This window comes from Dendronephthya gigantea, unplaced genomic scaffold (assembly GCF_004324835.1).
Source record: "Dendronephthya gigantea isolate DGI-Jeju-01 unplaced genomic scaffold, DenGig_1.0 000023F, whole genome shotgun sequence".
NCBI lineage: Eukaryota > Metazoa > Cnidaria > Anthozoa > Malacalcyonacea > Nephtheidae > Dendronephthya > Dendronephthya gigantea.
In genome coordinates this window covers 242,912-1,341,333 of record NW_021163033.1, presented here as the reverse complement: position 1 = coordinate 1,341,333, position 1,098,422 = coordinate 242,912, and the positions used below count along the sequence as shown (strand labels likewise).

At 38.5% G+C, this 1,098,422-nt stretch overlaps 151 protein-coding genes, 3 long non-coding RNA genes and 1 pseudogene across 206 annotated transcripts; 74 read left to right on the top strand and 81 right to left on the bottom strand.

The window, feature by feature from the left end:
* The first annotated feature begins 19,311 nt into the window (after positions 1 to 19,311).
* On the top strand, positions 19,312 to 28,290 carry LOC114522520 (putative histone-lysine N-methyltransferase PRDM6). Its single transcript, XM_028543225.1, has 5 exons — positions 19,312 to 19,494; positions 21,902 to 22,100; positions 25,213 to 25,517; positions 25,812 to 26,067; positions 26,449 to 28,290. The coding sequence occupies exons 1-5, from the start codon at positions 19,414 to 19,416 to the stop codon at positions 27,072 to 27,074; spliced, it is 1,467 nt and encodes a 488-aa protein (XP_028399026.1). The 5' UTR covers positions 19,312 to 19,413; the 3' UTR covers positions 27,075 to 28,290.
* A 635-nt stretch (positions 28,291 to 28,925) lies between these two features.
* LOC114522532 (protein unc-13 homolog B-like) lies at positions 28,926 to 52,584 on the top strand. Of its 3 annotated transcripts, none has more exons than XM_028543240.1 (44): positions 28,926 to 28,999; positions 31,420 to 31,547; positions 33,301 to 33,330; positions 35,134 to 35,233; positions 35,432 to 35,549; positions 36,265 to 36,367; positions 37,034 to 37,174; positions 37,513 to 37,766; positions 38,284 to 38,465; positions 39,176 to 39,251; positions 39,503 to 39,574; positions 39,811 to 39,862; positions 40,069 to 40,176; positions 40,695 to 40,754; positions 40,935 to 41,055; positions 41,132 to 41,277; positions 41,434 to 41,536; positions 41,853 to 41,894; positions 42,096 to 42,223; positions 42,386 to 42,501; positions 42,664 to 42,729; positions 42,851 to 42,948; positions 43,294 to 43,444; positions 43,768 to 43,836; positions 44,007 to 44,096; positions 44,227 to 44,283; positions 44,435 to 44,619; positions 45,061 to 45,143; positions 45,277 to 45,332; positions 45,477 to 45,547; positions 45,697 to 45,793; positions 45,916 to 45,984; positions 46,187 to 46,261; positions 46,403 to 46,486; positions 46,676 to 46,753; positions 46,880 to 47,016; positions 47,958 to 48,111; positions 50,007 to 50,072; positions 50,155 to 50,232; positions 50,469 to 50,616; positions 50,713 to 50,808; positions 51,072 to 51,107; positions 51,222 to 51,345; positions 51,556 to 52,584. In XM_028543240.1, exons 1-44 carry the CDS (start codon positions 28,974 to 28,976, stop codon positions 51,836 to 51,838), a joined length of 4,557 nt encoding a protein of 1,518 aa, XP_028399041.1. In that variant the 5' UTR covers positions 28,926 to 28,973; the 3' UTR covers positions 51,839 to 52,584. The 3 variants fall into 3 exon arrangements, with proteins under 3 accessions (XP_028399041.1, XP_028399040.1, XP_028399042.1); XM_028543239.1 differs by lacking the exon at positions 28,926 to 28,999 and adding an exon at positions 30,490 to 30,819; XM_028543241.1 differs by lacking the exons at positions 28,926 to 28,999; positions 31,420 to 31,547 and adding an exon at positions 33,014 to 33,194.
* A 1,036-nt stretch (positions 52,585 to 53,620) lies between these two features.
* LOC114522636 lies at positions 53,621 to 56,088 on the top strand. Of its 2 annotated transcripts, XR_003686922.1 has the most exons (4): positions 53,621 to 53,702; positions 55,005 to 55,123; positions 55,694 to 55,779; positions 55,982 to 56,088. It is a non-coding gene; the product is annotated as an uncharacterized LOC114522636 (long non-coding RNA). The 2 variants fall into 2 exon arrangements; XR_003686921.1 differs by lacking the exon at positions 53,621 to 53,702 and having other exon boundaries at positions 54,847 to 55,123.
* A 19,240-nt stretch (positions 56,089 to 75,328) lies between these two features.
* LOC114522727 lies at positions 75,329 to 81,723 on the top strand. Its single transcript, XM_028543469.1, has 2 exons — positions 75,329 to 75,512; positions 75,876 to 81,723. The coding sequence occupies exons 1-2, from the start codon at positions 75,461 to 75,463 to the stop codon at positions 81,383 to 81,385; spliced, it is 5,562 nt and encodes a 1,853-aa protein (XP_028399270.1). The 5' UTR covers positions 75,329 to 75,460; the 3' UTR covers positions 81,386 to 81,723.
* A 145-nt stretch (positions 81,724 to 81,868) lies between these two features.
* LOC114522464 (vesicle transport protein USE1-like) lies at positions 81,869 to 85,478 on the bottom strand. The gene is made up of 7 exons (XM_028543150.1): positions 85,355 to 85,478; positions 85,190 to 85,239; positions 84,708 to 84,786; positions 84,034 to 84,190; positions 83,842 to 83,878; positions 83,418 to 83,565; positions 81,869 to 82,924 (listed from the first exon to the last, which is right to left on the bottom strand). Exons 1-7 carry the CDS (start codon positions 85,466 to 85,468, stop codon positions 82,730 to 82,732), a joined length of 780 nt encoding a protein of 259 aa, XP_028398951.1. The 5' UTR covers positions 85,469 to 85,478; the 3' UTR covers positions 81,869 to 82,729.
* Positions 85,479 to 85,843: 365 nt separating this feature from the next.
* LOC114522594 lies at positions 85,844 to 87,352 on the top strand. The gene has a single exon (XM_028543327.1). The coding sequence runs from the start codon at positions 85,918 to 85,920 to the stop codon at positions 87,151 to 87,153; it is 1,236 nt and encodes a 411-aa protein (XP_028399128.1). The 5' UTR covers positions 85,844 to 85,917; the 3' UTR covers positions 87,154 to 87,352.
* A 435-nt stretch (positions 87,353 to 87,787) lies between these two features.
* Positions 87,788 to 91,186, top strand: LOC114522665. The gene has a single exon (XM_028543402.1). The coding sequence runs from the start codon at positions 88,011 to 88,013 to the stop codon at positions 90,825 to 90,827; it is 2,817 nt and encodes a 938-aa protein (XP_028399203.1). The 5' UTR covers positions 87,788 to 88,010; the 3' UTR covers positions 90,828 to 91,186.
* A 9,383-nt stretch (positions 91,187 to 100,569) lies between these two features.
* Positions 100,570 to 106,227, bottom strand: LOC114522554 (heterogeneous nuclear ribonucleoprotein K-like). The gene is made up of 16 exons (XM_028543270.1): positions 106,124 to 106,227; positions 104,991 to 105,084; positions 104,733 to 104,908; positions 104,630 to 104,653; positions 104,260 to 104,292; positions 103,930 to 103,973; positions 103,349 to 103,421; positions 103,158 to 103,271; positions 102,911 to 102,931; positions 102,710 to 102,761; positions 102,585 to 102,640; positions 101,924 to 102,181; positions 101,623 to 101,718; positions 101,496 to 101,545; positions 101,175 to 101,294; positions 100,570 to 100,776 (listed from the first exon to the last, which is right to left on the bottom strand). The coding sequence occupies exons 2-16, from the start codon at positions 105,040 to 105,042 to the stop codon at positions 100,746 to 100,748; spliced, it is 1,200 nt and encodes a 399-aa protein (XP_028399071.1). The 5' UTR covers positions 105,043 to 105,084; positions 106,124 to 106,227; the 3' UTR covers positions 100,570 to 100,745.
* Positions 106,228 to 106,676: 449 nt separating this feature from the next.
* LOC114522591 (ubiquitin-associated protein 2-like) lies at positions 106,677 to 116,425 on the bottom strand. The gene is made up of 26 exons (XM_028543323.1): positions 116,338 to 116,425; positions 114,655 to 114,780; positions 114,505 to 114,582; positions 114,031 to 114,141; positions 113,741 to 113,906; positions 113,183 to 113,662; positions 113,041 to 113,092; positions 112,789 to 112,877; positions 112,632 to 112,688; positions 112,421 to 112,485; positions 112,197 to 112,327; positions 111,484 to 111,859; positions 111,107 to 111,169; positions 110,727 to 110,804; positions 110,608 to 110,633; positions 110,263 to 110,455; positions 109,817 to 110,071; positions 109,491 to 109,725; positions 108,890 to 108,966; positions 108,710 to 108,760; positions 108,571 to 108,637; positions 108,232 to 108,431; positions 108,075 to 108,153; positions 107,732 to 107,809; positions 107,545 to 107,603; positions 106,677 to 107,322 (listed from the first exon to the last, which is right to left on the bottom strand). The coding sequence occupies exons 2-26, from the start codon at positions 114,736 to 114,738 to the stop codon at positions 107,035 to 107,037; spliced, it is 3,438 nt and encodes a 1,145-aa protein (XP_028399124.1). The 5' UTR covers positions 114,739 to 114,780; positions 116,338 to 116,425; the 3' UTR covers positions 106,677 to 107,034.
* Positions 116,426 to 117,259: 834 nt separating this feature from the next.
* Positions 117,260 to 120,255, top strand: LOC114522547 (NADH dehydrogenase [ubiquinone] iron-sulfur protein 4, mitochondrial-like). Its single transcript, XM_028543260.1, has 5 exons — positions 117,260 to 117,374; positions 118,405 to 119,102; positions 119,419 to 119,594; positions 119,828 to 119,901; positions 120,026 to 120,255. Exons 2-5 carry the CDS (start codon positions 118,944 to 118,946, stop codon positions 120,127 to 120,129), a joined length of 513 nt encoding a protein of 170 aa, XP_028399061.1. The 5' UTR covers positions 117,260 to 117,374; positions 118,405 to 118,943; the 3' UTR covers positions 120,130 to 120,255.
* A 704-nt stretch (positions 120,256 to 120,959) lies between these two features.
* On the bottom strand, positions 120,960 to 130,760 carry LOC114522669. Of its 2 annotated transcripts, XM_028543405.1 has the most exons (21): positions 130,375 to 130,760; positions 128,715 to 128,792; positions 128,426 to 128,524; positions 128,210 to 128,266; positions 128,050 to 128,128; positions 127,675 to 127,787; positions 127,302 to 127,402; positions 126,648 to 126,779; positions 126,338 to 126,416; positions 126,143 to 126,248; positions 125,623 to 125,673; positions 124,945 to 125,007; positions 124,393 to 124,488; positions 124,246 to 124,293; positions 123,832 to 123,876; positions 123,647 to 123,760; positions 123,192 to 123,221; positions 122,991 to 123,035; positions 122,621 to 122,737; positions 122,027 to 122,113; positions 120,960 to 121,493 (listed from the first exon to the last, which is right to left on the bottom strand). In XM_028543405.1, exons 1-21 carry the CDS (start codon positions 130,483 to 130,485, stop codon positions 121,435 to 121,437), a joined length of 1,710 nt encoding a protein of 569 aa, XP_028399206.1. In that variant the 5' UTR covers positions 130,486 to 130,760; the 3' UTR covers positions 120,960 to 121,434. The 2 variants fall into 2 exon arrangements, with proteins under 2 accessions (XP_028399206.1, XP_028399207.1); XM_028543406.1 differs by lacking the exon at positions 124,945 to 125,007.
* A 510-nt stretch (positions 130,761 to 131,270) lies between these two features.
* LOC114522546 (ubiquitin-like modifier-activating enzyme 6) lies at positions 131,271 to 175,581 on the bottom strand. Of its 2 annotated transcripts, none has more exons than XM_028543258.1 (35): positions 175,377 to 175,581; positions 174,844 to 174,961; positions 174,402 to 174,496; positions 174,287 to 174,315; positions 173,296 to 173,390; positions 173,098 to 173,203; positions 172,882 to 172,962; positions 172,468 to 172,590; positions 172,039 to 172,162; positions 171,350 to 171,459; positions 171,161 to 171,223; positions 169,558 to 169,634; positions 169,359 to 169,428; positions 168,942 to 169,088; positions 168,653 to 168,717; positions 168,461 to 168,539; positions 167,791 to 167,868; positions 167,619 to 167,696; positions 167,441 to 167,519; positions 167,001 to 167,106; positions 166,803 to 166,869; positions 166,594 to 166,632; positions 166,362 to 166,451; positions 166,051 to 166,131; positions 135,506 to 135,634; positions 134,855 to 134,906; positions 134,687 to 134,750; positions 134,535 to 134,604; positions 134,154 to 134,225; positions 133,967 to 134,084; positions 133,610 to 133,689; positions 133,087 to 133,200; positions 132,688 to 132,903; positions 132,278 to 132,372; positions 131,271 to 131,791 (listed from the first exon to the last, which is right to left on the bottom strand). In XM_028543258.1, the coding sequence occupies exons 2-35, from the start codon at positions 174,885 to 174,887 to the stop codon at positions 131,659 to 131,661; spliced, it is 3,069 nt and encodes a 1,022-aa protein (XP_028399059.1). In that variant the 5' UTR covers positions 174,888 to 174,961; positions 175,377 to 175,581; the 3' UTR covers positions 131,271 to 131,658. The 2 variants fall into 2 exon arrangements, with proteins under 2 accessions (XP_028399059.1, XP_028399060.1); XM_028543259.1 differs by having other exon boundaries at positions 174,844 to 174,905.
* A 273-nt stretch (positions 175,582 to 175,854) lies between these two features.
* Positions 175,855 to 182,073, top strand: LOC114522676 (vacuolar protein sorting-associated protein 33B-like). 3 transcript variants are annotated; one of them, XM_028543411.1, is made up of 23 exons: positions 175,855 to 175,974; positions 176,377 to 176,457; positions 176,734 to 176,795; positions 176,971 to 177,020; positions 177,190 to 177,257; positions 177,342 to 177,387; positions 177,796 to 177,890; positions 178,100 to 178,204; positions 178,405 to 178,501; positions 178,588 to 178,665; positions 178,774 to 178,847; positions 179,225 to 179,311; positions 179,394 to 179,487; positions 179,576 to 179,650; positions 179,786 to 179,850; positions 180,286 to 180,340; positions 180,417 to 180,463; positions 180,571 to 180,639; positions 180,884 to 180,925; positions 181,115 to 181,219; positions 181,303 to 181,393; positions 181,576 to 181,680; positions 181,781 to 182,071. In XM_028543411.1, exons 1-23 carry the CDS (start codon positions 175,891 to 175,893, stop codon positions 181,855 to 181,857), a joined length of 1,752 nt encoding a protein of 583 aa, XP_028399212.1. In that variant the 5' UTR covers positions 175,855 to 175,890; the 3' UTR covers positions 181,858 to 182,071. The 3 variants fall into 3 exon arrangements, with proteins under 3 accessions (XP_028399212.1, XP_028399214.1, XP_028399215.1); XM_028543413.1 differs by lacking the exons at positions 175,855 to 175,974; positions 176,971 to 177,020 and having other exon boundaries at positions 181,781 to 182,073; XM_028543414.1 differs by lacking the exons at positions 175,855 to 175,974; positions 176,377 to 176,457 and having other exon boundaries at positions 176,975 to 177,020; positions 181,781 to 182,072.
* A 19-nt stretch (positions 182,074 to 182,092) lies between these two features.
* Positions 182,093 to 183,560, bottom strand: LOC114522677 (28S ribosomal protein S26, mitochondrial-like). Its single transcript, XM_028543415.1, has 3 exons — positions 183,210 to 183,560; positions 182,927 to 183,041; positions 182,093 to 182,495 (listed from the first exon to the last, which is right to left on the bottom strand). The coding sequence occupies exons 1-3, from the start codon at positions 183,557 to 183,559 to the stop codon at positions 182,163 to 182,165; spliced, it is 798 nt and encodes a 265-aa protein (XP_028399216.1). The 5' UTR covers position 183,560; the 3' UTR covers positions 182,093 to 182,162.
* A 558-nt stretch (positions 183,561 to 184,118) lies between these two features.
* LOC114522516 (gamma-tubulin complex component 4-like) lies at positions 184,119 to 189,230 on the bottom strand. Its single transcript, XM_028543220.1, has 19 exons — positions 189,081 to 189,230; positions 188,827 to 188,971; positions 188,399 to 188,502; positions 188,247 to 188,300; positions 188,037 to 188,093; positions 187,870 to 187,949; positions 187,459 to 187,648; positions 187,264 to 187,359; positions 187,113 to 187,182; positions 186,806 to 186,930; positions 186,559 to 186,609; positions 186,356 to 186,461; positions 186,197 to 186,231; positions 185,964 to 186,045; positions 185,744 to 185,834; positions 185,403 to 185,577; positions 185,079 to 185,213; positions 184,773 to 184,889; positions 184,119 to 184,675 (listed from the first exon to the last, which is right to left on the bottom strand). Exons 1-19 carry the CDS (start codon positions 189,156 to 189,158, stop codon positions 184,529 to 184,531), a joined length of 1,938 nt encoding a protein of 645 aa, XP_028399021.1. The 5' UTR covers positions 189,159 to 189,230; the 3' UTR covers positions 184,119 to 184,528.
* A 300-nt stretch (positions 189,231 to 189,530) lies between these two features.
* On the top strand, positions 189,531 to 191,221 carry LOC114522517 (40S ribosomal protein S6-like). The gene is made up of 4 exons (XM_028543221.1): positions 189,531 to 189,604; positions 190,258 to 190,322; positions 190,414 to 190,480; positions 190,575 to 191,221. The coding sequence occupies exons 1-4, from the start codon at positions 189,599 to 189,601 to the stop codon at positions 191,172 to 191,174; spliced, it is 738 nt and encodes a 245-aa protein (XP_028399022.1). The 5' UTR covers positions 189,531 to 189,598; the 3' UTR covers positions 191,175 to 191,221.
* A 246-nt stretch (positions 191,222 to 191,467) lies between these two features.
* On the bottom strand, positions 191,468 to 199,002 carry LOC114522592 (3-hydroxy-3-methylglutaryl-coenzyme A reductase-like). Its single transcript, XM_028543324.1, has 21 exons — positions 198,703 to 199,002; positions 198,285 to 198,399; positions 198,049 to 198,136; positions 197,872 to 197,956; positions 197,467 to 197,572; positions 197,263 to 197,369; positions 197,055 to 197,162; positions 196,380 to 196,483; positions 196,118 to 196,142; positions 195,504 to 195,818; positions 194,866 to 194,981; positions 194,685 to 194,763; positions 194,376 to 194,534; positions 194,213 to 194,298; positions 193,895 to 193,966; positions 193,559 to 193,664; positions 192,743 to 193,054; positions 192,542 to 192,624; positions 192,375 to 192,450; positions 192,077 to 192,231; positions 191,468 to 191,874 (listed from the first exon to the last, which is right to left on the bottom strand). The coding sequence occupies exons 1-21, from the start codon at positions 198,889 to 198,891 to the stop codon at positions 191,826 to 191,828; spliced, it is 2,535 nt and encodes an 844-aa protein (XP_028399125.1). The 5' UTR covers positions 198,892 to 199,002; the 3' UTR covers positions 191,468 to 191,825.
* A 1,159-nt stretch (positions 199,003 to 200,161) lies between these two features.
* Positions 200,162 to 215,281, bottom strand: LOC114522470 (GAS2-like protein pickled eggs). The gene is given in 7 exon segments (XM_028543156.1): positions 200,162 to 204,664; positions 207,281 to 207,400; positions 209,631 to 209,715; positions 210,099 to 210,191; positions 212,232 to 212,684; positions 212,687 to 213,060; positions 215,091 to 215,281. Coding segments are annotated over 6 exon segments (4,713 nt in total). The 5' UTR covers positions 213,035 to 213,060; positions 215,091 to 215,281; the 3' UTR covers positions 200,162 to 201,050.
* Positions 215,282 to 215,906: 625 nt separating this feature from the next.
* LOC114522667 (Golgi phosphoprotein 3-like) lies at positions 215,907 to 218,807 on the bottom strand. The gene is made up of 3 exons (XM_028543404.1): positions 218,475 to 218,807; positions 218,140 to 218,386; positions 215,907 to 217,424 (listed from the first exon to the last, which is right to left on the bottom strand). The coding sequence occupies exons 1-3, from the start codon at positions 218,649 to 218,651 to the stop codon at positions 217,000 to 217,002; spliced, it is 849 nt and encodes a 282-aa protein (XP_028399205.1). The 5' UTR covers positions 218,652 to 218,807; the 3' UTR covers positions 215,907 to 216,999.
* A 1,523-nt stretch (positions 218,808 to 220,330) lies between these two features.
* On the bottom strand, positions 220,331 to 225,803 carry LOC114522469 (inaD-like protein). The gene is made up of 5 exons (XM_028543155.1): positions 224,062 to 225,803; positions 223,578 to 223,825; positions 222,757 to 223,153; positions 221,492 to 221,910; positions 220,331 to 221,041 (listed from the first exon to the last, which is right to left on the bottom strand). Exons 1-5 carry the CDS (start codon positions 225,721 to 225,723, stop codon positions 220,696 to 220,698), a joined length of 3,072 nt encoding a protein of 1,023 aa, XP_028398956.1. The 5' UTR covers positions 225,724 to 225,803; the 3' UTR covers positions 220,331 to 220,695.
* On the bottom strand, positions 225,712 to 236,616 carry LOC114522468. The gene is made up of 13 exons (XM_028543154.1): positions 235,892 to 236,616; positions 235,119 to 235,248; positions 234,733 to 234,848; positions 234,125 to 234,263; positions 233,303 to 233,855; positions 233,042 to 233,115; positions 232,625 to 232,793; positions 232,231 to 232,345; positions 231,950 to 232,119; positions 231,283 to 231,359; positions 229,662 to 229,988; positions 226,847 to 228,861; positions 225,712 to 226,287 (listed from the first exon to the last, which is right to left on the bottom strand). Exons 1-13 carry the CDS (start codon positions 236,305 to 236,307, stop codon positions 225,801 to 225,803), a joined length of 4,788 nt encoding a protein of 1,595 aa, XP_028398955.1. The 5' UTR covers positions 236,308 to 236,616; the 3' UTR covers positions 225,712 to 225,800.
* Positions 236,617 to 237,183: 567 nt separating this feature from the next.
* LOC114522527 (60S ribosomal protein L17-like) lies at positions 237,184 to 238,378 on the bottom strand. Its single transcript, XM_028543233.1, has 4 exons — positions 238,132 to 238,378; positions 237,905 to 238,009; positions 237,535 to 237,631; positions 237,184 to 237,371 (listed from the first exon to the last, which is right to left on the bottom strand). The coding sequence occupies exons 1-4, from the start codon at positions 238,345 to 238,347 to the stop codon at positions 237,229 to 237,231; spliced, it is 561 nt and encodes a 186-aa protein (XP_028399034.1). The 5' UTR covers positions 238,348 to 238,378; the 3' UTR covers positions 237,184 to 237,228.
* A 649-nt stretch (positions 238,379 to 239,027) lies between these two features.
* LOC114522603 (FK506-binding protein 4-like) lies at positions 239,028 to 240,712 on the top strand. Its single transcript, XM_028543339.1, has 3 exons — positions 239,028 to 239,092; positions 239,474 to 239,725; positions 239,886 to 240,712. Exons 1-3 carry the CDS (start codon positions 239,083 to 239,085, stop codon positions 240,455 to 240,457), a joined length of 834 nt encoding a protein of 277 aa, XP_028399140.1. The 5' UTR covers positions 239,028 to 239,082; the 3' UTR covers positions 240,458 to 240,712.
* A 172-nt stretch (positions 240,713 to 240,884) lies between these two features.
* On the top strand, positions 240,885 to 244,417 carry LOC114522557 (E3 ubiquitin-protein ligase RNF126-B-like). Its single transcript, XM_028543273.1, has 11 exons — positions 240,885 to 241,153; positions 241,861 to 241,916; positions 242,019 to 242,058; positions 242,252 to 242,297; positions 242,406 to 242,508; positions 242,591 to 242,628; positions 242,850 to 242,892; positions 243,180 to 243,255; positions 243,581 to 243,674; positions 243,760 to 243,875; positions 244,209 to 244,417. The coding sequence occupies exons 1-11, from the start codon at positions 241,070 to 241,072 to the stop codon at positions 244,287 to 244,289; spliced, it is 777 nt and encodes a 258-aa protein (XP_028399074.1). The 5' UTR covers positions 240,885 to 241,069; the 3' UTR covers positions 244,290 to 244,417.
* A 751-nt stretch (positions 244,418 to 245,168) lies between these two features.
* LOC114522542 (chromatin assembly factor 1 subunit A-like) lies at positions 245,169 to 249,021 on the bottom strand. The gene is given in 9 exon segments (XM_028543253.1): positions 245,169 to 246,053; positions 246,467 to 246,621; positions 246,623 to 246,747; positions 247,202 to 247,348; positions 247,757 to 247,834; positions 247,959 to 248,270; positions 248,452 to 248,589; positions 248,738 to 248,812; positions 248,988 to 249,021. Coding segments are annotated over 8 exon segments (1,527 nt in total). The 5' UTR covers positions 248,988 to 249,021; the 3' UTR covers positions 245,169 to 245,556.
* Positions 249,022 to 249,196: 175 nt separating this feature from the next.
* Positions 249,197 to 251,465, bottom strand: LOC114522726 (putative uncharacterized protein DDB_G0271982). Its single transcript, XM_028543468.1, has 5 exons — positions 251,297 to 251,465; positions 251,117 to 251,188; positions 249,988 to 250,625; positions 249,697 to 249,789; positions 249,197 to 249,439 (listed from the first exon to the last, which is right to left on the bottom strand). Exons 1-5 carry the CDS (start codon positions 251,325 to 251,327, stop codon positions 249,197 to 249,199), a joined length of 1,077 nt encoding a protein of 358 aa, XP_028399269.1. The 5' UTR covers positions 251,328 to 251,465.
* Positions 251,466 to 251,799: 334 nt separating this feature from the next.
* Positions 251,800 to 255,087, top strand: LOC114522528 (DNA-directed RNA polymerase II subunit RPB11-a-like). Its single transcript, XM_028543234.1, has 5 exons — positions 251,800 to 251,831; positions 254,131 to 254,217; positions 254,308 to 254,397; positions 254,564 to 254,738; positions 254,867 to 255,087. Exons 2-5 carry the CDS (start codon positions 254,165 to 254,167, stop codon positions 254,900 to 254,902), a joined length of 354 nt encoding a protein of 117 aa, XP_028399035.1. The 5' UTR covers positions 251,800 to 251,831; positions 254,131 to 254,164; the 3' UTR covers positions 254,903 to 255,087.
* Positions 255,088 to 255,558: 471 nt separating this feature from the next.
* LOC114522561 (tropomyosin-like) lies at positions 255,559 to 259,551 on the bottom strand. The gene is made up of 9 exons (XM_028543280.1): positions 259,316 to 259,551; positions 258,959 to 259,092; positions 257,308 to 257,353; positions 256,906 to 256,977; positions 256,706 to 256,776; positions 256,530 to 256,605; positions 256,190 to 256,252; positions 256,016 to 256,085; positions 255,559 to 255,849 (listed from the first exon to the last, which is right to left on the bottom strand). The coding sequence occupies exons 1-9, from the start codon at positions 259,427 to 259,429 to the stop codon at positions 255,767 to 255,769; spliced, it is 729 nt and encodes a 242-aa protein (XP_028399081.1). The 5' UTR covers positions 259,430 to 259,551; the 3' UTR covers positions 255,559 to 255,766.
* Positions 259,552 to 259,827: 276 nt separating this feature from the next.
* LOC114522562 (kinectin-like) lies at positions 259,828 to 273,298 on the top strand. The gene is made up of 40 exons (XM_028543281.1): positions 259,828 to 260,905; positions 261,372 to 261,692; positions 262,721 to 262,871; positions 263,056 to 263,197; positions 263,339 to 263,393; positions 263,471 to 263,580; positions 263,867 to 264,091; positions 264,303 to 264,395; positions 264,555 to 264,615; positions 264,704 to 265,091; positions 265,216 to 265,310; positions 265,544 to 265,731; positions 265,909 to 266,141; positions 266,338 to 266,465; positions 266,589 to 266,818; positions 266,897 to 267,013; positions 267,401 to 267,508; positions 267,595 to 267,699; positions 267,851 to 267,988; positions 268,193 to 268,318; positions 268,437 to 268,496; positions 268,572 to 268,652; positions 268,849 to 268,932; positions 269,062 to 269,107; positions 269,282 to 269,286; positions 269,397 to 269,477; positions 269,553 to 269,624; positions 269,754 to 269,954; positions 270,027 to 270,161; positions 270,293 to 270,366; positions 270,668 to 270,756; positions 270,826 to 270,917; positions 271,079 to 271,108; positions 271,210 to 271,315; positions 271,441 to 271,532; positions 271,632 to 271,700; positions 271,952 to 272,075; positions 272,182 to 272,260; positions 272,594 to 272,672; positions 272,765 to 273,298. The coding sequence occupies exons 1-40, from the start codon at positions 260,803 to 260,805 to the stop codon at positions 272,813 to 272,815; spliced, it is 4,767 nt and encodes a 1,588-aa protein (XP_028399082.1). The 5' UTR covers positions 259,828 to 260,802; the 3' UTR covers positions 272,816 to 273,298.
* Positions 273,299 to 273,396: 98 nt separating this feature from the next.
* Positions 273,397 to 280,360, top strand: LOC114522560 (bifunctional peptidase and arginyl-hydroxylase JMJD5-like). Of its 3 annotated transcripts, none has more exons than XM_028543276.1 (10): positions 273,397 to 273,858; positions 274,406 to 274,672; positions 274,764 to 274,915; positions 275,021 to 275,190; positions 275,553 to 275,707; positions 275,855 to 276,025; positions 276,220 to 276,286; positions 276,392 to 276,442; positions 276,559 to 277,160; positions 277,802 to 277,861. In XM_028543276.1, exons 2-9 carry the CDS (start codon positions 274,425 to 274,427, stop codon positions 276,790 to 276,792), a joined length of 1,248 nt encoding a protein of 415 aa, XP_028399077.1. In that variant the 5' UTR covers positions 273,397 to 273,858; positions 274,406 to 274,424; the 3' UTR covers positions 276,793 to 277,160; positions 277,802 to 277,861. The 3 variants fall into 3 exon arrangements, with proteins under 3 accessions (XP_028399077.1, XP_028399078.1, XP_028399080.1); XM_028543277.1 differs by lacking the exon at positions 273,397 to 273,858 and adding an exon at positions 274,119 to 274,182; XM_028543279.1 differs by lacking the exons at positions 273,397 to 273,858; positions 274,406 to 274,672; positions 274,764 to 274,915; ... (3 more) ...; positions 276,220 to 276,286; positions 276,392 to 276,442 and adding exons at positions 278,674 to 278,756; positions 278,846 to 279,172; positions 279,370 to 279,528; positions 279,699 to 280,360 and having other exon boundaries at positions 277,127 to 277,182; positions 277,802 to 278,080.
* A 155-nt stretch (positions 280,361 to 280,515) lies between these two features.
* LOC114522559 (peptidyl-glycine alpha-amidating monooxygenase-like) lies at positions 280,516 to 289,302 on the top strand. 2 transcript variants are annotated; one of them, XM_028543275.1, is made up of 21 exons: positions 280,516 to 281,462; positions 282,030 to 282,084; positions 282,245 to 282,338; positions 282,491 to 282,585; positions 282,687 to 282,770; positions 282,856 to 282,907; positions 283,149 to 283,216; positions 283,837 to 283,920; positions 284,034 to 284,110; positions 284,317 to 284,367; positions 284,652 to 284,704; positions 284,907 to 285,091; positions 286,065 to 286,230; positions 286,343 to 286,462; positions 286,649 to 286,721; positions 287,095 to 287,231; positions 287,347 to 287,429; positions 287,697 to 287,888; positions 288,172 to 288,281; positions 288,526 to 288,639; positions 288,974 to 289,301. In XM_028543275.1, exons 1-20 carry the CDS (start codon positions 281,244 to 281,246, stop codon positions 288,637 to 288,639), a joined length of 2,112 nt encoding a protein of 703 aa, XP_028399076.1. In that variant the 5' UTR covers positions 280,516 to 281,243; the 3' UTR covers positions 288,974 to 289,301. The 2 variants fall into 2 exon arrangements, with proteins under 2 accessions (XP_028399076.1, XP_028399075.1); XM_028543274.1 differs by having other exon boundaries at positions 280,518 to 281,462; positions 288,526 to 289,302.
* Positions 289,303 to 289,559: 257 nt separating this feature from the next.
* Positions 289,560 to 297,590, bottom strand: LOC114522584 (putative histone-lysine N-methyltransferase PRDM6). Its single transcript, XM_028543316.1, has 6 exons — positions 297,450 to 297,590; positions 296,268 to 296,490; positions 292,451 to 292,737; positions 292,020 to 292,304; positions 291,524 to 291,752; positions 289,560 to 291,401 (listed from the first exon to the last, which is right to left on the bottom strand). Exons 1-6 carry the CDS (start codon positions 297,480 to 297,482, stop codon positions 290,728 to 290,730), a joined length of 1,731 nt encoding a protein of 576 aa, XP_028399117.1. The 5' UTR covers positions 297,483 to 297,590; the 3' UTR covers positions 289,560 to 290,727.
* A 6,619-nt stretch (positions 297,591 to 304,209) lies between these two features.
* LOC114522574 (putative histone-lysine N-methyltransferase PRDM6) lies at positions 304,210 to 312,588 on the bottom strand. The gene is made up of 6 exons (XM_028543303.1): positions 312,372 to 312,588; positions 311,478 to 311,664; positions 307,604 to 307,854; positions 307,090 to 307,345; positions 305,685 to 306,713; positions 304,210 to 305,406 (listed from the first exon to the last, which is right to left on the bottom strand). Exons 1-6 carry the CDS (start codon positions 312,378 to 312,380, stop codon positions 304,850 to 304,852), a joined length of 2,289 nt encoding a protein of 762 aa, XP_028399104.1. The 5' UTR covers positions 312,381 to 312,588; the 3' UTR covers positions 304,210 to 304,849.
* Positions 312,589 to 319,630: 7,042 nt separating this feature from the next.
* LOC114522647 (putative histone-lysine N-methyltransferase PRDM6) lies at positions 319,631 to 328,299 on the top strand. Its single transcript, XM_028543378.1, has 5 exons — positions 319,631 to 319,758; positions 323,305 to 323,554; positions 325,864 to 326,162; positions 326,386 to 326,644; positions 327,078 to 328,299. Exons 2-5 carry the CDS (start codon positions 323,323 to 323,325, stop codon positions 327,962 to 327,964), a joined length of 1,677 nt encoding a protein of 558 aa, XP_028399179.1. The 5' UTR covers positions 319,631 to 319,758; positions 323,305 to 323,322; the 3' UTR covers positions 327,965 to 328,299.
* LOC114522648 (E3 ubiquitin-protein ligase NRDP1-like) lies at positions 324,306 to 325,623 on the top strand. Its single transcript, XM_028543379.1, has one exon. It carries the CDS (start codon positions 324,378 to 324,380, stop codon positions 325,344 to 325,346), a length of 969 nt encoding a protein of 322 aa, XP_028399180.1. The 5' UTR covers positions 324,306 to 324,377; the 3' UTR covers positions 325,347 to 325,623.
* Positions 328,300 to 333,850: 5,551 nt separating the features above from the next.
* On the bottom strand, positions 333,851 to 340,141 carry LOC114522456 (putative histone-lysine N-methyltransferase PRDM6). The gene is made up of 5 exons (XM_028543139.1): positions 338,463 to 340,141; positions 335,771 to 336,005; positions 335,447 to 335,679; positions 335,026 to 335,299; positions 333,851 to 334,696 (listed from the first exon to the last, which is right to left on the bottom strand). Exons 1-5 carry the CDS (start codon positions 338,526 to 338,528, stop codon positions 334,080 to 334,082), a joined length of 1,425 nt encoding a protein of 474 aa, XP_028398940.1. The 5' UTR covers positions 338,529 to 340,141; the 3' UTR covers positions 333,851 to 334,079.
* A 2,914-nt stretch (positions 340,142 to 343,055) lies between these two features.
* LOC114522454 (putative histone-lysine N-methyltransferase PRDM6) lies at positions 343,056 to 350,860 on the bottom strand. The gene is made up of 5 exons (XM_028543138.1): positions 350,718 to 350,860; positions 346,375 to 346,651; positions 345,861 to 346,156; positions 345,122 to 345,380; positions 343,056 to 344,787 (listed from the first exon to the last, which is right to left on the bottom strand). The coding sequence occupies exons 1-5, from the start codon at positions 350,850 to 350,852 to the stop codon at positions 344,195 to 344,197; spliced, it is 1,560 nt and encodes a 519-aa protein (XP_028398939.1). The 5' UTR covers positions 350,853 to 350,860; the 3' UTR covers positions 343,056 to 344,194.
* Positions 350,861 to 354,485: 3,625 nt separating this feature from the next.
* On the bottom strand, positions 354,486 to 367,265 carry LOC114522697 (putative histone-lysine N-methyltransferase PRDM6). Of its 2 annotated transcripts, none has more exons than XM_028543440.1 (5): positions 367,058 to 367,265; positions 359,693 to 359,897; positions 356,517 to 356,782; positions 355,929 to 356,205; positions 354,486 to 355,691 (listed from the first exon to the last, which is right to left on the bottom strand). In XM_028543440.1, the coding sequence occupies exons 1-5, from the start codon at positions 367,160 to 367,162 to the stop codon at positions 354,994 to 354,996; spliced, it is 1,551 nt and encodes a 516-aa protein (XP_028399241.1). In that variant the 5' UTR covers positions 367,163 to 367,265; the 3' UTR covers positions 354,486 to 354,993. The 2 variants fall into 2 exon arrangements, with proteins under 2 accessions (XP_028399241.1, XP_028399242.1); XM_028543441.1 differs by lacking the exon at positions 367,058 to 367,265 and adding an exon at positions 362,572 to 362,761.
* Positions 367,266 to 371,372: 4,107 nt separating this feature from the next.
* Positions 371,373 to 376,715, top strand: LOC114522573. Of its 2 annotated transcripts, XM_028543302.1 has the most exons (17): positions 371,373 to 371,402; positions 371,517 to 371,640; positions 371,944 to 372,020; positions 372,133 to 372,304; positions 372,582 to 372,647; positions 372,740 to 372,812; positions 372,925 to 373,158; positions 373,468 to 373,549; positions 373,648 to 373,782; positions 374,291 to 374,340; positions 374,460 to 374,563; positions 374,763 to 374,837; positions 375,108 to 375,204; positions 375,454 to 375,547; positions 375,632 to 375,694; positions 376,170 to 376,306; positions 376,398 to 376,715. In XM_028543302.1, exons 1-16 carry the CDS (start codon positions 371,388 to 371,390, stop codon positions 376,287 to 376,289), a joined length of 1,581 nt encoding a protein of 526 aa, XP_028399103.1. In that variant the 5' UTR covers positions 371,373 to 371,387; the 3' UTR covers positions 376,290 to 376,306; positions 376,398 to 376,715. The 2 variants fall into 2 exon arrangements, with proteins under 2 accessions (XP_028399103.1, XP_028399102.1); XM_028543301.1 differs by having other exon boundaries at positions 376,170 to 376,715.
* Positions 376,716 to 376,750: 35 nt separating this feature from the next.
* Positions 376,751 to 380,840, bottom strand: LOC114522655 (peroxisomal NADH pyrophosphatase NUDT12-like). 2 transcript variants are annotated; one of them, XM_028543389.1, is made up of 3 exons: positions 380,519 to 380,840; positions 378,519 to 379,198; positions 376,751 to 377,969 (listed from the first exon to the last, which is right to left on the bottom strand). In XM_028543389.1, exons 1-3 carry the CDS (start codon positions 380,725 to 380,727, stop codon positions 377,500 to 377,502), a joined length of 1,359 nt encoding a protein of 452 aa, XP_028399190.1. In that variant the 5' UTR covers positions 380,728 to 380,840; the 3' UTR covers positions 376,751 to 377,499. The 2 variants fall into 2 exon arrangements, with proteins under 2 accessions (XP_028399190.1, XP_028399191.1); XM_028543390.1 differs by lacking the exon at positions 380,519 to 380,840 and adding an exon at positions 380,176 to 380,481.
* A 572-nt stretch (positions 380,841 to 381,412) lies between these two features.
* On the bottom strand, positions 381,413 to 384,209 carry LOC114522586. Its single transcript, XR_003686911.1, has 2 exons — positions 384,028 to 384,209; positions 381,413 to 381,938 (listed from the first exon to the last, which is right to left on the bottom strand). It is a non-coding gene; the product is annotated as an uncharacterized LOC114522586 (long non-coding RNA).
* A 12,438-nt stretch (positions 384,210 to 396,647) lies between these two features.
* Positions 396,648 to 403,302, bottom strand: LOC114522575. The gene is made up of 5 exons (XM_028543304.1): positions 402,701 to 403,302; positions 401,788 to 401,999; positions 398,732 to 401,404; positions 397,512 to 397,714; positions 396,648 to 396,993 (listed from the first exon to the last, which is right to left on the bottom strand). Exons 1-3 carry the CDS (start codon positions 403,232 to 403,234, stop codon positions 401,089 to 401,091), a joined length of 1,062 nt encoding a protein of 353 aa, XP_028399105.1. The 5' UTR covers positions 403,235 to 403,302; the 3' UTR covers positions 396,648 to 396,993; positions 397,512 to 397,714; positions 398,732 to 401,088.
* Positions 403,303 to 407,931: 4,629 nt separating this feature from the next.
* On the bottom strand, positions 407,932 to 409,826 carry LOC114522609. The gene is made up of 3 exons (XM_028543344.1): positions 409,114 to 409,826; positions 408,684 to 408,895; positions 407,932 to 408,365 (listed from the first exon to the last, which is right to left on the bottom strand). The coding sequence occupies exons 1-3, from the start codon at positions 409,651 to 409,653 to the stop codon at positions 408,170 to 408,172; spliced, it is 948 nt and encodes a 315-aa protein (XP_028399145.1). The 5' UTR covers positions 409,654 to 409,826; the 3' UTR covers positions 407,932 to 408,169.
* A 2,484-nt stretch (positions 409,827 to 412,310) lies between these two features.
* On the bottom strand, positions 412,311 to 416,444 carry LOC114522566. Its single transcript, XM_028543285.1, has 3 exons — positions 415,839 to 416,444; positions 414,480 to 414,685; positions 412,311 to 414,062 (listed from the first exon to the last, which is right to left on the bottom strand). The coding sequence occupies exons 1-3, from the start codon at positions 416,379 to 416,381 to the stop codon at positions 413,273 to 413,275; spliced, it is 1,539 nt and encodes a 512-aa protein (XP_028399086.1). The 5' UTR covers positions 416,382 to 416,444; the 3' UTR covers positions 412,311 to 413,272.
* A 1,498-nt stretch (positions 416,445 to 417,942) lies between these two features.
* On the top strand, positions 417,943 to 419,382 carry LOC114522725 (40S ribosomal protein S17-like). The gene is made up of 5 exons (XM_028543467.1): positions 417,943 to 417,961; positions 418,171 to 418,363; positions 418,490 to 418,595; positions 418,778 to 418,843; positions 419,193 to 419,382. The coding sequence occupies exons 1-5, from the start codon at positions 417,943 to 417,945 to the stop codon at positions 419,280 to 419,282; spliced, it is 474 nt and encodes a 157-aa protein (XP_028399268.1). The 3' UTR covers positions 419,283 to 419,382.
* Positions 419,383 to 419,418: 36 nt separating this feature from the next.
* On the bottom strand, positions 419,419 to 422,242 carry LOC114522657 (DDB1- and CUL4-associated factor 12-like). Its single transcript, XM_028543392.1, has 8 exons — positions 421,547 to 422,242; positions 420,992 to 421,195; positions 420,853 to 420,910; positions 420,497 to 420,654; positions 420,341 to 420,403; positions 420,071 to 420,233; positions 419,849 to 419,994; positions 419,419 to 419,743 (listed from the first exon to the last, which is right to left on the bottom strand). Exons 1-8 carry the CDS (start codon positions 421,817 to 421,819, stop codon positions 419,588 to 419,590), a joined length of 1,221 nt encoding a protein of 406 aa, XP_028399193.1. The 5' UTR covers positions 421,820 to 422,242; the 3' UTR covers positions 419,419 to 419,587.
* A 3,260-nt stretch (positions 422,243 to 425,502) lies between these two features.
* LOC114522453 (fibrillin-2-like) lies at positions 425,503 to 453,724 on the top strand. The gene is made up of 67 exons (XM_028543137.1): positions 425,503 to 426,001; positions 427,248 to 427,327; positions 429,067 to 429,162; positions 429,814 to 429,903; positions 430,176 to 430,271; positions 430,845 to 430,991; positions 431,621 to 431,671; positions 432,160 to 432,291; positions 432,384 to 432,518; positions 432,784 to 432,954; positions 433,263 to 433,289; positions 433,448 to 433,567; positions 433,691 to 433,897; positions 434,038 to 434,163; positions 434,505 to 434,630; positions 434,804 to 434,926; positions 435,048 to 435,173; positions 435,274 to 435,438; positions 435,773 to 435,826; positions 436,090 to 436,227; positions 436,318 to 436,443; positions 436,597 to 436,719; positions 436,799 to 436,939; positions 437,159 to 437,203; positions 437,356 to 437,481; positions 437,556 to 437,702; positions 437,919 to 437,963; positions 438,211 to 438,336; positions 438,444 to 438,572; positions 438,656 to 438,781; positions 438,921 to 439,046; positions 439,320 to 439,442; positions 439,537 to 439,665; positions 440,418 to 440,549; positions 440,651 to 440,776; positions 440,861 to 441,112; positions 441,306 to 441,431; positions 441,573 to 441,695; positions 441,936 to 442,088; positions 442,162 to 442,353; positions 442,773 to 442,895; positions 443,302 to 443,487; positions 443,769 to 443,894; positions 444,144 to 444,269; positions 444,435 to 444,554; positions 444,842 to 444,964; positions 445,249 to 445,371; positions 445,657 to 445,785; positions 446,082 to 446,207; positions 446,284 to 446,412; positions 446,533 to 446,679; positions 446,805 to 446,867; positions 447,004 to 447,126; positions 447,309 to 447,431; positions 447,802 to 447,924; positions 448,104 to 448,226; positions 448,435 to 448,560; positions 448,686 to 448,838; positions 449,224 to 449,259; positions 449,347 to 449,472; positions 449,845 to 449,961; positions 450,587 to 450,703; positions 450,901 to 451,023; positions 451,519 to 451,635; positions 451,730 to 451,855; positions 452,218 to 452,320; positions 452,656 to 453,724. The coding sequence occupies exons 1-67, from the start codon at positions 425,886 to 425,888 to the stop codon at positions 453,338 to 453,340; spliced, it is 8,784 nt and encodes a 2,927-aa protein (XP_028398938.1). The 5' UTR covers positions 425,503 to 425,885; the 3' UTR covers positions 453,341 to 453,724.
* Positions 453,725 to 454,677: 953 nt separating this feature from the next.
* On the top strand, positions 454,678 to 460,505 carry LOC114522691 (sorting nexin-2-like). Its single transcript, XM_028543433.1, has 16 exons — positions 454,678 to 455,036; positions 455,926 to 455,964; positions 456,437 to 456,554; positions 456,929 to 456,972; positions 457,129 to 457,270; positions 457,548 to 457,626; positions 457,707 to 457,782; positions 457,966 to 458,079; positions 458,194 to 458,287; positions 458,370 to 458,417; positions 458,643 to 458,731; positions 458,890 to 458,958; positions 459,038 to 459,181; positions 459,301 to 459,381; positions 459,667 to 459,738; positions 460,088 to 460,505. The coding sequence occupies exons 1-16, from the start codon at positions 454,710 to 454,712 to the stop codon at positions 460,136 to 460,138; spliced, it is 1,587 nt and encodes a 528-aa protein (XP_028399234.1). The 5' UTR covers positions 454,678 to 454,709; the 3' UTR covers positions 460,139 to 460,505.
* A 7,057-nt stretch (positions 460,506 to 467,562) lies between these two features.
* Positions 467,563 to 468,689, bottom strand: LOC114522695. Its single transcript, XM_028543437.1, has one exon. The coding sequence runs from the start codon at positions 468,533 to 468,535 to the stop codon at positions 467,798 to 467,800; it is 738 nt and encodes a 245-aa protein (XP_028399238.1). The 5' UTR covers positions 468,536 to 468,689; the 3' UTR covers positions 467,563 to 467,797.
* A 4,265-nt stretch (positions 468,690 to 472,954) lies between these two features.
* On the top strand, positions 472,955 to 475,281 carry LOC114522690 (GPI mannosyltransferase 3-like). Its single transcript, XM_028543431.1, has 6 exons — positions 472,955 to 473,845; positions 473,924 to 474,052; positions 474,178 to 474,516; positions 474,763 to 474,940; positions 475,017 to 475,055; positions 475,126 to 475,281. Exons 1-6 carry the CDS (start codon positions 472,956 to 472,958, stop codon positions 475,210 to 475,212), a joined length of 1,662 nt encoding a protein of 553 aa, XP_028399232.1. The 5' UTR covers position 472,955; the 3' UTR covers positions 475,213 to 475,281.
* A 6-nt stretch (positions 475,282 to 475,287) lies between these two features.
* Positions 475,288 to 476,359, bottom strand: LOC114522696 (cyclin-dependent kinases regulatory subunit 2-like). Its single transcript, XM_028543438.1, has 3 exons — positions 476,227 to 476,359; positions 475,934 to 476,061; positions 475,288 to 475,827 (listed from the first exon to the last, which is right to left on the bottom strand). Exons 1-3 carry the CDS (start codon positions 476,283 to 476,285, stop codon positions 475,763 to 475,765), a joined length of 252 nt encoding a protein of 83 aa, XP_028399239.1. The 5' UTR covers positions 476,286 to 476,359; the 3' UTR covers positions 475,288 to 475,762.
* Positions 476,360 to 476,562: 203 nt separating this feature from the next.
* Positions 476,563 to 478,596, top strand: LOC114522693 (protein mono-ADP-ribosyltransferase PARP16-like). The gene is made up of 5 exons (XM_028543435.1): positions 476,563 to 476,828; positions 477,104 to 477,244; positions 477,562 to 477,765; positions 477,938 to 478,239; positions 478,315 to 478,596. Exons 1-5 carry the CDS (start codon positions 476,646 to 476,648, stop codon positions 478,451 to 478,453), a joined length of 969 nt encoding a protein of 322 aa, XP_028399236.1. The 5' UTR covers positions 476,563 to 476,645; the 3' UTR covers positions 478,454 to 478,596.
* A 1,389-nt stretch (positions 478,597 to 479,985) lies between these two features.
* Positions 479,986 to 482,968, top strand: LOC114522694. The gene is made up of 2 exons (XM_028543436.1): positions 479,986 to 481,478; positions 482,120 to 482,968. The coding sequence occupies exons 1-2, from the start codon at positions 481,064 to 481,066 to the stop codon at positions 482,482 to 482,484; spliced, it is 780 nt and encodes a 259-aa protein (XP_028399237.1). The 5' UTR covers positions 479,986 to 481,063; the 3' UTR covers positions 482,485 to 482,968.
* Positions 482,969 to 482,980: 12 nt separating this feature from the next.
* On the top strand, positions 482,981 to 485,792 carry LOC114522692. The gene is made up of 2 exons (XM_028543434.1): positions 482,981 to 483,533; positions 484,245 to 485,792. The coding sequence occupies exons 1-2, from the start codon at positions 483,508 to 483,510 to the stop codon at positions 485,689 to 485,691; spliced, it is 1,473 nt and encodes a 490-aa protein (XP_028399235.1). The 5' UTR covers positions 482,981 to 483,507; the 3' UTR covers positions 485,692 to 485,792.
* Positions 485,793 to 486,937: 1,145 nt separating this feature from the next.
* LOC114522600 lies at positions 486,938 to 490,698 on the top strand. The gene is made up of 3 exons (XM_028543335.1): positions 486,938 to 487,295; positions 488,002 to 488,124; positions 488,479 to 490,698. Exons 2-3 carry the CDS (start codon positions 488,072 to 488,074, stop codon positions 489,965 to 489,967), a joined length of 1,542 nt encoding a protein of 513 aa, XP_028399136.1. The 5' UTR covers positions 486,938 to 487,295; positions 488,002 to 488,071; the 3' UTR covers positions 489,968 to 490,698.
* On the bottom strand, positions 490,695 to 493,879 carry LOC114522599 (chondroitin sulfate synthase 1-like). The gene is made up of 2 exons (XM_028543333.1): positions 492,872 to 493,879; positions 490,695 to 492,595 (listed from the first exon to the last, which is right to left on the bottom strand). The coding sequence occupies exons 1-2, from the start codon at positions 493,658 to 493,660 to the stop codon at positions 491,135 to 491,137; spliced, it is 2,250 nt and encodes a 749-aa protein (XP_028399134.1). The 5' UTR covers positions 493,661 to 493,879; the 3' UTR covers positions 490,695 to 491,134.
* An 891-nt stretch (positions 493,880 to 494,770) lies between these two features.
* On the top strand, positions 494,771 to 496,883 carry LOC114522450 (alpha-methylacyl-CoA racemase-like). The gene is made up of 4 exons (XM_028543133.1): positions 494,771 to 495,105; positions 495,416 to 495,642; positions 495,781 to 495,967; positions 496,460 to 496,883. The coding sequence occupies exons 1-4, from the start codon at positions 494,772 to 494,774 to the stop codon at positions 496,864 to 496,866; spliced, it is 1,155 nt and encodes a 384-aa protein (XP_028398934.1). The 5' UTR covers position 494,771; the 3' UTR covers positions 496,867 to 496,883.
* A 262-nt stretch (positions 496,884 to 497,145) lies between these two features.
* LOC114522449 (chondroitin sulfate synthase 1-like) lies at positions 497,146 to 500,613 on the top strand. The gene is made up of 2 exons (XM_028543132.1): positions 497,146 to 498,168; positions 498,830 to 500,613. Exons 1-2 carry the CDS (start codon positions 497,149 to 497,151, stop codon positions 500,282 to 500,284), a joined length of 2,475 nt encoding a protein of 824 aa, XP_028398933.1. The 5' UTR covers positions 497,146 to 497,148; the 3' UTR covers positions 500,285 to 500,613.
* Positions 500,614 to 501,559: 946 nt separating this feature from the next.
* LOC114522448 lies at positions 501,560 to 507,339 on the top strand. The gene is made up of 2 exons (XR_003686904.1): positions 501,560 to 502,589; positions 506,008 to 507,339. It is a non-coding gene; the product is annotated as an uncharacterized LOC114522448 (long non-coding RNA).
* A 4,322-nt stretch (positions 507,340 to 511,661) lies between these two features.
* LOC114522675 (acetylcholine receptor subunit alpha-type acr-16-like) lies at positions 511,662 to 515,568 on the bottom strand. Of its 2 annotated transcripts, XM_028543410.1 has the most exons (7): positions 515,252 to 515,568; positions 514,753 to 514,895; positions 514,342 to 514,386; positions 514,096 to 514,205; positions 513,440 to 513,669; positions 512,836 to 513,048; positions 511,662 to 512,746 (listed from the first exon to the last, which is right to left on the bottom strand). In XM_028543410.1, the coding sequence occupies exons 1-7, from the start codon at positions 515,295 to 515,297 to the stop codon at positions 512,136 to 512,138; spliced, it is 1,398 nt and encodes a 465-aa protein (XP_028399211.1). In that variant the 5' UTR covers positions 515,298 to 515,568; the 3' UTR covers positions 511,662 to 512,135. The 2 variants fall into 2 exon arrangements, with proteins under 2 accessions (XP_028399211.1, XP_028399210.1); XM_028543409.1 differs by lacking the exon at positions 515,252 to 515,568 and having other exon boundaries at positions 514,753 to 515,234.
* Positions 515,569 to 516,136: 568 nt separating this feature from the next.
* On the bottom strand, positions 516,137 to 519,993 carry LOC114522550 (neuronal acetylcholine receptor subunit alpha-2-like). Its single transcript, XM_028543265.1, has 6 exons — positions 519,831 to 519,993; positions 518,788 to 518,930; positions 518,541 to 518,585; positions 518,164 to 518,273; positions 517,547 to 517,992; positions 516,137 to 517,329 (listed from the first exon to the last, which is right to left on the bottom strand). The coding sequence occupies exons 1-6, from the start codon at positions 519,883 to 519,885 to the stop codon at positions 516,635 to 516,637; spliced, it is 1,494 nt and encodes a 497-aa protein (XP_028399066.1). The 5' UTR covers positions 519,886 to 519,993; the 3' UTR covers positions 516,137 to 516,634.
* Positions 519,994 to 523,466: 3,473 nt separating this feature from the next.
* LOC114522724 (chromobox protein homolog 5-like) lies at positions 523,467 to 524,494 on the bottom strand. The gene is made up of 3 exons (XM_028543466.1): positions 524,315 to 524,494; positions 524,103 to 524,188; positions 523,467 to 523,890 (listed from the first exon to the last, which is right to left on the bottom strand). Exons 1-3 carry the CDS (start codon positions 524,492 to 524,494, stop codon positions 523,467 to 523,469), a joined length of 690 nt encoding a protein of 229 aa, XP_028399267.1.
* A 2,012-nt stretch (positions 524,495 to 526,506) lies between these two features.
* LOC114522548 (neuronal acetylcholine receptor subunit alpha-10-like) lies at positions 526,507 to 538,852 on the bottom strand. 4 transcript variants are annotated; one of them, XM_028543262.1, is made up of 8 exons: positions 538,594 to 538,852; positions 534,365 to 534,550; positions 531,535 to 531,627; positions 529,539 to 529,678; positions 529,020 to 529,064; positions 528,616 to 528,725; positions 527,791 to 528,236; positions 526,507 to 527,349 (listed from the first exon to the last, which is right to left on the bottom strand). In XM_028543262.1, the coding sequence occupies exons 3-8, from the start codon at positions 531,593 to 531,595 to the stop codon at positions 526,526 to 526,528; spliced, it is 1,626 nt and encodes a 541-aa protein (XP_028399063.1). In that variant the 5' UTR covers positions 531,596 to 531,627; positions 534,365 to 534,550; positions 538,594 to 538,852; the 3' UTR covers positions 526,507 to 526,525. The 4 variants fall into 4 exon arrangements, with proteins under 4 accessions (XP_028399063.1, XP_028399062.1, XP_028399064.1 ...); XM_028543261.1 differs by lacking the exon at positions 534,365 to 534,550 and having other exon boundaries at positions 538,594 to 538,851; XM_028543263.1 differs by lacking the exons at positions 531,535 to 531,627; positions 534,365 to 534,550; positions 538,594 to 538,852 and adding an exon at positions 530,989 to 531,528.
* Positions 538,853 to 540,438: 1,586 nt separating this feature from the next.
* Positions 540,439 to 548,420, bottom strand: LOC114522508. Of its 3 annotated transcripts, none has more exons than XM_028543205.1 (10): positions 548,291 to 548,420; positions 548,178 to 548,205; positions 547,334 to 547,845; positions 547,209 to 547,244; positions 546,846 to 547,088; positions 546,519 to 546,695; positions 546,225 to 546,401; positions 545,829 to 546,002; positions 541,493 to 541,600; positions 540,439 to 541,317 (listed from the first exon to the last, which is right to left on the bottom strand). In XM_028543205.1, exons 1-10 carry the CDS (start codon positions 548,412 to 548,414, stop codon positions 540,812 to 540,814), a joined length of 2,085 nt encoding a protein of 694 aa, XP_028399006.1. In that variant the 5' UTR covers positions 548,415 to 548,420; the 3' UTR covers positions 540,439 to 540,811. The 3 variants fall into 3 exon arrangements, with proteins under 3 accessions (XP_028399006.1, XP_028399005.1, XP_028399007.1); XM_028543204.1 differs by lacking the exons at positions 540,439 to 541,317; positions 541,493 to 541,600 and adding exons at positions 544,652 to 545,459; positions 545,635 to 545,742; XM_028543206.1 differs by lacking the exons at positions 540,439 to 541,317; positions 541,493 to 541,600 and adding exons at positions 544,652 to 545,420; positions 545,635 to 545,742.
* Positions 548,421 to 548,828: 408 nt separating this feature from the next.
* Positions 548,829 to 550,009, bottom strand: LOC114522514. Its single transcript, XM_028543217.1, has 3 exons — positions 549,948 to 550,009; positions 549,754 to 549,861; positions 548,829 to 549,536 (listed from the first exon to the last, which is right to left on the bottom strand). Exons 1-3 carry the CDS (start codon positions 549,982 to 549,984, stop codon positions 549,058 to 549,060), a joined length of 624 nt encoding a protein of 207 aa, XP_028399018.1. The 5' UTR covers positions 549,985 to 550,009; the 3' UTR covers positions 548,829 to 549,057.
* Positions 550,010 to 550,473: 464 nt separating this feature from the next.
* On the bottom strand, positions 550,474 to 561,148 carry LOC114522510. Its single transcript, XM_028543211.1, has 16 exons — positions 560,906 to 561,148; positions 560,801 to 560,828; positions 560,011 to 560,522; positions 559,885 to 559,920; positions 559,523 to 559,765; positions 559,195 to 559,371; positions 558,876 to 559,052; positions 558,498 to 558,671; positions 558,291 to 558,398; positions 556,826 to 558,063; positions 556,711 to 556,738; positions 551,444 to 551,961; positions 551,320 to 551,355; positions 550,959 to 551,201; positions 550,633 to 550,809; positions 550,474 to 550,515 (listed from the first exon to the last, which is right to left on the bottom strand). The coding sequence occupies exons 1-10, from the start codon at positions 561,027 to 561,029 to the stop codon at positions 557,588 to 557,590; spliced, it is 2,055 nt and encodes a 684-aa protein (XP_028399012.1). The 5' UTR covers positions 561,030 to 561,148; the 3' UTR covers positions 550,474 to 550,515; positions 550,633 to 550,809; positions 550,959 to 551,201; positions 551,320 to 551,355; positions 551,444 to 551,961; positions 556,711 to 556,738; positions 556,826 to 557,587.
* Positions 553,320 to 555,793, bottom strand: LOC114522723. Its single transcript, XM_028543465.1, has 8 exons — positions 555,705 to 555,793; positions 555,581 to 555,616; positions 555,220 to 555,462; positions 554,894 to 555,070; positions 554,600 to 554,776; positions 554,207 to 554,380; positions 554,013 to 554,120; positions 553,320 to 553,795 (listed from the first exon to the last, which is right to left on the bottom strand). The coding sequence occupies exons 3-8, from the start codon at positions 555,356 to 555,358 to the stop codon at positions 553,320 to 553,322; spliced, it is 1,251 nt and encodes a 416-aa protein (XP_028399266.1). The 5' UTR covers positions 555,359 to 555,462; positions 555,581 to 555,616; positions 555,705 to 555,793.
* A 280-nt stretch (positions 561,149 to 561,428) lies between the features above and the next one.
* LOC114522507 lies at positions 561,429 to 565,303 on the bottom strand. 2 transcript variants are annotated; one of them, XM_028543202.1, is made up of 10 exons: positions 565,160 to 565,303; positions 565,042 to 565,069; positions 564,128 to 564,639; positions 563,997 to 564,035; positions 563,592 to 563,834; positions 563,276 to 563,452; positions 562,980 to 563,156; positions 562,590 to 562,763; positions 562,396 to 562,503; positions 561,429 to 562,220 (listed from the first exon to the last, which is right to left on the bottom strand). In XM_028543202.1, exons 1-10 carry the CDS (start codon positions 565,281 to 565,283, stop codon positions 561,703 to 561,705), a joined length of 2,100 nt encoding a protein of 699 aa, XP_028399003.1. In that variant the 5' UTR covers positions 565,284 to 565,303; the 3' UTR covers positions 561,429 to 561,702. The 2 variants fall into 2 exon arrangements, with proteins under 2 accessions (XP_028399003.1, XP_028399004.1); XM_028543203.1 differs by having other exon boundaries at positions 562,121 to 562,220; positions 562,385 to 562,503.
* Positions 565,304 to 565,946: 643 nt separating this feature from the next.
* LOC114522509 lies at positions 565,947 to 569,531 on the bottom strand. Of its 3 annotated transcripts, none has more exons than XM_028543207.1 (10): positions 569,370 to 569,531; positions 569,239 to 569,266; positions 568,291 to 568,802; positions 568,174 to 568,197; positions 567,811 to 568,053; positions 567,484 to 567,660; positions 567,155 to 567,340; positions 566,769 to 566,942; positions 566,575 to 566,682; positions 565,947 to 566,481 (listed from the first exon to the last, which is right to left on the bottom strand). In XM_028543207.1, the coding sequence occupies exons 1-10, from the start codon at positions 569,485 to 569,487 to the stop codon at positions 565,967 to 565,969; spliced, it is 2,085 nt and encodes a 694-aa protein (XP_028399008.1). In that variant the 5' UTR covers positions 569,488 to 569,531; the 3' UTR covers positions 565,947 to 565,966. The 3 variants fall into 3 exon arrangements, with proteins under 3 accessions (XP_028399008.1, XP_028399009.1, XP_028399010.1); XM_028543208.1 differs by having other exon boundaries at positions 565,947 to 566,445; XM_028543209.1 differs by lacking the exons at positions 569,239 to 569,266; positions 569,370 to 569,531 and having other exon boundaries at positions 568,291 to 568,411; positions 568,498 to 568,643.
* A 78-nt stretch (positions 569,532 to 569,609) lies between these two features.
* On the bottom strand, positions 569,610 to 573,978 carry LOC114522513 (inactive tyrosine-protein kinase transmembrane receptor ROR1-like). 3 transcript variants are annotated; one of them, XM_028543214.1, is made up of 6 exons: positions 571,954 to 572,076; positions 571,614 to 571,790; positions 571,292 to 571,468; positions 570,911 to 571,084; positions 570,717 to 570,824; positions 569,610 to 570,497 (listed from the first exon to the last, which is right to left on the bottom strand). In XM_028543214.1, the coding sequence occupies exons 1-6, from the start codon at positions 571,988 to 571,990 to the stop codon at positions 570,013 to 570,015; spliced, it is 1,158 nt and encodes a 385-aa protein (XP_028399015.1). In that variant the 5' UTR covers positions 571,991 to 572,076; the 3' UTR covers positions 569,610 to 570,012. The 3 variants fall into 3 exon arrangements, with proteins under 3 accessions (XP_028399015.1, XP_028399016.1, XP_028399017.1); XM_028543215.1 differs by lacking the exons at positions 569,610 to 570,497; positions 570,717 to 570,824; positions 570,911 to 571,084; positions 571,292 to 571,468 and adding exons at positions 572,327 to 572,362; positions 572,451 to 572,962; positions 573,477 to 573,504; positions 573,590 to 573,978 and having other exon boundaries at positions 571,678 to 571,790; positions 571,954 to 572,198; XM_028543216.1 differs by lacking the exons at positions 569,610 to 570,497; positions 570,717 to 570,824; positions 570,911 to 571,084; positions 571,292 to 571,468 and adding exons at positions 572,327 to 572,362; positions 572,451 to 572,962; positions 573,398 to 573,679 and having other exon boundaries at positions 571,678 to 571,790; positions 571,954 to 572,198.
* A 169-nt stretch (positions 573,979 to 574,147) lies between these two features.
* LOC114522511 lies at positions 574,148 to 577,942 on the top strand. The gene is made up of 10 exons (XM_028543212.1): positions 574,148 to 574,467; positions 574,566 to 574,593; positions 574,823 to 575,334; positions 575,422 to 575,457; positions 575,578 to 575,820; positions 575,937 to 576,113; positions 576,300 to 576,476; positions 576,758 to 576,931; positions 577,018 to 577,125; positions 577,372 to 577,942. The coding sequence occupies exons 1-10, from the start codon at positions 574,344 to 574,346 to the stop codon at positions 577,542 to 577,544; spliced, it is 1,752 nt and encodes a 583-aa protein (XP_028399013.1). The 5' UTR covers positions 574,148 to 574,343; the 3' UTR covers positions 577,545 to 577,942.
* A 150-nt stretch (positions 577,943 to 578,092) lies between these two features.
* On the top strand, positions 578,093 to 583,183 carry LOC114522512. Its single transcript, XM_028543213.1, has 9 exons — positions 578,093 to 578,379; positions 579,230 to 579,260; positions 579,751 to 580,256; positions 580,623 to 580,865; positions 581,046 to 581,222; positions 581,373 to 581,549; positions 581,873 to 582,046; positions 582,225 to 582,350; positions 582,460 to 583,183. Exons 1-9 carry the CDS (start codon positions 578,301 to 578,303, stop codon positions 582,669 to 582,671), a joined length of 1,725 nt encoding a protein of 574 aa, XP_028399014.1. The 5' UTR covers positions 578,093 to 578,300; the 3' UTR covers positions 582,672 to 583,183.
* A 179-nt stretch (positions 583,184 to 583,362) lies between these two features.
* On the top strand, positions 583,363 to 637,013 carry LOC114522438 (tRNA:m(4)X modification enzyme TRM13 homolog). 4 transcript variants are annotated; one of them, XR_003686902.1, is made up of 18 exons: positions 583,363 to 583,509; positions 583,638 to 583,684; positions 584,153 to 584,219; positions 584,456 to 584,515; positions 584,591 to 584,663; positions 584,755 to 584,861; positions 584,950 to 585,028; positions 585,139 to 585,227; positions 585,312 to 585,390; positions 585,521 to 585,595; positions 586,269 to 586,347; positions 586,668 to 587,018; positions 587,317 to 587,509; positions 606,371 to 606,562; positions 607,942 to 608,002; positions 608,834 to 608,971; positions 610,480 to 610,563; positions 635,814 to 637,013. XR_003686902.1 is itself a non-coding variant. In XM_028543114.1 (14 exons), exons 1-14 carry the CDS (start codon positions 583,363 to 583,365, stop codon positions 606,377 to 606,379), a joined length of 1,455 nt encoding a protein of 484 aa, XP_028398915.1. In that variant the 3' UTR covers positions 606,380 to 607,788. The 4 variants fall into 4 exon arrangements, 1 of the variants encoding a protein (XP_028398915.1); XR_003686901.1 differs by lacking the exon at positions 635,814 to 637,013 and adding an exon at positions 610,670 to 610,773; XR_003686900.1 differs by lacking the exons at positions 610,480 to 610,563; positions 635,814 to 637,013 and having other exon boundaries at positions 608,834 to 609,450.
* On the bottom strand, positions 587,966 to 591,739 carry LOC114522440 (glycine receptor subunit alpha-4-like). Its single transcript, XM_028543117.1, has 10 exons — positions 591,594 to 591,739; positions 590,977 to 591,066; positions 590,625 to 590,707; positions 590,485 to 590,552; positions 589,970 to 590,202; positions 589,641 to 589,723; positions 589,369 to 589,515; positions 588,668 to 588,882; positions 588,257 to 588,433; positions 587,966 to 588,181 (listed from the first exon to the last, which is right to left on the bottom strand). Exons 1-10 carry the CDS (start codon positions 591,665 to 591,667, stop codon positions 587,990 to 587,992), a joined length of 1,362 nt encoding a protein of 453 aa, XP_028398918.1. The 5' UTR covers positions 591,668 to 591,739; the 3' UTR covers positions 587,966 to 587,989.
* On the bottom strand, positions 592,454 to 595,990 carry LOC114522437 (neuronal acetylcholine receptor subunit alpha-9-like). The gene is made up of 6 exons (XM_028543113.1): positions 595,601 to 595,990; positions 595,043 to 595,260; positions 594,876 to 594,920; positions 594,585 to 594,694; positions 593,832 to 594,120; positions 592,454 to 593,630 (listed from the first exon to the last, which is right to left on the bottom strand). The coding sequence occupies exons 1-6, from the start codon at positions 595,677 to 595,679 to the stop codon at positions 592,800 to 592,802; spliced, it is 1,572 nt and encodes a 523-aa protein (XP_028398914.1). The 5' UTR covers positions 595,680 to 595,990; the 3' UTR covers positions 592,454 to 592,799.
* Positions 597,844 to 602,197, bottom strand: LOC114522439 (neuronal acetylcholine receptor subunit alpha-7-like). Its single transcript, XM_028543116.1, has 4 exons — positions 601,870 to 602,197; positions 600,102 to 600,253; positions 599,424 to 599,578; positions 597,844 to 599,145 (listed from the first exon to the last, which is right to left on the bottom strand). The coding sequence occupies exons 1-4, from the start codon at positions 601,946 to 601,948 to the stop codon at positions 598,119 to 598,121; spliced, it is 1,413 nt and encodes a 470-aa protein (XP_028398917.1). The 5' UTR covers positions 601,949 to 602,197; the 3' UTR covers positions 597,844 to 598,118.
* Positions 611,136 to 639,390, bottom strand: LOC114522434. Its single transcript, XM_028543111.1, has 20 exons — positions 638,997 to 639,390; positions 635,101 to 635,341; positions 633,422 to 635,009; positions 630,386 to 633,155; positions 628,220 to 629,903; positions 623,147 to 628,150; positions 621,844 to 622,791; positions 620,190 to 621,739; positions 619,255 to 619,885; positions 618,606 to 619,142; positions 618,320 to 618,500; positions 617,760 to 618,094; positions 616,915 to 617,597; positions 614,350 to 616,605; positions 613,574 to 614,083; positions 613,072 to 613,289; positions 612,805 to 612,959; positions 612,117 to 612,597; positions 611,701 to 611,754; positions 611,136 to 611,404 (listed from the first exon to the last, which is right to left on the bottom strand). The coding sequence occupies exons 1-20, from the start codon at positions 639,366 to 639,368 to the stop codon at positions 611,293 to 611,295; spliced, it is 20,310 nt and encodes a 6,769-aa protein (XP_028398912.1). The 5' UTR covers positions 639,369 to 639,390; the 3' UTR covers positions 611,136 to 611,292.
* Positions 639,391 to 639,445: 55 nt separating this feature from the next.
* Positions 639,446 to 652,384, top strand: LOC114522435. Its single transcript, XM_028543112.1, has 11 exons — positions 639,446 to 639,532; positions 641,783 to 642,213; positions 642,453 to 642,631; positions 642,854 to 643,090; positions 643,541 to 643,789; positions 643,956 to 644,175; positions 644,481 to 644,799; positions 644,946 to 646,493; positions 646,646 to 650,678; positions 650,847 to 651,467; positions 651,559 to 652,384. Exons 2-11 carry the CDS (start codon positions 641,877 to 641,879, stop codon positions 651,940 to 651,942), a joined length of 8,127 nt encoding a protein of 2,708 aa, XP_028398913.1. The 5' UTR covers positions 639,446 to 639,532; positions 641,783 to 641,876; the 3' UTR covers positions 651,943 to 652,384.
* Positions 652,385 to 652,934: 550 nt separating this feature from the next.
* LOC114522568 lies at positions 652,935 to 671,320 on the top strand. Of its 4 annotated transcripts, XM_028543290.1 has the most exons (18): positions 652,935 to 653,048; positions 653,214 to 653,278; positions 661,987 to 662,179; positions 662,374 to 663,525; positions 663,866 to 664,037; positions 664,286 to 664,373; positions 664,549 to 664,670; positions 664,894 to 665,709; positions 666,162 to 666,778; positions 666,861 to 667,101; positions 667,218 to 667,451; positions 667,594 to 668,462; positions 668,682 to 668,918; positions 669,349 to 669,656; positions 669,783 to 669,906; positions 670,277 to 670,499; positions 670,582 to 671,085; positions 671,160 to 671,319. In XM_028543290.1, the coding sequence occupies exons 4-18, from the start codon at positions 662,467 to 662,469 to the stop codon at positions 671,177 to 671,179; spliced, it is 5,634 nt and encodes a 1,877-aa protein (XP_028399091.1). In that variant the 5' UTR covers positions 652,935 to 653,048; positions 653,214 to 653,278; positions 661,987 to 662,179; positions 662,374 to 662,466; the 3' UTR covers positions 671,180 to 671,319. The 4 variants fall into 4 exon arrangements, with proteins under 4 accessions (XP_028399091.1, XP_028399090.1, XP_028399092.1 ...); XM_028543289.1 differs by lacking the exon at positions 661,987 to 662,179; XM_028543291.1 differs by lacking the exons at positions 652,935 to 653,048; positions 653,214 to 653,278; positions 661,987 to 662,179 and adding an exon at positions 658,947 to 659,217 and having other exon boundaries at positions 668,685 to 668,918; positions 671,160 to 671,320.
* Positions 671,321 to 671,405: 85 nt separating this feature from the next.
* LOC114522570 (mucosa-associated lymphoid tissue lymphoma translocation protein 1 homolog) lies at positions 671,406 to 676,712 on the bottom strand. 4 transcript variants are annotated; one of them, XM_028543295.1, is made up of 13 exons: positions 676,605 to 676,712; positions 675,625 to 675,941; positions 675,132 to 675,497; positions 674,760 to 675,047; positions 674,528 to 674,572; positions 674,243 to 674,370; positions 673,551 to 673,813; positions 672,935 to 673,018; positions 672,728 to 672,849; positions 672,411 to 672,563; positions 672,062 to 672,225; positions 671,789 to 671,899; positions 671,406 to 671,696 (listed from the first exon to the last, which is right to left on the bottom strand). In XM_028543295.1, the coding sequence occupies exons 2-13, from the start codon at positions 675,926 to 675,928 to the stop codon at positions 671,583 to 671,585; spliced, it is 2,142 nt and encodes a 713-aa protein (XP_028399096.1). In that variant the 5' UTR covers positions 675,929 to 675,941; positions 676,605 to 676,712; the 3' UTR covers positions 671,406 to 671,582. The 4 variants fall into 4 exon arrangements, with proteins under 4 accessions (XP_028399096.1, XP_028399097.1, XP_028399098.1 ...); XM_028543296.1 differs by lacking the exon at positions 676,605 to 676,712 and adding an exon at positions 676,306 to 676,537 and having other exon boundaries at positions 674,760 to 675,032; XM_028543297.1 differs by lacking the exon at positions 676,605 to 676,712 and adding an exon at positions 676,306 to 676,537 and having other exon boundaries at positions 675,147 to 675,497.
* An 18-nt stretch (positions 676,713 to 676,730) lies between these two features.
* Positions 676,731 to 684,403, top strand: LOC114522572 (mucosa-associated lymphoid tissue lymphoma translocation protein 1-like). Of its 2 annotated transcripts, none has more exons than XM_028543300.1 (15): positions 676,731 to 676,813; positions 677,389 to 677,536; positions 677,731 to 677,890; positions 678,367 to 678,624; positions 679,036 to 679,065; positions 679,554 to 679,811; positions 680,172 to 680,198; positions 680,507 to 680,918; positions 681,038 to 681,112; positions 681,435 to 681,556; positions 681,812 to 681,955; positions 682,611 to 682,777; positions 682,847 to 682,885; positions 682,974 to 683,069; positions 683,443 to 684,403. In XM_028543300.1, the coding sequence occupies exons 2-15, from the start codon at positions 677,393 to 677,395 to the stop codon at positions 683,563 to 683,565; spliced, it is 2,055 nt and encodes a 684-aa protein (XP_028399101.1). In that variant the 5' UTR covers positions 676,731 to 676,813; positions 677,389 to 677,392; the 3' UTR covers positions 683,566 to 684,403. The 2 variants fall into 2 exon arrangements, with proteins under 2 accessions (XP_028399101.1, XP_028399099.1); XM_028543298.1 differs by having other exon boundaries at positions 676,783 to 676,881.
* Positions 684,404 to 684,535: 132 nt separating this feature from the next.
* Positions 684,536 to 689,924, top strand: LOC114522569. 2 transcript variants are annotated; one of them, XM_028543293.1, is made up of 2 exons: positions 684,536 to 684,652; positions 687,184 to 689,924. In XM_028543293.1, exon 2 carries the CDS (start codon positions 687,186 to 687,188, stop codon positions 689,397 to 689,399), a length of 2,214 nt encoding a protein of 737 aa, XP_028399094.1. In that variant the 5' UTR covers positions 684,536 to 684,652; positions 687,184 to 687,185; the 3' UTR covers positions 689,400 to 689,924. The 2 variants fall into 2 exon arrangements, with proteins under 2 accessions (XP_028399094.1, XP_028399093.1); XM_028543292.1 differs by lacking the exon at positions 684,536 to 684,652 and adding an exon at positions 684,662 to 684,815.
* Positions 689,925 to 691,463: 1,539 nt separating this feature from the next.
* LOC114522555 lies at positions 691,464 to 697,088 on the top strand. Its single transcript, XM_028543271.1, has 3 exons — positions 691,464 to 691,655; positions 694,639 to 695,434; positions 695,617 to 697,088. Exons 2-3 carry the CDS (start codon positions 694,648 to 694,650, stop codon positions 696,783 to 696,785), a joined length of 1,956 nt encoding a protein of 651 aa, XP_028399072.1. The 5' UTR covers positions 691,464 to 691,655; positions 694,639 to 694,647; the 3' UTR covers positions 696,786 to 697,088.
* A 36-nt stretch (positions 697,089 to 697,124) lies between these two features.
* On the bottom strand, positions 697,125 to 699,328 carry LOC114522556 (transmembrane protein 26-like). Its single transcript, XM_028543272.1, has 3 exons — positions 698,990 to 699,328; positions 698,580 to 698,682; positions 697,125 to 698,212 (listed from the first exon to the last, which is right to left on the bottom strand). The coding sequence occupies exons 1-3, from the start codon at positions 699,178 to 699,180 to the stop codon at positions 697,397 to 697,399; spliced, it is 1,110 nt and encodes a 369-aa protein (XP_028399073.1). The 5' UTR covers positions 699,181 to 699,328; the 3' UTR covers positions 697,125 to 697,396.
* A 1,147-nt stretch (positions 699,329 to 700,475) lies between these two features.
* On the bottom strand, positions 700,476 to 703,672 carry LOC114522521 (electron transfer flavoprotein subunit alpha, mitochondrial-like). The gene is made up of 13 exons (XM_028543227.1): positions 703,538 to 703,672; positions 702,983 to 703,150; positions 702,825 to 702,906; positions 702,657 to 702,739; positions 702,474 to 702,573; positions 702,298 to 702,408; positions 702,103 to 702,207; positions 701,881 to 701,949; positions 701,583 to 701,665; positions 701,099 to 701,164; positions 700,968 to 701,013; positions 700,809 to 700,843; positions 700,476 to 700,717 (listed from the first exon to the last, which is right to left on the bottom strand). The coding sequence occupies exons 1-13, from the start codon at positions 703,577 to 703,579 to the stop codon at positions 700,688 to 700,690; spliced, it is 1,020 nt and encodes a 339-aa protein (XP_028399028.1). The 5' UTR covers positions 703,580 to 703,672; the 3' UTR covers positions 700,476 to 700,687.
* Positions 703,673 to 704,240: 568 nt separating this feature from the next.
* On the bottom strand, positions 704,241 to 706,806 carry LOC114522608 (annotated as a pseudogene).
* A 474-nt stretch (positions 706,807 to 707,280) lies between these two features.
* Positions 707,281 to 712,006, top strand: LOC114522652 (WD repeat-containing protein 41-like). The gene is made up of 16 exons (XM_028543387.1): positions 707,281 to 707,405; positions 707,846 to 707,958; positions 708,124 to 708,172; positions 708,281 to 708,415; positions 708,622 to 708,684; positions 708,870 to 708,978; positions 709,414 to 709,482; positions 709,578 to 709,679; positions 709,806 to 709,960; positions 710,175 to 710,229; positions 710,465 to 710,534; positions 710,630 to 710,700; positions 710,801 to 710,837; positions 711,027 to 711,102; positions 711,236 to 711,304; positions 711,616 to 712,006. The coding sequence occupies exons 1-16, from the start codon at positions 707,334 to 707,336 to the stop codon at positions 711,673 to 711,675; spliced, it is 1,305 nt and encodes a 434-aa protein (XP_028399188.1). The 5' UTR covers positions 707,281 to 707,333; the 3' UTR covers positions 711,676 to 712,006.
* Positions 712,007 to 712,046: 40 nt separating this feature from the next.
* Positions 712,047 to 715,308, bottom strand: LOC114522651 (arachidonate 5-lipoxygenase-like). 3 transcript variants are annotated; one of them, XM_028543386.1, is made up of 7 exons: positions 714,444 to 715,308; positions 714,146 to 714,347; positions 713,439 to 713,800; positions 713,251 to 713,357; positions 712,943 to 713,045; positions 712,598 to 712,813; positions 712,047 to 712,488 (listed from the first exon to the last, which is right to left on the bottom strand). In XM_028543386.1, the coding sequence occupies exons 1-7, from the start codon at positions 714,603 to 714,605 to the stop codon at positions 712,255 to 712,257; spliced, it is 1,386 nt and encodes a 461-aa protein (XP_028399187.1). In that variant the 5' UTR covers positions 714,606 to 715,308; the 3' UTR covers positions 712,047 to 712,254. The 3 variants fall into 3 exon arrangements, with proteins under 3 accessions (XP_028399187.1, XP_028399186.1, XP_028399185.1); XM_028543385.1 differs by having other exon boundaries at positions 713,251 to 713,800; positions 714,444 to 714,562; positions 714,778 to 715,308; XM_028543384.1 differs by having other exon boundaries at positions 713,251 to 713,800.
* Positions 715,309 to 715,356: 48 nt separating this feature from the next.
* LOC114522653 lies at positions 715,357 to 716,781 on the bottom strand. Its single transcript, XM_028543388.1, has 4 exons — positions 716,383 to 716,781; positions 716,108 to 716,272; positions 715,717 to 715,826; positions 715,357 to 715,588 (listed from the first exon to the last, which is right to left on the bottom strand). Exons 1-4 carry the CDS (start codon positions 716,439 to 716,441, stop codon positions 715,413 to 715,415), a joined length of 510 nt encoding a protein of 169 aa, XP_028399189.1. The 5' UTR covers positions 716,442 to 716,781; the 3' UTR covers positions 715,357 to 715,412.
* A 636-nt stretch (positions 716,782 to 717,417) lies between these two features.
* LOC114522649 (DENN domain-containing protein 3-like) lies at positions 717,418 to 730,042 on the bottom strand. Of its 2 annotated transcripts, XM_028543382.1 has the most exons (46): positions 729,646 to 730,042; positions 729,114 to 729,273; positions 728,853 to 728,988; positions 728,612 to 728,764; positions 728,357 to 728,425; positions 728,158 to 728,213; positions 727,999 to 728,056; positions 727,744 to 727,831; positions 727,255 to 727,363; positions 727,112 to 727,163; positions 726,881 to 727,026; positions 726,660 to 726,721; positions 726,468 to 726,567; positions 726,199 to 726,302; positions 726,044 to 726,088; positions 725,724 to 725,803; positions 725,603 to 725,633; positions 725,339 to 725,450; positions 725,126 to 725,223; positions 724,853 to 724,998; positions 724,585 to 724,631; positions 724,376 to 724,465; positions 724,089 to 724,144; positions 723,891 to 723,993; positions 723,583 to 723,608; positions 723,431 to 723,471; positions 723,226 to 723,330; positions 723,025 to 723,071; positions 722,899 to 722,955; positions 722,701 to 722,771; positions 722,482 to 722,615; positions 722,126 to 722,224; positions 721,965 to 722,034; positions 721,837 to 721,861; positions 721,677 to 721,736; positions 721,405 to 721,492; positions 721,218 to 721,252; positions 720,953 to 721,042; positions 720,762 to 720,849; positions 720,480 to 720,549; positions 720,303 to 720,378; positions 720,140 to 720,206; positions 719,877 to 720,001; positions 719,628 to 719,759; positions 719,212 to 719,304; positions 717,418 to 718,100 (listed from the first exon to the last, which is right to left on the bottom strand). In XM_028543382.1, the coding sequence occupies exons 2-46, from the start codon at positions 729,246 to 729,248 to the stop codon at positions 717,870 to 717,872; spliced, it is 3,906 nt and encodes a 1,301-aa protein (XP_028399183.1). In that variant the 5' UTR covers positions 729,249 to 729,273; positions 729,646 to 730,042; the 3' UTR covers positions 717,418 to 717,869. The 2 variants fall into 2 exon arrangements, with proteins under 2 accessions (XP_028399183.1, XP_028399182.1); XM_028543381.1 differs by having other exon boundaries at positions 729,114 to 730,042.
* A 1,488-nt stretch (positions 730,043 to 731,530) lies between these two features.
* Positions 731,531 to 740,762, top strand: LOC114522650 (E3 ubiquitin-protein ligase NEDD4-like). The gene is made up of 27 exons (XM_028543383.1): positions 731,531 to 732,368; positions 732,511 to 732,578; positions 733,535 to 733,613; positions 733,742 to 733,780; positions 733,879 to 733,932; positions 734,141 to 734,191; positions 734,412 to 734,467; positions 734,582 to 734,643; positions 734,880 to 735,076; positions 735,333 to 735,415; positions 735,626 to 735,764; positions 735,913 to 736,011; positions 736,495 to 736,590; positions 736,763 to 736,817; positions 737,030 to 737,088; positions 737,170 to 737,235; positions 737,424 to 737,584; positions 737,774 to 737,842; positions 737,967 to 738,088; positions 738,321 to 738,391; positions 738,496 to 738,591; positions 738,663 to 738,736; positions 739,002 to 739,062; positions 739,142 to 739,201; positions 739,382 to 739,489; positions 739,585 to 739,754; positions 740,048 to 740,762. The coding sequence occupies exons 1-27, from the start codon at positions 732,306 to 732,308 to the stop codon at positions 740,148 to 740,150; spliced, it is 2,361 nt and encodes a 786-aa protein (XP_028399184.1). The 5' UTR covers positions 731,531 to 732,305; the 3' UTR covers positions 740,151 to 740,762.
* Positions 740,763 to 742,714: 1,952 nt separating this feature from the next.
* Positions 742,715 to 758,540, top strand: LOC114522451 (KH homology domain-containing protein 4-like). 2 transcript variants are annotated; one of them, XM_028543134.1, is made up of 20 exons: positions 742,715 to 742,780; positions 742,953 to 743,094; positions 743,387 to 743,484; positions 743,603 to 743,636; positions 743,723 to 743,799; positions 743,905 to 743,957; positions 744,062 to 744,171; positions 744,281 to 744,367; positions 744,495 to 744,536; positions 744,601 to 744,683; positions 744,772 to 744,832; positions 744,905 to 744,971; positions 745,440 to 745,498; positions 745,653 to 745,775; positions 745,890 to 745,971; positions 746,097 to 746,265; positions 746,541 to 746,619; positions 746,739 to 746,795; positions 747,141 to 747,336; positions 747,836 to 748,113. In XM_028543134.1, exons 1-20 carry the CDS (start codon positions 742,755 to 742,757, stop codon positions 747,988 to 747,990), a joined length of 1,800 nt encoding a protein of 599 aa, XP_028398935.1. In that variant the 5' UTR covers positions 742,715 to 742,754; the 3' UTR covers positions 747,991 to 748,113. The 2 variants fall into 2 exon arrangements, with proteins under 2 accessions (XP_028398935.1, XP_028398936.1); XM_028543135.1 differs by lacking the exons at positions 747,141 to 747,336; positions 747,836 to 748,113 and adding an exon at positions 758,470 to 758,540 and having other exon boundaries at positions 746,541 to 746,795.
* Positions 751,372 to 752,658, bottom strand: LOC114522452. Its single transcript, XM_028543136.1, has 2 exons — positions 751,611 to 752,658; positions 751,372 to 751,467 (listed from the first exon to the last, which is right to left on the bottom strand). The coding sequence occupies exon 1, from the start codon at positions 752,613 to 752,615 to the stop codon at positions 751,905 to 751,907; it is 711 nt and encodes a 236-aa protein (XP_028398937.1). The 5' UTR covers positions 752,616 to 752,658; the 3' UTR covers positions 751,372 to 751,467; positions 751,611 to 751,904.
* Positions 752,769 to 757,801, bottom strand: LOC114522722. Its single transcript, XM_028543463.1, has 2 exons — positions 757,562 to 757,801; positions 752,769 to 757,418 (listed from the first exon to the last, which is right to left on the bottom strand). Exon 2 carries the CDS (start codon positions 757,251 to 757,253, stop codon positions 752,769 to 752,771), a length of 4,485 nt encoding a protein of 1,494 aa, XP_028399264.1. The 5' UTR covers positions 757,254 to 757,418; positions 757,562 to 757,801.
* Positions 758,541 to 766,257: 7,717 nt separating the features above from the next.
* LOC114522545 (chondroitin sulfate synthase 1-like) lies at positions 766,258 to 768,662 on the top strand. The gene is made up of 2 exons (XM_028543257.1): positions 766,258 to 766,472; positions 767,026 to 768,662. The coding sequence occupies exons 1-2, from the start codon at positions 766,335 to 766,337 to the stop codon at positions 768,460 to 768,462; spliced, it is 1,575 nt and encodes a 524-aa protein (XP_028399058.1). The 5' UTR covers positions 766,258 to 766,334; the 3' UTR covers positions 768,463 to 768,662.
* A 797-nt stretch (positions 768,663 to 769,459) lies between these two features.
* LOC114522543 (chondroitin sulfate synthase 1-like) lies at positions 769,460 to 772,367 on the top strand. Its single transcript, XM_028543255.1, has 2 exons — positions 769,460 to 770,508; positions 770,904 to 772,367. The coding sequence occupies exons 1-2, from the start codon at positions 769,744 to 769,746 to the stop codon at positions 772,353 to 772,355; spliced, it is 2,217 nt and encodes a 738-aa protein (XP_028399056.1). The 5' UTR covers positions 769,460 to 769,743; the 3' UTR covers positions 772,356 to 772,367.
* A 431-nt stretch (positions 772,368 to 772,798) lies between these two features.
* On the bottom strand, positions 772,799 to 774,941 carry LOC114522544 (eIF-2-alpha kinase GCN2-like). The gene has a single exon (XM_028543256.1). It carries the CDS (start codon positions 774,768 to 774,770, stop codon positions 772,812 to 772,814), a length of 1,959 nt encoding a protein of 652 aa, XP_028399057.1. The 5' UTR covers positions 774,771 to 774,941; the 3' UTR covers positions 772,799 to 772,811.
* A 977-nt stretch (positions 774,942 to 775,918) lies between these two features.
* On the bottom strand, positions 775,919 to 777,619 carry LOC114522641. Its single transcript, XM_028543371.1, has 2 exons — positions 777,230 to 777,619; positions 775,919 to 776,576 (listed from the first exon to the last, which is right to left on the bottom strand). The coding sequence occupies exons 1-2, from the start codon at positions 777,546 to 777,548 to the stop codon at positions 776,353 to 776,355; spliced, it is 543 nt and encodes a 180-aa protein (XP_028399172.1). The 5' UTR covers positions 777,549 to 777,619; the 3' UTR covers positions 775,919 to 776,352.
* A 465-nt stretch (positions 777,620 to 778,084) lies between these two features.
* Positions 778,085 to 781,825, bottom strand: LOC114522721. Its single transcript, XM_028543462.1, has 8 exons — positions 781,673 to 781,825; positions 781,098 to 781,321; positions 780,696 to 780,777; positions 780,292 to 780,496; positions 779,834 to 780,219; positions 779,368 to 779,623; positions 778,805 to 779,193; positions 778,085 to 778,329 (listed from the first exon to the last, which is right to left on the bottom strand). The coding sequence occupies exons 1-8, from the start codon at positions 781,794 to 781,796 to the stop codon at positions 778,085 to 778,087; spliced, it is 1,911 nt and encodes a 636-aa protein (XP_028399263.1). The 5' UTR covers positions 781,797 to 781,825.
* A 928-nt stretch (positions 781,826 to 782,753) lies between these two features.
* On the top strand, positions 782,754 to 789,495 carry LOC114522593. The gene is made up of 12 exons (XM_028543326.1): positions 782,754 to 783,746; positions 783,864 to 784,023; positions 784,476 to 784,685; positions 784,833 to 785,089; positions 785,181 to 785,243; positions 785,465 to 785,636; positions 785,965 to 786,256; positions 786,693 to 786,810; positions 786,921 to 787,058; positions 787,141 to 787,212; positions 787,359 to 788,486; positions 788,722 to 789,495. Exons 1-12 carry the CDS (start codon positions 782,930 to 782,932, stop codon positions 788,940 to 788,942), a joined length of 3,648 nt encoding a protein of 1,215 aa, XP_028399127.1. The 5' UTR covers positions 782,754 to 782,929; the 3' UTR covers positions 788,943 to 789,495.
* Positions 789,496 to 790,466: 971 nt separating this feature from the next.
* LOC114522595 (bcl-2-related protein A1-like) lies at positions 790,467 to 792,864 on the bottom strand. The gene is made up of 2 exons (XM_028543328.1): positions 792,414 to 792,864; positions 790,467 to 791,026 (listed from the first exon to the last, which is right to left on the bottom strand). Exons 1-2 carry the CDS (start codon positions 792,840 to 792,842, stop codon positions 790,907 to 790,909), a joined length of 549 nt encoding a protein of 182 aa, XP_028399129.1. The 5' UTR covers positions 792,843 to 792,864; the 3' UTR covers positions 790,467 to 790,906.
* A 7,114-nt stretch (positions 792,865 to 799,978) lies between these two features.
* Positions 799,979 to 801,250, bottom strand: LOC114522614 (frataxin, mitochondrial-like). Its single transcript, XM_028543348.1, has 6 exons — positions 801,150 to 801,250; positions 800,929 to 801,074; positions 800,683 to 800,803; positions 800,539 to 800,566; positions 800,385 to 800,454; positions 799,979 to 800,173 (listed from the first exon to the last, which is right to left on the bottom strand). The coding sequence occupies exons 2-6, from the start codon at positions 801,039 to 801,041 to the stop codon at positions 800,017 to 800,019; spliced, it is 489 nt and encodes a 162-aa protein (XP_028399149.1). The 5' UTR covers positions 801,042 to 801,074; positions 801,150 to 801,250; the 3' UTR covers positions 799,979 to 800,016.
* Positions 801,251 to 802,019: 769 nt separating this feature from the next.
* On the top strand, positions 802,020 to 804,531 carry LOC114522656 (uncharacterized protein RP688-like). Its single transcript, XM_028543391.1, has one exon. The coding sequence runs from the start codon at positions 802,583 to 802,585 to the stop codon at positions 803,261 to 803,263; it is 681 nt and encodes a 226-aa protein (XP_028399192.1). The 5' UTR covers positions 802,020 to 802,582; the 3' UTR covers positions 803,264 to 804,531.
* A 5,060-nt stretch (positions 804,532 to 809,591) lies between these two features.
* On the top strand, positions 809,592 to 811,042 carry LOC114522631 (stimulator of interferon genes protein-like). The gene has a single exon (XM_028543362.1). It carries the CDS (start codon positions 809,641 to 809,643, stop codon positions 810,907 to 810,909), a length of 1,269 nt encoding a protein of 422 aa, XP_028399163.1. The 5' UTR covers positions 809,592 to 809,640; the 3' UTR covers positions 810,910 to 811,042.
* A 2,125-nt stretch (positions 811,043 to 813,167) lies between these two features.
* On the top strand, positions 813,168 to 832,605 carry LOC114522720 (laminin subunit gamma-1-like). The gene is made up of 51 exons (XM_028543461.1): positions 813,168 to 813,515; positions 814,440 to 814,676; positions 814,902 to 814,976; positions 815,308 to 815,385; positions 815,455 to 815,683; positions 815,762 to 815,919; positions 816,220 to 816,310; positions 816,405 to 816,507; positions 816,615 to 816,687; positions 816,735 to 816,840; positions 817,151 to 817,368; positions 817,512 to 817,589; positions 817,828 to 817,932; positions 818,052 to 818,144; positions 818,229 to 818,318; positions 818,438 to 818,568; positions 818,930 to 819,044; positions 819,196 to 819,315; positions 819,534 to 819,658; positions 819,736 to 819,819; positions 819,930 to 820,126; positions 820,307 to 820,413; positions 820,625 to 820,802; positions 820,937 to 821,080; positions 821,178 to 821,329; positions 821,686 to 821,778; positions 821,999 to 822,110; positions 822,296 to 822,639; positions 822,750 to 822,866; positions 822,991 to 823,151; positions 823,439 to 823,577; positions 823,975 to 824,086; positions 824,296 to 824,616; positions 824,704 to 824,858; positions 825,022 to 825,171; positions 825,555 to 825,688; positions 825,916 to 826,197; positions 826,273 to 826,435; positions 827,099 to 827,364; positions 827,534 to 827,669; positions 828,140 to 828,271; positions 828,379 to 828,527; positions 828,818 to 829,021; positions 829,363 to 829,599; positions 829,716 to 829,908; positions 830,276 to 830,434; positions 830,545 to 830,627; positions 830,736 to 830,833; positions 831,035 to 831,168; positions 831,531 to 831,768; positions 832,022 to 832,605. The coding sequence occupies exons 1-51, from the start codon at positions 813,198 to 813,200 to the stop codon at positions 832,219 to 832,221; spliced, it is 7,917 nt and encodes a 2,638-aa protein (XP_028399262.1). The 5' UTR covers positions 813,168 to 813,197; the 3' UTR covers positions 832,222 to 832,605.
* Positions 832,606 to 834,183: 1,578 nt separating this feature from the next.
* On the top strand, positions 834,184 to 842,700 carry LOC114522465 (importin-11-like). Its single transcript, XM_028543151.1, has 35 exons — positions 834,184 to 834,738; positions 835,123 to 835,223; positions 835,298 to 835,370; positions 835,595 to 835,681; positions 835,762 to 835,875; positions 835,979 to 836,059; positions 836,148 to 836,196; positions 836,381 to 836,439; positions 836,543 to 836,591; positions 836,705 to 836,775; positions 837,013 to 837,205; positions 837,293 to 837,327; positions 837,519 to 837,602; positions 837,689 to 837,725; positions 837,828 to 837,868; positions 837,964 to 838,054; positions 838,159 to 838,206; positions 838,310 to 838,545; positions 838,628 to 838,661; positions 838,865 to 838,905; positions 838,986 to 839,051; positions 839,292 to 839,342; positions 839,477 to 839,665; positions 839,746 to 839,786; positions 839,864 to 839,940; positions 840,145 to 840,224; positions 840,315 to 840,395; positions 840,544 to 840,639; positions 840,798 to 840,911; positions 841,130 to 841,174; positions 841,316 to 841,392; positions 841,470 to 841,556; positions 841,645 to 841,720; positions 841,908 to 842,071; positions 842,162 to 842,700. Exons 1-35 carry the CDS (start codon positions 834,601 to 834,603, stop codon positions 842,163 to 842,165), a joined length of 2,910 nt encoding a protein of 969 aa, XP_028398952.1. The 5' UTR covers positions 834,184 to 834,600; the 3' UTR covers positions 842,166 to 842,700.
* Positions 842,701 to 842,855: 155 nt separating this feature from the next.
* Positions 842,856 to 845,529, top strand: LOC114522466 (F-box protein At5g06550-like). The gene is made up of 6 exons (XM_028543152.1): positions 842,856 to 842,947; positions 843,104 to 843,548; positions 843,656 to 844,208; positions 844,349 to 844,449; positions 844,650 to 844,840; positions 844,953 to 845,529. Exons 2-6 carry the CDS (start codon positions 843,236 to 843,238, stop codon positions 845,265 to 845,267), a joined length of 1,473 nt encoding a protein of 490 aa, XP_028398953.1. The 5' UTR covers positions 842,856 to 842,947; positions 843,104 to 843,235; the 3' UTR covers positions 845,268 to 845,529.
* A 58-nt stretch (positions 845,530 to 845,587) lies between these two features.
* On the bottom strand, positions 845,588 to 849,092 carry LOC114522467 (secretory carrier-associated membrane protein 1-like). Its single transcript, XM_028543153.1, has 10 exons — positions 848,931 to 849,092; positions 848,260 to 848,364; positions 848,074 to 848,172; positions 847,835 to 847,873; positions 847,618 to 847,684; positions 847,413 to 847,541; positions 847,168 to 847,330; positions 846,888 to 846,989; positions 846,488 to 846,614; positions 845,588 to 846,336 (listed from the first exon to the last, which is right to left on the bottom strand). The coding sequence occupies exons 1-10, from the start codon at positions 848,970 to 848,972 to the stop codon at positions 846,199 to 846,201; spliced, it is 1,011 nt and encodes a 336-aa protein (XP_028398954.1). The 5' UTR covers positions 848,973 to 849,092; the 3' UTR covers positions 845,588 to 846,198.
* A 386-nt stretch (positions 849,093 to 849,478) lies between these two features.
* LOC114522664 (tubulin-specific chaperone A-like) lies at positions 849,479 to 850,486 on the top strand. Its single transcript, XM_028543401.1, has 4 exons — positions 849,479 to 849,664; positions 849,758 to 849,863; positions 850,178 to 850,264; positions 850,342 to 850,486. Exons 1-4 carry the CDS (start codon positions 849,609 to 849,611, stop codon positions 850,417 to 850,419), a joined length of 327 nt encoding a protein of 108 aa, XP_028399202.1. The 5' UTR covers positions 849,479 to 849,608; the 3' UTR covers positions 850,420 to 850,486.
* A 232-nt stretch (positions 850,487 to 850,718) lies between these two features.
* Positions 850,719 to 853,006, top strand: LOC114522718 (tetratricopeptide repeat protein 24-like). Its single transcript, XM_028543460.1, has 4 exons — positions 850,719 to 851,496; positions 851,571 to 851,789; positions 851,868 to 852,811; positions 852,977 to 853,006. Exons 1-4 carry the CDS (start codon positions 850,866 to 850,868, stop codon positions 853,004 to 853,006), a joined length of 1,824 nt encoding a protein of 607 aa, XP_028399261.1. The 5' UTR covers positions 850,719 to 850,865.
* A 22-nt stretch (positions 853,007 to 853,028) lies between these two features.
* LOC114522613 (sperm-associated antigen 8-like) lies at positions 853,029 to 854,416 on the top strand. The gene is made up of 7 exons (XM_028543347.1): positions 853,029 to 853,168; positions 853,270 to 853,335; positions 853,453 to 853,595; positions 853,714 to 853,796; positions 853,878 to 853,909; positions 854,020 to 854,082; positions 854,181 to 854,416. Exons 1-7 carry the CDS (start codon positions 853,091 to 853,093, stop codon positions 854,301 to 854,303), a joined length of 588 nt encoding a protein of 195 aa, XP_028399148.1. The 5' UTR covers positions 853,029 to 853,090; the 3' UTR covers positions 854,304 to 854,416.
* Positions 854,417 to 854,744: 328 nt separating this feature from the next.
* Positions 854,745 to 859,767, top strand: LOC114522640 (collagen type IV alpha-3-binding protein-like). The gene is given in 15 exon segments (XM_028543370.1): positions 854,745 to 854,962; positions 854,965 to 855,152; positions 855,974 to 856,090; positions 856,174 to 856,287; positions 856,435 to 856,615; positions 856,741 to 856,988; positions 857,284 to 857,376; positions 857,467 to 857,565; positions 857,655 to 857,729; positions 857,815 to 857,904; positions 858,087 to 858,155; positions 858,230 to 858,293; positions 858,403 to 858,623; positions 858,796 to 858,922; positions 859,144 to 859,767. Coding segments are annotated over 15 exon segments (1,857 nt in total). The 5' UTR covers positions 854,745 to 854,919; the 3' UTR covers positions 859,272 to 859,767.
* A 61-nt stretch (positions 859,768 to 859,828) lies between these two features.
* On the top strand, positions 859,829 to 863,108 carry LOC114522643 (very-long-chain (3R)-3-hydroxyacyl-CoA dehydratase-like). The gene is made up of 11 exons (XM_028543373.1): positions 859,829 to 860,138; positions 860,391 to 860,464; positions 860,654 to 860,711; positions 860,799 to 860,914; positions 861,309 to 861,384; positions 861,467 to 861,577; positions 861,685 to 861,812; positions 862,004 to 862,116; positions 862,203 to 862,309; positions 862,392 to 862,526; positions 862,615 to 863,108. The coding sequence occupies exons 1-11, from the start codon at positions 860,012 to 860,014 to the stop codon at positions 862,707 to 862,709; spliced, it is 1,140 nt and encodes a 379-aa protein (XP_028399174.1). The 5' UTR covers positions 859,829 to 860,011; the 3' UTR covers positions 862,710 to 863,108.
* Positions 863,109 to 863,123: 15 nt separating this feature from the next.
* LOC114522644 (alpha-endosulfine-like) lies at positions 863,124 to 864,588 on the bottom strand. Its single transcript, XM_028543374.1, has 3 exons — positions 864,421 to 864,588; positions 864,240 to 864,326; positions 863,124 to 863,841 (listed from the first exon to the last, which is right to left on the bottom strand). The coding sequence occupies exons 1-3, from the start codon at positions 864,475 to 864,477 to the stop codon at positions 863,674 to 863,676; spliced, it is 312 nt and encodes a 103-aa protein (XP_028399175.1). The 5' UTR covers positions 864,478 to 864,588; the 3' UTR covers positions 863,124 to 863,673.
* A 219-nt stretch (positions 864,589 to 864,807) lies between these two features.
* On the top strand, positions 864,808 to 868,105 carry LOC114522447 (glycosylated lysosomal membrane protein-like). Its single transcript, XM_028543130.1, has 4 exons — positions 864,808 to 865,009; positions 865,561 to 865,977; positions 866,130 to 866,608; positions 867,287 to 868,105. Exons 1-4 carry the CDS (start codon positions 864,926 to 864,928, stop codon positions 867,465 to 867,467), a joined length of 1,161 nt encoding a protein of 386 aa, XP_028398931.1. The 5' UTR covers positions 864,808 to 864,925; the 3' UTR covers positions 867,468 to 868,105.
* A 14-nt stretch (positions 868,106 to 868,119) lies between these two features.
* On the bottom strand, positions 868,120 to 890,975 carry LOC114522446 (thrombospondin type-1 domain-containing protein 4-like). Of its 7 annotated transcripts, XM_028543123.1 has the most exons (19): positions 888,431 to 888,897; positions 886,851 to 886,937; positions 886,632 to 886,721; positions 882,013 to 882,105; positions 878,396 to 878,490; positions 877,910 to 877,991; positions 873,960 to 874,101; positions 872,727 to 872,860; positions 872,483 to 872,579; positions 872,311 to 872,391; positions 871,986 to 872,161; positions 871,389 to 871,823; positions 870,995 to 871,295; positions 870,571 to 870,700; positions 870,269 to 870,497; positions 870,017 to 870,190; positions 869,632 to 869,802; positions 869,036 to 869,212; positions 868,121 to 868,834 (listed from the first exon to the last, which is right to left on the bottom strand). In XM_028543123.1, the coding sequence occupies exons 4-19, from the start codon at positions 882,085 to 882,087 to the stop codon at positions 868,523 to 868,525; spliced, it is 2,811 nt and encodes a 936-aa protein (XP_028398924.1). In that variant the 5' UTR covers positions 882,088 to 882,105; positions 886,632 to 886,721; positions 886,851 to 886,937; positions 888,431 to 888,897; the 3' UTR covers positions 868,121 to 868,522. The 7 variants fall into 7 exon arrangements, with proteins under 7 accessions (XP_028398930.1, XP_028398924.1, XP_028398925.1 ...); XM_028543124.1 differs by lacking the exon at positions 888,431 to 888,897 and having other exon boundaries at positions 886,851 to 887,734; XM_028543128.1 differs by lacking the exons at positions 886,632 to 886,721; positions 886,851 to 886,937; positions 888,431 to 888,897 and adding an exon at positions 890,882 to 890,975.
* A 1,390-nt stretch (positions 890,976 to 892,365) lies between these two features.
* LOC114522683 (stabilizer of axonemal microtubules 1-like) lies at positions 892,366 to 895,182 on the top strand. Its single transcript, XM_028543420.1, has 3 exons — positions 892,366 to 892,517; positions 893,592 to 894,210; positions 894,300 to 895,182. The coding sequence occupies exons 1-3, from the start codon at positions 892,483 to 892,485 to the stop codon at positions 895,086 to 895,088; spliced, it is 1,443 nt and encodes a 480-aa protein (XP_028399221.1). The 5' UTR covers positions 892,366 to 892,482; the 3' UTR covers positions 895,089 to 895,182.
* A 1,193-nt stretch (positions 895,183 to 896,375) lies between these two features.
* LOC114522490 (hemicentin-2-like) lies at positions 896,376 to 902,514 on the top strand. The gene is made up of 10 exons (XM_028543183.1): positions 896,376 to 896,481; positions 896,591 to 896,695; positions 898,388 to 898,418; positions 898,537 to 898,845; positions 898,960 to 899,271; positions 899,608 to 899,937; positions 900,728 to 901,051; positions 901,312 to 901,647; positions 901,911 to 902,255; positions 902,396 to 902,514. Exons 2-10 carry the CDS (start codon positions 896,642 to 896,644, stop codon positions 902,413 to 902,415), a joined length of 2,061 nt encoding a protein of 686 aa, XP_028398984.1. The 5' UTR covers positions 896,376 to 896,481; positions 896,591 to 896,641; the 3' UTR covers positions 902,416 to 902,514.
* LOC114522499 (ubiquilin-1-like) lies at positions 902,507 to 908,392 on the bottom strand. Its single transcript, XM_028543193.1, has 18 exons — positions 908,266 to 908,392; positions 908,082 to 908,187; positions 907,534 to 907,583; positions 907,405 to 907,440; positions 907,149 to 907,263; positions 906,987 to 907,012; positions 906,842 to 906,895; positions 906,521 to 906,592; positions 906,392 to 906,442; positions 906,118 to 906,195; positions 905,761 to 905,841; positions 905,168 to 905,415; positions 904,579 to 904,741; positions 904,333 to 904,383; positions 903,948 to 904,209; positions 903,769 to 903,830; positions 903,565 to 903,649; positions 902,507 to 903,349 (listed from the first exon to the last, which is right to left on the bottom strand). The coding sequence occupies exons 1-18, from the start codon at positions 908,359 to 908,361 to the stop codon at positions 903,291 to 903,293; spliced, it is 1,695 nt and encodes a 564-aa protein (XP_028398994.1). The 5' UTR covers positions 908,362 to 908,392; the 3' UTR covers positions 902,507 to 903,290.
* Positions 908,393 to 908,984: 592 nt separating this feature from the next.
* Positions 908,985 to 917,313, top strand: LOC114522488 (exocyst complex component 2-like). Of its 2 annotated transcripts, XM_028543179.1 has the most exons (28): positions 908,985 to 909,217; positions 909,686 to 909,856; positions 909,933 to 910,065; positions 910,237 to 910,280; positions 910,353 to 910,422; positions 910,511 to 910,635; positions 910,768 to 910,848; positions 910,958 to 911,103; positions 911,250 to 911,321; positions 911,397 to 911,478; positions 911,582 to 911,684; positions 911,932 to 912,044; positions 912,120 to 912,194; positions 912,476 to 912,609; positions 912,721 to 912,783; positions 912,891 to 913,042; positions 913,152 to 913,279; positions 913,406 to 913,479; positions 913,714 to 913,848; positions 914,106 to 914,170; positions 914,339 to 914,417; positions 914,513 to 914,629; positions 915,287 to 915,484; positions 915,628 to 915,753; positions 915,962 to 916,023; positions 916,282 to 916,341; positions 916,432 to 916,777; positions 917,274 to 917,313. In XM_028543179.1, the coding sequence occupies exons 1-27, from the start codon at positions 909,106 to 909,108 to the stop codon at positions 916,517 to 916,519; spliced, it is 2,808 nt and encodes a 935-aa protein (XP_028398980.1). In that variant the 5' UTR covers positions 908,985 to 909,105; the 3' UTR covers positions 916,520 to 916,777; positions 917,274 to 917,313. The 2 variants fall into 2 exon arrangements, with proteins under 2 accessions (XP_028398980.1, XP_028398981.1); XM_028543180.1 differs by lacking the exon at positions 911,250 to 911,321.
* On the top strand, positions 917,100 to 920,167 carry LOC114522497 (E3 ubiquitin-protein ligase BRE1-like). Its single transcript, XM_028543190.1, has 6 exons — positions 917,100 to 917,313; positions 917,477 to 917,686; positions 918,049 to 918,124; positions 918,271 to 918,361; positions 918,504 to 918,646; positions 918,859 to 920,167. The coding sequence occupies exons 1-6, from the start codon at positions 917,185 to 917,187 to the stop codon at positions 919,971 to 919,973; spliced, it is 1,764 nt and encodes a 587-aa protein (XP_028398991.1). The 5' UTR covers positions 917,100 to 917,184; the 3' UTR covers positions 919,974 to 920,167.
* On the bottom strand, positions 920,092 to 922,453 carry LOC114522504 (CAP-Gly domain-containing linker protein 1-like). The gene is made up of 6 exons (XM_028543197.1): positions 921,843 to 922,453; positions 921,431 to 921,506; positions 921,219 to 921,309; positions 921,077 to 921,144; positions 920,747 to 920,913; positions 920,092 to 920,673 (listed from the first exon to the last, which is right to left on the bottom strand). The coding sequence occupies exons 1-6, from the start codon at positions 922,191 to 922,193 to the stop codon at positions 920,533 to 920,535; spliced, it is 894 nt and encodes a 297-aa protein (XP_028398998.1). The 5' UTR covers positions 922,194 to 922,453; the 3' UTR covers positions 920,092 to 920,532.
* A 370-nt stretch (positions 922,454 to 922,823) lies between these two features.
* On the top strand, positions 922,824 to 927,459 carry LOC114522717. The gene is made up of 2 exons (XM_028543459.1): positions 922,824 to 923,072; positions 923,160 to 927,459. Exon 2 carries the CDS (start codon positions 923,326 to 923,328, stop codon positions 927,457 to 927,459), a length of 4,134 nt encoding a protein of 1,377 aa, XP_028399260.1. The 5' UTR covers positions 922,824 to 923,072; positions 923,160 to 923,325.
* A 169-nt stretch (positions 927,460 to 927,628) lies between these two features.
* On the top strand, positions 927,629 to 929,313 carry LOC114522501. Its single transcript, XM_028543195.1, has 2 exons — positions 927,629 to 929,162; positions 929,250 to 929,313. The coding sequence occupies exon 1, from the start codon at positions 927,749 to 927,751 to the stop codon at positions 928,886 to 928,888; it is 1,140 nt and encodes a 379-aa protein (XP_028398996.1). The 5' UTR covers positions 927,629 to 927,748; the 3' UTR covers positions 928,889 to 929,162; positions 929,250 to 929,313.
* A 79-nt stretch (positions 929,314 to 929,392) lies between these two features.
* Positions 929,393 to 940,108, bottom strand: LOC114522482 (protein mono-ADP-ribosyltransferase PARP14-like). The gene is made up of 15 exons (XM_028543171.1): positions 939,823 to 940,108; positions 937,995 to 938,240; positions 937,542 to 937,778; positions 936,456 to 937,107; positions 936,010 to 936,356; positions 935,540 to 935,893; positions 934,875 to 935,418; positions 934,155 to 934,563; positions 933,783 to 934,016; positions 932,903 to 933,377; positions 931,948 to 932,385; positions 931,094 to 931,428; positions 930,734 to 930,953; positions 930,097 to 930,435; positions 929,393 to 929,972 (listed from the first exon to the last, which is right to left on the bottom strand). The coding sequence occupies exons 1-15, from the start codon at positions 939,989 to 939,991 to the stop codon at positions 929,680 to 929,682; spliced, it is 5,292 nt and encodes a 1,763-aa protein (XP_028398972.1). The 5' UTR covers positions 939,992 to 940,108; the 3' UTR covers positions 929,393 to 929,679.
* Positions 940,109 to 940,182: 74 nt separating this feature from the next.
* LOC114522496 (E3 ubiquitin-protein ligase TRIM36-like) lies at positions 940,183 to 943,996 on the bottom strand. The gene is made up of 2 exons (XM_028543188.1): positions 942,694 to 943,996; positions 940,183 to 941,251 (listed from the first exon to the last, which is right to left on the bottom strand). Exons 1-2 carry the CDS (start codon positions 943,862 to 943,864, stop codon positions 940,560 to 940,562), a joined length of 1,863 nt encoding a protein of 620 aa, XP_028398989.1. The 5' UTR covers positions 943,865 to 943,996; the 3' UTR covers positions 940,183 to 940,559.
* Positions 943,997 to 944,556: 560 nt separating this feature from the next.
* LOC114522492 (tripartite motif-containing protein 45-like) lies at positions 944,557 to 946,943 on the bottom strand. Its single transcript, XM_028543185.1, has 2 exons — positions 945,730 to 946,943; positions 944,557 to 945,476 (listed from the first exon to the last, which is right to left on the bottom strand). Exons 1-2 carry the CDS (start codon positions 946,856 to 946,858, stop codon positions 944,704 to 944,706), a joined length of 1,902 nt encoding a protein of 633 aa, XP_028398986.1. The 5' UTR covers positions 946,859 to 946,943; the 3' UTR covers positions 944,557 to 944,703.
* Positions 946,944 to 947,248: 305 nt separating this feature from the next.
* On the bottom strand, positions 947,249 to 950,127 carry LOC114522494 (probable E3 ubiquitin-protein ligase MID2). Its single transcript, XM_028543186.1, has 2 exons — positions 948,817 to 950,127; positions 947,249 to 948,521 (listed from the first exon to the last, which is right to left on the bottom strand). The coding sequence occupies exons 1-2, from the start codon at positions 949,985 to 949,987 to the stop codon at positions 947,791 to 947,793; spliced, it is 1,902 nt and encodes a 633-aa protein (XP_028398987.1). The 5' UTR covers positions 949,988 to 950,127; the 3' UTR covers positions 947,249 to 947,790.
* Positions 950,128 to 950,701: 574 nt separating this feature from the next.
* On the bottom strand, positions 950,702 to 954,807 carry LOC114522489. 2 transcript variants are annotated; one of them, XM_028543181.1, is made up of 6 exons: positions 953,534 to 954,807; positions 952,957 to 953,151; positions 952,446 to 952,727; positions 951,960 to 952,244; positions 951,540 to 951,756; positions 950,702 to 951,250 (listed from the first exon to the last, which is right to left on the bottom strand). In XM_028543181.1, exons 1-6 carry the CDS (start codon positions 954,708 to 954,710, stop codon positions 951,232 to 951,234), a joined length of 2,175 nt encoding a protein of 724 aa, XP_028398982.1. In that variant the 5' UTR covers positions 954,711 to 954,807; the 3' UTR covers positions 950,702 to 951,231. The 2 variants fall into 2 exon arrangements, with proteins under 2 accessions (XP_028398982.1, XP_028398983.1); XM_028543182.1 differs by having other exon boundaries at positions 953,540 to 954,807.
* A 393-nt stretch (positions 954,808 to 955,200) lies between these two features.
* Positions 955,201 to 957,739, bottom strand: LOC114522500 (E3 ubiquitin-protein ligase Midline-1-like). Its single transcript, XM_028543194.1, has 2 exons — positions 956,569 to 957,739; positions 955,201 to 956,299 (listed from the first exon to the last, which is right to left on the bottom strand). Exons 1-2 carry the CDS (start codon positions 957,737 to 957,739, stop codon positions 955,575 to 955,577), a joined length of 1,896 nt encoding a protein of 631 aa, XP_028398995.1. The 3' UTR covers positions 955,201 to 955,574.
* Positions 957,740 to 958,814: 1,075 nt separating this feature from the next.
* LOC114522485 (protein mono-ADP-ribosyltransferase PARP14-like) lies at positions 958,815 to 964,449 on the bottom strand. The gene is made up of 10 exons (XM_028543175.1): positions 964,110 to 964,449; positions 963,640 to 963,993; positions 962,926 to 963,469; positions 962,295 to 962,703; positions 961,957 to 962,184; positions 961,388 to 961,862; positions 960,790 to 961,124; positions 960,419 to 960,638; positions 959,942 to 960,280; positions 958,815 to 959,545 (listed from the first exon to the last, which is right to left on the bottom strand). Exons 1-10 carry the CDS (start codon positions 964,198 to 964,200, stop codon positions 959,253 to 959,255), a joined length of 3,288 nt encoding a protein of 1,095 aa, XP_028398976.1. The 5' UTR covers positions 964,201 to 964,449; the 3' UTR covers positions 958,815 to 959,252.
* An 11-nt stretch (positions 964,450 to 964,460) lies between these two features.
* LOC114522716 (tripartite motif-containing protein 45-like) lies at positions 964,461 to 967,163 on the bottom strand. Its single transcript, XM_028543458.1, has 2 exons — positions 966,005 to 967,163; positions 964,461 to 965,158 (listed from the first exon to the last, which is right to left on the bottom strand). The coding sequence occupies exons 1-2, from the start codon at positions 967,161 to 967,163 to the stop codon at positions 964,461 to 964,463; spliced, it is 1,857 nt and encodes a 618-aa protein (XP_028399259.1).
* Positions 967,164 to 971,749: 4,586 nt separating this feature from the next.
* LOC114522502 (uncharacterized protein TM_0508-like) lies at positions 971,750 to 972,969 on the bottom strand. Its single transcript, XM_028543196.1, has 2 exons — positions 972,598 to 972,969; positions 971,750 to 972,446 (listed from the first exon to the last, which is right to left on the bottom strand). The coding sequence occupies exons 1-2, from the start codon at positions 972,956 to 972,958 to the stop codon at positions 971,785 to 971,787; spliced, it is 1,023 nt and encodes a 340-aa protein (XP_028398997.1). The 5' UTR covers positions 972,959 to 972,969; the 3' UTR covers positions 971,750 to 971,784.
* A 32-nt stretch (positions 972,970 to 973,001) lies between these two features.
* On the bottom strand, positions 973,002 to 973,779 carry LOC114522715 (E3 ubiquitin-protein ligase TRIM56-like). Its single transcript, XM_028543457.1, has 2 exons — positions 973,135 to 973,779; positions 973,002 to 973,015 (listed from the first exon to the last, which is right to left on the bottom strand). The coding sequence occupies exons 1-2, from the start codon at positions 973,766 to 973,768 to the stop codon at positions 973,002 to 973,004; spliced, it is 648 nt and encodes a 215-aa protein (XP_028399258.1). The 5' UTR covers positions 973,769 to 973,779.
* Positions 973,780 to 974,271: 492 nt separating this feature from the next.
* Positions 974,272 to 976,902, bottom strand: LOC114522491 (E3 ubiquitin-protein ligase TRIM56-like). Its single transcript, XM_028543184.1, has 2 exons — positions 975,672 to 976,902; positions 974,272 to 975,391 (listed from the first exon to the last, which is right to left on the bottom strand). Exons 1-2 carry the CDS (start codon positions 976,840 to 976,842, stop codon positions 974,655 to 974,657), a joined length of 1,908 nt encoding a protein of 635 aa, XP_028398985.1. The 5' UTR covers positions 976,843 to 976,902; the 3' UTR covers positions 974,272 to 974,654.
* A 917-nt stretch (positions 976,903 to 977,819) lies between these two features.
* LOC114522481 (protein mono-ADP-ribosyltransferase PARP14-like) lies at positions 977,820 to 987,604 on the bottom strand. The gene is made up of 15 exons (XM_028543170.1): positions 987,264 to 987,604; positions 986,795 to 987,148; positions 986,104 to 986,641; positions 985,106 to 985,502; positions 984,772 to 985,005; positions 984,157 to 984,631; positions 983,207 to 983,644; positions 982,483 to 982,817; positions 981,645 to 981,864; positions 981,029 to 981,370; positions 980,546 to 980,869; positions 980,324 to 980,372; positions 980,093 to 980,149; positions 979,867 to 979,962; positions 977,820 to 979,704 (listed from the first exon to the last, which is right to left on the bottom strand). Exons 1-15 carry the CDS (start codon positions 987,574 to 987,576, stop codon positions 978,312 to 978,314), a joined length of 5,565 nt encoding a protein of 1,854 aa, XP_028398971.1. The 5' UTR covers positions 987,577 to 987,604; the 3' UTR covers positions 977,820 to 978,311.
* A 56-nt stretch (positions 987,605 to 987,660) lies between these two features.
* On the bottom strand, positions 987,661 to 989,850 carry LOC114522714. Its single transcript, XM_028543456.1, has 3 exons — positions 989,787 to 989,850; positions 989,072 to 989,600; positions 987,661 to 988,202 (listed from the first exon to the last, which is right to left on the bottom strand). The coding sequence occupies exons 2-3, from the start codon at positions 989,595 to 989,597 to the stop codon at positions 987,661 to 987,663; spliced, it is 1,068 nt and encodes a 355-aa protein (XP_028399257.1). The 5' UTR covers positions 989,598 to 989,600; positions 989,787 to 989,850.
* A 937-nt stretch (positions 989,851 to 990,787) lies between these two features.
* On the bottom strand, positions 990,788 to 997,527 carry LOC114522486. Its single transcript, XM_028543176.1, has 8 exons — positions 997,346 to 997,527; positions 996,054 to 996,207; positions 995,565 to 995,849; positions 994,988 to 995,269; positions 994,538 to 994,801; positions 994,171 to 994,455; positions 993,754 to 993,986; positions 990,788 to 993,350 (listed from the first exon to the last, which is right to left on the bottom strand). The coding sequence occupies exons 1-8, from the start codon at positions 997,367 to 997,369 to the stop codon at positions 991,737 to 991,739; spliced, it is 3,141 nt and encodes a 1,046-aa protein (XP_028398977.1). The 5' UTR covers positions 997,370 to 997,527; the 3' UTR covers positions 990,788 to 991,736.
* A 68-nt stretch (positions 997,528 to 997,595) lies between these two features.
* Positions 997,596 to 1,003,059, top strand: LOC114522487. The gene is made up of 6 exons (XM_028543178.1): positions 997,596 to 998,107; positions 998,942 to 999,012; positions 999,237 to 1,000,944; positions 1,001,099 to 1,001,182; positions 1,001,451 to 1,001,973; positions 1,002,408 to 1,003,059. Exons 1-6 carry the CDS (start codon positions 997,696 to 997,698, stop codon positions 1,002,478 to 1,002,480), a joined length of 2,871 nt encoding a protein of 956 aa, XP_028398979.1. The 5' UTR covers positions 997,596 to 997,695; the 3' UTR covers positions 1,002,481 to 1,003,059.
* Positions 1,003,060 to 1,004,233: 1,174 nt separating this feature from the next.
* On the top strand, positions 1,004,234 to 1,010,454 carry LOC114522483. 2 transcript variants are annotated; one of them, XM_028543172.1, is made up of 7 exons: positions 1,004,234 to 1,004,374; positions 1,004,475 to 1,005,633; positions 1,006,071 to 1,006,147; positions 1,006,623 to 1,008,150; positions 1,008,625 to 1,009,053; positions 1,009,126 to 1,009,642; positions 1,009,829 to 1,010,454. In XM_028543172.1, the coding sequence occupies exons 2-7, from the start codon at positions 1,004,478 to 1,004,480 to the stop codon at positions 1,009,899 to 1,009,901; spliced, it is 3,780 nt and encodes a 1,259-aa protein (XP_028398973.1). In that variant the 5' UTR covers positions 1,004,234 to 1,004,374; positions 1,004,475 to 1,004,477; the 3' UTR covers positions 1,009,902 to 1,010,454. The 2 variants fall into 2 exon arrangements, with proteins under 2 accessions (XP_028398973.1, XP_028398974.1); XM_028543173.1 differs by having other exon boundaries at positions 1,009,126 to 1,009,676; positions 1,009,829 to 1,009,916.
* Positions 1,010,455 to 1,010,797: 343 nt separating this feature from the next.
* Positions 1,010,798 to 1,011,775, top strand: LOC114522713 (transcription intermediary factor 1-beta-like; the record flags this gene model as incomplete). The annotated part of the gene is made up of 1 exon (XM_028543455.1): positions 1,010,798 to 1,011,775. A coding segment is annotated over exon 1 (978 nt), but the record flags the coding sequence as incomplete, so codon positions are not given.
* LOC114522506 lies at positions 1,011,770 to 1,013,571 on the top strand. Of its 2 annotated transcripts, none has more exons than XM_028543201.1 (4): positions 1,011,770 to 1,011,956; positions 1,012,154 to 1,012,375; positions 1,012,933 to 1,013,012; positions 1,013,219 to 1,013,571. In XM_028543201.1, exons 1-4 carry the CDS (start codon positions 1,011,797 to 1,011,799, stop codon positions 1,013,300 to 1,013,302), a joined length of 546 nt encoding a protein of 181 aa, XP_028399002.1. In that variant the 5' UTR covers positions 1,011,770 to 1,011,796; the 3' UTR covers positions 1,013,303 to 1,013,571. The 2 variants fall into 2 exon arrangements, with proteins under 2 accessions (XP_028399002.1, XP_028399000.1); XM_028543199.1 differs by having other exon boundaries at positions 1,012,930 to 1,013,012.
* Positions 1,013,572 to 1,014,342: 771 nt separating this feature from the next.
* LOC114522484 lies at positions 1,014,343 to 1,021,273 on the top strand. Its single transcript, XM_028543174.1, has 7 exons — positions 1,014,343 to 1,015,515; positions 1,016,787 to 1,016,866; positions 1,017,160 to 1,017,424; positions 1,018,216 to 1,018,295; positions 1,018,589 to 1,020,107; positions 1,020,392 to 1,020,911; positions 1,021,119 to 1,021,273. The coding sequence occupies exons 1-7, from the start codon at positions 1,014,360 to 1,014,362 to the stop codon at positions 1,021,189 to 1,021,191; spliced, it is 3,693 nt and encodes a 1,230-aa protein (XP_028398975.1). The 5' UTR covers positions 1,014,343 to 1,014,359; the 3' UTR covers positions 1,021,192 to 1,021,273.
* Positions 1,021,274 to 1,021,730: 457 nt separating this feature from the next.
* LOC114522495 (tripartite motif-containing protein 45-like) lies at positions 1,021,731 to 1,025,234 on the top strand. The gene is made up of 4 exons (XM_028543187.1): positions 1,021,731 to 1,023,293; positions 1,023,643 to 1,023,759; positions 1,023,895 to 1,024,405; positions 1,024,543 to 1,025,234. Exons 1-4 carry the CDS (start codon positions 1,022,117 to 1,022,119, stop codon positions 1,024,616 to 1,024,618), a joined length of 1,881 nt encoding a protein of 626 aa, XP_028398988.1. The 5' UTR covers positions 1,021,731 to 1,022,116; the 3' UTR covers positions 1,024,619 to 1,025,234.
* Positions 1,025,235 to 1,025,480: 246 nt separating this feature from the next.
* Positions 1,025,481 to 1,027,993, top strand: LOC114522498 (transcription intermediary factor 1-alpha-like). 2 transcript variants are annotated; one of them, XM_028543192.1, is made up of 4 exons: positions 1,025,481 to 1,026,615; positions 1,026,727 to 1,026,813; positions 1,026,940 to 1,027,444; positions 1,027,683 to 1,027,993. In XM_028543192.1, the coding sequence occupies exons 1-4, from the start codon at positions 1,025,523 to 1,025,525 to the stop codon at positions 1,027,750 to 1,027,752; spliced, it is 1,755 nt and encodes a 584-aa protein (XP_028398993.1). In that variant the 5' UTR covers positions 1,025,481 to 1,025,522; the 3' UTR covers positions 1,027,753 to 1,027,993. The 2 variants fall into 2 exon arrangements, with proteins under 2 accessions (XP_028398993.1, XP_028398992.1); XM_028543191.1 differs by having other exon boundaries at positions 1,026,718 to 1,026,813.
* Positions 1,027,994 to 1,029,149: 1,156 nt separating this feature from the next.
* Positions 1,029,150 to 1,031,463, top strand: LOC114522712 (tripartite motif-containing protein 45-like). The gene is made up of 3 exons (XM_028543454.1): positions 1,029,150 to 1,030,314; positions 1,030,720 to 1,031,170; positions 1,031,254 to 1,031,463. The coding sequence occupies exons 1-3, from the start codon at positions 1,029,150 to 1,029,152 to the stop codon at positions 1,031,294 to 1,031,296; spliced, it is 1,659 nt and encodes a 552-aa protein (XP_028399255.1). The 3' UTR covers positions 1,031,297 to 1,031,463.
* Positions 1,031,464 to 1,031,495: 32 nt separating this feature from the next.
* On the bottom strand, positions 1,031,496 to 1,033,478 carry LOC114522505. Its single transcript, XM_028543198.1, has 3 exons — positions 1,033,370 to 1,033,478; positions 1,032,035 to 1,032,616; positions 1,031,496 to 1,031,931 (listed from the first exon to the last, which is right to left on the bottom strand). The coding sequence occupies exons 1-3, from the start codon at positions 1,033,403 to 1,033,405 to the stop codon at positions 1,031,833 to 1,031,835; spliced, it is 717 nt and encodes a 238-aa protein (XP_028398999.1). The 5' UTR covers positions 1,033,406 to 1,033,478; the 3' UTR covers positions 1,031,496 to 1,031,832.
* A 345-nt stretch (positions 1,033,479 to 1,033,823) lies between these two features.
* On the top strand, positions 1,033,824 to 1,034,866 carry LOC114522598 (cytochrome c oxidase subunit 5A, mitochondrial-like). Its single transcript, XM_028543332.1, has 4 exons — positions 1,033,824 to 1,033,967; positions 1,034,160 to 1,034,241; positions 1,034,372 to 1,034,662; positions 1,034,756 to 1,034,866. Exons 1-3 carry the CDS (start codon positions 1,033,907 to 1,033,909, stop codon positions 1,034,637 to 1,034,639), a joined length of 411 nt encoding a protein of 136 aa, XP_028399133.1. The 5' UTR covers positions 1,033,824 to 1,033,906; the 3' UTR covers positions 1,034,640 to 1,034,662; positions 1,034,756 to 1,034,866.
* Positions 1,034,867 to 1,035,066: 200 nt separating this feature from the next.
* Positions 1,035,067 to 1,036,558, top strand: LOC114522629 (COMM domain-containing protein 10-like). Its single transcript, XM_028543360.1, has 7 exons — positions 1,035,067 to 1,035,127; positions 1,035,309 to 1,035,399; positions 1,035,510 to 1,035,692; positions 1,035,814 to 1,035,897; positions 1,035,989 to 1,036,093; positions 1,036,189 to 1,036,248; positions 1,036,343 to 1,036,558. Exons 1-7 carry the CDS (start codon positions 1,035,096 to 1,035,098, stop codon positions 1,036,379 to 1,036,381), a joined length of 594 nt encoding a protein of 197 aa, XP_028399161.1. The 5' UTR covers positions 1,035,067 to 1,035,095; the 3' UTR covers positions 1,036,382 to 1,036,558.
* A 214-nt stretch (positions 1,036,559 to 1,036,772) lies between these two features.
* Positions 1,036,773 to 1,044,712, top strand: LOC114522633 (IQ domain-containing protein H-like). The gene is made up of 34 exons (XM_028543364.1): positions 1,036,773 to 1,036,876; positions 1,037,005 to 1,037,127; positions 1,037,357 to 1,037,463; positions 1,037,579 to 1,037,638; positions 1,037,717 to 1,037,801; positions 1,037,888 to 1,038,088; positions 1,038,170 to 1,038,244; positions 1,038,313 to 1,038,366; positions 1,038,528 to 1,038,591; positions 1,038,700 to 1,038,728; positions 1,038,870 to 1,038,959; positions 1,039,068 to 1,039,127; positions 1,039,229 to 1,039,318; positions 1,039,411 to 1,039,454; positions 1,039,698 to 1,039,775; positions 1,039,856 to 1,039,907; positions 1,040,016 to 1,040,072; positions 1,040,163 to 1,040,216; positions 1,040,311 to 1,040,484; positions 1,040,619 to 1,040,685; positions 1,040,777 to 1,040,860; positions 1,041,000 to 1,041,163; positions 1,041,263 to 1,041,318; positions 1,041,452 to 1,041,537; positions 1,041,772 to 1,041,902; positions 1,041,975 to 1,042,068; positions 1,042,175 to 1,042,390; positions 1,042,626 to 1,042,732; positions 1,042,868 to 1,043,035; positions 1,043,187 to 1,043,381; positions 1,043,539 to 1,043,664; positions 1,043,754 to 1,043,815; positions 1,043,967 to 1,044,075; positions 1,044,250 to 1,044,712. The coding sequence occupies exons 1-34, from the start codon at positions 1,036,817 to 1,036,819 to the stop codon at positions 1,044,658 to 1,044,660; spliced, it is 3,633 nt and encodes a 1,210-aa protein (XP_028399165.1). The 5' UTR covers positions 1,036,773 to 1,036,816; the 3' UTR covers positions 1,044,661 to 1,044,712.
* Positions 1,044,713 to 1,058,304: 13,592 nt separating this feature from the next.
* Positions 1,058,305 to 1,070,717, top strand: LOC114522479. Its single transcript, XM_028543166.1, has 28 exons — positions 1,058,305 to 1,058,323; positions 1,058,522 to 1,058,562; positions 1,060,155 to 1,060,264; positions 1,060,341 to 1,060,440; positions 1,060,567 to 1,060,660; positions 1,060,884 to 1,060,997; positions 1,061,191 to 1,061,266; positions 1,061,607 to 1,061,729; positions 1,061,836 to 1,061,927; positions 1,062,139 to 1,062,171; positions 1,062,301 to 1,062,418; positions 1,062,616 to 1,062,682; positions 1,062,775 to 1,062,916; positions 1,063,049 to 1,063,182; positions 1,063,550 to 1,063,617; positions 1,063,704 to 1,063,795; positions 1,063,910 to 1,063,945; positions 1,064,575 to 1,064,880; positions 1,065,743 to 1,065,819; positions 1,066,034 to 1,066,114; positions 1,066,263 to 1,066,315; positions 1,066,632 to 1,066,874; positions 1,067,034 to 1,067,231; positions 1,067,331 to 1,067,440; positions 1,067,534 to 1,067,589; positions 1,067,732 to 1,067,904; positions 1,068,465 to 1,068,689; positions 1,069,380 to 1,070,717. The coding sequence occupies exons 3-28, from the start codon at positions 1,060,168 to 1,060,170 to the stop codon at positions 1,069,787 to 1,069,789; spliced, it is 3,318 nt and encodes a 1,105-aa protein (XP_028398967.1). The 5' UTR covers positions 1,058,305 to 1,058,323; positions 1,058,522 to 1,058,562; positions 1,060,155 to 1,060,167; the 3' UTR covers positions 1,069,790 to 1,070,717.
* A 1,798-nt stretch (positions 1,070,718 to 1,072,515) lies between these two features.
* Positions 1,072,516 to 1,075,158, top strand: LOC114522535 (alpha- and gamma-adaptin-binding protein p34-like). Its single transcript, XM_028543244.1, has 9 exons — positions 1,072,516 to 1,072,637; positions 1,072,904 to 1,073,097; positions 1,073,178 to 1,073,304; positions 1,073,418 to 1,073,498; positions 1,073,569 to 1,073,649; positions 1,073,746 to 1,073,835; positions 1,073,918 to 1,074,037; positions 1,074,173 to 1,074,222; positions 1,074,328 to 1,075,158. Exons 1-9 carry the CDS (start codon positions 1,072,526 to 1,072,528, stop codon positions 1,074,394 to 1,074,396), a joined length of 924 nt encoding a protein of 307 aa, XP_028399045.1. The 5' UTR covers positions 1,072,516 to 1,072,525; the 3' UTR covers positions 1,074,397 to 1,075,158.
* A 95-nt stretch (positions 1,075,159 to 1,075,253) lies between these two features.
* LOC114522534 (aryl hydrocarbon receptor nuclear translocator-like) lies at positions 1,075,254 to 1,080,706 on the bottom strand. 2 transcript variants are annotated; one of them, XM_028543242.1, is made up of 17 exons: positions 1,079,559 to 1,080,706; positions 1,079,311 to 1,079,386; positions 1,079,015 to 1,079,080; positions 1,078,898 to 1,078,936; positions 1,078,662 to 1,078,819; positions 1,078,350 to 1,078,435; positions 1,078,176 to 1,078,268; positions 1,077,959 to 1,078,073; positions 1,077,854 to 1,077,883; positions 1,077,621 to 1,077,763; positions 1,077,180 to 1,077,376; positions 1,076,982 to 1,077,088; positions 1,076,567 to 1,076,717; positions 1,076,255 to 1,076,421; positions 1,076,113 to 1,076,141; positions 1,075,905 to 1,076,007; positions 1,075,254 to 1,075,821 (listed from the first exon to the last, which is right to left on the bottom strand). In XM_028543242.1, exons 1-17 carry the CDS (start codon positions 1,079,575 to 1,079,577, stop codon positions 1,075,433 to 1,075,435), a joined length of 1,968 nt encoding a protein of 655 aa, XP_028399043.1. In that variant the 5' UTR covers positions 1,079,578 to 1,080,706; the 3' UTR covers positions 1,075,254 to 1,075,432. The 2 variants fall into 2 exon arrangements, with proteins under 2 accessions (XP_028399043.1, XP_028399044.1); XM_028543243.1 differs by lacking the exons at positions 1,079,311 to 1,079,386; positions 1,079,559 to 1,080,706 and adding an exon at positions 1,079,191 to 1,079,268.
* A 173-nt stretch (positions 1,080,707 to 1,080,879) lies between these two features.
* On the top strand, positions 1,080,880 to 1,096,221 carry LOC114522529 (C-myc promoter-binding protein-like). 2 transcript variants are annotated; one of them, XM_028543235.1, is made up of 39 exons: positions 1,080,880 to 1,081,004; positions 1,081,881 to 1,082,289; positions 1,082,409 to 1,082,598; positions 1,082,730 to 1,082,786; positions 1,082,873 to 1,082,942; positions 1,083,044 to 1,083,213; positions 1,083,631 to 1,083,726; positions 1,083,847 to 1,083,989; positions 1,084,148 to 1,084,214; positions 1,084,394 to 1,084,452; positions 1,084,533 to 1,084,677; positions 1,084,781 to 1,084,874; positions 1,085,069 to 1,085,150; positions 1,085,238 to 1,085,280; positions 1,085,420 to 1,085,486; positions 1,085,565 to 1,085,641; positions 1,085,722 to 1,085,789; positions 1,085,962 to 1,086,038; positions 1,086,155 to 1,086,216; positions 1,086,297 to 1,086,380; positions 1,086,676 to 1,086,719; positions 1,086,791 to 1,086,853; positions 1,087,116 to 1,087,248; positions 1,087,334 to 1,087,374; positions 1,087,489 to 1,087,588; positions 1,087,685 to 1,087,729; positions 1,087,882 to 1,087,944; positions 1,088,144 to 1,088,209; positions 1,088,378 to 1,088,794; positions 1,089,122 to 1,089,300; positions 1,089,547 to 1,089,598; positions 1,089,841 to 1,090,204; positions 1,093,141 to 1,093,292; positions 1,093,701 to 1,093,793; positions 1,093,976 to 1,094,072; positions 1,094,503 to 1,094,554; positions 1,094,669 to 1,094,779; positions 1,094,859 to 1,094,923; positions 1,095,247 to 1,096,221. In XM_028543235.1, the coding sequence occupies exons 2-39, from the start codon at positions 1,082,003 to 1,082,005 to the stop codon at positions 1,095,447 to 1,095,449; spliced, it is 4,278 nt and encodes a 1,425-aa protein (XP_028399036.1). In that variant the 5' UTR covers positions 1,080,880 to 1,081,004; positions 1,081,881 to 1,082,002; the 3' UTR covers positions 1,095,450 to 1,096,221. The 2 variants fall into 2 exon arrangements, with proteins under 2 accessions (XP_028399036.1, XP_028399037.1); XM_028543236.1 differs by lacking the exon at positions 1,080,880 to 1,081,004 and adding an exon at positions 1,081,668 to 1,081,713.
* A 468-nt stretch (positions 1,096,222 to 1,096,689) lies between these two features.
* Positions 1,096,690 to 1,098,327, bottom strand: LOC114522620. The gene is made up of 3 exons (XM_028543353.1): positions 1,097,777 to 1,098,327; positions 1,097,254 to 1,097,457; positions 1,096,690 to 1,097,058 (listed from the first exon to the last, which is right to left on the bottom strand). Exons 1-3 carry the CDS (start codon positions 1,097,826 to 1,097,828, stop codon positions 1,096,814 to 1,096,816), a joined length of 501 nt encoding a protein of 166 aa, XP_028399154.1. The 5' UTR covers positions 1,097,829 to 1,098,327; the 3' UTR covers positions 1,096,690 to 1,096,813.
* Between the last annotated feature and the right edge of the window lie 95 nt (positions 1,098,328 to 1,098,422).

Sequence of the window (1,098,422 nt, the reverse complement as noted above, 5' to 3'; positions counted from 1 at the left end):
TGCGGTTCATAAAATAAATTAAATAAATACTCCTCCTTGTTCCGGAAACATGCCGGATCCACCTTTACGCAATGCTTTTAATGAGAATATTTGCATAAAATTATTTCATACATGTACTCAGTTCCTGAAGGGAACGTAACGATCATACGCGTTCATTTGTTAATTGCATCTATCACCAACGAGAAATACATCAAGCGCAGGAAAAAGGATGGATGAGGCAGGTGATGCTTACACATATTCACACATACAAACCCAGATGATTACATAACCTCCTGGCGGAGGTAATTATGTATGCATATTTATATACAGTACTATATATAATATATAATATATAATATATAATATATAATATATAATATATAATATATAATATATAATATATAATATATAATATATAATATATAATATATAATATAATATAATAATAAATAATATATATATATATAATATATAATATATAATATATAATATATATATATATAATATATAATATATAATATATAATATATATATAATATAATATTATTAATATATTAATATATAATATATATAATATATATTATAATAATATATATATAATATAATTAATATTAATATAATAATATATAATATATAATATATAATATATATAGTATATAAACATGCATACATAATTTTTTGCAAAGAAGCATGCTTTCTGGGCTGCCTTTGGTCAAACGCATGCAAATTCGATATTTTCTCGATCACATTTGCTCGATTTCACCTATTATGCACAGCCAACGTATTCAAAAATATTGTTTGATAACCGTTGTCAAATATCGACTGCATATCATCTTCACGATAAAAACTGCATTTTCGCATTTCCGACATGCGCATGCTGTAAGTTCTCATTTGCACGTGGTTTATACAGCTAGGCGGCTATATTTATGTAAATATGTAGACTGAATACTTTAAAACGTTAGAGTATTAGTCAAGACATGGCATGTCTCTTCAAAACACACCGCATGACATGTCTCTTCGAAACCTCCTGTTCCTAGCTTTGTCGGAATTATCCTATTATTCATAGATTAGATTCTCTTCCGAGTTTAGACTGAGTACTTTAAAACGTTAGAGTACTAGACAAGACATGGCATGTCTCTTCAAATATATAAATGACATGTCTCTTCAAAACCTCCTGTTCCTAGCTTTGTCAGAATTATCGTATTATTCATAGTTTAGATTCTCTTCCGAGTTTCTAATTCTTTTATGGAAAAACCCTCCGCACTTTTAAAGAAACAAAAGCGTAGGATATATTTCTATAAAACGAGTTGTGTTGTATAGAGTCATAAGAATTCGACTATCCTGATTGGATGTGTTTATTCACAAATTTGTTTTTAGGGACCGGTCATTATTTATACCCAGGGTTGGGGCCGAAGAGAAATTATTTTAACTGCCAAAAATTCACCTACCCAACCCAACTTGAACCAAAAATTTGGATACCCCACTATTTTTAACTTTAAAAAATTTTTACCCAACCCTGGCAGAAATGCTGGCCCAAGTGATTTTTCTTCACAACATTAAAAAACATGGCGGCCAGTGAAAACGAATTTGAAGCCTTTCTCCAATCGATAAATTTGGCTGTGGAACATCTTGAAAGATTTAAGCCGACTGGCTTTGACGACATTGATTTGATTAAGTCATTGGAGCCGGGGGAATTGCAGAATATGTTTGATATGGTGGGATTAGCAGCGAAACCGGGCATGTGTTAAAGTTTAAGAAGGCTATTGCTCAACTCACTGCATTGACACCACAAAGAACTGGCAATGTTGACCAAAGTTCTGTGCCTCAGAAGACAGTTCAAAAAAGTAAGTTTTTAAAAATGCATATTATTAAATTAATACACTATGAGGACTATTTGTTTTGGGACAATCATGGAAAAGTATTTTTAAATCGAAAAAGGCTCTCCATTTTCATACATGAATACTTAAATATATTATTGATCATTTCAACTTTCAACGTACATGTCCACATATAAACTAGTATATTTGAAATACAGTAACGACTGTATATTAAGCTTTAATATTGTTTAAATACGTTTTCCAATACCAGAAAGATATGAATAAAACATCTCCATATTTTTTTCAAGAGAAGGCCCCTGCCTCTTGACTGAAGACCTTTGCTCATGTGTGTGAGAAGTGAGACATTTACAATAGCTGATATAAAGGAATATTCAAAACACCTTTGCCAAATATTTAATATAATATATTTTCTTTCTTTTAATAATAGCGATTGCATTTGTTGGTGGGAAATTTGTCTTGGGCGAGAATGCTATAATTATGGATAAAGAGCCCTGGCAAAAGTTTACTATACCAAATGTAAAATCCAAGAGACTGATTTATCACAACCAGCTGACCAAGGAGATTTACCTCTCAGCATACACATCTAAGCAATCAGGTTTCCAGGCATATCTGAATGGTCAACGTCAATTCAGGTGGAATATGAAATGCAGCATTGAGAAACTTGCTGATATTATTTCCAGTTACAAATCTGGTTTAATCCCAAAAGAAAATATCGATTGTGATCGTTACAGAGAGTTCCCTGCAGATGTCAAGATGGAGGATGTGAAAAAGAGTCAAAGAGCAATTCTGCATATCAACAATACATTGTGTGAAATGAGAAAGGAAAAAGACAAACTTTTGAATAGAAAAAAGAACTGTATGGAAGATATGGAAGCCAAGAAATGGGCTAGCAATGAAATTGCTTTTGTTCTACCAACAATACGACAGATAGAGGAGTTGATAAATGAAACTGAGAAAATTGCTAATGATGTGGAACATGTTAGTAATCAATTTATGAAAAGATTTGATTCAAGCACTGTTCGTGAGAGTGAGGAGAAACGTAAACTTAACAGAGCAAAGGAGCAGAGGTCAAAGGCAAAGAAAAAGAGACAAACTGTCAAAATGTCAAAACCAGTCAGGCTTAATGTAGAGAATGATTCATCAAGTGATGATCCAATTGATATTCTTTAAACAGATGATGAATTTTAAGTATATTTTGTTCAATTTCATATCTTCAATATTACATTGTTGTTATTTTGAAAAATTGTTACAATTTTCTTTTTACCCAACCTTGAAAGAATGAGATTTTTTCTTTACCCAACCTTTTATGTCATGGATTTTTCAGTTACCCAACCATTTTCTCTTCGGCCCCAACCCTGGGTATAAATAATGACCGGTCCCTTAGAGTATTTAAATTATTTCGTATTGTCTCTTTTTTACTCAAATTTCGTTGAGGTCCAGCGCACGCAAACTAACCGTCAAAGATCTATTTCTTTTTTCTTTTGTTAGGGTTTATTTCTACTATCAAAAAATATGTTTACATTTTCACCCAATCCGTGAATCATCTCTTATATTGCATGTCACTGGTATGGTGTAAGAATAGAAAATGTAATAATAATCTTTATTTAAACAGGTTGACCCAGTCAGCTAAAACAGCTGTTATAAATAAGGGACCTGCATTCTACGTCGTACGGACCTGCTAGAACGACTTCCTTTATTTTCAAGTATCTATTTTGCATATTTTTCTTATTCTTCCGCTTTGAAAAACTTAGAGAAAAACCCACCACAATAATTCATTGAAATCAGTCGTTGAAATCTATAGTTTCCAGGGCAAGAACAGTCGTAAACAACATTAATTTTATACTGGCAAGTTGAGTCTTTTTTCTGGCCATAAAAATATCGGCGTGAAAACTGAAGGCGACGCCACTTTAGTGTACTAGTACATCATTCATCAATTTCCGGTCGCTTCATGCAGCTGGCTTCGTCAAATGCGTGAACTATAGTGTTATTCATCCATCTAATTTAAAAGAGCGGCATAAAGTGGGCGATAATCGATATTTCAGCAACGAAAATCATGGTACAATTTTTCCAGGAAACAATAAAAGGTAAAACAGGTGATGCCTTTCGATATTCGTACATTTCGATTCTTGTACTTGGAATTCTCGGTAACACCCTGGTTATCATCTCCATATTGCGACAAAAGAAATTAATAAAGAACGACTACTACTTTCTTGTTTTACACCTCGCGATCTGTGATCTGGGATATTTAGTTCTCAGATTCTTGGAAGTCTTCCACAGCTATTTTTTTACGTTCTCAGTCCGTCACACTCTCATACATTGTATGCTCGTCGATATAAAATTCATTTTCCTATTAGCAGGTGTTTTCATGATGTTGGCCATTTCATGGTTACGTTATCACGCTACTGTACATCCTTTAAAACCCGCCATCACTCGACAGAAATTAAAAGTCATTTGCGGTTCGGGCTACATTCTCGGAATAATTGCTACATGTGCGACCAGCATTCCCGGATGTTTAATGCTGTCGAATGATATCAGGCACGGTTATGTGAAGTTTTATTATGTTTACTTGGTAGGATGTATTTTTTTGTTCCCAACAATCTTTATGGCCGTGGTTTATTACAAGATTAGTCGAGCTCTCATCAAACAAAACAAACACATGAAGCGTGTGTGTTCAAACGCAGTAAGAAGCAGATATGTTCAAAATCGACGAACTTTTTTTGTTTGTCTCGGGACCGTTCTTTGTTATGGAGTAAGTGGTTTGCCGATCGCCGTGTGGCATGCATTGTATATTTTTACCGAGCAACATTTACAATATCATTGGATAAGATCGCTTAGTTATGTTATCAGCATCGCAGGTTCAAATGCAGGAAATCCCTTAATCTATGGCGTTTTAGATAGAAAGTTGCTCATATTTTGGAAGCAAAGTTTCGGGAGGTGTAGATAACCCCCGGATTAGACGGTTACTCTAGAACAGTATGAAAACGTTTTCCTTTAGTTGTCTGAAGCCAATCCCAGCTTTAATACTCCCAGGGATGGGAAATTGAAGTTTGAAGGCTGTGTCGAGTCATCAGGGAATTCTGAGGTAAATTGGACAAAAAATAACTGGTTCTCCTTTTTGACCTCTATTTTGTAAACATAGAAACTAGCAGAAAATTTAAATATGCTTAAAATTAAGTGTATTCTGATTACGATATGTCATATGCAAATAATATTATGAAAAGCATTTGTTATATAAACACCGTATTAAGGCTCTGAAACACTAGTAGCAAAAACTAACTCGCAAGCTCGCTGCGAGTAATTTCGTCCAATCACAATGCTTGACAGTTTATTTTATTTAGATGCAAACACTCGCAGCTAGTCGATTTTGCGATAAGTGGAAAAGAGTCTTTGAGGATATTAACACATTACGCTTGTTTACGTTGTAGATTGTAATAACTGTAATAAAGTTGTTTTTGTAAATAATAAAGTTTCTCATGAAAAGAACGGTTGTTAAGCGCCATCATGTTAATTAATTTGTAGTACACGATGCCTCCTTTTGTGACGAAAGTTTCGTTCTTAGACTAAGTTTCTAATTGCAAAGTCTGAAATCTAACGTTACTACACATGTTTAATTTTATCACATAAGCCAGGGCGAAAATCACATTTGACTACACGAAGCCGTAGAATAAATTTGACAAATCGCTTGTATAATGCTGTAGTTCATCTGAACACTTTCAGGGCAACGACCGCAATTAAAACTCCTTAACGAAAAACTTTTTTCGGATAACTGCATGTAAAAAGTAAATTCAAAGCAAGTAAAGTCGATTTAATTGAAAGCGCATGAATCTCCTGGTTATAGTCTATTATTCTGACCATAAACAATTATTTTTATTATATTTACAACTGTTTTTATTTTCTTGAATTGTTTCTTGGAAATTACGCATAGACGAGGCTATGTATAAAAATGAAGCTGTGGTGGAAATTTTGTTTCATGACAGACGAGGCATTTGGGTGGATTCCCTCAAGTCGAATATTCTGTACATGTATAACAGAAAATTGCTTTTGCGCGACAAGATGTCCCAGAATAGTTTAGCATAGCCAATGTTTCTTATGTCCATTATTGTCCAGTGCTAATTATGTTATAAATGTGCTTAAGATAACCAACTGTCATTTGTCTGAAATATATAGACCTCATCGTGTTAATCTTGAATTCAATTAAACGGAATTGAATAAACCTTTCAGTTGGCAGAGCAATGGATAAGACAACATACGATGTCTCCAAGTACCAGGGCCGTAGCTAGAGCGCTTAATTGGGGGGGTGTATATTCATATATTCATGTTTATATACCATAGGAACAATAGCATACAAAAGAAATCATTCGGGCATATGACGAATATATGAATATGCACCCCCCCAATTAAGCTTCTAGCTACGGCCCTGCCAAGTACCTTTCTATTTCAGTTGTTGTATTTGGAATCCTCGGTAACACTTTGGTCATCATCTCCATCTTGAGACAAAAGAAATTGCTGAAGAACAATTACTACTTCCTCGTTTTGCACCTTGCCATCTGTGATCTTATGTATCTGCTTTGGAAATTCGTCAGTGTCCTCAACAGCGATTTTGTTCAGCTTTTTGCCAGATCTGTCATGTACTGTGTTGTCTCAAGAATGAGGTTCGCCTTCCTTGACGCAGGAATATACATGATGTTGATAATTTCACTACTTCGTTATCGCTCCACAGTACATCCCCTAAGTCCTGCCTTCAGTCGACCGAAAATGCGATTGGTTTCTGGTTTGGGGTACATTTTTGGCTTGATTTCAGGCTATGGAGCATGTCTGCCACGATGTCTTCTCAAGGGAAGCGAAATAAAAGCTGTTTACACCAACGTTTATTTCATTTACGTTGTTGTATGTTTCTTCATTGTCCCAACAGCCGTGCTGGCTGTAGTTTATTATAAAATCGGTAGAGCACTCGTTAAACAAGACAAACGCATGAAGAATTCACTTCTGTCAAGTGCAGCGAGAGGCAGATACGTTGGAAATCGACGAAATTTTCTTGTTTGTCTTGGAACCGTTCTTTGCTATGGATTTGGTAGTTTGCCAAACTGTGTTTGGATCATTTGGCGGATTGCGTCCGTTAAGAATCTACCGATGAAATTCGATTGGATACAATCTTTTGGTCCTGTTCTCCGAGTTGCTGGATCTAATACAGTGAATCCTCTCATATATGGAATACTGGATAAAAAATTGATCAAATTTTGGAAACCTCGCCCGAGGAGAGAGCAAGTGCCACAAGAGATGGGGAACATTTTATCCTGAACAATTTGAGATTGATGAAAAACACAAACTCTGGTTACAACATCAAAACTCAATCGGTTTTACTATACGCGTCCTGTGTTGCATATATATAACTGTACATAACATAATTATATGGAATGTGTTTAGAGTAGCTAATATATGACTAGAGTGCTCGATATACCAAAGTATAGAGCTAATAAGACGAAGGTAAAAAACAGTGAACTTTGTTCTCTTCATATGATTTAATTCATTCACTACAAATTTGTTTCGTATGACAAGCAGCGCTTGCCACACTCATCACGTGAATTTAAATCCATGTTTATATATAGCTATATATAGATTACTGGCAGGGCCGTAGCTAGACCGCTTAATTGAGGGGTGTAAATTCATATATTCATGTTTAAATACCGTTAGAACAAAAGCGTACAAAAGAAATCAGTCGGGCATAAGACGAATATATGAATATACCCCCCCTCCCCCCCCCCCCCCCGATTAAGCTTCTAGCTACGACCCTGAAATTTGAATGTTGGACAAGAAGCTGTTCAAATTCGCGAGAGCTTGTCTTAAACGGCGACAAAAAGCACAAGAAAACGAGGCAGTGGTTGTATGACTTTCGTTTTGTTTTCAGTTAACATTGTTAATGAAGCAGCTGATCAGAAACATAGTGTAGTAAATCAGTTTCCGGTTGTTTCCGGTCGACTCTTCAACAACGATAGTGTGTTATACAACCCACGTTTTGGGCGCTGTAGACGCGACCTCCATAGACGTTAATCGACATTTCCAAGTGGCAGAGAGGTCAATTATTGAGTTTTTGAACGCACACAAGCCCTGGAATTCGTGTCCTCATGTATATCTGCCTAGTTTATTGTGTTTTGATCATTTGGTGGAAACATTTTGCCATGTAACATTATATTAGTCCATTGGTTTAGATTGGTATTATTACTTTTATTATTAGCCTATTATTAAAAGGTTTATTACACTTCTTCGCAATTTAAAATTGAATTGTAAAGTGTTTACAAACAGATTGGTAAGAACTATTTACATCGTAAGAAACTATATATATAAGGATAAGGATATCTAACACTATTGGTAGAAAACAGTTTGCGCTCTGTCTTACATTTGAATAATGAAAGATGATTTAAATTTCGAATGTTATGATTGTGGACGGTCTCTCTAGTATTCGGTACGTGTTCATTAAGGGGCGAATGTTTCATTATTTTCCGCAATGTATTGATGCAGATGCGTCACGTCTAATATCTAATCTTTCACAACCCGCCATTGCCAATACTTCCTCGTGAGAATGATATAATACGTAGCGCTCTTTTTTGTACCCTTTCCAATTCGTCTGATTGGTATTTGGTCAGGAACTCAACCTTTATAACACATGCAATGAATTGACACGGGAGAACTAGGCATACATCTATGGTATATAGCAATACATCCAACTCGACGAACATCAATCGGACTTTTAACGCAGCCTCCCGAGAACTATTCGCTTGAAAAATGACCCTTTGTCTTCACAGTCTGCGTCAAAACAGTGCGCATTTAATGGATCAAACCATAAGCAGCCCAGGAAGCATGCGAAAATTATATATTATATATTATATATTATAATATAGTGTAGTATATAAACATGCATACATATTTTTTGCAAAGAAGCATGCTTTCTGAGCTGCCTTTGGTCCAACGCATGCAAATTCGATATTTTCTCGATCACATTTGCTCGATTTCGCCTATTATGCACAGCCAACGTATTCAAAAATATTATTGGATAACCGTTATCAAATATCGGCTGCATATCATCGTCACGATAAAAACTGCATTTTCGCATTTCCGACATGCGCATGCTGTAAGTTCTCATTTGCACGTGGTTTATACAGCTAGGCGGCTATATTTATGTAAATATGTAGACTGAATACTTTAAAACGTTAGAGTACTAGTCAAGACATGGCATGTCTCTTCAAAACTTCCTGTTCCTAGCTTTGTCGGAATTATCCTATTATTCCTAGTTTAGATTCTCCTCCGAGTTTCCAATTTCTTTTATGGAAAAACCTTCCGCACTTTTAAAGAAACAAAAGCGTAGGATATATTTCTATAAAACGAGTTAAATTGTTTAGAGTCATAAGAATTCGACTATCCGGATTAGAAGTGTTTATTCAAAAATTTATTTTTAGAGTATTCAAATTATTTCCTATTGTCTCCTTTTTAGTCAAATTTCCTTGAGGTCCACCGCAGGGAAACTAACCGTCAAAGATCTATTTCTTTTTTCTTTTGTCATGTTAGGGTTTATTTCTAACATCAAAAATATGTTTACATTTTCACTCAATCCGTGAATTATCTCCTATATTGTCAATTTCACCCGCTTGGTGTAAGAATAGAAAATATATCTACTAGAATTACTTTATTTATTTTCAAGTACTTATTCTGCATATTTTTCTTCATCTTCCGCTTTGGTAAACTTAGAGAAAAAACCACCACAATAATTCATTGAAATCTGTCGTTGAAATCGATAGTTTCCAGGAAAACAACAGTGGTAACCAGTGCAACAGTGGTAATTTTATACTGAGTCTTTTTTTCTGGCCATAAATATATCGGCGTGAAAACTGAATGCGACGCCACTTTAGTGTACTCATCATTCATCACTTCCGGTCGCTTCATGCAGCTGGCTTCGTCAAATGCGTGGACTATAGTGTTATTCATCCATCTAATTTAAAAGAGCGGCATAAAGTGGGCAATAATCGATATTCCAGCAACGAAAATCATGGTACAATTTTTCCAGGAAACAATAAAAGGTAAAACAGGTGATGCCTTTCGATATTCGTACATTTCGATTCTTGTACTTGGAATTCTTGGTAACACCCTGGTTATCATTTCCATATTGCGACAAAAGAAATTAATAAAGAACAACTACTACTTTCTTGTTTTACACCTCGCGATCTGTGATCTGGGATATCTAGTTCTGAGATTCTTGGAAGTCTTCCACAGCTATTTTCTTACGTTCTCAGTCCGTCACACTCTCATACATTGTATGCTCGTCGATATAAAATTCGTTTTCCTATTAGCAGGTGTTTTCATGATGTTGGCTATTTCAATGTTACGTTATCACCTTACTGTACATCCTTTCAAACCCGCCATCACTCGACAGAAATTAAAAGTCATTTGCGGTTCGGGCTACATTCTCGGAATAATTGCTACATGTGCGACCAGCATTCCTGGATGTTTAATGCAGTCGAATGATATCGGGCACGGTTATGTGAAGTTTTATTATGTTTACTTGGTAGCATGTCTTTTTTTGTTCCCAACAGTCTTTATGGCCGTGGTTTATTATAAAATTGGTCGAGCTCTCATGAAACTGAACAAACGCATGAAGCGTGTGTGTTCAAACGCAGTAAGAAGCAGATATGTTCGAAATCGACAAACTTTTCTTGTTTGTCTCGGGACCGTTCTTTGTTATGGAGTAGGTGTTTTGCCAATCGCCGTGTGGCATGCATTGTATATTTTTACCCAGCAACATCTACAATATCATTGGATAAGATCTCTTAGTTATGTTATCAGCATCGCAGGTTCAAATGCAGGAAATCCTTTAATCTATGGCGTTTTAGATAGAAAGTTGCTCATATTTTGGAAGCAAAGTTTCGGGAGGTGTAGATAACCCCCGGATTAGACGGTTACTCTAGAACAGTATGAAAACGTTTTCCTTTAGTTGTCTGAAGCCAATCCCAGCTTTAATTCTGCCAGGGATGGGAAATTGAAGTTTGAAGGCTGTGTCGACTCATCAGGAAATTGGACAAAAAATAACTGGTTCTCCTTTTTGACCTCTATTTTGTAAACATAGAAACTAGCAGAAAATTTAAATATGCTTAAAATTAAGTGTATTCTGATTAAGATATGTCATATGCAAATAATATTATAAAAAGCATTTGTTATATAAACACCGTATTAAGGCTCTGAAACACTCGTAGCAAAAACTAACTCGCAAGCTTGCTGGGAGTAATTTCGTCCAATCACAATGCTTGACAATTCATTTTAATTAGATGCAAACACTCGTAGCTAGTTGATTTTGCGATTATTGGAAAAGAGTCTTTGAGGATATTAATACATTACGCTTGCTTACATTGTAGATTGTAATAACTGTAGTGAAGTTGTTTTTGTAAATAATAAAGTTTCTCATGAAAAGAACGGTTGTTAAGCGCCATCATGTTTATTAATTTGTAGTATACGACTCCTCCTTTTGTGACGAAAGTTTCGTTCTTAGACTAAGTTCCTAATTGCGCGAAGTTTGAAATCAAACCTTAGTACACACGTTTAATTTTATCACATAAGCCAGGGCAAGAATCCCATTTGACTACATGCAGCCGTAAAAAAAATTTGACAAATCGCCTGTATAATGCTGTAGTTCATCTGAACACTTTCAGGGCAACGACCGCAATTAAAACTCCTTAACGAAAAACGTTTTTCGGATAACTGCATGTAAAAAGTAAATTGAAAGCAAGTAAAAGCGATTTAATTGAAAGCGCGTGAATCCCCTGGTTAGTCTATTATTCTGATCATAAACAATTATTTTTATTATATTTACAACTGTTTTTATTTTCTTTGAATTGTTTCTTGGAAATTACGCATAGACGAGGCTATGTATAAAAATGAAGCTGTGGTGGAAATTTTGTTTCATGACAGACGAGGCATTTGGGTAGTTTCCCTCAAGTCGAATATTTTGTACATGTATAACAGAAAATTGCTTTTGCGCGACAAGATGTCCCAGAATTGTTTAGCATAGCCAATGTTTTTCATGTCCATTATTGTCCAGCGCTAATTATGTTATAAATGTGCTTAAGATAACCAACTGTCATTTGTCTGAAATATATAGACTTCATCGTGTTGATCTTGAATTCAATTAAACGAGAAATTGAATAAAGCTTTCAGTTGGCAGAGCAATGGATAAGACAACATACGATGTCTCCAAGTACCTTTCTATTTCAGTTGTTGTATTTGGAATCCTCGGTAACACTTTGGTCATCATCTCCATCTTGAGACAAAAGAAATTGCTGAAGAACAATTACTACTTCCTCGTTTTGCACCTTGCCATCTGTGATCTTATGTATCTGCTTTGGAAATTCGTCAGCGTCCTCAACAGCGATTTTGTTCAGCTTTTTGCCAGATCTGTCATGTACTGTGTTGTCTCAAGAATGAGGTTCGCCTTCCTTGACGCAGGAATATACATGATGTTGATAATTTCACTACTTCGTTATCGCTCCACAGTACATCCCCTAAGACCTGCCTTCAGTCGACCGAAAATGCGATTGGTTTCTGGTTTGGGGTACATTTTTGGCTTGATTTCAGGCTATGGAGCATGTCTGCCACGATGTCTTCTCAAGGGAAGGGAAATAAAAGATGTTTACACAAACGTTTATTTCATTTACGTTGTCGTATGTTTCTTCATCATTCCAACAGCCGTGCTGGCTGTAGTTTATTATAAAATCGGTCGAGCACTCGTTAAACAAGACAAACGCATGAAGAATTCACTTCTGTCAAGTGCAGCGAGAGGCAGATACGTTGGAAATCGACGAAATTTTCTTGTTTGTCTTGGAACCGTTCTTTGCTATGGATTTGGTAGTTTGCCAAACTGTGTTTGGATCATTTGGCGGATTGCGTCCGTTAAGAATCTACCGATGAAATACGATTGGATACAATCTTTTGGTCCTGTTCTCCGAGTTGCTGGATCTAATACAGTGAATCCTCTTATATATGGAATACTGGATAAAAAATTGGTCAAATTTTGGAAACCTCGCCTAAGAAAAGAGCTAGTGCCACAAGAAATGGGAAACATTTTGTCCTAAGCAATTTGAGATTGATGAAAAACACAAACTCAAAGACATTAAAACTCAATCGGTTTTACTATACGCGTCCTGTGTTGCATGTATAACTGTACATAACATAATTATATGGAATTTGTTTAGAGTAGCTAATATATGACTAGAGTGCTCGATATACCAAAGTGTAGAGCTAATAAGACGAAGATAAAGAACAGTGAATTTGGTTTACTTCATATGATTTAATTCACTACAAATTTGTTTCGATTATGACAAGCAGGGCTTGCCATACTCATCACGTGAATTTAAATCCATGTTTATATATAGCTATATATATAGATTACTGGCTACAAATTTTCAATCCTGATAAATCTTGATCGATTAATCTTGATCGATGTGCAATAAGCTCACTTCACATGCAGAAAATGTAATACAATACATACGGACGAAGTTAGCTAATGTACATATAAGTTTAAAATACTAGTCGTTAATATAATCTTCCTTGCAAATGAAAAGCGTCCATATATGGCATGTGTCTTCATACCCTACTGCCTCTTTGTCAGAGTTATTTCATTATTTTGATTATTTCCTTTCTGACAATTTTCAGTTTTATTTATCTCGAAGAAAATGCTTCCTAAATTTCGAACGGAGAGCCTTTCTCTTTTCTATACAGCTTCAATTGAAACAATCCAAAAATATCAACGTTGTCTGCAGTTAGCTGCTAACATATACAATAATCACATCATTTTCAAGAAGTTTGTATATCCGTGAGCCAATTTGTGTAATGCTTTTTACTTCGGGAAGCTTAAAGTTATGGAAAAACCAACATATTTCAATTCGGAAATTTCATCAAAACCGGTTAAATTTAAAACGCGTAAATCTCCAGGTTAGTCTTTTAATTAGACCATGAACTATTATTTTTATTTACAACTGTTTTTATTTTCTTTGAATCGTTTCTTGGAACTTAAGTCGAATATCCTGTACATGTATAACAGAAAATTGCTTTTGCGTGACAAGATGTCCCAGAGTTTAGCATAGCCAATGTTTTTCATGTCCATTATTGTCCTGCGCTAATTATGTTATAAATGCGCTTACGATAACCAACTGTCATTTGTCTGAAATATATAGACTTCATCGCGTTGATCTTAAATTATATTAAACGGAATTGAATAAAGCTTTCAGTTGGCAGAGCAATGGATAAGACAACATACGATGTCTCCAAGTACTTTTCTATTTCAGTTGTTGTATTTGGAATCCTCGGCAACACTTTGGTCATCATCTCCATTTTGAGACAAAATAAATTGTTGAAGAACAATTACTACGTCCTCGTTTTGTACCTTGCCATCTGTGATCTTATGTATCTGGTTGGCAAATTCGTCAGCGTCCTCAACAGCGATTTTGTTCAGCTTTTTGCCCAATCTGTCATATTTTGTTTTGTGTCAGGAATGAGGTTCGCCTTCCTTGACGCAGGAATATACATGATGTTGATAATTTCACTACTTCGTTATCGCTCCACAGTACATCCCCTAAGTGCCGCCTTCAGTCGACGAAAATTGCAATCAGTTTCTGTTTTTGGATACATTTTTGGCTTGATTTTAGGTTATGGAGCATATTTGCCACGATGCCTCCTCAAAGGAAGAGAAGTAGAAGCTGTTTACACTAAATCTTATTATGGTTACGTTGTCGTATGTTTCTTTATCGTCCCAACAGCTGTACTGGCTGTAGTTTATTATAAAATCGGTCGAACACTCGCGAAACAAAACAAACTCATAAAAACTTTATTTGAAACAAGCGCAGGGAGGGTCAGATACGTTGGAAATCGACGAAATTTTCTTGTTTGTCTTGGAACCGTTCTTTGCTATGGATTTGGTACTTTGCCACACTTTGTTTGGATTATTTGGTGGATTGCGTCCGGTCAGAATCTACCAATGAAATACGATTGGATAGAATCTTTTGGTTCTGTTCTCCGAGTTGCTGGATCCAATTCAGTGAATCCTCTCTTATATGGAATACTGGATAAAAAATTGGTGAAATTTTGGAAACGTCGCCCAAGGGAAGAGCTAGTGCCACAAGAAATATGAAACAATTTGTCTTAAACAATTTGGGATTGATGAAAAGCACAAACTGTGGTTACAACATTAAAACTCGATCGGTTTTAATACGCGTCCTGTGTCAAACATCGGATGATATTAATATGCACTAAGTTCACTTCGCATGCAGAAAATGTAATACAATACACACGGACTATATTTATGTACAAAAGTTTAAAATACTGGTCGTTAATATAATCTTGTCTGCTAATTAAAAGCGTCCATATATGGCATGTCTCTTCGTTTCCTTCTGTCTCTTTGTTATGTCAGAGAGTTATTTCATTAATTTGAGTCTTTCCTCAGTTTTTGACAATTTTCAGTTTTATTTGTCAGTTCGAAGAAAATTCTTCCTAAATTTCGAACAAAGAGTTTTTCTTTAATTCTTTCTTCTACAAAACTTCATTTGAAACAATCCAAAAATGTTAACGTGCCCCCCCCCCCCCCCCCCCCACCAAAATACTATTTTAAAATCGATGCCCATTTTCTTTCCTGCGTGCCCAGATACACGTGCCCAAATCGTTTTGTAGAACATAAATATAAACCACACTAGTGGTGTCCTTGCAACGTTGCCAATCAAACTGTTCCTATACATATTTTCAGCTGCCCTTTTTATTAACCAAAAGTGCCTCTGGAAGCTGGTGCCTCTCCCGATCTCTGGATCCCTCCCCCCTCGATCTCTGGATGCTTCCTACGCGGCTACGTCTCGGACCAAATTGTAGGTTCCGTACTATCCCAGGCAGGTGTTCGATCGGGCGATTTATTAGGACTGGGAACTGAATTTTTGGTACTCTAATTTTCTCATTTCCGGTCAGTTCAGCTGACAGGTAAGGAAACGAGCCAGGTGTATTTTTATTCGTATGTGAAAAACAACATATAAGCAAGCGCTCTCTTATAGCAGCATCCATAATCATGGTACAGTTCTTTACAGAAATAATAGAGACAACAACATCTCAGGCTTTTAAATATTCGTACATTTTTGTTATCGTATTTGGGATTCTCGGCAACATTTTGGTCATCATCTCAATATCGAGACAAAGGAAACTGTTAAAGAACAACTACTACTTTCTTGTCTTACACCTTGCCATCTGTGATCTGGAATATTTAGTTGTGAGATGTCTGGAGATCTTGAACTCCTCATTCGTCAATCTTTTCGAGCACTCTGTCGTATACTGTTTGGCCATTGAAATAAAATATATTTTTGTGGTCGCAGGAATTTTCGTGATGTTAATCATTGCAGTGCAACGTTATCGCGCTACCATTCATCCTTTAAAACCTGCCATCTGTCGACGGAAAGTAAAAGTCATTTGCTGTTTGGGCTACATGATTGGTGTGATGGCCACTTTTGGAACAGGCATACCCGCTTGTTTGATGGTGTCGAATGGTGTGATAAGGAATTACGTAAAATTATATTATGGTTACATTGTATTCAGTTTCGCCCTTTTCCCAACAGTCTTTATGGCCGTGGTCTATTATAAAATCGGTCGAGCCCTTGTCAAACAAAACAAACACATGAGACGTGCGTGTTCAAACTTTGCAAGAAACAGACATACGCATTTTCAAAATCGCCGAACTTTTCTTATTTGCGTCGGGACCGTTCTGTGCTACGGTGTTGGTGTTTTGCCCATAACTGTGTGGTACATATGGTACATTGCCACCAACCAGCATATACAATACCATTGGATAGAATATTTCAGTTTTGTTATCAGCATCGCTGGTTCAAATTCAGGAAATCCCATCATCTATGGAATATTCGATAAAAGGTTGCTAACATTTTGGAGGCGATGTCTCCGGAGGTGCCGAGGTCTACAAGAGGATTAGGCAGTGATTGTAGGCAATATATTGAGACGTTAAATTTTCCCATAGATGAAGTAGTAGCTACTGTAACATTGTCTTCAATTGCTTGATAATTTTACAGGTATAGGATGAAATATAACATCACTATTCATTTCTTATTAAGTAGTATTATTGATTAGTTGTTTCAAGAAAACGTGTTTAAAAGCATGAATCTATAGATTGTATACACAAAACGTCATGGGCATCGGAAAACCGCCAGAAGTGAGGGGCCCCGCAAAGTGCGTTCCAAATATGGGCAACTTTCTAGCAGGTTACAGGGGCGTGCCCTGAACACTTGCGTTCTGGGAGAAGATTAACAGAATTCTAACAATAAAAATGTCATTAAACCTCAAAATACAACACAAAAAGTGGGGGCACCCTCACTACCCAAAAAAAAAACGTGCGTGAGCAAAACGTGAGCAAAGCAGGTGTAAACGCAAGTGGAAACATCTTTAAATGTAAACATTTTAACAATTTAATTTCAACTGTTTAACTGTTTCATTTCTTTTGACAATTCTGATATCGTCGCCAGGAAATGGACGAATCGTGAATGGGACGTTGAAATGAATTCCCCAAATAACAAATTGTCCTCGAAATGTTCGACATACGCCAATTCACCGTTATGGCGGTTTTCCACAGAGTTGCAAAAAGAGTTCAACCTTCCTCCGGTAGGATTTCAAGTTTTGAAAACCTTCCTCAAAATGACGTTACGTCACCGAGTCAAGTGGCAACTAGCATAAAGAAATATTTGGTTTTTTGGTACATGCATGTGATCAATTAGAGTGTTAAACTTTGAACCTTCCTCACAAACCTTATTCAAAGCAAACCTTCCTCCGGGTGGCACCCGCGTACCCGCAGCTTTTTTGCAACTCTGGTTTTCCACTAGGCGGAATTTTTCATTCGATTTTCTTTTTAATTGTGACCCGTGAAGGGAATCCGCTACGGTCGAATTCTCACAATTGAAAAGAATATCGGACGAAAAATTTCGTTCGGTCGAAAAATTCCGCCTAGTGGAAAACCGCGCACATCCTCGACTCTATTTCCTCGACCCTCGACAGATTGAACTCCCTCGAGATTTAGAGGTATTACACCGGCAAAAAAGTGTCTTTAAGTGTCAGAAATAACAACGGTCCCACCGTGGTTCAATGGTCTAATTCTGCTCCTATGTAAAGTTGCAAAAATCGTGCTCATCAAACATTAAACAATATAACCATGCTCTGGTTATGATGTCAAATATTTAGACATGGATAACCACGCTGTTTTAATGGTCAAATGCTCGTTCTGTGTAAAGTTTCCAGCATGTTTTGTGCTCATATACAAACATTAAACAATATAACCATGCTTTGGTTATGATGTCAAATATTTTGACATGGATAACCACGCTGTTTTAATGGTCAAATGCTCGTTCTGTGTAAAGTTGCAGGCATGTTTCGTGCTCATATACAAACATTAAACAATATAACTATGCTTTGGTTATGATGTCAAATATTTTGACATGGATAACCACGCTGTTTTAATGGTCAAATGCTCGTTCTCTGTAAAGTTTCCATTATGGTTGGCGCTCATATACAAACATTAAACAATATAACTATGCTTTGGTTATGATGTCAAATATTTTGACATGGATAACCACGCTGTTTTAATGGTCGAATGCTCGTTCTGTGTAAAATTTCCATTATTAAAATCGCCCGTTGTTTGCTTAACTTTGATTAAATCTTAGTATTCCTAAATCGAGTATCCTCTTTAATAATTGCTGGTTCCAAAAATGAAATTTTATCGCTCTTCGAGCATTTTTAGAACGGTTGAATAAATCACTATCCGGTGGATAGCGCTATCCGGCTTTCATACAACCGGCCCCTGGTCCTATATGTAAAGTTACAAGGATATTCAGAATTGTAAACAAGCTGCGGTACGCGGGTACCACCCGGAGGAAGGTTTGCTTTAAATGAGGTTTGCGAGGAAGGTTCAAAGTTGAACACTCTAATTGATCACATGCATGTAGCAAAAAACTAAATATTTCTTTATGCTGGTTGCCACTTGACTCAGTGACATATAACGTCATTTTGAGGAAGGTTTTCAAAACTTGAAATCCTACCGGAGGAAGGTTGAACTCTTTTTGCAACTCTGAGGATATTTGCCAACTAGTGCTCATACAGCTACAAATATTAAAAACACAAATTGTGACACACAAATAACTATTGTTTATGCGCACGGGCGGCAATGCAGACTACAAGCACGGACGGTAATTTCCGAAAGATAGCCGATTAACGCTTCCATTTATAGCACATCAATGTATATGATGTCGGCAAACGCCATGATTTTCATCAGGACGCATCCATGTGAATCTTCGGTCAGACAGGAATTTGAGAGCATCTGTTCTTGATAACACGACAGGAAGGCTCCCGGTCGCTATTAAAATGACGTCATTTCACAGTAAATGACAGCTCAGAAAAACGGCTGATAAATTTAAAACAACATTAACAAAAAGCTGGCGGCCTTCACGCGCAAGACAGGTGAGCTCAATATCACAGCCGCGACGCACGCTTCGACAATTGCGCACGAAGTTGTATCGAATCTCATTAACATATAATGCGGCACTCCGCTGTTTTAACGCGGACCGCGAGTTCGTCCGAGACGGGTAAAAAAAGAGACACGGATTTTTCGGTGAAGGTATGTTGACTGTTTCCTATCAAGTTTTGTATTGTTCATGCAATTGAATACACATCATTCAATACTTTCTATCCCAACAGTAAACGAATCGAATCTTTCATAATCTTTCCTCAATTTGAAACTCGGTCACTTGAAGTAATTCTTGTAAACTTAAGAGCCCAATGTTTAAGAACGAGGTAAAGATAAGGCGCACATTAGGGATTAAATAATAATTCACGTCTGATCACTTGAAAGGTAAGGCTTGGTCTCAGACTATAATGTGGTAATAAGTGACACAGTAACGAGTTCGCTTTGGAATCGCCCTAGTTGAATATCTTCCGACTTATTTTGTGTTCAAAAGCGCCATGTGAAAAACTAAAAATCGATACGATCTGTTTGGCTTTCCTCGCTTATGTGCCATATAAGCCCATAATCCTAGCGGAAATAGTTTTTAAATTAAACCTCGCTGTTAAAATGTGCTTATTTTCATAACGTATAATATTATATTTATTTGAAATCGTTGCAAATTATATAAACATATATAAATATATTTTGTACTTCGTGCTGTGTACAATATAATTGAGACATTAAAAGAGTTGTCTCTACCAAATCAACTCTACTCGGTCAATTTCACGATTTCTTTGTAAAAACTAAAAGAAATGCGAAATATGAAAGCTTTAGACGATGGCAAAGTTTAAGGATCGTAGCTCTTCTATGAAGCTGGTCTTCTAAGCTTCACTCATTTAAAAACTACAGGTCGAAAATTTGAGGTCGGATGATTTGTGATCTATACATCTCACAAGACTGTCTCAATCTGGTCACTGTTATATGGGTATTGTAATTTAAAAACACGCCGACATTTGTGACAAGGGAGTCGCATTTCCGTTCCCATCGCTTTGGCAGGAATATATCTCTAAATATTATGCGATTGTTGATTATCCCGGCAAATCGAGTCTTATTGCTTTGGGCAAATGATCCGAAGATGCGGATATGTCTGAGTCTAATGATAATGTAAATGCATTGTGTCCACATTTAGACTGACGGCATTGTTGACCATCAGATCTCTCCGTGTTTGCTTGTTTTACAAAACAAAACATCCCAAAACGAATCTGCCTTCCTGAGGATCGAAGATATTCAATAACGTTACTCTGTTGCGCAAGTACTGAATATTGATACATTGATACTTAAACAGCCGTGTTTTTCTTTCCCTAAAGTGCTCAGCGCCATGCCATACCTTTCGACACGTTAAATTTCGATTTCGCTTTTTTAGATTTTTATGCGATCAAAAAAGCCGCTTCGCTAGATTGTCACTCCCAATTTCCTGTGCTATATTCGTCTTTAACATGAATACCAGATTACCATTGCATTAGCTTACCGAGTCGACCGATATTTTATTGCCTATTCACCGTTAAACTTTGCCGTATCCTAGCTGCAACCTGTGTAAACATATGTTATATTTTGAAAAAATTCGCTAAAAACGATGGAAAGTTATGTCTGAGAAAGATAAGATTGATTTTTTTGATATTTCTCAAAATTAGATAGACGATGTGCGATAATAATTCAGAGCCACATGTATGTTTGCACTTTCATTAACACGGGGCCGTTTAGCCTTCCGGCTGTTTGAAAACGTTTTTCCTTGCTAACAGCTGGTATTGATATACACAGTTCTCTCCATTTCGAAACAAAATATGAGACAACATCATTATAAATATTTTTCCGAATCATATATTCATTACTCCAGCGAACATTTCGCCGACCTAACATTAACTAATATATCTACTTCAGTATACTTAGTAACTTCCGTCACGCAAAAATATCGCACTATCGAACAAGTCTTCTAATTAAGTTCCTTTATGACTCTCTTGTAGCTACACTTAACGAATATATATTACATACTAACTACACATAGCTACTGGCCAGTTTTCCGTTTCAATTTTCGATTTCATATTTCAATTTTTTCCATATCTACAACTTTTTCCATACACAACACTCTCTCCTCCGCAGAGACTTCGAATGCAAATGCGCTAGATTTTTAAAGATGACCGCTGCTGCTGAAATTAGAAACGCGCTAGCGGTCATCTTTAAAAATCTAGCGCATTTGCATTCGAAACCTCTGGCTCTGCGGAGAAGAGAGATACCCAACATATATCCGGTGTGGCAGCTTTATGGTATATGCACAACAAAAACAAATGAAAAGCGAACGAGATTAGTTTGCAGTGTTCACACTAGCATAATTCGCTCTCTGTATTTGTTTTATCTTTTGAGGCCGAACATATTTTGAGACGAAAAACCGTCTGTTTATCATTAAATTTTTGGCAGAGACAAATTACGCCCAAGGGGTAGCTTGGCGTTATCATAATTCAGCAGAACAACGCGTTTCAGCATTTCGACTCAACATTTCGACTCGACATTTTGACTCGATTTTCAGGGCATAATCGGTGGCCAAGAGACTTCATCTGGCACTTCCTTCGAGTTGGAGTCGAAACAAAATCATAACTGGTGCACTAATGGCGGCAAAACCACGTCACCTGCTGGCGCCTACAAGTTTACCATGGACGACATTTTACAGTATTTTTTTGGCAAAGCAAACCACTTGCGCGCCCACAAGGAGGAAGATAACGGATTATGTAAGTCGAAATATCGCTATAATATGCATCAGCTGGTTTACGTTACGCGATTCTTTTACAAAAACGCTGATGCCTGAATGATTGTAATTGAATCAGATTGTAAAACAATCGAGCAATATATTTAACGGAAATGATTCATTTCGCTCTCAGCTTCGTTTTGACTCGATTTCGATGTATTTTTTTCTATTTTTCGTAATCGCTTATTTCATCGCTACTTTTTTCATATAGATAACGAAAATTGTCCTTCTCAAAAGATTGTTATTTCTAGTCTCTCGAATAGATTGCTTATTTGTCTTAAAAAAATTCTTTTGCCCCATGGGCGAAAAGACTGCACAGACACACCTCCAACTGTGTCGCTCGCATGCTCGAACAATTTGGAACAGCTATCCAGACACGACACACTTATCAACATTTATTGCTTTAATTTCTTTTCATTGTTCATTGTTATTGGCGGCCATGTCAGATTTGATGCCAGCGAATTTTAATCTGCGCTGTTTGATAATACACACCGCATGACTGACATGTGCACTAGAACTCGATAATGCAACACGTCTACGATAAGACAAATTACATGAAGTGTAATGTCAATTATTTTTTTTACATAATTGCGAGTCTGAAGGAGAGACAATTACCGACAATTTCTAGAAAAGTACGTCACCCTTGCATGCCGTCTATTTTTTGATCACCCTAATTCAAAATGCACTTGTATATACATCTCGTGTCGGCGTTTTGACTTTTGATATCGTAGCGAGAATCTGAAAATGTCTAGAGAATTTTATTGTATCATCAGTCTTGATAAGATTCTGATGATTTTAACACCTGCGACTATGTGATGGCAATCCTATGCAGCAAAACTAGTTCGTCTCACGAGAATCTGCACATGCATTAATCTGTGTTGTGTTGAATCAGTTCTATGTTGCTATTGTTAGTGGTTGTTCATATTAGCCTGGTTACCGAGGTCTAACGTCTAACGGAGCGTAAAATGGACTTTGAGGTATTGAAATGAGTAAACAACACGATTCTGGTAGTCGCGTAATCATACTCACAATAGCATGTGATTGTTCTCTTTCAAAAAGACTTATTTCAATACTTCAAAACCATTTTACGCTTCGTTAAATCTCGGTAACCGCAGGCTCATGTGAACAACCTCTTTGAAACGAGTCTCAGAAGCTAGGAGGTTTGCCTTACAAGGCCATTCCCCATCCAAGGTTCGACGAAGTCTTTCGTAATCGACGAATTCGTCACACGAATGACAATTTTCCTCGTCAAAATACGCCTGTGAAAATGTCAATAAGTACGTCCGAGTGACCTATGATTTGTCGGCCTGACCTCTAATATAAAACGTCTGTGCTCTTTATACAATCCAGAGATTAGCTATTCACTCGATGAGTCTTACGTTTTTTCTGATAACGCTGGTTACCAAAACCTCTCAAACAAAAGACAAGCTTCTTAAACTATAATTACAAATTTTCCCCACGAATTCATGTTTACGACGACACCGCATTTTTTTCACAATGATTGAAGGCATGAGATTCGAGATACGGAACGCCGGATGAAACTCAACTAAACGGGAGTGAAATGATAATCTTCATCGGGCAACCGTTCTGTGTCAATGCGGGATTGCACAATCGATCTTTATCTTTTAGGGACGATAAGTGGCTTGGAGTTTTGCAAGAGTTATTTTTGTTTATTTTTTCGTTATCATTTCGTATTGAATTACGTCTCAGTAACCTCTCACTATCTGGATTGTTTTTCTCCTTTTACGTTTGCTAGTTAGTTCTGTGTCACTATTCACATTTAAGGGAAGTAATTACACTCCTTTTAATTAACACTGTTGGCTAGCCACCTTATCTACACGGCAAGTTCCGCTGTATTACGCTAGTGTTACAAGGAGCTACCTTGTTTAAACGAAAACTTCGCAAACGGAGGTATACAAAATTCTGCCCAAAGGTCCTCGGCACTTGACTCTTTCTAGCTTTTTACACGCGTCTAGTAGTAGGCCTTTGTATCGGTAGCCTGAACACTAATAATTGTTTTATACAGGCATCAAATTTGCCGTGCGGAACCAATAATCCGAGTGTACTGTAAACGGGGCTTTAAAAGTGCTTGCAAATGTATCGTTCACATCAGACGTCAATTGAACGCGAATTTGATTAGTGGTGACGTCGCCCATAAACGCGGGTTATAAACGCGGGTCCTATAGCGTTGCAGGCCTTTTTGAATGTGGTTGTGCAGCATTAGGGCTGTTGTCGTCCTCGCGTCAACTCTATTTCATTAAAATAACTCGCTATAGGCTGTGTCTAAATGATCTCTCATGAGCGTAAAAAAGCGCAACGTTTCTTTCTGAAGTTTGAACGGATTTTGATAGAAATCTCCAAATTTATCTGGAAACAATTTTAAGAACTTTTCACTTCGTCATTTCTTGTCTTCGAATGATAATCATGTCTCGCTTGAGCAATAAAATAAAAAAGGATAAGATCAGCTTTGTGCCACAATTAAGATAATAACCACCGCATACGAGTTCACTTTTCAAAGCTCCCAATCAGCCTTTCTCCAGTCTTCCAGTGATGTTCCTGCGCGAAGAGAAGGAGTTACTTTATCATAATTCACAGTAACATGGCTGGTGGCTGATGGCACTGGAAATACTTGACTCCCCCTGGTATAATCATTTCGAAACAAGGATTTTATGGATTTTTTACTGAATTGCTGAACATACATACATGTATAGTTTCTTTCCCAAAAAAGTTTCCAGAATGAAACAAGTTCTCTATGTTTTGATCTTTTTTGACATGGTAAAATTTTGTCGGATCCAATAAACTTAAGACGTATTGAATGTAGTACGTTGTTAACATAAAAGCAGTACTGTGATTGTCTCTAGTTGATTTGCTTCGGCTGTATAAATTGGAACCGACAAAATTTCATACTGTGAACAAACATTTAAAGCGAAACACTGGTCGAGAGCTCACAAAAGGAATATTCTTGTCGGATACCGTTCTGATGGTGATTTCCCAGGGTGAAAACCAACCAATTAACAAATTTGCCGACAGCTGTGGGATTACCCACGAGGGAAACGAAAAAGACCACAATAATGAGCATAAATTCCATCCTTTAGGTTGTGTTGATTGTCAACAGAAGACTTCCGAACGTTGCCCGATGCACGGGCCCCTCCAGTCGTTGTGTAAACTCGTCAACAATGAAAAGCAGGAAGTTGAAGGAAAGGAGAATGCCCACGTGACGTATGCGGTCTCATCATTTCCGCCGGAAGTGCAACTTTGCGAATCTCAAATTCCAGGCCACTTTTACGGAGTCTGCGCGCGACAGTTCATTCCGATAGGCACCTGGATAGGACCGTACGAAGGTATCCGAGTGTCGGCCGAGGACACCCACGAAGGAATGGACATGTCTTACATGTGGGAGGTATGTACGGATTTTATCATTTTGACGCGAACACGTTGGATGATCTGTGATAGCGTGATATTCTATATAAACAATTGCAAATGCCAGTCGTTTTCTTGTGATTTCAGTATTGATAACGCTAAAAATTTTACTCACTGTCGTATATTGTTTCTAAATACAAAGTCAATTCTACCCTGTTGACATTGTTTTGACCATCCGACCACGTTTTTACTTTACTTGCCGAGAACTTCTCCATTAGAAGATGGCATGTGTGAATACTCGACAGCGACATTTCAGCGTTCAAATACCTTTCAGGTGTACAAAGACGGACGTATATCTTCGTATTTGGACGGGGGGGATGAAAATGCATCGAGCTGGATGCGATTCATCCGTTGTGCCCGCCATAAACACGAACAAAATCTTTTCTTATTTCAATATGGCGACAATATCTTCTATCGTGCCTACAAAGAAATACCTCCCGGCACGGAGCTACTGGTTTGGTACGATGAACAATACGAGAAGTTTCTTGGGGTACCTATATGTCTACGCCATGTGATCCCGGTTTCAATAGGTAAGACTTGAACATAGGAAAGAAACAATACGTCCGTTCAATCTCACAACATGTCCACAGGTTGTCCTTGATTGCGTCGATCTCGGTTCTGTGATTTTGATCTATGCCTTCTGGTAAACGGGGTATAGTCGTGGACAAACTCAAAATTTTTTATATGAAGTAAAGTTCAGTTTTGTTTATTCGAAGCAAACATTTTCTACTATGATACCTGGGCACATTTATACTTCTATCCCGTATTTTCTTTATGCATATCGAAGCTTATAGTGTTTATATTGGCTCGATCTTATTAGTTGTTTTGTAAAGAAGTCGAATAACTAACTTCAAAAACTCGTTTTAACATCATGATTTGCTTGTTGACAAAAATACAAATTCACTCGATAGGTCAAGTTTACCCCCATGATATGAACCTCTCGACCAAAGACACCAACTATCCACCATCGTTCTACGTACCCCCCACGCAACCCCTACATTGCGACACAGGTTTTCCTGGAAAGGCGTCACCAAGTAACAACCTACTCAAAAAATCACCGAGAAATGAATGTAAGGAAGACCTTACAAAAATTTCTGGGATTAAAAAGAATACCGCTGACAAAAAAGATGCGGCAAGCGGGCGCACAAGTCCGCGCGAAAACACGAGTAGCTTGGAATCTGGTGTCTGGAGATGTGGTCAATGCTTCAAAAGTTTTACCCAGCGTTCATTGCTGCAAATTCACGTGTGTCCACGTTTACCAGAAAAGCCATATCAATGTGGGCATTGTTCCCAGTCCTTTTCCCATCCGACGGAACTGCGCACGCACGTGGTAACACATAATAGCGAGAGGCCTTTTAAATGCGGTTTCTGCGGACGATCGTTCGCGGGCTCAACCACGTTGAATAATCACATAAGGACGCACACTGGACAGAAACCTTTCGTTTGTGAGAAATGTGCAAGATCATTTTCTCAGGCATCACAACTTAGTCGTCACCAGAGGTTACCAGGTGATTGCCACAGAAACACTGTATACTGACGTGCGCATGTAGCAACGAGCACGTCATCTTCACTGCCGTGACAAACGTGGGCAATCTCTCTGTACAATTTCTAATGACATTGTGTTCCTCCCACGTGCCTATCATTTCTTACGGCGAAGCAGATTTCAGTTGAATCTCAAATCCACGAATGTCATGAAATGCTGGTCAACTAGTTATTGATATAGTATTACTCTCACGATCGAAATATCCAGAATATTTTGTAGCAAAGAGTATTTTACGTAAGAATGTAGTATATGGCAGGTTATAGCAATATATACACAGTTTCGATCAAGCTTTCTGAGACAATAGTCAGAATATATCTTTAATACCTTTGTGATTAATGCTACTTGTTTGCATAACCTCATTAATTTGGCATTGCGAGTTTTTGCCTTATATTCTCACGGGGCTATTGATATGTTAAACTTAATGAAAGCTATATACATTATTATTCCCACCATTCTTTTAGCAAGAACATTGTACATTTTGAATATTGTAACAGACATGCAACCTTCATAGAAATAGCTGTACGATGGTTGTATATCTTAGGCCACCGACTGTCAAATTCTCTGTGATCACTGTTGTTGGCATTTTCAAACGAAAATTCCTAGTAAGCTTCAAAATATTTGGTAGAAATGATTAAAAGAAACTAAAATTGTGGTTAACACTGAGTTACTTCATCGTGATACTCGCTGCAAAACATTTGCAACTTGGGATTTACCAATGCAAGTTTCCAACTGTGAACACAGAAACTTTGACAGCGCAAATCGGGACCTAGTGTTGAATACTATAATGGTATATACTGTATAGTGTATAGTTGTAGCAAATATATTTCTCTAGTATTCTTCATGCATGCATGTATCGATTGTATAGTGTTATGCAGTAATCCGTCTAGTTTATATACGTTAAATTAAGGCCCTGTTACAACGTTCAATTTTTCTTGCAACTTGCAATACAATTCGATCTACTTCTAAGAGATGAAATTAGAAAAGAGTCTAGCGGAAGAAAGGTGCATAAAGTGTAATAATAATATTCGTTATTTCCAAATATACATCTCTCAAAAGTAGAATTGCATTGCAAGTTGCAAGAGAAATTACACCGTGTAACAGGGCCTTTAGTGAAGAAGATATATAACGCCCACACAGTATAAGAAGGATGGATCTTTCGTTCTTCACATACCCAATTTGCATGTAATTAACGTCTTGAACGGGCTTCATGATCGAGGCAGCTGAAATCTTGTATATATATGTATACATAAATATATGTAATGCTTTACTATTATAAATGCAGACCACAGAATTTGCTTATCTCTTCTTCCCACTTTGATGTCTGCATGTTCATTTGCCTATACGAACGAACGTAATCGAGAGCTCTCTTTAATTCCTCGCTTTTCATGCACTCACTTGAGTCCAACAATATATAAAGGCTTTCCAATTCATTTGAATGATTTGATGCCTTTCGACCGAATCGGCGGCGATTCAATTTGTTGCAAAATGCAATATGCAAAAAGCAGCAAGTGTCGCAAATTTGCAACTTTCAAATAAAGGCCAATAAAACGAAAACGTCCAATGATAATTGAGAGATATACCATATGCTTTTCAGCGACAATTTGTTCAACTTTGACAGTTATTTCGGTCGAATTAAATAATGATGACTCATATACGTCAGGTTTTTTACGACTCTAGAATCAAGGAGATTTTTCCATCTCAGAGGACGTAATATATAAACGTGATGAGCTCTCAAAACTTGGAACAGCTGCATCTACAAACAAGTGAAGTTTGCATCATGAAATGTATTTGTGAGTTCGACTTTTGGGCCACAATTACAAATTGAAATGATAGCCCGCTACACAACTTCACATCCTGATGTTCTAGTCTGAAATAGATCCGTGAATAAAGGATATGGGAGGTTTATTTTGTTTAAATCGGTGAGTTTGTTGATTTTAAGTATATATCTTTATTATATCGCTAAATGCATGATCATAGAATTCGAATTTCGAGTATGCTCGGTGAACTTATAATCATATAATAAGTTGTTTTAATTGCAAAGCATGAATTGCTTCTGTGGCGCTAGCTCGATCGCGAAGAGTGTTGTTTCATCAATGTCGTTTTTTACGAATTGGGTTAACTCGCTTATCCCGCGAACGCCGGAAGCTATATACGGAATATCCAGCAGCTTCATATATGAAATTACCAGTCTTTGAGAATGAACTTCAGTAGATATAACATATATCCGCGAATTGCAAATGCTGGGAGCATTGTATATTCGTTTATTTCCATTCTAATTGTCTTGAACATGATATCGAGAAACTTAAGAATTAAAACCGATATATACATATATATTGATTAAATGAAAAAGCTAATACTTTACATTTGCATGTATATACTCTAAACATTATATAGAATCAATTGAGGAGCGCTGAGTACTTCACATATATATAGCTATAAGCATTATATATTGTATAATGTATGTATTATATATATTTGATTAGAATTACTTTTGACAAGTTTCTCAATTTCATATCTCGAGCATAAAAAAAGGTTCGATTAATTGCGTATTCAACAAATTTCGCCACAGGCTCTTTATTGATTTCGATGCATTTGAACGACGAACATGGCTGGCATTATCGGAAGCCCCGTTTACACTAAACACTCAATCATTATGGGCATGGCACGGTACGGCTAAAATTGGTACCGGTGCCCAATTTTATTAGTGTTCAGGCTACCAAAACAATGGCCGAGCACGAATGAAATGGGCACGGAACCCGTTTTAGCCGTGCCGTGCCAATAAATCGAGTGTTGTGTAAACGGGTCTTGAATGATAAAAGCTACATCAGATTATATGTATATAGGCTACGTTCAGAATAAAATGTTATTGTATGTGGTGTTCCAGTGTGCCAATAGGTAGAGAAGTCTTCCTGTGAATATAATTGTTTTTAGTTATGCACGTGCACTATAAGAGCCGAATACGTGATATATGAAAAAACGTTATATAGGAATAGAAAGCCAAAACCGGGCGGCACTCATCAGTATTGATTTGTGCACGTGAACCGCGCATGCATGGCTGCATGCGTTTCCCACAATCACTTTCTCATTACCAAGAATTTCTCAATTTTTTGTCTCTCTGCGAGAGCTGGTAGCGGTTTAATTGGAGAATAAACGAGGATGTGAACTATTTGTACAATGTCAATGATTAATCATTCCACGGCCAAGTAATTGTCCCGTCATCAGCACAAACAATAACCTTATAAAACCATCATTCCCGAGTGATCACAATTTGCATTTGGGACACGTTCGCTTCCTTCAACCAATGAAAGTTGACAAACGAGCTCGCTTGTAATTTAAATAAACGAACTCGTGCTTCGTAATGTAAACACAGTTTACATTGCTTTGGAACTACGGTCAAACGCCTGGAAAATATCCCATTGTCGTTTTACAACGTTCATTCGAGTAGCCCAGAAAGAGATGAAATCCTAGATCAGCACGAATCTCTTAGAAATCAGTGAGCGGTTTCACTTGGATATACCCAAGCCTATAATATCATCGTATGTAAACATTATACATATATCCGTTGCTTGTGTCTGTATTTAAAAATACGTTTCTCATTCGGCTTTTAACTCAAATTACGTTCAACCTTCGTGTTCCAAGTGATCGTCTTGACTTAGTAAGTCGCGGAGTGCGAACTAGCGAGAACCATATGTTACCTGGAAGGTGCTTAATCGATGAAAATGGGCAATTTTTTCACGGGGTGAGTGAAGATTCAGGAAATTCAATGTTTGAAACATTTGTATATTGTTCTCGAAAGCTTTGAATTCGAGTGACACTGTTAACCATTTAACACAAAACCTATCATAATTGGTTTGTATAATGGTTTAAGCTGGTCCTCAAGGGAAATGCGGTTAGTACAGACCTTATATAAGCAGACATTATAAAAAATCTACAATATCTGTAAAAGATCAACTTTTTATTTGTAATTCACAAGTGATGTTAACTGTATAGTGTATACGTGCATATATTTCTGCATGGATTACATTGAGAGATCCTACGGACATTTTAGGACTTTTCAATATTTGTAACGGCTGCATGAATGTGTGGGCTTTTCAATATACGATATACATGCCAAGGAATACTTGTATTCAATTTGCTGGTCTAGACGTACGGTAGAGCGCCATATACCACCGGAAATTTTAGCTCATTTCCATGATGAACGAGGAAGTTCTCAGTTTAATATAGCGGATGTAACCAAATCGGACACAAATGTGTAGCCGTATAGTTTATACTGTGTGCGGTAGGGTTTAGCCTAATCGGTAGTAATAGTATTTGTCAATCGTCATATTGCATCTTTCAGGCAGCAAGATTCGGTTAAAGTTGAGCGAAATGATGACGAATCTGACTGCGAAGAAGAGACCCATGACAGCGCCCATTTACAATCACCGAGCTCAAAAAAGAAATTTCTCAGTGTACTTCATGTTGTTGGTAAGTAGAGAAGTGGAGAGAAAGTCTGTTCGCGCGATTCATGCAGTTTTGTTGAATCCAATTCCCTTCTCATGGATATTTTAAGGCTGCGATTTTTCTTTTGATAGATGTGAACAAGTAATAAGTTACGAATGCTCTGATGTGTACGAGCTCCTATTTGAACATCAGTAACTAATTCACTCGTTCATATCCATCAAAAGAAGAAAATCGCGTATAAATTTGCAGCGAAAACCGCAAGTGTAAACGGGCCTTTATAGTCTGTTGACTTGCAATGTATATGAGTTGCAAAATGCAAAGCGACTTAAACCAACGCAGCACTGCTTCGTTAAATAAAACTCAGTGATAAGACTACATTCAATACGTCAGAAGTGAATTGGATATGACAAAATTGCATCTTCTGAACAGACCTTTACAGGGTGAGCAAAAAAAAGGAAAAATTGATGCTGTTTATATATGCATATTTGCCGCGGCGAACTTTTAACCTAATTAGACTATCTCCTTTTGTCAAAAGGCTGGTTTTGATATGATGACATAATTCGTCGTAATTCATCGTCAAGCACACGTCGTAATTTGTTGCAATTTGTTATAATTCGGTTTTAATATGTCGAATTTTCCATAGCAATAAATGACAAAAAAATAGGACATATGAATCAGGACAAAGTTACCGAATTATATATAACGAAGTTATATCACATAAAACCCAGCTTGAACAGGTGCAGTTGACTAGTTTTGTTATCTCTCGTACGTTTAAAATTCGACTTCCAAAATTCGAGTTCCGTACGGTTAAAATTCGACTTCCAAAACGAATACGACTTAACACAATAATTCAGATTCACATTTCACACCTTTTGTCAAATTACAACAGCTGAGCGGAAATTTTTCAATAGCTTATATCTTGAGTTTACAAAATGTCATATTTCGGACCATTGCTGACCATGACAGATTGTATCAAGAAAAACGCGAGTAATTTCACTTCGTTCCCAAAACACAAAAGAGTTTAGTTCCGTCATGGGCGTGAATATTACAGTCATTTCGCTTATGGTGATCGCCGTTTGCATCGAACTTGCCACAAAGGAAATTCCATTGTCTTTCAAATCAATTTTTGCTGGGGACAATCGAGCTCTTAAACCTATTCTTCTAAATTTGTCATGTAGGTTCAAATTACAAACAGTGTTTTGATCTTCTGTCGCACGTGCATAATACTCTTCGACATAGATCGGTCACGTTTAACTAATTTAAGCTTACTAGAGTTCAAACAGCTGAATATATGCAGTTCTGGATGAAATGGCTTCGCTTATATGAAAATTCTAACCCCAAACCTGAGAACAACTGTTCACTGAACTTCACAATGGGGTGCAATACAACAGCAACTCAAAAGCCCCCCTAAAGGCAAATATAAGCCGTGATATTTGATTACGCGTATTAAATTATGCAAGCAACTGAAGGAAGCATTTGAATATATGATAATTGTCAGTAACAAATCGCGTAGGAAGCTCTGGCAGGAAAATACAAAACTAAGCATGCCATGAAAGTTTCTTGATTTGTAACACCATAAAGATATGTCGTTTCGCGTTTGAACATCCTGTATTGATCATGAGGCTATATACACGTTTGCTGTGGCGAAAATGACCGTTCTAGTCGTATTCAGTGAGTAAATAAATAAAAGTGCTTTGATAGGTTATATTTGGCCCAAGTCTGGCTAGTTTAACCAAGTAATTATTTATTTATTGCCTGCTCCGTTGCTTTTTTTTAGTCCATAAAGGGAAAGTAGAAGGTCAAACCGGTATGTAACATGTTTGTTAGTTTATAGAATTATAGCCTAGCTAATAGGAGGGATAATTTGCTACATTGGTGTTTAGCGAGCATTCGCATTTAAATCTAATGAATTTGACATCTAATTCCTTCCTGCTGTGTGTGTCTAGTAAATAATGACCTTTCTAAAGACTTTTATATGTTGCTATAACATCGTGTCTGCGATTTGAATCGAATCTTCTTTTCAATTAAATCAGGAACAATTTAGTTTGTTATCACGGTTAATATCGTTCAATAGTAATTTAATATTGCCAATACGTAACATCTTTAATAAATGATATCTACACTACCCGAAGCACACCATGAATGTTTTGGCTTCACAACCGTGAATATGTTAGTTGAAATTTTGTTCTAAATTGTAGCCGAAACCAAATTTTAACCAAATAACTTGGGTTTGTAGTTTGTTTACATTTTAAACAGGTTATATTCAAGCCCTTGCAATGTACAAAACACACATTAATATTACACACATCACTCTGTCTATTGCCTGGTTATATTACTTATCAGTAAAGGCAACGTCTACTGATATTGATGCGGCAAAATTCAGCATTGGAAATATCAAAGAACCCAATTTTCCGGCGCAATATTTCATAGCTTAAAGGAGGAAACGTGGATAAAAGAGGTAGATGAAGAAGCTGGATCTGAGGACTGCCTACTAGTCCCCAATCCCTTAATCGTTCTGTTGGAAAGGGTTATTCGTTCAATTCTTTGCAACTTTCCTTTGTTGAATTTCGCTGTTTGTGTGCTAATAGAGTTAGACCCAGTTTACACTGTTAAATTTTTCTGTGATCACACATTTTCAAGCGGCAATTCTTATAAACCCAAAATATTAGGTAGAAATAGTCAAAGCAAAGTTAAACAGTGGTAAACACTGAGTTACTTCATCGCGGTATACTCGAGCACTTGGGATTTACCAATGCAAATTTTTAAATGTGAATACAGAAACTTTAACAGTGTAAACCGGATCTTACATGTCAAGGTATACCAGTTGGTTAGTAGAATTACATGGGCCTCTACTCTACCTTTTTCAGTGGTAGTAGCTGGTATTGGTTAGCAATGCATGTCTGCCTGAAGAATACCAGGTTATTTGCTAACTATACCATGCCAAAACCGAATTAACTTTTAGGAATAATTTTGCATCTTACATAATTTTGGAATTTTTACACCTGCAATTTTTGCTGCGATTTTTTGTGCGACTTAATTCTTTTGATAGATGTGAACTAGTGACTAGTTACGAATGCTAAGAGCTTTACCAGAACATCTGTAAATAATTCACTGGTTTACATCTATTAAAAGAAGAAAATTGCACATAAAGTCCCAGCAAAAATCGCAAGTGTGAACGGGCCTTTACATAATAGTCTTTGAATTATTTGGATGAAAAAAGAGTTAGATGTTTGAAAGATCTTTGTTTGCATCAAAAAGCTCTCAATACCACCACTACTTCTTTATACATCCCTGATTGAAGTCAATATTCAATCGAGAAAACACTTAATAGTCATGGCGTGTTGGAGGCAGATTGAGGACGGAAACATTGTCGAAGACGGCGTTGGAATCGTTGGAATGACAAAGAAATGCCGTCCAGAAAGACACATCGCCACATTTCGCCATTCTCACGTCGTTTTTGACGCTCCCGTCCTCAATTTAAATCTGTTTGAAAAAATCATTGGGCATTAGACAGAGTTGTTTATCTAGGTGCATTGCAAGCTAGTCGACAACAGAAAAAAATTGAGATAAGAATCAGGTTCAGTTTTTAATTTGGTTTTCTTGTATTTAGGTAACATCAACAGCTATGTGAAGATAATTTTGCACAATGCTATTTCCAAAACGGAAGTCGCTCGTGGAGCGAGCCCTGTGTGGCGAGAAGAGTTCCTGTTGTGAGTATTTTTTACTGAATATTTCGCTTGGACTGAAGAGTGGATTTCATTTCACCCAGAAAGTAGCACGATGTTAATGATGTAACTCTTGATACATGATACATTAATGATGTAACTCTTTAAAAAGAAAGATAAATAAGCGGTTTTATAGATAAAGAATTGACCAGCGTAATAATATTTTGACCGTCTGTACTGTAGTGAAACGACTGAACTCAATCGTGACTTGAATCTGGAGTTATGGAGTCGTGGTTTGATACGGGACACGTTGGTTGGATCTGCTCGAATCCCTCTCATACATATCCACCATTCAAACGAGGTGATTTTACAATGTCCATTTTATACTACATAAAAACTTATCCAGATTCTATTTCGCTTAACTTTAACACAAATTGTACTTTTCAAATGAAAACAATTGTAACATGCCTCTCTGTTGGGTTGTTTTCGTTTGTTTCTTTGTTGAATGCTGATGTCCTTATTTTTCGTTTCCAATCTCACTGTGTAGCAAAATTATTTTGATACTATTTTTTCCTCAAGGCCCGTTTACACTTGCAATTTTTGTTGCGATTTTATTATGTGCGATTTTCTTCGTTTGAAAGATGTGAACGAGTGATTTAGTTACGGATGTTCAAAAAGCTCTTATGCATCAGAGCCTTCGTAACACATCTACTCATTTACATCTACCAAAAGATTCAAGAAATCGGTCATAAAATCACTCCAAACATTTGCAAGTGTAAACGGGCCTTCACTAGCTTATCCAGCTAAAATTTCTCTAACCCAGTTGTAATAAAAATGAGATCCGTCTATATATACTAAAATATCTCTGTGTCATGGTTTGTATGTGTTGTATCTTCATTTCCTAACATGACATATCTTGACTGTATGTTTATCATATTTATCATATATATCATATTTATCATATATATCATATTTATCATATTTATCATATGTATCATATGTATCATATGTATCATATTTATCGTATTTATCATATTTATCATATTTATTATATTTATCTTTTTTTTATTATTCAGGAAAGCAGTAGTATATGGATTCCATTGTATCGTGTTGGTTATTCTGGTGTTATAGAAGCCGGTCATAAACTGTGTATTGCGACCAGATTTTCTCTCCCAAATGGTAAATTTTCTTAACGTTTGAAATCCTAAGACATCCCCACACATGGGCTGATACAGCAGAGCTAGACACAACATGGCATCATTAAACTATACTTTAGCCAGCATGGGCGACTTTGTACGCATGACCGTCTTACCACCCCAGCCATGGTACTTGATGTAAATCTTCCCTGCATGATGAATCAAGCTTATACATTTAACCTCGATTGTATACAACATGAATTTCCCCTTTAATCACTGAAAATCCCGGCAAAACGAGCTTGTTTGAATTTTTTTTAATATATTTAGATTTCCGGTCTATTTACATAACTTCGATAATGGTGAATACCCCTTTGATATCAAAACTTGCATTTAAAATAGCAACTTAAATATGTATCTTTCTCGCTTAATCTTATAGCTACTTTTAAGAGTTTCCCTGCCCCAAAAATGAACCTAGTAAACCTAAACCTGCTTCAACATCGCTCTTGTTAACGTAAATTTGGCTTTGTTTGTCAATAACTGATTATGTATCATATTTACGAAGTTTTTACGCCGCACAAGCTGTGGCCATCTTGTCATAACAAGTTCGACGTTTTAGCAGAATAATGAATGTAATTAAATGTATGTAGTTTGCTGGCATATGTATATAACTTACTCTGTGCATGAATTGTTTCATTTCCACACCTTTCAGGTCTCACGGAGAGCGAGGCAGCAAATCTTCAGGAGAAGTTGGACTGGTTGAACGCCATTATGCAAGATGAACTCCACATCATTCAAAAGCAAGTTTCTCGGCACTCGGAATTGAAATCGTTGTTGTCAGATCAGGATCACGGTACGGCACTAATACTACGAAGACATAAAATGATAAACTTCACATTTAGGATCAGTTGCTGATGTTTGGAAACCAATTTCACCTTGTAATAAACACGTTTCAGACTTTGTTTACCAACTGCAGTCGATAAACCTTCTCTCCGCAAAAAAAATTGTGAATATGGCGACAGATTTTTGCGTAGATTTTATACAGTCTTAAATTCACTGATATCGTAATTTAAGCTTAGCATACATATGCAGGTCTGCAAAAGCAATTTATCTAACGCATTTCAAGGATTAAATATATAGATTGTCAGCTCGTATATCTGTTTTTAATAAACGTTTTCTCTTCTTGTTTAGGAAAGAAGATTTACGACTCCAAAGACGGTCCTTCGTCCACTGAAGAGAAAAAGGTCGACCCGGAGAATTGCGCATTGAAAGAAAACAGCGATGTTGAGGCAGACATGGAAAAACCGAAATCACACGACGCTCTTCTCGTACCGGAGTCTCCACGAAACTCGCCGAGTCTTAGCCGAAGGCAGGTCGTGAGAAAGGGCATGCCACCACGAGACCCTTCCTTTGAATCAGAAGTTAATTATTTAACGCCGGATGGAGTAAGTATTCCTTTTAAAACTTTAAAAGACGTTTTCTTTTATTGAAAATTGATGCATTCTTTGAAATCCTCGTAACACTTAGACTTCAAATTTGTCGAGCAAAAATATTTAGAAAACAATACTCTGAAAGTATCACTTGAACTGAAAATTTGAAGCTAGCACACAGTAAAAACGAACCGTCCGAATTAATAATCTTGTGTATACTAAGGCGACAAAATGGACAAGGGTCAGGGTAGATCGATAATCCCTTAGATAAATCAGACAATTTTGAACCCAAATCGCCATGTTTACAGTGCATGGTATACCGAAGAAGTGGTAAAACAATTTGCCTCTGCTGTTTTAAAGAGATCTTACATGTCGTGCAATCGATATTGTAAATTTTAGAAAGCAAAAAAAGTCGACTGATAATCGGTTCTTACCCGAAAAATTAGCATCCTTTTTTATCAAACTTTGAACCTCTTGAGTAGTATGGAAATGTTTTAAACATGGCGCCCACAGAATCTTTCAATTTCCTCAGATTACGGGCGGTGATAATACAAGTTTATCCGACTACGACATGGACAGCAGTCGAGAAGGATCTGTTTCAAGCAGAGGTGGCGGTGAGGATGGCAACAGGGTGAAGCGACCGAAGAGAAAAAGAGGATTTCGTATTTCACCGAAGAACGAGGAGAAAATATCTGCAGCTCTTAGCGAATACGGGTAAGGCACAGTTTACACCGTCTATCTTTAAAACAGGGAACGGAGAAGGGAAAGGAATGGTCGGGGAGTGACCGGCGAATGGTCGGGGTATGTTCGGGAAATGACCGGCGAGTGGTCGAGGAATGACGGGGATATGAAAAAATAGATATAATCTTGTATAATAAGAATTTAACGGGGAAACCGGTGCAAAATATTTCTCACGCTTCTCTTTCATTCTTATATGCTTTGAGAGCACAAAAATGACATTCCTGCGACCATTCCCCATTACCTTCCCCATATTACCCGTTCCTTGTTTTAAAAATAGCCCGGTTTACACTGTTCAAGGTTTTGTGATCACACGTAGAATTTTGCGTCGGTAATTCTTAAGTTCTGAAGAAATTGCTGAGTATTTCAAGGAATTGACTTACAATGAGTCATACAGGATGTTTGACCCATGTTTCCAGGAAGGCAAAACGGAAATTGACAGAATTCCTTGCAGGATGTATTTAATATAATGATGTAATGCTAGCATGCATGAAAGAGCAGTTCTTTAGCATTTCAATAAAAACCTTTCTCACTTTAAAAGAGCGAAGAATGATTGCAGAATACAGCCAGTAATACTAATAAGAATGTCCATTTAACTATGAGAGATCGCGAATACAACCGCACAAAGATTAGCTTAATTTGTTATCAAATTGACAATCAAAATATTATTTCCATCGTTTCTACAGAAATAAATTTTTGAGCAACATCGACATGTGTCCAGATCTAAAGCCACACACAGAAGCTTTGGGTGTTCATGCGTTGGTTAGTATGGCACAAAGTAATGCCTACGAAGTTTTGTTCGTGAGCAGCACCTATGCTGTATATTTTCCCGTGTTGCTAGGCTAAAAGATTGTTTCTTAAATTAACAATATGAGGTCATTTTTTCATCTTCCGCATAGACCTAACTCCTCTTAGACCTGCTTTGCATAAAAATTCAGTCAATGGTTCGGAAGTTGACACATAAGTGCTAAATTTTTTAAGTGCTAAAGTGTGAACTATTTTCCCTATTTTAGTCTCACGTTTCAGCAAGGAGAATGGCTAGACTGTCGATGGCCCAACGAGCTAATCTCACAGATGAAGATATGGTACGAAAACATAGTATTTTTTTTTACATTTTAACACCGAGCTATAGCAGTCCTACGACACACGGTTCTTAAATTTACTCTGTGTTGAAATGTTGTTCCTTGTTTGATTTGCACTCGGAATAAAGATCGTTGACTCTCTATAGAAACTGAGTTATCGTACGTCTATAGTAAACTGTCCAATAATATCCAGTTATTTGCCATGATTACAAATTAATTGAAACATTCTTTCGTTCTAGAAACTGCATGTGTACAAAAAGACATTGCAAGCGATGTTGTATCCAATTTCAGGTGTGAGAAACGTTTTATAAAATTTCCAACACATCTTTCTCGATAAAACAACGACATGTAGTTCTACACTACACTTTTAAGTTCTACACTGTTAATAAAGTTTTTATGGTTACAGCAGGAAGTTTCAGTGCGAATGCAAATCAACACTAGTTAAGCAGGCACGACGTACGATGTTATATAACTTATATTATATGTTTTGTTTGCAGATACAACACCTCACGAGTTCGCCATTTGGTCAACCCAAGTGCCTGCGTTTTGCTACGAATGCGAGGAACTTCTGTGGGGACTGGCGCGACAAGGCCTCCGCTGCAAACGTAAGTCAGTCAACGAATTAGTACAGTAACGTTCACAGATGGTCATATCAAGTGAATGAATGGCGCATACTTTTTGGTCACGGGATCATGAAATAAAACTTTACCATGCATATCCTGTATTACAAAGGTCAAGTCCTTTCTTCCTGTTACCTTGACTTCCTTGAAATACAATACCATGAGATCATTATCCATCTTGTGAAGGATAAACAACACTATATATTTCAAGCAATAGATTTCGGCATCTTTTTAATCTTCTACAATTTGTTCACTTGAAAGGATGTAAATGAAAAGGCATTCTGTGTAAGGTTCCTTTTTGACGGCTGACGATAAAGATCAGTTCACTTGAGTTTTAAGTTTGAAAACACCGTTGCCGTTGGAATCTCAAACACTTTTCTTTTCCAAACGAAATTATCGAGAGTTTTCTTCGTTGGCTAACAACGGAAGTTGAAGACTTATAAGGAAAGAACGGAGATGGTTGTACGTACGCAGTTTGAACAAATTTCATTGTCGTTGTTTAGAGTGTGGAGTAAAGTGTCACGAGAAATGTAAAGATTTGCTAAATGCTGATTGTTTGCAACGTAAGTAAAAAGTGAATGCTCAGTCATGAGAAGATAGCTTACATGTATTTACAAAATATCGAGGAACTGATCTATATCCAAGTATTTCGATGCATGGATGTCTAAGCCAGTGATCCAGTTTTTGAAGTAGTTTTTCTCGACTAAATCTTAATCGATTTAATTCTTTTTTCTTGTTTCCAGGTGCCGCTGAAAAGGCGGCCAAAGAAGGCGAAGGTTTCAAACAAGAGGCTGTAACAAAAGCAATTAAAGAGCGCATGCGTGAACGGCAGCAAATGAAAGAAAAATCATTTGATATGATAAGGTTGGTGGGTGGATGGGTGAAGTTTTCTATGAAAACCATACAAGTTAACAAGTGGTAAAATTTTCTTTAATTTCAGGGACGTGTTCCAGGTGGACAACAATCAGCATCTTGTCCATCTTCAGAATGCTCATCAACAGATTCTTGCAGGAACGTCGAAATGGTCGGCAAAGCTAGCCATAACAGTGGTCTGTGCCCAGGGGCTTATTGCCAAGGATAAAACAGGTAATGTGCCGGTGATTAAGCGCAATATACAATATACCTCTTTCGAAACGGAGACTCTCGTGAAAACGAAACTTTGATATAAGATGATGATACAAGATAAAGATAGCGATGAGTCTGAAAATTTACATTCATTAGTTTTTCTTTTTACTTTCCCAGGCACAAGTGATCCGTACGTGACAGTTCATGTTGGAAGAACGAAGAAACGGACAAAGACAATTCCTCATGAATTGAACCCAACCTGGGATGAGACGTTTCATTTGTAAGTTGACTACTCCAGTGGCAGTTGTAGAAAAGACTAGTTAACTTTTAACGGTAGTTAAGGACAGAATTGGCTAATCTGAGTTGTATGTTTCTGAGTTAACTATGATTTAACAATGCAAAATGTAGTCAAGAGTTTTATCCAACCGACCCCAGCTGCCTAATGATTAAGGTCTCTGTCGATTCTACATACAATGATTATAGTTGGACTGGTTGCGAATGGTATTACTATTGCTCATGATCCAGCCCCAGAATGATCAAGATTTCTGAGATTCCTGTCAATTCTACAATGACTGTTGGTATTCTGTATTTTTCAGCGAATGTCACAACTTTACGGATCGAATCAAAGTTCGTGTTTGGTAAGCAAAGAATCTTGTAATTTTAGTGCGTGATTTGTACCCACGATTGTCATCCATATAAACCGCCTTAGCTATTATTCCGGACATTTCCCAGCATGGAAAGAGGGACTGATGAGGGACTGATGAGGGACTGATGAGGGACTGATGAGGGACTGATGAGGGACTATTGATGGTAATGTGTTGATGTGGTTTTGTATCCAGGGATGAAGATGATGATCTCAGATCCAAAGTGCTGTCGAAGTTTACACGGGAGACAGATGATTTCCTTGGTCAAGCCATTATTGAAGTTCGTACTTTAAGCGGGGAAATGGATGTGTGGTATAACCTTGGTAAGAAAGACTTTGATAACATGTGATTGTCACCAAGTTTCAACAGTAAAAATAGTTTAGCAAACACCGTTAACAATGCTGCTCACAGGATGCAGCACAACACTGTTCACGTATGTTTAAAATAACTTGCATGGACATGATTATTTTTACGCGTTACTTTAGAGAAACGAACCGACCGATCTGCGGTATCAGGAGCTATACGACTTCATATTAGCATCGAGATAAAAGGCGAGGAAAAGCTTGTTCCCTATCACACGCAGTATACCAGTCTACACGAGGTACGAGAACACATACTTTAGTTCACTACAGAATGTGGAGTTTGATTCTATAATTAGCAAAGTGCTGATTTGAGGAAAAATGCATCGATCAATTGCGATAGGCCTAACTTATCACAAATGCGAAAGATTAGCAGAAACTTGAACTTCCTGAATATTTTTTAGAACATGTTCCACTATCTCTGCAAACAAAATGACGACAAAGTTCCTATACCGAAGGTTTCTGAAAAGGTAAAGTCATAGGATTCTTTCCTTCGGAGCAATATGATCTGTTTGTGAATGTGAAGAAGCTAATTATGTATTTTTATGACAATCTACATTCGATAATGTATGATGCAAATTAACCTTTCAGGAGGAAGCCTGGAAAGTGTATTTCCCTGGGGACTATCAAGAAGTTGTAAAGGAATTTTCAATGAGATATGGAATTGAGACCATTTATCAAGCCATGACGTAAGTTTTCTGGTTGTCGAGAAAATTGTCTTTCTCGTTCAGCAGTGACAATAGATCGTGTAGAGGATTGTACGATAAATTGGACTGGTGAAATAATGTCTTTAAATTCTCTCCCACACTGCTTAATGGAAGATTTCAACTGTGGACAAAACTCGTTTCAAAGCAAGTAGGGAGAAATCCAACACCGCAAAGAGTTCATTTACATGTATAGACTTCAAATTAATTCCCAGAAGTTAAAACAGGTGTTGCTGATGTTATCTTGGTGCGAAGGAGCCTTTTTTAATGGGAATGCTAGAGTTACTGTATATCAAGAAATTTGCCCATTTAAGTCCGTCTGTTTTGCAGGCATTTCTCTTGCTTGGCGATTCACTACACAAGCCCTGGTGTCCCGGATGTGATGAGTAAATTACTTGCAAATGTCAACGCTTTCTTTGCCCATACAACATCAAGTAATATCGCATCGGCCTGCGACAGATTTGCAGCAATCAATTTTGGAGTGAGTATATGTGAAATGTTTCGTATTGTATTGTACGCCAGGGACAGTTGTATACATTTTATTATGGCTCGACAGCGTTCAGATCAACGCTATATATGTGTCGTTTTATGCGTCCTAGTCAAGCTACAGTGTATGGGCCTTCACGTAGTTTGTGACGTACAGTAGTTTACGGATCAAGCATGTTGTGATTCGTCAACTGGGCGCATTAACCAATCACTGAATCACAAACGCGCTTCGCCGCAAAATACGTCATTACGCAAGCTTTTATTTAAGATCTATATATGTCTTCCGAATCAAATTCTTATATGAATGTTTTTTCACAGCGAGAACGGTTTGTGAAGATTTTGGATCAATTGCACAATTTACTGCGGGTCGACCTTCAAGGTTACAGAGTGAGTTTGTGATTACTTTATTTCTGAATATTGAACTGGGAAGACCCGGGAAGGCCATATAAATCCCTGATCAACTAACTTCGCAAAGGACTTATCTCATACAAACTCGATGGAATACAGGTTAGATTAACGACCTAACGTCGTAACGATGTGATGTTTCATATTCGCAGACGAACTTTCCGTCGAACAACCAGGAGAAAATGACGGACTTGAAATCTACTGTGGATCTGTTGACTAGCATCACGTTTTTTAGATTAAAGGTAGGTATCGGATGATAGCTGAACTGAACGGAACCGAACCGAGTCGAGCCGAGCCGAGCCGAGCCGAACTGAACTGAACTGAACTGAACTAAATTGGGAAAACGACTAACATCATTTTTGTTATGCTTAGGTGCAAGAGATGAACAACCCACCGAGAACATCTGTCGTAGTCGCCGAATGCGTGAAGGTAAAGGAATGTTACCAAGTTATTTGATTTCAGCAAACTCTCGATCTTAAAATACGTGTCAACTTCTCAACTACCAAGATGCCTTCGATGTACTACTGTATTTAACATTATATTGTAGTTGATGAAATAATGACCGAACTGTTTATCACAGAATTGTTTAGAACACACATACCAGTTTATCTTCAACAACTGCAGTCAATTGTACGAGCAATCTGGATCAGGGAAGGATTATTGCGTGCGTTCACCAAGTCACATTGATTTCTGGCCTCAGTTAATTACTCTTATGGTGTCCGTCATTGAAGAGGATAAAAAACATTACACCCCCGTGTTGAGTCAGTAAGTACAGTACGCCCTCTTGTTAGGGAAATTTTCGTACGTGTTAGGGAGACGTTCGTGTTATAGAGAAATTTTCGTGTTGGAGAAATGTTCGTGTTAGAGAGATGTTCGTGTTAGAGAGATGTTCGTGCTAGAGAGATGTTCGTGTTAGAAAGATGTTCGTGCTAGAGAGATGTTCGTGTTAGAGCGATGTTTGTGTCAGAAAGATGTTTGTGTTTGAGAGATGTTCGTGTTTAAATGTGTTAGAACGCGAGAGGTATGTGTGGGAGATTTACGTTCGAGTGGAAGGGGTCAGTATTTAAGAGATTCTCATATCGTGCTGGAGAGGTATCCGTATTGCAAAGGTGGTGTAGAAAAGTTGTTTGTGTGATAGATGGCAGATTCAAGCTTAGAAAAATACAACGTGTTTGGTTTACGAGAAATCTTTACGACTTTTTCCAGATTCTCGGATTTGAATATCGGTGAAATGTCTGCATCGACGATGTGGCTGTCATTCACGTCAGATTTAACAGAAACATTGAAACGTAATGTATCAATTTGTTGCACAGAAGGTTTCTCGAAACGTATTGTATTAGTTCCATTGAGATGAATAAACTGGTTTATTATTCATCTCAATGATTCCTTCCTGTATCAACGGCATGTAATGTCTTCTTTCAGAACACGAATCCAAGCCGAAATGGGCGACAACTGACTACATCAACTTGCATTTTAAAGTAAGCATCGAGAATATAATGGATGTAAAAGGAATATACGCCGCTTCGCGATGTAAAATTAAACAAAAGTTATCATGCATGTATATTATTACTGATGATAGTAAGAAAATTACTTCAATTTTCAGTCAATATTTTTCTGTTTAGGTGAAATGGTTTTACAATGAATACATTGCCAATTGCTCAATAATTCAAGAGGAGGTACCTGCATATTCATCGTAAGTCCAGCTTATAGATTGCTTTGTTATGTATGTGCTAGCTTGTACAGTGATCAACCTTCATATAAGTTAAAAAAGCTAAATCAGACTCCTTTCTTGAAATGTTTTCGTTTAAAAACTCGCAGTGAATCTCTTCTTCAATTTTACAGTTGGTTCGAGTTGTTTGTTCTTCGTTGGCTGGAGGAAAATGAGAAAATCGCGATGGATTTGCTGGTGGAGGCTCTTGAGAAAGACAAGAAAAATGGCGTAAGTTTTTTTGTTGTATTCTATTCATTGCATGCCTAAACGAATCCGTTGGTCTAATCCTTTATTTGGGGAACTTCTAACAGTATAATGCAAAAATATTAGAATTATATTTCCGTCTATAGTTTCAACCAAGCTCAGAGCATTCCAATTTCTCAACATCTGTTGTGGATATATTCTGGAGTTTAAATCAGGTTTGTTTTGCTGTTTTTCGATATAATGCAGAAAAACTTGCTTCATTACGCCATTGACCACGTATTTTACCATAAAACAGTGAAGTCAGTAGCAAATGAGGCAAAGTGAACAACATGGTTGTATGAACCGAACCAATTTCGATATGGCACCTGAAATGAACGATGTTCTCTTACAATTCCGATCTTTTTTCTCTTTTGACAGAGTTACGACATCATTAGACAACTTGAATGTCCCAGTCCACCGACGTTAAAAGTCTACTTGTTAAAGTTTACACAGGTTTGTTTGACTGTGTAACGGCGTATACGTTTTTGCCGTCTAATTGCACGGCTGTCTCTAAATTCGCCAAAGCGACCTCACGTTTTGCGGATGAATTTCTTACATCATTATATTTGCTATAGTGTTTCGTTCCATTTTCAGACGATTTTCAGAGTTCTACTGGATTACTCCGAAGAAACAAAGAAACTGTTCTCGGGTTATTGTCGGGAAGATGAGAGAGTTAAGGTAAAATTGCTGTACTATTTCATGTCATTTGAGACCGGTTTCATAAAAATATTCATCGATAAGAAAGACAAAATACTGGATTTTCCTGCTGATTGCAGTTAGCTCCAACCGGCCTCTGTCGATAATCCGTCACAAAGCCTTAAATTCTTACCCGGTATATCGTCTTTATTCATATTTTTCCCAATGAAGGTGTGTATTCTTACCAATAATATCCAAGAAAGCAGAAATCATCTTCAGCAGATCTACAAGTCGATGGGTGCTGACGAGGTATAGAATTTCCCGTTTTTAAACAGCTTCTGCAATGGAAACAGATTATTATCTGCTTCCAGTCAATAGTGATCCTAGTTTCCGAGCGGTGTATAGTTTCTTACACAAATTTGATGGCTGTTTCAGTTGCCGGAAGAGTGTAAAGAAAGCTTCACCGAACTTCAAGTGCACCTCAGCTCAGTCCTGGATGAACTGTGTAAAACGTATGCTGACAGCATCGATTTCACTGAACCAATCAAAGCCGTTGATCAAGAATTGAACAAGTGAGTTTACTCTACCTATTTATACTGGACTGATTGATATCAAAATTGAGTATGCAAATTGCAAGACAATTTGATAGCCACAAAATAATTTGCCAATTTTAGACCAAAGAGCATTTGATTTTGTAATTTTAAAATCCTTAATTTAACTTCTTCAGCCAATTTTTTTTTCCTTTTAACACCGAACAGCAATTTTCAGTAGCCTCAGTTTAAAAACAGGCTGCGCAACATTTGTGGATCTTGAAACACAGAGAAACTATTTGGGTTTTAGGCAAATAATATACATGGACATGTTCCCCACTAGTTATCGTTCCAGTTGTATTTGAGTACATTTCCCGAGATGGTTTTGTGGCACTTCGCTTGATGTTGGGTAATTTCTAAAGGGTTTAATTTAGTTTCTTAATCTCGAGGGGAATTCGTACACGTCTCAAATTCAAGTCAGGAACTATTAAAGTTTTTGTAGCTTATTTGGTTTGAAAATGTTAATGATTTCAACTCGAAATTAAAATCCTTAAATCCTTTTTTTATGGTTTATGAATTCGCTCAAATACAAGCTGTCCCTGGATAATGCCTTTTGAATCCAAACACCTGCATGTCAAAAAAGCCTAAAAGAATCGTTTACACTTGAGATTTTTGCTGCGATTTTCTTCTTTTGGTAGATGTGAACGAGTAATTAGTTACGAATGCTCTGATGTATAAGAACTCTTATTTAAACATCAGTAACTGAATCACTCGTTCGCATCTATCAAAAGAAGAAAATCGCAGCAAAGATCGCAAGTGTAGACGGCTCTCAATATAGATTAAACGCAGTCTGTTAATGGCATCCGTTTTGCTTTAAAAACTATTTTCCTGTAGTTTCGAAATATTTATGATTTAAGCCTACGACGAAAACAAGTCACTCGCGTGAAAACCTTTACCAAACTAAATTTGTTTCATTTTCTCAGAATTAAGGGTACTGAAAATTTCCAGACCGTCGGTCCGGAGGTGCTGAAGAAACAAACAGAACACGTCCTGGGTCCATTACTTGAACCTCTTCAGGCCAGACTCATGTTGATCGCAGTTCAGTGTGAAAAATCTGTACTTAAAAGAGTCGCTAAGGTTTGTAATTTCTTTGTAAGGTTGCAATTACTGCAAAAAATTGCCTTTCCAGATGTTCTTTCCTACGGGTGTGATGTAAAACCATTAAATCCTTTTATCCAATACGAAATTGCATAAAACGAGCGAAATGGGGCATTTATATTAAACTTCGAAAGGCAATATATAATTATAATAATCGTTCGATAAAAAGCCCTTTTTGCACTTTAAGTGCAAATGTAGGTCTTTGCAAATGGATTATATTCGAGGAACATTGTACATATGTGTTAACCGTTTGAATTAAAAGTTCTCGCAGTTTGAAATTTGCCAAACAGACTATATCAATATATTGCTCAAGTAATTATCCTTACTATATTATCTATAAAAGCATCTAACTATCATGCCATGGACATCGCGGGAAAACGTATCACATATTTTTATCTGTAAATCGTCTTCAAGAACTATGAATTTCACTGACGCAGAATATTTTAAGAATTGCTACCTTCTCGGGGAGACATTTACTGTTATCACCCGATTTCCGGAAAGTAAAAAAATAATCAAATCATCGGAGCTTCGTTGTGCATACTCGATGGTCTGTTGATCGTTCCAACTGTCCTCCTGAATCTCATTGCCGCTTCGACGATTTTGAAATCTCCAAAACTCAAAGAGAAGGTCTGCTTCTTCCTAATTCTGGTCCAATCCTTGTTCGACACGGCGGTCGGTACCATTTCTCTACCTCTGTTTACGATTGGTTTAGGGATGGAAGTGAATGAGAGACCAAATTGCATGTTGAATCTGATGCTTTTAAAAGTTGTGGTATTCTTCACAAACACTTCGTTTCAAGTGCTGGCAGCGATCACCTTCGAACGCCACATGGGAATTTTCCATCCTCTCGTCCATCGCACTAAAGTTACCAAAAACAAACTTTTAAAATACATCACAGGCTCTTGCATTGCAACAACATGCCTTCTCTTCCTGTCAGCAATATCACCGCCGATTTTCATAAACGTAAACGCTCTCATGGTATTCGTTTTCATCGTGTTTGCCACATTTGTGTACGCAAGAATCTTCCTTCTGCTGAGGAAGCGGACTCGGTCGAGGAAGAGAGCTCTGAACGGAGCAGCCGTGCAAAGTCCTTCGGACAGAAAGGAAGAACGTGAATTTCAACAAGAAACGAGACTAGCCAAATCATGTTTTCTCGTACTATTATGTCAAATGGTTTGCTTCCTTCCCTCTTGTTTCGTGTACCCTCTGAATGAAAAGGACAAGTTTTTAGTGAACAATATATTTGCACTGATGATGACGTTTGCGTTTCTTAATTCCGTTCTTAATTCTATGATATTCTTCTGGCGAAATCCAATCTTAAGACAAGTTGTGTCAACTTTTCGCGGTCGCTCAGTGCAGTAAGTTTGTATAAACAAAGAACGTTCCTGGAAAAAGCTACAATTGTATGTTCACATTAAAATAATTGATTTGTAGCAAATAGCTTGGTTCCATCAGACGTTCACAATGAAGTCGTTAATTCATAAACTGATCCAAAATCGACGAGCAATTTGTTTGTTTTTCTTTCAATGTAAAAAAAATGTCAGTCCATTTTCTTGTCGTTAAATGACCTAGTCATTGTTGTATAGTTATTCTGTAAATATTGTAGACACGATTAGGTTGTAAAATATTATATATAAAGTCAAATATTCTATATGGGCTGTTTCTGTGTACGCTACTTGCAAACAATTCATACTAAGAAATCAAAAAATGCATGAAAGATGGGTTTGTTTTTAAGGAGAGAAAAACAGACTAAATACAATGGAATGGATAAGGTTTTCATAGTCGTAATCGGTAGATTTTTTTAGATTATCTGAGGAGAAAACTTTTTTTCACCAAAATTGTTGATATTCAATTTGTTTTTCTTTTTATTTCAGGAATTATGGAAGGAGGTTTTAACAACATTTGAGAGGGTGATTGTCTTGCCCCCGTTCAAGACAAAGGTAATCCATTATGCTCTGTATCTTTTTCTGGAGGAATTCACAGTTTGGTTTCTGATGCAGTATATATATACCTTTGTTTCAGGATCTTGAAATTGAAGAGACAAAAAGATTGTCTCACAAGCAATGCGGTGTACTGGAAGCCGCTTTGATCCGGCTGAAGGTAATTATTTCTCATCCGTGTAGAAGTTGTGCGAAGAATATGGTCCGTGATTCGCACTTGGGGCTTGGAAAAATCCTGAAATTAATTGTATAAGATTGAGTTCAAAGTACCCGTGAATACTATGAAGTACTGTTGGGTGGGAATAAGAGTTTCGTCAAAATAATTTTTGAAAATTTTGAGTGACTTAACTTTTTAAACATGCAATTGACGTTTAAACACTGTGTTTGTGATTACAGGATTATTTCCACAATAAAGGCAAGGGGTTGAAACGAGCTTTTCTTGAGAAGTCGCCCGAACTTCACAAATTAAAGAAAGCGTTGTCTCTTTACACGCAAACTACGGATACCTTGATCAAGACGTTTGTTAAAACACAGCAACAACAAGGTTGGCATAGAAGATTTATTGCATGGCCCATGATTGTTCGCTTCAGTATTGCTTTTGATCGATGGAAAGGCATTTTAAGAACTCTCTTTCTTTTAGCAAAAGAAGCTGTCGATGATCCTGTCGGGGAGTTGTCGATTCAAGTAGACTACATGAGCCATCCTGGAACAGGAGACCATAAATTAACCGTAAAAGGTTTGTATAAATGTGACCAAGATGTCCGTTTAACTTGGTGTAGAGTTTGTGACTTTCCGTGTGTTAAATCTTCACTTTACCGTAAACAAAACCCTGTAGTTTATGTCGTTTAATAAATAAATTTTGCTATTTAACCTTTATTGCTCTAAGAAAGAATCTTTACTTTAATTTCTTCTTTCAAAAAGGCCAATAAATGAATATGTTTCCATCAATCTTGGCCTACCTTGTACTAATTTTGATGTTCCGTATATCATTTTTTCCAGTTGTTGAAGCGAAAGACCTTCGGTGGCATGCTGCAGGTAAAGGATGCTATGTGTGTTTTTTTCCTCTTCAATGTCATCCAACCCTCTTAACTAGCGATGCCTTGCCTTCATGAGCAATCATGTCGTAACTAACTGTGTACTGTGCTTCAGGAATGTTCAATCCATTCGTGGAAATAATGGTGGTCGGACCTCATCTTTCGTCGAGACGTCGCCGTTATCAAACTAGATCCAAGAGAAATAACTGGAATCCATCTTTCAATGAAACATTTTACTAGTGAGTGCAAATAAGGAGAAAATTTTAAAATTTCGTTTCAAACCAATCAGCACATTTGTCTACATTCTCATTATCAACCTAAATCAGTAAAATGGTACAATATATACCATTTTACATGAAGTAGTAAAAATTTAGGCATTCTGATTGGCTTAGCGTGAAAAAATGTTCACAAATTTGACGATACTCACTGAACCTCGCTTCGTATTTTAGCAATCTTGGAAACGAAGACGAGGCGGATGGCTACGAAATTCAATTCAGTGTCAAAGATTACTGTCTAACGCGAAGGAATCGACTCTTAGGAACCACTGTCCTACAACTTTCTCAAGTCGTCTCAATGGCGTCTTGCGCATGCTCATGTCCATTGGGAAGGTCGCTGACCTTGGACAACATCGGTCAAACTATTATAAGAATTTTGGCGCAGAGAACCACGGAGGAGGTAGCCCAAGAATTTGTCCATCTAAAGATGGCCGAACGAGATGAATCCGCCGAATAATCTGTTATCGTATTTTCGAACGGTATTTTGTATTTAACAATGACTATTTTAAATCGCACATAATTTTGCCTCATTTGAGAAATGTTTGTTTGTATCTAATTTCTGATTTGAAAACTAAGGTACGCTCTTTGTTTGTTGTCAACATAAATGAATGACATGAAGTATCAATGAAAAATCGGAAACCAAGGCTACTAATACGAATTCACGCATTTCTTGTTTGTTTCAAGTGCAAATACATGCCTTAGGGCATATGATAAACTTTTTATTAACCCCTCTTGCTCGGTTTTACCGAGAAAGATCGGACCTCACTCTTCGAGCTCGGTCTGTACAAAAAGACCTCGCTCCGATATTTCTCGGTAAAGACCTCGCGCTCTGTTAATAAGACGATATTAATCACAAAGCAGATTTGTGATTTAACTAACGGTTACTAAGTTCGTACATGAACTATTCATACATGAACTATTTACTCATCATGTTTCCTAAAAGACATAAAAGCGAGGCCATTTTTGATCATTTATTTCATTTTGATTTTGCTCTTTTTACTGAGACTGGAAGAAAATGTGTATTATCGTTCCGGACATAAATACTGAAACAAATTTATATAGTACTTTTTAACACTATCATACAAAAAAGGATACTCACTAATAAGCTGGACTTGTTTTAGTGTAAATATTTATGGAGCGATGTTGTACAATTTATTTGTAAACAAAGATTTTGCGTTATTTCTAGTATACCAGGAATATTTATTCTTCTTAGTATTATTCTTTCATTTCAAAGTCTTCAGAGAAACGATTTGGTGAAAAACTGTAGACTTTGGCAACCAACACCGATGGCCAGAGTGGTAAGGTGTAGGTTCGAATCCCTGCAACGTTTCTTTTTCCCACTGCAGGATAATTATTTCATTTTGAAGTCTTCAAAGAAACGATGAAGTCAAATAAGAAAGTCTGGTGATTGGTGACGACAATGGCCTCACAACTTGCAAGTTGATGGTTCGAATCTTCCATGAGGGAAATGTTTTCATCTTGACGCCAAAGAAGAGATTTAGGTATGAACCGTTTCGCAACGTTTAAGTCGATGGTTCCAATCCTTGGAAGAATGTTTTTCATTATAACCGTAAAAAAGGTTTAGATAAAATACCAAATCTTATATAGGACGTATAATATGACGTAGAATTTTTTAGACTTAAAGTTTTTATCACCTTATCAAGACTTTGGAATTAAATAAGAATTGGCAACTTATTTTTTTGACACTGCAAGAGCTTCAACCACCGCCTATGGACAGACCACTGTCCTAACCCAGTTGGCCTCATGCTGGTGATGAAAGACAAAAGTTTTTTATTCCATTTAATCCTTTCTTTGGAGACTTTGAAATTAAATAAGAATTTGACACTGCAAGAGCTTGAACCAGCGCCTAAGGACTAACCACTCTTCTAACCCACTCACCCACCGCTGCTGGTGGTCAAAGAAGGTTTTTTTACTTCATTTTAAGACAGTTTTTGAACAGTTCAAAAAGTCGTCAAAATTGACCAAAATGGTAAGGGGTAAGCCTTACTATTTTAAAAATTTTATTATTTTTTCCTAAACAAGAGAAATTTGTCTTGGGCAACTGTGTCTGTCTTGGGCAACTGTGTCAGGACACAGTAGCCCAAGACAAGTATTTTTTTTAAAGATCTAAAGTCATTTCCAGTCAATTTTTGGCAAAATGATAAGGGGTACCCTTTAGCATTACTGCTAAATTTAACTACTTTTTATTTTCGAAAATTTTATTAATTTTTTCCAGACGTGAAGTATTTGTCTTGGGCAACTGTATCTGCATGTCTTGGGCAACCTTGTGTCTATCTTGGGCAGTCTGTGTCAGGACACAGGTAACCAACACAAATATTTTTTAACCTCTAAAGACTTTCCAGTCAAAATTGACCAAAATCGTAAAGGGTAAGCCTTCCTATTTGGGTCAATTTTGACGATTTTTCAGTAAGGGGTAAGCCTTGCCATTTTGGTCAATTTTGACGACTTTTTGAATTGTTCCAAAACTGTCTTAAAATGCTAAAAATGGCTTCCTAAGACTAATATCTTTCATTTTAGAGCATATTTGGTTGGTTTTTGGAAGATTAAAAATCGTCGAAATTTAGGGCTCACCCCTTACCATTTTGGTCAATTTTGACGACTTTTTGAACTGTTCAAGAACTGTCTTAAAATGCTAAAAATGGCTTCCTAAGACTAATATCTTTGATTTTAGAGCATATTTGGTTGGTTTTTGGAACATTAAAAAATCGTCGATATTGACCAAAATGGTAAGGCTTACCCCTTACCATTTTGGTCAATTTTGACGACTTTTTCAACTGTTCAAGAACTGTCTTAAAATGCTAAAAATGGCCTCCTAAGACTAATATCTTTCATTTTAGAGCATATTTGGTTGGTTTTTGGAACATTAAAAAATCGTCGAAATTGATCAAAATGGTAAGGCTTACCCCTTACCATTTTGGTCAATTCAGAATTTTTTTTGTGTTTTTTTATTTCAAATCTTTTTCAATTTACAGTCTTTCGGAAAGGCCGAGAAGTTTTTAACTGTTTTAATCATTCCAAATCACACTGAAATTTTTCAGGCTAGTTTTGTTTCGTTGCCAGGAGTTGAACCGTTTGTCCTCGGATTGACAGACGAACGTCCTAACCACTAGACCACCGCGTCATTTGTCGAAAGCTATTGTTCTTTATTTGACCTAATCCTTTTCGATGAATTTTAAATTAAGTAGTAATTTCGGTGGAAAAATTGAACCTTTCCCCATGCAGGATTCAAACCAACGCTTACAACCTAGTAAGCCGTAACCTTGACCACTGGGCCACCGAAATAACATATATATATTAAGGCTGCTATCAACATAACTCCGATGGCCCAGTGGTCAAGGCTACGGCCTACCAGGTTGTAAGGTTGGATTCGAATACTGCATGGGAAAGGTTCGATTTTTCCAATTGAAATTACTATTTAATTTACTGCCTGAGATGACTGCCTGAGATGACTGCCTTAGATGACTGCCCGAGATGACTGCCCGAGATGACTACTTTAGATGACTGCCTGAGATGACTGTCAATTTACATCCTGTGGACAAGTGCTGCAAGGCCAACGCCATCCAGAATATGGAGTCCTAATCATTTTGTTCTATTATTGCTAGCCAAGGAACTGCCAACGAAGACCTTCCCGGGGCAGAACAAAAGCTATTCGGAGGCATGTCATTTAGTGTTATCAGTTTACTGGACTTTGTGAGAGTTCTCTTGCAAAATGTTTGCCAAGGTAATTATTATAAGAGATCTTAAAGGCCTTTTATGTTTTTCATGGTATACTGATCTGTGTTGTTTTCTGTGATTAAGTGTGATGTTTTTCTTCATGTGGTTTATCACTGAAGCTAAAGAATTGAGATACAACAATCTTTGACTGACTTTAGGTGTAAGACGTTCGCCCAGCTATTGTAGACCGCATGGAATCGATTCAAGTCCTTTAAAAATTTGTGAATCAAGATGAGAATAAACTTAGTGAATCTGTAATTGCTGCTATATGTTTTGGCTAAAATATAAAAAAAACTGTTGTATGTCTCCAAAACAAAGGAGCTTATATTTATGATGCGAAAAAGTACAGGATTGTTTGACATCAGAAATACAAAGAATTCGGCACATAGCGACAATTCAAAAGATAACTTTTTTCCAGGCTTTTAGCGATTCGTTTATAGTAACATCGCTCACGATGATGTTCGGATTTGATCGGCATGTTGTCGTACATTATCATACCACGTGATCTGCTATCATAACATGGTAATTATCGCCTATAAAAATAATCTCAACGTTAAAAAAAAATTTCTTTAATTAGGTGGCGATCGAAGGTGGACAGCAAGATCGAAGCTCAGCAAGATAGAAGATTGTTCGAGGAAGAAGGAGTTCGCCGTTGACTAAAAGGTGGGTTCCGGCGATTATATGCGTAATCTGCGGTTGCTTTGTCCGACCCCAGTAGGGGGACCGTTTGCCTAGAGCGTTTTGGTCCCCCGCACGCTGCTAGTTCCTACTTGTAGGCCTTTACACTAATCTACGGGAAGGCCGTAGGCCTTCCTTAAGGAGTACAGTGTAGCTGAGCCGAACCTTTTTTTTTCGTTGTATATAGGTTTATCTGAACAGCTAGTTGTCAAGATGAAGGTGACTCGCCCGGCCAAATTCAAAATGGCGATGCCAAAGAAAACCATCCACGTGGACCAGCAAGATTGTTGTGCTGTCTGGTCAAAGTTAAGTATTTTATTTTGATGTTTGTGTGCCTTCTGCTAATTGTTGGCCAGAAATAACAAAAAACCATATACAATATGAAATATTCTGCGTACAAGGTTATCTAAAGTTTCGAGTTTAATTCTGCCTGCAATGATAATTTTTTACTGAAAATTTATGTCATAAGCAACTTCCGCACCCATAGACTGAAGCAGAACTGAACATTTTGTTATTAACGTTTATCTCAACAGCCAGTTATCAAGACGAACGTCAAGAGAACAGTTGAAATAGAAAATAGAAATCAGTTCAAGACTCGCCCGGCCGCCGAATTCAAAATGGCGATCCCATACACGTGGACCGTTCGCGGACCTTTCTGAGCAAGATTGTTGTGCTGTCTGGTCAAAGTTAAGTATTTTACTTTGATGTTTGTGTGCCTTTTGCTAAAACTAGACAATAATTAAGATAGTTGAAAATGCAATTTTATATTAATAATGTCTTCTTATATTCAAGATTTTCCTTGGTCAAGAGTGCAACATGAGCTATGGATATGAACTTTACTGTCAGATGAACATTGGAAATGACAAGATTTCTGCGCAAAGGTAATTCGATTGTTCCTTCAAAAGTTATATTAGCCTTGCAGCTGAAATTCTTGTAGTGACCTTGTAATACATATCAACTGCCCGGGTATATATTTTGTTATTTAGTATAAGGGGGAATTTGCTGCAACTAGGATCCTTTTTTGGAAAATCGTCAGGCAGTCACAAATTTTGTTAAGATTACTAAGTTAACATTGCTTCTATGCTCACTATGTGTCACCAGTAATAAATTCCTGGGGTGGTCTTTAAATAAATATAGCAACCATAGTTATATGTAGAGGATGAAGTATAACCATAGAATACCTGACCAAAAACTAGACAATAATTAAGATAGTTGAAAATGGAATTTTATATTAATCATGTCTTTTTATTTATATATCTATATTCAAGCTTTTCCTTGGTCAAGAGTGCAATATGAGCTATGGATATGAACTTTACTGTCAGATGAACATTGGAAATGACAAGATTTCTGCGCAAAGGTAATTCGATTGTTCCTTCAAAAGTTATATTAGCCTTGCAGCTGAAATTCTTGTAGTGACCTTGTAATACATATCAACTGCCCGGGTATATATTTTGTAAAGGTAATTCGATTGTTCCTTCAAAAGTTATATTAGCCTTGCAGCTGAAATTCTTGTAGTGACCTTGTAATACATATCAACTGCCCGGGTATATATTTTGTTATTTAGTATAAGGCGGAATTTGCTGCAACTAGGATCCTTTTTTGGAAAATCGTCAGGCAGTCACAAATTTGTTAAGATTACTAAGTTAACATTGCTTCTATGCTCACTATGTGTCACCAGTAATAAATTCCTGGGGTGGTCTTTAAATAAATATAGCAACCATAGTTATATGTAGAGGGATGAAGTATAACCATAGAATACCTGACCAAAAACTAGACACTAATTAAAATAGTTGAAAATGGAATTTTATATTAATCATGTCTTTTTATTTATATATCTATATTCAAGATTTTCCTTGGTCAAGAGTGCAATATGAGCTATGGATATGAACTTTACTGTCAGATGAACATTGGAAATGACAAGATTTCTGCGCAAAGGTAATTCGATTGTTCCTTCAAAAGTTATATTAGCCTTGCAGCTGAAATTCTTGTAGTGACCTTGTAATACATATCAACTGCCCGGGTATATATTTTGTAAAGGTAATTCGATTGTTCCTTCAAAAGTTATATTAGCCTTGCAGCTGAAATTCTTGTAGTGACCTTGTAATACATATCAACTGCCCGGGTATATATTTTGTTATTTAGTATAAGGGGGAATTTGCTGCAACTAGGATCCTTTTTTGGAAAATCGTCAGGCAGTCACAAATTTTGTTAAGATTACTAAGTTAACATTGCTTCTATGCTCACTATGTGTCACCAGTAATAAATTCCTGGGGTGGTCTTTAAATAAATATAGCAACCATAGTTATATGTAGAGGGATGAAGTATAACCATAGAATACCTGACCAAAAACTAGACAATAATTAAGATAGTTGAAAATGGAATTTTATATTAATCATGTCTTTTTATTTATATATCTATATTCAAGATTTTCCTTGGTCAAGAGTGCAATATGAGCTATGGATATGAACTTTACTGTCAGATGAACATTGGAAATGACAAGATTTCTGCGCAAAGGTAATTCGATTGTTCCTTCAAAAGTTATATTAGCCTTGCAGCTGAAATTCTTGTAGTGACCTTGTAATACATATCAACTGCCCGGGTATATATTTTGTTATTTAGTATAAGGGGGAATTTGCTGCAACTAGGATCCTTTTTTGGAAAATCGTCAGGCAGTCACAAATTTTGTTAAGATTACTAAGTTAACATTGCTTCTATGCTCACTATGTGTCACCAGTAATAAATTCCTGGGGTGGTCTTTAAATAAATATAGCAACCATAGTTATATGTAGAGAGATGAAGTATAACCATAGAATACCTGACCAAAACTAGACAATAATTAAGATAGTTGAAAATGGAATTTTATATTAATCATGTCTTTTTATTTATATATCTATATTCAAGATTTTCCTTGGTCAAGAGTGCAATATGAGCTATGGATATGAACTTTACTGTCAGATGAACATTGGAAATGACAAGATTTCTGCGCAAAGGTAATTTGATTTTGTCATGGATGGTCAGCATTTGATTTTAGAAAGCCACTACATTGTTGAGATGACAACTATGAAATTGAAATTTGCTTCTATGGTCACCATGTGGGAAACCAATGATGAAACTTAATGCTATAACAGCTGAACCAGTCTGGCTGATTACTAAAATTCCTGTGGTGGTCTTACAATAAATATCCACGAAAAAGTGGGAGAACTTGGGAGAAATTTTTCTGATTTCCCTGTGATTTATATTCTTTAGTACTCAGAAGGGTGATACCCAGTTTTTCTGTGTTCAAATTAAATAGTGACATATGTCTGGGTTGAATATATGCATGTGACACATTCTTTTTATTGAAAATGGCAAAAATATAATTGGCATAAAACAGATGACTAAAGTAAGATAATGAGTAATATTTTTTTAATAATGATGTCAGGTTGAAAATACAAACTTTGCTGCCACTTTTTGCCTAAAAGGATTGATGAAATGCTTTTTCTCTTTAGAGTTTAGAATAAATGAAGTTTAAGAAAGTTGAAAGGCACCCCTGAAGAACCTGAACTATTTTAGCCCTATCCTAGATTCATTAATTAATATATTTTAGTGTGTGATAACATGTGTGAAATGTGATCAATTATGTGACAATTTTCAGAACTTGGATTTATAAAGAGAAATTTTTCTTTGTAAAGTTTAAGAAGTAAACCTTTTTTGTCTGGTGGTGTTAGTGTTTTGATTTTGCATGTTTTTCCGTGTGCTTTCACAATTGAAAAAATTTGGCAGTTGCTTCTAAATGTTTTTTGAAAAGTTTAAGAAGAAACTTGATTTTTGTCTTGTGGTGTTTGTTGTTTCGATTTTGCATGTTTTTCCGTGTGCTTTCACAATTGAAAAGATTTTGGCAGTTGCTTCTAAATGTTTTTTTGAAAAGTTTAAGAAGAAACTTGATTTTTGTCTTGTGGTGTTTGTTGTTTCGATTTTGCATGTTTTCCGTGTGCTTTCACAATTGAAAAGATTTTGGCAGTTGCTTCTAAATGTTTTTTGAAAAGTTTAAGAAGAAACTTGATTTTTGTTTTGTGGTGTTTGTTTCGATTTTGCATGTTTTTCCTTGTGCTTTCACGATTGAAAAGATTTTGACAGTTGCTTTGGCTTTTTATTATACTTCTTTTCTCTTTAATTTCTTCTTAGTATTAGTTTTTTCTCTAAATATATTTTCTCTTATTTTTTTGATGAAATTCTTTTTTTTACTTTAGTGTTGAAGAAAGTTGAAAGGCACCCAGATTCATTAATTCATATATTTTAGTGTGGAATGTGATGAATTATGTGACAATTTTCAAAACTTGGATTTATAAAGATAACTATTTCTCTAGTTTTTTTTAACTTTTTTCTTTGTAAAGTTTAAGAAATAAACCTTTTTCGTCTGATGGTGTTAGTGTTTTTATTTTGCAAGTTCTTCTGTGTGACTTGACGATTCTAAATTAAACCTCTTAGTATTTTTTTGTATTTTTTCTAAGTTAAACCTGTTAGTATTTTCTTCTATTTCTCTAGTTTTTTTTCTCTAGTTTTTTCTTCTTTTTCTCTATTTTTTCTTCTATTTCTCTAGTTTTTTTTCTATTTTCTTTCGTCTTTTATTTCCTCTATTTCTCTAGTCTTTTTTCTATTTTTCTAGTTAGTTTTCTTTTCTCTAGTTTTTTCTTCTATTTCTCTAGTTTTTTTTTCTATTTTTCTAGTTAGTTTTTTCTCTAGTTTTTTTTTTCTAGTTTTTTTCTCTAGTTTTTTTCTTAATGTTTTTCTCTAAGTATTTTCTAAATGTTTTTTGAAAAGTTTAAGAAGAAACTTGATTTTTGTCTTGTGGTCTCTAGTTTATTTTTTATTTTTTCTTCTATTTTTCTATTTTTTTTTCTTTAGTTTTTCTAGTTAGTTTTTTTCTCTAGTTTTTTCTTCTATTTCTCTAGTTTTTTTTCTAGTTAGTTTTTTTCTCTAGTTTTTTCTTCTATTTCTCTAGTTTATTTTCTATTTTTTTTTCTGTTTAGAAAAATAGAAAAAAAACCTAGACAAATAGAAGAAAAAACTGCAAAATCGAAACAAGTATTATGTCTTGGGCTACCTGTGTCAAGCGAGACACAGGTAGCCCAAGACAGACACAGGTAGCCCAAGACAAAATACATCTTTGTCAAAAAAAAATCTTAGAGAATTTCAAAAAAGTGAAAAAAATTAAATTTTTTCACTCTCGAGAAAATCACCCTGTCAAATTTTCGTGAAAAAAAATTAAGGTAAGTAAACATGAGTTTTTTAAAAGCGGGAAATTGTTAATTTTTTTTCCGTCTGACTTTCTTCATTTTCAGGCTTTTTAGAAGACATGTGTTTTTAAAACTTATTTTACTTGTGCTTTTCTTTCAATTTTCAGGTACTTTTGAACGCAATAATTTTTTTGTGTTTTTTTATTTCAAATTTTTTTCAATTTACAGTCTTCGCAAAGGCCTAGAAGTTTTTAAACTATTTTAAACATTCCAAATTACATCGAAATTTTTCAGACTAATTTTTTTTGCATTGCCCGGAGTTGATACGTTCGTCCTCGGATTGAGAAACGAATGTCGTAACCACTAGACCACCGCATCATTTGCCGAAAGCTATTGTTCTTTATTTGACCTAATCCTTTTCGATGAAGTTTAAATTAAAGAATAATTTCAGCGGGAAAAATCGAACCTTTCCCATGAAGGATTCGAACCTAGGCTTACAACCTCGTAGGCCGTAGCCTTAACCACTGGGCCACAGCATCAGTTATCAAAATCTCTTGTTCTTTATTCGACTTAATCCTATTCGCAAAATTTTAAATTAAATTAATTAATTATTATTATATTTAACCAGGATACCCACATCACCTTATAGTGTTTTTCAGTGGGGTCCTGCATGATACAATCATATTACTAATATAATAATTTAAACGTAACTTCTATCATATATACAATTTTAAAATACCACATAACAACATATGAATAAATGTTCTACGTTTTCTAATAATCATAGACATAGACATACACATACATTAAAAAGGACAAGGACAACGACGTGGACATGGACATAGACAAACAAAAAACATATTGAGACATGCAATTAACAATATTTATATATAGTGTGTCAGTCAATGTCACTTCAGGGACGACTTAAAATGACTCAGAGAGATAGAGTTTCTGATGGAATCGTTCAAGTTGTTGAATTCTTTCGAAGCTTGGTATGTAGGTTTATGTTTACCCCAGTTAGTGTTGACTTTCGGAAGATGAAGGTTGTTACACGACCTTGTGTTGTGGGAATGGACGCTTCTGTTGGTTCTTAGGTTGAAGCCGAAATCGATCAGTCCATTGGTGCATTTGTATATGAAGATACATCGATGTTTATATCTGCGAGAAGAGAGTGTTGACCAGTGTAATGTAGCGAGTGCTTCTGAAATAGCAATTTAGGTGGCAAAAATTGCACTTCTCCCTTGCAGGATTCGAACCTACGCTCACAACTTGGTAAGGCTGTAAGTATCCTGTGTTGATACTTAGGGTGGATTTCCACTTGCAGAGAAATAGTTCGCCAGCGAAATATTTGCATATTTTCTTTTGAATTGAGAGCAGTCATGTTGAAATAATTTATTCATGCTGCTAAAATTCTGAAGAAAATATGCAAATATTTCGCTAGCGAACTATTTCTCTGTAAGTGGAAATCCAGCCTTACCATAAAATAATACATTTTAACATTTGAAGAAAAAATTGACGACTTTTTCAATGTTCCAAACAGCAACCAAATATGCTCTAGAATGAAAGATACTAGTCTTAGGAAGCCATTCTTAGCATTTTAAGACAGTTTTTGAACAGTTGAAAAAGTCGTCAAAATTGACCAAAATGGTAAGAAGTAAGCCTTACCATTTTGTTCAATTTCGACGACTTTTTCAATGTTAAAAAAACCAACCAAATACGCTCTAAAATGAAAGATATTAGTCTTAGGAAGTAATTTTTGGCATTTTAAGACAGTTTTTGAACAGTTGAAAAAGTCGTCAAAATTGACCAAAATGGTAAGGGGTAAGCCTTACCATTTTGGTCAATTTTGACGACTTTTTCAATGTTCCAAATATGCTCTAAAATGAAAGATATTAGTGTTAGGAAGCCATTTTTAGCATTTTAAGACAGTTTTTGAACAGTTGAAAAAGTCGTCAAAATTGACCAAAATGGTAAGGGGTAAGCCTTACCATTTTGGTCAATTTTGACGACTTTTTCAACCTTCCAAATATGCTTTAAAATGAAAGATATTAGTCTTAGGAAGTAATTTTTGGCATTTTAAGACAATTTTTGAGCAATTCAAAAAGTCATCAAAATTGACCAAAATGGTAAGGGGTAAGCCTTACCATTTTGGTCAATTTCGACGATTTTTCAATTTTCCAAAAACCAACCAAATACCCTCTAAAATGAAAGATATTAGTCTTAGGAAGCCATTTTTAGCATTTTAAGACAGTTCTTGAACAGTTGAAAAAGTCGTTAAAATTGACCAAAATAGTAAGGGGTAAGCCTGGCCATTTTGGTCAATTTCGACGATTTTTCAATGTTCCAAAAACCAACCAAAAAAGCTCTAAAATGAAAGATATTAGTCTTAGGAAGCCATTTTTAGCATTTTAAGACAGTTTTTAGAACAATTCAAAAAGTCGTCAAAATTGACCAAAATGGTAAGGGGTAAGTAAGTAATAAGTTCATGTGTTAAAAAAAGGATCTGGAGCATGTTCATCTGTGTCTTTGGAATCACGGAACTCTACAAAGGCTTGGATAGATCGGCCTATTTTTAAAAGTTAATTGTCTTATAACAACATTTTCTTATCCATTTTTTTAACACAGCAAACCGTTTTTCATGTAATTTTTTTTTCATTTCAGTATGCAGATCGGTTCTTGTTGATTGCACACATGCAAAAAGAAATATTCTAGATTTGTCACATCAGACACCGTAAAATCTCCATTCCTTGTCAAGTGAAAGACTAACCTACATGCAATTTATTCATGTGAAACCATTTTTCGAATGAAAAACCAACTGTAAATGCGCCTACTAGAACAAACGGACACTGTTTTACGTATTTACTTCTGTATTCAAATCGGTCATTAGTTTACTGCACGCAAGCACAGAAATATTTCAGATCTATCGCATCAGCCATTCTGAAACCATTTATCAAGGACGTAATCTCCGTAGTTTATGTCTCCCATAGACATGGGCGCGCAGTACAGGACTTTTTTTTAACACTTCAAAACGTTACGATTCTTTCAGGAAGATTGGAACAGGATGCCTTTCGGCGGATGCAAGAAGCACATAACGTTTCTCACCCTATGCTCCAGCTGTGGTCCACGTTCGTTAATATAAATCTACCTCCCCCCCGGATGCAACTGAACGAGAACGTTCAGCCAAAAGACAAAAGATGTACATGACGTCGTCAAATATGACGCTATAATATTTAGCCTAGCCATGAGCGACCGATATTTTGTGTGGAATTTATGTATTTCTGTAAACTGCGTTTATGTGCAAGTACATTTAAAACCATAAATAACAGGCATATTTTTAATCTTAGCGCGAAGTATTCTCGGTCGAATGGTGATATTAATAACCATTGCATTAAGGTTATTTTGTTCAAAAAATTTTTACCAACATGCTCATATGCAAGCTTTAATTAAAATTTCAAATGGTTTTATTTCTGATAAAAGCCCTTTTTGCAGCTTAGAAGAAATTGTCGTTTTATTGGAATTCTGATCGTTTATTCAGAAGCATTGTTGAACTGCAGGTCAAAGCACTTATGAATCATCTACGCCATGCAGTGTTACTACGAGGAGAAAGCTAACGCGTGGTAACGACTAACGAGGTTTCCAGAAGGTATAATATTCATTAAAACAGCAAGATTTTGATTGTTGATCATTTGATCTTAAAGATTAAACCGTTCAAATTTGTACGAGAATACGTGAACAGCGTAAGTCAGAATAAAGCTAGGGAAAAGCCTATGTCTTCGGCCAGACGAAAGAAAGAATTCAGTTGCCTTTTTATATTCTTTAAACTAGATAGGGAATAACTAACAAAATGAAACCAAAGTGTCCATTTGATACTGAAAAAATCTGGAAGGTATTTCCATGTATTTGTAATGTCAGTACATAGCACTTAAACCTTTATCAAACTATTCTTTAACAGTAATGCTCACCTTGCCAAATTACGATTTTCTTTTACCTTTTCTGGACAGCATCTTTAAATCTACCCAACAAGAACATTCCCTTAGGGCACCCAAATTAAAGAAAACAGCATTAAAATATTTATTAAAAAAAGTACAAAGCAAAGCCTTTGCCGGAAAGAATAGTTTACAAGTAGTTGATAACAAATATTCGCAGGGACCGCGGAGCAGGGTGGCTCGCTGGGCTTTAGCCCCACCAATAATTTTTCCGTAATTAGTCTTTAATTTTGAATATTTTTCAGTTAGCTCAAATTTACAAGCTAAAATTTACAAGCAATACAAGCGCCAAATATGCTGGAAACTGGCTTTACATTGGACAAGCATTTGACCATTAAAACAGCGTGGTTATCCATGTCAAAACATTTGACATCATAACCAAAGCATGGTTATATTGTTTAATGTTTATATATGAGCGCCAAACATGCTGGAAATTTTACATAGGACAAGCATTTGACCAATAAAACAGCGTGGTTATCCATATCAAAATATTTGACATCATAACCAAAGCATGGTTATATTGTTTAATGTTTGTATATGAGCGCCAAACATGCTGGAAATTTTACATATGTCATGCATTTTACCATTAAAACAGCATGGTTATCCATTTCAAAATATTTGATATCATAACCAAAGCATGGTTAATTATATTGTTTAATGCTTATATATGAGCACAAAACATGCTGTAAACTTTACATACGACAAGCATTTGACCAATAAAACAGCGTGGTTATCAATTTCAGAATATTTGACATCATAACCAAAGCATGGTTATACTATTTAATGTTTGTATATGAGCGCCAAACATGCTGGAAACTTTACATAGGACAAGCATTTGACCAATAAAACAGCGTGGTTATCCATTTCAAAATATTTGATATCATAACCAAAACATGGTTATATTGTTTAATGTTTGTATATGAGCGGCAAACATGCTGGAAACTTTACATAGGACAAGCATTTGACCATTAGAAATATATAGCGTGGTTATCCATGTCAAAATATTTGACATCATAACCAAAGCAAGGTTATATTGTTTAACGTTTGTTATGAGCGGCAAACATGCTGGAAACTTTACATAGGACAAGCATTTGACCAATAAAACAGCGTGGTTATCCATTTCAAAATATTTGATATCATAACCAAAACATGGTTATATTGTTTAATGTTTGTATATGAGCGCCAAACATGCTGGAAACTTTACATAGGACAAGCATTTGACCATTAGAAATAGCGTGGTTATCCATGTCAAAATATTTGACATCATAACCAAAGCATGGTTATATTGTTTAATGTTTGTATATGAGCACCAAACATGCTGGAAACTTTACATAGGACAAGCATTTGACCAATAAAACAGCGTGGTTATCCATGTCAAAATATTTGACATCATAACCAAAGCAAGGTTATATTGTTTAACGTTTGTTATGAGCGGCAAACATGCTGGAAACTTTACATAGAATGTATTATTTCCCAATAATCCTTTGAGAGGCATTTGCGGCGATTTCAGAGGCCTATGTATATTTCGAAATTTTCCCGGACTCTCCTATGCAGGCGCACGGTGACGAGCCCCAGCAATACGAAAAACGCTCGGCGGTCCCTGATTCACTTCGAGCTTTTTTAAAAATTTGGCTCATTTGTTTATTTTTATTAAACAATACAGTCAACTGCAGAGTGATTATTTGAAAATCTTAAGTCAAGAGGAAGCGGAGTACCGGTTACACCTTCTCATGCACGAAAACAATAAACACGATTCCCGTAGGGCACATTCATCACTGCTGAAACAATGACATTACATTCATACAATATCGTCTTCAGAATTAACTTGGGCTGCTTGACAGATTTCGTACAGGAAAACTTAGCATGGCAGCAACAGAGATCGTGAAAATAAGAAATTAAGATGCCATACATACAAGTACAAACGTCTACTGCGATCATAGTTAACAACATAAACTAGAGAAAATTTGAGACTAAAAGAATATTTATTTAAATAAAGTTAAAATGTAATCTCAGTGCATGTGCGCTGGTTCTAGAAGGAAGCCCCTTCACAGTAGGTGCGGAGGTATATAAAGAATTAATCAGCTCGCATCATTTGCAGTCGCTATAGTCGCTATGTCCCTATCTGGCGAACACAGCAAATTACAAACACAAATTACTCCAGTGCGTTCAAGGATTATCACGTAACGCAATCTCAGTACTAAAGAAGTCCCTAAGCACGCACATCCTATTAAAAATTTTGCGATGCTCGCCGACTTATTTAGTAATTTTTTTTACGCGAAAACAAAAGAGGCCTCGCTGATTACTTTAAATAAGATGTGCGCAACAATGCCTCTGGCAAGGACAGATAGCCAAGATCATTTCTCTTTGGAATCTTCAACATCATTTTAGCCATTGGGATAGTCTCTTCGTTCTCATTGATATACAATCTCGTCTTGATCTTGAGAATTAAACCAAATGATACGGATGAAGTGATGATGCGTTCGGGCTGCAACTAGGAGAACATCTTGAAGTCTTGAAGAACACTTATTCCAAAGAATAAAGTGACGTATCTGGCGAATGCATGTGGTCCTTCTTTTAAAGCACCAGGATGAGGAAGGTCTGCATTGCATTTCCATTGGTGGCTGTATCACGCGTCTTTCAAAATCAAGTAAGTGGTCATCAACTACGATAGTACTCGTCAAGTCAAAATATAGTCTAAAGACGAAGAAGCTTTGCATGCTCTAATTGGAAACGGTTACGCGAAAAAGAACAGTGTTCCGGGAATTGAACCCAGAAACCGTGTGTACAAGTCAGCTTCCATTAAGTTATATTCTGAGAGCGTTTACTTCAGACATTAAAAAGTTTACTGGGTTGCGAAAATATTCTTAACTTATTATCGAGTATAACGAGACTTATCAATTACGAAAATATAAATTGTCAACAGAAATGTTTAGCTTTCATGCAATTCATTCGTGAAAAGTTCAATTTTCGTATGGAAAACCAACCGTAAACACGGTTCCGAACACACGGACACTGTTTTTTTACGAGGGAAACCAGAGTGCCTGGAGAAAAACCCTCACCGAAAGCCGCGAAATCAAACACAAAGTACACTAATGTTCGAGATTTTATTAAAACAAAGTCATGTATTACAACAAAGTGTGTGTGTGTGTGCGTGTGTTAAAGATATTGAAATCAAGAGAGAGGAGACGGACAATTTTGGTCCTATTTTTATTAATACTTCACTAGTTATTAATACTTCACTAGACATGTATTACAAAGCGTGTGTGTTTTTACATATACATCATTAATATACATAGACATTAAACTATTATATATAAAACCGGTTACAAAGTGAGGTGCATTTAAGATCATGTTTGGCCATGTCTTTTTAAAGAGTGTGTATTAAAGTAAATGTTTCTAAGTTAACGTGTATTTTAATTTTTTCTATAGACTTAACCCATTAACTCTGGTAGAGAGCTAAATAAAGCTTATGAGATCGACGACCTAATATAGTAATACATAAAAATGCCTGAGCTCAGAGCACTTAGATTCAACTTACGTTCGTCCAAAAACTAAAATTATTCTGCTGACAAATCATAGGCAGTGTTCCTAATAGTTTCGTTTTAAGATGTCAAACTGTGCATATATATTTCAAGGATCGAGTCAAATTGAAGATATTTCATGAGCCCTTATAGGAACAGCATTAAGGTATACACAATTGTCCTTGAAAACTTCATTGCACATTTTAGAGCTGAGGCATATAGCCAGAGCATGCTGCCCTTGTAGAAGCAAGGTTTAGAAAAAAATACCACAAGAAATTGACTTTATATTTTTGAGGCTGAGGCATATAGCCAAAGCAACAAAGTGTCGAAACCAAGGGCAGCATCGAGTGAAATTTTTTTTTCAAAAAATTCAGTGAACACTTTTTGAACCATATAAGGGATATTCCCAAAAGCTTATAGAAACAGCCACAGGAGTACATTTTTTTTCTTTAAGAAAAAGGATTAAAAACTTTTAGAGCTAAGGCATATAGCCAAAGCAAGCTGCTCTTATAGAAACAGCAATGAAAATAACACTGCAACGTTATTGGATATCCCAAGATACCTGCTAACACTTCGAACCACATAGCAAAGTCAAACAGTACAGACAAAAAGTGGCGCCTTACTTTTCATAAGCACTGCTCGACGAAGCTAAATGATTGGAAATCTCACAGAGACCTTGGAAAAATAATAAAGTTACAATGCCACTGCCAATGTTCGTCTCGTAATTGGTTTATAACTATAGTAGAAATAAGGCATATATCGTTTTAAGGTATATAACAGCATGCACCTCCCCCCCATTCCTCCCCTTATTTTCTTAAAGTAAATTCAAATTCATTAATTGAGAGCATGTTTTAGCATGTTTTTTTATATATGCACATTGTTATAAAGTGCATGTGTGTGTTAACTTTGATTGCATAAATTGATGTATTTCAGAATAGCAATTAAGACAGTGTAAGATATGCCGTAAAATCAATGTTTCTGGCTTGAATATTAACTGTAGCCCTAAGTGAATGCAAGAGATAAGAGAGATATAAACTAGAAGCCATTATCGGCCATGGTTTGCATCAATGTATTTACTCGTGTGCGTGTCTATTTTATGTGCAACTACAAGATCATGAGGTTGTGCATGTTTTGTATCTGTTCATATTTGTGATATAGCTAAATCATGTTTTTTCATAAATACATCACAATATTATATGTTCAATTACAATATATATAGTAAGGCAAGATATAATCGTATATTTACAATGTTTGCTGAGAAATCAAAAACCTATTTACATACAAATAATTTTACAACCAGACCGAATGCATGGTGACCCTATAGTTATCATTTTACAATGCTAATTCCGAAAGCCGCAATTGACCGGATTTCAAGAGCCGAAGATGATTTCAATCAGGACAAAAGAGAGAAAGAGGAAAGAACCTATGGGATTATGTCTGCCATTTGTGGCTGTGATTTGTGTTCGCGTGTGTGCATGGCTTTTTAGCCATTTCTTATGTGAAATATGGGTATAAGAATTGCGATATATGTTATTAGTTTTAACAGGCAAATTATCAACCTAAACCTTGGCGCAGCCCTAAGCACAAGCAAGCAGTCCTAAGCGCAAAACCGATTCAAATATTTAACCGAATTTAAGAAACGTTTTCTCACATGCATCATGCATTAGCTATGTTCCTGGTGGCCAGAACTAAGTTGACTGAACTTAAAATTTAATTTAACTTAAGTTCGTTAACTAAATTAGTTAACTTCGTTAAGTTAATCATGCACAGACTAACCCCTGCATGCACATTTTTTGACCACCAGGCTACTCTAACCTGTACGATGCTCGGGCATCGCTGATGCGTTGCTGTTTGGCGTCGATTTGGCGTAGTTATGGCGTCAAGGTTGCCTACATTAGGCGTAGAGTGCCGTCGAGGTTGCCTACATTAGGCGTAGAGTGCCGTCGAGGTTGCCTACATTAGGCGTAGAGTGCCGTCGAGGTTGCCTACATTAGGCGTAGAGTGCCGTCGAGGTTGCCTACATTAGGCGTAGAGTGCCGTCGAGGTTGCCTACATTAGGCGTAGAGTGCCGTCGAGGTTGCCTACATTAGGCGTAGAGTGCCGTCGAGGTTGCCTACATTAGGCGTAGATTTGCCGTCGAAGTTGCCTACATTAGGCGTAGATTTGCCGTCGAAGTTGCCGACATTAGGCGTAGATTTGCCGTCGAGGTTTGCCTACATTAGGCGTAGAGTGCCGTCGAGGTTGCCTACATTAGGCGTAGATTTGCCGTCGAGGTTGCCCTACACTATAGGCGTGGTTTGCCGTCGTTATGGCTATTACTCATCAACCTGAAATAAGATTACAGAAATAAGCAAACTATATTTTTTATTGAGAAACACGCGTAAAATCGGGATTGTAAAAACAACAACATCTATAAAACCCCTCTGGGATTTCAAATATTTCCTTTCTTGCCATTAATATTCATATTCAATTATCATGCATGCGGCCGTTGTCGTTTTTGACCTGAATCATGCATAAACTCCCTATTGTTCGGTTTATCTAAAAATGTTCAATTGCTTAATACTCACGTTTTATTATGAACAGGTCTTGTCGTTGTTTCAAATGCATGGCTTGACCCGCTAAATCGCTACCTGAAATTAAACCAAAGGAATGCTTGTTATAGACAGCGATTTCAAGGATTTACCCTCGATGAAAGGAGCTTAAATATCGGGAGAAAACATGCGGTGATTATTCAGTTGAGAGAGCGCATGATGCCTGATCAAGCGTTTCAAGTTTTCCCATCTTATTTTGAATAAAATAGACCCAAAATTACCTGTTCATTTCAGCAACAAGTGTTTAAGAGCAGCTTTGGACTTGCTGTCTCTTTAAATGCGAGTCATCTGGAGCAATCTCAGCTATGGATTTCTTGCGCAGCTCATTTCTATATTCGGTTTAGCTTTAGCATTTAAACTCCACCTGAAAGAACAAAAGGCAATGTTTGTTTACTGGTTTGGTCTTTAGAACTCAATTCAAAGGTAATTGCTTGCGATTGGGGCAAAGGTTAGCGGCTCACACAAGATTTAGCGTATATTACCTTTCTCATATCATCAACAAGTCCCAAGAAAATGCGTAGACGTGCTTTCTCTTCAAAAGGCGAGTTATCTTGAGTCAAATGCGAGTCGTCTCGGGCAATTTCAGTTGCGGTAACGGACTTCTTGCCCACTTCACTTCATTCAATTTGATTTTAAGCTCTCAAACTCCACCTGGAAGAATGAAAGGCACCATTAGTTCACTGCTTAGGTCTTTAGAGCTCAATTCAAACGTAATTTGCGTGTGGTTAGAGCGAAGGTTAGCGGCTCAACGGTAAGATTTAGCGTATATTACCTTTCTCATATCATCAATAAGTCCCCAGAAAAAGCCTAGACTTGCTTTCTCTTCAAAGGCGAGTTTTCTTGAACCGGTTCATCGGTCGTCAATCTCTTGTTCACAAATTTTATCGTTTAACTTCGCTTTATTTCGTCAAAATTCTGCATGAAAAGAATAAAAGCAACGTTAGTGCTATACAAGTTTGCATTTAAAGCTGGACACGACAAGAACACTACGAGAGAGGCATTACAAGACGTGAACTAAAGACACGTGAAATCTCAGACCAAAAGCTCACGGTGAAACAAGCTGATAAAACACGCAAGGGAAAGGCATATTACCTGGTATAACACCAACGACAGTCTGTCAGAGATAGTAAACTTCTATTAAACTTCTCTTCTGCTGAAGACGATAGCAATCTGATAGAAATTTCTGTTGAAATTTTCTTGGCATGGAGTAGACTCATCTTTACTCTTCGAAGACCAGCGTTGAAGTGATGTCTCGAACTGGAATCAAAAGCACATATTCATTTTACCCGCTCCTCGTGTTTGCGAAATAAAGTCACCCTATTGGATGAACACTCCCGGCCTGACAGCTCAACAACGCTTCTGATTGGACGTTCATGGTAATTTAAATAATATGCCGATTAATTCTCTTCTCCTGAGCCTGGACATCAGAAATGAAAGGAAAAATTAATCATCTTATTCAAATTACTACGCTCGTCCAATCAGAAGCAATGTTGAGCTGTCAGGCCGGGAGTTTTCATCCAATAGGATGACTTTATTTTGCAGCACGAGGAGCGGGTAAAATAAATATATAGCTTTGATTCAACGTTGCCACATTACTTGGGCGCTGATTTTCAAAAACAAAACCTTCTGAAATTACCGAATGCTTTGATATACGAAGCATATTGATGGAGATTTTGCAATAAAATATCAACCTGTAATGCAATATATCTGATAAGATTATACTCACTGCATTTACTACAATCTAAAACAGGTTGATTACCTGTCCTAAGTGAAATGCACACAAACTCATATGTTCCTTGACTAACAATTTTGACAAAAATTTCTCGTGTTCAAATTATCACCTAATATCACGCAAATTTGGATCGAGTAAAGTTCTTACGTCAACGCAGGTAATTTATGCGGAACACCTGACATAAATATGCTAACATATATAATATTTATGTATGCATGACGTACCTAAAGCTGCATAAATTACCTGCGCGTGTCGTTATTGTGCTTTGCGGTTATCACACTTGCGTTGTCGTTGTCGCTGCGAAGGCACAGTCACCTCGCAGATTTACCTTTATTTCGTTAAGTTGAAATTTCTGCAGGCACGAGAAATAAGAAAACCTGTAGTTGTCAGAAAGACAACAACTCATTATAAATACCTCCCAAAGATCTAATAAATATTCATCAACGGCAGGTGTTCAAGGTAAACCCCAAATATAATTACGGGCAGTGATTGGTCAAACGGCGCGCAGCGAACGGTTGTGATTGGCTAACGGCGAATGCGCTAATTTTATACCAGGGAAGCAACACTTCCGACAAAAACAACAACATTCGAAAGGACGCTTTGACATGCAACGGTTGCAATGCAAAGACAGGAAGGCTTAGGTATAAAAGTAAATTAAAGACATCCCACGCGAAAAGGCACGACCTTGCAGCCCAAATGTCCAGCGCGAAAGGCGATGGGAATGGCGAGGCCGACGATGGATGGGCATTTGTGGACAGGCAAGGTGCAGTCATTGTAAGTGAAACTTATCGAAATTTTTTCATTAATATTTTTATTACCCGATGAATATCAGGCAACACTTACTGCACTGCAAACAATCATAACGGGGTATATAGCCACTGTTTATCTAAAAATATTACAAAAACAGCAAAGACAGACACAACGAAATGCTGGTTGAGTCTCCACGAAAATATCGACTCTACAAACGCTGGGGTAAACGGATTCACTAATTTCACTTGCATATAACAGGATTAAATCAATTCTATATCTGGCTTGAATGGCATTTAATTAAGAGCTATTTTCCAACGTAGAGTATTTAAAAAAGGTTCATTCAAATGCTCGTATTAAATTTCCGCAGTGCTGCGAAGTAGTTAGTTTGGAGTTGCTAATATTCTTGATATATGTAAACATACCACCTGTTGAAACCATGGCAACCATTCGCGTTTTTAATCGCTTAAAGCCTCACTTCATGTGTGTTTTTGTGGGTTTCTCTATAAATGCATGGTCGTTAGTCTATACCTATATACACCGGAACCACGCGCATGCGTGAATTGTGGATATACTCCATGCACGAGCCCATGAAACATGTAAATGAAGTCTAGTTTACGGACAAACAATTACAAGCGATTTATCACAGAAAGCATCTCTGGTATATTTAAATTTTAGTGTTTACAGTCTCACAGGCGTGGTTCATAACCTTTGCTCAACTAAATATAAGCAAATAAATATCAATGTTATTTTCTGTGGAAAATGCTTGCTGTTGGAGTATTGCTACCATGAGCTGAACTTTGTCAATTTCAAATTATCAAACGTGGTCATTAGTCAAAAACGTCTGATGGATTGTTCTCGGCTACAAACGTTTGAACGTTCAACTTCAAGATATGGGTTGTTAAGAAACAACAAAAACGAATGAATCACCTTAAATATTCCTGGGTTTACGCTGGAAAAACTTATTATTGAAATCTATTATTACTAAGATCTAGTCCATCGCTGAAATAATTCATTAACAAATGTAATTCTTCTTCCCCTTATGAATCAATTTCGAAAAGTTTAACTTGGCTCCAGCAGTCTTTGAAGACGCGGTATTCAACAGAGCTGGCAACTCACCAACTTTGCTCATTTATTTGCAGTCAAAGGAGAAAATAAAGTCCCCGAAAAGCAAGGTCAATGGGAAGCGCAAGAGAAGACGTCAACGAAAGAAAGAAGTTGAACCTGATTTCGAAGTGATCAAAGAAGGTGGACTGACAGTGTCGACGATCGTTGCAACCGCACAGGTCGCTCCTTTTCAGAAAGAGTTACCTGACGGCGAAGACGACTGGGGCATAGTCAAGGCTTCGGACCCGGAACCATGTCCTCCAACTTTATTAACGGAAGACGTGGGCAGTCGCGTGGAAGCGGGAAGTTTCGATAAAGATGATGTCGATTTCATTCGGATCCCCGATGCTGACGTGCCAAAGACCGATTCCCTCTCGGACACCTCTTCAACTTGTAGCTTTGATGTCATCGATGAGAATAAGAGGAAGCTGCTGTTGGAAAACGAAACACGGATAGCTGAAGATAATAATGCTGATGATGGAAGTGATAATGATGATGATAATGATGATAATGATGATGATGATGATGATGATAATGATGATGATAATGATAATGATAATGATAATGATAATGATAATGATAATGATAATGATAATGATGATGATATGATGATGATGATGATGATGATGATGATGATGATGATGATGATGATGATGATGATGATGATGATGATGATGATGATGATGATGATGATGATGATGAAGATAATCAAGATAGCGATGATAGCAATATCATCGGTGCAGAGTTCCATTTCGACTTTCCCACAATGGTTGCGTTATTCTGTTTAACAACGGTTCTTGGTTTTGTAATTGGACATGGTACGTTGACTTTAGTCTTCCTGATGCATGACACACGAATTTTGAACAAGAAAAATTAATCAGTACCTTGGAAAAAGCATCTTAAAGTTTGCCAACTTCAAAATTTGCTTAAGTCGGGATACTTTTTCCAAGTGTATTAAATAATGCCAAAAAATATTGAAATACGCAGAGTATTCACGAATTTTCGAAAATTTTTTAGAATATTCCTATATTGCAAAAAACCTTTGGTATTGATAATGATTTTATCATCTTTCCATCAAAATACATGAAATTATCCGTCTGCATATTCAAATTACTTTCACATATTTCTGATCGCCCATTGTCATAAAAAATTGATATAATTCATAACCGCACCCTTTCTAGGTGTTGGAATAGCAACTAGTCTTCTGGTGGTAAAAAATCCGGGTCTCAAAGTTCCCGGTGAAATGAGTCCAAACTCACCGACCACGGCTCCATCGGATGAGGAGAATGACCAAAACGAAAGCTCCGAACTCGAAGGAAAAATTCAGAAGTGGAAATCTCTGTACCGCAACGAGAAACCTCAGGATGGAATAGACGGTGTGAAACTTTCCGGAAATTTACCGGGCTTAAAGGAAGCACACAAGCATTTGTCTTTGGAAAACTACAAGCTGAAGAAGGCATACAACGATATTCAGAAACAACTCGATCTAATGAAGGTTATGTCGTGGTATCGCAGAGCGCAGGTCGATAAACTAAGGAAGGATGACAAAATGAACATGAGCTACGTGGTAGGGATGTTAAAGAAAGAGTTGCAGTACTTGGAGGCCGTGTATTTCAGAGAGAAACGTCTTGCAGATTTGTGGAGAAACGAGAACGTGGAAAAGAAAGCGGAAATCGTACCGAATACTTGGAAATATTTCAAAGATCGCTGGAGTAACAGACACAGAGAGGGAGACGAGGGCTCTAAAGAAGATGTCTGCATGGATAGACAGGATTGTGGCAGTAAAACCAGTACAGCTGAGGATACGGCGGGTGTTTCTCACAGCGAGGAAACAGTAGAGAGTATAGAGAAATCAGATGTTCCAAGTAAAGAAAGTGACGAAAACGTCGGTCAAACTAGTTTAAAACGCACAGAAATTGAAGAAAGCATTCGAAGTGAAGAATCAAGCGATGATGTAGAATCACAGGAACCGAAAGCGAAGGGAGATTTTGCGAGTGCTGACGACACTTCGTCCTCAAATGCGGAAGATATGCAACGCTCTGAACCGGCAGTCCACGCTGGAAATCAAAATCTTGAAGAAAATCTATTTTGGCGACATCTGCGTTTGGCGAAGACAGTCCAAGAAGAGGATATCCAGAATGACAAAACAGAAGAAGATGACCCGATCGGAGTGTCCTCCGAGATGATAGCGAGTGGCGACGATACATTGCGAATGGACGACGAAATACCAAATAAAGGATCTGAAAAAACAACAAGCCCTTCGGGGGTTTTGGCAGAGCGAGAATCGGACTGGTCGTCTCTGGAAGTCCTGGAACAGAATGGGGAATTGATAATTGCGCACGAAAACAAGGACAGCATAGAACATGTTCTCTACGGCTTCTTTTACGACGGGTTCCGAGAGATTGAATTAAGTCCAGGAGGTATATTTGTTATGTCATTAAAAACAGAATGTCTCAAGGTAAACAGCGGCTTCGAGGTGTCAGTGATAAACAATTCGCCAAAACCGGTAAATTTCTTTGCATTATTACCCAACGGGAAGATCACACGTCGCACGATAGATGGACAACTTAGGGTGACTTTTGTCGAACTTGGTGGGGAAGGTGGTGAAAGCGATGCAAAACCATTGACCTACGAAGCAGTTGTGTTAGAGAATGGTAAACTGGAAGTGCGGGAACAGAATAAAGGCAAATCTGGGGAAGGAAATACTGATGAATTGGATAAAGGCTCAAAAATTGAGGAAAACTCTGGTGATTGTAAATCAGATGAACTGAAGAATAAAAATGGTGAATTTGAGGATGAACGTTTAAGTAATGAAAATCAATCAAGTGAGGAAAATCTGCACGAAGGCGAATATGATGTTGGGGAATTTGAAGATAAATATCAGGGTGAAGTAAATGATGATAAATCTGGCGAATACAAAACAGAGAATATACATGCAAATGAGGAAGAGACACAGAAGGAAGACGTAAAGGTACTTCAACCACAGCAAGAGGTCCCTCTATGGACTCTTGTTCCAGGTGAAAGTCACGTGTTCGATCAACACACTAGAAAAATTTACCGGCACACAGTATCAGCACATCAATACCCGATCAGCAATTATGAAACACTTCTCACTCAATTTCGTAGAAACGAGGAACAGATCTATTACAGATTTCCACGAGATACGATCGTTGAGAAGTTCGTCGTCAAAGTCCAGGTGGTCAAAACGAAAGAAGATGGATCCATAAGTACAGTCGAGGATGACGAGGGATCAGTTGGGGACATTGCTAAAGGCAATGAACCATTACCGTACGACGAAGATGTCTCGGATATCGTTGAACAGCTTTTGAAAAACCCGTGGAAGGAAGGGCATAGATCACCCATTTTGTTGACCTACGATGAAAAAACTGCGGCTGTCACGTCAGTTTACGTCAGTCTTTCGAAAGTTCATCCCGATGACGTCATCTCCCATGAAGTATTGAAGAATGGAAAGTTGGAAACATTCGGGGAGAACAGAAAATTCACATCGTACCGTCTCCATGGAAACGAACTCTTGCGAATAGTACGAGAGGATGAAGTTAATCACGCATCCATCGGGACTGCAGAAACACCAGAACAAACGAACAGCGAGGAACAACGAAATCTTGAGAATGCAGAGGAGGATTCCGCGGATTCCCAGAAGGAAGATGGAAATTCCGGTAACTTTCACAAGGAGGATAAGAGTTCCGAGAATGGGATGTCCAGTCAAGCTAACAACGTAGATGTACAAGAATTGAGCTCAAATTATTTCATCCAGAATGATAGTATAGAGGCCACACCTTTGGAGGACAAAGAAGAAGAAGAGAGTCAGAAATGCGTTCTAAAGTTAAACGAAAGAAAAGTCAACGAATATTGGGGCTTCACTCTTCCACGTGGAGTGACGTATATTCGCGAAACTGTTGAACGCGTGATGCCAACGCCGAAATACAAGGCAGACGATTTAGCCAAACTGAATGTGTCCACAGACGACATCGAGGAATCTGTGTCGTATCTTTATTGCGAGGATGGCAGCGTTCAGAAGACGTGGTCAAGGAGTGAAAGGGCTTCACGGAGTGGCGCACGTGAGGATTCTGAGAATGTCGAAAGTCGTGAAGACTCCGAAAATGTGAAAAGTGAAAATGGTGGCAGACAGGAATTACACGAGAACTGGACTGACGATGATGAGTACGATTACCACGATGACGAACATGATGATATCAGCGATGACTATGATTATCATGAACATCATGATGATATCAATAATGTTAACAGTGATGATATTGATCATGATGGCAAAGATGATGATTATCATGGTGATGAAGATGATGATGACGACGATGATGATGACGACGATGATGATGACGATGAAGATGGTGATGAAGATGGTGATGAAGATGGTGATGAAGATGGTGATGAAGATGGTGATGAAGATAATGACGAAGATGAAGATGAAGGTGGTGATGGTGATGAAGATGATTATGAAGATGATGATGAAGATGATGACCGCGACACTTATAGTGATAATCCCAACGATTATCGTGACAACTATGATCCGGATAAGGTAACCAATAATCACAATGAAAATGAGTATGAAGCGAATGACCATGATCATGATAGTCCCAATAATCAGGACAGTGATGGTAACGGTGACCGCGATCATGTTAGTGACAAATTAAATCCTGAACTTGAGCAACACATCAAAGAAAAGACCAACGAAGAATCAAAGTTATCCAAAACCAATGAAAACTCAAATGATTCAGAAGGCAAATTGGAAAACGAGAAATTGAATTACGGCATGTTCATATCACGAGAATGGCAAAATTTGAAGCTGCAACAACAACAATTTGAATACAGGAAAAAACAGCACCAGCTGATGCAAAAACAGATGATGGAGGAATGGAGTAGAATGAAGGAGCAGTACAGAGAATTTAAAAAACATTTCAAGCAAAGCCAAAGATCTGAAAGCGAAATGGAAATCGGTGGATTATGGAATGACATGAAGCATCAGCAGACACAGTTCGATGATTTGAAGAAACACTTTGAGGAGGAATTGAGAAAAAGTTTGCAAGAGGAATTTGAGAAATTGAAGAAAACACAAGCAGAGATTGAGATAAGAGAACGGGAATCAAAGGAAGATAACGGACTTCAGCCAGAAACAGTTGATAAAGGAGAGGATATTTATGAACAATCGGGAACAAATTGGGAATCGGAACGTTATGAAAAGGATACCTTGATCTCGGAAAAAGAAACCGCTCAAGACGATCTTCGCCCTGAGGGGGAAGATGAAGTAAAAACCGCAGCGTTGCAAAGTCCGGTTACTCAAGTTTATCTTGGCCAAGAAGTCGATGAAGGTTTTGTTGAAAGAATTGAAAGTGATGCCTGGGAGATGCGTGATTCATATGCATATCTTCAGAATATGGAAGAGAATCTTCCACACGAATTGCCATACATCCCTAATACAGAAGAAATTAATGTTGATAAAAAATTGAGCGAAGATTGGGAATTGGGGTCGATGACCTCAAACAATGATGAAGGAAAACATATTCATGAAGAGAATCCTCCAGAAGAACTACCCAGCCCTACGAGTCATCTTGATACACCTGGAGTAGATGATGGTGTTTTTAAGATCCACGAAATGCAGGAAAAGTTTAACGAAGAGAACGGTCTTGATTTTCAACTGATGACCGGAAATGATGGTGAGGCTGAAGATGGAAACCATGATAGCCGTGACGGAGCTGGAGATGCTGGCAGTGTTTTCAATACTGTTGCAAGACAAAATATGGATGATGGCATCCCCGAGGACTTGCTTGACCCTGTAAACAGTGACAAGACATTGCCAAAGGAAGTCGATGAGCCTGTTCTGGAAGCAAGAGAGAGTGAGCAACCAAATTTTGACTCGAAAGACGTCTCATCTCCCTCGGAATGGGAGCTGCAAATTCAAAAACTTCGTGAAGAGTTGGATAGGTTATACAAAGCAAAAACATCCAGAAGAAACGAGCTGCAGTTAGTGAAATCAGAGATCGCAACAACCCAGGAGTTATACACAACACCACAACCGAAATGCTCACCAAAATGTCCCCAAACCTCAAACCTTTCAGAATGTCCACCCAAATGCCCTGTAGCCACGGACGATTCGACACAGAATCACAGCCCAGGTTACAGCAATGTTTTCCCGCCGAACCGTCAACCTTTGAAAAAACTAAAACTACGACCGTCTCCGAAGAGACCCGAGGAAGAAACGAAGGAATCGTACGCGAAGAGGAATGTTAATGTTAAACCACCGTCAGAGATGAAGACCAATGACCAGAATGAAAATAATGGTAAAAACCAAGCTTTTAGGGATTTCATCGAGGGTCATTCGTATCTCCAGCAACTCAAGCCTGTAGAATATGATGAGAAATTGCGTGGAGAGAGCCACAGCCTTTTGGCACCAGACGACAAAGTGGATGAGGGAAAAAGGTATAAAAGAAAATACAAAATGAAAAAAAAAGACAACGGAAAACTCACTGAAAAGTCGAAGAAGAAAAGAAAACAGGAGAGATATCTGAAGAAGAAAGTGTCAAATGATGGATTGGGTGGATCGGGTAAACACCAAAAGAATAAACGAAAAGTAAAAAACGCGTTCCCACTCAGTCCAAAATCAAAAAAGACCTCAGAAAAGAAACGGAAATCGAAGAGTAAGAAATACCATTAGAAATCTTGCAATGTCAGCCTACATTTTTTTATTTTATTTGGATATTCAAAAACACAAAAAATATACATTAAGAATTTTAATTTAAAATAATCTTAGGGGAGATATTGTTGCGGGTTAGGGGAATGTATATAGTGCGTAGTGCGCATGCTCGAGCTTACCGAGAACGCTTCTTTAAAAATATTGCAATTCAAAATTTTGAGTTACTTTGAACTAGAATTTCTGTAATTTACGATTTTTTTTAGGTACACATACACAATTGCACAAATTTTCTTACGGACACATTTCCAAAACTTGTAAATACATATATATTCACTAATTACAAATAATTAAACATATAAACCCAACATTTTGTTATAGTTTATTTTAGCTTTGAAGATCGCTAACAGCACACCGCCCCCCCCCCCCTCACAAGGATGAAGCATTTTCTGTCTGAACGCTCTCAAAATTTATAGTATAAAACTCACATATATATATATATATATATAATATATATATTTATATAGAGATTCCGAATGAAAAATTCATGTCAGTTGTGGATAATGCAAATGCAAATATGATATGATAATGCAAATATGCTGTTTGCCTAAAGTAACTAGTTGTATGCAACCAACATCATTTTCACTTAGGTGTCCAAAATCAGGACAACCTCACCGACTATTAGTTCTACCATCAACTAGACAGAATGTTAAATTTTTCAACTCAAACCAAACTAGTGCAGTGCGCAATCACACAGAAGACAATGATTTAATAACGCCATAATCTTTATAATTTATTAATGGGGTTATTACCATTATATACGTATAAATTATTTGATTTAGGATGATGTAAAATTCGATCATTCTGCGAATATCTTCAGTTCGTAACAAACTAGGCAAGATTCCGGCCTGATTTTAATTGAATTCAAATTTACACAGTGAAGATGCTACTGTTGGAATGTTAGTGATGATGAACTTGATTGATTCAGGTATATGTATTGTGATGATACTACTCTGAGCCACCAAAAGCTGAAAAATTAACTGAAAGATCAACTTGAGTACGGTGGAAATCGAACCTACGACCTTTGGTTTTCTTGTCCAATGCTTTTTCAACTGAATAATTAGGCTAAAGGTTTGAATGGAAGAATAGGCGATATTTCGGAAATCAATCTAGTTAATCTGTGTTTCTTGAAGTGATAGTGATATGGCTTAGGTAAAATACGAATTCATATTGTAGTGTTGTTATTCTGAGTTACTGAATTATTTTAAAATGTCTATTTCAAATTTAAAATATTAAAAATTTAGTTTGTTATGAATAGAAAATATCCCCAGAAGAGACTTTACATAATCTTTAAATTTCTATAATTTGTCAGCTGCTGGCTGAGTAACGTTTTGGAAAGAACCTGATAAATATAATCATCATGATGAACACGATGCAAACACAAGCTAACATTGTCCAAACCCACAATGAACAAGGTCTGTTTGTGATTTCTTCAAGTCTTTCGCTTTCATGTTTGAGTTTTGTGAAGTTTGAGTCCGCAAGATTTGTGGCGTTTTCCAAAGCCTAGTGAGATGGTGAGGTGAAAATGGCTCAAATCTTATTTTAAATAAAAGTGAAAATTGTGACTAAGTTTATGTGCTTTTAACAAATGTAAATGGCATCATATAAACAGAAAAGCATTCAGAAGAAATATGGAAATGCTTGCAGAGCTGAAAAAGTAATTTTTTGGCAATGTAATTTTTAGCCATTTCAAGGGCTTTAGATGAATTATAAGAAGACTTGCTTGATACCAAAAACTAACCAACCAAAAAGGAGAAAAATACAACAGAAAGAAATTTAGGTTTATCTTAAAAATTTAGAGGTTTAGTAAATTAAAAACTAGTATGAGACTATAGTATGGGTAAGACGGAAAAGAGTAAACAAAAATATAGTCTACTGTGATTTCAAAATGAAACTTGTTTTTCTTTTCATTTTTGATCAAGACTACATTCCGGGTTTCAAGGAATTATTTTCGTCCTCAAGGCAAGGAAGCTAGAAAATTTTAAACCAGGCTTACCTTATTATCCTTCTTGATGATATTGTTGGCAACCAGAGAGTTGTGCTTTAAATTCTGAGCCATTTGAATCATTTCCTCTGCGATTTTTTCCTGCATGTTTTGATGATGTTCTAGGACAGCGTCGAGACCTTCGTCCGTGTTAACGTTCCTGCAGAAAAATACAAAATTATATTAACAATTAGATATGATCCAATTCAACTTTGAATAAAACAAATGACCTGATACATAAAAAATACCAGATACACTTTTCTCATACAATCATTTTTGATACAATCTGTTTATGTGTTATGCCCTCTCTGTGGGGATGTTCATATGAACTGGATCCGGGGGAGTACGGTAGCATGACTATTTGAACTTTGGGAAGAGGTACAACTCCCAGGATATTCCAATATTTTGACCATGCATAAAGAACTGAAAAACTTACCTCGTAGATTTTCTATTTCGTAATTGTGCATCTACACCTTTAAACAAAGGAAAAATAAATCATGTTCAGAGATTTAAAATGCCTCTGAAAAATATTATTTCTAATTCATCAGGTTGTCAAATGCCAGGGTGTTGGTGTTAGTTGTTTCATGATGAGCATCTGATGCAAGCAAAATATCCCAAAGACAAATACCTTCACCCAAGAGCTCATTCCTTGCCTCATTCTCATAGCGTGTTTTAGCTTTCTGATGAATCTGCCTGACCTTCAATGGTGTGACATGTGTTGTGTCTGTTGTGATATGCGGAGGAGCAATTTGTTGGCTGGCAAGCGTCTTCTCGTACACAGAATTCTGTAAATATGGATTTAAAACACTTAATGAGTTATTCATCCAAAACATTTTGTTATTAAAATTGACAACAAGGCAGCCTGGATAATGTACTTAATAATCTCAGGATGCTCAAAAAAAATTATTTTTTTCCCAGATCAATTGTTTTGTACTTTGCAACATTTACTTCGGCAACATACACCACAGAATGTCCAGCAATGTGGGAGTACAAATGTACAATTATTAGGTACTATTTTGTACTAGGCCAGAGGTTTCAATTCAAGTGCAAAATGTACTACCTAAATATTACTGTCTAACAGACTCAGTTAGCTAGCTAGTACATGTAACTCTAATTAAGGTTTTTGCTCTGTTAATTAAGTTGAGTGACCTTGGGATAAATTGATGTATGCCAGGTGTAACTTTATGACCTCAATTTTCTATTTCTACAAATGGGTTTTGCAAGTCAATGTCCAATCGGTTCTGCAAGTCTGCAGCATACGAGTGAAAGTATAAGTATTTGTCTATTATGACTTCAGCATACCAATTTTTCTGTGTCAATGGTATTTTTCAAAAATTCGATTCTTCTAGTGTATTCTTTCATAACCTCTGTGCTTGGTTTACTAGAAAGGAAAGATAATCACTTAACAACAGCAAAAACCAGCTAATCTCATTATCCTGGATGGTTATACACACAATTGGTGTATTGACCTATCAGATATGAAGACACTCTTCAACCAAAATCAGAAAAAAAATCTTTGAAATTGCTCATTTTGCTTCATTTTCAGGTGAATTTTGTTTTGCCTTCTGAGGTAAACTTAACATTTGCACATTATCACATCCTCATTTTGTTGTAAATTCTTATGGGCAGGAAAATTCTGAGAATAGCTTTATTTAGAGAAAGTTTCACAATTTATTAAATAGCCTTATGATTATGAACAGCCCAGCAGTAAAAAATCAATCTAAAATCATTCTACAATCAATCAACCAACCTTATATTCTACAGCCCGTAAATATCATATTTACCTGGGCAACTTTCCTAAGTCCACAATTTGTTTCTGAAGAGCTTTGACATACTATTTTAAAAAGAAAATTATGTTATTAAATGAATAGTAATTCGAAAAATTGGCAGAAATATAGAACAGATTGCAAGATCAGGCTAAATAAAATCCATCCAAAACGACAGCTTACTTTCTCAAGTCTCCAGTTAAGTTTCCCATCAGTTGATTTTATTTCATTGGCCATTGTTTCGCATTGAGCGAGTAATCGTCGTAAATTTATTTCTGCTTTTGACTGGACCGCCATTTTGTTTTAAAGTCCTTCTCCAGATTTAGTTTACTGCTCCAGACATTATAGATATCAAAATAGAGATCAGACATCGAGAATCAAGAAATGACAAGAATTTCCCAAGAATCAGTCAACCAGGAATTTCGCTCAGCTAGGCATTGGTCTATAAAAACACTGAAGTGTGCAGGTCTTATAAAAAGACACTGAAGTGTGCAGGTCTTATAAAAAAACACTGAAGTGTGCAGGTCTTACTAAGGAGTTCTGGAAATGTTCGTAACTAGAGTTGCAACTAACATTGCTAAGATATTGGAAAAATAAACGAATATTGGACTTATAAGTACGGTTATGACGTCAGTACAGGAACATAAAGCCGTAATAACATCCTCTTTGGCATTGCACCAGACTTATCTTCGGTATTCCCCTTATAGTTCAAGGTCTATATCGAAAGTATACTGACACTTCTGAAAATGCTAAAACCAAGCGATACTGCGAGTTCTAATACCGCAGTATCCACAAGCAAGCCTGGCTATAGAGGCTTTCTCTTGGGGTTAAATCGGATGTTCAAAGAGAAAGATTTAAAAGAATTTAAATTTGCATTAAAAGATGTCATTCCTGCTCGCAGTTTGGAAGGACTGCATGAGCCACTTGATGTGTTTTCAGCTCTGGAAGATCGCGGTCTGCTTGGACCAGATAAATTTGACGAGCTTCGTGGATTCCTTGAAGAAATTGATCGACCAAAAATGGTTGATTTGCTCGATGACTTTGATGACGCAGGTACAAAATTTCCTTTGAAGCCAAGATCAGATAACCGTCTCGAGAAAGATGGCTACAGCGTTTCTGTTGAAGGCGGCCGTCATTTTGATACAAGTCAAGGCGAATTCGTTGAAGTTAGAAGTGGATCAAACTACAGCCTGACGTTGATCAACAACAACACCCACCGATGCCTGATCAACATTCAGATTGACGGCTACGAAATGTTTCCAAACGGATTGATTTTTGCACCAAAACAAATATACACGATAGAGCGGCCGTCAAGGATTGAAGAGAAGTTTAAATTCTTCGCCATACGTGATGCACCAGACGGATCTGGTATTAACGGCTGGCGTAAACATGAGAATGGCGTAATTGAAGTGAAATTTACACCCGAGAGAGCTGGTATGAAAATCACTTGCGTAGCACCCGGCTTAGAAACCCGAACAGTTTCTTGTTCCACAAAAGCTACTGATGTTGCTTTTCTTGAAATGGTCGCTCGAGTTTTCGATAACGCCGTCGTGACGGTAATGATCAACTCTTGGAAACCGTTGGGAAAGCGCGGGGTGAAACTTACTTGGTATGGCGTACGTGACGGGTCTAGAGTTATCGTCAATGTTGGTGGGGTCGGTGGCGGTGATCCAAGAGTTCGTAGGGTGGTTGGCCTAAATAAGGGCGATGCAACTTCAAAGAAAAACGCCGACTGGACGGCTGATCAGAGTGCAACTTCAAAGCCAAAGGCGGACGGCGTGTGGAGGGCTGGGGCGACAACCTTGGAAGGCAAGAGTGATCAGAAGTTTCGGAAGGAACTGAAATTCCCAACTGATCCCTCCCGGGCATCGATCCTCAACCTACGCCTTGTTGCTCGTGAGAATGTAATTCCGTTACCTTCTACAGGTAATCCAACCCCCCTGACAAGAGCTACCCTCATACCCCCTCCTGTCCCTAACTAAAGTAAACAAACCACGCATTGAAAGTCAGGTTGACCGATGATTATATCATTCATATGTAATATGACAGACTTTAAAAGAAGTGGACAGTTACAGTTTTATATCTAGCACGATATATTCAGTTTTACAATATATCTGTATGATTTGCTTGTAGAATAATCCTTTTGTCAATGTGAAGAATTCGAGGTTTTATTAAATCGTGCCTATGTTTGTAATAACATATCAATCTTGACTTGGACACATACATCCGAGGTGTTGAAGTTGAATGGATTTTCAAACTGAGTCTTATAATGACGTCAAACGCGGAAAGTCTGATGTTACATGAAATTTGATTGGCTCCACAAAATTATCGAGCCAACCAAACTTCGTGTAAGATCAGTCTTTCCGCGCTTGACGTCATTATGAAAAAGCTCTATTCACCGTGTGCATGAATTTCGTAGGATAAATGAAATCCTAGGGTAAATTCAACCTCGTACCCAGGGTCTTTTGTAGGCTTTCCTGGGGGCACAGTGGGGGGAAAGCACTGCGGGAAAGATCTTTTCTCAGCGGGTGCTCCCCCAGAGTGAGCACAGAGAGTGAGCAAAGAGAAAAGACCCTGGGTACGAGGTTGGGGTAAATTACCGTATATAGCAGCAAAGGAGGCGAGTAACGCGGAAATGCGACATGAGTGGGTGTGAACTGTAAAGCATATTGATATGGTCAAAGTATGTTGTGAAACACAAAACAGTCTGTGACTAAACGTTTCTCGGCAAAGCCGAACAAAGAACTATCTGCTGCTACTATTATCCGACACAGTGTATCATGCGAACGTGGGAACATCACAGTCATTATTATCATACGCACTGATCAACAAACAAGACATGGAAGCATTTTACGAAGCAGCAGCCGACAGACTTTTGATTATCATTCATCAGCAAAATATGTGTCTTTCTGCTGAGAGTCTATGCCACGAATTCAGTAAACGAGTTGGAGTTACACTCGAAGATTTCGTTGGGGTTGAGGGCCATGAATTTGTACGGACGTCACCGGCCTATCGATATTCAAATCCAAATTCATTTCCTAGTCGGGAGGATGGCAAGTACTGTGAAATGCTACTGATAAAAGCTTGTCAGTTGATCGAGGACAATGTCTTAAATTTCGCGTGCGATGACAATATTGAAAACACTGCGTTTCATTATCTCGCTGCTATACCAGAAACATCGCATCTTGTTCGATTACTGTTGAAAGCAAAAGGTAAAGAATTGGCGTTGAAAACGAATATTAACGGTCAAAATATATTACACGTACTCGCTGGAAGGCTGCGTGCAAAAAAAGACAGCGATGGCGATTTGGTGTTTGAAAACGATAGAATTGGAGAAATTGAATGGGCTGTAAAGGACAGAATAGCTTTCTTAGAAATGTTGAAAGAAGAACTGTCTGTCGTCGAGCTATCTCATTTGGTAAACGCACAAGACGAGTTTGGCGATACAGCGATGCACGAATGGGCATTGTCAACATCTGAAACACGATATGCTGAAAGTCAAATAGAAATCGGACAGTTGCTTTTAGATTTTGGGGCAAAATTACGTCTTCCAAACAACGGAGGCCAACTACCTCTGCACTATGCTTTCAACGCAGACGTGTTCGAATTTCTGGTCGAAAAATGCGATGTCTGCCACGTTAGAAATGACTTGGACGAAACGCCACTGATGTTCATCGTAAAAGCAATCATAACACAAGCTTTCTCGAAAATCAACGTGACCAAATATCGAGAGTTGATCACAGTTGCAAAATTTCTGGAAAGGGTGAATCCAAAACCGGTAAAAGTGCGTGAATTGACGCCCTTTATTGAGTTACTTCAAAGGTGTACTGAACTCTGGTACGCGATTGAAATTCCAGACATTGGTGGTGAATATATCTTTGATGTTGTCCTCTCAAGCATCAAAATCTCCTCTTACGAATGGTTTGATCCAATTCTGTCGGTAGAACAGATTCTTTTCTGGAAATTTACATATGGATTGGTCTCGTTACTTGAGAGCATAATTGATACTCCCTTTTGCACAAAACATCTAAAAAAAGAAGTGTTGCATACGTTGTTGAACTTTCATCCAAATATTCCCGAATTGAATCGCGACAACTCAGCTCTCTCAGCACTAATCAAGTGTTTGGACATGCTTTGTCAAAAAGGAGTCGACATAAACTCTCTCGATACAAACGGACTGACGCCTTTAGATATTGCCTACAAATGTTACAGCATTCGGCCAATTTTCTCTAAAATAATCATCGAAAAACTGCTCATGTATGGGGCTCGAAGAAGTGGAAACTCGTTTAAACGTCAACTAACGTCTAGCTGTCCAAAACGTCATCTTCAAAGTGCACAAGATCTTGCAGCAACCACAGGAACAGTAGATAATGTCACTGTTGTCGGAAAATTCCGATATTTCAACGACCAGCCAATCGGGTCTGGCGCCTTCAGCTCTGTATTTCTCGCGATCAAAGATGAGAACCTCGATGAAGGTGGCAAGATGTACTGTCGCTGTTTTGCGTTGAAACGAATCGAGAAGGCAAAAGTTAATCGAAATGAAATCAATCGCGAGGTGAAAACATTGATTTTACTTTCCAACGAATCCACGAACGTCGTGAAGTACTATGGAGTTGAAGATTCCGATGACGCGAATTTCCAGTATCTTTGCCTGGAATTGATGAATGGTGACCTTGAACAGTTCATAACTAATAATTCAACAGTACTCGAAGAAAAGGGAAATGAATCGATCATGAGTGCGGTTCGTGATATCATTCGCGGGGTGGAATTTCTTCACAGAAAAAATTTCATCCATCGTGACATCAAGCCCGGTAATATATTGTACACAGTTGAGCCGAGTTTGCAATTCAAAATTGCCGACTTTGGGCTGACGAAGAAGTTATTTACTTCATCGACGATGACTTTAGGGAGTGGTATTGCCATGGCCCCGGGCACGCGTTGTTGGATGGCACCAGAGCTCATCAGCATGGTGACAACAGATCATAACGAACAGACAGATTTGTTTTCGTTGGGTCTTGTACTTTATTATCTTCTGACTGCAGGCAAACATCCTTTTGCGACCGAAAGGATGGAGCCCTCTCACGTCATCGAGAAAAGAATCGTAGATATGCAAATTCGTTCTGACCAAGTATTACAACAGGAAGCGAGCAGTTTTCTTCACCAGCTTCTTAACAAAAACCCATCCAAGCGTACACCAGCCGAATTTCTTCACCAGCATCCTTTCCTGTGGAGCACCAGAAAAAAGATCGAGTTCCTTAAAGCGGTTGGTTCTCAACCAGAGGCTGTTTTTCCCACTGGCTCGACCTTAGAGCAAAGGTTGCAAACGACAACAACTGGTAGACAGGTTTCTGTTACTACTTGGAATATAGAATGCCGTGAGTTGTTTAATCGTATGACAATGAATCGAAAGAAGAGAAAAATCAAGAGGTACAAAACCAACAAGGTGATCGATTTCCTGCGATTTATCCGCAATGCTTACTCTCATCAGGACGAGAGAAGGTTACCCACTCAACTGAAGCTTGAGAGCAATGTCTTTTTGCGTGAGTACCCTTCGCTTGTGCTCGATGTTTTTACGATTGTACAACAGCTAGGGTATGAGAAGCGTAGCAGCATTTATCAAGCTCTCATGATGGAGCAAAAAGGTTCACCAAACTGACAATAGACGGTGGTCTTTTCAATAACTTCAAATATAACCAAGGTGTAGCGTGCAAGCCAGATTTTCGAGTAACTTCCATTAAAGGTGATGACAACACTGTCTAAAATAAACAAAAAATTCTCCACCTCTTGATCTAATGGCCAGTTTTTGTTTATTTCAGGCAGTTGTTTTACGTCATTTTATGAGAATTTTATGAGAAGTTTTTGAAATATTTATGCTTGGAACTACGATATAACTGCTAATAAATCATAACAAATTATATTTCGCACTGTACAAAGATTGTTATTAGTGAGCTTAAGGTAGTGACGTTTTTGACAACACGTACGTTAACCGAAAGTAAAGTTTTTGTTTCTCATCAATCACAATCCTTGACCCAGTCTTTTGATGTTACTCTTGCCGTTTGTGTTGTCAAAAACGTCACTTGCTTAAGCTCACTATTAACTGACGACGACCTTTAAGAATTGTTCATCTTTTCGAAGAGCAATTGTTCACCTTTCATGAAACATTGGCAGAAGCTTATATTTTGCGCTGTTTTAGACTTCGAGTTGTTACCGCGCCAGGGGTGCGCAAGAGCCCAATAATTGTATTTTTAAACTAAAAAGAAATGATACTGAAGGACGAGTTATCCCGGCTAGGCGAGGTGAAAACTGTATATAATGAAATAAGATTAAGCCTTTGATGCGATGCGCTCTTTATCGTGTGTATTCTTAGCGACAATTAAGAGAACACACAAAATGTAAAATGTAAAAGCAAATGTCACAGATATATTCTCATTAAATTTAAATAAGGGAAATTCCCTCAGAGAGAAAAACTGCTTTATAGCCATATTTCAAACAAACAACATCATTCGTTTAGTATTTCGCAGAAAAATGCCCCTTATAGAAGATTCATCGAGTCCTGAAATCGTAGTTAAATGTATAGATAAATTATTGCTATTCTTGTTCCTTTATGTAGTTAAGTATGTTGTTGTGTAGTTAAAATGTTTTACTAAGCAAATTTTTTATATAAAATATATTTTCTAGCAAATATTAACTTTTGTTTTGGACCTTCACGTGGGGGACACTATCCGCGGTAAAGTAATTAAAGGGGACACTATCCGCTAGCCCTAAACAGAAGTCGACGATAGAGCGGCCGTCTAGAGTGGGAGAGAAGTTTAAATTCTTCGCCATACACGATGCACCAGACGGATCTGGTATCAACAAGTGGCGTAATGAAAAAGATGGCGTAATGAAAAAAATGGCGTAATGAAAAAAATGGCGTAATTCAAGTCAAATTTACACCCGAGAGAGCAGATATGAAAATCACTTGCGTGGCATCCGGCGAAAAAGCTCAAGTACTATCTTGTTCCACAGAAGCAACCGATGTTGATTTCTATGAAATGGTCTCTGAATTGTTTCTTAACGCTTCTGTGACCGTGATGATCAACTGCAAACCTTTGGGGAAGAGAAAGGTGAAACTTACTGAGTATGGCATACGTGACGGGTCGCGAGTTAACGTCAATGTTGGTGGAATCGGTGGCGATAACTTTCGCACGGGTGTTAAGAATACAACTACAAAGAAAGTAGGCGAATTGAGAGCTGGAGCAACAACCTTGGAGGGCGAAAGCAAGCAAACGTTTCGAAGCGGTAAAGGTTTCCCAATTAACGCATCCGGTAAATGTTTCCCAATTGACGCATCCCTGACGCAACCCTCAACCTACGTCTTGTTGCCCATTAGAATGTAACTCCTCTACCTTCTACAGGTAATCCAACCCCCCTCACAAGAGCTACCCTCATACCCCCTCCTGTCCCTAACTTAAGTAAACAAACCACGCACCCTTGATTTCAAAGTCAAGTTGACCGATGATTATTATCATTCATATGTAATGTGACAGACTTTAAAAGAAGTAGACAGTTTCAGTTTTATATCTAGCACGATATATTCAGTTTTACAATATATCTGCATGATTTTCTTTTGGAATAATCCTATTTTAATGTCGGTGTTATATTAAATCGTACCTACGTTTGTTATAACATATCAATCTTGATTTGTTTGTCCCAAAGTCCAAGGTCTTGTTACCTGTGAGAAGTGAGAACGGAAAATCATTTTTTCTTCTGGGGATTCAAGCCAACCCCCCTGGCAAAATAGATCCTTCCCAAAATGCTTTTCTTTCTGATTTAAAAAAAAGGGAATTTCCCTCTGGGATTTCCCCTAGTAAAACGAAAGCTTCGGATTAAAAGCATATCCAGCAAGAAACATTGTTAAGACTTTAGTAATACCAAAACATGCTAAGTATTTTGAATTCTGAACTCGTACTACCTACTACCAGGCGAACCAAGCCTGGCTACCGCGGCTTTCTCTTAGAGCTTAGTCGGGAAATGAAAACTGAAGATTTTAAAGACTTAAAATTCGCAATGAAAGACTTTCCGTCTGGCGAAATTGAAAGATTGAACGATCCACGCGATGTGTTTTCATACTTGGAATATCGCAGTTTACTTGGACCAGAAAAACTCGATGTGCTTCGTGGATTTCTTGAAGAAATCGACAGACCAAAATTGATTGAATTGGTCGATGACTTTGATGACGCTGACTCGACATACCCTCTGAAGCCGAGATCAGATGGTGGTCTCGAGAAAGATGGCTACAGCGTTACTGTTGAAGGCGGTCGTCATTTTGACACAAGTGAGGGCGAATTTGTCGAAGTTAGAAGTGGATCGAACTACGGTCTGACGCTGATCAACAACAATAACCATAGATGCGAGGTCAACATTCAGGTTGACGGCTACGAAATATTCCCAAAAGGATTATTGTGGCCTCTAAAACTACCGGTCACGGTTGAGCGTCCTCCCAAAATCAAGGAGAAATTTAAATTCTTCGCAATTCGCGATGCACCAAACGGATCTGGCATCAACAAGTGGCGTAAAGAAAAGAATGGCGTAATTCAAGTCAAATTTACTCCCGAGAGAGCTGATATGAAAATCACCTGCGTAGCACCCGGTGAAAAAAGTCAAACTATATCTTGTTCCACAGAAGCAACCGATGTTGATTTCCTCAAAATGGTCTCTCAAGCGTTTAATAACGCCGTCGTGACAGTCGCAATCTACTCATGGAAACCGATGGGCAAACATGGGGTGAAACTCACTGAATATGGCTTACATGACGGTTCTCGAGTTAACGTGAATATTGGTGGAATTGGTGGTGTGAAACTTCAAGTACCTTTTAAAAGGGAAAAGAAAAAAGTCGACTGGAGAGCTGGAGCAACAACCTTGGAAGGTGAGACTGATCAGAAGTTTACAACAGCACCAGGCTTTCCAGTTGACCCATCCCTTGCGGTCACCCTCAACCTACGCCTTGTTGCCCGTGAGAATATAAATCCTTTACCATCTACAGGTAATCCAACCCCCCTGACAAGAGCTACTCTCATACCCCCTCCTGTCCCTAACTAAAGCAATGCCAAAGGTGACCACTGCACCTTTCAAGCTAATGACCGGAACAATGCACTATTCCACCTTATCCATAAAGCATGTAATTTACCTATATACTATAGTATAAGTATATGTAGTATGGTATTTTATGCTCAATAAATTAAGGCGAATAGAAAATAGTTTTATCATAGAAAATAGTGAATATTCTTTAAATACTATAAATATGTAAATATAGATCACGTGATTGTACTGCATGCGTTATTTTATGGAAAATCATTAACTGTCTTGAAAATTATAATAAGGAAAAAGGAAAATTAAATACTAGTTTGACTACATCATTATATTAACTATGACTAAATGGAACAATGACATTCGATTTGACATGAATACTTATGCAGTCCACTTGGAACTTACTCATGACTGAGGAAATAACCTCTGGTTTCTAAACTTTTTTTTAAGAAATATTATACTCTTTTTATGTAATTTTAAATGAAATTAAAGTTGTTTATGAAATATCTCTGGCTCAAACAATATGCAGTAATGGCTAACTCCCATTCCGCACGACACTACAATTTTTTCATACATCGCCCCTCCGCACACCGCCGCCATTTTTGCGAATCTATTGCGGATATGCAGGCCGTGTAGACTTCACTCCGAAACACATATAGGTGTAACACCACGTTTATTCACTTCACTTATGGATACATAAAGTAAAAGACGAGAATATAACTATATAAGACTCTGGGTAACTAAAATCGGTGCTTGTAAACGAAGCACGAACGGTCTCTCGTCTTCAGCTCTTCATTTGAAGTCATTTATTTACACTGTTCGAGATGGGAAGGCCAAAACTTAAAACTTCTTGCCAGAATATTCACGAACGCTGAAAGTATACAACACGAATGAGATCCCTTTCATTAAAAACCACTTTGTCACACAATATCAGCAAAAGGAATAAATATACAATTCACGTGATTTATGTATTATGTATTGCAAAACATGTAAAATTAAGTGAATTGCTTGTCTCAATAAATGTGATGTTGATTGTCTCAATAAATGTGATGTTGATTAAATAAATAGTATTTAAATAAATGTGGTATATTTTTGGTCATATGCCATGCATTGAATGACCATTGATAGTGAAATACTAGCAGTCACAAGGAAAAATTGTTTCTTAAGAGAAAATCATAATCAAAGGTATTGGCCTACCAAAATCCTTACCAACCATCACCAGGTTTAAAAGTAGACAAGGTTATATAATTAAGTGCGAAATATACAAACCATTTTTGCATCAAATATTGACCGTGGTTGATCTGATCTTGTGTTCCACTGATTGTTATAATTCGGTCGTAGGAACCAGGCATTGGTTCGTCAATCTTGATGTTGGCACCCGTATCGCGCCTGGTAAGAACATTTTAACCATCATCACTCATACTGAATACTATAGCACATAAACCAGTTACAAGAACTCTTGTCCTGATTCATCAAAAAGGTATTCTTGGCAAACATGTACCCATTATACCATGAAAAGCGACTTTAGGAAAAAAATTACAGACAACTGTCCGTTGGAAGAAAAAAGGAGATAAAAGCACGACTTTATACCTGATTCGGTTAATTCTGTTCCCACCAGGACCAATGATAGACCCAGCCAGCTGAAAATGAAAGTTTTTTTTAGGATCTGATCTGAGGAGCTCGGTCAATCCGAGATGAGAATTTTGAAAAAGACTACGATGTGTTAAGAACTGTTAATCTTACATCTTTCGGGATGGTAACTTGTGTTGTGGTGCTGTTTGGATCAAATTGTTGCGCCCCGGGATTCGCGTTGAAGTTGTCCACAGGAAAATCACCTGGCTAGAAGAGTATATATTTGTTTACTTATATTTACCTGAATAAACTATATGTTGTACTCTCACAAAAAATATTCATATACTGAAGGATAGGTTCGTGCAGGGTATTATTATATATATATATATATATATATATATATATATATATATATATATATATATATATATACTCACCATTTGCCCTCCACCAAACATTCCTCCAGGGGGTGGCCCCCCTTCCATAGGGCCGGGTCCAAAGTTTGGACCACCTCCACCGCTATTTCCACTACGTCCAGTATACACTCTCCCCCCACCTCTACCACGCCCTCCTCTACCACCGCGTCCTCGGCCCCCACGTCCGAATCCCCCACCTTGGTGGAAACCGCCGAAATCACCGTGGAACGAACCAACTTGGCTGGGATCGTACAGGTTGATCTGGCCTTTGGTCGGTGTCTGGATGGATATGAGAAAGAATTGTACTAAAATTTTATTATGTGTACGCACACGAGCGTCGTTTTTGAGCGCTTTCAAAATCGTTTTTGTCTAAGAAAAATTTGCCTAATAATTATATGTTAAAATTTGCCTAATATGTCCAAGAAAAATTTGCCTAATATGTTAAAATAGCTTAAACTTTTATTGTACATTGAATGGGTGTTTGAAACCGCTTAGCATAAAAACGAATGTGAAAACGCTTGAAAACTTTACCGTGTTCACATAGTCTTAATATCTATTTTCATAACTTTATTGGGAACTTTAAACGTGAACTCCATTGTTTTACTGGCCGTTTGGTTCGTTCAAAGCATTATTCCGTCATCTTTCTCAATTTCGGAATATTTTCTAGAAACATTTTGCTCTTACCTCTCGTAATGTTTCACAGATATTTTGAACGCAGTCGACAATGTGATCAGGTGTTCCTGAGAAATATGGTTGAAATATATTTCATTAGAAAAGGCGGGAAAAATCAATGAAATCATCATATAAATAGTACCTTGAATGGCCACAATTCTTTCTGAGGATTCAGGAAGACAATCAGGGAATACCTGAAACAAACGATAGAAATTTTCAGACAAAGATACAAAAAACATCCATTTTAATAGTCATTTTAAACATCCCATGTTTAATAGTTGTGGCAAAAATCAACACATTGAAATAAAAATTGCATCTCACCTTTACATTTGTCTTTGTAGCCTATTTCAAGAATAAAATAGCCGTTAAAACCTTGAAAATATTTTATGGGACAGACAGTAATGTTGTGCTATGACTCAGTTTAAAAGATTCCAAAAAAGATTTTGATGTGGTAAAGCAATTATAGAAGGTGGCATCATAGACTGAGGCAGAGGAGGCCAAAAAAGGGTTTAAATGGATATAGCAACAATCTTTTTAGTACAATTATCCAAATTCTTCAGGCAGACCTACCTCTCTTAAACTCTTAATTTTGGATCCGCCACGTCCAATGATACTGCCAGCCTGGCTCTGTTGTACCAGCATCTGAATCTCTGGGTCATCGCGAGGGTTCACTCGCAGTTGAGACTGGAATGGTAATTTCAGTTTTTCAGATGATGAAAATCTAAGGTAGCATGTTCATGTTGAATATTGCAACAACATACCTCGCATATCTTGGGAATGCATTCATGTAAGATAGTTAAAGCTGATCCCAGGACAGCATTGATGCTCAGCACTCTGAAAAAGGAAGGATTTTATCTAACACAAGAGTGGATATTATACCCTGTAAATGTGCAATTCACCCAGAGAATATCAAAATTGTGCAATTCACCCAGAGAAAATCAGTCATCAGTCACCAAGAAATGGCAAGAACTTCATAGAAAAGATCAGAAGAATTTCCCAAGAATCAGTCACCAAGAATTTCGCCCCGCTAGGCATAAGGCATTGGTCTATAACAACACTGAATATAAAAACACTGTGTGCAGGTCTTATAAAAAACATTGAAGTGTGCAGGTCTAAAGAAGTTCTACACTAGTCCGTTCTGCGCATAGGTTCTGCTCATAACAAGTGTGGGCCCTCTGATGAGAAAATTCCCTAAATTTCGCATGTTTCTTATTTTTTCTTAACATAAACTCTAGTTCATATTAATTTACAAGCACAACGAACCTAAATAGTGTTAGATATTCAGACAGCACATCGTATTTTAAAAAATAGTGAAGTTCAAAATGTAAACAAACCGTTTGTTTACATACGGACTTGACTTCTACTTTAATTGAATTAAATTCAAAATCAAATCAATTCAGATCAATTCAATTCAATTAAAATCATTTCAAATTATTTCAATTTGAATCAAATCAATTTCAATCGATTCAATTCGGATCAATTTGTAGCAGGTGTTGGACTTATGCGTACGGTTATGACGACAGTACAGGAACATAAAGTTTCCCCCCGCTGTGTTTTCATATAAATTGTTTCTTCCTGTAGGCCTCAATAACATCCCCTTTGGCATTGTAGTATACTTATCCCTTATAGATCAAGGTCTAAGTCGAAAGTATACTGACACTTCTGAAAATGCTAAAACCAAGCGATACTGCGAGTTCTAATACCGCAGTATCCACAACCAAGCCTGGCTATCGAGGCTTTCTCTTGGAGCTACATCGGATGTTTAAAGAGGAAGATTTAAAAGAGCTTAAATTTGCAGTAAAAGATGTCATTCCTGCTGGCAGTTTGGAACGACTGCATGAGCCACTTGATGTGTTTTCAGCTTTGGAAAATCTCTGTCAACTTGGACCAGACAATCTTGGTGTTCTTCGTGGATTCCTTGAAGAAATTGATCGACCAAAAATGGTTGAATTACTCGATGCCTTTGATGACGCAGGTACAAAATTTCCTTTGAAGCCAAAATCAGATAACCGTCTCGAGAAAGATGGCTACAGCGTTTCTGTTGAAGGCGGTCGTCATTTTGATTCAAGTCAAGGCGAATACGTTGAAGTTAGAAGTGGGTCGAACTATTGCCTGACTTTGATCAACAATAACAACCATCGATGCCTGATCAACATTCAGATTGACGGCTACGAAATGTTTCCTGAGGGAATCATTTTTCGCCCTAAACAGAAGTCGACGATAGAGCGGCCGTCAAGAGTGGGAGAGAAGTTTAAATTCTTCGCCATACACGATGCACCAGACGGATCTGGTATCAACAAGTGGCGTAATGAAAAAAATGGCGTAATTCAAGTCAAATTTACACCCGAGAAAGCAGATATGAAAATCACTTGCGTGGCATCCGGTGAAAAAGCCCAAGTACTATCTTGTTCCACAGAGGCAACCGATGTTGATTTCTATGAAATGGTCTCTGAATTGTTTCTTAACGCTTCTGTGACCGCGATGATCAACTGCAAACCTTTGGGGAAGAGAAAGGTGAAACTTGCTGAGTATGGTATACGTGACGGGTCGCGAGTCAACGTCAATATTGGTGCAATCGGTGGCTTTCGCACGGGTGTTAAGAATACAACTACAAAGAAAGTAGGCGAATTGAGAGCTGGAGCAACAAGCTTGGAGGGCGAAAGCAAGCAAACGTTTCGAAGCGGTAAAGGTTTCCCAATTAACGCATCCGGTAAAGGTTTCCCCATTGACGCATCCCTGGCAGTAACCCTCAACCTACGCCTTGTTGCCCATGAGAATGTAATTCCTCTACCTTCTACAGGTAATCCAACCCCCCTGACAAGAGCTACCCTAATACCCCCTCCTGTCCCTTACTAAAGTAAAGCCAAAGGTGACACTGTACCTTTCAAGCTAGAACAATGCACTATTATTCCACCTAATCCATAAATCATGTAATTTACCTATATAGTATAGGTATTATAACAAGGAAGAATTTCGTTTTGAACAAATCCGCACATTTGTTTGCATTTTCAGGCAGAGCCAATCAGAATTCCTAGATTTTTAATACTTCATGTAAAATGGCAAATGATGTAACTTCTTATCGGAAGTAGTCAAGATTTATGCATTCTGATTGGCTTACTGAAAATGTAAACAAATATGCTGCAATCAGCATATTTAACAAAAACGAAATTTCCTCTTGTTATAGATATAGATCACGTGATTGTACTGCATACGTTAATTTTATGGGAAATCGTTGGATAACTGTCTTGAAAATTTCTTAAATGACATAATAAAGCGAACAATATTGATATTAATACGAAAGAGGAAAGGAAAATTAAATACTAGTTTGACTACATCATTCTATTAACTATGACTAAATGGAACAATGACATTCGATTTGACATGAATACTTATGCAGTCCACTTAGAACTTACTCATGACTGAAGAAATAACCTCTGGTTTCTAAATTTTTTTTAAGGAATATTATACTCTTTTTATGTAATTTTAAATGAAATTAAAGTTGTTTATGAAATAACCCTGGCTCAAACAATATGCAGTAATAGCTAACTCCCATTCCGCACGACACTACAATTTTTTCATACATCGCCCCTCCGCACACCGCCGCCATTTTTGCGAATCTATTGCGGATATGCAGGCCGTGTAGACTTCACTCCGAAACACATATAGGTGTAACACCACGTTTATTCACTTCACTTATGGATACATAAAGTAAAAGACGAGAATACAACTATATAAGACTCTGGGTAACTAAAATCGGTGCTTGTAAACGAAGCACGAACGGTCTCGTCTTCAGCTCTTCATTTGAAGTCATTTATTTACACTGTTCGAGATGGGAAGGCCAAAACTTAAAACTTCTTGCCAGAATATTCACGAACGCTGAAAGTATACAACACGAATGAGATCCCTTTCAATAAAAACCACTTTGTCACACAATATCAGCAAAAGGAATAAATATATAATTCACGTGATTTATGTATTATGTATTGCAAAACATGTAAAATTAAGTGAATTGCTTGTCTCAATAAATGTGATGTTGATTGTCTCAATAAATGTGATGTTGATTAAATAAATAGTATTTAAATAAATGTGGTATATTTTTGGTCATATGCCATGCATTGAATGACCATTGATAGTGAAATACTAGCAGTCACAAGGAAAAATTGTTTCTTAAGAGACAATCATAATCAAAGGTATTGGCCTACCAAAATCCTTACCAACCATCACCAGGTTTAAAAGTAGACATGGTTATATAATTAAGTGCGAAATATACAAACCATTTTTGCATCAAATATTGACCGTGGTTGATCTGATCTTGTGTTCCACTGATTGTTATAATTCGGTCGTTGGAACCAGGCATTGGTTCGTCAATCTTGATATTGGCACCCGTATCGCGCCTGGTAAGAATATTTTAACCATCGTCACTCATACTGAATACTATAGCACACAAACCAGTCACAAGAACTCTTGACTTGATTCATCAAAAAGGTATTCTTGCCAAACATGTACCCATTATACCATGAAAAGCGACTTTAGGAAAAAAAATACAGACAACTGTCCGTTGGAAGAAAAAAGAAGATAAAAGCACGACTTTATACCTGATTCGGTTAATTCTGTTCCCACCAGGACCAATGATAGACCCAGCCAGCTGAAAATGAAAGTTTTTTTAGGATCTGATCTGTGATCTTTTTTAGGATCTGATGTGTTAAGAACTGTAAATCTTACATCTTTCGGGATGGTAACTTGTGTTGTGGTGCTGTTTGGATCAAATTGTTGCGCCCCGGGATTCGCGTTGAAGTTGTCCACAGGAAAATCACCGGGCTAGAAGCGTATATATTTGTTTACTTATATTTACCTGAATATACTATATGTTGCACTCTTACAAAAAATATTCATATACTGAAGGATAGGTTCGTGAAAAGGACATATATATATATATATATATATATATATATATATATATATTATATATATATATATATATATATATATATATATATATATATATAAAATTATGTATACTCACCATTTGCCCTCCACCAAACATTCCTCCAGGGGGTGGCCCCCCTTCCATGGGCCCGGGTCCAAAGTTTGGACCACCTCCACCGCTATTTCCACTACGTCCAGTATACACTCTCCCCCCACCTCTACCTCGCCCTCCTCTGCCACCGCGTCCTCGGCCCCCACGTCCGAACCCTCCACCTTGGTGAAAACCGCCGAAATCACCGTGGAACGAACCAACTTGGCTGGGATCGTAAAGGTTGATCTGGCCTTTGGTCGGTGTCTGGATGGATATGAAAAAGAATTGTACTACAATTTAATTATGTACGCACACGAGCGTCGTTTTCGAGCGCTTTCAAAATCGTTTTTGTCTAAGAAAAATTTGCCTAATAATTATATTTTAAAATTTGCCTAATATGTCCAAGAAAAATTTGCCTAATATGTTAAAATAGCTTAAACTTTTATTGTACATTGAATGGGTGTTTGAAACCGCTTAGCATAAAAACGAATGTGAAAACGCTTGAAAACGTTACCGTGTTCACATAGTCTTAATATCTATTTTCATAACTTTATTGGGAGCTGTAAACATGAACTCCATTATTTTACTGGCTGGTTGGTTCGTTCAAAGCATTATTCCGTCATCTTTCTCAATTTCTGAATATTTTTTAGAAACATTTTGCTCTTACCTCTCTTAATGTTTCACAGATATTTTGAACGCAGTCGACAATGTGATCAGGTGTTCCTGACAAATATGGTTGAAACGTATTTCAATAGAAAGGCGCGAAAAATCAATGAAATCATCATATAGTACCTTGAATGGCCACAATTCTTTCTGAGGATTCAGGAAGACAATCAGGGAAAACCTGAAACAAACGTGGGAATTTTTGAAACACAGATACAGAAAACATCCATTTTTTGGCCGACAGAAATTAAACAGATGCTGAATGTCACACTGACTGAGAAAAAATCTCCCATGTTTAATAGTTGTGGCAAAAATCAACATGATATTTACCTTTACATTTGTCTTTGTAGCCTATTTCAAGAATAAAAAATCTGTTAAAACCTTGAAAATATTTTATAGGACAGGCAGTATTGTTGTGCTATGACTCAGTTTAAAAGATTCCAAAAAATATTTTGATGATGTGGTGAAGCAATAATACTAGGTCGGGCATCATAGACTGAGGCAGAGGCAGGCCAAACAATGTGGTTTAAATGGATATAGCAACAATCTTTTTAGTACAATTATGAGGCAGACCTACCTCTCTTAAACTCTTTATTTTGGATCCACCGCGTCCAATGATACTTCCAGCCTGACTCTGTTGTACCAGCATCTGAATCTCCGGGTCATCGCGAGGGTTTACTCGCAGTTGAGACTGGAATGGTAATTTTAGTTTTTCAGATTATGAAAATCTAAGGTAGCATGTTCATGCTGAATATTGCAACAACCTACCTCGCATATCTTGGGAATGCATTCATGTAAGATTGTTAAAGCTGAACCAAGGACAGCATTGATGCTCAGCACTCTGAAAAAGGAAGGATTTTATCTAACACAAGAGTGGATATTATACCCCGTAAATGTGCAATTCACCCAGAGTGTTAAAATATATCAATTTATAATTGTGTGTATTAAGAATGAAAATTGAAACTTTAAAAAAGCTCATATCTTTCTTCATTCATATTTTCATAAATTGATGATTGCCATCAACAAGACTGCAGTTTGGCATAGAAATATACCAGGAATAAAACGAATAAACTGTATAACAGTATATGATATATCATCAAATGATATATTACATCATATGTTTTTCAACCAATCTGATTTTTAAAGACTCTTTCCAAAGTTTGTTAAAAGATGTGCATTCTTGAGTAGATTTCCACTCGAAATTCGTGCAAGTTGTGTTTCAACCAAATCAACAATACAAGGGAACCCTTCAACCGTCAAAACAGTCCACAAAACAAACTACATTCCAATGTAATTGACTAATGCAACAGCACGAACTCCTGGGAAGGAGGGAGTATAACGGGACATACCGCTCTGGGCAACTTGTGTCGGGGATATTGACTGTGGCTTTGAACTGCGGGACCAGGGTGTGTTCAGAATGGGCATTATGCGTGAACAGACAGGGTTGGCGAATAATCCAGGGAGGAGATTTCATTCAGAGTTCATCCAAAGGTTCAAGCACGTACAAGGGCAAGAACCGGGCATCAAGTATTCGCAGGGCAGGGCATTAAAGAAAAAACAAGCAAATACATTTAGTATGAAGAAATGCAAGTCAACAAGGTTAAACATGACCGTGTCACATGCCACCACAGTTGATAGCTTGCAAGCGTAGAGCTTGATGATAATATACAGTACAGTACCTGTTCTCTCAGTCGCTTGATATTTGAACCTCCCTAAACAAAGAAAAAAAACATTGCAATTTCAATTATTTGGTAATAAAGATGAAACTTAGGGACCTTTAAAACTTAATTGGTTTCCATAAGGTGGAATCTTTCGCTTTTGATTAATTACATTTTATTTATAACACAAATTGGTGGATTGCGGATACAGGGCTTGTGTGACCATTTAGGACTTAACAGTTAGATCTTTCCCAAGATTTTTTGGGTCTGAGATGACAATTTTGGAATTCAAAGATTTAATCATTGGTACGGTATGTAGAAAATTTCCACTTTGCTTATATTGGTTTGCAGTCACATGGAAATGTTTCAGTTAGACAATACCATTACTAACCTTTCCAATAATACCACCAGCATCCTAAAAAGATACAAAGAAAATACCATTAATGAATTGGATATGTTTTTACCAGACTCATTTAAACACCAACATTACATACTTTGCTGTTCACCAAAATCCTGAGAATGGTGTTTGGTCCTTCACCAGCTTCTACACGCATTCTTTTTGTTACATGCTGTTCATATCCATCTGATTCATCAACTGGACGCTTGTTGGAAAAGCTTGGATTTTCATAACTCTGGTCATCATAGGTCTGGTTGTTGTCATATGTCTCAGCTAGTTTGGAATAAGAAATGTCCAATTTGAGAGCACAACATACAACCAGCATATCAAATATGATAATAAAAACCATACATACTTTCTACTGGTGCACTTTCTGTTGTTGGTACTGGGACTTCACTGGATGCCATAATGACCTAAGCTACCACAGACAGAGTGTCTTGAAAATGGCCCTTTTAAAACGAAATAAAAGCACATTAGTATTAATCAATGCTTTTCTGTTACCACATCAATGTGATCCCAATAGATCATGCAATTTTGATATCCTAAAAATGTTATGTCTTGGGTAATTTTGATTCATTTGACCATATTGAAAAGCACCGTATAACAGTATACAGACACAGTATCAAGTTTCACTTTATGAGCCACAATGTTGGATAATTCTCATTTTAGGATGCACAACTGTTGGTACATTAATGAAAGACCATTGGAAGGGATGTAAATTCAAGTAGCATTTGTTCTAAAATTTTTTCTGTGAAAATTAAATGGTATATATTGTACAATGTCACACTGCAACATTTGGAAGTTCCAGCTTGTGGTTGGAAATTTCTAAGTTTAACGTGAAAATGATGAATAAAAGTAATTATGACACATTCGTAAATGGGTGCCCACACCATATGTCCGCTTTGATGTGATGTATCAGAACAAACTATAGTAAATCTTGTAACTGGATGTGCAAATGTGTACCCTGAATGACCAGAACAAATATCAATAGTGCTAATGAAACATGATACCACCTTCTATAGTCAAAACTTTACATTTTTAGAGAAATGTAAAATCTCCCCAAGTTTTAATGCATGTTTAATCCCAAAATATCGAAAGATTGCTTCAATAAGTTTACCTGTGGAATACAGGTATTTTTGATGAATCCGAAGTACGTAATTGGGCCTGTCCGAACATGAAAACTTAAGTGAAGGCCCAATATTTGGATACTTGAAATTTCCCCTTAGAAAACGAGGTAATATTCAGTTTCATCTCAATTGCTTCTGAAAAGTAAATCTAAGCTAATCTTCTGTCTATTAAACTGAAACACAAACGACAAATCGACGAAAAGGGAGCTCAGCATGTCGTCAGCAGCGGGCAATATGCTGTAGGCCACAATTTTCTGAAGCAATCGAACGAAAAATTACATGCAAAGGAAGTATAAAATGTATTCAAAATACACGAATATATATCTAAGAGTGTATAAACGATATATGTAGAGGGAATTACCAGGTTTAGAGGCCAAAAAAGGTTAAAATAATTGAGGAAAATCTCCAAAGTGCTTCTCTTCCTTGACAAATTTTCAAAACACAAGTCACATGACCAACCGCTACCCGACATGCCTCATGGGAGCGTTTTCGGGCTTCGCATTGCATTGTGGTAGTCATAACCAGTCTACCAATAATAACGCGCGTCTACTACCCTCTGGCAATTCTTCGACATTGTTATTTGTTAAAAATCCATTGAATGGAGAAATCGGACGCACAAATTGTTACAGAAAAATACAGTCTTTCGCAAGTCTTCTGTCTCCACAATTATGACTTGAAGCAGCTGACTTGTTGTAAAAAAGTTTGTAGCAAAAGCGATGACCTTTACGACAAAGAAAATTAGGTCGAAGGCTATAGAAAACGAATGTTTACAGCATTCCGCAAAAGCGTAATTTTCCATGCGTTATTAACAAGGCGCTTAGTAGTTATTATAGCTACTATATAAGCGCCTTGACAAGGGAAGCGTTTAAAGACACAATATATCTCAAAGTTCATTTGACAAATATATCTCAAAGTTCATTTGAAATTTCTTTATTTTCTGCATCTCTTTAGTGCGAAGATATGTACTCTGTATTTGTTTAATAAATTCCAGTCTTTGTTTTAATAGTATCAAACAGTAAGGACGTCACGAAACACACACACATTGTTTATAATACGCCGTATTGCAAAATCCGTCGCAATACTAAGTTACAATGCAGTCAAATGGGAAATTTACATATAATTTACACATCATTTCTCCAAGTATAGAAATATTCTTTCAAAAACGAGAAACAGTCGGGGCGGCATTAAATTCCTACACATTACACCACAAAAATGTTTAATTCGAGGGGGTCCGGGTTCACGAGGCACACTTTTTCCACGGGTTGGGGGGGATCAATTTGTTCCTGACCAAAATGGCTGGTGAGGAGGATATATCGACGGGGCATGGTGAGACTTGTTCTGCGAAACTTTGCCTTGATTCTGCGCCCCCCGGTTTTGGTTCAGGTTGTCCAATTGTTGTTGATGCGAGAGATGATGGCTCGGGAAGAGCGACGGGGGGTGTTGGGTCGGCGCTAAGACAGGCATGATTGGGAAACCTGCAGGATGAGGTTGGTGACCTTGTCCTGGCAATGAAATATTCAATGGCGGCGGTGTTCCACTCAGATAACCTTTGTCGGCAAACTATGTATTTGAAATAAATGACGTTGGCATAAAAGTGATATTTCAGACTGCATTCAAGGTACAGCCTATGAAAGACTTCATTCAGGTCTGAGTTCCTGGAAATGATCAAACTTTATCTAATCTTAAGACTCGATCAAACTTCATCAAATTCTAAGATTTAACTTGAAACTTAACCAAACAGTCGTAATACGTGTTCTACCACCATAGTATAGTAATGCTGACCTGTGGCTTATATGCCGTTGACAAATCTGACGCGCTGTTGCTTGGAGTACTTCCACTCACTAAAACGATATTCATTGAAAATTTACCATCAGCAATGTACAAACAAGTAGTCAGAAGCTCAAGAAGAGCAATTCGTCTGTAAATTACCCACAAAAGCAGGCAGTGTTTGAGAGAGGCGTTTTCTCACCTGGATTGGCTTTACTTTGTGCCGGGTGCTGATATCCTTGTTTACCAAAGTCATGCGTACTTGACAAGCCGTCGTATCCTTAAATTATATTGTCTGGCTTAGTTATGACATCGGAGACAAGACGATTGATCTTAATCAATACGTCGTTATGCTTTTGTTAAAACAGTTTTCGAAATTTCTTCCTCGACAGCAGACTCATTACGAAATGGGCAAAACTTTTGCAGTACACTAAACTTATAAACATCTCGAATCGGGTAAACTCGCTACAGTTGGGAACCAAAATATTGCAAATTATCTTTCCCCCACAACACCTCAGTTTCTTAAAAAATTCACAATTGTGTACCTGACGTGTAGTGCGGACCAAGCTGGTTGGCAAAGGTCTGTTGAAACTGTGTTGTAACGCCAGGTCCTTTCGCAGGAAGCTAAGCAAGAAGAACGTGAACCGTGAGGTTTTAAAAAAGATCTGTCAAAAGTCGCAAACCTTCACAAAACTTGCATACTTGGTACATCTGTGCCGTGTACGGCATGCCGTGTATCATTCCACCGCCATGATAGAAAGCCAGGTTACTCGCGAAGCCAAACGGATGTAATTGCGCATGCGTGTTGATAAACGGAGTCGCCTGCTGTCCATGCGGTCCAGCGGTGAGGGTCGAAGGCACAGGCGAGGAGGTGTCGTTCCTGTTGTACTTGACGTCTGCGCCTAACAGTAAAGATACAGTTAGTTTAAACCGGGGAGGGGGTGGGGGTGAGTCGACAGTGCTGCGAAATGAGATCAATACAAGTGGAGCGACATGTCACGGGGGGGGGAGTGAAGCCAGTCCAAAGAGCGAAGTCCCTACCTGAGTAAGCGTTTTGCACGCCGTCACGTCCAGTCACGGGGAAAGGTATATCGTAGCCATAGGGGGGCTAAAAGGAATAAAAATATACGTTTATATATCTTTGAAATGTGGCAAAGCAAACAAAGGAGGACACCTTTACCATTTGCATTCGCTGCAACATCTGTACATCGTCAAGAGGGTAGGCCAGTGGCTGAAATATCGAGACAACACATGAGCAATGAATCTGGGTACTCTATAGCACACAGTCATCTACACACTAATCGTTTAAAGGAAACATAGATTTTGAGAAATTGCAGAAATTTTTTTGCGAAAAACTTACCGAAAATCCAGCAAATCCAGGAGCAGGTTGCATACCGTAGAGGGGCATTACTCCCGGTGGTAGATTAGGCGGCTTTGCTGCAAGTATGCATGAGATAAATATTAGTCTGTACTGAATTATTTAAAATAATATTATTTCAGTGGAATGTAAAACACACAGGAAGACTAGGAACAAATGGGATGATAATTGAAAATTGGAAATCATATCAGATAATGAATTTAAATTTATAAAATTGTGAATAAAAAGTCGATTTTACAAAACGTTGCTTTTGAATAAAAATACTGAATAAAACATTGCAAAATTGAACACGGAATATATGTTGATTTGATGGTTAATAAACTCCACGCGTTTCAAACTTCCACACACATAACACGCATTTTATCGAAAATATGGAAAACATCTTCGCGAAGACAATCGTAATTTGGTCACCACACTTCAGGCTTAGAATACAGTAACGTTTCCACGCATAACTTTCGTTCACACACAAACGTTTTCGTAAACGTTTTCCACGCATTTTCACGCGTTTAACACGCACAACTACCTGTGAAGACATCCCAATATCCTTGTTCAAAACAGTTGTCTGTATATCGTAATGACTTACTGCCGTGAGCCGCTGGTCGATTGATGACGTTCGTACTTGAAGTCTTTGGCGGTCCTGTAGCCGCGGGCTGTATACCCGAAATGATGCCGGGCGGCGGGCCCGCAGGACCAGATGCACTCAGGCTTACGCCCGCAGGCGTCGGGTTGGGTCTGGTCGTTGACGATGAGGTAACGCCGAGGCGCGACCGCATTGCACTTTGGTCAGCGTGCGGTGAAGGCGAATGGCCAATGGCAGGCTGTTGGGTAAGTAGAAAAAGATAATATTTTTTAGTTTCTCATTAAATAGGTTGAAAATTTCATGGTCGAAAGTCTCGCGATAGTACTTACTGCTTGCTGGTGGACTCTCTCATCCAGTCTCTCGTCAGAGGTCGTGAGAGCCTCGATCTGAGAATGTAACGAGGTCGCTCGACTTGCAACGCCTTCGTTGTTCTTCGCTAGCGACGCCGTCATCGTTGTGGTCAGCGGCATAGGAGAGGTCGACACGTCGACTTTCTTAGCAAGCGCCGTCGTTGACATCGGCGGCGTCTTGGGTTCACGCGGGGGCTCAGCTTTCACTTTCCGAGGACTGGGCTCGGGGGTGATCTAAAGTGAACAATTGATAATTTCAGGTTTCATTTAGTAGGTCAATCCAGTGAGCATTATGAGATCTGAAGCATAAACTGAACTCGTAATACTACTAGTGGGACCTATCAAAATCCAATTCTATGCTAAGTCTATACTTTTTGTATATTCGGGAGATTTAAAATGCGATATTTTTCAATTTTCGCACCAACCTGAGTCATGGCAGATTTTGAGCTGGGTGTGCCTGGCGTTGCGTAATGTCTTGGTGACATCTGTTCGTACGTGTCGACGACAGAACTCTCCGATGTCATTGACGTTGTTGCCATGGGTACGGGTTTCGTGATATTAGAAGGAACAGTGCTGACGACAGCAGCTGGTGAAGCTTGTTGGGGGATGTTCATGTTCCTAGAAGGACAATGCATTGGATGATATGCAAGAAAAAAGCAAGTGGACTATGCTGGGCATAATTTTCGTATCACACAAAGTAACCACACGCAATAAATGGTTGATACCCAAATGAAAAGAGAAACTTTACGGACATAAACACAAGTACTAACCCAGATTGCGGAAGAGGAATCGATTCCTACAAAATAAATGAAATAAATGCCAATTATTTTCTATGAACCATTATCATTCATATTTAAGAAAAATAAATTTTGAGTCTCTTTTTTCCCACCTCTTTCGGCTGCCTTATTCGCGCCTCTTCGGGTTTACCTTTGGTCATCATTTCGCCGTCAAATTCCAGGTTTCCAAACTAAACAATATTGAAGTTTGGTTCAAGTTTTTCACTGTCTGGAAACGGCCGTATTCTACTACAGACAACTGAACTCTAAATACAACTGGATCTCTAAACACTGAACGTAACTTTTGCTGCTAACGAACATGAAGTTAATGAAAAAATCTGTTATATGTAGGAATTACTTTATGTAAAAGGAAAATATTCAAGAACTACAGAATAAGCCGCCAAATAGGCTTTGCTCTTGTGTTTCGATTGTTATGGATTTGTTTCACTGGTTCCAGCAGAAGACTACATATGATTTTGATCTCAATACAAACCTGGACATCAAGAGAGTCCACGCCACCATTGTTTCCCGGCATTTCAACAGCTTGTTTTGGAATCTAAACATTCAATCATTTACATTTTTCACCTAGTTATTGAAAATGCAAAAATTACAAGAATGGACCTCCAATTAAAAACCACACATCTAGATCAATTTTCTAGGTAACACAAATTTAGTATCAAGAATATCGAATATTGAACAAGTAAGAAAGTGCGATGTATACATGATGGCATTAACAGGGGAGGCTATAAAAAGTCGGGTTCTCCATGACTGAAGAGAGTGAATCGCTAGTGCATTATTATTAGATGTTTGTTCAAAAGAATCTAATCAGTGTTCATAGTTCTCATAAACAAGTCGATTACAAATCCTTACCTGTCCTTTCGGTAGTCTTTTCGTGCGACTTTTTTGTTGCCTTTGTGGTTGAGGTGGTTCGGAATCCGCTGCCATATTGACCGCGGGCTGTTGACTGGCGGTCACCTGACCTGCTGACGCATGCACTCGGTCCATCGAAGGCGGGCGGTGATTGGTCATCTTCGTGAGCCCAGCGTTCGCCAAGCTCGCTATACCGGTGTCTTTGGGCGTGGTCGAGGGTGCATCGGTGGGAAGGCCGAATGATTTTGGGGCGTCGCTGGGATACGGTTGCGAGGAGGCGGTAGGTGCGGTAGAAAACCTGGGAGGCTCCTCGTGGTTTTGTAGCAGAGGCGAGGCTTTCGACGCGATCTTTGAACTGAGGATTGCTTCATCATCACTGCACAAGTAGAGGGATATATTAGATAAATATATCAACGTTCACTAACCGACTTGTTCAAACCCGATAAGCGATAAGCCCGGATTGAAATGAAGGGGAAATAAATCCTCGATTGGACCTCAAAGAGTTAAAGATTTACACTAACTCTGGTTTACGGTGATCGGCTTTAGAGTTTAAAATGACCGGGGACTGTGCATACCTGTACTGTGGCCTTGACCGTTATAACATGGGGGGAGATAATGAAGGAGTTGGTAAAAGGTGACAATGAACGGGTACTTAGTGGAACAAGGCGAGTGTCAACCGGTACCAGAAAAGATAATAAAAAATACTTAATTACCATTCAGGCAGATGGTTCACGTGATTCGTCAGATTCTGATCAGCATGATTATCACGTGTTTCCCACGTGTTTGTTTTCTTATCATTCTCCGTCGTGGCCCAGGATGGCATGTTCGATGTATCGTTTTGTTTCTAGGCACCAGAGATGTACATACATTTAACCTTGGAATTTTTTTTCAACCCAAAGCATACTTGTGCAAGCGAATGATAGAAAAAAAATCTCACCTCGTTTCCCCAGTCGTCCGCACCCCAATCTTCCGTGATGCCGGCCGCTTCCGACGATCCCCAGTCTAAAGGTAAGAAACAATGACGTCATGTCACACAGGCGTGATGGAGGGGACAACCTTGCACCCAGGAACACCCAACTAGGGTTTTAAACAGTGGTATTCAAAAATGCAGTTTCTTCATAATATTTTCAAGAAGTAAATGATTTTACCTTTTTCATCTTTCCCCGGAGTTTGTGCATCCCAACTTTCCGAAGTTGATGGAAACTCTGCAAATTTTTCCAAACAATGTGAATAAATTTTTTAACTTTTATAGACGATGATAAACATCAAACGTGCCTTCTCATAAAACTATTTTCACCACCCTACCTGAGCTGTCTTTCGATGGTCCATTTGGCAGTTGTTCAAATCTTCGTCCACCTGATCTATTGTTTGGAAATCTGCCTCCCCTTGATCCCCTGAAAAAATGACATTGGAGAAAGGACGCTAATGAAATGATCTAGTCACTAAACGACTTGTAGAAATGCATATAGGTAATGGTACAATTTTAAAACAGTATTATTTCAAGGTGAAATTTCTTTTCAGCTTGGGGTAAATGTGTTGTGAATGTTTACACTGTACCTTGCTCCTCTACCACCTCGACCCATTCCACCACCACGCTTGTTGAAACCACCTTCACATACAATGAATATACTTAATATTAAACAAACCAGCATTATATGGCACTGTAGATATATCACTGCAATGTTTCTGGTCAACTTACCTCTGCCACCAAATCTTTTTTCACCCCGATCACCACCTCTATCTCCACTATTCCATCGATCACCTCCACGGTCCCCTCGATCACCTCTATCCATGTCACGATCACCCCTATTCACACCACCACGATCACTCCTTTCACCCCCACGATCACCCCTATCACCTCCACCCCTATCATTTTGATCCCACCTATCCTCACGACCACCTCTACCACCCCGATTACTCCTATCATTCCTGTCACGATCTCTGTAATTACTCCTTCTATCCGATTGGTCTGTTCGATCTCCGCTTTGACGACTGTCTCTATCACCCCTCCTGCCCTCCCTGCCACCTCTGCGATCCTCTTGCTGATCCCCTTGGTCCCCCTGTTGATCATCACGGTCCTCTCGGTTCCTGTTTCGTCCACCACCAGGTGGTCTGGTGTTATTCAACGGCCCATTTTGCCTGGGGGCACTGTCAGATATTCTGTCTGTCTGTCCTTTGTCTAAAAACAATTGGTCAATGGTTCAAATTGGAAACACTAGTGGCTGATATAATTTGCATTGACCTACTAATGACTTACTTCTCCTGTTGTTATATTCAACAGACTGTGAACTACCGCCACCCCTTTCCCTGTTGTCCTTTCTGTCTGGCCTTGAATTTCCTGTTTTATCCTTAGGATTGACGGGCGATATGGTATCCGCAGGTTGGCTTTTCTTCTTGCGAGGTTGAAATGTTGTCCACTCCCCCTAATGGTAAAAAACCCAAAATTATACCCCAAATTTCAGACAGAGGGAGATAAAGCAATATATTTTGGTTTGAACCATAGATCCCTGTAGCTGTCAACAGAAAAATAGTGAAAACTTTAAATACCTGGTTGTATTTTCCCTCAAGAAGATTGAGGACTGCTGAGTCTATGTTGTTGTCACAATCATGTAGAGCAATGGCAACCTCGTCTTGCGGCTTTTGTGTCATTTCCACAATCTGGAATAACATGAACAATCATTGACCACAAATACTGGTAAAGAAATGTGATTGAAAAAAAATATTTACAAACAGTGGTCATATGATTAACCACTAGTGTTTGAAATTATACATGGAAAGGCATTTATATAATACACAGGATTGGTAAAGTTGGTTCACTTAGGTTCTCTTTCAAAAGTAACTTTGAAATTTTCTTTTTAAAGAATGCTAAATCAAATTTGTTATTAAAAACCATTTAATAAGCTTTTAACACTAACTTTCGCCATAATTATAAGAAAGTATTATCAATCATTTTTAAATTATTTCAAATCAATACAGAAAGAACAGGTATATAGACTTGATGAACAACAAAAGCCACCTTACCTTTTGAATTTTAGCTGTCAACCATTCTGGATCATCATGATTCAATAACTGAGCGTACTGAACTTGCTCAGCTGTTGGCTAAAATGAATTGCAAAATATTATGATGAGGTTTGGCTTGTTAAATGCAAGTAAGGCACATGTCTTACTCACCTGATATTTGCCTTGAGGAGATTGTTTCCCTGTTTTTGTGGTGCTCTGTTGTCCCCGATTACTGCTAGATGTCCCACCTTTCATCCCCAAAACATACAGTATAATTACAAACTATATACAATGTTTCTAGAAAAAAAAGTAAAGTTTAACATTAGGATTATATCGAGTGCCTAAAAGATTGACATTGCCAAAAAAATTTGATGAACTGGTAGGCCTTTGGAAAAATGCAATGTCAGTTATTCTTGAGGAAATATTACTCGTCTATCTTGAGATTAAACAAAGAATTTAGCAACACAATTTAGATAACGTTTATGCAGTTTACAAACTGTGTATAAATTGTGTTGTTTTCATTTAATTTGTATTCTAAGGTTAGATTAAATGAACTATACAGTTCAGTCTAAGATGCCTTAAAAAAAGCTAGATATATAGATAAGATTTCAATGTTTTTTACACAACAATAATACTACAGTACTCAAAGTAGTACACACAGAAGAGGTCACATGTCAAAATGTTTAAAATTCAATTATGTCATTCCTAGAGATTTTTCAGCCTTTCCCAATTGCTATTGTTTATTCAGACAAAACAAAGCTTTGTATATCACAAACTGTTATAAGTTACAGGATTGTTCAAACACCCAAATCAATGCTGAGCTAAAAAGCAAACACAAATAAAACCCTCGCATGACATGACGATTTCTATATGCAAAAACATTTCCTGTTTTGAGTATTAAGGTCTAGATTTCGCGTCAATGAAATCTTGCAATTTTGAAACCTAATTCTCAAGGAAGCCAGAAATTTCTCAGGAATTTTTTGTACAAGTACAAGGAACTGAAGCGAAAGCGTACATCGTACAATATTTTAGGATGTTTCAGGACGAAATCTGTACGCTTTCTCAAGCATTTTGTACCGGCGACGGGTGACCGTTTCGCTCAAGTATCAAGTGAGAATTTTAATAGCAAGTTCGTATGTCCACAATAGGATAGAGTGTATTTCCGGTGAAAATCAACTTTGCAAAATAATTCTCAGCGAAAGTTCAACCTCAGGATGGCACATGACAGCGCTTTGGAAAATATTTGCGGCAATGAGCAAATTGTTTTGACAATTTAAGCACACATACCGATATCCTTTATGCTGAAGTCAAATAGATTCGTTTACTTTCATTCAGCACATGTTTGAAACATATTTTCTCAGACAGAAAGCGACAAATGGCCATCTTTACGTCGCGTAAAATTAGATTTGAACTTGCTCAGCTTTTGTGAAAAGATGTCATTTAAGCTGATACAAAACGACAGGACTAATCGCTTAATTTTGTTTCCTTTTTGGACAAAGTACAAATTAATACGTGCATATAAACGAAAATGAGTGGCAGCGTTTGCGATACTCTTGTCAACGATTTTTCAAACCGAATTCTGCCCTCGGAAAAAGGCCCAGAGACGCTTTAAAAGAGCACAACTTAAAACCTACTGCTCTATTAACCTTGCACTGGATTTATACTCAAATAGGATGCAAATCCGATACATAACAACCCATTTCTCAGGCATAAACACGCGTACATTTTCTAACATGCCGGCTTTGCGAACATCAACAAGCCGCAAAAAACGCAATCTGCCGTCGTTTGGACCGCTTTGGCGAGGTAGAGGAAAGGAGAATAGTAATACAAACTACACAGAAGTGTCCTACTTACCTACAAAACAAGAAGTGGATAGAAAATCCGTGAAAATCAACACGCTTTCGTGTTCACCATCAAAGCAAATATGTCGAAAAGAGAAAATCTATCACGTGGTTGGTTTCGCGCGAAAACATGAAGCGATGGACTGGGGAGAGGACTGGGAGACTTTAAATTTATGTAAATATGTCGCAAAATGTCGCAGACATTTTGAGATAAATCAGATAAATCACTAACACACTTTGCGTCTTGTTGTTACATATCCTCGATTACATTCCTTGGGCTTTTCCAGCCTAGGAATAGGCACTGAGACTGAGACTGAGAGAGGGAATTGACTCCGAAACAACATATGGTATTGGAGATAACAAATCTCCATAGAAATTGCCTTTTTTAAACTCACAACACCAGATTTAACATATCTAAGATTTTTTTATTTGAAATCATTCACACTAAAACCTAAATCAGTGTCTTGCATTCCAGGCCCGCGATGGGGCAGTGCTTCGGCAGTTCGGCTGTCCCCTTTTTTCCCAAGATGTGGCCCAATCTTCAATGTCCTCTCTTCCAAGCTAACGCACGCTATCTTCAAATATATGAATGGGGAAATATGAGATTATATTAGAAAGTATGGTATTCTAAATCTGTTAGTTCGCTCTCCCCCATTACTTTCTCGCTCGCACGAGTCGCACCATTCTCTTCCCGCCAGTAAAATTCTCTACCTTGACTGGACCGGGTACTCATTGCTTTTCGTGGCAATTACCTGAAACAAAATGTTACGTTCGCCTCTCCCAAACTAAAGCCAGTTTTACTAATCTTTATCGATTAGTCACCAAGAATTAGCCTAAATTAAAAACTAGAAAGTAATAAATTATTAACTCATGTTCTTGTTGTGTCTTTGTTGGTTTGCAACCGGTGGTAATAATTTTCGTACTTATTTTGGACGAAATTTTCTTTGTCCCGCCTGTTTTTGTTGTGTAATTATTATATGATCGTTGTGTGGTAAAATTTGGGCCATTTTAAAGGATTACCCACGCGCAGAAAATAAGGAAATCAGAAAGGTAAAAATCGTGAACAAATTCAGTGGTTTATTGATCTGAATGGAAGTCTGGGGAATTTGCACTTGGAATCGTTTCATGCTAAGGCGCATTTTTAAACACAGCGGTTACGATAGTCGCTTTGCCGGTATAGACACGATGTTCAATATGCCCTGAATAGTCGACAGATATCAAAGTCCGAGTTACAGACCAATTTTCATTACACAGTCACAAACCATTTGCTTTTACTGAACGAGAACGAGCCCGCCTCGCATCATTTTAAAGAGGTAAAGTGAAGCTCTACCGGCAAAGGAGCATGGCTGGAACTCCAAATTTTGTTATATTACATGAAACGATGTATATATAGTTTTCAAGTATCATATATTGATACGTCTGGTCGAAAATTATTAAAAATTAACTTACAGACCTTGTTCTTGGTTCTGATGTTAAAATCTGACCTAACCCTCTCAATAGCGCGTTCAAATGAACCGACCAGGTCACATTTTCAAACGCATGAAAGCTTCAGTTGCTACGCGATATAAACGGTAAATATAACGATTGAGAAAATATTCAAACTTTTTGGTGACTATCCGTTGCCGGTCCAGTCTGTAAAAGGGATCATCGGCTTACATCGTTTTAGTGACGAGGCATTTTTGTAAGTCAATAAATAATGCGATTGTTTGATAATGGTTGACTTCCCTTGTATGTGATGAGATAAAAATAAAGATAACGGCTTTGGTTATTACCACGAATAGTTGAAGGCATAGTTGTAGATTTGTCCTTTAAGTAATCCGATTTGCAAGCGATAAGACAGTCTTGAATTTTAAGAAAATGCTGTGTGTGAATAGATTTGGATAAAAATCTGCTATGTTTCAGTATCACCCCTAGCTTGAATTGTTTCAATTTTAATTGTCTTCCTATAGCATGACTTAGTAATTAAACACCTGTAATGTTTATGAAAGCGTTTTACAGGTGTCACTGGCGAATTTGAATGCATAGCCAGTGAAAATCACAGATTTTCTAATATGCATCATGTGCTTCTTCTTTTCTCTAGGCGATTTTTTGCTCCCAAATTCCAAGTCATTGTATTGAAAAATCGTTTTTCAAACCGAAAAGAAAAAATGAGGGTAACTTGGATGGTGGTTTGCGTTGTATTTTTTCTTAGCCAAATGTGCCCGGCAACCGCTGTACATAATATTACAGAAGCACTGGCCGCACTCGCGCCAGTCTCCATAGAAGACCCAGAAACGGAGATAGTGTCATCAAAGGACGATTCTGGAACAAATTTGTTGCTCAGAAACATTGCGAGAAAAGTGGATAATCAATACTGGCTGGTGGCCATTCTAGTGACTCTTGGCTATCGTTTGCAGTTCTGATGCACGCTAACATGAATTCCAGTGAATTTGAACAGAATTACTGATAATAAACTGTATATAGAAAGTTTAGCCTCGCCTGCCTCGGTAAAAACGAAGTTTGAATTAACGAACTTCCAGCGTACCTATTCTTAAATTAACATGACTCTAAAATGAACTTATTTGAAGTGTTTAAAGGAACGACCATCTAATTGCGGGCGCATAAAAAACTTTTCACAAAATGGCGACCGTTTTAAAGGGAAGAGTTGTTTGTAATTTTTTATTTCGAAATTTTCCGAGGGTAGTTTCCCGACCGGCTTTAGTAAATTATAGCACTGAGGTCGAGGCAGATGTAGAAAAAAAGAATAAGGAATTAAAAGTAATTTATAACGTGGAAGATGTGAGTAATTCAGTGTTGAACTCAAAGGAATCGAGATATATCCCATCATATACGACGTATATGATGACGTATAAATCTTGAAGTTTTACTCAATATCAACAATTAAGATCAGACCATATCATATGGTGTTGAATTTGGCCAACACCAAGGTTTCTATTGTGGGCTAAGGCTTAATCAACCTTCATGATACACACGTCTAAGACTCTAAGTGTTGCGTGAGGCTAAAGTTGCTCTATATTAAATGTTGACAAAACTAAATTGGTAAAGTCATTCTCTTTTGGTAATTGGAAAAATCTATTGTAATTTTAAATTACAGCCACAACTGGCTATCCTCAGTGGTGTTCCAGAGGAACAATTGAAAACAAGAAAAGTTCAGATATTCTCACCTGCACAAAATGCCATGCAGTCCGGATCATTCAATACCAGACTTTGGAGACTTGAGTTCAACACTCAAGATCGCTGGGAGAACCCACTGATGGGCTGGGCCTCAAGGTAAATGATGTGAAAACAGGTTGTAATTTCATGCCCAGTTTCTGTAAAAAATTCATTATGAAAATTTCCAACAGTGCAAGTCTATATTTTCTGCATTTCCCAGCATTTTGCAACCAGACTATGGGATTATTATTTTTGCCACCAGACTGTATATATTCATACCATTTTCACAGACTAAAAACTAGTCTGTCCATAATGCAAATTGTCCATTTAAGATCTTTAATTCTTTTTAGTGCTGATCCTTTATCAAATATGGTGGTGGAATTTGGATCAAAAGAAGAAGCCATTAATTACGTTGAGCGACAAGGTATGCAAAGAACAAAACCTGCAAAGCAAAAGACTCCGAAAGTATTCTCGCTTGCCAACGTGTAACATTGACCGCAATATGTAACTGGACAGACGCGCGTTTTGAAAATCGCTTTCCTTTTTAGGTTGGGACTACGAAGTGGAGGAAAAGAAAGAACCAAAGACGAGGGAGAAATCTTACGGTGCGAACTTTTCCTGGTCAAAGCGGACAAGAGTTTCAACGAAATAATATTAAGACGAACTTTAGATTTACCCAGCTTTGACATCAAGTTGTTTATTATATTGTAAATGTCTAGTCTTGTAACAAAGTTTTCACTGGAAAGTTTTTTTGTCTGTTATTGAAAGGATTTGACGCAAGCAGACAATTGTTCCTAGTTTGTCAACCTCAGATAAAATATTTGTGGATAAAACATCGCGGCTAGAAATCGGTCTATTTTAAGTTAATTTCTAAGCCACAAGTACTAATTACTGATTACTAGTGATTAGTATTTAGTAAGTGCTATTAATCATAACAGAGAAATTGTCCTCGGCTTTGGAAATATATTCTCCGTCATCCTGAGACAGAACGTCCGACTTGTCTGCGCTTTCTGACTTGCCATCGTTTGCTCCAACAATTGTTTTCCCGCCATCACTTGAACCGTTTTCTTTCGTGCCCTCGTTGAAATTCTGTCCGGAATTATGCGACATTGTTCAACTCAAATTTCCACAAACGTACGTAGCCTTGGCCAAACAAAACTTCCAGCGAAAAAAAGCCTCGTTTCCAAAGAAATATACTGCTTTTTGAAAACGTATGATGCAGCAAAATCAAAATTTGTGGTAAGCGCAATGCGGGTACCTGTTAGTCGTGGTTACGGATGGATTATGATGTCATAATTAACAATGACGACATTACCGCAGAAAAGAGACCAATGCCAGAAGTCTCACTCAAAAGGCACACTGTACGACATGGTTGGCTAGCTAGTGCATAAATCAATTCGTGGACAGTCGTGAAAGTCACGCGAGAATATGATGTCATGCTATACGCCGTGGATTGCAGAATGTTGCGAAACAACGTGATACAAAATAGCTATAATAAAAAGCATATTAAAAAAATATTTTACATGTTAGTTATATTAGTAAGATAAAGATTTATCGTAGAAGTGAATTCCAAATCTTTGAAAAATCTGAAAAATTTCCTCGCTAATTTGGATAACTCATATGTAGCTGAACTAACTGACCGTGGTAAGTCACAAATCAATTTGGTCAGTGACCCAATAATGTATTTATAAATCCCAGACTATAATCTAAAAATCCTTTCTCGTTTTACTACAAGCGTAGACTAAAAATGTCCGAATTTTCTCACGTAAAAAATGTACCACAGGTGCTGAAAAAAAGCATGCAACCTTGGCAAAACAAATATATGCCTATTTTCACATTGTGAATTGCTTTGAACAGGTATAATTGTTGAAGTCATTTTGGCGGGAAACTCCGACGAGCGCCATATATCCCATGCTGCCTTGCGGAACAGGAGCCCGGGTATAACTGTATAGCTTTCTTATCGACCTATGGTGTGGGCCTTGCGAAGTGGTGGCCTATCTGGCCTTCTTGGTCCCCCTAAGTAAATAAAGAAAAGATGAATCATAAAGTTCTTAAATGCGGAGTTTTCTATTTCAAAATCAGGCCACTGAATTCAATAGGCCTTAAGGTCTGTTCACACGAACCAATTTTGTCAGATCCAATTCACTTCTGATGGATGTTTTATAGTCTGTTGTCTTGCAATGCATATGGCCAGCAATTGCACTAAAACCTATGCTTACTCCTTTATCAGTAACAAACGTCATTCCAAACGTCAAAAGTGATTTGGATCCGACAAAGTTGGACGTGTGAACGGACCTTTTTTAAGATTAATACCCAAACAGAATATCTCTTGCACTGAGATATTATGAGATTGAAGAACACGTATTCAAAAGGAAATTTAAATTTTTAACATATTCGATAGTATTTTCTTTGACAGTGAAATACAAAAATGCGCAAATGTGAATAAGTGAGCGCGTTAAAATTTCATGAATTTCGCCGGTGTCGAGTTGTCCAGTTTTAATAAATATATATTTATATCAGTAGTTTTCATTAATATCAAGTAACACTACCTGCAGGGTGGTTAACATACGTCTCTTGACATCCCCTCACCGACTGCGAACGCCTCTTGGGCGGAAGTGTTGGCGCTTGTTCAATTGCTATAAAGAAACCATTTGTGTTTCAACGTGGGTAACAGTCCGTAATGTAAACACAAACAAACGCTTTGTTTACAGTCGAATCGCAAGTGTAAACAAGACTAAAAATTAATCAGTGCGATTGCTCATTCGAATTTTTAATAAATATACAACTTAGAGCTGTAGTCATTTATTCTGTCTTTTATATTAGAAACTGCAAGGAGGGGAATAGAGCTGGAAGGGGAGGGGGGTAAAGCTGCAAGGAAGGGGGAGGGGATATAGCTGCAAGGAGGGGGGAGGGGTAGTGTTGCAAGGAGGGGGTAGAGCTGCAAGTAGGGGGGAGCTGCAAGGAGGGGGGAAGCTGCAAGGAGAGGGGAACTGCAAGGAGGGGGTAGAGCTGCAAGTAGGGGGGCTGCAAGGAGGGGGTAGAGCTGCAAGGAGGGGGGAAGCTGCAAGGAGAGGGGAACTGCAAGGAGGGGGAAAGCTGCAAAGAGGGGGAGGTGCTAGGAAAGACTTAATGAAAAAACTTACTTGGTTCGTAATTTTCGTAGGCCGATGGTGAAGATGGCGATGGTGGAGGCCGTGGTGGAATCATGTTGATGTAGCAATCCGGATCGTCTGGTGACATCGGAGGCGATGACGGCGTGTCTGTGTGCAAGAAAGAATAGCTTTTGTAGTTATTGTACTTTTACATGCGATCACTCACACGTGAAACGTAGAAAAGCCTGATGTCACACGAAGTTTGATTGGCTCTTTAGTTTTGCCCAGCCAATCAAACTTCGTGTACAACCAGACCTCCGCATTTGACGTCATTATGAAAACGTCCGCAAGCTTCATTGAGTAATCTTTCAAGCGAATAGATTGCGTAAACGCAAAAACAAATGTCGAGAAAAATACCCACCCATCCGAAAATTAGAGGGTGGGTTGTATCGTTGTTTCTGGGGAGCTAAAATAAAAATAACATTGACCAGATGAACTTCATAAAAAATGTCATAATCATATATATCTAAAATATTTCTTTCAAAAATCTCAGGGTCGTCATACAAAATGAGCAATAACCAAAGAGCATTTTTTGGCTATCAGGTCTTAAAAGATTACTTACAACTCATCTGTTCGTAGGGTTCCATTTCATCTAAAGGAGAAGGTTCAGCAGAGATTTTAGCAAAACAGCATTTTTTTAAATAAACGTCAATACGCAATGGGCCGATTGTGTGTAGGAATTCAGGATAGCGATTATTTTAACCGTACTTTTAACAATGCTTAGAAAGATTTCAAAATATAACCGGCGAAATTGTCGACTGGCTTTTCTCGGAAGAGCCGCTCTTGCTGTGTTTTCTATGGCCATCTTCAGCATTTGAATGATGTTATGTGAATATTAGCCAAGAATAACAGGTCCAAAGTCTCCACCGATTACTAATTTTTTGTTTAACATCAGTCTATTCCAGCGATAAAACCGCGACATTAATCGCTGTCTATATACGAGTAATGCTCGATCGAAACAACATGTTCATAGAGGAAAGAGCAAGGTCAATTTCACAGATGCATGTTCATATTTACCTCCGGCTTTGGTGTGATTTCTCCCCCTGGTGTTCTGGTCAGAGGGTACGAGATAGGAGTCCTCATCGACGACAGGCGGGGGGGTTGGAAGTTGACGAGTTCTAAACGCAGGTCCTGAAAATGTATAACTCAGGGTTAGTTCAAAATTAACTTGGTATTCGTTCTCGTTTGATAATAGGACAAACCTGTCATCTGCAAATAATCATCGCTGGTGTTGCTTCGTGAATCGCCTACGAATATATACAATGCATGTCTTCAAATCATGAATGGTTTCACCATGAAGAGCCATTTATAATGCGCCATGATAAAGAACATGGCAGCATTTGGATGATAAATAACATTAATTGCAAATTTCATTGGTTAAGATAGCAATAATTAGACGTCTGATATGTCACATTAATTAATTAATCGAGGATTCGCTAATTTTGACGAATTTTTGTGTTGATATCAACCACATGTCGCCATCTTTCATCTTGCAGAAATATGCTTTTTTGCACAAAACTGTCACATTTCAAACAATTTAAAACATCTTAACCGCTGTAAATCCACAAAAATGCTTTAAAATCAATGTTAGAAAAGGCGGCGAGACAGATACATACCAGGGGGTCTGGGAAGATCACGACCTCTCATAGATTCAGGCGCCCTCACTACATACAGAGAAATTGAGTACAGATGTAAATTAACCCCAAATCCGCATCTTATCCGTCCAGTTGAATATAAAGCTCAGCTGAGATAATAATACATACCCATTCCAGCTGAAGGAGCGGGCGGCTGGGGCGGCTGGGGCAGCGGCACGGGTGGCAACCCGCGACTTTCGGGTTGATATAAAGAATGAGAGCGAGCTGTAGGAAAAGAATAAAGATTATCGTTAAGCGACTTTATGTGCAATTTTCTTCCTTTGAACGATGTGAATAAGTAGATAAGTAAGTCACAGATATCCACATAAAGACACTTATACATCACAGCATCATAACTGTCCACTCGTTCACATTTATCAAAAGACGAAAATTGCACTGAAAATCGCAGAAAATGCGACGGGTTATACATTCGTTTAAAATCGCGACTCCACGGGCGATTAATACCGGCGACTCTCTCTTTCTAGCGGGCGTTATTGCGCTAATTATGTATTAATACAGTTTTAGAAGCTTGGTGAAGTAAAGTAAACTACTACTCTGTTGACCGATTACTCTATAGCATACACCAGGAGGAGAAAATTGTGCATCGAGGTGTGTGCAAATTTTTTTCTCTCTACGTGCTGTGCTAAGTATGGAAGTGCGAGTGCCCCAGGAACTACATACCCTTGGTGATAATCAAGTCTTCATGAGGTAACGCTGGGGCCTCTCGCATGGACACAGAACGCGCTACAAAAATTCAGACGACACACTTGGAGCGTCATCATGAGGTGTCACATACATGCAAAAAACGATAACCCTCTGAACGCTATAAAGACTGGACGATAACTGACGGTTATCTCATGGGGTCGTCTGGTCGCCGCCATCTTTAAAGCCGATTTGAAACCAAATGGGGGGTATAGAAAAGTATAACTACACAGATCCACAAAAAGATCTGATTTTAATAAAGCGCTCTCTTTTGGGGACACCCTGTAAAAGTATCAAGTCTAGTTTACACAAACAATAAATAAGATGATGAAGCTAAAGACGGGGTTACACCATATGCAACTTTCCCTGCAACTTGCAATGCAATTCTACTCCTGAGGCATCTAAAGTTGCCAAATACTAAGATTTCTTACAATCTGCTAACGTTTTCTTAGCATTTCGAACACCCTTTACAGACTAGCATTCCTCAGAATCCATAATTACATTGCAAGTTGCAAGGAAAATTGTACGGTGTAACAGTAGCTTAAGTGAAGTTTATTATCTCACAGTTTTTTCTCGCGAAAAAAAATAAGCGAGAACACCATTTCTATGATACAAGCAGCCGCGATGGTGAAAAATAAGAACAGCGAAAGTAAGTACCTGGTCTGATTGATACGCCATTGTGCTGCCCCGGAAACGGTGGTGCTACGCCTACGAATAACAAAATAAAACGATTAAAAACCGTATTTTGGTTGAACAAAAACACTAACGGAACGAGTGCCAACCATCACATGCTTATCACGCATTTCGATTTCGACATCGTATTTTCATTTTCGAATCCACATCAAATTTGAACAAACCTATCTGATGGCTCGCTTATTTCAATACAGTAGCATTAATATGCATGATTGGCCGAGTGCCCGCATTCACGAATCGAAAACAACGTGTTTTTGAAAGCATAAAACGCTTATCATCAATCATTCTTTATTCGTATGCACAATGCCCCAGACCAGGGCGCATTTCACAGCCAAGGACGGCAAGCGTTATACGTCATATTGCAAGAACCTGATTGGTCGGGTTAGGGACGGATCACGGGAAAAACCGAAGACACGAAACAAGAGAGGAACTTTCTCTTAAAAATCTTACCAGCAAGATAGATAAGATTCACAGACTCACTTACTTTCTTTCGAAGGCGTGTTTTCGTTGAACGGCATCAATGCTATTGTCTTTTTCTGAGACGCGATGAAAAATCGCAGGAGATTGGTCAGACTATCAAAAAATTTCTCCTGTAAAGAAAATAAATGTGAGATATCTAATCTTTCAAGAAACGATGGAGGAATAAGCCGTAAATAATAGAATCTATCGTATTCCTAACCTCGTAACCCTTGATAAATATTCGACCCCCGTCTTTACTCTTCAGAATTTTGTGATGGCGTATTCCACCTTTTTGGTCTCTGGAAGGAATAAAAATATATCATCATATAGCAAGCCAGTACAACCTCAAAATCACACAAAAAAGGAGCAATTTCATTGCTTCCTTAGCGGTTATCATTAACCGCTCAGTTTTGGCGGGAAAAATCATCTTGAAATTTTTGACAAATTTTTGTATATTTTGATCGAAACTCCTGTTCCCAAAATGATTTTAAGAGTTGGAAGAAGCGAGATGATTTTTCTTTTTTTCTTACTTGAGTGAGATGACATAGCCCATGTTTTTACTTGTGGTTACATCAATGTAATCTCTGACGATGAATACCCCGTTCTCTTCACTTCGTAAAATTGCTTCCACATCTTCCCGACGGAATGTTGCCTGATACCAACTATATTGAAATTGACGATTAAAAACGAAGAACACCCGTAAGCTCATTCTGAACGTGCATGAAATGAGGTTTTGGAGAACTAAACGCGTTGCAGTGATAAATTAATAGTAAAGAGCGCCGAAGGCGAAGTGAATAACTAATCCCAAAGTCAAAGACAAAAGCGCCCAAGATGTCGTTTGTATGCTGGTAGCCTTTCTACAACTCAGACAAATTGCATAATTTCACCTCCTATTCGCAATGCTCTTCTTTACAAGACAAGAGAAATAATATCTAGAATACCGTGGTTGTATATTCCAAAGCAGAACATTTCCTAACATAATTTCGTCTAGAATTTTTACCAAACTGTATTGAATTGCGGATACAGTAAGGCTAACAGTGGACTTAGAGTTTGTTTGTTTGGAATCTTTCATATGAAGCTGTTTAAAGTTTCCTCCTTCAATTTTAACGCGTGAAATCACATACGTAGGCTAACTATAAACTAACGATAATCAACGTCACTCTGTCATGTCATCTCAGTCTTACCTTTGATCACCTTCCAAAAGTCGTTGCTGAATTTTCATCTCATCGACACTCATTGAAACGCTCTCCGCAATGCTTTCGGCGTGACTAGCGAAGTGTTGCATCTAGGAAAGATTGAAAAAAAATCTTTATGGACACAAAAGAAGATGATTTTTTTATGTACAGCTAATTTAACAAAGCTTCTTTCAAAACAATAAGCTTAAACTCTGGATGCCCAGTGGATACAGAATACCTGAGAAATTTACCTAAAAATACAAGAGATTCTTGAAAACATCAAATCTACTTGCTCCTAAGGCAATTTTTGTAAAATGTAAACAAAAACCTATGATGTAGCCCAAAATGAAATGTAAAAAGCAGAAATTTGTTACGCAAAAACCTGTTCTGGCTGTAAAGCATATCGAAGACTGTCAGTGGATACTCTTCGGTCTGACAAACTGCGTGATGTGGATGTTGGAGCTGGGGAATTTGGTGGTGACGGTTGTAAGGATGCTGAAAGTATGATGGAATCATTGTTGTTTGAAGTTCAATTGGTAATGGTTATGATGAACATTTTGGCAATGATAGTATTTGATAATGGTACGTGTTTGTAGGTAGCAATGATGGTGTCTGATGAAGGTGCTTAATGATCATTTTTGTGATGATGGTTAAATGATATTTTAAAGACAGCAATAGTAAAGATTATATACAACTTCCAGGGTTACAAAAACTTACATTGACGTAGTGGACAACATAGAGGGTTAAAAAAACTTACGTCGACGTTGTGGACTGTTAGGTGGGCTTACTGGTCCACTGCCTGGTAGGATATATCCCTGTTTAATGGGGGATCCTCCCTGAAACATGAAACAATTTTAGGCATTGGCAATTCTAACTGATCTCCAATAACAAAGAGATATTTAATATAGTAAACATACACTCATTGCTTGTCTTATAGCATTTATCCAATCTTCACGAAGTTGCTGATTTTGTGCCTACAAAAATAATTGGAGATAAATCCATATTCTATGTTCTTTTCTATCCATTTGCAGAACATTTCTACCAGTGAACTTGTTTGGTGTTACAGAGACTATTTAGAAAATTTATTTAGAAGAGTTGTTAGTGCATTTTGGAGACAAACTTGATTTTCTTACTTTCAAAATAATCTTGCGGCTCCCCTTTACCATGTGCCATTCCAACTTCTTTTGCAATTCTATTTTTGTGGTCCCTTCAATTGGAAAGAATCCTGCATACTACACGAAACAAATACAATCAATGATTATTATATTTAAAAATATATGCAAAAGGAAGGAGATCCTTATACTGTAGTAGCAAAACCAGAAAGAATTACTAACAAAATTATCACTCACACCTAATCATTAACACATAACAAACAACAAAACAGAAATAGGTGAATCTTAGTCTACATTATACCAAACTTACGTTGTCTTTGATTTGTGTGTTTACATCTTTAAAAAAATGTAAATTCTTTTTTTTGAGTTCACACCAGTAGCGTGTCCACTAAATAGATGAAATATATATGTTTTGTGAATCACTGATGTTATCATGTTAGAACTCTGATTCACCACTTTTTCATCCAGGGAATATAATTATGTGACACACATTCTACGGATAAACTGTAATTGACTTAGTAAAATCATCTTCTAGAAGACAGACGCTTCTGTTTCTAATGTAATTATGTAATATGAGAACAACAGGAGTGATACAAAATATATCTAGATGTGGGTGGATACCTACAAGCTTGCAGTACTTTTTCACAACTTAGGAATTTGGTGAAATTATCTGGCATCACATATTGTAAGGAATAATGGTTAGTGGGGAAAACCTAGTGCATTGCAAATTTAAACAACTGGTTGAGGTCTCAAGTTTGGGTCAACATAGACTGGAGTTTGGGTCTACAATCAAGACACAATAGTGATTATGGTTTGATGTATGTGTTGTCTCCGTACTTGGCAGCAACATTCATAGAACAATTCATATAGGAATAACTAATTATCAATAAACATTGAAATATTTTATTCTAATCAAAACATTCTAGATAATCCATGATTAAATTTCTTAATAACCTGCATAAAGTGAGAACTTTTACATCAACCATATCAAATGGCAAAAAGATAACATGAAGCTATAATAACATGTTTTGGTTTATGAGAAAAAACCAATAATGGTGAACTGTTGTTTCAACAAATACAGAAATAACGTGCCATTCCTCACAAGGAAGTGTCAGATTTTTGTAGAAATGAAACCTTAGATGTTTATAATCAGCAGTGATGATCTCCAAAGAATTTAAATCAAAGCAGAGGCAATTTTTTGTATGTGAAAAGTAGAGCATGTATTCATTTTGTTAAGATTTTAATTTAGGTTTTTTGGTGCTTATGTTCTTGAACACCAATGACAATATTTTCAAGTAATATATATACCCGTGCAATTTCTCAATAAACCATCAAACTATTCATTGTCCGGCAAATTATCCTTAATACGAGTTTGTAAACGCATCGCTTAAAGCAGAAATTGAGAAATATTGAACAATCACTTCTACTTGAAGATTTCTCAATCTTCAAGGATGAAATCATTTAGCACGCTACGTCGATGTAGTTGAAACAGCGTGAAGCGGCGTTCCGTTCAATATCGTTGACAATAGCTATATATTTGTCTATTGTTTCACTTTCCAACGATGTCTTGACCTGTGCACATTGGTTTTTTTTTATATCTATTATAAAAAGTATTCTATCTTAAAGTCTTCAAAGCAAAATGTCGATTATAGGATATAGGCAAATTATTCCCTTCCTTTCCTCGAGTATAAAAATAAAACAGACAAGTGTACTTCCGCAGGATTAACAAACGCTCTTTATAGAGACAGTGTAGAATAAACTTTCATGCTTGGACATATATCTCAAGATTTCTAATACAAGTAATATTGGGGTCTTATTCCTTCGATGTTATGTAATATACAAACACAAACATTCTAAACTCGTAAGAAGCTTCGAATTTGTAGCAATATTCGGGATGAAAAGCTGCTTATCAGTCGCTTACGATTGCATCTCAATATCGTATAAAGAATGTGGACTATTTTCAAACATACCTTGCTAAATTTTCCTTTTAATTCAAGGTACCCATCGTAATATTTATCGACGTTTTCAGACGTCGGGTTATTGTTATAGAGTTGTTCGTAGGATCCTATCGAAGTGTCCATCGGGAAAATACACCATTCAAATAAAACGTACTACATACAAAAGCAATTAGGTCATACTCGATTGACCACTTGCTCGTATTTTTGCATAAGGAAGTACTTTCCTCTCCCGCAGTCCAACCTGAAGAGACGAAATCTCCGCAAAACGTAAACTATCAAAGTATTTACGACGATGGTTTACTGTTCAATAAAGCGTTCTCAGCTACAAATACAGTGATTCGAAGAACTTATAAAAAACTAATGCGCGCAAAATCTGGATTCCATCACAGTTAATCGTTAAAGTGGTAACCACAAAACAATAACATTTTTAACCGCTAAATCTTTCCCCTTTTGTTTTGGCCGGAAAAAATTGTCGGGACGTTATCTATGCTAATTAGCCTACCTCATGTCATGATAAGCACAATTGTGCAACGAATCCCTGCAATTTATGACGCATGGGGCTTGGGCATTAGGCTTCTATAAATTCTGCCTAGAAAACGGTGAAATGTTGGTAAATTCTCAAAGTTGCCAAACGCCGTTTTGAGAGTGTATAAGGAACCACGCTTTAACATAGATCACCCTGTAAAGACACCAGACCGAGGAGTGTCAAAACCATTCATCTCAGCAACTCAGTGGTCAAAACGTTGGGTCATGAATGTAATCTTCGGGTGGTGACTACTTTCATTCTTTAAACCAGGGTAGCGATAAGAACAGACTGAACAGTGGGTTATTTCTAATTCTTTCAACACTATATTCTTTGCATACTTAGCCGTCAAAAGCTAATCACAGTTGTAAAACAATGCTAGAAATATACCAAAACAATGTAAATATATTTTCGGGTTTCTCTGTGAATCCATTGATAACTATCTATTATATTAACAACACACATACAATAAAACAAAATACTGAGCAATTCCTTGCTTATAGGAACATGCTTATTATTACTACTCGACTTTCTGTTTTCATTTATGGAGTTCTGTGGAACAAAAATTAGAAATTTTAGAAAATAAATAGCTTTCAGCCGTTAAAATTCACGGGATTTCGTCCAGGAAATGATTGGAATAATTCAGTTAGTTTCCATTCAGCACTTTTGGCATATTTGAAAACTTTAAATTAAATATATGTTTGTTTATTGTATTCTACACGACAAATCTGTCTCCAATTAGCCAAGTCATCGCCAGGGGGGTCAGGCGGACTTCAGTTACCAAAATAGTACCTAACCGGGGGAGCTGGAAGATCGTCATCTTCGTCTGACCTGCCATCCTCAGTAAATGACACGATTAGGTCGACATATTTCGACTCTGGTGCCGGGTTGACTAACTTCACCATTCTAAAGACAATGAGATTGAAAGTTTAACGAAGCGATTTAAACCTATTTCAAGGATCATTCACACTGTCAGAGTTCCTGAGATCACAGTATTATAAATCCCAAGTTATAAAGAACATTTATAACAGACATCAGGGTGAAATATCCGGGAATCCCTGTGTTCAATCACGGATTCAGCGACATGACTACGACTGGAATATCAATAGAAGTTTTGTCTTGTTTTTGTGTAAAATATGAAATCAAATTCCGTTGAAAAAACGGTCGAGGTGCCCACTGGTGCACTTTTGGAATACTGCTTATAGTTTGTTATGACCTGAACATTTTAGCAGAACGAAGCTTACATCAACAGCGTAAATGCGCCTTACCAGTTCATCTTACCTAAACTTTTCCATTCGAGAAATTATGTACATTTGCTTTGCTTGCAGATTTAGATTATTGGGTATAATTGGGATTGAATCGATGTGCATTTGATGAAAATCTTTTGCTTACGTTTGTTTAAGACGTTTCATGTGTCCAGGAAGAATTGGCATGTACAGGACTTTTACTCCAACTGAGACTAAGGTTGTTTCAAAATTGTATTTTTCCTATAAAGACGAATGCGTTTAATGATTACAGGCAAGCTGCTGAAGGGTAACGCAAAAGCCTGTGGTCAATATAACAAGATTACAATAGGTACAAATGTGGCGCGTGTACGGCAAAATGCTATTTTTGTATGGATGGGTTTAACTGAGCACCATTGTGCAACGAATGGCAGAGGTGAAAAAAAACTAACGATGATTCTGAATCATCATTTGTTCTCATCTATCGCTGGGGTGAGCTGGTACTTCTCTCCTCCCATCCACCACCCACCTAATATGCACCCCTGACCCCTGCTTACAAGGATATCTTTGAAGACGTACTTTGAAATGCTTGATGAAATCTTTAAGGGTAAACGTTTTCTTCCCAAGAACTTCCCATCTGTCCCAAAGGGTGAACGACAGACCTTCTCTGATGACAGTACGCGTTGCTGGAGCAGGTTGTGAAAACACGAAGACTGGCAGAGCAAGATTGAGAAAGCAATTTCGATAATCGTCAAAAGAACTTCCTTTGATTACTTTGATTAACTCGATGGTCACCTAAGCAAATATATCAAAGGTTGATGCGACTTGATAACCATCATGGAGTCGGTTCTTGGGCATGAGAACCATTCAACCTAACCATTCCCAGAGTGAACTTTGTCTCGATTACTGGTAGTGGTTAGTCCATATCTGTAGTTTCGTTGTTACAACGTGAAACCCATTTCAAATATATTTGCTTACCAGGCCAGACACAGCGGCAGTTGTCGTTGCAATGGCAGGAACAATTCGTCCTGCGATTTTCTTGGTTTTGAAACGATCAGCGTTTTCGATATTGTACATTGTTGCGCGAAGATTCTATACGGAAACATAGGAAGCCCAAAATAAGCATGCGCTATGAATGTTTATCATTGATAACACACGCTTATTTTTGGGCAGCCAATGCAGAGAGTTAAAAATTTCTACATCATATATTAAGCCATGCATGCACACACGGCCGAAGCCGTTATTGACGATTTCAAGTCGATTTTGTCTGTTTCATCTATTTGCGTTTTATACAGCATAATGAATTCCAGAGCTATGACATTCCTGATTATGTATAGAGTTCATGCGGCAGCTGTACGAAGGCTGGATAGTGCTATCTACTGGATAGTTCTTGTTTTTGCCCCAAATTTGCTTCAAAATGAACAACGCGGTTCAAAATAAAGATAGTATGGATAATATAATATAAGGACCTCGTTGAAATGCCATTGGAAATATAACATACCGAACATGCAGCAATGTAGTCTATATGACCGTTGCTGTCGTCATCCTTTTCAAATTCCAACGGTGATAATGCCATCATTGCTGTGAAAGAAAGCATATGATAAGTAATGCTTCACAAACTGAGGAAAGAGAAACTACACTGAGGAAAGATATCCACATTCAAAACACCGAATTTGTAACACGGGAGAACTTAGTAGCATCCTTCTTAATCCCTGCATGGTGGATGAACTTACTGAAATCCGTACACCTGAAATTTGAACAAAGCCGCTACCTCAGAAGTGGTAGATCTTACACCGGAACTGTCCAAACTGGATGGGGAGAGTATGCATTCGGATTGGTTAGGCTGACATTTACCTACCTTTGTCAAAACATTGCGACTTAAGGAAATTAGTCAAGAATTTGCAGGCTTCTAATAGGACGTCTTCGTCTTCAACTTTCTCCGTTGATTTTTCTTGGTTTTCCTCAACTTCAACCGTCTACAAAGAAAGAAACATTTCAAGAAGAATAGCAAAGAATGGCTGCCCGACAGTACGACACTGAAATACCTTGTTTGATGGTACGAATTCTGGCACTTTGACATCGCGAAGAATCTGGATTAAAGCTTCCTTCGTTAAATCCTACAAGAAAAAAGCCGAATAGAGTCAATTCCCTAAGACAAAAGTGTTTTCTATGGCTAAACAGGGTGATTAGCTTGGGCTACACTAAGTACAATTAAGAGGACTCGTGCCGGGGGGGTGTAACACGCCCTGAAACCCGAGGCGGCCCCACAAAAGGTCCCAAGACATCATATTTGCCAAAAATGTAAATGCAAATGCGAGAATCTTATGGGACTATTATTACGGTGTAATAAGGGATCTCTAAGTCTTTCCCCAGGTCCCTGGCAACCTCACGGCTGCCTGCATCCCGAGATTTATTCAGTCACAAACCTCAGGAGTGAAGTGAATATTGTGAACGTTCGCGTGAAGTCTTGACGCACTTTCCAGGAATGAGTAGTGTCTTAAAAGATAATAATCATCGTATGAAAACACATTAACTCTCAATAGCTCCAGGGTTTATTGAAAACTTGAGCTCTACTTACAATTCATTGTGAACGTCAAACTCTATTGCAGTCGGTGGACGCTTTGGAGACTGCCAAAATAGCGCTATGAAGGAATATAAACAAGTTGAAGCCCATGAAAATTGATAACATATATTTCGATAAGAGTACGGCCTCTTAAAACACAACGATAAATTCGATGACACTTACTTCCATCGCTCAAACGTGTGTCACGCGGAAACAAGTGAAGTAATTGTTTAGCCTGAAAATTAGAATACATTTTCAGATATCAAATGGTATTCAATTCCCAAAATGCATCCGCGTACACGACTGTCGTGTTTGGAGCTGAAGGTGACAGTGTCAACGCACTGTCCTCTAACTCGTGGGAAGCCTGAGGTGGGAGGAGTGATGGGCGGGGAGGGGGAGTGATGGGCGGGGGAGTGATTGGCGGGCGGAGGGGTGATGGGCGGGGCGGGGGAGTGATGGGCGGGGAGGGGAGTGATGGGCGGGGAATGATGGGCGGGGATGGGAGTGATAGGCGGGGAAGTGATGGGCGGGGAAGTGATGGGCGGGGAGGGAGAGTGAGAGGCGGGGTATTCTCCAAGATAATCTGTTTAAATCACCGAATGTGGTGAAAATGGCCTTAAATTCCCCCTAATTTTCCCACCGGCCTTAAATTTTATATCCAACTCTAAAATTATTCTAACAACGTGAAAACTTCAAAATCCAGCTAAGAAATACGAACAATCACTTGTCTCGACGCACAAGTGGCTTGGGATGGAATTCACTGGCAAGAACACTAAAGTTTTTTTCAAACGTTTTCACTCGACCGAACATTACTAATATAAGTTCTATTTTTACCTTATGATTGTAATACTTTTCAAACTGTAATCTCGCTCGTGCTACACAGTCACGCCAGTTTTTAGGCCAAGACTTCAAAGATTTTACGACAACAATAATCCCGTCCGGTTTTTGGCCGTTTTCGAGTGACTAAAGAGAAAAAAAAACACAGGTAAACAGTAAGTATCGCACGCAGCCAGTTGAACGAAAGCTGCATGGATAGCGCCGTTGTAAATAAATATTAAAGCCCAACATAGTGCTTTCAGTAAAGCCATAAGAGACAATTAGACCATTTGAGAATAAAAAGAATATATTTGGTAGTAACGTTTCGTCTTAACTTAAGACATCTTCAGACTAAATGATAAATTACAAGATAATTTGAATATATGTAGACTAGTAATATATTTACAAGGTATCAATTTACAAAAGGTGATAACAAGGACAACGTAAGGACACAATGACAATACGAAGTAAGGGCTAAAATAAATTGAAAGAGATAGAATTGCCTTGAACATTAAGAGAAGGCTTAAGTTTGGTGATGAGGAGACTCTCATGTATCATTGGCTCATAAGAGTCAGATGAGGAAGAGAGGATTCTAAATTCGTCAAAGCTAGCCGGGTGTCCGCAAGCCTTTAGGTGCGAATGTATACTGGACATAACAGGGCTTGAGGTCTGTTTACCAGTGATGGGTGATATTCCCAAGTGCTCTGATAGTTACACACCAGAATATCCTCTCTTCCTCATCTGACTCTTATGAGCTAATGATACATGAGAGTCTGCTCATCACCAAACTTAAGCCTTCTCTTAATGTTCAAGGCAACTCTATCCCTCTCAATTTATTTTAGTCCTTACTTCGTATTGTCATCGTGTCGTTACGTTCTGTCCCCTTGTCCTCTCATGTACCGATTGTCCTTACGTTGTCCTTGTTATCACCTTTTGTAAATTGATACCTTGTAAATATATTACTAGTCTACAGATATTCAAATTATCTTGTAATTTATCATTTAGTCTGAAGATGTCTTAAGTTAAGACGAAACGTTACTACCAAATATATTCTTTTTTTCAAATGGTCTAATTGTCTCTTATGGCTTTACTGAAAGCACTATGTTGGGCTTTAATATTTATACTTCGAATACGCTTCCCGCCCGGCACGTCTCTGGCAACAGTATTGAATAATCGTTGTAAATAAGCTTGGAAAGCAAAATAATGCAGACTTGGAACTAACAAATATTAAAGAAGACCCCCCATTTAAGATTACAAAAGTTTTATCAAAGTTATACCGAACAACTGGCAATTTTAGAGCGATCAAAAAAACCATCCTAGGTTTTATCCTGCATGGGTTTGAATTTGATTTGAGGCATAAAATTTCGTCTAATGGTAGTAGTTAAATGATCTTTCTTTTTACATGATGGGGAGCCAAAATTAAGGTAATGAAAAGGATTTCCTTGCAGAGCTAATGATAAGTAGAAGTTTTATATAAAATAAGCTGAGGTGTGAACTCATGGAAATACTCTTTCTTTCTGTGTATGAATCGTATACACAACTTTGAAACAATAAATCAAGTGCTAATGGAGAGTCAGCTGCATGACAATTATTAACATGTCAAAAGCGTCCGTTGATGAAACGTTATAAAACTAAAATTCTATATGCTACGATATTCTCCGTCATGTGAATTATCCTCTCTAGTTTTTCGCGTGGAAGTTGTTTGTCAGGGGTTAAGCTACCGACATTCAATTTCCATCTGGACTGGCGCGAAAAAACTACGTGGCGTTATTTACAATAGGGCGATTAGCACGAGGAAGTGAACGTCAAAGAAGACGTGAAAATGGCGAGTAAATGGCGTGGCATGTCCATATTTGGGCGCATCACGCCATTTGTTCCGTGCGCTCATACGTGCATACGAAAAGCGCGGAACGGAAGGAAATGATATAGCTATATATATCATGCCTAAAAATAATCATTTGCGATATTTTCGGCTAAATCGATGAAATTATATTAATCAAATGAAAGAACAATTCATGAAACATTTTTTAATACATGCAACCACTTAAGACTTATCCTTGGAAATGTATGTCATTTTTATAAATACAAATATATATACCTATAAGGTCCGTTGCAGTCGTCGAACTTTCGTGTGCCGAACCTAATGTTAATGAGCTAAAGTCTTTGTTTATAAGTTCATTTGCATTCGATTCAGCGCATGAAAAGTTCAGGTCTAAAAGAATACCGTGTAACTTGATTTCGACGCGAACCTATGCTGCTTACACAAACTTTTGTTAAATTTGCAATGAAAACCTTACAAATTAAATTTGAATTATTTCTGCAAAGGGATCGATGATATCATTTATAGCGTAAGATGGCTTGTGTATTAAAATAGACGTGATGCATCTGCGCGATTGAGATAATATTCATGAAGATCACTTGAACTATGTCTGCATGACATTAATTACAAGAGCTTGAACTTAAATGTAATTCATCGATCTTTGTAAATAACGTTATACGAAGAAATATATCTGTATAAAATAAATGTATATAACGCGTGTTTCGATTCGTCGAAGCCCATGTTTGGATCAGGCCATCCAAACACGGAAATTTAATTCGTTTTTTATTTTAAAAGACTACGTTGTTTTTCTTATAGAATAATTATACTTAATGGTTTCGTGTTTGGATGTGCCTGATCCAAACACTTGCGTCTTGGGTTAAGAAAAGCTCGTAAAATCACTCGTCTGCGGTTCGTGTTTCGCGCGCAACATTCGTGAAGGATATTCGTAATTTTTCAATAGTTATAAAAGATATATCATTTCAATCGATTAAAAAAACGTGTACAGTATAGAGTCGCATCACGTATACGGCTGAAATGTGTTTCGTGCATTGCTCTGATTGGTAGAACACATCTGGTTTATATAGATCGTCGTTTACGCTACGCTGAAATATCAGCTAGCGTAGGCTGTCGTTAAAATTCGATTTGTCGTACGTCAACGCACAACGGTATAAAAGAATCGCATGTTATCGTTGATTTCAAATGCCATAGGGTTTGGCAACCGAGACAGAACTTCAAGTTCTTCAAGATATACACGATGGAGAAGCCAACTGCATTTAAATATCCCTATGCCTCGATAGTTGCATTTGGAATTCTCGGCAATATTTTGGTTATCATCTCCATATTCAGACAACGAAGACTGCTGAAGAACGACTACTACTTTCTTGTTCTACACCTCGCCATCTGTGATCTGGGATGGCTGGTTGTAATGTTCTCAATCTACGTGCAACACGAGCTGTATAATTTCGAAAAAACGATTTCCAAAACCTTTTGCTCGTTCAACAGAATAAGGTATCTATTTCATGTCGCAGGAATATACATGATGTTGATGATTGCAGTTCTTCGTTATCGCGCTACTGTTCATCCCTTGAAACCAGGGATCAGCAGAAGAAAATTGAAAATTGTTTGTTATTTGGGCTACATTCTTGGCCTGATCGCAGGCTATGGAGCACTAGTGCCAATATGTTTTGTCCAGCGGGACTCCCTGGCTTATAAGAACTATTCGAAGGTCGATGATGGATTCACAATAATAGTCTTTTATTATCCTCCCACAGTAGTAATGGCTGTACTTTATTATAAAGTATATCAGGCACTTGGAAACCAAAACAAATATCTGAAGAGCTTAGGTTCAAATCCAGTGGCCCAAAGTACTTCTGGCTCGTCCTTCACAATCGTGAACTATATTAAAAATCATCGAACTTTTCTTGTTTGTGTCGGTACCGTTCTTTGCTATGCAGTTGGAAATCTTCCCATGTCTGTAGTTCTTATTTTGCACATCGTCGACAGAGATGATCTTTTGGTGAATCATGTTTGGTTTTGGTATTTAGCTGAAGTTTTAAGAGCTGCTGGATCGTGTTCAGCCAATCCTCTCGTTTATGGAATATTGGACAAGAAATTGGTCAAATTTTGGCGACGCTGCTCGAGGAGAAGAGGACAGGACAATTCGGAAGTTGTTGATGTGCTTTCTAGATGAATAAATCATCACCGTAAATCCGTAATCTATACACGTCAGCTTATTCAATTACGATAATCCTTCTCAAGCTGGTGAAATTAAAGCGAACTACGGGTGCCATAACCTCTGACTCTCTGAGCCCTCCAGTGCCCGGGTATTTTGAGATTGCACGTGAGAGATTATCTTCGTATCCACAATTTTTCCAAAATGAACACGTCATATTATACATATATACGCCATCACACATGGCTTGACTGATGGCTGCAGCGTTGTTCTCTCGTCATTTTTGCCGTTTTATTTAAGAAATAGAAAACATAGTTTCCTAAACCGGATCATTTCGTCATACTCCTCGCTCGCAGCATGTTTGGTGTATGGAAAATAAAGTAATCCCATAAATAAAGTAATGCATATAATATATACTAGTATAAAAAAAATGGAAATGGAAAAAAATGAAAAAAATACGATACGCGATCAATTGCGAATCAAATTTTGTATTTTTTTATATATACACATAAGAGTTGTTTATTAATTTTGAAATAGTGAAACGTTTTTAGAACGTGCACCTAAAATACGACTGCAATGATGACAGTAAATATAGTAAAATGCTATATTTTAAGCTGCAATACGGACTTTACAAATTCCTTCGAAGTCGTTTATGATAGCACGATGATGTGAAATACGTTTTGCAATAAATGTAATCCACCACCAGCTAAAATTTGATGAAACTTTTAAAATAAAAAGAACTTTTATTGCGAGTATACCTAAAATTTAATTTCTCTGTAGTTTTTTGCATTTTAATCTTTTCATAAAACTTTCAAAAACCATCGTAAACTGTACTCAAAAGCTGAGTGACTACTGTCTAGCGTCTATAAGCAAGCACTTGAGGCTTTTATAAACTTTATTTTCAAAATACATTGAGCTACCTTATGTTAGGAAATTGGGGAATTACGGTGAACTTGTAAAAATCTCGCATTTATTATAGCTACTACTTTCTATTCTTCAAACGGTGACATTACCTGGACTAAAAAACTTTGTCTATAGTGCTACGTCACGCATGGTCGTTACGTGTTCACTTCTGATTGGTGGAATACATCTGGTACATAGCCTCGTTTACATTGCTCTAAGATGTTTCAAGTAAATTGTTTTAATTGTTGGCAATTTGTTCCGTTTTTCAACGCAGCGGCACAAAGAAGCTGCCAATTTGACCCTGAATATCATACTGATATCAGACACGAAATACAGAATTTCTACATCCTAAAAGAAACGATGGGGTTTCCAGCTGCGTATGTATATACTTATACTTCAGTTGTTGTGTTTGGAATTCTCGGCAACATTTTGGTCATCATCTCCATATTGAGACAAAGAAGACTCTTAAAAAACAACTACTACTTTCTTGTTTTACACCTCGCCATCTGTGATCTAGGATGGCTGGTTGTAACGATTTCCACCTATGTCCAACACAAGCTCTTTCGTGACGAAGAAAAGTCTGGCAAACCATATTGTCTTTTAAAAAGGACAAGACATATCTTTCATGTCGCAGGTGTCTACATGATGTTGGTCATTGCAGTTCTTCGTTATCGCGCTACTGTTCATCCCTTGAAACCAGACATCAGCAGAAGAAAATTGAAAATTGTTTGTGGTTTGGGCTACATTCTTGGCCTGATCGCAGGCTATGGAGAACGTGCCCCGTTATGTTTTGTCGAGCAGAACTCACTTGCTGATACGATCTATAGAAGGTTCGATGATGCATATTTTATATTCCTTTATTATGCGCCGACAGTAGCGATGGCTGTACTTTACTATAAAGTATGTCGGGCACTCGTGAATCACAAAAAATCCCTGAAGAGCCTAGGTTCAAATCCAGTGGCCCAAAGTGCTTCTGGCTCGTCCTTCATAATCGTGAACTATCTTAAAAACCATCGAACTTCCCTTGTTTGTGTCGGTACCGTTCTTTGCTATGGATTTGGAAATCTTCCCATGTCAGTTCATCTTATTTTGCACATCATCGGCAGGCAAAATCTAGCCCATGAATATATTTTGATAGAGTATTTTGATGATATTTTAAGAGTTGCTGGATCGTGTTCAGTTAATCCTCTTATTTATGGAATATTGGACAGAAAATTGTTCAAATTTTGGCGAATTTGTTTCAAGAGAAAATGAAGAGGACAAGACAATTATGCGGTTAACAAACAGCACATCCCTATGATCTATATCTACTGACAATGACTTTTCAAAAACAAGACTCGGATATTTCGATGTTTCGTTCACTTTCCGTATACCAGAACATGGGAATACACTACCGCATAAATCGTAAAATAGAATTTAACCAGGATTTAAACGGACAAAAATATAAAAATGTTCGCATGTTATAACTTTGGAACAGAACGTTCTTATCATAATCATCATGAGAACTTAGGAGTACCTGCACTTAGGCGCGGGCTGAGTCAAACGCAAATGAACTTAACAAACACTTTAGTTCATTCACATTATGTTAAACACATGAAAAGTCTGAAACAGGCCTTGGTCAGTGCATTGTCATTAGTTTCATGAACATTTGTAATGGCTTTTGAGTAATTCTTCTTAAGAAATCATGTCATATATTTAAAAATTATACCATGAGCTGAGCTCGGACGGGCCGAATTAGATGCGATAATTTGAGGGGTGCATATTCATATATTCTGTTCTGCCCGACAAATGCCCTCTCAAATTATCGCGCATATAGTTCGCTCCTGTGAGCTGATAACTGACGAGGCAAAGCTGAGCTACAATGCATGTTGGCTTCAATTTATCGATGTAATATATCTAGATCCATGCAACATTCACTAAATGTATCTCAAGAGTATTTGCATATTTCCAAGTTGCGGTCTTCTTAAGAAGTTGAACGCACGGAAACCTTCAACTATCCGGGGATTGTATATAATTATAATTATTAGTAATAATGTAGAAATCAATGCAGTAATGAATATACGTGGTGAATTGTCCAGAATAACTAAAGAAATAAATACTAAATCAATCAAAGTACGAAATCTATGAATGCTGCTCTGGTTGTTTTATAAACAATACCTTAACTCGTTGCGTGGACTACACGCGAGCACGCGTGGGCAGAATTATTGAAAGTAATTACGTAAACTAATCTAAAGGTTTTTAAAGGGTCTTAATTTTGAGTGGCATCACACACAACTCAATTCAAGCCAGGAACAGTTGAGAAAAATTAGTCAACTATCGGTCCTCCAGCAGGAATCGAATAACCTACGCTTTTGCGATGCCGGTGCAATGCTCTTGCCACTGAGCTACAGAGGTAGCTGACAAGACCAAGCGTGGTTAGTGCCTTAGTTTGCGTTTTTCATCGACTATTGTTCATCAACTGTAGTTTCGTAAACGTGGCCAACTCGGCCTAAAGCGGATCATCTCGTCATATACTCCTCATAGCATGTTTGGTGTATGGAAAATAAAGTTATCCTGGCATACACACGTGATCATTGCCAAGATAGTGTCGCAAACTACAATGCCAGCTTTCCGGCAACCCCCAAATTATTGCATCTAGTTTCAGCCTTGAAAACTGACAGCTAACGTCGTTAAGCCGAGCTTTCTGTAATGCATATAATTATTATAATATATACTATTATGATATTAATTTATCAATTTGATATATCCACAACCATGCAACACTCACTAAATGTATCTCTACAGCATTTGCATATTTCTACAGAATATTCAGTTATTCTAATTCTTTACTTTGGAACAATTCGAAAACAATGTAAAATACGATACGCGATTGATTTCGAATCAAATGCTGTATATTTTCGTCTATAGATACACATAAGAGTTGTTTATTCATTTCGAAATAGTGATGCGTTTTCAGAACGTGCACCTAAAATACGACTGATTATAAAGTTTAATCGAAACAAAGTATTTTAAAGTAGCAGTAAATAAACCTTCACAAATTTGCAATGATGACAGTATTGAATAACATTAGTCTACATGCAATGAACGTGATGCACCTGCCTATAGTCGATTATTTGTCATGAATAAACTTTAGAACTGAGCATGCATGACTGCCATTTATTAAGAACATTCGAATTTTATACCGTAGTGTAAAATTTGTCCATATTTTTATATCGTAATCACATGCATGTAGAAAGACGAATCGGTAAAACTTCAAAAAAAAAACCAGCCTTAATATAGTAAAATGTTACATTTTAAGCTGCAATACGGAGTGGTTCAAAGTGGTTTATATGGTTCGATAATCTGAAATATAAGTTAACGTTTTGCAATAAATGTAATTCCAAAAGCCCCAGTTAAAAAATTGTGGAAACTTTTAAAATAAAAAGGGCCGTCTTTTATTTCGAGCATTTACAAAATTTAATTTCTCTGTATATTTTGCTGTGTAATCTTTTAATACAATTACAAAAACCATTGTAAACTGTACTCAAGTGCTCAGCGTCTACTGTCTAGCGTCTAAGCAAGCACTTTTTGTATGGGGCTTTCATAAACTTTCATTTTAAAATACATTGAGCAACCTTATATTAGGAAGAAGTTAATGAGTAACAGTGAATTTGCAAAAATCTTGCATGAATTTATTATATTATATTTCTAAATCTTCAGCGTTCAAACGGTGGCATTACCTGGACACTTTGTCTATAACACTACGTCACGCATGGTCGTTACGTGTTTACTTCTGATTGGTGGAATACATCTGGTACATAGCCTCGTTTACATTGCTCTAAGATGTTTAAAGTAAATTGTTTTTGCAATTTTTTCTGTTTTTCAACGGAAGCTGCCAGTTTGACCCTGAGTATCATACTGATATCCGACACGAAAGTCAGAATTTCTACATCCTAAAAAAAACGATGGGGTATCCAGCTGCATATGTATATACTTATACTTCAGTTGTTGTATTTGGAATTCTCGGCAACATTTTGGTCATTATCTCCATATTGAGACAAAGAAGACTGTTAAAAAACAACTACTACTTTCTTGTTTTACACCTCGCCATCTGTGATCTGGGATGGCTGGTCGTAATCATTTCCACCTTCGTCCAACACGAGCTCTTTCGTAGCAAGCCGCCTAACAAAACGTATTGTCTGTTTTATATGATAAAGGTCATCTTTCATATCGCAGGAATGTACATGATGTTGATGATTGCAGTTCTTCGTTATCGCGCTACTGTTCATCCCTTGAAACCAGACATCAGCAGAAGGAAATTGAAAATTGTTTGTGGTTTAGGCTACATTCTTGGCTTGATCGCAGGCTACGGAGAAAGTGCCCCCTTATGTTTTGTCCAGAAGAACTCCCTTGCTGGTACGATCTACAGAAGGTTCGATTATGCATATTTTATATTCCTTTATTATGCTCCGACAGTAGTAATGGCTGTACTTTATTGTAAAGTATATCGGGCACTCGTGAAGCAGAACAAATATCTAAAAAGCTTAGGTTCAAATCCAGTGGTTCAAAGTACTTCTGGCTCGTCCTTCACAATCGTGAACTATCTTAAAAACCGTCGAAGCTTCCTTGTTTGTGTCGGTACCGTTCTTTGCTATGGAGTTGGAAATCTTCCCATGTCAGTTCATCTTATTTTGCACATCATCGGCAGGCAAAATTAGACCATAAATATATTTTGATAGACTATTTCGATGATATTTTAAGAGTTGCAGGATCGTGTTCAGTTAATCCTCTTATTTATGGAATATTGGACAGAGAATTTTTCAAATTTTGGCGAATTTGTTTCAAGAGAAAATGAAGAGGACAAGACAATTATACGGTGAACAAACAGCACATCCCTATATGATCTATATTTACTGACAATGACCTTTCAAAAACAAGACTTGGATATCTCAATGTTTCGTTCACTTTCCGTATACCAGAATATGGGAATACACTATCGCATAAATCGTAAAATAAAATTTAACCAGAATTTAAACGGACAAAAATTTAAAAATATTCGCATTTTATAACTTTGGAACAGAACGTTCTTATCATAATCATCATAAACAAATACAAGTAGAAGAGGCACATCCTTGTTACTCTTTGTTGCCGGACTACAGAGAAAACCCATACGATCTAAGGAAAAAAAACCTTTTAAAATTATTTCTAAAACTAATAGACACGAGCAATCCTTTATGGCAAGAGCATGTAAATATATGTAGTTCTCTTAGCTCTCTTTTAATATTGTATATATTGTATGTATTGTATATATTTTGTAAATCTATTGTACTTTTTACCCAAAGATGGATCAATAAATTCATTCATTCATTCATTCATTCATTAGAACGTATGAGTAGCTGCACTTACGCGGGCGGAATCAAATGCAAATGAACTTAACAAAAACCTTAAGTTCATTCACATGATGTTAAACACATGAAAAGTTCAAAGTCTGAAATAGGCCTTAGTCAGTGCATTGCCATTAGTTTCATAAACATTTGTAATGGCTTTTGAGAAATTTTTATTAAGAAATAATGTCATATATTTCAGTGAGCTGAGCTCGGACAGGGCCGAACTAGATGGGATAATTAGGGGGAGGGGGGCATATTCATATATTCTGTTCTGCCCTCCTAGTTCAGCCCTGTGAGCTGATAGCTGACGAGGCGAAGCTGAGCTGCAATGCATGTTGACTTTAATTTATAGATGTAATATATCTACATCCATGCAACATTCACTAAATGTATGTCTAGAGCATTTCCATATTTCCAAGTTGCGGTTTTCATATGAAAGTGAACGCAGGAAACCTTCAACTCTCAGGGGATTGTGTATATATAAATTAGAATTATTGGTAACAATGTAGAAATCATTGCAGTAATGAATATACGTAGTCAATTGTTTACATCTCCAAAAAAACTAAAGAAATAAATACTAAATCAATCAAAGCACTAAATCTATTCATGCTGCTGTGGTTGTTTCATCAACAACACCTTAACTCGTTGCGTGGACTACACGCGAGCACGCGTGGACAGAATTATGGGAAGAAATTACATAAACTGATCGTATATTTCTCATTAGCTGTTGTTTTGTAAACGTGGCTAGCTCGGCCTAAACCGGATCATCTCGTCATTCTCCTCATAGCATGTTTGGTGTATGGAAAAAAAGGTTATCCTCGCATACACACGTGATCATTGCCAAGATAGTGTCGCAAACTAAAATGCCAACTCTCTGGCAGCCCCCAAATTATTGCATCTAGTTTCGGCCTTGAAAACTGACAGCTAACGTCGCGAAGCCGAGCTTTCTGTAATGCATATAATTATTATAATATATGCTAGTATGATTTTAATTTATCAATTTTGATATATTACCATGCAACACTCACTAAATGTATCTCTACAGCATTTGCATATTTCTACAGAATATTCAGTTATTCTAATTCTTTACTTTGGAACAATTCGAAAACAGTAAAAAAATACGATATGTGATTAATTTCGAATCAAATATTGTATATTTTTGTCTATATATACACATAAGAGTTGTTTATTCATTTGGAAATAGTGAAGCGTTTTCAGAACGTGCACCTAAAATACGACTGATTATAAAGTTTAATCGAAACAAAGGTTTTTAAAGTAGCAATATATAAACCTTCACAAATTTGCAATGATGACGGTATTGAATAACATTAGTCTACATGCGATGACCGTGATGCACCTGCTTATAGTCGATTATTTGTCATGAATAAACTTTAGAACTGAACATACATGCATGACTGCCATTTATTAAGAACATTCAAATTTTATACCGTAGTATAAAATTTGTCCATTTTTTTTATATCGTAATCACATGTAGAAAGACGAATCGGTAAGATTTCAATAAAAACAGCCTAAATAGTAAAATGTTATATTTCAAGCTGCAATACGGACTTTACAAGTTCCTTCAATGTGGTTTATGGTTCGATGATCTGAAATATAAGTTAACGTTTTGCAATAAATGTAATTCCAAAAGCTCCAGTTAAAAAATTGTGGAAACTTTTAAAATAAAAAGGGCCGTCTTTTATTGCGAGCATTCACAAAATTTAATTTTTCTGTATATTTTTGCTGTGTAATCTTTTAATAAAATTTCAAAAACCATTGTAAACTGTACTCAAGTGCTCAGCGTCTACTGTCTAGCGTCTAAGCAAGCACTTATAGCGTTTTTGTATGGGGCTTTCATAAACTTTCATTTCAAAATACATTGAGCTACCTTATGTTAGGAAGAAATTAATGAGTAACAGTGAACTTGTAAAAATCTTGCATTTATTATATTATATTTCTAAACCTTCAGCGTTTAAACGGTGACACTACCTGGACTAAAGAACTTTTTCTATAGTGCTACTGGATCTGCTGGATCGTGTTCAGCTAATCCTCTCGTTTATGGAATACTGGACAAAAGAATGCTCAAATTTTGGAGAATTTGTCGCAAGAAAAGACGAGAAGACAATTAGATAGTCTTTGTTATGGTGGACAAACGCGGTACATCCCTATGATCTGTATCAGCAGTAGCGTAGCCAGCCTGACGATTTGTCCCGCTATGCTAATATTTTGGTGTTCATTGACTGTGAAAACAATAAATTTCTAAAAAAATGAATAATTGTAATAACTAGAAATTTACATAGCCGGACAAAATCGTCAGACTGGCTGCGCCACTGTGCATCAGTACACTGCATGCATGCCTATCATTTTTCATGCCCGCAAAACATGAGTATTTTGATGCAGTATTTTACTTTCTAAAGTCAATGCATGCAGGTTTTATTTAATACAGTCGTAAACGTAAAAATCTACGCATTATTGAACTATGAAGTAGAACGTCCTTACTATAATATTATGAGACTTATCGCATATAAAGTGTTGAATAAGTTTAAAATTTGTGAATTCTTAAATATTTTATCATGCAAGAAATGTTTGAAATTGAACCTCATTTGCCGTAATAAAACTCAGTTAGTATGAAATATAGTTTTAAACACACTTGTAGTGCAATTCCTACTGACAATTGTACATGTGACAGACGCATGCATTGTTGTAATTTATGCATATATATTTATAGCAATGTTTAAAAATTTCATTTCTTTAAAGTATATTAAACAAAACATAAAAATAAATCGAGATTTAGTTGACTGAAAATGTTTAACTCTGCAAGAACATGCAGCGCGCCCGTACGCAGTTAACATTTTGCAACGAATGCAATGCACCAGCCCAGCTTTAATATTTACGAAAGAACTCAGAAGCTGACTGTTTTTTACTAAGAGCATTCCCAAAACATTAATATCTTTGTAGTTTTTACTTTGTAAATAAGACTATATCATAAACATTGTTGCAAGATGAATCTTTTACTGAAAATTTTAAAAACCATCGCAAACTGTAGTCAAGCAATTAGCATCAGTTATTGAGTGTTTCATAAAATTCAATTTTAAAATACATTCATTCAGCTGCCTTATGTTAGGGAAAAACAATGAACTTGTTGAAATCTTGCATTAGCAACAATATATATTTTTATACCTTAGCACTAGGTCACGCTTGGTCGTTACGTGTTCACTTTTAATTGGTGGAATACATCTGGTACATAGCCTCGTTATATTGCTCTAAGATGTTTAAAGTAAATTGTTTTTGCAATTTGTTCTGTTTTTCAACGCAATGGCACAAACGAGCTGCTAGTTTGACCCAGGCTGAATATCATACTCATATCAGACACGAAATACAGATTTTTCACCACTTGAGAGAAACGATGGTGGATCCTGCATATAGATATACTATTCATTCAATTGTTGTGTTTGGAATTCTCGGCAATATTTTGGTCATCATCTCCATATTAAGACAAAGAAGACTGTTGAAGAACAACTACTACTTTCTTGTTTTACACCTCGCCATCTGTGATCTGGAATGGCTGGTTGTAGTCGTTTGCATCAAACTCCATTATGAGCTCTCCCTTGGCAAAGAAATGCCCGCCAAAACTTATTGCCATATTCGTAAAACTAAACAGATCTTTCATATTGCAGGAGTCTACATGATGTTGATCATTGCAGTTCTTCGTTATCGCGCTACTGTTCATCCCTTGAAACCAGACTTCAGCAGAAAGAAATTGAAAATTGTTTGTGGTTTGGGCTACATTCTTGGCTTCATCGTAGGCTATGGAGCACATGCGTGGTCATGCTTTGTCAAGAAGAACTCCCTGGCTTACACGACCTATGAGGGGAAATTCTATTATGCATATTTTATATTTGTATACAATGCTCCAACAGTAGTTATGGCTGTACTTTATTATAAAGTATATCGGGCACTCGTGAACCAAAACAAATATCTTAAGAGCTTAGGTTCAAATCCAGTGATTCAAAGTGCTTCTAGCTCCTCCTTCACAATCGTGAACTATATTAAAAATCATCGAACCTTCCTTGTTTGTGTCGGTACCGTTCTTTGCTATGGAGTTGGACATATTCCCATGACTGGGCTTTGTGTTTTGCTCTTCGGCGATGATCCTCCGAAAGAACATGCTTGGTTATGGTATTTATCTGATGTTTTAAGAGTTGCTGGATCGTGTTCAGCCAATCCTCTCGTTTATGGAATATTGGACAAAAAATTGCTCAAATTTTGGAGAATTTGTTGCAAGAAAACACGAGAAGACAATTAGACAGTGTTTGTTATATACAGTGGACAAACGGTATAGATCCCTATGATCTGTATCAGTATACTGCATGCATGGCTATATATCATTTTCCATGCGCGCAAAACATCATGCAGTATTGTGAAACCTTATATACGTTTTAAAGTCAAATCTTGTAAATATATACCACAGCAAATAAAAAATTATTGTAATTTTTAGCCAGGTTTTATTTAATACAGGCGTGAGCTTAAAAATGTACGCATTATATATAACTATATATGGAACAGAACGTCCTTACTATAATATTATGAGACTTATCGCATATAAAGTGTTGAATAAGTTTAAAAATTTGTAAATGTTTAAATATTTTATCATGCATGAAATGTTTGAAATTGAGCCTCATTTGCGAAATAAAACTGAGTTAGTATGAAATAGATAGATAGAGATAGTCTATTAAAAAACAATTACATTGCAGCTAATAACTGAATTGCGTATAATTGATGTACAGTTGAAGTTATAAAATATTTAAAATTTTGAAATATTACATGAAATATTAAAAGCTTATTCACACGAATTATAAAATATTTTAAATATATACAAATTATCAAAGTGAATTGGTTATATCACACATAGACGGGATAAAGGTCCGCTTGAAGCGTTCAGTCCGTATCATTGGGATATTAAAGACCCGCTTCTTCCTAATGTTGTAGCTTTCTTCTTGTAAGGGAGGTAATAGGCTGTGCAGTTTATGAGATTCTGAATTCATGATAGACGAGAACCACCTTTCGCATAACTGAGAACGTCTATCTTTTAGAGAAGATAGGTTAAACGTCTCCAAGTTAGATTCGTATGGTTGGCTTGGTGAGATGATAGCAAGCGCTCTTTTCTGAACATATAGTTTTAAAAACATTTGTATAGTGCAATTCCTACAGACAATTTTGACAGACCCATCGGCGTTGTTGTAATTTATGTATATATATTCCAAGCAATGTTTAAAAATTTCATTTGTTTAAAGTATATTAAATGAAACATAAAAATAAATCAGATTTATTGACTGAAAATGTTCAACTCTGCAAGAACACGCAGCGCGCTCGAAACCATGAAAAGTTTTTAGAACTTTGGCGCGGTACTGTAGTAAAATGTGTCAGTTGCAATCAAACCGCCTTTTATGAGAAGACGCGATATCGAGCGCAAGAAAAAAACGTTGCTGGAAACCAGTTTAGACAGAAATAATTTCCTGATAATATATTAGTGAGTAATTACAATAAATATAATTTTCAGTCGTTTTTAACTGCAAAGATATTCAGTGAAAACGCAAAACAAATGGCGCAGAATTCACTCATTCAATTGTTTGTGGTTTTGGCTACATTCTTGGCTTCATCGTAGGCTATGGAGCACATGCATGGTCATGCTTTGTCCAGAACAACTCCATTGTTTATACAATTTATCGGGATTGCCTTTGGGCATATTTTATATTCGTTTATAATGCTCCAACAGTAGTGATGGTTGTACTCTATTTTAAAGTATGTTTGGTTCTCATGAAGCATAAAGAAAGATTGAAGAGTTTAGGTTAAAATACAGTGGTTGAAAGTACTTCTGGCTCGTCCTTCATAATCGTGAACTATATTTAAAATCATCGAACTTTCCTTGTTTGTGTCGGTACCGTTCTTTGCTATGGAGTTGGAAATCTTCCCATGTCTATAGTTCTTATTTTCTACATCGCCGACAGACATGATCTTCTGATGAAACATGTTTGGTTTTGGAATTTATCTGATGTTTTAAGAGTTTCTGGATCGTGTTCAGCCAATCCTCTCGTTTATGGAATATTGGACAAAAGAATGCTTAAATTTGGGAGAAATTGTTGCAAGAAAACACGAGAAGACAATTAGACAGTCTTATATATACGGTGGACAAACGCGGTTCATCCCTATATAAGGTTTCAAAATACTGATGTTTTGCGCGCATGAAAAATGATAGCCATGCCATGCAGTATACTGATAGAGATCATATGTACATTTTGAAGTCAAATCTTGTAAATATATACCACAGCATATAAAAAATTACTATAAAAGATTTTAGCCAGGTTTTATTTAATACAGGCGTGAGCGTAAAAATGCGCGCATTATATAACTATAGAACAGAACGTCCTTACTATAATATTATGAAGGGTCTTATCGCATATAAAGTGTTGAATAAGTTTAAAAAATTGTGAATGTGTAAATATTTTATCATGCATGAAATGTTTGAAATTGAGCCCCATTTGCCGTAATAAAACTCGGTTAGTATGAAATATAGTTTTAAAAACACTTGTAGTGCAATTCCTACAGACAATTGCATGTGACAGACGCATGCATTGTTGTAATTTATGTATATATATATTTATAGCAATGTTTAAAAATTTCATTTGTTTAAAGTATATTAAACGAAACATAAAAATAAATCGAGATTTAGTTGACTGAAAATGTTTAATTCTGCATGAACACGCAGCGCGCCCGAAACTATGAAACGTTTTGAGAACTGTAGCGTGGGACTGTAGTAAAATAAAATGTGTCGGTTGCAATTAAACCGCCTTTTATGAGAAGACGCGATATTGAGCGCAAGAAAAACACGTTGCTGGAAACCAGTTTAGACAGAAATAATTTCCTGATAATATATTAGTGAATAATTATAATAAATATAATTTTCACCCATTGTTAACTGCAAAGATATTGGGTATGATTTTCATTGGCTGAACCTTACAATACATTTCTGTTTCAACCAATAGCATAGCTTCGTTCTTTAGAAAGCATAGAAAAACATTATCCAATTGGACGAAAGCTTCCGAGAGCTGCGACATGTCCCAAGATATTCAGAGAAAACACAAAATAAATGGCGCAGAAATTCATTCAATGTTATTGAGACGTGATGCATCTGGCAAATTTTTAAATTCGTTAATATTCATGAAATACTCAAAACTGTCATTAATAAAGAGCATTTGTAAACTTAATATAGACTTTCTGGATAGATGTTCTGGTCTAGATGTTATAAGATATAAGTTAACATTTTGCAACGAATAAAATGCACCAGCCCAGTTTTAATATTTACGAAAGAACTCAGAAGCTGACTGCTTTTACAAAGAGCATTTCCAAAACATTAATATCTTTGTAGTTTTTACTTTGTAAGTAAGACTATATCATAAACATTGCTGCAAGATGAATCTTTTACTGAAAATTTTAAAAACCATCGCAAACTGTAGTTAAGCAATTAGCATCAGTTATTGCATGAGTGTTTCATAAAATTCAATTTCAAAATACATTCATTCAGCTGCCTTATGTTAGGAAGTTAGGGAAAAACAATGAACTTGTTGAAATCTTGCATTAGCAACAATATATATTTTTATACCTTAGCACTAGGTCACGCTTGGTCGTTACGTGTTCACTTCTAATTGGTGGAATACATCTGGTACATAGCGTCGTTATATTGCTCTAAGATGTTTAAAGTAAATTGTTTTTGCAATTTGTTCTGTTTTTCAACGCAATGGCACAAACGAGCTGCTAGTTTGACCCCGGCTGAATATCATACTCATATCAGACACGAAATACAGATTTTTCACCACTTGAGAGAAACGATGGATGGTCCTGCATATAAATATATTATTCTTTCAATTGTTGTGTTTGGAATTCTCGGCAACATTTTGGTCATCATCTCAATTTTAAGACAAAGAAGACTGTTGAAGAACAACTACTACTTTCTTGTTTTACACCTCGCCATCTGTGATCTGGGATGGCTGGTTGTAGTCATTTGCATCAAACTCCATTATGAGCTCTCCTTTGGCAAAGCAATGCCCGCCAAAACTTATTGTCATATTCGTAAAATTAAACAGATCTTTCATATCGCAGGAATATACATGATGTTGATGATTGCAGTTCTTCGTTATCGCGCTACTGTTCATCCCTTGAAACCAGAGATCAGCAGAAGAAAATTGAAAATTGTTTGTGGTTTGGGCTACATTCTTGGCTTCATCGTAGGTTATGGAGCACACGTGTGGTCATGTTTTGTCCAGAAGAACTCCCTGGCTTATACGATCTATCAGGGGAAATTCTATTTTGCATATTTTATATTTGTATACAATGCGCCAACAGTAGTGATGGCTGTTCTTTACTATAAAGTATGTCGGGCACTTGTGAATCATAAGAAATCCCTAAAGAGCTTAAGTTCAAATCCAGTGACCCAAAGTACTTCTGGCTCGTCCTTCACAATCGTGGACTATATTAAAAATCATCGAACTTTCCTTGTTTGTGTCGGTACCGTTCTTTGCTATGGAATTGGAAATCTTCCCATGACTGGGCTTTGTGCTTTGCTCTTCAGCGATTATCTTCCGAAAGAACATGTTTGGTTTGGGTATTTAGCTGATGTTTTAAGAACTGCTGGATCGTGTTCAGCCAATCCTCTCGTTTATGGAATATTGGACAAAAAATTGCTCAAATTTTGGAGAATTTGTTGCAAGAAAACACGAGAAAACAATTAGACAGTGTTTGTTATATACAGTGGACAAACGGTAGATCCCTATGATCTGTATCAGTATACTGCATGCATGGCTATATATCATTTTCCATGCGCGCAAAACATCATGCAGTATTGTGGAACCTTATATACGTTTTAAAGTCAAATCTTGTAAATATATACCACAGCAAATAAAAAATTATTGTAATTTTTAGCCAGGTTTTATTTAATACAGGCGTGAGCTTAAAAATGTACGTATTATAAATATATGGAACAGAACGTCCTTACTATAATATTATGAGACTTATCGCATATAAAGTGTTGAATAAGTTTAAAAATTTGTAAATGTTTAAATATTTTATCATGCATGAAATGTTTGAAATTGAGCCTCATTTGCGTAATAAAACTGAGTTAGTATGAAATATAGTTTTAAAAACACATGTATAGTGCAATTCCTACAGACAATTGTGACAGACGCATGCATTGTTGTAATTTACGTATATATATTTATTTATATAATAACGTAAAGAATTCAAGCAATTTCATTGGTCGAGAGCCATGATCTATAAGAGGACAGACGCACGGAATGACGTCACAGCAATTTTCTTTTTACCGGTTTAATTTTGGATTTTTTTCAGTTTTATTATATAAAACAAATAGATTACAATGAACCGTTGTCTGTTCAGTTATAGATACACGGTATGACGCCATATGCGATAAGAACAAAAGAGTGACCACTCGCCCCGGCGGCTCGTGGCCACTTTTTTTGTTCTTATCACATATGACGTCATACCGTGTATCTATAACTGAACAGACAACGGTTCATTGTAATCTATTTGTTAAATATTTATGGCAATGTTTAAAAATTTCATTTGTTTAAAGTATATTAAACAAAACATAAAAATAAATCGAGATTTAGTGGACTGAAAATGTTTAATTCTGCATGAACACGCAGCGCGCCCGAAACTATGAAACGTTTTGAGAAGTGTAGCGGGGGACTGTAGTAAAATAAAATGTGTCGGTTGCAATCAAACCGCCTTTTATGAGAAGACGCGATATTGAGCGCAAGAAAAACACGTTGCTGGAAAATAGTTTAGACAGAAATAATTTCCTGATAATATATTAGTAAATAATTATAATAAATATAATTTTCACTCATTGTTAACTGCAAAGATATTGGGTATGATTTTCATTGGCTGAACTTTACAATACATTTCTGTTTCAACCAATAGTATAGCTTCGTTCTTTAGAAAGCATAGAAAAGCATTATCCAATTGGACGAAAGCTTCCGAGAGCTGCGACATGTCCCAAGATATTCAGAGAAAACACAAAATAAATGGCGCAGAAATTCACTCAATGTTATTGAGACGTGATGCATCTGGCAAATTTTTAAATTTGTTAATATTCATGAAATACTCAAAACTGTCATTAATAAAGAGTATTCGTAAACTTAATATAGACTTTCTGGATAGATGTTCTGGTCTAGATGTTATAAGATATAAGTTAACATTTTGCAACGAATGCAATGCACCAGCCCAGTTTTAATATTTACGAAAGAACTTAGAAGCTGACTGCTTTTACAAAGAGCATTTCCAAAATATTAATATCTTTGTAGTTTTTACTTTGTAAATAAGACTATATCATAAACATTGTTGCAAGATGAATCTTTTACTGAAAATTTTAAAAACCATCGCAAACTGTAGTCAAGCAATTAGCATCAGTTATTGAGTGTTTCATAAAATTCAATTTTAAAATACATTCATTCAGCTGCCTTATGTTAGGGAAAAACAATGAACTTGTTGAAATCTTGCATTAGCAACAATATATATTTTTATACCTTAGCACTAGGTCACGCATGGTCGTTACGTGTTCACTTCTAATTGGTGGAATACATCTGGTACATAGCGTCGTTATATTGCTCTAAGATGTTTAAAGTAAATTGTTTTTGCAATTTGTTCTGTTTTTCAACGCAATGGCACAAACGAGCTGCTAGTTTGACCCCGGCTGAATATCATACTCATATCAGACACGAAGTACAGATTTTTCACCACTTGAGAGAAACGATGAAGGATCCTGCATATAAATATATTATTCTTTCAATTGTTGTGTTTGGAATTCTCGGCAACATTTTGGTCATCATCTCAATTTTAAGACAAAGAAGACTGTTGAAGAACAACTACTACTTTCTTGTTTTACACCTCGCCATCTGTGATCTGGGATGGCTGGTTGTAGTCATTTGCATCAAACTCCATTATGAGCTCTCCTTTGGCAAAGCAATGCCCGCCAAAACTTATTGTCATATTCGTAAAATTAAACAGATTTTTCATATCGCAGGAGTCTACATGATGTTGATCATTGCAGTTCTTCGTTATCGCGCTACTGTTCATCCCTTGAAACCAGACATCAGCAGAAAGAAATTGAAAATTGTTTGTGGTTTGGGCTACATTCTTGGCTTCATCGTAGGCTATGGAGCACACGTGTGGTTATGTTTTGTCCAGAAGAACTCCCTGGTTTATACGACCAATGAGGGGAAATTCTATCTTGCATATTTTATATTTGTATACAATGCTCCAACAGTAGTTATGGCTGTACTTTATTATAAAGTATATCGGGCACTCGTGAACCAAAACAAATATCTTAAGAGCTTAGGTTCAAATCCAGTGATTCGAAATGCTTCTAGCTCGTCCTTCACAATGGTGAACTATATTAAAAATCATCGAACTTTCCTTGTTTGTGTCGGTACCGTTCTTTGCTATGCAGTTGGAAATCTTCCCATGACTGGGCTTTGTGTTTTGCTCTTCGGCGATGATCTTCCGAAAGAACATGTTTGGTTTGGGTATTTAGCTGATGTTTTAAGAGTTGCTGGATCGTGTTCAGCCAATCCTCTCGTTTATGGAATATTGGACCAAAAATTGCTCAAATTTTGGAGAATTTGTTGCAAGAAGACACGAGAAAACAATTAGACAGTGTTTGTTATATACGGTGGACAAACGTGGTAAATCCTTATCCTTATGATCTGTATCATTTTGGTCATCATCTCCATATTCAGACAAAGAAGACTGTTGAAGAACAACTACTACTTTCTTGTTTTACACCTCGCCATTTGTGATCTGGGATGGCTGGTTCTAGTCATTTCCACCTACGTCCAACACGGGGTCATTCGTAGCAAGCAGAATATAACAACACCGCGTATTGTTTGTTTGATATTATAAGGGTCATCTTTCATATCGCAGGAGTCTACATGATGTTGATCATTGCAGTTCTTCGTTATCGCGCTACTGTTCATCCCTTCAAACCAGAGTTGGCCTGATCGCAGGCTACGGAGAAAGTGCCCCGTTATGTTTTGTCCAGAAGAACTCCCTTGCTGGTACGATCTATTGGGATTTCCATTTTGCATATTTTATATTCCTTTATTATCATTCAATAGTAGTTATGGCTGTACTTTATTACAAAGTATATCGGGCACTCGTGAAGCAAAACAAATATCTAAAGAGCTTAGGTTCAAATCCAGCGGTTCAAAGTACTTCTGGCTCGTCCTTCACAATCGTGAACTATATTAAAAATCATCGAACTTTCCTTGTTTGTGTCGGTACCGTTCTTTGCTATGGAGTTGGAAATCTTCCCATGTCTCTGGTTGTTTTTTTGCACATCGTCGACAAATATGATTTTCTGATGGAACATGTTTGGTTTTGGTATTTAGCTGATGTTTTAAGAGTTGCTGGATCGTGTTCAGCCAATCCTCTCGTTTATGGAATATTGGACAAGAAATTGCTCAAATTTTGGAGACTTATTTTCAAAGGAAATCGAAGAGGACAGGACAATAGACAGTTCTAATTTGTATTTGGTGGACAAACGGTACATCCCTATGATCTACAAATTGACAATCACCTTCCTATAGGATAAGACTTTAATATTTCGACGCCTTCGCCCTCTATACTATAGTAAAAATTGGAAATGTACCACAGTATAAATTATAAAGAAATTTAGCCAGGTTTTAAACCGACATTGACGTAAAACTGCTTGTATTTTATAAGTTTGGAACAGAACAGAGCTGTTATATATAAAATTATAATAGAACTAAATTAATGTATTAAAATCCTAAGAAACTTAAGCCCTGGTCAAACGAGAATGATAGTTGATGAGAGTTGATGAGAGTTGATGAGAGTTGCAACTCTCGCTTGCGTTTGACCGCGAACTCTCATGCACTCTTGTGCACTCTCATCAACTTTCATCGACTTTGAACTGGTTCAAATTTTGATGAGAGTTGATGAGAGTTAACCAACTCTCGTTCTCAACTCTCATTCTCGTTTGACCGTCGCATCGAGAGTTTGGAAAACTCTCGGCGAACTCTCGCTTCTCAACTCTCATCAACTATCACTCTCGTTTAACCAGGGCTTTATGGATTTGGTGTCTGCTTTATTTTGGACATCGTTGATACGTATACTGAAGAAATTAACATGGTTGCCGGGTTGTGATGTGTATACATGTTAATATTTTATCCATGCAAAGTTTTAAATTCAAGCATGCATGTTTTGCATTCGGAATATTAAAATTAGTCAGAATATTAGTTTCATAAACATTTATAATAGTCTAGTGGACAAGTATAAATAACGTTTGAGTAAATTTTTTCTTACAGGCAAATACATCAGTTTTGTACCCGCTGCAATATATTTAGCATGACTTTAATAAGAATTGTATAGAATAAAATTAAATTGATTAACTGAAGAAACTTTTAGATTTTGGGTAAGCTTGAAAATGGAGATTAAATAATTTCGCCTTTAAGAACTGAACATGCAAGGCGCAAAGCTCTTCAATGGAGGACCTAAAAGGTCTGAAAAATTCCCTGATGAACATGAGACAGGCACGTTCTGAAAACATTCGCAATAATATTTCTGGGCAATTTTGTCTTTTATCAAATAGCACCATGCAAGACAGAGCATGTTTGATATAATTTACTACCGTTAAACCCAAATCACTGGTAAATTTTACTCAGTTAAAACTAGCCTTAAACTGCTTGAACTAGACAAATATTTCTCGCCGTCTTTCGTTTCGTAAACGTGCTAAACTCGGCCTGAACCGGATCATCTCGTCATATTCCTTATAGCATGTTTGGGGTATGGAAAGATAAGTATAATAGTAATCTTCGCATTCTTTCGCATACACACGTGATCATTGCCAAGACAGTGTTGCAAACTATAATGCCAGCTTTCTAGTCGTTAATGATTATGATAATTATTATATGAATAATTTTCATATGAATGTAAGAATGAAACTGGGGGGACACACAATAATGCATGCTGGTGCGTGCAAGCCAAAGGGGGGGGGCGAAAACTTTTTAGGGCCTCCTGCACGTGGGTTTCTAGTAAAAGGTGTCAGTTGCAATCAATCCTTTTATGAGAAAAGCGTCAAATAAATTTTGAAAAAATAATTGGCTGATAATATATTAGTGAATGATTATAATAATTAGATATAATTTTCAGTCATTGTTATTTACGAAACCACCCAGTGAAAACACAAACGAAATGGCGCAGAAATTCATTTTATGTTATTGAGACGTGATGCATCATTTTAAAAATTGTTAATATCCATGAAAATACTCAAGACTGTCATTTATTGAGGATTCGTAAACTTTAATATCCATTTAATTTATTCTTTGTAAATAATACTTTGGGATGAAAACTAGTCGAAAGATACATCGTCGTAAATGTAATTCCAACTTTCATTCAGATACCTTATGTTAATTTTATATTTTAAGTCCCAGTATAAACTTTCACAAATTTGTGACTCAAATTTTGTTCACAAATTCTGGTTTATGACAAGATGATACTGATGAAACATAAGTTAAGATTTCCCAATAAATGAAATGCACCAGCAAATAAGAAAATTTTTAATATTTGAGAAAGAACCAAGAAGCTGACTGCCTTTTACAAAGAGCATTTCCAAAACATTAATATCTTTGTAGTTTTTACTTTGTAAATAAGACTATGTCATAAACATTGTTGCAACTGAGATGAATCTTTTAATGAAAATTTAAAAACTATCGCAAACTGTAGTCAAGCACTTAGCGTCAGTTATTGAGTGTTTCATAAAATTTAATTTCAAAATACATTCATTCAGCTGCCTTATGTTAGGAAGTTAGGGAAAAACGGTGAACTTGCAGAAATCTCTCATTAGCAAGAATATATATTTTTATACCCCCATAGTTCAAACGATGACATTACCTGGACTAAAGAACTTTGTCTAAAGCGCTACGTCACGCATGGTTGTTACGTGTTCACTTCTGATTGGTGGAATACATCTGGTACATAGCCTCGTTTACATTGCTCTAAGACGTTTAAAGTGTATTGTTTTTGAAATTTGTTTTTGACCCCGGCTGAATATTATACTCATATCAGACACGAAATACAGATTTTTCATCACTTGAGAGAAATGATGGAGGATCCTGCATATAAATATACTTATTTTTCAGTTGTTGTGTTTGGAATTCTCGGCAACATTTTAGTCATCATCTCCATATTAAGACAAAGAAAACTGTTGAAGAACAACTACTACTTTCTTGTTCTACACCTCGCCATCTGTGATCTGGGATGGCTGCTTGTAGTCACTTGCATGGAAGTCCAACATGAGCTCTTCCTTGGTAAAAAAATGCCCGCCAAAACTTATTGTCTTTTTGGTAAAATAAGATATGTCTTTCATATCGCAGGAGTCTACATGATGTTGATCATTGCAGTTCTTCGTTATCGCGCTACTGTTCATCCCTTCAAACCTGCCATCAGCAGAAGGAAATTTAAAATTGTTTGTGGTTTGGGCTACATTCTTGGCTTGATCGTATGCTATGGAGCACATACGTGGTCATGCTTTGTCCAGAAGAGGTCCCTTGTTTATACAATTTATTTGGATTTCTGGAGGGCATATTTTATATTCGTTTATAATGCTCCAGCAGCCGTTATGACTGTACTTTATTATAAAGTATATCGGGCACTCGTGAACCAAAACAAATACCTAAAGAGCTTAGGTTCAAATCCAGTGGTTCAAAGTACTTCTGGTTCGTCCTTCACAATCGTGAACTATATTAAAAATCATCGAACTTTTCTTGTTTGTGTCGGTACCGTTCTTTGCTATGGAGTTGGAAATCTTCCCATGTCTGGGTATTGTGTTTTGCACCTCACCGACAAACATGATCTGCTGGCAAAACATGGTTCGTGGATATGGTATTTAGCTGATGTTTTAAGAACTGCTGGATCGTGTTCAGCCAATCCTCTCGTTTATGGAATATTGGACAAAAATTTGTCTAAATTTTGGAGAATATGTTGCAAGAAAACACGAGAAGACAATTAGACAGTGTTTGCATGTTATATACCGTGGACAAACGTGGTACATCCCTATGACTATAGTATATATGATCTAATCAGTATTTTGATGCAGTATTTTACTTTCTAAAGTCAATGCCAGGTTTTATTTAATACAGTCGTAAGCGTAAAAATGTGCGCATTACATAACTTTGGAACAGAACGTGCTTACTATATATAAAGAGACTTATCGCATATAAAGTGTGGAATAAGTTTAAAAATTTGTGAATGTGTAAATATTTCAACATGCATGAAATGTTTTAAATTGAGCCTCATTTGCCGTAATAAAACGACGCATCGGCGTTGTTGTAATTTATGTATATATATTTATAGCAATGTTTAAAAATTTCATTTGTTTAAAGTATATTAAAAGAAATATAAAAATAAATCGAGATTTATAGTTCACTGAAAATGTTTAATTCTGCATGAACACGCAGCGCGCCCGAAACCATGAAAAGTTTTGAGAAGTGTAACGGGGGATTGTAGTAAAATAAAATGCGTCAGTTGCAATCAAACCGCCTTTCATGAGAAGACGCGATATTGAGCGCAAGAAAAACACGTTGCTGGAAACCAGTTTAGACAGAAATAATTTCATGATAATATATTAGTGAATAATTATAATAAATATAATTTTCACTCATTGTTAACTGCAAAGATATTTAGTGAAAACGCAAAACAAATGGCGCAGAATTCATTCAATGTTATTGAGACGTGATGCATCTGGCAAATATTGAAATTTGTTAAAATTTTGAAATTTGTTAATATCCATGAAATACTCAAAACTGTCATTTATAAAGAGCTTTCGTAAACTTAATATAGACTTTCACAAATTTTAAATGTTCTCGTTTTGTTGATATAAGATGTAAGTTAACATTTTGCACGAATGCAATGCACCAGCCCAGTTTTAATATTTACGAAAGAACCCAGAAGCTGACTGCTTTTACAAAGAGCATTTCCAAAACATTAATATCTTTGTAGTTTTTACTTTGTAAATAAGACTATATCATAAACATTGTTGCAAGATGAATCTTTTAATGAAAATTTTAAAAACCATCGCAAACTGTAGTCAAACACTTATATATATACCGTCATTTATTGAGTGTTTCATAAAATTTAATTTCAAAATACATTTATTCAGCTGCCTTATGTTAGGAAGTTAGGGAAAAACAATGAACTTATGAAAATCTTGCATTAGCAAGAATATATATTTTTATACCTTCATAGTTTAAACGGTGACATTGCCTGGACTAAAGAACTTTGTCTATAGTGCTACGTCACGCATGGTTGTTACGTGTTCACTTCCTATTGGTGAAATACATCTGGTACATAGCGTCGTTTACTTTGCACTAAGATGTTTTTGAGTAAATTGTTTTTGCAATTTGTTCCTTTTTTCAACGGAACCTCACAAAGGAGCTGCCATTTTGACGCCGGCTGAATATCATACTCATATCACACACAAAATACAGATTTTCTACCACTTGAGAGAAAATATGGAGCATCCTGCATATAAATATACTTATTTTTCAGTTGTTGTGTTTGGAATTATTGGCAACATTTTGGTCATCATCTCCATATTCAGACAAAGAAGACTGTTGAAAAACAACTACTACTGTCTTGTTCTACACCTCGCCATCTGTGATCTGGGATGGCTGGTTGTAATGATTAGCATCGAAGTCCATCATGAGCTCTTCCTTGGTAAAAAAATGCCCGCCAAAACTTACTGTCATTTTCGTAAAATAAGATATGTCTTTCATATCACAGGAGTCTACATGATGTTGATCATTGCAGTCCTTCGTTATCGCGCCACTGTTCATCCCTTGAAACCAGAAATCAGGAGAAGAAAATTGAAAATTGTTTTTGGTTTGGGCTACATCCTTGGCTTGATCGTAGGCTATGGAGCACATGTGTGGTCATGCTTTGTCCAGAAGAGATCCCTTGTTGATACAATTTATTCGGATTTCTTCAGGGCATATTTTATATTCGTTTATAATGCTCCAACAGTGGTTATGGCTGTACTTTACTTCAAAGTATATCGGGCTCTCGTGAACCAAAACAAATATCTAAAGAGCTTAGGTTCAAATCCTGTGGTTCAAAGTACTTCTGGCTCGTCCTTTACAATATTAAACTATATTAAAAATCATCGAACTTTCCTTGTTTGTGTCGGTACCGTTCTTTGCTATGGAGTTGGAAACCTTCCAATTTCTGGGTTTGGTATTTTGCACCTCGCCGAAAGACATGATCTTTGGGCGGGACATCGTTCATGGATATGGTATTTAGCTGATGTTTTAAGAACTGCTGGATCGTGTTCAGCTAATCCTCTCGTTTATGGAATATTGGACAAAAAATTGCTCAAATTTTGGAGAATTTGTTGTAAGAAAACACGAAAAAACAATTAAACAGTCTTTGTTATATACAGTGGACAAACGGTTCATCCCTATTAACTGCATACATGGCTATCACTATACTATTTATGCCCGCAAAACATCAGTATTTTGATGACTTTTTTATTTTCTAAAGGCCATGTAAATATACCTCAGCATATAAAATAATATTGTATAACAGAATTTAGCCAGGTATTACTTAATACAGGCGTAAGCGTAAAAATGTACGCATTATATAACTTTGGAACAGAACGTCTTTACTATAATATTATGAAGAGACTTATCGTATATCAAGTGTTGAATAAGTTTAAAAATTTGTGAATGTGTAAATATTTTATCATGCATGAAATGTTTGAAATTGAGCCTCATTTGGCGTATGATAAAACTCGGTGTAAAATTATACTTCCACAAACACTTGTAGTGCAAACACTTGCAGGACAAACGGTGACAGACGCATGCATTTTATATATTTATGTATATATATATATATATATTAGCATTTTTAATAATTTCATTTGTTTGAAGTATATTGTACGTAACACAAAAAGTACGTAACCCTTTCCCTTTGAATCAGTGAACACACGCAGTCCGCCCGAAGTCATTCGGAAAAATTAAAATATTTTTTGGCGGACCGAATTTTCCTTGCCACCATTATGCCAGCAAGGTCAAACGCATTTAAGATAACTCTGCCTAAGCAAAACACTAAAATTTGCCACGAAAAAAACAACAGCAGAATAGGAAAGGGACCGGGTGGATTAAAGGTGAACTCGCCGAATCTTCTTTTCCTAAACGCACGTTCATCTCGGCCTAATCCGGATTAACTGGATTATTTCTTTGCAATCGAATGTATGATGTATTCATGGAAAGAAAGTATGCAACCATTGCATTCTTTGCAAGACTGTGCTGCAAACTATCGTGAGGGATTTCTAGCTAGGAAAGATTTCTTAACCTGGTTTCCATTTAGTCGTAATTCTCGTGAACATGCCAAGGTGGCTGATGTAATAGAATATTGCTACGCGTGTAAAGTCAACGATTGCGGTTTGAACACGGGAAGTACAGAAAATAAAGACAAATTTACAGCTGAAGTGCTGGACTATTTTACAATGGTGGAGATGACGTGTTCATGATAATTATAATGCGTAAACTAGGCTTCAAATGTTTTTCATATAAAGTATTCCACTGTTTTATGAAATACTCCGCTCTCTGGGAATTACAAATATAATTATCAGTTTATTGATAATCATATTGTTGTCCGCCATGAAAAATTACAACATATCATTCTCCTCATGGAAATTGTTGTTGTTCATCTGGGAACTGCTGTTGTTTTATAAACAGCACAATGAATTGGATTTACATTCTTCTTACGTGTAGCCTGTAGGTACGTATGAGAAATGTAACCGTGGAATATTGTCATAACGTTCACACATTTCTCGCGTGGACACCACGAACACGCGAGGGTAGAACTCTCGTTGTCCGCATGTATTCCTTAAACCACGGAGCCGGTTGCCCTGGTCATACGAGAATAAGATTTGACGATAGTACATCATGAACTTGTATCAACTTCAAATGAACCGTTTTTCTAACTCTAAGCGATAATACCTTTTGCACTTGGTATCAGCAAGAAGGCTCTTGCTCCTCGTAAGTAAGTAGGTTGGAGAGCTGATGTAAACTGTCAAAAATCATCAACTTTCCTGCAAAGGTGTTCTCATTTAACCGGACTATGTTAGTCCATGGTACCCTCATTTTCTCTTCAAAGTTGTGACAACATCTTCCCACCCCACCCCCAACATCAATAGATCAATGTTACCTACCTGTACCAGATCAGAAACGGATTTGTTGCTCGACCAGAACTTGTTATACAGCTGAGGTTTTTGGGAATAGCAGCTTTCAAACTAAAGAAAACATACCAGTCTTATAATTGAAAGGCATAACTTTACTCATATGGATACGTATACCAGTCTTGGGATACCTTTTGGTAGGAGAGACTTGTGCTCTAGGAAACGTGCATGAGACAAGGGCAAAATTCTAATGGCAAAAATCTCACAGACCCGACAGTGACCTGTGACAGCGAGCAGGGGTTTTATCGATTTAAAAGGAATGAAATTCGATGATTTCGACAGACCTTATTTCTCGCCCACTGGATGGTGTGATCAATTACAGCAGGAAAGGATTTCAGGGTACAATAAGGGACATCGCCATCTTCAGGGTCGCGCTAAAAAATATCGTTGACAAACTTGAAGCGAGAACACAGCGATACAACAGTGAAGACACTCTACTTTCATCCGAGAACACAACGCTGTTTGATATGAATCATACGTCCTTACAACAACAAAATATAATATAGATAAACATACCTGACTCGAGTAAGACTCCGTGAGATGAGGAACAACACACTATTGATTGATTTCAAAAACAAAATATCATTAATCGAAAACAAACATTCTTGAAACACACGATCCCCGTCCTACGCGGCGGGTGTGCAGGCAGTAAGTGCCGTTTGAAGGGCCAAAGAGTTCTCCCCTATTATCGCAATTGATTTTGACCAATAGTGAAAAGAACTCACCTGGATATGGCCTTTAGGACCCATTGTTCCAGATTCCAGAAGTGGAACTTGGTTGGTCACGCACCGGCTTTTGGAAGAAAAGGAAAACAATGGTTTTATTGCACCATTAACGAGAATCATTAGGTATTGCTAGAGCTACATGCAGTAGAAAAAAATGAAACGTTTATGAAGTACATCTTTATTACATCTTTAACTGACCTATCTACGTAACGTCTAGCTTCAACGTTATCTAAAGCGTTCACAACAATATTCTTTGAGCGGAAAAACTCATCCGTGTAAATGACTTCTTCGGTTTCTGGAGCAACTGGAAAATCAATAAGACGTCTACGTTTGAAGCATTGGAAAGACTGGGTTGGTGCCACGGACAATGGACACCCGTTTCAAGGTCGAATTTCAATGGCGAGGGCTGGGATGAAGAGAAGAGAAGGGCAAGGGAAAGAGAAGGGGAGGAGAGAGGTGAGAAAAGGGAAAGAGAGAGAGAGGTAAGGGTGGGAGAAGAGGAGTAGAAAAATGTGGGGAGAGGGGAGAGATGAAATCGAGGATTGATTCTAGAAGGAGAGACGGTAATATCTAACCGATAGCTATTAGATTGAGTAATTCGGAAAGTCATATCAAGAAAAATGTGCGGTGATACAAACCTTTATGTTGGTGCGGATCAATTTCAATGTCAGGATTGATTTCTAGAATCGCTTTTGAAGCAGTCAGTGATTTCGATTTCTATGACAGAGGAAAATATAATACACACGTTAGAACATCAATGCTCACAACTGGAAAAATAATTCTTGAATTGTCAAGTGTTTTCTTAGAAATTCTCACCTGAATATCTCGCGGTCGAAACAAGAACTGGCGATTTAAATTTGATTTCTCAATTAGGTCATTATCAGTTATTGTAATCTGAAGAAAAATTTAATAAGCTTGTTAAATTACCATTCAAATTAAACCAAAATTCCATCAAACTTTGATCTGCGAAAAGCTACAAAATGCTTACCTTTCCTTCTTTACCCGTTCCAATACCAACCATCGCGTAGTTCTTCAACATTTCACAACCAATAGCACCACAACCAACCTTTTACACAGAGCAAAATAGAACAACTAACGTTATCGATTACGGTATTCGTATACGGGAATTTGATCAGATAAGTAAGATGATGGAGCGCTTATTTAAAAATACATATCAGTCTTCATTGCCTCGCATTCTCATTCTTTAATATTTTACAATTTGTTTTGTACCAGCTTTGCCCATCTGTATTACTTAGGAGTACGACAATGTGGTGCTTATTGTCTACACCATGCATCCTCATAGCTTGGGATCGTTCCAAGTCAGACAGTAAGTATCTACCTAATATGAACGAGTTTTGTGATTGGCTTTTTGTAACAATAGTGAACAGTGTTTATGATTCGTTCTTTTAGAAATCAATTTCTATACTTCATTGTGTTTTATTGTTATCATCAACCAATAGCAAAGCTTGTTCATATAGTTAGGTATCGACCAAGTCAGATAGTGACGACCGTGTTCCGGGAAAGACAAAATGGAAGTCAAGATTTCTACTTTGGTTGGTAAGACTACGAAGAATTTTGGTAATTTGAGAGGCGAAATATACAACCCTGTAGAAAGAAAACTTGTGCACATGTATACTTATATTAAATACTTCCCTTACCATAAACAATTGTACATTCTTTAGTTTTTGTAATAGTTCTTCCCCAACGCATATCCTCAAGGAATCATACCTATCATTCCTGGAACATGGAAGGTAAAATTAAACTGACTTCTTAACGACATTCATGACTTAATGGAAACCATGTCTAAGGGACAATATAATGGTGTGATATGCGTAACGAGGCTTGCTTACTTCGGCAGAAAATTCCCAGACTTGTCAGATGTTTCTTTTGCAAGTTCAATTGCATCCAAATATAACTATAAATAAAAAGTTACACAAAACATCTTAGGGAAATGAATGTCCTTTTTGCTCGGCCATAAAACAAACAGAAATTACAACAATGATACCACGGTTAGGAATATGGTCAGGGGGAAGATAATCCTACCCCCCGGGAAATGTTTCGACGTGAACGGGCAACGGCTTAAAAGTCATCGATCTTTTGTCTCAAGTCTTTGATTTTTTAACATTCCTGCGTGCCTACCCATTGCTTCAGTGGAGTGAATTTTCCAGTCAAAGCTTTGAGAACTTCCTGGGCAACAAAACCGCCAACAGCAGCAGCCAGGGGGGGAAGCAAACCACGGCTGGAATACGAGAGTACGGTCAGAAGGTCCTCGTCAATCTTATCCACCTGTGGAAAAAATGAAACCACAATGGATGATTCAAGATTTGAGAACCATTCATAACTTTGGAAAGTAGAATTAAGCGATGGCGTAGCCAGCTCGTTAAGTGGGGGAGCGTATTCATGTATTATTCGTCTTTACCAATATCATTTCTTTCGAATATATGACTGTATTGCCCATTGGAATATAGGCACAGAAATGCGCCTCCAAAAATTCGCGGTACAAGGCCTTCAAATATCATATTTTTTCCGAGACACCAAGAAAGAAATTTTCATTACCTTCGTCTTCATTTGTTGTTCGTTTATTTTCGCCGCGATCTTTACTAATTCCTCCGCGTTTTGAGAATCCCTGTGAGTTTGATTAACAAGATCATGATTAGGCGTCGTTAACTTTCACTCAAAGAGAATCGAAATGGTAAATTTCCTTAATTTTTGCCCGCGCATATGGGCGAAATCGGGCATGAAGGCGTTCAGCTACCTGACATTAGGAAGATGACCATGATTGTCTTTAAACGTGTCTAAAGCCCGCATAGCCAGGTGAAGCTGAGGAGCTGCCTGAAAAAGATTGGGATGCAGTATTGGTGGAAAATATTCAATCGCTTAGCACCTCAATTTATGAACTGTTAGCAATATTGCATATAAGACTCAGGGGCCTGTTGTATCAAGCCAGTTTACTTCGAACGGTGGATAAGTCAAAATTAAATAACAATCTTACATCTCTCTTGAATGAGTCAACTTGAATATTATACACTGAATATGTAGTTGTAAACAGTATCTTTGTATTAAGGTAAAAAACATTTAGTTTGCTTGTTGAACAAAACGATAGACTTGCTTTCTATTTTGAACTTATCCACCGTTTAAGCTAAACGGGCTTCTGGTGTACATGAAATGTATGGATTGTTAGTAATAGTGTATAAGACTCAGGTGTATATATGAAATGAATATTGTGATGATGCTACTCTGAGTCACCAACCGGATAAGCTGAAAAATTAGCTTGACCACGGCACTGGGAGTTGAACCCGCGACCCGGACTAGCAAACCAAAGGTCGCGGGTTCGATCCCCACCGTGGTCAAGTTAATTCTTCAGCTTACCCGGTTCGTGACATAGATTAGCATTATCACAATAACAGGACCGCGGAGCAGGGTTGCTCGCTGGGCTTTAGCCCCACCAATAATTTTTTCGTAATTAGTCTTTAATTTCGAATATTTTTTAGTTTAGTGTTCGCTCAAATTTACAAGCAATATTTTTAGCAATTTGTATTTTTTGCTCACAATTATATGCAGTGTATCTTATCTGGAATATCGTAACTTTTACTTCTTCGAACGTATGTTTAAATAACCAATTCAAAGAAATGAGTATTCTAATTTCCAACGATATTTGTCGTACTAAATCCGCCATGTTTACAAATGGATTGAAATTAGTTATGTTCAGTACATATGTTTGGCCAAAATAAAAAACTTGAACAGAGACAAAAAAGGACAAGCATTTGACCATTAAAACAGCGTGGTTATCCATATCAAAATATTTGACATCATAACCAAAGCATAGTTATATTATTTAATGTTTGTATATATGAGCGCCAAACATGCTTGCAACTTTACACAGGTACAAGCATTTGACCATTAAAACAGCGTGGTTATCCATTTCAAAATATTTGACATCATAACCAAAGCATAGTTATATTGTTTAATGTTTGTATATGAGCACGAAACGTGCTCGCAACTTTACATAGGACAAGCATTTGACCATTAAAACAGCGTGGTTATCCATATCAAAATATTTGACATCATAACCAAAGCATGGTTATATTGTTTAATGTTTGTATATGAGCACAAAACATGCTTGCAACTTTACACAGGACAAGCATTTGACCATTAAAACAGCGTGGTTATCCATATCAAAATATTTGACATCATAACCAAAGAGTAGTTATATTGTTTAATGAGCACGAAGCATGCTTGCAACTTAGACATGCAATATAGAACAACATTTGACTATTAAAACAGCGTGGTTATCCATATAAAAATATGGTGCCTGAATATTCATTAAGGACTGTTGTTTAAAGTCTTTCATAACTTACCTCCATTTTACAAAGATCTACAAGCAAAATATTCGGTTCCTTTAACTGGTCCTCGAGAGAATCCTTGAATAAAGAGACATACCAAATTCTATTTACACTGGATAGATATTTACACTGAATAAAAAAGTGACTTTCTAGCCACGGAAACCATCCTCCGTGCTGGAGATATTTGTGAGAAAATCGACTTACGAAATGGTTTAATCTTGACGTCTTCACTTGGCGAGCAATGCCTCCATATTGATACGGTTGAAATTCATCAGAAGATGTGTCACAAATGCTCACAGCATATGGCGATTCAACTTCAAGAAATACATTTTTTGTTAGTGCAATTGTAAAACGATGCAGATTTTCTTGCAACTTGAAAGGTCTTCCAAAGTTCATAATCATTTCATGAGGAATGAAAACGCAGAAAAGTGCGAATTTGAAATAATCTAAAACGGGGTAAATATCGACGCGAAAATATGCCCTGAGAAAACGTGGAACGAAAGGTATGAGAAATAAAACAGGTTTGGTTTAATACCATACTCAGCTTTTCCATAAAGTAGATGCAATTTATATACTGCAGAAATGCACTGCAGGTTGCGAAAAGTTTACCGTAGGACGTCGCTCTAATGGCTATATCGATTTGCGATCTCTAGCTTATGTCGCGGCAGCACGAGCGATTTTTGTCGCCGATTTTCTCTTTCTAGTGTATCGTTTTGAGCGAGTGATGATCGCAGTTGTATTGCTTATAACAAAGAAAAGTATTCTATCCTTTTGGATTTACTTGATAGCATACACCAGGAGAAGAAAATAACCGTCAAAAATCGCCCGTGTAGGCGAGACTTTAAACAGGTTTTCGTCTCCTGAACTGCATGTTTACGCGGTTCTCATATCACCTTTAACAGTCTGCGTGGTGCCATTCAAAGCAGTCATTCCGACAATTTCTTTGAACTCGATCTTATCTCCGTCTTCCAGGCCATGCATTTGATTATCAAGAGTCAGAAGTACGCCAGGATTAGCCTGAAACAAATCGAGGAGAGCAAGCGTTTGAAGAAAACGAAGCAGACACATGCAGTTATATTCCTGCCCCGCGATATCAGACGTTATAAAACCTAGAAGAGGAATAATGGAGAAGGACCGATAAAAGCGAGCAGGCAGAATTTTGAGCTAGCTTAAAGCTGACTATGGCTTGTGATTGATCGTGGCCTCATGTAGAATCGTGTATACCCATAACCAGGGTGCATTAGGGGACTATGGCCCAGTCTCTTTATATATTCTCCTCTCGACACGACGGCAAAATGCAAAATCCTCCCAAGATTGAATACCTTAGAAATGTCAGATATAAAAAATTCCTTCGGTTCTTCGCCGGTCCGATCAACGACTTCAAACTCGTCGCCAAAATCACAAAAGGTGTAAGAAAATAATCCCAAGACGTCGCTAGCTATGAACTATGAAAAAACACCACATCACATTATAAAAAAACAACAACAAGTCCTCTGTCTTTCTATTTATCAATTAGTTTGCAGGCTTGTGATAACGGGTGGTTTTGCTCGCACCCCGGCCAATAAAGTTTAGAGCCATTTCGCTGAAAAGGACCAGCATGCATGTGATAAGGCAATAAACTAAAGTACAGACTCATTGGTTTGCAAAATCAAAAAAGGCTTATTGTGTGTGTTTGATATTCTATCAAGCTCTTTCTTCACTTAGTGATTACTGTAATTATAGAGAGTCACACCTACTTTTATTGGGGGGTTTTGTGATCTGCAGAACTTGTCCACGACTAACGCTTGTTTCATGGACGCCTCGGTGAGAACAACACACTAATAAAATAGATAAGGATAAATATTAATATTAGCAATCCTTTGAAGACTATAATAGTATAAAGGCAACGTTTTCGATACGCACGTGCATATAAAATATGATATATAAAATAAAATACTGATTCAGTATTTCACCTGAAATTCCTTGAGAAAATCCAAATTTTCTTCAAGAGGTTTAGTGAAAACTCTGACCTCCACATAAGGATTTAGTTCAGCTAGTTTGGAGCAGCTTGCCTCCGCCCTATGAGAAAAATAGCCACATGCAGACATTTACGGACAAGTTTTGTGTGTTTGTATTGTACAGACGAAATGACGGAGTGACGGAGGCCTTACCTATTTCGTTCTTTCTTTATGTCCTCTTCTCTTAAATAAAACTGACTTCCCAAGTCAGATATCGACGCAGTGCGTGTGTCGTGTAGTGTTATACTCTAAAGGGGAATGGTGCGATGGATTAACAGTAATCACGGTAATCTAACTAACTAGTAACTGCACAGTCTACAGTGTCTCTTGTGGTTCTCTAGAGAGTAGTATCATATGTCAGATTTTCGGGGATTGAGTGTAACCAAGTGTTTGCACAAATCGAAAGTTAATCGTTCTATTGTGTTTTAATCTCTATGTTAGATGATTTCAACTGAAATCCCTTCTATTTATTAACGCCCGTTTTCCCGCGCTCTTACATACCCATTTTCGCGCGCTTTTTGATTTCTTCTAAAATCTAACACAATGTGCAATGGCGGCAGACGCGGATTTTTACAGTCGCTTTTGAGGAAAAAAAACAAGCAAATTGTGTTTAAGACTGCTTCAAAGAGTAAGCGTGGAAAGATATGTGTTTTATGTCAAGGTATGTATATTATATTACGATGATTGTGTATTAAAATTGTTTAAAATACATGTTTTTAAAGTGTTTATACAATCTTGCTATCTGGATACTTTTTTGAGAAGGACGAATATAAGAAACGTTTTTTCGATGGCAAAGTTTTACATCATCGAAATTCTTCATACTTTGTCTGCTTTCATAACTTTAAATTTTGGATTTTTGACATACTCAAGAGATATGGTTGGGGCATTTCGTATGATTTTGTACATTTGTACTTTATGTTTTTGCTGTTCGATGTTTAAAACTTTTCTTTAATATTCTATGTTTAAAACTTTTCTTTAAAATGCATGTGGAAATTCTACAGGCCTCTGCAGGTTTATAGCCTAAAAACAGACCAGGAGCAGCTGCTTCCTAGGTCTGTTTTTATGGTTTGAAAATCTGTTGTTATATATCCACTAATTATAAATCCTTTAATTATAGAGAAAACCAAAATAATTTTAACATTACCTTTACACCAGCAAGAACAACATTTTTTGCTAAAATTAAAAAATATGATTTGAAACTTTAGTAGGAGATGTAGGCATATCACTATCCATTTGATGTGTTATTTGAGTTTCATTACCTAGTTCAACACCCAAGCCTCCAAGACCACTGACAAGCACATTGGAAACAGCCATTTTCTCCATAGCACCATCACCAAGCACATACCTCTGACGGCTTGAGCAAAAGGTATAACTTAGTTTATTATTTTATTTGTTGTATACGTACATAACAACTTGATTAAATGTGATGCAGCAAAAACCTACCCCACTGATCCCTTAGAAATAAAACCAGACATTAGGTTTACCAAGGTGTACTTTGTCCTGTTTCATTTCCCCATGTTGTGCAAAAACTTTGCCAGCTTATGCATGCTTGGCCATTAAGGTTATACTTTGAGGGTAAAAGCTCTCTAATGGGGGGAGATTGTTACCTCCAGGGTGACCCTAGTCACCTCCAATGGGGGGAGGCAGGGAAGTGCTTGTAGATATTGCGTTTGGCTTGATCTTATCTTTAGGTTGAGTTACCTGTAAAGTGAGTCATCAATTTCTACTTCAGTTGAGGAAGACATTTCACTTCTTGTTTCAATCTAAAATTCCGTTCAAGAAATGGAAGGAATCTCACCAAAGCTGCAAACAAAGTGGCCTGGCAATAAATGGAATATGAAAGTATTAGAAATTATCCCAGATAGCTGCAAGCCTGAATGCATTACCTGCAAATGGTTGGCAAATACTTATTTTCCTGGCCATAATCAAAATGGCGGTAACTAAGTACTAAGTGATAAAATTCCCAGGTATAAAATAAACAGGATGAAATAAATTAGAAAATTAGTTGCCAACTAACTGGCCAATACATAAGATAGTTGTTATGGGGATTCTGTCAAAATCGCAATGCCCAAGTGATGCATCCTGCAAACAATGTTTAAAGTCCATTTGAAACCCATGCAAAGTGCAAAATTAAATCCAAAAAATTTTTCTTTGTGCTTTGCTATCATACTAAACAGCACAGCAATATCTATACACAAATGTCAGAGAATTTAACCACTATTTAAAGTACTAACCTCAAAGAATCAAATTGAAACAACGAATCAACCAGTCCTCCGTGATTTTGACGCGATTAATGTATCCTGCATAAATACTGTCGCGCAGGTTGTTTCTTTGATTTCCTCGCCCTAAACCATTCTTTAGTTCTTTGTTATTTAATTAAACAAATGTAAAAATATATTAAAGATAAAACAGCCTAAAAAATATTTTTAATATTTTTCAATTATTAACTTCCTTTTTTCCAAATTCCGCATCTTTCACTTCCAATTGTACTGAATTCCCTGGCTGGTGTCCCAGTAATTCCTTAAACTTCGTATTCATTAACTAACAATTTTTATAAAGGCATTGCCGCAAATATAATATTTTGTTAATAGAAATTAATCGCAATGCCTTTCTAAATCATTTTTGTAAAACTACCGGTCGATATATTGTAAAACGAAGAATACAGAGATATCTAACTGCCACTAAATCAAAGCTTCAAAAAACTATCCTACGTTTTCCCAAATAAATTACTACTTCCGACAAAACAATATGGCCGACACGGGGAAGAGTTCGCCGGATTTGGAGTTTTTAAGACGTTTTGCCAGGGATCAACTCATTAATATACTCGAAACTGTGAGTTGTGTTAACGAATGATTTAGAATAACTGAATTATTTAATGTAATTTTAATTTTAAAAATTAATTTAATTGCTACATGGCATATATTTGTTTGAATGTTTGTTTTGTATTCAATGGACTATCCATGTATTAAATTGTCGCACCACTACCACCTCTGGCAAATTCCACTCTGAAAGGAGCATTCTCACTCCATTCCAAGGAATGCATTTCCGTGAGAAATTTAATTCTAAGAAATGTATATCCCCAAGGGATCTAATTTCTAAAAAATGCAACCCCCAGGAATGTCGTTTTTGGAAATAAGCTTCCTTTGAGGAATTCCATTCTTTTCATCCGTTTTATTCACCCTATAACTTGTAATTTGTAACCTGCTACCTGGCTTCATTATTTGCTATTACCAGAATTCTGGAAAACAAGACCTGGTTATAGACCAATGTTTGATGAAACCTTTGGACAGAATTGCTGGGGCGACATTTTTAAAGGTATCATTGACAAAAATGAGGTTGGATGTGATTATATTGTGGTTGCATTCATGCACAATTTTTCACGCCTTCAATAGACCTTTTCAGTAATTACGTCACAACATTTTAACATCACAACGTTTTAAATTTAGAACCACCTTAATTGAAATGGATTTCAAGTTTTACTCTCACATACAAAGATGCAAAACATCCTTCTTCAACACATGCATGAAACTTTTTTTTTAAATATTTTACTAGATGGATAATTTTCAAAGCAAGATTATGATTTTATTCTAGGAACATGGTGTTGACAAAATATTTAAACTTGAGAGAACAAAGCCTATGGTGTGTTGCGACAGGTTGGGATCACAACAATTCATTACTCATAAATGAGTTCCATTGAGTTTGCTATTATGCAAATATGCCATACTGGTTCATACATGCTGATTGTTCAATCTCAAACCAAACACCACTTACACCTCTATTACATTGTGCATATTATACTATCTGAGAGATATTGCCCAATTTTCTTAGCCAGATATATCTCATCCGTCCAAGCATGACACAGGCTAAATTCATTGCAGGTAAATTTACATTTTAGCCATTCTCATGTTCAACATTTTTCAAATTAATTTTACTGTGCACATTACAACTTGTTATACATGCAAAATTACTGAACTAGATCTATAATACACATTGGCATATGCTTTTAAGAGGAACGAAAACTTATAGGATTGTTACGTTGATTTTCAGATCATATAAACGCTGATAAAAACAGTGGTATAACGCGAAAATATAAGATTATCTTTGTGCCAAAAAAGGTAACTGAAAATGTGCAAAATATTATTCTGTTTCTTTGTTCTTGCTGCCCTTTTTCTCTCTAAAGATGCCTTTTCTTAAATTAGTTCTATGTGTGTGAAATGATCTTGGAACAGGAAGGCGTTTATGGAGGTACATCCACCATTTCTCTTTCAACAACTTCTTTCAGGGACGTAAATAGATGCGTTGAATGGGGAGGTGCATATTCACCTATTCGTTCTGCACGATGGATTTGTTTTGCAGGCGATTGCGTTTTCAAAATAAGTCCGTCCCAATCGTCCGGTAAAACTAAATTCATGAATATTATCGGACTTAGTTATTTCCATGACTTTTTTACAAAAAGAAAGTAAAATGGCTCAACAGAACATTAAAAGTTTTCATTTTCCCAAAATGTTGTATCACGTTTCTTAGCTCATTGTAACGTGTTGCTATTCAAAATATGATTGAATGCATTAAAATTATTAAAAAGCAATATTTTGTTATATCTGTAAGACTGTATGCTCTGTTTGTATTCATCGAACTATTTGTGCACCGCTGTAGATGTAATATTGGAGGAACTGACTGTAGATTTTATCCCAATGGATAGTGACCTGTTGTCAATGGAAATTCCAGATATGTTTCGCAATTACTTTTTGGTAAATCCTTTTTAATTGTAAAATTGAAGTGCGCCACCTGAGCGCTTCTGAAAAAATAAAACTTGAGTTCAGCTTACTATATAGACAGTGTAGTCTGTAGAGTTTGTAACAAACCGCTTTTCGTTGGTGTGTCATTAGTTATGATACTAATAGACTTAACGAGTGATCGTTCGGGTTGTACGTGGCTGATAATGTGTTCTATTTGACAGGACGGTGATCAGCACTGGTTGGGTACAATATCAAACGCTATCATGACATTACAAACGATTTTCGGAACCATTCCTAATGTTTTTGGCATTGGAAATTTCGCAAAGGTAAACTTAGAGATGCTTAGATCACAATGGTCTCTCTATTTCGAATTAAACTCTGTCCATGACGCGACATTAATCCAATGCAAAATCTACCATTCAATAACAAAGACAAAGTTCCTAGAAATGCTACAATGTAAACAATACCAGCCCCAAGAACTCCCTGTGCAAAAGCGCTCTTTTTACCACAACTCTTTATACTTCAGTTGGTGAATAATATGTTACAAGTTATAAGCAAAGATAAAACTCCGTTCGTTCCAGCTGATGGACCGGAGATAGACACGCTGTTACTGATTGATAGAGGTGTGTTAGTTCATTCCAATAGCTTCCTTTTTTCGCATTCGGCTCTGGATTTTCACAAGAGGAAATTGATTTTCACCATTTTTTAGACGTAGACTACGTGACACCTCTGTGTTCTCAAGTAACTTACGAGGGATTGGTTGACGATATTTTTGACATAAAATCTGGTTGGTGAAATTGCTCCATCTCCACTCACTGAGACCTCTTTCTTTGGTGATAAAATTGTAGAATATTTCATCATAATTGTGACATTTCCTTATTGCCACATTTTACAGGCATGGTTGTGTTTGATCAGAGTGTTACTGGAACTGACAAATCTATGACAATGTTACTCAGCTCAAACGACGAGGTGATAAAATATTTAACAATGATTGAATAAGGTTGAACATATAGCCAGAGAGCAGCGTGGCAGCGTCTTCAAACAACTTAGCATCAAATGTGGTATAACAGACAAAACACCTCTCGACGTTTCGATCATACTAACTCTCCTGACGAAGGCCCTCAGGTCGAAACGTCGAGAAGTGTTTTGTCTATTTTAGGCAGTTGTTATACCACATTTGATGCTAAGGTTGAACACAGTATAAAGAAATATCAAGTCTTAAGCTACAGTAACCTATATTACGTCACTGGTTGGACATAACGATTTCACTCATAGCTATTAGCCAATCAAAGCCTGCGAATCATTTTAAATAAATAATCTCTAATTTCATTGGTTTGTTGTTTTAGATATATAAAGAGATCCGGGATCGACATTTTACTAACGTGTTCAGTTACTTAAGTTTAAATGCGAAAAAACTACAAGTTGGATACGATGTGAGACCATTTTGATAAATGAATCTGTCAAACCCCGTTGAATAAGCGCTTACATATACGTTATATTTGTCTGTGTATATAGAAACGCAAAGAGCTATCCTCTGTGAGTGCTATGAAAGAATTTGTTTCAAAAGATCTCCGTAGTCTCCAAACTAAACACAAGTCGCTTCAAACACGTAAGAACTTTAGCAACATAGACTTGGTTGATGAAATAAATTTTCCAAACTACATTGTGGATAATCAAAAACAATCATTTCATTGTAGACATCGGTGCTTGTGAATCGATTTTAAAACTTAAAAAGAAAGAACAATTTGAAAATCAACTCAGGGCAGAACACGGTTGGTGAATTACATTGACTAGGAAAATAATCAATGGTTAATTGTAACTGTGCGAGATGAAATTGATATAAACAGTCGACTCCCATATTTATATAAGTCACATTTAATTCTAACTGTAATATTTCCCCATCGTAGATATCTTGGAAGGTGTGGACGACAAAGACAGCATAGCCTTTATTGAGGAATTAATATTAAAACAAGTAATACAACATAGATCCTAATATGTCTTGACGGAAAGCACTCTTTTGAGAAATTATATTTTTATACGTGAGACGGGGCACTTTTTAGAAAGATTGTTTTCAGAAACATGGAACATTTCGATAGTCATTTTAGATTGAGCAATAACCAAGAGATTGAGTTCTTTCAAAGAGGAGTATTTCATGGTGGCTTTATTGAGAACAGAGCTCCTTCAATAGACCCTGTTTTGATAGTGGCTTTTTTAGGGCGGCTCTTTTAAGAGATAGGGCCATTTCCAGAGAGGTTGCTTTTTTTCAAGAAAGTTCTTTCGAGAGTTTAATATGAGCAGCCCCATCGTTTTTGCGCAGAGCAATTCGTTCTCGTAAATTGCCATAAGCACCTCTTTCTGGATGCTTCCTTCGTATTTCAACTTATCAAATCAAATATTATTTTTTTAGTATCCTCTCTATCGATGTCTGCAGTTAATGTGTCTAATGTCAGTCACAAGAAGCGGTACGTCACCCACACGAGTAAAGTTACTAAAGTTCAATTGAAATGACCATAAATTGACTAATCGTCTCAATTCAAGGTTTGGACAGTAAAGTTTATAAATCACTGAGACAACAATTGTTACAGGTTTGAAATTGTGTTGAGTTTTCTGAGATGCCTTTTTATTAAGATCAAATAAATCCTGATCTCCTTTGCGAACCCATAAAACAGCCATTTGTTTTAACACCATATAGACCTACGGTCATCAACACTTGGTAACCTTGTTCAATCTAAAAAAGCTTGGTATCTTTACGGAAAACGATGTAAGTATTACTGCACGCTGCCTGACGAGTTCATGATGATACAGCCATTTGGGTAGTCGGAACTCGGAAAACGTTTTGCAACCGACAATTAAACCGGGCTGGCTCACCTCGTATGAACATGCCCTTAGATTTTTCAATAGTTGTTCCTTTGGTTAGTTTATAGTGAAGATAGAAGTCTCCGCAGCATGTGAAATTGTGAATCTGTCTCTAGTTTGAGTAACATTGAATTATTTACTCTTAATAGAAACGAAACAACTTTCGGACATTAAATAAGAGACTTTACATGGTGAGTACCATATCAGTACCATTTACGATTACATAGTAAACAGCAAATAAAATTGACCGACAGTAGAGATGTTATGGGACAAAAACGGTACGAGTATTATAGTTTCACATATCAGGAAGCCTCGGGCTTTGTAATGGTAGCCTTATCTCAATCATAAGCATCATAATCTTGAATTCCATGTTTCTTTAGGTTCCGAAGTCCGGTGGTGATCCAGTGAATCTCGAAAGCCCAACAGATATGGCTTACATCTTCGGTGGATCTTACGCACCATTGAGCTGCAAGTTGGTTGAGCAGGTACCTATATAACCCCGGACAGTTCACGTAGTAGCCCACTTGCAGGTGTTTTATGATTGAGATGAACTTTGTCATGGTTACAGGTGTGCACCCGTGCAGGATTTCAGGGTCTTGAAGAAGTAACTAAACTCTTAGGAGGAACGTTTCACACAAGACAAGGCACCTCAAACCGAGGTAAGAATTACTGCTAAAGATTGAAGCAACATTTTATTACACCAATTGAGATTCGTGGCATGTCCACTACTTTCTCCAAGATGATATCATAATTTTGAAAGGCAAAGAGCTGAGGGATTCATCTCAAAGAGTGACAAGTATTATTCACATGTCCTCTAATATGTAGTATGTTTCTTTTACAGCATCAGCTACTGCTGTAAACAGAAAGAAAGTCATCTTAGTTTTCTTTCTTGGAGGATGTACATATTCGGAGATCTCGTCATTGAGGTTCCTTGCAAAACAACGAGGTAAGATTGATGTGCTGTTGTGTAAACCCCAGGCTGGATGATGGTGCAGTACAACATCTTTTGTTCATTTCTGCTGCTGATATTTTCTTTTCGTACATAGGTTGGAAAATAATTGTGGCTACCACATCAATCATGAATTCCCAAAGATTGCTCAAATCTATCCAGGATGTTGAATGACATATGTTTGTTGGTCATGTCCAAATACCAAGGAATTTGAAACAGAGAGCAACAATTCCAATCTAGTTAATCCATCATAAAAATACACCTGCAAACATGCCCAAATTTCAATGTACCCCATGTGCCATATTGTGCACAAATTAGAATTTCAAAAATTTATAGATGCATAGTCTGATTGTCAAAGACTTTAAAAGAGTAAATATTGAATATGGCTTATCACAAATTGTAATCGTGATTTTAGTCAAACGTTTATATTTCGTTTTTTAACCTACCTATAGGTATATTGGGTATATATCTAAAGTACTCTATCTCTCAGAATCTTTTTCGTCATCGCTAGTCTCTGAGTCACTGTCACTGGATTCACTTGACTCAGTAGTGTTCAGGTTGTTAGCAACATCTCCATCCTCAATTGTGAGTCTTGTTTTCCAACTATCGCTCCTGGTCCTTGGCAGTGTCAAACCTGCACGTTGATACGCTGCTGGACCAGGTCCGTGAACCCCAAGGTTATTGGGTGGTTCACGGGAAATAATCATTTTGCGCTGAGCAGTCAGGGCAAAATTATAGTTTGTCTCAGTCTCCAGCACTTCCCTTATCTTTTCTTCCAAGTTTTCCATTGTCACAAATGATTTACTTTCTTCCTGAGTATAATGAGTAATATCAAAACAATTACATTTTATCCAATAACAACACCCTATAGTTCACCTTGGTGATTGTTAAAGTCAATGCTGAGGGTTGTTATAATTTTCTTACCAGCATTGGCAAACCCAGAGGCACCATGCTCATATTGTTGCATTTTACTCACACAAATATTAGATGACCAATGGTCAAGTATGTGGGAAGTATTAGGACATGAACTACCAAACTATCTCCTAGAATCTCATGTTAACCTGTTAATGTTAAACTTTACTTAGATATCCCTTGGAAACAAAAAAAATTGCCATGCTTAATACCACAGATGCCAAGTGGCAGAACTCTGCACTCAATAAGCAGTTAAGCACAGAGAAGGGGTACCACCTATTGAATTGAAAAACACTGTAGTTTAAGAGCTCAAGACAATATGAGTACATACTATGACTTTCAGGACCAACTCCCTGTTCTTCTCACGTTGTTCAGCATCAGATGTCGCTTTTTGTTTCTCAAGATGAATTTTCATTCTTTCATGTCGCTCCTTCTGTCTACTTTCCCTAAAAATGTATTTAAATTTAATGAAATGACAAAAAGGTTAATCTTACTTTTCCAAATATACCCTAAACACTTGGCACTAAAAAGTACATTATCTCCCCTCCCTTCACGGGCTCACCCACCTTCCTCCCCCAGGCAATGTATTTATGCACTCACCACAGAAAACTAACCTTGCAATTTCCTTCTCTTCATTATATTTCTTGATATCTTCAACTGCCTTCTTGTGTTGCTCGTACGGAGAAAAACTTCCCTTATTTATTTCCTCAATCCTCCGTCTTTCCCTCGCCTCTCTTTTCTCATGTTCGGCACGAAAAATTTCACGTGCTTTTTGTACATTTTCACGGTATTGTTCGTACGCTAAAACCTTGCTTAAATCTTTTTCTTTCCTCTTTCTACGTTGGGGAATGTCTTGGCTAGGTTTCTCGGCTTCTGCTGCAGCAATGCAAAATGTTCTCGGCACAGAAATGAGAGGAAATTTAGCAAAAAGTTTAGCACGTTTTAAATATAATCTAGCAGCCATATTGTCAAATATAGCGAAATAATGCCGACATTTTTACCGAAACTTAAGCGCCGCATATTAATATTGGAATACTGATCCCAAATGGTTACCATAAATATAACTGGAATGACCAACTGAATAGCAAGAAGTTAAAATAGTTAATCAAAAGGCAGTCAGACGGTTAATTTATTACCATACGAACAAATAACTTTCTACACGCCACTTTCTACGAACCTATTCTACAAGGTTTAGGTTTGCCTCAAGCTATTGATCTCTATATCGTAACTGAACGCAAACTTTTTAACAATTAGACAACGAGTCCGAGTTGTCTATGAGCGAATAGTCAACGAGGCGAAGCCGAGTTGACTATTTGCTCATAGACAACGAGGCCGAGTTGTCTAATTGTTTTAGTATAAACTATAACATTAATTTACAACTAGGAAACACAATATAAAATTCTTGTTGGCTTGCAAACCATTCTGAAATTTATTTCGTATATTAAAGGAAGAAAATATTTTAATTGTTGTTCGCGTAAAATGTTTTAAAATTCAGTTTAAATATAAAAATTCAATTGAGTATACGTTATTTTTATGTATTTTCTTACCCTTAAAAATTGCAATTCCGTATTTTGTTGCTTTTTTTGTTTTTTCTGGTACGGAATTGTCCAACAAGTCGTCCAAAAAATCTTCAGATACTTCGGCGAAACGCGAATTTTCCGCCATTGTTTTGAATTTTGCTACTAGTAGGCTATCACTAATAGCCTACCAGTAGCGTAGCCAATCAGAACGCAGGAAAAGTGATAGCCTATTAGTCAGTTTATACTAATATCTAATAGAGCATATGTTTACAAGACTGGACTCAATCTCAAATCCTTTGCCTCGCAATTACAGACCTAGGATTGGGAGATTGGTTGAGGCTTTCAACAATCGTACTCAGACCTCTTAGCATCAAATCTGTTGTACACTGGTTAATGGTTTTACTCGAAGTATATTATGATTTCTGTGGTCCAGTTTGCGAGGTTGAAAAATACTTATTAAAGTCAATGCGTAACAGAAACTGCGCCAAATGAGGACTGGCTTGGTGACTTCTTACACCGGAAAACAATTTGAGCAACAGCGAAGACTGCCGAGAATAACTCTGAAAAATGGGAAAAAGTAGTTTGATAGTTGGTATTAGTTGATAGTTCTTAGTAAACTCGCCTATACAGGGTGAGAATATGTTTTTTCGATTATACCTTTTTAATGCTTCGCACTTGGGCGAGTTCCCTTTCTGAAAGAATCGACTGCGAGTGAGACAACAGCGCACAAAATGAAAGGCATAATTCCATGATTTCATTCAAACAATGAGACACCTGAAAATGAAGAAAAGGAGCAAGAATTGAAGTTCTTGGCTGCCATTTTCTGCAAGAGGCAATGTCACGAAAGATAACCACAGGAGAATAGTGAGTAAACTCCAGGGAAATTGACTGATAAATGGCAGAAACATTCCTTCAGCAAACTCGAGATTAAAATGTGTGGCTAGTGGAATGGAGACCTCATACCTGTCTCATGAGAAGGAAGGCCTGTGCATGGAGAGTTGTGATAAACTGGTCGTGAGCAAGTCGTAATGTCTCAAAGTCTCTGGTGCTGTTGATCCGCTCTAACAGGTTTGAGTATTGTGCTTCGAGAACGTCGACCTGTAGGTTGAGATGCATCGGTAAGAAAAAGGAAATCTCAAAAGCCAGCTTCCTTTTTGCGGGAGTCGAACCTGAGACTTTTGATTTTCGAACTGTCGACAAATATATTACCACAGCATTTCCCACTGATCTCTATAGCATAATATATCCCTAATAAGTAACCAGCCATATCAGCTGTTTTTTTCCGACCTGTAAGTAATATTGTAGATTATCGACCAGAAACATCATTTCCATTCGTAGCAACCAAATGTCCTTGGAAATCCCTTTCTGAGCGGCTCTGGATCCTTTGAACATTGTCCAAACGTTTTGCAATTCCATCTGTGTGCGCCGTACGTTCACAAGAAAGCGAAACAGACTGTTGAACCTAGAATATGGTGCAGGTTAAATCCACTACTCGCCTGCTGTATTGCACTAATGACAATTAAAACTGCCTGGTATTAGGGTGAAATTCACAACCAGTATCGGCGCTGACCGCAAGCAAATGAATGGATGGACCGGTTTCAAAAGAGCAGAATAATTATGTGGCTTACTTCTCGAGGAAAGTCGGGGTAAGAACCACATGTAACGGCCATTGTACATCGTAGTGTAGTTTCAGTGATTGCCACCCAGTGACGAGACATCCTTGGTAACAAATAAAATAAAAGTTGACCAGATGATGCCAGGGCTACCGCTGGGCAAGAGTGTGGCGTGCTCTTGTTTGGCTCAATCCACCTCTTGATATTTAGATCAGAAGTACAAAAAGGAACGCACCTTCTTCCTTCTTTTGTTTATTTTTTGACACGTCAACAGAAAGCGAAAAATAAGCTGTGTTTTCTTCCTCGTCTGGGAGTAACTGAAAACCAAAGAACTTTTGAAATTACACTATTACTTTTCGTATTTTACTCCGTGCAATGAGACATAATGTCTTCGTCATTCACGCAGCCAAAACGAAATGTTTTGACACGAAAATAGTGAGTGAGTTATGAAAGACCAATGTAAGTTACCTTGCGCATAATTTCATCAAAAATAACTTTGATATCTATAATAGGAATAAGTGAACTTTATAGCTCTATAAAAAGACCAGGGTTTTTTACATTTCTATGAAAAAAAAATGAAAAATTTGTAATTCATGAACGAGGCTTCAATATTTTTCAAGCGCTTACTTTGACCAGTATTTTCCGTCGGAGGAACTTTCAACAAATCTTTAGATTTGTCGATCAAGGAACGAAATATTTCTCCGCGTCCCAAAAGATAAAAGTCCTTCAGCAACTATGAAAGATGGCATGCGCGAAGAATTATATTTCAGTTTTAAGACGCTTCTTTCAATTAATGAAATACAGTACACCCTCGCTTTTTATAAAGTTACCTTCAAGTGTTTCAGTAACTCACCCTCCTCAACAACAAGATACCAGAGATGCTGAAATAAAATTTTTAATTTTGTAGAAGTAGTGTTCGCAGATGATTGGCAAGTTATTCAACTCAACGCCCCAAAATATCTGGCTTATTGATTGAATAAGCTTATGCATATTTGAAAAATCATCTCAGAAAAAAGCACTTTAATTAATATATGTCAAACTTTCACTATTTGTTATAAGAAACGTTTGTTTATTTACCTCAGCGATACGCGATTTAATTCTGTCGATTTCTTTCTCAAAAGACGGCAAATGAAAGATTGGTTCCTGTTGCAACTTGTGCAAGGATCGACCAAATTCAAGCTCGTTCTCTTTCATGACCGCGTCTGAATAAAAACGAGCATAGTTCATTAGAAGGCAAGGGAGATCCTTCTCGACTGGCTCACTGCATTCAGACAACATTTACACAACGATTTGGAAAGAAAAATCTTGTCACACAGAGCAACTGAGTTATTTAGCCAATAGCTGGAATCACTCTTTCATAATCAGCATTTCCAACAATACTTACCCCGTCGATTATCAGCTGACTTTGACAAGGCACTTTCTAGCATTTTCACAGATTCTCCGACGAAAAGAATCTACAGGTAATAGAAGGTTAAAAAAACTTACTTTTTGAGAATGGTGGTAAGAAAAGCGTTCTTGTTGAAAGGGCAACAAACCTTTTCGGCTACACTTGTTGAGATGTACGAAGGAAGCATTTCTGCGTTCAAACTGAAGTGATTTTCAGGAATTTTTTGAGCAGCTGGTTTCTGCTCCTGTGGAAATACCAGAAGTGAGCTGATGATTACATGCAAAAACACTGTGAAAAAGAATGAAACTTTTTATAACAACAAGAAAGAAGAAACTAAACACACTTGAGCTTGTTTCTCTTCAGACATGGCCTTTTCATTTTCAGTGTCAGATTTTTCAGCATTTGTTTGAGCATCGCCATTGACGGTTGATTTTACCATGATGAAAAATTCATTGTAATAATCCAACAGAAGACCATGCAGTAACCATCCACTGAGCTGCTTGTACATCACAGCATGACATACATGCAACATCCTGAAGTGAGATTAAAACTTTTCACATTTCACATTTTGTGTATCAGTTTCTATCCATTGTAACTCCCTCAACTTAACCCTAACTAATTATTCCACTTAAACTTCATGTTAATCCTAATCCCAACTTTAGTCTAACCTGAAATCTTAATCTCAGGACTTAATCCTAAATCTCAATTTTTAAAGCAGCAACAACCAAGCCCAAAACAACAAGTCTAAAATTACCTTTCAAATGCATCCTTCACAACCGGGATTCCATTTGAACATTGAGAATGCAATATATTCAATATAGCACATCCCTTGGACTGAAGATAAATGAAAAATACTTGTGAATACACCGAAACCTTGAACAATTCTTACACTTTCAACTGTTATAGTGTATTAGTATTAACCTTTTTTGCTTCAATTTCTTCAAGTGAATTGGCCAAAGCAGGGAACAACAGTTGATACTAGGGAAAATACAATACTTTCACAACAAATCATACCCACAGGGTGAAATTTCAACAAAAGATTGTTCTAATTTCATTTATATATGTATAAATGTTCATATTCAATATTACCAGAACTTCCAGTTATTTGAAATTATTGATGATGCAAATTACCTCCTCCAATCTGTGCTGTAATCTTGTCAATGGAATATTATCATCACTCAATATCTGATAATACCAAAAGCAACAGATTATAACAATAAATAAATTATTTTATAGACATCAATCTACAAAATTCAGAAAGTTACGTTGATGACTTCACTTGCCTCTTGTTCCAAGGCTAAAAGTGTTTTACGATAAGGCTCTAAGACTTGGTCCAGTCCCGTGCACAAAGCTTGTAAATACAGTCCACAAACTCTTTCTGAGTTTTCTAAAGAAATTATTTGTGTGGATGTATATCATACTGAAAGAGGGATATTAATGTATATATAGGGATACAATTAAAAAAGCACTATTTTGATATTATACATATGCAAAAGGATTCAGGACTCTACTGAAATTAGACTCTAAATTAAATTAGAGCAATCAAGCACTTAACAACCTATCGACTGGAGGTATATACTACTTTTTGTCTACAGACCAATAAAATTGTCTGGGGTTAGACTGAGTAAGATAATCTCTACCTAAATAGACATAACTCAATGCATTGTCAGCTAAAATGCTAATGAAAATTTTTTTGGAAACTCATACAAACCGGCCTCATCTTTGTCCCTTCCAGGCAACAGAATACTATAGCATTGTATGAATGTTTGAAAACGCTGGTAATATGAGCCAAGTTTGCATAAATGATTCAATACTTCAGTTTCGCTCGGGTGAAGGAATGGCAAGTCGCTGACAACCTGCATAAACAGCCAGTCAATGAAACATACATACATGTCAGAGATATCTGACCAGAAACGTTCTGACAAATTCAAGCGAAAAAATTGAAAATTCGTAACTTCTACCAACCTGGAAACCTTGTTCTTTCTTGTCTACAAATATACTGCCGCTTATGCCAGATAAAGCTACAAGAAGCTCGTGCAGCATGATTTAGGACCCCATTTTTAAACGAAAACAACACTTCATTTTTAAAAACAAATTTTCAACTTTTGTCCGCCATATTGGTTTTTCAACTGCGCATGTGTAGCAAAGAAATGCTTCCAATGGACGATCAATGTCATCCGCCATATTCGTGTAAAATTTATTCGCATTAATCGAGAGCGATCAAAAAATCTGTATCTAAGTATCTCAAAGTATTGATAATGATACAAACTGCAACTGAATGTAAACTATGAGAAGAATAAAAGAAGAATTCGTGGAATACATGACTTTTTCACTTTGAAATTTCAAAGTTTCCAAAGTTTATTTTAGCACATGCTAAGTGGAAACATCGGTCCCTGAAATTTCCCATAAGGCAATGCATCTCGCTATCCTTCCTTTCTTTCTCATGTCGATTCCAAAGTAATTTTGTTTGTGTCGACTAAAAAATGAAGGTAATTACATAGCTTTGGAAAATCCATTTCAATGTATTTTTGTCAAAAAATGCTAGTTTGGGCTTTTAACTTTCATGCTCCGGTGCAGCATTGTTTCGATGAGTCACGAAAGGGGGAGATTTACATGGATTATAATTCGTAGTACTGTTACAATGAGAACATAGATATTCCAGATTGATTTTTTGTGAAGCTTTCGCCGAGAATAAATACACTCTCGGGAGGTGTACAAAATTTGATATTGTGTGACAAGCCATAGATATTTGCACTTGAGCTTATAAGTTGTATTCGCCGAGGTTTAAATTAAAAAAGAACTTGAAAGATTACTGTGAAGTGTGAATACTATTTCTGACTTTTTGCACACATTTCAACACATTTATTCAGTTTTTCTATCGTTGAAAGTATTTTCTTTGGGGTGTCTGAAAGGGGTTTTACCCTGCAATGATTTTTGGCCAGAATGTATCACGATCCGTGATTTTCGTAGAAAATGGCAGACAAAATCCAATCTAGTATCTACTCAGCTTACATAAATTATTACAAGACAGACTTTAGGAAAGATTGCCAATACCCATGCTATGTCTATGTTGATCATAGCCATAAGTAGTTTTGGATTGGTAAATGCAGACTTTTACAAAATAGTTTCCTTCCTATTTCAGCTAAATGTTTCATATCCAGCAACTGGAGCACAAAAAGTGATTGAAGTTGATGATGAGCGAAAACTGTAAGCATTGTCCAATGTTTTTACAATCTCCAGGCTTGCAGCTGTGAACATTAGAATGGTTATTTACCATGTATTTACTATCTCTTACCAGACGTAGCTTTTATGACAAGCGCATGGCGCAAGAGGTTGACGCTGAATGCTTGGGAGATGAATGGAAGGTAATGAAGTGATAGCAAGTTGATTGGAGAACCATATTTATTGTACTTGTTATCATATCACGAATTGGTGAAGTCAATTTACATTCTTTTCTAGGGTTATATTGTTCGTATAAGTGGTGGTAATGACAAACAAGGTTTCCCAATGAAGCAGGGTGTTATGACGAATGGCAGAGTCCGCCTTCTCTTAGCCAAAGGTCACTCCTGCTACCGACCCAGAAGAACTGGCGAACGAAAACGGAGGTCCGTCCGGGGGTGCATTGTTGATTCCCAATTGAGCGTGCTCAATTTGGTCATAATCAAGAAAGGGGAACAGGAGATCCCAGGTCTTACCGACCGGGTTGTGCCAAGACGGCTGGGTCCCAAGCGTGCCAACAAAATCCGAAAGCTCTTCAACCTTAGCAAGGAGGATGACGTCAGGCAGTTTGTCATCCGACGTCCACTGCCCGTTAAAGAAGGCAAGAAGCCTCAATCTAAGGCACCAAAGATCCAGAGGTTGGTTACCCCACAGAGGTTGCAGCGTCGTAGAAAAATCATGGCTGAGAAACGCAATCGGGTGAAGAAGAATAGAGAAGAACAGGCGGAATATCACAAGTTGTTGGCCAAACGTGCAAAAGAATCCCGCGAGAAACGTCAAGAGCTTTTGGCTAAGAGGCGTAGGCAGTCGAGTGTGAGAGAGTCCAAAAGTGAGAAATAAGAAGAACATCTGTGAAATTTTGGTGTGAATAAAGGCAGATAATTCAATATTGTTTGTTTTTTTGTTTTGTCTTGGAGTAATATTATTACATTCTATCAAACTGAATAACCCATTAACTGGCAATAAACAAGTACTTACCTACTTTGATGTTTTACTTCCTAATACATCAGATTACTTGACCATCCATCCAGTTCAGGGTATTGCCAATTGATGTGTTAACCTCAAAACTCATTGCACAGTCAGCTAGAAGTACAAATCTTCACACATTTTCACATAATATTTTGGATTTACATTAGAAATATAATAAAATTCTACTCTAAATACATCTTTCAAACTCTCATAAAAATATCAAAAAACTGCGGCTATCAAAGCTACAGAGATGAGTCATTCCCAATTGTCAAATAAAAAACATTGATTGGCATTGGTCACAAACTACCACAAAATGGCCATGAATATCCAACTCCTCAAAATGCCACACTTTAAAAACCCACTATCTGGAGCCCAGAAACAATCCAAAAACTGCCTACAGTAGAAGCAGCCATAAATCTTCATGTCAATGTGTGGAATGAAAAACGTTTGGGGGCATTGCAGTTGTTCGGTAAAAATCCCTCCAATCTTGAAGTTTTTCCAAACTGGTCATCATCCATCAGTCTATGGCAATGGACAGGCTTTGGCCATTTCTTTTAAGTCAACTTTTGATCTATCATGGAAATATTTGTAAGGCATCAGAATAAAATAAACAGGATTAAACATGATGGAATGAAATTGCAAAAAGGAATGAGCATTAAATAAATTAGGTCCTATCATAATTACAAAAAATTATCTGTACCCAATTTTAAATTAAAAACAGTTCCAGCTAGAACAAAGACATGTACCCTTGATCACTAAATGAGGCTTCTAACCTGTTATGAGTCATGTGACTTTTGACAAGATGTCCGGCAGCCAAGGCACTAAGTAGTGACAATTCACCAGCCAAAACTGTGGCGACTATCACTCGTGCCAACCGGGAAGCATTCTCTCCTGGTTTACTGCTGTGAGGACCAACAACTCCCAGCATCTGACAAACAATATTACCATTAGAACCTCTACACTTTCTGCAGCACCTAATTCAATTTTGCTAATCTTAGCTTTTGAAACCTTAATGAAACCACTGGCACAATCCAGTTATACAACAACTCTTGAAATAGTGGGTGATCTCACCTCAAGACACGCAGCTTGTGGTGGTAAAATTGTTCCCCCACCAATTGTCCCAACTTCTACTGATGGCATTGTACAGCTGAAATTAATGAATCCGGGTGATTTTGCATTGTAAAGTATAGCATTTGAAAGATTTGTGAGAAATGTTGGGTTGTGGTAACTAACAGTACCTCATATACAAGTCTTCTTGAGTTGGTCCACATCTCTCCATCAACGTTATACACTGACTACTGCCAACATTCTGGGCTGCATCCTGATTTGTGGAAAAAAAAGCTGGGTTGGGATGGGTAGAGGGGGTGTTGGGGGAGCCCCGGCCATCTCACCCCAGACTTGGCTCGTACTGTAGTTTGTACACTACCACTAGTACCAACCTGTCCCGTGGCTATGAACACAGCGGTCACAATATTTGCGGCATGCGCATTAAAACCGCCTAAACTTCCGGCGATTGCAGAACCAACGAGATTCTTGTTGGTGTTCACATCAACCAGAGCGGATACCGTGGTCTTGAGAATTCTGGTAACGACACTGGCGGGAATGATTGCTTCGCATACGACAGACTTTCCCCGTCCTTCGATCCAGTTCACAGCCGCCGCTTTCTTGTCGGTACAGTAATTACCGCTGATACTAATGATCTCCATCTCAGGAAAATGATCTTGCAGGTAGCTCAACGCACGTTCAGTTCCCTGAAACACACCAACACTGCAGAAATTATTATTTGTTATTTATTTATTTTTTGTGTTTTTGGAATTAGTGTTCGGTCATGAAATTTTAACTTGAAAATCCTATTACTGGTTCAGGAATATTTTGTTCGGTATTTACAAATCTTTTCAGTTGCTCACCAATTTGAAGTCTAAGTATTACGGATGATAACGAAGGGCCTGTTTACATGGATCCAGTTATAGGCGAGGTAAAAAGCGCATCATCACATCAAAGGTTAAACCTGATTAGTCTTAAGTTATATGCAGTTTTCACCTCGCCTAGCCGGGATAACTTACTCCATGTAAACAGGCCCTAAGAGCCTTAGCCTTTATGAATGCAAAACAATTCCGTTGTGCCAAACAGATCATAGACGAACACGAACTTTAACTTTAACATCTAAACAACTTTTAGCTTTTATCATCGGAAAAGCTCCTTATTCTAGGTAGTTTTCTGCACCTGTCAATCCCTTAACATACGTGAAGACACACCTTTGATATCATATTCATTCCCATTGCATCCCCAGTTGTCGCCTGGAACCGCAGGAACATCAGTCGGCCGGCGATGGCGCATTGGATCTTTTGTAGCCGCGCAAACCTACAAAAATGACACGAGAATCTGGTCACACTTATTTAAATGGCACACATGCCTACAATTCTTTAAAAGAAAAGTAATATACTCGTTCAACTTAGCATCAAATGTGGTATAACAACTGCCTAAAATAGGCAAAACACTTCTCGACGTTTCGACCTGAGGGCCTTCGTCAGGAGAGTTAGTTGATACTAACTCTCTTGAGTATATACTCGTTCAGTCTGTTTCACACTGACCTACTGGTTGAATCAAAAGCATTTTGAACACTCTTGAAATTCTCTTCGTCAGCAAGCCATTCTTTAAGATCACTAAATAAAATACAAGCCTAATTTCTATTTTTCAAAATTTACAAGGTTGGCAAGGAATTGAATCAGGAACAAACTATCTGAAAAAAAAGTAAAGAAAACTGGGACATCCTTATAGCAAAACTCATTCCAGGAACTGTAAGAGTATTATTTAATTATGACTTATCCATTGTTTAAAGCTTAACGGACTTGACATGCACAACCGGTCCAGGTTATTATAACTATTGAATATTTTGATTTTTTTCGTACCTAGCTTGTAATGCGGAGGGGAACCTTACAGCAGGACCACGCGTCATACCATCGGCAAGCACTCGGCTTCGGACGCCATCGCTCGACTACAAAGAGAAAACCAATCTAATTAGTCAGTTTGAATTACTTCATTCATATACAAGTTGTTGACGTAATGAATTACCGCTAAAGCTCTGCATCCTCGGTTGGTACTGGCAACCAAGCATCCTTCGACTGTCGCCATGGGAACATGATATATCTGACCATCCAATAAAAGCGGTCCGGCCACGCCCACTGGAATGGGCATGTACCCAATGACATTCTCACAACACGAGCCAATCACCTTTAAATAAAAGGAGTTAAAGTTAAAATGTAACTATCAAACAATTCTCTACCTGGTTGGTTTCCACAGCCTTAAACTAAAGAACTCTTTAATGTACTGTAGACACTTCACAGTTTAAAGCTTGCTTTCAAATGAGATGTGAAATCTGACCTTTGAATAGTCGTACGATTCATAAGGGAGGTTTGTTAGTTTCCTGTCGTTTTTCAATTTCTTTTCAACCACAATCCTCCTGTAACATTATCAGGCGGCGATACAATTAATACTCGTCACATTACGTGCGTGATACCCAGTGTTACAAGTATTTATTCAAATATATACACAGTGATCTTACCGCAGTCTCACAGCTCGTGTTAAGTCGGTTAGTTTCTTCTCCAGCTGATGTACTGGAACAGCTTTTGTCTCGATCTTTTTCAAAATTTCTTCATCAGTGTCCCCATCGAGATTTGACTGAAATAGTTGAAAGAGTCACTCACTATATGCGCTTACGCAATAATCAATATCCTATAACTCAATATTCCGATAATCATGACTCGATATACTCGATATTCCGATAATCATTACTCGATATTCCGAGTATCACGAGTCAACTCTCCGACAATCAAGACTCAACAATCCGATAATCAATACTTCATGCAATTGCAATAATGATGACTTCATTCGTCATGGATGAACTACGAGAATTAGGTTTTTTCATGTAATGATATATCTGGGGGGATCATGGCACTCTATCCTTCCATCACCCTGTCCTAGACTCCTATCCCCTAACCATCCCTTGCTGCAATGGACGCCCGAGCTAATTCACTGGATGAGCAACTATTTATAATGAGCTCAATATCTATATCTGAAGTAATAAGTTCTAATCTTTAGCCAGTATGACGTTCAAAACTTGGACACTAATCTCCACTCCAGTTATCTAAATAGAGTTCAATAGCAAAGTAGTATATAATTATATGACATGGATTAGCATACATTATCGTTTGTCACAGACTTCACAAGGGCTGACAGGCCTTCACCAATTTGAAAGAATGCTTTTCTTGCATTGATGATAGCACCACCATTATGAGATATATCTCCATTCGTGGTACCACCATTGTTTGTCAGGTCACCACTCTGGTCTTGGCGTCCAGCTATGGTACCATCTGTCACTGTAACATCCTTCGAATCACTATCAGTCGAAGTATCATGAAGTATTGTATCATCCGAAGTTCTTGTCCTGCTAGGAACGTGGTCCTTATCGAAGATGTATTTAGCGGTCAGTATCAGCGCCAGTGTAACGGTTATAACCTGGGGAAGAGCAGTGCACAAAATTTATACAACCTTAAACCTTTCGAAAATTACGTTATTCGATTAGCTCGGAATCACGCTTTAGGCAAACTTTTAGCTTCGACCAAGCATAACCCGGAAAAGAGTATATACTGTAGCCGCAAAATGCTGAAAATATGACCTAGCAAAGTTTACAACAAAATTTTGCATACTGTGTTTTACTAATTTTGGAAATATATCCTCTCTAGTTGTAGTGGTTTACTTTCAATTTCTTGTCTCGATGAAAATTTGTATTCTAACATGTAATTGCCCATACGCACCTGTTCTGTGGACATGTTGAGACGTCTGAATAAAAACGAAATTGAATTCTGTTAATACTTTTAAAATATCTGTTAGCATATTGTGTTCTACTGGTTTAAAAAGTTGGGGTTTTTCGTCGGATTCTTTTGAGAAAGGAGTGTACGTCAGATGTAAGGCAGCTGCATTTTGATGTGGCATAAGTATACGTTCTCACATGATTAAACCAGTTTAAAAAACTTCATGTACAGATGCGAGTCACTGTTGACATATTTAGACACCTACCCAAAGAATTTCACATAGACACTGTCCTGAAAAATATTGCCTGACATTGTTTGTTTCACAGAAGATAAGTAGAGGTGCATGTGGACCATGAAAAGACCCAATGACTATAAATACAAAAACAAAATACGAGGTGGTAGTTTACAAGAGATGTCTTATTGGACAGGAGGAATAGGGTTGTATTAGAGAGGATGACTAACTATAAGCTTAAGGAGGGGGCTCTGAGGAAAATGTTTTTTAGAGAGAGTCACTGATGAGTTAGAGAGAGGCATTTTAGGTTGCAAATTAGAGAGAGAGAGCACAAATTAGAGAGGAGGTATATGGGTGGGGATTGCAGAGAGTAACAAGTTAGAGAGAGGGCATATTAGGGTGGGGGTTAGAGAAGGTGACAAGTTAGAGAGAGGGCAAATTAGGGTGGGGATTAGAGAGAATGACAAGTTAGAGAGAGGGTAAATTTGGGTGAGGATTAGAGAAGTTAACAAGTTAGAGTGGTGGGGGCATATAAGGGTGGGGATTAGAGAGGGTGACAAGTTAGAGAGAGGGCAAATTTGAGTGGGGATTAGAGAGGGAGACAAGTTAGAGTGGGGGCATTAATATACAGGGTATATGAGATGCATTAGTCGCATACCAGGTCTTTAGAGTTTGTTGAAACTCAATCCTAAGGCAACTTTAACATACCATAATCATCTTAACTTGTTGTACAACAGGGTTGGAAACATGACTGGGTTCATCAATCTCAATGTGGGCCTCTTGAGCTTTTTTAGTATTCTCATCAACCTGACTCAACTGTGGGTTGGGAAAATTGAAAAACAATAAATTAGGTATCTGCTGAGCTAGGATATGACAACATTGAAATAAAAACTGTTCTATTAGAATGCCACCATACCTCTGCATATAATGACAAAGCTGCTGGAACAAAACTTATTGAAACAAGATAATTCACTACGACAGCAACTACTCCAAAAATACACAGCATTTCGATTGCATCCACCCCTGTGAAATGACATGATTGTTTTGCATGATATGACCACTAATTGATGCTAAACGTGCAGCATAATTAGGTAGCATTCAGAAACCACAATGTTTGTACCTGAGTAGGTCCCAATATGAATGACCAGTACTTCCACAAGCGTGTTGAGTGTTAAAGTTGGTCCAATTCTTGCTGATCCCAATGCAATTTTATGATGAACATCATGCTGCAAATATATGAGACAAACATGAAATAATTTGAAAGATATATCCGACAGATTCAATGCCATTAAATACACAACAACTATTTAGTCATCATTTCGACTTTATACCATGAAGATGTCTATAAATAAAGTTGAAATGTTGAATCAAAGTGTTGTCCTTATTCAGAGTGACCGTGTTGTTGTGTATTTCATGAAAATGCTCAGTGGTTCCCACAATCAATGTGATGAGTAAAAGTGATTTGGCAAAAATATTCCCAACATTAGTTTTGAATATGATATTGAGAATGATGTTCATGCCATACCATTGATGATGATGATAGCACCAGTTTCTCAATAATGTTCACTTTCTTTATGTCAATTAGGAGAAGGCAGAAAGGTAGTGCCTCTCTAAAATTAAGAAAAAGAAACCAAATATTAAGTGAGGTTGGATAAGTTTGAAAACTTTTTCTAAAATATTTTCTATGCTGATATATATGTACCTTATGTGAGTCCAACTTTTACCAAACAATGCCAGCAAAGTTGAGATAAATATCAGCAATGAAACCATAACATGCATAATTGTCATTCCTGAAAACAAATCAATAGGGTAGTCATCAATTTATTCAATTAACCATTAACCACCCCGTTACTTTGATTACAGATTTTGTTTCGATGTATATTGTGAAAAACTTTTGCTTGCATGGCAATGTCTAAGCATTTCACCAGTATTACCAACCTACAAGCGCTCTTGATTCTTCCTTGAGAAGTTTCTTGCATCGAAAGTATAAATATGAGATAGTGAGGATGTAGCTTGCTGTTCCAAATGCCCAAGTCTTAAATGGTCCATCAACCTATACAAATGTCATGTAATTTGGTAAGAATTTAAGTATGATCTTAAAATGATTTAATTTGACTCAAATTTACAGGCAATTCTTGCTAAATTGATGGATGTATCACATAAATAATTGGTGCAAGTTTGTGCTTGTCTCAGCTGAATTGTAAGGGAAAAAGGAAACTTTATACAAGTACTATGTTTGTGGTGAAATTAGTTATTTAATAAAACTAGTAGGACTACTAGGATCGACACTCTTCAATAGGTATAAAATAGTTAAAAAACGGTAGAAAATATCATTAACACTCTCAATAGCACTCACCACGGACGAGTTGAAATCTTTAGGCACAAGTGAGTGATCGTACAGGCCCAAAGTCAACAAACACGAAAATGCTGTTAGCCATATTACTAAAATCTCAACTGGTGATCGTGCACAAAGCGATCCAAACCAGCGAAAAATCGTTGTTAAAAAGACAACACTGTCTTCAGCCTCTCTCCTTTGCACTGCCATAGCTCGCTAGGTCATTCTGATCACGACTAAACCAAATCTAAGTTGTTTTGTCTTCGTATTTCATCGACTTTATAGTATTTCATCACCTTAGACATTTAAAAAAGTTGTAACATTTTGTTACAAGCAAACGCTAATTTCAATCACTCTCAATGACATTACGTCATCTATCACGTTTAGTCGTTTGGCGCAATTTATGCCAGTTTCAAAACTCGTGCCGCAACCTACGCGGTAGGTATATTTCCTGTCGGGAGACAACTTGTCTAGCAAATTACTCTTCCGTGTTTTTCCGTGCAGTTTTTGTGGCTAGCTTGCTTGCGCTATTAGGCTAGCTACTATCATATACTCAGCAATTTGTGCGATGTTTGTTGAGTCAGCAATTTGTGCAATGTTTGTCGAGTAAGCGATTTGTGCGATATTTGTCGAGCGTGTATTTTTTCGAGTGCGTATACCATGCACCATATTTGGCATTTAGGAATTTTCACTTTGCACTTTGCAGCCATACTTACTATTCGACGATGGTCGAGTATAGTATACCGTTTTCCCGTACATTCGACGATGGTCGAATTTTTCGTTTTTCAGTACATTCAACCATGGTCGAGTTCACCGTTTTCCCGTATATTCTTTTCCGTTTTTCGGTACATTCAAGCATGGTCGAGTATACCATTTTCCGGTATATTCGACCATTGTCGAGTATACCGTTTTCTGATATATTCGACCATAATCGAGTATAGCATTTTCCCATATATTCGACCATGGTCGAGTATGCCGTTTTCCAATACATACTGGACTGTGGTCGAATATAACTATACCATATTCCGGTATATTGGACCATGCATATATGGTTGTTCGAACGGTTGTTCGTTTTTTCCGGATGTCTTTCTGACGAATGGTAACTTGCTTGCTGCTGGTTCGCATGCGCCGACCGCGTGTTAAGCAAATGATTTTGGCACAGATGATGTTGGTTGGATCAAGAGAGATCCAGGGTAAATTAGGTATAAAGTGCTAGGGGATTACGGTGCCTGCATATGGTGGGTAGGACCTAACAACAAAATACCCAGTAAGTCACAGGCTGCATGTACGGAAACCACTGAAAAGAGTATATGATTTGAACCTATAGTTGACCTATTGGATTTCGGAGTAACGCGTGACTACGATATCTCAATTGTTCTACTTGGTGCCCGGCACATTTAGCGCCGCATTTTCGTTGCGCAATCACCATAGAAACGCGTACAATGACGTATTATAGTCTGTTGATAGCTCAATGTATTGATCAGACAACAAATGCTAACAACTATGTAATTTTATTGAATCGTTGAATGCGCACAGTCAAATAATTGTTCGTATCTTTTCTAAAATTTCTCCTAAATATACAATCTTCTTGGCTTCAATCAAGTACACCAATAATTTATCTTTATAATTATAAATTATGTCGGCAATTATCAGCTGTAAGTCACACGCGCAATCATATAACTACATTGACATGCAAAAAAGGCAGTGATTTTATGAGCTTTCTTTCCCTAGACGAAGCCTAAACTCTCATTTTGGGGTGATACCACACATTCAACAAGTTGTCGAATATTCCCGTCCACGTTTGCAGAATATTCCCTTTGTTGGAATCAACGGCAAACGTTTAGGTGAAACTTTTCATCCATGAAGGATATTTTGCTTTTTTTTCCCTGTCTAATTTGATAAATTGAAAATACATTTATTCAATTGTCCGAAGAAGATTTACGAGTTATGACTTCGTACGGAAGGCTGGTGTTATTTAATATAGACCAGAATAAGCTTTATAAAGTTCTAGTATTAAAGTAAGCTGTATATGTAATAATAAAACTTTAGAGCCCAATTTTGGTCTATACTAAACAACACAAAAGTTTAACACAGTTTCGTGTATAATTATGTTCACTTGTTCATGTATTGACTAGTCACGCCTTTTGACATGGGAAATAATTTGTGAACATTTCGCATCATTTAGGCTTGCTCCTAACTGCCATATATCTTGAAACGAATCAACACGTACAGCTCAAGCCAGACTACCTTTCACTAAAATTTATCTAATTCTACATTTCGTAAATAGCAGCCTACATCTGTACAAAAAATTTCCCTAAATATTACCAAATTCATAATAAATAGTTTCTCAGAAATCATAATTTTATTGTCTAACCCAACAGGTCATCGGCTGCAGTGTTTTCTTGGAAACCGGAATCTCTATCGAGCTTTTCGTCGTTGTTTCCTGGATATTCGCTCAGCCATGACACAGGTTTTCCATCCTCGATGTCTAGCAAATTCTGCTCAGCGGTTGTATCAGCAGGCACTTCTGGATCCGCGCCCGTCTGGAAGAGGAATGGGTCTAACTTGGGTTCAGTTTCTGCAGCCGCGTTATTGTTATCGTTGAGAATATCTGTATCTTGTGCATGCTTTTCGTCGAGGCTGACCGCAGGCCAGGCTTCGATCAACTGGTGTGCGTTTTCATCATGGGAAGTATCACTTTCAGGCACAACGATCACATCAAGACTGTCGTCTTCTAAACTATCGTCTACAATTTCCGAGGGATCACGAGGTTCTGGCGAACTTTGAACGAGCACTTCCGTTGTGCCTTGTGGTTCAGCGATGTTTTCAGCGATCGACTGTTCCTCACTTTTCGCCGAACTTTGGACGCTCACCTCTTCGAGAGCTTCGGTGATGATTCGTTGTGTAGTCATGACGATGGTCTCGCTATCTTCTGTAATGACATCACATGATTCTTCCTCATTTGCTACGATTTCTTCTCCAACTTCATCTTTATTTGCCCGGGCTTGTTCGGCAGGTTCCACAGCCGGCGTTTCTACATTTTTTATCTCATCGACATAGGGTATTTCCTCCATTTTATCGTCAATATTGTCTATATTTACATTTTCAATGATCTCTTTTCCTTCATGAACGACCTCAGTTTCCCCAACCGAGTCCTCCTTTGTACTTTCAGTTCCAGTCTCCTCAGTTTCCTGTTTCGGCTCAACCTCCACAGGTTCTGGAGACACTACAGGCTCAGGCGAAATCGTGGGTTCTGGGGAAACTGCGGGCTTAGGTGACCCTACAGGTTCAGGAGTAATCACAGGTTCTGGAGAATCTGCGGGTTCTGGACATACCACGGGCTCAGGAGAAATCACGGGCTCTGATGAATCTGCGGGTTCTGGAGGTACTACAGGCTCAGGAGAAATCACAGGCTCTGGAGATTCTGCAGGTTCTGGAGACACCACGGGCTCAGGAGAAATCACGGGCTCAGGAGAAATCACGGGCTCTGATGAATCTGCGGGTTCTGGAGGTATTACAGGCTCAGGAGAAATCACAGGTTCTGGAGATTCTGCAGGTTCTGGAGATTCTGCAGGTTCTGGAGACACTACGGGCTCAGGAGAAACTTTGGGCTCTGGGGATACCTCGGGTTCTCGAGGGGCCTGATCGGGCTCAGATACAACAGATTCCTCTACATCAACCTGAACAGACCCTTCATCCGCAGCTGACACCTCAGTTTGTGCAGGCGGCAAATCAGGTATATTTTCGAGGCTGGGAGCTTCCACATTCTTTTTCGAACATTCCTCAGGTTCTTTTTCTTTTACTTCCTTCACTTCCGTGGGTTTTGTGATACCCAAAGCATTTGATAATTCTTTTACTGTCTTAGCTTTGGGCATGCCCTTAACCTCAGTTTTCACTTCTTTGCTCTTTGGGGCAGCTTTTGAAGGAGCTTTTTTAGCACCAGTCTCCTTGCTGGATTTACTCGGTCCAGTTTTTGCGCCAGTTTTCGTCTCGGACTTTTTAGTTCCCGGCTTAGCCGTTTTCGTTGCAGTCTTCGACGTCGCCGGGGGTTTGGTGGGTTTTTTAGCCCCAGTTCCCCCCTCGGTCGTCTCTGTTGTCATACGGAGTGGCTTTCTGCCGGTCGGGGATATTTCCTTCACCGTGGTCTTAGTCGTTTTCTTGCCGTTGACCTCCGTGACTGTTCGTGTAGTTTTTAATGTCTGAGACTTGGTCTCAGGCTCTCCACCAGCTCCAACTCTCGTGGTCTTTGTCGTCGTCACCGTACGCGTCTGCGTTTTACGAACCAGAGGTTTTGTGGGTGACGTAGGTCGTTCGTCCCCAGTTTCCTTGCTGGGCACACCGCCATCTGTCGCATCTTTTGCTTTTGTCGAAGGCTTCGCACTTTGCGGTCTTGTGCCACTGGCCCAAGATTGCACCTTGGCAGCAACGGGTTTCTTTTTTGCCTGAGTGGTGGCGCTACTTGCGGTTGGGGCGGTAGCAGGTCGAGCTTTCTGTGCGGGTTTCTTCGTCGGAGCCGTGGAGACTGTCGACCCGAATGCCGAGGTCTTTGCAGGTCGCGATGTCCGGGTGGACGGGGCAACCTTAGGTTCCAGTTTAGTTGAGGGAACACCCTTTGGCTCAGGTTTCTTGGTGGGGTTCTTAGTATTTGTGGGGGACGTCTTCCCAGTAGTGGTTTTTGTCGGCAGCGGTTTCCCCGAGGGTGGGACCTTCGGCCTAGATGTGGTCGTAGATGATTTGGTGGGGGTCGCAGATGTTTTAGGTGTGCCTGGCTTAGAAGTGCTGGACTTTCCAGTTGCATTAGAGTTAACGGCGCTTGTCGGCCTCCCTGTCTTCCTCTGAGCTGAGATTTCCGCAGTATTCGATCGCGTTGGTTTTGCACTTTTTGGTCGGGAACCAGCAGTGCTCCCTGGCTCTTTCTTAACTGCTGCTTTTGTCCCTGTTGGTTTAGTCTTTGTCGGATCTTTTGCGGTTTTTCCCGTCGTTTTCTTCGGCGTTTCAGCGCTGCCTTTCTTTCCAGGGGGACTTGGAGATTTTTGTGGGCTTTGCGGCGCATCCTGTGTCTTAGATGCTAAACCTGCAGATTCTGGCGCCGTGACTTCGGAATTTTTCGACTCATCAGGCATGACCGGAGCCACATCGGGTTCACTCACTGGGACTTCGCCATCACTCGGCGGGACGAATGGGACTTCGAGATCGATGGGCGCAATCTCGGGAACACTCGGCTTTACCTCAGGATCACTCGGCGAAACATCGGAATTGTTCGTCAAGACATCGGTGTCATCTTTTTGAATATCCGAGGCAATTTGAACATCATCAACGCTCCCCGTGTCGACTTTAGCAGGTTCCGTCTGCTCGGCAGATTGAACGTCTGAAATCTCAAGATTGACCTCGGTGCCACTGGACTGTTTATTTTCGCTCGTGCTATCCTCTGTTTGACTTGTATTGAGGTCGTGGTCGACAGGTTTCGATTCAACCTGCTCGGCTACGGCCGATTCCGGGTCAAATTTTGCGAAAACGGCGCCATCCACAACATTCGTAGTATCGATAGTCGTTCCACAATGCTCTGAGCTCGGTAAACATTCGTCTTCAGTAGAATTTTTGCCAAGTGCGCTCTCGAAACCACCAAGCTCGCCATTTTGTTGTTCGGAATTAAACACATCCCCATTATGTTCATTGAATGCGATCTCTTCGTTTTCCATGTTTTTGCCTTTTGACGACTTCGACTTTGTAACCTTTTGTCCTTCGGTTAAATTGTTTTGATTGATGTCTGAAGGCGGCGTGTTTGTACTCGAGTTCTCGACAGGATTCGGTGATTTTTGAGGAGTCTCTTCCTGCGAATGTCGAGAAACCTTTCTTCTCGTGGCTATGTTTTGGTTGACGGAGAACTCGATCTTCCGAATAGCGCTGGTGATATCTTTTTCGTCGCTTTCTTCCTCGCGTTTGTTTCCCGTTCGAACAGCTGTACGATAGGGAGATGGCGTTGCTTTAAATGAAACAGAAAAAACGGGTCATGAATAATTTAACGATGGCTGACATGAAATATTGATCGAGAGACACTTGGCACAATGAGGAGGCCTGAAAAATTTACAAACATCGATGCCTAAGTGTTTTGCCTATTGTGCTTGGGGTGGCATTAATAATATCGCAAATTTGGGTTACCTATAAGCATAATATCGAACTATTTAAGCACAAATATCTCGACACGACAGAAGTATAAAATTCAAAATTTCAGCGATTTCAAAAGAATATATTTACTGGTTTTTAATTTAGGAGGAAACTGAAACATCAATCATATTAATAGAAATTTAATCACGTTTTCAGGTATATCTGGGTTAGTATCGTTTTTTACTTAGACTTTTCAACAGTTCTATTCACGTAGTATATATTTGAATCCAAGAATGAAATAGTCGCAACAATTTGGAAGTTTTAAATATTCATATAGCAATTCAGCACGGTAGCTTCGAAGACTTCACTCATTAATCTTTTCAAAACGAAGTCTGAAAGATGCCAATTTAATAATTGTTAATTGCGGACCCACGCACAAAGAAGAAAAAAATACTCGTTTTCAAAACTGATTTCAAACTCGAAGAATCACTGAGTTATGCCACAGACGTTTCTTCAATTCGAGAAACGGGACTTTTTCAAGCCGTCTGAATAAATAATATTGTTCAAGTTTTGAATGAATTAATGTGAAATGGGCACACGTGCATGCAAAGAGAATATGGAAACAAAAGAAAAACGATATCAAATGTACAATAAGATTTCAGATTTACATGTTGCCTTTACGATGACATTTTTGTGCTTAATTTTCAAGAAATATCGAACAGCATTATTGTCATCGCGACGATTTTATTGGATCAGAGTTGCATAACACTGTCTGGTAATTATTTACTTCTAAGGGGAGTCTAAATTTATTACATCGCTGTATGGGGCCGACGAGTGTTTGCACAAGACTCGCGTGAATTCAGTTTTTCTTTCACTTTAATACGCATAATAAAGACTCATTATACTACAAAACTTCAGAGTTTAATTTGAAAACGATAAAAGTTTCATTGTCATGCGTATAAATCGCCTGAGTGCCTATATTTTGACGTTTCCCAATCTGATGTGGTGAATTCACGTTTTGAATGTTTGATACAGAGCTGCTTCGAGCAGCTTTTGCGGCTTTTTTTTCGATGACATATGTCAGCCGTCGGTTTACCGAGCCTCGCCAAACTAGAAAAAACCCTCACCGTATGAAACTAATCGTGCTAAATGTCACAACGAAAGATAAAGAGAAAATCCGTTTCAACTTTGTGGTTGAAAAGTTTGTGGAAACAAACAAAATCTGTTATTCCAGGGAATAGCAACGGAGTTGCCTAAGCCACATTATTGAATTTTTGTGTTTATAAATGTTTGTCTTCAATGAAACAACGGACATTACTGTCATTAGCCACGGATTAACGCATTAATAAATCGTTGGACGACTAAATACTAATTACAATAACAAAATAAATGCCACTTTTGTTCAAGGGTGTTAAAATCTTGCCATGTGAATATATTGGCCTGGAAAAATTGGCTCGTGAACAGGATGGAAAACGAGGGGGGAGGTGTGGGTGCTGTGCCATTTCCCGTTATCACATGAACATAATTAATTTAATAAAAAATGTCGGCTTTTTGGTCAAATATACGATAAATAGTAAAAAAAAGGTTGCTGAAAGAATGCTCGGCGCCTCGTACCCAGTTTTCCCGCAATATGTCTATAATCGTTTCTTTTTTTCTGGACGTGCGATTAACTTCTAACTCCAGCTTCATAAATAAAGCTCAGTGGACCAGCCTCGCGGGCGTGATTATTAACAATGCATTTGCATCAAATGCGAAATGCGTATACCTTTTGAACAAATGATTGATGAATAGAACAGAAAAACTTGAAAAATGGCAAAACAGATGATTGTTTAATTGCTTAATCGTTCAATTTTTACCCAAAAGCTTCGTTTTATGCCCGCCTGCTTTCGCAAATACGGGTGTTAACGCAAATATAGCTTTGTTTTGAGCGAGAGTTAAAGTCCAGTGCTTGTTTTGTATAAAATTTGCAAAGCAATTGGTATTGTTGAAAATGTTTAAATTCTGAGCGAAAAAGGCTGGTTGCCATGCAATACAATAATAGACAAAGTGAGATAACATCTTGCCAGCCCATATTGGTCATGCAATATTTGAACAAAACTGTATAATTTTTAGAGATGACCAAGGCATCTTGGCACAGCTGACTTCAGTTTCCCAGGAAGAAATCAAGCAAAAAGAATTGTGATTCTGTTGCAATGTGCCAACCAGCTGGGGTCTCAAACCCCTTTTACAATTGCTTCCCTCAAATGAGATGCTTTTGTGATATTAAAATATTGTATTTCTTGTTTCATGAACTAGTTTTGGAATATAAAAGTTCTTATGTCCATATTAAATTGTCCATTCCTCAAATAACTCAGATTGTCAGTATTAACCCAGAATAAAACTTTCTTCAATCAAATCTCTTGAACAAGTTGACCCCAAATCTTGACATTTGTAGTAAATTCCATACTTTTATTCGAAATTCTAGTATTTTATTTAGTATGTCAAGTATGTTTACCTTTCAACTGATGCTCCTTTTTCACTTTGTCTAAAATTTTCGTCAGCTGTGATTTCTGAGGTGTTTTCGAAACAGACGGCGATACTGCAACCTCTTTTGAGCAATGGCCGTTCTCAGAAGCTAAAATGTAGAAATTATCATGCTTTATGAAATAAATTTATCTCCCATTAGAAGTAAACTGGTAATTAAACTGGATATATTGCCTGATAATGAGTTAACAAGGGTAAATGCAAATAATTGTGGGAAAGCCATCAACTTTCCCTGTCAGTGAAATTATCTGGCTTGGGAAATTTGGTAGGATCCAAATCTGGCTTACAATTTATATTCTACCACTTCTTTTACAACGCATCTTATACACCAATGCCCACAGACAATGGGATTTCTTAGTTCTGTAAATATACGTTATTTGGGACTCGTAGTCAAACCACATAGCATTAGACTGAATTGAATTAGCTATTTTATTCAAAACAATAAACAAAATTTCAGTCTTATGATAAAATGTTTTATCTATTTTAATGCCTTACGCAATATTCTGTTCATTTGCAACATGAGTTAATTAGAATTTCAAGGACTGAATGACATTGGTTCAAATAAGTTACAATTACCCCATGGAAGTATCAATTTACATGTTTTCGGGGTCGTTAGAACTTGGAAATCGTATTAAAACAACTTCGATCGGTTTAAAACTGCTTTAAAAGAGTATCCGAGACGTAAATTGCTTTCGAGTTAAGAGCGAGATGCGGTGCTTTGCAATTCTTTGTGATAATCATGAATATTTCATGGCGAAAGAGGTAACATGACACTCGAAAAAATTTGCATACAGATAAATCTTGAAATGCAGCTGTCAAAGAGCAAAGGAAAAGTTTCACGAAACGTCGACAAAACGCAACGTTTGTCCAGCATTCGTGCACTAAATAACACATAGCTTTACGAGAATAGTGGAGTTTGACTGTTACACTGAAGTTCAACACAACAAAGGTTGTAACTAGCGGACAGTAGGCCCGATCAAAAACATCATGCATTTTTCACGAGTTGTTGCACATGTCTGAGTTATATTACGCACAAAGACAGCAGGAAATATTGTGCTAAAAACTACCCGTATTACATCTAAAGCTCACACGGATAAACCGACTAATGTGCTAATGTTTCACACGAAAATCAACGAGCTAGTTTAGCGTTTAAGTTGACTATAAAAACAAAACAATTTGCAGTAAAAACAAAGCAAATGATAACGTTTTCACTTTAGAAGCGCGACAACTTGTAAACATGCATGCATGTCTACACACAAATATTGAAGTATATTTACTGCGCTAAATAAGAAGACGAATCTTTGCACTTTTACAGACGTACCTTTGAAAGAGAGAGGAGAAATTCGCGATAGATTGATCAGTAAAGATCAAAACGCCAACGACAACTTGACCCGTGGGACGTGCAGCTGAAATTCTTTTGCAAAAGATAAACAAGCGCAAACATGTGACTTGATGTCCGATGACGTCATTCCGGTTTAAAGGAAGTTCCTTAATAAATCTCGTGTTTATAGACACAGAAATGACGATCGTTGCTTGGGAATTTCTCCTCTCTCGACATTTCCTAATTTACATTCACAATGAAGTATTCCCGGTGGAGATAAGCCGAGCGTAACTATATCACAGACATTGATAAACCCTAAACAACGCCTATGGCCCCTCCTCTCAGGGTGGCAACGGGCTAGTTCGGAATGCAGTGAAACTATTGAAATCATATTCATTACTGGTTGAGTCTCCATTCACCGCCCACGGCCAGATTACGTCTAGCCCACAGAAAAAACCAGTAATTCTGCATTTCGCGAGAATACGCGAAATTTGCGTATTTTCCAGCATATGATGAGTACTATTCATATTTGGTCTCCTAAGCCAAGGTGAGGATTACTAGTTTTTCATTCAAATTTTACAATTTTGTTGTGGCCGAGTGCTGAATGTTGTCACAAGCAAAATACTAGTTAAAGCGTCTGTGTATTTCTTGTGTTTCGATCATGCGCAATATCGATTAGACATTTAAGGTATTTCTCAGAATCTGAGATACTTCATGAGTAGACTTCAAATATAACTAATGCAGATTGATCCGTGTGACCACTTTATTACAAAGTGATATACCAAAGATTTCGAACAAACATTTCAAACGTGGAGTTCCGGTAAAGCCGTTGTAAATTAGTTCAGCGCGCTGCCAATCATACCGCGTTTGATGTCTTATGAAAAAGGTCTATTGGAATTGATTTTAAATCTTGAAATAACAAAATCCCCCAAACATCAGTTCAGTTCTCACAGTAAGTTGGAGTTGGAAACACGTTTGTAATAACCTATATCAAACTTACCAGCTTTTGGAAGATGGGTTAAAAGGTAATGTTCCAATGTGTCCCAGCCACCGCCAATACGGAGAAGAACATGCCCATTTAGCATCTACAGAAGATAGAATGCTTTGTCTATCTTTAATGTTACCTTAGAACAATGTCGACTCAAACGTGTAATTGGTTCATTGCAAGAGGGTCTTATTTTAATGGTCTTATTTTCGAGTGGAGTGTATTCACAGTTCAAATTCGAGCTAGGAACATGCATTTGAGTAAAATCCTCAATTGAACCTAGCTATATCAGTAACAGATGCGATTACGTATTGCTCATGTAGACAATTTATGAATCCAGCCAGGAAATGGGAACCAGAACTTGGGAAAGCCTTAGAATCTTAGAATGGCAAGGGTGGAACCTGTGGTCCTGTGAAAACCTGAGGATTGAGGGAATTTATAGGCAAAATTTAATAATTTATAGAAATATTCCACACGACTTACCCGTACGAATATGATTTTCCCCAAGATCATGTATTTTCCCTCCTTGATTTTTCGTATGTTATACACATTGAAGTTATCGATAATTTTATACACCTATTGAACAAAAGAGATGGCGTTGATAATAATCGCACTGAGGAACAATTTGCAAAATGGATGTTTATGAAGCCAGCAACAACTATATCGTGGTCGTTTATCTTTGAGGTCTGCCGATTACGATTAAACTACTATTTATATACACTTATAACTTTAATAGTTAATGGTCAGAAATACTAGTGCGTACCATTCTCGCCGGCCTATGTTTTGAAGACACTGTAAAAAATGTACGTACGACATATACAAGCGTGAACAACAGTTAGATGCCAATTCAAGAATGCAATATAAGAATGTGCATGTAACTCTAAGCTCAAGTAATTCTCAAAATGGTTTCTACTTGAATTCCATTCCAGTGCCTTTGTCAATAGCAAAATTTAAAATTCCTCCGTATCATGCATTACACTTGAACTCTACTTTTCATTTAGCCAACAGGGAAATAAACGAAGTGTTGTGCTGATATATTTGCAATTTCTAGGATTACCTAAATTCACTCCCTTTAAGACCGTTCTTAAAAGAGTTTAGACCGATTTAAAGTTCACAAAAACATATTTTTTTAAAGATCTTTAAGTGCAATAGGTCAGCTATCACCGTTGACATTTTCGTCGGGCAGATAAGCCATGAAATATAAATATTGAAAAAAGGCTTAACGCAGATAAACAGACGCATTATATTGAAGTATTAGGACAATTGAGCTACGACATTTCAGTTTTAAGATCGCATTTCGAAATTCAATAACATGCCCAAAATAGACGCGGCTTTTAAACCGTGTTTGCATGTGAACGTGCACTTGCGCACTTCTGGTGAATTAAAAATTAAAATGAAAACACGGGATGAAGAACACCTGCGCACGAAACGGTCTTCCCTCACGCGAACAGCACGGGAGAAACGCAGTGGATGGTTCATATAGCCTCGAGACGAGTTGATAACCGGTATCATTACACCCTACGCCACCCCTCGCCCCCACGTTGGGGTGGGACTGCCCACTAAAACCTATTTATCAGCTCGCGAGGGAAAGGGAAAGTTCTTGGTGAATTCCTATACAGAAAAAGACATACTACTTCACGTCATTGCCATACGACGTGAATTTCCACTCTCCAGAAGCGACTGAATAAACTTGATCTTCGACTGAAATTTTTGCAAGTTAGCTTTGAAATTGTAGTTAGTTTTACAAGATCAATTTATTGCTTCATGAGACTGGAAAAGTTAGCAAAGTTCATATCGTATTGCCAAAGTATTTCTCGTGTTTCAGATTGCATTAAAAACAGCAGATGACGAGCTGTTTCATCAAATAAAAGCCTGTGACAATCATTGATGTATCAGCAACAACGACAGATGCTCATACGCCAGTTCTATTTAATTTCTCGATTAATTTTGCCGATTAACCCTAATTTCCTCGAAGAAAAGATGAACGGAGATCTTCATTATATAACTCGTAAATGTTTGCATTTCATAGATTTATGAAAGTCGCTTTTCTTCAATTTAGAAAACCTCTTTCGAGAAAAATTCTCGTCGAAATAGGCGACCTCAAATGAGGGGAAAACATTAAAATTTGATTCGGCAAAAAAAAAGTGAACTCGACCGAAATGAAAGTCGACGAGAGTTTTGGCAACTTGGTCTCACCATTTAAAGCGGTTCGCCTAAATTAAAATAGCCAAGAAAAAGTTTGCTCGAGAGTTTGCCGAGAATGAAATGTTTGATAAGATTCTTTCCTTCTATTCTTACTATCACGAACTGAGAATTTTAAGATAACAGTTTAAGATTGAGAGCTGCATTGTCAACGGTCTGTCCAACAGGAAAACAAGAGGCGACGGAATACTAATACGACCAGCAATTTATCTTGCCTATTTCCATAATGACGTGTGGCCTATATTTGCATGCGACTCGCAGGTATATAGCTATATAGCAATAATATCATGTTTATGAAATCCGACACCACCACTGTTATAAAATTTGCAGGTGCAAATCCCAAAATGACAACATAGATTTGACTGTTGTTTTAAACGAGAATTTATAGTTGCTTATTCTAAACAAATCGCTCACCTCTTTGTCCAATTCGCTTTTGGGGTGATGGCGTTTTGACTTCTTCTTATCTCCCGTGGGAGTAGGGTGTTCATCGTTTTGGGGAGGGGAGTGGGTTTCTGGACTGGGGCAACTATTGTTCGACTCTTCGTCCGAACTGGCGAAATCCACTTGATCTGTCGAATTCTCTTCGGCTTCTTTTTGCTCTTCGATTTCAATTTCCTTCTCGAGTTGAATTAACTTGGGTATAGGCGTGAATTTAAATGCCCCGGAGGCACGGCGGGCGATTTCCATGAGGCATATGACCACCTCTCTGCACCCTTCTCTACATTCATCCGCTTCGACGACATCGTTGGATTCGAAAAGGATCGAATCAGAAATCCCAATCTGTCTGCACCACGTCAGGAAACCTTGTACATTTTCACGAGATTTGAAGAGCGGGCTAGTTGTTTGTTTTTTTTCGGTATGCTTGTGTGAAATTTAAAGCCCTTCGCGGGAACTTTGACTTTGTTTTTGCGACCGTAATCGTCGGCCGTTTCTTGAATAAGGTTCGCCAAACGACAGAGCACAACACCGTCTTCGAGAGCGTAGAAAAACAGCTCCGGCGTGATGATAATATCAGGGAAGAGTTTCGCAAGCCATTCCGTCTCATCTTCGAGCATCGCCCAAAGCAATTCGTTTTCTTTTTCCCATCTTTGAAAGCCGCCGACGCTGCTCGTCTTGAGACGTTTTAGGTTGCCTTTATGCGACGATTCTGGCCGGCTTCTTCGCTCTAAATCGCCACGATTGGCATGACGAAGCACAACTTCGCTTGTTTCGGCCATTTTACGAGCACTTTACTTCGAGGTGACTATATTAAAATATACAGAGGCCGCTTGGAATTGTGCTATTTAGAAGTGTTGTTCAAACTTAAAGCATGCTAAATACCTGGACTTAATGCACATTTTGAATTTAAAATATTTCGGACAGGTGGCTGCTTGGAAAACGTACGTTAGAAGCTGTCTAGTATTACAATCAGCTGTTTTGTAGATCTTGCGACATATAACTGAAGTGGGAGATCGTGAAAAGTTCATAGGCCTATATTTAACATTGTTAAAACAATATCAGATTTAAGGCGTCAGGAAAACGCTTCGAAGAAATAATACTTTACAAAAATATGACAATTAGTTCCGTACAAAAAGGCAGGAGTTGGAAAAACCGCTTAAAAATATGTAAACATATTTCATTTATATATAGCTACACTGTTTTGTTCGAATTGGACTTTCGAATCACACATAAGACAATGTCGCAAATTAACATAACACGGTGTTTAAAACATTTATTTAATTAATTTTTTTGCGTGGCGACACCGTTATAGTTTTTTGAGGAGTTTTTAAACACGAGAAGCGTCTAAAATGTGCTGAGAAGTGTATTTTCAAATTCCAAAACGCGAAAATCCCCGCGTCCTTTTATTCTAGATTGTTGCAATGCCACGTTCGAAATTCGAATATTTTTTTTGTTACATTACAAAGGACACATGCTGGTTTCCTTTGCAAAGCGTGTGAACAAAATTGAAAAATAAGATGTTTACTTTGAGGTACTTGCCAAAGCAGGAAGAAATACGTATAGATTAAAAGCAAACGAAAGTGTGAATAGCGTTATTATGGGGAACGAAGTTTACTTTTCTTCGACAAATTAACTTCGAAATACAAATATTTAAGTGCAACATTCGAGTTCTTTCGAACATGGAATTTCGGCATGATTTTCTAATTACAAAACGCAACGCGTGACTTCCCCTGTTGAAATAGCAATCGCGTGCAATTCGATACGGCAATCGAACATCCTTTAAAACAGAAATGCATGAAGACAGGAACAGGGTTAAAATTCGATCAAAAACTCGACGCATTATTTGAACACATATTTTAACAAGATTAAAACACGACAATTTAAACAGCAATTCTTTGTACAAACGTGATAAACGTCTCATAAGTTTCCTGGTAAAAGTGTTCAGCATTTTTTGAGGACTTTCACTCTTCGCTTTTGAACACTACAACTTTTCGCGATAACACACTGAGCGCTTTTTGTCCGCGGGTCGAACGTAGGTCATAAAGACTTTTAATATCACAGTATGAATTGCATAAACAAAATCTCCATGAACATAATTTATTCAACTTGTAAAATATCTAAGCAGTCTATTTGCTTACCTGTTTTAGGTTAACACAGTGAGTAAGTTTGTCAAATAAGCACATTCTATTTTACTTTCGTATGCCTATTGTCACACAAAAGGGAACTCGGAACACGATAGGATAAACTTCCGAAGCTTGGTTATTTTCGGTTATTACTCTGTCTATACTTTGAGTAAGAATCTAATATTTGCATATTTTCGAAGGATATGGCTAAACCTAGCTTATATGCCCTTATATAATTTCAATCTATTCAATTTACGTCGAATACACAAGGTATAATTCGTTACAAATTAGCCTGGTATAAATACTTCGACCTTGGCGAAGCAAGAATAGAAATCAGCCGTAAATACGATTATTATATAACAAAGGACTTTCAAGGCAAGATTTCGATCAACAATTGTACAAAAATACATAAACGAACATGCAAGCGTCTCTCTCACCAAATCATCCACGCAATTGCCAATAAAAGGCGCGGGTATCTTCGTTGAAGTAAGACAAAAACATCCTCAAAGTGATAGACTCGTTTCTAAATCGCCATCGTCGCCGAGAGTATCGAGAAATCTATAAAATCTGAAGTCCTGGCGATATGGCAACCACTTAGCTTGTCTCTGCGTAATCCAGTACTTGTTAGGACCGATATTGGTCGAATACGATGCCTATTTGACTGTCAGTGGGCACTATACAAAAGCATTTGAATGTGACATTCAGTACTCACATGTGTCTCACGTAGCTTCTGTCTGATTCTCTGGCCATCCAGTTGGGAAGTCGGCAATATCGTGGGCCGACCATGATTTGCTTGAGTGGAACTGTCCTTCTGCACGCCGCTGAAAGGAAATAAAGAACGAGAAATGTACTCTATTTACATAAACAAAGCCGTAAAGCCCAAGGGATTTGATAATATTGAAATTTGGCCATTTTTGTAAGCAATTTGTTTGAGCATGCATTACAGCATGGTCGGCGGTTTGTTGTGGCGACAAATTAGACACGAGTGATTGATAAAAATCACAAATTGACTGTTACAAGTGCAATTAAAGCTTAATACACGTTTTCAATAGTTTTTGATACATGTCAAAACAGTTTGTCAAAATAACCTGTTTTTAGTATTGATTTCCTTTTAATACCTAAATATAAATGCCTGAATTAATTTTAAAATGTGAAGTATGCTTACCATACGATACTTCATCTTACACACGATTATTCAACGATGGTGTGCACTATAAGCGCAGGTAGGTAGCTCTACTGGTACGCTTTTTGCGACATCACATAACCATCTTAACCATCTGGAGGGTTCGTTTTCTTCGCTGATATGCTAGAGTATCCTCGCTTTAAAAAAAAACGAAGTAAAAGACAATTCTTTGTCCCAAAATTGGCAAAAAAAATAACAAACAAAGAACTCCAGTTTAAGCTCGTATGACGGTCAGGTGATGAAAGCATCAATTCCGGTCAGACTGAGTAAATAAAGTAATAAACCCTTCCTCAAAACACAAAGAAAATGTGAATATTCGCAAAGAAAAATATATTTATTAAAAATTTCTACATTGTCATATACGAACACAAACGTATTAAATGCGGTCTTCTTTTTACCCTGACTAACTAATCTCGTCCAGTACATGAGCAAACTTTCCTTGATGTGAAAAATTAGCATTCAGATATCTTTAGAAAAATACACTTAATGTGACAATTATTTCACTATTAATTCGCCATTCATTCATTCGGGCGAAATCTAATTTTCACAGGTAATTTATCAAAGAAAATTTGTCCATGTGAACGTGGCCAGGCTGGTCTAAATATTCTCTCCTGGACTGCTTGGCCACAATTCTTGGTTGAACAGAAATAGCAATTCCTTCATCATGCTTACATGATAATACGCTAGTTTTGTACAGCTGTGTAATGCAATCAGTGGTAGATAGACTACAAATTGTGTCGTCACAAGAACTCAACAAGTCACCCTTGGGGAAGGGGGCAAGTAACTCCAACTCCAGTGATACCAAAAAGTGATAGCAAAAGTGGACCTTTTTTAAGTACACTTCTTTAGTCATTTTGATTTCCTAGAGAGATTTGCCTTTATTAAAAGGTGCCTTTGAAACTTGTAATTCTGGTCTCCTTTAACTTTCAACTGCATTCTAAAGTTGTTGGCAAGTTGTCATTTTATCCAAAGCATTTTAGGAGGCCAATGAACATCAAATCCATAGCATTTTGAAGGAGCATATCATCACAAATTCTGTAATATTTCTAGCATTTTGATATTACCATTACATTGGAATTTCTTTACGTCCTAATGTGAACTCAATTTAGTGTTTTTCTAACCTAAGTTTCATTTGATGATGTCTGATTACTAAGAAAAGCAATGATTTCCATTGATGTTCAAAACAGAGGCGTGGGGAAAAATAGGTGGGGGTGTACCCCACCAATTTTATGAGGGGTTGCCGGTGAATTCTTTTGCTCCTCTGAAAAAAAAATTAAAGAAATGTTGCAAAAGATGATGATTGCTCCTATGTGCAATCACCCTTACCCCCTTCCTAGACCCCAGGTTTAAAAACGTCATTGTTATTTGGTACGAGCTTTCAAAATAAGTCGGTTCCGGATACAATTGCTATCTACCACGGTATTTCAAATAAGCAAGCCTATTTAATGAAGGCTGAGACGACAGCCCACATAACTTCATTTGCGTTCGGCTTTTGGCCTTCGACTTCAGGGTCAAGGTCTAGCAATTCCCTGACGTGTTTCATCGCCACATCGTAATCTTCATCTGAAAGAGCTGTGAAGGCATTTTCCAACACATCAGAGGAATGTGCCAGGTAAATAAGAGATAGTGTCTTTTTGTCAAATCGTTGAGGATCATTCACCCATCGGCTCAGGACAGAATCCTGAACCTTGCGAATAACACGTTGCTTAATGGTGGCATCTACGACAGGATGGGTGGTCATATCAAACAGGACATAATTTTGCTTTTCCGTTGTGAGTACACCTTTCTCGACCAGGTTCTTGGCAATCCTTTCACGAACATTTCGCATCTGAAAACCAAGCTTGAAGGGATTCCAAGTCTCACCTAAAATGAACCAATGATTTCAAACCTTGATTCCAAAGACTATGTTGAAATTAGGATAGAGAAACAACAAACTGTGATGTTATCTGTTATATTTTAATTTTAACTTGTTTAGTTATAATAGAGAAAGGGTCCAGTCAATTAGCCTTTCTCATGATGACAAATATGCCACCATTTTTGGGGTACTTTTTTCATTCTTCAAATGATCTGTGATTCTAAAAAAATGCTTTTCATGTTGTTATAACTGTTTAAAGTACCACAAAAATGTCATGGTGAAGAAAGGCTAATTGAATCACAGCACCTTTTAAGTTATGCCTGAGGTCAAATTCCCTGTTCAAGTTCATTAATTATTAAAAAACGTATGTGGCAATATTGTTGTCATTTAGTAGGTCAACTCAATGCATAAAAAACATTTAAAATTGTTGTTCTTTAGTCACAATTTCTTTATCCATTATAAATTTGAGGTGTATCATTCACTGTTGACCTCATTTTAAAAAATGAGAATATATTTTGTGACCATTGCGAACATATTTTTCATCGATTTTAATCGGTAAGAGTTCATATTATATTTCATTATAAAAGGACAGTTCAAATTATATTCCCATAAACGCGCCTTCCAGGGCAATCGCTTTAGATATTTTTCTGGTATTAGAGCGTATAAGCTCTACAAATAATTTATACAAATTAAAAGGGATACAAATTATATATAAACACTCACCACTAAGCAACTCGATCCAATTTTGTACATTATCTAAGGGTTGTGTTTCTTTTATGTGCTTCAAAGCTTCGTCCAAGAGCACGTCTCCTGTCGGCGTAGTGCTTTTGTGAATGACTTTACGACTGAGCAAACCTCTTCGTCTCATACCGGTCTTTTCCAACTCGATCCTGCCGCGAATGCCAAGCTCAATCAAAATACAGCCACGTAGACCAGCCGAGATGCAGTCGTTCCAAAACGATGTATAACCCTTTTAAAAAAAAGCACAAAACTCATGGAAACCTTAGCCCTTTGAAAAGTTGCTCTTTAAAGCGAAAGACAAGGTTTAAAGCCCTAACCTCGCGGTCTTTTAAACCGAGTAGTAAGATTTCTTCCATTAATGTTAGCCGTGTTTCCTTCGTCTCCGATTCATCCTCGTCGTTTTCAGGTATGTCTATCGCTGGATCTACGTCGTTTGGACTGCTTTCTGCCGGCTTACTTCGCTGAATTAGCTTTCCAGTCCGTCTCGTAGCCATTCTAGAAGAGCTTAGGCTTTCATTTAGACAAAAAGAACCCAAAATTCGAGAAATATTTACACAATTTTGCCGAAATGTATGAGACGTTTTATGGGTTGATTATATTTTCACAGTGCGCTGATCTTCTGCGCATCATGACTGAAGAGACCAGAGACACCCCCGTTTTCAGTACTAGTTTCCCCCCCCCCTAAAACATAAAAAAAAATGCAGGTAAGTTTTTAAAATCCGATTTCGTGCCAAAAATGGGCGCAAATTACCAAATATTTCATCAATTTAAAGTAAAATGCTTTCAGTCCATAAGTACCGTGCATCGTTTCAACTATTAACTGTGTTTCAAGGTCCATGCTCATATTCGCCGGAAAATGGCATATACGACCATGGTCATATTCGCCGGAATATGGCAAATACGACCATGGTCATATTCGTCGCAAAATGGCAAATACGACCATGGTCATATTCACCGGAATATGGCAAATACGACCATGGTCATATTCGTCGCAAAATGGCAAATACGACCATGGTCATATTCACCGGAAAATGGCAAATACGACCATGGTCATATTCGCCGGAATATGGCAAATACGACCATGGTCATATTCGCCGGAAAATGGCAAATACGACCATGGTCATATTCGCCGGAAAATCGCAAATACGACCATGGTCATATTCGCCGGAATATGGCAAATACGACCATGGTCATATTCGCCGGAAATGGCAAATACGACCATGGTCATTTTCGCCGGAAAATGGCAAATACGACCATGGTCATATTCGCCGGAAAATGGCAAATACGACCATGGTCATATTCGCCGGAAAATGGCAAATACGACCATGGTCGTATTCCGGAAAATGGCAAATACGACCATGGTCATATTCGCCGGAAAATGGCAAATACGACCATGGTCGTATTCGCCGGAAAATGGCAAATACGACCATGGTCATATTCGCCGGAAAATGGCAAATACGACCATGTTCATTTTCGCTGGAATATGGCAAATATACGACCATGGTCATATTCGCGGGAAAATGGCAAATACGACCATGGTCATATTCGCCGGAATATGGCAAATACGACCATGGTCATATTCGCCGGAAAATGGCAAATACGACCATGGTCATATTCGCCGGAATATGGCAAATACGACCATGGTCATATTCGCCGGAATATGGCAAATACGACCATGGTCATATTCGCCGGAATATGGCAAATACGACCATGGTCATATTCGCCGGAAAATGGCAAATACGACCATGGTCATATTCGCCGGAAATGGCAAATACGACCATGGTCATATTCGTTGGAAAATGGCAAATACGACCATGGTCATATTCGCCGGAAATGGCAAATACGACCATGGTCATATTCGCCGGAAAATGGCAAATATACGACCATGGTCATATTCGCCGGATATGGCAAATACGACCATGGTCATATTCGCCGGAATATGGCAAATACGACCATGGTCATATTCGCCGGAAAATGGCAAATACGACCTTGGTCATATTCGCCGGAATATGGCAAATACGACCTTGGTCATATTCGCCGGAAAATGGCAAATACGAATATGGTCATATTCGCCGGATACTTTTTTTCTTGTAGTGATGAATTTTCCTAGTTTTGATTCAGTTTAATTGGGAACCTAGTCCAACATAGGCCCGTGCATCTATCTTCTTAATTTTTACACAATATAATCCTATAATCTTTGTTTACCAGTTGAAAATCCAGTCCAGTTAAAAAATTGAATTCATTCATTTCAAAAATTCAAATCAGCTTATTTACAGTTCATTAATAATATATTACAGCAGATATATTCTTGATAAAAATTCAAATTGAAAAATAATGTTTATTTATATTCGGCCATTTCGATGTAAAGATTTTGGACGGAAATTCATATCTTGTGTACATGTGGTAAATCTCGAGATACTTTCGAACTTTGTGTCGAATAAAATAGATCTATATTTATTATGATTTTTCCAGCTATGATTGCTGAAGTTGGACAAAGGAGGAAGCATTGATAAGCTCAAGAACTTGACAAATCTCCGGCTATCTTCTGCGAGCTCTAACCCTCACCCTTCCCCTAGGTAAAGAGTTCAACAATTCCACCGCATCTGCGTTCGACATCCGGGACATATCGTGTCCGTTCACCATAACAATCTCGTCCCCACTCTTCAGAGATGGCGCGCGGTCGTGAGTCGGTCTCCGATACACCGTATCGACGAATATCGAGGAATCGCCATATATGGAGTCCTGGCCACCGCGGATACTGAACCCGACCCCAGAGGAATCGTGTTCCACGTCGATTTCCAACAACTCCGGCTCGTTGTCGTGAGGAGAGAAGAGTTCTTTGATGCCCTTTCTCGATGGATGCTTTTGGTATTTCGGTAGGTCGCTAAAAAAACAACAACAAGTGTTGCTAAAACATCTAGTGTTCTCAAAACGAGTACTCGAGATGCAAAATTCATGGAACCATGAAGATTTCCTCAGTGCAAGACTTATCTTTTTTACTCTACGTGCATGGTTTTGCCCAATCCAATAATTTTGGATGATTGTACGCAAAGTGTAGATTGTAATGATTTAGTTTTAAAAAGCCTTATGAACGTGAGTAATAATAACCAGTTGTCTGCCATTTGCCATTTTTTATTGTGTTTGAAAACGAGGTACTAACTCCTGGGCATTTGAAATCGGGCATAATTGTGATAACAGAGTTGATGTTCGCGGGCATATTGCAGAATTGCATATTTTGATTATATTTTGAGTACATATGGTTTGAGTTTATGCAGTGATTTGATGGGTAACAGTAACCAATTTTGTCTGTATTTTTTAAAAACTTTCTACTGACCTGCTGTCTCCTAAGTCAATCTCTCCAATATCGATGTCAACATGTTTCTTTGCTAAACCTCCGTGAAGACTACCGCTGATACTCCCCCACAGTCCCTTTTTCTGTTTCTCCTCCTTTACTGGCCAGGCTTCGTCCCCCTGTGGTTTTTCCTTGACGGGGGGTGGCTCCACTTTTGGAGGCAACAGAAAGGTCTGTTTGGGCGGTTTCTTTGCGACTGGCGGCGGAGTCCGACCGTTTCCCGAAGGCTTCTTCGGACGGGATAATGTGAGGGTCACGGTATTCGGGGTTTGTTTCAAAAAGGACAGGACCTGGGGGTTGGTCATGCCTTTCAATGACTGACCGTTCACTGCAAGCAACTTGTCTCCAACCTTCACGCGGCCATCGCGCGCGGTCACACTTCCTGGGGCGATTTGGCGAATCTGGGAAAAGCAATGGATATCATAGGCAGCCCAGACTTTGACTTGCGCGTGTGATACTCGCGCGCGTGTCGCGCTTACGTTGTTTACTTCGTCTATATATTATGACAAGGTAGGAAAGAGTTTATCAAAATATGACAGATATACCTTCGTAAATGTATAATTATCTAAAAAATTACTTGAAGAAACGCCACAAAAACTACAACCTACTAATCACTGATGATTAAACTACATTATCCTGAAGTTTTCATGTTTTAAACAACATCTAAAGACCTCAAATTAGCGAAATAAAACAGGAATTCATACGGAATTTTGAGAAAACTATCCGAGGGTCACTCCGCCTAAGGAAACGTCATCTTTTTTCAAATATTAGCTAAACGCTCATTGGCTTACCTGCAGGACCATCAATGAGAACCAATGGGCGTTTAGCTAATATTTGAAAAAAGATGACGTTTCCTTAGGCGGAGTGACCCTCGGATAGTTTTCTCAAAATTCCGTATGAATTCCTGTTTTATTTCGCTAATTTGAGGTCTTTAGATGTTGTTTAAAAACATGAAAACTTCAGGATAATGTAGTTTAATCATCAGTGATTAGTAGGTTGTAGTTTTTGTGGCGTTTCTTCAAGTAATTTTTTAGATAATTATACATTTACGAAGGTATATCTGTCATATTTTGATAAACTCTTTCCTACCTTGTCATAATATATAGACGAAGTAAACAACGTAAGCGCGACACGCGCGCGAGTATCACACGCGCAAGTCAAAGTCTGGGCTGCCTATGTGGATATAAGAATTTTATCAGAGAGGGCATCTCGAAAACCAGTCTGAATGAAACAGCATAGGGCCATACCGTAATAACATCATTCGAAGTATCCTTGCCACCAGCTACGCTTATCCCTATTCCAGCATAAGGATCCTTCGTTAACGTCACGTTACACCTGGTCTCCTCATCAATCCCCTTCTTTTCAACACGTGCCTCGTCGAAGGGTTCTTCCTCCCCTCCGATAAAAGACACCGGGATATCCGAGCCACCAGGATCCGGTCTTTTCTCCCGGCCGGGACTGCCAACCGGGGGTATTTTCCGTTGTTTATCACGCGGAGACGTTGGCGGAGTCTTGACAACCATGTTGGATGAATCGCGGGGAATTTTGCTGTTCTCGATTGCGGATCGAATGATGGTCTCATTAGAACGTGTTGGAGACGTTTTCTTTAGTTTGCTCTCGTCAATATAAAGGCTGTCTACATTCCTACAACAAGATATACCCCAAAAAAGAATAATGAGCTGAAATTCCTCATTATCTACCGTATGTATTGATGTATTTGGAACAGACCCCTAAACGTCATCTAACGTCTTCTAACTCGCTTTCTTTTAAGCGGTTGAAATGGTCAAAACGGTTGTATATTTCGTCAAGAATATAGCGGTGAAACTGCATTTTCCGTGCTGGTCAGATATATAGACTGATAAACAGAAAGAGTGGCGTCAGCAATCGTTTTCATACGTCAGGATAAGAATCGCATACGACAAATCGCATCGTATAAATCGGACTTAAAATACCAGGAATTCGTCTGTGCTGAAATACAACAGGACCAATCTGGCCGTTTTTACTGTATAAAGGAAAGTGCACTTAGGATCGTTTCAGCTTGGTCTAGCTTTGATCATGTGACACTCACCTGTCATTCCTTCTTGCCACGACTAGTTGTACGAGGGGTGGGGTGGTGCGCATGATCCTCATAGCCTCCCCATGGGTCGCCCCCAGCAGGTTCACGCCATTGATTTCAACGATCTGATCTCCCACACGTAACCGCTGACATAGATCTGCAGGCATTCCAGCTTGGATTTCCTTGATGTAAAGCATACCCAGGGGGGTGTCGATGCCTCCGGTGATGACCAAACCGAGTGAGCGCTGTTGCTTTAACAACTAGAACAGAAACAAGGAAGACTGGTTCACGGTTTGGTATTTGAGGTTCAGATTTGACTTCTACTACAACTACTGATCAATGCACTATTGCGCTCAATGATTGGCTAATTTGACATAGCTAACGTATTTGATTGGTTAATCTGATAGGGCTATCGTACTTGATTGGTTAATCTGACAGAGCTATCGTACTTGATTGGTTAAGCTTTTTGAACAACAAGCTTTAAACTTCGACTAACCTGAACTGTAAACAATCCTTCATCGGAACTTTCCTGTGGTAACATCATTGTCTTAGGGCGTGGCTTACTCTGACCACCCCTGTTTTCACTTGATGACGTTATCCCATCTTCAGGTAAAGATGAACGACGCTTTCTCACAGGGCCTGGGCACGGCTCAGCAAATTTGGTCTCAGGTTGAGGTCTAACAAAAACGTCATCATTATCCACAGGGTGAACATGCTTATCAGTGATCATCCCTGTTTTACCAGAAGTATCCCTGCTTGTTCCCGACACAGCTGACGTGAGTGCGCTCTCTTTTGTCTTTGACTTTATTAGTTGGTTTTTTAGTGGTTCAACACAGGCTTCACTTGAACTGCTGGACACTGTTGATCTTATGCGTGAGGAAGAAATGGAGGGTTTGGGTGATACCACTGGTGGCTTTGGGGGCACAGAGGGTTTCGGAGGTACACCTGGCTTCACAGGCTTAGGTACTGCTGTTGATTTGGAAGGATTTTGAGGTTTCTTCGGTACCTCAGGGGCAAGCCGCAATGCCATTGCTGGATCGCTTAAAGTCCGTGTAGGTCCGTGGATATCCTTGTGTACAGTTCGCGACGATATCTGCGACACGGACTGGGAATGAGGTATTCTTCGAGGAGAGTATTTTAGATTTTCAGGAGGGGGAGGAACGATTTTATACGAGTTGCCCTTTGGTACATTGGAGTTGCGCACAGGAGACGGGAATGGGTCACTGAATGTTCTAGTTATACTCTCGGTGATATCATTGTCACTTGATTTGTCATTAGGGTGGTTGTTTGCTTTTGGGGAGACAGGTGAAACATGTTGATATCTATGGATTTCTTGCGACCCTTTACGATCAATATGACGTTGATCCGTTCTATCCCCAGAGGTCTGTGAATGCACTGCTGTGGAACTTCTTTGAGCTGAAATAATGGCCTCTGTTGAGCTAGTCTCAGGCTTACTCGTGGTATACACTGCGTTTTTGGCTTCGAAAAGGAATGACCTTTCCTTCTCTCTTGGTGAGCAAACGCTTGCTTGTTGCAAAGAGCTATATTCGGCGACATTCCCCTCCGACCAACTGGTATTGAAATTCTGCGTGTCTTGTAGAGCCAATTTAGAGCTATCAGTAAGAGAAGTTCTTTTAGGTCTAGTTTGTGAACCTTCACCTCCATCTGGCGTCCGTGCGACAAGGTCAGGATTGGAGAAACATCTTGTACGCTCTTTGGGGGAAAGGTCAGATCTATTCTCCCCCTCCGCTTCGACCGGGGGCGGGACAGGGGGTGGGGGTATCTCATATATTGATTTTCGTTTTCTTCGAACTTTCTTTCTGGAGGAACTACCCTCCTGTTTCACTGAATCGCTTGAGCCCGCCTGGTCATCGGATGAAGCGCACGCGAATTCAGCAACGACGCTTTTATTAAGAATCTTTGGGCTCGGGCTAATAACAGTCTCCACACTCGGGCCAGCATCGGTGTTCGGACACGGGCTAGCATCTATCTCCGAACTTGGGCTAGTACCAGGCCGAACGCGTAAACCACCCGGAAAAGGTTCTGGATCACTCTTTCTCGCCTGCTTAGGATAATGAACAATCTCATCAGTATCTAATCTATCCAGTGATAGCGATTTCTTCCACTTAACTTCTCGTTTCATTGGTGAAGTTATCATCTGAGAAGTGGTTACGGGTCTCGTAGAGTCCCTTCCAAACACTCGACCCAATCTCTCCTTAACCGACGCCTTTTTCTTCATTTTTCTTTTGGTATCTTTGTCCATAAGATCGTTCCTAGTATCCAAGATTTCGGACCGAGGCCTTGCAGCAGGCCTACGGAGGATTTCTTCCACGTGTTCCGATCTCCGAACAACGTCCCACCCTCCGTAAAAATGTCCCGTGATTCCAAGTTAATGTCACGTGACTCGCATTCCGGCCCAGTGTCGTGGTATCCCCCGTGGAGAGCGGAAGGATGTCGGACGCCATGTACAAAATCCTCGTTTCCAACCCCTTCCCAGCTCATGGCGCGAGGAGGCAGTTTATTAGTTTTCTTCTGTCGGTTTGCACTAACGTCAATATCCGCCCCAGACTCGCGCCTGTCTTCATTCTTGCCCGCAGCGTCAGGGGATTCTGCAATCAATCGGACAGCGCCCTTCTTGACGTGTTTTATGATGTTATTCACCTGATTGAGTGAACAACCGGACACACAAATATCGTTGATCGCGATTACGTAATCGTTGACCCTAGAGCATGGTGCGAAAGAAAAGTCATCTATAAACATGTTCCCAGGCCAAACAAATGCGTCGGAAACCATTTGACATTTGAATGGTTTTTGGAGGGGAACTATTCCATCAAGAAATGATATTCTCTTCACCGTTTAATATAGTCGCAGTTAATAGAAATTCATACATGGTTTAGAGACTAAATAAAAATACAATACAACTCATTAACTATGTTATTGTCCAGGTTTATGCAAAAAATGGTTCCTTTCTCGTCACGTTTCTATTGTATTTTAGCCAAATTTACCAATGGCATTTGTGTTGCTGAGCTCATCAAACTTGACTTGAATAATATGTTAATAATAAGATTGCTATTGATTTATTGTTGCAAAATACGATAGAAATGAGATTAGAAAGAAACAATGTTTTGCATAAATCTAGCTCAACATAGTTAATGAGTTGTATTGTAGTTTTATGTGGTTTCCAAACCATGTATATTCTATTAACTGTGCTATAGTGCACTACATCTTTGCCTACATGCGACTGACTAATAGCGCAATAAAGCGCGTCAAATTCAAATTACCTTATTCGTCCGTCTTTCTTTAAAATCCCACTTGCCGACAGTTCCACGATTACAATTCGACCGTCAGCCGAAGAACTAACTTTCATTCCCAGTCCTTTGGATTTCTTCAGTTCAAACTCGATCATAAATGGAAAATCTTCGGAACGTTTCCCAATTACCATATGCGACAACAGCGACGCCTTAGAGCCAGAAACGTCCTCGACAGGCAACTCCGCTGACACAGTGTTTATCTCATCCGCGGGGTATGATCTCGGCGCCAGCGATTCGTCGACCACCACGTTCGATTCGATAACATCGACCGTGGTCACATCCATGGATTTTGAATCTGAAGAGGACGACGTCGTATCTGCGTCTTGGGACTCTAAAATCTCATCAAGCAGACATATCGCGGAATTTGATGGAGAGATGCGATTTGTTTTTTGTTTTTCTGACTGTGTAACCTGTGAGGCCTGTTCTGGTTGAGGAACTGGGGTTTGTGAATCTATTGCTTGTGCTTCTATGTGGGGATAGCGATGCGGTGGTGAGACGAGGGGAGGCGGTTTGCGTACGTTGGGTTCACGTGAAAGAGGGGGCGATTTCGTTTGTGTTGGGTTTGAGTGTAATGGACTAGCAAGGGGGGAGTTTGATTGCCGCGTTTGGTTAAGAGAATGGTCCAGAGGTTTGACAAAAGATGGGGGAGGAGGACAGATGTCTAAGGAAGGGAGGGTTGTGGATGGTTCAGAGGTAGGGGAAACGGATTTTAAAGGTGATGTGAAAGAGGCGGTGGGGGATATTGATTTTGGGGGAGGGGGAGGAACAAACGATGGAGGTGGCGGCATATCAAATGTCGACGTTGATGATACAAATTGGTGTTTAGGAGGGGCAAAGTTCAATGTGTTTGGGCGCACTGGGGTACGAGAAATAGATACTGGAGGAGGATCATCTTCGAAATGAGATTCGGAGTAGAATCGGTCTACTTCTGGCGGCGGTGATACGATTGATGGAAATGTCCCTGAGTGTTCAATCTGTGAAGGAGGCGGGGGGATAATCTGCAACGAAGGTTCATTGTGTTCCTCCTCGTGGTATTCCGAGGGTGAAAATGCGCTTTCGTGCGGAGAACTAGACGCCAATATATTCGGTTCTGAATTTGAAGGGGTAGCGAATTTATCCTGAGCCGCTATGGTAGGTGGGGGTACGATAAAAGCGTGAACAGTTTCTAGGGTGCCACTCTGCTCCTCTTTCATGTCTTTCTGTGAATAATCATTATTATTGATGGACATTGATGGGGGTAGGACCTTGGTCTGTTCAATAATTGTAGAGACTGATTCCTCGTCTTCAACCATCGGTGGGGGTTTAAGAATGTACTTGCTAAAGGAGGCCTGTCTTTGAAACTCCCCGAGTTCAGTATCTTCGGCGTATACAAAAGGAGGGGGCAGGAGGGACCCTTTGTTTGTTGACACTTCGTTCTCTGTGGTAGGTGGGAGAACCCCGGCTCCAGTACCTGGATCGAGTTTGTCCACTGCGGCGTTTGGAGGTGGGGAAACATATGTACGAACATGGGCTGCAATTTTCAAATCTTCATGAGTAGGCGAAGCGAAGACACTGTCCTCCAGATTCATTATCTGTGGGGAAAATTCTTGTTCTCTGAAAGAAGAAGTCCTTCCCTTGGGTTGTGGGGCAAATCCTTGATCACTAGCGAGCAAGATGTCCAGTTCATCTTTCTTGTATGTCTGTTGTTCATCATCCGACAAGGGAGGCGGGGACGATGAAGGCAAGGGGGGTGGGAGGTCAGCAGGTAGGGGTGATCCCATGGACTCTTTTTGAAAAGAACTTCCAGAAGCCTGCGTTTTAGCCTGGTTCGTGGACTTCTTTCTCAGTACAGCCAAAGTCAAGTTTGATCTTGGCTTCTTGAGTTCTTGCAGGACAGCTGTATGCGATTTTCCTCTCAAATCTTCGCCATTCACTGAGACGAGGCAATCGCCGACGAAAAGATCCCCAGTTTTGTCGCAAACGCTACCCGATAATAGTCGACGTATCTGTGAAAACGTTGAAATTTTAGAGGAGAAATTGAAAAAAGATCTGGCGAAAGATGAATTGTGCTTATTACTAGCAAAAAGAAGAATCTATTTAGTCAGCGAGGTTTCTAAAAATCATTTTATGGCGAATATTCCCCCTCAGAACATTGCCTAAAACAAAACCACTGAAATCCTTTTGAAGTATGCTTTCGAGCAAACGCTCGTTCTTTTTGTCTATCCTTTAACAAAACTAACATACATTGCGCATTTGTTGATAAAAAAAACACGCCTTATTTTAATTGCCAGACTCTCTGAATATCCTTAATAATTATTTATCACTTCGCGACCAGCATCTGCAAATTTACGTCGAAATTTAGCTTACAATCAATCGCTTCTTTGTAGTTTCGTTTCGAAATATCGAATAGAAAAATTTTATCGATTTTTTGAAGAAGCAATCTCATAGCATTGTTAATGAACGAGCTAAAATCTCTTGCACTGAAGTTACAAAAACATAGCATTTTCACCCAACTTATAGTTATATTCCTACATATAATATCCTGACTTGGCCTTTTGATGCAGGTCAGAACTTGATCAATATTTTCATTTACTGTTTAGCCAGGCCCTGAACAGCTTTCAGACATTCGATTCCGTGTCTACGATAGAGATTTAGACTATGTGCACACGCCAAAGCAATTAAATAGATAAAAACGATTTTGAAAACGCTCGAAAACGACGTTCGTGTAGACATAGCCTTACTTAGGATGAATACAGGTGTTTCTAAAGCCGCGCAAAAAACATCAGCACATGCAATGTAGCTTTACCTTAAAAAGGCCTTTCATGTGTTCCCCAAAGGGGATCAGGGAGATGCCCAGAGATTCGTTCAGTTCTTTATCGATGCGAACCAAATGCAGTTCAAAACCATCGGGAACGTTGCGGGGGCTGACGACATAATTTTTGCTCGAAATCGCCTTTCCTGGCTCCATGTAATCCGTGGATTCCTCCCCGTCGCCTTTTCCTCGGGAGAAAGTCGGTTCGCCGACGGTCACGAACTTGTGAGAACGACGCGAGCCGTCTGTAAAATCCTCGTCTGGATCCATCGATAACTTAACTGTCTCTTCGATCAATTTCGCTGAATAAAACGACCCAGGCTGGAACGAAACATCGAAACATGATTGCCGATTCATTTAGATTCTACACCTTCTAAACAGAAGTTGCTAGGCCGAGGAAAAAGACTTAGGCAAAACTATGTTTATAATACTATATGTCCCTTGAATTTGTCCCTTAAAGTAATACGACGCGTCAATCAACTTCGTTGCCAGTCATTGTTGCCATAATGACATTGTCAAATCTTTGTCAATCTAAGCGACTTTAACAACCTCTTCCATGTGACGGTAAATATTACTTAATGTAAAACAATTGATTTTTGATTCAAACTAATCTTGGTAAACCATACCTGACGTAAAAGACAAACATTAAAAGATCTCCATTCGAAGTTTTGAACTACGACGATTCATTGCAATATTTCCCGAGCGGCCGACAAAATTGTGCAAGAAAGTTATAGCTCTGTTTATAAATCACTCAATCTCAATATGTATATCCAATTTTCGTTTGCACAAAATTTCAACGTCGCTGTTTTTTAATTTTGGACTACCAGAGCGGCGTTTGATGTGAAACTTCGTAGGATCAAAATAAAAAGGCGTCGAAAAATCGGGAAGACATAAGAAAGATATGGTAAAAGTCATATACAAATGCTTTGTATCCATGACTCCATATTAACATATTGGCCATAAAGGGAACTATAATCACTATCGCCAAACAATTACTTAGCGAATGGTTATTGGCTTTTGAATTACGTGGAATAATATTATAAAGAATTTCGCAAGATTAGGAAATGTTCTTTGGCAAGATTTTTTTATACGAAAAGTTAGCATTCCATTCTTTGTTTCATTGTTTCATCGTGACAAAAGGTTGAGAAATTCCCCATGTGTTCACACGGGTATACATTCTTTCGTGTAAAGACAAGCTTAAAAGTTATATGCACACGAGTCATGTTAATCCTCGATTGTCATAATGTCATTTTTAATTTGCCAAAAATCCTAAAATTTTAATCCATGTTTTATTTTTCATTTTTCAATCCAGCGTATTTTTCGGGACTGCGTCTGCAATGCTAGGCTTATAGGCTATTCCGAGAAACACGATGTAACAAAACAATAGAAAGAAGTTTCTATGTATGAAGATGTTTTAAACTATTAATATTTAAAAACAATCTTTATAAAATGCCGATCAATTTCAGCATAAACGATGCACAATTTCAAAGCTCAAAGGTCTGCATTGACCGTACAGTGCCTAGCTATACCGAAAACAAGCGTATTTAAGATGTATATGAGTTTTGGTTAAGAAGTATATGAAGGTCGGAAAGTCGGTCACGATTAATATACTCACAAGGCTCAGGTTCTTTCTTTTCCTCACTGACGCAGGGGAGTCGGAAGCTTCCGAAGAACCGTCCAAACTCGACGAGTCTGTGAAAAAAATTACTATACCTTAGAAAACTATTCGGAGTTCACTTACTCGGGCGAGCAACGAACAAGTTTTTCTTGATCAATTTACTTATCACGATTCACGATTCTTATTTGTCGATTCGGACGTTTGACAAGTTTGCTTTACAGATTTTAATCTTTTACACGGATGGATTTACTGGGGGGTGCAGGGGATGCTTAGACAAGAGGGGGTGCAGGAGGGGTACTAATTATAAGGCATCAATTCAAATCAAATGTGGGGTGATTATGTATGGAAATTAGTACCCAATTACAAATATTATGCCGGTCTTACATTGATGAAGCTCTGGGGCCAGTTGTATAAAAGACTAGTCAACTTTTAACTGTAGTTAAGGACAGAATTGGCTAATCGGAGACGTGTATTTCCGAGTTAACTAGGATTTAACGATGCAAAATGTAGTTAAAGAGTTTTATACAATCGGCCTCTGGTGGTTAAGTAGCGCCTTACCATCTCATTTTTATAGTTTACCCCGAAAAACTTGCTCGAACGTTACCGTTCCCCACACGAGGACACGAATGTACTTCAGTTGTTTATAGAAATCTCAAGACCTTACCAACATAGTCACTCTCGTTATCCACGAGCAGCAACGATGGCTTCGCTCGTGGTCGCTTCAGCACCATGGTCACGCGACCATGTGGGATTTTTTCTAGGAATCCTACTGCATCCTCGAATGATTTATGAGAAATGTCCTCGCTGTTGACGCTCAGAATTTCATCTCCGACCCTGTAACATGAAAAACAAGGTTTGGAAAAGGGGACTTCAAATCAGTAGGCGTAACCGCAAAAAAAATTATTCTACGATACAGAAATATGCAATTGAATACACCAGACTTACTGCAATTTCTCGATGGCAGGGGAGCTGTCGCTAATATATTGGACATAGACCACGTAATCGTTTGTGTCCTTTGAACCGCCACAAGCAATAGAAAAACCAAGATCTACATGTTTTTCTAAATAAAGGTAAAATCAAAGATATTATTTAATGTTTTTCTACATAAAGGTAAAATCAAAGATATTATTTAATGTTTTTCTACATAAAGGTAAAATCAAAGATATTATTTAAAAGTGAATTCTGATACAACTTTACAAATAATCGGCGATGAACATTCCTATATTTGAGATCAAAACAGTGTTCTCTCAGGATTGAGATGAGATACCTGGCCCCAAAACCCGGGATGTAAATCTGTCGTGAAATTGAAGCAAAGCGGTGGTGAAGGTTTTATACTAACCTTTGGTGAATTTAATCTTTTTTATTTCGGTCAAGGGTGGGGAGTACACCGTGTTTACGTTATGAAGCGAAGACGTCCGACGCAGGGACGACTTGGAGGATGTCGATTCCACGGAGGTACTCGAGAAAGGTCGACGGACAACGAGGTTCACTATACCTTGTCCGAGACGCTAGAAAAAGCAACGAATCGCTTGAACCACATTTTGAAATAAAAAAGTCTTATGCGTTGTAGAAATCAACCGGCTGAAACAAGCTTTTCTTTTAACCTCTTTTGGCTAAAATATGATCGCCTTTGAACGAACGGCTGTTTTAACAGCATTTTAAAAACCATATTGCGTTTGACTCTCAAAGGTTTCGTTGCACTGTATAACGAACGAAAACAAGATCGAATTGATCGAATCTTAGTCGTTTGACTTACCTTAAACTTCCGCACAGCTTCGGCGTGGGAAAAATTGTTCAAACTCACGCTATTGACCGAGGCAATCTCGTCTCCTAGACATAAACAAAACACGTGTATGAATTCAGTTTTTCTGGTCGCAGTCGAATCAATACCACAAAGCCTTTGCTTGTTAGTCTTTTGAAACCACCCTACGCCCCCTTTCGAAGGACAGAGTAGGTGGCCTAGGCTAAATTTACTATAAAAAACCTGTCTGTGACCCACTGCTCGTTTTTCACCCACCTTCTCTGAGACGGCCATCGCTGGCGGCAGCTCCCCCGGGCAAAATACTTTTCACGTAAATTCCCATTTTCCCCTTCGGCGAGTCACGACCACCCACGATGGTGAACCCCAAACTCTTCGTTGGACCTTTCACCAAAATGACCGAGAATGTCCGCTGGACATGCGCCTGGCTTTCGCCCAAAATATTCTGAATTTCATCGCTATTCAGCAGAATACTGTCATCGCTGACGCTGCGTTTGGAGTAGCGTTTCTTTGCCGCTTCGAGAGAAGCTTGTTTATTCCTACGCTCGTTGTTTCCAGTGGAAGCCGACTTTGTGGGGGAGGCCTGGGAACGAGGTCTGGCCGAGGTTTGTCGTTCGGTTTCCTGGGAAGCGGGCGCTGCAGGCTGAGCGCTTTCATCAGTGATTTCGTACAAATGCTGCCTTCCTGGTGAAGTGACTTTTTTGTCCGTTGTACGACGACGAATGAACTTTTTCAGACCCACTTCTTCAGTGTTTTTCGTCGAAGGCTGCGGTACGGACATCTCGTCTTCGGATGAGTCGGAATCTTTGCCCTGTAGTTAGTGAATAAGGTCGATTAACATTAGCATATTTTGCGGAGATCCCCACGTTCTCCGAGTTATTATTCCAGTTGTATAGAGTTCACAATCTGGAATAGATAAGCGCGCGCGGGAATTTTAATGGAACCATTTCCGACTGACTATTGGTTTTCCTGCATTCTGATTGGTCAAGATTCGCATAAATGGAATTGAATTTTGATAAACTTCTGATGACTAGCACTTGTAAAGACCTGGAAGTTATTTCAAAAACAGTTTTTCCAAACCTGAGAACTATTATTAAGCACCAGTTGTATTAATCTCGGAGAAGATCGTAATAAATTTACAGCCTCTTCTTTTTCTATGCCAGCAAGACCATTGCCATTGATTGCTACCAGTTCATCTCCAACTTGTATGCGACCATCCCTGATGAAAAGCATGAAATTGGTGAAGATATGTATAATATTATAGTGCTCTTCTCCATTAATGCTATTTGAGGTCCTCTATTAAAGCTATTTGAGATATTTAGTGTATTTATGCTAAAATACACTAATATGAAGCTTTGAAGGATAGGAGGTCAATAGGAGAAGGGGGTGAGGATTGGGGTGGGTAAGTGGTGGCTAGAAAGAGGTGGATGGGACTAGGCGGGTGGTGGGTCCATGAAAAGAGGCGGGCGTGAGTGGGAAGGTGGCACATGGAAAGATGTGGATTGGCAGTGGGCAGATAATGGGAGGAGGTGAATGAGAGTGGACGTGTGATAAATAAAGGAGTTGACAGGAGGTGAATGGGGGGATTTGGGAGGGATGAATGGAGGAAGTTAATATGGGGTTGGTTAAGGAAATGGAAAGGGGAGGGTCCATATTACCCCTCCTTTAAAAAAAAAAATTTTGCTAACCTATGAGCAGCACCATTTTCAGACACTCCAGTCACAACAATTCTGCCCTTTCTTGCAACAATTTGTATTCCTAATCCTCTTGAATCTTTTAGAACATGGATCTTTCTCTGTAAATCCTATGAGGTGAAATTGGCAACCGACCAGATTAGATTAAAAGCCTTCCTAGTATCTCAAAGACCGTGGGAATCGTGAAATTAATCTGGATTAGTAGAGGTGGTGGCTGAGTAAGTTCTCTTAAGTAGAAACCATGACTTAAGTAAATTAAACAGGCCCAATGGAATAGGCATATTTACAGAGAGTCACAGCAGGAACAGAGCAGAATGCAAAAGACATTTACATTCTAATCAAACACTTCCATTGAAGGATATTATAGAAACATTCCTTACTTGTTCAACTGTGTTTTGTAAACCAATACTACATTCACTGTCGCTAGGGTCATTTGTCACTTCAACATCGCGTGCTTCTAGCACTGTCAGGGAAACGTGGCCAGACAAAACGGACTCTTCTAGAACTTGTCTATATAAAATTTTTGCGAGCAAAAAAATCATTAATACATACCTATTACAAATCACATATCCGGCTACGAGGTATTAAAACACGAAATAAACAAATCGAAAGCAAATGTTTACAAAAAGCGCAATGGACATGTTTCTCGAATATTAATTTGTCGCAATTTGATGTTCTAATTGGCGTATAGAATTTGCTTGTTCGGCGCAAAAAAAACCCCCAGCGAATTATAGCAACATCTGAAACGGTTTTCCCACAAAATTTGTGAGGGTTAAACAGTGTTATTGATTGGTTAAAACTTAGAACCAAAATAATGGTAATAACTTTTAAATAAATCATGCCAAACAATAGGACTTGTATTTCTGAGTAATTAAAATTTGCTACATTCTTTTCAGACATTTCTAGCATTCTATTAACGTGGAATGTCACAAAATTAGACGGTTTTTATTTGAATATCGTCGAATATTAAACCTTTTCTACAGTACTTACAATATACATCACGATATCACGGTTGAAATTCTCACGATTGTGACGGTTACGCTGGCTTGCATCCCAAAGTGTCAGCAGGACAATTAAATATTATTATATAAACAATGCGTAATATTGGAATAATATTAGACTGATAAAGTTATAAAATATAATAGTATTATACCTAGCCTCTTCTGTGGAAAGTCCAGCAAGGGGAATGCTATTAATCTTCACAATACAGTCGTCGATTTTGAGTCTTCCGTCGTGAGAAACAACCGAGTCTTTCTCGATATCCTTAACTCGGATGGCTGATTTTAAATTGTTATCCAACACTTGTGTAACATGCAGGCGATGCAGCTGTAACCCGAATACCCCGCTTTCTGATAGGCCGGTGAACTCTATTACCTTAAACATGATACTCCTATTAACTTCTTCATTTCCGTCCATTTGTAAACCCACACCGGAATAATCTTGCATTTTTACACCATCTTGCACGCGTTGACAATACTGCTGAACTTCATAGAAGAATCCCGATTCATTTTGAGTCGGTTCGTTTAACGAAAATCCTTCCTTTAAGCCTGTTAAAGAATCGACGGCCATTTTTATCTTGTGTCGTCTCGGGTGCAGGTATATTCAAGCCAAAATAAATCAACTGAATGCTTGAATTGCTTGCTGTCAGACATTCCAATATTAGGTTGTCTGGAAAAGATATATATCCCTGTTCTTCTTAAACTAATATATATTGCCCTGCAGGATATAATACGGATGGCTGCTGTTCATACATACTCCGCAGAACGCGTGGCCTTCATCTATCCTACCCGATCGCAGAAAATTTGAGTAGAAAGTTCAAAAAATCACAACATCACAATCTATAATATCGAATGGACGCCATGGTATCCAACCTCCGTAGCGAAGGAAGCCCCCGCGAGAGTCCCGCGAGCCTCGACGCAAATTATGCGGCAAAATTAAGCGACGCAAATACTCCGTTTCCCACGCAAAGGCGCGCTCCGGAAAACTTTCTTGACGCATTCAGCCAAGCCCAACGTTAAATTAAAATCACATTATAGTTTACAAACGGATATTTTCTGTGTTTTCGCAGTCCTAATAAAAAGTTCTCAGAATACTTTTCCTGTTAACTCTAACTCATATAGGTTCTGCAGAGTGAACCTCATTCCCTCATTGAATCAAAGGACTGGGTTGTAATGCTCTTTGAAAATACAACGAATTTTCATGATATACACACATAGTGCCCACTCGCTAGTTTCCACTCAGGAAAAATCTCCTTTGGATTGGGACGGATAGGAAAATTTCCTTTGTCTGTGAGTTCTCAGGTGGCATTATAAACAAAGGAAACTTTTTTGTCCTGTTCGATCTAAAGGACCAAAGGAGAATTTTCCGGGGTGGAAACTAACCTTAAGTGACAAACCTTTGAATGGTATTGTGCACGTTTTAATGTGAAAATCAAAAGACAAGCGATGAACAGGAATTCGAACAAGATTTTATTGAACATTGGGAAAAAATTTACATATCACGAGATTTCATTTTCTCCCTCTTTTCTTTCTTTTTCGATACTTTCTTAATTTCCATCTCATCTTCAGCTTTCTGAACAACTTGTCCTTTCTCGGCAAGGATCATCTCAACATGGCATGGTGAACTCATGTAGGCTAAGAAAAAAAGTGAATTTCATGAGCTTCTAGAGGACAAAACACGAAACTATGTCATAGCTTTAAACACCATGATCTGTCAATTTTTTGAATGAAGACCTACAATTCTCATCATTATTTCTTTCAGAAGTGCAATTTTAACAGATCTATAAATTATACTTACGATTAATTCGACCATGGGCCCTGTATGTTCTACGCCTCATCTTGGCAGCTTCATTAACCTGTATATGTTCAACTACCAATGCGTCCACATCTAAGCCCTATGATAAGAGTTATAAAACCTGGTAACATTGAGAAGGCAGGAGGGGAGGGAGGGGAATAATTATCCTAGGAACAAGGCTTATACTGACAGTGCTACAGACACATATGAGAGGACAATTAGAAAAGGGCAATTGCCTAAAAGCTTTAATTTAACATCTTCCCACATGTCACATTGTATGAGGCAAGACCAAAGTATTGTTCATTTGTTCTCCAGCCCAACTTAGCCCCTACATCTGTGATTAGCAAAGCACAACTAATTTGATAAAACCTACCTTTAACTCTGCATTGCTTTCCGCATTTTTCAAAAGTTGCAGTAAGATCTCAGCACTCTTTTTTGGCCAACGACCTTGTGAGCCTGGTACATTGAAATTCTTTGCCTGTGATATAATTTCAGATGTAAATTTAGACATAATTCTTATAAATCTGTAAATGAGGTTTTAAGGTACCAGTATGTGGTTCTAGTGGTTATTTCAGCAATGGAAAAATCTCCACTTCATACCTGAGCCTTTCGTCCAACACCACCTTTGAATCTTCTGAAAGGGACAATTTGTTTTTTAGCAATCACATCTTTGAGATATCGGTTCGCCTTTCGGATATGCATATGCTTGATGGCTTGAGCTGCCTCCCGGGTGTTTTTGAAGTGCACTCGGAGGTTTGAACCCCGTGCTTTGCACGACTTGGTAGGATTTTCCGGTTCTGTCGAATATCGACCCATCTGAAATGGTAATAAAAAAGGGATCACACCTATTCTTGTGGGGACATTTGATGAAATGGAGACCATTCTGGTTGCTTAGATTTATTATAGTTCTTTATAGTTCTGTAAAGAAACAGTGCACTCTAATTTGACTAAAGGAGTGGATGATACTAACTGCTATCTACGACATGTAAAAAATATAGTGCTGCATGGGATATCACGTAAATTATCACGGTGAAACCTTCAACCTATCTCATTCCCTTCACGTTTCTACCATTTGTATCTTTTCCTACATCGATTTAAGTTCAAGTTTTCAAGATGAAAAGCACATCTATTGACTTCAAATTTAGGCGGTATTCCTGATATATCTTGAAACAAAACACTAGTAAACTATAGGAATGTTTAGTTGAACACTATTGTTATCATGCAATGGTAAACACTTCACGTTAGGATAAAAGTTCGACCTTTATATCCTCACATAAATCGGTAAAATTCTGGCTCAAGCCAGTTGAGGAAACAAACTACGCGATGAGATAGAGATCGGAATGCGATGGAAAAATTTTAAGCGAGATTTTGAAGGATTGTTTACCATATTTTTGAAAAAATTCGTACCTTTTGGGAAAGGAGAAAGTAAGAGAAATGTCCCCAGTCCTCCACTCGATTTCGCCCGCGCAAAAAAGAAACGTGCCTGGGAGCTGGGCTCTAGCGTGGGAAAGTAACAAAAATTCTGAAAATCGAATATTTTTTTGCGATAAAATGTTTTGGGGTGAGTAACAGAGTGTTCTCTAAGGTTGCGTATTCGTTGCAATTTGGAGGCATTTTAGTGCAATTTATATGTATTGAATTAGTATTGGAAATTTCACAATATCAGTAATATTTATTATGATCAAACAAGCCTCACTGGCCCACACTTCCAAGTTTAATAGAATGTTATATTGGTGGGAGGGGGGAGGTACAAATTTAGTACTCATTTGTAAACTCAAGGATTATCACTTTTTACAATGGTGGTCTTTGGGAGAAAATAGGGGGTGGGCACCACTTGCCTTTCCCCATTCCCCCTCCTATCAACCATGACACTTTATATAAATTGCGCAAATTTAATGATCTGTTCACCCCCTGAATCATACCTAAATCTTCATTTGACCAGGCATATCTTTGGAAGTTGGCAAACGTTACAGTCAAACAGTTGAAAAATCTTTTCACATCTCAATGGCAGCACTGACTGCTACCAGTGATGCAAAGGGGGCAGTTACTGTCATGGTTGAAGTTGAGAAAGCATGCTACCCCATATGCACCTTGAAACCAGGCAAGATTCCACAGCAAGCACTTGACTATATTTTCACAGAAGGGGAAGAGGTCTTATTTTATACTGAAGGAGACCTTGATGTCCATTTAACAGGTATTCCTCCATTTTACAAAATAGCAGATAAACATACACCTTCTGCATTCATATCATTTGTCTTGGCAATGGCCAAAGCAAGGTTACTTCCCTGGAGGCAACATTAGACCAATTTTGAGGGTCAAGACCAGATCATTCACAAATACTATTTGATTTTAAGGTTATCTTATTGATGAGCCAAGTCCATTTGAATACAGTACTGAAGATGATGAAAGTGGTTCAGAGTCCAATGCAGTCAGTTCAGATGATGAAAATGAGGCTAATGATAGGAAGAGAAAGAAATCTGATAACGAGGAAGAGACATTAGATAGTTTAATCTCTGAACTAGATGGCCTTAACGAGGATAACGAGAACAAGGTGGACATTTGGTTGGAGAGATCAGCGAGAAAGAAACAAAGGAATGGTGATTTAGAAAATGACACTGCAGCGGCAGTTGGAGGCAGTAGTCTTTCTGGGTTGCTGCTTTATAACGAGGACAGTGAGGAATCCGAGGATAATGATTGGATACCAGGGGGTAACAATTGGATACCAGAGGGTAAACGGAAGCTCAAGAAGAAACAAAAATCTGAAGTGAAGGAAAAGAGAGCAAAGCAGACTTTAAAAAGTGATATCAACAAAAAAATTGACAGTGAATCAGATAAAAGTCCCAGTAAATTAAATACTTCAAAAACTAAACAGAAAAACCCTAAAAAGAAAAAATCAAGTAATTCTAAAGAACAGGAAGAAAAATAGTCTAAATAAAACTATATAAGAGATTGTATTTACCAATATACCTTAGAGAAGGTGCTTACTGCTTATACGTCACACAGTTTTCAATCTATGTAAAATGAGGTTAGTTTTCCCACATGTTTCCCACATTGCATTGCCATTTATTCTTTGACAGCCCCATAAAGTAAGCACCTCTAAAGTATATTAGGAATGTTGTAAATAACATGATATATGTATGTGTGAGGTTTTTTATTCTAGATCTACCGCTTGGAAAAAACCTGGACCAAACTTGAACCATTCATTGTACTGGTCTTCTCCATAATTTTCTGTTTTAAAAAAATTGCCTTGAAATATCTACGCCATTATCCCCCTTAATTGCCAATTATTCTGAGAACTGTCAAGTTCAATTCCCGGAATTTTTTATCAATAAGCCATTCATTGTGTATGTGTTCTCTATAACTTTCCGTCCGAAACTTTTCCCGAAAACGTGCGCAATTATTCAGGGAAACTTTAAATTCCGAGAACTGTAAAATTCGATCCATGTTATCCTACTCCTGAGGGATGCGATTTCGGTATCGGATTTAATTTGTGATTTATGACGTACTTTAAGTTCGTGCATTCAGACTGGCAGGAAATATGGCTGCCGCTGTGGAAAGTTCTTCTTCGAATCAAAGGTATTATTGCCACCAATGCGATCAAAATATATCTCCAACGATACCGGTGAGTAACTGTCGTTCCCTTCTGCATCTTTGGAAACGATTTCCACCTCATAAAATGTCCCCGATTGTCTCTTGTTTCTCTTTCATTTACCGCCTATTTGCCTGAAATCTTTGGTATGTAAATAGTCAAAATAGAAAGCTTGTTTGCTATTTTATTTTATTTGACCATAAAGATAGGTTTCTTGTGTTAAAATGGGTTAAATTTTGGATCCTTTCAGTGGGAAATTTTGAGCATATGTCCATTTGATTAGGTGGTTTATATTGTCGAAATTTGCCTGAAAGTCAATTTCGTAAGAATAGAGTTACGTTGTAAACAAAATACATATGTAGTTTGGGGCATTTTGTGATATATAGTACTTGATAGTTGATACTATACGAAATGTATTTGACCAATTATAAGAAACTGCATTGCCTGAAATAGCTTTGAATTTGTGGAGTTTTTTTTAGGAATTGGTTACGATTTTAAAACTCTTATTAATAAAGGGAATAGAAATTTTCCCTGAACATGTCTTGTTTTCCAGAAATTAATTATTTTTACTTATACTGCTTATCCATATGAAAAACATATTCCTTAATTAATGAAGTTGTAACTTCTATTGTAGCAATAACATGAATGTAACCTCTTTAACTACAGTTATATTCATAATTATGAACATTAAATTATTCTAAAGTCTTTGTGTAATGTTAATGTAATCTTTGCTCCTATAGGACTATACATGCCCAGAGTGCAATTTAGGATTTATTGAAGAGTTAAAAAATGATGAGTATGTACAAACCGATTAAATGAAATACTATACTGAATCCATTTTATTGAAGCCTTGATTAATTTTATTGATTAAAAGACTCATTCTTTTGTTTTGTTTTAGTGATATGGACGTAGATGAGTCAAATAGGAATGAACCTGAGGTACTAGAGATTGCAAAAAAAAACACTACCTGGTTTTAAACTGGTGTCCATAAATAAATTTCAGTGAATTTTCAGTGACCTTTTCCATGAATTTTTGTTGAAAAATTAAAATAAAATTTTACTGATTTTGAGTTGCTTTTTTTGATTTGCAGTGTAGATAATTGATCAAATTTTTATGTTAAATCATTCTTAGAACCCTTTTTCATTTATGATGAGAAGCATTGAGCCTGGAAGAAATGGTATGTTAATGCTTTGTAAATATGTTTGTCTTACACCAGTAATTACATGAATCTACAACTACAGCAAAGATGGCACACTTCACCCTCAACATGACATGTGCATTTCAGAGATCCGTCTCAGCAGACCGCCTAGAAGAAGGAGAGTTCACATGCGAACGAGACCTGGGGGATCACAGGAACAACAATTTGGACATTTTGCAGCTCTTGATCAGTAAGATTATCCTACAAATTCCTGTCTAAAAGGCATGTCAGCCCTTATGGAATAATTGAATTTTGTTTTGTAACCTTTTTAGGCTTCTTCAATTATTTAATCAAAGACCAAGGCCACCAGGTAATTAGTTGTAGGAAATATGATAATATTTATATTGCAATACAAGTGAAAAATAGGGGTGAACAAGAACATGTTGCCAAGGAGATATATATTTTTTACTAAAATTATACTAACAGCCTTTGTTAAGGCGTTCATAAACTTGATATGTTTAGATGTTTTTTGCATATTTTAAATGCTGGTGGTGGATAAAACAATATGAGTACCATGTTTTTTTCCTGTAGGCATGTCTGGTGGGGAATCATTTGGAGCACCTGGTGGTTTCCTGTAAGTGAAATTTCACTCTGGTTGGCAGAGGAAATTACAGAAACACATGAAAAACTGATTAAAATTGGTTTCCTAAGAACATAGGCTCATATTATGTCATTGCTTATGTCCCATGCTAATTGTACACTAATTTATATAATGAGCAAATTTATCACCTGTTTTATACTTGTCAAAAAAACATTAGTAAACCTCTTATATGACAAACTCAACTACGACTAGCAAATGTGCTATCCAGTGAATATTCAGATCAGTGGGCTTGGCTCTGATCTCCTTTTATTTCTGAACAGAAATTTACTCCATATCCATGGCAACCCAGCAGACTATGCGTGGGGTGGCAGAGGACTGGACTCAATTATTACTAGGGTAGGTTTGGACAAAATGTGGTGCAAAGGGCGTTTTAAATATAAAAAAATTCCAAAAGTTTGGCACCAAATTACAGTAGTGTTGCCAATATAGCATAATAAAATAAAGTTAGCAAACTTTGTATACTTTCATATTACGCGGAATTGATACTTTTTCGAGTATTAATTATTCGCGCCTAATACAACAGTATACAAAAATACAAAATATATTTTCCGCGATTTTCAATACTTTGCTACCAAAATTTGCTGGTTTATTGACTTTGGGATGCTCTTTGAGATTATGGAAAAATACGACAGTTTTTCTTAAAAATTTCACTATGTTTTAGTTACTCGACCAAATGGAAGGGTCTGGTCCACCCCCGGCGGACGCAACACAGATCGAGTCGCTACCCACAGTAAAAATTACTAAAGAAGATGTTGGTAAATATTGAAAGACAGAAAGAAAGCATGGAAGAAACGATTAGAAGGAAAGAATCACAACCTTCAAATTTTGTTTCTTTTTTAGATGTAAGTTTAGAATGTCCTGTATGTAAAGAAGTGTTTAGTTTGGACGAAGAAGTTAAAAAATTACCGTGTAAACATTATTTCCACGAGGATTGTATAACCCCGTGGCTGAAAAAGGTGAGCATTGGTACTCGTACTTACTCATATTATACTGATGAAAAAACTTTAACATTGGTACTCCGTATTATAATGAATAAATATTTTATAAAAAACATACAACAACAACATTTGGTAAACCCAAAACCATAGTTTTAGACAACAACAACAACAACAACAAAAATAGTGAGTTTCAAATAGTTGAAATAGGGTCGTAATATCACTATAAAACATGTTGTCTTACAAAAACCATGCTCAATGTTAAACGTATCCTAGTGCTTTGTGATAGACAGCATAATATTGTGCGCGAACCATGTATGCTAAAACACTTATCAGTTATTTCCTATTTTTTAGCATGACTCGTGTCCAATATGTCGACTTAGTTTAAATGGTAGAAATAACATGCAAAGCGAGGAACGTGTCGAGGAACTTTAATTTGCGCGCGAGTGGGCACATCACGTTCCACGCGAGACAATACGAAAAATATGTAAAGTATCGAGAAATATATAGACGATGTAAATATAGAATGGAAACTTTTGCGTTTAGTAAACGAGTGTCCTTGATGATTGTTAATACCAAGTTTAAAAGCCAGGCCCAGGGTCTTAAATAAAGCGCGGAAAAAAGGACTAGGGACTTGCCTGCGCAAAGCCGGTGAAGTTAAGGCCCTGGGTACGAGGTTCGCAGAACGCAGACTTTTTGGTTGGCAAGTGCGTTTGCTCGTCTTTCTTGATTCGGTGAGGTCAAACGAGAGCAAGTGCAAAAAAATCAGGTGATCGATTCGAAGGCAATCAGTTTTCACTCACAACTAGTTTTCAAAAGCCTAGTTTTCGTATATCGTAATTTAGCGATTAAAAAAAGGTTTAACGTTAAAAAAAGGTTCTTTACCGGTTGATCACCGTTGCAAATATACGACAAATATATTCTGCGTGTTTTTAGGGAGTTATTTAATTTAAAAAACATTGTGTTAGAGCAATCATATCAACTGAACTAATGTATTTGTACTTTGTAGTTTTAAATTTAGAGTGATTTGAAACAACTCTGATTCGGTGTTTTGTAATTTGTATTTACCATATTTGCGATGTATAGATTGGACCAAGGGATACAATTTCTCGGGCAAAAAGATTTTATTAACATCGTCACATGTTCGAAGTTTTGCCGCCAACAAACCAGAAATAAAACAACGAATAAAATTGTTAGATCGGACTCGTACCCAGCAGTTTGCTTCGTCGCGTGGTCTTGCTCATTCTCGTACCCAGAGCCCTTCTTACGCGCGGTCCTGCTCTTCTTACGCTCACTGCAGCCTAAACAGTTATATTCTCTCTAACAGTTATATTCGCGCGTAAGAAGGGCTCTGGGTACGAGAATGGGTCTTTTCAAAATTTTTCAATGGAATTTTCTTCCCGCGCGCTCCACACGAAACAGCGTAGTAACCTGAGGCCGCGCCTGGGTACGAGACAAATCATGACTAACCCAACGAGTTACGAGGTGTCCAAGTTAAAGAACTTCCTACTTAAAAACACCAATTCCACTTTAATCAATTTGAAAATTTCCTACCAACGTCTTATGGCGAACAAAACAACAGTTCTACTATTTACAAAACATATATTACGTTGGATACTATATAAAAGGGATTCGATAATCTAATCCCATCCGAGATTAACCCCTCTGGATTTACAAATCCCTACATCGTCGGATAACAAAATTATTCCAGTCGTACTGGTGGCGTTGTGTCCATCGAAACGACTTCAATATCGTCAGATTTTTTCTCTTCAATGATTCCATTTACCTTTGCGATTGGAGCATCTTTTGTATTTGAAAACGATGAAATTATCGGCGATTTGTTTTGTAAAATTATTTTTTGTAACACAGGAGAAGTCGATTTTTCTTTAGAGGCGAAAACTGTCGGAATCAAACCGTTTGTAGCTAACTCAATGTTTTCCATTCTATACAAAGCCAGGATCTTCGAGCCAACGTACCATCGAGGTTTGGGCGTCGGGGGTCTAATTTCCTTGTTGGCAATCGCGGTGATCTTCCTCTCGACTTGCCGTTTTGATACGGTGCAATGTTGCTCCCAGGTCTCCTCGGAGACTCGACTGTCAGCCTTGTTCGTTTCCAGTGTCCAGCGCTTGCGAAAGAGGCGCACGAGTTTTTGAAGTCCAGCCACGCTTCCGTGAAGCATTTTGATTAAAAACGGCATGGCTGCACAAAAGATTAAAGAGAATTGACCTCGCCATTTTTCATCCACATAGTACGCTTAGAAGAGATTTTTTTTGGGAGAGGTACCGCGTTTCATAGACGTAAATTCATGAAAATTATACAGTACCTCGCGAACTGGATAATATTGCAGTCTCCCGTCGATTAGTTTTCAAGCTCTTTTTGAAAAACTTGTCTTAGTTTAAACATAACGGTTGTAAGTTACAGTAGCTGAACGCATTCAACCAAAATCACAAAAAAATCGATTTAAATATCAAACAGCTGCCTGTTCGTCTTCAATTAAGTTTACTTCTCCCCAAAATCAATAGTTTAAGTAAGTGTTTCTCTGATTACCAAATACAAACAAAACAATTTCTTGTGTCACCGACATTGAAAACAATAAGAAACTTCCTACTTACCTTCTTCGGGTACTGGCATAGCGGTGTTACAATAGGTCGCTGTAGTCGTTGGACTTGAGTTTGCAGCATTCTCTTGATGTTCTTTTCTTGCGGTTGTGGGATCAATGCTATCCACAGCAAGCATACAACATGCTTCGAGTTGTTTCAAGATGGTCAGGCATCTCCTCTTCCCATACACATCCGATGGCAACAGGTTTCATTGGTTTAAACTGCCTTTTTAATTCAGCTTCCCATGTCTTTTGCTTCGCCAGATGTCGCTCCATTTTGTCCTCTGAATTAAGCTATAAAAACACAATTTTCTATACGATTAAACAACCATACAACCTGAAGTAATTTGGTAATTCATATATACGCCGTGTTAACAGGGACTCTTATTGGTTTGAAAAACACACCTTCACTAATTCTTCATTGTTTTAATGGATTTCCAGTAGTAATTTTATGTCCAGAATCCACGAATATAATATAATCCCAAAGTTAATCCTAAAATAATCCTAAACCTCACACTACTAACGTTGAAGGATTATATTAAGGATTTGATTAAGGATTAGATTAAGGATTAGATTAAGGATTATATTCGTGGATTCGTGACATGGATTTATTATTGCCGGATTTTTAAGGAAACTTTCTTCTTATTCTTGCCATGCTCTAAAACCTGTCAGCGGATTTTGAATCCGTTGAAGGTCGGCTACCTTCGTGACGGTCCGGCGTCTCATCGGACCCGTTCTTCATTATTACCTGAGAAATCTTTTCGCCAACCTGTTCCATGGCGTCATCTTTACCATCAGCATCTCCTTCGTCATCAGAAAGATAGCCATGGGGTACGAAGAACCCATCTTGGTCATCTTCATCTTCGTTAGGACCGGATTCGTCCTCATCTTCGCCCTGCGGGACAAACACAACAAAGCTGCTGCCAAAAATTGCACAAAACAAACGAGCCAATCAGTGATTTTATCATCCATGATCAAACTAAACGTCGAGTAACATCACCCGTTTGACGTAATTATGAGAAGGGTCTATATAATGGTAACTTCTAGTGCATATATTTGGTCAACATTTCATCGGTTAAAACAACGATAAGATCAGTTTTTGACTAGGATTTTGCTTATTTTAAAGAGATGAGAATATGAAAAAATTCTTGTATAAGACAACCTGGTATATTATACCTGGCCACTTTAAAACAATACGTTTTTACAATGTTATTATTGGCTGCCCTAGTTTGCTGTGTTTCCGCAAGTTTGTATTTCAAATTGTTAATAAAAAGGATGTTAAAACATCGTTCGGTTAACTAACCTCACTGTTTGATAAACTCTCCCCAGGCTCTTCTTCTTCCCACTCTTCATCACTGTCCACTTCATAATTCATCAGAACCTGTTTTATGACAGGTTTAAATAAGAATATTCTCTCGAGTCAGTCCAAGACAGTGGAAAAAAACTGCCAGTAGCTGGTCGAGACTGAATTCACATTTATACGAAATCGCTAAGAACCTACAAACCTCGTCTTTCTTGAAAGGTGTTCTTGGCCCGACACTGGAACTATTCTTTCGCCAGCTACCAAAATACGCTGGTCTATAGTTCTCATGAAACTGGAGTAATTTTGCTTTCACTTTACTTAACTCTTGTTCAGTTGATTCTTTCTGGGTTTTGCTGTCAGAGCATACGTCATCATCATCAATGATCATAATATCGTCGTCACCTTTATCTGTAGCGCGCTGTGCTTCAGTTTGTTCATCCTCCCGCTTGATTTCACGAGCAATTTCTCTCAAAGCAAGGAGCTCTTTTTTCACCTCACGTAAACTAGTGGTTACCTATGGACGGAAATAAGAAAGAATCGATCTGGGTCGCGAAAACGAAGACACTAAAAATGCCTTTCCTAGTCCTTAGAATCTCAAGTAGTCTTTAAATGATGCAACGCATTAATCATTTAAATTTATTTTCTTGTTACCTTTTAGGGACTTTTTATTCCACCTTGCCATAATAAATCATTACCTGTTCCACAATGGTTCTCGACAATTGCTGTCTATCGTTTTCAGACAAGGGCTTCCTGTAGGGCGTGCTTGCCAACTTCATAAAAGGCTTCAGCTCGAACGGCTGAAATTTCGACTGTTTCGGAACTTGCTCTTTTGGCTACAACATAAAAGAACGCAGTTAAGCAAAATTCTGGATCATTTAGTGGTTAAAAGAAATCGTTTAAAGTTAGCCTAGCGTTTGTGAAAGTCAGTGAAACATCTATCGAAAACTCCATTGTTAATTTGCATCAAATACACATAGCTACCTTCGCTGGAACTGTGGCTTCTTTCTTGATGAAAAACTTTGCAAAACTGTTCATCGCCTTCTTTTTCTTTAGCATCTACACAAGTGTCGAGTATGCGGTATTTGTTAAAATGATCAAAAACATCCAAAGAGTCCTTTAAATGATACAATAGACCTCATCCTGGCATATGAAAATGAGTGGCAATGTCTTTGACTGACAGTTATACGGGTAGATATCTACTCAATCACATACGTCAGGATATACTTATTACCTCCTCCTCTTCTTTTCTGCGTTTCTCTTCATTCTTTAGACTGTTTAATCAAAAGTGATCATTTTATCAAAGTTGGATGAGACAATTCGTGTACCGCGTCTACTAGAGGTTGACCCGCCTTCCTCCCAAAGACCCCCTTGACCAAAGCTTAATCCCCCCAACCAGAGGTTTACCCCCCCCACACACACAAACATCCTGCAGACAATTTCTCACTTTTTCTCATCTTCCTTTTTCTTCTTCTCAGCCTCTTTCTTTTCCAATTTTTCTTTCCTTTCCTTCTCATCCTGTTCTTTCTTCTCAATCCTTTCTCTTTCTCGTTGTTTCTTCATTTCTTGTTGTTCTGATCTCTCCTGTTCTTTCTTTTGCTTTGCCTCCATCTTTTCTTTCAGTCTCTCCTCCCTGAGACGTTCTTTTTCTTTCTTCTTTTCAAGACGTTCCTTTTCCAGCGCTTCCTACGAATGAGAAGAAATTCAGAGGTGAAACAGCGTCGAATTTGCGCCATGGAACATGACTCCCGAAAATATGTTTTTCCTGAAACTAGACTGAAAAATTGCAAAAGGTTAATTGCAAAATGTTGTAAAACGTGAAAATTAAGACTTTCGCAAAATTTCACTCAAAAGTTGTTATCACATTTCGGCTGAAAATGTTTCTAAACCAAGTCTAATGCTCTTCCTTTCCCATTTTGTCAAGAGATGATTTCAATTATTACTTTTTCTTTTTGCTTTCTTAATCTTTCTTCCTCCCTCTTTTGTTTCTCCTCAACACTCAGCTTGCGTCCAGGAGTTTTGCGTCTTGGAGTTGTCTAAAATAAAACATCGCAGTCAGTTGTGTCAGGACACATTTTAGGTGCACAATCATTTATGAATTTAATGGCAGAAACCGGGGGGGAGGTTGAAACATGCCTAGATTTTTTGCCCCACCCCCCTAATATGTCATAAAGTGTTTGCTACTGTGTGAATGTATTCGTATAGGAGAAATTTCGCATTTTTGCTAAACCTACCTTGTCATCACTTGATGCAGGAGGAGGACTTGGTGTTTTCTTAATTGCTGTCATTTCTAGGGTATCTGGTGAGGTGTTAACTGGTGAACATGGACTGCTAATTACAACATCTTCATTGTTACTTTTTAATACTGTTTCACCATCATTTTTTGATGGTGTCTTCTTCATGTTTTCTACAATTGTACTCTTCGAACCAGGTGTAACAGGTTTGAAAAATTTCAATAATGTTGCACTGTCCTTTACTTTTGGTGGTATACATGATGGTACCTCCTTTTCATCACCATTAGTTTCCGCATTCATACTACTGTTGGATGCACCATTACCGTTCAACATAGTACCATTGGAATTGTTCACAGAAATACTTTTTACATCGGATTTTGTTTCCAACATAACTGGTAACTGTGGAAGCACCTCACTTTTATGTTCAAATTGAGACTCTAAACCTTCTGTTTCCATTGAAGTCACATCAGAATTCCTCATGCATTGTTCTGTATGACTAACACTTTCTATGGGCTGGTTTTCACTAGTGGTTGTTTCATTTAAGGTCGGTGCCTCAGCATGCGAGGCTTCGTTTGTTGAGGGCCCTGTGGTAGACTCATTGCTGTCTTCTATGACAATACACTCAACTGGTAATGCAACTATAAAAAAATGTGTTCTGGTAATTAACAGATAAAGAGCTGAACCATTGTTGCTAATATCATTAAGGACTAATGACTAGTAAAACTTGAGTTCAGAAGGGGACACTCCTCCCTAGCCTAGGTAAGAGCGGGTGCAATGCACCTACCTCTACAAAATTGTAGTACATCTACCCCTGCCTAAACTTGCTTTTATGCTTGATTATAGACGATCATTTTTTTTATTGAAAAATATCCAAGTGCTTCTACAAACGCTGTAATGAACTATGGCTGACTGATGGTGATAAAGTTTATAAAATGTACCATTGACATATTAACTTCCTTGTTTATTTATCTTCTACCAAAAAAATGTTTCTTTTACAAGGGAAATGAATGCATAAATCTGATACGGTATGTCGTTTCACCATGTGATACAAAACTGTCACCATGAAATTGATGGTGAAATCGGTGTTATATTAAATCGGTGTTATGATTTAATTAAATAAAAATCCTACTTTCCAAACCTTGCTTTAGTCTTTTGCACGGCGGGCTGGCGCATGGATCTCTCTGCTCACTGACACAGCCATCTAGAAAAATGGATGAATTTTACATCTCGTTTGATATCATAAACCCGTCACATGTGAACAACTAGCTTTACCGTGTGTCGGTGTGGTGAAACATGCCAGGCAACTTACCTGAGATTGATGCCATCGTTGCGCCTAGCATTTCCGGGTAATAAAACCACGGAACAACGCAGTGATATTAAAGCTACCAGCAAGCGAAAAGACGAGTTGAAGGCGCTTTAAAATCCGTATAAACGCAGATCTATCTGTAAACATTTTGAGACCACCATCTTCGAGCGAAATTGGCGGGAAATTGTTTAAAACGCAAGAAGATGTTTCCATATTTCAACCTTTTTCCGCCAAAAATTTCCCCAAAAATTTCCTTCCAAACCAGCATATTTTTGTTCAGGGAAATTATTAAAATTAAAGTAAATTTCTCACATTGTAGGACCATAACATGTTTTTCTTATGATTCTTATTTAAAAACTTCTCATCCAGCTCCATTTATTTCCTAAATACCTCCGAATTACTGGATTTTTATAATTTTATGAATTTCGCATGATAAACTCTAAAATATTTCGAATTCAGCTTATCGGAAATTGTCGGAAGAAGTCGTCTAATTTTCTTTCGAAGCAGAACTTTCAAAATGGCGGAGTAAGAAGAGTGCGTTTTGGACACTGAGCTATATAATAATTCCTGGAGGACCGGCTCGCCACTAAAAAGCGTACCAGAAAAGATGGCGGATTTTGAGCTTTGCTGACGCCACATGGTCCCCTTTGCCCATGGTAATTACCACTGACATACCGCGATACAAAGTTAAAAACGTGTCCATCACCCTCCCGATTTTTATGAAAATATTTTCGGTTTTCGGTATTGTTTTCGGCATATATTTTCTCCGCATTTCATCTAAAAAGACTCTTTTTCCCTGTTCAACAAGTTAAATGGAGAAGTGATTTCTTGCTCTACATATGATGCTGTGAATGGCCTAATTCACCTATCGGGAGATTAATTTTTACCTCAGGTAAGCCAGTTTTCATAATATTTTCGTTTTTCGCCTTTGGTATAGACAACTACCAAAGCGTCTGTTGCAGTTATTTATTTTGAAATTAATGTTAAAAACGGCAAATATGCTGCAGAGTGCAGCCTTTTTGATCAATGGTACATGACTTAGTTACGCTATTAAAAACTATATTTTATGAAAAAGGATCAATAACTGATCTTTTGAGTTTTGGCTTTTGAATAGAACTCTTATGGGATTTGCACTGGAGCTTTCACTCATATTTAATGCCAATTCATGAGTATTTTCAGTCAAACAATTAAGATGAATCAATATTCAATCCTCCCAGTGAATCTACGTAGTCTCTCTATTGATCCTTTTTAGTCTATTGTAGATGAATTTAAAACATTAAACATGATGACTGTGTGAGTGCTGATACAAAATATTTTTCTGTCAGATTTCAACAGTGGTTGTTAAAAGTCTAGTATGTTATCTTGTTTGCCTTGTCAAATGCAAAGTCAATAATCATGGCTTAATAGACTTCTTGGCATCTTGCACCTTGTTGATCAAGCTACAAGCTTGATTCAAGTTACAAGATTGATTGTTAATTTGCAATGGTTTTTACTCCCCTCTGGCTCTGTCCTCTGGGTGTACTTTATAGAGTACAGTTAAACTTGGTCTGATCTCTCTTTTTTAGGATGAAGATGCTATTGAATTTGGGGATGACTTTTTTGCAAATTACTGGAACATTAAACTGTTAATTTTACCATGTTGACTTTGTTAGTTATAGTTAAGATAGTTATTTAAATGGAAAATAAATTTATACAGACATGCATTGACTGAGCAGTTTGTTTTCAATTTGCAGCAACTTTTATAATTTTCTGGACAGTTTTACCCTCCCCACCATTCAAAGGAATATTATCATGGGGCTAATCAGGAATTGAAGGTTAATAGATTATAGACTAATACAGGAATGAATAGGCTCAGTTGCATTATCATGAATTCATGAGACATTTGTTTAATAGCACAACTAGTACCATAATCTTCTTGGTACCATATATAATCAAATTTTTGTTATTTACCATAGCCTTTCTTTGCATTATCTGGAATATGATTCCACTCAAATTCTTGAGTCAAGCAGGGAACTATTTGAAAGTGCAATACTTGGGATACAGTAAGATATGGGTAACTTATAGCTATAATGACCTAAATGAAAATATCCTATGCGAATATATCTTGAAGTACTATTACTAATCAGCTGCCAAGCATCTTGCATGAGGTTTGGCCTTTGTTTCCTTGAGTTATGCATGGGCTGATATGCATAAGCATGATATTCTTTAAGGAAAACATCACATAACCACATATTTTCTGCCGGTAACCTTTAGTCGGCGATTGATATCCGAAAGATAATCCAAATTTCTGACCAGACTCGAAAAATATTTTCAAAAATTTTATACAGAAATGTATGAATAATGAAAATAAATACTAAAAAAATAAAATAACGGTTAAAACCTGTCACTGTCAGCTAATCGTACATAAAAATTTTTCGTCCACATTTTTTTTTTCGTTTTAATATTAATTTTCTTTGGCATTGGCAAAACAGCATCCACGATTGTATAGAACTGAAATAAACGCCTTATTGCAACGCTTTGTAACACAAAAATAAATCGAAAAATACAAAACAACAAGGTTTCCAACATGTTTCACGGCAAAAAAATATTCATAAAAAAACCAGGGGGGAAATACTGTTGTTTAGATAAACCAGGGGGGAGCATCTCTTGTAGCGGGCTCAGATTTGAGCCTGGTCAGTGGTAATTACCCTGGGCAAAGGGGACCATATGGCGTCAGCAAAACTTCTGCGCAGTGCGCAGAAGGCAAAGTCCGCCATGTTTTTTTCGACAAAAAGATGGCGGCGAAGTTACCGAAAAATGACGAGCCGGTCCTCCAGGAATTATTATATAGCTCAGTGGTTTTGGACAAAGGTTTATAGAACAACGAAAACAATGAATGCTCCAGCAACTTTTGAAACGTTTTTACTGCTTGATGGAGAGAAAAAGTAAGCGTTGAATAATTAAAATATACAATGCAAGATATTAAGCGTTATTACTGTTGAATAAATATGATTTCTGTTTATAACTTTATATAGAATTACGATAACAAAGGACACTAAGGTTCCAAACGCTGCTCATTTTACTGTAAATAAAGAAGATCACACACTTGGCAATCTTCTTCGCGCGTACGTCTTTAAATTACCCATTTATTACAATCTTTTTGTAATTAAAACGATTTCATTGTCAAATTAAATAAAAACAAGTGAGTTATTCAACACTCACAGCTTCTATGCCAAACTTTTTAGACCTTTTTCTCTTTGAGTAATTTGTACCTTATGTGCATAATTTCAGCCAACTTTTGAAAGATCCTCAAGTGCTATTCGCTGGATATAAATGCCCACATCCCCTCGAATCAAAGTTTGTCTTGCGTGTGCAGACAACTTCAGATTCAAGCCCACAGGAAGCGTTCACAAATGCCATCACAGATTTAATCAGTGAAGTGTCATTGTTGGAAGAAAGATTCAAGGTAATGCACCTTGCCGACTAACAAATGAACATCAAAGCTCATCACCCCCCTGAGAATATGATACAGATGTTTCAATTGATATAAGTGATCACCAGCTGATGTTTTTTATGTACTGTATTGTTTTATAGGCTGCAATTAAGGAAAAGAAGGAAGGCATAGACTAAACATTCATAAACAGCTAATTTTGTATTCTCTTTATATCTGAATAATTGTTTCATATCTCTTCTATCAAATAAAAGCACACAATGCTACAGAAATGAAAATATAAAGTGAACAAGTCCCAAAACAATCATGTATAAAAGTGAAATTTTAAACCTTTGTAAAAATCTTCATTGAAGGTGTAAAAACAGTTTTTATTCTTGTCATTGTAAACTGTATAAATGCATCAAATTCTTCTACTCATATTGTATATTTTAGTTCTGCCCATAAGCTAAGAGAGGGGGGTTCAGAATAAACATCTACACTACTTCATATGGTGAAGATGAACTTCACAATTTCTGGCCCCCTAATTCAGTCTGCAAGCAGGCTATTCTCAATGCTAATGCATATGAAATTTGGATAGCAACACCTAACTTCTGTATGTGTTAATCTGTAACCAACTTCCTACTTGTATATTTCCACTATTTCCTACCTTTCTTACCAGCCTTCTGTGCACAATGCTGTCATAAGGAAAACAAGTTTAAAATTGAAGTTAATAAGTTCACAACAACCAGGTATAAAATCGACCGCTATTGCCAAAGTTGTGAATGTAATCTCAGAGTTGTGATTACTTTCATTATTAAAAGCCAGAGTAGCAATAATAGCAAAATTTCAACATTAATTTTACATTTTTTAAAAATTTAATTCTTAACAACATAATGATGACATGCCATCAATCAGATTGGATACATTGATATCTGAAGATAAAAGATAATAAAAGAACAGCTATTTTATCTTTTCTACAATGATTACTTTACAGTTTCCTACAGGAGATTCTGGTGAAATTTCCTGAAAATTCAACATCGAGTTTACAGTCATTGGTATGGAATCTACATTTCGTCCAATTCTTGTAGTGTTTGGTCAAGCTCAGCTTTTGCTGCTTCATATTCCTTCTTCGCGTCCTCCAAATTATCTAAGAAAAGACGTAAATTGGAACATGATTCATATGCATACAGCAAATTAAAATGAACCAATCTGTGCTGGTTTTAAATGGAAAATATTTTAACTTCAAAAAAATAATAAAGGCCATTCTTGGATAGAGTTTCTGCAAAGTTTAAGGGAGATATGAAGCTAATTACTTTCAAGTTCATCTGTTTCTTCTCCTAATTCTTTTACTCTCTTTTCAGCAATTTCAGCTCTTTCTGTTGCCTAACGAAAAATTCAAACCAAAGTTGGGCATTTATACTCTATTATGCTGTACAACGGACTGATTGCAAAATATTATATAACTCCGAAACTAGCATCTTTCATACCATAGCATATTCTTGTTCTAACTGTCTAATTTTCTCCTCATATCCACCCTCTCTTTCGACAGCCTTAAAAGTAGATATATATCAAATTAGTGCATCTGGGTTTTTTATCAATTTATCAGCTTGTTACTTGTCAGAAATGCCTGCTTTCCATTGAGCCATTATTTTCTGGAACACATCAAAGTGGCTGATATCATTAGAATGTTTCTGCATGCGTGACTGCAGTCAATATTGACCAATTTTAACATAGGAAATAAGGCAAATCTACACCTGGATATTTCCACAACTACAACAAAATTAAAACTGGGCTTAACTATACAGATTGCAAAGTTATCATTTTTACCTGATCTTCGCTAATTTGTAAACTTCTTAAGTTATTTCCAACTAAGTTCACTTCTTCCTCTAAAGCCTTAGCACGACTAGAGAGAAAATTAGTTTTGTTGGACTAAACACATAATGAATATTTACGATAAATTAAGCAACTAGAACTATTGCAATGTACAACTAAATGAAACTTACACTTCAGCGTCTTGTGCCTGTTCCTCTTTCTCGTCAAGTTCTTGTTCTAACTGGTTAATTCTTTCAGCAATCTAGTAAAAATATGTTATCAATTAACAAACAGAAGTATGTTATTTTGGCATAAAATTGTTACAAGAAACATTTGGTGAAGGTGAACAAAATTTTCTAGCATCTGAGGCATGTTACTCATAAGTGCTTACCTCTTCATACTTCTTCTGTGACTCTTCAGCAAGATCTTGATCTCTCTTCAATTGTTCTTGGAGTTGTGCCAACTACAAATTGATACCAGAAATCATATTTTATGGAACTCAAAATATCAATAGTAAGCTCAAGATTGAATTAAAAAACACCAACAGGAATTAAATTGAGCCATTTCTGTGAGGAATAATTATTATTTATATACCTTCTGCTCAGGGAATTCAATGAAATGTTACCCCCAAGGGAAGACATATCCCGATATATGACTATATATCCCGATATATGACTATATATCCCGATATATGACTAAACTGTTTCTCTTTCCAGCTAGGAATTTCCTTTTCCCATCAATCCACAACAACATATCACTAGATTTAGCACCATGTATGCTATGAAATACATACCCTCTCGTCATCTGACTGACCACGAGTCTCCAAAACTTTCCTTGCACTAAATATACAATGAAAAAATGGGATTGATCAAATCCAAGCCATAACAACCATTACTATCCTGATAGAATAAAAGGGCTGTAATCAGATCAAGAGTAAGCAATTGACAACCAAAATACTAGATGTAAATTTCATAAACTAAACTTGGACTCATTTGTCAGGTATTAGGGTGAAAACATATAAAACACAGACAAATTCAGAAACCATTTCAATAAATAGAGTTCAACTGATGTATAAAAATAACAAACTTAAGGCAGAAAAAAGTAGGTAAATACATAGGTGGTGAATTCCTTAAAAAAAATTGCAATCTGATTTGATATGGAGTAGATGACAATCATATAGAAATATTTATCTTCATTTTATACCATCTGCTATTTGGTGATGTACACCAGAATCAACCAATCTTGCTATATATTGTTTTCTTTTAGTTTCCTGCATTACACAAGTCATTTTGTTTATAAAAATCTTTTTAAACAGTAAAGTATAAGATATTACTAGGTTTATGACTGTTGTATATAAAGGAGGCGGTGGAGTGTATAGATAATGATTCATGTAAATAAATCTACATTGTCAATCAACACATAATGCCATTTGTCATATTTCAGACACAGAAATGAAGATGCCTCTTAAAGTGCGTTAGCAAGGGTCTGTATTTACAAAGATCCTCAGAGAAAAACTGTCACTAATTGGAGTGTTTAGCAAATTTCTGCAAACAGGAGGGTATTGGGAGTTTCCCACTTGACAATTGTTACACTTCAAAAGCCCCACCCCCAAGTGGGTTTGTTTTATGCAACCACACAAAAAGGGCAAAAAGTGTTTCACAACAGAAAGTTGCAATGCATTTCGCCTGTTTGTTGCTACAGCATGCTGGAGGAACAAAAATGCAAGAGATCACGAAATACGACGATCGAGAGGCATCCCTAAATAGTCAGCATTGTTTACAGATGCACAAATTCTTAGGTAATTAGGTAACTGAATTGGTTAAGCGATATATTTTACGCACACTTTGAAAACGGGACAGCACCACAACGCGGGGATCGAAGATTTATTAATAACATAGACGGCAAAATCAACGTCGGATGCAATTCAAATTTTCTGCCTAAACTTTATGTCATGTAACAAACAGTAATTAGAACAATTTTTGAGCCGTTCGAAAATGTAAATAATTTGATACTTTTGACACCGCCATCTTATATTTTATCACAGGGGAGACTACTGTCAATCCTTAATACACATGATATTTAAATACCAAATGTGTCTGTTCACCATTATGCCCAAAACAAAGCTGTTTTCGGGGTTGCAGAGCACACCCACATCTTAACAGGGAACTTAGCAGAGTAAATATGTATTACAATGCTTTTAAACTTGACGATAAACTATCGTATCGATATTCAAACCATGTTGCACCCAACTCACTCTAGACTATTTATAAACAAATACTATTGGCATTTGTCGGGCAAATATCTAAACGAGCTTTGTACTTTTATACTATGCTAAATGATATGTTAAATTTAGATGTATGTTATAAAATTAGTCGCGTAGAATCAAACAGTGAAACGTTATGGAATGTTTGTGTGTCAAGTGGTCCTATTTTGACATCTCTTACCGTTCACTTTCGTCTGCCGTTGTTTCTGCTTGGTACAACTTCGAGTTCACCTCGGCCAGAGTCGATTCGGCTGAGTCTAATTCATCCTCTAGCTCTTCCAGTTTTTTGGTGAGCTCCTCGACTTCTCCTTCAGCCTAAATATTCGAGAGTAACTAAAATCAGACGTGGAATTTCCGACCATTAACCTTCCAAGTTCAGGCAAAAATTCATGCAAATTCTACGGCAAAAACACGCTAAAATTCGCTTTAAACACTCAATATACAATAAAAAGTGATCATTGAATGCGACCACACAACTATTCGGGGTAGTCAATACAGAAAAACACAAAAATTACATGACAGAAATTTCATGTTTTACCTTGTCTGCTCGTTCGTTTGCCTCTTGTAATTCGCTTTCTGCCTTCGACGCCTTCTCTTCTGCTTCTTCAAGCGTCTGCTTGAGGTTATTCATCTTTTTCTTTACGGCTTCCATGTTGAAAATTTGTTATTTAAGAACGTGACAAGAACTGGAGGATATCTGTGAAGCGACAGACCGTTTGCAAAGCTACTTCGCTAGGAGAACGACAGCCGAAGAGTGAAATATGCAAAGAGACTCGGCCCTTCGAAATAGACATCCGTTTACTTCCGGTGAACTCCCCCAAGGAATGGCTTCTTCGGACTCTCGGCCAATCAAAAACCACTCCAAATATGGTGAAGGAATTTCGCGTGAAATCGACAATCACGCATTTCATGCGAATCCGGAATTTTTTCCCAAAACAATTAAAATCGGGGAATGCGATATGCGTGGTTTTTTCGCGACAAAAACAAGTGTGCTTTGCAGCGTTCTCTTGTAGACGTCGGGACGATGCGTGTGTTTACGATCACGAATGCGCGTAAAAAAACTACCACTTCAGCCACTTCGATATTAACTAGAAATACATGCATGCAGCAACCCCTCGCTAATATTAATAACCACATACCTAATCACACGATTAACGTTTGAAAAACAAACCTGATGACAAAAATAAATCGATCTCAGATCGGCTACCAAATTAGTACAACATCATTTTGCGGAGTTAGACATATGAATGAATTATGAAAAGCATACATATCTAATAATATGGGGTATAAATACCCTACGTTAAAAACGCCCAGCAAAATTTCTAGCTGGAAAACTGCACCGTTTGATGCTCCACGATCCCATTGTAGTTTAGTGTGGTTTTTTTCTGGAAATTCTGCGACGTAAAAACGTGACAATATATATTGATTTTAAGTCCCTAAGCGCTTACAATATTTCATTCTGGGTTCTGACTTATTTGATATTGGCTAGAACCTGTAAACGTAAACTAGCAAATAAATAAATATTGTGAACATTGTTCTAGATAAAATATGAATAGTTTACCTAGAACATTTTAAAATATTTTGTATCACACCCCCCCCCCGAATAATTCAGACGACAACGCGCATGCTCGCTTGCCAATTTGTTATGTTTCGAACAGTTTCTATGTTACAATTATTAAGCGGAGGAGTTATAAATATTAATTTTTACAAATTTCGTACCTCGATCGGGACGTCCTGTTTAAAGTGAAACAGAGAAAGGCCGTTAACGGTTAACTAATAAGTTTAGAAACAATTTTTTTATCGTCTCAAGTGAAGAGAATGGATGAAGACTGTGAATGGTAGGATTTCGGGGAGCGAGTTTGAAGTACTATCGTAACTTGTGTTGATTTGAAATCACCGTAGTGCGGAAGGAATTTTGCAAAGAATGGCTCTTCTATGACGGCTGCGATGTATTGAAAGGTTATATTTCTCGAAAATTGTTTGTGAAGCGACTTCAAGTGCGTTTTTCCCGAAGTCAGAATCAAGATGATGGCAACACGGAAGCCTAAAGTTGCTCCATCGAAATCAAAACATTCTCAAAAGGAACAAAAATCGTCGTCATCTGAGGACATTGAACTTAGAGACCAAGGTAGAGTCCTTACAGTGGGATTATATTGAAAATTATACCAATTATTTTGAATATACACAATGCGCCTATAGGTTATTAGAGCTGGAATGTACAAATATGTGTACGTGTATGTGTCCTTTAATGTATATAGCACTGAGGGAAGTTAGGATATAATTATCAAGATGTTATAACGGTTCTCAAGAGTCCAATATTAGCCTTTTCCCGGATTCCTGTTAGGGAAACGATTCATTCATGAATGACTTGCCAATCCTATAGGTGCAAACCAAACTATTGTAGTGGTCAAGTTGTAGTAGATGATACCAAGACTATGCCTTCCACAATTTTTGGCAAGGACTACATGCTCTCACTTTTGTATTTTGCTAGTGCCAGCTGGTCCATTAATTTTTCAGTGCTACAAGATTTTGCCATCTAATAGGCTGACAAAACCATTTGTCATTTTTTCTTAATAATAAAATTTATCCGCTAGCTTGGACAGACGTGGAGAGTGGCTCTGGTAGTGAGCAACTAAAAGGAAGCCTTATATCTGTGAAGGAGGCTGAGGACGGCATCGACAATACTGAATTTGGAGGGACACCTGAACCCCAGACCACGTCTGAAGTAAATTCCACTCACGAGACTTTCTTCAGTGAAAGCACAAGAAATGGTTTTTCACATGATGGTGATGCAGAGTCGGAAACAACATCGGAAAGTCAGAAAAAGACAAAGATAAAAAGAAATACAGTAAGTCCTGTTGATGAGGAAGTCATTGAGAGTGGAAGAGATACACCTGAGAGCCTGCCATCTAAAGGTATGTTATATATTGTGCCAGAGAGCCTGTATCTAAAGGTATGTTAGAAAGGATCATAAACATTGGGTTTATAGTTAGTCCAGAAATTTAAATGTCAAGAATAGATCAGAGGTTGATTTGCAACATACTAACTATCAACAATAGGTCTACACCTGGGCTAGCTATTGTTTTTAAATACAAAACCTACATCTTATATAGAATCTGACAGTTAAAAGTACATGAAAGGCAGTTTTTCCAGTCACAGACTATGATTATAAATAAACAAATATAAAATATCAAACCAGTTGTGTATAAAATACACAGTAAGTTTAACTATACTTAAAGCCACATAAAGGCATAATTTTTCAACTATATTCACGCTAGATGACATAAATATCAGCACCAACCTAGGAGTATAAATCACCCGCAAGGTTTCTTTCATCAGTTTCATGTTGGCAACACTGTTTTTTAAAAGACGGCATTTTTTGGTTCTTTCGACAATTACCACGCCGAAAAGCGACGCATAACAAAGATAATCCACGCTATTTTCATCAACAGTGCACCATTTTATACAACTAGGGCTTCGCACGATAATTTTAGATATTTTTCGCTGAACGTTTTCATGTTTCTCTTCATTTCTTGTATTTCTTCAAATTTTTTCCCCGCCAAATTGGCGCCAATTTCAGTACATACGAGTCCGCAGTCATTTCAAAATCGAAGCATTCCAGCGGTCGGTAATAGATGTTTACTTTATATTATTAGCATTATTTATTTATTTATATATCTCACGTGAACTCCACGCCCAATTACAAGGGAGATTTGGCAGGAGAACGTGAAAGTCAAAGACGACGTAAAAATGGCGAATAACTGTCGTGATGCGCCGACATTATATTGACATGCCACGCAATTTATTCGCCATTTTCATGCCGTCTTTAACGTTCACGTCCTCGTGCTAAATCTGCCTACAGACGTCCGTTATCTCTTACCTCCCTATACACACACGTAAAAAGCCTTTCCACGAACAAACGTCTATATATGTCCGTTACCAGGTGCCTGGGAAGACACTCCTTTGTCGAGACCCTCATCTGCGCCCGCCCAAGAAGGGGAGCGTGACAGCGGTAAGAAGGGAAAGAAAAGGCGTGTAACTGTTGGACCGATAGAAGAGATCACGCAACGACCTTGGAGTCGTTCCGCAATCATGTATGTAGTAAAAGTCCGCCTACATTTCTCCTTTGCATGTCAATAGCCAAGATTTCTAACACCTGAATTCTAACCAAGATTAGGCAGGTGTTATAATACATCAGGTTTTGAAAGGTGATATATGTTACTCCTCATAGTTGCAATTGCACATTCTATGATTAATCTTCCATTGATTTTTGTTCAGAAACAAAGGATACATTGGAGATAACAAGCCCGGTTCTGATGTTGATATAAAAACTGATAGCACATCTGGTAGTCGTGTTTCGCTGTTGAAAAACCCGTTTTCTAAAACTGCCACCGTAGAACCGTTCAGTCCTGAACCAGAGGTAAAGGGATATGCCGAAATTACACCACTAAGATTAGATCAGATTATAGGCAACATTATAATAATCGCGTTGTAAGAAATCACATACTTAGAAGATGTCAAAAACTATCATTGAAATCTCTTTCAACTGTCGTTTTATCAGAACGATGGGGACATTGAACCAGGAGTACACTCTGCAGCGAATGGTGACAATCCAGGTGGGTTTTAATCATATAGGAGAAAACGTATGGGTTTCATACAGGTTTTGTGATAGGATTTGTGTGTCTTATAATAGACGAAAGAGCAGCGTCTTCTGCCTCGAGTGGAGTTCTCGCACTACCAGCTTCAGCAGGAGAACAGAATGCTTATATTCCTTTAACCTACGCGAAGGACTGCTTGCAAAAGGTACGCCCCTTCATTGTAATTGTTTACCTGATCTAGATAACTCATCCTTTGAGTGAATATAGTGTAAAATGGTCTGGAAGTAAAATATCACTTGAGCTCTGAGTTGATGAGAGTTGGCAAGCGAGAGTTCGCACCATTGCGAGTAGAACGTCCCAAACTAAATCGTACAAAGTTCATCAGCCATGCTCGAGCGAAAGTTGTATTCTTATCTTCTTCTTAAATGTGCGAAATCGAATCTAAGTCAACTGTATATGAACGTCTGCTGTATTCAAATCATTGAAACTAGGTCATGGACGACATGAAGAGAATGAAAGGTTTGCATCTGAAGATCGTTGGGCAAATTCAAGAACAATACAAGTTGATCGAAGAAGACAGTCGAGGACAGTTTAATCAATACGTCATCTCGATTCGTGATCAATATCAATCGAAAGTCGCAACATTCCGTCAGGTCATCGAAATACATCAGGCTGATTTGGAAAACAAAGAATCGTTCTGGAAAAACAGTTATGAGGTGGGTGCTCACGACAGTGCTCACGCCTCGCGGCGTCCTACTTAAGAATTTTACTTATGAGATGAGGTTCCTGAAAGCGTCCAAACTTTTCTCATCTTAAACTTCAATTTCTTGGCTTGGCTTTCTATTTTTTCTTTAAATTAGCAGTTACTCGAGTTTATGTTTTTATCCAAAATAGCGACTAGAATACAGGAACTGTTGGTCTGTTTAGAGTTTGAAAGAGAAAAACAGAACACTTCTTCAAGAGAAAAGACAACTCTTGTTGAAAAACAAGGACGAATTCTCCAGGTTGGAGGCCGAAAAGGTAAGATATTTTTGCATGTAGTCTTCGACAGATATCCTGAAAGCAGAAAGCGTAGAATAAGCTATGTAGTTGGTTTTGGGCTGTATTTTTGAAATTAGGTAATAGGAAGTTATGTAAATAAAATAGTCGGTGAATTGGGACGGTTTTTTTTCGTCGCAGATTGTTATCATAAAAAATCTCACGAATTTGCTGGACGAAAAACATGCGAAATACATTCAAGGTAGGTTTGAAAAGAACATCCAAGGCTGAACTCCATCTTGTGTGGTTTTAGACGTATCTCGCGAACCTGTGTGTTTTATTACGTTTAGTGAAACGCCAGCTTGGTCAACTACAGAACAGCAACCGCGAAATGGAAACAGAACTGGTTCAATTGCGCGAGACCTGTGGCAACAGCGATGTCCAACACGCCGAGGAAATGGCGAAAACAAAGGCAGACATGGAAGATTTGAGCTCTCTCAAAGAGAAACAAGGAGCCGAGCTTGTGGAAGTGAAGTCCAGGTTGGAAACGATCGAAAAGGAAAACCAAGAGTTGAAGACGGTGGTTGAAAAGGAGAAAGAAGAAGTGGAAAGAAAAACCAGTGAAGAAAACGAATTGAAGGAAAAGAGCGGGAAGGAATATGAGGCGTTACAAGTGGAAATAAAGAGATTGAAGGAAGAAAATGAGAATTTGAAAGTTGAAGTCCAAAACACTCAAACGTAATAATTTAGAATCGCATAGAGTGATTTGGGATCTCCTCTATTCGAGAGGGAAGTAGGGGAAATAAAACAGGGTATACCACCTCACGAGGCAGTCAAATCTCTTGTCTATTTTTTCTTTCAGGCAAGCTGCAACAGTTGTTGTCGGTACGGTTGCTGCCAGTAAAGTTGGGAAAGACATTGAAAAATCCACGGAGCAGGCAAAAGTGATTGAACCAGGCAAGTCGATTGTGATAATTTAAACTGAGACATTATTATAAACAAGGGGTAATGCTTGCTTTCTGCAACTTTGAAACAAAACTTAGTTGTGGGGAAATCTACATAGAAAAACTCAGTCGTCTCACTACACACTTTTCATCCTGATTTTTTTCTGAGCTGTCACATATCACCACAGTTTGCATTCCATCTATTGCAACACAAGTGAAAGCCAAAATTGCTTTTGTACTGTTCAGTTCCTGTCATATCGTCTGAAGAAGAAGCTCGACTTAAGACAGAAATATCGTCACAGAAAGAGAAGATAAACAGTTTGGAAGAAGATCTCGCCAAAAGAAATGAGAAGTTCACGGCTCTTGACGATAATGTTAGGTCACTGACAGCCGATAAGGAAAGATACGAAAATCAACTGACTTCTCTTCGTCAGGTGCGAAACCGATCTTTTGTTAAATTTTGAAACATTTTGAAACTAGTGATAAACCTAGCTAGCTTTATATACCTTGGGGTCTGGGCTATCTATCTAGCCTCATCCGACTGAGTTCAGTCCAGTTTAGTGAAGTTCATTCAAATTGTAATCAGTTGTAAATAAAATTCCATATTTCAGGATCTCACTCAGTCTCGACAGCGTTCCGAAGCCCTGCACTTGCAGTTGGAAGGTCTTCTTTCAGCGGTTTCGCCGAATCAGGACGAGAAGCAGACGGAGGTTCAGCTGAAGAAAGCCGTCGAAGAAAAAACCGACTTAATGGTGGAAGTTGAGAAATTGAAAGGCGAAGTGGAAGAATGGAAGGAAAAGTACAAACAGGAAAATGATCAGAAGGAAATTTCCGAGGATGTCAGGTAAACACTGCGTGTTTATTGCGCTGACCTGTATGTATGGTATACTATAGTGTTCATCTAGTGGATAAACATTGGTGCATTAATGTGGACAAGGCGAGGCCTAGATTCACTTAAACCGATCGAGCAACTAGTTATACCTGCACATCAGGAGTTACCTTTCGATTGACCTACGACTGACGATATATCTTTTATTCAGTGAGGAATATGAGCAGTTGGTCATGAGGCTAGCCGAAGAGGAGGCGAAGGTTCACGAGAATGAGACGAAGATCGCAGTAATGACAATGCTAAAAGAAGGCAGCGTGCCTGAGAACTTACCCACACCAGGTAGAGTGTCTGATCTTTTTGAAAGCACCTACTTTTCTTGCAATTTGACAGACGAAATTTCTGTGAGGAACTGATAAGAACTGTTATTCTTGTAAAATATGCGAAAATCATCATCTTGTTTAGCGGGAGGTCTTAGTAAAGATTTGGAAGAACTGGAAGAGAAGTTGAGTAAGAATCAGGAAGAACGAGACAGTTTGAATCTTGAGCTGGAACGAGCCAGGAATGATCAAGATGAGCTGCAAGGAAAGTTGGGTGACGCCGAGGAAAGGATTCAAGAATTGGAAAATGAGCTTGAGGAAATCCGTCAGGAGTTGATCGACGCCAAAAATGCGTCCAGCGGAGAATCCATAGAGGTGCGGATCCGATTTATTTGATGAGAATTTTTCGCATGGCTCGTATTTTTTTAAAGCTTTTTCGCTGTGATTCTATAGGAGGTAACAAGCCACCTCGATGAACTTAAACAGCAACTTGCTCAGGCGCAACAAGAAAAAGAGATTGAAAAGACGCGAAGCAACGGACTCTTAGAAGAAATAGAAAAGTTAACAATCGTGAGTGGACACACAGGCTTTGGTTTTCATCATCTTAGCTTATTGTAAAGATTCTGTTGCCGGTGGTTTGTGGTGGAAGGAAAGTTGCGTCCGTCTGAGGCCCAGTTTATACGTTGCGTTTTGTTCGCATAGAATGCAATTCAAACCATAAATAATGAGATAATAAACCTCATTAGGCTTTATTATTAACTCATTATCTAATTTGAATTTCATTCGGTGCGACCAAAATTATATAGGCCTAAGGAAATGAATACATTTTTTGTTGAATCAGTTTATTGAATCGTAGATCATCCTTTCATGAAACAAGACCATCATGAAATATTCAAATGGAGTATTGTAGTATCGTATTTTGGTTCCATCAATGTTTGTACGAATTACTTGCAATAGGAAATGAGCAATGCCCGCGATGGCTCCAGCACTGAAGTCGATGAACTAAAAGCGAAGTTGGCCTCGACTCAAGAAACTCTACAAGGAGAATCAAAAGTTCACGAAGAGGTAAAAACTCATCTATCTTCCCTACTCACTTGCCTCCCTGTAAACGACCAAGGGAAAATGTCTAAGGCTTCTTATAATTTCTTAAGCAACTCGGTAAAGCCAAAGAAAGGATTGCTGAATTAGAAAAACAGTTGCGCGATAATCTGCCCGTCGATGTTGGAAAAGAACTCGAGACATGTCAAGCCAAAGTTGTGAGTGGGATAATGATATTTAGTGTGTTTTGAGTTGAGTTTGGAGTTTAATATACAGTTCAAGCTAAGGTAGAATAAAGAGAGTTATGATAGATATTTACTCGTTAACTTATGTTATATTATGTTATTCTTGATTCTTCTTGCCTAACAGAATGCTGTCGAAGTTGAAAAGGTTGAGATGACAAAGAACATGCTATTGCTCCAAGGAAGCAACAAAGAACTCACTTCTAAAGTCGATTCTTTAAATAAAACCATCGAAGCAAATAAAAAGACAAAGAAAGAACTTCAGGTTGGAAAACAGATAATTTTTCTGCCTATTTCTATCAGTAGCGTAAGAGTCCTTTTATGTGTGACATTATCCCCGGAATTATTTAACTCAAATGAAGATATTATGTCTGAATGTTGAACCGAAGTGATGCAGTTTCTTTAGGAGGTAATTTGCAGATAATTTGCCACATTAACAATTTGCAAACATTTATTTCTTCACTTGCAGGAGAACCACAAGAAATCTCGCGTCGAAATGGATGAAAAACTGAAGAATCTTTCAAACCAGGCCGAGATCAAACACAAGAAGCAAGCTGATGAGCACAACAAGAAAATTAAAAGCTTACAGCAGAAGGTGGGATGAACGAGAATGAACAAGACACTTTGCGTATTCGGAGTTGTGAAACGTGGCAAAAATTCGACAATACCCCGAATGTAATGACAAATAGATTTCTAACGATTTTCGGTTTCAGATTAAAGAGCTTGAGACGACATCGACCCAAAAGGTTGCCGCAGTTCCTGTTCAGAAAAAGGCAAGCTTTACTGTCCATCCATTTTGTCGGGGTTCTCTAACAGTTTATTTGATATTCATTTTGCCGTTAATTCAGGATTCCCGAGTGGAGGAAAAGCTTCAGAGAGAAAAGGAAAAATTACATGCTCAAGTAGAAGCATTGAAGAAAGCTGCTCAGGTGGGCGATCGAAGATTCCTTTCTTCAAAATTACAGACCTTCAAGTTTTGATCAATGTTTTTGAAACGGTCGTGAGCGGCAACGACAAGCCTTTCTATTTGTTTATCTCTCCATTAAAATTCAGCTCTTGATCACAAAGATTTAGTAAAATTTTAATTGTCATTCGTCTTTACAAATGATGTTTTGTTTCATGCAGGAAGACAGCCAAAAAATGAAGTCTTTGGAAAAGGATCTTAAGGAGGCGAAAGCGAAGCCGTCTGGGGGTGGAGGTGCCGAAGATGTAAGTGAAATTTGTTCCCCCAATGCTATCAATATTTTCTTTTCTTGCCAAGAGTTTATTGCCAAAACTTATTACTGTTCACGAAATACTCGCTTCGTTATCTCTTTTTAAATCTCTTCTGTTCTTCAGCGAATTGCTTTGAAGAAAACAGAAAAGCAATTGAAAGGTGAGTCTTGTTATACGTCTTTGTAAACATGTGTAAACATTAACCCGGGGCAAATTTTTTCAAGACTGTGTCTCAAGTTTCAAACTTGTACAGCAGTATGATAAAATGACAGCTTTTTTCTTGTCTTGTTAAGAAGACGTGATATTTGTCCATGACATACTATTTTCTCACGTCCGAAGGAAGCTAATGTCATCCAATGAAGCTAAATTTTATTGAATGTTTTGGCGAAGGTATATTACTTACAGCAGTTAATCCTAAGTATGCTTTTTATGTTCGACAGATTTGTGTGACAAAACAGCTGGATATGGAAAAGAAGAAAAACGAAAGAAACAAAGAAAATATGACCAAACTCGAGGAGGAACATAAAGAATTGAAAAAGGTTAAATTTTTCAGATAATATAAATTTTGAATATATCATTTTTCAAAGATTGCAACGAATGCATTCATTTTTCAGACTTACGATTCACTAAATGCTGAAAGCAAAGGGGACAAGGCCGAACTGTTGAAACTTGGAGTTGCAGCAAAGGTGAGGTTTTTAGAATGAAATTGTGAATTCCTTCTGGCTGTAGGAATATTTCTGGTTGTCAACCTTTTAAGCATGGTCAGGAATCCTTTGCAAGTTTGTGTGTGTTGATAAAACGTTCCATCGTTACAGGAAGGGCTCGAAGCGCAGGAGAAAGTCCAGGGATTAACAACTGAAGTTAAGAAATTACAGGAAGAAAATAAAACGTTGACTGAGAATTACAACAGTGAACGAATACTTCGTAAGAAATATTACAACATGGTCGAGGACATGAAAGGCAAAATCAGAGTTTACTGCCGTTCAAGACCGCTCAGCGGTTCAGAACTTGAAAGGGTGAGAATTCACTTGAATTAATTGAAAAATGTGACAATTCCATACGTTACTATACCAGAATATCTATTTTAGGGCAACCATTCTGTCATCAAATCGCCTGATGAATACAGCATATCAGTTGAAACTGCTAGAGGACCGAAAGAATTTCAATTTGATCAAATATTTACAGAAGAGAGCACACAGGAAAAAGTGTTTGAAGACACATTTGTGAGTAAACAACCTTAATTGTCTTTTGGTTTATAAAGAATATATAATATTGGGATTTATTAAGCGTTCGTATGCCTTTTGCTCGAGTCTTAAGACCAGTTTTAAATCGTTGTTCTTTTCATTCGTTGCAGAATCTTGTACAGTCAGCGGTTGACGGATATAATGTGTGTATCTTCGCTTATGGTCAAACGGGCTCAGGAAAAACATATCCTTTTTTATGTATAGTATTCATTTATCTACATGCACTAAAAGATACGTAGGTTATGTATATATATACTGTCTGAGTATGTATGCCCAAGTATCCACAAAGCAGTTTGGAAACTTTGGATCTCTCTCGAATAGCATCCACCTAAAAACAAATTTCAAATTTTGTATGCGTATAATTTTCCTTCTAGCTGTTCTGATTGATTTGCGCCTTCGTGCCTTGATAAAAAATTATTCCTTCATCAAGAAATTTTGAAACTGTTAAAACTTTATTCTTATACGTTTTCCTTAACTTTTTCTACTTTCACGATGATTGGCGATAAGGACCAAAAGTTTCCTGGTATTGCACCTCGAGCCATGGAGAGAATCTTCGCAGTTATAAACGAAAACAAGTAAGTGATCAGTAAAAAAAGTCCATCAGGTTTTCTAGTTTTTTAAATTCTATATATTCTTTTATTTTAGGGGAAATTCGCCTTTAAAGTCTCTGTGTACATGTTGGAGTTGTATAACGATCGTTTGATTGATTTGTTAGCAGAAAATAGTAATACAGACGTATCCTTGTTCTTCAACTATGTGATATATATTATCGTAATTTTGAGGATATATTTCCTCTGTTCGATAAAATTGCCTACACTCTGGGCTGTATGTTTAATTCATCGTTCATTATCGTGTATTCTAGACTGTTTATGTGTCCTTAATTAAAGTTTTAACAGGCAAAGTTGGACATCAAAAAGGACAAAAAGGTCAAAGTTTACAGGGTTTTTTATATAGCTTAGTTTGTTTATTTGTGCATGAAGCTTTTTGCACAGGGTTTCAAAATGACACAAATTGTGCGTCGTTATAGGGGTTGGTCTTCGTTCACGGAGCAAATGTCCTTGATGCAGCAGACGCACAGTCTTTATACGGTATTTTTGAAAAGGGATCTGAAAATCGCCATGTTGCTTCGACCAGTAAGTTCATTACATATCCATACCAATTACCAGATGGTTACGTATGTTGTAGTTTGATCTGGGAACTGGTGAAAAGACCGTTGGTATTTATAGTTAGCATAATGAACTTATCAAAACTTTCCTAGAAATGAATTCTGAGAGTTCGAGATCACATCTTGTCCTGAGTATCATAATTGAAAGTACAAACAAGACAACTGGTTCTGTGCTCAAAGGAAAGGTTTGTAAACAATTCTTGGGATATTCCTCGGCATTGGTGTCTTATATAGCCAGTTGATGTAAGCGGTATAAAAATATTTATTTCTGTGATTTTTTGTAGTTGAGCTTGGTAGATTTAGCCGGTTCTGAGAGAGCTTCGAAGACACAAGCGAGTGCAGAACAGCTAAAGGTTGGATATGATCTTTGCCCGATTGCATAAGAAGTCCATTCAGACGTTAAACAGTTGGACATGTCAACATTTGATAACACACATTCCCCATGAGTTGCAACTTGAATAGTATCCACAAAATATGCAGTTGTAGTTATTATCGTTCTATACCAAGTTTCAAAACTTTAGTTTAAGTTGCTTTTTAAACGACAACTCCACCAAAATTACGCCATAAATTTGTGCTGTTGAAAGCTGTATATTTCTTGCTACAGGAAGCCCAAAGTATCAACAAAAGTCTCAGTGCGCTGGGTGATGTCATATCTGCCTTGTCAAGCGAACAACAATTCATCCCATATCGAAACAACAAGTTAACGATGTTGATGCAAGATTCTTTAGGTAAGATGATTTGCTTTTGGAGACGGATTGTTTTGCGCGAAGACGTTTATTGTTGAAGTCATCATCGCCTCTTTGAAGAATAAAAAAGTTTTTTTATTTTTATCAGGTGGAAACGCCAAAACGCTTATGTTCGTCAATATCTCGCCAGCGGACTACAATACAGATGAAACTGTCACGTCTTTAACGTAAATATCTTCCCTTTTTTGGTTGAGCAAAGTAGCCAAGTCCCGGCTGTTTTACTTAAAACCAGACTGATAAGGAATAGCGTTTACTGGTACTGGTAGAAGTGCTGGTTGAACAATCCAGAATTGATAAAGTTATCCGATAAAAAGGAAGACATTTCAGCAGTTTTTTTCCTTTAGTGAATTTTAGAACTGATAGAAATATTTTGCTTCCCTCCTGTAAAAAAACACTTGATCGATTGAAGATGAATATTATTAGATTTCAAGGATTAGAGGTCAATTCCTTGACCAGTAGAAAGGACAGTTCAGTTCATGTCATTTTGTTTTCGACTCTAGCTACGCGTCAAGAGTCAAATTGATCACAAATGATGCTTCGAAGAATGCAGAAAATAAGGAAATCGTCCGGCTAAAGGGAGTAAGTGATCACTTTCTCACTTTTAACACAAAAGCATTCTGCATACGTTTTCTATCAACCCTGTATTCACGTGAAAATATTTTTTGTTACAGATCATTGCAAAATTGAAGCAAGGTGAAAGTGTGGACGATGAAGAACAATAAACGTCTTTTGTTATTTATATATTTATTGTCCAGTATACCGCAACAAAATTCACGTTTTCCTTGGAACGAATTCATACACCATTTACGCTCTTAAGCATCTACCACCTCACATCTTCATTTTTTCATCCAATATCATCCCCAATTATCCTTCGTTCATCTCATTTTCCTACTTATATTTTCCAACTTAACTTAACCCGTTTTATCAGTATCCACCACCTGATCACCTCATATCTTCTTCAGATCTTTTAGTTCCATATGAACTCTCTGTCAGCTGTTTCTGGACTGACATCTTCCTAGCACTATGATGCCATTGCATGATTCTTTCTTTCTTTTTCTTCCGAGTTTTTTGCGAGTTTCATAGGTACATAGTTTTATATCATGTAAACACTGGCCACGTCAGGAACTGCTGGACAGTCCTGTGCCACGAGTTGTAAATAATTGTAAAAATATCAGGCGATAATAAAATCTTTTTGTAAGTCTCATGAGCACAGTTGTTAGTTTGATTTGTGAATGTAGGCCTTATTGTATGCATATACAAGTTTTTATCGAATCCAGACATTGTCTTTGATATCGAATTCACATGATATTTCCATATTGTTATCAAATGTCGAGAGATATTGGATATTTTAGTCAGTTGCTGAGTGAAGCTGACAAACTGCAGCTGAACACACTTTAGTCAGTGCATAGTTAAAATATCGTCTCCTTATAGTGTTTACTATAACTTTAAACCCCGTTTGAGCTTAGCTGGTTGCAGCCTGGCAAAGTAAAGCTTCAGAACAACCAAAATAAGCTGGTGTAAAACATTGTAAAAAATTTCATTAGTCTTAATATTAATACAAATAATTTCAGTTGATAATTCAATGCCAATTGATAGCAATCTCTGTTTTGCACAACCAATATATTTTTTATTTTAATATTTTTAACGAGTTCCGGGTGTCAAGTACATTTTTGCATAACATTTCTGCAGGATGTGTTAAAGTACGACACGTATGTATTCAACCAATCTTTACATATAGATAGCTCTCGCAAAGTGGATGAAAAAGGTAAGCGACTACATGACTAGTAAAGTTAAACATACGATAAAATGTATGTATAAATGCAGAAAGGCTGAGTAAAACCTAATCGTATATTTATTTACTTCGATATTTAAATGACCACTTATGAAATGTTTACAGTAGAATATAGCCTGTTTCGTAAAGGCTGCCGCCGGCGAAGCCACACTTTCGTTTTATTTTAAAGACAGCAACAAATTTATCGTTTCTCATTTCCGGGAATGAAATTATACGCCGGTTATCTTCTAATTGAAATTTATGTTTCAATTTATGATATGGCTGTCGCCTGCTGACGAATTAGATCAAATTGCAACTGTAAGTCTGTTAGTCTGTAATTGCAAGTAACAATCTTTTGGTGCAGCACACCGCCTGCAACCTTACACACGCCTGCAAATGCCTGCTGCAACCCAGCGAGATTCCTCTGAGATGTTCCTACCATCTTCAATTAAAACTAATAAGTTATTAATGGGGCTTTGAATAAGTTGCTCTTGTATGATGGACATGTAGAGGCTGAAATTCTATGTTTTTTTTAATGCAGGCAGGAATACCCAACTGATATGAAGAATTTCTGTTTATTCCTTCCAATTCTGTTTGCACTGTCGTCAAATGCTGTCGACCAACTTTCTGGCCATCTTCAACCTCTTGGATCACAGATTGCCCCTGTCGGAGATGTCTTGACCATTGATGTGGTACCATCCCCTAAGGAGTTCTTTGAAAATTATATTAAACCTGGAAAACCAGTTCTCTTTAAGGGAGCTGCAAAAAAGTCTCCAGCGTATGAGCTTTGGACTGATCAATATTTAAGGTTTTTTTTTCAATTTTAGTTCTCTAAGCCATTTGGGTATGTGCATGGATCCTACCCACTTTAACACCATATGAATTGGATTGTATTTTAGCTCCAAATTTGGCAAAGTGAAAGTTGATGTGGAAGAAGGGAAGAAAGAGAATCGATCAAGAGAACTTTTCAACATGCCTCTTGAGGAGTTTTTACAATCCTACCAAGAAAAAGATATATATCTTGTTGCAAGTGTACCTGAGATTATGAGAGGTAGTTTCTTAGATAATAAGTATTTGCATTGCTGTTTATGTAAAAGGTTGCTGCTATGGTGTACCAGCCTATTTTCCAGTATTCAGTCCATTCTATTTTTACCAGGGGATATTTATTTACTAAAATGTCTGTTATGTGGTGGCTATACTGATGATTTACAAGACAGTGTCATGTGGTTTAGCAATGGTGGGACAAAATCAGTCCTGCATTATGATGCTATTGACAACATTAACTGTCTCATGAGTGGAACTAAAGATCTCTTCATGGTTGATAAGGTAAGTCAGGGCAGGGTGACCACTGATTTGGAGATGTTCACTACAAAGTAGGTAGTTGACCTTAGAGTGGTAACAGGATCTGGTCTTACTAGAGAGGTGTTTGTATTAGAGAACTGGCCATATTAGAGGTGTTTGAGATATAGCTAGAGATATAGTGATATTCAAAAGGTGTTTGCATTAGGTCAAAATAGAGGTGTTTGTATTAGAGATCTGGCCAACGCCTCGCCACGTGTTAAAGAGGTGTTTGAATTATAGAGTACTGGTTATGTGGTCATATTCCAGGTATCTCAATGCGAACGATGTTCGTATTTTTTGCATCAGGGGCCAATGTGTGCTTCTGAATGCCTTTGTTTGTTGTTCAGGCAGAGCATGCGCATGTCAAGATTGACAAACCTGATGGATCGCATTCCAAAGTCGACGTGGATAAAGTTGATCTGGAGAAATATCCAGGATTAGCTGATGTTCCTTGGTACAAAGCCAGAATGGAACCTGGGGATTGTCTTTTCATACCTTACAGGTACGGGTGTGTCTAAATAGAACGAGAATGAACTCTAAACGCAACAATAGAAACAAGTCAACAACAACTGCCACTGCCTTTTCAAATTACACAACGGAATCCACAAGAAAAGATAAAGTGGTAATGAAGTGATTGTTTTATTTGCAGATGGTTCCATCAAGTGCGTTCGTATGGGCCAAGAAACCTGGCGATTAATATTTGGTTCGGTCACAAACTAACATTTAATTCAAGCGACTGTGAAAGCACACCTTATCGGGATAAGGAATTTGCACCGCTTTCCGAATTTCGTGTCTCAGAAAGCGTTGGACCTGGTTTAGGGTACGTAGAAAATTTCCTTCTCACAATGTTTCCATGTCGGATTACCAGTAGAGAACACCTCGAAAATAGTGCCCCAGCTCTATCACTTGAAAAATGCACTTTTGCTTTACTGAGTCAAAAAGGCAGTTTACATCAAACTTTTGCTTTACTGAGGCCACGAAGATTTAATCGTGGATGCTGGTTAACTATTTCAGACTGTTGGTGGTGGATGAAATGAGACAAACTCCTGTTGATGAGATGAAGTGGTTCGAAATTATCGAGGTCGGGACACCATAATAATATCAATTTATTCAGGAGCTTGTGGTGTACCAACATGTGCTGAACACATAAGCTTATCTGATATTTTGTCTTTTGATATTTTCATAGAGATTGTGGCTTAATGACGAATTAACAAAAGATCCTGAAGGAATCAATCTAGTGAGTCACTTTAATTGACCAGTTGCAATCGCTGACAGCCATTTAGAACAAGATATATAGTGGGTCCGTTAAGAATCACGTGGCCATGTTTTCGAGTTTCTTTTTTTCTTTTCCAGTTGAAGGAGATCTTCAGTAAAATCGACACGAATAAGGATTCTTTGATATCACAAGAGGAGGTGATGGCGGCTTCATTGCAGGAATACGAGCAACAATTGATGGAAATATTTCCTCCTGGTAATGAGGAAGATGATAATGATGATGATAATGATGATGACAATGATGATATTGTTAAAGAGGGTGAAGAAGAGGCTGAAAAACAAGATCATAAAGGCCAACGCGAAGATTTGTAAAAAGTGAACCGTAGAAAAAACAGAACATTATTCCACGGTTACGTAAAAGATGGCGGAGCTATTCTCGATAGTCGATATTCGAACAACCGGAAGTCCGTCTTTTTAACCATATTTTTTCGCTTCTAACCGGAAGTTGATTTGTAAAATTTCGATTTGTTCAAAGCCTCATATACCAAGATCGGTCGCTGACAAATAGTTCAGCATTATTTGCTTAATGTCTAATTTTGTTATCCAGTATGTAGATAATCTTATACATAAACATGTATCCACGTCAAATAAATAAAATGTTGCAAATTGATTGATGTTGCAGGGCAATACAGGACAGAATATCAAAAGTTTAGACAAGAATATATTTGCTAGCCAACTTGGTATGCAATCTTGTTCCACATGGTATGATATGGTCAGGCACATGATTTGATAAAAAAACTTATTTTCACTAATTTCACATGACCTGACATCACAGCAAAGTGCGAGTTATGCACACATGGACTTTGACACTCAGGTTGTATCAACCGGTTCAACCCATATTTACTAAACGCTGTGTAACCACTTTTAAATAGTAGTTATGACAGCAATAGGACGTTGCCATCTAATTTAATACTTTTGAGCTGATCTCGTGCGACAACACTTGGTTCAAAACAAGGCATAAAGTATTTCTATACGTTCTGTGATAAAAATTCTTCAAAACGAAAGGATTAAGTCATTGTTTTAAAATGGACTTTGAACAATTTCATCATGTTTTGTCGGTGTATTGTTTCTTCGTAAACATGCCCTGATGATTTTTCAATGACAAGCAAGGGCATAAATAGTCATCGGAGAATGTCGTAATCGCTTCGGATTAGTCAACGCAAAATAGGACGTTCCTATTGGCTGGTGCACTCGTCGTGACGTATCGTAAAGTTCCAAAGTCCATGGTAATTTTCTCACAAAAGCGAGCTTCTTTTACGAAGACGTCATTTTCAGTTGCATTTTTTATCGTTTTAACTATATTTTTCTGTGGTTTCGAAAGATTCAAATATGTCTGAAGTTAATCAAGAGCCAGTTCAAGTCGAGGAGAACAACGGAGTTGGTTTTTACGAGCGTTTAACGGCGTTGCCAGTCGTCAGCGAGGCTATTAGCCAGACAGGTGTGATATACAACGCTGTTAAAAGCCATAATGGCTTGACTCAATATGCCTGCAATACAGGAGAAAGTGTCGTGAAACGAGTGACTGAAACAGCTTATAATGTCGGCACTCCAATTGCCGGCATGGCGCTTAAAGTTGCTGAGCCATACGTTGGCAATCCAGGTTTGTATTTCATGTTTTTACAGACGAATGCTTGTTTACTTCATAGAGTTCATATATTTCATGTCTGTAGGTTCTCTGGAAGCTGGGAAATGTACAATATAGTGCCTGCGTTGTGAATATTTTGCACCAATTACGGTCATCGCTTCATTTTGAGCTCTTCATATATGCATATAATGATATAAACATATGTAGCAGCTTGTCAAAATATTTAATTTTTCCTGGAACCAGAGGTCCGCTGTTAAGAGTAGGTTCGTTTTACGCGCCAAGCCGAAGATATGGTCTTTTAAAAAACCACTACATACACCACCAGACCAGTCTATGCAGCTGCCTTGTTCCCATGAGTTTTTTCCTAAGAAGTAGCAATTTCCATTGTCTGTAGTCACTGGTGTGAAAAGTCTCAAGCGACTTTCTGTTTGGTCATATTTACTATATGTTGCTATTGACCCTTGAGTCTTTAGATTTTCAACATAACTTTGTAACCATTATCTTTCTTATTGATCATAATGTACTTGATTATGAACAAAGTAGTCATATAATCAAAGTACTGATAACCATTATAATTGTAGTAATCACCACAAACATTATTATTATAGTCACCAGGTTGGACAATGCTGCTGAGCAAACTTTGGCCAAATGTGAGGAAACTTTTCCATTCATCACAAAGACCCCATCAGAGGTAAGTTGGATATATGTTATCAGTTGCCATACCCAAAAGATTTTGAATCTTTATGGTTTTTAAACAACTATCTATTCAATTCTATCTAGATGGTCAACACAACTGTTGATGCACTCAAAAACAAGGCTGGTGAATACTATGATGCTGTAAACAACACTCGTGTTATCCAGTTCACACATGCAAGGGTGAATGAAGCTATTTCCCTGTCTGAGCTTGCTGTTGAGGTTGTTCTTCCATCCGACCCTGATAGCCCAGAAGATGTTGAGGAGGAAGAACAGGAGTCCCTTGAAATAAGGCAAAATGCTGCAAAACCCAAAGGTCATGCAGAGCGTGTCTTGGCTCTTGGAAAAAGGATTCAGCGTAGAGGAAGCAAAAAGTTGATGGGACTTAAGCCTGTTCAATTCACATATGACAGTGTGAGTTTAATATCATATTTCTGAACACCATTCAGTAGTTGAATACGTTACCACAAATATCCCAAACAAGAATCTGTTCTGTCAATACTCAATTGCTGACCAGATGAAGACTTTGACATAACATCATTTAAAGCCTCGAATTTTGTAGCAAAACTTTTTTGTTTTGTAGTTTAAACATTTTTCTGTTTTCTCTCCAGGTTATTTCTATTCAACAGAACATGACCACACTGATTCACCGATCTCAAGAAGCTAGCAAATCAATGCAAGAAGCTGTTCTTGTAATCCCAAGTTTGGCAATCAAGTTGACAGGAGAGGCAGTCGTGAACACCAAAGCATTTGTCATTGCCTTTAAAAATGTGAGTTAATGTGCCTTCACAAGGAGAGGGATATAAAAGCCTCATTCTAGCTTTTTGTTGCTTCATTAACTTCACTCTTGTTTAAACAATGCCAAAAAATGTAACTTCATTCATCATATCATTTGAAACTGATAGAAAATCTTCATAACAACTTTTTCTTTTCCCACCAGACTTATTCCTTGACTGACCTGCCAGGATCTGTTGCAATTGCGAGCGAACAAATCACCAAACCAGTGAAAGATGCAACAGGCCAAATTATCGGGAAACTCCTTTTGCCCCCAAAAATGGTTGCTGAATACATCCTATCGTCAAAACCAATCCAATGTCTCATCCCCAACGTTGTTGTCTTCGAAGAGATCTCGAGAATTGACATTGAGATGGATGAACTAATCGGAGATGACAGCGATGATGACACAGATCAAATGGAAGATGCTGCGGATCATGATGTTGATGAAACTGAGGAGAATTGAGTTTCACAATAACAATAATTAACAATATTTCCAGGATAATATAAATAATTAAATGGTGTTCTTTCCCTCTATTTAACAAATTATTTTATAGCTAGTAGTGATTGTGAGACAAAGACAAAGAAGTTTTTTATTTACAAGGTTCATGTTAGTTAACTGTTAATCGATGTTTTACCAATGACATAATTGAGATAGTAATAAAGAAAAGTAGTTTCGAATAACCGTAGTTCGTAGGGGAAAAAATACTGTGATGTTGCATTTTTAGTTTTCAATCTTTAGAGAGGTGATATATTTTAACCACTCAGATGATGGTATCTGTAGCACGTTAAATTTGAATAAAACTTATGACGCGTTCTCTTATTTTATTTTGACTTTGTTTTTCTAAAAATTTCTGAAGAATTTCTTCCGCACAGAATAAAAACACTCGCAAGCCAGTCTTAGGGGTCAGTTTCATTCTACAGGGAAGAGTTTAGACTTGTCTCTGGCAGTTGATAGATATCATCCATGATAGATATCATCGATGACAGATATCTTTCATCGATTATATCTTTAATCAATGATAGATTTTTTTGTTGTCAGTTCGCGAAAACCTTTTCTCGACACCTAAGTATGATAAATTGTTTGGTAGAAAAGGCCAAGTCAAGAACACGTTGGCGTTTGTTCTGCATCGTGAATTTCTCCACGTTCGCTTGTCTTGATATTATGCAAATCCCTTCGCTGAGCATCCTTTCCAGCTGGAGATGATAATATATTATGGCGATAAGCTGACAAAACCTGTCAGCATTTGCCAAACTTTGTAGCGCTTCAAAATTGGCAAAATTTGAAGCGCTTTGAGCCTGTTTGGCGCGAAAATGTTCAAGGTAAACAACTACACGTGGTTTGGCAAGTGAAACCGCTTCGGCGTCTTCGCAGTTTTCTAAATATTACAAATATTCGCGTTTTATTTTGCTAAAAGAAACCACTTCAGTCTGCGAAAATGATCAACATAACAAAAACGCAGCTGTGTCACTTAGCAATAGCAGTAATGAATATTTCATTTTTGAGTGGGATTGCTGAAACTGATTCCGAAATTCATGAATAAATAATACCTCGCAATAGACGGCAGGTGCAATTGACCTTTATTTTAAACATTTCGTCGCTTGGATCAAAAGCCAAACCACGAATGGGAAGATCGCTCAAATTTTGAGCCTTTTAGGTTGCAATTGTGTAAAGCAGCTATTTTATAAAACAAGAGAGAGCACGTAAAGTATGGGCAGAGTTTTTAACAGGATTACGTGTCTTTTCACGGTCCTTCTACTCGACATTTCATCGAGCTTCAAAGGCGAATTTTACGACAACAAATACAACGATCCGACTTGGATACTGTCAAGAAACTTTAGAAACGAGAATGATAATAATAAAGACGAACCCTCTGGTTCTGATGTTAAAAAAATCGACATGAAGATGCCTAATGTATCGCCACAAAAGGTACTAGCCGCAATGAAAGGTTATTGGTAGCGATATGATTATAGCGATATTTATATACTTTTTAAGGCCATAAATTTTACGGACTGAACATGCTGCTTTCACCAATCGTGCGGATTAAAGGCGAGATAAAAATGTGTGTAAAACGACGAAAGCATTTCGCTGTGTTGTCAGGAGATGGCCACGAGCAAGGAAGCCCTAGAATTAGAGCTTACATGATCAAAGCTAGTTCCATCAATAGCTGGCTCACAGCTTATTTGATTTGTTTTGACAAGTCATACATACAAAACAGTTATTTGTCGGATAAGATGATCTGGAGAGTTTTCATGTTCATGTCTATTCCTTGTCTATATCTACGGAAATATTAAGTTTAAACGAAAATTGTAACGAGTATTAGACTGAAAATGCCAGTACTTGTGTCATCATTTACGTATTTTATGTTTCTGTTACAACATATGAGTTGGCTTTTTTAAAAGAGTTTTTGACTTGCTCGCGTCTCCTTTCTTGGCCAATATTGTAATATTGTCGTACATATATATCTGTGTGTTTACTTCATTTTTTTAACTTTAGCATGATTCATATTTCTGTATTGCAAAGAAAATGCCTGAAAATGATGCATACATAGGTACAGTACTAATCTAAATGCTCAGTGATAGATTATAATAAGTTCAAAATTCAAGATGAATTTTTTATAATGTCACATTATAAAAAAATCATCTTGAATTTTGAACTTATTATAATGACATTTCACCTGTTAATATAATAGTTTGTAATTCATTATCCAGTTGGATATGAGCCTCATGCCAAAATGCAAACTGCTCATCATATGCTGATGTTTGGTTGTGATGATGTTGATGACTCAGGAACCAAAGGATATTGGTAGGGGATATCAACAAATAGGAACAAAATATATCATTGAATGAATTACATTAACACTCAGTAATTATTATTTATCCATGACAAATTTTTGAAGACTGAACATGCAGCTCAAATATTGTCACATCTCTAAGTGGTTTTTCAACATTTAACAGGGACTGTAATGAAATGGGAGGAACATGTAAAGGGAATGTGAACAAAATATTATATGCTTGGGCAATGGATGCACCTGCATTAGATCTCCCCAAAGGTGAGTTTCTATTCTTTAACTGTGCATGCATGAATATATATAGCGCAATAGTAGATGCTGATTCACTTATTGTCTGGGTATTTAACAAAATTTCATTTTAGATGTTGGCTTTCATGTTGGTGGAAGCAGTCGAATTAAATATATTGTTTTGCAAGTTCACTATGCAAATGTTGATAAATTCAAAAGTAAGTTTGTTTCAATGTAAACATGTGTTTCATTTCTCAACCTAATCAATACTGTAATAATTTAAATTTTAAACTTTGTTTTTAGATTTTCACGAAACAGATCATTCTGGTGTGATTCTGCATCTTGAAGCTAACAAGTAATTTAACCAAGTTTACCAATGCCCAAATCTTATAGCTATATACTGTGAAATTTAGGATTCTTGAAAACCTGGGGCTAGGCCTTATTCGTTGAAAACAAAAATAAGTTCAAATCACTTAACTGTGGTAAATAACAACGGTTTAGACTTCACCAAACCTAAATGGAAATTCGACCAGTTGAGTTTATAGTAGCCATTGGCATAGGTCAAAGCCTTATACCATATTTTATCGTGTTTTTAGACCAAAATACTTTGCTGGGATCTATCTAGTGGCTGCTGGTGGCCCTCCAATTCCAGCTAAGAATCCAGGTACGAAAAATCGCACGAACACCTAAATTTAATGGCTTATTCAATGGCATAAAAAATCGTTAAATATAATGAAACTGTTTAACTTTTCTGCATGTAAATTGTTGTTACGCGTACGAAGAGTTATTAACCTGTCGACACCGACTCTTTTCTTTCGTTGTCTTCGACTTCTTTTCATTTTTCAAGCTGTTATTTTCTGCTTTCTGGATATTTTACAGAAAAGTTGTCGCTTTGTTCGCTCTCATAGTTTCCTCGAGGCGAAGGCAAAACTGTGATAGGGCAACGTGATTGGTTGCCTGAAAAAATCCCCGCGAAAAAATAGGCTGAACTCAATTTCAACTGGAGTGATAACTCGGGGGGTTAAAGCCAGTACAATTTAGTTTTTCTTCGTTTGAGCAGAAATATTAAACAACTGAACGCCACTCTGTATATAAACTGAAAATTTTATAAAGAAGTCCTACATAATATTATCTGTACCCCGCGGTTGTTGAAAGATCGATTAGCAATAATCCAGGATTAATATTAACTGCCCAAGAACGGTGACCGTGCCCCAATACTGATTGCCACTTTCCTATCCATTTTCAATCCATTTTTAATATAACTAGAAAAAATCCTCTTTGCAGAATTTGATATGAATATGGCATGTCATTACTCCATGGGTCCAGAGATGCACCCGTTTGCCTTTAGAGTCCATACTCACAAGTTAGGTAAGGGCTTTCTTTCGGTTCTTCATGACTCATTTCCTTGATGGGCGCCGAGGTCTTCATCTTCCGGTGGACTATATTGAAGTTGAAATACTTACAAAAATACTATTTTATAGGCTATGTGGTGACTGGTTACAGAATTCGTAATGGTAAATGGCATCTTATCGGAAAGGGTGACCCAAGACGACCTCAGGTAAACTGGCATTATTCAGTATTTATGTGATTTTAATCAAAGGCAATTCCTCAAAGACTGAGTAGCATGTCAACACAACATGTAACTGTGATTTAAGAAATTCTTTAAAAGAACATACTTTCAGATACCGAATGAGGCGGCATTTTCCTGCGGACAACTGGTGTGTCTGAATAAAGTTCTCTGATGTGTTTTGTTCTGTTTTCTAGGCATTTTATAAAGTTAACAGTAAAGATTCGCTTCTTCCCGGAGATACTCTGGTAGGTGTAATTACTCAAAATTAAGCTGTGTCGAGCTTCATATAGTGTGATCCTGAGTTTGATGTTGCATACATTTCGTGGTGATTGATTCTTAGGTTTTTCACTAGAAATTTTTCACCCAAATGAGATGTAATCATAGTAACATGAAAACTGACTTGATATGGGTGTCCCCATATTAGTGTGGGATTTTTATCCCAAGCTATCAGGTGTTTTTTGACACTTTAATAAAGTTTATAATAATAATTATTATAAGGTGTAACGGTAAATTTTTGAACAAATTTTAGGCGGCTAGATGTACTTATGACTCCACGAAGCGTGATCGCACTACATATATTGGGTAAGTATGATTCCCGTAGATAGGTTTGCACTTTCTATCATTTCTATCATTCTATCATTTCTATGGCTGTGATTTTTCACGGACTTTGATAGGCTCAAAAGCAGCGTAAAAGAGCCAATTGAATTACGCGTGACATCACCTTTCCGCGTTTTACGAGAATAGCTAAACGAGAAATGTTACTTTTTCAACCTTTAACATAAAGGGCGACCGGTGCAGATGAGATGTGCAATTTCTATATGATGTACTGGTATGACCCAGCTGAAGGCCGATCCACTGATGCATGCACTTTACCAAATCCTGAGATATCCGATGGCGATTACCCCAAAGACACGAATGTACCATTACCAGAGGAGAAAAAGATGGAAATGAAACGGCGGGAAATGAATGGTGAGTGATGTACTATGTAGAGAGTTCTCTTTGACCATTATACGGTACCACTGAGTACCACTGTAGTAATTACCTCGTACTCTGACTGAAAACATTAGGGCATGCAGTAGATTAAAAATTTTTTCACGTAAGAATGTTTTCAAATAGCGAATTGTCCGTTGCAATGTGATGCACGACCTTGATGAGGCGTATTATGATGAAAACTACCAACTCTGAAAACGTTTCTCCCGATTTTTAATCCCAGATTATGGTGAAAACCTCTTCGATTCGGAAGATGAAGAATAGTGGCTTTAAAATACAAAATATCAAGATTTCAAGATTAATTTGACATTAACTATGACATAGTTAACATCCTATAAATGTAGTGTTATTAACTTATTGCTCTAAACAACTAATTTAATAGTAATTAATGACTGAAAACAAAAACTAGACTTAATGTCAGGTGCATGATTCGTGAATCACCTAGTTATCTGACCAGTGTAAATCACGCATATTTGTGACTATTGTGATTCATTAAAACTGACAAAATCGAATCTCCACAGTATTCAATTTTGTTCGAGTATTTCTATCAGTAGTATTGTGTCTTTTAGACTTTTTCTGATATTATTTTAGAAATTTGCATTCAGATATTTTACAGTCAAACACTTAATCTTGGCAACAAGACGCATCTATGAAATTAACTAACTGCTGAACTATAGACACAGCACACTGCAAATTTTGGTGCAAAATGTTGTAAATTAAGTTTTTGAAACCTTTTTCGACAACATTCCGCTAACAAACTTCAGACTTTTACTAAGCTTACTGCGAAGATAAAAAATTGATTTTATAAAGCAGATTTAGCATTAATGCATATGTTATCATATTTTACTATCCACGATTCAGTGTTCATTGCATGCAATGCGCTCAATTAAGCGTTTACTCAGTTCTGTGGATGCTGTTAAAAAGTATCGATATACTCGTGACACGTTTTTAGACGAATTTGTGGCGAAAAGCGCTCGTGGTTTGACTGAGCAAGAAAACTGGCCGGAAAGCAATCTGGAGTACGCTGGTTCAAAGGTTGGTCAAATTTCCGGAGTGGCTGTTCAGACTACAGGGGACGTCGTTATCTTTCATCGAGGTGACAGAATATGGGATGCTAGGTATGTGCGTTTAAACAATACATACATTTCTTTCAAAAGGTCCAATGATCTCGCATATTTTTCATCGAGAACAAACTTTCATTGTATAGAGGAATTGCTTATATTTTTGTAGAACGTTTGATTTTGACAACCATCTCAATCCAGAACTACGAAATTCGCCAATTAACGAAGATCCTGTGTGGTTTTTGAAGAAGGAAACTGGAGAAGTGGAAAAAACTTGGGGCAAGGGATTGTAAGTCAGCTTTTTCAACCGATAATGATTCATGGATGGATAAATTTGATATATAATGGCTGTATTAAGAACTCAGTGAAGCCTTCCAAGAATAGTTTTTCGCCAACCTCGAAACATTTATCGAAATTGATTTGTGATTGCCAAATATTGCTGATTTTTCGACTAAATCTTGTATTTCTGTTGCAGGTTTTATTTTCCTCATGGTATAACAATTGATCATGAAAATAACATGTGGTTCACAGACGTAGGAATGCACCAGGTATTTTTTGAAGCAGGGCTATAATCAGCGCTCTCACAATTTAAATATGCATACTTTTTACTGTGGAAATGGATGCTTTGAATAAGCCTAAACAAATGGAACATTTGAAAAGAATATATTAAATATTCCTCCCTCCCCTCGATACAACTTTTCTAAGGACAGTGACAACTGAACTCTGGTGTAACGTGGAACGTGTTTAGGAACAGTACATCTGTCATTCGCTGTTTTATTGGGATTAGTGGTTTTCTCAAACTATATGACTTTTTCAGTCATAAGTCCAAAGTATAACTTTATATTCTTGCAAGTTAAACAGAGTTGTTCGTATATCCAGTTGTTTTAATTCTATAAACTAGCATTTTATCTTATCATTCAGATATTCAAATATTCTCAAGACGGTAAAGAGCTGATGAAAATGGGCGAAAAATTCGTTCCTGGAAACGACAATAAACACTTTTGTAAACCAACTGACATTGCAGTGGAGAAAGATGGCAGCTTCTTTGTTTCAGATGGGTAATAAAACTAGTTTATGTTTCGTTCGATGTGGTAGTTCTTAATTCCATGCAGACTCATGAATGGTATGTGTTAGTGATCCACTTATCGATCTGGTTTTTTGTTCTCCATGTAGTTATTGCAACAGTCGCATAATGAAATTCTCTGCTGCAGGAAAACTAACGATCGTTATAGAGGATCATTTACTACTGGCAACGCGTAAGTGTATCACTCTGTGTATGATGTATTTGAACATTTCGACAGTTCAGATCAGTTTAGTGCTCAACTTGAGAGACAGTTCAATTCAAATCAGTTCAGTTCAGTTCAGTTCAAGTCTTAATGGAATCCGCAGCCCAAAAATTCAGAGAATCACTGATAAGGAGATCATCTAACCTCAACGACTGTATTCCGCACCCCAAAAATTCAGAGAATCACTTATAAGGAGACAAACTAAGCCCAATGAGCGTATTCCTTTCATGTTTTCAGCTGGATTCCCGCCTCCCCCGAATTTCCTCGTTCCACACAGCCTATCGCTGGGCCACGAGGGAAAATTACTGTTTGTCGCGGATCGAGAGCATGGTCGTGTGTTGACATTTGATAGCGGGAATGGAAAATTTCGTGATGAATATGAGGGATTTGGTGATAAAGTTTTCGCTATTTGTTATTCATCCTCGCAAGGTACTTATCTGGCATCTGTAAATTTCCAATTTTGAAGGCTTTCACAAAGTATTATCAAGCTTTGAAAAACTAATAGTCAATCCTTTGCCACAGTTAAGATGATAATCTTCTATCTAAGCGTATTTGTCTTCCATTTGAAAGCTGGATAGTAGCGTAATTTTCGTGCTGCTATGAGTAGTGCCACGATTCACGCATTCTGCTACCATCGTTTAATTTACTTCCGCCAAGTTGTTCTGCACGCAACCATTAAGAAACCTTATTCCATCTTATATCTCCATTCCAGGTGGGCTGCTTTACGTTATTAATGGGCAATCGTCTCAACAAAAGTTAATATATGGATCTACATTTCATCTGAAGACGAAGAAAGTTACACAACAATGGCAACCAAAGACAGTAAGTGCAAGGATGACAATGAAACTTTGTGGATAACATTAGAATGAGAATGTTCACGAAGTGTTCCCCTTAGATTAAAGATGGGGAAAAGGTTTAGAATTGATAGGCCGAACTTGTTACTCTATCATGCTGTTAAATCAAAGCTGCGAAGTCCTGTGTGGTTCCAAGCTCTCAACATGTCTAAATGCACCAGTTTTGAATTTGATTTACTCTCACACCAGATGGTCTTATTTTATTTCTTCAGGGGTTTTCATACCCTCACGACATCACTTGTGATCCATCTGGAAAAGCTGTGTACGTATCCGAGATCACATCACCAGGACGATTGTGGAAATTCCAAGAAAGTGTAATGTACTAGGTAACAAAATTATTTAGCGAAGGTGTAATTCTCACTTTATGAAAAGACACTGTACGTTCTTTTAAATGGAAGAGCTCTGTTAAACTATTTGATGGCTTCTTTTACAGCTTTGCGTATCTATCTTTGTTTTGAGATGTTTCTCAAACGTGAAGCTAATAAAAGATAACGCACGTCAATAGAATTTACTCAGCTTCAAAGGAAATATATCAAAAACAAGGATGTTAATAAGCTGTAAAAGTTTTGCTTGATTAAATAGTTTTTATCGATGGAGTTTTTCATTTAAGACAACGAAAATCAACTTCAAATGGCCTTTAGGTTTTTTCTGTTGTTATAGTAATCCATTAACGAGAGTCGGTCTAACACAAAGAGAGCCTATACAGTTGTAGTTTTTTGGTTGTAGCGATTTATTTAGTGCACATTTGTTAAGCTATAACATCAATGTATGGCATGCACTTTGCAGGACATAGTGAATGCCTTTAGTCTTAGAGAAATATCGTTGCCTAGATATTAAATTATAATGTTAAAAATAACATGCAGTAAATCGTTGGGCTTTGTTCGGAAATTTGAACATTTCTCTTTCTGATGCAGTTCCTTGTGAGGTTTCCCGCAGAAACCTTGTGATTGATCGAATCTTTCCCATGCAATCATTTGGAAACATACAGACAATATAATTATCCTTCTTACATGCGTGGAAAGTAAAAAATATTGAATTACACTCCCGATAAACTTTTTTGAATATTTCAAGTGACTTCCTTGCCAACAGTCCGCGAGGGAATGCCCCTGAAATTTCGTTCAATTTAGGACCAGAGCAAAATAAAAAAGAAATTTAGGCGCATTTACACTGGGGTCCGTAGATGCAAATATAAAATGCACACAGTTAAATACAACATAATTTATTTCAAATAAATCATTTACATGCATTGCTTCTCAGAATGCAATATACTTTCTATTATACAGGCGGGTTACAATTTTTCGCTAGCATAGGATTATTATTTTTCAGCATTTTTACGATTATTTTCTTTCAGTAAATCTACAAGGTTTATATTAATAAATGCAATCTAGTAATGCTGGTTTTTGTTAACGTAAATAAACTATGATCAACACACTTCTCAAACACGGTCCTGCCGTTTCAATAATTATAGATTTTAAGTGTCTCTTAGAAACATTCGTCATTTTCCTGAGCTTTTCGGTCCGTGTATGCTTTTGAGGAAAAATATATACATAAACACACAAAAACTGTACAGGGTGTATAAAAAAAGGGGCAACCACACTTATATTCACTTTCTTTTAACAAAACAAGAGTCGTTTGGTCCCTGGAATTTGAGGTTTGAAATCGTCGTATTCTATAGCGGCACAATTGTCTAAATAAAGTCGGGTGTGCAAACACAGGAGCTAGGTTCATTTACACCAGATTGTGCTTAGAAACAATATGAAGTTGATATAATATAAAGAGTATTGAAGTTCAAAATGTAAACAAACCGTTTGTTTACATACGGACTTCACATCCACTTTAAGCGTTTCCTTATTTTTTGATAGTTGATACACCCTGCAACATAATCTAATAATGATATCAGCCTAATGCATAGAGCAGGTAAATACTGCAACCATACAGGGTTCGTTCCTTGGTACTGCGAAACCAAACTATTTTATCAACTAACTTACTAATGGTTATGCGTTATCGTCCCAATTCCTGGAGTCGTTTAGCAAAATTTAAACGAGCAAAATAAGTATTGAAGTCGCCAAAAAGTTAGGTCGTTTAACTGAGATAAAGTTGCTCGCTAACCTCGGTATTCCATCAGAGCGATAGAAAAAGTCTAAAAGAGCTTGTTCTGATTATAGATATTTCAAACTCAAAGGATAGTGTCTACGGTCCATTTTTTGACCTGCGTTTTCGCGACTCTCAAAGGCAAGTTTCCGAACCATTTTATACAAAATGTACACGCGAATTGCAAGGGAACAACAAAGCCGCTTCGTAATATATATCATCGGTTGTTTAATTCGCTACTTCGTCAAAGGAGTATCTTCGGTTAATCCTCAGTGCTTCCACTGGGACACGTCTTGTTTAACTCAATCACGTTATGTCCAGCTTTATCCCCTGGCCAATGCTGGACTATACTGGGGTGTAATCTCTCGTGTTGCATTCATTGCCTTGGGACATTCACCCGGAGTTCTCATGTGCCGGCTGAGCTGCGTTGCCGTGTCCAGCGTACACCCGCATTTGTTGCACAAGAATGCACGATTGCCAGTGTGCGTGCGCATATGATTGTAAAGCGTGCTTGCGCCCGCGAACGAACGTCCGCAAAAACCGCATTTGAACGGTCTGTCGTTGGTATGCGTAACCACATGAGCGGAGAGTTCCGATGGTTGTGCGAAAGAATTCGAACAGTGTCCGCATTGGTACGGTTTCTCTGGAGGCCTGTAGAAATCTTGATTTTCGTTTGCCCGAGGACTGATTTCACCGCGTGGAATTGCGTGATTCTCGCCTGGACTTGTTTGATACTCTCGTGGGCTTACGTGGTTCTCCCGAGGACTTTTGTGACTCTCACGTGGGCTCATGTGATTTCCGCGTGGACTTCCACGATCTTCGCAGGAAATCGAAATAGATGACGTTGAACATGCAGAGGGTGATGGAATCTTTGGGGAAAAGGTGAAAACACTTTTTATGTCACTGCTTGGTGAGGGGCCGAGCGTCACGTGTTGCTGACGGTGCTCGTTGCCTGGTGACGTGGTGACAACACCTTTTATTAAATCTGGCTTTTGTTCTGAAATGTAACAAAAGAAAATATTACAATTATGGGCATTTTGGCCCATTAGAAAACGACGGAAATACTGGTTGGGCGTACAGCAAATCATAAGAATGTATTTACAACTTGTAAAAACGTACCGACTGGTGGTTCCAAAATTATCATATTATCTTGCGTTCCACTGGAATAACTGATTGGTTGCAAGGCTGGTTTACTAGCGGAATAACAATAAGTCACCGTTGTTGCAGGGATCTTGTTAGGGCTGTAAGGAATAGGCTTCGCCTGCGCGTAGTTTTCTGCTGCGGGATTCAACTCGATATTTCTTTCCTTCAAGACTGGCTTAACTTCAGCCTGTGGCACTGGATTCCGCTATGGTCAAAGAAAGGATTAAATGAGTCAATCTGGTTCCCTGAACGTTTCTCAGACCACAGTTCGAATTTGGCATTGGTAACACCGAACATTCATTGAATTTGCTAAGGTTTTGAAGGAAATAAAAAGAGTGGTTGAGCTATTTCCGTCGAATAGTGCAAACTGGGTTAATCTCCATTAAATTATTTTGCATCGCACTTATAAAAGGAGAACTGGGACCGATTGTAAGGCCTCAATATAGTAATGATCTCAATATTGATAGCATACCGTTTGGGCCGAGTTATTTTTGTCCTGGTCTTTCTTACATCCGGGAACGTTGCGCAGGCCGAGCGGCACTCCAAGGAACTGGTTATAGTTGTTGTTATACCACACGAGAAGTTCTGTGCCCGCGGGAATATCTCGCACTGCTCTGTAGTAGATATTGTTACCGTACTGAAATACGACCATGTTTTGCTCGTCCTTATGCCGAGCGCAGCGTATGAACCTCATCCAACTTGAGTTGTTTTCATCATTTCCGTCGAGATAGTGCGAAAACTTGCCATCTTCGTAAATCTAGGCGAAATAAAAGTAAATTAGCCAGAACTAAAACTTTCATCATGATCAGAACCTGAGTGTGAGCAGGGCACCCCCCCCCCCCACGCTTAGCCACTGATCTCTCTTCATCCTCTGAGATATTTGGCGTGTAATTTTTAAGTTACCTCCCAAACGTAGTTTGAATCGCATTTCGTCGTGATCTCGTCGGCCTTCACTCGCTTCCCTTCGTACGGCCCTATCCAAGTGCCTATCGGGAAGGGCAGCTTAGCTGAGACGCCGTAACTGTATCCAGGTATACTGGATGTGCACAGTTGAACTTCGGCAGGAAACGACATGACTGCGTACGTCAGCGCGATGTCGTGTATGGAATTTCCGACCACCTGGCGTATGGATTTTTGCGGTTCGCTCACGTGACACGGTCCGTTGTGCTGCTTTCGGCAGGAGTCACACCCTAAAGAAGGAAAAAAATCGTTAGAACGAGCAAACAGAGGCAATTTAAAACGGAAAACATACATCATCTCACAGCATGGTTAAGTTCTAACTATTTTGAGCGGATAATTATTGTGGCATATATATATAGTGCCTATTAGTGGAAGAGGCACTCGTGCTGGTTCGAATGACCTCCAGGTGTGTCTCATTGTATAGTATTGAACTTCCTTCTTCCCCTGGCCGCAACGCCAGGAAAAAGACCAATCAAGTGCATCTCGAAGCCGTCAAGGTCAACCAGGGGTGATCAGCAATAGATAAGAGCTAATCTGCTCAAGAGCCGATTATGTATGGCTGAAAACCAACCGAATGTATGCCTTTATACACGCTTTTTACCTATTAGCCTAGTATTGTGATGAAATAAGTATGGATTTAGAGAAAAGATTAGTAAAGTCTAAAAGGAATACTGTCGTCATGCGGCCGTCAAGCGTAGCGAACGTGCAAGCTTCTGTCCTTTTTTGATTTCGGTAGAAAGATGACTTGCCACGAACTCTCGAAAATATCGTTTATTATAACAGCTGAAGCGACACAGTCCTATGAATACGCTCTTTCAATAGTGCCATAAGATTTCTGATAAATGTTGTGAGTTACTGCGAGGCTCAATGGTTATTCCAGACTAGCTGACGACAACTCTAAGTCTTGGGTTAAGGATCTTTCTCGTTTACTCTTGTCAACCAACTTTCTTCCTCTGCTCTTTGTCGTAAAATTTTAGACAATACATGTCAAATGAATGATGACCAAAAATAGCGAACATTTCTATGGTTTTTAAGCACTCGTAAGGGATCAGACGTTTTCGGATCTTTTCCATATTTGATAAAAAGAATTGGCAAAAATTTTCCCCAAAATAAGGGGAAAATTTCCGTCCTGCGCACTTTGGGTTTGAGTAATTATTTCTGACAGGTAGCCATTTCAGTTATGCTATTCTAAACGGGTGCTGCCTGTTGCTACTTATAGTAACATTTCTACTCTAGTATTTTACTGCTTTGCAGTGTTTTATTCAGTGTCTCACTTTTAACCTTCCTCAATGTCAGCTGATCATTGCAATACTGCTGGTCTGACTGAGTATTGACTGTTGCTACTAGACATCTCTGCAGTGTCTTTCTTATAAGTGATTCCTTTTCAACCATTCCTTTTCGGTACTTGCTTGTAGGCTGGCAGAGTTCTGACTATTGTTACAGAAGTTACTAATTGTGGTTCCTGACGAAAGCTCCCTATTCAAAACTTCACATCCAACCCACATATATCCTCGCAGAAACGGACAGTGTACAGTACAACTGTACAAAAACATCAAACCCTCCGTGGGCGGTTCGAGGCAGGAAGTCTCGCGTATACATGAGCTATCATTATTACGCAGAACAGCAAACTTCCCCTACTCGTAAAACGGAACAATGGCTTAGAAATTAGAATAGTCAAGTTACTTCGATACAAACAACTTCACCCTCATTACAACGTCTAATCGCAATCACAGCTCTTTGTGTCAAAATCCACAATGGCGAGATGAGGGACATTGAAAGTCCAGTTGCATGCTGCGTTTAAATAAAGTATACGCCGTCTTGCATCGAAATGTCTAGTTGCTTGCACAATAGTCAGTTTCTTATGAGGCTATTTCTTCATTCCCATATTATGAGGGGGACTTTTTGTTGAAATGTTTTTTGATATAAGGTTTAGAATGTGTTGACCTAGTGCTGCTTCTATTGAGGAAATGCAAACCCAGGAACCTAAGAAAGACTAAAGGATCTCTACGTTTTCCAGCTAAAACCTTTATCCAAATTTTGAAGATAAAGGAAGCTCAGTTAGCACAAAGGTTGTTCAGCCAGGACAAAGATGTTTTCAGCGCTGATTATTTTTCATTTGAATATTCGCCACGGTGTGCACACTTTAATCTTAAAAACCCGTACCATTTATCATGCTAGAAATGCTGAACATTCCGAAGATCGTAAGCTGGTTCCTCAATGCGTGACAAAGTCAACAACACTTCATCAAGTCGTGGGTTTTTTCTGGCTACTTTGGCTTCCTCCCACGGGGAAATTTTGACAGGGATCTAAACTATGGACCTTTCATTTCAGCTGTTTAGACAAGGGCCTCTTACATTAAAAGCAATTTTAATACGATTAAATCAACCCAATTTCTCTGTGATTCCAAGTAAGAATTTTCACTCCAACTAAACCTTGGACTTTGTGTTTGATAAAATGAACGAAAAATAAGACGTTTTATGAGAGAGTTTAAAATTAGGGAACGAATCGTGACTTTTTTATGACTGGCCTTGAGCTGGTCCTTCAAAAGCAACAACTGGTTAGCTATAAATGGTCCTAGTCAATTTTTTCGAGAGCTTATTTATCACATTAAGTATAGATTGTTGCCGAAGCTTTCTCGAGTCCATAAATGTTTTATTTTTTTTGACACATTAACCAATGTATCATGCATAAATACATAAACAAAACAGTAGGTTAAAAATCAACCCGCAGTTGGGGCAAATCTAGCTTGAATCAGAACAACCAGTGCCTGATATATTAGTGCCATTGCCAAAAACACCCATAACCAATCCGCTTACTCACATCCATCAAAAGACGAGAATCGCACGGCGATTCATCATGTCGAGAATTGCAGAAGCGTCAACGAGTCCTTAGTGTGTTTTTTTTAAATTAAGCCTCGTCCTGTGGTGATGACGCAATTAGAATAAAGAGGAACAAGTTCTAACAGTATGCAAATGCCATAGCAACATAATTCTATTTGGCTTAAAGACGAGTTTAAGCGGCCAAACAGGGATCAAACAACTATTTTTCTAGCCAGTTCAAGTACGCGAACGGATATTACGTGCGGAGGAAAAACACTTTAAGTCGATTCTGTCTTAGACAATATAAGGTTATGAAAGGTTGCTAGGCATCAGCACAATACATGAAATATTTTGCCACTTCACTCGTATTCAATGCAATTAGAAAAAAATGTGTTTGCTCAAGCTTATTACGGAGAGAGAAATATTAACCGAAGATCGAGCTCATTTCCTTCAAAATGTCGAGAAGAGTTCGCGAGTTGTAAAACAACTCGAAAAATTTGCAAAAAAATCCAAGAAAGCGTTGGTTTATTGCTGCTTCGCGCCGAACACAAAGTGAGATCAGTCATGCGCTCCGTCGCGCATCGCTGCTCTGCCTCAAAGCCTTTTATTAATCAACTTCCTGAACTGAATATTTTGTTTCGAACCGCTGTATTCCAGCAAAATTGAGGTTTTTATGAAGCGGATTTAAAACATCCTCCAGCGCAATGCTTGCTACGGCTTCTTGTACGGATTGGTTCGTCCGGAAATCGGAGCGCGCTGCAGGTAGGGAACGGCGAAACAGGCCATTTCCCTACCAGACGTGCCTTTTCATGTCAATTTGTAGCGATAAGTAGAGATTAATATACTGCGATTGTCTTTTGTTTAGAATGCATAAGTGCAGAACCTCTGTCAATACGCATACGAAATTGTGTTGACCATTGCCAAAAACAGCTTATACTCACATTTTAATGGCTTAACACATTTGCCTTGTCCAAGTTTTTGTCGTTTCGCGTTCTCCAAATCGATTTCTTGAATTTTACGTTTTCCATACAAAAACACGTCCAGAAGTTCTGATGTAATAAGGTCATTTTTTGTCCCGCAGGATTTCTTTGTCTGAGTTCTATAGTTTATTGAATCCATACTTAGGAAGCTTTTACCATCGTCAAACACTGCATCGTTTTGCGCCTAATATGAAAGTAAACATTAGTGTGTCTCCCCCATCTAAATTAACCTAAGATATGCAAATCGTTTCAGCAAAATGCTGAGGCTTGCTAGTGACTGCTTTTTCCGCATTGCCTATCGGTATTCGGCCATCTGGCCTCGTTTTGCTCCAGTTGTTTTGAGAAAAAATATCTGTCTACCAGTTTAATATTTGTCTCCTGTTTTCAGCAAAGTCAAAATGACAGATGAGGTTATGTAACATTTTTGAACGCCTGTCTAAATGCCCACACCGCAGGTCTTTTAATGCATCACTTCATTGACTTAAAATCGCTGAGCACCTGAATATCTGATTTTTAAACGGTATTAATAGCATTTCGAATTTTACAATTTGACGTTTTTGGAACGCGCCGAATCGGATTCCAAATTTGACGCATTTCTTAAATATGTTGTGACGCAGCGAAGCCGATCATTACATGCATACAATCATTCACTCAATTGCGTATCCATACGATTGTCATTTTGGCGTATGTAATTGAGTAAATGTGCGCATATATTTTGTAATTGTAGTTTCGGTATCGACGTATCGACACTTCTGAACAGATTTTCATACGTCAAAAGACAAAAAAGGCATTGGCAGCGAGCGTTCGGAATCATGGGTCAATTGGATTTCACCTTGGCGCTATCGGTAATACGCTCGTGGAGTAATAATTTCCCCTATTATGAATATTCTGTTGACGCCTAAATCAGTGACTTTAAATCGCCGTCTGGGTGATGTATCACATTTCCTACGATGTTTTTGCGTGTGGAAATCTAAAATTCGCCATGCTAAGAATGTCGCTACATAGCTTATTCCTATGTAATATGAAGTTCCTCATTACTTGACAGACACACAGACACACACGACCTGGCGGCTGAAGATATGAAATCTCGGTCAGCTATTAAGCCCATGCGGCATATAGAGACACAATAAAGTTTAAACATACCGTATATGATGGCAACTTAACGATTTGTTCCATTCTTCGCTGAGAACTTTGTTTACGTCGCTATGTCGTATGTATTGTCCGCTTCGACACACGACACACATAATTTGAATTCGACAGGCGAACGCGCATTGCTTTTTTTCACTGTGGTTCGCTCCACTGGTTTTTCCTCATTCATATTCAAATGAGCGGCCAATCACATGCGCATATTTGCGCGCTCGTCCAATCAGCTCGCGAGATTCCTGGTAACTATTCGTTACGTGCTCGCTCATTTCGAGATTAATTAGGCGTCACTATGAGTCGTTGACAGTTCAAAGACAAAACGCTTTGAGTTTTATCACAAATACTCACCAACACAGATATGTTAATCAGGCGTTTATCGTTCTGCCTCAAATGCAGACACTTTTAATAGGGTTAATAAACATACACCATATCGCCTTTTTCAACGAGAGTACGGCTTCATCTGCCATTCCCAGGCGAAACTGGACTACACCAGACAATGTGTATCAGTGATTCTCAGGTTGTATTGTGACGTTTCGGCTTTGCAGATCGACCCAACGAAGTTCGTTTCATTGATTTAACTAAACTCGGGTAGTGCATTCGCAATTATTTTTTTGCTATGAAAACCCTTGTCTTCGCACAACAAAGTTGCGCAAACCCAATATTAGCCGACGGGCGTTGCTATACTGGACCTCGGGAACTTCCTTCTAGACAGAACATGGACCGACAGATAAAAGAATTTAAATAGATACTGAAGTAACTTATGTAATCCGTGGACACCTAGCCGTACGATATGTCGATCAATACATTCGTTTGCCAGTTATGAGTATGAATAAAGGTTTGCCTGACATCCGAGATCTATTGGAATGCTATTTAACAGCGTTTTAGACACCCAGGGTATGATTTAGATACCTAGTGCATTAGTGTGTTTTCACCACCTGCTCTCCAACTGAAGAATAAGTGGGTTGAAGGATAAGTGGGTGGGTGCTACAGGAAGCTGTTGTTTTTAATCAAATAGGATTCCGGGGAATTGTTCCTGGGACTTACTTAAAAGATTTGTTTACTGGATTGACGATACTTGAGAAAATATACCGCAAAACGTAATCTGACAACATTATAAACTGAAAAAGCCTTTGCAATTGATAGCAACTTTCAGCAAAAGGTAACGTCGACACAATTCGTTAATCGAATCTGTTTAATGAGATTTTCAGTGCATGTCATTTGTTCTGGATAAATTCATATGTTTCATCACGTCAATCATCTTCGGTGAAATTTTCGCCTAATCATCTTTTTACATTTTAACGAGCGATTAGCATCTGTGCATCAAATACGCATTCCGTGGATTTCTTCAGCGTACTGCGATTTCCTCTATCAGGAAATAAAAGTGAGGTATCACCCCTAATCTAGAATCGTTGCTGTCATTTCTAGCAACCCCGCACAACACCGCAATCAAATTCCGTCGACGTCAAATGAGCGCCATTTTGATTAAATGCTGCGGATCACGCTGTTGATTTACATAACACGAATTAAATGATATTTTGCCGTTTACAACTCCTGTTAAATCGCTTAAAATAATTAAATGAGATAAGAATAACTTTGTGGCATTTCTCAGACTGATCATATGGCATGATATGACCCCTTTTGTTAGTGTATGTAAATCTCACCACACTTAATCTCCAAAATTAAAAACCCCCTTCTTTAAATCTGGTACGCTACATTGCGAGGAAAACCTCTTGTTTTTCCAACAACGAGATATATTCACCCAGTCATACTAAAATATTTGGCACAAATATCAACAGACTTGGACAATCGGAGTCACGGGGGAAAAAATAGGTACTTAGAGATGACAAGAAATCGAGTGACCGGTAATTTCTTGAATATTATATTTGTCAGAATGCCTTACATATATCATTTGATCCGACATCTGATGTCGCTATATGGTTATTTAGTGCGTTTGGTCTTTTCTATGGTCGTTTTCAGCGAAAAACGGCCGCTTTAGTTTGCTTTATCGTCTCCGAGATAGATGTGACAGAAATCTGCGTTTTCTAACCAAGCCGTGACGAACGGGCTTCCTTAACCTTGATAGCGTTTTTTTCCCTCTTGGATGGAAGTATTAGCATAAAACAACACGAGATGAGGAGGAACCACCGTATAAACATGCTTTCAAGACTCTACGTCTACAAAACTATACCGGCCAAATCCCACATCTACAAAACTCTACTCTCTAGTGTTTGGTTACTCTCCGAGATTGAATGAATTTGATTTTCAAAAAAGGAACAACGCACGTTCATTACGAGAACCGATTTGAGTATTTTTATGAAATGTAAAGGAACTGTGAATAATATTTCGTAGCTTTTTCGACTATTTTCTGATCAATTATCATCAGGACGGTCTGCATGACGGGTCACATTCAGGACAGATTACGTCCAATATTGCCTCCTACAGAACCTGTAGGTTTCCTGTATGTCAATTGAACTCGGCATAGCATTGAGGATTACGGATTATTTTTGATCTCCAGTTCTGCAATAAGAAGAAGTGCCGACGTCTACCAAACAATTATGTTTGTAATTGATCACGTGTAGCAGGGATTCCTTCGTATTTGATGAGTTCCTAGGGGGGAATGAAACCCTTTTACAGTTCTCGTTTCTATCTCCGTTCTCCAGTACTTCTCCTGAGCCATGCACGGTCAACATTTAAGCATGTTGAAATTAAACAAAAGCAGTGGCAAACCAGATGCATTTTTGACAGGGAGTTCAAATGTTCAATATTATAGGCTTCTCGCTCAATCACTTCATGCCATTTACAATCGAGGTGAACTGAAAAATCTGAGCAACGTTTTCAGTTTCTTATATTCTGTGTACAGATCAGTTCCTCGCTGGTCGAACGACAGAAATGTGACCTGAGTTGTTTCACCCTGGCAATCACCAGGGATGTTTCGAGAAATTTCATACAATACCTTGCGGGGTCATGCTAGTCTCTAAGAAGTCAAGTACGCATCAATAGCGGTGCATTTGCGGTTTACATGCATTGCCACGGAGTTGATCAGTGAAAGACATTTAAGACAACATTCCCTCCTTCCTAGTAGGAAATAAAATCTAAAAGTACTTTAATTGCATTGGATTGGGCATATCGACGGCAAACAAGTCGCTTAAGTACAGGCCGATGCAAACTAAAGAAAATATTAAGACATACTGGCGTAACTGTCCAGTCGAGACACTGGTCCTGTAAAGGTGAATGTGTGCATCTAAGCTAACTTATTTTCATGATTCATATGTATTGTAGCATACGTTTTTGATTTATTATCGAAAGAATGCGTCATACGGAACCGAGAATTTTTAGGGGCCCCCTTCAAAACGTGCGGCCATAAATTAGTGTTTATAAAGTTGAACTATTCGACGGTTATTGTGTGATTTGACTTTGGGATACAAAATATTGATCCTTGAATTCTAACAGTATTTAGAGTTCTCGGAAATAAACAAACCATCATCCCTCGAGGGCTAAAAGTTTGAGCTGTTCATCATTTCTTAAAGGACAGTCTCGATCACAGCTTTCAACTTGCCATCACCATTAACCCATTTGGATCTACATGATAAGGAAAATGACGGAATATAGCTCGTGATTTGAAATCAGACGTATCAGGTGCACTAGACTATAGCGTTTAAGATATTTTTGCAGGTACCCAATTAAGGCACTGAAAGCACGACAGCTTGACTAAGACCACTACAGACACTGGACCACCACGTCTGGGATGTCGTTTCTAAGTATTTAAAACCACTAGGTCCATTATATAACTTTAAGCTACGCTAGGCCAATGTGAAATATACTGGAATTTTTTAAAAATATGCCAACACCAAAATGTTCAGAACACAATATCGCACACACTTCCCTGTTTTTCTATACGGAAAATATATTCATCGCCATTCAAGCGTTCAAATTGTTAAGGAAACCTTCATATGTACTTAGTAACGCGGTGGTTCTAAAGATAAAGCAACAAATTGAAAGATTATGTGTTCTCTTTGTCCCTGGGACATACATCAGCTGATTCAGCTCTTTAAAGACCTCTTCTTTGAGAAATGGTTATTTCAAATTTATGCGTGAATGGTAATGACTAACAAGGTCGCCAGGCCATGCACAGGAAGCTCAGAGGAGCTTTATCAGGATTTCATTTCAAGCACTTAAGACGTGTTTATGCACTTTATATGCATGATGGATATCCTATATAACAACTCTAGTACTTGCGCTATAACAAAAGATAAACTGCACCTTATTTTCACCGTCCTTAATCAGTATTGTTTGAAAACACTACATTCTTCTCACAGAATTTCCCTATAAACTATCTGCTTTGTTTTCAATGTTACTCAATATCATTTGAATCTTGGTAAATCCCATCATTTAAACAAGAGTTAAGAGCAAATCGTGATGTTTGTCATGTCTGTATAGCTTTATCTTCAGACTAACATCAGACAAAACGTCAGTCAAAAACGTAGGTAAAAAATCTGTCAAACCCCCTCATTAATGCCATACAAAGCCTAAATTTATTCCCTGGTTGCATGTCAGAAGATTTTATCTTCGAGTTCACATCATTAAAAAAAGATACGGGTTATTGATAAAGTGATGACTATATCACTTTTAACAAATCCTCGTTAGGTCTAGTAAAAGTTCTACAAAAGCAAATATTTTTTTGGTTTCCCTTAATTCCGAGTATTTTTTAATCAATATAGGTCTAGGAAATGTTATTTATTCATCATATGCACATAGCATAATATATTTTTTTTCCTCATTATTGTGTTTTGACCCTCCCATATCCTGTCTCAAGCGGCAAAACAGTATACCGAGGAGGTTGAGAAATTACTGTTTATTGATATTGAATCGCGGATATTACAATTTACTAGTGAAAATGTCTGTCCATTCAAGGATGTATATCGAATTCAGTGTACGGCAGTGCAACTGTGACTCCAGTTAGAACTATATATCTCAGTGTGGCGGCGTTGCAAGTCATCTCGGGAAATCGGCGGGAAAATCCATTTATCAAAAGTGATGGTTTCAAAATGACCGCTTTCTTTGTTCATATTTTTCACATTTTATCAATTTTCTTTTCGAAACGAAGTGCATAACGAGTTATTTATGGCGAAACGTGAAACCCGAGCTCATATGAAACGAGTTACAGGTATTTTAATCGACAGGGAGCTGTTTATTTGTCAAATTTGTACGCATATTATGTGCGTACAAATTGTGGTGTGCTGATTTGTAATTCTTCATGTTTTATATGATATTTGCTTGTGAAATTAACCTATTCAGTATGGTCAAGCTCTAACGGTTACTGACTATAACTATTAAAGTTTGCATGTTTATAAAAGATCGCTATATTTGTCTTCAAGTACTTATGATAATTAGTATACGATTATGTTATAATGGTTTCAAACTTGGTGGTACAATGTAGATGAAATTGTGCAATTAACCACCTGTAGTTTGTCTGAAATACCTTAAAACCACATCACAAACGTGGCTATCTAGTGTGTTGCCTTTAAATATTATCAAATCTGCAGTTTCAAGGTTTCATGCTCTGCATCTGAAATGTCAAAGCTCTTTGAAATTTTCTGGCCAAAACCTTTTGTTGAGAATCTTTCCTGTAGATGAACATTGAAAGTTTTTTCTTTCAAGTATCAAACACAAAAAGAAAAAGATCTTTGTTATTGCTGTTGAAATTGTGCTTTATATCTTTGTAACTTGCACATTGGAGGTTTTAGTATGTGCAAGGTCATCTTTATATGTCCACATTTTACTGAAGTAAGAGCTCATGACCTGTGTGTGCTTTTTGAAATGTTAATGAGCACCCCTAATTATTTCTATAGCACTCCAAGTTTGATCGACATTATATCAGTACTTAATTGCAGTTACTTTTCACAGTCCCTGAGAAGTAAAATATTATGTACATTTGGCAGAGTAATTTTGTAAGGTAGACAGCTATCTGATTTTGCTTAAATTTGCTATGAATGCCAAGCAGATACTGCACTTTATCACCAATGAAGTGTGAAAAATTCCCAACATTTTTACTTGATAACTCCCAGTTTCCAACCAACCCTAAGAATTCCAGCCATTTCCAAATAATGAGAGTTAATGAATATATTTCCTGTTTTCGTTTGTAAGATTATAGCTTGTCAGTTTTGATATTGGTGATTATTTAAACTTCAAGTTGCAAAATCAGTACATGTGCTTATGCTAATGCAGGGCAGCAAGAGCTTGTCTTACATAAGTCTTACCATTTATTGAGCTGTTGTACAGCGGGCTTCCCTCCTTAGAATAACCGCTAGTTTCAGTGTTATAACCTTTCAACTGTGAGAAACTATCAATCAAAGATTTTTCAATAGCGGGGTATTTGTTATTGCGTAAGCCGATTCTAGGTTTCGCGATTGTTTATTATTCGTATTTTTTTGTCGCAGGCCTAGTCTTCCGGACGGACAGTCGCGTATATACAGTGTGTTCAGTATGTTATATAGCTCAATGCAGTGTAAATTGATTCGCCCAGTACCCCGTCCACGTAGACCGAGTACGCCTACTTGGAGTCTTGTTCTCTAGTAAAACAGAGAATGGTGGTCGTAATCTGACGGCGTCACTTTAACAACAGCGGTAAAGTAATTTTCTATGAACTGTCATCTAATATATAATTGGTACAATGAAATATGTAGGGAGAGCACCCTTAAAAGTTTGACCATCGCATTCATTCTCCGAAAGAATGCGATCACCAGAGAACGATTTTGACAACCTTTTTGATGATCACATTGTGTTTATTTTTATATATAAAAAGCTGTGCAAAAATATCTACATCAAATGTAAAATATTAAATATATTACACTCTTTAAAAGGCTTCTTAAGTAGGCCTAAATTCATGTGGCGGCTACACCTGCCAACATAAAACAAACATAAAACAAACATTAAATAAAGTATTATTATATACAATAAAATGATTCAAGTTTCGACGAGTTTGTAAAAAATGATATAATTTATTGCGAGAGTGTGCTTATTCACAACGTTTTTTTTCACGGTTGCTTGCAAGGAACCTTGACAGGTGAGTGATGACGCGAAGCCGAGTCGTCACACTTTTCTGGTGTGCGCGTGGCAGTAACGTGAAAAGAAATCATGTTTGATTGTAGAGCAACTTGTAAATTAAGTTGCTTGCTCCATTCGTGCTGATGAAAACACTGCCAAGGTCTCTCATGAGCGGCAACGTTCACCGTGATTCAGTTTTGAACTGTTTTGTTGCCTTGGAAGAACTACCAACAGAATTTTTCGATCTCAAATCCTGGCAATGTTCTTGTTCATGGAGTCACGCGACTTTGACGCTCCACCAATGGCAATGCGGTAAGTACAACTGAAATACCAATTCAGACCATTTTATAAATTTTTCACTGCTCAACTGTAATGTCGACAGGTTGGTTATAATCGCCGACTTCTTTCTGTCTCAGCCCGCATGCACTAGGCGGCCGAAGATGGCGACTAAGCTGGGTTGCTATTGCGAATGTTTGTCCACAAACTTTGCATTCGTAAGGCCGCTGACCAGTATGAGTTCTCATATGGTTTCCCAATGTTGTTGCGCCTGCGAACGACCGACCGCAGAATCCGCATTTGAACGGTCGCTCGGTACTATGAGTTACAACATGCTCACGCAATTCTGAAGATGTTGAAAACGTGTTTGAACAATGTCCGCAGTGAAAGGGGTTCTCTGGTGCCTTCGAACAGACGTGCATCCTTAAGGTGACTTGTTGGGCGAACATCACTCCACATTGTCCACAAGTCCAGGAGATGTCTTGATCTTTGACGTTCCTTACGGTTGAGGAGACTTGATTGTGCTGTTTGTCTGGTGGCTCGCTTTCTAGTCGGTTGTTGTGGATAGATGGGGTCAGATTTTGCAGCGGAGTTGCCTTCAACGTTTGTGGATATTTGGTATTTTTTTGCTGCGAATCTGGATAAATTTAAGAAAAGGGTGTAAGACAAGCCAGAGTTTGTGGTGTTAATTGAGATGGGTAAAAAGAGGCAATGTTTGAACTGCCCAATATGGAACTAAGAGGTCAAAAAGAGTTGAGAGACCTTTAACATTGCAGTGAGCGCGGAAGAGCTGAGTAAGCATGGAAGAAAGTATTGGAAAGACGCCAAAAAATCTTGAATTGAATCCGGTGATGAGAGAACACAGTGAGTGGAAATTTTGGGATCAAGAAATGTAAAGTTTGGCTAAATACGTACCTAAGACTGCGTCATAATCTTTTGTTCCACCTAATGGCATATTTTCCTTTACTTCTCCTGTCGTCCATTGGTCTGTCTCTGGTGACATCGACGATCTCTCGGCAGCACGGCTTGCGTAGCCGTCAGTTTCGTAGTATGCCCGAACTCTTTGTCTACGTGAACTCTGAATGGTCGTTTGCTGGTCTGCGCATGGACTTTGGTGGCTGATGGGCTGCTGGCTGGCGTGTGAACTTTGGGAAGAAGATGATTCCTGTCGTACTCTTGATTCTGGGGGAAATTGTTGTGGTATTTGGACGGCTACTTGTTTTTGAGGGCTTGTGGGTGCCCGTTGTGTTTCGCTGACGGCAATTGAGCTGTGAGAAGGCTTATCTGAGGGGGATGTACGAGCAATGTGTGAACTTGGTGGTCCCATTGAATGGGCTATTTGTCTTTGTCGCGCAAGAAACGAATCCTGTGGTGTTCCTGGAGAAGGTACAACTTGATAATGGGTTGATGATGGTTGATAGAGAATAGTACCTGGTGGTACTGGTGGATATCCTGATTGTGGTGGGTATGTGTATGGCGTGGATTGAGGTGCCATCGCAGGATAATGTGTACTTATCTTCACTGCTGATTGTGGATGAGGGATGCTACTTTTCGGTAATTGTGGATATGGCGCTGGAACATTTGGGGGTAAATATGGCCGTGGAACAGGGGATACTGGTGGATAGGGTAGGGTAATTTGTGGTTGATGATGCTGTGCAGGTGATACAGATGTATCTGGCTGGGCTTGCATTGGTACAGAAACTGGGGAATATGATAATTTAGTTGGCAGTGAATTTCCTTTTGATGGAATTGATCGTGGAATCTGTTTTGGAAACTGGAACGATTTATGGGGAGCATATTGTTGCAGGATACCTGGTGACCTGTATGGCTTAGCTGAATGTGGTGACGTAACAGCAGGAGCAGAATGTGGCCCTTGGTTTTGTTGCGATGTAGGAGCTGCGTCCTTTAGCACTGGTTGCAAAATGGCAGGTGGTATGGGAGGACCTAAAAATTTGAATAGAAGAATGTTTAGAAATTTTGCCAAACTTTACTGTAAAGCTGCCTCTTCGCATGCACGAACTAATGCATTATGGTTCAGCTGAAGAGCGAAAACGGAATTTGATGTCAATACATATAGTCCAAGTCTGTTTCATAACCTCTTATCGTGGTTGTCAAACTCATCTTCAACGATCAAACAATATTCTGGCCTGGATGAAGACGTCTGCTAACAACACGTCAACGGACGCGCATTATCACCTGAAGGCCTCTTAGGTTTCATGTGTATTTTGCTCCCACGTGCTTTAACGGCAATTTTAATTGCTTTCATAATTGTCAAGGTGAATGAGTTTGTGTGTTTTTTGTGTGCTTTAAAACAACGTACCATTCTGTGCGTCCAGTTCGTGTGCTAACACCAGAGGAACACCCCAGAATTGATAGTAACATTCATGATACCATACAAGCATCTCATCACCAACCTCGATATCACGTATGGCGTAGTAGTAGATGTTTTTACCATATTGAATAACCGACATGTTCTGTTCTGCTTTATATCGAGCACAACGAATGAACCTCATCCAACTGGATATATTTTCATCACTGCCGTCTAGAAAGTGGGAGAACTGACCGTTCTCGTAAATCTGGAGAGAGATATAAAGTTGATTAGAGGATGTACATATGATGTTAACAGACGGATAAGATAGAAGACACGACGGAGATAAAATGATATTTTGTGAGGTTCTTTACCCCAAATTTGGTCCCTAAAATTGATTATTTGAACCCGTAAAGTATTCCAAATTAGGCTCTTTGTTGAGATTAGCGAAAGAACCGTTGCTGATCTTAGGCAGAACACCTCAAGAATCATAGAATAGAATCCCAGCTAAAGATTCTTCACGTACCTCCCAAATATAAACATTATCTTTGTCGCTTGGGATCTGACTTGAGTACACTCGCCTTCCTTCGTACGGTCCTATCCATGTACCACGTGGCATCTGTTTTCCAGCGCACGCGCCGTACGTGTATTCTGGAATACTTGAAGTGCATAAACGAACTTCCGGCGGAAACGAGCCCACAGCGTATGTGAGTTTTGGTTTCGATGTGTGGTGGATAGGACATTCGCCCTGTATATGTTTACAGCATTCTTCACACCCTAAGTTGACAGTAGAAAAAAGGTGATGTTTTTAAAAGACCTTGTTTGAATAACTCGGCTCTCGACCAACTGGTCAATGAGAAACGCAGTCCTTTTAGAAATTGTTTTGATGGGGTATTTTTGCCTATAGACATCAAGTTAAAGATTATCCAAACTAGACTATAGGCTTGTGGCAGCTTCGGAAAAAGGTTATTACTGTGGCTCATAGATCTGTAGCGGTATGGGAGAAAAATTTCTTTGGTTACTTTAAAGTGTTTTTACACATGACTAATGTTCGTGACACATTGATGATATTCACAAGAATCTGCAAACATGCCTATTCATAGTTGATTAAACATTTGATTACTAATAACTGGCGTCCTCATATGACACTTTCATGGCAAACATTCGTGTACAATCGAATTGTGCATTTTAAATGAATAGGTGTCTGCCCTCATATTGGTTTATTTAAACAACAATTGCGTTGATAAATATATATTGAAACATGTCTACGCATGATCGGGTTCTTTTAGTTAAAAGTAAATAACCTCACATGATGAATTTTTTTTCAACGCAGGGACTCGTACACCTCCTAATTTTGTATTTCAGGTTAACCTTTCGTAGTTTTAATTTGGTTGATTTAAACATTGTTGATAATATTCAGACTAAAACATGTCAACCTTCCGGAAATTTTTTTGGTTATATTTTGAAATATAAGTGGCTCTTCTCACATGACTAGTTTTCTTTCGATGCAGGCATTCAGTAAATCACCGAATTTTGTATTTTAGATTAACTTTTCATAGTTTTATTTGAAAGATTTTAACAGTATTAATATTTAAACTAAATCATTTTCATCCTTCAGGGATTTTTTTGATTAATTTAAAGTATAAGCGACTCTTCTCACATGAATAGTCTGCTTTCAACGCATGCATTCGTATCCAACGAATTTTGCATTTCAATAGAATTTTCTCAGTCTCATATTGGTTTAATATAACTGTCTAACAATGGTTATATTCGCTCTAACGTCTTCATACTTGACCCCCTTTGACGTTTCCCTTGGGATTTTATTATAAACGTCGTTCTGTCACGTTCAATGCCAGAAAAGAGGCAAAAATCCGTTGAGCATTTGTCAATTCAAGTGACATATTTGAAAACAGTAAATTTATTAATTTAGGCAAACAAATACATCACGCAATTTTTGAAAGCATGCATGTACAATGGAAATCGTATATTCAACTATCATCTTGTAACAAACGTTTCACTCTACAGGCTTTTTTAAAAAAATGTTTTTTAGTATATGACCTATAATTTACAGCATGCAAACTTGCTGTACTGCAAAGCTTATACAACTTGCGTAATTTGCATGTGCACTTGGTTCCATTTCATTATATATGAAATATCTGCGCTTGGTTGAGCTTTTATTTGCTAACATAAGGTTTGACTGTAGATTAATCTCTAATGTTAATTAAATACAGCCTCAATGATTTACATCTAATGATCGAACGATAAAGATTTCGGGATAATCGTCGATTATTTTCACTTCTGTTGTGATTTGAGGTGCCCGGCGTTTAAACCAGAGGTTTACACCAGCAATATTTGTAATTATTGGGCGTTTTCCCATATTGTACCCATTTATGTCGTTTTCATGTGAATATAATTGTAACTAAAGTTGTCTTGCTTCTTTTGTTATGTAGTATTCATGTCTTGACTCGTCCATCACCAAATCGAGAAATATTTTATAGTTTTTTGGGCTCATTTTTTATCTTCGACATGAACAAAATTTGACTACAAACAGACACACAACCTCTTCGCCTGTTGTGAAATTGTTTAGTTTGGAGCACTTTCTTTGGACATCTCACAGATTCTTAAACCGATAATATGTTAACCAATATAAATAAAACTTACTTCATTTATTTATTTTAGCCCGATGTGTCAATCGATAGTTAATGATTCAATTAAATTGTTTGGCCTTTGTTTAAGTCGGCACAAGTTTTGACTTATTCTTTACAAAGTATGCTAATTTAGAACAAGCATCTGCAAGTTTTTTCCCTAATTTGCGTGGGATAAAAAGCAGATAGCCATAAATTATCGCTTGTTTATTATCATCACGTTAGATATTTGCGGTTGTCTATTGTCCATTTGATATCATCCTTCGAGACATCATAGGTTTGATTTTACTGTGCATTTTGTGTAGGTTAGGTATGCAATATGGATATCACCTCCAAAATTGATCTATATAATGTACGTCTCAAAAACATAATCTGGACCGTCTCGTATGAGCTGTATTAAATTTCCAAAGATAAATTTGTTATTGTAATAAGCTTTGTCAAAATAACAAATGTAAACAATTCAAGGATCTGTGCTAATTATTCATTCAATGAGCTGAAGGAACTGTCGGAAAGAGTGGCTTGTTCACATTATTGGGATTTTGTTGTCGCATAGACAGATTAGCCTGTTGTTTTTCAACCAGAATATTTTAATTGTTTAAAGTCAAACGGGTTTTTTCTGGGCATGTAATTGCGACCAACGTCGTCTCATATAGATTACCTCTTGGGCATGTGCATAGGTTTACTGATAGCAAAGAGACAGTATATAGACAAGGTGTAGTCGTACTAAATTAGGTTAAGTTAAACGAAAGACAATCTTGTTGTCTGTAGTGAGGAAAATTTTTGGTCTATTCCTATGTATATGAGAATGTTCACTATAAGAATCTGTTTCTATCCTTCCTCGTTTAGGCCTATATTATAGCGATTGTAACTTAGGCCTATATTATAGCGATTGTAACCTATGTATTGCGGGCAATGTGTACAAAATTTACCCACAGCAAAGGACGGAGTTCAGATAAATTTTACGGTAAATTGGCTATATATATTTGTATATTTATGAAAAAGGGCTGGTCTTGTTAACCTGTAGGGTGTTGCCTGAAGGTCAAGATACTTAGCCCTATATTCTAAAAGCACGCTTAGCAATCGTCATCACAAGTTCTGAAATTAAATTGATAAATATTGCGGTCGTTTCCGTTTATTTTCGCCCATCACTTATAGATAGATATATTTATATACAGTGGCGGCGCTAAGTATGTGTGTACAATATTCGTTCACACCGAATCATACCATGTATAGGTACAATCTATGCACGTTAACCACGGGGCAACCCTTTTAGAGGCTGTTTATAAATTGCGGTTAAACAACAATGCCACCATTGCAGATATCACTTTTATGAAAAATTTCTTTTACATGCACTGCTGGCTCGGCTGTAGGTAACGATTAAATCTTTGTGCAAATGACCCCCTCATGTGCCAGTGTTGGCCAAGCCAATTGCAAATGGACAACGCATTCTAATCGGAAGCTCCGCGATCATTCAACCAAGTCACCTGTTCCCCAATTTCTACCGAAAATCCGACCAAAAACATTGACGAAAATATTTAACTCGAACTTACGACGTCGCGAAGTTAATTTATTAAAAGTCAATCGAATACGGGGGCGAGGACAGTTTTTTTCCTCAATGCAAATTGCTTAGTGGACCGGTTAAGTCGTGTAAAAACATGTTATGAATATGATTACGGTTCATTGTTGACATCGCAATCACGCGCGGTGGCAAAATATCTGTCCAGCGAATTAACGCTAAGTTTTAGTAAAACTTACATAGAGACTGGATTTTTCGATTGCTTCCGTCTTCACGACCTGTCCATCTTCTCTTCTTTGATTCTCCAGAATGGACGTCGACGAATTGGGCTCTTTTCTTTCCGTACAAGAAGCCCTCCAGCAACTCTTTTGTGATTTCTAACTGCGTACTCGGTTTGTCTTGACGCGAGCTTGATTGTGGGCTTGTCTAAACAGAGTTGAAAAAAGGCTAAACATTGGAAAGTTCGTACGTTTCGCCGAGTTGAGTTACAGAATTCAATTTAGTGGCAGAGTTTCGGAATTCATTACACAACTATTTACTTAAACCATGCTGTCTTGTTGATGTTGCACAAGTCTGGGAGGAAGTACAAAAATAGAGACGTTTTTATGCCATAAAATGGCCTGTAAGAGTCTCTTTGATGATAGGCTAATATACTTACAGCGTAAAATAAGTACGTATAAGATAGAGAGCAGATACATTACGACACGTGAGTAAACGATGATTTCAATTAATTCTGCATCAGCGGCTTCCTTGAACGTGCGATTTGTATGGCTAGCAAATGTTGACTGTGTTTGTTCTCTTTTTCGAAACATTCGTACAGCAATACCATATTATTTTTGAAACTGAAACTTATTCAAGACTTCTTGTTCAATTGTGATGTAATTTTATGGCCTTGTAATTCTCTAGACGGGCCCGAAGCTCGGTCATGGAAACATACATGCAAAATGTCGCAGAATGCGCGCCCAAATTTTAACTGAATCACCTAATATATTTCTCTTGGAAACTAAGCGTAATTTTTCTACAATATTATAAACCATCTACCTCTCGATCGATGTTGATCAGCTAGGGTACACATCGTTGTTGGTTTGCTCAATAAATAGCTGTATCCTATATTGAATCTAACATATACGTACCTCGGTCATGCTACAGCAATATTATTCTCTAAAAGGTTAACGAATTCTTAAAGTTCTTGTAATCCAATCAACAAGTTTCTAGAAGAAGTAGCGTTCTAACCATGTAATTACATACAACACAGCAGCGTGCTCAACTCCGCTGCCTGACACGTTCTGGCGGGCAAATATTCACCGTATTGAATTTGTATACAACCCCTTTCCCCCCTCCCACGCGTCAACATGAATTTCTCATTTGCCGTTCCGGGCCATCCATCACAACGTCTCCTAAAAAACTGATACCAATGAGCTGCTAGATAAACATTCCTGATTGGCCGTTTCTCAATCGCGCCACTTGGCAGTCAATTTGAAATTGACAAAGAAACCACATGTGTGGAATTATCACAACAATAACGTCGTAATCCCTACTTAAATGCTGTCACTGGACCGTACACAACGGCTTTTTCACGTTCGGTTCTACATATGCCTTGTCTACGTCTGTTCAGGGGACCACAATCCCGCGCAGCCTGGTACCGCTTTAAATGAATTGTGAACAATTACGGGAGAAATGCTATTACATTAGAGAGGTCTTCAAACAGCTCGGTGTCATCTCGGTGAAAGGTTGAAGACGATGCATTATGTCCAGCGAACCTGTGATATCGTTTCATATAGGTTTACTAGTAAACTAGCAAAGTGATTGAGGTTACGACATGCACGTGGATTGGAAATTTGAGTAGTATTACTTCACGTCCGTGTCGTAGTTTTGGTGAACTTTTTAACATAGTCAAAGTCCAGCCTCGTACCCAGGCTGGACTAGTGAAATATATAACGTTGCATTCAGTTATTGTATAAAGTCAGTTGGAAAAGGCGAGCGCGCGGGAGTGCTTGAAGTGGTTTTATTTTGATTTTGTCAAGAGCGCGTGTGTACGAGGCTGGTCAAAGTCTGAGTTAGCTACTTCGTGGTCAATAATACCTCTTATTGTTGCTGTGGAGCTCATCTCAACAATCTGTCCACATTTTGGCCTGGATTAGGTTATCAGTCTTTTGCAAAGTATATGTCAACTGATGTGAAGGCCTCTTATGTTTTTGAAGGATTTTGTTCCGATAAGCCCCTCAAGAATGTTAAAAATAAGACCACGTTCATATGCACGCAGCACGCCAGTACAAGCCCACAGAAGATCACAACATGCAGTTTGTAACCGTTCGCACGATACCTACCATAATTCGTTCAGTACCAGTAAGTTCACCGTTCAGCTTGGTAACTGCTCAACATTTTTATCAGAATATCATTCAACTTCAAGCTTAGTTATCCAGTCAATATTAGCGGTTAGCTGTTCACACAATATGCTGGAGTTGCGTTTTCACAACTATTTTGGTATCGTGTGAATGCTATAACCGTGAGAATTTCTTTCCGTTTTCTTTCTCTGTCGCGGCGGTATCTTGTGAACAGAAACTAAGTCCTTTTCACCTTCGACCATAGTTTCTCTCTTTGTGCTTGAAAAAGTTCTCTCTCTCAATATTCTCTGTAAAAGGTATATTTTTGTTATAATTTATTTGTACAATGTATAATGTTTTGTTATAATGTATTTGTTTTATCTGTCTTGGTAAATATTCCACCTAAAAACATGTAGAAGGTGTCACTACTACACAGACGAGAGAAAATTGGTTAAGATGCAAGAGGTGCAGCCGACATCTTCATGTGAAAACGCTATTCGACTTTCTATCATCTTTTCATCTGAACTTTTTCTTGAAAAGTAGAAAGGAAACGCTGGGGTAAAACATGGGTCAAACCATGAGGCCGTGAGAGATGAAAGATTGGTCAAGTTCTTTTACCTGGCACAGAAATTTCATGCAATCGTTCCCAAAAATAAACCTTGAGTACAGGAAATGTATTTCTTGACGTCAACAAACTACAGACAAGGCCGAAAATAATTCAAAATAGAAAAGACTGTGCCGATTTCTTTTCGTAAAGGCGAAGCCACAGAGCCTCCTGAGTTACTACGAAGTTCAAATACTTTGCATTGGTACCTTAAAAGACAAATCCTGAGTACCAAAATTTAGGCGAGGTTTAAACTGAAATGCCTTTTTCCTGGAGTGCTTGATGTGCTTTTCATTTTGGCAAGCTGGTGTGTTGAAGGGGGCTCATGGCTCACGCTCCAGCATTTTGTCGCCATAATTCTTCCGTATAATTTGGATATCGATTGAAGAAGCCATTTTTTTACAATCAAGTCTCTCTTCTTCCTAAACTGGCTTGCCCCACATTCTACATTTGCAACACAACTGGCTTGCCCCACATTCTACAATTCACGTAGAACCGCTAGTTGCTTTTCTTAATTTATATATCACAATTTTATTATCTTAAACACAAATAAATCCACTTGTAATTACCCATTATATTAACTTCCTGCACAAAAAGTTCCTTATCGTAATTTATTTTCAGTTCAAACTTAGCTTAGTAATTTCTCCCTTTAATTTGACACATTTATTCTCTGTTATTTACATTTTTACATAATCGTCATGACATTTGATACGCCCTCAACATTTTCTTGAAGTGGTGTTAATATGTGTTTATCTCGGCCGATTTTTTCCCTCTGTGGTAGGCTGGTCGCACCGACCAATAATAAATTTTGGAATCATATCGGTAAAAAGCAAGAACTAATTCTTTGGCTCCGAATTTCTCCTTTTCATGGGATTGGACTGTTGGTATACGCACGAACCGTATACGACTGTGCAAATATTCGCTCGGTGATGATTTCATCTTTAGAGGTGATGAAGGGGAGGTCAATTGTCTGATTTTAGAAAAAAATGTGGATTTTTACCTAGAACTCGTGGCAAAGCTATTGAGGCAACATCTTCAGTTGTTGTGTGAGGCTTTCACCCTCTCTAATTACACATATTTTCTCAGATGCATAGCTTGGCAAATATTTATATTGTGAAACTGACAGCGCTTATGCTACTCACCTCTGTGCTGAGGTGTGAGGAGGTAGGCGTAACCTAATTCAGCGAAATTTTATGTCAAAAAACTAAGTTCAATAGAACTATTTCATGTAATTAAAATATACCATAGATCGTTAAACATTAAACCATTTTATGTAATTTGACTTGAAAAACGTGCGCCGTGAAGAGAACGAACTATGCCAAACGTTTATCCAAATTGACGTCCAAACTAAGCTTCTTAAGTCTCGCCATCAAGTTCGATATTACAAATCATCAACATAAACATTCTTATAGCAAAGCCCGGAACTTTCTTTTGAAAAGTTAACAAAATCTACAATGTCAACAAACGCACATTATGTCACCCACCGAAGAAAAAGCCATAAAGCCCATATGTTATAAATAGATCAACAAGCTTCGTTTTAGACGCGTATTTAAACAAAGCATGCAACAATATTAACTCGAGGAAATCGTTGAATGGAGTCTAGACGTGCGTGTCATGTTATTGATATTAGCAACTATATACTGAGTGTTTTTGCCCTATGGCTATTTCTTAAAACCTACACTGAATCATCGTGAATATAATTATAGGAGATATTTCACTCATCCATCATTTATTTTAGTTAAATACACAAATCTGCCCTTGAATTCTGTGGAATTGTTCTGTGGAATTGTTCTGCCTTTGAATTCTGTTGAATTGTTCTGTGGAATTTTATCTCGAATCTCTACGTCAGTATATACATGCAGCTAGCTATAAGTGTGTTCTGTAAATAACCTAAACAAAACTGGCATACCGATTTAAAAGAGAAATATTTACGGCAATTAACTATTCAAATGAAAATAACTGGGTTTGATCACTATCGAACAATTGTTAGGCATAGCATGATATTTTTTTGCTGAAACGGAAGACCAAATAAGTGCAAGAATGTATGTTTTTGACAACTTGATCTTAATCAAACATTTTTTCTATGTCTATTTAACATTCATCTAATACTTCAAGACCTTGCGTTTGAAGATTCATTGTTATGAAGATAATCAATTCCCCATAAATATTTTGAAAACAGATTTATGTACTATTTCAGAAAATTCTGGGCTATTTATCAACCTCGACAGGGAACCTTTAGGCCTAGAATAGTTGGGCATTTCAACCACCTGCAGGCTGTCTCCTCGATAATTATTACCCCTCACATTGACCATTGCTTGGAGTGACCACTACAATATATTTTCACGATTGCGAAATATTGGAACTTTTTTCTACAGATGCATGAAATGGACATAAATAAAAATGACAAAAATATCAAAGCCCTCCCTTTTCCAGTTCTCACTTTGCCAAAAGAGTAAGGCTCATGAGTTCGCATCAATATGCAAAAGAAACACACTCCAAAAAACATATAAACGTCTTGTAAATCCATGCGAGATATACAGTAAGTCGTGAAAAACAAGGCGGCAAAATGGTGAAATTTCGACTCTATTTCAAAGTCATTGTCAAAGTAATCAATCATTCTTCGCGTTGGGCGACTAGCTCTTTGTCAAATTCAAGTCTTGTGCACGCTATTACCGCGACTTTCTGAGTCCACATCTCGAGGTTGCTTGCTTGAATATTTTGAAACATTAACACTAAGGCTTTTGTCTCACGTCACCATATCCTGTGGTTGGAAAAACGCGCACTTGTCTTTTTCAAATTTTTAATGAATACAATTTCATCTGACCAATGATCTGATAACATCTGGGACGGGCTGTTCAAATGTTATGTAGCCCAACCCTTGGTTTCAAAGTGAATCTCAAATCAAACTTTCCAACAGCTCATAGTTCATATTGACATATATGTTTCTTCCATGGCTTCGTGGGTTTCATGGACTCTCTGGTCACGAAATCTTTGTTTGCTTTTTGGAAACAATGGTCAGTAGCTAGCAAATGCTGATTTGGTTCGACAGACTTGATGTACCTATTTACGATATTTGGCATTGTAGAAACGTCTGATTTAAGTAACATATCTAGTTGTAGCTGTTTGCCGAACCTAAATTGTACCCGAACTTAGGCTTAGCTCTAAAAATCATTTAGTCAAAACGTCTGTCAACTTCAACGACAACGGTCTCTCTCATAAGACTTACCAACCTAGACGGAACAATATTCGCAAATATGTGAATGACTTGCGAAAATATCGTTGTTTCGTTTATAAATTTGACACTTTTCTGTTGTATCTTTCAATTCGCATTTGTATCTTTCAGTCCGGTCGAAATCTGTGACGCATTAGAATTTATCCGCACCGAATATTTCAGTTACGTGATTATCAAATTGATATATTGAGTACGTAATAAGAGTTTACTTCCTTAAGGGTTCCAATATTCGTACAAGTTGGTCCTACATTTCGTACAAAAGCTTTCTATTTAGACGTTTAATGTATTTCACGCGTGTATCATAATACAGAGACCTTTTTGTGCTCTTTGTTGTTGGAATTTGTTCAAAGTAGCTTTGCAAACCAATTTATAGACAAAACCCTTAGTTCGGATCAGCGGTAGAAGCCGATGGTAAAACGATGCCCCCTTTTTTACGCAATGATCTCAAGAATTATTTTTCTTTTTTAAATTAACCATGACATCAGTTAAAAATGGAAGAAATGTTTTTGGAAGATCAGAGGCAAACGTGAATGCTCCCAAATCGTATATATAATAGCATCTTACAAACGCAATTATTTATTTAAATCTTTAAATCTTTGCTCTACATTCGGTTATTACCAAACCATATGCATCGATTTACAGGTTTGATAAATTATTGGCTGACGTTTGCCTCTTGAAATAAAGAGTGCAATTATCGAGTATTTTTGAGTAGAAAAGTTTTCGTAAACCTTATAAATGTTGAGGTGAAATTACCATAATAATTCATCTTTTACTTTAACGCCGGGACCGCTATCTTGTCCATGAACACTCATGCATGTTTACCTGTAGGTCTGAATTTTTAGCGTTTTGTGCAATTAATACCACGATATATTTCTGATTCGCCGGTAGTTATACTTCCAAAGACAACAGAATGTTTACTGCAGCCTAGGTAGGGCAGAACATATACAGCGGTTGACCAGACGATCCGAAAAAAATCACACATAAAAGCCTTTTGTAGGAACGGTTTAAATAAAGGTTTTTCATAATTCTGTAGACAAAACACTTACACAAATTATCTACTTGTGATAATGATGTTAACTTAGGTCTGTTAGATGCCAGTAACTTTTATTTATTCTTCATTTATACAACTAGCAAGTCAAGGAATAACGATTCTTTTATGTATATAGCTAATATACACTCAGTATATATTTATCCTATAGTTGCACGAGAAAGGTCGCATGGTATATATGACTATCAGGATGTAAAATTGCATTGAGGAATCTTTAGAAGCAATGTAAGACAAAGCGGACGTTTAATGCATTTCATGTGATGTTTTTTTTATGTAATGAGTATCTTTGCAGAATAGATTTGCATGAGAAATATGATTGATTGTTTTGACATCAATCTTTACGATCTCAATAAGTCGCGCGGACTGTTTTTCTCCGTCTCAAGTACCCCGCGCTAATCATATACCGCTCATGCAAATGTAAGCCATTTAGCTTCAAAAACTGACTGCTCGTCCTTGTGGACGAATGCGTAATAAAGTATTATTACCTTGCTGCTTTTTTTAATTTAACGTTCTCAGTATATACATGCATGCAATCGCACAGAAATGGTTGAATAAATCTTTATTCATTTGGTATATAAAAGCCTTTTGAATCTTTGTTTATAACTGTGGGTCGACCGAAGGCAAGGTTGTTCATTGCCAGCAATACTGTCTCTGTATGCGATGATATATGCTTGGTGTATCAATTGCACGAAAGCTTTTCATGCCAGCTTCTTTTATTCCAAACTGATTTCAACATATTGGACAAGGAACGTTTTATTCATGTTTGTATGTGAAAACTGTGAAGAATCCATGATTAATAATTGAATCACAATTAATAATAGAATTTGATATTTTCGACTACATTACATCTATATGATAGGTTGATATTATTTTCATGCAGCTATCCATAACTAGTTATCATACGGTGTATTTTTTGTGCTAATCTCTTTCCTGAGCAAACCAGATAATTCAATGGAGCACTTTGTTTAACTCCTCCATGCTGCTGTCTAACTGTCTGTCATGAGGTCAATATACAAACAGGTGATTAAACAGTGATTTCATATGCATTATTGTGGCGTTCGCACAAAAGCGAGTCAGGAAATCAAGCTATTCCACTGTGTTTCGACGTCACGTGACTTTAGGCTTGAATGAGGTTGAAGAAAAACTAGTTGGCGTTTGGAGTTATTTGCATTTGTTGGAATTTCTCTGCGTACCGTTACCACAGGAAGATACTCCCGGCTCGGCGTGGAAGGTTATATTTGGAACAAAAAAGTTGGAACAGTCCTGGATCGGCGTGGTTGTTGCGACACGCGTTCGTACAAGGATCAATATGGTGAGCATACAGCGATTTATAGTCGGTTACAGTAAATATGACCTACAGGCTAGAATTAGCTATTGTTGTAGAACTGTGTTGACCGAAACGAAATATATACTCTCCCAGGCTGTAGTCATTCGCAGAGTTCTATTCATCATCACCGGCGTTCTGCATACGGCGTGAGGATAAGCTTGCGATCTGAAGAAGGAGAGACCCCGTCTCTCAGTGCGCGATATTCAGTGAGCTATTATGGCGTAACGATGTGCTTGGTAGCAAGCGCAGACATATTATAGAAAATGATATGCAAGTCTTTAAACAACTCACAAAGCCTTCAGCTACAATACAATAGTGAATATATAATCCTGTTTAAGTGAATAAACTTGATTGATTTAAAGCAATGGCAGTTGCCTTCCAACTATAATGCATTGTGTATTCACTGTTACATAACTGACTGGTGTCGGGCACTGTTTTTGCTGGATTCATCTTATGCACTGTCAGTGGTATACATATCTGAAATCCAACTTGGCGTTATCAACTTATCAGGCAATAATAACACACAATGTGCATTTGCAACACAACCTGATTATGCATTTGCTTGTATTAACAAATATATCTGCGAGCTTCTTCTGTATCGCTGCTGACAAGGTCATCATTGCCATTTGTGTTTCTGCATTTCTACGCGAGTTTTCTGGCCAGATTTTGCTACTCTTTGACTTTAGGACTATCAAAAAACGATATGACCGCGGGTTTATTCATTTAGAATTCTGAAGACTGGTTTTCAATTGTAATTCGTTGCCATTCGCATGATCCTATAATTCGTTGTCATGCGTAATCATGACGAATGAAAACCGAATTAAAACTAAACCACAACTTGCAAAAGCCGATGGGGCTGGGCAACATGACCACCCTGAGTGATACTGTAGCTTAAACAATAAACCTTGTTGTATGGGAAAAATGTATCTCACATGACAAGCTCTTGAGTCAAATCATCCCAATACAATATGAAACGTATATTAAACGAAATAGTACAAAAATAAACCACGATATTAATGTGACACTATAATAGCAGACTAGAGGACTGTCGAGGACATTAAACTGATATGACTGAAAAAATGACGTTCATTCGAAGTTATAACATATTTGTCCAACATCATACTGCATTGTTGATGAAGCATTTTGTTTGAATAACATTGTGTTCTCTCAGATTAGTTGTTGAGTGCATGAGATTTAAATGTAACTTGTTCAAATATATCATTCAACACTCTTCAACTTGCATTTACCAACACTGTTGGCCCGGTTAGAACAGTTCTCACAGTGTTTATTATGTATTGAAGGGCTCGAAGCAAAAGGCTTTGCGAACAAAAGCTTTTAGAAATGAATTTGTAAAAACGGAATTTAAAAGAAACAGGATGAATCGTGTTTCTTTTAAATTGTTCTCACTGAGAGAGCCTGCAATGTTATTTCAGTATGCAGCCGTAGTAGTTTTGGATTCGTTCATACATCAGGTGATATCGCGGTGCAAGAATATCACACCACTGTCACGTATAAATCTTAAAAAAGTTGCATATGGGCAATATCATGTCACAGTTATGTCACTCATAATTTGTTTCGTACGAGAATCAATACATGCCCAAACAGCTTGTGAGACGACTTGGCACTGTTTTCTTGCTTTATTCAGTACTAGCATGAACTGCCGAATAACCCGTGCATGCAAATTGTATTGATTCAATAAATTTGTGGCAGGCCATGCATTCAGATTACTGCACGTCACTTCACAATGAAGCTGAGACGATTGTTGTAGATTGTTGTAGCTGCTAATATACTTAAGTCATCGAAACAGCAATGTTTAAAGTCTGCTGTTATAAGATTACGATTGTGGTTTTATGCCGTGTGCATGGGTTAACGTTTTTAGCCTGCACACAAACTCTTATACTTCTATACTACATTATATAAGAAGAAAGGTCTTCAGTTATATCCTGGGCAAATATTTACCTTTCCTAACCATCAACTGAATACAGAGTATAAGTTTAACTTTTAAGAACCACGGCAGATAGCAGAAGGTGAAACTCCTGTTCAAAACTCGTTCAATTAAATGATCCCTTCAATCTTCAATGCATGCATGGCATGCATTCAAACCAATTTCAAAAACCTTTCATTATTTAAAATGCCAACAGCTCAACAGTAACGGATGTGTTGTAAATTCTGCAAACCAGTGCTTGTTGCCTTTTAAATAGGCAGTATACGTTTCATATTCTATGTCTAAGTGTCTAAACCATATACCAAATCTTAAACCAACGAACGTGTGTTCTGGAATACACAATACGCTGACATATACATGATAATTATTGCAAACCTAAAAATTGATAAGTGAGATTACCTGTCAAAAACTGTCTGCATGTCCTAACCCAGCCTATCAAGAACTCCATTGCAATGGTGAGAAAGCACAGGCAATCGCGAGCAAACTCAAAACGTATGACTTCTCGTTTCGCAAGAGTGTGTGAAGAGTATAAAGTTCTTAGAGAGAATCGTGCAAACTTAGAGCTAAAAGACTGACCTGAAGAATACGCCACCAGTGGAACTGGATTGTGAAATGATATAAGTATAGTTTGTATGCTTTCCCAGGTCACGTATTGATGTCGCTATTCACGAGTATGCTAGGGAATCCTATAGAGGTCTGGTTCTGAATGTTTGGGGACCACTAGGTACCTCTCAGTTATACATACTTTTTTCTCGCATAATTTACAGAACAAAGCAATATTTATGCCTTAGTTTTGCGATAAATTGGCGGTCTATCTCCGGAAGTGTAGTTTAAACGATTGTTTACATTTTGTCACACTCTAAACAATTGTACATTTGATAATAAACTCGTTTTAGTTTTTTCTGCTTTTGAATAGTGGCTGTAGTCGATAAAGCCATATCAATGCTTTTTCAAATAAGTTCTTATCAAATGAATGTGCTTAAGCGACAACCTCGACGTTTCGTCCTGAGAGCCTTCTTGAGGGAAATCTCGAGAAGTTTTTTTTTCTACATTCCGTGCAGATAGTTCTTCGACCACGTTCATTGAAAAGGTCAATAGATTCATAGTCAGAGTTCTAAAAGTTTCCATATATATTCTTTGGAAATAGAAGACAAATTTGAAAACTGTTACAAGTGAATCTCAACTCTTTCACGGACCGTCCTAAAAACCGTCCTGAGGATTTCAGTACATTTTCAAACCAGCTACCTCTGTAGCTCAGTGCATGGCAAGAGCACTGCACCGGCATCGCAGAAGCGTAAGTTCGATTCCTGCCGGAGGAACGATAGTTGACTAATTTTTCTCAACTGTTCCTGGCTTGAATTGAGTTGTGTATGTTTCCACTCGAAATTAAGACCCTTTACAATAATCAATATTAGTAGTTTTTGAAACTCCTTTCAGAAGGAGTTGTAGCGAAATTTTGTTATAGCATTGTTTTGATCATGTGCGTTTTCTTGTTCTGTATACCTGCGCAGGTCAGATATGGCCGTCTTTTCAATTTTTGTTGTGATTATTACTAAATTTTCCAACTTCGCTAATTCCAAATTCAGATCGGCAGTTGAATCGACATGTCCAACGAGGCGAGACCTGAGGACAAAGTTCGTCAGAAAAGTGGGGGAACAAGCCAGCACCCTGCTGCTAAAGTGGTTAAGGAGGGAGCCAATTTTAATATACTAGAACATTATTTGTATGGCAAGAATGTTGTTCGTGCAATTGACATGCAAAATATACGGAAACAAAGAACCACGGACGAGTCTAGAATTGAAAAGAATAATAACAGCACGTCGTCAGGTTCAAAAGGTGGGGTACTAATTATATTTACATTATATATGATTTAATTAAAACAATTACTTTAACTAGGTATACATAAAGTATGATACAAATAAGAGAGTCGGCTTTCCTTTATACAGTAAAAACGGCCAGACCGGTCCTGTTGTATTTCAGTAATCAGTACAGAAAGATTACTGGTATTTTAGAGTGTTTTAAGAAATCTGCATTCAGGAATATCGATATTTACATCTGCCGGTACAGGAAATCCTGTTTCACTGCTATATTTTTAACGGAATACTCTATTTCAATTCAAAATATAACCGTTCTGACGATTTTGGCTAAGCCAAGCTAAGATTTAGACTGAACCAAGTTTATTTCAAAATATGACATGCAGTTTTCAAAAACCCTTTAACATTGAGGGGCAAAGAATGATAGGTAACTTCCTTATTAGTTATTAGACTCCTTTAAGAGGTCATAGAATGGAGCACCACATCTATGACAGGATTGTGTGCAATATTTTACTTTCATTCGATTAATCAGCATTATAATTTGTTTCGTGCACGTGGGTCATGCATTTGACGGAAAATAATCGTAGATAAAATGCATATAATCGTAGATAAAAATGATCAGTTTTCAGGTACTACACGTGGATTTCCGCTTTGCAAAATTACAAGATATTCATTTGCATACAGTTTAAAAGGAAAACTGATATTGGGGCTTGAATTGTGTATATTGTAGCAGTAGGTGTCATATTTCATGCTGTGATATTCGATACGCCAAACCTCGCTTGATTACATTCGTGCTCTTTCAAGACAAATATTTGATTGTATGTCGAAGTAAAATTCTGCCAAACATGGCTGCCCATGGTTATGAAGAAGAGCGTTTTGAAGTTGCTGTAAGTAAAAGTTTTCGCTGCCCGATTTGCTATAGCATTTTAAAAGATCCAGTCATGTGTCGTCAAAACCAGCATACGTTCTGTCGATGTTGTATAACTAAACATCTCGTGAGCCTTTCGACAACAAAAGATTGTCCCGTCTGTAAGGAGCAACTCAGTCTCGACACGCTCAGCGATCCGCCGAGAATTCTAACCGACTACTTGTCTGAGTTGAAGATACGTTGCGAATTTTTCGAGCGGGGTTGCAAAGAGTTTGTCGAATTACAGAATCTGGCAAGGCACACGGAGGCGTGTGGTTATGCTCCCGAGGTATGCTCGAACCCAGACTGCCAAGTCGAGGTCAACAGACGCGATCTGATCCACCACGAGTGCATGGAATGTGAAGAGCGGAAGCTAAAATGTCATAGCTGTGATCGCATGAGCGGCGACGTGGCGCAAATAAAACAGGTTTTAAAAACAGTGAACGAAAAAGTTGGTGTACTTGAGAATACCTGTGAGACAATGTGTGAAAATGTCTGCGCCGCAGTTAATTTAATTGCGGAAAAGTTTGATTCATTTCAAAAGAAGTTTGATTCATTTCAAAAGAAGTTTCATTTAGTGGTCGAAAGTCAGAAGGAAATGAAGACCAATCTTCAATCGTTGAAAAGACGTTTTCCTAACCAAGATAATACCGAGCAAGATTTACCAGGTGAATCATCTTCTTCTCCAAAGAGATCCAAGCTTGAAAACGATGATAGCGCCGAAAGAGCTGATAATGATGACGATGATGAAGATGATGATGATGAAGATGATGATAATGAAATCGAAAGTGATTTTGAAACCGATGACTCTGACGAATCTCAAGCTGAAGCATTTTTTTCACCTGATCTTTCATCACAGAATTCCTTCTCCTCTAGCTTAAATACACCTGCCACACCAAACGTGTAAATTTCTTATAATTTGGTTTAGTTATAGACCGCAGACACCTTTCCACTGAAACAATATACACTGTGAATTAGTTGATAGGATGGTGAGAAAATTTGGCATGGCAAGTCAACTCTTTCTGCTGTTGAAAGACTTTGTTTTGAATGTTGTTCGTCCTCGTTCAGTGAATGAATTTAGATATTTAGCAACTGTCGTAGATTATTAAACTTTTACTCAGTATAAAATGCCCACTCTCGGTTCCTATTATATATATTAAAATACTTTTTGTATCCATATTTTACTAGATCAGTAGTGTGTTGGATGGTTCCAGAGCATTTTCTGAACCGTAAACCTCTTTTTAAACAAGTAATGCTTTTTCCGTCTTGAAAAGAGCGATTGCTTCCCTGTCCCATTTTTTAAAGAAATACCACCAATGTAGTAAATCGAAGCTTCGGTTTTTCCATTTTTACCAAAATTTTGACTTCAAAATCTCATTTCCAAGTTACCCGTGTATTAAAATAGCGATAACAATCAATTTCAGCTGGCGTCGTATGTTCGAGTCTAAACGACGGAGAATATTCTACCCACGCTCCTTTGCAGTCGTTACACCAGTTAGTACACGCAAAAGATCATGTGATAGGCGGCAACATCAAAGCAACTTATGCAGTGATGTCATTTCCTGATGAAGTGCAGTTGTGTACATCAAGTATACCTGGTTATGTCTACGGAGTTTGCGCACGGCGACATCTTCCTTCAGGGACATGGATCGGTCCTTACGAAGGACGGCGAACTGTTGATCAGCAACAAGATGGCTGTGAAAACCATGATTATTTGTGGGAGGTGCGTGTCTAAAGGCCCTGTTACACGATGCAATTGTTCTTGCAACTTGCAATGCAATTCTACTTTTGAGATGTAAATTTGGCAACTACGAAACTTTTATGTGTATTACACCCATGGACGTTTCTTACAGTTACATTTTAAATACTCTGTACTGATCACGTCTCAGCCATTCAGTTTGAAATCAGTCTCTGTGTTCAATTGAATACTTCTGTCTTCATTCCAGATTTACAATCAGGGTAGTTTCTCGCATTTCATTGACGCCAGTGACGAGAACTGCTCCAGTTGGATGAGGTTTATACGCTGTGCAAGATGCAAACAGGAGCAAAATATGTTGGCATACCAGTGCGGACAAAATATTTACTATCGTTCTTTTCGTGACGTTGCCGTTGGGGAGGAACTGTTGGTGTGGTATAGCGACAGTTATCAGAAACATTTAGAGATTCCACTGACTCTAAATGAAACAGACCAGGCAAGAACTGAAGGTATGCCATCCATTAATATCAGGGTCGCCAAAACAGTTTATTTGGTTTTTTTAGTTGGCTGATATGCTGTTCCAATCTACAAAAAAAAGATTCTGTAGGATTAAAGAGAAATATTACGAATAATTGCGCATGAAATGTAAATATAAATCACTTCAAAGAAATCACTTTCGACCAGTCGGTTGACAAGATAGTATAAACCCCCTGAAAAACTTTGAGAACGGTCCTGCATTTCCAATTTTCGTCATATTCCATGTTATAATCTCTAAATGAAGTTACCAGGTTCAGAGATTTGTAACTTGCGATATCAGGTTTTTGTATAATATCTGTTCATACTATGTAAATATCTATATTTGAAAGTTGCCCAATAATTATTTCCCGAAAAGGTAGATGTGATATTTTACCAATTGTAATTGAATTTTTTGAATAACTTTAGAACTTGCTGGAAAAGTTGATGAGAGAGGACAGACAGGTAATCTTGCAGTTCCAACCCCACAAGCTGCTGAGATTCTCAGCTCTGTGCCTGAACTGCCAGGTCCTTTTCCGTCGGGAACTCCTGTAGACCATAGCTACCCTCACGAGTCCCATACTATAACCGCACCACCATTAAAATCAGCGTTTCATCACACCGAAAATTCCCCGTTTTCGTCCATCTCCCTCGAGCCAGCAACAACGACGACCACCGTTCAACAAGCTTTAGCTCATCAAATAAAGAAACGAATCGAAAGCGAAAAGCAATCACAAACCGAAGGACCTCTGAGAAGTAATTCACCGAAAGAAGGCGAGAATTATACTTCGAGCGAAGTTAAAACAAGTAGTTTTCAAGAACAAAGTGAGAAGAGCGTATTTCACCAGCAGATTCACAGCAGCGATTTTCAACACCAAAGCGCAGGAAATTTTGAGCGCGAAGGTTTTAAAACCGCTGTACTCAATGATCTCAGTTCGCCATTCAAATGCAAACAATGTGAGAAGGTTTTCACCCAGAGGATTCAACTGCAAATGCACGTGTGTCCAAAATCGCCGTACAAACCTTTTCAGTGTGGCCATTGTTCGCTGAGTTTCGCTCAGCCGTCGGAGCTTCGGAATCACGTCGTGGTACACTCGAGCGAACGACCGTTCAAATGCGGTTTTTGCGGCAGGTCGTTCGCTGGCGCGACTACTTTGAATAATCACGTGAGGACACATACGGGAGAGAGACCGTTTTCCTGTAAAAGTTGCGGAAAGACATTTGCGATTGCCACGCAGCTCGCGAGACACACGCGTGTACTGGGTGATTGTACCTGGGCATGTGTCAAGCACGGTCGGATCAACATACCCGAGTGAAAGTTTGGTTGGAAATGATTAGGTGTGAAAAGACATTCGCGATTGCCACGCAACTCGCGATACACCCGCGTGTATCGTGTGAATGTCACGAGTATGTATCAAACACGGACGGATCAACGAATCCAAGCTTGGTTTACAAATATTAAGTGTGTTATTTGTGTATTTTGATAACTTAAGATGGCGTGAACCTAATTTTGTGCTTGTTTGATTTTCTGGCCCAGTTAGTTTGTTGTGAATCAGCTTGCCAGTAGCGCCTTTTACTACCTGTCTACTACTACTTTACACTACACGTTGAAAAAACGTTTTCTTTCAAATTGACTTGAAAAAAGCTTTTCTGCTCGGTTTTTTCCCTATATTTTTCAGTTTCAGTAATGCGTTTGAACAACTAGCTTTTTTAGCTACGACAACTTCTAAAAGCAGGTTGATTATATCACTAAAGTCGTTTGCTACTGTACAATGCTATGGGTTATTTACATGTAAATGTGATGAAAAAAGTTTGAGAAAGTCGTGAAATTCGTGCACAGCCCTCTTGACCCAGGCACGCAGCTCTCTTGACTGCTGCGATGATTACGTGTCATACAAAAACGCGCGCCCACGAATTAGAACCACGTGTCTCGCGGGACTCAGAAGTTAATAAAGCCCAAAATAACCTGGCTTTACTTTCGCCAAAGGCCCAATATCAGAACGGATAGCGTTCCAGTTATATTCATCTCAATGCGTATAAGTGTAGGATGGCTTCTAACTATGGTAAGTGGACAGCAGAGATTAATTCGCGTGTTGCTGGTGGATTAAACTGAAGCACCTTTTTGTGGGTTTTTTAGTGGAGATTATGCATCTTGAAGTGCTGTTGACTTTCAAACGGTATCAACTATGCCAATATTACGACAGTTCATGCGTATAACAGTGATTGTTGTGGGTTTTAAATCTATAAAGCCTGTTTATTTAGACCCTCGACTCTCTGTCTTCACTGGTTATTCTGCCCTTCCGTTTGTCAATTAGCTATTATATATATAACATATTTACAGAGGATGAAACAATTCAGTATAAATACTGCTATCAACTTGTGTCCTCTCTAACAGGTCTAAAATATATACGTATAAAACTATCTAAGGTATTGCGAATGTTAGATAATAATTTAAAATAATTTAAAAATGAAAAATATCTAATAAATAAAATTTTTGACAGTTTAAGCCACTTATCATCCCAAATGTTCGCTGAGTAGTTTCTTGAAATTTTCATAGTCTTCAACTACACGTATGTGTTTAGGGAGATCATTATAAATCTTTGCAGCAGAAAATCTGAAGGATTTCCTAACATATTCAAGTTTAACTTTAGGAAGTTTGACCAAGATTGAATTGTTACAAGTTCCTTTGCAGTGATTGTTTGTTTGAAAATAACCTTGAAAATTGCTGCAAACCTTGTTATCCAGACACTCTCTTACGAATTGACAAACTTTCCTTCTAATTAGACGTTCTGTGTTAGAAACATTCTTCCCACATCCAACAATTGCACTTACACGACTTTCTATCGATTGAAGCTTCATTAGTTGAGTATCTGTAAAAACAGGCTTAATCATAGAATTATATGTCAATATTGGTAGAATCATCATTTCGTAAATTTTGAACGCAGCATCCGGGGTTAGGTATTCACGCAGTTTCGATAGCAGTCTCAGACGGTTACTGACTCTCTTGTACGTAATGTCGAAATTTTCGTACAGTAACAAGCATGTATCCAAAGTATAGCCCAAGTACTTATAGAAGCTACGTTGTTTATAGCATGTCCTCTGTACCTTAGCTCTAAATTTCGTTCTGTGGCAGAAATTCTCTTTCCTGTCCCGAATAACATGGCCTCAGTTTTTCCTTTTTTGAGGTTTATCATCAACTCATTTTCATCGAAGTACTGTGCCAGGGCTTTAAGATCCTGAGTAAGTGCTCTCTCGATTGTTCCAATTTCGTGGCCAGGAAAGTATATAACAGTGTCATCAGCATATTTTAAGACACGAGCATGAACAAGCTGGTCTGCCATATCATTGTAAAAAACGAGGAACAACAATGGCCCTAATATTGAACCTTGTGGTACCCCACAAAAAACCGGTTCGATGGGTGACTTAGTGGTGCCCAAGTTGACATATTGCTGGCGATAAAAGAAATAGTCGGTGAACCAAAGTAACTCATTACCTTTAATCCCATATGCTTCTAATTTCGTGAGTAGGACAGCATGACTTAAAGAAATCGAAGGCTTTGCTTAGGTCTACAAAAACGACACCCACTAGATTTCCTTTATCTACTTCTCTTCGAATGTCATCAGTGAGCAAAATAGCAGCTTGAGTTGTGGATCGTTGAGGTCGATAGCCGAATTGAAATTTAGATAATAAGTCTTCTCTTGATAGGAAGTCCATTAGCTGTTGATGAACAGCCTTTTCCAGTATTTTGGACACTGCGGGCAACACTGAAATTGGTCGATAGCTGTCAGGTTTATCAGTGGTCCAGATTTGTATATAGGTACTATTCTTGCTATTTTCCAAAGTTCAGGGAAACAGGATGACTCGATTGATAAGTTAAAGATATGGCAGAGAGGTTGAGCAATATGTTGACGACAGTCTTTAAGAAGACCAGGGGGTAAGTTGTCTGCTCCTGTCGATTTGTTTCTCTTAAAAAGCTTCAGTTGATTCATAACGAACTCACTGGAAATATGCTGTGCTTTGAAAAGCGATCGTGTCCGAGATGTTACACCTAATGGAAATTTCCCGGCAGACAAAATTAACAAGTGGAAAAGCTTTTTCTTTGAGACTTTGGACAATGTTAGAAAAATGTTTACTAAAAATGTTTGCCCTCTCTTGTTCTTTAGCTGGATTTACATTTAACGTTGCCCTTGCCGTTTTATTGAGGAAAATACTTTTGATGGTGCTCCAGAAATTCTTCGGATTGCTCACGTTCTGATTGAGCAAGTCCTTATGATATAAGCTCTTAGCTTGCCTTAATTTATTGTTACAGGAGTTTCTTAATTTCTTATATAAGGACCAGTATCTTTCCTCTTTGGTATTGCGTGCTTTTCGTAACATACGATCCCGGTCTATCATGAGCTTTCTTAAGTCTGCGTTCAGCCAAGGTCTTGGTTTCCCTCTGACTTTTCGAACGGACTCAGGCGCGTGTCGATCGAAAATACCTTTAACAATTTCGTTAAAAGGTTCCACGGCTGTGTTTACATTCTTTGACATGTATATTGTGCTCCAATTTACATTTTTGAAATCCTCATTCATCGCGGCAGGATCATATGTACAATAATTACGGCTAAAAACGGTCCTCGGAGAGTATTTAAAGTGGTTCAGTTTTCGTACGCAGCCAACCATGTCGTGATCACTTATGCTAGCAGGGTAGACACAATGTTTTGATATCACCTGTGGGTGATTTGTCATTATTATGTCAATCAAGGCAGAGGATTCGTTTGCAATACGAGTCGCTTTCTTTATCAATTTGCTTAAAACCGTATCGACGAACTAACTCTTTAAAAGTGATATGTTCGCCTTTCTTTAAAAAGTTAACATTAAAATCTCCTAATATGATAATTTCTTTAGATTCACCGATTCCTTTTTCTAACATTACATTAAGAATGTCATGAAAGTCAGATGGTAAATAGTTGGATCCGTCTGGGGTCCAATATAACACGTGGCAAGCAGAAAGCTTTTTGAATTTTTAACAAGCACTTCTATCCAAATGCACTCGACGTTATCGTTTTCCAAATTATCCCGCCTTACCCAGGAAATACTCTCTTTGATGTACATAGCCACACCACCACCGAGCCCCTGTTTTCGATTTCGATTGATAAACACGTAGCCCGGGATTTTACATAGGTATTCGTTATCATCATACCTGTCATTAACAATATGCGTTTCAGATACTGTCAGTATATCCACTGCCCTATGTCGCTGAATAAGTTCTTGTAGACCGAGTAAATTGTTAAATAAACCGCGTACGTTCTGGTGCACGATTTTCATACCTTTAGTGTTCGTAAAACTACCGAACACATCGTGTATTGGACCAGGACATGACTCAATATCGCCACACAACAGCAATAAGATTGTGAACATACTTCCTTGCGAGTGACGATACACAAACCTCACTCTTTGGCCACGTCGACTATTCCATAGACTCGATAGGGCAAACGTTTCGCTCTTATTTCCCTCATCGTCATTCATCAGCGATACACTTATTCCATCAGGCTGTATAAATTCTATCTTTCTAACGCAGATGCTTAGATAAGACAAACACACGGCGAAGCCGAGAATCGTTGACACATTTAACCGTAACACCGCCATTGTTGTTGAGTTCAGTCAAATGTCTCTCTGAATAAGCGAAGCAGAACGCCAGTCTAGGCTATACGGACTGTAGTTTCAAAAGGATCACACAAGAGTGGAAGGGAAACACTTGATTGAATGTTGTGAAAAGATTCTGTCAACTATGGCTGCCCATGGCTACGAAGAACAGCGTTTTGAAAGTGTTGTTAACAAGTTGTTCAAATGTCCTATTTGCTTGAACGTTTTGAGAGATCCAGTAATGTGCAGTCAAAACCTGCACTCGTTTTGTCGAGGTTGTATATCTAGACATCTCTCGGTTAACGAAACATACGACTGTCCTGTTTGTAAACAACGACTCAGTCTCGACACTCTTAGCGACCCACCAAGAATTTTAACCGATTACTTATCTCAGTTGAAAATACGTTGCGAGTTTTTTCAGCGGGGCTGTACGGATTTCGTCGAGTTGCAACATCTTGAAACTCATCTCGAAGCGTGTGGATACGGTCCTGAGGTTTGCTCGAACGACGGGTGCCAACTTGAAGTGAACAGACGCGATTTAATCCACCACGAATGCAAAGAATGTGAGCAACGAAAGCTAAAATGCCACAGCTGTGATCGTATAAGCGAGGACATTGTCGAACTGAAACATAATTTGGCAGCCATAAACGAAACGCTTGTGCACCTCGTTTTAACTCTCGACACGTTAAAAAGACGTTTACCTCCAAATGAAGGCAATGCTGAAGAATTAAGAAATCGTGCACCTTCGACTCCTAAACGATGCAAGATTGCAATTGTTGCTAAAGGCGGAAAAGTTCCTCCTGCTGAAACCGATGATGAAGATTATGATACATCGTATGATTCTCCTTCATCACAGGATTCTTCGCCTGACACGAACTAAACATCGCGTATAATTTGACTTTCATATACCTCATAGGTCATTGTATGTTGTTTCTGTGATATCCTAGGAGCATGATTCACTGCCCAAAATTGCCTTGGTATATTTACTACTTCTGAACTCAATAGAAAGACATTTGAGCCTCTCTATTAATAGTACAAATTCTAGGGTTATTGGAAATAATACTGAGAATTAACATAGATTTGTTAACTTTGTTCGATAATTCAAGTAAGTTTATATAAATGATAGATCCAAGTATAACAGTGGGCATATCATATTTTTATTCTAAGGTACATAATTTTGTGTTGCACAAATTTATTGCGTTTGAAATATTCTAATGGTGGTATTAAGATGTGTACTACGTTTTAATATTCCTTTGGTTGTATCAGGGAAGCACGTTTGCGTTTTAAATATCGTACTAGGAAAATGAATTGTTTATAAATAGAGGAATTCTGCATATTGACGTATAGTGATATTTTACATGGTAACTATTTGCCACTACTCATAAGGACTACTCACTAAGAAAACACTTCACCTGTAAAATTTCACAACGCAAAGGCCAGAGCACTCGCAACTTGTAATAAATTTGCAATTTCTTTGTCTTCAAACTAAAGAATAATGCTATGTCTTGCATTTCGAAATAACCAGGTACACCATTTGTCATCTACACAATAGTCATTGGTATTGAAGTTGAAAATATTGTTTACATTATATTTCTAAAAACAAGTTGATTATATCACTAAAGTCGTTTGCTACTGTACAATGCTATGGGTTATTTACATATACTATCTACAGGATTTGTTTTGAACGTACGATTCACTGATTATTCAAAAAAGTTTATTGTGTTCTGATTTCATTGTTATTAACTGTTTGTATTCCTGCTGCAAGTTTATATAACTGATTTCTTTATTACTGCTTATCATTGTTCAAAGACAGTCTTCGGCAAGGCGTTGATGCCTGCTCATCTGGGAGGCCTGGGAGAAACTCTTGCCACATTTTTCACACGTGAACGGCTTCTGGCCTGTGTGAGTCCGCACGTGGTTGTTCAGTGTCGTTGCACCAGCAAATGTGCGCGAGCAGAAGCCACATTTGAACGGCCGCTCGTTGTTGTGGGTGACCACATGAGCCCGCAATTTTGTCGGGTCAGCGAACGACAGACTGCAGTGACCACATTGGAATGGATTGTTTGCTTGACTTGGGCATACATGAAGTCTTAATGCAGAGCGTTGTGTGAACCGCTGTTGGCATTGACCGCACTTCCAAATCCCAATCTCTTTGTCGTCCATCACGTCGGCGTTAGTCGGCGATCGTTCGTCGATTGGAGATGCTACGGGTGAGGCCGAGGGAGGCGGCGAACTACTATCGGAGGAAACTTGTCTTTCCCAGTCATTGTAATGTATGCTTGAGGTGAACGTTTGACTGACTTCTGGCGGGAATTGACGTGGCAATGTGAGACCGTTATGTTTGGTGAGGTACGCCGGTAAAACTGCTTGTTGGAGTTGATCAGAATGTTTTGCTGGGATGATCTGTTGGACTCCTGAAACTAGAAACATTTTATTTGTAAGCTATTAGGTGTTTGAGAAATGCATGCGTTTGAAGTGGTCATCTGTGCATGGTTTTTCGATTATAATGGAGTACTAACATCCCTTCTCTAAATCTTCCCTGGAGTTGAAGATTTTGCAATATGTTAGAAAGTGCAGTAGATTTTCAGGCTTTTAACCTGGTTTTGCAAATGACCATTGAACTGAGTACTGCTAGGCTGACCGGGTGTTTTTTGTTGCTGGATGTTTTTTAATATTGGTAAAGACTTTGCGTTGTTTATAAGGAAACAATTATCAGAATCTCAACAACTGTAAAGCTCTCAATGTGTACCTTTGTTTACTGCCGTTGGCTTGTTCGCAAAACTCGACAGTTTGATGAACATAGGTATCCCAAAATATTGCTCGTATTGGCTTTCGTACCACACCAATAGCTCTTCACCAGGCCTTATATCCTTGAACGAGCGGAAGTAGATATTCGGACCGTACTGCACCACGTGCATGTTCTGTTCGTAACGGTTGCGCGCGCATCTTATATAGCGCATCCAGCTGGACGAGTTGTCGTCTGAGCCGTCAAGAAAGTGGTCCAATTTTCCATCTTTGTAAATCTGATGAAAAAAGTTTGAGAAAGTCAGTTTGATACTAAAACCTATCTTCTGTGTCCCAGTCTTCATGTAAACCATGGATTCAGAATTTGGATTAGAAATTTTGTATCGTATGACCTCTATCTACATATTAAAGACGATCGATCGTACCTCCCAACAGAACCCAGGGTCAACACTTTCTCGTGATAGCATTCCTTTAGGAACCCTCTTTCCTTCATACGGGCCAACCCATGTTCCCGCCGGCATAAACTCTTTGGTACAGACACCGAGCTTATGTCCTGGGATGCTTGAAAGACATAGCTGTGCATCGTTTGGGAACGACATTATGGAATAGGTCATTTCAATGTCGTCCAACTCATCGTCGTCTTCCGTGCTTAGGATCCCTGAATTCCAAAGATTTTATCGATTTAAAAAAGGTACAAGAATCTAAGCCTACGAGATTTCAGTGTGAAACCACCCAACTGAAATACTTACTGGATCGTTTGTTTGTTGGATTTTCACTGTCCAGTAGCTTCCTCTTTCGTAAAATCCTTTCTATATCAATTACTTTCACTTTCTTTCTTCCATAAAGATGTTTGTTAAGATCTTCGCAAGTGAAGTCGAAGATTTCCGCGGATGTGATTGAAGAAGGAATGGAACGAATTGTGTTTATGGCTTTCGCACCAAGCTGGTGAAACGAAGTGGAACTTTGAATCCACAAATCGTTTTCCTACGAGAGATAGATCGTACATAATTTAGCTGCATTGTATAATCCGAGTCAGGGGGGGAATACAACTATATTTATGCCGTTATAAGTAAACAGACAAAAGTTGATATCAAGTCTAGTAATCGTGAAATTCGTGTACAGCCCTCTTGACCCAGGCACGCGTGGGAATTCTGCTGCGATGATTACGTGTCATACAAGCACGCGCGTCCACGAATTAGAACCACGCGTCTCGAGGGACTAAGAAGTCAATGAAGCCCAAAATAACCTGGCTTCACTTTCACCAAAGGCCCAATATCAGAACGGATAGAGTTCGAGTTATATTCATCGCAATGGGTATAAGTGTAGGGTGGCTTCTAACTATGGTAAGTGGACAGCAGAGATTAATTCGCGTGTTGCTGGTGGATTAAACCGAAGCACCTTTTTGTGGGTTTTTAGTGGAGATTATGCATCTTGAAGTGCTGTCGACTTTTAAACGGTATCAACTATGCCAATATTATGACAGTTCATGCGTATAGCAGTGATTGTTGTGGGTTTTAAATCTATAAAGCTTGTTTATTTAGACCCTCGACTCTCAGTCTTCACTGGTTATTCTGCCCTTCCGTTTGTCAATTAGCTATTCAAATGTCTCTTTCAATAAGCGAAGCAGAACGCCAGTCTTTGCGAGGCTTAACTTGTGGGGAAAATTTTGCGTAATATTCATGCCGAACAACCCAGGACTCATACGAGGACTAGCGCAGAGACTGGTACGGATATTTGAAATGTCATGTTGACTGTTGACTAAACACACCCAGAGCGGGTGGTGTTCGTCGATGATTCCAGTGGCTGGTAATTATAAACACAATCGCATATCAGCCACTCCTACGAAATGACTCGAAATATCTGGACTAAAAAGTCGCATCAAATTATTCTTTTCAATTCGATTTATCAAAGCGCGTTTCCGAGCAACTATTGTGTCCACTTTGAATGCAGTTCCCAGGACGTCTATTCTGCTTGAGGGAACAGCGAAACCTGTGGTGTTTGTGGTCAAAGAAGTTTCGACCAGGGAATTCTTAGTTTATCCCTAAATCATTCCTCCATTTTCATTGGAAATCGTCCCAAGAATCAGAGGGATCTTATTCTGATCGAAATGACTGTTAAAACTTTTGCGTTATTATGAAAAGGAAAATTTTGCATTGAACAATTATTGATTAGCGTTTAATTGGAAAATCTCTGAAGCGTTAAGAGCGCTGGATAAACATTACTCAATATTAGCATTTTGCTTTTTTCTGATTTCCTGTTTATAGTTTTCGACCGCATTTTCGGTTCGAGGTTTTTCTTTGTGAGAACAACAAACAGTATCGCACTGCCAGATCTTCGGAATATTTTTGCACCCTCTTTACTGAACACATTCGCATCATGCTATTTTGACCGCAAAAATTTGCATACGAATTATACAAGCCTGGAAATCCTTCAACTCTATTCTGATCGCGCGTTCCTTCGAAAGTAAAGTACGCATTTGTTGGTCGACAATGATGCGATTTCGTTAGAAAACATGCACATACCGTCTATACTCCATGTAGTATAAATTATACCATCTTTGTAGTATCGTAGCCATTGAAGATTGATGTTATCATAGAATTATAAGATATAGTAATATTTACGTCAACTCTTCATGTGATCTGTTTATAACCTTTCTCCTTCACCACATGGTCTAGGTAAAGGTTATCTAATGATCGAAACTAAGTGGACTATCAAAGCACATTGTTTATATAAGATCGTTTGATATTCGTCGTGTACTAAACATGTGTCTAGACGTGACTGTATACAGTTTATAATAATCACAGTCATAATGAACACAGCGTGGTATATACTCCTTCATTTGATGACTGAAAAACATTGCTACTGGTTTTAATATCCAAAATCTAACTCCAGCATTAACAATCATACCGGGATGCGATTCCCGAAATTAACACCCCATTTACCAATGTTACGACAATTTCAAACGAACTTGCTTCAGGAGACATGCATTCTCTATGGTCATTCAAAACAAACCCAATCCTCGAACATTCGAGACGATATATCATCGACGAGCCTTACTGCTTCCCTAACTTTTACACGAACAAAACCACTCATATAGTTATATTTGTTCGCTAGCAAGTGTTTACGGTGCTGCCATCTAGATTAATGTGCGGATTAGAATAAATTGAACTTCATTTACATACGACAACGGAAAAAATCGCACTGCATACATGCACGCGCCAAAACTATGGTACCATGTGAAAACCGAAATAATAATTACGAGAATAACACAAGGTCGTTGGAAGTATGGTGAAAAAAAGAAAAGGTAACCTGTTTGTGATATTGTATCAAACTGAGTGTAGTTATACCATGCAGTGGTACACTGAGCCAGTTGTGACCGTTGTTGTACTTGAAGTAAATATAACTCAATAAGTATATCTTATAGCTACTACCATTATTAACCTCAATTGGTGCTGGCATCTGCATCAAAAGTGGCACATTCCGTGGTGGTTGTACAGCGACTGACATTTTTAAGCAACCGTTGCGCTCTGGATCTGTTCTTGGCGGCTAGGCGTGAACACGATGTCTAGCGAGTATCAACTCTTTCGTACAAATAAATAACACAATGATCGCTCGGGCTTATCACACACATTAAGTTAACAGAATAAATTAAAATCCCTTATTTCCTCTCGCTCTTTGTGTTTGTTAAGTCTCCCATTGTGTGCGTTATCTCCGCCTTGATGTTAATTTTAGTCAAACAATAACGGTGCAACGTCATGCTTGAATCTCATTGGCTCGTTCGAAGTGAGTCTGATGACAGAATGTCAAAAATTCTTAAGTATGTTATCTTCTCGGAGTCAACAGAGCGTTCGAAAATATGAAAATCTCTAGGGTACTCGGAATTACAGTTACTTGATAATTTCAAAACAAATATGGGCCCTCAGTTTTGATTTTCAGTCAATCTTAATAATATCCTTCTCAGAAATTGGGATTTCGAAAACAAACCATGGTTCTTCCCAGCTCACATTGAAAATGCCTTCAATTCCTTCACAGTGACTGGGCAACCTGTGCTGACCACATGTACCACACAATATTTGTTTCTTAGTTGGTCTTTCAACCAGTCAAACTGGTTTGTTCCAGTTTACTGCGCATACACGAAGTTGGACAGTACACTGAACATTTGCCACATCTCATCTTCTTTACTTCAATGTTTCGCTCGACGATCTGGTTCATCGATCTGGTTCACCCATTTTAATCCTAGTCGACCCTGATACAGGAGGGGTGAATAAATCCATTCATTCAATCCATCCATTCCGGGCAAAATCATCTATTCAGACAGTCACGGGTTTGGGCCAACCCCATTCCAAACGTGAAGCCTTTTGACCAACTGGCAATGATTTGTCATAGTTTCTCGCGCAATGATCACGAGATTGATTGAGGAAAATTAAAGGCCGTTTCCTCAGATACTTCGAACAACTTTAATGAGTTTGATGGATTGAAAAGAAACAACAATTTCAACTTTAAGTACGTAATTTAAGATTCAAACCAATGCGATGTGGTAATCATGAAAAGTAAATTTTAAAATGGTTTGGATTCCATTAGTTCGCTTTATTAAACTATAGCTCTGTGCAGTCTGCAACTGTAGATCACATTCGAAATAGGTTTGAAGTGCAAATCAGTTTGCAAAATTATTTCGTGCAAAAGTGTGCGATAACATAACAAGTTTATTAATTAAGATTAACAAATACTTTAGGCAGGAAACAAGGATTTAGAGTTGGACAAAGAGCACTCTATTTCAAAAGCAACGAAGCGTTTGAAATATCAACACAAAAATTTGCATGGCACTTGTAACTATTGTAAAATGGTATAAAGTCTAATTCTGGTTTAGCGAACAACATGTGTACGCCATCTTAATCACATAAGATCGTCTTTATCCACTTCTATAAAAAGACGGCTTTAACGTGTTCCGCTGGTTGGTCGAACCATTTTTTCCTAACAATACGAAATTGCAGGAAGTATGAACATAAACAAAGTTACGAAAGAATGGTTGACGAATTCCTACTTTTTCACACCGCAGTTAGGAAGACAATTAATCCGACTGCATTAGGGGGATGTTCAGCTTTGTTTTTCGACGAGACTTCACTTGCACATTCCTCTATGACTGCGGTCGGTTTTGAGTCGCGAGTATAAACTATCGGTGTCCATTTCGAGGTCACCCAAGCGATTGCAGTGTTTATATTGTAACTTGAAATGGCGCAATGAGGCGCGGTCTGTTCGTCAGGAAGTTTGTGAGGAACAAATTAAATATAATAAGTTCCCATGTATATAAGATGATGATTAGTTCCCATTAATTCTCTAATAAATTACCTGGGAACCGCTTGTGTAGATATTCGAATGAATATATTAACCAATTGTACCTAAGCCCTAATGTATTTGTACAATACCATCTTTTTAATAGACAGAGTAGGTATAAATAAACCGATTGCCGCAGTGTGGAACCAGCAAGGTAGATGCTGGATCAAAGGGACTCAAATGGGTGTGCATGCGAAACTCTCAATTTTTTGCCTGGCTAAACACAAGCATTTGTATTTATACCACAGTCTTAAATATTTAGTCTTCAACAGAACTTCATGGAATGTAGTTTTGTATCTTGCGATAGTACAATTAAATTTAGCAACAAGTTTATTCAAATTAAGCCAGCTGTCTTCATCAAAGATGGTTAAAAACTCTCTCAAACAATCATGACATTGCCTTCTTGAATCTTGAACGATCTTCATAATCAAAAGCCACAGGAATTTAATCAACTTTTAAAATTGCCGGAGCGTTAAAACTACTTAATTAAACGCCGACTTCTGACTATACCGATGAACAGAACCTCATTCTTTGCGCTGACTACGTGTCAGAACAATTATTAGCCTTGGGGAAACGAAAAAGCTTCGTTGTGAAGATCATAGACCAAGAATTACTCAATATCTCTTCAACCAAATCTTCATAGAGCCCTGGAAATTTTGTCGACTAGAAGTTTCGAAAAATCACCAATCCTGCATATTTCGGGCTAACGAAAGATACAGTGATGTCTTTTCCTGCAACATTTGGAATTACAATGAATTTGTTAAGATTAGAAATTTGAAAACAAGAAATTAATCGAAATCATTGGAGCGTTTGATAATGAGATCGACTTTGACAAACACTGTAATTGACTATTCATAAAAGATATATGCACTTTCGTTTGGTTTGGATAAATTAGTCACTGAATATAAATTGGAACAGGCCAAAACATATACAACAAGAAGCTGTTTTAAGTGCTTGGAAAGTGCAATTTTCACTGTTTTGGACAATCATTCATGATTTTTTGTCTTAATTTTCATGATTATTGAAGCGTTTGAAAGCGACTTAAAAATGTGCATACAAGATTAATGGTCCAAAGTACACCTTGTTTTTATCAAACTGTCGTAAATGATTATGCTACGTTAGATGAGTAAAACATGAGTAAAACGATTGAACTAATGTATTATCGCATGTTACTATTTTTGCCAGGATGTAGCTTGATAGAATTATTCTGAAGTTCTAGAAGTAACCTTCATGCATACTCAAGATTATTTGGGACATAGTTTATTATTGCTATTGGGTTTCGCTAAAAGTAACGCCACTGTTGAAAGATGGGTTGTTTTACAAGTTTACTTTGTTAATGCATGTGTTTCAACGTTCAAGTTTAGATCATTAGACAGTGTTTAAATGGTTACACTCTTGCATTACGAAATCAGTTTTCAGTAGCAACAAACGTCTAAAATCAAGTATGTGTGTCCGCGGAGCTTTTTGAGAGATCTCCATAACATATAATTCATTGTGGGTATCCAAGAGTCTTGCAAATTTTACCAGTATAATTCGTAACGTCATCTTTTGCACGTTCATCACAAAAGAAAATAGCATCAATATTAAATAGACGATGTTTCTAAGGAATATGGTGACTTGCATTAACGAAATTCATTGCAAAAATTACTTTTCATTCAAAACTTGCTGGACCATTTGAAACGAGTTATTGAGAATTTGCAATTAGTGGGTAATTATTTGCGAAAATTATCGCGATGTATGACGTAAACAAGTTGAAACACTGATCTTAAAACATCGACTGGAGAAAGCAGTGGAATCCAGGGTCAATTATACCGTCTTGAATCCAGAATGTATTGAGAAGTCGAGATTCGTGTCGGCAAGTTTTTCAAAGTGAATCCTTAAGTAAGGCTTCACCGTAGCAAGTTTCGCAATGTACGCAATTAAAACAACATCAGTGAGGCATATCAACAAAAATTTAAATTTCAATGATTGTGGTTGACTTAATATCGTTAACATGAGGAGCTATTCAATTCGGCTTGGTTGTGAAGAGAAATTGTTTGGTTGGCGTTTTGCCACGTTGCCGCAGACTGCAGTCCAAAATCGTCAGCGGGCAAAAGTTAAATTTTTCTGAGTGTGACTCACAGTCCCTCAGGTCGAAACGTCGAATCATATTCGGCCAGGAAGTTGCTTAACTTTTTTTTCTGCGTTGACGTAATCGAGAAATTAATTTGGTTTTTGTATTACGATATTAGGCACGGTTCTTAAGCAGCTGACCTCGTATTTATCATTTATCCACTGACACCTCAAGAGAAGCTTCTTTTGTGTGATTTGAAATAGGTACCTCCCCTGGCCTGGCGAACATGCTAAACCTCATGAATGTATACTTCGATATGTCTTTTATAAAGGTTATTAGTGCTATGATACTTTGGATGAATTGGCACTCGTAAAATTACGTGCTGGAAAAGCCTTAGCCTTGATGTACGAAACCAGCAAACACAAGAATGTGAATGCCGGTCAACTCCCGATGATTTGTACTCATTGATCCAGCTTGTGCACTAGGTTGGGTACATGAAAGATTCCCACAAGTAAAGTCTCCTCTATCATATCAGTTTCTCCTTCTTGGAGAATTGTTAATTGTATTTATTATTTATGCTACTCACATCTTAAGGGAAACTTTATTGCGTGATCTCAGTGAAATAAGTATCTCCACACTTCTTTCATAAACTCCACTATTATGCTACTTTTAATGAATTGTAGCTCTTAAAATAACGCGCTGCAAAATTACTTTGCCGCAATATAGAACAAACGAACATTTGTGCATCCTGAAATACCATGCATGCATGCTGAAATCTCATGGGTAGGTCTTTGAGATTTCTTTCATACGCTATCCTTATTCAGTTAATGGGTTGAATGCCACTCGTAAATTACTTTCTGTTAAATGCTTGGGCTCGAAATAGAACAGCGAATGCAAGAAAATCATACTCACAAAGATCTCTCCTTTTATTTTTATGGAGTGACTTTGTGGAATGATGTGCCAAAAATAGTATTTAAATTTTTCTGATTAATTTGAATGAAACATCCAACTGTTTACCTCATGTGGCGATGTCATTTATTGTACAAAGTTTGTTTTATTACATTTAGTCTATACGACAGATTTATACTTTCTGATACTAGTATTAAACTCTGGGAGAGGAAACAGCTTTTGACTAAAGCTACCATTATCTTTGTTCTATCTCTTCTAGAACCTAAACAAAGTTTTGAGGTTCGTCTGAAATAACCTATAATTAGCCCTTTATTAATTCTTTCTATCATATGCACAATAAAACACATTGAAACAAAGAACTACTGTGAATCATCATTCACAACCTTCGGACTTATAGCTAAAACGTTTTCTAAATATCTCAGGCAGTAGTTATCATGCACTCCAAGATATAGTGAAGAAATAATGGCAACTAGCCCTGGACACCTGTATTTTCACGTCTAACTCAAATGTCAGATCTAAAAAGTCTATCTTTCTGTACATTTATTAACATTTGGACCAAAGCGCTGCAAACTTTTTCAGAGCTTTCTAATAGACCTCTCTCATAGTGACGTCAAACGTGAAAGGCCTGATGTTACACAAAGTTTGATTGGCTCATTTGACATCATTAGGAGAAAGGTCTATTTTATTTTTTCATATTTACAACTTGTAAATGTAGGTGCATAAAGTGTCTTTCCGATGAAATACCTGCGGTTAAACACAGTCATTCAAGTACCCAACAATGATATCACTGCTTGGAGTTCTCTTGGACGATAGTTACCAGAATGTTTCTTCATGCTTCTTTATGTTTCTTCAGAAAAAACGACTTCGTGTTCACTTTATTTTATACACAATCCCCGGGGATCCTTTGGTGCCTGCTCAGCTGCGACGCTTGCGAAAAATCTTTCCCGCATTTCTCGCAAGAAAACGGTTTTTCGCCGGTGTGTGTGCGGATATGATTGGTCAGCGTCGTGGCGCCCGCAAACCTGCGCCCGCAGTAACCACATTTGAACAATCGGTCGTTGGTATGCGTTCCGACATGAGTTCGTAAATCGTTCGGATCGGCGAATGACAACGAACAATGTCCGCAGTCGAAAGGCTTGCTGGTCCTCGTGGGGCACACGTGAATTCTCAATGCAGACCGCTGGTTAAATGACTGCTGGCACTGACTACATCGCCAAAATCCAGATTCAGTGTCTTCAGGTGTTGTGCGCCCTGTCTCGCTTTCAGAATTTTGAGAGCCTAGGAACGAGCTATCATCATCATAGCTATCCCGTCTAACGGGCTTGGATCCGATATTATCGTCCTCGACCCAATTCTGTCCCAGTCTCTCGTCAATCCAAAGTCGCGTTCTTTCCATTGTTTTTAACATAGCAGGCGTGAATATCTCTCGACGAAGGGACTGGTCATCACAATGACGCGGGCTTCTTAATGTATCTAAAATCAAAATATTCAAAAAGTAGGTCAATGAAAAGGTCAATCCTTTCTTTTTCCCTCGCTGGTTTGACTGCGTTTGCAGCTCCACTTTCAATTAGCCTTTCTCACGATGACAAATATCCGCCATTTTTGGGGTACTTTCAATTTTCTTAAATGCGTTCAAACAATGATAGAAATGTAAGAAGCATAGACCATTTGAACAATAGATTAGGCCTAAAATTAAAGACAGCCGCCCAGACAAGTGCTTGCGCGCTCACAATTTAAAAAAAGTACCCCCAAAAATGGCGGCACTTTCGTCACCGTGAGAAAGGCTAATTACCATCAAACGTCTTACCTTGTGATGCTTTGTGATGATCTGAAGGCAAAAATATAGGAATTCCAAAGTATTCCTCGTATTTGTCCTCATACCACACGAGTAACTCGGTGCCAACGGAAATGTCAATTAATGTTCGATAAAATATATTGTCTCCATGTTGGATGGCGCATAAATTCTGCTCCTCTTTGTTCCTAGCTGAGCGAATGAACCTCATCCAGCAAGAGATGTTCTCGTCTGAACCGTCCAGATAGTGGTCAAGTTTACCTCCTTTGTATATCTTTAAAAGGGATAAGGTCCATTTAGCAAGCTAGCTAAATATTCTTAGGACAAATCAGCTATTTGAAATTTCATGCAAATTTTATCGATTGATGCCCTAACCTTGGTCAACGCTGTTAATCTAAATAAATGCTGAGTGTTGTTAGTAATACTAGCCTGACTATTCTTTGCATCGCATTCGGCTTTGTTATTCTACCCAATGTTTCACTTTCATCGATGTAGGTTGGTCATTGATGTACTGTTCTGCTAGTCTGAATTAGTGATGTATGTTGTTTTAATAATTTCACGACTACATTTACTGCTTAGCTTTGTAATGTTTTATGAAGTGTCTCACTTTTCGCCTTCCTGAGTGTCTGTTAGTCACTACACTCTTAGTCACTACACTGTTGTTACTAATTCAAATCTAAACTTGGTTTTTTCACTTCCAACATTCCTCAATGAAAGCTGAAACACTTCTAGTCCTGACTATTCTAATATTTACCTCCCAAAGGTAAGACATGTCAGCGCCATTTCCCATCTTCAGTTCCTCCGGTCTGACTTTCCGACCTTTATACGGTCCAATCACAGTATCCTTAGGGATTTCTTTCCGAGAACAAACTCCCAACTGACCTCCAGGTAAGCTGGACATACACAACTGGACTTCTGGTAGAAATGACATAACCGCATTTGTTGGGGCAATATCCATCTTATCAGGGCTTTTGTCGTTTCCGGTAAAATTTAATTGACGTGTCTTAAGATTAGGAATCGACCACGAATCTCTTGAGAAAACATCGTAGTCTATAAAAAAAGGGTTGAGGTGATTAATCTCGTATTCAGGAGAATTTTAGTACGCAGGAAACCTGGGAACGAGGATGATCACAATGATAGCATTTAGACTAGTTTCCAGGAACTAGTGTCTAAGCATCTATGAATCTTCTCAGGTACTGGCCCTGTAAGCACTGTCTATCTTTATCGAATATTTAATATTTGTAACCGTCAGATGTCTCTGTACTTACAGTTTCCATGGTAACCAATTCCGCGTTTTGCATCTTCACTCCGGTGGCTTGAGGACATTCGTCGTTTTCTCTGTATTCTTGCCGTATCGATGGGCTGAACAACTGATTTGCCACGCAGGCTGAATGCCAGGTCTTCGAACGTGAATTCGAACGGCGGAGAGCGACAATTTGTTGTTGGAGTCATTCTCCTTGCCTGAGGCTTGACCGGGTAGCTTTCGTCAGGACTGGGGCGAGTCGAGGAACGAGGAATAAAATTAAAATACGCCACATACAAATCCTGTCAAGAAGAGGAGTTAGATTGGTTAGTTGCACAATTAAAATCTTGAATGAACTCTCATATAACTCGTTGATTTTCGTTAGCGCCCGTTCTACGATCACTAATAGTTTAATAGTTTAATTCGGGCTGTCGCTTACTGATTTGATACCGACAACTCGCTGCAACTTATATAATCATGAAAGATTTAAAATTTTGCAAACTAGTCCGTTCTGCAGAATCCGTATAAACAGCTGTGTAACGAACTATTTTTGTACAGACATTCTATCTTTGTGCAAATTGCGGAAGTATAATTCAGTGAGTTGTCGTAGCCCAAGATTGACGTAATAGCTTTCCGTAATGACTGTTTCTATAAATTGATACTCTGACGACGAAAGTGGTTGGTGATAGTTTATTATTGACGTACCTTTTTACGACAATAAACACGGCGTAGAAAACAAATTTCCGCTAAATTTACGTCAAAAATTTTGATTTTTTTAAACAAAACTCTCTTTTTTCAGTGTTCGTTGGGAAGAGCTGGGTTACGCGTCGTCATTTTAGCTTTTCTATTTCATAATATGATGATGATTCTAGGCCAGGCCTATGACTAGGCGGAGTTAACTCACGTCAAACTTGAGTCACGGGCGCTTTTTCTCGGCGAAATGCGAAATATTTCGCCTGTTTCTTTTGAATTTCGACCTAAGTTGTTGTATAATTAATCCCCATATACAGCTATTCTTCAATCGTTGATTCCATAAGTATCATTTATGATTTAAGTGATTTTAAACTTTGACATGCGTACGTACGTACAAAAAACGCGACAGTGTAAGCAGCCCTAAGACAGTTACTTACTAGACTTATATCTTATTGCCTTCTGTCCCCCTGAAACGATGGTATGAACATAGCTTAAAAGTCTTAAGAATCTGGGTTAATTCTCCAAATGCCAACCATCGATGATTTGGCAATATAGTAAAAGTACGCAAGCCTCTGATGCAATATAAGAATTCGCGAAAATTTTGTAATCTTGCCAATAAACTTCAAACTCTTGAATAAAATCGTTTAGCGTTAGGTAGAGTAATATACTAAAATAGAAACATTGCTCTATCTTGATGAAGACAAAAAACTGGAAAAAGTGAAATAGTGGGCCGGTAATTTGTTAATACTAGACACGAACAGTTGAAGCAGTGAATGGCAGTTGTGGTAGGCTCATTTCCTATTTTACATTCGAGTGGAAACTCAAAAGATTTGCCTTAATGTCCTTTCACAACAACCCTTCACATATATTGGCCCTGTGACGAAAAGTTTGGCACAACAAACCAAATTAGATCTTTGCCAAGCAGTTTTTGTCTCGGCTTTATATTGTTGTGGAGTGTTGGTTTCCTACGTTGGTTGAGATTTCGGTTTAATTAAAAAAAAATCCACTTGATGATTGTCAAATATGAATAATCACGATTTGCGGTTGGTATTGTGTTGACTTCGTATTGTAATTATTTATATTATCACGGTTTAATACAACAAGCGATGGTTGTATTGAAAAAATATGATAATTGAAAGAGTACTACGGGAGTTAGCTACATCCAAGTTTTATCCACGCTTGTTTCAAACGATAATATGCGAAAATGATGTAAAAACATGGTTCCCGCCATGACTCAGACGATGGTAAATATGTGTTATGTATACTTCAAGCAAACCTTTGTTTTCTATTGACTTAAAACGTTTCAGAAAACGTAGGCTTTAGCTATTGTAAACAAACACTGAAAAGTTGTGCACGGACAAAGACGGTTAGAAATCGTTATTATTAACGGCATATCAAAGTATTAAACGGTATTTTGAAGCACTTGCAAGCGGAGGCGTCTTCAATCCATGTAACGGTAACTTTAAAGGAACGGCTAGAATCAGCACTATAAAACTGCCTTCTTGTGGTGTTGGGAAATTGTTGTTCTTCAGCATCCAGAAGCCATCAGGTTTCGACAGAAAAGACTGATAAAATTTGCTAGGTAATAATTGACTATATATAGTCTATATCAGTAGGCTTTTTCCTAAATTTGCTGACATGTAACTAACGAGAACTATAAAATATGGTCGTCGTCGTTTGAGCCTCATTATCGGGTGTTAAAGACATGAAATTTCGTTTGAAAGAAGCGCCGAGGGACATTTATTACTCAAATTTCATTGGGAAACGAGCAATTAGTTCGCGCCGAACAAATTGAAAGAACTATTGTGATTAGCTCGAAACATCACCAGTTTTTTAAACCTCAGATTGACTGCAAATTTGACGATCGCGTGTATAACGAGAAACATCAGGTCCTTCACATAGCGTGCAATTTTCAGCGGTGATCTGTACCTAAACGTTCTCAGTACCAGCCAAAGCAAAGGACCGTTCCTTCCGGGCGAAGACACATAAGTATACGTCCTTGAAAAGTGACATTTACCGTACTTAAGACAGGCATGTTTAACAAATATATCTACTTATCAAAACTGGGACAATGCAGCCTCACAAATATCTCGCCAAAACTACAAATCCGCGTGGCTTCCGAAACACGCACACCAATACTGCTTGAGTGCTTGTAGCGTTTTCCCCTGAAAATGCGATCAACATTTCAGTGGTTGACCTTGAACTCTAGATATTGTGTTACAATTTTCGGCGCCAAAACCGTAAAGTTTAATGGTTAGAAAGAAAGCGTTGTTTACTGTCGCCGTTGAGCTCGCCATTTCGACTCTATGTGTACAAAATGTTTCCAAGAGTTTTACAGCAGCCACTGAACTTTAATCAACATAAGAATAGCGGAAAATTTTATTCCGTTCTGACCCCGATGCAACCGAAAAATGCACTTTGATATTGTAAACGAATAGTGAACGATTAATTTCCATGAGATGAACTTTGTTGTATCACTTCAAAGACGGAATGTGGCATAGAATATCTCTCATAACAACTGCAACACGTAAATGTCTTACATACTTCAGGGAAATATCAATATACTAGCTCTCATTCCATACTCGGCCACTTGAGCTAAAATATCTGCCGTTAAAAAATAAAAATGTCACCGAAAACATTATTCGTTGGATTTACAGGATTCTATTTAGGTCGTTGTGATGCACGGATGTGCTGGAACATTACTAGCTTGAGTATTTTCCCGTTTTTGAACGAGTGTCATCACAAGAGTCCTTTCTTTATGACAGTTTTTCATCAACCGACACTTAATACTTGCATAATACTGAAAGCGCGGGAAAAGGCCTAATTTATGCATATAACTTTTACCTCGAAGTCGGGGGAATAGACGCAGCTTGGATCAACGTGGTTCAAAAATATAATCCATAATGGTAATCGATAGTTTGGTATTGATCATTGAGCGAATGTCTTATCGATATTTCGAGCAGGCAGCCTGATTTATCAACTATGAACGGAACGAATTAGCCAAGCTATAATGTTGCCACTGCATGATAAACACTATGGCAGAATTTATGCAAGGTATTAGTAAAATTAACATTGCTGTTCGCTAGAGACAAGTTAAATGAATTTTTGTATGCAGCATGCTGAGGCTCATGTTGTATGAAAACTGAAGACATCTTTTGGCATTATAGGTTTGCGAATAAAACTCGCTTGCATACATAATATAATATGTGCAAAGTAAGGCAACTTGTACATCGATAGGAACATTTGGAGGTTTGCAAGAAACGCTTTGAGCCTAAATACGAATCCTTTTAAATACACCGAGATATTAACTAATAAGTCAATGATATTTCTTTATCATAAATTAAAGAGCTTCAACATGCATGGATGTACGGTCATGGTGCTACATTTGTGCATAATATATGCAAACTAGGTATAATTACACCTTATTAAAAACATTAGCCCTTGTGTACAAATCTTTAAGTCGGAATGTATACAGTTTAAATCCGCTTTTGTAATGAAACATATTCGGAACCTTCGTTACACAATTTATTCGTCTTGTAGCAGTGGATAGCGAGCATTCAAACGAACTTGAGTGCATTTATATTGGCTTAACTACAAATGAGCCATTTACCAACACGACCTGAGATAATCACAGCGCTGTTTGCAAGTTTTGGCGGGTAAATTTTAAAATCCTACCTGTTCTTTCACAGCGTCTGTTTGTCCGTATCCTCGATGAGGTAACCTCTCTTTCAGAAAACTGGAATGCATTTTGAACGGGCCTGTGAACGTGTCGACAGCGTTGCACCGTTTAGACTCTGGTACGACTCTCATACGATGGTTGATCTTCAGAAGGCGAGCAGAGACTGAATATCGTTGACTTCAACCCACTCTCAAAAGTCTGATATGCAAATGAGACCTGCTTAAGAGACCTGGGAGGGGCATACGGATATCACGCGTTATGTTCTTCGTTGATTGTGTCACTGGAGTGTTTGTCTTTCAGCTGTTAATGTTTGCTTCGCTAATTATCTCGAGTGGTTTTGTCGTTAAACGCAGTCATAGTTGTACGTACACGGTTACGAGATCAGTAAAACCGTCAAAAGCTTTTGCGATAGAGCATTGTTTTCACCCTTTAACAGGAATGTTTGACCTGTGGTTTGACGTTTTAAAAAAAAACACTCAGTATAGAAGTACATCGCTTTAGATGTTGACATTTGTTATATCAGAGCTTTTAAACCGCTTTTGACTAAGGAGCTAAAGGATTTTTCCCGAAAGATTTGTGACTTCTTGAACTGGCCTGATCACGATTGGGAAACCAGAGTTTGCGGTTCAGCATTTCGGACATTTTTTGCTCCCCGTTAACCTCAGCTAAAATTGACTAGAGTCAGCCTGCTTTTGTACCCACCACGTTCGATCTTCAGAGTTAGACCAAATCCTATATGCAAGATAATCGAAAAATCGTTAAGAGCAACGAAACTGTGTTGAAAGCGGTTCTTCTTTGGTGATAAGGTGACTCAAATAATGATTGATTAATAGAGATTTAACTTTTGCACGAATTATGGCTGCTTAATGGCCTACCTTTACGCATGTATACCGCTGTGTCACTGCTAATGTTGCTTCAAGGCATTGCAGAAGTTGATCGATGTTGATTATTGAGTCTATTATTGATACAACGGTGGTGTATTGCGTTATGGAATACATAAATGTGCAGCAAAATCACTTTAATATGATTCAAAGCATAATTATATCAGCAGCCTTTCGAAAATATTTGTGTGGAAAGTATTCAGGACCTCTCACTTCCCTTCAGCGCATTTGACTTTTTCGACTTTTTTAAATAAATCCAAAAATTTTACAGCAACAAGAACAGCGAACAAAGAGACTTTGTGAAGGTAAAAGCCACCTGATAAACACTGTGAGTTTGAACTGGAAAAAAGCTTAATTATAATGTCAAGGGAAGCACTAGAAATATAAGAGGAAATAACAGGAAATTAAACCGGATTCACATTTTTAGATTGGTTGACGGAACGGTGTGCAGTCTACTGTGGTTGTATTTCCCCTATTCAAATCTTTCATTTTACAGCGATTGAAAACCAGTAGTCGATAGTCAGCCTGACAACTTTATCCTGCCATCTTTTTCTGTGTGGAAACAATGAATTTCTAAATCGTCAGACTGGCTGCGCTACGGCTGAAAATCGTCTTGCACCCCCCTTTTGAAAGTGATTATTTTCCTTATAACTAAAAGTCCTGGTTTTCATGTGATTACAGCATGCCCTTGGCTTCTGCTGTTGCCAATAGTTCTCCAATGTATCGTAATAACGTGTGATAAATTCTTTTTGCTAAATAATATGGAAATAGCTTGGTTTTTTTACTACTTGCAGTACGTAATATAATCTGTTATAATCTGATAGAAAATCATTCGCAAGAAGCAATTTCCAACAGAAATCTACTTGCAGTTCCAAGGAAGGAACCCTGTGACCTTAGAAGTTGAAATCCAGCATGTAATATATTTACTAACGTCAAATGTACTCGACTGAATCTTATTATTCAGTGTGCATCTGCCTGTCCAACTTTGTAATAATTTTAATTATTAAAATTAATTAATTATTATTAATTATTAAAATTATTCTCTTTTAATTCTCAAACAACCCTACCAAACCAAGACCCTTCTTTCTAATATGAGCACTTTTTCCGGTATTGGCCTCGATCTCTCTAATAAAGACCTCCAATACGTTCAGCAACACCCCCCTTAACATAGGCACAATCTCTAATATCCCCTGTCTCCGAAAAGCTCTCCTTCGTCTTGTCTCATTTCTAATGACTAGTTTCTAATGGAGATGATTTTAAAGGATAAATAGAGCGGCTGTGTAGGGGTGGTTTGATTTTCAAAGCTGCAAGGACGACCGTTTCTCTGGTTTGACCATTTCAGTTTGTGTTCACCTAAATGATTCAGATGCTTAGGGTTCTCAAATGCGATTCCTTGCTTTCTTACGTCAGTCGTTCATTTAGCAAAAGGCATTTTTTATCACATAAATAGCACTTTTGATCCGTGGCTTTGAAAATAGTGTTGAGAGCTGGGCGCACTATTTGGCGGTTCATCTAACTGGGCATTCTGTCCTCTCACTGGGGACACAGAATGGAAAAAGTTGAATACAGGACACCTGTTTTGTATAAAGTAACTTTCACAACGGCTAATCGCGAAATGCCCGTTGGCAAAATGTAAATGCCAGTGAAGTAGATTTTTTCTGACAGTTGAGTGCCCACAATGCTTCGTCACCCTAATTACCTTCTGAACTCTTTGCATTCAAGTGGCGGAATTGATAACAACATGTGACATTACGCAGATCGGACACAACGTCAGAGGGAAGCAGTCATCTAGTTCATGCACGGCATTGTTTTATGCTATTTCACGGGGGTCTTGACGCATTACTCTACGTTGGCATTATAAAGTCAATGAAGTGCACGCGTCGTTTAAGTCGCGCTGTAAAAGCCAATCTCAGGGTCGTCTTACTCTTTTGATGCCTCTTTGGTGAGAGGTCGTATTTCCATAAGAAGTGTTCACATACCGTAAAAGCATTGGCTTCAAACGAAATCAGTCGAGCATATCAGAATACGAACCCTCCCTTATCCTTAGTTATCCTTAGATTGCAACTAAAGTATACGACACTTGTATGTGATGTGCATGAAACAATATTCCGAATATTTAAAACCTAAATTCATAATGTTCACTCTTAGCACTGTACTTATACGCTGTAAGTTCTTTGATTTCAATATCCTGATCTCTCCTTTAGTGTCTCCAGAGCGATAAAGTTAAGGATCAGGCTTTCCTGGAATCTTGTGTGAAAATCAAAAAATTTTGGCATGTGTACTATTATGGCTCATTTTTCATCTTCAAGTCAAAGGAGCACTATTCGTGGGCCCCTCCCCCAGGGCTGGGCCTCCCACAACCGGTTGTTATACCCCTTCCCTCGTTGGAAATGAGCAACCTTGCTGTTGTGGCTTGGCTTCACTCTTTCATGTGAGGAATCTATCAAAGGTCTCTCACTCAAACGCCTGCTTTCCAATTATGACGTCAGCGAATAGCAAATGAGAGTAACGTCATCGTCTTCTTCGTACGTAGCCGGATGGCGATGACATCATTTCATGATGCATTGGAAAGCATTCGGGAGCCGGTTGTATAAAACTCTTAACTACATTTTGTGCAGTTAAATTACGTAGTTAACTAGAAAATACACGATTCTTATTGGCCAATTCTGCCACTACCTGTAGTTTTAACTACCTTTTTATACAACCGGCCCGGGTGAAATTAGGAAGCATTTTGGCATACCATATAACATATTTAAACATTACTTTGCCTTCGCTCACACGGTACCAAATTCGCTCGTCCGTCTGCCGTGAACAACTGTTAATATATCCTTTTTAAATTGACAGATTTAGTATATTTATTTAAGTACATCTAAAATCTTCACTGTTTTTTTTTACTTACAAAATTTCACCTCTTTCGATAGCAATCCAGCATCGTGCAGACGAGCAATTTCATTGTTATTCAGTCAGATGGTAACAAACTAACGAATACCCTTTATCAAGTTATTCAGAGTATGTATTTTTCCATATTTACAAAAGTCCCGAGAAATTAAGTCCTTGTAAAAGGCTAGCTGAATACTGCATGCTAGATGACGGCTGTGTGGTCATTCTGTGCGTTGGTCCACTAGCGGGATATATGGGGTGTTATTTATTTGTGTTCTAACTGTCTGTGCATTTTTCTTCAATGTCTCGAATGATTTTTTCATGAATATACCACAACTTCATAAATTTGTACTATATACAATGTCCATTCTTTGATGTCTTCGGATTATTGTTGTTATATTGTGTGTAAAATCTAACGTATATAATGTAATCTTTTTTAAATACATTAAATAAAAGCAATGCGCGCGTGCAGCGAAGTTGCGCAAACTGAAGCGACATTGAGCCGAAACACTTATAAATTCTTCTTATAAATAGGCACAAGATGCTTTTTTCTTGCACCTTTGGCCAAACCTCTCCGATGTGCTTTAAGATGCTTAGTCAAAATATTCACGTTTAAGAAACTGCGCCCGCAGTAAGCACATTTATATTGTCTGCCACCGCCACACCGTTGCGCATGCGCCTGTAGCTCGTCCGTGCTGAGGAAGGCCTTTTCGCAGTTACTGCATAAAAATGGCTTGGCTATCACGCACGGGCAGCGATGAACCTGCAACGCCCACTTTTGAGGAAACTCCAACGAGCAGTGTTCACACTTCCAGAATCGAGTTTTGAAAATGCGCAATGTATTCTCAGAGTACTCAGTCGCTAGGGCCAATTTCTCCTGGGATATGCCGGAGCTTTTATCGACCGTGCCAGAGTTGGGGACTTTTTTCCCTTGGAGGTAACAGGGGGAGGTAGACGGACATTCACGTTGGGGGGAACACTCACTTTGAGGTTTCGGTGGGTGTGTTAGCTGTGTCGGCTTTTGTATGGGTGTAGGTGGGGGTGCCGAGACCTTGTCTTGATGTTGCCTCAGTTGGGATGGAGGATGGTTACTTGGTGTCGGGTGAGGGGTTTGTGGTTTTCCTAAACAGGAACTTGCTAGACTCGTCGATGGTTTTATATCACTAATATTTCTCTGTGCTCTTTTTAATATCTCCGTCGTCGCTGTTTCTAAAGTAAAATGTTTTAAAAACGTCTTAGATTGTATGTATCCACAGCATGATTCAAGCTCTGAGTGAAACCATTGTAGAACATTCATACTTATTTTAAAATCACAAGAAGGCCCTGTTTGTTACACGGTGCATATCAATAATATGATTATGTTAATGCAACCGAATTAATGCATAATCTGCCAATCCTGCTCGTTGAACCTTTGTGATTTGGTTTTGGGACTTTGGCCATTCGTACCTGTTTCCAAAGGACTCTTCTTCTTTGTGATTTTTCGTACCCCGACGGGTATCCCATGATGCTGCTCGTAATATTCGGCATACCAAACCAACACCTCTTCACCAGGTTGAATCGTTTTGTATGTCTGATAATAGATATCGGCTCCAAACTGAAATGCAACCGTGTTTTGTTCCGAAATGTTCCTCGCGCACTGAATATATTTCATCCAACACCACGTGGAATCCCCTTGTGCCCCTAAACCATCTATACCATGGTCCAGCACGCCGTTTTTGTAAATCTAAATGACGTATTTAGAAAAAAAGTTCAGGAATCTGAATATACGGAAGGAATCTGAATACGTAGGCCAGAAGTGTGTCCAGTGGCTTATTGCGGTCTGTGATGCTGACGCACGCACCCGACATATAGTATGCGTGTGTTACACATCGCAATATGAAACCTGGAGTGCTTACATTTACGTTTATAATATAACGTTTATCGTACGCGTAAATATTCTAGGCACTCATCTCTGGCTGCCTTTGACAAGATATAACGTTTTATTGCTTTCCTGAGTTGGACAAATCTTTTAGCTGGCAAAAATCCCCTCCTTACCTCCCAGACATAACGTGTGTCTAGCATTGACCCAATCTCTTTAATAGTTACGCGTCTGCCTTCGTACGGCCCGATCCATGTTCCTGATGGAACAACCTCTGTGGCACAAATACCAAATCCCGTCCCAGGAATGCTGGAGTAGCAGAGATAAAGTTGAGCTGGGATGCATTTGATTGCAGCTAAGACTTTATTAAACTCTTCGCTCGAGCGAAATTCTTTCTCCACCCCGGGTTTATAGCGCAGTTGAAGAATGTCGACGCTTTTTTCTGAAGTGAAAAAGAAACGAATTTGAAGGTGCTTGTGTATTTCTATAGATCATGATTAAGGCTTCACCAATAACGTTAGCTGCACAAAGCAACATCAATCAGTAAAGCCTAGCTTCCATTTTTTCGTGAGTGTCGTGAGCAGATGTCAACGTGGCTGATGTGATAGAATATTTCTGCGTGTGTGCAGTCAACAATGACCAATTTGAATGCAGTAATAAAGACAAAATGTACATGCGTACTATTTCTCATCCGTGAAAATGACTTGTTCACAACAATTACGAGGAAATGGAAACTAAGCTATAGTTATACACGCTGGATAATATTTAAACGAATGGGTGCATGTAAACTGTATTTACAGCATGCCAATGATGTTGATGGAGGAATAATCCTAAAGAAATAGTTCTTTAAGAACATATAATGTATCCAGCCCAATTCTGATTTGCCGCATTTCTGTATTTGCACAAGGTAGGAAGACGACGACTCGAAGACGATTGACAACCACAAGTTGTCTTTGAAAGGGTTTTACATGAACTAAAACTCTGATGAAATCCTGACTTCATTATCAGGGGATATTAAAATAACGCTCTCTTTCCAATTCATAAGAGACTCGTTCACTGTCGGGCAACCTCTTTGATCTGTTTGTCTGGGTCTTCACGCACAACCCCCCCCCCTCAATTAGCTGCCGCCCAACTTCCCAAGCTCGTTTGTCCAGAGTTGATGAACCCATCATATATCGGTAAACATGCAAGGCCACGTGTAATGCCCCGCCATTCCGTGCATTTAACTCCTCTCTCGAACTCATTGTCAGAGATCATCGAAGAAGACAAATATTTCATGTATACAAAAGATTTGATTAATCAGTGTTCATCTTTCCCGACAATGGAACACCCATCAACTGTTAGTAACATGGGATTGTTAAATTGCTAGGCTAAAGTGTTTCAATGGTTTAAATTGTACGATCTGGATTCTCATATACTTTGGGAGATCGACTGCTTGTTTCCCAGCGATTGCATATGTGTTTGCCTGGGGCTGGTATATTGATTTCATAAATTCATGTTCACGAACCGTAAAAACAATCGCTTTCAAAGGAAATCACCCGCTTATAAGACGAATATATGAACAAACACTTAACCCAAATTATCGCACCTAAACTTGATCGGTCTTTTTGTCATATTAAGCACGAATTTTTCTTAAACCAAACTTGAATAATTTAGTTGAACTTATTCGGTCCAAGTAACGCAGGGAAGCGTAACGTGCTCAGTGTTTCGGTGTAAAATGCTTTTAGGGCGTTTCCTCTGGAATGTGTTATGTGATCACTTGTATATGTCTTTCTTCTCGACAGCTCACGAGTTTATCAGTCGAGAAACAAGTGAAACCTCATATTTTGCTGACGGAAAATGACCCCATTCCCTGAATTAAGATCATCTCAGGGCTGGATCGAACATTTTGACTGACTAAAGCGATATTTTGAACTATACCGCAGCACATTTTGAACTATACTGCATAAATAACACAAGGCAGTGTTTTCGACCATACCAAGGTTGAATTTTCCGTATTCCGATATATTCGACCTTACCAGGGTCTAATATACCATATAGCAGTATATTACAGCCTACCAAGGTCGAATATACCATATTTAATGCATTCAATTGGTTGTGAAATTCTGACTGATGCATTATATTAGGCGCTCATTACTTTGGCGAATGGACAAGTTCAGAGTGTTTAGTATAGGGTGTATGATGTCAGTTGGGACCATGGTTCTGTATCCTTCACCTGCCATTTGTTATATTTCATTTGCGAACTTATTATTAAATTAAATTCTAATTTAAATTAAAATAAAATACATTCAATTCACAATCTTATCGAGATCTTGATGGGTTTTGACGGGACATTTGTCATCGCGCGTGTTTCCCATCATGATTTGAGTTTCGACTTTGGAGCAATTAACACGATTTTTTTCTTGCCGGAGAGAAAGTTGTAGAAAAAATTATCACGTGGCTATTGTTTTTCTCGAACTAGCCAATAGCAGCGTTCAAAGTGAGTTGTTAATGTCAGGGATGAACGACTGAGACGAGGCATTGTTAAGTCGAGTATTAGTGCAATAATAATATGACCCGGTGAAGCGAAACGAAAAATTTTTTCCTCATAACTATAGATCATAATAATGCGTTGTATAATGAGTTATATTGCACTTTTAACTGCCTATAAACCGAGTTCCATTCGGAGTAAAGATATCTTATAAAATCCCAGGCTTCTTCGGAACTTTTTATACAAGAAGAAACTCTAAATTAGGCGACAAAGATCCATATTAGACTAGTTAGTCCTTAACCTAAACTGGGAAATTAACTAAATCAGTCCTTTGAAGCTTCAGCTTATTTAAAGCAAGTTTGGAAACAATTTGAGTTGAGAAAGATATAAATTAGTTTATTCGTGTAGGATGGACTCCATATGCCACGGAGTCAACATTTATCTGTCATGTTAAATAGGGAAAATAACGGTTAATATGTATTTTAGTGGAAGGTTTTTGGCCGATAAGAGGTGTTTATAAAACCCAAATCACACTGACTCAAAGATGCACTTCTCAAAATTCAATATAGAAATAGGTTAATACAGAACTATAGAGCGAAATTCGCAGTTATTATTGTTTGCAGTTAACGAATATGAACTGTCACTCACTGCCACTGGACGGCGGTCTTGGCTGAATACCTAATATGAGAATCGTAAATCTTTATAGCCGCGGAATATGTTCTGTTTAATTTGTATTTCTTATAACTGCCTACCGTTGAGGTTTTTGAAGCCGTTAGAAGGTGAAAACTTTCTGGGAACAGAAGTCTCTATCGAAAACTTTCAAACGACTAGTTTCATGTAGGCATGCATGCCGTATAGCTCGTAACTAACTCTTATTCATACCTGAGTAATTTGGGATTTTTTTAACAATACTTTGCTGCTGTTGTGTTTCGTTTTCTGAACTGCCGTCTTCCAGTTTAACAGGCGATACGTCAGTTCTTCCATACAGATAGAAATCCAATTCTTTCGGGGTCACCTTCCTCCGTGACATAAACATACTGGCTGAGTCTTTGTAACTGTCCATAAAATCATAAATCTCGTTCGTTCTCTACGTCGAAACACAGAAATCCCAGTGTTAGTTTGTCGTAAAGCGTTTGTGGCTACGACTATCACGGTGTTTACCGAGAACACGTAACCAAACGACAGTTTGACGCGAGGCGATGTGGATTTTGAAAACTTCCTTGTATTTACAGATGAACACAGGTCATGCATGGAAAATCAGTCGAAAACAAAGAGTATATATGTTATGGTAACTCCCTGTTTCTAAGTGTACGAATATGAAAACATCTTGCCAAAATAAGAAAACGCACAATGGATGTAATCTCGTTTAGATAAACGTTAGGGTAAAAATACATTCCTCAACACTATCAAAGCCACGAGCCTCGATAAACTTTGATTCGCACAGGTATAAGCGTGTTATTTCAAGCTCTCAGCGAGAGGCAGGCAATACGACAGGCTTAATTGAATACTTGAAATTGTTTACGAGCATAAAACACGTTAAACAAAGTACGCATAGCAGGTTACGGTTATCTTAATAGAAACACAGGAAGATTTTACATTCAGCGTTCCTTTTTGAACTTCTGCTTATCAACGGCAGAGATATGAAAGAGAGATTTACTTGTCTAGCGTAATCACGCACGAGTTTCATGGATCAATGCCAATGAATTGTTACTGAATAGCAACACGCATTCCTGACTTGAGACATGCACCCGAGAACTATTTGCTGAGCTAATTGACGATCAGTTAACTGATCAACCCAGCTATAAACCAACAACGAATAAAGAAAATCACAAGAGAAATCAGCTTTAGCAGGCCCCTCCTGGTTATACACTGGCTCAGTTTACAGTCTCTTCGTTTGTTTTGCTTTATTGCGAAGGGGAGGGGGGGGGGGGGTTGACTACGAAACTGTTTATGAAGCGCATGCATGCAGTTAGAGCTCACCACTGGAGCTCACATAGAAACCAGGCCTGTGCAGCAATGGCGGGAATCACATATACATGCAACATATTATACCAGGCCGGTTAGAGTCGCCCTATATTATGCCTTATTCTAGTCTCCTTTTCCGGCTGATAACTTCAGCGGATCTGGCAAATCAAAGTGTATGATTAAAAAAGTCTAAGTTCATAAAATAGACAAATTCATGCAGAAACACACAATTGATAGCTCAGTGCATCTGTTATATTACACGAATCACATCAGATTACTGTTTAGAACCGATTCAGAGCATCTTATAAATGAAACTCTCTATATAGTATACTTTAAATTTATACAATCATTATTCATTCATGCCTGTTGTGAAACTCAGTAGGTATGCTGAAGATGAACGCGGTTTGATTCGAAATATTCAGTTTTTTACGGCGAATGTGTCTGTTATGTGCTCTCCTCATTCGGATTAGCCAACTTGTATTTTTTCCTTATTTATTCAGCTGTTACAGCATAGACGCGCGTCTTTACATACAGAGGTCTATATGCTGTAACTAATTAACTGTCATCTATGTATAGTCTATTTCACATGCTGTGATACGTTGTATGGTGATTCAAAGTCGTTAGCCTACATGCATGCCGTCGGCCGCAAACCAAGAAATAATAACAATCAGTTATTCAGAATTTAAGAAATATTTTGTGTGTATTTATGTAATGACAATGTGTGTGTTTATTAATTATATTGAACTTCATCGTTAATGTTTGTTATATAACATATGTTGTTCTTTTTTTGTCTTTAAAATTCACGCGGCAAATTTTGCGTGACGTTTTTGATACGAAGAGTCGGCGTTCAATCTCTTGCCTAAATGCATGTACCGTAACATCTTCAGTCCTATCAACTCTTGGCAAACGGGCAAAACATGAAATTTGTTTCAAAGATAATGATTCTTTGTAGAGGCTGGGCTTGAAGGTTAGCTTGATGCTTACTTCTGTCATAGGCATCGACGTTTCACCCCAACAATTTCTGACAAATACACGGCTGAGATGCTCTAGTCAGCGTTTCAAATAGTTGGAGGAAGAAGACAACATTAAACAATATATATGTTGCGACAATGTCGTTATAAAGCTACATATACGACGCGCCAAAATCGTTGCAAGTGAGAAATCGTGTTATAAGATTAAACTAACTTGGCATAAATGGAGGCAGTCATAATAATTAAAATCCTTCGCATTGTGCTTTCATGAAGTTCTGTTTTATTTTTACGTCGAATATCACACTCATTCCGTACGGTATATAATTTCGAGTTCGACCACACGGATTTAAAGTCGATAAGATTGTCTAACCAATTAAATCATATACATATAGAATCTTTTATACATCCATAATGAATTATATATAAGTGAATTAAGCTTGTATATACTGACATGCACAATAAAGAATTGGGCAAGTTCAGTTTCCAATTTACCGCCATCTTTTTCTTTTAGTTCTAGTTAATCCTGTATTCAGTTTCAATAACATCTTTTCATACCGTTAGGCTAAATCTCTGTAATCTATTTACGGAAACTTTACGTCTATATATGTATCGATAAGAAAATTGTAAGCACTGCATGCTGTGTTTGATTAAATAATATATATATACCCAAGGATTTTTAGCGAATCATATATATCTGATGTATTTTCTTCTGTGTCCATAACTCGGTTGGTTTCATCGGGTTTCAAGATGATGTATCATAATGTACTTACATAGTCCGTGCATGATAGCTACAAACACTAACATGTCTACTTTATTTACACTTACAATCATATTTCTTTCCAACAGCGGCCTCCGTAGCCTATCCAACGCTTTTAAACTGTGCGTCCAACTTCCAAGTGTGAATCGTGTAGAGTTGGGTGGCAGGGAGAAAGAAGACAAGAGAACAGAGTGTTTGGAGGTGGAGGCGATGCAATTTATAAGCGCCCCTTGCGTTTCCCGATAGTCAGTATGACTCCACTAGCATCCACTTTGTAGTGGCGCTAAAAATTTAACGCGTGACCAAATACCCAGCAAAGTGCAATGAAATAGATCATTGAGCCGAATCAAGGTCAGATCATAAACGAATATCATAGCAGTTAGCGCTAGGGAACTTCTTTCGAACGATGTCGTAGTGTATATGAAGTTTTCTATCAGTGTTCGTTTATAATATTACGGTGTTTCTAAAATTTAAAATTTAAAGTGCGTAGTTTCCGCGATAGTGGACATCATCGTTTTGGTAATTCTAATTTGGCCACTTGACCGCATGCAAGGCCTCTCATCATGGGTCAATGCTTCACCAATGCCGCAGTAATTGCGGACTCGTGAACATTTGCAGCCAGTCCAGCTAAGCTACGGTCAGACTTCGCTGTTTTTTGAACACTACCTGCTGACTTGCATGAGAACTGTACTAAGAATAGAAGCGATATTTCACAGAGGCGTTGTTCAATTTTGAACGCGACGTTTTTCGACATGTCTGATACGACAACCATGGAACATCAGTTTAAATTAACCTGGATTGTGCGCTTCAGTTGTTCACGAGATAACTTTTAATTATTCCAGCTTCGGTTTCCTATTGGCTACATGCAATCACTGATCTATATATATAGCCCTTGGTTCTCCAGATTCAGTGTTCTGATTGGCTACACGGATCACTGATTCATAAAGAGTTATCAATCCAGGTTTGTCGCTCTACCGGATGTGCAATTCAGGTTTATTCATATCGTTGCTTTGGAACAACAGAATGATTACAACTTCGTGAACAAAATTGCTTCAATTATATTTGAATGGATTCATGATATAATTGTGGCTTTTTGTATGTTTTATGCTTACATATTAATAGTAATTTACGTTACGAATGATTTTGCTGAATTCGTTTGGCTTTAAAACTGCAGAATTGAAAAAAACAATCGATATGTTAGGTCGGGTGTATTCAAAGACCGTCTTTAAACTTGCAGCGGGTCGTTTTGTTTTATACAAACAATACGATGAATGGACAATCAATCGGAAAGAAATATAGTGAGGAAATACGGCGGGTTTTATCACATGGAATAATGGAAGCAGTTGTTACGTGTACGAGATCATTGTTAGTATGGACAAAACGGACTATAGGAATATGAAATATATGCATGATATTTCACTTCGAGATATGATGCAGAACGTATTATCGAATGACCAACACAGCGAAACATTCCAGAGCTGTTTTAATTGGTATTCAAATGCCTGTGCATCTTTCAACCCCCCACAGTTGATATACATGCTTGCGATGGGGTATAACAATAAGTCGTCGCTTCCATCTATGTCAAAAGTGACTTTTAACTGATGAAGGCACCTATTTTCTCAACTATATCTTTCTTTTTAATTCACAATACCAAAATACAGACATCATCCATTCACCTTTGTCTTTCTCTGGCAATGCAGATGCCTCATCTTTAACGTCAATTTTATCATTCTGCTACAAATTACGAGCAAATCTTACTAGCTTTGGTTATCATTGTTAGAGTATTGGCGTCTTATGTTTCTGGTAAAAGCTTGAGAGATAGCACAAAGCCAAAGCACCGCATATAATGTTTGAAGCACCGCATATAATGTTTAAAGCACCGCATATAATGTTTGAAGCACCGCATATAAAGTTCAAAGAACCTCCCATAATGTTTGAACTTTGTAGCACACGGCATATAATGTTTGAACCACCTCACAGAATGACCAAAGCACTGGATATAATGTTAGAAGCACAGTGTAAAATGGCCAAAGCACCGCATATAATATTCGAAGCACCGCGTATACTGATATATAGAAGCACCGATTAAAATGACGATTAATCACTTAAAACAGCTATGGCTTTCCATAACGGGAGCATGCAGTTGTTCCGACACAAGGCTAACTCAAAATTATTTCACGATCTCGAAAAAACCGTGAAACTGACTTAATATTATCAAAATCAAAGAACGAGTTTCTCAAAAGAAGCTTCAAATACATTTGAACTATCCATTATTGGGTTGATGAAAAGTCTGTTTGTTACAGTCTTTTCATGCTTCATAGAACTGTTATTGTTCATGCTGTTTGCTAAATTCGTGTGTTAAATCACGCCCTTCGTGAAAACAACTCAAATCTATTCCAGATGTACATAACCACATGACATATGTGTTAGGGCCTACATTTTTTGAAACGATACAGCCTTTTTAGACACGAGAGAATCGATTCTTTGCTACGTGTTGACTGAAATCACGCATGTAAATTTGTGTCAAGTAGAGTCAGTCAGGCGTATACACGATTCTCGTCGTAGATTTCTGAAATATTTGCTTGGGGTTGGGTGTTTATCAGAACCATAAAGACGTAGAAATTCTTGTCATTATAAACGCAGGCCCCTTAACGGGTCAGATATATTTCTTTGCCTTCGATCTGAAGAAATGAGGTGGAACATCTATTTGCGTTCGACCATCACCGTTACGCCCTTTCAGACTCTGGAATTTCCGTTGTATGTTAATATATCTTAAGTGCCCTTATTCCTTTATCAATTTCCAAAGGCTATATCCTATAGGAACTGCTCATGACGATATAATCTGTTTACTTTTTATCCGGCAAGTGCATTAAGGTCTTAAATTGTCAGGTTTTCATAGTGATATCCGAATAATTACAGCTGAAGCAACGCCCTATAGAATACAATACTATACATCTAGTTGAAAACTGAAGAAAAAATAGCGACTCGCCATTCAAACTACTTTTTGACTGAATCTTGACTGTGATTTGGTTACGAATGCACAATGTTGCAGCAAATATATGTTCTTTGTATTGACTCGTTGAATTGGAACAGGCAGAAACTGTTTAATGGTACTCATCAAGCATCAAATGTGGTATAACAACTGCCTATAATAGACAAAAACACTTCTCGACGTTTCGACCTAAGGGCCTTCGTCAGGAGAGTTAGTATACATAACTATTACATCTATCTCCTGACAGGTCCTCAGGTCGAAACGTCGAGAAGTGTTTTTGTCTATTATTTTTAAGCAGTTGTTAATTGTTATACCATATTTGATGCTAAGTTGTTTGAAGACGTTGCCAGGCGCTGCTCCCTGGTTATATTGGAAAGTACTCAACAACATTTAGACTGTAAATGTACAATAGCATGCAGAAGAAAACCAATCGGGCATAAGATGAATATATGAATAACAGCCCCATCCATTTAAGCTTCTAGCTACATTTCTCGCCCTCAAATATATAGGAAAGCACTTTGGATACTTATTCAACCTCTCAAGGTCAAATGTGAACGTCGATATTTGCCCAACAAGGAATATCGAAAAATTACTGGTCCCGATTTTAAACTGTTCTGTAAAACTGACTGTTTAGCCTCTGCGATGAGTTTCAACGAACTAACCTGGCAAAACGCAATCATAATGTCCTGAAAACACACCCAAATCCTGACCTATCGTCTCACATGCTATGTTGAGCTATAACAGTAACATTTGCTGTCAAGTCTGACACGCCTTTTAAAACATCTGAGGCGGCGGTTGTTCGAAAGGCTTTTCAAGCTTAAACGGTGGATAAGTTCAAATTGGAAAACAAAATAATCTACTTATTGAACAACTGAGCTGAAATATTTCGATGTAAATAGTTTAATTGTCAATGGAAGTACATATTAAATGCATAAGATGCAGGTTCAGTCATTCACCTAAGATCTATCAGAGTATTTTGGCTTGTTCATGCACCGTTTAAGCTAAACGCCTTTCGAACAACCGGCCCCTGAATGATTATAATTCTAGCAACATTTTGTGTATTCGCAGAAGAAATATTGAGAGATAGAATAATCATAAAAGATCTGAGTGAATGTTGAAGTGATAAAAGATTAATGTCATGAAACAATATTTCGCTGTTTCCTGCGCAATCAATAACAACTGTTCAAATATTCCGTGTGCCGGTTTTGGAGCGCGCCTGCGAAAACCGTTTGACTTATCCTGGTTGGATATATATATACATAAACTGTTTAGTACCTGTTCTGAGGCAGGCGAATCGTTTTCCTAAACATGAAAATTGTGACAAATTGTCTACTCACGGGTACGGCGCAGTCACATAGCATCGAGATATGTTGTCTAGCCCTAGTGCTTCTGAATGCATACAGTCAAACTAGCAGGACTGTATTCTTTGATCTAGCTCTCTCTGGCATACTGAGTTGAATGTACAACAGCGAGGCACTTATATACATTTTAAAGCATTCCTGTCAAGGAGTCTATTTGTTGTGTAACTTGTGTTGAGCATGTAATAACATCTCACAACATACCTTGTGCCTTTTGACGCGAGACAAATGATGTCCTTGCATTTGTCGACTTCGCGAAGACCTCTTAACTTCTGTTATAAACGAGGCAGACTGAAATAACGCGTGCATCTTAAGCTTCAAATGAAAACACTTTTTATTTCAAATTTAGGCGGTTTTAATGTCGATCGGTCTTGATATTATGTGGTTGTTGCGTCTGAGTGTTGGTGCGTCTTTGTACGAACAGTGGCAAAATAAACTGTTTTTTTTTAATACCTTTACACATCAATGGTCGCATATAATTACAGCTTTATTCCACGCCTTTCTTTGAACATTCTTGCACGGAGTATTCGCATAAATCACATGCTTTGAACCGGGATATTTTACGCGTAAAACCTCAGCAAATCTCATCAATGATAGTGAGAGTAAAACAACTTTGGGTCGGAGAACTAACCAAAATCAATTGAATTTGAAAACCAGGAGTTATGCTGGGCATTTGATTCCCTTAGCGCGCTTTCCATTAAGCGGCCAAAATGGTCAGACCGGTCATAATTTAAGTTGAAATAGAGTATTTCGTTAAGAATATAACTGAGCGGTGAAACTGCATTTCCCGTGCTAGGCAGATGTATAAATAACGATGTACTTGAATGCGGAGTTCTTGAAACACTCTAAAATACCAGTAATCTGTCTGCACCGAAATACAACAGGACCGGTCTGGCCGTTTTTTCGGCGTATAAAGGAAAGCACCCTTAGCTATCACGTCCAACCCGTAGGCTCGGTATTACAATGGTGCATAAAATTATAAAAACTGACCCGAAGCATGTTTTAAGAATCTAAAACCGAAGAGAATTGCCATATAGACTGGTATTGTTATTGAAGTGTATCGCTGTGAGAATGTAACTATATCCTTTGAAACCTGAAAAGTGAGATAACAACCGGCACTGCTGAGAATTGTTCAGTTACGCAAGCATTAAACAGTATATTATTAATCACAAGCGCTATGTCCTGCTGATCTAATGAAATTTTACAAACTCCGAAAGAGATATAGATCTTTTATATATTATGTTTACACATGCATGCAGGATTTATGTAATAGCAATTGTTGATCAATCTTGTAGTTTTCTAGCGGTCATTTCAGCATATGGACACCTGGAATTTTGCCCCAACAAACAACGAACTTGAAAAGATAAAAGCGCTGTGTGATTTGTCTCATACGCGAGGTAAAATATTCGCTACTCATCATGCCGTGAAATGGCGTCTATTTGTCTCTTTTAATATAAGTCAAAAAACCACAACAAAATCGCATTAGTATAGTTCTAAATTCTAAGTTTCTATGAGAACACCAAGTTATCTGTGCAGGCTAATAAAGCCTTTTGTACGGCCGGGTTATTTATGAATGACTTTCAGTTAGCACTGTACAACAACCTTAGTTGCTTATGAATTAACTCATGGTTATCGTGTACAGGCGAGTTTCATAACACAGCTTAAAATTAACTTCTTCCAAACATGTTTCAGTTAGTTGAGATGAAAGAAATTCTTTGAGACATAACAAATGCAGATTAGGAAACAAATATATGATTGAGTTAGAATGGGTTTCACAAACTCAGAGCTTGTTGTCACTGTACTTTCGTTTGCTTTCAGAAAAGAATCAGACTCAAAAGCGTATTTAGAGTAATAATTCAATCCTTGCTGAAAAGTAAGATAACATCTTTTGGAACAGTATACAGCTTGATTGTGCTGTGTCTCATGTGTTTATTGAACTTGCTTCATGCTTGGTTGGCGTTCACTGGTCGACACAACTAGCCACTAAATGGCCTTACGTCAAAACCTCTGGCATAGTTAGTAGGTGAATTTTTGTCCTTACAGACATAAATCTATACAGAAAATCCTTGGTCGCATTTGAGATCACGGGCTATAAAATTAATTTAGTCCGAAAGCTCTAACCAATTGTATTTCTGGCAATTAAAGGTATTAGGCAACCAAGACGTCATGTAGTGTGACATCATATCGGCTATTTCGCTCAAGCGAAGTCCAGCGAAGTTTGAAATTCCATGCAGTAAGGTAAAACAGCGATTTCTATTTCACTGTGTCTCTTTGAAAACTTCACTGTGAGAAAACCAGGATATTTTTGTGAATTGTTTACGCAATTGAATCTATTTTTGTATGCCGCACGTAACGACGCTGTCATTCCAGGTATGTGCACTGAAGGATAACCTCTTCTTCACCCCCTCGATCCGCAGTACCACTCGCTTTTGCGGATTTTCAGATCTAGAGGCTTTTATTTCCAAACATGCAAGAAAACGCTTGAAAAACGGTGGGCTAAAAACCAGCCTATTAGTAAGGAAGAAACGTTGTAGAGTGAACTTAATCACAACTGGAACAATAATCGCTCATTGAAACGACATGGTTGGGTGGCGCTGTGTGGCCCAGCGATTGTCGCAAAAACAGTCATAAACAGTTTAATTAACAACAGTTTTATCATTTATTCCCTGTGTTCCTGACGGAAAGCTCTTAGCAGAGTATCACAAACGATACAACTGATCGCGACTCGCGAGATTTTTGTTCAAACGGAATAACCTACAGCAGACAGCAGACACGACTTGTAATTTTGTTTCGCTTGTTCATAGTTAATACTATGGTTTTTTACATTCAATATCCCGTTATGCATCTGCCGACTTTCACGGCAACCACTGAACTATATGATTACACTGTATGGCTGTATCGTGTCCAGCTGACTCAGCAAGCAGGTTTTTTTTTGGCGCTGACCTTGCGTGGGACTGGTAGCGTACGACAATTCCGTTTCAAAATGACCTAATCTCGTCCCCCGACTTCCTTTGCGAGGGAACAAAGTCTCTGGGACAAACGAAACAAATCCAAACCATTCCAGTTCCCATGTGCTCACCGATGCTCCTATATTCCACCATATTCTCACACCCAGTTCCCTACCCCTTTCAAACGTTGCTCTCAATATAGCAACTGAAGTGCGATTCGTTGTTAGTCTAACTGAGCGCATCGGAACTCTATATAACTGGAATAATAACTAAAGCAAAGCCAGGATTTGTCTGGTGACCAAACATTGTTTTCATTTGTGGGGGTGGGTGGCTGAGGCAGCTGGCTGAGGTGGAAGTCTTCCAGCTCTTCCCCCTAGAAAATGTTTGCATTTCTTTTAACCCTTGATAAAACTGGCAATTCCCCTTGTATTACACACACACTTAGGCATTCAAAATGACTAAAAAAAAGTAGTTAAATCAATGATGCTTTTATTTCATTAAAATGTTTTGAATAAATATTATCATTATACAATATTTATATATATACCTAACCGTACTCAAAATTGCTAGTGTCAAACAAAAATGAATTTATGTATTAGTTCCACATCAAACTTGAAAAGTTCCTTTGAAAGGCTTTGTTCGCAAGTCATCATCATCTTCATAATTGTTTGCTAAACATGAAATATGCATGCTATCATTTGTCTTTGGTTGATTCGACCATTACTGGCTCCCCTTTTATGTCTGTGTTCAAATCTGCAGGTAGTTCCCCATTTTTCACAGAGCCATTCTGAAAAGAATGAAAATAAAAAGGATTTAAAATAACTGGAGTTATTGATCTGAAAATATAGTACTTTGAAACAATAGCAATGCATCAGTTGCATTTATGCAATTGGGATTCTGACAAATAAAACAATTTATTGTATGAGTTTTGAGAAGTAACTTTGACGGCGTAAATCCCTTTTGCCAGTCATGACAATTCCATTGTGACGACTGATGAGAATATTCAGTGTTTTTACTGTTTTAATACATCTGCGATAGTACATTCGTGGTTGAAAACAAAATTTCAAATTCTATAATACTATACCAAACATGTAAAGATAATATACGACATTTAACATTTAACGTGTGGAGAAACGATCGGGAAACCAACTTTACCTTGATTTCATCATCAACCGAAGCGGATTTGTCGGAAATAGGTTTCTTCCCATACCACATATCAACTAAAGGCTGAAGAAACTTGTGCCAAATATACAGTGCGATTGGCACAAGGATGCACGTTATTCAGACCATAGTTAGAACTATAAAATCTACACAAAAGAATCACTTTATTTGTCTGAAAATGAGCCGAACTGCCGTACAATAATCCTTCGAATTGCTTCAATATTTTCGGTATTTTCAAAGTTTTTAATACTTTTTGTATAAAAAGATGATGTATGAATATTAAATGAGCTATAATTGTGTGATGATTCAATATTTCGAATGCTCTGATTGGTTTATTGGAACACGAACACATGAAATCTAACCAATCAAAAAGTTTGTTAGAATTTTTTCGCGGATTTTCGAAACTGTATCAAATTCAAAACAAAATGGAAGACGTTTTGGTATGGTAAATGATAATTTAATCTGTTTACTCGACAATTGCTAGGATTTTACCTTTCTAAGGATGAAAATGTGCTGCCGTGCTTTACATTCGGATCTGTCATTTAATTTTGTAGAAACATCTAAATGAAAAGACAGAAGATAAGGGCAAAGTGCAAAGTATTTTTCATCTTTTGAAAGTGTACGTGACCAATATCGTCCAGAATCCAACCAATGGAAAGTACAGGAAGATAAGAAAAAGTGAGAAGTTGTTTAGGTTGTATTTAATGCGCCTAAGCAGAGAAAATTTCGCGGATTTCACCAGTATGGATCAAGATATCCATTTATGGGACATTATTTCTTAGTTCATTACCATAATAGGCAGCCCAGCGAACAAGGTGGATTCGTAAAGTTTCGTCATTGGACGTAATCTTAGAAATAAACATTGTTTACAGGGCTGCCTATGACAGTACTATAATTCAGAGTTCAGCCTTTCGCCCCATTTTGAATATATTGTCAAGTTGCATTTTGAGAATTATTTAGTTAGATTTCTGATTTAAACAGGTAACCCAAAATTTCATTCAACAATCTGGAGTAATGAGGATGCAAGGTCTTTTCTACTGTTAGCAGGTTTTGAAGAGGTCAGCACATCTCTAAACCATTCCTTTTGTATACACTTCATGTAACATTGAAATGTAAGCACCACTCAACTCAACCGTTTTCAACCAATGTAGTTAGTTATATGTTATTTAGTCCAATGATTTCCTGGAACTACCTGAAGGAGTTCATCTTCATGAGGCCAAGACTATATTGGATGTCCTAACTACAGATGATGTCAAATCAGGTGCAGATAGCAATACCCAGTCTTCCACATCAACACAGCAACAACAATCAAGCAGTGTCCTTCAGCTGAGAGGGTCATCAGGTACAACACAGTATGTCTGTGGATAGTACTTTTCCTAATGATTTTTTTCCATGAGAATCATTTCAATATTTTTTAAATGAAGAATGGACATTACCTATAGAAAGCCCTGATATTTTTGTCCAGTTTATATTGCAGTCAGTGACACATTACATCCCCCACATACCTAAATATATGATTATGAAACTGGATATCTGGGCTACATTGGGTCAGGGCTTTTCTATAATAACATTTAAAAAAAATTCCATCTAATTAGCTTGTCTTGATACTTGTATATTAGATTCCAGTATGTTTGATGAGACTTCAAAACCAGACATGACTCTCTTATCATATATGAAGGAAATGGGTAGGAAAAAATTCATATTATGTTGTCCTACAAGACATCTTGTTCCCCCACTGGGGTTTTTCTTGATGTAAAATATATCCTATTGTTTAAAGGATTTGATGTGGCTGTTGCAGAAAAGGCTCTGATCATGACTATGAACCAAGGAGTTCAACCAGCAATGGACTGGTATGTTTGCAATTCCTGGAGCTATTTAAAAAATAAGAAAAAATTTCCGTGTTTCTATACGAGTTTGGGAGAACGAGAAATAATCAGTGTTTTTCGACGTTAATGTCAACAGGATAAACAGTAATCCTGGTAAAGTGAGTGAAATTCAAATGGCACAATTTCATCAAACCAGCTCAGCTGATAAGACAGTTGAGCAAAATCCAGCCAAAACAGGCGATGTCGCTAAAAGTGAGAGAGGGACTGGATCGAGCACAATAACGAGTCCCGTTTCACGTTATCAAACAACGCTTGATGAAAGACATCGATTTCAAGAACGTGTTAGACTGGAGGCAATTGAGGCTGCAAGGTTATTTCATGATATTTTGCTGTTAATTTTCTAAGAAGCTTCCAAAACAAGGTTGTATGCGCCGTTCGTGTAGGCTGAGGGGTGGATGAGTAAAAAATCTAGCTAAGTTTGCAGAGTTATCCATTATTTCAGTAGAACAAGTTTATTTGCAACGGTCTAAGACTAGATATTTCATATATTATCATTGTAAAATTTGTGAAACTGTTTATGATAAAAGTTGTTTCATTTTCCGTTAATTTTGCGCAGCGTTTGTAAAAAACCAATCTTGCTATCAATTTGTACCGAATTTGGTGAATATTTTCGTTGCAGATTAGAAAAGGCCGAGCAAAAAAGACAAAAAGAATATTTGTTAAAGAATTTGGAGGACGAGAGAAAAGAAAGAAAAGAAAAAGTAATTCCTAGAAAGAGTGATTTCTAGTTAAACTAAACCATTTGAGCCCCGATTGACCTGGATCAATCGAAATTATCATGTGATGTTTTGGTACTTAGGGGGAGAGAGTCAAAACTATGAGAATGCAAGATGGCTCTGCCACAACGACAGGGGAAACTGGGGAGAGACCGCGGGAAGCTGGGGAGGATGAAAACAATAGCATTTCGCTGCGAATAAGGTTACCCGATGGAAGAGTTAGTATAAATTATAGAATATTAAAAAAATGAAAATTATTGTACTTTTTAAACCAGGTGATTTCGCGCTCATATTTTAGCCAATCAGCGCCCAGAAAGTTTGTCAAGATAGAAATCATTTTTGCAGCATTCAATCTATTATATATTTTGTTATTCTTTGTGAAATCAGTAGAAATATTGTGATTAGGTTTAGTTACAAGAACTATAGCTCCGACATAAATTTAAAACCGAGCTAAAGTATATTTCAAGGAATTTTAAGTTGTTTCACCCGAAAATAGATTTTTATATGACAACTAGCCCCAGTTTTTTCCCGCCATTTCAGAGTCACGCGGATTTATCCAATGTAAAATGTGGGATAGATTTTACTCAGAGTCGCACAGGTTTTGAGCATCATTCTTTTATACCATGCTCGAAAAGGTGTATTTTGTTTTAGAGCTGGTAGCCAACAAAGGATATATTTGGGAATATATGACTGGTCTCTTAAAAGATGTTGTATTTACATTTTTAGATAAATAATCTGAAATTGGGGTCGCACAGTTGTTTGGAAGAAATATACAAGTATGTCACATAGACACGGTAGAGAAAGCATTAAATTAGCATGTACTTCTTAGAAGCGTGGTCAGAAGTGTTTCATCGGATATTGTTCATGCATGTTGAAATATAGTTTTTTTATTTAGGCATATTTCCAGTATAAGTGGGTTGAAAGAGAATGATTTCGTCATCATGACAGTTGCACCACAAATTAAACTCACCGAAAAGGGGAAAACGCTTGACGATCTTGGTAAATATTCATATGATTTTGTATTAAAAGAGAATTTATCTATTTATACACAATTCAACGTCCATTTCAAATGGGTCCCATGGGCTCTGATAGTGCAGAGCACAAACAATGATGGTGTTAACTGAAAAATAAGTTACGTTCAACTCCGCCGAGGTTTGCATCCAAATGGTCGATAAGTATACGAGATATCTTATCCTAGGTTTAAAATCACAGGAGACTCTGATCGTACAACGTGTTGACCAAGCTGGAACTATGTCAGAGGGCCATGGAACGTGTTAGTAAGAGTACTAATAGCGTACATACTTTAAGCATGTCAAGAGTACTAATAGCGTACTACCCAATCAGAATGCATGAATATTGATTACTTCCGGTAAAAAGGTACATTATCTACCATTTTACATGAAGTATTAAAAATTTAGGCATTCTGGATCATGAATGTTCTGGATTTATAGCTTTGCCTGAAAATTTAAAGATATAAACAAGTAGTAAGCCGAATAGTAGTTGAATTAAAACGATATTCCTCTTTGTTGGTTTCATCACACAGTTCGTCAAATCTTGGAGGTGAGAAGTCTTGCACATTGGGGCGATGTACAATGGCAGAACAGAGATCAACTGATTGTCGCACAATTTTATGTTCCGAGGTATTAATTATAAAGAACTACAGTTTAATTGTTTATCGTACAAAGTGTATGAAAATTCGGGATTCAACTCACTGTCTATTGCCTTTTTTATTGTCTATTGACTATTGTTAGCACATCAATGCTCAAATAAGCACTTAAGTGCATGACATTTGTGTTTATAATATATTTTGTGTACTTGTGGCTGCAGCAGATCAAATTCTAACAATAGAACACTTCATATATTCACATGTCTGTCCCTCTTTTCTCCAGTGAAGATGATTGGGAAAGATTTGAAGATTTAAACCGCAAATTTGGAATCGATGAACAAGCTCTGTTTGTCCGAATCAATTTCGAGTTAGAACCGGTAGGAGAAGAGCGTTTATTTTGTTTATTTCAGTGTATTTTACGCAAGGCTGTCTGAACTTCAATCACATTGTTTACTTCACAGGCTTTCAAAGAGGTTTACGATTTAGAATCGTTTCCTTCTTACAAGTTGTTGTGGAATAACGAGGTAAACAGTAGCATACACATTGATGCTGGTTTAGATGCTGTTCATAAAATATGACCTTAATATCAAATAAATAGCTTCTAATCTTTAAATGCGACACTTCAGAGCACAAATTTATAAACCAGTGTTACAACTTTAGGCTACATTCAAACGAGCAACCCAGACGAATTCGAGCACTGTTCGAAATTCGGTCATTCACGTGTGAGTTAATTTTGAGTTAAGTTCACGTGCATTCGATTCGGCAAAGGACAAGTGCCCCCCCCCCAGTAGAAAAAATTGAAGATAAACAAGCTTATTCACAACCTCGTACCCAGGGTCTTTAATTATTTTATTCATAGGATTGTTTGAAAACCTTAATCTGAATTTCTCAGTCAAAAAGATGGTGCTAAGTGGAATAAGGCGCGCAAGGCATGAAGATTATTGGCGGTTAAAAATAAATTATTAGGCTTTAGATATCAATTATCTTCATATTTTATAGACATTATTGAACATTACTGACCCGGAGTGCTTGGAAACGTCTATCAGTGAAAATATGCGTGGCCCTGTGGCGGAACGCGTCGCTGATGGAGAGTGTGAGGAATACTTTGATCCAAGATGATACCCATGTGATCTAAGGTAACATCAGCTACGATTTTGCTGGAAAAATAATCTTCCTACAGATTATATTCCTCCATTCTACCGTTTTAAAAGCCTATTTTGTACATAGGAGAATGCATCACCGTGATTAGGCTAGGTCGATATATAAACCTAGCCATAAGAAGAAAGTGCTGTATTTTTTTGCGCGAATGACGTGGGTAAAGCGCGCGATAAATTACAGCATCTCCCGCACGTGATGCGCACACGAGACTGGAAAGAATGTTAGAATTAGAATCAACAACTGGGCACGCATTGAAGAATTTCGCTGACCCAATTTCTCACCATTTTCGTACAAACGAAATGGATAAAAAATTTAAAAAAAACCGATTTCGAGTAGTTGGATTATCATGAAACTTTACTCGGGGTTTTTTCATAGATTATTTTTATAAGGGACATCAAAGAACTTATATTCGTATAGTATGATAATTTATTATATTTCTAACAATTTAACTCCATATACAAATCAAATATATATAAAGATTGTACATGATTAATGTTGCAAAATAAGGCCGGAGCGTGTTTTCAAAATGGGCCCAGGCTAGTAACGAACTCTGTAGTGGTGCTGGCATTGTTTCTAAAATTCGAATATCGTAGAAGTTGAAACGTAATAAGCTGTCAGTTGTTCTACTTAAAGGGGCTATCGTGCGTTTGTCTCGTGCTTGTAAGAAAAGCATAAGTGACGCACTATTGAAGTAAACTCAATGTATATCTGAGGTGAGTAATGAAAAAGTTGCTTGATAGAACAAATGAAGCAAACAAGGCGCAATTTTAAAATAAGGTTTGCTCTTGTAGTTTTTATTCTGCATTTGTTGAAAGACACTGGTCAGCCTTTTAAATGATGGAGTCAAACGTCGAACGATTACCACCATGGGAAATTAACTAGGGAAAGCAATTAAGCATAATTTAAGCTAAATAATTAAATGTTTTTAACATTTTGAATGAGAAAAACATTGTGTTCGGCAATCATTAATTATGCTTGAATTTCCATAGTTAATTTTTTATTGATTAAGGTGGTTATGCGTTTTAGTTAATTAACCATCACTCAAAAGGCTTCACTGTGCCTTTGAACATGCTTCTGAATATATTTTGTCACAATTGTATGTCACTGTATGTGATTTCAAACTGTCTCAGGAATTATAATAACCTACAATCTTGGAGAACAAGGGTTTCATCTATAACCTTGATGAGCCAGAATCTAACCAATGTTCAATCAACTGTCTTGCGATTGCCTGTCTGGGCGGGAACCACAAGGATGGTGGCTTTGAATGATCAACAACACGGTTACTCGCGCGTCTTACACTATCCATACTGAACCATTGCGCATCCTCGAGTTCCTCTTTATCCACGATTATCCTGTCTGTGGTGGCATGAGCTAGGCAGCCAATCATAAGCTGCGTAGGGTACGGCCAGAACTGAGAGGAATGGTACTCGACGAGACCCACGTGGATACCGCTTTCTTCAAGCACCTCGCGTCTCACGGCATCCTCAATTGACTCCCCTGGTTCCATGTATCCCGCAAGACAGGAATACATCCCCGCTGGAAAGACTGGTTTACGACCCAGCAAACACTCTGTGCCATCTTGGGATACGACTAACATGATACCAACCGGATCCATGCGAGGGTAGCTCACATTAAGGATTCCTCGTTAAATGAAAGAATAGAGACATCATTACATAAATTCAAAAAAATGACGCTGCGTGCAATCCCGCACCCAGGAACTTCATTGATGAAGAAATACCGCCTCATTCAGCTACTATATAGAGTTCAGGTTTATCGCGTTCCTTTTTTGACTGATCTGTATATAGAAGCTGAACGCATCGTCATGTGTTTTCCGATAGAGTGCCTGGGATTGGAGACTATTCTTAGCGTCATCAATTTTTATCGCTTTGTTAGGGAATGTGGAAGAGTCAGGGACTGTGTGACTAACGTCTGGTGAGATTTCAACACGTACAGCATACTAAGGCCTGTTTTCCACTTCAACCGTATCGTAACGTAACGTAGCGTATTTCTTTGTTTCCGAAGTATTCAACCAGAACTAATGACTTTAAAACAATGAGATACGCTACGTTTCGCTACGATATGATTGAAGTGGAAAACGGCCTTAACTAAATAACGGTAATGCCTGCAGACCGCAATATGAAACTGGACGCAAAACATCTGGTTGTATTTTCTCTCGACTACAAGACTTACTTTTATTTGAATCACATTCATTATTTGAACAACTCTGCTTGTAACCGCCTTCGTCCATAGACACAGCATTTCCGCATCTTGGGCAGAATCTGTTAAACTGATGCCACTCAAGTATCGGCCGTGCTTGGGCCAAGATCGTCGCATCTTCTATGTGGACTTGCAAAAACCCCGGTCGGGGCTCCAGGTATTCCGTTCCTGGAAAGGCTTCCAAGAATTTCGACGAGGCATCGTTGATCCTACCAATATCAACAGCAAACCATGCGAAATCATCAATCGCCTCTTCGTCATCATTTTTTGTCAAACTCTCCTCGATTCCAAGAAATACAATGTTTTTTAGCCGTTCCTTGTCCTTTCCAAGAATACTGCACAATTTCTCGTAACTCAATACCGCCAAACGAAATCGTTTCTCACCGGATAGTTTTGCTGCTAGTGGTTTTAATTTGCTAAATACGACGTATTTTGACTTTGGGTTTTTCATCTGTTCGTTCAGCCATGTTGTGTCTTTTCGTTTGTCCGCACGTCGGTTCAAAGGCGCGTGGCTAAAGTAGTTCACCGTCGGGTATTTGACCGATGTTAAAGGTTTTTGTGAATTTAGTAAATTTATTGCTGCTCTCGACTTAAAATGCCTTGCTATGTCGAATGCTGTTTGCCCTTGGTTGTTTCTGAGAGTTGTGTTCGCTCTACAAAACAGATTAAGATCAAAACGTGAACATTCTTTCATTATTTGCCTTCAAATACCTCGATAAATGGCAGTAAAGAAGTGAAAGTGTGCTGTTTTTATGGAGTTGAAACTAATGGTGGATGTTGGGGGTTGTTTGTATGGATGGAATAGATTGCAATTGGGAAACTTGATTTAAACTGGTTGGCAACTTGGTTGTTTTGATAGACCATAGACAATCAAAGAAAATACATATTATATTTATTTGATTGTCTATGGGTAGACCCAATGCCTTGCAGTTCTCTTCTAGTGTTATCTCAATATTTGTAGGGCTCCAACTGTGCTGTCGACAAATAAAAAAGCATCTCTTGCTGACTAAAGTGGCAAAGTACGTAGCACAAAATACATACAAAATGTAGCATTGCAGTATGAAATACCTCTAAATGCTCCTTATTACCTGATCACTACACAAGGTCATAATTGTACTCTGTAAAGTTGCTGTTGGGGGGAGCAGGATGTTGTGACACAGTTCAACTATTCGAAATATGTTATGAAAAGCCATCAGATAACTGGTTCAGTACGGAGTTTTATTATGGAGTTACCTGGTTCAGATAACTGGTTCAGTTCAAATATTTAAGAAGGGATGTACACCCACCAAATTTGTAATAGTGGCTTTCTTATACAATTGATATTACACTAGAAATCAGAATCAATTACAGATTAATGACTAATTTGAAGCGAAAAATACTTGTTTCTTATTCCTTTATACTTGATATACTTAAAATAAAATAAAAATAAACTGGATAAAATAAAAATAAAATTTTACCTTTTAATTAAAATATGTCTAGGAACAAAGGCCATATTATTTATTATTTGCAAATTGAACAAAGACCATTTTCATACTTTTTATACTTTATTCTAATATTTCTAATAATATTAAAATCAAGTGTTTTAAGGGAGTATATTTATTATTTAAAAATCTTTCGCAAGAATTCATACCTTATGTTACTATGTAAAAAACCTTTACGTGCAGATATTTTATTGCAACATCGATGAGCCCAGAAAACCGACCTTGAAGGAAGCATTTTGAAATGCAAGGAACTGGGATGAATATTTGTCGATGTGTCAAGCGAAATGCCACGTTAATACATAACAAATCGATTAGAATCGCTTCGTGATTCGCTTTCGCACGATTGCTGAGCAAATGGCCGTCCTTTTGTTTACAACTTGTACGCATGCTCAAATAAACTATATACTATCATATTAGCGGTCGAGTCGTGCGAATTTATAAAATATTTCGCATTATAAAGCTGCCTTTTGAGGGTTTATGTGACGTACTGACCTGCGTTTGATTATTTCCCGTGTTATTTCGACATTGTTTTGTCGGACTGCGAACATTAAAGCGCTCCAGCCGTCTGAATCTTGCACATCTATAGAGCTGAAGCTGGAATGGTCGACGCCATCTTGTTTTGCCAGAATCGTGCGTGCTTTGACCAAATCATTGTCTTGAATTGCTCTAAACAAATCTTCGGATACAGGATTGTCGGTCATCGTTCAGATTCGAAAAATTGCAATTGAGCAATAATGGATGTCAAATCCAAATTATTAAATATATTACAATTTACACGGAGCTCTTGAAAGGCAATGCTACTCCCTAGTCCTCTGATTGCGCTCGACCTTTAAATTATCCTTTTATTTCCTTTCATATCTTAACATACAGGGAGCACGTGATTGGCGACGAGCCGACAATATCACTTATGTATAGTTTTTAGGGTAAATTTATTTATTCTTTCACTGGTTTTACGGTTTACTCTCAAAATGGCGAATATTTGTCGACGTACAAAAAGCAGAAGCACCAAAAAAGACTGTAATCTAATTTCAGTTTTCATACGCAAATGGGGCTTGGAGCGAGATTGGAAACCCTGGTTATCGTCCTTGTTCCCAGGTTTTCAGTAATGCTCAGTAACCCAGGTTATATATTCGGCTCTTTTGGGTCGATGGACTTGGCGATTCCTGCCCTTATATAGAAAACCACGAATTAACAGACACGCAGGCATCTTACCAAAACTGATTTCTCTATTGCCGAAGGGAAGAGCTTGTTAAGATGAAAAAACTTGGTTAAAATGGACTTCCTTTTTGAACTTGTTTCTATATTCGTTCGTTTATTAGCTTGCTGCAGTCGTAAATTTCAAAAAGACAACCAAATCTCAGTTTAACCGAAGATTGATACGGAATGTTCCACGCGTGTTTCAATGTTTTAATAACTAGAAGAAAAAAACACTTTCCACTTGAGTTTACGGTTATGTTGAATTTACTAACAAAGCGGGATATATATTAGTAGAAAAGCTTTACAATGATCTGGACTAAGAACATGCATAAAAAGTTAAGAAAATGTAAGATACTATAAGATGTCTGGAAATGGGACGATATTACGATAGATTTTACGTCTAAACCGATATTCCAGTATTCGTCAAAAGAGAATTTAGGTTAGAAAACTACCCAGGAACAAGCAAGCGACGAAGAGGACAGATGTATGTGTGACAACTGACGACGCTGATTTTCCGCCACCAGGTGTGTTTGTTGAATTCACGGTGGATGAAGCGGACATTTCGTTTGATATCGTTGCAGGACCAGGCTTAGGACCAGGCTTTTGCATCGTACGATTAGATACGCCCTGATCATGCGATGCAGAAGCAGTCGGGAGAGGGGCTACTGGCAATGTCATATTGACCGTAGCTGTATTTGCCGTTTTGACGTGAATACTAAAAGTTGAGAGAAGAAATGGTTAATAGACCTTTCCCCTTTTAGCTTTCAAGCGCGCTATGCGTGACGGTAGTTGATTATCAAGCAACTTTAAATTGCAATATCGCTCTGCATGCTTAAAAGCGATTTTGTTTGTACCGATTTGTCACGCATTGCGCGCTTGAAAGCTAAAAGGGGAAAGGTCTATCGTCAGGTGGTACATGTTGGTCCTAGAAAACGGTGACTATAGCCACGGTGTGTAGTTAAAAAGAGACTTGACATAATCTAAGGGGCTGTTTACATGAGCCCGGTTACCCGAGATTCAACGAAGCGTGAGATGATTTTGAGGTATTGAAATGAGCCGATAACATCATCCTGGAAAACTAGCCTGGAATAATATGCTAGCCTGTCGTATATTACCAAATGCCTGAACCCTTCAAAGATGAACCGGATTAAACTTTCAGAAAGTGATTGTTGAGAAAATTTAGTTACCAAACAATCACGTTTCCCTTTGCGAGCGCTAGCTTCAGCACAATATAGGCATGCAGTTATAACAGTATGGTTTCTCGAGTCGGAATCCTTAAAGTTATTGTCTTTCCCCAACTGTTTGTTGCTTTCCATGTTTTCTGTCAGAAAATCACATTTAAACTCTACGTTTTGGCGACTATTTCAGCTACACCGCCAAGTTTTTAGGGCAGTAAACGGAGTGAAATATCTCTAGACAGTTGCCCTAGCGTTCAGTTACGCTACACCTTTTAAATCATTGGAATGAATAGAATGCTTTTCTTGTCTCGACGATTGACATCTGGAACAATAAGTTATTTTTAAATTACTTATTGCATGTTTAAAACATTACTTAACGCTGTCATTTTTATAATAAAAACTTTAACTTAACCTTTGGGTATATACGACAAACTGCTAACGGCAGACGTCGTGCTGCATTTGAACGTACATTATTCCAATCTCACCGCGAAATATATATTTCCGGGTACGGTATTGTTAAATGCATTGCTCATGATATTATTTCAACGCTGAAAAATGCAATAAGGAAGTTATAGATGTCAATTTGACTAATTTTAACACTTGGTTTCGGTACATTCAAACGTGGCTTTACACGAATCCATATTTGCATTTTTATAGGCGTAACATTAGCTTTGCAACTTCAACCTATAACAATAAAAATTAAAAGGCTTCTTGAGTCGGAACCTTTGAAGCGATAGTGTCTCCGCCCGCAAGATTATTCCAGTTTCCTTTCATGTAAATCATGATTTAAGTTTGGTACTGAAAACTAGCAAGTTCGCCACATTCCAAGACAGTGAAGCTCATAAAGTTTCTGTAGATATTCACCGCTCTTTATACTCGTAGTCTCGACTACCTCAAATTCTCTTTGTCTTTGAGAATCATTCTTTGTATACTATAAATTGTATGCCTAATCAATATGGAATGAATAGAATGTTTTTCCTTTTACGAAAATCATCATCTGAAACAGCAGGTTATTTTTAAATATATTGAACATTATACTGCTATAGTATTTATCAGCGATATCATTTTTGATAATAGAGGCCTTAGCTTTACTTATATAAGACGAACTGCTATCGGCAAACTTTGAATCGCGTTTGAAGTACCTAAATAACTGTTCAATGATAAGTGCCACTTCCGTGTACGGCTATAATTTGTAAAGGTTGTAGAGACTGCTGTCCATGAAATTTAGTCTAGAAAAAGTCTACAAACGAATTTTTTTCTGGGTGTGGAAGTTTACCTCGTCAGTTGGGGAAAAGTTGAAAAGAAAGCCATGCAGGAATGTGCATGTATTTGTCAGGAAATCCTAAATTTTAACACTTGTACACAAATTAACGTGGCTATATGTGTGTCAGGAACTTGTTCACGACGTGACCTCGCTTGAATTAATTAATAATTGACATAGGCGTAGTAATAGTTTTAGCTTCACCTTCACCCTCGCCTTCACCTTCATTAGCTTTGCAAGTTGTAGTTATAATAACTAACATTGAACTAATTTCTACAAACGCTCTACCTGACGTTATCCATAAAGAATGGAAACCTCTTTCGAAGCATATAAACTAGCATTAGTTATTATTTATAACGGCTTACCTCGTAGGCACTATTAATGATGACGTTGCAGTGGCAGATTCATAAACATTTGTTACCAATAAACATACAAGTACCAAAGATAAAGACCAATACATCTTTTCGTTTAATTTGTCGACTTCAGACCTCGCACAGCTCAGCTCAGCTCTGTTCCGTAGCGCTAGATTGCTTGAATGAGGAAATATAACGAGATGTTAGCCGCACCTATATCCGGATGGGGTATTTTGAGAACTGATCTATAATATTACACTGGATAGAGAACGTTACCATTAAAAACAAAACAAGAATTAATTGACTTCCGGATACCTGGAAAATTTCCGAATTCGCGGAAAACATAGAAATTCACTACCGTTCTACCTTAGAACCTGATACAACTGAATTCCTCACCACTTTTCTGGAGTTAGGATGTAAGTTCATTATTAATCTTAGTTTTCTTTATCCAGTCAGGGGCCGCGGAAGATCGTTAATTGAGGGGGGGAGATATTCATATATTCAAGTTCAGCATTATTAATTTTTTTGAAATTGATTGTTTTCACGGTCTGCTCACATGAATATTTCCCCCCCCCCTCCCACTTAACGTTCTTGCGCGGCCCCTATATCCAGTGTATCAATAGATCAGTGATCTTGACTCGTGATCCATCGGTGATTTTGAGAATGGTTGCTGAAGATTATATTCCGGTGCTTTTCTGAACGAATTTGACTCCTTATAATCTTAGAGTCAATAGCAACTTTGCATTGAAACTAATAACATAATTTTCATTCAAGCCAAGTGTAATACACGAGTACAAGTATTGAACACGAAAACGTGGCCGTAGGATAGTACGAATAAAGGTAAACTTCATTCAGTGCAGTCAGAAGAACAACTAAAATGGCTACGAGCATAAAAAAATAATTTCTCTCGCAGTTAAAACATTCCTGATGAAAGTTTAGCGGACTTCAAGCATTGAGACAACAGAAGTTCCGCCAAGGTGGCATTTGCATTTAAAAAGCTCGCGTCTGCCTATTAAGATAATTCATTTCCAATCCCTGTGTATTGAGGCTCGGTTGGGCTCCTCTTGTACATCTTGTATAGTCGTAATATTGAACCCAGCGTAATCTACAATTTTGATGTGTTTACCTGTGAAATATGACGAAAAATTTCAAAGTTCAAATGTTCGTGTCATTGTGATAAAAATCTTTCGTTAGGAATTCGTTGCAGTAATTAAATAACAATTGAGTTATTAACTGCTTTGTTGACTTGTTTGGGCGGTTTTGTATGCCATTAATGGTGTCACAAGACTTGAATATTATTTCCTGCAAACCACGGAGTTTCGAATCCTGGTGACGGGCTGCATGCATGTATCAGACTTGTGATTGTAAAAATATAAATGTACAAACTAACAATCTTACGAACAGCTGTAAAGTTAGCATATCCAGGTTTACGATTGTCTGAACTTATCTATTTCTATAACCGCACATCGCCAACCTGCTGGCTAGTGAGGAAGCGGTTTGCGTGCTATATTCTTGCATTTGGTTTTTTTTGGAGTTCATATGACAGCAAACACCGGGTTTAAAACGCTATAATATTAAGATACAGTATTTGCAACAATGTCTGACAATTTTTTACGACGAAACAAAGCCATGGACCATGGTTTCCGCAAAAGTATAATGACATTTAGTGCTATTCATCACGTATTTCCTTGTGCTACATGTGTTTTTTAAACCTAGTTCTTTAAACCTAGTTCGTTAACTCTATAAAAGTGCTTTGTACCTAGTGCTTTAAACGCGATTTCCTTTCATGATAAATTCACATTGCAAGAGTTCCTAAGAATAAAAAAACGAGAAAAATGTGACCCAATGTAGACAAACGTGATGCTGCGGATTGTTTTGTTGTTGTTGTTGTGTTGCCTCCCACTGTTGTGCTGTGTCGCACTGTTGGGCTGGCCAAGAGGATCCTGGTTGTTGAAAATGTAATGCCAGTCATTGGCGTTTTTGTCGATACCATTGAATTTTCAATGTCCTTTATTGAGATATTTTTTGCTTTTTCTTCGTCAGGGAGTCTCTGGCAGAGATTTGTTGCAAACCTCGTGAGATTGGTATTGTTTGCTGATTCCAAACTGAAAGACAGAGTTCATTGAATTATGTTTCTATAGTGGTTGTTCGGTTGACTTGCCAAGAATGCGTATATGCGCCCTTTTTGGGGAGTGCGTGTGTTGAGAAATATTTTCTAGAACGTTCTAGGATCCTATTTGCATTACCTACCGACATGCAGTAGATATGAGCTCTGAGTAAGAGTTTACAATTTCGTTAACAGCGCAGAACTTTGATAAACGACCGGTCTTTTTGTCCGGCGTCCAAGAGCCTTACCATTTCATGACTTTCAAGCAAAGCTTTTTACCAAGCAAGTTGACTTCATACGCTTCATCTCTTGTGCATGCTGGGGAGCCAATGTAGCATACAGCTATAAGCACATGATTGCTGCAATTTGTAGTCACATTGTTTTCTTTTAACATCCGTTTTGCTGTTTTCTGCATTTCAACAAATGACGTGAAATTGGCATTTTTGGGGACCTATAATATTGAAAAATAGGTATGCAATGCATACATGTGGGTAGCCTCCAAAGCATTGGCAAAGATTTTCAAGTTTTGTTCAATGTCAAATGACAGGCCGCAATAATGGCGGGGAAATCAACTGCATGATGCTTAGTTTTACGTTCTAATGTCATACCCAAAGGCAAAAATGGCCTAGTTTGCTAGTTGGATACAGTTATAACAAAGTAGACATAAGTGTGGGTCTCTGTATGTTTGCTGACCATATATGATGGCGTAGAGTAGAATAATACGAGTAAATTGTACGATTTAGGTTTGAGGTATTTCCTGCTGCACTTCACGTTTAATTGAGCAAAACCGAGCAATGCGGAATTTCAAATCCAAATATGAGAATTGTTATGCAAATATATAATACTGAGTATAAGTAGGCTATATTGCCTGTGCCTGCTTGCTGTTAATAAACTAGCTCGAATAGTCTTTATTTGCTGCCTTGCAGTGCTTTATCGCTGTGGTTCATTTTTTCCTGCCGTTTTAAATGCCACTCTTTTGGCGATTTCAGTTGTGCTAGTCTAGAACTGAGTGCTGACTGTAGTTACAAAACTATAGTGTGACTAGTCTAGTAGTTACAGCATTGCAATGTTTTATTCAGAGTTTCACTTTCAACCTTCCTCAATGTCAGTTGATCATTGCAGTACTGCTAGTCTGACTGAGTGCTGACTGTTAATTGCTACTAATACTAGCCTGACTAGTCTAGTACTTACTGCTTTGCAATGTTTTATTCAGTGTTTCACTTTCAGTCTTCCTCGATGTCAGTTGATCATTGCAGTACTGCTATTCTGATGGAGTGCTGACTGTTGCTACTAATACTATCCTGCATGACTGGTCTAGACTTTAGTACTTATTGCTTTGCAATGTTTTATTCAGCGTTTCACTTTCAACCTTCCTCAATGTCAGTTGATCATTGCAGTACTGCTAGTCTGGCTGAGTGCTGACTGTTGTTACTAATGTCAGCCTGACTAGTCTATAGAGCTTACTGCTTTGCAATGTTTTATTCAGTGCTTCATTTTTAACCTTCTTCATTGTAAATTGCATAATCGTATAGCGGCTGCTACTAAAATTAGCCTATACTGCGTGTATACCTAAAGTTAGGCTGCATCTTCAATCTTTTTATTGTTTACCTTATAATTTCGCTTGGGGCATGTATCATTTTCCAGGTCAGGATATTTTTTACACATCACTGGTTTGTCATACCTCACAGTTGCATTGGCGTATTGAGCACAGTTGAAAAATTTGTTGAGGTTTATCATTCCTGTCCCGTTGCACTTGTCGCTGGCCGTCATACACCGTCTGTGCACTTTGTGCGTGTCCAAATACACGTAGCTTAGATTGGTTTTACAGACGTAGATGGTTTTTGAACATTGGAACATTTCATTTGCTTTTATGCATTCATCGCTTCCACCAGCAACGCGAAGAGTTTGCATAGATGAATTCAAAACTTTCTTTATGTTTTCGCTGTCGATGCGTGTTAGACTTTGATCCAAATTGGGAACTTTGTGATCAAGCGGGCAGAAATCGTTGGCAGGGTTTGAAATGCATGTTATTTTTGGCAACTTTCGAATAACAAACCCTTCTGAAGCATGCTTATAACCACAGTGGACATTGGTTATCACAAGGCATGCAAGTACGAAAAATTTCACCCAACGCATCTTTGAATGATTAGACTGCACGTTCTCTTCTCTTCAATGCGTTTGATCAAGTGATGTTGAGTGACGTGTTACAAGAAAGTTAAGTTGGGTCTTAACAGCATTAAATTCCTCATTAATGCTCTCTTTGTCTTCCAAGAAAAGTAATTTTGTAATTGGTGCATATACACGGTCAAGACACTGACTGCTGAATTAAAGGAAAGATAAAAGGGCTTCCATTTCAAAAGGCTGAAAATATTGATTTCATTGCATTTTGGTTTACCACAGTTGCTTAACAACATATCGTTCTTCCTATACTATTTATCATTGGATGATGAAGTTTTTGGGAATAGGGACCTTGGATGTCCTGATGGATCAATATGGGGTTTCTTATGTATACGAGTGTTGTGATAAAGAATGACACTGTCAAACTTTTTTTCGTAGCGTTTATTGAAATATCTAGCTGCGAGTGACATGAAATAAGGGCTAGTTTTCTATGATAAGTCATAACGCATGTGGTACTCAAATTCAAGAGTTCTTCTTTTGAAACAGAATCTGATAAATGGTGAAGCTATGCAAGGAAACATAAAGGACACTTTCACGTCAAAAACGAAGAATTTTCGAGGTTATGGACAGTTCAAAGTCTTTTGTAAGGTCGATCCAATATCGATAATGGTTCACGCTGATCCACAGAAAACAGCACATGTTCTTAGGGGACATTCGGGCAAAATTACTTATGTCTTTCAGAGTGTGCAGAGTGGGCAGAGTCAATATGTCCTCAGTCGTTTTCTAAACGTAATATAGTCCTCTGGACGTCGTCTCCTGGGAGTGCGGCGATTTACTGAAACAAGGGACGAGTCGCTTTGATTCTTTGTATTGTATTTTTGTATTCGCCATGCAATTAGCCTTGTTTTTTAATAAAACGTGAAGTGGGCCAGGTTGTCATGACAGGATCTTTTGAGTTAAGTGGTTTTGAAGAGAGTGCATGATAATTGGCAGGACTTCGGTAAAGGCAAGTTATTGTAGCTATGCAATTTATGGCATAATCTTTGAATACAACACCACGCACAAGCTGCTCCTTCTAAAGACCATAATCCATTGGGATCAAAATATTGGATTCATTCAAAGCCAATTCAGTTAAAATTCGCTTCCTTTTTTCCTCGATGTGGATGAATCGACATGTCCAACGACATATCTCGCTCTTTGCAAATTGGAGTCACCAGAAAAAGATGCTCACTGTCCACTACAATTAAAATGCTTTTTAATTCCTTGTGCATTTTCATTTCAATCCAATTAGTGTGGGAACTAGGAAAACAGGCATTTGTTGCGCTTTGTATTTTCTGTAGACGTTTGTATTCCTTGGTCAAACCATTCTTAAAATATATCCAGCGCAATTTTTCTTCAATTTCTGGCGGCAATGCTTCTATATAATTGAGTGTCTCTGCATGTTTTTTGACCATATATGTTGGCTTAGAGTGGAATACGTTTTTGGCGAGAATGTTCTTATAACCGTGGTTCTCTGTTTTGTGACCATACTTTCTGGTTTAGAGTGGAATACGTTTCTGGCGGGAATGCTCTTATATATTTACTGGCAAAGTGTACGATTTAAGTTTCAGGCATTTCCTGTTGCACTTCATGTTTAATTGAGGAAAACTGAGCATTGAGGAACTTCGAATCCAAATGGTTAGAATTGTTATGCAAATATATGATACTGAGTATAAGTAGGCTATATTGGCTGTCCCTGCTTGCTGTTAATAAACTAGCTCGAATAGTCTTTATTCGCTGCCTTGCAGTGCTTCATCGCTGTGGTTCATTTTTTCCTGCCGTTTTAAATGCCACGCTGTTGGCGATTTCAGTTGTGCTAGTCTAACTGAGTGCATGCTGACTGTACTGATTATCTAAACTAGCCTGACTAGTGTAGTTACAGCTTTGGAATGTTTTTTTTCAGCGTTTCACCTTCAACCTTCCTCAATGTCAGTTGATCATTGCAATACTGCTAGTGTGACCGAGTGCTGACTGTTGTTACTAATGCAAGCCTGATTTGTCTATAGAGCTTACTGCTTTGCAGTTTTCATTGTGAGTGTTGCATAGTCATATAGCCGCTGACTGATATCAGCCTGACTATTACTACGTGTACCTAAATTTATGGTGCGTCTTCAATCGTTTAACGGCTAACCTTATAATTTCGCTTGGGGCATGTATCATTTTCCACGTCAGGATATTCTTTACACATCACTGGTTTGTCATACCTCACAGTTGCATTGGCGTATTGCGCACAGTTGAAAAATTTGTTGAGGTTTATCTTTCCTGTTCCGTTGCACTTGTCGCTGGCTGTCATACACCGTCTGTGCGCTTTATCCATGTTCAAATACACGTAGCTTAGATTGGTTTCACAGACGTAGATGATTTTTGAACATTGGAATATTTCATTTGCTTTTATGCATTCATCGCTTCCACCAGCAACGCGAAGAGTTTGTGTGGTTATATTCAAAACTTTCTTTATGCTTTCGCTGTCGATGCGTGTTAGACTTTGATCCAAGTTGGGAACTTTGTGATCAAGCGGGCAGAAATCGTTGGCAGGGTTTGAAATGCATGTTATTTTTGGCAACTTTCGAGTAACAAACCCCTCAGAAGCATGACGAAAACCACACTGGACATTGGTTACCACGAGGCATGCAACTACGAAAAATTTCACCCAATACATCGATCCTTGAATGATTGTATCGACTTTAGTTTGCGTCTTCTATTCAGTGCGTTTGATCGTGAGTGATAAAGAGTGACGTGTTACAAGAAAGTCAAGTATATAAGACTTAACGGCATTAAATTCCACAGCAAATGAGAATTTTTTCATTAATGCCCTCTTTGTCTTCCAAGAAAAGTAATTTCGTAATTGGTGCATATCCACGGGCAAGACAACGGCTTAATTAAAGAAAGATAAAAGGACTTCCATTTCATAAGATGAAAATATATAGATTTCATCGCATTTTGGTTACTCACAGTTTCTTTACTAGCATATCGTTCTTCCTACTATTCATGATTGGATGATTAATGGATCGTCCTATTGGGAATAGGGACTTTGGATGTCCTGGTGGATCAATATAGGGTTTCTTATGTATACGAGGGTATGAGTGTTGTGGTAAAGAATGTCACTGTCAAATCTTTTTTTCGTAGCGTTTATTGAAATATCTAGCTACGAGTGACATGAAATAAGGGCTAGTTTTCTATGATAAGTCATTACGCATGTGGTACTCAAATTGAAGAGTTTTTCTTTTGAAGCAGAATTGATGAATGGTCAAGCTATGCAAGGAAACATAAAGAACACTTTCACGTCAAAAACGAAGAATTTTCGAGGTAATGAACAGTTCAAAGGCTTTTGTAAGGTCGATCCAAAATTAGAAATGCTTCACGCTTATTCACAAAAAACAACACATGTTCTTAGGGGACATTCAGGCAAAATTCGGAAATGCATTTCAGAAATTGAACATGTACCTGGTGGATATTACTCTGTAGTCCACCGTTTGGAACATCAAAATAGACCTGAGCTTGCGTGTGAACTTGCCATTTTAAACCAAGTGCATGGTAAATGCAAGTTGCAGCCAAAATTTATGGCATCTGATTTACAAAAAAGCTGATGCATCACGGTTGCAATAAAGGCAAAAAACCCCAGAAATTTGGTTTAGTTTTTGGATATATAATTTGGAGATATTACCATGCATGTTTATTACAAATCAATTTTGCTTAATAATACGGCGAAACAAGGGGATATACTTCAGGGGCCGGTTGTATGAAAGCTGGATAGCGCTATCCACCGGATAGTGATTTTTTCAACCGTTCTAAAAATGCTCGAAAAGCGACAAAATTTTAGCTTGAAAGCAACAATTATTAAAGAGGATCCTCGATTTAGGAATACTGAAATTTAATCAAAGTTGTGGCAAATAACGGGCGATTTTGAAGCGATTGAAAAAACCACTATCCGGTGGATAGCAGTAGATAACCCCCCCCATATAGGGATCAAAGGGTGCCGACACAATAGGTTCACGTGAACAAAAATTACGATTCACGTGAACAAAGACCATGCGTTTGCACGTGGGCATGGGTCATGGATCATGTGAACAAAGAAGTCATGATTCACGTGGACAATGACCATGAGGTACATGTGAACAGGGATCATAAATCATGTGGGATGGAGACTTTCCATCACGTGAATAGGGATCATTGAATATGTGTACAGTAGGACGCATTTAGAGTGTAAATGAGATCATTTACAATTATTTTAATATGTTATAAAATTTAAAAGATAATTCACAAATTTCTTCTGCTTTTGCCTCGTTCACGGAGATCTATACCAGCCAAGAAGTATTTTATAATTTTAATACAGTATAAACCTTTTTTTTAAAAAACCCCGACTGTTCTTACATGGAATATTTCGGTTCACAAACACGAAAAATTAGTCCAAGAAATACTCCAAACATTTTGCTAAATTAGTTCCTTTCTGCCGAGTATACGTCCATCAATTGCAAGTATGGCAGCGCGAATATTTGTTCAAATTCTCTTTTGTGGGTTTGCTGTACTTTAGCACATCATATGCTTCGCCAACTGCTTGCCAAGCCTAGTTTTGTTTTCCTCTGCTTTTGCCTCGTTTACGCAGATCTACCGACCAAGCGATCTGGGTTCCTTCTGCTGATTTTTTCAATTTTAATTTCCTCTGTATGAAGTTTATTAATGTTAGCCATAATCTCATCTCTGGCTAAAGTCTTCACTGTTGTTAATCAACACCGTACATTTGTTTAAATGAATGAGTCATTTTAGCATGAGTAAATTGGTGCTAATAATTAAGAAATGTAAATGAAGGGATTTCGCACGGTTGAGCACATCAAGTTAGATCCTGTTTACACTGTACCCGATTCGCATGGTCACGACATCAGTTTACGTTGTTTTACCGTATATTTGTCCCCCAGAACTTTTTTCATTTGTCAGATCATGCTAAAGTAACCATGCACCAAACGTTTGGAGGTGAAACCCGTTGACATGATTATTTTGATGTCGTGACCATGCGAATCGGGACTAAGAGGCCACTTGGGGGATGTAATTAGGCGCTTGCAAAATTAAATGCGTGGAAGAGCACGTTGTGGATGTAATGAGACCGGCTAGCAAATGATATGCATGGAGAGAGCACGTTGTGGATGTAAATGAGGGGCGTGCGAAATTAGACAAACGTGGGTATGCTAAAGAGGAATGTGAGACACATGAACAGAGTGTGCAAGTGGTGTGATTAACACGTCGTCCACGCAAATGAATAATCCTTGAGTAATATGGGTTACAATTTTGTGGAATGAGCCGATGAGCACATGAGCTAACTGCTCATAATTGCTCGTAACTGCTCATAACTGCTCATGAGAACATGCTCAACTGCTCGTAGACATTTTTAATACCAAACTATTAATAGTTAATATCAGATTTGGGTAGATTTTGAGGCAAAATGGGTTGCAATTTGGTGCAATGAGCGTATGAGCATGTGCTCATAACTGCTCATAACTGCTCGTGGACACATGCTCAGCTGCTCATAGCTGCTCTGCTCATAACTGCTTAGCTGCTCATAGCTGCTCATAGCTGCTCATAGCTGCTCATAGCCGCTCATGCGCTCATAAAGCTGCTCATAGCTGCTCATAGCTGCTTCATGAGTTAATCGGCTTCTGTGCTCATAAAATTCAGTTACTGCTCAATAACAAACCATTTTTACACAATCAGTCCTAAGGGAATGAGCTGCCAGTTTTGCGGGAAACACTTTAGACGCGGTTACAATCTGCGCAGACACGAACGGGAATATTGTCCACTAAAACAGCAAGAAAGAGGCATGTCTCGAAGAGGCTCGGACAGTCAAGAAAGGGATTTGCAGGACGATGTCTCGACCACTTCATCTGTAAAGTCTGAAAGTTCGATGACGACTGACTCAGAAACTGAAGAAAAAATGGATCCATGGATACCCCTAATAGAAGAAGCAAAGCAAAAAGTAATACAGATTTCGAAGAAGAAAGAAAGCCTTATAAACACTGGCCTGGATGAGCAATCTGCTAAGGAGAAAGCTTACTCGAATATTATGCCTATACTCCAGAAAGAATTGGAAAATATTTATTTGGAACGCTTCTGTGGATGAGACAACTAAAGAAAGATCCAGTACATAAGAAAATAATGCACACAAAAGATGCGTTCGTTGAAAATGACGATTTTGATCCAGAAGAGGCAATAGAAGCTGCTGTTGATAAGAGAAAGTTTCTTATTAAAAGGCTTTTAAACAATCACCAGGAGGATGAAGAAAGAAAATACAGATAGCGATTATGATGATTAGAAATAATGATTTACTAAACCATTCTTATAAGAAACCAAAACGAACAAAAAGAGATAAAAAACGATTTAGAAGAAATTATTATAACAGAAAAATAAATGTTAAAATCGTTATTCCAATGATTGTCTTTGTTATTTCGTTCAACCAGTATGTTACTTTTCTGGCCTAATACTAGTAATAGTTTAATTTGGACTATTAAAAATTGGCAATGAGAAGTTGAGCAAAATGAGCTATGAGCAGCTATGAGCGGCTATGAGCAGCTATGAGCAGCTATGAGCAGCTATGAGCAGCTATGAGCAGCTATGAGCAGCTATGAGCAGCTATGAGCAGCTATGAGCAGCTATGAGCAGCTATGAGCAGCTATGAGCAGCTATGAGCATGTGTCCACGAGCAGTTATGAGCAGTTATGAGCACATGCTCATACGCTCATTGCACCAAATTGCAACCCATTTTGCCTTCAAAATCTACCCAAATCTGATATTAATACTATTTAATAGTTTGGTATTAAAAATGTCTACGAGCAGTTGAGCATGTTCTCATGAGCAGTTATGAGCAGTTACGAGCAATTATGAGCAGTTATGCTCATGTGCTCATCGGCTCATTCCACAAAATTGTAACCCATATTACTTTCAAGGATTATTCATTTGCGTGGACGACGTGTTAATCACACCACTTGCACACTCTGTTCATGTGGTCTCACATTCCTCTTTAGCATACCCACGTTTGTCTAATTTCGCACACCCCTCATTTACATCCACAACGTGCTCTCTCCATGCATATCATTTTGCTAGCCGGCTCATTTACATCCACAACGTGCTCTTCCCACGCATTTAATTTTGCAAGCGCCTAATTTACATCCCCAAGTGGCCTCTTAGTCCCGATTCGCATGGTCACGACATCAAAATTAATCATGTCAACGGGAGTTTCACCTCCAAACGTTTGGTGGCATGGTTACTTTAGCATGATCTGACAAATGAAAAAAGTTCTGGGGGACAAATATACGGTAAAACAACGTAAACTGATGTCGTGACCATGCGAATCGGGTACAGTGTAAACAGGATCTAACTTGATGTGCTCAACCGTGCGAAATCCCTTCATTTACATTTCTTAATTATTAGCACCAATTTACTCATGCTAAAATGACTCATTCATTTAAACAAATGTACGGTGTTGATTTAACAACAGTGAAGACTTTAGCCAGAGATGAGATTATGGCTAACATTAATAAACTTCATACAGAGGAAATTAAAATTGAAAAAATCAGCAGAAGGAACCCAGATCGCTTGGTCGGTAGATCTGCGTAAACGAGGCAAAAGCAGAGGAAAACAAAACTAGGCTTTGGCAAGCAGTTGGCGAAGCATATGATGTGCTAAAGTACAGCAAACCCACAAAAGAGAATTTGAACAAATATTCGCGCTGCCATACTTGCAATTGATGGACGTATACTCGGCAGAAAGGAACTAATTTAGCAAAATGTTTGGAGTATTTCTTGGACTATATTTTTCGTGTTTGTGAACCGAAATATTCCATGTAAGAACAGTCGGGGTTTTTTAAAAAAAAGGTTTATACTGTATTAAAATTATAAAATACTTCTTGGCTGGTATAGATCTCCGTGAACGAGGCAAAAGCAGAAGAAATTTGTGAAAATTATTTTTAAATATAAATTAATAAGATCTCATTTACACTCTAAATGCGTCCTACTGTACACATATTCAATGATCCCTATTCACGTGATGGAAAGTCTCCATCCCACATGATTTATGATCCCTGTTCACATGTACCTCATGGTCATTGTCCACGTGAATCATGACTTCTTTGTTCACATGATCCATGACCCATGCCCACGTGCAAACGCATGGTCTTTGTTCACGTGAATCGTAATTTTTGTTCACGTGAACCTATTGTGTCGGCACCCTTTGATCCCTATATGGGGGGGGTTATCTACTGATAGCGCTATCCAGCTTTCATACAACCGGCCCCAGTTGTCGCCGGCGTGCATAAAAAAAAGCAGACACTGTTCGTTACAATTCCTACTGCCTTTTCAATGATTATTGTCCAGAACTTCCTATATGATCTGGAAAAGCTATATTGCTGAAAAATTTAAGATGTTAAACTAGCTAGTAATAGAGTCACGATGAAGATGTGAACCATTGAAGACAAACTTGCTGTCCCACAACACGGTGCTTCTGTGGTCGAGTTACCATTCATTGTCCTGCTGGTCGTGTTGGTTGTGGTGTTTGATGTTGGAACTGTCATGTCGGTCCCAATAACTATGGCGGTTATAGGCGGTTCTGTTTTGTCCTTCGGGATTTCAATGTCCTTAATTGAGATATTCTTAGCTGTGTTTTCATCAGGGAGATTCTGACAGAACATCATTGCACTGTTTGTGAGAATGGTACTGTTTGCAGATTCCACACTAAAAGAAAGATATTTATTATGGTAATGGCTCGAATGTGTCAGGGGCAATGCAGGAGTTCTAAACGCTTATATGCATTGGAATGGCCTTGAAATATCGCTGAAATAAACCTTCGTTAGTTGATTATATAGGTGAAAGAACTACGATTAAGTTGCACTTCACTCGATGCAGGTAAATTTTAGAGGTTTGAAGGTTCTTAATTTCGAGTGGAATTACACACACTTCAAATTCAAGCCAGGAACAGTTGATGGAAAAATGAGTCAACTACAGGTCCTCCGGCAAGAATCGAACTTACGCTTTTGCGATGCCGGTGCAATGCTCTTGCCATTGACATCGCAATAGCGTAGGTTTGATTCCTGCCGGAGGACCTGTAGTTGACTCATTTTTCCATCAACTGTTCCTGGCTTGAATTTGAAGTGTGTGTAATTCCACTCGAAATTAAGAACCTTTAAACCTCTACGATTAAGTTTATCATTTTATGCAGATTCAACACGTCTGCTTTCAACAATCTTTCTTACCATTTCATGGTGTTACGGCATAAATTTCTACCAAGCAGGGAAACCACGTATGTTTCATCCCTTGTACAAGCTGGGAAACCAATGTAACACATTGCTCTAAGGACACTATTCGTGCAATTTTTGGTCACATTGTTTTCTTTCAACATCCTTTCTGCTGTTCTCCTTATTTCGACCAATGACGTAAAGTTGACAAATTGTGGAACCTATAATATGAATAAAATCTAATCTTAAATTTACATTGTGAGATCTTAAGTTGTGAGAGACACTGAACTCTATGCAAACTGGAACGATAACTTGGTCGCGCCAACAAAAATAATAGAAGGGAAGTGGCACTGGTGCCCAATTCGGCTATAAATTAGCAACCGAATAATCCTATGGGAGAACTGTCAGTTATCGTTCCAGTTCACATATAGAGTTCAGTCAGTTCACTGCCGCGGTAGAGACAATTTCCTCGAGTCAGTCACGTACGTTATGTAAGCCCGTGCAACGCGGTTCCTTCGATGATGTGTAACCGCTGAGCTTGACTATTTCTAACAGTGAGTGTGCGTTGATGTTTTGTTTATTAAGCTAGAATAAGTTGTCTTAACGGAAGTTTTGAAAAGAGCTATTACGAAGGCATTCCATTGAAACAGTTGTTGTTGACTTGGGCGTAAATTGTGCGTTAAATTGAAATGACATATTTCCTGTTGTATTTATAGGGTTTAATTAGCCTGAGCAACATTGAAAACTCAAAAACTATTCATGGGATTTCTCACGCATATATAATACTAGCTTGGTATAACGTTTTTGAATATTTGTTACTTAAATTCTAACTGGGATAGTCTTTTAGTAACTGGAATGAGTAATTCAGCGTTTCATACTTAAAACACCAGCCTTCTTCAGTTGGTTATCACAGTACTGCTAGTCTGACGGCGAAGTGTTGACTGTTGCTATATAGCGCCTGGTAGTTTTAATATGCAATTCCTGTTTCGAAATATTTCTCAGGGTTTCACTCACAATAGTTATACTAATGCTGGCCTATACTGAGCAACTTGCTATTTGTTTATTACGACTTGATTAGTCTAGTATGTACTTGCTTTGTAATGCCTTAATTATCCATTCGACATTATAACCACTCCTCAATTTGTATATTCGACTCGCTCAAATCTTCGTGATCCGTAGTTGATTAGCAAAGTTAACAGGTGCGAATATGATGTTTCTATAATCTTTTAACTGCTTACCTTATAATTTTGCTTTGGGCATGTATCATTTTCCACGTCAGGATATTCTTTACAAACTTCTGGTATGTCATACCTCACAGTTGCATTCTCGTACTGAGTGCAGTTGAATATATTGTCGAGGTTTATCTTTCCTGTCACGTTGCACTTGTCGCTGGCCGTCATACAATGTCTGTGCACTTTATCCGTGTCCAAATACACGTACCTTAGATTGGTTTCACAGACGTAGATGATTTGTGAACATTGGAACATTTCATTTGCTTTTATGCATTCATCGCTTCCACCAGCAACGCGAAGAGTTTTTGTGGTTATATTCAAAACTTTCTTTATGTTTTCGCTGTTAAACCACGGAAAGTCTCGACTAATATTGGGAACTTTGTGATCAACTGGGCAGACATCGTTGATGGGGTTTGAAATGCAAGATAATTTCGGCAACTTTTGCATAACAAACCCGTAGCCACGATAACCACCTTGGACCTTGGGTAACATGATGCACGCAAAAACCAAATATGTTGCCCAATACATGGTTTTTTATTGTATCGACGTTTTTATTGTTTGAGTGATTGAGAATGGAGAAATATCGCGTGCCGTGGGCCCGTATTACGAGGAGTTAGATGTGATGAGTGACATGAACACTGCAACAGATCTTTTCCATGATGACGTGTGAAGGCGATGCTACGCAAAGTTTGATTGGCTTTGCGAAACTAACGAGCCAATCAAACCAAACTGTCGCTTGACGTCATTAGGAGAAAGGTCTATTTCACAGCTCAGGGGATGTTTACTAAAGATCTCATTGTCTGCCACGAAAAATGGCACAGTTGATCCATAATTTATCATGGCATGTTAATTGAAAGAAAGATGTTGATCTTAATATTGCGAGCGGGCGGGAAAAATTAGGGAGAGAGAGGCGCGGGCAGCATTAGAAATGCGGGTAATGCGAAGGGAAACGCCTGCTGATTAATGATTTCAAGATGGCGTTAGCTAATCCAAAAACTGACTACAAAAACCTTAACCATTTAAGGAAATTCAGTTGAAGCTTGTTTAGCGTAGTTAAACAGCGTAGTTATTGTGCTTTTCTCTGTTGATCATCACATTATATTTTCAGATTTATTCATTGCTATTATTCATGTTTGAATATAATTTTCCTTCAATTTCATTATGTAATACTGTCTGTAATACATATTAAACGACAAACGTACACAGTTCCATTTCACGAAGCGATAAATTTATGATATCTACATCACTATCACTTGAATGGCTTGATTCAATCAAACCTTCGCGTTTTGAAATCCAAATAGTTCTTTCTTGTTTGTCGGCCATCCGTACACAAGGAAGGGCCAGACCGCCAGAATACAAGGTTTCATACTTCGCTTCAAATGGATCATATTTCAACAATAACTATCAAAATATACCCAGCTAAGACGGAACACTCGAGAATACATTTCTTACGCATGGATGGGCAAAAATGGGGAAGTATTTTTAAGGATGTCTGCGAAATGGACATTTTGTCCCGAAAATAAGTATATTATTCAGCAGGCGTTTCCCCGTCGTTTGTTTTCCCTTCGCATTAGATGTATCAGAGTATTTTCAAACTTTGGCTAAGAGCTGCTTTCCGACCACTTTCCGGCATTTTTCATACACACTTGTAATATGCGTGTAAAACGCGTGTAAAAGTCTAAATCCCTATATACCTAAGTCATATTGAAAAAGCTACGTAAATAAATCGAAAGAACTTTCCGCATATCTTAAGACCCATTTACACTATTCGATTTGTCGTATACGATTCGTACCCTGGCGTATGCATGTGAACGTATGAACACACGTACAAAAGTGACACTTTAAATTCCATTGAACAATATGAATGAAGATTGTGGCATAAGCCCTCTTTTGCATCCGTCAGAATGATAATTGCATACAACTTATCGTGTAGTCTAAATAGGCCTTTAGTATATGCATCTGTTCACGAATTCGTTTAAATAATAACAATCCGGTCAAAATTGAAAAGAAAATCGATCGAAAAATATCGCCTTGTGAAAAACCGGCTTTACATCGAGACGAAACCTCAGCGGCCAGCTATAGACCTGTTCGAAAATACCGATTTATTCAGTTTCGATTAAAATTGCATAATATTCCTCGAATAATATATAATTGACTTTAAATTTACTATTCGCTTGCTAATCATACTGCGACGTTTACACTAGTTTCATAAAAGATAATGAATACACCAGAGCTTTTCTAATCACCACGTGCATTTAAGAAAATGTAGTGCAGATACTGATCGTTACAATTCGTATTGCATTTTCAAGGATTATTGTCCAGAACTTCCTATATGATCTGGAAAAGCTATATTGCTGAAAAATTTAAGATGCTAAACTGACCAGTAATAGAGTCACGATGAAGATGTGACCCATTGAAGACAAGCTTGCTGTCCCACAACACGGTGCTTTTGTGGTCATGTTGACATTCATTGTCCTGCTGGTCGTGTTGACATTCGGCATTGTCCTGCTGATCGTGTTGACATTCATTGTCCCGCTGACCGTGTTGGTATTTGTTGTTGGACTCGTCGCAATAAGTATGTCCTTAATTGAGATATTCTTAGCTGTGTTTTCATCAGGAAAAGCCTGACAAAGTTCCATTGTTTTATTTGTGAGAATGGTATTATTTGCAGATTCCACACTAAAAGAAAGATATTTATGGTGATGGCTCGAATGTGTCAGGGGCAATGCAAAAGTTGTAAGCGCTTACATGCATTGGAATCATGGAATGTTCTTCAAATAAACCTTCATTAGTTGGCTAGACGAAAGAACTGTGAATAGGTTTATCAGTTTAGATCTTGGTCGCATAATATAATAATTACACAGTGGATTAAGGTTGTCCTTACAAAACCCCACAAAAGCTGATCGTAATGTAAACACAAACTCTTTGTCTACAAAGCTAAACACCCAACACTTGGAAAATTGTCAAAGTAATAATTTTGCAGATATCACGCGTACATGATCTATAGGATTGAAGAAATGCTATTGGCTAGCTTGACAAAATATGAAGATATTTTCGCTTACCATCTTACATTCTTAAAGCATTCTTGTTTGCTGAGAAGAGCTACAATTTTCGTTCGATCGTGAGAGCAGGCTAACAAAAAAGCTTTACACACGGCGTCGGCAACTTTATTTTCACATTCTGCATCAGGAAGATTGGCGTTCTTCACAATATTGTGCTGAGCCACGATCATTTCTGCTGCCTTTTGCACAGGTGCCGCGTCCGAGGAATACACCTACAAATAAAGAATGATTTATCGTATAGTGTGCAGTGTTTTATTGGCGAATCCGCCATTGTGAAAAGCGATATTAACACTGGTGCAAGCACAACGTGATAAACGATAAGGCCCGTTTCGACTTGCGCTTTTTGGTGCAATTTTTGGTGCGATCTTCTTCTTTTGGTAGATGTGAACGAGTAGTTCGTAACTACGAATGCTCTAATGTGTACGAGCTCTTCTTTGATCAGTAACTAATTCACTCGTTCACATCTATCAAAAGACGAAAAAGTGTAAACGGGCCTTTACATTTCCAATGCGCGAAATTATCCTGACTCTCTGATCTCATATTTCACGGATAGACTATTTGTCACATGATATCAAGACGACTGAGTTAGACCGCATGTAGTGAAGTTAGACGAATTTATCGACGTTGCGCACAGATCTGCGCACAACCACAATGCCTCACGGTCCTAACACGTTGCTTTTTACTGCCAACAGCCTACCGCACAACAAATGCCATGTCGATTGTCGAAGTGAAAATTGATACTTGGCGACCGAAAGTCGTTTTGAACGATTTAAATGTTTACCAGCAAGCTTGGCCAAATAAAGAAGTCTTGTACTAACGCTTCACTAACAATAAACAATCTTTCGCAGTTGCAATATCCGACTTTAGACTTGCTCTTTATTACTTAAACGAAACAGCTCTTTGACGGACCTACCTTATAGTTTGTCTCGCAAGAGTAGGGATCGTTTTTCAGTTCAGGAAATGGAACGCATTTCGCCTTGCGAGGAAATCGCTGGGTTAAGCCCGGGTTATTAGCGACATCAGAGCAGTTTATATGCAAGCTAGCAGGGCACTCTTCACCGACGTCTTCACAAGTAGCTGTAAGTTCGTCAACGTTGGCTCCGATAGAATCCTCGTCGCAATGGAAAGGATAGCCCAGTTGGCAAAAATACTTCTTGTAGGCGTCCCTGCACGTTGCATTAGCGCCCACCATCGTTAAAGTCTCGTTTATGGTTGGAATAACGCCGTGGATATACGATAGATCGGGTGCATTCGGAAACCCGGTGAAATCTGCCATCTTGTAGGTTACAATTCCAGCGCAGGTATCGTTGCTGGGAATAATCTTCGACGCATCTTTACAAGGGGGAGTTGTTTCAGTGATATCAACAACAACATAGCCATTCTTTGCCGCTAGCGTTGCTTTAAAGCCGATGGAGATGAAAATGAATGTGGATACAATCGAAAACATTGCTGCGTTTAGTATGAACCTCGCCCGTTTGAGATTTAATATACTACAAGATTAAATGTTTGTGTCACATGACTCTAATAAATACTGAATGCTTTTCGTCCTGTGACGTCCATTAGCTTTATTTGGCATGTTAATTATACATCAAAGTAGAATGTACGGCATATCAGACGGCTATCTTTAAAACAGGGAACGGGGAATGGGGGAATGGAACGGGGAATGGAAGGGAATGGAATGGCTTCGGGGAATGAGCCGGGGAATGAGCCGGGGAATGGAATGGCTTCGGGGAATGAGCCGGGGAATGGAATGGCTTCGGGGAATGTGCAGCTTGTGCGTCAGTGCGAGTTTGTTTGGCCCATTTGGCGTGATTAAAACCTGTAAACGCTTCTATGTCACGAATCATGAGACAGCTACTCACAGTTTGAATTCCTTGAGGTAAAAGACAAAGCGATTACAAGCTCATAGTATAAATGCGATGTTTGCATTGTCATTGTGATGTACATTGATGTACATTATATAGATAGAATTTGGGTAGGTGGTTCAATGTAAATCCTCCAAAATCTGAAGGCAATTAGTATAATACTGTAATAGTATTTTTTGCAGAAATCTTTTTAGTTCTTAATATGCCCTATAAAGCTCAATGTGTGTGATTAAAAGGTGAATAAAGATACTGACACAGTGTCACTTGTTTGTTTTTTATTTCAGGCTATGTGAACAAGACCTCTGCACAGTTTTGTTTAAGCAGGAATAATGGTTGTGGTGGAAATGTGGTGAATGCATTCTTGACAAGTTAATGGGTTTGCTTCCAAGAATACACTGAAACTTGGAGCAACAATGACTTTGAATATAATTATGTAATTAATATATTATTTATTAATCTTAATTTATATGACTTTTTACCTCACATAATTCAAATAATGTTCAGATAAAGAGGTAAATATTTCACTGTTAATGGTGTAATAAATATTTTATATGTTGATTATATTCATAATGAATTATTTGTCCTGCTCCATACTTTGGCAATTCTGTTTAAGAAATCCCACCATAGTAGATCTTTTTTGAAAAAGTTACAGTCAAGTTGTTGTCTAGTTTTAGTACAAAATAATACAAGTGCTACAATTAAACAAGGGAAAATAATAAAAATTAATTACATAAGCAAGCACATTTTTTATTTTAAAAAGGTCTATGCACCTGCAGGAATTTCAGTGGGATGTCACTGGGAGTATTGGACAATATTAAAGAACCCACAGTAATAATACAATTGTCTTTAATTAATGCACAAAATTGTTAGTACATGTCATCTCAAGTGCTACAATTAAACAAGGGAAAATAATAAAAATTAATTACATAAGCAAGCACATTTTCTATTTTAAAAAGGTCTATGAATTGAGATGACATGTACTAACAATTTTGTGCATTAATTAAAGACAATTGTATTATTACTGTGGGTTCTTTAATATTGTCCAATACTCCCAGTGACATCCCACTGAAATTCCTGCAGGTGCATAGACCTTTTTAAAATAAAAATGTGCTTGCTTATGTAATTAATTTTTATTATTTTCCCTTGTTTAATTGTAGCACTTGTATTATTTTGTACTAAAACTAGACAACAACTTGACTGTAACTTTTTCAAAAAAGATCTACTATGGTGGGATTTCTTAAACAGAATTGCCAAAGTATGGAGCAGGACAAATAATTCATTATGAATATAATCAACATATAAAATATTTATTACACCATTAACAGTGAAATATTTACCTCTTTATCTGAACATTATTTGAATTATGTGAGGTAAAAAGTCATATAAATTAAGATTAATAAATAATATATTAATTACATAATTATATTCAAAGTCATTGTTGCTCCAAGTTTCAGTGTATTCTTGGAAGCAAACCCATTAACTTGTCAAGAATGCATTCACCACATTTCCACCACAACCATTATTCCTGCTTAAACAAAACTGTGCAGAGGTCTTGTTCACATAGCCTGAAATAAAAAAAAACAAGTGACACTGTGTCAGTATCTTTATTCACCTTTTAATCACACACATTGAGCTTTATAGGGCATATTAAGAACTAAAAAGATTTCTGCAAAAAATACTATTACAGTATTATACTAATTGCCTTCAGATTTTGGAGGATTTACATTGAACCACCTACCCAAATTCTATCTATATAATGTACATCAATGTACATCACAATGACAATGCAAACATCGCATTTATACTATGAGCTTGTAATCGCTTTGTCTTTTACCTCAAGGAATTCAAACTGTGAGTAGCTGTCTCATGATTCGTGACATAGAAGCGTTTACAGGTTTTAATCACGCCAAATGGGCCAAACAAACTCGCACTGACGCACAAGCTGCACATTCCCCGAAGCCATTCCATTCCCCGGCTCATTCCCCGAAGCCATTCCATTCCCCGGCTCATTCCCCGGCTCATTCCCCGGCTCATTCCCCGAAGCCATTCCATTCCCCGGCTCATTCCCCGAAGCCATTCCATTCCCTTCCATTCCCCGTTCCATTCCCCCATTCCCCGTTCCCTGTTTTAAAGATAGCCCATATCAGACTTCAACAGGGTGTCCCAAAATGCCCCCCTTTTGAAATGAAGCTTTTGTTGGAATTTGAAGGCATGATTAACGCATTAGTGTGTAAATAACATAGTTATTAGGTTGAGGCATTCAAATAAAGCGTCTTGCTTTCAATTGGGTTTATCATAATATTAGGGCAATCAGATTCTAACAAAGGCTTGATTTCAATAGAGGAGACTTTTTTGGGACACCCTGTATATGAATATTTATCAATATCGGCCAAAAAATGCTTGGAAAGCAATGAAATACTTCTTTGACTTGAAGCTATTATCAAAAAACTATTTTTCACGTGTAGAAATTTAATAATGAAATGCCTAAAATATAGCAGTTATAAACAAAACTAATCTTTCTCGCAAATTTCACTTCATTTTCTTTCTTTTTACATTTACTTCGCTAATGGGATAAAGCAAGTGTTCTGAGTGTCCTTACGAGCAGATGTTTCAGGAAAATCGATAATAAACAAAACCTTTCGACCGTCAATACATATAATTCATTAAGGCTGATATTCACATGTTATATTTCGTCGGAAGTCAACTGTCATAATTCGTTGTAAACTTGTAATTCGTTGCAATGCGGACTAAAATCAGAGTGACATAAATACTCACAAAGGCGACAAGTAAATAAGGCACGAAAGACCATTATAAAAGCGAATTTTTTAAAATTACGGCCTAAACATTAAAGTAGAACTAGAAATACATGCATGCAGAACCCCTCGCCTCGGTTAAACCTTTGGGATTTTTGGAGGGTACATGGTATGTGAGAAATAGAAATTGAGAAAAGTATGGAAATATTTTTCTGCACGTGGAAATACTGTAGTCATAGCAACTCGCAACGGCCGTATATTTTTAAAGAATCAAAGTTTACCCTCATATCTTTGTGAAAAAATGGCAAAAATACGACAAGATTCTTACCTTTTTCTGGAAGTTAAGTTACTCATCTATACTCAGTGCTATGGTAAATTATTTGAATTATTAAATACCATGAAATATAACATCAGACGTCTCATACAACGTTTCGACTGGTTTTTGCACGGGAATGTTTTGATTTTGTTTTCTTTTTGTCATTATAAAAACGGAGTTTATAAATAAAATTATATGGTCGTTTATCACATAACACATTCAGATTTATAGTGAAATACATTTGAGAATATTAAAGTTGTGTTTGCCACAAAAGAATTACTTTTTAAAGCTGTGCCGGATGAAATATCAAGTGTAAAATCTTCCGACTTCATTAATATACACGGTGAATTCGGTCGAAAATTTGGTCTTGTTATTTGTTAAACCGTGAAAAGTGCTGACCTCATTCGAGTTTCCTTCTAATTTAGTAAAAATACATATATTCCATATTTATAAAAATATAAATTTGTAAATTTCATCAAAATTTTTCTAAATGACAGTTATTCATTGACGTTTGAAAATACAAATTTTTGTCTCGACCAATCAAGAGCTTAGTAGTTCACACTAGCGCATGCGCAAAACGTAGAAGACCGTCCATGGCGTGAGGTCCATTGCATAATGGCGGACGACTTTGATTTCGCATTTGCACATCGTGGGTGTAAATATCCGAGCGGAATTAGTACTCCGCACGGTGCTCCGCACCGGCTCGGGGATAAATTTTACTACTCTATAAGGATGTGTTTTAAGTGTTTTTGTTTGTATATTCCGAACGTTAATTATTTCGTTTTATATACGAACCAAAGACCATTTGTATTTTCACAACAACAGCAATAAAAATGGCGGGGAAATTTTCGAAACTCGTTATGTCAACTCTAAACGTGACATACGGAAAATACGCGCACTGTACCCCGGATGCAGTGGCGTATGAGTTCTACGAGTGTTTTAGTTCGCTGTAAAATACCCCTGTCCATATAATAATGCTACATATTTAATGTTCAACGTTCCAACTTATTGCGTATTAGGAACAAAATCTCGATCAAAATGAAAATATAAACAAATCGTGATAAGCGGAGCGGCATAGCAAATTTTAATTATATTCCTGGGGCCGGTTATTCGAAAGGGCTTTAGTTTAAACAGCGAATGAGTTTAAAATGGTAAACCGGTAAAATTATTTATTTATTAAATTGCAGCTGTTCTCAAATAATCACAACAAAATCGACAAATTAGACTCAAAACATGTTTTAATAGTATATGTTTACGAAGTCAACTTAACTAGATTATCCCCACGTTATTCCTAGTTTATTTCCAGATTATTCCTATATATAGACTATTCCCAGATTATTCCTTGTATATACCAAGTTTATTCCTTGTTCATTTCAAGATTATTCCTAGTTTATTCCTAAATTATTTCTAGTTTTTTCCTAGTTTACAAATTTTTCTTGTATATTAGCTTAGAAGAAACGTTGAGCGATGAAGGTAGCAAGGAATAAAATGGCGGTGAACGGAAAGTCGAGGCTTGTTGCTTTGTTGTTGGCTTTGTTGTAGACATTATCAAGGGAATATGTTTTTGCCTTCGTGCCGTCTGGAAGTCCAGAACACATGTCCTGGGCTTTCTGTATCAAGTTGGCATCGTTGGTTTTGTTTACGCTGTAAAAAACAGGACAACAAATTGTTTTTATAAAGCTGCTATATTCTTTTAAATACGACGAACTGCATGTCTACTTATCTTGCAATGATGTAATTGCGGTTCTATTCGTATGGTTTTAAATGAATATGAGCTATAGTCAGTCTCCAGAAAATTGATGCGAAAACACTGAACATCATCCTTTACACAATGAACTATTATTTAAGCGGGTAAAAATAATAGCTGCATGCTGCCTAGTATTACTAAATAAGGCCTGAATTTCCTCTGGAACAAGTTGAAAGTGTAACGTGTTCACAACATATGAAGATTTTTTCGCTTACCATCCTACAATCTTGTAGCATTCTTGTTTGCTCAGAAAAGCTATAATTTTCGTACGGTCGTGAGAGCAAGCGAGAAATGCAGATTTACACACGGCGTCGGCAACTTTTGTTTCACACTCAGCATCAGAAAGATTGGCGTTCTTCACAATTTTGTATTGAGCCACGATCATGTCTGCTGCCTTTTGCACAGATGTCGCGTCTAAAGCAAACACCTGCGAATGAAAAATGGGTTTTTAAAAATTCAGCTAATGCGAATTCTCTCCATTTCGACATTTTGAGATTACATCATGTCAAACTTTAATTGTTTAACAACAAGTTTGTTTTAACTTCACAAACACTAAACGATTTTTCCACAGTTACAATTGCAATATTGTAGACTCTAAGACTTGGTCTTTATTGTACTTAAATGAAACAGCTCTTTGACACCTACCTTATAGTTTCTCTCGCATGGGTAGGAATCATTTTTCAGTTCTGGAAATGGGACGCAGGTTCCCTTGCGAGAATATCGTCGCTTGAAGGCCGGATTATCAATGACGGTAGCGCAGTTTTGATGCAAGCGAGCAGAGCATTGCTTTCCTACTCCCTTACAACTAGCTGTGAGTTCGTCAACGTTAGCTTGGATAGTTTTCTCGTCGCAATGGAAGGGATAGCCCAGTTGGCAAAAATACTTCTTGTAGACGTTCCTACACGTTGCATTAGCGCCCACCATCTTTAAAGTATTGTCTATGGTTGGAATAATGGCACGGATAGACGATACATCGGGTGCGTTCGGAATCCCGCTGAAATCTGCCATCTTGTAGGTTACAATTCCAGCGCACGTATCACCTCTGCGAATAATCTTCGAGGCATCTTTACAAGGTGGAGGTTTTTCAATGATATCAGCAACAACATAGCCATTCTTTGCCGCTAGTGCTAGTGTTGCTTTAAAGCCGATGGAGATGAAAATGAATGTGGATACAATCGAAAACATTGCTGCGTTTAGTAAGAGCTTCGCTCCTTTGGGATTATACTGCAGGAATAAATGTTTGTCTTCGTGAAGCCCGGTATATATGACGCCCAAGCGTTAGCTTTGATTGGCATGTTAGTTGTTATTACGATATAACCAATATTGCTGCATATTTAATGTGCAACGCTCCAACGTATTGGGAACATATTTTCGATCAAAGTGAAAATTGAGACACATTGTGAGAAGCGACATAGAAGGCTTATATTTCTGGGGACGGTTGTTCGAAAGGCCTTTAGCTTAAACAGAGGATGAGTTAATAAAATGGAAAACATAATGATCTATATTTATCTACATATTGAGGTCAAGGACGCACTAATGCTAGCTGCCGCAAGCTGCCACTGCAAAATACAACAGTCCGCTGGTCAAACTCATACAAGTGCTCGCTTACTTTGACAAGTTTGCTTTGTTGACTCACGAACGAAATTTGTACTTTGACAAATTTTTTTATGACAAGTACACTCGTTCAAAATCAAGTATACTTGATTTTAAACAAGTGTACTTGTCATAGAAAAAAATGTCAAAGTTGGGCGTACAGACGAACAATTTAAACTTGTCACATAAAAACTTGTCATAGAAAACTTGCTCGTCTGTAAGACAAACGTGGACGACAAAATGATGTATATTTATCTACATGTTGTAATTTATATACTAACGTTAAGAATTCAAGCAACTTCATTGGTCGAGAGCCGTGATCTTTAAGAGGACAGATGCACAGAATGACGTAACAGAAAACGGATGAACAAAGAACGAATTTGATCACTGAGTCATCGCTTGTTTATTTTGTCAGCTAATCACATTTTAGCACGTGTCTTAAGCTAGCCAATAGCATTTCTTCAATCCTATAGATCATGTACGCGTGATATCTGCAAAATTTTTACTTTTCCCAAGTGTTGGGGAAAGCACAAAAAAACTATATGCCTGTTTAATTTCGGAATTTTCCCACTGGCTGAATCGATTTAGCGCTTAATTACCGCCTAGCTATATCTGGCTTAGTTACCCTACTGTTCATATAAAAATTGATCAGGTCAACGGAGTGCTCAAACAGTCTTGCCAGCAGAAACTATAGAAATTTATGGACCATAATAATATAACATTTGATCATCTCAATCAAAGTAAAATTCACTTGAATAAAGTCGGAACAAGCTTGATGGCATGGAAGCGGGACTAGGATAATAACTCCTCTGTTTCAGGCGATTGGTCCCAAGATGTAAAATTAACGTGTCGGGTTTCTTTGGCAATATTGGTTTCATATGATCATGTATGTCGAGGGTAGTAGCTATACAACCGGGGAGTGTTGCCACTAAAACTTTAGTATCGGACTTCGACATTTGAAAATTACGTATTTCTAACTACCTATGCCGTCGATTCTACTATCAATAAATGACTGACCATAAAACCATGGCTGAATGGTTTTTTCCTGTGACGCCCATTAGCTTTATTTGGCTTGTTAACTTAATTATACATAGTCCTCTATATCAATATCGGCCAAAACTGCTAGGAAAGCAAGGATACTACATCTTTGAATTAAAGCTATTATCAAAAAACTCTTTTTCACGTGTAGAAATTTAATAATGAAATACCTAAAATATAGCAATTATAAACGAAACTATAATCTTTCTCGCAATTTTCACTTCAAACAAAACCTTTCGACCCTCATACATATATTCATTAAGGCTGATTTTCACCTGTTATATTTCGTCGTATAAGTCAGCTGTCATATAATTCGTTGTAAACTTTGTCACTCGTTGCAACACGAAATCCGACATTGGAATTCCTTGTTGTTTTCACGTTTCATGATACAAATAATTTTTACCTCAAGAGGCTAAAGTCTACTGGAAAAGAATTGTCGAGTTAATCTTCGATAAAATTGAAAAACACTGATGGAAATTCATTAGACCATTATAAAAGCGAATATATTACTTAAATTATACCCGTTTATTAAATTATACGCGTTTTTTATATACGCACGTACATGCACGGAAAATTTTAAATGCTTCTAAATTTTTATTATTTAACATCTAGGTCCACAAGCGCATGCTAAAATATGCGGAAATCTAAGTTTTTTCGATTTATTTACTTAGTTTTTTCAAAAGTAACATGTATATATAAGGATTTAGACTTTTACGTGCGTGTACGTGCGTATGAAAACGCGTAAGTGGAAAGCTGCCTTAAGGATGTGTTTTAAGTTTTTTGTTTGTATATTCCCAACGTTAATTATTTTGTTTTATATACGAACCAAAGACCATTTGTGTTTTCACAACAACAGCAATAAAAATGGCGGGGAAATTTTCGAAACTCGTTATGTCAACTCTAAACGTGACATACGGAAAATACGCGCACTGTACCTCGGATGCAGTGGCGTATGAGTTCTACGAGTGTTTTAGTTCTCAGTAAAATACCCCATCCATATAATAATGCTTCATGTTTAATGTTTAACGTTCCAACTTATTGCGTATTAGGAACAAAATTTCGATCAAAATGAAAATATAAACAAATCGTGATAAGCGGAGCAGATTTATATCTCTTGGGCCGGTTGTTCGAAAAGGGTTTAGCTTAAACAGCGGATAAATTTAAAATAGAAAACAAAATGATTTATTTATTAAACTGCAACTGATCTCAAATATTTCGATGTAAATAGTTCAACCTTCAATAGCATTAATCTGAACACAGACCTTCGTTTTGCCCGCCTTAAAGGCGGACTTTGTTTCGCCGAAGACTGCATGGAATACTCGTTAACCGCCTGAGTCTGTTACCCGCATTACTTGTTATTTGCGATCTCTCTGGCCAAAATGGCGGACTAGGATAATAACTCCTCAGTTTCAGGCAATTGGTCTCATGCAACATGTAAAATTAACTTGTCGGGTTTCTTTCGCAATATTAGTTTCATGTGATCATGTATGTCGAGGGTAGAATCTATACAACCGGAAAATGTTGCTACCAAAACTTTAGTATCGGACTTCGACATTCTAAAACTATTTTGCTGATAGTCCCAGGCTTTTTTCCCCAATTACGTAATTTCTAACTACATATATACAGTCGATTCTAAACTATTAATACAGTTTATTTTATTTTTTAAATTCATTCTTGAGTTTATCCTCGTTAATTGTCCTATTAACGATTTAATATTTAAAATACTTGCATTTAGCCAGGCATTTAATTTGTAATGTATTCACATTTAAAATAATACTCGAATAGATAATAACAATAATTGAATAGCCTTATGGATTGCTTCAGTGCGTATGGCCAGCGGTAAATTAGAGGTGAATTCATGCAGCTTCTGCAGAATTCCATATTAATGGGGGGCGGACATTTGGGGGAGGGATTCTGGTAACTTCGACAGCCAAAGAAGCTTGCTCTAAATTCCTAGAAATTCGACAAAATTACTCCGCTGCAGAAGGCTGCAATTTAAATTTTTAGCCATACTTGCAAATATGGAAAATGACAAAAATGGACAATTTTTTTGAACAATGTTTTATCATGCGAACCGGTTTTTAAAACTGGCCAAATTTGAGGTAGTCTTTCTTTGAAAAACTTTTAAACGGAGTCTCAGATATTCCAACTAATCAGTACTTATATGAACTAATTACCACATGTAAACTGTCAAAATGCTGATAAACAAAGATACTGGAAGTCCTTTTGTTCCAGCGTTTAATAGTGGCGCTGAGTTATTACCATGAATGCCCTGAATTTCCACATTTTTTGAATTGCTCACCGTTGAAAGAACTTGTCTTTCTGTGGCATTGATTGGCTGATGGAATGAAGCGTTGGGTACACTCAAATTAGTTAAACGAAACGTCGGAGATGTTCCATTCGTAACACGTGAAGTCGCTTTTTGTACAACGCTTGCTGCCTGATTTCCCCCAGTCGTCTTGTTTGGGTTTAATACGCATATTGAGCTCTTACGCTTGAAGCTGGGAGTCGGGTTTACTTTGATATTTTGTACATTTGAAATTGTTTTATTCATTTTGCTGCTTTCCAGTTCCCGCGTTGTCTCGTTCATGTTCGGGTTCGGAACGCCTTCGTCGCTTGTCGTATTGTTTTTCTCCTCAATTGTTCCATTGAAGACTGAAGTTTTAGTCGAGGGAGATGTTGTATTTCCCTTGTTTGTATTCCCTTGTGCTCTTGGCTGTTTCTCGCTTGACATGCAACGAGTTGTGTTGTGATATGGCGGTTTTTCCGTTGCTGTTTGATTACCGGTTTTCCCAGTCGGGCTTTCTTTTGTAGGCGTTGTTGTATCTTTCGTTGTATTATCCTCAAACTTGGTATAGACCAAGGAGAGTGGTATTCTCTTCGCTGTGTTTCCGTCTGAAGAATGTCTGCACCATTCACCAATGTCTTTCTTCAACCGCGTAACGTTTGCCGTCGTGTTTAAACTGTCGTAAAAAAGAAAGAGTAAATTCTAAGCCTAAAAGAAATATGTCCGACTATATATTCATTGCTGGCAGACATCGTTGAGATCGAGCAAAAAATATCGAAAAAAATAGATAGACACAGCGTGGAGATTGTCGCTAGATTTGGTAGCTACAAACTTTAATCGGCATGAATTGCTAATAAGGTTGGCACCGAGTGATCCCGCCCTCATATTTTAGCCAATCAGCGCTTAGATTAGTTGTTGAAATAGAAATCCACCCTGCAGTTATATCTTTTGTTATTCTTAATGAGACTAGACGAAATTTTGTGTTTATTCTAAATCATAAGAACCATCATAAGAAATGACATAAATTTGAAGCTGAAATAGAGTGTTTTCCAAGGAATATTAAGTTGTAATGAAGTCCACTGGAGATACATACCAGCTTATAATTCTTTCGCATTCCTGCCGGCTGACAAATACGACCGCAACAGTTTCATTTCTGTCGCAAGCAGGAACAACCATCTTGCATATCATTTCTCGCACATCACTAAGACATTTTTCACTGATGTTATCAGAGACCCTCACGAGCCTTTCATGAAATGCGACCTGAGTTCTTGCTCGTTCAGTAAAATTACTCACCATCACCTATACAAGAAACCAAGAGTATTAATGCACGGACGGATCAAGGAATGTATATTTATTTATCTGGTAACCTTTCTATATATAAATTAAACCTAAGTGGGATGCACGAGTAATTAGCGAGGTTAGAATTTCACTTTCATTTTTACTACCGCAGTACCGCTATCATTGAGGGAACAGAAACCAATCAAGTTAACTGTTGAAGTTTTTCAGGCTTCGTGGTTAGGTCTCCCTCCGTGCGGAAATGTCCATTCCAGAAATCGAAATAATAAATACTTCGCCAGTGAATAAATTAGCGATCAGTTATAAGAATTTTATCTTCATCATCGTTATGTTATTTTGGATTCAGTAAAATCCAACAGTATCGAGGAAAAACAACAAGGTATATAGCGCATGGCAATGCAAGGTCGAAAGAAACTCACACTTTTTATGCTGCTTGGATTTTGCATTGCAAATGTTTTGTTTGACGATAAATGAAAAAACCAATTTGCGTTTTACCCCCTGTGAGCTCTTCTTGATTGATTTATGTGCTTCAAAAATTCTACACCAACCACAAAGGCATCTTGTCATGCATATAGTTTGTCTAAGTCGAAGTTCGTTGTATAGCAGCCTGCACGCGACAGGAAATGCAAAGAACTAAAATCGATGTACATTTGAGTATGTGATCGGAAGTAATTTACGGTTTCAACGCCTTGTTGATTTATTTTTAACACATTTAAGTGTGTTTCGACTTCTGTTGCAAATTTGCATTTCATTTTTACCCGACCACGAGCACAAATGAAATTATAAAGCGCTCGAAAACGATGCATGCGAGCTCGGAGGCCAAGATATTGAATTAGCTTCAACTTTTTGTCGTAAATTAACAGTAATAGTACGATAAGGCCCAAATATTAAATAATAATAATAATAACAAATGAAAGCGCTCGAAAACGATGCATGGGAGCGAACTCAGAGGCCAAGATATTGCATTATCCCCATTAACTTCAACGTTTTGTCGGAAAATGACAATAATGGAACAATAAAGCTCCAAATCATATAGAGCCGATAATAGAGCCAAAATCACACATTCCGATATATAATTATTCACGCTGCTTATATATTCACTATAGGAACTGGCCGCAGGAAACGGTACTGTAGTGGATTAGATTCGAAATCTCACCTTGTAGTTTCGCTTTGCACACGGTAATGGATCCTGAGGTATTACTTCTGGAAAACGCTCGCAAGTCAATCGTGGTCGTTTAAAGGCAGGCACAGGAAAAATCGATTCAGAGCAATTGATCATTGATCTAATAAAAATCTGCGCTTGGACATCACTTATTGCTTCGCAATCCTTTTCGGCTGTATTACACGACGTTTTGATGCCTTGTATATCTTGATAAATGAATTCATCGGTGCAATTTAACTGAAAGCTCCTTTTGCAAAAAAATTTTTTGATAGAGGCGATGCAAAAATTGGCCGAATGTCCTTTAATTGTGGTATTCAGGATATCAAACATGGTTTTTAGGATTGATCCAACTCGCGTTGAACCAGTGTTTGCAACAGAATGATTAAAACTGCATTCTCCTGGAAGCGGTTCTTTCGTACAACTATATCCACTAGCACTGAGATGAGCGTTCTGCAAATACCCAAAATTCTCTTCTGCTAATGATTCTCTTTGAAACACGAGGACGCAAAACATTGCGACCAGCAAAGTCGACGTCATGGCGAATCGCTTTGTGAATTTTCTCCGAAAAGCTCTTGTGAAAAGCTCCCGAGTCTTGACACAAGAGGAACAAGCCACGAATGAATCCGACGACTATAAGTGAAAAATTTGGCCACACCTTGGAAAACGATCTGCGCATGCTCGCGAGATTTGATTTCGCTTAATTATTAATCATCCACAAAGTGAAATGTGGTTTTGAAATGCTATTGACATCCGCTAACAGCTATAAATAGGGCAGAAAATCTAGTATAATCACTGCGAAATATTTTATACGAATGCTCGAATTCCCAATAAATATATCTGCTACAAGAAACTAATACGATCTGGTGGTGCAAATTTGGTGCAATTATTGATGTAAGGTGATGTAAGTAATGTCATATGCAGAGGAAACGAGAAAGGACGATAAAAATCATGTGGTGGCCGATATTAAACCAAAAAATCTTCTAGCTAGATTTCGTAGCTTCAATCTGACAACAGAATCGAAAGCCGGAAAATGCTACGCTGAATTTTTGCGATGACTTGCGATTCTACGCGATTCAAAAATTTGTGCACTCACTAAAATTTGCGACTTTAAAATTATTGCTCAACCCGTGCCTGCCTGCCCGACTCCTGCTAAACTCCTGCCCGTGTGCCCGCCACTATTTTAATATGTACAAACAAGGCATAGGCCTCTGCGGAGGTGATTGGAAAGATGTTTTCTGCTGTTCCAAGGCAAAGAATAGCTAATTTGAACAGCGGGGTGTCGTCTCAACTACAAAAGACATATGGTCTTAAACTGATGCTAGCTTATACATATTCGAATGTAAATTGTAAAAGTCAGGGAGGACACTATTAATAATAAATGTACAAATGTGTATTTCGTTTTTTGAAAGTGTGCTTAAATTGAGTTAAAACTATTGCCTGTCCGCCTTTGAAGTGGTTTTTTAAAACATCATTCAACAAAATATTTTAGGTCGTATCTTTTCCATTATCGCCAAGCAATCAAATTAAATCGAAGTTAATTTTGTTAAATATTTACGAAGGAAAGTCGTAACGATCGTAATCGCGACTTGTTTTGTAAACACGTTAATTAAACGAGCATTTTTCGTTTATTAGAACGACCACCGACGCTCTAAGATATGACTATCATAATATTGTATTTTTTATTCAGTTATATTATAGGAAAAAATGTGTAAATTTTAAAAAGCTGATCTCCCAGTTTTTTAATGCAATTTATCCGACCGCTTTCGGGTGCATTCTGATGATATTTAAAAAATGTGCGGCATACGTCAAGGTAACAAAGAAAGGTCATCAATAGCAGGGCTGTTAACATTTAACTACGCCTCTTTATCCATAATATTCTTTTCACTAAGTATTGCCTAACCAATATTTTGGTGCATATTGCTGGCTCAATTTCTAGTGAAGAGCGCGGTGGTTTCTGGTAATAAAATAGTGGTCAGAAATATGAATGAAATCCTTTGCATCCTGGTTATTAAATAGGTTAAAGTACTTGATATAAAGCCTTTTTGGTTTTTTTTATATGTGGTCCTAGTATTCTATTGGGTTCTTTTTGTCCCGTATCATGACGATCGCTCATAATCGTTGGTCAAAGTTAGCATAAATTATAACAAGCTACATCATATATCTCGTACTCTCCTACCTTACTTATCAATACTTCCTACTTTTAAACGTTTGAGAGGGGTTGTGCGACAGTAATATAAGGTCAATGACGCTTTCGTGCAGTAGCAGCCACATCACAAATCAGGAAATATTAAACAAGAACGGTCTTGTACTGAGTCTTTCACTTAAGTTACCATAGCCAAGAATAATGTTATTTTACTCACCTTACAGGGTCGTGTGAGGACAAAGACGGTAAAAAAGGCCGCACGTGTTATTATTGAGAAGTATTATACCCGACTTACGTTGGATTTCCACACAAATAAACGAGTATGTGAGGAAATTGCCATAATTCCAAGCAAAAGGCTGAGAAATCAGATTGCAGGGTAAGGAATATATCTCTACACAACCGTTTATTTCATTCGCACAATTTGATTGCACTGTTATCTTTGGTAATTGGAAAAAAATGAACGACCATATTGAAATATGTATTTGTTATGTTATTACCAAAGGTTTGTAACACATTTGATGAAAAGAATTCAGGGGGGACCTGTGCGAGGTATCTCAATCAAACTTCAAGAGGAGGAGAGGGAACGAAGGGATAACTATGTTCCTGAGGTACGTAGAAGGATGATTTGTATTTACAGACATAGAATGCCAATGCCTTGATAATTCAATTTTGTTAGGCCTTGGCATTGTTTAAATTGCATTTGACATGACCACATTGTGACCATATAAGCTAGTCCTATTCATTTGTTTTCATAAAAATGTTGGCATTTATGTTGATTGATCTTTCTTAGGTATCGGCAATTGAACAAGATATTATTGAGGTTGATCCAGAAACCAAGGAGATGTTGAAAGTCTTGGTAAGTTTTCATAAAAACCAATAAAAAAGCTATTACTGGCAGTACTCTTTCAGTTTCACTGACCAATTATGTTAAGAATAGAGCTTTCCCCTGCATGATGCGTGACAGTAGTTGATTATCAAGATCAATTTGAGTTGTGAGGCCATGTTCAGGAGCGATTTAATTTAACAAAGAAGCAAAAAGAATCGACAAGGTTTTCCTACAAACAAAATTGCTTCTAAACGGAACGATTATCACAACTCAAAGTTGCTTCATAATCAACTACTGTTACGCATAGTGCACTTAAAAGTTAATTATGAGTAAATGTGGTATTCTGTATTCATTATTTTCCCAACCATTCCAACCTTAGGACTTTGGAAACATTGCAAATCTTCAAGTGACGCAGCCAATCACAGCGACCACGAGTTTCCGTCCAGGTGGCTTTGGGGGACAACGATAAAAGTCTTCATGTATCAATTCACTATTGTAATAAAATCTTCTCAATAGTATCTTTTTGTCTTATGGTAGTTTTCAAAGTTAAAAACCATTTTTAAAAACCACTATTGAAGTTGAGACCAACATACGAAGATTTATGTTGTTTAATTAATTTAATTAAATAACCTCCTAAATCATCCAATTATTTACACCCAAATTTCTCATTCACAACTCTTCCTACATGCATGTAATCCTGAAATTGTATCATTTCATGCTGCCTGCATTATGTCACTTCATTATTTCAAAACCATTAACCTACAATCAAATCTGTTACTGCCAAAGAGCAGCGTAGTTTCCGTACAGTCCTACAGCCAATGGCCCGCCACCTGTGAAGAGCTTGCTGCCTGATGGATCATAACAATGTGTGTATATTGCAGTTGGGAAATACATTTCACCAAACAACGTATAGAAAAACTCATCACGGCGCTGGAAATGATGAAAAAGATATTAACAACAGAATCCTAGTCTTTGAAGACAAACAAGATTTTTTGTATACTCTATGCAGTGATTGTTGCAGTTTTTTTGACTCACCAACCATCCTTCTCCAGCTTTCAGTTGGCAAATTTTTCCATCTGGCTTCAGGATGTATCTGCAAGTTCTTAAATCCAGAAATGAACAGGTACCAAAGCCTGAACCAATTGTCACCACCTCGTGGTGAAACGAGAGAGAACGGATGCCTGAAATAAGAATGATGAAGAGGAATTGTATTCAGGAAAGGTTGAATGGTAAAAAATGTTAAAAATAGGCCAATACCTGCATCCTTTTCAATTGATTCCACTGAATAGAGAAATGATGATGGGCATCGCCCATCTAGCATGGTGACGTGTGATTGAGAACCAACTGCATACAGTGAATTACCAGGTTCCAGCGACAGACAGACGTTTTCTTGCTGGTAAGGTAAATCCACTGAGGAAATCTTTTCAAAAGAAATAAAAAGTGTTGAAACATTTACATTAAAGAAAGCAAAAGGAACTTGTTGTTTTCAGATCAATGTTTGGGTACCATATGAAGTATTTCACTCACTGTTGTCAGTCTATTTGCATCCCAAATATGAAGGATGGCTTTTGTGGATAAACTTGCTAATTCCTGTTTAAAGAATACATAGCAATCAATACCACTCTAATAATACCAGGTGAGTGGAACTAAAGCATACTTTTAATGTTGGGAAGCACAACTTACATTTGAAACAGGGTTGTACTGAATAGCTCTAAATCGTTCATCTGAATGAATACTTGTCAGGGACCTTACTGGAGATTTTATCAGCAATGAATCTGAGAAATCCTCTGTATTTGATTCGCTTCTTATGTCCCAAACAGCCAGACATCCATCACGAGAGCCTGCAAATAAAAAGCTTGAAGTTTATGATTGAAAACATAACTGATTAGCAGTAAAAAGTCAGTTTTAGTGCAAGATGACATTTGCTTCATATTTTGTAAATATCTTGGCATATAAAATTGAACTACCACTTGCTGTTTTCCCACGTTTCAACTCTGTACTACCTGTGAGAATTTTTTTATTGTGAACAAGCAGTTTACCTGTTGCAACTAAGTAATCATTTAACCACACAATGCTGAAAATCCAGTCTTTGTGCTCCTAAAAAGAACATTTGTTCAAGACCCAAATGTTTAGCCTGTACAAAAATCACCTCATCCACAGCATTGCCACAGCACTTACCACTCCCAGACACAACGGGTGAAACTCTGGTAATTTATAGATAGCAAGATCATTAGGGCTATCTCCACCAGTGGCAAGCAAAGTTCTTGATGGATTGATCTCAAGACTGTGTATACCACAGTTGTTTTCCAGTTCCATTGCTGTTTCTCCTTTGATCATTGGTATTGTGGATGATTTGCCAGAGCAAGTGTCCAAAATACAAAGCTTAAGGTAAATGATATGAGTTGCTTCAATGATTTGAGTATGACCTATTGCAATTTGTTTGTACAGCTGTATTCCTGTATTTCATGTGACCTATTGTAATTTTTGTACAGCTTCACTCTAAGCTTAAAATAAGGTGCAAGTGGTTTAGAATTTACCAAGTGAAATGGTTCTTACAAAGTGAAATGGAAATTCTACATCCAATAATATCTTTAGGAGATAAAGGCAAAACTGCTTTAATTGTAAATTAATGTAAATTAATTAAGCAACGACATTATCAATGTAGGATAATTGCCACATTCTATTATCACATTTCACCATCTTATGAGACTTTATCTGGTATTTCCAACCTACTTTATTGCATTTAGTTCCATACACAACATTTCTGTCATCAAGCCAATGAGAGGCGAATATCTTATCGATAGTTCCCATTGTAAAATCCTTAGCCCGAAAGACGTGAGGTAACCTTCTTGTAACGTACGATTTTAGTACTTTGTTTGGGTAAACGCCCCCCGATCGCTTTCTTTCTTGAATCAAACGAAACACAGAGTTTTTATAAGCCTTATTTCTGTCCTTTTCGCTCATCCAGAGCATACACGTACAGTCATCACCGCACGTGCAGTTCATCTCAATGTTTACAAAAAAATATGGCCAAATATTTTGGATCCCGAATTATTAGTGTGAGTTTCAAACGTTTTCGTGCATGGCAGAAACTCAGACCATGATGACACGATATGTCTCTTCGAGTACTTTTTACAGATCGCTATGCATCGTTAAACAAGAAATCCTCCTCGATTTATTGTTGGTTTAAAAATCAGCTTTTAACAAGGTCCTGTTTAGATGCCAGCTTCGCCATATATAACCTGCCGAAACGTCATAACAGATATTGTTGTTGTTCTTTTTAACACCCCAGCCCGATATTTAACCGGCTTTTTGTCTTTCAAGCGACGATTGCAACAAGTTAGCTTTAAATACGAGACGATACAAAGAAAACAAACGCAAAATTATGCGTAGTTTTGAATGTTTTGTTTATTGATCCGCTCGAATACGCTCGCTTTCGCACGCTCAACTTTTGAATGAGCCAATCAGAGCTTGCGATTTCCCGGAAGAAACGAAGGCGTCGTGACGTCACGGCCTTAATTATCGGAAAATGATCCATCGTGGTAAGAATATTTTGGAGAATCAGAACATTCGAGTTAAAACTTTATATAAACACTATTTCAATTTTTTAAAATTTCAGATAAAACTACTGCTGAAAGTTCTTGACATTTTTCCGAGATTCTGTTTTCATTTTGTGATGTTCCCCCTTTAGGAAACAATTCAGTTGCTGTGTGGGTGGTTAAATAGACGAAGTTTTCGACGTCACTATGGATCAATGACATCAGCAATTGTCATAAACGACCAAATTCCTTGACTTTGAAAGTTGCGCTTCATTTTTTAAAAAAAAAATTTAAAAAATGATGACCATTATCACAACTGGTCAGCCGTTCTCAGGCCAAACCAGCTGAAACTGGTCGGATAAAACTCCTTGTGTCTTCTTTTCACACATAACTATTTTAATCTGCATTTACGTAGATCGAAGTGAAGCCTCACTAAGATAAGCGAGCCTAATTGGCTAACATTTAGACACTTGAAGGACCTTAAGTGAGGTTGATTTAAATTATTTTTTGCGGTTTTATTCGCTGTTGTTCTCAAAACCCGTACTTTTGCCTTCTGCCGTTTTATAGAGAGCTAAATTTCTCTTTACCTGGGCATTTTTTCTAAAATAGATCGGCTAGACTTCGTACCCAAAACGGTTATTGTTATTTTCCAAACGAGACAAAGAGAGTTCCCTTTCTACCACCCACTCTGCCTACTTAAACACACCCAATCAAAAGCACACAGTAAGACGACGATAGTCGACCAACATGTGATTTTAAATTGTTTCATAGGATTTATATTTCATCTTCAACAACATTGGCTTGTTATTATTACTTTTTAATTCGCATCTGTCAGTGTGTACTATAAACATGTTTGAATTGCTCTCGTGTACCTACGTCATACAATGGTCTACCAGAACATTCGTCGACCTCTACAAGCCCCACAACCTTTTTCCGTCCCCTAGACGAGAGAGTGGGACAATTGGCAAGTTCTTAATTATGGACGCCATATTGCAAAATGAGCGAACGCAATAGCGCTCTACCATACCCAGTAAAATGGTAAAAATTAATTCGGTTTTTTTTCTGTCGTGTTTTCTCAAATTGGCGTGCGCAATTACGTACCATCGCGTGATGTGAAAAATAACTCTTAAATGACTTCAAAACAATTTCAATTATTTCTCATATTTACGTCTTTGCGTTGTGGATCAATTGGCACCATCAAACACGTCTTATTGAAGTATTTCCACAAAGCCTGATGACTTATCAACCATCCTAAGACCGTCATACTAAACATAGTAAAAGCATGTTAATGCTTTGCGACATTCCGTTTTTTTATGTCGAATTCCACTGGTGCGTAATTTGATTTGCTTGCTGTGGGGGGGGAGGTGAAACCTCGCAGCCGGGGCTTTCTCTCCGTTGAAAGCTGTGGTGTCTAAAAAAGTTTCAATCTGCTGACGCCGTTAATCCTCGGAACACTGCAGTTTTTGCTTCGACTTGCTTCGAATTTCTTCTTTTGACAGTTGTGAACAAATGGCTTTGAACAACACGATCCAAGTGTTTCTTGCCTGCATGCCCGCACTTTCGACTGCCCGAGCTCCTCCCGCCCGAATCAAGATAGGAAAGTTATGATTCGCCGAAACACGAATAACAACTGCCTTAAATAGAAAAAATTACACTTCTAGACGATTTCTAATTTAGTCTATAATAAATAACCATAATTGGAGTTAAAACTCTGTGAGAGTCTAATCCAATCCTTTTCAGGTCATTGTAAACTTGCTTGGCCATACCTCGTTCTTGGTCATGACGAAATAACGACCCTAAATGTTAGTTGAAGACATGCAGGTGATGCAGGTTGATAGGAAACGGTCTGTCACGATCAGCCGGTTTATAGTCAACGTTGAATCTTTAATAGCACCATCTGGTGAAGGAATGAGTGATTTCTATGGAAAAAATAAGTGCACTTACAAGATTAACTATGAAAATAATCCCTCTGGAAGAATGAGGTCATCGTAATATATATTTACAATTTTTACAATTTACAACTATTTACAAATATATCTTTATCTATATATATTTTTTAAAACGAAATTTTGCGAGCCTAAAGTTGAACGAGCCTACTAAAGGAACCGACAGAGATTGCCATTTTTGCATCCCAAATATGTTACTCTGGTTACTCCAAAGAGATACGCCATCGTATGAAAAGCTCCTTTTCATAAATTCAGTATTTGGTTTTGGCTAAGTCTGTATCACCATTTCGCAAATCAATATGAAATAGAACAATCACTGATCTTAAGAAACATTTTTAAATTATTGTCTTTTAAATTAGGTGCAGCGAGATTATTTAAAATTTGAATATGAAATTTCACTAGCATTCATATATTCAGATTTTCCGGGGGGGAGCCATAGGGCAATCATGTTCTCTGTACCTCGGCAATTCATCTGCGTAATATGGCTTCCATCCGGTGTGATAAATTTCACGTTATTTCTCCTAAACGGGGAATGGGTGATTTGCGATAATAAGATTTTTCGTATCTTAGATATAGAAGGTAGTTTTTATATTAGTTTTTAAATGAGGTAGTTTTTCGTATTGACGATCTAAAAAAAATACGAAATTTATCTGCGAGATAGGTACAGACCTGTACAATACATAAACAAAACCCTTGTGAAATATTAACAGGTCAAAAGTTTATTATAACATGTTAGAAAAAAATATCTTGCAGTTAATCGCGATGTATTTTCCGTTTTCCCTTTAATCTCCCTTTGGATTGAACTTGTTCAAGACTTCAAGCCCCAAATATCTTGTTTTTATGACACATTAGTCAGCTCATTTGTTTGACTGTGTTTACATATCCTTACATATCAGGCAACAGTTGAACACTTCAGCGTATTTCCGATACAGAAATCTCGCCATATCTCTTCAACGCAAACACTAATCCGTTGATAGGTCTTGCTCGAGGTCAAATATGCTCGGTTACACAAAGTCTGTTTAGTTGCAAACACACAAATCAATATTCGTCAAGCGATCACTCAATTAGGTGGCGTTTCTGTATTCACTTCTCGCTGACGATTGTGTGATAGAGATTTAGCTGCAACTGTCGATTCCCGCATTGCGCTGTCACGCATTTTGTTAAACCAGATGTCTTGTTGAGTCATTAATTTCCTCGCACAAGTGTCGTATTTCACACCGAACAATGCCTGGCCCGATCGTCGGATTATTAGCTAGTCGAGTTGAGTTGCGTCGAGAACCAACACTCAAGCGACTAGTGCTTGTATTCGACTGACGCGCATCGCGAGGACGCACGGCACGGATCTTGACGCAACTTCAAAATTCTCATTCGCATAATCCGCGCGAGTTTATAAACTAACTGGTGTGACATCGTTAAACAACGACCGAAAGAAAGATCATTTGTCCCACGTACGCTTGTGTGTCAAATTGTAACCGTCCCAAGAGAGACTTTGTGGTTACCAATTAGCATATTTTCCGTCAAGGAGGAAAATATTCATCGCAATTTCCACCCGGAATTCGACGCATCAATAGCGCGCGTTTTGTGAATATGATTTGCGCAAAGTTAACCAAGGTTTCGTGGTTTCTATTTATATTCCTGACATGGACTGTTTCTCCGATACGCAGTGCGGTAAACAAACAATCCCGTAGAATACGACGGTCTGGGTAAGTCACTTACAACTTACTGTATACGCTTTAACTATGTCAGCCAGCAAGTCGCGAATACTTTTTTCATTTGCGTTGAATAAAGAGCTACTGTAATTCATCGTGGGGGCGCTATTTCGCCTAGACAACATTTACATTGAGACCCACCGATTACGATTTCCATATGCTCATTGCTCACAGCGGGGGCCAATATAAGATAGCCGACTGTTATTTAACAAGATCGCGATGAAATCCGGTCTTTGGAGCTTACCTTCTGATTGTATTATGAGTCCCTCCTAACTTTTTTCGTGCGTTCTCCTCAGTTCTTCCCCTTCGCTGCGCATACTCCATCGCGATGTTCCTAAGCGTATTAGGACGATACAAGCGATCGGGCCTTCCCTGGATGTTTCATTTCGATTTTGGCGCGGGTGCGTGGCGCGCCGCTCAAAACATTATCCCCACAGCAGGAGTGGTGTCTGCAAAAAAATAGCCAGAATTTAAGGAAAGAGTTCGTTTTAAATCCTTACAACAGTTTACGTGCAGGAGAAAATGGTTATCGGGATTAAAAAGATTTAGGGCTGATTAAAAAAAACGGCGCTGAGGTTCTTTACTTTTGACCTCTGGATGGAAGATTTTTTCTTAATTCTTATCCATCTTCCGTCTACAAAAACGATTTGCATTCCTTGTTTCGCGGGAAAATTATCACCTCGAGCAGCGAACAAGGGAGCGGTGCTGGGTATGGTACAGAATCCCCAATTCCTTAGGTAAACAAACGGCACTTCCTTGCAACGACTGGTCGAAGAAATATTACGAAATACGACGACCCCAGGGGCTGTTTCAGCCAAAGACTGAAAAACGACTAAGAAAGACTAAGAAAGGTTTTTCATACGATGGCGCTAAAATTTGGAATTCTCTGCCTATAGATATGCGTAATTCGGATACATTGATAAATATTCAAAGAACGAATTCGTGCTCACAGATAAAACTCCTTCACGCATATATCTAAGTTTTTTATTTTCAATTATTTTATTGACACATGTGTTTGCTCACGTGGTGTATTGTAGCGTGATGTATGTAGTATGTACTATGTATGTACTATGTGGTATTTAGTTAATTGTGTATACGTTTTTGTTGTTGTTTTTTAATGTAATTCACACGCTCCTCGTGGAAATCAGCATAAAGTTGACGAGGCTGGCGTGTGACTCAAATAACGTTTTACTACTTCTACTACTATCTGCGGATATCCGGATTTTGCGTCTCTTTTCAGGCCAAACGTGTGCGGTGGACAAAACATACAGTGTTGTCCGGGTTGGCAGCCTGCAGGTGGTCAAGGATTGTGCATTCAACGTAAGTCAGACGAGTTGTGTTACACCATAATATGCATTGTAATCAATCCCCCCTACAAAAAAACCTCGCAATATTTGTCCGTTTCGTTTTCTTCTCTTCACATTTTGTTTGCGAAAGACGTGCGATTCTACGGCAATATACTGAGGAGAATACCAGCACCCTTAGATCGATTGAAAGGCCGCATTCTGCGCAGTTTTGATACTAAAATATATATTTTACACGATAATCCACTCTGTCATCGGACCGACTCGATCTTGTCCTGTAAAGCTCTTAACCTAAAACGTCACGCATTTATACCTAAAAAAACCCGCAGAGCTATGGTGTAAAATAAGATTTGATTTCACACTACAGCTATCCTCAGTCGTCGCCAAGGAGATCAGAGGGATCTTCTTACCATAAACTACATAATACCTCATTAAGTTAATGCTATTCTGGAGTTGAAAGACAATACATCAATATTTTCTTCACGGGTTTCGCAAACTTCACTATCCTGCTGCTTTTGCGGACAGATGGAATTTCATGAACCCAATCACTGCGCTTTATCAATTTCAACATCTCGAAGCTTTCTCTCAGAGTTTCAGACATTATGACGTATTTTTTACGAAACTAAAAACTTTAAATGTATTTCAGTATTTATTCGGCAATCAAATGCGCCTTATTATTTTTTCATCCAAAGCCGACAGGTTTTTGCCTCGAAAGCTCGATTCGTGAAATAATTTAAGGTGTATGTCCATTTATCGGCTCAGTATTATTCTGTGTTAACGGGAACCTGTGATGTTTTTGGGCCCGATCGAACCGCAAGTTGCTTTCTCACAGAGATAATGACATTATCAGATGGATGATAACCATTATTTTGTAACGCTAACAAGTAGCCATTATCCTCTTTTAAATTTAAATATTTCGCTTGTTTGAAACGGTAATAAATACCCTGTAATGAATTAAACTAATGAAGGTCGTATTATTAAGGGCACGCTAATTGATCAATTGATAGGAATTACTCTAGAACGAATTTTATGCCAAGATGTGCGCCAGTGCATGCTCGCGTGAAAACCTCCTGTCTTACACCAGTTGACTGTAATAGGATCTGTATCAAGAAAATCTGTTGCTTTTCGTGAACACACCATTCTTTTTTGCGAAAGCTGAGATTTCAATGCGGTTGACTGCATCGTTAAAGGAATATCAGGCAGGGGTTCCTCTCTTCCAGTGTGTTCGACCTCGACCTACCTGGGACCTCGCTCTAGTACCCAAAGTTACTTGACACTAGCTTTTAAGGAGGTCGTAAAATTGCTCAGTTTAAACATTTTATTTTTGGAAATGCATTAAAACCAATACGCTTTTACGCGCTCTCATACGCTGCTGTCAGTGATCATTACAGCATTCTGTTATTTCAACTATTTACTGAAAACCGCAAACTCAATAAATCTTTTAACAAATAGAATTTATTATATTAGTTTGAACGTAAAGCGATTACTTGCAAAATGAAATTGAAAAAAAATATGTCAGCAGCAACGCTAAAAAATATGGAAAACAACCCGCAAAGGACCGATCGATCTTTGACCTAACGCAATTTATGCAAAGTATTTGCACGACTAACTATCCGGTAGGCCATTTGAGATCAGTGTCTCGACAATCGCGCCTATTGTAACGAGCGACATCGTCACCGCGAAGCAAGTGTGAATTGTTATAACTTGTTTTTGATTTATGATATGCTCATTCAATTATTTCCTGTTTCTCTCCAGCTATTTGTAATTACAACTGTGGAACTGGCATTTGCATCAGCCCCAATTTGTGTCAGTGCGCGGACGGACGAGTTAATCCCACCTGTGCCCAGTCAGGTACAAACATTTTAGTTGAACCGAAATCATAACATTTTTTTTTCTTCCTGAAGGCATAGTTTCATCTTATTGACTGATAAGATTAAAGTCGGATTACTACCCTTTTTGATTGAAGAAACCCAGGCATTTATTGTTCTGGGGCCGGTTGTTCAAAAGGCGTTTAGCTTATAATTAAACCGTTGATAAGCCAAAGTTGAAAAACTTCCTCGTACATTTTGTGAACGACTTACGTATTTAATCTTATGCATTAAATATCTACTTCCATTGAAAATTAAACTATTTACATCGAAATATTTCAGCTCAATTGTGCAATAAATAGATAATATTGTTATCCAGTTTGAACTTACTTACCTCCGTTTAAGCTAACATTTTTCGAAGAACCGGCCACTGACATTTTGAAGAGTTAAATTGATGCATCATTATAAGACGATAGACATTGGATAGCTCAGTCAATTAGGTTGCGTAAAGTTCCAGTTAACTTCTGATGGATGTTTTTTTGATCTGTTGACTTGTAATGTATATGAGCGGCAGAGCATCTAAAACCGATGCAGTACTGCCTTGTTAATCAGACTACATTCCATACGTCAGAAGTGAACTGGATACGACGTGACGCAATGTTTTAATCCATGATGTTCGTATTTGTCCCGACAGATTGCAAAGTGCGATGTTTCAATGGAGGGACGTGCCGAGACGATAAATGCGAGTGTGCACTGGGATACGAAGGACGATTTTGTGAAAATCGTATGTACAAGCTAACAGCATCTGTTTTGAGTTGTCACTGATCCGTTTGCAACCATTGGACGAAGCAATCATGTGACGTTGCTTCGCCTAGCGGTGTTTCGCTTTTTATGAAGGGGAAAAACTGGAAAATCTAAAGAAAAAAACGTAAAAAAACAACAACAATAGCACTCGTGGTTTATTGCGAGGGCACTAAAATTTCCAAGTGGGGTATTGATAGGTTGTAAATACATCTCACCCTAAACTTTTATTTCAAATCGCTGATGATTTTTTAGCCGTGTGTACCAGGCGTTGTCTCAATGGTGGTCGGTGTATCGCACCAAATACTTGTTCCTGCCCATATGGTTTTGCTGGGCCACAGTGTCAAGCAGGTACGGTATATTACGTTAGCAGGATCTAACGGTGGGCTCTAATACAACTGGAGCGATAACTCGGGGGGGGAGGGGACAGAATTTGCTTCAACTAGTTTTCAGTACTGAGAGCCAAACCAAATTTGGGAAAACGTGTTCCGTCCTGAGTTTATGAAACTGAAGCTATAAAAAGTTTTGTTTCATGTAGAAATTTTAAGACTTGCCAAAAGGAAAATATTAAAGAAACTTAGAAACAAAGTAATTGTCAAAAGTTAACTTTCCTTTGGCTAGGAAGACGCTTGTTGTATTTCTAAATCTTTTTCTTTTTACTTAACTCTTGAAATTGCTACAACAAAAGGAAATATTGAATAGCCTTAGTTTACTATCTTTGTGGCCAAGTTATTTCAGTTCGAAACTCGGAAAAAACTCTATCTTGGCTGGAGGTAAATGCGGACATGTTGATCACCAGTTAACTTCCCGCTTTTTCAATTTTATGGGATGAAATTAATGGAACATTGAGCTAATGGGAATCTCGTTGAATATGAGCTAATTTGTCCAGCAATCCTCCTCGGAAACGTTTACCTTTTGTTTTAGATTTGCGTCAAGGACCTTGCTACAAAGAAGTAAAAAATCTCCGATGTCAAGGACAGGTTACAACGTTAGTCTGCACCAAAGAATTATGCTGTGCAACAATCGGTAAAGCCTGGGGCTCGCCTTGTGAAAGATGTCCAGCAAAGCCAGGTAATATCTCCGGAATCCCTCCTATACAGGACGATTTCCACTCGTGGAGAAATATCTCGCTTGAGAAAGACTTGCTGTTTTGAATCGAGGGCAATTAAGCAAACTAATTTATCGATAATTTCTGTGCCCGTTTTTTCGGGCTAATGCCCCGAAGGAGCTAAGAATGCCTCAAATACCTTTCTGAAGGTGCGTAGATGCTAATTTGCACGCCACAGCTCAAAATCAAGTGGGTAAACGAACATCAATAACGCTGATGGCGGATTAGCACGCTTTAAAATTCGCATCAATCAATTTCCGCGGGACACCTTGCATGTGTCTGTCAGATTAGTCATTTCCTCTTGTTTGTATCTCGGAAATTAAAACTTGCGATTAATCAATGTGCCAGAAAAACCTCGGGGTATCGATTGTGATTTGAGGCATTAAAACAATACAATATCATCTTTACTAAAAAACACCGTGAACTTAGGATTCGTTTCTATGAAACCTGCGTAATTAAAATATGTACAAAGTGAACAATTGTTGAACACGACAGTATTTGAAAGTATACCTAAGTATACCTAGTTCAACATTAAGAAAATATTGAAGGATAATGCTAGAATCGTTCATATTATTTTCATCTATTTTTTCAGTGCCGTGTGCGATAGGATTCCTTCCAGATTATGAATCGAGGGAATGCTTAGGTAAGTATATAATATAATATAATATATTTCAACACTGCATCTATGATTAACGCTCAGCAATTGGACTGTAAAATTCATTGCTTAGAAGTTAGAACGCTGCATAGGAATCATAGGCCAGCATGCTCAACTCTTGATAGTTGGGTAACATTAAAACAGCTCTCGGTTTATTTTTCAGAACTGCGTATAAATTTTCATTCCAGCTCGCATCTTCGAACGCTTTCAATGTTTTCACCAAATCCCTAAATCACTGTCAGGGGTTATTCTAAGCTGGAGTTGCTGCCACTTTTTGAAATTGTAAGAAAATTTCTGGACATGGAAATTAGTATAAGGGTAACTGTAGACACACAATTATTATATACTAATTTCCTTCTGTAGAAATTTTCTTACAATTTCAAACTGTTGTAGCAACTCCAGCTTAGAATAATCCCTGAACTCTCCGTGCTGTTGCGTGCACGTGCATTCCTCATGAATTTATCGATTCCATGCAGATATAAATGAGTGCGAAGCGGTACCCGGGGTCTGTGGCAAAAATGGAAAATGTACCAATACGGTTGGAAGTTATCGCTGCGAAAAATGTGAAGTTGGTTTCAAATATGACGATCGAGCAGCCAGATGTGTTGGTGAGACATTGCCGTTGTATATATATCTGTGTCACTCGTCTCTAATAACCGCAGGATATTCATTTATTCAAAGCCCACGAATATATTCACAGATATTGACGAATGTGCTGACAGAGAAACCAACCGATGTTTAAATGGTCGCTGCGTGAACAGTGTTGGTACATACAGATGTGTATGTGCGTCAGGATATGTCCTCTCCTCCGACGGCAACACTTGCGAAAGACGAGGCAAGTATATACTGTTAAGTTGTTGGAAATGTGCTAAATAATAGTTCCTGATCAGATGTGGTATAAAAACTGCCTGAAATAGACAATAAAAGTATTAAACTTACTGTATAAGACTCCCTTTCGTGAAAACGAAGTCAATTTTAGATTTTTTAAGAAATTTTCTCGGTTTAAAAAGTTTCCTGGAAATTGATCGCACCACCTTCCGACTTCATAAATTTTAAAACACACCATTTGTTCACACATAATCTATACACTCGTTCTCTAGTCGCAACGCTTCCCCCTGATAAACGCCAAGACCAGTGTTTTATACAGGTCATCCGGGGTACGTGTTTCGAACCAATCTCTGATAACGTGACGCTGGCCGAATGCTGTTGTAGTAACATCGAGGGCGCAGGTTGGAGTGCTGCTTGTCAAAGATGTCCTGCTAAAAATACAGGTAAAAATTGGTTTCCGTGAAAGTTGCGAGTAGGCTATGTCAAGGTAGTTGATGTTATTGAATATTGCTGACGGTTTGCAGTCATGAGGCAGTCATGAGTGACTGATTGAATACAGAAAATAAAGATAACTTTACATCCTATTATTATAACGACTTGTTCACGATAATTTCGACAATTCAAAAATGGGAGCTAGGCTTGATAAGAAACACTACCTCTGTCCTGAATGTTGTCTTCAAAGTGGGATCAATAACTGTTGTAAAAATTAGGGAAAACATTGATAATATTTAAATAACCGTTTTTGTTTTAGATGCCCATGACTCATTGTGCAAATACGGTAAGATTTGTAGCTTTACAACCGAATTTACCATCTCGAAATTCAAAGGAAAATTTGCGATTTCTTTTGTGAATTCTGGAGATGGAATTCACCGTGTGCTTTCACGTTTTCCTTATCAAAGTTGAAACTGAAATTCGTCTCTTGATTTCAAATTTCAGGCGAATGCAGTGTCGAGGGTGAAGGATGCCCGAATGGAGAATGCAGAAGAACTGAAACTGGATTGAGGTGTATTTGCTCCCCTGGGTATACCTATAATCCTTCGTTGGGAAGATGTGTTGGTAAGAATACTAGGAATGCACGTTTATAGATATACACTGAAGTCTACCGAACAACAAGCAATCTTAGAGCGACAATATGACTACCTGCGCGGAGTAATATTTTGGTGATTTGATTTTATTCAGATGTTGACGAGTGCGAGGACGGTCTGATATGCCAGAATGCGCATTGTAGAAACACCATTGGGAACTTCGAATGCGAATGCAAAGATGGTTACATGCCCGGAACCAACAGGGTATTGTGCGTCCCTATCCCAACTGAAACACCAAGTGGTCTGCCAACGAGAATAGGTGGACTTACACCTTCTAGACCCACGCCTCCGCCAACACCAGGTTTGTGTTTTCAAAATTTGTTTCTATCCGGTTCGACCATGAAAAAGGTGTCATGGGAAGGTTAATCAAAGAAAGGGGATGTTAAAAGTCTTGCGAAACGATATCGTTAGGGTATTGATTAAACGTTCGTAAAATTTTAGTGGGACCCAGGCGCGATTGCTCCAGAGTTGGTGAAAAGTGTGAAAATGGCGTGTGCACCAGAATAAATCGTGTCCTAAGATGCAGGTGTAATTCTGGTTTTTCATACGTGCGAGGGAGATGTGTAGGTAAGTGCTGTCGTGAAGTTATTTGATTTAAAACGCCATGACTACTAAATCATGTTTTGAATAAACTCCTAATCCTGACAGGACGGGACTGTAGAACTTGTGCCTAAATTTGGCTTAATTCACATTTTGGCTGTTTGACTTATAGTCCTCTCACTATGGAATCCTAGAAGTTTGGGTAAAAAATTAACAATAGCTCTTCATTATACCAGCTTACAGTTTCCAACACGCAAATTTGAAGCAAATAAAAAATCTTAATGTGATATTTCTTATTCAACTTCGTATGAGAGCCTCCTCGCATTAAAACTTTCCTTCCAATGCTCATAATACATGCGCTATTTCAGACACCGACGAATGTGCAAGGAACAGGAATCTTTGTCGAAATGGTTTATGCGTAAACGAGATTGGTAGTTACCGCTGTGAATGTGCCACAGGCTACAGGCCGACTACTGATCAAAAGCGTTGTGTTGGTAAGCCTTGCTTTTAGACTGAACTCCAGCAGTTTGCTGAAGGAATTCATTCTTCTTGTGTGAATCAAACACATCCGTTCCGTATTCCTGCCTATAGCTCAGTTTAAATGCAGTAATGAATATGACATATCTACAATATTTTGCTTTATTTTGCTTTTTATCTTTTCTTGAAGATCGGGACGAGTGTGCAGATGCGTCCACTTGCACGAATGGTCAGTGCATAAACACGAGAGGATCTTGGCGTTGTTCTTGTAACAAAGGGTTTGCTTTGAGTGTGGACGAAAAATCATGCATCGGTAGGAAGACTGTGTTTGTTTTGGGGGAACGGGGGGGGGGAGTTTACGAGAGAAAGGAAGTCGTTCATCGACCCAGGGCCTTGTTCAATTCTCCGTTTCAATTTGCTTTTAATTTATACAGATATTGACGAATGCACTAGTCTTGACGATGTTTGTATGAATGGCGTTTGTCAAAACACACTAGGAGACTACGAATGCCGCTGCAACACGGGATACACACAGTCTACTGATAAACACATGTGTCTCGGTGAGTTTTGTGAAGAAATCAAATCCCAATCATATCAACGTTGCTTTACAGTAAATGACAACATAGGAAGTGGATTTTTTTTAAAATTTTTCTTCCTTAGATACCATGGAGTCTCAATGTTATGCAAGCTACAGCAATAACGTGTGCAGTCAGACGCTGTTTCGATCTCTGACCATCTCTCAATGTTGCTGTGGCAAGGACAATACGGCGGCAAAACGACGTGCTTGGGGAAATCCCTGCATGCCGTGTCCTTTGCCAAATACAAGTAAGCATACACGTGACATCCATTGATAGGACGAATAAGATGACATGTGTCTCGCTACGGACCTTGTAGTATAACTGGAGGGTTTTGCGTTATTTTTCCACTACTTTCTGTGTTGTACCTGAATAGACACAGCACAAAATAGCGGGATAAAGTTAGTATGTTTATATCCACTGCAACACTCAAAAGAAAATGTCCTGGCAGAATTTTGTATCAGTGAAAATATGATAGAAATACTGGATATCTTCCCGTAGCGATGCTTTGCTGAAAAGAAATACAGTAGTTTGAGCTGGATCGAAATGAAACTCAACTTTTGCACTTGTTTAATTCTCTGTAGATGCATACAGAAAGGTTTGTGTCCATGGAACAGGAAAAGATAGCGGTGGCAAAGGTAAGGTTTCATGAATAGTGCGATTTTTCCACTTTCATTGATACACGACTGAATCAGTTGTGGATAATTTAGTTTATACGTGACCTCAACTAAGACTTTCTCGCTTATCGATTGGTTCATTTCGTTCATCGTTTAACTGAAAATCATGATAAAGATTGCAATATTTTCTAAGAGATTCGTACGACAATCGTCGAAAAAGTTATCTTCCGATTTCCAAACTTTACAGACACTAGAAATTATATCTTTTTGTTTTACTTTTCAAGATATTGACGAATGTTCGAACAATGTGGGATCTCAAACACAACTCTGTGTCAATGGTCGATGCAGAAACACCAACGGGGACTATTTTTGCGACTGCGACCCTGGATACAGAAATACAAGGAACAGGAAAGAATGTGTAGGTAAGTGAGGTGCCTCATCAATTGTTCCTTAAATGCAAGCGGTCGCATTACGACGAATAGATCTTTGAAGGAACTTTGTTTTGATTTCAGAGATCAATGAATGTCGCGAGAATCCTTCCCTCTGCAACCGAGGAAGATGTGAGAATACTCCGGGTAGTTATCGGTGTGTATGTCCCAGAGGTTATGTCTTCGACAGCAGAACAAGAGGATGTGAAGGTATGATTCATCGTCTCTTTGACGTCCACTTTAACCATGAGATAGATGAAAGTACCATAGGCGAATAATAACAAATATATAATGGCAATTATGTATTATATAAGCTTAGAGCAACGAATCAATCTAAAATCTATACCGTACACTTTCTTTTAGATGAAAACGAATGCGAAAATGCAAATACCTGCGTTGGCGGAATATGTATAAATACCATGGGAAGTTATAGGTGTCAGTGCCCGACAGAACTCACCTTGGACTCATCAGGACGTATCTGTGAAGGTGCGTTCATGCAAAAATGCTTCGCCTTTGAGCATCGAATTTGCCTTGTTTAAATTTTATCCCACCTAATTCCTTGCAGATTTGCGCAAAGGCAAGTGCTGGCGCGCGATTAACAACGGAATTTGCGAAGACCACGTGAACGGTGACGTCACACAGGAGGTGTGTTGCCAGACATTTGGAAAAGCTTGGGGGAGTCCTTGTGAAAAATGTCCAACCACTGGTAATAATCTTAAACCCCACACACAGAGAGGTCTATGTCCTTATTTTAACAGTCTCTATGCCATTTCACAGTCTCTATGCTATATTTAAATCTATATGATTTAAATCCAGCCCAATTTGTCTACGACTTTACTTTTTTAAACCGAGCTGTTTCAAACTATCTCACATAGTTTCTATTCAATTGCTTCTTTCTCTATTAAAATATTGTTTTTCTTTTCAGGAAAATGCGCCGCAGGTTACTCGTATAAAAACTTCACCTGCGTCGGTAAATACGACTTTTATTTTACTCTTAAAATCTCATTGCTTCTGTTTGAGAACACTAGCTCGCAACTCAGCGAAACCAATATCCGTGCTTGCCTGTTCTTTCTGCTATCGTCTTCTGGTCTGCGTTTCCATCTTTCATCTTTTTAACTTTAGATATTGACGAATGCAAAGAGTTCCCCGGGCAATGTCGCAATGGCCGGTGTTTGAACACTCCCGGAAGTTTTCAATGCGTTTGTGCCGAGGGCTTTACTTTGGACGAGAGCAAGAGCATTTGTCGAGGTAAGATTCAACGTTCTTCAAAACATTCACTTATAAATTTCGTATATCTGAATCCGTCTTTTCAATGTTTTCAGATGAAAGAGAAGCTGTCTGTTACCAATCGGTAACTCGTGACAAATGCACCCTGCCTGTTCGCGGGGTTTACAAAAAGGATATTTGCTGCTGCTCGGTTGGTGCCGCCTGGGGCCGACCTTGTGAGGAATGCCCGTTGAAGGATACGCGTATGTTTGCTTGAGTATATTAGCGAGATTCAGATTTGACTATCGCTACCTTTCTCTTACCTATGGCGCACGTGATTGGTTATTTTCGTAGAAATAAAGCATTTGACTGGTGGAACTGGTGGAAAGCAAACATCCTCGATAAAAACTGCAAAATCTTTTAGTCCTACGACTTGTTTTTTACCCAATATGAAAACTAATGGCAGGTAAATTTTTTAGGAGAATTTGATGATCTCTGTCGTGATGATGTTGATCAAGTAAAAGGTGAGAAGACACCAAAAGGGTCTACCCAAGAGGCTATTGCACTTACAAAAGAAATCCGTCAGGCAGAACTAGTTTCGGTCCTGAACGAAAGCTTTCAATACCAAGGTTCAACAGCTCCAAGCAGGATTTTTTCTAATGAAACGTACCAATCACTTTATCGTGGCAAAGAGCTCTTGATGTGATCCACGGTTTTCACAAGGTTAAGTAGCATCGAGTACTATTAACCACAACATTTCCACATTCATAGAAATCGATGAATGCAACATGTTCCCTGGAATTTGCTACAATGGAGAATGTATTGATACGCGCGACGGATTCTTATGCGAATGTCGTCCGGGCTTTGCTCTTGACGAAACGGAAAAAAACTGTACAGGTGAGAGATGGTTCGTGAAAATATGAGTGCCACATTTTATATAACATGACTGGGACGTGTGCTTCGTTAGATCTGCTCTGGTTTGATGTTATCCTAACTTATTTTAGATATAAACGAATGTGAAATAACTCCCGATCTTTGTGGAAATGGAACGTGCATTAACATTGGTGGAGGATTTCGATGTAATTGTCGAGAAGGATTTAAAAACGCGCCTATGATGATGGAGATCTGCATTGGTAGGAAAAATATTGGCATTATATCTCAGATGAAGAAAGAGCAGTTCAATTCAGTATTCTCTCGATGTTCTAATTTATTTCAGATGTGGACGAGTGCGCAGATTTATCAAATCCTTGCCAAGGGGGTACCTGTGTCAACACCATAGGCAGCTTCGATTGTAGGTGTCCTCCAGGGAAACGTTTGGATCCCAGTGGGCTAATGTGTCAAGGTAATATATTGGATAGTAGAGGATGTTTGGTGATAACAACTGGTATATATGCTGAAACACTGGAAATTTATCCAGTGTCTTTCAACGAGGCGTTACTTGTTTCTTATGCTACTTAACTGACTATTATCTGATATCTTAGACATCAACGAGTGTGCTGAAAACTCCTTCATTTGTGCAAATGGTGTTTGTCAAAATTTCATGGGCGGTTATCAGTGCGCCTGTTACGAGGGCTTTAAATCTACTGATGATATGAAGAGCTGTATTGGTAAGGAGAGAAAATGGTAGTTAACGCTTGTTCTATGAACTTTGGTTTGCTTTTCTCGCCGATTCAAGGTCGCCTTTAGCTTTGACAGAAACGATCTTGAATCAGGCTGGCGAACACCGTAGCTTTTCCCCGTGAAATTATGATTTTCAGGAGGGAGTTCCACGTGTAGGGCAACACAAATTGTGCAGTTGCATGGACATATTCTGGTTTGTGTGATCCCACTGTATGTCCATGAAGCCCTAGTTGTACTCATATGATCGTACATATCACCAGACATCGATGAATGCGAAACAGACAATGGTGGATGCGAGGCAACGTGTGAAAATTTGGTCGGACGTTATCGATGTATCTGTCCACCTGGACTGAGGCTGCGAAACGACGGTAGAACATGCGTAGGTACGTGCATTTTCAGATGACCTTGATGTGTTTAACTGGAGTGATGTCTCAACATTGCTCGAAACAATAATGTGTTATTTCTATCGTGTTACAGATATCAATGAGTGTGTTGAGACGCCTGAGATTTGTGGCGTTGGTAACACATGTCAGAACGTGTATGCCGGCCACGAGTGTTTATGTTCTGATGCTTATGCTGTGTCTAGTGATCGCAAGTCCTGTATAGGTGAGGAACCTTTTTCATATGTGCTACAAAAATGGTTTATGCATGAAATGAACCCGATGCATGCACTGTTTCCGCTGGACAAATGCATGTTAATTGAAATGCAATGAATGAAGAATGGTGTAATCCAGCCTTTCAGCCTTTAAATTCAATACTTTTTAATTCTACCATATGAAAGCTTAGCATTTCGAAAAAGATCACTTCAAAATTGCTCTGTAAAAACAGATTGTTAAACAACTCATTTAAGATTGGTTGTCCCAGATCCATTTTATTTGGTAAAAAAATGGTTTTTCAACCATGGGGACGGTTGTTCAAAGCTAGGTTAGTGCTGACCCTGGGTTAAATTTTACTCAGCTGTTTTGGTTTATATGCTTCTGCACTGCTGTTCGTTTCAAAACTTTGCAAAATAAGATTTCTATTTATCCACAAAATATTTATGGAAAACTGCATGTTCAACTGCATAACCGAGCGATTAAAAAACTGATGTAAAAATTTGAGTCAACCCACGGTAACGCTAACCGCCTTTTGAACAACTTGTCCCAGGTTTTTCGTTGTTTACCTAATAGAAATGAATCTTATAAATGAGTCTTAGGTAACCAATTTTTACTGCGGCAACGAAACGCAGCTGCAGAAACATACAGCTCACTCTCGTAGCAACTGAAAAGGCTTACACTAAATTCTATTTTTTGCTTTTTAATTTTCTGTACCTCGATGTGCTTACGTCTTTCCTACGATGAATTGCTTTAATTTTTTAGACATCGACGAGTGTGTGTCAAATCCCGATTTATGTCGAAATGGAGTGTGTGAAAATTTGATGGGATCTTATCGCTGCATTTGTCCACTGGGTTTCATCTTGGATGAAGGCTCTTCGGTGTCCATCTGTAGCGGTAAGTTAGATGGGAAAGATGTGCATCTGTCGTGGATGGTAGATGTGAGGTTGAACTAAACAAATATATACCTATTTTTGCCTCTGTGGCTTTGCGTCTAGATGTGAACGAGTGTGCTAACGACCAGACAGACATATGTGACAGAAATGCTTTCTGTATGAACACAATTGGTTCCTACAGTTGTTCTTGTAGGCCGGGATATGAGGAAGTCGACGAAAATTGCCAAGGTAGGCAATGAAAAGCATTTAATACCTACAATTTGTTTCTCTCTAAATTATTTCCATTCTTTGATAATTCTTGTCTTTTTCAAGACATCGACGAGTGTTCTGTTCAGGCTGACAGGTGTGGTCAGAACACTGTCTGTACCAACACTCCTGGTAATTTCACTTGCGAGTGCGCGGAAGGCTACGTGCGCGCGCGGGACAATACGTGTCGCGATATCAACGAATGCGAAACGATCTCCCCTGTGTGCGAAAACGGAAAATGTTTGAACGTCCCCGGGACCTACCAGTGCGAATGTGATTTTGGATACTTGCTTACGAGTGATGGCAAAGGTTGTGAAGGTATGTACACAATTCACCTCTGAGGTATGGAATGTAGTATTTTTTTGCCAAAGTGTAGTTTAGATGATTTGCTGCATATGCACATTGCAAGCAAACAAACAGTAAAACATCCATCACAAGTGAATTAGATTTATGAAAGTTATTCCGCTTTGTTCTTTTGAGTTGTTACTTCATGTAATTTATGTGTTTGCAGATCTGGACGAGTGTGAAGCGATGGATGAGTTTTGTCACCATGGAAAATGTGTTAACATTCCTGGATCATTCCGATGTATTTGTGACAAAGGATTCCAGCTTAATCGTTACCTCAATAACTGCACAGGTAAGGCACAAATAACTCATGGAAACTCGCGTTTTTAACTTCAATGTCTTGGTAAAAATACACCAGCACGGATGCATTGAATAGGTATTGTCAGACGAACAATGTGTGTCAATACACACTAGTGTCGATGCTCTCTTACAGACACAAACGAGTGCGCCGAATCAGGAATGTGCCTCAATGGTCGATGTGTGAATGAAATGGGAAAATATCGTTGCGAGTGTGACGAAGACTTCATACCAAATCCTACCAACACCGCTTGCATTGGTGAGCCTGGTTTTTTTGTTTTAGCTGAATAAATGAATGTTTTTACTACAACTAATGTTTCGATTTTACGTCTGCCTCAAGTTTCTCTGTTGTTCCAGATGTCTTAAATGTTTGTTTTGCATTGTTAATATTAAGTAAAATGTTAGTTTAATTCCTTCTCCAGTACCACTATTACAAGAACGTCATGATTAGATTGTTTACCAGAATAACTTTATCCAACACCGCATTTGTTTTTTTCAGATACTCGTGAAGGTCGGTGTCATTTGACAAAAGGCCCTGGTCCTAAATCCTGTCAAAATCTTATCGCAGATGAAGTGCTGCGTAGCAAGTGTTGTTGTTCTGTTGGGGCAGGCTGGAACAATCCCTGTGAAGAATGTCCAAGAAATGGCACAGGTCAGGAAAATCACGTTCAAAATCAGTTTGTAAATGTCAGCGCAATCTGGTCAAATCCATTTCTCTTATTTAGCTGACTACAAGCACCTCTGTCCGGGTGGTCCTGGATTTATCGTTGATGAAATCAGCACTTCATTCTTGGACATAAACGAATGTTTGTTTCCAAGAATTTGTGTGAATGGCACGTGCATAAACACGTATGGCAGCTTCATTTGCAGGTGTTCCACTGGCTTTGTGTACGACCCCAATATTGGAGTGTGTGTAGGTAGGGCAATATACCATACCATACCATACCATACCATACCATACCATACCATACCATACCATACCATACCATACCATACCATACCATACCATACCATACCATACCATACCATTCCATACCATACCATTCTATACCATACCATACCATACCATACCATACCATACCATACCATACCATACCATACCATACCATACCATACCATACCATACCATACCATACCATACCATACCATACCATACCATACCATACCATACCATACCATACCATACCATACCATACCATACCATACCATACCATACCATACCATACCATACCATACCATACCATACCATACCATACCATACCATACCATACCATACCATACCATACCATACCATACCTACCATACCACGTTGTAAAAATGCACATTTTTTTCTCAGACATCAATGAATGTGAAAGAGATAGTTACATTTGTGGCTTCTCTGGTCTCTGCATCAATACGTTTGGAAGTTATATCTGCGAATGTCCTCCTGGAGAGACGCTGATTGGCTCTCATTGTGTTGGTTAGTATATATTCATATTCATCAATGATTTCACAAAAGATCATTTTAAGACTCGGCCAGTTGGTCTATAGTTGCCGCTCAAATGGTCGGTCAGGTAACAGGCTATTTTTTATAGTTAATAGTGAGCTGTAATAACTATTAATATGCCCATATGACTGTGTAAAAAGATATTTCTCCTTTGGCGTAGCTAACATGACAATTTAGTCATGCTATGATAATAATTTGGGTGTTTATTGACTGTGAAAACAATGAATTTCTGAAGAATTTAATAATTCTAATGACTTGAAATTTGCATAGCATGACTAAATTGTCAGGCTGGCTACGCCACTGCATTGTCCCAGTGTGACACCAGAAGATTTTTATCGTTTTTCTTCATGCGTCTATACAAACACTTTTACATTTTCAGACGAACGTCCACAACAATGCTTCAAAGACATACAGGATCTTTCAGACCTCGAGGGAAGTACCCCTGGATCCTCGTGTAACGAAACGCTTAGCTACCGCCCCATTACTCGTGTTCAATGTTGTTGCAGTATAGGCACAGCGTATGGTCCACCTGACATGTGTAAACTGTGTCCTATACGTTTCACAGGTGAATGAGAGTTTAAGAAATACTTTTGTCCAAACGTTGTCTCTTTATGCTATAGTACCTCACTTGATTTTGTATGATTTACTGAAATTGTCTGGAAATATAGAAAAGAAACAACGCGAACAAAAAAATTGTTAAAACGAGGCAACAAGTTTACGGTGATATTTTGACTCGTATGAAAACTATTTCCATAGCAGGGAAACTGTATCTGATGTGCCTGATAAAATAAAGTGGAAATATTGCTTGGAATTGTGACCACATGTTAAATTTTGTCTTTCCTATAGAGGAGTATTATGCATTGTGTGGAGTGAGGATTAAACCAACTACCCCGGGACCAGGGGGACCCGGTGTACTGACCCCCCACCCGCCTGGAGGTACCAGAGGTCCAACCTTACCTCCGATAATAACAGGTAAAGTCCTACCTTTTTATCACCTGTCATCACTGAGTTGCAGTGAATGCTATCTGGGGCAGCCACTTAGTCCAGTCATTTTCTATGGTTAAGCTAGCTCAGGCGTGCCTAATCATTTCCCTGAATTTTCAATTCAACGAAAGTGTTTGGTATGCACGTAATACAAGCATTTCCGAATAGAGTAATTTTTTTTAAGAGTTCTGTCTATATGGTTGATGTTTGATGTCATAATCAATTTCACGATTTTAGATGTGGACGAATGTTCGTTCATGCGAGAACCCTGTGGTATGGGTGTATGCATGAACACGTACAACAGCTACAGATGCGAATGCAAAAACGGATTTGCCGTGAAGAACGGTGAAAAGATGTGCGAAGGTATGCTTTCATCGAAATATTGTTTTCAACCTTTCCTCTAACTTCATCCAGAACGGGCGCATTTACGGATAAAGGATTCATTTCTTGGATTATTGTCTTTGCTTGTTAGAACCAAACTAATCTGGTTATACAGGTAACTTATGATGTTGCTTGTTTTTTCTGCAGATGTCGACGAATGTTTAACGAAGCCATGTGTTAACGGACGGTGTAAGAATACATTCGGTAGTTTTATGTGTGTCTGTCCCACTGGTTACGTTATCGATGAAACTGGTATCAAATGTGTAGGTAAGTTATATCCGTTGTTTTTCGTATGTCTGTAATTTCCTTTCATCGCTACCTGTTAGTCAGGCTTCCTTAGTTGCATTCCTTACAGAATGTCCGTGAGGTGCCTGGCCTGCTTGTCTGACAGCCACCACCTCTTTGCGACTTTGATAGCGATGTCTTGCCTGCTTGTCTGACAGCCTGCTCTACCTCCTTGACCTGTCCTTCCCCACTGTGGCTTGCCTGTCATTCTCCAATCCTAAGACACCAATCATTGATCATTAATCATTTTCAACGTTTTGCTTTAATAGATCACAACGAGTGTCACTTAAATAGCACATGCGTGAACGGAGTATGCATAAATCTAGTTGGAGACTATAGATGCTTATGTAAAACTGGTTACCAATCGGCAAGAGGAGGGAAGGCTTGTACAGGTAAAACATTCACATTAGCTTTAGTTCGGATGGCGTGTACCCCCCCTCCCCCGTCTCTGTAAGAAGCACATCTTGCACGAAGCACACCTTCTTCCTCTCTGTCTCTCTCCCACAACGCCTTCACCATAATGTAAAACACCTCTTCTTCAAGTAAAATCTTCCCTACCTTAAAAAAAGCCCCGACCTAGAAAGTTCAATATTTAACTCAAGCCCATATTTAACTCATATAAAAATTCTTCAAAGAGTTCGATTGACGTATGATTTCCATGGTGACAACTATTTAGACGTCGATGAATGCTCCAATGGGAACGCCCGATGCAGGGATGGTCAGTGCATCAACACACCGGGCTCGTATTCTTGTCAATGTAACGAAGGATTTAGGGAGGATTCTAGACATGCGTGTAGAGGTAGGTAGGGCTTCTTTCTGTTCTGAGTACTTGTAGTTCGACTGTATAAGAATTCCTCAGCTTGGTACCAGCAGAACTTGGGTGAGCTGGTGATTTCCCTAATTGAACTGCTAGCGAGAGCATTTAAAATTAACATAAACAAAACAGCAGCATGAAAATACTTCAGATTCTTCTGTATAAATTACGTGGACTGCTGCAAGACCTTTACTGGATAGTTTACAAAGGGCGTATAAGGTAAGCTGATATCCAAATCAAATTTTAATGTACATTATTCGTTATTAACAGACATCAACGAGTGTAATGAATTGGGTACACAAATCTGCAGAAACGGTTTTTGCGAGAACACCGTGGGTGGATTTACTTGCAAATGTAACCTTGGCTACAAGCTGGATGAGTTAGGACGGAATTGCCGAGGTATGTGTTCTGCATTTGCAAATAAGTTAATTTCGTGTGTTGGTAACTCTAGATGCAGAAAAAGCAACCATGGTGTTGGCAACCTAATTTACTAAGTTTACCAGGATTATATTAGTTTGTAGTGAGGGCCTTGTATTAGGGATACTTTATTCAATCATTTTTACCTCATAAAGCTGTATCACAAATGTTGTAACCCATTTAACAGAGGTGGATACTTTAAAAAGGGGGAAGACTTCAAGACTACTATTCAAGACCTATCTCAGCACTGAAGAGAAGGATTTCTTTCTGTTCAATAGATATAAACGAATGTCGCGAGATTGATAAATACTGTTCAAATGGAACGTGTACGAACACCATTGGTGGATCAAAATGCGAGTGTTCTCTTGGATATCAAATGAATCCTTCTGGTGACGATTGTGAAGGTATATGTTTGTTTTCATTGTTGTCTTGTAATGGTGGAAATCGTCAAGTGAATACAAACTGCTATTTCTTGTGTAGATATCGATGAATGTGATGAAGATCCAAATCTTTGCGAGATGGACGGAAGATGCGAGAACATACCTGGCAGTTTCAGATGTATTTGCCCAGAAGGTTATAAAATAGCGAACTTCGGAAAAATGTGTGTAGGTACGTATTGTAAAATTAAACTCAGCAATGCCGTCAGAATTCAACCGATCTGACCCTGTGTTTATAAAGGGGGGGGGAGAGACTTGAACACGCATCATTGAACTGCTTCGTTATTTCTAGACATGAGACCAGGATATTGCTTCGATAACTTGGATAGTGAAGGGTGTAGCAGACCACGGGCGAAGCTATCCACGAAACAGCAGTGTTGCTGCACCAGAGGAGCAGGCTGGGGCGAGCCATGCGATCTTTGCCCCGCAGCACAGACAAGTATGATCTAGTTTACGTACCGTGTTTTCCACCTCTAGGGTGGACGGGACGAGTTTTAAAGCTCTTGGCCGTTTTGACTTTTTTCGAAAAGATATATTAAATTGAGATGGTATTCTATCTTATAGAGACGTTCACATTACTCTGTCCAAAAGGACCCGGCTATGCCGTAAAGAATATTTCGGTGGAAGGTAAGAAAATTTTTTATATGGCTCACTTTGAGTACTATCTTGAGATTATGTGTCTTTAGTTATCTAAACCGACTCGGCATAAATGGGGAGGATAGGAAGAAGTAAGCGTCTGACTGCATTGTTGTATTTTGTCTAGACGTGAACGAGTGTGAATATAACGACTTGTGCAGAAATGGCCGCTGTATAAATAACGATGGAAGCTACCGCTGTCAGTGTTTCGCGGGCTACGTTATTGACAATACTGGCAGAAATTGTGAAGGTTAGCGACATATTTCCCCCTTCACCTAACAAAGAAGAAAAAAAAGCTGATTTCAAGCTGATTGTTTTAGTGTCTCGTAAATGTTCTGAATGCTCTGTTGCACGGCTATGACACCCCCCTGTACTTTCAGTTGAGACCCCCCCCCCTGTACTTTCAGTTAATTTATTCAATTTTATTTTAAGACGTCGACGAGTGTGCCACGAGAGGTATATGTGGTAATGGTACGTGCACCAACCTGCCAGGTAGTTATACATGCGACTGTGCTGTTGGATTCAGGAGAGGTCGTTCATCACCAAGCTGCCAAGGTACGTGTTATCAATTCGAGGCTCGTGGATAAATGTGGCCTTGTGTTCGTATAGTTTACCTACTTGTTCATGCATTTTTTAATTCAATACAAACTCTTCCTATGTCTTACTTGCATAATCAAGCAATCTTTCAATGGTATTGTCTCATCTTCAAACGATGCTTTCAAAATGACCATGAGTAAAATTTTAGAAGTTTTTTGCATGTTGTAGCTGTCTGCACATAAACGTCTGGTTCATCATAAACGTTATAAAGACAGAGAAGTTTTCAGACCATGTACTTGCCCTGGATAACCTACCAACGTTCTGATTCTACAAGCTAGTTTCAAACTCAATCTTCGGCGATAAAAGGGGAAAATATTTCTGTTTCTAGACGTCGATGAGTGTGCCGAAAGACGAAACCTCTGCGCATTCCGTTGTGTGAATACTCTCGGTGCCTATCGCTGCGTTTGCCCTCGAGGATACAAACTTCACGTGAACGGACGGCATTGTACAGGTACGCTTTTGCCCCAAAAAGAGGATAAAATTCGCAACGCTCCGATCCGTTAAACTCCTCTATTCGCACAAACGTAATAAAAGAAAGGCAATTCAACAAATCTTTCTTCAGTTTCATCTTTGAATTTGAAAAGTGGTCATTTGAATTACATTTTTTTACATTTATTTTATTCTATTCAGATGTTGACGAATGTAAGACTGGTATCCACAACTGTGGTTATGTTTGCAAGAATTTCTTTGGCGGATTTAAATGTGTTTGTCCCGAAGGATTCCGAAGAGCGGTTGGAGGAAGAAGATGCATTGGTAAGTTTTGCTTCAGTTGTATTTAATGCTCTGGAAGTTATGTTCACTTGTGTTATTGCTTTGTTATCGGCAAATGTTGGTCCTAAAAATGCTAACAAGTTCTCAACGGCTCGTTGACGTGGTTGTTCAACAAGTCCATTATCCGAACAAAGCAAAATATTATTTTCTTACAATTGATAGGTATGAGACTTTATGGGCTTTGTTTTAGATGTCAACGAATGCAGGGAGGACTCGAGCCGATGTTCCAATGGTGTCTGTCGTAATACCGCTGGCAGTTACATCTGCGACTGCAATGATGGTTATAAACGAACGTCGGACGGCAAAAGTTGCGAAGGTGTGAATAACCATGAAAAAACTTTAGTGTACTTTGTTTGAAATAGTTACAGGAATCACGATACGATTAGTTTTTTCTTTGCATCAAATCTGCAAGGAATTTGACAAGTCAAATTTTTTTCCCAGATCTCAGCCGTGGTTTATGTTTCTCGCAAGTTGACAATGGTTTGTGCAAGGGGTCCACAAAGATGATGATGTTGGTAACGAAGAGCGAATGTTGTTGTACCGCTGGGAAAGCGTGGGGAAGCCAGTGTATCAGGTGTCCAGACGAAGGAACATGTACGTCAACAGTTTGGTGAATAATTGTGTATTTGGGAGTCTTGAGCAGGCATTGCAGAAGTACACAAGCTATGCATTTGAGGTTATTTTGGTAAAGTGTGGCAATCACCAGTGTATCTCAGATGCGAGGGAGGAGAAGGCAATTCCCCCGGGCTTAAGAAGGCCCAAAATAATAAAAACACAAGAGAAATAGAAGGGGGAAGACAGTACCAATGAGGGAAAGCCCCACCCCCACCCCCAAGTGGATTTTTGCCCCATTTAGACGCCCACAGTGAAGTCACGGTGTGCTTCTTATCAGTTCTCTCGGGCTTCTTTGCTCACCGTGTCTTGTACCCCACTCACCATTAGGCAGAAGAATTATAAATACGTTTTCTTTTGTTCTCAGCTACGTACAGAAGGCTTTGTATTTCATTCAAAAAAGGTTAGCTCAATAAAACTCAGTAAAAAATGAGTTGTATCACGGTGTGTTTTGGACATCGAAAGACTTACACATCTTGGTTCATTTCAGACATGAATGAATGTAGCATGATTCCTGGTTTGTGTCCAAATGGCAAGTGCATAAACACGCGAGACTCTTATCGTTGCATGTGCAACCGCGGTTACCAGTTGAGTAGGGATGGAAAGCGCTGTGTGGGTGAGTTTATAGCAACAAAAAATCACCTACAGGAGATAGCTCTGAATAGTTCATCACTTTCGCCTCCCAGACTCCAGAGGTGAAGAATTTACCTCTTGTAGAAATCATCATCAAAGTAACTTTGATGGTACTTGGTAGGTCTATCAGTACTAAAATCTTCCTCCTAGTGACTTAGAAAGTATCATCTGTTTGATCCAGTTGTACTATATGCCGGAAGAAACCAAAACTTGCTTATACTGGGTAGCTCTATCATTCCTCAGCTGTCCTTTCCAGAGGTCCAACAAGGATCCTGTTGATCTAGTGTTACAACAATATTAGACCCAACTAAACCAACTATCTTTACAAGAGGTAACCATATTTTTCTAACTACAGATGTGGACGAATGCGCCAGAAGACCGAGACCTTGTCGCACTGAATGTGTAAACACTGTAGGAAGTTATCGATGTCGATGTCCACCTGGCTACCAAGACGTCTCCGGAAATTGTCAAGGTCTGTCTTTGAAGTGAATTACCTCGACAATAGACCTTTCCCCTTTTAGCTTTCAAGCGCGCAATGCGTGACGGTAGTTGATTATCAAGCAACTTTGAGCTGCAATATTTTTCTGTTTAGAAGTCATTTTGTTTCTAAGAAAACCTTGCCGATTCTTTTTGCTTCTTTGTTTAAATCGCTCCTGAACATGGCGAAATCACAACTCAAATTGACTTTGATAATCAACACCGTCATGCATTGCGTGCAAAGGTCTATTTAGATCTATTCCTAATAAATGGAAAGGTTTAAGGTCTTAAGACATTAAAAATCGAGCGCAGTGAAAATCCCTCAAAGGAATCGCTATAAAGTGATTGAGGTCTCCCACTCATTAAGTTTGAGTGTGAGTAAGCTTATCGAATTCAGGGGCCGGTTGTATGAAAGCCGGATAGCGCTATCCGTTGTGATGTTAAAATGTTGTGACGTAATTACCGAAAAGGTCTATTGTTCATTCCAAAGCTGAAAGTTTATTGCTTTATCACAATCCGGTGGATAGCGCTGTCCGGATTTCGTACAACCGGCCCCTGCTTGGCGTTAATTTTGACCCCTGTATGCGTTTAGTGAATATTTCAATCATCTTCGTTTTAAGATATCGACGAATGTCGAAACAGAACTCATAATTGTCCTCAAGGATGTCGGAATACTCTGGGGAGCTACACGTGTACTTGTCGAGAGGGATACTCGTGGACTGGATCTACGTGTGCAGGTAACGCGGGAATACGTCAAACGCGGAAAGTATGATGTTACACGAAGTGTGATTCGCTCGATAGTTTTGTGGAGCCAATCAAATTTCGTGTATCATCAGACTTTCCGCGTTTGTCGTCATTATAAGAAAGGTCTATTGCATATTCCCGCGTTACCTGCACAGTGTCATATTTTGATTTGTTTTTTCGTCATTTTAAGATGTAAATGAATGTCTACGTCAAAATATTTGTCGTTTTGGTACATGCAAAAATCAACCTGGATCATACACTTGTGTTTGTCAACGTGGATACAGATTTGATCCCCAGACTAAGACCTGTGTCGGTACGTTTTTGTAGAACGAAACGAACCAGAAATGAACGAAACGAAACGAACCAGAAATGAACGAAACGAAACGAACCAGAAATGAACGAAACGAAACGAACCAGAAATGAACGAAACGAAACGAACCAGAAATTAACGAAACGAAACGAACCAGAAATTAACGAAACGAAACGGACCAGAATTTAACGAAACGAAACGGACCAGAAATGTCACTCCTTTTCTGAGCAGTGACACTAACGGTTTAATATATATTCTGACGTCACCAAACTTGAATGAGAAAAAGTTGCTAAAGACCACTAACATAAAAAGGTTCTTTCTGGACGAAGCTCGTTTCGTTATGTTCTCTGTGATGAATTTTACTTTGGTTGACACGTTAGCTGTCAATTTGACCAGATCAACGTTCCGTTGTACTCTGTTTAAAGAGATCAGGGCCAGGTGATTGATTGCAGGGATATCAAAATCATTCTCACATACATTGAATGTCAAATTTTCTAGATCAAAACGAATGCAACATCCGCACTTGTCAAGGAGTTTGTGTCAATCTGAACGGTGGTTTCCGCTGTGGCTGCCAGTCCGGTTACGTCAGGCAAATCTACTGGAACAGATGTATCGGTAGGTAATGTGAAGAATGGATTGAGAGGCTTTTAAAGTGTCAAATCTCGGGTAACTGGGCAGTGGGCTCACTTTTGTTTCATTTTATGTTTAGATGTGAACGAGTGCATTACTGGAGCGAACAAATGTGGACGAACAAAATGCTTCAACATCTTAGGAGGATATCGCTGTTATTGTCCTCGAGGATTTCGCCTCGACAGAGTCAGAATGATATGCACAGGTTTGGTTAGAATATATCTTATCACGTAGTTTTCGCCGAGGAAATAGCGAGAAAGTTAAGCCTTAAGGAGATCGAGCTTTGCCTTTGAGTTAAAAGCTGTTTTATTGAAAAATGTCAAAGCAAGTCTTTTGAACTGACCAGGATTCAGGAGTCTTGTATAGCAAGTTGTAAAGAAGTCATTTGGCTTCGTCGACCAGCCTGAAACAAACAGTTTAGCCATAGCCATATCCTGATAACCACAGTTGTTGAAATTGTTTTGTTGCGAGTCTGTAAGGAGTTAAACGCGTACGGGTCATTTTCATGTGTGTACAGCAGCTGTAGAAGTATTAAGGCTTTTTTCTATCATGTCTTCTTGAATTTAGATACGAACGAATGTACCCGTAATCCATGTGCAGCCGGCTGTTACAACATCCAAGGCGGCTTCCAGTGTTCATGTCCCTCTGGCTTCTATGCCATTGGAGGAGGGTGAGTGTCGATAGCTTCTATACGACAGCCATGCTCAGCTGTCATAGTCTACTCCTGCATGGTTCCAAGAATCGTTCATGCAAAAAAACAATTTACAATTCATTTACAATCCAAGTTTATCTACAATTCAGAACGTTTACCATTTTTTGTTTGCTGCACATAGTTTTTTCAAAAGACTTAGAAACTTGCAAAGTTTTGAACAATGTTAACTTATGAGAATCTTCATTGCCATGACAGAACAGATTCTCAGGAGCCGCTGTAACCCGATTTTAGTGTGCTTGTCTTTGATTAACCGTGAACGATATTTTGTAAGGCAATATTTCTTTTACTTGTAGCCATTGTATGTCCAGATTCGGTCAGAAGTGTTACAACTGCGGACCTAATCAACGACAGCAGCAAATAAAACAGCCCGTGAGAATTGTCACCAACAACAAGTACAAATTCGATGAACAACCACCATCTACAAGCCGCGCCACACCAGCAAGGTACAATTCCAGAGTTAACCAACGCGATCGTTACCAGGGCTCCAGGGACTACTCGACCTCAGACCCCTATCGCTACACGTACTCCTATCGTCGCACTTCGTCCGGGGGGAGGCGAAACAAGCGTACATCACACTTTGTACATAGATTAAAAATTACCGTTCCACGCAACTTGACATCCCGAGACAACATTCTCGTTTTAACACCCGTTTTGGAGAGCCTGCAGAAACTTTTCCACTATGAAATGGTGAAAGGGAACCACAGCTTGTTCGGAATTAAAGTCGAGGAAGGAGTCAGTTCTTTGTATGCTAAAAATCCTTTGAAAGTCGGCCTCCATCGAGTTTATCTCAAGGGCAAGCTGGACAGCACGAAAATAAAAATACCATTAGAAGCCGACAACCAAATTGAGTTCACGGGGTCTGGAGACGAGAAGAAAGAGCAGGAAAAATCCAAAGCGCCTGAAATGCCGCTAAATAAAGTGGTCGGTGTCTCGGAATCGAGAAAATTCCATCTTGACATTATCATTACCGTTGAATAAGATTTTCAGCCATATTATAGAATGCAATATATATATTTAGCCCTTGTGTGAAATGTTGGCGAATTTTGTAAGATTTTTAAAATTGGTACCTAATTAGTGAGTTAGTACATCATAGTTATCGTATAATGTAGCGATATTTTTTGTATGTGACTGTAAATTAAGTAGTAGCTATAGCTGTAATTTTAGTCTGAAGAATATAGGTTAGTTCCTTGAGTTGAATACGTTTGTATTTTATAAAGAATAAAGCGTTACCTTTCCAAAAACACTGGATAGACTTATGAAAATGGAGAAAGTCTAATATTATCTCTTGTCATCAGTATTACCTTAAGTTACGCAGAATTGTGGCTCTCACAACTTGCGAATAAATTGCAAAGCAGTTGTTAGCAAATGAAGCAATAAGAAATATTTAGACGAATGTATTACCATACAGCAAAGCTTTCCAAAATTTGTAAACAAGTTACAGTTATTGTAGGAGGATTATCATCATTGATCGTATTTGCCATTTTCTGGCGAATATGCCCATGGTCGTATTTGCCATTTTCCGGCGAATATGACCATGGTCGTATTTGCCATTTTCCGGCGAATATGACCATGGTCGTATTTGCCATTTTCCGGCGAATATGACCATGGTCGTATTTGCCATTTTCCGGCGAATATGACCATGGTCGTATTTGCCATTTTCCGGCGAATATGACCATGGTCGTATTTGCCATTTTCCGGCGAATATGACCATGGTGACTCATCTGATTCTGGCGATGAAATAAGTCGAATAATTTGTAACAAGCGGTCCATTGAAACGATAAATTTATTATTTGATAAATTTATAACAAGTCGTAGGCAAATTGTCAACAGACAACAATTCATGCAAACATGTCTTGAAATCAAGTTGTTTTGTGTTGCAGTTTGTTGTGTTAGTGGTGTGTTGTTGATGCACTTTTGAGGAGGGAAAACTATACACAAATATGATTCTCTCATTGAGGTGGACAAATGAAATTTTGGTTATTCTAACTAAGTTTAACTGACGAAATCATGATAAATAATGCCCTTCAACCCTAAATCCGATCTTAAAATTTCATGATCCTCTTTTCTAGACCTCGATCATCTGTGATCCTGCGTCGGGACATTTTCAGAGCAGTCTACCCCCCGCTGATGCTGAAGGCCACCTACTTTGATCCAACCTCGTGACCAGGTTGGCTTTGACCAGTCGCTTTGACCCTGACCACTGAGCTATTTTATAATTCAATATAGCTACAGATAATAGGAATTATTATATAGCTCAGTTACCCTGACCCTGACCCTGATCTCAATATGAGATTAGTTGATTCGATGGGTTTACGTCACGTGCCTTCCTGGCTTAATCTTGAGCAATATGGCGGAAAATCGAGAACCACCTCCTGACTTGTTTGACGCTGAGGAAAACCTCTCCGAAGAAGAAACGCTTGAAGAACCGAAGCCAGCAGAAGACGAGACTGTCGATGACATTCAGGAGACGGTGGAAGTGAGTTTAGATAACGAGGAAAACGGAAAAGATGAGCCTGTTGAAGCCAGCAAAGATGAGAACGCTGAAACCACGGTGAATGATCCGATCATACCCGATGATCCAGCGCCAAAAGAAGCGGAAAAGGTGGCAGAAACAAGCCCGGAAAGCCCTGAGACACCGGAGGAGAAGAAGGATGAAGATAAAAGCGAGGTTAAGGTAATAAAGTCGCCTATTTCCCGGTTAAAAATCATGATAGTTCTGTGGTATGTGCAAGAATGAACAAGCATAACATTGATGCAATATGGAATATATCTGACCGATTGTTCCGGATTAAAATTTCTAATTTAGCATTTCTTACTTGTGTCAAACTTGATCGCGGATCGCAATTAGTTTGTTCACGATAAATGATTATCTTTATGATTAAAAAGTAATTACTTTTATCACTTGTGGATGCCAATTAAGAAATATATTTAATGAGAAGTTATAAAAGTGATATTCATGATATATCCTCTGCATGTATTCATGCGCTGTGCGCGCCAATATCTGTGCAATAAATAGGACAAGTGGAAGATTGGCTTATACAGGTAGCAAAAATAATTATATGAAGTGCAATTCAAGTTTTTCTGAGATTAATATTTTGTATGAAGTTTGCATTTAATACAATGATACATGAATGAAAGTGATCCCTTTAAAAACCTCACTACCGAAATGTATTATTCAAAGCAGTGCTTTAGAATTTCAGAGACAAGAGGCAAAGGTTCAATTTCTATGCAATTAGGATAGTCAATCCCTATTTGTGATCTTGGCATAGTATGCCTCTAAATTTAGCAATGTGTCCATAGGTAGCCGCTAGAGCAGGCCCGCATGCCATAGTATGTATTATAGATATATATATATATATATATATATATATATATATATATATATATAATATATATTCATATAATACATGCTACAGCTACTATAAATGGACAAAAACAGCAGGTTAATAAAATTTGACATTTAATGTTTCCCAATAATCACCTCACCTTAATTGTTAAACAGTCTTTGAACAATCCACCTCTGAAAGGTGTGCTGAAACACAATGATTTATATTGTATTTCAGCCGAAAGCCAAACCAAGGGTGACTTTTGAAACAGAAAAGGTAAATAATATAGGATTTTATACCCACAACTCCAATGATTTGTGCGTGCTAAAATAACAAATAATTTTATTGAGCTTGATGGAAGGTGGTATATATAGGTGTCGTAGTTTGAAAAATACATGCATGGTAATACTCTAAACTAATGATAAGAGTGTACGCTGTACGTTTTATCTACATTGTCTAATTTCTCTCTTTAAAAAATGATTTAATAGACACCCAAATTTGCTGGAGTGCACACAAAACAAACTTGCTATTGTTTTCATTGCCTGAGAACAAATTCAGGAAGTGTCTATACCTGTCCAGTGTATCTGTAAGACCAGACCAACTTTGTGAGGCAAATGTAAAAGAGGATTACTAGGAAAGGATAACTGGGAGGGATGCGGAGGATAGCTAGGAAAATAAGGAAATAGAACTGAAGGTCCGCATTTTTTGGGATCAAGTGCTTGATTTTGTGTTCAATGAATTATCCAAGAACGGAGATGAAGACGAACAGCAAAATGGAGAGCCTGAAGACCATGAAGATGAGGAAGAGTTTGAAGAAACTGACGAGTTTGATATTGAGATTAAAGTTTCTGATCCAGAGAAAGTCGGTAAGATATTATTGCTGTAAATGTTTACAGGTGGAAATGGTTAGGCTTCCCTGTCATTCTGATTACACATCAAACAGTAGAAGATGAAAAGGCATCTCTCCAGAAAGACATCCCTGCTATACCTGACTGTTTTTAAAAAGATTAGATGAGTACACATACTGAATATAAACATCAAACAAAGTCCGATATTAATATATTTTATTGGTTTTGTTTTTATTGAAAAATATTGCTATACTATACTTTCAGCTTTGCACATATGTTGTATTTTCTGAGTATATAGTTAAAACATATGAGTAAACACAACTCCCTTTCATAATCCTTGTAATGCCTCTCCCCTTGCAACATACTAAATATTCTCCTGTGTCTATTTGCAGGTGATGGTATGGGTGCATACATGTGCTACAAAGTCACAACGATGGTATGTTGTACTGCACCTACCATAAATAAATTATTTCAGTAGAAGATAGAGGATGATACAACCATCCATATGGTCCAATAGCACCAGTCGCTAACCATTTAAGCACAGTATGTGATTGTTGTCATCAGTTCACAGTTTCTACTTTTCTTCCTGTAGACAAGTCTGCCAAGTTTCAAAAAACCAGAAACAAGTGTCTCCAGGCGTTTTAGTGATTTTCTTGGCCTCCATGAGCGGCTTAATGCAAAGTTTCTTCTACAGGGCAAAGTGGTGCCTCCAGCTCCAGAAAAATCTGTTCTAGGTTTGTCTGGCTACATCTGTATGCAAAATTAGGAAACTGTTACTCAGTTTCTAAGCTTTAAATTTCACTTATCTTTCACTTATGAAATAATCTTTAGTTGGGAATTTAGTACACCCACCATTCATATGACCCTAGGAAGAACTTGTCAGTCTAGGCAACCTAATGGAGGCTGTCACTTATAGATATTACTTCTGAACCCAACCCTCGCCCTGACCAACACTGCAGTGAACTTTTCAAAAGGTTCAGTGGTTTTTCCATTGTGTTTTTTGGAACTTAGGAATGACTAAAGTGAAATTAGGCAAGGAAGAGTCTACTTCAGCTGACTTTGTTGAAAGGCGTAGAGCTTCACTAGAGAGGTAATTAAATATATTTTCTACCCTCGTAACACCCCATCATCGTGCATGCCGTTTATTTTTGTATAAAATTCTCCATTTAGATACCTCAACAGGACCGCTAGCCATCCTGCTTTGCGAGAGGACTCAGAATTCCGAGAATTCCTAGAACTTGAGAATGTATGGAATTCTCTATATCACCATTTTTGTTTGAACTTATACCATGACCTGATATGGTTTTATAAATAGCTAAAAGAATATAATTTGAAGTAAAGCTTTCTTTCAAAATCGACTCAGTAGCTTCATAAAACGCCTTGTGTATATCAGCTGGTATTCGTTCAATTGTTTTTTCCCTTTTTCCAGCTTCCCAGAGCTTCAGGAACCGCGGCCTTGAGCGGAGGTGGTTTTAAACGATTGGTTAAAAACGTTGGTGATACTATGTTTAATTTGACGACGAAAATAGAGGAATCCGATCAGGTATTTTATTGGCGATATGATTGGAATTGCATCAGACTTTTTGCGGTGTTTTGAGATTACTCACTCGTGTTCGGTATAATATGCTATAATGCAAATATTTCCCGTAATTTTTAGTGGTTTGAGGACAAGCACAACAAAATTGATGCACTTGAAACACAGTTGAAAAAACTACACCAAGCGTTGGAAAGTTTAGTTAACAATCGAAAAGGTAAACAAATTCAGAGTGTTTTATTTTCCAGTGAGTTGTGAGCTGGTTTATATTGAATTTCCTTTCTTCTAAATCTTTGCAGAGCTGAGTACATCAACAACGATATTTTCAAACGCAATCGCTGTTCTAAGTAAGTACTAAGAGTAATTTAAATTTCAATGACAATGAAAAAGTTTTCGTATAAGATACAGCCATATTGGCTCGAGCCAGAATTTCCCGCCAAACCCGAGCGATCCGTCAGGAACCAATCAGAATCCTCTTCTTCGACACTCAAGCCTCTCAGATGTTGTTGTCTTATATCGATTACTGGATACGAGTCTCTAGCTCGTACTAAAATGTTTTTGTGATTTTTCAGGCAGCGCTGAAGAACACAGTGCATTGTCGAGAGCTTTATCAAACCTTGCTGAAGTTGAGGAAAAAGTCGATAAAGTCATTCAAAGTCAGGTTAGTTACGTGCTGTGAATCTTTCCGTACCCCCTGAAGTTTATCTCCCCCCGTCTTGATCCCCTCTCGTGTCCCCCCCCCGTCACAATTCATTTCATCTGTCCTCCACTCAATACAACCCTCTGATTTACCAGTGTTTTTGGTTTTGGTTTTTCTAGATGGAGACCGATTTTTACGTTCTTGCTGAGCTAATCAAGGATTATCTAGGTCTAGTTCATTCGGTTAAGGTAAGCTCAGAAAGGTTCGAAAAAGATTTTGAAGAAGAACACTGACAAAAATTTACAGCGTCTATTTTCTCGTGTACAGATGTGTTTCAACCAGCGTCTTCGTGTTTACACTAATCTTCAAAATGCTCAGCAAAATTTAACGAAAAAACGCGAGGTTTTGGTCAAGGCTGAACTTGCCTCGAAGACGGATCGCGTTAAACAATGCAAAGACGAAGTTAGTCAGGTGGGTTGCGACCACTGATCTGATAAAAGATCTGGAGTCGGTTGTACGGCAGTGCTTTATGTGAAAACTGCGTGAAGACGTATTCTAATACTGTGGATGTGATTTTGCCTAAATTGCAGTGTGAAAGGAAGGTGGAGAAATGTCAGGAGGATTTCAAAGAAATATCGAAAACAATCCGGAAAGAATTCACAAGATTTGAGGTGAGTTAGCACGAAGACCAGCTGGGGTATTAGTGGGTATGTGTGTTCTTTTGGTGACGAGTGGAGTTATCAGGGGACATGTTTGTTCTTTTTGTGACGTGTGGAGTTATCAGTAAATATATTTGTCATTATTGCGTGTCGTACTCTGGCTGCAAAGAAACCCGTCATGGGACGATTACAACACCGCAGTGGGAACCAGCGACCGTTTGTTTGTTAGTCCAGTGAGCTGTACGAGATCATCGGTGCGAAGTCAAAATCAATAACTGCTCTTGTTTGTATTTTCAGCATAATCGTACGAAAGATTTCCGTGCAGCCATAATTCAATACTTAGAAGCGCTCATGGAAAACCAGCAACAGGTGAGAGCAGAAAATCTCGTATTACAATGAACTAGAGGGGCCCCAAGCCTGTTCAGCGTAAACGACAGGATACAATAGACCTTCTCAGCTTGCATGCAAATTAACCCATTTCAGATGTTGTGACCATGGAATAGCCAATAAAACTTAACCATTTCAGACCATGTGATTTGAAATGGGTAATTTGCATACAAGCTGAAAAGGTCTATTTCACCAGGGTGTCTGAAATGGCGGGAAAGGACTGGAACTAGTTTACAAATTAAAATCTATTTCTCGGTTAAAACAACTTAATCTCTCTTGAAATTTTCGCTATCACATTTATGTTCTAAGAAATCTTCTCATTCAATTTCAGGTCTTAAAACATTGGGAGGGATATTTACCTGAAGCTAAAGAAATTGCTTGAAGACAACCAAGTTTGTATTTGTGTAGAGCACGTATAGAATTGATTTTAAAATGGAATTGATCCGAAATATTTTGGCCGTGAGAACTCTCGCGCCGCATGCGTCCAAATAATGGGTTTTGCCGTTAAAATGAATGAATAGGGACCTACAAACGTCTGATTGAGAATGAGCATCACATTGTAGACATATTTCATATGCAATTATATTATTAATTTTTGCCAAAAAAGCTTTATTGGTTGCATCTGCAGCTGAAATACACGGCTTTCTGTAAATGGCGGTTTCACTGCATCCGGTGCAAGGCAAGGTATGTGCATGGTTTTTGCAGCAAACGCACCACCATTTCACAGGGGCAGACTGGTCTGTACATGATTTACCGGGAAAACTCAAAAAGGGGTGCTATTTTTAGGTCTAACATGAGAAACAGGTATTGAAAATGCGTGTGCTTTTATGTTGAGTTTCAAAATACATGATTTAGATCAGGATATCTTTCCTGTGTTTTACTTCAATGGTTTCATCAAATCCTCCAGAATTTTCTCCAAAACGCCAAACGGCATGTAAATCAGGGGCGCACCGGGGAATTTCCCGGTATCCCTGTGTGGGCCAGTCCGCCCCTTCCATTTCATGCATATTAGGGTTATCTTGCGATGTTGCGTGTGGGGTTAATCGGGGATATACAAGGATTGGGATTGATGTTTGTTGTTGAAATCAGTGTTTAGATTAGAATTTGTAGTTATAGGATTATTTTGAACGTCAGCGCCAGTTATGAGTACGAGATTCCCTATTTTCGCGCCATACTTGCTTACGCCTTCTGACGAAACATGTAGTCATGAGACTTTTGACTATGAAGTTGATAAAAAAAACTCGTACTCCATGGAAAGCCCGACAAATTTTGTATGATGGCGTCAGCAAGCAACGCGCGAAATTGCCTGCCATTCAGGTTACACTCTGATAATCTCGTATAAACACGTCTATACGCATCTCTAATATAATGGCAAAGTAAGCCAAAAGGCAAATATAAGTTGTAAGCGGCCAGGGAAGAAAAGACGCAACGTAAACAATATTCCTAACTAGTTATATCACTCGTTATATATAGAGCTTACTTTTTGACTAATTTTGCTTTCAAATTATCCTGACAAAGCACAACAACCACGTCAACAACACAAGAAGACAAAACGTCTATTTTGAAGTTCCGGAGCAACATTTTTAATTGCCCAGTCAATATAATGTTTTGATCTGCGGTATTTCAATAGTATAGACCGTGTCTCACAAAGATGTTTGTGTAATACCTTTTATTAAACAAGGCCACGCTTAACATCAGGGTCATCGCATTTTAAATACGAAAGTAATATATAAATATATTCATATATCGACAAGTAGAAAATATCCTGATCTAACTTTGTAATGATTTAGACACCACAAAGTTGAAAGAGACGTGTTTATTTTCCAAGGAACCACGTCCTTCACGGAAACATAAGTTAACCTTTGAATTGAGAATACATGTATATTTCGTGATGTATATTAGTATTACGCATTTTTACGATCTAGTAAACGTTAATGAATCATCACACAACTATGCTACACTTCATGCAAGAACTTTCCCTCTCTTTAAAGCATAAAATTTTCTTCTGAACAACTGAAATGCTCTATCCAGGCTTATTGATATTAGTAGTTCTCGCTTGAAGGGATTAGGAGGAGCACAAAAAAAAACGTTTCGATCAAGCACGCAAAATTTTTGGTAAACAAAAATTTCTATATGCCATCGCGCCATGCAATAATAGTTATTCCCAGGCTGAATCTAAAGCAAGTGCAGTCAACTCGACCTTAAATGTAGGAGAAATAAAATGGATTTAAATTCAGAACATGCATGTATAGATGAAAAATAATTTAGACTGTCATGAAATACAATGGATCTTATTTATCAAGCAAAAGTAATAAAACGACACAATACTTTGGGTGGGAATTGATTGGTTGAAAACAATGATACTATATCATTTGAATTGACATCATATGGTTTGTTTATGACTTTTTCCCACTATAGAAATTCATATTTTAATCCCTTCCCAATTTGCATGTACGCAAGTTTGTGTCAATATTTTTAATCGCCAATTATTGTTGATAATCGTCTCTCGAGTAGTTGTATTGTTAGTGCTGGTTTTAAGTAAGGAAATCTTTTGAACTTTGGAGAAAATGATTTCCTGTTTTTCTGCAACATGCATGAAAAGTTTCCTTTATGAAAAAAGAGATAAATTAAAGCATTTTGATCGATAGAAATTATCTTCATACAGTTCGATCTGTGTGGGTTTTGCAAGATAGATTTATATTAGCGCAGTACTAGTAGTCAATACATCTTAGCGAATCTTCTATCGTCAATCTGTAATTTTGACCCACTTCGAGTCTCAAAGCCGGAAAGGATTTCAACAGAATCGACTGAGAACTTTCTTGGCCTTTTGATGTTTGTTTTTTATTCAAACTCCACTGCATACTTGAAACATTGCTCGCATGCGCGTCAAAGTCACAACAAACAATATTTTTATTATTTATTGTGTCGAACTCTTTGTCCATGGAAACTTGTACAATGTACAATTAGCCTCGCAATACAAAAACCGCTTGAATGCTAACTTTTCATGAGTTTTTAAAATGCAAAAGCCAGGTTTAACTGCGTATTTTTCTGAAGTGTTTTCCGGCAACTTTCTTTCACAGATTTCACGAGTATTTTTGCGCGTGCGAAAGCGCGGAAATTCGTGAGAAATTTGTAACGGCGAAAGCATTTAGGCAAAGGAACGAAATGCTGATTGTCTTAATGAAAGAAAATTGCTCGTGTGAATCGAGGTTTTATTGCATGCATGGCATACGCAAAATGCCCATTCATGGAGAATGCCCTGAGATACGTGTTGCCTGTCCATTGTGTTTGTGATTCCTTGAGATGAACCTTGCATGGTGTCTCCTCGTCAATCAAAGCGGTGATATCAATTTTTATTTTCATTTCAATTTCAGCTTCTGCTGTCTTAATAGTATTGTGTTTTTCCTGTCTTTTCCATGTGTCCCGTCGTGTGTATTAAAAGCTACTGGCTGAGCCATTGTGTTTCGGGACAAACTGAATAGCTACGTGGGATGATTGTTGGCCGCCAAACGTTTAACTCCTTTCTACGTGTTTAAATTTCCTTTTCCTAAAAAGAAAGACAAAATATTAAGATAACTGTCTTGGTTTGCTAATTAAAATTGTTTACATCTTCGTGCAAAAACTCCCAGGAAACAAGCGGTAGAACTTTCTTTGAAGTGTTTTTTTTCAAATTGCGCAAACAACTCAATGCGAAAATATTTCAACAAACAGCGATTGTATATGCAACTAGACAAACTCGACAGCTATTCATTTAAAGTTGATGTGTTAAAATAAATATATATGTGATATAGTGATGTATAATAGAATCACAGATAGAATGTAATGATAGCTTTAAGCCTTTAATTTTTGTGTTCGGTCAATATATGACTCGCAATATTTACGATGTTAAAAGCCTGTATATTGAAGATATGTCTCTTGTTCTTGCACCAAAAATATTATAACTGCTTGCGTGAAATATTAAGGCTTTTCGAGAGTTCACTTTGGTCAATTTGCAACGCGATCCTCTTCCCGAGACTAGAGTTGTATGACTATATATACGTGTCTGTCTGTGAATTTACCTAAATCAGTAATTAGGCTGCAGGGAATATGTCTTAATAAGGTATATTACGATGAATTTGCGATTTCAACTTTTATTATTTGTATAATTTTATTTAACAAATCAATATGAATGGCAAATACGTCCTACATGAATCAACAGATTTGGCTGATCCACATATGCATGTAAACAACACTAACGGCACTATGCTTGTTCCTTCTGCGACATTCAGTCTCGAGAATTGATTCAATTTGCGTAACAACCCCACCTGGTACATCTTCCATATGCGTCCTGCATTCGTTCTGGAATTTGCCATAAATGGCAACAAACTACTATAGGAATTTGATACGGTTGCTCCGTGACGTCCTCTAGACGACAATTATAGGACTATATTGCGAAATATAGTTCAAGGAGAATTGATATCAGCTGAGCAACCAAAAGATGACTGCTTAATGTAAAAGCTGGTCAAAGTATATGCATGCATGCCTGGTCAAGATCTAAAGTATGGAAATTGTATGACATATCAGTGGTAATATAGAGTGCTTTAGCAAGTACAAGATTCGTCATTCTCGTGTTGTTTGCTTACGCCATCATTGAAGAGTTTTAGTGGCCGAGATTTTGAGTACGATTTTTTGTTATCAGTTTCGTAGCCTGAAGCGAAAAACAACTACAAGTTTCGTCAGATGGCGTAAGCCAACTGCAAACATTACCGAGTTTGTCGGGAAAATGAGGAGTTTAGGACAAACCACACAGTTTCTTTGCAATGAAAACAAGCTCCGTGCAATTTTTATAGTCGAACCACCTTAATTTAAAAATTTAAACCGATATTTCAACGCAAGCGACTGGTATAAATATACACCGAGTGTCTCTCAAGAAGCACGTTATTATTGCTGGTTTTCGTCATTCGTCGTCATTCGCGTGCTAATAATATCCACGCACATGGGTGTTAAATGATAAAAAAAAGTTGGGAAGATTTTGACCCGAAACACAATACTTTTTCTTCACCTATAGGTCATCGTCTTGCGAGCCATACATAAACTAAACCTGCAAGGGCAGATATTAATTAGCACCACTTCAGAATGTCCAAATATATCTCTTGTCGACTCATTCGTTGCTATACCATTCGCGCATTACCAGTATATTAGGAAATCATGCACTTTTTAAACGTGGGGCAACAATTGTGGGTGGTTTCTATTGTGCATGTGTCCTGCCTGCGCAATATAGCGACTGTCTTATAAGTACGAAAATTTTTTGCCTTTTTGGTGGTGGGAAAGGGACACAGCTGCGGAGATGGAGAACGCGGAAGTGCGTTGATCGGGACACGAGAGCACGTCGAAGTTCTGGAGCTGCATGAAGGATAAGCGTACCTCTTGCAGTTTTCCGAGGTCATTTTTTACAAAACAGGAAGGGTAATTTATAGGTATATTTGTCCAGATTACTGGTAAAAATCGTGCTAAATCTTGGATTAACCTTGTATACTTACATTGGGTTCAATACCGCCGACATGTTTATGGCAAGTTGCACGCGACCTGTATACTCAGGTGCTGTGTGTTATGGATCCAATCCATCGGTATTGTTTGGCGATATCAAACACATGCGTACAGCCCGTGCAGAAAATGACTGTCGAGCTATAATATCCGTGTTTTATAGAAGTGCATGCAATCGAGCTCGTAATATCGATTTTAATTTAGCGACTAAAGCCAACATTTTTTAGGGTATAAAAATGATTTAAAAAATTCCACGACCCTTTCAAAAAGGCGCGACAATCTCTTAGACGTGTTATGACTTATGTTGTTTTGCACTTCAGCTGCCTGAACGCTCCCATTTTCTTATATCTGCGTTGTAAGGCAGAGTTGCAAAAAAGCTGCGGGTACCATGCTTCCGGAGGAAGGTTTGCTTTGAATGAGGTTTGTGAGGAAGGTTCAAAGTTGTAGCTCTCTAATTGATCACATGAATGTGCTAAAAAACATCTAAATATTTCTTTATGCTGGTTGCCACGTGACTCGGTAACGTAACGTCATTTTGAGGAAGGTTTTCAAAACTTGAAATCCTACCAGAGGAAGGTTAAACTCTTTTTGCAACTCTGGTAAGGTTCCTTTCCACAATTCCAATCATCTCAAAAAATACTATCAAACTCGTTGGGACTTTGCTTCTAATTCAGATTATCACAAAAGTGTTTCCGACGCAAATGTGGTATTAAATAACCCGCTACATACACTTAAAAAAGACTGCAGTTCATGGCGAAAAGATTCGTATTCAGACGTTACGTATATCGCCAGCATCCATTATTGTTTTATTTCCGCAATTAGCTAGATTTTCACGCACGAGAAAGCTCCTAATTGCTGAACCAATTACGAAACCCCGGGCTCCGTCGATAAACACAGTGTGTGTTCGGAATTCGATAAAAAAAAACTTCAAATATGTTTGTGCTTTTACAAAGTCTTTCCTCGAGCGATGGGCATGAATGCCTCAGTTTGCGGGCTTGCCATCTTTCATGCCCAGTTCAGGCATTATATTCGCGCGACTGTTACGCCTAGTTTGTTGTTAGACAACACATGTTCTGACGGCAGGGTTGCATAAACTATAACAGCATGAGCGAAATTCAAATTCCAAACAAACGGTAATTCCTAATGGGAATTTTTGCTGCGAATAATGTTTGTATTTAATAATGCGTGTTTGCGTTTACAAAACGTTCTCGTGTCATGTGTGTTATAGACCAATAAATCATTACGTGTCTAATTTGGGAACGGTGTATCTTCCCTTGAGGTAAGCGATTTACTAGACTTGCTGGTAAAAGCATAGCCATTGGCTCTCACCCAATCGAATTGTGCAATCTTTGCTCTGTCGTGTGAAATCACATGCGTCAGTAGAAGAATCGATCCTAGCAGGTCTTTTGAAATATCACGGCGTTAAAAGTTATCATAGTCTCGGCATGCATCTGATCTCGATCAGCGAGTTTCGATAGGTTGTTTTTCAAAGCGCATAGCGTGATAATTGTAATCCATGCGCAATATCGAGCGTTCTAGAAGCCCATTTATACACTCGCGTTTTAATGCGTCTTTGAGATACTGGAGGTCTTTGCAAAATATGCTGAGAAAGTGCTTAATCTGTGAGTATAAGAACTCGTTCAAAAACGCACCGCGTTCGTTTAAGCACGGGGATTTGTACATACCTCAAATAGCGCGCTATCATAAGACAAGCGTTTAATCCACTTCTAAAAAATGCCTATCGTTGAATGTACTTCCTTGTGTCTGTGTTGGGTGTAACATAGGATCAACGCAATATTGTGTTTACGTTCTTGACGATATGTATATTTCGTCGATCATGTCTATATTAAAACATTTGTGTGCGCGACCTTTTAAAAATGCTATGAAATGCTTTTTAAGGATGTTCTATATAGTCCTATGAAGCTTTGAAGTCTTTGAAGATAAGATGCATCCTAACTGTTAATGAGATTAGAAAGAACAACCGGCTGTACATTTCAAGTCAGATGTCTTCAAATTAACATGGGAAATGTAGAATATTTAACCAGTTGATGAAACCCCCGTTTTAATAATTCCACGTTAACGACAAAGGTAATAACGTTTAATCTCGTATAATTGCATCCATTTAAAAGCGGAAAAATATTAGTCATTTTTCAAAATAGAAAAATATTTATCTATACAATTAACGAAAGTATGAAAACTCAAAACTGTACATGGCATATAGTTGATTATTAAAGGCATCGACGACGGTGACACGTTTTGGCATGATCTTGCCTTAAGGGCATCGGTTAATATAACGTCTGTTACATTTCATGGTCGGGTCAGACCAATGCGCTGTTTTATTGAACCTAATAAAACTTGTCTACACGAAAAACATGTGTTTGCGATCGCAAAAACGAAACCAGCTGACTTTGTAAAACATAAATATATTTGCGTTCTTTTTCTTTAATATTTACATATATACACACAATATATACATTCATTATACAGTATCACCTCGCGATAGTTTCGCTAGCAGAGTCTAGACTCTAGTTGGTAACTTCGCAATTAGATTTCCCCCTAAATATCCACCAGTTCTGCGGGATATATCGTATAGTACATCTTCTCGTACCGACCAATAGCTTGGGCAGATTACACCGTAAAGACTAACAGGGTAAATCCCTTTACTTGTCATAAGTTCTAAGATGTAACAGTTCGATTCGTGTCTGTTGTACACCAAGTAATACTTGAATCCCATGTTGCCTGTCGAAGATTCTGTAACGGTGAACGAGAAAATCTTCAGCTTTTTATTGTCTTTTAATGCAACCTCTGGCACGAAGTATTGGGATGCCGTTAGCCGTAATGGCGACATCTCCATAACCTCTCGATTAAATTGTCTCAAGTTCAGCCGTTCTAGTAGAGCTTTCCCCCAAAAATGTTGCATTTCGTTTATGTCCTTCGCGATCCTGTCCGCCTGATCGTATCGGCCTTCGACCGCGAGTTGTGTCTGTAAGCGCATCGAATGTTCAAGCAATTCTGTCACAGACTCCTGAAGTTCTTCGCTTTGAGAATCGTAGCGTTCCCTCCATGTGTACGCCTCTCGAAGATTGTACAGAAATTTATTGATCCTCGGGTCTTCTTCGCTAGAGGACTCGTCCATTCCCGGTAGTCTCCCATCATCCGAATTACTGCTACTTCGGCCGACGCTTTCGACGCTGCCGTGTTTTGAAGATGTACTTCGAATTCTATATCGTCGCGTTCGCTTAAATAACGAAGTCATCTCGATGTACGCACACGTTAGTCGAACTAAATACGTTCAATATTATCCGTTTTCCTTTTAAATACGAACCACACTCGTCACAATGTCCGTCCTTATGTTTCGTCGACCTGTTCTCGTCTGAACTCAGATTTCGTGTGACGATTTTGTTATAACGCTGGCTATTATTTCAATACCAATAGGTCATTCATAATATTCCCCTTTTCGTGTGAGAGCTCCTCATTGGCTGAGCCCGACCGGAAATCTGTAACTCAGAACTCTGGTGTATTCCCTCTGGTATATTCCGAGGGCAATGTCTTGTTTTGGTAATGATACGGACAATGTACCGAATTTATCGCTTCGATCCGGATAACGGATTGCCGAAAGTAATCAATTATGTTCTTGACGCAAGTAGCTGTAATGTGATTGGCTCGGTCCTTTGCGGCCGTGTGCGGCTGCCAATCAAATTTCATGTAATATCAGTCCTTTTTCTATATATATAGGATCATTACAGAGATAAGATTTGTATCGTCGTTAGTCAAACTCACAAGAATATTCATCAGTTTCAAATTAAACGTCGATAAAAGTAAACACAAAGTTTATGATGATACAACACTTTACCAGTCTGTTCAAAGCTGTTTTTCCTAATGATTCCAGTCTACTGTTACGAGGGATAAATTCCGGTAGGGAAGTCCATCCTTTACTCCGTTTCTGTCTTTGTGATAATCCACTTGAAACGTAGGCGTTTGTGCGGAAAACGGGTGAAGTGCTTTGTGAAAACCCTGCTTCCAATGTGCCACGTTGGCGGCTTAGATCTAATCGCTTCTTGTACCACAAATGGTCGGAAGAAAAGATATCGGAAATAGGAAATTTGTATCAAGATCTTCTATATATAAAGCAATAAATATTGCCCCTCTTTTAACAACGTAGTTTTATAAGTGTCGACTCTGGTCTCGTGGATTTTATCTTCTGGATCGAGGCCTTAAATGGTTTGACATTCTGGGTTTTTCGAACATGTGAATTTTCAATCAGGCGATGTTTTGAATGATGTCAACCCAAAGAATACGATTTTCAAAGACCATCATCGGTCGGTAAACGAAAGCGTGTTCTAGAAACAACTTAAAGGGGTCGTATATTCGATGCTTATTCTACATATAGCAATTTTCAAGGACTATACTGTGAAACACATGATTTTAAACCGACCATACAATATTTGTTTTCAATTTCTCTCACGTATCCTTACAGGTTTTTGAGATTAGGCTTTTTTTAACATATCAGTGAGTGTTTGATGATGAAATATTTTCAAGACATTTTTCGTGAAGAATTATATGTTGTAATCTCGAAATCAGTATCGTGGGCATTTATGGCACGATAATTTTAGAGGAATGCATATGAATATATAAACAAACGCGTTTCACCCATAAGTTGAATAGTTTTGTTATATAGTCGAATTATGTCAAATTGTTATAGAATTTTTATCCGGTTATGGGCGAATTGTTTATCGTGGATATTAAAGTTGTTTGCTGAAGTTCAGAAGTTGCTATCATTTTTCGAATTCACACGTATTGAAAAGCAACAACACTGTGTCAAAGTTGTGACACTTATAATTTATAAACGGGCTCGAATCCACCTTTTAACTAGTAGTGCAACCCTGGTGTAACTGAACTTATAAAACAAGCGAGACCCATGCTTGAGGATGAAGTTAGGTTAAAAATGTATTACAAAAGTTGATATTTGACTATGTTTCTCATGCCAAACCGTTTCGTGGTCCATATTTTAAAATCTTGGCATATTTTTAATAACAAGTTAACAATCTGCGTCCTACGTCGCACGAGGCGTGTTAGTTAATTTGAATATCAATGCTAAAGTTACAGGGTTTAGTTGCATGACCATAGCAACGCGAACCCACTTCGTTTGTCCAAATGCCGTCCGGTGTTTTTTTATCCGCGTGAGACTGAACTTCGGCGTGGCTTTGCCCACTTTAACTCACTTTTTCCCTAGCGGGCGGACGCAGCGAGGAACCTCGTTCCCCTCTTAATGAACGACTACGGTGTTTAGACACCCTTACAAAAATCCCCGTGACCTCAAATTGAATATAACGTGCATGTAAATACCGAAATACGCGTGATTTTCAACGGTATCTCTAGGAATTTTAGTATATAGGACTTGTCATTAACAATGTCGAGAAGACTTGAAAACCAACGATATAGGCTTTTTTCAGCTCAGATAATGAAACAGCGACCTATATTACAAAATGTAAAAAACCGTATTTGAATCGTGTTATGGAGAATGCAAATTTGAATTAGCCATATCATGATGTAAGCTTAAAGATGAAAATCTTGTCATCACTGACACAAATGCGTCTAAGAATCAGTGGAGTTTTGATTCTTGGTGAGTTTTTTTTAAGGAATAACCATGGTACACACCTTTTGTAATTAAATCGACACCCGACAGTTTCTCAACTAATTTCATTAAATGATACATAATTGATTGGTACGTAGAGCGGTAATAAAACAAAAAACTGAAAACCTATTTTATTGGTGAACTTCCCTCAGACGTTGTCATCGCTACGACAACATTGCGTGTACACATCATATTAGCATCTATACAAATCATAAAACCGTTACGTGACTCGTGAGACTCCATGGTCGGGTTTTCCCGCCAGTGTTTCATCTAAATATGGTTATATAGGATACACCAGGAACTACTGAGACTGGTCCAAACAGCAGGCCTACTGAAATAATTGCCTGTGAACTAATTCTCTATGCACATATTGTATTGAAATTCAGTCAAAGAGCTTGAAAATTTCATAGGCGGATAAAACTCATAACAATCCAAAGCCCACACACTGCTGATTCAGCGCGGTTTTCGTTTATCAAAAATCCACATCCATAAAAGGATAATTCGTCGGAAAGTGTGCTTTAAAAACAATATTCCCACGACCTTTAGTTTAATCAAAGCTTATAGCAATCGTCATGTAGTTTGACTGTATCAATCTTAATGGAAAACATCCTTAAACTTTAAAAAGAGTTAAAGAGTGGTTTAGGTACATTACTTTTCAACATCGAAAGGACTCAAATGCACTGCTATTTCTGGTGTAAAAGCTCTAGTCATAATTTCGCTACGTCAATTGACAAATTTAAGATGATCTTTATTCTTTATAAGTGTTCTTCATCGGTTAAGTTCCCCACTAAAGATTACCACTCAAAAGCGATGAGAAACGTTTTATTCAATAACATCATGAAATCAGTATACTTTTTCACGCTCAAAAATGTTCACAATGTTTATTGTTTATATCTCGTATATGCTTTTCCGGAGTGATAGTGTGATACAGCTGATCTTCATGTAAGGTGATGCGAACAAAACGGTAACCATTTACCATCGCCAATCAGCCGCTGTATTTGAGTTTTTGGTAAATGACCAAATGTGGTTAGGAAGTTGGTTGGGTTTGTCAAGACTTGAGATAAGGCGACATTTAACTTCCGATGTTATAAAAACCGGTAGTGTGGGTGTGCGAGACCTTTATTTTCCGTAATCAGTGTTGTTTTGCCAGGAGCGTTTTCTCTCTAGTTATTTCAGAAACTAAGACCCTGTTTACACTATGCCGGATGGCTTTCGTTACGGATTGTTTATTAATGCGGCACCAAATTTGAGGCGCGTTCATACTACGCGAATCGCACTGCTTTGCTCCCATGATTTGCTGTTTTCCACGCCCCAGTTGTTATGGAAACGGAACGCCAACGGGAAGAAAATACGGGATTGCAAACTCTATAATCTACAGTCTACAACAGTCGGCTACATTTCTGATTTTTCTATACCGCTACAACTCTACAACAGTCTTCTGGTTTTTCTGAGTATAGAGCTCAGCCGCCGTGTAGAAAAATAGTAACAGTTGAAGTTAAACAAACTAAAGCAGACATTATTTGTACGAATGTTATAGACGCAGCATACAAATTTAATTCGCACGAAATTCGATTATATACCGGATTATGTTGTTCACACTACACCCGGCACGTACCGGATTAGTATGGCGTAGTCAAACACTGAACAGGAGCTGAATGTCTGAATCCGGTATGAAAATTGCGGCACGACGATGCAATCCGGTATAGTGTAATCGGGGTCTTAAAGCACGATTAATTCAGTTTGAAATCTTCAGCAAAACTTGCATTTTCAGGACGCCCACACTGTAATTGGCGGTGTAAACAACTAACAAACATGTGTTGACGAAAACTACTGGAATTTCTTTGTGGAAAAGGTATAAAATGTGCTAAAACGAGGTCTTGCGGTACTAAGTTCTTATTGGCTAACGTGCAAGATTTGCAATTGGCTAACCGTATGAAATCTAAATCGCTAGAAAGGTAACAAAATTATGACCCTGAGCCTGCGAAATTTCTAGTGTATGTATGGAAAACTTTATGTAACCTTAATGTATGAATTTTCAAATATGGCGGACGAATTTTTGCGAAAACGACGTGAAACTGAGGAACACATCTCCAAAAAAGGGACCTCAGTAAATAATTTAGAAACTACAAAACTGGACACCAGCTTAAAGGACTCAAAGTTACTTTTTGGTTTGATAGTTTTCCGTGTTTGCAACGTGTTCCTTGTTCAAACTTGGTTTGTCCCTGATGAGTTTTGGCAAGCACCTGAAGTGGCTCACAATATCGCGTTCGGCTATGGTCATTTGACTTGGGAATGGCGCGAAGGAATTCGAGGGTTCACTTATCCTCTACTCTTTGCCGTTCCGTTTAAAGTTCTAGAAATTTTCAGGCTGGATTACCCAACATTAGTGATATATTCGCCACGAGTTATACAAGCCATATTTGGTGCTGTTGGGGAGTATCATATTTATAAACTAGCTAGGTTATTATATGGTAATAGTGCTGCTTGGTGGGTACTATTCTGTCAGGTGACCTCATGGTTCATGTTTTACTGCATCACACGTACGCTCACAAACTCCATGGAGACAGCACTAATCTCTATTGGCTTATATTACTGGGAATTCTCAGAAAAGATCAGACCTGGTTCTACATCAGAGATAAACCTGCAGAATTCGGCCATATACAAAGCATTAGTTTTGGCCTCTCTTTCATGCTTGGTCCGGCCGACTGCGATGGTAATCTGGGTCCCACTTGGTGTTGCCAGATTATGGAAAGTGTCGCCAGTCCATTTTCTCCTGATCTTTGTACTTCCAACTGGATTGTTCTCTTTAATATTCTCCATCCTAACTGACAGTTACTTTTATCGCAAGTTTGTATTAGTGCAATATAACTTTTTGTACTTCAATATAATGCAAAATATTGGCGAGTTATATGGAACACATCCATGGCATTGGTGAGTTTCCCTGATATTTTTGAGCATTTTCGGCAAAATCTTTCAAGTCAATAGGATGTCTTCTGAATGATTTGTCAGGTATTTCACACAGGGAGTACCTGCAGTGTTGGGAAGTCATCTTGCGCCATTGGCTATTGGGCTTTATTCCTCTGGAAAATGTTTGCAGAAGTGGCTTCTACTTATTGTGATCGACGTTACTGTATTCAGGTTTGTGTTGACAATGGGTTTCATTCTGAGATTTCTTATCCATTTTTGAGGTGATTCACTGGATATATGGGAAGGAGAAGGGATATATTGTACTCAAAATTTTTGTCTTACTCCTTACGTTATAGCTTCCTTGGTCATAAGGAGTTCCGATTCATCTTGCCTGTGGTTCCTATGGCAATGCTCATCTCTGGCAGGGGTTTGCATTATATTGCAACTACAGATTCATCTGTGAATGTTAAAAAACATGATGACAACTCAATCAGAGATATTACTCACATTAGTTTCAAAGGAAAACTTCTGGCAATCTTTTTGATTGTGACAAATATTCCTGTTGCACTCTACATCGGTCTTGTGCATCAGCGTGGCACACTTGATGTGATGAGAGCTTTAAATGAGAAAGTCGAAACCAAAACAAATGATGCTGTATGGTTTCTAATGCCTTGCCACTCAACACCCTATTATAGGTATGGACCGTATGTTATAATGTTTATATGGCATTGAACTAAACCAAAAACCAAGTTATTAAAACCTTGCATGGGTGTGCATTCCTCTGCGGTCAAGCCGATTTTTCAGCTTTGCCAGTCAGGATAGCACCATCACAATATTAACATAAGCTATTCCTGATTCCCTATATCATTTACGTTAATCATTTTTTTTGCAGACATATATTGATATTGTTTTGATAACTTGCTATTGTTCTCTTTATTCAGCTATATGCATTCAAAAGTGGACATGAGATTTCTTGACTGTAGTCCCAATCAGCAACCAGGATATATTGATGAAGCAGATTTATTTTATAACAATCCACAAAGCTGGCTTGATGTTACTTTCAAAAACAGAAAAGAGTTGCTGCCATCCCACCTTGTTTTCTTTGATGTTTTATTTAAAGTAAGCTTTTTAAAAAAACAATAGATTTTCAGCTTTTTGGGGGCAAAATATTAATAAAATCAACTTTTTTATTTAGGACATTGAACTCTTCCTGAAAGAAAATTCTTACTCTGAGGTACTTATGCTTAAAATTTGAGTTATTTTTTTAGTATTCCAATGATCAAGTTGTATTTATTATGTTTTAGTGTGGGAGATACTTCTACAGCCATTTCCCCTCAGGGAGGTTGGGACGAACAGTGTGTTTATTTTGCAAGATGGACCACAACAAGTAACACCAGGACTGCTTTTAAATCTTTAATTCAAAAAACTAAATATATCAAAACTACACAAGCCACAAAATATACAAAATCATTCCTAAATAAATAATATGTTGGTAGAAAATCCACATTTCCCACTCTTATTACAATCAAGTAAAAGATACAAGCAGAAGCTGGGGAACCTTTTAGTGATATTGAGAGTAACAGTACAATGCATTTCATTTAAGATTCACACAGAGACAAGATCACCCATCACTTCATTTTTCTTTGAAGATATCATGCAGAATACACAAAAACAATTTTGAAACTTTAGGAGAAGTGAAGTTAAACCAAAGACATGGTTTTGCTAACAGTTGGTGCCAGTGCTGGGGTTGTGTGAATTCTAAATGAATGGTCATTTTGACTTAGTTGAAAAATTGTCACATGCTTTCTTTTATTTTTGTCTTACAGTGGAAGTGAAGCTCTGTCATAAATTCAATCTCTGTACAAAAATTTACAATTCTCTTGAAATCCGTGAGTCAAAGAAGGCTCCCAATCAGGATATAATTCAAATTCAAAACAGCAATCAGTAAGGAATCGATCCACCTTCAACGCCAGGCAGTGGTCTTCTGAAGCACAAAACGTGTTTCTCTACAAATCAAAATTTCATCCTGAATATTTATGTTGTGAAAGCTTGATAAGGACATATTCACTACCAAAAGACTAGAAACTATATCAAAGGAGTTAAATATGGTACCTGGGTTGTGAATCATATAGTGTTCCCAACCAAGTGACTGTTGAACTCCAATAGATCGCCATTGCTCTTCCGACATAAGAGTCTTTGGTGGCACCCGTTTTGCGAGTTCTTTAGGCAGAATAACATGTCTACAAAAAAGAATACACATTTCATACGTTAAAAGAACTATCCTATCTACATTTTTACTCATACACGTGCTTAGTTTTATATGTAATTAACATCCAACATGGTCTCGAAGCGGGTAAATTTTATGGCCAAAAAACCTCGTACAACGCACACAACATATCGCGAACCTGTATTCGTAAAAGTCGTCTTGGTATTTCTTTGAGTAATAGATATCTGCAGCCGACATTCTGACGTAAATATTAATGTTTTTTCCTTCTTCTCAACTGAATAAGTCTCTATTCGCAGTGGGTGAAATTTCGATGCTCTAAAATGAATTAAAATTTCAAAAATTTTAGCGATTACTCCCTTTTGAATATGGCTCTCGTGCCCTGATTGGCTGGTTCATACTGCTTCGTTCTTCTGATTGGTCAGTAATTTTAGCAATGATGCCTCGCTTTCGTGTAAATGGTGACCAGGGTGGGGGAATTCTGGAACATATTTTCCGGGGGTGGTAAATTGGAAAAAAATGGCCAATTCAAATGAAAAATGAAATAAGTTCAAATCATGGCAATTTTTAGGCCGTCATGAAGTGAAAATATGACACAGAATGGAAGCAGAAGAAGGTCTTATCGATAAGGTTTTGTCAAAAGTTAAAAATGACCCATGTTCGGCGGATTTTCAGATCAGTTTGTTTATGTCAGCGTTGCAGAATTATCGCCACGACAGCCTACTGCGTCCATTCCCTTCAAGTTATCTACACGAGAATGGCGAGAAAAACACTGATTCCCTGGTAAGATACAAATCATGGTAGTTCCTCATAGAAGCTATTGAGTAGGGTTTGCATTTTTTAGCTAGAAGATTACTCTGGCTAAAAGAGTTAAACCCCCTGAGTGATATACCAATATTCAACTCACAAAAGGCAATAATACCATTGGCCTCAATACCCTGAGAAAATCAAAAGTTCCATGTCATGACATTTGACAAAGTTGCTGTTAAATTCACCAACTTGACACATGATATTATTTAAAATCATTGAGTATACACTAAATATATTTCTAAATATAGAAAGATGTGGCCAATAGGATACCAAGAGTTAGCAAATTAAGGAAAAGCAAACAGCAAATTTCCAATGATGTGTGGAATTTGATTGATTGGATAACAGAGTTAAAAAATAAGAAGATTGTACAATCACCAACAGCAAGTAAGGTATATACCTGTCTTTGACATGAAGTAGCATAATTTTTTTATATTTACTTAAATGAATGGTTATGAAAGGTGTAAAGCCTGGTTTCCATATGACGCCAAAGTCGGCAAAGTATTATATATTGTCGGTGATTATTCATGAGTGAAATCCTTTGTTTTTCTGAAAATTTTCTCCTTGGATGATTACAAACAATAAGTTGGCAACAGGTTAGCATCATATGGAAACAAGGCTTAACATTTCCAGGGACTAACGTGCTGGTTGGTAAATATTGAAATGAATATTCTGCCCTATCAAATTCCTAATAGACTTCTTGTCTTAGTTTAATGAAATAACAAAGAAGACTGAGAATTCAAAAAATTACCACACACCCTCACATATTTTTGAAATAAAATATGATGATGCATCGAATGCTAAATTTGATGAACTTCGTCAAGAAATGGACATATTGTATGGTTACCATGGCAGTCGGGTTGAAAACTTTTATTCAATTTTACATAATGGACTACATGCCCATTTAAACAAGGTAATGTGCTGTTTAAATGAGGAATTTTTTATACCTCCTGGCATTAATCTTTTTCTGAGTTGGGTGCAAATGAGAGCTGTTATTGTTGTGATTTTTAAAGTATTATGCATCTTTTATTAATCAAGTTCATTCTTGATACCTTTATTGACGTTCAAAACTTTATTTTGCATAGACCTCTCTCTTTGGCGAAGGGACCTATCTGTCCAGTGATCTAAATGTTAGCATTCTATACAGCAAATTTGGGGAAGGCTGGAAGCATAGTAGACTTGGAAATAATTTGAGTTGTATAGCTGTCTGCGAAATCATTGACCATCCAGATGTGAAGAGATCAGTGCAAGGACCAGGCAGGCAATCCAGGTCCCGTGCCCAGAACAGCGAAGGAGGGGATGTGCCTGAGAAGTATTTTGTTGTCACAAATAATCAGTTTGTAAGAGTCAAGTATATTTTGGTCTATACTTCTAGTGGCTATAGAAAGTGAGTATTGTTGTTTATTGTTTTTTTAAATAGTTTTTATAGTTATACTAAAGTTGAATTATTGCCAATCTACAGGTATTTCTACCAATCTCTCTGGGTATTCCGACATCCTCTTGCTTCCTTGGTGATCATCTACGTCTTCTGTCTACTTCTTCTGGGCATATCACGAACTAATGGCTTTCAACAGTTCTACAAGAGGCTCTGGCGGACGTAGTATATAATATATATTTTTAATACTGATCGCTTAATTTTTGAATAAAATGTAAAAATGATACAGAAATCATAACATATATCAAAATTTGAAATTTCTGAGAATTGTCAATCATCCAGTTCCTCTTTGAGATCAGCTGGTAATTCCGACTCTTTCCGAGTATTACTTCGGGGTTACTTCGGGTTTCTGGCAGATGTTTTTAATTTTAATTAATTTAATGACGCAATATTTATCCGCCACAACAACAAGTCACAAGACATTTTCGGCGAATTTATCTTATTTTCCTGCTGGTTTCTCGGTATTTTCAAGTGTGCTCTTTAAAACAAGAAGCGAGGCGGCAAGATGAAGCTACAAGCAGTAGCTTTGTGCGCGATTCTTGTCGCGATTTCGTGTTGTTTTGTGTCTACAACGACGTCAAAGCCAACAAACGCCACAACGAAACACAGTGTAGGTTCTTTGAAACACACTACAAAGACGGCTCCTGCAAAGACGGCCCCGACTTCAAAACCAACACGTCTTACTACAGCAAAGAAAGTCTCTACGTCCAAATCTGTCACAAAAATGTCGACAAAGCCTTCGTTTAAACCCACTACCCCTTCTGGAAATCAAAAACCGACCGCTTCACACAGTCCGGATAAAATATCAAAACCTACGAACAAAACGACTCCGAAGCCTAAACTTTCGTGCGAAATGAGGAATAGTTCTTGCTCGAAGTGTTTAGAAGACTCCAGCTGTTTTTTCTGCGACAGCGATCACTCGTGTTCTGAAAAAACTGGAATGTTTCTTCCCAAGGGATGTAAGGGGAATGATTGGTACTGGAAGCAGTGCAAAATAAATGGTAAGTCTGAGAAGTATTGTGTGAGGTTTTTTGATATTTTAGGCCATTCAATTTAATATAAATGTATTCTTTATTTAATAATCGATTCTTTTTTTAAAGAAATTCTATGGAAATTTCATACATGGTTGCAATTTAATAAAAATGCTCTTAGGAGTTTCCAGGGGGAGGTTGTTTCCATCTTTTTCAAGGGGTTCTAGTTTTGCGTACAATAAACTCTGCAATTTCTGCTGTTTCCTAAAGCTATTAAAAAGCCTTATTTGGTGTAGAAATTTGCCAAATTTACCTAAAATGGAAATACAAAAATAATATTTTGCATAGGCAAGCATAGGCCTGTGTGTTTATCATCAGCTATCATTTCATTTGTATTATTAAATTTCATGGCTTAACTTTTTATTGATTTATGATGGATTGATATTGTGTGGGTTTTTCCTTCACCAGGTAAGATTTTGATTATCGTCATCCCAACAGTTGGAGGGGTGTTGTTAATCATGCTCGGTTGTTGTATCTATTGCTGTTGCTGCCGACGCTGCAAAAGGAACAGAGCAGCACGAGAGGAAACAAGGCAACACCAAAGACGCTTGGACAGGCAAGAAAGAAACGCCGAAAGGAAACAGAGCAGAAAAGCCAGACATGATGCCATTCGAATGAAATACGGTCTCTTGCAAAACCAGGATGAAGATGATTCTGATCCAGTTGCATGAACCACTTATGCTTTCCATTCTTAAATTTCACCACACACCCCATGGTGATCAACTAGAAGCTGACACCATGTTTGCCTGGTACTGCTTGAAGATTCAAGGAATGTGCCAATTTAAATATTAGGCATTGTATGGTTTGGATTATTTGTAGAAAACCATATTAATTGGCAAAGGACTTGGCTTATTTATCTAGTGTTCACTCCTTTCTAGTTTCAGATTGTGCTAGGTATTTATAACTATAGAAGCATGTTTTACAGTATAGATTCAATTGTAACGATTCCACTTTGGTTTGACAAGTGTCTGAACATGACAAGTGTCTGGTCATATGGTAGCTGGTGCAGCCAGTCTATGGTTGGACCTCTGCAAAACATACAGGTAAATATATTCAAAGCAAAGTATTTTGCAAGTATCAACTTGGGAGGGTTTTGACTTTGGACTGGTAGGCTTATCTATAATTGAATTCACATTAGGTAAAATAACTTGCATGAGTTTAATATACACAAAATATAAAACGAGACGCACCATATGCCCCCGTTTACATTATAGAAAATTTGTATATAGGAACTTACAAGAAGGTAGTAGTAACCAATTGCTAGATTCTTAGTAATAGAATTGTATAAACCTGTTTTCTATCGGTCAAAATGTCCGGCCGGAATAAAATTGACCGGTGGCAAATAGCCGACCGTTATAGTCCTCACTCCACACTGATGTTTCGCATACTCGGAAAATTTAAAGACACATCGGAAAGTGGAGAGATCCTATCCTAGTAAAAGCTGCGTAGATCTTGATTTAGTTCGACTAATTTTTTTCATTCAAACTGCTGACTCTTATGGTAAAAGCGCCTGGATACGAAGCTAGTTAAGGTTAGGCTCACTTTACGATTCTGTTATCTTGTTACAATATCGACCATTCACACCACACCACCCGTAATACCAGAACTGTGATACCAGACACTATTACATTTGTAACATAAGCCGAACACCACAGTCAAGGAGCAACAATCATATTCGCTTTCAAAGAAATGTTTCTGGTTTTCCGCAAAATCTAACCGCTTCCACGAAAGCTGTCGGACAAACGATGAAGTCAAGGGCCGTAGCTTTTTGCGTTCTCCTTTTTATGCTTTGGTGTAATTCTGGCTGTGGAATCTCGGTAAAGGATGAGAAAGAAAATAATGCAATTGCAACAATAGTTCCGGCGTGGACCCATAAAGTCATAATTAAAACGAGCCGAACGATCCAGAACCCTACAACGACAAAGGCACCCACGACGTCGTCATCAAAAAGCAACTCATCAAAAACTACAAATCAGACAACCCTTATACCTGCGTCTAAAATCACATGCGAGATGAGAAACGGTTCGTGTGCGAGGTGTCTGGACGACAACGACTGTTTTTACTGCGACAATGAACGCTCGTGTGCCGAGAAGACTGATAATTTCATTCCCCCTGGATGCGAGGGAAATGATTGGTACTGGAAGCAATGCGAAGTACGAGGTAATACATGAACACCTTCTGTTGAAATGCGCAAAGTTTCGTTTGATAATTTGATGTGTATTTGACACCAACGTGTCGTGTATCCATTCATGTTGACCTCGTAAACCATTTTCGTTTTCATCCGGGTTACTGGCGACAGGCCGTAAATAGGGAGCTTTAGCAGTGACCACGAGTACGAGGTTCGTCATTCTCGCGCGTTGTTTGCTTACGCCATCAGCCAAAACTCGTAGTCGTTGGGCTTTTGAGTACGAAATTTATCAAAAAACTCGTACTCCAAAGCTCGGCGACTACGACGAATCTCGTAGTCGTACTCGTAGTCACTGCTAAAGCTCCCCAATTACCAGGGCCCGGTTGTATGAAAGCTGGATAGCGCTATCCACCGGATAGTGTTTTTTTTCAACCGCTCTAAAATTGCCCGTTGTTCGCTATAACTTTGATTAAATCTTAGTTTGTCTAAATCGAGGATCCTCTTTAATAATTGTTGGTTCCAAAGATGAAATTTTATCGCTTTTCGAGCACTTTTAGAACGCTTGAAAAAAACGCTATCCGCTGGATAGCGCTATCCAGCTTTCGCACAACCGGTCGCGGGCCTTTTTATATTTGAAGAGATCTATTTAAAAATGCTTGACTCTTTTTTTCAGACGAAATAATTTTTATCGTCTTCCCGACAATTGGAGTTATATTGGGCCTTGTGATTATATGTTGTCTGTATCACTGCTTATGGTCCAGTTGCCATCCTTGCTGTCATCGTCGTTGCCAAAATTGCCCGTGCTGTTTCAAAATCTGTATGCGTTGTACTGATGACAAAGCAGATCTCGAAACGCTAATCTCAGTACCAAATGAGGAAACTTCTAGCACGTCAACTCACGAAGCATATATCGCATCAACTAATTCCGACGCTGTACAGGACAACGACCATGTCCATGTTTTTGTCCATGTTGCCCAAAAAACGTCAGAAATGAACAATTTGGCGGCAATTAATAATGGGTATACTTCTGATTCCTAAAACACTGGTTTTGCTTTCGATCAGAAAACATCGCTAAGAAGGCTACTACCAGTTTAATTTTTCATTCCTCTGGTGTTAAATTTCGTTTCCAATGTTTATCCAGTCCTCGAAACATGCTGGAATGCCTGATTGAATTGAATTAAATTATAATTGAAGCATAGGTATAATAACTAAATTAGCATAATCTGCTTGCGTGATGCATACGTAATAATTATGAATACTAAATACGCATGTGCGAATAATGATATCGTGCATGTTAATACACTTCAGGTACAAAGTTGTATTCCATCGTTAATTCAAGTAATTGAGAGTTTTACTAAATTTACATGTAATTTGACTGTATTGATTAGCGTATAGTTGAATAATAATTGCATTGGTAGACTTGTTCAAGCGCTGTCATGTGCTATAAGATAAATCACTTCAATATTGTGACTATATCACCAAAAGTGGCGATTTCCGTCCTCAAAACAAAATAAATTATTTTGTGGCGAAGAGGCGACATGCTGTTCTTTTGAATTTTGTTTTTTGTTTGGAAAAATTAGTTAACACAACTGACACGAAGTCCACATTACAATCATCGACCACAAATTCGATTTCACTTCGAACACTTCTCGACCTTCTCCAATCTCCACTAGTTTTAATGTTAGTCGATGAAACATCTTTTATCCTTCGTATGCTAACGGCAAAACACTTTTAGCAATGCTTCAGTGCTTCGGAAAGGCATGTGGGCATACTATACGTATTTGATTCATCATTCGTGATTTCGTGCGGTGTAAAAGAATGCTTTATACTTATAGTGCCTTTTGAATGCACTGTTCGACGTGTTCGTCGTTAAGGTGCTGGTTTGTCACGAAGCCGTGTTACAGGAGCCTATCGTTGTCGTCTGTATCTGAGTCGCTTGGATTGTGATTCGCATACAACTGTCGTAACGTGGTGTTTGTCGCTGTATCTGCAAGTGTAGGCAATCCAATTGGTGATGCAATCAATCAAGGTCTATGTAGTGGATTTATGAACTAAACAAAGATGAAGTTGAAATGTTTTCACTGGAAGTAAGTGAGCTATCCTAGTATATTGATTTCAGTCCTTCGACTATTCTAATTCAATTGAGTTCTTGAGAGCATAACTTTAAATTCGATGACTTGTGAATATGTATTTTATTAATGTCTGAGTGTCCTTGTATGAATTGCGTTCCTCCTAACCCCCTCGCTTTAAACTACATACATTCATACTTCGTAGTTTGAATTCGAAATCTGACAACTTCAGTTATACGAATTTTTCCCGACAGGTTTCCCCTCGAGTTCACTGTTGTATCTATATATATCGTATATCTGCATAGATAATTGTTATTAACTGTTATACCTATCTATTAGTTACCCCACACTACAAGTCTACACCACACGGTATTCTTTATTAGCTGGGTCGTACATTTGGGGGTGGGGGAATGTCACCTCCCCCTCTCCACAAAAAACTACATGTTTAGACCATCAGTTGCTGCTGTGCTATTTTAGTCGGTAGACAAATAGTTTTTGTCGACTTCAGGATTCGCAAATTTTGTGATAAACTTTCTCTGGCGACCCCGCATTTTTGGTCTTACTTTACATGCATTTTATCATCATCAATCAATTTCAGAAAGTACACGGTTGCTTCGCACAGCAAAATGCTGGTTCACAAGAGGATCGTGTAGGAATGCAAAGTTAGGACAAATGATATAATAATAGTTGTATTAAAATAAATACAACATGAACTTTTTCTCTCCTTAGGACAAGGACGAAATTTATGGTGATCATATTCACCATATGGCTATTGCAAGCGGCATGGCTTGGTTTTTACTTCAGATCCGAGGGAAACCGGGTCCAGAACGTGAATACGCTTTACGAAGATCTATCAGAATCGCATATATCTGAGGAAACGCTGAAGGAATCTCTTGGAAAACTGCTGAAGGTGCACCACGAGGAAACAACAATTGAGGAAACCACGACATTGAAATTAGTCCTGGAAATTAGCGATGTAACGTTTCCCAGAGCGGTAAACACCGCTGAGAAGTCCGGCTCAAACAGCGAGAGTTCTCCGAAGAAATACGCTTACGTCATTGGACGATATTGGGAGCAAATGACACAGAGCATGCGAGCTTTCTTAGCATTAGTCTTGCAAGCGTCGTCCTCAGGTCGTAGTGTGGTAGCTACGATGGTTAAGGATTCCCGTTTTCAAACCTTCGGTTATCCGATCGACTATTACTTCGATAGAAGTCAAATCAGAGAAATCCTGCGAACGAACGGTTACCCCGATATCGTAGACAAGGAGGAATTCCAACGGGAGTGCCCTCCGGAATCCCCAAACCACACGAGCGTGCATTTCTTGTACGACCAGGAAAAAGCCGCGACTTATACTAAGAACCTGTTTAAGCTTGACGATGCAACCTACGCGAATGTCAGCCGACAAGCTAGGAACCGCGGCTGGGCGCGTTGCAATTTTATGCAAAAACTCACAAAGCAAACATCGCGATCTGAAATGTTGTGCGTCGATACGACTGTGGTGACGGATTGGGAGGTGTTTGAAAGGGATGTCATCAAATCTCCCAGATGCCTGAACATCGTTCTGTGGCGAGGAATTGGAGAGTCGTTTCGTGCGAGATTCAAAGAGGATCGTCTAAAACTCTATTCGCGCGATTTTTTCATCTCGCTCAAACCAAGTCCAGATATTTTGCGCGAAGTCGAGAAATTTAAAAGAGAGGTCTTCGGCTATTCGAAATACATTGGTGTCCAAATTCGCGGCGAACATGTCGCCATTTTGCATGGCCTTGCTTTCTTAAAACAATGCATTCATCTGTTAGGGTATGTTCTCAGATTATTGAAAGGTTTTTTTGGCACAGAGCGAGTGTTTGTTGCTACAGATATGTCTCAATACGGGTCGAAATCGTGGAAAGACTCCGTGAAACGAGACAACGTAACAGACGAGACTCTACCAGCTCTTCAAGAATTGGTGTTGTCGGTAACGAACGGTGTCACTTTCGCGCGAACCGCTGACAAGAAAGCGCGGCTCGATCGCGGGCTCGTAGCCTTGATCGAAGTAACATTAGTATCGCAGGCTGAGAGCTTGCTGACCATCGGACATTCGTCATTTCATGAGTGGACAAGTTCGAAATTCTTGGATTTTCATCGCAACGAATCGCCGGCCATGTGGTCATTAGTAAAATTATGTCAGTTTTAATCCGAGAAATCGCTCGCTAGCGCTATTTTAGCTCCCTTTATTAAGGGCTGCCTTTTACGCAAGCGTTTTTCATACGTGCGTGTAAACACGGAAAAATTGAAATGCTCTGAACTAACAGAATAAAATTAAACTTTCTGTATCATTAAATGTGTATTTCTTGGCGTATCAAGTGATAAACGGGCCTTTTACCTAAACAGTTTCTCAGATCGAAATGTTTAAGCAATCAAACTAAAGATTTCTAAGATTGTTATTTGTCTTATTCACCATCGTTACTGACTTACAAACGGAACCTGGTCTTTGTTTTTGCGAATAAAATTCCAGCACTACAGGCTACAATTGGCTGGATAGGACATGAAGTAACGACGGATCATTTAACTCATATTTAGAAAATTGTACGGGGTATTTTAAACTACCGCTACTAAATCTTCATAAATATTCGCTTCTTTTCAATAACAAAAGATTGTAGGCTCTTGGGAATTATTGGGAATTAAGGTTGCATTTTTTTATACACCCTGTAGCCTGATTCGCAGGCGTCGAACTTCTCATGTACCGTTCATTTTAATTCGATTCGGCACATGAGTCATGAAAGACTGAAACGGGCAAATAGCACTGCATCTTGTTGGTCACAAGGAAATAGTTAAATCAGACAGTTAGGGACAGTTACATGAGCTCGGTTACCCGAGATTCTACGAAGCATAAGATGATTTTGAGGTATTGAAATGAGCAGATGACATGATCCTCGCAGTCGTATAATCACAACAACAATAGCATGTGCTTGTTTGGTGTCATAAAGATTTATTTCAATACCTCAAAGTCCCCTCACGCTTCGTTGAATCTCGGGTAACCGGGCTCATGTAAACAGCCCCTTACAAGTTCGCAGCAAATTTGATTATATACGATAACTACAGTGAAACGCGCAAATTGATTACCTAATATATAGCCGTGCTGGATCAGGTAATCGTTCACGGAAAACCATTTGGTAATCCTTTGGTATGAGAAAACATTAGCTTTTTTAGACACCCTGTGGTGTTTTTATATACAGACCGAACTTCATTAGGTAGGCCATTGCATGATTGCATCCCTCTTTAAATGTGCTTATTATTATCAAACGTGGCTTGGCTGTTTATGCTCGTGACGTCCCTTTCAAATTACGACATAACTAGTCACGCCGCGATAAACAGGGACAAACGTTTTTGCAAATGCCTACGCAAGAACCCTGCTGGTTTATTTCATTTCAACCCTCTACAAGCTGACACGAGTGCGGTTTCACATGCATATTCGAGAAGGCTTGGCGAACATTGGTACATAATTTGGTGGGAAATAAAACCGGCAGCAAACCTTACAAATAACGTCAACTCGACGAAGAATCTCGTGTGAAGAAAAGACTCTCCTGGTGGCGTGGCGAAACCGTAATCAACAATTAGGATATCTTTAAATCATTGACGCGTTCTTTGAAGCATTTTGTAAGAAATTTATTTGGCTTTGCCCTGTTGAAAGAGCTATTTACAATAAACTGTGTGTTATTGAGAATATGCACGAATTTGATGACTATTTGTGAATACACCACTCAAAGTCCTCCAAATCTCCGCTCAAAACAAGACCTGGTAAGTAGCAACAAGTGGCAGTGCTTATTTCATTTTGTTTATAGATGTTTATCTTTGTATTGAAATAGAGGTTACTAGCGAAACAACTCGCCATAATAAACTAGTCAACGTGGCAAATCATAACGTCATTGGTGGTTGGAACCAACTGCCGATTGTTTGAAGACTGCCGAGTTAAAATTCTCACGCGATACATAATTGGGGGCCAGGGGCTGGTTGTTTGAAAGGCGTTTAGCTTAAACGGTGGATAAGCTAAAGTTTAAAAATCCCCTTATACATCTTGTAAATCACTGAAATCACTGAGCCTCTACATCTGATGCATTAAATATGTTCTTCCATTGAAAATTAAACTATTTACATCGAAATATTCCAGCTCAGTTGTTCAATGAATAGATCGTTTTGTCACAGAATAGTCATTATAGTATAATTCTGTGATTTTGATTGCCATTTTGAACTTGTCCGCCGCCGGTTAAGCTGGTGAGTCCCAGGCCCCAGAAAATAGGTGACAATTACGACCTATGAATGATCACGGCATAAGCGTGGTTGATCTAGAGCTGACGAAGAGGGTCCCCTAGACCCCTACGAGTATAACGTATAGGCCTACGCTATTTATGATTCACCAAGTTTGTATGATGTCAAGTGTTCATTGTGCGTGCTGTAATTGTCGATCATTCCAATTATTCTGAACAATAACTTTTAATTTTAACAGTTAATATCAATACACGAACGACAGTGATCGTCACATCAGATCTGGTTCCTCAAGTTTCTTTTAATGCCTGATGGTCAAACAGCGAATACCTAAAATTCATAGACTTAAAAATGGTTACTTAAGGTAATGTCGGTGTGAATTATTGAGACCAGTGACTATAAACTTATAATGGTCTGTTCACACTTCACACGATCCAATTTTGTTGGATCCAGTTCACTTCTGATGGATGTTTTATAGTCTGTTGACTTGCAATGATTATGGCCAGCAAATCCACTAAAGCCAATTCAGTATTGCTTTATTGATAACACACTACATCCCATACGTCAGAAGTGAATTGGATCCGGCAACAAACATGATCTGCCCCCCCCCCCCTTAGTTCTACCTTCCCCCCCTACCCACCTCTCAACGGTAATTTCCAAATTTAATGCAAAAAGAACATAAATATAAAACGTTAGATCAGACTTTTTTGTTTTTCAGGTCATGGAGACGGACACGAATATTCACGCTGATTCTTGTAGTGTTTGGAATTACACAGGTTGCATTCGTGATCACGTGGCACTATCGTGCACCCATATCGAAACGGGATGTATTTAGGGTACGTCATGTAAAAAAGGATATAGGATCAGTCATAAATAATCAAAGGAAACTTAAAGTTTTCAACGAGTTCAAAGGTACACCAGATCAACTTTTGAAAAACCTAAAATCTGGCTTCGGCGGACAAATTAAGATAGAATATTCCGTGCCACGTGATGCGGAAAATATCACGTTTGAGTATTCCAAGGCATCTTTTCCTAGAAAAATTCAATTTTCGAAGGTCGACCCTAAAGTTCGGGCGCAAAAGCCTGCGGGCTATGTGCGTGTTTTCGGGCAGTACTGGGAACAAATGACGATGAATTTGCGCAACCTGATCAGTTTGGTGGGTCAGGCGAAAATTGGGAATAGAAAAGTCTTGGAACCGAAGGTGAAAGACTCCGGGTTTGGGCGCGACGGGAAATCATTAGGACTCTATTTCGACCTGAAACACTTTAACGATATCTTAGTGGCCAGTGATTATGCTACGATGGCCAATCAGAATGAGTACAATAGAGAATGCCCATTGGCTAGCAAAAGTCATGTGACCATACACTTCCTTTATTCTCAAAAAGGGATCGATTTCACTAAACAAAAGTTAAAGTTGAATGATAAACAGTACAAGGATATTAGCGCGAAAGCTAGCAAGTCAGGTTGGACTGAATGCAAAGCTCTTACGAATTTTATCAAAGAGAGTTCAAATTCTAAACAGTTCTGTGTGGACCCCTCTAAGTACACGACGTGGGATAAACTAGAAAAGGAGGTTCTCAAAGGCGCGAAGTGTGTGACTATCAGCCATTGGCGAGGCATTGGAGGCGGATATCGAACGTATTTCAGTGAGAATGCATTTAAAATCAAAGCTCGTGACATTCAATTTGCCCTCAAGCCTCCTGTGAATATTGCGAGGGAGGCAGATAGGTTTCAAAATCACTACCTTCATGGCCGTTTTATTGCAGTGCAGGTGCGCGGGGAACGAGTGGTAATCCCCCATAATTTGAAGCGACTCGGAAGTTGTCTTCGAATCCTGGCTGATGTCGTGAGCATGTTGAAAGAGCTCTCGGACATCACGCACGTCTTCGTCGCGTCGGACATGTCGAATTTTGGTTCTGGTTCCTGGAAAGGTTCTTTGAAAGGCGAGGTTTACAACGATAACACCTTGAAAGATCTTAACAGTTTTCTTATATCAAGTACGGGGGGGATCGAGTACAAGCCACCCGCTAGCGACGTCGATCGCGGTGTGGTTGCGTTGGTCGAGATGGCGCTCATTGAGCGTGCGCAACATTTGATAACCATAGGTATGGGATCTTTCCAAGAATGGATTAAAGCAAAATTCCTAGAAAAACATCGCGACGAGGGTCGACCGTCCTGGTCGCTTATCACCATGTGTTCAAAATAGATAAATTCTTTAGAAATGTTCTTTAGAAGGTTATCTACAATCCGGTTTGCGCATGTGCTAGACCGTTGTTTATATTTGAATGATTTGTTTACTTGTCCACAAAAAGTGTTCCCTAGTCCGATTGTGTAAATGGGAACCAATGTTTACCTATAGTTACATACATATTTCGATTATGTTAAGAGATCAATATAAATTGATTTTTGCCGTTAAACAAGCTTTTGTTGACATGCGCAAACCGAGTTATAGAAGCCATATCAATCTAGGTGATCCTCGGGCTCATACTTTAGCCAATGATCGCGGGATAATAATAACGATAATAATATTGGAAAGAACTGGTTATGAGACGAGTTTTGACTGTCCAAATATATAGAAATTTCAAATTTATTCCATAGCATAGAGTCTTTATATATTGAGTGAAAAATACTGTACCTATTGTCTGTATAGGAAGCAATTTTTTTGCAGTTTAGTTCATTGTAAATGAACACTTGTATTTAAATAAAGTGCACTACAAATCTAGTGATACAAGTCTTTCATTAGCGTTGTCAGCACGTCTTTATATTGAGAACTGCGACCACATATATCTTTGAATGCGACTAATGTATGAAAGGACAGAATTTTGGGTGAAAACAATTAGATTCACTAGAAACACTTAGACTTTTTCTACTTTTTCTTACTTCTGTGTTTAAAAGAAGCATCAACAAGGTGATCAAATATTTTTATTCATCATAACATCAGGCAGGATAAATATAACATTTCAACTAACTTCGTTTAAAAAACAGTCCTCGTCTTTTTTGTCGAAAATAAATATATAATAATGGTTCATATATTCACTGTTTCCTAGCCATGCTTCAAAAAGGTCGACAGACCAAGAGATACTGTCTCCAAAGCATGTATCCCAATCTAGCTTCGATACGAGTCTCGTATCGAAGGTAGACAAACCAGGAAACACTGGCTTTGTTATTCAGGTGTCACCGTTTCCTAGGAGTATCTACGAACCTGGAAACACTGTTTCCTAACCATGCATGTTTCAAGGACGGCAAACCAAGAAACGTGGACATAGTTTCCGAACCAAATCTTTTGAAGGTGACCAAACTGGGGAACTTTACCTATCTATGTCTCCCTATTGGTGAACAACGCCAGCGAGTAAACACAACAGGTCTATTTCAACTACAATAAATAACCTTTCTTAGTCAGATAATTCACCAACGAACCAGCGTTTGCAATTTGAGACAGGGCAGAATTGCGACACGATCTCAACTTGTTGGGTTCCAAGTCGGGTGAACATTCAGACACGTGGTACAAATGAACCAATCCTGGATCAGGAGTTCGTGTGATGTCATATCTTCCACTGGCAAGAAACTGTTCATACAATCTAACATCTTCCAAACCCCAACCCTTAATATTCAAGTCAAAACCTCCTACACTTGTGATATCCTCACCGTAGACGCACACAATACCAAAGCCGTATTTCCTCCAAAAACCACGGTCCATTTGCAAGTTTTCGTATTGTGTTTCATCTTCTCTTTTCGCGTGACCAGAGCTTTCGCGATGTCTTTTACTAAGCGAGATGCTTTGGTTAAATTGACTAAACACTATAGGATAATATATGCGCTTCCCTTTGACAGCGTTTAGTCGACAACGGGTCAAGAATTCCGCGTCAAAAGCTAGATCGACATCGCAGAAGAACAACAGTGATTCTGGCTGAAAATGAGCGAGTCCCAGTTGCAATGCCCGTCCCCTGGAAAAATCGCCGTCCACAGTTTGCCACAAAACTTCAAAATTATTATGTTTATCCGTGTACGTTTTCAAAATCCTTTTGTGATCGTATGCACCAGACACGTTTGGAAAATACATTATCAGTAACCTAACTTTCTCGTTTGTAAGCAACACGGTCCTTTCGAAATTTGAAAGAAATCTTTCAAAAGCCTTGAACCTTCCGGCCAAAGGCAAAATGATGTTCACGTAAGGTAGGCTAGTTCTGTCGACGCTACGCGATGTGTAAATCAAGTTTCCAAACGACTGTTGAACATGCGCTTGGTATTGCACGTTTATGGGCAGTTTACGGCGATTGAACCCTATATGTTGGTACATTACCATACGAAAATCAAAAATATACTGCATGCCTCGAGTGGGGGCTATTCTTGTGTACCCTAAGTTGACTTTTGAGAGCATCAGTTCACGATATATGATTTTCTTTGCCTCCGTGTTGATTTTCGCCAGAGTTCTGCGCAGAACGGAATTGAAGCACTTTTTAATGGCGTAATCGACAGGCAGGAACGGCGATGTTGTCGGAGTGTAGAGTTTTTTAGGGCTAAATAATTCCCAAGGCAATGTCGTGTTTAGTGGAATTCCTCGATTCATGTCTTTTTTGCTTTTCATGCTTGCGATCTCACCTCTACTTAAGGTGGCTTCGGTGAGCTTTTTGAGATTTCGTAGACTGCTTGTTTTGGTGGTAGAGCGGTGTTGCACGGCCAGAATCTTCTGTGACAAGAAGTGCGCGTGAATGCGGTACATGTAGGCTGGTTTCTTTATGGGATGCAACGTGATTGCGTTTTGCACCGCTTTCGTGTCCAGGTCCCAGTGAAAGGCATTCGTTTTGCTCTGGTTGTGATAGAATATCGACTGCGTCTAGACGTAAAAAGAACGTTGTTTTCGCGTGAAGCGGTTAAAGCGGTAATAACTTCATTTCCAGAATCCACGAATTTAATCCGTAATCTGATCCTTTAGAGTTAGCAGTTGGGTAAGGATTAGAGACAGGTTTAAGATTAAAGTTAAGACGAATATATTCGTGGATTCTGGATATGTTGGAGTCAGTAACTGTTGCAATGAATTGTCAGGTCAGCGCATTAACCCAGATTCACTGAAAGACAGATTTAATGGAATATAAAGAGTATGACACCTTACCTCAAATGCCCAGATGCAGGCTACCCCTACATGCTTCCTAACACATCGCCCCACCTCGACATCCTCGTGGGAGGACACGAAGTTTTGCAAACAATATTCCAAATGTGGTCCCAACTTTTTCAAAACACTTCTGCTCATGATCATGCCCGGACCGCCCATGCAAAAGTTATCATTGGGCCCAAGTCCCAGCTTGCCTCGTTCGCCTGGAAGCCCCTGACCCGCCTGCCCGAGAAATATATCCTCGGAACTGTCGAACCCTCGGAGGAACTCCTTGAGTTTATCTGTGCGAACGTAAACATCATCATCACATCGCATGAACCACTCATAATTATCGATATGATTGTCATACATATATTTCAACATCATCAAGGATTTACGTTGAGGCGGGTATCTGTCATCGACATTTGGTAAACTAACGACAGGCAAGGAACGCGACGACCATTTTCCCGTTTTGTTTCCAGCGAAAAATTCGACTTTTCCCGACGCCATTTTGCCCCAAGTTTTGTAGACGACGGAGGCCCTTGAATCGAGGAACTTTTCGGCGGTCATGATGCCGGCGAAGATCAATTCTTTCGTGTCTAACTCGTCCGATATTCGTCGTGGTCGCGCGAATATCGTGCCTCGTGATAACGTTCGCCGCACAATATTCACGCACGGTTTTCTCGCGCCATACTCGTACGAGCCGCGAAGCCAATTAGATATTGTCAGTCCAATGTATACCCCAGTTAATAATATAAAAAATTTCGTACAGCACGAGCGATTATTTGCCAGAACACGGTTCAATTTCATCACTGTAACTTCTACGGGCAACGACTGTGTCGAAATGCGACCTGTTAACTATGTATTATATTTCAAGCAAATAAAAACATTTGATATTCCGTGGCTTTATCCGGTTTGAATTATTAATATTTTGTTCCGTTGCACACTTGGTGTTTGGCATGTCCTTCATGCGATAACAACGTCGCGCTTCGTAGATGAAATATCAACGGTTCTTTGTTTAGAGTAATCTTTTCCATGCTTTGTCAGCAGACTCGTAACACGTTTATCATCATAGCGAGACTTTAATTGTCATCACAAAACAGGTGGCCATGTTATCTCAGTACCTGACAGCGATCATCACTGCTACAGGTTACCGCATCGTTATTTTTGCATTTTGCATTTCGATAAACAAAAAAATGGTTTTATCTTTTGATGCTCAATTTGACTTTAATGCTGTTTTTATTAATCGGAAAGCCTGGATCAATGCATTGCTCAACTCGAAAACTGATACCCTAAACAGAAATGTGACAGATATCGGTACGAAATGCGCTAAAAAAATCGTGAACGCATTCCTTTAATTATCAAAAGCCACTTGTATACATGTTTGTCAATGTCTTTGCATCAAAATATCATATATCTGCGTTTTAGATTATCGTCTTGGGAGCCGAATTTGAACGGCATCCACCAGTATATATCGAGGTAAAAACAAAAGAAACTTGTTTCAGGAATCCTAAACGCAATGCAACATCTTTTTAAATTTTTGGGAAAACAGAGTACATCCGTACATGTCACCTTCATGTCGTCACTACATGTCGTCTGAGTTGAAGTGTACCCTCATAAATCGCGCTTGTGAAATGTTTTTTTTATTACAAACACAAGAATGGTAAAAATTTATTTTTTTGAGCGAGCCTATGTATGGTAGATAACGTAGATTCCCTATACATGGTAGAATGCTGTTGGAAGTCCTTGTGGTATACGAAACTGAGGGCTCGTAAATTTCGAAGCAATTTTCATGAATCAGCTTCGGACAGTGGCTTCGGAGCGATGAATATTTTCTAAGCTCGCAAGGGATTGTGGCGCGATTATCGCAAAAATTTTGAATCTCATTAAAACGCGCCATTTTTTTTTAGATTTCAACAAGATGGCCGCCCTGCAAGGAGTGAAGGTTCTTGAATTCGCTGGACTTGCCCCAGTGCCGTACGCGGGAATGATTCTGGCCGATTTTGGGGCTTCCGTTACTCGTATAGACAGGGTTAAACAAACAGGTCTTGAAGTAATGGACCGTTTAGGGCGAGGAAAGAGATCTGCAGCCATTGACCTGCGCAGCGCGAAAGGTGTCGAGATTGTCAAAAGGTTATCGCAGAATTCTGATGTGCTTATTGAACCGTTTCGACCTGGAGTGATGGAAAAACTCGGACTTGGACCAGAAATACTCATGAAAGATAACCCCAGGCTTATTTATGCTAGAGTGACTGGTAATTATGACTTTATTTTTATAGATTTCATATTGTATGATACAAGTATAGATTTGCATGTGAAATGTACCTGTGTACGAGTAACATTTTTATTTTACTGGATTTGCAACCATTTTAGCTTTTTCAAATAGTGTATTGTAATCTCCACACAGTGCTAACATTTCCATCATTGAGAGTTCAGCTGCATTGAATATTTCAACATATATATGTATTGTCCCATTGTTTGCACAATAAAAATATATATATATGTATTGTCCCATTGTTTACACAATAAAACTTTTGCATTATAAACTGTAATTATCTATTCTAGGATTTGGTCAACAAGGGCCTCTCAGCACCATGTCAGGTCATGATATTAACTATGCGGGTATATCAGGAACTTTGTCAATGATTGGTCGCCGAGGTGAGAAACCTATTCCACCGTTAAATATTCTTGCTGACTTTGCTGGTGGTGGTTTGATGTGTGATCTGGGAATCATGATGGCTTTGTTTGAGAGAAACAAGTCTGGCAAAGGACAAGTGGTTGATGCTTCAATGGTAATTATGATTAATCAAACACTAGAGTATAATGATTAAGAGCAGAGTTTAGAGTACAGATTATTACAATCCTTACAACCACATCTAGATTTTTATGATTTTGCAGTTTTATGAGTTCAATGGTTTTTCATCTTACAGGTGAATGGGGTAGCATATTTATCATCATTTGTTCATAAGACATCGGAAGTTGGGCTCTGGTCTGGTGAACGTGGTACCAACTTGCTTGACAGTGGTGCACCATTTTACGACACATACCTGACCGCTGATGGCCAGTATGTTGCCGTTGGGGCCTTGGAAGCAAAGTTCTTTAAAATTCTCCTTAAAGGTATGGATGGAGTTTACCTTGTTTACTTGGTCTGTTCTTAACAGGGCTACAAAATTAATATTTTCCTCAGATTGCAACATATAGTTGGGGACACCCCCATTAAATGAAAGACCAAATGGTATAAAAAAACCTTACAATAAAACATCTGCATAAAACTATTTGAAATCATTAGTATTTTGTCAATAATGTCTTAATGATTTGGGCTCATGACTATGGGTCACATAAAAATAGACCAATTTTATCATTTTTATGTCACATTCTCTAATAATACATTCAGAGCTTAAGGCTGGATTTCCACTCGCAGGCAAATGTTTCACTGGAGAAATATTTGCATATGTTCCTTTAAAATAAGAACAATCAAGCTGAACTAATTTATTTAATGATTTGTGTAAATATTTCACTAGTGAGCCATCTCTCTGCCATTGGAAATCCAGCCTAACTAAGCACTTTTCCTTTCTTATCAGCACAAGTTTGATTTTTTTATTTTAATAGAACTTTCCCTAGAGGAAGAATTTCCTAATCAATTGGATATGAGCGATTGGCCGAAAATGCGGAAAAGGTTCAGCGAAATATTTCGCTCGAAAACACGGCAGGAATGGTCCGACATTTTTGACGGTAAAGATGCCTGTGTGACACCAGTTTTGGGACTTTCTGAGGCTACAAAACATCCACACAACCTAGCCAATGACGCGTTTCTACAAAACTCCGATGGTACATGCGAGCCCACGCCAGCTCCAAAGCTTTCAAGAACACCTGGTAAGCCGAGGGATACGGAACAGCCCAAACCGGGTCAACACACGAGGGAAGTGTTGCAGGAATGTGGATATTCACTGGCGAGTATATGCGAGCTTGAAGAGTCTGGAGTGATTTATTGCGGCAAGTTGAAGTCTTCCTTATAATGACGATGTTAGAGGTAGGTGTTGAACGGTGGGTGTGGAAATCAACCACCGGAGACGGGGGGTGGGACGATTTGATTGAGATTGACGGAGAAATCAATAAAGGGGGGGGGGTTGTCGAAAGTGGTCGGACGAATTCTACTGCTTCAACTAATAATGATTACTAAAATCAAAGTTAGTTCAAATTAAATACTGTATTACTTTACAGCCTTTTTGTACTTTTCAAATATCGGTTTTTGTGGGAGCTTTTTCCGCGTTGTTAGTTGAAACTATCTGTAGAAAAATATGAAAATATCTGCCACGCAAACAGCAGCGGTAATAATTTCATGCCTTGCTAACTTTCTTTGTTACGAAATCGTTTTGAATTTGAATAAACATGTCAGATTATGGCGGTGCAATGTGAGACAATGTTTGGACACGAATACACGTATTATGACCCGCTTAAAGCGTCCATTTCGACGTCCGGGTGTTTTGCGAAGAACGTACCAAACGAAAGTTTTTATAGCTTTGGTTTTCGGAGTGATATTCGGTTTTTTGTTCTCGTACGCAACACGGCAATGCTTTTTCCGCATAGCAAAGGACAAGGTCAAATGCAAAATAGTGAAAATACAGCGACCAAAGTCGAAGACTGAGAACGTCACGAAAATACCCGAAGATACTCAACAGAAGACTGAAAACGTCACGAAAATACCCGAACACAGACCTTTCAATGTCTCTGTGGAATTAAAAACGGCGAAATATTTCCTGATAATCGGGATAATGACGGCTGAGAATTATATTCGCACGAGAGCCAAAGCAATTCACGACAGCTGGGGAAACACTTCTGGCTCGGTTAAAGTTATATTTTTTACCGGTGAACGAGGAAACGCAAGCGGAAATTTCGATTTGGTTCGCCTACCCAAAGTGGACGACACCTATCCGCCCCAGAACAAGTCATTCCAGATGTTGAAGTACGTATTTGAACACTATATGGGGGAATTTCATTGGTTCGTTCGTGCTGATGATGATGTTTACATTCGGAGCGATAAGCTTTCGGAGTTTCTGTATGGATTTGATAGTTCGGACGATTTGCTTTTTGGGCGCGCTGGAGTCGGCAAATTTCATGAAAAAGGAAAGCTTGGGTTGGGAGACAGCGATAATTTTTGCATAGGTGGTGTTGGTGTGATCATGAGTCAAAGCTTGCTAAGAAAGGTCGCGCCATATTTGTTGACATGTCTGAACGAAACTGTAACCTTACATGAAGATTCGGAGTTGGGAAGATGCATCCGCAGGCATGTAGGTGTTATGTGCCCGTGGGCTCAAGAAGTAAGTGTCCCAGAAAATTTACATCTCGTTGCCTTTATACTTCATGCAGTATCCAAACATAATATCTCAGCAAACATTTTAACTTAGGTCATTTCAGAACTCTCCTATGTCACATACACATAACGGAGTTAACATTCTGAGATGATGACTCTTTCGTGTTTGTAAGACTTACCTGCCTACTTTTCTTATTCCTCTCAAAGGAGGATCACAGTGATTTCTCGGCGTCGGCTCTGCTCATAACAATAGGAGACTCATGATTTAAAAATGCCCAAATTTCAATTTGTTTTATTGAACACGATTAAATTTTTTCTGATGGTTAGCGAGCCAAGATTCGGTTTGAAATACCCATTATTGCAACAGTGCGCAATTGTATGAGCCTTAAAAACTAGTTAAAAAATAAAAGCTTAGCCTCTTAAGTATCCTTAACCGACCTTAACCGAGTCACGAGATTGAGTCTGGTGACGAGGTTAACCATTCCCTCATATTATCATATATGCATTTGAATCGATACAGTGGACCCAGGATATATCAGGTTGTAGCACTTTATATTCTTTAGAGATCGCATTATCTAAAACTGCAATAAAGCGAGGAATGTAACCACAAATGTAAGCCTTATTGAAAGTTTCCTGTCTAATCTGCCGTTGTCTCCTATTTTCAAAAGGTTCAACACATGTTTTACCAGAATTTCGAGAAACCAGAGAGGGTTTTCACGAACAGTTTGAAGAGAAGTCCCTTCAGAAACGCGATTACGGTACATCCGATAAAAGATCCAACGTATATGCTTCATTTACGCCATCACTTCTTAACTTCCGATTTTCTCAACCTGCAAAACCGCGCTGCTCATTTAAAGAATCGACTGCGCATGGCTCGAAACGTGCTAGCGAATTTTTCGAGTAATTCGACGAGAAATATCCGCTTCGAATTATTTCCAAGAAACTGTACCATTCACTGGGAGGTTTGCGATAACCAGTTTTTGTATGGCCTCAGCGAGCCACCGTATTCTTGGGTCAGCGGTCCTATACTAGCAGGAATAAAAAAACTTCATGTCGGCGTGCTAAGTAATATCAACATTGAAGCGCGTAGATCGCAAAAGTCTCAAGAAGAATTCAAAAAGCTTTACAAAGCAAGCCTGCGCACCCACCCTGCCCTGGGTCTGCAACTGACAACTGAGGTAGAAACCCTTCTAAAACCGCTGGACACAACAGGCTCGAGGATACCTCGTCGCACGAGACATTTCTCGCATTTTCAACAAAGCTTCGCTCCTTTGTCGAAAAATATACTAAAAGATACTTTCTCCGCTAAAAATCACAGACCTGAAGTTAACTTCATTGTTCCTCTCGTGGGGCGGTTTGAAACGTTTGAAAGATTTTTAAAAAGTTTCGAGGAAATGTTTCTAATCCCAGAACTACCAGTTTGTCTTCTTATAGTATATTTCTCCCAAGTTTCGTCGCCCATAAGACATAAGAAAATATTCAACGATTTTCGCGCGAAGCATCTGGGAGTTGATCTTGCATGGTCGGAAATGGTCGGAGAGTTCTCGCGTGCCCGGGCGTTAGAATTCGGCGTTCGTCGTTACGGTATGAACCGTTTGCTATTTTTTGCAGACGTGGACCTTATTTTTAAAACAGAGTTCTATTACCGTTGTCGAGCCGGTGCTATTCTTGGCCAGCGGGTCTACTTTCCTCTCATGTTTAGTCAATATAACCCACAGATTGTTTATTACAATCGCTCAGCCTCCCCCAGTGGAGGTCACTCTAAGTTTGCGCCCCCCTGGAGGAATAGAACGTTCACCAGCCGTGCAGGGGTCTGGCGCAAATACAGCTTCGGTCCGGTGTGCGTGTATTCGAATGACGTTATCGCGGTTGGAGGACTGAACACGACGATACGAGGATGGGGCCTCGAGGATTTGGATTTCTACGAAAAGTGCTTACGTTATAATTTGGAAGTATTCCGCGCGCCAGACCTAGGACTAGTTCACATGTACCATGCTCAGACGAGCTGTCAAGATCCTAGAATGAACAAATTGCAAGCGAAAATGTGCGAAGACTCGAGACTGCGAGGGATAGGGTCAGCGGAATCACTGGTAGAGTATATGTTTGCCAAAGGTTATTTATAGCATTTGGCAAATTATCAGAATATAAACTGCACGAATCCTGGGATATTTTTGCAGTAGATACGTAAAATTTCCAGGCCATGAACAAGCTTTAGAAAAATCTTTAGACTCGGTGGTAATATCCAATTCAAAATCTCGATTTTTTATCGCAATTCCTACAATTCTTGAAACTAACACTTTAAAAGACAGCTTGATCACACTCTCTCATTTTCAAATCTATTTTTTGCGGCCTTCAAGCTTTAAACGGATATCCATATCCACAGCACTAGTCCATTAAATGAGATTTTTTAGAAACTTTCATGTGGAATAATTGATTAAAGGTTTCCTCTAGTTTCCTCCCCCTCCCTTTTCCCCTTGCTTCCTCTAGTTTCCTCGGTGTTCATGCATTGCGTATGAAGTTTTTCCATCAATTCTTTTGGCGGGAAAACACCAAGCTGATAATTTTGCCAAACCACTGCTTTCAACGTTTACTTTCAACCCCTTTCACGTTGAGACATGTTTATCTTATCTTGTGTGCGACTAGGTGAGTGTGTCAACATCTTGATAGATTTCGTAAATAATACTCTACACGATCTAATTACTTGATTTAGGACATTCCTGTCTTGCAGCGCAATTGGATTTGCGAAGGCGGGCTTCTATGGGATTTACGAATTACGCATGAAAATAGAGCATTTTATTAAATATCTCTTTCAAAGACCCAATTAACATTCATCCCATATTTCATTGATGAACAGAACACATGCTTAAGACTTAGTCGTCAACACGCTTCATGAATCAAGCTATATCTCATGTGAATTTTACGACTCACGAATGCAGATGTTTCGTTTGATATGGAATAAGACTTGAAAAAATTCATCTAACCGTCGCCTTAGGGTGTCCTCAAATGCTTCTCATAATCTGCACCATTTCTGGAACATAAAATTATAAAATCGGCAAAGATGCAATAAATATTGGCTCCCATTGTGCGAAACAGCTGTTTCTTTTATCCCAGTTTTTATCATATTCATTGAAATCCAAAGGAACGGCTGAGATAAGCTTGACAAGTTGTTTTAAGAATCAAGACAAATTGTCAATATACGCTATTGTTAAATTCGTAAGATTTTCAGAAGATTACTTCTGGCATTTCAGAAACGTCTGTGCGTCACATTATTGTTTGCTATTTCCATCAAGTGAATCCACTAGGCATCCGTTAAGGAATCCACGACAAATCGTACAGGAAGAAAATATAATTTGTGGTTAGTATTTCAACTTTATATTCATGTCTCGTAGATAGTGAAAATTTGATGTGAATATTTTCATGTCGACGTCAGATTGAATGCTACTAAATCGCTCAGGAAACTTCAATTTTATAATGTTCTTATAATTAAGAAATTTTAATGTAGAATAAAGTAGCGAACTTAACCGAAAAGGGGCACAGCAGGTAAATCTACAAGGCGTGCATGTAGGAAGACTTTGCGTATCTACAAAATATTTGCATTTTAAAACTGATACAAGAAAAACGAATTTTGCGCCGTTTTCAAAAGTGCAAAACAAGTTTTCATTTAAATTATTTCACGAATGCAAAGATTTAGTTTGTTAAATGCAAAAAATATACGCGTAGGCCTGTCTTAAAAGTGACGGGGCTGTTCTGTGTAGGCTCTTCTTACTTAAGATCCACACGTGACCCGAAGCAGTCTTGAGTGTCTTCGAAAAGACTACGATCCTATGTGCGTGCCAGCCATGGGTGGGATTGACCCGTTTAGGACTGGAATAAACATGATAAAAAAAAGCCAGAAAAATGATTAAACTCTGATTGCCCTCAAGACGACAAGCTTAAGTCATCAGGAAAATATTTTGGGCCCTTAAATCCGATAATACTTGATGCTACCAATCCTACTATGCTATCGTATTTAGATCGACAGCTCAATTCGTGCATGCGGTGCGGTATAAGGCGGTTAAATGCGACCTCAAATCTAGCACGAGGCAGCGAACTTTCTGTTGTTCGCGACATTGTCAGGTTAAAGTTTGAGTTTTTCCCGTCGAAAGAAATCAAGCTTGCGCTTGAGTGGCCCCGATCAATTTCCGGTGCGTCTGGCACGGTGATAATGAAAGACAATTAAAATATCTTGAATGAATTGGATGGCGCTGCGATAACAATCAGGCGCGGAGAATAGTGGAAAATAGCAATAACGTTGTGTGAGAGCTTTATATAAAGCACATTACCGCATGTGTCGAAGTATTGATATCTCGCATTCGCTTTGACTCAACAGTGGTCGTGAATTTTAGAAGCGGTGTGCGACTGTGTGCGTGGATCTCGTACGTAATTCATGTAAGTGCAACGTGTATTTTTACAATTAGTGATGCCGATAGTTTACTTAATGTGGTATTTTTACTTTCGTGTCAACACGAGCAAGCCTGTGCAACCGTGCATTGTACCAAATGCATTATTCTCTCACTCTGTTAATATCCTAATCCATAAACGAACATGCATTCAGCCACACGCGTGAATTTTTGTTCACAAATACATGTAGAATTCAGCGCATTTTAGTAATTCTCTGTTTATGCTCGACCATTCGAAAGGCAAACGTACATGTAATATGCAATTCATAGGCCGACCATGCCGTATACGAAAATACTATATCAATGTTGTATCACTTCTATCGAGTAATTTTCAAGTGTTTCTTCTCTGCTATTCTCAGTATCAGAGGTATATCTTGCATCACGAATGCGATATATTCTTAATATTTTCTACACCAGAAATAGTTTATTAACTATATTCAATACAATATCTTGGCTCAATAATTATATTCAAACTGCAATCTTGTAGTTTTCTAAAAGGAGTCTTTGAACGGCGATCATGCCATGGTACTTGAATTTTCACCAGCAAGATTTCTTATTTCAATATGCCTCGCGGTTTGGCTTGAGTGGTCGAGAATTTTTGGTATTGATTATTTGATTGCAAAACGTGGGAGGTGCATGCATGAAGCCCTTATGACCTTGAGTTAACATTTACCTGCACGATGAGATTTTAGACTCAGAACTGTAAAAATACGCTTCTTAAAAGACATAATGCAGGAAATTGTCTTACTGTATCGATAATTTTCTTGCTAAACATGCCCTGGAGACAGGAATGCAGATATGAACAAAAGTAATATACATGAACGTGGTCTATACTGCTCGTTTATGTGCATGTTTCCTGGTGTTTTGAATGCGCCCACGTCCGTCACAAAAAAACACATCTCCCTGCGTCCAAACATATTCGGCGTGTTGAAATGATAAAATTCTGTACGTGGGTAGAAAGGTAGACATTGATATTAAATCGTGACGTTGAATTACTATAGAACCAGCATGATCATATCCTGCGAGGATTTGGCAATATATGTGACGCTATTGTCGCTACTCGCTACAACTTCATGCATCAAGGCTAGAGCTAATAACGACCAAATTTAAGGCTAAGATCGACCTAAATACGAATTTTTATCCTATTCTGTTAAGGCCTGATTCGACTCGAGAGTTCAGCATTTGTTTGCGCTTGTAAAGTCTTGTCCGTATTAATCAAATCGTTTACACTAATTGCTCAACAATGATTCCAGTACATGTGTGTGCTACATCATATATCACAACAAAGCTCATTTGTCTATATGATGCTGTTCATATGTATAGACGAACCAAACCAGCTGATGACACGAAATTATCCTTTGCCAGATCTGAATATTCCTCACGGAATGTTTGTCCCTGCATTTAAAGTCATTTAGACTGATAACTTAAATCCACGATCTACTATGAGGAGGGAGGGGGGGAGAGGGAGTTATCCTGGCTCGTATAAGCAGCTTGCTTGCATTTGTTGGCCACGTTTTTGGAAAGATAATTTTTTTGAAGCATAGAATCACGGACACTCCCTTTTAATCGCAACGTGATCGGGCTTAGATCCAACCGACCTGATTGGGATCACTATTCACTAGCTTTGCCCTTTCCTGCAGATGTAAGTAGATCTCTGATCTTCAGAAGACGTGATTGACGAAATCAATTCTACGTGCTGTCTGTCATTAAGGGTTAAGACTTCGGATATTTTGGGATATTTTGTACGCGTAGTACAAATTTCAATGAACAATTTTTTGAATTAAGATATCGACAGAAAGGTTTTGCTATACGTTGATTGAATTAAACGTTTGGATAAAGCTATGCCATAGCGTGTTCCAGCAGCCTGGGTTTTTGCTACGTGCGCGCAGAATCGCGGTATTTTTGATGATTTTTCTAATCGGTATTTGTTATTTGTTTCCCTGCCTCTGTGTACGAGGGAACGAAATATTAGACGCATTGTCATCTATTGTCGAGAAGGTTAGGCGAGATTTATAGCTATCTTTATGACCCATTTGCAGTGTCATTAGTTCGAAATTAAAATATATTATACATATAATAGCTAAAGTAATTTTGTTTGAAACTCAATTACTTGCACGACAACAGGCTGATGTTAGCCCACACAAACACAAGAGAACATCGTATAGAAATAATATTTGTCAATGTATGCGATACATCACATCGAAAATTCAAAACTCGTGATATTCCAATGTTTAAGTCTTGGATTTATTTAATCTTTTACTCCAAAAAATACTTCATTTTTTCTAGAATTTAGGAATTATGTGAAATTCCATTTTTTTGAAACATGTTTGTGGGTAGAAAATAAGATTTTTTGAACAAATGCATCCCACGCCTTTGGCATTTTTTTCTCATAATGGAAATGTTCGAATGGATTATATTACCGAAGAGTTTTCTCTCTTATTTCCTCTCGATTTAAGGCAGACTATTTGAAAGGATTGGGCTATTAGATAATATAGGGCTATCAGCTAGGATTTCAGAATTAATCATTTTTCTTTCGATGCCGTATACGAATTTGTATATCAGGAAATTGATTTTGATATATCTATATATATACATCTCATCTTTGAACTTAAGAGTTAATTGACTCGCTGTCTTTACAACGTAAGGCTCTCTCAGCAGGTATCCACTGACAATCAACGATATTCAACCTCAACTCCATTGAATGAATAATGCATTATGATACTCCTCGTTTCTGACAATGTGATTCATCTGACAACAAAGCTATATATTTGAATTTTTACCAACTGATGGTTTCCCCTTTCAAGGGAATGTATACGAGGCTAAAATTCATAAGATCTTTTTAGACTGCACGTTTGTATGTGAGAATTGTTTTGCTCTACATATATACGTAAAGATTTTCCGAATATCGATGTAGATTTTTCTGCAGTGCAATGACTAATGCTGGCTTGTATATTCCATCGTATTTAGATCAATAAAGACCATAAACTCTTCTCATACGAAACGATAAGACATTAAAGAAGCAAATTTTGGATATTTCTTTATCTCACCACGGTACCTGCCGTTCACATATACATATGCTAAAGAGGTTTTTCGAGGAAATTTTTACTATAATTTTGTAGTTTCTTTAGACAGAGCTACGCGCGTTGCAAACGTCAGCATGACGACATAGTGCGCTACGAAAATTCGTCATTAACATCTGCCATTGCCATTGATCGAACTTGGCACGACAAATAGAATATGTTTATACATTAACGAACCTTTATTATGTATTCTATATTTAACTATGCCAAGCTAATAATGTGCATTTAGCATGTGGTTTCTGTCCATTCACAGGACTGGATATAAAGTACCATATTGTTAATTGTCCCATCATTAATGTTAACGCGTGTGTGTTGTATGCTCTATAGAGAGTTAATATCATATCATCAAGTTGTTGTGAACAAAATCTCGCCATGACTGCTGTTGTACACTTGGATAGCTCGATAACGTTGACCACGGCCTTGAAGAGGCCTATATCTTCGCCGAAGCTAGCAGTGAGTTCCGAAGCGACACATCTCAGGCGAGAGGAGAGAAATTTCAACTCAGTTTATCCAGTGCCACATTGCGTGCTCCTGACAAAGTTGGAGACGACGAACTCTCCAGGATTACTGACGGAGTCGGCGCTCGTGAGCGAAGAAACGATTGCGTTGATGATAAAGGAGCTGGGACTCGAAAATTTACAGGAATTACCAGAACTGCACCTCGAGTTTTCAGATTGGCCCGTCGGGTTATCCATGGAGAGGCGGTGATATGTGGAGTCGGGTGTTTGTCGTCGGCGGTCTGGTGCATGTGTGGGTGTGGGACAGCCTCGCCCCCCGTGGGTTTTGGTGGAATGATGAATCAAATTGACTAATTATAGCTTGTGAAATATTGGGTTTTTCGATAACTGCACGTGCAGCAAGATTTATAAACATAAGGTCTATAAGATGTTCAACATGCCGTTTACGAGTGCTGGCGTGGCCGAGTTAATGGCTGTCTCAAGTAATAATGTATGGCATTGATTGATTGATAGAACCTTCATTCAGAAAAAGCCTCTTGACCGCTGTGTGGTCGCAATATCTACAGACACAATGGACACGCTCTTAAATATCTTTCAGTTAACAAAAAACATAACATATAGTGGGTCATCATAACCTATATAGTGAGTGGGTCGATGCTTTTATACGCTAAATTTGCTGACCGATTTTCTCCAATACCGGCCGCACAAGCCGCATTCTTTTATTGAATTATGTATGAAAATCTTTTCTCGATTTACAGCTGTTTCTCCAGAATGCTCCTAGGCACGATCTATCAACGTGATATTTAGATAAAGCACTGTGAATAGATTGTGTTTTTTTTATCAGTGGCATTCAACCAAGCCCCAAAATCGGTGGAACAAATTGTAGCGTGTGGACTCGTCCTTCAACCAGTAAATAATGTAAATATGTTCAATTCTTAGGGAGACCACGAGTAATGACATAAAAGGCGTGCTCTCTGCCAAGTACCATAACCGCGTGCGTTCTAAGAGGTTGTGATGACTGTACGTTTATATTTCCAGTTGTTATGATAATATAAAGTTTCCTCTCTGGAAATTGAGAATCTCCTAAGTATTGAAAATTACACGCATACTTGGTGATTAAAAAAATTCGTTTGTTGTAATATTGGAATGAAAAAAAAATAAAAGCTTTCTGGCGCCATCGATCAAAGCGTTCACATGGGAATTTTTTCTTTAAAGTCAAGTGTTAAAATACATATTTCGTATATCATCTAATCAAAAGAGTTCAGTTAAAATAAAATATCTATCTTTCCTATATATTTCGTAATAGGCATCTTGTGTAGGTTTTTGCATGTTCATACGAGAAAATTGAATCCACATGTCGAATTAAAACAGAATACTTGTAGTGTCGAATTAAACGGTATATTTTTACACCGATGTGAATGATTGGTCAAAGACATTCCAAATTTTCAAACCCGTAACTACTCTTAATGTATAACCCCGAATGTCAGATCAGAAGCTTTACCCATAAAGTCAGTGACTTCAAATTTGTGACATATTTGCCAATTTCCTTGGTCAAAGAAACACGTATTGTGAGATGAGTCGAATTATCACATCCGATACAGCGCCCTCATGTGGGGATTTCAATTTCAAACTTATCGCAAGCATGAGAAGGTTTTAATTTCTTCAAGCTGATAGGATTGACTGCGGCGTTAGTTAATGGATGAATTTGCGACTGCAAATTAAAAAAAATTTCTTTGTAACAGCTGGTTAAGCGAAGCACCAGTAGTAGGCCGTATTCTCTGGCACGAAAAGTCGCTTAGAAAACGATTTTCGTTGCCCCCCTTCGGGCACTACTTGAAAACAAGATAGAAAATTAGGATAAATTATAGAAAGTCTAAATTCACTTGTTTTCACCTTCACAAACCTGCAGTTTTCGAGCATTTCATCTTTGAAAAATCAGTGAATTTGCATGTTTTGCAATACACCGACGCCATTTTGATTCAGGAAATGTCTCGGATACTTGGTGTAATATACGACATATATAGCAGATTCAGCAGTTTTATACCAGTATTTAAATGAAGTTACCAGCATTTTTGCTGTGCAAGCAGGTTTCAACAAGGAAGCTTTGAGTGGAGTTTTACAAGGTTTTTCGCAAATTTTCATAGTTTTTCAAAACTAAATTAGTCAGAGAAGACTTAGACAACAATTAATCGGAAAAACATCCACCAATTTTGCTTACACGCATCAAAATCATCCACGAGTGTTTTGTTTCTAGTCAAGTTATATAAAATAATTACTACACAATTCCTTTCCAGCATAACCTTTGTTTTATATTAACTACTTTTATAATACACACGCTTTCTCAAGAAAACTATTTACAACATCTCAGTTTTTTGACAAAGTTAATTACCAACGCCTTTATCTTATTATCATCAATCCACTAAAAACGAATTTTTAGTGCGAAGACCCAGACATCTTTACGAAGTTGAAAAAGAACAAATTTCAAACATTTTCCTTATGAAAACGTGTGAGGACTTGTGAAAACTGCCAAGTTGGCCCAATTCCAAACTTGCTGAAGTATTGGAAAATGAATCTGGAAATCCAGAAGTCAATGTTTGTGCATTTAACAACAATGCACTGATTGTAGATGCTATGGCAGTTATTCAGTCGGTGAAAGGAAAATGGAAAACATTTGGCGATGATGCTCTTTTAAAAACCTCAACACGCTAGCACGAAAGTATAATTCCAAACGATTAGATTGTTGCAAACAGGTATCCTTAGTTGAGCATAAAGAATGCAGAGAGACAACGAAGAGCTGAAAAGTGAAAAAGGAGTCCAGAAAGGTCAAATCTTCAGAAAAGATCAGAGTGTTCCAAAACAGTGGAAAAAGTGTTTAAGATCCGGTGGAAACAAGGAATCTTTCATATCTATGTAAACACTGGAGGTCATGTAACTCCTCCCGGTGGTTTTCCATTTCAACTATGTACGTAACTGCTAAAGAAATATGCTATGTTTTATATCCCGGTGATTCCCCGAACGATATTGTTACAAGTAATGAGGTGTCTTCGCTTCATAGCACCACGAAGAAGCAGACACTCGTTTAATTCTACATGCCAACCACGCAGCAGCAACGTACGATAAAGTTATCATCAAAAGCCCTGATACAGATGTTCTTATACCTGCGATTGGCATGCAACAACAGATCCAGAAAGAGATTTTCTTTTTGACTGGCACGGGAGATAGACGTCGTTACGTATTTGTAGCAATTATCTCGAAATTCTTGGGCGTGGCTGTTGCTCTTTGTTTACCAGGCTTTCATGCTTTTACCGGTAATGGCATTAGCAGTCAAGCAGCATCATGGTATCAGTGTTTAATGCAGAAGTCGATCTTCCATCACTGGTTGGCAATGGCTGGACGCTTGACGATAAAGAACTGGAGATAACTTGGATGACACGCCCACCCGCTCCGCGATCTTTAATTGAGTGTGTTGAGTGCAAGCGAAAGATTCTAGATGCTCGACCATGCGTTGTTCCTGCAAAAAGGCTGACTTAATTAAAGTGCACCGACCTATGTTCGTGTGGTGATTGCCAGAATGCAGTAGTTGAAGATGGTAACGACGATGATAGCAGTTATGGCTCAATCTGATGACGATGATGAACTTGAAGGATCAGGATCTAATCTGGATTTCGAAGATGACGTCGATGATGAGTTGTGGTATTAGCTGTCCGATTAAAAGGGTTGAGTTCAACATTTTATTTGTGTTTTAAAATTATAAGGCGCTCGTAATTCTCCCACACTGGTATTAAAACGTATGGCTGATATCAACCTTGGTATGCGTGTTCAATATTTTAACATGTACAGTAGTTGTACGTTGCAAATCACGTTTAAATTGATGTTGGCGTTGGTAATTAACTTTGTCAAAAAACTGAGATGTTGTAAATAGTTTTGTTGAGAAAACGTGTGTATTATAAAAGTTGTTAATATAAAACAAAGGGTATGCTGGAAAAGAATTGTGTAGTAATTATTTTATATAAATTGACTAGAAACAAAACGCTCGTGGGATTATTTTGATGCGCGTAAATAAAGTTGTTCTTATTTATTTGTAAATTCCAAGAGCTGAATGCTATAAAAAATCGTAAATTGGCGGATGTTTTTCCGATTAATTGTTGTCTAAGTCTTCTCTGACTAATTTAGTTTTGAAAAACTATGAAAATTTGCGGCAAACCTCGTAAAACTCCACTCAAAGCTTCCTTGTTGAAACCAGCTTGTGCAGCAAAAATGCGGAAAACTTCATGTAAATACCGGTATAAAACTGCTAAATCTGCTATATATGTCGTATATTACACCAAGTATCCTAGACATTTCCCGAATCAAAATGGCGTCGGTGTATTGCAAAACATGCAAATTCACTGATTTTTCGAAGATGAAATGCTCGAAAACTGCAGGTTTGTGAAGGTGAAAACAAGTGAATTTAGACTTTCTATAATTTATCCTAATTTTCTATCGTGTTTTCACGTAGTGCCCGAAGGGGGGCAACGAAACTGAACGATAATCGGCCACAGAATACGGCCTATAGGTCAGAACTCGCGAGAAAATACGGCAAGAATTCAGAATGTCCAAAGTTTTGCAGCGACACCAACCGAAGAACTATACTTTGGAAAGGCCAGCAATATTTATTCGACAACCAGGTTTTATATCGAAGTTTTTCTTTTTTACATAATTATCAATCTACCGATACTCTTTGTCTCATTCAAAGTTTTTAATGAGAAGACTTTACGCAATCTTTTAATCATCAGTATGCCAGGTCCGCGCGATACAGATGCATGCTAGTTCCTATCGTCAAGTTGAATTGCTTAGACAAAAAAACCTAAACACTTGTTCAGGTGGTGACAGCCTGCCCCTGCGTGAATGCACCTGCAGGGGGCTCGAGGTGAAACACGGATGGAGGAAATGAGGAGAAAGGGATCTTGAAGCGCGGAAACAGAGACAATACGCGGACTTGTACGAAACTGGTATCTCTGACCGACAAACTGGAGCGAAACTGAAACTTTTAAGATTTGTCTGGAATTTGAAAAAGGGTAGCCTTTGTTGGAATAGTAATATATAAATATGAAATATTCGACCTCATATACAGCATTGCAAAGAATCGTAGCTCATTCAAAAGAGGTTTTCTTCTTACAGCAGAGGTCTCAAAATGCGGACTAGGAATCTATTACGATAAAGTCTAGAGATAAATCTTTTAGGTGGAAATACGACGAAATCTTTCGAGTTTAAATTAAAATTCTTTACGGCAATTCCTGTCAGTTTCTTTAAAAATATACTCGATCGCGACAGAAGTGTAGGGGCTGGTTGTATCAAGTCTGTTTAGCTTAAATGGTGGTTAAGTTCAAAATAGAAAGTAAGTCTATCGTCTTATTCAACAAGCGAACTAAATGTCTTTAACCTTAATACAACGATACTGTTTACAACTACATATCCAGTGCATAATATTCAAGTTTACTCATTCAAGGGAGATGTAAGAGTGTTATTTAATTTTGACTTAACCACCGTTTAAGCTAAACGGGCTTGATGCAACCGGCCTCAGAGGGGGTGATATCTGTAATTACATGCATACACATTCCAAGGATTCTCTTCGAAGAATCTCGATCAACACATTAATTGGAATTTCGAATGTTAACTTTCTTTGGTTTATCTATAATTATAAAATATCGTAAGTTTGAATCGCATTTCCTCCCAATTATCCCAGAATAGTCAGTTGTTACAATCTGAGTGGTTTACGCAGGATAGCCGCCCCAATAAAAATCAAAATTGATATTTTCCTGAGGAAAATTATTAACCTAAAAATCGTCGCATTTAAAAAAAAAGTTCCATTGAGAAGTCCATTTCATTGACGAACTTGACGAAGTTCAAGTTCAAGTATCCTATCATCAAGGTTTGTGCTTTCAACGTTGTTCTAAATGTATAAGAGGCTAGAGTTATAAAGTGCATTGCTTTTAAAGTTTTTGAGAGGAACCCTCATTAGTTCTTGCATTCCTGAGAGACGGTTGCCAGGACAACAATAAAAGTTACAGACACTGCAATGAGGAAGACAACGAACATAATACGATCCGCAATCATTGCCGCCAATCTCCAGTAATCAGCCGAGCCATCACGTGTCTGCACCTGTCCCGGGGGGGCTTCTCCCCTCGAGATATTCGACCTCCTCTTGCTACCCATGTGACTGTGCTGGGCGATTGTGATCACGTCGATGTCATTGGCTGGAAATGATGAGGTTGTGCCATGCGCACTCGTGGCAAGCGACGCTTTTTCCAAAACATTTTGGTGGGTGCTCTGGATAACGGTAGATTTTCGTCGTGGGAGATTCACCTTTATTCCGAGCAGTTTCTTCGCCCAATCAGCGATCAGCCAGCGGACCCATGGGGACATCTTGTACCAATGGGGATCGGTGTAGTACAAATTGAGCGTGTAACACACAGCAATCAGACCCAAGGTTTCTTCAACCATACACGCGAAATAGAATATGCCAAGCAATGGAATGGAGTCGGAATTGGGAGGAACTTTGTCGGCGACGATAAACATGAAAACGGTCATCGCCAAAATGATGGTTATTGATAATGAAACTCGTTCACCTAAGAGCAGAGAGTTGCATGACACAGATGCAATATTGAAGTGCAATATTTACACTGGCAATGTTTGATGTTTAATAGATGGCACTTACCTGATTCAGGGGGAAGACAGAATGACAGAACCGTTAGAATTGTGATACAAATGCAGGGTAATATTAAATTGAACACATAGGACAGCGGTTTTCTCTCGATTCTTAAGGTGTAAGTGAGATCAACATAGGGCTCTTCGCAACACGCGTAAAACAGGACGTTCTTTTTGACTGGAAATTCCATCACACACCACTCAGCACTTGCCTTGAAGGACCCTAGGACGCAGACAAACTAGTTGAAAATTGATGCAATCCGTTAATCGTACCGTCATGGAAGTCATTACGATGTGATAGGATCCCAAATTCGATGATTTTGAGTGTAAGTTAGATTTTAGAATACAGAAGTTTGAGTCTGACGCCTGTATTCAAAAGTTCACTCAAAAGTCATTGAGTGTAACATAGAAATTGTGTGATACTGATCAATGAGATAGTCCTTTCTTAATCAATGGTAAGATTTAAGGGTAAAACATTGAAAATCAAGCTCGTATTCGAGTAGAGATACCGCAAAGGAATCGCTTTGAAGCGATTGAGATCTCCCACTCAATGAGTGCGAGTGAGCATTTAGAATACAGGCGTGGTATTTCCAGAAATTTCTTTGTGAACGTACCCAAATCTGCAGTAGGTGCTTCTGGAGTGATGTCAAGTCTGGTGCCATCGTAAGTCCAAGATCCTAACTTCACGACGCAGGCTTGCTGATCGAAGGGAAAGTTTCTTACGTCGATTTTGCAATGACTTTCAAAGTTTATGGGCGAATACCATTGATTATGACCAGAGGAGTTTACGATGATTCTTGTGGTGCCTACATCTAGATGACCACCACTTCTTGAGCTGGAAACACTGTAAGAAAGACACAGCTTTAAACAAATGAAAAACATCGTGGAGTATAATTCTTAAAGTTCAAGATAGAAGTGGTTTAGGCACAAGAAAAAGTTTGTCTGAAAGTGATAATGAAATAGTTAGACGCAGGGAACGAAAGATGAAGGAAAACCATACTATGGATGAGATTTCAGAATCCACAGTCTCGAATTTGACCTTTTAAAATATACACATGAAAAAGTACATGGAAAATGTGTGCTTTAAATATGTTGAGATTTTGAGAGCATATATGATAAAAACATCTGTTTCAATTTATTGAAAGTTTATTCTTGTTGAAGGACAAATTCCAATTAAATATGATTTTACTCAGTATTTGTCATTCGGTTATTAAAACATTCAAAATAACTCCCTTGTTGACTGTGATCACTGGCTGTGATTCCCGCTCACCTGTCGTACAACACGACGTCTGGTTTCCATACGCGAGAAGGCAGAATATTAATATAAGTTATGTTCATAAACTCCGCAGGATTCCAGGATAAACTCGGGTTGTTCCAAGACTTTAAAGATATTTTAAGAATATTCGGTTAGGAATTTTTCTTGAGAAAAAGAGATTATGCTATAACATATAACTTTTTGATTGATAAAAATATTTAGTAACTTAACTTTTTCAAAGTCATATTGAGTATACCATACCTGTCTCACAAACATACTTGTGGTCAGAATCTGTTGTTTCTCGTTCTGTCATTTAAAATGGATACTTTGTGTTAAATGCATATTGTTAGTGTTCCTCTCGGAAAAAAAATGTGACCAAAGATATTTTAGGTCTTATAGATTTATTATTGATTGTATTATTACAGTATGTCGTCGTGGTGAGTCGTGGTGAGTCACAGCTGATATTGCGCCGAATAACGACAGCATTTTTCGTTTTCCGGCAGACTCGACCATGGTCGAATACGCCGTTTTCTGGCATACGAACATTTACATATATTACAAATTCTTCTTCAACTTCATAACTGAAATTTACATAACTGAATTAACGTTCGTCTAACGCCTTTGCCCGTGAACTATCGTCGCCTGATCCTTACTTATGTTTTATGTTCTTACCACATCAACGATTTGATTCAATGTTAAGCCAAACTTGACCTTCACTGGACCGTCCGTCATCGGCAAAACATCAGGATGCGTTGCCTTTTGCAATAGCATATTAATAAGCCGTTCCTCTTCCTCGTATAGTGCTTTGCTAAACACTGCGAACAGAGAAGGAAAGCCATCCAGAATGACTATGAGTTCAGGGGTGAGCCAAAGAGGCATATATTGTCAGTCTATACTTCGTGACCAGCCGTATAAATATAAGGCGAAAACTGTACGTAATGTATACCTGAGTGAATCGTTTTTTTAGCTGTCAATAAACACTAAACAACTCGTCGTTTAAAACAGCTCTACGCTTAAATCAAGAAACATTTTCTGTTGTTTTATTTGCACAGGCATCTATATAGTCTTTGAGACAAGTATAAGTTTGACTGTAAACAGACACAAACGGACGAAACAGATATATCTATATGACTATATCCTCATTGCCAATTGAATAAAATAATATACTAACCTTGTTGAAGGACAACCAGCATAATGAATAGGAGATACACTGACATTGTTCTTTAAATTCCAGCAAGCTGACTTCGCTTTGTATTTGAGAACTATAGTAATGTTTTCGCTATGTCTTGCACCTGGAAACTACAGTCGGTGAATGATGGGTGATGAAAGTTGACAAACAGAGAGCTTCCCTTTTTCATTTCCGTTGCCTTGAGGCGTCATTCTATTGTGTTTTTCATCAAAAGTCCACCAAAAGCGTATTTCGAAGCACATATAATAGTTTCTTTATTACTAGTACATCCATTATACCTGTTCATGATGGTTTTATAATTGTGGATTAATTGTCTACTCTTTCATACAAGATCGTTTTTCGTTCAACAAGCTTGGGCAAGAACCTTTCAGCACGGATTATACTGGATTTAATCGTTTGCGTAAAAGGAAATGGTTTAGTTCACTTGGAAAGCACCCTTCGTGTTTGTTTTGAGACACTTCATAATTTTGAACCAGCTTTATCCAACTATATGCCTTGCGCCAATTATATAATAATATCAAAGATTGTGTACCGTTCGTCATGTAAACGAACGCTATACTTCTTCAAATGTCGTGTACTGCCCGAGTATTTAACGCAATTTTGTTTTGCCATACTTCTAAATAAACAAGGGCAGTCTTGAAATCAGGTAGGGGCCATCGCTTACGATTTTTATGAGCATACCTTAACCCATGTGCAAGTGTTGCTGTGACGTGACGCCCTTTTAGCAAAAACGAGTTGTTGTTGTCGTTCAATTTTTGTTCCTTGTAGATTAGGCGAGAGTTACTTTCCTAATTGGTTTTACAACAGTGTATTAAACAGTAACAGCAAATTCACATAAATATGTATTTCATATATCCACAGCACGGGTGTAAGACATTTTATTTCATTTATAAGTTATGTAGAAACACTGTCATTTCACAAATCAAATACAAATATCTGGGTGGAAAGAAATAGGTCTACCTCATAGTTGGTAACACGGGCTAGCTTTAGTTGTACCATTGTTGTACGAACATGGTGGATAAATTAAAATTATATTTCAGTAATTTCACTCCTAGACATTCTACGAATCAGTAAACTTCAGTGTTTTGCAGTAGATACTTAGTTGTAATAAAAGTCAATATGTATCTGCAAACAATATCGATTAAGTCATTAAATCGGGCTTCGTATTCTTTGCAGGGCGTATATCCTCTGCCATAATTGATTTCCCTATGCAATCTATCGTAGTTTCAATTTCATCGCTTTGGCATTTTTTTAAGGTTACTGAAGAGTTTTTATAGAGCTTCTTTCGAAATATTTCTATGTATGCTGTATGCATATTTTGTAGTCATCTCTACAACTCTGAACTACTGAACACTCGCTGTTTGATCATCCAACATACCCAGGAGCTTGATAGAATATAGACACCATAGTGGATATCATTATTATGGTGAATAACCATATCGCGATGCGATCAATCACATTTGCCACAATCAACCATTCTTCCTTAACCAGCTCCTGCTTCGCCCTGTCCTGGATGCTGCTAGAGATATATTCCACGTTTCCTAGAAGCTTCTTTTCGATCGAATCTGCTGTCTTTACGCGCTCTCGCGAGAAATTCGGCGTTTCCAACTCCATCGCAACGGTCTGAGCATCACTCGAATGCAATACACTGTTCCCATTATTCATATCTTCAGATCCATCAATCCGCTTCACTGATCCGTTGGACAACAAACGTTTCAGGAGACCATCGCCTCTGCCTTTTTCTGTTTTAACCTTGCTCAGTTTCCCCTCCTCTTTCTCCGCCATTTTCAGTTCCTTCGACTTTTTGACGCCAAAGAAGTTTGCGAACTTTTTCACCAAGATTTTTCTCATCCATCGCGGAGGCTCGTTTGTGTGGGAGTGGTAGCATCTGATGACGTAACACGTTATCACTAGAGCCAGGGCCATTTCCAGCATCACGGCCATGTAGAATTTGGCGACCAGCGGTACCACGTCGGAAGTTGCCGGAATTTGCTCGGTAATGACCAGCATAAACACCATCATGGATAGAAGAAGGGTGATTGTCAGAGAAATTCTTTCACCTGAAGGGGAATTTGAAATATTTAATTCATGACTTTCTACTTGGACTAACTCTCATCTATTCTACACCAATTAATTAATTTCAAAGGCCTGGTGTTTGGCGTAGATGGAGATTTGGAGTAGGTTATCGTGAAGAATAGCATGGTAGAATTAGCCAGGCGAATGAGTTGAGAAGTATTATTAGCGGCAGAGTTTACGAGCAATAAAAACAAAACCTACCTGATTCTGGTGGAAGAGTGAAGACAAAGATGATTAAACAGGATATGATTACCAACGGTAGGATAAGATTGGTCAAATAGAACAAAGATCTTCTGTGGATTATGAAATAGAAGGTTATATCCGGGTATGGTTCTGGACAGCAGTAATACTTCTGAACATTTTTCCGCACGGGCGCCGCTACTAGTTTCCATTCTCCCGACTCGATATATTTTGAAAGATCTGCGGTGTCGCTTTCCTTCTTCACGTCAACGCGATTTCCATCGTATGTCCACGATCCAAACTTCATCGTGCAGTTTTGGGTGTCGAACGGAAAGTACTGCACGTTGATTTTGCATTTGCTGCGCAGCATTACAGGCGCTAGCCACATGTTTATGCCGGTGTGAAAGAGCTGGACACGAGTCGAAAGACGGTCCAGGTTACCACGAAAGTCAATGGACTCATCCGCGCTAGAGGTGAGAGACTGGGGTTAATAATCCACATCGAGAGCATTAGTACTCAGTTGTGCAGTTGTGCTCAGTTTCAAACAGTCGGGATCATCAACAAACTTATGTAAGTTTAGACTTGTTGGTTCACTACTTTGCCCAAAATTTAGTAGTCCAAACTATGGGAAACCTTACTTGTTGTACAGTACCATATCTGGCAACCAAACACGTGAACTCTTCACATTGATACTGGTAATGTTCCCATATTCTGATGCATTCCACTTCAGATAAGGATTGTACCATTGCTGAAGATTGAAATACAGATGCTTTTAAAACCCAGTTTGCGCTGAAAACTGTTTTAGTCCAGTGCCACTCAAATGCCGTTTGAGTACATCAGGACAAACAAAAATCTTGGAAACCTAAAGTTCTTAGAAACGAAATAAAGTCCTCACTCTATACAGAAGCAATGCAAGTCCTTATTTTCTTTTCATTAAACGGAAGTACGAAATATTACTCAACCCATGGTCATTAATGTTTTGGAATATGATTCTCTACATAAAGACTGTGTGTACCTGTCGTGTCCAAACGCTAGTCGTCATTATTTGGTTTCTTCCATCCTAAAAATGAAAATGTCGATCAATATTTATATCACGAGATACTGAAGGATCGAGTATAGATGCTTTGGGAATGTATTTAATAAGTGGAGAAACAAATTCGAAGTTTGTTTGATTCATGCAATGACGTCGTAGACGAAAAATAGAAATTGTAGGCTAAGAAACACGTCAATAAAATATTTATAAATAATTGTGACGCACTTACAACATCGATAATTTGACTCAAAGTCAAGCCTATTTTCACCATAACTTTATCGCTATCATTAGCGACGGGTCTCATGTCTTTCTTGTAACCGTCCAACGATAGATAACTCAAAAGACGTTTTTCATGATAACTTCCCTCTGAAACTAAAATATATTATATATACCATGAGCAGTGAGCTCACGCCATTTCTCTTCCATAGACTTGCTAATCTAACCGACAGTGCGATGGTCAGGTTACCTTAGCTGCAATTAGTCTGTTGCAACTATATATTTCCTTTCTTAAACTTGGCTTCTGACACAATAAGAGTCTAGGTTTTTTTCTATAACTAATACCAGATCCTCAGATCTCTTATCTGTAAAATGCACAGCATTTACAGTATTGCAATGCTTAGAACTCCAAACACGCAAACAGAATGAAACTGTAGCACCGGATACATGCAGGGCAATCCAATTACAGAACCTTTCTTCTGACGCTGGGGATTATAAATGTACCGGTATATTGTATTTTTAGGAGGTTATAGAGCCAGGGTGCTATCGAGAGGTTTCTATTACTTGTTTGAACTTACATCGCTGTGAAACGAAAGGCTTTGTGGCTGTTTATGAAAATAATGACATGAAGCAAACTTGTAAATAACTCAATGCAGCCACTATATGCAGGGAGTTCTGAACTAATAAATCTATACTCAACTACTTTTAAATTCGCTTTAAACTAGAAAGTAACCGTAAGTAACCGCGTGCACCGCTTTGTGCCTTGTTGTAAAAAGTTTAAACGCTAATATTTTAAAGTAGATGCATTCATTCGATCGTGCAGAATCATGACATTCCAAGCAAAACATAGCTTCCATCCGTTTGTGGAAACAGGGTTTTTATTTTAATATCGTGCGTCATCAAACCAACTGATAATGAACTATCCTCAGTTGCAACATTGCTAGCCGATTCAAGTTTCACTGGCGACCTTGGCTATATGTTGTTCTTTTTAATTTTTCTATCTGCACTACACAAGTCTTGTATCAAAATGTTACAATGTCCAACTATCAAACTTACCAAGTACGCTTGTCAAGGCTGAAAGAATTTGAACAGCGAGAAATAGCGAAGCCATTGTGCAAAATCGTTGCAAGTAGGTATAGTTCTTAACCTGGTTGCTTTCTCATCCAAGGTTGTGTAACCTTTTTTGTCAGTGCGTCAAATCTATTCTATATATAAAGTCTATCACCGACGCAATATCACAATATCTGAGAGATATATCCATGGCCAGAAATCTGATACAGCATGGCCGCCGCGCACGCGCATCGTATCAAATTCGAGTGATAGAAAATCTGGCTGACATAAAATCCTACTAGTAAATAGTATTAGATTTGTGCACGCATGAACTATTTCTACCAATTTTACGAAATGCATCAGGAAAATTAAAGTCCCACAAATCTTAAGCTACAGTCTATTTTATATTCTTTCAAAAAAAATCAAAATATTATTAAACATGACTAGTGCAACATTGTTCCATTTTCACGTTTGCATTAGACTATAAAACGAGAAAACCCCCCATACTAGCTTCTTCATACATGCAAAAATAATCACAAATTTGATGCAAATAAGTGCTTCTTGCGCCTCTGCATCATAGTTTGATTTACTTCCACAAATCTGTATACGATGTTTACATGTTAGTCTTCATTTTGCGTTCAAAATTAGTGCCCTATTTTGTGCTCTAACCTGTTCCAAAACGCTTTGAAAAACTGCACAATATCGCCGGTGATCATAGCATGCGTTATGGCCATTGATTGAAATTGTACGACGAGAAACTTGGCAATTTCTTGTTGTGTTTTGATTTTCTCGGTCGTATACTTCGCCATGTTATTTTAGGAATGTCTGCAGGGGTTTTCCCTAACCTTCCACGTGTAAACATGTCGTAATACCTCATTTGCAAGTAAAATGTCGGACAATTTGTCTAAAAATCGCTGGTCTTTTGAAGATGAAATCAAGCTTTGTCAACCGGATTTACGGTATGCAGCTAGGAATAATGAGAAAAAGATCATCTGTACGCTGGATATACCTTATCCTCTTTTGAAGCAATGGCACGGCATTGTATACGGGTATGTTAATAAGCCAAATTCAGCACAGACGAGTCAACCAGATATTTGCCCTGATCGCCCATCGTCATCGAGTTCTGATCCTACTTCGACGGCTAATCGAGGCAAGCCCGTGAATTTTGTTGATCTGCTAGAATATTGTATTCCGGACAGATTTTTTATGGTAAGCACCGATATAACAGTGAGAGAAAAAGTAAATGAAACACTTTCAAAAATTGCTGGTGGTGTGGCACAACTTTATAGGAAGACCAGGGGAAGAGCTCGAATAGATTTGGATAAACGGATGAGAAAATTTCATTTGTTTGAAGGACAAACCAAGCCAATTCATGATTTCCATGAAGAAATTAAGAGTGTTCAGGATGAGTTAAGAGAATGGAAGGGAAAATATGTGAATTTGGAAGAGGAGAAAGAAAAAATTTATAAAGAAATGCAAAACGCGTTGGAAGAAAGAGAGAAAGTAATTGAGCATTTACAGAAAAGTAACAAACAACTTGAGGAGTATGCTGAAAATCTTTCAAAAGTTGTTGGTCTTAGTTCCTACCAGGGTAAGTTGTATCAGAAGCCAAGAATAAGACTAGGACTTTGAAAACATTTCTATCAAGAGCAAATATGGCATTATGGTTTACCTCATCATTTGGCCTAGAGTTAGACACTCTTAAAGTCAGAGAGCATGAAACTGGACAGGTTCACATTGTGAACTTCCAACAAGAAAATTTTATTCAGGAACCAGCATCCAATGATGAATCTGGTAGGGCATCAACTTTCAGCACTTTGCCAGAAGGAGAACAGAACAAAATTGAGCAAATCCTATTTCTGCTTGACAAGTTCTGTGTGGGAGATAATTTTTATCATGAGTTGTCAATGATGGTCGATGGACTTCCAAGGTCATATTTGGTAAAGCAATGCCGCCAAGATTTGAACAACATGTGTCACTTAGAAGGATTGAAGGGCAAGTTTCCTGGAGCCAAAGTGAGCTCTGTGGAAAATCTACTAGCAGATCACATTTCAGCCTATATAAAGAAAAATCCTGGTTTTTGTGCAGAGACTGATTCAATTCAAATTAAAATCAGTGGTGATGGAGCAAAAATGACCAATAATTCTAATTTTATTTTATTATCATTTGCCATGTTGCAAAGCGGTGAAAGTGTTATGTCAGCTAAGGGAAACAGAACAATTGGAATTGTAAATGGGAAGGAGGATTACAACACAATGAAGGAGTCTTTTGGGGATATAATAAATGAAATAAATAAACTTGTTGCTACTGGAAAAGTAATTGTAGATGATCAAAACATAGACATTGAATTCTTCTTGGGTGGGGACTATAAATTTATCCTAATGATGCTAGGACTGAAAGGTGCAACATCAAATTATGCCTGTGCTTGGTGTAAATTACACAAAGATGAGAGGTGGAGAATGGATCAACATTACACTCACTTTAACAAACCTGAATTGTCCAGGTCTTTGGAAGAAATGCATGCTATGTGCACAAAGTCAAAAGATAACTATTGTTGTAATCAGCCGCCATTGTTTAACATTGATCTTGACCATGTTGTACCAGATGAGCTGCACTTGCTACTTCGTGTGACGGATATTCTTACTGAAAACTTGGTGCTGGAGTGCATTGATTGGGACAAAGAGGAAGAGATTGACTGTCCAAGAGGTTCAGTTCGTAAAGTTCACCTGGAGAAGCTAATCCAGACAGTTAGATCTTGTGGTGTATCTTTTTGATGTGTGGGAAAAGAGGGATGCTGATGGGAAATCAAGTGGCCATCATGATTGGACCAGCTTGCTGGGGTCAGATAAGAAGCGTCTTCTGGAAGAGTTACCTCAAAAGATGGCTGGGATTTTGCGTCCAGAGACTGTTGATGACATTATAACAATATGGAAAGGTTTTGAAGAGCTATATAAGGTAATAACTAACTGGAGCCCAGATGAAAATCCAACAGAATTATGGATAATGGCTAAGGACTGGGTAAAATGTTTCCTTTCAATGAATGGTAAGAGGGAGGGCTATGAGAGAAAAAGGATAACCCCCTATATGCACATCATGGTACAGCACTTCCCAAGGTTTTTAGAGCTTTATGGGTCAGTGAAGATCTTTACAGGACAGGGGGTGGAAAAGAATAATGATGTTGCTCGGAATATAGTTTTGCGAAAGTCAAACAAATGGGACTCGGCATGCGATGTACTTCGACATGAGAAAAGGCAATGGGAACTGCAGGATTGTGAAAGGAAACCTAGAGCTTACACTCAAAGTAATGAGTTGTATTGGGAGAGTGGGATCAGAGAAAGCAGGCAAAAAAGAAAACGAGTAAGTGCTAGTCAGCAATTAAATCAAGATGCTAACCTATCTAACCAGCCAAATGAGTGTGTGCCCAGTGTACATTCAGTTACTACCCATGACACCATCCCTACCAGTAGCGGCAGTGTGGATTACTCTAGATTAACAATTAAGGAATTAAGGCAAGAATTGAAAAGGCGTAATGCAAAAGGATATAGCAGAAAGAGTAAAGCAGAACTTATCAAACAATTAACTGAAATGTAAAAATAACTATATATAACAAACCATATATAAAACTTAAGAATAATAGTATATTTAATCTACTGTAGGAACTGTAACAGATTGTCGTACAAAATCAATTGATAATTTTTCAATTAACATCTGCCGACTTTCCTGAAGTGTTCCACTAGCCATGCTAAAACTTTTCGGTGACTTCTTTAAAAATGCCCTAACTTTAACAGGGTATTTTATTGCTACTCCATCACCAATCCTATCTAAAACTACATCCCAATTGTCTACAAATTCACATCTAATAAAATCGTTTTTTTCTAATAATAAATACTTGTTGTCCCTTGATTGTCTTCCCTTCCCATAAAATAAATATCTAAAAACATCATGCTCAAAATCTAAAATTAACTTGTTCCTGTTCTTTGACTTTAACTTTGTTGTCAGAGCCACCTGTAGAAAGTCGAGATTCCTACATAATCTCTCAGGTGGAATACATGGCTTGTTATAACTCCTGAAAAAGAAAATATCAAGTACACATTTAAGAATTTAATGTAGTGTACATGTTTCCAATTTGACAATTGTTAAAAAGCTTTGCATTATCAGTTATGCATCATCAATTGCAGCACATCAACTCATTCAAATATGCAGAGAGTGCACAAACATTGATAAGAAACATTACACTTTATAATGTACTGAATTTAATAATACTTAGTCACAAAATACCTTATGAGATCAGCAGTTAAATTATCTTCCTCTTCCCATGTATTTTGGAAGGCACTATATCCTTTCCATTTTACCAAGTATTCCGTCTGTGAAAGAAATAATAAAAAAATGTTATTCAACGGGATTTAGAATCAGCTGCCGCTGTAAAATACTATTAAATACACGATTTCAAATGCATGTATATAAAATATAAATTCATTAACATTTCCTACCGTATTTCGCACTCTCCTCTTTGAAACCAATCTCTCTACTGGATAAAACTCACGAGAAGCATTCCTTTTCCTTGATTTGAGAGATTTAGAGCCTCCCCAAAGTAAATCTCCCGAAGATGCATTGTGCATTTGAACGTAAAATCCCTCGTTATTTGCATATTCGCGCAAGCCACCCGCCATCTTTATGAATATTAATTAGAAAGACATGACGTATCTCAAAATCTCCGAGCCAACAAGCAAAACTGCTGAATTTATGAAACTGCGCGCCAGACCGCTGACTGTCACGAATTTCTGGCCATGTCTCTGTGTTTTCGTAAGAACACAGCGGCGGCACGCTTATATCTTTTGCTGTCGCGTACCAACAACTGGGATACCTGCAGATATCTCGCAGTGAAATTTGTAATTCCCATTGCGTTTAACGCGACGGGTTCTTATAATGCATGCATGACCTTATTTAACAAGCTCTGACGGACGAACACAGGCGAGAATTTGCTGAAATGACACTTGCGCGCGTCATCATATCCGCGAACATCTAGCTTATCTGGGTTGTTTGGGTCATGTTGAAAAATAACTGCAAATTCTTTCTTACTTTACGAAACCGATTTACTGATAACTGAAGTGCGCGTGGGTAATCAGTTCATAATGTGAAGGTCGAAATGGGAAGATGTTAGTTTATATATTTATAAACAGTTGTTGAATACTGGTGGTTGTAATGAAGAACTGTATTGCTTTCCTTTTGAGTTCAAACGTTGTTTTATATGAAATCTAAAGGAAGATGTGCGTAACATCTATTCCCCGTCTCATATGTAGACAGCACACACTTTTGCGTTTCATCTTTTGTAACTATATAATATAAGCACATGCAACCACAGTTATTAATCCAAGTAGCTAATATCTTGCCATGTGCTTCGTCGATGGCCGATAACAATATGTTTCACGAACATATATATCCTTCGACGAACTTTTGTATCTTCGGGATAAAATTTTCGTGGGAAAATATGAAGTTTTTCCCTTCGAGAAAGAGCAATTTGGTATCGACATGTCATTTCTTTCCACTTACAAACACTTGCATGTGCTTTTGTTGACAAGAAAAGCATGCGTGGACCGCACTTAAATGAGACATAAAAACCTTTTAAAATTGTTTTTGCGCGGCAAAAAATTTTTTGGTTGTCATGCCGCCATTTTTTGTTTGTTTTGACAAATCGACGGCGGCGACAAGTCCTTTATAAAAGATTGTGTGTGTTCTGTATATGCTTTTGTAACGATTGAAAACGACTGAGTTTTTATAGTTTCGTAGAAACGGTGGGATTTCAGACAAAGTTTGGAGGAAAGAACAGAGTTTCGTTTGTTTACATGCAGCATCTTCCTATTGTATTGATCATATCTCGAGGCAAACATGGGGTCTCTTGACTTCCCGATAAAAATCTCTTAAAAACAAGTGCTAAATTTATTTTAATAACGTACATATGGAAAGTGATTTACGATAGTTCCATGCATGTGAATAAATTCTAACACGCCTCATACTGATGAACAAAATACCGTGCGAACATGAGTTATTGAAACTAACCCGGCAAAATCTGATCGAAAACAACTGTTTAGGTTTTACAGAATATATGTCATTATACTGAATATCCTTTTGCATTTGCGCGGCTACAACTTAATTGCAGTTGATTCCAGATATCATTGTTCAGTTGATTCCAGATATCATTTTTAAGAATTTCACCGTGTACACATTATATCGAGAATATTTTAGTCTGATTTATGTCCACCTCAAAAGAGGGTATTAGCTTAGCTATGTAAAATTGTTATTTACGTGCATGCATGGATTAACTATACAGGTTCCAATATTACGAATGATACTAGGGTCCAACATTACTTATAATTCGTACCTCAACTTTAAAAGGAGATCGACTCGTTGTAACTCGGTCTTGATAAATTTTGTGAAATCTCTTTCCAGTGCAGAGATCCTTTAAGGTTAGTTGGACTTTCAAATGTTAAAGCTCCCCGTATCTCCAAAAGCTGCTATAATCCCCGGCGAATATCTTGCTAGACTATTATATTATCTTTCTATAATTAAAATATTACCATTTTATTATTTTACATAATTATAAAGATTTATCGCTGTAAATGTTTCCCTCTCATCGTCTCGCGATGCAGGATTTCCCCGCGAATAACCCGTGTCCATTATTTCCCGGAATCTCGCTACATTTTCTACGCTACATAACCCGGAGCTTGGTAGAATATCATTGACATTGTTATGAGAATTGCGCCTGCGAATGTCCACATCGAAACGCGATCGAAGACGACGGCAATGATGTGCCACTGTTCCTTGACCAAATCAACTTTTTCTTTCGTTTGAAAGTTCGTAGAAATAATTTCAAGTTTTTCCAAAATTTTCAAGACAACTGATTCATCATCGTTTGTGGTTCTGTTCATGGGAATCGAGTCTTTGTTCCCGCCAGGGTAGTTATGTGCATGACCGTTCTGATATTCATAACCTTTTCGAAAACCATTGCAATTGTCATGGTGCGAAATGTGTACATGACTGGATATATCAGGATGTTGAGGGATACCCACGCGATGATCATAATTCTTCATCAACTTCTCCACTGCTGTCTCATTTGCGGTTCCGTTGCCATGGAACTCGTTCCCTTCGTTTTTCTCCCCAGTCTCCTCCTGTCGAAATTTAACAATCATCTTTCCCAAGAACCCTCTTTTCTGAGTCAACTTTTTATAGCTTTGCTCCTCCTTTTCCTGCTTTAACAGAGCCTTGGATTTCTTGACTCCAAAGAAGTTTGCCAGGGTTCCTACCAGATGCCGCTTCATCCATGGTGGTACTTCGCTCGCAGTGGTGTGGTAGCATCTCAGGATGTAGCAGGTCACGATGAGAGCAAGGGCAATCTCGAACATGGCCGCCATGTAGAATTTTGCGATGAGAGGAATGACTTCTGATGTCGGTGGGATTGTTTCAGTGACCAATAACATGAAGACGGTCATCGCCAGGAGAATTGTGATGGATAAAGATATTCTTTCTCCTGTGAAGGAAAGGAAACTTGTGTTAATTTGAGGTTGGTTGGATCTGAAAGAGCATAGTAGGAGTTGAAACAGTTTTGGATTATCTTTTGAACGTTACTGGAACAAGATTGAGGCGGCGTGATTGGAACGTGATTGGAACATGATTGGGATATGATTTGGAAGAAACAGTGCCTGATTGTATTAGCCATAAATGGTGCATGATTAAAGAGCATTGATTGGGATGGGAGCATTGATAAATTGAATGTGACTGGGATATGATTGGAACATGATTTGGAAATGATTGAAACGTGATTGAGACATGATTGGGACATGATTGGGACATGATTGAAATATGATTTGGGCATGATTTGGACATAAATTAAAGTGATTACTGGGACAATTTAATGTGATTTAGACAAGATCAAAGCATGGATATAATTAGAGCATTCTGACAGACGAACCTGATTCTGGTGGTAGTGTAAATACGAACGTAATCAATACAGATATAACGACCAGGGGGAGAATCAAATTTGTCAAATAGAACAACGTTCTTCGTTGAATATTCACAATAAATGTTACATCTGGATACGGTTCTGGGCAACAGAAATAATGCAAGATGTTTCTTTTAACTGGAGATGATGCCAAATGCCATTCGGCTGAAGCAATATACATTCCTAAATCGATAGTTGCGCTTTCGTTCTGAACATCCAGTCTGTAACCGTCGTAGGTCCACGATCCAAATTTCAGTATGCAACTCTGGGAATCGAAGGGAAAAAACTCCACGTTGATCTTACACTTTGTCCTCAACATCACAGGCGATAACCAGGTGTTGAGTCCTTTGTCGTTTATTTGAACTCTCGTTGAGAGGCGGTCCAAGTAACCTCTGAAGTCCACATCTTCATCAGCACTTCAGGGTTAAAAATGAAAGAAGAATGAGAGTATAATGATAAACGAATCTTTTTAAATGAATAAAACGAATCTTTATACACATCGTTTGTCTGTTAATACTATATCAGAAACATGGGCCGTTTTTATTATTACAAAACAATTAAGATTCTGTGGCCATTTACTCGATAAAGGATCATAGCTAGGGGTTGAAGAGTCTTAATTTCGAGTGGGAATCATACTCAAGTTCAAATTGAAGCCAGGAATAGTTGTGACTTGTGAAAGATGTGTGAACTACCTTTCCTCTGGCATAAATCGAAGCTACGTCTTTGCGATTGCAGTGCAATGCTCTTGAGGTAAGAGTTACACCATGGAAATGTTCTCTGCTCATGTGTACTTACTTGTTATAAAGGACAATATCAGGAATCCAGATCTTTTTACTTGGAACGTTGATAGTTGACAGGTTACCATACTTCGTTTTATCCCATCGTAAATAAGGATTATACCATTTCTGGGGAACATGATAATAAATGCGCTTTTTAGACCTACAAATGGCCTCTCTATCGAACTAAATGCTGAACTAGGAAAATTTTAATATTTCTTTTTCCCACTCTCTTTCCATGCACTAAGTTTGGAATGCTCTTTCCACCTGTACTGATGGATTTTCCTAGTTTAGATTTTACTTTAATAAGAAATGGTCCATTAAACTAACTAGCTAGCTAGTTCTGACTTGGAGCGAGTGAACGCACTGATGACGGGTACTTCAGTCGTCTTTTACGTTATTTTATTTGCACTGTGAACTCACCTGTCGAGCCCAAACACTTGTGGTCATTATTTGGTTTTTTTCATCCTGCAAAAAAAAAGAATTTAGATAGTTGAAGCGATACATCCTTAGGCCTTGTTTTCATATGTCGTAATTCATCGTCGTTCTACGATCTATTGTCGGTGTCAGTCGGTGATCAATGAAGTATATAATTTCCTTCGATACACAAAAAAATTTATGCATCACTGACCACCGACAAATAGCCATCGTCGATGAGTTAGCGTATAACGTAATTAATTCATCGGGGATGTTCCCCCGATCCATTGTCGATGATCAAGGAGGCTGAAATTAATTTCTTCCGAAGGGTAAAGTAACTTATCAATGACCACCGCTGTTAACTTTGCCATTCAAAATCCGGCTCTAGCGGCAATCATCCTATTGGTGTTATCACCCTTTAGTTCTGCTTTCTATCATTTGAATGAAAAAGGTGTATGATAATCGCCCTCTTTCCCTGAGGTCTGGTCTGGATTACCCTAAGCTTGGCATATACGTTATACTCACAACGTCCATAATCTGGTGGAGTGACAATCCCATTGTCACAGTAACAGTGTCGCTGTCGTTCAACACTGGTCTCATGTCCTTGTCATAGTCTTTGAATAAGTGATCCAACAGCTCCTTTTCAAAACAACTGCAATCTGAAACTGCAAAAGAAGACAGAAGCTTTTACAAATTCATTCGTTTTTCATTCGTTTGCCTGTTTTTCCATAAGCGCAGAGACAGCTTGGTTGGCCGGATACATTTGAGTGAAACTAACCAATCTTCGCCTGTTTTGTCAAACTGCCATCAAACTATAAATATTTAACCAATTATTACTCGGCAGTACAAGTCGTACGCAGTCTTGTATTTCCGTTTCTCCCACCACCCACTATCTACGCATTCGGTTAAAAAAACCCCAGCGTATTCAAGTCTATATATGTGCATGATAACATTACCAGTATAACATCATTACATACGCAAATATCACCAGCTATATACAGCCTCGTTACGTGCGTCATTATAACGAGAAATATATACACGTCAATAAATTCTTGTGCCCTAATCTTTACGTCATGATTGCATGTGTATGTGTGCGTGGAATACAGTGAGATAAACTGGGCTGGGAATTTCTCTCGATGCTAAAAAAGGAGAGATTATTTCTATGAATATAATGGTTTACACGATCAGGCCCGTGGTGTATTTTATCTTCGCGTTACAATACTCCGAACTGATGATATGGCTTGACTTTCTTATAACTATGAGTAATATACTTTCTCAGGAGAATACTTAAATTGTATCTCGTCAAATGTAGTTTTTCGTCCGTCTTTATCTGTACATTTTCGTCGTTTCCAGCTAACCCGAATGCTCGCTACGATTCGTACAGCAACAACGGTTGTAAACAAACAACAAAACCCAACTGTTTGTATGATATTCGACCTAACGCGTTCCACATATTGACACCATCTTTTGCTGGCATCGAGGTCAAACTTCATCCATCATACAGAACATTTTCTGTACAACCAATGCAAGGTCAATTAGGCTTATTATTCTAGAACTCGAACTGTCGAACATCGGTGTTATTGAAGTTCATGAGAAATTTTTGCGCTCATATCATAAAATGGCTTTTTCGAATCAATCTTCGGCGTGGGGCTCGCGGAATCTTTTCAACAGGGATATCTAACAAAAACTTCAAAACGAAATCTTCGAAATTCAGTTGATTGAACAATCGAATACGTGTTTATTATGTACATGTAGCTCTTCTTCATCGAATGATAACGTTATTGTACGAACCATCGTTGGTTTTTTGAAATCCTCAAAGCGAACTTTTTGCATTGAAATGCTCTGATGCTGCAATACATATGCACAGAATGCGCTAAATGCCGCGTGATATATCCTAATTTACCAATTAGAAGACGACCTATGTATCCGCACAGAACAAATATACCGTTACCTATTTAGCATAAACTGCGCTTACCTGTCTTGAGAAGTATAAACAATAGTAAGTGGAAATGTGACTCGGCCATTTTGGAAGGATTCTCGTCTTTTAGTTAAACTCTGAGTATTTCGTGTGTTTTGTGCAAGATCTGCCTCAACAACTGTTATAAATGGACCAACCCACACCTGTGCACTGTCAAAATTAGCTTCTTATCAGTTGGCGTTCCCTCATGACGACTTCTGTCTTTTTTCCGACCGCCTTGGGGTGTCGATAGACGACCTATTTTGCAGTATTTTTTTGTGATTTTGCACACGCTTTGCTCTTAGGAAGGCTTTCTTGCAATTATGTAATAGTATGGTACAAGTAGCCGAGGCGCATCGAAATTCGTTTAGATAACTTAGTGGAATATGATATTATTATAACGATTGCGTATGCGAAATGTGTTTGCAATTTGTAGAATATGTGGTGAAAATCAGGGAAAATATGCGTGGGTTTTGTTCTTTTGTTGTTCTATAAGGCTCTGTTCCACATTTGATGGAAAGATTTATTGATTTCCGATGCTATTATGGAATAAAAAAATCTAACCTGATGTAATACACGTCAGAATGATTGCGGTATGTTTCCATAGCGACCATGCCATCTTCATGCTGATTGGACAATCGAGTCTCGTTATTTTACCTGGAAAAGATTTGGTAAATAATGAATTTCTCATCGGACAATATAGCCTCCATTCGTCCCAAATCTGCTGGTGAATAACTGTTAGATACCCTGATTTAACATGGCTCATTATGTTGTGTTCAAATCGTCCAAACTAAACTATTTTACAGAGTACATAGGGAAATATATAGTTACTTTCTAGTTAATCTAAATAAAAAACAACGGAAAGGCTTAGTTAAAAATTTATCTGACTCTGTTTATGCGTCTGACCGTCTTCCGCTTCGCTAAAATCGGCTGTTGCAATTTGTACTTAAAAAATTGATTTCCAATGAATGTTACTCAATTACTATAAAATTTTTTACCTTAGATTAAAGCTTCGGTTAATGAAGAGTACTTTTTGAAATGCTTCAATTGCTCTTCACAGAGAATTTAAGTCAAGATGTTCTTTCTTATATTTATAAGTATGTATAAGCGGTTTAAATGCATAAGCTTGTTCAAGCACACACGAGGCTATACTTTAATATCAACCGCACAGCACCAAATGTGCGTGAATTATGACATATCTTGAATGATGATAGATATTAGAGCTCTGAGTTATATTTCCTTAATCTCCTAAACCACTTCATTTACTGATGGTGGAGATAAGATAAAATTGAATTTGAAACAGCGAGAAACATAAACAATAGTAATTGAACATTAAACTTTTTTGTCGATTCTTTATGTACACTGGTGTATGTATGCATGAGAGATCCCACAGACATTACAGACCGCGTTAACAGTAGAACCGCAAAGAACAAAATCACACGCAATGGAACATAAAATGATAGCACTCTCCCCCACCCCCCCTGTTAGGTTATACGAGTAATAATATTTCGAGCCATGCAGCTGACATCACGCATGATATCTGCATGTAAACATTTTCAAATGGAGATTTTATCTGTTCAATTTTGTTCATTGATCAGTTTCCTATAATGAAAAAGATTGCTTGAACTATGAGAGATAGAAGAAGTCATTTCATTCTTTCAATTACGACATACATTATTTACATCTTCATTGCAAAATTTGAATAGATCAAGATGAAACTTATATATACTGTAGTTGCACGTCTATACAAGTTTGCCAACCTATATATAGGCTTTTTCGAGGGCTTTTTGCTCAACTTTTACTGTCCTACGTTGCTTAGTTATACATTTAAGATTGTAGGAAAGATAGTTGTCCTTCGTATAAGCGAAGCTGTATTTAACATTATAGACTTGTTACGAAGTTCATGGCGTTGACTTCAAATGTAGAACTATCCGTTCATTATGCAAACAAGTTTCGCGTCACTGAAATCAGTCTATGCATGATTACAGCGTCTATCGCGAAGCCAGGCAGATGTTACAAGCGTAAAAAATTCCGATATAGAATATACTTGTATATCATATTAGGCATGCATTTTGAAACTCACGAGGTGATTACATTTCCAACAACATCGGTGTTTCTTTTCAGGGTGCATGTTAGGATAAGTAGAATTTTAAGACGTGTTAAATTTGATGAATATAGAATTAGAACTTTTTCATGAGGCAATAGGATTGCCTTTCCTCTCATAGGGAAAGATCCGGGCTGCATGTGATCTGAAAGTTTTTAAAAAGCTTTAATCATATCGCCCATGGATCGGCGTCTGGTTTTATGCTGCATGGGCTGTTTACATCCAGCATTAGCAAAGTTTAGACGAAATATGACATGGAGCATTCAATATTCTAAATAGCATGTGCACAATCATTCAGTTTCATGAAGTATTAAAAACCGAAGTCATTCAAAATCATTTCATGCATGCTTAATTTTGGCTTAATAATCTCAGGTATAACTATAGGAGTATATGCATGCATGCATGTGAAACAGCCTCTAATATTTACCGTATACAACTTGAATGCCGGACAACACGACCAACATTTCTAGTACAAAACATTAGCTCTGTATAAACATTTCAATCTCATTCGAAATGTTTATACACAACATACCTGGCCCGCTAAAGTTGCACTACAAAACCTGTGGTCAAAACATGTCACTATTATATGTATTCCCGGGTTAAACACAATGTCCCAACCAGAAATGATGACTTTAAAAGCCCATAACCGAAGACAAAATAATACAGTCCTTATCTGTATCCTGTTGTATATTTATATATATACAAATATACGTCAGTTATTACTCTATAACTTTACGATTTAAAAAGCTGAAGTTATACCTTGTCAGTTATACGACATCTTGACAGGTATAATCGACGTCAGTTTCATCAATAATTGAAATATAAACGTTTTTCAATATATACGCAAGGCACGGTGAAGATTGCGCTTCTATATTATGTTGAACTTTTTCATCTACACCTCCGTTTTTTTAAAAGAAAACACCGAAGCCCAGGCCGAATCATTATAACAGGTATACGCCAGCCATACGGGGCTCCAGTGAAATAAAGCGAATGTATAATGTTGAATCACAAAATCCTTTTTTTAATACATTCTAGATCTATTGACTGGGAAGTCTGAAATTTTCTTTGTTAATAAAATGCAAATTGATGAATAAAGTTGACAAAGATTCATACACACACACTTATATATATTCAAGCATCTACTGATAAAATTACTTGAAAAAAACTGAAAACAGCTGTCGTTATGCATGTTTTATCGCCAAGCGAATTAAAATGGAACTGTTATACTTATATAGGAAACTTTGTACATGAGACATTATTATAATCTTAAGCTTAAATGGTATATCATACCTTAAGTGTTTGTACACGAGCCTCGATCTATTTCGTTTCGAGTGATTGGGATTTTATTTTTTTTCAATGTTTTTGTTGACCCCGACTGGATTTTTCCACTCAATTATTCTCTAAAGCATCCCAGCCAATGGTTGAAATAAACACTGTCTCCTCATGTAGTTTCATTTATGAACTCCCACTGATTTTCTAATTCAAAAATACACAGCAGCTTTATATTAAAATAGAGTTTATATTTGTTTTGTAATCCTGTCGGTAAAGATCAATTCGCCTCGCACATGACTAGTATAGACGTTTCTCAACGATAACATCTGGCCCCCCTGTTTGGACGTCCCAGAAGTACGCATGCGCGTCTTACGATTATACAATTGATCTCCAGATTCATTTTAAACTCGTCCACGCATGGCCATGTGGGAATTAGCGCATTAGAGACTATATATAGCTGAAATACCGAAAAGATCATATGTGCATTCGTTCATCTATATGTGTGCCTTATACATGCAGGCTTTTTGTATTTTATGAAAGATATGCTTGATGCATCTCAGAAATTGACGTAGTCCACATCTCTGTTAATTATATCAGCTAAGACATCTTAAAAATAGATATGAAAATGACGACAGTCACTATAGTGCTAAAGTACTTTTTTATAATTTAGCCCATCGCAAAAACCCACTCGCAATCTCGCTATGCGTGCTTGTAATTAAACTTTACCTAAAAGCATCAGTTTCATTGGATGAAACCCCTCGAGGCGAGCTTTTGGGATTTTGCCCGTTGCGATGAGGGGAAAAAAGCCTTAGTTCTTTCATAGAGGAATTATGCGCACACGGTAGCAATTCAATCGAGTGTTTTGCATGTTCGTTTTCATGCCAAACTGACAGTTTTAAACATAATTTATACAATAGAAGTTAAAGCTAATTTAACTGACATATTGAGCATATTTTCCCTTGGACCGTGTGGACAAGGCGTCAAAACGATAAAATAGACAAAAACAATTTTGAAAACGCTCGAAAACGACGCTCGTTCATCCCGAAAACTTACACAGTCATACGCGTACTTTGCCTATTTACCGCCATAATTACGAGCTACGTAAAGATTACGTCACTGTGTCTGTGAGAGAGCAAATAAGTGATTTAGGTCCGCTTCGATTCATTAAGTTTAATAGCTGAAGAGACGAAATATGTCTCGCAAAATCCACGTCAGTGAACTGATTAATTTCTCAAAATACCCGCGCGCACATGCATACATGAATAATGATCTGTATCAACATGTGTTAAGCTTTTGAAAATCAATTTCCAGCGATAAGAATCTAAGATTTTCATTTTGAGATGCCCTCAGGAAATTGCCAGAGCAGTTTTCATTATCTTATTACGTGCGTGCATGCTACAAACAAACAACATTCGCGTATATAATTATATATAGTGTGTATATATATATATATATATATATATATATACAATCTCTAAGTTTTGTATTAGCTGCATGCATACATGCATGTGCTAGTCAATATACATGTAGGATTCTTAGAGGAAAGCATTCAGTCATGTTATGTTACTTACTAATCTTCCTAACATATTCAAAAGCCTATGATTTCTGTCGAAGAAGTAGCTCAATATAGTGGCAATTATTTCGACTTACCAGAAAGTATAATGTTAATTGATTTTATACATTATACGTTATGCATTATAGGCTAGTGAAAAAAACTCGGCAGTCTATAATACAGTGAGGATTTCTGATGAGAATTTCCGCATAAAGTTTGCACGTTATTATTATGAAAAATGGCAATATTATATATATTATAAAACAATTCAGCTCATGCATATACGAAATATAACCCAGCAGTTTACCCATAAGATCTGCATGCATGAGAACGATAAATGAACAATATTGCATGCCTTTTTTTGTTGTTTTTTTTCTCAAAAGGCGTTAACTATATTACTTTATAAACGCTTCAGAATATAATCCATAAACACGCAGCATTGCACGTGCGTGGCTATATATATATACATATGGATATTTCTGCATGCATGCATGTTATTAATATTTTTTGCATGCGGTTGGTGGCTATTCTTGGTAAGAGGCAACTTTCAAGGGCGCAATGTTTCATTTTTAACCGTGCATCGGTAAACATGATCGACCTCTAACCAAATCAATTAATTCATCATCCACAGAGTTTTTGTTCAAAGCCAATTATGCAATGATATTTCTAAACTATAAGTTTGACACAAACCGCAAATGCAGCTCTCCTGCAGAGTTACGATGGATTTTGGCAGAGCTAAACTGGCTTCGATAACACTTTCAACTCCGCCCGGCCACATGTTAAGATAAACGATTTTATGCATTTATTCCATTCAGACTGAGCAAAATGACACAACAATTCCCTCTGAATAATGCATTGCCTATATATGCATGTAGCTGCATAGAATGAAATGGCTTCGATAAAAAAGGCAATGGTATAATTTTTATTGAATGAAAGTTTTTTTTATATATTGCCGCCAGACACCATTCAGTAACAGTTACGATATATCTCTGAGTGCATGGGCATCTATATAATGGTCTGCTTCCCGAGACATTATGTCTTCGAAGTTTCGAAGACATTATGTTTCGAGACCATCAAGTTTTGAAATTCAAAACAGCGACATAGTCGAAGATTAATTTGCATCAGTATTTTTGACTTCCACATGCACCCCTATAGATATGAAAGATTTATCAAAAAGGGGGCTCCGTATATACGCGTACACACGAAAAACCAGTCATGATAAATATCAGCGGAGATTGCCGATGAACATCGTATTAGAGAGATAAACTTGAATTCACTGACTGTTTCCTGAATTCCTTTTCAATAATTAATAGCCCGTCTCAAGTGCATGGCGTGCCAGTTAAGACGAAAATACCCAACATAAATGTTTAAGGCTGAAACATCTCACGTTTGTGATGTTTAAAAATGAGACATTTTGTCCTTTAAAGTTGCCTTTTAGCAAGAATAACAGCCTACCGCATGCAGAAATTGAGAAATATCCATATATATACCGATGCCCACTGTTGCGTGTTTACGATTATATTCATACTCAAGGGTTTGTAAAGTAATGTACTCAATGACTTTCGGGAAAAAACCCCAACATAAATGGTTATAGGGAAACATAATGAGTTCAAGATTGCGACATCTTATACGCTGAAAATTTATGATGACGGCTGCTCTAGGTGAATTGTGATCTTTAATTTCGAAACCAACAACTCGACGAAACGATAAAATTTTATATGAGAATAGAATTTCAAGTGCCGTGCTGGCCCGTAAAAAAATATCACTATTATTGTATTTCTCTATAGTCAGACGGGAAATCAATCTGTGATGAGTGGTTATAGGATGGATAAAGATCTGTTTACAATAGATCTCATTCTGTCGGATCCATTTCATTCCTGACGTATGGAATGTAGTCTGTTATAGATAAAGTAGACTAAATGCCCTTGTTGATTTGCTGCCATATACAATGCAAGTCAACAGACTATAAAACATCCTTCAAAAGCGAGTCAAATCCGACAAAATTGGATCGTTTGTGCAGACCGTATAAACGATTACATGCAAGCTTAATTAATTTTCTACACACAAGGTTTAATGCCGTCATGTCATTTTTTATAGCGTTGAACATCCTCTTATATATCTTCGATAAGTAACTACTTATTTGTTTTACCAATTAACCATATGCATGTATACAAAAATAACTAAAAACTTTGTTTAGAAAACAAATATCTTAAAGCTATCTCTATATAATATAGTTATAACTTTCGGATATATTAGCCCCCTGCATGAATATGCTTTGTTTAATAGCAAATAAAAGTTGCCCCTCGACGCGTTTGAAAGATATATGCATTAAGTGTCTATATACACAGACCTGAATGCATAACGCTTTTTACTGCGTACCATTTCAGGTAATATTTTCCAGTGACATTACAAATGTTTTGCCATTTCACCGGCTTTTCCCTCGTTAAACGATTAATGAGATATCTGAACGCGACCGACCCATGCCGTGTTTACGGTTTGTTAATGCGAATGCTAGTGTTCTTCGATGAAATTGTCTTACACCGGTTTAGAATTGATCTGAGTCCGATGAAAATACAATCATTGTTCAATGTTTCCCGTGAGTGAAACACTTACTTTATTTTATTTATTTTTCGACTGTGCATCAATTGTTAACATAACACCTGAAGATTTTCATGCTATAAATATCATGACTTACGTTTTTTTCAAAACAAGCATCTTGTATATTCCTTCCCAGTGTACGAGACTTTCATTTTCTTGGCTAGTATCGAAGTACAGCGACGTCAAATGGTATAAAGGACTACCAAAAGCTGTCGTACAACCATTATGACACGTTTTGCATAACTCTTCCGACGCACTTTATAAAACTACTTAACTCTTCGCCACCCAAATGAATTCTCTGGTATAGAACAAAGTCTGAACTCCGACTATGGACGCTCTGGAATTATAACATGTTACGTGAATATGGAAATTGTGGTAAAGATTTTCGTATAGCCTTTTCTCTCTCCATTTGCCATTTGGCATGCATTTGAATTTAAGGAAATATATCTAAACCACTTGTGCTAAAAGTATGTTTCTCTTTATACTGCGATTATATGCGAACCGTAAAACGTGAGTCCAGTTTATCCATTGCTCACCCTGCGAGTTTTTTATCTCCTCAAATAAATGTTGTTGTTTTTATGTATTCGCTTATAAATGTTGCCACAAATTATTAATTAATGGCCCGTTATGCTAAATTGCATTGTGGGGTGGCTTTTGAAAAAAAATATTACGGCCTTGTTTCCATAGTTAGGTTTCGTCACTCCGCCTTTGTGCATGGTGCGATGAATAGACATAGACAATAAAATAGCATACAATCTTTGTATCTTTCTGTAAACCTAAGCCTTGCATGGGATATGTTTTGTAGCAATATGAAACAGGGTTGAAGTAGCGAACTTGGCCTGTCAGTGTTGAATTCATTCCACGCGATATTCCTATGTTTTTGTTTTGACAAGAGTATCTTCAGCGGCATTGAAATTAAGTTCACAGTCAATCTTTTTTCAGCTTATTCTTTCTAACGACATTGTTTTGTAAACGAAATTATCTATTGCCTTGAAAGATATCGCCTTTGGAATTCATCTTAGTTCTACAAGCCAAGTTGCCGTTTAAAAGCGAGTCATACAAAAAGATATTCAGCTTTGCCATTCTGTGATAGGGTTTTTTGAAAAACCCAAATCCCCAGTTAGCAAGTTTTTGACCTCGTTAACACATAAAAGTAATATCGTGTGGACAAGTTAGATAACTTGGCTATATTACATCGCGGTTATTTACTGCTGAACGAATAAATGGAAACCACAGGCTTAAAGAGTCTTATGTGCATATGCCACCGGTTAAATTGACTTTTAAGTGCTTTGGTCCGTCAATTTCGAGCATTTAAGATATATTAATATGTATATTGTATAGGTTTTTCATCAAATTTTTGCGTACGTGTGCGTATGACTTATCGTCCGGCTGTAGGCTATATTTATAAAATGAAGCTGATAAACACTTATTTTCTGTGTGGAAGTTTAAAGACCGCCACGATATTACCCAATATTTTATTATTTAAATTTACGTCGTCATAATTAGTTTTTTCTTTAGAAATTGATTGTTTTCACAGTCGTTAAACAGCAGAATATTAGCATAGCGAGGCTATACACTGGATTATGTAAAGCCTCCATTTCGAAGGCATTTGAAACCAGTTTAAATCGTAGAACGTTTGAATATTTCTCGATATAAATCGGGTTGATCTTACGTTCTAACGAACAAGACTTGTGAACAAAGGAAGAGTTTTAATATTATGACACTATATCACATGAACAAAAACTTGTCATGAAGCAGGCGAAAGGCGATCATAATGGTTGTTTATTGGTGTTCATATTCGAATACGTTTGGAATCAGTTTGCACTGAATGGATTCAAAGTCTATTATCGCCTTTTTATTATTGTTTAAACATCATACTTAAACCGAGATTTGTGGAAAACCTAACAATCAGTCAGAGAGAATGAAATGAGAACCAGATAAACAGGTGAGTTCTATTTTTCGTAAAATTTTCTAGTGTGCGGTCAACGAACGACAAGTTGTTCTGAAAGCAAGTAAAACACGCATGCGTGTCAGGACACAAACAATCGAGGGCTCTGAATGCGAGATTGCCTGTGGCCTTGTTACTCGTGTGTAAAAAATATTAAACATGTTTGATATCAGGCGAATGTGTCGCAAATGACAAAAATGATATGAGCCTGGAGTTAGTTGAGATTCGACAAAGCGTGAGATGATTTTGAGGTATTAAAATAAGTGCAGTTATATAGTTTAAAACAATATGCGCCAAGAAAGACACATACAGGGATATATAGGGATATATGGGGTTATATATGACTGGTCGATCTAATCCATATTCCTCAAGTCGTGGTAGTCTGATCTGGGCATGGCAATATTACCCCGGGAGGTCTTTCAGGTGTATCATAGGTTAAATCACTTTCCATTCTCCTTCCGGCCGAGTCAACTTGTGCGGTGTTTCCCAACTTTTCGTACGGAATAAAAACCTGTCTGACACGTTGCGTGACGTCATAAACATGGTGACCTTCCTCGTCAACATTCCCCTGCGCATTTCGTAGCCAATCAACAGCTAATGGTCGGAAAAGCTGTAGTCTATCATACCATGAGCCTCGCGAAGGTCCTGTATTGCCGTAATCTCCTTCGTCGTTTACAACACCACGCGAGTGGCCTGGGATCGGGTCTCCATCAGTTGTCAAGTTTTGATAATCAACACTAGTACCAGTCTTTGACGTGCTTGCCATTTCATTGCAAGGAACAATAGCCACACAGGGCGGTAGTTCGCCGTTTTCCTGATCTTGACCACGGATTTGTTCAGAGGAAAATTTCACAATGGCGTAAAACGGAACTCCTAAATAGTGAATTGAAATGAAGACACGGTATTTCTACGCACTGAACATTTATAAGTAGTTTGGTTTGGCGATGCTCAAACGATTCATGATGAAGTCATGAATAATCTCCACGCCAGGAATTATTATTAAAATATTGATATGAAGACTATACCGAAATTGTCACCTTAATCTCACCTGTTTTTCTACGTCGTTTGCGACGAATAAAAAGATAGCTTAGGATTATCACGACTATGACAAAGGTAGCAGCAACGATGAAACCAATCGTCTTGGTATGGGAGACAACTGGAATATATTGATAAGCAGGAATAATTATCGTTCAAACTCTATTTGATATCACATGATACTCAGCACCACATGTACGAACTTACCCTGGCAAGGTTTCTTCGCGCACATTCGATTTTCATTATCCACTCCCTGCTTACTGCAGTTTCCACCATATTTTCCCGGGGGGTTATCACAGTTTCGTACCCAAATTTCAACACCCTGACCACACGTGGCACTACATGGCGACAATCTTGTCCAATTGCCATAGTTACCATCGACTAAAAATAAAAAATTCACTTCTCCAATCCTTGCATGATATCCAACGATATCGCTATGTCCCTAGGGTGACTAATCTAGAATTGACAGAGCTATTCTGACCTCTAACAGTAACACTGGACCAGATTCTTCCTTTCTTGGAATTAGTCAAGCTTTGCAGTAAAAGGATAATCGTAATCTTAACAAACATGGCCTGTTCAATCTCACCTGGACATGGTTTTTTGTTACATTTTCGTAAATCGATTGACTTTCCAAGCTCACTGCAGTTATTTCCTCCGTATTTTGGTTGTGGATTATCACAAGTACGTCGCCATATTTCCATTCCTTCACCGCACGAAACATTGCATGGGACATCCAAACTCCAGCTGGTGTAACCACCGTCAACTAGATATATGAATAAGGAGATACCTAAATATCCCCATCCCTGCTTTACCTTCAATTCATGTACGTATACCTCATGTAAGCCAAATCGTTTCAAAAACCCTGTATCAAGATCTATTCCTATATTGATTAAAGAGATTGCTTACCAGGACATGGTTTTGTCTGACATGGTCTATACTCAATGGCATCTCCTAGTTGACTACAGTTTCTTCCACCAAACATCGGCTCATTGTCACAATCTCGTGTCCATCAACATTGTCACAATCTCGTGTCCATGTTTCAAAACCTTCACCACAAGTTACATTACACACACTGCTCAATGACCAGTTGCCATAATTTCCATGAACTAGTAAAACGTTTAAGTTTCTTTTTAGATGAATACGAGTGAAATTATATGTGAGAATATCTGAGAGTGTTTTTAGATGACTTGTCATTGTTAACGGGGCAGGATTCGCTTCAGTTCTTAGATAATTCAAGATTGTTTATGATTATCATACCTGGTGTACATTTAGGGATATCGCAGTACTCCCATCTCGTGTTCCTATCTGTAGTAAAACACCAAGGTCTTTGTCCTGAGTTCTTGGGATTACGACAGTAATTCTTGGCGTTATTTAATTCTGGATATGTGGTGTTCATGGTATGACGATGTGGACATTGCTCGGTCCATGACTGACAAGGAATACCTGAAGCTGTCACTGATATGTTGCCATTGTAACTGCTCCCGTCTAAGTATAGACAATCTACATGGAAATATATGGTCATTTAATCTCTAGCAAATTATGGCGGATATCTTTATAATGGGCACCACTGCCCAAACAGTCAAAAAAACTCTATCCGTTGTTTTGAAATTATTTTATACCTGCATTGGTTGTCCACTCCGGAGCTTGAATTCCAGCTAGAAGAGGCAAAGATATGTTATGAACATTTTTTAAACAAACAATCCAGACAGACATTCTTGTGTTTATTGTTTCATTCTCATATCTTACCTGGAGAATCTTCAAGATCAATATACCAGCATTCTGGGGAGTCCCCAGCATTTCTATAAGGCTGTAGTTTGCAATAAACAAGTTTTTTCCACTCCGGCTGTGGATGTTTAAGCATTATAAACTTAGCATAAACATCCCAAAATTTTCCCACAAATACGAATAACATTAAGACATGTTTTCCGACAAATCTTTTGTTTTTTATACTCGCTCTGCGTTCCGTCACAATTCGGGAAAAAATAATGACAAATTGATGGCATAAAAGCATGTAAACACTTTATGAACGTGTCGTTGTCCACGTTTAATATTCTGCTTAATTTAGGCAGGCCAAGCCCAACAAGTTGGTCGTACCACGCATTGCCGTCATTATTGTTATAGCTTTGTTCATCCGGTGTTTGGTATGTGTAGTCTGACAATGTGACTCCATGATTCTGACAAAAAGGTCGGGTAAAATTTACCAAAGGATAACATCCACTTGAGTTGAGCAATGGCTCAGCTTCAGCAGGATTACACGTCCTAAAATTAATAAACAAATCAAAACACCCTAAACCATAACCATACCTTTTAACGGGTAAATGCGTGTGAAGATTTTGTGAGAACGCTTCAAAGTCATCAGTGCAAAAACTATGATGAAATTATGAGTACAACAGCAGTACAACATGAGTACAACATGAGTACAACAGAATTACCATGCAACATTTTATTGTAGTGAATGATGTCATTTCATCAATCTCGGCGAATATATTCCAGGCAGGGATTACTCGTTTTCTATGAGGAAAGAAGATGAAAGAATATTCGCTCTTTACCTGTTTCCATGTTGGATATGTTGATCATCTATAAAAAAAACATGGTAAAGCTCTCCACGTATTCCGGGATGTCAATGGACTTGATAAATTACCACGGAAGTTACCTGTAATAATTGGTCGTGAAATCGTCGCTAAAATCAGTAGAACACAAGAAATATTCATGAAATTAACTATTCTCTTCGGATATTTTGCGCACAATCTCGTGCAGAGTGCCAATGTTTGTGACATATCTGCTCAAATGTGTTGGTTTGAAGGTTTTCCAATGACTAAACGTTAGATTATGATTCAGTTATTTGAAAAATGTTAACAGTTCTATTTTAAAAACATTCTCATCCTCAAGGTTACAACTTCCTCAAAGCAAATTATAAAAGATTTCTTTGAACAGCAATTAAAGAAAGTAGCCGAGCATGTTTAATTGAACGCGAACATTTCCTCATCAAATGGAGTGAAAGTTCTTGCTCAGCCAATACAATACAGAAATACAGAACTTATAAATAAGTTTTAACAAAGGCAATGACAATAATTCAGTATAAATGCAATTTCGTATGATAAAAATGTGAACGACCATGCATCAAAACTACACTCTGACGAAATTTAAATACTTCACTAAACACAATTATAAAGTTAGCAAAGGTTTGAAATAACTCCGAAATCGTTAAGCTTCATATTTATTTCTGTTGGAGCATGAAAGTGACTTTATTGATTATCGATATATGATATATAAACAATGCTTCAAACTAGTAAAAGAATTAGACTAAAATGGATACGCCATTATTGCAAGAAAACGCACAACTAAAGAGAAAAAGTAATTCGCTTGTTTTCTGAAAAAAATTTGTCCTTGTTATTCCTGAGACGAAATAAATTCCTTTTAGACTAGGAAGCAACGCTTTTCATTTCAATATTTCATGCAATTTCAGTCATTGGTGCAGTCTTCCCTTGACACTGAGCTATATATAACCACTGGTGGTCTTTCAGGTGTATCATAAGTTGAATCACTTGTCTCCATTCTTTTTGCCGAGTCGTCCTGCGCGGTGTTTCTCAACTTGTCGTAAGGAATAGAAACCTGTCTGACACGTTGCGTGACGTCATAGACATGGTGACCTTCCTCGTCAACATTCCCCCACGCATTTCGTAGCCAATCAATAGCTAATGGTCGGAAAAGCTGTAGTCTATCATACCACGAGCTTCGCGAAGATCCTGTATTGCCGTAATCTCCTTCGTCGTTTACAACACCACGCGAGTGGCCTGGGATCGGGTCTCCATCAGTTGTCAAGTTTTGATAAACAACACCAGTGCCAGTCTTTGACGTGCTCGCCCTTTCATTAGAAGGAACAAAAGCCACACAGGGAAGTAGTTCGGCGTTTTTATGAGGCTGATGTTGACCACGGATTTCTTCAGAAGAAAATTTCACAATGGCGTAAAACGGAACTCCTAAATAGTGAATTGAAATGAAGACACGGTATTGCTACACACTGAACATTTATAAGTAGTTTGGTTTGGCGATGCTCAAACGATTCATGATGAAGTCATGAATGATCACAAGGCCAGGAATTATTATTAAAATATTGATATGAAAACTATACCAAAATTGTCACCTTAATCTCACCTGTTTTTCCACGTCGTTTGCGACGAATGAAAAGATAGCTTAGGATTATCACGACTATGACAAAGGTAGTAGCAACGATGAAACCAATCGTCTTGGTGTGGGAGACAACTGGAATATATTGATAAGCAGAAATAATTATCAATCAAACTCTATTTGATATCACATGATACTCAGCACCACATGTATGTTCTTACCCTGGCAAGGTTTCTTCGCGCACAGTCGATTTTCATGATCCACTCCCTGCTTACTGCAGTTTCCACCGTATTTTCCCGGGGGGTTATCACAGTTTCGTGCCCAGATTTCAACACCCTGACCACACGTGACACTACATGGCGACAATCTTGTCCAGTTGCTATAGTTACCATCGACTAAAAGAAGAAATGTTCGTTGTGTCACTTTTGTGATCCTTACGTGATATCAAACGACCATGCCAACGATCAGCGTATCCTTAGAGATCAATCCAGAACTGACAGAGTTCTTCCGTACGAGAAATTAGTTAAATCTAGGTTTCCTTTTGGAATTTGTGGTAACTTTACACAGACTATTCAGTGAACGAAAGTTACTCTGAGCTTAGTTCGTTTAATCCATACCTGGACATGGTTTTTTTGTACATTTCTTTAAGTCGATTGACTTTCCAAGCTCACTGCAGTTATTTCCTTCGTATTTTGGTTCTGGATTATCACAAGTACGTCGCCATATTTCCATTCCTTCACCGCACGAAACATTGCATGGGACATCCAAACTCCAGCTGGTGTAACCACCGTTAACTAGATATATGAATAAGGAGTGCATGCAATTCATGTACTTGTACCTAATGTAAGCCAGATCGTTTCAAAAACACTGTATCATGAACTATTCCCATATTGATTAAAGAGATTGCTTACCAGGACATGGTGTTGCTTGACATGGTCTATACTCAATGGCTTCTCCTAGTAAACTACAGTTTCTTCCACCAAACTTTGGTCCAGGATTGTTACAATCTCGTGTCCATGTTTCAAAACCTTCACCACAAGTTACATTACACGCACTGCTCAGTGACCAGTTGCCATAATTACCATGGACTAGTGAAACATTGAAGTTTGTTCAAGAATGGAGTTATAGAGACTTTAATGAATACTTTCCTGTATGCTTATTTTCCTTGAAATTTTCCTAGATGACTTGACATTACTTTGATAACGGGGCAGGATTGACCTGGTTTATGATTATCATACCTGGTGTACATTTAGGGATATCGCAATACTCCCATCTTTTGTTCCTATCTGTAGTAAAACACCAAGGTCTTTGTCCTGAGTTCTTGGGATTACGACAGTAATTCTTGGCGTTATTTAATTCTGGGTAAGTGGTGTTCATGGTATGACGATGTGGACATTGTTCTGTCCATGACTGACAAGGAATACCTGAAGCTGTTACTGATATGTTCCCATGGTAACTGCTTCCGTTTAAGTATAGACAATCTACGTAGAAATATATGGCCACTTAATCTCTGTCTAATAACTTATAGCGGATATCTTTATACTGGGCACTGCCCAAACTGTCATAAAAACTCTATCAGTTGTTTTGAAATATTTTTATACCTGCTTTTGTTGTCCATTCTGGAGCTTCAATTGCAACTAGAAGAGGCAAAGATACGTTATGAGCATTTTTTACACACAAAATGCAGGCAGACATTCTTGTGTTTGTTGTCTCATTCTCATATTACCTGCAGAATCTTCAAGATCAGCATACCAGCATTCTGGGGAGTCACCAGCATTTCTATAAGGCTGTAGTTTGCAATAAACAAGTTTTTTCCACTCCGGCTGTGGATTATAACGTATTATAAACTTAGCATAAAAATCCCAAATTTTTCCACATATTCGAATAATATTAAGACATGTTCTCTGACAAATCTTTTGTTTTTTATACTCGCTCTGCGTTCCGTCACAATTCGGGAAAAAATAATGACAAGCGAATGGCACATAAGCATGTAAGCACTTTATTAACGTGTCATTGTCCACATTAAAGAACCTGCTTACTTTAGGAATGCCAAGCTTAACAACTCGGTCGTACAATCCATTGCCCTCATTATTTCTGTAGCTTTGTTCATCCGGCGTTTGGTATATGTAGTCTGACAATGTGACTCCATGATTCTGACAAAAAGGTCGGGTAAAATTTACCAAAGGATAACATCCACTTGAGTTGAGCAATGGCTCAGCTTCAGCAGGAATACACGTCCTAAAATAAATAAACATTTTGATCAAAACACCATGCTGAAACCATATCCATACCTTTAATCGGTTAATGCGTGTGAGAATTTTGTGGGAAAGCTTCAAAGTCATCAGTACAATAACTATGATGAAATTACGAATAAAACAGCAGTACAACATGAGTACAACAGCAATACAACGTCAGTACAACCGCAGTACAACATGAGTACAACAGAATTACCATGCAACATTTTACTGTAGTGAATGATGTCATTGCACCTATCTCGGCAATTATAAATACCAGGCAGGGATTACTCGGTTTTTGCGAGGAAAGAAGATAAAAGCATATTCGCTCTTTACCTGTTTCCATGTTGGATATGTTGATCATCTATAAAAAAACAAAGAAAAACATGGTAAAGCTCTCCACGTATTCCACGATATTAAATGACTTCATAAATTACCACGGATGTTACCTGCAATAATTGGTCGTGAAATCGTCGCTAAAATCAGTAGAATACAAGAAACATTCATGGAATTAACTATTCTCTTTGGAAATTTTGCACACAATCTCGTGCAGAGTTCTAATAGTTGTGACATATCTGCTCAAATGTCTTGGTTTGAAGGTTTTCCATTGACTAAACGTTAGATTATGATTGTTTGAAAAATGTAAACAGTTCTATTTTAAAAAAACATTCTCATCCTCAAGGTTACAACTTCCTGAAAGGAAATTATAAAAGATTTCTTTGAACAGCAATTAAATAAAGCAGCCGAGCATGTTTAATTGGCTGCGAACATTCCTCAGACATTACAGAACTTATAAAAAAAATTTTACCAAGACAATGACAATAATTCACAGTATAAATGCGATTTCGTATACTAAAAATATGAACGACCATGCCATCAAACGACACTGACGAAAATCGAATACTTCACTAAACGCAATTATAAAGTTAGAAAACGTTTGAAATAACTCCGAAATCGTTTGGCTTCATATTTTTTTTCGGTTAGAAAATGAAAGTGACTTTATTAATTATCGATATAGGATATATAAACAGTGCTTCAAGCTAGTAAAAGAATTAGACTAAAATGGATACGCCATTATTGCAAGATAACGCACAACTAAAGAGATAAAGTAGTTGCCTTCTTTTCTGATAACAATTTTTCCCTGTTATTCCTGAAACGAAATATATTCCTTTTAGACTAGGAAGCAACGTTTTTTATTTCAATATTTCATGCAATCTCAGTCGTTGGTGCAGTCTTCCCTTGACACTGAGCTATATATAACCACTGGTGGTCTTTCAGGTGTATCATAAGTTGAATCACTTGTCTCCATTGTTTTTGCCGAGTCGTCCTGCGCGGTGTTTCCCAACTTGTCGTACGGAATAAAAACCTGTCTGACACGTTGCGTGACGTCATAAACATGGTGACCTTCCTCGTCAACATTCCCCCACGCATTTCGTAGCCAATCAATAGCTAATGGTCCGAAAAGCTGTAGTCTATCATACCATGAGCTTCGCGAAGGTTCTGTATTGACGTAATCTCCTTCGTCGTTTACAACACCACGCGAGTGGCCTGGAATTGGGTCTCCATCAGTTGTCAAGTTTTGATAAACAACACCAGAACCAGTCTTTGACGTACTCGCCCTTTCATTAGAAGGAACAAAAGCCACACGGGGAAGTAGTTCGCCGTTTTCCTGAGGCTGATGATGACCACGGATTTCTTTAGAAGAAAATTTCACAATAGCGTGAAACGGTGTTTTTAAATAGTGAATTGAAATGAAGACACGGTATTGTTACACAAAAATGGAGAAAATTGATTAGTTTGGTTTGGCGATGCACAAACGATTCGTAATGAAGTCATGAATGATCTCCGCGCCAGGAACTATTATTAAAATATTGATATGAAGACAATACCGAAATTGTCACCTTAATCTCACCTGTTTTTCCACGTCGTTTGCGACGAACGAAAGATAAACTTAGGATTATCACGACTATGACAAAGGTAGCAGCAACGATGAAACCAATCGTCTTGGTGTGGGAGACAACTGGAATATATTGATAAGAAGAAATAATCATCATTCAAACTCTATTTGATATCACATGATACCCAGCAGCACACGTATGTTCTTACCCTGGCAAGGTTTTCTTCGCGCACATTCGATTTTCATGATCCACTCCCTGCTTACTGCAGTTTCCACCGTATTTCCCGGGGGGTTATCACAGTTTCGTGCCCAGATTTCAACACCCTGACCACACGTGACACTACATGGCGACAATCTTGTCCAGTTGCCATAGTTACCGTCGACTACAAGTAGAAATGTTCGTTGTGTCACTTTTGGGATCCTTAAGTGATATCAAACGACGAACTGTCAGCGTATCCATAGAGAGATCAATCCAGAACTGACAGAGTTCCTCCGTACGAGAAATTAGTTAAATCTATGTTTCCTTCTGGAATTTGTGGTAACACTAGTCAGACTATTCAGTGAACGAAAGTTACTGTAAGATTAGTTCGTCTAATCCATACCTGGACATGGTTTTTTTGTACATTTCTTTAAGTCGATTGACTTTCCAAGCTCACTGCAGTTATTTCCTCCGTATTTTGGTTCTGGATTATCACAAGTACGTCGCCATATTTCCATTCCTTCACCGCACGAAATTGCATGGGACATCCAAACTCCAGCTGGTGTAACCACCGTTAACTAGATATATGAATAAGGAGTCCATGCAATTCATGTACGTATACCTAATGTAAGCCAAATCGTTTCAAAAACACTGTATCATGAACTATTCCCATATTTATTAAAGAGATAGCTTACCAGGACATGGTGTTGCTTGACATGGTCTATACTCAATGGCTTCTCCTAGTTGACTACAGTTTCTTCCACCAAACTTTGGTCCAGGATTGTTACAATCTCGTGTCCATGTTTCAAAACCTCCACCACAAGTTACATTACACGCACTGCTCAATGACCAGTTGCCATAATTACCATGAACTAGTAAAACATTGAAGTTTGTTCAAAAATGGAGGGAAGAGACTTTAATGAATACTTTCCTGAATGCTTATTTTCCTTGAAATGTTCCTAGATGACTTGGCATTACTTTGATAACTGGGCAGGATTGACCTGGTTTATCATTATCATACCTGGTGTACATTTAGGGATATCACAGTACTCCCATCTCTTCTTCCTATGTGTAGTAAAACACCAAGGTCTTTGTCCTGAGTTCTTGGGATTACGACAGTAATTCTTCGCGTTATTTAATTCTGGATATGTGGCGTTCATGGTATGACGATGTGGACATTGTTCTGTCCATGACTGACAAGGAATACCTGAAACTGTCACTGATATGTTCCCATGATAACTGCTCCCGTTTAAGTATAAACAATCTACGTAGAAATATATGGCAATTTCATCTGTGTCTAATAATTTAAAGCGGATATTTTTACAGGGAACTGGCCAAACAGTCATAAAAACTCTATCAGTTGTTTTGAAATTCTTTCATACCTGTTTTGGTTGTCCATTCCGGAGCTTGAATTGTAACTAGAAGAGGCAAAGATATGTTATGAACATTTTTACACACCAAGTGAAAGCAGACATTTTTGTTTTTATCGTGTCATTCTCATATTACCTGGAGAATCTTCAAGATCAGCATACCAGCATTCTGGGGAGTCACCAGCATTTCTATAAGGCTGTAGTTTGCAATAAAGTAATTTTTTCACCTCCGCCTCTGGCTGTGGATTATTAAGCATTATAAGTTTAGCATAAAAATCCCAAATTTTTCCACATATACGAATAACATTAAGACATGTTTTCCGACAAATCTTTTGTTTTTTATACTCGCTCTGCGTTCTGTCACAATTGGGGAAATTATAATGACAAGCGAATGGCACAAAAGCACGTGAGCACTTTATCAACGTATCGTTGTCCACATTAAAGAAACTGCTTCCTTTAGGCACGCCAAGCCTGAGAAGTTGGTCGTATGCTTTATTGCCGTCATTATTGTGATAGCTTTGTTCATCCGGCGTTTGGTATGTGTAGTCTGACAATGTGACTCCATGATTCTGACAAAAAGGTCGGGTAAAATTTATCAAAGGATAACATCCACTTGAGTTGAGGAATGGTTCAGCTTCAGCAGGAATACACGCCCTAAAATAAATAAACATTTTGATCAAAACACCCTAAAATTATATCCATACTTTTAATGGATATAATATAAATGCATGTGAGGATTTGGTGGGAGAGCTTCAAAGTCTTCAGTACAATAACTATGGTGAAATTATGAGTACAACAGCAGTACAACAGCAGCACAACAGCTGTACAGCACCAGTATAACATCAGTATAACAGCAGTACAATATGGGTACACAACAGCAGTACAACAGCAGTACAACATGAGTACAACCCGAGTACAACAGCAGTATAACATGAATACAACAGCAGTACAAGAGCAATACAACAGCAGTGCAAGAGCAATAAAACAGCAGTACAACAGCAGTACAACAGCAGTACAACAGAATTAATGCAACATTTTACTGTAGTGAATGATGTTATTTCACCAATCTCGGCAAATATATACCAGGCAGGGATTAGTCGGTTTCTGCGAGGAAAGAAGTTGCAAGAATATTCGCTCTTTACCTGTTTCTATGTTGGATATGTTGATCATCTATAACAAAACAACAAAAAAAAAGTTTAAAACTCTCCACGTATTCCGCGATATTAAATGACTTCATAAATTACCACGGAAGTTACCTGCAATAATTGGTCGTGAAATCGTCGCTAAAATCAGTAGAATACAAGAAACATTCATGAAATTAACTATTCTCTTCGGAAATTTTGCACATAATCTCGTGCAGAGTTCCAATATTTGCGACATATCTGCTCAAATGTGTTGGTTTTCCAATGACTAAACGTTAGATTGTGATTATTTGAAAAACGTAAACAGTTCTATTTTAAAAACATTCTCATCCTCAAGGTTACAACTTCCTGAAAGGAAATTATAAAAGCTTTCTTTGAACAGCAATTAAAGAAAGCAGCCGAGCATGTTTAAATGGCTGCGAACATTCCTCAGACAATACAGAACTTATAATTATAAATAATTTAGCAAGACAATGACAATAATTCACAGTATAAATGCGATTTCGTATACTAAAAATATAACGACCATGCCATCAAACGACACTGACGAAAATCGCGAATACTTCACTAAACGCAATTATAAAGTTAGAAAACGTTTGAAATAACTCCGAAATCGTGGCTTCATATTTTTTTCGGTTAGAAAATGAAAGTGACTTTATTGATTATCGATATATGATATATAAACAGTGCTTCAAGCTAGTAAAAGAATTAGACTAAAATGGATACGCCATTATTGCAAGAAACGCACAACTAAAGAGAAAAGTAATTCGCCTTGTTTTCTGACAACAATTTTTCCTGTTATTCCTGAAACGAAATAAATCCCTTTTAGACTAGGAAGCAACGTTTTTTATTTCAATATTTCATGCAATTTCAGTCATTGGTGCAGTCTTCCCTTGACACTGAGCTATATATAACCACTGGTGGTCTTTCAGGTGTATCATAAGTTGAATCACTTGTCTCCATTCTTTTTGCCGAGTCGTCCTGCGCGGTGTTTCCAACTTGTCGTAAGGAATAAACCTGTCTGACACGTTGCGTGACGTCATAAACATGGTGACCTTCCTCGTCAACATTCCCCCACGCATTTCGTAGCCAATCAATAGCTAATGGTCCGAAAAGCTGTAGTCTATCATACCATGAGCTTCGCGAAGGTTCTGTATTGACGTAATCTCCTTCGTCGTTTACAACACCACGCGAGTGGCCTGGAATTGGGTCTCCATCAGTTGTCAAGTTTTGATAAACAACACCAGAACCAGTCTTTGACGTACTCGCCCTTTCATTAGAAGGAACAAAAGCCACACGGGGAAGTAGTTCGCCGTTTTCCTGAGGCTGATGATGACCACGGATTTCTTTAGAAGAAAATTTCACAATAGCGTGAAACGGTGTTTTTAAATAGTGAATTGAAATGAAGACACGGTATTGTTACACAAAAATGGAGAAAATTGATTAGTTTGGTTTGGCGATGCACAAACGATTCGTAATGAAGTCATGAATGATCTCCGCGCCAGGAACTATTATTAAAATATTGATATGAAGACAATACCGAAATTGTCACCTTAATCTCACCTGTTTTTCCACGTCGTTTGCGACGAACGAAAGATAAACTTAGGATTATCACGACTATGACAAAGGTAGCAGCAACGATGAAACCAATCGTCTTGGTGTGGGAGACAACTGGAATATATTGATAAGAAGAAATAATCATCATTCAAACTCTATTTGATATCACATGATACCCAGCAGCACACGTATGTTCTTACCCTGGCAAGGTTTCTTCGCGCACATTCGATTTTCATGATCCACTCCCTGCTTACTGCAGTTTCCACCGTATTTTCCCGGGGGGTTATCACAGTTTCGTGCCCAGATTTCAACACCCTGACCACACGTGACACTACATGGCGACAATCTTGTCCAGTTGCCATAGTTACCGTCGACTACAAGTAGAAATGTTCGTTGTGTCACTTTTGGGATCCTTAAGTGATATCAAACGACGAACTGTCAGCGTATCCATAGAGAGATCAATCCAGAACTGACAGAGTTCCTCCGTACGAGAAATTAGTTAAATCTATGTTTCCTTCTGGAATTTGTGGTAACACTAGTCAGACTATTCAGTGAACGAAAGTTACTGTAAGATTAGTTCGTCTAATCCATACCTGGACATGGTTTTTTTGTACATTTCTTTAAGTCGATTGACTTTCCAAGCTCACTGCAGTTATTTCCTCCGTATTTTGGTTCTGGATTATCACAAGTACGTCGCCATATTTCCATTCCTTCACCGCACGAAACATTGCATGGGACATCCAAACTCCAGCTGGTGTAACCACCGTTAACTAGATATATGAATAAGGAGTCCATGCAATTCATGTACGTATACCTAATGTAAGCCAAATCGTTTCAAAAACACTGTATCATGAACTATTCCCATATTTATTAAAGAGATAGCTTACCAGGACATGGTGTTGCTTGACATGGTCTATACTCAATGGCTTCTCCTAGTTGACTACAGTTTCTTCCACCAAACTTTGGTCCAGGATTGTTACAATCTCGTGTCCATGTTTCAAAACCTCCACCACAAGTTACATTACACGCACTGCTCAATGACCAGTTGCCATAATTACCATGAACTAGTAAAACATTGAAGTTTGTTCAAAAATGGAGGGAAGAGACTTTAATGAATACTTTCCTGAATGCTTATTTTCCTTGAAATGTTCCTAGATGACTTGGCATTACTTTGATAACTGGGCAGGATTGACCTGGTTTATCATTATCATACCTGGTGTACATTTAGGGATATCACAGTACTCCCATCTCTTCTTCCTATGTGTAGTAAAACACCAAGGTCTTTGTCCTGAGTTCTTGGGATTACGACAGTAATTCTTCGCGTTATTTAGTTCTGGATATGTGGTGTTCATGGTATGACGATGTGGACATTGTTCTGTCCATGACTGACAGGGAATACCTGAAGATGTTACTGATATGTTCCCATGATAACTGCTCCCGTTTAAGTATAAACAATCTACGTAGAAATATATGGCAATTTCATCTGTGTCTAATAATTTAAAGCGGATATTTTTACAGGGAACTGGCCAAACAGTCATAAAAACTCTATCAGTTGTTTTGAAATTCTTTCATACCTGTTTTGGTTGTCCATTCCGGAGCTTGAATTGTAACTAGAAGAGGCAAAGATATGTTATGAACATTTTTACACACCAAGTGAAAGCAGACATTTTTGTGTTTATTGTCTCATTCTCATATTACCTGGAGAATCTTCAAGATCAGCATACCAGCATTCTGGGGAGTCACCAGCATTTCTATAAGGCTGTAGTTTGCAATAAACAAATTTTTTTGACTCCGCCTCTGGCTGTGGATTATTTAGTATTATAAACTTAGCAAAAACATCCCAAATTTTTCCACATATACGAATACCGTTTAGGCATGTTTTCCGACAAATCTTTTGTTTTTTATACACGCTAAGCGTTCCGTCACAGTTCGGGAAATAATTATGACAAGCGAATGGCACAAAAGCACGTGAGCACTTTATCAACGTATCGTTGTCCACATTAAAGAAACTGCTTCCTTTAGGCACGCCAAGTCTGACAAGTTGGTCGTACCCTTTATTGCCGTCGTCATTGAAAAAGCTTTGATCGTCCGGCGTTAGGTAGGTGAAGTCTGGCAATGTGACTCCATGATTCTGACAAAAAGGTCGGGTAAAATTTACCAAAGGATAACATCCACTTGAGTTGAGCATTGGCTCAGCTTCAGCAGGAATACACGACCTAAAATAAATAAACATTTTGATCAAAACACCCTAAAATTATATCCATACTTTTAATGGATATAATATAAATGCATGTGAGGATTTGGTGGGAGAGCTTCAAAGTCTTCAGTACAATAACTATGGTGAAATTATGAGTACAACAGCAGTACAACAGCAGCACAACAGCTGTACAGCACCAGTATAACATCAGTATAACAGCAGTACAATATGGGTACACAACAGCAGTACAACAGCAGTACAACATGAGTACAACCCGAGTACAACAGCAGTATAACATGAATACAACAGCAGTACAAGAGCAATACAACAGCAGTGCAAGAGCAATAAAACAGCAGTACAACAGCAGTACAACAGCAGTACAACAGAATTAATGCAACATTTTACTGTAGTGAATGATGTTATTTCACCAATCTCGGCAAATATATACCAGGCAGGGATTAGTCGGTTTCTGCGAGGAAAGAAGATGAAAGAATATTCGCTCTTTACCTGTTTCCATGTTGAAGATGTTCATCATCTATAACAAAACAACAAAAAAAAAAGTTTAAAACTCTCCACGTATTCCGCGATATTAAATGACTTCATAAATTACCACGGAAGTTACCTGCAATAATTGGTCGTGAAATCGTCGCTAAAATCAGTAGAATACAAGAAACATTCATGAAATTAACTATTCTCTTCGGAAATTTTGCACATAATCTCGTGCAGAGTTCCAATATTTGCGACATATCTGCTCAAATGTGTTGGTTTTCCAATGACTACACGTTAGATTGTGATTATTTGAAAAACGTAAACAGTTCTATTTTAAAAACATTCTCATCCTCAAGGTTACAACTTCCTGAAAGGAAATTATAAAAGCTTTCTTTGAACAGCAATTAAAGAAAGCAGCCGAGCATGTTTAAATGGCTGCGAACATTCCTCAGACAATACAGAACTTATAATTATAAATAAATTTAGCAAGACAATGACAATAATTCACAGTATAAATGCGATTTCGTATACTAAAAATATAAACGACCATGCCATCAAACGACACTGACGAAAATCGCGAATACTTCACTAAACGCAATTATAAAGTTAGAAAACGTTTGAAATAACTCCGAAATCGTGAAGCTTCATATTTTTTTCGGTTAGAAAATGAAAGTGACTTTATTAATTATCGATATATGATATATAAACAGTGCTTCAAGCTAGTAAAAGAATTAGACTAAAATGGATAAGCCATTATTGCAAGAAAACGCACAACTAAAGAGAAAAAGTAATTCGCTTGTTTTCTGACAACAATTTTTCCTTGTTATTCCTGAAACGAAATAAATCCCTTTTAGACTAGGAAGCAACGTTTTTTATTTCAATATTTCATGCAATTTCAGTCATTGGTGCAGTCTTCCCTTGACACTGAGCTATATATAACCACTGGTGGTCTTTCAGGTGTATCATAAGTTGAATCACTTGTCTCCATTCTTTTTGCCGAGTCGTCCTGCGCGGTGTTTCTCAACTTGTCGTAAGGAATAGAAACCTGTCTGACACGTTGCGTGACGTCATAAACATGGTGACCTTCCTCGTCAACATTCCCCCACGCATTTCGTAGCCAATCAATAGCTAATGGTCGAAAAAGCTGTAATCTATCATACCATGAGCTTCGCGAAGGTCTTGTATTGACGTAATCTCCTTCGTCGTTTACAACACCACGCGAGTCGCCTGAGATCGGGTCTCCATCAGTTGTCAAGTTTTGATATTCAACATCAACATAAGCAGTCTCTTGTGGTACGTCGTTTTCCTGAGGCTGTTGTTCACGAGGAGAACGTTCCGAGACGAATTTTACAATGGCGTAGAAAGGGATGCCTAGATTATTGAAAATATGTCATTGTATAATTTCTTTGTGACACCAGAGCCGAGATCATTAAGAAGTGATTAGGTTTCGCGATGGACACGATCGCGTTAAAGTCGTTTTCGATAAATTCATGAACAATATTAATCTCCACGCGAGAAATATTCATCATACTGTTGGTAAAGTAGTGAAATGTTTGTACAAAGACTTTGATAGAATGAAGAGCTGAACTTCAACTAACCTCTTCTTCCACGTCGTTTACGATGAATGAACAGAAAACTCATGATTATCACGACGATCACAAAGGTTGCAGCAACGATTAAAAAAACTGTCTTGGTGTGGGAAACAACTAAAATATTGCACAAATGATCATTACCCTATAAAGTGACAAAAATTATTCGTTCTATCCAAATTCCATTTGATGATTCCACTACACGTGCGATCTTACCCTGGCAACGTTTCTTCACGCACAGTCGATTTTCATGATCAATTCCCTGCTTACTGCAGTTTCCACCGTATTTTCCCGGGGGGTTATCACAGTTTCGTACCCAAATTTCAACACCCTGACCACACGTGGTACTACATGGCGACAATCTTGTCCAGTTGCCATAGTTACCATCGACTAAAAATAAAAAATTCACTTCTCGAATCCTTGCATGATATCTAACGATATCGCTATGTCCCTAGGGTTACTAATCTAGAATTGACAGAGCTATTCTGACCTCTACAGTAACACTAGACCAGATTCTTCCTTCCCTGGAATTAGTCAAGCTTTGCAGTAAAAGGATAATCGTTATCTTAACAAAAATGGCTAGTTCAATCTCACCTGGACATGGTTTTTTGTTACATTTTCGTAAATCGATTGACTTTCCAACTTGACTGCAATTATTTCCTCCGTATTTTGGTTCTGGATTATAACAAATACGTCGCCATATTTCCATTCCTTCACCGCACGAAACATTGCATGGGACATCCAAACTCCAGCTGGTGTAACCACCGTTAACTAGATATATGAATAAGGAGATACCTAAATATCCCCATCCCTGCTTTACCTTCATTCATGTACGTATACCTCATGTAAGCCAAATCCTTTCAAAAACCCTGTATCAAGATCTATTCCTATATTGATTAAAGAGATTGCTTACCAGGACATGGTGTTGCTTGACATGGTCTGTACTCAATCGCTTCTCCTAGTTGACTACAGTTTCTTCCACCAAACTTTGGTCCAGGACTGTCACAATCTCGTGTCCATGTTTCAAAACCTTCACCACAAGTTACATTACACGCACTGCTCAATGACCAGTTGCCATAATTACCATGAACTAGTCAAACATTGAAGTTTCTTTTTAGATGAATACGAGTGAAAATATATGTGAGAATATCTGAGAATGCTTTTAGATTACTTGTCTTTGTTAACGGGGCAGGATTCGCTTCAGTTGTTAGATAATTCAAGATTGTTCATGATTATCATACCTGGTTTACATTTAGGGATATCGCAGTACTCCCATCTCTTCTTCCTATCTGTAGTAAAACACCAAGGTCTTTGTCCTGAGTTCTTGGGATTACGACAGTAATTCTTGGCGTTATTTAATTCTGAATATGTGGTGTTCATGGTATGACGATGTGGACATTGTTCTGTCCATGACTGACAAGGAATACCTGAGGCTGTCACTGATATGTTCCCATTGTAACTGCTTCCGTTTAAGTATAGACAATCTACGTAGAAATATATCGCAATTTAATCTCCTTTTAATAATTTATAGCGGATATCTTTATACTGGGCACTGCCCAAGCAGTCATAAAAACGCTACCGTTATTTTGAAGTTGTTTTATACCTGCTTTGGTTTTCCATTTCGGATCTTGAATTGTAACTAGAAGAGGCAAAGATATGTTATAAAAAATTTTTACACACAAAATGCAGGCAGACATTCTTGTGTTTTATGTCTTATTTTTCATATTACCTGGTGAATCTTCAAGATCAGCATACCAGCATTCTGGGGAGTCCCCAGCATTTCTATAAGGCTGTAGTTTGCAATAAACAAGTTTTTTCCACTCCGGCTGTGGATTATTATGCATTAAAAACTTGGCATAAAAATCCCAAATTTTTCCACATATACGAATAAGATTAAGACATGTTTTCCGACAAATCTTTTGTTTTTTATACTCGCTTTGCGTTCCGTCACAATTCGGGAAATGATAATGACAAGCGAATGGCATAAAAGCATGTAAGCACTTTATGAACGTGTCGTTGTCCACATTAAAGAACCTGCTTACTTTAGGCACGCCAAGCCTGACAAGTTGGTCGTGCGCTTTATTGCCCTCATTATTGTTATAGCTTTGATCGTCCGGCGTTTGGTATGTGTAGTCTGACAATGTGACTCCATGATTCTGACAAAAAGATCGGGTAAAATTTACCAAAGGATAACATCCACTTGAGTTGAGCAATGGCTCAGCTTCAGCAGGAATACACGTCCTAAAATTAATAAACAAATCAAAACACCCTAAACCATAACCATACCTTTAACGGGTAAATGCGTGTGAAGATTTTGTGAGAACGCTTCAAAGTGATCAGTAAAAAAAGTATGATGAAATTAAGAGTACAACAGCAGTACAACATGAGTACAACAGAATTACCATGCAACATTTTATTGTAGTGAATGATGTCATTTCATCAATCTCGGCGAATATATTCCAGGTAGGGATTACTCGTTTTCTATGAGGAAAGAAGATGAAAGAATATTCGCTCTTTACCTGTTTCCATGTTGGATATGTTGATCATCTATAAAAAAAAACATGGTAAAGCTCTCCACGTATTCCGGGATGTCAATGGACTTGATAAATTACCACGGAAGTTACCTGTAATAATTGGTCGTGAAATCGTCGCTAAAATCAGTAGAACACAAGAAATATTCATGAAATTAACTATTCTCTTCGGATATTTTGCGCACAATCTCGTGCAGAGTGCCAATGTTTGTGACATATCTGCTCAAATGTGTTGGTTTAAAGGCTTTCCAATCACTAAACGTTAGATTATGATTCAATTATTTGAAAAATGTAAACAGTTTTATTCTCATCCTCAAGTTTACAACTTCCTCAAAGCAAATTATAAAAGATTTGTTTGAACAGCAATTAAAGAAAGCAGCCGAGCATGTTGATTTGGATGCGAACATTTTCTCATCGAAATGGAGTGAAAATTCTTGCTCAGCCAATACAATACAGAAATACAGAACTTATAAATAAATTTTACCAAGCAATGACAATAATTCACAGTATAAATGCGATTTCGTATAATAAAAATACGAACGACCATGCCATCAAACGACTCTAACGAAAATTAAATACTTCACTAAACACAATTATAAAGTTAGCAAAGGTTTGAAATAACTCCGAAATCGTTAAGCTTCATATTTATTTCTGTTGGAGAATGAAAGTGACTTTATTGATTATCGATATAGGATATATAAACAATGCTCTAAACTAGTAAAAGAATTAGACTAAAATGCATAAGCCATTATTGCAAGAAAACGCACAACTAAAGAGATAAAGTAATTCGCTTCTTTTCTGACAACAATTTTTCCTTGTTATTCCTGAGACGAAATAAATTCCTTTTAGACTAGGAAGCAACGTTTTTTATTTCAATATTTCATGCAATTTCAATCGTCGGTGCAGTCTTCCCTTGACACTGAGCTATATATAACCACTGGTGGTCTTTCAGGTGTATCATAAGTTGAATCACTTGTCTCCATTCTTTTCGCTGAGTCGTCTTGCGCGGTGTTTCCCAACTTGTCGTACGGAATACAAACTTTTTTGACACGCTGCGTGACGTCATAGACATGGTGACCTTCCTCGTCAACATTCCCCCACGCATTTCGTAGCCAATCAATGGCTAATGGTCGGAAAAGCTGTAGTCTATCATACCATGAGCTTGGCGAAGGTCCTGTATTGACGTAATCTCCTTCGTCGTTTACAACACCACGCGAGTGGCCTGGGATCGGGTCTCCATCAGTTGTCAAGTTTTGATAAACAACACCAGTGCCAGTCCTTGACGTGCTCGCCCTTTCATTGGAAGGAACAATACCCACACAGGGAAGTAGTTCGCCGTTTTTTTGAGGCTGATGTTGATCGCAGATTTCTTCAGAAGAAAATTTCACAATGGCGTAAAACGGAACTCCTAAATAGTGAATTGAAATGAAGACACGGTATTGCTACACACTGAACATTTATAAGTAGTTTGGTTTGGCCATGCTCAAACGATTCATGATGAAGTCATGAATGATCACAAGGCCAGAAATTATTATTAAAATATTGATATGAAGACTATACCAAAATTGTCACCTTAATCTCACCTGTTTTTCCACGTCGTTTGCGACGAATGAAAAGATAGCTTACGATTACCACGACTATGACAAAGGTAGCAGCAACGATGAAACCAATCGTCTTGGTGTGGGAGACAACTGGAATATATTCATAAGAAGAAATAATTATCATTCAAACTCTATTTGATATCACACGATACCCAGCACCAAATGTATGTTCTTACCCTGGCAAGGTTTCTTCGCGCACAGTCGATTTTCATGATCCACTCCCTGCTTACTGCAGTTTCCACCGTATTTTCCCGGGGGGTTATCACAGTTTCGTGCCCAGATTTCAACACCCTGACCACACGTGACACTACATGGCGACAATCTTGTCCAGTTGCCATAGTTACCATCGACTAAAAATAGAAATGTTCGTTGTGTTACTCTTGTGATCCTCACGTGATATCAAACGACCAACTATTAGCGTATCCATAGAAAGATCAATCCAAAACTAACAGAGTTCCTCAGTACGAGAAATTAGTTAAATCTAGGTTTCCTGGAATTTGTCGTAACACTCCACAGACTATTTAGTGAACGAAAGTTACTGTAAGCATAGTTCGTTTAATCCATACCTGGACATGGTTTTTTTGTACATTTCTTTAAATCGATTGACTTTCCAAGCTCACTGCAGTTATTTCCTCCGTATTTTGGTTCTGGATTATCACAAGTCCGTCGCCATATTTCCATTCCTTCACCGCACGAAACATTGCATGGGACATCTAAACTCCAGCTGGTGTAACCACCATTAACTAGATATAAGTCAAGAGGACTGAAATACCTATTGCATATGTTTTAAAAATTCTCTTATTCGGATGGTAATCTTATGAAAAAGCCCTCAAGAAATTTATTACAGATTTAGCTAGCTTACTAGGACATGGTGTTGCCTGGCATGGTCTATACTCAATAGCTCCTCCTAGGTGGCTACAGTTTCTTCCACCAAACTTTGGCTCAGGATTGTCACAATCTCGTTTCCATGTTTCAAAACCTTCACCACAACTTGTATTACACGCAATGCCCAATGACCAGTTGCCAAAATTACCATGAACTAGTAAAACATTGTTTGTTCAAGAATAGAGACTTTAATAAATACTTTCCTGAATATTTATTTTCCTGGAAATGTTCCTAGATGACTTGACATTACTTTGGTACCGGGGCACGATTGGCCTGGTTTATGATTATCATACCTGGTGTACATTTAGGGATATTACAGTACTCCCATCTCTTGTTCCTATCTGTAGTAAAACACCAAGGTCTTTGTCCTGAGTTCTTGGGATTACGACAGTAATTCTTGGCGTTATTTAATTCTGGATATGTGGTGTTTATAGTATGACGATGTGGACATTGTTCTGTCCATGACTGACAAGGAATACCTGAAGATGTCACTGATATGTTGCCATGGTAACTGCTTCCATTCAAGTACAGACAATCTGTGTAAAAATATATGGCTATTTATTCTCTGTCAAATAGGTAAGGCCTACAAATGCACAATACTGGGAGAGATCTACCACTGTTAGCTCACAACATTTTGTTCATGAGGGCTACTCAGACCAATGACAAATAGCACTATGTTTTAAAATTAGTTCCTATACCTGCGGCACTGCTTGTCCATTCTAAAGCTGGAATTGCAACTATAAGAGGCAACAATTACAATTAAACAGATTGTCCAAACACAATTAAGGAAAACAGACAGTTTGTTACTCATTACCAGTGTGAATACTACCTGCAGAGTCTTCAAGATCAATATACCAGCATTCTGGGGAGTCACCGGCATTTCTATAAGGCTGTAGTTTGCATTGTAGGAGCTTTTTCGTCTCAGGATCTGGGTTCCTAACTGTATAAGCCTTTACATAAACATCCCAAATTTTGCCACATATTTGAACAACATTAAAACATGTTTTCCGACAAATCTTTTGTTTTTTATACTCGTTCTGGGTTCCGTCACAATTGGGGAAATGATAATGACAAACTGCTGAAATAACAGCATGTAAGCACTTTATTAACGTGTCGTTGTCCACATTTAATATCCTGATCACTTTAGGCACGCCAAGCCTAACATATTGGTCGTACGCTTTATTGTGCCTATTATTGTTATAGCTTTGTTCATCCGGCGTTTGGTATGTGTAGTCTGACAATGTGACTCCATGATTCTGACAAAAAGGTCGGGTAAAATTTACCAAAGGATAACATCCACTTGAGTTGAGCAATGGTTCAGCTTCAGCAGGAATACACGCCCTAAAATAAATAAACATTTTTATCAAAACACCCTGAAATTATATCCACTTTAAGGGTAAATGCGTGTGAGGATTTTGTGGGAAAGCTTCAAAGTCATCAGTACAATAACTATGATGAAATTATGAGTACAACGGCAGTACAACATGAGTACAACAGCAGAACAACATAAGTACAACAGCAGAACAACATGAGTACAACAGCAGTACAACATGAGTACAACAGCAGTACAACATGAGTACAACAGCAGTACAACAGCAGTATAACAGCAGTATAACAGAATTACCATGCAATATTTTAATGTAGTGAATGATGTCATTTCACCAATCTCGGCAAATATAAACGATACTACCAGGCAGGGATTACTCGATTTCTTTGCGAGGAAAGAAGATATTCGCTCTTTACCTGTTTCCATGTTGGGTATGTTGATCATCTATAACAAAATAAGCAAAAGCATGCTAAAGCTCTACACGTATTCCGCGATATTAAATCACTTTATAAATCACCACGGATGTTACGTTACCTGCAATAATTGGTCGTGAAATCGTCGCTAAAATCAGTAGAACACAAGAAACATTCATGAAATTAACTATTCTCTTCGGAAAGTTTGCACACAATCTCGTGCAGAGTTCCAATATTTGTGACATATCTACTCAAATGTGTTGGTTTGAAAGTTTTCCAATGACTAAACGTTAGATTATGATTATTTAAAAAATGTAAACAGTTCTATTTTAAAAACATTCTCATCCTCAAGGTTACAACTTCCTTAAAGCAAATTATGAGAGATTTCTTTGAACATCAATTAAAGAAAGCAGCCGAGCATGTTTAATTGGATGTAAATATTTCCTCATCGAAATGGAGTGAAATATCTTGCTCAGCCTACACAATTCAGAAATACAGAACTTATAAATAAATTTTACCAAGCAATGACAATAATTCACAGTATAAATGCGATTTCGTATAATAAAAATATGAACGACCATGCCATCAAACGACCCTGCGACGAAAATTAAATACTTCACTAAACACAATTATAAAGTTAGCAAAGGTTTGAAATAACTCCGAAATCGTTAAGCTTCATATTTTATTTCGGTTAGAGAATGAAAGTGACTTTATTGATTATCGATATATGATATATAAACAATGCTTCAAACTAGTAAAAGAATTAGACTAAAATGGATACGCCATTATTGCAAGAAAACGCACAACTAAAGACATAAAGTAATTCGCTTCTTTTCTGACAACAATTTTTCCTTGTTATTCATGAAACGAAATAAATCCCTTTTAGACTAGGAAGCAACGTTTTTTTATTTCAATATTTCATGCAATTTCAGTCATTGGTGCAGTCTCCCCTTGACACTGAGCTATATATAACCACTGGTGGTCTTTCAGGTGTATCGTAAGTTGAATCACTTGTTTCCATTCTCTTCGACGAGTCGTCCTGCGTGGTGTTTCCCAACTTGTCGTACGGAATAAAAACCTGTCTGACATGTTGCGTAACGTCATAAACATGGCGACCTTTCTCGTCAACATTCCCCCACGAATTTCGTAGCCAATCAATAGTTAATGGTCGGAAAAGCTGTAGTCTATCATACCACGAGCTTCGCGAAGGTCCTGTATTTACGTAATCTCCTTCGTCGTTTACAACACCACGCGAGTGGCCTAGAACTGGGTCTCCATCAGTTGTCAAGTTTTGATAAACAACACCAGTTCCAGTCTCTTCTGACGAACTTCTTTCATTAGAAGGAACAAAAGCCACACAGTGAAGTAGTTCGCCGATTTCCTGAGGCTGATGTTGCTCACGGATTTCTTCAGAAGAAAATTTCCCAACAGCGTGAAACGGTACTTTTAAATAGCGAATTGAAATGAAGACACGGTATTGTTACACAAAAATGGAGAAAGTTGACAATTGAATTGAAATTGTCACTTTAATCTCACCTGTTTTTCCACGTCGTTTGCGACGAATGAAAAGATAGCTTACGATTACCACGATTATGACAAAGGTAGCAGCAACGATGAAACAAATCGTTTTGGTGTGGGAGACAACTGGAATATATTGATAAGCAGGAATAATTATCATTCAAACTTTATTTGATATCACATGATACTCAGCACCACACGTATGTTCTTACCCTGGCAAGGTTTCTTCGCGCACAGTCGATTTTCATGATCCACTCCCTGCTTACGGCAGTTTCCACCGTATTTTCCCGGGGGGTTATCACAGTTTCGTCCCCAGATTTCAACACCCTGACCACACGTGACACTACATGGCGACAATCTTGTCCAGTTGCCATAGTTACCATCGACTAAAAGAAGAAACGTTCGTTGTGTCACTTTTGTGATCCTTACGTGATATCAAACAACGAACTGTCAGCGTATCCATAGAGAGATCAATTCAGAACTGACATAGTTCTTCCGTACGAATTAAATCTAGGTTTCCTTCTGGAATTTGTCGTAACACTAGTAAGACTATTCAGTGAACGAATATTACTGTAAGCATAGTTCGTTTAATCCATACCTGGACTGGCTGGACATGGTTTTTTTGTACATTTCTTTAAATCGATTGACTTTCCAAGCTCACTGCAGTTATTTCCTCCGTATTTTGGTTCTGGATTATCACAAGTACGTCGCCATATTTCCATTCCTTCACCGCACGAAACATTGCATGGGACATATAAACTCCATCTGGTGTAACCACCGTCAACTAGATATATGAATAAGGAGATTCCTAAATATCGCCATCCCTTCTTTACCTTCAATTCATGTAGGTATACCTCATGTAAGCCAAATCGTTTCAAAAACGCGGTATCAAGATCTATTCCTATTATGATTGAAGATATTGCTTACCAGGACATGGTGTTGCTTGACATGGTCTATACTCAATGGCTTCTCCTAGTTGATTACAGTTTCTTCCACCAAACTTTGGTCCAGGATTGTTACAATCTCGTTTCCATGTTTCAAAACCTTCACCACAAGTTACATTACACCCACTGCTCAATGACCAGTTGCCATAATTACCATGAACTAGTAAAACATTGAAGTTTGTTCAAGAATGGAGTTATAGAGACTTTAATGAATACTTTCTTGAACACTTATTTTCCTGGAAATGTTCCTAGATGACTTGACATTACTTTGGTAACGGGGCAGGATTGGCCTGGTTTATCACTATCATACCTGGTGTACATTTAGGGATATCACAGTACTCCCATCTCTTCTTCCTATCTGTAGTAAAACACCAAGGTCTTTGTCCTGAGTTCTTGGGATTACGACAGTAATTCTTGGCGTTATTTAATTCTGGATACGTGGTGTTCATGGTATGACGATGTGGACATTGTTCTGTCCATGACTGACAAGGAATACCTGAAGCTGTCACTGATATGTTGCCATTGTAACTGCTTCCGTTTAAGTACAGACAATCTACGTATAAATATATGGCCATTTAATCTCTGTCTAATAGTTTATAGCGGATATCTTTATACTGGGAACTGCCCAAACAGTCATAAAAACTCTATCAGTTGTTTTGAAATTGTTTTATACCTGCTTTCGTTGTCCATTCCGGATCTTGAATTGTAACGAAAAAGATATGTTATGGACATTTTTAAACACAAAATTCAAGCAGACATTCTTGTATTTATGGTCTCATTTTCATATTACCTGGAGAATCTTCAAGATCAATATACCAGCATTCTGGGGAGTCACCAGCATTTCTATAAGGCTGTAGTTTGCAATAAAGAAGTTTTTCCATTCCCGGCTCTGGATGATTATGCTTTGAAAACTTAACATAAAAATCCCAAATTTTTCCACATATACGAATAATATTAAGACATGTTTTCCGACAAATCTTTTGTTTTTTATACTCACTCTGGGTTCCGTCACAATTGGGGAAACTATAATGACAAGCGAATGGCACAACAGCATGTAAACACTTTATGAACGTGTCGTTGTCCACATTAAAGAACCTGCTTACTTTAGGCACGCCAAGCCTGACAAGTCGGTCGAAGAATTTATTGCCCTCATTATTGTTATAGCTTTGTTTATCCGTTGTTTGGTATGTGTAGTCTGACAATGTGACTCCATGATTCTGACAAAAAGGTCGGGTAAAATTTAGCAAAGGATAACATCCACTTGAGTTGAGCAATGGCTCAGCTTCAGCAGGAATACACGACCTAAAATAGAAATTAAGCGTGAAATTGTCTTTTAAACATAAGTGCGACATCTGCAACTTTTGTGTTGGAAACATGAGAACCCATCGGTTTCATCTACTTTAATAAACGTCTCTGTACAATAATCATAATAAAATAGGTGGTTTACAAATGCCACCATCTTGGTTGATTCAAAACATGTGCACAAATAATTTTTCATCGTTGTTGCATTTTAATACCCGCCCAATAATACATCAGAGATGATAAGCAGTTACAAAATAATCAAGGGAAAAGTAAATTAACACAGTTTGTTCTCTTGAAAAGCAGAACTTTGTAGAGTCAACCAAGATGGCGCCGAATGTCTGATTATGACGTCATATGCAAACCAAGAATAGTGCAAAGATAATGGTGCAGAAGCATCAATATAGTCTGCCGTGTGATTTCATTGATAACATTATACCTGTTACTGCCGTGACGATGGTGTTCATCTAAAAGAAATCAAGCAAAAAATAGTACTCAAGTTTTACCACTTTACACTCTTAAGTATTCCAGGATAGAGAGTCAGGCATTTCATATTGCCATGAATATTACCTGCTATAGTTGGTCGCGAAATCGTTGTTGCTAAATTCAGTAGGAAACCAATAAAATTTACTAAATTGACGACTTTTGCTGGGAATTCTGTATACACTTTCGTAGACTTTGGTGACATATCTGGCCAAATGTGTCAATCTGCAAAACCGTGGTTTATCCAATTGCTGTAAACTGTTACATTTCTTAACTCATTACTCGTCTCGAACTAATCTCGTTCAGAAATGCACGACTTCCTGTAAGCAATTATGACCGATTTCGTTGAGCGGCAATTAAGGAAACCAGTGAAGCATGTGTGATTGGAATGACAGAAACATTCCTTCCAAAATGATTCATCGTTATTGCTCACAGAACACAAGACATTAGTTATCTCCCTCAGTTGAAATACAAAACCTTTAACAGCAGCAAAAATAGGAACGACTATGTCATGAAACGTGATTGCCGGGTAATAAATATTTACTTCAATATAAACACAAATATAAACTCATGCAAAGTGAGTTGAAATCGCACTGGAATCGCAAAGCCGGAGAGATACAGTAAATGTTTTTACAACAATCATGTTCACTAGTTAGTCCAGAAGCTAAATTAACGTAGTTACTTATAAGAATTATTAAAAATAAGACGCAACGATTCTCGTTTCAATATTTCAAGTAATTTCGAACGTCTCAGCTGTCTCCCCAAGACACTGACCTGTAACCACTGGGGGTCTTTCAGGTCTATCATAAGTGGAATCACTTGTTTCCACTCTTCTGGTCGAGTCAACTTTCGCGGTGTTTCCCAACTTGTCGTATGGAACAAAAACCTGTCTGACACGTTGCGTGACGTCATAAACATGGTGACCTTCCTCGTCAACATTCCCCCACGCATTTCGTAGCCAATCAATAGCTAATGGTCGGAAAAGCTGTAGTCTATCATACCATGAGCTTGCCGAAGGTCCTGTATTGCCGTAATCTCCTTCGTCATTTACAACACCACGCGAATGGCCTGGAATTGGGTCTCCATCAGTTGTCAAGTTTTGATAAACAACACCAGTACCAGTCTCTTGTGACGAACTTCTTTCATTAGAAGGAACAAAAGCCACACGGGGAAGTAGTTCACCGTTTTCCTGAGGTTGATGTTGACCACGGATTTCTTCAGAAAAAAACTTCACAATAGCGTGAAACGGTACTTTTAAATAGTGAATTGAAATGAAGACATGGTATTGTTACACAGAAATGGAGAAAATTGATTAGTTTGGTTTGGCGATAAACAAACGATTCGTGATGAATTCATGAATGATCTCCACGCCAGGAATATTATTATTAAAATATTGATACGAAGACTATACCGAAATTGTCACCTTAATCTCACCTGTTTTTCCACGTCGTTTGGGACGAAAGAAAGATAAGCTTAGGATTATCACGACTATGACAAAGGTAGCAGCAACGATGAAACCAATCGTCTTAGTGTGGGAGACAACTGGAATATATTGATAAGAAGAAATAATTATCATTCAAACTCTATTTGATATCACATGATACTCAGCACCACACGTATGTTCTTACCCTGGCAAGGTTTCTTCGCGCACAGTCGATTTTCATAATCCACTCCGTGCTTACTGCAGTTTCCACCGTATTTTCCCGGGGGGTTATCACAGTTTCGTCCCCAGATTTCAACACCCTGACCACACGTGACACTACATGGCGACAATCTTGTCCAGTTGCCATAGTTACCATCGACTAAAAGTAGAATGTTCGTTGTGTTACTTTTGTGATCTTTGCGTGATATAAAACGACTAATTATAACGATCAGCGTATCCATAGAGAAATCCATCCAGAACTGAAAGAGTTCTTTCTTACGAGAAATTAGTTAAATCTAGCCAGGTGTCCTACTGGAATTTGCTCCGGAACGAAAGTTACTGTAAGTATAGTTCATTTAATCCATACCTGGACATAGTTTTTTTGTACATTTCTTTAAATCGATTGACTTTCCAAGCTGACTGCAATTATTTCCTTCGTATTTTGGTTCTGGATTATCACAAGTACGTCGCCATATTTCCATTCCTTCACCGCACGAAACATTGCATGGGACATCCAAACTCCAGCTGGTGTAACCACCGTTAACTAGATATATGAATAAAGAGATACATAAATATCCCCATCCCTGCTTTACCTTCAATTCATGTACGTATACCAGTCATGTAAGACAAATCGTTTCAAAAACGCTGTATCAAGATCTTTTCCTATATCGATTAAAGAGATTGCTTACCAGGACATGGCTTTGTCTGACATGGTCTATACTCAATGGCTTCTCCTAGTTGACTACAGTTTCTTCCACCAAACATCGGCTCAGGATTGTCACAATCTCGTGTCCATGTTTCAAAACCTTCACCACAAGTTACATTACACACACTGCTCAATGACCAGTTGCCATAATTTCCATGAACTAGTAAAACGTTTAAGTTTCTTTTATGATAAATACGAGTGAAAATATATGTGAAAATATATGTGAGAATATCTGAGAATGTTTCTAGATGACTGGTCATTGTTAACGGGGCAGGATTCGCTTCACTTCTTAGATAATTAAAGATTGTTCATGATTATCATACCTGGTGTACATTTAGGTATATCACAGTATACTCCCATCTCTTCTTCCTATCTGTAGTAAAACACCAAGGTCTTTGTCCTGAGTTCTTGGGATTACGACAGTAATTCTTGGCGTTATTTAATTCTGTATATGTGGTGTTCATGGTATGACGATGAGGACATTGCTCTGTCCATGACTGACAAGGAATACCTGAAGCTGTCACTGATATGTTGCCATGGTAACTGCTTCCGTTTAAGTATAGACAATCTACGTAGAAATATATGGCAATTTAATCTTTGTGACTCTGTCTAATAGTTTATAGCGGAGATTTTTATACTGGCCACTGCTGAGACAGTCATAAAAACTCTATCAGTTGTTTTGAAATTGTTTTATACCTGCATTGGTTGTCCATTCTGGAGCTTCAATTGCAACTAGAAGAGGCAAAGATATGTTATGAACATTTTTACACATAAAATGCAGGCAGACATTTTTGTATTTATTATTTCATTCTCATATTACCTGGAGAATCTTCAAGATCAGCATACCAGCATTCTGGGGAGTCACCAGCATTTCTATAAGGCTGTAGTTCGCAATAAAGAAGTTTTTTCCACTCCGGCTGTGGATTATAACCGATTATAATCTTAGCATAAAAATCCCACAGTTTTCCACATATACGAATAAGATTAAGACATGTTTTCCGACAAATCTTTTGTTTTTTATACTCGCTCTGCGTTCCGTCACAATTCGGGAGATGATAATTACAAGTGAATGGCACATAAGCATGTAAGCACTTTATTAACGTGTCGTTGTCCACATTAAAGAGCCTGCTTACTTTAGGCATGCCAAGCCTAACAACTCGGTCGTGCGCTTTATTGCCCTCATTATTGTTATAGGTTTGTTCATCCGGCGTTTGGTATGTGTAGTCTGACAATGTGACCCCATGATTCTGACAAAAAGGTCGGGTAAAATTTACCAAAGGATAACATCCACTTGAGTTGAGCAATGGTTCAGCTTCAGCAGGAATACACGTCCTAAAATTAATAAACATTTTGATCAAAACGCCCTAAACCATGTCCATACCTTTAACGGGTAAATGCGTGTGAAGATTTTGTGGGAACGCTTCAAAGTCATTAGTACAATAACTATGATGAAATTATGTGTACAACAGCAGTACAATATAAATACAATAACAGTGCAACATGAGTACAACAAAAGTACAACAGCAGTACAACATGAACACAACAGCAGTACAATATGAATACAACAGCAGTACAAAAGCAGTACAATATGAATAAACAGCAGTACAACATGAGTACACAACAGCAGTACAATAGCAGTACAACAGCAGTACAACAGCTGTACAACATGAGTACAACAGCAGTACAACATGAATACAGCCGCAGTACAACATGAGTGCAACAGAATTACCATGCAACATTTTACTGTAGTGAATGATGTCATTTCACCTATCTCGGCAATTATATACCAGGCAGGAATTACTCGGTTTCTGCGAGGAAAGAAGATGAAAGGATATTCGCTCTTTACCTGTTTCCATGTTGAAGATGTTGATCATCTATAACAAGACAAACAAAAGCATGGTAAAGCTCTCCACGTATTCTGCAATACTAAATGACTTGATAAATTACCACGGATGTTACCTGCAATAATTGGTCGTGAAATTGTCGCTAAAATCAGTAGAACAGAAGAAATATTCATGAAATTAACTATTCTCTTCGGAAATTTTGCACACAATCTCGTGCAGAGTTCCAATATTTGTGACATATCTGCTCAAATGTGTTGGTTTTCCAATGACCACACGTTAGATTATGATTCATTTGAAAATTGTAAACAGTTCTATTCAAAAAACATTTTCATTCTCAATGTTACAACTTCCTCAAGGTCACAACTACCTCAAAGTTACATATATTATATACAGTCAAGTATTTAATATCCGCCTGTCATATCTTGTGATATCGTCGTTCGTATTGTCGTCGTAGTCGCATTCTTTGTCATTGACCACGGAGTAGAGCGTACGGCAGCTTCTTTATTTAGCTAAACTGAATAATATGTCTTTTTTTCGGCTAGCATCAGCCATTAAACTCAAAACGTTCAATGCCATCAGCTTGCTTCCTTGCTTCCCGAGAGGGCTGCTCTGTCATTTCAATTAGCTACACATATGCTTGACTGCTTTTCTTGATCCTTAATTGCCATTCAAAGAAATCGTTTATCATGCATTGCTTTGAGGAAGTTGTACACTTAAGGCTGAGAATAGTTTTGAAATAGAACTGTTTACATCACTTGAAATTATTACGAATTCGAAAGCAAATTCAGTGCACGTCAGAAATTAAGGCTTTTCATAGTTCTACAGGAAGACATAGAAACCTTTAACCTTGGCAGACGCATTGGGTCGTTATGTCTCGAAAATTCACGATGTGCATGAGAATATACGAAGCGCTTCAAACGAAAATCTTCAACTTCATGAATATTGCTGGTATCCTACTGATATTAGCGACGATTTCACGACCAAATGACGCAGGTAACCTCGGCATGGTAATTTTACAACGTCCGTTCACACCGTGGAATTACTGGAATACTTGAATAGACTTACAATGCTTTTGACTTGATTTCTTATAGATAAACACCATCTTCATGGCATCAACAGGTATAATATTTTCTTTTGTTCAATCGTCCGTGCTTTTAAAAAAAACAGTTATATTTATGGAGAAACCATGAGTTAACACTTGTTGATACTATGGCCATCCCTTTTGTAACTGCAGGTTAAAATAAATCATCAATGCAACTGGCATCGTACTGTAAACAACGTTTATATTCCTGGAGTTTTGTACTTTTATATTTTACGGTATTTTTTACGGCCCTAGCTCTTATTTTAGGACGTGTATTCCTGCCGAAGCTGAGCCATTGCTCAACTCAAGTGGATGTTATCCTTTGGTGAATTTCACCCGACCTTTTTGTCAGAATCATGGTGTGACTTTGTCAGACTACACATACAGAAGGCCATATAAACAAAGGCAGTTCAATGATCAAGTCAATAAAGAGTATGAGCAATATGTCAGGCTTGGTTTACCAAAAATAGGCAAACTCCTCAATGTGGACAACGACGCGGTGATAAAGTGCGTACATGCTTTAGTGCCATTACTATGCCATTTTTATTTTCCAAGTTGCGAAGGAACCCGGAGCAAGTATAAGGAGCAAAAGATTTGTCGAAAAACATGTCTTAATCTTATTCATACATGTGACAAAATTTGGGATTTTTTTGTAAAGGCTTATACGATTAAGTATTCAAATACTAAGACGAGAAAGCTCGTACAATGCAAACTACAGCCTTATAGAAATGCTGGTGACTCCCCAGAATGCTGGTATGCTGATCTTGAAGATTCTGCAGGTAATATGAGAATGAGACAATAAAAAAAAATGTCTGCCTGCATTTTGTGTGTAAAAAATGTTCATAACGTATCTTTGCCTGTTCTAGTTACAATTCAAGCTCCGGAATGGACAACCAATGCGGGTATAAAACAATTTCAAAACAACGGATAGAGTTTTTTTGACTGTTTGGGCAGTGCCCAGTGTAAAGATATCCGCTATAAATTATTAGACAGAGATTAAGTGGCCATATATTTCTATGTAGATTGTCTATACTTAAACGGAAGCAGTTACAATGGCAACATATCAGTGACAGCCTCAGGTATTCTTTGTCAGCCATGGACAGAACAATGTCCACATCGTCATACCATGAACACCACATATCCAGAATTAAATGACGCCAAGAATTATTGTCGTAATCCCAAGAACTCAGGACAAAGACCTTGGTGTTTTACTACAGATAGGAACAAGAGATGGGAGTACTGTGATATCCCTAGATGTACACCAGGTATAGTAATAATTGAGAATAACGATTATCTCGTCACTGAAACAAGTGGTTTAAATAATGATTTTATTAATTTTTCACTCGTATTTATCATAAAAGAAACTTCAATGTTTTACTAGTTCATGGTAATTATGGCAACTGGTCATTGAGCAGTGCGTGTAATGTAACTTGTGGTGAAGGTTTTGAAACATGGACACGAGATTGTGACAATCCTGGACCAAAGTTTGGTGGAAGAAACTGTAGTCACCTAGGAGAAGCCATTGAGTATAGACCATGTCGGACAGCACCATGCCCTGGTAAGCTAGCTACATCTTTCTTGAGGGGTCTGTCATAAGACGTTCAACAAGGTATATAGAAGCAAGCAGTGCGAACAAATCTCGAATAAACGTTTTTTAAACGATGTTACTTCAACTTATTTCGCAAATGAATCAAAGCTACACGCGAAGAAAGGTATTTCAGTATCTTTCTTCTCGTATTTTTAGTTAACGGTGGTTACACCAGCTGGAGTTTGGATGTCCCATGCAATGTTTCGTGCGGTGAAGGAATGGAAATATGGCGACGTAATTGTGATAATCCAGAACCAAAATACGGAGGCAGCAACTGCAGTCAACTGGGGAAGTCGATTAAGTTAAGGAAGTGCGCCAAAAAGCCATGTCCAGGTGAAGATTAAACTAACTACGATTATAAACATGACCAACTTTCGTTTCCTGGATAGTTTGTCGTTCTCCAAATTGTTTTCTAGAGGTTTTCTATAAAAAATTATAAGGATTAATCATTAAGGATTTTTCAGAAAGTAATCTAAACTAAATTCATTGATGCACAATCTACTGCGAAATAAGTTCTAGATTGATCACCCTAAGAATACTATGGTCTTGTTCATATGGATACGCTGACAGTTCGTTGTTTACAAAAGTGACACAACGAACATTTCTTCTTTTAGTCGATGGCAACTATGGCAACTGGACAAGATTGTCGCCATGTAGTGCCACGTGTGGTCAGGGTGTTGAAATCTGGGTACGAAACTGTGATAACCCCCCGGGAAAATACGGTGGAAACTGCAGTAAGCAGGGAGTGGATCATGAAAATCGAATGTGCGCGAAGAAACCTTGCCAAGGTAAGAACATACGTGTGGTGCTGAGTATCATGTGATATCAAATAGAGTTTGAATGATGATTATTTCTTCTTATCAATATATTCCAGTTGTCTCCCACACCAAGACGATTGGTTTCATCGTTGCTGCTACCTTTGTCATAGTCGTGATAATCTTAAGTTTATCTTTCGTTCGTCACAAACGCCGTGGAAAGAGTGGTGAGTTGAGGTCTCGTATTTTAGTATGGACTTCGTACAGTCCATTGCTTCAGTTATCCCGAGCGATATTTCTAAATCAGTGATTATAATCTGTATAAAATGACTCTTCGTTTCATAGCTATCATTTTGCCTTGATTTGATTCCCTGCTGCGCCAAACCAAATCACTTCTCAATAATCATAGCTCTTGTGTAGCTGTATCGTCAGTTTTCGTTTAAATTCTCTAAACGTTCCTTTTTACGCCATAGTTAAATTTTCTTCTGAACAAATCCGTGGCGAACAACAGCCTCCGGAAAACGACGAACTATTTCGCTGTATCGCTCTTGTTCCCCAAGAAGAAGGGACGAGTACATCGCAGGAGACTGGTACTGGTGTTGTATATGAAAGCCTGACAGCTGATGGAAACTCGATTTCAGACTAATAACAATATAATCATTGCATAAAAAAATAAGTGGTTTAAAATTTTATGACCTATTAATTCGTTTTCATTTGCAAACTATCTATAAAACTCTGGTTCACTTCTTTGAAACTAGCTGAAAGAGGGTTTATTTTACATAGCTTGTGGTCTTTCACACGTTTAGAACAATAGTAGCTGTGATAAAAATAAACTTTTAAAAAAATTGAAGATGCTCGAATAATCTATTTCATATTACCTAATACGTGTATAATCGGGCACTCCATCAACAATAAGAACATGTGATGTGATGAATAATGACCTCATCTAACCTGTCGACTTCCCGTGTGAAAATGATACCCAGAATAGCTGTTTTTTTAAGTTTGTGTCTATCGCATCAGGCCTATTTTATCTAAAACTATGCTCATTTCCCTCAAGAGGCTCAAATAGATGCTTTTGTTGTTTTCTTAAGAGGAAATCGAACGTTTTGTACAAGGAAATGGTATAAGATTTGCGTTAAACAAACAAACGAAATTATACTTTCAAATGATAACACATTTTTGAGTGCTTTTCAAATGCCCAAGAAGGAAGTCGGATGCGCCGGTGTCATACCATTGCGGAAGTATATTTGATCTCAGCAATTTAGTTGCTGCTGCAGCGTGTGAAATGCAATTTGGATTCGAACAGGATGATAGGATATTGAGTCGAGTTTGCTTTTAAATGTGTAACCTCATTGGGCATTTCAGAGAGCTGGCAACTCAGTGAGTTGATAGGAAATTTATCATGAACGAAGACCGAACGTATCTACTAAACAGTGTTTGCACTGGGTTCATTTTAACATGGATCTTTTCAAATGTCGCAGGTATATTATTATTTTTTAATCAGTTTATTTTATTAGCTAACAGCCGTCGGTCAGTGCTAGTCACTTAGTTTACTGTATATGTATTGTCTATTGTGTTTACATATTTTTAACAATACGTTCTTATGATTCAGAGTCACTAAGTATATATATATAAGGTCAGAATGGTCAACGTTAGTTCACTTTATTTACTGATATTATTGTGTGAGCTCGCCTTACTTGGACTACCCCAATTTATCGTTTTCTGATTCCTTTGACATTATGACGTATGCAATTTTGTGGATCACCGAGAAGTATCATAATAAGTTATTTTGTAGCACTGAAGTATGTAAGCAAATTGTTATCGTGCTGTCTGTCCCGGCTAGCTGTAAAAAGCACGGGATTAACTGGATTAGACTAGCCAAAAGCCCCAAAGCTAACTTCCTGCGACAATTCTGATACGTACGTCTAATAGGATATATGCAGGACAACAGTATGTTATGTGCGTGCATACGTACGTATCAAAAATACGTTCGTTGAAAGCAGCCGTTAAGTCTTAAGTCCTTACTGTAGTTATAGTTATTACCGCGAAGATAGCGGTCGATGTCCGTTTTTCCAAATTCATGAGATGTTTACTGATGGGAAATTGTTTGTTAGGACAGAATTCGGTTATTATCTTTGTTACGTTTTTCCCAGCTATGCTTTTTGCATGGTAAAATTAAATGTGCATTCACGATTTCACATTGTTTTTGTTTTCTCGACCAGAATGTAAAACCTTTCTACATCAAGGGTCACGAACGCGAAGGTTTGTTCTAGCATCAAAACCAAGCAGTTTCGTATTGTAAATATGTATTTTTTCAATTCATTACTCTAGGGCAATATCACCGGGAAAATGATGCCAAAAGGTAAAATAATCTTTTTTCAAATTTCTAGGCAGTTACGGTAGGGAAAATATCATTTAGCAGGCATGAGAGTTACTACACCTTACTAGGTCTAAGTACGAAGCGGTTATCTTTTTATAAGAATTAGGGAGGCTGTCCCGGATGCATGATGGATATTTGAAGAGATGTTGACGTGTGCATGCAAGCTTTTGCTTGGCTTCGACTCTTGATGTTATCAACCCATGACAGATTCACTTACCGGCATCTTATTTATGCTGACATTATCTACAGACCGTCAGGATCAGCTTACTGCCCAGGATATGGTTGACTTGCCAATAATTATACCTGCGGTGGATCAATTTAAATTTGATTCAACAACATCAAAATCAGCACGTTTATTACTTTCCTATCCTTCAACTTCAAGCGACAACCTAAAATATACAAAAAGACTTAGTAGTTGTGTTGATTTGATAAGAGTAGTTGATTTTGAAAATTGAAACGTTATCTTTTTTAGGGAATGTATACCAGCGCATACTGAAGCAGTTCTTGCCAAGCCAAGCTATTGCCATCCTTTGAGGAAACTGAACAGTCCCTTTTGTGCTGCACACGGAATCAAACTGGATACATACGTGAACACAACCACAAACGATATGCAATATTGGAACGACGAGTTGAAGGGATACGAAGAAACGTACAAAAAACTGTTTTTCGAAAGGCATTTAAGTCCACAAAACGTTTCCGACGAATGTGCGAACCAGATGCGTTTCATTGGATGTTATTTCATGTTTCCCAGTTGTGATCGCACAACGGGTACACTCAAACCGAGACAGATTTGCAAAGAAACATGTCTTCATTTTTTGAGGGAATGCAGTGTGTATTTTAACGCTTGGAAAGACATTCATTTGTCGGGATCGCCCGGGGATAAGGATCTGCTCAATTGTTTGAAACAGCCGTCTGTAACCGCCGGGGATAATGTGGAGTGTATAGCCTACGCTAGGAACAAAAGCTCAGAAAGTCACGGTATTGTAAAATTTATTTCTCATATGTAGTGCTATTTTTGATGCATTGTATAAGGTTTCTGTATGATGTACGTCATATGAGAAAGGCTAGAGCCTAGAGATGCTTTGTTATTCCTTGTGATCAGCTTCTGCATGTCAATGGTGGGATTTTATGGTCTGTCAACCGTTAACGTTTTAAGACGTAGCTGTAAAGCGTGAGAGTATTTCAAAACGTAAACATCAGGAGGCGGGTTGTTGTTAATCTTTAACTATAGTTATAGTGGCTGTATTGGCCAGCTAAGTCGTTATTTTGACGTAAACTACGATTTAGCTACTTATAATATATCGCCATGCAGTGAATGTACCAATATTTGCTGATTTTCTTTAGATTGCCTTTTCCTAAACGGAAGTAGTTACAATGGGAACATATCAGTGACAGCCTCAGGTATTCCCTGTCAGTCATGGACGGAACAATGTCCACATCGTCATACCATGAACACCACATATTCTTATCTCAATAACGCTAAAAATTATTGCCGGAATCCTCAAAACTCAGGAAAAAGACCTTGGTGTTTTACTACTGATAGGAACAAGAGATGGGAGTACTGCGATATCCCTAAATGTATCAAAGGTAATTGTTTCAACCCCAATTGCAATTACAAGCGCGAGTTTGGTTGCTAATCGCCTGAGCATAGTTTTCAAACTAACAATGTCAATTTTTCCCATTTCATTATTTTCGAACTGCACGGAAGACATTGTGCATCGCTAACGTTAAGAAATGTTTAATGCAGTTGCATGTTTTCATTTACAGTGGATGGTAATTATGGCAACTGGTCATTGAGCAGTGCGTGTAATGTAACTTGTGGTGGAGGTTTTGAAATATGGACACGAGATTGCAACAATCCTGAGCCAAGGTTTGGTGGAAGAAACTGTAGTCACCTAGGAGAAGCCATTGAGTATAGACCATGTCGGACAGCACTTTGTCCTGGTAAGCTGTCTTCTTAATTAACAAACTCCATGTTTCTCATTAATGTCTAAATTTAAGAGCTGAGAGCTTTTCAAAGACAGTGATTCTGCAGTAAGTTGGATCTTCCAGTCATTTATCGACGAATGCCCCAATTTTTTTTCATTTTCGTAGTGGATGGCAATTACAGTGACTGGAGCAAAAGCAGTGGATGTAACGTTTCATGTGGACGAGGTGTTGTAACCTGGCGTCGTGTTTGCAACAATCCGGCCCCAAAGAATGGCGGTAAAAATTGTACTGCTTATGGAAAGGAGATAAAATATAGAATTTGTAGAAAAGGAAAGTGTCCAGGCAAGTTTCCGAAAGAGTAAAACTTAAAGTGAAAGTCGGTTTGTTTACAATACGATGCACTGTCTGAATATCTAACACTATTTAGGTTCGTTACGCCTCTAAATCAATATGAACTAGAGTTTATGTTAAGAAAAAATAAGTAACATGCGAAATTTAGGCGATTTTCACATCAGAGGTTCCTCACTTGTTATGAGCGGAACGGACTTGACTTCCACTTTAAGCCTTAGTGTAGTAGAGATTACTTGTGACTACAGTTGACATCGTCTTTGAATTTATACTTTTCTTTTGATTAATATTTGTTTTCGTTTTTTTTTTTAATTTAGTTAACGGTAACTATAGTGATTGGATTAGATCGACTTCCTGCAGCGTGACGTGTGGCGTAGGGTACGAGATGTGGTCACGGACTTGCGACAACCCAAAGCCCAAAAATGGAAAGGATTGTTCTCAATATGGAAAAGACAGAGAGAGCAGACCCTGCAACCTGGGACCATGCCTAGGTTGGATATAAAGTTATTTGTATGCTGTTGCAGTTGTTGTTGTTGTTGTTGTTGTTGTTGTTGTTGTTGTTGTTGTTGCTGTCGCTGTCGTGTTCTATCATTGTCCTCGTCGTAAAGTCATTCATACTTTCTGCTGTGGTTATTCCTTATCGATATTTTTTGGGATTATGCATTCTAGGATCGTCAAATTCCAACATGATCAGAATCACATGCGGTGTTTGCGCTGTGATTATTGTGGTAGCTGTCAGTATTCTCCTCTATCGCAAAAGAGAAGCGTTGATGAAGCGAATAAAGCAAAGAGATAGTAAGTTCTTATGATTTTTATACTTCCCGTTCCGCCGCTCGAGCTGAAATTTGTGATCACAATTGTCAAATTTGAAAGAAAATCTCAACACTTGTACTAATCTTTGCAGGTAGCTCTGATTTTGCTATATATGCAGAAATAAATTTTATACCTCGTAAACCAGTAATTCATAATTATGAAGAAATCGACCCCACGAACAAGGTTAAGATCAGCACAGATAAAACAAGCATATCGCTACAAGGAAGCTCTGGAGAGGGTATTTACGAGAGTATAGACAACAACCTAAATGGACTGTCAAGCGAGATGCCTAGAGCAGTATGATAGATAACTTAGCATTAAATGTGGTATAACCAGTGAACTCTGATAAATACAGACACGCATGTCTGAAGGCGAATTTTGGCTTCACAAAAACGATGAGGAGGCATCGTTCCAGTTATTAATTTTTTAGAGTTCACAGTTCACTTGATATAACAAGAACAACCAGCTAGACAAAAACACTTCGACCTCGACATTTCGACCTAAGGGCCTTCGTCAAGTGGTATAACGAAGGTCGATAAGTGTTTTTGTCTATTTTAGGCAGTTGTTTTACCACATTTGATGTGAGGTTCTTTGAAGATATGATGTTGTATATTTAATTTATTTGATTCGTCATCCATCAGGGGACGGTTGTATTAAACTGTGATTAACTAACAGGATTGACCAATGAGAATCGGGTATTTTTTACTTATAAACTATGACATAACTACTCAAGATGCAGAGGATGGCTAAAACAGATGGGACACCTATGAATGACAAAGAAATGCTAGAAGCTTAGAAACCCTAGGCATGGATAGATAAGTAAGGCAGGTAAGCACTAAGGATATCTATGGAGCCTTAAGGGTAGCAGAGGAGGGTCAATAAAGTATCTATCCACAATTCTTGAATTCATTCCCGAAATAACGATGGTCCTTGTGTGGAAACCAATGCGACATTATCATTTGCATACATGAAGTATACATAATCCAAATCCAAGATGGCGGAAAATTTTGAAAAGACGGAGGAAACTAGACATCAAGGATGTGCGTTCTTTTTGAAACGTAAAAACAGATATTGTAAAATGATTCCTGGGAAAAGAAACAAATATTGTGGTGAACATTCATATCTTGCCCAAGATAACCAAGTAAGAACGAGTTTTGGTATAAATATTGTGCGGAATTCTGTGATATATGGAATAATTGGTTTGATAGCCAGGCATAGCCTCTTCATATAAGTTGGTTCTTGCCATTAAACTTTGTCTTCTATTTTTAGGGCATTCCAGCGCGAAAACGAATTCCTTGTCCACTGGATACAAAGCAGTGAGAATTCAATTTTCTAATGAATTTTCTATTCACAGGATCTCATTGATTCACAGCATACAGTATCTCCAGTGTGGAAAGTTTGTATCGCGCAACCTAGATATTGGGCGCGCAATTTGATGTCTCCTATACATTTACTAGTATTTTTTTGAAATCTAGGTTGCGCAGTTTGCATACTTTCCAGTCAGGCAGTATCTTTCATCATTCACACAGAGAACTGTCAGAGACTATCTATATACTGTCATACTGTTTTCTGACATTCTCAAATGATAAACTACTATATACTAGGGTAAATCAGTTTTGATTTTTGGCACTTCATTCGATGTAGGTAAATTACTACATTCACTTGATGTAGGTAATTTACTATATACTAGTATATCTTTTGTCATCTTGGGCAATCCTCTAGTTACAAACTATATACTTTCATAAATACAAAATAGCACAGTCTGTATTATTCATTATCTACAGCACAGTGTTTGAGGATCAACTTGAGAAACATTTGAAGAAATGCAATGTTACTAAGAAGAGAAACGTTGTAAGTAAATGAAATGCAATTTAAGTGTGTGAATGTACCAATTTTCTGGAAAGAAACAGGCAAACAATCTGACCCAAGGTATCACTTGAATGACTGCACAGAGATCTTCAGAATTCAACATAAAAAATCAAAAACGATTTGTGCAAATGTTGAGTTATATTAAGATGAGAGTTTTTAAATGTAATCAGAATTGCCAGTTAGATCTAGCCTGAGCTGCCAGTCAATCTCCATTGCAGGAATATTATGTTGCAAATATTAACAGTGGAATTTGCCATAATGAATCATCATGGGAAAAGGTAAGAGAATGATATTTTGTACAGTACTTTTGCCTTTTGCTAATTCAATCATTTTTTCATTCTTTTGATGAGCAGCTACCTTTAAGGAAAATTCCAAAAGATGATATCCAAAATTGTATAGACAGAATCAAGTTATACTTTGAACAAGGTGAGTCTTTACGAGTCTATACTGCACACATATTCTATGCAATGTTCGAATATAAAAGTATGGTGAATAAAGGGAACGGTTTTCTGTGTAGGAAATGCTGTTGATATCAAAACCTCTGTTTTAACTGAACAATGTCTTGAAAATGAAATAAACAACACCAGTTGTAACCATGCTTTGAAAAAGCATTTACACCAACAGGTATGTCAAATGGTACTGGGTATAAGATCTTGCACATTTTGCTTGTAAATTACAGTAGAATGGAATGAAATATCCTTTTTTGTTTCAGTCATCATTGATAGGAAATTTAAGAAATTCAGAACTTTTAAAATCGGATTCAATTTTTGTTGAATTTGGAGCAGGACGGGGTAAATTAGACAACAATACTTTTTTCAAATATTGTGTCATCACTTGGTCAGAATTAGGCCAGACTTATCATAAATGAAGTATTAATAATCCCCTGTCTCTGTAAATGTAGGTTTGTTATCACATTGGATACAAAAATCTATGAAAGATGAATCAAATGTGGATTTCTTGCTTGTCGACAGGGCAAGCACGCGATATAAGGTAATCTTACGTGGAAAACAAACAGTTAATTAATAATATATATTCAAGGCATAAATAAAAGGCGTTCGTATCTTATTGGTTTAGGCAGACTCCTACCACCGTGGACCAGAGCAAGGACCAAGTTTTCACCGAATTCAGATTGATATTGAACACTTAGATTTAGGTAAGAAAAATGGAATTTACCATATAGAGACAGAGGATGCTGCAATCCGCTTCATTCATGGATATCAACTTATATTCAACTTATATTCTACAATCTTTATTAATGTCATACTGCATGTTGTCTTTGGTAGATAATGTGCCGCTTATATCCAACAGTAAACAAGAAGTAACTGCCGTCAGCAAACACCTGTGTGGAGCTGCAACAGGTATGGAATGGAGTGGTGTGGTGTGGTGTGGTGTGGTGGGGTGCGGTGTGGCGTGGTATGGGATGGCGTGGTATGGTATGGTATGGTATGGTATGGTATGGTATGGTATGGTATGGTATGGTATGGTATGGTATGGTATAGAATGGTATGGTATAGAATGGTATGGTATGGTATAGAATGGTATGGTATGGTATGGTATGGTATGGTATGGTATGGTATGGTATGGTATGGTATGGTATGGTATGATATGGTATGGTATGGTATGGTATGGTATGGTATGGTATGGTATGGTATGGTATAGAATGGTATGGTATAGAATGGTATGGTATAGAATGGTATGGTATGGTATGGTATGGTATGGTATGGTATGGTATAGAATGGTATGGTATGGTATGGTATGGTATGGTATGGTATGGTATGGTATGGTATGGTATGGTATGGTATGGTATGGTATGGTATGGTATGGTATGGTATGGTATAGAATGGTATGGTATAGAATGGTATGGTATAGAATGGTATGGTATGGTATAGAATGGTATGGTATGGTATGGTATGGTATGGTATGGTATGGTATGGTATGGTATGGTATGGTATTTAAAATGCAAATATAATACAACAGAGTGGAATATTTTAACTCCAGTCTGAATATCACTGTGTTGTTCATATCTTGTAGATCTGGGATTGAGATGTCTACTCAATTCACCTGACGAAACAGAGTGTTCTGACGACAACCCAGACAGAAATGAAGCCAGGTGTGCTTAGCCTCCTATATTGAAACAATACATAGTCCTGTACATACTAATACTCTCAGACACTCACTAATTTTGAATCTAAGTCACCATGATGGTATTTGGCAGAGGTTTTAATAGAGAGGCAGAGGTTGAAAGATTTTTCAATGCTATTGAATAACGAAAAAAAAAACTCTCTTTGATCAGCAAGAATATAATTTCTGTGGCACAGTCAATAATATTAACTAGATCACAGATTTGAGGTAAAACCAAGTCAAACAAATTACATGAAGTATACTTAGCACTCTTCTTTTTAATAAAACAATTGTTTTTTTCTACTTTAGATCAACAAAGAGACTAAAACTTGGCGGCAATCGTGTGCGGGGTCTTTTGTTTGCATTGTGCTGTCACCACTGTTGTTCTTGGGCTAGCTATGTCGGGAGAACATTTTTGGAAAATCTCGGTTTTACTGCGTACGACTTTCACATTCTGTGCTGCCTGAGCAGTTGGGCTACCTGTGGCAGTCGAAAGGAAACACGGGCGAACGCTAAGAATGATACCCAGGCCTCTGAAAACCGTACGACGTGCGAAACAGTGACTGGGGCCCCAACTGAGCTGACTGAGGATACAACAGGGACAAGAGGGGATGACCATGAACATAGAACGATAGAAGTCGATGAAGGAAGTTGTATAAGGTGGGTGAATGGGTGTAGGATGGTGAAAGAAGCACTTTATAGAGTAGAGGCGCTTTCCTTTGGACGGCAAAAATTTTCAGACACTTTCTATTGTATTTTAGTATAGAAAGATAACCAATGATATTATGCTTTCGTTTAACCATCCCAGCATAATTTTTTCCCAGCATTGAAGCTATAGTTTAACAGAGTCTAAGCTAGAGTCTCATCACCCTGGGATACTAATCGGTCTTGCAAGTTCCATAATAGTCGCTCCCCTCGATCTGTGTTCATCGTTCCAACACATTTTCGTTTCTCACAGAGCTTTAGGATTTACTAAGAGTCAAAGCGAGGATATTGGTCGTCAAAGTAAACGTTTAATTGACGCTGGACGAGTCTGGTATTTGAAACAATTTGATTTGGACGCTTCTCTTTTTTATTATGTCGATCGGTCGGTTTCGTTGGAAAACATCGCCATCGTCGCTTATAACAGAAGAAGTAATTTTGAAAAAGAGGTAAAGATTTAGAGTATATTTAGAGTCATGTGTATCATATCACCTTGCATCATCATATATCTATCATATCTCCTTGCATCGTCATATATCTATTATATCCCCTTTGATCATCATATATGTATCTATCATATCCCCTTGCATCATCATATATGTATCCATCATATCCAACGAGTTCGGGTTTAACTAATTTTCGGCAATTCCACGAGTGTTTACAAGAATACAATTCAATTAATGAAAAAAAACACACACTCCGAAAAACGTAAAAAACGAATGATACACGAGCTTTAAAAATGAAATGCTTCTGCGAGAATTTTTGACGCTATCTAAAATCTTACCGTAGTGTATATTGGTAATGTAATAGCGCTCATAGACTATTTTGCAATGAAAAACAACAGCACCGAGTTTTGCATTTAAAGTTCATTTATTGCAAAGACTTTCGCGAGTCTCTTGCCTACATCTGGCGCGTTCCTTACTCTGTGTTTATATTATACTGAAATAAGTATGATAAATTACGTTAAATATCACAAATAGGCCTGGGAAGAGCAGGCGAGAGGCTCTGTCAATCTTTTCCGACATATTGTCGTCATTGGCACCTCCATTTGCCGCCACTGACCTCACACTCGGGTGAACTGGAGTCTTTCTTTCATCCATGGAACCCCAGTTCCAGTGCTCCTGAAATATGATACAAATAATAGTGCTTTGATTCCATGAAACACTTTTCTTAAGCAAATGTGAGATTCATAGTACCTTTCGTGTGCGCATTAGGAAAAGGGACTGGGAACTGAACTTCGGCTCCAGAACTTTGGCAGCGGAGTTCTGTCGCAGTTTGTAGAATTTATAAACGATCAGGGATTCGATGATGGATCCCATTAGGAAAGCCAAGCAAAAGTTGAAGTAGTAATCGATATATTTTGAATACGACACCTAAAATTAGTTCGAATTTAAGAGGGAACCAGTTGATCTAAGTTCATGACGTCATGGGGTGAAACGTCATGAACTGAGCTATATTATGTGCCTGGAGTTATCTGTCTTCCTGGTTTAGAGTATAAACTATAAATGGCGTGGAATTGAGATTATTTCTGCTTCCTCTCTCTTGCTTTCTATCAACGCCATAGTTTACCACTGACCTGTATATATATCACTGTATGTGCTGTTTACCTTTGGCATATTCGTATTGAGAGATCCTTGCAGTAATACAATGGTCAGAACCAGTGTTACTCCAATTGATATCCTGTCTCCCACACAATCCGCTTCGATCCAAAAGCACACCCAGCTCAACAGGACAATATATGAGCATGGCATATACTGCTGTAGTATGTAATGGCCAACATCCCTCTGAAATCTTATGGCAACAACGAGGTAGTCATAGTGACCTAAAAGAATACAAGTGGCATTCTGTGAGAGGGTGTCTGTATTTGAGAAATTGAGGTTATTTGTGAGGTTTCTGCACTGGAGAGCTTTCTGCATTGCACTGGAAAGGCTGAACTGTCTTGATCAATGTTAGAGAAACGTATTTTGTGCTGAACTGTTTGGTAAAGAGAAGTCTGTATTAAGAGAACTGCTTATATCAGAGATATGTCTCTTTTAGAGAACTGTTGGTATTAGAGAACTGTTTGTAGTAAAGAAATGCCTCTTTTAGAGAACTATTCGTATATAAGAGAGCTGTTTGTAGTAAAGAAATGCCTATTTAACAGAACTATTGGTATAAAATAATATACTCGTGGTAAAGAAATTCCCTCTTGGAGAGAACTGTAAATATTAGAGAACTGTTTGTTTTAGAGATATCTCTTTAGAGAAGCGTCTGTATGAGAGGTGTCGGCTCCGATGAATGTCGATTGTACCAAACGGTGTTGACAAACCTCCGATGCCATAGTTAATGATATCCTGTCGTGTGTCAATTTCTGTGATAGTATATCTGGCAAGCTTAATTTTCGGACTGATTTGAACCAATGGATCATCGAGCCATTTCCGCCAACTGAGAGCCACATCGTCTCTCGTGTATTTATCTGCAAATATATGTTACAATGATATTGGTAAGGAATGAAGCACCCATGAACTACATCTCATGCAGCGTTGCCTAACATCGGAAAAAGCGGAAAGTCAAATATACCGAATGCATTGGTATACTCACAAGAGCCAAATTGCACACTACATTCTTGCTCGTCGAATGGAAAGCGATACAGCACCATGAAACAGCTCACTTTTGCTGTAATTCTAAACGATAACTAAATACGTAGACTAAAGCTTTTTTTCTTACTGCAAACTAGAAAAAAATTGCCTCGAAAAAATGTTCCTGTCAAGCGCCGTGTTTTCCAAGGCAGGTAAACACTAGAAAACGATCGATTTGCGTGTTCTTGAGCTAGAAGAATTGGAGTTTGGTGGGAGAAATTTGAAGTGTGGCTTTAAAATGTGTGTATGCGATGTTATCATTGAATTAAAAGTTGAATTTATTCGGCGTACCTTACACTGTAAAACAGGGATCCGTTTGGCCAAAGTCGTAGCATCTCATTCTTTTTCGTTACCATGTGAAAAGATGCGTGTTTGCTATTTTCCATGAAGACATCTGGTACCCAGACCTGCTCTGGTGGTTCGACCAGAATGTGCTTGTCAGTGCTGGTGCTGTTAGTTAAGTGCGTGAAGTTTAGCCGCGGGTCCGTCCAAATCAGACGGAGGTAGAAATCGATATCAAACTCCTTTAAGAGAGAGGTTGAAAAATGTACTCTGTCTGACAATACAGGTTTATGATAGCTCAATTCAGAAGGATATAAAAGTCAGGGGGATGTGGAGTTTGTTTCAGCCGAAAAATTTGCACATAAACATCTTTCTATCAACGCACAAACAGGTTTTCTGATTAGGCACATCAAATTACAAGGTGAACGCTTTTTCCCTAAATTATTGTTCCACTTGACAATTACGATGTAATTTGAGGTCAGCATCAGGTTAACAACACTCATGCAGACGTGTTAAATACCTACCATGTTTTCTTCGTCCAACCCAGACAATGTGTTAAAGTAAACATTAAGACCAAGATTCATCGGCTTTTCTGAAAGATGACGCAAGAATTACTTCAATTGTTAAAAGACAACTAGATTTGATATTTTATTCAATAACCCACCTTCCTCGTCAGGCCTCACCCGTTTATCGTACTGATCTTGTAGCAACGTTGCAAGTATCGAAGATGTTCTTGTCTTGTACAACCTACGACAATTTCATATATGTTCATCCTTCGAAATCTCTGTGGCACTTCACTCGATGTCGAAGAAATTGTGGGTAATATTTAAGGTCTGTATTTCGAGTGGAAATCGTCCACATCTCAAGAGTTAAGACCACTCGAGATGAAGTACTTAATCCTGTGAAATCTTATTCAGAATCTTGGTTTCTTCATTACTATATGGATCATTATGGTCAAAAGATGTGATTTCGCAAGCCGGCTTTTACATACTGTTTTTTCTCAGTACGTTGCCCACCTCTTAATGTTGGTCCCTGAGGCTGTACCTTCTCCGTTTGTCCAACCACCATTGTTCGGTTGCTTCGCCTTTGGAACGATGTATTTGGTCCTTAAAGTACAAACAAATGTTCGTCGTATCATCAACAATTATCGTATCATCCTAACTTTATTACACCAGCCGGTTTATGCTCGGACGCTAAGACATCTCAATACGTCCATGCTTGCTTGCAATGACATTAGTCATGATGCATGGGCTTGATACGAAAATTTAGCAGATTTTTAGTATGAACCTTATGATATAAATTGTAAAGAAAGTAGCGTAATATTTAGTAAAATTTATCATGCGGTTAATGGAGTAGATTTTACGCAATCGTTCTAGATCTTTTTTAAACCGTAGAACTATCATGCATCGGGCTGGTATACTGTTATATCTCGACTTCTTTAAAGAATTAACGACCTCTCGTTTGGTTGACTTTCAAAATTATCTTCATGTTTGTTTTTCCCGTGAAACTTATATACACTGAATACATTTGCATGAGCAACCATGAATTCAAGAGCATGAGTTTGCTGGAAGAAAGGTTATATTTTCAGGAGACTTTCGACTGTTCTGACCATAAAAGAAATAAATTAACTTACTTTGTTGAGAGGCATAAAGACATCTGCATGAGTCCCAAAACCAAAACAGTCCTGAGCAATTTTCGCCTCTTCATTCTACCCGATAGAGCAAACTGTGTTTTGCTGTATTTTTTACCATCTCTCTGCTGGACTCTTGACTTTATGGCGCATCGAGTCGGCCAGTATTGTGAAACGGGATTTTAATATCCTTTTTTTAAGTGGGGTAGTTTAGTCTATTTCTTTGACCTGTATAGATGGATTTGTTTAGAACAGTTACGGCCATTGTCTTTGATTGACAGGCTGTTGTTTGTGAAGGACAATTGTGGTGTGCTCGTTTATCGAGTTGCTTCATGAGAAACGTGTGAATATCACAAAGTAATGAGACTTGGTGTTTACATAAATCATTGTTTTACAGTTTATTTTCGTGTAAGGAACATTTTGCACATGACTTGCCATCGACGGGAATTGTATGATAAAGAAAACTTCAGTGGATGGCTCAGTGATAGTTGCGGCTATCTCAGACATGACAAATTGTTTTCTAATTGCTGTGATCAATTGATTGATTGGATATTTTGACCACGCACAATCAGTTCTTTCTGGTTTGTGTTCTTGATTGTAATCATAAGATCTCATGCAACCTAGGTCTGAGATGCACGGATGAAGATATGTTGCACGGCATTGTTCTGCTTTGTTGATATTTTCCCTTGCTAAACGTACCCTAAATTGAACGAGAACGATGAATATTGAAAACGAAACACTACTCTTTCGCTGAGGATATCGCTCTGCGCAAGAATTATGCTCCCCCCCCCCCTTTTTTCCACCAAACCCCACTCTAATGTAGGTCAGGCTTAGAAGTAAGAGAAACCAGATTATCCGTTTAAATTAGTATCATTGAATTAGTATAACTGTATAAGTTGGAGCTAATATATGAAATGTTTATATAAATTGCTAGAGGTTAAATCATGCACTAGACTGACATTCTCATCAGAATACTAACTTAGTTTTACCGTTTACAAAAAGTCCAAATTATCGTTTTCATAAATGTTACCCTATACCTATTGTTTTTACACTGCTTTGCCCAAATTTCACGATTTGAAAAGGGCCGTTGATAAATGATCAAAAGCTGTTACATTTACCAGACATTAGCGTTAATGTGAGTCTTAAGATGTGAAATGAAAGTGAACCTGTCTTTCAAAGACGTGGAGTTTCGTCACCAGTCCACGTGAGCTACTCGGTGTAGCGTGCTCCACTGAAGATAACAATTGTGGAGATGAACAGGACAGCGAAAAATGTCCCGAAAAATAAGGTATTGAGTATCGAACCGATCTCTTTCCATTCCCCTTGAGCTTCATCGATTAAAGCCTTTTTCTCGACACGACTCGAGAGATGCTGGAACATCTTGACAATACTGGACATTACGGGGCTGCTGGTATTATGAGCAGCGGTCGATTCCCCAGAATCCTTCTTGATGTTGTTCCAGGAGGACTGAGGCGAGCGATGTCGGCAGGTCGGATGGCCATTGTCAACTTGAGTGGCGTCTTCTGGGTCAGGAAATCCTTTTTGATTCTCCTCAGACGTTTGCAAATTAAGCGCCATCTCTTCCGGATTCTGTCGCCGCTTCTTCGCGCATTTCCGTACCCACGAGGTGTTCCGAAGCACGAGACAACCCAAATACTTTCCGACGAACAACGCGACCCATTTCGGAACGGGTTCTGCTTTCCCCTCGAACTTTATGGCGACTGAAGTGCCGAACAATGAAAGAGTCATGATCAACATCGCGACGCCGATAAATTTGGTCAACAGGGGGACGGTTGTCGAATCGGGTGGAAGGTTTTCGGTGACTATGTACAGCGTAAATAACATGGTCAGCAGTAGGCTTATTGATAATGTTATTCTCTCGCCTGAGGCAGGGGGGATGTAGAAGGTCATGAGGGATAGGAAGGATAAAATCACGCAAGGAAATATGAGATTTATTATATAGAATAAGCTTCTGCGTCGTAAGACAAACTCGAAAACCAGACTAGGGTACGGATGTGTATTGCTGCCGTAAAACTTTACCTGGAAGGATGAACAAAGATTGATATATAGATATACATATTGGTAGTGTTCACCCAAATTGTCCCAAGTTGATCTATATAGTATACCATGGATAGTCTAAGAATGTTCCTAGCTGTGATCCTGGCCTGACCTCAAGTCTCATCTCGATCCTTATATTGTCATCAATTACCCCGAGATATCCCTAAAACAAACGCAGCTGACCTGTTTATAAGCCGACACTGACTGTATCTTCCACTGGATGTTCTCCAAGAACTGGCTCGTATCAATACTGAGGTTCTTGTCAAGTACAACGTCGATGACATTACCCGTGGCAGTCCACGACGCCATTTCTACCTGGCATTTCTGTTCGTCAAACGGGAAGTGAGTACTGTCGATGTTGCAGGAGGTGGAGGAGAAATAGGGAGAGAGCCATCGACATGCGCCATCGCTGCTCACCTGAACTTTCGTCTTGATCTTGTGATAAATCAACGCGTCCTGACCCTCTTGGGCACTGAAAGAAATGGAGGAAGTTATCTATGAATATTACAGAATACCTGCATATTACAGACAGTAAATCCGGTTAAAGCTGTATCTGCTTAAATCGACCATATTTTCATCTCTAAAGTCTCGTATTTCGACTTCATGAAATTAAATCGGATGGAGTAAAGCATTGATGAAACTTTAAAGTTCATTTACAAAATGTTATTCGGCTTTGCAGTTTATTTCTGTCTGGTACTCGTTAATTCTCATAACTAAATTATTCTTCTGCAATTTTCACACGAAGATAAATGCATAGGGCATCTGCGTGATAGATTTTACTCCTGACAAAAATCTCTGAATTTCTTCATAACAGTTTACAGAAATGCTGTAAAACTCCAAATGAATGACATTAATGTCATTTTCTTTCAAGGACTAGAACTCGGAATTTCTTCACCGTAATTATTCGAGGATCAAATACGTATTTCCAAAGCTCACCTGTTATACAGAGACAGATCAGGCAGCCACATTTTGTCGGCTTCAACATTGAAATTTTTGATGTTACTGAAATCTGCTTCGTTCCACACGAAATTTTTATCATACCAATACTTCAAAGGAAAAACAATCAAACTATATAAGAGAGCTCGTTCGAAAATCTCAGATAGAAATAGTTTACAGAAGAACTTCGTGGCTTTTGTGAACGTACGCGAGGTAAATGATCATTTCTCGTAACAACACCTGTTCATTACGAGCATTCAATGATGTATTTAACAAGTTATATAGGCTTACTATTCTCAACCAAAAATACAGCGTGAGAACTTGTTGTCTTTCGTTCTAAAATGGTAAATGAACACGATATGTCAGGAAATGTCAAAATTCCTTGCTTCAAGGCAAAAATATTTCGCTATATATAGTTTGAACAAAGTGTTTTGCACTCAGTCTAGAACAGCACTTACAATCTCAACAATCTGTCTAACTGACGGTTGGATTCTTATCGAAAGATTTCTGTTCGGTTCTTCTGCAGGCCGGACATTTTTGTCGTAGTTCCTAAATAAGTGTTCAAGAAGCCTTTGCTGTTCGCTCGCCAGGGTTGGCCGCATGACATCCACCTTGATTGGGTTGGTCTCATTTGACTTAGTTTCTCTCGTATCATTGTTTGAAACTGTTCTGTTTTCTGAATAAAAAGAATATAAAAAATTTAGGCGGAGAAGCATGAAGAAACTTTATACACTAGGAGCTTAAAGTATACCAAGAAATGCTTGCAGTTTGGGGATTTGGAAGTAGAGTACTTGGTATAACCTGAATATTTAAGTGCAAAATGAATAATTAAATATATATATTTTGCAAATATTTTTCTTTTACAAATTCCTAAAGGCTAAACTCGAATTTCAGTACAGCACAATAGAATTGCATGCTATTCCCATATGATTTTTCGATACGATGATCATTGATCTGAAATGCACAGTTTCTCTTATCATCAACATGTGTGTCCGAATACATACAAACTAGTTCACCTTGAAGCGTAGAATTGCTGTCTCCAAAAACTCCTAAAACTAAGGTATACATCAAAAGGTATCCAAATGTCCAATGCATTGTAAATCTGCTTCAAGCAAAGTCTTCGCCGTCCAAGGACTTTGAATCAATATGATCAGTTTTAAAATGGTTTCTCTGTCTTCCTGTCAAAGTTATCTCTCCTTAGTATATATCAATCTCTTGACGTTCACTGATTGTTGTTTTGGTCTCAAACCATAGCTGACGACTTCGTAGTGGGAACCTCAACTATATGACACACACGACGTATTTGTCTCTCTCGCTCAAACTGTGCGAGCAAATCAGGCATGGTTTTGAAAAACATGTTCGAGGAATGTCCTCTATACGCTTGTCCAGAGTTTGCGCGGATGAATTTTTAATGACCCCTTCTTAACCGCTTGTAATTCGCGACGGCTTAATCTGTGGTTTTATTGAAATTTTCCGCTACGGTGTATTTAATAACCTTTTTGTATCCACTGATGCATTTTATTGTCGGATGTTTTGCGCGTTTCCCAGTGGAAAAGGTCACATATATTCTCCATGATGATTTATTATTTAATACATTTAAGGCAAAGCTATATTCTCTCTTGCTGTGAAGGAATAATCGTGCTTAGGTTGCATTGTTGCTTAATAATTACCCTTCTGTTCTCATGTAATTGTTTCAAAGTGGATATATTTTGCATAGCGTGTCGCGTCTTCAGGAAACGAAAGAAACCGAACCTGCGTGTTTAAAATAACTTAGCCATAATATATTTCATGTATTTCGTTCCGAAAATCATCACCAGATATTCTCTCAAGATAAAGCTTGTCATTTTATACTATGCTTAATTCTCTCAAAAAGCATTTTAACAAAATTTCTTCTCTTTGAAATAATGCAATTTTTATTTTTATTTAAAATCTTCGATTGTAAGCAACGCTATCAGAAACTCATCTGCATTGTGGCTGCTTGTTTGCAAAACCTCTCTGGCGTAAGTTTAGTGAAATAAACAATTCTCAAGCGATTGTTTTGAATCTCTTTGCGCGAAGCCCACACGAAATTTTCCCTTCTATTTCATGCATAATATATTATACAATAAAACATCAATGGCTTTCTGTTATAAACGGCAAAACCTTATAATTTGATTTAATTTATTTTTTATTAAAAATTAAGAAACGCTTTGTAGTTTTCTATATTGCACAGCCGTAGCAACGATTCAAACATAACATGTCGGTCGTGATCAAAAGATTGGAGGCTCTTGCCGATACAATTGTAACTATTAATGAGGTATTCAGAGACCTTTAGCGGAGGTGGGGTCCTTTACTAAAGTATTTTACATGGTTTCATAAATAACTAAAAGCGATTCAATTGTGATGCTCGCTATTAATTGTCATCCCACCAAATCTGAAATTAGTTCAACGAATTGAAAGAAAGAAAATGAAAATATAGCAACCGTTATGAGGCCAATGCAATTGTTTTGTCGTGGGAGACATAAGAAAGTCACTTGGGCAGGTAAATTACTCGAAACGTGCAGATATAGAACAACGGTTTCATAGCTTGTTGAATGGTTTCATAGCTTGGTATTTAGTGCACTGCTCAGAGGTCTCAGAGGTGTTGGCTAAATTCTTGCCGGAATGCCCGAGTTTTAGTTTTCCTTGCTGATCTTGTTCAATATATATATTTGATTCTCTTCAAATCCTACCACAATTCCTTAATTCGAGATTGCTTGATTTGTTCTATGCCTCAAAGGCTCTTTCACTCTAATCTGAGATTTTCAACATTTATTCTGTTCCTTCTTTCTCCCTATATAAGAACTAACCCGTAGACACTGACGACTGAGCAACTCCTCAGTGCGATGTTATCTGCGTTCTAAACCTACCAATTCCCTTTCCTCAACTTTAGGAGTTTGTTGAATTCAATTAGCCTTTCTCACGATGACGTTTTTGGGGTATTTCTAGATTTTCTCAAACGGGTTTAAAAAGTTATAACAACATGAAAAGCAAGAGACCAACAGACCACTTGAAGAATAACTCCAGCCTAAAATTAAATACTGTGGCCGTTATGAGGTCTCACGCTTGCGGTTTTGAAAAAAAAGTACCCCAAAAATGGCGGCATACTCGTCATCGTGAGAAAGGCTAATTCTCAATTCCTGCATGGATGAATAACGCCATAAGATCTGCATACAAAATTCAGATTCTTCGCAATAATATATACGTGGTGATTATATTTAAAACCAAAGCATCATTCTACCGAGATAATTTTATTTCATTACATGTAAGCAAATATTTAAAGCATACAATTTCGTTGACTATGGTAATATACTAACAACCAGCTTCAAGATATCTAAATATACGTTTTCAACTAGTTCAACCTAAGTCCTATATGTCAACAGCGAGATTAAAAAATCACTTAGCAGGATAAAAGGGGCGTAAATCCTCTGGCTAAAATGCATATACGAATATTTTCAGCATTAAAAGTAAAGTTCTCCAACACCGTTCCACGCTGCATGCATACGCTTAGCTCGTTCAACTATTATAATTCGGGATTGCAGTAAGAATTACAAGCGAGAAGAGAATAAATGTGAGCAGAAATACGACAAAGAACAAGCGATCCAGCACGAGAGCAGCCTTCTTCCAATCATGACGGATTCCTTCCTCTGTTTCATCGTTTTCTGCTTTCTTCGAGAGCACAGAGAGATCTTTGTGAATGGATTCCATATCGGTCTTCGGGTTTGATGTGATCTCTTGTAGTTGTACGGTGTTCGTGTTGGTCGTTGCCTGCGGGTATTCCGCCGTCATTCGATTGTTGTTCACGTTGTAACTCGTGGACGAATGGGTCTCGACGTACGACACTTCAGAACCGTTTGCACAGAAGATTTTTCCGAAGCAACGCACGACTAGAGAATGCAGCCAGCGTGGCATCGGGGTGTCGTTGTGGTGCCAACGTATGGTGACGCACGTTGCGACCAAACACAGCGCAATCTCGATCATTACCGCCAAGTAGTACTTGCCTATGAGAGGAATCACCTCCGAGGTCGGCGGCATTGAGTTGGATACCATCAGCATGTACACGGTCATCGCTAGTAAGACGGTGATCACGAGAGAGATGCGCTCACCTGAGTCCACTGGGAGATAAAATGAGAGGAAAGCCAGCGCCGCGATCACAGCGCAAGGAATGATGAGATTCGAAACATAGTACAACATTCGACGTCTGACTCGCACGGTGAAGATGATGGACGGGTAGGGTTCATCGCAGCACGGATAGAAGTCCTCGTGGCGTCTGGCTTTTACGTCGATGATGTCCCATTCTCCGTTTGTGATGAAGTTGCTGAGATCCGCCTCGGTGTCGGTTGTATTAACGTCAATGCTCACGCTGCTGTACGTCCACGAGCCGAACTGAAGGACGCAGGATTGTTCATCAAAAGGAAAGAACTCCACATCAATTTTGCATTCGCTTTTAAGGATTATCGGAGCTAACCATGTGCAGTTACCATCGCTGGTTACAATGACTTTTGTATCAAGGCTTTGGTAAAGACTTCCAGTGTTGTCCGCGCTGAAATTGGAATAGTTTTGGGTCAGATTTGTTCGACGTGAATGGCCTCTGTCGAGGCTTCGTAGTATACTTGACAGTGCTGTTGTAGTTTTGTTTGTTGTTGATTGTTGATGCTGTTGTTGTTGTTGTTGTTTTTTGTTGTTGTTGTTGTTGTTGTTGTTGTTGTTGCTATTGTTGTTGTTGTTGTTGTTGTTGTTGTTGTTGTTGTTGTTGTTGTTGTTGTTGTTGCTGTTGCTGTTGTTGCTGTTGCTGTTGTTGTTGTTGTTGTTTACACTTACGTGTTGTATAAGCACATATCAGGCACCCAAACGAGGTTTCTGTCAACGTTGATGGAGGTGATATTCATGTAGTCTGATCCTTTCCAGGTTAGCATCGGGTTGTTCCAGTATTGTCGAATCCAAACACTGAGGATAACCACTTGAGTTTTTTCATGCTAAACGATTAACATAATATGCACAGAGTCATGGATAAAAATACTACAAAAAGGGAATGCGCGCTGTGCGTAATAATTTATTCAGAAGAGGTAAACTACCGACTAAATGTTCCTAATAAACATCTCCATTTCTTGTCACCCACTGCGATTGTTTGGAGTTTTATTGATTGATGGATGATTTCGGGTTGAATGTGTTTATTGGTCAATTTGTTTTTAAGACCAACTATATCTTCGTTTTTGTCATTGCGATTAGTTTTACTTCAGGGTTGTAACTATCTTTAGCAAACTCGGCCCCAAATTGTTTCTCCTGAAAGCCTAGTGCAGGTTGCTTCGTTTATCTGCCCAGGTGTGGAAAGGCCATACTCTAGAAGCTACGTCTACGGTGTGAAAAGGTCAATGGAGCCGAGGCGTGTGGTAGAAGAGACAAGTGATTCATCAACCACTGTGTCAAGTTTGCGTGTCTGAAATATGGTGCATTCTATTTCTACAACCGTCTTATAATCAACTTTGAAGATCTACTCACAATGTCCATAATTTGTCGTATTGCAATCTGCAACTTCACTTTGACGGACGAGTTCTTATCTTTGACTGGCAGAACGTCTTTCATGAACACCTCTGATTTCGGGAACAGTTTCGCCATTAGTTGTAACTCTGCTTTGTTCACAGCATTTGTGGCTAAGATGAGAAATATTGACATGAAGAAAAGATCATTTTATAACTGGAAGGACACATTGCCTCATTCTTCTAAATCTTCTAAAACAGCTATTCCTGCTGTTTTATGTAAAAGATGTTCTAAGGAATTAAAAACTTGTAAGCCTGGAGTGATTAATACAGTCATAAGATCTATATTGATTTTGCATATGACTGAAATTCATCAGTTTAAGAGATGAGATTAGTTCGATTTCAGTTTGATGATAAAAAAGGTGGAAGAAAGGACATTATTTCTTTAGTTTTTCCCTCTTCATTCTTAAAGCCTTTCATTTTGATTGAAGCTTGACGACCTTTGAAGTTGAAAGAATATGGCTTTTGTATTCTTATAACTGCAACACAAGATCATAGCGCTGTATGGTCCCCCTATCAGTACCTAGTTTTTGTATTTGAAAGCTATTTTAGCATTGCAACGCTGTGCTTTTGATTGCTCAGAGTAAAATGCGATCCATCTCAATATTCATTCTGACATCTCTTCAATCAATACCCCTCCCATACGGTTTCCAAACGATACTAAAATTACCTTAAAGACTGTGCCGCTCTGCGGTCAAACGCCACAGAGGGTACCCCCTGTTAGGCTTGCGCTGTTAGATACACAAAGAGTATTCACGAACACTTAAGTCGAACCAAATGTTTTGAGAAAGAAAAAAATAATGTATTTTGATACGATGATATCAAAATGAGGCACATTGAGCATTTTGTAGGATGATTTAAAAGACAAATTTGGTAGGATTATTGCCATTTGATCATTTTCAACGAGAACAGATTGTATAGAACTCATTCGATGCGTTTCTCAGTTGGCTATTGACGTTTCGCCGTTCAATGTTTATGTAAACAAAATGCAAATTCGCGAGATATTTTGCTTCAATTTTAATACTGTTATAGAAAAATTCAATAAACTATAAGAAAATAAATACGCAAGTTGTAATGTAATCAGCATGCATGAGTGATATTACTTTTTTTATTTTGGACTTTTTTTTATTTTGGAACATTAAATTTTTACGACATGCATTAGATATTAAAAATAAAAGCTTTTAGAGCTGGAAAGCTTCAATGTTGCTGCAATTTTCTTTATTCACGATTTTCGGGATCTCGATAAAGCCAAATGACCTCTATATATATTGACTATATTGATATGCGTCCATCTGTTTGTCTGTTAAATCATCAATTGATTTCAACTAGGATGGATGTCTGTACGATGAAGTTTATTTCGTTCATTTATAAGATGAGATTCTTCTATACAAATCAGCGTTGTCAAGGAAAATTGTATGTTTACATTCTATTTTCGTGCTCAAAATTTTCCGGGCATGCAAGTAATATTTGCTACTTTTTCTTGCGTGTCGAATCTTCCGAATTTCTGTGATTAGAGATAAATGGAGTTGCACTGTGAGGCTAGTTTTCTCTTCACGATCAAATTTGCAAGAAACATCTCTGGAACTTAGGTTTGAAATCATCGGTCATATATTTTTATTACCTTTGACATAGCTTTATCTTCGTGAATGCGATTTGAATTTGATCTTATTATATCTAGTTAGACATAAATTTTTAACAGTCTTCATAAGTTCAACATCTTCATTTCTTACCTCCGACTTTTGTGCTGTACAAAAACATTACAACCAAAGTGCAAAAAGCGACACCTGGTACAATACTTCTATGTCTCATATTTCTTCTGCCACTTCCCCTCTTTTTTATTAAATTCCCTCTTCTTCTTTCCTCTAGCGTGTTTTATTACCCGCCCACAGCAAACAAAGCTTGCTTGCTTCGCTGTTAGCTAGCTCGATACTAGGACCTCAAGTTCGGTACGTCTTGTACTAACTTTCCTCGGGTAGTTAACTGTGAATGCCCTACGTGAAAAACGCCAAGCCAAGGGCAAGTTGAGGGAACGTTGTACCCGCGTGCATGGTTTATCACTGAACCTGTTGATGTTCGATATTTGCAATAAGTTGCGGGAATTTAAAATAATTGAAGCCCTTCTCACCCCCAGGGGGTTAATAAGCACGAACAGGCTCTAAACCAATGGCAATTAGGTGTAATCAATGGACCGGAATTATTTTTAAGCGAAAACTGTGAGCCTCGGAGAGGCATTGAAAAGTATGTGTTCTTGAGCTGGTATTTCGTGTAGACTATATGTGCATACTTTTTTGTTGAAACTTATCCATAGTAATCCTAGTTCGTTTAATTTTGAAGCAGCTTCACATTTGCGTTAAAGATCAACACGAGCTCTAAGTTATTCTTAAGACTTAAATATTTCGTATGCTAAAGAAGATGCTATCTATGCAAGTCGAGTGTTGCTGGGCTACAAACTATATAACCCTATAGTTTACTTTGGAGTCATTTTTGTATGTTTGGCTACAGATAATTTGGCAACATTTCGCAAATAATCGAAATTATGATCGTTGTGTTTCTATGGTTAGAAGTGTGTTTTCATTTTGACTTTTTGTCTTGAGCAGATGTTCGTGATTAGATCGAAAGAGGCCGGACTTGATGAATTATTAAACAAGCATCCTTGAAGTTTTACAGAACTGTGAGAATAATAAACAAAATACATTATCGGCGAGACGGGAGTAAAAATCAGTGCCAAAGAATGTAGTAGTCTTTAAACCTTCTCTCGGTCGAACATACATTTTCATCTCGAATCTCACCTCAATTTTTGTCAATTCATAACTTACATATATTGCAAGCCATAAGCAAACAGGAATATAATTGTATTTCAAACTACGCTTCAAGACATATATTTGCTGGGACTGGTTTCAAATGTGTGTCTCGTGTGTTATTTCCTATTTCGCGAAGCTTCCCTTCGTGCATTCAGTTTAGGCTTTCGGTCAGTGAAGCAGCTAGTGTAGAATACAGGGGGTTAATGCAACGTCTTTCTGTACGCCTCGCCTTCAGAATCCGTGGCTGTCCACAGGATAAGAATCACCGTTATTATGAACATTAAAAGGAAAAATACAAAGAAAAAACGATCAATAACTTTGGATGCGTACTTCCACTTCTCTCTTCGACCATTCACCTCTTCGTCTTCTCTGATCTTATTCGAAATGACAGCCAATGATCTCTTGGCACTGCTGGTGAAACCTGGATCGTCTTGTTCAGAGCACAAGGCAATGGTCTCTAGCTCCATTCCTCCGTCCGAGATGACATCATTTTCGTCCAACGCACCGTGTCCCCTCTTACCTCTGCTGCAACTCGCATAACCCTTTCTGCATTTGGGTCGTTTGAAAAGCAACACGCTAGCTAGATGTCCGTTTACAAAACGATAAATGTACTCGGGCATCGGGCTTTCATTGTAGTACCATTTGATGACGACAAAGGTAGCGACAAGGCAAAACGCTATCTCGATTATACAGGCCAAGTAAAACTTACTCACCAGCGGTATCACCTCAGAATTTGGCGGCATGAAATCAAAGATGAGCATCATGTAGACGGTCATCGATAGCAACATTGTGATAACCAAAGCGATTCTTTCGCCGCTTTCGACGGGTAAACAAAATGATAAAAAGGCCAGGAATGAAATAATAACACAAGGAATGACCAGGTTTGTAAGATAGTACAGTATTCTGCGTTTCATCACGAACTTGTATAAGACAGTTGGATATGGCTCCGGGTAATAACCGACTCTCTCCGACACGATTACCTCCACGATGTACCAGGCTGGATTTTCAACAAACTGGGAGAAAGGAAGGTTTTTCGTGAGAGGAGCGATGCTGATGTATCGTCCGGGGTAGGTCCACGATCCAAACTCCAGTTCGCACACCTGATAGTCGAAAGGGAAGAACTTCACGTTGATCTTGCATTCACTTTTCAACTGGATGGGCGCAAGCCACGTCGTATTGCCGCTAGAATGAGTCTTGATGGCCGTGTCTATTTTTGCTTTCAAGTTTCCTGAGTCGTCCAACCTGAAGTGAAAAGAAAACTCGTTTACTTCAGAGCATTTAAAGCCGAACCGAACAAATTTGTCTGCGAAATTTTGTCTGCCTAGTGCCTATCACAAAATGAAATCATTATAGCGTCAAGGTTTTTCAACGTGATAAATTGTCGCTATCAAATACATTAGCTGGGACATTTATAGGGAAGGGCTAAACTACGTGGCAGATCTACTGAACCATTTGCGCTATCTTTCCATCGAGGACCAGACTCTGTATGTCCATAGAAATATTGTTGCCAGTCATGAAGAAGTGAAATTCGTCACCGATCGTTCTCCGAAGTTTATTCCAACGCCTCTTCTGCATGCACGATACTCACGTGTTGTACAGGCAGATATCAGGAACCCAGACACTGCCTGGTCGAAGATGCACGTGATCAATGTCCATGTGATCTCTCGGTTCCCATCGTAGCATCGGATTGTTCCACTTTAACATCACCCCGGTATAAATCATCATAAACTGACTCTTCTCATTCTGAAAATACGGAAAAGATTGGATTGAACTAGGCTAGTTTAGGGCTATAATCGTAGGCCAAATTTTTCTTCCGTCACCTTGTTTGGGTGACATACTGGTTCATCTTGTTTAAAAATACGGTTTTGTGGGCTCTCTGTGACATATGTCAGCCCTTCGGCAACCATGGCCCTTCAATCGAGATAAACTTCGTTTTATTACAGAGAAGGTACTAGTTTCTGCAATACTGAATACTTAAACATAGACTTCAGCTTAAGCTATTGACCGTCAATAAGCTATCCAATCGACAAGTATAAACAGAGTATTCAAGGCTCCATTATACTGAAGTAGAGCGAATGTTGGTCCAACGTCTGTCACATTAAGTTAGTCATGTCAGGCTGTTTCATTCTATCACCTAAAATTATCAACTCAAAACCTAAACCAGCTATAATTTAGTTTCCTAATTTGACCACAGTGTTTAATTCGAGTCTTATGTCTAGAGTATTATGATCTTACCACTTCAACCAATCTCCGCAATATCAACTGAATGGTAATTTTCACAGGCTTATCAAAGCTCACCATGGGTAGAACTTGTTTGGAGTAGTTCCTCATTAGGACATTCGTTATCAGGTCGAGTTCAGCTTTCTCACGAGAAGTTCCTAAAATTCGGGGGGGAGAAGATGTGGCGTCTTTGCTTGTTGATTTCTATAGATTATAGAAAACATCACCGCAAAGCAATACAACAGAAAAGCATGTTGAAATAGCCCAGATACTCTCTAGACAGAACTGCCTCTTAAGAGCTGCCTCTTCACGAAAAAAATCTTACCACCTTCCCCCCTTGCGTTCGCATCGTTCCGGCGTCCCTGATAAAATGTTGTTGTGGTTGCCCCTAAACGTTATGCCGTGTCGATATCTCAGCTTGCAGCCGTGATCTCCGATTCTCAATTTGTTGAAACTAATAGTCTTAATCCCGTACATCATTTACAACATATGGACAGTCATGTCATGCTTAGAATGAACCAAATTTGAACCAAAGTCCTAAATTTAAACTAAGGTATTATCCTTTATAAGAAAACAAAGTATTATATGTAGCCGTACTGTCTGTGTACTTTCAAAAAAATCATGCAGTTCAACTGAGTTCATGCGGTGAAACGTGAAAGTTTGTACACTTTGCAATTAACAACACGACTTGGTAGTATTGTTAGCCGATATATCGCTCCTCCGTGTTACCAAACAAGCGTCTGGCTCAAACAGAGAGATTTAAACGGTGATATAGGCAATTATTTAAATCTCATTTCGTAAGGTTTGCTTGTTCGACATTAGTTTGCCTTGGAAACAGTCATTCATAGTCTGAATGACTAAACAATCATTCATGGTCATTCTAGTCTTACACATGCTTCATTCATAGTCTTACAATTTTTTCACTCACAGGAGTTTCTTCATGTTTCACCCATAACAAGCTCACAGCTGAAAACCTAATCCATATAATGTAGTAAATGTATGCCTAACACTCGATTTTTCAAATTACCCACTACTTTACACCTGCCATTAAGAATATCTCCTTTAGCAAATTATTTCCCAAGCCAAAACTTCATGATACCTAAACACCGAACTAATTGATGTTCAAGATAACATTGTCCTAAGGCTAATCCATCTTCAAAGCTTCTATACAAGGCGCAAATTTAATTTATCATTTTTTTTATTTCAATAGTCTGATTAAGCAGGAGGGCGCCGCTTTTGAAAATCCAAGCCATCCATGTTTGTCTGGAGAGTTATTCGTGATAGGATGAAATGTTCAATTTCAAACCAAATTATGAGGCAAGATAGACGAAGATTGGATTCCTCGCCTCTTGTAACTGATTTTTGGTCCAAATTTTAACGAGGCATCCTTATACGGCCAAAGGTAACTTTCATCATCATACAGACACAGTGACACACTGTCTCCTGAATCTATAGACCTGTGTTTGCAATGAACGGTATATATTTTGGGACAAAACAAAGCGCGTTACCTTTAACACATCTTTAGGCTTTACTCACACGCAGATATATAAGAACTCTATTCAAGAAGCTACCTCACACTCATTGAAGATGACATGGAAATTCTGTTCATATTGATCAATAAGATAGTCGTTTCTTAATCAATGCATGCAAATATTTAAAGGTAAAGCATTGAAAATCGAGCCCCTTTTGCAGCGGAAAATGGAAATACCGTTTTGGAATCCTTGCGACCTAAATGAGATCTACCACTCAGCGAGTTTGAGTGTGGGTTTCTTGGTTACAGGCAATATATAGATCGTATAAGTATCCCCTGTAAGTACAAATTCCATCGGCAATCTGTATCGGATACTAATTCAATCAAACGTCAGCCCTGCACAGCGTGTAAACACAGAAATTATAACGATAAATAACGATAAATGCACTCACGCCAAATAGTATCACAATATAAACGCATTTACTTTAAATCTATCGCTGCAAACTTGGTGTTTTTTTCACCTTACCACTTGTTAACTGTGACCAGATCCCAAGGAGTGCACAAATCAAGGTGAACCGCTTCATATTGTTAATATCCAGCATACACTTTTCTGCATAGGATCTGCCTGAAGACCGTTCGATACGCGTAATCCTTTTAGCGCGCTTTTAATGTCGGCCGCGTATCTTTGAGTTTGCCCGCATCGCTTATGATAATTGTAACTTTAATAAATGCATTGTTGTGGTTTGACAATGACTCATGGAAGGTCCGTCCAGTTTATTGGCACAAATGAATTGGTCGAATTAAAGACGGGAGAAAAAATTTCATAATACAAGACCATGGTAACTTGGAAGACTATGCAAAATGTCCGTTATTTGCTTAGAATGATCTCAGGGAAGCTGGATAGCGCTATGCATCGGATGGTGATTCTTTCAACTTTTGTAAAAAAGTCGTCGAAAAAGCTGTAAAATTACAAATTTTGGGCTAGAAAAGAACAGTGTCCGGTGAATAGCGCGCTATTCAGCTTTCGTAGTAGAATGGGCTACAAATTACAATTATATTAAAAGGATTCATTTTGTGAAAATTCCCGACAAGCAGTATACTTGTGGTTTTCCAACAATGGCCATAGATTTGGAACACAATGGTACTGTGGAATCTAGTTTTCTCGGTCTTTGTGTAACACCATTGACTTATCTATTCTATAAACTATTTAAAATGACAATTTTCCAAAATCTTTGGAATGGAATGGTAAGACCACCCCCCCCCCCTCCCCCCTGAGCAACATTGACGTTGTGTTCTGATCTATTATATAGCTTGCTCAACTCGACAGTTCTACTTGTATTCACCATTAAGTGATCTCAATCAAATCATTTGGTAGGTAGACCTATATATAGACTACATATGATTCTTGGTAGCATTTATATGCTATGATTATTGTACTCTGTCAGAAATGAACTAATTCGGAAGATTTAGTCCCATAAAACCAAACTGATTGACCTGCTCAGCGTAGGAACCTGCCTGGGAAATTATTTTGGTTACTTAGTCTCAAAACATTTCTCAGATATTTTGACATTAAATAACAATCTGAGATAATAAAACACCAATGGTGAAACCATTACATTATATCAAATTTGAGTTCAAAGTATTTTGTATAACTGTGTTTACAAAAGCGAAGCTAGAATAACATGTTTCTAGAGACGAAGAACATTAGAAAATACTTATATCAGTAGGGCATATTAACTTGAGTATAGGCTCGCAACTTTAGGACTGATTTAGAACCTAAGATATCAAGTCTGCATCACAGATGCATCTAAGGAGATACATACATTGTTACAAGTTGTTTATTTATTTATTGATATTCACCTATGTTTTCATAACAATTTGAACATGTACAAGCAAAACATTACAAACACTAAGACATGATACATTCTTACAAAAAACGTGCAACTGGGGAAAGGAACAGGACTTGCACAGGATAATTGATGCCTAAACTGAAGTAATTAACCACATAAATTAGTTGAATTATCTAGAAAACAATTATATATGTATCAAATTATATATTATATTATTGTGTTATCTATAATTGTTTTCAATTGGAGCTTTTGGGAGTTTAATTCTAGCGTCTTATTAATAGGTATGATTGGTAGTAATGCTTCTATATTGCTTGCTATATTTATATATACAATATGTATTATGTATTATCAGGTCAGTGAAGTTTCAATGAAGACAATTAGACAATAAATAAACTGTTCATGAAATACTAGGAGACCACCATGGCACCATCCATGTTCACTGACTCTACTCCCTGTTGTTGCAAAAATCATGGCTCTTCTTAAAGCTGAGGTATTTCACTTTATTATAGCCCATCTCATATCAACACCTATGCAGTTTCTTTCTTCGTTTCTGCTATATCATCTTGTATATTACTTTGAGCATGACCGTTATCATCAATGTTTTTGTCCTTTATGTTATTTGAAAACGCAATGATTCCTGGAGCAAATATATAAATTCCACTCAGCACACCAAGAACACTCGCCACCGCTATCTGTTGTAGAGGAAGATGAGAAAAAAGCCCCATATTTTGAGCAAAATTGATCAAAACAAACCAGCAATATAAATATATATGAATAAGGGGGTAATTTAAGAGGGAACAAATGTACGCATGCGCTGAATGGACTTTAGCATAATAGACCAACTTTTGATTTAGGCAACAAAAACGAAAGTCGAAGGAAACATTGAGACTTGAAGGAAAACAAACTCATTATTTCCCCGATGTGTTGCGAACATTAAGTGTTTTGTTATATAGGAACAAAAACATACAATTACACGACAATTTCATTTCAAAAAACTTTGTTATGACAAGAAGCGGGCAACAATTTTTCACTTGTTTCCCTGGCGGGAAACATTGCATTTATTTAAAGTCATGTGACTACGAATGAACCAATCACATTTAAAATACACAGCACTTCACAGCACCTATGTAACAATTAACTTTATATTGACCTCACTGATTTCTCATTAACCTATGCTTACGGCATATTACGAGCATTATCCGAAAGTCGGCCGAACAAAATCAAACATTTGAATGATTTGATGACCTTTGAATCTAAACATAGAAAACGACATTTTCCTGGTTCAAATTTTACGTTTTTAAATATTTCGTATTGAGTCTGGGACAATTGAGTTACTGCAATTAGAATTTCAAGTGTTTTCAAGTTAAAATTGCGTCTTGAAGTGAATTTTGCAAGCAGGAAGTGAACAACAGGATGGTTGATAAAAAATTGACGACAAATGATGGTGGTAATGAGATGGTAGAGGTTGATACCAATGTGATGGAAGTGGACAATGAGGGACAACAAGATGCCATAAATAGTGGGTCATCAGAAGAAAATTCAGAGCAAGTCACTAATGAACTAACACAAACAGATCACTTAAACAAAAAATTGTTACAAGCTTTTTTGACTAGGATTAATACAACAAATGAAGAGGGCACTGTCTTGGTTGAGACCCCAGGCAATTCTTCAGATTGGGTTGATGAGTCTACCTAAGAACTTATGATTTATATTATGATGTTGAAAATCTAGGTGTGTCATTGTAATAAAAGATCCATAAACATTAACTCAGTATTACATGTATATATTATACTTAAAGCATGATTTTCATCTATGCTGGTCCTTGCAAGCATGCACCTCACTCAATATAACCAACTTTCTACACCAATACCATTTGTCTTAAAATTGCAAGCGAGTTTCAAATGTTTTTGTGTGTGTGTGTGTGTGTTATTTTATAGTTTCAGAAATGCCTCATAAGCATGTGCTAAATCAAATTGCTTAAAATGTTTTCAATTAAAGGTGATTTCCTAACAACATTTGGGTCTCCTAACCACCTGTCATATTGTGGTATATCTGTTGGCACAGATAAGAGTGTGTACAAAGGTATGACAAAACTAGAAATGCTGCTTAGAAATATTTCTAGCCTGTTTAACTGCCTTCTAAACAACATTGATGTGTGCAATTTGATTGTCTTCTCATTCATTTACAGTTAAATCTACTGCATCTGTACTGCATTGAGTGAAATCATCTTAATATTTGGAATATTTCACTTATATTTGGACACATCAGTTTTCAAATTTTTTAATGGGCGAAATATAAAGAGTACAGCTATGCAATGCAGATAAAAAGCTTCTTCTCAATACAAGGAATCTAATTATGTGTATTATTTAGCTGTGGAACCGATGCAACTTCAAATATAATTCCAAACAATTGAATTTTTGGAATTTCAGCCACCATTTGAATTTGGCCATGTAGGGACTGGGCAGAGTATATTTTCAGGGTGGTTGTTAGTCGATATTAATTTTTATTCAACAATTAATTATAATTAAAAGTTATAAAGCGCGAATTAACATTTAAATATGATCAAATGCCCGCTGAATGAATCACGCTAAATATTTTGTCTTTTTGGTGAAAGTTATTATTTTCAAACGCTATTCAACTGGTCTCATTTTGATGCTGCAGCCTAAAAGGCATTATGCATAACCCTTATTTCCCTAGGGTATACTCTCAGTCTAGTTTATAATACAATTGAAATAATTGTCTCGATTTCCACCATTACTACAGGACATCCAATTATTCCCGCAAAAATCCCCTACGTCTACAATCTTCCTCTCAGTGGGAGGGGTCGTGGTCTTGGCCCGGATTATCGTGACCTTTGTCTCGGGTGAACGACGTTTCGGCGGTCTGTTCCGGTCGTTCGCGAAGGCCATCAGTTCGACTGATGCTATAATGAAAAAGCAATAAGGACTATTGTAAATATACAGCTAGCAGGATAACCTTCTCTGTATGTCTAGAACTGGACCCAACTCTTTCGCGCATACTCTTTGACATTCGTAAAAGATTGCGCCCTACATGATGTTTCTCTTGATCTGATCTTGTTATACCTTCGTACAACCAGTCCCCGGTTTTGTGCTATCTAGGCGAAGGGGTCAGGACTGAAGCTGGAGTGAGCATGCATGATATTTATTATTGGATAACCTGTTGGAAAAGTTCTTTACGTTGCTTAAAGGAAGTACTTACACTTGTCCGTAGATAGGATTGTCTCCACGTTTGAATGCTGGCTCAAGTTTTTGCCTGTAAGAAGAAGAGAGAGGTTGCATGAAAATTGATTAACTTTCTAGTCAAAGACGTCGCTCTTATCATTCTTTTCAATAATAAATTATCGACACGGATGAATCGATATTACCAATGCGTTATCATCAATCGATATTACCGATGCATTATCATCAATCGATATTACCAATGCATTATAATAAATTGATATTATCAGTGGATTATCATCAATCGATATTACCAATGCATTATAATAAATTGATATTATCAGTGGATTATCATCAATCGATATTACCAATGCATTATAATAAATTGATATTACCAATGCATTATCATCAATCGATATTACCAATGCATTATCATCATTATTACCATCAGCTTACCTGCGGCGTTTTCTGACAAAAATGACAGCAGCTATTATGGCAATGACCACCAAAGCAGCAACGATACATGGGACTACGATCTCCAATATAACATTGCTGTCCTCCGTTTCCTCGACCTTAGCAGGAAAAACGATTCTCAATTTGCGTACATTCCCCAGCATCGCACCTCCAGATACGTTCAAAAACTCCACAAACAATATGACTTCACTCATCTTGGATGGAAAGTTGTTAAACTTCAGATGAATCGATGTATTCCATTGGCCTTCCAGGAAACTAAGCTGACCTCCCATTGGGGAATAGGTGAATGGAATGCTGGCACCTGGTTGGCTGGTGACAGCCCACGTGATGTTGATGCTACCCGTAGAGCCCTTGCGTCGTATAATGTTGAGGATCATCTCACCGCCATATTGCTCGGGGTCGTAAATGATAGTGTTGTTGTCTCCCTCGAATTTGGCGTGTTTTGACTCGCTAGTCAAGGAATCTGAAAGAAACAGTCGATATTGCTTGTTAGCGTATTAGAAAAGTTATTTTAAAGCACTTCTAAATAAGCCTCGTCTTTGACACCGTTTACTAACAAGTTAGACAGATATATTCCTGTGACGAAACTGAACCTTCAGGAAGAGCAACTTAGAACAGATAGGATCATTCTGTATAAGTAAATTTAGCAATTGCTACGTTAAAAACAAACCATTGATGTCTTTGTGAAATTCTATAATCCCGTTCTCCGCTTTGAACGTCCAGAATAGTGCAAATTGAGTCAAATGACAGACGTGGACTTTGAGAAGTTTTGCTGCGTGATCGATGAAGCTCCATGGCTCAGGGCAGGTTTTCGCTGCATCGAACCTAGAAATTGTAAGAAAACAACATTTAAAAGCTTGTTTTCACAAGTACATATATTCGATAAAGCGATTTAATTCAACACTCCGAGCAAATAATATTTCTTATCCATACTTACCATGTTTGATTTTTAGTGTCCCATAACAGCAGCACGGGGTCGATATCATTGTTAGTTACTTCATTGCTGACAGTTTTCTTGTTTCCTTTTAACATTTGATCGACGTCGTAAAACAACGAGATGGTAATCGGTTTCTTGAAACGATATTTGTCTTGCAAAGTATTGTTTTCTGGTTCGTAAGCTTTGATCTGGAAACTGTAGTTGCCCAATTTGAAATGCTATTGGTAAAAAGGAAAATTTTAATGCGGACTTAAGGATCCAACCTTGAACTCAAACGTGGTGGTCTAGTGTAGGTAGTATTTTACAATAAGCAGTCGTGATTTGTGACTGAACTACCCAGCTGAGAAAGATATCTCAAACGTGGTGGTCTAGTGTAGGTAGTATTCTACAATAAGCTTTCATGGTTTGTGTCTGAACTACCTAGGTAAGAAAGATTTCTCAAACGTGGTGGTCTAGTGTAGGTGGTATCCTACAGTGAAAACAACGACTGTGTCTTTCTTACCTTTGGTGGTTTCATGACCGCAGGATCAACAACTGTCGTATTATCGTCGGTTCCATTGTTCAACTCTTTTTTTCCAAGACTATAAACCTGAAATTTCACTTCATCTTCGACGGCTCCAGAGGGAACATCTAAAGTTCCAAATGTATTACCAATACCCGACTCCTTTTCTCGTGTCTCGTTGGAGTTCACATTCATGGTATCGAAGAAAAATGACCCGGAATCATTCTTCGCAAAGACAAATTCTGTCTTTCCAACCACGATGCCATTCGAGGAAACAGGCTCAGACTCCAATCCTGCAGCGTTTATGGCTTTTACGGTGACGTAATATCTATTCCCCTTCACAAGATCTCCGTGTTTGAATTTTGCATAATACGCGGCGCCGTTTCCGATCTCTTGAAACTCCCAGAGGTCGTCAAGTCCCGGAGACGAGCCCCAGCCGACCTCGTACGAAACTATGCCGCTCTCTGGATCCTCCGCTGCCCAGTTGCCAAATATGATATTCGTGAATACCTAGATAAGTCACAAGGATCTCTCAATTTTAACAATTATTTACAAAAACGGGCGTCGTGATGTAGCATTCTAACATGGGAGAGGAAAATTTAAAAGAAAACTTTGATATATTATGCACCTGCAATAAATCAAAAAAAAAATTCTAAGTTGAATGTAATTTGAAAAATTTGTATATCAATTGTCGCGGAACCAACACTGAAGGTTAGAATTCACAACAAAATTTTGGTTTGAGATTCGTCACAAAACTTCTATGGAAGCCAACTGACCTGGAAATCGATATCTGGACCGATCAGTCCATCTCTGACGTAATGTATAACGGGTGGCGTGGTGTCGATCAAAACGCCATCAGTTGATTTGGCCGTACATAATCCAGCATAATTACATGCCAACACTGTCACATAGTAGGAATCATTGTGCTGCAGCGACAGTCCTGTCAGAGTCCGGTTAGGATGGTTCGTTGCATTTTCACACCCCATGATGTCATCTCGAAGTGGCCTGGAACCGATGCACCAGAACATATGTTCAATGTCACTCTCGTTGTCCCGAAAATCGATCCAACGAGCACTGATGGACGCGGTGTTGTTCGTGAAATCCAAATCAGTTTCCGAGAAACTTCGGCTCGAGCATTGGTGCTCGGAACTCAGCGTCGTATTCGCGGAACAGTTTCGGTTTTCGTCGCTACCCAAGCCGTCGTAGACCGACCCAGGTTCGGGCGAGGTGTTGTCCAGAGAGAACGGAAAGCTGTCGGAGGTAGTCGTGCGCCCTGAAGCCGACTTCTGAGTGATCCTAATGTAATAGCTCTGCTCTGATCCAGGAAGGTAATATCCATCTTCACCAAAGCTCGGCGCAGACTCGGTGACGGTACGATTAGCTCGATAAATATTCTGGCGTATTCTACGATTATTATGCAACCCACAAGGATATTTATCACAATGTGAAACCCTGAATCTAAGATCCTCCGAGTTTTCCAAACAAATACTCCGGCTACAGTTCACACATTTCTCCTCAAATCCCGGGTATGCCTCTTCCCCATCGCCACAAGCGACACACTCCACTGTCTCTTTGTGTCCAAGCTCGGACACCTTCCTACGTACGAAATTCCGTGAACAGACTGACGTCACATACACGCGTCCAGTCCCCGCATCCACGTAATCGCTCGGCCACGTGTGTAAACCTGGACTGCCGATCACAACGTGTCGCCCTGTGATTGCAACGGATGCCGTTGCCTTACCATCATCAAAACGAAGACCATTTTTAGTCAGCACTCTTCCGATCTTTGCGCACCTGTTCCCAGGTTCATAAACACCCAACTCAGCTCCGTCGTGACCCTCAAACATGATACCGATTGCAAAAACACTGGTATTACCTTCAAACACGTCGAAATCTCCACTCAATTCAACAAGTACTGAAAGAACGTGTTCGCATCTTCTCACCGCAAAAGCGGGTAGTCGCAATTCAAAAACTTTCAATGTTCTGTCTGAGGTCGACAGAAGGAATAATTCATTTCGCTCCGTTAAGTAGATATTGTCTGGAACTTCATTGTACAATTTCATGGAAAGAACTGTGTTATTTTGCCATGAACCGTCTGGAATTCTTGTATGTACATATATTCCAGAACCTACCACCACTAGGAAATCTTTATTCATCGAGACGGCCTTTCCAAACGACGAGTCGTTCTCTTGCGATCCCAGTACTTGTTCCAATCGCCAGATATTAGAGTCATTTCTAAATATAGCAACAACGCCGTACCCATGTTGTGGATGCCTTCCGCTGACAGCAATCATTTCATCACCGTCGTAAGCAAACTCCTTTCCGACGTCTTCCGAAAAAGACCATCGGTCGTTGTCGGCACATTGTTCGGGTGGGCCTGTAGTCGTCTGGTTGCAATTAGTTATTGTTAAAATCCGTGCACTTCGAGCTAGATCTTCAGTATCTATTTTGTACAAGAACAGTTTTCCGTCGCCTGATATCAAAGCAATATCTTTGAACCCTTTAACTTTCACAAAACTTCCATTCATAGTTGAGTTGAACGTTACTAAAGTAACAGGTGTGCTTTCATAGGATCCTTTCGAGAAAACGTATGCAGAATTTTGAGATGATGCTATAATTAAGCTGTCTTTCAAAGAACTCACAGACGAACCGAATTCCTTTGTTTCTCGAACGGGTTTAATTTGTTGATCAGGGTAAACTGTACGGGGCTCCTTGTTCGTCCTTTCACAGCAAACATCAGCGTCATCGTGTATATGAGAATGATCAAAAATATGTCGAATATCAATCGTTTCGTTTCGTGTTTCATTGGCGCCGGAGGTGATCCTGTAAACGCTAGCTTGGACGGTAACTCTGATATGTTGTTTCAAAACTTCATTCGCATTCGGGTCCTCTAGGTTTGCTTTGATAAGAACGCTGAATGGATCAGGAAGGAAATACGTATCTTCAACCAAACTTCGGGACAAACTAGGAATATTGATGAATTCCTGCCATCGTTTCTGTTCCGTACCAACAAATGCATCCGTGGTGTTTACCTGGTAGAAAGAGAATAGATAGGGGACGTTAAGATGTCGGAGTTTGGCTAACGCGCGCAGCTTGCTTCCCCTTAAGTTAAACCGGCAATGTAGACAATGATAAAGTAAAGCTATTTTAGTTTTTTCCCTGGTAAGAACTAGCTTTCGATATTAACCTTGACTAAGCGACCTGCTAAGGCTTTCTGTGTAGCTGAGCGGAAAATGCAGAAAAACAAACTAAAGAATTATGCGAAACTAGGTTTGAACCACTGCCTCCGAATGTAGACACCTGAAGGATAATAGTGATCAATTGTGGTAAATGATGGTTACCTGTGCAGCTGGTGGTGCATCAGGTACTATCACAACCCCATCTCCGAAGGAATCTCTACACAAACCATCCTTGTTACAATGTTTGATCACCGGGCGGTATTTCCTGTATGGTTTAATCTTCTCCCCACTGAATCTGATGTGTTCCTTTCCTCGAGGAATATCCACGAACTCGTAAGCAAACGGCTCACCGCTCCATATCTGATGCAGCGAATCACTGATGTTCAAGTCTTCTTTCGGCTCGGTTAATGCGGCCTGGACACGAGAATATGACGTTACGGTGCTGGGCGACCACGTGACTATAATCCCTTCGGTGTCGGTTTGGTAATCTATATCGGTCATTGAGTGGTTCAAGTTAATCACTTCAGTAACACGGAGCTCAGCAGGGAAGCTCTTCACCGGGTTACATGCGGCGGATTCGAGCACTGCTTTATTGCCAACACCATTGGTGATTCTAACGACAACTCGGACACTAGTTAGGGTAGAAAGTGAGGGGAAAACAGCAGATTTCGATAGTAGATTGGTCGGTATTTCTTGCCAAGGTTGTATGTTGCACAAATTGTTTATGCTCTCAACACACCACTCGATCAAAACAATGCCAGATTCTTTGTCTTCATGTTCCAGCCACGAGGCCTTGATCAAATCACTTGCACAAGAAATCGTTATTTGGGCACTCTCTTTCGTATCTAAAATAGAAAAGTTTCAAAAGGCAATTAGTTAGTGTGTCGGTCTCTGGCTGTTGTGGACTCATGGTATCTTCTGTAGTAAACCTGGAACAACAAACGATTATCTTAACTGGAATCTTATTTGGAGAAAAGATAATTCAACAATGGCAAGTCAACAATTACCTGTTTTAGTCTTATTGCAAGATCTTTCCGAGACCGCATTGACACAGATCTCGTCCAGATCAGACGAAATGCCACTCATTTGTTTTACTGGTAGTGGCGGAGTGACGTCAATCTTTATTTCATTCGACGTTGCAAATGCAGACATTCCTGCATTGTTTGTTGCTCTGACCGTGACGTAATATGTCTCCTGATGACGTAATTTGTGGCCAGTGAAAGTATAATTCATGCTCAAACCAACGGACTGGAACTCAATCTCATCACATTCCTCTTGTCCTGTGCCGAGGCAGACTTCGTATTGAGAGATATCTGACTCAGCATCCATGAAGTCCTCCCATCTGTAAAAAATACTTTCACTCAGTTTTACGCTCAGGAAAAGGGAAATAAGGGCTCAGTAGGTTGATTTTATAGCATCGTTACTCCATCAAAAGTTTCACTGCTGTGCTGTATTAGATAAACAACAAAGGATCCTTTCTGGACCTCTAGAAAAGCCAGTTTTAAGACTGATAGGGCACCCCGCTGTCTATAAAGTTGGATCAGAGATTTTTCTACTTTCAAGTTACCTTGCCGTGATCTGATGGATATCGAAGTTACTTGGTGATGGAACGACAATCACGACTCGCCCAGACACAGGTGCTGTTGTGTCAACAGTGAATCCATCTGATGTGGCATCCGTCCTTAAACCAACCACATTTATAGCACGAACTATAATCACATATTCTCTACCGCTCTGCAACTCCGTCCCTGAGGAAACGTGAAAAATGATCAATTCTTGTGTCTCTCCTGAATAACTATTGGAATAACAGCCTCTTGGACTTAAACAAGAAGCCAAAATTTAAAACGACCTACCTGATAAGCTTATGTTGGTCTGAAGTCCCGTGTCGGAAAACGCTGTTGGACAAGCTGTCATATTTTCTTTTTCACATAGAGCAAACTGGTATGAATTAATACCACTTTCTGGATCTTCAAATTGAGACCATCGAGCGTAGACAGTGTCACCACCTTTGAGATAATCAACATCATCACCTTGACCATCAATAACCATCCCAACACGTGGTGGTGTGTAGTCAACTGTAACACCATCTGATACCATCACAGTGGTCAAACCTGCGCCATTAATTGCTGTGACTGTGACGTAATACCTTTCCCCGTTTTTCATTGGTTGCTTCAGATACGTCGATGATTTAGTTGCGGTAACGTCCAACGAGGTCCTGGGACGCAGGTCGCATGATCGAGGCCTGGATCCGACACACCACGTGAGGGTGATGATGTCACTCTCGGGATCTTCAACGTTAAACCACGAAGCAGACACGTGCGTGCGACTTTGTTGGTAGTCAATATCTCCGGCTTCTCCAGAGCCGTCGATAACATCACTCAATGGTGGAGCTATAGGAATGAGTATAACGTATGAGAGACAAATTGGACTACAAGAGTAAACATTTTGGATTTGGTGCAATTCAATAAGAGTGAAGCTAGAAATCTTAGTAAGTAAACTTACCCGTTTTGTCTACAGCAATAGGTTGCGAAGCCGTGAGATTGGTAGAAATCCCAGCATTATTGGTACTTTTTATCGACACAAAATATTCTTCACTGTGAATCAAACTCAGATTATACCAAGCGTGACTCGCCGTTCTCCCGGCGCTAACCAGGTTGGTTACATCACACAACAAAGGTTCAGTACCTACACACACCGAATAGCCACGGATTCCAGTCTCGAGGTCAATGAAACCATGCCAGCGCGCAAGAATGGCAGAGGAAACGAAATCATATTGCTCTCCCAAGGGGTTTAATGCCATGACATCCCCAATGTCAGGTTCCGTTGTATCGATAATAAATGCAAGAGTATTAGCAGATGAGCTTAGACCAACTGTGTTTGTTGCTGTGATGTTTATGACGTAACTCTGACCTTCCGTGATCTCTGGCTCTTCAATACACACCGATGTTTTGTTGTTGAGACCCCGTGCAAGGATGGGACAGTTGTGTTTACTGTGCTCCAAGCAAAGTGAAAAACGATAATCAACGATGTTTGTCTCACTGTCAGTAAACGTGTCCCATGAGGCGCAGATTAAGCTTTTCGAGGTCAGGTATATTCTGTCGCCTACCGTTGAGCTTGGTGATGTGATTTCCACCTGAAAATATAGATCAGACCTTTGTTGTAAGTAAAGAGAAAACTTAAAACCTTTCTCGTTGAAAGAGCTGCAAATTTTATCTTTCTTCCAAACTTTTGTTACAAGGTCCAAAGTATACTTCAAGAGTGTTTCTGAACGGTTTCCAGCGGTATTTCTGTGTCTCCTATAGTAACACTAAAACAGGCTATTACGAACGAATATAACTAGTTTAATTTGGGTTCCTACAGTAGTCGCACCAGACCAATATTGGAAAGGAGTTTAAACGTAATAGAGCGGCCCATTAAATAAATAAGATGCAACTTACATTCCCTGGGTTAGGCGGTGTGCTGTCGACCAATAATCCATCTGAATAGACTTCCGTTATCCCACCAGCTTTATTGTAAACTCTGAGCGTGGTATACACAACCACCCCGGAACTTATAATAGGCTTCACTTGCAACCTTAACGCAAGCCCACGGTTCACTGTAGTCAGAGGTAGTATATCACATGACCCTTTAACGGTGCCGGCACAAATGACGTATTTCAAAACTCCGGATTCCGGATCGTGGAATTCATCCCAGTTGGAACTAACGTACGAATCATGCACAGTCACATCAATATCGGAACTGTCTCCATCACGAACGCCTCCACCAACAGGTGACGTCAGGTCTATGAAAATCCCGTTTGAGCTTGCGAAACTGGTTTGACCGGCTCCGTTAACGCCACGAACAGTTGTATAGTATGTCTCATTGTGTGTAAGATTAAGGTTATTGATCAATGCTTTCGTGGTCAAGCCAACGTCCTCAAACCCACGAACATCGCAAAGACCTGAGTTTGAGCCAATGCAGATCTCGTAGCGGACGATCCCGCTTTCTTTGTCTTGAAAACCTTTCCAACTTACAGAAATTTGTTCAGAGGAACTTTGATATGCTTCATCCTTTAAATACGCATCACCATCGAACACCATGCCAGATTCGGGCGGGGTTTTATCAAGAATGAAGGGATTTGAGAAGGCCGTTGTTTCTAGTTCAGCATAGTTTGATGCTTTGATGACAAGATTATACTCCGTACCCGGATCAATTCCAACGTCATTTAGGAAAATACTTGTCTTCAAGCCAACACTCACGAACTCAGATACGCATTTTGAACTCTGACTTGCCGAGCAAACCCTCCACTGGTACGTGTTGATTTTGCTCTCCGGATCTCCAAAGCCTTGCCACGAACCACGAAGAAACTGCCCTTCTTGTAAGAACACCAAGGCATTCTTTTTTCCGACCATGACTTTCCCTGTCAAAGGTGGTGTGCTGTCTACCATTATCCTACCCGAATATGCAATAGACACTAAACCTGCGCCATTTTCTACTCTAAGCCTCAACATAAACACGGTCCCAGTTCGAAGTGGGTTGGGCAGATCTAAACCTAAATTCTCAGAAGATGAGTCGACGGATTTCTCGGAAACTAAATCACATTCATCCTTAGTGGTAGTGGCACAGAGGGTCACACTTTTGACTTCACTCTCCAGGTCAAACACCACCTCCCACCTCCCTGAAATCTTGTACGGATTGGTTAAAATACCGGTGACAGTGTCAGGTTTGACGGGGGTGGTGGTGGTGGTGTTAGGCAGACCAGCGTGAACATTGGTAACATGATTTGGAAAATTCAGCTTCACAGCAATGACGGACGTTGCCGAGAAGCCTTCAATCACGGGGGGAGTGGTGTCAACGGTGAAACCGTTTGAAGACGAGGTTGTTGATAATCCTGCTCCATTAATGGCGGTTACTGTGACGAAGTAAATCTCGCCTTCCTTAAGTCTTACTTGTGTTGTTGCGTGAAGCTCCAATTTTACTGACGTTTGGTTGGTAACGTCGCACGAATCTGCAAAACAATAAAATTTTGCAATTTCACTATTTTTCCTTTCAATACTGAGTTGCTAAGTCGGCGTTTACAGAGATCCACAAACGCGTTCTTCCTAAACTCACCTGGCGCAGAGCCAATGCAGTACAAATACTCCACCACGTCGCTTTCGGGATCCAGGAACTCGCTCCATGTCGCCGACACTCGATTCGTTTCAATTTGGAAATCTACATCACTCGTGCCATTCCCATCTTGAACCGCGCCTGGCGTTGGCGACAACCAATCGACGATCACTTGTGGTGACGTCATGCTCGTTTCCAGTCCCAGCACATTCACTCCGATAACTGTGATGAAGAATGACATACCGTGAGTGAAGTTAAATTTGATTTTCGCAAGGTCCATCGAATTTTGGCTTCCATCCAGTTTAGTGAAGGGGTACAAGTCATCGGATTTGGGTGAACTGCCGATGCCAAAGTGGTACTCTTTTATTGCGCTTTCCTTTTCTTTCATTGCCCAAGAAATTATCGGGGGGGAGATATCAAATACATAAATTACCCGGGTACCACGCGACCCACCGACTTTAAAACCCTCGGCAGTAGGCCCCGTTCGATCGACAGTGAAGCCATCAGATAAGGCCGATACTGATTGGTCTCTTTGGTTCGACGCCTGCACTTTGACGCCGTACCGCTGACCATGAAGAAGCGATATACCATGGAACCGATGTGTGGATGTTTTTAGAGGAGGCTTTACACGAGCCAGCGATGTTGTGCAATTCAATTGGTTAGCGGCGGTCACCTGTCCGTAACACCACGCGTATTGCTCTAAGCCGTATACAGGATCTTTGAATCCTGTCCAGTGAAGCCAAACAGCCTTGTCGTCGAGTTGGAAGTCGATATCCCGAGCCAGCGGTCCATCGTATACCACACCAGCCGTCAGTTTGCCCAGCTTCACCAATACTTCATTTGAGCAGCTTGTGGTGGACAGACCAGCGCCGTTGGTGACACGTATACAAACATAGTATCTTGTGTTGGTGTAAATAGTTTGACCTCTTATAACGTAACCATTTAGAGTACCTGTTGTAAGACACAATATTAGTAAAAGGCAAGAGGTTTTGTTTAGTTGGAATTGAGGTATCAATGATGCAGAACATTTTGTCTAAGTTCAAAACTACGAGACCGTGCCAAACTATCAGACTTATCAGAGAGAGCAAACGAAATCTAGGCAAATTAGATTACACTATTCTGGCTATTTCGTCCTTTTTGATGCTGCTCTTCTGACCAACCTGGCAAGCTGAAAAATTAGCTTAACCACAGTTGAAATTGAACCCGGACCATTGATTTCTCAATGCAATACTTTTCTAATCTATCAGACCAATCATCATGGAAACCAGTAATTATTGACTGAAAACAAAAACATCAAGAATTATACCTGTAAACTTGATTCCTCTGTAAAACGCACTCCCCAGCACTTTAGTTTTTTCAGCAGATGAACCTATCGCCCAGCTATACCCCCTCACCCCGCTTTCTTGGTCGAAGAAACCGCTCCACTTCACTGTGAACGAGGCACCATCGGTGGTGTTCGGATTACCATCGTAATTCGACGGCACTGCGAAATCGGCCGACACTCGACCGGCAGAAGGAGGAGTACGATCAACCACGACACCGTCAGATACGAACGACGTAAATCGACCGGCTTTGTTTGTAGCTTTGAAGTAAACATAGTAAGTCTGACCGAGTTTGAATGGAATCCCAGAAATGACGAGCTTTGAAGAATTGTACGAAATTTCCGTGAAGTTTCTAGGATTTTCGACATCGGGTGATGTATTCAGAGACCAAGACAATGACTCCACGCCGCTCTCGTAGTCAACCAGTTTCCAAGTGATTTCAATACTTTCACTTTGAACTTTAAACGATGCTGCAACTTTGCTAAATACGGGGGGAGTAGTATCGACTATGACGTCTGGTGTCCAGTACTCTCTCGCAAGGTTTACTTTGTTCGTGGCGCGCAGGCCGATTTGATAGCGTCCGCCATTTTGAAGTTTGAGGATCCGTTTACCAGCGCCATCAACGACCGCGAGGGTCGAGAGCGCTGAGATACCTTTTATTTTATGAAATGGAAGAATATATTGAGAAGTATTGCGGTCTTTAATAGCAAACTGGTATGTGTTTACCCCCGTCTCTTGATCACTACACTCAAAGTGAACTGCGATCTTTCTTGTCTGACCAACAAAAATAGTCTCAGATCCATCCAATGTTGTACCGTATACATTTACACACACTGGTGCCGTGCCATCAACAACGAAGCCATCGCTTACTCCAGTCGTATTGAGTCCAGCACCGTTTTGAGCCGTCACCGAAAAAGCATACCTCTGACCGTGTTTCAATTCGTTTTCTTTCAAAGCAATATTCGCGCTCCGCTTATTCCCGGGTATTTCCGACGGTTCTACGACACGCTTTCCATTTGCAATCTCGTGGATAGAAATTGTGTATCTGGCCACGTGACTTTCTGGGTCAGTAAATTTCCAGTTTGCACTCACGTGAGGGCCGATCCCAATATAATCAACATCTTTGTGAGCGCTGATGCCGTCATTCAAGTAACCAAGCAACGGTGGCGTAGAATCCATAGTGACGCCATCGCTTGACAATGAATTTTGTAGACCAACTCGGTTGACGCATTTGACAGTCGCAAAATATCTATAGCCTTGGGAGAGAGTAAGATTCTTTAGAGTGTACGAGGTTTGGTATGGTAGTACACGCCGAAAGCTTGCAACGTTCTGTACTCCAGGCTGAGTTCCAAACCCGACGAATGTCTGAGTCAATCCACTGTCAGGGTCGTCGCATTTCCAACGTACAGCTAGCGAACTCGCGTCATTTGTATAGTCAAGGTCTTGGTGTGCGTCAACTCCGTCGGAAACTGGTGAAGAGAAAGTAGGCGGAGTTGAATCGACTAATACTCCATTGGAAGTCGCGATCTTGCTGGGAACTCCTAATGTATTGAATGCTGCAACTCTTGCATAATATTTCACTCCATTTTTAAGTTCTGAGACAAGCAAGTTTGAACTGGCAGACGATGTGACCAGACCAACATCAGTGAAAGGTTGAATATCTGAAGTATTTTCCGAAGTACCAAAAGCCAGCTCATAATGATGAATCGAAGTCTCGTTCTCATAAAAACCACTCCAGCTTGCGTGCAGTATGTTTGTCTCACGTTGGTAGACTATGTCTCTTCCGCCTTGGCCATCCGCGACTCGTCCGCTCACCGGAGGACTGGTGTCAACTAACACGCCATCTGTCCAATAGTTACCAAGGTTACCTGCGTTGTCTTTCAGCTGCAGCAGTGCGTAGGAGTTTGTCCCTGATTGAAGGTTGATATTTGTAAACGAGTAGGAGTGTAGAGAGTTTGGGATTTTCACCATAGGATGGATATCACAATTTTTAGTGTCTTGGGTGGAGCTGAGGCAAACTTTGGTCTCATCAATGCCGGAAATGTCCGTCACTCCTCGCCAGTGCAATCGGAATATTGTCGGAAACGAATGATACTGAGCGTCTTGCGTGCTCCAACCGTCCAAAACGTGCGCAACTAAAGGTGCCTCGTTGTCGAAAATTAGTGGCGGTGATGAGGAAACTATGAATAACCCGGCAGAGTTGACGCCCTTTACTGAAATGAAGTATTTTCGTCCGTTTTCTAAAGTTGTTGGAGTTTTTGCTGTCCAATTTACACGAATCACATTCGATACAACATCAGGTTCGTGGGTTGCAAAAGGTACGACATCGTCACCTCCGGGATACGACGACACTCCGAGACTGTACCGAGCAACGTCCGATACATCTTCGACCATTTCGAAGTACGCCGAGAAGACGTGTAGTTGGGTTCGCGTGTATCTGATTGGTTGATCTTCGTTACCATGGTGAAGCTTCACCAATTGAGGTGGCGTGGCATCAATGATGAATGATTCTGATATGGCATTCGATCGCACTCCAGCACGATCTTCGGCCTCCACAACGACAGAAAATACACCATTTGGCATAACCACGTGTAGACCACTGATCACAACACGGCCCACGGTCTTGACGGGAACCAATAACTCAGCGGTATCGAATGAAAGGACAGACAGTCCAAACTGTTTAATTCCAGAATGTTTGTCGTAGAAGCTTAATAAGTCGCAAGTATCGGCAGCGAATTGCTTTTTGGCTTTGTCCGCTGGACACCACTGCCAGCGGGCCCATGCTGCTTTGTTTATCCACGTGACTTCCAGAGGTGGACCAGTATGACCAGCTATAACGGCGCCCGTGTGGGGAGGTATAAAATCGACCATAGCGCCATTGCTGCTACCATTCACGCACATGCGTACTCGGTTACATGCTATCACTGTTACATAGTAGGTTACACCACTTTCCAAAGCACTACTGCTGATCATAGCTCGCGTGCTCACACCATTGCTTCTAAATGCTGATTGATCGTCAGATCCCGGACTTGTTCCCAGACCTACAAAGTATTCTCCGATTCCGCTTTCGGCGTCCGCAAATGCGTTTTCCCAGTGAGTTGGAAACACATCAAAACCTGAGCTAAACTTCTTGTCTATCCCTTGATATCCATCTCTAATGTAGCTGGGTAACACCGTCGGTCCTGTTATATCAATGAGTATCCCATCTGAGGACATTGTCTTCACTAGACCTGCGTTATTTCGAACTTTTATTGTGACGTAATACCGAACCAATGACGTAACATTCACGTCAATAAAAGCCACCCACGTGGTCTTGCTGTCATCAGATATTCTACTTGCGAGCTGCCCAATGTCGACAAACGCGTGGACGTTTTCCCCGCCCGGGTAAGTGCCTACGGCGGCACGAGTGGTCTGGATACCACTTTCACCGTCATAACACGAAAACACTGCAGTGAGGTTACTAAGCTGCCGTACAAAATCTTTGTCTATTACGTCATCAAAGCTTATGACGTCACTCGGTGGACCGCTGCATGCCGGGATTGTATCGTCAGGAATAATGCCTGAAACGTTTACCGTAGAATATAAACCAGCGGCATTTGTTCCTTTCAACACAGCTGTATACTTTTTCCCAGAAATCAAGTTCAAGCCGTCGAGCAACGGTGACGTTTGAGTCAGCGGTATTGTCTTAAAAGGTACGACCACATTTCCGGTTTCTTCATCAACAAGCTTCCACTCGTAGCGCACGACGGGACTTTCAATATCTAAGAAATGCTGGAACTTACCGGAGATTCGTCTTACCGAAGGTACAAATCCCGTACCGTCTTTACCCACCGTGAAGTCACGTGGAACTGGTGGAGTCGTATCTATGGTAACGCCATCACTGCATGCCACTGTGGCCAATCCCAGGAGGTTTACAATCTGCACGCGAATGTAATATTTCCCGCCATTAGCGAGCTCGAGTCCAGTCTTTTTAATGGTATGACTTTCTCCGATCTCTCTCATACTAAGAATATCAGCCTCGCTTTCAGACAAAGTGCATTTTGGTGACGATGATATCCCCCATTTGACACTCGACAAATCCCCAAATGTTCCTACAAAACCGTATTTAACAGCGAGGCTTGTTGTATCCGATTGGTAATCGATATCTCCCGACGTTTCACCATCGTGGACGAACGTTATAATCGGAGATCTTCGCTTGGCTTGGAAAACAGGGCAATGTGCAACTGGACTTTTTAATCCAAAACCATTATACGCGTAAACTGCAGCGTAGACGGAACGGCCGTGCATGATATCGAGACCTGAAACTAGCAAGCTCTGTCGTTCGCCGTGGATGGAATAATGGTCATCACCAGACCCCCTTATCGACCCTATGATGACGACGTAATTCTGAATCTTTGTATCCTCGGTAAATTCACGCCATTGAACGAAATACTTTTTATTCCCGACCTGCTTTGCGCTACATACTCCAACACCGGGGGGTGTGTTGTCCACATCACGTTTGCAATTACTGAACAAGGTCTTGTGAATAGATCTAGACGACCAACTCCATTCCGCAAATGTTTTTTTCCTGCACCAACGGATTTGAATACGAATTCTAAACCATTTCTTTACTCGGATTCTTATGCACAATCTGAATCTGTACCAAAGGTAGACGCGAATGGACAACGGCGTCATTTGCATCTTGAGTTCCAAACACGCGCGCAACGGCCATTTATCGACGCGCACAGCAAGTTCAGGGATAAGGTAGGTCTCCAGTAGTTTCGCCTCCACCGTCACACCCCCTTCCACGATCAGCACCACCAAGCTCGCCCCCGCGTATACCGTCACCCACGCCCCTGGAATGATCGCAAGACGGACCTCTCTATCGCGTAAGCACAGCGAGATTCTGTAGTTTGCATAGTAATAAGCATCTGCCCCGAAATAGAAATAAACCGGAATTCCAAACACTGGAACGATGAAGCCGATTTCCGGAATTATCGGAAAGGAACCTGAGAAATGAAACAGAAATCAGTAATTCTTGTAATCCCATTTCATTTCAAAAATACAAAAGCACAAACCTGTTTTGGGCTCTCCCTCCAAGTTCCAAGAGCAGGGGACGCTTTCAGTTGTTTGTCGTCGAACCCTCCTATGTACCTCAAGTTCTTCGGTGTACACATCGGTATCCAAAGCTTTCTCCAGAGCGCTGCGCTTCCGACGTTGCCCGCATATCATTTGACCGATGGGAAATAAACGCTTTGCGGGTATAATCCAGTCCCAGGCTACTTTGAGGTAGACGCAGTTCTCCGTGATGTCAAAACCTGTTGAGAGAATCGGTACTTTGAATTTGAAAAAGCGGTCCTCGAAATCGCCTGCTATCCGCTCGATCTTGTCTTTCTCCGAAAACGTTCCGCTTGAGAATGCGGTCACGAGGTGTTCTGAGTCCACAGCCTGGATGCCTTCCAGGCCAGTGGGTGTTCGCACAACTCTATGGAGAGTCGATTCGTCAAGAACTCCCGTGTCGACTTTATGGAATTCCAACTTGCATTGGAAGCCAGCAACCAGCGCGCACTTGGCCACCGCTGCATATTTTACGCCAAATTGTCTCACAATCGCGAACCCACGCGTGTGCTGTCCCGTCTCGAGTGTTTGCTTGTGCAGTAACACGCCACCAAACGGACTTACGTCATAGGAATGGACCTTGAAACTTCCACTGTCAACAACCCAGATTCGACTGTCTCGACTGTCGTAAGAAAGCGAGGTTGCTTGATGTGATAGCGACTTTGTTTTAGCAATATTGATGATGGATGGCCTGCTATTTGACATGCTGTTACGAACATCAGATAATTTTACGCCATACAGATTACTTCCACTGGTTGTCCAAATGAACGTGTTTTTGACAACAGCAAGGCCTCCCATGTCACCTGTGAAAGGCTGACCGTTATTCTGAAGTTGAATGATCTTTGAAATTCGACTACTCGAAGATCTTATGTCGACCACGACCAACAGGGAAGCTTTGTCGGTATTGGAGGCAACGCCGCGCATGCCCAGGATCACTTCATTTTTCGACAATGGCGCAATGCTGCGCACTTTGTAGTCGTCGAAGAGCCCGGGTACGAGCCACTTGCCTGACTTGGAAAAAGACGACAGGTCGTCCAAATGCGGGTATTTCCATAGGAAAACAGTTTTTAGGTAAAGTTTTGAAGATCTGCGGAGTAACCTCAGGCACACGTCGTTCGAGCAATACGAGTATTGGTCCCAGGGTTTATATTCCCGGATATCCAACCCCTTCTGACGTAGTTGAATCGTATTCAAAAACGAGATGATCTTATCCAGAAAATTGTTCACTTCGTCCGAAACTTTTTTCACCTTGTCTCCGTAGTTTTTGAGTTTGTTGTCAAAAATGTCGGTGAAGTCCGCGGTTTTTGAAAGCACGTCTAAAACGGTCCCCTCTAACGGGCCAACGACATTTTGAGCAACTTTTGTGAAGTCGGTCATAGCGCCGACCACTGTATCTACGGCTTGTAAACTTGGATTAATGAAGTTTGATTTCTTACTGAGGTCGTACGACAAACGTAGCTTTTGTTGAACGTTTTTTAAGTTGTCTTGAAACGGTTCAATGTTGTCGGAATAGATGCTTTTTAGTTTACCAAATACTTCTTCAACAAGTGCTTCTATTTTCTCTTTCGTCTCCTTCGCCTTCTTGATGTGCTGGGCAAGGTTTTTGACTTTCTTAACGAGGTCGCCAACAGATCGCTTTTTGACCTGGGTGAGCAAACGGATGAGGTTTTGTTGAGAAATAGAGCATGCTTTGTTTGGTAGGCTATGGTATGTTATGGTCAAGATATGGTGTGCTCTAGTGCGGTATGGTATGACCCAGTATGTCATGCTACGGTATGGTATGGTATGTTATGGTCAAGATATGGTGTGCTCTAATGCGGTATTGTATGACCCAGTATGTCACGCTATGGTATAATATGGTATGGTTTGGTATGGTCAAGATATGGTATGCCCTAGTGCGGTATGGTATGATCCAGTATGTCACGCTATGGTATGGTATGGTATGATATGGTATAGTATGGTATGTTATGGTCAAGATATGGTATGCTCTAGTGCGGTATGGTATGACCGTATGCCATGCATGGTATGGTATGGGATATTATGGTTAAGTATTGCATAGCCAAATATATGAGGACAAAGCAATGAAAGTTAAATATAAAAAGCTGGGATTTAAATACTTCACAAACCTGACTATCCTTTCCAGAAAATTTCCCAGTAATCTTGCGGGCCAGATCCTTGATCTTCATCACGTCATCTTTCAAGGTAAATTCCTCCACCAGAATTGAAATATTTTTCACCTTCTCCACGACACGAGAGACCTCTTCCACGGCAACCTGACACGGTTCCAAACTTTCGAACAATTCTTTATTATCAAACTTCTTTTTCAAAGTGGTTATCTTCGTCGAAACGCCTTGAGCCTGTTTCGTGAACGCCTCGGACAAACACGTTCCTCCTTTCACACATTTTCGTAAACTCAACTTCTCCCATTCGTCAGGCAGAAGTTCCAGAAACGCTTTTACCTCCGATCTCAAATCTTTGTACTCGCCATAAGCTTGCTTACCAAAGGCCTTCGCACCCTTGCCACATTTTGTGATGATGTTATCCAAAATAAACTGGATTTCGGAACAGTTTGGTAGTTGACTGACTTCTTCCAGAATCGGGGAGAAGTTTTTGGAGAATGGTTTCATCTCTACCAAGACAGCCTCAACCTCGCTTACAGACTCGGAAACCTTCTCCAGTTCCCCGCGAACGCGTTGTAATGGCTCTTTCAATAAATTCAATTTGCCAACACCTTTAGATATCAAAGCGTCTGTTTCTTTCGTGACGAAATCTCGGAAAGTTCTGAAGAGGTTATCCCCTTGGATTTTTTTAACGGAATCCTGAGCTAGTGTGTGGAACTCGTTGCAGAGTTTTCGCAGCCTGTCGTCGAAATCCAATTTGAATTTCCTTCTTATGTTAAGTTTCTGAACTTCGGTTTCCCATCGTGCAGCATTCGTGGCGAATTCGTTGACCTTATCGGCGGACCGACGGGCTTTCTCGGCGTGCTCCGGAAGATTTTTCAAGAACTTCAGAACATCGTTGATATTCGTTGAGACCTTGTAAACTCTTCTCAAAAATTTGTTTTCGTTTTTAAGCAAGGACAAGAATTCCTCGAGCGTTTCCGCAACCCGGGCAAATTTCCCCAATCGCTTTTGCAAGTTCTTTTTTTGCCATTTTTCCACGTTAGTGACGACAGTTTTGAAGCGATTCACAAGACTTGTGATGCCTTTGGAATTGCTTGTAATGAAGTCAGCCAGTTCCTTGACAGCATTCTCGGCTTCCGACTGAATATCGTCCAGAACTTCGCCCGATAAATCTGCGGTTTTGTGGCAAAACCCTGCCAGTTTGTCCGTCGAATTACTCGTGAACTCCGCGACATTGTCGGCCAGTTCTTTCACGTTTTCAAGCGAGGTTTCCAACTTCGTCAAAAATTTGTCTACGAATTTCTTTGCGGTGTTTGAAAGGTTTTTCTGAAGCTCATCTATAAGTCTATCAACGAACAAGGTGACGTTAACAATTTCCGATATAACCATTTGAGCCTCGTCTTCGATTCGTCGGATGGCAATTATTGTTTCATTTTCCAAATTTTCCCCAAATTCTTGTAATTTTCCAGAGGATTTTAACATAAACCCTTGAAACTTGCAAACCTTCTTAAGTGCTTTCTTAGAAAACTTAGCAGCTTCCTTGCCTAATTCTTCTAGGAATTTTGAAGTGTCACTGAAGTCCAAGAGTTTTCCATCTTGCAGCCCTAAAATGTTCTCAAACTCCTTCATAATTTCTCGGAACCACTGGGCGATGTTCAATCCTGTCGTATTCCGGAAAAGGTCTGGGTCTATGGATCCTAACTTGATTCTCAGATTTGGTAGGAAGTCTCGGAAAAACTTTTCCAAATCAACGTTCGGGCCGTTCAGCTGCTGGAAGATTTCCGCTAAATAACTGAAAAAGTTTCGGAGTTTCGCGAAATCTGGTCCGGAAAATTTGATCCTAAAATTGAACCTCACTCTCCAATCGAACGACAAACCAAAGTCGAAGAGTCTACTTCCGCCAGTCGTAAGACCAAATTCTGGAAGTCTAAGCCTGGGTAACTCGATCTTAATCATATCTCGGAAGACAGAAAGCATCTCCAAGAAATTGTTTCCGAAATTTATCAAACGCACCGTGACAGTTTTGAACTTATCCAAGGAAATTGGAAAACGCAGGGTGATTTTGAAATGCAGCATGCCGAAGAAATTTCCAGGGACGTTAAACCCTAATTTCTTGAAATAGTCTCCGACAGCATCGCCGATCGAATCGAATCGGCCGGAGATATGTTTTAGGAAGTCTTTTATGTTGAAATTTCCCGGAAAACGGGGAAGCTCAGAGGCAATTCTCGAAACGAGATCCACCAATCTGGTCAGAAATTGAAATCCTTCCGCAAACAGGCCATTGGAAAGACTTAGGTTTTTGAGATTTTTCAAAAGCGTGTTGATAAGAGTGGCAATTTTTCTCCAAAATCCGTTGGCACGTAAAGCGTTCTTCAGAAATTTTCCAATTTGACTGAAAAATCGTCCGAAGCGTGTAGCTTGGATAGAACGCTTTAGGAATTCAGCAGCCTTTGTTATGAAATCTAGAAAAGCATTTGAGTCTAACGGAAGATAGTTTTTCAATTTGTCGATGAAGTTTTGGATGTGTTTCGTGAATATGCTGGTTATGGAATCGGCAGCGGCAAGAATATCGTCGGCCGTGTCGGAAATCGTGTGGATTAGGTCCTTTGGGATGTCGTTCTTGAACCGCGCCGCCATTTTGAACGCCGCCTTGCCGTTAATGACGTCAAATTGCCACTTGATCACGTGTGCACGAAGGAGGGCTAAATTATCCATGTCTACCTCGAACTTCCCGCCAAATATCGAGATCTGTAACTTCACTTGGTTTATGAATCTGAAATAGATAATGCGATTATATCGAAGCCTTAAACTCTGGTCAAACAAGGCTGGAAGTTAGTAGATTACACAGCAAAGTAAGTTTATGGCAAAATGGAGTTCTTATTGAAGATATTACAAGAAATATGGAACATTCTCCTGAAAAGATTTCAATTTTCACCTTAGCCTTTTCTTATTATAAAAACACAACTTGCTATTTTGAAAAGTTGATTTCCCCTTTTAAAAAGTCGCCCAAGTTTGTTTTTCTTGCAGTACAATACAAACCTCATGATGGCCTCAGCACCAGCTCTTTTTCCTCCAAACGCCTTCCTCCATTCGCGCCTAGGTCCCAACGCGAACTCCCTCGGTCTCAATGCTGGTATAAGCGCTCTTTTCTTCCTCTGTATGGCTGCCCTTCGCTTTCGTAGTTGTTTGATTGTGTGGTGTGAGTCATCGCCATGCTTGTTCAAAAACTCCGTAATTTTCGAGTCGAGCTCATCACCCTCCTCGGCGGACCAAAGTGCGTCCTCGATACCCTCACGCATGTCGTCTGAAATGTTCTGTCGACGTTCCAGGAACACTTCGATGACGCCGGTTTTTACCGTCACGTGTTCGTCATGTTTCAGAGCCCGCAACAAGTGATGGTCAGTGTCTTGGGATGGAAGCTTGCGCAGCGCGGACACAGCGGAGTAGCGAATCCCAGAGCTGTCGTGGTCCAAATGACGGACGATTGTATTCAGAGACGATTCGTGACCCAAGTTGCCAAAAGCCCATATATGGTTGCGAAGGTATGTCTCGCGTGATTCGCTTTCGTCGTCATGGAAACGTGCGGGATGAGTTTTAAAACTCCGGTGTAAGTGTTGAGCAATGTCATCGGACAGGGATCTGTTGTAACCAGCCTCGTGGACACGACGAACCAACCCAGACATGACCAGCATCGCACGAACTGTAACCTCATCGCTCTTGCTGTTATTTTTATGCAGAGAAAGCAGAGCTTGTAAAAGCTCCGGGTACAAAGGTCCGGCCGGGATAAAGAATACCGCCTCGAGAAGTATTGAATGTTCTTTGTCATTTAGAGGCCGAGGTTCCTCGGACAAAAGTGCCCGGGCTAAAACCTTCTGGGTCTCGTAGTCTCCTTTCACAACCAAAGCTCCGACCAATCCGGACCATGACGAGAAGTTCCGATGAGATCTGGACAACGTAAGCTCGGCAATTGTTCGATGAGTTTCGTCGTCTGTTCGGGCAAGATAATGAAGCTCTTTAATACATTGCGACAGCTCGGTTTTCTTCACGGAGGAATCCGAATAACATCGAAGCAGCTCGTAAAATGTTCGGGTAGGCTTCGCGAGATTGCCAATTTTCGACCAATGCAATCGATGAACGTCTGTATGAGTCAGGCTATCTTGTTTGAGATTAGCCAACGAGATGGCTGGATTCTCGTCTGTCAGCGACCTTTCACTCCGTCGAGGCTTTCGTGAACAACTTAACATGTCTAATTGGCTCTCTCCCGAGGCTTTGATATCAAAATTAGGTTGGTTTTGAAAATCTGGGTTACTCAAAGGGCGTTTAAACTGATTCTTATCATGCAGATGGGAGAAATGAGTTTTCTTCACAGATTTAATAACATTGTCCTCGATCTTCACAGTGGAATCATAGCGGCTCTTCACGTGTTGTTCGCCTTCCACAGGACGCCCATCCGCGTGTTTCAAATAGTCCTCACCACTCCATTGTTTTGTGAAGTCAGCGTGAGTATCGTTGCGATGGGTGACGTCATAGTAGGTGACGTGGATACCGGAGTCATCTTCCTCCTCAGTATTGAACGACGTCATCTTTACATCGGGATTGAGTTTCAGGTGAAAAGCACTAACCACACCTGGAAACACAAGGTGGAATTAATGATCTATTCAGAATGGATGATTTTCGTAATATTTGGCTGTTTTTTCTGTTGTAAGATTTGCGTTTACCTTTTTTTATTCCGATAAAATCAGATGAGTCATCATGCGGGTAAAACACATGTGTAATTTCTCCCTTTGGATCTTGAACAAAGAAAAATGGCTGGGATAGTTTTTCCTCCAAATTGTGGTCAACGACGTGCTTGATTGTTCGTCCGCCTTTTGAACGAATGACGCGCGGATGACGTAATTCAAGCTTCGTGACGTAACCATCATTCTCTGTCGTGTGACGGTCGAGCACTTCCAAGTTCACCTGAAAATGTTTTGAAAAAGTGCCTGACTGTCATTTCTCTATAAGTCTAATTTTCTGCACTTAACTCTTCTACCGATTCATTGTTACTGCCGAAAAAAAAAGTGATCCAAACCAACTTTATTTATACTGCATAGCTCTTTCATTTCTAAACTGTTCTTCCTAGGGATCAGGTAAGGATCATCTCTTATTCATCCAGTGTTACTACAGGAGGAAACCTAAACTAAACTAACTTTATACTGGATAGTTCTATTAGTTCTAAACTGTTCTTCCTAGAAGTCCAGTAAGGATCATCTCTTATTGATCCAGTTTTACTACAGGAGGAAACCTAAACTAAACTAACTTTATTTATACTGGATAGTTCTATTAGTTCTAAACTGTTCTTCCTAGAAGTCCAGTAAGGATCATCTTATATTGATCCAGTTTTACTACAGGAGGAAACCTAAACTAAACTTTATTTATTTATACTGGATAGCTCTATCAGTTTCAAACTGGCCTCTCCTCTTAGCACAAGTGCTGGTAAGAATGAAGCAATGATGGCTCTATCAGTATTGAAATGTTCTTCCTGAAGGTTCAGCAAGAGACAGAGAATGAAAGTGGAAGCATTCCACTCATGTAGATGGACATTTCCCGGGATGGCGTGATCATGGATGAAAGTGTTTATTTCACAAGTTGTCTGAAAGATGACACACTGCACGTCAAGACAATATAGACCATGTCACATAGCAGAAATTTTTCAACGTCAATACTTATGCATCGAGAGGACAGGATATGAAATGCAAGACAAGAAGATATTGCGGAGAGGGATCCGCCATAAAGTATCGCAATTCCTTTGCCCTTGAAATGTACACGGTCGAGTAAGCCTGGAACGACATTTGCCCGGATGGCGTAAGTACTGGCTACGATTGCTTATGTCAAAGCCAGTTTGAAAGATGAGAAACGGCACGTCGCCTTTTCAGTTGAAGTTAGCTTCTCCGAACAGCACGGTTTTAACTGTTGGCTATTTTCCAAATCAAATGATGCCCTATCTTTTGATCTGTGAATTAAGCTAGTTTGGGAAAATTGGGATGGTTATATGCTAGGTTTTGAGACGCTAGACTATCAGAACATATGGCACATTTTCGTCTTCTCTGAACTTGTGGTGTTATATTATATAAAACAAAATAACGCGAAATGAATACGTAACACTTTCAAATCCCATCATAAACTTGGTTCAAATTAGTGAAATGAGGACTTATTGTCTTTTTAAGCATATAGATCTATTCTGCCAAAAATGAAGAGGCCGGGTTTTGCCTAAAACTGAGTTCCCTTATTATTTATAAAATATGATATTGCTGGATAGTATGATATGACACGACTTGTTTTTTCAAACATGACTCGGATAAATGCTTGAAATATAGGCACGACACACGGACACAAACAAATACCGCCATCAGCTGAAAGTTTTTTTGTTAAATGATTTCAGAATTTCATCCGGAATTTCAAAATAGATGGGTCTACGTCTTTTAACGAGTTGGGACGTGTTGTTTGAAAACAAATAACTTGCTCCACCGCAGGCGCGTCATAACCAACATTCTTGGATGAACATCACCTTGAGAGTATTTAATATTTTTAACGCGTACAATAATATTCATTTATCAACGCACAAAGGAATTTGGTGGGTTGAAAATCAGAATTATATAAATTATTCAAAAAGTGGCTGTAGCTATATATAAAAATACATCAAAATATATGTAAACATGTCAATATGCAAGCGACTTAATGACCGTATTTTAAGCTCATAAAATCCTACAGGATTTCGTAGGGATAAAAATCTGTCAACTTCTGGATGCATATGTCCATTCAAACTGCATGATAGTCCTGTTCGTGTCGGCTATTTGACCGAGAGGAAATTATAATATCATTACTGCAATTTTTTATCACAAATTCATACAAATGAAAAACAAATTATTTAAGAGACCTTTGTACTAGTCCATTAGATATCGAAACTGCGGACATACAGGTGTATGAAATAGTTTTTTTTATCTTATTTTCAAGACTTTTGTTTCTGTAATCTCACCACGTTTATTCGACTTTGGTAAAACGATCTTATTTATCACAGACAAGGATTGTTATTGATTTTTGACGCACCTACGCGCTCGCTTGCCCCAAACATCTGACACCTCTTGCAACACCTGCTTCAAGCAATTTGCATAGCTGGTCGAAGCAGGCAGGAAATCCTTGTCTCAATGGGGTCCTTACAACACTCACATAGTAATATCAGTTGAATGTGCTAATGGTCTTCCTTGCCGACATCCCTTTCGGTTCATCGAACAAAGTTTTTTTTTCAATATAACAACATAAAACAACAACATGCCTATATAGCCATTATATTGCTGCATGACGATACTTTTACATCGCGTTCGGGGAAATCCGAATTAAAGAGAATCGTCATAATGTTCGTGGAAAAAGGAATGCGGAGTTAATGATATTGCGGGTATTGGCGAAATAAATAGACCTGTTTTTTGAGCGATTATACTTCAATTGCAACTCTCTTTCCTATGAAAAGAAAAGCAGGATGTTTTGTCCTGACATTGAGGAAGTTTCATTGAGGAAGCTTATAATAATTTGACTACCCTTCTGGTAGTTATGTTTCCCACGAAAATAAATGTTGCTGCATTACAATTTATCATAGGATATGACCGCCTACGTTTCTTGGTAAAGTCGTTTATCTGTATAGAAACTGTTATAAACTTTTTACCACGAATATTTGGGTAATTTTGTCAATTAGCATCAACAGCATGTTTGCGATCATGAAAACGATTTATTTACATCGTCATAGTTTCAGATTCTTTGAAATCAGCAAATAGCTTATTCATTGTCTTTGTCCTGAGTTAAGATGGCGTAAGAGCTCTTCCCCAAAGCTAAGTTCAAACTATTTTGACTTCCTTCAGCTTTCCGACCTTGTTTCACATCCTGAATGTTACGAAAACCATTTTTTTTCAACTGAGGTCAGTTATTCAACTTATTTTAACATCGATTTGCTAATTGTTTTGGGCAACACATTTGGAGCAAAAGATTGCGCATATTACCGTGACATATGCTAATATATTTGTGATTATTCAGATACTTAGAATAAAGAGTATATGGTTACTAAGAGATACTTTCGCATGGCATATAATTTATCTGAACTGCCGCTCTCGAGAGTTTCGAGTCGTAAAATTCAAGTCTCAATGCAGCTAATCGGAATTTCCCTTCAAGTTGTACATGCAGTCAACAGTGTCAAAAACTCAGACAGTTTCCTTTAAGCCGAATTTGACGTGATGTCTCAGATCTGTGCATGGATATAACACTAAATTGAATTGGCTTCTGTTCTATACAAGTTTATTCATTTAGAAATATCAAGTGACCCATTAAACATACCTTTGTTCTAGCCCAAGCAGGACGCTATCATTTTGAATACAAGTCGATAATTGATAATTATGGCAATATATTCGACGCTACCAATGAAAATTGTTTATTTGAATCGAATTGGGGGAATTGCCGGGGAAGAAGAAAGATTATTTATCAAGACAGCAAAATATTTATATTGTATCGAATGACTTCAGAAGAAAATTTCAATGTTGAAGCTACGTTATGCTTGGCTTAAAAACACTAAAATAATCGTCAAACCACATACCCTTGCGTTGATTTTAAAGTTCAGTTCTTTTGTAGATCTTTCTCCACGATGTGTATGGACTTCAAGGTCATAGTTGTAGCTGCATTGCTGTCCTGGATAGATTTCCAGATGGGTTACTGCATCTGTCGAATAGAACAGGGAAAAAACTTGTACGAAGATCGCCAACAGATGCATTTTGTTGTCGTAAAAAAAGGACGAATATTTGTTAGTTGCTACTCCATCTTCAGAGGACGAATAAGCGAAAATGATTAGCAAGTGATGTTGGCAAATCCTGACAACAAATGTGAGAGGCGTGTGCTTCCTGTTTACATTTTCTACACTCATTATGTCAAAGGACAAAAGATGCTGAGGTTGACGTAAATACTTTCGCATCTTGTGGGCTGGTTGCAGCAGATTTCAGCTTGTCGTTTCAAAAAGTTATCGATTCGCGCAACCACGGAATTCGGGAGCTGCTGAGCTCCTCTTCATAGATTCAGCATTACGACAGACAAATTTGGGAAGAATATAATTCGTCGGTTATTGAGAAGAGTTGAGAGGTAAGGATTTGGAAGTTAAATAACAATAGTGATATAAAAAAATACTTTTGAAATTATCGTGTTAAAAATGACTCAGGTAACTCATGCAATACCTGCGCTGAATATTTGATTCAAATTTAAAATTTTGTGATCTTTTACTTTGTGAGTAAAGAAGCCAAGCAACCTTAGCTAAGGCCGCAGGCTTCCCCAGAAGATTTTCCTCTTAAATGACACAAGGGCAAGGCATGGTGCGAGAGGGTTTCAAACATTTCTATAACAGAGCTATCTACAACTGGAAATCTTAAGAATATATATATATATATATATATTCTGGCTTCCTCGGAACATTACCCGAAGCGGGATTGAACAAGAATGGGAGTTATAATAGGAGAATTCTCTTAGTTTTCATCAACTCTAATGTTTTTGATTAAACGATTATACAACTTAATTGTAAGTTATTTGACTGTATTTATACTATGGCGTCGAGTGGCAAAACTCTTTGCACCTCTCCATGCGTCTACATTAGCATTTAAATTAGAAACTTCGTTCTCTTTTGGTCTCATCAGCATGTAAACATCAGCGTTTTATCAGAGATCGTGAATAGACACATTTCAATCTGGATTGTAAAGTTTATTTACTATATAAGGCCTATGCCTTTAATATTTTACGACTTCCTCTCTACACGGAAGCTAAGCATTTTCTCCTCGTATTTCTCGTTTCAAACGCAATATACATCAGACATTAAATAATCATTAATTTCCTAATGAAAAGCAGTGGCGGAGAGATGAATTGACGAGAACCTCACAACCGCTCCAATAAGCTAAGTATATTAGTTAAATACCAAATATTTGTCTGAAGTGCTATTAAGTAATTTCTTGTCTCTAATTAAACACGACTCTATGAAGAAAGCCGGAACTGTCAAATAGCGTCGTTGCTGACGTCAAATCTTTAGTCCTACAGGGAGGGCTCCTTTAATGGCCCCTGTTACGTTTATATGGAAAATTTCCAGCCCTACCAGGCGAGATCTCGGGTAGTCAATAGCGAGATCTCGCCTCGTAGGGCTGGCCCTCCTCTCATATAAACGAAACTGTTCTTTAGTATGGATTTATGGTAGAACGCGCGATCTCGCTTGCTAGGGCTAGCCCTCCCGGCTGTAGGGCTCTTATAAACAGCTCCTAAGATGAAGAACAAAATTTTTTATGTGAATATTATATTTTATGCCTCCTGTCATATTCTCAGAGAAATATACGAATATTTAATTCTTCTCTTTTGGCATACAGGGTGTAAAATAAAATCATAATTGCTTTCTTTCCGATTACAAAATATCGAACATTGTTTCACGTGTGGTACGAATGGCTGGTTGTCTAATGGCATGTAGTCGTGAGTGCGTGTCGTGGTCTGGTCAACGTGGCTCACTGATGCATGTGACAGAATATTTCTATGTGTGTGCAGACATCAATGACCGATTTGTATTCAGAAAGAAACGACAAAATTATTTCATTCATCATTAGCTCTGACCGGAACTTCCCAGACAAAATGCGAACACATGCCAGAAATATGATATAAAATAAATTCATAAAAAAAACAACAATAAATTAATGTCATCATTAAACATTAATCACATTTAAGCTCTTTTTCAAATGATACCAAAATTGACCCCGCAGAAGACAAATATTTTGTCAGGTTGCGACACTGCAGGGGAAGAAGAACTCTGGTTATATATAGGGTATAGTATCGCAGCTCCTCGCAAGAATGATTTTCATTGGCTGAACTTTACAATACATTTCTGTTTCAACCAATAGCATAGCTTCGTTCTTTAGAAAGCATACAAAAGCAATATCCAATTGGACGAAACCTTCCGAGCATTGCGACATGTCCCTATTTGTAGATGGGGGAATCTTTAAAGTACAAATATTATTATTTTATAAGCACTTAAAATTTCGAAAGAGCGACGGCGATGATGCAATGGATGAAACAAATATGAAATTCTAGCAGAGGTCTTAATCTTAAAGTTTTCCGAAGTTCCAGACTGCATGTGTGTCTCTTTGTGTTGTCATATAAATAAACCCTTTGCATTTTGAAAAATATCCCAAATACATGTAAATTTTTTATAAATTCTCTGTAAATTTTCCACACTTTCTGTTTGGCGTCGTTTTAAACGATTTTTCTCGTGCGGAAACAAAGGAAACTATAAATTGATCATATATTAATAGCATAACTTGACAGAAGTCTAAAATATGACTTATTGATATGATTACAATTTGACTTTAGGTCATTTCGTCAACAGGAGCCATTACTGTTTGAAAATACTAATCGATCTGACGACTTACTGGCCGAGTAAGCGAAAGAAACCCAGCACATAGCAATGAAGCTCATCTTGGTGTGTCTCGCGTTTTTGCTTTTCCAACATGTCAGCGGGTGGCGTCGTAGACGACGACGTAGATCACCTCCCCCCACGCCACCACGAAACTGTCAGGTAGGACCATGGTCTGGGTGGAGTGCGTGTACTCATCACTGTGGCAACGCAGGGACACAAAGACGAACAAGGGGGAAGACTGTGGCCGAATGTTGCGGGGGGACGTGTACGGCTCATTTTAGCGAGACGAGGGCGTGCAACCGAAACGCGTGTCGTAACGGAGGGAGACCCACTCATGGCCATTGCATTTGTAACGCGGGGTGGACAGGCACTTGCTGTGAGAGGGGTAGGTAGCTAACAGCTTTCATTGCTGTTTGATATAACCACTATCACCTGAATATAGTTCTGTGTGGCAAAAACTCAATAAAACCAAAAATCAACCAAAATCTTAATACTAAGCTTCTATAGTATCCAAGGTTTCCCAAATGCTAGAGCCGTCATACACAAAATATGTACCGCTATCCTCATTACCACAACCAGCGTCAGAAACATTCTTCTAAACATCCACCAACTTTATCGTTTCAGACGTCAACGAATGCCTGAGAAAACCATGTCAGCACAATTGCCACAACGTTCTTGGGAGTTACACGTGTAGCTGTTATTCATGTTACACTAAAGTTGGAACCAAATGTGAGCTACGACAATGCCGTATTGGGAACGTGTGTTATCCCTACGGTAGAATAAACCCCGGAAATAAGTGCCAGGTAATAATAGATCGTATTTATTAAACTACTCGGACCATTAGTAATCTTTAGGCCCTGTTACACGGTGCTATTTTTCTTGCAACTTGCAATGCAATTCTACTTTTGACAGATGTAAATTTGCAACTACGAAACTTTTGTCTTCATTACATTCCATGGTCGCTTCTTTTACTTACATATTAGACCTTTCACCCTAGTTCCAGCTCTTTAATTTGTCGTTCATAGGATTGTCAGAAAGGGAGAGAGACCGTCTGGACCAACAACAATGCCTTGTCGTGCAGTGACGGCAACTTGTGTACAAGAAATGATCGCTGCGTGAACGGCGCGTGCAGAGGAACTGCATTCACGTGCAGATCATGTGAAAGCTGCGATGGAAATGGATGCAAGATTAAGCCTGGTTACTGTGTGATTGACGGGAGATGTTATAGAAACGGGAATCTCAGGCCTGGAAAACCATGTCAGGTGAGGAGGTGGTGATGAGAGAGTGTGTGCTTTAGGTAGGCGCGAGGGGCAGAAAGATTACGACGGGGAAAGGTCTGTAAAGGCTAGTTTCCACTCAGGAAAATTCTCCTTTGGATCGGAACGGACAGGAAAATTTTCTTTGTCGGTGAGTTCTCAGGCGGCGTTTACACAAAGGAAACTTTCCTATCCTGTCCGATCCAAAGGAGATTTTTCCTGAGTGGAAACTAGCCTTAAGGAAATGCCGAATGAGGTGGGAAGGCATGAATGAAAAAGGAGGGAAACAAAAAATTCAATGAACCACAGAATCTTTGGAATGGAGCGCAATGGAACGAGGAGAATAACATGACGCAAAATTATTTCTCATCGACATTATTGATAGGTTTCTACTACTCATTTTTTTTGTAATCCGTGGCGTAAGACATAAGAAATAACGATCATATTCGTCCCTAGCAATGCAACAGTAACAACCCCACGAGATGGACGGCGAACAACAATCTCAAGTGCAGTGATAACAACGTGAAAACAAGGAATGATCGCTGTGTGAATGGAGAATGTCGTGGGCAGCCTTACACGTGCCTGCCATGCCAGGATCATCACAACGACGCGTGCAGACTCAAGTCTGGGTATTGCATCATCAAGCATAACAATGTGGACACGTGTTATCGCGCCAATACAGCAAAACCTGGAAACCCATGTCAGGTAGGATTTATTTAGAATCGGGTTATACACACTTATAGCAGGATGATTAGGGAACGCAGGTGGCGCATGGGGATAGCGCACTGTCTCATTAGGGTAAAGCGGGATTGAGAGAGATTGGTCGAATATATTGCAACTGGTAAGAACTTATTTTCATTGTATTTTTAAGTGGTGTCATCCAGGTACAACGACATCAGCTTGGACGAACAGAAATGGTATTTCTTGTGATGACGGACAGAAGTGCACGCGATCCGACAAATGTACAAATGGTCAATGTGGTGGAATCAGCTTCAAATGCAATTCATTGTGTCAATATTGCAATGGAAATGATTGCAGTTTACACACAGGTTTTGGATATGTGGCGGGGAAGTGTACCTGTAAAATAGCAGGTTGGTAAAAAGTGTTCTTTCTTTTTCTCTCTGAGCATAACGCTTGGATGCTGTAGAGGGACTGAATCAGTAAGAGGAAATCCACACTGGATCTCATCTGGTTTTAAGGAAGAACAGTTTAGAACTAATAGAGTTATCCAGTATAAATAAAGTTAGTTTAGTTTAGGTTTCCTCCTGTAGTAACACTGGATCAATAAGAGATGATCCTTACTGGACCTCTGGGAAGAACAGTTTACGACTGATAATATTACGGATCTTTGATAACGTGCATAATATAAATCTAAATTTATATTTCATGACAACAGGTAAAGATTACAACCATCAACAACTTAATCCGAGCAATGAATGTCAGTGGTGTGATTTGTACCACAAAGCTTCCAAAGCTAGTTCTATGTGGGCGAACAGACCCGCGCTCGCTTGCAATGATGGCAACGCTTGTACCAAGCAAGATCTTTGTAACAACGGTCGATGTGTGGGCAAGGCATACAATTGTAGATCATCATACCCGCAGTCCAGTTGCATACATCGTTCCGAGTGTGTGGGCGACGGTACATGTAGGGATATCATGAGAAACAAGGGAACAATATGCCAGCCAGCTGTGGATAAGTGTGACCAGCCTGAAAGGTATACATATAGTTAGATAGTCACTGAATCACTGAAGATGATTACTAAATATACTAAAAACGTTTCCTAGCCATGTTTCTGAAAGTTGGACAAACGAGAAAACATTTCTGCAAAACTTAACAATTGATTAATCGTTTCCTCCACAGGTGCAATGGTGTGCTGGGAACATGCTCTTCAAGAATTGTTGATAAGATTACACTTTCTTCCGGCCAGATTGTTCTAACTCTTCCAAACTTTGCAAATGCCATCGCCTATCAGTCAACCACGGATAAATTGTACCTCAAACTGACTGGTTTCACGGTCACCTGTGGCGCTCTCAATATTAAATGGTCTTTATTGAAAAGCAAAGATAGCTGTGCTCTTGGGAAGAACCCAGGCAGTCTGACAAACTCGATCAACCACGTCCTGAGCGGGTTGACTCTGAGAAACAGCGAGATATATAAGGTTGTCGTCCAGGCTTATGATATGCGCGGACAATCTGGGCTACCTGTGTGCAGCAACGCGCTTACCATAGATACCAGCAAACCAAGCGGAGGATGGATCCGCGATGGCCTGGGATCCAGCGACGTCCAATTCCAGTCAAGTAAAAAGATCAGTGCAAGTTGGGGAGGCTTCAAAACTACTCATGGCATAGCGAAATACGAAGTGGCTGTGTACAGCAAAAACAATCCCCTACAAACATTCACCAACGTCAATCTTGCGGCATCCTTTACAAAAACCTTTTCAGCGATAACAGATGGTAGTAAAATCGTCACAAAAGTTAGGGCATTTACAAAAGCCGGGCTGTATTCAGAAATCTTCAGCAATGGTGTGACCGTTGATACATCCAATCCTACACCGGGAAAGGTGATAGATGGGAACTCGAATGATCTCAAGTATGCGAGCTGGACTGCGACCTACAATGCAAGCTGGACGTCGTTCACGGATCCCCACGCACCTATTGTTGAATACAAATTGGCTGTGAAACGAAAAAATGCCGGGTTGGTTGGATCCGGGTTTACCTCGGTGGGTTCGAAACGTGCCGGTAGCATATCGGGATTAAGACTAACCTCTGGGATCGAATATTGCGCCATTGTTGAAGGTATGAATGCTGCCGGACTTAGCTCCCAGGCTACTTCCGATTGTCTTCTCATTGACCACGATGCACCGCGACCTGGAACGGTCAACGATGGAACCTCGGGGGATATCGACTACCAATCGGGAGACAACGTATTCCACGCGAACTGGAATGGATTTAGCGACGGACAAAAGGGAAGCGGAATTGCGGAATATAGATACAAGTTGACGGACAAAAAGACCAGCCAAGTTATCACTCAGTGGGCATCTTCCGGTCTTCAAACGAAAGCTACCATCACTGGGTTAAACCTTGCAAATGGCAACACGTATTTTATCACAGTACGGGCTGTTGATAAAGTCGGCCATTACACGGAGGCGAGTTCAGATGGCATCTTTATCGATACGACTCATCCAGTTTATACAGGTAGCATTAGCGTTCAGGGCGAGACAGCTCAAAAGGGTGGAGAGACGTTGGTTTATATCAGAAGCAAAGAGTCAGTGACAGTCTCCTGGCCCCAGTTTTTGGACGAACATAGCGGAATGCTGAAGTATCAGTGGTCAATTGTCGAGAAAAATAAAAAGCCTTCGTCGTGGAAAGATGTCCCTGGAGTGAATTTAGCTACAAAGGCAGTTTTAAGGTGAGGTAACACTCGAACGCCGGAACCTGCTAAAAATCTGAATGCCTGTAACTTATATTATCTTTTGTTTATAACTCATATCTTGAGCTTACAAGATGTTGTTTTTTGGAGTATGTTTTTCTTGCTAAATTGCATGATATTTTTCACTGTAGCTCGCTGTCGCTAACAAACAACAAAGAATATCAACTCACAATACGTGGAATTAACAACGCAGGACTTTACGCTGACATAAAATCACCCATTATCATCCCTTTAAGTATACCAACTAATCTCGGCTCGGTCTCGGATGGCGAGGACCCGACGACAGACATCGACTACCAAACAAACACCTCCGAAGTTCACGCGACGTGGAAAGGTTTTGAAACGCCGAGCGTGAAGGTTCGAGCGTACTTTTACGCAGTCGGCAGCTGCATAAAAGGAAACTATCACGTCACCAATAACCAGTTTACACCGGTTAGTCCAGCTACGACAACCTCGCTTGAAATGCGAGAACTGAACTTGGTCAACGGTCAGAAATATTGCGTGAAAATCAAAGCAGAGAATCTGGCCGGAGTTCAAACAGAGGCTGTCTCCTCGGACGGATTCGTCGTGGATGTGACCCCCCCTGATCTTTCACGGGCGATGGTATTAGACGGTAGTGGAGATGATGACATCGATTACCAATCAAGCAGGGGGGAGTTGTCAGCAACGTGGAAAGGAATCCGGGACGATGACTCCGGGATACATCATTTCGAAGTTGCTGTCAGTCGGAATAGAGTTGGTGCGCCAGATGTGACGTCATTCAATGACGTAGGCCGCAATACGTCAGCTAAAATATCTGAGCTAACTTTGAATGATGAAGTGTATTACATTATAGTTTGTGCTGTAAATAACGCCGGATTGAAGTCATGTTTAGCGTCTGATGGTGTCCTCATTGATCCAACTCCGTCGACGTCTGGTGTGGTGCATGACGGGATACTAGAACCGGATGTGCGCTATCAGTCGTCGACAAAGAAGATGAGCGCAAACTGGGAACGAGTGTGGGATTTGGAGAGCAGAGTAGCGCGATTTGAATGGGGGATTGAGAAAGACGACAATGGAGTTGTGCTAGATTTTGTCAATGTTGGTCTTCAAACTCATGTAACAAGTCACAAGACGTTACCTCTAAAACATGGACATAACTACACAGTGGTGTTGCGTGTTTATAACAGAGCTGGTGGTATGCGAGAATTGAAATCAAATGGTGTCACTATTGATACCACCCCTCCTGTACCAAGTCACATTACGCTGGGATCTGAGTGGCGCTTCAACAAGGAAACTGGTACTTACTATACATCCACTGCTTCAGGGATATACGTGACTTGGAAGGACTTCAAGGAACGCGAAAGTAAAGTATGGTACTATAAGTGGTCAATAGGGACAACAAAATGTGGCACCCAGCTTCAGCCGCTTATCAATATTGGCTCATCTACGCGCGCAAACACGACCGGAAGTGAGTTGAACTTTCGACCTGGGACGCCGTATTACGTCACTGTCGTTGCGCGAAATCGGGCTGACCTCGTGTCACGTGCTTGCTCATCACCACTGCTTTTTGACTACACGCCACCTATTGCTGGTCGCATCCAGATAACTTCGCGAGCTGGGGTTGAGAAAAGCTATTTCAGTTCTACGGAAGATCCTCCGCGTATGGGCTGGTCCGGTTTTTATGACTTGGAAAGTGATATAGAGAAATATAAGATCTCCGTCGTAAAATCAAATGCATCTCTGAAAAATTATGCTTTTAATTCTAGCAACGCCCTTTACGATGTTCCCCTCGGTAATTTGTCTCCAGGAACAGGATATTCGGTAGTCCTCAAAGTCATTAATTATGCGGGACTTGAAACCGCAGTTTATTCAAAGCCGTTCGCGATTGATGACAGTCCGCCATATTACACTGGCCGCGCTCCAAGACAGGAATTTCAATCCGATACCACGTCAGTTGAGATTGCTTGGGAACCTTTCTCGGACAACGAGAGTCCCGTAGAATTCTACGAAATCGGTCTGGGAACAAGCGCACTGCAGGACGACATTCATGAGTTTACCAGAACTGGTTTGCGCACATACGTAAAGCTTTCTGGCTTGGATCTCAAGGATGATCAGACATATTATGTCACAGTAAGGGCAAGTAATGCAGCCGGGCTAAGAAGATCGCTTCTTTTGAAAGAAATAGAGATTGATAAAACTCCTCCAACTGGGAAAAACGACAGTGTGAAAGATGGTCTTTCAGGGAGCGACGTTGATTTTATAAATTCAAATGATACAGTTTCCGCTACTTGGGAAAACATAGAGGAACAACAGAGTTTTATGAGTTTGTTTGAATACTGTGTTGGTACCACGCCGTACAACTGTCTCATCAAGTCGTTCACTCAGATAGGCCTCAACAAATCGTTTCAATGCGACGACTGTAGAATAAAGTCAGACATGAAAGTGTTCGCAAGAGTTCGGGCAACAAACGCCGTCGGTTTGTCTGCCATATTTGTTTCTGATGGCGTAACCGTTGACTCCAGTCCTCCCGAAATAGGCCGTGTTCTTGATGGGGAAAGCGCGGAAAGTCCCGACGTAGAGAAGGTCGATCGTGATTGGTTACCCACAGTCACGTGGTACGGAGCACAGGACATTCAAAGTGGCCTTCGAGATTGTGAGTGGATCATCGTGAAGCATGATGGTAATGGAATGTCAATCGCTTATGTAAAGATGCTTGATAAGGTCAACATAACTTATAATAATCGTCATACAGAAAGAGCCACTTCTCAACTAGAATTAGCGAAAAATGCCTCGTATGTCAATGCAATTCGCTGTTCGAATAACGCTGGTATCATTCATTACCAGTACTCGAATGGTTGGTCTGTAGTCGACGAATGGCCAGTGACATCATATGTTAACGATGGGCTCGGATCATCTGATTTAGAATATGACGTCACCGGCAAAACCCTTGGTGCATCATGGGGCCAATTCCACGGAGATTCCAAGGACCCGGTGATCCGATACGAGTGGGCAGTGGGGACTTTAGGGACACCTGATGATATCATGGATTTCACGGATGTTGGATTAGATACAAGAGCTTCGAAATCACTGACTGATGGCGAGATCGTTCTGGATACCGGTGTGAGGTGTTACGTCACAGTGCGCGCTACGACATTGAGTGGGAGGACTAGTAACAAATCGTCAAACGGATTCATCGTTGATACGACTGCACCGACAGTTGGTGTTGTTAAAGTGTCTCACAAGATTATAAAACAGGAAACAAATGAAGTGGATTACACCCTAACTTGGAGTGGTTTTAGAGATTTAGAGACGGGGATAAGAAAGTTTGAGTTTTGTCTGGGTTATATCAAAGATGTTTGCTCAACCGTTTTGACGACTGCCGGCTTGGACCAACAAGGAACTGTGCAGCAGTTCACCCCAGCTGATCTAGCTACGCCATTCTACGGTATTGTCATAGCAACAAACAATGCAGGCTTGACAACGATCGTCAGTTCGGATTCGATCAAGATTGACTTCACCCCTCCCATTCCTGGGACTGTCATTGATGGATTGCACAAGGACTTGGACAACATCGCAATCGATACCGCCCTAATTAGCACATGGTCCGCATTCACCGACCCAGAGACTGGTATCGAGAGATGTACGCTGACCGTGATTGAGAAAAGCCCTAAAAACGAAGACTTCCCTGTTTTAAGGAAACTCGTCAACGCTAGTGGATCCATAACTCATAAGTTTATTGTAGTCCCTGGCTTAAGATATGTATCTACCGTAGAATGTAGAAATCCTGACGGCTTTAAGACTTCAGTGTCGTCTGACGGCATACTTTGTGATGGAACTCCTCCTATCGTGGGCTCAATATTTCACAGAACCGCCCAAAACCAAAGTTCGGAAAGTGATTACCAGTTTTCGACGAGCAATCTCGAAGTGTACTGGAACCCTGGCCGCGATCCCGAAAATGGAATTCAGGAGTATTTGGTGGCCGTGGGTTCTGGAGCCGACCGCGATGATGTGCGCGGGTTTTTCTCAGTTGGCATGGCAACTGAGGTTAAGATCGTGAATCTTACTATGAACTCTGGATCCACATATTACGTCACATTAGAAGTCGTAAATAACGCTGGCATGACGTCACGTGCTTCGTCGAATGGCATTACCGTGGACGCCACACCACCAGTTATAACTAAGGTATGTAGCTATTATTATTTTTTGATATATCGCATTAAAAACAAGCAAACAATCTGTTCGAAAACATAGGAATCGGTCAGCTTAATTCACTAAGGATTAGACCAAGGATTATATGAGTTTTTCTCCTTGGTTCGTTTAACCTATAATCTTCTCCTTGTATCACTCCAGGTTGAACTGCAGTCATCTCGAACAGCACCAGATCTTATCGGTCCAGGTGATTACCTTAGCGGGGAATGGAACAGTTACGATGGTGAAAGTGATATCGACTTTACTGAATACTGCTTTGGTACAACCCAGGGTGGTTGCCAGGTAGCAAACATGCAACGTGTCCCTGGCAACGAGACTAGCGTTACCTGCTTTGAATGCACTCTAAAACACATGTATACCTACTTCATGACTGTGCGAGTTTGGAACAGGGCGGGACTATTCAGTTTGGCCCACAGCAAAGGGGTGACCGTAGACTTGACCCCGCCAACATCTGGTGAGATTTCACTAAAACCCCTCTATATGCCTTGTTTGGAAACCTGCAGACTGGGAGCAACATTTGGAGGTTTTATTGACAACGAAAGTGGAATTAAGGATTGTAAATTCAGGATAAAAACAGCCAACGGGTCGAGTGTCACTACAGCGCAAGCAACAAGCACTAAGAATCGTTTAATAGCAAGTAACCTCACACTCAAACATGGAGAAAACTACAAGATTACAGTCGTTTGTACGAATAATCTCGGTGAGAAAAGCGAGGAAGTTGACTCTCAGCTAGTACGAATTGATAACAGCCCACCAGAAAAGGTACGTTTGTCACGAGTTTACAGGTTATCGGGTTTCCCAATTTTTAAGAGAGTTCTTCAAGTTTAATATTTCCTTGTTTGTTTCACTTCAGGGATTTGTTATAATCAGTCCTGATCGAAATCACGACATATTACGTCATCATACGGGATGTCACTTCCTCAACACGACATTGCGCGTTTACTGGTCGGGTTTCCATGACGACGAATCCGATATTGCTGGATTCAGGATCGCTATTGGCCGAGCCCCACTGAGATATGACGTCATGCCTTTCCGAAACTTCGCCATCGACTCCGAGGCTAAATTCGATTTAAATGAAAATTATGGTTTGTCCAAAGGCGACACGATATTCGGAACAGTAGAGGCAACGAACAAAGCAGGACTTACCACCAAAGTTTCGTCACCAGCCACGCGACTTCTCTCTGATAAAGACAGTACCTTACTTAACGAAGGAGATTTCCAATGTGTAAATGTTTGAACTTTGAAAGAAATGATGGCTTTAGGCCTGTCGAGCTTTTCATGTGCTGAATAGAGTGCATATCACTGCAAATGAACTTAAAGAAAGACTTCATGATAACATTAGGTTTGGCACATGAAAAGTTCAACGTCTTAAACGGGTTATACTTAAGTACAATTTGTTTTAGGAATATTTATGTTTTGTGTATTGGTGGGTTTCAGATTCAACGATCATAGAATCAGTTATCCAGTGTAGTTGTTCACCAAGTTTTTTTTGAAATTATTAGCGGCCTTGCAACGTTAGCCGAAAAAATATTCTCCGGACTATTTCAATTAGATATTAGGGATTTTAGGACGCATTTCCAGCATCTTTTTCAGTGTAAACTAGTTATTTTATAGGAATGACTGGAAGCAAATTGATTGCTGAAATATTTAACGTGCATTATCTACGTTGAAAAATCAAATTGCCCAAAGAATAAATAACAAATAAATAAGAAAATGCTCTTGATGTCTCACCCAATACCATAACATCACATATGGTCTTCCTTCGCTGGTATATATAAACAAGTTCGAATTAATTCAGTAAAAAATCGTCAGACCTATCATACTGTGGACGGAATTTTCTGCATGTTCGATTGTTAATCCAAAAACACCTTTGCATTCACAATGAAATCGTGCACCTATTTGATACCAGAAGATTTTGATCATCTGCGAAAGCAAAGAAATTATATCATCCTGCTCGCTGTCATATTGGAACGGTACAAAGATAAAGCGCACCTGATGGTAGATCTAAAAGCCAGTTGTCTTGAAGTGAAAATGTTCGTCTTTTCATGCTAGTGCAATAAACGTTTGCTTTTAATTTCGGTCAATTAGGCCTTATCGAGGTAGTTAATATGGACGAAAGGTATAATTAATTTTAATTATGGTAAATGGTTCTAATGAGCTATAATTAGTAACTTACTCATTCACACAAGATTTGCAAGCGTTTAGGTTCCAGGTCCCTGCGCACAACATGGCCGCGATAACAAAGCGAAGTGCACAAGGCGTTTTGTATATTTAAAAGTGTGCTTTTAACACGTTGTTTGCTATTTTATTTTCAATTTTACCTTGTTTCCAAGAACCTCAAAGGTACTTTTGCTTTCGTACTCAAATTTAGAAAGATATGTGTTCAATATTTGTGTGGTTTTGGGCATAATATGCACTCTTTTTTTATCAATTATCATCATCGGGGACCGGGAGACAGACTGACAGTGTGGCATTCTCAGATGACATTTGTTTGTGAATTTCTTTTAGGAATATTTTTGATATGTTTTGAAGAGATGGTGTTTTAGTCAAGCTGGTCAATCACGAGAAACATCGTAAGTTTTAAATACTGTTAAATGCTATCATTAGTCTCTGTCTGGCAGTCTGGAATCATAAAACTTCGAAAAATTTTATGCCTGCTGTTTACGGCCCCGTGGGAAGATACTTGTCACTTTTGCAGAGAGAATTGTTAAGGCTATCAGGATTTTTTGCTTTTTAACACATGCTGATTCAGGTGCTTATAATACCCCCTTTTTTATGATATATTTATTTCATGGAAAGGCCATTTACCAGTTTATATCGCAAAGCTGTGGTTTTTCAACTTTTTTGGGATGAGGCCTGAACTGCACACATCGATTTGTTAGCTAGTTTCAGTATCAATTTAGATGCTAATGGCCATTGTTTGGAGTTGATGATTGCACATCATGCTGATCGGCTGATGTTAGCTATGTATATTTTAGATATAATACAGATCTTTGTCTAAATTACACTAAAATATTTCTGTGTGTGAATAGAGCATTATTGATTGAACTATTGTGGTGCATGTGATGAGGATAAAATTTTGCTTAAACTTGATCAAATTCCAAGAAAATTCTCTCAAGGATCGAAGATAATGTATAGTTGTAATCAGACCAATGTTTGTGCGGCAGAGTTGATTGCAAATATTCAGGATTTACAAAGTGAGGTTCTTGAGTTCTTTGACTCAGTAAGATGTCTACACCATTGGCTGACTTCATAAGAAAAATGTGAACTCCTTGTATCATCTCATCCTCTCCAGTTAACTTTTGAGCTCAGTGGCTTCATTTTTTCTAATTCACTATGTGCTCCTTATTATAAACAGACCCTGTTAGTCTGATATAATTACTCCAGTTATCTTTTGAGCTCATCAGCATCCAATTAGAAATATGCTTCCATGCACTCCAGTTATTTTTTAAGTTCAGTGACTTTATTCTTTGTACCTACAAATATGCTTCCATGCCCTCCAGTTATTGTTTAAGTTCAGTGACTTTATTCTTTGTACCTACAAATATGCTTCCATGCCCTCCAGTTATTGTTTAAGTTCAGTGACTTTATTCTTTGTACCTACAAATATGCTTCCATGCACTCCAGTTATTGTTTAAGTTCAGTGACTTTATTCTTTGTACCTACTTACAAATATGCTTCCATGCACTCCAGTTATTGTTTAAGTTCAGTGACTTTATTCTTTGTACCTACAAATATGCTTCCATGCACTCCAGTTATCGTTTAAGTTCAGTGACTTCATTCTTTGTACCTACTACAAATATGACTTCATGCACTCCAGATATTTTCTAAGTTCAGTGGCTTCATTTCTTGACCTATTTGTATGCAAATTTTGCACCCCCAGCGACAAATCTATCCCATAACTCCAGGCATTGTGACCAATATATTACAATTATAATATATATTATAATACAATTATACAAAAATTTATTATGCTGCATCATGATGCTATACCACTCCAGAAAACGTTTGAGTTCAGTGGATAGACTTCTCAAAATGAGAAAGCAACACTATGAAATGGTGTATTGTGTCAGCTTATTGGCAAAACATTAACACATATACACATATATGAGATGTAAACTCAAAATTAGGGAGCGATATCGGTGTCGATCGATCTCCAGAATATCGTCTCTTGTGCACAAGACAAGTCAGATTTAACCATTGCGTAATTTGAGATGCTTCATTGGTGTATCCAAGTAAATATTGCGGAGCCAAGTTAATGACTTGGCAGCCTAGAGGCACGCTCAAACACAATGAGTGAATCGAAACCAATTCCTATGGCTGAAAAAGCATCTAACCCCCAACCAAAGGCAAACAGTTTACCACGTCAAAATACAACGGTCCCAAGGGTATCCTCGACACCAATATTCAAAAGAAATTCGTCAGGTTGGGGTACCGAACTTCGGCGAAGAAGCGACTCGCTGTTTCATTCTACAGAACATCTTGCGTCTCCCATAGATGAGACAGACTCGCCTCGAATAAGGTTCAGTTCGTTATCATCCGAAGAGGAAGAAAGACGTCGTCGAACATCCAGCACAACTTCTCCTGATCAGCCGAGGATAGACGCGTGGTTAGAATGGCGAAGCAGGAGACGGAATTCAACGCCGGCCGTGAATTACAGCAGTTCGGTTGGCACTTCTGTGTGAAAGATGACAAGTTTCCCCCGTCAGAATTTTGACATTGAGCTCATGTCAAGATTTAACAAAACCGTATGAAATTCATAGTTTTACAATGGACTTTACGCGTTTAATCTAAACTCTTCAAAATCGATATTCGTCAGTTGAAATTACCGGCAACTTATTTGATGGTGATGGTAGAGAGCGAAAATGGTGGAAAATTTGACGATATTTTTGGCTTTCTCGACATCCTCGCTTTCATAAGAGCATTGTCGTTTTCTCATGGGTATATTCCATAGCTCATCCAATACTGAGGTGAAGAATTTAGAGAGTATTAATGGTAGTATGAACCGACTTAGGATAAACATTCAATTCGATTGTCAAGTGTATCGACTTTGTAATTAGAACTTCATTAGTATTATTGACTCTATTTTTTTCTGGTATTCGAGATTTTATTTGCGTCCGGGAATGCGAATATAGAGCTGTCGTGCTTTGCGTCTGAGTATAGCTGTTGAAAATGGATCGACATTTTGAATATAGACCTATAATCTTCAATCGCGATTGTTTTGATAAATGATCCCTACCGTGACGTCAAATTGTGGTCAGACAATGCACCAATATATGCTGCGTGTCTGATACGGTCATATGTACTTGTAATTGGCAAGAATATTTCAATCTTGAATCTTCTGTTGCCTATGAAAAAAGTTACCTTGGGGTGATAAAAGTGAAGTGGTATATAGTGCAAGTGTATATTTGCATCGTTTCAACGCGTTTCAATGGTTCATTTCCGTGTGGAAGGGGGTCTTCATTGTGACAATATTACGCACACGCATTGTTTGGATAATCCTGTGATATAGCTGTCAACCAGCTATTTCGTGTCTATTTATAATATCTATAAGGCTTTATTGAGAGACCGGTTAGAAATTTTAATATTTTTTTTATGAAAATCACGGCCCTTGAATGACAGGATGTGCTTCTTCCCAGATTTAATAGTGATGATTAACGATGAGTAATGAGAGATTAGCAAGTTTAATATCTGTCGTTTAACAAACGTGTTTATGCAGAGCAGAGTAACAGGGGAGTGGGGGTAAACAGGGATAAATGGGAAGCAGAGTAACTGGGGAGTGGGTGTAAACAGTGGTAAATGGGGAGGGAGGGAGAACAGCCTAACAGAGAAGAAACGCAAAAGCGCACAAGAGAATCATGAAGAAATGAAACTTGTGTTAAAGAAAATCTGTGAGTACTGGTCTCGCAAGGCCTAAATTAGCAACAGTCAGCACTCAGTCAGACCAACAGTACTGCATGCAATGGTTAAATGGAATTAAGAAAGGTGGAAAGTGAAACACTGAATAAAACATTGCAAAGCAGTAAGTACTAGACTAGTCAGGCTAGTATTAGTAGCAACAGTCAGCACTCAGTCTGACCAGCGGCACTGCAATGATAAACTGACATTGATTGAAGTCGGAAGGAGCCGTTTCAATGTGCCTGAATGTTCCTCCTTCTCTTCAACTGCCGCTTTAAATGCGGCAGTTTCAATCGACAAATCACCAAGCATTCTCAAAGCCAATATAACTCAAAAGGAAACGGATGGAAATATTTATAAACGCCCTCATTCCAGATGACGTTTGGTTGATTTAAATACAATACAAATTACCAATAATTAAGACCCACGTTTTTTAAAACGGAACAAACTCTCAGGCTCAAAACAAAACAACTTTCCGCCTAGCCAAAACAAATAATTCTCTACTTTCAGCCAGGGCTGATGAGATAGCCAGGCCTTGCTTTATATATATGGAAAATGGTTCATGTCTTCCTAGTGATCTACCTTCTTAAGATAAATCCAGCTTCGTCGTTGTTTAGTCATTATTTCTCGACATTTCTTGCACAATTTTGAGCTATTTCGTATATTGGTATTCTTGACCTGAATATTAGCGATGTGCAAAACATAAGGCGCAGATGTTTCATATGGACATATATGGATATACCCTCGAGTTCACAGCCATCAACCGTGTTTCCTCTTAACCCGTACGTTCTCCGAGGATCAATCATCGCGCCTCGCAGCTGGTGCTGTGACGTCGCAACGTTCAACCCACATTAGGTCCACGTGCTTTGGGACAATAGGACATCGCAAATTACCTCTAATGATTATTTTGCTGGACATATCAGCCTTAAAATGAAGATCTCGATTGCCATCAAGTAGACTGTCAGTGTCCTAAACTTTGAGATTCCTGGCCACTCGTGTCTTTTATGCACGGGAAATCGTTTGTCGAAAATCGACTGGATTGATGTGTTGATATTACGGTGAAATCGCTGATTCGAACATGTTTATGAATGTTTACAGCTATAAACTCGACAGGGGGTTCCATCACAGACAAAGAGTAAAGAGATATCATATTGAAAGCACACATAACTCAAATTCTAACCTAGCTTGCCTCTCAACACTTAACCGTCAAAATAAACGATCTGAATTCATGTATCTAATAAATAGTTTGATTTAATCTATTGAAGATCGTCCCCCGACGTCTAGGCCTTCATTGCATCGCTGTCTTTTACGGATGCTAATTTTGGATGGCTTTATTTCCTTTTGAAACTAATTTTCTACCGTTATTCCGGTATAAAGACATCATACGCTGAGCCAATTTTACGTCGCAAGAAATCTCAGCTAGGCTAACACAATTTCTACCTGATAATTTTTTGTTTTTATAACTGAAATCAGCTTTGTCTTCTATCATTATAAACTGCAATATACGGACATAAAAACTCCCAATGTATTTCTTGATTTGCCTCTTGATTTGCCTCTTACGCGGTCTCTCTTCGGCTCCATATTTGTTTTCCATATTTGTTTTACAATAAATATTTAAATCACAATTTTGAAGTACAGATAGATAGGATCACAATATTGACGTCTGATCCCTGTGGCTGCTAAATCTCACGGATTGGCTCAATCCTACTCGATGGAACTTTTGACATGTTTGCGTTTGGCATATTTTAAGCCAAGTTTCGCCATATGCGCACGGTTGGGATGAAATTTTAGCTTTTTCCCGTCTTGCGTGCGAGCGGTTGTGTTTGGTTTTGTGGCGACATTAGAGTAAGGAGAGGATACGACGACGAAATTGTTGGAGTAATTTTGTTATCTCCCATTGTCGTGGGCAAATGGACTGAACTCGTTTACTTGTGGATTCTTTAGCTACTGGAGTCGCGGATCCGTATCATCCCAACCTTGCTTCCCTCGCTTCTCTGCAATGTCTACCACCTCACATCTTCTTCTGATCTCTTCATTTCATAATATCTCCGAGCAGCTCTCCTTCATCTCTTCTTATTACGCGTCCATATCATCTCAACCTTGCTTCCCTCATCTTCTCTGCAACGTCTACCGCCTTGGAACTCCTGATCTCATATCTTCCTATTCCATGTCTCCTGTTCCACGCTCCTTGACAATCATCCGCGTCCTGCCCTACGCCAAATAATCGCACAGCCAGCGATATTTTTGTGCCAAATTTTTATAGGTCACAGGTCAATGGAAACCGGCCTGTGATTGGTGGAAAATGTTAAATTGATAAAGTCGTATTTTTGAAGAGCACTTGATTGTGCTACAGGCTACATCAAACATCAGCTCCAAGAAAAACAGTGTTCTTTGCATCTTATGTGTATCTTTATTGTGGCCACATTGTGCCGAGGGTGGTTGTAGGTTATATTGTCTGTTTACGACGTGATTTCCTGTAATTGTTTTCGGCTGTGGCTTCGCTGACGGACGTCATTCGAGACTGGGGGAGCATGAAGTAATCTCACAAAGGCTGGACTGTGGGTTTTTTGGTTTCGCGTGCGTAGAATAATATCGACATATCCACTGCCTCGAGGTAAGCGATTTACTGGAATGAAAGACCAACGCTTATTGCTGTATTCCACATATTACCCTGCCTAATTTGCTCTATATTCAAACGCATCATTATTAGAGAGAACATCGAATGTCTCATATGTGAGATAAGAGACTTAAGACTATCATTCTGCATCTTTCACGCTTCGTCGTAAAACTGAATACGAATCGATGAAACCCTGATATATTCGAACGCGAATTCAATATTCATGTCGAATGGTCTTGGGTTGTTCACAAAACGACGTATGTTCGTGATCCAAGTATGATTAAGTCATCTGCAATCCCGTGTTTCGTAGGCTAAACTTAAGTGTCCATTCTTAAACCCTCGAGTCGAGAAGATCTCCGTATAAAAACTTCACCGCTGTTATCTTAGATTTGGATATATATTCCAGTCGAAATGGCGGTCATGAAATATTTCACACGAAATGTATGTATTTAAATGATCGTACCGTTCAGATAGTGCCCACAGCTGGAAGCAACAATTCATAATATTTATATTATAAGCCAATACTTGCCATGAACATTATCTAGCTACTCCCAACCACACGTTGCCCTCGTGAAAGACTATCGTATATTTAAAACGAGTCCATTAAGACACTAATTGTGCTGGACGCGTTATGTTTATATTCTAATGATTATTCTCCACGCATCTGCAAGCTTGAAAGCTCTTGTCTATCGCTTCGACTTCTGCACGTCGTGGACAGATATTTAATGAAAAAAACATTGAATTTTAATACGATAATGTTTATTCACAGCATATTACGCATTCCCTGTAAACCAAATAAGTTTATTCAAAAGATTTCTCAGCTAATTTTAACATACGAATACTGTCTATTAACTTTTCCGAATATCATTGTGCCTACAAACAGGAAATGATATTTTGTTAATAACTCGAATTGGCTGCAAGTTTTGGACCCAGGATTTATAATTATAATTTACAGCCTGCCCACGGACAAAAAAGCTTTTCCGTCGTTTGTATGTTACAAAATGCTTCATACCTGTTTTCTTTTGTATGGCCCTTTATTTAGCATTGCTATCCGCATCTGTGATGGGTTTGTGTAATTCTTTCAACCTTAGGTAATTCTAACATTATCATACAATCATTTTTACCCCAGCTTCGTGAAATTGGTCTATTATAAAATCGACTATACACAAATTTAAATATAGCCCTCAAAGCTGTCGGGAAAATATCCGCAAAATATCACAAGCATTTCCATATTCACACGGTCTCGCTCCTTGGAAATTTTTACACTCTATATCATAATATCCGATGTGCTAATGGAGAGATTATAGCCAACGAATTAATGACTATATATAGCCGGTTTTTGAAATTATTTATTACGCTTGTCTCAGTAATACTGTTCGGGCTTTTTTTCGAGTGTACTTTACAGTATGTTTTATGATTTTTGAAGTGCAGAGCTCTCTCAAAGATAGCCATCAAACAACCGTACTTGGAAATGGAAATAAGCTTGAAGTTTTCTTACGTTGAAATGTGCCTACGGGAAATGGAAGCATTGAACCTGCCCTCGTTCTTAGTCAAACGTTATTATCATCTTTGTTGATTTCTATTTAAATCTCTACTTGTTTAGCAAGAAATGAAACACTGGATTCACGCTCGTTGACTTTTTTTTCATCAAAGAAGACGCGCGTGAAATTGTGAAAAAAATCCCGACCGGATTACCCCCTATATCATGGGATTCAGTCAATTGCCTTGAGGCTAGTTTGCGTTGCGATGACATGCAAATTGTAGAGAAAAGCCTAAAGATAACACGCGTATTAATTCTAGCCTGGTTACGTCTTTGCACGTATACGTGTTTACTCTCCGAGTACACTTATGTCGACATGAATGCCAAGCCGCGTTCTGCGAGAAATTTGCTGACACAGCTGTCCTCAGGCTAATAGTTTATTCATTATTCCTCAATTCCAGGCAATTTAAGTTCCTCGTATCCCGCAATGCGAACCAATTTGCTGCTTAAAATATCAGTTTGAGGTGGCAAGAACCCACACAGCTTGCGTCCTGAAGTCAAAATAGTAGAGTTTATCATTTCAGACACAGCCGCTCCGCTTCGTCCGCCTCGCGTTGCTTATTCTTCTCTGATCAGCAAGGATTTTTTGTCCCATCTATCCTTGTTCACAGCATATTTAAAAGCCCTCTTGAAATTTCACCCGTTTTAAAACCCCTGAAGTTCTATAATAGCTTTTTTGTTTCCCGTCGACTGGAGAACTCGACAGGAAATACAATCGTTGATTACAAACCAGATATCTAAATACATGTGTGACCGACCGGCTGGTTTTTCTCAGTAGAGTATGGGAATAGTGCCGTTGCTTGTGTAAAATCTCATACATCGAGAGGAGAGTCGGACCAACGATAGATTCCGACCGCTAGGATCGTAACTGATTTTCGCAGTTAGCACTCTTTTGTTCCGATAGATCTTTGATTTTTGCCCATATTTTGGTAGATTTAAGAAATTTCCGGACATATAAAATGAATTTTTGAAGATTTTAACTATTTTTAGGAAATAGAGCATTCGGGACAATCTTTGTATAGTTTTCTCATTCTCATTTTAGACCAAAAAAATACTCTCCGAAATTCGCCATCTTCTTCGCTATTTTGAATTTAGTCCAGTTCTATATTGTAGAAACTGTACGAAACAAACATGGCGGTCGCCCCGTGGGTATCTAGATTTTTTTTACATATTTTTCAAATATAGACTTGAAAGATTATCGTCTCGCATGTTTTGAATATCTTTAGGCTAATCTAAAAGGCTCTTTCTCCCGCCCACACGCTCGGCTGTCTACTGAGACGCGTGCCAACGTCACAGATATCCTTATCAAGAATATCAACATTCACTAATCAATAATACCCGAAAGACCGGAACTTTTTCCCGCCCGTACTTCCGGGGCAGCAGTTTGGCGAATATGATTAGGCATTGTTTTTCTGTTGGGTAAGAATTGTCAGTTTTCGTACTATACCCAGCGGAATGCCAGCCATTTTAGGTGGAAATTGAAACGTTCAAAGCGTAACACTCAGTGCTTGTTTTGCCAACATTAGCCTGTCTCAAATCGGCCAGTTTTTAGCCGTACTCTAGACTTTCGTAAGTACCGAAAATACTGACACTGTTTTGTTTTTGTTATGTAGAAACTACGTTTTTTTCTACGCTAAAATCATTCAAGGATTTGATTCAACATGGCTCTTGTTCAACTACTATGGTAACAAAGACGTGTCTCAACAATGACGGTCATTCCCTCGCGTCCTATTCACAGTTACCATTCATATGACAAGACGAAAGAGATTTTCGCATCACGAAAGTGTACCAACAGTGGCTATGATTCTGGATACCAGACTCCGGCGAGTTGCGCAAAATCCACGTGTCTCAGAGACACTATAAACCGCCAAAATGATTCTTGTATATTAAGTCGAAATACCGCTGGAAATCGCGTTGAGAGAACCTTTAAAAGTCGAACCAATTTAAGTAATGTTTCAGCCGCTGTTTCTTGTTTTGATAGTAAACATACCCGCGCTGTTGATGTAAAGCTTCCATCTAAAGACTGTTCAGCGAAATGTCAGTATCAAAAACAAGATTTTGAGCGCTTTGAAAATGGAGTAAAGTGTTTCAAAGACTTTCATAAAGAAGTTCCTGACAAATGTATTTCCGGGAAGATGTTCCAGACGGGTTATAGTGAAAAAAGACCCTGGAATACGGGATTTGATACCGGAGTTTTATACTCTACGGCGTTTGATATCCTGGTTGTATTCCGTATAGACTTTTGTACTTGTGTTATTTTTTATACAAAGTTTGGCGTCTCTCTTTCATTCACGGGTGTTTGTACTTGGGTAAGAGTGTCTACGGAAGTTCGTAGCGGGAAGATATTACCGGGATTATGCGATAAGTCGGAGGTTTGTAACCGGGTGATTAATCGTATGGTACAATGTTCCTGTAAGTATCGTACGGTTGGTCGAAGAAAGGAGGGAGAACAAAAGAATGGGAAACAGAAAAAGAACGAAAGTGGAAGCTATGGCCGAAAGAGTGAGAATGGACGAAGTAGGAGGACGAGCCAGGGTAACGGGAGTTCCGGTATGGAGGGAAGTGGGGAAGGATCTGGGAACGGGGAAGGTTCAGGGAAGGGGGATGACTCTAGTGATGACGACGATGATGATGATGATGATCAAGATGATGAAGATGATGATGACGAGGAAGAAGGAGATGATGAAGACGAGATCGATACTGACAACGTTTCCGCAATGGCAGAGGATGAAGCTGAAGAAACTACTAATGGTGGAGAAGAAATGGTGAGTTCAGCTACTATATCGGGTGGTGTTGTTGACAGGGGTGGATGGCATGAGGTGTGGGTGATGGTAGATTTAATTTTTAGTGGTCACAGAGGTGGATGTCATACTGCAGGTTGATTATGGTGTTTACATACTGTAGGTATGTGTGATGGTGAGAATATATTGGTTAGCTTAAGGGTGGGTATGATGGTGGTGATGAAATTGATTGTTGTTATGGTAATTGTGATCATCGTAGATGTGTTGGTGAATTATGATTTTGCTAATGTTAATGATAATAATGCAATAATAAGCAATCTTGCCAGTTGAGAGTACAAATGAACAATCGTGAATGGTTTTTTAGCTTGGAAACTGTGGCAAAGTGACATCAACGACACTGGAGATACACACCACTGGCCTGAAAGATGACGTGGCTAATGATAATGATCAGAATGCTGTGACGTCATTGATCGCACCTGCAGAACCAGGAACACCAGTCACTCTGTCGGGTGTGATTTGGAAGGAGACAATGGGAGGTAAGAATGGGAGAGATTGCTGTTGAGTTTAGGAAGGAAAGATAGAGTTAGTTTATATTTTCAAACAGGGAGATACCAGTGTGGGTAATATCCTTAAAACTGCTAAGAATACTTGATAGACCGTAGATTATTTCTGAGATATGTGTGACCGCTTTCGAATATTCCCTGCAACCCGAGAAATTTGCTTTGAAATTTGTTGAGCTCTGAAATGGCGGAGCCTTTCTGAAACATTTGAACTGACATTTCAGGTGTATTGGTGGTGAACTTGAAATGGCGGAACAAGACATATTCAGGCAGCCTGATCGATCACTCACGCTACGGCTGGGCCAATCCAAGGTAGTTAAGTACAAGTCTCGTTACTCATTACTCATTACTGATTGCTCTTGATGTTGAAAAGTTGAAATATTAGGTCATCCTTTACCCTGATGTGGCAGTGGTAGGGCTATCCAGGGAAGGCGTGTAATATTGATAGTCGATTCCTGAGTTTACACTGTCATGTTTATTTTGAAAGAAACCTAGAAGAGTCTCAAGAATGTGATTTATCCAGCACTAGTCGGAAAGGCAAGAGAGGAAAACACAAGGAGTCAGCGTACACTGGAAATCCGTTGTCACCAAAAATGAGCGGTAAACGAAGTACGTTTACTTCTTTCTTAGTTTAGTTATCGCATGTCTATGAATAAGAGCAGTTTAGAACTGATAGAGCTATCAGTATATATAAAGTTAGTTTAGTTTAGGTTTCCTCCTGTAGTAACACTGGATCAATAAGAGATGATCCTTACTGTACCTCTAGGAAAAACAGTTTAGAACTGATAGAGCTATCCACCAGTATGAATAAAGTTAGCTAAATTATCATTAGGTTCAAGATTTCATCGCAACAAGGGCAAACATAACAAAGAGTCGTCCACGAAATCAAAAGCCAAACGAGGTTCAGACACAACCGAGGAGGGAACGAGAACTAGACGAAGGAGTTGTACGGTCAAGACTAGTGTTTCCCCCAGTCCCTCACCGACCCCGCTCATTGAATGCCCCGAGAGAAACTGTAATAAGAGATACAAACATATAAATGGCCTGCGGTATCATCAGGCGCATGCGCACCTTGATAACGCGGATGATGGCGATGACAAGGATTCGTATGACGAAGATGACATGAAGTCCCTGGATCTCAAGGAACCGCTTTCCGCTAACTCCAAGTCGTCAGGCTCCGATGACGTAAAACCGCTAAGCCACAGGAAGGCCAAGAGCCAAAAAGCAAATTCTAAAACTAGCAGCGAAGTCTCGCTTCCTGACGAGACCGTGCAGAACGGCGAGAAATTGGTTGTCAAGGAAGAGCCTCTTGACAAGTACGAGGACGTGGATATTAAGACTGAGGCGAGGTATGACGTCACGGCGGAGCCTGAACCAATGAAAGTTGAGGAAAGTCCAGCAACGACGAAACCTAATATATTGGAAGAGGCCGTCAAGGTTCTGTTCGCCGAGCCCGCGGTAAGCCAAGACCCCATTGCTTCTTCGGGTATATTTAGCAGGATGACGTCACAGGCTATACTAGCTGCCTCGCACCCCCCGGAATATAAGTACGTTGACTATGAGCAAATGGACGAGGAGACTGTGGGCGAGTACGGGGAGAAGTTTGAGACGAGTGGTGTAGCACAAGAGATGGATGTCACTGTGAAAGGTGAGTTTGATTATAAACTAAGGTTTACTTCCTACTTGCTTATGCATTCACTCTCTTTTGCTCGTTGAGATTATTGTCCTTTTATCGGCGAGTTTACAACACAGCGTTTTAAATTCCTCTCATCGCATTTCTTATTTTCTTACTGAGAATATCCATAAAGAACGTTTCCAGCAGGGGTCGGTTGTATAAAACTCTTTAACTACATTTTGCATAGTTAAATCCTAGTTAACTCAGAAATGCACAACTCTGATTGGCCAATTCTGTCCTTAACTACAGTTAAAAGTTAACTATTCTTTTATACAACTGGCCCAGAATGTTAACTTACTGCCACATCAGTCGTGAATCGGTTTCATTTTCATCTGTTTCTTATTGAAAACAAATGAGAATGCCGGGGAAACATAGGAAAAGCCTTGTAACTGTACACATTCACTCAATTTAACCTTTCTTTTTAGAAGAGGTTATTGACGAGGGTCACGCCGGGGTGGCAAAGATTCTATCATGCAAGGACGAATCCACAGAAACCTTTCAACTTGAGAAGGCTGAGTTACGTTTTAATGGCGCAAAAGCCACCGAGCTCACTGCCGAAGACGCGCCGAAGTGCACCGAAGATGACAAAACAAAATGGCTCCCGGAAAAGTCCGGGAAACCACGCAAGGGTGATGTCGTGAGTGTTTCTAAGGAACAGATCAAGACGTCAGCAGCTGAAATCCGCTCGCTACCAGGCTACAAACATTTTCGTCTCCCGCCAAACAACAACTCGGCATTTTTGACCCAACCGAGATCGCTGACCTTGGACACGGGATTGTTGGATTCCAAGGACCCACAAAAGGGTGGAATGCCTAAAGACGCACCCAGACAGGAGAGGGCGGGGGATAAATCGGATGGGACGATGGTGTGGAAAATGCAGGGGGTGCCCCTGGCATCTTCAGCCTCGTTTCAACTTACATGCGAAAGCAAAGGCCGCCCAACCTATTTAAACGCATCCAGGGTAACCACCAGCACTTGGGTACCAGAGGTTCATCCTGCCGTCTTGAACAAGATGACTGGTGGCGGCGTTCCTGGGCAGGAGGTGAGCCTTTCAATGATACTAAAACACCTTGAAGGCCAGTTCCTTTAAGCAAGCTCTGTGTATGATTCTTGTGTTACAACAGGTTCTGCCCGAGAAGCCTCTTCTTCCCCCACGTGAAATCCCTGAGGCGTTGTCACCACGAGCTCACGAGACTGCAGAAGAGCAAGATAACGAAAGAACGAAGATGGAGAAAGGGGACGACGAGAGATCAAAAGGGACATATAGTGGTAAACCAGCCAGAGCAGTTGGGGTTGCACACCCTTTCAACGCTGAGAAATCTGAGGGTGAATTTGCGCTCGGTACTGTTGGGAATATTACCACCGGTATGGCTTGTTCCATAGTTTCATTGTTCATATTTCAAATAGTTTACGTTTGTCTCCACTCCTGGGGTTAGGGAACGGCGATGCAAGATGTCACTCATCAAAACACTTTTTTTCAGACCCCGTGCGTGTGTTGTACTCGAAATCCAGCAGTCCCAAAACGTCAGTCGATCATACCCATCCAGATATGACAGAGGTTAAAAAGGTCAGAGTTGAGAAGACCCTTGAAGTCCCTGTTGGTGAGGTCGTTCCGCTGTCCAAGACGAGCAGATCTGCAGTCACCATGACCACTGCTAGAGGATCTGTTATGGTTGGCACTGGTAATCTCAGCGAAGTCCGTGTTTCCGTGGCAGGTATGTAGCTATGCCCCTTTGCACTCAGTTCTAGCTCTAATAATAATAAACTATGAAGTTGATCTATTTGTTGTCAATTTATTGAATTAGATCTGTTTGCTACTGTAGTTCGCTGAGATATTCATAATAATTTGATTTTAAGATGATCCACGAGTTCCACGAATCATCGCCCCTTCTCCTCCACCCAGAGACCCCCAGCAAACGTACACGCCATCTTCAGGTGAGCGTTCATCACCATGGCGACCAGGCGGTGGCGTCTCCCCATCTCGAGATCATGAGCCACGATCACGTAGTGACACTGGCCAGCACTATACTTCAACGGAAAGTAATTCCTCGCGAAAGCCTTTCCGACGTTCGCCCGTCCCAGACCACCGCTCCCCGCCTTTCAAAGGAAGCTATCTGTCTGCCGATATCGGAAGAAAGACACCGGAGAAAGATGCCGCGGACAGATTTCCCTATCGAGACAAGAGGTTGCCATTTCGAAACATGGACGAACGGTTGACCCCGAAAGATTCAAGTAAAGGTGTTATAGAAATTGCTCACCGAAACTCACCGGGTAAAGACATCCAAGGAAGTTTGCACCCTCCGCGATCAGACTCCCCGAGAAAAGACACACCCAGCACATTTCACAGATTAACTACGGGGTATAGAGATTCAGAAAGAAGCTCCCCTTACGGCGACTCCCGAAGACATTACGACAAGTCACCGATTCGAGACCGACGATCTCCCGCTCATCAACGACGCTCGCCGGAGATGGTCGAAAGAGGCATTTTCTTAGACACTAGTCCAAAACCCATGATGGATCCCACGCGTCATTCGCCATACAGAGAGCGTACTGTGAAGCAGACTGGGGAGAGCGCGCTGGCGTCACCAAGAAAGGCCTCAAGAAGTCCTGGGGGAGAATCAAGGACAGCCGAGGTCTCGCGTGGATATCGTACAAAGCCCGAAGTATTGACATCAAAAGAGACAGGGGACAGTGTAGGATTACAACGAACAATACAGGAAAATAGGGTGAGTTTATACATGGTGGAAATGCACTCAAAGACCATTCAAATATCAGTCAACGTTTAAGACTTGTGTGTTTAAGAGAATCCTCCAGCTTCAACACCTATCAACTCCGGTTCTTGTTCGATTTGAGAATTGTTATCACTTTTAAGTTCCACCTTCCTTCCCCGGTCATCATTTGAAAAATTCCAAACTTACTAACATCCTTTCTTGCGCAATCCCCAGCAGTTTCAACGCATGTCAGAAGATGAGGCACTGCTGACCGCGGCAAGAATATACCAATACCAAGCCGCCGCTGCAAGTTCGCAAGATCCAGCGGCAATGGAAAACTACATGATGTACTTGAGAATGTCGTTTGGGCCTGGTTTTGACCCCAGGCTCATGCCACCTTATTCCATGATGACCGCGGCTCAGATGCCATTCTCCATGCTCCAAACGGCGAAAGAAAATACCGCGTCAAAGGTCGGCAACAAACCTGCGAATTTTTGCGCCCTAGAACTGTCCAGTATAGTGTAAATGAAGTTAGTTTAGTTTAGGTTTCCTCCTGTAGTAATATTGGACCAATAAGAGATGATCCTTACTGGACTTCTAGGAAGAACAGTTTAGAACTGATAGAGCTATCCAGTATAAATAAAGTTAGTTTAGTTTAGGTTTCTTCTTGTAGTAACACTGGATCAATAAGAGATGATCCTTACTGGACCTCTAGGAAGAACAGTTTAGAACTGATAGAGCTATCCAGTATAAATAAAGTTATTTTAGTTTAGGTTTCTTCCTGTAGTAACACTGGTTCAATAAGAGATGATATAGTATAGAACGGATAGAGTCATCCAGTATAACTATATGTTTGCACTTGCCTTGATTGAAATTTAACATTGATGTTTTCCAAACCTAGGATGAAAAACCTAAGGAAGTACCTGACGATATTCGTAGAAAAACTTCCATCCAAAAAACCGATGCATTACGCAGTAGGCTTGAGACATCTGAGACTGAAATGTTGGCCGGCAAACGTAATGCTGAGAGAATGAGCAGTTCTCGAGAGAAGACTGGATACGAATCCGCGTCGATAAAACGAACAAAAGTGGCTGAAATGAAGGGCGTTCATGAAATCATTGACGAAAAGGAAGGTGAAAGAATGCATTTGAGGACTTTGGAACAGCGTGCCTTACAACAAGCAATACAGCATAAAATGGACGCATGCATGTATGTTTTTCACACAGATTTTTAGTACTTTTAGGAGAGATTTTTCTCTTGCATTTTAATCGTTTTCTTCTTCTAGTCTGCGAGATCTAGATATGCATTTACACGAAATATTTTATACGTTTTTAGTCTTCAAGCTGAGAAGAATCCAAAAATCAAAGCAGAGTTGAATCGCTCGAAGCCGCCATCATCCAGCAACACCTCGAGATTAAAACAAGCAAGCCAGGAGTCCCGTACGATGACTAAACGAGAGGTGAGTGTAGAATATAGTGTATATATCTCACGGTTAAGCTCTGTTTACACGATCCAATTCACTTCTGATGGATGTTTTATAGTCTGTTGACCAGCAATGTATTCGGCCGCAAATCAACTAAAGTCAATACTGTAGTAACAGACTACATTCCATACGTTACAAGTGAATTGACAGACTGGATCGTGTCAGGCCTTATAACAAAATAACTTCCTAATAATGAGGTGCCCAGTGTAAGGCTAGGTAGCCCAAGAAGTATATGTTTATATATTGTTTTATATATTACGATCGTGCTCAGCACAGTTAGGGTTAAGGTTTCGCGTTTAAGATTTGAAAAGGACAATGTTTTATCGATTGGCTGAATATTTTGAAGGATAAACGTTATTCAAAGGACGAGAAGTCAAGAATTTCGCCCGCAAGCATTTCCAGCCACGCCAGCGGCAACGACAGTTCGATGACGGCCAGAACAAGGAATCCTGACAGCAAGTCATCAGTGCAATCATCTGGTACTCCATATCTGGACTTTGTCTCCGCACAAAGCCTACCTGCAAATCATGCATTATCGAGTAGTTACGAACAAGCCTTGGCTATGCAAGGTATTTGATTTTTGGCCTTTGATGGTCCATAAAGCGATCACAAACTTCTCTTTTGCAACGATGCCTTAAAATCTATTTTCAGGCTACCCACCCTACATCATGCCCTCGCCTTTCCACTTCGCCCCCGGAATAATGATGGCCAACCCAGCCTTGGTTCCAGGCAGCCAACTACACGACGCCGTCACAGCTCGCGGGCTGGACCCAAAACGGGATCCTACACGCAGTACCTCATCATCAAACGATCGCGCTCGTCCCAGGGATGAAGAGGAAAACGATTCGAGAGGCGAATCACGTGAATTTAGCTCGAAAAAGGAAGTGCCGACCATGCCTCGGATTAACCCTCCGACTCCCCCACCGACGGACAAGGACAGGCCCAAAGAAAAATCACGAGGAGACCACGAGGAGGGGAAACAACGCAGCAAAGATTCACTTCATGGTTCCCAGTCATTGCCGGCGAATCTAACCTACCGCCGGGGGGATATGTCCGGTGGGGTATTAGACCAGGCACAATTTGCTCAGGTCTTCCCGGGTATGATGTACCCCGGGGCGCAAGGTGCCTACAGGCAGCCATACGACCATCCCTTCAGTAAGTAAAATCTCGTAGTTTTGTTGTGATTATCTTCGTTATTCGATGAACTAACTAGTTCGTTTCTCTTTTAGTCCCTCATCCACGAAAATGACGTGCCAATTTTTAAACTGTAAATGTTAGCGCCATTGACACGATTTCTATTTGACTCCTTGCCTGACTTCACTCCCATAAGCCACCCATGACATTAAGAAGCGAATGGTAGAATTATTTTATCTTTTTTAAAAGAGCGTGTTAGAGAATATTAAATTTCAAATAATTACTTGTTTTGCGTCGTGGATAAAAATGAACTTTTATTAAACCATACTTATAATATACAGTTACAAAATTTCACAGACATGCATAAAACTTTGAGTGTTCGAGAAGTTGAAAGCTTTTTTCACTTTTATGGCTTAGAGGTACTAAATTACTGACGGTGGAAAAGAAAAAATGATATAGCTACAACATTCACGTCAATTTGATCAGGTTTTACCTGCTGAAATTCAGAAAAAAGTATTCTATACTAGTCTAGCGTACAGCGGTCTCTCGTCGAATTCGTACTTTATGGTTTCTTTAATCAACACGTCATCGCTTGTGATATAACTCACATTTAAATTCAGACATAATTGACCCTACAAGAACACAAGGAGAAAGATAGAGAAACTTTCACCATAGATAGATCAACAAGATTTTCATTTGAATACGGTTGTGAATTTACAAATACCTCAAGTCTTTGGAGATTGGATAACTTTAAAATGCTTTCATCTTCGGTGTATTTCTCCGGCATATCCCTATCACCTTTACTGATTTCATCCACACGGATACCGTTTATCGTCTTGAAAATATCATTTTGATAACTGTTATTTTATTTATACTGGATAGCTCTATCAGTTCTAAACTGTTCTTTCTAGAGGTCCAGTAAGGATCATCTCTTATTGATCCACATTTACTACAGGAGGGAAGTTAAACGAAACTTTCAATTCCTCACAATAATTACCTTGTTCGGGGGAATTTGAAAATGTAAAGGTTGTAAGATAACATCATCGTCTTCGGTATCAATGCGCGCTCGAATAAACATCATGTTTGAAAATTCAGCATCAAATCGTAGCGTGACTATGACTTCATCGTTCCGGTAGATTATCACTGGGCTTTTTGGAAGCTCTAACAATAAATGCGAAAATATTTCGAGAAAAAAACAAGGTATCCTGTACATAAAGGTGAATAAGCAAAATTGACAGTTAGCAAGTTATTTGAGGGAGATTTTTTACCAACAAAGAAGGAACAAACTGAGCTCCTACATGGAGCCTTTGTGTGGACTTTTAAAAAACAATTCTTCATCATCTTACCGTGCCCTCTCTGCCAATGAAGAGCCTGGAGCGAGCGTTCTTCGTTTGAAATGACCTCATCACACAAACACCAATTTTCCGCCAAACTGCTGTGGCGGTAAACCATTTGTATGTGACCTGTAAAGCTGTCGTATATCTGTTCCTCTCGCACGCCTATATGTGGATAGAAAGTAGAATACTTGATTGAACCATCCAGAGGATTTGGGTTAGGATTAGGTTTAAGGTTGAGCCCAAATCCTAAACGAATCCCAAGGATTAAATTTGTGTACTTAGGATTTACTAAACATGGAGTTATTACGGGAAAATGTCATTCAAACCTTTAGCAACATCTAATAAAATTTGCTCGACATTTTTTTCTCGTCCAAGATGTTCCAAAAGATGCATCGCAAAATACCCGTTCTTCTTCAAACGGTGCTCGAATACCCGCCCTTGGGAACAGCTTCAATGGAAGAATATAGAACAATCTTTCAATAAATTTCGTATAACTCCAGTACTACATAAGAGCAGTGGTATAGAATACCCACCATCCAAAAGCAATCACGACATTTTCCTGTTCAGCATTGAGACCGCCTGATGAGATGGGATCTTTCACCTCTTGATTTACTGGACTAATGAAAAGTAATGAGAGTTTGTGTACTGTACAGTCAGTACTCAGACCAGCAGTACTGCAATGATCAACTAACATTGAGGAAGGTTGAAAGAGAGCCACTGAATAAAACATTGCAAAGCAGTCCTAGTCTACTTAGGCTAGTTTGAGTAGCAACGGTCACCACTCAGTCAGATTGATTGATTGATTGATTGATTGTCAGTCAGATTGATTGATTGATTGATTGATTGATTGATTGATTGATTGATTGATAGTGGTTAATTTCCAATATAACCAGGGAGCAGCGTGGCAGCGTCTTCAAATGACTTAGCATCAAATGTGGTATAACAACTGCCTAAAAAAAGAGTTAGTCTCTCCTGACGAAGGCCCTCAGGTCGAAACGTTGAGAAGTGTTTCTGTCTATTCTAGGCAGTTGTTATACCATATTTGATGCATACTGGTTACTTTTTGTACTGGATAGATCGACTCTGAAATCCTTCCTGGGGCTTATAAAATAGGAAATGATATCTAAGACCTTACGAAGCCTTTCTTACGTTGTTCTGCAGCAATCGAGTAGCAAAACTTTAAGTTTAGCTTCTCTTTCTTGCAAGATCTGAAGCACCTCGTTGGCAGGCAGGTTTTGAGAGCAATCGTACTTCTCGTCAGCATCGATTGGCATCAGGTAGCTCTTCCCATTCGTCTCGAAGCCGTGACCAGCAAAATAGAACACCGCATAGACGCCTGGGTCGAGGAGTTTAGCAAATAATTGCAAAGCTCGACGCATCTCATGCAGTCGTAGGTTTACCAGCGAAATAACCTACCATAAAATAACGAGAAAACTTCAAATTGGATACTCGCTTGGCTAGGAATAGAGTTTATGTAGTTTTCTCATATAGTAACGCTGGGCAGAGATTATCCTTACTGGACCTCTAGGAAGAACAGTTTAGAACTGAAAGAGCTATCCAGTATAAAAAAAGTTAGTTTAGCTTAGGTTTCCTCCTGTAGTAACACTGGTTTAATAAGAGATGATCCTTACTGGACCTCTAGGAAGAACACTTCAGAACTGATAGAGCTATCCAGTATAAGAGATTAATCTGTGGAAGAATAGTTTAGAGCTGATTAATTAAGCTATTCAGAAAAAATTACGTTGAGCCTTCACCAATCTAATCAAAATGGAACAGTGTGAAAATGATCTATACTGGCTTTCAAGGAGGCATTTCAAACTGCTAGAGTCAATCGCACGTACCTTGAACCCGATGCTCCGTAAGACACCTGCAATATCAGCAACATCATTTGTGGGGTGATACAACTTTCCTAGCTTGTCACAATGGTCATAATCCTTATTGCCAATGAGCAATGCAACTTTGTCACAAACTAGAACGCACAAATAGCTTCGTGTTTACAAGTGATTCGACTTCTCGTTTAATGGTTGGTGTGAAAATTGTAAGTATAAAGTCCTCATTTTCTTGACATTGTTCATCAATTCTGTCTTTAGACCTTTTTTTTCTTAAACTAAAGGGAAATGTGATACCTTCTTGAGATTTTTCTGTGATTTTCATTGCAGAAGTTGCTCGTACTGAAATTAAAATTGGAACAATGAAGAATTGAATTCAGACGAGACCATAATAATATTATATCATCATTGTCAGGATACTGCTCTGGATATAAGTCGACGCTTAGTTGTAAATCGACAAAAGGAATTGTGGCTAACCAATCAAATAGTGGGCTAGCCAATTGAAGATGCATGGCAGATCAACTATTACCTTTCCCCTCTGTTATACGGACATTTGCACATCGCGAGTTAACAGAAACAGCATTGTTTGATACTCTACATATATACATTCCCTGATGGTCCTGTGAAACCTGAGATATCACCAAGTCCCTGGACGTTGCTCCTGGTATTTCTTCCTCATCTTTTAACCACTGGTATCTCGGGTTAGGATCCCCGTCACAATCACATGACAGTGACAGCAAGCTACCATAAGACAGGGTGACAGATTGTGGATGAACTGTCACAAATGGTTGGCAATGTGGATCTGAAGCACAATAATCTAAACAATTAAATATTAGATTTCATACTCATCTCAGAAACAAGAGGTTGTTGTTACAAACAATAAGGTGATCTTAATTAGTACCAGAATTTGTTATACCATCATCATCACCAACACCTGGTTCTCTATTTTCCTCAGGAGGAACAGTGGTCTTATTCTCCTTATTTCCCTTGACAGTTTCATCTTGTTGTTTCTCTACAACAACTCGAATCCACCTTGAAAATTGATAACCTCGAACATTCGCCACTCGACAAATATATAAGCCCTCATTTAATGGATTGACTTTTGTTAAAGAAAGTTCTTTGCTAGTTTCATCCTTGAGCTGCTGTCTTTCTTTAAACCATTGGTATAGCAAAGGTTGTTTACCCACAGCTTCACAATGTACCACTACATTGTCACCAACTGTAAGTTGTATTTCTGCTGGAGGTTGAATAATGATAGAGGGTGGTTCTGTAATTGCAGAACAATATTGCATAAATATTTGTGTTTTTAATATGTTTTAATGTCACTGCAAGGTATATAAAAAAACTAAGCTACCGCAATCACATCAATTACATGGCACATTCGTTCAAATTACCTCCCATAAATAAGTCTAAAGCTTTGTTAATGTTCTCATCTTTCTCCAGACTCTCCAAGATGTCAATAAAATGACAAATTTGGACTTTCTTCTTGCCAAGTTTTTCAATGAGTTTCAATGTTGGACTTCCATTTGTCTTCAAGATTTCTAGCCTTAAGGTTTCAAACTCTCCTTTTGCAAATTGATAAACATTCTTTGGTGTTTTGGCCACAAATGTCTTCCAATTGGGTTCCTTCAGGCGGTCAAGCAACTGGGCTAGGCGGAGTTTCAAGTCTTCTGGGGTTGTGGCGATATTGTCATTCATTTTTGGATAAGGTCTACACAAGACATATGTGTTGTCAATGAGTGTCAGTAATTTAGAAGGATATTCACTTTCCATTGCTTCTTCTTGGCAAATGTAATGTTTAGTTTCTTTGTTTTACTCAAAAAAATACCAATAACCTGTTCCTCAGCTGATCGAGAGGCCCTTTGTAAAACCCTTCTTTAAAACACGAAAGTCAGAGTTATAACCCTACATATACTGTGCTGTGTGGGTGTTGGATTAATACCCAAAAAATTACCATTACATAGAATTTGTAAGGTTTTGTATGGTCTGTGATAATAGTATTTTAATACTTAAGTTGCCAGATGAAACAAGCTAATATGCATCATAATAAAAGACGTAACTTTCTTATACCTCACCTGAAATTCTTAGCTCGCCTACACGTGAAACACAACTGTACAAAACTGTAAAGATTACATGTGTACAGGGAAAAAAACCATGGTTGTACTGTGCTAATGTACTAAATTTAACTTTGTTGTAATGTGCCAGCCCAGACTTCACTATCAGAAACCGATAACATCCGGTTTCCAAATAACAATTCACAAAATCATGACGGGTATATTCCGGGAAGATATATATATATATCATAACTGTGAATCGTAATATCGAATATTCGTACATTCTCAATCGTTTCCGAAAGTATATCAATATTTCCTACCTTCCAAAGCTACGCTTCTTTTTCGATTTCCATCTTTTCCGATCCCCAAATCTATAGTTTTCCCTTTTAAAAAGGATGAAAAATTAACATGGCTTTGACAACCCGGGGGTGTTCAGCTTAAATTTGCTTTTAGCCACAAAACAGGAAGTTTAAATGCTAATTCTAGATACGTATTAGGAAAGGAACTTCAAGCTTTCTACCGAGAAAAGGTAGGAGAACGCGTCGTTTCGTTTCACGTAGATTTTATTTGATTAGATCGCTTTAGTCGATCTGGGAGGTAAGTTCTTTATGATAAGATAGACCCTGAGGTTGTTGCAGTCAGGGATTCAGGGGAGGCGAAGTTTATATATTGAGGAATGCTTGGTCTAATTTAATTTCTAACATACTTCATCAAAATATAAACTTGAATCATGATGGTTGTGTTGAATATTTGTGTGATGGTTTTGATAACGGTGTTGAAGAATTGATTAGGAAATCAAACATCTTAAAAGATCTAATAGAGTGTAAGATTCAATTCATGACACAACCAATAGCCATCCAGATCAGTAAAGGTTCTTGGTAAAAGAGCATAAATTGATAAACATACAAAGTTTATGGTGAATGACCCAGAGATTTCTCTTATTGCCAGTTGATTTAGCTGGTTGTAGGTATTTAGAGTAAATTGTTGGTAAACTCTGTCAACACGGTACCGGAACTAGGCATTGGGAAGAAAGCATTCTAAGAAGTATTCTTATTAGGGTATTCCCCGTTGATGTATTACAAACATCAATCCTTGTTTTTTCAGAGAAATGACAATGGACATTAATACACAGTTACGTAAACTTCCTTATGGCACACTGAGCAAATTGGATCAATACTTGGAGCTACCTAGTGACAAGGATTGGAAAGCTCTTATAGCTGTAATGCCTTCAGATCGATACACACAGGGTCAGGTACTAAATAAGTGAGCATACTTGGTAAAATAGGCCATGCAAGCTGGTGCAGTATTGGCTTTGAATTTAATGAGTTAGTCCATTCACCTCATAAATAACACACCTGAGCTAGTGGCCGGCTGAGCCAATTTGATGTTGATGACTGTGTTAGGACCTAAATGAATTAATCAAAACTATACTCATATGTGCTCAAGGTGGACATGATACAGCACAATGGTGGTAAAAATGGAACATCGTGCACCAGTATTCTAATACAAGATCTGGGTAGGCTGTGTGTCACTCTGAAAGAACTGGGATGGTGCTTGAAGAAGATTGGAAATTATGAAGCATTAGAAGCACTTGGTTGGCCAAATGGTATGTCATAACAGACCACAATATCAGTATTTGAGTAGCATAAACTTTGTATTTGAGTAGCATTCCTAATGAGTTTCACGGATATGTTCCTTGAGTACCCCTTGGTATTTGCATTATACCCACTTGAACCCCATTTTCATCCCATTGCGCTCAGCCCACAATGTGATTGTGTGCTGGCTTTTTTGTATTTTCAGTTGTTCACACTGGAGGTCCATGTCTGCTCCTTTGCTCTCCCAATGTGTTCCCTAATGTTCCTAATGTATGCTCCTTACCATTCCCAATGTGTTCCCAGATATTCCCTTTGTGCTCCTCTGCATTCCCAATATGTTTCATCTATGTTCCATTTTCACCTATCTCATTGTTTTCTACTGTTTTGTCTTGTGCCATTTTTGCATTCCCAAAAATTAAGTTCATCAAAGACTCCGTTTTTTCCACGCGATTTCAGGGATTAATATCAGAAAAATTTCTCTCCGTAGAGCCCGTCGTTATTAAAACACAGCCAGAATGCGACCCTCTACGAGAAGGTGCCTATTTGCTTCTAAAGGTGGAAGCATTCGGCTATCCGCTTCCGAGCTACCAATGGTACCATAATGGGAACGAGATTCCAGGAGAGATTTACAACGAACTAAAAATTGAAAAAGTCACCATGGCGGCAAACGGCACGTACAAATGCATTGTCCAAAACGTTGAAAACAAAGTGAGCACGAACGATGTTACTGTGCGTGTAATGAGAGGTAATGTAGCTAAAAGGTAGACAGGGATACCCTTATAATGGAAATATTTATTATTGCTTTTGTAAATCTTCCTGTAAAGCCCCAAAGATCGTTCTCGTATTTCTTTTCAGTGATGTGAAACAACTTTTTTCCAATCTAATTTTGAAATCACGGGTCAATAATGTTATGAACTGGAAAACAGATAAATGCATGTGAATACGTAAACGCTCTCTCAAAATCTTTCCGGTTCATAAGAGAACGTTCTCTCAAAATCTCTCCGGTTTCCTGGCGCTTACTTCCCCGAAGTGTCAATTCCTGGAAAGCGACGGCTTCCCTAGTTCCTGAACAAACCACGTACCCTAAATCCAGAACTTTTAGAAAGCAGTGTTTTGCGTCACAGGTCTACATTCTTTAAATTTCATTTTTTTACAGTCGGAGGTCAACGAAGACCAGATCCTTCAGGTGAGACAAACTGGACTCAATACATCACTGGACAAACTCAATACAAGTCCACGTCGACGTCATTGGTCGATATATACAATACAATTTTCCACTCTAAACGAACAGTCTCTTTTTAAAACGTTCAGTCTAAAGGCGGTGTTACGCTATGCAACTTTCCTTGCAACTTGCAATGCAATTCTACTCCTCAGGCATCTATAATTGACAAATACGAACATTTCTTACGATTTTCTTAGCACTTCGAACACTCTTTACAAATTAACAACCCTGAAAATTATAATTTCATTGCAAGTTGCAAGAAAAGTTGCATAGTGTCTTAACTGCCCCTTAACTGAGCTGAAATATTTCGATGTGAATTGTTGAATTTTTATTGAAAGTATATATTTAATGCATAAGATGTATTTTCACTCTTTCACAAGATGTATGAGGGTATTTTTCATCCTTTGCCTATCCACCGTTTAATTACAAACTTGATGTTTCGTTTTGTGCAGTTAATTGTAAACCAGAAATAGTGGTTCATCCCATCTCTGCGAAAGTACTTCCTGGTCAACCGCACGCTCTGCACTGCCAGGCGACAGGACAGCAGCCGATGACTTACAAATGGTATAAAGGTGATCAACCTTTGATGAACACGAACAACCCAACCTTGGTTTTCCCCGCGTTCGGGGAACAAAACGTTGGTGGCTATTGTTGCAAAATATCGAACGAATTTGGCGCTGATATCAGCGAGGAAGCTGAGCTAGACCTGGGTATGTTAGCTACCATTTTATTCAACCTGACAACTCATTTTTGGATATACCTAATTACCAACGAGTTTATAGCATTCCCGTGCAATAAAAACGTATTTCTAACTTAAACACGCCTCTGTTAAAAAGCTATTAAATTATACATGGATATCGTTCATACATACAGTGTATCCTCACACAGTGTTCCCTCGTATATCGAGAACTTGGACTTAAATCTCTGTCATATAATCTCTGTTTGTTTATCGAATCTCATATCAACTTTTACGAAATCGACATAATTTGTCAGACAGGATATTCTTATCTTTCTTATTTGTGCTGTTGTTGCATGTATTATTCATGCAATTTATTTTCGTCCTCTTTTAGAAATAGTCGATGGCCCAAGAAATGCTGGTAAGTGCATGTATTGCCTGTATTCAAAAAGCACACTCACATTCATTGGGTGTGACATTGGAATTTTGTTATTACTGATTGATGAGAAAGTTCTGTATTAATCAGTGGAAAGATCCAAGGTAAAACACTGAAACTTTGTGAGAAGATTGAGATCTCAATGAGTTTGAGTGTGAGTGAGCTTTTAGAATACAGACGTATGTGTTTAAAATTTAATATTTAAAAACTCTTTCCTGGAGAACTAACTATTTCATCTCAAAGTTTGCTTCAAGATCGATATGACTCAACCGGTAATTTCTCGATCATTTCAGCCAGCGATAAAGTGGCCTTTTTGATTGGTAACCAAGATTACAATGCAGTATTTCACGAGGCACTTCAGGGCCACGGCCGCCTTCAACACACTATTGCGGACACAAAGACCCTGGGCTCTTTGCTTCATCGCGACGACATGGGATTCAACGTGCTCTCGTTTGGAAACTTGACGAGGCAAGAGATGCTGCGAGGCATTGAAGAGTACGTCAACTTATTAAGTGAAGACTGCTATGCTTTCTTCTATTATGCTGGACATGGTTTTGAGTTGAACGGCAAGCACTATTTGTTACCCGTGGATGCACCCGCCGACTGGAAACAAGAAGATGCCATTTGTGTCCAGTGGATTTTGGAGTTGTTGTGGAAACCGAAGCCGAAAATGACTGTGATTATTCTGGATATGTGTCGAATAAGGTAGGTGTAGATTGGCTCGGTTTTTCAAACACGCTTAGGACATGCTACTCTGAGGGCGGTTGTTCGAAAGGTGTTTAGCTTAAACGGTGGTTAAGTTTTTACTATAATTTTATTTGCAGTCCTACGGGCAATGCTAATTTCGAGCATTACGACTTCCCGACTGATCTTCCGAAGATCGTGTTTGGATTTGCAACGTAAGTATTGAAATGACTGCATTGCCGAAATAGAAAGCCATTCTGCAGTATTTAATCGATTATATCTTTTGTTATTCTTTATGAAACTAGACGAATTTTTTTAATTATGTTTAGTTATAAGAACTATAGCTCTGAAATAAATTTGAAACCGAAAAAAATTATGGAGATATTAAGAGAGATATTAAGTTGTTTCAACCGAAAAATTTATTTCTATATATTTGACAACTAGCCTCAGTCCTTTCCCGCCATTTCAGATCACCCGGATTAGGCGTCCTCCTACCAGTATTTTCCAATCAGTTAATTCATCCAGTTGTTTTCGCAGGTGTTCGCAGTCAGAGGCCTACGAAAGAGTCGACGAAGCAAATGGGATATACATGAAACACTTAAAGAAGCATGTCTGTCGTGATGAAAAGATCGAAGATATTCTACATGCAGTGACCACAGGTATAGGATATGAAACTCTCGGCTCTCCGAGGCCCGACGACTTAGACTATCGCGAGATGACGTAAGCACTTTCAATGACGTAAGAGTTAAGCCCTGGGCAAACTAGGAACATTGTTGCCCAAGGTTGGCAAATACCAGGAAATTCATAGGAAATGTTTTTTCTTGTTGTTGACTGCACACAAATAATAATATTCTATCACATTTACCACCTTGACATGTTCACTTAAACCTATGTAATATTTGTTATTTTTCCAGACGTTGAACAGGATACATTAGGATGCGAATATACTGAACGTCAGCGCCCTGAATACATGACTATGGGGGGCGGCTATTACAGTTTGAGGGATCCCATTGAAGCTAATGGCAACCGCAGTGCAGAGAGATGGCTCCAGGCACACAGTGAGTGGATTATTTCTGGACTGTTTTTACTAATTCCTGTAGAGTCCAGTAAGGATCATCTCGTATTCGTCCAGTGTTACTACAGGAGGAAACCTAAACTAAACTAACTTTATTTATACTGGATAACTCTATCAGTTCTAAACTGTTCTTCCTAGAGGTCCAGTAAGGATCATCTCTTATTGATCCAGTGTTACTACAGGAGGAACCTAAACTAAACTAACTTTATTTACACTGGATAGCTCTATCAGTTCTAAACTGTTCTTTCTAGAGGTCCAGTAAGAATCATCTCTTATTGATCCAGTGTTACTACAGGAGGAAACCTAAACTAAACTAACTTTATTTATACTGGATAGCTCTATCAGTTCTAAACTGTTCTTCCTAGAGGTCCAGTAAGGATCATCTCGTATTCGTCCAGTGTTACTACGGGAGAAAATCTAAACTAAACTAACTTTATTTATACTGGATAGCTCTATCAGTTCTAAACTGTTCTTTCTAGAGGTCCAGTAAGGATCATCTCTTATTGATCCAGTGTTACTACAAGAGGAAACCTAAACTAAACCAAATTGTATTTATATTGATGGCTCCGTTAGTTCTAAACTATATTTTTAAAGGTTCATGCTTTAGATTTGGAATAACTATAAAGCATCTTTTTCAGAGCTACCTGAGAGAAAGATAATTGAAACTCAACAAGATGGAGTCAAACTTGAAGTGAATTTCGAGCATTCGGACTGGTTGAGTAACTCAGTTAACATATTCGTCAGAGTGGTTGATCCAGGAGTCTACGATTTCTGTCACGCTTATATAAAAACTGTCTCACCTGATGTAAGTTATTTTCAGAGCTCGTGGTGAAATTGTGTCAGTACTTACAGTACGAATTTCTTAAATTTCTAGGAATTGGAAATGCATTTTGAACAACCCAAAAATATTAACGTGAGTTTAATTTCTTTTGCCCAGTCGCCAATGACAGCATGTAAACCATTCAACATATAAATTAGGCATGTATTTCTTGTTGACATAGTCTCGAAGCTGGCCAGACAAGTGTTCGGCTCCGCCATGCCGTTCTCAGCATAGTGAACTGTCAACAGGTTCTGTGTTTCATTTGCAAAGATTAGATGTAAGTATGATTAATTTTTCGCTTTACTGATATATCAGATCAGCATGGGTAATACGAGCTACACTACACTGACGTAAGCACTAAGGCAACAACCTAAATAGCTAGTTAAGATTTTAAAATACGTGATATCACGAGTGTTGTTGTGAATATGATGCTATCCTTTGACTTGCATTTAAGCTGTCACACTACAAAACGTTTAGTTATATGATCAATTGGCGATGACACATTCATTTGCAACTACGTTTTAACGCCATTACACGATGAAAACATCACTGACCGCTTGACCACAACTTTCCTATACTCGTTCATTTCATTATTTATGGTATAAGTTTGGGCGCTTTCAGTTCGACCATATATTGCGCTTATTTTCCAGAAAAACGTGACCTTGACTATAGCCCTGGACTGCGAGGGAAGAGACGGCAGAAATACGAAATACGAAGTCGTAGCATTCTCGCTTAGGGATTTTGGTCTGGCACAGATATTTGGGAAAGAATGATGGTGACTCAAGCGCGCTTCAAAACCTATCGCCTTACCGTTCAAACTTACAATATAAACGACTCATAATGTTCGTATGGGGATATCGAATTTTCAATTCCATGCCTTTTAGCAAATACGAAAAGTTTTAAAACTTTTTACTTAGTGCAAAATGGGCCATTGGATGTACGTATAGTGAGAACATATAATTTCTTATTCATTTGTATAGTAAAATGCACGTTTCAGTGCATGCGTGTGCAAGTTCGGTGAATTCGATCGATCAGCTTACTTTATTCCCGAAAGAAAAGAGTCATTGTAGAATTCTTCTCAAGAATTCCTCTTCTAAAGATATCTTCTAAATATTCATCTTCTAAAGATATCTGTTCTGATTTTGGCAGCATCGCATTGCCATCGGAATTCAATTCTCGATCTACAAATTTCACAATACAAGACTTGAAGGTGAAAGAGTTTCTCTTACAAATAGTGTGTGGTCTTTTAAATAGCTTTGAGCTATATAAGAATATTACTGTTAAGCGGTCAATATAAAAATTTGTGACAAACCTCATTCGTAATGGTTGAAATGCTCTCGTAATTAAGCTAAGGCCCAAATTATATCTCTAAATAACAAGGTATATAAATTCCGATTGGCAATTATCATATGAATCTCATTTTTCTTTTCAAAACTAGCTGACAAAAAGTGTTGAAGCCACTCGGAAGTCCTTCAGCATTCTTTCAAAAAACTTTTTTCATGTTAAATTCTTTATCTTGAGTATTGTGTTATACAAAGAATCATTTTGAAACAAATGACTGCACGAAACACTTTACTGGTTCATTGTAGCAAAAAGTATGCGGAACCCATATTTAATATTAATGCCTAGTGAAAATATTCATCATATAATTGAAATTCAAATTGCCAGCAATTGTTACGAAATTAAACTATGTATGAATAATTGAGAATACAAATGCCTGGCTGGACTTCATTCCCGCGAAGAATACCGTTAAAGCTACGCTGCAAAGCATCGATTTCCGTATCACGTAAAGAAATTTAGTTTAAGGAATTTATAAATCGACACAGCGAATTGGAACGCTGCGAAATTTGAGAGTGGTCGGTAAGTGTAATTTGAAACTATTCTTTACGTGCGAAGATGAAGCGATATAAACAATTTAAGCATACTTGTAAGCGCTTCCTGACCAACTAAACGGATTTTTACAACACCATATTACTAACAATGGATGGACGTTTTTACTTAGAGGAAGAAATTAACAACAACGGTACGTAGTCTATTAGATGGTCTATGAAAATTATATTTATTTTCCTGTACAAATATACTGCTACGTGTGGAAACCAAAATGTGGCGTTTATTTACATTTTTCCGTGACGTTGTTGGCTTGTGTATAAAAGTACAACTTTTACGGGGAATGTGACGAATGAAATCCCAAAGGCTTAGCGAAGATGATTTCCCACATACGACGTACGTCTTCGTTGGAACGAAGAAAGAATATCATTTATCGTTCAAAGCTCTCGGTCTTAAAAGTCTTCTTGTAGCGAAGCGGATGTCGTCGTTCGTATTATAGTATCATGCCTACTCTAGCATTCGAGTTGAATACACAAAGATTAGAGTGCCGATCATATTCGCAAATGCATCTGCTGTTCCGTATGTGTAACGCCAACGGGCATCTTCAATCGATTGTAGCGCGCTAGACAGTGAATATTGCAACATTTTACTTTCTCCAAACGCCTGAAACTCGCATGAAAGTATAGTTAACAGCCTTCAAAATTAGGTCTCGTAAAAGGCCCTTGCTAGCCTAAATAATCAAGTTGTATATCAAACAAGGATATATTTGCGATTTTGTTAAACTGTCTCCCTTGCTAAACTGTCTAGAAAGATTAAACCACTTGAACACGGTACACAAACCGACGTAGTTTGCCTATAATCGTGGTTTTCACAGATGGTTCACGCACAAAATAAGGTGGATTAAATGTCTGAGTATTTAAAAGCAGTGTATATATATATAGCTATATATATATATATAGGATTATCTAGTTTTGGGAGTGGTACATTTCTTTTTTCTTTATGCTTCATGGACCAGTCAGAATGTACAAACGTATATATAGCTATATAAATATATTGATGTGTGTGCAGAATATTTTTGATGAAGCATTTTAAAATATCTTCATGACTGAGAGTAGAGTAACGATTTTTTCACGCTGCGCTCGAAGACAGCATCCGCTGGATGCTTACAACAAACTCCCAATAAAACTCGACTACATCTTGCGAGTATATCCTTTAAAATGCAAACTAGATAACACAATGCTTCACAGCCAAGACATTCGTGACAATTCACATGCCTTAGTTCCTCGTGAACGACCATTTATCAAAAGCGAAAACAGGTGTAAATTATTCTCGGTAAAAGTGCTAGGAAAACATTAGATCAAGCTTAAAAAGACATGCTCTGTCGTCACATTATACATTGATATACTATTGCTTAGGCGAGCTCATCTGGTAATCCTGAGTAATACAAACAGAACGTTTCTGCAAGACAGCAACCTTTCATCATTTCTGTGACTTCTAGCTTTCGTCAGGACTATACATGTTTCTGCAAGGTTTCCGTGTTGCATATTCTTATGCCGGTCATGCACAAGTTCTGCTTGACTGTATTTGAACAAGATTTTAAAAAAATATTGCAATCTTTGGTTGCGTTTACCACATGAAATGAAATTATTCGGGAGTGTATTATTTTGTGGGTCAGCCCACGTTTTGGCACGCGCGTCGCCAAGGAATTCAATATATTGTGTGTATAAAACATACTGTTTCTAACAAAAATATTACAACCAAAAACTCCCACACTTGCACAAAAGGTGTAAGCTCTCAATCAGAAGTCGCAGTAAACTATATTCCTTATCCATGTCAAGCTTAATCAATCGAAAAGCTAAATCGTTCATCCAGATTCATCCAAACACGACTCCTTTGGCCGTCTGCAAACTGTGGTGGCAATTTAATGGTAATGTTTCCCAATAGTATAGTCAAGAATTTTAATTTTATACCTCTGGGCTATTGATGATATCGCTTAGATCTTGTCATTTTCGTTGCTAATGTGCAGTCGCCCGGCTAAAGAATCATTTGAAGTATCTTCAAATATTTAAACAGTCTGGGTTATCTTTGCAAAGTTTTTTATAGCAATAAGTCTCGAGTCTCGACCGTGAATTATGCATTTCCGAGTGCTGCTGACAAAACCTTATCAGTTTGGACATGCAAAGGTTTCAAACGAATTTTATCAGGGGACTGACGCATTTTTAAACACACGAAGACGTTTCATTGCCTTGATGAAAGTTGAAAGAGAAAACTTGTGAAGGCGTATTGATTGAATAAGCAATATTCGGTGTTTATGGTTTTTCAGAGTCGCCACTGAGTAGTATATATTAACAAAAACGTCTTCTTTGTTCTCAAGGTAAAAGCTCTTCACCTTGTCGTATGTAATCGTTTGAATTTGACGTGGCAACGTCATATTCGGCCACTCAGTGAAATCTATGTTTCCTAAAATTGACGTTGATTGCATTCTTATAACCACGTCGATTAACATTTTTTTAAAAAAACAGTCCAATTTACAAATATTTAAAATCCTTGCATTTCCCATTTAGAGATGGCTGTGAGAAGATCGCGTATTCCAATCAGCGTGGAGCTCACTGAATCAGCCGTTCACCTCTGGGAGTTCCTCAAACTTATCGACAACTATCCGTGGCTATACGAAGGTCTCCACGTCCACAATGCCGTTCGCCGCTACGAGGTGTACTGGCTTCCCCTGGTGGCGAAAATCGACCCCCGCTACCCAATGGCGGCTCCCCTCGACATAGAGTGGGTATGGTACGTTCACATGCTTTCCCCGTACGCTTATAATCGTGACTGCCTGCATCGTTTTGGTCAAGTCGTAAACCACCGGATCACGACGGCAAAAGATCGGAACATCGGCTTGAATAACGCGCGGGAAATATGGGAGAAGGCGTTTCCTAAAGAAGAGTTCAGCCTCGACCTTACAGCCCCTCCTAAAATCACCGACACCTTCACCTCCAAGTTCTCCTACGACCTGTTTGCGGCCATTTTTAGGCAAAGGTTCTTTAACTATCAAGTTGCTCTAAATCATTATCGGGACTTGAAATTTCTCGAGAAGGCAACAAAGCGTTACAAGGATTATCTTCGCGGTCGACTTGAAGATCCTGGTCTCATGCTGAGCGGATGTTTTGACATTCAACTCATCTGGCATGCGCATCTCATGCACCCGATCTTATACCGTGAGGATACTCGGCAGCTCTTCGGAGAGATGCTCGGTCATTACGACACCGAGACGGCCGAAAGCGGAGTCGTGTCTCGGAACGATCCGCCAGTGCGGGAAAAGAGCCTCCCTCCGAAGGCCATACCTGGCGCAATGTACCGGGGCGAGAATATCATTTGCACGCGGGAACAGATACTGCTGACGCAAGACCTGGATCAGCTGACCATGAGGATAAAATTATTAAGAGAAGACTTTCTCAGTACGGTGTTAATTGCGACAACATTGAGGTCGCGTGACCTCATGCTAAACCCGTGTTGGTTCAACCTACCATCTCTCTCGTTGTCCTGTGTAAGTACGGTAATGAACATTTCCCAAGGGAAGAACATAAAGAAGTATGACGTCAGGGTTGTCCATTCCCTCGCCCCAATCCTCTCCGCGGTCGAGATAATGCACCCGAAAGGCTATCTGGTCGCGACGGCGCATACCATTGCGGGCAAACAGATTCCGATGAAGAGTCAACTTGGTGAGCTTGGACCGAACACGTGCGCCTACACGCCCGAGGCACGTGAAAGGGCCATGCTCATTCGAAGTCAAAAGGATTGGGGCATTTGCGTCGGCCGTTGGATGGGGAATAGCGAGTCGGGACACTTGGCAATCTCATTTTATAACATGCAGACGAACAAATGGCAAACGGTTAACCAATCAAATTCTGCGAACGCTGAATTCGGTATTTTTGAAATTAGCATATTCGACGAGACAAAGTCGGTGTTCATTAATCTAGGTACCGGAGATGTGACCGTACCTTATACGGATATCGCCACGTTCCTGCCGGAGATTATGGCCTTGGCTTATTCCATCGGGGTTCTTTATGTCCTATGTCGGGAAAGAACGCGGGAGTTTTACCCGGTCGAACCTTTTCTATCGAACGACATGAAGTCTTTACAGCCATGTCCGTTTTCCAAGGAAATCCGTGCATCGCGGGCGACGAAACGGGATGGTATATTCTCGAGCAAGTCCGGCGGTAAAAAATCTATGTGGCTGAACCGTGACCCGTATGTTTCCAGTGTACTGCTGGCAACTGGTCGGAACTGCCCGTGGGCTCCTTCCAACAGCTTCTTGAAGTTCTACCACGAGAAGGTTCCAGCTGTTTTTGAGAGTTGTGTTTCAGGATCGAACGATGATCGAGCTCCGTTAGATGCAAAGCTTGAGGTCGAGGAACTTGTAGAGTATCTAGGGGTAACTGGTGGTAGAAAGAGTGGTAGGGGAACACACCGGGATGAAACAGATGGCAGACGAGCTAATCAGGGGTCAAGAGCAACAGCCGATAAAGAGGAGAGTCAGGAGACGCGCAATGGGAAGTCTGGTGGTAAAAAGGGTGATCACGGGACCCGCAAGAAGAAATCTCGTAAAGATAAGGAGGGACATAAGGGTCGTCATAAGGACGATCTTACGAATGGCGGTTCTGGACTTATGGCAGCTCGTGACCGTTTTTCAAATATGCAAATTAGCGGTCGGGCGGACGATTTTGAAGATGAATATTACAGAGAACCGCAGGACCCGAATGATAATGAGAGCGTTTTTGTATGATCATGATAGGACATTTTTAGTACAGTCGAATGTAGTTCAAAATCCTGGTCATTTTGCTGGTTAAAACACCCTTAAAATGCAATGTGCATGATAATATGGCTATCCAGGATACCTTCATGCATGCAATAGTTTTTTTTATTCGTAGTTCGTAGCAGAAACTCCATGCAGTTTGGATGATTACTTTACTTATTCAAAACAGTTATTTTTAGTACTATGCTTACACAAATAATCGATCAATGTTTACCCCTAAGGAAACAGGCAAAATAGCCCAAAAATGGCTGATGAAAAGGGATGATTCTAAAATATTTTAGCCACGGAGTTTCCAAATTATATTTGTACCGATCGTCCAAACAAGTTCCAGCAAAATCCAAGATTATAGAGTTTGTAGAAAACGTATGTATATTTAGAATGAAAACTGAGATAGCTTTAGATCCAGCCTTTAATTCTTGTGTGAAAATTCGGCGTAGCTGGGTCGACAAAATGCCTTAGTCATTCATTAGGTTCATTTCATCATGGAAATTGTACGTAGTCAATATTAAATATTGTTATGTGAAATTTCATTGGATCGTCAACTGTATTTTTAGCGATGTCGATAACGGAGATCCCCGACAGCCATCTCCGCCCAGTCAAATTGTTACGTAATTGATATTTCAGCTTTTGACGGGATGTTAGGCGCCAAGATATTTGTATGGTGCATGAAAGACTTTCAGACGAAATTCGGAAGCAACATCTATGTCACCATGGTTGTATTTTAGTCATAAGTGCCCAATCACTACCTTGTGCTTTATTTGCAAGCACTTGAATTAGCGGATGACATGCACCAAGAAAGTTTGAGGCCCTTGACACTGAAGCACTTAAAAAGATCGCTTATAGTTTCCGTAAAGCTAACATTTAAAAATACAAAAACAGTTTTCAACAACACATACGGTTGTTCCACTCTAATGCTCGCTTCAGACTGTCATAAAAAGCTGGACAAATCGATAAGAAGACAAACGGTTTACAAAAAGAAATTAGCGAAGTTTATTCAGAAATTTTGTAAGGTCTAACAGAACAGTTTTATGTTGCTTTACTCAAACCAGTTTCAAGTTCTCGAAGTATCTTATATCAATGGTTTATCGCATCATCGGAAATCATCGTGGGAACTCGAGTCATGATACTAAACACGCAAAGTTGCGATTGTAAAAGCCTTTTTAAGTACTGTGTGTGGGATTGTATAGCTATGGCTATTCACCTGCCCTTACGGACACGACGCCCAACGTCACAAAGCGTGGGAATAATTCATTATTCAAAAATTTTTTTATCTTTGAACATGCCACATATACATGGCATGTCTTGAACATACCAAATTGTCGGGCCGCCTCGTTTGTCATAGAGAAAAGAAAATATATTTAGTGTGTAATATAATATAGCTGTGAAATCGTCAGATATAGCCAAGATATCTTTTTGCTTATAATCTTATACCAAGATATCTTTTTGCTCGACATTCTCTCGCAAATTTTTCTACACGGAATTTCTGTTTGGGCTGATCAAAACTCCTCTTATAGATAACTCCTTAGGGTTAGACAAAGCATTTCCCAAGTGCATTGATTAGATATATATATCAATGAATTGGGTGTCTGTGGCAGAAACAGCACTGAGCAGCGCTGATTCAAGATACTTCTAGCACTAAAAAGATGGCAAATAAAGATGGCGTGTCGTGCGAATCCGGAAAACGGGGGTAAATGAATTTCAATTAGGATGGAGCCGTTTGGCGTTTGCCAAATCTTTGCGTTCTACAATCAACACGGAAAATATCGTGGAAAATGCCCTTCAACTAACTACATTTCACATGCTAAGTATTTTTTTGCCTAACAACAACACGATGCAGCATAGCTGTGTGTTTTTGATGGCATATTTATTATAGCTCTTCATTCAATTCAGGAATGTGCTACTAGCTCAGTGGGTAATCGAAAATTTTGTATGAAAGAATGTGTCGCGTACGTAAATGCAACTAAAATAAAGACCCTCCTTAATTGATATGAAAATATATGCAAATGAATTATGCAGAAGTGTCTAGCACGTATACCCACGCAGTAGAGAGCAGGTAGGAATCATAAACAATTCTTCCAGCGGGCTTTAAACAACTGTGAATTTGAAAACGTTGAACGTAAAGGGAATTGACTTCTTTGCCAATGCTGACGCATGCTTGGCGCCATTTTGTCCTCTAAGCAAAAGCATATTCAAGCAGTGGTCTCTGACAGCAGTACGATATTCTAGGTAAGAGAATAGTTGGTAATAAAATATTTGTAGATTTTATTAACTTAATACATCGGTACATTTTCAAGCCGTTCAGTTATATTTCTAGTTGTATTACAAACCTAATCTTCTCGAGTTCTCGTCTAAACATAACGACGAACGGACCTTTCAAAACCAGCAATTTATGCTGTACAATATTTCATCATACACTAGTTTGAAATTGTAAATTGAAAGGTGGTTAACTTTAGGCCGGACCTGATCAAAGTGCTGTATAATATATTTCATTTTTTCATCCAAACGTCGTTGAAACTTCGGTTAAGATTAGGATTTATGTGCCTTTCTCTTTTTTGTTGTTCATGGTAAAAGAACAAACTCGTGTGCGGATAACTTTAAAGAAGAGCAGGTTATAGCACGTCAAGTAATAAGAATTTCCACGCAAAGGATGCGTTGTAGAATATGTAATTGTTTGAATTGAATGCAAGCCAAAATTCTATTTGTAAATAACATTTTGTCGACGTTCAAGCAATTTTAAATAATACGGGTCTACTTTATTCAACTCCGTTGTTGGTAGACTATGAACTATCACTTTATTACACGGTATACGAAGCAGTGCTTAATGAATATTATGTCAAAATCATTTAAGCTTGAAATCGTTTTCACTTATACAAGCTTTTTATGACTCAAATACAAATGAAAACACTTCCAGTTCCGTCCTAAAGCCATTTGTTCCTATGCAATGGAACAAAATATAGTCGGAGCCACGTTCGTTCTCAATTTCAGCAAAAGCATCAGGTGTGGTCCTGCCAATCATTCATCACTGACCTAGCTCACAAAACCTGCAGAACCATCCGCCCTAATGCGTATCTGAGCATGTTGGGAACTGATATACACATTGAAGTTAACTGAAGTTTCGTTTAATTACGAAATGAAACTTTCAAACGCAGGAAGTTTCACTTGAGAGCGGAAATTTTCACCTGGAAGTGGTAGTCTCATCTCACCGCCATAGTGAAATCAACAGGGACGATTTCAATTCGTCCCGTGCAAGGTCCATATCGAAAGTCAGAATGAAATTAGTTTTGATGATAAAAGAATTAAGCGATTTTGATTACATTTCTTCAAATAACATTGTGTCTGTACAAAGCTAATAGCTTATACGGAAAACGTTTTCGAATACCATTCATGTGTCTGCGTGCATGATGCAGCACAATACAAATATTTGCACAATCGTGTTGACTCGGGCATATTTGTGAAATCAAACAAGCAATTTTTCCCCATGCAGCTATTAAAACAATTAATTCACCCAACCAGAGGCCAGAACACGCCGTGTCGACAAAAATATGAAATTTGAAAGTCGAGACCACATAACTTAAAAAACACATTCTCAATAATCCTATTGACTATTGTAGCTGTAAAGTTGGTATCAAATGTGAAGGAGCATGTCTTCGACGTTTCCTCTCATTATTTTCTTGGTTTTTGAGCAAAGAAAAATTCCGATTAATTAAACAGGCGATGTTTTGTCTTTCGCGCGTTGCTGTTAATTTGAAAAATTTCGTTTTAATAAACCACATGCGTGTACCGCGCTGCAGGGTGCAATTATTTCAAACGTTTCAAAAAATGCTTGGGAAATCCAAAAGGGGGGTGATTAGCGTGTGAAAATACATGAAAACAACGGGAATTATCAATGTGGGAAAAATAACTAAAGTCTAAAGATATTCAGCAAATAGGCTGACAGTATAGCATGCATCATTTTAATGCTTATTCAGTCTGAGAATTCATATAGGGCCTAGCTTTGCATGCATGTTTTATTTCATTTTGTGATTATCTTACTAGGAGATACTCCTAAAATTAAAGCTTTGTATGTACATCGAATATTTTCAAGCATTTAATGCTCAAATTACATTCATTTTGATTCGCGGAAAACGTCGTTATTTTCAAATTAGCGGCTTCATGAGGTATAACAGCAGAGAAGTTCGGCAGTTGCGACTGAACCATCTACACTACAGACAGCTTAGCGCTGGATCGTTAGAAGTGGCCCCATGATGATCTCAACACAAAAGCTTATCGTGTAGCGAATGCCTGAAGTTCCGTTGAGTTGAGCGCCATTGTGTGAATATATGCACGAAACTAACCCACGATTAACTCGTGTTTCTATTTCCGGGGTCTCATGCAGTTAATTAAACTCGTGACAACATTGTCAAACAAGTTATTTTGAACCCATTACGATTTACGAACCAGGAAATCGTGTTCACAAGATATGAAAATGCATTGCTTTGAAGAAATTGAGCTATGTTATCTAATTGCTATGGTTTATTCCATATTCAGGCGTTTTTAATGTGCTGTAATAGAGCCTTTTGAACGTTGCGGGCATTGAAAAGTAATTATTGTTTCAAAAGATGAAAGATATCGCTACGTTACACACTATGTATGCAACATGGCCTGGTCAAACAGCACTAGTACTTCAGTTAGGATACATGCAGTTAAGATTTTTTCTAACCTAAATTTAAATACATCATATAAGCATAACTACTCTATATATGAGATCATTTCGTTATCCGGATGTTTCGAGAATTTTCTGTTTTGTTGCGAAATATAAAGATACACAATTGCCAACAATTTCATGATAATCTATTGAATACTTCTCGATAATAAAAAAAAGAATTCCAAGTCATTTTTGGGACAAGGAAGGCTTCTCTTGCATGCATAGCATTCCTGAGAACTCGCTTCACGATGTATCACAAACTCAGTGCTATATCACGTACGGTTCACGGTTATTATTATTAACGGTTTTTGAATAGAAGAAATTTATCAAAAATAGCTACATTCCAGTACTTGCTGTCTATTCAATTAAATTAAGATATCCTGCAGTTCAATAACGTGAAATTCTAGTTTGAAAGATTACCTGAAGAATGCAAAGAATACGCCGAAATTATAAATAGAAGCATTTTGTCTGGAATTTCTTTTTTTTACCCAAATGACCGAGATTTGCTCATTTTATCTCTGATAGAAACAAGCAATGTTTACATTGCGAAAAACCTCGTCAAACCTCAATCTCGTCGAGGCAACGCTAGCCCTCGTAGACTTTCTCAACGAAGTCGATGCCTTGGGTTACCTATACCGAGGCCAGCTTCTGGCAAATGCAATAAGACGATACGAGCATTTCTGGCTCCCCATGGCCGCCAGTGAAAACACGGCGCAAATAGCCGCTCCATTGGATGTCGAATGGGTCTGGTACCTGCACATGCTATCACCGCGCGTCTACGATAGCGATTGCCAGAGCCTGGTGTCTAAGCTCGTTGATCGTAAGGTTTTTACCGGAGAACAAAAAAAGTTCGCGTTAGAAAAATCGCAGGAGATTTGGAGACGGCTTTACCCAAACGAGCCTTTCGATGTCGACCCAGGCCGAGTCTCTCAAATATCGGCCGCGCAATCGTCGGAGTTGTCATGTGACTTGATTCGCGCAGCCGCAAATCAGAGAAATTTTTATTACCAAGTCTCGCTGCCGCATTATTCCGATCGTAAGTTTCTTGAAAACGCTGTGAAACGATACAGGAGATTCCTTCGGCTTCACTCCAGCTCGTCAAGAGAGATCTTTGTACCCACGTGTGACATTGACCTCATTTGGCATGCGCACCTCGCAAATCCGCTGGCCTACCGTAAGGAGTGTTCGAAGTTATTTCAAGGAACGCTGGATCACGACCACGAAGATCACGTGGCACGATGTGACGCTCCGTCGGTCTGCGCAGCCGCAATCACGCAAGAACGTTGGACGATGACGTATGGGGATAGCTATGTTCTAACAGGTTAGTTAAAATTTATCTTACAAGGATATACTTGTACATAATCTGGTGATTTTGTAATCAACTTAATCGACTCTCACTCAGGCAGTTTTTATTGCCAAAGTGCAAATTTGGAAAGCGTCCATTGCGGTTGATAACCGTTTACATATAATGGAGCAAAACAAAAACCGAATTTCTGTTCTTAGGTACATCAGTGAGACGAGAACCACCTCAACCGCAGGGCACGTTGTCTGCAGATGCCTGGAAAGATCTGGCTGCACCTATCTACAACCTGAGGTTAGTTAAGGTGGAAGTAAGCGATTTTCCAGCGGACAGCACGTATCGTTTATCAATCAGCCAAAACTGCGGATTGGAACAGACTGTACTTGCGGTAACTGGAGCGTCATCGTGCGCCAGCGATGATGGACTTCTAGCTTTCACGTCAGCGGCTGTGAACGCAGACGCTCCAGTGATGTTGACGGTAAAGGTGACCCTAGCGGATACCTCGAAATGTAACAGCGTTCCTTTACTATTCTTCCCGGAATCCTTAGAGGCCGTCCTCAAGGAAAATGACGTCACTCGACCCAAGGTTTCGAAGCGCGACTTCAAAATCATCCCCCCGTTGGCGGACTCCGCTGGTAAGGTTTCGCTGACGTTTCAGATAATGCCTCCGCAAAGGACTGGTAACTATTCCCTACACGTAAACCAATACGACAACGTGATTGAGGTCCCGGATTTAGCTGCGGGCGTTGCAAACCCGACATCAGTGGCCGTTCCGTTTATGAACGAAGGCCCTTGCAAAGTCTCGTTGTATGGCGTCCATTCCTACACGAGTAGCGAGGTGTTCAGGTGCAGAATAGCGGAACCAATTTCCTCTCTGCTATTAGCTGTCGAAGTAACAGATCTGACCGGCCGAATTATATCCTCCAGTCATTCAGTCTCCAAAGGAGAGTTACCATTCAAAGAACAAGTTGTAAAACGCCTGAAAGATTTTCCTTACACAAAATCAAAATATGACCCAAGGTTGTTAATACGCGGTCGAAAAGACTGGGGCATATGTTTTGCTCGCGCCACCTTAAGTTCGCGCGTGAAGTTGTATCTGTATCACTTGGAGAGCGGAAAGAAAGTCGAAATTGAACAGCCCTCTAAGACCTCGTATAGGTTTAAGCTTGAGAACTCCAAGGAGTACATTGACGTGGACACGATCTCCGGGAGCATAACTATTCCCCGGGATATTAATGCCGTCCCGGAGATATTGGCGCTCTGTTTTTCGCTGAGGACATTGAAACAGTTTAAGTCTCGTCATGAGTCGCAGTATTTGTACGAGGACTCGCGAGATTCACGCCGCGCGAAATATGAAACAATCGCACGATAACATCACGTGTTCACCACATGAGTGATCACGTTGATCACTTTTGCAATCGATTACTCGACAACAGCAATCAATTTTATTGATCACAATAGCATTCACAAAATGAATCAAAATGAATCGAGAATATTTTGCCAAGAAATAATCTCGAATTTAGTTGGGAATTAGATTTATTAGATCAGTATTGTTCATATAATAGTATATTGTTTATTTTTGGTATAAAAAAGATATTTAAGTACGTTATTCCATATAACCTAAGTAATATCTGGTGATACTATGAACACTCATCCTTATTTTTCTGCATAAAACAAAGTCGCCAAATAAAATTGATATTTATTGCAATTTGTGTGTACTACGGTGTGCGGCCATTTGTCTGAACCAGCAAACTGTGAGAACCTCGATAAAAAACTGACAGAAAAAAAGACATTTCAAACATTTCTTTGCGTTTCACTATTTGCCCAGCCTCAGGATTGATATTTTTCTGCCTAGAAAAATGCTCGTCTGTACGAGGCATAAAATATTGTAGTATTGAACTGGAAAGTCAAATTTCAAAAACAAGAAACTGTTTTGCTCGCGTGGATTTTCTTTGCAGTTACTCGGGAATAGTCTCAAGGGTTTTATCCGAGAGTGCAGGTCGGGACAGGTTGAGTATTTTCAACACTGCTTGTTGTGCTAAAGTTTTCTTTTGTAACGTCTTTCGGGGAAACCTTATTCTTCAAGATTGCATGCGGTATTGCAATCTGTATGTTATTAAATCGTCCTTGTGTTTGAACTCTGCTATCTGGTGAAGGATCATGCTCGTGGCTGTCCTTACAATGACAAAACAGCACGCAAAGCCTGTACACCTCTAGTATGAAAAACAAACCGTTCTTCACCGCCAGAAATACAATCATATAACCAAACGTCTTGTAGTAGGAGATTATGAACAGTCTCATCACCAAGTATGGCGCGTCTTGGAGTAAAAGCCCAACAGTGATGCTCGCAAACTCTCCAAAGGCTGGTTTCACGTTCTCTTCCTCATCAAACTCTCGTTCGTAAATGTTCAACGACATACGTTTCACGATATATGAGGGTAGAGACGATAATCTTCCGACCGTCGGTTGCACAGGCTTCGGCTCATCGCCAGAGATGAGCTTATCAAATGCGACCGCGGTATTCAGCGGAAACTGGAGTAAACTCCACGACCACAACACCAAGACGTACGTGATCATCTTTTTGTCATAGCTGACCGCGTTGATATTGATTATATCAAAGAATTCGATGATATCCGCTGCGGATGCCATGTTGATGAGCAACAATTGGGATAGTTCGTCTCGCGTTAGTTTCCCCTTTGGCATCATCCATCGCCCGAAAATCATCACCAATAGGATTGTCTGCTCCATGACGTCAGTTATGTTCTCGAACCAGATCTCTTCTTGCGGTAGTGCGGTTTCCTAGAAAGAAATTGGCATCGGTGTGGCATTGTTAATTTAAATTTTCATGTTTATCATATTATTGTGTAAGAGCCAATCATACGCACTTTGAAAAACTTTTTATGCTAGCTGGAATTGAAAAGAGTTTTGTTTGCTTATTTACCTATTAGGACACAATAAAAATCACGAATTAATCTCAGTCTGCATTTAGCGAAGGAAAAAAGAAAAGTTTAAATAATTTAGTTCAATTTAAAATCCTGTAGCTTCACTGAATCAAACTGTTTGAATGAAGCAAGGTATTGTAAAATTCGCAGGAACTGTTAAACTCTTTCGTATGGTCGTTTCGGAATGGATTGTATATCGTTTACTGACATGCATGTACACTTACCCCTTTCCGTTTTGATTCAATTCGCATGTCTAACAAGGAATATTCCAAGATATAGGTGCAAGGAACGACTGTTACTAAGTGGAACAATAGACTGGGACAAATCCTTTAAAAAAAGAAAAATTGAAACCAACTGAACGTCTTGATTTGTCAATAGGGATCATATGCAGTTGTTCTCAATCAATCGCTACGCAGTATATCTAAAGTTAACTTTTTTTATACTGGATAGCTTTATCAGTTTTAAACTGTTCTTCCTAAAGGTCCAGTAAGGTTCATTTCAAGACCAATTCTATTTTACGTTTCGTTCCACGTTCACATGACAACCAAACGCACTCAATCACAGGAACAAATTCAGCGTGAAATCATGAAAATCGTAGCCTATGTCTGCATGGCATGGCTGTTTGAAATCTTACCATTTATATTCCTTACTTCTGCGATAGCCAACAGTAAATATAGACTCGACCACAAGCGGGAACAAAATGGCGGCAAGCCACCAGTATTTCTTGTCCTCTTTGATGCTGACTACAAGATAAATAGCGAAGATTGCGTGGCCTGTCAAGAAAGCTCGAGCCAAACTCGACTTTACGAACACAGAGACAGGCATTTTTGAAGGGCGAGCGTTGAGGAATGAAGGAGAACAGGATCACGTTTAATATGATCTTCTCCCATCAAAAAGTCGACTGTCGTTAGCACAAGGCATTAGTGATTATTTGAGATGAAAAATGAACTCATGGAAATGAATAAAAAACCTTTAATGAATGTCATTATTGGCACTAACAAATCAAAGCAGCTGCATGCAAATAATAGTGGTCTTACTTTTCATTACTTCAAGATTTCATTCAAATCTCTGCGGCTTAAACATTTAACAAATCCGTTTAAAGAATTGATACAACTCGAGATACCTATTTTGCAAAATCTGTAAGTTTCACTCGCAATAGGGAATGTCTTTCAAATAATTTTATCGAACAAACTTTCTGGCTATATATTTGGTTAGTCATTTTGTGTTGACAGAAGGTGTTAAAACTAATATTGAAATAGGACGAGACAGGGAAATCAAAATGAATCGTAATGAATGATATTTTCAAGGTGTTGCCGGCGTTGAAGGAAATATCGGACATTGATTAACGGTCATCTCGTTCTGAATTGAAAAACTCTTCTGTTCAAGCCCATGAAACGCAGCTGATACGCGTTGGTACTTCCTTTCTAATCTTGTATTATCACGAAATCAATCAAAACTTTATGGATCTTTCTTGAAAGGTAGATGGAGTTTCCAAGCCGAGCTGTGTTGGCATCGCTGATACATATAAGTTTGCAAGCTGAAGTAGTGTTTTTTTACAAGGCTTGATCGCACGCGTAAATATATCAATCTAATGCGCTGTTGTGGCCAGAATTATTAGGATGAAATCACATTCAGCTAATGAATGACACTATTTTTAGCAACCCCATACATCATTAACCAACACAGCTCTCGAAATATCGCACGAGCAACCAAAGTTCAAGGCATGTTTACTGCATGGCAGTTCAGATTCATGCAGTCATTTTTCCCGCGCCGCGCATGCATGTGTATGATTGGACATTTTCTTTTATCTCAAATTTCAGATTCTATGAGCTTTTTTAGCGATGCTTTTTTGGACCTCTTTTAGAACGCTAAAAAATTCACAAAATATCCGTAAATGACATTCGTTTTTGCGTGATTCCAGTGTCTGTAATTGAAATTAATATTTTTTTATTGGAGTTTCTTTTGATATGGAAAAGCACTGGTAATTTATAAGCGACATTACTTCAAACTTAAACCCAGACAATATGTAATAGAATATGACAATGACCTGCCACTTTTGCATCGAATATTAATAAGTTCGCAATTTCTCAAGGACAGTTTAAACAAACACAAGTTTATTAATATTTAGTTTTATTCAAAAACGTCGCGATGTACATACGACATAAACAAACAAGCATAAAGTCGTACATGTAATTAATGTAAACTTGTTTCAAAGCTTTTCCGTCAGATAAAGTTCTGCAAGGTTATGTACATTTCAAGATTACGTTTACCCATCTGGTCTAACATGTCTCCTGCACGGTTTTATTATATACGAGTTCATGTTTAATTTATTTTATAATTTTTCTGTTAATTCGGGAACAGCCTGCAAGAGAATGGACAGTGCAGAATTATGCTCCGAAACAAATGAGAAAATCATTGCGAACAGTTCAAAATAATAGCTGAGATTTACTCACTTTAAAGAGATCTTGAACTAGACCATAATCAGAGACTATACGAAACAATAAAAGTAATTTTTATTATTAAGTACAATTAATAAGGTTCTTATTAGACCTGTCGAAAGTCTCAAAGATTTATAAAAACTGATCCTAAACTATGCAAAGAGAATTTTTTACCTTGGAATATAGGTGCTTCGGGGTCTTTATTGATTGCTACGATGACCTATGAAGAGGTTTTGAGAGCATTTTTGAAAAAAAATTAACAAATCAAAAATGTTCAAAAAAGATAGCGCGATCCTTATAGCTACCTTACTATCCTTCATGCCAGCAAGATGCTGTATAGCGCCAGAAATGCCCACTGCTATATATAATTCCTACAAAGAAATTGATTCAAATAAACTAGAGTCAATTTTGAAACTCGGTGACATTAACGCGAGGTCTCTAAATCTGTGATTTCACGTAATAAAGTGACGACAACACTCCTCTCCAGTACAAGCCAATGGGCTTGCTTTAATCAGGGAATCAAGTGAACCACATACGTCAAAAGCAGAAACGGAACCAGCATTTTGTAGAAAAGAAATTGTGTTTACAACATGGATGAATGGTAAATGATGTCAACTTTACAAAAGGGATAAATTGATATCCGAAGACTGTTCGTCGCGTTGCCTCAAATGAAATGGAATATTCTTTCGGCAATGTAAAAAGGTAGTGTTTTGGTGGTGGCATTTTGATACAAGATGTCAGCGATATGATATGAAAGGTTTGAAGCACAAAGCGTACAGTTAATCTTACAGGAGCAACTACTTTTCCAGTCTGTCCGATTTGCATATCATTGGGAACGAAGCCAGCATCAACCGCAGCACGAGAAGCACCAACTGAAATATCATTTCAAAGTTGCTGAGTTATTTCAAAGAAGTATTCTGCAGAAAAATCTGTGAGTACCATATACAGCGAGGGGCTTGACCCTGGGGTGTGGGAGGGTGACACATGTGATATGTCCACCCACTTTCTCAGAGATTTGGAATTCACGTTAATATTTCTAATAATGATAATAATCGCCCTTGTTTTCCAGCACAGAATTAGGCCATACCAGCTGCTCCAAGTTTGTCTGCTAGAGAATAGAGCAGTTCAAAGTTTTCGCCATTCTTCATTCCTCGTCCTGAAAGATGGGAGTATAATCAAGTACCACTTCAAACCCCCATTCCCCCACCATTCCCTTGGTCACTGTATCTCTCACTCAGCTGACATTTCTTACTAGACTAGTAGTTCTGGCATGGATGAAATTTGTCAACAATTTTCAATAGCTATAAACCTCCAGAGATGACCACACCAGCACTGGTCAATTCAGGTCTGTCACTTTTACTCAGTTCTTGATTGATGAACTCTGAGAATGGATTGCCTGTATCAGCCTCTGGAGCTAAAATGTATATATGTATATAGCAATAGTAATAATGTGCCGGGTGCCATTTCTGATCTATATACATAATCTGGAGGGACAACAGCCTACCATTTTCCTGTTGCGCTTCGCCGCCATCAAGAGGGGAGGCTTCAAACGAAGTTCCTCTGACGGTGAATATTTTGACCTTGTCATTTGATTTTATTGTAGTCACAGCATTTCCTGAAAAAGAGATAGAAACTGTGAACAAATTGAATCAAGTCAAATATACCGTAAACCGTACCTACCAGCATAGATCAACCGTACAAATGTATCCTCCGATTGAATGTCAGTTATATCCGAAATTGGAGAAACATCCAATAAAGCTGCAACTCTTGGTAAAATGTTCTATACAAAGTACACAAACATGGTTAGTTTGCTGAAAGAGCAATCTTTTCAATATCAAAGTCTTAACCATGATGCCCAATCACCTTGCCAACAGCTGTTGCACTTCCAGCAATATGAGAGAAACCAAATTGCTGTTGAGAAGCAAATATCAAAGGTGCCATAACCTCTGGAAGATTGAAATTTTTTGTTGAAATGGCAGAATATTTTGAATTTTTTTATTGAACTATGGTACAAAGAATAACAGAAGGTACCTGCAAGAAAGCCTTCATATGCCTCATTTTCAGCAACAAGTATTTTACCAATCCCTCCAACCTTGCTTAGTTCCTCAACAGCCTGAAAAATGCATACGAAATTGGAGACCTCACTCCTTTGCTCTCCTCCCTATTTGATGGTATTGTCAAACACATACCGGTCCACACTTGGAACCAGCCACAAGGCACGTCACATCACCACCAAGTTTCTTAGCAGCAGTGATGGTGTTTAGTGTAGAAGGAAGCAATGCTTTGTTATCATGGTCGGCAACAATCAATGTTGATGCATTTCTTGCATAAACAATCTTTCTGAAGCAATGTCTTTTCTGTACAACAGCAATACATCATAAATTGTGGACGTGTGTTGACACATCTTGCACTTCTATAAATCTAATTACCTGCATATATACCCAAACTAGTACAGCTGGTTTATACTGAGAAAAACACATATCGTATATTGCAACACATTCGATAACCAAATTACCAATAATCTTCCAGTATATTTTTGATTACAGAACTTTCTCATTTAAAGGGAAAACTTCTAATGCATATTTCAAAAATCAGACAAAAACGAAACATTTACACGCTTCAAGATCGCTACAATACAATATTATTATAATACAATTGTACAGGCACAATTCTCTCGTCACTGATGCGAGTGATGTCCACAGTTACAAGATGTCACGAATCAATCTACAAGCACTACACCTTACCGTTTGGCCTAAAAGCCTTGGCAAACGATTTAAGTTGTTCATAGCAAAGTTAAAATGTGTTAAGATTGATTTTTCCACGTAAAAAACGGTTACGCGTTGAAAGTTTAAGTATTACGTAAATATAAAAGGGATTTGATAACATTACATAACAAATCAAATATAATATCTTACACGAAGTATGGTGCTTTGGAAAATTGGGATTCGTGTTTCCATTTAGTATTTGTATTTTCATATTTTCCCAAGATCATGATATATGATATAGGTAGCTATATAAAAGTATTATATAGTACCATGTGTTTGGTCAGTTTGGACACATGGTACCAGGTGGCCTAAATTTTTGTAGTAATTTCATTTCAAGGCATAGATTAACTTTGAGTTAACTCTAAGGCTGGCTTGATTGGGTGAGTGACTGAAGGGGCTCTAGTTAATACTGAGATTAGTGAGATATGCTAGTCTAGGAAACCATTTCGATATCTTACCGATTCTTACCAGACCATATATACATAATACATATACAGATACATAAACCATATATCTTCTAGAACTATACATTTGATATAAACACAATATATTTACACTATAACTTACAATAATTATTATCAATCGAGATGATTTTGTACCTTGTGTTTATAGTCATTACTTCTGGAGAATGTCTATAATTTAGTCATAGGTAGGTGACAAAAATCAAGATGAACCATTTAGCTGCACTTGCCAGATAAATATATATTAATTTAGCACTCTGTTGACAAAATATCTTATGAATAGAATGTTGATTGTGACCTAAATAAGCTGATAGTTCACTACTTTCCTTTTCTATTCTGTTCAATGTTCATTGTCAGTGTAATTTTAAGCTACACACTGCCAGAACTTAGCTGTTTGCAATGTTCTTTAGCATTCACAATGAAAGCCATGTTTGGCCTAATTAAATGGCCGCAGGGCAACACAGCCAAAGTTACATTGGGAATTGACTGACCCCACAATCTTCCATTTGTTCTTCTTCCTATCGTAAAACTCTATAGTATTCACAACACGGCCGCCCACAACATAGATGTTGTTGTTTACCACTGCAACTCCCAAGCATCGCCGCCCTTCGTTCATTGGTGTGACGTTTTGAAACCACTTGTCTCGCAACGGATCATACACCTCGACAGAATTTGCCCACAATTCTTTGGAATCCGAGCCACCGATTGCATACAGCAGGTTGTTGACGACAGCGACACCAAGGCTCCATCGAGGAACCCCCATGCTTGAGATAAGCTGCCATTCATTGGTCGCTGGATCGTACTTCTCTGCCGCCTTCAACGGCGACCACAAATGATCCAGTCCGCCGACCGCATAAATCTTTTCCCCCAGAACAGCAACACCTGGGTAGTAACGAGCACACTTCATCGAAGGTAGGTCCGACCATGTACACAGCTCTGGGTCAAATGACTTGGCACACATGCTGCTATGTCCACCAACGACATAGATTAAACCATTCAAGTGACAAACACCTGCCCACTTGCATTGAACATCTGGACCATTGGCAATAGTGATCCAGCAATTTAAAATCGGATCAAACTTCCCAACTTTGTTTCGACTCACAGTAAAAAGCTCTTCGTTGACAACAACAACTCGAAAGTAATCTTCCTTAGCAACGGTTGCTATAGTCATTCCAGACATAGAAGTCCATTTTAGGGTATTCACATTGAAACACTGAACAGTGCTCATTTTTTGTCCATTAGACCAACCGCCAATTACGTAGATATCCTCCGAGGCCAGCCGAGGCCTTAGGCGGGGATTGGTGTCCTTGATCATTCTTCTTGATGAGGAGTTGTAATTTATAGCCTCCCTGACCAGCTTTTGGCAAAGGGTGTAGTTTTGGCAAAACTCTTTCACTTGCACATTGTGCATCATGTCCGCAATGTTCATCAGAGGAAACCGGATATGTTGCAGTATTTCAGTAACCACTGTGCAACGATTGGAAAAGTCATGCTTCAGCCATTGCCACACAGCATTGACTACCTCACACTCGTCTTTGACTTTAAGCAGATCATCAGAAACTAACATTCCCAGTTCGTCTGGAGGCAATCTCAGGAATTCCTCTTCCTTAACCACACTCCCAAAATGCCACAAACTGAAACGCCACGCTTGCTTGTAAAGAAAGTGCAACGAATAAGATTGGGCAACTGTTTTTAAACCTAAACAATTCCCTGGTGTGATGTTGCGGCGCAGTAACCTCTCGCATTCTTCAATAATGTAGTCCAAGTGAAGCAGGCAAGCGATATTTAGCACGGCTTCGACCTCGTTGAGGTGAATACGCAGTTCGGAGGTGTAAAAAAAATCAATGATCTTCATAAATGCAAATGTATCGACATCTTTAAGTACGACCTGTGGCTGAAACGCTTCTACAAAGCCCGACAAAAACATCGCTCGGAAATACGGGCTACAAGCGGCCAAAATCGCGCGGTGTGTGGCGATTTCCGTGCCATTTACAAGCAGTATTATGTCACACAATTCACGTTGTCCTCGCATCTGGTTCAAAGTTCGTAGCGTTTCTTTCGCCAAGGAGTCTTCGTGGATGTACACGCTTGTTGTATCGAACGACATTTTAATTTCACAAACGTTTTAAACGCGTATCTTTCTTTCGCTAGCTAGAAACAAAGTACATCTGTACCCGTGACGAGCTGCTATTCGGTCGCCAACCTTTGTTATTATTGTTGTTGTTGTTGATCTTGTCCTTCAATGAACCGAATGCACTTTGTTTGCTTCTGCGCACACAAAAATATTCTAATTAGACTCTAATTATGTTTTCACTTCCGGTCGTGTTCACGCGCAGTGCCAAAACGGACTTTCCTCCTCCCTTATTTCATCCGCTTTCGATTCAAATCACGTCGACTGAAAGCAAAATCTAAAAATATTTCATGTTGTCCAATATGGGCCGCCTCGCTGAGTTCATTTTTACTTTATATGGTAATGAATTTCGCGTGACATATCTTTTGAGTTGATAACAAAAGAGCTTCTCATCCTTATCACATGGTCCACATGGGAAGCGCATTCTTGACGAACCTTTGCCTCGCGATGACAGGAGTATCGATCATGTTAGTGCTTGCTTCGCCCTGAAATTTGATTAGGGTCAAAGGCGTTGGAATGAACGTGGCTCGGTTGGAATAAATAGACGCATTTCGTATTTGATAATTTTAAATCCGGACGGGAGTTCTTGTCCGTTTATTCCGCAAAGTCGCTTTCCTGTACCACCCCTGACGCACTTCCCCCTTGCTTGATGTAAGTTTGGAAAAGTCGTGACGAACACGTGAACACATCGTGAACACATCGTGAACACCTGGCACCTGCCTCCCGCCAGATCCATGTGCTGCTACCACTGGCTGCTACTTTTAGCGCAATTCCAGAGTTATTTACAAGCATAATTCAAGATTTTTACAGGCAGGTGAAAGCAATGGTAAAAGTGTCTGCGAATATCAGTCTGCAAGATCTGCAACAGGGCCGTCGCTAGAAGCTTAATTGGGGGGGTGTATTCATATATTCGCCCCCCTCCCCAATTAAACTTCTAGCGACGGCTTCTGGTGTTCAAAGTCTGTTGCAAAACAACGGTAATCCGGAGGTGGATTTATTCTAATTATTCTAATTTTATTCTAACTTTATTCTAATTTTATTCTAATTTTATTCTAATTTTATTCACTATTCATTCACTATTTCATTCCAGTTCCCAGTCTCCAAAATTCCTCGGTGGTGTGGAATTTAAATACTAATTTGTATGCAAAATGTCTCGCTGTGATCAAGTATTTTTGCTTTAAAAATGCTTAGCAAGCTCTGGCCTGGCTCAAATCGTACACCAGTAAACAAACTGCCACCAAGACAAGTTGAGGAGGTATTTTGAGGCTAGATTGCAAACAGATTAGAGTTCAAGATTGCTCTGATTTGTGTATTAAATGTTAATTAATCTAGTTTCATAATTTGCTGTAAGTGTTCTTACAATCCAGGTGGCTCAAATTATGTGCATACACCAGATGTTGTAATACGTTATTGGAAATGTTTAGTGAGAAATGCTGAAGCTCTGATACGGCCAATGATCTAACCAATAGCGCCACTAGCTTCATAAGTAGGGGGAGGGACACATTCATGTATTTGTGTAATTCTGTTTTACATTATTCATTTCTTTTCAAATTGATTGTTTTTACAGTCTGTGAACATGAATTTATGAATATGTCCACCCCACTTATTGATGCTGGTGATGCTACTGGATCTAACAGGGGGTGATTGGTTTTGATTGCATGATTATTCAAGCTAATTTACTTTTAAATAATGCAGGTTCGTGTACCAGCTGTCGAAGATGACCAACCACACAATCCTTTTAAGGAAATCCGTGTCTTGACAGGACATCAAGATATAATAAATATAATAAAAGTTATTGATGAAACAAGGTAATGAAAACTACCATTAGTTTTTCAGGAAGGTCCATCACTCCCTGAAGGTTGGATGGTCATATTTGTCTGTAGAAGAGTTATTGTAGTTTTTTTATATGAATGTTCCATTGCATCTGAATACTAGAGTTTACTCAGCTAAATAATCTTGTATTGTTTTTTTAGACTGGCTTCATCAGCTGATGATAACTTAGTTAATATTTGGGATTTTGAGGTATTTAATTAGAACTGGACTCCTTTTTATTCTTCTGACTGAATTTGTTTCCAAAACATGAGTGAATCAGATCCACTCAAGTATGTTTCCTTCAATTTTATTCAACAGAATGGTGATAAACTTCATGCGCTACACGGTCATACCCGGCCAGTCACATCTATGCTTGTCTACCAGAAAACAGGATTTGAACATCAAGACTCATTTCCAGTTTTAATAACTGCATCATCTGATAAAACTATTAGAATATCCTTTTATATACATGTGATATATATCACCAAGTACTTCCAGAATTTCCATATCAAAGTGATTCATCCTTTTCATCCATACTTAACATTTTATTTTCATTCTTTATTTCTTATATCTTTTCCTTCATTTACCTTCATTATTTTAATCGTTTTATTCCCTTCTTAAAAAATAATGAAATTATTCCTTTACTGCTTAATTTCTACATCTGGGACTGTGGTGATGGTGTCTGTTTAAACATTATTCAAGATCATGCTAGCACAGTCAAGGTATATAACTAAACAACACTTTTGTCCTACAAAACACTTGGGTTAAGACCAGTATGAGCAATTGGTATTCAAAAACAATTATTAAACTTATAAAGAACAGTTTAGAAGCTAAAAAACAGGTCAAGTAAATGGCTCAGCAAATCTCATATTTATTTCAAGATATTCATATTTGTATTTAATTTCAGTGCCTAGTAAATGTGCACGACTTTGCATTTTGTTCTGGTGGAAAGGATTTATGTCTTTGGGATATTGAAGGACAATTGCTGTGTAAAGAAGTTCAACCAGATAATGACTGTAAGTCTTGTTTATTTATGATTGATTGTTTCAAAAGTTTTTAATAACTTAAACATAAAGTGTTTGTAGCAAGATCAAAGGTTTTCTGTATTAACTATTGCACAAACACTGGAATAGCAGGAATTAAACCCAGTGATTAAACCTTGTTCCCAGTCCAGGCACCATTTGTATGAAAGCTGGATATAGCAATGTCAGTGATTTTTCAAGTGATACAAAAATGCTTCAAAAGTAATAAAATTGTAGATATTGACCCAAAAATGAATAAAGCGAAACATCACTTCAAGAATACAAAAAGGTTCAATTCAAATGGAAAACGTTAGAGCGAGGTTAGGTGGATAGTGCTATCCAGCTTCATACAATCGTCTTTGGGTCTTTTTCCTTCGTAGGAACAAGTGGAAGAGCTATACTTATACTGTCTTGTCTGAATCTTTCTAGCTGATGTTCATTCGATTTTACCGTTAAAGAAAGACAAGCTGGTCATTGCTTTCAGCAGACCATCACTAGGTAGCAATATTTTTCTTCCTAAATTATCCAGCTCTCGCTGTGAGGCTAAACCTCCCTATAAACGGTCTAATTTATACATCTTATGTTTTATATAGTCGTCTATTCCATATCAAATGTACTACGAAATAGATCGTTTAAATTTCACTCTCGATTGCGACCCCATCGAGACGACGTGAGATGTCTAACAGGCTTAACAGGTATTCACCACACCCCATAATAAGCTGACCAAACCTGAAAAACCTGAAAATTTTGCTCTGCGAATCGATATTTCGGACAAAAAGTTGAATTTAACTTTTGGTAAATCTGCCCTGGATTTTATGTAGAAGAGAGTTTTGTATCCGCCTCGCTGGATGGCGAAATCATCGTGTGGTCAAGCAATAGTCTTCAACCAATCAAACAGTTCAATGAAATCCGGGAATTCGAAGGAACTACTCATCTTTATCCTTACAGCGTTCAACATCTCTTTGTGCTAGACCAGGTACAACTGAATCTTTCTCAATAAGGACAATTTTCTAACGTTTAAGACAACTACAGTATGTGTCTGCCTTGTTTTCATCTTGCATCTCGACAGTCCAGTAGATAACAGTCCAGTAGTCTTCCAGTAACTTCAAATCCTCAACCCTATCGTCTTTCTTAAGAAGTCTTTATCCCGTAATCATATGAAAGAAAGAAAACTTTATTTTGTTTCTCAGAGATTTATAATCGCCGCGGTTGGTGCAGGGTTTGCGATTTACGATGCGTTATCAGGTGAGGGTCTTTCTGGGAAACTATATTTTTTAAGGGCCTGGGGATTCAGTTTGATTAAGGATTAGTCATCGTAAAGCTCTGGGTGTTTCTCTTCTATACCTGGGTCTCCAGAATTACATTTTGATAGTATGGCTGTCACATCCAGTTTAGTATCAGATCAGTGCCTCATACTCGTGAGTTTTATGGCCTCCAGAAAAGAATAAACCTTTCTCAATAATGAACTCCTCGCTTTTAGGAAAATGTGTCGCTCAACGGGAGAACGCTCATCACTCGAAAGTATCCTACGTCCAATTGCTTAGCGACAGGTATTTCTCCGAAATGCACCCTACACTGTCATTTTACCCTGGGGTGACTCACCAGTGGGTCCCCTCCCTCACGTTTAATTCCTCTCTCTTCTAAGCTTCATGTTAGCCACGTGTTCTGAAGACGGAACTGTTCGCTTATGGAAATCGTTGACTAGGCGCTTACCAGGTGTGTAACTCTGAATTGGCTGAACGTACGTATGTGATAAATAATTCTACATACGAAAAACAAAGCTCTCTATTCTAAAAGGGATCATCTGTTTTTTTAGAAGAGTTTTCGCCGATCGAACATTTCCTGGGAAAAAGGTAGATACGTGTAAAACACATTTACTTAAGATTTGTATGATTTCCGCTCGAAATTAAGACCTTTTAACCCTTTAGCGATTAGCCTGCATCGAGGGAAATGCCATAATAAAATCTTAATACAAAGTTTCGGATTCATGGGAACACTTTCAGCTTTATTACGTCTTAACTTGTTACGTCTTACACTTGCAGCTTGAACGATATAACAAGTGCTGTCACAGAGCCAGTTCTCTTGGGGGAATGTCTGGGCCATTCTGGAAGTGTTCGGGTAAGAATCGAGGGTCTCTTGAAGCTTGGAACATCTGGTCATTTCTGAGTTATGGAGTTGTATTGATATAGAAGTGGATTGATTGATTATAAGTTTTGTGTTTGCATTAAAATCTTTCTAAATATTTTGTCAGATGATCGCTGATTTTGGTGCTGACGGTTTTGCCTCGTGTGCAAGTGATGGAATCATAATTTTATGGAAGGTACAGTGATAAGTCTTTCTTCCGTCAAAAAGCAAGTAGCAAACCTGTGTTGTGGTGTGCAGTTGAAGGCGGGGTGGAGCTTGAACCAACCCCAGGTGTGGGTGGAGTTTGCTGCGACCCCCCCCTGGTGGAGTTTGTACCCTCCCCAAATAGAGTTTGCACTCTTCCTTCCAGGTGGGGTTTGCCCCCTCAATACAAGTTGGAGTTTGCACCCTCTTCCCAGGTGGAGTATCCACCCATCTCCGAGGGTTGTGTTTGCACCCTCCTCCAAAACACAATTTCCTGTATCGTCATCCAGTATTCAATTTTAGGATGGTTGGCGAGAGCGTCAAAAGAGACTGGAGCTAGCTACGAGTCTCCTCTTTAATTGAAAAAAAAATTACCAATGGAAAATTGTCTTCGTTTCCAGGACCACGCTGCACCCAGACTCACACCGTGGTCCTGGAGACGAGAATTGAAGAATAGGAGATATTACTGACAATTGTTCTCCACATATTATTCGGGGCAACAGTTGGTTCAAAATTCAGTCAATATTTCTTAACAGCAAACACATTTACATAAATTTGACTTCCACAGTTTGAAATCGCATTCGCATAAAAGATCTTTTCCTTTGATATTTATATCCTCCACGAGGCAAAATGATGGGAACAATCATTATAAAAATAAAAATTATATTATTAGCTCGCAATAATAATATTTTAGACGAAGATTGAATTATTTATTGAGAATTAATTTGAATTAAAAGAAACGCATATAATTTACCACATTAAACAAATTTCGAACATCGGTAATTTATTATTAAGAAGACGACGAAAAGCATTTATTATAAGTACCAATGTATGATATAGCTAATCTATACATATATTACTGTGCAAGCATTGCCACTTTTCCAATTCGTAGCTAAACAAATTTACGAGCATCATAAGTCTACCTAACCGTATCGAGGTTTTTTAAGTATGAATAGAGTTGGGTATCCATCCTGGCTTAAGATATGGATACGTGAGATGACCATCATTGAATCTTTTGTCATTTCGTTTCTCGATGATTGCTTTTACTTTGGTCATCAAGATCTTGTGATGTTTCTCCACAAGTTCACCCGCTTCCCGATCTAACATCTGCGCTCCGTAGTCGAGTAGATTGTCAAAACGAAGGGAACCGAGACTCGTGGAAACCACAGCTTGTATCTATTTCAGTTGGAAGAATAGTTATTTTAGGATTTTTAGGAATCTTGGCAGACAATATGCCGTGTTAATTGCTAATGATAACGGCGGTGATTGTGGTGGAGCTACTCACCGTCGCAACCCCCCTGTCTGGCAGCGTATAGAAGGAATACTCGTCGGTTTTTGCTCGGGGATCGTCGTAAAGTTTCGTTGGCATATTCGGAACGAAGGCTCCGTAGTAAGCGATGGGGTAGTTGACCGCATTGTGTTGTATTGGTAGCCATAGGATACGGGATAATGTTTGGATTAGATCAGTCTTCGTATGGATGCGGCTTGGAAAACCTCTTAACTGAGAGAATAGGAAATATGAGAATGTTTAGGATCAAATGTGTTGGGTTGGGGATCTTCATAACACAACCTCGTTCCCGGGGCCTTTTTGAGAAAGGGGGGAGAAAGATTTCTATTAAAATGTTTGTACCATTCCAACACCCCCGAATTGCCCAATTCCATCCACCGACAGTTCATTGGTAAAGTTTTCTAGTTCGCTGTCAGAACTCACGTCTTCGTCTTCGTTATAATATCTGTGAATCAAAGGATACGGTTATGTACAGAATAGAAAAATGGGTGCCGGTGTTATGAGGTGTGGCATCTATCTCGAGAACCGACAGTGCCTCTTGCCCTGAAAGGGATGGGGGGAGGGAAGAGTACAGGCAATGGAGTGCAGCACACCGCAGGATATGTTATGATTATATGACGCTACAAAGCTCCTGTTGATCTCACTCTTACAATGATACATATTCTTCTACATAGTTCTGAATTTGTTGCCAGATAAGGTAACCATCATCTCTGTACGGGAAATATGGTAATTTCTCTGTATCATCTACACCTCGTTTCTGAAAAATCACAACATTTGAGATCGTTCTGAGATCGTCTCTACCTTTGAATATAACAAGCAATATGGTTAGAATGGCTACCTTGATACTTTTCCAAAAATCTATATCCTCCCAGGAAAGATCCAAAAATCCTTTGTTCAGCAATTCGATGCTGCCTCTGTGTCCCATGGAGAATAATAGGTGCATATAGTTTCCTGGTAGGATCAACTTGGGAAAACCATTGACATTGGTTGAAATAAGTCCCCGGCAGTGCCACTTTAATAGCTCGTTCAAAGGATGGAATACAGAGATGGTCCGCTTTGCAGTCACGCATATGGGTTGAAGTACCATGTGGGTTTTCAGTAAGTGCTCGATCATTTCCACATAGGCAAAGTCAGCAATTTGGTAAAGCTGTTTCGCAAGCAACCAACGTCTGCCGTCTGCAGGAGTGTATACTGGTGAATCTGGAAAAACAAGATGGTATCGTTTGGCAGGGGTGTTATTTGTTGAAAGGTAAGCTGTATTCATTTGACAGGTGGTTTATGTAGTTTGGGATTGTATATTATATTTGGTAAACGTTGGAAATGGTTTTTATAGTGGTGGAGGCAGTAGTGCTGGTGAATGATGACTTGATGGTGGTTATAATTTTACTGATGAATGTCTGGATATGGATTTGTTACAGTGCGTGGTGATGGTATAATACTATTAGCACCATGCTCTTATGGTGATTTTCGTCTTCAAACTTCAGTGGTATTAAATACACTATTATTGTCGATAGTTGAACGCCTGGCTATAAACAATCATCCTACCATGGAAGTTGTCTACTTGTATTGCCACAGGTTTAAGCTCATACGGTTTGCCTTCAGACGTCTTCACTGACACGAACAATGCTATAGGGCTCGTCGCTTTCTTTAGCTTTCTCTTCTTGTGTTTGTTGGTTATATCAGGTACGTTGGTTATTTCATCGAGATACGGAAAATGAACGGCATACACCACGTTCTGTTTCACCATCTACAAAGAACACGAGGATATAATATTTTCATCACAACCTCACAAATTGTTGCCGTATTGAAACTACTTAACATTTCTTTACGTGTAAAAGTTTACCTCATCCAAAGTCGTTTTCCGTCTGACCACGCTCGAAACAGCATAATCCCAATCAAATTTAGGAGTGAGTCTTTCTTTTAATTCACTAAGACTCAACCCCACTCCTTTCCATAAATCTTCTGTTAACATAAAAACAATTATAAGTATCAAACTTAATTCCATCCTATTTGGAAAAGAAAGTTCATCAGTTCAAGAGATGGAATATGCAGTGAGAATGCCTTCTCCCGCGTAATGTATTGTGAATATAAAGATATTTTTACAAGTATCTCTTGGGAGAACAGTTCAGAAATAAGACGAGCAATGATCATTTTCAGGTATTCAACATGAAATTTACCACTATTAGCTGTTACACGCTGTAAAGACATGGGATTCAGAGCAGCCAATCTTTCGTCGACAAACACTTGATCATCCTGCCAGGAATCGCAACGAATGATGTCTTTCCATTTTTCGACTTTGGAAGGATAGCGAAAGTATTCCTGATATTTTCCATCTCTCTGCACATCAAAATATCATACATGAATAGTTTTGATTGTTGATCATAGTGGATTGTGATAGTGATCTGACCTATCGGCATTAATATTGTATAATGATTATGGAGCTCAAATACAACATCGATTATATCGATAGTCGTATTAATGACGGCGGTATCGATTGTGTCGATTGCGATATTGATAATATTAATATTTAATAGAATGTATTGATAACATTATTGATTGTATTGATAGCATTATTGAATGTGGTGATAATGCTGATTATATCTAGGTCAACTTACAGTGAACAATCCTCTTACGACGTGTAGCAGGTGTTCAAAATCTGCCGTATTGTTAAATGGTTTTAATTGCGAACTCTTATTCTGCTCCTTTAAAAACTGCTGAGCTGTCCTCTGGAGATACCCGTATACCAGTAACCATGGTAACTCATCGCCATCAAGCTTCGACAACCTTCTGCTCTCGTTCAAAGTTAAATCAATCAACGGAAATACAAAAAGTTCCTGGAGATCACCCTTACAGGATCATCCGGGTCCCCTGTGGGTACCTTTGGTGGCTTCCTCAGCCTGTAATTATTCCGGTTTCTGACCAGTTTTTCCCGTCGCCTGGCAACGCAGTGAGATGGCGTGTATTCAGGAAGCGAGAGACACGGGGCAGCTGAAAAGAAGCGATTGAATCGACTGATGCTTTTAATTACGAGAAGACAAAAAAAGCTAGCGGTATTGATTAATGGATTTTTCAACAAAATTCTACTTGCTGGTTCTAATATAAAAATTATAACTTACGTTTGAAACATCCGAGGGAAGGGTTATAATCTTTCCAACCAGGACAACAAGTGGTTTTGTTAACGCGTTTTGTGTTCGTCTGAGGGACGTAAGATATCACAGTCTTAATTCTAAAGAGAATATATTGAATGTCATTTACAAATCGTTATAATGATGCCATGGTTGCTGTATTACATGACAATAATAGTGATCTTCTTGATCTTGAGTCATACCGGCGCCGACGCCCATCGACGTGGACTTCAAGTAATGCTTTCCGCTCTCCCACAGTTTCACAACACGGATAAAAATAATCGACTCCAGTTCAGTAGTAAAAAGTCAAGGCCGTAGCTGAAACTAATTTAAACTTGGTTTTCCTAATTTCCCACCCCAGTTTAACTTCAAACTAACTTACATGTTTTCTTCACATTCAATGACGGGTCCTGTTAGAAATCCGCAATCTGAAAGAACCTTTTCTCTCGAGCTGGTTATTTTTCTTCGTAATTTTACGTTCGTTTCCTTAGTTCCCATGATGCAAACCTCATGTCCGAGCTCCGGAGCTTTCCTTAGGACATAAGCTCTAGAAAATAGTGTAACGACAGAGTTAAAAAAAACCCAAAGTCCAAATATGAGACTGTCGAGACATAAGGGGCAACTAAACATATTTTAACACTCACCATAGCTACTTACCCATTTGCCAACAACAATGATACAAGCATTTCTGAAAAGATAGCTATAAGAAACTTCATTGTCAATCTCTTCACCAAACTCAATTCCTCTTTTCAACCCAAACACCGTCACATTCGCTCGCAATAATGAAGGCAAGCAATCATAGATTGAGAATAACCCTTTTATCCCGTTATTAGCACCTGGTATATTAATTGTACGTCAACATGCAGAAAGGCTCGTTATTAAAATAAACTACACTTGAGATTAATTGCGTTTTATTGCCAATTCTGTCTCATTGTGGTTACGAGTGTTTAAGTTAAACAAATTACAGCCAGATCATAGAAATTAATAAAACGACCACGTTAATATGTCATAAAAGACCACCTGCTCATTGTTGAGTTGTGTTCAAGAAATTAGCCAAAACGAATGCTCTCATGGAAAATTGTTCATGAAAAATACAATTTCCCAGACGTTTGGACATTGAATACAATGTTAAGAACCGTTAGGGGGATGAAAAGTTTTCTGTCTCATCGCTGGGAGTAGATTCCTGATATTTAGGTTTGATTGAAAAACAACACAACTATTCGTATTTCTTGCGTGTATATTTTTTGTACAGCAATATCTTTAATGATTTTATCGTTGAATGTGTACAAACACGTTAAGCTGGACCATTATTATTAAGTAATAGTTGCATAGCAATATAGGACGAGTTTTCTTACTTTCCTAAGATTTCTACTTTGCTAAAGTCAAGATGAAAGGTTTAATAACACCGTCCGAATTAAACGATGAAGATAAATGAGATAATCGGGGCTTTTGATGGCGAATAATCGAATTATTATGTACTACCACAGAAGTGTAATAGTTAATAATTTCGTCATGCTGACGTTTACCAACGTATATTTCAAGTATCATTAATCAACGGTGTTTGGATCTGTCAGACGGTCAAAAAGCTGTGTGTAAACTTACCCTTATAATATTTGCTATATTCTTATAAATAAACCAAGCAACGCTTTCCTTTATTGAAAGAATTCATAAACAAACAATAGTTTCATATATAATTCAAATATAAAATACTGTCATTGATAAAAACTTTTAGGATAGTTCTTTTATGTAAAAGATTACAATTTCTTTTAAGATATAAATAAAAATGGATCACTTTACAGTATACAGGTGTGTGCATATTGGTCGCTTGTCCCAATTCTTTAAAGCAATCTTGTTAATACTAAACAGGTTCATACTTTTCAATCATGCACAGTAAGCGAGACTCTATTTTAAGACTCTATTTTAGAAAACGTCTAAAATAAATTAGCAAGCAGAATATTACTGATTTGGATAGTAAGATGATTTACTGGGGAAATAGATTGTTAAAGGTAGATTGTTATTAAATCTGAGTATACTAGCCAGAGACACAGTCTCATGTCAGCGAAACAGCAGGGTTGAACTCTTTTGTCATATCGAGCCCATCCTTTCTGCGTTCAGCGGTATTCTCCTCCACTGGCTTTTCCCTATTATTTCAGATACGTTAAGAGCTTTTGTACATCGGGTTTCTGATGTTCCTCCGTTACAATTGCATCGTTCATTTCTTTCATAGAAAACATCTCAAATCCGAGCTCTTCATCAGTCTCCTCCTCGTAGCGCCAAATGGCTATCTTGCCATCTCTCGACCCAGGCCCTGTCGCAACGTAACCACCGTTAATCACACACATCGAACGAACCGAGTCATCGTGGATTTTAAGCGTCTAAAAAACGCAAGAAAAACATGTTAAATACGCATGGCACTATCCCAGTTTTACACTCAAGTACAACAACTACTAGTGATGCAATTGAACGGTGGATCGACCCTTCCACGACACTGTAAACCTCCTTTTTTCATGTCAAAACACTATCAAATAGCCTCGCATAGCCTTTCTAACCACACGCCAATCGTATTAGCTTTTCAGTTTGCTAAAACAGCTTTACATACAGGGACCGCGGAGCAGGGTGGCTCGCTGGGCTTTAGCCCCACCAATAATTTTTCCGTAATTAGTCTTTAATTTCGAATATTTTTTAGTTCGCTCAAATTTACAAGCAATACAAGCGCCAAAATGCTGGAAACTTTACATAGGGCAAGCATTTGACCATTAAAACAGCGTGGTTATCCATTTCAAAAAATTTGACATCATAACCAAAGCATGGTTATATTGTTTAATGTTTGTATATGAGCGCCAAACATGCTGGAAACTTTACATTGGACAAGCATTTGACCATTAAAACAGCGTGGTTATCCATGTCAAAATATTTGACATCATAACCAAAGCATAGGATAAGCACTTGACCATTAAAACAGCGTGGTTATCCATATCAAAATATTTGACATCATAACCAAAGCATAGTTATATTGTTTAAGTTAGTATATGAGCGCCAAACATGTTGGAAACTTTACATTGGACAAGCATTTGACCATTAAAACAGCGTGGTTATCCATTTCAAAAAATTTGACATCATAACCAAAGCATGGTTATATTGTTTAATGTTTGTATATAAGCGCCAAACATGCTGGAAACTTTACATAGGACAAGCATTTGACCATTAAAACAGCGTGGTTATCGATGTCAAAATATTTGACATCATAACTAAAGCATGGTTATATTGTTTAATGTTTGTATATGAGCGCAAACATGCTCGAAACTTTACATATAGGACAAGCATTTGACCATTAAAACAGCGTGGTTATCCATATCAAAATATTTGACATCATAACCAAACCAAGGTTATATTGTTTAATGTTTGTTTTGAGCGCCAAACATGCTGGAAACTTTACATACTATTCAAGCCTTGAGATTTATGGCTAATTGAAGATTTCACCCTTGCCTTTTTAACTTTGAGTTCCTTCCTTTTTTTAACAGTTTTCTCCCTAACCACTGTCAAGGCATTTATTTGACCGCTTCTATCACCGATCCAAACCTGAAAATAGGTTATTGATTAGGAATAGGAGCGAAAAAGAGAAGAACCATGAAATGAGAAATGTAAAATTAATGGTCTCGCAGACCAAAATATGCGATTCTTTCAAAGTTGATGAACAACGACAGAAAATGAAACGAATGAAACTCACAGAAAATGACAAATACCCGCAGAATCACAAGAATAAGATGAATTTAGATTGCAGAAGAGACGTTGCGAAAGAAAGATGAGATAAACAACAAAAGACGTAGACTGCATATCGATAAATTGGGTTCAGTGCTGACAACAAACTTGGGTTCAGGACTGACAACAAACTAACAAAGCACCTCGTTTCCTATCAGCGCCATTTTTGTAAGAGCAATGTTGTTTTGCGTTGTATTAATCGGCAGCAACGTATAGTCCAGAGTTTCTGTGTTGAATATCGCAATCTTTGGTTTCTTATCACATCCACACCAAACCTTAACATTTCGGAAAGAAACTGTTGTTAGAAACAAACACGCGTGCAGGCATTACTGCGAGAGATTCAACTGAGTTGTCATACGCCAGAGCAAAACTATGCTGCCTTTTACACTTGCCTGTTTTGGATGCACCGGAATTATACAATCGACAGATAAATTGACTTCGTTCTCCATGATTTGCAAGTTATGTTTAATTTCACCGTCACCTTCACTGTCGGATATCAAAATGGCCGTCTTGATGGCTATGCAAGTAATGCGAAAAAATGAAATAGTTTTGGTCGACCGTGGATGCACGCGTATGAAACAAGCACAAGAACAAGTTTGTATAGTATAACTACTGCAAGATGGGTTTGAAACACAAACAGTATACTCGATCTTACCACACCAGAAGTACTTTCCGATCAACAGAAAATTTACAAACATTCTTGATGTGTGCCTCAATTTGATCTACAGTTCGGAATGGTTAGATTGCATTTCTGCTAGTTTTAACAGTTCTCGATTTTTAACACCACCTCAGGCAATATACGAGAAAGATATATTTACCCTTTTAGTTGGGGTTAGCGATTCTGAATCCCAGCCAATAATTTGGCCATTTAAGCTTAAGCTCCAGACGATAATACTAGACAAATGAACACAAACAAATTTGAGTGTGTCTCGGTGGTAATAAAGCATTATATTGAATTGGATATTTGTGTTGTTTTCCATCCATCCCTATAATACCTTTGTTCATCTTGTTTCTGCAAAACCATGGCCGAGATTATATCCGAATGTTCTTCCAAATGCTGGTTGGCTAAAAGTCAGAGGAATTTTCATTCATACGAGAGTTACTTCACAAAACACTTGGCCAAATACGCTCTTAAACTTGGACTAGCGAGAAGTAGCATACGAATCCAGTGTCAACTAGAGATCACCAGATCATACATACTGTAAATGTAGCCAGTAGTAAGCCATAGTTAAGACTGGGCTGCAAATTTATAGGAGTGTAGTTATATATAAATAAACCTTTATAAGTGGATCTATCGAAGACATAAATGGTAGCGTCAAACGATCCAGCCCATACGTGAGAGCTTCCAACCGCCAATAGACAGCTCTAAATGAAATGACAAGGTTATACCGAGCATTAGACTGGCGATTTCGAATTTCAAAGATAACCTTGGCTATTCATATGTGTATAAAAGCTTTAGGGACCTTACCACTCTGTCATTTGCGCAGGAAATTTGGGTTTCAAAGCTCCATTTTTCTGTGGTATCATCACGCTTGAAGATTACTATAGACCCAGAACCCTATGGCAGAGATTGTGTATCAGGTATAGATCAGTGCGGGTCAGCATGGTACACTACCATGCAGCAGTTCACTGCCATGCAGTGTAACAGAAAACCAATAGCGGTCAGGTGGGAAACACGAATGTTTATTTTGTTTAACAATACAGAAACTGTAATAATAATAATGGTCTATTACCATTCCACACCATATCTGCTCATGAGCGTTAAAATCTGAAACGAAGAAGTTTTTCGTGTAAAATTTCAGCCATGGTATATATTTGACAATACGCATGCTGAAAAGTAAACCCTCAAACAACGCACGCTCAGACAAGACCAGATGAAGTCACATAACATCAAGATAGAAGCTGGCGATATAAACAGACCTTTTTTCGGTTTAGGAACGTACACCAGCGCTTCTACTGTTGTTGAAGCCGTCTCTTTCTCTGATGGATTGAGTCGTTGCAGAAGAAACTAAAAGCACGAAGTAATGAATGTCAGTGATAACAGCTAGCATGGGCGACGCCATTGCAGGGCTTTTGTTCCAGGAGTTAAAGTTTTGCATAGGGAAGGAATTTTTGTACAGGAGATACATGTAATTCACTAAAAAAGATGCATTTTTTTGACATGCGTGTATTTTATGCAGATTTTCTCCGACCTTCTCCGTGTCTCCGGAAATCTTGACTGGTTCATTTATTCTCGTGAAGTAACACATCGCCTGAAAGAGAAAGCCAAAATGAAAATATTTGCCGCCATTTTATCTCAACAGGACAGCAAAAAAACATCGATTTTGAAAGCTATTGTTAGCTTCAGCTCACCAAAGCTGTACGTCGAGGAATCCCGCTGAAAATAAACCAAATTCATCCATCAAAATAGCACTCTTCTCTTTAAAAACGCTACCATGATAGGTCTCGTCATTTAAAAACGAACCACAAAATAAATTTACCTTTTTATCAAAGCATCAGCAAGCATAACGTTTTGCGATCCTAAACTAACAAACTGCGAGTCTTTCAAAGCTAAAGAATGGGTAATATAGATATAATCAACGCACCGTATGCTAATTATGTATACAAATATTTATTAAGCGGGTTTTTTATTAATAATTACTTCCAGCTCTTTCGTGACACACCGACATTTCTTTGAGATATGTGCACCAGATCTCTTGCTCTCCTTTCAGACAAGCAAACATCGGCTTTTGACTCTTTTCTGGGCGAAATAAATATCTGTCAACCATTAGGAAGCTAAGACACTGTATATGAATATAATATGAGCAAAACAATTAAGAGGGGATAACTCCCATCCACCTCTGCGAAGCCTCCACCTTCCCTCACCCCCAACCTTCCCTCATACCTCACCTCCACTCAGTTCTCCCCCCCTCTCAGTCCCCACCTCCCCTGAGCCATCACCTCTCTTCAGCTCCCATCTTCTCACAGCACCCACCCATTTCTCACGTTTCAACTTACCTTTCAAGATAATTCTCAAGGCAGGGACCCCCGGTGGAAACAAACTGTAATGCTGATATTTCTCAATGTTTGCTATATCGAGTAACCTCGTTAATTGCATACAACTTGAACTGCCGTCTGCGATAAATAATAACCTACACAGATATGGACAAAAGCATCGTAAACATCGTCTTTAAAACGCCAAGCAAGCAAACCCATGAATATTTTTGCAACATTTACCGAACATTGGTAAGTAATAATCTTCCAACTCCGTTGTTCGTCGTACATAACGATGACACTTTTATCACAAACTAAAAAAAAAACGAAAAAAAAACAATTATAAAGGAAGAACAATTTACTTGAACAAGACAGCGACAGTATTAAGCCAAGAATAGGGGTATTCTGTAATTCTTCTTGATGGAAACATAGAGTTATTACCTCCTTTTCTTCGACGGCTAGATTCTGTATTTCGACGCTGTGCGCTTCGACATCCGCCTAAAGAAATATGTTTCTAATATGAGAAGCTGAAGATTAACTGAACTGGACATACCTTGGCGACTTTACCTGGTTCAATGTTTCGTATATGTCTGAAAACGTTCCTGGATCAATTACTGTAAGGGAAAAGAACATATGCACGTTGCGAGATGTTTCACGATGGCAGACACCTGACCGTTGTAAATCCCGTTACATGAAGAATTGGAATGGTGGCAAATTTCACCAGCAATATTTGAAGCAGGAAAGTTTTAAGTCAGTCTGAAGACTTACATTTTTCACCAGTGTGCGCTGTTAAGACTTTGAACAAGCGTTCAGCCGTCTTGGTGCTCTCTGTTATCTGACATAACATCACTCGTTCGATAAACTCATCTTTTTCTGAAAAAGAAGGTTGTATTCTCACACAGTCGTCAAACACAACGCATAACACGAACAAAAACGCACACAATGGATACAATTACACTATATTTCAGCTTACCAACAGCATATCTCGGAACGCCGTGGAAGATTAGTTGTTTTCTGAAAACACAAATGCAGTCGAGGCTCAAGGATGAACATCATAACGAGGCGAGGACTCGAGGAGGCCGGGTTTTGTAAACGGAAAAACCCGAAAAAAAGGATGCAACTAACCTGACCCTCACAGAACCCGGAACTTTCTACAAATAAGAAAGTATAGTAATGTCAATCATAGCCTACAATCTCGTTTTAATTTCAAGCACGCTGTATTACCTACATAACGCTCTTTAACAATTTTTGCTGAGATTTCAGGCGATTTTTCTGTTTTCATATATGTAAACGCATGGATACGACACGTTATGGATATTTAAATCAGTGGGGCACATAGATCATTTCTATTATATCACATTCCCTCGTTGGCTCGTTCATAATCATCATTAAAAGAAAAACTTAAGCGACAATTGTGTATCGGTCTAACCAACCTTGTGTTTTCGCAAAAGCAAATCTATTTTTCGAAAGTAGCTTCGATTTTTCAACTTCTCCATTGCGGCCACGTCGAACTGACTGAGCAAGTCGACTATCGCTCTATATTGCGGAAAAGACAATGACAAATGTAAAGCATGTCTTGTCTGTTGTACGTTTTCCATGAGATAGAGATAATAAAAATGGATGTATCATACTGTGTTGGAAATATTTGGACACTTCTCGAAGACAGCGAAAAGAAATCATCAAGACCCTAAAAAAGAATGAACCTGATGTAAACATCTCATGCAGTGCAACTAGTATTCTACACATGGAATGCTTCCTTAGTTGAAGATCTTAAATTAAATTACATCTGGGATGAAGACTTCTGAAACGCATGGAAAAGAAGGCATTTCTTGCGCTCGCTTCCGAGAAGTGCATTGAATTCCGAGATGTTCTCATATGTATTTCTGAGAACCACAGACTGCATGTTGAAATCGGTTACCTCGTAGATTTGCCCATTCGCGACATACATCATTCCCCGGAGATAAAGATAACACGCTTGAATATGACTGGAACCTTTCAAATCTGATGCCTACAAAGTAAACTCGCGATTAGCTTTTCCGAGCGCAGATCAAGTTTGTTACTCCAAATTGCCATTCCAAAGATTGGAGTTCCCTGAATCACTAAGTTAATAGTTTCATCTATACGCACCTGTACTAACGCGTTCAAATCTTCAATGCAGTTTTGATAGAATCGACCTAAAAATACATCGTTTTGCATTTGTAAATGTTGTCAGGAATGCAATAGGTCATACGGAAGAGTTTGGTGGGGTTTCATCTTTGGGAGGATCGATGGTGAAAGTAAACTAGCGTGAGTTGGACATCCCAAACTGACATTGAAACACACGAATCTCAGGAGCCCAATGGAAGTCGAAATCCCATGTATGTACCTGTATATATACCTGTCTTTACAAATGTACCTGTATAGAGTCCCTCTCCAATGAAATCCGGAAGCTGAAGCACGACGTCACTGAAGAAACTCATTCGGCAGTTCGACAGACTACCCGAAGATCTGCATTTTCGCATATCAAGACTTGGAACACTGCTTCGTCTACGATGACCAACCCTGAGGGCGATAAAAGTAGAAAATTCTTCTTCTTAAACTTAGAAATTCAGTACTTGGACAACAGTTAAATTCAGGATGCACACTTGGACGAAAATCAGACGAACATGTGAATTTTGGTTGCACTTACGCAGTGACGTTTTCTGATATGGCACTTGAGAAGAAATCAACTTCGTCCTTTTCGTATCTTCCACAAAGATAAGTGCTAAAAGCATGGCTAGCGCAAAGCTATAAAACAAAACAATCAATCCTTACGGCCAGTTTTTTATGGCATTATCTCCCCTAACTCCGCTTAAACGTCATACAGCACTGAACGTAAATATACCGAGGTAGAATGGCTGACCTGTTTGAAGAATTCTCGTTCCATTTCTGGTTTGCATTCAACAAAACCAATGCGGTCGAAGAGGACCTGTTGTCCTTTGTCAGACCCTTCTTTGATAAAATGTGTAAAACCCCTAAATGTACACAATGTAAATTTAAAAATTCGGCACAGTATTATCAATCAGGGGTTGATTGTACAAAAGCTGGATAACGCTATCCACCTGATAGTGGTTTTCATTACTTATATTATTATAAATACAAAACTTCAAGTATAAGGTGCGATTACCTAAAAAGGTTCAACATCAGCTCAAAGCAAACTAAAAGAATAAAAAGAAATTCGTTACGAACTGTACAAAAATGCTCTTTTCCCGGGCTAGGGACTGATACAACATCTCCATTTATTTTACCTTGTAAAATACTATTTGCACACTCCCGGTTAAAATTACGTCGTCTCTTTCTCATCTCTGTAGCGTCAAATATTGAAACACTGAAAGAAAGACACAAGAAATAGTTTATATATTTGTAGTACATGCTACATGCTACATATCGCCCATAATACAGCATCAGCAAGTTGATTTCATGTAGATAAACTCTCCATTTTCAAACCGCATTCGAGTTTAAATTTGCTGAGAATAATGTCATACGATTGATAGGGAATTGTTTGCAGGTTTCATCAATTGTGGAGGTCGTATGCATGGATTAGTACTACGGTAGTTATCACGCGTACCCAGATAATTCGTGAAGATCGTAATGAAATTTAATCTCCCTTATCCTGAAAGAATAAGGAATATGTTTTTGAAAAACAAAAGCTAAACCATTCACAGGCACACATCAAGTCATGACATAAATGACAGCAAAATCAAAAGAATGCAATAACATTACTTTTCTTTGAATTCATCTCTGTAAGGTTCTGGAATTAGAGCAACTGAATTTTTTCCTGTATTGACCCTGCCAGTGTCGATATTTGCACATACAATGGTCGAGTCCTAGAGAAAAATATGAAGGAATTCGAGATATATAATTGCTTCACGTATAATATCGATGCATGGGGACTGTTCAAATAAGAAAAACAGGAATCTCTGGCTAGTCTTAAGTACAAATTTCGTCGCCAGCTCCTCCAATAAGAAAACTCTTGCGAAAAAATTGCATACCTCGTCCTGAGCAGTCATTAGACTCTGCACTAGCAAACTATGTTGACTGTCACAGCCCATGATGAACGAGCCCGGGGCTTCCAGAAGATCAATCAGATTGCTGATGACAAAAATAATGATACTAAAGTTAACTCTTCCGATTATACGGTGGACAAGGAAAGATAACCAGAGATCTTTATTGAAGTTTCTTACCTCGGTAGAACCGGCACGTACGTTAAACTCCATAATAACGGCTGAATATAACTCAACAATGCCTAATAAAAAAGGTTCCTTTTTGAGGTAATTATAATACAAAAGTGTGCACCAAATAATTTGTCCCGTACTGTCACTACTGTGTAGGAAAAATCCGCGGTAGAACTAACCCAAGGTCTTATTAAGAGCTCGAATTCGGAAATATAAGGACAATCACCCACCTCGGTAATTGGTGTTAGCATCGAATAGTCCGAGGCAAGAAAGATGATCCTCTGTTGTGTGAGGATGCAGCTGAGAAGTAGAAGAATATTGTCGACAGAAAAACAAAGAAATGGCAAATGATATTCCATGTCTATGATCCGTTTTTCTAGAACAAGAAGAAAAAGACAACTGGTTATAAAAAGAAAACGCGGAACACTGTCAGAACTCGCAGATATTGCAACACAACTCACTTGGTTCTCCTGCAGACCTCACAAGATGTGTCGTGTTGCACAGCTCAAACTCCTAACGAGGTTCAACAAAGATATCAATGGCATGTGGAGAACTATTAAAGAATTGGTTTATTGGAATTCGAACTCTTTGTGCCGGGACTTACAATGCTGATTGGTCCAGGGGGTGGAATTGGCACCTGACAGATTTGTGATATTAAATGCATAAGAGACCGCCTCATTTCCATTCCATTTTTATAAAGAACCGGTAAAAAACTACGAGAAAGAAAGAATAAGAGGACAGTTGTTTAAAATGATACGTACAACGAGAAATATGGTGCGCAGAAACCGAGGATATGACTCATTATGCCTCAAATAGTTGAAAATCTATGGCAGGCTCATATTGCCAGCGGCTATTTTTCATAAAATTAAAATGGCGGGCCTAATTAGGTCAGAAAAGTCAGAAAGAAAGCGTCCAATTTTTATAGCTGAAATCCGCTGGAAAGCTGAGCCTGCCGTACTGTGAGGAAATTCGATAGGACAGCGTGCTTTCTTGCTTAATTCTCGCAAATTAAGTCGCGTAGTGGAAAATAAACCAAGTTTTGATGGCAATTATTGATCTGGATATAGCAACACGATGACATCAAAATCCTGACCTTGACAAACAGTCCTTTGCTACTTGGAAGTATGGGAACTTGGATATCAGACAGCAACATGCGGGGACATAACAGATCTGTGAATTTCCTAGAAAATAGGTTTGTGACAAAGTATGTAAAAAATAGGCACGCGTGCGTACACACTTGTGGCAATGTGTAAGCTGGATTGTTTTTAATGGTTCTGTATCAATGAAACTGGTTTTAAAGATTGGACTGGAAGATACCATTCTGAAGTGATCATGCAGAAAATCTCACCATTCATTTCCTCACTCTCTTCGAGGGAGAGCAAATATTGACCTGGAATGTCAATGTTCTGCAAATTTAGGTTTAAAAAAAATTAGACTTATCACATACGGACTTGGAAACAGTATATACTGCACATACCAAAATAATAAATAGGAAAGTAAAACTGACCTCTGTTACATGGTAAGGTTTGTAAAATGTCAGGCAGCTGCAATAACTTCTGTGTCCTAGGAAATATTGAGTAAATAAACCATACCTATGTCATTCATTCTGCAATGTCACATAAGGCTGGCGAGGGCATGCAACCACGGGCCTCAAGACAAAACGTTGAGCAAAGGTCATAATACATCCATCTTAAAGTTTCACATACCTTCTATGTCAGTAAGAACTAGAGTGTGAATTTTTTCATCTGGTTTTTGCTCAGAAATGTATGCTCCCTCTAACAAAGATTTCAAGGAATCAATAATAACAAGATGTGATAGATTACAACCTATATACAATTTAAATACTCAGTTTGAATTTCAAAACATTTCCTTCTAAGTATTGTATTATTATACCGCCCCCTCCAAACTAGCGAACTTCCTTTGCCCCTGATTTGCATTTTGCATCTAGATCATTCTCCTACCTGGTAAACAAAACTGAGGTAGGCTGAATATAACATCATTGCCCAAAGGTATTTCAACAGGTTTAGTAAATCTGAACTTTCCACCTTTCTTCGTTGGAGATAGCGTGCATTGAGAGTTTAATGCAACATGTTCTTCCATGTAGTACGGCTCACCTAGACAAAATACAATAAACTGCATGTTTAGGTTTCCTTAAGCAGGACATAAACTAAGATTGTACGAATGGAATAATTCCACAAATACCATTTATAGGATCTCTTGTTTGAGGAAATGAAACAATTTGTCCGGAGAGTATAGCTAAGACGGATGACTCATATTCCTTGCTGAATCTACAGTCTTCATCAGACGAACCATTGCTAATAGAACTCCCTTTTCGTGACTAAATATGACAAAGAAATGTTAGACACAGCTGTATACTGCAAATGCAGGTTTCTATTTCAGTTCATGACTTCAGCTTGTGAAAACGTGAGTAGTTTTTCTGTGAAATTTGACTAGAGATATTACCCTGCTCATAGGTATGAGTCCGGTATCTTCATCAATTCCCACCAAGACACAGAGCTCAAATAAACTGTGTATAAGACTTGAAGAGGGTTTTGTTCTCTCCACTGGACTTGCTGAATAAAACACTGAGTTTTCCATTGTTATGAAATTATTGGTTAAAAACCTAAAAATCAAGGAATCAAAAAATACACTAGAGTATGCAGCCTTTAGCAATTCTCCACAAAGGCACCAGGTCCAGGGTAGACCCCAGACATTCTGAAAAACTGCATGTGAAACCTCTATTAATAAATTAACCACAAATTCATAGTAAAGCCAAAAGGAGATCTGGTTGTTACACATGAATGCTTGCTGTATCACGTTTCACCACAAGAGTTTCATTTAGATATGAAACGCAAGATATGAACAAGTCGGGGAATCAACCCACGACAAAACGCGACTGGCAATATATATGTTAAAAAAGTATAACTTAATACCATATCGTAATACCAAGAATTAATGAATTTTAATCAAAATCATGCAGAAAGATTTGACCCACCTTGAGAGATTTAAACATATAAATTATCGTTGTAAGACTCTAAACTACCACAAACATAAATTTCGCGGCTTTCCTTGGGAAGATCGCATAGAAAATCCGGTCTGCAATCACTTAAAATTTCTTCGAAAACGAGCACTTTTTAGTTCAAACGAAAAAGTGCCATCCGTTGACATTGGGTACCACGCGTTCTCCACAGGGCATCAATATTTTCCCCCGTAAAACATCATTTCAACTCAGCCGATCGGTAATTTTCCAACACACAGTGTGTGTTAAAACGGATTGCGGGATGGTAAAATGGTAAACTGTGTTTGTAAAGCATTTAATACTTGATAATTGTGTAATTTGATCCAACACGAAGTGTGTTGTTTACAAATATTGCAACATTAGCAGACTTTCGCCGGAAACGGAAGTGCATTATATGCTAATTAATACATTTCGCATTCTCTCATTGTTTTAGTTTACTCAGTAAGTGTTCTCGAAAACAAAGCATTTCTGATCTAGTCGTAAATCCTGTTAGAAATATTTTTCAAATATTAATCGCACGGCTTCGTGGAAGAACAAGCCGGATGAAAAAGGAGTTTCGTTTTTTGTTTAGTATAAGTATATTCACGATATTTGTCGTGTTTTTCCAGGCGTTTTTTCTCTGAGAATGTTCAGACATGTTTCGCATTTCCGTCGCGTCAAATGCACTAAGACAATACTATTAATGATAACCGTGAATAACCGGCTTTATTTTGATCTTATTATTGTCTCAGCTGAAACGCGCGGCATCTAAAGCTGTGTTTACACTTGAAATATTGCCCAGACCAAAATTCCGAATGGTTTTTCATTGTGTGAACTAACATGAACAACTCGAGGTCTTGCGCTCACTGACTGATCAGTTTCCTGTTCTGATAGGCCTAGATTTTCTCGCTGAGGCCTGTCCGTTTCTACCACAGAAATAAAATTCAAAACTAGGGTCTAGGACAAGCCTTGGCCCGCAGCGTAAACATGACTTAAACCACCAGGCTTTGTAAAAGCATGGAATAAAGGCAGTGGATAAGAACTGCCGGGAAATGCAATTATTGCAATAAAGTAATTTGTCAAATTGACTGATTGGAGGAAAAAAGAAATGGCAACGAAGATTTTTCCAAGAACGATGAATGTATTCGGCAAAATCCACTCTCCAGTCTCTCCTAGAAACAAGGTCACATTGCAAATTCAAGATATCAGTTAGAAAGCCATGCTCCTATATGTCGTAATTCATCGGCGATGTTTTACGATTCATTGTCGGTGACCAATGAAGTCGATAGGCAAAGCATTTTATGCATCATTGACCATCGACACTGACCACTGTCGGTGACCAATCATCGACGACCAACAATAACCACCGCCGACGATCTACGATGTATGAAAACCAGGCTTGACGCTCGGTTCCCGTAGGCCACAGTCGGCGTTGGCTGTTGTCGGACCGTCGGTTATCACTCAAAGCGCCTCGTTTTTTTGAAAGCCTATTTAAAACATGTCATGTCATTTACTCGCTATTAGTATAGCCTCACAACGAGGCGAAGCTCGCTTCAACACGTGGGTGCAGACCAGATGATCATCTCGATGGTGCAGACACAGAGGTTCCGACCAAGTAAGGCTCGCTGTATATTCTCATTCTCGTTGCTTCTCATTCGATTAAGTGACACTTCTGGTTATCGAAACTACACTTTTCAAGGTGTTATTTAAAGCTTTTATAGCTTTTAAGCTATCTACGCAAAGGTGAAGATAAAAAGGTGAAGATAAAAATGAAAAAGGTGAAGATAAAAAAGAAAAAAGGTAATGTTGTCTTGGAACAAACTAAACTGGCTAAACCAAAGTGTTCCTATAGTCTCTTTTGGAACCCATGCGCATCGGCATGGCCCATACTTACATCTTGAAATTCAACCACTACAAACAACAAAAGGCCTTGTTGTTTAGCAAGTTTTTTAAGGCAAATAGATGAAAATGAAATAAAGTTACTGCGATTATATTATCAACAAATTTACGGGACCAGATGGTCTCTAAGTGTTTATTTCATTTACTTCGCTTTCCACCCACGCTAGGGTCTTTATTTGCCGACTGACTCTTTAACATTGAACTTAAATTATTATTATTTTTGAAAAACATACGCGTAGTTTGCCTATCGAAACTTTCCCCTAATGATTTGACAGAGAATGAGAAAAAGTTTCTGCCTTTATTCAAGGCATCCAAGCACGAGGCATCCAGCGATATTTCTTTTTTTTTAATTAAGTATGAACACTTGTGCTTCTTTGACAGAGTAAAGAGCAGGTGTCGTGAACGTGAGACGCAATACCCGCAGTTTCTACCTGCTAGAATTGCTTTTGCTTACTGCGTCAGTGAACTTTTTTGAAACAGTCGTTTAGTTCGCCTTGTTATCGCAATTACAAAGCGTTGATAAACGTGTCTAAAATAAGCAAATTTCGGTTATTTTCAAACGTTGAAACAGCTGTTCTGGTCGACTAGATTGGATATCAAAGTATTGTGTGATATAGTGGCGACCACAAAAGTCGAAAATTTCTCGAAAAAACTGGTGGATTTTTGCAACAATCTCAGTAAATTTCCTGTAACGAATTTTGGAACATTAACGTTTAGAGTCCAGTCTTCCTAAATTGGGCGCGTTCCAAACAAACAAAATGGCGGCCAACGAAGACGGAATGTCTGGGGATTCGTCTGTCTTTGGTGGGCCACAGCAACCGGTAAGTCAACATAAACCTATCGATGTATAAGTGAATATATTTTACGATGCTGTGTTGCTCTCGATTTGCCATCAGCAGTTTGTTTCACCTTGTTAGTTTGTTGAAAAATAATTTTTAAACGGCGCGTCACAATATTCTTTAGGTGCGCGTGCTACGGGTGGCTGTTTTGCAAGCATCTGACTTGGCGAAAAAGGACATATTTGGACTGAGGTGGGAATCACGAATGTCTGTTATGTTGTTATGTTTATAGCTGTTGTCAAGAATATATCCTGAATGTATTTTCATCCAATTCCCATGTCATCGCTCTCGAAAATGTCAATGTTCTGCCTAGATCTGTATACTGCTATAGCTGTTTAGCTCATCGCATTTCTTGAAATTCGTGATAGAAGGCTGTAGATTATATTTCTGTCATTCTGCATTTGCAATAATCGATTAGATAATGTGTTCTAGGAGGAAGAAGCGAAACATTGCAGAAATTCATTGCATTTTTTAAATAGCAGTTCCACCTCAGCTCTCTAATTTTCAGTGCCCCCCCACTGCTCAGCTCAGCTCTGAGGTTCTCTCTCTCACCCCCTCCTCCACTGCACACACACGTATGCTCCTAAAGTGCCTAGAATAGCAGTGATATCAGGAGACAGGGATATGAGATTATTGAGATATAAGGGGCAGCATTCATATTGCCGAATTGTTGCTAACACTTAAACCCACCCAAGTGTCAAGTTAGTGTCAAGTTTAACAGTCATATTTCAGCTACAAAATAACTACAGTTTATTACTTTGAATAATATCATTGTAGTTCAACTCAAATGCTGCATATTTTCTTTAAAAAGATCATCTTTGTGATATGAGTTACCCTCCAGCTGAATTAGGAACCCACTCTTAATTGTCAATTTGATGCTAATCCTAGAAATATGAATATAGATGTAACCTCTCTAACAGGATCAGTCTGGTTCATCTATAATAAGTACTATCGCAAATGAGAAATCCATTTTACAATCAAATTCCTCTGTTTTAATTTTGATTCCTAAATATATATCCCCCCTAATTTATTAATCCTAGAAAGACAAAATATATGAACTCAAAATGCCTTTTCTCTAAATGTAAGATGTGCTATTTCTTGCTGAATTTTTCAACCATTGTAAATTTTGGCTTAATTTTTTTATGTAGCGATCCATATTGCAGAATTGTTCAAAAGAACTTCGATGATACTGTAATTTATCATGTTAGAACTGATACAATAAAAAAGGTATATACAGTATTCTACACTTTGGTATCTGATGAATTTGGATCTGATATTTAATCTTCAGAGAATTGTGAAACAGAATGAACCCTTTCTATCTTAACCTAGTATTTAACATTTTATGCAAATTTCAGACTTTAAACCCAGAATGGAATGAAGTATTTGATCTGAGCGTAAGTTCGAATTTATTTCCATTTTGAAAAACAAAAAGTGCCTAAACTTCATTGCGGGAGGAGAATATTTTCATGGCTTTTTATATTTTTGCCTCTAGGTTGATCAAACCACCCACAAACTTTCATTTGAAGTTTTTGATGAGAATAGATTGGTAAATACTCTATTAATGTTCCACGATTATTGTGTCCACACATAGAGCCTGTTTCAGACAGTAAATGTTTTGTGCCAAGCTTAATATTTGAATAGGAGAGTTATTAATGAATTAGTTATTAGTTTAATATGGCCGTATTTGAGCAGCATAGCTAATCACATGATAATTTTTAGATTCTAAATGCAAATTCCTGTTGTTTTCTTTTCAGACCAGAGATGATTTTCTTGGACGAGTAGATATGCCACTAACTAACATCCCTGTATGTACTACACACCATATATGTCATACAAGTCTCTTTTCAAAGATGTTTGTTTTTCTCCTTCTGGGGCTAGTTGTATAAAAGACTAGTTTTAACTTTTAACTGTAGTTAAGGTCAGAATTGCCCAAACAGAGTCGTTTATTTCTAAGTTAACTAGGATTTGACTATGCAAAATGTAGTTAAAAGAGTTTTATACAATCATTCCCTGATGTATGTTTAGACAATGCAGGAAAACATGGATATTATACCCAAGGATTATAATCTGAACCGCAGAAGGTATGTGGCTGTAATATAATAGTTCCTGACTGATGTCATTCAGCACAAGATTTTGGCTTCAGTTTACTGTCAAATCATCACTTAATAAGCTAGTGTCAAATGTTAATATTTCAGCCTGCGGTCCAGAGTAAAAGGATCTCTGAAGCTACTTTTATATTTTATTCGCGATGGAAATGGTACGTGCTTGACCTAACGTGTTAGTTTAGAACAAAACACTGTTGTTTTCTATGGGCAAACCATTACAGATTATTGTAGAATTCTACCAGTGCACTAGACCACCACGTTTGAGATATGTTTCTCAGGTAGTTCAGGCACAAACCACGACAGCTTATTTTAGAATACTACCTACACTAGACCACCACGTTTGAGATAACTTTTGTTATTGAGTTATTTTTTACAACCTTAAATTCAGCACCGTCAGCTCCGCCGGAAGACGTCCAGGACGAAGTCTTCCATGAGAACAATGAGATCGCTGCCCGTCCCTCGCCGTTTGGTATCCGTCGTTCCCAGAGCTCAATGCGCCGCGTGACCGTCACGATGCCTGATGTCGAGGAGCCTTCAGCGCCCACTCAGCTTCCTGTTTTGCCTGCAGGCTGGGGTGAAAGACAGGTGAATTGAAACCTCTTATTTGCAGGCAGCAATGTCATTTTTTGTACCTCGAAATAATTTTGACAATCAATCAAATTTTCCTTTGTTACTACGGCAAAAAGAGTGGACATTTTGGAATAAAAGGCAAAAAGCTATAATCATTTTCTAATTTACCACCAGCAACTAAAATTCAAACTGTGTGAATCTTAAGCGATCAGAATGCAGGGAATTCAATATAGTTACCTGAGATTTGATGCAACCATGATTTACTCCGTAGGACGCCAATGGAAGAACGTACTATATCAACCACAGAACGAGAACAACGTCTTGGACTAGACCAACCGTGGCAGGCGATACAGAGTAAGTTTCATCTTTGCTTTAATCCGTTCAAAACTTCACATCAGGGGCCAGTTGTATATAAAAGTCTAGTTAACTTTTAACTGCAGTTAAGGACCGAATTTGGCCAATCAGAATCGCGTATGTCTGACTTAACTAGCATTTAACTATGAAAATTGTAGTTAAATAGTTTTATACAACCTTCCTCTGATTTATGCTTACTTGCGCTTTCAGACAAAACAATATTTCATCAACCATACTCATTCCTTCTGCTCCGAACTTTGAGCGACCACATATTGAAAGAAATCAGTATTCACTTCGACGGCATTTAAGTGTCGAAAACGATGTGGAAGACAACAGACATGCGCGTGAGGTGAGTGCTCGAAATACATTTAGATCCATCAAATGTTGATCTCAAGGCAATATCTTCGTGTTCAGTAAATCCAAATCTGAATCCAATTCTTTATTGATCTTAAACCAATCTCTAGTAAATAATAACAAACGTAATCTCTGATATTCAGGTAGCCGAGATCGACCCACTTCCACCTGGCTGGGCAGTGCAGTATACTAACACTGGAAGAGCTTTCTTTCTTGACCATAACACTCAGAGAACTACGTGGGTAAGAATGCATCCTTACCTCTTGCAACACCCACCCGACACAAATCCTCTCCAAACCACATGTATCCTGCTCTCACCGTATGCATCCTCCTCACACCACATGCATCTTCCTCACACCACATGCATCCTCCTCACACCACATGCATCCTCGTCACACCACATGCATCCTCGTCACACCACATGCATCTTCCTCACATGAACACACCACGTGCATCCTCCTCACACCACATGCATCCTCCTCACACCACATGCATCCTTTTCACACCACATGCATCCTCGTCACACCACATGCATCCTCCTCACACCACATGCATCCTCCTCACATGAACACACCACGTGCATCCTCTTCACAAAACATTCACCCTCTCAACACCATGTGCATCCTCCTCACACCATACTAATCCTTCCTACACCTCATCCATCCCCCATTACCTACCTCTGATCCTCGTCTGACGCTAGCGGTTGATTGTTTTGATATTTATAGACAGATCCTCGGCATACGTTAGACTCCCCATTAGGTCGTTCACCTGAGGCACCAGCCCCAACGATTTCAGAAACACAAGATCTTGGTCCCTTACCGGTAAGTGCAAGAAAAAAATGACATTATGATCGATCTCGCTGAACGACTGTGTACAGTATAATAGAAAGAATCAGTGACTAGGTAAATAAGAATGTATATCCCCTTTGAGAATGTGGCTATATTTATATATATGCAAACAAAAAACTTATATTTCTCTGTTGAATCTATTTAGGACGGCTGGGAAGAGCGAGTTAACCAAGACGGAAAGAAATTTTATATTGATCACAGTGAGCGCTTGATTTATAGAACTCGTAGCAAAACAAATAGGATTTTCTCCGAGTGGGCATATGATAATATGTGCACGTGCTTAATTGACATCTTGAAATTGATATTGATCTGGGAGGGTTCTAAGCTCTTGGGAGGTTTTTCTCCATTATTAACTCGTAGTCTGATCAAAAAAGGCTCGGTGAATATCACATATAGATCATATTGTTCGTAGATACCCGTTCAACGCAGTGGGAAGATCCCAGATTCACAAATAATCAAGAACCAACCAAGGTAACAAAATCAGAGCGGTTTTAACTGTGTACAAACTCTGCTCAAATCTTGATACCTTATTGCGAAATTTCGTATCTTCAGGCTGTGCCGTACTCGCGAAGTTATAAAAAGAAATACGATCTATTCCGATCACAACTTAAGAGACCGGTGAGTTTGGGATATGTTTGACTAACAATATCCTTACCTCTAGTTTGATTTTTTAAGAGTGAAACCCAACGTTATAGTTTCTCGTATTTCTTTTCTTTCCAAATACTGGACGTGGCTGGGCAAAAAGTTTATTTGTAAGCTGCATATATGTATAACTCTTATACGATATTTATCTGCCGAATTTTAAGAAAAATGTGCCAAACAAATATGACATCAATGTACGGAGAGAACATGTTCTGGAAGATTCATTCCGAGCTGTGACAAACGCTCCCAACCCTGACCACCTAAAAACCAGACCGTGGGTCATATTTGATGGTGAAGTTGGCCTGGATTACGGAGGAGTTCAGAGGTAGCTCACATGCACTTGAAATTTGTTTAACTTGAAGCTCTCTTGTGTGTATGTTTGTGAGAGAGACTCCTGTTTTTGGCAGGATCTATAATGGTCTATAATGAGAGATTGACAAAATGTATTACAGTATTAGGTATTGCTTGTGAAAACTGGACACTTCCTTAATTTATTTGGCTCGTTCTTCAACAGGGAGTGGTTTTACCTCCTTTCAAAGGAAGTCTTTAATCCATACTATGGCCTCTTCGAGTACTCCGCAAAGTAAGAAAGCATCAAAATTCCATGCAATGGTCATTTATGTATGAAATTTAGAGTGCAAGATCTATGTAATTCACATCTTCTAACCACAACTCCTCTCAATGCTGTGTTTCGTGCTAATATCTAGTGATACGTACACACTGCAAATCAATCCTAACTCGGGGATATGCAATGAAGAACATTTGAAGTACTTTAAGTTCATTGGTCGAGTTGCTGGCATGGCTGTTTATCATGGAAAGCTATTAGATGGTAGGTTTTTGGAGCATGCTGATCGTAACAGCACCGCCCAGGTCAATAAGGGATGGACCTCGCTTTAGAGCTCGTAGGGCAAACCATGCAGTAAAAATAAAGTTAGTTTAGTTGAATAAGAGATGAATATTGCTTGATCTCTAGGAGAAAACAAATTTAATAACGAGATCTGGTTGCAGTAAAAGTAAAGTTGTCTCTTTTATATATTTAAATTTCGCTTTTTCTATTCAAGCCTTCTTCATCAGACCGTTTTACAAAATGATGTTGGGCAAGAAGATTGACCTCATTGACATGGAGAGTGTGGTAAGTGGAAATAGTTGGCTGCGAATTTCGTGTAACGAAAAATTATCTTTAAATTGAATGTTGTATAATCCTCCTCCACTTACATTTTCGAATGTTTCCACCAGGATTCTGAATACTATAACAGCTTGCAGTGGATCTTAGACAACGACGCGGAGGTCCTGGATCTAACGTTTTCTGTTGACGAGGAAGTGTTGGGTCAGGTACGTCAGAACCCATGATTTATTTCTCCCTGTTTTTTTTTAGCAAACACTTACATCTATTTTTGTTTTAGGTTCAAGTTGTAGAACTCACGCCAGGAGGCGCTAATATCAAACTGACCAACACAAACAAATCTGATTACATACGGTGAGAGAGAGAGAGAGTCGTATAAATAGTGAGCTTAAGCAAGTGACGTTTTTGACTACACAAACGGCGTGAGTAACATAAAAAGACTGGGTCAAGGATTGTGATTGGTGAGAAACAAAAGCTTTACTTCCGGTTAACGTACGTGTTGTCAAAAACGTCACTAGCTTAAGCTCACTATTAGCGACGGAACTCGCGTAGCATAAATCGATATGTGCGCTGTTTCGTTTTAATCCTCTAAAATTAAACTAAAATTATGGTTTTGTAGTTTGATTATTGAGTGGAGGTTTGTGAATCGTGTTGAAAAACAAATGAAAAAGTTTATGGAGGTAGGCTCGGTGGTATTGAGAAAATTAAACGTATGGAAATGTTTCTGCCGAGATACTGAAGATGTTTTCTAATATTTAGGGCTTCAATGAGTTGGTACCACAGAATCAATTGAAGATGTTTGACGAGAGAGAACTGGAGGTGAGGATTATAATGGATTAATGTGGTTGCTTGAAAGGTGGATTTACTCCAAAGGGATACCGAGGTTAGCTTGGTGTTATTAAGTAGGGGCGTGTGTGGATGACAGGTGAGGTGAGGTACTCCGAGGGACCATCTGTGCAGAGTGAGAGTGCAACTTTTTGTTATGTTTATATTCCTTAGCTTCTGATGTGTGGTGTTGCTGTTGTGGATATTGATGATTGGAGAAAGAATACGATGTACCGAGGGGAATATCATGATCAACATTCGATTATACAATGGTTTTGGAAGGTTGGTATAAAATATATACTCACTCGTATCCTAGACCAAGTTTTGTCGCCTAAACTATGGCGGTGTAATGGCTTCCCTTGTATCTTCCACATCAGGCAGTACAGTCGTTCAACATGGAAGATCGCGCGTGTTTACTTCAATTCGTCACTGGGACATCTCGTGTTCCAATGAATGGTTTTGCCGAGTTGTATGGTAGTAATGGACCGCAGAAATTCACCATTGAACCTTGGGGAAAGGCTCATTCGTTGCCAAGAGCGCATACATGGTATGTTGCCTTTTGAAATACGCATGATTATATAGTCCTGGTGTCCTGGTAGCAATTAACCCCACGCTGTTTTTCCCCACTTTACCCTACTCTATCCCAATCTAACCCACTCTATCCTACACTGCCCCACCCTACCCTACTCTATCCCAATCTACCGTACTCTATCCCATACAACCCTACATTGTCCCACTCTATCCTGCATTGCTACACTCTACCCTACTCTACTGCTATATAAACTGTCAGGTTTTGAACGTATCGTGTTCCATATCTAACTGTCAATCCTGTACTTGTAGTTTCAATCGTCTAGACCTGCCCAAATTCAGCAGTTACCATGAACTTAAAGAAAAGCTAAAGCTAGCGATCTACAACACAGAAGGATTTGACGGCGTAGATTAATGAAACTTGCGAAGCTATACGATAATAGAATTAATACAGTCGACGAACCCGAGGTTGGGCATATCTAGGTTGCAATATTTTGCACAGAATTTGAAGAATGAATTGAATTAGTGTCCGACTATAAAATTTTGTTGTATCATCTACTTCCGAAGTCGAACAAATACGAACAGGCTTTTACATAGACATAGTAATTTCTATTATCCAAACTTAATCCAGTTTGATACAGACAGAATATGTAGCCGCTGAAAACTACCCACTCTCATGAACCTGAGCTCAATGTATCACTGGAGTACTATTTGAAAACCTTATATTTAGGCGTTCACCAAGGAATTTTTATTGTCCAGAATGACTCGTATTACGTATTTAGTTCAGTGATCTTATCTTCAACTGACGGAATTAGAAGCAAAAAGGAGAATTATAGTAATTTATAGTTAGATGATTTCTTTATTAATACTAACAAAGTAAATGTATAAAACATTTTATAAAGATTATATTATACAGCTTGTTATTAACAATTGTTAGTAATGCTCTACTTTAAGCAGGTAAATATTATTGTAGAAATTCAGTTTTTCCAATCGTACTAATTTGGCAATTGAGGTAAACTATTTAACGAGAGTGAACTATTAGATTATAACAAACATTCCTATTTCTTTGTTGTTTTTTAAATGCAATCATCACGTTTCTATGGTAGAGACAATCGTTGTCACTGATGAATCACTTCACAGGCCTGTCGACCACCACAAATTAATCATTAGAGGTCGTTTTCAATATGGATAGAGATGGCTCATGTTCCTCTGGTCTCTCGAAGGCTCTTGTAAGGCATCATTTCCAGACCATGAATGCTCGCAATTCCTATAAACGCTCTGGAAAAATAGCAGTATTTCATATTTAGAATTGAATTGGTATGCTAGGATTTTGTTTTGGAAAGATGGATTATTTCTGAACTGTCGACTTTAACGAGATTGCCTTCACAGAAAAAAGGGAGTGATACCTAGAGAAGTACAGTTGAATGCAAGAAAAAAGTGAATGGGCCCTGGCTTTATAATGACCAAGAGATATCGTGATGTTGTCATGGACGGACAATCATTTTACCGTTGCAATTCCTTGGATTCCATCAAGGACTGGCTCACGATGCTGGTTTCCAAAGCGGGAAGCAGTCATCCATGGTTTGCTGGCCTGAAGTGTTGTATCGTTTACAGAGTACAACGATGGTGATGATGAATATTGTTCGATGTATGGTGTTGTTGGCACGCGTTGAATGTCGGCGTCTGTTTGAGCGTGACCCTCATTCTTTACGGCATTTTGACTGTCTGGAATATCCCTGGTTTTAAGGAAAGTATGTGAAAATATGAAATTAAGCTTATAAGATTGTCTGAATCTTCAATGGCTAAATATTATGTTTTATTTTTAACAGATCCGTGCAGTTATCGAAACCAAAGTCCTAAAATCGCAGAGACTTGGCCAGGTAAAATAAACTCGTAGTCTAGAGTGAACGGGGTAGTTTATTTACCAGTTAAATTCCACATGTTTTCTTCGTATTTGCTCAAAATGCTGTTCAACCGCAACCACAGAATTTGTTTTGTTTCTCGACTGCTTTTTCGATCGTTTTCTTTGTGGCAACGGTTGTTCATTCTGTGTTGTGAAAAGGGTTTCAAACACACTCGCACCAATGGCGTCAGACTTCCGAAGTACACACCCAGTGACCTTAAAAAAGGCGATGGTAACAGAAATATTGCGGGGAAAAAATCGATAAAAATCAGTTTTTTGACAATGAAAATATAAATACCATGGTTGGGTTGATAAGGCTTTGGTTTTCCTTATTTGATGTGGAGTAAGGATCATCAGTTTGCGAAGCACTAAAATGAAAAATAACCACAGATAAAAAACCTGTCTTAAAAATATAAAACACAGTCGTTTTCATCATTTCATCTTCAATACCTTTGCCGGGAAGCATGACCAATAAATTCAAATGGAAAATATGTTTTTGGCTTCTGTGCAACATCGTCCGCATTCCAAAGTCTGTTTTCCTCGTAGTTCAACTTCCTTTTTACAGTTTTTGATTGTCTATTGCAAAGAAAATTCACTCTTTACATAAAGATAATATTTGGCATAACTTGCAACTAAAACTCTTACCTTGCGTAAGGTATGGCTGACAAAAAATCGGCGTTAACTATGATATTTTCAGGCGTTTCAGCTGTCTTGTAATCTGAGGATGGTAGGAATCTTGTTACTTGGTTTTTCTCATCAGGAAAAAAAACATTTTCATCAATTTGGCTGTAACCTTTAGTTGGAGTACTCTGTGGCACTAGAAACTGATTTTTCATGTGCATTTTACTTGGTGTTGTAAAAGGCCGCCATCCTGTCATTTCCGAGTCGAGTAAACGTTCATCCGTTTGGTCTGGAATAGCAAATTCGGTTGAATATACTTGATTTTGATCCATTTAAAAGTTTATACACTTCCGAAAAAGTTTATTTTTTAAAAAAGTGCTTTTGTTTTTTGTCTTTTAAATTTTCCCGCCTTTAAATATACGTGGAATCCTCGCGTGTGTCGCGCGTGAAACGAGGAACCGTCCACTTTTTTCCCAACTGAAAGAGAAACACAAAATGGCTGCAACACGAGACCAAAATGGGTAAGAAAAATGGATTAATATTTCTCCTTTATTTAGCATAAACCGTCCATTTTTATGTATTTTCATGTACTCTGGATGCTCGATTCTTGATATAAACTATAATTTATAGTCTTACTCGTTTCGATGGCTCAAGATCACCACTTAAAGTTTGTGTATTTTATTTCTGTTTCAGTCGAAAGCGAGCCAGTAAATGGGACACTCCAGCTCCCAATACGGGATCGGCAACTGAAGCAGCACGTGAAGCTGCACGAAAACTAAATGCAATGCTTGCTGCCAAAGGAAAATTAACGACGAATTCAACACCACCATTACTGGTATACAGCATTTTGACCATAGCCATGCTCTGTACTGTAGAATCTTGTAATTTGACCTAAAACCATCTGTCATTGCTAAGCACATGGATAGGGTGACAGATGTTTTAGAGCAAATTAAGATTTTTATCCATTTCCAGCCAAATATGCCCTGGTTATGACCACCACAGGGGACGGACTTACAAGTTTGGATTTGTGTGGTCAAACTATAAACTAGCACAATCCCCTTCATCTAGAAACTAAACATTTCCTAAAACTAAGCATCTCATACTTTTCTTCCACTGCTTTTACTTAGCCTCCAAAACCTAAGTCTACTGCTGGAACAACTGGTAGTTCTACTTCCGCATCTTCTCTCTTCACTGAAGAAATTGAAATAAATGACTCGCCTAAAAGGTACTAATTAATTTTACCCTACAAGGACCTAAACTGTGCTAAACATGGCTTTATTTTAAACTTGTTAAATTGAAATGATTACTTGTGTATTTAAATATTATGTTTTCTAAAACTCCAGGCTTCTTTTGTGTCAAAGCAATGTCCAGTTTGAGGTACAGTATTGCTATTTGTCATACAAAATCTTTGGCACATTATTGATAGACAACTGTATGTTTAAACAGAACTCTGTCTTTTACAGATAAACAAGTATTCAGGAGCTGCAATCATGATAAAAGGCCAGTACATTGCTCCATCAGAGAAAGGAAATATGACCAGGTATAAATTTACCAGCTATGTACTGTATATACAAAAATATTACTGTTTTCTTGATAATTAAAAAGTTTGCATTATATATAATACGTTTTCATGTAAAATTTTTAGCCAAAAGCCATTGTATTTGTTGATTCAATCACCTTTTAAAGATAAAGTGAATTGTAAGTGAAAATCTGATCAAGTTGTGTTAATTTTGAATGCATAGAGAGAAAAGGTAATAAAAGTAAGCATATTGCCCCATCTAATATTTGAATTACAATTTTAGTGGCAGTACAACGAATCAAGGGCATCATGAATGGCGAAGATCCTTTTACACCTCCTCCTTTCCCTCCACAAATGCCCCAATCTGGCCAAACATCAACCTTGCCTTCAGGGGTAATAAATATCTTAACAAACTCTTTTTTCAACCTCTTTGTTGTGATCAAGCTCTGATCAATCAGATGTGACATTATGCTAACATTTTGAGTAAATTTTTATTTTTTAGATGTATTACATTCAAGAGAAAGTGTTTATTGGTCTTGATAATGTTCAACCTGAATTTAATTTAAGAGAGAAGATTGTTGGACCAGGGGTGAGTGAATTTTTTATTTTACGTGAAATTTGTGTGAGATTATCCTCAATGGTGTATTTGTAATTGTATGTGTAATATTACTGTAATTTCAATATAAAATAACACAGGTTATTATTTCACTTTTAAGGAAAGTTATTTCCAACATATTACAAAAGAAACTGGTGCAAAGGTATGGTAGAAAGTACCATCATCATACCCAGGTCATAAGAGATACTGATTGCTCTGCTATGTAGGTTTGCCTGAGAGGAAGGGGTTCAGGTTTCATGGAACCTACATCAGGACGAGAAGCATTTGAAGCGCTATATGTTTACATAAGGTACCTGAGTTTTCAAAATAATATCTTTTAAGGTAGTTAATAAAGTCATTTGAACAAAATTTTAACAACTTTTTAATGTTTTTTTCAGTCATACTAATTATGCTGGTCTGGGATCAGCTAAGAAGCTAGTTGAAAATCTTATACAAACAGTAAGTATTGTTGCAAGCTTTATTTGGTTATTTATGTTTTATTTACTATAGTTATGTTTTAATCATTTTCAGGTGCATACTGCTTACCAGCAGTTTCTGATGCAGCAGACGTCAAACTCATATTATCCAAATTATGCAGGTATTGTGGAAATAATTCTTAACTACAGCATAATGGTGTCTAACTCTGGTTTTTATACATCATAATTCATAAGAAATCACCCAAGTGGCATGTTAAAAATGTCGGCAATATTTTCGCCTGGGTGACCACAGAAATTTGTGAATAAGCTAGGTATGACATGTGGATATCTGGCCAGGGATGAGTATGACCTACTGTGGTAATGTACACTGAATGATATTTACACTTATGCACCTGGTTAACATTGAAATGTTGGAGGGTTAAGAAAGTGGAACATGGAAAGCTAGCATCTCTGCTGATATTGCCCTCCTAGAACAACAAACGGCAGTAGTTCAAGTCAAAATATAGAAAGTTCAGTTCTGACTTACTACAACTGCTGACATAATGTACTGCATCTACACAAAAATTTATCATAACAAATTTTAATTCGAATTTAAAGAATGCTACCACCACCTTTTTTCTTTATTATAGGTTACCCAAGTCAAAATACTGGTCCACCTCAAAATCCCCCTCCTGTTGTATACAATATGGTAAGGAGAGAATCTATACCAATACATGATGATTTTAACCAATTGAATGCATGGAATGATTTTTTGACCAATCAAATGCATTTCAAATATTTAACTGACCAATAAGACCGATGCAAAGCTATCAAGCCTGACTTAGATGTTTCTCATTGTTCAGCCACCTGTGTCAGGGTATGGCCCCCCTCCAGGTTCAGGTGGACCACAACCACCGAGTTCCTACCCCTCGTATCAATACCTGCCTCCTAACAGACCTCCCCCCCACTACAATCAACAGTCACAGGTGAATATTCATATAGCTACCAATGATTTAGCATCGATTTAATGTAAAAAAATCTGACTCTGATTGTACTATACAAATACATCGCCAATTCAATTGTTGTTTTGTCCTATTTAGCCTGTTGCGAACCCTAATATCCCTCACGGCCCCCCAATGCACTCACATTCAATGTACCCTAACCCGGGCTTACGTCACGAGGGTAAGTGTAACGGCTCATGAACAATTTCAACGATGTCTCATTTTCTAACTTCAGTTAAAGCAATTAAAAATATACGTTGTCGTTCGTTGACCTTCAGAGATTTACCATTTCCATCATTCTCATAGGTCCCAGACCTCTGATGGATCAACACCCCACCTACGGGGAGCCTCGACCCTCCCCAGAAAACGCGTCGACACTTTACACCCCTGATTCTCCAACACAACCGTGTCCATCGCCCACACAATCAAGATTCAGTTCTGACGACAGGCTGTCCGTATCAGACTCTAGTGACAGGTAACTAACGATTAGCAATGCCCCATTTATTACTAAGTTTCCACCTTGCATCAATTTAACATTTGACATAAGAAATCCATATTTATTATATATATTATAATTATTATAGATTTAATGTATTTAATATTTAATTTCATTTATTTTTTTTTATTTTTGAATTCAATTTTTGTTTATTTAATCATTAATTCACCATGCAGAATTTCAAGAAATTTATTTTGAAACTATTCTGTTTTGCATACCATTCTCTCTCTTCCATACCATTCTCACTTTTCCAGTGATATCGATGTAAAATCAAAGAGAACAGACGAAACACCTTCAGAACAATCCAAACCAGCCAAACGACGCTTCACTGAGGTATTAAAATCGTTGAAAATACTCGAGTCTACTCCGAGCTCCCTCAAGAAACCAAACTTCATACTAACCTTGTTTTGTTTTGCTCCCTTTTTGTGGCTTTTTCTCGTTCCTTATCACAGGCACCATCAACGAAAACCACGCCAGAAACCGCTCCAGAATCACTCCTTTTAGATCAGGTTATTATTCGTAATATATGTACATGTAATCATGCATTATCATTGCATTATTTTGTTGACAAATTATCGCGCAAATTAAGGCCGCTTATCTTCATTTACATCCCCCCCTTCAGCTCATCTTTGACCGAGCACACGCTCATTTTGAAACGGAGCTTAAGAAATGTGTAGACCAGAGTTTTTTTGAGATCAATTTACAGCCAAGAACATGCTCTACATATTTTAAAGCAGTGACACAGGCCAACACTAAGTCACACATGGCAATGTCTTGTTCATATACATAGTCTATTTTTGCTTTTACGAGATCTCGTACTGAATACATCTTTTATTTTATTTAACGCCCGGCAGAGATCTGTATCTAGTTTAGATCAACAATCAACTGAATCCCATACACCAGGTGACGACACGAGGGGCGACCTTATGGCGCCTCCTGTTCTCCCTCCTCCTAAATTGAAAACGAGCAATGAAAATATAAAAAAAGACACCGCTGGCTCGACGGACAGCTTTAAGATGCCGCTTATGCCACTTTCGAAAGTTTTATCGGGTAATATATGTTAGTTGTAGTAGCTAGATCTACAGTATACCAAGGTTATATTATACAGTTATGTGATTTCATATGAATATACTTCAATGTATTTGTATTGTTTTTTTTTTATTTTACTCAACTGGACAAGCCTGCTATTTCAGAAATGATAGAATAGATGAATCACTGGGCCTGAATGATTAGGCAAGATATATTGTGACACTAGTTAGTTGTTTTCTCCGACCTGAGCGTGTGTTTTCATATTTTTTCATCCACTATTGATTATCATTCAATTATATGATTCACCAATGTTGTAGAAAAAGAACCTCTATTAATTTAATTCTCAACTTATTCCCCTAGGACACAATGTTTTGTTACAGATCCCTGTATGCAAAACCCGTAGTATTAACTATTAACCTTTAGATCCCTATAAATACAAAACCCGTAGTATTAACTATTAACCGTTAGATCCCTATAAATACAAAGCCCATAGTATTAACTATTAACCGTCAAATTCCAGGTACAAGAAAGAGCCAGTCTGGTGGTCCACCTTTTAGTTTATCAAAACCACCTGAAAAGAAACGAAAACTTGAGGAAGCTGGTGAAGAGAAGAAGTCCACTGGTATTGCTCTCTTGGGATCCTATGATGACGATAACTCTTCAGACGAAGATTAATGTAGATAATATGGATATTTTACGTAGATGTAACAGAAAGGGCCTTTACCCCTCCCTCTCCCCCGCCCGCCACCCACCCCCTTCTTGTGCCCCTCCACTCCGTATAAGATAATCATTTAACGAATGACTAATATGTCAACCCTACGCGGTGTTTTTTCATCCTAATCAATTCACAAATCAGCGCTGAAACGCCTAGTTGCAGTTTAGTCCCAAGTGCAGCCCTAAGTTCTTCCTGCTAATGATTCGTGCTAAAAACAGAGTTGCCATTGACTTCGCATTAGCCCGTGATTAGCCACAGCAGCACTAATCATATTCCCGTCCATGTTCGCCATTTTAAAATCTCAAGGTTGGAAAAAGCTTGCAAATCCTACAGAACATCTATCGGTAATGGATGTCCTGTAGGATCTATTGTTTGTAATAACGGAGGTTTTAGTCGCCCACGGACAATGGAGTTCAATTATCTCAACAGCCTCTCTGTTGCGCAAAAGCATTATCACTAGGATTCGATACTAAATTAGTTTCGCCGTCTTGGTACAAAAGTTGACCACAAGTTGGCCAAGTAGCTTAGACGGACGTAAAAAATGTACGTTCCCCGCTGATGTTGTATTGGCTCTACGTATAAGGGGAGTTAGATTTTATAATACTCGATGATTAGAATGTAGTATTTAATTCTTTCGCTCAGGTTTCGTCTATGGTGGACGAAGTTCATTTGTTGAAGATTTTATCTGTCCGGTATTATTTGTGATGATAAACCTCGATAAAAAAAATGAAAGTGAAACACGTTTTTGCACAACTTGTTTAATGGATGCTTATATACGAATCGACACACCTTTATGTAAAGTTAAAATATACTTTAAGGTCTTTATCGGAATTTAAATGTCCCAGTGCTTTTGGATAGGCAAGGCGAGGGAATTATTTGAATTTTATAAATTCGGTGCAAAGTCGAAGCGTTATTATCATTATCTAAATTGCATTGGTAAACTACTTTTAAAAATTAGGTGTCTTTCATTACAATTTGTATGTCTATAAATATTTGCAAAATTGTTATTAATATTACTTCCTTTAACAAAAGTTCACATACTATTACTGACACATTGAGAACGTCATAGTTCAAAATCAGTTAATCATAGTAATTTAGTAATTTCACCATGATTTTATTTGCTATAGAACAGTCGTGCCCCAATGATGACTGAAGATGGACCAAACTTCTTGTATTCGCTAACACAATCTCCCCACTTTGACTGCAAAAAACCCAGTATTCATTTGCTCCAGCTCTGTGACTACAGTTGTCATCAATTATAAAGCTATCCAAGAAACGAGTATTCAGATGTTTACCAGTTTTGGAAAAATGTTCCAGATATATTTTGTCTCCATAATTCCCTCCACTGCAAACAGTGTAATTTCTCGTCGCGTGGTCAAACATTACGCAGTGAATCCTATAGTGTGATATGGGACTTAACGTAAATGTGCGTTTTAATTTGCCTTCTTGTGTGTACGCATACAGCTTGAGACTTTTGTCTGTGCTTTTTGTTGCGAGTAATATTTCCTGATCATTTGATTCATCAGAAGAGGCTAAAAGGCCCCATACTTTTTCCTTTGTAGATTTCTGAATGGCAAATTCTTTCTCGAGCACTCCATCGGTGTTATATAAATGCACCATGCCATATTCTGAGTATTCCAAATAAATGACAATTTTGTTGTCTTTGGTAACAGTAAAGGTGTAAGCTGAAAACCATTCTTGGACAATATCAATCTTTAGGCATTGGTAATAAAGGTTTTCGTCTGAACTGTAAATGGATAGTGATAATTTTGCTGTCGACATCGATAATGCGCGTGTGGGTCTTGCGCGTGTGGGTCTTGCGCGTGTGGGTCTTGCGCGTGTGGGTCTTGCGCGTGTGGGTCTTGCGCGTGTGGGTCTTGCGCGTGTGGGTAAACAACAGGGCAGAAATTCAAGACAGTCGCCCAGGTTTCTCGAGTTGTCCGACTCTTTTTTAACTGGTACGTACGTTAGAACGAAGACTTTATCACCATTGATAACTAAGGCATGCTTCCGAAGTGTGATAGTAACACCCTCTTTGTCAGTAACACTCTTTTTGTCATCGGGATAAATCAATTCCCACTCCTTTGTATCTCTATTGAGCCTCACTGGATGGACAAAAAATTTATTAATAGATATAATGTCTCCCTGGCTTCTTATTCCAAAATCTTGTATTGAGTAACTTATCTCATCAGATTCAAAATTAAATCTTTCAACGTTCCAGGGTGGTGTTATTTTCATGTCTTCTAAATTTTCAATGTTCTCCGGCTTGTAATGAATTAGATGGAATGTTTGCTTACCGCATTCCATCAGCGGCCAATCGAAAACAGCCATTCTTCGCTTTGTGAACTTCGAAATAAACTCAGCCAAGAGCAAGTTGGTGTTTATTAAGGTTTTAACGTTTTCCGGTCGCGACTGTCTCTTGCGAAAAGATTTAATTCTGGACATTATTCCAATTCGAGCGTGCACCGAAAACATTTCCTGAATTTCCGGCAGGTTATGTAATGCTTTTAGATATTGCAAACAGTCACTTTCGGCGACTTCTGGGTAGTCCAAAAGTGATAATATACCGCTTGCGATGCGTATTCTCGCTGCGAGGATTCGTTCATTTAGGATTAGAGCATTGTTATGGAACGCGTCTGTTGCTTTATCGCCTGCTTTCTCGAATGACTTTTTGGCCAACTCAAACCTCTCCTTAGATTTACATGCCATCTGTAGTTTACGAACATCCTCGGCGAGTGCGACTGCGTCAAAAAGCACTGGCGGTTGAGTTGGATTCGTCTCGCTTGAACTTGCACCGACGTTTATCTTCTCTGACTCGTTTTCGTTCATAGGTGATTCAGATGAGGATGTGTTTCCATTCACTAAAGGCTCGCTGAAACACCCTTTCAGACGATTTATGCCTTGTCTTAGCAAATCAGTACTCGCATTAAGATGAAAGTGAGACAAACCATCAAGCTTAAACTGGACTTCGTCAATATCGCGAACAACATAACCTTTCTCTCGGAGTTTTTTACCTGCAAGGCAGCAGGCATAATCGACTGATAAATCGAAGACAAAACTGAGACCAAACTTCAATGCTACATATCCGACTATCTCAGCCATCGCCGTCTATATGCTGGAAGACGTTTAATGACGAATTCTGTATATACTTATACGCAATTGTTGTGAAGCAATCACAAGATCAGCGTGTGGTCTCAAGACTAAACCTAGATTCTAAGGTTACGCCGAGTATTCTATTTCATGCAGCTAAGTTTCGAGCTATAATCTTTGGAAAAGTACCGTTGTTGACTGGGATCTATCGATCTCTCAAACAAATTTGACTGAAATATTAGTTTCTGTTTCGTCGGAACCAAGACGACCGGTTAGCAAGTAATCTCAGACATTAAACCAAAGAAGTCTCGCAAATCGCATTATAAATTATATAATAACAATTCGATCTAAATAGAGCAAATTAATACAAAGAAATATTAAAGTAAACATGCATATAAGCCTATAAATGTTCGCACGTGTGGCGTATAAATTACCCATACAATGCATAAATTCTGCGTAAACAAACTAGAATATAAAGTCAATGTCTTACTTCTGTGGCGAGATCCTTTAGCTGTCTATTTCATCGTTTATCGTTCAGGTTAGCCCGTCTTTCTTTCATTTACTTATTTAACAAAACATGCGTTATATTTACACCTTTTCCGTCTCGCTGTGCGTCTATATGCTAATGCTATGATTGCTATTTGATACCTAATATTGTCATCATAGTTTCAAAGTTCAATTATAATGAGTTCCATTCGTGTCTACGCACGTGTATATAAACTGTCAATCCACTCTCCCCCCCGATGAGGACTCTTCCTCATCACTTAATGTTACTAATTGTGAGTTACTTATCTTCATATCCTTCTGCAGGGTACAGTACTGCGACTTTTGTAATAGGTCTTTCGTAGTGCGATGTGGATGTCTTCACCTTAACGTTACGAATTCGTCCGTCATTTCCAGGATATACATTAACAATTCTGCCCGTAGTCCAGTTTCCACGAATCGCATTCGTATCTTGAACCACGACGATGTCATCCACTCGTACATTTCTTTTTTCAGTAGTCCATTTCTTTCTGGGAACTAAGGTGGGAAATACATCTCTGCTCCAACGCTTCCAAAAACTATCGATGATCTTCTGGACAAATTCAACACGATGTTGAGGATTCTTCGTTTCTCTGAATGGCCCTTGTGGTACCATTGTTGATGCTCGACCAAGTAAAATGTCGTTTGGACAAAGGAAAGAACCGTCATCTGGATCATTGGGGATCCTTCCAATAGGACGCTGATTAATCAGGTTACTAACTTCCAGCAAGCATGTGTACAGCTCGAACGGAGCCAAAATTTGTTCACCAATCGCGATCTTTAATGCTTTCTTCGAACTCTTGACAAGAGCCTCAGCACAACCGTTATGATGTGGTGCTGCAGGAGTAATAAATCTCCACTCCATTCCTTTCTCGGCGCTGAATTCCTTCAACTCTTTCTCGTTCCATCCTTCTATCATTTCTCGGAGTTCACGTTGAGCTCCCACCAGCTGCGTCCCGTTGTCACTGATCATCAGAGCCGGTTGTCCACGGATTGCGAAAAATCGACGTAAGGTTTGCAAGTTTCCATAGCGGAATAGTCCACTGCGATTTCCAGGTGTACGGCACGAGTATTCAGACATGTAAACAGTACGCCATAGTGTTTGGTTGTTTTGTTTCGGCCAATTTTAACTTGGTAAGGACCGAAGTAATCGCATGCCGTGCGATGAAAGGGTGGTGTGAATGGCTCCAGTCGGGTAATTGGTAGGTCTGACATGAACTGCTCCTCGGTTTTTGGCTTGGATTCGGCGACAACATACGCATCGGAACTTTATTGACTTGGCAAGATCATGACATCGGATAATCCAAAACTTTTTCTTGATCTTTGCAACGGTTGTTGCAACTCCTGAGTGGCCGTTTCGATGGAAGTTACGAGTGATCAGCAGGGATATCCAGTGTTCACGTGGGAGTAAAACTGGATGTTTGGCATCGTACGAGATTACGGCTTCGCTTACTCGACCTCCGACTCTGATAACTCCGTTGTCATCGGTAAACGGGGTGAGTCCTTTCAGTTCTCCCTTTTTCAGGCGATCATGAAGTGACTTCTGACTTTGTTTGACCCAATACAACTCGGCATCTTCTAACTCCTTTGCTGAGATTGATCTATCATCTGAGGTGTCTTTCGGTCGGGTCGTTTCTGTGTTGTCTTTGTTTTGATGCTTGTTTCGTAGCGTGTTGATGAACCGTAACACATAGGCTGTGACTCGGATAAGTTTCCCCCAACTGGAAAACTTCTTGCACGGAATGACTTCTGGCGATTGGGTTACTTGAAAGACAGGTTGAACTTTTCGACGTTCAGACTGATCGATATCCACGCTTTTAGTGATGGTAGCAGAAGACGACTCGCTCGGCCATTCTTCCTCCGGTAACTTCAGAAACTCGGGGCCATACTTCCATCTGCCTGTCAGTTGCAGAGCAGGTATTCCTCGCGACACATCATCAGCGACATTTAGCTCTCCAGGAACGTGTCTCCACTGATCTGGTTCAGACTTGCTCTGGATTTCGGCAATTCGGGCTGAAACGAACGGCTTAAACTCTCTGGGTTGGTTACGGATCCATGAAAGAACAATGTGGCTGTCAGAGAAGAAAATTATCTTCACAAACTTCATTCGAGACTCTTCGAGAATAGAACAACATAATCGTGTCGCCAGGACAGCTGCTTGTAGCTCTAAACGAGGTATGGTCAGCGACTTCAGTGGGGCTACTCTTGACTTTGCTGCGATGAACCTGGTTACAAAGGTGTTGTTTTCTGTCTCCCATCTGATGTAAGCACATGCTCCGAAGGCTTCAATCGATGCGTCCGAGAAAATGCATAGTACTGGCGCTCCGATCACGGAATCTGGCGTAAGAGACCTTTCGAAGGTGACGTTGTTCAGGTCGTTCATCTCTTGGAAGAATCGTATCCACGTTATTTGGAGATTCGGCGGCAATTCATCATCCCATTGTAGTCCTTCTAACCACAGTTTTTGCATCTCTATTTTGGCGCGAATCAGGAAAGCTGCAGCTACTCCTAGAGGATCGTAGATCCGAGCTACTTGGCTTAGTATTGCTCTCTTCGTAAGTTTAACTAGTTCAGGAGGAATCACTTTGAACCCAAAAACGTCGTCGTGGTGGTTCCAGACAGTTCCCAAAACTTTCTCTTCAACTGGGCCTTGTAGGAGCTTTAATTCCAATTCACTTTTTTCAATAACGCTTTCATCATTCTTCTTTAATGACCGGTTTGAGAGCCAACACTTCACGTTAAAACCACCGTTGCGAAGGATTTCGTCAATCTCTGCTGTTATTTTTCTTGCTTGATTTTCAGAATGGACCGAATCGCATATGTCGTCCATGTAAGTATTCTTCTTTAAGACTTCAGCAGCTGCAGGGTAGCGTTTTTCTCCTTCTTCAGCAGTCTTTTGCAGCGCGGTCTGTGCCATGGCTGGGGCTGGTTTGTCACCAAATGTCAAGACTGTTTTGACATAAACATCAGGTTCTCGATCCGTATCCATGTTTCTCCACAGGTATCGGTGAACATGTTGATCTCTTTCCGGGATTAGGATTCTGTGATACATCTTGGATATATCCGCGTTGATAGCCACTTCATTTTCTCGAAATCGTAGGAGAACTCCAAACAGATTATTTAGTAAATCGGGTCCTTTCATCCAGTAATCATTTAAGCGGTGCCCTTTATACGATGCTGAGGAATTGAAAACAATTCGGATGGGGGTGCTCTTCTTCTCGGGTCTGACTACCTCATGGTGGGATATGTAGTGGGTTGGTCCCTTGTATGACTTTAATTCTTCACTTGATAATTTTCGAGAGAAGTTCATTTCACTCATTTCCCTCATCTGCTTGTCATACGCTTCTGCATGATCTGGGTTCTTGGCTAATCGACGCTCGGTTGTTTCCAATTTCTTCTCCGCTTGGCTTCTGTTATCCGGTAATTCAGATGCATCTTTGACCCAGGGGTATGAAACTAACCATTTATTACCAATCTTTTTGCAGGATTGTTCTATAATCTTGGCTTCGTAGGCTTCAACTGGACTTAACTTCTTGCTTTCACAAGAACACATATTCCCTTCCACGCCCATTGATTCGGTGGTCCAAAAGTCGGTCATATCGATGGGATTTGAACACTTGACATGGTAGACTTGACTGACGTCACACTTTTCAGACGTGGCTCCAAAGACAACCCATCCCAATGGCGAATATCTTGCAACAAGATTACCAGCTTCTTTTGTCTCACCAGTGTGCAACTTCGGTTGATCAATTCCCAACAGGACATCTATTGGACCATTCTCTCTTCGTAATTTCTCTCTTTCAAGGTTGAAAGCTTCAGCTATGCCATCAAGTTTCATTCCGGAAATATCACCACTGATACTTGGGATTCCCACAGCTGCAATTGTGTGGATGGACTGGTTCTCGAGGGATCGAATTTGGAATCGATACATCTTTGTTGACATCTCATTTTCTTCTCCTCCAACTTTCGCCATTGTTACTGTGACACTCTTGCCTTTGAGACCCAGCTCCTCAGCGACTGATGTCCGTATTAAACTGATTTGAGCACCAGTGTCTAGTAACATATTAGCCTGTTTCTTGACCTTCTGTGGTCCCAGGATTTCTGCCTGAATAGTCGGTAACATAGTCTCTCCGCTAGTAGTAACAGATGACACAGCAGATATGTTTAAAATATGCAATAGTGGATGATGGTAATGCTTGCACTGAACTCCGCTGATGGTCTCGCTGCACTGGCGCCTTCGAGAGCAGGTTGACATGTTGTGACCACGACCAGCTCGCTTCAGGCAGCTATAACAGGCATGGTTCTCCTTCACAACTTTCAGGCGGTCGCTAGCACTCTGGGCAAGGAACTTTTGGCATTGGTCGGTCCAATGTTCAGACGTTTTGCAGAACCAGCACTTATGGTTTGTTGGCTTCCCATCTTCTTTTCCAGTAACATGTCCAACATGCTTGGGTGACTGCCATGAGCTTCTTAATGGTGCCGTTGCTCTCATTCTCGACTTCATCTCACTTGTCATCCAGGAAATTAACGACTCCAATGTGGCTTGACTCTTTGAACTCTCCAAATAGCGTGACCAGACTTTGCGATCGTCGGTAAACATTTTCTGTTCAATGATAGCCAGCATGTGGTTGTTATCCATGTCATTCTCCCGTCCTACTTCTCTAAGGGTGTTGAAACTCCGCTTTATTAAATGGACCAAGTCGCAAAACCGGGCATCTTCTCCGTCCTTTATTGGCTTAAACTTGGAGATATCGTGAGTGATGATGTCAGCAACAAATCGTGGATCTCCATACACGGAATCGAGATATTCCCATGCGGCATCATAGTCTTGACCAATTCCCTTGATCATTTCCAGCGGTTTTCCTTGGAGACTAGACCTCAGAATGGTTATTGCATCACGTTTACTGTATCTATTTTCCACCAAGTGCTTAAAGTCCGCTCTAAAAGTTCCAAATTCTCTGACGTCACCAGTGAATTTTGGCATCTTTGGCTTCTCAATTCGAAATAGGCTTTCTCCTTTGCTTATATGAGTTGCTGTCTCCGCGGTGTTCTCAGTTGTGTTGAACGATGAATCATTAATAGATGTGCTGGGTTGTACAGGATGACTTTGGGTTTCTTGAGCTACTGGTGCTGATATCTGGTTGTCTTGATTTTCTTCATTCGGTATCGATGCATGACTTTCTTCGCCGGCCGGGATTTCGTTAATTTGTTCTTCATTCGACAAGTTCTCTGCGGGAGTATTTACGCTTCCGGTTTCGACAGTATTTTGTTTCATCTCTGATATTTTCGTCTGTTGCTTTATATAATCTTGCGCGTCAATTTTTAAGCGCAGAAAGGTTTCCTGGCATTGTTCAATATATCGTTCTTCCTCATTGAACTGTTCGTCATCTTCGATTAGCATTGTCACTTCTTCGTGTTTGGCTTCCAGGTCGGCAAATGCGTGTTCATAATTATCAAGCGCCCTTTGAACCTCATCGGTCGAACGTTTCCCCTCGATTTGGACTATTATAACTTTCCCGAGCCGTGTTAATGCTGCTTTGCCGTTTCGTCGTTTCATCTTAGCTTTCTTAAAATCGTCGCAATTGCCGTCTTTCGATGTCATATTTTCCATTGTCGTTTTACAGTATAATTCGTCTCAAATTCCTTCGAACCGTGGTTAGCAAGAAATCGAATAGTGTTTCGTCGGAACCAAGACGACCGGTTAGCAAGTAATCTCAGACATTAAACCAAAGAAGTCTCGCAAATCGCATTATAAATTATATAATAACAATTCGATCTAAATAGAGCAAATTAATACAAAGAAATATTAAAGTAAACATGCATATAAGCCTATAAATGTTCGCACGTGTGGCGTATAAATTACCCATACAATGCATAAATTCTGCGTAAACAAACTAGAATATAAAGTCAATGTCTTACTTCTGTGGCGAGATCCTTTAGCTGTCTATTTCATCGTTTATCGTTCAGGTTAGCCCGTCTTTCTTTCATTTACTTATTTAACAAAACATGCGTTATATTTACACCTTTTCCGTCTCGCTGTGCGTCTATATGCTAATGCTATGATTGCTATTTGATACCTAATATTGTCATCATAGTTTCAAAGTTCAATTATAATGAGTTCCATTCGTGTCTACGCACGTGTATATAAACTGTCAATCCAGTTTCTTTTTTGATATTCATGCAAAAATTTGTCGCAATTTACTTTCGTCTTTTCAAAACAAGTTGCAGTGACTGATTTCTTTTGTTGTTTGGCTAAGGAGGTTTTCCACACCTGCTGATATAGCAATCTCTTTTGCCTTTCGAGTTTCGAAACTTCTGGCACAATTTAAAATATCTTATTCTTCCCTATTTTATGTAATATATATGAAATAGATTTCGTGATGAGGTTTAGAGGGGATCGCCAGATTTTTTTACATAGTCAAAATTGTAAGCCAAAAGATCCCGAAGAGCAAAAAGCCGTGATATACAGTGCGATAAAACCAGCCGGAAGTACTGTATAGTGGCAGCGTCTTCTAACAATTTCGCATCAAATGTGGTATAACAACTGCCTAAAATAGACCAAACACTTCTCGACGTTTCGACCTGTAAGGGCGTCTGGGTGAATGGCAGTTGTTATACATAGTCATATATATAACTATATACCTAACAGTAACAAAGTTCTTAAAGCGCTCAGACATTATTGGTAGAAGTTCTGGAAGTGGATTCAGTTATTATAACTTCTACCAATAGCAGGTAAACAATTCTCTGCTAAGTAAACGAGACTATTTAGACGATTCTTTCTAAGAACCATAATAGAACGAATTCATATATTCCTGTCTTGTAATCAGGTTATTATTCGTAATATATGTACATGTAATCATGCATTATCATATTTCATTATTTTTGTTGACAAATTGCCAAAACATTTCTCGCGTTCACATTATCGCGCAAATTAAGGCCGCTTATCTTCATTTACACCCCCCCCCAGCTCATCTTTGACCGAGCACACACTCATTTTGAAACAGAGCTTAAGAAATGTGTAGACCAGAGTTTGTTTGAGATCAATTTACAGCCAAGAACATGCTCTACATATTCTAAAACAGTGACACAGGCCAACATACTAAGTCACACATGGCAATGTCTTGTTCATATACATAGTCTATTTTTGCTTTTACGAGATCTCGTACTGAATACATCTTTTATTTTATTTAACGCCCGGCAGAGATCTGTATCTAGTTTAGATCAACAATCAACTGAATCCCATACATCAGGTGACGACACGAGGGGCGACCTTATGGCGGCTCCTGTTCTCCCTCCTCCTAAATTGAAAACGAGCAATGAAAATATAAAGAAAGACACCGCTGGCTCGACGGACAGCTTTAAGATGCCGCTTATGCCACTTTCGAAAGTTTTATCGGGTAATATATGTTAGTTGTAGTAGCTAGATCTACGATATACCAAGGTTATTTTACAGTTGTGTGATTTCAGATGAATATACTTCAATGTATTTGTATTGTTGTTGTTTTTATTTTACTCAACTGGACAAGCCTGCTATTTCAGAAATGATAAAATAGATGAATCACTTAGCCTGAATGATTAGGGAAGATATATTGTGACACTAGTTGGTTGTCTTCTTCGACCTGAGCGTGTTTTTTCAAATTTTTTTCATGCACTATTAATTATCATTCAATTATATAATTCACCAATGTTGTAGAAAAGAACCTCTTTTTATTTAATTCTCAACTTATTCCCCTCGGACACAATGTTTTGTTACAGATTCTTTTATACAAAACCCGTAGTATTAACTATTAACCGTTAGATCCCTGTATATACAAAGCCTATAGTATTAACTATTAACCGTTATTCTAGTTACAAGAAAGAACCAGTCTGGTGGTCCACCTTTTAGTTTATCAAAACCACCTAAAAGAAACGAAAACTTGAGGAAGCTGGTGAAGAGAAGAAGTCCACTGGTATTGCTCTCTTGGGATCCTATGATGACGATAACTCTTCAGACGAAGATTAATGTAGATAATATGTATATTACATGTAGATGTAACAGAAGGGGCCTTTACTAACTTCATGTTATGCCAAAACATTGATCTGGGACTTATCACAGAGACTTGGCTTAGAGACTCAATACCGGATTGTTCCATAAATATTCCAGGATATACAATTTTTCGCCGGGATAGAGTTAAAGATGCTCACGGTGGGGTCTGTATTTATGTTCATGCTGAACGAGTGCAAAATTTTAAGCCAATATTTGATGTAAATTGCTGTGACGACCACGAAATCCTTTGGCTTCATATTAGACCTAATCGTTTACCACGGGGCATCTCAAGTATAATTGTTGGAGTCTTATACCATCCCCCGGGCAACTGTGATGCGTTAATTCGAGAACATTTATTTATCTCTCTTACAAGAATAGAGTCCAAATACCAAAGTTGCGGCATAATCTTAGCTGGAGACTTTAACCGTTTAAAAGTTAATAATCTGTTAAAACAATTTCGTCTTAAACAACTTATAAAGGTCCCTACAAGAAATAATGTTACTTTAGACCTATTGTTGACGAATATGCATGAATATTATACGGTACCTCAGGCGTTTCCTCCTTTTGGTCTTTCTGACCATAACACTATAGTGATACCACCAAGCATTAAGCCCAGTAATAAAGAAAAGAAGAAGATTATAACGAAGCGAGATAGACGAGCAAACTGCAAAGCAGAACTGGGAAGATATCTCAGCTCAATAAACTGGGAATTATTTATGGCTGAAAAAAATTGTGAAAATATGTGGAACGTTTTTAATGAAGCCGTCCTGTCTGGATTAAACATTCTTATGCCAATGAAGAAAGTTAAAATTTCCCTAACTGATGCTCCATGGATGAATCACACATTGAAAAGCCTTATAAGAAAAAGACAGAAGGCGTTTACTATATATGGAGTTAACTCAACCGAATTTAAATATTACAGAAACATGGTCAATGCTGAAAGAAAGGCATGTCGTGGAAAGTACTACGAGTCAAGAGTTCAAAAACTGGGAAAAGAAAATCCACAGAAATGGTGGAACGAGGTGAAACGTATTTGTAATTTTAAGATCAAGAAAGCGTGTCCAACTTTACAGGCGTTGAGAAATTCTCCAACTTAAGCCCTAAAGATCAAGCAAATAAGATTAACGCGGCATTTCTAGACCCACTGAATGAGTATAGGTTACATTCTCCACTATCCAAATACCCTTTGGAAGAGTCTCCAGTTTTTCTCAATGTATCAGAATTATCAGTACAGAGAGTCTTATCAAAACTTAAGGTGAACAAAGCAGCTGGTCCAGATGAAATCCCTAACTGGCTTCTAAAGGAATATTCATTTATCCTTGCATTTCCTATTACCCTTATTCTCAACGCATCCTTTCGAGAGCAGTATGTTCCTTCCCCTTGGAAAAAGGCAGATGTTATTCCAATGCCAAAAATTAAGATTGTGAAACACCCGGAAAAAGATCTAAGACCGATTTCGCTTACTTCGTGCGTTTCTAAAGTAGCAGAAGAATTTGTGGTAAATAAATATGTAAAGCCAGCTGTACTAAAGGCGATTGATCGGAATCAATACGGCGTTATACCTGAATCATCTACAACAATGGCACTTATTAATATGTTACACCAATGGTACACTGGAACAGATGGAAATGGATCAGTTATTAGAACAATTCTTTTCGATTATCGGAAAGCCTTTGATTTCATAGACCATTCAATCCTGATCAAAAAAGTGTCACAATTAGATATTCCCCACAGTGTCGTAAATTGGATTATGGATTTTCTTACCGATAGATTCCAGAGAATTAAGCTGGGAAATTCCTGCTTTTCGTCGTGGGACTCTGTTCCATCAGGCGTCCCTCAGGGCACAAAATTAGGTCCCTGGTTGTTTATTATTTTAATAAACGACTTACATATATCTCAAGGGGATCTATGGAAGTATGTTGACTCAACAACATCTGAGATAGTCGGGAAAACGGCATTAGTAAAGCTCAGAGCCTAGTAAACGAAATGTCTTGCTGGTCTGAAAAAAACAGGATGCAACTAAACTCAGAGAAATGCAAAGAACTGCGCATTACGTTTTCCGCAAATCCCATTGATATGGATCCCTTGGTTCTTAATGGTAAAGAATTAGAAGTCGTGGAAAGTATAAAGCTGTTGGGTCTCACTATAAACAGTAAATTGGAATGGAATGAGCACATCGCGGTTGTGGTTAAGAAAGTGAATAAAAGATTATACTTTCTCTCACAATTAAAACGTGCCAAAGTGAAATCGAAAGATTTAGCATTGTTTTACACTTCATGTATCAGATCTGTTGTTGATTATGCAATACCACTATTTTATCACTCATTACCACAATATTTAAAGAATGATCTGATACGGTTGGAGAAAAGGGCAATTGCGATAATTATGCCCGATACGCATTACCTTGATGCTCTCAGATTGTTAAACTTTAAATCCATGGAAAATCATCACGAATATTTATGTGACACTTTGTTCCAATCTGTAATGTCCGATGAAAATCACAAGATTCGTCATTTATTGCCTGGAAGATACGATCCAGGCTATCTTTTAAGGAATGTAAATAATTTTAACTTGCCTCTAATTAAAACTGAAAGGACCAAAAACTCTTTTATCTTTGCTATGTGCAACAGATTCAATAATAAAATTAAATAGGTTTAGGTCTACCTGACTTTTAGATTTTAACTGAATTTTATTCTGCTTTTTAAACTTTTTGATGTAAGTAATATCAGTAGTATCATAATTAATTTTAATACAAAGGTTGTAATCATTACGTAATTCAGCTTTTGCTGCAAAGTAATTTGAATAAACCTCTATTCTATTCTATTCTATTCTATTACCCCTCCCCCCCCGTTCGCTACCCACCCCCTTCTTGTGCCCCTCCACTCCGTATAAGATAATCATTTAACGAATGACCAATATGTCAACCCTACCGGTGTTTTTTCATCCTAATCGGTTCACAAATCAGCGCTAAAACGCCTAGTTGCAATTTAGTCACGAGTAAGTTCTCCCTGCTAATGATTCGCCCAAAAAACAGAATCGCCATTGACTTCGCAATAGCCCTCTCTCCTCCGCAGAGGCTTCGAATACAAATGCGCTAGATTTTTAAAGATGACCGCTGCTGAAATTAGAAACGCGGGCGAGGGTCACAGCAGCACTAGTCGTATTCCTGTCCGTGTTCGCCATTTTAAAAGTTTCAAGGTTGGAAAAAGCTGGCAACACGCTGAATGCAGTCAGGAAATCGTCGCAGAAAGATAGAAAGAAAAACAAGGAGGAATTCGTTTTAAACTAAACAATATATTTGTTTACAATTTTAGGCGAAGCCAATCAGAATCCCTAAATTTTTAATACTTTCGTGTAAAATGGTATATATTGTACTTTTTATCAAAATTAATGCATTCTGATTGGGTTACCGAAAATTTAAATAAACTTGCTGATTTAAATTCCTCCTTTTGTGAAGTGTTCTAATCTACATTCCTGATGTTTTCCTTTTTTACGTACGTTTCTGATGTGAGTCTGGGTGGAGTTTACGACTTGAATTTTTGAATCTCTTCAAACCCTTCTTAGGCTTCGGCCAGATCCAAACCATTTACAATTCACTTGCACACAACGTGCTCTCATGTAAGGTCCGGCGTAAAGCTTTAAAGTACTATCTAAGAGAGCTCTTCAATTTCGCATCGGAAGATAAATAGATTGCACTTAAGATAAATTTGTAAATAAAGTTGTCTAAACAAAAATGAAAAACAAAACAATTGTATTCTTGTTGTTACTTCTCGCATCTTCTGGTCACGAGGCGAAGACACAGCCGATACACATGATTGCATTTTACAAAAGTGTTGGTTTTAAATGTGTCGTTATGTCACTGAAGTAAGGCTCGACTTGATAAATACCGCAGGAGATGTTCTCGTGATCGATTCTTGTCCCGACAAGTTCTTGTAAATTAACAGAAGCTGCTTCTATGAATTGCACTGGATTGTTCTCAACTCGTGACTTTAACAAATAAATACCGCCTGTGAAGAAGCTTCAGATACGGTTTTTGAACTTCAGACACGATTTATCTTCTGCCTTAAAAACCTGAACTGCATGAATGAAAAAAGACAATCGTAGTTGTTTCCAGAAATTCGGGTGTAATTGTTTAACAAGAATAATATATAATTATACATATTATGTAGTTTAAATAAGGAAATAGTTTGGATCAAATTAAACGTGTAAAAACACCAACAGTATATGTATGTCTGAAAAATTTCTCTGAAGGAGAACGTATACAAGAATACTGTTTCATAGTATTCTGATATGCCTCTCGCCATTTTCACATTTCATTTTCACAGAATGCCCGCTGTTTTTTTATATTGGGTCATAGTTTGGTCTCGAGACCCCAACAAACGCTTCCATATTTATGCCATTTTTATCGCGCTTAACTCGACATGACGTATTTTTCACTATCATTGCGCATAGTCCAACACAGCAGGTCACAAGCTTGTTTGTTTGGAAAAAAGAACCTTGCTAAGGTCAATACCAGACTATATTTGAATGTGTGTGCAATTGAGTGTTTGGCACTAGAAATGCCAGAAATCTCAACTTCTCGTTCAACTGGTGCTCAGGCAAAGAAGAAACAAGGCGTTATCGTGGTAAGTTATTAGCCATGATAGGTGAAGCATCGAGAAATCCTCGGATTTAAGCGGACATATCTAACAGTGTTTTGCCACGGGGTTTTATAATCGTTCGTTCTCGGCATCTGGTAAAATGCTTCGCAATTCGTTGTTGCACGGCAAAAGTGAAACGTGTAGTTTATACTAAACCCACAGCATTGCCTGTGGATCCTCAGAAATGACATAAAAACCAACACATCAGATTTATCAAAGAAGAAATCTAAAGGTGTTCCTAATGATTACAATAATAGTGTTTTCAATTACACAGTGTAGTAGGTAGAATTAAGTTTAATAGTTTATAACAAGTATGACAATGCTAGCTAGTGTTATGTATTTTTTGGTTGTCTACCATTTAAGCTAATTAAAGTGGGCTTACAACCGGCCCTTGCCCAAAGGCATCAATAGGAAAACAAAGAAAAAGACAACGGAACTCGTTACAAATTTCGGTTGTTACGGCATAGAACGGCAGACGACGAAGACGTTACGAGCGGATCCGATACTGTGTAGACGGAACCAACATACAGTTTCTTGTGCGAAAAAATATTGTATTCATTGATCCACTTGCGTGAACATTGTGACAAATACCTTTCTTTCCCACCAGCTGGATAATAAAGCTTATAATAAAGCTTCTTTGTCGTATGCAGGATAATATAGCATTTCTACGAACTTGATTTTATCTCTTATTGACAAAGATTGTTTAAGTCGTTCATGCAATACCTTTACATCTTATTTTGTATATCATACCCTTCTCTTTAGCTTTGCTAACAAAATGGCAACAAAGCCAAAGGCAAATGTTTTGAACGTTCGAGACTTGCAATTAACAAAATTAAAAAATTCAGCAAAAATCAACGAGGTGTATAGGCGACGCGTCTTCCTTTTTTTTTTTAGTATAAAGCACCTAGCGTTGTTTATATGTTATGTAATTCTGAAGTCTAGAGTAGAGTAAGGTAGAGCGCTTAGTCTGTGATGCAGGCTAAAGGGGATTTCACTGCAAAATTCGTATTCTGATAAATATTTCGTATTCAGACAACGTGTTGCCGTACTTCATATAATTACCAACTGGAATTTTCCTTCTTAAATGGACCAGCTTTTTCCGTTCAAATCTCCGCGTCTACACGCCAGACTACTATATTTAAGATCACAAAATGGCAACACTGATAAGGGATGAAAGGCACGTAACGTATTCATTAAATCGAAGCTCGAATCTATGCAGTGTTCGTTCAGAAATGTTGATAGACACGATTCCCAACATTCGTAAGAAAGATTGAATTGACCAATAATAACCTTAATCACAGCTAATAAGTTGGCTAGTGTCTATTGCTTGTACCGAAGTGACACTGACTATATGTGTTTTCTTTTAGATCGATGAGGGAGTGTACAAATCTCGTTTAAACTGCTCTATGAAGTAGCCCATGACGATCAACAAATGTCTAAAAAGGCTTGCTGTGTTATACTTGCCACTTCCCTATGCAGTTATTTCTTTGTCTTACGTGTGTACAATCAATACGTATGGAGCCCTACGTGGCGAAACAGATGTTATCATCCACCTTATTCCGAACGACATAAAAATCTTAGCGGGGAAGTGCAATTTGAAGGTTTGGTTCTGGTCGCTGTTATGACACATTTCGGAACGATCTCTACTCGCGCGGTCGCAATTCACAAAACCTGGGGACAAGACGTTCCAGGCAAGGTGATATTTTTCGTGGGGAATACGGGGAACAAGACGGAAGTAGATTTACCATTGGTTGTACTTTCAGTCCCCGACGATGTTTATCCTCCTCAAGAGAAAGCGTTTTTGATGCTTAAGTATGTCTACGAGCATCATGGCGATAGTTTCCGATGGTTCATACGAGCGGACGACGATGTTTACATCAACAATGACAACTTGGGTGCCCTGTTAATAAGTTTGCCTGGACGCGATGACGTATGCGGACATCCGGGTTATCGGTACGAACAGGAAAAAGGAAAACTGGGGCTAGCAGACCAGAGTAATTTTTGCATTGGTGGAACGGGAATTATAATGAGTAAGTCGGTATTGAGGAAAGTCTATCCCCAATTAGACTATTGTATCAAGCATACAGCCACGGAGCATGAGGATAGTGAAGTAGGCCGCTGCCTAAGGAAGTTCGTGGGCGTGCAATGTCCATGGGGATACGAGGTGGGTTTAGTTTGTTTGCTTTTATTTATATTTAATTACGTCATCCCTGTAACTGCAGAGGAGAGGGGAGGAGAGGGAAGGGGAGGAGAGGGGAAGAGAGGGGAGGAGAGGAAAGGGGAGGAGAGGGGAGGAGAGGGAGGGAGGGGAGGAGAGGAGAGGGGAAAGGAAGGGAAGAGGAGGGAGAGGGAGGAGAGAGGGAAGGAAGGAGAGGGGGAGAGGGGAGACCGGGAGGCATAGCGAGACCTATCTATGGATGGGTTCTTAAACATCCTTGCCAGAAGTCTTGAAGTTCGTTTTATACAATGCAATAATCAAATTCAAAGCTAAGGATGGTTTGAATGAAAGCAACTGGGAATGTGTCCGAAGAGGAATGTCAGGGGTAGAGCCTAAACTACACAGAAACTGCATAGAAATTTACCGAATAAAATTACGTAGCGAACCCGGAACCGTAGGGTATCCGGTATTCGATATACTCTAATAACAGCAAGTCTATCCTGAATAGTAGCCTCTACTAATAGTACATCTCCAAAAGCAATCTTTATTTACATTCCAGGCAAGTGAAATTTTTTATCAAGACTACGGTGATGACCAACAGGCTTACCACGGAAACCTTGACTTGATACCTCTTGAGAAAGCCGTGAGTTTACATCCTGTCAAAGACGCCCGCTACCTTTATCGTCTTCATTATCATTTTTTAAGTATGAGGCATCAAAAGAAGCAAGGTCGAGCAGGAAGACTTAAAGAACAACTGGAAAATACAGAAAAAATACTAACTCTATCGAAAGGCGACGATAGTTTCTTTAGGAAATCTGCCGAGTATTTTTGCCACAACAGGCATTGCGACGAGTTTCATTCGATGGGAAAACTTACCCATGATGAACGCCTTCCGCCAAAAACGTGGGCCATGTTTCAAGAGCTAGGCTTTCAAAGTTTTGGCGTACGGCAATTTTCAAGTCCGGTTGAAGCTATTATAAGCTCGAAGGCAAAGATTCTGAGACAGGTGACGGAGAAAGCGAAACAAGACATAATGCAGGAGGAAAGATCCGAACTGTATCATGGCTTCTACTTTGGTGAATATACCGTCGGTTATACCAGAGAGAGTCCGACTGGTGGTAACTTATATGAAGTACACTATACGGTACGAATGAAACGCCATATCGGAGGGCAGGAAATAAAGAGTGTTCGAGAACCGAGGCGAGTTAAGTTTAAAAACTCATACGGTAGTTTGATTTTTCGATCACAAGAGACAAAACCGAAGAAAGAGCTGATTAACATTGTAGTTCCCGCCAAGGGATCTGTATCAAGATTAGAAAACTTCCTCAAAGGTGCTCACCAATTGTTGGTGAATTTGAAGGAGTCGTTTCGCATTTTCGTTGTATTTTTTCGCCGCAGCGTGTTTTCCGTTAAAACGTTTAAGAACATTCGTGAAAACTACAGAAAAAAATTCGGAGATTCTAAGTTCGTCTGGCTCGAGGTAGACGGGAAATTTAAGCAACAGGGTGTCTTCAATGCAACTCTAAAACATTTTCCCAAAAGTCAACTTCTGCTATTCACTGAAGCGAACTTTACAATCAACGCGGATTTTCTCGCTCGTTGCCGTCAAAATACCGACAAAGGGCGTATTTATTTTCCCTTAGCGTTAAAGACACGAGACAAAAAGAACGCTTACCGAAAAGGTCTATGGGAATTTGAAAACTATTTAACATTTTGCGCGCACAGCGCTGACGTCAAGTCGTTGATAGACATGCATCCGTTTGTGAATGCGAGTTCAGAGAGTAGCTCTATGGTGGATCTTTTTATCACACATGAACAACGTGCGTTTGATGTGTTCAGAGCGCATGACCCAGGTCTCTTGCTTCTAGACACCGCGCGGCCGGCGTGTTTGGCAAACGATACCACAAGTTACGAAGCCTGCACGGACAGGTTTGACTCGAGGAAAGCGCTGATTGATTATATGTTTAGAAAGGATTATCTTAGGGATTTTCTCTGAAACATTCGCCCAGAACATTGCCTGTTGTAGCTTTTATATGCAACATGTTTGCAAGACCATCAAATCGAATGAAAAACTACGGATGCCTTCTAAGAAGTTTGTTTCTAAATAAAACCGACACAGCACTGCAACTAAATGTTCTAACCTAGAGCATATTAATTTGTATAAGCCATGCAGTCCTCGACAATCTAATGTAATCTTCACAAGGGCAACCTCATAGAATTATAATATATACATTAAAAATTAACTATATATAAAAGTTCTTGCGCTAGTGGCAATGTCAGTCTACTCTAGTACAACCGTTAGAAACCTAATTTGATCATTTAACAATGATGAATGATCCAACCCGAAGTTAATGTGGACACAGAACATTGACTGGAATGATGACGTTTCTTTTAGCGATGAATACACTGACATTGTCTATAACTGACATTGTATAATGAATACACTGACATTGTCTTTGTGCTTGGAAACATGCACGCATGCAAATATTTAAGCATTCTGTCGGCCATGGAAAATATATGACCAACAAAGACTTGCCAGATTCAATTACTTAGCTTGTACAAACAAAATAGCTCGGAAGGCAAAAACAAGGTTTTTTAGCTCTGGTAAAATAAATATATTTCATACTCAGGGCTATTCACAGGTTATTCATGCCTTATTTAACACCGAGACACCGATACAGACCACTGAAATTCTTTGAAACGCGTGGACATTGAAGAGAAATTCTTACGTCAATATTTGCTGTTGTTCACCAGATACTAAAGTCGTCCCATAAAGTGCAAAAAATCCGGTAACCAAATTATAAATTCCTTCGAAACACCTTATTAAGGAATAATTTGAAAGAAAGAGTTGAGAAATGTTTCAAAATATATATAAACTTTAATCACCTTATGAATGTATCTAAAAACCAATTAAGCTTAATGCGAATTCAAATGAATCAAGAATAAACACAATGCTCAAAACGCCAAAAACGGATTACTAGGGGCAACCAAAAATTGACATGAAAATTACAATATTTATTCAGCGTGGGTATCAGATATATTCATTTAAATCGATTCAATGTTTTGTCAACTCTTTCGCTTGAAACACTGCCTTTAAGTGGCAAGGACTTGCTTGACAAAGATGCCGGTTTAAGAAACTGACCAAAATGTCCCGTGTCTTAATCTGGATAAGCGTGGATATTGTAGACAAGGTGTTCAAGGCTGTTTATGAGAGGTTTTAACCATGAATTCACAACGAAATGTGTAAGTTTTTTATCACTGTGTCACATACACAATCATGAAGACGAAATTTTTTGTAACGTTACGAGCATGGACGTTTCTGGTCAGCGTTTCACTGAGTTTTACCATCGGAGTTTGGTGGTGTCGCTATATTCTCCCTTCACCAACAACTCTGAGCAGCAGAATTTGCGAGCAACTTCGAAGCATCAAAAAGCCTACGAAACCACAACATATGAAAGATGAACTCGGTGCAAGAGATCTTTTATTTATCGGTGTTATTACATCACAGAAATTCCTAACAACTCGCGCAAAAGGAGTATTCGACACTTGGGGAAATAATCTACCGGGAAAGTTGGTATTTTTCGCCGGCAAGGGGCACAAAACCCCCAAGGTAGACTTTCCGGTCGTGTATCTTACCGTACCGGATAATGTGCACCCGCCGCAGCGAAAATCTTTAGCGATGCTAAAATATATTCACGATAATTTCATCGAGAGATTCAAATGGTTTATTCGCGCGGACGACGATGTTTATATAAGAACAGGAAAGCTTGTGGCGTACTTGAGCAAAATAGACAGTTCTGAAGCGTTGTTACTCGGGCAGGCTGGTCAGGGAAAGAGACACGAGAGAGGGAAACTGGGCCTTAGAGAGGGAGATAATTTCTGCATAGGTGGCCCAAGTATTATCATGTCTCGAAGAGTATTGGAAATGGTCAATCCTCATTTGGAATACTGTTCAAACAACACCGCTACGGCTCATGAGGATACAGAAGTCGGGAGATGTTTGCGAAATTTTGCTGGAGTCATGTGTCCTTGGGCATATCAGGTCAGTTCTATCAAGGTTTTGAGAAAAATTATAGTCGTATCGATGACAAAATTTCGCGACTTTCGTCCTTTGTAGTTTTTTTGAAAAGATAGTACCCTCCCCTTGTTTAACACCTGACTATGCACGAGCATTCTTCGGTTTAAAACCACAAGTTTCATTTCTAGATTTGCGATCACAAAGAACCAGACGAACTTTCATTTGATAAAAACAATCAGTTAACTGAAATTATCGTTGTTAATAATGCTTTTAGCTCACGTTAAGCGCTATGTTTCAAACCGTCTTTCCAACAACCGCCCAAGAGTATGTGATTTCACTCATCGAACTAAGCCATTAATTGTCAGTGGCAATTTAATTTTTATATATATACCGCCTTATATATATTTTCTTTTCGTTAGGGGCGGGAGTTATTTCACCACACGTACACCAATCAAGACAAAGCCTACCACGGTGACCTCAATACACCTGAAATGTCTAGCGCAATCACGCTGCATCCAATCAAGGACCCAGCCTACATGAGACGTCTTCACGTCCATTACGTCACGATTGCATCACAACAACTATACCACAAGGCTTGGCTGCTGAATCATCGACTTGAAAACTCCCGCCAGGCCGTCACGAAGAAGGAAGCAAACTCCTCAAAAGTTATTTCACCAAAAAGAACGAACTTTTTCGGTGCGATGTATCAAAATAGCACCCTCCCTTGGGAACAATTCAACACAAAGAAAGTTTTCTCTGCCAGTGAAAAAGCTCCGTTGCGCTGGATCCATGATTCTTTGCGAGACGCACTACTTAAAGTGGTCCGTAAAGGGAAAAAACTGGTTCAAGATGGAGACGAGATGATTGGTAGTCATGCAATTCGCTTTGGTAAAGACATCATAGGGTATACGCGTTATCATCCCGTACTGGGCCTGCAGTCAATAATTCGCTTGAACAGCGTCAAACTTATTCAACATTTTGCGCGGGAAAAACAAAGACGGTTCATCAGCAAAAACTTGTTCCAATTCCAACAGCCTTATACGCCGCTACATTTCCGCACAATTTCACATCATGCCACGGAAACCGTACATTTTGTCGTCCCGCTTGCCGGAAGGTTGAACAATTTTCGCCGCTTTCTTTCTAGTTTCGAAAACGCCTTTCTCCGTCGCGACAAAAAGGTCAAATTATTAGTGGTGTATTTTCCGAAGCTCAAAGATCCCCAAAAGCACCAGCAGATCATGAGCATGTACAAAAAGAAATATCCGCATGATGTGTTTCACTGGCTCAATCTGGACGCGACTGTGTTTCAACGAGGACTGGCCCTAAACAAGGGTTCAGAGTATTTTGGCAAAGGGGCACTTCTGTCATTTTCAGATGTTGATTTAGTTTTTGACACGGATTACTTATATCGCTGTCGGATAAACACAATTCCAGGGAGACAAATCTACTTTCCTATAATGTTTAGTAAATTTCATCCAAACATTACAAGAGCGAGGAAAACGAAGGAGGGAAACGTTTTCACGTTCAAAAAGGACGCAGGTCTGTGGCGCATTTTTAGTTACGGACCAGTGTGTATCTTTAGTGATGACGTCACTACTGTCCGCGGATTCAATACGACGATAAGAGGTTGGGGACTAGAGGACGTTGAGTTTTTTGAAAAGTTTGTTAGAGGTGGAAGGTTTGAGGTGTTCAGAGCGCCCGACCGCGGGTTAGTGCACGTGTTTCATAAGCATGCGCCTTGCTCCCCGAGGTCGACATTTAAACAACAGAAGATGTGTCGTGATGCTACAGCGGCGTATCTCAGTTCAGCTTCGTCCGCGCTGGATGAACTTTTTAGAAAACAGATCTTGAAATACAACGATTACTTTTAGCATTCTTATTGAAATTAAACATACAACTGGCGACAATAATATAACATATCCCAGTACGTCCCTCGCACTGAACTGAATTTCGAGGGAGCGTTATGGAATTATTGACGTAATCTATGAAAACGAAATGTAATATATTTCCAAGTATATGTAACTATTTCTACGTAGTTCATGCAATTTATGTAATGTGTAAAAATCGTGCAAGTTAAATCAAATCTACATTTACATATGCTAATGTCGTTCAAGAAATTGTCATAAAGCTTCGAATTGGTTCATATTCAGTAACAACGCCACAACGCTACTAATCTTCATGCAAGAGCAGTCCTACATGTACGACATAATATTTTATGAAAGGCTATTAAATTACGTTATTTGATAAGGTTATATTAAATGATGAGGTAATGTTAGCTCAAACTTATTTTACTTATAAAAAGAAAACCATATCTTAGATATACTTCCTTAGCGTAGGTCGATATCTTCTTCATCATCCTCCTCGTTTTTCGTGCTTTTGCCGTCGGCTTCATCTAGCGAGACCAACGCGAGCTCCTTAGAAAGGGGAAGGTCATTTGAAGGCTTAACGAGTTTTGAAGTGTTGTCGAGGTACTCGGAAAATATTTTTATAGCTTCCTCTGCGCTGAGACGATTTTCTGGATTACGCTTTACAAGATCGTTCATTAAACTGTGAAGGAGTTCATTGTTGTGACACAGAACATCCCTGTTCACCGTTTCTTTTCTTCTGACATCCTCAAAGGCCTCTTTTCTCTTTCCGCTTTTAAAAAGGGAACACAGAAGATAAAGAATAAGCCCCGCGCTGTACATATCAACTTTGCAATCATAGGGACCAGATGTATTGATTTCGGGTGCTCGGTATTCAGGGTGTCCGATTTCGTGGGATAAAGCGGAGTCAACTTGATCGGAATGATCAGACTCTTCCAAAGAATTGTGGTTTGGAAGCTTTCTGGCCAACCCAAAATCAGTAAGTTTAGCAACCCAGTAACTAATATCTTCCTCGGAGGGAATTTTCAAGAGGATATTTCGGGGATGCATATCTCGATGTACCCAATTTTTGTCGTGAAGATACTTTAGGGCTTCCAGAATATGTTTGAAAACACGTTTGTGAAAATCCTTCTTGTCGACAATTTGTGGGTTTTCTTTTAAAACATCGGCAAGGTTTTTGTGACAGAGTTCCAGTCTAATGCAAAATATTGGTTGTTTCCCTTCGATTCGCAGTTCCCACGAGTTGTAGTATCTCACGATATTTTCATGCATATTGAGAGAATCTGCTTGACTACTGAGAATGGTCAGTTCACGATTTTTATACTTTTCCGGATTCTCCGGAGAACTGCAAATAATTTTCACCGCGTACAGTTTATTATCTCCTTTATGCTTCACAGAAACCACTCTTCCAAAAGACCCCTTCCCAAGTGAATCATTCACCAACTCTAAATCATCTTTGGCGGCTGCTATGGCATCTTGGACAAGCATCGTATTCTTGTTTTTGTTGTGTCCAGAAAGCTCGGGTTGACAAGGAAGTTGGCACAATACTTGTTTAGCACTTGGTCGACATTCAGGATCACCATGCAAAAGGCTGTTTTCCGTCGAGAAAAGTAGTTCGTGCAGTACCGGGTTGTCATGACACAAGTGTGTGCGGTTACGAAACCCTTCTCTGAGAGCGCGAATCTCATCATCTGGCCATGACTTTCGATCTTCTGGGTCTGAAACCAACAGATACAACACGATACCTGCGCTGTAAAGGTCTGCTTTCTCACTGTGTTTTTTATCAGCCGACAATTCTGGAGCTTGATAAAGTAGTCTTTCTGGATTTGGCCATTGCTGTTCCAGTGTTGCTTGATCAGACATATCGTCATGTTTGCTGTCTGTTGGCAGGCGTCTGGCTAACATAAAACCTCCGATCGCAACTTTTATTTCTCGAATTGATTTTGGATTGGGGAGTTTCACGAGAATATTTGTCAGATTTATATCGCGGTGAACCCATCCCATCGAGTGGATTGCATCAAGGCCGTTCAATATCTGAGGAAAGACTACTTTATAAAAGTCTTCGTCCTTCACAATCGACGGGAACTTTATTTTCATGTAATAATTAAGATCGTTTAGACACAGTTCCATCTTAAAACAAAGGTATTCCGTACCTTCAAACTCGCTTAGCCATTCATGAAGGTGCCTTATGACGTTGTGATCGGACAAGTCTTTGGTTAAAACGGATAGCTCCCGAATTCGGTATAGGGCTTGTTTTTTCGAGTTCCACTCAACGAGCTTAACAGCATGATAATTTCCCGTAATACCCCCTCGCGCTCGAAAAACGCCAAGACTGAAGTTTCCTCCGCCAAGAAATTTATCAACAGCCCATTGGTGACCTAAAATTTTTGTTGCTTTTTCAATCTTCTCCGTGTTATCCATAACAAAAGCGACGATTAGCTTGAAAGAAATTAGAACCGACTTGCAAATATTATTCTGCCGCGTCGTTTACATTCCTGTTTACAATGATGCGTCAGTAATAGCGAGGTTCAGATTTCACTACTGAACATTTTTTTAAGTTCAGATTTTTTAAGTTCAGATTTACGACGCTTGTCTCTGGGACGTTTTCGTGAATAAACATGGCGGTAGTGAAATCTGAACCTCGCTAATATAAACAGTGAGACGTCGTGCATAGTTCCGCATCTATTTTAGACCCAACCGCGTATTGGAGGAAATATACAACAAAACGATTATACCAATAGTAACATATGGAATATTAGTATGGGGTACATGCTCGCCGTCACAATTACAAGATTTCGAACAGTACCACGCAAGAGCTGCGAGGATAATATTTAATATAACGCAAGGCGACTTGTCACCAGAGCAGATATTACAAGATGCATGACGTATACCACGATAAGGCACCGCACGATTTGCAAAACCTATTTGCAAAGCGAAATTCAAGGCCAGGGAAAAGGAACTTAAATTTCGATATTGTTAGATGTAGAACTGAGAAAGGCAGAACCTCGTTGAGGTGTAGAGGTCCGATAATATGGAACCAACTTCCCGAGGACATTAAAATAATAATTAGCAAGGATAATTTTAAATCGAAACTCAAGAAAATAGAATTTAGTAATATAAACTTCCTGAAGGAAGCTGCTTTAAATAGTAATAAAAAAGACGATTTTATATATTATTAATTAATTAATTCTTAGTTATATTTAACATATATTGTAATCTTTAGTTTGGCAGGTCCACATCAGCTTTTAGTTGACGGATACTATAACCTGCCTTATCAAATAAATTATGAATGAATGAATGAATGAATGAAACCCTGTTTACAATACACTGTGGTTCCGCGTAAGTTGATAAATCGCACATAAACTGGATATTGTGTATCGTATTAACATTTGATTTACAAATAAAACAATTCGATCTAAAATAAGATAAATAATATATAAGAAAGACTAAATTTAAAACCCAGTTAATTATAAAGTATAAATACGCATAGAATATGAATACGTAATTACCAATTATACATGTTAGATCTAGATAACTTACTTCTGTGGCAATAATACGGCTTTAATACGGCTTAAAAATTCACACAATGAATGAAAGTTTTACTTAAATATTACGAGCAACGGGTAAATAAAGAAGCAGTTCTTTCGGAATAAACTGTTTTTCAAAGCTTCGTTGAGTAAATTTGCTTTAACATATCACATGCCTATGCTCTACAGCTTAGAGACCTATGGTAGGAACAGCCTTTGTCGACATGCATCGTCGAAAGAAAACTCTCCAAATCTGAATCTCGGAAGAAAAAACATAAATTATTGTGTGTTTATTTTCAAACTTTTGACCAGACTTTATTGGTGTCACTATATTTCAAATTAGGTGCGCCACTAAATTGTCCCGATATTTGGATGTGGCACTGATGTGCAAATAGCTAAATATCTAAAATTCGTACTGTGTCAATAGTATAATATTTACTGTAATTAATGAAAATGCAATGCATTGAGTCCTTCGATTAAACAATGGCTATAATACCAGATTGACGTGAGAATAAGCCAGTACTGCTTACGAAAAAATTGAAGTTTTTATCATTGGTCAAACAGACCAGACAATAACATCGCCATTCATAGCCAGGGGCGTTGACCTGTGGTTTTGTTCCAATACGAGCATATTTAATGCCACCATTGCAGCCGTCAAAAGAGTCGCAATATACATCTCGTCTCTTCTGAACAGCAGCATCTGCAAATGAAAGAGGTTTTGTAAAAAAAAGATGCTCTCTCACTGAGCATGTGGTTTAATAAAACCTTTAGTCGTCGGTCGTCACTTGCAAGAACTCAATAGGTAGGTGTATTATAGTGGTTTTTCGACGATTCAGTACGCGATTAATATACTAGTGATAGGATTTGGTTAAGATCACGGATACGATTAATAGATAACTTCCATATTATCACCTTAATTTGCTAAATTAATCTCAATCCTAAACCTAATTTTACCTTATTAATTTTAATACTAACTACTGGTTACAATCAAGGTTTAAGATTTTTCGGATTAGGGTTACCTGGATACTACGCTCAGGTAATGAAATTATATTCTATATTCTTTCACTAGTCTGTAAATGAAGTGGTTTCTACCTTTGACTGTACCTAAATTCCGCTTGGTGCTGTTACGGTATGCAATTTTCTTTGCAACTTGCGATGCAATTATAGGCATGGTAATGTAAACCGTGCTCTAAATGTTACTTTTAACATTTTAGCAGAACGTAACAAAATGTTATATTTTCCAGCTTTAGATGTCTCAAGGGTAGAATTGCATTGCAGGTTGCACAGAAAATTGCATAGTGTAACAACGCCTTTAGCCCTGATTCGGTTTTGACTGAGCTCCATATGGCTTACCTGGCAGGTAGAGGTGAAATGGCATTGTTGTAACAAGAGCATTTGGATTATATTTGGCGACAGCGTCGCTCCATCGCAGCAAATTTCCTTCGATGCTCGTTGCACCGTAGGATAATCCCTCGATAGCCTCTGCCGGTAAAACGTAATTCCAGACGTTTATCTGGGCTACTGCCTTCATCAGAGATTGATGGTTCTTAAAACCACCTCCGTACGAATCTTGTTCCTGAGTGATGACCCAGAGGCCTTTGGAAGAAAGAACTTGGTTCTGAGGAAGCCCCGTCTTTGTGCCAGCAATTTTTGCTTTCACGTAATGCCGCATCTCGCCTTTCACACCGTCCCATGATGCGCAAAAGTACTGCCACTTTTTGTTATTTAAAATATCATCGCCCAACCTTAATAAATCCAGGAGATAAAATTTCTTTAAAGTAATTCTACAAGATAGCAGCCTTGCCGCTAAACAAATTAGCATCTCTTGAAATATACTGCATTTCCGTTTCATATTTCTGTGAGTGCAGGGGCCGCGGAAGTGGGGAGCACTGGGGCACGGTACCCGTCCCCCCACTTTTGTTGAAAACACCAAAATGCGCTTCTTTTTTCAAGCGAACGCGCGACTGTTTTGTGTCATTAAATGTGCGTTATTATTGTACATGATCTCAGACTTGGTAGAGATTTTTATGTAGCAAAATGTTGCATTGCAGTGGTAATAAATAATTAAGTATTCAGTGAATTTCACTGTCTTTGCAGATCTATGAGAGAAAGTGCCCCTTTTTTTAGTGCAATGCCCCCCCCCCCGAATGGTTCGCGCCCTTTATTTCTGTTTTTTACAAGATATTGATAAAAATTAATGGTTTACACTTACGTTACGTCGTCAGTGTTACCCACACTGGATTTTATTTTTCCATTGTAAAATTCTAAGTAGAATTCATTCGAATTTGAGGGCGACGCATAAGAGATCAGACCCGGTGCTGCGGTAGAAGTGTAGACCAAGAAAAGCCAAGCGCAGACAGTCAATTGTTTGATTCCTTCGCCGTCATAAGGAAGAATTGCATGATTATATTCGCTCGCGTCGTCCATTGTTAACCGGACATTGGACAATCCAACTAGACATAAAAATGAAATACATTCTGGTGAGAACTGGATTGAATAGGTTTGCATCACCGAATTGCAGAAGCACTTCGAGATAGCGCTGGGAAAGCCAGACTGGACGATTCAGTTTGCGAATTGAGCATCAGGAATATAGTGGATTTCTAAGTCTAAAAGGATTACTATTTGTAGAATTAGCTATAATGTCACGAAACATATTAAACCTCAGCACGATTTTCCACCTCAAACTGTTCAAAAACTGAACAAAAACTTAACAAAAAACTGTTCTCTCGCGGTTTTAAATTTCATAGTCTTTATATTCTTTGCGCCATAAACAATATTGTAAGCCGTAAAACCCAATTAATAGGAAGTGGCCCAACATTCATCGTTAATCCACAGAATTATAGCATCTACGAAAGGCCCTCTGTGCAGAGGAGAGTGAGTGCATGAGAGTGACTCTCTGAGGGATTCATAGCAATCTCAAGAACTTACAACTGCTCACGACGGTCGACGGTTTAGTACGAACGACATGACCGTGCATATTTTGTTGTATATCTTTCCAAGATGCGACGTCGCCACTTTCAAAACCGGGATGCTTTGCGTGCATAACAATACGATCGACGCTCAGCCTGTACTTCCATATATTGAAACGACTCAAACTCCCCACAAGATCCTCATCGGAGGTGTATCCAGATCCTTTATCATCCCCGCTCTTCCCGATTATCAAATACGACCCCTCAACGACATGTCTCTTTTGAAAGTTGTTAAATAAAGCACGGTGTACGCCATCCAAGTAAAAGTCCCACTGCCCATTTTCGTTCTCCCACGTGATTGCCATGTGATGCCAACGGTCGTCGCTGATTGGCGGAAGTTTATGTAAGCTACATAATGTATAATGAAATTAGTGATCAGAAAAGTTGGTCAGAAAATAAAAGGTTTTCCTACATTTTACCAAAGGAGACTCACAAGATTGCAATTGTGGAGGAACCGTTTGTACTCTTGTTATAACTGTCACCTTAACTATCCCCACTTTTAGCCTATTATATATTTCATACCATTCTTCTGATCCCAGTAGAAAATGTAATTCAAAACTGCCTCGGAGAGCAACGAGAAGGGTGGTCGTGAGGTCTTTAGTGAAGCTTGCAATCGCTTTCAGTTGAGTGCCCGCTGTCGGAATCCACGTCGTCTTCAGCCACCAGCTTATGGTGAATGAATCGAGTGATGGTATATTTGAAATTGCTTTAAATGACGACGTTCCACTCTGCCCAGAGAAATGCAAGTCTGAATCTCCCAAATCTTCTGAGGAAATGTCTATTCAAAGATCACGTAAAATCATGACGTAAAATTAGTTGACGAATTAAGAGTAATATATATTATTGACAGTTATATAATAGCCATACTTGGCTACATGACTGAGTGATGTTTCGTGGTTAAGCGAGGTAGATAGGACATGAACATTCTAGGGATTTTAGGGATTGATTTCAAAATCAATCCAGTGAGTATACTTCCTGCATCGCCTACCTCGTTTACTGCAGTCTCTTGATTCAGCGCTTTCCGATGGTGATGGTGTGAAATCTCGCCCCCACTTCACAATACTTCCGGTGGACGTATGACTTAACGTACACGTCATCGCCATCGCTTTAATCTCGTCGCTAGGCAACACTGTGTACCAGGCATTGAACTGACTCATCTTTCCAGTGTAATCAGCACTGCCTCCGAAATGCCCCAGTGTCCACACTCCGTCCGCTTTCACAATGGCATCTTTGAAGAACGATTTCCCAGAGGGATATCCGCGAATTACGCCATCGACAAAAACGTTCACGTGACCACTGGTGCTGTTCCACGTGACACAAAGGTGGTGCCATTCGTCATCATAAAGAGGAGGCATAGTGAAGGTGGCCTGCTCACTATAATGAATTGATGGAATTTAACAGTCATGTTTTGCTTAAACTTTTAGAACTTCGTTATCTTAGACTTACGCGTTGATTCCAAATGAAAGGTCGTTGTTAGAATAGCCCAAACTCATAACGCTCGGAGAAGTTCCATCGTTTTTATAACCGAAGAATGTCCCTGAGGCAGCGTGACTTGATTTAAACCAGAAACAAACTGAGATCTCGATTAAATTGTCTGTGTTATTTCCCTTCCATGTGTGATTTGTAGAAGGAAATTTCAAATCAAATTCATCTGAAATTTGAATGAAAAAACAACTTGAAAACTCGTTGAAATCGGGCAGACGTGTTGGCAAAAAGAGAACGGTACATCGACGAGTATGTCAAACGAGTTTTTTGTTGTAGTCCTCCAGCTTTTCTACGTTTTTATTCCGTAATTTTGTCACATTCAAACCTAAATTTTGTGGTTGATTCAACGGTGTGAACAAACTTACCATCCTGACAATGATAATAAGGATATATTTTGCTTTCTTTACATTTGTTTTCATAACGACATTTCCCAGCATCACAGCCAAGCTACGAAAAAGAAAACAATACTTCTCGGTCACTGCAAAAGTTAGGATTGAAAAAAGGCGTCTTTTCTATCCCTCGTCTGGTCTGGGGACCCTGAAAGATTGATTATTTTGGTGAGTAATAAAGGTCTATCGCTGAGCATGACAATAGAATGTAGATGGAGATGGACCTTTATAGAAAGTCGTCGCTTTGAAGTATTTGCAGACCTGATCCTAATTGGCTAGAACTGTCTTCAATGGCCAATCAGAAGCATACTTCTTCCACCGCCAAACTACGTGATACTACGGAATTAAAAAGGTCTGTCTGACCAACCATCATCATACCGCGGGAAATGTATCACTTCCAAAGTAGGTAACTCCTGGCGCGTCTACAAAGTCGTTGGGTTGTTGCCCCTTTGTGCTGCTGCTGAGTTCGCATTCAAACACATCTACTTTCTCTTGACGAGCGTTATACGATTGGCAATTCGTAGCCCGGAGACAGGCAAAACCACAGTCTATCTGGCTGTACTCATGGATGATATCGATTACATGATTCTTTAGTGCCTTGCCTGAAGATTGAAAATAATGCATGCATTCGTTAGCGGGAATGTTTTGAGAAATATACTCGCGGAAACACTCAGTCACGTTTCATCCAGGTAGACAAACCAGGAAACATTTTTCTAAGCCGCACGTCATTTCTTGAATGTGGATAAAGGATAAGAAGCATTGTTTCCTAGCCGTGTTTTTCGAAAATAAGCAATTCAGGAAATATGCATAGTTCCCTAGTCACGTTCCTCGAAGATGGGCAAACCAACGAAACACAATTTCGTTAATCATGGGCATGTCTCGCGGTTGTTGCTACCTGCATTTGAACTTTCTCTTGCGACACGGACATGTAAAGTAAAAATAAAATTACTTACCTTCAACAACGGTATCAAAAGACGTTGTCCTGACATGGTTCCCTCGATACGGTTTACCCGCCAACAATGTTTTCAGGCAAAGAAGAATAAGCAGGAAACTGATGGAGTTTTGTAGAGCCATCATTTGCCCACCACTTCGTCAGCTTTGTTACCTGCGTATTTGAAGCACTGAGATTTGGTTTCCAACGCTTTGCGTCTACCGTTTTGCAGGTGGTAGTGCGTGCTTGCGTGGGCTAACAAACAAGGAAGATAAAGGTCGCATCTCTTAGTTCAAATCTTGTAATTTTTCCGGGCAGGGTTTGTGGAGCGTTGGCTCAAATTTGACGAGTGTAGTGTGAGTCAACTGAAATGCATCAGGATACAGGCTTTTTGACCCATTATCAGTTCATATATTGTTTAGGGGAAGCGAAAAACACTGACTTTCAAACACATGTTTACCGAATGTGGGACGTTTTGACATAACATGAGCATAGTCTTGATTGGGTAAATTAAGAAAATAATTGGGTTAGTGGTTTTCATCTACTTAATTGGGAATAACAAATTAACAAGCCTAACACAGTCAGATAGAAATAATATTGGGAGAAATATTTTATACGAGAGCGATTGTTTTAGTGCTATTCAAACTTGAACCCCACTACTATGAGTGTTATCCCCTCAATTCTTCTGTTTTATACTTTTATTTGCTGCATGCGGGAAGCACTGGGGTTAACTAGGGTTTAGTTTCCAACGCTACGCGTCTTCACTTGCAGGTGGTAAGGAATGACTGAAATCAACAAGTATATGAAGTTTGCATTTTGTTGTTTGTATTTCACGCGCGACTCACTATTGCAATCCGGGATATTTATTATTTCATGAAGTTATGGCTACGTCTCTACAAATTGTGCTAGCTAACTTTGAATTTTTTAAACTAAATCTGTTAAAAAAATCGCTCAAAAGTTGGAAAATCTCATGCTCGCATCAGTTCGATATAACAGCCCCACAGTGCGCTCCTATTTTTTCTTACCACTGGTACACGCGTGTTTCCGTGCGTGGTCGTGATCGTAACGTGCTTCCGCGCGTGCTTCCTCCAAGCTTGCCCGTGTTCTATGGCGGACCAAAGCATGTAAAAAGTTGAGGTTATTTACAAATTGTATTCAGAAAATTTATGTGTTTAACCTTCGTTTCTTCCTGAAATAATCGTACGATATAACTCTCTGAGATCTGCAAGGAATTTTGGGTGTATTTCGTCCTAATCGAGCAGTTTTTTCCCCGTGGGATATGTCTGGAAGTCGTTCAGGAAAGAGCATTCTCTTTGAGTATTGCCAAAAACGTAAAATTGGTCCGCCATATTTTGAAACCTGGGCAGCTCCGAATGGTTATCAGGCAAAAGCAGTAATAGATGGATATCCTTATCCGACTAGTGCTGTCTTTTCTAAAAAGAAGGAAGCTGAGCATGATGCTTCGAGAGCTTGTCTTGCAAGCCTAGGAATTTTTGAGGATGAAACAGACAGTGGTGGAGGATATGGTGAGCATGGCCCAGATGTAGTCATGGGCAACCAAGGTTATCCTGGTGAGAACCAAGATTATCAGGATAACCAAGGGTGCCCTGTGGACCAACGCTATCCCAGTGTCCCAGGACAACTTGGATCCAGTTTTTCAACGCCAAGTCCCAGAGGCTTCGGTCGGCCACCAAGAAGTGGTGGCCCATCTGGTGGAAATGTGAAAATGCCAAAAAGTGTTCTTCATGAATACTGCCAATCGCAGAAGATATCCCAACCCCAATATGAGACTGAGGCAAACTATGATGGTTGTGCATTACTAGGGTTCCATTGTGTCCTGTTTGTAAGAGATGAGTATTTCACCACAGATCACCTGTTTAGTAACAAACGTGATGCTGAACATGCTGTTGCACAAAAGGCTTTGAATGTTTTTGGGTATTATACAAGGTCCCCTTTGTATATGGATAGCACACCCCCTCCAAATCCAGCAGGAGCACCTTCATACAAAACTCCTGAAAGTTCGTACAAAAATCTTTTGCAAGAACATCTACAACAACGAAGTATTGAAACACCTTCCTATGAAACACAGTTGACAGGTAAGGTCAGAATAGAGAAATCCAGGAGATTTTGATTGGTAGTATCTCAAATTTGTTTTCTTACAAGGCAAGGAGGCTGTCTGCCTTGATGGTTTGGTATTTATAATATATTTTTAGATAGGGGATATATCAGTAAAGTTTCAATTGAGGGGAGAGTTTTCAAGGCCAAGGAATGCTGTCAGACTAAGAAACAGGCAGAGCAAAGTGCTGCTAAAGCTGGACTCATTGCAATGGGTGTGAAGGACCCAGAAGCAGTCGCTATGAAGTTGCTGAGAAAGTAGGTCATTCAGGATTTTTTTTTGCCAGGGTTTTAATGGAAATCTGAATAGTTTGTGAATCCCTTATCTTTGTTTTCTGTGAGTCATGTACGTCCCTCCAGTAAGTAATCAAATGATTATTTTGAGTTATCGAAATTATATTGAAGAAGTTGTCTTCCCCTGAACTAATTGTCCAGTTCAGTCATAGAGCCATCAAAGCAAATTGTTATTTGGGATGAAGTATAATGACTTACCCTTATTAACCTGTCTTCTCAAAGTTGCATATAAATAAAGATAAAATGTGTCATCCGACTTTTTTTTTCCCTTTTCCAATTTTTACCTTGGAATCTGCAAATGGCTGTGTTTAGAGTTTTGTCAATATGAGACTTGTGGTACAGTGTACCTGACCAGTAAAATGGTCTAGGAATAGATGAAGTTGCCAGCATTTTAAAGAAAGGAAGATTTTATTTAGAAATTCTCATGGTCGATATAAGAACGCTGAAAATGTGCCATACAAGAAAGATTTGCATGATCTTGAGCCTGAGCAGACAGAAACTGATCAAGTGCAAGGGAATACATCATGGATTCACAATCACAAACAGTCTGAATTTGATGTTGATGATTATGATGACATGGATGGGGAGTTTACTGATTTTCAAAAGGCTGCACCAGTGAAACTAAAGTAAGTTCAATAGAATACAGTTGTTTCTTCATTACCTCGACAACTCTGAGTACCATTTTTTATCAGAGAGGATCAGACCTTTCCCAAGTATATTGCCAAGATTTTTCAATTCTGCAAGCATGCGATCATAAACACTTCAACTTACAGGCGGAAATTAGAGGAAAGTGGCGAAGACGACGAGTTCTTTGGTACGCCAGAGCAACGTCCGCACAAGATGCAGCGCGTGGGTGAGGTTTCAATGAGCAACAGTCGCCCATCGTCAGAGAGACGGTCAAGAAGACGAGGAGAATATGAAGTTGAGGATGTCCATCTTGGAAACTTATCTGTCGGCGAGGCATGGCCAGAACGAAGGAATATAGTCTTGGTTGGTAGCGAGGAGACTTCTATACCTCTCTTTTGTCAAGGTGGGTATTTTGACTGTTTTCAGAAGAAAAGTACTCTGTGGTATGGTTGCGGTAGGGAAAATTCAGATTTTTGTATTGCTACATTTCATAGGGAATATGGAAAGGTGTGCTCTGGAGGACCTGTCAGCTGGTACCCTAGTGGATATTGTACCTGGTAAGATATCAATTGTGAACCGATTCCTGGTACACTTCATTAAATTTATCGGAGTATAACTTACATATTGTGATGGTGATACTCAGAGTTACCAACCAGGCGAGCTGAAGAATTAGCTTAACGACGTTGGGAATCAAACCTGTGACTGTTTGCTAGTCCAAATACTCTTTCAACTGAGTTACTAGGTTAAGCCGGTTCAAATATGTGATTATTCTCTTTAGGGCATCGCCTGGTTGGTTTGGAAGGTTACTACGTAATACGCGGAGGTCAGATTGTACTTCGTGCAACACAATGCCAGCAAATTTTGATGCCGGAAAAACCCGATAAAGTATTGATCAGTTGTGGCGTCGTTGTGCTCCATTGCATTCCAAGACGCGATGGAACGGAAACTAGGTGTGTACCCTCTCCTGGGCCATGAGCCCTGACCTGAGGAGTGGGGCAGACTTTTCTACGACGAAAGCTAAATAGCGCTATCCACCACTGGATAGTGGATCAATCGCTCTAAAATTGCCTGTTGTTCGGTATAATTTTGTTTAAACCTATTTCTTTTTAATTTGGAGGTTTTCTATCATGACTTTTAGATCGAAATCTGTAATCTCAATGCTTTTCAAGCTTGTTTAAAAATCACTGTCCGCAGAATAGTAGCTATTCAGCTTTCGTACAAGCGAATTAGGGCCATCTTGCGTGGCCTAACCTTCATCATATTATCTTCTGGTTGTAGATGTGATGTGAATGTTTTACTCAAGCGCTATCTCTGCAGCCAAGCCTTTATAAACGTTGTTCGTGGTCTCGCGCAGTATTTCCGCAATATGCAGGCAGACCGTCCTTTCATTCTAAAGACAAGCTTGATCATTGCTCACATTAAAGACTGGATGCTGGAGGAGGTTATGGCAATATCCTCGTTCTCCGAAACAGCGTTAGAAAACGTGTTTCAACACACAATGAAGTTTGATAAACGTTGGGTGAGATTCTTAAGAGAGGACAAGATGTCTAAGGAGTTAAGAGAAGTACAGGTAGGCGAAGGCGTTGTATACCAGTGGTGCCCGTATCTTGCGTCCACTCTGTCCGCCTCCTGCCTCCACTTTGCCCGCAACCTGCCTCCACTCTGCCCGCCTCCTGCCTCCACTCTGCCCGCAACCTGCCTCCACTCTGCCAGTATCTTGCCTCCACTCTGCCCGCAACCTGCCTCCACTCTGCCCGCCTCCTGCCTCCACTCTGCCCACCTCTATTTTGCCCAGCTGTCTCTATTCTGCCCACCTCCTGCCTCCAGCGCGCTCACGTTTTGCCTCCAGCTGCGTCTCCTCGGTGCAATCTTCGTAACATAATCGGAAACATGCACTGTATACTTACTGCATACTTACTGTATACTGCATACTGTACTTACTGTATACTGCATATATGAAGTACTGTATAGAAAATATTTAGTCATATTGAATATCATGTTCATAGATCGCAGCTAATAAAGAGTTATTTCGACGTGCCAACAGTGGCGAAGATCAGAATCAAGATCGGTTTCGACCTTGGAGGTTACCTAAAGGAAACTTTTACCATCGCATGCTTTCTACAGGTATGGATGGAAAGTTCTTTTCACTTTGAATCAGTCATCACTTGTAAGACTGTTTCTTCCAACTTCAAGGACGCTTCCTCCTTCTTTAATACGCAATGTTCTGCTTTCAGGCGTGTTCATAGAAGGCCCAGCTGAAGCTGCGATGCGAGAACTCAAAGAAGAGACTGGTATAAAGCTGAAACTCTCTGATATAAGTTCATCTCCGTTTATCGATCTGGCTCAAGCTGACAACATAAATCCACATAAAGGTACAACGTATTCACATTTTCCCTTTGTGGTTGACCCTCGAAAGTGTTTTTCTATTAATTAAAAAACATAATTTTGGTTAAGGCGACTTTTCTCGATATTACCTCTGTGGTATTATCACTGAACCTGAGAGTTATGAAGACGAGGATCCTCAAGGTATGCTGTAGACTGTAGTAGTGGCTTCTATTCTGTGACGAAAACGCGGTATAATATAATCAAAAGTGTTTACCAAAATTCGATTCGAGTAAATCGATTGGTAATCCAATTCCTGGAATTCATACTTTTCTCATTTTCCTTTACAGAAACAGCTGCTGAGAGTCAGGAGACCTCAGGCATGGATTCATCCACACCGATCGTGAAGAATCCTATCTCTTGCACGGACCCAGGCTACCAGGACAGCAGTTTAAATTATTCGGGCATGAATTCTGCTCCTGTCAGAATGGCCCCAGTTCTCACAGATCTTGGTCCGACAGACCCATCTCCCACAGGCCCAAGCCCCGTTATCACGAATACAACTTACGATCAGGCGTATTCAGCTAACGTCGACGCATGCTCAGGCAAGCCGAGTTCAGGCTACCCTGGCCCGGGCTATGCCAACGCTGATGCATATTCTGGTTATGGGAACACAAGCTCAAACTTTCCTGGTACGACAAACGCTAACACCGGTTCAAATGCTACAGACACAAATTCAGCGTATGCATATACTGCTCAAGAAGGCGGTAATCCAACAGACACGGGGACATCTGATACCAAATCATACACGTCGGGTTACACACCCACCAGCTCAAATTACCCTGCTGCATATTCTGCTTATGGGAGCTCTGATTGCGGTGCTGCAGGGTCAGCTTACAGTAGCTCAGGTTCAACTTTTGGTAGTGCATATTCAGCCTACACTGAAGCATATTCAGCTTATTCAACCTCATCAAATACTGGTTCAACGTCTTCTGGTGCATATTCTACTGACCAGGGCGTGGCTCCAAATACTGGCGTTGGTTCAACTTCTGCTGGTGCATATCCTGCTAACCAGGGCGTGGCTTCGAACACTGGGGGTGGTTCAACCTCTACTGGTGCACATTCGACCTACACGTCTAACAATGATAGAAACTCTACTCAACCCACTCTTTCTGGCACATCCTCCACAAACTCCGGTACTAGTGATTCAAGACAGCCTACATCAAGTACCACGTACCATGGTGCTTATTCAGCATACACGGACGCGTATTTAGCGTATGCTGCCGCGAAACCATCTTCCACAAGCACGAACTCGTCCTTTACTAGCACGAACTCATCTTCTACCAGCACGAACTCACCTTCGACCAACACGAGTTTCCCGAACACTACAAATAAGACCCCAATTGACCCTAATCCACCTCCAACGCGCACGGAATCAATCTCAAAGAACACAGCTTCTGCACACGTGGATACTTCTGGTAGTTGCGTATAAAACTTGCACACGAGCCTGAGAAACGCATTTAAATGTTTCAATAGCTACTGCATGACCTGATGTAGCTAGAATCTTCTGTGATTTGTTACCAGCTCTGACGATAGTTTATGGTTCCCTTTTTGGGAAGGCAATTTCTATAGTTGTAGCGAAGGTGTTTTTGTCTATTCTAGGCTTTTGTACATCACACTTGACGCAATCTTAATACTGTTTCCATTCTTTAGATACGAGTGAAAATAAAGAATCCAACTTGGTCAAAAACGAGAGAGAGGAAGAGACGACCGTTATTCGATCTCCGTTCGTGGCAGGTGCGGTTCACGAGGAATGCAGGTGGTTTGACATGGAGGAAGCCAGGGAGATATCCACGATATTTGAAGAAATATATAAAAGCGCCGAATTCCAAAAACTTTTAGCAAAACTAAAAGGAATTGTGTCCGCAATGTGACCTGGAAATGCCCGGACATCTTGGCGGGAAAATGAATATGCAGCTGGTCTTCTTACCAGTTACCAAGAATAGTTTTTTACTGGCTCGTAATTTTACTGGTGTTGTGTAGTCGCAGCTATCTTTCACATATCTTGCTAAGCAAAGTGAAAATGTCGCGATATTTTTACGTTTTCACGTTCAGACAAGTGTTCGTACATAGTGCAGATCTTCGTTCTCCAGAATAACTTGCGACAGATTTTACTAAACAAAACGATTTTTTACCATCTGACAATAGTCGGTTCGTGTTCACAGAAGACTTGTCACAAGTTCTGCGATAAACTTCGTGTTGTGTTGCAAAATGCATTTCATCCTTGAAACAGCTTATGCATTGACAACATCAGTGCACTGTTAGATGCAAGTTAATTTGTAAAAAGACTAAATTTGTAGTGTCTATAATAAGTAGTTCCATATTGAGTTCCATACAGGTACTTTTTAGCCGCAAAGTTTTGTCTCTATTATTTTTCCGCCGATCGGACTTTTAATAAGTCAACGTCAACGATAGTTTCTTCCTCATTTTTTTATACAAAAAACGCGGTTATTAAACATATATGAAACGGATATGGCTCGAATAAAAGTTTATATCTGCTAAAAAATCGCGAGCTCAGGGAACGCGATTGAACGGCTAACAACCACCTTAATTAATCTACGCGAAAATTCTCCCCGGTCCCTGCGCGGCGAAATTCAAAATGGCGGTGGCCATGGTAGCAGCGTTGGTGAAATTCCAATATTCAAGATGCAAATTCGAGACCTGCGACTATGGAATAAGTTTAACATTTATATTCGTACATCTGCTTTAAATTCATCAAGCAAAGACATCTCGTTCACAGGTTTGTGATGAATTGTTTTGAAAAACATGTATACCACCTGGTATAAACATACAAGAATGCGCTATGATGAATGATCTGATTGATCTTCAGCTCTTCTCAAAATTAAAATGATTGTGTAAACTGTAAACTTTTCGGTTCATATGACCGCACTGTGAAGATGGGGGACAGTAGTAATCCTGCTATTTTCATGACCATTATTGATCAGGGGAAAATGAACATGAGGCTGGTCCTCTAACTCCTCTTACCAAGAATAGTTTCCAGAATCCTGTTGAGGATATTCTGGTTTTTTCATCTAGTGGGCTGTGTGACAGCAGGTAAACAAAAATACCAAGTTATAAGTTCAGATAAATTAGTTTAGGGATCAAAGTTAGATTCGTCATTCCAGCTGACTGATGCAATATTTTGAACTGTATTGCAGCACCTCTAGGGTGTACCACTTTCTATTCTATTCAAAACTCCAGTTATAGGACAGTCTAAGAAATTTCTTTGACTGTTCAGGCTTAAAATATATATGGCAAAAGATTGTGCTTTGGCAGTTACCCTGGTGCTGTGCGAAATCATAAAATAAAACTTTCTTTGTTCTCCTTATTTCTTTGTAAACTACTTGATATTGCTTTAAACCACTTGACCTCAACAATCATACTCACACTTTGCATTATTTACCTGCAGAAACTTTATTCATTTGTGGAAACTTTCAATATAAGCGCATATAACATTAAACTATAGCGTTTCTTGCAAATAAATTATGCCAAATCTTTGTTCACACTCGTCAATCCAGATACTGCTTTTTCCATTGGAAATATGTACGCAGAATGTTCAAACATTGATGGCATTCTGCCACAACTGTGAACATATGTGAACCTTTGAAGAAAAATTACTTTTAAAAGAGAATTTTTCATGTTCACATTAAGTTCATATTTCTATAATCCTAGACTCCATTTCATTATCTTTACCATTTTCTTGTGAAGTAAAGTATATTACTCCAGTTTTATATTGAGGCTAGTGGAGTCATACAAAGCAAGTGCTAACCAAGAAACCATGTCGATATTTGACGTCAAATTCTGTAATGCTTTTTTTAAATATTATATGTAGATATATTCATTTGCAAACGGTTAAAACAGCAAGACTGCCTATGCCAAAGGCTGTTGTTATAAGAGCACTCTTCCACCAGCTGCTGTTGCTTTCGTCAATGTCTTTAAAACGTGCATTCAGTCCGTTCTAGAGAAAAAAAATATGAAATTATGGTTCAATTATTCTTACCTCTAAAAGTTCTAAATCTATATATCTGCAAATTGCAGCATACTCGATGATGGTATTATCAGAAGTGTGTGATGATCCAAAGAATACCTATCCAGATGAGTCATTCGAATTTTACATATCTTTTTCGATTGCTGTGCATTTCATACAAGTGTGAATGGATTTTACTATACAGTTTGCAATGACTTGACATTTTGCACCTGCATATTTCCTCCCACATGGCAAAAGGATTTCACAATTCAATGGAACCCTCACAGCTGATAACATCTTTTCAGCCAATCAAATGTGCAGTTAAAAATAGCAAACTTCGAAAAGATGTTTCAGCCCGAAAATCAAAGCGTCGATCTGTCGTCTTTCCGGGAAGAAAAGAAATGAAAGAATTCAAGTTGATTCTGGCGGCCGGAAAATGTTGCAAATGATAGGATTAACGAGTTGCAAATTTCGTAAAAAGTTACAAATTATTGATTCGAATAAATTATTCACGCTTAGGTGGTCGGATTATAAAACACTTGGAGTAGGAATATTTTCAAATATTCATCAATGAATGACCGCATAGCGATATAGTACGCAAGAAATATAGCCAAAGCTGATTCTTATAACCTGAAAATAGCCCGGAAATTCCAAATAATCGTTTTGCAAAGCTTGTCGAATTCTTTGCATACCAATTGCTAATCCCGTGAGTTGCGTTTGAACAAAACTGTGGGAAATTCTAAAGTTGTATCAAAAACGTTTGCCTTGAGTGATAAATTTGTTCGAATTGGATGAGAATTGATTCGCAGTACCCAGAACGTCCCGTCTCCTTCGTAAAAAATGATCGAAATTTGAGATTTGGGAATCATTCACGACTTTCGTGCATACGTCTGTTAACGAAGCGGAAATGTGTGTAATATGACGAACTTGCTCGAAAATATTTGCCAAACGACCGAGTTTTGCCTTTGAAAATCGGCCAAAAGATGAATTTGCTTTGGAGAACGCGATTTTTCGTTCTATCTGGCAAAATAGCGACATTTCTGTGCCGCAATTTTATTTGCAAGGCCACACACGAAATGTAAACAAACAATATAGCCAAACGAGTTTTCTCTCTCGTGTTTTCAAACCCACGGAAACGAGTAGGGTCGACGTGTTATTTTGCCCTTTCTAAGACAGTCTTCGAAATGAAACTGTTTTCAAAGAGCGGATATCAGGCACATTCGGTTCGTAATGGGCGAGAAGTTGGGCTCAGGTGTACGGGAATTACTCATTCATGGCATCGACCCTTTGTCCATAACAAACGAACGTGATCCAAACGACGATATGCGGGCAAAGATTTGGCTTTAACGCAAGATGGAAAACAAATAATTTTCCCTACCCATCCGCCTTGCTGTTCAATCCAGCCTAAGCCGATGACAAACCTCGCCGTCCATTCGGTCAAATCTTCTATCTGATCACCCATGTTGTTCTCGTTACAATATTTCCCAAGTCTGGCGCTAAATGCGAACAGCACCACTATACGTCCCCAATTTATTACACCGTCTGCGAACACCTCCTTCGCAATCTCGCAAAAAGAACTATATCCTGTTTCTTTGGAGAAGTTTAATTTCGAACATAATTGCTCCAGCAAGTCAGGATTCCGCCGTTCTATATCGTCCGAAAGTTTCCGAAGTGTTTTAGCGGTGGAATTAACTGGTGGCCCTGGTCGACCGAGTTTGTAACTTATAAGATCCTTTGCCAAGACTGTTCCCTCCTCATACAGCGGCGACTGGGCTGCGTGCTCGCAAAATCCGTTTGCAACTGCCATATGTTGTGTATATAACCTACTTGAACCCTCCGCAAATTCTATTTTAGAGGCTAGTATATTCGTAGTGGAGTTCCAGCAACCTATTAATATTGGCAACACAGATACATAGCCATGCCTGAAATAGAATAACCAGCTTATCGTACACTAAAATATCCAATCCAAAATGTCCCGTTTAATGGTTCAGTTATATCCCTCGTCCATCGGCCCGTACCCCCAAAATCGACGAAAATCAAAAATGGTGAATCCTGAGAACAATTTTGTCAGATGGCAGACACGTTCAGTTTCGCCCTTCCAAGGACAACAGGACAACAACGGGTAGACTGGTGTACGAATTATTCGACTTTTTTTCCTTTATTTTGGTCGATGAGCTGTATGACGTATCCGCGTCATGATTGGTGGAAAAAACGGCACGCACGTCACGTGGGTTCCACGTGAAAAAAGCCGTGCGTCATTGTCAGAACAGACCTGCGCCTCTCATTGGCTCAGATCTCTGATTGTTCGCTGCGGTCAAAATAAACACGAAATATTTTTGAATCATAATATCACAAAAGAACGTGGAGGCTGGCCGAACAAGCCTAGCCGAGAAATCGCGATTTTTAGCTGCTAAACCCGCTGAATTTGTTGGCGTCTTTCATCGTCGAGTTTCAATCTTGCGCAGATTAACTGTAGCCGAGGTAGCTTCTTTCAATTATCAGGAGGAATATCTATCCAAAAGGCCGACTGTGTCCGTTTGGCATCGAGGACGAGATCATATCCCGCGAAATAGATGGTGAGTCCTTGAGTCATAAACATTGCACTTTATTGATTTCTCGGGGAAAGCACGAACGGTATTTAAGCGTTTGTCTCGAGCAAACTTGCGCGTATGCGATAGGAAGAAACGTCGTATGAAGTCCACCAAACTTGCATTGTTTTTGTTTCGCAAATATTATTATTAAATCTCTCAATATTATCGGCTAAGCCAAGGTGTGACGCAGTAACTGATTGGTAATTTCTTTTCAGATTATGGAAGAAGGAGAGAAAACAATTAATAGGGGCTGCGACGCCGGTGAACAAGCGTCAAAACCAAGGCCCATGCCGGTAGCAAGCGATGAAACCCAGTCGACAAGCGAGGCCGTGCCACAAGGACAGGCCAGTCGCCCCGATTTGGCATCTACCGGCACTCAAGAGAGACGGACGGATAAAAAATGTTTCACTCCAAAAGAAATTGGACGAATTTTGCGCCAATTGGGGGACGATTTGGAGTCGCTTGCAGAGAGGCGAGCCGCAGCGGAAAGGACTGAGAAAAACGATTAAATTTTCGGGCTCTGGTGTGTTTATAAAACGATAGAAACCTAAATGACGACATCGTAGATTTTCCCGCGGCTTCGCGCGAAACTGTCACAGCAAGTTGATCGGCTTCCGTGACCCTAATGGACTTCCCTTTTACTTCCCTCGTTAGCCAAAGGTAAACTTAGTTCTGTTATGCATTCGAGGAAATATGCTACAAAGTTTGCTTTGTTACGATCGTGACGAGACAATCGTGTTCCGTGTTTCTCGGCCGAGTGCGCATAATGTATAATAGAGTTCCGTGTAATAGTGTTTTGTTTTTCTTCGGTAATTTTTGTAACGACACTTGTTGTGCCCGTGTCTAATTCCCCTCCGTTTGGTTGGGGTGTTCGTAACATGCCCATATTGGGCGCTTTAGTCCCACTGTAAATGGACATTAGTGAGAAATTGCTGTTATCAGCAAATTGTACATAAACAAACGAGGCCTTGAATTTGTAAATATTTTGTATTATTAGTAATGGCATGTGAACTTTTGTATAAGCGTATAAACTGGTATATTTAGTCTGCATAGTATAGAGTTGTAAATATATATAGGAAAGAGTCAGTAATGATAGTATGTAAATACTGTAATTTTGTAGACTAGATACTGAGGCTTCGTCTCCTGATATGTAAAGTTAATTCGCATTAAACGATCATTTCGTTACATCAACTCTGCAGCTGTCTTTGAAAAGCAGCCAAATTTGATCTTTTTTGAATGCGTAATTGTTACTAATGCCAACGGCTCGTGGCGCACAATGGCGGCGCGCGTTTCCGATTGCTTTTTGTTTGCTGTATTGTCGCGATTCGCATCAAAATTTACATTGAGAGAAAGCCGCGCATCTAACATAGCCAAGGACAAAGGTCTCCTGTTGAAAAACAGCTGTTATTTTCCGTCGTTTTGTAATATTTCCGGCGCGTGCTATAGGGGATTCCCTGGTAATCGTGCCCAAACCGGCCCGCGTTCTACCATTTCGCAATGCCTCTCAATTTTCCCCCAACAAACGGAATATCTGTCAGAATATCTACTTGAGAAAATAGAAGATGGATAGCCTTATAAGTTACTATTGCATGCATTCAAAACAGGGGTAAACTCTGCGCTTTTAGCGTCAACCCTACTTATGCCTTCTATTGTAATAATATACCCTCTTTACACTCGCCATAGACATTCTGTCTGCATGGAGTGACTCGTACATATAAAACGAAGATACTTCGTCTTATAATTCAGCATCTTCGTGTCTCCTTGTTGACTTAAAAAGCAGACGAATCGTTTAATTTACTTGTCCATTTGCACACGCAACGCGACTAATTGTGATAAATAGCCACTCTCTTCTCGAGACGGAACACCTGTCTGGATTAACTTCAGCAAAGAAAAGATCTGATTTAAATTTGTCTGCGTTTAAACAATAACCTCAGAAATAGAATTGGCCATCTATCGTAATCGAGTATTAATAAACAAGCGCGCTTCTTTTTTTCGATCTGAACGATGTACGCTTTTTCCCAAAAAGGAGATCCTATTTGAACTCATGGAGGCGAATAGACATATGTTGCAACATATGCATATACAAGTTCGCTTACAAGACAAACAGTAGATTATCCTTTTAAGGTGCAAATTAAACATGCCAGCGCATTACTGAACGCCCAAACGTGTGGTGTTTTTCATGATGATAAATTGTAGAATATTGTATGTACAGTGAAAGTAAAATGTACAATGTAGTTCAGGTTTATGATTAATTTCCCTTTATCCACAACGTAAACTGTGGCTACAAAGATCGGAGAAATATCTAAACCACAACCTTGGTGAGCTTGAAAACCTTTTTGACAAACGGAAAAACATCTCGTTTGACATTCATTAACAATTTAATGACCACTTGGATATTTGCAGTATGTATTATTTTGCCTTTTCGTGACAAACCATTTATCAGTTACCAAATTCGGATATGATATGCGTACAGTTTTTTAGAAGTCAAGTATTGGAATTGCTTTTGTCTTTCAATCGAGTCTAACGTGACTGGAAATTCCAAGCATGCATATTTGCGTTTTTTGAGACGGGTATTTTCTTGTTGACCCAACAAACTCTATTATCTCTGTTTACACTGGCTGGAAGGGCAATTCCCGAAGCCTGCTGAATCATTGAAATTTTCAACGCCTTTGCTTTCTTGAAAAATATTCTTCTTTCTACGAGATTGTGGTATAAAATGTCTAGCTTGATATATTGGACGAGATATTTGAGTCGAAATCACACAAAGAAAAAGAAGCTTCGGATATTTTTGACATAAAAACGTGAAGGGGGTGAAAACAAAATGCGTCATGGACTAACTTGTCCACGTAGTTATCGAACAGATGTTTTCATCCGTCTTGATTGGGATCAATTCTATAAAATATGAATCACGCAAACCATTAATTCTTTACATTAATTATATAAACTATTTCTGAGTTAGTTTAAACGCGTTAAAAAGCCCACGGAGCGTTCTTCGTTTACATTTTAAAATCCGAGTCTTTAAATAAATGTTAATTGAAAATTTCGATGAATACGCAATGTTCAAACTGATTACAAAACGAGAGAGCCATAACATAATATACGTTTATTAAATTAGTTTTAATTAGTTTTCAAAAAATTATTTAGGTAGAAGTTTCTAGTCTTATATTCGGCCAGCGCTTAAAACGGAAATCGAAGTTTTTCTGATCTTCATTGTGCCACAGTGCAGGTTGATTCTTTCAGATTCTGACATGACCTAGCTGTATATATATATGGTATTATCACTTTACTATAAATAAGTCGCATTATCGCTAATAAGGCAATAAACCTTATATAATTGTCATCTCGCGTGTTCCTGACGGACAATCACGGTGATAAGGGAAATTGCGCTGATTTGCAGATATACACACAGCGTATATGAACACCCCCGAGAGTATTTGATAGTTTATGATTGATTCGGCGGTTTTGGATGCGAGCCACTATTGTGCCCAGAATGGCCAAGTTCACCACAGCAGTCTGACCGCTTATCGCTTTGTAATTGCGAAGCCCCGCGGCAAAATGCGAATCCGTTTGATATTAGAGATACAAGCTTCGCTTGCCTGCCAAAACGTTTATCGCAAATGAACGTTGAAATGAACGATGGATCATGCGACGCGCACACAAACCCCCCACAAAATTAGAAAACTATGCAATCATGTTTTCAAAAGCACTCGAATAGTTAGACATGTGTCAATCTATCGTGTGCTCCAAGAGTCTTTTTGAGAACAAATTAAGTGTACTTTTAAGATATTTGCTTCATTTTCGCTAACGTTATCTACCAAAGTATGGCCTGTTATAAATTCTTAATCAATTCTGGCAAGCACAGGAGTTCTGTGTTTCGAAGCAAAACGGCAATTTTGAGATTTTCAGCGTGATTAATTTAAGCAGGTTTACCAAAGCGCTATTGTACACAGAGTTAACACGACAGTGTCAATATTGAATTTGCTGAAGACGATGAACACTTGTGTAAAAACCTTTTATGGTCACCTCTATAAGACCTCTTTTTTAAAGCAAGTTGAACATTAATCGGTGTTGCCAAAAAGTAGTTAAGAATTTAAACGCATGGGGAAGATATTTTACTCTAACACCAAAGAAAAGTGATCAATTTCGGTTACTAATATTGTGTACAATAAGATTTAGCGGTAGTGAATTTGGTGTTCCGGAAATCTTAACTGGTGAGTACAAATTGCTGACTGAGTCTTATCCCAGCAGGGCACCTTATAGTTGAACTCAATATAGACGTCTATTGTCTGATGTTGGAGCCACATATTAGATGCACTTTTCCCTCGAAGAACAAGACATAGGAACGTAGAACTCAGAGATGATCTGAGAGCCAAAGATTCGTTTCTGTTTAGCTCAGCCATGCTCTGCACACCAGTTCAATGCGTTCAGTCAGGGCGGAAAGAGATAGCGTGACAGGAATTGACGAATTGCTACAATTCCACAATAAAACGGCGATAACACGAATTGAAACTTAAAAGTGCCACAATTACCGTTGGCCGCAATCGTGAAACCTCTTAAATCATCAATATCACAAAGGAATTGATGTATTCAATATAAATAATGAGCTAATGTCCCCGACTGCCCTCCTAGGCTGAGAAAGCTTTGTATGAGAAAAACAAGCAATGCTCATTCCTGCTTCAGCAAGTGAACGTGAGTCAGGTTTTAGATGCAAGTGTATGACTCAGACCATTGGCTTAATTAGCTCATTATCATGCAGGTAGTATACTTCACTTGAAGTATCATCTCATAAAGTTGGTCTCTATTGTTCGCCCGGATGTGGTTTCCAGCTCAAAAAAATACTCACAAATAGGAATTTAAAACTTAAAGAACGACTTTAATATAATTGCTAGTTAGATTCTTTGATGCTTCATTATATGACTAAGACTGTACTTATGGGTGAAAGAACGAACCAATATAAGCGTCACGAATTGGTATTCGCACCTTCACTTATCTCACGATGTATCACTTAAATCAATCTCGGGAAAGGCTCTTTTATTTTGATAAACATAAACTTGACTGTTATGGTCGAAATATGCTAAATCCTAGGGCAATCGGCCAACTACCCCAACTTTTGAATGATAAATCAGGAAAGGTCTTTGTAAGACAACCTTGACCCTTCAAGCCTCCGCTGTTGGCCGCGTCAAATAAACCAGGTCACCCAAAGTGACTCAATTTACTGACGCATCGTGTGAAGAGGATATGAGTGATATCTCTTTCCTCCTTCGTCTCGTTTCTCATTCTCGTCGCTGCTGATTTCTTTCATTCGCGACGAAGCTCTCACGTCGGGCAATCTTTCTATTATTGCTTAGCTCGACTGAATTCTGTTATCAATTACCTTGACAACCGTTTTCTTCGAGCCTTGACAATGATGTCACCCGCAAAAAAAACAGATGTGAAAGCAGTTTCGAAGTGACCAGAAGTGCCGCCGATACAACTAACCTCAAAACTCGAGCAATTCAATAGACCAATATTGCTGAGCTAGGCGAAATATTAATCAAAGACATCAAAAACGCCCCCCAAGGTTTCGTTCAAACGCAATGAACTCATTTACCAAATTTATTTGGCGAATGTCTGGCTCACTCAAGACGCCTTTATTTACATGATTCGTAGACAGACGACATATCCCTCCTTCAGGAATTGCAATTCTCACACACGGCTGTTTTTGAAAACGATTCAATCTCTTCCAGACGTATTGTCCCCGCTCATAATTAATTAAAATTTATCTTCAGCTGCGATTATTTGCATATTTCGTTGAAAAACAAAGCATGAACGAGAGGTTTGAAAAACATTGTCCAAAAAATGACTGTTTTTTGTGCCAATCATGTCGTTATCTCGACCTGGGACCGAGGTTGACTCACTGAGTTCAGGAAGCGGTGGTCACGTGGTCCTTAATCTTTCTGGGAAACAAAATAAGATTAAGTGAGTCCCGGGAGTCTGACTCATTTGTGCTTAGCAAATGGTTGTTTGATATGGACTTCGTCTCATAAAAACTGTTTGTACTATGCTTGTACTTTCTGTCTGGTTCACAAAATAAACTAAGAACCAGACGAGACATTGTCTGGTCGGATTATTATCGCGGTAGGAGAATTTCTATGGCAACCTTGGCAGGTCTCCAGAGGAAAATCTCGTTTGATATTTGCAGTAAACTAGAAGACTTCTAGTACTCCGTATAATCATAAATTGCAGATAACTCTTGTTTTGTCAAGAAAACATTAACCCTTAAACTAGCTATGAGCATGGAAGCCATGGCTTGTTCATAGACTCGTTTGACATTGAAAGAACATATAAAAAAACGTGGGAGAAAAAGATTAATTTTATTTAAGCTTCTTATATACAACGCAACTTCATTAGCTAGATTTTTGTTCCCCCGCCATATTGCAAGTCAGTGAACGAGACGGACTGTCCAATAACGTCACTTATTTCCTCAGTAAGAAGTTCATGTAATGAGATGCCATTGTGACGATAGATCCAACCGTCAGACTCCGTAAAATCGTATCGTTTTGGACCGCTAAAAATGATAAGACTATCCATTAGCTTACGATCATTGGCATCTGTGCTATCTGTCGAGACGAATCAATGAGCAGCTATGACTATAATCTACGAGACAGACCAAATTACAACAATATAAGCAGAACAAATGGCAGAAGCTGCATTTGGACGATGATTTTACCTCTCAAAAGGAAAAATTGGGATTCCATTTTTTCAATTTTCATAGTTACCTCGTTGGAGAAGATAGCCATATTTGTCTGTTCGGAGTTTGCTTGTTTATGACGTATGTCCCTTTATTTCCTAACAAAGAATTGAATTGTACAACAGTTGGAACAAAAATATCTAACCGCTTCGATGTAACTGGCGATTTACAACACAATTTACCTCCCAATTTTACAGTCAAGACTCCATCCTAAACGAGGAAAAGGGAACGCCTAATTAATACAGCATTTTACTTTGCATCAAATTTAACATAATTCTTAGGGTAGATGTAACTCCAAACCAGTGCTGAAACATGATTATGCTTACTGAATATTCAATATCATAGTCGTCGTCGAAATATCCCATATCACCAAGCTCTTCAAAGTATTCCATCATAACGTTCAGCGTTTCATCGGAAATTGAGTGAAATTCAAGCTCATCAAGTTCCCTAATAAATTTGATCTATTATACTACAGACGATGCATCGATCAAATATCTTTTAACATTGATATTTATTCATATATACTGTGATTACTGTCATAGTATATCCTTCAATTAAAGAATGAGGTTTACCTAATTTTAGCGGTGGAAAAATGTCTTTCACGGTTATATGTTAGTGTACTGTCGTATATCTTGTATTTCTCACATGGCCTCGATATCTCACAGTTCATTTGAACAGTATTCATCGTAGTTATATAAAACAGCTCTCTGTATTGGCACTGAAAATACGGCATAAAACGCATTAGGAATTGGCAAGACGATGGAAAATTTAAAATTTAGAAAAGAGGAAGTACCTTTGAGAATAATAATTTTCTATTCCTTTGTTGAAGACAAGGAATTATATTTAAATTTGCAAGATTCCTCCTCGCTAGTTGTTTCACAACTCCTCTGGCTGCCGCCATATTGGTTTTTCATTTTACCGGAAGCCGCACATGGCACAGCGTACCCAAGAACGAAATAAGAATTTGTCTGTCTGAGTTTTAAAAAGCTCGACTTTTTTAATCTTTTGAAGTTCTTTTATTAGTTATTACAAGTTTATGAAAGTTCTAAACGTTAAACTTATTTTCGTTATCATCATGTCCTCTCAGAGTGCGTTTACGTTTAATTCCGAGTTATTTCTATATTTAATTTTATTTTACTGTACAAAACGGCAAAGTGTTCATCATTGTGTTCATCTGGAGAACGATACATCTATTTACAAGTTTGCTTTTCTTTATTACTCCGCATCAATCTGCTATTCTTTGAACTGCCATTCCTGCCTGCACATTGGGCACAGTTGTTGCATCTGTTGCGAGTCCAGCCACTTTAATATACAATGCATGTGAAAGACATGTGAACATTGACCCCAAACTGAAAGAAATGTTAAAAAAATTAAATACAAAGATGTATGGAAAATCTCGCGCGAGACCCACGCAGCCACGCCACGTTTAAAACATTTACACTATTCGCAGAGCACTATTCAGATTTCGTAAAAACAACGAAATACAAAAACAAATCTTATGCGAACAATATTACTCTTATGTGGGAAAGTCATTTTAGCTGCCACGAAAAGGGATAATGAGGGTTAGTCACTAATCCCCCCCTTAACCCTCATTATCCCTTGTCAACGACAACCAAAACGTCCCTTGATGAGCATATATATCCTTAGAAAGCTGCCATGCCATTGGCTTGAAAATTGCACGCATTATTTTCAGTTTAATGAAACTTTAATTGACTGTGAAGTGTAACTGCAATGTGTCCAAAGAGCGCCAATGGCAGGTGTTATCAACAAGTACCGCACCTTGGACTCTTGGAAGGCCAAGATCATTTGTGTAGAGCAAAGTGCAACAGAGCATAAAATTATTCATTCCGTATGCCCCACACAATCATCATAACTAAACACATTTGATTTGAACACAATAAAGTGAATTTTTTGGCCGTTTAGCGAAGAATCATTCTCCTTATAACGAATTTATAAACATGTGCTCAGTTACGTGGCTGGGAAGAGGTCTTGTTAGAGCGTGACTGGTAAACAATCGCTACAGCCAATATAACACCAAAATACAATACCTAATTATACCGTAAAGCTACTTGATCATCAAAATTCGCCGAAATGCATTTCTAGTGCGTGTGTTGCTGTTTGGTAGTTTCATGCTTTAATATCTGTTGTGGTTGGGTCGATTGTATCTCAGGATTTGCGTGTTAATTTTTGTTACAATAAAGGTTTTGATCTTTTCTCCTTGGCACGATGTTAACAAAGGCGGGTTATGTTTACAACAAGACGTTGGTCGTAATAACAAGTATACTTCTAATATCTTTCATGGCGATACAACTCAACCATCCCATGTGGTTTCGACATTTTCGAAGCGATGCAACGCTGAGGAGGTTTTGTACGCCCCAAGATGTTCAACAAGACATGCTCAAGTTGACCTATGATATCCATATAATCCTAAGAGATCTAAATATAACGCACTTTCTGATGTACGGTTCGTTATGGGGCGCCTTGAGGGTGAATAAGCCTCTACCTTGGGACAATGATGTGGATCTAGGCATGATCCCTGACGGGAAATATCCTTCGCTTTCCGAGGAGCAGTTTCTCACGAAATTTCGGGAGAAGGGAGTGAAGATTACGAACAACATGAGGCAGAAGTCGAGTTTTAAATTTGAGCGCGGAAAAGGAGCTGTTGATTTGATAATATACTATGTATATGGCGGTTATATGAAGCGGCAAGGCTGGGAAGCATGGCTGATGACAATACACTACAATTTTCATCATACATTTCCTAGGAACTTGATTGAACCCAAGCCTTTGCCAAAGAGAACGTTCGGATGGTTTAAGATGCCCGTGCCACGAAAAGGCATTGAAATTATGAAGCACATGTATCGTTATGACTGGTGGGAGACTCCCAAACCCGAAAGACAATGTTAACTTGTGGACTTTCAGAATTCAGAGTCAAGAGTTAGTCAAGAGCATAGTCAGTCGACTATTATAATATGGATGTTTTCACAGAGAGCCGAGTGGATCGTTGGTCAGAAATAACGTCGTCTTCGCCCAGACAATTTGCAACGAGCGTATATTTGGTCTTATATAATTAGGGAAGAATTGTCTATTAGGATTTTTGTTCAAATTTAATTATTAATCGACCTGTGTTGTTTCTTGTTGTCAAAAATGGGAAGTGATATGGCTTTTCTGTGTCAAAGTTTTGGCCAGGCCACGTGGCTGGCACGATTCGTGTGAAGTGACGAAGTCATGTCAGGTTTTCACCGCGACCAAAACTAACCATTTCAGTCGCGTCAATAGAATTTACTTTATTTGCCGAGCAACGTCAGGCACGCGAAAACTGTTAGTGAAATAATTTAGCACCTTTGATTTTGTTAAAATTATTTTTGAAGAATATTCAAATGTAGTCTGCAATTCAAATGCTGATATGGATATCCGTGTATTTTTTTTTCAATTTTGAACATATTCGTAGACAAAACATGATTGTTTATTTAACAATTCCTAACATCATATGATTAGCAATATTAGCCTGAAGGCAGTCACGTCTCGCCAAGGCAATATATGGCTAAAAATGGACAATTTCTCAGATTGCCACAAAAGCCTGTAAATAAGAAACACTTTTCAGTCGAGGTAGAGGCCACTTTTCATTACAACTTTTGGCAAAGGTTTTGAAATCGTTTACAGCTTGCACGTGGCGGGGTTTTTCAATTTTTCCCCTTTTAACTAGGTTATTTTAGAATGATTTTATGGACCGTGAACATCGTTGAAGCTGAGCCTAGCTGTAGCATTCAAGCTTGTGATATTTTTGTACAGTTGAGACTGGAGTCTTTCATTTCAAAATCTTGTGTGAGAAAACAATTAGACTCCTTCATTTCAACTGGCCAGACATGTTTATACATTATGCAGTTGATGATAGATCTTTGTTTGAAAATCTAATAATTATTGACTAAGCTTAGCAAATATTTACCCTGTTACCCAATCGCTGATGAATTCTATTCTTTAAGTGCGAATGTGCGATGATAATTATTTGGTATGATAAGGAATGAACTGTACATAGAAACATGCAAAATTTATTGCAAAATTTCACTTCTGAGATGCAGAAAAGATGCAATGAATTATCTGATAACAACTTCATCTATATATCTCAGCAATTAGAACTTGCAATTACTTGAATCTTATTTGGATGTGGGGCTCTCAAAGATTGATTGGCAGGCAACAAAATATCAGCTTTCATGTGGTGCTACATTACCTAAAATACAATCATCCCCAGGCATTCTACAGTCTGGACAGCATCCATCAAAAGCCATTCTGCATATACCACAATTTTCATCATTGGCTATCCAATGCCAGCTAGCTACACCTGTCCATCTAAACAAGTAGTAAATGATTTCTTAAGTAGTAAATGATGACTTTTCAAAAGCTGTTTAGCCTAACATTGGATTATTGGAAGGCCCAAAATCAAATTTTCAGGAAATATTCTGTATCAGTCCAACCAGCTTTTTCTTGTTTATCTGGCTAGTTTGTTTGAGAATTGAGAAAGTATGCCTATTTCACTTGAGAATCTGAACAACTTGTCCTGTTAGCATGGATATGGCCATTGGTCACAACCTCAGTTAAATTTAATCATATTAGGGAGAGTAATAAGGAAAAATATCAAACTTACTCTTCAGAACACAGTTTCCAAAAATTGCATAAAACAAATAAAGATGGAATTAGAATGAAATATGTTTAGGGGGAAAATGTACAGTTAGAATACACAGTTCATGTGATTTAGAACCAGAGTGCATTCCATGTAAACCTCATGCCGAAGATACTCTGAGGTTAATCAGGTTATGCTGCTGTGTGCAAATAAGGTCAACTTATGCACCAGAGATTGACTCTTAAACTTTTATCCCCATAGACTAAATGTTAGGGTGCCGAAACATACAGCAGCCTTGAGCCCTTGACATGACTGTGTGTCAGTAACCCAAAATTTGTGCCAAATATCTTCTGCAAAATGTGCATGGAATGCACCCTGGGATTAGAATCAAAGAATCAGAAACAAAATTGGACAGGCAACTCTCATCTGGAGACAATGCCTAATATTTTTAATAATCTCACTATGGCAGTTTAACATACCAGTTTAATAGGCTGGCTGCATCTGACTGGTTAAACGACGGTTTGATAGACAAAAGGGCAAAATCTAGGCCATTTCAAAGTTTTGGATTGGTTATGAAAGGGACAATATTTGGAAGTGTTCATTATAATACTTACTTTTGATTTTCACTTTCATCGCGCTGAAGTTTATAAAAGATCTGTATGGTTTATTTTATTATTTTTGATATTATTTTTGAAAGCTACAATGATGTGCAATACTTCATGTCGGTGTTATGTAATGACTCCTGGCCTGTTGCGCAAAATCACGTGACGATTTCACACATTCCTGTGATTTACTTTATGCGTTAAAAAAAAGATGCGTTTTCCAAGGGCACATACATGACATACGGTATATGTCTTTTCTTTCCAAAATAGTTGGTCATAGATCTCAGCACTAACTAAGGGTGGGCTTCATAATTAGGCCACCAAATTAGGATAATTAGGATTTTCCCAGCCCACTCCCTTCTACTTTATGCCTGCTTCAATATTAAAACTTCCAACTCCAAATATCACTTTAGGAATATTTGGCTGAAACTCTAAAATTCTAGGATGCCCCTTGGCCAGCACCCAATTAATTAGGAAGTTTTGGGCGTTCCCCCACGTAACTCCATGCCTTTATAATTTCATAGTGAAAATTGTTTAATTTCAAGTGTTTGAATTATGAATAGTTGCTAACGAGTACAAGATATAGTAGAAAGTAGTGCAAAAACGGTGAAATAGTATGAAATATTGGGGTATATAATAACAATGTAGTGGAACTCACCGGTACTCAGAGTACTGAGAACATAGTTCAAATTTCTTAATGGAAAGAGAGTTACTGTTCTGGGCTTCTGGCTATGTACGTTTTTAGCAGAAACAGTACCCAAGCTAGATCTGGCTCACTGGCTGCAAGTGCTATCGATATTTACACTGCTGTTTCTTCTATTTGTGCAAGTGGAAACCAAGGAATTGTTTCTTCCGGTTCTTCCGATTCTTCCGATTCTTCCGATTCTTCCGATTCTTCCGATTCTTCCAGTTCTTCCGGTTCTTCTACAATCATCATGAAACCATCTTCGGTATTGTTTCTTTCTCCAATCATTTTCCTCATTATAAGCTTAACTAGCCCTCCATTGTCCAATTGCGATTTATTTACTATTATGGGCACAACGACGCACCTATCTTTGAAACTAGCTTTGGGTGGATTCGCCAGAATCTTATTAGTCAAAGTTCGGTAAAAAAGTTTAACTTGATGCTGGCAATCCAATTCAGTGCCTTTTACTGCATGAGTGTTAGTATTTTGACTCATCTTCTGAACGATCTTTAAAGGGTTTATTATACATTTTATAATGTACGTGTACTCCATGTTATTATATGTAAAGCGATACACAGGAAATGTGCCACCGTTAACGTGGCCTAATTGAACAATCGTACTATCTTGTATGTGTAGATTATCTGTCAAAATGCAATCAGATGACAAAACCAAAATTAAACTATTTGAATTTAAGAGCACTCTCTGTCCTTCAACTCGTACTTCATTGCCACTGTCAGACTCTGGGCAAAGAACTAAAAGTTCTGACAAAATACTGTCAAGATAGTTAAAATAGTAGAACCATGCAAGTGTCTCACCAGCATTAGTTTCTTTTTCGTCGATGGTTTTGGAAATTTCAATTTCAGACTGTTTACCAAGATCCATTAATATAACGAAAAGTGGCGCTACTCCAATTCCACTCAGTAGGTAAATGAGGTATATATTATCGAATTCATCTTCGTCTTCAATTAAAATGAATAGGATTACTCCAAGTAAAAACAAAATAAATATAACAGCGCCTTTTGGTATATTACTGAAACAAGCTGTAAGCATTTTTTTAACTCTATTATTGTAACGACTTTCAACGTGATGAAACTCTTCAAACAAAAAATACAAACGGTTAAAGAATGTGCCAACCAGAATGGCCAGCAATCCAAAGCTCAGATTTTGAAAAAATAAATAAGTTTTCTTTTCAGTTTTTATGTAGACTATTATTTTTTCATTTTGTATTTTCTCCAGCGTGTTATTAGAGAGGTCATTAACTGGCGTATAGTAATTTCCAGTTCGATTTATAACTCCATAAGCGACAATTCCAGAAGCAACCACCAAGCTTGTGATTACCGATGCAAAAAATGCTTTTTTATTTCGTTTTTGTGGTATTTTCTCGTAATGAATTTTTGTTGTAGGTCTCTGTTCATCGTTTGGAATGCCTACAAATTCATTACTTTCCTCCATAATTTACGATATCTTTATGTAGTAATAGTATATGCATGTAACTGCCACCTGACACGGGAAAATAAGTCGATTTCGGCGCGATATAAGAATGTCTTTACCTTTTCCCGCTATTGCAAGAAAATACAGACATTAGTCATAGTACTTTCTTAAACCATTTTATCAATATAATACCATACGACGATTCACTGCATGTATTCAACGCCACAACGTTTTGATATGAGATCTAAGACTGAGTGGTGTCGACTTTTGTGGGTGTACCCTATTTACCAGGTCGCTGCTGTGAAAAATATTTTATTATTTAAATTGCGTTTGAAATGATAACGCTATAAATATAGATACGACTCGTGGTATGTTCTAATCGAATATGACTCCGCGGGTGGTCATGGCGTCTATGGCGTCTGTGTAAAGTATTTTATTGAGTATAGTAAAGTATAGTCATGTAAAGTATTTGAGTTGCGTTCAAGGTATTTTGTCATCGTAAACATTAACCTAAAACGTTATAAATGAAGACATAGGTTGTGGTATGTTCTCTTCAAATATGATCCACAAGTGGTAGCGTCTATTGTGGGTGCACACTGATTATCGCCAAGGCCACTGCTGTGAAAAGTATTTTATCATTTCAGTTGCGTTCAAGGTATTTTGTCATCGTAAACATTAACCTAAAACGTTATAAATGAAGACATAGGTTGTGGTATGTTCTCTTCAAATATGATCCACAAGTAGTAGCGTCTATTGTGGGTGCACACTGATTATCGCCAAGGCCACTGCTGTGAAAAGTATTTTATCATTTCAGTTGCGTTCAAGGTATTTTGTCATCGTAAACATTAACCTAAAACGTTATAAATGAAGACATAGGTTGTGGTATGTTCTCTTCAAATATGATCCACAAGTGGTAGCGTCTATTGTGGGTGCACACTGATTATCGCCAAGGCCACTGCTGTGAAAAGTATTTTATCATTTCAGTTGCGTTCAAGGTATTTTGTCATCGTAAACATTAACCTAAAACGTTATAAATGAAGACATAGGTTGTGGTATGTTCTCTTCAAATATGATCCACAAGTGGTAGCGTCTATTGTGGGTGCACACTGATTATCGCCAAGGCCACTGCTGTGAAAAGTATTTTATCATTTCAGTTGCGTTCAAGGTATTTTGTCATCGTAAACATTAACCTAAAACGTTATAAATGAAGACATAGGTTGTGGTATGTTCTCTTCAAATATGATCCACAAGTGGTAGCGTCTATTGTGGGTGCACACTGATTATCGCCAAGGCCACTGCTGTGAAAAGTATTTTATCATTTCAGTTGCGTTCAAGGTATTTTGTCATCGTAAACATTAACCTAAAACGTTATAAATGAAGACATAGGTTGTGGTATGTTCTCTTCAAATATGATCCACAAGTGGTAGCGTCTATTGTGGGTGCACACTGATTATCGCCAAGGCCGCTGCTGTGAAAATTATTTTATCATTTGAGTGGCGTTCAAGGTATTTTGTCATCGTAAACATCAACCTAAAACGTTATAAATGGAGACATAGGTTGTGGTATGTTCTCTTCAAATATGATCCACAAGTGGTAGCGTCTATTGTGGGTGCACACTGTTTATCGCCAAGGCCACTGCTGTGAAAAGTATTTTATCATTTAAAATAATAAAATATTTAATATAAGAGTTGACAAAGCTGCTGGTGTGATTCTGCAAAAGGGTTAAAAAATCGATTCTCTTTGGTACAAAATGCACAGAAATTTATTAGGAGACGAAGACTCTGAACAGACTAAATATGATGCTTCGGTACCACCAACAAAACGAAAGAGACGCGCAAAAATGGCATCAATCATGGTGTGCCTTGTCGCTGCCATCGCTGTATTTGTTTACGGATTTCATGAAGATAAAATAATCGTGTACAAGGCAGAAACCAGTCCCTCCACGACTATGTTAACGGCGATAAAAAATGGAATAATTACGTGTTACACAAGGGAAGAGAAGACAACTCACCCAGTGTTGTTGCACTTTGCCTTAGGATTGTCGGCCATTATACTTGGCGTTTTCGTGGATTGTTCACTGCTTCTTTTGGAGGAGTTTCATCATTTGAGAAGTCGTTATAACGGAAACGGAAACAAATTGTTGCGAGCTTGTTTCAGTGGGATCTCGTGGACTGCAGTCGCTATTGCTGTTGTTGTTGTTGTAATAACACTTGGATTTACATTTAGGACTGCAACGTATGAACTAACATATCTGGTCATCGTAATCGGGCTGTGTCCCGTTGTGACACATTTGATGATTCTTCCCACAAAATCCGAGGTTTATGTTTCAACAGTCCTTGAAGAAAAAGAGTCTTATGTCGGCCAGTCGCTTGCGTGGTCCTACTATTTTAACTATCTAGATAAAGCTGTGTCGGCATTCAAGGGACTAGCACAAGATCAAGGTGAACATGTGTGCCTAAGTTTAAATAAATTGATCGTGCTCATATCAAATGATGGTACAACAAGAGATCTACAATATTTGGATGGTAAAATAAAAAACCTGGGGGAGATTTCCGTAGACCAATACCAATTCCCCGTTTATAGATTAAAATATCGGAACGGTACGGAATACACATGTTCTATAATATATGCGAAGCAGCCCTTGGAAGCTTTATATCAGATGAATCAATATGAGAGGTGTAAAGCATTGCAAAAGAGGGAACTCGAACACCAAGTGACATTTTTCTACAAAACACTATCCGAGATTTTAAAGGATCCGTTTGATGTAGAATACAGAGATAAGTGCATTCTCGTACCAATAAACGTAAAATGTCTCGCAAAAAATGGAAGTCTAGTTGAAGTCATAATGCAAAAGGTCATGTCATGCGACTTTAAAATTGATCTGGAAGAAAATGTAAGTGAATATGAAGGCATTATGAGCCGTAAAGGGAAAGGCCCCCGAATAGTTAAAGCAGCTAAAGATATTAAGAATAGGAGACAAGTTTCCTTAGAAACAGGCTTCCAAGAAGACAAAGTATGTGAACTTGAGTATAAAAGCGACAATTCTAAAGGAATGACCGGACATGAAGCTAAATTAGTTGAACATGAATATGGTAGCGAAGAATCCCTAAAAATCGGCCGTCATAAATTTGAATTCGACGAAAACAAAAAAGCAGTAAAGAAGCATCCCGAAGAAGCCAAATCTCTGTTTTCTTCAGGTGTAATAGTATCATCATGAAATGAATGATATATTCATAATTGCATTATCTAAATAATCACAGCATTAATCAATGACACTGAAGGCCTATATCCAACATAACTCAGCATGAACAACTGCCTAAAATAGACAAAAACACTCCTCAACGTTTCGACCTGACGGCCTTCGTCAGGAGAGTTAGTGTGATAACGGACGAAGGCCCTCAGGTCGAAACGTCGAAAAGTGTTTGTGTTTGTTTTGGGCAGTTGTTATACCATGCATATTCGATGCCAAAGGCGCTTTCCTTTATATACGGTAAAAACGGCCAGACCGGTCCTGTTGTATTTCAGTACAGACAGATTACTGGTATTTTAGAGTGTTTTAAGAAATCTGCAAATTTAATTTTTTTTATTAAAGCCCCTAGTAATGTTATGATGATCCTAGAAGATAGCCACCTGCACATTAACAATTTTCGTCTTAGCTCTTCGCCGAGATGAAAGGCTTCAGTTTACACAAATAAATGAAGCAAACTAAGTATGAATACAAACAAACATTTACGATCTTGCTTTTAGAAGAAGCTTCGCGATTCTCGAACTCATGGCAATAAACTTTCGAGGGGGCCAAATTTCCGAAACGGGGGCCATGCATGACCCGGGGAAGCCAAATTTTGGGGGGCTAAATTTCCTGGGACACCAGTCTGACCATTTTGGCCGCTTAATGGAAGCGCCCTAAGTTATTTGAAGACGCTGCCACGCTGCTTCCTGGTTATATATTAAGTTTCACCCATCCGCCATTTGCTAGTCTTTGGCTACCTTTTCTTCACACTGTGCTTTTTCGTTTGGCTTGCTTGATAACATCATGCAGCACTAGCACTAGCACTAGCACTAGCACCAGCTCATAGTTATGGAACCTGGGCTTCTGTGTCCCCATAATCATCTTAGAGTGCATCATTTTTTTCGTAGATGGTTTTGTATATTCAAAATGGTTTTCAATTTGTTTTAACTGTAAAATAAAATAGAAGATAAACGAGCGAATGATTTTCTAACCGTATGTAAATGCACTATTTGATTATCGCTGAATAAATTAATCCAAGATTGAAAAAAAATTTGATGAATATCAGGAGTCGCATAACCACGATGGCGTTGGTGAAGTCTTTATTTAGGGGGGGAAAAGCATTTCACTGCAAGGGGGGTCAGTTTAATATCTGAAGATAATTTAACAATTAGATTACGACAAATGTGATTTCATGCTGATTTTAGAATTTCCAGAATTTTTTAACATTTTTGATGAACCATCTCCCCTTTTTGTAATCTTCCACTCAATGAGTTTGATTGTGGGTGAGTTTTTATAAATACAGACGTTAGACTTTGCAATAGTGCACTTAGGTGGGACCCTGCGCCTCCCATCTACGCAATTGGTCATTCACGAGTGCATATTCCTTCATTAACTGAAATACATGCATATACAGGGTGTCTCAAAAAAACGCAACCTCTTAAATATGCAAGAATATTAATATTGTTCGGGTTTGCACCATAGTTCAGCTAAAATGACTTTTAGCATTGTAAATAAGGATTAAGAGCCATTTTCAATTCCCAGAGGTGCTTATCTATTGCGCTTTAAGGGCTGTTTACATGAGCCCGGTTACCCGAGATTCAACGAAGCGTGAGATGATTTTGAGGTATTGAAATGAGCAGATGACATGATTCTGGCAGTCGTATAATCACCATAACAAAAGCATGTGCTTGTTTGGTGTCATAAAGACTTATTTCAATACCTCAAAGTCCTCTCACGCTTCGTTGAATCTCGGGTAACCGGGCTCATGTAAACAGCCCCTAAGAGCTGTATTAAATATTTAAGTGGTTGCTTTTTTGAGACACCCTGTATAAGTTAAAGCGAAATATACCAGGTGATCTGAATGGACTGGGACTAGTTGCCAAATTGCAACCCGTTTCCCGGTTGAAACAACTTTTAAAAATATCTCTTGATTCTTGAAATATATGAATTATATCGGTTTCAAATTTATGTCAGGGCTATTTATACTAAATCACAAAATTTCGGCTAGTTTCGTAAAGAATAACAAAAGACTGATGGCAGAATGATTTCTACCTCGATTGTTTCATCTCTAATTTAGCTGCGTCCAATTGAAAATTGGGCCGCTTTTTTGGTCAAGGAAGTAATTAATATTTAAGCAGCCAATTTTCACTAGTACAAGAGTAACTCGTTTAAAATTCACATTTTCAAAAGCGTCATTTGTTAATCACTTAATCCTAGTTTTGAATAAACAATGAAATACCATCGCATCAAATTTCACACCGTATCGTAACGACAAAATGGCAGCAAGTTTGTGGTTATTTTTCTTCGTAAATATTCAACTGATACGCCCCAGTTTCGCTGCAAATGCAGCGTTTAGAAAGAAGGTCCAAGCTGTACCTTCGTGTGGAGTGAACAAGACAGAAATGTACTATCACATCAAGCAAGCTCTGAAACTACCGTTCCAACAGAAACCTTCGATATGCGATCAAAATCTAACGAAATATGCTCATCCACCAAAAGCACTGGTTGACGGTAATTTCACGACGTTTTGGCAGACTGAAGGGGGAAAGGACAAAGCTAACATAACGATTGATTTATCAGGTCTTAAGCAAAAGGTATGTTGAGGTTCTTTGAAGTTTTATTCGTGTCAAATCAGTTGCTGTGATTATAATGGTTGCCTTGAATTTGCGTCGTTAGCAACCAGTGTTTGTCGTGTTGTCTTACATATAAATACGTCATTTTTTACAATTTCATCACTAAGAATTTTTCTTTATACATTGTTTAATGTGTGGGTTTTAAAACGTTCGGTGATAGCCAACATACAACGTTAAAACTGCCGGGGTTTGTAAACGTACCCGTATGAACTAACACCATTCAAGCGATATGTACCACATCAGGTTACTCCATAAATATATACCTGAAATTTGTGATATTTTGGGGGAAAAGTAAACTGACTGTTGATTTTTGTATCAATTCACGATGTCTTAACTCTTTGATGAATTTTAGACAATACCCAAACATATTGCGGTATTTTAGCGCGATTTTCTTCCTTTGATATCTGAAGTCTGCCTGCCTTTTGACAAACATCAGTAACTTATCCCATCATTCACATCAATCAATAGGTGAAAATGGCAGGTGCAAACCGACCTCTATGAGTTCGGATGAAGCAGGTTTATTTTAGGCAGAGGTTTAAAATATTTAGGTCAAATATCCTTCTGAAACAGCGATAAAAATTTTAGCCCGTTCACGCATTTTTTTGACACAACACGGCTAACGTTAGTACTCTCATACCAATTCTATCACTATTCAGGCTGGGGATACAAAAACCAAGCACAAATAACAAATGAATTGAATGTGATAGTCACTGATATAAACGAGGCTAAAATAGACCTCGTACTAAAGCGTGAAGCGGCTTTAAAAAGGTCCGTCGACTGTCTATCCTCGCGGAGCACACCGTTTTTTGATCATCCCTATGTTTCCTATGCTTGGCTCCAAAACTCCGCACCAACCACGTTCCGTGTTTCTTTTTTTCTTTTTAGTTTTACTACGCCAAATCTATCACGATATACTTTGGGGACTACTTTCGACCTGACCAACTCGCGCTGTACAAGAAGTCGAGCATAAACGGCCGTTTCCAGCCATGGCATTACCTCGTTACAGACAGTAAGAAATGTGAGGAGGTGTTTGGTGTTCCTTATAAAGATATACCCTTCCCGAGAAATTCTGTGTTGTGTAAAAGATATGACAGGGCTGCTGCACTGGAGACCAAGGAAAATGTAAGCACCTGTTAGTGAGAGCAATCAGACCTATTTGCTCCACTGTCTGTATTGTCACGAAAGTTTCCAATATCTGGCCTTATTACGACTGTATCTCTTTCTTAAATTCTAATTATTAGTTCGCATGCTGAGCCGCCTTCATTTCATGTTCCAATTTCTTCCTATACCCGTTTCACTTTTCTTGCGTCCAGTTGACCCATCGTGAGCGTGTGTTTTCTTCTGCAGGTAACAATTGGATTGGAGGGAGGACGAGGAACAATATTCGATGAAGATGAGAAAGAATTGAACACGGTTCTCCTGGTGAGTTTAACGAAATGTTTTCAAAGAAATTTGAAAAGATGTTTAGGAATTTGTATGTCTTTCTTTGAAATCTTCACATATTCAGAAAATGGCAACAATTTCCGTTTGTCGTATATACAAATTTGCAAACTTTGAAAGCCAAGGCTATATTTTTCGTATTTTACAACATTTCGCAACCAAACTTTGCATTTTTACTAATTTCAGTACGCTCTTTTCAGCTGTGGTGATTTCATTCCATTTCCTTGCATCGATCGATAAGAAAGTAGTCTATAATGCAAAAGGTCTATTGAAATGCTGGGACTGTATGTACTGATCTTATATTTCTTGACAGGACTGGATGAATGTAACTGGGGTGCAACTGAGATTTTCTGGAATAAGAATATTTCCTGATTCATTGACCCACCGCTGGGTGAGTTTACCGTCGATGTCATATTTTCGACCATATGACATGAGTTGATATGGAATTTTAATCTTTCAGCAACATTACGTGGTGAGGGAGGTCGAGGTTGAGGCTTATTGTCATTGCCATGGTCACGCCGATGGTATCAACTGTCCTTATAACGAAACAATCAAGGACAGGGTGTGCGTGTGTCAGGAAGGGACATGCGGGGTACAATGTGGATATTGCTGCCCAGCATACAACCAGTATCCATTTAAAAGTGGATCACTAGGACCTTTTGCAACGGATAAAGATGCAGCATGTGAAAGCAAGTTGTCCTCCAAATGAGGCATTCATTTTTTTTGCAATTTCTTCCAGGCCACTAAAATATACATGGTTTCTTTAGAATGCAACTGCTACAATCATTCTGATGTTTGCGAGTATAATGCGACGGTGGCCGCTGGTGCCAACGACTGTTCTTATGGTAACAACGCAACTAATGACGAATGCAGTATGGATATTCTTGGCAGATACAAAGGTGGAGGAGTTTGCATTGGTTGCAAGGTACTGTAGATGTCCCTGAAGGGAATCCGTGGGTTTACGCTGGGTCCACAAACACTGGCACCCCTTTGAAAAATCTTGCTTGAACCGTCGCGCGAGAGATAAGTGAGGTTGTACAGAGCCACCCATATGCAAGAACATGAGAATATAAATATATCCCTCTCTATTATGAATGTTGGCTACGCTAATGCTCTATTCGACTATCTACTAAAAGCCGTACCAACTGTGCTCGACGGACGTATTGTGAAGGTGTGCCTCCCTGTGCCTCTTTGGGTTAAATACCAAATTTCATCTGACTTACAGGACAACACCGAGGGAATCAACTGTCAGCGATGTGTTCCGAAGTTTTACCGGGAACAAGGCAAAAGTCACTGGGAGAAAGATGCTTGTCAACGTAAGAATCACATAACTTTATTTCACCCAAACAAACGCCATGGTGAAACATTGATCTCTTTCTCTGATGGTTGATCTTTTGTCAAACATTCTAGCATGTGACTGCTTTGTTAATGGCACTGACAACACCACAAGAAATGGTGTGGAATATCTAGATTGTGTGAGAGACGTGAAGAAGCAGCAAAGCTTGGAAACCTGGTAAGGACGCTAAACAATGTACATTGATGTACTCACTTTCGCGAGTTCCAGAATGCATGAGTACTTTTTATACTCTTAAAAATGTTCAATAATAATGATATTTTGAGCAACTGCAAGCCAAGAAGCCGTTCAGCTTTTGTTCTTACGGGCATCCTAAAGGGAAGCTTCTCGTTGCAAAATGTGAAGTTATTTATTGCACTGTTTTTAATCTTCATCTAATTCTTCAGTCGCCAGGTCAATGCTTGTGCAAAAATAAGACAACAGGAAGACGTTGTGATCTCTGTGTGGACGGATATTACAACTTGACTGCAGAGAACCCTCGTGGATGTTTAGGTAAATAATAATGTTTGTAATATTCTTGTACGTTTGCATGGTGACATTGCACTGATGAAGGCCTGGGTTAACGGACCGAAAGCTTTACAGTATTAAACACTTACGTGGTGTACCTACAAGCTAATTTACTTATAAGAATATTGTGAGTTATAAAGTCATTCATTTCCTTCCCAAGGACACGAGAAGATCATTTCGACCACTACACAAGCTGTATTTGTGTAAAACATTCTTCACGTCCACAAACACAATTACTTGATTCTTTCAAATAATTCTCCAAAATCTAACCAAAATTCGTGTCATCTTCTTGCAGCGTGTCTCTGTACTACAGAAGGAACCGTGAACGCGTCTATAAATTGCCATCAAGATAATGGCGTGTGTTCCTGCAAGCCTCGTGTGATTGGTGACAAATGTAGCGAATGTCAAAATGGCACATTCAACTTGGCGGATGAAAATGAATATGGCTGTACAGTTTGCATGTGCAGTGGCATTACACACAACTGTACGAGCAGCAAAGCTTACCGTGCCAAGGTGAGAGAATTCGTCTATTATTTCAAGCTCTGCTCTTGCACTGATAATGCTAATTAATCTTTGTAAATTATAGCTAATAAAAGATAGAGAAATCTCATTTGGTGTATTGCTGAAGTTGATAAATATTTTCTCTACTTAAATAGACAAAGTATGATTTGCAAGGGTGGAATCTGACACGCGACTTCAATGAAGACGACGTTGTGAAGACTATGAATATTCAGGTAGAATTGTTGATACTTGTAGTTGTAGTATCTGTGATAGAATGACGACGTCCAGTTTTTAAATTGTAAATTGTCGAACATGATGGCGCTTGAGTGTGTTTTGTGTTTTATCATAGTGAACATCACAACTCACACAAAAGTATAACTGTTTCTAGGCAGATCTTTAGGAATCTTTCCCATACGTTAGTGATGGCTCGTGCAAGAAACTCACGACTTAATTTGATATTCGATCTTACAGGAAGAAATAAATGGTCGACTGGTTGATTTAGTATCTTCAAACGTTAGCACAGGACAGATCTTGCACTGGACTACGAAGGAAGATTACTTTGAGGGAAATAGCCTGGTAAACACTAAACATCATACGTATTTTCTCCTCTGTGAAGGAACATATATTTTCCTTCCTTCGCGTTTGTAAAATATAATTGAAGTTTTGAGCATTGTGTGTATCAATGATTTAAACAGGTAACTTCATATGGTGGTTATCTCGAGTTCACCAGAAAAATCTCGTTCGTTAAGAACGGAACATTGCAAACAGATCTTCGTATCATTATTAAGGTAAAGTGAGACTTATTTTCTCGAAACTATCTACTTGCACTTTGATGGTTTATTTTGACGTCAGCGAATGTCTTCTCTGCTTAGGGTCCTCGAAATGTCACAATAGAATCATCTTTACCGCAGCTGAATTCTACCACGCAGGGTCCAGAGGTGATCTCTGTAAAAATGGTTGAGGTTAGTGATTTTATAAGCATTTATATTCTGAAAAACCACTTGTGTTAGACTAAGTATCGTAGTTTAAGAGAGAGAGCAAACTTGTCAACGTAGATTATGAATTATGTCTTTTATTTTAGTTTGGCTGGAAACAGTACGATACCAACACGGCTGTTGACAGAATGACATTTATGTTGGTCCTTTCAAAACCTGAGAAAATGTGGATCTCGGCATCATTTTTCACATCTGGGAATGAATCTTACCAAACAAGGTTCGGTACATACCGTAATGCACGTTTTCATCCTCTTAGTTATTGGTTTTGAGCTAGTGCTGATTTACACAGTGCAGCTCAAGGGAAGGTAGATGAAGGATCTCCTCAAGACGCGAGCTCAACGAGACGCTCAAGAATTGATAGAGCAATCTCATCAACTTTGGTATCACTGAGACCAACTGTTTAAAACTGATGGAGCTATCCAGTATAAATATAGTTGGTTTAGCTTGGGTTTCCCTCTGGATCAATAAGAGAGATGGAATATCTCTTGGAAGAATAATTTAGAACTGAAAAAGTTATCCAGTGTTTCTTTTTGTGTTTTACACACATGCTTATATTTACATTTGACTTCTTCACCCAGCTTTGGTAATCTTCACATCAGCTCAGTTTCAAACGCGTCAACCGCTGCTAATACGATGGCTGTGGATGTTGAACAGTGTTCCTGTGGAGAGGCATACCAAGGAACTTCGTGCGAGGTAATGTAATGTGCTCCATTTTCTTCATCTGCCAGATTTAGTTCTAGTTTGTACCTCGTCAACAGGTTTACAACCCAGTGTGTGATTCCAGCCATTTTAAGACTAAACTCTGATCTTGTCTATTTACTTTATTTTGTCCCATACTTCACAGCGCTGTGCTCGTGGGTACCACAGAGTAAACGTTTCCGGACATCCTTTCTTTGGTCAGTGTATTCCATGTAACTGTCATGGACACACGGAAGACTGTGATCCTGACACTGGAAGGTGTTTGGTAAGTAAAACGTGAATTCTTTTTAGCCAGGATATCCATTAAGGTGTTACTGATACCAGGGCTAAACGGGTAAATGTGTCATAGTGACCATGAGGGTATGGTTGATGCCAGAATTAGAAAGGGGTGAACTGGTAGAAATACCAGGGTCGACCATATGACTTTCCTGCTATATTTCGCATTAGCACAATTGAGACATTCGAATGTATGTATTCCTGCAGGATTGCCAACACAACACAACTGGCTTCAATTGCGCCGTATGCAGAGACGGTTTCTACGGTAACGCTAGGAATGGTACTGAGGATGACTGTCGCAAGTGTCCATGTGAAGCACCCAAAACTACCACGTGAGTAAATGGGTAAATAATACATGATACTTCATTAATGGCGCTACAATTTATACCAAAACCTGCACTTTTTCTAGTGACCTTTGTAATATGCTGCCTAATGGTTCCGCTCAATGTTTAAATTGCTCAAAAGGCTACGAAAAGAACCTTGAATGTAACAGGTATGTTTACAACTAAAACTGAAAATGTAATCAATATTTTCAGAGCAGTTACTGGTGCCCTTGCTATAATTGAAATACCTAGTTTAATACCTAACTATCGTCTCCTTTAGGTGCGATCTTGGATATTTCGGCTGGCCGTTTTTAGAAGGTGGTAATTGTTCAAAATGTGAATGTAATAACAACTCTGAAATTTGTGACCGCGAGAGCGGTAGTTGTCTGGCGTACTGCGAAAATAACTCAACTGGATGGCATTGTGAGCGATGTGAAAATGGCACGTATGGAGACGCTACGAAGCAGCAATGCCAAGGTAAGCGGGATGAAGACAAACAATCCCCTTGTACTACTCATTATCATTCATTATCACCCACCTGTCCTGTGAGAATCTGCGAAATCTTTTGTCAACAGCTGGCCAAGTGCCAAGTACTGAACATAGAAAACTGGAACAGTACGTGTCCGCCCATACCTAATGCTATCTTTATATCAACAGGCTGTACATGTGACATAACTGGTAGTTACGACGTGCCATGTGACTTCAGGACTGGACACTGCCATTGCAAACCGCATGTCGTGGGCTTCAACTGTTCCCGATGCGAGGTTAGTAGGATGAAACCTAACTTACTGTAGAACTTCTCAACTCAGCGATAAGAAACAGCGTCCTGTATTAGTTGTAGGTTTTTTTTTCATGTATTGGATATGCATGTTTGAAGAACGCCTCGTCCTTAAGATTGTCAAGTTTAGACCGTTGGAGAAAGGCGATTACTTTAAAGAGTAAATGAAATTCTAAAGTTTTTCTTTCATCTCGAAGGTTAACTCGTATGGATTTAGCGACACAGGCTGTCTGGAGTGTCATTGCAACGAATTTGGTTCGACGAACCTGCAGTGTAATGACAGCGGTATCTGCGAGTGCAAGAACCACACACATGGTGACAAATGTGATGCTTGTTTGGATTACTATTATGGATTGCCAAATGTCACATGTAAAGGTATTGGAAGCGAAGAAACTCTACCACTGTAGATATCTTATACAAACCTCTGTTAACATCAACATACAGTAGATGCCGAGAAATTTTCCCTCTTATTTGTCTTCCTTCTAAGCTTTGTCTTTCGGTTTCCGCAGAGTGTGCGTGCAATGCTACTGGCTCAAACAACACCGTATGCGATCACATAACGGGCGCGTGTCCTTGTAAATTTGGCGTGGAAGGAAGACAATGTGACAGTTGCAAAGTACAGCATAAAGATTTCTCTGACACTGGCTGTGAACGTGAGTGAGCTAGAGCTGGCGATGAATTATAGTATACCATCATTTTTTCCAGTGGCCTGTTTTCAGCGTCACGTTGATCATTCGTTTCCTCTTCTAGGTTGTCCTCCATGCACGAGAAAGTTGCAAGGAATCTTAGATGAATCAAACGACTTGTTGATGACAACGAAAACTAAGGCAGATCAGGCGAACACGTCTCTTGATTATTACGACAGGTTAAGTCAACTTGAGAAGAAGATCGAAGGTGTAAAGGTAACGTGTTTTTTTTTTGAATTATCTGTCTGATCTATTGCGCTTGTGATTGGTTAATATGAAAGAGTTATTGCGTTTGATTGGCTCATGTTTCCTCTTTCGCTTATCCATTGCGCTTGTGATTGGTTAATATGAAAGAGTTATCGCGTTTGATTGGCTCATGTTTCTTCTTTCGCTTATCCATTGCGCTTGTGATTGGCCAATCTGATAAACGTATCTCATTTGATTGGTTCATGTTCCTTCAAAGGTAGCGTTAGTGATTGTGGGAGTTTTGTGTTTCCCACTTTAAGGAACAAGAAAGTCGACGAAAGTTTCTGAGATGATGCCGTGATCTCATCGCTTATTTTATCTTACAGGAAATGGAAGACAAACACGTGAACATCATAAGAAGACTCGAGGGTCATCGCAACACGAGCATCAATGCAACTATTCTAGGCTTGGAGGAAAGGGTGAGTTGATGTGTCGAACTTTTCTAGAAATCGATACTCGTCTTCCTAACCTTCGTCTTAACCTAAATGCCAATCTGGATCATGCTTCAATTGTCTGCACACTATTACATGTATTCACGTCACAGCCCAGACTTTCTATAAATCGTAGCATGTGGCTGGTCGATAAAAACCAGTGTCTACATTTCTATGTTTATTCTGTTTAATGCTCTAATTCGTGTAGAACGCAAAATTGAAGGTCGAGGCTCAAATTCTGGACCTCAATTTGACTTCGGAAACTCGGAGAGTTGAGGATATTTTTAACAACTCAAAGCTTGCCAATGATTATGCCAACGGTAGGTTTACTAGAAACGATGAAGAAATAAGGAAATGGATCATCATGAACAGGTTTTCCCGCGTACAAACATTGAGTTTAGATGGGCCTTTGATCATAAACTTAACCATCTTCATAACGGGTATCTTCCCGATAACACACCATTCAGTCGTGTGTTTTCTAATTTCCATGTTATTTGATATTCAGATGTGACAAGTCGAACCAGAGAAATTGTTGATGATCTGAAGAAACTTTCAAACGAAAGCAAAACCATGAACATTTCCGCGTCAGATACTGTTAACTTCATGCTAGAAAGCATTTCGGACGCCAAGTCTCAAGCTTCCCGTGCAAGCAACTTAAAAAACGCTGTGGAACAGACTTCTAACGAAACTGAAAGCGTTGCTGTAGACATTGAGGATTCCACTGAAGTTATTGAGAGGCTTTCAAAGATGATTGAACAATTCAATGATGACTTAAATCGCACAAAAACACGAATTGATAAAGACAAACTACAGTTAAAAACAACACATGATGAAATTGAAGCTGTTAAGGTATTTGTGGGTCATGTACATTGAATATATCAAGAAGAAATTGCATGGAATGTGTTCTTGAACAGATGTTCTTGAGTGTTTTAACTCTCGTTTTCCTGTTATTTCTTCAGAACTTGAACAACGAGACGAGTTTTATTACAATGAATACAAAAACAGCATTACGACAAACATCGTTGAACATAAATAATACCAACGCCTTCAACGCTGAGGGTGAAGTTAACTACAAGGTAAGACTCGCCTGATTTTGAAATTTCGAAATTAATGAATCACTGTGTCAATACGGTGAATGCTTCTTTTTATTGCATTTGTTTATATTTCACTAGTTTAATACGACTATTCTTCGTTTTTCAGAGTATAAGAGATACAAAATTGCCAGAACTGAATCAAGAGTTGGAGACTTTGAAAACTGATATCAATAATGTGAATGCATCGTACTGGAATGCTCTGCCTTTAGTAGCAAACGCCAGTCGACACGCTGACAAGTTGGACTCGGAAGCCCGTCGACTGGAGAGGTATCGTGTTCACTTTACTAGTATTTCATTTCAATTTAGTTCAGTTTCGTTCCGAGTTCAGTTCAGTTTTTCAGTTATCAGTTCACATGTCAGTTCAACTCATCCCAAATTACATCAGATCGGATCAGTTAAGCTCACCTAAGATCCAATTCACATCTGTTCATTTTAGTTAGTTCAGCTCATCTCATGCAGAACTGTTCCATCTACTGCAGTTCAGCTTATTTCAGATAAGTGGACGTGACTTCAGTTTGAATGAATAAAAACCGTCAAAATCGTCACCTTTGTAGAAATTTCTCTGAGGCCAAAAATCACGGAGAGAAGGCTGATCAATCTATTAAAACGTACGAAAGAACCACGAAGACGATCGAAGACGCTAAAGAAAAATCAATCAAAGCCAACAAAGATGTGACCGAACTTATGAGCAGAGTAAGAAAATCCCGGCTGTTTCGTACTTGCTGGCTAAAGCAATAGACGAACCCTGATGTTACACGAAGTTTGATTGGCTGCGCAAAACCAACGAGCCAATCAAACTTCGTGTTACATCATGCTTTTGACATCTTTATGAGTTCTGTTCTACATTGTATATCTTGAAATGCCAAGATAAAGTACATAGAATGTCCGGGCCAAAGCTACGATTTTTAGCTTAATACTGTATTTATAAATGATTCAGTAATGTTACTTCTGGAGGAAACCAAAGCTAAACCAGCTTTATTCATATGCTATAAATGCAATTTATTCACTTTGTGTGCTCTATCATTAAAGGCTATTCTCTAAGAGTAAACTGTCTTCATGCAAGTATCTAATATCGTTTTCTGTTCTTCAGATTCAAAATTTAACGAGCCAAAGTCAAAGTGTGAACGCAAGAGCTTCGGAATGCAAAAATGCCAGTGTTCAACTTCTTGCTGAGACTAGGAAACGAAATGTGGAAATTGATGGTGAATATTTTACTCTGATTTAAGATCTAGTGTCTTGACACATTACTTTCCCAAGTACATCTCAGAACGCAGTATTTTGTGACTCAGAATTGAGTGAAACAATGCTTTTTTAAGACAACCACGTGTGATATAATTGTCTTGCATACTGAAGACGCTATTCAATTGTGAATTGAAGTTTATGTTTTTATATAATTGTGTTATTTCTTTAGACATGAACAGAACTATTTCAGATACTTTCAAGCTATTCATCGATGCAAATGAGACTTGCAATAGGGTCGAAGTGGATGCGAGTATTTTTGAAGATAAACGTTCATCGATTATAAAGGTCGCCGCATCAGATGGGCCGTTTATAAATAACACCTTAGAGAATGCTACCAAAAATGTTTCAAAAACGCAGGATATTCGCGAAAGAATCGAACTGGAGGGCATTGAATTGAGGAAGAGATTATCGCAAGCGAATAAGACCTTAGAAGAGATTGATGATTTGGTTGCAAACTCAAGCAAATTGCTGGAGAAAACTCATTTTACAGGTGAACAATCTTGGTTGAAAGTTTTCTATTTGTAATCGAAATTTATCTTCGAGTGCTCTGTTTTAAATATACCGAATGATCTTTCAGGCAACGAAACAGCAAAACTGTTGGCTAACATCTCTCAGAGCGTCAACCTAACGAAACAGGTGAACGATGAAAATCATCAGCGGGAGATATCCTTGTTGAGAAAGATAGGAAATTTAGAATCACGTTTGAAAGCTGCAAAGGATAAGATCGCCAAGGTAAACAACTTTGGAGGAGTGTGTAGTTTTTGATCTGGCAAAGATATTTTGCGTTGTTTTATTTAGGATGCGAATATCCATAAATGGCATGCCAAATTAACTTTGTAATTTATCACAAGCAGATGTCATTTAGTAAATAAGTTGTGTCTTTCTTCATCCATAGTTCCGTCTGGCATTGAAAGTGAAGGGAAACACATCGGTTGAATACAAGCCTACAAAACGAATGATATCCAATCCTCTTCTGAATAGTGTATCATTGGATTTCAAAACAAGCCGTTCAACTGGTCTACTCCTTTATTTGTCTCCTAACACGGTAGGTGTAAAGATATTTTCAAATATCAATGTCTCGGAATGCATTTTCCAGTGCCACGAAAGACGCATCTAATGAACCAGTAGCGAACGCTTTGCACAGTTTTCCCACAGGTTGTTTCGACCTTAACTAAAATACCGAAATATAGTATACGATTTTAAGATCAATTCCTCTAGCTTTAAAGATGCAGTTACCTGAATATTAGTGCATTGACATTACTTCACATTCAAGATTTCCTCTGGATACTTCGAGAAGTTTATAGTTGATATAATTTTACGTGGTGTAAGAAGAGTTGACAGCAAATGAGTTTTATAATAAATGTTCATAGTTTAGGACATTTTTGTACCGTGTACGTCAGTTTCTGAATATATCTATTCCCTTTTTAGCATCAAAGTCTTTCGTTGAAGCTGGTTATAAACCGAGTTCGTTTCACTTATAAAATCGACTCGTTTCCCGTCGTCATAACTAACTGGGAGGTTCCAATTGATGATGATGTTTGGTATCGTGTTTATGCCTCAAGGTGAGGACTGAATGTTTTTGTAAAAAAATTGGAGCTATGGGTATAAACATATAACCTATGAAAAGATGAACATGTACTTGTTTGAAATGAATCCTGAGTCTAGTAATTATTAGTTTAGAAATTCATATTTCTAGCAAAGAATGCTCATGACCACTTTCGAACAGATTCCGCAGTCACAATCACTCGTTAAGATCCTAAATTCCGTTGTGTCTCTGTTTTCTTCACAGATACGACGAAAGCGCGAGATTGACGGTGACGAATTTAAACACAAGTTTCTCAAGAACGTACGAGGATCCTACAAACACAAAAGCATCTTTCAAAAACCTTCGAATGGAGTTTACTGCGAACAGTTCTGTCTTTCTTGGCGGCGTTCCCCCGGATTTCTCGCAGGCAAACTTGACAGAGAGATACTTTGATGGTGATCTAGACAATTTGATTCTCAATGAAGACAAAGTACCATTATGGGAACCACTTAAAGTTGAAGGAGTTCGAAAGTTTGTCGCGAAAAGGTAATGGTGTATACAATGGAAATGACTGAAACTAACGAGAAAAGATCTGATGTTACTTTTCCTTTTTCATTCTAGAGTTTCAGAGAATCCAATCAAATGTGTAACGTTTCATGGCGATGGCTACATTAAACAACGAGCTGGAGTCGATTTTTATACACAAATGAACTCCAGTCTACATTTTCAATTTCGATCGTTTTTCAAGAACGCGTTGATAGTCTTAGTCGAAGGAGGCAACCAGGTAAATTTAAACAAAATTTCATCAATTGAAATCATTTTGGTTTTTCTCTTTCTGTGATAACCTGATAGAGTTATCCAGTATAAATAAAGTTAGTTTATTTAGGTTTCTCTGTAGTAACACTGGATCAATAGAGATGATCCTTACTGGACTCAGGAGAAACAGTTTAGAACTGATAGAGCTATCAGTATAAATAAAGTTAGTTTGTTAGGTTTCTCCTGTAGTAACACTGGATCAATAAGAGATGATCCTTACTGACCTCAGAAGAAACAGTTTAGAATTGATAGAGCTATCAGGTAAATAAAGTTAGTTTAGTTTAGGTTTGCTCCTGTAGTAACACTGGATCAATAAGAGATGATCCTTACTGGACCTCTAAAAAGAACAGTTTAGAACTGATAGAGCTATCCAGTATAAATAAAATTAGTTTAGTAGTAGGTTTCCTCCTGTATAGTAACACTGGATCAACAAGAGATGATCCTTGCTGAACCTCCAGGAAGAACATTTTAGAATTGATAGAGCTATCCGGGATAAATGTTGGTCTAGCGTAGGTTTCCCTCTTGTAGTAAAACTGGATTCGTAGAAGATAATCCTTACTGGACCGCCGAAGAAGGAAGGTTTAGAAAGTTCAGATACGCTGGCTTAATTTTAACTTTATCTTTTTTACAGCAATTTATATACAGTGTTTCTCTAAGCGATGGTCATGTGATTTTCCGCTACAATAAAACGAGGCTTCGTAGTAGCAATTCTGACTATAACGACGGGAAATGGTATCATGTTGCTGTTACCAGAACCTTGAAGAACGCGTCCCTTCATATCACACCTCTGGAACCTGGATCGAAGAAAGGCAGTGATTATGTCAATGAAAGTACATCGCTTCCTGCATACTTACCAGACGCAGAATATATCTACTTCGGCGGCTCGAATGAAACTCGGTAAGGAATAAGGACAATGATGGATTGAGATTAGGAATGGATTGAGATCTTTTTCGTCGATTTACGTCTAAATATACACTAGACTTGTATCTTTTATCGCTCTGTCTAGTTTTGTAAAATACAATGCAAGACGCTAGAGATTATTAAATAAAGAATTCTTCTCCATTAGAGAACGTTTTGCTGGCGATATGAAGTATGTCTTTCTGAGCTCTTTTGTGAAAAATAAGCTGGTTGCGAGAAGTCTGAGCGACAAAAATCTGACAATTGATTCAACTGGCGTCGCCTTTGACCAGTGCTTGGATCAGGTAAACAAGTGTTACTGAAAACGTTGTTTAAATGCAATTTATTCAATACAAGTTTTATCCATTGGCATGACCTAAAATACTTCATTCCGGCAGCCTTGAAGCCTGTATTCAAAAAGCTTACTCACACTCATGCTCATTGCATGTGCCTTTGAATTTCTGTCATTACTTATCAATGTGACAGGGCTTTCTTAGTCAATGGAAAGATTCAAGGTAAATGACTGGAAATCAAGCTTTTATAGTGGAGCTATATACCATCATGAAATCGTTACGGCGTGATTCAGATCTTCCACTCGACGAGTTTCGGTGTGAGTGAGCTTTTAGACTACGGGCGGTGATCTTGATCAATATTTTCCCCAGTCTTGGTAACTGATCAATTCTTCATATACATTCGATAGAAATCATTGTTTGGAAAATATAGAGTAAACCACTGAGTAACAACACTAACTTCTTCAAACTTTGGCGTTATCCAGGTTGAAAAAGGACTCAGGTATTCAAATGGTTACTCCATTGTAAACACCGAGAACATCACAACTTTGGAATCACTGGAAATCACATTCAAAACGAAAGAACCAAGTGGGTTACTGGCCTATAGCGTCAAAGAGGTACGAACGAAGATCATTAATGTGGTTTCTCTGTTTTCTCAGGATTTTTTTTCGACTTCTAAACAACAAACACAGTCAACCTTTTTTCATTTCCTCGCTAATTTTAGAATCTTCATTTCTACCTCGCTCTGTTTCATGGCAATTTGTTCTTGGTTTACGGCAAAAGCAACAGTTACAACTCCTCGTTGCAAACCGACACGGAGACACTGAACGACGGAGCATTTCACACTGTTACAGTAGAAATAAAGAACTCAAGGTAATGTTGTGTATTTTCACGCGTCTTTCATCATAGCCTTGTGCATTCGCAGCAACATTTTTCACTTTCGGTTTTCAGTCTTAAGCCCGTTTTCCACCTGGCGAATTTATTCGCGCGATCTGATAAAAATTAGGAAATGAATCTACACTTTACCACGGTAAATTTTTTCGCAAACAAGTCACATCACTAGATTTCAGATTCCCTTTCGCGCCGCAAGCAGATTCGCCTAGTCGAAAACAGGTTTTACAGAGGACTACCTACTGTTCTAACGTTTCCTTCCTGTTTCGTAGAATTCAAATGAAGTGGGACACAAGCAGTGAAACTTTATCACGTGATCTCTCACGTGACGAACCAGCACCGCTTCCGCTCAAGAACTTGTTCATTGCTGGTATCCCGTCGTCCATTGCAATCCCTCTGCTAGTTCCTATCTTGAGCTCTTTCAACGGAGACGTGAAACATGTCCAGGTTAATGGAGCCACGTTGTTTGATGGCAGGTAAGAGGTTGAACCGAACATTTCTTCATGGAAATCTTCGGATGATGAATGCATTGCTGTCAGTGGATTATTAAAGTACTGCTGTTCTGGCTAAACTGCTGTTACTAATACTGACTATTCACTTTAGTACTTATCGCTTTGCAATGCTTTATACAGGATTTCTCTTTCAACCTTCCTCAATGTCAGCTGATTATTGCGGTGCTGCTGGTCTGACTGAGTGTTGACTGTTTCTAGCACTAACATGTTTTATTCAGTGTTTTACTTTCAACTTTCCTTATGAAGTTGATCATTGCAGTACTCATCATGGCTACTCTTTTAGCGTTTCTTCATTATCATTTTAGCTCCTTGCGGGTATTCACTTCAGCGACAAGTGTTGGTGTGTCTGCTTCAGGGGTGTCACCCTCTATGACTGTACCTACAACAGAAATGCCCACAAATACCCCAGCTCCACCAACTTGTGGTTCCAAATACCCCGAGAAAGTCCACTCTGAGAAACAGAATGAGGTTCATTTCTCCGGAATTGACAGCTACCTTTCACCTAAAGTTTACCAGAGTCTCATTAACGAAATGGCAATCAGGTATTGCACGTAGTCATTAAATACGCTTAGTAAAGTGGCTAAGGACAGTACAAGCTTGTATTTGGCCTTTTAAACGCCTATTAAAATATACCGTTGTGTTTTCACTGTGTTTTTAGTTTTGTTATTTCAATCGAGTTTCGTGCTCTCTCTCCGAACGGAGTTTTATTCATGGCCGCTGATAACCAGACCTCGCAATTTGTCACACTCGAATTGGTTGATGGGTATTTGGTGTACCAATTCAATACAGGAAGCGGACTGGTGCGAATGAGGACCACTGGAACCTACAGTGTTGGTGGAATTTGGTATCAGGTATGTGCGTCCAAAACAGATTACGGATTACGACATGCGTTTAAAATAGGATTACCTGGGGCCGGTTGTATCAAGCCCGTTTAGCTTAAATGGTAGTTACGTTCAAAATAGAAAGCAAGTCTATCGTTTTATTCAACAAGCAAACTAAATGTTTTTAACCTTAATACAAAGATACTGTTTACAACTACATATTCAATGCATAATATTCAAGTTGACTTATTCAAGAGAGATGTAAGAGTGTTATTTAATTTTGACTTATCCACCGTTTAAGCTAAACGGGCTTGATACAACCGGGCCCAGATCATTTGGAAATATGATTACCACTTCAGTGATGATCAAACTTTGAGCATTTCTTAACCATTCTCAGGTGGACTTGTTGCGGATCAGCCATTTCGGTGCAATGGTTGTACGACAAACAAAGGAATATCACAAGAACGACAACAAAGAGAATGGAACAGAACCACTCAATATTACCCAAGTTTTTGTCGGTGGTACCAATGGATATATCGATACTTCATTTCTTGAGGTAAATTGTACGAAATTAACTCTTTCTTTGCATGGAACTTGTCAAACAGTGAGTAGACATCTCATCGTAATACCTCCACCAAGTACATAAAAGCTTCGTTTTTGCCATAGAACCGAGAGGCGCCGAGCTTTTTCGGGTGTATCCGATCTGTGGTGATTGAAACACAGGTTCAGCGTCAATCATTAAATTTAAGGTAATTCATTGTTTGCGATTTATTCTTAGAGAACTAGAAATAAAGAGGGAATGAAATCTTGGATAGAGAAACAGAGAAACTAATAGTAGTTGTGTGTTAATCTTTTAGTGGTGATGCTGTTTCAATGAAACATATCCGGCCGGGACAATGTTACGATCATGTTCAACCACAAGTCAGTTTTAATGGCTCAGGTTTTGCTGAGCTAGGTAGGTTTGTCCATGAATCAACTCAATCAAGTAGTGCATGGCAATTTTATCTGTGAGGGAAATAGAAGGGTGTCTGGGAAGAAATCTTTAGTTTTTTAATCTCGTAAGAAGGCAGATTGTAAAGGGGCATCTCTTTTGCCGATCTTACAAGAGCGAATATCGATCTTAACTTTCACATTTCCGACTTTTTCCCCCTTTCAGATGGCAAGTTTAACCTGTCAGCTCAAAGTGTGTTGAGCATTAAATTTCGAACAACAAAAAGAAATGGATTGTTGTTTTTCGCCACAAGTCAAACTGGAGATCATACAATGGCCGTTGAGCAAGTTAATGGTCAGGTGAGAAAGAGGCTAAGTTTTTAAGCAAACAAATTTTTATTCGTATATTTTGCGTGTATATATGATTAGGTCATGATAATTTTAATTCATAATGCAATCCTCAATCTGGTTGGGCTATGATCAGTGTGATGAAATTCTAAACATGCGAAGCATCGCCGGTCTAACGCGTAGTGTCGCAGCTCCTCGCAAGAATGATTTTCATTGGCTGAACTTTACAATACATTTCTGTTTCAACCAATAGCATAGCTTAGTTCTTTAGAAAGCATATAGAAAAGCATTATCCAATTGGACGAAAGCTTCCGAGAGCTGCGACATGTCCCGTCTAACGGTTATAAAGATATTTTTTCTTTTTATCTTCACAGATGCACCTTTCGTATGTGGAAAGTAATAACTTGTCGACGTTACATTGGATTGATCCAGTAATTACATCGCCTGAATATGTGAATAGCTCCTATGCTGTTTGTGACAACATCTACCATACTGTTAACGTCAGACGTTCAAATGGACGGGTAGAAATGGATGTTGATGGGAAAGGTCCTGTCAGAACTAACATCGCTAATGGTGAACTCAGTGGTACCGTCTATATCGGTGGAGTACCAAGTGAGTGTGGAAATAATACATACTTAGTGTATGCTCCCGAGGGAAATAGGGTTTTTTTTTCCCAAAACAAACATTGAAACTCAAGGGAAAACAAAACTCACTATTTCCCGAGGTAGCGTACATTAAGTCGATATATGGAAACATGGCAAACTATTTCTGTGAGCTGTAAGTTAGCTTTATATAGCTAGTTCGGACCATTATATATACAAAAAATATACACAGCACGTGGCAATGATGGCACTGATTTTTTTAGATGTCCTACGTGAAAAGGCGAGAAAAATGGGGCCTGGATTTGCCGGGTGTATCGAAAGCGTTCACATTGATCGACACGTCGTTGACTTCAAACATGGAACATCTGCAGAAAATTCCATCCTGGAGTTTGGTTGTCGCGGACCCATTAAACCACAGCAAAGTTACTCATCTCTAAATATCTTTAAAGTGATGGTCAATTAGCCACGGACTGTTTATTTATAAACGAACACAGACAAACGCCTGCATGTTATGCCCAGCATAATGACCTGTTAAGAAATTGCACGGGAATCTAATTGGCCCAAATTTTTATGTTTCGAAATATTGCCTGTTATCTTTACAATTCACGTTACCACTAGTTTTCTTATTTGCTTTTTCCTAATCCGCTCTCCCAAAAACGGGGCGAAATCCTTTCATTTTTGCTGATGATTTGTGTAGTTCTCCCAGCGCCTCTCATTCCGCAAGTAATGAATTAATATCTTAATTAATCAAAAATCACATCAGTAATTAGTCTTTTATGAGAGCTTATTAAGAGCAAGCGGGTTGTCATAGCGACACAGCATTACGTCTATTGTCTTACAAAGTAGATTTTTATTGTGACTAAATGATGATTGAATTTTGCTTATTTGGGTGACCAACTGTTGTCCAGCACGATGTCCGCGAAACTCGCAATACAAAGTTTATTTCTTTATTAGCGCTCCGCCCAGGTCATGCATATCGTCAATGAATTTCAACGTATTCAGATGAAGTTTTTCATCGATATTTTAAGTCGAGAATGCTTGCAATTGAGCAAATATTGATCCATTCAGTGTGCACTCGAAAAGGATTTGTAAACTTTCCCAACCCAAAAAGGGAACGTGAACGAAACATGCCCATGTGAAACCGTCTGGGTTCAAAAAACGCCGCGAGTTTATTCCACAGTGATTGAGATGATCTCAGGTTTTCGGATAGCCGCGTATATATAGCCTGGGTATGAGATTCCAGCATTTCACTGGCTTCCAGCTGCGCCCTGACCACTGATCTATATATACATTTCTGGAATTATGAAATATGTACGAAACATGTTTGTTTGTTGATATCAAACATCTTGACCAGGTTTTTGTCTGGCACGATAAGGGGGAAATTCTAAAGATAATAGCCATGTATTAAAATGTGATATCGAAATTGTTGCTATCAGTGCATGTTACCCAAATAATTCAACGTTTTAAGATCCGAGCAAAAAAATGAGATTGACTCTCATGATCAGGACAACTTAAAGACACACTCGACCATGGTCGAGTTAGTCGTTTTCCGGCGAACTCGACCATGGTCGAGTTAGTCGTTTTCCGCCGAACTCGACCATGGTCGAGTTAGTCGTTTCCCGGCGAACTCGACCATGGTCGAATTAGTCGTTTTCCGGCAAACTCGACCATGGTCGAGTTAGTCGTTTTCCGGCGAACTCGACCATGGTCGAATTAGTCGTTTTCCGGCGAACTCGACCATGGTCGAATTAGTCGTTTTCCGGCGAACTCGACCATGGTCGAGTTAGTCGTTTTCCGGCGAACTCGACCATGGTCGAATTAGTCGTTTTCAGGCGAACTCGACCATGGTCGAGTTAGTCGTTTTCCGGCGAACTCGACCATGGTCGAGTTAGTCGTTTTCCGCCGAACTCGACCATGGTCGAGTTAGTCGTTTTCAGGCGAACTCGACCATGGTCGAATTAGTCGTTTTCCAGCGAACTCGACCATGGTCGAGTTAGTCGTTTTCCGGCGAACTCGACCATGGTCGAATTAGTCGTTTTCCGGCGAACTCGACCATGGTCGAGTTAGTCGTTTTCAGGCGAATTCGACCATGGTCGTATTTGCCATTTTCCGGCAAATATGACCATGGTCGTATTTGCCATTTTCCGGCGAATATGACCATGGTCGAATTAGTCGTTTTCCGGCAAATTGGACCATGGTCGAATTAGTCGTTTTCCGGCGAATTCGACCATGGTCGAATTAGTCGTTTTCCGGCGAATTCGACCGTGGTCGTATTTGCCATTTTCCGGCGAATATGACCATGGTCGTATTAGTCGTTTAGTCGAATTAGTCGTTTTCCGGCGAATTCGACCATGGTCGAACACGCCGTTTTTCTGAAGACTTGTCCATAGTCGAATACGTCGTTTTCGCTTTTTTCCGGCCGTCTTGGCAATGGTCGAATACGTCGTTTTCCAGCGACTCGACGATGGTCGAATACGCCATTTTCCGGCGGTTTGATTGATTGATTGATTTGTGTTAATCTGCTTAATTAATGGAATTGCGCATGTCGTGGGCGGGAAGTATCCATTGGTACTGTTGTAGTATCCAGATGACTTATACCCTGGTTCAAATCCCCCGTAGTAAAAGACCCCGAGATTACAAAATGGTGATCGTAAACACGTTGTGGAGTGTTTACGATTATTTCTAAGCAGAAAAAGGCTTATCTTGACAGATTACCGAGTAATTGACCGCATAAAACCAAAGTCACAAGTACTTATGACATGTCTTTTACAGATCGGTTGCCTATACAAAGCTGATTTGTGCAGTTTTAAAAGGAAATTTGTATGTATTCATAGTTTCAATCATGGCATATAGTGTTGATGGTGGTGTGGTATTGCAAGCCCTGACGAATGCTTGCAGTCAAGATCCTAGCTTGCTCAAGACGGCAGAGGGACAACTGAAAGAATTAGAGACACATCCAGGATTTTATAATATTTTATTGGTAAAGCATGGATGAATATTCATAGAATCATAGTTGAATATGAGATGTATTTCTCTTCTCTATAGGCTATAGCTAATATTCATAATATGCATGGTTATCACTAAGGTTATTTATACAGAACTCAGAACTTTAATGTACTAATCATATAGACCTTGAAGAAAGGATATTCCAGAGAAATCCAGTGTTATTGATATTTTGAAAGTGTTTCAAAGAAAATATCAAGTCTTAATATAACTAGTGTGTCTATATTTGGAACCTAGCATAGTATGCACACAGGATCATCATTAATTATAATTGCATTAGCAGGAACATATCATATGTTGTAAGATATTGTTTGTGGAAACTTAGATAGTTGCTAAGGCTGTTCCCAATCTCATTTTCTAGACCATATACAGAAATCATGTGGTTAATCCAAACGTGAGGTGGCTGGCGGTTGTCTGCCTAAAAAATGGTGTGGATAAGTACTGGAGAAAATCTGCTCCCAAGTAAGACATTCAGTTGATATATCAAAGTTGTGTGTAGTGGAGGACATATTGTGATATCAGTTTACTTAAAATAGTGCATTGTCTGACGAAGAAAAGGAGGAAATACGAAAACAATTGTTGTTATCATTCAATGAACCAGTTTCACAGGTACAGCTTCAGCAAGTGTGGGCGCAGTTTTTATGCTCTTTCATTTCAATAATAGCACTATTTGGTATCCCAATGAGAGAAATAAGTTTCTCTAGATGGTATCATGGTAGGATACATGTATGGGGATGCTTGCATGTGGTTGTTTTCACCTTTAGGAAGTCTTCTTGTAATACAAATGTAGAAATATTAGAGTTTCTATATATTTGAAATCATTTCTACTATAGATTGCATCCCAATTAGCTGTTCTGATATCAAAAGTTGCCAGGCTTGAGTCAAAGTCTTGGACTGCATTAATGCCAGCTCTCTCAGAGGTATTTAGTTAGAAATTAGTTTGTTGAATATTTATTGAAGAATCTGAGAAATGTTTTAACCTTTTTTTTCAATTTTTAAGGGTCTTCAGAATACTGATGCAATGTATCGCCTGAGATCTCTACTTATCTTTCAACATGTGGTGAAGATGATGGCTTCAAAAAAACTAAGTGTTGACAAAGAAAATTTTAGAGAGGTATACATATAACAAGTCTTTTGCATTCCATTTGTGTTTGGTACCTTTACAGTCCATTTATTTGCATTGTCCCCGATTGCATTTTTTAAAGTTTTTTTTCCAGTTGGCATCAAATACATTTGACTTCATGTTCACATTGTGGAATAGTTACATGGTAAATTATTTTGAGCAAATCCAAGCGCAGGTAATGATGACAAATTTTCAAAATATTGGGCCATTTTCCAAGGTGTCGACATTGAATATTTAAAGAAGACAATTTTGTCACATCTTAGAGTGAAAGTATTCATGAAGCACAGGAGGCCAGCATGCTATCATCCAAAGGTAATGTTGCACTCTGTCGATTAGTTACAATGTGAAATATACAATGAACTGGCCCCTAAAATAGCATTGCCTGCCAACACTAATTCAGTTACACATTCTTCAAATCCTTGCATGCAGTTATCCCAACTGTGATCACAGATTATTGTGTATGTATGCTGTATTATATAATTTCATTTTTCTAAAGTTTTGAGGAAATTCATGGTACATGGATTCAGAGAATTTGCTCCAAATTCGCAACCTATGGTAAGCTGTCAATTCATTGCAGTTATAGAGAGACAAATTAGGATATATAATATAAGCTTATTCATTTGGGTAGTTTTTAATATGTTTTTCTATCTTTATATAGTCATTTTTAAAAAAGTGTTTGGATGCATCCAGGCAATTGCTCAATATAAGTAAGTGTTTTTAACATTGTATTACCCTACCAATTTTTGTCATTATAAGGTAATGAAATAAAGCAGTTAAACTTGTGGCGTAAAGTTGAGGTTATGATTTTTCTTATTTACAGGACAACAGTTGCTATCTAATCAACAAATCTCGTCATTGCTTGAGAAACTGATTGCTTGTCTTGTTAAAGTGGTAAGGATTTTGTAAATTTCGGATATGAAAGAAAAGTACATTCAGTATCAGTCAACTGACCTTAAAAATTGCCTTATGTAAATTGCAACTTTACTGAATACAATGCGTATGTACTGGTATATAAGTTCTTGTCATATTGTTTGAAAGGCTTCGTCCATATTCATTGTTTATGATTTCCTGGAGTGAAACCACATGCTATTGAACTTTAGACATTCATTGCACTTTTCATTTCTTAAGGTCCTTGGTACTCAAGAATATCATCGATTATCGTGCATACCTTTGCTACAAGACATGCTTGAATTTTCAGCATTTTATGTTTTCACAAAACGTGGAACAACTTTGGTTTTCGAGAAGTTAATCATTTACTGTTGTAACCTCATGACAAATATCACAAAATGCGAGACATATAAGCCGCCGGACAAAACAAAAGGTTAGCTTTAATCCTCGCTGCTAAATGTGACCTTCTGAAACACCCAATACACTGTGTCTGAGATTGAACATCGCTTCATATTTTTAGATGCGGTTGATCAAATAATCTTAAAAGCACATCAGGTGAGAAGTAGCTTTATTTATACTGAAAACAACTTGACTATCAGGTCTAAACTGTTTTTTATCTACAGTAAAGGACGGATAAGCATCGTTTAATCTCATTGATCAAGTCTTACTCCTGTAGGAAAGCTAAACTAGTCTTGCAGTGCATATGGACTGGGTATCTTTTTCAACAACTATACGTTTTATTTCAGATTCAGAAATCGTTTTTCACGCAAGCTGTGCTTGATGAAATTATAAAAACTTTGGTTTCCCATTATTTCGTGCTGACTCGTGAGGTAACGTATGCCGACAGCACATTTTGTTGTTGAAAGAAGACAGAGGTTCTCAGTTTCATAACATCATTGCTTCGTCAACTTTTCAGGATTTGGAAACCTGGGATTCAGACCCGGAAGAATTTGGTATGTTTGATCTTCAAACAAAAGTTTGTTTGAATTAGTAGATTATCTGTTTATACCAAGGCTAAGTCTGTAATATTCTCACTTTTTTTTATATGTTCACAGACAATGAAGAAGTTGGTGAATCATGGCGCTATCAGTTACGGGTAAAAGAATTTATAGAGGAAAATATCAACAACGGGCAGACGCCATTACCTATTAAACAGTTTTCAATATATCTTTTTTTAATTCGTTATTTCAGCCAAGTACTGAGAAGCTGCTTCTTTCATTGTTCAGAGAGTTTCGCCCTTTGGTGACACCAGTCATTGTCAATATCATAACGTCTGTTCAGAGTAAGTTATTGTACCTTTCTGTTTTTAAAAATCATTGCAGTCTAGCACGTAATATAAGCCATCTATCCATGATCCGCTAAAGCTATATAAATCCTTTTTTACAGGCTTACCAGAGAGCGATGATCTTGGCATTTTGATGCAAAAAGAAGCAGGTATATAGAGGAAGATTTTTGTGCACGTTTCGTATAAAATTTCCTTAGTATTCCGACGAAAATTCAATGAAATTATTTCCGTATATATTCACCTTCTTTTTAGTTTACAACGTCGCTGGTTTGTGTTCGTACGATCTCTTTGAAGAAATCAACTTTGAAGAATGGTTTTCGCAGGGTTTGGTGAAAGAACTGCAAAACAAATCCACCGGCTACAGGATAATTCGCCGAAGGGTGATCTGGCTCATAGGACAATGGATAAACGTAAAGCTATCGCCTCCATATCGACCAATGTTGTATGAGATTATCGTCAGCCTTATGTCAGAGTCTGAAGATTTAGTGGTCAGTGAAAATTCCGACTTCTTGTTAATAAAAGCGAAAAACTAAGCCTCTGAATTCATGACAACAATCTTTTTTCATTTAGGTGAGACTGAATACATCAAAAACATTGCGATCTGGTATGCTTTTTGACTATGATTATATCTCTTAGCCTTTTCAAAAGTTATACCTTTGCCGGCTGTCGTTGAGTCTTATTTTTTTTTTCAACTTTCGACCTTCTCTAAAAGGTGTAAACTTTCGTAATAAGTTGACCTGAATTCCCCCAACTCTTGTTGATAGTTTCAAGGTTTATAAGAGTGTAATTTTTCTTCGTAACTTGTAGCTGTCGATGATTTCGAATTCAGAACGGAAGATTTTTTGCCCGTGAGTTTTTCGCTTGGGTTTAGAGACTGCATTAGAGTAGGTCTCGTACAATGATGTTGATTTGATTTTTCGTATTTCAGTATCTCGAAGCATGCGTTTCTCAGCTGTTTAAACTCCTTTGTGATGTCAAAGAATGCGACACTAAGGTATGTCAATGACATGGTTGTTGTGTGATGGATATGTTGGTATAAGTTTTGTGGAGATGATGGTTGGAGTGTTGGTTACCATGTTATACTGGTGATGGTTACCTGTTATGGATGATGGTGATAAGAAGTGACTTTAGTGGCGATAGTGTTCATGTTAGTCTATTGGTGAGGGTGATGGTGGTGGTGGTGATGGTAATAATGGTAACATCCTTTGACCTACGATTTGCTTTTATACCACAGATGCATATCCTGTTTGTTATGTCGATGGTTATTGAAAGAGTCGGGCCGAAGGTATGTATGCAATCACCAACATATCCAGTCCAGTATATAGAGTATCTCATATAGCCACAGGCTATATGAGTATCTCCAAGAGTCTTATAGTGCAATTCCGTTATCCAAGTGTTTTACGTTTTGTGAACTTCCAGATCAAGCCATACGTCGCATCTTTGGCTGGTTATCTTCCAAAGCTTTGGATCGAATCTGAAGAACACAACATGTTACGATGTTCCATTCTTAATACTCTCACTTTCATAGTCAAAGGACTTGGTTCCGAATCCGTCCATCTCTATTCCTTCTTAACACCTGTTATCCAGCTTAGTACCGATGTTAGTCAGGTAAGGGTTCAGGCCAAAACAAATAACTTGAAATACGCTTGAAATAACACGCTGAACATTGTAATATATATACATTACAGCCACCTCACGTTTACTTGTTGGAAGATGGATTGGAGCTCTGGTACTCTTCTCAATCGTCTTATTTCCCTGAACACATTTTATCAATATTTTAAAAGACTAATTTATCCACTATTTCAGGTCAAGTACTCTAAAATGTGCTGCTTTGATGACGCCAGAACTTCTGCATCTTTTCCACAATATGAAGGAACTTTTAGGCAAGTGGTTTTGGCGCCAAATTTTACTTGGTCTTTGAACCAGTGCTATTTCTGACGTCTTAAAATGGTCGCTGGTTGTTGTTGTTATCAAAATTCGCTCAAATCAAACCATTCCCTTTACCTGTAGTAATATATTTGGTCGCATCTCTGTAATCATCAAATGCGATCTTGGATGTCATTGTAATATTACGTTGCACCATTTAGAGCTAAGTTCAGAGAACCTAAGAACAAGTTTTTCAATTGTCGAGTCTTATATACTGCTTGGAGGACTGGAGTTTCTTCAGGTAACAATATTTCCCAATACAGGAACATAACTTTGGATCTTGACCTTAAAACACTATTGTTCTCGATGCAATTTCATCCAATATTTTCAGGCCTGGGGTCAGCTTGTTGTCACCACATGCAGTAATTTACTTGGAAATCTCAAACCTGAAGGGAATTTGATTTTGGCCAGAGTAAGTTCTGTATTAAAACTAGGATGTGCACTAAAAGACTAATTGTCATGGTTGTTGCCATTATGTGTAAAGCTCAGATAAAATGGTAAATAGTTTGCAAGATCGACAATTCTCATCTAAAGTAGATTGTAATGATATCCATTTCTAGATCATCGAAGTCGTATTTCGCATGTTTCCTTCGGAAGGACCAAGGTTGTTTGAACCAGTGTTGCCGAAGATTTTCCAGGCAGTTGTTGATGGCCAGGTATAACATAAAAACACTCGCTTATGAAGCGATGTTAACCATCAATTAGCAACGCTCTTCCAGTAAAATCATCTGGTATCAGACGTGTTATATTATCCAGGCGAATCTCCGTATTTTTCGAGTCCAGTAAAGGACATTAATCTTCATCGTCATTTTAGGAGTACGGTCCATTACTGGCCATCTACATATCTTTATTTGCCATTATCTTGCTGAAGAACAAACCGTATTTTGACACCTTTATTCAAATGGTCGCCGAGCAATGTGGAAAAACGGTATCTCGTTTAATTTATATGGCTTTTATAAAAAGTATCCCAAGGATATTCTCAAAGGAAATTTTCTTCACCGAAGATCATGTCCTGCGCCATCTTCATAGGGCAAACTAATGGTTGAAACTGTAGACATCGTCTTTTGATGCATATTGGTGGTTCTCACCAAAACAAATATATAAAACAAACAAGTGGTAAAATAGAGTGTGTTGAAATTTTTTTAGGTCAACGAATTGTTAGCAGCATTTGTGGATTCTTGGCTTGAAAGGGTAGGATGACCAAACCATGCATGTATTCCAAGCTTCCTAGACAAGATTCCTCAGTATATTAGATCGACTTTCTGGGATTATTTTATTATATGTTATGGTATCTCTTACTTTGGACGTTGTAATGTTTGTCTGCCTTTCCAGATGGATTCGATAACCAAAACAGAGCGAAGGAAACTCGCAACGATGGCCTTGTGTTCGCTTCTTCCCTTGAAACAAGAGTAAGTCGAAATTTGTATCCTGTATTCTTCCGTTTCACCGCTAACAGCAAGCGGTTGTTTTTCTTTTTTTGCTATAGACCTGTGCACAGTCGTTTTGCCGTTATTGTTGAGATTACTGTCGATGTTTTAAACGAATTGAATAAGGGAGACAGCTACCCTTCAGAGTAAGTATAATTGCAAATGAATAGTATTCGTTTCTGGTGAGTTTCTCTACCCTTGTGAAACAATCACATGAACTCATTACTGCCGTAGCTTTTTGCTCATCAATCCAGATGATGACGAAGACGAGGAGGATTTTGATTCCCAAGAACACCTGCGGCGTAAGGAGGTGGGTCTTAAAGTCACTGATATTTGGTAAGCAAAATAAAGAGCAAATGCTCAGCCAACGGGGGCTTTATTGCCCAAAGGCAGGAGGTCAAGCAAATGCAAGCATTGGCAATGTTTGTGTGCACGAATCATGAGTTTGCTGTTGAAATAATGTCGTTAAACGGACAAATGCTTGATATTTTCATTAGTTGAACACCAAGGACCCGGTGTTCACGGTGAAACTAACGAAATTCGTTGGAGAGATTTTGCAACAATGTCAACAAGTCTTTGGTGAACAGAATTTTCAAATCATGATGGCGTCTGTTGAAAGCTCTGTGGTGAACGAGTTACAATCCTTTTATAACTCTGAAAGGTAAGAATCTCTTTTGTAAACAGTGATTTTGTACAAATTCTGCGACAAAGTCCCACCAATGTGTTTTGTTATCCCCTGATTTGTTAATAGGTGACAAATAAAGAAAACATTTCAGTACAAGATGACATCGCACTCTGTGCACCTGGAAGCAGCCGGGCGAATTTAGAAATCCATGTTGGTCGTGGTGTAAATACTTTCATCAGAAGTCAAAGTCCCAGAGCTTTTCTGAACTGCTTTTCAGATGCTATCTGGAACAAAGTGGTGATGTATATCCGTAGTAATTTTTTGCTGTATTGTAGCATGAGGGTTGGATGTACTTATCAACGATATAATACTTCACGCATCAGTTGGAGAATGAGTAATTCTGTGATGTTTACACGACGCTTCAGATACGGTTAAAGCTGCATTATCATCAATGGCTAACTCGCATCTTTGCGAAGAATTGTACAGAAAAATACTGGCTTCTTTCTTCTTCGGAGGCAGGACAGACGTTTGTGACGTGATCAATTTTAATTAGTTACGTAATAAACGAATGGAAGTTACTGTAATTATTGTAATTACAATCAAGTGACGTGATGAAATGACGTTTTTAACAGCGGCAGTGAAGGGGAACTAAATGTTTTTGTGGAAAGGTGGTTGAACACAGTCTGAGAAACTGCTGTTTTTGTTGCTGTTCAAATGTAGAATGGGAATCTGGTAGGAATGCTGATTTGTTACGCTTACCTATAGCTTACCTATAGAGTACCTGCGAACGGGCAAGTCTTTATCGCACAAAGGCGGAAGTAATTCTCACGGAAGTACTTAAATTTATCGGTTTATTTTAAAGCGTTTCTAAACTTTCTATAACAGATTGTTTTAATGTTTTGAAGAAAATTGGTATGTATGTATTAATGCATATAAAAATATGTGGTTTGTCTGATTTGCTAGATTGCTAATTTGATACATTTACCCTGAATTTACATGTATGGTACTTTAATTAATGAGCAAGTGCCTAGTCAAATCTTATCTTCCTAACGATTTTAGTGCAATCAGATTTTTAGATGGTCAGTGTCTTTTGATGGTAACCAAAGTTGAAGATACTTTGGGTACTAATCTGTGGAGCCAGGAGATTTCTGAGACATCAATAAATATGTTCAAGTTTTGGATTGATATTAAAAAAACAATATGACATTAAAGATTCATCATCCCAAAGATTTCATGCACCTGGCTTTTCTCTGTATTTTACTATTTTTTCCTCATGGAAAAACTGTATCCCAGTCCTGTCAAACAAAGGAGGCAGATTCTTGTTACAAGAATGGTAAAAACAAATACACAATTCAGGAATTCACTGATGATGAACTGTTTGCAAGAGGTCACCTAAAACCGTTTGGCTCTCATCGACCTCCTGATGAAATTGTGGAGGAATTGCCTTTCATGATATCACCACAAGATTTTTATATGAAGTATGTTGTCCAACACAAGCCAGTGGTTATAAAAGGTAGATAAAAGTTGTTTTAATTGGATTTTATTGCAATAATACTTCATAAGCAGCTCAGGTTTGACCGACAGACGTTTTTCTCTCATAAACCCTCTTGTGCAATTTAGGAGCAGTGAAACACTGGCCTGCGTATAAACTTTGGACAGATGAGTATCTTAACCACACCTATGGTGACACCATGTTCAACATGGAAACCAAAGATGACGACAAGTCTAACATTCCTAAATCCATGGAACTTAAAAATTTCCTCGAAATCTACCAACGCGCAGACAGATACTTGGTTGATGAGGTTCCACCAGACATGAGGAGAGAAATAATCCTGCCTCTGTGTTTGCGTTGTGAGGAAATTGACAAGTATTTCTTTGTCTCGTATTTTTGGTTCAGTAATGGAAACACCTCATCTACAATGCATCTTGATACTGATGAAAACATGCTGTGTGTTGTGAAGGGTCACAAAGAGGTTTTTATGGTTTCCCCGGAGTATTCTGGTGAGCTCTATGTGGATAGCTCCAAGCTACTTGGTGTATTAGATATTAATATGGCCTCTGTTGATCTGGAGAAGTACCCAAGGGTTAAAAATGTTCATTATGTGAAGGCAAATGTGGAGGAGGGAGATATGGTGTATATACCACAAATGTGGTGGCATCATGTTTACTCTAGGTAAGTTACTATCCCAGTTTATTGACCTCAGTGGTACAGTAAAACTATAAACTGATCTTTAACGGTTAATTTAAAAGAAGATAGAAATTATATATAGTCATTAGGGTAAACGTGTCAATGAGGTTATTTCATCTTCAAAGAGCTGGACGACAACAAGCTGTTGCGTTGTGGTGGAAATCGAAGCCATGGTTAAAAGATGGTGTCAGAAAATCCACACAACTCTTAGACCACGAACAAAAAGGTATTTTAAAACACGCGTTTATTTCGCTTGATAGTACGTTACCACCACAAAGTTGAAGTAGGGTAGAATTGATGCATTCTTTCAGCGTAATTAAAGTCTAAACTTGGTTCTGAGCTTTTTGCATCGAAACTGAACCGAACTGAGTGTGCAGTGTGCACTGTATTCCTTTCCCATTCTAATTTTACTTTCATTCTTCGTAGAAAGATCAAAGGTGAAGAACTCGTATGCAAATATTTTAGTTGAATACGAAAAATGGGTACAAGATGTTAGCGATGAGCGACCAGCTATCGCGTGTAAGGAACAGCAGGTTTTCATGAGTCAATATCAGTTTGAAACGGATAAAATTCCGGACGCTGAACAGACATTGGGAGATGGTGGTGATCTTGAAGAGGTAGCGCAATTCTGAGTCGAGATATTTCAATTCAGAGATATTTACTATAACAAGCACACATACGTGCAACTTTTTTCAAGGTAGTTTCTCATGAAAATTTTACTTTCGCTAGGAGGACCATATAAAATACAAGGAAGACTCCAAGGTATCCCAACTAACGGAGGAAGATTTTGACAGGGAGGACATTGCTTCCCAACTCCCTTGTGATTTCGACCGCGAGAATTTAAAATCCCCATGTTACAATAAACCTTGTCAAATGAACGACGATGATCTCGAGTGTCTGCGCTACGTTCTGGACTACTGTGGCGTATTTCAAGACAGAGGATGCATCATCCAGTTACCTCATCTCCTCAATAAACTTGATTCAAGTCAGTATAGAGTACTGAAAAATATGGATACGACTTTTGGGTCGGGAACTCAACGCTAAATTCGACCACTCGAGTTCTTTGTACTAATTTCAAGGGCCTTAATTTTTCTATATCGATGTTTTTTTTTTAATTTTGGGCACTCCATGCATAATTTCTACCATAGACGATGTCTATGTTTCTACTTAAAACTGCGAAAGCACCTCAACGTTTAAACGTTATTGGAAATAAACGTCAGCAACCTTGTTTAGGATTATTGTTGGCAAGGTTACACAGTGCAAAGCCGTTGTTACAAGGCACAAAATTGTGATGGTTACTTCGGCTTGGCAAGATTTTTATTCTTGAAAAGATGAGAGCTAGTCTAGAGTAAACTTCATAAACACTACGTAATTAATATTTTAATGAAGTCACATCATAATAATTAGTTAACCATGGTGAATTGCGTTGCCAATATATATATTTGGACAAGAGTTCGAGCACTGATTATTTAACTTTAGTCTTTACATTTTACTGCAAGGCTATGCAAACTTGACCTGTAAAATGACCAGTTCGGCTTTCTGAAAATACCATACAATATTCGGTTACCAAAAATATAACTTATTCTTTTAGTTTTAGTATCTAGCTTTCGTTCGTTCAGGTAAAACAGAAATCAAACTGGCCAAGATTCGATAAACGTTATTGGAAAAAACAGTCCCAACATATTACTAAATTAGTGATTAGAATCGCTCATTTTAAAGCTAACTTCGGTTTAACAAGGAGCAGTTAATCAAAGTGGTTGTGCTAGTTGTGTGGTGTTCAGTATGAAAGCATTAACGAGGTATTCATGAAATGTGTTTACATGCAGTAAACGGGATTAAATATATCTGAATTTACTTTCAAAGTTAAGACGTTGAAACTGTGTCTGACTAACAACATATAAGCTTAAAATTCTAAATATGGACGCATATTAAAGGCTACAGCTTCACGGTGAACACCACGTTGTTTTTTAAACTTCTAGTAAGAGTTCTGAACGGCTGCTGTAGCACCAGCTACGGCTGCGTTTTGGACATGCTTGTTTGACATTGCTCCTTGGGCGAATTCCGCCTGGGCTTTCTGAATGCTAGCACCAGTTGAACGATAGATAACGTGCACCTGCAACAGATCACGTACTTTGTTAGTTACTTAAAAGGGAGGGAGAAGATATCGAAAATGCAAAACAAAACTTCAACTAACGAAACTTCTGGTAAAAAGTAAAAAAATTCTATTTCAATATATACGCATTTATGTATAGAAAAATGCGTACTTTTCGTAGCAAAATGATTTCCAACAGTGCGTTGATAACGAAGAGCCCAGCACAAGCAAACATCATGAGGCCAACGACCCTGCTTCCCCCTCCATCACTGAAAACGTCAGCTCCATTGATAAATCCACTAAAGATGAACCATATCCAGTTAAAAAGCATATGATTGGGAATAGTACACTTGCAACGGGAAACATGCTGCTCCTTCATTATCATAAAGATTTCTACTACAAGCGTGATTGTGAACTTGCACTTTTGAGTTCTTTAACTAATTGCGTTTTCAGATGGCAATTTTACACCAATGACGTGGTTCTATATTATCGTTTTCCTATCTGAACTTTCCGACAATATTGCATGAGTATAGCATGTGTGCATTGTACAGTGTACTCTTATACAGACTTACCATGTTCCGACCTGGCTCACACCAAGACAAGCAACTCCATTGAACAAGATTTGAAAGAACAGAATGAAGAAGAAAACCATATAACTGAACGAGCTGTCGCTTCTAAAAATGCCAAAAAAAGGTTTTGTGTTCGACTGGAATACACAGCAAGTGCTAACATCTAATAATTCATAAATAGAAATTGCTCTGAATTGTGCTAAATATTTACATATATTATGGCATTGTTCATAACATAACATGGCATACCGCCTTACCAGTTACATAAAAATTGTTAACTTACTTGAAAGCATTATAACTTGGTCTGTACCAAAGGCAAAACGAACACGGAATAAACAAAAGAAAGAATATGATTGCAATTATGAATGTGACTGTTCCTGGTCCAGTGTCCACACATATGTATGCCAGAGCACATATCAAGTTGTAAAACAATGTGAAACAGTAAACTGCAATGAAAACAAACAAAACATTACTGTAAAACTGTAGCCAAAGTGAAAATTTAGAAAACGTAAAAGCGCCCGCACTTACATTCCCAGGAGTAAAAAAGCATTTTGCTGGTTCTTTGAAAATCTGGTGGAATATCCACGCTGATGTCATGGAAGAAACATGGAGTAAAAGGACAGAACTTTGGAAATGGGGGAAAGTTATTTTTCCTTTCTGAAAAAAGAGTATGATTTCTTATTACTAAGAGAAGCGTTTTTGTAGAAAAATGTTCAATATTAATCTTAGGTACCTCGATATTTCATTTGTTTTAATTCTTGTTCTTTTTCATGAAGCTCAGCAGCTCTTCTTTCAAGTTCCTAGGAACATGGTGAAAATTTATGATGAATAGTTCTACTGAAAAGGTAGCGAAGACTCATTCATAAAGACTCATCCATCCATTCATAATGAATACAATCACAATTCAATGGGAGCTTGTGATGTTGGATTTGTTCTGACTATATATATACCTCTTGTCTTTTGGCCAAATTTTCTTGCTCTGCAGCAACCTAAATTTAAGGAGAAAAACATAAAACCATTATTTCCAAACATTCTCTCCATCACAAGTAAAATTATCTACAGAGTAAATAGTCAAGGGGTAGATTAGCATGTATCACAATGTGGATTGATTATTTATAAGCATTTCAATCAGTGACGCATACTACAATTATTTGGTCAGCGATTCCAGTACATTCTGCTTTACACTTACCACGCTATATGACGAAACTGGTTGTTCTGATCGAGTATCAATTACTGCTGGATCAGACGGCTCAGGAGGGGGGATGGGAACAGTTGAAAATTCTGCGGACTATAAAAAGAAATTACTCATAATTGGAACTCTCTTCACTTTACAATTAAACCAAACTTCTCAACAGCTGATATATCGTAGACTTACCTTGCTCACATTATTATCGGCAAAAGGATTATAATCTTCAAAGCCTGCAGCACCAGATTTGGCCGCGGCTGGAGGTGGTTTAGTTGCCTTTGTGACAGATGGATCCTTCATACAAATAGCCAATGTTTAGTACTTGTTCAAAAACCTGATCTTCAGTATGAAGTCTTACTGGATATGGTATAGGTTATAACATAGGCATAATTTACCCATTTCAGGACCACCTTACAATGATTACATGCACAATGCAAGATGGTTCTGTCTTTTAATTTATTTATTTCAATTTCTAGGTCAAGGTTACAGCAGGTCATAAATGTATTTACAAATAACTGTGGAGAAAATCCCTCAATTATGCACATTTTAACTCATTTCATGATTATCATATAATGAATGGAATAATATATTTGGGAAGCAATACCTAATTTATCAACGTTGTAAAAGCCTTAAATAATTGCCTTTTATCAAGAGCAGATCGTATATTTCTCCTTCGGATCTTGAGAAATATACGCTCCTACAATCTATCGTTCGTTAAACCATAAACAATTACAATTTCTATGCCGTATACAGGCAGTAAGTGCAAGTTAAAAATTGTGAAAGTTCACAAATCATGCCCTACAAATGCTACTGTCACACAAGCAAAAAGGCAAGCCGAAATCGCAACAAAAGCAACTCACCGCAAATGGATTTTCGTCATCTTCGAAAGGATTCTGGTCCATAGTTTGTGTCTAAGTTTTAATATTCAAAATCAAACCAAATTGTGATCTCTGATTGTCGATGTTTCGCCTCATAAATTTTTTCTACGTTCTTTAATTTACTGAGAAAGAAGCAGATGACGTCATGGGGAAGATTGGGTGGGGATTCCAACTCCAAAAGGGGGGGAGAGAATTTTTGAATAGGAAAAGAAAAGTTACATGACGTTCTTAGGAGGGAAATAGTGAACCGCTAATATGTCATCGTGGCTGGTCGTGGGCTTAGCAACTGGTTTCCATGGTGACAATTTCCCAAAAAGTGACTGAGATTGATTGAGAAAACGGAATGATGGAAAATAAAAAAATAAATATGAAAGGATTTGTATGACTATTAATTATTTGAAATAACCATAAACTCTTTAGTAGCTAAAACATTATATAAGTAATTCTAATGATCCCTGTTACAAAAACAAAACACAATTTGAAATATTTGAAATTATTTTTGTTTCCACTTTCAGGGGTATATTTCATATTTTTCATTTTGAGGTTTGAAACAACAACAAGCAAAGTTTGCTGTTTGCCAGTCTTGTTTTGCTTCGCTTTGCAGAAACACAAGAAAAGATCCTCCTTTAAAACTGAACATTTTCCACACTTTTCCACACGATGGCTTCAGATCCTAGACTACGCCAGCTTAAAATAAAAACAAACGTGGTAAAAAGGTATTTTTCTGAAGATAATTTGTGAGGCAAGATGCAGGTTTTTTTCTGAACGGCGTATACTTGCTGTACTACGATATTTTACCTGTGATTTAGGATAGGAAAAGAAGTTAAAATGTATGAAAAGGAATCACAAAGTTTGGAAGAAAAAGTCAGACAGATGGAAAGCGAGGGAAAGGATGAATATGACATACGAAAACAGGTTTGAATATTCTTGGCTAGAAATTTTTAAATGACGTTGGGAATTCGTGTTGTAGCATTATATTGAAAGCATTTCATGTTTAAGAAAATTTTTTCGAGCTGTTTTTATAAAATTTTGATTTAAAAGTTGCAATGATGTCATGATGTTATTTATAGCATCATGATGTCATAGTTAACCTTTTGTATGATGTCATAATTGAGTTGGAATGTAATAAATATCACATTCCGAGCTAGTTATTAATGACACATGATTATCTTGTGTATTTTAATGTTACTGATATGAGCTTTCTACTTTCCATTGTTTTTTTTTTGCAGAAAGAAGTTTTAGCGGAATCTAAATCGATGGTACCAGACACCAACAGAAGATTAAAAACAGCGATAGAAGATCTTAAATCATATATGGTATACTTCAATAATGATTGACCAGAACTTAACACCATATTCTTATAACATTTGTGGTATTGTTGCCATCTGTTTAGGGTGAAACTGAACAGGAGCTGTCTGAGAGCAGAGAATTTGAGGAAGCAAAGACGTTGCTACAAGATGTTGATTCTTAAACTTTTTAAAACAGTCTTACTCAGATAGATTTTCATTTCATTATGGTGTAATATAGACATTTCAATTAATAATTTAGAAAATATTGATAAGCATTCTGTTGAAGATGCTATGGAATTGAATGTCTGGGGAGAAAAACTTTTACTTTTCTGATTTGCATCAAATCAGGTCAAGTGGGTCACTTCCCTGCCAAATATGACACCACAAAGTTCGCACCCCACGCGGGCGACCTCCTACCCAGGGTGTTTTCCCACGCGGGACGCTCCCCCCTGCTGTTCATTCGAATGTTTGGCGTCATTGATTTGTGACGTCACCGTAAACAAATCGTTGTCAGGGAGCTAGCAATAATATGAACAACCGAATTTCGAATTAAAAAGTCAACCATAATCGCATTAAGTCCAACTTTTGAAACTTTTTTTAACAAGCAGGTCGTTCTTGTCAACAAAATATGGATGAAAAACCCGCGGGAAATGTTTTAGAAATCGAAAATCTGACCAAGAAAGGACATCAATTATTGCAAAATGGCGATGTTGAAAACTCGTATCTGACATATGAGCAAGCTGTCACCTTGGCTCAAGACACGAACGATGCGTTCACGGTGCGAGCATGTCTGTTCAACCTCGGGGCTTGCTGCGTAGCAAGAAACGAAGCGCAGAAAGGCTTGGAGTTCCTGCTACGAGCTGTGCCGCCTGAAAGACAAAGCGATGGTGTCTTGAATTTTTGTGATCTAAATTACAATATGGCTATAGCTTATGACTTGCTGGACAAGCCAAATGAGGCCAGGAGATGTTATGAGACTGCTTTGGAGGGCTACAGAGAGTACTCAAACTCTGAGATGGTAGCCGAGACCTGCCTAAAACTTGGCGGCGCACTAGCGGCACTTGCCTCACTTAAGGAGGCTGTTGAGGTTTTACATGAAGGTGAAATGGTTTTTCGGCAATTGATGGACCAAAGGCATGAGTTACTCTGTTTAAGTAGCAGAGCTACGTTGTTGGCAGAGCTGAAGGATGAGCGGTCTCAAATGTTGTTGAATTCGGTTATTAATAAGGTGGAAGCACTTGAGAATGATACATTAAAAGGTTCGTTAATAGGCTACAAAATTGACTGCGAACATATCATTCTATTTCTCAACTTCTTTGTTATCTTTTTGTAGCAAAGGTTTACAGTGATATAGGCCTGGTGTGTACGTCATCTGGTCGTTACGACATTGCCTCAGAGTATTTGGAGAAGTCCCTCAATCTTCTTCAAGAAGTTGGCCAAAGAGACAAAAAACTTCAAGCTTCGGTATATCAAAACCTTGGTGCTGTGCACAATCAACTTGGGACATATGCCAAGGCTGTTGTGTACCATGAAAAAGCAATTGAACTTTACGGTAGGGCTGTGTTAACTTGATGGAAACTGCACTGATCAGAGAAACTTTAATACAAAAATTCCTTTATCCCTTCCCTAGGTGTTATGTCAATGAGATACTCTCAAGGCCATTCATTCAGCAATCTTGGTTATGCTTATGGTCAACTTGGAGAACTGGAGAGATCTCAAGAACAATTTACCCATGCCCTACAAGCTGCTAAGGATTGCCAGGATTTCCGTGGTCAATGGCAAGCCTATGAAGGTCTTTCAGCAATACACTTCCAGAAAAAAGACTTTGAAAAAGCAGTGGAGTGTTTAAAAACTGCTTTAACTGTTCTTCCTCTTGGAAGGGTTACAAATGAAAATGAGGTCCAGGAACGAATTGTTGCTAAGTTGACAAATGCATTGGAAAAACAACTGACAGAGAAACAAACCACAAAACACAGCAATGAAAAAATGAAAGTGGATGGAAAGAAAGGATTGTTAAAAGAACAGAGAGGTGTAAATAAGGATGTTAGTTTACAGAGGGATACAGCTATTGCTATCAATGGTTCTTTTCACAATGAAGAAACTTTACAAGATAATGATCCTCCTACTGAGTCTTCACCAAAAGTTGGTCATGTCAGGCCACGGGAAAAGAACCATAAGTTTATCGCCCGTGGACTGGCTATTGATGAACCAACTTCGGACATAGAGCAATCAGATGGATCAGACTCAACTTTTGATACCGTATCAAGCTATTCGGGACAAGCATCAAGCTCTATGCATGAGCCTGCTAGCGAGACAGGAAGTGTGTGTCCAACTAGTAATCTGGAGTCAACCGCTGGGTCAGCAGCTCTATCTCCACCTAAAAAAGACCCACTAAATAACACCTATGAAGAGCCACAGGATATAATTAATGTTATAGACACTGGAAGATTAAATATTCATGAACTGCCACCAGGCCCCCGCGATACTCTACTGGCAGCATCAATTAGCGAAGACGCTGGAGCCCAGGAACTAACGACTATGGGCAAACTTCGTAAAAATAAAAATAAATCAAAAGTTTGTGTGATTCAATAAATATTCTTTGATACATTGTTTCTCCTTTTCTTCTATCAAACGGCTGTTATATAGGTAACCAACGCATGTCAATTTTTGAAAGAGTACATTACTGTGCAAACGACAAATTTTGATTTATATTTGCGGGTTTTAGTATTTTTTATGCAGTATTTGGTAATTATGGCGTTGTTGCCATAGAAACAGCGAGTATTCCACTTATTTATAAATAGAGGAATAGAAAAGAACTTTAGAAAGAATTTTAGACGTTTTTGTGTAAAAAATATGACGGATTATAGTGTGAATACTTTGAGAGTAAATAATTCTGGTGGAAGAACGTTACTTGAGAATTGGGTTGAAGAAGTAAGCAAACTTTCTGTTTTTAAAGTGAAAATATGGCAAACAAGACACATGTTTCAACTCCAAATTTTCGACTTTATTCCCAAGTCATCTTGTTTTTGTAGAGAGCATGTAAGCAGTACGAAGAGCCGGACAGAAAGCAATCCCATCTTCACAAACATGGGCATAAGGTATAAATCTTAATCGTCAATGATCACAGTTCTATTTACTGTGCAATGATATAGTTGATTTTGACCTTAGGGTGCAATTAACAGACAACTTGATTCGCTCCTGAACTGCTTTTTTAGGGTATCCTGACAACTAAATTTGACTCCAAAGTTGAAAATCTATCAACAACAAAAGATTCGTACCGCCAACCTTCTGGTAGCGGTGTCCGGGCAAAGGGAAAGAAATTGGAGCTACTTGAAAAGCATCTTGTTGAAAAATTGAGGTGAAGAAACGAACCAGTTTGACAACAATTCCATCTTTACCAACACATGAAACATAATCAAACATTGCAGAGCAGTGTTAATGATAATTGCTCACCATAATTTGTTGTATTTTTTTAGTGCTGAAGTTCAGGAAGAATTTCACCCACCACCAACTCCTCCAGATTATAAATCTGTCACAAAACAAGATTTCTTTTCAAATGGTACGATATTTCTACTTAATACATGTCAAAATATGCAATGATTTAATTTAAAATTAAGGCTTTTTTCCTTTATTTTGTTAGAATTTATTCCCCGGGAACGTGTACCACGACAGGTGTGTGCAGTAAGAAGACTCTATGATAATATAATCATTATGTCTTCAAAATTTATTTCACAGGTATATTTTCAATCATATTAAACAGAATTTTTAATAAATATTTTCAGCCTCATGATGTAGTCAAAGAGCAGCCACTCACATATTGGTCGGAGAAAGCTGATAGAATTCATGTGAGTGTACACAGACACCATGCTAAATTCTTTCATTTTTGCAAAAAAAATATTAGTAAATTTGGTTTTTGGTCTTACAATCAATATTTTTTCTATAGGGTGTGAGCCAAGTTAAAACAAAAGACACTCCATTTCGAAAGAATGCTTCGTTTAGCACGCCAGTGGAGCATCAACTAAATGATCAGAAACCTTACGAACGATGGAACTTTGATGGTGTTTAGATAACTGATCACTTTGATTTTGATAACTTTGTAAATACTAATATTATAAATCCCATTGCATATATTATAAGTCTCATAACTAAATATTCTCAGGAAATATAACTGGCTTATATTCCAGGAGTGCTTCAAAGTTGAAGCCGAAAATATTACATATTTTCGGGCTTTGCTGATGCCATAGGGTTTAATTTGATCATGGTAGTTACAACTGATGTACTGTGATACCATATCAAAAATTGAGTACAAGTAATTTCGCCTTTTATTCTTATAGGAATTATTATGCATCTATGTCAATCATTCACCTCAATATGCTATTATGGCACTAGTTGTTTGGTGTGGCTAATAATATTATACCAGCACTAGTGAAAGTGATTGACAGTGAAACATGGTTGACCTAAGTTGACCTTTGATTTGACTTGATTGACCTTGTTCCCATTTTCCCATTTGCTCGGTTGGCAATTTAAAGACCAAGATGGCGATCGGCAGTCGCGGTCGATTTGCTGTCGCACTCGAGTTGTTTAACCCAAATATTTGAACTTGTTCTAGCTTTTTCGCTCTAAAGACCATCCCTGGGCCAGCCATAAGCTTGAAGCTGCATTAATAAACAGTTGTTTAAAAAATGTCGGACGAACATAGCCTTAGTATAACTGATGAAGATGAAGACGTTGGCGAGACGAAAAGGGGCGACTTGTCGAAAAGGAAGGATATTTGTCAAAGTGGACAAACTACATACACGGCTGGCAGGATAGATACGTCGTGCTACAGAACGGCACTATTGCCTATTTCAAGTGTGAATCTGACAGGGAACTTGGTTGCCGTGGTTCACTGAGCCTGGGAAAAGCCGTCATAGAGGTTTGTGTTATAAAACAATTTGTATGAAAATATTTGTATACAGTCAACATGACCGCCGTAATTATTCACTCATGCAATATTTGCATCGGGTTGTGAGCCTTGTACAATATCAAATATCTCTATTTGTTTGTGAGAAAGATTTTCTTGCTTTTTCTCCTGCACAAAACGTGTAAACATACGGAAGCTAGACAACAATTGCGCAGCTTGAGTGCTATATAATAGATCGCAATTCTCTTTTATTGAAACATAGAAATCTATTTAGAGTCGAGTTAGTCGTAGTGCACTACATGTTGACGCTGTTATTTTATTGTGCAGTTTGTTGCATTTTGTATCTCCCACAATTCTCACTCAAAGGTATATTTTCTTGACAAATTCCAACTACTCTAATACATATCAAATCTAATCGAATCAAATGATAATATGGTGGGGTGCTACTTCAGGAAGTATGTTATAATCAAATAGACTAATCTACTTATTATAACATTGACACTGTATTCAAGCATAAACTTGGATGTATTCCAAAAAGACAACAGATTTATTGTATGCTGAATGCCTTGTGTAAAAATCCTCTGCCTTGCAGTTGCCTTCTTGCTAAAGCAAGCAGTAAATTGCATGAACCAGTGGCGTACGAGAGGCCATAATTGGGGGGGCATGTATTCATATATTCATGTTAACAGACCTGTAAAGACAATTAATCTTGCACAACATGAATATATGAATATCTACCCCCTCAATTCTGCTTCCCTCAATTATCGTCTCTTGTACACCATTAGCACGAACGGTTTGTCATTTTCATGTTTGTATTTGCTTGATTACTCCAGGCTAATGAATTTGACGAGTGTCGGTTTGATGTCCGAGTCAACGACTCTGTGTATTATTTGCGAACTTCTGAACCCGAAGATAGACAATCATGGATTGATACTTTGGAGGCTGTAAAAGTAAGAATTGCATTGAATTCTAATACATATTGCCAAGTGGAACGGTATGATGCAGTTTGTTAACTGTGAGTAATTCCTTTCAGGCATCAGACTCTGGTTATGGATCTGAGACGAGTCTTCGAAAGAATGCATCCATGTTGTCTTTGTCGTCGGCACAGAGTTTGACATTATCCTCAACGTCATCATCATCTTTTAAGGTATACAATACATCCTGTATTCAAGGCTGAGTCTTTCTAGTGTATGTAATATACCATAATGAATGTATACCTAGACAAGTGAGATCTTTCATCATTACCTTACACACTCCAATCATCTTTAACAACTCTTTCCTTTTGTGATTGCAGAAGGGTCGTAGTCTTCGAGAGAAATTGATGGAGATGGAAACATTTCGGGATATTTTATGCCGTCAAGTGGATACCTTACAGATGTATTTTGATAGCTGTGCTGAAAATGAAGCTGGAAACTCCGTACACGACCATGCGGATCTTGGAATGAATGACGATATGTTTGAAGATGAGCAATTAGGTAGCCTAAACCAGCTTTCCTTTCAATATTTGAAATTAGCGTTGCATACTTTTGTTTAGCATGCATGAATTGCAAACATTTTGACTATGTGCTGTGAATAAAATTATCTGAAAACAATTTTTTAGCTGACCATGATGCGGATGATGAGATGGATGAACTGTCTTCAACTCCAACGCCATCCACTCTTTTGAACCTCAAGAAACGATCCTTGTCGGACGGTGGCTCAAACAAGATGTTAAACAAATACGCTATCGACTTTAAAGGTGAAGCAATCACATTCAAGGCGACCACGTCAGGAATATTGGCCACCATGTCTCATTGCATCGACCTTCTGAGCAAAAAAGAGGAACACTGGAAACGCAAATATGAGAAGGTGGGAACCAGGGCCTTGTGGGGAAGGAGTTAGGGATGGGGTGAATTGCAGTGGGGTAAAGGGCTGATTGTGTCAGGGTGGTGCCCACTCCCTCTGCCAAACCCCTTAGTAATGGTGGAAACAAGGTGCATCAGATAAGGGTGGGAGGGGGTTAGTTTCTGGTGATAGGAGGTAGGGGCAGCGGGTAGTTCTTTGCCAGGAAATTTAACCCCACTGTCTAAATCTATATGTGATGACTTCAGAAATGCTGAGGCAGGTTTGTGTGAAACTATGTTTTTCTTTCCTCGGTTTGAAGGAGTTGGAAAGACGTAAAAAAATCGAGGAACAATACAGAAAATGTTTACTTGATGCAAAGAAGAAATCGTTTGTTAGCGGACCAGATTTCGTGGTATGTACAGTACAGCTGAGGCTGGTTGCTTGAACCAGCAAAACAAGCCATACCAGGTTAACTGAACTATTTCTGGCACGGAACTTTTAGGAAGGTCCTCACATGATGCTGAATGAAGAAGAGTTTTACGATGCAGTTGAGACAGCTTTGGACAAACACGATGAAGAAGATGACGATAAAGACGATCGGGTATGAACCTTCTGTGTCGTATCGTCGACTGTGCTTACAACAGCGACTGCTTCTAATTGTTAAAATTCTATCTACACGACGTATTGTAGGATGGTATCCGTAATTGTAAGATGTTGGTGGAGAAGGAAGGCTCAGAAGTTGATGAACATCGATTTTCCAAAGAGGTTGGTGGACGAGTGCTTTCCTACTCAATGAGACGTTGATTAAACACAGCTGGATATAAATTCTGTTTTGTACTTATCATTTTAGGTCAATTCACACGTATCTGATAGTCTACAGTATATCCAAGAGGATGTAGACGGGAACTGGACGCTGGTGTATGAAGATGGGGAGATGTTGGTAATGGCATCTTGAATGTATCAGTGCTATCACAATGTAGCTATTATACATTGTTGTCACTTGGTTCTGTAATGACATGCGATGAATGATGTTTTAAGAATTGCTGAGAGCAATGCTTTGATTTCTTTACTTGCTCGTTCCTCTCAGCCCACTCCCTTAAAAGTGTTTTGTTTTCATTCCAGGTACATCGTCGTGATTACGAGGAAGGTGGTGTTGTCTGTGACCCGCTCAAGGCAACACACACTGTACAAGTACGGTGATATATTTCCTTTTAACAAAGTTTTTACATTGTTGTTGCTCACTTGCTTTTCTGTTTTCGTTCAAGGGAGTTACCGGAAGAGAAATGGCGCACTATTTCTTCGACAAAGACGTGAGAATGGATTGGGACAGTAAGTTCAGCCAAATCGTTCAATCATTTCGTTCGGATATTCCTACCCCAAAAACCTTCACTGCTCCATTTTGTTGTCTAAATCTCGGTGACTTTATACCGTCTTTCAGGTACCTTGGAGACGTGCAAAGTTATTGAGACATTCTCACCAAACACAATGATATTCCATCAAGTGTACAAGCGCGTATGGCCGTCATCACAGAGAGAAACATTATTCATGTCGCATATTCGCGAGATTCCGAGCTCCGACGTCTCGTTAGAACGCTTAGAATACGAAATTGGGAATCCCTGGTTATCCATAAACTACTCCATTGATCACCCTGATGTACCGGTACGTTCACTTAGTTTCATAAACCGTGATGAAAAGCTTGCGTTATGTCTGCAAACAGCGTCGCTGGGTGAGATTTTTATAAAGGTTTATTCTTCAGACTAGTTTGTTGGTTTTATTTGTTTACCATATGTTGTATACTCTCAGTATTCATATCTCGTCTGTAACATTGAAGGTGAACAAATTCGTTCGGGCGACCTGTGACGTGGCGTTCTTCTGTCAAACGATGATCGCACCCCGTACTGAAGGGGAACCCCTCACGAGGGAACACGTGTCGTGTAAAATCACATACAGTTGTACAGGTAAGATATGAAGGTCAGAGACTGCGATAAAACATTGCGTTTTGACACTTACGGGAGGTTGAATGTTAGTAACTGAATAGAACATTGCAGTGTAGTAAGTACTAGACAAGTCAGGCTGGTATTAGTGGCAACAGTCAGCACTCAGTCAGACTAGCAGCACTGCAATGATCAACTGACATTGAAGAAGGTTGAAAGTGAATGGCCCATTTTATTTTTTGTAGTAAATCCCGGCGGCTGGGCTCCGCCGTCCGTTGTCCGCGCCGTCTCGAAACGAGAATGTCCGAAGTTCCTCCGAAAGATCGGCAGCTTCTGCCAGACGGTATTCCAAGAGAAAGAGATCGTATTATAATACCACGTTTCGCTTCTTCGCCTAGTAATATACATTCTAATCAAATTTGTGCTTAACGTGCGGTCAAAAATATGCCGTCTAGTAGAAAGATGCATTTCTACTTTTCTATTGATTCATGGTGAACGGTGATATAATTGATATGTGACCAGGTACTCAACACGTAAAAGTTGGTGATTTTCTTGGTTTTCAATTCTCTGCCTGAAATCCAAGAAAACCTGAATGTAGAACCGAGGAAAAATAGCCTGGCCTTCCGAAGCGTAGTGCATTTCGTTGTTTCCTGAGCGCACTGGTAGAAATTGTGTGCTTAATACAAACGAAATGCCCTACATTTAAATAGGTCCAAGAGGCGACTAAAATTACACAGATTTATAACGTATATGCGACTCTATCTAAACACAGAATCGAAATACATTAATACAATGACGGCCACAATTCTGTACGTAGAAATTATGATTAATATGAGATGAAGAAATTTGCATAAAATTTCGTCCGTAGTGGTTATTCTGACCGTCAAAATATGACAACCATAATGCTTTGCGATACAAAATAATGGCACAGCTATTTGTCAAAATGTCCACTTTGCCTGATGTGCTCACTCCAGTTCACAGAGAGGTCGCACTCACTGATCTATATTAGAAACCACGTGTTGCATTTTGCGTGGATTTTGCGTGTTTCTTTCGTGAGGCAGCTGAGAAGTCTGGAATATCATAAATTTACCTGAATTTTATTGCTGTAAAAACATGTCTGTAGTTTTAAATCCTCTTGTAAAATGGGCACAGGATCGTAATCTAGTACATCTAACTATTGAGCTCAGTGATGCGGTTGTTAACAGCCTGGAAATCGAGGAGAGAGGTCTAAAATTTCAAGGTATGATTGAACACGTGAGTTTTTGTGTATGCATGTACTTTCTATTTATTTACCCGTAGATTTAACATTTAAGTAGAAACTAAAGGGTGTTCATTCTTAGTCGATGATCAATACGCAAGTATTCTGTATCTGTACTTAATTTCACCTGTTCAAAAATAGGTTTTAGTCTATAAGGGGAGGTTTGCCAATCCAATTCACTTTCTCTTAGTTTTGTGACCTATTAAAATGCAGGTGAAATTGCAATTATATTAGGTTGTGGAAATGGTGCTCAGGGTGAAAATATTTACAAGCTTGATGTAACATTCAGTGAAGATGTTCTTCCCAAGGTAACAAATGTTTGTTAGTCATTATTAATTGCCTTTGTTTATTCATGTTAGAAGACTGTATAAAAACAATCAATTTTAAAAGGAATTAATAATGCTAAACGTAAATATGTGAACATAGCATTGAGTACAAACAAGTCAATGTTTGTAGTATTGATTAATAATTTCTCTATGGTTGCTTTTATTTTCTAGCTCAGCACTCATAAAAAAAATGATAGGTGTGTGGCAATCACCTTAAGAAAAAAAGAATGTAAGTCTTGGTCAGAATGAAAAGCACACTTATGCATGGCTATAGATGTGGATATAGTTTAGCTAACTTTATCTCATCATTTTCAAGCAAAATACTGGGAGAGATTACTGGCTGATAATAACAAACCAGGATGGTTGAAGATTGATTTTGATAGATGGCGAGGTGAAGATGACTCAGAAGAAGAAAAACAGGAGGAAATTACGGTGATTATTCTAGTTCCTAGTTTAAGATGTGCCTGAATATTGTTTTAAATATGTGTACGGTCTTTCCTTCCCAACTCTCAACTCTTATACCCACCTTCTATAAGCTATATTGATTCTCCTAACTGTCCAAGTCCTTTATCTTGAGGCCTCCTTCGTACAAACCACACCTCCCTTACATTCTCTTCTTCCACAACAATTGCAAGGTCCCTTTTCTTCCTCCTTACTTCAGATGTCCTCTTGTACTGCTTTCTTTCCTGCAACCAACACCTCACTTTTAAAGACCTCCAACACAATCTCCTTTTTTCTCTCCAGTTGTTCAGATTCAGACCTCCCTCTCCTGGTTCAGTAACTAGTAATTAAGCACCCCTCATTATTCAGCCTTTCTTTGCTTCAGAGAATATCTGTTGAGCATCGGAAAAAGCAGATGGAAAAAGATCTCGAAGACCATGTCAAAGAAGCAGAAGAAGAAAGTAATTGTCTGGACTAATATCCCTATATTTTTTCTTTAACAAATAATATATCAACTAACACCTATTTCTTTGCCATTTTTAGTCAAAGGGCTGGTGATAAAAGGCTATCTTTCAATTTATAATGCCTTGCAAGGAATTGCATTCTTTTACACCACTTTGGCTATTTTATTCAGGTTGCTAATAAACGGCTCTGGTAGGTTATGCAACTTTCCCTCTAGTGCAATAGTTTCATTGTACTGAGTGGTCTAGCAATGCTCCAAGAGTCTCTTGAAATCCGTCAACCTTGAATTTATATTTTAGATGCAGTTCCTCGGATATTTGATGATGTCAGTGATTTAGTAGCAACGTGTCAAATTGCGGCGTTCATTGAACCTGTGAATGCTGCATTTAAGCTGGTTAATACTGGTGTGGTCGCACCTTTAGCTCAGGTAAAAATCCATGCACTATCTTCTCCACAATTCCTATTAAGTAACCTTGAGAGTTTACAAATTTTTTGGGATGCTTTTTCTCGCTATTTTTTAGGGTAATGAAACTTTCATTTTTTTTCTGGAACACAATGGATCTATTTTGTCCATGTATTTCAACGCAATATTGTTACATCGATAGTTAACTTTTTCAGAGCATCGGTCGTTTCATTGTGCTGTTTCTTGTCATCAACCCTCACGAACAGCTGCAGAAAAGTGTTTTAGTTGTTGTGTTATTTCTGGCCTGGTCGCTCATCGAGAACGTCAGGTAGAAGACATTAAGCGTTGTGTTTTTCAAAACTAACTCTGGTCAAAACTGAATCGTTTGTGAACGGCGCCTCCATTGTGTTCAAGGTATCCTTTCTATTTTCTACAAACTATTGGTTACTGTCCTAAATGGCTGCTCTGGTTGCGATATACGGCCTGGATTCCGTTATACCCTCTTGGTATTCTAACCGAAGGTAAAGCTATAAAGATTTTATCGTTTCAGTCCATCAAGTCCAAATTTTTTTCACTGCCTTAAGCCTTTATTTCTTAATTTAGGAGTGTTAATATACCAAGCTGCAAGTTTGTTTGATGCGAAGAATCGCTGGTCCTTGTCCTTGAATTTTATAGTGGCGGATTCATCGATTCCATTTTCGTTTTTTTTAAAATTGTATTTGATCATTCTCGCTGTAGGTGAGTGGACCTAAGTTTGTAAATTGCATTTTCTCGAGAGTCCCTTTCGCTTCCCAAAATAAAGCTTTCATCAAATGCCGTTTTACAGGTGGTGGATATCTTCTGAAACATATGTGGACGCTAAGAGTTAAGAAATACGGCAAAACATCCAGAAGAAAAATGAAAACTGTCAAGAAAGACTAAAAATGAAACAAAACTGATCTTCATCGCTATACAGCATCATGCAACGGTTTTTCGCAAACAAGATCAATTGCGCTTTTTACCATTGGAATTATCAACCAAATGCCTAAGAATTTAAAAACGCATCCCTTTACATCCCTCACGAAGGTGCAATTGTAAATTTTTTTGTTTGTATAATCTGCTTGTAACATCTCTGAGATATCATGCATTTGCACTCTCTAAAAATAAATGCTTGTGTATTGATTGAGGCAATCATTTGAACTTCGAGAGCCAATTTGGCATTCTAATCAGCAAAATAAATGTACACAAATTGGTTTTAAAAAGTTATCACACAGTAGTGGTAGACCTTTCTCACTTACAACAGGAATTTACTTTTAACAGAGTAATAATAATTTACACATGGCTGTTATCAGTTCAGCTCAACCAAATACAACTTTTGACTTTCTCTTTTGGTAGATATTTCTACAAATTAACATGTTAAAATAAAAAAGTAACTAAATTTTGATTCCTTTATTTAAACTTAGAGATGTAATACAAGAAACAAATTCTCAAAATGTTTTCTAGAATAACATAGACTATTATTTGGCAATTGTTATATATGGGTTATTCAAAATCTTATAATAAACAACTACTAATAATACAATTTGTTTCTTGTATTACTTCTCATTACAGCATAGAATTAATTTGATATTTTTTAGTTAAATACGTTGCAATGCTATGCATCGTTTTTCAGAGCCATATACTTGGTGGTGATACTGCAAATTGAGTTTCAGACATTTTCCGCCATATTTACTTTCCTATATGTACAAAGGCAATCTTCCATCATCAACTAAAAGTTTCGTTGAAGTAATAAATTGTGGTATAAGTTGATAAATGTGCCAAATGCAAAATCCACTGACAAATACTTTATGTAATATACATTCAATGAACACAGTTTCTTGCTGCTTTGTGTAAGCGGAATATTAGCTCAATCCTGGACGCTGACAGACGTTGGGCTGGCTAATTTACTTGGAACCGACTGTTTTCTATGTGGTATGTCTTCAGGTTTCGGAATAGCTGCACCAAGTCCAGGCAGCCGGCTTTTGTTACCAGTCGTCTTCGCCATGTTGTAGTCACCAGAATCAAAGTATTTGACCTTGATAGGAATTTGAGAAGAATATTTGTAAGTTCTAGACCTAAGGTACACTCACAATCTGCTTCATGATGAGGGAAAGTCAGAGAGTGAGCGTTCCAGTCTTATTTGAGTTTGCTGGAAATATGTGGCAAATGTAATGATGACATAATCAACTACAGACATCAGGTTAAATCAAGATTGCATATAATTTTGACATTTTTTATTGAATATTCTTTGTACTTCTCCAAACATGTTTGGGCAGAAGAAAGTCGTGTCCTGACTAGCAACACATGTTAATTCGTTGTTATACAACGGTTTATACATATTTAAAATGAACAAAGATTTGTACTATAATACTATATACAATCATGAATATTATTTAATTGCTTTGAAACTTCATATATATGACAAAACCTCACCCCTCCACGATTTTGAAGCCTTGATTGTGCAAAATTTTTCTTTAAACCCCCAGGGTACTTTGCCTTTAACTTCTGCTCTTCGGAAAGCTGTAATAAAAGCGTACATCCCTTTCAATACGAAATACAATTTTTGAAACCGTTTATTTTTTTATAAACAGATATGAATTTCTCCCACATTCACCTCTTTGGGCTTTTCTTCCACGGGATTTTCAACCGTTGGTATTGAAGTATCGGCCATGCTCTTAGCAACGACTTCGCAGAAGTTTCGATCGGCAATCGGTTATGTTTTTTATACGTATTTAAATTTTTATACAAATATAAACACAAGATTGAAAATCTTTGCCACAATTTGAAGAAGAACACAAAATAGCGCATGTCAAGGTTTGGCCGAGAAAGTCCCGGAACTAGAGAATTTCCGTCGATTCTATTGGCCAACGTAAATTAGCGAACCAATAAGAAAGACAAATGATTTAAGCCAATCAGATGGGGTATTTATTTTTAGTAGCCAATAGGGTATCACGTTACAAAGACGGAAAAGAAGCAAATTTCGTAAAATGTGTGATTTAAATCATGTGATTTTAAATGGCGGCCACTTTCTGCTGATTTTGGCAAGGGATTTGTGAGATATTCGAAGATCACGGCGAAAGAAATGAAGTAGAACATCGCAAAGTTTCCACAGAATCACAATGGCTTCACGATTCAGCTTTTGGATGCTATTTGGTGTCTGCTCTTTTATCACACTGCAAGTATTTGTTGATGGAAATAGAAAGGTTATTTAATGGTTATTGTAATAAAATACAGGATCCAAAGCTATCATATAGGTTGATCTAGGTAATATAGGTTGATCTAGGTAATATAGGTAAATTGATTGAGAGAGAAACAAGTGTGGGTACCTCACCGTGCCTGGGGTTTCCATCGACTTGACAAGTTATGGATCAGGGGCCAGTTGTATAAAAGACTAGTTAACTTTTAACTGTAGTTAAGGTCAGAATTGGCCAATCAGAGTTGTGAGTTGTGTATTTCTGAGTTAACTAGGATTTAACTAGACAAAATGTAGTTAAAGAGTTTTATACAACTGGCCTCAGGTCTACAATGCTTGCTTTGCAGATACATGATGAATATGTGTTCTGTACAATTTACATATATTTTATGAACATATAATCTCAAATTAGGTACCCATTCAGTATATTCAGATGCATTATGTGTGTCAGGCTTAAAATTACCTTATTATCCATAAAACTAAGATAGCCTAAATGCCTGTCTGGCCTGTGACATGATTGAAACTATGCACAGTCCTCATCATAGTTATTTTAAATCACAGCTATCCACAAGCAAACTTTGCCCATCACCAAAGAGCTCTTTCAACTTCCCTCTAATTTGGGTTAAAGCGATGGACAGTAGCTCAACAATTCACTATTTGTGGACGACATATCCGGTCCCTACGATTGTTGTAGGTTATACAACAAGAAAAGATGTGAAGGTTACAGTAGATTGTGCAGCATTAACAAACGAGACTTCTCGTAACAACAGCATAAGGTTTTCTCATTCTATGAATTACACGTTCGCTTTTGCAATGCCGAGGATTTATGAATATGACGATGATGATGATAATGTTGACTTGACTGACAATTCGTATATGGTTGTGCGGGAATTCATGGATAGTACAAAATGGGATGTGCATTTAGATGCTTCGGCACATCAAGTTACCTTCACAGCAAATGATTCCATCATTTTAAAGGTAAAATTCCTCTAAAAATATTGTTTTTCATGCAAAAACCAATTGGATTCAAATGATTGTATGTTGTATTTTTTTGCTTTTATAATTGAACTAGCCGGTGATGTATTTCAGCTGTCAAATGGTAGGTACTCATATTCTCAGTTTACTTTCAGTTTGTGGCCTCACATTCAGTTGATCGTGAATCAAAGCTCCCCCATGAAAAGCACACATCTGACAGCAACCGATTCTCGCTGACGTTAAATGATGTGAATGTCACTACGAATAGTACCAGATTTGCTGTAGAAGTAAACTACATGGTTGAACTAGGCTATGCTCCTGACATTACAACAAAGAAGAGCATTGATGACGAGTACACTCCTGCCATATTTAAAACCGTTTATGCCAAAGTGAAAGGTAAATATGGCAAAGCATACTCACAGTGGAAACCCATTGCGTACACCAAGCCTGAACTTGGAAGAATGTGTCAAACGAGAGCTGAGATTGGAAGTGTTCGGAAAGTTGTAAATAGGTCTTGGAATATTGGCGAAGTTGCAATGTTATCATTAAATTCATTGTATCAAGTTTATGGTTTGAATGTTTCTTTTGGTATAACTAAAGATGGATTTTATCAGAAGACGAAGTATTTAACATGGTAAGAGTGAGGTGATGAAAGTAGAGAGGTTATCAAATATCAATATAGCCACAGACAATAATTAGGGTGACTCTCTGGTCACACACGTGACAATGCTATTTTGTTGCATGCAAAATTTGAAGCCTGAAGAAACAGCAAAGTCATACAGGTGTGTGACCAGAGAATCACCCATTATCCGAATGATTGACCTTGTCTTTGACCATCTTACCATGATAATAAGCCTTGTTTATGGTCATTTATGACTCACTTTCATGATCATAATATAGTCCCTAACCAGATATAGGTACGAAGTGCAGAATTTAGTAAATCTCAGCTTCGCCAAAGAAATTTGGAAATAATTTGGAAATACTGAGATTTTGATAATCAATGGCATTTTGGGCATACTTTCACAAATCTATGAATATTGCATGACCTCCCCTCCCCCCCCACCTGGAAAATGTTTCCCCCCCCCACCTGGGGAATATCCTCCCCCCCACCTGGGGAATATCTTCCCCCCACCTGGAAAATATTCCCCCCCACCTGGGGAATATCTTCCCCCCCCACCTGGGGAATATCTTCCCCCCACCTGGGGAATATCTTCCCTCTCTGCATCTGATGAGCATTGTCAACCAACAAACCTTATCTAATCAGCTATTTCAAATTCTATAAACTACCATTATTTCATATATTTCTTTATAGGAGTGGTATTGTTGGTTATGGTGATCCAGCCACCACATCCATCTCATTTCTCGTTAAACTCATCATCTCCATAGGTCTCGGCCTACCCCTGGCTATCATCGTTTTCGGTGGTATGTACGTTCAGATTCGAAAACGATGCATGAAGGCGAAAGTCAACACATCTTATGCCACGATAAATTAAGGGCGAATGTGTGCTCAGATTGACAGAAATAATTTTACACAATGAATTTAAAACGAAATGATCGCTCGTATATTTTAGACTAGATAGGAAACGATTATATAAGATTTAAATATAATCTTCAAGGAATTAGCATATGAATTTCGTGCTCAAAAGATTAGTGACTGGTTAGTGTGATTATCCCAGTGGATTATCCAATTCGATTTAATCTCCCTTTGAGGTATATGATTTACTGATTTTGTTCATAAAAGCCAGGCTATTGGCTCCCTCCCAGCTAAACGCGTGATCGTCATTGTAAGGTGTGAAATCGCATACATGGAGGGGAGAATTTTTGCCCAGGATGCGTAATTTGTTCCTTAAGCCAAGCGCATTTAGCCTGGCGAATTTAGCGCATGCGCAACAAATCTGTATTGCTCAAAAAACCATGATAATTATGTCGCGTGTGCGCCGGCCACTGAGCTATATTTATATTCCTTGAAGACCTGCTCTCGGATGGCGGCGAAGTTACTGAGAAATGACGAGCACGTCCTCCAGTTATTTTAATAGCTCAGTGGCGCGAATTCCTCACATGACACTATATTTTTGTATGATGAACTGTGAATGAACTTTTTATACATAAAAATTGTCCACCAGTGACACAATTTTTGCTTTTGTGTTCTATTTTTTACATTAAACTTTGTTCCAACAGTTACAATCATTATACATAATATTTGCAAGGCTTTGTGACAGAATATTTGCGAGAGATATCGTAATATAATAAGCTATTTTTTCCCTGGCCACAGGTTTGCAAGCAAGGGTCTTCTGTGCTTCGCTTTCCTTAAGCAGGCAAAATGGTCTTGTCAAACCGGTCATATTTTAGTTGAAATTCCCGTGTTAGGCAGATGTAAATATCGATATACTTCTTGAAATAGAGTTCTGAAAACACTCTAAAATACCAGTAATCTGTCTTCACTGAAATTCAATAGGACCGGTCTGGCCGTTTTCACCGTTAAAAGAAAGCGCCCCTTGTCCTCTCGAGATACAAAGGCTTGTGTATACTTATTCATGCTTTATTGTTTTTAAATATGTCTGCCGAGTATCGTAGGACTGGTGGCGCAGGTCTCACAGCAACGTCGTCTATAGCTCGCTATACGACAGTAATTAATACGTTTGATAATATGACAGTATCGTTTGAACCGACGCGGTGGATTGTCTTTGCACGTGCTCGTCACGCTGCTTTTCACGGGCCTGCTTCCAGGACACGCTCTGAGGTTACACGTTCGCCGTAGTTGAGGTCGTTCCCAGGCTTTGCAACCGCCCACTCGGTTTCCCTCGCCGTTCAGACACGAGGCACGACGAGTCTCGACTCCACTACCACAGGACACCGAGCACTGGAAACAAAAAGAAAGTTTTCTGTGATTTCAATACGATTTTCTTCTTTTCACGGATGAAAACGAGTTAATAGTTATGAATGCTCTGTGTGTGAGAGTGCACCTGTTTGAACATTCGTAACTTAACCACTAGATCACATCAATCAAATTAAAAAAATTGCGCCCGTAAAGATTAAATCTACGCCATTACAATAATCTTACCTTAGTCCACGCAGTTGAAAACCAAGTTGGTCCACACTCGCGGCTGCATTCCTTGCGCACAGCGGGTTTATCATCCAGCGAGCAATCTGCATCAGACGTTACTAGGTAGTTTCCGTTTGCAGGTTTCATACATAGCACGATCCGTAGTTGAAGCCCTTTGCCGCAGTCTGTAGTGCACTGAAACGACAGAGGAAGTTAGTAAAAAAAAATTACAGACCCTTTTTCATAATTCATAATCACATCCAGATTCATAATTTTGAGTCCAGATTTTCGTAATCTTGAATCGAGCAACACTAGATTCGTTTTACTGGGATTCATAGCCCTTTACATTATGGTTATAGTGGCATAACGTATATTCAAGATGGCTGCCGCGAATAAACTACTCAAAGTTTTCGCCATAATTTTGCTCTTGACTATCGCCTTTAACGACCTTTTCATCATAAGCTTTTGTACGGTTTAGCCATTTAGGATCATAAGGTGTCTCAGATATCGATCAGTGATACCATCGTAACCACATTGCAAGTCTTCTTTGCAGTTATTCAATGGTATCTTTTTCGATTTCAAGAAGTTTGCCTGCAATGAAATATTTTACGCACCTCGCTCCACTCCGACGCGACCCATATTCCTCTACAGCGTTGGGTATTGCAGTTCTGTTCATGCGCTGGCTTGGTTTTACCCACACAATGTTTCTCTTTGAACTTGCCCCCGTCTATTCTTGCGCACACGACAGGCCGACCACGCAGACCTCCCCCACATGTCCGGGAACACTGGACGGTTAAAGAAAACACGAATCGTTTGAATTCATCATAAGAAATACACTCGGCTTGCAAAGAAGGCAAACGTCATGAGGCCCAGCCCTAAGTGCATTGTTTAGCATTTACTGGCGATTCTTTTAGATCAACTGATGAGTAATATCACCTTGTATTAAACAGTACACTAAAGGAAACCACATTTAGGGTGCTTTACAACAAGACTGCTCACCTGAGACCATTCTGGACGATGATACCACTCCCCCCTACACAAGCCAAGGTAACATGACTTCATCAAAACGGGTTTCCTCATCCACAGACATTGCGAGTCATCGACAGTTTCGTTCCTGGAATTCTTGCAAGCGATAGTTCGTCTGCGCACACCATGACCGCAATCCACTGAGCACTATAGTTTGAATATTTTCAAAGGATGCATGTTTAGCAAGCATGGGTGTAACTGTAAACGCAATACACTCTTTCATACCTGACCCCAGTCGTTTGCTATCCATTTAGGTCTAGACTGTTCAGGGCATTCCCTAACTTCACACTCTCGTATCACGCTGGGTCTGGATCGAGTCGGACATCGAACAACAGGAAGCATGACTGTGATTTTTTCACCATTTCTATCAATCGTTTGTTTACACATGAGATCTCTCACTTGCTCTCCCTTCCCGCATGTCTTCGAGCAAGCTTGCCATTCTTGCGTCACCCAACTACGAAACAAACGAGAGAAGCAAGTTTTACGAATCTTGATCGAATGATTTGGGATCAAACTGTGTGTATTACCTTGCCGGACAAGGTTGCAAGTTGCAAGCTCGTCTTGTTTCCTGAGGTCTTGTCCGAGGGTCACATCGATTGCTTGCTGCGGCCTCTCCTGTTACGGCACGCGTGCACTTCACTATTCGTGACTGAATACCTGCAGAAAAAAGAATTCATGCGGTCACCAGACCCGGCTGGTTCTTCTGTTTGGCCAGTGCCTAAATTTTAGCCTCTCTGCTTAACCCAGGTCAGTTGTTCAGAAAACCGGCTATTCTATTTCAAATCCGACTTTCCTGCAGCTGGTGAATAAAGATCAGATAGGTATTTCAGATTCCAGAAATCATTTGAGATATTTCGATTAAACATAAATAAAAACATAAAACTCCCGGGTAGTCATCTTTGTCTTTCTTAATCGGCCTTCTTTTACCTCGATTCAGAACTCAATTCTCACCTCCTGCACAAGATGACGAGCAAGCTGTGAACCCAAACATCTTCCATGTATATCCTCTCTGCACGCCGTCATTCTGTTCTTGACCACTGGTGTAAAACTGTTTCTTGGCATCCTGATTCTGCCACGTTCGTCCTCGATTCTCGGAGTTAGCACTACGCCAAGGAACACTTGTCCTCTTAGGCTTATAGACTTGCTGTTTGAGAATTGGTCGTTCAGCCAACTGGGTTGAAGATCTGGAAGGCTGTTTATCCTGGCCAGTTTCTCCTCCAAACTGAACCCAGGAGGAACCATGTGATGATGCCTAGTGTTTGAAAAGTATCTGAATGTAACTAGGAAGACAGAAGAAGGCTACCTTGTAGTAAACACAATTGGGTTTTACATTGAATTTACATACCTGCTCATCCCTGTCGGTTTGCTCCCTGTTGTACACCTGCCGTCTTCCAGTGGACAAATGCGGGTAGCTAAAACCTTGTCTGTGACTGCCTGCATTGCCCGTCTGTCTTTGTCCAGCTGGGAATGAAATGGATTCTCCCTCATCGGTATTTCTGCCCGCGCCAGGGCGGGACGCCCGGCTTTGTCCACCATTGTTAGGCAAGGATGTTTGTCCCTCCCCTCCACGGAATGTTATGCTCTCTCCTTCCTGACTGCTTCTCTGTAAAGACGCTTGTCCGCCGTTTTGCGCCTGCTCCGTGGGCTGTACGCTCTTTTGAGTGTTGGGGAAGTAAAGAATCTCACCTGCGACTCTTGACTTACGTTTTATTTTCTGGTAGTCGTCTTTTGTGACGAGATATGAGTACGTTATGATGGACGGATCTCTTTGATAAATCAACTATAAAAGAGTATTATTGGTTTTGAAGAACCGCTGAAGTTCATGACTGAAATTTGAAGTCTTATTTTCAAGATATTTTGCGACCTATTTGCCTCCTTTTTCTAGAGGTCCAGTACGGGACATCACTTTTAAATCGATTTCTTTCATTATATAAACTCGTACCATTATGTCGAGACTGTTTCCAAGAGGACCATTGATTGTGATCACCTCTCCTCCGTGTCTGGTATTTCCATTGCGAGTATATGTCACGTGCGAGGTTGCCATTTTGAAGGTCTTTGATAAACTGATCATCCAATGACCATTCAGATGGTATGTTCCACTGTTGTGATCTTTTAGTGCTAAAGACGAGGAATTCTGATGTTTTGGTGGTAATCGAGGTATGCAAAGATGTTATTTATCTTAATAAGGTCTAAGGTTCTAAGGATCTTCAATCGTCATCAATACAGAGAACATGTAATTCACAACTATACATGCAGTCTTAACTCACCCAAATAACTACGAGATCTTGACAACTCTTCAATAGTGATATTCGTAGCTCCGGCTGGTATCGTTGCCACAAGATTATAACCTGAGAAGAAATGTTTTGCAATCCGAGAATCAATATTGGAAGACCTCAAGTCTCTCTTGGAAGATCTACGTATCATTAAACACCTGTTTACCTATGTTTAGTTGGGTGGAATTGAAGACGCCAAGAATCTTTTTTCTTTCGTCAACTAAACATGGTCCATCGAGCGACTGACATCCACTGGGTCGCTTCTGTAATTTAAAAAAGCCTCGTACATGTAAGATTGGCTAAATATTGATAAAGTTAGTAAAGGTGAAAGAGAGTGCGCCGGTGTAGCTGATATTCAGTAAGTCTGACAAGCTGAACGTGTGTATTTTATAAGTTTAAAATCCCAATACCTGACATTTTCCTTCTATGCAAACTTTGGAGTATATTTTTCCACACGGAGTGCCATTTTCCACATGGTTTTTCAACTTGGCATAAAATTTGTGACCAGATGCCAAGCAGTATAGCTTACATTCATCCAGGTGCGCTGAACATAACGTATAACAAAAATCGGTCAGGGGAAACATAGGACTGAATGACATGGCCAGGAACTGGGGGATTTTGAAGACAATAAACTCACTGAACTTGATCAGTGAAAGCGCCTATTGTATGTAGGTCGTTATTCGTATCTATCTGCGTCCCATTGAGACAAGATTAAATCCCTTATATGCCATAAACAATAGACAATCCGCTCTCAAATCTCATTATCTATTGTTTTTAATGCATTCAGCAAATGAGATGCACGTGGACTGCAAGCGTGTTCAATTATTTTCTTTGAGCTTCGAGAATTTTCAGCCGTCGAAAAAGACGTTCGCTTAACCGCCTTGAAAGCTTCCTTGAAAGAACAATTCTCTCAAATCTCAAGTTTCATTGAACCGTGAGGAACAGTTAAATGTTACTGGGCTATCGAGGAGCGACTAGGCAAATCGAAACGACGTAAAATGGACAGTAATGAAATGGCACATGGTTGGCATTAAGATTATGGAGATCATTCTGACTGTTTTAATGTCGATTAAGACGGTAAGCCACGCTTCTTTCAGTAATATCTTAGATCCGGATATAAATATATGGAATAAAAGTAACCATATACAGCCTATTTGCCTATTATAGTTACAAATAGTGGATATAACTAATAGGCTAAGCTTATATGATCTTGAACGGGGGTTCACACTTCACAAATCCGTCTTTAGCAATGGTCTTTACTTACTGCGAAAACGTAATATTACACTCTTAAGGCTATAGTTTCCACTCAGGAAAATTCTCCTTTGAATCGGACAGGACAGGAATGATTCCTTTGTATAAACACCGCCTGAGAACTCGCCGATAAAGGAAATTTTCCTGTCCGTTCCGATCCAAAGGAGATTTTTCCGGAGTGGAAACTAGCCTTTACATCAACGGTCAAATGGAAACCAAGCTCATGGAATTTCCGATAAGTTTTAACGGCAGTCAACAGTAACATCTTAGCAACTACGTACTCGACTAAGTGCTCAAGAGAGTTTCATAATCGCTGGAAAAGATTACCCTAACTTGGCTTTCATAGTATTAATTGATGATTGAGATATCCATCTTCAGTAAACAAGTCTCACCTCTCAAATACGGCAGCCACTTGATGCTTTTGCCATTGTACAATTTCTTGTCGAATTCCGAGCACTGCTGAGCTCGGAATCTGTACGCGTCAGGATATGTGACTCTGGGCTGAGGGAAGGTCCACTCATCATTTGCGCACTCCTGTGGGAAAAAACGCAAAAATGTCCACGTCAAAGAAATTTGGCGAGTATGAACTATGAAGGTATTCGTGACGTCATTCGCAAGCTGCGTGAACTCATTCTCAGGCAGAAAATACTCAGATATCGTACACGAGGAAAGTTTAGCCTTGACCTAAAATTGCAGATTTAAGATTATACAGTGTACTAATTTGCCTAAACTGCCGTCACCTGAACTGATAACCTCTAAAAACTGCACAAGCTGATTAAATGTTTAAGCGTTCATATATGGCCATTAAAAAGGGAGTTTTTTAGACAAACACTTGATTGAATCTGAAAAGAATGTACTTAAGTTCTCTAAGTGAAGTGCGTTCTGTGCTTTATAGTCAAGTTTATCGTCGTAATAACGTCTTCAGTGGAACATGGCACGGAACAGTAACACAAACAATCAGAACTTTTCTATCGTCTATTTTAGGCGCTGCCCTGTAATAATTCAAACTGACAACGAATGATGATATTAATTAAAAGTTATCTGCGCGCGCATATTTTTCTTTCTCGTCAGATATTTTTTGACTTAAATTTATTTATAACACCGAACATTGATAAAGGACTGTAGTTTTTGCAATGATAGAACCACTAGGATTGTCTCTGAACACATGGTTTGCAATATCAGTTCAAGAAACAGATATAAATGTCAGCACATAGAACGCATCAGATCTTTGCATGGATAAAGTCCCGCAGTCTTAATCAAATCTGTTGGTTTAAAGGGTCGTATATATTAGCGCATGTATCTGGGCACAGAATAGATTATACCTGCGTATTTATACATTAGCATACGAACGTGGAACAGACGAAAGATATATTTGTATTCATTATAGTAAATATATATCTGTATTCATATAGTGTTACTCCGTGGGCCGTGGTTTATACATGTAAACCTTTAGAGAGTTTCCGACCGTTAAAACATGCACCTAAACGTCTTATTTGTCACAGTCATAAAAATGCAGCATATAACCTTACGATCACTCAATGTCCAGCTAAACGTTAACATGGTAAAAAACCATTCACAGTTGGAAACTATTTTAGTTATCCATAGGGAAGACACAAATCCCTCACGGTAATCCTAGTTCCTATAAAAAGATTTAAAGCCATATAACAAGTCACACCCACCACAGAGTTCTTGCAGTTTTCGTTGGTGCGCAATGCGTTGCGTCGAGTCCCGTATCTCGTAGATCTTGCGCTATCCACGGATGGAGTTATCTGGTTGTTTTGCGTATATTGCGGCAGCTCGTTTGAATCCAGATATTCTTGCGCACTTGCAGCGAAGATAGCCATAATAAGAACCATTTGCGCAGCCAAGAATGCGCAATTCATTCCACGCGCAGTTGTTGGAAAATTAGCGTAGCGTGCGGCCATTCTCGTACGAGTGTGTTTATGAAATCGTCCAACAGCAAAATCTGTTCGGGCCTCGTTAACAAAATGTTTTTATAGCGGCCAGAACGTCTCTTTAGCGAACGGAAATGTGTTTTTAGTGATAAGAGCTTTCCTAGTTTATCTTATCTGTTTAATGATGAGGAAAACAGCAGAGCTGTATCAAAATGTTTGGATAAGATGAACACCACGCGATAGCAGGTCAAGACAAACTGGCATCAAGAATTCTTGAATTAACGACATGCAGACTAAACAGTTGATCGCTATCACCCCGTATCGACTCGCATACCTCGTATATAAGATAATTTTGAAAGTGGACGGCAAAATTTATACTACTAAGCTGTGTAAGTTGATATCGACGCACTAGTGTTTCCACTTTACTTTAAATAGATTGATCCAAGAGGTTTATTAAGTGACCCAGCATGAACACAGTTTTGTCTGAGCTAAAGATTCACTAGACCGCTGTCCGCTGGTATCGTAATGACATTAATAGTGAATCGTACTATCAAAATAATGAGTGTGGAGGCAAAATATTGCTAAAGTCACCAAGTCTATCTCTATGTACGCATTACTGAGTGCGTTTAGGAATCACATTTTTGAAGTAATTCCATTCGTGTATTGCCATCTTATCCGTTTTTTTTACTTGAAATAGACAGGAAGACCGATAAGTATCTTAGGAGTCGTTGGGAACCGATCCAACTGATTATAAGCGCGAATCAACTTGATAGACAAATTTGAAAAAAAAGCAACCTTTGTCCTAGTTTATCTAAAGATAAATTGTTGGTGTTCTAAAATCAACGAAGCTTTCTCCCACCTACACGCCCTGCTATGCTCGCAGCAGTAATTAACGCCAGATATATTAGCGCGAACAATTTTAATTATCATTCCAATCGGTCATCGAAACCGTCGCGATAATCTCGACGTCTTCTCCAACTGAATGTCGCGTCTTTCAACGGAATTCGTCAGTTTCAAGTTATGAATCATGACCGAAATATTTCTCCAGTAATTTCAGGCGCTATGACATCAGTAAAAAGGGTGTGAATATTTCGTCATGTGTAAGGATACAAGCCAACCGTATTTAACTGGTTTTACCTTTCTACCTTCTTTTCGAATGAAAAAGTTGTTGAATAATTATGCTGTCATACGATAATGGCTTCTAAGGGTATTCTATGTCGGCTAGTCTCAAGCATTTCATGATCTTGAATTCCGTCAGCAAGTGAATTGCTACGGAAGCAACCGTCTCTGGTTAAAAGCGGCAAATCTTCAGCGATGAAATAAGTCAGAGGCGACTTCTCTTTAAGGGTGGCTTAACTAGTATCCCACTTAGATGATGCACAAAATCCCTGGCTCTAGCATTCATCAACCCACTGGATTACGACTAAATTTAGCCGTGCAGTCAAAGGGCAAACATTCGAACACCTTCTCTGCAATGAAGACAATTTGAACCAGTCAAATGTCGCCTGTCGCTAATTTGTTGGTCTTTAAAAATTAAAATTGCACCATATTTTTGTGCCACGTCATGGATTGAAAGTAAAATGGCTGAATGATTGAACCAAAAGGGCGGCGCAGGAATATTTTTAGCGATATATGACAAAATATAATCAAGGATTAGCCTACATGTTTCATCATCTGTCCCGGGTTTTGTCAGTAGATCCTTCAGGGCGTAAATTATGAAGACGTTCAAAGCGGCATGTGCTTCTTCCGACTTTTTTTCTGTATCAACTGTCTAGTGCAATCTGGAAGACGATATTGATCAGACGGTAAAAATCTGTTGTTCTTTCTTCTCGGTGAGAGAGATTCACAAGCTGATTTCGCCAGCGCTGCATGTAGATCTTTGCTAACCGCATACATCAGTTTGGACAACACTGAAACAGTCCAGTCCAAATACTCATTTGAAACTCGTTGCCACAAAACAAATAGAACTGATAAGGTTATTAACAAAGCATTAGGATGATTTATGAGAGCTGCATACTCAAAGTGAAGACGTTCTATTACCTCTGCTCTAAGCTTTCCTCAGACCACAACAAGCAAAGCTTGTGGTTTAAGTGGAGCACTTTTGGTGTGCTCTATCACACCCTTACTTTTATACTTCATAGATGAATTTACCGTGTTTGAAATCTGTTTTTATTCATTTCAGTTCACTGTTTTAGTACCGTCAGTAGGTTTGACAAATCTGACTTTCTCGATTAAGTTAAAATGGCATAATACTCAGCCCAGGTGTAGTGTAGTGTGTGTCAAAGACGAACAAGGAAATGACTATAATAAATCTGACCACATTTTTCGATAAAGAGAAGTTAAGGTTTAAACTAAATTAGCATTATCTGCGAAGGTGCCAAAATTTGATCAATATGATAAAATCTGGTATGCCGGCATGACCATGCTGTTCTGTAAATCACCCCTACCTTTACAAAACAGAATCGAAACTCCAACGAGTGGCCTCGGCAGTAACGGTTGTGGACGCTGGTTCCAACCGATCCTTGGGAACTTTAAGAAGAAATAAGATATAGTTACTCGTCAATTTGACCTTGCTGTATCTAAGGGTTGATTTTTGTCGATTAGGGCAATTTTTGATTAAAATTTGATATTCGCTGCGTGAGATGAAAGTACTTCGTGAAACACTACACATCTTCGGATGGATAAGGATCAGTATTCTTAGGAAACGGTTACAAAACAACTTAGAAGCTGCTCAAGATATTCATCGTGTTGAACGAAGTGGGGGTGAATGGAAAGATAAGGTAAATTATGTACGCTGGGTGGCATTGTATGATCTCAAAATCGAGCTGGATGATGAGGGAGTCTAGGGGCCATACCCGCACCCGCCTGAGACTTCCTCCTGTGGCGTAGCGGGAAGGAGGAAACCTCATATATAACATCTTTTCACAACAAACCTTGTTATAAAACAACGATGATGGCGTGTCTCGATGCCTTTGCCACACGCCTCGCTACATTGTGACCATGTCCCCCAACGTCCCCAATCATACACCTTGAAAAAAAAGCAAAAAAAAATGCATCAGAAGAGACTCGTTTCAAACTCAGAATTGCTTCGTACGTGAAATTTTGAGCATAAATATCAAACGTTGCGACATCGGAAATAATGCATGTTAACTTATGAGGTTTCCGAGTGAGTTTTATTGCGCGTTTCCGTGTCTTGCGCCGTCTTTTGTGTTGAAATTGATAACGACATGGTGCCGCCATATTGCCATTGTGTTGTCTCAAGTGACAAACATATTGGTCACGACAGTCGAATGTGACAGCTGAATACAAACATTTTATTTCCACAGACAAATGAATCTCGTACGAACCGAGAAACATTCAGAAAGGTTAAGGGTTCATTTGTACCATAAACGTGCGATTAATAGCACCCGTTTATAACAATATCTTATAAAATTGAAGATATCCCGGGTGAAGGTATGTATGGATTTCGTAGGAAGAAAGGTCAAAACGACTGCTATGAAAATATGAGAAATATTGAATATCGATGCGGAAATCTTAATAGAAAATCACCAACATAAAATCCTCTAAACAAGGATTGTAAAGCACTAATCCTGGAATATCTTTTTAAAAAATGAATAGATATTTATTTCAGTGCTATGGAAGACTTTGGAAAGCTTCCAAGTTTGGCCCTACAGAGCTGTTTCCATAAATGAAACTATTCCGTCGGAAACATTAGAATATTCTAGAGAAGATGGCTAGTGCAATATATCATTAAGCGCGCTGTTGACCTCACAAGTGGTTTTGATTGAATGCACAAGCGATTTGATGAAATTACTAAACACTCGTGGTGAAGGAATGTCTCGACTCTCGAGCGGTCTGCTCAAGAAATCATTGAAACATGCCATAGTTAAAACAAACTAAAAAGCCTTAATGATAAGTTCAACTCGCAAAAGATGATTGTAGCTTACACATGAATGACTCAACGTTTCGTTTTTGCCCGTGTTTTTATGTGTTTTAAAGTCGGCTGAGACGATTGTCATGTCTTTCTTTCACATTGAAGTTTGAACTCTAGAACAGTTTCGTGCAAATCATTCACTCAAGTGGTATCTCGTCAGCATATACAAAGTCTTAAGAGCACGCGGTCCTTTTCAAAATAATCTCACTTCACTTTGTCACGCACAGACCAAACAACATTACCGTCTTAATTCTTAAAATAAGTTGTTTTTCTTTGAGAGTGTTAACCTTGCTGTCCTTGCACCAGGGGCATTAATTATAATTATACGACCAGCGGTATAGCATTTTTAAATCAGTGGGAAATCGGATAAAAATAACGATAAGTTACTATAGATATATATTCCTTGTAATCCAGTGTAATCATTTATTGACTTCACAGGTTATGCGTTTTCTAAAAACACGAAAACCTACAATATCCTTGACCTACAATGAACATATTTTGAATCAATTAGGTTCTATCGAGCAAAAAGTCAGCGAATAAGTGATCTTATTTGTGAGAATATAATACATCCGCCCTATACTGTAAGTTAAATTTAAATCAACAAATTCGTATTTCATATAAGTACAAAAATATCGAATTGGCCTCGGGCTGTGGTTTGATACTAAATTTCGCCGCAAAATCGTATATTTATTTTTTTATTATATAAACCTTAGAATTGCAACTTTCTATGGTAGAAAATTTAACGTTTGGCTAAGAGTGGTTTTGCATGCATGAAGCATTCATTAATAATTATATATCGTTTTGTTTTTCACGACTCTAAAAAAACAATATCGTATAATAGCCAGACATTCTCAATGTATTCCATATGGGTGTTATATGTGTATGGGCTGTGTATAAACACACCGTGCGAAAGTGATCATGAGAACCCAAACATCTGCATATGTGACGGCCTGATGTATATTTCGCTTGTAGGAACTAGGAAGTCAGAAGAACAGTCGTGTCGTGTTATCAATTTCTTTCTTTAAGGAACGGTCAATACTTACTGAAATAGAGTTCTACTTGATGATTGATTGCTTTCCAAGTTATATATGATTAAGTGCTCAGTTTAACTCGTTTTCAGCATTTGAACATCTGCCAGTAGCCCAGTATATAGCAAAGCTTACCAAATAACCCGGCAAGGCATCGCACAGGCTCCTGCAGACGGATCAATAAAACATGGGGCTTTAACGTTTACCAGCATGAAATATAGAGTTATATTAAATAGATCATTACCACACTTGTCACTTCAAACAAGATGAAATTCTCATCAAAGCATCGCGCCAAGGTGTGTGTGGATATCATGCATGAGACGATATCTGATTGTCATCCACTCACGTTTAGAGAAGGGTCCAGGGCGTTAACCGTACTCATAAGCTCTGTCGTCTTCTGGACGTGCCAAAATTCCCAGACTGACAAATATCAATATTTGTCGCATTTCCTATTCTCAACTTTTCAATGCAGATTCAAAGGCCGTTGTTAATGCGTTACTATAACAAGCTATCCTATCCATCATCTTAAATTAGTTTAAACGTAATTACTAAACTTCACATATCGACGGCATGTGGTCACTTAGGGAAGCCATTTTCAGTTTTCTAATGATTTTGGGTCAAATGCAATGTGTTTTGAATCGCAACACGACTACTTGTACGGTCAATCATTTGTCATAAAAAATTTGTCATAAAAAGTGACCACTTTACTTTTTTTATACTGAACACTGAGTCGGAAGTTGTGTTAGAGTTACCTCTGTTAAAAAAATATCTATATGCCTTTTCAAGTAGTCATTTTAGTCACTGAACCCTTTAGAATGGCTTTATATATTTTTTATGTCATTATCTCTTAACTCAATTGCTAAGAATGCTCCTGGTTTAATTCTGGCCCAATATGATATTAGTATATCGTTCTAACTGAACTCTAGAGAGTTTTATAGAGGGAAAAGCTTGTCAAACATTGTTTAGCATGAAAATAGAGAGGTTATGTAGAAAGAAAATTAACTGTCGCTGTATATTTGCGTTTGGATGCATGGCAATGACAGCGACCTTCGGGCTAAGCGTCTCTCATTATCATACCTATGATAAAGTTAAATATTTTCGTATGTGACAGAGCTTATATTATTATTAAATGCATTGCATGCCAAGTTATTTATACCAAAATTTGACGGACTACTGGTGCTGTTTAAAATCTTAAAGGCGATCGAACTTCGACTTGTGACAGTGCTTTGGCCTAGCCCGCAAGAGTCACTTAACAAGGCCTAACAACGGGGCTATCATATCAATACTAGCGTACAAATCCGTCTATCTTGATCGGCAGACTGCCAAATTTCCTTTTAAAAATTGATCCCCAATTAAATTTTGTTTTCCCGCTCTCTTGTGCGAGCTCCTTGATCGTGTATAATTCGCTGAATCCATTTTGGTTAAATACGTTCTTTCTTCCGCGATGTTATATCAATTTACTTTAACAAGCCTTGTTGAAACACAAACACTATACACAGTCCTTTATACGTTGCTTTGTTTGATCACTTCAGAGTTTTGTATGTTCAATTTAAATAAATTAACCGCTCTTTGATATTTCGTTACTTACCTTTGCTTGTACGTGGCGGATGTTCAGCAGAAATATGGAAACAAGGGCAACGAAGTTCGTCCACATTTTCACCATCAACTTCTCAGCTCCGAACTATAAATCAAAACAAGTTAAACTTGGTGTCAAGGTAATTTTCCAACAATCCATCAAACGGAACAACGGTTGAGTGATTTACTGTTGGCAAGCAAGTACACGACGTGAACTCTATCAATTCTTACATCTTTTTTGAAATTGTGACCTTTAAAAGATAGCGTCTCTGCGTGTGGCTAGTTAAGTCAGGTTTCCCCCTGGTAAAGTGTTTTGAGCTATCGTTACGACGTTCTTCAGTGGTGCGCAAATATTATTGATGCTCGGAGCATCTTCACTATTCTTTGTGTGAGCCGTTTAAGTAACATTATATTGTATTGTAAAATTACGATTCATTTTCCGCGCGTCTTCAATATAGCCTTCAGCAGTTGCAAGTTTGAAAAACGTTGCTTCCTTTTTTCGTAAAACAGTTCACTTCTCTTTTGAAAACTGTTACGATTTCCGGCCGTTGGTAATTAGTTTGGTCCAAACGTTGGCAGGCAACCTTTAAAAATGTTACAGTACAATCTGTTTCGTACTTTACGAGTTTAAGGTTTAAATTCAAGCTAACGTTTTAAATACTAACATGCATGGGTCAGTGATATTGCCTGCGATTTCTATGGTATTGTGTACGTAGCTAAATTTTCGTATTTGCTATTTACTACAACATTGAAATGTGAAGCAAGCTTTCTAATTTGCATTTAAGTTACCGGATAGTTTTTGGGGGAAGTTAGAACGAAGCATCTGTTATGAAATGACTGTCGGGTATAGTTTGGTGCTGATGCTACTCAGCGAACTCCTAAAGTTCTGTGTATTCATCCCAAAATTCGTAATGGACGTTTTGATACAACATTAGTCTCCGATAAGTGCATTAAACACGAACAGTTACAAGTCAAGTAACCAGGATGCAACGAATATCACTATATGTAATTTGACCTTTCTCATATGCAAAATCTCATAAATTTACTGACGTATATTCAGATATACTTTAGAGCTTAGATATTTACTGAAAGAATCCGCTGGTCAGCATATAGTGCCATCACAATTGCAGAATTCGGGCATACACATTTTCATTAACAAGATTACAATCATTTACCTCGAATAGCTGTCCAACACTCACTTAAATCTCTTCAGGCACTGTCAGTCATGCTCCGATACGTCAATAGATTGCTTTGATCAAAGCACTGGGCTATTCAATCGGTTTAAATGTACGAACGATTACGAACTAAGCCGGGAGGGATTTCTATAGAAGGATTATGATTTAGTGAAGCCATTTGCCGACATCCATTGCTAATTGCTTGTGTTGACCAAAGCAACGTTTATTTTAAGGATTCCTTTCAATATGGCGTTATTAATTTCTTGTTAAGCGGTCGTTCAATCGTCAAACGTTCCTCTCAGAAGTTGAGTATTAGGACGATTTCGAGATGAAATAGGTTGTTTCCATCTTGAGGTAAACTCTCTTTTCAAAACCTCTTGTTTTAACAGAGCTTCTACCAAACTCTCGGCTTTGCAAGGATTGTGTCGTAAACTGATCCAGATATTTTCATTCATGACCATATTTGTGTTTGTTTTTTAAATTAAACAGTTTAGCGATACAAACGATGTTCTCACCGAAACAAATGATTAAACAATTGAGTCGAACACAATTAAACTTTCAAGCTGCTGCTGTTTCGAGGCAAATGAGCGAAGTTTATTGCCTGTATTGTCGCCCGAGACAAACGAAGATACAAAATGACCAAAATAAGAATGCACTTGCCCTTCATGCACGCAGAGAAAACAAGATTGTTTCCTTTTTATTTGAAGTAAAACAATTAAGGTTGTCTTTGGGTTAACTACCACACGCCGTGAGCCATTTTTCGGCTTCTGTCAAGCCGTATCGGCCCACATATTAGACTTTATCGTATGCTTTAGAATCATCAAACTCAGTTGTCTCATTTATGATCAGACTGACTCTATACTAGGCCAATCAGATGTAGAAGAATGCAATTTGACTTTACCGGCCACATTAATCACAGCTGTTTTTCACCCGGCTGGATCTTGAATGAAAAGGATCAATGATGATTCGAAATAGTTCAAAGTATCATGCATCCAAAGAGGACTTGCATGCAATCTCGTTGCTTCAACTGTGAAACCCTGAAGGACAACTCTATCCAGCCTGAGTGCCTATCAGTTAGACGTTTTAATACGCGCCTAGGCGACCGGGTCTCTGGGAATCTGTTTAATAAATGCTACTTATGACCAACGGTGAATGAGATTAAGAATATATATTCATTTGCTAGCTTAATTCTAAAAAAAACTTCTCTAATAAACTTCTCTTGAGCAGAGTTATCCACCTCAATTTTTGGAAACACTGAAGATGTTCCCCTCATTTCAAGAGAAAGTACTCTTCTTTCAGTCTTTTTAAAGATTGGGATTTTAATTATACCCGAAAGCTAAATAAAGCTACATCTAAAATATAATCGTCTTCAAATATTATGGAGGTGAATATGTGATTATACTGTATGAGAAAGTGTCTTTTTTGTCACTTCCCTTAACTTTTTAAATGGTTCCGCGGTCCTTGCTTGTTTGTGAGCTCTCACGGAGAACTGATTGGAAAGGGACAAAGAAGAATTCCTTTCAAAGCGCAAATGTTTGCTTAGTGGAAAAATCCTTCGGAGGGGGGCTAAAAATCTCCGTTGAATATCGTCCACAATCTCTGGGGGAAAATGCCTCAGCGGTGATGATCTGAACTGCCCAACGGAGACCAGTGTATACCCTGCTCTATTCTGTCAGCTGTCGGAATTAATCGCTGCAAAATCTAATCACGACTAGAAGATACACAAAAGCATATATTCCCGCCTAAACCATCTCGAGTTAACTCGTGGCGTCATTCCTTTGTATACCTGCGTGTGTTCGATGTTTTTAAACTAATTGAAAAATCTAAAAGATGCTTTATTTACACCGCTCACAACAACATCATGATAGGATAAAATTAGCCTTCGTACTTCAAAACAAATTTATATTCTTCTTTGAATGCCCCACATACTTCTTTCGTAACGGTAGCAGCCATCAGCCTAGTCATTTGTGGAGTTATTTTTGCTTCTAGTGGAAGTCATTGAAACTGGGAAATATGGCTTTGGCAAGTTTGCGTTTCTCGTATTGCATACTCTCGTACTGTACAATGTTGCCGTTTGATGTACAAGTTTGGAATGAAATCCTTCAGTTCGTAGTTGCATGCAAGTTATCAGCCTATATTGATCGTACGTTGTTGCCAGGGAAATGTCAAGTTCCACCTGGTCGTCTCCATTTTGAGTGCTCGTCTAGTCAAAAAGACTTTTTTTTCGATCGGGTAAATGTAAAATGTGTTACAGTAAGGTTGTGGTTGTGAGTTGATGAATGTCTTGATCCTTTCGACCCTGGCCTGAACTAGTACAGTGAAATTTGTCAACCTCAATCATCAACCACCAAAGATAATGAAATTTTCCTAATCGCGTGACCACGTTGTACCCAAAGAGATACTGGTTCTAGACATTTCTAGGTAATTTTAGCCTTATTTAAATATTGGCAAAGATTCTCTCACATGCCCAACCTAGCTCCCGTAGTTGGACATAGAAAGATATCGGTCATATGTTATTAAAGCAAAACAAACAATTTTTCAATATCAAAACGTGAGAACGATTTGTTTACATGATTTAGAATGTCGGGAAGAGAAAACGAGCATTGGACACGCGACTTGTTCCGCCTTGTAAATAAAACACACTTTTGCCTTACGGCGCATAGAAAACACGGATATTTCTGGCCGACAAAGGTGGTCATGTTCTCTGTGAAAGCCTACTCGTATTGGGGAGGGTTAATTAGAGAGGAAGGCGTGAATTAGAAAGGGGCGTTTGCGGTGGGTGGGTGGGTGATATTTCCCAAGTGTTACTGTTTATACTCATTGATGCAGTAATCCGCTATACAATCATATATAAACAATTTTCATCTTCGATATCACTGTGACTGTGAACTCTGTAAATCCGACCATTTGAGCCTCATAAACCAAAGCTTAGTGTCGCTCTTTGAGCACTTTGAATCACAATACTAACAAAAGCCTACGCTACACGAGCTCTTTATTGAGTTCGTCGCAAAGCCGGATCCCTGGGACTCGTAGTCAGTTACGTTTACCATTGTGATGGCCTCGTCCCGTTTACGATCACACAAACCCGGCGTGAAATACCAGCAACTCACGGGGACAAAATTACGTGCCGGAATTTTAGACTGTATAATAGCGTGACCCAACATCCTCAAGAAGCCAACGTTTCAAATAAAAAAAAACACAGGCACTTCAAATTCAATTGTCGCATAACACATGGTCGGTATCTATCAGTTATTGAGAGGTGAGATAAAGAATTGGTTATATGTCTAAGCTATTTTTTAATATGACGTTACCACGGCCTAACCAAGCTTTGTTTGCACCAAACGACGAACTCGTTGTTACCAAAACACAAGTTTACGGGCGAAAGAGTACAATTAAACGTTTTTGAGGCAGCCCGAGTTATGTTAAGGACGAATTAAAGTATGTGTCAGTCACATACCTTGAATGATTAACTCGTCTGACTTGTCTTTGTACAAAATGGTTCAGGATGTGCGCATTTGTTGCATATCACGTCGTTGTTATCCCTCGACTTTGTGTTTAGCAGATACATTAACATCAAAACAATAAGCATGTTAGCTTGATGACACAGCCCCAATACTATTTCATGCGGTATTGTAGCTTTTGTGTGTTAAGTCCTATGAGCAAACACGAGGCTTACCTACTGCAAATATCTTGTTTGCAGGCATGTTTCTCTCATTCCGTGACAACCAATCACTTCCTTTGGATTTTTTTGTTGATTTTGCCCCTACGGAATAATTCGCTATACTTGCATCGCACGTCTCGTACCGTCGTATACCAAGACAAAACACTCTGTTCTATACGTTTCAGCGCTCAACACCAACTTAGACGTATTCGAGTGTGTTCATGTGTGCAAATATTGGCATTTATACTTCACAAAGCTTCCGTCGACCTTTCTTGAATTGTATGCAATAGCCTATATAGTGTTTCAAGGTGCTAAACGTTTGGCATTTTTTTGCAACTTGCCATACGTGGCTGGTCGAACGTAATAAGGAAGACTGCTTTTCGTAAACATTCAACATATTAGGACCTGATCAGAGAATATCGTATGAAAAATGAACTTAAAAATAAGGCAATATTTTGTGTCTGACCAAGGAAAATGAATATGCATATTGATTATTCATATTATTTAACCGTTGACAATTTTCAAGTGATGGATTGACAATTTTTTTAAATCCGTTTGGTGATAGCTTTGGAGGGATTTGCCAGTTATTTTTCCATTTTAGGAAAAACCTTGCCTTGGTTTGAGCTTCTTTCGCGAAAAGCCAATTAGATTTCAGCTTAGATATGACCTAATCTTTGGCGTAAAAGTGATAACTGATAAATGAAACCACTCATAAAACATAGACATCCGTCATTAATTTCTGGACCACCTCACTTCGATGTTTAGCAACTATACGTAATACTTCAGTACGTAAACTGGGCATGCGCAGCGAAAATTCACGCAGAAATCTGCCACATCCGGCGCATGACAAAACTATTTCCAATAACCGCATTTTTTTTCGCACTCATTTTGTAGATTGGCTCAGCCCCCCTGGAGGTGATGTTGTATGGACCATTTGTTAAAAAACGCAGGTGAAGATTGAGATGATGTCATGTCGTTCGGTAGTAGGTGTATCAAAATATAGCCCAGCAATTCGACTAGCATTCAAATGTCGTTTACTATTGGTATTTTGAACTACATAGGCCATACTTTTTCGATATACATGCTGCATACTTTGAGGCAAATGTCATACTACAGTGGTCACTGGTCATACCAAAATTATGTATGGCATTACTCTATATTATGTATAGTATTTTAAATCCGATTATGGTGAAGTGGATGTGTCTCGTGTCTATTACTGTAAGCCTATAGTTGACCAACTATTAACGATGTCTGGTGGTCTGAGCTTTGCAATTTTCTATTCTATTGCCATTGATGATGTAATAACGACACAAAGTGCTGCCTATAAACTCACCTTCGGGCAAAAATATAGCGAAGCGGTTATGTTTATGTCATGGTTTTACGGCTCATTTCTATCAATTTCTATCGATTTTTTATCGTCGATAGAAATAGATATTGGTGATTGCCTTTCCTTTAATAGGAGAGACCTGAACCCCCCAGCAATTTCCCGTACGCAAAGATGAGATAATCCTCAAAGCATTTACGATGCAATTTATCCATTACAAAGCGTGTATCCAATGTTTACAAATAACATGGTACAAATTAAGGAGTCCTACCTTTAGAAGTGCAAGAGAACCAGCGCAAGTTGTTTTCCGGCTAGAATTTTGTTTACAGCTTGTCGAAATGTTTCCTTCCAGACGATTTGGAGATTATAAAGTAATTACCATTCAACTGGATCACCAAAAATCATCGCTACTCCTAAAATGACCGTACCCCATATAGTTCACCGTGGCTGGTAAGAAAGATTGTCTCCCGCTGAACAAAGCGATTGTACTGTGTTGTTTATAAACGAGCGACAGTTCGGAGAGCGAGTCTTGACTTGAGTGAGGTATTTTTAAGGCGGCGAGTTTATATAATGAAAGAAATTGGAATGACGTTTTGAAGGAACACCCTTAGTTAATACGGCGTTGTCTTGACAACCCAGTTTTTTTCGGTAAATTCGTGATCATATAGACACGAGGAGTCGAGGACCTCCACATTCGAGACATGCTTGCTATTTTAACTCATGGCATAAAAAGCATGTAATTTGAAGAGATTGAAAATGATATATGAACTCAAGGGTTTTTGTTAGTCGCTGAACGATTCATGCATAAATATAGTTAATCGCAATTAAAAATGATTACCATAATTGTAGCGATTCAAAAACTATTTTCGTAACTTGTTCAAGGAGTATAATCTATTGAGTCTTTTATTAGTACTTACATATAAGTACAAAGTAACTTTCTCATCGTTCTATTTGATTTATATTGTCAATGACGTGGGGATTTTATACAACATATCTGTCATGAAAATTGAGTTTGAGATATAGCGTTAGGAACAGTTTCACTCTATTGTTTCAAAAGGCAACCGACATTGCCGAAACTCTTTCGAAATTTATCGCCCAAATTCCGACCATCCTAAACTGATTCACACCTCGATTGTGTCTTTCTCACCGCGGACAATGAATTTCGGTGCATAAAAAGCGCAAGATTTGTACAAAACACAATAGTCTGACTATCTATTGTCAAGAAATGAATTAACATCCTTAGGTCTTGCAGTGGAGCGTTCCTTAGGCCTGATACACAATTATATACCGATGTAACCTGCTTTTAAGCTCGAAATATCAATATATAAATACAGTTTGTTTGAACGTTCACATAATTCACATATTTACAATGATACGTGTGATGCTTTAATGAAAGTTCACATCCATTTTGCTCATTCAGGAATTATAATCAGAGCTTCCCATTCAATTCCCACAATATTCGTTTAATTCAATCAAATTAACTAATTACGGCTATCTACGACACAAGCTCACCGATAACAGGTAAAACTTCATTAATTTCTCGCGATAACGCTATAAGGCGATTTTTTTAATCGATTTTTTTCTGTCTGATGGTAAAAAATAGGATTGCTTCAAGGACATACGGACAATTACGGACATGCATGGACGTCAGTAATTCAGAGAATTCCAATTTTAGTAAAATTTCAGTGGTCACGATTTTTACTATCCTTCTTCACATGTCAACACTCTCGATAAAATCCTGTTTGTAAACACTGCCAGTGCTGTTTTACTTAAGTACCTCTGGACCCCCGTTATTCACTGATTAAGTCATCAGCACACTGGATGATTGCAGTTAGAGACTAAATTTTGAATAAACTTCGCTTCAGTGAATATATTTTACATCGTTCCCGAACACACGTCGTGCAGTTTTATCAGTTTTGATCATTTTGAGATGTTCTTATTCAAAATAGCCATAGTAGCCATCGGTTGAATTCAAGTATTGTATGTGTGATGTCACAGATATTTCATGAAATGTTGGCTACGGAACTGGTACGGTTAGAAAAATATCATTTTCTTTATGAAGCATTGCCAGCAAAGCACAAATTAATGCACGCAAAAAGAGTGGTTTTAATGGAAATGTTATGTATTTGTAAAAAAAATGGTAGTACTATAAATCATCCACAAAGTCATGAAACTCGAGAGATAAATTTCTAATTATAAAATGCTGATTTGATTCATCTAAACGGCTTCCGCACAACCTCCCCTGGTGTTTGAAATCACCTGGCAGTCTGGATTTGATGATAGAAGTATTTCATTTAGGTGAAGCCAGGTGATGACTCACTTGTCTCATCGACTAGGTTTTTGCGACCAGACCTGCCCACGAGCATTTGCTATAATTCAAATCAGCCCACGCGAATGAAATCTGAAATCTATTCAAACATGCAAAACCATTCTGTCAGGCATACACTATCGTAGCCCTCAAACAGTTGATCACTTGTAGTAAAATGCTCAGGTCCAAACACGGAAGAAAACAGTAAACAGGAAAGCCTATATTCGGTTCTGTATCACTGATCTTTAGGCCAATAAGACGATAGTGAAATATAAACAGCCCACTAGATTTCAGTTGCAGAAATTGTACCCCAAATCGCAGACGTCACGCACGCACGCGTATGGACGTTGGTTTAACTTAAGGCCAATTCTTTTAAATAAGAGAAAGTTTAAATCAATATATTTGCGGACTTACCCAGAATATCTTTACAAACTCGTGTTGTTAAGCGATGCCTGAAAGTTGCCACGTAACCCAAACGGTTTATAATCGACTGTGTGTCCATCAAAAGTACACAATGGTTATAAAGGCAGGATAGCAATAAGGTGTAGAGTGAGCATAATCGTCATCAGTCAACTATTACCGACTTTTAGACCTTTGAAACATAATTACAACAAAACACTGCATTAATACACCAGTTATTAGACCTTTTTCAATTCAAATTGTCGGTAAATAGTTTTTTGGCGCGGAATCACAAGGGGCAGGGATTTTGGCATCACATCAGTGCGCGTCGCGAAGAAACAGTACGATTCATATTGTACAAAAGATGATTGCATGGACTGAAAAAAAGACCCTGATAAGAAAAAAATACCAGTTTGTGTGTTTTGATCAACCTGGTAGACTTTCATGAAAGTGTCAAAAACAAACGACTTTTCGAGAAAGCATGTCGACGTCTGGCTTTCTATATAGTACGTTGCATGACATCAGGCGTAACGCTAAAGAGTCAAAGTTCTTCCTATAATTATTGTTCTCATAATCTTATCATACTAAGCTGCTTTAGAGAAACTACCCACTCTGACAAAAGCATATGCATTGAAAAAAATTATCACTGCTGACAAAGAACAAAGACACTATTTTTAGACTTTAAGAATTCTATTCTAAGTTCACGGCAAGTGTCCCCTGACAGAGATGTTAAAACCTCGTCACTTTGGCTGAGGTAGCTGAATGGTACAATAAACACACATCGTTCACGTCGTTTACAACAAAGTGGATTAATGGCATTACTTTAACGGACAAGATGCTCCGTTTCTATCGTCAACCAAGGCGTCAAACCTCGTATTTCTCTCCGGCAAAACAGCTGGTATATGTCCAAATAATGCATGTAATAGTCTTAATTCCGTCTATATATATATATATATGAATATATTCTTAGCAACGACATTCAACGTGTATTGCGCGCGAACGGCTGGAGTTTACTAACTTAGCTCGTATTTCAAAACTTTTTTGACGTTGGCGCCAAAACAGCTTGATCCCTTGATCCTTTTGGAGCGACGGTGTCTGGAGCCCTCCCTCTCTGAGCAACACGGGTCAGTTTAGATGAACAGGGGTTCCTGCACAGTTTTAGAACAGCGGTTTGCACTTTCGCATCCATTGACAGTGATATAATTATTAGTCTTCGAATGTTCCTATTCAGTGATGGTAGAGCGTACACTAACTTTAAACCAGTGTAAAAAGCCCGCATTTTATGCCAAATGTTTCTATACGAACAATGATTAAATTTAGACAGCATAAGTCTGTGCATGTGGTATTTTTATGGGGAGTTCATGTCGTTATTCGCTTTCGCCGCTAATGTCGCTAAACTTTGTGATATATATTGTTTCCAGCAGTCATTAAGGTAGTGCTTAACATCAAATAATGCACACAGCACATGGCAACCACACGTCAGTCGAAACCATGGTAACAGTAACCTGATAACAAACTGTATAATGCGCTCGCGAATCGATCTTTGATTCCTAGCAGGGAACATAAAGGCCCCTAAAATTAACAAACGTAGCGATTTGGAACCAGAAGAGCCCGTCATGAAGAAGTGTATATGCCAAATGTGTTCTTGTGGGTAAGTACGGATTTTCCCAGTAATGAATTTCTGATACTTGCTTCAAATCTGACTTAAACATTTTTTGTACATTTGTAGTTAGGCAAATACTATAACCAGTCTATATAAACATACTGAATTTCTAGCATACCCGTAGATTATGAGCTGAAATTTTCACATTTTTATGATCACACAGTTTTGAAGAAGACGGGTTCATTTATAAAACGTCCGATGATGGCGATAACTAAAATTTCACGAGGACGCTATCAGGACTGTGGGCATAAATGATATTTTCCTCGAAGACATTTCCTAATAGGATCTTCTTGCTTGCTAATCCTTACAAACTATTCTTGAGGTCTTTTAAGGCTATTTGCCAACAAATAACAATGAACTCGCTGTGTTTGGATTGCGGGAATATGCAAGTGATAAAACGCATTTGATCCGGACTTGGGTAGATATTTAATACTTACATGCAGGACATGACTTATCGCTTGTCCACTTCGGTAATACGATCTTGACTGTTTGATACAATCGTGCGTAAATTAACAAGCAGATACTTTTTTGTGATATATATATAGTGATGCATAGCCCACTTAACATTATGGAGAGCAGTGATTTAGCTCTAGTTGACCATTTTTGGATGGCTAGAATCCATTCTATTTAAAGGAAGATTTGTCATTTTATAAAACTGAATCGCTCTTGTTATTCTTAAGAAAATATCGCTAAATATGACATAGTCTGCCCTGGGAAAACAAGAATGAGTTTTTCCTCAATAAGCTGATTTGTTGTAGTGTAAAAAACGATAACCTTATGCCGAATTTCATAGTAGAACTGGTAATTTATAAGAGAAACTGAGAAACCATACCATACTTCTATAAACATCAGCTTGTAAAGCTATAAAGGTTTGACTTTAAAACAAGACAACAAGTTCATCGTAATATTTTTGTTTTGTTCTAAAGTAAAGGTAAAAGCTTGGATTTACTCGTTGATTTTCTCGTTCTTCGATGTATGTTTTCTCCTGTATTTTATTCAATTGTCTGCTGGTAATGGTTTTCAGATCAGTTTTATCAATAATTCCAAAACTTTTTTTCTCAGTCGGCATCGTTGTCCGCATACCTTGGGACAACAGAACCGGGTTATCAACAAAGACGCCGTGAACAAATGCAATGTCACCGAATACAGAGGACGTTTCGACGGCATCACTCCTAAGAGGGGACCGTTTTTCCGTCCCACAGACCAGATCAGGTACGAAGGTCCCACTAGTACCCAGACTACGAACGCGTCGTCTTACGTCACGCATGACGTAAAGGTCCCAAAACCGAAGGAACCCGAGAAGTTCGTCCCCAATCCGAATCGTTTCGATGCGGTTTCGGAACACCACGAGCACTACAAGCAGTTGAACGGCGTTCCTGCGAAAATCCCACCTTATCTGAAAACTACGACGATGCGAAAGCCTTCAGCTAAACTGGAATATATTTCAACAAAACAGGATGATTTTAAGCCCTGGACTTCACCGGGAAGACCGGATATTATTCAGAGAGAGCGACGTTATCGACCTCCCAGCAAACCTTTCCAGGAGACTTCACTGCATAGACAGGATTTCAAAAGGTTTCATCAACTTCCAAATCCCAGCGCACGGCAGCCAGACAAGTTGAACTTCGGTGATAAAGTAGAATTTCAGACTACGACTCAAACATATCATAAAGCGTTAAAGGTAAGGAAACAACCACAGGTCGCCAGGGAAATGGACGATTGGCTGTTTGTGCATCTATCTAACGGGATTATTTCATTTCTGTTTTCAAGGCATCTCCTACACGCCCGATAGAAAGGCAGCCCGAGATGGAGGCTTTACCCAAAACAGCCTTCACATGTACGTCTGTCTTCAAGGCAGATTTCGTCGACCACAAAGCCATCAAGTCCGCTCACATGTTCAAACCTGAAAGTCATTTATTTCGAACCAATCAGACGATGGACCGGGAGACAACGCAAGGCGAGTCTTTCAAGAGTTGGCCAATAGAATCACGGCAACGTAAAGCCCCGGATGTCTACAAGAAACCGAAAGGCCAAATGGAGATCATCCCCACTTCACGTGATTATTCAAATCACGGGGAGCTAGGCATTCCCGCCAGATCTGCGCGGCCTCGTACCAAGCTTCAGCGCGGCCGCGAGTTCCCTTTTAATTCAACTACGAGTTACTCGATGGAGTTTCAGAAACACAGCGCACCACAGAGAGCCTCCTTAAGACAGAATGCGCGAGATGGCAACGACATATTCCCGAAGTCTGTGGAAGACTCCGAACCCACTACGGTAACTTCCGAGTTTTTGGATAAGTACAAAAGGCACCAGGCCCCTCCGGCGAGGATGTTTAAAGACAATAGTACCTTGTTCAAAACATCAGCAAGTTTTGCAGATAGTTCGCTTTACAAAGAGCAGTTCCGGGGGGAGAGAATTGAATGCCCAAGCGAAGGTTTATTACGTGATGATAAAGTTGGATTGTTTTCGTTTGATCACGTGAACGAGGAGGGTCACAAGATCTACGCGATTAGTCCCCGGACATCGCAGCCCCTCCGTCGTGAAGTAACAGTGGCGTGAAAAATACGGAAGTTTAGCTACTAGTCATTTTCATAGATATAGAGCAATTGTTATGAAATACAGATAGTGGGAGATGTAGAGACACTAACTTCTTATAGCGCTATAAAAAATATATCAATATCCTTACTTGATATGTGTTTTACATTGACGTGTATTGAGGTACATTTTTTACTGTCACAACTCCATATTTCTGAGAACGATATGTCCGTTTCGCGTTGAGCCGTATTACCAGAATTACCTTCTTATCAAGCCCTTTCCTGTCTTAATTTTCGCAGACGTTTCTTGTAATTCAACGTAGAGAAAGCTTCTGGTATTTTCTGACGAATTTTGCATTAAAACTTAATTATTTTGGTGACCTCTGTGAGTGCATGGGAAATTAGTTATGACCACACAACGATCATAGACATCGAGTTATGGATACCTTATCACTGTGTCTCGCACCACAGACAGCCTTTTTTCAACCAAAGCGCTCGAAAATACGAATTCTCTAGCTTTGAATGGCTGGGCAATGTGTGCCTCTTGGCCGAGCGATATTTGTCATTTTGCCATGGTGTGGTTTTGAATGATTGCCCGGAAAAAACAACTTGTGGTTTTGTGGAGGTGTTCAGCTAGAATTGACTTGAGCAAAAAAGTATTGGACTAGCTTTATTTGTTGTTGTTTGACTGCCCAATCAATGTTCAAATACTCTGCCAGAAGGTTAAGAGTCGAAAGGGCACGATCACAGAGCCAAATTTCTGTGGTAAAAGCCTTCTGAGACATCGCAACGAAAGATCTCAAACATTTGTTTTCGCTTGCCAGTAATTGCTTCCTAAAAGTTCTCACGCTATCTTTTCATCGCTTGCGTTCGTACGAAAATTGCCCTAATTTCCTCAACTGGAGGAGCAAAATATAAACCTCCTTAAAAGAAAGGCCTTGTCTGCTTTTGGAAAAGATTACCAGGGCTTGGTAAAAGTCAGTGACTGTTGACACTTACTTCTTTTTGGTTTACGAAAATACAACCGAGATGGGTTGCGTGTCAGACGTGGGGTCATTTTGAACACACAGCGAACAAAGTACTGAAGTAATCTTGCCTTATTAGAGTCCTTTAGTCTAGCGATGGCACCTTATCGGTCTGTCCTGAACATTCTTCATGCTTCTGCGCCCGCGTCTAAATGTCGAAAAATGTCGTCAGATACTCGTGGATTTCTTTCGAGGTTCATATCATTTCCGGCGAGATCCGATTACCCAAGCACTTGATGACGGCAAGGTTCCGATGCATGGTTTGAAAAATCCCCTGTCGTGCATCGGCTTAGCGCAGTTCGACCAGCTTGTCAGAGCGCAACGCAAGCTAGGTTTTCAAAAAAACCTGGCTTGCCTTCAGAACAAGCGCTTCAAAGACGGACATAACTCGAGGTATGAATGATGCTTCACTGATGACATCGTCTGTTCGTTATCAGATTAATTAACACATCATTCATTCATTGTTCATTGTTTATGTAACTTGTGTTTTTAAAACCAACAGGCTTACAGGCGTATATATAACCAAGAATTCAGTTGTCTTGTCGGTGGCAATATGACGTGGAGGATTCATTTCCTAGCGTTCCTTGGATGCGCTTTTTTCGTCAAGGTACGCACATAATGTATTTGCGCATTTGCGCGCAAAGTGCTAATTTGAAGGACATTGAAAGAGTTTAGTCAAATGGCCTCTGTTAGATCTGTTGATTTTTACTATATAAGGATAAAGGGCCGCATTTGTGATTTCTTGCTCGATTTTAAATGATACCGTAAATTGCGCATTCCAGCTGGTACCGCGCTTCGATGCTAGGATTTCTCGACTCTCTGACCGAGATTTCTGGAGTCTCGTGCGAGTGTTCTACTGTATACCGTTAGTGGGGACTCTCTTAGGGTTGTGTTGATCGTATGAACGGCTCAAATTTTGGATAGCGTGTGGAGAAGCGTGACGTTCATAATTCTGTCCAGCCACCTGAGGTTAATAGTATTACCCAGGCGGATGGGTTTATAAATTCTACACGAAATGCATCGCGTCTGGCATGAGAGAAATAAAGAAGCTCTCAGACCAGACCTTTCCAGACCCTTGACTAGACCATACCACTGTTAGGGCGGGTCTCTCGATGAAACCTACGCCGCTTTTCACACATGCTTTCAATATTTACCAAAACGTGTGAATTTTACTTGCACTAAAATCCATGCGAAGAAGTTATTGAGTTTGAACGCACGATGTTAAATTTGTGTCCAGAATAAAGCAGGGAATATTCTAAATAGATTAGTTACAAGATTAATGTTTCAAAGGCGTGATACAACTGCAAACGTAACCATAATTGGCTATAACAAACAAATATGCCATAACTGCGATTACTTAATTAAACATACCAAGGCCACCTGGGTTTGCCATTAAAGAAAACATTCTCACAGGGAAGAGAATGGCTCATCAAATTGCTTTCCTCCTCCAGGAACCATTTCATTCAAATGTGTAAAGAAAAATTTTTAACGGGGATTTCTGTGTGAAGAGATTATATAAGTTAGTTTAGTTTCGGGTTCCTCCAGTTTAGCACTGGAGCATTAAGAGATTATCCTTACTGCATCTTTAGGAAGAATGCTTTAGAACTGATAGAGCTATAATTTCAGTATAAACAAAGGTAGTTTTATTCGGGTTTCCTTCCGTGGTAACATTGGATGACCTTAGTTTGCCTCTCAAGAGAGCAGTTTAGCGCTGACAGGGTTGTCGTCCAGTATAAATACCTTTAAACATTGAAAACGAGGTGATTCATGATTGCCCTTACTAGACTCCTACAAGAGCAATTTAGGGTAGATGGAGCTATCCACCAGTTTTTAGCCTTAGCGCAGTTTTATATGATAATTCCTAAAAAATGTTTTGAGAAGCATTGTTCCATTTGAATACCATGAACTAAAATAACGCAGGCGTGATTAATCTCATCAACAGTCTGTAATAATGAGTGATATGAAACCACATATTTTTAATACCATAATATCGTTGAAAAGTTCTCAGCATTTTCTTAGACAGTCAGACTAACCTTGGGAATAATCCTCTATAGAGTTAGCTAATGACGCGTTTACCATCGGAAGCACAAAGCCACAAACTATACCGAATTAACTGGTCGCTGAAAATTCACTCAATTTACTTACAAAATCAGCGCGTAATATTTAAATCGTCTTTATTTAACGCGATTTAGTCATGATCTTTGCTACTTCGGAAAAATATTCCAAGCACGTTTATAAATTAATCCAAGCAGGAATTTCCAATTGAACTCGTAACTTATTTTCTTTGAAACATTTTTAGACAGTGGTTCCGAAAGCTATAAGTCAGACTGGTAAGTTATAATTCTTCAGTGGAAAATTCTCACGTTTCTTACCATGTAATTTTATTTTACGGGATAACGTCTTGTCCCAGTCAAACGGATAAATATTAATATGTTTGATGTATTTTAGGAGAGTCGGCCCCTTACATTGCGACTGGTGATCAACGTTTGCAAGAAACGCAGTGTTTCGAACCGATTTCGCTCCAGGTTGGAGACCATGCGACATTCTATTGCCTTGTGAATGTCACGTTAGTTTGTGATACAGTTGGTCTCGCGAATCAAACGCCTGAGACACTTTGGTTGTTGAATGGCGAGAGAATTGGAAAAGGTTTTGAACGACTTCTCATACAAAACGTGTCTCTTCACGCTGGAGTGTACACGTGTGTTGTTAGCAGTGAAAACTGGACGAGTAATGCAAGCTCCGTCATCGAATACATAAGTAAACATATTACATTCACTGATTCACCTCAAAATATCTTTCAATTACCTTCTTCATTTACAACAACTCTGAAACGAAACACCAAATTCATTAACCGTATTTCTACATTGTCAGATCCACAGCAGCCAAGAATAATTTCAGAATTCAAATCTGAAAGATTCACTGATAATTACAAGATTATACCAATCATGGTTGGTAGCAATGTCACGGCCTTTGGAAAATCCCTTCTCATGTTATCCTGTAACGTCAGCGGAAACCCTAGACCGAGTATTGAGTGGAGTAGAGAAAACGGAAAGATTGAAAAGAAATATTTTAAAGGAGATAGCCTGTTATTGCCACATAACGTTGTACTGTCTGGAAGATATGTATGCAGAGCGAGAAATCTTGTTGGTCAAACGGAATTGGCTTCCCACATCAAGTTTGTAGGTAAGAGTGAGATGTTTTATAAACATAATTGTCAAACGTGAATTGAAAAAGTAGCCAATGTTATTACGGATGCGACCATACAACAGTTTCTGCACTCTTTTGAGATTCACAGTTTAATTTTATTTTAATATGATCAGGCAGCGTCTTCAAACAGCTTCCCATGAAATGTGATATAACAACTGCTTAAAAAAGCCAAAATAACTTCTCGGCGTTTCGACCTAATTGAAGGAAAAGGAGTTAATACGAGAGTTACTTACTAACTCTTACTATCTAATTTAATGAGTTTTAACATCCATCGGACCTTAATATAATTCCTGGATGTTCTTTTGTCTCTAGACCCAGTCCTACCAACGATCGTATCCTTCCGAAAGAAACTCACCGCAATTCACGGGGAAAACCAGGTGAGACTCAGAGCAGGCGATGACATCACAACCATAGCTGGGACCGAGGTCGTCATAAGATGTTTGGCAAGCGGTACTCCAGACCCAAAAATCATATGGTATCACAACGATCGCCTGTGTCCAACGAAACATCTCAAATCGTACGACGAGGGTGTTGTATCATTTCACAGAGAGGCCATTCAGGCCAGCGACGGAGGAAATTACACATGCATTGCGCACAACGAATTCGGAAGTATCTCAATGACGTCGTATGTTAACGTTATAGGTACGTAGATAGGTTTTTTATTGGTAAGTTTCTGGATAAGTAATTTAGCTTGTACATAGGTAAACCAAGTAAGTATTTAATACTGCAAAGCTTACGGTCCGTTAACCCGGGCCTTTATCAGTGCAATTGAATTTATTGCATTGATGAAGGCCCGGATTAACGGACCGAAAGCTTTGCAGTATTAAATACTTACGTGGTGTACCTACAAGCTAAATTACTTATCGACTGTCACCATGCAAACATACAAGAATATTATTCAGTTTCTGGATGTTTGTCCGTCTGCTAAAGAGTCCATCAATAGGGAGTTTACGATTCACGACGCTTCCAGCTCGACGACGCGCTTGCAAAACAAAGAAACTCCACACGCAAGACAATAGGTCACTTGTGGTTCCACGGCAGCGTTGCCATTCTTACGACAACTTCAAATGAGGCATTTCCACGACCTCCCGATGGCATGAAAGCAGCGAAAACGTGATTGCTGTTTGTAGGAAACGTGTTAGCTGTTTAATAGCGTATATGAGACAGCAATATCAGCTAGACGTCGAAAGTTCTTAGTTCAATTGAGACGTTTGTATGATTATTTCAAAGGCAACTATTTCCGGTAGCTAATTTCTAGCAAAATATTTGACTAGCGACGTCAAGCTAACCGTTTCGAAGATCGTAAACTCCCTGATTACGAAACTAGAACACGAGTTGATTTATTTACGATTTTTTGCTAAGACTTTAGGTTGCCAACCTTGAGGTTGACATTCATAGACTTTTAACATATTCTGTTTGCTTTTTTTTCTAGATCCAGTTATGCCTTACATAAACAGCTCATCGGAGGACGTGATCTCCTATGATATATCATTTCCAGCCGCTAAGCAAATTGGCGGAAGTCTGAAGTCACTAGTCGGAGCCTCGTTTTGGCTCGAATGTCACGTGGGAGGCATCCCTCGTCCTGAGGTCACGTGGAAGAAGGACAACCTTCCTATACATTCCAGCAAAAGGATTAAGATTTCCCAGAAGAGATTTGAAGTCCTGGGAACGATGATGTCCGACACCGGATGGTATTCGTGTATTGCCGCGAACGGCGTGGGGACTGTGACGAAGTCTACGTTTGTGCATCTCATTGGTAAGTAAATAGAGACCTATATCATTCAGGCAGGTAAAAACGACGGCGTTGAACGACCTCAGTGAATTCAAATATAGACACAATCCATTGATAAAGGGGGAACTCTACTTTTAATAATACAAAGACTTAAGCAATACAAAACTACAGACAATTTTAGAGCAATTGAAACACCACTATTCGAAGAATAAAGTTAACCAGCTTTTGTACAACGGCAACAAGTTGAAACGAAACATTAACGCGAAAACCTTTTTTCTACGCAGCTCCTGTGACGCCGCGCATCAGACAGGCTGGGTTAAGACGCAGATATCTCGTAAATAACTTGCCGACACCATTGCACGTGGGTGTCGGTGTAAACCTGAGGATTTTAGCCTACAGAGAACTCACCATATACTGTTCAGCAACGGGCTTTCCAGCCCCCGTCATCTCGTGGGAAAAGAATGGATATCCTATTGAGGACGACAAAGATGTACACGTCAGTCAGGGGGGTGGACAACTTACGTTTCCTAAGTTGGTTCCATCCCAGAATGGCGTGTACGCATGTGTTGCATCTAACGCCGCTGGTCAGGATAGAAAAAGGACTTCGGTCGTATCTCGATGTAAGTATTGTTTTAGATGCTATGGCAGTGAACGGTCATTAGAAGATTGGCTGTGACTTTAGACCCTCTTAATCTAGATTATCAGTTTCTCTCTGCCTGTCCAAACTTCAAAATCGAAGATAATTTGCGCCTCTTAGTTGATGATGTTGCCATGCACTAAACACTATATTTTCACGAAATAGATGTCAATACCAGTAGCTAGGGGATTTGGGATAACAAGTACTCAAATATGTTCAGTATTTAAAGAGTTTTTCAATCTTTAGTGCCCTTGAGACCAAAGATTGAGCTGCGGAAATCAGTTTTATCAAAATTCCAGCTTTCGCCACAGCGCGGTCATGGCATTCGTGTTTATGAAATCCCAGACGGTCAGAGCCTTTTGGTTGCAGGATCAGATGTAATTTTAGAGTGTATTGCGAAACGTAGCTTCCCCAAGGCGAAGTTTAAATGGTTCAAAAATGGGAGACCTTGGAAGAGGCACACTACAGAGTCTTTTAATAGATCAAAGTTGAAGTTACGTGATATTCAGAAATCGGACGAAGGGGTTTATAAATGCTTTGCTAGCAATATGCTTGGTCAACAAGAAAAATTGATAAATATTGAACTGCAAGGTAAGATTTGGACCAAACTATGTATGCACTGATTGTTGAAATATTATCAATTATAATGATTGATCAGAGATGTTTTATCATGATTGATTTGGATTGAAGATCACTCCAACCATTTAAACCACGACTTCTTTTACTTCCAGATCGGAACAGGTACAACTGATACACACCAAATTATTAAACGGAGATTTGGAGGAAAAGGACGTAGGTATATTAGGATGGAACATCAACAAATTGTAATTTTATTTCTTAGTTAGCTTGTATGATATAAACTAAATAGATATACATTTGTAAGTCTATCGTTTGTGAGATTTTTTCAACACTTTCCCGCCTATGAATCACCCAGTACCTCTGCATTCAGACGGACACTAATTCCTGCAAAAAATCCTGCGGATTTAAGAAATGCCTCCGACAACAAAACGCGCATTCTGTTTACAATTGCATAGCTTACAAGTTCCCAAAGAACTAATCAGGTTTGGCACGCCATCCGCGCTTGTACGTTATAATAGTACGCCAATATAAACATCGTGAATTTTATAAATATATAATTTCACATATTTCGACAGCACTTACACTAAAGAAGGTCTTACAGTAGAAGTTAAGAAGTTATAATTATTGAAATGCAGTTTTAAATCGGTTCATATTCACAACCAACACAAAAACCTTTCACGTTTAATACCTTACACCATCATCTGAGAACGCACCATCAAAAAAACAATTGGTGGAGAAAGGTATAGGACAAATTTGTAACAGTGCACGCGGGTTTTTTTAACCTTAGGATTCAAAACATCTATTTATTGCTTTCTGTCTATTTTCTTCTCTCTCCAATCGCTTTTCTAATGATGGTCCAAAAAGTGCTGTCTTTTGCTGAAGTTCGCACAGACTTCAAACCTATTCAAATTTAAGCCAAAGCAATTTGGCCCAGCCGAACATAGCAAACGTGTTCCAAAATTCAAAACAAGAATAGATTGTCATCCTCATTGTTAATTCCTTCTTATTAGTTAGTGCTCATACATCGTTTAGTAATAATCCAGATATTTAACCGCTCAGTAGTCGCTCCACAGCGGCGTTGACGTCACCGCCTGTTGCGATCAACGCTAAATAAGAAAGATGAAATTAATTGTTTACCAATTTGATAAATACTCAAACTTTCCTTCGGAACTACAACTGAACTGAATTCATAGAGTTGGAGGAGTTTGAGAGCGAAGAAAAGAGAGTCTAGTATTTGTTTTTTTGTATTTGATTTTAATTTCAAAGAAGTTCAGGATCATTTAGGAAGAAAAACAGTGATCGATGTGTGGCTTTTTCTCACCTTGCAAATTTCGTTCACGATCAGAGAAACCCATGGCGGTGAGTTGTTCAAGTTGCTGACGAAATCTTGTTTCAGGGGCCGCTGTCTGTGAGGTGAAAACAAAGAGCGAAAGATAAACCGGATGCACGCATGACAACCTCATCAGGTCAGAGATTTTAGACGGTGAAATAAAGTGAACTTTGCGGATAAACATTGAGAACATACTTGGCTCATGGAGGCAGAAAAGAACTGATTCATCAAAGCACTCATCATCGGATCGCCTGCGGCTGTAAAAGACAGATTTTATAAACCATAAGATTTGAGGAGAATGAAATATTTCTTGTTACCACAGAACGGAAGATTATGTTGTTACAAGTCTCTCAGTTTGTTAGTTCGTTACCAACCTGGTGTGGTGTTGGTACTCCCAGTGCTGCTGCTCGTCGTGGTGGTGGGTGTAGAAGAGGGGGTGGCGGTGGTGGACGATGCCCCTGTGGTGGTCGGGGGAGTGGAGCCCACCCCTGGAAACAGTCCAGGGACTTCAGACTGCAAGCTTTGCATTCCTTGTTGAACCTGCATCATTGCTTGCATGGCTCGCGGGTTGCTTAACATCTGCTGAAACCTGGGATCCCGCATCTGTTGCATCATCATTGGCATCTGAGATGCCATCTGAAAGGAACCAGAGTGATGTTATGTATTGATCAGACAGTCATGCCACGAGAGGATGAATCTCCACGAAAACTCGACTGCCGCCTTCGACTACAAACAAGTTCGACTTTTGCCTCAAAATACCTGTTGTTGCAGTTGTGGGTTTCCGGCAAATAATGGATGGCTGCTGAGAATCTGAAAATACGCAAAGAAAAATAGAATGACATATTCGGTCATGAGTCGTTCATGGAAGAAAATAAAAGTTGAGGACAGGTCACTAAAAATACTACACAGGAAGAGAAGAGTGGTTTGACAAGTCCAGTAAAACATAAAGAAGGAAGATCAGTACTGACAGAGTTCATGATATCAAGAAAGGAAGTCAGTACTTACGGAGTTCATTATCTCAGGGTTCTCGGCCATCTGGCCCATCATACTCTGGACGTACGGAGATGACATCATGTTCTGCATTAGTTCTGGATTCTGCGTCATCTGATCCATCACGCTTTGCATGCCGGGTGTTTGAAACATGGATGAAAAAGGAGACGCGCCAGCGCTGAATTAGAATAATATGCGGTGAGAAACTTGTCAATTGATAGAGAACGCATAAACAAATTTGATTGCTCTTGAATGGGGGAAATTTGCGATGATTTCTGGCCGTTTTGAAACCGAGTTAAGATCCATATACTTGACACAAAACTAGTGCGATATTAGTGCGATACTGGCTTGGCTAGTTGAGTGTTAATCATGGCTGAATGTGCAAACGGTTTTCGCGTTTGTTTTCATGCCAAAACGAATTCAAACAGCGTCAATTTACAATAGAAGTTAAAGCTAATTTAACATATTAAGCATATTTTTACTTGACGGCGTGGACAGAGTGTCTAAAACACTAAAATGGACAAAAATGAACTTGTAAACGCTCGAAAACGACGTGGTCGCATAGCTTAATTAATAGGTTTTTTTAGCTTGAGTTTCAAGTCACCTGGTGGTCGTTGTGGAACCCGGGGTCGTGGAACCAGCAGATGTTGTGGTAGCCGTGGGTGTGAACGATCGTGTAGGGGCCTGGCCACCACCAGAAGGCGGTTGCCATGGATTTGGCAATGGTGACGTGTTCTCCGTGCCAACCTGGGGGTCATTGTTGCCTTGTTGTTGAGCACTATCGTTTGCTGATGAGTTCGGAGGTGTTCCTCCCAGCAGGGCGGCGAATGGGTTGTTTTGGGCATTTTGAAACTGTAAGAGACAATGTCAATGAAAATTGAGAATTCACGTTGTTTTCCTTGTGCCATTGTCCTTACCACAAGGCCTCATTTCGGTGTAAAATAAAACGTATCGCATTGAAACCTGGTTCTCGTATGTCACCATCGACGGTCGGCGATGGTCATTCACGGTTAACACTTGCGAATGAAGTGCTTTGTTATTTTGGATCATTTTTTTCGTCGCTGGTCACCAACAATACATCGCTTACTGTCGATGACATATGAGAACCAGGCTTTAAAGTAAGGTTTTACTGGTGAAGACAAACACCATACAAAAAAAAGCATCGCAAAAATGCTGTTGTGCGATCATAACACGCACTTGCTCTGTGGCTGCATTCATCATCGGCTCCTGAATATCTGTGTACATTCTTCTAAGAGCATTAAAACCACCAGGAAGACTCTGAAAATGAGATTCAAGTCAGTCACATTTTCCATATTAATCATAATTTACATCAGTTCACTGTGCTGTATACCACAATAGTTTTAAAATTCTCACAGCTTGATGGTATAAATGTTCTGTACATGTCCTAGTGTTGTTACATACATATGTTGGACTTTGCTATTGATCAGTGTTTGTTGTAACAGCATTGCAAAAGAACTAGACTGCTGGTAATATCTGCAGAGCTATAAGCATGAGTCATGCAGCTAGCTTGGCCAGATCTATCGCAATGGTTACCTCCAGATTACTCAAAGCTCTGTCCTGGTTCCGCATCATTTCTTGCATAACCGCAGGATTGCGGGCCATTTCTAAAGTCTGCAAGGAGTGGAAAAAGCCAAGACATTATAATTGTAGTAGAACTGTGTTCCTGATCAAATAGAAAATCTTAAAGCATGTTAACTTTAAATACTGAAAGCCTGTGGCATCCTAGTACAGGGTGTCACAAAATAGTTAAAATACCCTCAGTAATGGAGGTGACTTCATTCAAATATTTTATTGTCATGTTACCTACCTGTCGCATTAAATCTGGATTGTTTAATATGTGAGAAATTTCAGGGCTCCTCTGAAATACAAAGAATATACCATTTTTAACACCAGAGATATGCTTAGAAATTGTTTTGATATATTTTTTAAATCTAACCTCAACCAATTGTTGCATTTGTGGATTACTCATAATCATCTGTTGAATAAGTTCTGGATTTGACATCATACTCTGAAAACATTTTCAAGTATATGCACTTAATTGAGGGAGGTAAATAATTAAGTGAATAGGAGAATTTATCACTTAGTTAATAATGGTTGATGATGATGACATCCAAGATTCAACTTAATAAATGAATATAAATGGTACAAAACAGCCTTTCTTTGTCAACTGCTAACTGTTTCTTTGTTTTGTCAAAACTTGAAAAAATAACGAACGATTTCCATAAAGTTTGAATATTTATTTATTTACAAGTAATACCTGAACCAACGGATTCTCAAACATTTGTTGCATCATTTCAGGATTATTCATCAACTTGGTAATAAAAAATAGTCAAGTTATATACAAATATAATACAATTAACAAAAAATATTTTGTTGGTTAATCGAACATCCTGAATGCTGACCTGTTGCTGTACTTGCTGCATATCACCTGAAATGAAATAATTGATAATGTAAAAAAACATTTATGACTTGGGAAATAAATTACCTTGACCTTAGCTTTTATATAGTAGATAAAAATGTTTACAGTAAAACTATGTCCTTGAGCATTATTGAGAACACATTACCCATTCCCATGCCAGTAGGGAGCCCACCAAACAGAGGTTGTGGTGTTGTTGTTGTGGTGGTGGATGTCCTTGGGGCATCGCTGGTTGGCTGTGTGGACGTTCCTGTTGATGTTGGCTATAAAATAAAGGTTCTTCAATATGAGTTTTCAAACTAAACACAGTTCCACCTGTACCATAAAACCACACTTTTCACTCTCATTAAATTGAATTTTGACAAAAGCAACTTTGATGGAACCATTTAATGTTCACACTTTACCTGTCTAGTGGCATGTTCGGCCGCCTGTTGTTGGGCCTGGGATAAAATAAATTAACAACAATAAATACCTGGGAATGACTAGAACATTTCATACTTTCAAACTTTCAAACACAAGTTTACGTAACATACTTTATTTGCCGACTTTATCACTAAGTGCACTGTCAGTCCATCTTTAATTCCTAAAACAATTATGGGTTTATTTCAAAGACAGAATTGCTATAAGCTAAGCTGGTTTAACTCACAGCATTCATTCACAAAGAAAAATCAAATGGCATTAGATGGAGTGGAATATTTGTATTAAGATCTTGAAATGCAATGGGATATCACCAATCAAATGCAGTTCATATTAGAAATGAGAGAACATTCAGATATCATTTATGCAATTATTTGTTTACATTTTAGGTTAAAATAAATATAAATTTGGATTTTCTATGCATAAATACATGCTCCGAAGTATCCATTAATACATAAAGGATGTAGGATAATAGTTTTTGACATTTCGTCAATATATCTTTTACAATATGGATTTTCATAAATAAACCTAGTATTTAAAGATGAATTAAAAGATGTTTCGCCTGGAAGCTTATAATGTGTCGGAACAAAGACGATCAGTTGCCTGAAGGATATTTAAAAATCTAACACCAGAACCTTAATTCGTAAAACATAATCCTCCCTACCGTGTTGTTCTAGATTGTCCTCATCCTTCAAGATTTTCCCAGCAAATATCAGGCACAACTGCGCCACTGGCGTGTCATTAAACTTGGGTGAAATCTTTTCTTTGAACTAAAGAGAAAATCATACCAAATTCAATGTAACTTTTCACCGATCGGTGCTTGTGTTGAAGATCAACATCACAGCTACCTCGCCGATCTTGGCATTCTCTTCGATCTCGATCGTCTCCTTCTTATTTGTTGTTTTTACAACGACCTTTATTGTATGAGGTCCCTCGTCCGCCATGTTTTAGTTTCATAATAATGACCTCAGCGAATACTTTTCAATTCACCCGATTCGCATTGTCTGACGAACCGATAAAGACGCCGGTTCTTCTCCTGGGGGAACTTGCATTGGCACGCCCTCGGCCCTCCGATCACTCCTGGCTCCCCCCACCTCCTTTTAAAATTCCTCATACCCTCCCACACCCTGATTTGCTTACTCACAGCAAAAAAACGCTTACTGGGTTTCACGGATTTGTTCACTTTGGTGTCCGAATGCACAAACGCAAACTTTAACGGTTGAACGCATTCTGTGCTTATTGAAAGAGCATAAAGCTGGTGTATATATCCTGGATTATTGCATGCATTTAAAGCAAAGTTGAATCCAATTACTTCAACAATACGTTCCCTACTTTAAACCAGGAAAGTGCGAGAAGATTTGATAGACATTAAGCTTTGAAGATTAAGGCGTTTTGCTAGTCCAAAGAGTACCAGATATTTTGCATGGTCTGAAAACTTAATTGTTTGCGAAACAATCACCAAATGTTACATCTGCTGGTGTTCATCGGAGTGAAAACGGCGTGGAAAATACGCACTTTCAAAGACTGGTGACAAGGAATTAATTACTATTAGCATTTAGCAGAAACTGCAATTTGACTCACTTGAACTGAGAAGTTGGTCGAAAATTTGCTTTAAATCTTTCCATTTCGACAAGACGCAAGTTTTGTTTCTTTGGAGATGTGAAATATTGTTTATCAGCTCGAAAAAAATGCCGCGTCCACCTCCAGTTGTGACAGGGATCAGTCCAAAGGAGGGGAAACCAGGAACGAAAGTCATCATCAGAGGGGAAAATTTTGGGGCGAGGGCATCAGATCTCATCGGTATGAACGATTGTCATATTGAAGACGTTTGTAGCATAGTTTTGAAATAGCTGGCACTTGTGGATTGCTTTGAATGTCGGACTGTTTTCTATGTACACGTGTAAATGTATTTGTCAAAGCTATTTATGTTGGAACATATTTGCGTCTACAGTACATGTTATTTTAATAATCTCATATGCCAATCAATGATTTTTAAGATGCTACTTGAATGTACAATGAAACTTGAGGGTTTTAAATGCTAGGTTTCTCTATCAATATTGGTAGAGAAGTTATCAATTATGCATGACTAAGTGAATTTAAAATTTTAAGTAATTTGACCCCACCTTTGGCCCTATACACCTACTGGTATCAATGTAGCAAATGCAACCATCTTCATTATCACCTCATGTGGTTTGGCCACAACTTGTGGTTGATCATGCTGCAAAACAAATCATATTCATTGTTTTGATAACTATGTTTTTATTCCAGGCCTCACAATCTGTGGTGTGAACTGTTTGTTGTCGGCAGAATGGAAATCTCCGAGCAAAGTCATAGCAAGGACTGGCCAAGGTGACGGGAAAGGAAACGTAATCTTGAAAACAAAGGCTGGAGGCGTAGGGACATGTACAGTGCAGTTTAATGCAATACCATTCAATCCAGGTAAGCTTCAATATGCTAGTCCATTCTACATACAAGTTTATACAACATGTGGTTGATTTTTACCTCTGATATCTAGGTCCTCTTGAGGAGTCTGCTATTTGGATTGACGAGATACCACCTGAAGACTTACACACAAGCAGTCATGGTCACTCAACAGTTAAGTCATCTGGATATCAAGATCCCCTTGGAATCATCAAAGAGCCGAGCAGGTATTCATAATATGGGCATGAGTATTTATATATGTATTGATATATACTAGTTATGTACTGTATAATTCATTTTAATTGATGAGGTTAACTGGGTGCATTACTTGTGAGTTGGCAAGCTTTTGAGTAATCTTTAAGTTACATGTGGCTTTGCTTAAATGTGTTTTGTTTCAGGAAAAGACATGTTGAAGAGAATATCGATGAATTTTATCCTGAAGGTAAGTTTAAAAGATGCTACAGTTTATCTGAAACTTTCCATGAGTGCATTTTGAGTTTTGTTCTTGATTTAGGCTGCGAAAACACAATGAGTGTTGATTTCATACCAGCTGCATTTCTTCTAAGAAAGCACTCTGATGTCAAGTAAGCAAAATGTTAAACTTTTGTGTAAGAATACCAGTCTTCTGTTTGTGATATTACCCTCGACAAGTTTATCTTTCAACTGTTTAAGGTTTAAGCAACTGAAAGAGGGTTTGGAATATCTGAAGAAAGAAGAATCAAGAAGAGCTACTGGACCACTTGCATTTGTCAAAGAAAATATTGCAACCTTCATTGATGCAGAAGAAACTCTAACTGGTGTGTTTGAAGCAACCTTTTTTGTTGTGCCTTCATCTTAACCAGTGGCTTTGAAGTTGCCAAATTGTCTGCAGCTAAATATTTTTGTGATGTATTTAAATCAGATGATTGAATCAAGAGGTCTTTTTTTAGCTGTTCAAAGGGAAATGCTGAAAGATCAAAGTGGAAGCAAGGGAGGCTCATTGGCAGAAGCATTAGGCTCGTATTTGCAAGGTAGGCAGCATATTTTACAGTGAATTGCACATCTCTTCATATGCATTTGTACATGCAACATTGTGTTTTACAATCCATAATGACACACATGCAATGATATTATTATTAGGTGCCAGTAAACATGCGGATGCACTATTCCAAGATGTCTTACGACGCAAAGATGATGCTGACACTATGAGAAACGCCTTGAGTGTTTTACATCGATTTAGATCATTGTTCAACTTACCACAAATTATTGAGAAGAATATAAACCAGGTGAATGTTTTTGATGGCGTGAAATATTAGTATGATTTATTGTGGTTATGGTGGCTGTATTGTATTGTGGCAATAGTAATATTGACTGATTATGGTAACTACACTGGTGGTAGTGGTGTTTCTGATGATGGTATCTGTTTTTAAAGTACTGGACATGGTGGAGAGTTATGGTGGAGAGTTATGGTAGTTTTGATGGTGCTAGTGATTATGGTTATTTGGTAATGGGTATGGTAGTTATTGGGTTGGTATCACGGAAAGATCAAGTCCTGCAACTTTGCCCTCTTTCCTTGCAGGGTGACTATGAAATGGTTGTCAATGATTACTCAAAGGCCAAGTCGCTTGTTTCAGATAATGCACCAATTGTTTTCAAGAAAGGTACCATGCCTATCAGCACCTTCACTATGGGATTCAGCTGCTTGTTTTTCAGAGCATTCCTGTAATCCTGAGTTTAGAATCACACCTTTTTTATGTGTTTTAGTTTTGGAAGAAGTGGAGAGTAAAGTTGAGAAATTTCGAAATCAGCTACGAAGTTGTTTATCATTTCTACCAATACCCTTGAAGGATATGAGGAGATATATCAAGTACGGCAAGTTATTCACATTATTTTGTATGTGGAGATTGAATACTTATGTCCAAGGACACTTTGCCCACAGGCAGCCTTGCAAACAATGTTGATAATCAGTTGGTTACATCATTGTATTAATGTACAATGACGTAACCTTACAAATGAACATTGTTTGCAAGGCTGCATATGGTTTGTGTTGTCTTTCTACCATCAGATAGATCTTTCTACCATGGAATCAGGATATATTTTTTATGCATTTCTAGATACGTGATTGGTTTAGACTCTCCCGGCGACGTGGCCTGGGACTGTCTTATGAACCAACATAAATGGCTTTTAGGTTTGCTGGAAAATTGTCGCTCGGACCATCTGAGTAAAAGTACGTTTATGCAAAACTTGCTTTTCTTGCGCAACGTGAAACTCAAGATTTATCGTTTATAACGACTTCATTTAGAGGTCCGTGGTGCTGGAGCGTTACCTGTGCCATTGTATCATAGCCCCAGACGAGAGTCTGTGGATAATTACGGAGGTAATGTACAAACTCTGTTTGGCATTGGGCTCTCTCTGTGCAACATTTCAAATGAAATACGTTGAATATAACAAGCTGAACTTGTACGTTTGGTATACCTACATGTACATTTGTTAATACAAAAATGTTCCGTGGGAAAGAGCCTATTTGACAATTCAACCAAATACTCCATTCAGCAGAGTTCTTGTACCAACTGATAAGAGACCTTAGGTCGAAATATGTTGACATTTTCGATTATTTCTGTTAGTATTGAATCGTAAAAACATGTACATTTTTATCAGGCTGGGGGTCTAAAGGTCACGCTCCTCTGCAAGCAGTCATCTTTGTTGAAGAACTGTCCGACATCTTAGCTGAGAGTTTGCCTGATCTTTGGAAACTTGGAAACGAATACATAAGTGGAAGCCTGTTTCATAAGGTTTGGGAATCAAGTTTTAAAAGTTGGTTCTGACAAGGTTTAATACCTTTCAGTTATTTTCCAAATTAAAACTACTTTTACTGGTACATCAAATTTTCCGTTTCGTAACAGGAAAATATGGACCCTGAGAAACCATCGTTTGTTCCGCCCGATGAAAGAAAACTCGAATTTCAGGTACACCGTTTAGTTTCCTTTGTGAAGCTCTGAGAAAAACAGTTTTAAAAAAATGCATTAAACTAACCAGAGTAAACTAATTTGATTTTATGTTTCTCTACCTCAAGACAATGGTGGGTGAGATTACTGGGCGGTACTTAGACTACATCGAAGAAGTATTCGTGGGCGTTTACAAGCGTGAATCAGACAAGAAAACGCAATGGAGTTGTCGCCGTGAGGAAATTACTCCGTGGTTGCCAAAATGTGTCAAATTTGTAAGGTAAGGTCGATGTGGTTGGCAAAGTTATGGTGTACACTTTACCCACCCCCTCCGAATGTTTCCCTGTTAGGTTATAGAGTCAATAACAGGATTGTTTTCTCACCAACAGGCGATGTTATAGTACGCTGAAAACTCAATGCGGTAAGACTTCTGTTGAGGCATTGAAGCCAGTCCAGTTATCATTAGAAGATCTGCAGTTTCTTTCCACTCGATGTCTTATGGAGAACGCCGTCGAAGGTGAGACGACCTTTGGAGTTTGGCCGACCTCAGGTTCTACTGAATGTTGACAGCCTATTGATATCAGTTTAGATCAGAGTCAGTCGTTCAAGCATGCTTGAATCTTACCGCAATTGATTCCTTTAGAAATCAGAAATCTTTATCAAAACGAGGATTGGTCCAAGGAAACGATCAGTATTGGTTGTGTGATAACGATTTTGGTAAGTACATTTCTTATTCAATTCAATTGCATTAAAAATTTAAACACACCGCGGGTAAAAGGACTGAACTTCGCAAGTTCATACTGTGAGATCAATTGTCAATCTATATCATTTTTGGTCGCAGAATTACGCCCCCCCCCCTCCTGGAGAAATCCGTACCCCCTGCGTCAGACGTGCCTGAGCCCTCCCCCCCCCTTCATGAAAGCTGTAATCAGTCTTCTCTTCTTTTTCCAGCCAATAACGTTCGAGACAATAGTCATTGATATTCTTCACGTGCTTAAAGATGTCATTGGCGAGGCAACATTCGGGGGGGAGAAGGGTGAACAGATCCAGCGGGAGATGAACGACCTCTTTCTCAAAATGCTTCAGGTTTGCAGATGACATATAAAGACTAAACTGAGCTTCATTCGCATTGGATAACTAAACCTAAATGTAACTCGGCTGGGCTCAAAACCACAAGACATCGTAGTTGTTTCACCTCTGCAAGTTATCCTAGTTTTTATATTAGTTCTTTGTCCTACAGCTTGCTAAAGTTTTAGTTCATTTTCTTAGCCAGTACACTTTAGCCCCTATGTTGATTTAGTTCTCATCTCTCATACTTTACGAACGATTTTATCAACTTTAAGGCTGTGATTGAAAGTTTGGAGCACCTTGGCTTTCCATCCGACGAAGAACTCGACAAGATATCTGTGTAAATAATCCTTCTTTTTATACCAAGCTTGATGGATAGTTTCATCATCCAGGCTTTGTACAGCCGGTCGATGATAATGTAATACGACGTAGTGGTAAATGTAATGGTCACTATATGATTTTGATATTCGTACGTGTGATATTCGAGAAATCAAAATATGTTTTTCAGTTCAAGTCGACATCACTATGGAAGTTTTGATTCTAAAGAAGACGTTCACTCGATGAGCTCGATTAACTCACCTGCCCGGGTAATGTTGGTTCATTTCGTTTCTACGTTGGAGCTGTACGTGAAGCTACAGGCCTCACAAAAGAAGGAAGACTAAAGGTTTTCTTTGTTCTATAGGATGAACGTTTCCTGATAGTTCTTAGCTGTTGTTCCTATCTTCGTGACAGTGTTCTGCTGAAGATTGTCTCAACCTATCAAAGTAACGGACATGCTGGACTTGAAAATTTACTTCCAGTGAGTAGATTGCTGATAGTATTGATTCATTCGTGGTCCTCGTATATTTCGGCGTTTGGTGTCTGTACATTCGGATACCAAAGCCCAATTCTCTGTGTTCACGCTATTGAGGACCTGTAAGGATCACCTCTCCAGTGTAACTACAGGAGAAAACCTAAACTAAACTAACTTTATTTATACTGAATAGCTCTATCAGTTCTAAACTGTTCTTCCTAGAGGTCCAGTAAGGATCATCTCTTATTGATCCAGTGTAACTACAGGAGAAAACCTAAACTAAACTAACTTTATTTATACTGGATAGCTCTATCAGTTCTAAACTGTTCTTCCTAGAGGTCCAGTAAGGATCATCTCTTATTGATCCAGTGTAACTACAGGAGAAAACCTAAACTAAACTAACTTTATTTATACTGGATAGCTCTATCAGTTCTAAACTGTTCTTCCTAGAGGTCCAGTAAGGATCATCTCTTATTGATCCAGTGTAACTACAGGAGAAAACCTAAACTAAACTAACTTTATTTATACTGGATAGCTCTATCAGTTCTAAACTGTTCTTCCTAGAGGTCCAGTAAGGATCATCTCTTATTGATCTAGTATTTTGTAGCTTTATCAATACTTAGCTGTTCTAAAAGAAAAATAACTTCATTCTTGTTCTTGCAGTCATTTAAAAGCGAGATTACGACACTCGAAAATCGAATATTCAACGCTTATATTGAACTGAAAAGCGAGCCGCTGGTTGCCAGAATCAAGACGGGAATGTTTGCTGGAGATTTCAGCTGGGGTCGATGTTTACAGCCAACTGATGCACGTGATTATATCAAAGCAGTCATTCTTGAACTTGTTATAATACATGCACAGGTTCGTCTCGGGAAATCTTGGTTATTTGCGGGACTGGAGGGGATACAATGAGTACACTAATGTACATATCGCCTAACGCTGTTAGTACGAATACAAACAATCGCTTGCATCATCATTTATGACGTCATTCTTCTTGTTTCTAGGTGTTTTCTGTCTCGGCTTCATTTGTGCCCAGGGTTCTCTCTCGGTTGACGGAAATCCTGACTGAAGCAATTTACAAGTTGTTCAAAAATTTCAAGGGGAAATACACTACGAACGGAATTGTTCAGGTAAAGAATGTTCAGTGTTGTTGAAAATCAGGTAATGTGGAGTGAAGATTGATCTTTGCCTGGCATTTTATGGGGTAATATCAGTGATAACTTGGTATGAGATTTGAATTAGTATCTTCTTTCCTTTTGCAATAATGATATTGCGTGGTGATTGCATTGGCAGGTTTTGTTAGTACTCTAATACTCAACAGCTTTCATTCGTCTTCAGGCTCGCCTGGAACTAAAAGCACTTGGAGAAGCACTGGGCAACTGGCTCACAGAGAAATCAAGGTATTTTATGCCAACAGAGCAATTCAGGAAGTTCTGAATCCTTTACTCACAAACGCCTAATCTCTCATCCACAAACAAATCTACTAATCACGAATACTTGTTTTTCAATCTTAAATCTTCCGTTCAATTCATCCTCTAATTTTTCACAAACATCATCTACTCCTCAATAAACAAAACTATTTTTCTTCCACAAAACACTTCCTAATCTCCCACCTGCACATCCCTTTTAATTTCCCACTTACAAACACATTTTTACAGATCTTTTCTAGATAATTCTTTCCGTTGCATCCCTGCAATAAGTAAAGAGGAACACCAAAAGTAAGACGAACAAATATTGATGAATATATTTCCCTACTTGAAGTATATTATCCAAGTTATTCATAAACATTTTACGTCCGTTTTTTGTAGAGAAATTGACCGACTCTTAGAGGAATTTAAGGCAAAAACGAACTTTCAACTTTTATGTTTTGAAGAAAATGACTCTCTGGATACGTGACGGATAAAAAATGAAGCAAATAAGTTATGAATAACGAGTTATCTGGATTTATCGCTTTTAATTTAGTGCATTAAACGACTACCTAATTCGCCCTATTCTATGCATTTTTCAAATTTGTACATATCTCAGCATCTAAAATTATTTTTGTACTTTATAGAACTCTATCAGAATTGAATTTTAAGAAATTAAAGCGTTTATGAATGCGTTGAAGCTTGTGTAATGTTTATCAGAGACCAGTTATGAGCTATTCAAAGCCAGGTTAGCGCTTACCCTGGGGTAAATTTTAATAAAGTATTTTAGTCTATGTGCTTCTGAAACACTGTTCCTTTTATAACTTTAGAAAATATTATTTCTATCGCTCCAGAAAATATTGATGAAAAAAGATATTCAACTTTGTAAACAAGCGATTAGAAAAGATTTCATGTAAAGATTTGCTTTAACCCAGGGTTAAACTAACCAGCATTGATCAAGTGGCATTGATGTGCATGATTTCTTTACCCGCTTTTAAAGTCGCGCGCAATTGCGCCATTTTTTTCGGCAAGCAGGCGGCGATAAACGTCAGTTAACGGCGAATCGGGGTGACACTAATTATCGAAGTCGTGGCACTTGTTTCAAAATGTTGGACCTTTGAAATTTCTTGAAATATTTGTTGTTTTTCGCGAGAAATGAATTCATTTAGTCGATTTCCACCCTACGTCATCGCAGCTGCAGTAGTCTTCATGATAACATTTTATCACATTTTTAACCTTCGCAGTAAAAATTACAATCTTGAAAGGGGTTCGACTATATTGAAGGTGGGTGCCATAAAATTCTTTGTCAATTCAATCGTTTAGCGAAATATTTCCGGGCTATTATGTATCCAAAGCTGCTGATCTGTAAGCCAAACGTTTTAAAGCGAAAACGTTTTGTTTGCACTTGCAATATATGTCCTAAGTTTTCTGGATGTTTGGTTGACAGGAAGCGTTGAAAGTCAGCAAAGAGAAGAACAAGGTGCTTGTCAAAGATGCTTTGGAAAAACTCGAAAAGAAAGATATCCGCATCAAACAGTTGGAAGAGGAGAACTATCTGAAACATACAAAATTGGGGGAAAAGCAAACGAAACTGGCAGAAATGAGATCTGAGCTGGAAGGAAAAAACACCGATATTAAAAAGCTTCATAAGTTGGCTGTATGTTTGCATTCCAGAACGTTAATTGGGGAACTATATCTTGATATATTCAGTTCTGCCTGGTGGATTTCTTTTGTGAGCTATTGCACTTATAAAAGAAAATTAAAGAAATCTGTCAGGCAGAACTGAATATATGAATATTCACCCCCCCCCCAATTATCTTTCTAGTTACCGCACTGTCTTCACAGCATATATGGTAGGGGCTAATAAGGCAATCAGAATGAGGTAGACAGAAGGTTGTTATGGATCCTGGTTTGCCACTGAGTACAAAATGTTTTTCACTAAAGTTGTGCATACCATCAGTCCTTAATCCTTTGTGAACATACATAGCCTGGGAAATTCAATTGATTATTGTGTTTTAGGATGAGCATAAATCAGAAATTATAGCACTCAGTGAATCTGTATCCAATTCCAAAGATACGCTGACTAAACTATCAGGTATTGTCTGTCAGTCTGTAGTAAGGTACAACTTTATGGTTGGGTGTCTGGCAAATAAAAGACTGGGTATTATGGTATGATCAAACATAGTTGGTGTAGTTGCAATCTACAGAGAATTTTTGCAATATTTGTACCGATATTTGCAGTAAAAGCTGACCACTTGATGGTGGACCATAAGAAATTGAAAAAGGAGAATACAAAGCTTACGGAGGAAAATGAGAAACTTCAAGATGATCTGTAAGATTTGGATAGTTTTTTTTTATAAGCACTGATGGTTTTAAATTTTTGAATGGCAATAGCAAATAGCATAATGCTTTAGGAGGTATCCTCCTGCCTGTATGCCCAAACCCTTGAATTATCTTCTTATCAAATGTTACAGAGAGAAGGAACAATCTAAAAGAGCATCTCTTGATGATGACTCGAAGAGATTGAAGAAAGAGAACAACATTCTTCGTACAAAAGTTGGTGATTTGACTAGGAAAAATGAAGTTATCCAAGAAAGCATAAAACAGAAAATCAAAGGTAGGGTTTTGACTTTGCAAACCAGGGCAATGAAGAAGAGATAAAGACCCTGGCTTGTGCACGAGGTTGGACGATTCCTTTGTAAAAAGCATGGTCCTTTGTGAAAAGCATTTACTATGGAATGAAAAAAATGCCTTAAAACTTTTACAGCTGGTTTTTCGCCTGAAGCTGGATATATTCTAGTGTGTGTTTGTTGTATCATTAATATTTAGAAAGTTATGCTGCCCGCAGGGTGATGACTCATCAACCACACGGACAAGAAACTGAAGAACAACCCACACATAAAGTATCTGAAGATTTAACACATTTACGTAACAAATTTCGTCATCGTACTGATTCCAAGAGGCCAAAAGTTGCAAAGAAGAGTCACAAAGATTCCGAACAACCAACAACTTCAAGCAGTTTAGATCAAGAGATAACCACATCTGCCTTGGACAAAAACCAGAGTGCATCAGAAATCATGCCTAATAGGAATGTTTCGAGAGTTTTAGTAGAGAATTTAAATGATAGAAATATCTCAAAAGTAAAGAAGTATTCTGACAGTGTGACTGTAGCAAGAGTCATGGTAGATAATGCTGAAAACCTGAACAAAACAGATAGTGCATCGGAAATCATGCGTAATGGGAATGTCTCAAGAGTTTTAGTAGAAAGTTCAAATGATAGAAATATCTCAAAAGTAGAGAATTATTCTCACAATGTGACTGTAGCAAGAGGCATGGTAGATAATGCTGAAAACCTAAACAAAACAGATACAATTTCTACAAGAAAGAGCAGCTTTATTGGGAAATCTCGAGATGGTTCTAACATTGATTTAACCAATGAGCATTTTGCTCAAAACAAACCCATCGAAAACGTTCAACAAGGAGCAAATGAAGAGGAAAACTTTGAAGATGGAGGCAAGAACAGACAAATTAGAAGTGAAGAAAAGGAGGGAGAAACTAATGCTGATAGAGATGGTGTGTTAGAAAATGAAAATCCAAAGAGAGAAAGCCCAAATACAGACAAGGAGGAAAAGTTTGAAGGGCAAACAGAAGGTGAGGACATGAACAAAGGGAAGGAAGGAAGACTGGAAGAAAGTCGAGTCAAGGATGAAATGATTGAAGGAAAAAGAGAAATTGAAAAGATGAAAAGGGAAAATGAAGGAGGAGTGAAAGAAGGTAATTCTGACATGGGAAATGGAAGGTATGCTCTACCAGTATTTCCTGAAATTGATGATAAATTAACTATGAACATAAAAACTTTGCAGTCACCTAAAGTGTATGGTGAACATTTAGATGATGATACTAAACAAAACACTGTCATTACTACTAGTAAAACTGACTCTTGATTAGGGGGGGGGGGTTGCTAAGGGGAAAAGCAGGGGGGGTTAGAAAAACCAAATTAGTTGACCAATCACATATAGATTAAACATAGTTCAAGTGTTAATTTATTTAAAGTATTAGTGGGTCGCACCATGGTTTTGTAATTTAGTGCACAAATGTTTATGACTCAATTTAAAACGACAATTTGTACCAACATACAGCAGTGTTAGTAAAATAAATAAATAGTAATACAAAAAAGTTACAAACTACACATGTCTAAATGATTTTACATTAAATGAAATCAAGCAGTTGATCAGAAAATGTTTGGAATCATAGAAAGTTTACATTGACTTTGTCTTTTCAAAATGTTTGGAATCATAGGAAGTTTACATTGACTTTGTCTTTTCTAGTCCATAATGCCAATTATGCTACAAAGTTTAAGTTAGCTTGCAAGTTCTCAATATTTATAAACACTTCATAGTTCCTAAGTACTAATTAACTTAATTATCATATAGATCAATCCACGTGAGTAAAACCAAGTTGTAATTTGTAGCTCACTAGTTGGATAACCGTTCAGCATGCTTTTTAGGACAACTGACCACTCTTTCGTTTGTTTCGAGACTGGGTTGGTACAATAGCCCTTGGAGCAGAAGCACTTGATTTGTTGGTTAATTGACTTGTACTAGCCCCTTCTTCATTCTGTGAACTTTTTGAATCATTGTTTACCTGTTAAGAAAAGTAAAATATGACAAACCTAATTTGGACAAAACATTTTTGTAATTTTTAAAAGAAAATTTACCGGTGATTTTGTGCTTTGTCGTTTGTAAGCCGATGGTGTTGTCTTCACCACACTTGTTTGCTGAAGTGGTTTTTGGACCAAAGATCTTCGTGTTTGGTCCGCAGCTGATGCACTCTTTCTCATTTGTTCAATTTCACTTTGTAGAGCTTGTTGATTCCTCTCTAAACCTGAATTGCAAAATAATTTATTATTAAATTATCTTTTGAAGGGTAAATTTAAATCTGCTGCTATCAGTTGCATCGGCATCTCAGCAGTTACTCTCAACCCCTAAAGAAAACATTACAAAACCCTGATGTTGTTTTTTTTTTATCAAACACAAATAAACTGTACCTGCTCTCTTCTGTTGCATTTCTGTTCTGTCTCTTTGCAAATTTGCCATATCTTGGTTACATACTTCTCTAGTATAGAAAGCATTTGTGAAATTGTTAAATTGTAAAATTGTAAATTATAAACAATATTACCATGAACTTACAGCTTATGCATTATTTGTGCAGTACTTTCATTCAAAGACCGAGTGGCCTCTTTGTGCTTATCACAAACTTTGATTGTCTCATCAAGTTGACCTAAGTAAAAAGTTGTGTTAAGGCACTTGCTGTTACATTTACTAATTAGTGATATATATCAATGGATTTCCAATAAAATTCAGATTTCAGAGTTCATGGTAATCCACCAAACTCCATGTACCTTGCATGGATTTTATTGACGACATTGCACTGTCATACTCTTGTTGTATGTTGGAGAGGTCCTTCTTACTGTCATCCTATATGAGAAAAATTCATGACAAAAGACATCTCACAAAAAAATTTCTATTTTTCTTAATTGCATTGAGCAAAGAATGCCAAAGATGTCAGTATATTTTGCTAATATCTAGCTTCAAATATTGCCTGATAATGATCAAAACGATTATTTTATTTTGAAAAACGGTCAATTGTTGCAATATTAAAATCAACTATCTAATTTGCAGCTATAAACAGAAATTCGGCTCTGCAGACAAGAGCTATGTAAACTTTGTTGCAATTTCTGTTCCATTTTGCAAATTTGTTGCAAATTACTTCCTAATTGTCGCAATATCAAGTTCTCTAACTTCTCTACTCACTGCTTTTTTCTTTAACGTTGTCAATTCTTCTGTTTTTTTATTCAACGACGTTTCCAACTCATTGTATTTGGCTGACATTTCTTCGTATGCTTCTTGTTTAGTGGCTATGGTCTTCTTTAATTGTTCATTTTGTGCGCGTTTCTCCTTAAATTTTCCTTCCATTTTTTCGGAAGAAACCCGACATTCGTAAAGTTTATTGATGAGAAAAGACTTTCTTATAACCAACTGTTTCTTTATCTTGTTTATTCTGTAAAGTTGGAAAGACAAGATGCATATTACAACAATAAGCCCGATGATAATAAACTTCGCTCGGCGATTTTTCGGTGTTTTGGTCTGTACGTTTGGATCCATATTTGCAGTCGTGGGTCAGGAACGGCGGTGGTGTTATAATTAAACGTCTTTAACAATTAATACTTTCTCTTTGAGAGCTCTAAAGCATCTGTAGCAGTAGACTCCTAACTCACTGCTTGTCGACGTGGAAGGAAGTCTATAATTAGAAAGCCATTGTATTGTGAATTGGTATGAAAGTTTGAATAGATGAATAATTTATGTTTTCTCAAAAAAAGACAGCACGTGAAATGGTCTAAACACCGTGCGAATATCGGGTTTCAATCGTTTCATCGTACAGTACAAACATTGGAAGTTACAGCAAGTTTTCACGTGTTTATATTACAAGAAGTTAATATTTTAATGATAGTAATACTAATTTATACGGCTGGGTAGGCTGTCAAGTGAAGTGTCAAAGCCTCAAAGGCGTTCCACGTGGAATTGACAGAGTTATATACAGAAAGCCTCAAAGATGTCAATTTGTTTGGTTTGTCAAGTGGATTTTGCAAGCATTTCACGTAAGTTTTTGATATTTTATGTTGTCGTCGAAGGGCAGCGAGTGATTAAAAGTTTAAAACTAATCGTGATGGTTGACTCCTTGAATATTGAAAAAAGTATTTGAAGTAGGCAAATATCGAAACCGATTGTTTCGGACAGCCCACCTTCGGACAAAACTTTACATATTATTAATTATATTTGTTACGTCATATTTAATTTATCTTGATTATACTTTGATTCAACTTGATTTGCTTGCAATAGGATATGCGTTGATTTGTAATTTGATTCGGGACAGTTATATATATTAGGATAAGAACAAAGAGATTTGAGTTTGATATTGAGCATATAGCTTGTGTATGAAATGAAATGAAGTGCTGTTTCAAGCCGTAGAGACCCACTCTTCAGGTACTATAATCTTTATTTGTAATGTGTTAAGTTCTTTATTCACCAATCAATAATATAATGTAATCTAATCAAACGCAATCATTTTAGAATATATAAATAAATATTACGAAAATCTCTACGGTGTTGAGCGTGGTTTTGCCCATTGGAAACAAGTTCTGAAGATTGGTTAACACGTTGAGATGTTCAAAAAAGGACTGTAGTACAATCTGGTGCCGAGATAGCAGGCGAATTATCGTGTTTATTGGGTGAAATCATGAGCGACGAAGAAGGCCAAAGTGGCGTAGGTGAAGTATCACAAGAGACGACAGTAACACATGGCGTTGGTGAGTTAAACCCGCAAATGAGCAAGATAAAGAAAAAGCGCGCACTTCAACGAGGTAAGATGACTCGAACCATTAATAGAGTAAGAAAGCTTATCGACCAGGGCCCGGAGATGCGTAAACGAGTCGAGAAAGAAATGATAGAAATCCGCAAGGACTTTGAGTTAGCGCGTGAGTGTCATGCTGAGTTATATGAGTTTGCTGACGAGAGTCAAACCTCAGCCATGGACAGTTGGGAAGATAATTTGATCAAAGACTTTTACGATATGGAAGAATATGTTGAACACTACATTCAGTCCGTTCCTGTGCCACAACACGCTAACACAACGTCTTCAACTAGTAAACAGATTTCGGGACAGTCAGCTAGCAACAGCGAAAATATAGCAGCCGGAGGCAATAGTGTAGAATTACATCAAAATCTCCCTGAGGAACTCTCGACCGTACAGATCGAAACCAGGGAAACGACTGAAAACAGCGAGTTGGTAATCAACAGTAGCGTAGATAATACGGAATTAGACAATCCGCGGAATTTAACTAGTGATTTAACAACGCAAAACCGAGAGCAAGTCAGCGCCGGCGGCCTTTCGAAACTCGATCTACAAGTTAACCTGTCATCGCGGCAATCCTTTGACAGTTGGATAGATGATTTAATTGAGTTTAAAGAAACAGTTCTGCCTACCGAAGTTTCAAAAATGTCTATAGCAGAAGCGTTATATAAACTAGAAGCTAGTAAAGATATTCCAAGTATAAAGTTAATGAAATATGACGGAGATCCACTTAAGTACGTTGAATTTATCGACCGTTTCAAATTGCTTATACACGATAAGCCACATCTGTCTGACGACGTGAGAATGGCGCAACTGAAAATGCATGTAACCGGAAAGGCTGAGCGTACTATAAGCGGATTAGGCTCACAGGGAACTATGTACGCAACAGCGCTCAAAATCATTAAGGAACAGTTTGGCCAGCCAAGCGTTATAGCAAGAGCGTATATTACAAAATTGATTGACGAGCAAAGGATCAAAGGTAACGATAGACAAGCGTTACAAGAACTGTCTTTCGACGTTGTAAATTGCGTAGCGACTTTGAAACAAATTAATCATTTATCAGACGTCAATGCTACCGACAATCTCCGCAAGATTATAATGAGATTACCCGATCACCTTGTTCATAAGTGGAAAGACGTCGCGTCCGGCCTTAGAGAAAGGGGGGAAAGCCCGTCCCTCGAGCACATCAGTAAATTCCTCAGAAAGCGCGTAAAAGCCGAATTCGATCCAGATTTTGGAGACATTTATAACTTTAGTTCTCGAAAGCCAGCCCGAGAAAGAAATGGTGTTTACTTTAATCAAGGGAACTCTAAGAAACCGTTGAAATGTTACGTATGTTCAGAAGAGCATCGTGTTGTTGAATGTCCGACCTTTTCTAATTGCACAACGGATCAAAGAATTCAGCACGCTAAAAATCAACGGTTGTGCTTTTCTTGTTTGAATCGCGGTCATCTGACTAGAGAATGCAAGTCCAAAACAAAATGTGGTATAGACGGTTGTTCTCGTTTTCATCACCAACGACTCCACCCGAACACCGAACCTCCTCCAGCACCACTCAGTTCAGCAACATCAGCACTCGATAGCGACAGTATTATGCCCGTTGTAAGAGTCCAATTTAAATCCGCAAACGGAAGAGTTCTAGAAGGGAATGTGCTCGTTGATAGCGGCGCCGGTACTACGGTAATTCGCAAGGATTTCGCGAAGTCACTGGGACTGCAAGGACAACGAGAACGAGTTGACATAGCCGTTGTTGGCGGCAAACGTATCACCCAGAATGACAGTAGAAGAGTCAAGTTTTGGATTTCGCCACTTAGCGGAAGAGAATCTTACCCTATTGAAGCCCACGAGTTAGACCAAACCGTCATCAGTATCCCTGCGCTCAACCGTAACTGGTTAAAGTCATTCGATCACCTTAGCGACATAGAGTTTCCACATCGTGCTGGTCGGGTAGACCTCATCCTCGGGGTGCAGTATAGCCATCTCCACGCGGAGAACGAAGTTAGACAAGGTTCTCCTTTCCAGCCTATCGCCAAACGAACGAGATTGGGATGGTATGTCATCGGCCCGGACTCCGCCACGCGAAACCCAAGCATGAGCTACTTGAATTTTGCTCGGAAGATTGACCTAGAGAAGTTCTATCAGTTTGAAACAGTCGGAGTGCGAGCGCCTGAGTGTAGCTGTCCAGAAGAAACCATGACCAGAGAAGGAAAGAAAGCAGTGGATTTGTTTGAATCATCGTGTAAAAGGCTCGGTGGAAGATACGTGATCGGCCTCCCTTGGAAGAGAGATCCGGCCAACCTTCCAAACAACTACCCACTTGCAAAACGACGCCTCGAATCCCTTGAAAGAAGCTTAGCAAGAAATCCCAGTAAAGCCAAGAGTTACGCGAACGCCATTCTTGAGTATGAAAAGAATGGATGGGCACGGAGATTGACGGATCTAGAGATCAAGAATACGAAAGGCCCTGTGTATTACCTGCCTCACCATGGTGTGTATCGCCCAGAGAAAAGGAGCACTCCTCTGCGGATTGTGTTTGATCCTGCATCCCCCTACCAAGGAGTTTCACTGAACTCTTTGCTGTACAAAGGTCCATGTCTAATCGGGAATTTGCTTGGTGTTCTACTCCGCTTCAGAGAAGAAGCAGTCGCGTTTGCTGGGGACATTTCGAAGATGTTCCTACAAGTCTTATTACCGGAAAGTGATTGTCAGGTCCACAGATTCCTTTGGAGAGACATGGAAACGTCTCGAGAACCGTCAACCTATGTTCTCCTTCGAGTTACCTTTGGCGATAAACCATCGCCAGATATGGCGAGCTTTGTTATGTTAAAGATAGCTGAGGAACATCGAGAGACTACTCCAGAAGCATCAAAAATCATCGAGCGTGACAGATACGTCGACGACCTGCTTCACTCGTGCCCGTCAAACACAGACGCTATCCAGAGAATCTCTGATATCGAGAAGATTTTGAATACTGGCAGTTTCCCAATCAAAGAGTGGCATTGTTCTTCGAAGGAAGTGCGAGATCGTGTGTCTAAAGTTACCAAAGTGACGTCCCAGTTAAATCCTGTTTCCCTTCCAACCACCGAAACTTCCAACCCTAAAGAAAGCGTCAAGGAAAATAACCAATTCAATTTAGATGGAGAGCAAGGAGTCAAAGCGCTAGGAGTTTCTTGGAATCCAGTGACGGATACCATACATTTCGAAGTGAAGGTGACACAAGCAGAGCCATACACCAAGCGAGTGATCCTGTCCAACATCTCAAGATTGTTCGACCCTTTAGGTCTTGCGTCGGTTGTGACTATTAAAGCGAGAATTGGTCTTCAAGAGATTTGGAAGATGAAAAAATTCGATTGGGACGATCCACTGCCAAAGGAAATGCAATTGACCTGGAGAAAGTTGTTTGCGGAGATCGAAGAATTAAAGACCATACAGTTTCCTCGATGCCTACAACCACCATCACCCATTGGTTCACCAGAGTTGCATGTATTCGCTGACGCCAGCGTCCTCGCATATGGAGCAGCAGCGTATCTAGTTTGGTCCTCGTCATCTGGAAGGACAGAAGTACGCCTCATCTCCGCCAAGGCCAGAGTTGCCCCATTACGCCAAACGACTATTCCACGACTGGAATTGATGGCGGCCTTGTTAGCGACAAGATTAGCAAAAACCATCTACGATGAGTTCAAAATCAAACCTATAAGAGTGACGTTATGGTCAGACTCCATGATAGTACTTGCATGGCTACGTTCGGAATCCACTTTACTCAAATCGTTTGTTGGCGTACGTGTCGCAGAAATCCAAAGCACCTGGGAGCCCGACGTTTGGCGGTATGTTCCAACAGACCTTAATCCAGCTGACGACCTTAGTCGTGGCATTGCGGTCCATGAGATGAACGAGCGTTGGATGAATGGCCCGTTGTTCCTAAGAGAGTGTCCAGAACATTGGCCAACCGAAGTCAAGGAAACATTTCCAGAGTACCCGAAACGAAGGTCAACAAACCGTTATTTACGTTGCAACCTGTGAAAGGTCCCATCATCGACCCATCCAGATTTTCAAACTGGCAGAAATTATGTCGCGTCTTAGCCTATTGCCTGCGCTTCATCAATAATGCGAAGTCTCGAAGTCGAGTACAAGGCCCGCTTCTTCCCAAGGAAATAGAATCAGCCGAACAGTATTGGATCAAGTCGCCCAACAGCAATTAAAAAACTGGAAAGAACGCTATCAAGAATTAGCCCCCTTTGAAAAGGACGAAATCATTCGTGTTGGAGGACGACTGAAGCACTCGCCTTTATCGTACGACGAAACCCATCCTATGCTCCTACCAGCAGACCACGTCGTGTCGAAATTAGTTGCCAAAGATTCCCACAACCGAGTATTCCACGCGGGTCGTGAACGTACCCTGTGCGAGACACGACGGAAATTCTGGATTGTCCGTGGCAGAAACCTGGTAAAAAAGATTGTTAAAGATTGCGTCACTTGTCGTAAATTAAGGCAGTATCCTTACACCACACTCATGGCTGACTTACCCCCAGAAAGGCTAAAGTTGTTTTCTCCACCCTTCTCAGTCACTGGCGTGGATCTATTTGGCCCATTCTATCTCAAGTACGGTAGAAATAAGAAAATCAAGGCTTGGGGAGCAGTTTTCACCTGCACGACGGTTCGTGCCATACACCTAGAAATTGTCCAAGATCTTTCCACTGACGCTTTTCTCCACGCCCTGCGACGTTTTGCAGCCCACCACGGGTGGCCCGCCACCGTTATCTCGGACAATGGGACATCATTTGTTGGAGCTGAGAAAGAGCTACGTGAGCTTTTCAAAGAAGGAAGACGACAAATGGAAGATTTTTCTGTGAGCCATAAGTTCAAATGGCTATTCAACACTCCTCTGAGTCCTCATCAGGGAGGAGTTTTCGAAAGCATGGTCAAACAGACAAAGTCCGCTTTGAAAGTGATAGTTGGTCAGCAGACATTGTCTTGGAACGAGATGTCGACGGTTTTTGCAGAAGTACAGTGCCTCGTCAACAGCCGCCCTCTCGGATACCCCTCAGACGACGCCAACGACCTTCAGCCCTTGACACCCAACCACTTCATCCTTGGTCGAGCGACCGTTGATATTCCACAAGGCCCATTTACGGAAGTGAAGAACAACCGTAAAAGGTTTGAGTACACCCAGTCATTGGTGCAGCAATTTTGGACCCGGTTCCAGAGAGAATACCTTCAAACGCTGATGCGACGAACGAAGTGGAAACGGAAAGAGCGACAGTTCAAATGCGGCGATATCGTTTTGGTAGTGGATGACAACCTCGCCAGGGGAAAATGGAACCTAGCCCGAGTAATCGAAGTCTTTCCTGGCAAGGACGGTGTGATACGAAACGTGAAGTTGAAGACAAAGAACGGAGAGTACAAACGATCGGTACAGAAATGCTGTCCAATCTTAGAAGAAGAGTCCTGATCGTGGCCCGGAGGGTTGTTTCGGACAGCCCACCTTCGGACAAAACTTTACATATTATTAATTATATTTGTTACGTCATATTTAATTTATCTTGATTATACTTTGATTCAACTTGATTTGCTTGCAATAGGATATGCGTTGATTTGTAATTTGATTCGGGACAGTTATATATATTAGGATAAGAACAAAGAGATTTGAGTTTGATATTGAGCATATAGCTTGTGTATGAAATGAAATGAAGTGCTGTTTCAAGCCGTAGAGACCCACTCTTCAGGTACTATAATCTTTATTTGTAATGTGTTAAGTTCTTTATTCACCAATCAATAATATAATGTAATCTAATCAAACGCAATCATTTTAGAATATATAAATAAATATTACGAAAATCTCTACGGTGTTGAGCGTGGTTTTGCCCATTGGAAACACCGATTAAACATCAATATCACATTTGTTGTATTTTTGACCCATCTTCATTGCATCCTGAAGTATGATCATCGCAATTATCCCTTAACCCTTCTTAAAAAAACTTTACTAAATCATTCTTATGTGATACACTAAGAGGGTGGCAAGAATTATAATATGGACATGGAAATAGATGGGCTCAGCCTGCCCCTGTGATGGAGGTTTTGCTGTGTCTATTAAAACCCAACTTCCCAGTTTATGACAACAGACAAATTTCAAATGAACATGAGATGATGATTGATTATTATTAGCATTTTAAAAAGCATTTGTAGCTACTTATTATTGAAATCTTGTGAGATTTCACAACTCATTTCATCAGTTTCTGTCACTCAAGAACACTTGAATGTAATTAGGTACTCCGGATAGTGCTGATAGTCATAAAAAACAACGTAGATCAATGGCTTTGCTACATTGTCAACAACAGAGTCGTAACTAACATTTGGATTGCTAGCGTCAATTGGTGGCGGAACAATCAGACCTTCTTTTCCTTTTGTGTATTTACCGACCAAGACCTTGGCTATGTACATATACTGTAGACCTTTCTCATCAGGAACAGCATATTGTCTTCTTGATGAATACCAAGCTTCTCTGGCAAAATATACACCATTGCCAAACTTCACAGCTGAAAATTAAAACATGATCAACAACTGCATCAAAGTGTGGTTAGGGGTCACGTACATGCTTGATGCTTTACTAGAGGGAAGTTTAGAAAGTTTCTATGAATTGCAGTTGAATATTGTGCTTACCATTTTTTCCACAATAAGATCTGTTAAAACCAGTGCAGTTAATTTTTTCCACAGCATCTTTTGTTGTTCCATGATACAGATCCAGTTCATTTCCATCATTGCACATTTTCTTCTTCTTTCCCTGGTACAATTGATACAATCCTGGATTTTGAATTCTTTCAATCTTTACAACCTCCACATTGGGAACGTTTGCCGCTAATGAGAGCGATGCTAGAAACTTGTCATGAATTTCGTCATATTCTGTGTCTTGTTTCTCGATATTGAAGCGAAACACTTGAAGCTCCTGCCCAGTGGAACCATCAATCGGCTGGTATTCCCAATTTTTAGGAAATGGAAATGCTGAAAAGTGACATAAATACAATATAATTTGATAATTTTAACACGCATAAGGAGAAACCAATCTTAAAGAATAAACCGTCTCGAAGAAGTTAAAGATGTAAAATTAATCGGTTTGCGATGTCTTTACATCAACATCATTTGTACCATATGTCTTTCAACACTCCTAAGGATTAGCTTCTTTTCATTTATTCTACTTTGATGGGAGTTTCACGTATACAAACAGAGTGAAATTGTAAAACACGTTCTATCGATTTTTTCTTTCGTAAAATATCTCACAATTCATAATAATCGGTGATACCTTCACACGGGCGTCTGTAGACTTTCATCAGGCCTTCGTTTGAAGTCAAACATGTCTCTGTCATGGTTTTGAAATCTATTTTATATTTCTCATCGTCACCAACTTCGACAGTTCCAGAAGGATTTCTCTTGTACGCCGTCTCTATCTTGGCGCTGATTTGTTTTGCGTACTTTTCAGGAATAACAACACCTTTATCACCCTCGTAATAGAACCATTCAACCTAAAGAATCATTAGGTGTTACTGATAGTAAGGAACTGTTTACATGATCCCGCTTAGATGAAATTAAAAGAACAGGCATCCGTGTTTGAAAAGGAAGATAAAGTGAACCCTTTTTTAAAACGTAAATGTAAAAATTAAACCTCTCGGACGGTCACATCCGTGTGATGTCTCTCTCGTTCCCAGTCGTGGATAATATTGTGAATCTTTCCCACTGCAATCGATACATTCCTTGCCAGCCCGCTGATTCTGATGTATCCAATAGTGGGTTTACACTCAATACGAACATCGTGGAGGTCCTGTATTTCCATGATTTTTTCCAGCTGTCTCACATCAATCTCCTGTTGTGTTTCGATGGTCTCAGTATGACATTGTTCTTCCTCGACCCGTTTCAGTTCTTTTTTGATTGCTGCGATGTCGCTCGAACTTTCTGCTGCAATTTCCAGAGTAATCTGTTGCCTCGTCTTACGTGTGCTTCCTGTTGGAGAAAACATTGGTTTGCTGACTATTAAGTTAGTTTAGTTTAGGTTTCCTCCTGTAGTAACACTGGATCAATATGAGATGATCCTTACTAGACCTCTAGGAAGAACAGTTTAGAACTGATAGAGCTATCCAGTATAAATAAAGTTAGTTTAGTTTAGGTTCCTCCTGTAGTAACACTGGATCAATATGAGATGATCCTTACTAGACCTCTAGGAAGAACAGTTTAGAACTGATAGAGCTATCCAGTATAAATAAAGTTAGTTTAGTTTAGATTTCCTCCTGTAGTAACATTGAATCAATAAGAGATGATCTTTACTGGACCTCTAAGAAGAGCAGATTAGAACTGATAGAGCTATCTATCCAGTATAAATCAAGTTAGTTGAGTTTAGGTTTCCTCCTGTAGTAACACTGGATCAATAGGAGATAATTCTCTATATGATAGTTTAGTTTAGAAGTCTTTTGTAACCAATTCCAAGCTATCTGCGAGAAGACAGAATCAACATATTTTTGTTACCTTTCGATGACTCTGCGCCCGGATCTTTGCGTGCGAAAGCTCCACGGAATTCCTCGAAAACATTTTCTTGTAAAATAACAATACGAATGAGCTTCAAGGACTTGTTATCTCTTTTACGATATTCTTTGATGCAGTGGTATAAAATCTCGGCGGATTGTTTGCCATCTCTCTGTAAGTGACCGGTTCCGACCGCGGGAAGAGACAACGAGGCGAAGCCGTACATGTCAGCGTCGTTTAAACACCTTGTAACTGCATTTTGAATCGTCGATTTGTCGGTGGGCGCCTTTATAACCATGTGCAGCAATTTGCAAACCTTCAAATTCCCTGCCGTTGTCATGACTACCGTTCCAGGGTCAATCCTGTTCAATCCAATATTAATGTATTCTTTTCTTAAATCTTCACCGGCTCCTCTATAAAGCGCCCTTCCAATTTGCCCTCCTTGGTAATAAAAAATTCACATTTTTATTATGGTCTTATCGTCAAAGGAACTCGGTGTTTGCATACATGCACTTTTTTTGAAACAATAGATAAGTCAAAATTAACCCTGTATTTAAAAAGCTCGTTCGTTGAGTGTGACATACTCAGTGGAAAGATTTAAGATAAAACTCTAAAAATCAAACTCTTATTCCAGTGTATCTCCCACTCGATGAGTTTGAGTTCGAGTAAGCTTTTAAAATACAGACGTACAGTAAATGACAGTTTTATCTACCTCCTAAGATGTCAAAACCGAAACTTATCGTTGGTCGGCTCAAATAACCCTGTTGCTTTTTATTTTCAGTTGACCATGTCATGCAACTTAAACGGATTTTGGGCAACATGATCCTGTAAAGCTTAGTGTATCTGGGAAAGTCCTACGATCGCATCGCATTTTGACCGTGCACAAAGATCGGTAAGTCTTGTTATTGTAGTTTCTAGGACAGTTTCCGTGAAATTTGATCATTATCCGCACACGTACCTTGTGTAATATCCTCGGCAACCAGGAACCCGATTGCATCAGTGGATTCCTCGACTATATTTCCTTGAACAATTTCCACCTCAACTCCGTGTGTTTTATCTTTTTCTTTGCCCGAACTTCTGTCGAAGGCACCCGAAATCTTTTTACGGGTTGTCTTCAAAATACCTGCACCACTTTCCGAACCTCGTTTTGTTTTTCGTGCATTCACGTCAGCAGTTGGTGAGAAGCCTTGAAATTGTTCTTTGAATGCATCGACGGCTGTCTTATTCCCCTTGTAAACGACAACGTTAACCGTTTTGATTTTGGGGGAAGGCTTGTGATCTGAACTGAATTGCGTCGCCTCTTCAAACAAGATCTTCGCGACCAATTTTACCGGGAATCCCAGAGTCCCGGTGCCGAGAGCAGGCATTGAGATCGAGGTGAGCGAGAGAGCTGCGGTTTTGCACAACAGTTTTTGCACAACCTCACGGAGTTGCTACAGAAAAGTAATGCGAAATGTTTCGATATAAATGCATGTAGAACGCCAAGGTAACAACAGGAAGGGGCCGGTGAACTCAAATAAGACTAGAACGCTCACTCTCTGACTTTCCCTCATTAATGAGTGAAGCCAAGATGGCGGTTCATGAAGCCTTTCTTGTAGGAAATTGCGGAAATTTCAAAGGTAGAATCATAATTGCCGCCATCTTACCTGAGAAATTTCCGCGTGGAGGCCTGGATCATAGGTGGTCTTGGCTTCAAATTTTTCGCAGAGCTAGCTTCCAGGCTTATTTGAGTTCACTGAAGAAAGCAGGTTAACGAATGCTAAGCTGCATCTCAGAAACATGCATATGGCTGTAAATAAAAAACTTTTGCAAAGCTGAACATGCATGTGTCCATTTACCTTCTCTCCTTGATCAGCTGTCCATCTGGGGCATGAAACATGAAAAACTTTCTTGCATTTCAACTTGGCGCCATCTGTGATTGCAAAGTCTCTTTCTTTAAGCTGATGCTTATCTTTTATCCATTTCTCGCATAAGCTTTTCAGTCCACTTCCAGCTTCGTCAAGAATTGCTTTTGAGCAAGGATTCTTCGTAAGGTTCAGATCACTTCCAACCGTGTTCACGATAACATCGGTCTAATTGAAGATGATAGAAAATTTACATTAGCTTCATCTCATTTATTTGGAAAGCTTGTTGGACTTAAATTGACTTAAGTTTGCTTACGATGTTTACAAAAACTCGGAGGTTATTCGTTTTAAAAATAAACTACTTACCGTGGATTTTGCAACGTTTCCAATGGTCAGGTGCACTTCCATTCCCTCGGGAGTTTTAAATGTAAAATGATCACATGCTTTGGTGGTATCCAGTGGCGAAACTCCACCAGATGCGCCTAGCAACGGTCTCCATCTATCTCGAACCGGTTCGTTGATATGTAAGTTTGAATCACAACTAAACCTTCCCACTATTTCTTTCATCAACGCCTCGATGGCCGAGGGTTCGTTATCGACAAAATGAACTTGTTGTAAACTGTGGGAAGGTTTTTCTTGTAAGAATTCACAAGTCGCTGCTACCAAGCTTTTTGCACTGATGTCGTAGGGAATCCTGTAGATTCCTGTGCCCAGCGCTGGAATTGCAATAGTTTGACCCTTAGTTGCCTTCTCCAGGACATTAGTACAACAGTGCCTAGGAATGAAGCATTGGTAAAGTTAGCTGTGACCATCATTACATAGTCATCAACACTGCTAGAAACACTCTCATCTTCATCATAATTAACCAGCACAATCCCTCATCCCTATCCTCACTCTTACCATAATTAACCACCATAGTCCCAATGACTGTTGGTAACAACTCCATCTTCACCACCATTAACCAGCATAGCTCATTACCATCCCCATCCATCCATCCAGCCATCCATCCAGCCATCCATCCATTCATCATTTACCATCACAATCCCTCTCATTTATCCCATACATTATAAAATAACATTGACCCACCTTAAGTACCACTCTTCCCTTGTTTCGCCTTCACCATAACCATCAGACGGACGATACGTTGGCACCACTACATGAAGTATTTCCTTACACATCAATTTCCCTCCGTCAGTAGGGATAACCTCCGCAAGTAAAAGTTTTGCCGTTCCCAGTTCATTTAAGGCACGGAAACAGTCCTCCTGGATTTTACGCCCTCCTTTCTCAACTATCGCCCTGGCAAGTCCACCAGCATGCTTGAGCTCCTCGTTCGCAGAGTTCACTAAGTAGTCTACGGGATGTTCCAGGATATCTCCTTGATGTACCTCAATGATCTTACCGTTCGGGAAAGTGTATCGACACTGCATTGTACGCTTCCTGTCTTCCTTGATACTAACAGTGGTTGCATTTTGTGATCGGAATGAAATCTGTCTTTCTGGCTGATCGTTGATTGTGACTGCAATCCCACATCGATGTTTTCTTTCTATGCTCTCAATTGCCATGTACGCCATTCCTTTTATACTCGACGCTGTTTCCGGTGTTCCGTAATCCATCTTCTCCACCTTTAGATCTGAAAAAGAAGTCGTATAGGGACCCCATTGAGGGTTTTCAAAATAAGAAGCATATACAAATATGCTGTTGGCTGATTGAACAAACTATCAAACACGTTCCAAAGAAAATACATTACAAACCTTTTGTAAGATCTTGTATGCTCACACAACAATTCTCGACTAATGGCTTCTCACCAGATAGAACCAAGGCTTCGCTTCCAATCTCTATCTTCAAGCCAGGTGATGAAAGCCGCAAGCCTTCCAAGGTAGTTTCTCCGTAGGTCGAGAGATAGCGTAGGACTGCCTTTTGAAGTCGTACTCTTTGTTCTACTGTTTTCTTTCGTTCTTTAAAATCGTCGACTTTCGCATTCAGGTTTCGCAAATGCTTCTTGAAGCAGACGATTCGTGGAACGCCATCTTCTCTTTGTAATGAAAGCGGAGTCGATGTCCCTAACTCGTTGAGCAATGCATCCTGGGATGATTTCGTTCGCAAACCTGAAACAAAACGTTTAGAACTGAAAAGGAGTGAACTGTGATGTTTTTTTCGACTGGGTAGTCTCCGTTGAAAGATTTATAAGTGAAGATGTATTATAAACATATACAGAACTTACCTTCAGGGAGTTTTATTTCAACCATAGCATTCACAATAATATCAAAAGCTTTGTCTACGTGTGTCTTTTGCATACCATACAGTGTTACCATTCCTTTATCATCGACTACAACTTCCACCGTGGAATTCTCCGCGGTCAACAATGACTTTACGTGTGAAATAGCTTTGTTTGCCTTCAACAAGGAAAACCTGTTTCCATTCAAGGAACGCTCTTCAAAAAGGCCAACGATTTCTTGCGTTTCACTTTTGAGTTGTTGTATTTGTGTTGGTGAGCCTTTCACGTTTATTCTTCCGGTTGTTTCGTCTTGTATTATTTCCAAACCATCTCGCTTCAACGAGTTTTCCAAGCTGTTCAAATAACGGCGATAAAATGCTTTCAGTTAATTGCATTGTTACTGCATGCATGCTGGTCAGTTATAAATATTGCTATATATTGTAAATACTTGCCGCTGAAATTTTGTCGAGTGTTGAAGCAACTTCAGATGAACAGGTAATAATTGTATGGAATCATCGCATCGATTCGTTCGCTTTTCGACTTTGGCAATGCACTTTCTCACCTCCTCATGTGCCTTATCAAATGTAACCACGGCTCTTCCGACAAGCTTTAGAAAGCCTTCGCCATATCTCTCGATGAAGGAAACTGATTTAGCAACGCTGAACACTGAGAATATTTCTTGCAACTCTTTCTCTAATCCTTGTTCGAGCAGAGTTGGATTAATCGGTACGATTTCGTATTTGAATGCTTTCATATCAGTAAGGAAGTGTTCTTTTGTTTCCTCGCTGGAAAATGAAAAATGTACCGAATCTCCTTTCGTCTCGATGCTCGGCTGTGGCTCTCTCAAGGCATGGGAAAGCTGGGCAGGATGATTTTGTTTCAGGTAGTGATATAAGTCACTGTCAATCGCTGTAACGAAGCCTGCAGCTTTGGGACGTTCTTGTTTTGGTGTAGTTTCTACAAGGCTGGTCGAGTTTCGTATTCCATCTTCTTCTGTTGTTTCTGATTGTAAGTCAGTTAAACTACCAAGGATTGGGTAATAGTGTTCCACGGTTAGGATCGTATTGTCCAACGTTTGTGAGATAGAAAGAACGTTGTTTATAACTAGAAAAGTAAGGTATACCTTTAAAAGACACTGTCTGGCTAATGTTACGCTTATCCAAGCACGAGATATACAATCAACTTCAGGTCAATCTGAGTCGCGGCTGTTATTGGAATGGATATTGTGTGATCGTCCATAATGATTGCTGTTGTTGGTTTTGTGGGAAGTACGAAAATGGGAATAAGGACCCAATAATGATATGTTTCTGCCTTCGTTTCCCTAAACCAACACTAACATTCAATGCACATTTAACTGAAGAATCCGGACTTTAAATGCAATACCAGTGATTATCGGTAAAAATTGTCATATTTCTGAACTATAATAACCCAGACCTTACTTTGGAAACTATTCACATACAATTCAAATACTAACGACTTTCAGTCTCCACAAATAGGAACGTTTTAGGTGAAACGAGCGATCTATCCGGCCATCTTACCACTTGGATCTTTGAACTCAACCAATGCTATTTTCTTTTCCAGATCCAGTTCGACCCTCTTAACCTCGCCGCCTCCCACTCTTTTATTTTCAAATTTGTACAGGACCGAGTCGTGTGTTGCTGAAGACGGTAAGTTTTTCACTAGGATCGTGCTGCAAAGAGGAACTGTCTTTATTGATATTTGTTTTCCATCTAAAGATGACTTCTTTCTTAAACCTTCCTGTATCTTATCGAAATCTAAACAAAAACACGAATATTTTTCATCGTAAACTTATTTGGCTTTGGGTCAGAAATGAATGATAGTTGATGGTTTATTTTTTGACCCATTTTCTGGCAATCATAATTCCTTATAATTTTCCACCAAAATGAGTGAACGATTTTTGTATGGCAATAACTTGTACACATGCAGGGTTATTGCATTTACATATCTTGTTGAAGTTCCTCCAAACTCACCTATGGAGCTTTCAAACGTTACAATTGCGTTTACAGTCTGGTTGCTTCTTGTTCCATAAATCATCTCTTTCACCTCCAAATCACTTATCCGTTCCAGGTAGAACATCAAACCATCTCTGGTCGTTGTTGTAGAAATTCCCTCAACCAATATTTTGTTTTTCTCCCAGACTTTCGCCTTCTTTTTTCTCGCTACAAGCGTGCACTGTCCCATGGAATGCGGGCTTTCTTCCAATGCTTTGTTGGCACCTATAAGCATATTTTTCATGCAACATCAATGACGTTTTTGGCCGTTTATTATATACTTAATGGCGAACTGTTACATTTTATATCACGAACACAACTTAAACCTTTTGTCTAAAACAAATTATCGCCAGTTTACTTACGGCAACTCGACTATATAAACCTACGTTGATTATTTTCAAGCACTTTTATTTTTGCTCAAAAGCGGTTGTTTCAGGCTTGTTTCGGACTCAATTTGTCCATCTGATTTAGGATCACTTGCAGGTGCTTGTGGTGTGAAGTATATAGTTAAGTGCACGGTTATGACATTTTCTTATCAATTAATGATCTTGGCAGATGTCAACATAAATGCAAAATAGACTGCTAAGTATGATTATTTAAAATCTAACGATAGATATCGGGTTATCGCCATCCGTATGAATGTAACCTTGTAACGTCCCTTGGTATAAGGTCCGCTACCCTGCACCACCTGTATGCAGGCTATCACCCTTTTTTTATTCTTCGAGTCAGGACCCTTGCGTTTTTCAATGGGAAAACCCCTTCATGACGTAACATTAGTAGTTTCATCAGAGTAACATGAAATTCTGCAAGAACCTTTCGTCCAAAATATTATCGTTTCAACACAGTAAGCGGTTGAATATATAAATATATTATATTCCTTTATCTCTGCTGAACGTGTTGCGTTCCAAGAATTTATGAATACGAAACCGGAAGTGAGCCAGATATGTTTAAACTTCTGTCTAAGTTGTAAATACTCCAAACAACAACCTGTTTTCAAATGCGTTTTACTGTCATTACTACCACGATATCTACAACCGACGTTTATGAGTTAAAAAGTTAGGATTATCAGAATTCCTATTAGAATTTCAGACGGGGTTTAAGTGACAGTAAGTCTTTGTTTACCGACCGAAACTAACACCTAAGCTTGTTCTGTGTTTGTTTGAAACGTCTGCACTAGGAAATTGCCTCTCAAACAATAATCCAAGATTTAAAATGCCTTGCAGATTCAATTATAACTTCAGTTGCGATCTAGTTTAGTGACTGTGCCCAGGACCTCCGGATTTCGAAAACGAAAGACGAATCAAATTACGTTATTTTTACGATAATATTGTCCACACACAATTGTACTGTATGCAATAAGCACTATATCTGTTTAAAGGAGTCGATTAGACTTTATGATTTGATGCAGAAACAAATCCCAGCGAATTTTGGATTGCTTATAGCCTTATACCCAGACGATTTGCAACTATTGCTATAACCCGAATTGCAACATTTGTATTTGCGACAATCGACAAGTCGAGGTTGCGTCAGATTTTCGATGAATTTTCAATTGGAATTATATCAGCTCCGTTAGCCCTGATGATAGCGGGTTTCGGCAAGGCTCGATATAAATATTCGATCAACATTTAGCCGACGAAATCAATCCGTCGTAATAAAAACCCCCCGATGTAATTCATGGTTCGTTTCCTTGTTATTTGTAGCTTAAAGCTTTGCCCGGTCAACGACAGCGATCTCCGGCTTTTTGCTAAACGAATGGTAATTCTTATAAATATCTGATGGGGATAGAGGAAACCTGGTCTATTCCTACCTTCGGCATTTGCGAAAGTGATGAATGCGTGGTCGTCTCCTTCGGTATATTCAATCTTTACAATGTCTCCACCACGTTTGCGGGAAGAGAAAAAATTCTCCAAATTTTCTTTCGAAGTGGTGCTGCTGATTCCCGTCACTTCAATGACACTGGATTCGCATTCATCCATGTCTCGCTTGTGTCTCTGTGATATTCAGAACTTTGTCCACATGTCCACAGTCTACTCTATTCTAACATCTGCGTTGTTGTTATCAGGTTTCTATAATATGTCAAGGCATTCCGCCGAATCACGGTATTCCCCGGAAACTATACGGCTTTACTACGAACCAAAAATGAAAATGAAAGTGGAAATTCTTCAACTCGATCATTTTCGGTTCCTAGTTCCTAGTCTCTTTTTCACGTCTCATTACTCTCATAATAAATAAGCTAATAAATTATCTATCAAGGGCCAAGAAGGTCAGATTCAAACAGACGAGTCAATGAACAACATTTTAGAACCATGTCACACACACACACGTCTACATCCATGAAACGACGAAATTTTTCTTAAAAACGTTAAAAACTATACTTAAAACTGTTTCTTTGCAAGTCACTTATTAGTAAATCATTAAGTTCGTTAAACGTCTGCTATTGTTCTGGTAAGATAGTCGTTTTAGGGCTTTTAAGAGACTTTTAAGTTACAACTTACAAAACCTACAACGATATTTGGAAATGATTTGTTTGTTTGTTTTCTCATTTTACGATTCTTCAACACGTTCTCGCTGTGCTGAAATTTCACCGAATCGTCTCTTCATTTCTTGCACAAAAACGTGTGATCTTTGTGAAAGGATATCGACGAACCGAATATCTTTTAAACAGTTTGTTCCTTTGGCTTTCTCTGCAAACTCTATCGCTGCCGAAAACATGATTTCCGCACAGACGTCGGCGGGAAAGCCAAATCTACCAGAACTGAGTGAAGGCATGGCTATGCTTGTAGCACCTTTTTGACATGCATTAATCAAACTACTTAGGACTGCTTTGAAAAAGGCTTTCTTTGCCGTCTCTTTCTGACTAGTCGAGTGTCGATTCCATCTTGGACTCATCACATGAACGATGAACTTGCAAGGAAGATTTCCAGCAGTTGTAACTACGACGTCTCCGGTATTGAGATTTTTATTTTTCCGTTTCTTCCTGATGTCATTACATTCCTGCTGTATCTCCGTCCCCCCCACGCTCAAAAGGGCTCCCGGCACCCCCATGCAGCGTTGGTTCATCTGTTCATTCGTAGGATTGACGATAGCATCGACTGTTTCTTTTGTGATATCTCCCTGATGCACACAAACCATTACATTATTTGATAGCGGATGGCAAAATTTTTCAACAATTCTTTGTCTTCTTGTGTCTTCATTCTTTTCACTGCATGCCGTAGTCGTAGTACCACCATCAGCACCTAAACAAGATATTAATCAAACTTATGTGTTGGATGTTTTAGTATTTGATATTCTATAACAGATTAAACATATTACTGGGGGAGCTAAGCTTTCAGTATTTCACAGCTCTACTAGTCAGTTATAAAGAACTCCTTAATCTGGTAGTCACCTAGGGTGCTTTATAGTGTAACAGTTGGTGCAACATTTCTTGCCCTTCCACAGCTTTTCCAGGGCGTCGTGCCCTCCCCACAGTCTCTGCAGGGTGTCTTGCTCTCCCCACAGTTTCTGCAGAGTGTCTTGCCCTCCCCACAGTTTCTCCAGGGTGTCTTGCTCTCCCCACAGTTTCTGCCGGGTGTCTTGCCCTCCCCACCGTTTCTCCAGGGTGTCTTGCCCTCCCCACAGTTTCTCCAGGGTGTCTTGCCCTCCCCACAGTTTCTCCAGGGCGTCTTGCCCTCCCCACAGTTTCTCCAGGGTGTCTTGCCCTCCCCACAGTTTCTCCAGGGTGTCTTGCCCTCCCCACAGTTTCTGCCGGGTGTCTTGCCCTCCCCACCGTTTCTCCAGGGTGTCTTGCCCTCCCCACAGTTTCTCCAGGGTGTCTTGCCCTCCCCCAGTTTCTCCAGGGTGTCTTGCCCTCCCCACAGTTTCTCCAGGGTGTCTTGCCCTCCCCACAGTTTCTCCAGGGTGTCTTGCCCTCCCCACAGTTTCTCCAGGGCGTCTTGCCCTCCCCACAGTTTCTCCAGGGTGTCTTGCCCTCCCCACAGTTTCTGCAGGGTGTCTTGCCCTCCCCACAGTTTCTCCGGGGTGTCTTGCCCTCCCCACAGTTTCTGCAGGGTGTCTTGCCCTCCCCACAGTTTCTCCAGGGTGTCTTGCCCTCCCCACAGTTTCTCCAGGGCGTCTTGCCCTCCCCACAGTTTCTGCAGGGTGTCTTGCCCTCCCCACAGTTTCTCCAGGGCGTCTTGCCCTCCCCACAGTTTCTCCAGGGTGTCTTGCCCTCCCCACAGTTTCTGCAGGGTGTCTTGCCCTCCCCACAGTTTCTCCAGGGTGTCTTGCCCTCCCCACAGTTTCTGCAGGGTGTCTTGCCCTCCCCACAGTTTCTCCAGGGTGTCTTGCCCTCCCCACAGTTTCTCCAGGGTGTCTTGCCCTCCCCACAGTTTCTCCAGGGTGTCTCGCCCTCCCCACAGTTTCTCCGGGGTGTCTTGCCCTCCCCACAGTTTCTCCAGGGTGTCTTGCCCTCCCCACAGTTTCTCCAGGGTGTCTTGCCCTCCCACAGTTTCTCCAGGGTGTCTTGCCCTCCCCACAGTTTCTCCAGGGTGTCTTGCCCTCCCCACAGTTTCTCCAGGGTGTCTTGCCTTCCCCCCAGTTTCTGCAAAGTGCCTTGCCCTTCCCATTTGTCAACTGGTGTTCTGAACTGTCACCAGACATACTGGCATAAGTAACACGCAGGTGATACTGTTTTTCATACCTGGATTTTTAATAACTTCCCCTAAACTTTCTACCAGCTTTCCCGTAATATTTTCGGTCAAAGGTTCCTCCTCTCTTGTGCAGTAAGTGTAGTAGAAATTCTCAACGCATGTCACTGGTGCTTCGCGATGCTCGTTTCTTTTCGTAAGAAGATTATTCGCGCTATCCAACATCATTTTCTGAGAAGAAAGTATTTCTTCTTCCGTTCCTTCCTCAACCAATTTCTTAGAAAGGTGAACGGATCTTTGCACGTTCTCCGCATACTGCTTGACTCCTGTAGTCTGTTTGTCTAGTTTTGCTTGTTCATGGTTATAGATTTCATCTACTTCATTCAAAAGCGATTCAACTTTTTGATCCAACATCTCGCCGATTTTTTTCGCAATGAACTCTTTTCGTTGTGTGATTTTACTCTTACAGAATTCAACATCACGAGCAAGCCCTTCACTTGTGTCCTCTAGGGTTTTAAGAAATAGATTATTTTCAGTTAAAACATCATCCATTTTCTTATTGCTTGAATCAAGCAGTTCCTTGTATTTGTTTACCACTTTGTTTATCAGAGAACATGAATGATCTGGCTTCATGTGTTCAAAATCCATGCAGTCCTTACAAATCAGCTGGTCGCAGGTTTCACAATAAACTTTCAATATCTCGCCCGGATGTTCATTGCAATACATTTTGTCCTTGATTTTCTTACGATTCTCCGGCTTCGACAACTCTTCCATCGTCAGAACAGAATGGCCAGTGTGTCCTCGATAACTGTTGTGGGCTGTCAGACATTCTTGGCATAAGAATTTCTCACAAGTGACACAGCGAGCGACTGAGTAGCTTTGAGTACAATTATGTGAACACGGAACGCCAAATTTACGATCTCGGTTGAGTACGGCTGTCGCTTTTACCATGTTGCAGATGAAATGATTTCGTCTCATGTCGGCGACATTTTTGTCAGGATCGAGTGTAAACATCTCTCGACAATTTGGACATGGAAACTCTCGAACTGGTCGATCACGAGGTGCTTTATCACGACATGTTTTCACGACGTCTTCCAAACAATCTTTACAGAATGAGTGGAAGCAAGGAAGAGTTCTCGGGTCTTTTAGCGGCTCCAGACATACAGTACATTCGAGATTTTCTTCAAGTTCATTAATCGGGTCATTCTCCAAAGGAAGAGCCATTTAAGACGGGAGAAACTCCAAAGCTGTACCAACTTTAACGGTAGACTTTGAATGGTCGTAGGGATGCTACAAGCCTATAAAAGAGTTTTGTTTGTATGTGATATCACATGACGTATGAGTATCAACATTCACTTCCTCTCGGATGAACGAATTCCTGGTATAAAACACTTGTGGTTGTATCAAATTACAATGGCGTGGTTCCTTATAGTTTTATATTCCGTTTTTCTTTAGACTTAACGTAAATGATAAATGCGTGACGTTTCTTAGAAAGCTAATTGTGTTTGAAATTATTCATGCTGGTATAATTTGGTAACAAAGTTTTCGAACAAAGTGCTCTTTGTAATGCTTCTTTCACTTCTTGACCGGATTCATAATGATAGGAAGTGTAAGCCACTGTTTGATTATAATCTCATCAGTGTCAAGGTTGAAGTGAAGTCGTGATGCAATAGTCTGTTCGTCACAGTTTCTCCGATTAGTAGATACCTACCACAAGACTATAGTTACTCAGAGTAACTAATAAGCCAATCTGGGGAAATATATTTTCAATTTGATCTCCCGAGATCCATTCATTCTGGCTTCGTTTTTTGTAAGGTATACTTGCCATATTCAGTTTATCGTTTCTGCAATGACTTGAACTGATAATCAAATTGAGCTACATTGTAATTAAACGGAATTATAGGTTTTGACTTTTATTTTGCCTAAGTTGTTAAACAATATTATATTTGTTTACCAAACTTTTATAACTAAGTAAATATGGAGTAATTCAAATTCAGCTCTTGGCGCGAATCTATATGCTTGTTAAATTCAAGTTTAAATTTAAATTCACATTGTTAGTTTAGTTATTCTGCTTTACATTGACTTTCTGTGTATACGATATCAGCAATTCGAAATTTCGTTTGGACAGAAGAACCAAATCTTCTCTTCATTTCTTGCACGAAGGCTTTTGAAGTCCGTTTGTTGATGTCGACGAAGCGAATGTTTTTTAGCTTGTTGGATTTGGGGGCATTCTTTGCAAAATTTGTCGCCGCCTCAAACAGAACTTCTGCACAAATTGGGACAGGGACGCCAGATCCCCCGCAACTTATAGCAGAGATGGAGATGCTTGTGGCGCCGTGTTGATCGGCAAGCTTTAAACAGCGGAGAATTGTGTTGAACAATACTTTTTTTACTGCGTCTTCCTTGTACTGGTATTCACGCAATTTTGGGCCCAGAGCATGAATGATAAATTTGCATGGAAGATTTCCTGCTTTTGTCACTACCAAATCTCCTGGATTGAGAGGTTTATTGTGTCGTTTCTTCATAATCTCAGTACTTTCATCTTGAATTGATCTCCCACCAACTCTTACGATGGCTCTTGCTGTTTTGCCATCATTTGTGAGATCTTTATCTGCTGGACTAACAATAACATCGGCTGACTCATTGGTAATATCTCCTTGATATACAGAAATGTTTACGTTCTTGTATACCACCGAAGAAATGTCAATGAGGTATTCTTCTGCTGCACTTCTGGTGTTGAACAAACTTTCTTCCGTCGTATCTTCACCCACTGCCAGAGATTCTTGGGTTGTTGTGCTGGAAGGATCTTCTTTTTTTATTTTATGTTTTGCTTCACCTAAACGAGATATTAAACGTCCATCAGAATGTCGTGTGTTAATCTACGATTTTAGGCTTCAGTGAATTGTTTAGTTGGACGTTCCCTCAGGAACGGATAATTTCACTAAAAGAAAAACACTGTCAACAATCATTAATGGTACCTGTCACGGCTCATGCATGTCACCATTAAACTTCCTATTGTATTTTTACCATGCAAGATCCTGCAAGATTGCAGGAAGTTCCTTTGGAGTCGTTTATTACGCATTAAATACCTGCGTCAGCATCCTCGTGCAAATGTTTGATTTCTCCCAGACTGTTCATCAGATGTTCCCTGATTCCTTTGTTCAATGGTTTCTTGTAGTCACTGTTTGAGTAGTTAAATTTAACCACTGATATCACTAACTTATAATGTTCTTTTTGTTGCTTTATGAGAAGATTATTTGCGCTATCCAAAGTCATCTTTTGAGAAGAAATGATTTCTTCCTCTGTGCCTTGTTCGACCAGTTTCTTACTAAGATAAACAGAATTTTGCAAGTTTTCTCCAAACTGCTTTCTTTCCAAGATTTGTTTATCAATTTTTTCTCGTGCTTCTGTGTGAATAACTTCTACTCTGTTCAGAAGTATTTCTGCTTTTTCATGCAACACTTCAGCGACATTCTTCAAAATAAACTGTTTTCGTTGTTTAATTTTAGTTTTGACATCCTCAGCATCACGATCAAGTTGTTGTGTTGCTTGCGATAATTCTTCGAGGCAGGAGTTGTTCTCAGCTAAAACGCCATCCATTGTTTCATTTTTTGAAGCTAGTAGTTCCTTATATTTATTAGCGACATCTTTAACAAGAAAACATGAATGATCTTGCTTTGTGTGTTTAAAATCCATGCAGTCCTTACAAATCAGCTGGTCGCAGGTTTCACAATAAACTTTCAATATCTCGCCCGGATGTTCATTGCAATACATTTTGTCCTTGATTTTCTTACGATTCTCCGGCTTTGACAACTCTTCCATCGTCAGAACAAAATGGCCAGTGTGTCCTCGATAACTGTCGTGAATAGTCAGACATTCTTGACATAAGAATTTCTCACAAGTGACACAGCGAGCGACTGAGTAGCTTTGACTACAATTATGTGAACACGGAACGCCAGTTCTTCGATCTCGGTTGAGTACGGCTGTCGCTTTTACAATGTTGCAGATGAAATGATTTCGTCTCATGTCGGCGACATTTTTGTCAGGATCGAGTGTAAACATCTCTCGACAATTTGGACATGGAAACTCTCGAACTGGTCGACCGCGAGGTGCTTCGTCACGACATGTTTTCACAACGTTTCCAAACAATCTTTGCAGAATGAGTGGAAGCAAGGAAGAGTTCTCGGGTCTTTTAGCGGCTCCAGACATACAGTACATTGTAGATTTTCTTCAAGTTCATTGATCGGGTCCGTCAAAGCGCCAGCCATTTGAAAACGATGAGAATTCTGAAACTAAGCGAGTTCTCACAGCAGACTTTGAATATATTCATTCCTTTAAGAAAAACAAAATACCTTAAACACTTGTTCTTTTCAAATTATAATAAAGATTAAATTGAGCGTGTACGTGGTAAGTCAAAAATAGCTGAAGCCTTTCATATTCAAATTGGCTGCTGGCGTGATTCGACCAATAAAAGAAAAGTTAAATACACTTTCATTATTTCTTATATTGTTTGAATTTTATTCTAACTTTTCAAGGGAATATTTTATAATATATCAATGATTCACTTTAGGCAAATTGAATCTGAAAGACATATGTTTTTATTAACTCCCTGCTACCGTGGTATTCCCTTGTCTATTGTAGATGAACATTTTGGGTTTCAACAATCTAGGAAATTTTCTTGGCACAAAGCCATCACTTAGGAGGAAGGGGTCGTGATGCAATAGTCTGTCCGTCACAGATTCTTCAATTAATGCTTACCCGTTGTCGTCATATCGACGCCAACAACTGATTTTATGGTCTATTTTGAAATACAAATATTGACAAGATTTTTACATACCACAAGGGGGAATACAAATATACCAAATCTGGGGGAATACAAATATACCAAAACATTTTCAGTTGCCAGTCGAGCTAGCATGCGTGGATAAAAAAAAAGAAAACAAAAATCCTAATTCAGTTCTTCATATATTAGCGGATTAAGACAAATAGTTAATATCTCAGTAAGACCTTTCCTTGGGTTGCTGTGTTGAACTAATTCTTTTCGATTTTTATTCATTTGTTAGCTTCGTTTTTGATATGTATACTTGCTACATCTAGGGTAGTGTTAGATCAGTTTTTGAGTTACATTGACGTTGGGGTACAAATTATGACTACTTTGACATTTCCCGTCTGAAAGAAGAACCAAATCTTTTCTTCATTTCTTGCGCCAACGCTTGTGAAATTTGTTTGTTGATGTCGACGAAGCGAATGTCTTTCAGATTGTAGGATTTGGGGGCATTCTTTGCAAAATTTGTCGCCGCCTCACACAACACTTCTGCGCCAATTGGAGCAGGAACACCTACTTCCCCGCAACCTATAGCAGGCATGGAGATGCTTGTAGCGCCATTTTGACCAGCAAGCTTTAAACACTTGAGAACTGCGTCAAATAACACTTTTTTGGCAGCGTCTCTGCGGTAATTATACGAACCTGGACCCACAGCATGAATGATAAATTTGCACGGAAGATTTCCTGCTTTTGTCACTATTGCATCCCCTGGATTGAGTGGTTTATTGCGTCGTCTCTTCATAATCTCAGTACTTTCATCTTGAATTGATCTCCCACCAACTTTTGCGATGGCTCTTGCTGTTTTGCCACTTTCATGGTCGAGATCTTCATTTGCTGAATTCACAATAAAATCGGCTGTCTCTTTAGTAATATCTCCTTGATATACAGAAATTTTTACACTATTGTATACAACCCAAGAAAACTTTTCGTCAATGTCGTATTCTTCTACTGCATTTCTGTTGCTGGACGAACTTTCTTCCGTCGTATCTTCAACCAGAAATTGTTGCGTTGTTGTGCTGGACTGAAGATTTTCTGTAATATCATTTTCAGCTTTACCTAAACGATATGAATGATTAAAATCCATCAAGGTGTCTTGGGTCAAATCTACAATTTTTTGGCTTCAGTGGATGGCATTTTACAAAGTTAAAGAGCGCGAGGAACAAGTTGACACTCCACCGGCGTTTTTACTCTTAACATGTGTTTAAAGCCTGGTTTGAGTGTATTAAATTTATGCATGATTAAATTTATGCATGATTAAATTTATGCATTTTATGCATCAATGACAACAATGATAGCCATAGCCTACCTGATACCTGTCAGGATTCATGAATACCTGTGTCAACTCACTTACCTTTGTTACTATCATTGATTTCTCCCAGACTGTTCATCAGCTGTTCCCTGGCCCCTTTGTTGAACGGGTTCTTGAAGTCACTGGTTGAGTAGTTAAATTTTACCACAGGTAACACTGCTCCGAAATTCGCTTTTTGTTGCTTCATGAGAAGACTATTTGCGCTATCTAAAATAATCTTTTGAGAAGAAATTATTTCTTCCTCCGTGCCTTGTTCGACCAGCTTCTTACTAAGATAAACATAATTTTGCAAGTTTTCTCCATACTGCTTTTTTTCCAAGATTTGTTTATCCATTTTTTCTCGTGCTTCTGTGTGAATAACTTCTACTCTGTTCAGAAGTGTTTCTGCTTTTTCATGCAACATTTCAGCGACATTCTTCAAGATAAACTCTTTTCGTTTTTTAATTTTACTTTTGACATCTTCAGCATCACGATCAAGTTGTTGTGTCGCTTTGGATAATTCTTCGAGGCAGGAGTTGTTCTCAGCTAAAACGCCATCCATTGTTTCATTTTTTGAAGCAAGTAGTTCCTTATATTTATCAGCGACATCTTTAACAAGGAAACATGAATGATCTGGCTTCGTGTGTTTAAAATCCATGCAGTCCTTACAAATCAGCTGGTCGCAGGTTTCACAGTAAACTTTAAGTTTCTTCCCCTGATGTTCATTGCAATACATTTTGTCATTGATTTTCTTACGATTCTCCGGCTTTGACAACTCTTCCATCGTCAGAACAGAATGACCAGTGTGTCCTCGATATTTGTTGTGATCTGTCAGACATTCCCGACATAAGAATTTCTCACAAGTGACACAGCGAGCGACTGAGTAGCTTTGACTACACTCATGTGAACACGGAACGCCAAATTTACGATCTCGGTTGAGTACGGCTGCCGCTTTTACCATGTTGCAGATGAAATGATTTCTTCTCATGTCGGCGACATTTTTATCAGGATCGAGTGTAAACATCTCTCGACAATTTGGACATGGAAACTCTCGAACTGGTCGACCGCGAGGTGCTTCGTCACGACATGTTTTCACAACGTCTTCCAAACAATCTTTACAGAATGAGTGAAAGCAAGGAAGAGTTCTCGGGTCTTTTAGTGGCTCCAGACATACAGTACATTGTAGATTTTCTTCAAGTTCATTGATTGGGTCCGTCTCCAAAGCACCAGCCATTTCAAATGAGAGCAACTATACTCCAAAGCTGCACCAACTTCCCGGTAGACTTTGCATTGCTATGGCCATATGAGTTTTGTTTGTGTATATTGTCACATGAATATCGAATTTCATCTCCACTTGAAAAAAAAAATTACTGATGTAAAAAAATTACCAAAATTATCAAATGACATTGCGGTGATTCTAATTATTTTAGATTCCGTGTTCTGTTAAACTTACCGTGCATGTCATGTCCAAGGCTGTTAAAATTTTGTAACAAAGAGTCGAACACAGTGCCGTCAGTGCGTTCATTTCACCTCTTGGCCGGATTTGTAAGTATAGAAAATTGTACGCGACGCGACTGATTCCGAATATATTTCATCAGTGTTGTTCTGGCCCGCCTGCGGGATTTTTCCCGTGCTCCAAGAGCAATCTGCCCCCTCATTGGTTGTCCTGTGGGATAAAGGGGGGGGGGCGTCTCAGGACTGGGATTTTTTCTGGTTTGTTTTTCGATGAGAGAAGCACTAGTTTTCTTACCAAAACTTTGTAGAATTGTATTTGTTTTTTCCTTTTTATTAAGCAATTTCTAAAACTACTCGAAGTCATTTGGTTACAGGGCTGATGAAGGGGCCGCGGGGTAGCCAAGGGTTCTGAAGGATCAGCACAAGTGTCATTAAGGTTGATGGGAAGTCGTGCTGCAATAATTTATCATCTTAACTACAAAAAAATACTACCACAGATTCTTTGATAGGTGCTTATTCATTGCACCAATACGAGTGACCCTTAGAGAGTCAGTTTAGACAAAATGTTTCTCTGCTTCAAGCAACATTTTTCTAGGAATTCGTACCATTTGCAATTTTGCATCTATCTTTACAAAAGAATATATTTAATCACAAAAAATTGTACCTACGCTTACACAAAAAATATAAACAGCTACTAACACACTTTGTTGTAGAACGGAGGAATATTCCTTGTTAATAATTCTTGTTTTCTTCTACTTCACCTTTTGGTGTTCATTGAACTTTCTTCCATGAACTTAATGTCTCTTTGCCCAAGAAGACTTTAAGACTATTTTTATCCTTTTGCTGGAAAGGTTTCCTTGGTTCATTCCTTTCACAATCTTCGTCTATATAAATGCTTTGATATGCTTCATTCCAATTTCTGGTAGCTGAGTTCTTCATGGAGCTGATATTTCTACAACCTCATTTGCAGCCATTTCAATAAGTTTAACATCCAGAAGATTTCCTCTAATCATCTGTGGTGTATTAACAACCATTTTTGCCACTAAAGGAACATAAAGAATGTTGATTTTATTTGGGCGTTAGATATGTGAAGATAAAGTCAAGATAAAATAAAATAAAGATATTACAATTATAATCAAGCTATACATGCATACGACATACACTATTAAGATGCACAATAACATTTGTTTTTTATCAGTGCCAAGCGAAGTGCAAAAAGTTCAAGTCATAATATGATAATTTCAAGCAAATACATCTTTACAAGCCTTCAGGATCCTTAAAGACAACCAATGCTTTTCCTCCTGGTAATAATCTCATTTCTTCAATTTTACCTCCATTTTTCTTTTTTTGAAAATGAATGAAAAGATCTTTTTTCCGTAGCGTCTTCAGGTAGTCCAAAAACCGTGATCGTCCGCGCTTCCTTCCCTCCTGAAGTTTCATATTCTGGTAATTTTTCTGCCGCTTTATTTAATGTACTTTTTCCTTTTCCTTTCACCTTGAACACGTTTCCTTTGAATATTTGCTCAGTATTGACGACTGTCGTGGCCGCTGAAAAGGAAACGAAATCAAAGAAAAAATGTTACGAAATCTGAGCCCAAACTTCACCTAATTTAACAAGCATCTTTCACTCCTTTTGTTGGAACTTTTTTCAAGTCAATCCTGACGAAAAACTGTTTATGTTACAATACAAATGTACCAGTTGTTAGGGAAAGTAACCCAAAAATCCACTGAACCAAACCCATATTACAAACCTTCAGGATCCTCAAAGACAACCATTGCTTTTCCTCCTGGTAATAACGTAACCTCTTCAATTTCACCTCCTCCATTTTTCTTCCTTTGAAAATGAATGTGAAGACCTTTTTCCGTAGCGTCTTCAGGTAGTCCAAAAACCGTGATCGTCCGCGCTTCCTTCCCTCTTGAACTTTCATCTGTCGTCAATTTTTCCACGTTATCTTCAAATGTTTCTTTTTCCACAAGATTCACCTTCAATAAATTCCCTTTGAATATTTGTTCCCTTTCTACAACCATCTTTGCCACTAAACAAGAAAAAAATTAAAGACACGAAAATTCAAGATCTGGGGACAAACCTCGTTAAATTGAACTGTAGTTATTTAAAAACGTGTTTGAGCAGTATTCTACAGTAACGTCCTTTATTTATATTTTGTTTCGTTGGGATGTAGATACAAAGAAAGTGCAGTTCCGAAAGGAAATCATCTGATAACGCGAAACTGGCAAACCTTCAGGATCCTCAAATACCACAAATGCTTTTCCTCCTGGTAATAATGTAATTTCTTCAATTTCTCCTCCTCTATTTTTCTTCTTTTGAAAATGAATGTGAACGCTGCTTTCCGTCACGTCTCCTGGAAGACCAGAGACCAAGATTGTTCGTGCTTCTTTCTCAGTTGAGATGTTTCTCAGTTGAGATGTTTCCATCCTTGATTTTGTATCAGCCGGGAGAAGTTTCACCTCCAAGGCATTTCCATAGATGATATGCTTTTTGTTGGCCACTGCTGTAGCAACTAAATAAGAAATAAACAAAGTTACATTACGAAAATTTCTTTTTAAAATATGCGATGCTGATTATTTATCTTTTCACACGTCCTCTGACCAAAGGTAGATTAAGTATTTGCAACACGGTGTAGAGATCGTTGAGTGCTATATTATGTAGTACTCACTGTAGTTCAAAATGCGCACGATTGAACACCTGCTTTGAAAGAAACGAATGATTTATTTGAATCACCGACAAACCTTCTGGGTCTGCAAAGGCAATTATTGCCTTTCGTCCGCTAATTAATGTAAATCTTTCAATTTCACCTCCACCATTTTTTTTCTTTTGAAAGTGAATATAGACCTGGTTTTCAGTCACTCCTTCAGGAATTCCAGTCACCAAAATCTTTTTCTCAAATTCAAAATCTGCTGGTATTTTTGTGATCGCGGGGTGTTCTTTAAAAAAGATTAATATATTATGGAACATGTCGCAGCTCTCGGAAGCTTTCGCCCAATTGGATAATGCTTTTCTATGCTGAAGGCCCGGGTTAACGGACCGAAAGCTTTGCAGTATTAAATACCTACGTGGTGTACCTACAAGCTAAATTACTTAATAGTTTTAATGATTAACGATTAACGATTTTAATGTCTCAGGATAACTTTTGTTGTACAGAAAAATTGAGTAATTCGCCTTTTTTCATATAGTCTGCATGTCTCGCATACTTGTTCAAGTATATATAAGAGTTAGCTAACAAACTTTTTCATAACAAACAATGATGACTTATCCTCCCCTCCCCCCCCTTGCTCTTTAATGTCGTCATTCTTTACCTGTACTAACCTATACCTGTTTGTGGATTCTTTTCATTCACCTCTCCTAAACATGTTTCCAGCTCTCTCATAAATCCTTTATGTAATGGTTCTTTATTATCGCGGGGAGTGTAGTTAAATTCTGAAACAGGAATTGTTTTGTTTAAATCTGCAAGGCGTTTTCTCAGATTATTTGCGTTTTCCAGGATTATCTTCTGAGAGGATAATATTTCTTCATCAGTGCCTTGCTCGAGCAGTTTGTTCGAAAGATGAACAGATCTTTGTAAGTTTTCTACATACTCTTTTGTTTCTTTAGTTTGTTTGTCTAACTTTGTTCGTGTATTTGCGCGAACATTTTCTACTTTGTTAAAAAGTGTTTTTGTTTTTTGATCCAACATTTCAACGACATTCTTCAAAATGAACTCTTTTCGTTGGGTAATTTTAGTTTTGGCATATTCTGCATCGCGTTCAAGTCCTTCTGTTGTTCGCAACAATTTCTGAAGAGAGTAAATATTCTTAGCTAAAACTTCATTCATTATTTTATTATTAGAAGTGAGCAGTTCCTTGTATTTGTTGGCCACATCTTTAACAAGAAAACATGAATGATTTTCCTTCACGTGTTTAAAATCCATGCAGTCCTTGCAAATCAGCTGGTCGCAGGTTTCACAATAAACTTTAAGTTTTTTCCCCTGATGTTCATTGCAATACATTTTGTCATTGATTTTCTTACGATTCTCCGGCTTTGACAACTCTTCCATCGTCAGAACAGAATGACCAGTGTGTCCTCGATATTTGTTGTGATCTGTCAGACATTCCCGACATAAGAATTTCTCACAAGTGACACAGCGAGCGACTGAGTAGCTTTGACTACAATTATGTGAACACGGAACGCCAAATTTACGATCTCGGTTGAGTACGGCTGTCGCATTTACCATGTTGCAGATGAAATGATTTTTTCTCATGTCGGCGACATTTTTGTCAGGATCAAGTGTAAACATCTCTCGACAATATGGACATGGAAACTCTCGAACTGGTCGACCGCGAGGTGCTTTATCACGACATGTTTTCACAACGTCTTCCAAACAATCTTTACAGAATGAGTGGAAGCAAGGAAGAGTTCTCGGGTCTTTTAGCGGCTCCAGACAAACAGTACATTGTAGAGTTTCTTCAAGTTTATTGATCGGATCAGTTTCCAAAGCATGAGCCATTTGAAAACGATGAGAATTCTGAAACTAAGCGAGTCCTCACAGCAGACTTTGAATATTCATTTCTTTAAGAAAAACAAAATACCTCAAACACTTGTTCTTTTCAAATTATAATAAAGATTAAATTGAGCGTGTACGTGGTAAGTCAAAAATAGCTGAAGCCTTTCATATTCAAATTGGCTGCTGGCGTGATTCGACCAACAAAAGAAAAGTTAAATACACTTTAATTATTTCCTATATTGTTTGAATTTTATTCTAACTCCTGAAGGGAATATTTTATAATATATCAATGATTCACTTTAGGCAAATTTGAATCTGAAAGACATATGTTTTTATTAACTCCCTGCTACCGTGGTATTCCCTTGTCTATTGTAGATGAACATTTTGGGTTTCAACAATCTAGGAAATTTTCTTGGCACAAAGCCACCACTTAGGAGGAAGGGGTCGTAATGCAATAGTCTGTCCGTCACAGATTCTTCAATGAGTGCTTGCTTACCCGCTGTCGACTCGTCATATCGACGGCAACAACTGATTTTATTGTCTATTTTGAAATACAAATATTAACAAGATTTTTACATACTATAAGGGGGAATACTAATATACCAAAACATTTTCAGTTGCCAGTCGAGCTAGCATGCGTGGATAAAAAAAAGAAAACAAAAATCCTAATTGCTTCATCTATTAGCGGATTAAGACAAATAGTTAATATCTCAGTAAGACCTTTCCTTGGGTTTCTGTGTTGAACTAATTCTTTTCGATTTTTATTTATTTGTTAGCTTCGTTTTTGATATGTATACTTGCTACATGCATCTAGGGTAGTGTTAGATCAGTTTTTCAGTTACATTGACGTTGGGGTACAAATTATGACTACTTTGACATTTCCCGTGTGAAAGAAGAACCAAATCTTTTCTTCATTTCTTGCGCCAACGCATCTGAAGTTTGTATGTCGATGTCCACGAAGCGAATGTCTTTCAGATTGTTCGACTTGGGGGCATTCTTTGCAAAATTTGTCGCTGCCTCACACAACACTTCTGCGCCAATTGGAGCAGGAACACCTACTTCCCCACAACCTATAGCAGGCATGGAGATGCTTGTAGCGCCATTTTGACTAGCAAGCTTTAAACAGTTTAGAACTGCGTCAAATAACACTTTTTTGGCTCCCTGGTTGTGGTAATCATACACACTTGGACCCACAGCGTGAATGATAAATTTGCATGGAAGATTTCCTGCTTTTGTCACTATTGCATCCCCTGGATTGAGAGGTTTATTGTGTCCCTTTAAAAATTCAGTACTTTCATCTTGAATTGATCTCCCACCAACTCTTACGATGGCTCTTGCTGCTTTGCCATCATTTGTGAGTTCTTCATTTGTCGGATTCACAACAAAATCGGCTGTCTCTTTAGTAATATCTCCATGATATACAGAAATTTTTACGTTCTTGTATACAACCCAAGAAAGCTTTTCGTCAATGTCGTATTCTTCTACTGCACTTCTGGTGTTAAACGAACTTTCTTCCGTCGTATCTTCACCCAGAAATTGTTGCGTTGTTGTGCTGGACTGAAAATTTTCTTTTATCTCATTTTCAGCTTTACCTAAACGATATGAATGATTAAAATCCATCAAGGTGTCTTGGGTCAAATCTACAATTTTTTTGCTTCAATGGATGATATTTTACAAAGTTAAAGAGCGCGAGGAACAAGCTGACACTCCACCGGCGTTTTTACTCTTAACATGCATGTGAAGCCTGGTTTGAGTGTATCGTAATTAAATTTAATCTTTTTATGCATCAATGACAACAATGATAGCCATCGCCTACCTGATACCTGTCAGGATTCATGAATACCTGTGTCAACTCACTTACCTTTGTTACTATCATTGATTTCTCCCAGACTGTTCATCAGCTGTTCCCTGACCCCTTTGTTGAACGGGTTCTTGAAGTCACTGGTTGAGTAGTTAAATTTTACCACAGGTAACACTGCTCCGAAATTCGCTTTTTGTTGCTTTATGAGAAGACTATTTGCGCTATCCAAAATCATCTTTTGAGAAGAAATTATTTCTTCCTCTGTGCCTTGTTCGACCAGTTTCTTGCTGAGATAAACATAATTTTGCAAGTTTTCTCCATACTGCTTTCTTTCCAAGATTTGTTTATCCATTTTTTCTCGTGCTTTTGTGTGAATAACTTCTACTCTGTTCAGAAGTATTTCTGCTTTTTCATCCAACATTTGAGCGACATTTTTCAAGATAAACTCTTTTCGTTGTTTAATTTTAGTTTTGACATCCTCAGCATCACGATCAAGTTGTTGTGTTGCTTGCGATAATTCTTCAAGGCAGGAATTGTTCTCAGCTAAAACGCCATCCATTGTTTCATTTTTTGAAGCAAGTAGTTCCTTATATTTATTAGCGACATCTTTAACAAGAAAACGTGAATGATCTGGCTTCATGTGTTTAAAATCCATGCAGTCCCTGCAAATCAGCTGGTCGCAGGTTTCACAATAAACCTTCAATATCTCGCCCGGATGTTCATTGCAATACATTTTGTCCTTGATTTTCTTACGATTCTCCGGCTTTGACAACTCTTCCATCGTCAGAACAGAATGACCCGTATTTGCTCGATAATTGTCGTGGGCTGTCAGACATTCTTGGCATAAGAATTTCTCACAGGTGACACAGCGAGCGACTGAGTAGCTTTGACTACAATTATGTGAACACGGAACGCCAATTTTACGATCTCGGTTGAGCACAGCTGTCGCTTTTACCATGTTGCAGATGAAATGATTTCTTCTCATGTCGGCGACATTTTTGTCAGGATCGAGTGTAAACATCTCTCGACAATTTGGACATGGAAACTCTCGAACTGGTCGACCACGAGGAGCTTCGTCACGACATGTTTTCACAACGTCTTCCAAACAATCTTTACAGAATGAGTGGAAGCAAGGAAGAGTTCTCGGGTCTTTTAGTGGCTCCAGACATACAGTACATTCCAGATTTTCTTCAAGTTCATTGATCGGATCATTTTCCAAAGCACGAGCCATTTAAAAAGATCGAAATTTCAAAATTTCTTGTACATTTTAATCGAAATACTCGCTGGTTCTCACATGAGTTTTAAATATTCATGACTTCTTAGAATAACAATTCCTGGTATAAAACGTTTGTCTCGGATTCAATTACAAAAAAAAACTCAGTCAAGGTGGGGTTTCTGTCATGTGACTACACGCATTACTTGAGAGTTTTTGTCAGCTGGGAACTACCAAATAAAACCTTTTCCCCATGTTCAAACCATGAAAGTTCTAATAGCCTAAAAGACAGCAGTCCAATCAGGCAATCACATCATGCTAGTCTAGTAATTCTTAGTCTATTATTGACGATATGTGTGTTTCTTTCGCAATACGTGTTGCTAAATTCCAATCACCATGAGCCGTTCACGCGATGACCTGATTTCTATCGGAACCAACCAGTCAAATTTTGTAGCTAATAAAATTTATAAAAGACGGTGAAGATTTTGATTTCCCGAGACCTGAATAAATAATATACCAAATCTATCAAATCAATGCGCATTTGCTACCAAGCGTTGCTTTCCAGACCCGTCACGGTCGCATGGGCAGATTTTCGTGTGGTACTCTCAGATCAGTGATGGTACTGAACAATATCATACACTCGCCATTTGATCTACCGATTAAGGTGGTACGTGTTATTAATATTATGATATTAAAATTTTTACTACCGGTATATACATAGAAAATTTGATATCATGTTTGAAATGGCGTGCAAAGATGGTCGCATTTAAGTTAAAAATCCTTCGCAAAAATAATTTTAGAAGTGTTTGAACTCGTTTATTTTATTTACTTCCTATTTATACTAAAGTCACACCTAGACAAGTGTTCGTTGACAGCCATTTAAACTATTCACGAACGTTGAAATTCAGGTCGATATTTTTGAAATGAGAAGTCCATCTAAGCTGTAAACTTATACTCAGAATTTCTTTTTCAAACTCCCATTTAACAAAGATATATTTCAAAAAGTGTTTTTCGATATCACGATATTATATATCATCCTGGAAGATATATTTTAAACGTTTATATTTTATTTGTTTCAACATATACAGTACGTTATGTAGTTGACATAAAATGAAAACCGCCTATATTTACTGACACGCCACGCTTAATACTTAAAATAAAATTTAGATTAATCGTGCTGGTATTTATCGTCAAACCGAAGAGATAACAAGAATTATCATTATTATATTATGATATGTCTAGTTAAGCTACGTCTGACCTCACATTAACCCTGGACACGAGGTTGCACATTAACTGCCGTGGAAAGACAGTTTTAACTAACATTGACGATGCGATACATGCAGGAACACAGTGACACCCCCCCCCCCTCATTTTCATCATGTTTAACTGTCTCACAAACGCCGTCACTCATCTTCAGAAACATCAGAATAAAGTTCCCATCAGACCAAAGGGAATTGCGGCACTTCATTTGGTTCATTGTGAGATTTCACAACTCATTTCATCAGACTAGTTTCTGTTTCATAAAGATCACTCAAGAACACTTGAATGTAATTAAGTACTCAGGATAGTGCTGATAGTCATAAAAAACAACGTAGATCAGTGGCTTTGCTGCATTGTCAACAACAGAGTCGTAACTAACATCTGGATTGCTAGCGTCAATTGGCGGCGGAACTATCAGACCTTCTTTTCCTTTTGTGTATTTACCAACCAAGACCTTGGCTATGTACATATACTGTAGACCTTTCTCATCAGGAGCAGCATATTGTCTTCTTGCTGAATACCAAGCTTCTCTGGCAAAGTACACACCATTGCCAAACTTCACAGCTGAAAATTAAAACATGATATTGGGTATTTTTCACACATATATCTTTAACAACAATTTAATTATTGGATGTCATTTTTATTTGGAAATTCATTAGTATTAGATAAAGAGGAATTAATTAGCAATGGGTATTATTTGCAACCAGATTTCAGTGGTAATTGACCATATTGGTAATTACATAACACTTGAGTGTGGTTAAGGGTCACATGCTTTACGTCTTCAGCCTCACTTCCATGCAGTCGTTACATAATTCCTGGAAAGTCGATCCTTAGTTGTAATTACATAAGGTGAGATAAATACCAAAGCAGTAAAAAGGGCAAATATCAGGGAAGTTGCTAATTAGAGGGAAAGTTAATTTAGAAAGTTTCTATGAATTTGCAGTTGAATATTGTGGTTACCATTTTTTCCACAATAAGATCTGTTAAAACCATTGCAGTTGATTTTTTCCACAGCATCTTTTGTTGTTCCATGATACAGATCCAGTTCATTTCCACCATTGCTCATTTTCTTCTTCTTTCCCTGGTACAATTGATACAATCCTGGATTTTGAATTCTCTCAATCTTTACAACCTCCGCATTGGAAACGTTTGCCGCTAATGAGAGCGACGCTAGAAACTTGTCGTGAATTTCGTCATATTCTGTGTCTTGTTTCTCGATATTGAAGCGAAACACTTGAAGCTCCTGCCCAGTGGAACCGTCTATTGGCTGATATTCCCAATTTGAAGGAAATGGAAATGCTGAAATGTATGACATGAATTTACTGTATATAATTGTACTGGTTATAATGTTTAGTATTTACACGACTGATGTAAAGTTTTTCAAAAGAATACTTTCGGCATTTTTATTTCATGATTAACCAGAATGATTACCAATACCTTCACACGGGCGTCTGTAGACTTTCATCAGGCCTTCGTTTGAAGTCAAACATGTCTCTGTCTTGGTTTTGAAATCTATTTTATATTTCTCATCGTCACCAACTTCGACAGTCCCAGAAGGATTTCTCTTGTACTCCGTCTCTATCTTGGCGCTCATTTCTTTTGCGTACTTTTCAGGAATAACAACACCTTTATCACCCTCGTAATAGAACCATTCAACCTAAAACAAGGTGCGTGAGGAGTTGATGTTGTGTTAAGACCCTGAGTAACCTCTGCCCTCGAGAGGAACAATACACTAACCTCAATGGGTCATTAAAGGGTCAGCCGTGTTTGTAACTGAATATCAAACTATAATGAAACCTCTATCAAACCTCTCGGACGGTCGCATCCGTGTTATTTTTCTTTTGTTCCCAGTCGTGGATAATACAGTGAATCTTTCCCACAGCAATCGATACATTCCTCGCCAGCCCGCTAATTCTGATGTATCCAATAGTGGGTTCACACTCAATACGAACATCGTGGAGGTCTTGTATTTCCATGATTTTTTCCAGTTGTCTCCTATCAATCACCTGTTGTGTCTCGATGGTCTCAGTATGACATTGTTCTGCCTCGACCCGTTTCAGTTCTTCCTTGATCGCTGCGATGTCGTTCGAACTTTCCGCTGCAATTTCCAGAGTAATCTGTTGCCTCGTCTTACGTGTGCTTCCTATTGGAAAAAACATTGGTTCGGTGACTGTTTAAGCTAGTTTAGTTTAGGTTTCCTCCGGTAGTAACACTGGATCAATAAGAGATAATCCTTACTGGACCTCTAGGAAGGACAGTTTCGAACTGATAAAGCTATCTATCCAGTATAAATCAAGTTAGTTGAGTTTAGGTTTCCTCCTGTATAAACACTGGATCATTACCACTGGTGTGGTAATTTTTAAGCAGTTTCTGTGAAAGGTGATTATTCAGTATCCGCACACGTACCTTGTGTAATATCCTCGCAAACCAGAAATCCGATTGCATCAGTGGATTCTTCGACTATATTTCCTTGAACAATTTCCACCTCAACTCCGCCTGTTTCATCTTTTTCTTTGCCCAAACTCCTGTCAAAGAAACTCCAAAACGTTTTACGTATTGTTTTCAAAACATCTGCACCACTTTCCGAACCTTGTTTTGTTTTTCGTGCATTCACGTCAGCATTTGGTGAGAAGACTTGAAATTGCTCTTTGAATGCATCGACGGCTGTCTTATTCCCATTGCAAACGACAACGTTAACCGTTTTGATTTTTGAGGAAGGCTTGTGATCTGAACTGAATTGCGTCGCCTCTTCAAACAAGATCTTCGCGACCAATTTTTCCGGGAATCCCAGAGTCCCAGAACCGAGAGCGGGGATTGAGATCGAGGTGAGCGAGAGAGCTTCGGTTTTGGATAACAGTTTTTGCACAACCTCACGGAGTTTCTACAGAAGAGTAATGCGAAATGTTTGCCGAGCTTCACCCCGCCAACATGGCTCTCAACAATGTTGTTTACTTGATACAAACCTGTCCATTTACCTTTTCTCCCTGATCAAGTGTCCATCTCGGAAATACAACATGAAAGACTTTCTTGCATTTCAACTTGGCTCCATCTGTGATTGCTCCATCTTTAACCACACCCTTTTCTTTTATCCATTTCTCGCATAAAGTTTTCAGTTCGCTTCCAGCTTCGTCAAAAATTGCTTTTGAGCAAGGATTCTTCGTGAGGTTCAGATCACTTCCAACCGTATTCACGATAACATCGGTCTAGTTGAGGATAATAGAAAATTTGCATTAGCTTGATTTCATTTATTTACTTGTTTGGGGGTTTGCGTAGGACACTTGCAAAAATAACGTTGTTGAAATAACTCACTCACCGTGGATTTTGCAATGTTTCCAATCGTCAGTCGCACTTCCATTCCCTCGGGAGTTTTAAATGTAAAATGATCACTTGCTTTGGTTGTATCCGCTGGCGAAACTCCACCAGATGCGCCTAGCAACGGTCTCCATCTATCACGAACCCGCTCGTTGATATGTAAGTTTGAATCAGAACTAAACCTTCTCACTATTTCTTTCATTAATGCCTCGATGGCCGAGGGTTCAATATCGACAAAATGAACTTGTTGTAAACTGTGGGAAGGTTTTTCTTGTAAGAATTCACAAGTCGCTGCTACTAAACTTTTTGCACTGATGTCGTAGGGAATCCTGTAGACTCCTGTGCCCAGCGCTGGGATTGCAATAGTTTGACCCTTGGTTGCCCTCTCCAAGACATTAGTACAACAGTGCCTAGGAATGAAGCATTGGTAAAGTTAGCTGTCACCATCATTAACAAGCATAGTCATCGAACTTTTACCATAATTAATTATCATAGTCACCATGACTATTTGTAACAACTCCATCTTCACCACCATTAACCACCATAGCTCATTACCATCCCCATCCATCCATTCATCATTTACCATCACAATCCTTCTCATTCAGCTACATTATAAAATAACATTGACCCACCTTAAATACTTCTCTTCCCTTGTTTCGCCTTCACCATAACCATCAGACGGATGATACATTGGCACAACTACATGAAGTATTTCCTTACACATCAATTTCCCTCCGTCAGTAGTGACAACATCTCCAAGTAAAAGTTTTGCCTTTCCCCGTTCATTTAAGGCACGGAAACAGTCCTCCTGGATTTTACGCCCTCCTTTTTCAACTATCGCCCTGGCAAGTCCGCCAACATGCTTTAGCTCGTCGCTCGCAGAATTCACTAAGTAATCTACGGGATGTTCCAGGATATCTCCTTGATGTACCTCAATGATCTTACCATTCGGGAAGGTGTATCGACATTGCATTGTACGTTTCCTGTCTTTCTTGCTACTAACAGTGCTTGCATTTTGTGATCGGAATGAATCCTGTCTTTCTGGCTGGTCGTTGACTGTGACTACAATTCCACATCGATGTTTTCTTTCGATGTTCTCAATTGCCATGTACGCCATTCCTTTTATACTCGACGCTGTTTCCGGTGTTCCGTAATCCATCTTCTCTACCCTTAGATCTGAAACACAAGTTGTTGTAGTATAATATATCTCAATATAACTCATTTTGGCTAACGCTAAATATGCCCGTAGAGACAGAAAAAGTAACTGGTCGTCATGGTCACTCCCGAAGAAATGGACAGTCGCTAACAAACTATCAAACACGTTCCAAAAAAAATACATTACAAACCTTTTGTAAGAACTTGTATGCTCACACAACAATTCTCGACTACTGGCTTCTCACCAGATAGAATCAAGGCTTCGCCTCCAATCTCTATCTTCAAGCCAGGTAATGAAAGCCGCAAGCCTTCCAAGGTAGTTTGCCCGTAATTCGAGAGATAGCGTAGGACTGCCTTTTGAAGTGGTACTCTTTGTTCTACTGTTTTCTTTCGTTCTTTAAAATCGTCGATTTTCCCGTTTAGGTTTCGCGAATGCTTCTTGAAACAGATGATTCGTGGAACGCCATCTTCTCTTTGTAATGAAAGCGGAGTCGATATTCCCAACTCGTTGAGCAATGCATCCTGGGATGATTTCGTTCGCAAACCTGAAAGAAAACGTTTAGAACTGAGAAGGAGTGAACTGTGATGTTTTTTTCGACTGGGTAGTCTCCGTTGAAAGATTTATAAGCGAAGATGTATTATAAACATTTACAGAACTTACCTTCAGGGAGTTTTATTTCAACCATAGCATTCACAATAATATCAAAAGCTCTGTCTACGTGTGTCTTTTGCATACCATACAGTGTTACCATTCCTTTATCATCGCCTAAAACTTCCACCAAAGAATTCTCTGCGGTCAACAGCGACTTTACGTGTGAAATAGCTTTGTTTGCCTTCAACAAGGAAAATCTGTCTCCATTTAAGGAACGCTCTTCAAAAAGGCAAACAATTTCTTGCGTTTCACTTTTGAGTTGTTGTATTTGTGTTGGTGAGCCTTTCACGGTTATTCTTCCGCTTGTTTCGTCTTGTATTATTTCTAAACCATCTCGCTTCAGTGAAGTTTCTAAGCTGTTCAAATAACGGCGATAATAATGTTCTCAGTTAGTTGCATGATTACTGCATACATATAGTCGTTATTTATATTGTTAAATACTGTAAATACTTGCCTCTGAAATTTTGTTGATTGTTGAAGCAACCTCAGATGAACGGGTAATAATTGTATAGAATCGTCGCATCGATTTGCTTGCTCTTCGACTTTGGCAACACACTTTTTCACCTCCTCGTGGGCCATATCCAACATACCCACTGCTCTTCCGACAAGCTTTAGAAAGCCTTCATCATATCTCTCGATAAAAGAAACTGATTTACCAGCGCTAAACACTGAGAATACTTCTTGCAACTTCTGCTTCAATCCGTGCTTGAGCAAAGTAGGTTTTACCAGCACGATTTCGTATTTGAATGCTTTCATATCAATAAGGAAGTGTTCTTTTGTTTCCTCACTGGAAAATGAAAAGTGTACCCAATCTCCTCTTGTCTCGATGTTCGGCTGTGGTTCTTTCAAAGCAAGGGAAAGCTGGGCAGGATGATTTTGTTTCAGGTAGTGATATAAATCACTGTCAATCGCTGTAACGAAGACTGTCGCTTTGGGACGTTCTTGTTTTGGTGTAGTTTCTACAAGGCTGGTCGAGTTTCTTATTCCATTCCATGCCACGCCCTTTATATTCGAAGCGATTTCTTGCGTTCCGTAATTCATCTTGTCTGCCTTCAGATCTAAAACACGAGCTATTATTGCTCAGTCCTTTGCTCGACATTCAAGGCATACCTTTATATATCCCCAAAGACACTGTCAATATGTGGTTGGCAAATTGTACGACACCCAAATGAATTTTTATCGTATGTTTTGGCTTTCTGATCTTCCGTGTGGTACATAATAATATTTTCAAGCGCAGAAAGGTGCAATGAATGCTTACGTTGTCTTGCCCTCCCCATGGTCCAGGGGCCCGCTGTATAAAACTCTTTAACTACATTTTGCATAGTTAAATCTAGTCAACTCAGAAATACACGACTCTGATTGGCCAATTCTGTTCTTAACTACAGTCAAAACTTAACTAGCCTTTTTTACAACTGGGGCCGGTTGTTCTAAAGGCTTTTAGCTTAAACGGTGGATAAGTTCAAAATGGAAAACAAAATTATCTACTTATTGAACAACTGAGCTGAACTATTTCGATGTAAATAGTTTAATTGTCAATGGAAGAATGGAAGTACATATTTAATGCATAAGATGTAGGTTCAGTCATTCACAAGATCTATGAGAGTATTTTTAAAATTTGCCTTATCCACTTTTTAAGCTAAACGCCTTTCGAACAACCGGCCACTGACCCCTGTAAGGTATCATGCCCTTCCCATAGTTTATTTTAGGTGTATTGCCCTCCCCACAGTTTCTCCAGGGTGTTTTGCCCTCCCCACAGTTTCTCCAGGGTGTTTTGCCCTCCCCACAGTTTCTCTAGGGTGTCTTGCCCTCCCCACAGTTTCTCCAGGGTGTCTTGCCCTCCCCACAATTTCTGTAGGATGTCTGGCCAGCCCTCCCCTCCCCACATTTTCTGTAAGATGTCTTACCACCATTCTTAATTCCTAAACATCTCGCCAACATTTTTGAAATCTCTTCTTTTGATGGCTCTTCGCTTGTAGTGTGTGAGTAGGTTAACTTTTCAACGGTTACAGGCGGTTTAAAATATTCCTGGCGTTTTTTTAGAAGATTCTTTGTGCTCCCCAGCATAATTTTTTGAGATGAAATAATTTCTTCTTGAGTGCCTTGCTCGACCAATTTTTTTGAAAGATGAACAGATTTTTGTAAATTTTCTAGGTAAGATTTTGTTTCTTTGGTTTGTTCGTTTAACTTTGCCCGCTCTCCTTTGTGATGTTGATTAGCTTCGTTCAAAAGCGTTTCAGTGTGTTCATTTAAAATAGCAACAACATTCTTGATCATGAATTCCTTATTCTGTACAATTTTACTTTTGACATTCTCAGCATCTCGATCAAGTTCTTCCACCGTATTTGTCAACTGTTTCACAATGGCATTGCCTTCTGTTAAAACTTCATCAATTTTCTTATTATTCGAAGCAAGTAGCTCCTTATATTTGTTGGCGACATCTTTAACAAGAAAACATGAATGATCTGGCTTCGTGTGTTTAAAATCCATGCAGTCCTTGCAAATCAGCTGGTCGCAGGTTTCACAATAAACTTTCAATATCTCGCCCGGATGTTCATTGCAATACATTTTGTCCTTGATTTTCCTACGATTCTCCGGCTTCGACAACTCTTCCATCGTCAGAACAGAATGATCGGCATTTGCTCTGTAGTTGTTGTGGGCTGTCAGACATTCTTGGCATAAAAAATTCTCACAAGTGACGCAGCGAGCGACTGAGTAGCTTTGACTACAATTATGTGAACACGGAACGCCAATTTTACGATCTCGGTTGAGTACGGCTGTCGCTCTCACAATGTTGCAGATGAAATGATTTCTTCTCATGTCGGCGACATTTTTGTCAGGATCGAGTGTAAATATCTCTCGACAATATGGACATGGAAACTCTCGAACTGGTCGACCGCGAGGTGCTTTATCACGACATGTTTTCACAACGTCTTCCAAACAATCTTTACAGAATGAGTGGAAGCAAGGAAGAGTTCTCGGGTCTTTTAGCGGCTCCAGACATACAGTACATTCCAGGTTCTCTTCAAGTTCATTGATCGGATCAGTTTCCAAAGCATGAGCCATTTGCAAACGATGAGAATTCTGAAACTAAGCGAGTCCTCACAGCAGACTTTGAATATTCATTTCTTTAAGAAAAGCAAAATACCTCAAATACTTGTTCCATTCAAATTATAATAAAGATTAAATTGAGCGTGTACGTGGTAAGTCAAAAATGGCTGAAGCCTTTCATATTCAAATTGGCTGCTGGCGTGATTCGACCAACAAAAAACAGTTAAATACACTTTCATTATTTCTTATATTGTTTGAATTTTATTCTAACTCCTGAAGGGAATATTTTATAATATATCAATGATTCGCTTTAGGCAAATTGAATCTGAAAGACATATGTTTTTATTAACTCCCTGCTACCGTGCATGGTATTTCGCTTGTGTGTTGTAGATGAATATTTTGGGTTTCAACAATCTAGGAAATTTTCTTGGTACAAAGCCATCACTTAGGAGGGAGGGGTCGTCATGCAATAGTCTATCCGTCAGAGATTCTTGAATTAGTACTTATTTTTTGCACCTTAAAGAGCCAGTTAAGAAGAATGGCGAATTTTAGACAGTTACCCGCTGTCGTCATATCGACTGCAGCAACTGACTTAAGTGCATTCCTGTTCCATCCTTGTTCGCTTTAGTTTAGTTCAGGCATGTAAGTGTGACTAATGTCGTATTTCATAGATGATGTTAGAATAATTCTAGCTAGTTCGTCCAACGCGAATCTGACGATGTCATCCCTATAGAAACTGACTCGACTGCCTGTTTCAACTGGCTGCCCAAAAGTGGATATTATATATTGACTCTGAAAACACTGTTTTCTACGATCCAAAGGTTTGCGAAGCGCCTCGCCTCGCGAGGTCCGCGAACTTGCCCCCCAACCTACTCGGTCTATACTTTCTATCTAGACATGTTTTCACAACGTCTTCCAAACAATCTTTACAGAATGAGTGGAAGCAAGGAAGAGTTCTCGGGTCTTTTAAGGGCTTCAGACTTACATTGCATTGAATATTTTCTTTAAGTTCATTGATCGGGTCAGTTTCCAAAGCACCAGCCATTTAAAACGATGAAAATTTCGAGGCTTTGTCTGCTTACACAATCGACCTTAAATTTTGGTCGGTGCTCTTGGAGAGATGTTTTTTATTATGAGTATTGATTACTTCTTAGAAATACCAATTTAATTCCTGGTATAAAACACTTGTCCCGATCAAATTACACACATTGGAAAATACCAATCAACTCGGGATTGCCTTCATGGCCCCGTGCCCTTGTGGTACCCTGTCAAGTGTAATTGTATACCTGACGTTTTTAATCAATGAAGCGTATTCAAAAATATGTAGCCGTTCTATATATTTAAACATTTGATGAATATTATTTACCATAATTAAAGAGGAAAGTTAAAAGAAGAATGGCGAATTTTAAACAGTTACCCGCTGTCGTCATATCGACTGCAGCAACTGACTTTAGTGCATTCCTGTTCCATCCTTGTTCGCTTTAGTTTAGTTCAGGCATGTAAGTGTGACTAATGTCGTATTTCATAGATGATGTTAGAATAATTCTAGCTAGTTCGTTCAACATGCATCTGACGATGTCATCCGTAAGAACTGACTCGGCTTCCCGTTTCAACTAGCTGCTCAAAAGTGGATATTATATATATTTACTCTGAAAACACCGTTTCCTACGATCCAAAGGTTTGCGAAGCGCCTCGGCTCGCGTAGTCCGCGAATTTGCTCCCAACCTACTCGGTCTACACTTCTATCCCTTAGTGGTATCTCGTGAAGGGTAGTGTAGCTGTATATTTTTTGTGTGATGTAAAATTACATCACCTAAAAGTCCGACCAACACGCATGCGCTTGCCAAAGGAAAGACATACTTTAGTACCGTTTCTGAGAATTTTTTTATTAATAAAGGGTATTCAAGAATATAAAACTATATCTATGCATATTAACTTTTTTAATATTTTTTAACATCAATTGGCAAGTAAAAGCAATAGCGAATTTGCGCTATCTTTGTCTTGACGCCGTGTCTGTTCATGATATTGGAAGCTCGTTTTGACGTGCAGTACTTTCCAGAAATAACCTAACACTGCGGTTGCGGTTAGGTAAACGTTTCTTTGATTCCATTGTGGTTGAATAATTTCCACCTTTATTGCTTTACTGCATGGCGGTCATGGTTTGATTATATCAGTTACAGACTTACTACTTCATCAGTTGCAATCAGTAATTATATACAATATAGATTATTTATTAAAACCACAAGTTAAAATCCTGATTTGCTGCGGTCATCAGAAAAATATAACTTGCTCGTGTTGTCACGTTTCCTGCTTCTACACCTGCTTCCGCTTCCGCTTTCAATTACCTCCTGTGTGTTTGAGTCACACCTGGGCTCAGATTGTAGGGGATTTGTGGTTTGGTTAATCCAGCTTTCATTTTCTCGTCTCGTTCGATAATTGGATTTTCCGTCCATGTTCCGAGAATATGGTGGTAAACTAAACTGCTCAAGGTCAGTTAGATGTCGAGGGCTCTGGCGTGGTCTGCCTAGTGGCTGATGAGAATCTAGCTTTTCAATCTTAAGAACATGGCGATCAGCTGTAGCACGCCTGAGTGCACTTCTATTCCTTTTGTCTGTGTTGTACACCTCTTCCTTATCCACCTCTCCTAGAGTCTTTTCCAGCTCTGTCAGGACGTCGGACAATGTGTACTGATTATTTCCATTGTCACAAATGCTGTAGTTGATTTTTACAACAGGCATTGTTTCGCGTTTTCTTAGATTATTTGCTCTGTTAAGCATCGCTCTTTGGTAAGAAAGTATTTCTTCTTCCGTGCCTTTTTCAACCAATTTTGCTGAACGCTGAACAGATCTTTGTATGTCTTTTACATACTCGGTCTGTTCATCTAATTTTGCTCGTGCTTCTGCGCAAATATCTTCTACTTTTTCCAAAAGTTCTTCTTCTTTTTGATTCAACATTTTAATGACTTTCTTTGCAACGAATTTTTTTCGTTTCTCGATTTTATTCTTCACATCGTCTGCAACACGTTCAAGTTCTTCTGTTGTGCTTGACAATTCGTCGCAAAATGAAATATTTTTTGCTAAAATTTCGTCCATTTTTTTTATATTAGAAACAAGAAGTTTCTTATATTTATTGGCCGCATCTTTAACAAGAAAACATGAATGATCTGGCTTCGCGTGTTTAAAATCCATGCAGTCCTTACAAATCAGCTGGTCGCAGGTTTCACAATAAACTTTCAATATCTCGCCCGGATGTTCATTGCAATACATTTTGTCCTTGATTTTCTTACGATTCTCCGGCTTTGACAACTCTTCCATCGTCAGAACAGAATGACTGGTATTTCCTCGATATTTGTTGTGGTCTGTCAGACATTTTCTGCATAAGAATTTCTCACAAGTAACACAGCGAGCGACAGAGTAACTTTGACTACAATTGTGTGAACACCGAACGCCAATTCCACGATCCAGTACGGCTGTCGCTTTTATCATGTTGCAGATGAAATGATTTCTTCTCATGTCGGCGACATTTTTATCAGGATCGAGTGTAAACATCTCTCGACAATATGGACACGGAAACTCTCGAACTGGTCGACAGCGAGGTGCTTCGTCACGACATGTTTTCACAACGTTTTCCAAACAATCTTTACAGAATGAGTGGAAGCAAGGAAGAGTTCTCGGGTCTTTTAAGGGCTTCAGACATACATTGCATTGAATATTTTCTTTAAGTTGATTGATCGGGTCAGTTTCCAAAGCACCAGCCATTTAAAACGATGAAGATTTCGAAGCTTTGTCTGCTTACACAATCGACCTTAAATTTTGGTCGGGGCTCTTGGAGAGATGTTTTTTATTATGAGTATTGATTACTTCTTAGAAATACCAATTTAATTCCTGGTATAAAACACTTGTCCCGATCAAATTACACACATTGGAAAATACCAATCAACTCGGGATTGCCTTTATGGCCCCGTGCCCTTTTGGTACCCTGTCAAGTGTAATTGTATACCTGTTTCTGGACGTTTTTAATCAATGAAGCGTATTCAAAAATATGTAGCCGTATCTATATATTTAAACATTTGATGAATATTATTTACCATAATTAACGAGCAAAAACACAAGAGCAATTGTTATATATTTGTCTGCACATCGTGCCTTTAGATCGACCAGTTCGAGAGCTCAAACACTTTTTATGTTTGTAAAACAAGGTTTAGATAATTAATAATTTTCTTGTATGATTGCATGGCGACTTTAGTAATTATAATAACTTGTAGGTACACCACGTAAGTATTAAATACTGCAAAGCTTTCGGTCCGTTAACCCGGACCTTCATCAGTGCAATTACTTGAATACACGTTTGCGCGTCACTTAAATAAGGTTTAGATAATTAAAGGAACTTCGTTTATTTTCCAAGCATGATGCGAGGTTGGCAACATTTTACAATGACAGCAGATCCTACAAAGAAACGTAAAAGTATTTTTTTATAATCTGTTAATTATAGCTATTTTTCAAAGACTGTTTTTTGCGAGTTAATTTTCATCGTCTACTACTGGCTGGTAAAATAGTCGTTTTAGAGTTTTTGAAAAAACAATTTACAAAACCTACAAATGACATTTGGAAATGAGTTGTTTGTTTGTTTTTTCATATTACGATTCTTCGACACTTTCTCGCTGTGATGAAATTTCACCAAATCGTCTCTTCATTTCTTGTACAAAAACGTGCGACGTTTGTGAAAGGATATCGACGAACCGGATATCTTTTAAACAATTTGATCCTTTGGCTTTCTCTGCAAACTCTGTCGCTGCCGAAAACATGATTTCTGCACAGATTTGGACGGGAAAGTTGAATCTTATACCTGAAGTCAGTGAAGGCATGGTTATGCTTGTAACACCTTTTTGACGTGCAAGTGTTAAACTGCTCATAACTGCTTTAAATAAGCCTTTCTTTGCCGTTTCTTTCTGCCCAGTCGTGTACTGATGCCATCTTGGGACTATCACATGAACGATGAACTTGCAAGGAAGATTTCCAGCAGTTGTAACTACGACGTCTCCAATATTAAGAATTTTGTTTCGCCGTTTCTTCATGATGTCGTTGCATTCATCCTGAATCGATGGTCCACCTTCCCTCACAATGGCTTCCGGCACCCCACCGCATTCTTGGTTTAGCGTTTCGTTCGTAGGATTAACGATAGCATCGACTGTTTCTTTTGTGATATCTCCCTGATACACAGAAACCATCACATCATTTGATAACAGATGACAAAGTTTTTTCACATGGTTTTCTACTTTTGACTCACTTTCATCTTCACCTAAACGAGATATTAAACAGACGTTGGCTGTTTCAGTATTTGACATTCTATAACGATTACTGGGGGATAGACACGCCCCGGAACAAACTCCCCCCTCACACCTTCTTCCCAAACACCTAGCTACCGTTACATGTTTTACTGTTTTTCATACCTGGATTTTTTATAACTTCTCCTAAACTTTTTGCCAGCTCTTTCGCAATTTCTTCGCTCAAAGGTTCCTCCTCTCTTGTGCAGTGGGTGTAGTAGAAATTCTCCACACGTGTCACTGGTGCTTCGAGATACTCGTTTCTTTTCGTAAGAAGATTATTCGCGCTATCCAACATCATTTTCTGAGAAGAAAGTATTTCTTCTTCAGTTCCTTCCTCAACCAATTTCTTAGAAAGATGAACGGATCTTTGCACGTTCTCCGCATACTGCTTGACTCCTGTAGTCTCTTTGTCTAGTTTTGCTTCTTCATTTTTGTGATATGCCTTAACTTCATCTAAAAGCGCTTTAGCTTTTTGATCCAACATCTCGTCAATTATCTTCGCCACGAACTCCTTCCGTTGTGCTATTTTACTCTCGTAATACTCAACATCACGAACAAGTCCTTCTTTCGTGAGTGATAGATTTTCGAGAAACAAATTGTTTTGATCCAAAACATAATCCATTGTCGTATTGCTTGAAGCTAGTAGCTCCTTATATTTACTGGCCACATCTTTTATCAGAAAACATGAATGATCTGGCTTCACGTGTTTAAAATCCATACAGTCCCTGCAAATCAGCTGGTCGCAGGTTTCACAATAAACTTTCAATATCTCGCCCGGATGTTCATTGCAATACATTTTGTTCTTGATTTTCTTACGATTCTCCGGCTTCGATAACTCTTCCATCGTCAAAACAGAATGACTGGTATTCCCTCGATAATTGTCGTGGGCTGTCAGACATTCTTGGCATAAGAATTTCTCACAAGTAACACAGCGAGCGACTGAGTAGCCTTGACTACAATTATGTGAACACGGAACGCCAGTTCCTCGATCTCGGTTGAGTACGGCTGTTGCTTTTACCATGTTGCAGATGAAATGACTTTTTTTCATGTCGGCGACATTTTTGTCAGGATCGAGTGTAAACATCTCTCGACAATTTGGACATGGAAACTCTCGAACTGGTCGACCGCGAGGAGCTTCGTCACGACATGTTTTCACAACGCCTTCCAAACAATCTTTACAGAATGAGTGGAAGCAAGGAAGAGTTCTCGGGTCTTTTAGCGGCTCCAGACATACAGTACATCGTAGATTTTCTTCTAGTTCTTGGATCGGATCAGTTTCGAAAGCATTAGCCATTTGGTACGAGAGTAACTCCAAAGCTGAATCAACTTCCCTAATAGACTTTGCATTTCTAATTTTTTATAAAGGAGTTTTGTTAATGTATATAATATCACGTGATCATCGACATTATTTTCTCTCGGATGAACGATTTCCTGGTATTAATCTTGACGATTTTAATAACTTGTACGACAGTCTTTAAACCCAAGTTTTCAAAATATTGCGTTCTTCGACGTTCGACTCTGTTCTTCCTCTATGAGACTTCTCGCGAATTCTCTCGGTACACTTTGAATATTCATTTTTTAAGAAGAACGAAATACCTTAGACACTTCTTCTTTTCAAATCACAATATAAGTATTGGGTTTCATGATGCGAGGTGGAAGCGTCGAACAGACCCGTTAAAGAAACAATCATTTACCTTCCGTGAAATAAATGTCATTAAAAGAATCTGGAAAGCGATTGTGAATTGGCGAAGTGTCTAATTTCAGAATGGTGACTGGCATCGTCATATCGACGGCAACAACTGATTTTATTGTCTATTTTGAAATACAAATATTGACAAGATTTTTACGTACCACAAGACTATAATTACTCAGAATAACTAATAAGCCAATCTACGGGAATACAAATATACCAAAACATTTTCAGTTGCCAGTCGAGCTAGCATGCGTGGATGAAGAAAAAAAAAGAAAAGGTTACAAAAATCCTAATTTCTTCATATGTTAGCGGATTAAGACAAATAGTTAATATCTCAGTAAGACATTTCCTTGGGTTGCTGTGTTGAACTAATTCTTTTCGATTTTTATTCATTTGTTAGCTTCGTTTTTGATATGTATACTTGCTACATCTAGGGTAGTGTTAGATCAGTTTTAGAGTTGCATTGACGTTGGGGTACAAATTATGACTACTTTGACATTTCCCGTCTGAAAGAAGAACCAAATCCTTTCTTCATTTCTTGCGCCAACGCTTCTGAAGTTTGTATGTTGATGTCCACGAAGCGAATGTCTTTCAGATTGTTCGACTCGGGGGCATTCTTTGCAAAATTTGTCGCCGCCTCACACAACACTTCTGCGCCAATTGGAGCAGGAACACCTACTTCCCCACAACCTATAGCAGGCATGGAGATGCTTGTAGCGCCATTTTGACCAGCAAGCTTTAAACAGCTGAGAACTGCGTCAAATAACACTTTTTTGGCAGCGTCTCCCTGGTTGTGGTAATCATACCAACTTGGACCCACAGCATGAATGATAAAATTGCATGGAAGATTTCCTGCTTTTGTCACTATTGCATCTCCTGGATTTAGAGGTTTGTACTGTCGTGTCTTCATAAATTCAATACTTTCATCTTGAATTGATCTCCCACCAACTCTTACGATGGCTTTTGCTGTTTTGCCACTTCCATGGTCGAGATTTTCATTCACCGGATTCACAATAAAATCGGCTGCCTCTTTAGTAATATCTCCTTGATATACAGAAATTTTTACACTGTTGTATACAACCCAAGAAAACTTTTCGTCAATGTCGTATTCTTCTACTGCATTTCTGTTGTTTGACGAACTTTCTTCCGTCGTCTCTTCACCCAGAAATTGTTGCGTTGTTGTGCTGGACTGAAGATTTTCTTTCATCTCATTTTCAGCTTTACCTAAACGATATGAATGATTAAAATCCACCAAGGTGTCTTGGGTCAAATCTACAATTTTTTTTGCTTCATTGGATGGTATTTTACAAAGTTAAAGAGCACGAGGAACAAGTTGACACTCCACCGGCGTTTTTACTCTTAACATGTGTTTGAAACCTAGTTTGAGTGTATTAAATTTATGCATGATTAAATTTATGCATTTTAATCATCAATGACAACAATGATAGCCATAGCCTACCTGATACCTGTCAGGATTCATGAATACCTGTGTCAACTCACTTACCTTTGTTACTATCGTTGATTTCTCCCAGACTGTTCATCAGCTGTTCCCTGACTCCTGTGTTGAACGGGTTCTTGAAGTCACTGGTTGAGTAGTTAAATTTTACCACAGGTAACATTGCTCCGAAATTCGCTTTTTGTTGCTTCATGAGAAGAGTATTTGCGCTATCCAAAATCATCTTTTGAGAAGAAATGATTTCTTCCTCTGTGCCTTGTTCGACCAGCTTCTTACTAAGATAAACATAATTTTGCAAGTTTTCTCCATGCTGCTTTTTTTCCAAGATTTGTTTATCCATTTTTTCTCGTGCTTCTGTGTGAATAACTTCTACTCTGTTGAAAAGTATTTCTGCTTTTTCATCCAACATTTCAGCGACATTCTTCAAGATAAACTGTTTTCGTTGTTTAATTTTAGTTTTGACATCCTCAGCATCACGATCAAGTTGTTGTGTTGCGTGCGATAATTCTTCAAGGCAGGAATTGTTCTCAGCTAAAACGCCATCCATTGTTTCATTTTTTGAAGCAAGCAGTTCCTTATATTTGTTGGCGACATCTTTAACAAGAAAACGTGAATGATCTGGCTTCATGTGTTTAAAATCCATGCAGTCCCTGCAAATCAGCTGGTCGCAGGTTTCACAATAAACTTTCAATATCTCGCCCGGATGTTCATTGCAATACATTTTGTCCTTGATTTTCCTACGATTCTCCGGCTTTGACAACGCTTCCATCGTCAGAACAGAATGACCAGCATTTGCTCGATAATTGTCGTGGGCTGTCACACATTCTTGGCATAAGAATTTCTCACAAGTGACACAGCGAGCGACTGAGTAGCTTTGACTACAATCATGTGAACACGGAACGCCAATTTTACGATCTCGGTTGAGCACAGCTGTCGCTTTTACCATGTTGCAGATGAAATGATTTCGTCTCATGTCGGCGACATTTTTGTCAGGATCGAGTGTAAACATCTCTCGACAATTTGGACATGGAAACTCTCGAACTGGTCGACCGCGAGGTGCTTTATCACGACATGTTTTCACAACATCTTCCAAACAATCTTTACAGAATGAGTGGAAGCAAGGAAGAGTTCTCGGGTCTTTTAGTGGCTCCAGACATACGGTACATTCCAGATTTTCTTCAAGTTCATTGATCGGATCATTTTCCAAAGCATGAGCCATTTAAAAAGATAGAAATTTCAAAGTTCCTTCAACATTCTACTCGGAATACTCGCTTGTACTCACATGACTTTTAAATATTCATGACTTCTTAGAATTACAATTCCTGGTATAAAACGTTTGTCTCGGATTCAATTACACAAAAAAACTCGGTCAAGGTGGGGTTTCTGTCATGTGACTACGCGCATTACTTGAGAGTTTTTGTCAACTGGGAACTACCAAATAAAACCTTTTCCCCATGTTCAAAACATGAAAAGCTTTTACAGCCTAAAAGTCAGCAGTCCAATCACATCATGCTAGTTTAGTAATTCTTAGTCTATTATCAACGATATGTGTGTTTCTTTCGCAGTGCGTATTGCCAAATTCCAATCACCACGAGCCGTTCAAATGAGCCGTTCACACGATGACCTGATTTCTATCGGAACCGGTCAAATTTTGTAGCTAATAAAATTTATAAAAGACGGTGAAGATTTTGATTTCCCGAGACCTATATAAATAATATACCAAATCTATCAAATCAATGCGCATTTGCCACCAAGCGTTGCTCCATAACTGCAAACGACGATGTCGTGACAAGCGAATCCGATACCGTCCAATTCTTCTGTGCAACTGTACCCGAGTAACCCGACTGATCGCGTTTAGAAAACTTGCAGTGAAATATGAGTAGGCCTTCGACTTGCCACAAAGTGGAAGAAGCAGGGTTTTGAATCGGCCACTGAACGCATGTTTAGTTATGTGACTACAAATCTTGCGATTGGATCTAATCGCTTTAGCCTGTGTAATATATTCTTTGTTTCGAATTGACAACGTAATCCATAAGTACGCGGTTTACGAACTAATCAATAAATTTATTAAGTGTGCAATAGTTGATAAAGAGATGACATTGTAAAGTTTAAACTAGTGTAACAGTTATGTATATTTATGGACATACGCTATTCATATAAATTATTCTAACCTGTGGGCAATTAGATAGGTAAATATACATCGATTTAAGGTTTTGGAAATATGGAAAAATCATTATTTAGACTTTTAGCAGGAGATTTCTTGCTAAAAAAGAATAAACGTGCCACATATATTAACTAACAATTTCCAATAAATATGTTATTATCTCTGAACGATGCAATATGGCTGATATTTCACACATTTTACTCGAAGACAAGTCCGGTTAGCCCAATTGTTTTACATACTTTCAAAATAGTGGGAAGCTACGCACGACAGACTTTAAAAGCCGAAGTTACGTGCTATGCCTATACCATAAGAACTAATCTAATGCTTAACATAAGAACTAATTTAATGCTTACCATAAGAACCAGGTTTCCTCTACAACTTATAAGAACGTTATTTCCTTTATTTAAGCTACGTATATACTAGGCGCGCAACGATGCGAGTTGTTTTTAAAACACTTCAAGTTTGAAAGAGCTGTATATTTGATTCGATATATTTTCAATAAGCTCTGATGTTAGGAACTCCTATTATTCCCGGCTATTAGCACAATCGTTAAAACACGCTGCTTCTAAAAGCTCAAGTTTCCTCAATGCAGTGTATAATGGCAAACAGATATATGATAACCCATTTCTCTCCTCTTGGAACACAATTCCTCCGTCATCGCTGTCTTCACTCCAAGGGCTACTGCTACCGCTATCACAATCATTGGAACCAGTTGCTTGTCCTTGGGAGGTATGATCGGGCGCGGTAGAAATCTTTGTTCCGTTATGCCTTGGCGAGGCTTGTTCCAGTGATGTCGAGGGTACATCATGTTCCTGTTGTTGGCTCAAACGTGTTCCTTCCATCTGATTTGTTGGAGCAAGTTCTTGCGATGGGAAGGCAAAACCTTTCTTTGGTAATAAGTCATCACTCACTTCGCAAACACCATAAGAAAATGCCTGCTTCACATTTTTTTCATCACGAAAGAACACAAGAGAACCTGAATCACCGTCTTCAAGGAAAGGAGTACCACCATATCCTTCGACAACAAATGCATCCTTAAAAAGCAGTTTCGGTCCTTCGCTGTAACTAAAATCACAGGGAACGATATATCCTTTCGTTAAGCCTGACGAAAAACCGTTTTTTTCTACATGAACTGGACTCGTATTATTTTCAATAACTCGCTTATTCAGTTCGCCATTTATCTTATTCCAATCCGGTGAGGTTACACCCGAAATTTTACAAGAAAGTTGAACGTCTTTCGGAATCTTTAGAGACAATATATCACATTTTGTATTAAAATGAGCATTTTCAAATTCACCAAGTTGCAAGTGGTTGCTTTCATCATCTCCAAACGAAATGGCCTCGTTGTTGGTTACTCTTCTGTTTTCTTTAAATAAGTATTCTTTTTCTCTGGCACGAGTTTGCAAATCTGCAAATTCGTCGCGCATCTGTTGGATATTTTCTCGTTTATTGATCGCAGCATTCAAACGAGCTTCATCAGATGCACAAGCAACGTGAAAGCAAGTAAGTGCGTAATGCTGTCCGTTTTTGCAACAAAACATAGTTAGCGTTCCTGTTCCTTCCACATCAGGTAAGTCTCTCTCGCCTTCAGGTACATGACATGGGTTATGATTACTTTGTCCACTGCAAGCTAATACACCACCACCTGGTGCTGGAAGGACTGGTGTAGCGGACGATGAAGTTTCGACTCCAACACTCGAAGTATTTTGATCCCGAACCAAGAATTTGATATTCGGATTTTCTTTTGGCTCTTGCAGAAGTTCAAAATATTGCTTTGTGTCAACATTGAATTTTTCTTGAAGGTCGCGTCGTACATCGGATTTTTTCATTCCTCTTTTAATTGTGAGGTAAATATGTGGACGACAAATCTTCTTGTTTGGACCAGAAAGGCCGTACGCTCCACACAACCACGGGAAACTATATATATAATATATCAAATATACATTTTTGGGAAGTAACCTTTAAGCTTTAGGACATCCTAGTAAGTAGTTTTTTATAACATTATTTTGAAATACAAAAAAGTGATCAGAATCATGACCCCAAACTATAGCAAAGTTAGTTGTAAGGAATATGAAATACCTTCTTAAAGCTTCATGAATTTCTTTTTTTAGCTTGCATCTTGAATTAAGGAAAGTGTCTTTAAACCACGTGTTGCTTTCCTTTGTGCCAGGAGGGCTATAATATATAAAGAATAGTTTATGTGCAAGTAAACACCATGCACTTTAAAAAATGCGTGTAGAGAAATCTATAGAAATCTCGTCCATTCTTGTTAAAAGCGCTAGGCGCGGAAAAAACAAACTCGTACCTAGCATCTTTAGCTACGTTGCATGGCCCAGGTTGCGAAGGGGATTCAAGAGGAATGCTATAATTTGTATAATATATATAATATTGAAATACAATCTTGAAAAATGAAATGCTATTTTGTGCATGTACAAAAACAAAATCATGACAAAAACTATAGGCATAGCATCTCCTTAAAGCTTCGTAAATTTCTTTTTTCAGCTTGCGTTTTACATTAACGTAAAGTTTTTCAAACCTGGCGGTTTTATTTTTTTCAGAGATTTCTTCATGCGCTGGCTGGATATCTGTTTTTGTACAACATAAATGGTACAATTAAAACATAATTTAACAAATCATACATGTCAAATCTTAGTTATATCCCCATCCCTATTAGAATTTTGATTTACTATCTCTCATCAAACAGTCCCAATTTTTGTGTCCTAATTATTTTATACCATACGAGGTTTTCTTGACTTACCTGAGAGGCGGTATTGCGGCAATTCATTGCTTGGTTTTTCCTTAAATGTAATTAAGTACTCCGGATAGTGCTGATAGTCATAAAAAACAACGTAGATCAGCGGCTTTGCTACATTGTCAACAAGAGAGTCGTAACTAACATTTGGATTGCTAGTGTCAATTGGCGGTGGGACGATCAGACCTTCGTTTCCTTTTGTGTATTTCCCAACCAAGACCTTGGCTATGTACATATACTGTAGACCTTTCTCATCAGGAGCAGCATATTGTCTTCTTGATGAATACCAAGCTTCTCTGGCAAAATATACACCGTTGCCAAACTTGAAAGCTGTAATATAAATAAGAAATAGAACATCCAATTATTGGTTGATAGAGAGCAATCATTAGGTATAATTGTTTACAAAGTTGCCATTATAGTTGTTAACTTAATTTTAACAAAAGGGCGTTTACGGCCAAATAAAACTTATCGAGAATTTGATCAAGTTACCGTTCAGTTTTCCAGAATAAGATCTATTAAAACCAGCGCGGTTGATTTTTTCCACAGCATCTTTTGTTGTTCCATGATATAGCAACATTTCATTTCCACCATCGCTCATTTCCCGCTTTTTCGCTTGGTACAATTGATACAATCCTGGATTTTGAATTCTCTCAATCTTTACAACCTCCGTCTTGGAAACGTTTGTTGCTAATGAGAGCGATGCTTGAAATTTGTTGTGAATTTGGTGATATTCTGTGTCTTGTTTCTCAATATTGAAGGAAAATACTTGCAGCTCCTGCCCAGTGGAACCGTCTATTGGCTGATATTCCCAATTTCCAGGAAATGGAAATGCTGAAAAGTAACACAAATATACATAATTTTATAACACCTAAGAGAGACCAATCTTAAAGAATCTTGAAGATGTAAAATTAAAAGGGTATTTGTAAGACATGGTACATGTACATGGTACATGGTATTATTCCCAAGGATTTGCTTCTTTTTCATTTATTGAATTCTACTTTGATGGGAGTTTCACGTATACAAACAGAGTGAAATTGTAAAAAGACACGTTCTATCGATTTTTTCTTTCGTCAAAGATCTCACAATTCATAATAATCGGTGATACCTTGACACGGGCGTCTGTAGACTTTCATCAGGTCTTCGTTTGAAGTCAAACATGTCTCTGTCATGGTTTTGAAATCTATTTTATATTTCTCATCGTCACCAACTTCGACAGTCCCAGAAGGATTTCTCTTGTACTCCGTCTCTATCTTGGCGCTCATTTCTTTTGCGTACCTTTCGGGAATAACCACGCCTCTATCACCCTCGTAATACAACCATTCAACCTAAGAGAAAGGACGTTAAAAATATCGGTACATTTGATGTTTCAATTCATAAAGATTTGCTCTTTGGGAATTACTGCATAGTAATACGAGGAAAATGCTACTAAATTAGATGCTACTAAAGTAAAGGTTGTTTTCTGCTCTTTTGCGGTTTGCACCTAAACTCAATAAAAAGCAAAGCAACTTAAACTCAATAAAAAGCATTTTAGTCAATAAAAAGCATTTTAATTGTATAAAAGTGCACTCGTAGCAAGCTTGCGAGTTGATCCGGGGTTTCGATATGTAAGTAATAGCATAAGCATGGCAACTCCATGCATAAAGAAAATTTTCAACCCAAAATTTTCTCGCATCTTTCTCTTTTCGTGGGGTTGACCTTCGAAACCCGCTCCCCAAGTGTTTAGACCAGCAGTATCTCGGACACCTGGAGTAAAAAGCCTTAATCTATAGCAGGAGAGAATAACAAACAAAGATCTCATCGTTTGAATTTGAGTCAGTCCTTCGCACTTTTATTGTCCTATCAGTAATTAGTCCGCACTTAGCCCGTGCTCAGAGAGTGAAACAAGGCATTAACCTCATTGGCCAGTTATATGTATAATAAGTAAATAAAAAAGCAAGTCCAACCTCTCGGACAGTCACATCTGCGTGATGTCTCTCTCGTTCCCATTCGTGAATAATATTGTGAATCTTTCCCACAGCAATCGCCACATTCCTTGCCAGCCCGCTGATTCTGATGTATCCAATAGTGGGTTCACACTCAATACGAACATCGTGGAGGTCCTGTATTTCCATGATTTTCGCTAGTTGTTTCACATCAATCACCTGTTGTGTTTCGATGGTCTCAGTATGACATTGTTCTGCCTCGACCCGTTTCAGTTCTTCCTTGATCGCTGCGATGTCGCTCGAACTTTCTGCCGCAATTTCAAGAGTAATCTGTTGCCTCGTCTTACGTGTGCTTCCTGTTGGAGAAAACATTGGTTTTGTGACTATTAAGTTAGTTTAGCTTAGATTTTCTCCTGTAGTAACACTGAATCAATATGAGATGATCCTTACTGGACCTCTAGGAAGAACAGTTTAGAAATGATAGAGCTATCCAGTATAAATAAAGTTAGTCTAGTTTAGATTTCCTCCTGTAACATTGAATCAATAAGAGATGATCTTTACTGGACCTCTAAGAAGAGCAGATTAAAACTGATAGAGCTATCTATCCAGTATAAATCAAGGTTTCCTCCTGTAGTAACACTGGATCAATAGGAGATAATTCTCTATATGATAGTTTAGTTTAGAAGTCTTTTGTAACCAATTTCAAGCTATCTGCGAGAAGACAGAATCAACATATTTTTGTTACCTTTCGATGACTCTGCGCCCGGATCTTTGCGTGCGAAAGCTCCACGGAATTCCTCGAAAACATTTTCTTGTAAAATAACAATACGAATGAGCTTCAAGGACTTGTCGTTTCTTTTACGATATTCTTTGATGCAGTGGTATAAAATCTCAGCGGATTGTTTGCCATCTTTCTGCAAGTGACCGGTTCCGACCGCAGGTAGCGACAACGAGGCGAAGCCGTACATGTCAGCGTCGTTTAAACACCTTGTAACTGCATTTTGAATCGTCGATTTGTCGGTGGGCGCCTTTATAACCATGTGCAGCAATTTGCAAACTTTCAAATTCCCTGCCGTTGTCATGACTACCGTTCCAGGGTCAATCCTGTTCAATCCAATATTAATGTATTCTTTTCTTAAATCTTCACCGGCTCCTCTATAAAGTGCTCTTCCAATTTGCCCTCCTTGGTAATAAAAAATTCACATTTTTATTAGGGTCTTATCGTCAAAGGAACTCGGTGTTTGCATACATGCACTTTTTTTGAAACAATAGATAAGTCAAAATTAACCCTGTATTTAAAAAGCTCGTTCGTTGAGTGTGACATACTCAGTGGAAAGATTTAAGATAAAACACTAAAAATCAAACTCTTATTCCAGTGTATCTCCCACTCGATGAGTTTGAGTTCGAGTAAGCTTTTAAAATACAGACGTAAATGACAGTTTTATCTACCTCCTAAGATGTCAAAACCGAATCTTATCGTTGGTCGGCTCAAATAACCCTGTTGCTTTTTATTTTTAGTTGACCATGTCATGCAACTTAAACGGATTTTGGGCAACATGATCCTGTAAAGCCTAGTGTATCTGGGAAAGTCCTACGATCGCATCGCATTTTGACCATGCACAAAGATCGGTAAGTCTTGTTATTGTAGTTTCTAGGACAGTTTCCGTGAAATTTGATCATTATCCGCACACGTACCTTGTGTAATATCCTCGGCAACCAGGAACCCGATTGCATCAGTGGATTCCTCGACTATATTTCCTTGAACAATTTCCACCTCAACTCCGTGTGTTTTATCTTTTTCTTTGCCCGAACTTCTGTCGAAGGCTCCCGAAATCTTTTTACGTGTTGTCTTCAGAATACCTGCACCACTTTCCGAACCTCGTTTTGCTTTTCGTGCATTCACGTCAGCAGTTGGTGAGAAGACTTGAAATTGTTCTTTGAATGCATCGACGGCTGTCTTATTCCCCTTGTAAACGACAACGTTAAACAGTTTGATTTTTGAGGAAGGCTTGTGATCTGAACTGAATTTAATGGCCTCTTCAAACAAGATTTTGGCGACCAATTTTTCCGGGAATCTCAGTTTCCCAGTTCCAAGAGCAGGCATTGAGATCGATGTGAGCGAGAGAGCTGCGGTTTTAGATAACAGTTTTTGCACAACCTCACGGAGTTTCTACAGAAAAGTAATGCAAAATGTTCCAATTTGTAAAGGATAAACAAATACCAAATTACCGGATTAATAAAGGCTGTGCTTCACCCCGCTAAAATGGCTCTCATTAATGTTGTTCATTTGATAGAAGCCTGTCCAGTTACCTTCTCTCCCTGATCAGCTGTCCATCTGGGGCATTTAACATGAAAGACTTTCTTGCATTTCAACTTGGCGCCATCTGTGATTGCAAAGTCTCCTTCGTTAACTAGACCGTTATCTTCTATCCATTTCACGCAGAACGTTTTCAGGGCGCTCCCAGCTTCGTCAAGAATTGCTTTTGATGAAGGATTCCTCGTAAGGTTCAGATCATTTGTAGCTGTGTTTACGATAATATCGCTCTAGTAGAGAATGATAGAAAATTCATGTTATCTAGATCTTATTTATTTGCTAACTTCGCGTAGGACATTTGCTAAATTAAAACGTTGTGGAAATAAATACCGTAGATTTTGCAATGTTTCCAATGGTCAGTCGCACTTCCATTCCCTCGGGAGTTTTAAATGTAAAATGATCACATGCTTTGGTGGTAACCAGTGGCGAAACTCCACCAGATGCGCCTAGCAGCGGTCTCCATCTATCTCGAACCGGTTCGTTGATATGTAAGTTTAAATCACAACTAAACCTTGTCAATATTTCTTTCATCAATGCCTCGATGGCCGAGGGATCATAATCAACAAAATGAACTTCTTGTAAACTGTGGGAAGGTTTTTTTTGTAAAAAATCACAAGTCGCTGCTACCAAACTTTTTGCACTAATACTGTATCCCCTTGTGCCCAGCGCTGGGATTGCAATAGTTTGACCCTTGGTTGCACTTTCCAAGACATTAGTACAACAGTGCCTAGGAATGAAGCATTGGTAAAGTTAGCTGTCACCATCATTAACAAGCATAGTCATCAACCCCGCTCAAAACACCCTCATATTTACCATCAATACCCATCATAATCACAATTACCTCCTGAGCACTCATTTTTACCATCATTAATTAACCATCAAAAGAGTACATCATAGTCACCATGTCTATTAGTAACACCTCCATCTTCACTGTCACACTTAAGACGCTTGCTAAGCGTTTACACGAACTAAAGGTGTTTGTGTTTTTGCTTGTGCTTTTAGCCGGAAATATTTATGAATAAAAACAGAAGATTAGCGGGCACTGCAAAAACATCGCGTTACTTTAAACGAGGGCTATCTTTGAGAGGGGAATGGTGGTGAGTCTGCATGTGAATATTCGATTGCCCATACCCATATATTAACTAGATCGAGTACACAAAATATGCCCACAGTCGTTTAGTTTTGATCGAGTACACATAATATGCGTAGAAATGCGCAGAATATGCCTGCAGTTGTTTAGCTTCGAATTTAAGACTCTTGCCTTAGCTAGAGTAACAAGCACAGCCCATCATTCATCCCATACATGATAAAAAATAATATTGACCCACCTTAAATATATCTCGTTTTCATCTTCGACGTCTTCGTCAGACGGACGGTACGCTGGCACCACTACATGAAGTATTTCCTTACACATCAATTTCCCTCCGTCAGTAGTGACAACATTTCCAGGTAAAAGTTTTGCCGTTCCCAGTTGATTTAAAGCACGGAAACAGTCCTCCTGGATTTTACGCCCTCCTTTCCTAACTATCGCCCCGGCAAGTCCCCAAGAATGCTGGAGCTCGTTGTTCGCAGAGTTCACTAAGTAATGTACGGGATGTTCCAGGATATTGCCTTGATGTACCTCAATGATTTTACCGTTTGGGAAGGTGTATCGACATTGCATTGTACGCTTCATGTCTTCCTTGCTACTAACAGTGCTTGCATTTTGTGATCGGAATGAACCCTGTCTTTCTGGCTGGTCGTTGACTGTGATTTCAATTCCACATCGATGTTTCCTTTCGATGCTCTCAATTGCCATGTATGCCATTCCTTTTATACTTGACGCTGTTTCCGGTGTTCCGTAATCCATCTTCTCCACCTTTAGATCTGAAACACAAGTCGTACAGTATAGGGCAGGGGCCACATTTTGGGTTTTCGAAATAACAAACACTGATGTGGAAATCCTACAAAATCCAAAATGATTAAACAAATTTTCAAACACGATAGTACATCCTGTGCCAAAGAAAATACATTACAAACCTTTTGTTTGATCTTGTATGCTCACACAACAATTCTCGACGACTGGCTTCTCACCAGACAGAACCAAGGCTTCATCTCCAATCTCTATCTTCAAGCCAGGTGATGAAAGTCGCAAGCCTTCCAAGGTAGTTTCTCCGTAGGTTGAGAGATAGCGTAGGACTGCTTTTGGAAGTCGTACTCTTTGTTCTACCGTTTTCTTTTGTTCTTTAAAATCGTCTATTTTTGCGTGTAGGTTTTGCGAATGCTTCTTGAAACAGACGATTCGTGGAACGCCATCTTCTCTTTGTATTAAAAGCGGAGTTGATGTTCCCAACTCGTTGAGCAATGCATCTTGGGATGATTTCGTTCGCAAACCTGAAACAAAACGTTTTGAACTGAAAAGGAGTGAACTGTGATGTGTGTTTCGACTTGGTAGTCTCTGTTGAAAGATTTATAAGTGAAGATGTATTATAAACATTACAGAACTTACCATCCGGGAGTTTTATTTCGACCATAGCATTCACAATAATATCAAAAGCTCTGTCTACGTCTGTCTTTTTCATACCATACAGTGTTACCATTTCTTTATCATCGACTACAACTTCCACAGTGGAATTCTCTGCAGTCAACAACGACTTTACGTGTGAAATAGCTTTGTTTGCCTTCAACAAGGAAAACCTGTTTCCATTCAAGGAACGCTCTTCAAAAAAGCCAACGATTTCTTGCGTTTCAATTTTAAACTTTTCTATTTGTGTTGGTGAGCCTTTAACGGTTATTCTTTCCGTTTTTTCGTCTTTTATCATTTCTAAACCATCTCGCTTCAATGAGGTTTCCAACCTATTCAAATAATGCTCTCAGTTAATTGTTACTGAATGCATGCTAGTCAGTTATTTGTAATGGTAATTACTATATATTGTAAATACTTGCTTTTGAAATTTTGTTGAGTGTTGAAGCAACTTCAGATGAACAGCTAATAATTCTATCGTATCTTCGTGTCGATTAGTTTGCTCTTCAGCTTTGGCAACACACTTTTTCACCTCCTCATGAGCCGTATTAAATGTAGTCACTGCTCTTCCGACAAGCTTTAGAAAGCCTTCGCCATATCTCTCGATGAAGGAAACTGATTTAGCAACGCTAGCGTTGAACACTGAGAATATTTCTTGCAACTCTTTCTTTAATCCTTGTTCGAGCAGAGCAGGCTTAATCGATACGATTTCGCATTTGAATGCTTTCATATCAGTAAGGAAGTGTTCTTTTGTTTCTTCGCTGGAAAATGAAAAATGTACCAAATCTCCTTTCGCCTCGATGCTCGGCTGCGGCTCTCTCAAGGCATGGGAGAGCTGGGCAGGATGACTTTGTTTCAGGTAGTGATATAAGTCACTGTCAATCGTTGTAACGAAGCCTGCAGCTTTGGGACGTTGTTCTTCAGCTAGGAAAATGTTTAGAATAGATAGCACTATATGATACTGTACGCTTATTTAAGTTTTTAAAATGACCCCATCAGCTAATGTATATATATGCACAGTTATCCTGAGTCCCAACTGCTTGTACCCTCTGAATTTACCACTAAAAGACGTTTTTTGAACCCGCGAAATGGGAATTGTATGATTATCCAGCTGATCTGGGTACAATGATCAACAAATCAGAAGCCAGATCTTCGACAAAACTAAATTATCATTTCCTTCATTGCATATGACTTCGACACTCGAAAATATCAAGTAATTTTGTTATATTTAAGCGAAAACAGGTTTATTTCTTCTCAACTGTAAATTAGAATTCAAATTTTTCACCCTTTATACTATTATTTAGAAGAATAAGGACAAATAAGACCGGATACATGACAACTCAGTTTTGTCGAGACGCTTTATGACGTCATGATCTCAGATCAGCTGGATCCATATTCTAACTGCGTAATTCAACATTCCTATCGCAAAGGACCTTAATTAATATTTGTGTAGATTATTCACTCTACCTAGTTGAACAGATCTATATTTGGCATCAAATGGGGTATAACAACTGCCTAAAATAGACAAAACAGTTCTCGTTGCTTCGTCAGGAGAGTTAGTAGGAAATAAGACTATATAAAGACTAACTCTCCTGACGAAGGCCCTCAGGTCGAAACGTCGAGAAGTGTATTGTCTATTTGAGACAGTTGTTATACCACATTTGATGCTAAGTTGTTTGAAGACGCTGCCACGCTGCTAGCTTCCTGGTTTTATTGGAACAGATCTATATATGTATATTTTTTTACATACTGCTTTTGTTCTGACCCCCGTTCGTCTAACTTTGCCAACTCACCTTTTTGAACCTGATCTACTTCGTTTAGATTCGTTTCAGCCTGTTTCAACGTTTCAACGGTTTCCCTGTCCATTAATCCGTCACCTTGTACAACTTTACTCTTGCCAATTTGTAAGTCCCGATCAAGTTCTTCCGTCGTACTTGTTAATCGTTCAACAATGACATGGCCTTCAGTTAAAATACCGTCCATTGCCTCGTTATTTGAAGTGAATTGTTCTTTATAATCTTTTAGTTCGGCTGTCGCTTTTACAATGTTGCAGATGAAATGATTTCTTCTCATGTCGGCGACATTTTTGTCAGGATCGAGTGTAAACATCTCTCGACAATTTGGACATGGAAACTTTCGAACTGGTCGACCGGGAAGTGCTTCGTCACGAATTGTTTTCACAACGTCTTCCAAACAATCTTTACAGAATGAGTGGAAGCAAGGAAGAGTTCTCGGGTCTTTTAACCGGTACCGACATACAGTACATTGCAGATTTTCTTCTAGTTCATTGATTGGGTCAGTCTCCAAAGCACGAGCCATTTTCTGTGACGAAAATTCAGAAATAAACCATGTTATACAGCAAAATGCCACCTGGAGATTGTTTAATACTGCTATAATTATAATAAAACAACCGAACCTTTCATGTCTCTGCATGTATTCCTTATTCCAGGTAAACTATGTTGCTATGAAACCTGTGCAGTCTTATAGTAAAAATAGTAAAATCCTTACCTTGTATTAATGGGTAAAGTAGGCAAAAACCCTACGTGAAGGCCAGATTTAAGCAACCCTGTTTATAACCGCATGACTAAACTTTCGTTTTTACTTTATGGAAGCAGATGACCAATGTCAAACTGGCTTATGAAATTACAATTACAAATTAAATCCACAAAATAACTCATTCGTCCCCTGCTGGTTTTCGATGAACACACGACAATTTAGTTTGCAAGAGAGCAACATTTTAAATAATGAACTTGCCACTTTCTGGCAGCGATTCCAACAAACTGTTTGGTTACATACATTTGATATGTTTTTCTTAATCACAAGTTTCAGAGGATTTCCTGTATCTTTTATTTTTTGCCATAATTGCATCTTTCATCCCTAAATATTGTTTGTCAAACGTTATATAATTATGACAAATAAATGGAACAATGCCAGCAACAGCAGCAGCCAACCAAGGCCCCGATTAAGCTATACCGGATCATTGCTATCAAAACTTTAAACCAGAGCCCTCAGTTCTATATAAGCGCCCTGCTACAAACTATCAAATGTACATCTTTTGCCTTTCCCTCATTCATGGAAGTACATGGAGGTTACTATTATTTTTCAAGAAGTCGGCATTCTAATAATTATTGTCGACGAATACCATATATTTCTTTCACGCGGTGCTTATTACACCAATGTACCCTTTATCCCGGGCACCTGAGTCCAATTTTTCTATGCAGCTTACCTGACTCTCTGGTTGTAATTTAATCTCATCTTTAGGTGAAGCTATACTAAAAAAGGTTGCGTCAAATTTACAATGCGAATTGGTCAAGCACAGGAGTGTGAAAACAAAAAGCAAACTATAATAAAGTAAATCCTGCAACGCGGGTGGATGGCTCCTTCGACCAGCTTAGTTTACGAGTTAGATCTAAAAACGAAAACAAGTTAAATTCTCAGCAACCTCTTGTACATGCGAGATTCTCCTGCATATGACCGTGAAATATGACAATACTTATGACAAGTTCTGGACATTTTTAATAATGGACAATAAAGCGTATTTCCAAATATGTAGCTATATTTCCGTATTTCAACTTCTCAATATCATTAAACATAATTTATTCCCCCAGGCAAAATGCGAGATCGAAGCGTCGAACTGACGCCTTAAAGAAACAATCATCTATCTTCCGTAAAAATAATGTTAAATACATGCACATGTTATCTGGAAGCGACAAAAAGATATTGAGACGAGAATCCTTAATTTCAGTATAGCTGTTTTTCAAATCATGCATGCTGCATGCACTGCGAAAAAATGTGATAGACGATATTAGCTGAGAGGCATTTTAACAATGTTCACGTTTACAGAAATAACGTTTTCAAAATACTGAGTTCTTTGTTCTTAAAATTATTTTTTATTTTAGTCCACTTCGTCCTCCATGTTATCTTCATCAGCCAACTTGTTTGTTTTCTCCGTTGTTTCATTATTGTCATCACCATTACTTGCTCGGCTGGTAGAGGTTTGTTCATCAGTTGTCGAGTCATTGCTTGCTTCATTTAGCAACGGACTGTCTTGTCTGGGTTGCTCAGGCTTCGACGAAAAATTCGCAGCGTTTTGACGACTTTGTTTGGGCTTTACTCTAGGCGCAGGAACAGGGGTCCGTTTTTTGCCGGAATTTTTATCTGTTTCTGTCGAGGATCGAGGTTCAGAGGTTGACGTATCACAGGAAGGTTTGTTGTTGAGATTTTCCGTGGCTTGTTGTTGGTTGTGCTGTGGCTGGTTGTTTGAAATTTGTTCGGCTGGGTTAGATGGTTTCACAGTAATTGAGCCAGGTGTCTCACCAGAAACTTCTTCTGTCTTGGAGTTCGTTGAGTTGTAACCAGAGGAAGAGTCACTCTGGTCACCACTATCTGGTGGCAGAAATTTTTTAGTGACATCTGAAGTGCTTGCTGGTTTTTCATCATGATCCACTGGTTTCGCGTTTAGAGATGTTTCATCTTCTTTGTCGGTGGTGGTGTGTTTCGTGTCATTTTTTGATCATCATCTGGTAGCTTCGGGATTGTGGTATCCGAGTTTTGGGGCCGCTCATTTAACAGTGATTCAGCTTTGTTACTGGAATTGTTTGAGATTACTTCATCGCTGGGAGGTTCTGGCGTTTCCGGTTGTTGGTCGTTGTTCGTTTGCTGTGGGTTTGCGCCGATATCAGGGGAAACCAGTGGGTTTGACACGGCAGGATTGCTGTTGCTTAAAGGTGATGGATGCTGGTGACTTTCTGTTATAGCTTCAGGGTCTGATTCATCCTGGTTCTTCGTGGTGGAACTTACTATAACTTTTTGGTCATTAGTTGGTGACTTAGGAGTTATGTCACCAGCTGACGATACATTTTCGAAGTGGGTGTCTGGCTGTTCGTCTGAAGGCGAGCCAGCATTGTCACTGGGATTGATTGAGGTAGGAGGATGAACGTTTGGATTTGTAAACGGGCGGCTGTGCTTGTTATTTGAAGATGAGAGATGTTGGTTATTAGGTTTGGTTGAGCCTTCAGGTGCAGTTTTAGGGTTTAGAGGTTGTTGGGCTCTTCCAGGTGGTTGGTAGTTTGTCGTACCATCGCTCGTACCATTTGGCAAAACTGGTTTCTCGTTAGCGGAAGATGTTGCTAATATTTGTTCGGCAAAGTGGTTTGGAGTTGTGTTGAATTGATTGTAGCCATGTTGATGAAAGTTTCTAGCACTGTTTGGTGACATTACTTGGTTGCTAAAGACGGTACTGCTTAGAGATGTACCTTCAACTTCCGGCGGTGTGTTTCCGTGCTGGTGATTTGTGGTTTGGTGTTCAGCCCTTTCTCGATTGGTAACGTCTGAAGGTGTATCACCTGCACTGGGGGATCGGGCTGTGTACTGAGGAGGTGTGTTGGGTGGGGGTCCAAACCCAAATTGGGACTGAAAATAGGCGTGCTGTGGAAATCCAGGTGGTGGGCGGTGAAAGTATTTCATTTCGTTCATTGGGTATGGATATTGGTTAAGATGTCCACCTCTGAATCTACTGTTGTCGCTGCTGTAATGCGTGTCATTCTGAACCTTTTTCATCCACTCTGGTTGCCGAAGATTTGAGGGCTGATTTATAGTGTTGCCCTGATAAAACTGGTCTTGAGGTTGCCAATGTAAAGAATTGCCACTGCTCTCAAAATATCCTCGTTGATACGAGTTGTCAATAATATTGGCAGTGTCATATGGTTTGAATGTCTGGTTGGAAGGAGTTAAACTCGAGTATGGGTCATGATCAGGAGTTGGATCACCTGGACTAAGAGTCCTTCCCATTTGGTTTGATTTTGTCGCCTCAGGCTGGTTGAAATTCGCGTCGCTTTGGTTCAAATTCGAGCCATTTTGACGGTGCCTTTTCAACTGAAGATTTAGTATTTCTCCAGCTCTTGTTACTTGACTGAGACTGCCTGTTACAAGAACTCCGAAAGATGCAACGTGGCATTGTACCCCGCAAGACTTTTGAATTATATTAAAAACGTTGCTCCAAAACTGCTCCAACCCAGTCGACATAATCACAGGATTGACGGAAGCAGTCACCTTGCCATACACTTGATCGATCTAAAAAATCAAAGAGAAAAACCCACACAAGGTTCGTTAATATTCTTTACAACTTAAATGCTGGTACAGAAAGGATACTGATACAATATAATCCTACACCGTCTTCCTGTAAATCAAGCTTATGTCAAGATGCATATGAAACGTTAAATAAACTCGTTTACTAGAGACCAACGTGGGGCTTCTTCAGTCAACTTGTCATTAATGGTGGTTCGGCAACTAGGGTTTGCAACTGAATTATTTAATAGCTAGCTATCTTTATGTCTACAGATAAGTTTTCAAGCAGTTCAATGTTCAACGAACACACTCCCTTATTAGCTGCTGGTTTTTTTCAGGCTGGGTAAAACCTAAACAAACTCTTTAAAAGAACTATAATTAAACTTGTTTGCAAAAGTTAATCACTGACGTCATTCAAGTTAGTCACTCCAGATGCTGCATCGTCCATTTTGCCTCTGCTAATCTCTGGCGTACCAACAGATTCTGAAGTTGTTGATTCCAATTCTGTTTCCGTCTCCGGTTTTTCTTTGGTTTCATCTTCCTGTCTTCTCTTCGTTTCCGTTGAACTTTCTTTATTCAAAAGAATCACGGTTAAACATTTTCCTTTCATTTGCTGCGGAGTTTCGACCACGCTTCTTGCCACTAGATGAGAAGTTAATATTTAATAAAATATTTTACAACGTACAGTCATTATCCTGCAAAGCAAAATGAGATAACACCAAAATTATTACCTCTTCATCACCCCCTTTCACAAAGATGATACCTTTGTACCCTGGGTTACCCTTTAAGCTATCTTCTAGAAACGACTTTTTTTAATAATATTCACCTTCAGAATCCTCAAACACAACCACAGCTCTATTTCCTGGCAAAATTACGGTCTTTTCAATTTCTCCTCCCATGTTTTTTTTCTTCTGAAAGTGGATATGAACGCCATTTTCTGTAGTACCGTCAGGAAGGTCGAACACTAGAACTGTTCTTTCTTTATCGGACTTTCTTTCTTCTTCATCGCTCCCCAGCCTTTCGCTCCTCGATCCTGTGTCTGTCGTTTGAAGTTTCACAACCAATTTCTTCCCATGAAGCACTTGCTCTTTTTCGATGACTTTCTTCGCCACTGAAACCAGAAAAGGTTTAAAAATTCAAGTCTTCGTTTCGGCGACGGGCCATCAGATTTCCCGATCAATACTTTGACCAACCTTGGATATCTTCAAAGACAATTACTGCTTCATTCTTCTCAGGAAAATATTTAACTTCTTTAACTTCTCCTCCATTATTTTTCTTCTTTTGAAAGTGGATATGAATATTGTTTCCTGTCGTTCCTTCTGGGAGACCCGAAATATGAATTGTTCCAGGTTCTTTCTCTGGCATTTCTTCATCCTCACTTTCCTCCATCTCAGCTAGTTTAACATCGAGAACTTTTTCCTTAGTCATTTGAGTCGTATTGACAACGTTCATAGCAACTGAAAGAACATAAAATAAGTTCAGTTGTTCTTCACTTACCTCTGATTATCTGTTATATGTGTAAAAGTATGTGGATGCATGCAGACATATTTTACAGAGGTTGGTATACGTACGTAAGCAAACGAACATTTGTATTCATGTAAGAGAATTATTTTACAGGAATTTTTAGAAATAATTACACCCACCTCGAGGCTCTTCGAAGGTGACGATTGCTTTCCCATTTCCCAAAATTTCAACTTTCTCAACTTCCCCACCAGAATTCCTCTTCTTTTGAAAATGAATGTAAACGCTGTTTTCCGTGGCGTCTTCGGGAAGTCCAGAAACCGAGATTGTTCGCGCTGTCTTTCCTCCTAAACTTTTATCTTTGTTTGACTTTCTCACCTTTTTTAATGATTCCCTTTCCATAAGTTCTATCTCTAACACTTTTCCTTTTAATATTTGCTCTCTGTTTACAACTGCTCTGGCGACTAGGAAAGAAACAAAATTGAAGGCAGACATAATTTAGTTTTGTGCTTATATTGGGTATATCTAAATACCTCAATTGCCCAATTAAAAAGTGCTGTCTTATGATATAATATTGTCACTATAGGTGCATGAGCATGGTTATAATTATATATGCGTACAACTCCACTCTATGTTTATTTGACCTACAGGCTCATTTCATGCATGAAGCAATCATTCCGTATCAATAGATATAAACCCGTAAAACGCGGGGTTTAGGGGAAATGCAGTGATAACTTAAAGCAGGTCGATTATACTAACCTTCGGGATCCTCAAAGACCACAAATGCTTTTCCTTCTGGTAATAATGTGATCTTTTTCACATCACCTCCTCCATTTCTCTTCTTTTGAAAATGAATTTCAAGGCCTTTTTCTGTAACTCCATCCGTTGGTAGTCCAGTAACCAAAATTGTCCTAGCTCTCGTTTCAATTGAACTTGCTTCGTTTTGAAACGTTTCCACTTTGGATTTTGCTTCTCCCCCTAAGAATTTTACCTCCACTACCTTTCCTTTCAATATTTGCTGTCTTTTTACAACTTCCCTAGCGACTAAACAGAAAAAATGTTAGTTAACAGAATTTCTTTAAACAGAGTTTTTCCACCCTGGCGATTTGTCTTTTCCGCCATGCAAATTCAGAATTCACAGTTAGGGCTGCTTTCTATGCACAGTGGAAAATAGCCATTAGTGCGTACTTCGTAATTTATGAAACACGATTGAGCTGTTGCTTTAAATTATTTGAAACCCGGACGAACCTTTTGGATCTGTGAAAACAACCGTAGCTTTTCCTCCGCTGAGCAATGTAACTCTTTCAATTTCCCCCCCACCGTTCTTAGTCTGTTGAAAGTGGATATGCACTTGCTTTTCAGTTACTTCTTCAGGAATTCCAGTCACAAAAACTCTTCCAAACTATACAAAGCAACACTACATGTTAAACTGTATTGTTTGTTAGTAATATGTAGTCGCATGCATCGTTTCAGTCACGATTCGAAACTTAGCATATTGTTATTGGTACACGAATCTACTGAGTACTGATAGAGACATATTTCTATTATACCTTGCTGTATACACCGTGATTCAGAGACGAATAAACTATTTGAATTCATTGTTTTGACTTGTTATATTGTAGGGTGATGAGATCGTTAGCTAAGCTGTTGGCTGAACCATGGCTGGGTGAAGACCGTGAAGTATAACCACAATGGTTTAAACTGAACAGGACACTGGGTTTGAATTTAGACGCGCTAGGCAACCATGTGGACTGTGGAGTTAGAGGTAATTATTTCAATTTGTAGTGTTTACAAACAAGTTACAAAATGCATACTAAATCTTACGATATGCTAAATCCAACCCCTTTTTAAATTTTTATACTTGGTTATTTCGTAATCTGAAACGGATTTGAGGTTTCTCGTGTCATGGGTCCGTGTTGGTAATATGTCAAGCGGGTATACAGGTAGCGGAAGGGAGAAATTTATTAGGCTACCATACAATGAAATCATCAATCAGTTCGATGAACATTTCTGGTGGTGAGTTTACGATTTACAAGATGCAAACTTCGCATTTTATTCGTTACAAGATACAAGCTGCGTCATTGTTTCATTCAAAGTCGATTTCATAATCATTTCGAAATGACAAATATACGTGATACCTCAACGTTATGCAGGCACATGTAAAATTATCCTGAAAATTCTCTGTGATCTAATGCTGAATGTAACCTGAATAAAACTCTTTTTCTAACTACCGGTTTTAAAACACGAGGAAAAGCCTAAATCACAACATATTCACATCACATATTCTTACATGTATTGAGTATAGTACTGTGTGCGAAGATATATATTAGATATAATATGCTTTTGAAATATAATCTTTCACTTTGTCGTTACTATACCTAAATACCTCAATTACCCAAGTTAAATAGAGTGCTGTTTTGTGATATAATATTGCCACTATAGGTGAGCATGATTATATTTATAATACACAACACCAGTCGACTTCCTAAAAGCGAAAATCTATATTCATAGGACAACTAAGTCTAAGAATGTCTACGTACCTCGTTATTTGACGAAACACTCATTTTGTATGACAGTATCTTCTTGGCGCATGCTACAACTTATAGAATGATACATTTACCATCCGAATCTTCATAATCTGAACGTGAAGTCAACGTAACGTTTCGCCAACGATTGGGTTTAAAGAGCTCAAAATCGAAAGTGATAATATGCGAGTTTTATTTATGTTATTGTAATTTGCAATATGATATGCATGAATGCTATATTACTTCATTGTTCTTCCGGGAATAAAGTTTTCTCGGAATTAAATAAGAAAAAACCTGGCGACTTTTCAAAGAAAAGACACGTTTTACATCGTGATAGATTATATCATTAACAAACCGTGTACGGTATGCATTTATGTTTGGTTTCGTTTACAAAGAATATCACAACGTTGAATATTCATTTTACCAGGAAAACACCCGCTGTGTTTTTCCAGGAATCGCATAAATTACGTGTCTATAGTTTCATTTCTCAAGTCGCACATCGTGCGGATATGTGTGCATGGCCTAATTGGAATATATCGAGAATTTCTTGCCTAAAATCGTGGTTTAGCATGGCTGAGAAGGGCGAGGATGAACACTTTGATGAAAAGAAGACGGTCAAAGTCTCCGGAGTTTCGCAGCTGTTACGAGATCTGATTGAAAAGGAATTTCAAACGGAGGGAAATACCGCCAAGTTCAGTGACGACGTCTCAAAGTTGTATGTCTGTCCGGGTGGACAAGACCATGCTCTCGTTGAATTTAGTAAAGATATACCCTCAAGTAAGATTGTAAACTGTCGCATTATGCAATATGATTACACATACCGGAGCAGAATGCTTTGATGTCTCGCAACATAGTTTCGAAACCGAATGCATAAATTCAATATTATTCGAGGTCTCAGTCTTCAGTGTATGCATAAATATCAGCGTTGACGTTTGTTCCTAAGGTAATAGTCAAAATTAAGACGTCCAGGACGTATTGCATGACGATACAGTAATTTTTATCTTTATTCACACCGCTCGGATTCGCTAAATTCGCTTCGTACTTTTACTTCGAAGAACTGCTGAACAGCGGAAGTGAGACTATTAAATCGACTCTTTCCCAGTCTTGCACCGTGCTTCGATGAGTATGGGTGAGATACCATGTTAATACTGCATATAATGCACCATATATGCGAGAGGAACCTGGACAGGGATTCTGTGACTTTCGTCAGTACACTCTCATGATAAAATCCAATACTTTTCTTACCAAATTAACCCGTAAGCCAAGGCAAACCTAAAATATATCGCGCAAAAGGCTGCGACTAGTCTAATAACCATTTTTTGTTTCACTCTCGATCCCAAATGTTTCTCTTCCGTTATCTCATGCACGCGCGTACTCTAAATAAAAAGAAATTTCAAGGCACTTCTTCACTCACCGCAATGGCGAATTCGCAAGCTAGCTGCGAGGCTTTTCATGCTTTCGTGCTGATGAATTAGATGCAAGCACTCGCAGCAGTAGACTTAGGAGTTGTTTTTTGCAATGAGTGAAAAAGAGGCTTTGGCTATAGACTTTTTTGTTGGCCCAAATGCCCAATCTCAAATTTAAAAGAAGCGTCTTGTCCACGTTTAATAGGATCAAAAATGGGTAAAAAGCTCAAGATTGGCGGGACAGAACTGAAGGTGGAGCGATGTAAGCCTCAGGCTGTAAGTGTACTGGATAACAATATTAGAATAGTCTTATGAAAGAAAACTAAACTTGAACCAAATCTCAATTGAATATTCAAGTTGAGTTTGCAAGAAACTGATTTAGTAAACTTGATGAACACAAAAATGACAGGCCTCTGACTGACAGAGCTTTTGAAACCATCAAAATTCCATAAAACGATGTAGTATAAATGAAGTGAATAAAATTCCCTTATCCTCCATAGACGCCAACCGAGAATGTTGGACATGAAGGTGTTTCAAAAATCTGGTTACCAGATGGGTCATGGATACCTGGTAGCCAAGTCATCACACATAATGACGACAGTACGGATAAAAAAGATGACGCTGGTGGTACTGGGAAGAAGTTATTTGGGAAAGATGCCCGCCATGAGCAGTTCAATAACAATCGTCAAGGGTTAAATTTTATAGCACCGTTCAGTGAAACAAAAGTGAAGCTTAATGCTGGTTTTCAAGAAAAGGTTGAGAAACAAAATTTTAAAGCAATTTTGAAAGAAGAGAAAGTTAAGATCGAAAGTGGGTATTTAACTGGCCCCTGGAATGCAGTGTATGCCGCGGGGAGCAAGCTTGTTTCTTTGGTTTCAGGTTCTGGAGAAAATATTGATCAAGGCGGCAATGGAAGTTCTGATCAATCACCAAGGGAAATGAATTCCTCTCCCACATCATCCAACGATACAGTGCAAAGTAAAGCACCGGACGAATCATTCTCTATCAGTCGATTGTCCCTTCGTCATATCATGGAGTATAATTATGAAAAGTTTCAAGAGCTTGAAAATGTTAGTAAAGAAATCAGTATTGAAGTTAAGTCGAAGATTGATTGTAATTTGAAGTTTTTCATTGGCAAAGATGTGAATAAGGAGCTTTTTACGAAAACAGTGAATAAATTCATTGACTTTTATCAATCACAACACCAAAAGATGCACCAAGACGATTTACAAATACAAGGAAAGGACAAAAAAGACATTATTTCTGAGGCTCGCACCAAATTTTCAGTTGTAATCGACTGTCTTCAACCGAATAAAATGGTAATCTACGGTGAGAAAGATAAAGTCGAGGAAGCCAAACGTTTTTTGAAAAGTAAAATTAGTGGTACCAATCCTGATAGTGACCGTTCAAGGAAGGAAACGCCGGTTTCTTTAACCGAAATGCTCTCCTGTAATTTACCCGGAAATATTAAATTGTCAGTCTACCAAGGTGACTTGACGAAGGAAAACGTGGACGCAATCGTGAATCCAGCAAATGATCGCCTTCAGCACGGCGGTGGGGCGGCTGGAGCGATAGTGGAGGCCGGAGGAAGATCAATTCAAGACGAAAGTGATGCGATAATGAAGGAAAGAGGTAAACGACCTTTTTTCCCTGGGGAAGTAGCAATCACATTCGCTGGACGGCTTTCTTGTAAGTTTGTTGTTCACGCGGTTGGGCCAATATGGAGTCAACATTCATCAAATACAGCTGTGCATTATTTATACAATGCTATGTACAACAGTTTGTGTATAGCAAACCAAAACGGTGCAAGAAGTATTTCAATCCCAGCAATCGGTTCTGGTTTATACAAGGTGCCTGTTGATACCTGTGCCCGAGTTCTTTTTGATGCAGTTTGGAATTTTGCAAACGCTGCAGAGAAGTCGATGTCTCCATGTCCTCTACAGGAAATTCATTTTGTCAACATCGAATCTAAAACAAATCGCACGTTTACACAAGAAATAGAGAAACGATTTCCCGGTTCCATCAAACGTGAAAAGATCGAAGTGACCCGCAAGAAAAGTGCCAATGATGATGAAAGACAGCGAATAAATTTTACAGGCACTGCTAGCTGGCCTGGACCCAGTACCCCAGTACCGCGTGATCAGGGCAAGAAGACCATTTATCAGGGCGGTAGTTATACCCATCAAAGTGGTGACAGTAGAAGTACAGGTATAGTGGTTGCAAATTTCGTTTTCAATCATATTGGTAGATTTTTATATTTAATACTCTTTAAAAAAAACAGTAAAAATGTTTCTTCAGTACATTGCTGTTATTGTTAAAACGCATTTGAGAAAATATATATTTCTGTTTTGTGCTTACCTAGGAGGACGTAGCTCTGCCGGAAGCGAACCACGAAAACTTCTCTCCTATGCCGGGGCAGCTGCAGGTGGAACCCCCCCGAAAGATGGTAAGTTATTCACTCATGATCAATGAATGATTTTCCCAGTTAGGCGAGCAAAAAACATAATCAAGATGCTAGCTGTCCTAACAATTGTCATGTATGACTCGCGTTGCGTTAACACTTTTGTCTAATCCTTCAGATTAGGTTTAGTTTAAGTTAGATTAACCCTATAATCAACTATAAACCTAATCTAAGACCTAATCAAATCTGAAGGATGAGACTTGTATGTAGGTTTTACTGAATTATTGACTTCAACTTAATGCGCTGTTTTCAGATTCAAATCCAGGCGATGCTGATAATAAAACATCAAAAGATAACGAATGTCCTATTTGTTTATCCGATTTCATAAAGAAGAAAACCCTGCATAAATGCGGTCATTCGTTCTGTACCGAATGCATTGACAAGGCATTTGATGATAAGAAGAGATGTCCAGTTTGTGGCGAGGTTTACGGTCTTCTCACAGGCAACCAACCTCCAGGAAAGATGTTTGTAAGTAATACCTCGATGAAGTTACCTGGATATGAATCGTGTGGTGGTACCATTACGATCACTTACAAATTTGAAAATGGTGTTCAAGGATCAGAACATCCTACTCCTGGCAAGAGATACTTTGGGATAACTCGGACTGCATATCTGCCCGACAACAAAACTGGTAGAAAAGTTCTCGGGCTCCTGAAAAGAGCGTTTGACCAGAGATTAACGTTCACAATCGGTCGTTCGACGACAAGTGGAATGGAAGGTGTCATCACTTGGAATGATATTCATCACAAAACAAGCCTATCAGGAGGACCAGCAAAGTATGTCAGTTAAAATGTTTTCAGTCCCAGCTAAATATAAATAAAATTGTAAGTCGATGAAGAACATACAACTCCATTTTAAATTTTAAAGACCACGTATAATGGCGACTATTTTATAAAGTTTTTAGGGTAAATTTTTTAGAGCTCATTTCGTCTCCTATGCTGTGATTTTCTCTATTAAGAGGCTGTTTATATGTATACTTATTAACGCAAAGCCAATTAAAGGCGTTGTAAAAAATCTTTATCCCTGCAAGCGAAATGAAATGCTCCCATAAACACAGGCCCCATTTTATCCAAATATCGCCGATCGAGCCAGCTCCGACCAGTATCAGTGCAAATCAACTTTTCACAATGTTCTTTTGGGCAAACATACGTGCAAAATTACCATTATCGCGATTCAAAATTTCAAAGAACTTATTGAATGATTATTTTAGGTTTGGTTACCCCGATAAAGATTACCTCAAGAGAGTTCTAGATGAACTGGCAGCCAAGGGAATTAAAGAATGAACAACATAAAGGAAGAAATTAAATTGATAGCGTAGCATGTAAAAGCATAATAACATCTTCTGTTTGGTTAAAAGTATATAACGGTTAAAAAATGTAACTTTGCTTGAGTTAAATGGTCCGTAAAATACTTTGAAACTTTGAACTGTAACGAAGTCGGAGTTCTCTTTATTCCATTATGTATTTTCATTTGTTTCATTAATCTCTCTCCCAATATTTAGACGTCAATACGCGTCAGAAAGCGTTAAGATGAATGGTTACTAAATAACCTGATTAAAATAAGAGTATGGTTTGTTATAAAGTTACGTGGAAATACTGACACGGTTACAACTAAGATATGGTTCGAAAGAACTTGTTCGATAATCATACAAAACTATACTGTCAGTATTATTCCTTTTGGTTTACATCTGCATGTGTACACAACGTCACCAGGGGCGGGTTGTTCGAAAGGCGTTTAGCTTAAACGTTTAGCTTAAGCCAAAGTTTAAACATACTCTAATAAATCTTGTGAAATACTGAACCTTATGCATTTAATATGTACTTCTAATGACACTTAAACTATTTACATCGAAATATTTAAGCTCAGTCGTTCAGTAAATAGATAATTTGGTTTTCCATTTTGAACTTATATATCCACCGTTTAGCTAAACGCCTTTCGAACAACCGGCCCCAGAAGAGTTTTTTTTGTTCCGATTTTAAACTCTTCTGTTTTTTATATTTAAACAATACCCCTGTTATCACCTGGTATTTTTATTGAAAGATTGATCTTCTAAATGTTTTATTGTCATATCAAATACTAACGGTCACGCAAAGGTGATCAAATAGTGTGCCAAGCTAAGCCATTTTTGGTTTCGTATTTTTTCATGCCGGTTTCGTGTGAACGCAACCCCTAAACAAAACAGTTTTGTACAGTATTGCCTGGCATCAGGTAAACATTAGCTTGACGTTTTTGTGAGGAGTTATACAGGGTGTCCCAAAAAAAACGAAAACTATTGAAATCACTCATTGTTAAAATTTGAATGCCGTGTTCACGAATTTCGCCCAGTGGGGATTTAATGCAACTTATAAAATTCTAAATGCTTTGTGTCGTTAAAGAAAGGGGACATGTCGAAGGTAATGGTCCTTGAGATGCACATTTAAATAATGTTATCCATATTATAAAATTGTAAATATTGTTAATAAACTATCATTTTTGCGAACAAGCAAATTTGACTGCATCATATGTATGCATAAAAATGCTTATGGCAACCCAATTTATACACTTGTGGGCCCAACAGAGTGCTTAGGCATTCAAACTCTAACAATGGCATTGTTATGGGTGATTTCAATAGTTTTCGTTTTTTTTGGGACACCCTGTATACAGGGTGTCCCCAAAAAAGTGCTCCCTATTGAAATGAAGCTTTTGTTGGCATTTGAATGCATGATCAACACAGTAGTATTTAAATAACATAGTTATTAGGTTGAGGCATTCAAATAAAGCGTCTTGCTTTCAATTGGGTTTATCATAATATTAGGGCAATCAGATTCTAAAAAAGCCTTGCTTTGAATAGAGGGGATTATAGAGGGGGACACCCTGTATTGTGTTGCAAAAACTAAAATTAATTTAAAACTATGCTCTACTTTGGCATTTTTGAGTCACTTGTGAACAATACCTAAATCCAATTAACAATTGTAATTTCATAAGAGGAATAATTACCGATGTATCTATTACCCTGAACACATTTTCTATGAAACAATAACGAAAGTTCAGTCATGCCATTGTAAACTGACGAAAGCCAGTTCACCAGCTCGTCTTCACGTCTTACCATCAGGTAAAGACTTTACCATTTTCTACAGTTGATGGCAACATATTTTATCTGGAATCTAGTATCTAAGAAGGAATACAGAGACATGAAAGGTTCGGTTATGTTGTTATATTATAGCAATATAAAAAACACTCTTCCGGTATTAAGTAGCTAGTTTGTATGACATTGCTTATTTCTGAATTTTCTTTGCAGAAAATGGCTTGTGCTTTGGAAACTCACCCGATCAATGAACTTGAAGAAAATCTGCAATGTACTGTATGTCTGGAGCCGCTAAAAGACCCGAGAACTCTTCCTTGCTTCCACTCATTCTGTAAAGATTGTTTGGAAGACGTTGTGAAAACATGTCGTGATAAAGCACCTCGCGGTCGACCAGTTCGAGACATTCCGTGTCCATATTGTCGAGAGATGTTTACACTCGATCCTGACAAAAATGTCGCCGACATGAGAAGAAATCATTTCATCTGCAACATGGTAAAAGCGACAGCCGTACTCAACCGAGAACGTAAATTTGGCGTTCCGTGTTCACATAATTGTAGTCAAAGCTACTCAGTCGCTCGCTGTGTCACTTGTGAGAAATTCTTATGCCAAGAATGTCTAACTACTCACAACAGTTATCGAGGACACGCTGGTCATTCTGTTCTGACGATGGAAGAGTTGTCAAAGCCGGAGAATCGTAAGAAAATCAAGGACAAAATGTATTGCAATGAACATCCGGGCGAGATATTGAAAGTTTATTGTGAAACCTGCGACCAGCTGATTTGTAAGGACTGCATGGATTTTAGACATATAAAACAAAACCATTCGTGTTTTCTGGTAAAAGATGTAGTTAGCAACTATACGAAACTATTGACTTCAAATAACGAGGCAATGGATAGAGTTTTAAATGAAGGTAATGTCATCGTTGAACAGTTGGCAAATACGGCGGAGGAACTTGATCGAGATGCTAAGCTTACTAAAGCTAAAATCGTAAAAAGAAAAGAATCAGTAATCAGCAAAGTCGTGAAAATGTTGAATAAACATACTGAAACGCTCTTGAACGAAGTCGATCAACTTCACAAAGAAAAGAGGGAAGTGTTGGACGGACAGACCAGAGAAACAAAACAGTATGTTGACAACGTACAAAGATCTGCTCAACTTTCAAAGAAATTAGTCGAGGAAGGCACAGAAGAAGAAATAATTTCCTCTCAGAAAATTATGCTGAAGAGCGCAGATAATCTTCTAAAGAAACGTCAGGAATACTTTGAACCCGTGACCCGTGAAAAATTGAAATACACGCTTTCTATCAAAGATGAGCCATCAAACGAAGAGATTTCAGGAATGTTGGCGAGATGTTTAGGGATTAAAGATGAAGGTAAGCAGATCAAGGTTTGGGTTCTATTCATGACACAGTTCTTAGCTCATAACGGAGAACAGAGAAACTTTAGTTCAGCTAAGACAACATAATATTTTTGCAGTGCAGGTTCAATACTTCAACCACTATTTAGGGTCTATTAGTATTTTTTGGGTAATTTATAGAAGCGAAAAATCAGTCAACAAATATGTGCAATAAATTTTCATTTCATTTCATCATTGAACCAATCTCGGGTAACCCAGCTCATGTAAACAGCCTCTAAACCAGGTCATTTAAATATAGCCATATACCTTTTTTGCTAACACATTGTCTGGGGCTTTCTCTTCAGATTGACAGTCTGCAATAAATTGTAGCAACCACTTTTGGGTACAGATGGCCTAGGCTCACATCAGTGTGACGGCTCTGCCGTTCATCTTTTAATTTTTGTCTTTCCGTAGGTGTTTCAAAAGGTATTGGTAAAAGTCTTACGATTGATAGAACAGGACTGACTGGGAAGCCCTTGAAACGCCAGGCAGTAAGTTTGAATAGAATTTGAAATTTTTGCTCGTTTGCTCGTTTAATGCTTCATCAACTCAGCTACTTCTTTTTTAAAGAAATTAAGTAATTGTTGAAGCACTGTTGCAACATTCGTCTAGTTCATTCCAATGAAATGAAGTTTCCGGCAAATTGTCTCATATACTCGAGTCATGACTCGCATGTCAACATGACCATTGTTAAAGTCCATTAGTTTTCGTTTATACAATCAGTCCATCATTTGTGGACAATAAATCAGAAAACGTTTACATGCACTGGCATTTTTTTCTGAATTTTTTTTCTGGATGCTTTTAACCTCCTCCTTTGATAGATGTGAATGTGCATGTGGATAGTTATGAGTGCTATGACGTGCAATGAATTGAATCTGAATTGCAATATTTTATTGAAAATCCAAAACTCACCGAAGGAAAGGATTGATTAGGTTGCGAAAACAAAAAAGTTTTTTATATCAACAGGAGGAAAACGAAGCTGTTGAATCTCAAATTGTGTCGAAAATTTGGTCAGGATTATTTTGCGAGACAAGGGTGAAGCTGAGTGATGATTTTACTTACAAAATACGGAAGGAAAAAGCATTGAAAGAAATTATAAAGAGCGAAAAAGTTAATATTGAAGATGGGAGATATCTATCTGGCACCTGGAACGCAATCTTTGCTGTCGGACACAAGATTTCTCTTTGTTGTTCAGATAAAACTGAAAATTATGCTTCAAGCAACTTCTCTTTCACCTTATCCACCTTATACAACCAGTCGAGTGTCCATCCGACAACAACGCCATCCAACCAAACATCGCAAGGCCAACAAGCGGACGAGTCGTTAACTCTAAACACATTTTTTCTCCGTCATATTATGGCCTACCACTACGAAGAATTTCAAAATTTTGAGAAGGTCTCCAAAGAAATCTGTATTAAAGTTAAGTCGAAGACCGAGAGAAATTTGAAGCTTATTATGCGGGACAATGTAGATCAAGCGAAGTTTTTAAAAACAGTGAACAAGTTCATCGACTTCTACCAAGCTCAAAACCAAAAAATGCATCAAGAGCAGTTTCAAATGCAGCCAAAAGATAAAAAAGAAGTAATTTCACAAGCTCGTTCCAAATTTTCTGTTGTGATCGATTCAAGTCAAGAGGAAGATAAAATAACAATCTATGGTGAGAAAGATAAAGTTAAGGAAGCTTTAAATTTTTTGAAAGAAAAAGTTGGTGGTTTTGAAACTTTATTTGAAAAAGGAGAACAATCTTCTAAACGAACAACAGGAACTAATTCACCCGATGCAACACTGAAGGAAAGTGGTTTTATTGAAAAGCTTTCGTGCGTTATATTAAAAAATATAAAACTCACAGTTTATAAGGGAGACATTACGAAAGAAGATTCTGACGTTATTGTCAATCCAGCTAACGGAGAACTCAAGCATGACGGGGGAGAAGCGGGAGCCATCGTAAAAGCCGGAGGGCGATCAATTCAAGACGAATGTGACAAGCTCATCAGAGAACGACGTTCTAAAAGTCTCAATGCTGGTATGGTGGTAGCGACGAAGGCAGGAAATCTTCCTTGCAACTTAATCATCCATGCTGTGGGTCCAAGGTGGTATGATTTCCGGAATAATGAGAAAGACGTAGCAAAAAAAGTTTTTCTCACCACAGTTCTTAACTGTTTAACGGTTGCTTGTAAAAATGGTGCTACAAGCATCTCCATACCTGCCATTAGCTCCGGGATATTTGGTGTTCCTGTCCCAGTCTGTGCTGAGGTTTTATTTCAGGCCGCAACAGATTTTGCTAGGGATGCACCAAACTCCAACTCCTTGGTAGATATTCGCTTCGTCAACCCCGACAGACCGACTGTTCAAGTATTTGAGAAAGAAATGAAGAAACGATTTGCTGCTTCAGTTAGACAGGGAAGTATTGAAATGGTCCATACCGATCGTGTGGGAACAAACGCCAACCAGTATCGACAGAATCAATTCAACGCAGGAGGAGGAATTTTTACAGGTAACTTGAGAACAACTCGTGATTTTCCATCAAAACTGATCACTAACTTGCTAGCAAACGTATAATTGTAAATGTCTCAGTGCGTTTTGGTCATCATTCATCTATTAGAAAGCAGTAATTTGTGTTTCTAGATCCATAGATTTTTCATGGGAAACATTTAATTGAATTAGTTTCATTTTGCATCGCCATATTATACACAATATTTCCATGCAAATTTATTATTGCCAGGCGAAAGTCCGTAAATTATAAACCTGATCTTCATTTGTGAATCTAATTTGAATTATTTTCACTTTCGTGGTTTTCCCAATTTACCAAAAAAAGATTCCGCGACCGATCTCAAAAATTAGGTTTATAAAAAATCTTTACACTTCACGAAAGTATTTAATAGAATCTCTCTAGATATTTTTTAAAAGTAATGCTGTATTATGCATTAGGAAGTCCAATGTATATTTTAAAGCACATTCTCCTCTTCAGGTGGTCATTTGTCATCAACAACTGTCCCTGGGAGTCATTCGTCACCAACATCTGTCCCTTGGAGTCATTCGTCATCAACATCTGTCACTGGGAGTCATTCGTCATCAACATCCGTCCCTTGGAGTCATTCGTCATCAACATCTGTCACTGGGAGTCATTCGTCATCAACATCCGTCCCTTGGAGTCATTCGTCATCAACATCTGTCACTGGGAGTCATTCGTCACCAACATCTGTCACTGGGAGTCATTCGTCACAAACATCTTTCCCTTGGAGTCATTCGGCATCAACAACTGTCCCTGGGAGTCACTCATCGTCAACATCTATCCCTGGGAGTCATTCGTCATCAACATCTGTCCCTCGGAGTCATTCGTCATCAACACCTTTCAGTTACTCAAATGCAATGAAAGGAAACACGACAAGGGGAAAAGGTAAAGTTAGTCCGAGTGAAGAAAATCGTGCAGTATGTTCATTTCGACAAGTTATCTAAATCTTTGTTACAGATACCAAGCCAGGAGAAGATTCAAAAGACAGTGATAAAGAAAAATGTCAAATCTGTCTAAGTGACTATACAGATAAGAAAACCTTACCAAAGTGTGGTCATTCATTCTGTGCCTCCTGTATTGACAAAGCCTTCAAATATCAAAAGAAATGTCCAATTTGTGGCGAGGTTTATGGTGCACTCACAGGCAACCAACCACCAGGGCAGATGTTTGATAGTTTCCAGTCAGCAACTCTTCCTGGTTTTACAAACTGTGGTTCTATTGTTATATCTTATCGGTTCCCCAGTGGTACCCAAGGCCCAGAACATCCTCATCCTGGTAAACCATATCAGGGAACAAACCGAACGGCTTTCCTGCCTGACAATGAAGAAGGGCGGAAAGTTCGATATCTATTAAGAAAAGCGTTTAATCAGAAACTAACGTTCACAGTTGGACGATCAACAACAACAGGACGAGATGATTGTGTTATCTGGAACGATATTCCTCATAAAACCAACATGACTGGAGGAGCAACCAAGTACGTTAAACCTTCTTTGTTGTCCTGACCCTGGGTACGGTTGTGATTAATTTAATATTGTCGTACATTAAATATTAATGTTTAATGAATTTTTCCACAAAACGAAACACGGAATCATAGTGTTCTGCGTATTCGATGAGTATGAATTTATCACACTATACAATTGTTTCTTTATTCGTATTTCAGTTACGGTTATCCTGATCCAGATTACCTGAGAAGAGTCCAGGAAGAACTGGCGGTAAAAGGAATCACAGAATAGAAAAGCGAATTGAAACAACTTATAGTTATAGTTCACATATCTTACCTGGGTAGAAGATGAACCAACCAAAAAAGTTGAAAATAAATTTAGTTTTATAGGACAACGCATGTCTTAGGCCATGACACCGTATTTGCAAGATTTCCTTTTCTGTTAAAAAGCATGCAACGCTTACAGTAGTAGTTTTCAATTTGACCAATTTGATATATTCATCCGGGCATCTGATATTCTAAATGTTCACAGCCTTTCGATGCCTACAAAATTTAACTATCACCTATAGTAATGATTTAGTGCGATCAGTGCTTGAAATGGCTAATAAGGATTGATTTCCATGTTTTACAGACAGTGTGTTGCCCCATAGATTTAGTTGTCGTTGTCGTATAATAGCCTTAATGAAAATGTACTATAGCATGCATGAATAAACAAGATTCACGGATGAAAAGTGTACCCATGAGACAAAATATAAGATTCAGAAAGCACTTTGAGTTACGAACTCAATATTGTTTGCCTTCCGTGATTATGTCAGTTATCATCAGATATCCCACATTCCCCTTATTGTGTTTGTTTCAACAGAGAGAGAAAACCACATGTAACCACAAAACTTGTTGCTGGGAAACCCCAAGTTAACTTGCAAACTAATTTGTATTGCGTCGATAGCAAACAGTGGATGACTATAAAGAATTGAAAATTCATTCATTCGATTATAAACGAAAATCGTTCAAATCTCGCGTTCACGTCTTACCATCAGTATTCAGGTATAATAGCGACATTATTTAACTAGAACCTATAGTTGTATCCAGCGAAAAAAGAACACAGCGTAGAAATGAAGGGTATAAAAACATTCCTTCGGTGTTAGTTTGCCATAAAACTTTGTTATTAAACAATTTTCGCTACCGAAAATGGCTCGTGCTTTGGAAACTGACCCGATCAATAAACTTCAAGAAAATCTACAATGTACTGTATGTCGGGAGCCGCTAAAAGACCCGAGAACTCTTCCTTGCTTCCACTCATTCTGTAAAGATTGTTTGGAAGGCGTTGTGAAAACTCGTCGTAATAAAGCACCTCGCGGTCGACCAGTTCGAGACATTCCATGTCCAAATTGTCGAGAGATGTTTACACTCGATCCTGACAAAAATGTCGCCGACATGAAACGAAATCATTTCATCTGCAACATGGTAAAAGCGACAGCCGTACTCAACCGAGATCGAGGAACTGGCGTTCCGTGTTCACATGAGTGTAGTCAAAGCTACTCAGTCGCTCGCTGTGTCACTTGTGAGAAGTTTTTATGCCAAGAATGTCTGACAGCCCACGACAGTTATCGAGGACACACTGGTCATTCTGTTCTAACGATGGAAGAGTTGTCGAAGCCGGAGAATCGTAAGAAAATCAATGACAAAATGTATTGCAATGAACATTCAGGCGAGATATTGAAAGTTTATTGTGAAACCTGCGACCAGCTGATTTGTAAGGACTGCATGGATTTTAGACACACGAAGCCAGATCATTCATGTTTTCTTGCTAAAGATGTCGGTGATAAATATAAGGAACTACTAGCTTCAAATAATGAAACAATGGATGATGTCCTAACTGAAGGCAATGCCCTTCTTCAGAAATTAACACGTATGACAGAGGAATTTGGTAAGGAAGTTGAGGATGTCAACCGTAAAATAATACAACGAAAGAAGTCTGTGGCGAAAATGGTTTGTAAAGTGTTGGATGAAAACGGTGAAGAGCTTCTGAAAGAAGTAAACGAAATTTATAACGATGAACAAGCAAAATTAGACAAACAGACCAAAAAAATAAAGCAGTATGTAGAGAACGTACAAAAATCTGTTCAGCTTTCAAAGAAATTGGTCGAGGAAGGCACTGAAGAAGAAATACTTTCCTCTCAGAAAATCATGTTGAAGAGCGCAGATAATCTTCTAAAGAAACGTCAAGAGCACTTCAAAGTACCTGCCGCCGTTGAAAAATTAAACTACACTCCTTGTACTAGCAAGGAACCATCAAAAAAAGAAATTTCAAGAGTGTTAGGAAACAGTTTAGGAGAAGTAAATAGAGGTAAAGGTAAATAACTATAGTATATATATATATATATATATATATATATATATATATATATATATATATATATAAGATTTCGGACAAGAATCTATAGGAATCGATCTAAGTAGCTCAGATCGTGAGAAATGCGTTGTCTGTTTGGCTTTATAGATTAAAGAAAACCCCATATAGACGTGTTTGTTCATTTTTTCCAGGCTCTATGGATGAGACATTCAGATATCAAACGATGGATAGACACTTCGATGAAAAGAAAACGGTCAAAATCTCCGGCGTTTCGCAGCTGTTACAAGATCTGATTGAAAAGGAATTTCAGGCGAGGGGAAATACGGCTAAGTACAATGACGACGTAATGAAGACGCATGTCTGCCCCGACGGAGAAGACTGTGTTCTCGTTGAGTTCTGTAATAACTTACCAGGTAATTTCTAGCTTGTTTCTGGGTTGATTTACAGTTTCACTTCAAACATTATCTGATCCTCACTATATAGGCTGCAAAAGAGAAATGATGTCCCTATTTAGGCTCAAAAATGGAGCGACTAACCTGTCAACATTTTTTTCTACTTGGCCAGGATGCCGTTTGTGCATCGATCATGCCGAAATGCTGCACCAATATTTTTATATTAGCTAGCGAAATATGCTGCTACTTTGATATGCAGCGACATTCATGGCTTGCGTTAACGCGTTTGTATTTTCACACGATCTAATTTTTTCGGATCCAATTCATTTCCGATGGATGTTTTGTAGTCTATTGACTTACAATGTTTGTGGGCAGCAAATTAACTGGAGCCAATGCAAGTCAATGCAGTACTGCTTTATCATGCAATAGCATGCAGGCAACATTTCATACGTCAGAAGTGAATTGATGCAACAAAATTGGATTGTGTGAACAGACCTTTAGACGCTCGACATTATCAGCTCTCGCATGCAGGGATTTCAGAAAAAGCTTCACTGAATCTTTTTTCTGTATTGCAGTAGCTGCCTCAACAAGAAGCATCGGTAATACGCTTAGCATTAGCGGTATACACTTGGCTGTTGAACGTTGGAAACCAAAGGCAGTAAGTTTGGAGAAAACGTAAATACATTTGTATACATTAACTGATATTTTGCTTGGATATGTTTGACTGATATTATTCAGTATATAAATATAAATTTTCTAATATTGATTTTGGAATGTGCCCATCCCACACACAGCCCCTGTAGCAACCGTCTCGACTCTCGACAACTAGATAGCTCGGTTGATTTTTTTCCATTGGACCGATAGGAGAAAAGTGAAGCTGTTGGATCTCAAAGTGTTTCGAGAATCTGGGGCAACGAATATACCCTCGCAGAAATGGATGAAGAATGATTAAAAAACAAAAGTTTTAGGGTAATATTCATTGTAATCAACATCACAGATTAACTGCATTGCATCAGATTTATGTCACATAACATGTGATATTCGGGTATTTTAGACATTTACAACGTATGTGACATAACTTAGATTATAGGTTGGAAGAATTTATGTTTATTGATTTGAACCTGGGGGAGAACATTAACTTATTAATTGCGAGAACAGTTTAAAGTGTTTATTGGGTATAATTACTTTGATTTAATATGACTTGAGCGATTTATTTCATTGGCAATTTATATAATCGTAAAAATATGATTGCAAATGTGATATACATGTAATCTTTGTATTCACATTATATTCTAAGGAAATCTCCCGGTGTGAAGCAAAGAATAAAAAATACGTTAGTTTAGGAGGCTCATACTAAAATTTTAGTTTTAATCGCCTGTCTTTGGTGCAGGGTAAAAGGATAATAGAAGGTGAAAAAAATAAAGTCGAGGAAGCCAAACGTTTTTTGAAGAGAATGGTTGATACCAATCGGGATAGCAGTATCTCAAAAAACACAACGACAGAAGTTTCTTCAACTGAATATGAAATTGTCAATAAACCAAGCAATTCATATATCGATTATCCAGACGTCCTCTCTCATTATTCCTCTTCAACAAAATTTACAATTGCATTCAATTTCACAATTGCATCCAATTTCACAATTGCATTCAATCATTCAATTTCCAATTGTAATTTGATAACACTAGTCTAGTTTACTGACGTATCCATTACCCGGAATACATTTTCTATGAAGCAATAACGAAAGTTCGAGCAGTCATGCGATTGTAAACGAAAGTCGTTCAATTCACGTTTGTTACCAGAGGTTTTCAGGTAAAGATTTTACTATTTTACTTAAGGACTGGACGGATTTGATGGCAACATGATTTATCTGGAATCTAGCAACTAATAAGAAATACAGAGACATGAATGGTTCGGTTATTTTATTATATTATAGCAGTATAAAAACACTCTTCCGGTGTTAGTTTGTATGACATTGCTTATTATTTCTGAATATTCTCTGCAGAAAATGGCTGGTGCTTTGGAGACTGATCCGATCAATCAACTTCATGAAAATCTACAATGTACTGTATGTCTGGAGCCGCTAAAAGACCCGAAAACTCTTCCTTGCTTCCACTCATTCTGTAAAGATTGTTTGGAAGACGTTGTGAAAACATGTCGTGATAAAGCACCTCGCGGTCGACCAGCTCGAGACATTCCGTGTCCATATTGTCGAGAGATATTTACACTCGATCCTGACAAAAATGTCGCCGACATGAGAAGAAATCATTTCATCTGCAACATTGTAAAAGCGACAGCCGTACTCAACCGAGATCGAGGAACTGGCGTTCCGTGTTCACATAATTGTAGTCAAAGCTACTCAGTCGCTCGCTGTGTCACTTGTGAGAAATTCTTATGTCGAGAATGTCTGACAGACCATAACAAATATCGAGGGAATGCCAGTCATTCTGTTCTGACGATGGAAGAGTTGTCGAAGCCGGAGAATCGTAAGAAAATTAAGGACAAAATATATTGTAATGAACATCCGGGCGAGATATTGAAAGTTTATTGTGAAACCTGCGACCAGCTGATTTGCAAGGACTGCATGGATTTTAAACACGCGAAGGAAAATCATTCATGTTTTCTCGTTAACGATGTAGTTAGCAACTATAAGAAACTGTTGACTTTAAATAACAAGGCAATGGATGGTGTTTTAAATGAAGGTAATGCCATTGTTCAACAGTTGACAAATACGGCTGAAATACTTGATCGAGATTCTAAGCTTACTAAAACTAAAATTGTAAACAGAAAAGAATCGATTGTTAACAAAGTCGTTGAAATGTTGAATAAACACACTGAAACGCTCTTGAAAGAAGTCGATCAACTTCACAAAGAAAAGAGGGAAGTGTTGGACGGACAGACCAAAAAAACAAAGCAGTATGTGGAGAACGTGCAAAGATCTGTTCAACTTTCAAAGAAATTAGTCGAGGAAGGCACCGAAGAAGAAATAATTTCCTCTCAGAAAATGATGCTGAAGAGCGCAGATAATCTTCTAAAGAAACGTCAGGAATACTTTGAACACGTGACCGTTGAAAAATTGAAATACACGCTTTCTACCAAAGATGAACCATCAGACGAAGAGATTTCAAGAATGCTGGCGAGATGTTTAGGGATTAAAGATGGAGGTAAGCAGATCAAGGTTTGGGTTCTATTCATGACACAGTTCTTAGCTCTTATAGCAGATAAATTATAGTTTAAATTTTGAAATATTTTTGTATTGCGTGTACTAGCTGGTTCAAGAAACATGAATGATACTATACATCTATATAGATTAACTAAAGATATATTTTGCATGAAGTTGTCTGACTGATAATAGAGCTATATATTCAGTATAAGGGAACTACAACATGATTAACATACTAGAGCCACTTTAGTTCGTCGATATTAACTGTATCCCCAGTGATTCTCAGCTTTACTTTAATCCTATCCAGCGTATTACAGGGGTATCCTGGGAGCAAGAATATCCTAATTGTAATTTATATACTAACGTAAAAACGGAAATAAAGGCATTTCCTCAGGAAGCGATTTTAGCCTGCGCAAAAGCTCTCAAGCAAATGATGCAAAGCGATTAGCTAGGGAGGCCTCCACACCAAGTGATCGCCGCGTCATATTGTAGAAATGGCAGAATATGCTGCGCTGCCTGCGCACCGACTGGGCATAGGTGGTCTTTGTGGTTCAGTCGGAACTCGGAAGCATTAGAAAGATTTAGTTTGACGTTTTTCTTTCAACCGCAAACCGCGGCTTGACGTTGAAATTTTGCCGTTTGACGTTTGCGGTTCACGTTTTCAACCGCTGGAGGTGTATTTTCACGTAGCTCATTTACCTCATTGCAATAGCTTTGCAATCGTGTCTCGTTTCACGTATAAACACTCCTAGTAGAAATATTGGATGTCTAAATCATCTTTGTGGTAATTTTCTAGCCTGTTTTCAATGAGTTTACCGATTTTCTTTAAGAAAGCGGCTACCACTTTTCAATAACACGATTGCCAATATGGCGGTTTACCATGATATCGTAGGTCGATAGTCGGTTATTAAAATGGAGTTTCTTTTCAACTTTTCCAGGTGTAAACGACATTTGATTTTAAAAAAATTGAAGCATTAGAAATAGCTGGCAGTAATTTAACAGCGAAACTGTTTACTTGATGCCAATTTTGAATCGTTCTAACATAAATTATAGGTGAATGACTGCTAACTATAAATGTCTAATTTGCAACAGCGGCAACGTCAAACCACTAACGTGAAACCGCGCTTTGCCGCGCGCCGTAAACGTCAAACTAAATGTCTCTTTTGTTTCATCATCACGTCACGTCCGTGATTTTCAAGAGCCGCTTCATCCGCGCGGGTAAAGCGAATGTAATGGCAAATAACTTAAGAACGGAACTTTAATTATTTCCAGAGCCAAAGCTGTGGAATCCACAAAATGAAGTTGACATTCATGGGAACAAGTTGAAAGTGGAGCCTTTCGTGGAGTACGCAGTAAGTGCACTTGTAAATTTAGATAAATTCAAGCAAATTTTCATGCGACACGAAAATCCAAATTTAATTGCATTCCCAAATCGGACGAGAAAGATTTCATAAAGAGATTTCATGAAGAAGTAGTACTTAACAATCTTTATCATAATAATAGCCTGTAATAGAAAACTATAAAAGTTTTTTGAGGCCATCTCTGTTTTATGATCCTCTAAACTGCATGAAACACATACACATTACACGTGCAATTACTACAAACATCTAAGATAATAATGATTCCTGCAACTGCATAATTCCAGGCTTCAGAAAACGTTACTTCTGTGAGTCAGACGTGGTCGATGGAGGACGATCAACCACAAGCCACTGAAAATTCTCTCGCCTCAATTTCTATGAATTTTGACAAATATGCAACGATTAAAATATCTGGTGTATCCAGATTCTTGAAGGATCAGATTACAAAAAAATTTCTAAGTAAAAAGAATTCGACTGGTATTAGTGGCGATGTGAAAAGACTGTATGTTTGTCCAGGCGGTCGAGACTATGTTCTTTTGGAATTTAGAAAAGGTAACATATGCATAGGTAAACAATATGATTCAGTTAACATACTATAGCCGCTTTAGTTCATCAATATTAACTGTATCCCCATTCTCAGCTTTACTTTAATCTTATCCAGCGTATTACAGGGGTATCCTGGGAGCAAGATTATCCTAATTTGTAATTTATATATACTAACGTGAAAAACGAAAGTAAAGGCATTTCCTCAGCAAGCGATTTAGCCCGCACGGAAGCTCTCAAACAAATGACGCAGAGCGATTAGCTAACGATTCATGATAAAAGGGTATTGTAGAAATGGCAGAATATGCTGCGCACCGACTGGGCATAGGTGGTCACTGTGGCTCAGTCGGAACCATTGAACTGTAAACAAACTGGAACGATAACTCTGGGTGGGAAATTGAGGCCAGTGCTTTTTACTTTTTCTGAGTTTTGAGCTGAAACACTTGACGCCAAATGTATATGAAATTAAAGCTATTAAAAAGTTATATTTCGTGTAGAAATTTCGAGACTTTAGTTTAAAGGGAATTACCGGTTTGCCGGTTGGTAATTGTTTTTGTTTTTTTAAATATTTCCTTTGTAGTTTAAGTCTTTAAATTTCTACACCAAAAATAACTTTTCAATAGCTTTAATTTGATACACAGCCCAACGTCGTTCCAGTTGTATAGGGTTCACTGATCGGAACTCAGAAGATTTGTTTCATCATCACGTTACGTCCGTGATCTTCAAGAGCCGCTTCATCCGCGCGGGTAAAGCGAATGTAATGGCAAATAACTTAAGAACGGAACTTTAATTATTTCCAGAGCCAAAGCTGCGGAATCCGCAAAATGAAGTTGACATTCATGGGAGCAAGTTGAAAGTGGATCCTTTCGTGGAGTACGCAGTAAGTGCACTTGGTATGAGTCCGACTAACTCTCCTGACGAAGGCCCTCAGGTCGAAACATCGAGAAGTGTTTTGTCTATTTAGGCAGTTGTTATACCACATTTGATGCTAAGTTGTTTGAAGACGCTACCACGCTGCTCCCTGGTTATATAATAGAAAACTATAAAAGTTTCTTTAGGCCATCGCTGTCAGTTTATGATCCTCTAAACTGCATGAAACACACATACACATTACACATGCAATTAGCACAAACATGTATGATAATAACGATTCGTGCAACTGCATGATTCCAGGCTTCAGAAAACGTTACTTCTGTGAGTCAGACGTGGTCGATGGAGGACGATCAACCACACGCCACTGAAAATTCTCTCGCCCCATTTTCTAAGGCGAGAGTGAAAGTGACCGATGAATATTTAGAAAAACTGGAGCAATGTGGAATAAAAGAGACGGAGGTTGAATTAGACGATGAAGGGTACCTCATTGGTCCATGGAACGCCATTTTCAGATTTGGACAATCACTTCGTTCGTCAATTTTTGGTTTCTCGCAAAGTGACGATCTGGAAAGCCGTGGTAGTCGTGGAGAACTTGATACAGCATCTTCGGTAAGGCAAAAGCGGGCTGCTGATGATGATGGAGATCAGCCTGTTGCTGAAAACGGTCCTCAAACAATCCTTGTACAGTCCCTGTTTTATCACTATATAATGAAATACCACTATAAAGAATTTCAAGCACTTGAGAATGTATGTGGAGAAATAAGCATCAAAATACGTAACAAAACAGACAAAACTCTGATACTTCATCGCAGTGTTAATGTTTCCAAAGCTGACTTTACTGCAGCGTTAAGTGATTTCGTTGAATTCTACCAAAAGCAAAGTTTTAAAATGTTCCAAGATATTAAATCTGTGCGATCGAAAAAAGAGGCAGACGTTATCTCAGAAGTGAGTTCAAAATTTCCTGTCATCGTTGATGTAACGGAGGAGTCAAGAACAAAGTATCGTGTAATCATCTATGGCGAGAAGACGAACGTTTATGACATGCTTGCCCATTTGACGACAAGAGAAGTTGACCAACTCAACGATGTTCCTGCTCGTCCTTCGACGTCAACTACCAGAAAGCCTGGTGAACAGTTCGTTGTTTTTTTCCGTAATACAATGAAACTGATTGTTTATAAAGGTGATTTGACCGAGGAGAAAGTGGACGCGATTGTGAATCCTGCAAATGAGCGTCTAGATCATTGTGATGGAGCTGCAGAAGCGATATCAAAAGCTGGCGGAAGATCGATTCAAGCACAGAGCGATGACATAATGATTAAACGGCGCGGAAAAGATCTAGTTGCTGGAGATGTCGAAACCACCAGTGCTGGATTTCTTCCTTGTAAATTCATCGTGCATGCTGTTGGTCCAAGACGAAGCCAACAAAATAGAGAAAGTGCGAGGAAACATTTACATGAAGCTGTGATGAACAGTTTGAAGACTGCAAATAAGAGTAAGGCTAAAAGCATTTCAATTCCTGCCATCAGCTCCGGTGTTTTTGACATCCCTGTTGACCTTTGTGCTGGTGTTCTCTTCGATGCGGCCGAAGAATTTATCAAGGATAGAAGCTTTATTAAAGAGCTGCAAGAGATACGATTTGTAAATATTGATCAAGATACCACCGACGTGTTCGTGGCTGAAATGAAGAGACGTTACACGCAGAATGTCAAAGAAGAGCCGCGAGTTGAGAGTTCATCATCAACAACGCAAAGTAGAACCACTCGCAATGACGCTGAAAGACAAGCTGCTGTTACGAATCCTTTGAAGACCCCTTCGCGTGGTAAGTTTTGAGCGATCCCTAGCCTGTTGTCTTGTGTACACACTCTGATTATTGTTCATTCTCAATTGACACGTACACCTTAATCTTTTTGACGTTTCGTGGAACAATAATGCTCGCAGTTGCATAGTGGTAGACTTACATATAGGGCATCAAAATACCCCATATAGATCTTTTCCTCTCCGTGGCGCTATTTCGTACATGTAACAATACCACTCGTTTGTATGTAAATTGCTTTAAATTGAAATCTGAAATAGTTTTTCTTAACTTATATTTGCTATATTTAGACCGAAGTGAGCGTGCCGATGCGAAAGCCAATTCTAGTGATGAAAAATGCGGAATTTGTCTGTGTGATTTCACAGACAAGAAGACACTAAGTAAATGTGGTCATTCTTTCTGTGCTGCCTGTATTGATCGAGCATTCCAGTATTCGAAAAAGTGCCCAACTTGTGGACTGGCGTACGGAACCCTTGTTGGAAATCAACCTCCAGGAAAAATGACTGATTACTCTAATAGCGCACGATTGCCTGGGTATGATTCTTGCGGAACTATCGTGATAAACTACGCATTTTATGGCGGTGTTCAAGGACCAGAACATCCAAATCCTGGTCAGCGTTATCAAGGAACGCAACGCCGTGCATATTTACCTGACAACGAAGAAGGACGAAAAGTTCTTAGACTCCTGAGAAAAGCGTTTGACCAGAAACTGACGTTCACAATCGGACGATCGTCGACGTCAGGAGCGGATAACGTCATCACCTGGAATGATATTGATCATAAAACAAACATAAGTGGAGGAGCAACCAAGTATGTGAGACAAGATTGGAAGGATGCTTATATAACTTGTTTAGCGATTGTAGACCTGAGATTAACCTCATTGCAGTAATTACAAGATCATTTTAAACGAGATTTTAGAGCTATTTCGGCGTGAAGTTATAATTGTAGCCGGTTTGAGTTACTCAGTAGAACATTTGGTTATGTTTACCAACCATGTTTACTTTTACTTTATTTTAGCTCTGGTTATCCCGACCCAAATTACCTGAAGAGAGTTCAGGAAGAACTGGCTGCGAAAGGAATTACAGAATAAACTGGAGAAACTTTGAACGAAATGAGTCATATCACTTTTTTCGATACATTTTATCTGCACTAATAAAATTGCGCACGGGTACCAATCTTAGCCGTGCCGTGCCGATAAATTGACTGTAGTGTAAACGGGGCTTTATCTCCAGTGTTGGAGTACCGACGACAAACAATGTTTACGTGTGAAAGATGTAAGGCTATGACTAAAACTGACAACAATCTGGGGAGTATTCTAGCACTTTAAGCGAAGAGATTTAGTTTGAAAGTGAACGTTAGAAATCCTGAACTGAACCTTTACCAACCTGGATTGCGTTCACAGTCGGATATGTGGTATAATGTAGACAAATTGTAGTATAATGTAGACAAATTGTATAATCTGGATGTCTCATTCTAAGATCATCATAGTGTAAGTCAATTTTAAACAAACGTCTTCGTTCCAAACAAAAAAATTCTTAGAAAACTTTCAACTTGTGTGGTCTTTGTATATCAATCTCGTAAATAGCACTCCCGTGTGATATACTGACTATCACTATGTGTGAGCACTTCAATAAAATTCTAATGAATTGTAATATGATAGCACGAGTTCACGGACCTACGTATTGATTACCAGGAATAGATTTTCCAAGAAGCAATAACGAAAGTTAAATGATGCATGGATTACAAACAAAACCTGCTGTCTTATCTCATTTGCATCACTCAAGTAGAATTCAAATAAGGAGTTTTTACACATACCGGTGTTGTGTAGAGACGATAGCAATATTCGTTAAGTTCAATTTATATTTTCCAAAAGGAATCCAAAACGCTGAGAGGTGGTCGTAATGTAATCGTAAAAGAGTACAACTACACTAATCTTCCAGTGCTTCTTTAGTGTAGTTGCCCGGACTACGTAATGGAATTATCGGTTTAAGAAGGTTCATTTTTTCTCGTTTCAAATGGCTACTGCTTTAGAAACTGACCCGATCAATGAACTTGAAGAAAATCTACAATGTACTGTATGTCTGGAGCCGCTAAAAGACCCGAGAACTCTTCCTTGCTTCCACTCATTCTGTAAAGATTGTTTGGAAGACGTTGTGAAAACACGTCGTGACGAAGCACCTCACGGTCGACTAGTTCGAGAGTTTCCATGTCCAAATTGTCGAGAGATGTTTACACTCGATCCTGATAAAAATGTCGCCGACATGAGAAGAAATCATTTCATCTGCAACATTGTAAGAGTAACAGCCGTACTCAACCGAGATCGAGGAACTGGCGTTCCGTGTTCCCATAATTGTAGTCAAAGCTACTCAGTCGCTCGCTGTGTCACTTGTGAGAATTTTTTATGCCAAGAATGTCTGGCTATTCACGACAGTTATCGAGGACACACTGGTCATTCTGTTCTGACGATGGAAGAGTTGTCAAAGCCGGAGAATCGTAAGAAAATCAATGACAAAATGTATTGCAATGAACATCAGGGGAAGAAACTTAAAGTTTATTGTGAAACCTGCGACCAGCTGATTTGTAAGGACTGCATGGATTTTAAACACACGAAGCCAGATCATTCATGTTTTCTTGTTAAGGATGTGGCCGACAAATATAAGGAGCTACTTGCTTCGAATAATAAGAAAATGGATGAAGTTTTAACAGAAGGAAATGCCATTCTTGAACGATTAACGAGTTCGACAGAACGACTTGGTCACGATGCTGAGCATGTCAAACGCGAGATTACTAAAAAGAAAGAGCTAATAGCGATGGCATTCGGTGAAATGTTGGATCAAAAAGCAGACTCACTTAAAAACGATGTTGATCGAAGAATTTACTTTGAACGATTGAAGTTGAACATTCAGAAGAGGGAAACAAAGCCGTATGTTGATAATATACAAAGATCTGTTCTTCTTTCAAAGAAATTAGTCGACCAAGGCACTGAAGAAGAAATACTTTCCTCCCAGAAAAGCATGCTGAAGAGCGCAGATAATCTCCTGAAGAAACGTCGGGAATATCTAAAAGAACCTGAATCTGTAAAGTTGTGCTATACTCCGACTCCCTGCGCTGACAAGGAACCATTAAACCAAGAGATTTTGAGTGGATTGGAGAAGAGTTTAGGAAAGGTGATTGAAGGAAAAGATAGCAAAGGTAATAAACTAACCATGTGGTTTGGAGGAAAGACAGGGAATATACTGTATAAGCTAGTGCAAATAATTACAATATAAGAGTTGGTTTTGAATGATATAGATTTTTGTTGATATTCAAGGGAGGAAGGGGGGAGGAAGGAGGAGGAACTTTTAGCAAGAAACAAGATGGGATGGTTACTGCATGAAAAATATATACTGCAGAAGATCGTATATCACAATTGATTTAGAATAAATATTAGTTGATTTTTCATCTTGATTCTATAATAATTCGATTTTACCTGCAATAACGAAAATTGTTCGCTCAATCTAATTATATCAATCAATTTATTATTTTCTATTTTCTGCAATAGGGATTGTAGGTCATCAATCCAAGTTAAACCCAAAGGCACCCGTGTTTGCTTTATCTCGGAGTTTTTCGTCACCTGCTCCCAGTTATTCCAATGCCATGACGCGGAACTCGAGTGAAGGTATGTTACCCTGTATCTTCAGTCGTAGTTGCTGTGTGTAGCTGCATGGCAAGAAGCCTGTAAATAAAAAGGACAAAGCACTTATGTACATTTCTCGTTTCTTCACTTACATCTACGTTTGATTTCCATTTTCAGGTAACCTTTCAGGATCACCTAAAAAACGTGATAATGAAAGATGCCCAATGTGCCAGTCTGACTTCACAGATAAGAAAACATTATCTGAATGTGGTCATTCATTCTGTGCTGCATGTATTGATAAAGTATTTGAATATCAAAACAAATGTCCAGTTTGTGGCCAGGTTGATGGCGCTCGTCCAGGGAACCAGCCTCCTGGTGTGATGTCAGATAAAACCCGTTCAACACAACTCCCTGGTTTTACTGAGTGTGGGACTCTTGTTATAACTTATCATTTTCCAAGTGGTATCCAAGAATTGGACCACCCTAATCCTGGGAAACCATATGAGGAAGCAATGCATATCGCTTATTTACCAGACAACAAAGAAGGACGGAAAGTTCTAATATTGTTGAAAAGAGCGTTTGAACAAAAGTTAACGTTCACAATCGGACGGTCAGAAACAACAGGATTAAATGACTGTGTTGTATGCAAAATTGAGCACAAGAAATCCGTTTCAGGCGGGCCAAGCAAGTATGTTTACTAATCCATTTTTTTGTTGATCAACTCTTCTATAGTCAAACTGTCAAACCAGTTGAAGAAGGCCCTGTCGCGAAATCAGAGAGTTCATGCGTTTCAATGGTGTAATAAATTTGTTCATTATATTTCAGCTTTGGTTATCCTGATCCAAATTATCTGGCGAGAGTTGAACAGGAACTTGCTGAAAAAGGAATTACAGAATACTGAAACGAAGCTGTAACAAGATCATTCAAATAACTTGAACAACTTGTGTATTAGCCTTTCTCACGATGACGAATATCTACCATTTTTGGGGTACTTTCAATTTTCTTAAATAGGTTTAAAAAGTTATAGCAATATGAAAAGCGTTTTTTTGGAATCAACAGACCATTTGAAGAATAAATTCAGCCTAAAATTGAAGATAGTTGGCGTTAAGACCTTCACGATTTCGAAAAAAAGTACCCCAAAAATGGCGGCATATTCGTCATCGTGAGAAAGGCTAATTGGACGAGTCTTCCTTTGAGAGTAAACTCGAAGTCTAACAGACTGTAACAGTAAATGAACAACAAAATCCCCTTTGATGAGAAAATTATTAATGTGAGAAACACAAAGGAATTATGATGTCAAATCTTTCAAACCAATAAACATTTGCTACTAAACATGCAATGCTTACTAATGGCAATCAGACGAAGATGCAGCAGTGACCAGCGAATCGAGTATTGTAGAGTAATCGAGGACCTACTTCCTAAACTAGTCTATGTTACTTATAACTGTAGTTTCCATTGATTTCGTGTGAATTATATAAGAGAAAACTGCGCCTTTATGCTATTTTATTTAATGTAGTAGCTACAGCACTTATTTCCTAGGAACCTAAAGTCGATAGAAGAGCTAAAAAATGTTTTACATTCTTTGCAATTGGACAATGAACATACCCATACAAAGTTTCAAAGTGTAAAAATGGTAGCTTTGCTTTGACTAGATGACATTGATAATTATTCACATAAATAATTTTGAAGCAATTGCGAATACCGTAAATTAATTCTTTGAAAAACAATACCAAACGAGTTGTCATGCGAAGCCGACACAAAGCAGGAATAATGCAAAACGCTTTCGTTTTGTAGTTTCGTTTTAAATGGCTCGCATTTCAGAATCAGATGGAAATGATCGATTTGTAAAAAGCCCACAATGTACTGCTTGTCGAAATCCCGCGTCAAACGACCCGAGAACCCTTCCTTGTTTCCACTCAATCTGTAATAATTGTTTGCAAGACGTCGTGACAACATGTCGTGACACTGAAGCACCTCGCGGTCGACCAGTTCGAGATTTCCTATGTCCATGTTGTTTAAACGAGACGCTTAAACCCAAACCTGACAAACAGGATCGTGGCGTTCCGTGTTCACATAATTGTAGTCAAAGCTACTCAGTCGCTCGCTGTGTCACTTGTGAGAAATTCTTATGCCAAGAATGTCTGACAGACCACAACAAATATCGAGGAAATACGGGTCATTCTGTTTTGATGATGAAAGAGTTGCCAAAACAGACGGACGAAATGTATTGCAATGAGCATCCGGGCGAGATATTAAAAGTTTACTGTAAAACCTGCGACCAACTCATCTGTTGGGATTGTATGCGTTTCATACACGTGAAGCAAAATCATACATGTTTTCTTGTCGAAAATGCAACGAGCAAATATAAAGAAATACTTGCTCTAAAAAGTAGAGCAATGGAGAAGGTGGTAAGTGAAGGCAATACCTTTGTCAAAAGGTTAACAAGAACGACGGAAAGACTTGATCAAGATGCTAAAGATGCCAAGAGTAAAATTCTACAAAGAAACGCATTTATGGCGAAGAAAGTGGTTGATGTTTTAAATCAAAGAACCGAAAGGCTTTTGAATGAAGTCGATGAAATTCATAAAGGTGCTCGAGCAAAATTGGACAGACAAACTAAAGCGACAAGGCAGTATGTGCAAGACGTACAAAGTTCTGTTGATCGTTCAAAGGAGCTGGTCAAGCAAGGCACTGAAGAAGAAATAATTTCCTCCCAGAAACTGATGCTGGATACGGCTGATAATCTCCTGAAGAAACGCCATGAGCATCTCAGAGCATGTATACCACTTGCGAAGCTGTGCTACACATCCTACAGTGAAGAGGAACCATTGAACGTGAATATTTTGAATGGACTGGAAGGGAGTTTGGGAGTGGTTGATATAAAGAGCGAAGACAAAGGTAACTGAAACTTATTATGTTGATCTCAGAGGTCGTAATCGCAGGTGAATGAGTGCGACATAGTTCTATAGTATAAAGATCATGTTGATCAAGGGTTTTTAGTTCTTTTAGATTCATCAGAAAGTCCGAGTGTCCAGTCGGTTCAGTATTCCCAGGCAACTGCATTTTCCATATCTTCATATCAAAGTCCGAGTGGAGGTAAATATCCTTTGGAATTTGTTGTGTATTTTGAATTAAGATGACGAAGCATTGAAGAAAGGTAAATTAACATACGTGATTTCTGATTCTGAATTTGTCTAAATTTGCACGTGTTTTGATATGCAGTTCCAGGTATAAAATTTGTCGAAGTAGATGGAAATCACGATGATAAACAATGCACAATTTGTCTCAGCGACTATACAAATAAGAAAACGTTATCGAAATGTGGCCATTCATTTTGTGCCTCCTGTATTGACCAAGCATTCAAATATCAAAAGAGATGCCCAATATGTGGCGAGGTCTATGGTCCTCTCGAAGGGAACCAGCCTCCGGGAGAGATGATAGAAAAGTTTGAGTCAACGTGTCTTCCTGGTTTTCCAATGTGTGGTACCATTGTTATAACCTACAGGTTTCCATCTGGTATCCAGAGTCCCGGACATCCTAGGCCTGGCAGGCCTTATACCGGAACGAACATAACTGCTTATTTACCTGAAAATTACAAAGGGAGAGAAATTTTCGGACTTTTAAAGAAAGCATTTTGCCAAAAGCTAACGTTTACAATTGGAAATGATGATTGTGTTGTATTCAATAGTATTCATCACAAAACCAAAAGAGATGGAGGACCAGACAAGTAAGTTTTACGTACTGTTATAAAGTAGATTTTAATATCATGCTGGAAGTAATGCCTTTATAAACACATTATCGTTTATTCCGGTTTCATCCAATGGCTTTCTTACTGTTGGGTGCAAACGAGAACCAAATTGGTGCAAAACGATGAGATGTTGGCTTGGCATGCCAAATTGGCATGATGCAATGAATCAAAAGGGTTGAATCTAAAATTAATCGTTAAAAATATCTTCATTTTTTAGCAATGGTTACCCAGATCAAGACTACCTGAGGAGAGTTCAATATGATCTGGCTGTAACAGGGGTTAACTGAAGAATAAAGCATTGGAGTAAATGGAGTTTCATCAGAATGGCATTTGATCTTCCTTGTACAAGTATAATGATATGACTACCTGTCGTGTTCATGACTTCATGTTGTGGACGAACAGTAGCCTTAATTGAACAGCAAAGTTCAAACACGACAAAAGATTGTTATAGATAATAATTCTTGTCTTAATTACAGTGTATATTGTAATATATGTCTTCAATTTTGAAAAATACTGAGTTTTTGTCAACGAAACGAGTCATTTTCATGCAGGTTTGGATTTAGATCATCCTTGAGTCGTTCATGTTGCTCTTTGATGGTCTTCAGTTCTGATTTAAAGACCGCTTCCATCTCGTCCATTTTCGCATCAAAACATTGTTTCTGAAAAAAACAAAATGAGAATTACGTTGATGTTAAAGATACGCGGACACACATAAACTTCTGTTTATTTATAGCTCACAATTTCCTGCCATTTCTGCTAAACAAATATAGCACGTACTTCCTCAAAAGAGCCAAACACCACGCCAGATCTTGAGATGAAATATCTGGGACACAGACACGGGCTTTTGCATTCTTCTTCGTCGCCTATTATTTCATTCAACGTTCTCTTATTTTCAAATGCATTATTCCTAAATTCCTTGCATGTACACCGTTGTAAATTCCACAAAGGATCATCCGTCTCTTGTAGTTGACTTTTCAACTCCCAGAGCACTTTCAACAGAATCGTGCTATTTCGTTCTTGATTTTGTCCTACAGGTTCCTCGAAGTTTGTTCCAAATTTGTGTGGCTTTATTGTTTGAAAAAATACAACTGTTTATTCCACGTAAACAATAACTTGCTACAGAAGACACCGATTAAAAGGCGATTATGATTTACATAAATCATTTGTAGATTTTGCGAATACCGCAAAACTATTTTCTAAGAAGTAATCAGTGTCGTAACTAGAGCGATAATTGGGGGGGGGGTGAATATTAATCAGTTCTGCCTGACGGATTTCTATTGCAAGCCATTGCACTTACATAAGAAATCCGTAGGAGAGAACTGGATATATGAATATTCACCCCCCCCCCAATTATCGTTCTACAGGGTGTCTCAAAAAAAACGCAACCACTTAAATATGCAGAACATTAATACAGCTCTAAAGCGCAATAGATACGCACCTCTGGGAATTGAAAATGGCTCTTAATCCTTCATTTACAATGCTAAAAGTCATTTTAGCTGAACTATGGTGCAAACCCGAACAATATTAATATTCTTGCATATTTAAGTGGTTGCGTTTTTTTTGAGACACCCTGTAGTTACGCCACTGGAAGTAATGCCAAGTGATATGTCATGCGAATTCAACACAAAGCAGGAATTATCGGTAGGCTAGCTGCTTTTAATTCATATGGTTTACTGTGTTTTTAATGGCTCGTGCCTTAGAATCAGATGTGGTCAATATACTGGAAGAAAATCTGGAATGTGCTGTTTGTCGGAACCCGTTAAAAGACCCGAGAACTCTTCCTTGTTTCCACTCATTCTGTAAAGATTGCTTAGAAGGCGTTGTGAAAACATGTCGTGACGAAGCACCTCGCGGTCGACCAGTTCGAGAGTTTCCTTGTCCAAATTGTCGAGAGATGTTTACACTCGATCCTGACAAAAATGTCGCCAACATGAGAAGAAATCATTTCATCTGCAACATGGTAAAAGCGACAGCCATACTGGATCGTGGAACTGGCGTTCCGTGTTCACATGATTGTATTAAAGGTTACTCAATCTCTCGCTGTGTCACTTGTGAGAAATTCTTGTGCCGAAAATGTCTGACAGACCACAACAGTTATCGAGGACACGCTGGCCATTCTGTTCTGACGATGGAAGAGTTGTCAAAGCCGGAGAATCGTAAGAAAATCAAGGACAAAATGTATTGCAATGAACATCCGGGCGAGATATTAAAAGTTTATTGTGAAACCTGCGACCAACTGATTTGTAAGGACTGCATGGATTTTAAACACACGAAGCCAGATCATTCATGTTTTCTTGTTAAAGATGTCGCTAATAAATATAAGGAACTACTAGCTTCAAAAAATGAAACAATGGATGGTGTTTTAGCTCAAGGCAATGCTTTTGTCGAAGGATTAACACATACAAAAGAAATACTTGATCTAAATTCTCGCGCAGTTAAAAGTACAATTCGTGAAAGAAAAGAATCTATATTAAAAACATTTATCGACATGTTGAATCGAAAAACTGAAACACTTCTGAACGAAGAGGATCGAATCCACCAAGACGAACGGAAAAAGTTAGACAAACAGACTCGAGAAACAAATCAGTATTTGGAAAATTTAAAAAGATCTGTTCAACTTTCAAAAAGTTTAGTCGACCAAGGCACTGAAGAAGAAATAATATCATCTCAAAAAATGATGTTGAATAGCTCGAGCAGTCTCCTGAGGAAAAGACAGGATTATTCTGTGCGAAATATACAGTATGCTGTGCCGAGCTACACTCGGCCCTGTGCTGACAAAAATCTATTAAGTGAAGATACTTTTAGCGATATGGAAAAGAGCTTGGGGAAAGTGAATACAAAGTTAAGAGGTAAATAAAAAAGCTATGATTATATATAGTATAGTTCCTGTACGAGGGGGAAATAGTGATAATAGGTGTGAATTTTGACAGGTGAGTGAAAGGAGGACGTCGCTTGAAGATTAATTGGAGGCCTGTGCATGTATATTTATATATTAATGTTGATATTACCGGCGTAAAACCATCGCAGTATCGCTATTAAATCAGTCGGTTTTCGTTCACGTAGAAAAGTGAATATAATCCTACAGCTCGTATTCATCAGTTTATCTCCCAAAAATAATATATAGTTACGAATTTAGCGCAGAAAAACAAAAATATATGTATAAAATACACGCTGCAATAATATAAACATGTGATATGTGATATGATATTCATTTTATTTAACCTAATTTTCTTTTTATATGAATGGACATAAAGTTTACAAATCCAGTCTTAATCTAAAATCATCAGGATTTTCTGCGTCCCAGAATTATTCCAGTCCTTTAGATCAAAGACCTATTCGTCTGGATCTATATTCCAGTTATTCGGAGGGAGAAAAAGATGACTGGGCACTCAATGTGAAGCAAAATCGACATGCTAATGTACCGCAGAAAGGGAAGAAGAAACCTCACAGTCCACCGCGGAAAACGCTTACTCAGAAATTAAGTCAAATAACCGAACGGGCAAGCCTGTGGGCAGATGATCTCTCTCTCGGTAGATCCAATCGGGAGTCAAAGCCAAGTGACACTAAATTGCAAACTAACAACGTAAAGAAATTCTTCAATTTGTCGTCGAGAAGGTCTCGAATGAAATCAGCTTCTACACCTGATTTGTCAAGAATGAGTGAGGATGATCATTGCACTGGGTTTGGATGGGGTTCAGAAGCCAAGTGTGTATGACGTGTGATTCATAGACAAGCAAATTTTCAAGTTTCACCGCATGTGTTAACAATTATCTAAATTATTTTTTTAGATTCCTCGGCTTGCAGAAATCACGAAAAACGAGTTACATATGATGACTGAATCTCAACAATAATGAAACACGAAAACCAATTCTTCTGAGTGCAACTTTATGTAGTGCATTAAAACGTCCAGACACATGCATGTCTAATGTTTATATAAACTTCTTTAATTAACTTTTTAACTTGTTAGGTGAGCCGCGATGAGCGTATCAAGACTAAGGTAGAATAAGGTATAAGAGTATACAGTGAGCGTAAAAATGGTAGGAATGCATGCTTATGGATGACATTGATTATTATTCACATAAAATAATTGTACAGCGACTGAGATTACCGTAAATTGATATTCTTTCAAACAATACCAAATGAGTTGTCATGCGAAGCGAACACAAAGCAGGAATTTCTTTCGCTTTCGTTTTGTAGTGTCGTTTTAAATAGCTCACGCTTAAGAAACAGATGCGATTAATCGATTTGTAAAAAGCCAGCAATGTACTTCTTGTCGAGATCCCGCGTCAAACGATCCGAGAACTCTTCACTGTTTCCATTCATTCTGCAAAGATTGTTTGCAAAAAGTCGTGACAACATGTCGTGACCTAAATCACCTTCAGTCGTTCATGTTGCTCTTTAATGGTCTTTAGTTCTGATTTAAAAACCGCTTCCATCTTGTCCATTTTCGCATCAAAACATTGTTTCTAAAAAAAGCAAAACGAGAATCACGCTAATATTAAAGCTACGCTGAGTCGCTGACACACATAAACGTCTGTTGATTTATAGTTGTTCAAGCATAGCACGTACTTCCTCAAACGAGCCAAACACCACGCCAGATCTTGAGATGAAATATCTGGGGCACAGACAAGGACTATTACATTCTTCTTCGTCGCCTATTATTTCATTCAACGCTCTCTTATTTTCAAATGCATTATTCCTAAATTCTTTGCAAGTACACCGTTGTAAATTCCACAAAGGATCATCTTTAACAACATGACCATCTCTTGTGGTTGACTTTTCAACTCCCAGAGCTCGAAAGAAGAAATCACTTTCAACAGAATCGTGCCATTTTGTTCTTGATTTTATCCTACAGCTTCCTCGAAGATTGTCCCAAATTTGCGTGGCTTTCTTGTTTGAGGTAATACAACTGTTTATTCCACGTAAACAAGAACTTTCTGTTGTATCACCATTTGTATAATAACTGTCGCACAGGCTCTCAGGAAGGCTGAGGTTAAGTGTTACGAGTAAGTGTTTTTTGAAAACGGACACAGTTTCGTTCAGAGGCGATACACAGGAATGGTTTCTGGATAGGATTGTATCTTTGAGCTTTATTGGAAGAGAGAAGAATTGTTCTTTCGCTGGGAATGCCACGTAAGGTGTCCATTCGTCCTACACAAAGTCAGACAATAAAAAAATCAATGAATCAGATGAAAAGTTTACAGCTTGTATCTGACTGCGACGCAAAGCGGTGGTGATAATCCGCGGTTCTTCCTCCCGTACGCGGGTACGTCGTAACATAATCGCCGATTACCGGATCAGTGAAGAAGACCACAAACAAACGAACTTAAGACGATATAAAACAGCTCGATAAAAACACTCAGCTTCGCTCAAGCGTGCGGTCGATTGACAAAGAACTCAGTTGCTGAGGAAACGCGAGTATTTATTAAAATATTCCGTTGAATCATTTCATTATGTGTCTGTCATTCGTATCCGTCAATTTTTCTCCTAAAAAGTATCAGTTATTGTCCTCAGAAGTATATTTCTATACATATTATGCTTTTTTTTGTACCATAACATTAGATAAGTATCCTCTTCATATGGGCAGATACTTGGTTTAGCCATTGCTTGTTTTTTACTAATGAAACGGCGGAAGTCTTTCATTTGATGGAGAGAGGAAAATTCCTGACACAGGATTTTACCGCCAACATAGCATTAAAAAATCGTGCAAAAATCAAATGTAAAGTTTCATTCTTTCGCAGAAAACTTTATAGGCCTGATAGTAGCCTTACAGGCGCAGGTTCCTGTGTGTAGAATGTGTAGCAGGACAGTAACGGAAGTGAGCACAAAGATATACAAAATACTTTTATTCTCAAGAAGTTTACACTACACTATCTCATGGCAAAATGGTAAGTGGTTACAAACCTGGTCGCCATAATCAATTGCTGTGTTACAGGTCATTTTTAAAAGGTATTGTTACGTACTTTGATGAAAACCGTTCATCCTGTGTTTTGTAAGGCCACAAACAATGTACACAAAGAGTTGTGAAATCACGGATAAGATTATGTATGCACTAATTAATTTATGGTAAACTAAACTAAACTGAATTAATCACGTTCAAAAGGTGAAAGGTCAACTAGTGATCTCAATGATAACTGGATAACAATCAAAGAATCATCTCTTTAATAAAGTGAATGTGAAATTTTTGTACATCTTGTACAAAATAGGATGTTTAATGATGACTGAATTTTAACTATTTACTGGTCATATTTCAGTTTTGCTAAATTAGGTATACTTCTCTCCGGTTGGTTAAACCATACAACTCCAGTTATTTAGAAAAAATAGATCAGTTGTTAGTTGTACTTTGTACCTCAAGGGCCTCACATGTCCCCCATCTTGCTTGACGCCATATTGGAATTTTTGTCCCAAAAAGTGGTTTTATTTTGAGTCGTGTTTATAGTCATGCTTCGTTCAACGCTCAGTCGTTTAGCTCCTGCAGTGCGCCAGATAAGGCCTGTTTTATGTAAGTTCTTGTAGTTTGTCATAATGGGTGTTTAAATAATGTTTTTACAGTTGTACAATAGTTTTTGGGAAGACGAAAAACACTTGAAGATTTGATATTTAAAATAACTTGATATTGCAGTTTGTTAAAATGACAGTTATGCATGAAATAGATCGTAGTTGATCTTCAATAATAATTGATTCTTTTTCAAAGGCTCCTCTGCAAGGTTTATGTCTGACAAACCAGTAGAATCTGCAGAGGCATTTGATGCCAGATGGGAGGCTTATTTTAACAGGTATGTCTTCTTATTTATACCATCCATGCTTCTTAACCAAACAAATTGCCTTATTTGTGGTCCATTTTTCCCTCAGCTGGACCTTGCACCCAGCAGATGACATATATATGTTTTATTTCAAACTTTCAAGGGAAGATATTGATGACTGGGAACTCCGCAAAGGTGTGAATGAGTTATACGGCCATGATCTTGTGCCGGAACCAAGAATTGTAAATGCAATGTTAAGGGCGTGCCGACGCCAAGATGATTTTGGTATGGCAATCAGAGTGTTGGAAATGGTCAAGCTGAAGTCTCGAGATAGTGGTGATAATGAAATATATAACTATATCATTCAAAACTGTAAGCCAGTTATGGAGGAACTGGGTATTGAAACTGTTGAGGATCTTGGGCTTGCTTAGAGTTAGACAAACTTTTCTATCAGGTATGTGATGATATATTGTTGTTGTTAGAAATGTGCCAAATTTCATGGTTTCAAAATGCTGTTAAACTGAATGAATTTTTTCTTATTTTTTAGATTTTGCATTTAATGTCAAGTCAAGAATTGCAGATGGATGGTTAATTTGTTCTTTCTTTTAATTTCTGTCAGTTTTGACTGTTGTATTACTTTGTCAGAATTATATTGTACAAAACCAAATGGTTGTACTAGTTTAATATTCTGGTTTGAATGGTCAGTATATGGTGATCAGGGGGGTGAAAAACAGGAAAGTATTTATACCAATCAGGATTTTACAGCTACATAATTATTTCCCCCTTCCCTTGAAAAAGCCCTTCCCACGATGCATCAAAAACCGACCTGAAAAATCTGAAGGCAGTTGTAGCCTGCAGAATATTTGGGCACAACCTGGATATTCAAGATGGCGGCCTCCATGTTCAATTTGACAACAAGGTAGGATTCGATTTGCAAGTCGTACATCTCTTGTATTTTGCTTTATTTTTCATATTTCCTCAAATACAAGGTGAAACAATGCTAGATGTCTGTATCCGATGATTTTTTCAGTACAATGTCAACGTTATTGTACATTAAAGTACAACTGATTTTGATAGCATTATTCATCAATTCGTTGTAGATTAAAAAATGGAGTGACTTTGATAAATGACCTGGATTCATCGCGATTTCCATTGCTTCTCTCCAGAATCATTGGCAAACTAACTGTTAAGGTAAAATGCATAATGTATATCCTGTTCAAACGTGTGAATCGCTCCTAGCCTTTGATGTAGGTATAGTCAGTAACTCAGTATAGATTGCACTTTTTTTCCTTTATTTTCAGGGCGAGAAGATATTTTCTGAAGATGAGCAAGCGAAGTTGTGCAGTGCTTTTAAGGTTGACAACAACAACCTGCAAAGCATATTGGATACTTCAGTATTTATCCTTGAACAGGCTGCATATCATTCTGCAAAACCTGCTGTACTTACCCAACAGTTAAAAAACATTCAACTTTTAGATGACAAGGCAAGTAGGATGGGGAATTGTACTCTTGCAGGGGTTATTTTGGTGTCTTGATCTGTAATTGTGAACAAGTGTCTGTGCTTTAGAGTTTAGATAGTCATGAATGTTTTCTTCTCACATTTAGGTAGAGATGTTTGTTACTGTGTGGACAACGCATGGAAAATCTGTCACTGAGGAGCTAAAACAAAGAAGTCTCACACCAAAACAAGTAAAAATTTGTAGTTTTAGTTTCTGCCGGAATGGGTTGTTGGAAATAAGGTTCCTTCATTATGATAATTGCTGATTCTGATGGTTTTTAGCTAGAGAGTGTGAAATGGAAACTCAATCTACAAATGGCAGAGTCATCGAAGAGTAAGTTGAAGACACCAAGTGCAGTGGTAGAACTGGGTCTCAAAGGAGGCAAGGTGAGTGTGTATTCAATGTATCATGTCAACAGTTCTCACAAGAGTGGACTTGCTTTTGTATTTGAACTTGTTTTAAAAGAAATTATCTGTTATAGGAACCAGAGAACATTTGTTTAGAGTTTACCCATGAGGAATTGTATTCATTTTATGATCAGGTTTGGTTATTTAATTGCTCTATATAGAAGAACTCCTTTAGTAATTATTACCATGAAATAGTCTGATGTTGACTTGTTTTATGTTGTGTTTCAGCTTGAAAGAATCAAAAGTCAGTTGGATGCCTTGCGATAGCAGATTTCATTGGAAACTGACAATGACATTTGAATTGGACAGTTAGATAACATCGCTTTATATATTTTTATACGTAATTGTATTTAAACTCTTGATAATAAGTAAATCAATATAAGCATGACCTTGTGAGACTGGTATGTAATCAGCTACAAATAAGAAATATACTAACAATTTTGTTTAAACCAGGAATTGATTGTTATATCTTTGTATGTGGGGTAGTCAGATACCCCTGGGGTGTGTTCAGGCTGGGTATGGACCTACCCCTCTCTACCACCCATAGTTGGTATTTGTTGTGGGATATGCGTGGATAATGCGTGGTAGAATGAGATTATTAAGTACAAATTTGCTAATGTGTTGTTGCCATTATTGGTTGCTATGGTGATTGGTGATTTAAATATGGCGGACGAGATTATCGAAGAATTGTGACCAAAAGTCATGTTTTCGTTGACGGAACTACCAAATAACCAAGAAGAAGTCGGGAAACTTCTTGTAAAAGTAATCCAGATACCTTTCGATATATTTTGACAGTTTTCTCATCAAGATTTTTCGAAACAGCCGGGAAATTCGCATCGAAGGATCAGTTGATCTTTTGTTTGCATTCAGTCTTTCTTTGTGTATCGTAGGTTCAAGACGATCTACGGCATCTCAGGGAGCAAATCAGCAATGCAGTGGAAGGAAGAAGTGCAGAAAACTTGGATTTCAAGGACATTGAGAAGGCTATCGCGAAAACAGAGCTGGGTGTCAAGGTAGGTTGACATATGACAGGCTCGATCGATCAGGCTGGACAGCTTCAAGGTCAAGGATCTGCATGAAATATCTCTGCCTAAATAAACATCATTTTATCGCATTAGAATACGACCTTAATTGCTTGATAAATGTGATTCTGTCTTGCCTGCAGTCGATATAACAAAGTGATGCACTCATGTTTGTTGTTTCTGATGGCACCTTATCATTCGGCTCCGTTTTGTTGTTTAGAGCAAAACCTCACATTACGTGCAGACGTTAAACAACCAGGTCCTTACATTGCCATCTCTTGAACAAAGTGCTTCAAAGAAGAAGGTTGAAGAGCGCAGCAGTAGCAGGTGCATATAAACAATTAATAGTCAAGATACCTTTACAATGCTAGCTTGTGCACGCTGATGAATATTAATTACACAAACATGCAATACCATTAAACCATTTATTGCTACTTTGTAGTCTTGATGAAAAACCAAGTGCCTACCTAAAAAAGCCACATGGCATTCGACCCAAGCAAAGGTACCAGATGGGAGAAAGCGATTTTCTTCAGTTTAGCCAGAGTTATCCTTAGATTGATTTGTTCATTTCATATTCCAGCTCAAACAAAGGTCTTCTTCAGCCAATTATTGTTGCAAAGAGTGGTGGAAAGCCTGCACCAAATGTTCCCTCACCTGGCCAACAGGTTGGTTTGCAGTATTAGATTGAGTTTTAAACCATGCAGCGTCACCTCTTCTTCAGCCTCAATCTTCGCAATTTCCTTCGAACTAGAGTAAAGATCTTCGTGCACTTCAATTACTAACCAAGCCAGAACATCCAGCCTCAAGGGTGATCCTGAGGGACAAATATGGAGTTGCTTTACCACATATCCAAGAGAAAACTGAAGCTGGAGCTGTCAAGCAAAAGATAGTCACAGGTTGCACAGTTGAACACCTGGCGACATTGCCTCGTTCAAACAGAGTTGACCCTTCAGTAAGTTTGAGGACATTTGTTATGAATACAGTTGATGTATATATAGAGATCAGTTATCAGATCCTCCCCTGATTATTTTAGAGAACGCCCCCTCCTGTCTCAGAAAATGATGCGAGGAAAGGAATCCTCAGTCTTTTGGAAAGAGGTCTTATTCCGGTAAGCCTTGTACCATTCTAATCAATTCATATGAGAGAATAAGATTGACGAATATGATCCTTTTTTAGCCGGCTGCTGAACTATCGCTCGAACCATCACCTGTTCGTCATCAGCAAGCAATGGTAAGTTTTAATATTTCGCTTCTTTGCAATGACGATAATTTTCCCGAAAGGATGCGTCAAGAATCGATCACGCCTGTGTCTTCCTGTTGACCAGAGACAGGAAAGAAAGGATTAGGGCCACCAACCAAACAATACCTAATGATAGTTTCCTTCTGTTACAGCTACATGATGCAAGAGAACAATTCATAAGGATGAACATGGAACCACCGGAAGAGTTCTGTGGAGGTATAACTGCGCTTTTTCACGAAATGACGCAAATGACGCATAGGTTATGTAATTTTTTACTTGTACCCGTTTGGAATTAAAGAGATTTCCTGCTTTCTTTTTATTCAGTTGGTGGTTACAATATTGCTGCGGTGAAGGTGAGACAGTGTTTGAAATTCATAAGAATCATGAGATGTGATGGACTACATGGAAAAAATTGAAAAATCTGTGTCAGATGGTTAGCGCTGTCGAGCCCCCAGAAGCGTTGTAATTAGTAATCTCGATCTTTGTGCCTGTAGACAGACAACACAAATGCTCAAAACGCTAAGGAGACCTCGCTTGCTGAGCGTAAGAGAAAGAAAATTGATCATTTACGGGACGCGAATCAGGTTAGAATCAGACAGGAATCTAACGGTCCACCTGTGTAATAATGCAAGCTTGTGCTGATCCCACAAACTGTCGATTGCATTAACTGGATAGATATTTCTTCACTCTAGGGCTGGACAGACAATTCAGTATTGCGAACTCCTCCGCGTGATATTAACGCTATCTTACCGGTAAATCGTTGAAGATGTTTCTATAGTTTTTGGTGGGGAAATATTCATTAAGAGTTTCTATGATGATGTCATGACTGTAATATTAAATGACGTCATTTTAGCTTCCAGCTCCTGTTCCTACGCCATCCAGCGACGTCAAATCTTCGCATAAATTTGTCATTCAAAATGGCCGAACTCGTTCAACATCCCAGGTTCGTATTTAGCCTCTCTGAAACTAAAGCCGTTTGACTATCATTGTTATTTTGTCTGTAAACTCTTATTTGCATCGTTTATGTGTTCGTAGGATTTCGCAGACTTCAAACGGCATTACTGTTTATCATGGGGAAGGTCAGTTAATGATTAACTAACTCTCTGTCATCATATCTTATCCAACTTGAATGTAGGTGACTATATATTGGGTGATATATACTGAATAGCTATAGGATAAATATGGGTAGTTAGGATATCTGAGTAGCTATGAGTTAATCATGGGTATCTAGGGTAACTATAGGTATTGGGTAGTTAAGGATAAAAGTGGTGGTAGATACCCCTACAGAGACATTTCTCTCTAATGGAGCGTTTTTCTTGTAGCATTTTGACGCTCATTCTAAAATTGGAAGAAATTATGCGAGATTACTCCGTGCCGCTTGCAATTATCGACGGTGACAGGTAATGCAATAAAATCCCATTTCGTGTGCTCAAGGGTGATCTGTGAACGAATATAGTACGAATGTTTTTATGACTTCCAGACTGGCAGATCTGGCCCTAGTATTTGAACTGGAGGAGAGACCTAAACTGGAGGTTAGTTGACACACAATAATCGCCATTCAATCGAATTTATTGTTCGCTAGTTTCAAGAGGCTATTTTTAAGTTTCCTATTAAAGAATCGGCTTGACTTTCTTTTGCAGCATTTCCTAACGTGTGTTCTGAACTCCGAAGATGTCGAGAAGACAATCAGAATGCCTGTGAGTATATTTCATATCAACGTTTGTTTTCTTTTCAATGTCGGTGCATAACTATAGTGCAGTACCTTATTGAGCTTTAAAAATATTTAGGGTCGCCGCTACCTTGGTCCAGATGGCGAGAAAATGGCCGCTATAAAAATACAAGTAAAGAAAATCTCTTTTCATCGTGTTCTTTACTGACAAACCTAACAATCGAGCGATTAAATGTTAAAAAACTCTTTTTTATTTTGTCGCCCAGTCTTCGTGGCGACGTTACCGGGACAGGGCGGCGTATTTAATCTATCGTCAGCGTCAGTGGGCGGCCGGGGTAATTGCAATATCATGGATCATGAACTGTAAACTCTCGATGATTAGAAAACAACTGAAACATCTCAGGCAGACACAGGCCGAGAAGTTTAAACTCCGTTCACGAGTAAGTGTCTAAGTGAAGCCTCGAAACAGTGATTTTTGATTGTCGAGGCTGCTGTTGTAGTCTCAAGTAAAATATGATGTACAAACTGATGTACAAAGAGTTTTATTCTGTTATTCTTTCTATTTTTTTTCCAGATTTTTCGTTCAAGATGGACCAAAATCAAGGAGTCAAGGAGAGTGGCTGTCCATATTCCTTCACTAGGTAGAGAACAGCCCCAGGGGCGTGGTGGAGCCGTGCTGAAGTTAGGTTTACCAACAGTGTGTAGAGTGTACAAAAATTTGAATTTTTTTAGGTTACCCGCAGTTTATTCGTGATAATCTCAGTGATCTGCCGATGCTTCAGAACCTACAGATGGCAAGACTTTGCGACATTGCAGGTAATTTAGCATCACCATGTCTACTGTTGTCCAGCTCCAGTAAGGGGGGGGGGGAAGAGGTTCCACAAGCCGCGCTGTGGAATATTTTGTTCGCCTCTTTCAACCTGTGTTTCAACTGACCGTCGCTGTTCTTGTGTAGATTCTAAAGTCGATGTAATTTACGTGTGTCCTGTTGAACTTACGGACGATGTCGATCAATATTATTCAAAATTGCTTGCAATGAGAGCTGCCTCTGATTCTAAGCACGAAGCGATTGAGAATCGTTATAAGATTGTAGTTCCTGATGCTGTTCATAGATTTCCTGTGAGTATCAGATATTGAGAAATGAGAAACATCAGGCACTCGCATTGAAGACATGTTATAACATTTCTCAACATGTATTCTATTTTTTTTAATTCACAGCACCACAACATGTGCCTAGCCTCAATCCTTAAGTACAGCCCGAAGACCATCCAGAGGTGATTATGATGTTATAAACAATGATGCAGTATAACCTACGTATGATACTTACTGCCATCAGTTTGTTTTCTTTATTGCTTCAAAAAGTGAGTCTGGTAAAACATCTTGAAATAATCCGGTTGTATTTTGCAGGATCAAAGCTCTGATTAAGGGTCGTGACGCATACATTGTTCCTGGTGTCCTTCATCAAGACGACCTTTATTTATCTGATCTCCTGGGTAAGATCCATAGCTCTGCAGTCTTTTACAACAGCATTGCCCCAAATGATTCACAGTACAGTATAGCACTCCTCCTCTCAAACCTTGCAATTTCTTAAAGGATCGAGTGCCTTGTCATTGGACCTTATCTTACTGCTGAACTTAATGTGCATGTGTTAGTGAGCTTAGAGACTCCCAGCGATTACCTTCCTAGTTTATACTCGCTTTAAAAGAAGTTTTTCTACGCTTGTTCAGATTTACCAATTCTGAGCCCAGACCCGGACGTGGCTAATTTGTACGCATCCAAGTCGGGAACGAAGAGGATTTTCCTCGCGGCCAAAGTTGAAATACCGCCCAGTGAATTCGATATTTATAGCTTACCTCAGGTGAGTTCAGGTCTGGAATCGTAAATAGTGAACCTCGACGCTTTTATAAATTCAACATCGTTCATTTCCTAGCTTCACGAATGCTTAGCTCAGGTTGTAACCGAAAATCTTCACATAAAACGATGGCTGTTCAAGATGGACAACGAATTCGGCGGTCGTGGCACAGGTACTTCTACTACTATTACTGAAGATCTTGAATTATATTTAACCAACCTTTAACATTAACATTTAACCAACATTTCACTGACGACATATACATGTTGCTATTTTAGCGTACTGTGATGTGACCCGGTATCTTAGTTGTTTTGCGCCTGCGTGGAAGGAATGCCGGAGATACGGAGAGAAGTGGTCCAAGAAATGGGCTCATGAACCGACGTTGATTAAAATTGCGGCCGAAATACCAGCGATACTCGCCCAACATGGCTGTCCTGCGTCCAAAGAAGGTTATGCAACTTGGGAGAAGTTTCTCGAAGTCTTTCTTCAACGAGGTACAGCCCATATCATATTGAAATTAGAACTGTAGCTTGTGAAATCCAATGTGTAGAACCTTGTTTTCAAATAAGAATCTCTTTTCCTATTTCATTATGATGTTCTTCCGGGTTGCTTCCAACTTTCTCTTCCTCGTTTGAGACCTTTAAACCAACACAACAAAAATTGAATCCATCCTGATTTCGTTCAAGGTGGAACAAACCTTATACGATATATTGCCTTGTTTCTTCCCAGGTGGTATTATCGAGGCGTGTCCTCCTAGTGAAAGTATTACAGCTGTAACCGTTGACATCATGATTGAGCCTGATGGAAATATATCTGTTTTAAGTACGAGTGACCAGGTTAGTAGGAAACCGATGTGACTATTTGAGCCTAGACTAATTGTTTAGTTTCTCTTCTGTGATTAATTGATGATCCACTCCACTGGCCCTAACACAGAAAGCCATTTTCATTCTCGTCCATATTTTGTTTTTCAGATTCATGCGACGTCTGTGTATCAATGTTGGGGCAACTCGGTTCCTCAGGCGTCAGTAGATCCCAGCCTCCTGGTCGAAAAGGCCACGGCTATAGCCAGTGCGTGTCGACAACGGGACATCATTGGATATATCTCTATAGATTTTGTCACTTTCATCGACCCAGAGACGGTGAGTAAAATCTACCCCCCAAGAAACCTACAATAGATTTCTTGTTGAAATATAGTATACACATTCTGTCCCAATATATCCACCTTTGTTTACCCATACTCACCCATAGCAATACTTGACCCATATTTAAGTGCATTTCAACTCCTCTTAGATGGAACAGGTGTTATGGGCTGTGGACCTGAAGCTCACGCATAGCGATAGTTTGGCTCAAATGAAGCTGATGAAATATGTTACAAATGGGACATTTGATGCGGAACGAAGTGTATTTCAAGTTCCTGTCGTTGTCAAAAAACCCGAACCAACATTAGGCCTGTCAAGACGACGTAAAACCATCGTTCACGAAGAGGTTGGAAGAGTTTCCATTTCACCTTTTCATTTTTTATCACTCATTTTGCGTTGCATTTTAAAAAACTTACTTTCCTGTATTTTCTGAGTTAGTTTTCAATAAGTTTGGCTTCCTTTTGGCGACATTTTCACGGCCTTTTGTCGATATTTTTTTCCAGCCTCCGCCAAGTCCATATCGTTATGCGATATTCAGTTCCAGGCTCCAACACAGCAACTTGAGTGTGATTCACTACAGCGTCTTCTTTCAAATGTGTCGAGCACATGGTATCGGATTTGACATGAAGGTAGGGCCTGGATCCAACCACGGTTGCCCCTTTTATTGTGTCAGTCAAAAATACAATAGATATCTAAAATTGTTTATTTTTTTCTTTAGGAGAAAGCGGGCACAATATTTTGTTTGGTAGATAGTTATAAAAAGGAATTCCTTACGATGATGTAAGTGTTGAGTAGTTGTCATAAGTTCATGTTTTCCAAATACCAGCACTACCTAAAAAATCACCAAGCCTCTAAGTAAACCAATACCAAGGGCTGTATAGATAGCGTGTTTAGAGAATTGATAAGATTGTGGCCTTCGTTTACTTGCCAGGGTAATGAGTGATGATCTTCAAGGTTCGCTGTCGACTTTTGCACGCAATTTGTCTGTAATACATCAAGAAATATCAGCTCCAAATATGCAAGGAAGAAGCAACTTTCAAGTAAGTTTTTTATGGACTCAATTATTTGATCTAAAATTACGTTGGGTGCGCCTCTAGCTCTAGAACACTCGCTTTAGTTCCTACTGCCAAGGAAACTTATGATTATCAGGGGAATCTAGGCTGTTCTTTTTGTTCCCACACAGACCTACTCATTCTTTCTTCATGTTTCCCCAGGAAGCCATAGACGACATTGATGAAATATTGGGAACGACAGAAGAGAATCTCAAGCAACATCGTGATGGAAAAACTGCTCAGCTTCAGGCGCCGAGGCCAAAGGAACTTCAGCGCATTCTGCAGGAGCATCAGAGAAGCGTCTCGAAAGGTGTGGGGGACAAGCAAACAGAGGAGAGGGGGGCGACTCCAAGAGATGATGCTGAGGGTGGAATAGCAAGAGATACAGAGGAAAGGGCGAGCGAAAGGGGAACAGTTTCGGCGATGCAAGAAACACATCACGTTTCAGAACCTCACCCTTTGCATCAACTATCGTCTGCGTCTGTGAACATAAACCCACCTCCCCCCTCCCCTCGGGATGCAGCTAACAGTCACGTGAACGAGAAGAACGTTCAGCCTAAATATAAAAGATGACATCGTCAAATATGACGCTATATTTGGTATAACTATTAGCGACTGATATTTTGTGTGGAATTTATATAATAAAATATTTCTGTAAATTGTGTCCCGGTTTCGTTTTTATATTGGTCGAGTTCAAAACCATGCCTTTATGCTGAGTGCATTATTTACGGCGAATGGTTATAAAACATATTGCATATTATAGGTTGATACTGTATTTTATTCCAAAATCTCCATCAATATGCTTCGTATATGCAAGCATTAGGTAATTTGAGAAAGTTTCGTTTTTGAAAATCAGCGCCCAATAATGTGGCAACGTTGAATCAAAGCTTATTTAAAGCGCGAAGTTGGGCTGGTGATTCCCGCTACGTTCACAGCATATACGGCGAATCGACGACATGCCCAAGTGTTAGACACGGAGTTAATTAGGAAGAAGGAAAATTTTAAACTATCAGAACTGTCATACGAGCTCGGTTTTAAGAGATATTCGACAATTAAACTTTAAAGCTTCAATACTGGCCGTCGTTCTCAATAGTTTAAATGTTAGGATTAACGCGTTTAAATAAAGAATCGTTTATTTCTACATTTTTTAGCGTTGATTTATATCTTCCTAAATAGGCGCCGCGGCGCTTATTCAACAACGGCGCTTATTAAATTTTTTTATTGAGGCGCGGCGCTTATTCGAGAGCGGCGCTTATTCGAGTAGCGGCGCTTAATCGATCATTTATGGTAATTCTCTCCTTTCATTTCTGATGTCCAGGCTCAGGAGAAGAGAATTAATCATATTATTTAAATTACTATGAACGTCCAATCAGAAGCGTTGTTGAGCTGTCAGGCCGGGAGTTTTCATCCAATAGGATGAGTTTATTTCGCAGACACGAGGAGCGGGTGAAATGAATATGTGCTTTTGATTCCAGTTTGAGACATCACTTCAACGCTGGTCTTCGAAGAGTAAAGATGAGTCTACTCCATGCCAAGAAAATTTCAACAGAAATTTCTATCAGATTGCTATCAGTCTTCAGCAGAAGAGAAGTTTAATAGAAGTTTACTATCTCTGACAGACTGTCGTTGGTGTTATACCAGGTAATATGCCTTTCCCTTGCGTGTTTTATCAGCTTGTTTCATCGTGAGCTTTTGGGCTGAGGTTCCACGTGTCTTTAGTTCACGTCTTGTAATGCCTCTCTCGTAGAGTTCTTGTTGTGTTCAGCTACAAATACAAACTTGAATAACACTAACGTTGCTTTATATTCTTTTCATGCAGAATTTTGAAGAATTAAACGACGAAATTTGTGAACAAGAGATTGACGACCGATGAATGGTGGCTGAACTGGCTCAAGATAACTCGCCTTTGAAGAGAAAGCAAGTCTAGGCTTTTTCTGGGGACTTTATTGGTGATATGAGAAAGGTAATATACGCTAAATCTTACCGTTAAGCCGCTAACCTTCCCTCTAACCTCACGCAAATTACGTTTGAATTGAGTTCTAAAGACCTCAGCAGTGAACTAATGGTGCCTTTTATTCTTCCAGGTGGAGTTTGAGAGCTTAAAACCAAACTGAATGAAGTGAAGTGGGCAAGAAGTCCGTTACCATAGCTGAAATTGCCCGAGACGACTCGCATTTGACTCAAGATAACTCGCCTTTGAAGAGAAAGCACGTCTACGCCTTTTCTTGGGACTTGTTGATGATATGAGAAAGGTAATATACGCTAAATCTTCCGTGAGCCGCTAACCTTTGCTCCAATCGCAAGCAATTACCTTTGAATTGAGTTCTAAAGACTAAACCAACTAACATTGCCTTTTGTTCTTCCAGGTGGAGTTTAAAGCTAAAACCAAACCGAATATAGAAATGAGCTGGGAAAGAAAACCCATTGGTGAAATTCCCCGAGATGACTCGCATTGAAAGAGACGGCAAGTCCAAAGCTGCTCTTCAACACTTGTTGCTGAAATGAACAGGTAATTTTGGGTCTGTTTTATTTACAATAGGATGGGAAAACTTGAAACGCTTGATCAGGCATCATGCGTTCTCTCAACTGAATAATCACCGCAAGTTTTCTCCCGATATTTGAGCTCCTTTCATCGAAGGTAAATCCTTGAAATCGCTGTCTATAACAAGCATTCCTTTGGTTTTATTGCAGGTAGCGATTGAGCGGGTCAAGCCATTTGAAACGACGACAAAACCTGTTCATAGTAAAACGTGAGTATTAAGCAATTGAACATTTTTAGATAAACCGAACAATGGGGAGTTTATGCATGATTCAGGTCAACGGCCGCATGATAATTGAATATGAATAATGGCAAGGAAATACTTGATATCCCAGAGGGGTTTTATAGATGTTGTTTTGGGTCTGTTTGCAATCCCGATTTTACGCGTGTTTCTTCTCAATAAAAAATGTTGTTTGCTTATTTCTTTCAATCTTATTTCAGGTTGATGGGCTCTGTTGAGCTATTACCGACAAACCAAATCGACGGCGATCTACGCCTAAAGTAGGCAATCTCGACGGCAAATCTACGCCTAATGTAGGCAACCTCGACGGCACTCTACGCCTAATGTAGGCAACCTCGACGACACTCTACGCCTAATGTAGGCAACCTCGACGACACTCTACGCCTAATGTAGGCAACCTCGACGGCACTCTACGCCTAATGTAGGCAACCTCGACGACACTCTTCGCCTAATGTAGGCAACCTCGACGGCACTCTACGCCTAATGTAGGCAACCTCGACGGCAAATCTACGCCTAATGTAGGCAACCTCGACGGCACTCTACGCCTAATGTAGGCAACCTCGACGGCACTCTACGTCTAATGTAGGCAACCTCGACGGCAAATCTACGCCTAATGTAGGCAACCTCGACGGCACTCTACGCCTAATGTAGGCAACCTCGACGGCAAATCTACGCCTAATGTAGGCAACCTCGACGGCAAATCTACGCCTAATGTAGGCAACCTCGACGGCAAATCTACGCCTAATGTAGGCAACCTCGACGGCACTCTACGCCTAATGTAGGCAACCTCGACGGCACTCTACGCCTAATGTAGGCAACCTCGACGGCACTCTACGCCTAATGTAGGCAACCTCGACGGCAAATCTACGCCTAATGTAGGCAACTTCGACGGCAAATCTACGCCTAATGTAGGCAACCTCGACGGCAAATCTACGCCTAATGTAGGCAACCTCGACGCCATAACTACGCCAAATCGACGCCAAACAGCAATGCATCAGCGATGCCCGAGCATCGTACAGGTTAGAGTAGCCTGGTGGTCAAAAAATGTGCATGCAGGGGTTAGTCTGTGCATGATTAACTTAACGAAGTTAACTAATTTAGTTAACGAACTTAAGTTAAATTAGCGGTTTTACGTTCAGTTAACTAAGTTCTGGCCACCAGGAACATAGCTAATGCATGATGCATGTGAGAAAACGTTTCTTAAATTCGGTTAAATATTTGAATCGGTTTTGCGCTTAGGACTGCTTGCTTGTGCTTAGGGCTGCGCTAAGGTTTAGGTTGATAATTTGCCTGTTAAAACTAATAACATATATATCGCAATTGTTATACCCATATTTCACATAAGAAATGGCTAAAAAGCCATGCACACATGCTAACACAAATCACAGCCACAAATGGCAGACATAATCCCATAGGTTCTTTCCTCTTTCTCTCTCTTGTCCTGATTGAAATCATCTTCGGCTCTTGAAATCCGGTCAATTGCGGCTTTCGGAATTAACATTGTAAAATAATAACTATAGGGTCACCATGCATTCGGTCTGGTTGTAAAATTATTTGTATGTAAATACGTTTTTGATTTCTCAGCAAACATTGTAAATATACGATTATATCTTGCCTTACTATATATATTGTAATTGAACATATAATATTGTGTATGTATTTATGAAAAAACATGATTTATATCACAAATATGAACAAATACAAAACATGCACAACCTCATGATCTTGTAGTTGCACATAAAATAGACACGCATACGAGTAAATACATTGATGCAAACCATGGCCGATAATGGCTTCTAGTTTATATCTCTTATCTTTTGCATTCACTTAAGGCTACAGTTAATATTCAAGCCAGAAACATTGATTTTACGGCATATCTTACACTGTCTGAATTGCTATTCTGAAATAGCCTACATCAATTTATGCAATCAAAGTTAACACACACATGCACTTTATAACAATGTGCATATATGAAAAAACATGCTAAAACATGCTCTCAATTAATGAATTTGAATTTACTTTAAGAAAATAAGGGGAGGAATGGGGGGAGGTGCATGCTGTTATAAACCTTAAAAAATATATGCCTTATCTCTACTATAGTTATAAACCAATTACGAGACAAACATTGGCAGTGGCATTGTAACTTTATTATTTTTCCAAGGCCTCTGTGAGATTTCTAATCATTTAGCTTCGTCGAGCAGTGCTTATGAAAAGTAAGGCGCCACTTTTTGTGTGTACTGTTTGACTTTGCTATGTGGTTCGAAGTGTTAGCAGGTATCTTGGGATATCTAATAACGTTGCAGTGTTATTTTCATTGCTGTTTCTATAAGAGCAGCTTGCTTTGGCTATATGCCTTAGCTCTAAAAGTTTTCAATCCTGTTTCTCAAAGAAAAAAATGTACTCCTGTGGCTGTTTCTATAAGGGCAGCTTGCTTTGGCTATATGCCTTGGCTTTGAAAGTATTAGTCTGAATTGTACTCCTGGTGCTGTTTCTATAAGGGCAGCTTGCTTTGGGACTATCCCTTGCATGGTTCAAAAAATGTCGACTGAATTTCTTAAAAAAAAATATTTACACTCGATGCTGCCCTTGGTTTCGACACTTTGTTGCTTTGGCTATATGCCTCAGCCTAAAAAAAATATAAAGTCAATTTCTTGTGGTATTTTTTTCTAAACCTTGTTTCTACAAGGGCAGCATGCTCTGGCTATATGCCTCAGCTCTAAAATGTGCAATGAAGTTTTCAAGGACAATTGTGTATACATTCATGCTGTTTCTATAAGGGCTCATGAAATATCTTCAATTTGACTCTATCCTTGAAATATATATGCACAGTTTGACATCTTAAAACGAAACTATTAGGAACACTGCCTATGATTTGTCAGCAGAATAATTTTAGTTTTTAGACGAACGTAACTTGAATTTAAGTGCTCTGAACTCAGGCATTTTTGTGTATATTAATATATTAAGTCCTCGTTCTCATTTAAGCTTTATCCAGTACTCTACCATAGTTAGTGGGTTAAGTTCATAAAGAACAAAAAAAACACATAACTTAGAAACACTTACTTACATGAATGCATGTTTTACTGATCAGACTTGAGCATTAAGAAACACAATAGTATATACACTGTAAAAAGACATGCACAATTTATACTAAAATATGCCGAACATTTAACCTGCACTGCATGCTCTATAAATTTAAATGTCACGATCTTAAACGCACCTACTTTGTATACCGGTTTTAGATAGTAATAGTTTAATGTCTTCGTATATTAATGATGTACTATATGTAAAAAAAAACACACACGCTTTGTAATACATGCTTAGTGAAGTATTAATAAAAATAGGACCAAAATTGTCCGTTTCCTCTCTCTTGATTTCAATATCTTTAACACACACACTTTGTTGTAATACATGACTTTGTTTTAATAAAATCTCAAACTTGTGTACTTTGTGTTTCATTCCGGCTTTCGGTGAGGGTTTTTCTCCAGGCACTCTGGTTTCCCTCGTAAAAAAACAGTGTCCGTGTGTTCGGGACCGCGTTTACGGTTGGTGTTCCATACGAAATATAAACTTTTCACAAGTAAAATTGCATGAAAGCTAAACATTTCTGTTGACTATTTATATCCCATTATACAGGATAAAAAACTGAGAATGTTTTCGCAACCCAGTAGACTTTTCAATATCTGACGTAAACGCCCTCAGAATAGAAAACATGGTCTAATGGAAGCTGATTGTACACACGGTTACTGGGTTCAATTCCCGGAACACTGTTTTTTGTCGCAATGAACTGCATGTTTTCCAACTAAAGCATGCAAAGCTTCGTCTTTAGACTATAATTTCACTTGACGAGTAGTTGATGAGCACTTTACTGATTTTGAAAGACGTGATACAGCCAAATGGAAATGCAATACAAACCTTCCTTATCCTGGTGCTTATAAAAGAACGACCACATTCTCAAGATACGTGACTTTAGACGTGGAATAACTCCGAATAAGTGTTCTTCAAGACTTCAAGATGTTCTCTTAATCACCACCTCATCCGTATCATTTGGCTAATTCTCAAGATTAAGACGAGATGGTTGTATATCAATGAGAACGAAGAGACAATCCCAATGGCTATAAAGTGATGCTGGAGATTCCTTAGCAACAAAATGATGCGAGCTTGTTAAATCCTTACCTTACTTCCTGCAGCTACTGTGAAGGTGCTTCCTTCTAGAACCAGCGCACATGCACTGAGATTACATTTTAACTTTATTAAACGAATATTCTTTTTAGTCGGTTTTGTCAGATCCAATTTTGTCTTTATTTATGTTGTCAACTATGACCGCAGGAAAACTGGACGGTAATTGTGATTATCTAAACTGATGATATTTGTACTGGTATACGGCAAATCAGTTATTTTCTTTTATTAACGATCTCTGTTGCTGCCATACTAGTTTTTCTGGACGAAATCTGTCAAGCAGCCCAAGTTAATTCTGAAAACGATATTACATGAATGTAATGTAATTGTTTCAGCAGTGCCAATGTGCCCTACGGGAATCATGTTTAATTTTTTTGTGCATGAGAGGGTTTAACGGGTACTCCGGTTTCCTCTTGGCTCAATATTTTCAAATAATATCACTCTGCAGTTGACTGTATTGTTTAATAAAAATAAACAATTAAGCCAAATTTTAAAAAAGCTAAAGGCGAATATTTGTTATCAACTACTTATGAGTTGTGAATTATTCTTTTAAAGGCTTTGCTTAAGTTTGTAGTTTTTTTAATAATGCTGTTTTCTTTGATTTGGGTGCCCTAAGGAAAAACATGTTGGGTAGATTTAAAAATGCTGTCCATTAAAGGTAAAAAAAATCGTAATTTGGCAAGGTGAGCACCCCTGTTGAAAAAGAATAGTTTCATAAAGGTGTAAGTGTTCATGTACTGACATTATAAATACATGGAAACACCTGCCTTATTCTATCTAGTTTAAAGAATATAAAAAGGCAACTGAATTCTTTCTTTCGTCTGGCCTGAAAAAGAAACTTTTCCCTAGCTTTATTCTGACTTACGCTGGTCACGTATTCTCGATCATCAACAATCAATCGCTGTTTTAATAAATATATACCTTCTGGAAACCTCGTTAGTCGTTACCACGCGTTTGCTTTCTCCCCGTAGTAACACTGCATGGCGCAGATGATCCATAAGTGCTCTGACCTGCAGTTCAACAATGCTTTTTAAATAAACGATCAGAATTCCAACAATACGACAATTTCTTCTAAGCCGGGAAAGGGCTATTATCAGAAATGAAACCATTTGAAATTTTAAAGGCTTGCATATGAGCATGTTAGTAGAAATTTCTTGAACAAAATAACCTTAATGCAATGGTTATTATATCACCATTGGACCGAGAATACTTCGCGATAAGATTAGAAATGTGCCTGTTATTTATGGTTTTAAATGTACTTTCACATAAACGCAGTTTACAGAAATACACAAATTCCACTGGAATTTGTATTCCACACAAAATATCAGTCGCTTATTGCTAGGCTAATATTTATATTAGAGTCCTATTTGACGACGTCATCCTTTATCTTTTGGCTGAGCGTTCTCGTTTAGTTGCATCCGGGGGGGAGGTAGATTTATATTAACGAACGCGGGCCACAGCTGGCGCAAAGGGTGAGAAACGTGATGTGCTTCTTGCAACGCCGAAAGGCATCCTGTTCCAGTCGTCCTGGAAGAATCGTAACGTTTTTTAAAAAGTATTAAAAAAAATTCCTGTTCTGCGCGTCCCATGTCTATGGGAGACATGAACTACGGAAATTACATCCTTGATAAATGGTTCCTGGTCGTCTGTCATCTAAGGGAAATACGTGTACACAATAGGAGAGACAGTTTCTACAGTAATATTCCTGGTTTTCAGCCAGGTGAGAATCGTGTGATATATAATTATGTATTCTGAATAGTTTCAATTGAACGTCTGTGAGACGTGCTGACCTCTCGTCGTTTCCACTTAATCGTAAGTGTCGTGTCGGAACATGTCACAATGGCTGATGTGATTGATCTGCCAGATCTGGAGTATTTCTATGTGCTTGTTGCCGGTGTAGTCATGCAACAATGACCGATTTGAATACAGAAGTAAACACGTAAAACAGTGTCCGTGTGTTCGGAACCGCGTTTACATAAATAAATTGCATAGTTAGCCAGCATTTGCATGCAGGCTAAACTTGTCGTGTTCACATAGTTGGTATTAAGGTCTCGTTTCACGCAAGATATACTCGATACAAAGTTTAGAATGTTTCGCAACTTTTTTTTCTGACGTATATAACGCCATTAGCAAACAAACTGAACGGAAACTGACTGTACACATGCACGGTTACTATTGGATTCAATTTCCCGGACACTGTTCTTTGTCACCATTAACTGTTCTCCAACGTATTGCAAATTCGTCTTTTTTCACTTTACAAGGAATGGAGATTTCACGGTGGCTGATGTGTGATACATGCATGTATATATTTCTTTTTGCATGTGTGCAATCAACAACAACCCATCTGAATACTGAAATGAAAAAAAAAATACATGAAAAACGGTTTGCTGTGTTAAAAAAATGGGTAAGAAAATGTTGTTATTAGACGGTTAAAATTTAAAAATAGGGCGACCATCCAGCCTTTGTATAGTTCCGTGATTCTATAAACACAGATGAACATGCTCCAGATCCTTTTTTTACGGCACATGAACTTATTATCCAATCATTCCTATCAGGTGAGCTTCACTTAAAATCATTTCTCCATTAATAGTTTTAACCATTAGTTTCGAATATACTCGCGATTATACTGGGAGAGGGGAGTACTTGAAAGCAACTACACCCCCAATAATTCCGAAAAGTCAATTTGTCGACTGTGTATAGCAAAGATATTTGGAACGCCTGCGGTTATTCGGTTAAGCACACCATACATCATCGAGTGAAATTTTCTAAGGACTGCTTCGTTGCAGAACCCTTGCTTTGAAGAAGTTCACAGCATGCAAGTATGTAGACACAAGACAGGTCACACCAGTGCATGGGTCAGGCCGATTGTTTCGGTTAATCGGTTTACCATTCTCAACTGATTACACACACAGCCTCGCGGTTGTCAACAACAACAGAGTTGGCACTCGAAATCAGTTGTCATGTTCGTTTCCATGATAAGTCAAGTCCGTTGAATGCTACGCGTAGAGACAGAAGTTACTTTACATAAAAATTATTCTAGGTACTAAATACAATAATATAACATACGTATTTATACCTGCAAAGATAATACATCACACATATGCAACTAATTTTATTGATTACAATATACTTCAAGCTCTCTATAATAATTTAAATGTTATCGCTTGAAGCCTTTCAATTATTTTTTTAAATTTATCAATGCACGTGCCAAAAACACGAAAGCAGCTCCGAGCCAGACCAAAACTGAGTAATGAGCATCATCATATGATAGTAGGAGAGTTTGGGATATCATGGTACAATAACACAGACCTTTCAACACAACATGCTGTGTTTTATTAGTGTAAGATAAGTTCGAGACGTGAGAAGTGTTTGTGGACATAGTATAAGGAGCAAGCGTGGTCTGATTCACTATACCACTACCACGTATGGTAGCACCGGAATCCTTGAAGCTCGTAATAAGGTGGGAAGGAATCTCTAAGACGCCTCAAAGGTGGGATTATAATTATTGGTGTAATAAGAAGCTATTCTTTGCGTTTAGTCCATTAGCTTGATCTCCCGGCTTTCCATTCCATTTGCACTATTGTCTGTTGCCCCACAGATTATAACGTCTCACAGCGGATGTCGTTTGATTTTGTAAATAGACTGTGAAGAAAGCTGTTGGAAATCCTCAATCAGTCACTAGTTGATTGTCGATGGATGCTAAGTGCATTGTCTTGAATTGAAAATCTTTGATAATGGACATGAATTTAATAAAAATAATGCAGGGATATGAATTTAGCAAAAAAATTTGAGTTAGCCACAGTTTGTCAAAAAGTAATAAATGATAAAAAATGCCTTTTCATTTAGTCGAAAGGTAATCTGATTTCCTGTTTCAAGTCTTGCCTGCCTCGAGCCCCGTGGCCATGCATTATAGTGTAGATATAGATTCCTATTATCGACCTAATGAGGATTTTTATTAAAATATGACAAAGCTTTCTGACAATTCTCAGATGTGCGTTCATTATTTATCAATACTTCAGTATTCCAAGTTATTCTTTTCTAATAGTTTAATGCGAGATTCCGGTCCATCTCATCTTTTAGGTAATGAAGTAAATGAACAAAGTAAGTTCGTACTTCGTTACATCCCCTGTAATACCTCACTCATTCAATGTTAGTTTTACAAAATTACCATACGGCTATCATTTTACTATCATTATAGACAATAGTGTTATTTGATATCATAAATGGTTTTATTTTCCAAAACGCTACGGGAGTCTTTGTTAGTCCTAACCAACGGCCACTTCAAGAGGTCACAGTTGTGTGCATTGGAGAGTCACTTGAATTTTGCGTGTATATTTTGTCCAGTGTTTTGCGGATCAGACGAAGCGTGCAAGGTGAAAAACACACATTGTCTATCTGTGTTTCAAGCGTGATTCCGTCATCTCAAAAACTTGCCGCAAAGGACGCTTTGGAGCTCTCGAAATTAAAAGCCCGATAGTAAATCGCGGTAGCGTGTTGTGATCAACTTTGGGACAGCATATTTTGCTGAAAAGCAAAAGATTCCTTGCATTTCGTGTTAAGACGGACAGTCGGTTGGATCCAAGCGTCTCTTGGCGTATTTCAAGAGCAGCTGACACGTCCTCGTTTTAACGAATTGAGGTAATACCGTAATACCGATCTCTTATTTTCATTGTTTGCCGTTGTAACTTAATCTGGGTAAATACAGCGGATTCTAAGCTGTCAGTCGTATAATAATATACTACATCTACAAGATCAAATTCGCGTTGACCACTAACAACAGCGCCAGCTGTGTTTTACATCTCGGTAAATTCTGTGATCTGTGCAAATAGAAAATTTGCATTTCAAATTTGGAGCGTGACAAGATATTCGCGGAACTGAATAGGTACAAAAACACGTGTCAGAAACAAGATTCTTGTGGGTTGTTTTGCAATCTTGTGCTGAATTGTGATGTTATGATGTCGGTGTTGAACTGCTTGACGTGTATTGGGGCCATTAGTACCTGATGTTAATGTAAGGGAATAGTTTAATTTGATGTTAGTCAACGGTTTGGGGGAGTGAATTGAAGATATGATTCGATAACGATTTTGAGTTTGATCTTTTCGTGCGCCCATCGTTCGCGTGTTGATTGGGTATTGGATATAATCTGAAGGAGGTTGTTTCGTCGTTCTGGCGACCTTTATTACTAAATACTTGCGTAAAAATAGCCTCCATGCTATTCTAAATACAGTATTTAATATAATCATATTTCCAACAGGCGCGTTAAAAAAAGTCAGGACAGGTGGCATAGATGAAGCCTTCGTGGCGTTGGTTGTATTTTTTCGTCATTTTGAGCAGAAGCATACTGCATCGTTTGGAAGTGCTTGAATCAGAAACAGAGAATCTGAAAACCGCTTCCTCGATTTCATGAAATTGAACGGCCATTACTGTACAAGCTATGATGTTCCGGTATTCAGTTGGAATGATCGGTAGATGTAGGCGTGCACCGTGCGGGGTTTTCGAGAAGGAAGGTTGTGAGAGTTAAAGAGTAGGTGGCTGAGCTTTGAGTCACGATTTCCTTTGGACTTTTTTATGAAGAGTTAGTTGCATGTTAGAATGGAAATATTGATGATCGTATGAACACATGTTCGTGGGTTTCCGTTGCTTCGTAACATGCACTTGACAACGTAACATATATTTTTCAAGCTTTTCCGTCACCCATACGTTGCTGTTCATTTTACTCCGTGACTCGTGAGAATATTTTAGCCGTTGGGACTTGGGAATGCATGCTGATCTGAGGAAGGTCTGGCGTGGGATCTTTACGCTACATCACAGCTGTTAGTCTATGGATTTTGTGAGGTATACCGCCTTTAGCGGCATTTTAGTTTACTTTTTATCGATAGATTCAGTCGAGCAATTTCCTTATGTCAAACTTCGTGACTTATGGCTTCATTTTCGACATCCTTGGCCAGGCCAAGCCAGGCCAGGAAAGTCAATCATGTTTATCATGCATGTATGTACTTCGTCGTTAGCGAGTTTGTAAAATATATTAAAAGATCAGTTTGGATGTTGCGTGGCAAAGATCCACGTCCAACACTGTCAGTCTTCTGTCTATAAGATTACATAAAAAACCTATTCTGTTTGTGTGACCATATGTTGTGACACTCTAAAGGATTCGTCTCATAGAGCGAGTCAACTGTCAAAGAAAAACCCACGCACCGAACTGTCATGCTACTATAATCTAAAAATTACATAAAAAAACATAGTTTCTGTTTGTGTGGCTATTGGATGATCTACTAAAGACTATGAATAATCCTGCGTTTCCTTCTGAAACATATGTGGCACGAAATGAAGTTTCAAAAGCTTAGGAATATGTCTTGACTGATTCTGCTGTAATGACAAATGTCGAAACAAATGTTTGTAACGAAAGTTCCCATTCAGTAGCCCAGTATCACGTTTAATTCAATATCCACCTGCTATGACCTATTGGTAACGTCATATTAATCTTGTTAGCATGAGCGTGCAAGGTGCAACTGAACTCTGACGAAAGATGTCACGCGGGCGTTACCTGTTGGTTGTGCTTTGCAGATGTTCGAAATGAAAAAGGGAATTGATTTTTAGATAAACTATATCTTAAAGATGGGCGCTTCTATTGCATGCAATGATAGACGTTTTTTACTTGATTGCATCTGACAGAGGGCAAATGATTAATTCCCAATGAAAGGGTCATTAAAATCGGCTTGGGTGTTTGGCTTATCATGCGCAAATAAACCACTTTTAAGTATTGATCAGTGTTTGCCAAAATCGTGAATTAAAAATCACAATTCTTTGGTTATTGACTTGGCTAATCCCACGGGATTCGCGGTCTTGATTGTTGAATCAAAGAGTGAACGGGAAGATGGTCTGGTGACAGTGACCCGGAACGTCATCGTTTCCTGGGTGTATTTAATTAGGCTGCTAAGAGTATTACGTTTTCTCTTCAAAGTCCACTTTAACTTTTTCGCTTTCAAAATTCGCTTTCATTATGACGTGAAGAATTTCGCTTTAATCGGAATTGGGGTTTGTTTGACAAGAACGTGCACGTAAGATGTCAATATTTCACCCGTATTGTGTTAGCGTGCTAACTTTGCTACCAACGAACGCCTACACTCACTATAATAATGACATGCTATTTTTGTTTGCACCACAATATCCGGTTCTTTCCCCCCCTGAACGATGGCTGATCTTATCGATAAATAAATAGCCGCGTTTTAAATAAAATATATATGTCAACCAAAAACTATTATTGGGCCTCTTCGCTTGTGGTTAGTAAAGCCATCTATTTTCTTCTTATTTTAAGGCGTCTTCTAAATTTCCAGCTTTGCCGGATTAAATCCGCTTCCGGAGGGCGCGTCGTGTACTTAGAGGGCAACCCTTTGAATTCAAATTTGCTGTGCCATGTTTAGCTTGGCTGTAACGTAACTCGATTCATGCGAGAAACCATGGTTTCATTTGTCTTGTAGACTGTTTCAAGCTTTGTTCAAGAACCTCGAAAGCATCTAAGGTATATTTCATTTTCTCTTTTGTTTTAAAACGTGTGTTTATACTTGAATGTGTCATGAGTTCGTTGTCTATTATTAATACTGAAACGCAACCGTCGCTCAATATAATGATTGTTTACAAGATTCTGGATTGACTTGCGGGTTATTTTATTATCGGTCTTGCTTAGTATTAATTTGAAAAGGAGACGAGGCCTTCTCCCAGACAAGGTAGCAGTTACTAAGAAGGTAGTTTTTTGTAAATATATGGGACATTCACGCGAGTATTTTGAGATTTCTGCTGTGGTTTACAAGTAACAATCGTTGGTGTGTGTACTTTCGTTATACAGACTTGTATTGGCGATACTTAAGTAAGGATCGTAACGTTTTTTCTTCGACAATATCGTAGATGAGACAATATTTTATTAGTTGATGTTTTGTATGTGAAATTCTTATACGAGAATGTATCAAATTTGGCTCGAAATTCGGGGTCGAAAGTTGCAAATTACAGGAAAAGTTTGCCTTTAGAATTGCTCTAAAAAGTTTATTCACGTGTTTCATTTTAGGCAAAATTTGAAGTTAGTAACAAACGATATTGCATGGATATTTTTATCCGTAGAAGTGAAGTGCTCACAAGTATTTAATCTAGAATAAGTTGGAAATGCATGAACGAAGAATGGAGAAGGTTCTTCACTGAATTCTCGTGCAAATTTCGCCATTCACGCTTCAGTCAACAAGTTGACGATTTCTTGTTTGTTATTTCTGTTTATAGCGTACGTAGCGTACGTACTTGTTCGAAAGAGTAGGTTTTTTCGCGCTGTTTCGTAGGTCAAATTCGAGTGCGTAATGCTAATACTATTGTGTCAATCGAAAGTGTTTTTTCACAACAAAACGTGAGGAAGCTTGTGTTTAATTTTGGGCGTGTGTGTGACTCACAATTTTGTCTGAAATGCCATCAATTATTTATGGAGATTTAGTGTGGTTGAATATCAACTTTGCACGACACATCTTCTCGATAAAAAAGCGTCCTGCTTTAATTCACGAGGTATCTTTCTATTTCAATTATGAAACTTGTCATTTCTTGAAGAGAAAGTGCTTTGTTAAGTGCTTCCAAGGGTTTTATGTACTTTTTGACATATTTCATTACGTTTAAATAAATGTTCCATAATGGTGTTTAGAAGAATTGATGCCCCATACCGTTATGAGTTCATTCCCTTGGCGTTTTCGTGTAAGGCATAGTACTACAAAAATGATTGGAAAGCACAAACTTGTTGAAGTATTCTAAATGTCACACTTCAAGTCACATGCTTTAGAATAGAGAAGAAATAAGGATGCCCAATACATTTGTGGTACAATTCTAACATATTAAGTGTTAGAACAATATAATTGTATAGTTGCACATGTTAACAGCATGTTGCATTATGTGATATGATTGTCCAATGTTACATAATTTTGTAACATAAGAACTCTTCTGGCAAGAACAGCCTAATAGGTTGTAATTTCAGAATGTTTTCTGGTACATTTTAGGCATATATATGGGGAACAAGTTTCATGTAAGAGACATGTGTATTCCAGTGTAGCAGTCTCTAATATTTGCATCAAATTAATTTTGAATTAGGATTGTCAAGAAGATGAAGTTTTTTTGCATTTGTGTCCTAACTGTCATAACAGTTGTGCTCTGTCAAGTGCCATTTCATGACAACATGTCAAAAGTTACCCTTTGTCCAGGTATGATAAAATATGCAATTATGAGGGATTTGTATGTAATGATGTAATAATGAAGTATTCACCTTGTTTCTTTTAGATTGTACAAAGTTTTCAAGTGTAAATATCAAATCTAACTTTTCTAATTTTGCTACTATATTGAAAATAGAAAATACACCAACGTTTTTGGTTGGTGCAAGGTATGTAATTCAGCTGATAGATTTGTAGATACATGTAGGCATATTTTTTCTAAATATTTCTTCATGTCCGTGGGGATATGCACCTTTTAGGGTGAAAACTAAATATATATTCATAACTCTTTTAAGCGATGCCCTACTTCTGATAAACCTAAACGGGGATCTTATTCGTCAAACTACTATAAAAAGCAAGGAGAATGATTATAAGTTGTGTCTAAGACAGGTAAGAGAAATATTGAATAATGAAAAATGAATATATTTTTGGTAATTCTTGTACACCTTAATCTTGTGTCCTATTTAAAGTATATACACACTAATATTCTTGATATTTCTTAAAAGATTACGCTGATGAATGTCCTGGGGACAGACCGGCAGCTCAGCATATAATAAATACACACAGTGTTCTTACAAATTGATAAATTAATTTGAATTTATTTTATTTTCAGAATTCAGACAGTTGTGCCAATATCATTACCATGATTATCCCACTTGGGGAAGCTGGTTTGGTGCTAGCCTGTGGTACAAATGCTGAAATAAAGTATTATTGTTGGGAAGTAAATGTAAGTCACAGCAATTTTGCTTTGCTAGCCATTCCTAAATTTAACTATACTCAAGATAGCAGTGAAGGCTATTAGCATGGATAAAGGTAGTATGGATACCTGTTTTAGCTGTTTTCAATGAATTGAGTGCATTGTACAGGATTATATCTGGATGCCTTTTTAGCTAAATATTATTTGATTTTGCAAAATTTAGGGAACGAACATTATTGGAACACCACAGGAGAAGACGTTTTACACAGCAGCAGAAGATGTCAGATATGTTGTGTCTGGTAAGGAAAATTGTTCCCCTTGACTTGCATGACTCATGACTTGTGTGTTGAGTATAGACATGTACAGTATATTTTGTCACAAAGAGCCAAATCAGTCACTACAGCACTTCTATTGCTTATAAACGCTCAATATTTTGCGCAGCCTCCATACAGTATTAGCCTCCATTAGTTATCCATAATGTGTGTTGATTAAAGTTTAAATGCTGGGAATGTGAAATCAAAGAGTAGATATACAGCGGTCTGGGTCTGGCTTAGATATACAGGGCAAGGCTTAGAATTAGAAAATCTTTAATCTAGTATCCATTATAAATTATTAATATCTGCTTTATTTTGAATGTAGGTTCAAGCATATTTATAAGTTCTGAAACTAAATATCATAGTCGACAGAATGGGAAGTTAAAGAGAGTGAACCTAGATGAAGAAAACGGCCGTCCTGACCTGGAGTTAACAATAATTGATATTGGTATGTTATGCCCGCAGTAAAATAAGGTCCCCTTTGCACCTTAATGCATCAGTTGTTTCTTTAGCAGCGCATCAAATAACAACTGAACCATATTTTGCTACTTTAGATCCTGTCTTCATTTCTCTTTATGAATTTGGAAATTATATCTATTATTTGTTCACTGATTTGTCAGAGGAAGCTGTTGAAGAGAAAACCAGGGTAAGTCTGCTGCTAAAGGTAGTTAATTTTAAACTATAGTTATGGGGATAGAGTTTGCCCATTATGATTGTAAATTTTGCGGTTAACTAAGATATTTGACCACTTGAGTTTTATGCAACCAATCTCAGAGCAAAAACTCGCACCCCAAAGACCAAAGTAAAACTAGTATTTTCCAGTATCTGATATTATAATTCTTCTTTCGTTTGCTTAGATAACTTACTCGCGCATTGGACGACTATGCAAGGTACATTATGTACAAATATACAAAATATGTTCATGTATATTTGGGACTAATTTGAGTTCAACATTTAAGGTTTATTTTTTATTGATTCGCACGTTAATAAGTATGTGCATGTATTCTTAATCGTTTTAGTATGACCGAGGAGGTGAAAGCCATACGCCCAGCAGAAATTTTTTTCAAACTTTCTCCAAAGTACGGTTGTTGTGTTTCACGACAACAAGCCAGGAAAAATTCCATTACAATAATCTAGGTAAGGCGTCTTGTTATTCACTGATTCAGGCATGTCCATTGAATTGCGTTTGTCGTTCCTTCCGGAATATTACCTTCAGGCTTCAAGATCGAAGCCGGGGGCAGTTTGTGTTCACGTTTTTAAGTTAAGTGTTGGGTTGAGCAGAAGATAAAAACATTCTGAGATACGGTATAGAAACTTTGTTTTCTTTTTAACAGAGTTTACATCAGTTGTTACCGGAGAAGATGGCGAGGTCTATATTTATGGTCTATTTAGAGCCGCGAGGTGCGTATTCTCGTAGAATAAAACAAAACCTTTTCATCACTGTCATGCAGACATCACGTTTGACCATGCATCGCCATGTTTCTCGTTTTCAGACCGGCAGATAAAATGTTCGCAGTTTGTCGATATTCACTGTCAAATATCGAGAAAGCATTTGAAAGTGGGAGGTATTACGATACTCGAAGTAGCCAGAAAGCTGTTTTTGTGGCTGATTCTGGCGACCCCAGGCAGAAAACGGTAAGAATTACAGTTAGTACGACGTGGCCGCATGGGTGTTGCGCTAGAATGAGATGCAGTCCTGTATAGTGCATCTTACGAGCTCTGGTGACTGACTGACTGACTGACTGACTGCTGGTTAATTTTCTTTAGTGTAATTCATCTCTGGATACGAAAGCTGTCAGGCGTAGTTATTTTCAAACTAACATACAAAGTCGTCAACTGCATGTTGCTGTGGTTGAACCTGATGGTGGCCGCCCAGTAGCAACACGCAACCACAATACAAAGTAAGTTATATTACGAATCGTGGAAACAACACAGTTTCAACCATTGTCATCGTTATTTTTTTCGCCGTGAAATCGCGCTCTAACTGACCACTAGCTACTACCACTAGCTTAAGGGTTGTTAGCAGTAGAATTCAATAAATTCAGGCGAGGAATGGGCTAATATTATGTAGAAGAGATCAAGAGAATGCCTTGAACAACGAGCTAATTTTCAACAACGAGTTAGTTTTCTGGTTGAATAAAACGATAGACATCATTTCTGTTTTGAACTTAACCACTGTTTAAGCTAAACGTCTTTCGTAGAACCGGCTTCTGTGAATTGTTTTAATGCTACTATTCTTAATAAATTTCTATTTCCTTACCTCTGTAGGATAATGAAAATGTTGGTTGATTCAGACACTATAGCCAACACGTCCTATGAAATCGTGCGACTTTTTTGTAAGTTCTGCGCTCTGGTTATCCCGATGGTTAAGATAAACCCACCATCGTATTAATTAAACCTTTTTTTTCCTAATTCAAACTAGATTCCAATTTGATGCACGAGATTTTTGTTCCGAAAAACTTTTTCAACGATAAAGATGTGAAAACGTATTTATCAGTTAGAAAAATTAGCGAGGTAAATATAACATTTACTTTGAAAGAATGGAGCTCGTCTACTTCACATCTTTACCCGCACCCACATCAAGTATAATCTAATCTTTGGTTAACTGAAAATAAACGTGTTTTTTAGCAACCATTGCACGTCGCAGATGTTGTGAATATGAAGGTAAGAGAACGTAGCCTTTGTTTTACTGTCAAATTATCGTTGTTTATAATGGTCTTTCACAAGGTAAGGCTGTCATCATGAAGTCGTTCACTTCATAGACACGATGCCTTACTTTAAAGAATACTATACACTTAATGTATGCTCCCGAGGGAAATAGTGAGTTTTGTTTTCCCAAGAGTCTGAATGTTTCCCGAGACGAAGTCGAGGTAAACATTGAGACTCGAGGGAAAACAAAACTCACTATTTCCCGAGGTGTAGCGGACATTAAGTGTTTTGTTATATAGGAACAAAAACATTTAAAAAAGAAACCCACTTTACTTTGTTTATGACAAGAAGCGGGCAACAATTTTTCACTTGTTTCCCTGGCGGGAAACATTGCATTTATTTAAAGTCATGTGACTACGAATGAACCAATCACATTTAAAATACACAGAACCTATATAACAAACCTTGTTGTTCTTTTTATTTTAATGCTGTTGCATTTAATTGCAAATATCAATTTTCACGTTGTCTTGTTGTAGCTAATAGTATACTGTGTTTTTTAAAGACTGACATCAGCATATAGCGTTGTTCTTGTGTTCCGCTTTCTCCATAGTAGAGTTTCTCATTTCATCCATATTATTTAACAGTTCTCCGGTGTTAAACCATCTGTCTCACCGAAAGCATCATCAACACCCAGACCCACAACCATCGAAGCAACCACACCCCAAAACACATCACCCACTCCCATTCTAACGGACCCCGTATCTTCAGCAACACCTTCGTCGGGAAACTCAACCCGAATTCCCGTTCAGCCCAATAATACATCGCCAACCAATCTAACGACGACGAAATCTTTGCTACGGCGTAGATTTTTCGCCCCGCCAATGTCTGATTCTTCATCAAAACCGAAGCCTCCTTCGCGCTCGACTGGTTTCATGAATTATCCTGGCCAGGTATGAGTTTTTAAAAGAAATTTATTATCAAGATTGAACTCAACCATTACTAGGGAATGTACGTCTGAAGCCGGTTGTATGTATTAAGCCGTTTAGCTTAAACGGTGGTTAAGTTCATTATTGAAAGTACGTCTGCCATTTTATTAAACAAGCGAACTAAATGTTTTCAACCTTAATACAAAGCTACTGTTTACAACTACATATTCACTGCATAATATTCAAGTTGATTCATTCAAGAGAGTTGTATATAAGAGTGTTATCTAATTTTGACTTATCCGCCGTTTAAGTTAAACGGGCTTGATAGACACCGCGGAAATTGGTATAGGCTTAGCCGCAATTCTCGATACTTAGACTTCAAACTTGGTGAGGAAAAAGATTTATAAATATTCAAGAAAATATGTCTTGCACAAAAGATTTGAAGCTTGCTCACGGTAAAAACGAATCGTCTGAATTAATAACCTTGTGTATGATGCGGTCAGATGTGTATGATGAGCTGTCAAAAGATTGCAGAATGCGTATTCAGAAGAAAAATTGAACTTTTTTAAGATATTCAAAAGGTTTCTCTTTGATAGGGCGATACAGAAATGCACAATTGTGAACCAGCGATTAGATTTTCGGGTTGAAACGTCTTAAACACCAATTTCTGCGGTGTCGGCTTGATACAACCGGCCCCTGATATTTAAATCAGTATATACAACATACTGTTTTCTAAACGTTTCTCTGCACTGACATGGTAGAGATTACGGTCCGTATTATATATGCATAACGGATTCCTACGGGAGCTGGTGAAATGTTTTGCTGTTGAGAAGCCACGCGAGGATTAACCAGCGTAACGAACGAATGTCAAAATTACCTTTTTTAGAAAACAGTAATCGTCGCCGCAGATGAAGCACTGTTGTTTGTTCCAGTGGCATCTTGTGGTGCCCATACCTCTTGTAGGTAAGCAAGCCACAGACGTTGCTATTTTATAGTTAAACATATTAGTAATTGATCAGTTCTAATCGTTTGATCCAGAGATCTTTTCAGAACAGCTTGTATACTCATACCAGATTAGATTGCCTTTATACCTTTTCTACGAATTCAATATATCCAGTTCAGTGAAAGCATCCTACAGGAAATGATGAAATTAATGTTTTCTGAATTTTTTTTACAGGGATTGCGTTGAAGCTGCGAATCCTTATTGTGGATGGGACAATGGAAAATGTGTTCAACTCAACTCAAGCAAAAAGAAAAGGTAACGAGGAGAAGCTTAACACACGATGTGTTAAACAATATTCATTCCTGTCATTCTTTCGGCGCCCATATGTTTTTTCCTTTAGCTATTGTCCCGAACAAGTTCAATTGTGCTGTACGCGTAATGAAATCTTTGTCTCGTTTTTTAGTACGATTATTCAAGATATAAAAAATGGCGACTATGAGAAAGTCTGTCCTTCAGGTAAACCCAGCTATAAAGTGAACTAAATATTTTCATTGTCCTCAACAGAACAGACCGTACATCCATGGGCTCTAAGGATAAATTCTTTTCTCCCAATTGCGCTCCCTCCTCAAGTGAGCTCGCCTTTACCTGAATAAAACATCAAGAACAATAGTATCACATGCATAAGAGGGAGGTCTTCATAGCTGGGGGGGGAGGTGAAAGATTTTCCCTAACTCATGGCGTTTGCCGTTTGCATGCGAATCCTGAACTCCCTATTACCATGTTTACGGAGGGAATCCTGAGTTATACCCACGTTTTTTTTCCTATTTTACAGTTGCTGCTTCGTGTAAGGTCGTTCAGACGAACAAATTGATTCCAAAAGCAGAAATTATCCTGCAGTGTTCCGCTTCGGGCGTTCCAGAACCGACCATATTATTTTGGACCAAAGACGGCAAACGGTTGCCTGGGAACTCGAGCGAACTCAAGATATCAAACTATACCCTAAAGACTGCTGGAACATACGAGTGTCACGTACGCAATCATCTCTCATCACAAAGCTGTTCTGTGAAAATTCCTGGTAGGTTAATCTGCAGTGTTGTTAGCTGAAGGCTGGTTTAGACTATAATTCCAGGTTAAACCAAGTTTTCAAGTGATGACTGTTCCCAGCAGCATGGCTGTGAAATTGAATACCAGCTTTAGGTTTTGTGTCGTCTGTACAAAATTTTATTTCTTCCAGGCTCGCCGCCTAAAATCCAGTGCAAAGTCACAAAGGATTTTAAGTTAGCCTGCAGTGCAAGCGGCTACCCTCATCCGAAGCTAGTCACACAGACGAAAAACAATCAATCAGAAGGCTCCGTGGTCAAGATAGAAAAGGACGAGTCTCAGATTGTCGCCTACAACGCTTTTGGCGTCAAATCCAGTGGTATTTATAAAAGTAAGATGGATATTTGATAGATATGTAATGATGTTTGTGTCTCTATATTACGACATTTCGCTCTGTTATACTTACGAAAACAATATCTATTCTTTTTAGTTATTACAAAAACATTCGAGTTTGCAATTAAAGATGTTACATGGAGCGATGATTTACTGGACACCGGAAGTCAAGCGTATCAAGATTTAAGAGGAAGAGTTTTGAATGGAGTATGTGCAGTAACTTACCTCATATCAGACGTGAGATTTAAAAGGTTTTTCGTTGGCTTGTTCTCTAACATTATACCTCCCTTTATATTTCAGTTAAAAGAATTGTACAAGGGGAGCAATTTGTTTCAAAAAGCGAAGATTATTTTTAGGTACGTTTCATATGATTTGCATTCATGTAGCGGACTGCTTGGTCTGTGTATGAAAATGTCAACCATAAACTTGACTTCTTCTGATCAGTTGGCGCTGGTTGGCGGTCACAATCAACCAGAATATCAACATTTACTTTGCTAGGAAAGGGAGTGTTATTGCAATCACGGAAGTAAGTGGTTTGAAGACTCCAACTTCAGATGAAAGCGATTTAACTCGTCCACTGGAAGACGCGATCCAAGGAAAGACAAAACTTGGTGATTTAAACGTATCCAAACCTGTACCCACTCAAAAACCAACGACGCCTGGTATGTCAGGTAATATATGAATTACACTTGAACTAAAACTAATTCGCACTGTGTGGTAATACCAATAATTGTACATACTGTGGTACTGGGTATATCGTCTGAATACCGTATGTACTGCATGGGTTTTAGCCTAAATTTAACGATACTAATAATTGAAAGTGGCTAAACCGGGGGCTGTTTATGCACAGACTTTTACTAACACTTTGACTGATCTGTATAATCATAAAAGCACTAAATAGATTTAAATGCTATGCTTCAATGAAATAAACAAGTCAATGCTTTAACAGCTGTAGAAAATTAAACATTTAGTTCATAAAATCGTGATCATAACTATTATGAGATACTTTTGAGAATAACTCCTCTCATTTTGTAAGATAGAAGAATATTTTCGCGGCGATGTTTGAGCCGTATTGACCTAGCTTGCTATAGTTGTTTTCGATTTTTCTCTATCAAATCGATTAAGTCTTAACACGAAAAAGCTTATTTGTCTTTTACGAAGTGCATGGTGCGCATTTCTGACGAGCCTGTTTACGCCAAAATGATATTCCGTTTTGTTTTGTGATTTGCAGATCAGCAAAGTACGAATGCCCCGCCGTCTGCTCCAAGAACCCCAGGGTCCAGGAATTCTTCGACAGGTAAACAAACCCGTTTGCCAACGACTTTGCCAAAAACACGTTTGCCAAGCACACGTTTGCCAACTTCTCGTTTGCCAACTTCCCGTTTGCCAACTTCTCGTTTGACAACCCGTACACAGATTATATCCTCAAGACAAGGCTTAGTCACAAAACAACCAGGTAACACATGAAAGAGAGGAGGACGTGTGTGTCTTTTAAAAATGAAAAACAAATTCATTGCATTCGCAAATCACTCATACTTCAGTGAAGCAAGTTTTGTTGTTGTGCCGTTGTTATTGCTAATAATCTGTGGGTTGGTTGGTTGTCGTGTTGTGCGTGTGTCACTTGAATAAACCTTAAATTCTGCGTCGCCAGATGTCGCAAACGTTGCCAGGACAACGTACAGAACTACCAGGGGGCGGTTGTATCAAGCCCGTTTAGCTTAAACGGTGGATAAGTCAAAATTAAATAGCACTCTTATAATATCTCTTGAATGAGTCAACTTGAATATTATGCACGAAATATGTAGTTGTAAACAGTATCTTTGTATTATGGTTAAAAACATTTAGTTTGCTTGTTGAATAAAACGATAGACTTGCTTTCTATTTTTAGCTTATCCACCGTTTAAGCTAAACGGGCGTGATACAACCGACCCCAGCTGAGATAACTTTGTTGAAACTGAATTGATATATACAGAAATTTAAATGTAGTGTTCTCTCATACGGGAAAATGTTTGCAGAGTATATCCAATATTTCTGGAGGAAAAGTCGCATCTATTAAGGGCCCCCTTCTTCCTCACCCACTCTCCAAACAAGCGCACGATATGCGAAAACCCTTTCACCTCAACTGGTTACTCTTTTTTTGTTGCAGTCGCTCAAACATCTCCGTCATCAGGCGTACCAATATGGCTGTTGATTTTATTATTGATTGTGATTGGCCTCATCGTGTTTGTGTCAGGGTACTTCTGCGGCAGGAAGGGAATACCGTGGTCGAAGCTTTCCCGACGCTTTCGACGACGGGATACGAATAACTCTCCGGAATCCGCCGAGGATTGCGATAACGGAGAGAGGATGACGAGGATGTCCCGGTCAGAAAAAGCCAGAGAAAGCGAACGAATGTTACTTCGAAAGGATGAAAACGATGGAAAGAGACAGAAAAGCCCTGCAAAGAACAACCATGATCTTACGAATAACGTGTCAAAAGACGGCTCAGTTGAAATAAAAAAACATTACAGCAGCGAGGAAGAGAGCCGGCCATTGTCAGGTCAAAGTTCGTGTTAACAGCAGGCGGAATATTCGCCCTAATTTACGAAGAGATTCCGAAGTGTTCCGAGCCATTAGACAACAACAGTCTAGCAAAGCTTTTAAGAAACTCGCATTGTTAATATTCCTTTGTAAACTCTGTTGCCAACCGGCGAAGATACGGGATGAGTATAGCCATGAGCCTTGAGGTTCGTGTTTGAAAGTGAAAAGATCTATTGTGATTCGATGGCTGTTTTTTAATTCTTTCGCTATTCGCTTCCCATGGAACAAATGGATAACCACAAGCTTAAAAGGTTCAGATTTTAAAATCGGAGATGTATCAATCTGCGTGTTTTAGTGCACCAATTCGATTGGACGCGATATATTTTAATGAACCATCACAAGCAAGGATTGAAATTGTTGGGAACGTTGTTTGCCGATATTTCTAAGAATGCAAGAATAAGAAGCAAAGTACTGATAACGGCAACGCACCACTTGACCAGTGGCTTTCAAACATTGATAATATGACATTTGACGATTTAAACCATGTGAATATTATTTATATTAGCCTAATTTGGGATAGATTTTAAGCAGTTTTTCTCAACAGAAAATAGATAATTATATATATATGTAACATAGGAATTTCAAACCTTTATAAAAGTAAGGTTTTCTCTTAAAGCTCAGAACAATTTAGCCTGCATTTCACAAGCGAATTCAAGAACTTTTTAAGAAGTGTGGATTGCTGTGATTTAGCCCTAAAAAGAGTTGAAACGTTTTTGATTTTTTAAAATCTAATAGAGAAAAAATATCATCTAGTTATAGTAAACTGTTTATCTATGAAAGCAAAGTTTCTCGATACTGAAGCAGTTTGTAAGTCTTCAGATATCGCCTCGTGGTCTACTAACTTGATAGTCCATGTTGTTTTTGCTTTTTTAATGCAGAAAGTGTTGTTATTAAACATATCTCTAACGGATTTGGTTTATTTTTCATATTTTTTTGTGAGGTGGTTTACGGTGGTAGTATTTCATGCTTCTATAGACCAATTGCGAAACTTAGTGACCGCGCCTTCGTGCAACATGGAAACGAGGCTTATTATGCAAAAAACAATATTTGTATTTTTTGCAGTACAAAGCTATTCGCCGAGTTATATGCCGTTTTTCGCCTTTGTTTTACATATTTTTTGATACCTTTCAGCTTGGTTTCATCGTTGTTATCATAGTTTTCAGGTTAGGAAGTTTTTCCTTTCAATTGAGGCGTTTTTGTGGTGTTTTCATTAATCTTTTCGGCTGCTTTCGTTGGGGAAGTATGGAAAAGGCCGACACAAACTCAGGTAAAAATTTAGTTTTTCCAAACTATTTCGTCTCAAGTTTTGAAAATGTATTTCATTATTTGTGCAAAATTTGGCGATAAATATTTGGTGCAAAATCTATGTTTTTTTATGTCAAAAGTGACATTCAGATTATATAATTTTCAAACCTGATGACTGAAATGGCTTCATTTATTCAAATTTATTCACAAATATCACTTTTTTTTTTCTTTATACCACAGTAATACTGTTAAAATGGTCAAAAGTAACTGACTGAAATGTTTTTGTTTATATTCGTTTTAATAAAGTACAGATGATGCATGGCTTGCATGCCGACCTGAAGGCCGAATTTTATAAAAGTCGAATTCGAATGCATCTGAGTTTGCATCTGAATTCTGCATTTTTGTTAGTACAAAACACTATTCTTTCTATCTGCTACCATGCAATAGATGTTTAATAAGGGTTAACCAGGAATACTTGAAAAGGAAAGGATTCCGTTCAGCATCGTAAACGGAAAAACACTTGCGAACTCCGGTTTATTAAATATTTTTCGCTTTCGGCTTTGCCATCATGTAAAGGTGTATCTTAAAAACGCTGCAGCTTGCATTGTGGCTACCTTTATAGTATGTTATTGCGGGAAAAGGAATATTCAAATGGCAATTCAAAATAGACAATGATATTATGTCTTGGTTATAAGTATTTTACTATCCATGTCATGCATGTGTGCCAAGTTGAAGAGTTGTTTTGCTTTTCAGTCGGCATCACATCACATGTACTGTAGTCCATATACATAGGGAAAATAAACATAAAACTCCGTTGCTTATTTTATCTCTTATAGTTTTTGTCAACAGATTTCTACTATTTTTTTTGCTGAGCTGTAAAATTGCTGTCAAATTACATGTTATCGATCGATAAAATTGGTATAAAAAAAATTTTAGATGAGAAATGTGAACATGGTGGTTTGTTCGATCGTGACTTTTGAATAATTTTTGACATAAAAAACATAGATTTTGCACCAAATATATATCGCCAAATTTTGCACAAATAAGAGGGAGAAAAATGAAATACATTTTCAAAACTTGAGACGAAATAGTTTGGAAAAACTAAACTTTTACCTGAGTTTGTGTCGGCCTTTTCTATATTTCCCCGACGAAAGCAGCCGAAAAGATTAAATAAATCACCACAAAAACGCCTCAATTGAAAGGAAAAACTTCCTAACCTGAAAACTATGATAACAACGATGAAACCAAGCTGAAAGGTATCAAAAAATATGTAAAACAAAGGCGAAAAACGGCATATAACTCGGCGAATAGCTTTGTACTGCAAAAAATACAAATATTGTGTTTTGCATAATAAGCCTCGTTTCCATGTTGAGCGAAGGCGCGGTTACTAAGTTTCGCAATTGGTCTATACCGTTGCATTTATACCTGTTCTTATGCTCCCTCAGTCTGTGCGCGGTCAAATTCAAAATGGCGGATCAGGGTGCAAGTCTAGATTCAGCCGAAAACGACAAGAAAGATGAGAATTACATCTTGGTTATAAATTGCTGCGAATGCATGTCTTCACAGGAGTTCATTCAGCGTGAGTATTCCATGTGTGGTCATTCTTTGTGTCTACTTAAACTTTGGAATAGTTTTTGCTCTCAATTATAAAATTAAAATTAAATTAATTGCTACATATTAGAATATTCTTGGGTGTTACGACTACAAGTGTGTGATGTATTCTGACAGTGTAAGGTGCAAGGGTCCAGGTTACTGTCAGATTATTCTGAGGCATTACATCTCTGAACTCTGCAGAACCGCTAGAACGAATAGTTCAAGTTTATTTCCCATCTTATGCTTAAATAGAAATAGTTCAAGATGAATGTCCAGCAGCAAAATCAATGGATGGCTTCAGCTACTATCCTTGGAGAATCAAGAACAAGTATTACTGTGCAGATGTTAGGTTTGTTGCAGTTTCCAGTCAGAATGAGAAACCAGATTGGTTGAGCGGAGATGAAGCACAAATCACAGCTGTTGTCATCCTATTTGATCAAACACAGGTTGGCGGAATCCAAGCAATGACGAGCACATGTTATGACTCAGAGATCTCACTGTCATCTTATACATTCTTTCTATTTAGCTCTCGTTTGAAGTGGCAAAGGCATGGCAGCCTTGCGTGGAATCCCAGGATGCATCAGTACTCCTCCTTGTTGGAACAAAATCCCGGAAAACTGACACAAATAATGATATAGTACCAGATATATCAAGTTAGTTCTATGTAATTACAGCTTTAATATTTCTTTGTTGTAATTGCCTCTTTTTGGCAAAACTATTTGTCCTTTCATAGAAGTCATATTTTATATATCTCATGTTCCTACAGCATTGACAAGCAAATTTCTGGAATTTTCTATCAAGCATTCATTTGAGTTTATTGACCTAAATGAAGAAGAAGACCCAGAAGGTAAAATAATATATTATTGCTTCTTATATTCTTTCTTCAATTTTTTTCTGAAATTGTTTGTAATTGGTAGATGATTTTATGAATACTGTTGGGTTTGAACGCATTGTCCAGGCACTACATGCAACAGAGTGGCCAAGTTTAGAAATGAAAGGTTAGTGACTTGGTACCCAAAAGTGAATCACCAACATTGATCTGGCTGATTTTGAAATGGATCCAATGGTAGCTCACCATTTTTTTTTTGTTAAAGAACAAGAAGCTAAAACTGGCAGCACATCTGAATCAACTTCAAGTGGCAATGATGACAGTAGAAATGGAGCATCTGAGAATAAAACTGCTGGTATGTATTGTATCCTGTGCAGAACAAGCAAATTAGCTCATTTTCACCTAAAATATTTTACTTGCTCAAAATTCTTTCCCAGATATCTCTCAGACTGGATTTGAAACATTCCATGACATGTTTGATGGTATAATAGACGAGGCTGACCTTGACAATGAAACATCTTTTGATAAATTGTTCTCCCAAATGAGGCTGATGAAAGGTAAGCAGAAATCTTCAACCAGACCATGCTTTTTTTATTTACCTTTTCTTAAATTCCTCCAATCGGCAATACCTTTAAATTGCTGCTGTTGGAGAGAAATTTTCATGGTTCCAACCAATTTACCCTTAATTATAGAAAAAGCTGAAAATTTACCTCACACAGAAAGAAAAGCATATGCTGAGAAGGTGAGGGATTTTGCTTTGCTCTAAATGTTTTGTGGATTGAAATTGTGCAGATCTCTTTGGTAAGTTTGTTAGTTATCATCTGAGGATAGTTTTCAACTATTTTAGGTTGCCGTTGCATTTTGGAAAGCAATTGGAGGGGATGAAGATGAAATTGGGGATCTCAATAAAGACTGACATAAAGTCATTAAGAATTTGTATATAAAGCGGATACATGTTCCCGTTGGAAGCTTGAGAGAAAATGTCTGAAGAATCTGTGGAAACATCGTCATCAGAGTGAGTGGGTGAAAAGGAGACACTGTGCATGGAAGCCGCGATTTATGCAGATATGTGAGTGGGGCTTCTGAATGAACTGTATTCTGTGTACTGTGTTTAGATTGTCGAGATCTATAGCTTAGGGGATACGTGTGAGGTTTGGGTACATGTACATGTCATTGATATGACAGAATCAATGAGACTATGACTGGCGCCACTCCATTGCACTTGACCTTCATCCCCAAGTTGTAACAAACACTTCTAGGAAGTAGGAATTGTTCTGACCATACTGTAATTGAAACAATTGCGATCACAAATTATTGCAATGATTTTATTATCAACACCATTCAATTTAAATTCACAAATGATTTCATAGATTATTTAACAATTGATATGAATCATGATACATTATAGCTGTATCTAGATTTTACATAATGTGTTTACTTCCTCATGCGGTCTAACTGTGCAATGTGCTGCCCAAATTCAATATTTCATGTGCTCAAGTGCAACCATATTTGTGTTGCACTTTCGCAAACACACACAACGCATGTCCTTAATAATCTAACATGCAATTCCTGCTATTTACAAATTTCTGGCATTGGGTACAAATGACACTTCATACAAAATTGTTCATCAGATGCTAAATGCTCATTAACTTTTAAGGAACATCTCACTTAGATATGGTTTAAAAGTTACCAAAAGATACCAATGTGTTCTGCGTAGAACAGGTGCTGGTTGATTCAAAACTACGGTGAAACCGAGATAAATATCTATTCTAGTTGACAGGATTTGTACTATTGTAGTATACACAATCGTTCTAGTCACATTCTTCACTCAAAAATGCATAAAAAGTATCACTACAGACAATAAATTATCACCGTTACATTGTTTTCAATCTGCAATTGCTACCATCAACATGGCTTGAAGACACCTCACTCACTCCTATAACGAACCCTCATTAAATGTTACAATTACTATACTGATACCCACGATTCCCTGCGGCTGATGACGTCATCATCGCAGGGTTGATGCCCATTTGATTAGGCGACGATATTTGCGCTTCGTAGGCGCTGATGTGCTGGAGAGATGGTTTCACGTCTATGGACCGATCCAGACTGTTCAACTCGACGTTATTGTTGAGATAAGACGCTTGTGGTACCAGGCGCTGCATTTCCGAGAGCTCTCCGGTCGACGACGGCGATGGACGAAACTGTAACGGGTTTTGAGACAGTCGGCTTTCATCGGGCAAATACTGAGGACGATCGAGAGAACTGGACGTGAGACCAAACCTGCTTAAACCTCCTTTCTCGCTTGGCATTGCATCGATTTTACGTGGATTGAATTCGTCTGGAAAAACAGAAAATCCACAAGGTTGGTTAAATTGGTAACGCAAATGAATGTAGACTAGAAAACTGGATGTTTCCACTTACAATTGGTTGATTCCATGGCAGGAATTCTCTGCTGTCCGGCACGGTCGTCGGAAGACGAGGGGAAATTCCCTATTCCCGGGTATTGTGGAACGGCGTTACCACCCTAGGAAAGAAGCAAAGTGATATAGTTTGATGTAGGGAATACTTTTATGTAGAATTTGAAGGCGAGTGTTTAGTTTTGCAACTTTTTATAAGGTTCGAATCTTACCATGTATATCGGTGCAGATTGAGACATTTCTAAAGAAGAAACGAATCCGATACTCAGATATAGAGATTATTAACATCTTAGCTGTTATTATTATTACACAAGCTTAGCTGTTATTATTATTATTACACAAGGTTTCACTCACCAGGAAAGCGTTTACTCATGGCCATTCTGGGAAAGAATTCGGGAGGCATAAACGTCTCTCCAGGTGAGGTATTTGGAACCCGGTCTATCAAACCCATCGGGGTCTGCGCGTTCGACCAAGGACTATTATTTGATATGGATTGAAAGTCCGTTTCATGACTCTTATTCCTGTATGTTTAAAAAAAAGGGAAATATTAACGATGTTATTCAAGAAAATCTGCAAGATGGATCAAGTTTACAGGGGAGAAATACTACAACAAAAGCTTTATCGGAAGGAACACTGGATGATCCAAGGAAGACAATTGGTTGTTACCTGACCAACGAGTTGTTGCAAACAATATATTCGGGTTCGTCTGTGTAAGGATTCTGGAAACTGAAGCAAACTGTTCTGATCTTTACGTAGGTACCACGCTTGTTTCGGAAGCGGAACTCCACCGACAGGTTCTGACCTTTTGTTTTTATAACTAAAAGACAAAAATCCCGTTCGAAGGAAGCGTATTTAATTCCATCAACTAGCTGAAACCGATTCCTAGACTGACAGACAAGACAGCTAGGCATCGAATTGAATGAGTTAAGGAAGAAGATGTGTCAGAGAGACAGAAGATTGGCAGTTGTGGTAAGTGAATGATTTCCGTAGGTTCAACTTGTTCATATGTTTCAAATGTTGTATAACAACTGCTTGAAATAGGCAAAACACTTCTCGACATGGTTATTATTCATATATATACCTTGATCGTAACTATCTCTCATATTTTCTCTATCTTCAGGATGAATAAACTCGTAACAACTTTGGCCGAGAATTTCCTTTGGCGAATAACCCAGGACATCTTGAATGCTAAGAGATATTTTAAAAAAACACATCCGTCTTTATTTCCCGGATTATAATTGATAAGTGACCCAGTTAATATAGGTGTTAGTGTCATTACCTCTGGTCGAGAAAGGTGAATTTTCCATCAACTGCAATCCGCGAGATGAACTCAGTCACTTGTTTCTGATTGGATAAATCTGTACCCACCGGCGAACACGTTGGTTGCAAACGACCGATGGCGATGAGGCAGAACGTAGAAGGATCGCTGGACTCGGATATCGAGACTAGATTACTAACACGGCCACCAGCACATGCCTGAGGGGAGAGAAACACTTTTATAAGAAGACTATCTCAGTGAGCTATATATATATAGAGGAGGTTCACTGGATTATCTTCGCCGAAAGATGGTTAAGAAAGTTGAACGAAGGATGTGATGTATTGCAGTGTCCTTGAATGAATTTGTGTCCTAATAAAAAGCTCAAATTTGTTCAAGAACAATTCAGAGGACAGGGCAGAATATTGAGATGGCATTGATTGAAGAGTTATGCAAGAATCTTACTCTTAAGAATCCTGTGCAATGGATAACAGAATATTCATTATCCAGTCCTGTGGTTGTATTCTTTGGGCTGCTTGTTGGACATTGTCCCTTCTTCATACGACATATGAAATTTCTTCTTGAGCTGGTGTACATCCGAGATGCATCTGTTTGGAACAAACAAGAATAGATCTTGATTAGGACCATAACAGGGGTATCATTGGGGTAAACAAGTAACACAAATGGATGACCGTTACCTGACGATGTTTCCTTCCTTACGCTTCCCGCTGAAAAGTTAATATGAATGGAGAAATATTAAAACACTGGTCAGAACAGAGAGATCGTAATATTGAGAGTCATACTTTTCAAGTCAAGAATTCTACCAGAGTCCACAGCATCCACACATAGTTGGTCCCTGATCTTCTTTTCATCATCTGGATGGATGAGTTCATATATTGTTCTGTTTTCCCATTCGGTCTACGTGAGATCATAAAATACAAAGTTCAATCACTTCAATGCTGGTGAGTTAATATGAAATTTTGAATTTGTGCAACTAAGCTTTCTCTGGTTTTCACAAACCTGAGCTTGTCCCAGAACAGGTGTTATTGAATCTGAGACGTACAGTAGAGTACCATTGACACAGTTCACAACAAACAGAAAACCACCGGCAGCCTTAGGATAAAAAGATAGAAACATGTAGCAGGAGTCATCTTAAACTGCTGTTCTGATAAAAAAACTCTATTAATTGAGCACCTCTAAAACTAAAAGCTTCAGTTCACGTTCGGACAAGAATGATGACGTCTTAGTTTTTGGTGTCTGCTGCTCGTACGAAGGTTCAGCTAAAAACACAGGGATGATTGAGATGTGTGAATCAAATTCAAATAATGTATTGACTAAAGGGTTTTTTTCTGACCTATGGAAAGCAGTGCCAAGTAAATGGTAGCAAAAAAAAAGGGTAAATTGCATCATTTTACAACATGAAAGACTTGGTCTTTCAACATCATTTGGGGATCAACATGATCGTTTGTGATTATATTGGGGTTTGTTAAGTAATTTTTCAACTACCTCTGAGGTGTTTAATATGATCAACTGCCATTCTTAAGACGGTTAGTTTATCAGGTTTTTTGGGATTCTCATTGCAAGTTGGCACCATTTCCGATAGCTCGTTTATGTAGGAATTCATCTTGTTCCGTCTCCTGCGTTCAATTTCGCTGTGGTTCTCCCTAAAGACACCTCCAATTTAGCATTGCATTTGTCATGTCAGTTTAACAAATATATGCAATCATATCTGGTGAACAAACCTAGCAAATTTCTCTCTTGAGCTTTCGGGATCATCGCCTCTGTCAAATGATGAATGCTGGATAAGTCACTGTGTTACATAATTCAGTCAAACATAGTTCAATATAATAAAAACCTACTTGGGTTTCTTAGAGGGCAGGCCAGAAGAAAGGCTGGGTCCATCTTCATCACCATCCGAGTACTCCCTGTTGCAAGGTCGGAATGGGTTAGCGATTCATGTCTCTATCACATTACTATTAAATTTAATTTAAAAACATTTAAAATTCCTGCAGGTTTATGTGAAATTTAACCTCACTTGAATCGGATGTGATAAGGGTAGTTTTTGTTTGACTCTTCCAAGGACGATCACCTCAAAACATTTTGTTTTTTTATGGCAGATGTTTGAGTTGTTTTAATAAATATGAACGCTGCTTACTCTTTAACTATTAGATCTTGTTTCCTCTTCGGGATGACCCGACCGCTTTTCGTCTTGTACAGGGAGAGTTCTTGTGCTAAGAAACAACAGAAGACTGCTCTTAATTGTGCCGAAAAGATAAGAATCGCCTTGGACTGCTGATATTACCAGGGAAGCAATATCGAAGTCTTCAAAAGTCTTGATAAGGTTGCTGACAGACAGTGGACAACTCGATGTTCAAAGCAAAAACTTATTCACTTTAGACATACCTGCCATCGATTCAGCCATAGTGTAGATAGTTATACCCAGTTAACAATTAATTTCCAATATCTTGCCAAGAACTAATAGGACCGCCTGGCTTGTAAACAACAAACGCTTATACGTTGTGTATTTTAATATAATATCTTGTCTGTAACCCCAGACATTTTACAGACTGGCGACTTCGGTGAAATAAGCGCGAATCTCTTGGAGAATACTATCACGAAACGAGCCACAAACGTAGTAAAGCAAAAGCCTTTTAGAATAACTGTTTCAAAACACGTTTATCCCCTTCGAAGACCGCCAATATGAAACTCTATTATACAAGAAATTAAGAATACAAAAGCGGTCCACTGAGACTCCAGATGACTACATATCAAAATTCTATCACCGTATCAGCCAATAAGAAAGAGGTTTAGATGATCGGCTTAGCATTTGACCAATCAACGAGCTTGGTTTACGAACTAATTATTTCTAATTATTACTGATTGAACGACCATATTGAATTTAGGCATGTTCTACAAATTTGTTACATGTACGGCTTTAGCGACATTACGATGGTAAAGATGCAATTATTTACGTTGCAAGCGATAACCAAACTAGAAAATAAACAAAAATGGTTGGGTAGTAGGTCATGTTCCAATGCTTTTAAAGAAATTCGCAGCTGTTACAAATTACAAATTCGCTAAGAGAAGTACCAGTAATGGTTTATGGAACTTCTACAGTTTATTAATTAGAATAAGCGGTATTCGTGGAAGTTCATTGATAAACTTTGACTGAGTGATTTGACTTGCGAACGTGCATCTTTGCATGACTTCCGCCTACACTTGATCCCTAGAAAATGATAAAATCGATACATTTGTCTGAAATGCACCAGACCGCAAGTCGCCGCAACCATGTTGAACAACCAAGGTTCGCCCCACGTAAACGGTAAAAGCTCATCTTGTTGATACTAAACTTGTGTTATTTTGTTACGCGCAGTGCCGAAAAGTGCCTGCCATATTCGTACGGCCTGACGTCAATTTTAAAAGCTACTTCAAGGCCAACAATGGGTTGACATAGAAACGATGCACACAGAAAAACGACCTCTTAGATCATTTGCGTCATGGCTCGTGTCACTCGTGTTTTTAGCATTTTTTAAGACCACACAAAAGCAGTGGGGGTCTGTGATCCCCCATCCTTATGAATTTGCTACGGCACGTCCAGTCACGCCCTTCCCCTAATGCCTTCCGAGCTGCCAGAGTGGACTGTTCATCGTTATGCATGCGACGGCCGCGCATGCTCTTTCGTATATTCTCGAAGCTTGCAGGCTGAGTTGTTTTTTGCAGGCTATTATCAATGGAGTCGGACAAAATTGGTACATGTCAATGTTTTTAGCTCAGAAACGTGTGTTTATGCCTTGAAATACTCTCCGATCGCTTGATTTCTGTTTATATCCGAATTAAGAGAGACCCAAGGTTTGTACAGAATTCATGTTGTAAAATACGTCCGTTTGTATTACTTATTTTTACCGTCGCAATAAACCCAATTCAGAGTTGTCTATATTTTATTCAATGACTGCCGTGTCGTTTTGTTTTCCTATTGTGCAATAATGCTTTTCAAATGCTTATAAAATTGCATGTATCTAAGAGAAGAGATAAACTAACTATTGTCTAACCACCAATCGCTGTTGGCCCCTGCCATAGTCGTGCGTCAATTTCTTGTTTTACGTTAAATACAATATTGCATTTGATTCCATCTATATGTACTGTTGACAGTTTTGTAAACGTATCGTGTTTCGTAATCCGATAAAAAATCTCAACCCTAACATTAAATACTTCTTAACAATGACATATTGCGGAAGTATAGCAAATGATGTGTTCATACATAAATCCCATCCCTCGATAGTTTGGACAACTCTTTTCACTTTAGGACGTGTTTAGAGATAATTGTCTTTCTGATATAACTCATATAAGGAGCTATAAAACCTTTGATATTTATAATAGCTCATTAACAAGTATTACAGTATCAGGAAGCAGAGATTATCATGATATCTTGCTGTTAATAATGCTTCCTGGTGAACTGAGACCATTTTAAAATCTGCTCTTTAATACTTTACATGAAAATATCATTTTTATACAACTCTATGGTCTATAGTTTGAATTTAGATTTATATTTAGAACAAAGGTAATGGGTTTTTTATACCTTGGCTCTTTGAAGTTAGCATATTCCTCTTTATTTCTTTGAAGAACGAGGGGATTGCATGACAATCATTAGGATTTAAATTTTGTTATTGTAGAAGTTGTGAATGTAGTGGCATTTTCAAGATTTTGTTCTATTCTTCTTTTATGTAGAACAACCAGCTTTTGAAGAGTCATGAATTCAACTGTACTATTTGGCATTACGATAAGAGTATTCTCGCAACCAACATGATGCGGATATAGAGACAATGAAGAGACAATAAAAATGTTGCAAAATGGATGATAATGAAAAACCGCATAGAGTTGCCGACTACTTTGTCGTTACAGGACTTAGCAGACATGCCGAAAGGAATTTGGATGGAGACGGCACAAGGTTCGACCCAATCACAGATGTAACAGTTATTTTTAAGAGTAAAGGTGAAGTTCCACCAGAAGGGTTCACCTGTGTTGAAAAAACACCAACTGGGTACACAGCTGATCTGAATTCGGGATCACTTAGAAGTGACTCATGCTTCCTGTGTTATCGGCGGGGAAGAGATAAGCCACCAATTGTGGACATTGGGTGAGTTGGATTTTGTGTATCTTACATTCCCAATGCAGTTATATTCCTGCCAAAAGTTCTGCAATTTATTGAGAAGGTTCCTCATGCAAACTATCTGACAGTGAAGTATCTGTTTTCAGTGTTCTTTATGAAGGTAAAGAACGGCTCATCGCTGGTTGTGATATACTAGACACAACTCCTCAAGGACATTCTGCAAACATCAGTGATAGTTCTAGTAATAGAATATTTATTACATATCGGAGATCTTCTGCAAAGGTGACGCACACATCCTTAGCTGTCACCCATATTAACGTGATCAACACTAGCAAGGTGAGATGTTAATAATCAACATGTGCCATTCTAAATTAACCCGAAATTATTTTCGGTGAATGGTTGCATGATTTCAAATGCATTTTTATAAGCGTGAACTTAATATAAACATTTGTTTCAAACCTTTCCAGGGTGAGCAGACACCTCATGCATTTTGTTTAATTCAAAAAAACCTGAATAAAGGAATGGTATGTGGTGATTTTATGTAGCCTGTTTTTGGTTGTCATGAACTTGTTTTTCTTGCAAGGTGATTTATTTGTATTTGTGTTTCCAGGTTAGTTCGGATGTCTTCCTGTGTTATCGAAAATCACCAGCCAGACCTCACTGCATCACATACGAAGCAGGTTTGAGAGTGTTCATATTTAGACAACTTCTTTTTCATTTGATACTTAAATCGGCAGTCTTTATTCAAAATTGAAATAATGGTGTAAACTCTTGAATATAGAAATCCTTAGTCGATATCCAAAAGAAGATTTGGCTGGTTTCCCATTGCCACCAAAAGTCCCGAACTTTAGTTTACCAATGGGTGCTATCGTTGAGTGTTGGCCTCGAAAATCCCCCCATCCATTGCCAATATTTTCCACATTCATCCTCACTCGTCAGGAAGGACAAAAGGTAGGTGAAATGCTGTTGGATATTGTATCAAAAACACCCTACAACATCTCAGGATGTCTGCAAGTATGATTCAAACCTTATCAATCTTCTGCAAAGCGACTTATATGATTACAATTGCGCTATACCACAGTATTAATTGTCAGAGTTATTTTCCAATCGATACAACAACCTCCAGCTTTGTACAGAAGGATATGATTGTGAACTTTAATATCCCCAGCCAGTCGTGTAAAAATCGCAGTTTGAAAACTTCAATGCAGTCAATGGTCCTTCAAGATATTACAGTTTCTTTAATGAAAGCATAAGGAGGTGCTTGAAAATCTCTGTAAAATGCAGTGGAATTCTCGAAAAATCATTAAATCTCTTGACCCATGACTTAAAAGGACGTTAGACTTAAGTGTGACACTGCTTCACTGTCAGGTTTACGGAGCCGGCGTTACGTTTTTCGAGGAGCTTCCTGAAGACCAAGTCACTGAAGAAATGAAAAAGTGTTTAAACATCTCAACAAATGACAAAGTATGTTGAATAAGAATGCCTGTGTTCAGAAGAATAAAAATATTCATATAAAGTACATTCATTTAGTTATACTGTCCAATTGTAAAGTACATTCATATATTATCCTGTGTTTTTTTACAGGATTTGGGCGACTTGAGACAAATCGTTCATTCCAACAAGTGTATTGCTCTGCTCTCCCACTGGCCTTTCTTTGAAGCTTTTAAAAAGTTTCTATCGTCTTTGTATCGTATCTCTGTCTCGACCCAGCCGATTCCCTTAGAAAGGTGAGCTCTAGTTTTTCACCATGAGAAAAATGTATCGGTATTTATATAAAAATAGCTATTTTCGAACTACAAAACTGCATCTGAACATTTTAAACCGATGAAATATACAATTTTGTTTTCAGAGTGTATTTCATTCCAGGCTTTTTGGGTTTTTTTAGATATATTTCGCATTTTATGCTTAATGTTCCTTTCCCATCTCCGCAAAGGCCCAGGATTCTCGTTCAGGTTTGTATTCGATAAATGAAATGCTTTGAGAGTCGACGAGTGTTTTTAAGCGAGAGTTTGAAACGGAGTTTTATGACCCATACAGAATTCGCAGCTAGTACACAATATCTTATAGCAGGCTTATGAAAATTATCTATAGTTTCATGGAGGTTTTATAAATTGACAACTTTTAATTTTAGATGAATCTTTACGAGCCGTTTGAAATATGTCAGCCGTACTTAAGAAGTTTGCCTGTCAGGTGAGATGCTTCAGTTATGTAACTGATGACATCTTTTTAAGAACTAACCAAATTAACTTTCCCCGTCTTGTTTTCTTTAGTGGCGCATCATTTTCTGCTCTACTCCGTTGGCTTGGTCCAGAAAATTCCATCAAGTTATTTTATTACGCACTAACTGAACATAAACTTCTCATTCACTCACTCCGAGCTGCGCTTCTTACGAGTGTTTCCGAAGCTCTTGTCAGTGTATGTGATTTACGAGATGATATTTCTTTGCGTTTTTTAACTGATCTCTGGTTGGACAAATCTTTCTATCACTTGTTTAATGAAATACACATATTTATTTTAGATAATCTTTCCATTCTCTTGGCAATGCCCTTTTGTCCCTCTGTGTCCCGTGGCGTTATCCGATATCCTCAATGCACCCTGTCCTTTTATTGTTGGTATGTTGCTTGCGTCATTTAGCGATTTCTGTCTGTATTTGTTGCAGACCAATTTGGAAAAGATTATCGATATTTAAGATCTTTGTGAGTCAATGTGAGAGAACTTCTTTGTCAGTACTGATCGAGCTTGCCCCGTTCAAAATTAAACATAGTTTTTATGTGGTAAAACCAACACTGCATTGTAATGTTTGTAGGAATCGATTCCCGCTATTTTGAGCTGTGCGATCCACCAGATGACGTCATTTGTGTTGATCTCGATACAAATATGATATCACCGTAAGCTTACAACCTACCTCCATGTTGTTCAACGTATCTGTTGTTGTCTGTCATTCATGTTTTTCGTTCGTTTCCCTTGCTCTCTAGAATCTACGATAAAACCCCTTTCTCCTGGAAATTGTTTCCAAAGGTAATCTCTTCTTTCCGGTTTTCATTACCACAGAACTATTTTAAGATGATTTTGAAGACGGTGATTCAAAATTTGAAAGTGTTTTCTAATGAATATAGTCACATCAATGACCAGACATTTGTGTTTGTTTTTTTACCAGAAACCTGGAAAGGCGCTGTTGGATAAACTTCAGATTCAGTATGCAAAACTTCACCAGCTCTGTCGTGGTAATTATTTCTATTTTCTTTTCTGAGGTTCACATTGAAGAGGGTTTTTTTGCATAAAAATGTTGTCATTTTGTTCAGGTGAGGAGGGAACTGGTTCTGACAATGCGATAGAGTTAGCACCATTGGAACACGATTCATCCCATGCAAAGAAAAGGGTAATATGAGAAAAAATTTCATCAGATAATGATTATTATCGTAGTAAAGTTATAATTAATTTGATTTTCTTTTTCTTCAGCTGAATATCGAGGTCGCCATCCAAGAAGCATTCTTAAGATTCAACATCACCATCTTGAAAGGATACAGGTGAGATATGATAAGTGTTCCCCAGCTCAAGAATTTGTTTGTCCAGTTATATATTGCGACCTCACAGACGGATATATGAAACTGTATGTACTTCAACAACTGCTGTGTCAGCTATCTTTTTTGCCATCCTTTCTCATTGTTTCAAGCACTTGTGATTCTCATATCTCTATAGGTCGTACTTGAAGCCAATCACTGAAGCCCCAAAGAATATGATGGATCTCAGTCAAGAGTCATTATTTGATTTACAAGGTATTCGCTGATCTATATATTATTCTGTATGCAGGTGCATTACTCCCACTAATATAGTAAAATATTTACTTTTTTTCTAATGTTTCAGCACTAAAATTTTCTAAACGTCTCCTCAGGTTTCCTAAAATCTCGACCAAGTTCATTTCACAAGTTTCTTCAAATCATCACAAAGACTCAGGTACGATATTTGTCTTCCATTTATCATATAATTATCCCAGGTGCTCAGTCTCTCACAGCCTCTCCTTATTTTCGCTGTAGTTGTTCTGCCGATTTATTGAGCAGCGGTCTTTCGTGTCATCCCAAGATCCTTATTTGGAATTCTACGACGAATGCTCGGAAAGGGTACGTGAAACTAATTTCTTTTAGGAAAAATATCTTCAAACTTCGATGCTTTTAGTTTTTTTCATGTTATACCTATGAATAGGATTAAGGTTAGGGTTAGGTCTTAGATTAGGATTAAGGTTAGGATTAGGTCTTAGATTACGATTAAGGTTAGGATTAGGTCTTAGATTAGGATTAAGGTTAGGGTTAGATCTTAGATTAGGAAAATTTCAGATTTCCTCGCTGACATTCGGAACTAACACATCTATATTCGGCAGTCTATTTGACATAATTTATTTGGCTGTTTTGTTTGTAGGCTGACAACGATCAACCTCTTATAGAGATAGATGATGTCACAAGGTAAGTGACCTTTGCTATATCTGACCATGTTTGACCTCGCAGTTTCACAATGACGTTGTATTGTTTTCTAGCAACAGAACGTATGTTGTCACCCCCCTGGCGCCCAATGATCATGATCCTCAAAAGCAATACAGGTCAGTTTCGTCCACCCTCGTTAAGACTGAAAGAACGTCTTCATGTTAAACAAAGAAAGTCGTTAATTACAGCGCATTTGAGTCAATTGTAACGAGCTATATTCATGTGTAAGCTTTTAACATCTCATGAAAAAGCGTTGACCTTTCACCGTTCATTTAATTAACCGTCTTCCGATCGTCTCAAGGAGGAAATAACTTGGTCGCTGGGGTGTGAAATGCCATGGGAATCGAAATTCCAACACCTTTTTTATTTTCCTTTCAGTTACCCCACATTTCCTGAACTACAAGACGAGCTGTTTATCACAGAGACCTCGCAGTCTGTTCCTCAAGTCGTGTCCAGTCCTGTCTCGGTCTACGGCAAGCGTACACCGAAGGAACGTCATGAGTCTGTGAAGGTTCGCGATGAGATATATAATTCTGGTCCTATTAAAAAGCAAGGTACACTCATATTTAGTATTTCATTTCTTCTCTTTTATCCAGAGCGTGAAGAAGATTGAAAAGAATCCATCGCTATGGTCCAGGTTAGTTGTGACTATTTAGACCTGTTTATTTTTTAACTTATGCAAATATGAAGCAGTTAATCCTGTCTTGAGCGCATAAGCTTGGCGATTGATGAACGTTTTTATTTCCAACAGTTGTCTCTTGGCGTATTGCTACAGCATTTGGTTCATTCATCTCCCGGCTTACGTGAGATCACATCACAATAAAGCCAAGGCATTGCTTAATGCTTATGAGGTAAAATTAAACTTATTAAATATAAATTAAGATTCGCATGACAGCTAATGTATTGTTGTTGTTTTTTTCTTAAACCTTGCTTCCTGTTACCCTCAGATTCTTTGCAAAATGCAGAAGGGGAAAGTTCAGCTTCCCGATGAGGTAACTCTACTCAATTTTTTATACTGTATAGTCTTAAATTTTATAAAGAACGTTTTAATAAAGTCTATATATATAAGCGTACTATACAGTGGAACTGCCTCGTTGTAAAATCCTTTACAAAGGACTTATGATTTTGTAATTTTTCATTGAAGGTCTGTTATCGTATTTTGATGAAATTATGTGGTCAGTATGATCACCCGGCTTTGGCTGTGAAGGTGAGAAAAATTATAACAAAAAACTGAATTAGGAACACGATTACTGTCCGTTTAAAATTTCATCACAAATTGGTTAAAATAGAATCGTTGTGGCGTATCTTCAAAACTGGTGTTTCATTAGGAAAAGAAACATTTCTTAACAATTAACGTATGCGTTCTTGCGATTGGTATTAGCTATGTGTTTAATATGCATTTATAGGCGTATTATGAGATGAAAAGGAATGGTTTTGAACCAAATGCTGTCACGTATGGTTATTATATGAAGGTAAAATAGATATATAATAACCTTTCTTGAGTGCTTGAATCAGAAACTATTATCTTGTGTTTTTAAGTGCGACAGTTAACCGGTAAATATAATTGCAATATTTCTAACTTTGACGAAGCATGCTAGAGCTTCTTTCTCAACAAATTTATGTATATTTCTCACGACCAGGCTGTTTTCGAAGGAAAGTGGCCCTCGACTTCGACCAGTTTTCAAAGATGGCGTCGCATGTTTCATTTCATCTCCGCTGTAAATTACATGTTGAAATTTAAAGAACGAAAGCGTCCGATAGAAATCAAGACGTATTTATTTGACGAAACTGAGCGCTCCAACTCTGAGTTCTTTCCTGGGAACTTCAAGGAGTCGAACGACAGCGGTATTGATGATTTAGAACCGTCCCCAGGTCGTTTCCGCGCGGATAGTGGAGTATCGTCAAAGTCCTCGTCCCAAACTGATCTTTCTGACGTCTTTGGCGGGAAAGTTGACCTAACAAGATCGCTTAGCACCAATTCTACTGATTCTTCGCAATATCAGGTTTTCATTAACGCTGATGATATCTCCGGGGATCTGGGAACGGAAGGTTATCAGGTATAAAACCCCTAAAAAACGGACAGCTCCATCATTTCTAAAGTGTTCTTCCTAGAGGTCCAGTAAGGATCATCTCTTATTGACCCAGTGTTACTACAGGAGGAAACCTAAACTAAACTAACTTTATTTATACTGGATAGCTCTATGAGTTCTAAACTGTTCTTCCTAGAGGTCCAGTAAGAATCATCTCTTATTGATCCAGTGTTACTACAGGAGGAAACCTAAACTAAACTAACTTTACTAACTTTGTCTCCAATAACTCTATCAATTCCAAACAGCTCTTCCCAGAGGTTTGGATAAACTCTTATGAATTTCCTCTTGTCTTAGAATACGACATCAAGTATCGACTTTGTTGATTGGCGCAGCCATTGTGGAATGGTTCCACGTGACGTCTCGTTCGAAGCATTAATATGTAGTTGCAACCAGTGTAAGAATTGTGAAAAATATATTTACGATGAAGAGATTATGGCCGGATGGACATCAGATGATTCAAACCTTAACACAAGGTATCTAAACAGACTTCAGAGGACTTGATGACTGGTTTGGGGGAGACTACTCAGGTTGATTAGGGGGGATGAGTGCTGTGGATTGGGGAGGCGTGTTTGCGATGGGATTAGGGGGTAACTGCTGTGGATACGAGGGCGTTTTACGATTGGATTAGAGGGGGGTGGCTGCTGTGGATTGGAGGGCGTGTTTGCGGTGCGTTCTAGGGGGTGACGACTTCACTCATTTCGTGCTTTGTCTTTATTCAGCTGTCCATATTGTGCGACCAATCAAGCTGTTTCACTGACAATCAAAATTAAGGTGAATATTTTTCACTTTTTTCTGATAGCATAATGGACACAGTTGAAACAAGTCGGGTTATTCACGCCAGATATTATCCAAACTGTTCTTCCGAGAGGTCCAGTAAGGATCTTTTTGATCCAGTTTTACAACAGGATTAAACCTCAACTACAGTAAACTAACCTTGTTTATATCTCGAGATTCATTGTTTGCACTCGTCATCCTCTTACGTCATCACATACTGACGTCATCATTCTTTTCAGGATTACAGAAACTGTTCATCAAGAGACGGCAGTAATTTCTCTTCAACCCCCTCAAGTTACTCCAGCAGTGACTTCCTACCCACCGTGGACACCCCAAGCGCTTCAAACCCCTCTCTTCCCATACCCAACATTGCGCGGCGAATAATACAAGACGAATCCCCCGGATTAGCAAGCTCGTTCTCCCCCCCTGGTGCGACTAAACCCGTGAACATTCGCCCACGGAATCGATACCCCTCGAGTGCCCCGTGCAGCGCGCACAATAGCCCTGGGACGGGTCTCATGCAAGCTAGTCCCAAGCCTCGTCGTCTTGGAATCACACGGTCAAACAGTATTCCTGGGATTGGAAGTCAAAGCAGTCTTTACGGTAAGCAATTGATTTTTTTTTTCATTACGTCTATCATCTTAAATATTTTGAAGCAATCGTGCTCGTACGTTATGATTTCAGCTGCTAATCTTTTGTCCTATTGCATGGTATTTGACAAAACCAGCTAGTCTGGTATAAAATTCGTATTATTTTAAATTAAACTGGTCGTGTAGATGAGTGAGTGAGGATTGTACTTGAACGTCAGCGGAATAATCCTTTAAGGCTTTATGCTTACATATGTTAAACCAAGCAACCGTATGATTTAATATTCAATACAACAATACAATACAACTGCGTTTTTTAACTTTATTTATTAAACATGTAATCATACTGTTACGTAGCTCTTAAATCAAACTAAGAGAAATATCGACGGGTTAAATCTTCACAAGCGAATATATATCGAACACAAAAAAGCGATTATGTATAAGAAGCCGCGAGAACGAAGGAGACTGATTTACTATATTGATGCAACATAAACATAGACATCCATGCATGAAAATCCAAAGTTGTTGCCTTCCCTTGAGTTAGCCAAATCTTCTCCGTACCAGATTCTCATTTCTTGACCGTGCGGCAGATAACGGAATCCTGGATCCGAAAAAACAATTTCCGGGGAGTTGTGCCTATAGCCTGGAAGGTCGTACCAGTTGCCTGTGCGCAGGCTAATCAAGGCTGACGAGGGATAGATGTGTTTGTTCCTTGTGTCTAAGAAGTCAAATCGTCATAAATTAAATAAATCAGTTCTTCCAATCACATATTTGCGGCAAAATAAGATATTTTTTTAACTATTCATCTACCGTTGTATCTTGTTAATACACGACCATGAGATATAGCTAAATGCCGTAACATTTTCGCAACAGATCATTCTAGTCTAACGATTTAATTCTAGTTCAATGATTATATAACAAAATAATACGGAGGAACAGTTTCTCGTACATACCTGTGATGATAATATTCATGCTATGTAAGGCATTGTCGCATCCCCATTTTGAATTTAGTGTGTACCTACTTTGATCATTACATCCAATAACGCCCCTCGTGTGAACCAATTTCATGGCAATAATAAACCTGCTTGACCCAGTGTAAGTAAAAGAACTGAAATGGTCGTTTTTGGGCCCAATACAACGCTCGGAGGCGATTTTCATCCAGTGATGATCTAATATACACGTATTAAAAACACGAAGCAATATGTGTATTTTAAGTCCATTTACTCTTAAAAATTCCGATAAGCCAATAAAAAGCAATTTGAATTCTCACCTGAATGAACAACTGAAAAAAGGCAGAAACACAAGAGTATTTTCAACAACATTCTTCTTTCAGTTATTGATCGAATTTTATACCACTTTTCAATGAAACAACTTGATGTTAACTGTTTAAGCTGATGTAGACGTATGAGTGAGAAGGTTTTAACGTATTGTCTTTTATGGCAGCGCTATATAATTCCCTTTAGAATTTTTTTTAATTTTTTTAATGTCAATAAAAAAATTATTTGTTATTGTAATTTTTGTCGTCACGAACTATTGTTATTACTACAGCGCAAGGTCAGGGTGTCCCCAAAAAACCTAAAACTATTGAAATCGCCCATGACCATGTAATGTAATAGTTTGAATGCACCCTGTTGGGACCCACAAATGTATAAATGTTTATCATCAATATTTACACTTTACAAATATGGATGCCATTATTTAAATTCTAACCCAAGCACCGTCACATTTGACAAGTCCCTCTTCACCAGCAAATTTTAGATTTTTGTATTTAGCATTTTATAGTTGCGTTAATCCACACAGGTAAAATTCGCGAACAAATTAGTCAAATTTTAATTTTCAAACAAATTACAACGCCCGACTGAGAAAGTTACGTAAGCTCAACCATAGTTCTGGGATAAATCACTGACGAGATTTTTTCTCACGAAATGCTAACGGATTTTGAATATCTTCGTTTAAACAATAAGCTGACACAATTCATATTTTCAAACAAATTACTACGCCCATGTACTCAAGGCTCTCACTCATTCATCGCAAAAACAACATTTCGTCCAATCACAATGCTTGACAGTTTATTGAATTAGATGCAGCGAGCTTGTGAGTTGATTGGCAATCATGAGTGGAAAAGTGCCTTAAGACAGTTATGTAAGCTCAATCATAGTTCTGGGATAGATTTTCAGATCTGAAAATAAGTAATTAATTAACCTTTTCATGCATTAAAGAAGCGTAAAATGACTTTGAGCCATTTTGATACTAAAATGGGGCACATGAGAAGCCGAAGAACAACGTTTATCAGGCCTAAAGGCTGGCCTCCAATTTCACTTACTCTCAAGGCTACTCGCTTGACAGAATAATTGTCGACCTTAATGCTCCTCGCTTGACAGAATGATTGACAAGCATCAAATGAAAAAGCTAATAACGAGCAGGCAGAGCAAGCCAATATAAATCCAATATGCTGTAATTGAACCAGAAAGGACCACTGGTTGGGTGTTGAAGTCCTTTCACAACTGCGCTCAAAACGAGACGAGCTAAAATTTATAGTCCTTTTAAGCCTAGTTCTCACATATCTTTCTCACATAATTTTAGGTTTGCCATATACGCTTTTTAAGTGAATATATAACCAAGAGAGTTCATGTTCGTATCTAAAATGTTCAGTTGACGTATTCTGGTGCATGAGAATGCAATCTTCATGCACGTAAATCTAATTTAGTGTGTTCTGTTTTATGTCACTTGTCAACCTAGTAACTGAGTTATGTGGAAGTTCTGTGAAGTATCTGATTTCGTGCAAGAATTTCTCTTTGAGAATTTTGAGAATTCAAATAATTAAATAGTTGGCTCAGTGGGGGAGGTTAAAGAAGACACCTGTTCATGTGAATCTTTATTCCTTCGTACTTCGTGATCATGAAATTTAGTCTCGTATTGTTTTTACAATGTGTTTATTTCATATCTGTTCAGCTATCCCAGAAGAGAGAGATGTCATATCGGTGAATTACGTCAGTCCTCTGGTCCTGAGGAAAGAACTGGAAAATTTGATGGACAATGAGGGTGTCGGGGCGCTGGAATCCCCTGATATCATTAGAGAAAAACAAGTGATATTTTGGAACATGGTAAGTATAATTGAGATGTATAGATATCAGGGGACAATGTGGGCGGGTTATGTGATTCCTTGTGCATTCATCTTCGGTATTAAATTCTGCTGCAATACTTTTTTATATTATTGTTATATGCTAACGCTATTTGTTCCCTTCTGTCAGACATTAGATCAATAAGAGATGATCCTTACTGGACCTCTAGGAAGATTATTTTAGAACTAATGGAGCTATCCAGTATAAATAAAACTAGTTTAGTTTAGGTTTCCTCCTGTAGTAACACTAGATCAATATGAGATGATCCTTACTGGACCTCTAGGAAGAACAGTTTAAAACTGATAGGCCAATTTAGTGTTAAAAGCTTTCTATAAGTAAACGTTTGTGTTTCAGGGTTATCCCTATACTTTATATATGCTTACGTTTAAGGCTTGGTATTTTCGACGTCTAAATTTACCGACACATTTGACGGACCACATTTACGGAAATTATGGCGATGACGATCCGTTTGACCGCCCCAAGGTAGGTACCATCTTTGATCAGTGTTAGTGTGAACATCTAAATGACTAAATCAATTATGTTTCTGGTAAATATATAATGATGTTATGCTATGGTTACACACAATAATGTTATGGTAAATATATTTGAGCTTTTCTACGCTCAACGTTTGTGCTGTAAGAAACTTAAACGGATCTTTTTCAAAGGATTTTGATGGTCAAGTTATTGTTTCCACGTCGTGGGACTCTGAACGACCAAATGACAACGACCATATTCCATTGTATGTCTTGTGGAACGTCCCTGGTGAGACATCAACCTTACTGCATGTCAATACAGCTTGTTTTGCTGTTTTTTCATTGGACGATCAAATGCCATGATATCGAATATCTTGTGCCCCACCCTACCATAGTGTCGTTCTTTTGCTTGTCCCAAGGTCCGTTGCTTTTTAAGGTCTACTGTTTGCTTGTTCAGTTTCCTTTCACATTGAGCTAAAAAATCTGACTATTTTTAATTTGCAATGAAATATATTATTCGTGCTGGGGAAGAAGAAGCGAAATACAACATTTGATTTGTCTTCACGTGCTTAACTCAAAACACAGCCTTGATTTTCCAAGAAAATCCATATTTTCAAGAAAATCACATGATTTACGTTTTTTAGACAAAAAAATTTAGTCGTGCTTTCTCATTTTCGCCATTTTTTTTTCGATGCTAATAAAGATGGTAATCTTTTTAGCTCATGAGCACCAAGATGCAACTATAGACGAGAGATCCTGGACCCCCAGGAGGTAAAGAAAGACAGTAGTATGGACAGCTGTGATCATACAGTTCCATTGACGTCAACTTTATAACTTTTGCCTGCATTTAAGCTTCAAGTATAAATTATTATATAATTTTTACAGTGTCGTCCAGTCTGTTGTGGCACATATCAAGAGGAACGACATCGCAAATCCGTTTGGATTTCTTTTCGAGGAACGAAACAGACAGAAGCTAATCAATCCTAACATACAATGGTTTGTTGAAAACGATAACTATGAAACACGGTGATTTAAAACAACATGCGTTATCAAATGTGTTTGTTTCGCGTTTTAGGAGTATTTATAGAGAAATGTTATTCCTGTCTTTGATGGCCTGTGGCTCTGACAACATTGTGATAGGTAAAGAAAGTTGTGTTGAAGTCATGAAGTGAACAGACATTCAAAACACTCACATGAACCAAAAAGTTCTTCTCTGAGATGTGGAAGAACATATAAGATTGTTTCTGCATTATACACGGTCCAGTTTCACATTGCGGTCTGGTACTAATGTGCGTGTGTCACAGACCGCAATATGAAACTGGACACAACTAGTTCTTGGCTACCTCAGGTATACTACACGCAAACACGTTAGATTTCAATGAAAGATTCATGTGATAAACCTGCAAAAGCACATTGCAGAAACAACAAAGACTGGATTACAACACATACCTTTCCTATTCCAGATTCATTTGATAAAGAGTACAGACGAACATATCGATATCTCCATCGCGATGGCATCAACAGTGTGCACCCTTTTACTAACGAAGATCATCCGCTGGCCACCCGCGCCATGTTTTGCAGGCGCGCCTTCAAGCCTCCCACATTACAACCAAGATTGCCGCCAAGTCAGTATTTTCTGAGTCAAGGCCTTATTAACGACGACTAAGCGACCCCTGTATGGTCGATTTCAACCAAAAAATGATGTACATAGTTTGTTGAACTGGGGCCATCCTTAAAACCCCCGCTATTTTGCGTCCAAGACCGGCTTACACTCCAATGAAATCTTCTGCGACTGCTTTGTAATCACGATGGTAATCAGTAATCGCCCAGGAAAAATTTACCTGTGCAAGTGTACTTAAATTAAAGCCGATGAACTGACCTTCCTTCCATCCAGCTCGGAAATCACCGGCGGAGAATTCCGACTGCGGTCAAATAGTGTAAACAGGTTTTCACGAGACTTCAAATCAACCTTTATGTCTGAAACTCGACCAAAACTTTCCGCATTCTTTGGACTTCAACAGTACTTAATTTATAGTGCATTCTAGTCAGTCCTAAGACTTGCTTCTTTCGCTGGGCGCTTTAAAATAATATTTAGAACCTAATGTTGCAAATGCTCATTCAACATTTATCAAAGTCCTAGTTATTCATAACCTTACGCTAGGATTTAAAACTTCATTCAATGTTCCGGATTAATTTTTTTCTCTTGTGTAAACAGCAGCATGAATATATATATACTCCGTAAAATTTGTTAAAATCAGTTGCGCTGGTCAGCTTGCGATAAAAATTGCTGCGTGTTGGTTAAGTGTTTTTAAAGTAATTGTTTAATATGATATTAAATTAAATGTTTGAGTTTTTGTAATATAATATAAAACTGTCAAAAGGTGTGATAAATAGATGTAATTGTAAGTAAAAGTGATTTAGGATTCGTTAATTTTGTTACAATTAAATTCTGTGAACGTAATAGGATTGAGCTGACAGAAATATGGTGTACTCCAGTGCGAAAGACCTTTGTTTTCAGGATTACAGGAACTTTTCAGTTTTTATCAAGAGACGCCAATGATCTCCTTTCCGTCCTCTGCAAATACTCCAGCATTGATTTCTTATCAACACCGGACAACCCAAGTACCTCTCCTTACACCTTGCAACATTGCAAGACGAATGAATGATACAAGATTGTTTGACTGTTTCCCCCCGAGATTGACTTTGCTCTAAAGATATCTGCCGGATTCGTGACTAGTACCAGAGCTTTGTTCATACAATTAGATACATCTAAAGATGTATGACAAGCTGTTCCCTGCCTGTTTCTCATAATTTTAGATTCAACAATACTATTGCTGAAGATAGCCATTAACGTTAAAACAAAATTCAATTGCATTCTAGCTGTTTATTTACTTAAATCAAGTCAACATAATTACATTTACACGATAAAATATTACAGTATATAACTGTACTATAAAATACATTCAGTTAAATGAAAAAATGAGGTAATATGAGCTGATAAAATACGAGAATCAGTTTAATGTGCAAGAATTAACAATCTGATTTGTAGACATAAACATCCATACATGTGAATCCATGATTGTTGCTCTCTCTGTAGTTAAAAAGATCTTCACCGTACCAGATTCTGATTTTTTGGCCGCGGTACAAGTAGCGGAGTCCTGGGTCTGAGAATACCAGCTTTGGCGAGTTCCGATAATAGCCAGCCAGGTCGTACCAGCCCCCCGTGCGCAGTGTGACCAAAGTGGGAGATGGATACATGACTATGTTTCTTGTATCTAAAACGTAGAACATTTACATAATATGGTCATAATGGTGCTGACACATTGATGATGGGGTGATAAGCAACTAGCTAGGGCGACAAAGAAAAGACGTTGGCTTTATCAGTATACAGCTAATTAATACTGCACTTTACTGCCGCCGGAATAAGCAACTATTGCCGTCAGCTGGAATAAAGCTCGTTGTGTATCTACCTGTGACAATCATATTTGTTTCGTAGTTTCCTGCAATTGAACATCCCCAACGTGTGTAACTTCCAGGAGAGCATCCAATCCAGCCGTTCCTGTGCACCAGTTTCATAGCAGTGATGAACATACTTGATCCGCGGTATGTGAACTCTCTATAATGATTGTACCTGGCCCCAACACATTTATTAAATGCAATCTTTATCCATCCTCCTTAGAAAAGACAATATTTAACATCCGATGTCAACAAAAGCATACGAGAATAATAAACTGTTCGTTCACTTTGTCTTTTACTGAGTCATTTAGATCTGCGATATGCGTATATATATATATATATATATATATATATATATATATATATATATATATGAAAGTTTAAAACTGGAAAGCATGCTTAACCATAATGTGGCCGAAATTTATTGCTTTACGGAAAATTCCAAGTTTGTCCCGTTTTAAAAAAATTCTAAGCGACTTTCAAGCGATTTTCGCGTGAACACCGATAAACCAGAAGAAAAACAATTTGAATTCTCACCAGACTGAACCATTTGAAAAAGACAGAAACACAAGAGTATTTTCAACAACATTCTTCTTGATTGTTGATCGTTATAGATCGAATTTTACACCTTTTCAATGAAACAACTCGATGTTCACAGTTTAAGCTGATGTGTCGTATGAGTAAGGATGTTTTAAGGTATTGTATTTTATCGCAGCGCTAAGACTTCCTTCAGCATTCTTGGTTATTGTCATTCCATTCTAACTACAGCATTGTTGTTGCATTTTCGATCATCGGGAACGGTGCCATTATAAATAACTGCATCGTAGCTTGCGGCATCTATCGTAAATCATAAATTACTGCATCGATGGTGATTACCAAACAGCATTTATGACGAAAATGTTTCTACCGAACGTTTTACCAAATTCGTTTCGAATTATAAGCTGACACCTTACCAAACTATAATTACTGATTACAATACAATTACTATTCAGTCAATTCAAACCCGTTCATGCAAGATGTGTATACTGCCCCTCCTCTCTCAAAAGAAAATATTCACGAGCACCAATTTAATTTTTATAAAAACACTATATAAAAGATATAGAAGATTGATTGAATTTTGAAGTTTGGCTGTTAATTTGTGTGCATGCTCGGTTTAAAACTCTTGGCTAGAGGACACAACGTC

Bases quoted from the DNA above. Each gene is read 5' to 3' on its own strand.
- LOC114522520 (XM_028543225.1), top strand. From the start codon at position 19,414: ATGCGGCACTCCGCTGTTTTAACGCGGACCGCGAGTTCGTCCGAGACG. The intron at 25,518-25,811 runs GTATGTACGGAT...AATACCTTTCAG, and splicing joins ACATGTCTTACATGTGGGAG to GTGTACAAAGACGGACGTAT. The intron at 26,068-26,448 runs GTAAGACTTGAA...TTCACTCGATAG, and splicing joins TGTGATCCCGGTTTCAATAG to GTCAAGTTTACCCCCATGAT.
- LOC114522532 (XM_028543240.1), top strand. From the start codon at position 28,974: ATGGGAGGTTTATTTTGTTTAAATCG. The intron at 41,537-41,852 runs GTAAGTTGACTA...TGTATTTTTCAG, and splicing joins TGGGATGAGACGTTTCATTT to CGAATGTCACAACTTTACGG. The intron at 46,487-46,675 runs GTAAAATTGCTG...TTCCCAATGAAG, and splicing joins GGGAAGATGAGAGAGTTAAG to GTGTGTATTCTTACCAATAA.
- LOC114522727 (XM_028543469.1), top strand. From the start codon at position 75,461: ATGGTTGCGTTATTCTGTTTAACAACGGTTCTTGGTTTTGTAATTGGA. The intron at 75,513-75,875 runs GTACGTTGACTT...CACCCTTTCTAG, and splicing joins TGGTTTTGTAATTGGACATG to GTGTTGGAATAGCAACTAGT.
- LOC114522464 (XM_028543150.1), bottom strand. From the start codon at position 85,468: ATGGCGGTCCAGTCAAAAGCAGAAATAAATTTACGACGATTACTCGCT. The intron at 83,879-84,033 runs GTATTTGTCTTT...CTTTGTTTAAAG, and splicing joins GAATGAGCTCTTGGGTGAAG to GTGTAGATGCACAATTACGA. The intron at 83,566-83,841 runs GTAAGTTTTTCA...ATTTTTCTGCAG, and splicing joins CGAAATAGAAAATCTACGAG to GAACGTTAACACGGACGAAG.
- LOC114522594 (XM_028543327.1), top strand. From the start codon at position 85,918: ATGCTAAAACCAAGCGATACTGCGAGTTCTAATACCGCAGTATCCACA.
- LOC114522665 (XM_028543402.1), top strand. From the start codon at position 88,011: ATGGAAGCATTTTACGAAGCAGCAGCCGACAGACTTTTGATTATCATT.
- LOC114522554 (XM_028543270.1), bottom strand. From the start codon at position 105,042: ATGGCATCCAGTGAAGTCCCAGTACCAACAACAGAAAGTGCACCAGTA. The intron at 103,422-103,929 runs GTATGTCCCGTT...TTCCTTTTTCAG, and splicing joins GACACAAGTTGCCCAGAGCG to AGTGCTGAGCATCAATGCTG. The intron at 100,777-101,174 runs GTTTGTATATTT...GTATACTTTCAG, and splicing joins CAATATTTGATGCAAAAATG to CGTTCGTGAATATTCTGGCA.
- LOC114522591 (XM_028543323.1), bottom strand. From the start codon at position 114,738: ATGAAAGGTGGGACATCTAGCAGTAATCGGGGACAACAGAGCACCACA. The intron at 109,726-109,816 runs GTAAGTACTATC...CTTACCCAACAG, and splicing joins AGAGAGTCCACCAGCAAGCA to CCTGCCATTGGCCATTCGCC. The intron at 107,810-108,074 runs GTACACAATTGT...ATATAATTTAAG, and splicing joins TGGTCCGCACTACACGTCAG to GATACGACGGCTTGTCAAGT.
- LOC114522547 (XM_028543260.1), top strand. From the start codon at position 118,944: ATGGCGACCGTTTTAAAGGGAAGAGTTGTTTGTAATTTTTTATTTCGA. The intron at 119,595-119,827 runs GTAAATGATGTG...AATTCTTTTTAG, and splicing joins CTGATGGGCTGGGCCTCAAG to TGCTGATCCTTTATCAAATA. The intron at 119,902-120,025 runs GTATGCAAAGAA...TTTCCTTTTTAG, and splicing joins TAATTACGTTGAGCGACAAG to GTTGGGACTACGAAGTGGAG.
- LOC114522669 (XM_028543405.1), bottom strand. From the start codon at position 130,485: ATGGACACTTCGATAGGATCCTACGAACAACTCTATAACAATAACCCG. The intron at 126,249-126,337 runs GTTAGGAATACG...TTTTCTTTACAG, and splicing joins TATTTATCAAGGGTTACGAG to GAGAAATTTTTTGATAGTCT. The intron at 121,494-122,026 runs GTAGTGTTACTT...TTATTTACTTAG, and splicing joins GTATGTTAACCACCCTGCAG to GGGGACCAAGAAGGCCAGAT.
- LOC114522546 (XM_028543258.1), bottom strand. From the start codon at position 174,887: ATGTCTTCCTCAACTGAAGTAGAAATTGATGACTCACTTTACAG. The intron at 167,697-167,790 runs GTAAGCATTTTG...ATTTTTCTTCAG, and splicing joins GAACGGGTAAAGAAGGAAAG to ATTACAATAACTGATAATGA. The intron at 132,373-132,687 runs GTACGTCTTCAA...TCGTCTTTATAG, and splicing joins ATTTCATCAAGCATTTCAAA to GAAAAATACAATTTTGAAAC.
- LOC114522676 (XM_028543411.1), top strand. From the start codon at position 175,891: ATGGCCGACACGGGGAAGAGTTCGCCGGATTTGGAGTTTTTAAGACGT. The intron at 177,388-177,795 runs GTACATCCACCA...GCACCGCTGTAG, and splicing joins ACAGGAAGGCGTTTATGGAG to ATGTAATATTGGAGGAACTG. The intron at 179,651-179,785 runs GTTGGTGAATTA...TCCCCATCGTAG, and splicing joins TCAACTCAGGGCAGAACACG to ATATCTTGGAAGGTGTGGAC.
- LOC114522677 (XM_028543415.1), bottom strand. From the start codon at position 183,559: ATGGCTGCTAGATTATATTTAAAACGTGCTAAACTTTTTGCTAAATTT. The intron at 183,042-183,209 runs GTTAGTTTTCTG...ATACATTTTTAG, and splicing joins GAAGAGAAGGAAATTGCAAG to GGAAAGTAGACAGAAGGAGC. The intron at 182,496-182,926 runs GTATGTACTCAT...CATTATACTCAG, and splicing joins AGTTGGTCCTGAAAGTCATA to GAAGAAAGTAAATCATTTGT.
- LOC114522516 (XM_028543220.1), bottom strand. From the start codon at position 189,158: ATGCTGCACGAGCTTCTTGTAGCTTTATCTGGCATAAGCGGCAGTATA. The intron at 188,503-188,826 runs GTTTGTATGAGT...TAATTTCTTTAG, and splicing joins AAGGGACAAAGATGAGGCCG to AAAACTCAGAAAGAGTTTGT. The intron at 185,578-185,743 runs GTAAGCCACATA...ACCATATTCTAG, and splicing joins ACCCCGACTTTCCTCGAGAA to GTTCAACAGTCTGTTTCGCT.
- LOC114522517 (XM_028543221.1), top strand. The intron at 190,323-190,413 runs GTAAGCATTGTC...ATCTCTTACCAG, and splicing joins GTTGATGATGAGCGAAAACT to ACGTAGCTTTTATGACAAGC. The intron at 190,481-190,574 runs GTAATGAAGTGA...ATTCTTTTCTAG, and splicing joins GCTTGGGAGATGAATGGAAG to GGTTATATTGTTCGTATAAG.
- LOC114522592 (XM_028543324.1), bottom strand. From the start codon at position 198,891: ATGGCAGTGCAAAGGAGAGAGGCTGAAGACAGTGTTGTCTTTTTAACA. The intron at 193,967-194,212 runs GTACGAAAAAAA...TATTTTATTTAG, and splicing joins CCCTCCGCATTACAAGCTAG to TGATCTTAAAGAATGGCTTG. The intron at 192,232-192,374 runs GTGAGATCACCC...ATTGTTTGTCAG, and splicing joins CACAAGCTGCGTGTCTTGAG to ATGCTGGGAGTTGTTGGTCC.
- LOC114522667 (XM_028543404.1), bottom strand. From the start codon at position 218,651: ATGGCTACGAGACGGACTGGAAAGCTAATTCAGCGAAGTAAGCCGGCA. The intron at 218,387-218,474 runs GTTAGGGCTTTA...TTTTTTTAAAAG, and splicing joins TCGGTTTAAAAGACCGCGAG to GGTTATACATCGTTTTGGAA. The intron at 217,425-218,139 runs GTGAGTGTTTAT...GGTTCATTTTAG, and splicing joins TTGGATCGAGTTGCTTAGTG to GTGAGACTTGGAATCCCTTC.
- LOC114522469 (XM_028543155.1), bottom strand. From the start codon at position 225,723: ATGATAACTTCACCAATGAAACGAGAAGTTAAGTGGAAGAAATCGCTA. The intron at 223,154-223,577 runs GTGAGTGTCACA...ATCTTGTTGTAG, and splicing joins GTGGCAAGAAGGAATGACAG to GAATGTAGACAGCCTTTATA. The intron at 221,911-222,756 runs GTATGGCCCTAT...TGCTTTTCCCAG, and splicing joins CTTCGAATGATGTTATTACG to ATTCGCCAAATCGCCCCAGG.
- LOC114522468 (XM_028543154.1), bottom strand. From the start codon at position 236,307: ATGGCCGTCGATTCTTTAACAGGCTTAAAGGAAGGATTTTCGTTAAAC. The intron at 229,989-231,282 runs GTGAGTATATTA...GTTTCGTTCCAG, and splicing joins AAAGAAAGAACCTGAGCCTT to CCTGGGTCGTTTTATTCAGC. The intron at 226,288-226,846 runs GTAATTTGAATT...ACCATGCTCTAG, and splicing joins AAGAAAGACGGACGAATAAG to GGTCAACGATTACGTAATCG.
- LOC114522527 (XM_028543233.1), bottom strand. From the start codon at position 238,347: ATGGGTCGATATTCGACAGAACCGGAAAATCCTACCAAGTCGTGCAAA. The intron at 238,010-238,131 runs GTATGAAGTGGA...ATTATATCACAG, and splicing joins GTGTTGGACGAAAGGCTCAG to GCAAAGAATTTCAATGTACC. The intron at 237,632-237,904 runs GTAGGTTTTATC...CTCTTATCATAG, and splicing joins AAAGCAATGCAGAGTTAAAG to GGCTTAGATGTGGACGCATT.
- LOC114522603 (XM_028543339.1), top strand. The intron at 239,726-239,885 runs GTATTCCTCCAT...TTTGATTTTAAG, and splicing joins CCTTGATGTCCATTTAACAG to GTTATCTTATTGATGAGCCA.
- LOC114522557 (XM_028543273.1), top strand. From the start codon at position 241,070: ATGGCTGCCGCTGTGGAAAGTTCTTCTTCGAATCAAAGGTATTATTGC. The intron at 241,154-241,860 runs GTGAGTAACTGT...TTGCTCCTATAG, and splicing joins ATATATCTCCAACGATACCG to GACTATACATGCCCAGAGTG. The intron at 243,876-244,208 runs GTGAGCATTGGT...CCTATTTTTTAG, and splicing joins TAACCCCGTGGCTGAAAAAG to CATGACTCGTGTCCAATATG.
- LOC114522726 (XM_028543468.1), bottom strand. From the start codon at position 251,327: ATGCTAGGCGCAACGATGGCATCAATCTCAG. The intron at 251,189-251,296 runs GTAAGTTGCCTG...CCATTTTTCTAG, and splicing joins AACGATGGCATCAATCTCAG to ATGGCTGTGTCAGTGAGCAG. The intron at 249,790-249,987 runs GTAGGTTTAGCA...GTTTTATTTTAG, and splicing joins CTGCATCAAGTGATGACAAG to ACAACTCCAAGACGCAAAAC.
- LOC114522528 (XM_028543234.1), top strand. From the start codon at position 254,165: ATGAATGCTCCAGCAACTTTTGAAACGTTTTTACTGCTTGATGGAGAG. The intron at 254,218-254,307 runs GTAAGCGTTGAA...AACTTTATATAG, and splicing joins CTGCTTGATGGAGAGAAAAA to AATTACGATAACAAAGGACA. The intron at 254,398-254,563 runs GTACGTCTTTAA...GCATAATTTCAG, and splicing joins CTTGGCAATCTTCTTCGCGC to CCAACTTTTGAAAGATCCTC.
- LOC114522561 (XM_028543280.1), bottom strand. From the start codon at position 259,429: ATGGAAGCCGTAAAGAAAAAGATGAATAACCTCAAGCAGACGCTTGAA. The intron at 259,093-259,315 runs GTAAAACATGAA...TCGAATATTTAG, and splicing joins CAAACGAACGAGCAGACAAG to GCTGAAGGAGAAGTCGAGGA. The intron at 256,978-257,307 runs GTATGTATTTCA...ATCAATTTGTAG, and splicing joins GTCAGTCAGATGACGAGAGG to TTGGCACAACTCCAAGAACA.
- LOC114522562 (XM_028543281.1), top strand. From the start codon at position 260,803: ATGATGGCAACACGGAAGCCTAAAGTTGCTCCATCGAAATCAAAACAT. The intron at 263,581-263,866 runs GTACGCCCCTTC...CATTGAAACTAG, and splicing joins CGAAGGACTGCTTGCAAAAG to GTCATGGACGACATGAAGAG. The intron at 268,319-268,436 runs GTGGGATGAACG...TTTCGGTTTCAG, and splicing joins TTAAAAGCTTACAGCAGAAG to ATTAAAGAGCTTGAGACGAC.
- LOC114522560 (XM_028543276.1), top strand. From the start codon at position 274,425: ATGAAGAATTTCTGTTTATTCCTTCCAATTCTGTTTGCACTGTCGTCA. The intron at 276,026-276,219 runs GTACGTAGAAAA...TAACTATTTCAG, and splicing joins AGCGTTGGACCTGGTTTAGG to ACTGTTGGTGGTGGATGAAA. The intron at 276,443-276,558 runs GTGAGTCACTTT...TTTCTTTTCCAG, and splicing joins ATCCTGAAGGAATCAATCTA to TTGAAGGAGATCTTCAGTAA.
- LOC114522559 (XM_028543274.1), top strand. From the start codon at position 281,244: ATGGGCAGAGTTTTTAACAGGATTACGTGTCTTTTCACGGTCCTTCTA. The intron at 282,339-282,490 runs GTAGGGGATATC...AACATTTAACAG, and splicing joins TCAGGAACCAAAGGATATTG to GGACTGTAATGAAATGGGAG. The intron at 286,463-286,648 runs GTAAGTCAGCTT...TTTCTGTTGCAG, and splicing joins AAAACTTGGGGCAAGGGATT to GTTTTATTTTCCTCATGGTA.
- LOC114522584 (XM_028543316.1), bottom strand. From the start codon at position 297,482: ATGGAACAAATCGTTAAGTTGCCATCATATACG. The intron at 291,753-292,019 runs GTATGCTATCAA...CTTTGACCATAG, and splicing joins AAAATAACTCGGCCCAAACG to CGGAATCCAGTGCCACAGGC. The intron at 291,402-291,523 runs GTACGTTTTTAC...GTTACATTTCAG, and splicing joins AATTTTGGAACCACCAGTCG to AACAAAAGCCAGATTTAATA.
- LOC114522574 (XM_028543303.1), bottom strand. The intron at 307,855-311,477 runs GTAAGTTTTACT...CTGTCAACTTAG, and splicing joins TCGAAAAATCCAGTCTCTAT to GGTGTGAAGAATGCTGTAAA. The intron at 307,346-307,603 runs GTACGTGAAGAA...ATCTCTCTCCAG, and splicing joins ATAATGTTTATATTTGGGAG to ATTTACGAGAACGGTCAGTT.
- LOC114522647 (XM_028543378.1), top strand. From the start codon at position 323,323: ATGTCCAACGAGGCGAGACCTGAGGACAAAGTTCGTCAGAAAAGTGGG. The intron at 323,555-325,863 runs GTGGGGTACTAA...AATCAATTTCAG, and splicing joins CACGTCGTCAGGTTCAAAAG to CTGGCGTCGTATGTTCGAGT. The intron at 326,645-327,077 runs GTATGCCATCCA...GAATAACTTTAG, and splicing joins AGACCAGGCAAGAACTGAAG to AACTTGCTGGAAAAGTTGAT.
- LOC114522648 (XM_028543379.1), top strand. From the start codon at position 324,378: ATGGCTGCCCATGGTTATGAAGAAGAGCGTTTTGAAGTTGCTGTAAGT.
- LOC114522456 (XM_028543139.1), bottom strand. From the start codon at position 338,528: ATGTCAGTCGCTGTACAACCACCACGGAATGTGCCACTTTTGATGCAG. The intron at 336,006-338,462 runs GTTAATAATGGT...TATCTCTCGTAG, and splicing joins AGATGCCAGCACCAATTGAG to GAAAACGATTTGTGGATTCA. The intron at 335,300-335,446 runs GTACGATCGATC...TTTTTTCATCAG, and splicing joins ACCCTGGGTTCTGTTGGGAG to ATTTACAAAGATGGAAAATT.
- LOC114522454 (XM_028543138.1), bottom strand. From the start codon at position 350,852: ATGAGAGTCGTACCAGAGTCTAAACGGTGCAACGCTGTCGACACGTTC. The intron at 346,652-350,717 runs GTAGGATTTTAA...TCTTCTTGACAG, and splicing joins CAGACGCTGTGAAAGAACAG to GATTTGTATGTGGCGTATTT. The intron at 345,381-345,860 runs GTAAATATTAGA...TCCCTTTTAAAG, and splicing joins ACATGTCTTACCTTTGGGAG to ATATACAAAGGAGGTAAACT.
- LOC114522697 (XM_028543440.1), bottom strand. From the start codon at position 367,162: ATGCACGCGTTATTTCAGTCTGCCTCGTTTATAACAGAAGTTAAGAGG. The intron at 359,898-367,057 runs GTATGTTGTGAG...GTTTCGACGTAG, and splicing joins CTCGCGTCAAAAGGCACAAG to AGAACGAACGAGATTTATGA. The intron at 356,206-356,516 runs GTAAGGAGGGGA...TACGTCATTTAG, and splicing joins ACACACGTTATGTCTGGGAG to ATTTACAAAAACGGCGTGCT.
- LOC114522573 (XM_028543302.1), top strand. The intron at 373,783-374,290 runs GTTAGTATAAAT...TTACATTTTTAG, and splicing joins TAAGGTTACCCGATGGAAGA to ATAAATAATCTGAAATTGGG. The intron at 374,564-374,762 runs GTAAATATTCAT...ATCTTATCCTAG, and splicing joins GAAAACGCTTGACGATCTTG to GTTTAAAATCACAGGAGACT.
- LOC114522655 (XM_028543389.1), bottom strand. From the start codon at position 380,727: ATGACCGACAATCCTGTATCCGAAGATTTGTTTAGAGCAATTCAAGAC. The intron at 379,199-380,518 runs GTCAGTACGTCA...TCTGTTTTGTAG, and splicing joins CGGGAAATAATCAAACGCAG to AGCGAACACAACTCTCAGAA. The intron at 377,970-378,518 runs GTAAGTCTTGTA...TCATTTAACGAG, and splicing joins TGAATGTGATTCAAATAAAA to GAATCCTTAATGTGAGCTAC.
- LOC114522575 (XM_028543304.1), bottom strand. From the start codon at position 403,234: ATGTTTTCGATTGTATCCACATTCATTTTCATCTCCATCGGCTTTAAA. The intron at 402,000-402,700 runs GTAGGTCCGTCA...CTTTATTTGTAG, and splicing joins CTTGCGAGACAAACTATAAG to GTGTATTCCTCGGACGCGGC. The intron at 401,405-401,787 runs GTAAGCGAAAAT...TCTTTCTTTTAG, and splicing joins TGCTTTAAGAATGTAAGATG to TGTGGAATCTGCAAATAATA.
- LOC114522609 (XM_028543344.1), bottom strand. From the start codon at position 409,653: ATGTTTTCGATTGTATCCACATTCATTTTCATCTCCATCGGCTTTAAA. The intron at 408,896-409,113 runs GTAGGTGTCAAA...TTTCATTCGCAG, and splicing joins CATGCGAGAGAAACTATAAG to GTGTTTGCTTTAGACGCGAC. The intron at 408,366-408,683 runs GTAAGCGAAAAA...TGTTTTTTACAG, and splicing joins TGCTACAAGATTGTAGGATG to CGTAAACAAAACCAACGATG.
- LOC114522566 (XM_028543285.1), bottom strand. From the start codon at position 416,381: ATGACGTCGACTTTGCTGGTCGCAATGTTTTGCGTCCTCGTGTTTCAA. The intron at 414,686-415,838 runs GTGAGATTTCGA...TTTCTTGTATAG, and splicing joins GTGCAAAGCGAAACTACAAG to GTGATGGTGAGTAATTTTAC. The intron at 414,063-414,479 runs GTATGTATCTCC...TTTTTACGACAG, and splicing joins TGCGAAAGAATTATAAGCTG to TTTAAACACGACGGCAAACG.
- LOC114522725 (XM_028543467.1), top strand. The intron at 418,364-418,489 runs GTAAGGAATATA...TTATTACCAAAG, and splicing joins CTGAGAAATCAGATTGCAGG to GTTTGTAACACATTTGATGA. The intron at 418,596-418,777 runs GTACGTAGAAGG...GATCTTTCTTAG, and splicing joins GGGATAACTATGTTCCTGAG to GTATCGGCAATTGAACAAGA.
- LOC114522657 (XM_028543392.1), bottom strand. From the start codon at position 421,819: ATGAACTGCACGTGCGGTGATGACTGTACGTGTATGCTCTGGATGAGC. The intron at 421,196-421,546 runs GTAGGTTGGAAA...ATTTACCTTAAG, and splicing joins ATGGAACTAAATGCAATAAA to CTTTGTATTTTGGACACTTG. The intron at 420,911-420,991 runs GTAAGTGCTGTG...TGTTCTTTTTAG, and splicing joins ACCCGTTGTGTCTGGGAGTG to GAGCACAAAGACTGGATTTT.
- LOC114522453 (XM_028543137.1), top strand. From the start codon at position 425,886: ATGATTTGCGCAAAGTTAACCAAGGTTTCGTGGTTTCTATTTATATTC. The intron at 445,786-446,081 runs GTATGTGTTCTG...TCTGTTCAATAG, and splicing joins GTTAGGACGGAATTGCCGAG to ATATAAACGAATGTCGCGAG. The intron at 446,208-446,283 runs GTATATGTTTGT...TTTCTTGTGTAG, and splicing joins TTCTGGTGACGATTGTGAAG to ATATCGATGAATGTGATGAA.
- LOC114522691 (XM_028543433.1), top strand. From the start codon at position 454,710: ATGGCGGAAAATCGAGAACCACCTCCTGACTTGTTTGACGCTGAGGAA. The intron at 455,965-456,436 runs GTAAATAATATA...GAATTATCCAAG, and splicing joins TGACTTTTGAAACAGAAAAG to AACGGAGATGAAGACGAACA. The intron at 459,382-459,666 runs GTGAGTTAGCAC...TTGTATTTTCAG, and splicing joins AAGAATTCACAAGATTTGAG to CATAATCGTACGAAAGATTT.
- LOC114522695 (XM_028543437.1), bottom strand. From the start codon at position 468,535: ATGACTTCGTTATTTAAGCGAACGCGACGATATAGAATTCGAAGTACA.
- LOC114522690 (XM_028543431.1), top strand. From the start codon at position 472,956: ATGGCGGACGAATTTTTGCGAAAACGACGTGAAACTGAGGAACACATC. The intron at 474,053-474,177 runs GTTTGTGTTGAC...CTTACGTTATAG, and splicing joins ATCGACGTTACTGTATTCAG to CTTCCTTGGTCATAAGGAGT. The intron at 475,056-475,125 runs GTACTTATGCTT...ATTATGTTTTAG, and splicing joins AAGAAAATTCTTACTCTGAG to TGTGGGAGATACTTCTACAG.
- LOC114522696 (XM_028543438.1), bottom strand. From the start codon at position 476,285: ATGTCGGCTGCAGATATCTATTACTCAAAGAAATACCAAGACGACTTT. The intron at 476,062-476,226 runs GTTCGCGATATG...TCTTTTTTGTAG, and splicing joins GACGACTTTTACGAATACAG to ACATGTTATTCTGCCTAAAG. The intron at 475,828-475,933 runs GTACCATATTTA...TTTGATTTGTAG, and splicing joins CTATATGATTCACAACCCAG to AGAAACACGTTTTGTGCTTC.
- LOC114522693 (XM_028543435.1), top strand. From the start codon at position 476,646: ATGGAAGCAGAAGAAGGTCTTATCGATAAGGTTTTGTCAAAAGTTAAA. The intron at 476,829-477,103 runs GTAAGATACAAA...TTCTAAATATAG, and splicing joins AGAAAAACACTGATTCCCTG to AAAGATGTGGCCAATAGGAT. The intron at 477,766-477,937 runs GTAATGTGCTGT...TATTTTGCATAG, and splicing joins TACATGCCCATTTAAACAAG to ACCTCTCTCTTTGGCGAAGG.
- LOC114522694 (XM_028543436.1), top strand. From the start codon at position 481,064: ATGAAGTCAAGGGCCGTAGCTTTTTGCGTTCTCCTTTTTATGCTTTGG. The intron at 481,479-482,119 runs GTAATACATGAA...TCTTTTTTTCAG, and splicing joins GAAGCAATGCGAAGTACGAG to ACGAAATAATTTTTATCGTC.
- LOC114522692 (XM_028543434.1), top strand. From the start codon at position 483,508: ATGAAGTTGAAATGTTTTCACTGGAA. The intron at 483,534-484,244 runs GTAAGTGAGCTA...TTCTCTCCTTAG, and splicing joins TTGAAATGTTTTCACTGGAA to GACAAGGACGAAATTTATGG.
- LOC114522600 (XM_028543335.1), top strand. From the start codon at position 488,072: ATGGTCAAACAGCGAATACCTAAAATTCATAGACTTAAAAATGGTTAC. The intron at 488,125-488,478 runs GTAATGTCGGTG...TTTGTTTTTCAG, and splicing joins CTTAAAAATGGTTACTTAAG to GTCATGGAGACGGACACGAA.
- LOC114522599 (XM_028543333.1), bottom strand. From the start codon at position 493,660: ATGAAATTGAACCGTGTTCTGGCAAATAATCGCTCGTGCTGTACGAAA. The intron at 492,596-492,871 runs GTAAGGTGTCAT...TTTTACGTCTAG, and splicing joins CCTGCATCTGGGCATTTGAG to ACGCAGTCGATATTCTATCA.
- LOC114522450 (XM_028543133.1), top strand. From the start codon at position 494,772: ATGGCCGCCCTGCAAGGAGTGAAGGTTCTTGAATTCGCTGGACTTGCC. The intron at 495,106-495,415 runs GTAATTATGACT...TATCTATTCTAG, and splicing joins TATTTATGCTAGAGTGACTG to GATTTGGTCAACAAGGGCCT. The intron at 495,643-495,780 runs GTAATTATGATT...TTCATCTTACAG, and splicing joins AAGTGGTTGATGCTTCAATG to GTGAATGGGGTAGCATATTT.
- LOC114522449 (XM_028543132.1), top strand. From the start codon at position 497,149: ATGAAAATATCTGCCACGCAAACAGCAGCGGTAATAATTTCATGCCTT. The intron at 498,169-498,829 runs GTAAGTGTCCCA...TATTTTCAAAAG, and splicing joins TGTGCCCGTGGGCTCAAGAA to GTTCAACACATGTTTTACCA.
- LOC114522675 (XM_028543409.1), bottom strand. From the start codon at position 514,959: ATGCCTCTTTGGCTCACCCCTGAACTCATAGTCATTCTGGATGGCTTT. The intron at 514,206-514,341 runs GTATGGTATACT...ATATCTTTAAAG, and splicing joins CAAGTATGTTTGTGAGACAG to TCTTGGAACAACCCGAGTTT. The intron at 513,670-514,095 runs GTGAGCGGGAAT...TCTTTCTTACAG, and splicing joins GACGTCGTGTTGTACGACAG to TGTTTCCAGCTCAAGAAGTG.
- LOC114522550 (XM_028543265.1), bottom strand. From the start codon at position 519,885: ATGGCTTCGCTATTTCTCGCTGTTCAAATTCTTTCAGCCTTGACAAGC. The intron at 518,931-519,830 runs GTAAGTTTGATA...AATATATTTTAG, and splicing joins AGCCTTGACAAGCGTACTTG to TTTCAGAGGGAAGTTATCAT. The intron at 517,993-518,163 runs GTAAGGTTTCCC...TCTCACCTCTAG, and splicing joins GATATGGTACTGTACAACAA to CGCGGATGAGTCCATTGACT.
- LOC114522724 (XM_028543466.1), bottom strand. From the start codon at position 524,494: ATGGCGGGTGGCTTGCGCGAATATGCAAATAACGAGGGATTTTACGTT. The intron at 524,189-524,314 runs GTAGGAAATGTT...TTTCTTTCACAG, and splicing joins AGAGGAGAGTGCGAAATACG to ACGGAATACTTGGTAAAATG. The intron at 523,891-524,102 runs GTATTTTGTGAC...TTTCTTTTTCAG, and splicing joins TTAACTGCTGATCTCATAAG to GAGTTATAACAAGCCATGTA.
- LOC114522548 (XM_028543262.1), bottom strand. From the start codon at position 531,595: ATGAAGATGGCATGGTCGCTATGGAAACATACCGCAATCATTCTGACG. The intron at 529,679-531,534 runs GTTAGATTTTTT...CTTCTTTTGCAG, and splicing joins TCTGACGTGTATTACATCAG to TTTCAGATTGCAGTTGTTTT. The intron at 529,065-529,538 runs GTGAGTATAACG...TTTTTTTTGCAG, and splicing joins TCCACCAGATTATGGACGTT to GATGAAAAAAACCAAATAAT.
- LOC114522508 (XM_028543204.1), bottom strand. From the start codon at position 548,414: ATGTCACAACTATTAGAACTCTGCACGAGATTGTGTGCAAAATTTCCA. The intron at 548,206-548,290 runs GTAACATCCGTG...GTTTTTTTATAG, and splicing joins TTCACGACCAATTATTGCAG to ATGATCAACATATCCAACAT. The intron at 546,402-546,518 runs GTAAGCAATCTC...TCATATATCTAG, and splicing joins TCAAGCAACACCATGTCCTG to TTAACGGTGGTTACACCAGC.
- LOC114522514 (XM_028543217.1), bottom strand. From the start codon at position 549,984: ATGAAAATCGAATGTGCGCGAAGAAAACCTTGCCAGG. The intron at 549,862-549,947 runs GTAAGAACATAC...AATATATTCCAG, and splicing joins GCGAAGAAAACCTTGCCAGG to TTGTCTCCCACACCAAGACG. The intron at 549,537-549,753 runs GTGAGATTAAGG...TTTCTTCTAAAG, and splicing joins CAAACGACGTGGAAAAACAG to AAATCCGTGGTCATCATCAG.
- LOC114522723 (XM_028543465.1), bottom strand. From the start codon at position 555,358: ATGAACACCACATATCCAGAACTAAATAACGCGAAGAATTACTGTCGT. The intron at 555,071-555,219 runs GTATGATAATGA...ATGTTTTACTAG, and splicing joins TATCCCTAAATGTACACCAG to TTCATGGTAATTATGGCAAC. The intron at 554,381-554,599 runs GTATGGATTAGA...TTCTACTTGTAG, and splicing joins TACAAAAAAACCATGTCCAG to TCGACGGTAACTATGGCAAC.
- LOC114522510 (XM_028543211.1), bottom strand. From the start codon at position 561,029: ATGTCACAAACATTGGCACTCTGCACGAGATTGTGCGCAAAATATCCG. The intron at 560,523-560,800 runs GTAAAGAGCGAA...TATTAATTTTAG, and splicing joins CATATCCAACATGGAAACAG to GACGTGTATTCCTGCTGAAG. The intron at 558,672-558,875 runs GTGAGATTGAAC...TTTTATTTTTAG, and splicing joins TAACAAAAAACCATGTCCAG to TCGATGGTAACTATGGCAAC.
- LOC114522507 (XM_028543202.1), bottom strand. From the start codon at position 565,283: ATGTCACAAATATTGGAACTCTGCACGAGATTGTGTGCAAACTTTCCG. The intron at 563,157-563,275 runs GTAAGCTAGCTA...ACTTATATCTAG, and splicing joins CCAGGCAACACCATGTCCTA to TTAATGGTGGTTACACCAGC. The intron at 562,764-562,979 runs GTATGGATTAAA...TTCTATTTTTAG, and splicing joins TACAAAAAAACCATGTCCAG to TCGATGGTAACTATGGCAAC.
- LOC114522509 (XM_028543207.1), bottom strand. From the start codon at position 569,487: ATGTCACCAAAGTCTACGAAAGTGTATACAGAATTCCCAGCAAAAGTC. The intron at 567,661-567,810 runs GTATGATAGTGA...ATGTTTTACTAG, and splicing joins TATCCCTAAATGTACACCAG to TTCATGGTAATTATGGCAAC. The intron at 566,943-567,154 runs GTATGGATTAAA...TTCTTCTTTTAG, and splicing joins ACCATGTCCAGCCAGTCCAG to TCGATGGTAACTATGGCAAC.
- LOC114522513 (XM_028543214.1), bottom strand. From the start codon at position 571,990: ATGGGAGTATACTGTGATATACCTAAATGTACACCAG. The intron at 571,469-571,613 runs GTAAGCAATCTC...TCATATATCTAG, and splicing joins TCAGACAAAGCCATGTCCTG to TTAACGGTGGTTACACCAGC. The intron at 570,825-570,910 runs GTAAGAACATAC...AATATATTCCAG, and splicing joins CGCGAAGAAACCTTGCCAGG to TTGTCTCCCACACTAAGACG.
- LOC114522511 (XM_028543212.1), top strand. From the start codon at position 574,344: ATGTCTCGAAAATTCACGATGTGCATGAGAATATACGAAGCGCTTCAA. The intron at 575,335-575,421 runs GTAATATGAGAA...TGCCTGTTCTAG, and splicing joins TGATCTTGAAGATTCTGCAG to TTACAATTCAAGCTCCGGAA. The intron at 575,458-575,577 runs GTATAAAACAAT...ATTTCTATGTAG, and splicing joins GGAATGGACAACCAATGCGG to ATTGTCTATACTTAAACGGA.
- LOC114522512 (XM_028543213.1), top strand. From the start codon at position 578,301: ATGAACGAAGACCGAACGTATCTACTAAACAGTGTTTGCACTGGGTTC. The intron at 580,257-580,622 runs GTATTGTAAAAT...GATTTTCTTTAG, and splicing joins CAAAAGCTCAGAAAGTCACG to ATTGCCTTTTCCTAAACGGA. The intron at 581,223-581,372 runs GTAAGCTGTCTT...TCATTTTCGTAG, and splicing joins TCGGACAGCACTTTGTCCTG to TGGATGGCAATTACAGTGAC.
- LOC114522438 (XM_028543114.1), top strand. From the start codon at position 583,363: ATGGCGGAAAATTTTGAAAAGACGGAGGAAACTAGACATCAAGGATGT. The intron at 583,685-584,152 runs GTGAGAATTCAA...CATTATCTACAG, and splicing joins TGTCCACTGGATACAAAGCA to CACAGTGTTTGAGGATCAAC. The intron at 584,664-584,754 runs GTGAGTCTTTAC...TTTTCTGTGTAG, and splicing joins CAAGTTATACTTTGAACAAG to GAAATGCTGTTGATATCAAA.
- LOC114522440 (XM_028543117.1), bottom strand. From the start codon at position 591,667: ATGAAGAGGCGAAAATTGCTCAGGACTGTTTTGGTTTTGGGACTCATG. The intron at 590,708-590,976 runs GTGGGCAACGTA...AAATTGTCGTAG, and splicing joins TCAGGGACCAACATTAAGAG to GTTGTACAAGACAAGAACAT. The intron at 588,182-588,256 runs GTACTATGAATC...ATCATATTTCAG, and splicing joins TCCTAATGCGCACACGAAAG to GAGCACTGGAACTGGGGTTC.
- LOC114522437 (XM_028543113.1), bottom strand. From the start codon at position 595,679: ATGCATTGGACATTTGGATACCTTTTGATGTATACCTTAGTTTTAGGA. The intron at 595,261-595,600 runs GTGAACTAGTTT...CTTTTTATTCAG, and splicing joins CAGCAATTCTACGCTTCAAG to AAAACAGAACAGTTTCAAAC. The intron at 593,631-593,831 runs GTCAGCTGCGTT...TCATCCTTCCAG, and splicing joins CAGTGTCGGCTTATAAACAG to GTAAAGTTTTACGGCAGCAA.
- LOC114522439 (XM_028543116.1), bottom strand. From the start codon at position 601,948: ATGAGACATAGAAGTATTGTACCAGGTGTCGCTTTTTGCACTTTGGTT. The intron at 599,579-600,101 runs GTGAGTAGATCT...TTAATCGTTTAG, and splicing joins TACGACAAATTATGGACATT to CATGAAAAAACTCAAGTGGT. The intron at 599,146-599,423 runs GTAAGTGTAAAC...TTCCAATTTCAG, and splicing joins GATATGTGCTTATACAACAC to CGCGGACAACACTGGAAGTC.
- LOC114522434 (XM_028543111.1), bottom strand. From the start codon at position 639,368: ATGCGAAAGTATTTACGTCAACCTCAGCATCTTTTGTCCTTTGACATA. The intron at 633,156-633,421 runs GTTTGTATTGTA...TATCTATTTCAG, and splicing joins GGTGCTGAGGCCATCATGAG to ATTCATAAACCAAGTGAAGT. The intron at 628,151-628,219 runs GTTTGTGCTTTT...TTCATTTCTCAG, and splicing joins GGAGGGAGAGCCCAAAACAG to GTTCCTTTCCGATAATTCCG.
- LOC114522435 (XM_028543112.1), top strand. From the start codon at position 641,877: ATGAAGCTCATCTTGGTGTGTCTCGCGTTTTTGCTTTTCCAACATGTC. The intron at 643,091-643,540 runs GTGAGGAGGTGG...ATTCGTCCCTAG, and splicing joins GGCCTGGAAAACCATGTCAG to CAATGCAACAGTAACAACCC. The intron at 644,800-644,945 runs GTATACATATAG...TTTCCTCCACAG, and splicing joins AAGTGTGACCAGCCTGAAAG to GTGCAATGGTGTGCTGGGAA.
- LOC114522568 (XM_028543289.1), top strand. From the start codon at position 662,467: ATGACGGTCATTCCCTCGCGTCCTATTCACAGTTACCATTCATATGAC. The intron at 669,657-669,782 runs GTATGTTTTTCA...ATACGTTTTTAG, and splicing joins CATAAAATGGACGCATGCAT to TCTTCAAGCTGAGAAGAATC. The intron at 670,500-670,581 runs GTATTTGATTTT...ATCTATTTTCAG, and splicing joins ACAAGCCTTGGCTATGCAAG to GCTACCCACCCTACATCATG.
- LOC114522570 (XM_028543295.1), bottom strand. From the start codon at position 675,928: ATGAATGACAATATCGCCACAACCCCAGAAGACTTGAAACTCCGCCTA. The intron at 673,019-673,550 runs GTAAGAAAGGCT...ACTTTTCATTAG, and splicing joins CTCGATTGCTGCAGAACAAC to TCCAGTAAATCAAGAGGTGA. The intron at 672,564-672,727 runs GTTTGAATGACA...ATCCACATATAG, and splicing joins TTTATTAGATGTTGCTAAAG to GCGTGCGAGAGGAACAGATA.
- LOC114522572 (XM_028543300.1), top strand. From the start codon at position 677,393: ATGACAATGGACATTAATACACAGTTACGTAAACTTCCTTATGGCACA. The intron at 679,812-680,171 runs GTATGTTAGCTA...GTCCTCTTTTAG, and splicing joins GGAAGCTGAGCTAGACCTGG to AAATAGTCGATGGCCCAAGA. The intron at 682,778-682,846 runs GTAAGTTATTTT...TTAAATTTCTAG, and splicing joins TAAAAACTGTCTCACCTGAT to GAATTGGAAATGCATTTTGA.
- LOC114522569 (XM_028543292.1), top strand. From the start codon at position 684,773: ATGGATGGACGTTTTTACTTAGAGGAAGAAATTAACAACAACG. The intron at 684,816-687,183 runs GTACGTAGTCTA...TTTCCCATTTAG, and splicing joins GGAAGAAATTAACAACAACG to AGATGGCTGTGAGAAGATCG.
- LOC114522555 (XM_028543271.1), top strand. From the start codon at position 694,648: ATGTTTACATTGCGAAAAACCTCGTCAAACCTCAATCTCGTCGAGGCA. The intron at 695,435-695,616 runs GTTAGTTAAAAT...TTCTGTTCTTAG, and splicing joins GGATAGCTATGTTCTAACAG to GTACATCAGTGAGACGAGAA.
- LOC114522556 (XM_028543272.1), bottom strand. From the start codon at position 699,180: ATGCCTGTCTCTGTGTTCGTAAAGTCGAGTTTGGCTCGAGCTTTCTTG. The intron at 698,683-698,989 runs GTAAGATTTCAA...CTTTTTTTAAAG, and splicing joins AGAAGTAAGGAATATAAATG to GATTTGTCCCAGTCTATTGT. The intron at 698,213-698,579 runs GTAAGTGTACAT...ATTTCTTTCTAG, and splicing joins TTGAATCAAAACGGAAAGGG to GAAACCGCACTACCGCAAGA.
- LOC114522521 (XM_028543227.1), bottom strand. From the start codon at position 703,579: ATGAACAACTTAAATCGTTTGCCAAGGCTTTTAGGCCAAACG. The intron at 702,740-702,824 runs GTACCTTCTGTT...TCAATCTTCCAG, and splicing joins ATATGAAGGCTTTCTTGCAG to AGGTTATGGCACCTTTGATA. The intron at 701,950-702,102 runs GTTTATAGCTAT...CCCATCTTTCAG, and splicing joins TGGTGTGGTCATCTCTGGAG to GACGAGGAATGAAGAATGGC.
- LOC114522652 (XM_028543387.1), top strand. From the start codon at position 707,334: ATGCTTAGCAAGCTCTGGCCTGGCTCAAATCGTACACCAGTAAACAAA. The intron at 710,701-710,800 runs GTGTGTAACTCT...CTGTTTTTTTAG, and splicing joins GTTGACTAGGCGCTTACCAG to AAGAGTTTTCGCCGATCGAA. The intron at 711,305-711,615 runs GTACAGTGATAA...ATTCAATTTTAG, and splicing joins GAATCATAATTTTATGGAAG to GATGGTTGGCGAGAGCGTCA.
- LOC114522651 (XM_028543384.1), bottom strand. From the start codon at position 714,605: ATGGAATTAAGTTTGATACTTATAATTGTTTTTATGTTAACAGAAGAT. The intron at 713,046-713,250 runs GTAAGAGTGAGA...TTTGATTCACAG, and splicing joins GTAGAAGAATATGTATCATT to ATATTATAACGAAGACGAAG. The intron at 712,814-712,942 runs GTACAAACATTT...CTATTCTCTCAG, and splicing joins AATTCGGGGGTGTTGGAATG to TTAAGAGGTTTTCCAAGCCG.
- LOC114522653 (XM_028543388.1), bottom strand. From the start codon at position 716,441: ATGAAGTTTCTTATAGCTATCTTTTCAGAAATGCTTGTATCATTGTTG. The intron at 716,273-716,382 runs GTAAGTAGCTAT...ACTATTTTCTAG, and splicing joins TCATTGTTGTTGGCAAATGG to AGCTTATGTCCTAAGGAAAG. The intron at 715,589-715,716 runs GTAAGTTATAAT...GCTTCTTTTCAG, and splicing joins TTCCCTCGGATGTTTCAAAC to CTGCCCCGTGTCTCTCGCTT.
- LOC114522649 (XM_028543381.1), bottom strand. From the start codon at position 729,449: ATGTGTAACAACCAGATCTCCTTTTGGCTTTACTATGAATTTGTGGTT. The intron at 727,832-727,998 runs GTGAGATTTTCT...CCTATTTTCTAG, and splicing joins AGAGAGTGAGGAAATGAATG to GAAATTCACAGATCTGTTAT. The intron at 726,722-726,880 runs GTGGGTGATTGT...CTTTTTTATTAG, and splicing joins TGCTAACACCAATTACCGAG to GCATTGTTGAGTTATATTCA.
- LOC114522650 (XM_028543383.1), top strand. From the start codon at position 732,306: ATGGCGGCCAACGAAGACGGAATGTCTGGGGATTCGTCTGTCTTTGGT. The intron at 736,818-737,029 runs GTGAGCGCTTGA...TATTGTTCGTAG, and splicing joins GAAATTTTATATTGATCACA to ATACCCGTTCAACGCAGTGG. The intron at 738,392-738,495 runs GTAAGTGGAAAT...TGTTTCCACCAG, and splicing joins TCATTGACATGGAGAGTGTG to GATTCTGAATACTATAACAG.
- LOC114522451 (XM_028543134.1), top strand. From the start codon at position 742,755: ATGGCTGCAACACGAGACCAAAATGG. The intron at 743,800-743,904 runs GTATAAATTTAC...TAAAATTTTTAG, and splicing joins GAGAAAGGAAATATGACCAG to CCAAAAGCCATTGTATTTGT. The intron at 746,266-746,540 runs GTAACTAACGAT...TCACTTTTCCAG, and splicing joins GTATCAGACTCTAGTGACAG to TGATATCGATGTAAAATCAA.
- LOC114522452 (XM_028543136.1), bottom strand. From the start codon at position 752,615: ATGATCAGTGACAACGGGACGCAGCTGGTGGGAGCTCAACGTGAACTC.
- LOC114522722 (XM_028543463.1), bottom strand. From the start codon at position 757,253: ATGGAAAATATGACATCGAAAGACGGCAATTGCGACGATTTTAAGAAA.
- LOC114522545 (XM_028543257.1), top strand. From the start codon at position 766,335: ATGAGTAAGTCGGTATTGAGGAAAGTCTATCCCCAATTAGACTATTGT. The intron at 766,473-767,025 runs GTGGGTTTAGTT...TTTACATTCCAG, and splicing joins AATGTCCATGGGGATACGAG to GCAAGTGAAATTTTTTATCA.
- LOC114522543 (XM_028543255.1), top strand. From the start codon at position 769,744: ATGAAGACGAAATTTTTTGTAACGTTACGAGCATGGACGTTTCTGGTC. The intron at 770,509-770,903 runs GTCAGTTCTATC...TCTTTTCGTTAG, and splicing joins TGTGTCCTTGGGCATATCAG to GGGCGGGAGTTATTTCACCA.
- LOC114522544 (XM_028543256.1), bottom strand. From the start codon at position 774,770: ATGGATAACACGGAGAAGATTGAAAAAGCAACAAAAATTTTAGGTCAC.
- LOC114522641 (XM_028543371.1), bottom strand. From the start codon at position 777,548: ATGCGGCATTACGTGAAAGCAAAAATTGCTGGCACAAAGACGGGGCTT. The intron at 776,577-777,229 runs GTAAGCCATATG...TTTCATTTGCAG, and splicing joins ATTTCACCTCTACCTGCCAG to ATGCTGCTGTTCAGAAGAGA.
- LOC114522721 (XM_028543462.1), bottom strand. From the start codon at position 781,796: ATGATGGCTCTACAAAACTCCATCAGTTTCCTGCTTATTCTTCTTTGC. The intron at 780,778-781,097 runs GTATGATGATGG...TCTTTTTCGTAG, and splicing joins GAAGTGATACATTTCCCGCG to CTTGGCTGTGATGCTGGGAA. The intron at 780,497-780,695 runs GTAAGTTTGTTC...TTCAAATTTCAG, and splicing joins TTATTATCATTGTCAGGATG to ATGAATTTGATTTGAAATTT.
- LOC114522593 (XM_028543326.1), top strand. From the start codon at position 782,930: ATGTCTGGAAGTCGTTCAGGAAAGAGCATTCTCTTTGAGTATTGCCAA. The intron at 784,024-784,475 runs GTAGGTCATTCA...GATTTTATTTAG, and splicing joins GCTATGAAGTTGCTGAGAAA to AAATTCTCATGGTCGATATA. The intron at 786,257-786,692 runs GTAGGCGAAGGC...TCATGTTCATAG, and splicing joins AGGAGTTAAGAGAAGTACAG to ATCGCAGCTAATAAAGAGTT.
- LOC114522595 (XM_028543328.1), bottom strand. From the start codon at position 792,842: ATGGCAGTTGCAAACGGATTTTGCGAGCACGCAGCCCAGTCGCCGCTG. The intron at 791,027-792,413 runs GTAGGGAAAATT...TTTTTTCTCTAG, and splicing joins TTGAACAGCAAGGCGGATGG to AACGGACTGAATGCACGTTT.
- LOC114522614 (XM_028543348.1), bottom strand. From the start codon at position 801,041: ATGAATACTGTTCAAATGAACTGTGAGATATCGAGGCCATGTGAGAAA. The intron at 800,804-800,928 runs GTAAACCTCATT...CAAATTTATTAG, and splicing joins TTTTCCACCGCTAAAATTAG to GGAACTTGATGAGCTTGAAT. The intron at 800,174-800,384 runs GTAACTATGAAA...TATCATTTTTAG, and splicing joins TGGCTATCTTCTCCAACGAG to CGGTCCAAAACGATACGATT.
- LOC114522656 (XM_028543391.1), top strand. From the start codon at position 802,583: ATGTTAACAAAGGCGGGTTATGTTTACAACAAGACGTTGGTCGTAATA.
- LOC114522631 (XM_028543362.1), top strand. From the start codon at position 809,641: ATGTTAACGGCGATAAAAAATGGAATAATTACGTGTTACACAAGGGAA.
- LOC114522720 (XM_028543461.1), top strand. From the start codon at position 813,198: ATGGCAGCAAGTTTGTGGTTATTTTTCTTCGTAAATATTCAACTGATA. The intron at 819,820-819,929 runs GTATGTTTACAA...CGTCTCCTTTAG, and splicing joins AAGAACCTTGAATGTAACAG to GTGCGATCTTGGATATTTCG. The intron at 820,127-820,306 runs GTAAGCGGGATG...TTATATCAACAG, and splicing joins TACGAAGCAGCAATGCCAAG to GCTGTACATGTGACATAACT.
- LOC114522465 (XM_028543151.1), top strand. From the start codon at position 834,601: ATGGCATATAGTGTTGATGGTGGTGTGGTATTGCAAGCCCTGACGAAT. The intron at 837,869-837,963 runs GTAAAAGAATTT...TCGTTATTTCAG, and splicing joins CATGGCGCTATCAGTTACGG to CCAAGTACTGAGAAGCTGCT. The intron at 841,557-841,644 runs GTAAGTATAATT...TTACTGCCGTAG, and splicing joins GGAGACAGCTACCCTTCAGA to CTTTTTGCTCATCAATCCAG.
- LOC114522466 (XM_028543152.1), top strand. From the start codon at position 843,236: ATGACATTAAAGATTCATCATCCCAAAGATTTCATGCACCTGGCTTTT. The intron at 844,209-844,348 runs GTAAGTTACTAT...TCATCTTCAAAG, and splicing joins TGGCATCATGTTTACTCTAG to AGCTGGACGACAACAAGCTG. The intron at 844,841-844,952 runs GTAGCGCAATTC...TACTTTCGCTAG, and splicing joins ATGGTGGTGATCTTGAAGAG to GAGGACCATATAAAATACAA.
- LOC114522467 (XM_028543153.1), bottom strand. From the start codon at position 848,972: ATGGACCAGAATCCTTTCGAAGATGACGAAAATCCATTTGCG. The intron at 847,685-847,834 runs GTATATATATAG...CCATGTTCCTAG, and splicing joins ATTTGGCCAAAAGACAAGAG to GAACTTGAAAGAAGAGCTGC. The intron at 846,615-846,887 runs GTAAGTCTGTAT...GTTCATCTTTAG, and splicing joins GTGAGCCAGGTCGGAACATG to TGGATTTATCAATGGAGCTG.
- LOC114522664 (XM_028543401.1), top strand. From the start codon at position 849,609: ATGGCTTCAGATCCTAGACTACGCCAGCTTAAAATAAAAACAAACGTG. The intron at 849,864-850,177 runs GTTTGAATATTC...TTTTTTTTGCAG, and splicing joins AATATGACATACGAAAACAG to AAAGAAGTTTTAGCGGAATC. The intron at 850,265-850,341 runs GTATACTTCAAT...CCATCTGTTTAG, and splicing joins AAGATCTTAAATCATATATG to GGTGAAACTGAACAGGAGCT.
- LOC114522718 (XM_028543460.1), top strand. From the start codon at position 850,866: ATGGATGAAAAACCCGCGGGAAATGTTTTAGAAATCGAAAATCTGACC. The intron at 851,790-851,867 runs GTAGGGCTGTGT...TCCCTTCCCTAG, and splicing joins AAAAGCAATTGAACTTTACG to GTGTTATGTCAATGAGATAC. The intron at 852,812-852,976 runs GTTTGTGTGATT...TTTTTTATGCAG, and splicing joins AAAATAAAAATAAATCAAAA to TATTTGGTAATTATGGCGTT.
- LOC114522613 (XM_028543347.1), top strand. From the start codon at position 853,091: ATGACGGATTATAGTGTGAATACTTTGAGAGTAAATAATTCTGGTGGA. The intron at 853,169-853,269 runs GTAAGCAAACTT...TTGTTTTTGTAG, and splicing joins TTGAGAATTGGGTTGAAGAA to AGAGCATGTAAGCAGTACGA. The intron at 854,083-854,180 runs GTGAGTGTACAC...TTTTTTCTATAG, and splicing joins AGAAAGCTGATAGAATTCAT to GGTGTGAGCCAAGTTAAAAC.
- LOC114522643 (XM_028543373.1), top strand. From the start codon at position 860,012: ATGTCTGTAGTTTTAAATCCTCTTGTAAAATGGGCACAGGATCGTAAT. The intron at 860,139-860,390 runs GTATGATTGAAC...CAATTATATTAG, and splicing joins GAGAGGTCTAAAATTTCAAG to GTTGTGGAAATGGTGCTCAG. The intron at 860,465-860,653 runs GTAACAAATGTT...TTTATTTTCTAG, and splicing joins GTGAAGATGTTCTTCCCAAG to CTCAGCACTCATAAAAAAAA.
- LOC114522644 (XM_028543374.1), bottom strand. From the start codon at position 864,477: ATGGCCGATACTTCAATACCAACGGTTGAAAATCCCGTGGAAGAAAAG. The intron at 864,327-864,420 runs GTGAATGTGGGA...CTTTTATTACAG, and splicing joins TGGAAGAAAAGCCCAAAGAG to CTTTCCGAAGAGCAGAAGTT. The intron at 863,842-864,239 runs GTGAGGTTTTGT...ATTCCTATCAAG, and splicing joins GGCTTCAAAATCGTGGAGGG to GTCAAATACTTTGATTCTGG.
- LOC114522447 (XM_028543130.1), top strand. From the start codon at position 864,926: ATGGCTTCACGATTCAGCTTTTGGATGCTATTTGGTGTCTGCTCTTTT. The intron at 865,010-865,560 runs GTTATTTAATGG...TTTAAATCACAG, and splicing joins TTGTTGATGGAAATAGAAAG to CTATCCACAAGCAAACTTTG. The intron at 866,609-867,286 runs GTAAGAGTGAGG...ATTTCTTTATAG, and splicing joins AAGACGAAGTATTTAACATG to GAGTGGTATTGTTGGTTATG.
- LOC114522446 (XM_028543128.1), bottom strand. From the start codon at position 882,087: ATGGTGAAAATGTGGACGAACTTCGTTGCCCTTGTTTCCATATTTCTG. The intron at 878,491-882,012 runs GTAAGTAACGAA...TTTTTTTTCAAG, and splicing joins TCCGCCACGTACAAGCAAAG to GTGTATGATTGGGGACGTTG. The intron at 870,498-870,570 runs GTAATACACACA...TTTGTTTCGTAG, and splicing joins TTGCAACCTTGTCCGGCAAG to TTGGGTGACGCAAGAATGGC.
- LOC114522683 (XM_028543420.1), top strand. From the start codon at position 892,483: ATGAAGAAGTGTATATGCCAAATGTGTTCTTGTGG. The intron at 892,518-893,591 runs GTAAGTACGGAT...TTTTTTTCTCAG, and splicing joins TGCCAAATGTGTTCTTGTGG to TCGGCATCGTTGTCCGCATA. The intron at 894,211-894,299 runs GTAAGGAAACAA...TCTGTTTTCAAG, and splicing joins CATATCATAAAGCGTTAAAG to GCATCTCCTACACGCCCGAT.
- LOC114522490 (XM_028543183.1), top strand. From the start codon at position 896,642: ATGACGTGGAGGATTCATTTCCTAGCGTTCCTTGGATGCGCTTTTTTC. The intron at 896,696-898,387 runs GTACGCACATAA...AAACATTTTTAG, and splicing joins GATGCGCTTTTTTCGTCAAG to ACAGTGGTTCCGAAAGCTAT. The intron at 899,272-899,607 runs GTAAGAGTGAGA...TTTTGTCTCTAG, and splicing joins TTCCCACATCAAGTTTGTAG to ACCCAGTCCTACCAACGATC.
- LOC114522499 (XM_028543193.1), bottom strand. From the start codon at position 908,361: ATGGCGGACGAGGGACCTCATACAATAAAGGTCGTTGTAAAAACAACA. The intron at 906,896-906,986 runs GTCAGCATTCAG...TTTATTACCAAG, and splicing joins TGCAGCAAGTACAGCAACAG to TTGATGAATAATCCTGAAAT. The intron at 905,416-905,760 runs GTGCGTGTTATG...TGTCTCTTACAG, and splicing joins TGAATGCAGCCACAGAGCAA to TTTCAAAATGCCCAAAACAA.
- LOC114522488 (XM_028543179.1), top strand. From the start codon at position 909,106: ATGCCGCGTCCACCTCCAGTTGTGACAGGGATCAGTCCAAAGGAGGGG. The intron at 911,685-911,931 runs GTACGGCAAGTT...ATGCATTTCTAG, and splicing joins GATATGAGGAGATATATCAA to ATACGTGATTGGTTTAGACT. The intron at 913,280-913,405 runs GTGAGACGACCT...TGATTCCTTTAG, and splicing joins TATGGAGAACGCCGTCGAAG to AAATCAGAAATCTTTATCAA.
- LOC114522497 (XM_028543190.1), top strand. From the start codon at position 917,185: ATGAATTCATTTAGTCGATTTCCACCCTACGTCATCGCAGCTGCAGTA. The intron at 917,314-917,476 runs GTGGGTGCCATA...TTTGGTTGACAG, and splicing joins GGGGTTCGACTATATTGAAG to GAAGCGTTGAAAGTCAGCAA. The intron at 918,125-918,270 runs GTATTGTCTGTC...CGATATTTGCAG, and splicing joins TACGCTGACTAAACTATCAG to TAAAAGCTGACCACTTGATG.
- LOC114522504 (XM_028543197.1), bottom strand. From the start codon at position 922,193: ATGGATCCAAACGTACAGACCAAAACACCGAAAAATCGCCGAGCGAAG. The intron at 921,310-921,430 runs GTACATGGAGTT...CTTTTTACTTAG, and splicing joins GTCAATAAAATCCATGCAAG to GTCAACTTGATGAGACAATC. The intron at 920,674-920,746 runs GTAAATTTTCTT...TTTTCTTAACAG, and splicing joins GACAAAGCACAAAATCACCG to GTAAACAATGATTCAAAAAG.
- LOC114522717 (XM_028543459.1), top strand. From the start codon at position 923,326: ATGAGCGACGAAGAAGGCCAAAGTGGCGTAGGTGAAGTATCACAAGAG.
- LOC114522501 (XM_028543195.1), top strand. From the start codon at position 927,749: ATGCTCCTACCAGCAGACCACGTCGTGTCGAAATTAGTTGCCAAAGAT.
- LOC114522482 (XM_028543171.1), bottom strand. From the start codon at position 939,991: ATGGATGAATGCGAATCCAGTGTCATTGAAGTGACGGGAATCAGCAGC. The intron at 937,779-937,994 runs GTGAGTTTGGAG...GTTTTTGTTTAG, and splicing joins AACGTTTGAAAGCTCCATAG to ATTTCGATAAGATACAGGAA. The intron at 933,378-933,782 runs GTAAATGGACAC...ACTTTTCTGTAG, and splicing joins CAGCTGATCAAGGAGAGAAG to CAACTCCGTGAGGTTGTGCA.
- LOC114522496 (XM_028543188.1), bottom strand. From the start codon at position 943,864: ATGGCTCTTCCTTTGGAGAATGACCCGATTAATGAACTTGAAGAAAAT. The intron at 941,252-942,693 runs GTATGAAAAACA...TATCTTGTTTAG, and splicing joins GGAAGTTATTAAAAATCCAG to GTGCTGATGGTGGTACTACG.
- LOC114522492 (XM_028543185.1), bottom strand. From the start codon at position 946,858: ATGTACTGTATGTCTGGAGCCGCTAAAAGACCCGAGAACTCTTCCTTG. The intron at 945,477-945,729 runs GTATTTAATGCG...TATCTCGTTTAG, and splicing joins GCACGAGGATGCTGACGCAG to GTGAAGCAAAACATAAAATA.
- LOC114522494 (XM_028543186.1), bottom strand. From the start codon at position 949,987: ATGGCTGGTGCTTTGGAGACGGACCCAATCAATGAACTTGAAGAAAAT. The intron at 948,522-948,816 runs GTAAGTGAGTTG...CATATCGTTTAG, and splicing joins AATCAATGATAGTAACAAAG to GTAAAGCTGAAAATGATATT.
- LOC114522489 (XM_028543181.1), bottom strand. From the start codon at position 954,710: ATGGCTCATGCTTTGGAAACTGATCCGATCAATAAACTTGAAGAAACT. The intron at 952,728-952,956 runs GTTTGTCGGTGA...TTTCTTATTTAG, and splicing joins TGCCTTTGCAGACCCAGAAG to TTGCTACAGCAGTGGCCAAC. The intron at 951,757-951,959 runs GTTTGTAATATG...TTTCCTTTTCAG, and splicing joins TGTCTTTGAGGATCCTGAAG to CGGCCACGACAGTCGTCAAT.
- LOC114522500 (XM_028543194.1), bottom strand. From the start codon at position 957,739: ATGGCTCGTGCTTTGGAAAATGATCCGATCAATGAACTTGAAGAAAAT. The intron at 956,300-956,568 runs GTAAGTGAGTTG...CATATCGTTTAG, and splicing joins AATCAATGATAGTAACAAAG to GTAAAGCTGAAAATGAGATA.
- LOC114522485 (XM_028543175.1), bottom strand. From the start codon at position 964,200: ATGGTAACACTGTATGGTATGCAAAAGACACACGTAGACAGAGCTTTT. The intron at 962,704-962,925 runs GTGGGTCAATGT...CTTCATTCCTAG, and splicing joins AGGGAAGAGAAGTATTTAAG to GCACTGTTGTACTAATGTCT. The intron at 960,639-960,789 runs GTTTGATAGAGG...ACCTTGTTTTAG, and splicing joins CGGATGCGACCGTCCGAGAG to GTTGAATGGTTCTATTACGA.
- LOC114522716 (XM_028543458.1), bottom strand. From the start codon at position 967,163: ATGGCTCATGCTTTGGAAACTGATCCGATCAATGAACTTGAAGAGAAC. The intron at 965,159-966,004 runs GTAAGACATCTT...CTCGTGTTTTAG, and splicing joins TTTAGGAATTAAGAATGGTG to ATCTGAAGGCAGACAAGATG.
- LOC114522502 (XM_028543196.1), bottom strand. From the start codon at position 972,958: ATGTTGGATCAAAAAGCTAAAGCGCTTTTAGATGAAGTTAAGGCATAT. The intron at 972,447-972,597 runs GTATGAAAAACA...TATCTCGTTTAG, and splicing joins AGAAGTTATAAAAAATCCAG to GTGAAGATGAAAGTGAGTCA.
- LOC114522715 (XM_028543457.1), bottom strand. From the start codon at position 973,768: ATGGCTAATGCTTTCGAAACTGATCCGATCCAAGAACTAGAAGAAAAT.
- LOC114522491 (XM_028543184.1), bottom strand. From the start codon at position 976,842: ATGGCTCATGCTTTGGAAAATGATCCGATCAATGAACTTGAAGAAAAT. The intron at 975,392-975,671 runs GTAAGTGAGTTG...CATATCGTTTAG, and splicing joins AATCAACGATAGTAACAAAG to GTAAAGCTGAAAATGAGATG.
- LOC114522481 (XM_028543170.1), bottom strand. From the start codon at position 987,576: ATGATAAAAGACGAAAAAACGGAAAGAATAACCGTTAAAGGCTCACCA. The intron at 979,963-980,092 runs GTACGAGTTTGT...TATATATTATAG, and splicing joins AACGTAGCTAAAGATGCTAG to CCCTCCTGGCACAAAGGAAA. The intron at 979,705-979,866 runs GTATTTCATATT...TTATATATATAG, and splicing joins ATTCATGAAGCTTTAAGAAG to TTTCCCGTGGTTGTGTGGAG.
- LOC114522714 (XM_028543456.1), bottom strand. From the start codon at position 989,597: ATGGCTCGTGCTTTGGAGACTGACCCAATCAATGAACTAGAAGAAAAT. The intron at 988,203-989,071 runs GTGAGTTGGCAA...ACATTTTCCTAG, and splicing joins AGTAGATCAGGTTCAAAAAG to CTGAAGAACAACGTCCCAAA.
- LOC114522486 (XM_028543176.1), bottom strand. From the start codon at position 997,369: ATGAGTGTTTCGTCAAATAACGAG. The intron at 996,208-997,345 runs GTACGTAGACAT...TGCTTTGTATAG, and splicing joins GTGTTTCGTCAAATAACGAG to TTTGGAAGAGTTTTTGTGAC. The intron at 993,351-993,753 runs GTCAGTGATTAA...TTGATTTTTTAG, and splicing joins GAGTGACTAACTTGAATGAC to ATCGATCAAGTGTATGGCAA.
- LOC114522487 (XM_028543178.1), top strand. From the start codon at position 997,696: ATGCATTTATGTTTGGTTTCGTTTACAAAGAATATCACAACGTTGAAT. The intron at 998,108-998,941 runs GTAAGATTGTAA...CACGTTTAATAG, and splicing joins TAGTAAAGATATACCCTCAA to GATCAAAAATGGGTAAAAAG. The intron at 1,001,974-1,002,407 runs GTATGTCAGTTA...TGATTATTTTAG, and splicing joins CTATCAGGAGGACCAGCAAA to GTTTGGTTACCCCGATAAAG.
- LOC114522483 (XM_028543172.1), top strand. From the start codon at position 1,004,478: ATGGCTTGTGCTTTGGAAACTCACCCGATCAATGAACTTGAAGAAAAT. The intron at 1,005,634-1,006,070 runs GTAAGCAGATCA...GTCTTTCCGTAG, and splicing joins TTTAGGGATTAAAGATGAAG to GTGTTTCAAAAGGTATTGGT. The intron at 1,008,151-1,008,624 runs GTAACTTGAGAA...TCTCCTCTTCAG, and splicing joins AGGAGGAGGAATTTTTACAG to GTGGTCATTTGTCATCAACA.
- LOC114522506 (XM_028543199.1), top strand. From the start codon at position 1,011,797: ATGTTGAAGAGCGCAGATAATCTTCTAAAGAAACGTCAAGAGCACTTC. The intron at 1,011,957-1,012,153 runs GTAAAGGTAAAT...CATTTTTTCCAG, and splicing joins TTTAGGAGAAGTAAATAGAG to GCTCTATGGATGAGACATTC. The intron at 1,013,013-1,013,218 runs GTAAGTTTGGAG...TTGGACCGATAG, and splicing joins AACGTTGGAAACCAAAGGCA to GAGAAAAGTGAAGCTGTTGG.
- LOC114522484 (XM_028543174.1), top strand. From the start codon at position 1,014,360: ATGGCTGGTGCTTTGGAGACTGATCCGATCAATCAACTTCATGAAAAT. The intron at 1,017,425-1,018,215 runs GTAACATATGCA...AATTATTTCCAG, and splicing joins TCTTTTGGAATTTAGAAAAG to AGCCAAAGCTGCGGAATCCG. The intron at 1,018,296-1,018,588 runs GTAAGTGCACTT...GCATGATTCCAG, and splicing joins ATCCTTTCGTGGAGTACGCA to GCTTCAGAAAACGTTACTTC.
- LOC114522495 (XM_028543187.1), top strand. From the start codon at position 1,022,117: ATGGCTACTGCTTTAGAAACTGACCCGATCAATGAACTTGAAGAAAAT. The intron at 1,023,294-1,023,642 runs GTAATAAACTAA...TTTCTGCAATAG, and splicing joins TGAAGGAAAAGATAGCAAAG to GGATTGTAGGTCATCAATCC. The intron at 1,024,406-1,024,542 runs GTATGTTTACTA...ATTATATTTCAG, and splicing joins GTTTCAGGCGGGCCAAGCAA to CTTTGGTTATCCTGATCCAA.
- LOC114522498 (XM_028543191.1), top strand. From the start codon at position 1,025,523: ATGGCTCGCATTTCAGAATCAGATGGAAATGATCGATTTGTAAAAAGC. The intron at 1,026,616-1,026,717 runs GTAACTGAAACT...AAGGGTTTTTAG, and splicing joins TATAAAGAGCGAAGACAAAG to TTCTTTTAGATTCATCAGAA. The intron at 1,026,814-1,026,939 runs GTAAATATCCTT...TTTGATATGCAG, and splicing joins ATATCAAAGTCCGAGTGGAG to TTCCAGGTATAAAATTTGTC.
- LOC114522712 (XM_028543454.1), top strand. From the start codon at position 1,029,150: ATGGCTCGTGCCTTAGAATCAGATGTGGTCAATATACTGGAAGAAAAT. The intron at 1,030,315-1,030,719 runs GTAAATAAAAAA...ATGGACATAAAG, and splicing joins AGTGAATACAAAGTTAAGAG to TTTACAAATCCAGTCTTAAT. The intron at 1,031,171-1,031,253 runs GTGTGTATGACG...TTATTTTTTTAG, and splicing joins GGATGGGGTTCAGAAGCCAA to ATTCCTCGGCTTGCAGAAAT.
- LOC114522505 (XM_028543198.1), bottom strand. From the start codon at position 1,033,405: ATGACCTGTAACACAGCAATTGATTATGGCGACCAG. The intron at 1,032,617-1,033,369 runs GTTTGTAACCAC...GACTTTGTGTAG, and splicing joins CAATTGATTATGGCGACCAG to GACGAATGGACACCTTACGT. The intron at 1,031,932-1,032,034 runs GTACGTGCTATG...TGCTTTTTTTAG, and splicing joins TGTTTGGCTCGTTTGAGGAA to AAACAATGTTTTGATGCGAA.
- LOC114522598 (XM_028543332.1), top strand. From the start codon at position 1,033,907: ATGCTTCGTTCAACGCTCAGTCGTTTAGCTCCTGCAGTGCGCCAGATA. The intron at 1,033,968-1,034,159 runs GTAAGTTCTTGT...TCTTTTTCAAAG, and splicing joins CCAGATAAGGCCTGTTTTAT to GCTCCTCTGCAAGGTTTATG. The intron at 1,034,242-1,034,371 runs GTATGTCTTCTT...CAAACTTTCAAG, and splicing joins TGGGAGGCTTATTTTAACAG to GGAAGATATTGATGACTGGG.
- LOC114522629 (XM_028543360.1), top strand. From the start codon at position 1,035,096: ATGGCGGCCTCCATGTTCAATTTGACAACAAG. The intron at 1,035,128-1,035,308 runs GTAGGATTCGAT...AATTCGTTGTAG, and splicing joins ATGTTCAATTTGACAACAAG to ATTAAAAAATGGAGTGACTT. The intron at 1,035,693-1,035,813 runs GCAAGTAGGATG...TCTCACATTTAG, and splicing joins TTCAACTTTTAGATGACAAG to GTAGAGATGTTTGTTACTGT.
- LOC114522633 (XM_028543364.1), top strand. From the start codon at position 1,036,817: ATGTTTTCGTTGACGGAACTACCAAATAACCAAGAAGAAGTCGGGAAA. The intron at 1,038,089-1,038,169 runs GTAAGTTTGAGG...TGATTATTTTAG, and splicing joins CAAACAGAGTTGACCCTTCA to AGAACGCCCCCTCCTGTCTC. The intron at 1,038,592-1,038,699 runs GTATAACTGCGC...CTTTTTATTCAG, and splicing joins ACCGGAAGAGTTCTGTGGAG to TTGGTGGTTACAATATTGCT.
- LOC114522479 (XM_028543166.1), top strand. From the start codon at position 1,060,168: ATGAAGTTTTTTTGCATTTGTGTCCTAACTGTCATAACAGTTGTGCTC. The intron at 1,062,683-1,062,774 runs GTGCGTATTCTC...TCTCGTTTTCAG, and splicing joins GGTCTATTTAGAGCCGCGAG to ACCGGCAGATAAAATGTTCG. The intron at 1,065,820-1,066,033 runs GTAAGCAAGCCA...TTTTTTTTACAG, and splicing joins GGTGCCCATACCTCTTGTAG to GGATTGCGTTGAAGCTGCGA.
- LOC114522535 (XM_028543244.1), top strand. From the start codon at position 1,072,526: ATGGCGGATCAGGGTGCAAGTCTAGATTCAGCCGAAAACGACAAGAAA. The intron at 1,073,305-1,073,417 runs GTTAGTTCTATG...ATGTTCCTACAG, and splicing joins TATAGTACCAGATATATCAA to CATTGACAAGCAAATTTCTG. The intron at 1,073,836-1,073,917 runs GTATGTATTGTA...ATTCTTTCCCAG, and splicing joins ATCTGAGAATAAAACTGCTG to ATATCTCTCAGACTGGATTT.
- LOC114522534 (XM_028543242.1), bottom strand. The intron at 1,078,937-1,079,014 runs GTAGGTTTTTAT...ATCATTTGACAG, and splicing joins CTGCCCTCTAAGAAACCCAA to AGGCGATGATCCCGAAAGCT. The intron at 1,078,074-1,078,175 runs GTTTGTGAAAAC...GATCTCACGTAG, and splicing joins CTGTTCTGGGACAAGCTCAG to ACCGAATGGGAAAACAGAAC.
- LOC114522529 (XM_028543235.1), top strand. From the start codon at position 1,082,003: ATGGATGATAATGAAAAACCGCATAGAGTTGCCGACTACTTTGTCGTT. The intron at 1,084,215-1,084,393 runs GTTTGTATTCGA...TTTTAATTTTAG, and splicing joins GGCCCAGGATTCTCGTTCAG to ATGAATCTTTACGAGCCGTT. The intron at 1,085,487-1,085,564 runs GTAATTATTTCT...CATTTTGTTCAG, and splicing joins ACTTCACCAGCTCTGTCGTG to GTGAGGAGGGAACTGGTTCT.
- LOC114522620 (XM_028543353.1), bottom strand. From the start codon at position 1,097,828: ATGTTGTTGAAAATACTCTTGTGTTTCTGTCTTTTTCAAATGGTTCAG. The intron at 1,097,458-1,097,776 runs GTGAGAATTCAA...GTCTTTTCTAAG, and splicing joins TTTTCAAATGGTTCAGTCTG to GAGGATGGATAAAGATTGCA. The intron at 1,097,059-1,097,253 runs GTAGATACACAA...TCTACGTTTTAG, and splicing joins AACAAATATGATTGTCACAG to ATACAAGAAACATAGTCATG.